This window comes from Aquarana catesbeiana, linkage group LG01, assembly GCF_042186555.1.
Source record: "Aquarana catesbeiana isolate 2022-GZ linkage group LG01, ASM4218655v1, whole genome shotgun sequence".
Classification (NCBI taxonomy): Eukaryota; Metazoa; Chordata; class Amphibia; order Anura; family Ranidae; genus Aquarana; species Aquarana catesbeiana.
The window spans coordinates 577293882-578447314 of NC_133324.1; the positions used below are offsets into that span (position 1 = coordinate 577293882).

Consider the following 1153433-nt stretch of genomic DNA (forward strand, 5'->3'; position numbering starts at 1 on the left):
AAAGTCTTCTAAACTTGTCCAAATACAGGCCTCAATCTAGAAGCAATATAGGCCCAAATTTAAATCTTACCTTCGTTATCACGATCAGCACCTCCGATACTTCTTCCTCCGCTCACAGATCGTACGTACTACGCACGCGTGTTACGCTTTATATACACTGCGCATGCGTGAAACTCTGCCCGCCCCTGACGTTCTTTCTAGTCTATTCCCGCCCCTTCTCGTTCAGCACAGTGGGTGAAGAGCACATGGCGGAGACAAAGCAGGTGTCTGATAATTATACCAATGAGGAGGAGGAAAGCCCAGGGCCAGAAACATCCCGATCGCGGAAGAGACGATTTAAGGCCTCAAATATGTCCTTTGGGGAGATGGTGGAGATGGTCGACATCCTGAAGAAGACTGACTATGATGGGAAGTATGGACCTTACCCCAACCCCAATGTCAGAAAGGCCAAGATCATGGCAAAAGTGGTCAAAAGTCTGCAGAAGAATTTCGGGTACGACGATCCAAGGATCAGCTCAGGAAGCGGTGGTCGGACCTCAAATTAAGGGAGCACGATCAGTACAGAAGGATCAGGAGAGTGCTGCAAAAAAGTAAGTAGTTGTCCTGTGTTCCTATTCTTTATTTTTCTAACGTTCGTGCTGCTCCATGTGCTTTTCTTTACTGTTGTACAGTAGTTTAAAATGGCAACTTTCATGTTCATGGGCACATTGTTCGTTCGTATGAAACATTGTTCGTTTTGGCATAGAAAACCCCATTGTTTTGGCTATATGCATTTGAATACATTTTTTCGGGCCTACTTCTCTTAAAATAATTTTGGAGTCTAGATGGGTTTGTAACTAGAATGTAATGCAAACTAGATTCTGTGTAAGGAAAGGACACTCAGCAGCTGTTTACACATCTGGACGCTGGAGCACTAGTATGGGACACAAGAACACCCTTTTTATTAGGGGCCCCACACAGGTGCTCCAGTGTGTACTATAGAGGTGTCTCCATCTGAGAAGCTTGTCCAAAACAGGTAAGTATTCAAGCTTGACAAAGTCAAAAAATATTTCTTCATCTTGGAACTCTGCCAAAACAGACAATTGTACCCCACTTCCAAGCAATGTTTCATATTCCTATTTCTGCCATAAAATATCTGTGTGCTGAGTATACCTATTTTTTTTAAATAGGGGAGAAAAGACTCAGAGACCCCCCTTATCAGAGGAGACCACAGACCCCCCACCTCATGAAGAAGGTGAAATCCCCCAAAGCCAAAAGGAGGAGGAGGAAGGAGACGTGGTGGAAATTGTCACCACAACAGGTGAGTGTCTGCGACCACAGCTTCAGGTAAGAGATGTATGCCGGCATATTTATAATACATGGTATGCTTTTGTTTCTCTATTTTTAGGTGATCATGATGTTGTGGATTCAGGTCATTTCACCAGTGAGAGTGCCCAGATCGTGATCGGGGAGATCATGGGGTGTAATAGGGACTTGGAAAACATCCAGAAAAACATCAATGATGTTAAAAACAAAATGAAGAACATCATTGATGTTTTAGGGAGAGTTTAAAACACCTCCAAATCCCTTCCATTTTTGTGGTATTTGTACTGTAAACATTTTTAACATTTTTTGCCATTTTATAGAAAAGCCAAATTTTTAAGATGCACACAGTGTGTCAACATGTGCTATCTGCCATTACGGGAGATCAATGTAGGCATTTTGGGGGTGCAACTCCTTCCTCAATAATAAAGTAGCTGAGAGGAAGGGGTTGCACCCACAAAACACTTCCCTTGATCCCCAGTGATGGCAGCTAGCACATGTTGACATTCGGAAATTTGTGTGCATCTTCAAAATTTAGCTTTTCCAGGGATGACTTCACCCCATCTGAACGCAATATCAAACACAGTTTCTAAATACTCATGTCTGATATTGCCTTCAATTTCTACAAAAGTTGAACTTTGTAAGTTCCAGATTTGTGTATTTCTTGTTTGTTTGAAACATGCCTGTTTTAACTTAAATCAGGGATATGCAATTAGCGGACCTCCAGCTGTTGCAGAACTACAAGTCCCATGAGGCATAGCAAGACTCTGACAGCCACAAGCAAGACACCCAGAGGCAAAGGCATGATGGGACTTGTAGTTTTGCAACAGCTGGAGTGTTGTAATATGTTCGCCTTTTTATGTGGGATATTATATTATTATATATATGTACACATACAGTACAATATTGACCTAGCAGAAACTCCCTCCCAGGGTACTAATATATCAAAGGGGACTTGTTGATGTTAATATGCAAGAATACAGATTAGGAATGTAGGTATTGCAAGACTCAAAAGGGTGTTCAGGTGATATCTGTTAATCTAATCTAATTACACATATCAAAGGGGACTTGTTGATGTTGATATGCGGGAGTGCAGACTGGGGCGGTTTATGACTGCAGCTGTTCACGGCTGGGAGTTGTTGTCTGTCTGAAAGACTAAAGCATATCAAAGGCCTGAATGGAAATGGCCAATCAAATTGCTCAGCCATTCAGTGTCTAGTGAATAAAACATGGCGTTCAGTCTATAGTATAGTCTTGTCTGTGTATGACTATGAAGGCGCAGACCTAGGAAAAATGGGACTCTGAATTATATACGTTGTTGGATTTTTGTCATCTGTGGACTTTGGACTTTGTTCTGTGTTGGAAGTCAATAAAGTGCATCTCTCTGGAAGAATTGGGTTGCTGCGGAAGGGCACTTACATCATCATTACAATAACCACTAATTAATTATCACGACACCACTATATTATATCACTACATTGGTGCCGTGACCCATTCTTTGAAGGATATATCACTACATTGGTGCTGTTCAAGTGACCAGAAGAGCATTTTCGGACTTAGTAACAGAAGTCGGTGGTGACAACAATCCTGTGAGGTGGACAGAGGTCTGATGAAGAACCAGGAGCTGTGCTGTGACTCTAATGTCTGGTTGTGACATAAGAGAGTCTGATCTACAAATTTAAACAAGTTGGGAACCCCAGAATTATTCTCTGGAGACTGGAAACAACAACAAAAAAAGGACTGTGTCGTGTACCAGAAGACCTGAACTGGAAGCTGAAGGAGTAACTAATGCGGTGAGTAAAATATTTCCTTTTTTTTTAATTATTAGTAATATAGTCAAAATGCTTACTCAGTGTGAAGCTAGTGTCAGTTCTGATAAAGTTAATAGATGGGTATTAAAATGTATTTAGTGCCATGGCGGTCCTTATGAAATTCCAGAAAAATGTAAGCAGACATGGACGATGATGAAGGAATTTTTAGAGAAAAATGTTTTTGATAGCAAAATTTCAGAAAGTAAAAGAAAAGGTTGTATTATACAGGGCTTATTATCTTGCTGTTTAACAATGGAAAGTTCTTTGAAGGATAGGGTTGAGGAAATTACCCAGTTACAGAAGGCAGTTGATAATAGCAACAATCTTTGTGAGAGGTTACAAAACCAATCAGACACAGAGACAGTAAATTTAAAATTGCATGCAGTTACCATTGGGGGAGCTTTGCTTGAGAAATCTAAACGTTGTGATGAATTATTAGAGGAAAATGAGAGATTAAAATTAAGAATTATGGAATTAGAGAAGAGATCTCAGGAATGCAGATATGCATCAAATCTTGGATTGAGCTATCTTCAGCAAAATACAGACACAAACTTTCTATCAAATGAAACAGAACCTCATATTAAATCTGATAATTCATTACCAGCTGCCCCCACTGTGACCACCACAGTTTATAACAATAATAATAATACAGGTGAAGTTCAGCTTGTAACGAAGCCATGATTTGAAACCAAAAGAATTAGACACAATTCTTAAAGAAATATGAATGATTCCCTGCCATGATTTAAACAGATTTTTAAAATGGTTTTGTGACGTGCAGCAGGTCAGAGATATGTACAATCTCAACACATCTGACTTAGAAAGAGTTTTGCAACATTCTATAGGAAGTGGTCTTTGGATGAGAATTAAACAAATCTGTATTCAGCCTCTGAGGACAAGGGACATATTACTGGAATTATTATGTGTTTTGTATGGTGTACGTTCTGATGTTACTATTCATGGGAAGATCCAACAAATGCAATATGAATCTCCCTATGAATTGGATAGCAACTTATGGAATTATTGGTCAGTAATAATCTTGCATTTGAGTGCGGGGGCTTGATACATATGAGTATGTTTCTAGATGCGTTACATGAAGATATCAAACAAGATATTTTATTAGTTACCCCAAATCCTCATGATTTAAAAAACATATTGTTAAAAGCAGACCATTTATGGAGAAAGTCAAATGAGCAGGCTGTCAAAATTGATTTAGCCACATTGTTTAGGACAAATATTGAACATAGAGATCAGAAGATAATATCTTATGACAACACCCAGAGAGGAGACACCGGGTCAAATATAGGTGATAATTATATGAAAAACAGAGCTGACCAAAATAATAATAAGAAAAGGTCCAAGAACTGGATACCATTTTCTCAGTTAAAACAGAAATATGACCACCTGAAGATTGAGTATGACAAGATGAGAGGGGGACGTGATAAATTATTATAGCAGTTGAAGGGGGTACAAGATGTACATTCTCCAGATCTGTTTTTGAATGCAAATGACACTTCTCCAGCAGTGGGGGTGAATTAGCTTCAAACTGTAAACGTGTAAATAGTGCTTTGTTTTAACTTCAAACAACGTTTAAGGACCTTGTTAATGAGTTTTTGTTGGAGAGTTTTGTCTTTCAGGTACGTCCGGAGATGCTGGTTTGCATGTGAATAGCAGAAGCACTAGAAGTATCTGAAATTGCTGGCTAGTGGGGGAGAAACGCTGAATAGACAATATATCACTATTCAAGGAATTATAAAGAATTCATGGACTCTCCCAATATTCATCAAGCAATGGACCGTTTTTTTTTTTTTCTTCAACGCCTGATTTGATTGTAGCCGTATTAGTGCAATTGTGACAGAGAAAATTGAGTACTGTCCGTGATACTTTTTTTATTTGCACTAACATATCATTTTTCAGGACAAGCTTTCGGGGTGTGTCCCCTTCTTCAAGGTCCAAGCAGTACTGATTCACAAATTTTTAAGCAGCATGTTAAAAAAAAAAAAAAAAAAGGGAAAGCCAAACACATACAAATCAATGGTAATAAAGATAGCAGCAGAGTTAGTGAGATAAGACAGAGGGAGAGAGAGCTATAGAATGCAGGGGGGGATACTAGTCACAGAGGGGTCGTAAAACTTTAGCATAATGTGTAAGAAAACCAATATCTAAATTCAGGCTGTTATTTTTCGTGTCAAAAAGAAGTATCATTCTTAGTTCAAACGTTTTCCTTTCTGGGATAGTTCTGAAATTCCCTTTAAGAACTAAAACATTGAGGTCTTCTATAGTGTGGTCCGGCTGTGAGAAATGATGTCCCACAGGTCTTATCTCACTAACTCTGCTGCTATCTTTATTACCATTGATTTGTATGTGTTTGGCTTTCCCTTTTTTTTTTTTAACATGCTGCTTAAAAATTTGTGAATCAGTACTGCTTGGACCTTGAAAAAGGGGACACACCCCGAAAGCTTGTCCTGAAAAATTGTATGTTAATGCAAATAAGAAAAGTATCACGGACAGTACTCAATTTTCTCCTTCTTCAACGCCCTAATTTTTTATTTTTCTCCCTTTTCCTGATATATTTTGCTTTTCATTTTTTATTTTCTTTATGTTTTATTTCTTGAACTTTATCTTAAAACCAAAGAGAAGCATTTAAACCTAAAATAATTTTCATAATATCTGTAACTGTCAGGGTTGGTTCATTTCCTTGAATTCCGGCCTCAGGCCCAACTGAGGCAGCATAGTTGGCAGAATTTCGCCTTAAAAAGTTGTGGAGAACACAGCACACCAGGATGATATGATTCAGTTTATACTCCGCCATGTGTATGGGTGTAAGAAATAGGTGGAACCAGCCGGCCATGATTCCAAATGTGTTCTCCACCACTCTCCTGGCTCTGGCTAGCTGGTAATTAAAAACCCTCTGGTCTGGGGTGAGGTTCCTCATCAGGAAGATGGTCCCCAGCGCAAACGCTTCATCGGCAACAAAGACAAATGGGAGTCCTTCCACATTGTCTTCTGGAGGTGGCACGTCCAAGCTGCTTTTCTGGAGACGCCTGTAGAACTCCGTCTGGGTGATGACTCCACCATTGGACATCCGGCCATTCTTCCCCACGTCCACGTGGGGGTTGTTGTCTGTCTGAAAGACTAAAGCATATCACAGGCCTGAATGGAAATGGCCAATCAAATTGCTCAGCCATTCAGTGTCTAGTGAATATAACATGGAATTCAGTCTATAGTATAGTCTTGTCTGTGTATAACTATGAAGGCGCAGACCTAGGAAAAATGGGACTCTGAATTATATACGTTGTTGAATTTTTGTAATCTGTGGACTTTGGACTTTGTTCTGTGTTGGAAGTCAATAAAGTGCATCTCTCTGGAAGAATTGGGTTGCTGCGGAAGAGCACTTACATCATCATTACAATAACCACTAATTAATTATCATACCCATGACACCACTATATTATATCATTACATGGAGGTCCGCTAATTGCATATCCCTGCCTTAAATGGACATTTCAATATTTAGTAATGTGACCGAAAAAATTGTTACACAACAAACATGTTGGTTTGTTTTAAAAACCTTTTAGAAGAGCACATGTGATTGTGCTGGTATTAAAAAGATTGATACTCAAGAATGTGTGGATTATTGTTTCAATGCTCCTAAAATTTTGTTAAGGTCAAATTGGTGTTTTCAGTGACAATGGGGGTTATTTCCTAAGAGCAAATCCACTTTGCACTACAAGTGCAGTTTCAGTGCAGGATCAAGTGCACTTGTAGTGCAAAGTGTATTTTCCTTTAGTAAATAACACCCAACAAGGCTTTTTAAGGTTACACAATCACAACATTTTCAGGACTCCCCACATTTCTGTCAGGGTCAGCTAAAAGAAACACAAGCAGTAAATGTCACCAAAGATTTTAGTAGTTAAAATGATTTTTTTATTTTCAAAATGTATCAGACATTGTCTGGCATATTGATGGCCCCCTACCCACAAAGTATTCAAGGTATCTTAGATGGACCTCGCGGGCACTCAGGGGGGGCAAGCCAGGACTGCCACTTTCAAGCGCCGTCAGGGTTGGTTCATTTCCTTGAATTCCGGCCTCAGGCCCAACTGAGGCAGCATAGTTGGCAGAATTTCGCCTTAAAAAGTTGTGGAGAACACAGCACACCAGGATGATATGATTCAGTTTATACTCCGCCATGTGTATGGGTGTAAGAAATAGGTGGAACTGGCCGGCCATGATTCCAAATGTGTTCTCCACCACTCTCCTGGCTCTGGCTAGCTGGTAATTAAAAACCCTCTGGTCTGGGGTGAGGTTCCTCATCAGGAAGATGGTCCCCAGTGCAAACGCTTCATCGGCAACAAAGACAAATGGGAGTCCTTCCACATTGTCTTCTGAATGAATGAATGAATGATTTGTAAAGCGCTGCAATTGCGAACTGAATCGCCTCAAGGCGCTAGATGTATTCTCTGTAGCCAGCTTCTAGAAAAGGAAGGTCTTTAGTTTTTTCCTGAAGGCCTGGTGGTTTTCTTCCATGCGGAGGTTGGTTGGGAGAGCATTCCATAGTCGAGGTCCTTGGACTGCAAATCTACGTTCTCCCTTTGCTTTGTAGCGGTATTTGGGAATGATGAGGAGGTTTTGGTTAGCTGATCGAAGACTGCGATTCGGTGTGTAGTGTTTTATTTTTTCCCGGAGATATTGCAGAGCGTTTCCTTGTATGCATTTATGGGTGAGGCAGAGGGTCTTGAATATGATCCAATTCTTCACAGTTAGCCAATGTAGGCTTTTTAGGGATGGGGAGATGGATTCCCAGGGCTTTTTTCCTGTTAACAGTCTTGCCGCCGTATTTTGGATGAGTTGCAAGCGCGCAAGCTGATATTGGGGTAGACCTACGTAGAGGGAATTTGCGTAGTCGAGTCGGGAATTGATGATTGTTCTGGAGGTGGCAAGTCCAAGCTGCTATTCTGGAGACGCCTGTAGAACTCCATCTGGGTGATGACTCCACCATTGGACATCCGGCCATTCTTCCCCACGTCCACATACAGGAACTCATAAGTAGCCGACACCACTGCCAACATCACAATACTATTGAACCCCTTATAATTATAATAGTATGACCCCGAGTTGGGTGGTGGGATGATGTGGACGTGTTTCCCATCAATTGCCCCTCCGCAGTTAGGAAAGTCCCACCACTGGGCAAAGTGGGAGGCCGCAGTCTGCCATTCCTGTGGGTTGGAAGGAAACTGTGGAGTCAAACAAGAAAAATAATTTAATCATTTTGCACATAAACAGGGAAAGCAGATTAGACACAAACATTCTTGGCCAACATCAGTATAACATTTATTTTAGGGAGTATTTAAAGACAAAGGTATAAGGTCCACCTATCAGATTCCTCCCCCCCCCATGGGCCATTTGTAAAATTTTATGGGGGGAGATGTTTTGGACAGGTAACCATCTCCACTTCATTGAGAGATGAATGCCTAAATAATGTGTATTACTTTGGCCAGCCCCTCCTTACTTTACACTATTGGCAGCCCACTGGACAGGTAAGAAGTGTCATAATACAAAGAGATAAATACACACTGTACTCATTTTAGCACATTTTTACATTCTGCTATTACCTATCAAGATAATAATAGGATACAAAAACTTTAAACAGTACCATTGGAAAGTATTCAGGCAGGCCCTTGCACTACATGCTTTGGGGAATTCATCCATAAATCTGACCACTAAAGAGGTGGGTATAGTGTGTATGGGTTTGGCAAAGTCAGCAGATAGAGGATTGTCATCAGCTGAGTTAGCAGTTGGGGGGAGAGAGGGTTCCAAATGATTTTGGGACACCAAAAAAAGCCTTTGGCACTCTGCATGAATTTAAAGTACAAATCACATTTTTACACATTTTAGGGGATATTTACGGTAAAGCACTACTATGGATCTGACAAAATACATTGTTAAGTCACTACACGAGGTGAATATAGGGCCAGGAGAGCATGCTGGGGAGGTTAGTGAAGGCAAATATGTATAAAGGACAAAAATTTAAAAAAAAACAGCATGCATGAGGACAAAGGGGACATTCACAGCATATTACAATCATGGTAATTAGGGAATGAGGAAAGAAATACAATATATTATAAAACATTCTATACAATAAAATGTGATATTAAAGGATAAAAATCTTACCTTAATATACTCCTTCTGCAGGACCTGGATGATGGCAGAACAGGTCTCCGGGATAATGATCCCCAGAGCCTGGGGGGAGATGCCTGTCGAGAACTTCAAGTCCTGCAGGCTTCTCCCCATCGCCAAGTACCACAGGGTGGCGACGAGCCTCTGCTCCGGAGTGATGGCTTGCCTCATGAAGGTTTTCTGCCTGCTAATATAAGGGGTCAGCAAAACCAACAAACGGTGAAATACGGGGTCTGTCATCCAGAGAAAGTTTCTGAAATAATCAGGGTTATTCTCACGGATCTCACGGAGCAAAGGCATGTGACAGAACTGGTCACGCTGGAGAAACCAATTCTTGGTTCATGAACTCCTCCCCACCCTGTTCATGGACTGGACTTGTGTCAAGGTAAGGACACCAACACCAAGCCCCCGCACAGCACGAACTCTACGAAGAGTACATATACACAACATGGCTAGAAAATGGTCGGCTGCTCAGAACGAAGTAACAGAATGCACTGAAGAACAGCAAGGTCTGTGAAGAGCGACCTGAAAAACAGCAACAAGCGGACAAGAACGCTCTGAATAATCAAATACGAACTCACTCCACGCACTGAAGACCAGATACAAACCCACAGGCACAAACTGAACAGCAGAAAACGATCTGAAAACCACGAGTCTGAAAAAGCGTGAATCGTCTCTCACCAAACTTTTACTAACACAAGATTAGCAAAAGGAGCCCAAAGGGTGCCGCGCTTGGTTCGGCACTGCCCTTTTCTAGTCTCGTCGTACATGGTGTATGTCACTGCGTTCTTGGCGATCGGAAATTCCGACAACTTTGTGCGACCGTGTGTATGCAAAACAAGTTTGAGCCAACATCCGTCGGAAAAAATCCATGGATTTTGTTGTCGGAATGTCCGATCAATGTCCGATCGTGTGTACAGTGCATAAGCATTTTTAAAAAAAAAAATTTTTTGCATTGATACATGTCCCCTGGGGCAGGACCCCGAGTCTCCAAACACTTTTTATGGCAAAGAACTTGCATATAAGCCTTCAGTGAGAACTTTGGACTTTGCAGGTTCGAGCTCATTGACTTCCACTATTCCAGCATATGTGATCTGACAGGCATTATTGTCGGCAATAGCGCTGCTTTCCATTTGCATTAGCGCTGACATTCTGAGAGTTGAAGTCTTTCTGGCCTTTTTTGAGAGTTATTTTTTGGTACTGCAGGATAATTTTTTGGCGCTATAGTAAATGACCCCCACAGTGTCTCACTCACAGGTAGTTGAAGTATTCAGTTGTGGGAAGATTAAACGCTTTTTGTAGTTAAGGGAACGTCAATAGATCCCTGAAATAGGTGGGTCCCTGAAAAAGGTTTTGTATCTTTGTGATGCCTGAGATAGGTCAGGTGAGAATTGATGAAGTATGTCTATTGAGAGAGGTGGGGAGAATGTGTTGTGTTGGAGTGTGTCTATTTTACTTAGTTTCTTCCAAGCCAGAGCTTAGGCTTTCATTGTGAGAGATATTGCATTTGGGATTGGGACTCCAAGTGGAGTGCCATATATTCATGTTTGTAGGGTTGTATATTTGAAGGTTGCTGCTTCTATATGGACCCATAAAGTTTTGGGTTGTGGTTGGAACCAATCTTGTAGTTGGGTCAGGATAGATGCCCAGTGGTAATCTGCAAAATTGATAGATCCCACCCCTCCTGCAAGTTTGTGTTTGAATAGTTTAGATTGTGTACATCTAGGTTTTTTTTCCCTTGCCAGAGGAATTTGTTAAGCATGGAATGGAGATCTTTGAATTATGATGTTGGTAATGGGATAGGGATGGTTCTAAAAAGATATAGTAGTTGAGGAAGGTGTAACATCTTGAAAGCAGCCAATCTACCTGACCATGATAGTTCATGTTTTGCTAGGTGTTGCATCTATTTTTGGAGTTTGGCAAGGAAGGGTTTAAAAATGTAATTAAAGAGACTTTTTGTTGATATCCTTAATTGAACTCCTAGGTAAGTTATGTAATTTTCAGCCCATGTGTATTTATAGCATGTTTGGAGCAGATTCCTGGTTGTGGCGTCTATACCGAGATCTAAGATATATGATTTTGTCATATTGACTTTGTAGTAGGATACTTTGCTGAACTGTTGCAGGACTTTTTGAACTTCTGGTAGTGAGGAAGTCGGGTTGGTAAGCATGAGGATTACGTCATCTGCAAACAAGTTAATTTTATGGAATGTCTTGCCTATCTCAAATCCTGATATTTTGGGGTTTTGTCTGATGTGTTCCGCCAGGGGTTCTATTAGTAAGTTAAAGATAAATGGGGATAGTGGGCACCCCTGCCTTGTACTGTTAGATATGTTGAATGCTTGGGAAAGCATGTCAGCCGAGAAAACCTCCGCAGGGGGGGTGGAGTATAACGCTAATATGGCGTTCAGAATGTGTCCTTTAAAGCCATATTTTTGGAGGTTTTGCTGTATTTATGTCCAATGGATCCTGTTGAATGCCCTTCTCTGCATCCAGTGAAAGGAGCAGAGAAGGCATTCCACTGGACTCAGCATAGTGAATAATATCTATCATTCTCCTAGTTGCATCTGATGTTTGACATCCAGTGGTGAAGCCGGATTGATCTTTGTGTATTAAGTTAGGCATGATATTGAGTAGTCGTGTGCTATCTTTTTCGCATAAGTTTTGAGATCTAAATTTAGGCGTGAGATCGGGCGAAAGTTTTGGGGTGTCACTGGTTCTTTTCCTGATTTCGGTAGAGGTACAATTAGTGCTTTTAGGGATTCGTTGGGAAACTTTGCAGAGGAGGCCGCATTGTTAAACATGGTGGTTAGGTGTGGTACTATGTGTTGAGTGAATTGTTTAAATTATGCTCCTGTGAGTCCAACGGGATCTGGTGCTTTATCTCGAGGGAGGGATTTGATAGTGGTTGTGATTTCCTGTTCCGAGAAAGGTTAGTTGGTCTGTTGTTAGAGTTGGGAGGTTGATTTGGCTTAAGAATGTATTAATTTAATCAAGTGTAGGTTGATATGTATCTGGGTCTTGTTTGAGGTTGTATAAGTCACTATAGTACGTGCTAAAGGCATTTGCTATTGTTTGTGGGTTTCTCAATTTTTTCTTTGTGTGGGGATGGTATAAGTGTTCTATTTTATGTTTGATTCTCCTATTTTTAATGCGGTTAGCTAGGGCTTTACCTGCTTTGTTGGAGGTGGAGTAGGATGTGGCTTTTAGTTTTCTTTGTGCATTTTCAAATGACTGTAACAGGTGTAATCTAAGGTCTTGTCTGAGGGATAGTAATTGTGCCGAGAGTGAAGGGTGGGGGTTTGACTTGATTTGGTTTGGTTTTCCAAGCTGTTTATTTGTGACGTGAGAATGTCTATATGTTGTGTCCTTTTCTTCTTGAATTCGGAGCTCAGCTTTATCAGTACACCTCGAATAAATGCCTTGTGCCCATTCCACACTGCTCCTGGGTCAGACACAGAGCCTGAATTATTATCAAAGTATTCCGCTAGTTGTTTAGTTATATCTTAGGAGTAATCTGGAAGTTGAATAATGTAATTATTTGTTCTCCACAGGAAGGTGTTTTTTTTGTTGCGGCCAATCTGAGATAGAAATGGTGATGGGGGCATGGTCCAACCAAGTTGTGGCGTGGATCACAGATGCGCTAATTTTTAGCAATAACCATTTGTCTGTACAGAAGAGGTCGATTCTAGAGTAGGTTTTATGAAGCAGAGAGAGGAATGTGTAATCTCTCTCCGTTCCATGTTGGGAACGCCATACATCAAACAGATTACAAATGAAAGATTTAGGTGGGGATTCTCTACGCTTTGCTGCAGAGTTGAAGTCTAATTGGACTTCTGGAACTAGGTTGAAGTCTCCACATAGAATTAAGTGGCCGCACTGTAGAGGCTGGACTTTTTTCATAAGTTTACGGAGAAACTGAATTTGGCGGACGTTTGGAGCATATAAGTTAACTAGCGTATAGTAAGTTTTGTTAATGGTGCAGACCAGAATGAGATAACGTCCATTGGGGTCTGAGATAGCTTGTTTCAGTTGGAAAGTGACCGTGCCCTTAACTGCTATCAATACACCTCTTTTGTTTGAGGTGAAGGAGGTGGTATAAATATGTGTGAAGCTGATATTTTTGCATGTTGGTGTACCTGAAGAATTAAAATGCGTCTCCTGTAGACACAGGATGTCACTTTTTGTGTCTTGGGCTGTTTCCCAGAGTGAGTGTCTTTTGGCTGGGTGATTAAGCCCATTTGCATTGAGGGACAGAATTGACTGTCATTTGCGGTGTGTTAAGTGTGACTCAAGCGGTCACAGGCACTTACAGTTAGTTACAATTTGATGGAAGCTGTGGTGTAGTAACAGGCGATGTATCTTCTGTGGTCTTGGTCTTCGTTGATGGTCACTGGTAGAAGGTAGAACGAGAACTACAAAACAACAAAGTTAATAGGAGAAAAACTGAACAGGACTAAATGGAGCTTGTAGGGGGGGTGGATGTGGGTGATTTTATCACCGGTGAAGGGGATAGGTGGAGTAACGAATCTGGTGGTTCAACTAAACCACTACAGGGGGTAACAAGAGTCAAGAGCTTTGGTGACAAAGAGTCGTACAGCTGATAGCCGGGGAGAGGTTCCTCTGAGAGTGGATATGGGCCCATTTAGATCAGGACTCATGGGCCTTATCAAGTGGTGTGTTTCCCATGAGTACGGCATGAGGAGTTGTGAGGACCATGTTGTTCCAACGGTGGATTGGGATGATTCCCGACATATGCAGTAGTCGCATGCCACTTTTAAGATTGTTGATTGTGTGTGGCGATCCATTGTGCGTAACAAGTAGTGTTGCTGGGTATCTCCATTTGTATAATATCTTGTGGTTTTGGAAGCCTTTGGTAGCTGGATTTAATTGTCTCCGTAATTGTAAGGTATACTTAGATAGGTCAGGAAAAAGCAGGATGTTTTCGTATGGCGTCGGGAGCCGTGGGCCATGTCTGGCCGTAGTAAGTATTTTCTCTTTGATATGGAAAAAATGTACTCTCATCAGCACATCCCTGGGAACAGAGGCTGCAAGATGTGAGGGTTTGGCAATCCTGTGTATATGATCTATTATAAGGTCTCTTGGCGAGGTATCAGCGAGGATTGTGTGCATTAGTTCCTTGGCAAATTTAGGGAGATTAGGCGGCAGGATGGAATCAGGAATACCTTTCAGTTTTATGTTATTCCTTCTGGATCTGTCCTCTAAATCTGCCAATTTGGCATGTACCCAGGATTGCTCTTCTTTTATTTCATCATAAGTGTCAATTATATCATTAACAGTGTGGCGAATTCCTCCATGCTATTTTCAATGTGTGATACTCTCTCATCCATTACATGCATATCTGTGGATATCTTGGTAAATAAGGATGATATGTCAGTCATTAGAGAGGACTGGAGGGAGAGTAACATCTCCTTTAGGGTGGTGTCTATCACACGTTGCCCTGTGATAGGAAAAGAGGCCATGAAGGATTGTAAGGCCTGGTTGGATTGGAAGGAGTGAAAAGCCTGGGCCTCAATTTGCGGTTCTGGCGGTTGTGAGTCCATCCGCATGCGGGCCTTCGCGGGGCTGCCTGTGATGGGATTGGCCTATGATCTGTGGCTAGGTGCCAGGGATGTGGATTGGGGTTCTTGATCTCCCTGAATCTCATCAGGGAGATTGGTATAGGCCTTATGCGTTGCGGTCGCAGCCGCGCCGGCGCCATCTTGGGTATGACTGACCTTAGGAGGAGGTTTGTGGAAGAAAGCCGTCAGCTTTTGAGGGTGATGTTTATTCATCCTCTTGTGGGACATGGTTCTCTGAGGTCTCCGGATGACAAGGAGGCAGGATGGCTGTGGATCTATTGCTGGATTGGGCCTGTGTCACTTCATTACTCTCCCCAGGTTGACGAGCTCAGCATCCAAGCGGCCATCTCCGGCGCTGGCAGACCATGCCCCCACTTCTTATGGCTTTCTTTCAACAGTGGTTTTCTTATTGCCACTCATCCATAAAGGCCAGGTTGGGGAGTGCATGACTAATAGTTGTCTTCTGGACAGATTCTCCCACCTGAGCTGTAGATGTCTGCAGCTCCTCCAGAGTTACCATGAACCTCTTGGCTGCTTCTCTGATTAATGCTCTCCTTGCCCAGCCTCTCAGTTTAGGTGGACGGCCATGTTTTGGTAGGTTTGCAGTTGTGGCATACTCTTTCCATTTTCGGATGATGAATTGGACAGTGCTCCGTAAGATGTCCAAAGCTTGGGATATTTTTTCAAAACCTAACCCTGCTTTAAACTCCACAACCTTATCCCTTCATGATGATGTTTGTTCACTAAGGTTCTCTAACAAACCTCTGAGAGCTTCACAGAACAGCTGTATTTATACTGAGATAAAATTACACACAGGTGGGGTACAGAGTACAGGGGGCTGAAAACAAATGCATACATTTTTCAGATATTTATTTGTAAAAAAAAAATTGAAAACCATTTATCATTTTTCTTCCACTTCACAATTATTTGCCACTTTGTGTTGGTCTATCACATAAAATCCCAATAAAATACATTAACGTTTTTTGGTTGTAATATGACAAAATGTAGAAAATTTCAAGGGGTATGAATACTTTTTCAACGCACTGTATCTGTAGCAAACAGATAATGAACACTGACACCATAAATTATATTTTCTGCATGCAATACTCTACTGTTATGATAAGCAGGAGACTGTGGTCAGGTTTATGCGATGTGATGGCGGCTTGATCACAGAGCTGCGTCCCGCTCTGTGCATTCCGCACACCCTACAGCAGATTGATTGACTCCCGCGAACCCAAACTGGGACCGGAGGACGTGGCAAACATCGGGGCACGTTTTAATGCAAACGGGGGCAGCGAGGAGAGGCTTGAAAGCTCAGTTTGCAGCACTCCCAGGAGTGGCCGAAATTTTCAAGATGGCGGCCTCGGAACAGCCGCCTCATGAGGCTCATACAGGGATCCCAGGCTCCTCTCCCTGGAGGGACATACTGTATCAGGAGGTATGTGGAGGGGCCCCAACACCCACTACAAGCGGAGGTCCACTATCACCAGCCACCACAATATCCCCTCTGAACCAGACCCTGGATGAAATGCATATGATTATGTCCCCCTCAGGAGCCCACACTCCTAGGCCTAATATAGCATACCAGGAGACAACCCAGCACACGCCTCAGCCCTAGGACATTACGCTAATGTTTGCAAAATTTGCAGAAATGCTGGATAGAGGCTTAGCTCAGACTGCATCCCAGATCACATCTGATATTAAAGCAGATCTCCAAATCCTAGGCTCCCGCATTAAAAGCATTGAAAACAAAGTTAATGTCACAATCGACCGAGTTAATCAAAACACTGATCGCTTTCAGGAAATGAGAGGGGGCCATGGCAAAAATCGATGACCTCGAGAACAGGTCCAGAAGGCTTTTTTTAGGATTAGGGGCCTGCCTGAGTCAGTAACAGACGTCCCAGACGCAGTACAGTCTCTGATCAAAAACCTCATCCCAGACATCCGGGCCCCTAAACTGGAGCTTGACCATGCCCATAGAGCCCTGTGCCCCCCCCTCCAGCCTGCCACGTGACATTGTGGTTAAGCCACACTACTATAGTGTCAAGGAAGAGGTCATGAGGAAAGCTCGCAACACCTCACAGATCCAGCTGCTGGGACATCAAATACAAATTTATGTGGACACCTCGCCCTTCACTATCCAGAAAAGGCGGGCGATCAAGCCCCTTCTGACGGTTCTGCAACAAAAGAATATTAAGTATTGGTGGCTTTTCCCTTTCAGTCTGAAATTTGATGTACACGGCAAATCTTTTCGATTCTCCACATTCCAGGAAGGAGAACAACTGATGCAAAAACTGGGCCTTCTCCCAAAGGATCCATCTTCTCCCATGCAGTCCTCCAACTCTGGCATGACCAAACTTCCACCTCCATCTAGCCCTATCACCTCCCTCTAGATAACACCCAGAAACAAGAAAGCTAAAGAAGGACTCTCCCACTGAGCTAAAGGGGCCCCTCTCCCTCTTTATACAGAATTCTTATTTTCTGGGTCAGGAACCTCCTAGACCCTTGGCATTTATGCCCAACCGAGACCTATCCCCACATAGTTTGTTTTTAAGGGACTACCACAACTCTGGCCGTTTATGCTATACCCCCTCTTTGAGTTTTTTTTTTTTTTTTAATATGCCAGGATCACCAGCTGGTCTCCACAGACATCCGGCACAATTTACAGGACTGATCACCCGGATGCCTTCGGTCTGCACCACATCACAGTCAGTACCTACCCCAGAGGACCTTTATTCCAATTACTGGATCCTTACTTTATTGCTTTAGGACAGCTGGCTTTGCTCTGGAACTCACAGAGGGAACTGTTCTAGATCCTTCCCCCAACACAAGACCGAAGCTGCATTAGGTCCATTAGGCTCACCTCTCCCCCCTCCCCCTTCCCCTCTCCTCTCCTTTAGCATGCAATTTCCTTCTTAATCCTGTTCTCCGAAGCGGTCTATACAAAGGACAGACAATACATGGTCCCACGTTCTCTTTTTGTACTCCCCTCTCATTCTACCCATATCCTACTACACCCCCGGTCCTGGTTACTCCTGTTTTTCCAGCTTATAGGGAACATATTTCCTGTATGTTAAAGTTTTATTTATTTTTTATTATTGTTACGAGCTGATAGTTAGGGGTGCGGAGGACAGAGTGGGTCCAATGCGCCTACTCTCGTACTCGGAGTTGCCAAACGTAGTTGTTTTGCTACTCCTGGTCAGGAACTCCCTCACTAGTTGGGGGATACCATGAGTATATCTCCTGGTAGGGTGCTCTTGTTCTCATCTCTACCCCAGAGCTTACCTCTACTAGTTCTTCATGCTGTCTCTTCTTTCTTTTCTCTATCCCTCATCTCTCTAATTCTCCTTTCAGTGACGGACGAGGTCTCGCTTCTTGGCAGGAATCCGATGGAGGACATGGTGTACCCTCCCACAGCATCCGCAATGGGATCAGCCTCTGCAATGAGGGTAGGTAGTCGGGGATCGCCCGCTTTCTCCTCTTTACTGCTCCATGGCTGACCCAGCCACACACAGACCGGCCCTACGCATTGCCACCCACAATATTCAGGGACTTAATTCCCCGGTGAAAAGAATGCCAAATTCCCCAGATTTTATTTAGTAACTCTGACAATAAGACCAAAGGTGTGGGTCTGTTTTTTTCTCGCAACACTCAGTTCTCCCTGGTATCTGAATTTAAGGACCCGGAGGGCAGATTTTTGCTAGTTAAGGTTCTCATAGACGAACAACTTTACTCCCTCATTTCTTATTACGCGCCTAACAAGGGGCAAGCAACGTTCTTTCGATCCCTTTTCCACACCCTGGCACCTCTGAGTGAGGGCCTAGTCATATATGGAGGAGACTCCAATTTAGCCTTTGATGCGGGCATAGATAAAACTCATCCCCCGGGCAAAAACAGGGTCCGTCCTACCAGGCAGAGTCTTAATGTGGCCAGACAGATATTCCATCACAGTTTGGTGGACGTCTGGAGGGAAATGAACCCGAGGGCATGGGACTATACGCACTACTCAAATCCGCATCAATCATTTTCTAGAATAGACCATTTTTTTCTTCTGCAACAACATGTTCCACTGGTGCATAAGTTGGTCATTAGAGACTCTGCCTGGTCGGACCATTCCCTTCTATTACTGACATTGAACAGGGGACCGATTTAATGTCCGGGATTTCACTAGAGACTGAATGCCTCCATTCTTAGCAACCCAACTCACATATGCGAAATCGAAAAACACATTAAGGAATACTTCCTTCTGAATGACATTGACGACATCTCCCCATCCACTCTGTGGGCAGCTCATAAGGCCGCTATTAGGGGTATCCTAATCCAAATTTCCTCTAGATTACACAAAGCTTGCAAGTTGGACATTGACAGATTGGAGAGGGAGTTTTCCTCCCTAAGCAAACTACACAAGTCTAAACCTACTTCAGACTCTGCTAAGAGGCTGGAATCAGCACGCACTGCCCTGAACCTAGTGCTCACAGCAATAGCGGAAAAGAATATCCGATGGGAGGGGGGACGGGTTTATCATCAAAAAGATAAACAAGGCTCTTTGCTGGTGAGACGATTAACCCCTAAAATAAGATCCAATGCACTCCCCAAAATAAAATTAAGTGACGGGTCCCTCACACAGAACCCCCAAAAAATTATGGAATCCTTTCATGACTTCTATCGCTCTCTGTATGGCAAGGTGGGAATAGAACCCTCTCCAGACATCATAGATTCCTTTCTGTGATCGGTGAAGATCCCGAAGATCAGAGAACAGCACAGGGATGAGTTAGAAGCCCCGATTTCAGTGGCAGAAGTAGCACAGATCATCAAGAACCTTAAAAACAACTCTGCCTCTGGCCCTGACTGTTTCTCTGTTCCTTATTATAAACATTTCTCCACAACACTCTCCCCATACCTAGCTCGCTTTTTTGAAAATCTCAGGTCCGGAGCGCCCCCTAATAAGGCATCAAATTCGGCGTTTATTACAGTAATCCCCAAGCCAGGTAAGGACCCCAGTTGCACCTCCAATTATAGGCCTATATCATTGATCAACAATGATCTTAAAATTCTAACAAAAATTATGGCTGATAGGATTTCCAACTTCATTGGACTTTATATTCATAGGGACCAAGTTGGCTTCATTCCCGGGCGACAGGGGCCGGACCAGATCAGGAGGGCAATCGACGTAAATTCGCTCTTAGGTTCAAGATGGGATGGGGGACCCCAACTAAAAGGTTTCCTGCTCTCGCTGGATCTCATGAAGGCGTTTGATTCCGTCTCCTGGTCTTTTCTGGTCCCTACCCTACAAAAATGGGGTTTTGGTGAATTCTTTATGAACATAATAGGGGCTCTCTATTCTACTCCGGAGGCTACTAGGCTCTAGGCAGGGTGAACTCTGTGAAAATGGCCCTACTACCCCGCATCCTTTATCTCTTCAGATCATTACCAATCCCCATTCCGAAGGACCATATCCGGACTTTCCAGTTGAAAATCATAAAGTTTATATTGGGTGCCAAAGGGCATAGAATAGCTAAGGGGACTCTATTCCACAGCAGGGATCAGGGAGGGGTGGGGGTGCCAAACATACTCTGGTACTATCACGCAGCACAATTATCCCAACTATCCACTACATATTCTAAATTAGCTCACCCAGATTGGGTGCATATGGAAAGGCAGGCCATCCCCCACTACACGCTAGACTATTTACTATGGTGCCCAAACAAGACCAGACCGGCCATCCTCGCACCCACCCTCTCTCATTCCTTAACACTTTGGGACCCCCTTAAAAACAATTCACACTTGGTCTCCCACTGGCGCCCTTTAGCCCACATTTTCAGAAATCCCTTGTTCCCACCTAGACAGGACATTAAGGCCTTCCCATGGTGGTTAGATAAGGAACTTTATAGGATTGGTCACTTTGTAAACCCAATGGGTCCTCTTTCCTTTGCCCACTGTACTAGTAAACTAGACATGCCAGGGTCGGAGAGGTTTAGACTCCAACAAATATCCCACTTTATCAGATCTCTAGGGCCCTCAATACACAAACCTCTATCTATCACGGAATATGAACTGTGGTGTGGTCAGGCCATGGAGCAGAGGGGGGGATTTCGGTGATTTACCAGGCACTTACTAGGGCTGATTCTAAGATGCTTTTCATGTGAGAATGGGAAAATGAACTCAATGGACCTCCACTGAGTGGCACAGAGCTTCTGTTGCTGCTTCAAAGGGCATCCTCAACATAGCGTTAGTTGAAGCTAACTTAAACATTTTAATGAGATGGTATATGGTTCCCTCGTGGATAGCTAAAATCTACCCGAATGCATCCCCATTATGCTTTTGTAACTGTGGACATATTGGTTCCATGCTCCATATCTGGTGGGACTGCCCCAAAATCCGGGACTTATGGAACAAAATATTCCATATTGTTAGGAAAATTACAAACTCACCTGTCCCTAAAACCCCACAGTATGCTTTATTGAACTTCTCCTTCCCTGGGGTACCGAAATTAGCCCAAAACCTTATTAGGTTCATCCTCATCCTGTTGACTAAATTAACAATAGCCCGAGCTTGGAAACAGCCCACGGTCTGATTTCTGTCAGTTAAAAGAAAGATATCCTGGATTATGGCGCAGGAAAAAATAGTCAGCATCCTACTGGACACAGTAGACAGAAATGACGCCGTTTGGGAACCCTGGGTCAAATACATCTCCGGACCTCTGGTCCATGCTTCCTCTTCTGATTAATTCGCAGAGGAGCGAGCGCCAAGCCGCCTATGTCGCTGCAACAACACATCTCTCTCTTTCTCTCTCTCTCTCTCTCTCTCTCTCTCTCTCTCTCTCTCTCTCTTTCCTCCCTATTTTCTTTTCTGTTCTCTCTATCCCTTCATGGTATATGAGTGCCAATTTGGTACAGCATGGTTCTAGATGTGTCAGCAGATGCTAAGTGCAACAGATTGGTAGATGAATTTCTGGGGATTAACTCGAAACTACGTTATGGCACTCATGAAACGGGTTTTCCCCAAACAAGCGACCACTATTAGTTAGCCAGTAACCAAGCAATGTATGAGTAATCTGCCTCTGGGGGGGATGGACTCTCCTTGGACCCCAACACAGCTGGTTTCCATTAGGGGTGTTGGGACTGAGGGGTTTTCCCCTCCCTCGGATAAAGATAATGACAACTAGTGGCTGCTACTCTGTATCCAGAAACATATCTGTTATGACTCTGTTGTCCATGTATCTGTACAATACACTATTTATAGTGTGCCTGCTTGACAATTATTTTTGCTGTACCACAATATTGTTATTTTGTTGAAACTTCAATAAAAATCTATTGAAAGAGAAATGTAGTAAGCTCTTACCTTTCTCCTCGGCAACAACACAGCTATGAATTCCTAAGCACATGGTGCCCAATGGATTACAAACAGGGTCTGGCCCGAGGGTCAAGGTAAAAGATTCATCCATCTTGTGCACTGTGCTGTAGGGGGCGCAGCTGGGGCAGGAGCCTCTACTGCTTCACATCACCTGTTCATCTCCCATCTGTCAAAATTACAGTTCAGTCCTGCAGATTATGGAGAGTATGGATTTTTTTGTTTAATCAGTAGAGCTCTGCCATCAGTGAGACAACCGTCCACACTACTAGGTTGCCAAAATACAGCTGTCTGTAGCTCTTAGCTCTTGTACTAGAAGAATGCAGCTAAGGCAATTTTCTGAGCATTGCTAACCGATTTTCTTCCATCCTACACTCGAGGGGAATGCAATAGGGGACCTTTGACACAGAGGTAAAAAATCGGGGCCATAGTGGTTAGAATGTACAATTGGACAACTCATTATATACTGCCTGCAACATTTCTGGAAAGCCTGGAGGAGAAGACAACAGACACAGCAGAGTGAACCACACACAAGGGGATGTGAGTTTACTTTACCTTAGTGGCATTAAAGTCCAGCCTGAGCTTGTTTGGCTGAGCTTCTCCTAAGGGTCACAGGAGTGCAATTTGCTTTGCACTCCTGTGACCCGTTTTCAGCAGAGAGTGGTCTGAAGTTCGCTCTCTGCTGACGACACCAATATTAGTCCAGGCACCGCGTCATCCCGGCTATGGGAGTCTGGATCCACCAGGTGCCTGGACTGATAGCAGTCTCAGCCTCTAAGCAAGCCGCCAGGAGGCTGAGACTGCCACTCCCCACCCCTCCACAGCTCAGCACTCCAGTGAGGCTGGAGGCGCAGAGCAGGAGAGCTGCTGATTGACAGGCAGCAGCGTTCCGCTCAGGGAGCCAAGAGAACCAAGCCATCAGCAGTGTTCAATCGCTCGGTTCTCAGTGCAGAGATACCGGGGGACAGATGCAGCATCCACCTAGGTAAGTATAAATCTGCAACAACACCCAAAACCATACTTCTCTTTTAATTCTGCCTTTGATAGTGTGGGGAAAAAGCATTGCAAACTTACTTATCAAAGTAGAGCAGTGTTTATATAGTACCTCATAGAGACCAATTAGATTTCATCTGTAGTATCATGGAAAAAGATGAAAAGTCTGATTGCTTGCTATGAGACACTGCATTTGCGTATAGCCATTGTCCTTGGCTCTACTTTAATAAATGAGCCTGTATTTTAAAAGAAAGCTAAATGGTAATCTAGAATACTTTTTAAAACATTCAAATAAAATTAATTCTGCATTTTTATAGATGTACATTTAGACTGGGAAAAGTAATTGCCACTGTAAATCATGTAAGAAAGCTCTCAGCAGAGGGGTCCATTAAAATTACTGTAACAGCAATATATACTATATTACCAAAGGTATTGGGACGCCTGCCTTTACATGCACATGACCTTTAAAGTTGTTCTAAAGACAGAAGGTTTTTTATCTTAATGCATTCTATGCATTAAAATAAGAGACCTTCTGTGTGCAGCAACCCCCCTCAGCCCCCCTAATACTTACCTGAGCCCCATTTCAATCCAGTGATGTTGCACAAGCGACTTGGCTGTCTGGGATGCTCCCGCCTGATTGGCTGAGACACAGCAGTGGTGGCATTGGCTCCCACTGCTGTCAAATAGTCGGTTAGCCAATGAGGAGAGAGAGGGGGTGGGGCCAAACAGCGGCTCTGTGTCTGAATGGAGACACAGAGCTGCGGCTCGGCTTGGGTGCCCCGAGAAGAGAAGGATCAGGACTGCTCTGTGCAAAACCACTGCACAGGACAGGTAAGTATAACATGTTTGTTATTTTTAAAGAAAAAAAATGAGACTTTAAGCTATAACAGCTTCAACTCTTCTAGGAAGGCTGTACACAAGGTTTAGGAGTGTGTCTATGGGAATGTTTGAACATTGTTCCAGAAGCACATTTGTGAGGTAAGGCACTGATGTGGACGAGAAGGCCTGGCTCTAATTCATCCTAAAGGTGTTCTATCGGGTTGAGGTCAGGCCAGTCTTGTTCCTCCACCCCAAACTCGCTCATCCATGTCTTTATGGACCTTGCTTTGTGCACTGGTCCAAATCATTTAGTGGAGGGGGGATTATGGTGTGGGGTTGTTTTTCAGGGGTTGGCCCCTTAGTTCCAGTGAAGGGAACTCTTAAGGCGTCAGCATACCAAGGCATTTTGGAAAATGTCATGCTCCCAACTTTGTGGGAACAGTTTGGGGATGACCCCTTCCGGTGGTGGCCCATCCATATGAGGTACAGGGGCACCGCCCCCCTAATCCAGTCGTTCAGCCCCTAATCTACATGCAGGGTGCCGGATGCATGGATTCCAATTTTTTTTTTTAAGCACGTGATAAGAGCCAAAGGCTCTAATTGGCTTCAAAAAGGGTGGGTTTGGGGCACAGATCATTGCGCTCCGAGCCCACCCACTTGTGTGACAATAGCAAATTAATAGCAAACTAATATTCGCTATTGTCTTCCTGATTCTCCTCCTGGCCAATCAGGAAGTGAGTCCTGAGACCCGATTGGCTGAGAGGAGAAGCATAGGCTTCCATTCTCCTTCCTCCCTTCCGGCTTGGTGCTGCACGTCATCCAGGCACGCCTGACACTTTGGCTCGGCTCGGCTCCCCTGGTCTTCGGTCCCACTTACCATTTGGTCTTCCCGCATTCCACAGCATCACATTGCCCTAAATATGGCTGTGTCCTTCACTTCAGGGGTAAGTGCGGGGCTGGTGGTCAGAGGGACAAGCAAGCAATGGGGGGGATTAGTGGGGGGACTGACCGACCGGGGGGGTGGTGGGGGGTTTGTTTGCCGCCCCCAAAATGGAGCACCAGCTGCCTCTGGCCCTCTCCTGTTCCAACATGACTGCACACCAGTGCACAAACAAGGTCCATAAAGACATGGATGAGCAAGTTTGGGTGGAGGAACTTAATTGGCTTTTGGGATGAATTAGAGCAGAGAGTGCGAGCCAGGACTTCTTGTCCACATCAGTGCCTGACCTCACAAATGCGCTTCTGAAAGAATGGTCATTCATTCCCATAGACACACACCGAAACCTTGTGGACAGTCTTTCAAGAAGACTTGAAGCTGCAAAGGGTGGGCTAACTCAATATTAAACCCTACGGACTAAGACTGAGATGTCATTAAATTCCATGTGTGTGTAAAGGCAGGTGTCCCAATACATTTGGTAATATAGTGTACTTTAACACTGCAAACAGAATGGTGGTAAACTGGTTGTAAGTGGGATGTTCAGCCTATGTGTTCTAATGTATGCAGAAACAACAGAAACAAAGAAGAGTGACGACAGAACCAAACGGTCCATCGGGTCTGCCAATTTTTTTTTATTTTTTGGTTGTCTCTGTGAGGCTCAATGAAAACTGAGTAGCAAGGTTTGTTTTGTAAACAAATCCATATAATATCTGTGATTGCCTTTCGTAATGATAACATGATCTGAAAGTATTTAGAATGGTTACTGATCATCAACATGAGACCAGCACCGTCAGTGACAGCACAGTCTAGGAACTAGGAGCCCCCACTGCTGCAGGATTCTAATTTCATAATGGAATTACAATTTTATTTGTCAATTTACTTTGGATTCACATTCAACCAAAGACATGCTGGTAGGTTAATTAGATCCTGTCTAAATTGTCCCTAGTATGTATGAATGTGAGTTAGGGACCTTAGATTGTAAGCTCCTTGAGGGTAGGGACTGATGTGAATGTACAATGCATATGTAAAAGCGTTGCGTAAATTGACAGCGCTATATAAGTACCTGAAATAAATAAATAAATAAAATAGTGCAAGGGCCGGCCTGATTGCATACAAATTGAAAGTGTTTAGGATTTACCTCATATTATATGGTTTTGGTAAATCTAAAAGAAAATTGTACACGAAAATTGGATAATGCGTGGCCAGCCTTACATTCCCCCTTGTATGGGCATTATGCTGAGGAATATTAAACTACAGAATAAAGTGGTTAATTTATGACTAGTGTTGGCTTGCTGTTCTTAGCCTATATTTCTATCACTACCACAAGAAGCATGAAAGTACATGTATAGGTGACAGCCTAAAACTAAGGCTCAGATTTATGTTGGCTACCCAAAAATGTAGAGACGTGGAAAACAAAACTCATTTATTATATATATATATATTTTTTAAGTTCACTTCAGTTAACTTAAAATGCATGTGGGCCCAAACCATGTGTATTGGTAAAGCTGAGTCATTTATAAATAAATACCCTTTAAATTTGTTTAAAGGATAAAAGCTGTACATCCCAAGAAATTAATATTTTGTTGTTTGTGGAGAAACAAATTTACCCACCGCACAGCTAGCACTATTTAAATACTTTAAATAATCCTAAATACTCTTTGTTTATTTTATGATGCTGTTCATTGTTCTACATACCTAGCTTTGAATTATAACCATATGAATGTCTACCACTTTTACATAAAAGTATAATTTACTCCATATATGATATGTGGCATTAGTAAAGAAAGTGTTGGCTTTTAAGACTGATTGACGGAAAACAGAAATGAAGATAACAGCTTTCATGTGACCTTTTTGTATGCATTAAACTATGCCTTGTTGTTTCTTTTCTTCCATATTTTAATTAGCCTCTGTTCCATTCACTTGCTCTCAGCTAGTTTGATTTCTAAGACACTTACGCTCGTTTTGTTCCAAAAAGATGTACATTGGTTTAGCTTAATAAACGCCAAGCCAATCTTGGACAGAGATCAGCTGTACCACCATCCTGATTGATGGTCCTTTTTTCCAAGCAGACGTTAATGTGCACATGAAATGTCAATTCCCTGAAATAATTTGCAGAAGATTAGCTCCATGGTGATTCTATTTGATAAGAATAGGTATTAACATTACCTCAGTGGGCCTATTTGTAGCCTTGCCCGTCGTCCTGGTCATTTCCATAAAGATCAGTGAAGTGTGAATGATAAAATAGCGGAAGAAAGGGCTCCATTGCAAATACCAGCTGTGACTGAATTCTGGATTTCAATGTGTTCTGGTACCTTAATTTATTTCTCCATTACATTTACAACCTTGGACCCTGCTTTGCAGCTATCATTGTCAGACTTTTGGCCTTCTAATTATGGTAAGCACGACGTCTGAATATTAATTACCTTCACCATATTTCACCTCTGCACGTAACAAAGAAACCATCTGATTGCTCATGTCTGCTAAGGGAGGAGTAGATTAACACAGCATAGCCCTTTAGAGATGATACAGAGGTTTTAAAACTGCAGGCTCCAAACAGCACACAAGTGAAATACGTTGGAAAGCACCCAAATGGCTTTGTGGGTTATATAAGCTTCCTTGATGAAATCTAATTAATATGGTTTAACCGCTGAGCAATCTAACAGAAGATTCCACATAGACCTTTTATTCTGCCTCCATTATCTTTAAGATTTTAAAGCTCATCCTTTACTTCATTTGAGTATAAAGAGATAAAACTGCAAATTCAACAACCTATGCTCTCTCTGATGTACTATAACCTTCATATCTTTAAGTATTGTTTGTTCAGTTATAAAATGTTACATTGTTCCTAGATAGTTTTATTATTATATTTTTTAATGGTTTGTAGATATAGCGCTAGCTAAAAGTGCATTAATGTTGTGTCGTAATGTTAAATGGGTCTTAGAGCATGTGGCACATTACAAACAGGAAAAAATGATGCTCGAATTTAAAGGACTCGGGAGTGTAGCCAGCAGTTGGCAGTACAATGGAGGGTGGTAAAGTATTTGAAAACGTATGCTACTTGAGCTCGAGGCAACCAAATAAATCCTAACTTTCTTGGCTTAGTGCGAGGGATAACTGATTGTTATGGGCAACAGAATTTTTTGTTAGATACTTTTAAGAAAATCGACCAGGTGTCAGAATATGGACTTGAACCCAAGACCTCTGCTCTGTCTATGACTCTTCTCATTGAGCTACCTGAGATGCTGGACAATGTTCTGTCTGAGCCATCAGACAACCCCGCCTTGTGCCTTGCCTTCTGCTGAACATTAAACTTTTTGCTCCTCCCACAAACTTCCTGATTTAAGCCACGTCTCTCCACTTCCTGTTTGCCAGATTATTGTGCTCTCTTCAGCCAGTATCTCACTCTCGTCTTCCCTGCTGCCATCCATATTGTGCTACCACTCGCTATCGACCCTTGGATTGATCCTCAACTACGCTTCTGCCTGATCCCAACCTGCAACTACTCGTTACTGACCTGTGGCTTGTTTTACTGACTGTGCTTCTTTTTAAACCTTACCTGCTTATCTGCTTCTGGAACCCAGCTTGCTCACCTCCTGGTGGGGGGATCCTGAGGACTGCAACCTTGTACTAACACACAGCAAAGTCCATCTCCACCATCAGGAGCTCTGGTCAACACTGGTTAGTACTTAGACTCCACACCTCAGGTGAGCCTGTGTCATCCGCCAGGGTGACTGCCTGTGTACCTATCCTGCTGGTTGGTGGTAGTCCCGCTACTGCTATAGAACTGGTCTATGAGCCTGACCCTTGATCATGACACCAGGGCTCTCACATCTGATGTGAGCTGGTCACAGAGAATACGAATCAAATGCAAAAGAAGGGTGTGGGGAACTGGATCTCTTAAAGCAGTAGGTGTTCTCAGTCAGGTCTAAAGCAGTGTGAAAGGATTAAATCTTCTTAGGCAGCTCTTCCAGGAGCAATGGCCATAGGTTGGCTCTTTGCTTGAGTAGGGACTGGGAGTGCAAGCAAGAAAGTACTAAAAGCAAAATATTTAAATTCCAATTTCAATTTTATTCAGAGCGTTGTATCATAAAAAGCCAACATTTTTCAGAGGTTGAAAGGATACTTCTTCATCAACTGTGCTGGACTGACAATATTAGGACTAGTTGGCACTTTTGATGAGTGCCTGTTACAGGTCTAACAGCTTGTAATAACCCTCACAGCACCAGAAGATCACAGCTGCCGGAGTACAGGGGAGTCAGGGGAGATTCTCGCTTACTTCCTGTCCTGCTGAGTGAAAGCATTTTATCAGACAAGATGCAACACCTGATGTAATAAAAGGGAAAAAGCTTGAACCCCTATCAGATTATTATTTCTGTTTGTGTCTTTATGTTTAGATTTTCCTTTACTTCCTGTCTGATAAAACTGTTGTCCTCAGAGAGAAGGGAAGAGAAAATGAGGAAAATCTTTTCCAGACAGCAACAAAACAGAGGCTCTGATCTTTCCCAATGCTATCTTATGCTAAAAAACGTTTTTGGCTTGACATACAATTTAGGGTAGTAGGGACTTTTGTAGGGTAAACAGTTAAAGGCCAACTCCTGTCAAAATTCTGTAGGGACTCATGAGCTTGAGTGTCCCTCATATAGATTTGGTGGGCATCTAGGCTGTAGTTAGCTTGAGCACTTATTTTAAGTATTTTGTTATAAGTTGAGTTTCCCCTATGTTCAGAAAATTGTGGTGCATGCTGGGAAAGGATATAAATGCTTGGCATTATCTTGGAGAAGGGCCTTTTGTCTCCTAGGCCTATTGTCTGGGTAGGATGTTGCTGAAAGAGGAGACTGAGCCTGGGCCCATGGAAAAAGAAGTTGTGTCTTGGGGCCTGAAAGATTTTTACTGTCCTGCTATAGGGTAGATTCCGAGAAAGCTGCCAAGGAAAATGGCTGCCTGTATAGAGTATCTCGGGGAGGGCCTTCTGTGTTGAAGAGTGTTCTGGACAGCTGGGTATAAACTGCTGCTGGTGGGCATTGCAAGAATTTCTGCACTATTAGATTTTGATAAAGTATTTAAGAATAGAAACCTTTGTCAAGTTTTGTGGCTGCTTATGCCTCCTGTATAAACGAATTTAAAAAGGGCATGCTTGCCAGTGGATGTCTGCATATTAAGCTCAACAGACCTTTGTGAAAAATATATCCTTCACAAGTCAATTTACATTTCATATTCTTTATCATCTTTAAACCTAGAAGACCAGTTGTGCTGCTGAAAGACGTTGCCATTACTTTGAACATTAGGTTCTTCCTTATATTTGATATTGTTCTCTGTTTTTCAGCAGTGCTGGCCAGATCCTATGGAAGCATTCAGGTTTAATCTTGTATTTGCCATACTGTTACAATTAAATCACAATAGCAATTTTTGCTATTGTGATTTAATTGGCAGTGCTAGCTGTCACTAATTTATCAATTTCCCTGACTTGGCAATTGATTTAAACAGAGGCACACTTAAAGTCTGTTAGTTAACAAGGGCTAAAGTAGGGACAGGAGTGAAATTGAAAGTGATAGGTAGAAAATTGGTTCTAGAATTCTGAAAAATAAGTGGAAGATGTCAGTTTTCATTGTTAGGAGAACATTGTTCAGTTTAAATATGCATATTTTTACTGAGTTACTGCTATTGGTCGACAAATATCTACACTATGGTATCATAAAGAAACTGCAATTTAACTGATTCATTTTTAAGTTATATTTTACTTTCAGTTTAAAAATATATATATTTGTTAGTGGAAGAGAAATATCAACTTTTTTGCGAAATGTATTTATTCTTCAAGTTGAATTGAACCACCAGTGTTTGGATACAGTAATATGAAGTAAAGTATTTTCCTTGAAGTGTATCAAACAAATGCACATGCAAAGCACACTTTTCCACTGGTAATTTAAAAAAAGAAAACAATTATGTTGCAATTTTTTTTGATGGGTGAGAACTAATACTTGTGACTGTGTAGATTACATTTTTTTTTTGGCAATAATAGTGCCTGTGTTAGCCCTTCTGTTTAACTACCAGTATTTAGGATGCTACCAGAGATATAGGTTTGATTATCATTTATATGGACCTGGACAATATTGAGAATTGCTCTGGCAGATATTTATATACAAAATAATGTTGATTGTGAAAATGCTGTGTCTCATTGAAGTAGGCATTCATATATCTGGCATACTTTTCAATGTACCATGCTTTACATGTACACATGTAGGTGTTGTAGAACCAGGAAGCCCATATTTGTGTTTTGATCATATCTTGTTGATAAATTTTGTTTTTTGGTCAGTGGAAGTCCAGAAGTCAGGTTTTATATTTATCTAAGCCAAGTGACTGTCATTATTGACTGAACTGTCTGTCCTCGTATTTGCGGCAGAATTATTAATCTGTGACTGTCAGCCACAATATGCTCCTTCCTCCTCATCTCTTTCAACAGCTTTTTTTCTGAGTATGCCTATTCTCATTCTCTAGTAGCCTTTATGCTACAGAAGGAGTGTGGCTAGACAGCACTGATTGCGGCAGAGGGGATCTGTGCCCCAAATTTAAAAAATCTAAGAGGAATGATAAGATACACTATATTGTTAAAAGTATTGGGACACGTGCCTTTACATGCACATGAACTTTAAAGGCATCCCAGTCTTAGTCTGTAGGGTTCAATATTGAGTTGGTCTACCCTTTGCAGCTATAACCGCTGCAACTTTTTTGGGCAGGCTGTCCATAAGGTTTAGGAGTGTGTCTGTGGGAATGTTTGACCATTCTTCAAGAAGCACATTTGTGAGGTAAGGCACTGATGTTGGATGAGATGGCGTGGCTCACAGTCTCCGCTCTATCTCATCCCAAAGGTGTTCTGTTGGGTTGAGGTCAGGACTCTGTGCAGGCCAGTCAAGTTCCTCCACCTCAAACTCGCTCATCCATGTCTTTATGGACCTTGCTTTGTGCACTGGTGCACAGTCATGTTGGAACAGGAAGGGGCTACCCCAAACTATTCCCACAAAGTTGGGAGCATGAAATTCTTCAAAATGTCTTGGTGTGCTGACACCTTCCCTTCACTGGAACTAATGGGCCAAGCCCAACCCCTGAAAAACAACCCCGCACCATAATCCCCCCTCCACCAAATGATTTCCCATAGACACAGTCCTAAACCTTGTGGACAGCCTTCCCGGAAGAGTGGAAACTGTTATAACTGCAAAGAGTGGGTCAACTCAATATTAAACCATGAAGACTAAGACTGGAATGCCATTAAAGTTCATGTGCATGTAAAGGCAGGTGGCCCAATACTTTTGACACATATAGTGTATATGAAAATGTTTTTGAAAGTTTTTTGGAAATTAATGAGCAGTTAGAATTAGAAAAGGGACATACCAAGGAGAAGGGTGTTGCAGTTTGTTACTTGCCGCAGTGGTGGTGTTGGTGGTGATGGAAACTCTTATTGCAAATATAGAGGTGGGAAAGATAAGGGTCAGCATGAAGCACTCAATGTTATAAAATGTGTTATTCTTTCCAGTAGTAATGATGATTGTATAATAGTTAACAAAACTTGAAAAGGAAGGTGCTGTTAAAGAAGATTTTCACATTTACTAACATCAAAAACCAACGCACACTATTCTGTAATCCTACTTCTGGACCTTTCGGCTACCTTTGATATGGCTGACCACCCCCTCCTCCTCAAAAAACTTTACTTCTTTGGTCTCCATGGCTGTGCTCTTCATTGGCTCTCATCCTACCTATCCCACCGCACCTTCAGTGTCACTTAAAATTCTACTTCCTCCTCTCCTCTTCCTTTCTCCATCGGGTTCCCCCAATATTCTGTTTTTGGACATCTCCTATTCTCCATCTACACCACCTCCCTAGGTCAGATGATAGCCTCCCATGGCTTTTTATATAATTTCTATGCTAACTACACCCAAATCTTTCTCTCTACTCCTCAGCTCACAACATCACTCTCCTCACGCATCACTAATTTACTGACCGACATATCAGTCTGAAAGTCACACCACTTCCTCAAACTCAACCTGTCCAGAATCAAGCTCATAATATTCCCTCCCCCACGTACCCCTTTCCCTGACTTTTTTGTCACGATCAATGGCACAATTATCAACCCATCCCCGCATGCCAGGGTGCTAGGTGTAGTCATGAACTCTGAACTCTCCTTTCGGCCTCATATCCAATCACATTCCAAAGTTTGCCACCTCAACCTCGTAACATCCCTAAAATATGCCCCTTTCTAACCAATGACACCACAAAGCTCCTAATCCACTCCCTGGTTATCTCTCGCCTCAACTACTGCAACTCCCTCCTCATTGGCTTAAACTTAAATAGGCTATCCCCTATTCAGTCCATCATGAGTGCTGCTGCCAGACTCATCCACCTTACAAACCACTCAGTGTCTGCTATATCTCTGCCAATTCCTCCATTGACTGCCACTCACCCAACAAATTAAATTGAAAATACTAACAATAATTTACAAAGCCATCCACAACTTGGCCCCCATCTACATCGCTAACCTAGTCTCAAAATACCAACCAAATCATTCTCTTCGTTCCTCCCAAGACCTCCTACTTTTTAGTTCCCTTGTCACCTCCTCCTATGCTTGCCTCCAGGACTTCTCCCAAACCTCTCCCATCCTTTGGAAATCCCTATCCCAATCTGTCCGACTATTCCCAACTCTATCCACTTTTAGGCAATCCCTGAAAACTTTTCTCTTCAGAGAAGCTTATCCTGCTTACACCTAACTGTACATTTATTTTTTCCATCAGCGCATCCCCCCGAGTTATTAACTTTTATATCACTCCTTTTTAGATTGTAAGCTCTAATGAGCAGGGCTCTCTGATTCCTCCTGTATTGAATTGTATTTGTAAGGAAGGACATTCCAGCAGACAGAAGGGCTCTTCTAGACAGTGTCCTGTGCATAGGCACAGGCTAATTCATGCTCTTGTTTATGCTAATAGAAATTGTGCATGTGCTCGCACACACGCATATTCATGCGCTTGTTCATGCGCATGCATCTGTTGCTTGAATCGGCTCTAAGCAGGCTATTTAAACTGAGCTTGTGCTATGCTTCAGTGCTGTCTTGTCTACAGCGTTCCTGTGCATACCTGCAACCTGTACTCTGCATCTACTGTCTGCATTGGTCCCGGCTTGCCTCTGACCACGCTTCTGCCTGTTAGCCTTGCTACTGCTTTACTAATCTGTTACTGACTTGGCTTTATCCTGACATTGCTTCTGCCGATGTATCTACACCTCATCCGTCTGCCTGTGTATGACCTGGTTTGTCTGACTTTGCTTCTGTCCCCATCGCTGTTGGACTGCTACCAGTCAGTACCTGTCTGCTATCTCCAGTACCAGCCTGCTCCTTACTTCTGTGCTCTGGTGTCATTCTGGCATTCCTGCTCTACTGTGGTCTACTGACGGTCTTAACCTGCTCTGTTCTCCTGCTCACTGGTGTCCATCCTGCACTCCTGCTCCTCTGCGGTCTAATGACAGTCTTCCCCTGCTTGATCCTGAGAGTCCATCCAGCCCTGCTGCTAGCAAGACTAATAGGCACTCATGCCACTCTGTACTTCTGCGCTACCTATCTGCTCTATCAGGGGCCCCGAGTCAGAGGTGTAAGAGAGGCCTTCCTCATCGTGTCAGGATCTTCCACCAGGTACATGACAGTATTGTAACTGTACTGGCTGCGCAAACTCCTGGCACTATATGTATAAATCCTGTATTATAATGATAATAATAATAATTAAATGGAAAAACATGCAAGGAAGACTTTGAGGCCTAAAGTATGCAGTAGATGAGCACACAAAAGGGAAAAGCGAATAGCAGTAGAAAATATTTGCATGCTGGTCATAGCAGGACACAACATATATAGTTTTATGTTGGCATCTAAAATTCCAGTAACCATATACATTTTCAACATTAGGCCAGTTGTTTCACTCTCATTTTTATCCTTTGTTGTGGCCTCCAATTAATGAACTCCAATCTCTAAACTCCAATCTCCAAGACTTGGCTCTCTAGAAATAGCGATGGTCAGGAAAGGATGCAGCTAGGTGGAACTAAATCTTTCCTGGAATGGTAACAATTGCAAAAAATATGTGTGAAAGGAAACAGGTCTTAAAAGCTGGTAGACACTTACAGCTAATGATAAGTGCTAAGGTGTACAGTTAGTGCAAATGGCAGAAATATACAAATTGCGATCTGGTACACAAAGTGGAACAAAAAACAAAGTTCTGTGTTTTTGCTGCTCATCTTAATCTAATCCTAAATTCTCCTAATCTTGTGGCAAAAAAAGCACAAGAAAGGAATTGTACTCCTGTCATTAAAATAAATAAAATGCCAAATACTGATAAAAGCTTGATATGCATAGTTTCCCTGTGATGAAATTCCATCTTTCAGATGTTGGAAAAGTACATTATATATAAGTCTGTGGAAAAAATAATATGACTTTTTTGTCATATACAGTGCCTTGAAATGTATTCATACCCCATTGAAATTTTCCACATTTTGTCATGTTATGACCAAAAACGTAAATGTATTTTATTGGGAATGTATGTGATAGACCAACACAAAGCAGCACATAATTGTGAAGTGAAAGGAAAAGGATAAATGGTTTTCAATTTTTTTTACAAACAAATATCTGAAAATTACAGCTGCAAGTCCTTTGGGGTATGTCTCTACCAGCTTTGCATCTAGAGGGTGACATTTTTGCCCATTCTTCTTTGCAAAATAGCTCAAGCTCTGTCAGATTGGATGGAGAGCGTCTGTGCACAGCAATTTTTAAGTATTGCCACAGATTCTCAATTGTATTTAGGTGTGGACTTTGACTGGGCCATTCTGACACATGAATATGCTTTGAACTAAACCATTCCAGTGTAGCTCTGGCTGTATGCTTAGGTTGTTGTCCTGCTGGTAGGTGAACCACCGCCCCAGTCTCAAGTCTTTTGTAGACACTAATGTCCCGTACACACGATCAGAAATGCCGCCAGAAAAACTCCAATGAGAGCTTTTGGCCGGAAAATGCGACCGTGTGTATGCTCCATCTGACTTTTGCTGGCGGAATTCCAGCCAGCAAAAGATTGAGAGCAGGTTCTCAATTTTTCGGTCGGAAAAAGTTCCTAGCCAAAAATGCGATCGTCTGTATGTTATTCCGACGCACCAAAAATCATGCATGCTCAGAATCAAGTACGGGACGGAAGCGCTCGGTCTGGTAAAACTAGTGTTCGTAATGAATCTCCTAAATAATATTTTTTGTTTTTAAAGCCAGATCTCCATAATATTATTTAGAATAATTTTTTTATAGTCATTTTTTTATTTTTAATCATGATCTCCTGTTTTTTGAATTATTTTTAAATTATTTTCTAGTGATCTCCATAATTTTTTTTTTGTGTGTCAAGTTTCCACAACAACATTATTATTTTGTATTTGTATAAAGCTCAAGGAGGTTGGTTGTTGTCTCTTGTTAATTAGACATTGTATTTTGAAAATGTACCTGCCTACTCACAAACAAACTGTCCTATTTGAAGAAAAACACATAGGCAAGTATTTTCATATAAAAAAAACATTTATTCTAGCTCATAATAACAAAATAAAGAGGAAGGCAATGCTGGAGAAACTGGAAGAGATTGATTAGGGGTGGATGGCGCTACCTTATCTGGGTATCTTGACTTATAATTTAATGAACCTCAAAAGGAACCAGGTACTGTATAATAATAATAAATGCACCCCTTTATCCCACATTAGGTAGTGGGTCTAGATGTCCCCTGTTACCTGAGTGGACTGTGCTAGCAAATCAGTCTCATACCTATATACAGGTGTACACCATGTGATTAAGCAACACAAATTAATTAAGTGACAATTGATAAAAAAATCAATAGTGGCAACCAAACAAACCAAAAATAAAGTTAAAGTTAAATAAAATACCACAGTACGAACTTATATTAATCCCCAAATGTGTCCAAATGTGCTTATAAGCAAAAATGTGAATATGAATAGTCCCAACATTAGACATATAGTGCAGGATTGCTCATTAGATAATATAAATAATGGAAATTGGTGAACAACTTAGTGGAAAAAAAAAATTTGATGAAAAAAATATATAGTGTAAAAAGTGAAATAAAGTCCAATAACAGAAAGTGAAAACGTCTGTAATCGGTGACTTTCGTGAAACCAGCTGATCAAATCCAGTGACTTGCGGTGCTCCCCCTCAAAGATCCCCACTCACCAGCTCCCTGCACCCCTGCAGGGGTAGTAGGCATGTAATAGTAGGCAGCAATAAGATGTGTATGGGTCATCATCCTCCTCCTCCGTGCAGTGTCTGTGTGAACACACAGAAAGTAACAGCACAGCAGCACACTATTTCTACTGAGTGAGGGAACTAAAGTGGGAACCATGAAGACTTCCGAGGATTATTTTTCTCTCAAAAGGATACACTGAAGGATACCTTACAGCTGGAGCGGTGGACCCTGATGACCCATACACATCTTATTGCTGCCTACTATTACATGCCTACTACCCCTGCAGGGGTGCAGGGAGCTGGTGAGTGGGGATCTTTGAGGGGGAGCACCGCAAGTCACTGGATTTGATCAGCTGGTTTCACGAAAGTCACCGATTACAGACGTTTTCACTTTCTGTTATTGGACTTTATTTCACTTTTTACACTATATATTTTTTTCATCAAAATTTTTTTTCCACTAAGTTGTTCACCAATTTCCATTATTTATATTATCTAATGAGCAATCCTGCACTATATGTCTAATGTTGGGACTATTCATATTCACATTTTTGCTTATAAGCACATTTGGACACATTTGGGGATTAATATAAGTTCGTACCGTGGTATTTTATTTAACTTTAACTTTATTTTTGGTTTGTTTGGTTGCCACTATTGATTTTTTTATCAATTGTCCCTTAATTAATTTGTGTTGCTTAATCACATGGTGTACACCTGTATATAGGTATGAGACTGATTTGCTAGCACAGTCCACTCAGGTAACAGGGGACATCTAGACCCACTACCTAATGTGGGATAAAGGGGTGCATTTATTATTATTATACAGTACCTGGTTCCTTTTGAGGTTCATTAAATTATAAGTCAAGATACCCAGATAAGGTAGCGCCATCCACCCCTAATCAATCTCTTCCACTATTTAACTCACCCCTTCGGGGGTAAGTGCAAGGGGAGGCTGCAAGCCTCTAGGTCCGTGAGCGCGGAAACCCTTTCCTTATTTTTAATGCTGGAGAAACTGCCTGAATTTGCGAAGCCTTTGGCCCCCAGGGCAAACATCAACTCTTTGTAAATTAAAATTGTTAGCCTGAGAAGTCCATATAATAGGGAGCACAATCTGGTCCAGGACTCCCCAAGATCAGGAACAGCAGCAAATGATATATATGTCCCCAGGCTGTGGTACTACAACAGCCTGCGTTTTTTGTCAGACCAGACTGAATCCAGGCCATCACTTTCTTGTCTTCCTTGCGGCCTTCCCTCCACGCTTCCCTGCAGTCTTTCCTGCAGCCTTCCTTGGAGGCTGTGGCTCTGGAGGTGGACTTGTGGCAGGAGGAGGAGGAGGAGGAGGATGGGCGAGCGCACCTAAGTGCATGTTATCACTTATTTGGCCCCTCAACCCCTTATGAATGGCCTCAAAAATAATTTTATCACAGATGACGCGTTGGCCCTCCTCCATTTGCTGCAATTTGGCAGCTACATAGCAGGCATAGGCCTCTTCAGCATCGAGGGGGCTTTTCAGGGCCGCATTAACCTCCTTAATAAGGCCCAGTGCTGCCTCCTCCACGTTACTCCCCTTCCTGGCCCTTTTTGTTGGAAGGCGGAGGGGAGGCACCTGGGATTGGGTGAGGCTCCTACTTGGCCCGGCCACCTCCTGGCTGACACTTACCCCCTCCTCCTCCTGTGTGCCACATTCCAGAGCCTCATCCCGGCTGAGGTCTTCCTGTGTATGAAAAAGGAACATAGTTTTAGTTTTTGGTTCATCAATCACACACAATTTTCAGCTCATGACTGTTGCAAATTGAATGTTAACAAATAGAAAAGACTATCATTCTGAGCCCAGCATTTTTCATCCTTGTCACAATCATTTTTGGCCCCTACTGTCTATTGATATGTAAAACATTTTTTGTTAAATCATTCATTTGTTATCAATAATAACATCTAGTTAACAATAATTTTTGGACAATAAATATGTTAAAAAATACTATACCTGGCTCCAGCTGGTCTCCTCAACTTCTTCCAGGTTGGAAGGCCCAGGTTAGTCGTCGGAAGCCTCAGCTGGGGTTGAGTGAAGGGTTGAGGGAAGGCTGGATGGAAGTGTAGAAATTGATTCCCTGACTTCCATCTGATCTTCCAGAAACCGCATCCTGTTGTAGTACAACAGACTGGGTACATACATGTCTCCTGCTGCAGCTCCTGATCTCATAGAAGCCTGGACCTTATTAAGCTCCTTCCTATACGTGCTTCTCAAGCTACCAATTTTCCTCTCCACAAACTTGATGTCTGCATTGAGGACCTTCGTCTTCACAAATTGCAGCAGTTTTTTCAGCGATGCCTTCCTAGCTGGTTTATTGCGATATAAGGGGTTTTTAACCTCCCACAAATTACGCATATCCCTGTATTTGTCAATGAAATGGCCCATGAAATCAGGGTCTTTGAATTGTTTCATATTTGCTGCAAGACAAAATACAAGACAAAAACACTAAAATCAGGCTAAACTCTCCTAATCCCAATATAGGCCTCAATCTGGAATCAGTATAGGCCACTGATGTCCCAAGTTAAAATGTTAACTTCGTTAGAACTTTCGGCGCTTCCGGTCCTCCTTCCTACGCACACAGAATGTAGGTACGACACACGCGTGTTAGCTTTATATACACTGCGCATGCGTGAAACTCTGCCCGCGTCACCCGCCCCTGATGTTGTTTCTAGAATATTCCCTGCCCCTTCTCTTTCGAGGCAGTGGGAGATAAACATGGTGGAGACACAGCAGGTGCGTAATAGCAGTAACAAGGAGGAGGAAAGGCCCGAGCCAGAAATGTCCCGATCCCAGAGGAGAAGATTTAAGGCCTTAAATATGGCCTTTTTAGAGATGGTGGAAATGGTGCACACCTTGTAGAGGGCTGACTATGACGGGAAGTATGGACCGTACCTAAACCCAAATGTAAGAAAGGCCAAAAACATGACTAAAGTTGTGAAGAGTCTGCACCTGATTTTTGGGTAAGACAATCCAAGGAGCAATTGAGGAAACGCTAGTCAGACCTTAAATTGAGGGAGCAGGATCAGTACAGAAGGATCAAGAAAGTGCTTCTAAAAAGTAAGTAGTTGTTGTGTGTTCCTATTATTATTATTACTTGCATGCTGCTCCATGTGCTTTCCTTTACTGTTGTACAGTTTAAAATGGCAACTTTCAGGCTCGTGGGCACAGTAATCGTTCACAGTAAACATTGTTCGTTCACCAACTAAATACGATGTTTTAGGCAGATACAGTGTTAGCTACATTTGGTCATGCTAATTTGTATTAAAAGAAGTTTAGGACATTGTTGTCTAGATGTGTTTGTAACTAGAATGAATAGCAAACTTGATTAAGTGGACAGAGAGAGGACACTCAGCAGCTGTTTACACATCTGGACTCGGGAGCACTAGTGTGGGACACAAGAACAAACTTTTTAGGGTGTCCCACACAGGTACTCCAGTGGATACTTGGGGTGTCTACATGTGTGAAACTTTTCCAAAAAAGGTAAGTATTGCAGCTTTGTTAAGGGAAGAAATAATGTCTTCAACTTGGAACTCTGCCCAAACAGACAATTTTACCCCACTTCCAAGCAATGTTTCACGTTCATATTTCTGGCCACAAATATCTGTGTGCTAAGTATATCTTTTGTTTCATTCTCACAGGGGAGAAAAGACTTGGGACGTCTGAGGACGCCAGAAACCCCCCCCACCTCCTGAAGAAGGGGAACAGAGGACACAACCTCAGGATGTGAGGAAGGAGAGGTGGTTGAGATTGTCACCACAACAGGTGAGTGTCTGACACCACAGATTCAAGTAATAGATGTATGCCTGCATATTTATAATACTTGGTGTGTATTTTTTCTTTTAGGTGATGTTCATGTTGTGGAAGAACAATCTACTTATTTCACGACTGACAGTGCACAAAGGCTAATCAAGGACATAATGTGGTGTAGTCAGGATTTAGACCTCATAAAGGAAAAAAAACAAGTAGATTGAACAAAGAATGAAGAACATGATTGATGTATTAGGGAGAATCTAAATCCCCCAAAAAAACTTTTTTTTTTTTTAATAGAAAATTTAAATAACCTTTTTTATACATTTTAAAAGCCAAATTTGGAAGATGCACATGATGTGTCAACATGTGCTATCTGCCATCAGGGGATATCAGTGTACGTGTTTTGTGGGTGCAACCCCTTCCTCGCAACTCTAGTAGGTGAGAAGAAGGGGTTGCACCCCCAAAACACGTCCATTGATCCCCCATGATGGGAGAAAGCATATGTTGACATTAGGCATGGGATCAGGAGGGAAATCCCTATTTTGACTCCAAATTTGTGTGCATCTTCTAAGTTTGGCTTTCACAGGGGTGACCTCACCCCATCTGATGAAGGCAAGATCAAGACATTTTTTACTCTATAATGTCTGATATTGCCTTCAGTTTTTCAATGTTGAACTTTGTAAGTTCCTGAGTTGTGTATGTTATGTTTTGAAAAATGACTGTTTATGTACCCAAAAAAATTTTCAAGGTAAAAATGGATAAAACAAAGATGTTATTTTTTTAACAAAAAAGGTTTTACAACGCACATTGTGCAGGGAGTAAAATGTTTTATACTCAACAATGTGTGGCTTCTTCTTTCAATGTTCAATACCAGTTTTGAAATATTTTGTTTCGGAATTTCCTTTTCGCCCAAAAAATAAATTTATTTAGTTACTCCCGAAATGAGCTTTTATTCATTTCGTTTTTCGTTAAAAATTGCATTCGTCCAAAAATCCAGATTAATTAAGGTTGAATCTGTCATTGAAGGCTTATGGTGTTTGTCGAATGTTCAAAGAAGATTCGACGGAGCAGCTAAACTGTATGTGTACATTTCCGATTTAATTTTACATCCGACAGCTAGCTGTAGTAGAATTCTAATGTTGTATGACTAGTAATAATTATATTTATTAATTATTTTACGAGTCAACCAACATTAGAATTTTTCTATAGCCTATGGGTGGCTGCATTTGACTGGAAATGTACGATTGCAGCGTCGTACAGTTTAGCTTTTCCATCAAATCTTCTTAGAACTTTCGACAGACACCATAAGCCAAAGATTCGACGTTTGTATGTTTTTCGTTGCTTTGTTGAATCTTCGTTGTTCATGTTGAATGGTCTACTCCAGTGTTTCTCAACTCCAGTCCTCAAGGTGCCCCAACAGGTCATGTTTTCAGGATTTCCCTCAGATAAAACAGCTGTGGTAATGACTAAGGCAGGGAAACTGATCAAATCACCTGTGCAAAATAATGAAGAGCCTGAAAACATGACCTGTTGAGGCGCCTTGAGGACTGGAGTTGAGAAACACTGGTCTACTCTACCCCAACAGTCAGCCAACTTTCACATTCGTTTCTCAATCTCCAAGTGCAATGGCGGGGGCAGCATCCGACGTTGTGTCAGATATTAATATGCATTATAATATAGAATCTATAATTATTAATTCCCTCCCACAACAAGGGCAGCCTCTGAGGCTATCACAACACTAGCAACACTAGTATCACTATCAAGTTCACAACACTAACACAATAGCAGCAGATTATTATGAAAAAGTTAAGTTGAACTGTAGCTTGCTTCACTATTGTTCTGCTGCTGTGCTTATGCTTAATTGCTAAATAATTCAGGTTCTGTGACAAACGGACGAGCTAAGATTGACTGTCTTCTGAAATTATTCAGTGTGTGTGTCTCTCTCTTCTAGCAAATCGTAAACAAGAAAGTAAGTTGGCTGTACGTGTGTACTTAGTTCTAGCTATTTTACTGCCCCTCCTCTTTGGTTACAATCAGCCAATAACATTCATCATCATCATTATTTTTATTTTACTTCCCCCACCCAATTCCTGCAGCGATCTTTTCTCTCTATGTCGAATCTTTTCTCTCTATGTCGAATCTTTTCTCTCTATGTAGAATAATCTTGGACTAATAGAGTTAAGGTTAGGCGCATTCGACCACAGGTTCGATAGACACAGATTGTTATTGTCAGCGTCATGTCGAATCTCCTATCTATATCGAACTGTTGTTGCAACAAAAACGAAAATAAAGCATTTGTTTATATCAGATCTTTCGGTTTTCGTATTCTGCACTTTCGTTATCGTTTGTTAAAATGATAACGAAAATACCTGAAATTCGGACGAAAATGCATTCGGACGAAAACGAATGCATATGTCTAGTTTTTGTATTAAGTTGGTGTTTACAGTGACAATGAGTGTTACTTAAATAATGTAAAAAACACTTAGCACTACAAATGCACCAGGAGAACCTAGGAGACAGATAAAAGAAACACAAGCAGTAAATTCAATTCAAGATATTATTATATAATTTTTTTTTTTATTTTGCTAATATTTAAAAATTTGCTGGCATAGCAATGGCCCCCCACCCATAAAATATTCCACATATTTTTGACGCACTTCACGGGCACTTTGGGGGGGCAAGCCAGGACGGCCAGCTTCCAGGGCTGTCGTTGTTGGTTCATGGAGTCCGGCCTCAGGCCCAACTGTGGCAACATAATTAGTAGCATTTCGCTTTAAAAAGTTGTGCAGGATGCAGCATGCTAACACGATGTGGTTAAGTTTGTACTCCACCACATTTATAGCCGTTAGAAATAGGCGGAACTGGCTGGACATTATCCCAAAGGTGTTCTCCATGACTCTTCTGGCTCTGGCCAGCCGGAAATTAAAAACCCTCTTCTCCGGGGTGAGGGTCCTCTGGGGGAATGGCCTCATAAGGTGATCACCTAGACCAAATGCTTCATCAGCAATAATAACAAACGGGAGTCCTTCCACGTTCTCTTCCGCAGGTGGCAATCCCAAGCCACCATTCTGAAGACGTTGGTAGAACTCCCTCTGGACAAAGACTCCACCATCCGACATCCGGCCATTAGTCCCCACGCCCACGTCCACATAGAGAAACTCATATATCGCTGACACCACCGCCATCAACACGATACTATTGAAACCCTTATAGTTAAAATAGTATGACCCTGAGTGGGGTAGTGGGATGATGTGGACATGCTTCCCATCAATTGCCCCTCCACAGTTGGGAAAGTCCTAACGGTCGGCAAAGTGGGATGCCACAGTCTTCCATTCCTGTGGCGTTGAAGGAAACTGTAGAGTCAAAACATTAAAAAAAATTTGTACTTTTGCACATAACGTTGCAAGCAGATTAGACACAAACATTTTTGGCCAACATCAGCATAACATTTATTTTAAGGAGTATTTAAAGGCAAAAATATAAGGACCACTTATCAGATTCCTCACCCCCTCTGATGACCCATTGGAAGAAATTTAGGGGGGTTATAAACGAGTTTGGGAGCCAAGAAAAAGCCTCTGGCACTCTGCCTGAATTTAAGGACAACAATAACATTTGGACACATTTTAGGGGGTGTTTAGGGTAAAGCAATACTATGGAGCTGACAAAGTATATTGTTAAGTGACTAGGCTAGGTGTATATGGGCCCAGGATAGCATGCTGGGGAGGTTAGTGAAGGCAAATATGCTTGAAGGACAAAAAAGGAGTATTAAAAGCTTACAGCATGCATGGGCACAAAGGGGACATTCACAGCATATTACAATCATGGTAATTAGGGAATGATGAAAGAAATACAATACATTAGCATACATTAAATACATAGACTGTGATGTTAAAGGAGAAAACTTACCCTAATATAGTCCTTCTGCAGGACCTGAATGATAGCAGAACAGGTCTCTGGAATAATGATCCCCAGAGCCTGGGGGGAGATGCCTGTCGAGAACTTGAGGTCCTGTAGACTTCTTCCCGTCACCAAGTACCGCAACGTGGTGACTAGCCTCTCCTCCGTAGTGATGGCTTGCCGCATGCAGGTGTCCTGTTTCATAATACAAGGGGACAGCAAAGCCAACAGACAGTGAAAAACGGGGTCTGTAATCTGGAGAAAATTCCTGAAATCATCAGGGTTATTCTCCTGGATCTAATGCAGCAAAGGCATGTGAGAGACTTGGTCACGCTGGAGCAACCAATTCTTGGTCCATGAACTCCTCCGCACCCTGTTCATGGACTGGGCTTGGATCAAAGTAATAACCCCAACACCAAGCACCCGCATAGCACGAACTCTACGATGAGTACGTACCTGCAACATGGCTTCAAAACGGTCGGCTGGTCAGAACGAACTAACAGAACGCACTGAAAAATAGCAAGAGCAAGCTGAAAATCAGAAACGAGCGGACAAGAACGCACTGAAAAACAGATGCGAACTGACTACACGCACTGAAAACCAGATACAAACCCACAAGCACAAACTGAAGAGCAGTAACGGACTGAAAAGCAGGAAAGCTGAAAAGCGCGAAGCGTCTCTCACCAAACTTTTACTAACATGGGATAAACATAAGATTAGCAGAAGGAGCCCAAAGGGTGGCGCACTGGCTATTGAACTTCCTTTTTCTAGTGCCGTCGTACGTGTTGCACGTCACCGTGTTCTTGACGGTCGGAATTTGGTGTAACCATGTGTATGCAAGACAAGCTGGAGTGGAATCCTGTCGGAAAAGCCATCATACCTTTTTCCGACCAAATCATGTGTATGCCCTGTATTTGGCTTCAGCCATCTTCCCACTCAACTCTGATCAGCTTCCCTGTCCCTGCGAAAGAAAAGTATCCCCACAACACGATGCTGCCACCACCATTTCACGGTGGGGATAGTGTGTTCAGGGTGATGTTCAGTGTTAGTTTTCCGCCACACATAGCGTTTTGCTTTTAGGCTAAAAAGTTAAATTTTGGGCTCATCGGACCAGAGCGCCTTCTTCCACATGTTTGCTGTGTCCCCCACATGGCTTCTTGCAAACTTCAAACAGGACTTCTTATGGCTTTCTTTCAACAATGGCTTTCTTCTTGCCTCTCTTCCATAAAGACCAGGATTGTGGAGTGCACAACTAATAGGTGTCCTGTGGACAGATTCTCCCACCTGAGCTGTGGATCTCTGCAGCTCCTAAAGAGTTACCATGGGCCTCTTGGCTGCTTCTCTGATTAATGCTCTCCTTGCCTTGTTTAGGTGGACGGCCGTGTCTTGGTAGGTTTGCAGTTGTGTTTCCATTTTCGCATGATGGATTAAAGAGTGCTCCGTGAGATGTTTAAAGCTTGGGATATGTTTTTTAGGCTACCATGCTTTAAACTTCTCCACAACTTTTTCCCTGACCTGTCTGGTTTGTTCCTTGGCCTTCATGATGCTGTTTGTTTGCTAAGGTTCTCTAACAAACCTCTGAGGGCTTCACAGAACAGCTGTATTTATACTGAGATTAAATTACACACAGGTGGACTCTATTTGCTAATTAGGTGACTTATGAAGGCAATTGGTTCCACTAGATTTTAGTTAGGGGTATCAGAGTAAAGGGGGCTTGAATACAAATGCACACCATAATTCTTAGCTATTTATTTGTAAAAAATGTTGAAAATCATTTATCATCTTCCTTCCACTTTACAATTATGTGTCACTCTGTGTTGGTCTATCACTTAAAATCCCAATAAAATACATTTATGTTTTGGTTGTAACATGACAATGGCTCCTGCTGCTGCCAAAAGCCAATCAGGAGTGCGAGTGCCTGGAGAGGCAAGGCTCTTGTGGGCGTAGAGAGGGGGCTCAGGTATGTATTAGGAGTTCCTGGGGGGGGGGGGGCTGCTACACACAGAAGGTGTTTTACCTTTATGCATAGAATGCATGAAGGTTAAATACCTTGTGCCTTTACAACTACTTTAAGTTAGTCAAAAGGGGTTAAAGTGACTTTGTCATGAAAATAAAAATACAAACCTATCCCTATCCCATACTCCCTCACTTCCAGGAGTGTTAATTTCTGGTGTTTTGTGCTTCCTTGTATTGCCCACTATATCACAACAGCAGATGCAGGCCAGCAGTTTGAACCTCTATGCACAGCAGTGGACCTGATAATTGACGCTTCCAAACTGTCAGATTCTGGAGATTCTTCTGTCAGTGGTTTCTCTTCAATGCATCCAAGACTGTCAGTGTAGGCTGCTGGATAGGTAAGTATATACCATCTTCTTTGCAGGGGAACATTTTTTTTTTCTATTTTATTTTTGCATGGAGTCACTTTATGTTATCATCAGCTAATTGAAGACTAATCCTTGTACATGATTTCAACTTAAAAAAATCAGTAAAATAACCACCAGGTGGAGAGAAGCTTTACTGGGACAAACAAAAATGTTCACTCAAATCCACTTCATTTTTTTTTATTATTGAAAAGAATATTTCTTCTTCTGTTTCTAAATTTAATGAATTGCAAACATATGCCCTGGAACACAGCCACGCTTTCCTGTGCTGTAGCTGCACCCTGTCAACAGATACTGTATATTATCCTGCAAGTACACACATTCTTTCTTCAATAGATTTCATTATCTCTTACAGATTTGCGGACCCGTCTGCTTTGTTTACAGGGCAAAAAACCCAACTTTTCTGGGATTGCTGCACTTTGTCACAATATATTTAGTCTCTGTGTCTTCTTTGGCCTTTATGCTTTATGTCCAAGGATGGAACGCTGTGATTTTTTCCTATAGCATATCTTCTTCTTATTAACCACTTCAGCCCCGGAAGATTTGGCTGCTCAATGACCAGGGCGTTTTTTGCGATAGGGCACTGCGTCGTTTTAACGGACAATTGCACTGTCGTGCGACTCTGTATCCATACAAAATTGACATCCTTTTTTTCCCACAAATAGAGCTTTCTTTTGGTGGTATTTTATCACCTCTGCGTTTTTTTATTTTTTGCGCTGTAAACAAAAGAAGAGCGACAATTTTGAAAAAAACACAATATCTTTTACTTTTTGCTATAATAAATATCCCACATTTTTTTTTTTCAAAAAAACACATTTTTTCCTCAGTTTAGGCCGATATGTATTCTTCTACATATTTTTGGTAAAAAAAATCACAATAAGCGTATATTGATTGGCTTTCTCAAAAGTTATAGCGTCTACAAAATAGGGGATAGATTTATGGCATTTTTATTATTATTTTTTTTTATTATTATTTTTTTTACTAGTAATGGCGGCGATCTGCAATTTTTATTGGGACTGCGATATTGTGGCGGACAAATTGTACACTTTTGACACATTTTTGGGACCATTGACAATTATACAGCATGCGCCCCTAGTGGCCAAAAGGAAAAGTGACATAAGGTAATGTCGATTTGCCCAGCCGAGCCAACCTGCCGCAGTAAAACTGCAGCGGCTGGTCCAGAAGTGGTTAAAAGATATTATTTTATCTAAACTGAATGCAGACAGTTAAATACGCTTACACCACACTCCCCTGGCCTCCATGATTCTGCTTTATCCTGGTTCTCCTCCTACCTGTCTTAGCGCACTTTAAGTGTCACTTACAACTCCATCTCCTTCACTCCTATTTCTTCTTTCTGTTGGGGTACCCCAAGGCTTTGTCCTTGGGCCCCTCCTATTCTCGCTCTATACCTCTTCCCTGGGCCAGTTGTTAACCTCCCATGGCTTTTAATACCCCCTCTACGCCGATGACACCCAGATCTATCTCTCCACTCCTCAACTCACCCCCTCGATCTACTCACGGATCTCAAACATACTGAATAACATATCGGTATGGATGTCACACCACTTTCTCAAACTCAATCTTTCTAAAATGAGCTTGTTATATTTCCTCCTTCCCAGTCCCCCCCCCATGACTTTACCATTAAGATCAACAGCACAACCATTGGCCCCTCCACACATACCAGGGTGCTAGGTGTAATCCTTGACTCTGACCTCTCCTTCAGCCCCCACATCCAATCACTGGCTAAATCCTGCGCCTTAACCTCCACAACATCTCCAGAATTACGCAGGCTATCCCCCTTCAGTCTATTATGAATGCTTCTGCTAGATTAATACACTTCACTAACTGATCCGTGACTGCTGCCCCTCTCTGCCAATCCCTTCACTGGCTTCCCCTACCCCAATGTATAAAATTTGAAATGCTAACCACAACATACAAGGCCATCCACAACATTGCCCCCAGCTACATCATCAACCTTATCTGCAGATATCGCCCAAATCGCCCCCTCCGCTCCTCCCAGGACCTCCTGCTCTCTAGCCTTCATGACTTCTCCAGAGGCTCTCCCATCCTCTGGAACTCCCTGCCTCGGTATGTCCAATCAGCCCCTAACCTGTCCACCTTTAGGAGATCCCTGAAAACTCACTTATTCAGGGAAGCCTATCCCACACCCACCTAACAACTGTCCTTGAGCCACCCCCATCAAATCATTCCCCCGCATCTATTACCTTTTGTACCACCACCCCCCTCCCTTTAGAATGTAAGCTCTGTGAGCAGGGCCCTCCTGTCCCTTCTGTATTGAACTGTACTATAATTGTGCTGTCCCCCTTCTACATTGTAAAGTGCTGTGTAAACTGTTGGTGCTATATAAATTGTGTATAATAATAATAATTGTGTATAATAATAATAAAAAATGCAGCGTTACAATACTTAAAACATAAAGTTCCATGTATAAGAAAAAAAGAACATGTGACCGAATTAACCCCTGTTCGGTTCGCATTAGAAATTTCAAACATTGGGAAAGTTTGGAACGGAATGACGAACCACATTGAAGTCTAAGGGACCCGAATGTGAAAAATCAAAAGTGCCCATTTTAAAGGCTTATATGCAAGTAATTGGGCATACAATGGTTATGGGGGTCCAGGTACTGCCCTGAGGACATGTATCAATGGAAAAAGGTTTGTAAAGAACTTCATTTTTAAATGAGCAGTGATTTATTGATGCTTAAAGTGAAAGTATAAAAATTAAAAATTCCTTTCAATATAGTGCCTGGGGGGGTCCCCCTAGTCCACCTGTAAAATGGCACATCTGTACTGTGTATAGAAGCTGCTGAAACAATAATTACATTTATGAAGCCCAAAAAATTAAATTTTCCCTGCAAGCTTTCTTTATTTTGTAAGGAATGGCTTGGGGAGCCAGTCTGTATGATGAGGCCACAATGTAGTGCACAGGGAACAAGATTTTTGGGATAAATTCTGGTGTCTCTACCACAGACTTTGGATTTCTACTTCTGTAACGCGTGCGGAAGAATTGTTCTTTGGGGGTCGTGGCACCTTCATACCGTAACCTTATAGAGGTACTCTTGATGAAAGCAAGAATTGGCCTTGCTGTTAAAATTTGTAATGATATGCATCTGTCAAACAGGTGCGGAAAAATTGTTGTTTGGGTGTTAATTGTGCCCATGAAACCTACACCAAAAACATTCTTCCAGATGAAATCAACACTCATAACACTAGGCAGCCTAGAAGTCCTGCAGAGATTTCACATCCCAAAAACACTTAATCGGCGACATCAGCATCAGGGGCTTCATAGCTGCTGGTAATCCAGGACTGATTCATTTTGATAAAAGTCAGACGATCCACGGAGTCTGTGGACAGACATGTTCTATGATCAGTAACAAAACCTCCAGCAGTACTGAATGCCCATTTGGAAAGCACGCTGGATGCAGGGCAAACCGGAAGCACAATAGCATACTGGGCAAGCTCTGGCTATTCTCATGACCCAGTAAGCCAGTGGATCATTGACTGGAAAGCTCTCCATCTCTGTTTTCTCCCCTAGATAATTGTCCACCATGTGATGCAGAAGCTGCCCATGGGATGTGGAAGCTGACAGCCCTGGGCGGCAAGGACTAAAAAAATTCAGAAATGCATCACTAAGGCGGCCACCTTCTCTACCATTCCTCTCTTGACCAACAGAAGCCTCAAAACTATGACACTGTAAGCTACCAGATTTGGGAAAAGCGTTTGATAAACTTCTCTTTAAGTGTCCTCAAGAGATTTAATCTTCTGCAATCTCTGTGGGGACGGCATGAGTTCTGAGACTTTCCCCTTATAACAGTGGTCAAAGAGGGTTGCCAACCAATAGTGATCCTTTTCCTTTATACCACATATTCTTGGATCCTTTTGCAGGCTTTGAAGCATGAGGGAGACCATGCACCGCAAATTTGTGGAGGCATGCGAAGCAGACTCCTCGGGGTCACTGAGGATTATAGTATCTAGAACTGCCTCCTCCCAACCATGTACTACTCCCAAGGGTTCTGTGGATGGAAAACCATCTCTTACTGTTTGACGTATGTCTTTCTTTGCTTCAATGCCTCCGAAACTGCCAGAATCCTCCTCTTCCTCCTCTCTTTCCTCTTGTGTGTTCTGTGGCATAGGAACAATGGTGTCTGCATAAAGCGGGCCTTGAGAGGAAAGGAAGTCCTCTTCTTCATCCCGCTGCTCTGCCTTGAGTCTGCTCTAGCAGGAACACAACAGGGATTGTGTCACTGATGCATGCATTGTCACAGCTCACTATCCTTGTGGCCTCCTCAAATGGTGACAGTACAGTTCATGCATTCTTTACGAGCAGCCATTGAAGTGAGAAGAAAAAGCACAGCCCGCCTGAGCCCGTTGTCGTGCCATACTCACACAGTTATTCGTTGTTGGCACTCTGCTGCATCTGCAGCTGCTGCAGCATTGCTAAAGTCGAGTTCCACCTGGTGGGCATGTCACAAATCAGGCAGTTTACGGGCAGTACTGGCTGTGTATGACCGCCTAAAATGGCTACACACTTTTCTGGCCTGCTTTAGTAGATCTTCCAACCCTGGGTACCTATTTAAGAAAGGTTGCACCACCAAATTGAGGACATGTGCCAGGCATGTCACATGTGTCAACATTCCCTGTCTAAGGGCAGAGAGGAGGTTTGTGCCATTATCACACACCACCATTCCTGGCTCCAGCTGGCATGGTGTGAACAATCTCTGGGCCTTTCCCTGCAGAGCTGCAAGAATCTCTGCTCTGGTGTGGTTCCTGTCCCATAGACACACCAGCTCAAGCACCCTTTTAGCCTGACTCATTAAAAAGCCCTTTGAATGCTTAGGGGGTACTTGAGGTTCATAGGAAACTTCAGTAGAGGAGGGCATGGAGGAGGAGGAGGTAGAGCTGACGAATCTGGCATCATTACCAGCTGTATTGAGACATTGGGGAACAACCATCTGTAACACTGAGCCCTGTCCTGCATCCTTCTGAGTTGCAAGCAGAGTTACCCTGTGTGCTGTTAACGAAATATATCATCCCTGCCCATGCTTGCTGGACCACATGTCAGCAGTAACACGGAGTTTGTCACTGACTGCTTTGCCCAACGATGCCACAAAAACCATGCCTTCCATGTGATGGTAGAGAGATGGAATGGCCTTACGTGAAAAAAAATAACGTCTGGGAACTTGCCATTGTGGTACAGCACATTCTGCAAATTCACGGAAGGGGGCAGAATCCACCAGACGGAAAGGCAGAAGTTGTAGAGCCAGCAGCTTTGACAAGTTTGCATTTAGACGCTGGTCATGTGGTTGGCAGGGACTGTATTTTTTTCCGCTCCAGCAGATGGGGCAGAGAAATAGAAATAGTCTACAGCTGGTGCTGTGCTGCTGGTAGATGTACTGCAAGGACCTGGGACACCCTTTACTATACCATCAAACCTGTCAGTGGAGGCTGCTCAGAGGTCATGAGGTATAGCAGGGACAGACTGAGGTGAGTAAGGAGGAGGGACAGATTTGTGCCCCTTTTGTGTGGCTTTTAGGTGCTCTTGCCAATGGGCTGAGCACCTAAAGAGTCTTGTCAAGCATGTGGTACCCAAATGGTTGGTGTTTTTGTCACACTTGATGCGCTTGAAACAAAGTTTGCATATAGCAACAGTGTGATTGGCTGCACATGTACTAAAAAAGGCCCAGACACTATAATATACTGCAATATACTGCATCATACGTTCAGTATAATGCTGTATAAATTTGTATTTTAAACTGAAAAATATTTCCTTTGATTTACTGCTTGTGTTTCTTTTAGCTGTCTCCTAGGTTATCCAATGGGCTTTTTATTTGGCCATTTTCTTCAATAGTGCAAACGTAATTTCTTTGATACATGAGGTTACAATCTCTTCTTCAGCTAACTATTATGTTGTGGGTCTGCTACACACACACCTTGTTTTTGTTGTTAATGTATTTAATGCATTAATGATAAAAATATTCATCATTTTCAGCACCATGAATTAATTTTTTGGAGTGACGAAAATGGCCTGATTGATGCAAATTATAAAGCACTGTTGGTGTTATTTACTAAAGGAAAATCCACTTTGCACTACAAGTGCGCTGCAAAAGTGCACTTGAAAGTGCACTGAAAGTGCACTTGTAGTGCAAAGTGGGTTTGTCTTTAGTAAATAACTCCCATTGTCAAAAATGGGGATTTCCCTCCTGATCCCATGCCTAAGGTCAACATGTGCTAGCTCCCATCATGGGGCATCAATGGATGTGTTTCGGGGGTACAACCCCTTCCTCACATCTACTTTAGTTGTGAGGAAGGGGTTGCACCCACAAAACGTGTACACTGACATCCCGTAATGGCAGATCGCACACGTTGACACACTGTGTGCATCTTCAAAATTTGGCTTTCAAAATTTTTTAGAAAAGTCATAAAAATAAAAACAATTACAAAAATGTTGGTGTGTTTTAGATTCTGTCTAAAACATGAATGATGTTTTTGAGTCTTTTTTCTACATCATTGATATCTTCGTTGATCTTCTGTAAATCCCGATTGCACACCATGATCTCCCCGATGAAGATGTGTGCACGTGCACTTGTGAAATGTGTTTCTTCTTCCACAACATCCACATCATCTAAAATAAAAAAAACACACCATGTATTATAAATATGCAGGCATACATCTATTACCTGAAGCTGTGGTCTCAGACACTCACCTGTTGTGATCACTATTTCGCCCAAATCATAAACCTCTCCTTCCTCCACATCCTGAGGTTGTGGTTTTGGGATTTCCACTTCTTCAGGAGGTTGTGAGTCCCTGGTGACCTCTGATGTCCCGAGTCTTTTCTCCCCTATGTGAATTAAAAAAAAGGTATACTTAGCACACAGATATTTGAGGGCAGAAATAGGAATATGAAACATTGCTTGGAAGTGTTGTACAATTGACTGTTTTGGCAGAGTTCCAAGCTGAAGACATGAATTTTTTCCCTTACAAAAGTTGGAATACTTACCTATTTTGGTAAAGTTTCACAGATGGAGACACCCCTAGTATCCACTGGAGCACCTGTGTGGGACACCCTAAAAATTTTGTTCTGGTGTCCCACACTAGTGCTCCTGCATCCAGATGTGTAAACAGCTGCTAGTGTCCTCTCCTTACACTGAATCAAGATTGCATTTCATTCTAGTTACAAACCCATCTAGACAACAATGTACTAAACTTCTCTGAATACAAATAGGCCTGAACAAATGTAGTTAACCTGCATCTGCCAAAAACATCGCATTAGTGAGCGAACGAACAAATGTTTATTAGGAACGATTACTGTGCCCATGAGCCTGAAACTTGCCATTTTAAACTGTACAACAGTAAAGAAAGGCACTTGGAACAGCGCGAACGTAATAATAATAATAGGAACACACAACAAAATACTTACTTTTTTGCAGCACTCTCTTGATTCTTCTGTACTAATCCTGCTCCCTCAATTTGAAGTCTGACCATCGTTTCGTCAGTTGATCCTTGGATCACTGTACCCCAAAATTCCTGTGCAGACTTTTCTCAACTTTAGCCATGATCTTGGCCTTTCTCACATTTGGGTTTGGGTAAGGTCCATGCTTCCCATCATAGTCGGCCCTCTTCAAGATGTCCACCATCTCTACAAAGGACATATTTGAGGCCTTAAAGCTCCTCTGGGATCAGGACATTCATGGCTCCAGGCTTTCGTCATTGCTGCTGCTGTCTTAATGCACTTGTTCTTTCTCCGCCATGTGCTCTCCCACTGCGCTGAAAGAGAAGGGGCGGGGAATATACTATAAAGAAGGTCAGGGGCAGGTGAAGTTTAACGCATGCACAGTGTATATAAAGCGTAACACGCGTGCATCGTACATACGATCTGTGAGCGGAGGAAGGAGTAGCAGAAGCACCGATCGTTTTAACGAAGGTACAATTTTAACTTGGGGCATCAGTGGCTTATACTGCTTATAGATTGAGGCCTATATTGGGACAAGATTATGCGAGTTTAGCCTGACATTAGGGTTTGTCTTGTGTTGTGTCTTGCAGATAAAATGGATCGATTCAACGATCATGATTTACTCCCCCAATTCATTGATTTGTACAGAAAGCTTTCCTGTCTCTGGCAGACAAAACACCCCTTTTATACAAATTGACTAAAGAGGAAGGCAGCACTGGATAAATTGCTGGAATTTGTGAAGCCGCAGATCCCCACGGCAGACATCAACTTTGAAGTGCAAAATTGGTGACCTGAGGAGCACTTATAATAGGGAGTGCAAGAAGGTCCAGGATTCCATGAGATCAGGAGCAGCAGCAGATGAAGTTTATGTCCCCAGGCTGTGGTACTATGACAGACTGCGATTTCTCCAGACCAGACTGAAATCAGACCACCACTCTCAACCCTTCCTTCCACTCTTCCTTCCACTCTTTCTTCCACCCCAGCTGAGGCTTCCGTCGTCCAACTGGGGCCTTCCACCCAGAAAGAAGATGTGGAGGAGCCCAGCTTGAGTCAGGTATAGCATTGTTCAACATATTTCTCAAAATTGTGTGTGATTAATGAACAATAAACTAAAACTATGTCCCCTTTTCATACACAGGAAAGCCAGGAGGAGGCTGTGGAAAGTGGCAGCCAGGAGGTGGCGGGGGTAAGTGGCAGCCAGGAGGTGGCCGGGCCCATTAGCCTGACCGAATCCCAGGTCCCTCCCCTCCACCTTCAAAAAAAAGGCCCAGGAAGGGGAGGAGCATGGAGGAGTCAGCACTTGGGTTAATTCGGCAGGCTTCTGTGGCCCTCAGAACCCCCCCAGTCTTCTTGAGGCCTATGCCTGCATGGCTGCCAACAAAATGCAGGAAATGGAGGTGGGCCAACGCCTCTTTTGTGAGGAAGTGATATATATGGCCCTAAATGAGGGGTTGAGGGGCAAACTCACAAGCAAAACCCACCTGTGTGAGTTGGACCATCCTCCTCCTCCTCTACTTCCTCCACCTCCTGCCACAACTCCAACACCAGAGCCACAGCCTGGAAGCAAGCGTGGAAGGAAGTGTGTAAGGAAGACAAGAGAGTGATGGCCTGGGTTCGTTCTGGTCTGGCAAAAGATGCAGGCTGTGGTAAGACCTCAGCCTGGGGACATATATGTCACCTGCTGCTGTTCCTGATCTCTCAGAGTCCTGGACCAGATTGGGCTCCCTATTAAATGGACTCCTCAGGCTCCCAATTTTGCACGTCAAATAGTTGATGTGTGCCCTGGGGTACAAAGGCTTCGCTAATTTCACCAGTTTATCCAGCGTTGCCTTCCTCTTTATTTTGTTATGACCCCTTAATAAATGTATATTTTTTCTTAAATCATTGGCTATGTGTTACATTAAAAAAAGGACAGTTTGTTTGTGAGTAGGCAGGTACATTTCAAAAATACAATGTCAAATTAACAAGGGACACCAACACCAACCAATCTCTTTGAGGAGAAAAAATATTATGGAGATCACTAGAAAAAAAAAAAAACAGGAGATCTTGATTAAAAAAAAAAAGGAGATCACTATAAACAAAAATTATAAACATTATTCTGGAGATCTGGTGAAGAAATAAAAAAGATTATTCATGAGATCACAAGAAATAATAAAGAAATCTGTCAGAACTCTGTGTGAATATCAGCAGCATTCTAACATTATAAAGAAGAAGAGAATGCGCTGCATTAAAAGATTTAAAAATGTGCAGTGTGACAAATCTCCATTACAAACGCTAGTTTTATCAGACCAATCGCTTCCGTCTTGTACTTGATTCAGAGCATGCGTGGAATTTTGTGCATCTGAATTGTGTAAACATGCTCGGAATTTACGACAATGGATTAGTTGCCAGAAAATTTGAGAACCAGTTCTCAAATTTTTGTTGTCGGAAATTCCGACAAAAAATTTCTGATGGAGCCTACACACAGTCAGAATTTCCAACAACAGGCTCCCATCGAACATTCGTTGTCGGAAATTCCAACCGTGTGTACGCAGCATTAAACTTACAGTAACACACATAACTATACGGCGTTAAACTTGCAGTAATGCACAGAACTATATGGCGTTAAACTTGCAGTAGCGCAATTAAATATATGGTGTTAAACTTGCAGTAACGCATAGAACTATATGGTGTTAAACTTGCAGTAATGCACAGAACTATATGGCGTTAAACTTGCAGTAACTCAATGAAATATATGGCATTAAGCTTGCAGTAATGCACAGAACTATATCGCGTTAAACTTGCAGTAACGCACAGAACTATATGACGTTAAGCTTGCAGTAACATAATGAAATATATGGCGTTAAACTTGCAGTAACGCACAGAACTATATGGTGTTAAACTTGCAGTAACACACAGAACTATATGGTGTTAAACTTGCAGTAATGCACAGAACTATGTGTCATTAAACTTGCAGTAACGCAATGAAATATATGGTGTTAAACTTGCAGTAAGGCACAGAACTATATGGCGTTAAACTTGTAGTAACGCACAGAACTATATGGCGTTAAACTTGCAGTAATGAAATACAATATACTGCGTTAAACGGTCACTACACTCACACTGGCTGAACTATCCCTACAGTCACACTAATGTAAAGATGAATGGTGGTCGCTACAATCACAATGACTGAACTCTCCCTTCATTGACACTAATGTAAAAATGAATGGTCGCACTACACTCACAATGACTGAACTATCCCTACATTCACACTAATGTAAGATGAATGGTCACATTACACTCACACATAACTATCCATAGATGCACAATAAACTGATATTCTACACTGACAATAGAATCAGAATAGAACACTATAGCACACTAACTGTCTAATAGCACTGAACAGTGCCCTGTTCTATCTCTCTCCACGCCGCTATCACACTACAAATGGCCACTATGGAAAGGATACTTTTATAGTGTGGGGCGGGATTAAAAGCAATGAGCCATGATTGGATACAGTCATCATGACAGCGTCCAATCATGGCTCTGACAGTACTCTGTGATCTGATTGGGAGAACCTTTCATTGCTTCAGCCAATCAGGGCTTTCGATGCACTGTCCGGCGGCGCATACCATTGTGGTTGATTGGCGGGCCAAACAAACGGTCACATGACCCTATAATTCGGTTGTTTGGAGAACTGCTGAACAGCCATAAAGTGAAAAGCATGTGCCAAAAAGTGTAAAAATCATCCAATACCAGTATATTCCCAGGTGATATCAGACATAAAAGGTGACAGAAGTGCTTCTCTGCATAAAGTGACTCTAGTGTTGCATCCTTCACCAATATGCACTCACAAGAATGCCATTGGTAAGTGGCATAATGACAACATATCCTTTGAGAGTTCCCAGAAATCAGCAGGTGAAATGGTCTCTCACACTGAAACTTGATCAACAAGGTGCTCACCACACAGAGCCTGAGAAAAGGTATATGGTGTAGTAATTTATTGTAAATGAATGACATATAAGTAAAACGAAAGATGTAGATCTAGTATAAAAAACATAAACGGCTGAACTTACAGCAATAGCCGCCGATCCCAAACTAGGACGTGGTAGCCTGGCGTCAGCATTCAAAGCTCCCCCCTATGTGTTTCATGTGCATGCACGTCATCAGGGGGTCCATCTACCCCCAGATTTCACCTGGAAATATACTGTTATTGGACGATTTTTACACTTTTTTGGCTCATTTTTTGCACTTCATGGACTTTATGGATTTTGATTATTTATTATTTGTGTGATGCAAGATGGTCACATGCTCTATTTATGTTTTATTTTTTCTACATGGCACTTTATGTTTGAAGTATTGTAGTGCTGCATTTTTTATATATGAACAATACATCTTGGTCTCCAACTTGCCTCCAGAATGGACAATGAAAATAATGCACTGATGAGGTTATCCATCTATTCTTTTCTCCTGTAATCAAGTTCAAGCTGATTACTGACACCACCATTCAATGCTAAAAAGCACTGTTTGGCCAATCATGCTCATCCACCTTCTCACAGTGCAGGTACTTCTGTGAATGCAATTACAAGAGGCTGATATCAGGATAGATTCAGGTACCTATGTAGGAACTATGTAAAATACATTTGATTATTATTTTATAATCAAATAACCTAATGTAATGTACAGTAGTTCAACTTTGAAAAAATGACATAGAAATGTAAAGAGAAGCAGAAAAGCTAAAGAAAATTAGATGGTGTTTGTCAAATAGCAACAGCAATAGCAACAGTGGGAGTACATCATAGGAAGATGATGGAAGAGAGTAAGAGATAGTATAGCAGAACTAGCAGGCATATAAAATGCATACTCTGGAGAAGCGTTCACAGTTTAATGTGACCATTGTTATTTCTAGTGCCAACTGAGTACTTTATCACATGGTACAGTGGCTAGTAACAATCTGCTCTTCTAGCCTCACAGGAGCCTATTGAGTTGGTAGTCATAACCTACCTACCCTTGCTTTTTATTATGGGATTAAATTGATGATGCCATCAGGGGGTTGGGACAGGGAAGACAGAACTGCTCCTCAGAGAAATTGTCCAATGGATAAAATGTGGCCCTCAGCAAAAGACCAGCTGATTAATTCTGTAAGTGCAAAATCATTCACAGCTGACTTGTCCTATTGTGACTATGCTATTTGAAGGACATGTTTAAGGCTGAGTGCAGACCAGGCCCGGACTGGCCATAGGGCACACCGGGCATATGCCCGGTGGGCCGGGGCTGCCGGGCCACATGTCAATATCGGGCCTGACTAACTTCCTGGGCAGCTGCTTGAGCCGGCCCTGCTCACGCGCTGCCGGCCTCTCCGCGGCCGGCTCTGCGGAGAGGGCCGCATCCATGTCTATCTGGCCGGGGTCACCAGTCCCCACCGCCCACTCCCAAGGCATCTGGGCTGCTCAGTGGGTCGGAGCCGCTCACCCGGCCTCACCACAGCTCCGCAGCCGTCCTACTATTCAGTGCAGGGGGCGGAAATGAAGGGGTCAGGTGACCATGAAGGGGGAGGAGCTGCCTGGAGGAATCCCCTTCTGCCTGATGTCGGAAAGGTGTATCTGCAGCCACAGATATCAGGGCCTGGACAAGACTGCTAGAAAGTAAGTGATGCCAGCCTGCCTCTTTGCAAAAAAAATTTGTTTTACACACAGCATGATGAGAGCACTCAGGTAGTTCAGCATCACTCTTTACTGTGTAAAACAGACCACTAACCAGACCAAATCATGCTCTCATCATGCTGTGTGTAAATGCCGGTGTAAAACATTGTGTGAGAGAGGGACAGTTCTTGGGCCCAAAAGGTGTCCTGAATTTAAAGTGTATATATGCTTTTTTTTTTTCTTTTGTGTTTGTAATTGTGATATATTTAGTACTAGCTGGCTGGGTAAGTTCAGTGTTAGCAAAAAATCATACTTACACTTTAAATTCAGGACACCTTTTAGATTATATTATATAGAATTGTGGGTAATATATTTTTAATGTGCCCTAAAATTCACTGTTATCTCTTAGCCTGGGTTCACACTAGATGTGGTGCGAATTCACAGCAAATTTGCTGTGGTTTCAGCACTGCATCTAAAATCGCAACCTGTCCATGTGAACCAATTGCAAAGTGTATGTCAAGTTAAAAACACCCGGCAATCGATTTGCAAAATGCAGCGCAGTTTGCCAAATCAGATCGCATGGGTGTGAACACCCATGCATTCTGATTCTGGTGTGGACAATAAAGGGTTCTGTACCAGTTTGATGTGAATGCAGTGGGATTTGAGCCATACAAATCCATGGCTCAAATCACACCCCAGAGACACCACATGTAATTCACACAGGAACGTGCTGTGATTCCTGTGCGAATTACACGTGGTGTCTCACACTGCAGTAGTGTGAACCCGGGCTGAAGCCTTAAAGCCAGCTGCAGCATTCCCCTTGGCAGGGGTGAGCTTAGGTGTGTTTGAATCCTAATCTGAACCAGTGGCAGCTGGTGCTCAAAATTTTTGGGGGGCGCAAACAAACTGAAAAAAAAACCCATCAAATCAACACAGCTACGGTGCCCATCAATTGCCGCCACTGTGCGCATCAATTGCCACCACTGTGCCCATCAATTGCCGCCACTGTGCCCATCAATTGCCGCCACTGTGCCATCAATTGCCGCCACTGTGCCCATCAATTGCCGCCACTGTGCCATCAATTGCCACCACTGTGCCATCAAACGCAGCCACTGTGCCCATAAATTGCCGCCACTGTGCCATCAAACGCAGCTACTGTACCCATCAATTTCCGCCAGTGTGCCCATCAACTGCTGCTAGTGTGCCCATCAACTGCTGCCAGTGTGCCCATCAACTGCCGCTACGAGCCCATCAACTGCTGCTACTGTGCCCACCAATTTCTGCCAGTGTGCATCCCCCGCCCGCCACTTACCTGTCTCGGTGGGGCAGCGGGTCACGGTGACGATGTCCTCCACGCTTGATGTCTTCTCCCATCCTCTGCTATGATTGGACGCCTGATAGGCGCCGTCCAATCACAGCACCTGTCATGTCAGCCAATCAGGTGACAGACAGATAACAGACCCGAGCACCTGATTGGCTAAGAAGCGGTTCAGTGTTAGGATATCAAATGACACAACGCTGAGTGAACAGCAAACGCCCAGCATGGCGCCCCGCTGTTCAACTTTTTGGACGCCTATTAGAGACTATGGCTCTAATAGGCTCTAATATATTAGAGCCTATGGCTCTAATCAGGTGCTTTCAAAAAACACCTCCGCCGCTGTAATTTAGGTGCCCGGTGCCCGAAAAGGGGTTAGGCACCTGAGTAGGGGGTGGCAGCGGTGACCATAGATAGATAGATTCATTGTTGGTTAAATAACAAACATTTCATGCTTCCCTGATCTGTATTAAAAAAAATACAAAATGGGCTGCTCAGCCTAAAATGCCCGGGCCTATTTTTTGTCCCAGTCCGGGCCTGGTGCAGACCATTGCAAATTGTATGCGGCTTCCCCACATCCAATGCACAATAGCAGGAAATTTTGACCGGCTCTCTATGGAGCCAGTTCACATATCTCTGCTGCGGCACAGGGGTCCTGTGCGTCTTTTGGTCTGTTTCAGGTCCAAATTCAGAAAAACATTTGGGCGAAGTCGGACCTGAAACGGTGAACCAGGACGCACCGGACCCCTGCTGTGTGCCGTATGTGGCGATGGTGTGAACCTAGTCTAACTGAATCTAGATCTATCTAGAGATAAGGTTAAGGTTAAACTTTGAGTGTGGTAACTGATCAGCATTGAATTGGAAGCTTTATGAATGCTTTACTGCCAAATACACTAAAAATAAAGTACTGATGTATGTGTGAGTATTTATATTATTTATTTATTTATTATAGGTGCTTATACAGTGCTGTCAATTTATGCATTGCTTTACATATATATATTGTATATTCACATCAGTCCTTGCCCACAAGGAGCTTACAATCTAAGGTCCTTAACTCACATTCATGCATACACATACTGGGGCCAATTTATCCATGCAGGCATCGGGAGAACATGCAAACTCCAGTCAGGTAGTGCCATGGTTGGGATTTTTATATAAATACAGATTCTTGCAGCACAAATTTGAATACAGTCAATAGGACCATAATTCAATAAAATGATCAAATAGCCTGATAAATTCAGTTTAGCTTGTGGGGCTCACAGTAAACATCTTGAACTATGAGCTGTCATTTTTTTTTTTGTATTGTTGGCATAGCTGCTTGTAGTCTCCAACAGGGAGGCATGTAGCAAGATGACAACACAGGAGTACAATTGGAGGTCAATTGCCAGCCTATCACAGGAAATGCCTAAATAAGGACCTTCATGGCAGAATCACCAGGCTTGATTTTTTCAAAGCTACAGATTTAAAAAGATTGAAAACAACTTTTGAAATAGTAAATATTATATAGGATTTAAGTTATTGTATTTATTTATTATTTATTGTTTCTAAATTCAGCTTGCCTTCCAGCCTTATTGTACGTTGATACCCAACTAATAACTATTGCTTTTATATTTTAGATTTGAAATAAGGAAATTCTTAGTTCCAATAGGGTATAATAAGCCATATTTTTCTTTGGGGAAATCTAGCTTTTCTAAAGAACTGACATACATCTTGCACTATATGGTGGGAGTTCTTTTATCATTTAAATTGAGATGGTCTCCAATCTTATCAGTATACTAATACAAAGCAACATTTACAAATAACTTTTTTTTTTCTTCTCCTACTTGTTGCTGATTCCATTATATTTTTCATCTGCAGACTTGTCTGAAATACATCTCTTCCTTGGAATGGTGCAGGTGGTCAATGTAAAAAGAAAATGAAATCCTATCAATCCAGAAAAACTTCCAAGAAAAGTTTTTTCATTCTATAACAGATGATTGACTTCAATACTGAAATCTCTCAGTCTCCCCCACTATAATTTATATGCAAATAACACTCTTGTTGGTGAGCACAAAAAATCCTTATATGGAACTTCCAGAAAGTTTTCAGTGAAATGCTTGGCAATTTGACAGGAAACATATACATGGAAGGGAAAGACAGTTGTACAGATTTTGTGAAAATTTTGGATTTAAATCACAGATGGCATCGTGAAATACCAGCTACCAGTATAATTGAATCAAAAATTGTTTAGTTGTATGTTGTATGAAGGGATAAAAATATATATCTACTATATTACTACTTTATATTATATTTTGAAACAGCCATAATCCTTTTTGCATGAGCTTGATACTTATTCCAATTTAGGATTTAAGAAGTTACTACATTTTCATAGCAGAACTCCAGCCAGATGTAAAAAACACACATTAATACAACCTTGTATTAATTAAAGAAGAACTAAAGGGAAAACTGTTTTGTTTTTCATTTTGAAGAGAGGGTTAGAACCCCTGGCAGTTTTTTTTTTTTTTTTTTTTGCCATTTGTGTCCCATTAGGGAGATTTCCCTTCACTTCCTGTCCCATGGCCAAAACAGTAAGTGAGATGAAATCTCTCCAAATGGAGGAATCTCTGGATGTTACCAGGGTCACCACAACTAGTGCCCCTATTGAAAAATGCCCAATCTATTCCAATTCTGGTGACAGCCCAACAATTGGGGTTTTCTTTCACTTTCATTCTTGGTGATAATGGTAAACAACACAGGACAGACAGCAATAACCGATAACAGGTGTTCCCTCTCCACTCCATAAAAAAACTATGCCTTGAAATATACTTTAGATATATTGTATGTCATCACTTAATGTTTTTTTTTTTTTTAAATACAAGCAGTGTAAGTACCTCCATTTGACCTGGTACCAGCCTCTTGCAGTCCTCTGTAGAGCTAATGTCTTACCACTAGTGGGAGAAGCAGCAGAAACAAATGTGTTAACAGGGGACATGCTAATATGAGGACTGCAGCGTGAGAGAGAGATAAGCGCATTGGTTTGCTGCTTCTCTTTTCAATGTCCAGTTGGAGAAGGGACAAAGCCTGTAATTATTACTTAAAGCGAAGTTCCACCCAAAAGTGGAACTTCCACTTTTCGGGAATCCTCCCCTCCTCCGGTGTCACATTTGGCACGTTTCAGGGGGAGGGGGGAGCAGATAATCCAGGTATTTGCTCCCACTTCTGGGCATAGATAGCCGCAGTATCCGCGGATATCTATGCTATATCTGGCACCTCCTCCGTCCCCCCGCTGTCTTCTGGGAGACACACAGGTGCCAGAAGACAGCGGGGGACCAGTGTAATCGTGCAGCGCGACTCGCGCATGCACAATAGGGAACCAGGCTGTGAAGCCGCAAGGCTTCACTTCCTGATTCCCTTACCGAAGATGGTGGTGCCTCCACCTGAGAGCCGAGGAACAGATTGTCTTCGCGGGCACCCTAGACAGGTAAGTGTCCATATTTTAAGTCAGCAGCTGCAGTATTTGTAGCTGCTGACTTTTAAAAAAAAAAATTTGCTGGAACTCTGCTTTAATGTGGAGGGCCACCCTGTAAAAAAAAATTCCACCAAAAATCCTAAAAAAATTAAAAAAAAACATTTGGAAAAAAAAATGTTTATACTTACCTAAACCCTTGTTGCTAGGCAGTCTTCCTAATCTGCCTCTTCCTACTCTGCGGCGCTTCCTCCTCTTCAATGAGCGGCCCCCGTTGCCTTCTGTGAACTGTGTGTGTCCCAGGAAGCAACGGGGCCATTCACAAAGCGGCGCGCGACTCACGCATGCGCAGTAGGAAACGGGCAGTGAAGCCACAAGGCTCCACTGCCTGTTTCCCCTTGTTAAGATGGAGGCGCCGGTGGCCGATTCGATGGACCGATCGGCCTCGGGGGGCCGACATCGCGGGCTCACTGGACAGGTAAGTGTCCTTATTAAAAGTCAGCAGCTACAGTGTTTGTAGCTGCTGACTTTTAAAAAAAAAACATATAGCGGCCGGAACCCCGCTTTAACTGCAGCAGAGAAAAATCAGGCCTTTCTGCTAGATAAGGCTGTACTATATGGAAGAGCTTTGTAAATCTCAGAACTGGATGGGCAGATGTACAAATCCTACGGCAAGTAAAACAGCTTGCTTATACTGTATGTATATGATATGTATGTATATATATATTTGGCTGTTTGGCTTAAGTTTAGCTTTTAAAACCTGACATAAAATATAACTGTTCTCTACTTTTTTCAAAGCATAAAATGGTGGTGGGAAATGATTATTTATGATTTTTAAAAGAAGACTTAAGAAATATTATTTAAGCATCGGTAGCTATAGCATGTGTTATCATTTATCATTGAACAGGCAACAAAAACAAAGAGGTGCCTTTCCTATGTATAGTTACCAGAAATGCAGAAGTACAGTATTTTCATATAAATTTATTAACACATTTTCAAATAATGCCAAACTTGCTTAGGACCTGTGAAATATGGTAATTTCTAAATGACAGCTATAGCTTCAAACAGCAGAAGCTGATGGAAATCAAGCCCTTTTAACAATCATTATTTTCAGCAATACGTTTGGTATTTTCATCTCTCATTGCTGCAAATAATTGTTATAGCTTAGTGAATTGATCCCATAGTTAAATAACAAAATTAGACAGCCTGCCAATCTCCTAACATTTAGCCTCTTAGTTTGCAGTGTATATGTTATTTCCAAAAAGGCAGCTCTAAATTGATCAAGATATTCTTCAGAATTTACATGAAGTATTGAACTATCTGCATGATCTAATACCAAGGGATCCTTCGTATTGATTTATTTGTCTCTAACAAATACCCAAGTGCTTTACAAAGAATATTAAAAATTTTTATCAGTCACTTGCCTTAAAGGAACAAGGTGGGTTCTCTCTAAAAATGTCACTATATGATAGTGAATTAAGCTGATGTAGCCTTGACCCCAGAAGGAGTTTCTGGAAATGTTGGGCCCCCTACCCTTTTCCCAGTGATGATCTGCCCCACAACTGGGTCCCACAATACACCGTCACCCTGATAGCAATGTAGCAAAGTCTCTGACCTTGTTCAGTCTAATGAGAACTTTCCAACCCAAAGATAGCTGATATCCTTCTGTACGTAGTGGGTTGTGAAGCATAGTGGGTGCAAGGTGGGCAAAGTTATTGGGCGCAGACACTTCTTGGATGTAAAAGAGATTTTTATTTCTCTTAACAGTCATTTTTGTGATTATGGGGGAAAGAGGGTTAGGGCCAGGACACCCTTAGATAGTTGCTAATTCACTTGACAGACTCCGAGACTTCAATAAGAGAACAGAATATATAAAACACAAAGCGCTGTGATGCTAAATAGCTGATAATAACACATAAAACCAAGTGAGGCTGCTATCAAAAGAGAGTGTTTTCAGAGTCACTTAAAAAGAATAAATAATGATATTTGAAGCGCTTCACAATGTGCATAAAAATGAATATATATGAATAAATATAAATACTCAAATAAATCCAGCGGTGAGTAAAAATTCCTAAAAAATCCAGCAATCAAAATAGTGTAAAATTATAAAAAATTAGTGACACCAAATGTGTAAAAAAATCCACATAAAAAATCCACATAAAAATAAATAATAAATATATAGGGATGTATTCAGAAGGTTCAATTATAAAAGTGTGGAATCAGATTGGTATAGAGCTTTGATCCGGTCCCACTAGCAAAGCTGTTTAAAAACACTTGCTTAATTAAGGTGCGTTACATCACAGTCACGTGACTTTTTCAAGGATCTTTGAAAAAGTCACGTGACTGTGATGTAACGCGTGGGAGGAGCCAAGGACGCTCTGTGCAGATCAGCAGTAACACACAGTGTACTGCAGTGAATCTGCTCCTGTCTAAGGCGGCTGACTGCTATAGTAAAACCTGCATATGCCTTATCATTATAAGGCACACGTGAGTGGATTGAAGTTTGCCTGTGTACCTTGGTATCCTAACTATTGCACAATGATTGTTTTTTTCTCTTATATGCCTGTCAAATGAGATCTGTTTATGATTCTCACATTGGTTGTGAACAGAAGCAAAAAAAACATTGTTACTATAAAGGTCAATGAGCACCTTAATTAAGCAAGTGTTTTTAAACAGCTTTGCTAGTGGGACCGGATCAAAGCTCTATACCAATCTGATTCCACACTTTTATAATTGAACCTTCTGAATACATACCTATATATTTATTATTTATTTTTATGTGGATTTTTTATGTGGATTTTTTTACACATTTGGTGTCACTAATTTTTTATAATTTTACACTATTTTGATTGCTGGATTTTTTAGGAATTTTTACTCACCGCTGGATTTATTTGAGTATTTTTATTTATTCATATATATTCATTTTTATGCACATTGTGAAGCGCTTCAAATATCATTATTTATTCAATAAGAGAACAGCCATGCAGGGAAAGGCCCCAGCAAGAAGCCAAATCTGCACTTGCAGGAATGCTGTCTCCTATGGTAACAGTCTTTAACAGTTCCTAACACAAATGTAACAGTCCTTTCAGCTCCTCTTCTACTGCCTCGTGTAGTTCTTCAACACTGGGCTCCCTGTCTCTCACTAGACCCTCTGATTCACTGTCTCTGAATCCCTTGAGCTCCTCCAAGGTTTGAGGTGGTATCTCCCTCCAGCGTCACCCCTGCCTCTCTGCTGGGTCCCTAGCTTGGCACTCCAGATACTTCTCAAGCTTCACCCCTGCTAACCGGCGAGGTCCCTGGCTTGACTCACAAGGCTGCTCTGCAAGCGTCTCCTCTGCAGGTTGGGTCCCTGACTTAATCACCGCCTGAGGTTTCCCGATTCTCCACCGTGCCCTTTCGGCGAGAATGTGATTCTGGTACTTGCTTCAGTTACCCACTGTGGTCCCTGGTAAAGGTGGTTGGTCCCTTTGTGGTGACAGCTTCCCTCCTACCTCAGACCACTGACAGGTTCTCCGTCCGGTAGAACCGCCACTTTTGGTTGGACCGCAAGCTGGAATCCCAACCCTGTGCTGCTCTCTTTACTGCTGGATAGGCCCTCACACAGCCTAGCAGCCTAGCAGCCCGGGTCATACAACACACATCCACCCAGACAGCTGTCCAGGTGGCACAGAATGTAGATCACCTGACCTCACCCGAATATATAGGTTCTCCCAGCAGGCCAAGGGATTCAAGAAAACCCTTGTCCATTGGTTGGAATACCCCATATACTCCTAACCTGACCTTGGGTTGCCCTTCTAATATCAACAAATACTCAGCCACTTAGTGGTAGAAGAGAAAAGTGCAACAAGGTCAAACTTAGAGAGAAATCAATAGATCTCTATCAATCGACCAAGATAACTACTGTTGGCAAATAAATTTGTGAGGAGCTCCCTGACTAAACTCCAGGGTGCTACACCTCCCCTTGCCCAAGAAACTACGTCTTTCAGTTTGCAGAAAAAAATATAATTTGAGCTCCCAAGCCTGGGAGCAAATGTCCTGGCAAAAACTGGGATGGGTGGGGGAACAGGAAAAGGGTTAACAGCATAACAGTAGAATAACATAGGTGTGGCATGCCACATGAAAAACATTGGTATCACATGAAAATAGTTAGTCACGTATGACATTCAAATATCAAAAAAGTTATGTACATTTTGAAAGCAAGCAAGCAATAATGCTATCACCTAACTATCTATCTAATATATATATAGTCGTAACAAATATTAAGAGGGTTAGTGTTCTTATCCGGCTAGATCCCTGTCTCTCCTTAGTAAAGGAAGACACACCGACATAGCAACACCTGAAAGAGAGAAATCGAAACAATGCAAAGACATCCTACCATATAAGAACATTGCAATATGTACACAGTGATTTGAATTGATCCTCAGCTGAGGGCAGCAGGAAAATGTAAAAACACCCTATATATGTCTACATTATTTACATCTTGAAAGCAGGTCCCATTCTCATTGAGAATGCCACCCCCTTTCCTAATCAGCATAGAACTATAAAACTTCAGCAATGCTTTGATCAGTAACAGTCCTGACGTATGTGTATGACTCCATTATTTAAAGAAATAGGCAATAATTTCCCTATCACAGCCTATTCTATCTAGCTACATGCTCAGTGTCCATGACAGGTTACCGTCTGTCACGGAAACTGGCTGCAAGGACCTTTTCTGTCCACATTCACACTGTTATTTGGTATTGCTATATTAATCTTTTTTGTTGTAATATTTTTGAGAGATTGTTTTCTTGGACTTGCCCAAAGACTATTCTTGGTTGGTAATTCTAAACAATACATGATCATTGAAAGAGAAGATCATATTGACCTGCGGAGACGAACTGTCTGGTCACCTAGGCTGCCTTAAGTGCTGTGTTAATTAATATGTTAATTAAATAATTGTCTGCTAAGTTGTTACTAGAGGGGAGGGGGAAGTATCCATGAGCCAGCCCTACCTCATTATCTAACCCCTCGTGTTAAAAGTGTATAAAAAGGCTGTATTCTGCCCAATAAATCATTCAAGATTCTACAAGCTATTTTCGGCTAGACTTGAATTCAATGCAGCTATAATAATATATCTCTCTGATGGTCAGTCTGGAGGAAGTGGTATTACTGACAGAAGCACTCAGCGGAGTGTGAGATAGGTTCCGTCACACCGTCCATTAACTTTGCTTCAAATGGACTACATTTCCCAGCAGTTCCTTATTTCTTCCAAAGCAACATCAGGCAAAAGGGCATGGCTGCCTCTCAGGCAACAAGCAGCAAAGTTATGGTGCAAGGGACCAGACTTCGGGACACAGGTCCCCTTGCAAAGACATCTCCAGTCTGTCCACATGACAGCTGAAGACAAAGAGATTCTCTTCATCATTTGCAAACACAGTCTGCTTAAAGTCACAGATCACTCTTCGGGGTGGAACACCCCAGCAACTCCAGTTCTAGAAAATGTGGCTTAAGGTATCACTCACTGTATCTGCCGGCAACACTCAGTCCCACACAGTCCTAGAGATACAGCTTTCTGAGGTGTTCCTCATTAACAAAGAACCTTGTGCAAAGAATAGAGTACTGTAGCTTCAGCAAAGCATCCTTTGACTCCAGAACTGCACATTTGTAATCCACAGAGATGATATTGGCATTTTCCTGCAACGGTTACCAGTAATACGTGGGATCGGGTAGGATCAAAGTTCCTCCCTTGGTGTTCACCGTTGTGACAAAATGTTTAAGGTCTCTTTTATCCGGTCTGCCAATAATCACACTATTCAAGTTAATCTTCCAGCCATAGCCCCAGGTATCTACTAAAGAGTGGTATTTTGCAGCCATCTTATGTGACAACTTAGGAAAATCCAGGTGGAGAGGAATATGTAGAAAACTACACACAGCCTCATACAGCCACTGAGCCTCTTTGTCAAAGATCTCATCTTCCAGATGAGCTGGTATGTATGGATAAAAGTATCCATATTCAGACACTACCTTCTTTATTATAATGCACTGTATTTTGGACAGCTGAGGCAGGGTCTTAGGGTCCCTGTACCCAGGTAGAACATGCAGGACTGAACACCCAGCAACCATCTCTGACTTATGATCCTCTTTGTAACTCTGCGGGGGTGTGATAGGCTGGGCTATGTGAACCTATTGATTCCCTTGATCCTCCTCACAGGAACTGGCAATGCTAATCAGTACTGCCCTCTTTACTTCTGGATAGGCCCTCACACAGCCTAGCAGCCAGATGCTCCCGGGATAGGCCCAATCTCCAGCCTAGCAGCCCACGGCGTTCGACACACATCCACCCAGACAGCTGTCCATATAGGTTTTCCCAGCAGGCCAAGGGATTCAAGAAAACCCCTGGCCATTGGCTGAGATACCCCATATACTTATAACCTGACCTTGGGTTGCCCTTCTCATATCTAATACCACCAAGTACCCAGCCATCTAGTGGTAGAAGAGAAAAGTGCAACAAGGCCAAACTTATAATTTAACTTTATTAAAGAAGAGAAATGCATTAAAGGGGAAAAAAGCCCTTAACAAATGGATGTCAGTCTCTCTCTCTCTCTGCATAGGGGGCTGTCCACCCCCCCTCTTTTCCTGGTGGTCAATGCAGCTTAATTTCCCAGCCACTGAACTTCCTCTACATGTGCCAGGGTCAAGGCTTACTTTTTTGGGCCAGCTATACTGTCAGTCTTATCCACATCTCACTTCCCTCTCCCGGGGGCCTGTTAATCAGTAGCTGGGAGAGTAGACACAATCTGCAGCATGGTCACTTTAGCCAGGCTGTGGAGCTCCATGGTTTTGAAGTGAGGAAAATGGCAGAAAGTTAGGGGAGATCTCTCCATTAAGGTTACAGACTGTAGTAAGAACCCAACAAGGATTTTATGCCTTCCCCATTTTGTAAAAAAAACAAAAAAAAAGCTGGTGTTTTCTGATTGGCTGGCAGAAATGTTCCCTAGGGGTGGAATAAAAGTTGTCAACCCTTTGTAAGCACCAAGTTGGCACCCAGAGCTTGCAAAACTTTAATGCTCAGTAGCCATGTCTATAAACTTTATGATTTTAAGCATTAAAGGGAAGATTTGTACATTTCAATTCACAAGGTACACCTCCTAGAACCTGCGCAGACTCAAAAATAGTAATTTGGCAGGAGTTTTTAACACGTGGCATATTTCGCTCAACCTCCAAGAAAGTAAAGTTTGCACTTAGAACAGACCAGTATACACTTTTGTATTTGACAAGCACTTGAGTTGTGCCACACTGACCCCAACATTGCATGCAGCATTTGAGCCATGCTGGGTATTTACTTTAAAGTGAATTTGTCATGTATTCAAAGTATCTTTAAATATGCTATGCATACAAAAAATAAAAGAACACTGATCACCTCTGCTGCTGGCCAATGTCCACTCATTAGAGAATACAGTCATGATGTGGAGGTCAGGAAGAAGGAACACTAAGTGCTGTGGAGAACCTGTGGAAAACCAAGGAGATCAACACCATCTGCTGTGTTGGTCTTGAAGGAGAGTCCAGCTTGGAATTACTCAGCATTAGAGTGGTTTTTGATGGGGCAGACAGCAGGAGAGGATAACCATTCCTTTCCCTTTTTGTAGGAAATTTTTAAAATAGTTTGAGTAAGTGACAGTTACTTTCATGGTTTCCCCAGCAGTTCTACTCTTGGAACAATAGGAGTGTAGCCTGAACAATTATAGATAACATGGGTGCTGGATGTTTTTTGCATGGATCAATATAAAGGCTTGTGTCAACTGGATTTTGTTTGTTGTTTGCATCACATCAGAACTGACAATTGCGTGGTCATGAGACGTTGCACACAAACAAAATGTATTTTTTCCCACAAATAGAGCTTTCTTTTGGTGGTATTTGATCACTCTGCGTTTTTTATTTTTTGCTCTATAAACAAAAAAAGAGCGACAATTTTGAAAAAAGAACAAAACAATATTTTTTCATTTTTGCTATGAAAAATATTCCAAATTGAAAAAAAAAAAAAAATTTCTTTATCAGTGTAGGCCAATATGTATTCTTCTACATATTTTTGGTAAAAAAAATCGCAATAAGCGTATATTGATTTGTTTGTGCAAAATTTATAGCGTCTAAAAAATAGGGGATAGATTTATGGCGTTTTTATCATTTTGATTTTTACTAGTAATGGTGGTGATCAGCGTTTTTTAGCGGGACTGCGACATTGCAGCGGGACCATTGACATTTATACAGCGATCAGAGCTAAAAATAGCCATTAATTACTGTATAAATGTCACTGGCAGGGAAGCAGTTAACACTAGCGGGCTAAGGGGTTAAGTGTTACCTAGAGAGGTGTTTCTAACTGTGGGGGGGAGTGGACTGACAGGGAGTAGAGAGAGATCGCTATTCCTGATCACTAGGAACAGCAAATCTCTCTCGACTTCCCCCGACAGAACAGGAATCTGTCTGTTTACAATGACAGATTCCCATTCTGGCTCTCTGAGGAGCGATCGCGGGTCGCCGGTGGACATCGCAGCTGCCGATAACTGGCAGTCACTGGCTTTCTGCTCTGTCCCTCCAGTGGAAGCTGAGCAGGTGCCAGCCCAGGCATCTGGGTGGATTCTGACATTAAAGTCAGGATCTCCCAGAGCATGGACCAGCTGAGTATTGTCAGCCGACAGCAGATTTTAGCCCACTGTTGGCTGAATATGGGTCACAGGAGTGCAGAACTAAGTACACTCCTGTGACCCATAAGAGAAGTAGGGTCCAAAGAGCTTTAGCCCTACTTTACCTTTAAGATGACACAGAATACAACCTTAGGATATACTTTACAAATCGGAAGAAAAATATATTATCCATCCTCCCCAAATATCCCTTTATCTTCCAAATATGCTCAGTGTCCCAATCTCCTCCTCCTGAACAAAATATGAAGTGCAATGAAATTTTCTATTCAATTTAAGGAAAAAACTGATAAAACCCAATCTGGAACAACACCCGCTACAAGAAGTTTAACTACAAGGATTTGATTACTGTTATAGACATAAATTATGTTATAAGCATATCTATATAAAGATTTCATGTTCAAAAACTTCCAAATACTGCAGGATGAGTTTTACCATCCAAAGCACAAATTTTACAGATACCTACAACTGAGAGTTGCCCTGGGGAACCAGGCCTGCACAGGCCTGCTAAACAAACTACAAGGATGTGAGTACTGTTATACCCGTAAGGTATGTTATAAACATCACCTGTATATGGATATGGTGTTTAAAAACTTCCAAATGCTGCAGGAGGAGTTTTGCCTTCCAAACTGCAATTTTTACCTATACCTACAATTGAGACTTGCACTGGGGGACCAGGCCTGCACATAGATACTTTCATGGACAGATATGCTCTTTGTAACCCATTTGGCTGAGACCGGAATAAATATACATACAGTATATCAAACCTATACATGTTACAAATTCAGGGGATACATGCTAAAACAGCATTGTCATAAAAAAGGGATGGGAGTAGGACTTAGATCACCAAATATACCATATCCCCCCAAAAGCTATTTGACTGGAAACATAGAGACCACAAGACTATACCATACTGTTCTAAATGTATTGGGGGTCCATCATATGCTGGGACCCTGTTCTAAACTTTTCCAATACTAGAAAGGAGATGTAAATGCTATAACTGATGCTTTCCAGACCTGAAGACCATTAACTCCCCCATTTGTTTACTGATTTCTCTGAATGAGGAGGCAAAATACCCAAAGGTTTTTATCCCAGTTATGAGATTTATATTCATCGAAAGGAAGTGGACAGCTCAAAAGTGGTTGTCCTCCAACCCACCTACATTTGAGGAACAGAAAAAACAAGTTAATCTTGTTTATTTAATCAGAGAAAAATTAGTCTTTTAACACAATGGTTGTCCACAAAAAACGTATTAAACTCTATGACCCACAGTCATCTGTTCTAAAACCTGTTCTAGGTTTTATACCCTTTCCCTTAATCTCCCAGAGATTGCTTCAATGAAACATTACATGATGAGGCCTGTTGATAAATTATCCATTCAAATAAATATAGTATAGATATACTATATACTATATAAATATAGTATATAGTATAAGTACCAGGTCCAGTAAGGCTCTTTTTTGACACATTTTAGACAAGCCAGTAAAATATAAATCAGCAATTACATAAACAGTAGACTTGAGGATTCATGACAGACAAGTCTATTTATAATTGGGCTCTGATTGTGTTGTGTTTTCCAATTTATGCCTCTGATGTTGGCTCTTAGCAGTAATCAGTACTTCTGCTGAGTTTAATCCATGCGAGGTATAACAAATTCTTTGTAGCAGTTTGATGCATCTTTATTTTGTATGTGTCCTCTGCCATGTTATTCTTTATATTTTGTGAATGTACAGAATTATCTATGTATGTATGGGGTATGCAGCAGAGAAAAGAGAAGAAGGGTTTGGTTATCTGTGTGGTTTTGGTTTACCTTTTAATTTGTAATGTAAAAATGTAACCAAAAAAGGACAGAAAAAAATCCAAAGCCTCTTCCCTATTAGGAACTATTAGGAGAGCTGATAAAGAATTATTTAGCAATGCATCTATTGACAGCACTACATATTCTGCAGAATCTAAAGACATATAACAACATCAAATAAGAAATTTTCCAGTGCAGTATGCTATGACAGCAAGGTACAGTGTTAAAGGAGAAGTATTGCCAAAGCTCTTTTTGGCCATACTTCTCTTGTGGGTCACAGGAGTGCACTTAAATCTGCAGGCTAAAGACTATCACCAAACATTTTTGGTGATAATTTCACAGAGCTGGTCCAGGCTTTACAGGGATCCAGGCAATAATGTCGGGAGCCACCCAGACAACAGCTGGCTCAGACTCTCAAAGATTATTGATTGCTCAGTTTTTGGGCTCCGCTCTAAGTACAGAACAGTGACTGTTGGTCACTGCTCTGTGCTCTTCCCCTCCAGGCTCACTGGAGTGCCAGACTGTGGAGGGGCAGAGCACAGATCGGACCTGAGAACCGAGTGATCAATAATCTTTGATCACTCAATTTGCAGTGTAGAGTCAGCAAAAGGCAGCTGCATCATCAAATCGATGCTGAATTTACATAGGTGAGTATGAATGTATATTATTTTATATTCCCGTACTCTCTTTTAAAGCCTGTCTTAAGCCCAAAACTTTTTTCCTGTTCACGATAGTGTGGAGGGTTAGCTTTTTATTGCTGTCTTTGTCCCTGTTTGGAAGTTTGTGCTTATCTTTTGTCTGTTTGGCAGAAAGGGAAGTGAGAGAATATCTCCTCACCCCCTGTTTGACAGATTTGACAGATTTTAGCTAGAACAAGAAGGGGAGGGGAATCTCCTGTTAATGTCAGTGACATCAATAAAAACAGGTTTGTCTAGTAGAGTAAGGAAAGCTTAAGACTTATCACCTGGTCTGAAGTTATTTAAAGGGGTGCATGTTGGTTCCAGTGCATTCCAAAGAACCTGGGTCTGTAAAAGCACAACAGGGGTATGAAGTAACTACAAAAGGTTAACTTGGCAAGACAAGGAAGAGGAGTGTAGTTGCTATAGGTAACCAAATGAAGGAATGAGATACAAGCAACTAGTCATTAAGCGGGGGACCTGGTAGGTGACAGTTCCTCCAGTAGCGAGGGAGTTGATGTTCTGGCTCCCTCCTTAGCAGTCCATCTCCCATGGTAACTTGGAGCAACCTAGCATTATGGAGATCTTTGGCCTGGTGGTCACGTGGTTTGGGAAAGAAAGAGTTAGGTGATAGCTTGCATTAAGTCTGCACTACATGCTCAGTAGTCCTGTACCTGCCCAGCCTGTGATTAGCTCATCCCTCTATTATACTGCTTTCTCTTCCTATCAGCATACTTATTGTCAATCACAAAAACTGATTCACTCCTTCTACTGTTTCTTCCTCTCCCACTCTAGATCTACAGTACATGGGGTTGCAGTAGGCTGATATCAGGTCAAACGCAGGTACTTACACTGCTCGCATTTAAAAAAATATATATTTAATGCTATAATAATGACTGCAGAACTATTATTTTGCATGTTTTATATCTGCCTGGAAGTTTTAAATCTAACATTTAAATGTTTATTAAATGTATTATTTAAATTAATATTAATTTGAACTTGACACTGCAATAATAAAAAAAAAAAATGCATGAACAATGAAAAACAATCCTTGGATTTGCTCTCCACAAAGCCTTTGAGATGCCCATGTAAGAGATGCATTGCTATATACCTGTCCTTTACAGTTCAGTTCAAGTGCAGTGTTAAAATTGTTTTAAAAAAATACTTTCTTATTAGGAGAATTCAATAGCAAATATAAAAATGAGTAAGTGACACTAGAGCACATCAAAGAGCAAAACAGTTAGCGTTACAAACTACTTTCATATATCAAAGGGAAGGCTACAGAATGAGATTGACTTTTTTTAATGTCAAGTTAATGTCACAGCATCTATAATTCTTCTCATGGCTTTTCGTGTTTATTTATTGACACGATTGATACACGAACCACCATTCTGAATCTTATGTCATCCTAAAAACAGTCTTATTTCTATTTACTTTAAACCATAATTGAGAATTTGTATTTAATAAAATAGACTTCATATATATGTATTTATTTTATTAATCTAGGTAGTTTCAAAATATTACATTTAGACCCAAATTCATTCACATCAAACACAGTCCCAGTGGAGCTGGGGTCCCTATAACAATCAAACAAACATAGCGTGGGATCAGTTCAGGCTGATGGCTTTGTGCTCTGACATTTAAAGAAACCAAAAAACATTTTTGGTGATAGTTTCCAAGTAAGTGTTTCATGATCCTGTCAAATATCTAATGTCTATTATGCTATACTATATGTACTGTATATTATAACAACATAGTTATTTTAGTTATGTGTTTGTATAAACACATAACTACACACATTATGTGTGTATATGTGTTTGTTTTGGTATTTAACACTCAGTGAGTTGGAAAACATATATTTCATTCACTGATTAAACTAATTATAAAAGGAGGACTTCCATATTTCTATATCAAAAGTCCACCAAATAAATTCATGATTTAAGCTGTACTGCACTATGAGACTTCTCCTCTGTTTCATTTGGCCATCCAGTAATGATCAAATACCACCAAAACAAAGCTCTACACGTGAAAAAAACATTTGTTTAGGTACTGCATTGCATGACCGTGCAATTACCAGTTAAGGTTGTGCAGTGATAAACAGCAAAAAAAAAAATGGCCGATTATGGAGTGGTTAATATAAGAGGGTGAGAAGGGCCCCACTCATAAGAGCATACAAACTAATAGGGATGGGGAAGTAGTACAAAAGATGATAACTGTGAGGAATAAGTTGTTGAAGAAAGTAAAAATTAAATTTTTAGGTTGTTCAATTAAATTTTTTGAGTTGTGTTAGGATTCCCTGAAGAGGATCCTAACTAGTACTGAGCTAGGAAAGTTTTTTTATTCTTATGGCATTTATTTAAAATGCAGTTGCGTATAATATTTTTTCATCTTTGGGAGGAAATTGAATGATAGAACAGGGAATTTCATGTGATTTTTGGACAAAACTGGTAATCCTCAATCCAGAGGATTACGGACCAAGGTGTTACTGTTAGGTAAAATCCCTCTATCAATATGGAAGGCTTTTCCTTCAAATAAATAAAAGAAAGTTACATTTTTCATTTTTAAATGCATAAACAGAAGATCATAAGTTTAAGTCCCTAGAGCTTCTGGACAAACTATGCAATTACTGCAAGTTGGCAATCATCATTGAGATAATCCAATATGAAGTTGAGATCAGGACATGAGCCCAAAGTAGCAGGGGAAAAGTTCAAAACTAGCATTAGACACTTTTCGTTTTAGAGTAATGAATGTTTAGAACAGATTTATAGCTAAGCTGGTGACTTAATCCACAATAAGTGAATTTAAACATGCTTGGGATAAACAAAGGTCTATACTCATACAAAAAAAAAGGTTAATAAATAAACCTCAATAATAAAAATGAAAGGAAGCACACTTGATGGTCCACTTGGTCTTTTTCTGCTGTCAATGAAATGCTTCTGTGTCTTGGGTGGCAACTCACCTACCCAAGGGAGGCAAAATGTTTTATTTATGCCCCACACTCCCTCCACTGTAAACATTTACTTTTTATATTTGTCCTTATATCAAGAAATCCAACATTTTCCAGTTGAAGGTAATTTTTCCAGTAAAAAGGCACTAAAAAAAGACAACATTAAAAAAGCTTGAGATATACTTCAGGGTTTAAATGTTTTCAAACATGATTCACACAACTTTCAGCCAGGATTTACACATTTTTCCAATTGAAACTAATTAGGAGAATGTGTGAATCTTGGATGAATGTTGTGTAAATCTTGTGTGAAAACATGTATAAATAGGCCACTAAATAATGTTAGATATTCATATTCATTAAGAATAAAGGAAGCAGAAGACAAAAGTCTTTTCTAATTACATAAGGCCCCTGAGGAATTTACATAAAAATTACATTACTGGCAGATCTGATACCATTTCAAGCTTTTAAACTACAAAATAGATTTTTTTATATTGAAATTCCACTTAGAGCTGAGCTAAAATTGCCTATGATGATCGCTTTCAGTATCTAAGTGCATGATGGTATACAGTAGAAACATGGTGAAAGTAATGTGAGTAAAATTATACTTATAAAGTCAAGTCAATATATTTGTAATTATGTATCTATGTAAATGTAAAATAATATATTTTTTTTCTAATTGGTCATTATAAGTTGCTGTGGTTTCTTGTTTCCCTCAAAAAATAATAAATTTATAGAAGATATGGACATCAGCTTAAGCCCTATCACCACTGCTGCACCATTCTTCATTTAAAGCAGCCAGTTTTAGGGTACTCTTAAACCCATGAACAAAAAATGATTGCAGCTTACCAGTCTTTAGACATGGTAGTTGCATTGGCTTTCTTTTCCTGATGATCTTAACTACAAAACAGATCTCCATCCCGCCACCTGGGGAAGGTGTTCTGTTGTTCAGAGGTAAACTGGGTACAGTTAAAAAAAAACTCTACAATCTTCTAGAACCCCAACCTGCACAGCAATCTCCTACTTTGTGTGTCTTAAGTCGAACCCTGAAAACACATGTCTTCAGGAATCATGTCTCACCTCTAACTAACAACTGCATTTTACTTTTTTGCACAACTCACAACCCCCCCCCCCAGGTTAATATCTTTTGTATCACGTGTTACCAATAGGAGAGCTTTTCTATCCTCTTGTCTTGGTTGAATTCTATTGTAACTGTACTGCCTCCATTTATTTCATAAATCACTGTGCAAAAGGTTGGCAGTATATAAATCCTATGTAATAATAATAATAATAGTAATAATAATAACATCCCTAAAGCAGAAGGTCAATAAGTAAGAAAACTGCTTAGTCAAACCAGGATGGACAAAACAATGTCAAGGCATAAAAAAATGATTACAAGCAAAGGGTCAAGTGAGATGGTTATTGGCAGTGCCAGGGGAAGGGACAGAAGTGTAATCAGGGTAATGTCAGAGACTGTAACCAGTAAGTCCAGGATTGTGCTTTGAGGCAAAGTGCTAAACCGAATAAGGTTTGGGCTTACAACAAAGTCAGGATGGTTGCAAGGCCAAACAAGCAGGGTTAGCAGCAAGAGTAACCCTAAAAAAAATGGACAGAATCACACCCATGAGCAGTAAATGCTACAACAGAAGACCAGAAATAAACACTGGTGACCTTTTTAAAGGTCAAGGTTTAATCAGGTTATCTGTCAAAGTGGGTACACAATATTTCACAATCCCTTACATGCATGGTTCACCTGATGGGATAAATAGAATAAGTATGCCCATTCCCAAACACAGGAAAGGGGCCTGCAGTTCAGGAAAATCCAGAGAAGAGCAGGCAGAAGGACCCCAAGGGGAGAGCAGGAGTGGGATTATTGGTACCAACAGAAGGGGTGCAGGGCACTTGATAGAAAGAAACAGGAGTAGCAAAGGGAGTCACAGAAGACCTAGCAGGAGGCCCAGCTGGATAATGTACTGATGGCCCAACACCTGAATGTGCCCTAGGTGGATTGCTACAGAGAGGATGAACACTGGCTGTCCAGCTGGATGTATCAATTGCAAGTAGGCTTGTAATAGTCTAGAGTGGATGAATCCAGTAACCATACAGTTCCTCTTTCTTTCAACTTCATATATGATTAAGGTGTAATTAGGGCAAAACTTATTTACTTGGTTAGAGTAAGGGACGGTTATAATCCCTGTCGGTGTCCCATAGCCAAAACAAGTCACTGGGGTCACCAGAACTAGTGTCCCCATTGGAAGATATCCCCTCTATTACTGTTTGGTGACAAAACTTTTTACTTACACCTTCAGAGATAATGGTCACCAGGACAAATAGAAATGGTGACTTTCTATAATGAGGGGAAGAGACAGCAATAAAAACTGACAGGTGTTCTAATCCCTCACCACTCCAAAAAAAAAGTTACACTTTAAATCTCACTTTTATAAGTTATTTTAAGGGCAGAGCACTGAAGAAAAATCAAGGTTTTGAACAGTTCCTGGTATACTCCCTTAAAGTATAAGGCTTCATTCGCATGGACATACTTAAGCATACATCGGTGGGGGGGTTGTGTTTGCCTGCATGGGTATGCACAGGTGTTCTGTGCATCCCTGTGCAGGCAACCCAAAACAGCAGCTGCACAGAAACAGACTCTGCTTACAATTGGACATCTGTGCGGGTCCTGGAATGCAAGCAGTGTGTTCAGGGACCCACACCTACACAGCTGTCAATTGGGAGCAATGGCTCTGTCTGTGCAGCTGCTGCATCCCTATTGACATGAATAAGAATGCCTGCACAGGGATGCATGGAATACCTGTGCATCCCCCATACACAGCCCTTGCACAGGTGTATGCTCATGTAAATTGCAATTAAATATGCAATTAAAGAAAACATTTTTTTTTTTTTTTTTTTTTTAAGATTTGGATAGCTTGGAGAATGGTTAGAAAGCCTATCATGTTCCGTTGCTGTTTTTGTCCCTGTTAGGGAGATTTGCCCAATCTAATTGTCCCGATTACCAATGTTACCAGAAGTAAAAGGATAAATGATACAATTTTGAGTTGACACCAGAACAAGAATAGAGGGGAACTCTTCCAATGTGGAGATTTGTTCCTGTGACAAATGTCTAAGGGAGGATTTTGCTAACATTGGAAAGATATCCTCTCAGTTTCTGTTGAGTCTACATGACAGGGAGTAAAGGAAAATCTCCCTAATTAGACATAGATGGCAAAAAAAAGCTGACATCAGTCCTCCCCTACTTTTTCCAAAATGAAAAAAAGGTTTTGACTTTAACTGCTGTAGGACCACCCACAGTACTTTTACTGTGGGCAGGCAGCACCAGCAGGCTCAGCAACATATATAAATATTGCTTCACACATGTGCATTGGCATGCCCCCAATGTGCTTTCTGCAATGATGCTGTGATTGGCCTACATCTACAGTAGGTGACCGCGATATTGTGTCAATCTCGCCGCACTTCTCGGCGAGATTTGACACCTACGAGCCCCGTTGCAGGAGCCAGCGCCGAGATGGCTCACTCATCGGGAAAGGAAAACTTTGTTTTCCTTCCGCGATGAGTGACAGGCAGTGCTGACAGCTGTCTAGTATGAATCCTGAGGCGGGAACACCGCGCCAAATTTTAAATGAAAAAACCGGCGTGGGTTCCCCCCTCGGGGGCATACCAGGCCCTTAGGTCTGGCATGGATTGTAAGGGGAACCCCCTATGCCAAAAAATCGGCATGGGGGTCCCCCCCAGATCCATACCAGACCCTTATCCGAGCACGCAGCCCGGCCGGCCAGGAAAGGGGGTGGGGATGAGCGAGCGCCCCCCCCCCCCTCCTGAGCCGTACCAGGCCGCATGCCCTCAACATGGGGGGTGGGTGCCTTGGGGGAGGGTGGCGCCCTGCGGGCCCCCCCACCCCAAAGCACCTTGTCCCCATGTTGATGAGGACAAGGGCCTCTTCCCGACAACCCTGGCCGTTGGTTGTCGGGGTCTGCGGGCGGGGGGCTTATCGGAATCCGGGAGCCCCCCTTAATAAGGGGGCCCCCAGATCCCGGCCCCCCACCCTGTGTGAATGAATTTGGGGTACATGGTACCCCTACCCATTCACCTAGGGAAAAGTGTCAATATAAAAAAAAAAACACAGTACACAGGTTTTAAGAATAATTTATTAGTCAGCTCCGGGATCTTCTTCCGACTTCGGGGGGTCTCCTTCCGACTTCTCCCGGTGTTCAGCCTCTTCTCCCGGGCCCCGCCGCTATCTTCTTCCAGCTCTATTGCCAGCGAGGGGCCCGGTCTGCTGCCGCTGTCTTGTCGCCGCTGTCTCGCCGCCGCTTCTCTTCTTTTCTTCTTCCCCGATGTTGACACGACGCTCTCTCCAGCTCGAATGCTGTGTGCGAGCTGTGGAGCCATTTATATAGGCGGTAACCCCGCCCCCTTACGACGTCATGGTCCCAGCATGCGCAGGGACTCTGGCGTCATAAGGGGGCGTGACCCCAGAGTCCCTGCGCATGCTGGGACCATGACGTCGTAAGGGGGCGGGGTTACCGCCTATATAAATCGCTCGCTCGTCCCCACCCCCTTTCCTGGCCGGCCGGGCTGCGTGCTCGGATAAGGGTTTGGTATGGATTTGGCGGGGGACCCCCACGCCGATTTTTCGGCATAGGGGGTTCCCCTTACAATCCATGCCAGACCTAAGGGCCTGGTATGCCCCCGAGGGGGGAACCCACGCCGGTTTTTTCATTTAAAATTTGACGCGGTGTTCCCGCCTCAGGATTCATACTAGACAGCTGTCAGCACTGCCTGTCACTCATCGCGGAAGGAAAACAAAGTTTTCCTTTCCCGATGAGCGAGTCAGCGCGATGGTATCGCGCTGGAAACACAATCTCGCGGTCAGGTACTGTATCACATGGTACCTGGGCCAATCACAGTGTACCATGTGATTAGCTGTATCCAGTCACAGCATGTCAACAGAAAGCAAGCTGCCATGAATGGAAACCCAAAAAAGGAAAAATTGTTTGAAAATATTTATTAAAAAAATATTTACATACTGTCACTATTCAGTATCCCTAATCACCACCAAACCAGTCATATGAAGACATTGTGCTGCACTGTTGACAATATGTAAAGAAAAACAATTCCTTGTATCCCTGCCTTCCTGAAAAAGATTCCTAGTGACCTTCAGACTACTAGTGTTCTACTGTCTGAGAGACTCCTTATTCCACGGTGCCTGTAGCTACAGTAAAAGCCTGTTTTAAAACTCATTTACTGCTTGTTAAGAATATGAAAATATTTTATTGTCCATAGCCTGGTCACAGTTCTAATTTTAGGAAGATAAATACAGCAATAAAATGTGGGCATCTAGTAGTGCTTGCAATATTGTCAGCTGTTTTCTTTTTAATCCACAGAATAACAGGTCCTGGGATAACTTTTTATGCAAAAGTTAATATTTGTTTGCAGTGTCAATGACTAACCCACCCCCATCACCTTCAATACCTTCATACTGGGCACTACTTGAGTGGAAGCCAAATAACAAACAGGAAATGTTGAAATTTGCGTACAAGAGTGCCCTTAGATTTTGATCTTCCAAAGAGATGGAAAAGACAACTGAATGTGTTTGTAGACCCAGCTTGGTGCCTGCATTTTATTACTATAGTCATTTTTAAATATCCTTAGTGGTAACAATCACGATTTGCTAAAAGAGAGGAGAATGTTTACCTTTTGAAAGTGAATTTGACGTTGTGAAGTCAATTTCCACTTATCTTATTAAATGTGGTGCAGCAACAAAGAATTCCCAGTCAAGTGCAAGGAAAAGAAACTCTATTTTTCTTGCAAAAGATAATTTACTAAGCTAAAGCCAGCCATGCATGGATCGAAATTAGGTCGGTTCAGCATGGATTTGATCCATCTATTGGCAGGCTGATTGTCCCCAAGTTGATTCGACTTGGGGACAACCAGCCTGTCAGATTTTACCCATGCTATTACTGCCAGCGGCAGTAATCACTGTGTTCTGTTCGTCGGGAAGGCTCCCCCCACCAGCACAAGAAAGGAGGCATTCCCCCATCAACACTGACTGTGTTGATTGGGGAATCGAGTGATTTTCTTTTCTGCAACCTGCTATAGCCAGTGAATTCTTGGCACTGCAGCTCGGTATATGTGTTGCCATGTACAGCGCACATTACTGCAACGTGCAAATACAAATGAGTCCATTGAATTCCACTGTAAGTTGCATGTATTGATGATTGGGTTTTACAAACATGGTATATGTTACCTAATAATATTTCACTGAATCCTTTATATTCAGCTAGGTTTACCAGTTGAAAAAGGTATAGGTGTCATCAATGAGGGCGGTGGCACATAGCATTGTAGGACACTCTAAGAAAGGAAGTGTGAGGCACAGATTCTAAAAAAAAAAAAAAAAAACACATTTTTTACTGATATAAAATTAAATATAGCTAAGCTAGCATAAACAAGCTTTTCTATGAGCTAATACTTTTGGGATAAAAGTTTTACATAAATTAATAATGCTCCTAGGGAAAAAGAATCTCTTGACGGAGTACAACATTGGGGGGTACAATGTTAGCCAGAACTACAGAAGAAAAAAGATTTGGGGTTACTTATTTCAGATGATTGCAAAATGAGCAAACAGTGGGAAAGGTGAATAGAATTCTAGGATGCATCATTAGAGGGATCACCAGCAGGAGGAAGGAGGTCCTAATTCCCCTATATAGATCTTTAGTGAGACCTTGTTTAGAATACTGTGTCCAGTTCTGGAGACCTCACTTACAAAAAGATATTGCTAAGATAGAATGAGTACAGGGATGGGTAACAAAGTTGGTGAAAGGTGTGAGAGATAAAACATATCAAGAGAGACTTAAGGAGCCTAATATGTACAGTCTGGAGAAAAGGAGAGAAAGTGGAGATATGATTAAAGCTTTTAAATACATCAAGGGGGGGATAAGGTTTAGGAGGGCAGTATTTTTAATCTGAATTCAAGAACACAGGGATGTGGCCTCAAACTAACAGGAGGAAAGTTCAAAACTAATCTTAGAAAGTATTATTTTACAGGAAAAGGTAGTTAATGCTTTTCCTGTTTTCCAATGCACTTGTATTTTTATTTTCCAGTATGTATTATTATCAGTATATATATTTATATATATTTTTATTCATTTCATCTATCACTTTTTTATCCGGATGCTGTATAAATGCCAACACACGCAATTGAAATTTTCTTCCTGTACTGATGCTCTTTATACATGAATATATGCTAGATATGTTATATTTAGCAGGAATGGCATTATTATCATGAACCAACATATATATGTCATGTTTTTAAATCCTGTTTTGCATTTTCTCCCCTGTAGGACTGCCCTCTCCTCTGACTGAGGGAGCTCTGGTGCTGTCTCCGCCCTCGCCTCGGAATCGGGGGTGACTCGCGATCTGGCTTCCCGGCAAGGGGGGGGGACGAGCCGGCCAATCCCAGGTGGCTCCTCCCCCCCATGTATTCCCCATTGGATGCTCGGATGGCCACCGGGCGCGACATTGGGGATCCTTCCCTCCTTTCCGGCGGCATTCCGGAACACTCTCGGATGTTTTTCGCCACGACGCATGCGCGGGGCCACGACGCATGCACGGGGCCCCGCGCGTGCGGCGTGACGTCACTAACATTGCGAGATTTCGGCGAGAGTGACGTTCAATCGGAGCCTTTGCTCTTCCTGAACGCCGGGGAGGTCATGCTCGGCTGCCACAATGGCGGCCATGCCGCCCGCCGTGGAACGACCAAGGTAAACACACAGACCTGGACAAATTACAAGAAAGTACACACCCCCAATAGGCAATATAAAGGTGGTATCTGCAACACACCCTCAGTCTCTCTTTCCCTTTGGTGGACAGCAGGCATTTTCCATCTCTCACCTTGTAAGTACCTTCTCTGTTATGTGTGTTTTTCTTTGCTTGGCACTACTCCTTGCCCTATACAATGGGGGCTCATGCGAAAATCATCTGACTTCGCATTGACCCCCATCCATTTATAACGGCCCTGTTTTATAACGGTCTAGTTACTATCCTCTTTTTATATTTGATACTGTTTTGTTTATTTTTAGACTGGTGGACTCAGAGTGGGATACCAATCCACTGAGCCCGCTATAGTTTGTGACCAATCCCGGGTTGGCTGACAAGCAACAGTCTAGTTTGTATGGGGCAACTCAGTGCCAATACACATGCTATTTAGCACCTTTTTGAGGTAATTAATTTAATGTTCACATTTGTGCAAACTTTCCCCTCCCCCCCTCCCCTCTTTAACCCCCCCCCTTTTTCCCTTGTGTATTTTCCCTCTTGTTGTGTTGTCCCCTTCATCTTGTCTCCCCCCCTTCCCATTCCCCTCCGTCCCCCCCTCCCCCCCCTTCCCCCTTCCCTCCCCTCCTTCCCCACCTTTCCTTTCCTTGGCATCTTTGGTCTATTCACCTTTATTTCATCACATTCTCACACTCAGTGGTTGTTTTTTACCACCCACTTTTTTTCATCACTTCATTATATTCTCATTCGGACCACCTTCATATAGAGCACTAACTGAGGGGTTGCCTATACCCTATATTGCCTATGAAGAATATCACATATACTCATATACTTTATATATTTTATGTTTGTATCCTTGGTGTATGTTGGAGACATCTGTCCCCTAGCGTCCCCTCTTGGACACATAATTAATGTGACTTAAATTATCAAATCTATTATGGATATATATATTTTTTTTTTGGTTACTACCACAGGTGTATTTTTCTGTGCTCCCCGGTCGGTCGCCAGCCCGGCAGGCGGTGCCTAAGAGTGTGACCTCTCGCAAGCTACGTCGCTGCTTTTACTGCCCTGGTCCGAACCGTGTTGGCGATAGAGGCACCTGGTGTTCTCCCTTTGGGGAAGATGGGAGGACAGTCTTTTTAGGGGATCTTCATGTGGGAGGTCTTGTTCCTTTCCCTGCTGAACACGCATTATTGGGTAACTATACTGTATTTATGCACCACATGGTGAATGTAATTATCATTATATCAATGCAACCTACTTAGGTGTATCAATTCTACTTATGTATATTTTCCAGCAGACTAATCCTCTGAAGAAGACCCCAAGCATAGGGGTTGAAACGCGTCAGTTTAAATATTCATGCTACCAAGTGTTGTTGTGAATATGTGTCTGCCAATGTATGTTCAGCTTATCTAATACATAGTTTTATCTCAAGTATCCCCCACTGGAGCTCATTGTTTTAGCTTTCATGGTATACTTTAATAAATTTGTCATATTTTTTTATATCGAATTTGACTCCCTTTCATTATTGTGCTGCCTAAAAACCCCACCCTGGGGGAACCTTTTCCTTTGTTTTCAGTTTCTAAGGGGTGAGCAGCAAATCATTTTCTCCTCTCCAGTGTCTTCTTCCATTTTGTTAATGCTTGGAATAAACTTCTAGCAGATGTAGTGAGTCAGTCAACAGTAAATGGCTTCAAACATGCTTGGGACAAACATAGATCTATACTTAGACCAAAAACTTAACAAAAAACGTTAAAAAAAACACACACAAAAAAAAAACACAAACCCCCCCCCCAAAACATGTACCGGTATAAATGAAAAAAAGCAGATTCCTTGGACAATTTGGACTTTTTTTCTGCTCTCGCTTTTTTTTTAATGTTTTTATGAATTGTTAAATGGTTAAATTGTTTGACTCATCCCCTTAAATTCCAACTTGCTGGAGCGCCTTTAGGGGAAGCATGGCTTTTTCTAGCCTTTGTGTCTTTCGGGTCAGTGTAGGCCTTTCATATATACAATATTCTTCATACAATATTGCTATATTGCTGATTAGGGATGGGCCTGATGTTCAAGTCAAACGTAAGTTCGATTCAAACATTGGGTGTTCGCTTGTTCTTAGAACAAAACAAACTAATGGGGCGCTCACGGGACGTTCACCCGCCGACAATCGCCCCATAAGGCACTGCGAGATTGCAGTGCATTGAAGGTTGCTGATTGGCTAAAGCATGCACTTTACCTGTATGCTTTGGCCAATCACAGCTCAATTTGTCGTGAGAGCCATGATTGGTCAAAGGCAGGGTGCCTTTGGCTAATCATGGCTCAGGGGCTAAGACCATGCCTCACACTATATAAGGCTGCTTACATGGCGGCTGTGTATAGTGTTTATGAATGGAGATTAGGCAGGGTAGTGGGTAGTTAGTGTATTGTGCGGTCAGTCAGTGTAGAATATATAATACAGTGTAGTGTAGAGAATATATAATACAGTGTAGTGTAGAGTATATAGTACAGTGCAGTGTAGAGAATATATAATACAGTGTAGTGTAGAGAATATATAATACAGTGTAGTGTAGAGTATATAATACAGTGCAGCGTAGAGAATATATAATACAATGTAGTGTAGCGAATATATAGTACAGTGCAGTGTAGAGAATATATAATACAGTGCAGTGTAGAGAATATATGATACAGTATAGCGTAGAGTATATAATACAGTGCAGTGTAGAGAATATATAATACAGTATAGTGCAGAGTATATAATACAGTGCAGTGTATAGAATATATAATACAGTATAGTGCAGAGTATATAATACAGTGCAGTGTAGAGAATATATAATACAGTGTAGTGTAGAGAATATATAATACAGTGTAATGTAGGGAACATATAATGCAGTGCAGTGTAGAGAATATATAATACCGTGTAGTGTAGAGAATATATAATACAGTGCAGTGTAGAGAGTATATAAAATAGTGCAGTGTAGAGAATATATAATACAGTATAGTGCGGTGTATATAACACATTGTAGTATAGAGAATATATAATACAGTACAGTGTAGAGTATATAATACAGTGTAGTGCAGAGTATATAACACAGTGTAGTGCGGTGTATATAACACAGTGTAGTGCAGTGTATATAATGCAGTGTAGTGCGGTGTATATAACACAGTGTAGTGCAGTGTGTACAACACATTGCGGTGTAGTGTGAATAACACAGTTTGTGGAGCTAATGAAGTGTTGGTGTGTACAACACTTCTGTGCCACCACTGATCCCATTTTTTTTTTTTTTTTGCAGTATCAGGTTCTGTTGCTGCCTTATTAGTACTCCCCCTTTTGTGTCGCGGGTGTTATTCCTTCTGCGTCAGCACAGCAGTGGTATAATTTTTTTTTTGGCAACGCAGCAGCACTAAGAATATTTAGGGCATAATTGCTGTCTCCCCTTCTGCGTCGTAGGTGCTCCTCTTTCTGTGTCAGCAGTGGTTCCCTTATTTTTTAATTGTTTTGGGGCCTTTTTATTTTATTAATTTTTTTCAGCAGCAGCAAAAAAAAGTAGCAGGTGGTCTTTCTTCTGCATCACCACTGTTTGTTGTTTTTGGCCTTTCTTAATTTTTTTTACATTTATTTTATTTTAGTCTTTTTGCAGCAGCAGCTGTAAAAAAAATTCTGCACAATTGCTGCACTCTTACTTTCTTTATAAAAAAAAAGCCATAATACAACGGTTTATAGTGCACCAAGCACAAAAGTATTGTACCCAAGCACCATATTCCCATCCCACACTCTATAATAAAAAGTTATAAAAATCCCACCCAAAAAATAAAAAACAATAATAAAACAGTTCATAGTGCACCAAGCACAAAAATATTGCACCCAAGCACCATATTTCCATCCCACACTCTATAATAAAAAGTTATAAAAATCCCCCCGAACAAATCCTCATCATGTCCGAAATGCCAACAAGGAGAGGCAGATGCTCACAGGCCTCTAAAAGAGGGCAAGCAGCCTCTGTGTCTACAGTGAAAAGTGGTGGTCATGGACATGGTGCATCCTCTGCAGATAGGGCACGCTTCTCCTTTTTTATCTGGTGCTGGCCTTGTTATTGAGCAAAAAACATGCAGAAGTTGCATGTTTGTTTGACAGGTGCAAGTAATTTCAATTTTCTTCCCAGTTTTTAACAGCAGGGTCCGTTTCTGCGCCAAGCAAGAGTAACTGTGAGGGGTTACAGTGTTCAGGGACCACCAACACTCAAGGCTCAATTTTTCTGCACCTGTATGAAAATTTAAAAAAATTGGGGAAAAAAACGGTATGGGTTTTAACCACTTCCTTACCGACGCATTGTAAAATAACGCCAGCAGGAACACTCCCTCCCTCCTGCAGCCCATAGAGTACCGAAGTACCTGTTTCCAGCCCATCAGAGTATCCAAGTACCTATCTGCAGCCCATGCCTCATAGAATATACATTGGGGTGCTTTCTTTCCAAAATGGTCATTATGCGGGTAATTCCAGTGTCCTGGTGCTCCAGGACCTTCAAAAGTGTGATAGGCAGGAATGAAATTAGATTTGTAATTTATGCTCCTAGATGCCTGATGGTTCTCCCTGCATGTTAGGCCTCTCTATGTGGCCAGGCTGGGAAAAAGTCTCACACATGTGGTATCGGCATATTCAGGAGGAGGAGCAGAATGTATTTTGAGGTGTAATTGGAAGTATGCATATGCTGTGTGTAAGAAATAACTTGTTTTTATGACAATTTTGTGTAAAGAAAAAATACATTTCTTAATTTTTCCCAAGAATTGTGGGAAAAAATTACAACTTCAAAAAAGTCACCATGCCTCTTACTAAATACCTTGGACTGTCTACTTTCCAAAAAGGGATCATTTGGGGTATTTGTACTGTCCTGACATTTCAGGGCCTCAAGAAATGAGATAGGCCGTCAGTACATCAGGTGTGATACATTTTTTATGATTTGCACTATAACTTTCACACAAACTAAATAATATCCACTAATTTGGGTTATTTTTACCAAAGATATGTAGCAGTATAAAATTATGAACAAAAATTACTGATTTGCAAAGATTTATAATAGAAACTAAAAAAAGTGAGTTTTTTTTTCAAACTTTTCGCTCTTTTTTTGATTATATCGCAAAAAAGAAAAAACCCAGTGGTGATTAAATACCACCAAAAAAAAGCACTATTTGTGTGAAAATATGATAACAATTTTGTTTGGGTACAGTGATGCATGACTGAGTAATTGTCATTCAAAGCGTGAGAGCACTGAAAGCTGAAAATTGGTCTGGGCAGGAAGGGGGTGAAAGTACCCTGTACTGAAGTGGTTAAGGGGAACCTTATGACAGAATTAAGAAAGATAATAGCGTGGGGTCCCCCCCGAAAATCCATACCAGGCCCTTCGGGTCTGGTATAGATTTTAAGGGGAACTCCATGCCCAATTTTTTTTTCTTTTAACCACTTGCCGACCGCCTCACGCAGATATACTGCGGCAGAATGGCACGGGCAGACAAAGTAACGTATGGGTACGTTACTTGCCTCCCGCGGGCGGGGAGTCCAATCGGACCCCCCTCCGGTGCCTGAGGCGGTTGGCTTCTGTCCCCGAGCGATCAGAGGTGAGGGGGGAGGCCATCCATTCGTGGCCACCCCCTCGCGATCGCTCCCAGCCAATGAGAATCTTCCTCTGCTGCTGTATTGTAAACAGTGGCAGAGGAAGTGATGTCATCACTCCTCGGCTCGGTATTTTTTGTTCCGGCGCCAAGGAGAGAAGACATCTGAGTGAGTGCACCAAACACTACACACACAGTAAAACACACCAGGCACACTTTACAACCCCCATCACACCCCAATCACCCCCTGATCACCCCCTAATCACCCCCACCTGTCACAGTGACACCAAGCAGTTTTTTTTTTTAGTCTGATTACTGCATTGGTGTCAGTTTGTGACAGTTAGAAGTGGTAGGGCAGTTAGTATTAGCCCCCTTTAGGTCTAGGGTACCCCCCTAACCCCCCTTAATAAAGTTTCAACCCCTTGATCACCCCCTGTCACCAGTGTCACTAAGCAATCGTTTTTCTGATTGCTGTATTAGTGTCACTGGTGACGCTAGTTAGGGAGGTAAATATATAGGTTTGCCGTCAGCGTTTCATAGCGTCAGGGACCCCCATATACTACCTAATAAAGGTTTTAACCCAGTGATTGCCCCCTAGTTAACCCTTTCACCAGTGATCACCGTATAACTGTTACAGGTGACGCTGGTTAGTTAGTTTATTTTTTATAGTGTCAGGGCACCCGCCATTTATTACCTAATAAAGGTTGAGCCCCCTGATCGCCTGGCGGTGATATAAGTTAGGTTTTAGGGTCAGATAGGGTCTGCGTCACCCCAGGCAGCATCAGGTTAGTGCCAGTACCGCTAACACCCACGCACGCACCATACACCTCCCTTAGTGGTATAGTATCTGAACAGATCAATATCTGATCCGATCAGATCTATACTAGTGTCCCCAGCAGTGTAGGGTTCCCAAAAATGCAGTGTTAGCAGGATCAGCCAGATACCTGCTAGCACCTGCGTTTTGCCCCTCCGCCCGGCCCAGCCCAGCCCACCCAAGGGCAGTATCGATCGATCACTGTCACTTACAAAACACTAAACACATAACTGCAGCGTTCGCAGAGTCAGGCCTGATCCCTGCGATCGCTAACAGTTTTTTTGGTAGCGTTTTGGTGAACTGGCAAGCACCAGCCCCAGGCAGCATCAGGTTAGTGCCAGTAGCGCTAACACCCACACATGCACTGTACACCTCCCTTAGTGGTATAGTATCTGAACGGATCAATATCTGATCTGATCAGATCTATACTAGCGTCCCCAGCAGTTTAGGGTTCCCAAAAACGCAGTGTTAGCGGGATCAGCCCAGATACCTGCTAGCACCTGCATTTTGCCCCTCCGCCCAGCCCAGCCCACCCAAGTGCAGTATTGATCGATCACTGTCACTTACAAAACAAAGTTTTGAAAATTTAAAAAAGAACAAATAAACATTTTTTTCTTGTCTTTCTTCATTTTCAAAAACAAATGAGAGCTGCAAAATACTCACCATGCCTCTCAGCAAATAGCTTGGGTGTCTACTTTCCAAAATGGGGTCATTTGGGGGGGTTGTCCTATCTTGGCATTTTATGGCCTTCGAAACTGTGATAGGTAGTGAGGAGTGAATCAAAAATTTACGCCCTTAGAAATCCTGAAGGTGATTGGTTTTTGGGGCCCCGTACACAGCTAGGCTCCCAAAAAGTCCCACACATGTGGTATCCCCATACTCAGGAGAAGCAGCTAAATGTATTTTGGGATGCAATTCCACATATGCCCATGGCCTGTGTGAGCAATATATCATTTAGTGACAACTTTTTGTAATTTTTTTTTTGTTATTATTCAATCACTTGGGACAAAAAAAAAAAATATTCAATGGGCTCAACATGCCTCTCAGCAATTTCCTTGGGGTGTCTACTTTCCATTTTAGAACCTCAAGAAATGACATAGGCAGTCATAAACTAAAAAAAAAAAATTGTAACAACACAAATGTTGGGTATTGCACCTTCCAGTGAGGTAATATGTGAATGATTACAATGTAGCAAAAAAGTCCACTGAAGGAATAGATAGTTGAAGGAAGGCAAGGAAAGTCCTGCAACATAAATATATGTGTATGCTTCCTGGGTAAATTAATCCTTTCTCTGTGAACCAGACTCTTGTAATAGAATCAGAAAAGGTGGCCGCTTACCAGATCAATGGGACCCCTATCACAGGGGTCTTATGGGCTCATAGAGTATCCAGGAACAGCTGATAAGATCCTCTTACTCAGTCATCCATCCACCCGAGATCCTCCACTGGCATCAAGGTAGCGGTGTAAAGAAATCCCATACACTGGAGCAGCTGATCAGATGGAACAGCTGATCGGATCACACAGACTCACTCCTTCACAGGCGCTGTTAGTTCTATGCAGCCGGACTGTCTTCAATAGTGACTCTCGCCGTATGTGAATTAAAAAAAAACGAAGAAACTCCATAGTGTAATAGGTAAAAACCGGGCAGGAGATCTCTCTAGGTTGGGCGGTACCTACCTATGAATCAAATAGACTTGTCAGTGATTCTTCACCAAAAATAGTAGAGCCCTGATGGATATAGACGTTGATACAATTGGATAAAATAATCTTCTCACAAGGACCACCGGTCAACAAGAAAGGAAGCTCCAAGATATATAAAACATCATGTGGGATCAAACATATGGGGCCAAAAAGGAATAAAAAATGCGTGAATCCGCATAGCACAAAATTTATTATTAAAAATGAAAGATTTAAACTCACATTTTGGAAGAGGTAAAACAAGCGCTTGTTAATCGATAAAATGACGCAATGGGAACAGCAGGCTCAACCCGACGTATTTCATCCATGAAGATATCATCTGGAGTGTTTAAGGGGAACTCCAAAATAAAAAAAGATGGTATGGGCTCCCTCCCAAAATCCATACCAGACCCTTATCCGAGCATGCAACCTGGCAGGCCAGAAAAGCAGAGGGATGAGCGATTGCCTCCCTCCTGAACTATACCAGGCTGCTTGCCCTCAACATGGGGAGGGGGCATTTGGGCCCCAAAGCACCTTGCCCCCATATTGATGGCGCAGAGCTCCCCTGCCCCAAAGCACCCACCCCCCATGATGGGGGCATGTGGCCTGGTATGGTTCAGGAGGGGGGTCCGCTTGTGCCCCCTTTTCCTGACCTGCCAGGCTGCATGTTCAGATAAGGGTCTGATGTGGATTTTGGGGGGGACCTCACGCCATTTAAAAAAAAAGTAGTGGGGTTCCCCTTAAAATCCATACCAGACCCAAAGGACCTGGTATGGACTGGGGGGAACTCCACACTCTTTTTTCATGTTTTTAAATCTGTATTGCCGGGAGCCGGCAATACATTACAGCCGCGAGCAAGTTTAAATTACATTTTTTCCTTTAGAAATGTCATTATTGCTGTGGCATGTTCTATACATCGCATAGATGCGCCACTTTACAGGCAGACCAAGAGGACCCCCCAGGCACGATATTTAATGGAATATTTCATTTTTATTGTTTCACTTTAATCATCATTAAAATCATTGCTCCTTTAAAAACTATTGTTTTAAAAACTTTTTTTGCATTGATACATGAACCTATGACAGTACCCGGGTTCCCATACACGTTTTATGGCAATAACTTGCATAGAAGCCTTTAAAATTAGGACTTTTGATTTTTCATGTTTGTGTCCCATAGACTTTAATAGGGTTCGCATGTTCTCTAGAACTTTTTCCCTGTTTGAGATGTTCTGATGCAAACCGAACTGGGGGGTGTTCGGCCCATCCCTATTGCTTTGTTAAATCAATGTCCTATGATTAAACCTTTTTTTGTCAGGCATGCTTTGCCATGGGTTTTACAGTGGCCTGAGGCATTACACTCCCCCTAGTGGCGGACATGCGCATCTCCATTAAGAGGAGGGCCTCCAACTCCTGGATTGCCCTCCCCTTCTTCTCTCAATGATGGCCTTGCACCGTCCTCTGTGAGGGTCACACAGTTGCGCATTGTGCGCGTGCGCAGTGACCATCCTTTTTGTGAGTGTCACGCGTGTGCGCATATGTGCACACACTGTGGGCGAGACTGACCCGATGACGTCAGGCGCCAGTGTTAACCAACGCATTGACGTGGGCCTGGTTGGAGGCTCTTTAAAAGGATGTTTATGGCGGCCCCTTTTCAGATGGCTGCCACCCGGGGACAGGCTCCAATACAGACATTTAAAGGTAGGACTGGCTTGTTTGACTGCGGCTAGTGCGGCCTACATTTCTATGATGGGGAGGTGCTTGATATTCTTTGCTGCCTCTTGTTATGCTATGTGGCCGCTGCTGCTGGTGTGGACTGGTGGTCCTCTTCTCTGCACATATTTATTGCTTTTCTTTTTTAAGCCCAACGGCTGCAGGGGACCTATTTATTGGGCTCGTCTGACCACTGACTACCGTTTTGCATCAACAGCCCACCTGCCCTTCCTTGATACATGGTTGTGTTCTGAGCCTTTCCTGATCCCTGGGTGTTTTACTATCTACATGCCATCTATTGGGTGGGTTAGTTCTTTAGCTCTGAAGAAGAAGGTGTAACCTTTAAAAAACGTCAGCCAGCAGCGGTTTGTACGTCCTCTTTGTAGGATCTAGAGACTGCTATCAGTGGACAGACTGTCACAAGTCAAAGACTATTTTAAGCGTGATTTTTCATCTACCTTTGTGAGTAGTTTTATTATGTGTTCTTTTAAATAAACTTGTTAAAGGATAATGCACAAGGCCGGTGCACCCTCTCTTTTCTGTTTTTTTGTAGTTCTTTAATTGGATCGATGTTTCCTTCCCCTTTTTTCCCCCCAACCCCTCCCCCATCTTCCACCCAAAACCCCCCTCCCCCCTTTCTTCCTTCCCTGTTTGCTCCCTTTACAGACTATATAGACCCACACGTGCATATTTTTCATATTTTTATATATATATATATATATATATATATATATATATATATATATATTTTTTTTTTTATTTCAGTTATTGCACCTTTTCATGCTTCCCATGTTCTCCGTAGGGGGATTACGCGTTCAGGGTGCCTCAAACTGTGCCGTCTGGTACCCTTTTTTGGGTTCCCACTGGTTAGCCATGCCTGATTACAACACTCCAAAATTATCTGACTACTTGTATTTATGCAAATTGTATTCTTTGTTTTTCCATTACTTGTGATTATATAACTATAAGATTGTATTTCTCTATAGATGTTTATGGTCAACTCCTCCATAAGAAGTGACCCTGTCACGAAACATGTAGAGGATCATGGACCTATATCTTTTCTCCCCATACACTTGTGGGGTTTATCTGCTCTTTGTTTGTATCACCTGTAACAGTATGCAATAACTATTTTATATATTGTTGAATCCAATGTCCTTCATTTTTGTCCTTTTTCAATAAATTAATACTTTTATATTTACTCTGTCTAAATACCTGGGTACCAAGATAGTCCACAACAATCTTTGTTGTTGTGGGGCAATTTTTGGAGTAGCCCCTGACACCCCCATTTTTCATTATTCCATCCTTATTGCTGATATTGGAATTACTATGCTGCTGATGAGGGAAAGTGGACTAAAATGAAAAAATATATATGTTTTCATGATACAATGACTAATGAGAACGATATACATTATACATTAAATAAGCAGCAGCGGCAACTTTCTACAATATCTTAAACATATTTGACATTGGTAGATCTAAAAGGGTCTATATTAAAGCAGGACCATTCAATTGAACAAATGAAAAGAGCCAAAAGGAGGAGAGCCCAGTCACATGAACTCTCAAAATTATGTGATTGATTTCTGCTCTTTTTAGGCTGCTTTCACACTGAGTCGGTTTTCAGGCGTTTTAGCGCTAGAAATATCCTCTATCACCTGAAAACTGCCTCCCCATTCATTTCAGTGTGAATTTTCACACTGGGGCGGTGCGCTTGCGGGACGTTCTGAAAAGTCCTGCAAGCAGCATCTTTGGGGTGCTTTAGGATCGGTGCATACACCACTCCCAAAACGCCCTGCCCATTGAAATGAATGGGCAGCCCTTCTGAAGCGGCTCCTATCCATACCCTGTAAGAGAAAACATTCTAATCATTTTTGAAGGCTGAACCAACACCAACATCAATAGCAGCTACAGCTGTTTACATTTTTTTTTTTTCTGGGAACTGAAGAAAAAATGGTTGCCTTGGCCAGCATTTGCTTCCTCAATGGCCCTGGTGAAGCTAAAAAAATACAGGATTTTCACATTGCTCTTATATTTTTGAATTGGAGGGAACAGAGCTTTGTCTCATTCACTAAGTGAATAGTTAATTTAAAAAGTAAACATGCCTTATTCCTTTAGTAAATTAAACCTCACAATCTCAATATTTTATATTCCTTAAAAGACAAAATTGATGATATCACAATAGGAAGTCTATGTTACTAGCCAGGTTCTGAAAATTGTAGCAGACAAAAACACTGATCATGCTGAAACACTTCATTCCGGAACAATTATCTCAATTGGGAATATGGCTAAATCAAAATGTTGTGTCTGGTACTAGTAATAATTGAGTTTGAAAGACATCTGTCTAAGAATATGCTCATGAAAGAAAAATAATTATTACTAGTAGAAAGCCACAAAATCTTGTGAATGCTGATAATACATTGTATTATTTTGTTTTTACAAAACAAAGATCTTATTATGTTTCTAGTAGACTGAACATTGTAAAATAAATGGGGTTGATAGGCAACAGAGAAGGTTCACATAACAACGTGAATTCTTTGCAACTAAGGAGAAGTTATGGTCACTTTAAATGATAAATCATGTGCATGATTTTTTTTTTCTTACTCATGATTAGATGATTGAAGTGAGAACATTTACTTTGCTATGTGAAGGACTTCTCCATTAAGTTAATAAACCCCCTTTGAAAGGGATAGGGAAAGGTCTCCCATATCCCCAGAGTACAACTGGCAATATGAAATACAATCTGATTGTACAATATCATTTAGATCTACCAACAAGTAGAAGAAGGACCTGACTAATTTGATACATATTAAATGTACTGTTAAGGTAGGCCCTGTATATTTAGGGTAGGCATATTATATTGTTTTGGCAGATCAAAAGTAGATTGTACAGAAATTGCACAATAAGATTGTACCACATAATGCCAGCTTTATAGTTAATTTTATTCTTTATACTTTTCAAAATTATATTTTGCACAGTAACAATGCTGTACCTGTCACCAACTAAAAAAAAATGCAGCTAAAATCACAGAACAATCTAATATTTTAAATTCTTGCTCTCAATGCTTTTCATTTCAATAGATTGTTTTTAATTCACTTGCAATGTACCTGTAAACTAGAATGTTTGACCACTCCAGAAGAGTCACTTCCCTTTGGTCCTTGCACAACATAGCTGTCTCCTCTTCAGGGGAGTATCTAATTACTGTTTGTGCTGGCCCAGCTCCTTCCACCCCTCTCTCTACCTTCCTACATAAACTTTTAGATAGCTGCCAGGGCAGGAGTGAAGAGGAATACCATAGAGAGTCATTCGAGTGACAGCTCTCTGCTGGGGCTGTTGACATTACATCCAAAATCTGCCCAATTTGAAATTAGGACTTGCATTTTCTTGACACCAAGCTTCCCTTATGCAAAATACTTTAAACAGGGGAATTGGCGCTGTCCGGCTAAATGTGCATATATGGTGATTCATACAAGTGCTAAAAAAAAAAACGTACGTATAAAAAATATAATAAAGCTATTATTAATATTGTGCTTGTGACCAATGTGTTGCGGGGGCTGAGGTATATGAAAGTGCAAACAATACACCCAGCAAATGTAATAAAGTGCAACGTGCTCCTAAAATATATGTATATGTGCCAATATAATATATACCAAATATCTATATGTATATAGGAATGTGCCCAAAGGTTGAAAAAGGGCAAAAAAGCAGAAAATCCAGAATACAAACAGTTATGGCAATTAAAACAGTTTTAGCAATAAAAACAAACAGTTTTAGCAATAAAAAATCCCCAGCATATGTGCATAGAAAGTCCAAAGAACCAAATTTTTTTAAAAGTGAAAAAAAATGTGTATAGAGAAAACAAAAAAACTATAAAAAGTGAGTGTCCAAAATCAAAGTCCTAAAGTGTATCCTTCTGGTGAAGAAAACGTGGTCTCAGCATTAACTGGTGTTGTCCCCATCCTTCACTGCACCCCCACTCGTGCTTACACTCACCGGACTGCCTAACCCCTGCAGGGGTAAAAGGCATATGTAGAAAATCCTACGATGGCAAATCCAGGAGCAAGCTAATAAAGGGAGAGCAACACCTGCGGAGACAGGGGGAAGCATCGGCACAGCCCTGATTGTGATCTGTTGGCTTCCTGTGATCGACAGATGTTTATCATTGGGGATACTACAATATCAGAGAAGGATAAAATACCCCCGGACGGAGGATCGCTTCCTGGATTCGCCATCGTAGGATTTTCTACATATGCCTTTTACTCCTGCAGGGGTTAGGCAGTCCGGTGAGTGTAAGCACGAGTGGAGGTGCAGTGAAGGACGGGGACAACACCAGTTAATGCTGAGACCACGTTTTCTTCACCAGAAGGATACACTTTAGGACTTTGATTTTGGACACTCACTTTTTATAGTTTTTTTGTTTTCTCTATACACATTTTTTTCACTTTTAAAAAAATTTGGTTCTTTGGACTTTCTATGCACATATGCTGGGGATTTTTTATTGCTAAAACTGTTTTAATTGCCATAACTGTTTGTATTCTGGATTTTCTGCTTTTTTGCCCTTTTTCAACCTTTGGGCACATTTTTTTATTTTTTTTTTTAAAGGTATGTTTATTGTTCATTCAAGTTGAAGTACACAATCTCGATAAATAAGAAAGATGGTACAGGCTGAGATCTTCACAGTAGTACAGTGTATGAGGTACAGTATTCAAATATGATCAAACAGCATTGCAAATTTGTATGAATCAAGTTTAAGGAAAACAAGAAATCCTAAATGTATAACCCATAAAGAAAAAACTCAACAGGGGCATTTAGCCCTATATGTAACTAAATGGAGAAAACATTGTACGGATTCCTCATTAGGTATGTGTATTATCTGAAACTAAATATCTTGATACGATCAACAGAATCTATTAACCACTTTGTGCGATTCTGAACCTGGGGGTTGTTTTCGCCTAAAGCACATATTCGGGGAACGTGGGCCTGTAGAAAATATGTTGGCATTAGCTGGAGTGTGTGGACTCAATGTTAGGGGTGGAGAAATGGGAGATAGTTAATTGGGGTTGTTGTGTGTTTGCACGAGGGTGGCGACTGCCACCTGTCTCTAATGAACTGATGTCTCAGGAGTCAGTTGATGTCCTGACTACGGGACACTAGCCAACCTTACAAGAAGTTAAACTGGCCATCGGGAAGTATGAGTTAGATGGGGACTTGTGTCAAGTGATTTTATGAGTAAGAATGGATGAGGAAAGGGTTTGGAGAGGGTGAAGGTTTTGTGGTTTCAGAGGTTGTATAACGACCTATTCTATGGTATGATGCTGGTTAGTCTGATTTGTCGGGGTGTGCGGGAGTAGAAAGTGAAGGTTGTGAGAGATGGATTGTGCCTTCTTCTCTTTGTTATCGGCTTCTTGGCCGTTGTCTACTCTTTGGAGAGAAGATGCGAGTATTCATCTGTTGTCTGATAGTGCTGCCAACAGGACCAGATTTTCCTGAAATTTGTAGGTGTATCTTTGGATTGGTGTATTAGTTCCTCCATTTCTGCTATTTTTGCTATTCGTTTAAGCCAAGTAGCGGTCGAAGGGGGCTTCGGGGATTTCCAGAGGGTCGGGATGCACATCTTTGCAGCATTCAGTAAGTGTAGAGCCAGGGAGCGCTGGTAGTGTCGTTTTGGGATAGAGGAGTGGTGTAAGAGCATTTGTGCAGGGGTAAATTCTATCTGGTAGGTGGTGATGTTAGAGGTGATGCGATGCACTTCCTTCCAGAATGGTTGGATAAGTGGGCATGACCACCAAATGTGAAGTAGAGAACCTTCTACATCAGAGCATCTCCAACAGTTGGAAGGTATGGCGGGGGAGATTTTATGTAGATTCACCGGAGTTTTGTACCACTTGGAGAAGATTTTAAAGCTATTCTCTTGTGCGGACACATTGATTGAACCCTTATGAATATATGTGTAGATATTTTCCCATTCTTCTTCCGACAAGTCAATTGACAGTTCTCTTTCCCAGCTGCGGGTTGCTTTATTAGACTTAGGAGTGTGGTCAGAAAATAAGAGAGAGTAGATATCTGAGATCAAGTGTCGTTGTGGTTCTGTTTTGGTACACAATTGTTCAAAAGGTGTGAGTCGTCTGGCGTATTCGGAACGTTTGTGGGGTTGGTTGAGAAAATGTCTGATTTGGAGGTATGTCCATCTCGGAAATGGTCGGTCATTCGTTTGTGTAGGTAGATTGGTGAGAGATAGAAAGGTATCTCCAGAGAAGAAGTGTTCAGCGCGTATGTCAGTGTGAGGCCAGAAATCTTTAAGGAATGTGTCGGTCATGCCAGTTAGGAATTCCGGGTAGTTTCGGAGTGGCGTCATCGGGCCTTGCGTGGAGGAGATGTGTAGGTTTCTGCATGCCCTCTGAAAGGTTTGGAGAGTGCATCCTATTAAGGGGTGCTGCCTGCAGACCGGGGGGATATTGTTTGGGGAGATCCAGGGTAGCTGTCGCACAGGGATCAGGGAGAATTTGTTTTCATTTGTAACCCAGGCTTTCGTAGAAGAGTGGACACACCAGTCCACTATTCTTGTCAATTGACATGCCCCGTGGCATTTAGCAATGTCTGGTAGACCAATGCCTCCTTTAAGTTCGGTCTTTGCCCCATAGGAAGTTACTACATGCTCTACGATACGAGGTAAAGAAGGCTTGCGGTTGTTTTATGGGGATGGTTTGTAAAATGTATAATATCCTCGGGAGGATATTCATTTTAAGTATTGATGCCCTTAAAAAACCACGAGAATATGCCTGTCGACCACGCCTTTAGGTCCTTCTGAATTTTTTGAAGGATAGGAAGGTCGTTTTTAGAATAAAGGTCGGAAAGTTGGGATGGTAGATTGATTCCTAGATAAGTGATGGTGTTTTGGGTCCATTTAAATGGGAAATTGGCTTGACATAGCATTAGAGTCTCTTTACTTAGTGAAATGTTTAGAGCTTCTGACTTCGTGAAGTTTATTTGTAGGTTTGAAAGGGTGTTGAACGTGGCAAAATCTCTAAGTAGGTTAGGTAAAGTGATGTGCGGGTCTGTCAGAAATAGTAGAATGTCGTCTGCGAAGGCAGAGAGCTTGTGTGTAGTATTTGATATTGATACTCCTTTGATGTCCGGGTTGGACCTTAAACGTTGGAGAAGAGGTTCTAGGGTAAGGACGAATATTAAGGGGGATAGTGGGCAGCCTTGACGAGTCCCATTGGATATGGAGAAGGCGCCCGATAGGTGGCCATTGACCCTGACTCTTGCGGTAGGGGAAGAGTACAGGGCCATAATGAATTGGAGCATACGGTCTCGTATTCCCAACATTTTAAGCACTTCAGTCATATAGTCCCAGGCCACCCTGTCGAACGCCTTCTCCGCATCCAGGGATAGGAAGAATCCCTGTTGCTGGGAGGAGGTCATCCACTTATGAATGTTAATGGCTTTGATTGTGTTGTCTCTTGCCTCTTGACCTGGTATAAAGCCTACTTGATCTAATGAGACGAGATTGGGTAATAGAGGCAAGAGACAATTGGCTAGGATTTTGGCATAAATTTTGAGGTCTACATTTAGCAATGAGATCGGGCTGTAGTTAGTCACTAAGGATGCGTCTTTGTTTGGCTTAGGGATTACCGTGATGTGTGCAGTGAGTAGGTCTCGTGGTGGTGGATTGTCGGAGGAAAGGGAGTTAAAGGCAGACAAAAAGTGAGGCTTGAGCGTGCTTATGAAAGTTTTGTAATAACCCGTCGTCAGTCCATCAGGACCGGGGCTTTTACCGGGTTTCAATTGTTTAAGAACCATATCAATTTCTGTGGACGAGATAGGTTGTTCCAGTTCGTTGGCCGATTCAGCCGATATGGGAGCAGGAGAGTATTTACTGAGGAAATCTCTAATTAGTATTAGTCTACTGGTGTTATCGGTCTGAGGGTCAACCGGGTGTAAGTTGTACAGGTGGGAATAGTAGCTAATAAACTGGTCAGCTATTTGGTCGTTGGAAACTAGTTTTTGTCCCTTAGTGTCTGTAACTGAGTGGATGGTCATGGAGGCTTTCTTAGCTTGTAGAGCCCTTGCCAAGAGTTTACTGGACTTGTTGCCGTATTCATAGAAAGTTTTTTGGGAGAGTATATAGTTCCTTTTTATACGTTTGTTTAGTGTCTCTAATAATTCATTCCTAGCTTGAATCAGTTCTGGGAGGGTCCCTACTGCTAGGGAGTTTTTGTGCATTCGTTCTAATTCTTGAATACGGGTTGTCAGTTTTGTAATATGAGCATTTCTTTTTTTTCTACGTGTGGCTGAGATAGCTATGAGTTCACCACGTATAGTACTTTTGTGTGCCTCCCATCTCATCATAGGTGATATGTCTGGGGATTCGTTTTCTTGAAAATATAGTGCCAGTCGTTCGTCTATGCTAGAGGTGATGGATGCATCTGTAAGGAGAGAGGGATCTAGATGCCAGATTGGGGTTGTGGGAGGAGCGTCTGTGAGTTCTAACGTCATGGAGATGAGATGGTGATCCGATAGATACATGGGTTCAATGGATGCCTCGGTCAGACATGGTAGATCTTTTTGTGTGAGGAAAAGATAATCAAGTCTCGAGTGTCGATTGTGGGGTGTTGAATAGAAGGTATAATCTTTCACGTCTGGATAGAGTGTGCGCCACGAGTCGTGCAATGATAGTTCCTGTATCTTTGATTTAATTGCCCTTAATGCTTTATATGGCATGGTGGAGGTGCCTGTTGAGGTATCTTGTAGGGGATTAAGGGAGACATTTAAAATCCCCTCCTAGAATAAGAAGGCCTTCCTGGAACGAGGAGAGTTTTTGCAATGTGGTTCTGAAGAATGATACTTGGCCGGTATTGGGGGCATATATATTGGCGAGGGTAACTCGTTTGCCATATAGGATGCCTTTTACAAAGATGAACCTTGCTTCCCCGTCGATGTAAGTATCGTTAATTTGAAATTGGCAATGTTTGGCAAGGAGAATAGAAACCCCTTTTGTTTTTGTTGTGTGATTAGTTGCATGAAGTGCTGTTGGAAAGCGCTGGTTGGAGAGTTTTGGAATGGAGTTTGTTTTGAAATGTGTCTTTTGGAGGAAAACAATATCAGCTTTGTTCCTGTGTAGTAAGTGGAGAACCTGAGAGCGTTTTTCTGGGAGATTAAGCCCTTGTGCATTGAGGGATATAATTTTAGTTTTAGATTTGTTTGGTTTGTTTGTTGTTCGTGACATGTTATGGAGGCGTTTCCGATCGCAATGTAGCAGAGAAAGGAAAAGGAGCCAGTAGCGATACTTGTTGTGGGTGAGAATAGGGGCTTCGAGGGAAGACGAGTGGGGTTAAGAGGAGGACGAGTTGGCGTTGTCCTTGGAAAATGTGTTGGCGATTTGAAAAAAAAGGGGGGGTATGAGGGGAGATGGCTATGAAAGAGATCTTGTAAGTGTGTTGCTTGAGAGGAATCCGTAGCAATGAAATAGGGAAGGGTTTCTGTCTATAGGTGGTCGATTTGGGAGATTAGCAAGAACCTGCTTGCTAATCCAAGGATACTTTGTGTCTGTATCCAGAAAGAACCGAAATAAGTCAGTGGTGGTTACTGAAGGAGGAAGTGTCAGTCAGAAGTACCAATGTACGAAGATAACCACTGAGTGGGGAGTAACTAGAGACGATGGAGAGTGTAGCGGTAGGATGGATAATTACTACCCGCCGTACAGAGAGAGAAGTGTGGTAGTGTGGGAGGGGGAGATCAAAGGGGCATATTGAATGCTTTACGGACTATGTTTAGGGCTGGTGGACAGCTGGACGTATTACGAGGGTTAATAGTACAGGAGGTTGTTAGAATTGGAAGGTATGGTGATCTCCAGGATGGATAGTATGTCTATAGTGAAAAGATGGAATAGTCTGTGTTCTCTCCTAGTGTACGTGCGTGAGGTGCAGGGGTGAAGAAGAGATTCGTTAGAGAGTTTAAACTAACGTGGGAAGATTTCATTGTAGATGTATAACATTGAAAAACAGAGTATACCCATAAGAATGGAGGTACTCATTAAGAAAAACCCAATGACATAAACTTTCTATAAACATTCTCTAAAACAACTTAGCTTTAATCTTAGGATTGAGATGTGACGTGCCTTTTTAGCCTGCTGTATTCACTGCTTTGCGTGTTTGGAATAAGGGGAGTACTAACCAGGACATGTTGCCGGATGCTTAGTCAGATCATCTCTGGATTGTGTATGATAGTAAAGAGGAGGTCTAGCTAATTTGAACGTTAGCAGTGGGGGGGGGTGAAGGAATCCAAAATATATATAAAGAAAAAAAAAACACGTCAGGGAAGTTTGCTAGGGTGGGTTTGGGACCTCTATGCCATAACAGCTGTAGAGACTAACAATTGATAGTCTAAAAACTCAGTGTCTGTGTGTGAGTTAGTGGTCTATCCGTGTCAAAGAACACGGAGGGTTGCTCGAGGAATCAACAGTGTAAGGCAAGCATGGGAGTGTAGGTTCCTTCAATTTGTTCTCTAGAAATTTTGATGGCTGTTGAGTGTGGTGTATCCATGTAGCATAAATGTGTAGTCATGGATCTGTATTGTGTGTGTTGCGTTTCCTTTTCTCCCTTATCCCTCCTGAGTGACGTATCGGTGGCGTCAGGATCTATGTCATTCTTATAAGAATAACCTGTGACCTGGTAGGAGGGAAAGGTCCTGAGCATAAATGAAAGATCATGTTATGGTAATCGGTAGACATGGGCTAGCGTAAAAATAAAATATGTGTGAATGGTATCAATCATGTTCGGGTCTTTGTTAGATGCATTACGAGACTGGGGGTAGGAAACTTAGGGTACTCCGTGGTCCTGCGAATATATCGAAGAGGCTTAATTCTACATGGAGTATACTGAGTGTTATAAAATAAAGGTTTACATTAAGCGTTAGGTTTCATGAGTCCCATAAGCACATTGTTCAAGTATTGGTGAAGTGATGATCTATTGCGGCCACTCTGGTAAGCTCCCTACCTATGGGGGTCTGGAAAGAAAATGTTGAGTGAGTTTATGGCAAAGTAAGGAGGGAGATCATATATGGAATGGATCTATCATGATGTGATGCTGGCATATGATCCAACAAATGATCCAGTATTCAGGGTAGGTGGACCTAATTTCGTTAGGATCGACAGATAGGAAGGAATATCTATATAGAATGAATTAGAGCATTTTAAGTTGCCGCATGGATCATCATCCCAGCCGCATCTAAGTGAGATTGACTAGAAAGTTATCATACATGCTCATAAATTTATCATCAGCGAAGAGGTTGCAGAGGTAAGCATTAGGATAGGCATATATTTAAATATGAAAATACCTAGTGATAAAAATGAAATAAGAAGGAAAAAAAGAGAAGAAAGAGAATAAAGAGAAAAAAAAGAAAAAAAGAAAGGGGGGAGGGCAGGAGGGAGAGGGGGGGCAGGTAGGAGGGAGGGGGGGCAGGTAGGAGGGAGGGGGGTGGGGCAGGAAGGAGGGGGGGGAGAAAGGGCTAGACCGTTATAAGAGGAAAATGCAGAACCCAAAGAGGCTTTTTTTTTTCTTAGGCGGGTAGAAGGGGTTACAAGCCAGCATGACAGTTGTTTGTTGCAGTCATCGCTAAAAGGTCAGAGGGGTAGCGTTTGTAAAGTCACTCGGCATGCAGTGGTGGCACACAAGATACATGTGTGCACCTAACGAGAGAGCAAAGAGTTCGAGAGTAAGCAAGCGGCATGCAACCCGAGCGGGTGGGAAAATGATCAGCAGTACTTGTATAGCAGGACATTGTGGCAGCAGATAGAAAAAGCAAGCTGTGTGGAGGAGCAGGTGGAGCACATCCCGGGAAAAAAAAAAAAAAGCAGAGAAAAAAAAAAAAAAGAACATGAGAACCATGGTTAACTTAGCTGAGGGTGGTGAGTCGTGGACTATCTCTTAACGGTCGCGGCGTGCTCTCCTGGGTTGCGGTGCTTTCGACGGGCTGGATCTGTGATTCTGACCTGGGGCTGAGTGGCGATCCCGGGGTTCGGGTGGTGATCTTTGCCTCCTGAGATGATGGGCTTGGGTTTCCATGGGCTCGCTGCGATGTGAGGCTTTGTTGGCGGGGGGTCGATACTCGGCGTACCATTCGGGTACTTCCGTATAAGGAATATCCAGAGTCTCACAGAAGTGATGTAGATCTTCCGGCACTCGGAGGAGTGCAGAGCGCCCATGAGTGGAGGCTGACAAGCCGAAGGGTAACTTCCATCGATATGGGATTCCGTTAGATAGAACTTCCAGTAGAGGGCACAGTTCTCTCCTACGCTGTAATGTTATGGTAGAAAGGTCCTGGAAGAGACAAATTTCTGTGCCATTGTGCAACAATGGAGTATTATTACGGGCATTCCATAGGATCTCTTCCTTTAGTTGATAGTCAATCACATAACAGATCACGTCTCGGGGAGGGTCAGAATCTCTCCCCCGTGGACAGAGGGCGCGATGTATGCGTTCCATCCCAATTGGTGTTGTGGCGGGTTTCCCCAACAGGGTATTAAACAAGCCTGTCACTTCTGCTTGAAGGTGATCTGCGTCAACTGATTCCGGTAGTCCTCGTATGCGTAGGTTGTGGCGCCGACCGCGATTGTCCAAGTCCTCCATGTGACGATCAAGATCGCGTAGTTGCAGGGTGTGTGTGTCTAACACTTGGCACGAGCGGCGGAGTATGGAGGAATGTGTAGCCGTGACCTTTTCTACCTCATGAACTCTGCCGGCGATCGATTGAATGTCAATCTTTAGGTCTGAGATCGCGGCTGTGAGGGCTGCCGTAAAGGTGTTCTTTATGTCCGTCGCTACAGAGTGGAGGTCATGGAGGCTCGGTTGCAGTTGTGGTGAGAGGACTATCCCGGCATTGTCTGAGGGGATCTGCGAGTTGGGGTTAGATGGTAGTCCTGGTGCGTGGGGTAGGCCGCGGGAAGCCGCCATGTTGCTTGCCTGATTGCGGAACATTTCCGGGATGTTCTGGCTTATCCTTCCCATTAAATCACGGGGAGATCTGGAGTGGGAAGTAGAGGAGCTTCGGGAAGAGGTCCCCATAGCGTTTGGGGGTGGCAGTGAGTTGGAAACCTCCTTTTTAGTCAGTTGAATCTCTCTGTCAGCGGAAGCTATCAAGTTAAGCTGCCATTCTCCGTCTAGTTCAGGCCACGCCCCCCCACATTCTTATATACATATAGATATTTGGTATATATTATATTGGCACATATACATATATTTTAGGAGCACGTTGCACTTTATTACATTTGCTGGGTGTATTGTTTGCACTTTGATATATCTCAGCCCCCGCAACACATTGGTCACAAGCACAATATTAATAATAGCTTTATTATTTTTTTTTATACGTATGTTTGGGTTTTTTTTTGCACTTGTATGAATCACCATATATGCACATTTAGCCAATTCCCCTGTTTAAAGTATTTTGCATATTGGATTTCACCTAGGTGATTTTCATTTTTAGGGGGGCAGCAGTCCTTTCTTGTCTCTATCCTCCTAAGCGCGGAATTACCGTCATTCACCAAGCTTCCCTTAATTACATTCACTTATGAAATGCCAGAGATTTTACTACCTCTGACAGGCAAATGACGGTGGGAAAAATGGTGGATTTAAGCTTGACTTAAGCAGAACTTGGTGGCATGTACAATCTTGGCCTATGATTCAAGGGGGCTCCACTGGGACACAGTAACTGATTTAACGTACATAGGTACTTACAGGCAACACAAGGACCCTGCATTTCAGAACTCTAATTACCTTCCATACATTTTCGGCTATGTTAGGATCTGCATTTCAGAACTCTAATTATCTTCCATACATTTTCGACTATGTTAGGATCGCTTTAAAGCACTCTTCAGTGCCAATTTAGGAGTATTGCTTACAGATTCTAATGGGCTGAAGAGGGCTTCCGGGGCTTTAAGAAAGCTGCTTGAAACTTACTGTAAGCTTTGTAAATGCCTGTCACACACTTTCTTTTTTAGATTAGCATTAATAAAATGAATTAACAGATATAATATCCAATTTTTCCTACATTTGTGAAGTAGTAAACAACAAAATTAACCTCCCTAACCTATGATTATTTCAGATTTTTGCGTCTCAAAGCGGTACAATTATTTTGCATAGAAATTTGGCGTTTTATATTGTAGAAAGGGAAAAAAAGGGGATTTCCGCGCTCACAGACCAAAGGCTTGCAGCCTCCCCTTACTCACCCCCCACAGGGATGAGGTAAGCAAGAAAGGTATATGTGAATAGGGGCAAGTGGCGCAACCTATGTTGGATACGTGAAATTATGTGTTAGCTGTAAAGCTATATATACTGTGTACTCTCCTAAAAGTGGGCTAAACAGTGCATTTGTTCAGAAAAATAAATTTAAAAAGTGTATATGTGCCCAATGGGATTAGTATCCCGTACCAAAGAGTGCAGACAAATATATACAGGTATAACAGAAAAAAAATATATATATATATGCATAAACAGGTATAACAGAAAATTCATCAGTGGTGGTGGTACCAATTATAAATACTAAGTGAACAATAACACAGCCCCCCTACTGATGTATAAGGGGTTACCATATAATAACCAAATCGTCCTTCCAGCTGTTGTACTGGTTGGTAATGGGTCTATAATCAGTCCACAGCCAGTGCCATATACTGGTTAAATATTAACACTATATCTCCACTGTGCACAATATGTTATGCTGGTGAAACAAACACGGCCCCCTTCTTCACCATGAAAAATGGGCAAGTGAAAAATGTGACAAAAAATAAAAAAATCCAAATGTGCCAAAAATGGAACAGACGTGGCAAAAATGTAGAAAATACAAAAAAAATATATATTAAATAGTAAAAGTCAGTGTTGTGAAAGTCCTAACTTGAAGACAATTCATTCAGGAATTCCTGCGTGAGGTGACTTTAGTGATGGCAGCAATAAATATCCAGTGACTTAGGTGCTCCCCCTCAAGGGTCCCCACTCACCAGCTCCCCGCACCCCTGCAGGGGTAGTAGGCATCTAATCTCCTCGATGTTAACTTGGAATCCAATGGGGTTGTCCCTAGGGGGCTTCCGCTCCGGGTGTAAATATCCTTCAGGGTTACGTTTTTTCCTCATATAAAAGAAAACGGGGCTCCCATAGTGTGATACCGTAGTAAATTTATTAAAAGTATGCTAGGTACAATGACCAATATTAAAAGTAAATAATAAAAAATAAAAAATAAAAAATAAAAGTTAAAAACAAGTGATACTCCTAAGGGAGTGTAAGTATCACACTGCGTAAGGGAAATCAAGCCCGGAGAGGAGCTCGTGGATGTGAGCTGACAGCTGAGCGGCGTGTGCCCCAGCTGCGTTCCACACTCTCTCCGACTTCCGCGTATGACGTAGGTACGTAGCTCCGCCTTACGCGTTTCGTCATCGATGTTGTCAAAGGCGTAGCTAACGTACCTAATGGTGAGCTATTTGAAGGCAAGCGGGCATATCTCCTCCCATGGGCGGGATCCCAATGTGTGTATTAGAAACAACAGCCCTTAATAGACTGATCTAAATGCCGGGGGTACTCGAAGTGTAATTACCTAAGTGATGAGGTTTTATTATCCCCGCTTGCCATCATTGGGACAGACTAGAGCCTTTACACAATCCTATACATAAGATGTTGGTGCTATTTTATACATATAACTCGGTATAAGCCACTCTAAATTGATCGTTGGATGATACCATTTCTCCAATCTATATGCACGGGACTAGAACATTGGGATTTATATATTATGACCCCTACTGGTGTTTATAGATATTGCTAATGGGCCTTATAAATATATTTACCTCCCAAAGATGGAGCTTGAGTGTGTACTTAATTGTAATAGTGTATACTTAATTGTAGTCTATATGTATATTTTTTTTTTTCTTCTGTTATACCTGTATATATTTGTCTGCACTCTTTGGTACGGTATACTAATCCCATTGGGCACATATACACTTTTTAAATTTATTTTTCTGAACAAATGCACTGTTTAGCCCACTTTTAGGAGAGTACACAGTATATATATAGCTTTACAGCTAACACATAATTTCACGTATCCAACATAGGTAGCGCCACTTGCCCCTATTCACATATACCTTTCTTGTTTTATATTGTAGGTCTGTAATTCTTAGCAATAACACACTTATATCTGTCCACCAAAAGTCTAGTAGATATACTGGGTATGATGAAGTTTGAAACACAAAATTATAAATGATAATATAATAAATAAATATAAATAATTAAAAAAAATAATAATAATAAAATAAATTTCCCCACGATTCACTATCGTTCAATTCTGCAAGTGTTATAATTTACTATCACTGTTTTCTAGCTGGTCTAAAGCCACTTTTGGCGTAAAGGGACACTTTTTGGTTGCTATGGACAATCTCAAGTTTCCAGGAAGAAAGAACAGTATATGTAATATAAAACTGCATGCTGGGCATGGGTCAAAGCACTGGGGACAAAAGGGAAGTGAAATGATTTCATACAGTACTGTATTCTGTAAGTACTGTAATCTGTAAGATTACAGTACAGTATGTGTTATGTTTTTTAAATTTTTTTAATTTGCCGCTAGGCTCCGCCCCCATGCATCGCAATGCTCGCAGGGAACAGAGCCCAGCACAGAGAGGCTTCGGGCAGAGGATGGAGCCTGCAGACATTGTGGGGGGATATCGCAGGATCCTGGGGACAAGGTAAGTAACCTGCACCAGGATCCTGAGATGTAATCCCGAGTGTGGCTCTGGGTTACCGCTAATGGTACTGAAATTTAACCCCGAGCCACATTTGGGAATACCGTCAGGGAGGCTACACATACTTGTATCAAAACATTGGGGCTGATTTACTAAAATTGGAGAGTGTAAAATCTGGTGCAGCTCTGCATAGAAACCAATTAGCTTCCAGGTTTTATTGTCAACGCTTAATTGAACAAGCTGAAGTTAGAAGCTGATTGGCTATCCTACACAGCTGCACCAGGTTTTGCACTCTCCAGTTTTAGTTAATCGACCCCAATGTGTGTTTCCAAAGCCTGTACAGGCAAAAAATAGCAATACATGCTGTTTGCAAATTTACTTACTTTTCTGTCCTTGGGCTAACCTGCGTGGCAGAAAAAACACAGTAAAATACTAGTTTCAAGAGGTACCTGGCAGTGTAATCAGAACATACCTTTTGCTCCACTTGTTGTTAATCCAGTATTGCATTGAGCTCCCCTATAGTGTCTCTACTTTCTCTTAATGAATAGGCACATCTCTTGCCCCCTGTCAGTGAAAGATGGGATTTCACTCTAGCCCAGGAGCTGAAGCGCCCAGGGCTTCTTCTAGCAATACAACAGTCTATAGGAGAGATTGTAGCTTATCACTATAAGCACAGTGCTTCCCCATCTCATCTGCCAGCTAGTGCTTCATACATACATGCAGTACAATCCTCTTGTTCTGCAGGGTTGGACCAAGAATAAAAGAGGCACATGCCTTGGGCCCTGGGCCATGGGGCAGCTCTGGTAATAATCCACCCTGTCTCTTCATTGCCTGGTCCTCTACAGCATTGTGCGGGACTACACAGGGGGATCATGGTTCAGGATAGGAGCTCTGTGTGCACCTTATAAACAGTGCACAACTGTAACAACTGTGATGATTACACAAGGAGAACAGCACCCCAGAATGTCTGTATTCTACAGAACTGAGCTGTTATTGATTTATTTTTTTTTCTATTAAAGCCTAACTCCATGTTTTAGTGAACTTTAAATACGGTGCAGTTCATTTGGGCCAAGCTGGTCCAAACAAACTATTTCACTTAAACTTCACTAACACATGCAGCGTGAGTCAGCTCTATATGAACTATATATATGTACGGGACTCCTCGAGATCCTTGTGTCTTATCCCTGTCTACCCTGGTGGGATCTATGGCAATTTGTTGGACCTTGGTTTTAAGAATGGACTGACCTCATATGTGTATCGCATATCTGTTATGTAGGTTACTTTTGTAAACTATGTACATATATATATATATTGTCTTACAGGTTACTGCTCCAACCCTGAAGAAGATCATGATGATTGAAACATGTGATTATTTGATAAATCAGAGTGACAACTTAAAACACGTGGCTAGTAGTGTAGATAGATGTTGGTGTATATTCGGATAACCAATTTTTTGGGAGAGTATGTCTGTCATTGAATTGTTAGCCCTTTGTTTGTTTTTATGTTTGTTAATGAAATTAATACTTTTCTATGCTACTTTTTAAACACTAATTTGGTATTCTGGGTGGCTTTAGAGACCTATATGTATATGTAGCACCCACCTACTTAGGTGTGTGCTAAAAGGTTAGAGAGGTTTAGAGTTAAGTGTAAATTTCAGGCATTACCCTGTTTGGTATAGGCCTGGCTGGGTTTGTTTTATTGGGGAGGAATGATAGTGTAGAATGGGGGGGGGGGTGACCACCTGCATTCTGCTAAAGTGACGTCTAGTCTGACCAGTGAGAGGTGCTGGAGGACAGGTTGATTTGATACAGGATGTAGTTAGTGGTATAGGTCACCCTCAGCCTATCATTAATTTGTATGGGCAGGGGCTTACAGGCCTATATAACTGTGGGTCACGTGCTTCCAAGGGGTTGGCTGATGGGAAGAGGACAGCAACAGGAGTACAGAATGTAGAAGCTGATGCACCTTCAGAGCTCTCCCCTTTTGGGGAGAGGAATCTGCCTTAACAAGAGGAGAGATGGAGGAAACAGTTATGGGAATCTGCAATATCTAAAAGGAGATGCTGCTACCACCAACAGAAGGAAAGAGCTAGGAGAGGACCCTCTTTTGGCAAACATGGACGGTTGCTCAAATGTACACGTGAGTGCATACCCAGAGAAACAGTTATCTTCATAGGCTGAGGGTGTTGAAGATCACCTGTGGGAATTCCTAACAGCCGGTCCGAGAACTCTAGTCAGAGTATTGTTCTTGGGACTTAAGTTGAAGATTTTGTGCGGTTGGGAAGTAGTGGTAAACAGGAGGGAGAAGATTTACGGTTCATTACAGGAATCAAGTGAATAAGGCAACTCATATTTCTAGAAGATTTGTTTCATTTCTGCAACGTGCTATGGGAAGGAATACATTTCTTGTTCTTTAATAAACAGAGGGCAATCAGCGCAAACTATACGTGATTTCGGATGCAAGCTGTACACTAAAGGATTCACCAACCTCAATAACAATTACTAAACAAATGCAAGTGCAACGCAAACAGGTAAGGAAAATTAAATTAAAAAGTCCATATGGCAAATCATATATTCAATTCCTCTTGTCACAGGCAGGCTGGTCCCTTTTCGCACCGTATCAGATGTCTTATACTTAATCATAAGGGTGCGCTTACCGGAAAAGGTGGACCCCTTAATTATAGGGGGTCAGACAGGCCTGGGTAAATGTATGATGGGCAGCTGCACTGGATCTCATCTGCGATGGTCGGTCATCAGTTGTCCTGGGATGGGTCCGTAACCTCAATAACAATTACTAAACAAATGCAAGTGCAGCGCAAACAGGTAAGGAAAATTAAATTAAAAAGTCCATATGGCAAATCATATATTCAATTCCTCTTGTCACAGGCAGGCTGGTCCCTTTTCGTACCGTATCAGATGTCCTATACTTAATCATAAGGGTGCGCTTAGGGTAAATGTATGATGGGCAGCTGCACTGGATCTCATCTGCGATGGTCGGTCATCAGTTGTCCTGGGATGGGTCCGTAACCTGCAATGACAACAACAACAACAACAACAACAAGGACCTTTGTTCCTGGTGGGAACAGAATAGCAGTTGATATCCTGTCTATCAGACTGAACGTCATGTTTGTGTCATTGCAGGTTACGGACCCATCCCAGGACAACTGATAACCAACCATCGCAGATGAGATCCAGTGCAGCTGCCCATCATACATTTACCCAGGCCTGTCTGACCCCCTGTAATTAAGGGGTCCACCTTTTCCGGTAAGCGCACCCTTATCATTAAGTATAGGACATCTGATACGGTACGAAAAGGGACCAGCCTGCCTGTGACAAGAGGAATTGAATATATGATTTGCCATATGGACTTTTTAATTTAATTTTCCTTACCTGTTTGAGCTGCACTTGCATTTGTTTAGTATTTCTTGTTCTTTGTTTAAGACTGTTTGCGGTGTCATCAATGCAGGGAAGTGGGGGGTAATGGAACACACTGGCGGAAAGGAACGAACTACCCAGCAGCTCCTACGGGGGTAGTGCGCTTCATATAAATAGAATTATTTGCCAGACTGGGGATGTTGCACCATTTTGCATATTTAGCAAACCTGGTTTTCATTTTCATGCTTGTATTTAACCATAACATTTGTAGTTACATTTTTGCTATCCTAATAATTTTTATTAACTACTTGATTTGCTTCTCAGGTTTTTTTTTACAGTTATAAACATTTTAAAGTTGTGTTAGTTCTTGTAATGCCGAGTTAAAGAGCTTGGGAAGGAAGAGTGGAAGGGTGGCACACTTTGACATCCTTGCCTAGTGTGGTAGGGAACCTTCTCCCAGCACTGCATGTACAGTTCACTGAGACTTTTTACCAATTAAGGTTTTTTACGGTCTCTTGTTTATTGTGATGCTCATGAATGTGGCTTTATTCATGCATGGTACATTCTTTTAGAAATCTAATCAGTCATTAGACAGATCCAAAAACATTAGAGAAAATCACTTTTAGGCATATCACTGGCATACATTTTGATGCTGAAGCATGCATTCCAAAACAAACCACACTTGTTATTAAATTTCATATATTATGTATATACTAAAAGTCCATAGTAAATTCCAAAAGCATACTATTGTACAAGATGGACTAACCTAGAGTAACCAATATGAATTCACATTACTGAAGCTAGACCTGTTTAAGAAGGCTGCTATTAATACTACACTTTACACCTTCTACTTGTATTAAATAAGCCACCCTTTCTTAACCTTTTCAACACAGAGGAACCCTTGAAAATGGTTTCAGAGAACCCCTGCTAAAATGGGAAGATTGCTCTGTACATGAGTGGACCTTGGGAAGAATTACTCCCTTAAAGAAAGCTAAAAAGATCAATGACATTAATGGAACTTATCAGAGAGGCAGAAATTGTTCATTGCCAAAGGAACCCCTAGCAACCTCTGGAGGAATCCTGGTTGGGAAACTGTGGAATAAGCCCTTTGATGTTACTTGGGCTACGTGCTTATTGATGTTAATTGTTTGGTCATATGCAAGCTAATTAAAACCACAACACCTTCAGTTTGTTATTGAAAGTTTTTATTTTTTTGAAAAAATATAAAATTTCATATCTTACACTACAAAAAAATGTACACAACCAAATGCACACATAGCTTTAGGGAAAGGAGAAAAGAAAAGGGGTAATAACAGCAATGCTTTGAAGAGACACACAGCCTTATTTACAAATTGAGGACAATCTTGGTTCTGCTTAACTCCCATTTACTTTAATTACAGTAAAGTATAGCTAGCACATATCATGTTACAGAGCATGGGCTTCATTTACACTGATTTACACACACTGTTATGGTTTTATGATTAAAGACTCTACCAATAAACAAATCGATGTACTTGTAATCAGAGTGAAGCATTAAAATATAAATGCCTTTATTTAATCACTTACAAGGATCAATGGTGTGTCATAACCAGTAAGAAACAGCAACCATTTAATATGTCATTACCCTCACCAAACAAGAAAGGTAATTGGTTGCTTTGGGTTACTGCACATCTTTTGACATTGCCTGTGTTTTTAAAGAAGACCCCAGTGCATCAGAATAATTAATTTGTTTACGTATATAGGCATGTGCTTATGATCATCCCTTTCTGAATAGTTAAAATGTATTTATCTTATAAAAGTGTTTTATACCAGTCTTTCATGTTGTGCTTGGATATTGGTAGTTGTAATACAAAAAGCATAGTTCAAGCCAGAATCTCTTTTCTTTCTCTATACTGAAAAGAGATTAGAGCATCACTTGTAATAATTTGGTAAGAATTATGTAACGTTACCAATGGTGTTAATTTACTAAAAGAAGAAAATATATTCAAAGTGAATATTCACAAAGCAAACAAGATTAAGCTAATTTTGCTTCAATCAACCAATTATGTTCTAGCAAAATCCTGCTTTTTTTTGCCTTTGCGCATGATTGGGAATTCGTAGTGAGCACAGGTTCATCTTGTGTACTGTCATACACAGTGAACATACAATTTGTTAAGTGAAAAGCCCCTACTTCTTTAGTAAATCAACCCTAATGGACTTGTAAACTGTATCTATTTTATAGGGTGCTGGCATGTTTTTATCATGGAGAATACAATTATTGAGAAAAGATCATGCCAAAACTAGTTTCACTAAGCAAGCATTCCACCGAAAGTGGATTTTCACCCCTTTATAGAAAAAAGGTCAATTTGCATCTAACATTTTTTCCCAACAAAATGATAAACAGCTAACCTTTGTGAAACTATGGGATTTTTTTAAGGATAAATCCACCTACAATAATGGCTCTTCTACTTTTTTCCAGGCACTGGTCTTGCAGCCAGTGCTTCTCAGAACTGAAGAGCGAGATCTTGCAAAATTTTATAGTTAAGTTACTTTCCTAACAAACATAGCAGAGGTCAAACAATCACTAGCTATGCCAGATCTGGTGCAGATATTATCTGTGGGCTGACACAGAGAATAAGGAGGTAGAAGCTGGCCACAGATGATATAAGAATTTAAAATGGCTGTGCGGTATAATAGAGCATTAGCTGGGCATAGCTATGGGAACTTTAACAACAAAATAAAAGTATGAGGCAAGTAATTATGTTGCTATATCTCCATCAGAAAATGTATTAACACTGTTATTAAATAACAAAAGGGAAGGGGGTCCGCTGTAAATAATGTTTTACATTAGAGGGAAGAATATGTAACCATTAGGAGGACTTTCTTGTCACCTACAGATCTACCAGTGGGCAGAGTTAGTAACCAAAAGGAAGACTCATAAATCCATTATGGTAAACAAACAACATACCTGTTGTCTGCCTTAATAAACGTTACAAACTCACATCAATGTTCTCTTTCCACATACAAGACAGAGCAACCTATTTGATGAAATACTGATACTTTAAAAAAAATGATCTTTAGGTACACTTGTTAGGCTAGTATGAATGAATCCAACAATGCCAAATGCATTGCTTTTGAATAAAAGGAAAGGGTAATTATCGCGGTAAATGACCACATGCTGTTCGTTGCACTTTCTGCTTGAATATCTTTCCTGTAATTAGCACTTAAAGACAATCACTGAATGAATGCTTCATAAACCCTTGTACTGTCAAATGGGCCAGCAGTTTAAATATGGGTGCACACATAATTAGGTTATAGTCATAGAAAGTGCTGCAATAATGTTTTTTTGTAACAAAGTTTTTGCGTGTGCGTGTGCTTTTTTCTGGCACATTACCTGTAGAACAGCTCACTGCCACCATGTTACCTTGCGTTGATCTAATAGACTATTTCTATGCACAGTGACAGGTAAACAGTTTGTTAAGTCTGTAAATGACATAGTAAATGCCAATGAACTACATCACTTGTTATGTAAAATATCTCACAGTGGAAAAAACATTTTTTTTATATATTCTCAAAGCACAAAAATAAAAAATATAACTTCAGATTAAAACCTGATTCACAGCTCTAGATTTCAGGAATTGGTAAATATACTTATCTAGATTTACTATTTACAGATCTGTAGACTGATAAATACACATAACCATTCTACAGCTGCAGGTTTCACTGACTGGTAAATACACTTAAAAAGTAATTTGAGCCAAAATGGATATATACGTTTTGGTAAATTATTCAGAAATGAACCACATGGCCGTTTCTCACATCTCTTCAGAACTGGATTGGTTAGATTTCTATGCTTAAGTTCCTTCTGTCTGCACACTTGCTGTGTTTATTATAAGGGTTCACATGTCGACCTGCTGGAATTGTTATATATTATAAAGAATGTCACAACAGGTGCTAGAACAGTGAGATATCTCTTTGTTGGTCTAAGAATTAGAAGCCAGAAACTGACATCTTTAACTAAATTATCAGGGTCAACCCTATAAATAAATCAACAGCTCTAGGCTTCATTGACTCCTTATAGTATTTTTTAAAATCTATTTTAATGAAAGAGATATTTTAGTCATGGTGTGAATCTCATGCCAGCATGGTCGATGTGAGATTCCAATAGAAAATTTTCCCGCAGCAATAGTTTGCTGACTCCCACAAGACTATCAGAAGTGGTGCACGCTCTTGATAAAAATGGTATTTGCCAATTATTTGTTTATTCAACATTAGTATTTTGTTTTCAAAATAACATCCTCAAGCCCAACCAGCAGTTTATGATTTTTAGATAACCTTATAGGTAGTTATACTGTATTGCTGAGGCACCAGCTATTTGTGCTTATGTGAAGTTATCTACAAAGCATACACTGTTGATTTTGTGCACAGGTTTGGGGAATACTGTTTCATATTATGGTGGTTCCACTGGGGAAGAAAGACAACATTTTTTGACAATTGCTTGCATGTGTGACAGAAACAATGAATATATTCTATATTTGTCAATTTGTCACCTTAAATACCCATGGGAATTAAAAAAAAAACAAGCAAGACTGGATTCTTAACAACAAAATGCAAGAAGGGTGCACCAGCCTAGTGCAGTACCAATGGTACTATTTATTAGAATGTAAAACACAGACAATTATACTCAAAAAAGACAGATGAGTGTAAGGCACATTACATAAACCAAAATGTGACTCCAACTGTATCCTCAATTTGTAGCTCTGGGTAGGCACAACAACACCCAATGCAGAACAGACTCTGACTTGTTTTTAGACTAAACCCTCTTCCTCAGCTCTCACAAAGAGGGTTTACCCTCAAAACATGTCAGAGTCTGCTCTGCTATGGGTATCATTTGTGCCTGAGTAGAGCTATAAATAGAGGCTACAATCGGAGCTGCTTTTTTGGTTTATGTAATGTGCCTTACAATTATCTGGCCTTGTGAATATAATTGTCTGTGTTTTACATTCTAATAAATTGTACCATTAGTAATGCACTGGGCTGGTGCAAACTTCTTGCATTTTGTTCTCCAGGATTTGGGACCCCCCAGTCAGATGAGGGCTGCAAAGAATGGTGGCTACCTGGTGACCTGTGGAAAATCAAAGTCTATGAGAATAGCACCTGTGTTGTGTTCTCCAGCTGCGTGCCACTGTGATTTACTGTAACCAAACATGGAGAAGTTCTCTTAGTGTAAGAATGGATGCTTAACTGAATATACTTACACTTTTTTCACTTAGTGAACATTATGTACTCTTTTAGGGAATCAACCTCATTTAATGAATTTAAAAAGTTCACTGAGATTAAACGTAAGCAAATCTGTCACATGTAAAGGAAGATTACAGGGCCATACAAAAGATGGAAATAATGACGCAAAAGAAATGTGTTATTTTATATCATTAGTGTCTAAGCACTTCTTTCTTGGTGGCAGATTTCCCTATAACTGTCCTTTTTTGATTTATTCTAACATTACAGATATTGTAAACATTGTACACTCCACAAAACACCTGTTAACAAACTGCAAATGCTTTTAACAACTTGGAACTAAGAACAATGATTTACAGTAAGCTATAACACCCAATCAAATTTCAGCAGATTATTGTAATCAAAGCATGGAGTGATGGTTTCTGATCGGCTGCTATTGGTTGCAATTACTGCCCTTGGATAATTGCTCTTTTTCATTAGACATGTGCTTATATGACAAATATAATGTTAAATTCTATCTGTCAATATTTTCATATTTACTGTGTTAAAACTTAGCACAGACATAAGGCATGACAGGTGTCAATACTGCATGGATTTGTCAAAAATAAATATAAGAGTATGTAAGAGTTTCTGGACTAATAAAGCAGATATCACTAAATCAGAGTTATTTACTAGATTGAAATAGATTTTATACATTTAAAATAAACAATTCATTCTCTTAAAATTACATGTGGCTAGTAAAATTATCCTATAAGCATTTAGGTTACATTCACTGTGAACTGCATTGTGTATGTTTCAATAATTTTCATAAAAAAATAATAAAGAGCTAAACATAATTTGTATTAGGTATTCTATAAGGTAGCTGCAATGATATTCATCATTTACAAATAGTTTAAAAGGGAACACATAAAAAGTTTGATTTACAAACATGATGGCCTTCATGTATTAAGCATTATTAATGCTTTCCCAGAACAAATGAGTAAATGAATAACAGATATCTAGATTTTGCCTAAATTATAATATTTCCAGTCAGGAATAATGAGCTTGATGCATGCTAAAAGCCTACCAAAACTTGGTAAAAGCTACATGTAGTGCCCCATTAGGATTCCATACTCCCAGACTAAGCTGAAGAATGCTTTAAAGGCTTCAAGGATCTATCATGGGATTATAGACGATCAATCAGTTGGAAAGTAAAGGAAGATTCCAGAACCCCAATCTTACAATTGTTATGTAATTTCTAAATGTACTAGTCAAATGAGATTTCAACACTTCCGGTCATTACTTGCTTTAGTTATTCCTAATCCAATAAAATACCCAACAAATAACTACAGGTCTTAAAATTATGATTATGAAATTATGAAAATAATATAGCATATCTATCATATGTACTGTATATGAAAAATCTAGATAATACTGCATGCTAAATTGCTGGACTCACTTTATGACTGCCTTCATACAACTTGCTGACATTTAGTAATATAGATTCTAATTTCTTTAGAGGTGCAGGCTTCATATATATTTATTATGCTGATCGCTGTTTAATTTCAAATCAACACTCCCATTCTGGAACAGTGACTAAAGCTGGGCATACATGGGACAGTTTTTTCATGCAACCAGTGGGCTGATTGAAAAAAACTGAACAGGTTCCCCCATCCACACAAGTGAGGTGGATGGGGCAATCCTCCCCACTGTGTTATTGTATTCGGACAGCGGGGACTCCTCCACTGTCAGAATACAATTATCAGCATTGCAGCCGATTGGTCCCTGCTGAACGAATTTTAATTCATCTATGGTCAACTTAAGTAGTGAATCAGAGATAAAAATAGTAGTCCTTAATGCTGCACTTTTAAAAAACCTAAGCAGAAGCCAAACCTGGAAAAAGTGCTTAATACTAAACTGTCACCCTACCAAACAACACCATCTAAAAGAGATAATCTTACTCAAGAATTTTCAGCATCCAGGACATTTCCAGGTATGTTGGATGCCTATGTCTTGGGCTGTTGATAGGGACTTTTAGCCAGTCTTCCTATACTGGGTCCTTAGGGGTGCTTAGGCATGGCCAGCATGAACAGCACAAATGCTTTGTATACAGTAGCAAGAGAGAAGTGAACACTGAAATTCTGCTAGAACTGCTTGACTGACAGCTGAGGAGGGTAAGAATCACTAGATATACAATGCTGTGGCTTGGGGGAGCTACAGGGTGTATGGGAGAGAGGCAACTGAAGAGAAAGCTAAAAAAGTGCTGAAGCCAGGCACACATCCTTCCCCATCATCACTTCTATTGGCATAACATTACAGGGAAGGGTCTGCCTGCAAGCTGGTAAACTGTAGCATAGCACCTTCTTCTTCAAGCCTCACCCTGGAATACAAGCACCGCTGGTAGGGTGACACAAAAAACCCGCCATTGGCTTTGTTCTGGAATGTCAACTCTCATATGGAGAAATGAGGGGGAAACATGGGGGAGTCCCTGTTAGTAAGGCTGTCCAGGGACCCATGATTTCTAATGGAGGCCAAGCCTATGTCTCCTGCTACATTTTTTGGTTTCATCTGCTAATACACGACAGTTAAGTAATAAGCTTTTCTTTATAGGCTTTGCTTTTATTTTTGTTTTAAAAATAGCAACAGAGTCCCTTTAAAACAAGTATGCAATGAAAGCTTTGATATTTGTATTATAAGATGTAAAGACCATAAAGAGTTTCAGTTTGTATGCAATCAGGCAGGCCCTTGCACTACATGGTTTTGGTAAATCTGAAGACAAAAATCTGCAGAAAATCTAATAGTGTGCATGGGGCTTAAGGGTGAGCTTTACTTTGGGGGACTGATGGAGACTGTCATAAGTATGGCTTGCCCATAAAATTAATAGGCCCATGGTGCACAGTGCAGTATGAAGAACTGGTTGAGACCTTCTCAGAAGAAAGATCATTGGTTTGGGGAGGAAGATAAGTATTATCTCAGGTGAACTGCACTGTGGGGGTTATTAAGGAACAGTTTTACTAAAGGTCAAGTTGTTCTTTAAAACTTAGTAAAATCACTGACCCAGTACAAGTGCACATACAGAAAGTATCCTTGCACCTTATGTATACATGCTTGTTCAAGGTTAAAGAAAAAGTACACTTTTAGTAAAAATTGCACTAGTCCACCCTCCATTTCAAGTCTTGGAGTACAGCCCCATTTAAGTCTATATTGGCTCACTGCAAAGGTGCAGCCAGAGCCGAAGATCTCTTTTAGAAGGATATAAAAAAGCATACTAGATTGCAGCTGTCTTGTTGAGGTATGTAAACAGCTGGATGGGGGGGTTAGGTAATTTAGGTGTGGAAGTTAGTAAAAATGGGCTAAAAGTGTCCTTTTTGGACTGAGAAAGTATTTAAGGAAGTATAACATGTCTAGGTAACTATTCTAGTGGGTTCCTTGTAAAGTGACTTGTTTACTTGAGCAACATGTGCTTATATTCGAAGATTTATGTTTGACTTTGTTGAAAATGCGCTTCGGAAATTTAGTTTGAAATTTTGTTGGCTTTAAAGAATCTTGTGTAGATTCTTGTGTGGACGCAAATTACAGAATGCAGAGCTTATATTTAACATCAGGAACAGACTGTAATTTAACCTACATATAATCTGTGCTTAACATCAGAACTATTTAGCACATATAAATAATACACGCTCATGCATTACTATTGCTATACTAAAGCAATAGAGACTGCCTACTTAACAAAGTGAATATTTGCTTTGCAAAGTAAATGTTCCTTTTGCCTAATGAATAAGGAGAAGCTGTGTTCACTGCAATAATCCAATAAGATGCAAGCAAAGATCTTTTCTTCTTACGCATGATCAGGTGAACACAGCATCATCTTGTTCACTAAACTACATGAACATACATTTTCCAAAGTGAACATTCATTTGCTAAGTAAATCATCTATACATCTTTAGTTAATCCACCCTTATGTATTTGTTTTCCTTTTCTTTTTCTTCTTTTTTGGAATTGTTTCAAACCTTTTTCCATCCATAAAACTTTGCAACCAGAGCAATAGTAGCTGATAATATTTCTATAAACAATTAATGTATCTGTACCTTAAAGTCAACACATATAGAATCTTAGTAATGCAATTATCACAACTATGTTTAGGAATAACTAGGTAGGCCTGAATATTTATAACTATGAGTTATCTAGTACTATACACTCTTCCAAATAAAACGAATAAACAGAATTTCTGGCCCAACACAGTCTACGTGCCAGAATCAGTTCTTAGAAGGAAAACATAATTAATAATTCACAGTTACATCTTTGTAATCATGTATTACATTTCAATTGGTACCGCAAAAATTGCAGATGATTTTCACAAAGGTGAAACACAAATTTCACTTTTTATGGCATATGCATTTTAATCACAGCATTGACAAGCAAATGTGCTATAGAGCTGAAAACTATTTCTGTTCTGTATTGGTAAAGGCTGACAACAAAAGAGGATATGTGTAGCAAAGTATATACAAGAAATACGGGCTCATATTTTGGAAGACCAATGTTTGCTGTACAATCAAAATGGTTAGCTTAATTGATGATTTAAAGCAAAATTAAAGTATGAAAGCACTCTGAAATCCTAAGTTAAAAATAGTGCATGCATGCACAACTTGCACAATTATGTGTCTTTTCCAGAAGGTCCCCCAGCTGCTGTGCAGGCACGTTGCAGATTCTGGGATTATCTATGACCTCTTGGCTTTAGGTCTGCTGGTTAATCAGCTCAAAGGTTATAGGCGTTTCACTCCTCAATTTTAGCTTGTCATTATGCTCCTACATTTTCATAAGAAGCAGAGACCATCGCTGCACAAAATGATGTGGCTCCCCCAAGTCCTGACCTGTGTTCTGTCTTCCTATTTGATTGACAGCAGCATTTAGTACAGTAAGTAACAAGTGGCTAGGATGTGGAGATAGAACCAACCTATTGCATGCCCAGTTCCCGGGAAAACATGAAAATAGTTTATAAAGCAAATTTCTGATGAGGGCATGTTTGTGTAATTTTCATCAGATGGTAGCACCTCTTTGTCACCTACCATTAATGCAGAGGAGGCAGAAGATGGCAATTAGAAAATATGAAAGGGATAATGCTAAAGGTTTTGCAAATATTATTGCATACCCAATTTGTAATTTGAAATGTCAGAGTTCTTGCATAAAAAGATACTTTAGTTCTCCTTAAAACAGGAAATAAGCATGCAGTTTGTTTTTGAATGTTCTATAGCATCTGAAGGTGCAGTCTCTAAGCAAAGGTCCTAGTTTCATTTGAATGAGGGTATGAACTTTGGTGATAAGTCAGAGTGAAGGGCCTAGCATTAAATTCTCAGAATAAAGTTTAGATATGTATTCTATGCAATGCAAAAGTGTAGAAGTTCTGTAGCAATTCCTCTAATAAAAAAGACATGAAGCAAAATTTTGAATGCAAACATCCTAAAACTAGAACACCTTGAAGCAAAAGATGAAATGTCTGTTTAATTATGTATACTTCCTAGGTTTAAACATATACCCTGTTTTATTTTAGTTTTATTTTTGCTAAATAATGTCTCGGAAATGATTGTGGATAGCTGTTTGGGGACAGGAAAGATGGATGTATTTTAATGTTATCTTCTTTTACTTTAATGTTTTGCAGTGTATCACCGGTGTTGTAAGAACAGAACGGCAAAATATAGACATAAGTGGCAGCACAGAATGTACCTGGGAGTGTAGTAAACTGTACAATATATACATGGTAATCGTAGTTATCATTTAATGCATTAACTCAGTAGAGAGCAAACAAATTGGGAAACTCAGAACACAAAAACAAAAAATAAATATATTGTATTTGCAACTGATCAAGCAACTTGTTTAAACATACACTTCCATACCATAATGCTGTGTAACAGCATTTTTTTTTTAATTTACAAAAAAAGATAACTATGAAGAAAATCTAAACATATTGCTCTTCAATACACTTTTGTAGACAATTGAGACTTAGTAAACGTCAGAAAACTGCAGCTTTTTCCCCCCTAGGCCATACATGGCTACAAAAACTTTTTTTTTTAATGATCCATTCAAGTAAGTCCTTGGAAGTATTTAGCGTGCTGCTACAATGAAAGCACTATGAAGATGCTATATACAATTCCTGTACAAAGCATCATGGGAAGTCCTTTGTAACAATAGCCAAATAACTGGCTAACCTCACTTTAGGCCTCTACATCCAGTTCTGGGTCCCATGCATGTAGCAATTACTCATGAAGAATGATGACACGGACAGAATAAAAAATAAATGGATGTTTGAGTGAAATACTGATTTTTTTTTTGAATTATCAGTTCTATGTTCATTGTGTCACTTTCAGTTTTTCTATAGCATTATACTTCCCTTTTTCCTTTTTCATTTTTTCTATGCCTATAAATCTCTGGACAGGTTACAAAGTGCAGGCTTGCTTGGATGCAGAATGGTACAATTACAACGGCACCATTCCATTCAATAACTGGGCTCTCATTTCCTGGATGCTGTTCATTATCTTCTTCTGATGACCAGCCAGAGTCACTCCAAACCTCTTCAAATCACTAAAGAATAGAAACACACACAGCATTTTTAGAAGGTTGGGGCTACACAAATAAAAAAAAAAAATCAAATCAGCACTTCCACTAAGGTTTTGTTTTGACAAAATAACACTTTTAATTAAAAAAAAAAGAAATTCATTTAAAAAGTAAATTTCTTTTAAAATGTAACTGCTGGTAAATTGCACACTTCATCTGAATCTTTAGGTCACACATCTTTATTCCCATATTACAATTTTATTTTAACCTCCCTAGCGGTATGATTATGTCAGATTTTAGGTGCTGAAAGCGGTACAATTATTTTGCATAGAAATTTGGCGTTTTATATTGTAGGCCTGTAATTCTTAACAATAACACACTTAAATCTGACCAAACAAGAGTCTAGTAGATATCCCGGGTATGATGAAAGTTGAAACACAAAATCATAAATTATAATATAATAAATAAATATAAATAATTAAAAAATAATAATAATATAATAATAATAAAATAAATTTCCCCACGATTTACTATCGCTCAATTCTGCAAGTGTTCTAATTTACTTTCACTGTTTTCTAGCTGGTCTAAAGCCACTTTTGACGTAAAGGGACACTTTTTGGTTGCTATGGACAATCTCAAGTTTCCAGGCAGAAAGAACAGTATATATAATATAAAACTGCATGCAGGGCATTGAACAAAGCACTGGGGACAAAAGGGATGTGAAATAATTTCATACAGTACTGTAATCTGTAAGATTACAGTACTGTATGTGTTATGATTCTTACATTTTTTGAATTTGCCGCCAGGCTCAGCCCCCATGCATCGCGACGCTCGCAGAGAACGGAGCCTGGCACAGAGAGGCTTCAGCTTCAGGGGGAGAACAGAGCCTGCAGACACTGCGGGGAACATCGCAGGATCCTGGGGACAAGGTAAGTATACAGCACCAGGATCCTGCAATGCAACCCGAGTGTGGCTCGGGGTTACCGCTAATGGTGCTGAAATTTAACCCTGAGCCAAACTCAGGAATACCGTCAGGGAGGTTAAGTGACAAAGGCTGCACTTTGTTTGTGTAAGGCAAAGCATACAGAGTATGTTTATAAAGCAGTGAATGTGACTTTCATCAAACATTCACTGGTGGCGAAACAGAAAATGTGATTTAAAACACATGCAACTGGAAGATACAAATGCAGTCAAAGTTAGTGAATGTCAGTTTCACTGCTTTCTTAGCAAAGCTAAAGTTCAAGTTACACACGTATCTAAAGGGGTCATAGAAGACACATATTTCCCCCTCCCTTTGCACTGAAAAGATTCCTACAGACATTAGACAAGAGAAAACGTAAACAGGCTCTGCTCTGCTGTCTCTTCAGAAGATCCATAATGCTCCAAGACACCAGTGTCATGAGTGCATCATGTGTTAAATCTTTTGTTTATGTGTACAACATATAATCTAAAGTAATTAGTAAAAAAATAATATTGTATTTTTAAAGAATAAAATACAGTGCCCCCAAAGTTTTTGATTAAAAAATGTGGCTTCAGACCTCTCAATAAAACCTAAAGCTGGGGCACATGGCTTAAAGCTACTATGAACAATATGATTGTTTACAAAAATCTAGTGCTTTTAATCATACAGTAGATGTACAGACTTACAGTAAGATAAGAAGATCAGCAAGACACAATAATAAGTAGTTATGAGGTTAAGTATGAACAGATCTGATGAGCAAATAAGAATGCCCCTATGCATATTACGGGGGGGGGGGGGATTTACTAGAATTGGTGCAAACAGAATGTGGTGCAGCTGTACATAGTAACCAGAAAATCAGCTTCTAATTTCAACTTGTTCAATTAAGGTTTGACAACAAAACCTAGAAGCTGATTGGTTACTATGCACAATTGTACCAGATTCTGTGTGCACCAGTTGTAGTAAATCTCCCCTGTCTTTACCTATAACAATGCATTACTTACTCCAAAGTCACCTGGGTCACTGCATCCATTGAAGTGTATCCATTCTCCATAAATGTATCTGTGTATCTGCTCATCTTGATGCCTTCAAGCCACTCATTTACAGATCTATACACAGCATTACCTGCTGGATTATGTTCTACCAGTAAATTTGATACCCTATAATGTAATATGCACATATGATTAAAATAGCAATGCCATTTAATACAAAACAATATATATATTATAAAATAAATTGGTCTGCACAAACTAAAACTGAATGCCAACAAACAGCTAACTACACCTTTGAAATGCATGAGTGGTTTTACCATACTGTACCAAAGTATTTCTGTTCATCCAATTCTGAGATTTACACAGCCCTGGTACATAACACTTTGAACCTGGGGGGCATGACTTTTCTCTTCTATCATAGAACAACACTGCTAGGTCACCACCCTGCCTCAGCCTGTGATTACACAGTGAATCACAAGAAACTGACATATGAGATCATCTCTCTGCTTTCTCCTTCATTCAGCATGTTCCTTATGTGAACAAAGGATAACTGCATAGCTCCCAGTTCTGCCCCTCCCTTTGAATTCTACTGAATAGGGCAATACAAGAGGCTGGAATCAAGTCAAATTCAAGTATTTAAAATACATTTAATGATTTTTCTAAAAAAAAAAAAAAAAAAAAAAAAATTGTTTTTAAGCCTGGTTGGAGTTCAGCTTTAAAAAAATCTGTAGTATTTTTTTGCTTTTTTTTATATATATTGTTGTGTTTGCCTTTCTGAAAAGGGGGAGTGTTGTGAAGTAATCATTACTACATGTATTCTATTTTTACAGAAAGCTTATGCCAGCAATTTGCATTAAATAAATGGCATTTTAGTCAGCAGATATTTTATACCCCCAGTAATTTACAGGTAGCAGCACAATTTTTCATAATTAACATAATTTAATTTCTTGATGTGACCTTGAGTGTCAGCCAAAAGCATCATTATTATCCTATTACAGTTTCCCTCTCATCAATTTCTCCTGTTTATACTGCTGAGGCAGGCTGCTAAAGCTCTTACAAGGGTTAAATGTTTATTATTGGCTTTTATACATTTCGCAGCATTCTGGACATATATGGCTGCATTTTTCCAGATCCTCAGTAGTGACATTTCTAAGTAAAATTTAGTGCAAGAGATACTGTGATTTATGACATAAAGGGACACACTTATTATGCAGCGAATTTGACATTCATTGCAAGTGAATCTTCCAGCTACACTTTTTAAATTAGTAGTGATTGATAATAGTGATTGACCATCAGTGAATATTTGGTGAAAGTTACATTCATTGATTTATAAATATATTCCGAAGTATATCTCTAGCCAAACAATTTTTTAGCTTTGGATATAGTAGGAAACAGTTTAACAGTTTGAACCACCATCAGGTTTTTATTGCTGTCAGTGTCCCTTGAGAGATTCAGCATGTCTGTTTGTCAAAGTTAGCACTGTTATGCGACAGAAAGTGAAGGGAAACCCTAAATGTTACAGTTGTCTAAGGATTTCCACTCATTTTGGAGATATATTGTATCCTTTCACTTTTTGCTGTGTCTCCAGGATACAAAATGAAGGGAAGTCACCCCAGCAGAATACAGACATCATACAAAATTCTAATAATCAACATTGTATCCTGAACTATTGCCAACAGTCAGTATAGAAGGATGTGCGGCCAATGGTGGCACTATATAAATCCAAAATAAAGAACTAACCAGAACTAACCACACTTTAAAGCTGTCCTCAAAGTATGATCATAATTACATACTTATACAGGTCCAGCTTGGACCATTGCAAACATGCATATTTCATACCCGAGGGACTGCTGTGGAAGGTATCTGTTTACACTGTTGTCAATTTAGGTCTGAAGGGGGGGCTCTTTTTTGGATTGTCCCCATTTTATTGGAATAAAGTTGTATCTGGACCTCTTAGCAGTGGTGTGGCACTTCAATTTCCATTTTTGCTAAATCCCTGTAGTGGTCAGTACACTTGCTGGGCACCTTGAATACATGGTGTTCTCTGATTGGGTGCAGTGAAGAGAAAGGGTGGTGATGTCACGATCTCCACCTTGTCCAGTAAGTATATTTGTACATGATCTCATTTGGATGGAAAATGCTGTTTACATTTTGCTTGTTCTTTTTTGAAAACTCTCAAACTAAGGCTTTTCTATGCTATGCAGACAGGGCTGGGGAGTTAATGTTTACTATAATTAACTATTTCTATACTGTGCTTATCAGCTATGTTTGAACACTGTCTCTCCTAACAAAGAGTTAACCTCACTGGCGGTATGATTATTTCAGATTTTTGATGCTGAAAGTGGTACAATTATTTTGCATGGAAATTTGGCGTTTTATATTGTAGGCCTGTAATTTTTAGGAATAACTCACTTAAATCTGTCCAAACCAGAGTCTAGTAGACATCCCGGGTATGATAAAGTTTGAAAAACGAAATCATAAATTATAATAAAATAAATAACTACAAATAATAAATGCAGAATTGTCGCTGTCATTACTTTCAGTGTTTGATGACGGATTTCCCCACAAATCACTATCGCTCAATTCGGCAAGTGATTCTAATTTATTATCGCTGTTTTCTATCTGGTCTAAAACCGCTTTTGATGTAAAGGGACGGTTTTGGTTGCTATGGACAATCTCCAGGCAGAAAGAACAGTATTTATAATATAAAACTGCATGCAGGGCACTGGACAAACCACTAGGGACAAAAGGGATGTGAAATAAATTGATACAATAATGTAATCTGTAAGATTATAGTATACTGTATGTATTGTGTGTTTTACTTTTTGAATTTGGTGCCGTTCTCCTTCCCGTGCGTCGCAACGCTCGCAGGGAACGGAGCTCGGCTCCGTGATGGATCGAGCAGAGGACGGCTCGCACACAGTGTGGGGAGGCATTACGGGATCCTGGGGACAAGGTAAGTAACATGTACCTGGATCCTGCGATGCAATCCTGGGGTTACCGCTTTTGGTGCTGAAAATCCACCCCGAGCCACACTCGGGAATACCGTCAGGGGGTTAAATATCTAGAAGCTGGGCTTCCCCTGTTTATGTTAATGAGAGGATATAAGTGAATGATCTTCTCCAATGATCACAGATTGGGTTTCCTCAATTAACTAATTCCTCCTTAAAGCAGAGACACACCAGAAGCCCAGCACAGACAAAGGACTGGGCTTCTGTAGTGTTTCTGCACTTTTAAGGAGAGATTATTTACCCAAGGAAGACTGGCTTTTAAAAGAGAAGTTTGGGAAAAAAAAAAAAAAACCAAACAGTCATACTCACCTGGGTGGATGCTGATCTCTCAGTTCTCGTCTTCAATGAGCAGATAGTTGGTGACTGTCAGTCTCCGGCTTTCTTCTCTACCGCTCCAGTTCTCACTGTAGCACCGGGTTGTGGAGGGGGTGGGAGTGGCTGGCTCAGGCTCTCAGCTGCTGGTCCAGGCATCTGGGTGGATCCCGACATTAAAATCAGGATTTCTCCAGAGCTTGGATCAGCTCAGTGTTGTCAGCCTAAAGCAGACTTTAACTAACTGTTGGCTGAAAATGGATCGCTGGAGTGCAGAACTGCGTGCACTCCTGTGATCCATAGGAAAAGGATGGCCAAAAAAGCTTTGGCCCTACTTTTCCTTTAATCAATTTATTGCTGGATGGGAGCGCTATTATATCAGAGTTAGAGACTACAATATACAATATTGTAGGTATATACAATATAGGGGTCTTGGCAGGGCAGATTTGCTTCCACATAGAATCTCAAATATATGAGACTAACACATAGTGTTTAATAAGTTCTGGCTTTCATTCAGATTTATAAGTTTACTCTATATGTTAGTCTACAGGACACCGAGCATTGGTATAGTGTCCTGTATTCTGATGAAACAAGGATGAAAGGTGGCATGACAATGGAAAACCGGAAGCATGCTACAGTTTTTTAATAATGATAATTCAGAAAGGCTGAATGAAAAATGAAAAGGTATTTTATATCTATTGTTGTATATAGGAAACACAGAGCATGCAAGGTAGACATAATATTACTATGAGGAGCTAAATCATGATTTGCAATGTTTTGGTTTACAAAATATATATACAATATCATAATTTAAGTGTTCTAAAATTATGTTTTACCTGTTAGATGAATTAACAAGAGACTTCAAGCTACTTGGGTTACGGATCAACTTGTCCAACATGCTGACAATCTCTTCAAACTTGGGCCTGCTGTTCCGTTCCTTCTGCCAGCAATCCAGCATGAGCTGATAAAGAGCAGCCGGGCAATCCATGGGACTTGGCAACCGATAACCTTCCTCAACAGCTTTAATTACCTAATGGAGACATTTTTATTTTTTTTTTATTTTGGGTTAAAAACATACAGATAAAACGTGGCAAGCTAGAAATTAGTATTCAGAGATAGTGTGTTGATTTTGTTAAAGTGTTATAAAGTATATTTACACAACTGTCTCACCATGTTTGACCCTTACTACTGCATTGATACAGATTAATCTTGCAGCATTTTGTGGCTTTACATTATTAATACTTTAGTTAAATAAACATACATATAATGTTTGTTCTTTATAAAAATAAACAAGTATGGTTTGGTTGTAAACAATTGCAGATTGGTTGTCAAATGCTGTTGCTTCTCATTCTATTTACTGTAACTATTTTTAATGATCTGAACTTATTGTAGCTCAAAGGGCATTCCACACAAAACTGATATTTCAGTTTTTAGTAAATTCTGCAGAGTTAAACCATCTGACAGTTTTGTATGTTTCTTGTGGAGACTTTTCTTGAGATCTTCACTATTCAATTTCTAATTCTGTATACAGTATTAATATATGCAGAATGAGGTGCTGGAACATGCATAGGTGGGTTGGAACACCCAAAATACCCAAGTGGACAAGAAGAGAATCTGAAATTATACCATGGAGAGCTTGCTCTTGGGAGTACCCAAGACTTATAAAAATCCTGGTGCTGACTCAACCACAAGACTGAATTTGCTACTAAGTTATCACTTTTGGTTGGATTTTCCCCTTAAAGCAGGGATCTCAAACTGGTGACCCTCCAGCTATTGCGAAACTACAAGTTCCATGAGGCATTGCAAGGCTGAGAGTTACAAGCATGACTCCCACAGGCAAAGGCAAGATGGGACTTGTAGTTTTGCAACAACTGGAGGGCCGTCAGTTTGAGACCCCTGCCTTAAAGGCTTCAAAGACACTGGTAATTTAACCACTTGCCTACTGGGCACTTTTACCCCCTTCCTGCCCAGGCCAATTTACAGCTTTCAGCACTGTCACACTTTGAATGACAATTGCGCGGTCATGCATCACTGTACCCAAACAAAATTGTTATTATTATTTTTCACACAAATAGAGCTTTTTTTTGGCGGTATGTAATCACCACTGGGTTTTTTATTTTTTGCTAAACAAAAAAAAAAAAGACTGAACATTAAAAAAAAAAAAAAAATTCATAGATTGTTATAAAATTTAGCAAACAGGTAATTTTTCTCCTTCACTGATGAGACAGCACTGTTGGGCATTGATAGGTGGCACTGATGGGCACTGATGAGGAGGCACTGATGAGGCTGCACTGATAGGTGGCATTGATAGGTGCCACTGGTGGGCTCTGATAGGCACCACTGAAAAGCACTGAGAGGTGGCACTGATAGGCAGCACTTATGGGCACTGATAGGTGGCACTGATAGGTAGCACTGATAGGTGACACTCATGATGAGGCACTGATGGGCACTGATTGGCAGCACTGGTGGACAATAATTAACAGCACTGGTGGGCATTGATTAGCAGCACTGGTGGGCACTGATTAGCAGCACTTGTGAGAACTGTTGGGGCCGATGTCCCTTTAACAGAAGCTGGTTATCGGCTTTCTTCTTCTATTCTCACACTGTCAGCATGAGAAAAAACGATAACCGGCTTGTGTTTACATCCTGTGATTAGCTGTCACTGGCTGACAGCTGATCACATGGCAAAGGGCCGCTGTAATTGGCCCTTTACCCCGATCTGTGGTCAGCCGAGTTTAAAGAACCCGGCGATCACAGAGCGCATCACCTGCGCATACACCCTCCCGGCATTGTAAGCCTGCGCTGTAGCCATCTTTTGGATATAGCACAGGCGGAAAGCAGTTGATGAATTCCCTTAAACCAAACTTCTGTTATTATTTTTGTTTTAATTTAGCATTTTACCTGTGTGAAAGTGCACATGTAGTACATCACAATGTGCATGGTTGACTTTGTACACAGGTTTTCAGTATACTTTATCTAGGTAAGGCTCACTTAGTTTTCCAGGATCTGCCTATATAGGCCATGGGGGAGTGTTATTAACCACTTGCCGACCGCCTCACGCAGATATACTGCGGCAGAAGGGCTTGTACAGGCAGAATCACGTACCTGTACGTGGTCCTTTAAGAGGCGGCCTGCGGGTGCGCACGCGGCAAGCTCCGTGAGTTGGGTCATGGGAAAAAAAGGACGTCAATTTTGTTTGGGAGCCACGTCGCACGCCTGCGCAATTGTCAGTTAAAGCGACGCAGTGCCGAGTCGCAAAAAGTGCTCTGATCAGGAAGGGGGTAAATTCTTCTGGGGCTGAAGTGGTTAAATTTCGAAAATTTAAATGAAGATGTAATATATTACAAAATCTTAGATGTGGTGGTTGCATTAACGCTTTAAGGCTTTTCTCCCTTTAATTTTACTTAGTGATCTGGCCACTAAGTCTCTTATTTTTCAATTTTCTTGAAAGCTGTACAGCAAAAGTGTCAGTTTGAGCATTGAGATGAATCCTTTACCACTAACAGATGTTATTCATTATAACCTTTGTCCCAAAAGGGGGAAAAAATGGTTGCTATAACTGCTTAAAAAGTGAGCTGGAGTTTGCTAGAGCATATGACACTACCCTCACCCCAGATTGACAATGCTGCTCTCCAAGGGTGACTCCATTGCTCCTCCAATGGACTGGAGCCATCCTAGGAAAGGAAGTGTGTTGCTTACCAGATCATCAGATGCAAATAAAGAAAAAATATCCCCAAAAAAGGAAAGAAATGCACCCACTACATTTAAGGATTGGTAAGCTGCAATATAAAAAAAAAGACGTTTTTGGGTTCAATACTGCCTAACTCCAAAATGATGATTTAGTAGCAATAATGGTAGTTTAACCAATGGCTCTATGACAGGTGTCATACTGTACATGCTCAATTTTCTAATTCTTTGTTAAATTATATATTGTTGTCATTATATCCCGTGTATGTTACATGCTGCAGCATATATATGATTTAATTAAATCATATCTAAACTCAAAACCAGAAAATGGATGTACAGTAATACCTCAGATTGCGAGTAACGTGGTTAACGAGCGTTTCGCAATACGAGCTATTATTTTTTTTAAATCCTGACTTGGTTTGTGAGCGCTGTCTCCTGTTCCTGAGCCTCTCCGGGTGTTTCCGAGTGCATCTGAGCGGCTCAGAGCTAGGGATGAGCTTCGAGTTCGAGTCGAACTCATGTTCGACTCGAACATTGGCTGTTCGCAAATTCGCCGAACAGCGAACAATTTGGGGTGTTCGCGGCAAATTCGAATGCCGCGGAACACCCTTTAAAAGTCTATGGGAGAAATCAAAAGTGCTAATTTTAAAGGCTAATATGCAAGTTATTGTCATAAAAAGTGTTTGGGGACCCAGGTCCTGCCCCAGGGGACATGGATCAATGCAAAAAAAAGTTTTAAAAACGGCCGTTTTTTCAGGAGCAGTGATTTTAATAATGCTTAAAGTCAAACAATAAAAGTGTAATATCCCTTTAAATTTCGTACCTGGGGGGTGTCTATAGTATGCCTGTAAAGGGGCGCATGTTTCCCGTGTTTAGAACAGTCTGACAGCAAAATGACATTTTGAAGGAAAAAACTCATTTAAAACTACCCGCGGCTATTGCATTGCCGACAATACACATAGAAGTTCATTGATAAAAACAGCATGGGAATTCCCCAAAGGGGAACCCCGAACCAAAATTAAAAAAAAAAAATGACGTGGGAGTCCCCCTAAATTCCATACCAGGCCCTTCAGGTCTGGTATGGATTTTAAGGGGAACCCCGCGCCAAAAAAAAAAAAAAAAACGGCGTGGGGTCCCCCCAAAAATCCATACCAGACCCTTATCCGAGCACGCAACCTGGCAGGCCGCAGGAAAAGAGGGGGGGGACGAGAGTGCGCCCCCCCCTCCTGAACCGTACCAGGCCACATGCCCTCAACATTGGGAGGGTGCTTTGGGGTAGCCCCCCAAAACACCTTGTCCCCATGTTGATGAGGACAAGGGCCTCATCCCCACAACCCTGGCCGGTGGTTGTGGGGGTCTGCGGGCAGGGGGCTAATCGGAATCTGGAAGCCCCCTTTAACAAGGGGACCCCCAGATCCCGGCCCCCCCCTGTGTGAAATGGTAAGGGGGTACAAAAGTACCCCTACCATTTCACTAAAAAACTGTCAAAAATGTTAAAAATGAAAAGAGACAGTTTTTGACAATTCCTTTATTTAAATACTTCTTCTTTCTTCCTTCATCTTCTGGTTCTTCTGGCTCTTCTGGTTCTTCCTCCGGCGTTCTCGTCCAGCATCTCCTCCGTGGCATCTTCTATCTTCTTCTCCTCGGGCCGCTCCGCACCCATGGCATGGGGGGAGGCTCCCGCTCTTCTCTTCTTCTTCATCTTCTTCTCTTCTTCTCTTCTTCTTTTCTTCTCTTCTTCATTTTCTTCTCCGGGCCGCTCCGCACCCATGCTGGCATGGAGGGAGGTTCCCGCTGTGTGACGGCGCTCCTCGTCTGACAATTCTTAAATAATGGGGGGCGGAGCGGCCCGAGGAGAAGAAGATAGAAGACGCCGCAGAGGAGATGCTGGACGAGAACGCCGGAGGAAGAACCAGAAGAGCCAGAAGAACCAGAAGATGAAGGAAGATAGAAGAAAGAAGAAGTATTTAAATAAAGGAATTGTCAAAAACTGTCTCTTGTCATTTTTAACATCTTTGACAGTTTTTTAGTGAAATGGTAGGTTACCATTTCACACAGGGGGGGGCCGGGATCTGGGGGTCCCCTTGTTAAAGGGGGCTTCCAGATTCTGATAAGCCCCCCGCCCGCAGACCCCCACAACCACCGGCCAGGGTTATGGGGATGAGGCCCTTGTCCTCATCAACATGGGGACAAGGTGTTTTGGGGGGCTACCCCAAAGCACCCTCCCAATGTTGAGGGCATGTGGCCTGGTATGGTTCAGGAGGGGGGAGGGCCGCACTCTCGTCCCCCCTTCTTTTCCTGCGGCCTGCCAGGTTGCATGCTCGGATAAGGGTCTGGTATGGATTTTTGGGGGGACCCCACGCCGTTTTTTTTTTTTTTTTTTTTGGCGCGGGGTTCCCCTTAAAATCCATACCAGTCTGGTATGGAATTTAGGGGGAACCCCACGTCATTTTTTTAAAAATTTTGGCCGGGGTTCCCCTTAATATCCATACCAGACCTGAAGGGCCTGGTATGGAATTTAGGGGGACTCCCACGTCATTTTTTTTTTTAATTTTGGTTCGGGGTTCCCCTTTGGGGAATTCCCATGCCGTTTTTATCAATGAACTTCTATGTGTATTGTCGGCAATGCAATAGCCGCGGGTAGTTTTAAATGAGTTTTTTCCTTCAAAATGTCATTTTGCTGTCAGACTGTTCTAAACATGGGAAACATGCGCCCCTTTACAGGCATACTATAGACACCCCCCAGGTACGAAATTTAAAGGGATATTACACTTTTATTGTTTGACTTTAAGCATTATTAAAATCACTGCTCCTGAAAAAACGGCCGTTTTTAAAACTTTTTTTTGCATTGATCCATGTCCCCTGGGGCAGGACCCAGGTCCCCAAACACTTTTTATGACAATAACTTGCATATTAGCCTTTAAAATTAGCACTTTTGATTATTCATGTTCGTGTCCCATAGACTTTAACGGTGTTCGCGTGTTCGAACGAACTTTTTTCCTGTTCGCATGTTCTGGTACGAACCGAACAGGGGAGTGTTCGGCTCATCCCTACTCAGAGCTGTTTTCCAGTGTTCCTGAGTGTCTCTGACGCCCCCTACACCTCTGGCCACATGCTGTATTGCATACCATAGAAGTCACTGTGGAACGAATTATCTGAATTTCCTTGACTTCTATGGGGAAACTCGCTTTGATATACAAATGCTTTGGATTGCAAGCATTCTTGTAGAATGAATTATGCTCGTAATCTAAGGTTCCACTGTATTTAATGTTAAATGGCCTTCCCCTTTGTTTTCACCTGATAGTGCTGAAAATAACACACTTTCTATTCTTTTTGCGTTTACATTTACTTCTGATGGTATCTATTGAAGGAGCCATTGTTGTCACACAGGCTGGACCTTAAGCATGTCTGCCTTTGGTTGTTTCTATTACACAAGGGATTGTAGGGACTAGTAGTGTTTCAGCTCATAAGGACATTGCCTTTTTTAGCAAGATCAGCAAGTATTCTCTGTGCTTACTAAATAGCTTGAAAAAAGGATATGAAAGCACCCACCACACCAGTGGACTGGTAAGCATCAATACATTCCATTTTTGTTTTTGTGGTTAAACACACTTTAACCCCCATAAAAGTAAATTCACAAAGGTTATCTCACACACCTTTACTCCTTAAAAATGCTAGTTTCTGAACAAGGATATAGGTAGAGGAGGTGTTGAGGAAAGCAGAAAAAAGCCAAGATGATCAATTTATAAAGGAGAAATTCAGTAATTAATGTTTATGTGTGTGTAACTGAGGTAAAATAAGAAATGTTGTTAAAATAACTGACCACTTTGTATCCTTTCAACCATAGATCATTCAGGTGATCCAGATGAGTAAAATAGGGGGATACGCTTTCTTCAGCATACTGAACACAGTGATGCTTGTAACAAGCAATACAGCTGCTAAATCTTATGTTGTACAGTTGCCAAACATCATGAACAGCTATTTTACTTCACTCAACAGAGAATGAAGGGGAAAAAAAGCATTATCACTGTGGTTTCTGGAAATTTCGCTATGCATAAACAGTTCTCCCAGTTGATTCAGAAATGCACATGCAATCAGTTTCAGCGTCTGAGTAGGTGATCAGTTTAATGTACATGATGTCACATTGTACATTTATTTGTTTTAGAAGCTAATTATATTTAGGAATGTTTCAGCATTTCAATGGCAGTTTGATTTTCCTGTTCTTATAACATGCTGGATGTTGTAATATAGAATCTTACTGATGAAATAGTTTAATACTGCAAGAATAGACCTGAGTTGACTTGACAGGTTGTGGGTGCACATAGAATGTGATTGGGGGAAAGAGGATTGCGATTTTGAAGTGAGGAAGATTTATCTAAATTCCTGTAAGGCGCACTGGGCAATATGGCAGTGCCTATGAAAGAGGGGCATAGTATGACTTACTTGAGAGAACAGTGCTGTAATATTGCCTAGTACTATTAAAAATTAACTCAGTGTTTGGTCTGAATCTATGTTCCCCCTGGCAAGGCAATACCTCCTCCATGTTAAGGGCATATGGCCTGGTATGGTTCAGAAATTGGGGGGCACATGCTGCCCCCCCCTCCTTTCCTGGCCAGCCAGGCTCCTTACTCAGAGTAAGGGTCTGGTATTATTTTAGGGAGACATCATGCATTTTTTTTTTTTTGCATGGAGTCCCCCTCCTAAAATCTAAAATCTGTACCCAGACCTTAATGGTTTCCTGGGGGACCACAAGCATTTTTTGGGTGAGGAACCCCATTCAAATCCATACCAGACTCAAAGGGTTATGCATTTTGGAGGAGACTTTATGCATTTTTTTCATTCTTGATGTAGTATGTGCTACAGCAAACATGACATTTAAAAACATATACCATTTAAATTGCCAGCAAATAATTTTCATAGTTATCATTTCCACATTTTTTGTATTTTTTAAAAACAGAACACAGACCCCCTCAATATTTCCCCTAAAATACATAAAAGATTCTTGGGAGGGTATGTGTATGTGTAAAAAAGAAAAAAAAATCCTTTTTAAATGTCAGTGCTTCTGACGCACTTTCTGTACATCAAAGAGATTTGCCCCATTTACAGCCAGGGTTATGACACCCCAGGCATGTTATTGAAAGGAACAGGACATTTTTAATGTTCCACTATTAGCATAGCAAAGAATCACTGCTCCTGGCTGAATGGATTTAAAAAAAAAATGTTGTATGTTCCCCAAGAAAATGCCCTCCCCCTTATTTTTTAACAAACCCCTTGGCTATTATTCCAGAAAATGGGCATTTTTAGTTTGACAGATTCAACTTTGGGTTCGACATCTGAACTTCTTGGAAGTTTGCTAAACCTCTGCCAAAGCAAACCCAGGGTAGTTTGACTCATCACTTATCACTATGCATATCTGGCTGCAATTTCCTAAGCCTAGAGAAATGGTAAAGGTTAAAAAGTGGAACTTTAGGCAAATTGCTAAATATACAGTTTAATTATGTGTTTACCTGCCAATGGATTTGTATAATGTTATATGCAATAAACTACTGTCTCATAGGTCACTATCTCAAAATCATATCTATGTGTTCCATTGATAGATATCCAGTTTTGGCATCCATATGTATTAATGTATTAATGCATCACATGGTAATGATAGCTTTAGTGAGCAGGGGCGGCCCTTCCAGTAAGGGCACACGGGCGCCGCCTCCCCTATCTGTGCATCCGGCCCCTTTCAGGACACCGGTGCATGGATTCCAATGCGGGGGAGCTGTTTTTTTGAAGCACCGATTAGAGCCAGATGCTCTAATAGGCTTCAATATAGGGTGGGCTTGAGTCACAGAGAGTGCGCTCAGATCCCACCCAGGTGTGTACAACAGAGAATTAATATTCACTGTTGTAACACTGATCCTCCTCCTGGCCAATCAGGAAGCGGGTTTTGAAACCAGTCACCTGATTGGCTGAAAGGACAGGCGATCCTATTGGATGCCTAGGAGGAGGAGGGGAGGAGCTGGAAGCCTCCATGGAGGAGAGGACTCGGAGCCGAGCCGCTGCACCATGCTGCCTGCCACCTGCCACGATGGGGTAAGTGCCAGACCTACTGGCAAACAGTAGGGGGGTGGGTGTAGCTCGGGGGGGCTTGGGTGGTTGTCTTCCACCCCCCCCCCCAAAAAAAACACCAGCCGCCACTGTTAGTGAGCGAAACTGTATTTCTTAGACTAACTGTCCACTTCTAAAATAGTTAATCTGTCCACTTCCAAGAAAGATCATCTGTGTATACAGTGCCAGGACAAGATCATCTAGAGCCCAGGGCGAACATGCCAAACTGCACCCTACCCAAGATGTATGAGCATTATGAGTCAGCAAAAATCCCCCCACAAAAACACTGAACACTAATCTGCATGCTTACCCCTAAGCATAAATCCCCCTCCTCCCAGTATAAATCTGCCCCCCTGCTGAAATCCACCCTCTCAGCACAAATCTTTGCCCCCCCCCAGTTCCCAAAATCCCCCACAGCCCAAAAATGCACAAATTCTCTACCCCTAAAATTTCCCCTCCTAGTTCACATCCCCCCACTTCAAATCCCCACTCCCAACACAAATTCCCCCCAAATCCTCCCTTCTAACACAAATCTTCTTCCCCCCATCCCCCCTCCCAACACAAATCCCCCTAAACCACCACTCTTAGCACTCCCCAAATTTCCCCTCTTAGAACAATATTTACCCCCTGCTGCCTCCCAAATGTCCCCTTCAAACACAAAGCTCCTTGTGGTGCCCCCACTTCACATGATACCGCAGTGCCCATGGCAGCCGTCCTCCTGCCCACTCCTTTCCCGGCCCTGTGTGTATATGAGGTTTTTCTGGTAACCATATGGGGGCTGCAGGGGAACCTCTGAGAGGCACACTGGAGCATACAGTAAATGTATCCAGTGAATCATATTATAGAAAATATTCCAATCAAAGAAAGAGCGGTCATCCAATCATCAAAGTAATGGACATATAGAAGTCTGTATTCCCAATTGGATAAGCTCTGCAACTGTCAGGAATACAAAGGTACCCCACTTCTCTGTCTCCTGGGGCCAGCCACTGTACAACATGTGTGGCTATTGTCTCTCAAATGATACACTCTAATGTCTATTTCAAAATAAATTTAACCTCGTTTCTCTATTTGCTGCCTATTGAAATGCTCATTCCAGCTGGTTTTTGAAACCACAAGCTTTTCAAAATTCAAAACATATGACTTGTTTTATGGCTACTTACATCTTGATTTGTCATCTCCCAGTAGGGTCTTTCACCATATGACATGACTTCCCACATCACTATTCCATAGCTCCAGACATCACTGGCAGACGTGAACTTACGGAAAGCAATTGCTTCAGGGGCTGTCCACCGTATGGGTATTTTTCCTCCCTGTAAACATTAGAACATACGGTCAGGTGACAGTGTGAATGTCCTTCCTATTCTGAAAGCAATAATGAAATGGAGTAAATAAGTGGAAACAAGGCTCTAAGCCATAAACAGACATATCACTTGATGCTCAGGTGAAGTAACACAGGGAATAAAAAGTTCACATCCAACAACTGGTAATAATTTTGTCTCTGGAGTAAAATAAAACTCATGAATCACATGATGTATTTCAAAACAATGAATTGAACTCCATTTACAGACAGTTCAAGATCAGGGCTGTAATCTTCCTTCCTGAACAGTTATTACGGAGCTACATGAAAGTAATAAACTGTACAATAGTAGAAGAAGGAAGGTATAGTCCTGAATGTCAAGTTTGATACACTGCCTAGATTTACAGATAAAATCTAAACTATGAAACTCTGTTGCTGATTACAAATGTGCCGTGTGCTAAGTGTGCTGGCTCAGTTCAAGCAGACATAATAAAATGCACATGACATACATTACAGATGTACAAGACTTATCTGTATTTCATTTGTCATATGGAAGGAAATAACTTTCATGTAATAGGCTTTAATAAACTGAGGTTATGAGAAATTTTAAGCACATAGGGAAACAGCCAACATCTCACAGTAATTTTAATACTAAAGATCACTCTATAGAATATAGCATGTAACACAGAGGTGGTTACATTTAATAAAACATAAATACCATAGTTCAGTTTGAAAGGTCCTGTATTTCAGAGCCAGACTTAAAATTAAGTTCCAGTCTGGGGAAAAAAATAAATAAAAGTCAACAGCTACAAACGCTGTAGCTGCTAATTTTTAATATAAGGATACTTACTTGTCCAGGGATCCCGCAATGTTGGCACCCCGAGCCGATTCGTCCATCAGGTTTGGGTGCAGGCACCGACATTGCAAGTAAGGGAAACCGACAGTGAAGCCTTCAAGCGCTGCACTTTATGAATGGTCCTGCCTTTATCTGTGGGACAGACAGGTCCTAGAAGGCAGCGGGGGGAAGGGGCCAGACATGATGTAGATCGTGGCAATCTTACCAGGAAGTGGGAGCAGGTACCTGTCAAAACCAGGTACCGCCCTCCCAAAAAGTGCCAAATGTGGCAGTAGAGGAGGGGATGGGGGGTGGGTGCAAAAAAGTGGAGCTTCCCCTTTTGGTTGGAGCTCAGCTTTAATAATTCAAACTCAATTCGACTTTGATTACTGGTTGGATGCATATCATATTTTTCCACATGAATAAACCATAGCTAGGCATTGTTATCGACTTTTTGATTCCTGTTCTTTCATCTCCCTCATGTTGTTTTGTGGGGATGCTTATTCAGATTAGTAGATGCCATTGTTCCATATTTCACACAAAACCAAATAAACTAAAAAGTGTAGTGTACAAGGTGGATTTTTGAGTCTATTTATTTATTTTTCAATAAACCAGTGCTTTAGGCTATATAGTTGGCCCACAGAAAAACAACAATGCTTATTTTATTTAAGGTGTATGACACCAACCAAAAATAAATGTCTGTACCTTTGAATAGACTCTGGAACTTTCCCTACTACAGCAAGTGAGGCTCCCTGTTTGGAAGCATTTGTACCATTTGTTTGAAAGGGCCCAGAATACTGATGCCTACTTCAAATAATTGTATGAGAGTCACACTGTTTTTAACAGTTGGCCTACAACACAGAAAAAGATTACCTACTGTAGATGTCTCTAACAAAATGCCATAAGGCAATTAAGAATTGTAGATATATAGCAAGTGAATGCCTTCTGTAATTAAAAGGCCTACAGTACACTCTTATCACAAGATCTATGAAGAAACACGTCTAGCAATAAAAATATAACAAATTTCACCTTGATATGGCCAACAAAAGCAGAATATCCCTGTGTTGAGAGGGAACATTTTCAAAAATGTTGATAATCTTTTCTTGTTAGTGATTTTTTAACTTCATTGGTAAATTTACACTTTTTAATTGGTAAGTCTACCCTTAAAGTATATCTAAAGCCAACATTTTTTTAAAACTTTGGATAGAGTAGGGAATAAGACCCCTCTCAGGTAATTTATCACCTGTGTCCCGTTGGTGAGAACTGCCTTTTATAGATACAACAGCAAGTAAGAACAAATGTTTTAAACTCATAAGTCCCCCTTTGCCATCAAAACAGACCCTTTTGCCACCAAAGAAGCTCCGACCCTTTGAGGCATGGGCTCCACTAGACCTCTGAAGGTATGCTGTGCCATCTGCCATAAGCTGTCAGTGGCAGATGTTTTAATTCCTGTAAGTAGCAATGTGGGGCCTCCATGGATCGGAGTTGTTTTTTCAGCACATGCCAAGAGGTCACTGCCATCAAGGAATACCAATTTCATAAAGGGGTCTATTTGTTCAGCAACAAAGTTTAGGTAGGTGGTACGTGTCAACATAACATCCACATGAAGAGCAGGACCAAATGTTTCCCTACAGAACATTGCCCAAAGCGTCACACTGCTTATGCTGGCTTGCCTTCTTCCTATACTGCATCCTGGTGCCATTTCTTCCACAGGTAAACGATACACATGTGCCTGGCCATCCACACGATATAGAAGAAAACATGATTCATCAAACCAGACCATCTTCTTCAATTGCTCTGTGGTCCAGTTTTGGTGCTCACATGCCCATTGTAGGCACTTCTAACTGTGGATATGGGTGAGCATGGGCACCATGACTGCTCTGTGGCTAAGCAGCCCCATATAGGCAACAAACTGTGATGCATTGTGTGTTACCTTTCTATTGGAGCCAGCATTAACTTTTTCAGCAATTTGAGCTACAGTAGCTCTTCTATTGCATCAGTCTACACAGGCCAACCTTCACTCCCCACATGCATCAATGCGCTTTGACCTCCAATGACTCTGCGATTCACCAGTTTTCCTTCCTTGGACAACTTTTGGTAGACCACTGCAGACCAGTAACATCCCACAACAGCTGCATTTGGAGTTGCTCTAACCCAGTCATCTAGCCATTACAATTTGGCCCTTGTTTCAAATCCGTACGCTTGCCATTTTTTTCTGCTTTCAACACATCAATTTTAGGGACAACATAATTGCTTGATTCCAAATATATCCCACCCACTTTCAGATGCCATTGTAACAAGATAATCAATACTATTCACTTTACCTGTCAGTGGTCATAACGTTATGGCGGACCAGTGTAAATGCTATACTACTTTCCATATAAACTAAGAATTTGCCATGGTCTGCCCAACTTAACTCTCTTGCTAAAATAAACCAAAATGGTGACCACTGACATAATCACTGACTGATTATCTAGGGTTCTGTGGAAGAATGGGTACAATGGAAGTCCCAGCACTCACATAGTGGAAATCATTCCTGCATTCTCAGGTCCTGTTTGCCCTGCCCACTTGCTATATAATTGATTGGCAAATAATACCAAGTAAGCAAACAACACTTTTTTAATGTTCAGTTTTCAACCATTTGGCTCCCCCTCTTTTTATCCCACCCACCCATTTTCAGATTGGTTCAAACTCAAACATTAGCTAAATCTTGCTATTTTCTGGGTGTTGTCAGCTTCAGCCAGGTGTATAATGCCACAGATGGGTGTAGTGAGCATGTAAATCAGCTAATAGGTGAATTGGATAAACAGGAGGGAGTGGGTGGCAGCAAGTTTCTTTAGTTGTATTGAATGCTGGAACTTCTGTGCTCTCATTCCTCAACAGGAGCCTGGTTGTTCCTTTAGAGATTAGGAAATTACCACAATTTTGGTTGCTTTTAGCAACAGAGTTGCTAAACAATGACAGAAACTGAATTCAAGTTAAAAAAGTTATAGCATTTATATTTCTTCAGTTGTCCTTTAAAGCGTACCAGTACGGGGGGGGGGGCGTGGCTAGCCAACGGCGCGGATGGCAGCACATTGAGAGAGCGCCGCAACATCCAGGGCCAGAAAGGGGATAAAACAGCTACTAGGAGCCTCGTTTTTGCCCATACTTTAGTGCGCTGAGAGCGGGCATAACCCAGGATGACATCCCGCAGGAGAAAGCAGTGCCCTGTTCCAGGGAAAATTACCGATTTCTTCACATACCCGAGCCGCTCTCACAGCCAAGATGGCGCCGGCGGCCAGAGAGAGGACACACGCAGCTACAATAGGCAGCACAGAACGGACCCTGGGAATGAAAGAGGCCGCAATAACAACACCAGCCAGGCATATAAGAACTACTCCCCACCTCCGTCTGCATCCTCCAGCCCAGCAAAAAACAGACAAAGGATGTCTGCAGAACATCCAGATACTGAGGAGATAAGCGGATTTAATTCTTCATTAGATGACACCAGGGAGTTACAGGATTCCATATCTGATTTTCCCACATCAAACCAGCCTGTTATGGATACCACCCTTAAGGATATGCTAGTCTCCCTACGTTCCACTTTGCACTCTGATATTCTGGCTATCACACAACAGTTTAAGTCAAAAGTTAAGGCAGTATCCAACAGAGTGACACACATTGAATCTAAAATGGGGGAGTTTGCAAACACCTTCAATGACATGGTGGACGCCCAGAATGACAGGGACGATGAGATTGCGCAAATTAAAACTAAAATAGCGGATTTGGAAGACAGATCAAGACGCAACAATGTTAAAATCAGAGGAATTCCCGAAACAGTCAAACCCCCAGACTTGAAAAACTACTTTATCGATCTCATGAAATTGGCTCTCCCGTTGGAAGACCTGGTCATTGACAGGATTCATAGACTGCCAAAACCAAAAAATATCCCAGCGCATCTACCAAGGGACACAATAGTCCGTATACACTTTTATCACATTAAAGACCAATTCATGGCTGCAGCCAGACGTCGTGACACTATGCCGCAGGAGATGCAGGACTTATCATTCTTCGCAGATCTCTCTGCATTCACCATGCAGCAACGCAGACAACTGGCCACGATCACCAAACTGCTAAACAACCATCATATCCCCTGCAGATGGCTATACCTGGCTAAACTAATGGTGACAAAAGATGGAGAGTCATTCGAGATAACCACGATTAAAGAAGGCCTGCGACTCCTGAAGGAATGGAAGATTCTGGAACCCCAGAAATTGAACGTGAACACGTTTGGTTCACCACCGTCTACAAGGCCTAACTCTGATGCAGAATCAGGCTGAATTTTTGCTCATACTTACCACATTGTTTTTTTTCCCCTGATGGCCCAGAAGAAAGCTACACAGTTTGGTTTACTTTTTCTATTTTCCCCCTAGTTCTAGCGGTCGTTTTGCGCACAGGTTCCAAAGGAATCGCCAACTTTTTATACTTTAGACTATTTTTTTTGTCCTTTTTGCTCTCTCGTCTTCTCTTTTCTACCATCTTCCTTCCACAGGATATACACGCCCAGAAAGTAAGAGAAATCCACAGAGGTCTGCAGAGTGTCTTCACTTGATTTAAAGCCGTATGTCAAAGAAGTAATCAATTTGAGACTCCCTTCTCCAGGTGAATGACAGTTACTCAGTCCACACTCACTAATTTAACCTGGTACATACCCTTCATTTATCTTCTCCGTTTTCAAGATGACTTTCAACATCGCATCTTTCAATGTGAAAGGTCTAAACAGCCCTCATAAAAGGCAAGTGGCCTGGAAGGAAGCTCTTAGTCTCAAGAGTGAGATTATTTGCTTTCAAGAGACACACTTTGCTGCTAACAAACAGCCAGCATTTCACCACCCAAAGTACCCTTACGATAGCCTACCCTAGCAAATGGTCCCAAAAAGAAAGGTGGTGTTGCTATAGCCATAAGAGATTCTATCCCTTTCACTAAGCTGGAAACACACCTTGATCCATCTGGAAGGTACATTATCTTAACCGGTTCCCGACCGGCGCACGCCGTTGTACGTCGGCAGAATGGCACGGCTGGGCAAATGGGTGTACCTGTACGTCCATTTGAATTCCCCGCCGTGCCATTGCGTGCCATTGGACTCGATCGCCGCTGGGATACCCGCGATCGCATCATGGAGAGGATGAATGGGGAGATGCTGATGTAAACACCATCTCCCCGTTCTGCCTAGTGACAAGTGTCACTCGATCTCTGCTCCCTGTCATTGGGAGCAGAGATCAGTGACGTCACACACCAGCCCATCCCCCTGACAGTTAGAAATCACTCCCCTAGGACACACTTAACCCCTTCCCGCCCCCTAGTGGTTAATCCCTTCACTGCCAGTGTCATTTACACAGTAATCAATGCATTTTTAATCGCACTGATCGCTGTATAAATGACAATGGTCCCAAAAATGTGTCAAAAATGTCCGACATGTCCGCCATAATGTCGCAGTCACAATAAAAATCGCTGATCGCCGCCATTTCTAGTAAAAAAAAAAATTTAATAAAAATGCTATAAAACTATCCCCTATTTAGTAAACGCTATAACTTTTGCGCAAACCAATCAATCAATGCTTATTGCGATTTTTTTTTACCAAAAATATGTAGAAGAATACGATCGGCCTAAACTGAGGAAAAAAAATGGTTTTTTATATATTTTTGGGGGATATTTATTATAGCAAAATGTAAAAAATAATGCATTTTTTTCAAAATTGTCGCTCTTATATTGTTTATAGCGCAAAAAATAAAAATCGCAGAGGCGATCAAATACCACCAAAAGAAAGCTCTATTTGTGGGAAAAAAAAGGACGTCAATTTTGTTTGGGAGCCACTTTGCACGCCTGCGCAATTGTCAGTTAAAGCGACGCAGTGCCGAATCGCAAAAAACGCTCTGGTCAGGAAGGGGGTAAAATCTTCCGGGGCTGAAGCGGTTAATTTGTGAACTTTTCAAGACCAAATACACGTTGGTTAACATTTATCTGCCAAATGTACACCAAATTAGTTTTCTAAGAAAAATTTGGAAAAAAGTGGAATCCTTAAAACAAGGGCATGTCATTTTAACTGGCGACTTTAATGCAATCCCTAACAAAGAATTGGACTTTCGCTCCTTCGCTCCCAACAAAGGAGACCAACCTTGTCCCAATTCCTTGCTTCTTCCAACCTTTTTGATGTATGGAGATGTCAACATTCCTCTGAAAGAGACTTAACTTTTTTTTCTAATGTACATCACACATACTCGCGCATTGATTTGTTTTTGGTGGATTCATTCATGTTGCAAAAAATTGTGAAATCGAATATCCATGTTATAACATGGTCTGACCATGCGCCCATTTCCATCAGTGTGGGGGATCAAGGAATAGAAACTAGAGCAAATAGATGGAAGAACGATATCTTTACTCTATCCCAACCAGAAAATTTGAAATATATTAGGCATGCTCTTAAGGAGTGCTTTGAATTTAATACTCGCTCGGTGGATGATCCCATCACACTATGGAATGCGCACAAGGTATATATCAAAGAGTTATTAATACAAATGAGTAGTAAACTAAAGAGGCAATAGAAGAAGCGGCTCAACGATTTGTTATCAACTATTCAAAAACTAGAAATTAGCAACAAGCAAAATACAACACAAAAAACTAGAGATTCATTATTTCTTGCAAGACAGGAACTACGTACTCTCCTGATTTCCCGGCAGCAGAACCGTCTTTGTGCCTTGAAAGATAACTCTTATTGTTGTGGTAACAAGGCAGGGAAACTGTTGGCAAATCAGTTGAAAGACAAAATTACTCAACAAAAACTCCATCATATGCACAATCCTAAAACAGGGAAAAAGGTTTCCAACCCTAAAGAAATTGATGACTCGTTCAGTGACTATTACGAATCCTTGTATAATCTTAGAGACAACCCTGATACACATCAACCCATGGAGGATGTCATATCTGATTTCCTTGCTTCTATTTACCTTCCAAAACTCTCCCAAACAGACCTATCCTGGCTCAACTTGCCATTTACAGTCCCTGAAATCGAAAAATTGATTAGGAGTATGCCGCACAATAAATCACCTGGTCCAGATGGGTATTCTTCTGAATACTACCAACTGTTCCAAAGTGAACTGTCTCCGTACCTAAAACAAATCTTTGATGCCGCAATATCCAAAGCCTCTTTCCCACCGGAAATGTTAATGCCAACAATTATCACCTTGCCTAAGCCAGGCAGGGAACCTACCACACCACAAAATTTTATACCCATCTCACTGTTGAACGTGGACGTCAAACTGTCTGCCAAATTGATTGCAAATAGATTGTCCACTCTTCTGCCGAACCTTATTAATCAAGACCAAGTGGGCTTTGTGAGTGGCCGTCAAGCGAATGACGCCACCAGAAGAATGATAAACATTATTCATTCTGCTGAGAAGTCGAAAAGGCCTTCTCTGCTTCTGACACTAGATGCAGAGAAGGCCTTTGATAGAGTGCATTTGGGATACCTGGATAGGGTCCTACAGAAGTTCAACATAACGGGTCCCATCCAAAAAGCTATTGAGGCATTATACTTCTCTCCCTCAGCGTACGTCTAAACAGAAGGTATGTTCTCCAAAAATTTTAAGATATCCAATGGGACTAGGCAGGGGTGTCCTCTGTCCCCTTTGATTTTCGCCTTAATCATGGAGCCCCTAGCGGAAAAAATTAGAACCCACCCAGTAATCCAAGGAATCCCTTCCAGAAACCACCAACATAAAATCTCACTTTTCACTGACGATGTAATTTTGACATTGTCTAACCCATATAAATCTCTCAGAGCTGCTCATGATACTCTAGTTCACTTTAGTAAGATGTCATACTACAAGGTTAACGCCTCAAAATCTAGCATTCTAGGTACAGCAATAGATAACCCCACTAAAATGGCTATCCAACGTGATCTTCCAAACCCTTCCGAAGCTATCCCATACCTGGGAGTCCGACTAACTTCTTCTATTGCAGAATTGTACGAAGCCAACTATCACCCTCTAATCTTAAAATTACAACAGGAACTATCAAAAATGCAGAAACACTATCTTTCATGGGGCGGTTGTCTAGCGGCATACAAAATGTTAATCTTGCCAAAACTGACTTACTTCTTTAGAGCTCTACCGATCCCTATCCCTGCCTCTTTCTTCACAGCCATGCAGAAACAACTCTCAAATTTTGTATGGGCCGGTAAGAGAGCAAGATTCCCTGTCTTGATGCAAAGGAAGCACAAATCAGTGGGAGGGCTAGGTATCCCAATCTTGAAAGACTACTACATGGCGGTGATATTGGACCAGCTTAAAAGCTGGTTTGAACAGCCTGAGACTAAACCATGGTGCAAACTGGAACGATCCTGGTTGTTCCCTCACTCACTGAAGGCCATCCTAATAGCACAAAATATATTGCAGACCAAATTAATAATAGATCATCCTACAATTCAGGCTTCCCTGTTTGCCTGGTCGTACTTAAAAGAGGTAACACATCCCTCATTACAATTTACCAAGGTTCCCATTCCATTAGAATCCCTGCACTGATTAATTCCGAACATTTCCCTAGGTCACTGGTTGAAGGGGAAAACTCTCTATTTACAAGACTTCACTAAAGATCATAATTTAATGCCATTCTCAGAAATACAGAATAAATTTAACATACCTGCCTCTGAGTTCCTAACGTACTCTCAAATTGCATCCACCTTTAGAAAACTAAACACAAACAACTTCCCTATCCCCACAACACTTTGGAGGTACTTAACTTCCACTAACCCCAAATTAAAAGGTATTTCCCTAGTTTATAACATACTTAACTCTAAATCGGTTTTTGTTAAATTCAACCCACAACATAAAAGGGAAAAAGAATTGGGTAAAGTTTTTACAGACAAACAATGGCTGAGCACGATCAAATGTAATCATCAATTCTCACGATGTTCGAACTATGATGAACTAGCACAAAAACTGCTCACTAGATGGCATTACACCCCATACATAGTTGCAAAATTTTCTGATAACAACACCAATCTATGCTGGAGGGGCTGCGGTCAGGTCAGAACACTGGCCCATATGGTTTGGGCATGTCCTCACCTCCGTGGGCTCTGGTCAGCGGTTTTCAAACTGATAGCAAGGGTCACGGGGGTCATCACACAACCTTCCATCGAAAAAGCTATTTTGAGTGTAAATATAACAGAATACCCCATTTTAGTCAGATCTATAGCAATGCATATTCTATTCGCGGCCAGATCTCTGATAGTAAGTAACTGGAAAACAAATGAAATCCCAAGTGTAAGAGAGCTAATCTTAAAAGTCAACAACATTGCAGAATATGAGAAGATACTAGCCATCAAAGATGGTTGTATGTCTAGATACCTTTCCAACTGGTCAATATGGTCCTCAATGGTCTCTACAGGATAGTACTCATATTATGTTATTAAAGTGTATCCTTGCTTCCATTCTCTCCTTTTTCCTCTTTTCTTATCCATGTTCTTTTCCCTATGGTTTCCCATTGCTGCACCGTACGCAGGTTACCACTGTCTTAGATTCACTGATATTTCTGAATATATGCGGCATAGAGGTGGCAAAGTGACCTTAAACGTTTTGGCATAATTACTGTGTCTGGTTGGTGCAGTGTTATATGGGTGGTGCCCCAAGGTCTCGGCCTCCATTAGGTCTCTAATATAAAAATAGACTGTATATAAAACTTACCCTTGTTGTGTATGCAGCCTCAGGATCATCTTCAAGAACCCTAGAAAGGCCAAAATCTGAAACCTTGCACACCAGATTGCTGTTAATGAGGATGTTTCTTGCTGCCAGGTCTCTGTGTACGTAGCCCATGTCTGAGAGGTACTTCATTCCAGATGCAATGCCCCTCAGCATCCCCACTAACTGAATCACAGTGAACTGGCCATCATTTTTCTGAGGAAAGAATATTTACAGATTAGACATACTGCTTTTCACGGTGAAAGGGCACAGAGTCAAACAACATTTTTTTTTTTTACTTTTCATTTTTTTTTATTTATTTCTTCAGTAACAAGAGCATATGTTCATGACAATAAACAATTCACTAATGAGGTTTCTTATAAGTATACGCTTAAAAGTATGTACAGTCAAAGATAGCTAAACAATGGTAATAAGGTAACAAGGTAACAAGATGATATCAAGCTTAATATGTCTTGGTCTCGCTTACCCCAATTGGGTTCAAACTGTAAGCGGAGACCGGTTATCAAGCTGATACGTTCAATATGGAAGAGATAATTTACTTCTTAACTTTAATTTGAAGGTCCATTTTTTATAAGTTACAGTTCTTTATATAATTAGAAGCTCTAGGGTAGTTCATCCAAGCTTGCCACTATTTTGTATACAAACAACATTTTATTTAAAGTAAGCCTGTCATGTATACAGGTGCTGCCTAAGCTTCGTCTGAAAATGCAATTTGCCTGGCTGATGTGATGACCCTTTTTCTAAAACACTTTCTGAGTCACTGACATGGAACACGTATGCAGATTTTCTTTTTTTGTACTCATATTATTTTAAAATAATAATATGCATGTTTCAGTTCTGAAATTCTCCAGGGAAATTAATGTTAGTCCAACAGAAAATACAGTAAAATTGTTTCTTTAAAAAAACATTGCACTTATCACTGTTTCATGTATTGCATATCAATATTTTATAGAGGTATAGCACTTTGTAAAAAGGTGTACCTCATCTTTGCATCCTTTTTATAGTAGCACAGAGGGTACCACCTTCACTTTGATTGAAATTAGGATTTGTTTCCCTTAAACGACTCTGTCAATCTATTTGATATTCTGAGGCTCAGCCTCATTTTATTGGATTTGTTTAGTCTTAATACCAGCTTTCAGAAATAAGCATACAAAATATGGTGGCTACAAAGATACAGTCTGGGGTGTGGGCACCAAGAAACATTCCTTCTTTATAGTACCTCATTTCTTTTTCAATTTCTGCATGACTGCATCTTTGTGGCCACCATACATTGGTATGCTCATACCTAAAATATAATTTTGTAAAAAGATGTTTTGATTATATTTTGTTATACTTTTTACTGTACATTTTATTATGATTTATGTACTCTATTAAACCTTTGTATGTCCTTGCTACATCTTTATGAAACATGACATTTCTGCATCAGAACTGTAGTTGGCATGCTAACTTTAGTTTTAATTTTATTTAAGTAGTCTGACACAGACAGTTTTAAACACTGATGGGGGAGCTAACTATTCCCCACTTTATCTAAAACTAGAAACTTTTTCCCTGGAGCTGAGTTTTAAAGAACTATTGTTCGAAAAAACAATGTTTTATAGTTTCTAACGGAAGAACTGCCACTTTCTAAAATTGCAAATCACAGAAAAGAGTTGCAATTTTTTCTTAAATGGCTAAGAAGAATCTAGAGAAAGAGTCTGCTTTTAATTTAACATGGAAAGCCTTTTTAAGGATTTATATAGTTAGAACTGCTAACACACCGAGCATTCATGGTTTGCCAACCATGTTCACATTTATAAACTCTGATTAGAAGGCAGTGTTTTTTAAAATGAGAGGTGTTTTTTTTCCTTTTAAGAAAATCATCAGGGTTTTCAGTGAAGGTTAAGCTAGGACAGTGTCTTGTGCAATAACTCACACGAGCAACGCTTGGCAGCCATGCACTGGAAAGGAGCCCTAGACAATATACAAGCACATGAGCAACCAACATTGCAATCAAATGCTACAAAATTGCCCTGGAAATGGGAAAAATGGTGATTTCAGTTGGTTAGAAAAGCATTTTTGTTTGCCATCAAATGTCCAGGCTTAATACAATGCATAATAAAAGGACTACTCAAGCAATGATGTGCACTATGTGATAACATAAAGCCTAGTATGCTCACCGGGTTATCTAAAAGTGGGTTACGTTAAAAGAGAAATATGGGGTTTGCTGGCTCCAAGACTAAGAACCAATCTATCAAAGATCACTGATCGCTCAGTTCTTGGCCTTCAGTGAGCTCTGTCCTTCCAGCACTCACTGGAGCACTGGGCTGTGGAGAGGGTGGGTGCTGTAGCAGCTTGCTCATGCTCTCATTGGCATGCTGAGAAGCTGAGCCAGCTGCTGGTCAGGCATCTGGGTGGATGCCAATATTAAAGTCGGGATCTCTCTGGATGTCTGGACCAGCTGAGTATTGTCAGCAGATAGCAGACTTTAGACAAGGGACTTTTCTTTATATGAAATAAAAGGTTATCTCATTTAAGTATAGCACATAAGCAATGCTACCTTTAGAAAAGTATCCAAAGAGCCATTTTCCATGTATTCTGTGACAATCATCACTGGTTTGCCTGTAGGAAACAAAAACTTTTTCTTAAGATAGCAAATAATATATGGATTTGTTTCTATAATATAAACCATACATAAATAACAGTAATGATACAGTAATGACAATAACATCAATTATAATAGTTACAGTTATTGCAGTGTCTACAATAACCTGTTTTGATAATTGTGGGTTAAATCCTTCAAATAAAACCAAGTGATTTAAATCTTATTTTTAAAAACATCACTATTGATAACTATAACAAGGATCCATGATTCACAGGGGCATATTGTATTTGCTAGGTATTAATAACACATTCCCTGGAGAAATATTCACACTATATATAAAACATTTTTGCTGCACATTTACAGGGCCAAATAACATTTACCAACAATTGTAATTTAGTTGTAACAGGTGCTTTTCTTTGCCACATTCAAAGGGCACATTTTTAGATATCACTGATAAAAGTGAACCTACATTTTTAATTTTCTGTATGCTGGCATTTGTCTAATAAATTTTCTTCCCCTCCCCGCTCAAATTTTTGAATAATATAACACTGTGCTGGTTCATTGAGGCTGAGAAAGCAAACAATGCCTGTCACTAGACATGTGCAATTCATTTCTGTCCAAATACAAATTCAGGTGAATTTTTGGTTATTCGGAGATTCAGATGTATCAGAATCTCCAAATGAAATAGTAATGGATAGTAACGAATTTCGTTAAAATTCTTTAAAATTAATTTTGTTTATTCGTTTTCTAATGAATTTCAAATGTTCAGAACAATTACAACTTGGATCAGTAGAAAAATGATTGACCGATTCGAATTCCATGTGAAAAATAGCTGGTTGTCAAGCAGGGAAGGTGGCCGCCGCGTCCTTAACAACCGACGACTTATCAGCTGTAAGCGGGCTTCCCCACTGACAACTGAAATGTAAACAAAACAATGCTGGCAATAGAAAATTCCAAAAAAAAGCAGTGTGGGTTCCCTAGCCCTTTGGGTCTGGTATGGATTCTAAGGGGAACCCCACGCCAAAATAAAAAAAAATGCCATTGGGTCCCCTGAGATCCATACCAGATCCTTGTCTGCACATGCAGCCTGGCAGGCCAGAAAAAGGGGGAGACGAGCAAGCACCCCCCCCCCGAACCATACCAGGCCACATGCCCTCAACATGGGGAGGTGCTTTGGGGCAGGGGGCTCTGCAGGTGGGGGCTTATTGGAATCTGGAAGCCCCCTTTAACAAGGGAGCCCCCAGATCTCATACCCCTACCCATTCACCAAAAATGTGTAAAAAGTGAATAAAGACAGTAAACAAGTGTTTTATTAAAAAATAACAAGCAATGCCCTCCACACTGCTGAACCCCAAAAAAAGAAAAAAACCTTTGGCCTTGTTGAATGCCCTCCACGGACTCCCTGCTCCTCCGCCTGACATTTCTTAAATAGCTAAGGGGCGTAGTCACCCGGTGATGTTAGCGGGTGACTCTGCCCCTTGTGACGTCACCAACTGGGGCATGCTGGGTTGATGACATTACAAGGGGGTGGGGATCACCCGCTGACATCATCAGGTGACTTTGCCCCTTAGCTATTTAAGAAATGACAGAGGAACAGGCAGTCCGCAGGGAGCGTACAATGAGGCCGGAGGTTTTTTTTTATTTTCGGGTTGGGTGGTGCAGCGGGTGGCGTGAGATGGATATACAGCAGGGGACATTGTTTTTTATTTTTTTATAAAGGAATTTTGAAAAGTTCATTTATTGTCTTTATTCACTTTTTACACATTTCGTGAATGGGTAGGGGTGCTATGTTCTTTGTGATTCTTTATGGTTCTTTGGTGGTAAATTATGATAATAGCAAGAAATATACAGCTAAATTTAAAAGTAAATTATTTTTTTTACTATTTTGGGACAGTTTTCCTTTGATAAAAACAAAAAAGCAGGAGATATCCTTTACCATTTACCGCCAAAAGGCCTTATTTGTCCTGAAAAAAACAAGGTATAATCCTAGATACACAAAGTGGTTGTGATGATATGACCAGTTTTACTCAAAGTTTTACTCATTTGTTTTACCCTTAGGCGTGAAGGTGTTAAAGGGTTTAAGAAATGAAGGAATGTCGGCTTTTTCATCATTATGTTAACTTTATTTTCTTAATTGTATTCTCCTGGGTGGGGGTGAAGGGAACTTTCACTTTTATTAGGGTTTTTAAATGAATTGCAAAAAATGTCACAAATGTCACAAATGATCTGATTTACCAATATTGCCGTTTACCACACCATCCTTGTTCCCATTACAATTGTTATTATCATTAAGAATATAGGTCTTTATTCAGCTCCAACAATTCATGCAACACGTTAAATATTGTACATATACATCAGTCCCTGCCCTCAAGAAGCTTACAATCTAGGGACCACACCTCACATGCATGCATACATGCATACACATACTAGGGCCAACTTTAGATGGGAGCCAATTAACCTACCAGCATGTTGTTGGAGTGTTGAAGCCAGGAAACCCAAGTACCCGCAAGCACAGAGAGGACATGTCTCACTATCTCACGATAGGCTTTGCTAAAATAAATTAGCATTTAATGATTCTATGGGACAATTTACTAAAGGAGTGCATTTTCACTTGTGCAGAGAAATTAAAAAATAGGAGTTACTTTAATGCATGATTAAATGGTTTAAGTGAGAGCAGCTACTCTGAGCAAAATGTTTACAGCTTTGCTAAGCTACAGGGAAAATCAAATGTACTGCTTTAGCAAATTCAACATCAAGAAAACAAGAGGGTAACATTTTTAATGGATCGACAGAAGATGTTATTCTACACATAAAGATAAAATATATATCTTTATATCAATCTAGTATCTATCTATCTATCTATCTATCTATCTATCTATCTATCTATCTATCTATCTATCTATCTATCTATCTATCTATCTATCTATCTATCTATCTATTTGTTAGAAATATTTATAATAAATACATCTACTTAACAAAATTAGCTTACACTTGTCCTCTCTTTTTACACATTATATCAGATTCAAGAGCAATTTCTATTTTTATGGATTCCTACACTGTATGTTATGCCAACCAAAACTTTTTTGAGTCAGGAGGTAAAGTAGGAAAGGTCAAAACCTCTGACAAGATCCTTTTGAAAGGGCACACAGACATCAATAAAGACCTAAGAGAGCTTCTGTATGTAGCTAAATTAATCTTTGAAGAAAACTAGTACCCGTACACACAATCGGAATTTTCATCGAAAAAATCTTGGATGGTTTTTTTTGATGGAATTCCGCTCAAACTTGGCTTGCATATACACGGTCACACGAAAGTTCTCTAAACTTTTGACCGACAAGAACGCGGTGACGTACAACACTACAACGAGCCGAGAAAATGAAGTTCAATGCTTCCGAGCATGCGTCAAATTGTTTCCGAGCATGCGTCATTTTTTGCGCGTCGAAATTGCATACAGACGAACGGAATTCCCGACAGGAACTTTTTCCGATGGGAAAATAGAGAACCTGCTCTCAATCTTTTGCTGGTGGAATTCCCGCCAGCAAAAGTACGATGGAGCATACACACGGTCGGAATTTCCGACCAAAACCTCACATCCAACTTTTGCTGGTGGAATTTCTGATCGTGTGTATGGGGCATTAGGGGCTTGGGGTCAGTGTAAAATATATAATATAGTAAACCAGCCATATGTTGCAAACTATTCTGAGTAGGTGTAAATTTACCAAAGCGCAGCACCCTGGAATTCAAATTGTCCCTGACACCAATGCTATTATTACAAATCCCCAGTCAAGAACTGGAATGTTAGCAAAATAGTAACTCTAACTTTTCTGCACAGCTTCTTTAGAAGAAAACAAGCTGACAGTGAATAAATATCTTCAGGATATGTATTTGTGTTACATTTTCCTCATCTGGGTGCTGCAGTAGGAAAGTAATTGTTGAGCACATTAGCACCAGACCAGAAAGCATGAAATTAAAAGACACAAATAACACGGCAAATTAGAAGTCACATTAGAAGCCAAGTGGATGTTTTAGCTAGATCAGAAAGAAAATAACCCTGTAAAATTTCAGCATTAGATCAATTTATACACCAAAAGAATAGAAACACAATACATAAATCGGACATGTGTTACAATGATAGTTCTCATTACTTCGGTTTTTATTTGCCCATATTGGAAAAGAAACACAGCACACCTAAACAATTAGCGTGGATGTGAAAGCTGTTAAAAAGTGTTTTCAGTATGTTTATCTGCTATAATATATACTTTATCCTTTGCGTTCTTAGTTATTAAACAACTTTATGCTGCATCTAATACTAATATCAGTATTTACATATGGTTAAAGCATATGTAAACCGAACAACAAATGTAATATATTGCAGCTTTCCAATCCTTAGATCCTTCTATTTTGCTACTTTATTTTTACCTGTCTGTCTGGCCAGTAAGTGTGTTTTTTTTAGCATTCTTGAAAACACCAAGTTATCGTGCAAAAGTGACAATTAGAGGTATGAGAGAAACCTTTTAGCACTGAAATGGGTGCTTATAATGGTCAGTTTTTATTCATTTAATTAAAACTTTTATCCTAAAAGAAAAAAAAACTATTTCTGTTACTGCTTAAAAAGTGTTAGCTGGAGTTAATCTTTAATGTATTAGTTGCTTATGTAAAGTCCATCTAAATCAACTAGTCCATTTGACACACTATCTTCAGACAAAAATATTGTCCAAGGATGACTACATATAGGAAAGCCGCTTTTATGAAATGATTTCCAATTCGTTATTAACTTAATCAACACTTCCCCAGGGCTCCTGATATCATCCCTTTTCTTTACACCCCAAAAATCTAATTTTCTACTGAAACTCTCCTATGCTCCTTCTCAGTTACCTAGGTCAGTCCCAAGTAAAAATTAAAATCTTACTTTGAGGTTTGTGCACCCATTTTTAAGATCATACTGGCCAGTCAACATCAAGTTATATATTCTATAAAGCACACTCTTCTTTACTATGATTTTATTTAGATACTTATCATGCATATCAACAACTGCAATGAACTGAATTATGCTGTAGCTATTTACATAAAAATCAAGTTGTTTTATCAACTCACTGCAACTAGACTGCTGTGTACATGGCTTGTGTATGTGTCTTGTGTTTACTGCTCTTAAAAAAAATAAATAAAAAATATCTGATTTAAAAAAAAAAAAAATTAAGTAGTTAATGGTTAAAAAAAATTATGGAAGAAATAAAAAAAAAAGCTACATACTTTTTGTGACTACTCCTTCCAAATGAATGATATTTGGGTGATCAAACTGTCCCATTATACTTGCTTCTCCCAAGAAATCTCTTCTTTGCTTATCGGTGTATCCGGCTTTAAGAGTCTTGATTGCCACAGGAAACTCTCTCTTTCCAGGTAGCCTAATTCGGCCACTGCAAACTTCCCCAAATTCACCTGCACAGAAATAACAATAAATGCAATCAACTAGTCAATTAGCCATTCAACCAATCAATCTTTACCATCTACACATGTATTTTTACATCAACATTAAAGTCAGCTTGCAAAAAAAAATCTGAAAAAAACTACATTCAAAATAACTTTTTTCATTTTGTTTACTATTCTTTTTTGTCTTATAGTTGGTCAGTTATACGGCTATAATGATATAAATATCTGTAAGTGCAAAGGACAGTGTAACTAAAACATTAAATAGATCACTCATAGGCAGTACATGAACAGTTCATAAGTCCTTAGAAAGGAGTGGTGGGGCAATGAAGGCAGCAGCTGTCCTCAGAGAAAGCCAACTCTATATATAGAATAGAAAGGGGAAAACACAGGAAGCGCTACCTAAGTGCAGTATTAAAAGCAGGGTTACATAAAATCACTCACAAGATGAAGATAAAACATGAGCTCATCTGTAGTCTGGTAGTCCAGGTAACTCCCAGTGTCCAAATTTGACACCTATGCATGGCTGTGATGGTGAAGGGTCCACAGCACGTCCTGTGGCCACCAGGAAGACAACCAGAACCAGCGTGGAATGCAAGGAAGTGACGTCACAGACAACAGGGAGACATCTGAAAGAGCTGTTACAGTCAGACAAGATGGGCAGGCAGACTAAGCCTGCCTGTCTTGTCTGACTGTAGAATTAGCTGATGCTCCGAGCGCGTACCCTGCTGGCCCATCTTGTCTGACTGTAACAGCTCTTCTGGATGTCTCCCCGTTGTCCGTGACATCACTTCCTTGCGTTCCACGCTGGTTCTGGTTGTCTTCCTGGTGGCCACAGGATGCGCTGTGAACCTTTCACCTGCTTTTAATACTGCACTTAGGTGGCACTTCCTGTGTTTTCCCCTTTCACTTATACAGCTATAACTGCTATTAACTCTATGTTATAAAAACTATGGAAACCAAAAAGTTATGTTCAGCTTTTTCTTTTCTAATTTTCTTTGTATCCTATGTACTTCTCTTTGTAACTGTCATCCCTGAAGTTGGCAAATCCCACTTGGAAATTGGAAAACATATTAAGCAATGGGAAAGAGCTTCACAAATGGGATGAAGCTCCTAAAGGAGTGCATTTTTCAAACCAACCAAACCTGTGTTTACAGTAAACCCCTAAAAATGTGCACGTTAAAAAGAAATAAAAATGTATTTGACTCCTAATTGAATGATTTAGAGTAGGTAAAGCTTTGCATGTGAAACATTTACTCCTTTACTAAATTCCATTATTCCAGTGACTGGCGAGCTTTCTGATGCAGTGATTATACAACAAAAGAAGGAACTGAGAAAATAGCATGGCAACATCATCACATTACACTTTGACTGTCATTTTATTGAATCAGAGCTAGAAGCTTTGAAAGCATGAATTCTGTTTCAAATGTTGTTTTAAAAAAACAATTCTACTGCACTTTCATTCATTGGTGAAGATGGGTGAGGTCAGTCTAGCTTATAAATCTACACATCAACGTGATTCCTCTTCAGTGTGTCTTTCTATTTATGTTACCTTTTCCAGCTATTTGCCCTCCAACCAACCTGCCTTTAGTAAGTGCTAAACCCTCAGGAAATCTCTGATTAATTGCTTTCTCTCTAAACTGGTCCTAGTATGTGTGTCTATGTATCTGAGGTAGGGTCCTTAGAATGCCCCTTGAGGGCAGGGACTGATGTGAATGTATAAACTGTAAAGCATTGCATAAATTGTTAGCAATACTTGTAATAAATAATAATATATTTGGGTTTGTGGAATTTCAAGCAAAATTTGCTGAACTCAGGCAGATTTACCCATCTCTACTCTTTACATAAGTATGTAAAGCACCAACCATAGCACTTAATCAAAGGTATTTCTGTTATATCTGTTGCCATGAGTTAGTGCACCTCTGTTTGAAAAAGAACTGAGAACAGCACAGCATGAAAGAACTATTATTTTGTTGCCACAATTCAAATAAAGAACTTTTACAGCAGCCTGGCGTGAGTATCCACCAAATTTGCTGTGGGTAATGTTTGCTGTGGATTGGTCAGACCTTCATCTGGGGCATGCTTAGACTAACATGCAGACTAAGCTGGGGCCATGTTTGATTGTTGGTTGCCCAGTGTCTAAGTCCATCTATAAATATACTGAGGTTTACTGTGCACTAACTATAGCAACAAATCAAACAGATTTCTGTCCTATCTGTTACCATTGGTTATTGCATATCACTATACTGTTCATGATGATAACAAACATACATACGTTTAATCTAACATAGAAATGCCTTTAGAACAACTTCCTAGCATAGGGTACAAAACTGTGCCAGGAAAAGAGAGCTAAAGCCCAATTTCTCCTCTCCCCATTTTCTGCATTACAACCCCCGCCCTCCCATTTTTGCTTACACCCTTTATTTAAAAGAAAAACACTGTATACACACCTTTTTTTCTAGCTTTGTTTGGTTCAGTTTCACGCTTCTCACCTCCTCTGTGACCCCTTCCTTCTCCTCTTTCTCTAACTGTGGGTGGGTCCTGAATGTTGCAGAAAGTTGAGCCTCATAATGGTATTTCCCCAACCTCTACAACACTCTCTTGTAAGTCTTGGATGGCCTGATAATGTGTCCCCCAGGGGTAGATTCCTGAAGTCTAGGCTCACAGGAAGTGTATTGAATGACACATCAGAAGATGTTTAGGGCATCAGAAGAGGACCAATTATAAATTGCTGCTTTATATACTTTAACCCCCCACAGAGCAATTTATTTTGAATCTTTTTAAAGCTGAATGTGGGCCTTTTGCTGTAATGTTTATTTTTAAAGCTAAATTACATTGAGCCACAGCTAAAGCTAGATTAGGAAAATAACATACCTGCTCCAATAACCCGCTCAATAGTTATACTGGAAGCATCAATTTCCTTGGCAAATTCATGCACTGCCTGGTTTGGGTCTTCATAGGTATGAGGATCAATGTATGTCTTTATTCCTGGCAGTTTAACTGTCGAGGAACAGAATACTATTTCTTTATTAGTCAGAAATATAAATTTAAGAATAAAACATTTCCATTACATGTATTTTGTTTGCAAAACAAAACAAACAAAAAAAAGAAGAAAAAAAAATCCTCCTGGCATATATTATCTCTGAAAGGATTAGGCAGTAAAAAAAGAAATGCTAATCAAAGGCAACTCACCATATGTGATTCCTTGTCCTTAATATACAGTATACTGCTGTTTAAAATGCAGTTTTGCCCAAATAACTTTTATCCAATTTTGGATTAACAAACTTACAGGTCATAACAAGAAAGCACTGTGGTTAAACCAGGATCTGGAAAGTATTTCAATATCACAGCCTGTGATCTTTTGTAAAAAAAATAAACACAATGGGTGTGGTTTACTAAAACTAGAGAGTGCAAAATCTGGTGCATAGTAGTCATTCAGCTTCTAATTTCAGCTTGTTCAATTAAGCTTTAACAAAATAACCTGGAAGCTGATTGGTCTCTATGCAGAGCCGCACCCGATTTTGCATTTTCCCAATGTAAATTTAAAATCATTCTGTCACTTTGACAATTTAGTGCAAAATAACAGGTCCTCGTTATAGCCCACCTCCACTGATACTTATACTTACCTTTATCATTTCACCCTACCCCCCTTCCAACCCATTCACCAGAAGCCCTATGAAATGCCCAGTAAAATACCCAGTATGGGGGTATATGTAAATTTCCCTTCCTCCCCTTTCCACCTGATAAGTCAATTATCAGAGCCAAGCACTATGAAGGAGTAGGAGGGTGGTTCTTAGTACTGTATAGGGTCTGACACTGATCAGTAGGGAGCTATAAGGACTTTATACTTAAGGTTCTGGTAGGTGAACAGCACAGATATAATTAGAAGCAGAGGAAGTGGACTATAAAATCAACTTGTTACTTCACCTTTAATTAGCAAAGTTACAGTTTACTATTAGCAATAACAAAAGAATAGTTCATTTAGTACATAATATTACTCAACAGATCTCAATGATTTAATACAAAAATTATCAAATGTCAGAAAGTAGCAGGATTACACATCTTTAGAAAAGATGAGGGGTCTGCAAAAAGATCCCAATGCTTTAATAAAACAATTATCAAATGTCAGAAAGTAGCAGGATTACACATCTTTAGAAAATACGAGGGGTCTTCAAAAAGTCTCTGCACTTTTTTATATTTAATGGAGTTAAAAAAAAGTGTGGAAAGTTTTTGAAGAACCTTCGTATACTGGTGTTACCATACAATATTTTTGAAACATCAAATATTTTTTGAACTGGACACCCAGAAATGGAAGCTCTGCTTATCTGCCTCCTCCCCCTCTCCGATGCCACATTTGGCACCTTTCGGGGGGAAGGGATGCGGGTACCTGTTCTTGACCACAACCACGGCCGCAGCGAGATCACCTGGAAGTTTGGCCCCCCTCCTCCTTCCCCCGACATCGGGCCATTCAGAAAGCACAGCGTGTTTCGCACATGCGCTGTAGGGAACCAGCTGTGAAACTGTAAGGCTTCACTGCTGGTTTCCCTTAGAAGCAATGGCAGCAGCAGCACCCGAGAGCTGATGGAAAAATGGGCTGGGGTGCTGACATTGCGGGATCCTTGGACAGGTAAGTCCTAATATTAAAAATCAGCAGCTACAATATTTGTAGCTGCTGATGTTTATTTTTTTCTGAAGGAGGTTGGACCTCCTCTTTAAGGACACCCTCAGAGACAAATTAAAAGCAATTCACATATTATTTTACAGGTAAACACATGTAAAATTGTATTTTAAGCATTAGTATTGGTATTATTTCACATCCTAATTGTAATTGTGGACTTTTACTACATTTCATAAGACAAATGTATAACATATAAGTAACAAGTAATGGAATCCTCTATAGCTTTTGAAAATTTGTGATGATTCATGTGATATTGTATACATTATCAAAAGTATGCAATTCACAAATAAGTCGACCTAAAGCTCACCTTACACATTACAATCTGTCTGACCATACAATCTTTGTGCAATGAACGTAATATGACAATCTATGTTATCTATCCAATCAATTTGTATTCAATCAAGCAGATCCTTGCACTACATACTTGTTGGTAGATCTAAAGGAGGTTGTACAATCCCATTTAATGTGTGTGGTTAGCCTGATTAGGTTCATCAGCAAAAACGTGTTACACAAATCACAAACCAGGGTTGAACTTTTAGAAGAATAAATGAATCTATGTCTTAGAAAAGAATGGCATTTCTCTTTACGACTAAGCAGTCTTCCTGCCAGGTGTCCACATCAACATCCAGACTGGGTGAGAGACATGAGAAGTAAAGCTGAATCATGTATACCAAATTGTAAAGAGACTGATTTAAGTTGGCTACTGTGTCCAAGTAAGTGGACAATGCTTTGCAAAACAGAACATTTTTGCCCACGCACCTCAGAACTTTTACTTTGTAGATTGTAAGCAAGATAAACTTTGATGTTCTATCCTAGATGTCATATAAATACTTTCTAAAGCTACTGAGGAGTGTATTACTTGTTGCAAATATATATTTGTCTTATGAATGTAAAGTCCATAATTACAATTAGAATGTGAAAAAAGGGTATTATTAGGATGATGATGATTATGATAATCTTTGCTCCTATTACGAAAGCAAAAATTGAATCATTTGAATACATGTAAGTGACAAAGATATGATACTTACTGTGCCCATTATGAAAATGCATCTTTTCCTCTTCTGGATCCTGCTTAGCTTTACTATATCCACATCGCCTGTAACGAAGACCATTTTTGATAAATTTAATGAAAAATAACAGTTTTTCTTATAACTAATGACAGCATCTATCCAAAACACTGTCATCTGATTACACTGCCTGTAATATGCCTGTATATGATCTGTAAATGGGAAGAGTCTGATCAGTCACATGATTGTCACCCCCATTCACAGATCATGTTACAGACAATTTAATCATTGAAATAACTTTTCTCAATGGAGGGGGAGGAAAGAGGGACATGTCCCCACCAGATCACCTTTAGTGCAGCTGAGCTCAGAGACCCGAAGTTGTTAACTTCTACAGCACCAGAACTTCAGCAACAGAAAGAGAAAAGAGCAGCCCTGCAATTGAGATTTCTACAGAATCCAGAAGTTTGCAGCCTGCAGGTATAGTAATGTAACTAAAGCTGTAGAAAAAATGTTTTGTTAAACTAAACTCGAGCTTTAAAAACAGGCTAGTGCCAAACATTTTTGAATAGAGTAGAGAGGGGTCATAATATCTGTCAGGTTTTTATTGAGGACTGTGTCCCTGACCCTGATGTCCCCCTACATCCTATCCAGATTACACATTTGGTTGGAATTTGGATTAATAAGGCCTACAGTTAATACAAAAGTAAAAGAGTAAATTTGCAAAATATAAAGCTAGTTTAACTTTTCATTTTTTAGCAAAATCCCAGAAGTATGCTTTTTAAAGTTAGGAGACAGTTCTCAGCATTTGTATTAATTTTCCAGTAGAAAGCAGGTTGGTGTGTCTTCTGCTGAATCACATAGTTTTGGCTTTTTGACAAACAAGTTTATCTATCTATAGGCAGGTCTGTACTCCCCACTGTAGGTGGCATTAAACCAAAGCGCCAATACAGTAGGGGAAAGAAGTCGTGGGGAACTTTGTTACTCTATGACTTCCTGCAGTCACCAGGAGAACAGCTGTCTAATTGGACGCTGGGGCCCTGCACAACCTCTTAGAGCCGTCTTGGGTGAGGGCAGAGCTCATTTAATCCCCTGGCCCCCTTACTTGGCAATCATTATGCGACTGGTTAGTGTAAGGACAGTTTCCCCATCTGTCAGGGACAGCGCATACCACAGGGAGAAGTTCCAGACGAGTAGGGAAAGTGCATGCAATATGCTATCTCCATTTAGGAAGCCTCCCGTTTTTGTTGGACTGGCCAGGCTGCATTCCCTCTTCTAGAGGCAGAAGCTGTGAGCATCTCTTCAAGTACAGAACAGCTGTAACTATTCCTGTAAGTGATTAGGGATGAGTGTGCTCTCCCACCGAGCCTGATTGTACTCAGATGTAAAGTTCTACAATATACAGTTCATATTATTCAGCGTATGTGTGATTCTTGCCACCAGCTCACCACACTGCACTCTGTTCACAAATCAGTGCTGTATTTTTTTTAAACTACATAAACTCTAAGGAAAGACATTTGATAAAATAGATCACAGATCAGAATAAGGGGTCAATCCAGACCCCTTACCAAGTGATCAGCTGTTAGCCAATAACTGCTGATTATGTGATGTAAACAGAGTCGGTTATCGGCTATTTTTTCTCCTCACGCTGGTAGGAGGAGAAGAAAAAAGACGATCACTAGTGGCTGTGAGAGGGACATCAGTCCCGATCATGGAGAGCCTCTGCAAAGGCTTCTGTGCCACCTACCAGTGCCCACAGTACCACCCATCAGTGCCCACGGTGTCACCTATCAGTGCCCACAGTGCCACCTACCAGTGCCCATCAATGCCACCTACCAGTGCCCATCAGTGCCACCTACCAGTGCCCATTAGTGCCACCCATCAGTGCCACCCATCATTGCCACCCATCAGGGCCCATCAGTGCGGTCTTATCAGTGCCCATCAGTGCCGTCTTATCAGTGCCTATCAGTGTCGCCTTATCTGTGCCTGTCAGTGTCGCCTTATCTGTGCCTACCCTGTTTCCCCGAAAAATAAGACCTAGCGTGATTGTCGGTGATGGCTGCAATATAAGCCCTACCCCCCAAATAAGCCCTAGTTAAAGTCCTTTTAGATCTTATTTTCAGGGTAGGGCATATTTTCGGGGGAAACAGGGTAGGGCTTATTTGGGGGGTAGTGCTTATATTGCAGCAATCACCGACAATCACGCTAGGTCTTATTTTCGGGGAAACAGGGTATCAGTGCCCATCAGTGCAGCCCATCAGTGCAGCCCATCAGTGCAGCCTCATCAGCGAATATCAATGAAAAAAAAAAATTACCCATTTGCAAAATTTTATAACAAACTATGAAACATTTTTTTTTTATTTCAGTCTTTTTTTGTTTGTTTAGCAAAAAATAAAAACCCAAGTGGTGATTAAAACCACAATAAAGCTCCATTTGTGTGAAAAAAATTATAAAAATTTCATTTGAGTACAGTGTAGCATGATAGCGCAATTGTCATTCAAAGTGTGACAGCGCTGAAAGCTAAAAATTGGTCTGGGCAGGAGGGGGGTTTAAGTGCCCAGTAAGCAAGAGGTCAAAAGCAGCTGCCCCTTTAAGTGTTAAAAAACACTTTCAATATGTGCAACTAAAAGTAGGGGCTAGCCCTTTTATATACAAATAGTGAACAATTACCCACAATGTGATAAGTCAAAAAATACTCAAATTCCATATACAGTCCAACAATTTTAAATAAAGAAGTCCTTGATCACTGTGATATTGTAAAATCAAATGTTTAAAGAGACCACAGAAGACACAGCATTGTAAAATTGGCCAGCAGCTGGACAATTTTAAATAGCACAACTAGGTTCAATATAACTAGAGGCGAGGAGAACAGGCCAGGGCTTTACTAAAAGAGTTTAGAGACTGCAGAAGATACCTCAATGCAAAATTGGCCAACAGCTGTTGTGTACAGATATTGTTTTTTAGGTGTACAGATCTGTGTACACAGGTTAGGCACACACAAAAATGTACTCTGCAAATTAGATGTAAACACACCCCAGTAAATCTCATTATAAGCTTTAAAAGATAATATTACTTGTAAAGGCCCATTACAAACACTATATTTTTTCTGAATGCAGAGACTGTGGAGAATAATTAAAATTGCACGTACCCATGAAATGACAAAAAACTTGGATACACAAAGCCTTGCACAGGCAATGCTTTAAAAGCACTTGCAGGTCATTAAAATACATACCTGACTCCTATCCTTGTTGGGGGCGTCCTCATATGGATGTCAAGTGGGACCACATGCAAACATGCCCCTTGGCACAGCACTTAGTCCCAATGTTGATGAGGACAATGGCCTCCTTTCCACAGCATTGGTCCGGTAATTATGGGGGTCTGCAGGCTGAGGACTTATCAGAATATTTTATAATAAAGGGGCCCCTAGGTACTGACTCCCACTATGTGAATGAGTAAAGGAAACATAGATCATCTGCTCATTCATGCTTATTACATTACTGAGAGTGAAAGGATTTAACAACAGAGTATGTTCAGCTAAAAAAAAAAAAAAAAAAGATTTTTTGGACACAATAAAGTTGTTTTACCATATGAATTCAAGCTGTCCACTTTGCAATGTGTATGTCCACTCTTCAAAGTAAATACTAGTAAGTTAGATGAACCTGTTTTCACTGTTAATGGCCAATAATGTGCAAGGGAATAAAAAAAATAATAATTTGCAAGCACACGATTGGTTAATTGACGAGAACACAGCTTCACCATATATAACAATGTTCACTTTACAAAATAGACTCCTCTTCTGCATAAAGTTTTGGTAAATTAACATTTTATTTCTTCCGAATTTTACACAAATACCAGTCTTTTTGAAAACCATAATATTGATTAAAATAAGAGGCAGATAAAATCGCTAAATACATCAAATCAACTCCCTTTACAAACTTTCTTTAAAAAAAGGGAATCTTCTTTTGGTTCAATATTTTTGTTACAGCAAGCTGGTTGACAGCATAGCTAACATATACTGTAGAAATCAATGTGACCTTTTCCCTGGTTTAGAACTATTCAGATGGAGGAGGAGTAGGTACGAAATCAGATACAGGAGCAGTGGACACACAAAGGAATAAACATTCAAATTCCTCATCAAGAGTTCTAACAGATATTAACACAGGGATGGGGACACCATAGAAGAAATGTTTTTTCTATTGTTATTATAATTGATTAATTTTGACATGTGACAATTTTAAAGCATGTGTCAAGCCAAAACTTCTTCTTCTACTTTTTCAGGAAGTGAGGATAAATCTCCATAATAGAGCCACCTCAATTAATTCTGACAAGAGTTCAAACCCATCTTCATTATAATCAAAAAGAAAAAATATTTTTGCTGAACATACTTTTAAATGCAAAGAGTGCTTAGTTTTTTTTTTTTTTTTTCAATGTCCGTATCTTCAGAAGGTTTATTATTATTAAAGTCTTCACTATTAATAACCAAGCTAATGTCTGCCTCTAGCATATTCACAAATATCTATAACTAAAGAGCATTCTTTGGAATGTGTGAGTTTTTCTAATACAATACAAATATTTTCTCCTTGGAGAAAAAAAATATCCCAAGATTCTCTAAATAAGCAGGAAAATTGCCAAGGCTATAAAAAGGCCTTTGTCACTGCTAAATGGTTCATAGTATATTATCTAAAGTGCGATTAAAAAGGCGGGAGAAGCAGCTTATTTTTCATTCTGGGGATCTCTGGAGGTCGATAAATGTATACAGCAGCATGTCACATTAACATACAAAATTAAGTCATGAAAACCCCAAAGTACCATAAAAACATGTCTGAACACGATGCACTGCATAATACTATAATACTATAGCAGGTTTATGTTGGCACGGCTGCACTGGTTCGGCTTCACTAATAATGCATGGCAGAAAACCTGTCCATGAAACATTATCTACCTTAGAGCTTCCAGATGTACTAAATTTACTGATCAGATAAACTGGCTATAAATTTGTCACTTAGTGAACAAATTATGCCCTGTAACGTCTGGCAAGTAAATGCTGGCTTTCTGAAAAACAGATGTGCTAGATTTTGAGGGAATGGCTTTCAGCCTGCAGTTCAACAATGAAAAACTTTTATTTGAACCCTAAAAAAAAGTGTTGCAAAAACTGGTAATCCAGCCAAATATGCTCAAAACCCACAGACAGATTGATAGATTTGGTCTGGTCAGTGCCATAGTAAATTCTGAAAGTTTTTTTTAAAGCTTGCTATTTGAGTCAGGAGACCTATCTGTTAAAGAAACAATAATAAGATGTCTTCACTGGATTTACATCAGCCTTTTTCCTTGCCAATGTATGTAGAAACTAGCAAAGACCTAGTTAGACCTCCATTGGGTGCTACCACCAGAAGTTGAGGCCAGTCTGTCAATTGTTCTATTCACATCAAAGGCACCTCTGCCCTTTCAGTGGTAGTCAGGTGCTTAAATGCTACTGGGGTTCTTTGCCTGCATAGGCTAGTTTATAGAAAAAGGTGAACTTTACTTTTAAAGTCCTATTAAACTTTCAGTTTTAATCAGCTAAATACATTCCAAGCACATCAAAACAAAAGGTTGGCAAATATAAAAGCTTGTCCCCCTGCCAGCATGCTGTAGAGAAGAAACATCACTTTGTTTGCAGAAGCAGTGATCTTTCTGCAGAGCTTCAATGCACCCCTTGCTGAGTCAGAGCAAGAGTTCTCCAATCAGATAAGCTAATGCTCCCTGCTAATTGGAGAGTTCTAGTTCTGAATCAGCAGAAGGGGTGTTGTTATTCTGTAAAGAGACTGCTTCCATACAAAGAGCAAGGGCCCTTCTCTATAGTATGCTGACAAGGGACAGCCTTTTAATTAGAACTGTGGCTGCTTTTAATGAAAGTGAACTGTAAGACTTTTCATGCACCTGGAATGTATTTAGTGAGTTTTACCTAAAATTTTCAGTTGGGCTTTAACCCCTTGTTCACATTGACTGCGACTTTGAAATTGTGTGACTTCATATGAAATTGCACAATTTCAGAGCCACATGTCAGTGTGACTTCGGGTGTGACTTAGAAGACATCATGCACCCGAAAATGCCAAAAGTAGTGCAGGAACTACTTTTTCAAGTCAATATGGCACCGCAAAGTCGGCATTGCACCGATTTGAACAGTGCGATTGCCGGCAATAGGTTGTGACTTGTCATGCAATTGTCATGTGATTTGACCTGTTGCTTCAATATGAACGAGGGCTAAAGATAGAATTGTTTGATTTGCTGCTGACTTGATAAAAGGGTGAAAATGTACATATTAGTAATATTTCTGTTTAGTCTGCTAACAGTGTTCTTGTTGTGGAAAGGAGGAGTATATTTGAAAGGCTGATGCTTACATATTGGATAAATGGAAAGGTTAACTTTAATTTAATAGCCAATATGATACTGATATATTAATGCATCTATGTAGCTATGAATCACTTTACAAAACATAAAGGGCAACTGTACACTAAATAAATTGTGTTCAATTGGCCATCTTCATTCTCTTCATCCCATATACATCCCTTCAGAACATTACATTATAAAATATATTATATAATTATATACAATAAATACAGTATGAGGCTCCATGCACAGTGGCTTAAAAATCGCTGCTTCTTCAGAAGTTTTGTGTTCTGCCTGTAGAAGCAGCTCAGTGTTATCCTATGTGCCCATGTACATTAGGACGTTAAGAGGCATATTTAGAGGTCAACGTTTAAAGAGGCAGAAAAAAAAACCCTTTTGATTCGCGTTTCTGATTAGAGCTCACTGGCAGAAAAAAATGTAAAACTCTCCTAAACTCATCTAAATTTGTGCAAATAATGCTCTATGTGAGCGTTTTTTTACGCCCAAGAGAACAGGTGTTTTTTTAAGCCCAGTGTGCATGGAGCCTAAGGCAATTATTAAATAGTGCTCCTGCTCACTGTGTAACTGGTTCAACTTTCTATCTTTCAAAATTTTTACTATGAGTCTGATAGGGTGAATTTATAACTTACACAATGAACACAACATCATAGAGCATTCTAAAAATTTCAGTTCCATTTCCATGGATATTGCTGACCACACATAGTGGCTCATTTGCTAAAGAAGTAAACAATTTCCACTTTGTAAAGTAAAAGTTTTTGTAGCACAGTGAATAAGGAGAAATTGTGTCTATACAATTATATGCACTTAAAAATCCTGTTTTTGTTATTTCCCTTGCCCATGGTTGAGTATTTAATGTGAAAAGCTTTACCTTTTCCACTAATCTAAGTGAACATTTATTTTCCCAAGTGGACATTCTCTACTTCTTTAATAAACCTACTTCATAATCATTATTAACCCTACATTACTTGTGATTTGGAAGGTATTTTGCATTTAAAGGATAAATATAGTTTAACTACTTCAATACCGGATATTTTCACCCCCCCCCTTCCAGCCCAGGCCAAATTTCAGCTTTCAGCGCTGTCACACTTTAATTAGACAGCCATGCAACACAAATTTGTATTATTTGTTTTACACAAATAGAGCTTTCTTTTGGGATTTTTTATTTTTTGCTAAATAATAATAATAAAAAAAATAACCTTTATTCATAAATTCTGGCCAAAATGCATAATGCTACATTTCTTTGGTGAAAATAACCCAAATCATCTCCCTTTTCTTGGTCTACCTGACCTTGACTTGGTATCAAAAGAGCCCCTAATTTTCCACTTCTTAAGTGTTTAAACAGTACTGACTGGCATATTCAAGGCTTTGGATATCTTTTTCTATCCTTTTTCATCTTTTGTAAAGTTTCATTACCTTGTTACGCAGGTCTTTTGACTGTTCTTTTCTATCATCTCATGGCCTGCTTAGTGCATCCATGTGAGAGCTAACAAACTCATTGACTATTTATACACAGACAATAATTCTTATTTAAAAAGCCACAAATGTGGGAAATTAACCTTTAATTGCCATTTTAAACTGTATGTGCCACCTTCTGTGTCTATACCAAGGTCAAACATTCCAGGGTATGTAAACTTTTCATCAGGGCCAGTTTGGTGATTTCTGTTATCATTATGATTTAAAAAGGATTGAAAAAATTATGTGATAATAAGTGGCTTTATGTGATTGCTAGCCATAAATAAAAGACAGTTTTTTGGCATGATCAGTCATATTTTCAACATTAATGCCAAAATTTCACAATTTCTACCAGGGTATGCAAACTTTTGAGCATGACTGTATATTTACTGTGTTGTTTAACCGTTCTCATGTGTGTACCTCTCCACTTATCCTATACTTTTATGGGCCGCGTCCCTGTCTTTGTACTGCATCAAGGTGCATCCTGTATTGTCCCCCTTTCTTTCAGGGATAATTCTTATTTGTCCTCTACCTTTGTATGCTTATTTTATTATTTAATAAAATGTTTGAAAAAGAAAATAACCCAAATCAGTGTATATTATTTAGCTTGTAGTCCACAAACTATAGTATATATATATACATATATATATATATATATATATATATATATATATATATATATATATATATATATATGAAAATCAATCCTGATGTACTGACACCCTAATTTCTTGAGGCTCAAATGCCAGGACAGTACAAATATCCCCACAAATGACCCATTTGGAAAGTAGACAGCTCAAGATATTTAGTAAGAGGCATTGTGAGTTTAGTTTTTGAAGTTTTTTTACATACTGTCACCAGTGCAGTACAGTCTCATCATATAACTGGTGTGGTGGTGATTAGGGACACTGACTGGTGACAGTATGTAAAAAAAAGAAAACAAGCAATAGCATTTTAATATGTTTTTAACTTTTAAAATATTTATTTTTTTTATCTTTTTAATTACATTTTTTAAATTCTTTTACAATCTATTTTTACATACTGTGACCAGAGCAATACATTAATACCATAGTAAGTCATTTTTTTTTCTTACCATTTTTCTTATCATTACACACCATGATTACTTATAACAGTGATAATCACCGTTATAAGCAACCATTTTATTCTGATTGAAATCCATTGATTTAGTGTGCACTATTGTGATTAGCAGTGATGGCTAAACAAATAGTACAGAAGGGCTGTGATTGGCCCTGTCTGTACCATGTGATCACTGTGATCAATCACAGAGATCAACACAATAGTACAAAATAATGAATGGCCATGAATGGAAGCCATCCATTGTGTATAATTATCATGTGATCTGCTGTGATTGGTCACAGCGATCACATGGTACCAGCAGCAGCCCAGTACACTGAAACATAGCCTGTGGGGTGTACACGTGGCTGATCCTGGGAGGACATCATATGACTTCCACCCAGGATGGCTCAGCCCCCACTGGGCCATCATTTTACAATAGGCCTGGGATGAAGCAGTAAAATAAATTTAAGGCTCAGGCCAGCTGTCTTCCACTACTGACTTCAGACCAATGGCTACCTCCTCATTCCAGGCATTCCAGTAAGAGTTTAACAGTTCATTATGAAAGGCCTATAAGAGGCCCTGCTTAGGCCACAGCCTGTAGAGGACGTCAACCAATGTTCTGAATGCAATGGGGGATGTACTGTATATATGAATGAGGAAAATAAAGATGGGCAATTGACCCCAATTTATTTAGTGTACAGTTACCCTTTATGTTTTGTAAAGTGATACATAGCTACATATATGCATTATGTCAATTTCATATTGGTTATTAAATAAACATGTTTTGCCAGTCAGATGAGGGACTGTGAACAATATTTGCACCAATGTTTTAAAATGTGTACATAGAATAAAACATTACATAGTGTACATAGGAAGAGATACTCTAACCAGTACTTTTATTTAGATATACCATATTCTGCCTACTAAATCCATATTGTATGCTAACCATCAACATTATATTAAAATGCCTTTCTAAAAAGCAGACATCATAATTAGATTAATTTATATATTTCCAACAATTTCTATTGCATGGCCCAAAAAATAAATAATCTCTGTAGAAATATGTACTCCAGAGATACGTAAATTCATTTTCTAACTGTGAATAAACAATTAGATTTCAATCATTAATGGCTGTGATTCCCTGCAAGCCGAGACCTAGTAGTTGCAATTTATGCAAATACATTTATATTTTGTCTTGTTCTGACCCCAATTATCTAGATAATTACTGGAGACTCTCTGGAAAGCCAAATTAACTGTTTACAGAGCATTCTGCTATAACTCGTTTGACCCTTAAAATGACAATGCTCCCAGAACTTTGGAAATATATAATCTTATTAGTTGGATGGAAAAACTAAGTGGTTGTAGCTTAATGGGAAATCCAAACTTATTATGAATTTGATTAGAAAATAAACATACTTTGGTCTGAAAATTAATGGAGAAAACTTAAATCTGCAGAAGCAGGGACTAGTTTTTATGGACTTTTCTCTTTTACCTCAACATATTGATCTGTGAAAAAATATAAAACCAACTGTAAGGATATTATATAAATGTATACATAACTATACACATGTTTATTAAACTAAAGAGAAAAAATATATATTACTGTATGTGTATTTTTATCATTATACCATTTATATAAGCTGTGTTAAAAAGACTACTTGATCCTGTGTTTATTCCATTTTATTGAAGCATTTTTGTAGATAATGCAATCAGTGGTGAAGTTTTTTGAATGCTTAGAAAACTGGGAATTAAAGAGAAGTTCTGTAAACTATACTGAAGTGTGCTACAAAAGATTTTTTATAGCGCAGTATACATATATTTCTGTATAGTGTTGTCAGAAATAAGGCTAAAACTTTGAAAAGCAATCAAAGTCCTTCCTTTACCAAAATTAATTACCAAAACCAAAGATCTAAAGTCCATACTGTTTGGCAAATTGGAGCTTCAAATCAGCACAAAATGTATAGTTCACAAAAAAGTCAAGTAGTAACAGTAACACATTACATTCCTATATGTCTGGCAAAATTGAGTACTGTCCGTGATATTTTTTAAAATTTATTTAATTATTTTTATTTGAACATACAGTTTTTCAGGACAAGCTTTCGGAGTATGTCCCCTTCTTCAAGGTCCAAGCAGTACTGATTCACAAAAGTTGTAGCAGAACATTAAAATGTAAAAAAAAATAATAATAATAATAATAAAAAAACACAAACTCTAAAGAAAGGAAAAAAGGAAAAAAAAAAATAAATAAACCTTAAAATAAAAAAAAAATAAAAACTAACAAACTAACACCTACAAATCAATGCATATGGAAATTGTAAACTTCAACTTAAAATAGGTAAAAAATAAGTTCACAGTTTAGGAACTGTTCATGCAGGAATGAGGAACATGTTCATGGGTTCACAAAACAATTCAGAAGTTGGAATATACTATTGGCCTATGTAAATGACAATGCCACATAAAAATAAGCAATTATCTTACATTTTGACTGAAAATTGACATTGTGTATAAACTGTAGTTTCTTGTTTCAGAAGCATGACTTTCTACATACCTTCCACTGAGAAGAAAACCGACAACTCCAGCAAGCAGAATAACCCCCACCGTGATAGACACAGCTATTATAGGAATCTGGCTCTGATCACCGGTTGCAGCAAATGCTGAGTGAATAGACAGAAAACAGAGATTACGGTTTTAATTTTACCCAGTACACAGGGGGATTCAGAGGAATTAGCAACTGCAGCTTCTGCAAAACTGTTTAGTTAAAAGTGCATTTATAGCGGTGTCATAAGTTTTTTAATGAATTTGTATATTTAAAGCAGAACCAAATGCCGGCCATAAATGGCTTCAAATTTAGCCGGTTCTGCAAAAAACATCCAAATTTCAATCCATCCATGGGCAGCCTAGTTGTACTGCAGTCAATCGATAGACAACCACCAGCTCAACCAGCATGTCAGGTTTTCTCATGCCATCCCTGTCAGCAGTGGCTCTGATGGCAGGAAAGCCTCCCACTGCGTTGATGGTGGAATCAAGTGATTTTAAGAAAACTGCATAATCTATGGCTTGCTTTAGAAAGATATCTGGTAACCTGTAAATGATACACTTTCAGTTGGTAAAAATGATCATATTTGCTACATACAAGAATTGGTGAACAACGGGAATTTCTATAATGTCACCATATCTGTTTACAGAAACATTTCTGCAATGAGCTTTTTGATTTGAAGGGAACTTTGCCATTATGTAAAACTGAACTCTAGGCAGATATAATACACATACATTAGTAACTGGACAACACAGGTATTAATTGTTTGTTCTATCCTCTGTTTTGTACACCCCTTGGATTTGCACACCTTAGACTTATGCCCTGTACACACGGTCGGACATTGATCGGATATTCCAACAACAAAATCCATGGATTTTTTCCGACGGATGTTGGCTCAAACTTGTCTTGCATACCCACAGTCGCACAAAGTTGCTGGAAAATCCGATCGTCCTGAACACGGTGACGTAAAACACGTACGTCGGGACTATAAACAGGGCAGTAGCCAATAGCTTTCGTCTCTTAATTTATTCTGAGTAGGGATGAGCCGAACACCCCCCTGTTCGGTTCGCACCAGAACATGCAAACAGGAAAAAAGTTCGTTCGAACTCGCGAACACCGTTAAAGTCTATGGGACACGAACATGAATAAACAAAAGTGCTAATTTTAAAGGCTTATATGCAAGTTATTGTCATAAAAAGTGTTTGGGGACCTGGGTCCTGCCCCAGGGGACATGGATCAATGCAAAAAAAAGTTTTAAAAACGGCCGTTTTTTCAGGAGCAGTGATTTTAATAATGCTTAAAGTCAAACAATAAAAGTGTAATATCCCTTTAAATTTCGTACCTGGGGGGTGTCTATAGTATGCCTGTAAAGGGGCGCATGTTTCCCGTGTTTAGAACAGTCTGACAGCAAAATGACATTTTGAAGGAAAAAACTCATTTAAAACTACCCGCGGCTATTGCATTGCCGACAATACACATAGAAGTTCATTGATAAAAACGGCATGGGAATTCCCCAAAGGGGAACCCCAAACCAAAATTTAAAAAAAAAAATGACGTGGGAGTCCTCCTAAATTCCATACCAGGCCCTTCAGGTCTGGTATGGATATTAAGGGGAACCCCGGCCAAAATTAAAAAAAAAAAATGACGTGGGGTTCCCCCTAAATTCCATACCAGACCCTTCAGGTCTGGTATGGATTTTAAGGGGAACCCCGCGCCAAAAAAAAAAAAAAAACGGCGTGGGGTCCCCCCAAAAATCCATACCAGACCCTTATCCGAGCACGCAACCTGGCAGGCCGCAGGAAAAGAGGGGGGGACGAGAGTGCGGCCCCCCCTCCCTCCTGAACCGTACCAGGCCACATGCCCTCAACATTGGGAGGGTGCTTTGGGGTAGCCCCCCAAAACACCTTGTCCCCATGTTGATGAGGACAAGGGCCTCATCCCCACAACCCTGGCCGGTGGTTGTGGGGGTCTGCGGGCGGGGGGCTTATCGGAATCTGGAAGCCCCCTTTAACAAGGTGACCCCCAGATCCCGGCCCCCCCCCTGTGTGAAATGGTAAGGGGGTACATAAGTACCCCTACCATTTCACGAAAAAAGTGTCAAAAATGTTAAAAATGACAAGAGACAGTTTTTGACAATTCCTTTATTTAAATGCTTCTTCTTTCTTCTATCTTCCTTTATCTTCTGGTTCTTCTGGTTCTTCTGGCTCTTCTGGTTCTTCCTCCGGCGTTCTCGTCCAGCATCTCCTCCGCGGCGTCTTCTATCTTCTTCTCCTCGGGCCGCTCCGCACCCATGGCATGGGGGGGAGGCTCCCGCTCTTCTCTTCTTCTTTTCTTCTCTTCTTCTCTTCTTCATTTTCTTCTCCGGGCCGCTCCGCAATCCATGCTGGCATGGAGGGAGGCTCCCGCTGTGTGACGGCGCTCCTCGTCTGACAGTTCTTAAATAACGGGGGGGGGCGGGGCCACCCGGTGACCCCACCCCACTCTGACGCACGGTGACTTGACGGGACTTCCCTGTGACGTCACGGGGAATGCCACAGGGAAGTCCCGTCATGTCCCGTGCGTCAGAGGGGGGCGGGGTCACCGGGTGGCCCCGCCCCCCGTTATTTAAGAACTGTCAGACGAGGAGCGCCGTCACACAGCGGGAGCCTCTCTCCATGCCAGCATGGATTGCGGAGCGGCCCGGAGAAGAAAATGAAGAAGAGAAGAAGAGAAGAAAAGAAGAAGAGAAGAGCGGGAGCCTCCCCCCCATGCCATGGGTGCGGAGCGGCCCGAGGAGAAGAAGAGAGAAGACGCCGCGGAGGAGATGCTGGACGAGAACGCCGGAGGAAGAACCAGAAGAACCAGAAGATGAAGGAAGATAGAAGAAAGAAGAAGCATTTAAATAAAGGAATTGTCAAAAACTGTCTCTTGTCATTTTTAACATTTTTGACACTTTTTTCGTGAAATGGTAGGGGTATAAGTACCCCCTTACCATTTCACACAGGGGGGGCCGGGATCTGGGGGTCACCTTGTTAAAGGGGGCTTCCAGATTCCGATAAGCCCCCCGCCCGCAGACCCCCACAACCACCGGCCAGGGTTGTGGGGATGAGGCCCTTGTCCTCATCAACATGGGGACAAGGTGTTTTGGGGGGCTACCCCAAAGCACCCTCCCAATGTTGAGGGCATGTGGCCTGGTACGGTTCAGGAGGGAGGGGGGGCCGCACTCTCGTCCCCCCCTCTTTTCCTGCGGCCTGCCAGGTTGCGTGCTCGGATAAGGGTCTGGTATGGATTTTTGGGGGGACCCCACGCCGTTTTTTTTTTTTTTTTTGGCGCGGGGTTCCCCTTAAAATCCATACCAGACCTGAAGGGTCTGGTATGGAATTTAGGGGGAACCCCACGTCATTTTTTTTTTTTTATTTTGGCCGGGGTTCCCCTTAATATCCATATCAGACCTGAAGGGCCTGGTATGGAATTTAGGGGGACTCCCACATCATTTTTTTTTTTTTAATTTTGGTTCGGGGTTCCCCTTTGGGGAATTCCCATGCCGTTTTTATCAATGAACTTCTATGTGTATTGTCGGCAATGCAATAGCCGCGGGTAGTTTTAAATTAGTTTTTTCCTTCGAAATGTCATTTTGCTGTCAGATTGTTCTAAACACGGGAAACATGCGCCCCTTTACAGGCATACTATAGACACCCCCCAGGTACGAAATTTAAAGGGATATTACACTTTTATTGATTGACTTTAAGCATTATTAAAATCACTGCTCCTGAAAAAACGGCCGTTTTTAAAACTTTTTTTTGCATTGATCCATGTCCCCTGGGGCAGGACCCAGGTCCCCAAACACTTTTTATGACAATAACTTGCATATTAGCCTTTAAAATTAGCACTTTTGATTTCTCCCATAGACTTTTAAAGGGTGTTCCGCGGCATTCGAATTTGCCGCGAACACCCCAAACTGTTCGCTGTTCGGCGAACTTGCGAACAGCCAATGTTCGAGTCGAACATGAGTTCGACTCGAACTCGAAGCTCATCCCTAATTCTAAGCATGCGTGGCACTTTGTGCGTCGGATTTGTGTACACACGATTGGAATTTCCGACAACAGATTTTGTTGTCGGAAAATTTTATAGCAAGCTCTCAAACTTTGTGTATCGGAAATTCCGATGGAAAATGTATGATGAAGCCCACACATGGTCGGAATTACCGACAAAAAGGTCCTATCACACATTTTCCGTCAGAAAATCCGACCGTGCGTACAGGGCATAAGAATCATTGTGAAGAAACACCAACAAATAGTAATTATAAGATTTACATACATACATACATTTTTATGAAAATAAAAACTTTCTGAGGGGGTGTGGCTAACCGCCGAGCTGAATGGCAGCCTGACTCTTCAGCTCCTGCACAGAACGGGGACACGATCGCCAGCAATGCTAACCTGACACGCAAAGATGACCCATCAGGACCCTCACACACTGGGGAACCAGACCGGGACCACCCGCAAACGCAAAGAATACCGTCACCTGAGAAAGCTGACTGATTTCTTCACTGTGCCTCCCGGAGGCCTTATCCAAGATGGCGCCCGCGATCGCTCACCGTGAGGGGATCGGGTTTACACTGACCTGCCTGATGCAGATGCATCCAACATCCTACCACAGGAAGACACCTCAGGTCCCTCTGAATCATCTGGACCATCCTCCGTTTCAAATAGTCCAGCAAAATCGCGGATGCGACTGGATACAGCCGCCCAGGCTCCAGAGGTAAGGCCTGCATTTGAGCATCTCCCAATACAGGCTCCTGTGCCATCACCTATAGCGGTCTTCCCCACTTCCAACCAGCCTGTTATTGACACTATGCTAAAAGAAATGCTGATCTCCCTACATAGTTCACTGCACAATGACATCTACTCCATGTTCTCAGCATTTAGATCTGAGATGATAGATATGGGGCACAAAGTAGGCCGCATTGAGCAACAAGTGGGCACCATGACAGAAACAGTTAATGACCTAGTGGATGCACACGATTGTACTAGAGAAGAACAACAGTGGGTGCGAGCCAAAATGGCGGACCTCGAGGACCGATCGAGACGCACCAACGTGAAAATACGCGGTATACCCAAATCTATCCTACCAGCTGATCTAAATTCATATGCTAGAAAGCTGATCTCATCGCTCCTGCCAGACCTCCCGCCTGTGGAGACAATCATTGACCGCATTCACCACCTACCGAAGCCTCCTCTTCTCCCAGTAGAAGTACCCCGTGACACTCTTATGAAGATCCACTTCTTTCATACCAAAGATATGCTCTTAGCCACAGCAAGATGTCTCGACCAACTACTGCCTCCATACTCAAAGTTGCAACTTTTTGCTGACTTCTCCCAATACACCCGCCAACAGTGGCGCCAACTTCAGACCATCACCAAACCTCTAAACAACCACAGGATCCCATACCAATGGGGATTCCCGACCAAATTTCTAGTCACCAAGAATGGGGTGAAGCACAGCATCCACGCAGTGGAAGAGGGCATTCAACTGCTCAAAAAATCCTTCCAGAATCTGATGCCTCTGTCCAGAAGAGACATTCAGAAGATTCTCAATCCCACATCAAGGGACCCCGTTTCGGCTCTAACAAGTAAACGATGAGGTTAGTGACATCATTGTGCTAAGTTCCCATCTGCACCCCGATTCAGTGCCTGCTCATTGCAGATAGCCCACAAACTATTACCCTCAAACGTACATATGGTAATGATAAGGACCCCTGATTCCTCCCTTATCATTTCTGCTGTTGTTTTACACTAACTGTTACCTCCCTATCTATTTCCCCTCTAACTTTACCCTGGAGAGCGCAAGACCACTGAAACAAATCCTTCTCTGAAGACCACTGTCACAACAAGTCCGAGGATACAGCAACATTCCAAGTTTCCCTACTGCATCTAACTGACCACTCATGATTGTAAGTACTACCTTTTCTTGATCTACTTTACAACACCGCCCAAGTTGCCTAAATTTATGTAATTGAACGTAAAAGGCTTAAACCACCCAGCTAAAAGGGTATCTCTGTGGAAAACTGCACAAACCTCCCTCTGTGACGTCCTTTGCGTGCAAGAGACGCACTTCAAAATCTCTGCAGAGCCCTTTTGCACCAACAAGAACTTCCCAAACATTTTTAAAGCCTCAGGGCCAGACAAAAAGAATGAAGATCCACTTCTTTCATACCAAAGATATGCTCTTAGCCACAGCAAGATGTCTTGACCAACTACTGCCTCCATACTCAAAGTTGCAACTTTTTGCTGACTTCTCCCAATACACCCGCCAACAGCGGCGCCAATTTCAGACCATCACCAAACCTCTAAACAACCACAGGATCCCATACCAATGGGGATTCCCGACCAAATTTCTAGTCACCAAGAATGGGGTGAAGCACAGCATCCACACAGTGGAAGAGGGCATTCAACTGCTCAAGAAATCCTTCCAGAATCTGATGCCTCTGTCCAGAAGAGACATTCAGAAGATTCTCAATCCCACATCAAGGGACCCCGTTCCGGCTCTAACAAGTAAACGATGAGGTTAGTGACATCATTGTGCTAAGTTCCCATCTGCACCCCAATTCAGTGCCTGCTCATTGCAGATAGCCCACGAACTATTACCCTCAAACGTACACAGTAGTTCACTGGTTATACTACTGACCCCTGATTCCTCCCTTATTATTTCTGCTGTTGTTTTACACTAACTGTTACCTCCCTATCTATTTCCCCTCTAACTTTACCCTGGAGAGCGCAAGACCACCGAAACAAATCCTTCTCTGAAGACCACTGTCACAACAAGTCCGAGGATACAGCAACATTCCAAATTTCCCTACTGCATCTAACTGACCACTCATGATTGTAAGTACTACCTTTTCTTGATCTACTTTACAACACCGCCCAAGTTGCCTAAATTTATGTAATTGAACGTAAAAGGCTTAAACCACCCAGCTAAAAGGGTATCTCTGTGGAAAACTGCACAAACCTCCCTCTGCGACGTCCTTTGCGTGCAAGAGACGCACTTCAAAATCTCTGCAGAGCCCTTTTGCACCAACAAGAACTTCCCAAACATTTTTAAAGCCTCAGGGCCAGACAAAAAGAATGGAGTCCTAATAGCCATTAAAAATACAACCTCTTTAACACTCCACAATAGCATGGTGGATACAAATGGCAGATATCTAGCTCTAGATTGCTCCTTAAACCGTGTCAGATATACCATTGTGACAATTTACGCCCCTAACAAGAAACAAATCAGCTTCCTATCCAAACTCATGAAGAAAATCAACCTTTTCCGTCAGGGCCACCTTATTATCTGTGGGGACTTTAATGTAGTACCGGACAACTCCATAGACACTTCATCCCGAACCAGCAGGACCACATCACCTAGGGGCTCCTTTATACGGTCACACGACCTATATGATGTGTGGAGATGCCACCACACCACAGAAAGAGATTACTCTTACTTCTCCCCTTGCCACAACTCATACACCCGGATTGACTATTTTTTGGTAGACAAGTGGACCCTGTCCAATGTATCCTCATCAGAGATCTTCACCATAACGTGGTCCGACCATGCCCCAGTTACCATGACTTTGAATGAGTCAACATCTACTTCCACTGCGTGGATATGGAGAGCCAATGCTGCCATCATTAACTCCCCAACTTACTCAGAGTACATCAAAGACCGATTGGAGGAATACTTTGCCATTAATGCAGGATCTGTTAGCAATAACTCGGTCCTCTGGAATGCCCACAAAGCATTCATTAGGGGGATCTTTGTTCAACTAGGAGCGGAGGAGGAGATCACAGTGTCTAGATTCCCTTACATCCGAGATCAAAATCCTAGAAAGCCAGAACCAATCCAATCTAGACCCCACTACCAAAAATGAATGAAATCTCCTCAGGCAAGAATTAAGAACCCATCTACTAGAATCCTAAGAAAAAGCCCATACTCACTTTAAAGCCAAACACTACTCCACTGGTAACAAGGCAGGGAAATCCATGGCCACTAGAATTAAATGTCATTACTCCAAAACTAAAATCACCCACCTTTACCCCCCTGTCTCAAAACAAAAACTAATTGATCCCTTAGCAACTGCAGATGCCTTTAGCGACTACTATAATACCCTTTACAATTTAAAAGATGATTCCTCTGTTGCACAACCTTCTTCTCAAGATATAGCATCGTTCCTTCACTAAATTAATCTTCCCAAGCTATCTGAGGATCACCTACAGATGTTAAATGCGCCATTCACCTCCCTAGAAATTACACGAACAATCTCAGCCCTCCCCTCCAACAAATCCCCAGGCCCTGACGGACTCACTAGCGAATACTATAAAAAGTTTGGTACAATTTTATCACCCTTTCTATCTAAAGTTTACAAAGACGCTGCCTTGTCCTCCTCTCTCCCTACAGAAATGCTATCTACCTTGATCATTACGCTACCGAAGCCAGGGAAGGAACCCACGAGCGCACAAAACGTCCGACCCATCTCTCTGCTCAATCTTGACACTAAAATATATGCCAAACTCATAGCTAATCGATTGATAGACCTAATGCCCTTACTCATTCACAGAGACCAGTCAGGTTTCACAAAAGGCAGACAAACATTTGATGCAACCCGCAGAATTATCAACATCATTCACAGTGTTGGATCAACTCGAACGCCATTCTCTGCTTCTTTCCCTGAATGCAGAGAAGGCATTTGATAGAGTCCATTGGGAGTATATGAGAGCGACCCTCATTAAATTTGGATTCCAGGGACCTATGCTGTCAGACATAATGGCACTATATTCTTCCCCCTCGGCACAGGTATATACTTCAGAAATGTTATCCAAACCATTCTCTATCACTAATGGCACCTGCCAAGGCTGTCCTTTATCGACACTCATTTTCAATCTGGTGATGGAACCTCTAGCAGAGCATGTTAGAACCAATCGTGAAATAGCAGGCTTCAAAATCGGCACCATAGAGCATAAAATCAATCTGTTTGCAGATAATGTGATCATGATGATCACAAATCCCATTACTTCCCTGGCTTCAATACAACTACTACTACAAAGATTTAGCAATGTCTGTTACTACAAAGTGAATGAACATAAATCATACATCCTAGATATAAGCCTTGACGCAATCACCAGCAACCTTCTTAGGAACATATATCCCTATCCTTGGGCAGACACTGGGATACCGTACCTAGGTATTACACTCTCCAAGTCCACAAAAGGTCTATTTGCCCACAACTACACTCACATTAAACAAATGCTGATCCAAGAAAGGACAAACATCTCTAAACATGAATTTTCATGGGCTGGCCCATGGACTGGGAAACTAATATACAAAACCATTTTCAGACCAGCAATGGCAAAAAGCAATCAAATCTATCTATAAATACACATCCTGCACCTCCTTATGGGATCTCACTCTAAAAATATTGATGAGATGGTATATGACACCAATTAAAATGGCCAAAATCTACGCACATACCTCACATGACTGTTGGAGTGAATGTAACTTACCTGGTACCCTTATACACATATTTTGGGCTTGCCCACACATACGTCGTCTCTGGACTGAAGTAGAGATAATGTTGCGAGACGTTCTGCAGATCCACATCTCACTAACCCCTCACCTTGCTATCCTCAACTTGACCACTGATGACTTACCCCCAAATCTATGACTTGTGACCACACACATTCTCTTGGCAACTAAACTCCTGTTCGCCAGAAATGGAAGACAAAAGATGTCCCCAGTCTCACAGACATAGTTACATTAGTACATTCTCACTGCACTTATGAGTCTATCCTTTCTCATGGGAAACATACACACACCAACCTCATGAGACTCTGGAATCCATGGAACCTCTGGTACACAAAAAGATACAACCTTTGAATACACCATATTGATCTACAACCTCCTATTGCTGCTCTCTACCCCCCCTTTTTCTTCCCCCTTCCTCCTTCACTCCAATCCCTCCTACCCTCCTCACCCTTGCCCCCTCCTTCCCCCCTTTTCCTTTTTTATCTCATATGCTTTTATTACCATTGTTATATCCTTTGTTCATATTACCTTTGCTTGGTTTATCACTGCTTATCCTACCCCGAACTGGAATTTGTACACCCTGTTAGGTTTGTACCTTTCATAGCACCGGATAAGCGATATGTCATCTATATACTGTTTATTGCATTTCATTTATATACTTATATAAATGTACATTTGAGAAAAATCCAATAAAAAATATTTTAAAAAATAAATAAATATACAAAAATAAAACATTTCTCCTTTATGAATATTATATATTCAATGTGATCTCAGTGTGGTAATAGAAACCTACTATACAACTTAATTCTGTATTCACCTCTAAAAAAAATAAAATGTAGTTATAATTTATGAACACAGCAAGTCTGCAGTAAACATGCAAGCAACCACAGATCACCTTTAATTAATCCAAGTAAATCTGTTAAAAAGCAAATATCCAAATATGAAGGCTGCCACTGCTAACCTTTTTTTAAGAAAATAAATAAATATAATTAATAAACTTTAAATAAAATGTATTCAACAATAAAAATATCAAAAATAACATTTCTCTTGCTGTAATAATGATCTAAACTCTAAAGAGTCCAGAGTTACTAATTAAAAAACAAAAAAACATATGCACACTTTAAGTCAATGTATCAAAAAATGTTAAGTCCGAGACAGATAAACAACTCACAGATACAGTGGAAAGATTTGGCTGCTCAATGACCAGGCCATTTTTTGCGATACAGCACTGCGCCGCTTTAACTGACAATTGCACGGCCATTGTACCCAAACATTTTTTTTCCCACAAATAGAGCTTTTTTGGTGGTATGTGATCATCTCTGTGGTTTTTATTTTTTGCGATATGAACAAAAATAGAGCGACAAAAAAACGAAAGATCCGACATAAACAAATGCTTTATTTTCGTTTTCGTTGCTACAACAGTTCGATATAGATAGGAAATTCGACATGATGATGACAATAACAATCTGAGTCCATCAAACCTGTGGTCGAATGTGCCTAACCTTAGCTCTATTAGACCAAGATTATTCTACATAGAGAGAAAAGATTCGACATAGAGAGAAAAGATTCGACGTAGAGGAGAAAAGATTTGACGTAGGGGAGAAAAGATTCGACGTAGGGGAGAAAAGATTCGACGTAGGGGAGAAAAGATAAATAAAAATAATGATGATGATGAATGTTATTGGCTGATTGTAACCAAAGAGGAGGAGCAGTAAAATAGCTAGAACTAAGTACACACGTACTTTGGCTTATGGTGTCTGTTGAAAGTTCTAAGAAGATTCGACGGAGCAGGTAAACTATACGGTGTCGTACAGTTTAGCTGCTCCGTCGAATCTTCTTTGAACATTCGACAGACACCATAAGCCTTCAATGACAGATTCGACCTTCATTTGGATTTTCGGATGAATGCAATTTTTAATGAAAAACGAAATTTAAAAAAACGAATTTTGGGAGTAACTAAATAAATTTATTTTTCGGACAAAAACGAAATTCCGAAACGAAATATTTCAGTGTGCACATGTCTACTCCCTACATAAATTTTCTATAGGATTAAGGTCTGGAGACTGGCTAGGCCGCTCCTTGACCCTAATGTGCTTCTTTTTGAGCCATTCTTTTGTTGCCTTGGCAGTATGTTTTGGGTCATTGTCATGCTTGAAGACCCATCCATGACCCATCTTCAGTGTTCTAGCTGAGGGAAGAAGGTTCTCATCCAAGCTTGACTGTAGGGATGGTGTTCTTAGGGTGAATGTCAGCATTTTTCTTCCTCCAAACACGGCGAGTCGAGTTACTGCCAAAGAGCTAAATTTTGGTCTCATCTGAACACAGCATTTTCTCCCAATCCTTCTCTGAATAATTAAGATGTTCATTGGCAAATGTCAGATTGGCTTGTACATGTGTCTTCTTGAAGAGGGTTACCTTGAGGGCACTGCAGGATTTTAATCCATGGCAGTGTATTGTGTTATCAATGGTTTGTTTGGCGACTGTGGTTCCAACTGCCTTGAGATCATTCACAAGCTTCTCCCGTGTAGTTCTAGGTTGATCCCTCACTTTTCTCATGATCATCCTTACCCCATGATGCAAAATCCTGCATGGACCTCCAGACCGAGGATGATTAATGGTTATTTTGTATTTCTTCCATTTGCAAATAATCGCTCCAACAGTTGTCTCCTTCTCGCCAGCCTGACGTCCTTTGATAGCTCTTTAGTCTTGCCCATAATGGCTAGGTTTGAATGGAAGAAAAAGATTCTGTGGACAGGTATCTTTTATACACATAACGAGTTGTCGTTAGGAGCACCTTCTTAAATTGACAGGACTAATCTGTGTACCACATGAGCACACACTGTAGCCAGTCAGTGGGAGCCAGAATTATTGTTGGTTGGTATCAAATACTTATTTTACTCATTGAACTGCATCTCAATTTATAACATTTGTGTCATGTGTTTTTTGTTCTGCATTTTTGGTTGGTATTCTGTCTCTATCATTTAAAATACACCTATGATAAAAATTATAGACCCCCAAATTCTTTTAAGTGGGCAAATGTACAAAATCTGCAGGAGATCTAATCATTATTTTCCCCACTGTAAGACTCCCTTTAATCTCTAGATCCTGGTAATGGCCTCAGTCTGATCCCAACCCTCAGTCTAGTGTCAGGGTGGACCTGTTCAACCTTACTGAACTTTGGCCAATGATCAAAATAGGTGTTTCCTCTCCAGGTATAAAGAGACACCATAAAGCCCCTTTAAAATGATACTATTTTCAATATTATAAATAGCAGCTGTTATGTGTTTATGTTCCATATCATTGCTTGCCCTTTTCCAAGCTACCGATATGAAAATTTCAAATAATTTTCAAATAATGCTGTATGATTTGATTACGCTTAAAAAAAACCACAACCTGTAAAATATACACTTCATTTTTCTGATCTTCTAGTTTTTAGTACAGGTTGAAATTGACCCTCTCTTTGGGCTTAATCAAATGAGAAAGCAAGGACCAAAGCGTGAAGTGTGTATCCTGCTGAGTGACATGAATAGGGCCTCTTCATTTAATGCATCAGACCTGGGAGAGGAAATCTAGAGCAGTGTAAGAATGACAGTTCCCTGTTATGGTATTGATCTGCTGACTCTTTCCGCTAACTATTACATGGACATGAGCTGACAGTAATTAAAATGACTTACACACTGGGCTGGTTTCAAACTCAAATCTGCGACTGTAGGCGCCATACCCTGCGGCCGTGCGTGCTCGGATCTGGAATATATAGGATGACGCAGGCTTTAGTCCCTCTGCCGTGATTTCTGTCTCCTTAGACTTGATAATTGTGTAGCTGGTTTCTTCATCCTTAAATTGTACAGAAAGATGAAGTAAGTGGAGCAAGCATAGGGTAAATATGCAAAACAGGATGATTAACCTAAAGAGGTTTACAAGCAGGGCACAGATGTGAAGGACACCTGTCCTTTAAAATATTTACTGTATCTGTCAGAAAACCTGGAACAGAATCTGCCTTTTTTTACCCCAACTGCATATTAGTTCTTACCAAATTAGCTATTTTTTCAGATGTATTTGGAGAAAAGTTTCTGCCTACTCATAGCACATGTAGTTGGAAGCTCCACAGTAAGTATTATGAAGATAATTTCCCTTTAAAGCTGAACACTAGGCATATATAAGTACACAAATAATGCATCTCCAAATTCATTAATACATCCAAAAATTGGTTTTAAATACAAGTAGTGTAAGTTCCATACATTTGACCTAGTATTATCCTCTTTTACTCTGTACAGCAGAGCTCAGACTGGGAGAGTGAGAAGCAGGACAAGGAGCCACTTCACTTGTGCCACATTGCAAGGAGATGGGAGGTGAGAGCAGAGTGATAGTGAGACAAGCTCATTAGTCTGCTTCTTCACCTTTACTGTCAAATGGCAGGCTGGTGGAAGGAGAAGACCTGCAAGTAATACTGAACTGCAGAAGACAAAAACTGACAAACAAGACTGTAGGATGTGGCAGAGCTGTATACATTTCAGAACTGGATGGAAGAAATACAAATCTTTTGGCAGATAAAATTATTCACTTATACGCGCTGTGGGGTTAACATACGAAAACTGGAGAGTGCAAAATCTGGTGCAGTTCTACATAGTAACCAATCAGCTTCTAGGTTTTTCTTTTGTCAAAGCTTAACCACTTCCCACCCGGCCTATAGTAGATTGACGGCCGGGCGGTGGTTCAGTTATCCTGACTGGGCGTCATATGACGTCCAACAGGATAACAGCCACCGTGCGCCCGCGGGGCGCGCATTGCGGCGATTGGTGGAGCGGTGTGTCAGTCTGACACACCGCTCCACCGATCTTGGTAAAGAGCCTCCGGCGGAGGCTCTTTACCACGTGATCAGCCGTGTCCAATCACGGCTGATCACGATGTCAGTAGGAAAAGCTGTTGATCGGCTTTTCCTCACTCGCGTCTGACAGACGCGCGCAGAGGAGAGCCGATCGGCGGCTATCCTGACAGGGGGGTCTGCGCTGAATGTTTATCAGCGCAGCCCCCCCCTCGGATCCCACACTATACCACCAGGGAAACCGCCAGGACCACCATCAAAGGGGGCAACATGTGGATGGCCAGGTATGTACCCCATGGCCATCCACATGTGCAAATTATGCCCAATGTGTGCCAATTAGTGCCCACAAATGGGCACTGACTGGCACCATTATATATCAGTGATGCTCAGCAATGCCACCCATCAGTGTCATCAGTGCCACCCATCAGTGCCCATCTGTGCCACCCATCAGTGCCATCCATAAGTACCCATCAGTGCCATCCATAAGTACCCATCAATGCCACCTATGAGAGCTCATCAGTGCCGCCTATGAGTGCCCATCAGTGTCACCTATGAGTGCCCATCAGTGCTGCATACCAGTGCCACCTATCAGTGCCCATCAGTGCCACCTATCAGTGCCCATCAGTGCCGCCTATCAGTGCCTATCATCAGTGCACATCAGTGCCACCTCATCAGTGCCACCTCATTGGTGCCACCTCATCAGTGGCCGTCAGTGCAGGCATATCAGTGCCCATCATTGAAGAAGAAAACGTACTTATTTACAAAAAACTTTTACAGAAAACAAAGAAAAACTTGTTTTTTTTCAAAATTTTCTTTGTTGCGCAAAAAATAAAAACCACAGAGGTGATCAAATACCACCAAAAGAAAGCTATATTTGTGGGAACAAAATGATAAAAAATTTGTTTGGGTACAGTGTTGCATTACCGCGCAATTGTCATTCACATTGCGACAGCGCTGAAAGCTGAAAATTGGCCTGGGCAGGAAGGTGTCTAAGTGCCTGGTATTGAAGTGGTTAATTGAACAAACTGAAGTTAGAAGCTGATTGGCTACCATGCACAGCTGCACCAGATTTTGCACTCTCTAGATTTACTAAATCAACCCCTGTCGGTCGTCTGCACATTAAGCAGTTTGCCTGGAGCTTTAAATTAGCAGCTATTAAAATACAGTAATTAAATTACAACTCCAGCCAGAATAGATTTTAATATGGTGTGGAAGGGTTATCAGCGCTGTCTTCTTTTTTTAAGGAGAAGTACAGCCAAAGCAGAGCTCGTTGAGCTGTACTTTTCCTGTGGATCACAGGAGTACAGTTCGTTCTGCACCCCTGTGACCCGTTTTCAGCTCACAGTGGGCTGAAGCCCGTTGTAGGCTGACGTCACAGAGGTGGTCCAGGCTGGGGAAGGATCACAACCATATGGTTGGGATTCACCCAGAATCTAGAACTGGCACCTGGCTCAGCCTCTTAGGGAGCAGTTGAGAGCCTGAGCCAGCTGCTCCCACCCCTGCTACAGCTCCCGTGAGCATGGGGGAGGGGAGGGGCAGAGCAGAGTGCTGTGACTACCAGTCACCAGCTCTCTGCTCATGGAGCTCTGAGAACCGGGTGATCAGCGGTGTTTGATCACTCGGTTCTCAGCCAGTGGGGGACAGATGCAGCATCGGACAAATGCTGCATCCACCTAGGTAAGTATGATTTTTTTTTTTTAAATACCCAAACCCAAATGTTTTTTGTTGCTGTCTCTGTGTTAGTCATTGGGAATTATCATCACTTTTTGTCCCTTTGACTATTTAATAGAAAGAGAGGGGGGTCCCTTTAGAGGGATCACATTCCACAAAAAAAAAAAATGGAAAACATTTTATCTCTTCTCTACTTCATCTAAAACAAAAAGAAAAAGTTTTTTTTAGGAGTCCAAAAACTCTGGTTTTAAGAGTAACAAGCCAACATTTATTTCTTTTTAATATGCTGTTATGCCCACTGGCAGTTCTCTCATACTTAACATACTGGGAAATGACGCATTAGTACCTACTGCCCTCCAAAGCATCATATTGTGATGTAATGAGGTTGATTTACTAAAGGAGTTGAAAATGTTCACACTTTAAATTGTCATGTGTCATGTGCAGATTTAAAAAGTAAACAGGAATCTGCATTTAACACGATAAGATAATAGCATTAAATATTCACACGTTATTGTTTGAAGATTATCAACTCCTTTAGCAAATCAGACTTTAATTCTTTAGGCTAGGTTTCCACTAGTGCGTCCCCAAAGTCGCGCGATTTTGCCGCGATTTTTTACCGCGATTTTACCGCGACTTTTTACCGCGATTTGAAGCAATGCCTGTATCTATGGACCTCAAGTCGCATCAAAGTGGGACCAAAGTAGTGCAGGGACTACTTTGAAGTCGCTGCGACTTGAAGTCGCACAGATATGAACGGTACTCATTGGAAATCATGGGAAACAATTTGTCATGCGACTTTTCAGTCCCAAGTCGCATGAAAAGTCGCACTAGTGGAAACAGAGCCTTAATCAGAATTTTTTTTAAACTGGAGCAGCCAGAATCTTGCGCAGCTGCGCATGGCAACCAATCAGGTTTTATCTTTCATTTTCAAAGCTTAACTGAACAAGCTAAAGTTAGAAGCTGATTGGTTGCCATGCACAGTCTGCTCCAGTTTTAATAAATTTCCATCCATGTGTCTGTGTCTGATCTGCTACAGTATTTGCAGGATCCTAGTGAAATTTGTTTTCTTTTTTTTTGTTCCTCTATGATGGAGAAACTGGCATTCACACCACTGTCTAGCGAGCATAGACTTTAAGATACCATAAACTTTATGTATTTAAACACAAAAATGTTATTCTTAAAATGTCAACAGTTTTTTTTTTTTGCCTGTCAGGGTTAGAAATAAGCCCTAACTTTAGTTTTGACCCTGTTAATGTCAAACATCAATTTACTGTATGTGCAAGGACATTTAAGAAGAAACATGAGAATATCTTCTGCTCTTCTGCTCAGGACTGGATGTTTGAAGCAAACAAAGGTGTTTTTTTTTTATGTACATCTCTACAGTTCACAGATATTTTACTTATATATGTATATATTTTTTTAACTCTTACATACGTTGCTTGTTTTTTCCAAAACAAGCACAAAGCACTCCCACTACAAGGAATAAATTGATTTGTAATAAATACCATGCTTGTAGGCTTAAACTTCACATGAGATTTTAATTGGTAGATTGTAAAAGAGATTAATCTCCAGAGAAAGATAACTGGTTTTGTACCAAATGGATACTTAAGTGACCTCACACACAAGAGACATTTTAATTGCTTGGTAGTGCAATCAATTTCTGAGCAACTGAGCAATACCACAATTTATCTACAAGTTGTTACTTGTCTCATAACATTTCCCTGTGGCAAGCAGTTGAGTGCAGATATTTGAGAATTTTTTAGGTAACCTCAAACAACATTCTGGTTTGTCTGTGCGGGTTCTTGTTTATCCAGGTCATAATATAGCTTGTAGTAGTTAGTTACGTTCAACAAGACTTTTTCTGTTTAAGGATCTTGGCCGTCCTGTCTTTTGCCAAAACACTTCTTTCCAACTTGAGCCCACTAGAGGGGAAGGTTCTTACAACACTTAGTAAGGATCTGAATATAACCATCCTGCCAGCAGACAAAGGGGGATACACTGTGGTCATGAATATTTAATGCCAACTGGGGCTACTTAAATTTAGCCCAGCAGCTAGCAGCTGACAAAATAAGTGCAGCAAGGAAGTTTTTTTTTCTCCTTCTCTTTTTCTCTCATTCTCTTTTTCTCTCTGTCTTTCCCATGTTTGAGGGACAGCACAGAGAGAAAAAGGAGGCTGGACTGTACCTGACTGACTGCTGCTGCAGCTGAAAGAGGGCCCATAGATAGCAATCCTGGTAAGGAAGTCTTTGATTACACTGGAGGGCAGAAGGATGCTGACTGGTGAATGGTCAGTCAGACATGTTAAGTCTCGCCCATTGCGGAACAGAGCATGACAAGCGGGAGTAACCAGACAGTGTGGGGCAGACTAACAATGGGTGGGCAGAGTGTAAAAGTGTCTCCTTTGCGTTGTATCTTAAACTTCTGTATTATTGTGCTGTCGGGAGCCTGGAGAGGGCCCAAGATTGAAAAGATAGAGCTGTTGTGAGAGAGCCTGCCAGGAACCTGTGTACTGGGGCTCAGCTGCTAATACTACGGCAGAGACTGTCTGCTTGAAGAGGAGCAGTCTGGGGGTTTGGAGCACATTTTTTGAAGTTGATTCCATCCTTATACGACAAGCTGAATGCATTTATCAAATATGCTGGTTTTAAATCAGACCCTTTCCCTATTGGACGAAGCACCAGTCAAGGATGTCCTTTCTTATTTGCACTGCCTATTGAACCCTTGGCCAATTATTAGATCTGATCCAAACATAAAAGGTATTGAATTAGCTGGATGTCATCATAATGTATGTCTTTTTGCAGATGACATCTTACTCTTCATGCCATCCCCCCATATCACAGCACCTAATCTCCTCTCTGTCCTAAACCATTTTGCACACATTTCGGGCTCAACAGTCTAACCATCAAAAATCTCCTGCGCTCAATATTTTCTTGCCTCCTTCAGACCTTCAGCTTGCTAAAGATTTACTTCCCTTCTCTTGGACACCTCATTGACTTCAATACCTAGGAATACAACTCACTCCTAAGATAACTGACTTATATTCAGCTAACTTCCCTCCATTACTAAAACAGGTTACTGAATTATTATCACAAAGGTCCTCTATCCCTCTATTCTGGATAGGAAAAATGTATGTAATTAAGATGGCTATATTGCCCAAGTTTTTATATCTTTTTAGAGTCTTGCCCATCACAGTTCCACAGTGCAGATGTATCTCCTTTATCTGGGGTAAAATGAAACCTTGAACCTCTAAATCCACTCTCTGTCTCTCACAATGCTGCAGAGGTTTAGGTCTCCCAAATATTTCTGCTTACTATCATGCTGCACACCTTGCACATTTACCAAAATACAATGCAATCAAAGAAATTCCTTTATGGGTAACAATTGAATCTATTGACTGTGACCCTATTTCAGTATCTAACATGTTATGGTTAAGACCAACTGATCGTGTTTTTATTCGCAATCCTATCACAAAACATTCTTTATCCATCTGGGACAAATTCAAAACTTCTCTTGTCCTTCAATCTCCTCATTTATTGCTCCTTTCTTTTGTTAAAAATCCCGCATTTTTCCCTGCCTGGATCGCACCTAATTGTTTCAAAGCATGGAATGCAGCTAATTTATCCGGTTTATAAAATTTGGTATCTGCCTCCTCCATACATTATTTTCCTACTTCGTGTGATAAATTTGGACTTCCTCAATTGGAACTGTTCCAACATTTGTAAATCAAAAAATGTTTTCAACCTTATCTCAATTCCAACTCCCAACTATCCCAGATGTCGCGTTTTGAATGCATATGTATTTCTGACCCTCATGCTAGAGGACTTGTTTAGTTTCTCTATAAGCAAATTTTAGCTAGTACAAACACAGGTCCCCCCTCATATGTCTCCAATTAGGAACTAGACCTTAATCGCTCATTTAATGCTACTGAATTGCCTAGCATATGGTCCTCCACTATGTCTGCTTCTTCTAATGTTGTTGCTGTGGAAACTAACTTTAAGGTGGTAACCAGGGCCGTCTTTAAGGAAGGGCAAAAGGGGCAGCTGCCCTGGGCCCTGTGATTGTTGTGGGGCCCAAAGCAGCTGCCTCATACTTGCCAACTAACCCAGTTTAAATTTCCTTGTCCCTTGAGGTTTTAGTCCCAGGCTGTGTCCTGATATCTCAGTGTGAAGTTCTGTTACTAATGCCACCCAGCTCTGCCCTATTGTTGTGTACAGGTGACTCACCTGCAGACCCTGTGTTTACATGTAAATATTGACACTGATATGTAAATAGCGGCAACATTCATATATAAATAGCGGCTGGCCAGCATCATTCATTTGTAAATAGAGGCTGTATTCATATGTATATCATGCCCCCCTGAGGTCATATCCACCATCACCTATACTGAATGCTGCCCACTGGGGAGAAAAAAGGGGCAGGCTTGAAAGTCCTGCCTACAACTGTGGTCATTAAGCCTAACATCAGCCTGCTCTGCAAAGGTAAGCAAATTAGTGGGGGGAGGGTAGTGTGGGGTGTGGAGAAGTAGGCAGAGAAGGAAATACAGTTTGGGGTGCACAGGTGAGCAAGGAGGGGATGTATGGAGGTAAGGAAGGTGGGTGCAAATATGAGCACAGGAGGCAGGTAGAGTTAAAGGGGAGGGTGATTAGAGTGAAGAGGATGGGATAGGTTTGGGGTGCAGAGGTTAGCATGGATTTTAGGATGCAAAGGTGTACTGACAGGGTGGATAAAGACGTAGGTCATGTGTAGGGCAGCCCATTCATTTCAATGGGCTGTTCTATGCTCTACAAATGTGGAAGAAAGTCCCAAAACCTCTTTTTAAATCACATGGTGTCAAGACACATGTCAGCAGATGCGTTAGGGTGTCATTAACAATTAATGGCACTGCTGTGTATCTGCTAAAGGGCAGCACGTTTCGGTGGTGTCAGGAAAGCGATTTTCCATGCATTCCAAACACACACAAATGTGAACGCAGGCTAAATGTCTCGGTTACATTGGTGGTCAGTGTAAATCTTCACATAACATTGGTGGTTACTGTGAATGTTTCTATTACATTAGTTGTCAGTGTAAACCCCCCTTACATTGGTGGCCAGTGTTGAAACTCCTCTTTATATTGGTAGTCGGTAAAAAAAAAAAACAGCATTGCCAGTGATCACACCCTCCCCTCCCCTCAGCACTGCCACTGATCCCAGGAGTCCTAGAATCCCTAGGAGTTTTCTATCTATTAATAGGTCCCCTCACCTCTCCAGTCCATGGTGTGCAGGCAGTGAGGAGATGATGTGCTATAACCTAGCAACCAATCAGTGAGCAGTATTGATGTACAGTAATCTCTAGCAACCAATCAACAAGCATAAATCATGTGCTGTAACCTCTAGCAACCAGTCAGCGAGTAGTAATGATACATTATAACCTCTGGTAATCGATTGCAATCACTGCCTGATCTGAATCAGTAAACAGATTTTGAGTCTAGCTGCTATTTATTGTATGTCTCAGGTGTTGAGCGAAACTGCATGGATTGGGGGGGGGGCACAAAAGGTTTTGCCCAGGATCCAATCAATATTAAAGACAGCCCCGGTGCTATCCTGTTGGTATTTGGTTCCCGCTAGAACATTAAAATATGCTTATGATTACCCTGGAGATTGTTTTCGCAGCTGTTCAGAGTCTGGCACTTAACTTCAAATTTGGTGGGATTGCCCAATTGCCCAACAATTCTAGAAGGCAGTTTTTGACTTAGCCTCCAAAATCCTGCTACAGCCCTATTAAACCTGAAACCCGATGGAACACACAGAATTCATTTCTCCTTCTTTTACAGCTCCTAACAGCCACAAAACAAACCATTGCTAAGGCATGGAAAACTAAATATTTAATTCTAGCTGAAACCATACACAGAACTAATAAAGCTCTTATTCATGCTAAAATGGAAGCAATCAAAAGAGATTGAAATGGTCGATTTGAGAAACGTTGGCTTCCTTGGGTTAACCTCCCTGGCGGTATGATTATTTCGGATTTTAGGTGCTGAAAGCGGTACAATTATTTTGCATGGAAATTTGGCGTTTTATATTGTACGCCTGTAATTCTTAACAATAACACACTTAAATCTGTCCAAACAAGAGTCTAGTAGATATCCCGGGTATGATGAAGTTTGAAACACAAAAACATAAATTATAATATAATAAATAAATATAAATAATTAAAAAAAATAATAATATAATAATAATAATAAAATAAATTTCCCCACGATTCACTATTGCTCAATTCTGCAAGTGTTCTAATTTACTATCGCTGTTTTCTAGCTGGTCTAAAACCACTTTTGACATAAAGGGACACTTTTTGGTTGCTATGGACAATCTCCAGTTTCCAGGCAGAAAGAACAGTATATATCATATAAAACTGCATGCAGGGCATGGGCCAAAGCACTTGGGACAAAAGGGATGTGAAATACTTTCATACAGTACTGTATGTGTTATGATTTTTACATTTTTTTAAATTTGCCGCCAGGCTCCGCCCCCATGCGTCACGCCGCTCGCAGGGAACGGAGCCTGGCACAGAGAGGCTTCGGAGGAGACAGAGCCCGCAGACACAGCGGGGGACATCGCAGGATCCTGGGGACAAGGTAAGTAACGCCGCACCAGGATCCTGCAATGTAATCCCGAGTGTGGCTCGGGGTTACCGCTAATGGGACTGAAATTTAACCCCGAGCCACACTCGGGATTACCGTCAGGGAGGTTAAGCATTGTTTACCTACAGACTTTGACAACACATTATTATTGCCTTGGTAATTTACTCTACTCTATTTGCCTTGACTATAATTCCTATTAATTTGGGTTTGCATCACCACTTGTAACCCCCCCCCCATTCCCTCCCCCCCTTTTTCTACCCTCTTCTCTCTGTCTACTCCTATCTTTTGTTTTCTACCTTTCTTTTAATATTGTGTGGTACTTATATACACATTATCTCTTGTTTTTAACATATACCTATTAGATTGATCTCCGTATTACTGCTCTTGCAAAATGAACCAATAGTCACTAGCTTACTCTTTTCCTTCTTATGGAATTTTCTAATGCTTTTGATGTAATACTTTATTGGTTTATTTGTTGCTCTACGTGTTACATTTTTACATTGTTATGTACTAATCCTGTTCATAAATCGATATGTTTAGCTTTATTGCTATTTGAATATTGTACCACAATCCTTGTATGTACTCAGTTTGTCAATCTTTGTTATATTTAAAAAATAATAAACACATTTGACGAGAAGAGGAGCAGTCTAGCAAGTGTTCAAGCTACAGCTGCCCGGATAACGAGGGAGGACTCTTTCACTGGCTATTGAGAGACTGCTTGATGCAGAGACAGGGGGCATAAATGGTGAGAGGCCATTGGCTGCCATCTTGCTAACATTAGGTGCTCCACACCCAGGAGAAGCTTGTTCACTTTATTCTTGATTAGTGGTGTAGACAGGGCCTCCTGTATTTTATACTGGTCTCCATGTGGGCAGGACTTACTGCACCCATGTGAGGACCCAGGAGGAAGGTCTCCCTAGTGCCCCTAAAAAGCGCGCTGAGGCTTCTGTGCAATGCAAGACTGGCGTTTAAGGCAGCACTCCAACTTAAAAGTGAGGCTTCTCCAAAAATGTGCATACTTAACTCCTGGTAATCTGTGGGCCAACTTCTACACTCTTTACATTGTTCATTATGGACATCAGTTTCTTATTTTACACTGTGCACTTCAGGTAATGGTTCTTCACTAAATTTCATAACTCCTCTATCTCTGAATTGTGCAGTATTTCTGAGTTGCTACTGCTGAGCCCATACCAGACTCCACCAGCCCAGTTACCCATCACCTCACTCCTAGTTGCAATGGGGTTGATTTACTAAAGGTAAATCCATTCTGCACTACAAGTGCACTGCAAGTGCACTTGAAAGTGCACTGAACTTACACTTGGAAGTGCAGTCGCTGTAGATCACTGTAGATCTGAGGGGAAGCTCACTTCCACCTATCCCAATTTTGTGAGAGAGGTTAGGCAAAAGGATGTGTCACTGGAGGTAAAAAAACAAGACTTTGGCACCCACATTCATCATTTGGTTGAAAAAAAAAATCTCCAATACCCCCATGAGTAGATCGACTTCTGTACAACCAGGGTGCCCATACATGGATTGAAATTCGGTCAGCTTAAGTCAATTTCCACAGCTCTGACTCTTCAAAAAGACTACATGCTCAGGGGTCTCTTGAATGCCTAAATCCAGTTGCCTCTACCTCACTTTCTTGTTTGATGGGGGGAGCAGAAGATGAGAATTCCATGGAGCACTTTTATCATAACAACACTTTTCAAAAGTCAAATACAACAAGTTTACATGGGAAGATGCATAGAATAATAAATTACCATTTTTACTGTATGTGTAACATGTCAAATAGGGGGTGACTTTTTGACTCCCACCACTTCAGCACCCCCTTGGCTGTGGGACCATTCACAGGGTTTACGGATGTGCAGTGGGGAGCTGACAGTGAAGCCACAAGGAGTCACAGCTGGCTTCCCACAGTTAGCACAGTGACGCCACAGTCCTGAAGACTGGCAAAGAACCAGCCCAGGTGAGAACAGTGCTGGATCCCCCGACAGGTAAGCACTAGGGATGAGCGCGATGTTCGAGTTGAACGTAAGTGCGACTCGAACATTGGGTGTACACCTGTTTGCCGAATTTAGAACATTATGGGGAGTTCGCGGGAAATTCGAGTGCCCGTGGAATGCCCTATAATGCACTGTGAAACCTCCAATGCACTGCGAGATCGTAGTGCATTGACGGCTGCAGATTGGCCAAAGCATGCACCTGATCTGCATGCTTTGGCCAATTACAGTGTGCTCTGTTGTGAGAGCCATGTTTGGCCAAAGGCAGGGTGCCCTTGGCCAATCATGGCTCAGGGGGCTAAGCTAACTCCCCATACTATGTAAGGCTCCTTACATAGTGGCTGTACATAGTGAATTGAATGACAGCAGTATAATGACATTTCTAAAGGAAAATAATGTAATTTAAAACTGCTCGCAGCTGTAATGTCTTGCTGAATCCCGGTGATAGACATAAATATCATTGAAAAAAAACGGTCCATTACCAACAGACCATTACCAGACCCTTTGGGTCTGGTATGGGTATTAAGAGGAACCCTGCACCAAAATTAAAAAAAAAAAATTGGCATGGGGTCCCCCTTGTAATCCATACCAGGCTATTCAGGTCTGGTATGGACTTTAAGGGGAACCCCGCACCAAAATAAATGGTGTGGGGGTTCCCCTCAAAATCCATATCAGGCCGCAGGAAAAAGGGGGGTGAGAGAGAGCCCCCCCTCCTGAACCATACCAGGCCACATGCTCTCAACATGGGGAGGGTGCTTTGGGGACCCCTATGTCATTTTTTAAAATTTTGGTGTAGGGTTCCCCTAAATATCCATACCAGACCTGAAGGGCCTGGTATGGATTTTGGGGGGACCCTATGCCATTTCTTTTAATGATTTTTTTCTATATTTTCGGGATCCGAGCAGTTTTAAATTACATTTTTTTCCTTTAGAAATGTCATTTTGCTGTGGTACGTTATAAACACGGGAAAGATGTGCTACTTTACAGGCAGACTAAGGAGACCCCCCCAGGGATGATATTTAAAGGAGTATTTCATTTTTATTGTTTCACTTTAAGCATTATTAAAATCACTGTTCCTGAAAAAACATCAGTTTTTAAATTTTTTTTTGCATTGATACATGTCCTCTGGGGCAGGATCCAGGTTACCAAACACTTTTTATGGCAATAACTTGCATATAAGCCTTTAAAATTAGCACTTTTGATTTTTCACGTTCGAGTCCCATAGACTTTAGCAGTTTTCTTTGCCTGTTCGCATGTTCTGCTGAGAATCAAACCGGGGGGGGGGGGGGGGGGGGGGGGTTCGGCTCATCCCTAGTAAGCACCCTTAGATTAAAAGCCAGCTGCTTCAGTATTTGACTCAAATTTTATTTTTATTTTTTTGGGGGGTGGCTGAAGAACCTCTTTAATGCAATGCACATTAATAGACTGCAATTAATTACCGTACTTTAATGCTAATGGGTGCATATTTTAGATTGTCCTTTTATTATAGCCAGCCTACGCACACCTGTGCAACAATCATTCTGTCTAATCAGCATCTTGATATGCCACACTTGTGAGTTGGATGGATTATCTCGGCAAAAGAGGAGGGGATACTAACACAAATTTAGACAGATTTGTGAACAATATTTGAGAGAAATAGGCCTTTTGTGTACATAGAAAAGTCATAAATCTTTGAGTTCAGCTCACGACAAATAGGGGTATAAACAAAAGTATTGTGTTTATAATTTTGCTCAGTGTATATATACAGTGGATATAAAAAGTCTACACACCCTTGTTAAAATGTCAGGTTTCTGTGAAAAAAAATGACACAAAGAGAAATCATTTAACCACTTACCAACCGGCCCATAGCCGAATGACGGCTGCAGGGCGGTTGGATAACTCTGGGTGGACGTACTATGACGTCCTCCCAGAATTCCCCTCTTGCGCGCCCCCTGGGGCGCGCACCCGAACACATCCGTGACCGCCGGGTCCAGAGGACCCGGCGCATCACGGATCCCGGTAAATGGCCACTGATCGCGGCCGTTTACCATGTGATCGCGCCGTCAAATGATGACGCCGGTTCCTCTCCTCCCCTCCTGTGTACCGATCGGTACACAGTGAGCGGGGAGGGGGATAGATGGATGTCTGCAGCGCTGTGGGCTGTATGTGTAGTGCCCACAGCGCTGCACAGAGACATCCATCCATCCATGCTCAGCCATCCCTCACTACTATGCAATGCTGTGCAATACTCTGCAATACCCCCACAATACTCTGCAATGCTGTGCAATACTCTGCAATGCCCCCACAATACTCTGCAATGCTGTGCAATACTCTGCAATACCCCCACAATACTCTGCAATACCCCCACAATACTCTGCAATGCTGTGCAATACTCTGCAATGCCCCCACAATACTCTGCAATGCCCCCACAATACTCTGCAATGCTGTGCAATACTCTGCAATACTCTGCAATGCTGTGCAATACTCTGCAATACCCCCACAATACTCTGCAATGCTGTGCAATACTCTGCAATGCCCCCACAATACTCTGCAATGCCCCCACAATACTCTGCAATGCTGTGCAATACTCTGCAATGCCCCCACAATACTCTGCAATGCCCCCACAATACTCTGCAATGCCCCCACAATACTCTGCAATGCCCCCGCCATACTCTGCCATGCCCCCGCCATACTCTGCCATGCCCCCGCCATACTCTGCCATACCCCGCCATACCCCGTCATACTCCGCCATACCCCGCCATACCCCGCAATACCCCACCATACTCCGCAATACCCCGCCCCCGCCATACTCCGCAATACCCCGCCATACTCCGCAATACCCCGCCATACCCTGCCATGCTGAGCCATGCTCAGCTGTACTCGCCCTCTGTATGTGGCCAGGCTGTGGAAGTCTCACACATGTGGTATCGCCGTACTCAGGAGGAGCAGGAGAAACTATTTTGGGGTGTCATTTTTGGTATGTACATGTTATGTGGTAGAAATATTGTATAAATGGACAACTTTGTGTTAAAAAAAAAAAAGCGTTTTAACCACTTCCCGCCCGCCGGCCATCATACAACATCCTTGATTTTGTGCGGGGATATCTGAATGATGGTTGCAGCTAAAGGCATCATTCAGATATCAGCTTTTTCAGCCAGCGATTCCCTACACCATGAGAATGATCATAGCAGCTGTTCCACTGCTTGATCGTTCTTACGGGAGGCGAGAGGGGATGTCCCCCCCTCCCGCGCTTCTACCGACTCACCGCTACGATCGAAGCCAGGATCGTTTTTTTTTTTTTTTATTTCAGGCTTCCCAGCCTAGAGGTGAGATGTGGGGTCTTATTGACCCCATATTTCACTGTAAAGAGGACCTGTCATGCCATATTCCTATTACAAGGATGTTTATATTCCTTGTAATAGGAATAAAAGTGGTCAAAAATTTTTTTTTTTGAAAAAAAGCATCAAACTAAAATAAATAAAGTAAAATGAACAATAAAAAAAAAAAAAAAAATTTAAAGCGCCCCTGTCCCTGTGTGCTCGCATGCAGAAGCGAACGCATACGTAAGTCCCGCCCACATATGAAAACAGTGTTCAAACCACACATGTGAGGTATCGCTGCGATCGGTAGAGTGAGAGCAATAATTTTGGCCCTAGACCTCCTCTGTAACTCAAAACATGTAACCAGTAAAAAATTTTAAAGCGTCGCCTATGGGGATTTTTGAGTAGCAAAGTTTGGCGCCATTCCACAAGCGCGTGCAATTTTGAAAGGTGACATGTTGGGTATCTATTTACTCGGCGTAACTTCATCTTTCACATTATGCAAAAACATTAGGCTAACTTTACTGTTTTGGTTTTTGTAAAGCACAAAACAGTTTTTTTTCCAAAAAAAAGCGTTAAAAATATTGCTACGCAAATACCGTGCGAGATAAAAAGTTGCAACGACTGCCATTGTATTCTCTAGGGTCTTTGCTAAAAAAACATATATAATGTTTTGGGGTTCTATGTAATTTTCTAGCTAATAAATGATGATTTTTACATGTAGGAGACAAATGTCAGAATTGGCCTGGGTGCTCCAGAACGCCTGAAGGTGCTCCCCTGCATGTTGGGCCTCTGTATGTGGCCACGCTGTGTAAAAGTCTCACACATGTGGTATCGCCATACTTGGGAGTAATAGCAGAATGTGTTTTGGGGTGTAATCTGTGGTATGAATATGCAGTGTGTGAGAAATAACCTGCTAATATGACAATTTTGTAGGAAAAAAAAAAAGTAAAAAAAAAACCTTGATTTTGCAAAGAATTGTGGGAAAAAATGACAACTTCAAAAAACTCACCATGCATCTTTCTAAATACCTTGGAATGTCTTCTTTCCAAAAAGGGGTCATTTGGGGGGTATTTGTACTTTTCTGGCATGTTAGGGTCTCAAGAAATTAGATAGGCCGTCAGTACTTCAGGTGTGATCAATTTTCAGATATTCGCACCATAGCTTTTGGACTCTATAACTTTCACAAAGACCAAATAATATCCACCGATTTGGGTTAATTTTACCAAAGATATGTAGCGGTATAAATTTTGGCCAAAATATATGAAGAAAAATTACTAATTTGCAAAATATTATAACAGAAATGAAGAAAAATGTATTTTTTTACAGATTTTTCGGTCTTTTTTCTTTTACGGCGCAAAAAATAAAGAACCCAGCGGTGATTAAATACCACCAAAAGAAAGCTCCATTTGTGTGAAAAAAAGGACAAAAATTTCATATAGATACAGTGTTGCATGACTGAGTAATTGTCATTCAAAATGTGAGAGCACCAAAAGCTGAAAATTGGTCTGGTTAGGAAGGGGGTTTAAGTGCCCAGTTGTCAAGTGGTTAAGAACTTTTTCCACCTTTAATGTGAACCTATAAACTGTACAACTCTGTTGAACAACATACTAAAATCTTTTAGGTGGAGGGAAGCAAAAAAAAAAAAAAATAATATGGTTGCAAAAGTGTGCATACCCTTACACTAATACTTTGTTGAAGCACCTTTTGATTTTATTACAGTGCTCAGTCTTTTTGGGTATGAGTCTATCAGCATGGCACATCTGACACATTATAAGCATACCCCACTTTTAAGTACACAATGGGGTTTATTTACTAAAGCTGGAAAGTGCAAAATCAGACTCACTTCTGCATAGAAACCAATGAGCTTCCAGGTTTTATTACCAAAGCTTAATTAAACAAGCTGGGGTTAGAAGCTCGTTGGTTTCTATGCAGAAGGGAGCCTGATTTTGCACTTTCCAGCTTTAGTAAATAAACCCCATTGTGTACTTAAAAGTGGGGTATGCCTGTAATCTTCTTCTGGTGAAGCCATTCCTTTGTTGATTTGGATGTATGCTTTAGGTCGTTGTCATGCTAAAAGATGAAGTTCCTCTTCATGTTCAGCTTTCTAGCAGAAGCCTGAAGCTTTTGTGCCAATATTGACTGGTATATGAAACGGTTCATAATTACCTCTACCTTGACTAAGGTCCCTGTTCCAGCTGAAGAAGAACAGCCCCAAAGCATGATGCTGCCACCAACATGCTTCACAGTGGGTATGGTGTTCCTTTGGTGATGTTGTGTGTTGTTTTTGCGCCAAACATATCTTTTGGAATTATGGCCAAAAAGTTCAACCTTGGTTTCATCAGACCATAACACATTTTCCCACATACTTTTGGGAGACTTCAGATGTGTTTTTGCAAATTTTAGCCGGGCTTGGATGTTCTTCATAAAAAAAAGGTTTCCATCTTGCCACTCTACCCTATAGCCCATACATATGAAGAATACGGGAGATGGTTGTCACATGTACCACACAGCCAGTACTTGCCAGATATTCCTGCAGCTCCTTTAATGTTGCTGTAGGCATCTTGGCAGCCTCCCTGACTGGTTTTCTTCTCGTCTTTTCATCAATTGTGGAGGGACATCCAGTTCTTGGTAATGTAACTGTTGTGCCATATTTTCTCCACTTGATGATGACTGTATTCACTGTATTCCATGGTATGTCTAATGCCTTGGAAATCCTTTTGTACTTTTCTCCTGACTGATACCTTTTAGCAATAAGATCCCTCCAATGCTGTGGAAGCTCTCTGCGGACCATGGCTTTTGCTGTAGGATGCTGTAGGATGAGACTAATGTCAGGAAAGACCTACTAGAACAGCTGAACTTTATTTGGGGTTAATCATAGGCACTTTAAATGATGGCAGGTGTGTACTCACTCCTACTTAGCATGAGTTTGAATGTGATTGCTTAATTCTGAACACAGCTACATCCCCAGTTATAAGAGGGTGTGCACAATTATGCAACCATATTATTTTAGTTTTTTATTATTACTTCCTCCTCCTAAAATATTTCAGTTTGTTTTTAACTGAGTTGTACAGTTTATAGGTCACATTAAAGGTGGAAAAAGTTCCGAAATCTATCTATCTATCTATCTATCTATCTATCTATCTATCTATCTATCTATCTATCTATCTATCTATCTATAGATCTATATATAGATATCTATAGATATCTATAGATAGATATATCTATATATATATATAGATATAGCTAGATAGATATAGATATAGATATATCTATATATTATATATATATATAGATATAGATATATATATATATATCTATATCTATCTATCTATCTATCTATCTATCTATCTATCTATCTATCTATCTATCTATCTATCTATCTATCTATCTATATAAATATAGATATATAGGTCACAGTTTATAGGTCACATTAAAGGTGGAAAAAGTTCTGAAATTATTTATCATTGTCTCTTTTTTTACATCACAGAAACCTGACATCTATCTATCTATCTATCTATCTATCTATCTATCTATCTATCTATCTATCTATCTATCTATCTATCTATCTATCTATCTATCTATCTATCTATCTATCTATCTATCTATCTATCTATCTATCTAGTATTTTTCTGTAATATATGTCAGTCTGGCTAGGTCTAATTAAGCCAGCTTGGCTCATATATCTATTCCCTCAACAACAAATAGTTACTTGAGCAGAATAAAAATAATTGCAGTATGCAATCTGCTAATTGTAAAACTATGTGCTTTCTATTGGATCATCTTTCATTTTAGATTTAGTAATTATTTTAACAGGAGTTCAAACATAGGGGCAATACTTCTACCACTGCATAAGTAATTTAGACTAATTTGAAATATGCAGTGTATAAATGTGAGGTGTTAAAATTATTACAAATAATGATTCTGTACCTTAAATTGCCTTGCAACGCTTCTCATTTTTCATTTAAAGGAAAACTGCTTTTCTTTTAATGTTTATGATATAATATAATTATAATACAGTATAAGCCACACAAGTAAGGGAAATTAACTTAACATAAAAAAAAACCTTGTTAAATAGATTCATATTTTAAAAACCTGTTTCTATGGAATTTGGAATTACATTTGCACATGGGGTCAGCCATATTTTCCTCCTTTATTCCTTGTTATTATTATATCACTGCAAGTCTACCAGTCAGAGGTCTCCATGCCAAACTCATTGGAAACCAGGGACCACATGACCTAGGCTGCTAAGACTGGATGATGGGAAGAAGCAACTTTTTCTATTCATGGTATGCTTCTCTATGTCCTTTGGCAATGCTGAATGTGCACCATCAGACTCTACTGAGATTCTGCTTGGAAAAAAAAAATATCTATCAACAGGTTTATGTGATGGCTAAGCTGATGGGTCTCATTTTTGTCTATTTCCATAAGAATTTTTCTTGTCAATGATTTTATTATAGTTAACTGTCACTGTTTTTTAGGTAACAAAAGTAGTCATGAAAAGGTCTCAAGTGACCCCGACTTGCAACATGACACTTTAGGAAAAAAAAAAGTTGACGTGACAGTATAAGCACAAGTGACATTGCGCTTCCATTAGGGTCATACAAAAACAGTTTCATGTCTCTGATCTTGTCAAACAAGATGATCATACAAAAAAAAAAATAATTTGTATCTGACAGGATTAGAGCATTTCTGATGCCACATGGAGATGATGCTGCAATTATCGGATCAGTGCAGACACTACAAGCTGCAATTCTCAGCTAAAAATGACTGGCATGAACAGCTCTCATGTGCCCAAACTGTAGATCTTTGCCCCTTCATATATTTAAGCATAGTTACAAGCTGAACAGGATTAGGGATGTCTGTTTAAATAAATACTGTAAGAAAATAATAAGGAGGCGCTAACATTTTTTGAAATGCTAGATGCCCTGGTGTATTGTTGGTCAAGTGTCTTGCAGAATCAATGAACTACAACAAAAATAAAGTAAAGATGTGTCCAAGGTGAAAGGGAATATAATACCTGATATATTAAAATTGTCTGGATGTTTAACATGCAGGAAAATCTGTCTTTGGAAAAATGGGGCAAGAAACAGTTTGTGTAGAATATGTAAAAATATAAAAAATAAAAAAAATAAAGATTTGTTGAAGAGCTTTAAAGTTGGACAGTTTACATTGGATGGCAGGTTTACAGTGAGTATAGGTGTAGAGGAAACATGCCTAAAACAGGTCTTTCAGGAATTATGTCTCCAAAAAAAGTTTTTTTTTTTTTTAAGCAATTCAATTAACTTATCTACCCTGCAATTTTTAAATTTTTCAAACATGTGTTAAAATCAGATTTTTTTTGCTAGCAACTTACTTTAAGCCATCAAAATAAAGCACACTGAGAGGCTAGGGCAGTTGCCGGTCCAGGCATCTGGGTGGATCCAGGCATTAACTTCGGTATCTCTCTAGAGCCTGGACCGTTTCTGTGATGTCAGCTGACAGCAGACTTTAGCCCACTGTCGGCTAAATATGGGTGCACTCCTGTGACCCACAGGAGAACTAGAGCCAAATGAGCTTTGGCCATAATTCTCCTTTAACCACTTGCAGCACAATCACTTATACGCTATATTACCAAAAATATCAGGACACCTGCCTTTACACATACATGAACTTTAATGGCATCCCAGTCTTAGTCCATAGGGTTCAATATTGAGTTGGCCGACCCTTTTGCAGCTATAACAGCTTCAACTCTTCTTGGAAGGCTGTCCACAAAGTTTAGGAATGCATCTCTGGGAATGTTTGACCATTCTTCCAGAAGCGCATTTGTGAGGTCAGGCACTGATGTTTGATGAGAATACCTGGCTCACAGTCTCCTCTCTAATTCATCCCGAAGGTGTTGTACTGGGTTGAGGTCAGGACTCTGTGCAGGCCAGTCAAGTTCCCCCACCCCAAACTCGCTCATTCACACTATATTGCCAAAAGTATTGGGCCACCCCTCCAAATAATTTGGTGGAGGGGGATTATGGTGTGGGGTTGTTTTTCAGGGGTTGTGCTTGGCCCCTTAGTTCCAGTGAAGGGAACTCATAAAGGCGTCAGCATACCAAGACATTTTGGACAATTTTATGCTCCCAACTTTGTTCCAACATGACTATGCATCAGTGCACAAAGTTAGGTCCATAAAGATATGGATGAGTGAGTTTGGGGTGGAGGAACTTGACTGGCATGACCAGAGTCCTGATTTTTTTACATGACAGTCGAGAGTCAGCTAAAAAAATCAATACTAAGCTTGCTTTAACCTCCTATCAAGATGTTTATAAAAACAGTATACCTTGTAGACAAGGGATTAATTAATGTCCTGCATGAGCTGTTTTTCCCATTTGTATCATTTTTGTCATACTAAAGCAAAACTCTAGTGTGATGAGAGGGGTCCTTCCACTACTGTTCTTCACATTTGCGGTGGATGGCACATTCTCCTGCACAGTACACCACTCAAATAATGACATGTGAGCACTGTTCTGTGCAGCAGTTCTGTGAGCCCAGGACAATGTGGTGATGCAGTCACATGGACTGAATCCATGAAATGAGTTAAATGACACTGAGAAGAGTAACAGCAGATAGAGAAGAGTGTCATGGGTGGGCAGTGCTTGAACGAAGGTGAGCGCTACATTTTTATTTTAACTATTAATGGGCTACTTAGTTGCAAATACTGAAATTGGGTTTTACATCAAAATCCATAATCTGTATATGTGTTCTAATTTTTGGATTTAAAAGGTACAGAAGCCAGTCGATTAGCATCACAGCTAAGGCACTTATCCATGCAGGGGAGATCAGAGCGGGCAGCCTCCAGGCATTAGTAAAGGTTTAACTGCTGGCTTTGGGTTACAGGAAATGCTAAGACACAAGCACAATGACAGTGTAATGACCTTCAAGTTGTTTTTCAACTTGTATTCTTGTAACTGCCTAAATAACAAAGCTAGATTCCAATCCGTTTTCCTGTATTCACTTCCAAAACATTAGCTGATATTGTTTCATTTTTAGTAAGGATCTTTCTTATCACATCATATAATTGCTTTTGCCACTGGTACTGTGCAGAGCTTCCGAGAGAGAAATGACACACGATCTACTGAGAGGGGTTAATATTTCAGAAATGCTTTCATAATCTGGCTTTTGCTCCCAACATTATCAAGATAATCAATGATTTACAGCCAGTATTTTAAATCAATTATTTATATGCAAACTGATTTCCCGCCCTTGAATACATAAAAATATTGTCAAAGCGGGCTCATAAATATTAGCTATATATAATGTTTGGCTTCCTTTTATTTAAGTGACCTTTATTCAGATCAGCAAAGTCTGCCAATAACTCTAAGCTGAACTTTTAATGTATTTCCCTCAGCTGACATGCCACACTAATGAAAAACACACACTGGAAGTCACCCTGGTCATTTATTGCAGACACAATCAATTAGTAATCAATTTCCCCATGTAGCTGATGGCTCCCTAACCAAGATTAGCTGGCAACAGAAAACAAAAATACAAAGATATAACTGTACGTTACAAAAGGTCAGACCTTTTCAAAATATTTGATCTCATATTCCAGGATGATACCGTTGGGTCGCTCTGGTTCCTGCCAAGACAAGGAAATGCTATTTTTGGTGATTTTTCCTTTCTTCACATGAGTGACTGGAGACGGGGCTGCAGAAACAAAAGCAAAATAGCAAGATTAATAGAGGAAGCCTCTGATTTTATAGTCGTAGTTTTTTTTTTACATTTGCCTTGGCTCTTGTGCTAGCTCTAGTGTTTGGTATATTCCTAAAATGATAAAAATGTATGTTAAAAATACAGATTCTCATAAAAGTATGTGTATGTGTATGCCAAATATACAAGACTATATATACATTTTATATATATATATATATATATATATATATATATATATATATATATATATATATATATATATACATATACTCTTACTCCTGACCAGAGATTGGCTGTTGGCTGGAAAAACATCAATATGCAGGCTTGAATCTGTGTTCTTCCACTCATGTCCCAGCTCCCTGGGATAAAGGGGGAAGTAACCGAGCCCACACCATTTTAGTAGATAAAAAAGAGCTTTGGAATAAAGCAGTGACTTCAGCAGAGTGTCTCTCAGAGCTCTGCTGAAGTCGCTGTTTTATTCCAAAGCGCTTTTTTATCTACTAAAATGTGAGTGTATTTCCTCCTTTTTTATTGAATAAATTACTTCTGATTTAAATGGGATTACACTATGTGCCTACCTCTTCTTCCTTTTCAGAAATCTGCAATTATCCATGTGGTTCTCTGTCCATTACCTTTCCCATTGAGGTCCATCGTTGGCGTTGGTCTTCTGGTCGGAAGTCGTGTCCCCTGTGACAGTTTCCCCTGGGTGTGTGGCCCTACAAGCTTGATTGACCCATTGGGTGTACACTCATTTGGGTTCAATCTCTCCGGTAAGCCTTTTGACTCTCTGGTGGTGGATCACTTATCATCAAGTTTGGGCACGTTTTTCTTTGTCACATCGTTATCCAGTTCAAGTGTCAGTTATTTTGAACCACATTTTGGATATCTACAATTTATTGTTTGGTTCACCTGTCCAAACACCAAGGACTATAATTTATTTTTATTTTAAAAGAATTTTTTTCTTCACTTCATATTTTGATTGTCACACAATATATTAATTTTTTGGTCTATCATACACGCATATTCAGTGTCTATACGCATTGCCTGCATATATATGTTGTTTGTGTTTCTTCCTGGATCATTTATGTGCACTCTATGTATATATATATTTTTCAGTTCATTCTGAGATTTATTCTGAGCGCTGCACTTACTGTTCACATGTTTTTCTTTTTTTGCAATTGATCTATTGCTGTGCTAGCTGCTTTTTTACATTGACTGCAGACAGCGCGGTATATTTGCTTTATATTTTTCATGTGACAACACTGAAGAAATGACACTTTGCTACAATGTAAAGTAGTGAGTGTACAGCTTATATAACAGTGTAAATTTGTTGTCCCCTCAAAATAACTCAACACACAGCCATTAATGTCTAAACCACTGGCAACAAAAGTGAGTACACCCCTAAGTGAAAATATCCAAATTGGGCCCAAAGTGTCAATATTTTGTGTGGCCACCATTATTTTCCAGCACTGCCTTAACCCTATTGGGCATGGAGTTCACCAGAGCTTTACAATCCACTGGATTCCTCTTCCACTCCTCCATGACGACATCACGGATCTGGTGGATTTTAGCGACTTTGGGCTTCTCCACCTTCCATTTGAGGATGCCCCACAGATGCTCAATAGGGTTTAGGTGTGGAGACATGCTTGGCCAGTCCATCACCTTTACCCTCAGCTTCTTTAGCAAGGCAGTGGTTGTCTTGGAGGTGTGTTTGGGGTCGTTATCATGTTGGAATACTGCCCTGCAGCTCAGTCTCTGAAGGGAGGGGATCATGCTCTGCTTCAGTATGTCACAGTACATGTTGGCATTCATGGTTTCCTTGATGAACTGTAGCTCCCCAGTGCCGGCAGCACTCATGCAGCCCCAGACCATGCTTGACTGTAGGCAAGACACACTTGTCACTCCTTGTTGCTGCCACACACGCTTGACACCATCCAAACCAAATATGTTTACCTATCAGGTGTTCTATCAGGTTAAGGTCAGGACTCTGTGCAGGCCACTCAAGTTCTTCCACCCCAAACTCACTCATCCATGTTTTTATGGACCTTGCTTTGTGCACTGGTGTGCAGTCATGTTGGAACATGAAGATGCCATCCCCAAACTGTTCCCACAAAGTTGGGAGCATGAAATTGTCCAAAATGACTTGGTATGCTGACACCTTAAGAGTTCCCTTCACTGGAACTAAGGGGCCAAGCCCAACCCCTGAAGGAAAAACAATCCCACACCATAACCCCCCCCCTCTCCACCAAATGATTTTGGATACCATTAAAGTTCATGTGCATGTAAAGGCAGGCGTCCCAATACTCTTGACAAAATCGTGTATATATAAATGTATATATGCATAAATACATAGGCAGAGAATTAGTTATCAAAAATGTTGGGTTGTTAAAGGTAAATTTACTTTCAGAAAAAGTTTGCTTACAGTACCCTGCCTGCCTACCCCCCAACACAAAATAACCCGCACACTCTGTCCAGGTTTAATATTAACCTGAATCTTGAGCACTGTTTACATCTTGCAGTTCAAGTTTTCTTGCTGCTGGCTGTGCCTGTGTACTATTTCCTCATATATTCCTATGGGACTGTCTCTCAAATCAGGGGGGTGGTTGGGATTTCTTTAGGTACAGAGGGAGTGTTAAGCAGGAAGGGTAAAAGTTCATTCTCTGAACATATACTTACCCTTTAAAGTGGATTTCCACCCAAAAATGGAACTTCCACTTTTTGGATTCCTCCCCCCCTCCGGTGTCACATTTGGCACCTTTCAGGGGGGAGGAGGGAGCAGATACCTGTCTAATACAGGTATTTGCTCCCACTTCCTGGCATAGCTCACCGCGGCACTTGCGGTGACCTATGTCACTTCCGGCACCTACCCTGCCCTCCCCCCGCTGTATTCTGTGAGACACAGAACACAGCAGGGACCTGAGAGGACGTGCAGCGCGACTCGCGCATGCGCAGTAGGGGAACCAGGAAGTGAAGCCGCACGGTTTTAGCTAAATCTAAATGTACCTATGTTATATTCTAGAAGTTCAGAAAAATGTAGAAAAACAAATAAGTTTGTGATCGGTGTATTACAGATACGCAGGTCATACTGGCTCTGCAACATCTGATCTGTCCTAAGATAAACTGCTCCCTGTGGGTTTCTAATTTACACTTGTTATGGTAAATGTCGATTTCCCCTTTTGTTTTGTTTTTTAGCTATTTCTAACAGTTCACATAGTTTGTGTATTCAGGCAATTTAAAATCATAACTTGCATCACTGGTAATGGACATGGAGAATTTGTAAAACTGATTGACAGGAAAATATCATATTATTCCAATGGTGAGCTAAGAATCTTTACTCAAAAAATTGTGTGAATATTTGCTTCTATTATCCAATAATGGGGGGAAAAAAATTCTGATCACTTTAAATACCCAATTTAGTGATACTTTTCAAAAGACCGGATAATTGAAGTAAATATTCACACAATTTTTAAGTAAATATTCCCAACTGCTTTAGTAAATCAGCCCCGATGTGTCTGATTTTCAAATCAATTTGCTTGTCTATAATTTTTGCTTAAACATGATATGAATGCATGAGGTGAACACAGTTTTGCATTATTCACAAAACTAAGTAAACATTTACTTTGCAAAGTGAACATTCTCTACTTCTCTAGACAATCAACTCCATTGAATATTTCATATCAGATACATCAAGAGACCTGCAAACGGTGTAAACAACAGCAGCATGAAGTTCTTGTTTATGAGACACCTGTGGCTGGGGGGACTAACTGATCCAGAACAGAATGAATCCTCTAGTAAACAGATGTGAACAACCATTGCAATTAAAAACGCAAACATAAAACAAAAATTGACTATTGATTAGTTGCCTTTTGCATTCGTGATGACGCGTGCATGCGCAAAATGCATTGAGATACGAGCCTCCTATAATACCTGCTAAGATGGTTCTTAGAGCATCCCAGATGGTGGAATGCACGGTTCTTTGGTACAGCGAGAGACAGCTGGAAGCTGCACATGCCGAGAGTGCGATTCTACTATTATATTGTAAGTGCATTTATTTTTATTTTGTATGAGCTTTTAACATATTAAAACGTACTACACTATATATTACCCTCTTGTGGTCCCTCCTGGATCATTTATTGTAGTGTTACAAAGTGGGAGTGAGGAGAGAGGCGTTTGCTGAAGAATTGGAATCTGTTCCTATGAGAAGTGGATCTGTTTACTTTCTGCTTGATGGTCACTTGGTGGCCAAAAGGTTCTGGTGAGCACGTACACATTTTTTCACTTGGTGGAGCACAGTAGTTGGAAGATTACCATAATTCTTGAAGGAGCACGGTGCTTGACTATCCTTAAACATATATGGACTTTTTATGCTATGGTTAATTTATTCTGACACTTTGGGGTTTATTTACTAAAGCTGGAGAGTGCAAAATCAGTCCCACTTGTGCATAGGAATCAGCTTCCAGGTTTTATTGCCAAAGCTTAATTGAACAAACTGAGGTTAGAAGCTGATTGGTTTCAATGCAGAAGTGAGACTGATTTTGCACTCTCTAGCTTTAGTAAATAAACCCCTTTATTTTGTTTCGTATAGTTGGTGACACGTCTTTATTTAAGTAGATGTATTAGACCCTTTTCACACAGGCAGTTTTTGGGCGTTTTAGCGCTAAAAATAGCGCTGCCTGAAAACTAAATACTATTAATTTGAATTGGTGCTTTCACACTGGGGTGGTGTGCTTACAGGGCGATAGAAAAAGTCCTGCAAGCAGTATCGTTGGGGCGTGTTTGGAGAGCTGTAAAAAGTGCTCCAAATACGCCCCTGCCCATTGAAATGAATGGACAGCGCTTCCAAAGCACCTTAAAAGTGCTTTGAAAGCTCCACAAAATGGGTCTTTTTTGTTTTTTTTAACCACTTGCCGACCAGCCGCCGTCATTATACAGTGGCAGGTTGGCACAATTCCGCAAATCGCCGTAGCTGTACGTCGGCCCTTTAGACAGCTCTAGCAGGCATGCGCGTGTGCCCACTGCACGAAGGAGGACGCAATGCACTTGACTGGCGGCTGCGATGTATGCCGGCCACATGCGATTGTGGGCATGAGAGCTAGAACGGGGATCTGTTTATGTAAACACACAAATCTCTGTTCTGACAGGAGAGGAGAGACTACTAAGTCTAATGCCCTGTATACACGATCGGACATTCCGACAACAAAATCCATGGATTTTTTCTGAAGGATGTTGGCTCAAACTTGTCTTGCATACACACGGTCACACAAAGTTGTCGGAAAATCCAATCGTTCTGAACGCGGTGACGTAAAACATGTACGTTGGGACTATAAACGGGGCAGTAAGCAATAGCTTTTGTCTCTTAGTTTATTCTGAGCATGCGTGGCACTCCGTCGGAATTGTCCACACACGGTCGAAATTTACGCAAACGGATTTTGTTGTCGGAAAATTTTATAGCCTGCTCTCAAACTTTGTGTGTCGGAAATTCCGATGGAAAAAGTCTGATGGAGCCCACACACGGTTGGAATTTCCGACAACAGGCTCCGATTGCACCTATTCTATCGGAAAGTCCGACCGTGTGTACAGGGCATAAGTCCTACTAAGTAGGAACAGCGATATGTCTCCTCCTCTAGTCAGTCCCATCCCCATACAGTTAGAAACACACAAAGGCAACATATTTAACCCCTTGATCGCCCCCTAGTGTCAACCTCTTCCCTACCAGTGACATTTACACAGTAATCAGTGTATTTTTATAGCACTGATTGCTGTATAAATGTTAATGGTCCCAAAAATGTGTCAAAAGTGTCCAATCTGTCTGCCGCAATATCGCAGTCCCGCTAAAAATTGCAGATCGCCGCCATTACTAGTAAAAAAAAAAATAAAAAAATAATAAAAATGCAATAAAAATGCCATAAATCTATTCCCCATTTTGTAGACACTATAAGTTTTGCGCAAACCAATCATTATACGCTTATTGCAATTTTTTTACCAAAAATATGTAGAAAAATATATATCTAAATTGATAAAGAAATTTCTTTTTACATTTTTTTGGGGGGATATTTATTATAGCAAAAAGTATAAAATATAGTTGTTTTTTTTTTTCAAAATTGTCGCTATTTTTTGGTTTATAGCTTAAGAAAAAAAAAACGCAGAGGTGATCAAACGCAGAGGTGATTCATTTTTGGCACACACACTTTAGGAATTATAAAGTCATTATAAAGTCTTTTTCAAGAGAGGTTTTTTTTTTGTCTCCATAAGGGCAGCGCCATACTATTCCTGTTTTCCTTTTTCTTTTTTTTTTTTTTTTTTTTTTTTTAACACTTTCCACCTAGATGATATTACATCTATATCCACAACTACTTTATTACCTAACTTAAAGGGCACAATGCACCTTTGTTGAACAATTGGAGCACCAGTTGTTGTATTTTCATTTTGAATAGAAATATTCACCACCAGTCAGTTTTATTCAATTTTTGAACATATACAGGTTTTAGAAGCAATTCTATAAGGATACTAGGCAATACATTCACTACAAAGAAAGAAAAAAAATAAAAAAAAAAAAAAAAAAATTTGTCTCCATAAGGGCAGCGCCATACTACTCCTGCTTTTTTACCAGAGGTGATCAAATACCACCAAAAGAAAGCTCTATTTGTGGGAAAAAAAGGACGTCAATTTTTTTTTTTTGGAACAGCGTCGCATGACAGTGTAATTGTCAGTTAAAGCCATGCAGTGCCGTATCACAAAAAATGGCCTGGTCATTAAGGAGGACATTCTTCCGGTCCTTAAGTGGTTAAGGTCATGTTGTCATGTGACCTTAAAAAAAGTGACCTGCTAGCAAACGAAAAGTGCCGCTAAAAACACAGATAAAGCACCGCAATAATGACTGGCGCTTTAGCGGCTGTTTTAGCAGTGCTTCAGTGTGAAAGGGGTCTTAGCATACACATGTTAGGTTGATTTAAAGGGGCAGCCCCTTTCTTTTTTATTTTAAATTTTGACAACTGCTCTACTGTGTTTTAATAAAATGGGAATTAAATTTGATCTGTCATAGATGCTTCTTCTTCCTGCATATCAGCACTTTATATGTCAGTGTACACTGAGCAGTGCATGCATAGCTCTGTCTACAGTCTCAGCACAAATCTGTACCTAGGTAAAATAACTCCTGTGCACATGTGCTGGAGCTCTGTCATCTCAGCCAGGCCAATCAAGGTTGCTTAAGACTCCAAATCCAGAACAAGACGGGATGAGAATGGAAAGGCAGGCCACGAAAGGGATCATGAACATTGAGGTGCTGAGGAGTTTGCTTTTCTAAGGAAGTCTGCTGTGCATCCTTGCACATTATGGCAAAAGCTCCATTTTTTAAAATGTTGTCTTGCAGTTTAGTTCTGCTTCAAGCCCACTCCTCTGCTGTTTTATCTTTGTGTATAGGGCAGATCAAATACTCCCGATGAATGGCCAAATGTGTATTTAAAGTGCATCCAACCAAACCATTTGTAGCTCACCAATATGTGCAGATGTCTGCAAATCTGCTGTGGCATTGAATACAATTTAGACAAGCAAAAAAGGAAACACTATACCAGGAGTAAATGATAAAGCTGGTAATTTTACCCCCTTGAGCTTTCTTTTCATAGAAGTGTTAAAGTGTAACTGTGCGATAAAGGGCAATTAAGTATATCAAATCGATCCCTGAGGTATTCATATGATAGTGTCTTGGTATCCGGAGCACATCTGCGTTACAATGTGTAAGGCTGAAGTAGAAAGGTAGAAGTATTTTTGGAGTTTTCATTCCCAAACAAAATGTAATTTAATCTCCACATCCTCACAAAGGCTACAATCATTCCATCTTAAAAAGTCTGCAACTAGATACTGCACCGTATGATTTGAAAGGAAAGTGCAATTGCCCTGGAACCTGTTTCTAAAGGTCGCTATTTCTGGTAGGGCGGCTCTCACAGAGTATCACGGAGCTGTGCTGCACATAGACAAACAACAGACTTTTACCAAGGCAAAACAACTTAGAGCGTGCATTTATCAAAGAACATTGTTAAGACACATTTAGGCTGGGCTAATGACTTTTTCATCAAATTGACGTCATGCTTTAAAATGATCATACTTAGGGAGTTTGCATACTACAATCTACTATGGAACAAAGAAGTCTTTTTCTAAGGTTTAACCATTCAAGCAGGGATGATGAGATAATGTTAGGTAGTGGTTGGACATGCAGGCACAATTCAGCCTCTGAAAGATCTTCATTTAAAGTATATCTATTAAACACAAGAGCAAAAATGTAATATACTGCAGATTACTAGTCCTCAGACATGGTGGCTGCGTTCATTTTCTTTTTTTTTTTTCAGACTTTTTTGGTTTTTATTTTGGTTTAGGGATCCTGCTATTAACACACTTTCTGTTCTAGGGTAAGAACGCTCACGCATCATACTATATGTATAAGAGAGTAGAATTTTTACCCTAGGACAGGACGTGTGTTTGGACCACAGAAACCCCCCTTCCTATGCTCATTACACAGGTAGGAGATGTTCTAGAACTCACAAAGGTGAACCGAACAGGACCAATAAATAGAAGAGGTCCATTGTTATGGGTTTATACAATTTAAAGTATAGCTTTACATTTTTTTGTGAATCCCATGGTGCCCATCGAACTCTGGGAGCCAACTCAGACCCACGCCCTCTGCTGGCCTTGTAATGTTCAGATAGATAGATAGATAGATAGATAGATAGATAGATAGATAGATAGATAGATAGATAGATAGATTATATGCAGCTTTATAAATAGATGCCGCTTATAATACACATATTGCTATTTTATTTAATGTTTAAAATATTTATTGTACAGTTCCTGAAATCTCTGTTGTACATTCTTTTTATTCTACAAACCTAGCACATTTATTTTGTGAGACATGATTCAGCTACTATGTTAAAATTGGCTCCAGTATTAGGGCATTCATCAAGAAGACTGATTGCTGTATCATGTAGACTGGCAGGCTTGGCACCAAAGGACATTTCCCACACAACCCAAACAGGTCTGGGTGATTGGTGTACTTATTTTTCTTTGAATTTAATAACAGCCGAGGGAAGGATGCAGTTGTTCCTGTTAAAGGAAAATACTGAATTGGAGATTAGAAGTATAAAATGGGTGGACTAAATTTCCTTTGACACACATGTAAAAATGAGCTCCTTGTTTTATTTTTTGACTTGTGCAATTGGTGGGTTTTTGCCAGTAAGTATTAATATCCATATCAAGGGAAATAAGCTAAATGAATACGTTTGTCCATTTCTTTGGTTGAATAATACTTGCAGATGTTAGTGAATGAACTTGAACTGCACCAGTACTGGGCAATAATACAGAATTTTATATTATTTTTATGAGGCAGTGATCGGTCATCAATAAACTGATGTAGCTCAACCTTGAAATTAGGTAAGTATTAAAGGTAGGGATGAGCAGAACACCCCCCGGTTCAGTTCGAACCAGAACATGCAAACAGGCAAAAAAATTTGTGCGAACATGCAATTTTAAAGGCTTATATGCAAGTTATTGCCATAAAAAGTGTATGGGAACCTGGGTACTGCCCCATGGGTCATGTATCACTGCAAAAAAGTTTTAAAAACAACAGTTTTTTCAGGAGCAGTGATTTTAACCACTTGCCGCCCGCCATATAGCAGAATTACGGAGGCAAAGTGGTTGTGATAGCCGAACCAGACGTCATATGACGTGATCAGGATAACATAGCCGGCTTCTTACCACATGATCAGCTGTGACAAATCACAGCTGATCATCGTGTGAACCAGGAAGTGCCGGTAAACGGCTTTCCTCGGTTCACGCTGACAGGGAGAGCCGATCGGCGGCTCTCCTTGTCAGAGGGGGGGTCTGTGCTGATAATCAGTGCATTGATTATCAGCACAGCCCCCATCAAAAGGTGCCCATCAGCTGCAAATCAGTGCCTAATACTTGCCAGCCTGCCCCCATAATAAATGCCTGTCAGTCCCCACAACAGTGCCGATCACTGCCCACAACAGTGCCAATCAGTGCCCCATCAGTATTGCCTGTCAGTGCCCCATCAAAGTGCCAATCAGTGCTACTCAGTAATGCCTGTCAGTAGCTCCTCATTAGTGCTGCCTATCCAGTGCTACCTATCAGTGCCCATCAGTGCTGTCAGTGTCGCCTATCAGTGCTGCCTATCAGTGCCCAGCAGTTTTTGTTTTTTAAATTTTCGGTCTTTTTTATTGTTTATAAAGCGCAAAAATTAAAAACCGCAGAAGTAATCAAATGCCACTAAAAGAAAGCTCTATTTGTGGGAAGAAAATGATAAAAATGTATTTTGGGCACAGTGTTGCATGGCAGCGCAATTGTCATTCAAAGTGTGACAGTGCTGAAAGCTAAAAATTGTCCTAGGCAGGAAGGGGGGAAAGTGCCTGGTATGGAAGTGTTTAATAATGCTTAAAGTGAAACAATTAAAATTAAATATTACTTTAAACATTATGCCTGGGGGGGGGGGGGGGTCCCCTTAGTCTTCCTGTAAAAAAGCGCATCTTTCTGATATTTATTACAGTACCGCAGCAAAATGACATTTCTAAAGGAAAAAATGTCAATTAAAATTGTTCACGGCTGTAATGTAGTATCAGCTCCTGGCAATATTGATTTAAAACCATTGAAAAAAACGGCGTTCGGTCCCCCTCCCCGAAGGGCCTGGTATGGTTACTAATTTGAACTCCATGCCAAAATTTTTAAAAAATGGTGTGCGATCCCCCCCAAAATCCATACCTGGCCCTCCTGGTCTGGTATGGATTTTAAGGGGAATTTAAAAAAAAATGGCATGGGGTCCCCCCAAAATCCATACCAGACCCTTATCCGAGCATGCAACCTGGCAGGTCAGGATAGAGGGGATGAGCGAACACCCCCCTCCTGAACCGTACCAGGCCACATGCCCTCAACATAGGGAGGGTGCTTTGGGATTCCCCCCAAAGCACCTTGTTCTCATGTTGATGGGGACAAGGGCCTCATCCCCACAACCCTTGCCCGGTGGTTGTGGAGGTCTGCTGGTCTTTTCGGAATCTAGAAGCCAAGGGGGCCCTCAGATCCCGGCCCCCCCATGTGAATGGGTATCGGGTACATTGTACCCCTACTTATTCACCAAAAAAATGTCGAAAAAGTGAAAACGACAGGAGTCAGTTTTGAACAATTCCTGTATTTAAAAAAAAAGTGTCCCGCGATGTTCATCCATCTTCAATCACGCCGCCTGACGAACACGAAAAATAGAAAGAGAAAAAAGCTCCGCCTCTGTAGGAGGCCTCCCAGCGACTGCTGTCTCTTGGCTCTGACAGCTGTTATATAAGCAAGGGCAGGGCCACCCAGTGACATAAACCTGGTTAGGTTACCGGGTGGCTCCGCCCTTGCCTATATAACAGCTATCACAGCCAAGAGACAGCAGTCGCCGGGAGGCCTCTTACAGAGGCAGAGCTTTTCTGGGGATCTGGGGGCCCCCTTGTTAAAGGGGGATTCCAGATTCTCATAAGCCCTCCGCCCGCGGACCCCCACAACCACCGGGCAAGGGTTGTGGGGATGAGACCCTTGTCCCCATCAACATGGGGACAAGGTGCTTTGATATATTAGACTACATATGGACTGCAACTGATATATTAGACTGCATATATATGTTAAATACACTGCCTGCATGCCACTAACTAACCTGCCTGCCTAATCTAGCTCAATCTATCTCTGTCCACGCACTATACACGGCCACTATGTAAGCAGCCTTATATAGTGTGGGGTGTGGACTTAGTCCCCCTGAGCTATGATTGGCCAAAGGCACCCTGCCTTTGGCCAATTATGACTCTCGCAGCAGAGCGTACTTTGATTGGCCAAAGCATGTAGGTCAGGTGCATGCTTTTGCCAATCATCAGACATCAATGCACTGTGATCTCGCAGTGCATTATAGGGCGTTCTGTGATGCTCAAATTTGCCGCAAACGTCCCATATGTTTGGTTGTTTGTGAGCAAACGAACACCCGATGTACATGTCGAACTTACGTTTGACTCAAACCGTTGGCTCATCCCTAATTAAAGGCCTAACAAAAATTTCAGTTTAAATCAGGTAAATACATTTCAGGTGTATCAAAACCAAATGGCTACAAGATTGTACAGTTTGTACAGTGCCCAACCTTTGCAGAGATACCTCTCCACTCATCTACCTTTTTTCACACAAAGGTGAAACGTCAATCTCTACAGCATTCTAGCACTGCACAGGATCTTCTACTCTAAAAAGCTGTGGCATCTTTAAAAAGAAAGGAAACTTTAAGACTTTGAATGTTTCTTATTTTAGTTTACAAAATTTTCAAAAACAAACATTGCCATCTAGACACTTATGGCAAACATAAGATGGTACACAAAATATCAGAAGGTACAAAAAAAACAAAACATCATAGAAAAAGATAAACAGGTTTTGCCAAGGGTCCATAATATAAAAGTGTTGAGTATATGGTGAAGGCAATAAAGTCCATTAATCCTATTATATGCCATATATATATAAAAATAGCAGTACTGGATACAAAAAAAAAAAAGATAAGGGTGAATAGATTAATGGAACTGGTTACGAATGGACGACCAGTCATCCCATTTAGCTTTAAAGATATGCATATAATGATATACTGTATGTTTGAAGGAAAAAAAAAAAAGAATCATATACTGTAGAGTATGAAAAATAAGTTCCATTGTCATAATAGAGTCGATTCTAGTGAGAACCAGTGAAAAGGGTACAGTTGCTGAATTCCGATTTAAAGCAATGAACCAAAAACTCGCCACTCAAAATGTTTGTATGAACCTTTGAACATACTGTGGAATCCTAGTAATTGGAGCAAAAAGAAGGCACATAGGTGCGGTCAGTTGAACCTTGTAACCCGCAATGGCCGTGGACACATCACCAATTCATCTCCACAATGGGGTGATCTCTGTGAACTGAAATATGAATGAAAGAACCAGGAGCTAAACACCCTCTAAAATATGTATTGGGTACAGCAGAAAACATGGCATGGAGACAGAGGGGTGTATAGTACCACTGTGTTATCAACTTTAAGGCTGTCTCCCTGATAGAGACTGAGCAGGTACATTTGCATAGATTCTCCAACAAATTATTCCAGTCTTGTTAAATTTAAGAAAAAGAGAGGAGTCCAGTAGCGCTTTGAAAAGAGGCAAGAGTTGTTAGGGAGTTACAGACCCACCATTTAAAAAAAAATCTGGATAAGGGAAAGCAGCTGCAAAGGTCAGATCCCCCAGAAAGAGAAAACAGGGGGGCCTTTGAAATCAAGTTATACTTACAGTTACAGAAGGCCCACAGTTTAAGGGATTGTGCAACTAAGGAATTCAAAGACATTAAGGCCTTGGGAGCAAAAGATTTTGACCACATAAGGCCAGAGAGAATATATGTGAAGATAGATGCAGCCTCAAGTTTGATCCAGGGCACCTTAGAGCGAGGTACATTCCACTGTGCCATTTGGGCTAGTCTAGCAGAGAGGTAGGGTTGCCGCCTCATCCCTTTAAAATTGAACATATATTAATTACACAGGTTCTGTGGCTGGCTAAGGTGGTGAATAAACTCACTTTGTGCCTTGTCTGCATTAAATTAGCCTCAGAACCTGTGTAATTAATGTGTTCGATTTTAAAGGGATGAGGTGGCAACACTACAGAGAGAAAAAATGCCAAGTGATGAGGTAGGCCCAGCCTATCGGAGGGATATAGAGTTTGGGCAGAAAAGCAAGGTCTTTTCTACACCCAGATAAACTTGTTAATCAGGGATTGTACTTAGTCTAGAAATGTTCTGACAACTGTAATAGGAAGTGCTGTAAATGGGTAAGGTAATTTGGGTAACACATTCATTTTGATTGCCACCACCCTGCTCAAAAAAATATTTTGTAAGAAGTCCAAGTTTTCGGCATTAAACAGATTTTGAAAACTAGGGGAGGATAATTATGGAGAAACAATTTAGAGAAGTCAGAAGTGAGCAAAATGCCTAGCTATGGGATAGAGTGAGGCGACCAAGAAAAAAGGGAAATTGGTCAAAATGTCCAATGAACATAACCATGGATATCCATATGCAGGGAAACAGCAGCGAACAGGGGTTCCATGGCAAATGCGAATAGCAGCTGGGAGAGCGGACTTGAATGCTTCCTATTTTGATGCACTTAGAACAAGTATATCTGATTTAAACTGAAAGTTTATTTAGGGTTTAAGAAGTCTACTGGCAACTTAAAGTGGTTGTAAAGTCACATCTAATAATTACTTCGATCCTCTCTGTTTTAGGTCCATGTTTAGTACAGTGTGTGTGTTTTCTAATCTGTATTATAATGCTAATTACATTCTTTGAACAGTGCTGCTGTGCAGTCATGTGTCCTCCCTCTACTTCCTTTCCCGATCTAAGAGACTATAGTGGGAGGGGCTGAGATTCCCTTCTGATGTATGCAAGATGTTAGAGCATGTGACTGCACAGCAGTACTGTGCAAAGAAGATATGTAGTATTATAATTTTAAGAAAACATACACACTGTACTAAACATGGACCTAAACCAGAGAGGATAATAGATGTTTCTTTACATGCACTGGAGCAGCTGCAGAGAATAGTAATACTCAAGGCCGGAGGGGAGAGGATCAGCTTCACAGTTCACACACATATAGGAACAGAGGGGCGCCAGACTGAGTGCAGTATTAAGCATAAATTTAATAAAAACGAGTAGTAACTCACAGTTAAAATGAATAAAGTCAGCATGTAGTGAAAATCGCCAGTCCTGGAGTCTTATGGAATGTCCTATATAATGTCCTATTATCCTTAGCAGCCTGTAGCACTGATGTTCTCTTGCAAGGGTGCAAAAAGAGCTGGGAACCAGGAAGCAGGAAACGGAGAGCAGATGATCACGGCCGTGACCAGCGTGAACCGCAGGGTAGCAAGATGGTGCCGGGCCGGACGTGATGTCACAGGAACAGGAAGTATGATTATTCACAATGGCAAGGGGCGGTAATGCATTTCAAAGCTACAGCTTCTTCATCAGACCATCTTGCTACCCTGGAGTTCACGTTGGTCAAGGCCATGATCAGCTGCTCTCTATTTCCTGCTTCCTGGTTTCCAGCTCCTTTTTTGCACCCTTGCAAGAGAACATCAGTGCCCCAGGCTGCTAAGGATAATAGGACGCCATATAGGATGTTCCATAAGACTCCAGGACTGGCAAATTTCACTACATGCTGACCTTATTCATTTTAACTGTGAGTTACTACTTGTTTTTTGTTAAATTCATGATTAATACTGCACTCAGTATGGCGCTCCTCTGTTCCTATTTTTAACACAGTCCACTGCTTCACTTTAAGGGTGCTGCCTCCAGGTGCTGATCACACAAGATAACAGACTATTTATGGACTTCATGTTTTAACACATGGTTTAATATTTCTATGTGTATAAACTCACACACACACAATTCATGTATACGTATATGTATATTCCAGTTGCTATATAAATTTATGCTATCACCCCATCTAGCGCCACTGTTCACCCTTGTTTTTACAGTTCACACACAGACTATGGAAATAACAGGGAGAGAAGAGGGAGGTAAGTGGAGGAGATGCAGAGATGCTGAGGAGAGAGCAGGATAACAGAGGCACATAAACTGACCACGCTATCATAAATCAGCAGCCATGATTAGCATGGTCAGTACACACACACGGGAACACAGGAACAGGCAGGATCAATCAGGTATTGTACAACATGGAAAGGGCCAACTGACACTGGAAAAACACTATGCCATATATCATGCCTTAAAGGGACAGGAGCTTTATGTTTTTTTTAGGGTTACAACCACTTTAAGCAACGAGTTGGGACAATCAGGTACCAGAAACTTTAGGCCTACTTTAAAGCGTTAAGGAGCAAAACAAATGTATGTAAATTAAAGGAAAAAAAACACTCAGTGCTCACAAGATTGTTCTTGAAGGAAGCAGGCAGACTTTTAATTATTCTAATTTCTTTGTCTGACAGCAAAAGCCTACTGCATTTTGACAAAACAAAACTAAGAAGAAAATTTGAAAAAATCTAAGATACCCTTGACCCTGAAGATATTTTAAGTGCTGTAAATTGTTGTACTTTGCATAACAAAAAGCATGCAGTTCATGCATATTGCCTAATGACGTTAATATTTTGATAGGCTTTCCTCTCTGATTATTACTAATGCTGCAGCTGTCCTATTCTTAAAATGTGGGAGTACATTACGTGCACCGAATTTTTTTGGGTGAATCCACATGAGGTTTGAAAAAGAAGACATTTGTTAATAGCAATAATGAAATAAAAGGAAGATTTAAAAGTAAAGCAATGTGAATTTACCATGGCTTATATAATTTAGGACACAACTGTCTCTCTACAATGAAAAGCTTTTGCAGCTGAACATTTTTGCTGGAACATAGTATGTAACTACCAATTGCAGGACCCAAAAGCAAAATTCTGATGGGTCATGACCATGGATAGGCCTTTTTTGAGTCCCTCTTTTGAGCCTCCCTGCAAAGAAAAGGTTAATACTTACCCCTCTAACTACCCAATCCGTCTTCAAGTGCTATACTGGCTTCTAAATCAGTGACACTTCGGATTTGCCAGATGCCTGGTCCCAAGCTGCGTGCTGAGGTTTCCCTAAGTTATGTACTGTAGTAATGTAGAAGCAAGCAGAAGGAACCACACAGCATAAAGGGGTATCAGGTATCTGATTCCCCCAAAAGTGTTGCATACTAAACAACAGCATGTACTTTGTGTGCATCCAGTATCCACCACAGATAATTGCTGGCTGTTCGAACAGCCACAAATAGCTGTGGCCACCCACACTTGTCAAACACAGCAACAGGAATCAGTAGATTTCTGCTGCTGCCATTCACACCATGGCAAAATATCTATGCGAGTCTCCCACCCTAAAGTCTCACTATTTGTGTATAATTGTAATGGACAGCCTAACTAGCTTCATTTTTTGCCAGGTTTCTTTCAATAGAAGGGGGCATGGTTAAAGAGGCACCATTTTAACTATTTCACCTTCATTATAATTGACTTTGCAAAACTGGAGAAACATATTTTTGGGGTCAAACTTGCATTTTGCAAAAGACCCTGAAAAGTAAGTATATACGTGCTGATGCCAATGGGCAAAGAATAATTGACTGGTTGGGTGCATGATGATGGGTGCATGACAATGCCATAGCCTTGTTTAAGTTGGTCTGGAGGGGAGGTAGCTGTTACTTCAGGGAATCTGAAGTGGAATTTATAGTTACAGTTATAGATATAGCTGCTGTTCAGAATAAAAAAAAAATGTTGAGATATAAAGAAACTGATACTCTAGAGCTAAAAAAAATATTTAAGAGTGGATGCACAAACATGATGATTAGCATGACTTGGACTTAAATTGTTGCAATGCATGATTCCTGTGCTGTTGTAATGCAATTTGACCAAACAATATGTGATCTAAAAATAGGTTCAACAGATGCCCTCTAGGCACCTGATCCTCAAAAATGAAAGCTTATATTTTGTTGATTTTTTTTTCCTGCTAAATGGAAATGAGGAACAAGTCAAAATGTATTCTGTCTTTGATACATAGTAAAATTCAATCAGAAAAATATGTCGCAACAAGCATTTTATAATGTGACAGCCACAAAAAATACTTTAAGAATAAAAATTCTCAATAAAAATGCACTCTGGTATGCCTTTAAGAGAAAGCAGCTTTATTTAATGGGGCTAACTAGTAGATCCTCTAATCTGTAACTGATGAGAAATCTTTTAAACTGTCTTGTTTTATCTCTGTGACTAAACCTTTGAATGATTTAGTGTAGTGTAATAATGACAAATTTACTGACAGATGTGATGCAGATTACTAATTACTGTGGTTTTATTGAGCGTGCTGAGTAATGGTATAGTAAAAAATTTAGGTGGACAAAAAAGCATAATTGATAGTGTCAATGCTATGTTTACAGGACAAGTGATAAATGTTAAGGATATGCAAAGTTAAGAAGTTATATATATATATATATATATATATATATATATATATATATATATATATATATATATATATATATTACTTTTGTGGTATACAGTTTTTCTTCTCTGGGCCTAAGGCAAAATGTGTACTCATTTCCTCATTATAAAGGGTAAAACTCTTATGCTAATATCTCCTTATTTTCAGAGGCGTAACTAGAATCTTCGGGGCCCCGATGCAAGAAACAATGAAGGGCCCCCACCAGGGGCGTTGCTAGGTCTACAAAAGATCTCGGGCTAGAGCCCATAGAATTGAAGTAAAGAAAGTTATACGCTTGGGCGGGCATACACATGTATACAATATCATGTGTGTGTGTATGTATGTATATATATATATATATATATATAAATATATATATATATATATATATATATATATATATATATATATATATATATATTTATTTATGGTAGTGGCCCTATCACTGAAAGAGATATGGATCACATAAACACGCGACAAGACATACAACATAAATAGACCTGACGTGTGCCTTGGTGGTCTGGTCGGTATGCCAAGAAAAGGGGACATACCCAATAAGTAATGGGTAGTTTATGAAGAAGAATGTGCTGAGAAGTGCCCTGAAAAAGGGAAGGGCAGGAGGGTATCTCGCACTGAACTGACAAAGAGCATGGGCGAGTGGGCTGCTTAAATACCCTCCGGGCTCCTCCATAAATTCAGGCCACCATACTGGCCTTCTTATTTATGGTCGTGGCCCTATGACCGAGAAAGATGTGGATCACATAAACACGCGAAAAGACATACAACATAAATAGACCTCAAGTATGCCTTGGTGGTCTGGTCAGTATGCCAAGAAAAGGGGGCAAAAGACTCAGATAGGGAAATAACTCTTAATTGATTCTTGTGTTTGTTGAGTCAGCTTGGTAAAGGCTTGGGCCATTTCTTCCTGAGGATTTGTGATGTATGTGGCAAAGCAAGTAGACTTCCAACTGCCTAGTTTCTTGATTATGTGGTCTGGTACTCCATGTTGGGAGGCAGCTGAGGCTGCTCCAATCCTGAAGGAATGTCCAGAGGACTGACTGGGGTTGAAGCCCAAGTTGCTTAGGAGGATCCTGACATGCTTGATAAACTGGCTGCCACTCAGGGGGGCTGGTTAGAAAGGGTAGCAACGAGCTACCATCAGATTGGCTGGGTAGATGGAACAGTAGCCAGTCAAGCACTGTCACTGAGCACCAGGCGTTGTTAGTCTGAAACAGGTTGATGTCAACCCAGGGGCTGGTTTGTTGTGTTTTACAGACTGTGGGATGAAGGGTGTAATGGTTTGGAAAGCGAGTCAGGTGGCGTCGGAGCAGTGTATGACTGCCGGAGCCACTGACAGTAGATTCACTAGGTCGTAGGAAACCATAGAAGGCCTGGCTGATGGCCGCCTGGATGACTAGACTGAACAAAGCCCCAAACGGAGAATGAGTAAGGATTCCAGACATGTCCCTGGCAGAGGGCACTCGTGATAGGTAGGCCACTGACTACGGGTTGGTGCTTCTGTATGCCCTGTAGGAGGGACTTGACTGCATGGGCTGAGAATAATGACGGTTTACTGGGGTACTGTAAGGACAGGAAATGCTGGATACCGGTACGTATAGCGTTATAGTATTGTGGGAAAGGGCCAGGTGCATGTGGCAATATGATATGAAGTCTAGGACGTGTCTAACGTCGCCTATCGCTGCTCCGGGGCAGGAGGCCAAAAACATGCGGTAAGTGTTCCAAGCAGTGCGATAGGCCTTCAGTGTGTTGCGTGTCAAGGAGTGGTTAAAGAGCTGGGTTGCATTGGCGAGATGCAACTTCAGTCCATCGTCAGCAACGACCAGGGTGGAACAGGAGTAGTTGTTGGGTCGGCTCCAGGTTCCTGCTGGAAAAACAAAGTAAGGTTGACATGGTACAACGCATCAGCTGCGATTTTGCATTTGCCTGGAATATTTCTACAGAAGATATTAAAATGATGACGGAGTGACAGCTGCGCGAGCCTGCGCAGGAAGGACATGATGGGGAGTGACTTGGATCTACCTTTATTGATGATTTCGGCCATGGCCTGATTGTCCGTGGTGAAGAGCACTGGCTGTCCTGTTCAAGTGTGGCCCCAAACCTGGGCAGCTGCTACGATGGGATACAGCTTGAAGAGTGATGTAGACTGGGCAAAAGCAGAAATTTAAGATAATTTCTGGGGGCCAAAGTTCGGCGAACCAGTGGCGGCCGAAAAATGGCCGCAAAGCCCGTGGAGGCTACGGCATTGGTGACCACCCATGGTGGCTCAGCTGGTACTACTGGGATGAACATTGAAATGCTGTTCCAGCTAGTGGGGAACTTGTCCCACATAGTTAAGTCTGCTACTGCTGCTTGGTCTAGTTTGAGAACTTGGTCTGGATCTTGCACCGATGTGAGCAAAACTAAAAGCTGTGATATAAAGGAATGTCCTTTAGGAAAAATCCTTATCTTGAAGTTCAGCATCCCTAGTAAGGATTGTGACTGCCTCATGGTGCACCCTTGTGACCGGGTGAAGTCATGGATAACTGTCCTGGTACGGGCTAGTTTGTCAGGGGGCAGGCTATGGCACACGTGTCCAGAGTGACACCTAGGAAGGTGATAGAGTGTGCCGGGCCTTCCACTTTATGCTCAGCTATGGGCACGTTGATATTGCTGAACACTATCCTCAACCTGTATAAATCTGCCGGTGGTGTGCCTGGTTGTTCAGTGAGCAGGGAGTCATCAATGTGATGGATAACCATCTGACGGTGGGCCTGGGGTGACTTTACCTGAAATGAACTGTCTCACTCCTGTCATGTGACTGACCCTGGTGAAGATGCGAACTGTACGTTCTTCCCCTCCTATTTATTTATTATTATTTATTTATTTATTTTATCTGGGGAGATAAAATCCAACCTGGTGCCGGATGCAAACCTGAACTAACCTCAGGGAGAAAGACGGAGAAAAATGAGTGGCTCGCCACTGGAGATAAATGGCCAAAAGGGTCCCGCTGCGTGTTTGTGTGGCTGAATATTTGCCACTGAGGTGTGCCACAAAGTGCTTTATACTACTGGAGATGATATTGCGTGGTTGCAAGGGTGTCAGTGAGTGTCAGGTTGCTGGGGCGATATTGCATGGTTGCAGGGGTCTTGATGAGTATGAAGGTTAGTTTTTGAGACGACATTGCGTGGTTGCAAGGGTCTCAGTCTGGTTTGCTGAGAGAATATTGCGTGGTCGCAAGGGTCTCAATGAGTATGAAGGTGTTTTGAGACGATATTGCGTGGTTGCAAGGGTCTCAATGAGTAAGAGGGGTTTTTTTTGTATATGATGAAATTGCGTGGTTGCAAGGGTCTTGACGAGTGAGGGGTTGCTAAGATGGTATTGTGTTTTGTAAGGGTCTCAAATGAGTGTCAGGCTGCTGAGAAGATTTTGTATGGCTGCAAGAGTCTGAACGGGTGTCAGGTTGCTGAGACGAGATTGCGTGGTTGCAAAGGTCTAGACGGGTGTGAGGTTGCTGAGATGATATTGTATTTTGCAAGAGTCTCAAATAAGTGTCTGCTGAGACAATATTGCCTGGCTTTTTTTATCTTTTTTGTTAAAATGAAAACATCTGTAAACAAAACGCTGCTAAAGGCGAGTTACCACATTTAGCAGCGTTTACAAGCTGTTACAGGCATTTGGCGTTTCAAATGCCTCTGAACATCCGTCTGAACCCATTTTTTTTTTTTTTTTTTGCATTCCAAAAAGCTTCTAAACTCAACTGCCTAGAAATGACTGGAAACGACCCTGTGTACATGTACTGATGTACTGATAAGAAAACATAGAGGAGAGTTCAGGGGCAGCTGAAAAAAATGCCCAACTGCTCCTAAACATCTGTTTACCAGCAGCAGTGTACATGAGGCCTAAGGTGATTTGTCTGGCTGCAAGGGTCTCAATGAATGTTAGGTTTCTGGGGTGAGACTGCATGGTCACAAAGGTCTTGATGAGTGGGAGATTGCTCGAGACGGTATTGTGTGGTTGCAAGGGTCTCGAGTGTTGGCCTGCTGAGATGGTATTGCTTTTGCAAGGGTCTCAACAAGGGTGTCAGGCTGCTGAGATGATTTTGCGTGGTTGCAAGGGTCTAAACAGGTGGCAGGTTGCTGGGCCGAGATTGTGTGGTGACATAGGGGGTATTTATTTATTTTTGACAAGTGAGAGGTTGCTGAGACGATGTTGCGTTTTCCAAGGGTGTTAGGCTGCTGAGACGATTTGCATGGTTGCAAGGGTCTCAACAGGTGTCCAGTTGCTAGGCCGAGATTGAGTGGTGGTAAAGGTTTATTATATATTATTATTTTTATTTATTTAATAAGTGGGGGTAGCTAAGACTATATTGCATTTTGCAAGGGTCTCAACAATTGTGACAGACCGCTGAGACGGTTTTGCATGGCTGCAAGGGTCTCAACGAATGAGAATTGGGTTACTGAGAAAAGGATAGAAACACCTGGTTCCTTTTATGGCTTACCATACCTTTAAGCGAGCAGTATAAGGGATAAGGACAACATCTGTTCGATTCACAGGTTCCGTAGGGGCAACTAACAAACGATATGGGAGACAACGAATGGTAACGAATTGATAGGACATAAAGAATGTGGTAACAAATCTTACTTGCGACAGTAGCCAATGCGATTGAGTTCACGGTGGACTGTGGCTGGAGTGCAACATATCGGGAAGGTGTGGCGTGATGCCGTGCATGAGGCAAAACAACAAGGTTTGGTGTAGAAAATAGAATGCAAGAAGTGTGTACGAATAATTTGTAAGTTCCACTACAGGAACCGAACACATGGAACGGGCTACACAGTGAGTGGCCACGAATTTTGACATGAAAAACACAGTAACTAATCCTACCTGCGACAGTGACTGTGCGGCTGGGTTCGCATTGGACTGGAGCAGGTGTGCAACATACCCTAAGAGTGTGGTGTGGCGCCATGCATGACGCACAGAAAATAACTTTGGTTTGTTAAATAAATGAGAGAAGAACCATGTACAAAGTATTTGTAATTTCTGCTCAGGGAACTAAAACACACGGCATGGGGGATACAAGGAATGGCAACGGTAGAAAGTATGCAATGCATCTGATACGGATCGGTTGTAAAAAGAAATTACTCTGATACTAATCGGTTGTAAGATGTATGAAATTAATCCGATACTAATCTGTAGTAAGGAGTATTAAATTATTCTGATACGAATTGGTTGTAGAGTGTATGCCACCCCTTGCTCTGAAACTGAACACCTATCAACCACCCAGCCCCCCAGGCTAATCAACTGCAGACAAGGCACCAGGTGGGTCTAATTACCACCTCAATCAGCCACAGAACCCGTACAAACAATAGATGCTCATCTGCAAATGGATGAGACGACAACCCCATGGACAGTGAATCTTATAACCAGTGAAGCCTATGGCGAGTGATATCGGACAATGACCGACAGCGGCTCAAAGGCTGGCATTTACAAATGAATCATATGTTTGGCAGAAGGAACTTATGAGTGTACTACGCCTGTGCCAAATTATGTCAGGACATGAGCAACAACAAGTCAGAGGCAGTTTTTTTACGAACGGGATGCAGGATAGGAAGCATAACGAATCGCAAGATTTGCACATGTTAGGAAAAGGTTTGAATACTACCTGCAACAGTGAGCGGGAACCACCTAGGAAGACCACGAACAGAGAAGCTGTAATGCACTTGCGATCGAATGCACAGACTCATGAACATGAGGTGAGCTGGGAAGAGCCCGGGTGAGTGGGCTGCTTAAATACCCTCTGGGCTACTCCCATAAATTCAGGCCACCATACTGGCCTATATATATATATATATATATATATATATATATAGGCCAGTATGTTGGCCTGAATTTATGGGAGTAGCCCAGAGGGTATATAAGCAGCCCACAGCCAGAGGTACAGAGGGAGATGCTGGGTCTTGGGCCCCGCCCCCCCCCCCCCCCACAGCAGCAGAACGCCAGAGCCCAGTTGCAAGTGTGACTGCTGCAACCCTGAAAGTTCCGCCACTGCTTATTTTAACTGAGAAGAGTCCCTTCTCCTACGGTTTCTCCAGTTTCCCAGTTTTATCAGACAGTTTTTGAAAACCTTTTTCAGTAACAAAAACAGAACACACAAATATATGCCTTACACAGAAGAACACACTTAAAGAAAACCCACCAGAAAAAAACGAAACTTCAGTTGTGCATTAGGCACCCACTGGTTCCTTAAAGTGGTTCTAAAGGCAGAAGGTTTTTTATCTTAATACATTCTATGCATTAAGATAAAAAACCTTCTGTGTGCGGTAGCCCCCCTCAGCCCCCCAATATTTACCTGAGCCCCCTCTCAATCCATTGATGTTGCATGAGAGCCTCAGCTCAGGACTATACCTCCTGATTGAACATCAAATATAGATGTATCATGACACAGAGTGGTACTGTGGATGCATGGACAATATAAACTACTGAAAGTAGTAGATCAAAAAAAGGAAGGAAGGGACTTTGGACTTTATAAGCACAGTAACACCAGGTAAATTACAAAAATAGTTTATTGAAAAAACATTGATAAAACACAGATTATTAAAAACCACAATTCATCTATATGCATGAATACTTAATAAAGTTGTTGCTGTGCAAAGCCATCTGTATAGGTAGAAACTCGTGTATGAAGATAGCCCCCTAAAATAGACAAGGGTCCGAGTAGTGTGGCTGGACAGCAGATCAGCGATGAGTTATTTCACAGCAGTAAAGTGCTCAACATGTTGCGCGTGCCTTCACGCTTCTTCAGGAGCAAAAAATGTGTTGTGGCTAACAAAATAAGTAGGGTCATACAGTTAGTATAAAATGGTCTAACACCAAAATAAGCAAAAGAAACATACAGTATACCCAACCAGTTCAAAAACACCTGTAATGGCCAAACTGTGACGGCAAGAAATAGGCAAAGCGCAGGGAGCGCTGAAAGAGTCACCACGGGGGGCGTACTAAACATTACAGTAGGATATATACCTTTAATTCTTAATGCCTCAGTGGCCAAGGCACATGCCCTGTCTCATGGTGGGGTGGGATTGAAAATACCAGCCATAATGAGAATAGAAAGTAATTTATGGTGGGCTGTTTAAAAGCAATGGGAGTCAATAAGTGGGCACTAAGGGTAATGTAATGTTGCCTAGCACATAATAGGGAGTAGGTTAGTTTTTTCTTTTCTCAGCTGACAAGTTTACTTTAAGCTAGCCCCACATCCCACAGTTACAATGTATAATCCAATATATTTGGATGATATGCAGAAAATTAAAATATCCTACAATCAAATGTAAGCAAAAATAAGAGATTGTAAGGTGTGCAGATATCTATTCTACCTTGTTAAGATCTAATAAGATTTTTTTTTATACAATTACTCCCAATTATGCACATTTAGGATATTTTTTGGGAGTCCATTTACCATACACATTTAGAATTCTGTTCAATTCAGTTTGAACTTAGCAGATTCTACAGTCACATTATAAGGACCATGGACAGGATTTTTGACGATCATAAACAGCCCAACATTTCTGAAGTAGGCTCACTGCTGGCTCCTTCCCCTATTCTTTCAGGCTATGGGTTAGTAGATTAGATAGATCTTGCTGCACTACTGCTGCCCACCATTATTACTAAATCAGCTTGTGTCATTTACATTTGCTTTAATAGATAGTATTCTAAAACAGAACATGCATGCATGTTAAATGCGTGTAATTATTGTGAAATAGTATTACATGGTTCCACTAGTGTTCATTAATATAATAAAAGATTTTTAACACAGCACTTTGTATAGACATAAGTACGCCAATATGACAAACAGAAATTGTAGGATAACACTGTATATCTGCCAGGTTTTCCTATAACCTTGTTACAAGCCAAACACTGTACAAATAAAATTTATAACTCTAAGATGGTTTCAAATGACAACTAAAAAGTCCAACATTAGCACTATGAATCATGAATTTTTAGATTGGCTATGTGTTTAAAATTAATGGGTAATAGAATTTTCCTGAATACACACTAGGGACCTTATGGAAGCAAGTAATGAGCGAGCAGTGAAAACACATATGTCTGTGTTCAGAACCCAATTGCCAGACGTGATTTATTTCTATAACAACAATTTTAGATGTTCTTGGTTGCAAAAGTGTATTGAGTGCAGAGCTGCAAGTAGACAGCTTAGGAGGATGGAAAGGGCAAGCTGTGCAATACAACTATACATAGTAGGTCATCTGATACAAACCACGTGTAAGTCATTCTTGCATTCGTGTAACAGATTACAAAATAAACATTATTTCTTCTTGCAGACCCAAGTCCCAAACTGTTCAGCAGATAACAAACACATTTAATAGAGCATAACACAATAGATAGAGCTTAACACACAGAGGTAGGTTTACTAAAGCAGTAAAGCTTACAGTAAAGTTTCAATCATCCAGTCATTTGTAAAGGACTTTTACTCTTATTTAAAATCTCCTGGACACAATTGGATATTTAAAGTAAACACCATTTTTCTGATTAGTAAATCAAACCCACAGACACCATAAATGCATTCACCAATTCACAATACCCATTCACAATACACCATTCACGCACCCTTTTTTTGGTGAGGCCTAAACAAAAGACACAGTATCTTAACATTTTCAGGTTAAAATTGAACTGCTGGCGAATATTAAAGCCGAACTTTACCCATAACAGTTTGATATAAATGAATGTTCTTTAATGAGAGAACATACATTCAACATTAATAATTACTAGGGATGAGCTCAATGTTCGAATCGAATGTAAGTTTGACTCGAACATTGGGTGTTCGCCCGTTCACCGCGGAACGCCCCATAATGCACTGCGAGATCACAGTGCATTGCTGTATGATGATTGGCCAAAGCATGCATCTGACCTGCATGCTTTGGCCAATCACAGTGCGGTCTGCTGAGAGAGCCATAATTGGCCAAAGGCAGGGTGCCTTTGGCCAGTCATGGCTGAGGGGGACTAAGTCCACGCCCCACGCTATAAGGCTGCTTACATAGTGGCTGTGTATAGTGTGTGGACGGAGCTAGTTTGAGCTAGGCAGGCAGCTTAGTTAGTGGCAGTGTATTTGATATATATATATACAGTCTAGTGTGTGTATATATATCTATATATTATATATATATATATATATATATATAGATATAGATATATAGATATATAGATATATATACTCTGCATTCAGTGTAGCCTATATATTCAGTGCAGACTCTATATTCAGTCAATGCAGGCAGTGTACTTTATATAACACAGTGTATTGAAGTGTGGTTAAGGGGAACCCCGTGCCCAAATTTAAAAAAAAATAGAGTGGGGGTCCCCCCAAAATCCTTCAGGTCTGGTATGGATTTTAAGGGGAATCCCATGTCAAATTTTTTTTTAAAAATGGCGTGGGGGTCCCCCCCAAAATCCATACCAGACCCTTTATCGAGCATGCAACCTGGCAGGCCACAGAAAAAGGGTGGGATGAGAGAGCGCCCCCCCTGCCCGGTGGTTGTGGGGGTCTGCGGGCAGGGGCTTATTGGAATTTGGAAGCACCTTTAACAAGGGGTCCCCCAGATCCTGCCCCCCACGTGCATGGGTACCCATTCACCAAAAAAGTGTCAAAAAAAGTAAAAACGACAGCAGACAGTTTTTGACAATTCCTTTAGAAAAAAAAAAGTGTACTGCGATGTCCATCCATCTTCAATCACGTCCTGAGAGAAAACCCCTGCCTCCATGGGAGGCGTCCCTCCAGGTGACCCCGCCCCTTCTCAGGTCATGTGACAGCAGAGGGGGCGGGGTCACCCATTTACATCACCCCGTGGCCCCGCCTTTGGCTATATAACGGCTGTCCCCTCAAAAAGGCTGCAGTCTGCCTGACATCTCCCATGGAGGCGGAGTTTTTCCCTTTTTTGGGGGTTTTCGGGACTGTCAGTGCCGTGACTGACGATGGATTTACATTGCAGGACACTTTCTTTTTAACCACTTCAGCCCCAGAAGAATTTATCCCCTTGACCAGGCCATTTTTTTACGATACGGCACTGCGTCGCTTTAACTGACAATTGCACGGTCATGCAACGTTGTACCCAAACAAAATTTACGCCCTTTTTTCCCACAAATAGAGCTTTCTTTTGGTGATCTATGATTACCTCTGCGGTTTTAATTTTTTGCGCTATAAACAAAAGAAGAGCGACAATTTTGAAAAAAACACAATATTTTCTACTTTTTGCTATAATAAATATCCCAAATTTTAAAAAATAAAATTTCTTCATCAGGTTAAGGCCAATATGTATTCTTCTACATATTTTTGGTAAAAAAAAATTGCAATAAGCGTATATTGATTTGTTTGCGCAAAAGTTATAGCATCTAAAAAATAGGGGATAGATTTATGGCATTTTTATTATTAGGCCCCCGTGGGGACCCCAAAGCACCCTCCTCATGTTGAGGGCATGTGGTTGGTATGTTTCAGGAGGGGGGGCACTTTCTCGCCCCCCCCCCCATTTCCTGCAGCCTGCCTGGTTGCATGCTCAGATAAGGGTCTGGTATGGATTTTGGGGGGACCCCCACACCATTTTTTTTATTTGGCACGGGGTTCCCCTTAAAATTCATACCAGACCTGAAGGGAATCTGACAATACATTACAGCCGTGAGCAATTTTAAATTACATTTTTTTCATTAGAAATGCCATTTTGCTGCAGTACTGTTATAACATGGGAAAGAGGTGCTACTTTACAGGCAGACTAAGGGGACCCCCAGGCACGCTATTTAAAGGAATATTTCATTTTTATTGTTTCACTTTAAGCATTATTAAAATTACTGCTCCTGAAAAAACGGCCATTTTAAAAACTTTTTTTTGCATTGATTCATGTCCCCTGTGCCAGGACCCAGGTCCCCAGACACTTTTTATGGCAATAACTTGCATATAAGCCTTTAAAATGAACACTTTTGATTTTTCACATTCGTGTCCCACAGACTTTAACAGTGTTCACATGTTCCCACAAATTTTTTGTCTGTTTGCATGTTCTGGTGCGGGGGGTGTTCAGGTCATCCCTAATAATTACCAAAAATTAGTGTGTGCTATAAAATTGCCTCCAGCATTGCTCAAGTTTTTTCTTGCTGGAGGCCACCCTTTTGCTGAAGCAGTCACTTTCTTATTGGAAACTTTCCCCTCTCCTTGGTCCCAAACCTGTATTTCACCTACATGTCCAGCCTTGATTGTATGTCTTGGTTTAGTTAGATGAGGGCTGACAGAAGCTTTACAGTACTGAAGTTTACAGGCTGCCAAGGAGACAATATCAGGGAGATAAGATACTATCCTTGTACGTTTAACTCTATTGTTTCTCCCTGGCAGCAGAGTTTGTCCTATCACCCCTCCTGATTTTATTTTCTCTTTCCCTAATCTGTGGTCCCTCCACATAGTCTGTGTCATTTCTGTTGCTTTTTTCCCCCTTCAGCAACAGTAAATCTTAAAGCTTTCTGCAGCCTCCAGTGTCTCTGATTTTAGGCACAGTGCCGAGAACAGAGAGCAACTGAACATGCGCAGAGAAGGGTGAGACAGTGCATTACTGGATTTTGAAAAGTATAGGCACCAATCTTTAACATTTTATATAGCTATACATTCAAAAGGAGCTAGCCTGAAGTGATGACTAAAGTTCCACTTTAACAAGAAAACACCTCATTTATATGTTGCTTTCAAAACCCCCCAAAAAAACTATATTATACAGTATATTTTAAATTACAATTTATCGAAAGCTTTTTTTTTTTATTTTCAGATAAAGTGGTGAGGAGTTCAAACACCTGCCTTTTTTTTTGCAGTCTGTGTCCATACTGCATACTGCAGAGATTTACCCTCATTAGTTACCCTGGGCTGGAGGGCTGGAGGGCTGGAAAGCTGGAAGTGAGAGAAAATCTAAAAATTTGAATTCTGGTCAAGAATACATAGGAAACAATCCAATAGGAATACTTGTTCTGGTCGCAACTGTCCAAGAATTGATTTCCCTCACTTTGGAAGAGATTTCCTATCACTTCCTATTGCTTCTAACACTAAATTAAAATCTATACATTTGATAATTTAAAAACAAAGAAAAGAAGAGGACACGTTACATGACTGGCCAGGGTGATACAAATAATGGAAATGTTTTAAAATAGAATGTGGTGGAGGAGCGCAAGGAGGGGTAAGGGTGTCTCTAATATGGAGTTTCGCTTTAACTGCTTCCCGACCGCCTCATAGCAGAATAACTGCTACAGGACGGCCGCGCTGTGAAGAATCACATATATTTATATCTAGCTATATATCTATAGATATATAGATATATATACGTGATTCTGTACTTGCGGGTTTTGGGCGCAAGTGTGTGCTGCCGGCAACTTGCTACCGCTGTGATTTCACACAGTGGGAGCTGATCAGCGGGTCCCGCAGGCCCGATGTCAATTTGTTAGTGTATTTAAATCTGCTAGCATTGGCAGTCCTCCCAACAGACTGACAATGCTTCTATGCAAATGTTCTCTCTGTGCTCTTTCATCCAGAATGGAGGCACTCTAAAGCCAGCCATAGATGATTAAGTCCCTGCTGAACCAGCCGAGGATCAGGCAGACTTGTTGTGTTGAAGGTGATCCATCAATCAACTTCAGTACAACCAATCTGTCAGATTTTGTTTGCATGTGATCACTGCCAGAGGCTATAGCCGCTGGTGACCATTGTGTTGTGCTGCCCCCCCCCCCCAGCTTTGTCAGCAGAACACAATAGCACTGCGGGAGGAATGCTGGCAGATAGCATTATACAGTATGTTGTACACAGTGGCGGCCCATCCATAGGGGGCGCCCAGGTGCCGCCCCTCCCCCCACCTCCAGGCAGTCAAAAAAAAATTTAAAAAAAATGTTTTTTAAAATGGCCCTTTAAAAAAAAAATTAAAAAAAGTCCTTAAGTGCACTGTGTTGGGGCGCCGGGCACAGTGCATCATGGGAAGCGCCACGTCTATGCAATCACAAGATTGCAAACAAGGAGCTTCATTTGCGGGGTTTTAACCCGCCTTGCGGCGCAAACCAAAGCGCCGATTGGCATCCGCCCAGCACCCATAGTGTATTACTATGGCCGTGTGCTTTGAGTGACATATTAGTTAGTATGTCACTTCTGGTTTTCCCTGTGTCAGACCAGTGCTCCCGAGCGGAGGAGTGGACTCCTCCACTGCCTTCAACTTCAAAGGGAAACAAGCAAGTAGTTGGAAATCCACAGGAAGGGGTCAAAGCCGAATGATTCCACTGCCAAACTGAGACACAGCAACACCAGTGGAGATAATAGAAGCATTGACGATCACACAAGGCTGGTCTCCTTATTTATACAGGATGGATGGATGGGGAGGCTTCACTTGGGTTGTGTGTTTAACAAGTGCCGATAGTCAATGCTTTTATTATCTCCACTGGTGTTGCTGTGTCTCTGTTTAGCAGTGTCAGTGGAGGCACTTGTTAAACACACAGCCCATGTGAAGCCTCCCCATCCATCCAGCCTGTAGAAATAAGGAGACCAGCCTTGTATGACTGAATACACACTGAGATAAGAACGAGATAAGACATCCTTCCCAGCCAGCATATGACAGGATGGAGGCAGAGGAGGTGTCAGGCCAGCTGCCTGTCACTAGCCATGGCTTGTAGTCTGCAAGACAGGGCCTCATTAACAAATATGTAAGACCTCATCACTGATCTGTGTGTGTGTGTCCATCCCACCCAATATCTATCTCTCCCTCCCACCCACCCACCGTCTATCTTTCCCTCCCAGTGTGTCTATCTCTCCCTAATCCCAGTCTCTATCTCTCCCACCCACCCAGTGTCTATCTCTCCCTCCCACCCAGTGTCTATCTCTCACAATCACCCACCCAGTGTCTGTCTCTCCCAAGGTGTCTATCCCTCCCTCCCACCCAGCCCATGTGAAGCCTCCCCATCCATCCAGCCTGTAGAAATAAGGAGACCAGCCTTGTATGACTGAATACACACTGAGATAAGAACGAGATAAGACATCCTTCCCAGCCAGCGTATGACAGGATGGAGGCAGAGGAGGTGTCAGGCCAGCTGCCTGTCACTAGCCATGGCTTGCAGCCTGCAAGACAGAGCCTCATTAACAGATATGTAAGTCCTCATCACTGATTTTTGTGTGTGTCCATCCCACCCAATATCTATCTCTCCCTCCCACCCACCCACCGTCTATCTTTCCCTCCCAGTGTGTCTATCTCTCCCTAATCCCAGTCTCTATCTCTCCCACCCACCCAGTGTCTATCTCTCCCTCCCACCCAGTGTCTATCTCTCACAATCACCCACCCAGTGTCTGTCTCTCCCAAGGTGTCTATCCCTCCCTCCCACCCAGTGCCTATCTCTCCCACCCACCCAGTGCCTATCTCTCCCACCCACCCAGTGTCTATCTCTCCCTCCCACCCACCCAGTGTCTATCTCTCCCTCCCACTCACCGTCTATCTCTCCCGCCCACCGTCTATCTCTCCCACCCACCCAGTGTCTATCTATCCATCCCTCACACCCAGTGTCTATCTATCCATCCATCCCACCTAGTGTCTATCTATCCCTCCCTCCCACCCAGTGTCTATCTATCCATCCATCCCACCCAGTGTCTATCTATCTATCCCACCCAGTATCTATCTATCCATCCCTCCCACCCAGTGTCTATCTATCCATCCCATCCAGTGTCTATCTATCCATCCCTCCCACCCAGTGTCTATCCATCCATCCCACCCAGTGTCTATCTATCTGTGTGTCCATTTATCTGTCTGTCTATCTATTGATCTAACTATCTGTAGGGCCTATTGTGGGCGAGTGACCGGCAGAGGGGCTGGTTAGGGCTTTGCGCCCCCCCCACAAAAGTTGAGCACCAGCCACCACTGGTTGTACACTAGATTTTAATATTGCCTGCCCTAACAAGGGGTCTCTTAAAGGTCTCAAGGTTTGCATTCTGCACTGTATGTTAATGAGGGGGAAACAGACTCTACAGAAACAACTAGAAAAGTAAAATATTTATATATACTGTTTTAATTTGTAGGTATGCTGTGTGAATGGGAGCACATAACAAACATATAATGGGGGTTTCTCAAATTTGACTGCAAAAGTGAAAATACACTTTAGGGTTAAATATGAGGTATGGATATTTTTGCATAGCTACATTAGTCCAACATGGAGCAATGTAAGTATACAAATTCCATGCCAGGCTAATCCCTGTGGAAGTTGAGAAGCACTGTAGTAGCCACCACTACTACAGTAATCCTCACAGTCTTTCAGGTCCCATGCCGGGCATCTGCCCTGCTCCATGGTAACAAAGAGTATGGGCGCTATTCAGAGAATGCTTTATTTTTTTCTTAATTAATGCAAGGCATTCTCTGGTTGGAGGAGGTGGAGAAGTAGGGCAGTGACATTACAATTTCCACCTCATCCAATTAGAGAATGCCTTGTATTCATTGAGAAAACACAAGGCGTTCTCTGAATGATGCCTGTTCTGAGTGAGCAGCCAACTTTGGTTGCTACAGCTACTTGGCATGGGATCCAGAGGGCAGTGAGGATCACTGTAAGGGCTAGTTTACACTTGCTTCAAAATATGGCTTTGGATACGGTTTGTTAAATCTCTCTGAACGCCAGTCAAAGCTCCTGTCACTAAATAAAATGGTTAGCTTACAGTCCTGTTTACACCTTGCTTTTGCCTGGTGCTTCGATGAAGCTTCGTGGAGCTTCGATGGGGCTTCATGAGGGTGCGGTGAGGTTTCAAGCGATCTTTGCCATAGACTTCTATGGAGGCTTTAAAGATGCTTTGAAGCACCACTAAAGCTACATGGGGTATAATTTTTGAAGCAAAGCCAAAGCAAAGCAAAGCAAAAGCAAGGTGTAAACAGGACTGTAAGCTAACCATTTTATTTAGTGACAGAAGCTTTGACTGGTGATCAGAGAGCTTTAACAAAGCGTGTCTGAAGCCATATTTTGAAGCAAGTGTAAACTTGCCATTTATGTTTGTTGAGCCCGAAGCAAGTGTAAATTAGCCCTAATAGTGTCAGTTATTACCGTGATTCCTTACATCCACAGGGACTGCCGGGTATGGAATATGCATACTTACATTGGTCCAAACTAAACTAATGTACCTATGCAGTAATACCTGGCATTCAGCTTTAGGCCTCATTCACAGCGCGCATAAAAAAATTAGTGATTTTTTTCTCTTTCAGCCTGTAGAAGGAACTCTATGTTAGCCTATGGCATTGATTTACTAAAGGCAAATAGACTGTGCACTTTAAAAAGTGCAGTTGCGCTCTGTAAGTGCAGTTGCTCCAGAGCTTAGTAAATGAGCTGAAGCTCTGCTGACTTCCATCATCCAATCATATGCAAGCAAAAATGCTGTTTTTTTTTCTTTTTATTTTCCTTGCACATAATTGGATACTCTTTGCAAAGTCAAGCCTTACCTCTTTTACTAAGCTCTGCAGCAACTGCACTTTGCAAAGTGCACAGCCTTTATTTTCCTTTAGTAAATCAACTCCATTGCGTCCATGCACATGTAGGCGTTTACAAGCATATTTGAAGAGGAGGCTAAAAATCATCATAAGTGTGTTTTATGCCGCGTACACACGGTCGGACTTTGCGGCATACTTGGTCCGGCGGACCAGAGTCCGCCGAACAATCCGACCGTGTGTAGGCTCCGGTGGACTTTTCCGGCGAACTTTTTCCCAAAAGCCCGCCGGACCTAGATTTGAAACAAGTTTTACATCTTTCCGTGGGACTCAGTTTCTGGCGGAAAGTCCGCTCGTCTGTGTGCTGGTCTGACGGAAAGCCCGCTCGTGTGTATGCTGGTCCAACGGACCAGATACGACGCAAGGGCAGGGTATTGCATTTCGCGCTCGCTGCAATAGGAAAAACAAATTTTCCTATTGCGGCGAGCATGGGGCATACCAGGCCCTTAGATCTGGTATGGATTATAAAGGGAAGCCCCTACGCTGAAAAAACGGCATGGGGTCCCCCCTAAAATCCATACCAGACCCCGATCCGAGCACGCAGCCCGGCCGGTCAGGAAAGGGGGTGGGGATGAGCGAGCACCTCCCCCTCCTGAACCGTACCAGGCCACATGCCCTCAACATGGGGGGGTGCTTTGGGGGAGGGGGCGCCCTGCGGGGGCCCCCCACACCAAAGCACCTTGTTCCCATGTTGATGAGGACAAGGGCCTCTTCCCGACAACCCTGGCCGTTGGTTGTCGGGGTCTGCGGGCAGGGGGCTTATCGGAATCCGGGAGCCCCCTATAATAAGAGGGCCCCCAGATCCCGGCCCCCCACCCTATGTGAATGAGTATGGGGTACATGGTACCCCTACCCATTCACCTAGGGAAAAAGTGTCAATAATAAAACACACTACACAAAAATAATTTATTAAACAGCTCCGGGGGGGTCTTCCTCCGGTTTCGGGGGTCTTCTTCCAGCTTCGGGGGTCCCTCTGGTTCCTCTTCTCCCGGTGTTCCAGTTCTTCGGCCGGCTCCTCCACTGTCTTCAGGCCGCTCTCTTGCCAGCGGAGGCCTGGACTTCTGGGCTTCTTGACTTCTTCAACATCACCCGGTGACCACGCCCCCTAAAACGTCACAGTCCCAGCATGCCCAGGGACTGTGACATCATAAGGGGGCGGGGTCTCCGCCTATATAAGTCACAATGGAGCCCTCAGAGAGCAGTCCAGCCGGAGAGAGCATCTTGTCAACATCTGGAGAAGAGAAGAGGGAAGAAGACAAGAAGCCAAGAAGCCCAGAAGTCAGGACCTCCGCTGGCAAGAGAGCGGCCTGAAGACAGCGGAGGAGCCGGCCGAAGAACTGGAACACCGGGAGAAGAGGAACCGGAGGGACCTCCGAAGCCGGAAGAAGACCCCCCGAAGCCGGAGGAAGACCCCCCGGAGCTGTTTAATAAATTATTTTAAAAACCTGTGTAGTGTGTTTTATTATTGACACTTTTTCCCTAGGTGAATGGGTAGGGGTACCATGTACCCCATACTCATTCACATAGGGTGGGGGACCGGGATCTGGGGGCCCTCTTATTATAGGGGGCTCCCGGATTCCGATAAGCCCCCCGCCCGCAGACCCCGACAACCAACGGCCAGGGTTGTCGGGAAGAGGCCCTTGTCCTCATCAACATGGGCACCCCCTCCCCTAAAGTACCCCCCCATGTTGAGGGCATGCGGCCTGGTATGGTTCAGGAGGGGGGCGCTCGCTCGTCCCCACCCCCTTTCCTGACCGGCCAGGCTGCGTGCTTGGATCGGGGTCCGGTATGGATTTTAGGGGGGACCCCACGCCGTTTTTTTGGCATAGGGGGGCTTCCCTTTAAAATCCATACTAGACCTAAGGGCCTGGTATGACCCGCGACGGGGCTCACAAGGTGTCAATCTCGCCAATAAAAGCAGCAAGATTGACTTCCTTTTATAGTCCCGTCGCACCTGAGTCACGTTCAAAATGAATGGACTTGTCCATGTTTGGGCAAGTCCGTTCATTCTGAAAGTCCGCCGTAACTCCGGCGAAAGTCCGTTGGAAAGACGGGTGGACTTAGCTCGCCGGAAAGTCCGATGTGGGCAAGTCCGCCCGTTTTAAAGTCCGGCGCACCTGGCGGACAAGGTCCGTCAGAAAGTGTGCCGGACCAAGTATGCCAGAAAGTCCGATCGTGTGTACGCGGCATTAGGGTGGAGCTTCCGGGCAGAAAAAATGCTTGCCGCACATAAATATGGCATTTAGGCACGTTCTGCATTTTTAAGTGTAAATCGGCTATAGTGAAAAATGAGCAGAGGGGAATGTTTTGGGAAAAAAAGCTTATCAATGCAAATGCTCATAACCTCAGATAAACACATGTGCTATACGGCCCATTATGAGTGTTATAACTCTTTTTTCTGTCAGAGGTTCTGGAATTTTTTCAGTTGCATAGTGTGCATGGACTCTTAAAATTCAGTCCTAGCTGTCCCTTTAACAAGGACCAAAAGCTGCAATGTCAGATTTTTCTTGTGTTGGTTGCTTTGAGGTGGATTATTAATGAATTTGCCTAGCCATCCACCCAGCAAAAGGGTACATTTGTTTTGTGTGAAAGGGATATACTGTAAAATGAATGTAAAGATATAACCTATTTAGTGTTACATATAATCTGCACTCTCTGTATTATGCATAAAGGGCTTTTTGCACCCTTAATTGGTAGATATTTATATAAACCATTGTGTGTTTTAGATTTGTTGGCCCGACAGCCAGCACAGGGTAAGGAGGAAAGCGAGCATCCTGAAATCCATGACTCCTAATTCAGGCATTAATCAACAGGCAGTTGACAGACTGATGCCATTGTATTTCTCTTCTATCAGATGATGATGCTATTGCTTGGATTAACTAATCACCTGGAATGGTCTGAAAGCTTTGTGAGGCAGATTAATCAGTATCACTGCAGACAGGATAGCATTGTTCGATTTTCTTCTAACAAGGACCCAGGCTTCTCACTGTTTGCACACTTTTCACATTATTCTAACAGATAATGATAGACATAGTACACAAGGCAGAATAGGAAATCTGTACTTGTCCAGCTGCTGTTGAAAAGATAATGGAATAGCGTTTCTAAGTCGTTATTTTTATGTAATTATTTTTCACACTTTTTTATTTTTATTTTTTTAATACTTTCACATGGTATATTTTCCAGCTATTTCATATCTGAATTTCCAGCCACTAGAAGGCACATCTATCTTTATGTCAGGAAAAACAGTCAGCATCCTTGCTGCATGAGTATACATGCTATCCAGGCAATAGGCCTGATTTACTAAAGGAAAATGAACAAGATCAGGGAGAAAACAATGCAGTATGCCTAAAGTAGAAGATTACATGAGCGCGCGGATGTACGCACACAGAGCAAATGTCATCCCTGAACAAATGGTAAAATGATGTGCAATGCATTTACATTTGTTTTGTTAAGGAATGCATGTGCCAACATTTTATTTGACAGTGAAAACAATTAAAAATCATAAAAACCAGTTCACACCAAAACAAGGTGCGGAACGGCGTACTCTGTGTGTGTTTCCCATACTGTAGATTAAAGGGTTAGTTCACCTTTACAAAAAAAATGCCTATGCAGGTAAGGGTCTGTAGATAAAAATAAACTGTGCAGCTCTGACTAAAGTTGAATAACGCCTTTGCTATAGGTGTAGGCCATTCAATACCTCATGAAGCCTAACTGGAATACTTCCATTATGTTGCTAGGACGTTAAGGCTTAGTCATTACTGCTCACCTCCACCAAGACAGAAGTGAGCTTTTTTTGTGATTCAAACCCTCTCACTTGCACTTTGTCAGAAACCATGAAATTAGACCAAGACAGAAGTACAGTTAAATCACACTTGTTTAATTATAAAATAAAATAGAACAAAACGTAGTCAAAGCATAGCCAGAGTTCAGGAACCGGAACGGATAGTCAGACAAGCCAAATGTAAGGGAGCCAGAGATGAGCGTCGTAAAACAGCAAGCAGGATCTGGAGCCAGAAGGGATGTCAGCCAATCAAGTCTTTTAGGCCCCTTTCACACGGACAGATAGAATTGTGCTTTTAGCTGCGTTTTCTACCGCAGCTAAACGCACACAATGCTTTCCTATGACCCCATTCACACACTGCGTTTAGCTGCGTTTTGATTACATGCGGTTTTGTGCGGATAGAAAAAATAGAATTGACTGCGTCCAGGAGCGATTTAGTGCAGCTATCCGCGCATAACTGCAGGTAATCGCAGTGCACTGCGATTACCTGCGTTTTTTTCCTTTCCCAATGAGCGACAAGCACGGGGATCCGACTTGGATCCCCGCCAATGCCAGGCACTGTTTGGTATGAATCTTGAGGGGGAACTCCACGCCAAATTTTAAGAAAAAAACGGCATGGGGGTCACCCCGAAATCCATACCTGACCCTTATCCGAGCACGCAGCCCGGTCGGTCAGGAAAGGGGGTTGGGACGAGCGGGCACCCCCCCTCCTGAACCGTACCAGGCCGCATGCCCGCAACATGGGGGGTTGGTGCTTTGGGGCAAGAGGGCGCCCTGCGGGCCCCCCACCCCAAAGCACCTCGTCCCCATGTTGATGAGGACAAGGGCCTCTTCCCGACAACCCTGGCCATTGGTTGTCGGGGTCTGCGGGCGGGGGGCTTATCGGAATCCGGGAGCCCCCCTTAATAAGGGGGCCCCCAGATCCCAGCCCCCCCAACCTATTTGAATGAGTATGGGGTACATCGTACCCCTACCCATTCACCTGGGGAAAAAAGTGTCAATAAAAAAAAACACACTACACAGGTTTTAAAAGTAATTTATTAGGCAGCTCCGGGGGTCTTCTTCCGACTTCGGGGGTCTTCTGTGACGCCTTCTTCCCTCTTCTCTTCCAGAGATGTTGACACAGCGCTCCTTCTCGCTGTAATGCCATGAGCGAGGTCCGCAACCAATTATATAGGCATGGGGCGTGGCCACTGGGAGATGTCACCCCTTATGACATTACAGTTCCGGGGCATGATGGGACTGTGACGACATAAGGGGCGGGGTCACCGCCACGCCCCATGCCTATATAATTGGTTGCAGACCTCGCTCACGGCATTACAGTGAGAGGGAGCGTCATATCAACATCTCTGGAAGAGAAGAGGGAAGAAGGCATCACAGAAGACCGGGATCCTCCGCTAGCAAAAGAGTGGCAAAAGAGCAGAAGATTGTGGAGGAGCCCGGCAGAAGCAAGAAAGCACCGGAGAAGAACCAGAGAGCGTGGAGACGACACCAGAGAGAGGGAGCAGAGGCCTGAGAGACCCCCGAAGTCGGCAGAAGACCCCCAAAGTCAGAAGAAGACCCCCAAAGTCGGAAGAAGACCCCCGGAGCTGCCCTTATAAATTACTTTTAAAACCTATGTAGTGTGTTTTTTTGACACTTTTTTCCCCAGGTGAATGGGTAGGGGTACGATGTACCCCATACTCATTCACATAGGGTGGGGGGCGGGATCTGGGGGCCCCCTTATTAAAGGGGGCTCCCGGATTCCGATAAGCCCCCCGCCCACAGACCCCGACAACCAACGGCCAGGGTTGTCTGGAAGAGGCCCTTGTCCTCATCAACATGGGGACAAGGTGCTTTGGGGGTGGGGGGTCCGCAGGGCGCCCCCCTTGCCCCAAAGCACCAACCCCCCCATGTTGAGGGCATGCGGCCTGGTACAGTTCAGGAGGGGGCGGCACTCACTCGTCCCCACCCCTTTTCCTGACCGACCGGGCTGCGAGCTCATATAAGGGTCTGGTATGGATATTGGGGGGGACCCCCACACCGTTTTTTCGGCCTAGGGTGTGCCCCTTGGAATCCATACCAGACCGAAGGGCCTGGTATGCTCTTGGAGGGGGAACCTGTGTCGGTTTTTTATTTAAAATTTGTCGTGGAGTCCCCCCTCAAGATTCATACCAAACACAGTGCCTGTTATTGGCGGGGATTCAAGTCGGATCCCCGTTCAATATGAGTCGATACCCTGTAGGGTTGCTATGGAAATGGCAAACTGCAGCTAAAAGCAAACGCAGCTAATTGCACTGTACAAATGCAGCTAATCGCAGTGCCTGGTGTCTTGAATGTCACAGAAAAAATAACATGCTTTTAACTGCAGCAGAATAGCCGTCCGTGTAAAAGGCGTCTTAACAGGAATGCAGGAGAGCATCTCTGTGATGTTGACTAAGGCAAAGGCAGAGATCCTCTGGGCTGGATGGCTTAAGTAGGCAGGACTGATGAGCAGGATATCAACAACTGAGTAACTGTGGAGAGATAGGAGCTGGCAATTACCCAACAGCTGAGCGGCCAGCTCAGAGAAGGAAGGGTTGAGCCCAGCCCTGACACAGTTTCTCTGCTTTGATGCAGTAGCTCTGAACTCAGCATTTAAGAGCTTGCGTCTGTGATGGAAGAGGTGAGCAGTAACGCTTAGGCTTCACTTAGGAAAGTCCTAGGAGTATTCTAGTCAGGTTTCAGGACTCATGTAAATGGCCTACATCTATAGCAAGGGTATTATTCAACTTTAGTCAAAGCTGCACAGCTTGTTTTTATCTGCAGACAACCTTTATCTGCCTAGGCAGTTTTTTGCTAAAAGTTTAACTTACCCTTTAATGTGCTGCCAATGAATTGTTAATGTCACCCCAATGAAGGACCCTTGACCCTAATAAGGAAAGGGAACCTTGACTGTTGGGGGCATGGCCAGGATCTGGGCGTGGTAACACACATCACACAAATTGGCTAAGGATGATTGGCTACGTGACATGATGGGGTGGAGCCTGAGTTCAGTTAACCACAGCAGCCCTGGAAGGTTTTACCCCCTTAATGACCAGGCCATTTTTGTGATACGGTACTGCGTCGCTTTAACTGACAATTGCACGGCCCTGCGATGCTGTACCAAAACAAACTTGATGTCCTTTTTTTCACAGAAAATAGAGCTTTCTTTTGGGTGTATTTGATCACCTCTGCAGTTTTTATTTTTTGCGCTATAAACAAAAAAAAAAATGGCAATTTAGAAAAAAAAACAATATCTTTTATTTTCTGATATCAAACATATCGAAAAATTACAAAAAATAAAATAGAATTTCTTCCTCAGTTTAGGTCAATATGTATTCTGCTACATATTTTTGATAAAAAAATCCCAATAAGCGTATATTGATTGGTTTGCGAATAAGTTATAGCGTCTAAAAAATAGGGGATATATTTATGGCATTTTTTATATTTATTTATTTTTTACTTGTAATGGCAGTGATCAGCGATTTTTAGCGGGACTGCGACATTGCAGCGGACAGATCGCACACCTAGCTGACATTTCTGACACTTTTCTGGGAACCAGTAACATTATTACAGTGATGAGTGCTAAAAAATATGCATTGACACTGTATAAATGACACTGGCAGGGGCAATCAACGGGTTAACTGTGTTCCCTCAGTGTGTTTCTAACTGTGTGGGGGGGTGGGCTTACTGCATGGACACTCTGATCCGTGTTCCTGATTAGCAGGAAAACTAGATCAGAGTGTCCATGCCTGACAGCATGGCTGTGTGCTTGTTTACATCAGGAGACCGCCGTTCTGTCTCTGTGGGGAGCAATCGCAGGTGTCTGGCAGACATCTCATCTGGCGGGCCCGCTGATTGGCTCCCCCTGTGGCCAAACAGCAATCGATTGCAGCTACTGCGGCAGGCGCACCCCCCCCCAATGGCTTTTAACAAAATCACATACAGGTACCTGATTTTGCGTAACAGAGTCGCCTTGCTGCAGTATATATAAGGCAGGCGGTCGGGAAGTGGATAAAAGTAATTTCTTAGGTAAAATGTGTGCCTTTTATGAACTGCGACTAGAAGAGCTGTTTGTCACAGCTTTATCAATGGTTTTTGGACCTTGCCAGCGGAAAACATTTGCCGCAATTGGCTATGCCGTTGGTTGGAAGTTGAAATTGGTTAATGTCTGTCCAGCTCTTTTGGCAAGGCCAGGCCCTTGTTTGACTCGGTTATCCTAATGGTGAAACGTGCTCACAGAACAACTGTGACTGGCCCTGGTTAAAATGGTTTATCTTGAAAAATTGTTTGTGTTAATTCCTAAATAAAGCTGTAGCCTTGCCCTTTCCAACTATATGGCTGTACGTGTGGTTTATTCATGTGGGCAAGGTTACTTATTCATTATTATTATTATTATACAGGATTTATATATTACAATCTAATAGGGTGGGGCAGGTGGTACAAAAGGTTGTAACTATGGGGAATGAGCTGATGGAAGTGGTAAAAGATTAGTTGGAGACGTTATAGGCTTTCCTGAAGAGATGAGTTTTCAGGGATTGCCTGAAGGTAGCAAGAGTAGGGGATAGCCGGACCGGTGGAGGTAGCGAGTTCCAGAGGATGGGAGAGGCTCTGGAGAAATCCTGGAGATGAGCATGTGAGGAGAAGACGAGAGAGCTTGAGAGTAGGCAGTCTTGAGAAGAGCAGAGAGGACAATTTGGGTGATATTTGGAGACAAGATTGGTGATGTAGCTCGGGGCAGAGTTGTGAATGGCTTTGTATGTTGTGGTTAGTATTTTGAATTTAATTCGCTGGGTGATTGAAAGCCAGTGTAGGGATTGGAGGAGAGGGTTGGCAGACACTGAGCGGCTGGTAAGGTGGATAAGTCTGGCAGTAGCATTCATGATAGACTGAAGAGGGGATAGCCTATGGAGAGGTAAGCCAATGAGAAGGGAGTTGCAATAGTCAAGGCGAGAGATAACAAGGGAGTGAATGAGGAGCTTGGTGATTTCATTTGTTAAAAAGGGGCGAATTTTAGAGATGTTACAGGGGTGTATTCTACAAACTTTTGACAACAATTAGACTTGAGGCTGAAATGACAAGTCAGAGTCTAGGATGACACCCAGTACCCTGGTGTGAGGGGAGGGACTGATAGTTGCATTGTTGATTTTGATGAAAAAGTCATCACATGGGTTTCAGGCCTATGCCCCTCAACAGTCATGCATCTTGTAAATGCAGTTCGTTTGCAGTCACCAATTTACATAGTACCACAGTACCATGCAGTTAGGTGCAGTGTATTCTCAAAAAGTAGTGTTTGCAGTACTTTTTCCACATTCCAGTGCATTTTGCAGCCCACTGACCAGGCCATTTTTTGCAATACTGCACTGCATCACTTTTACTGACAATTGCGTGGTCGTGCGACAATGTACCCAAATAAAATTGATATCCTTTTTTTCCCTACAAATAGAGCTTTCTTTTGGGGGTATTTGATCACCTCTGTGTATCTAATATTTTTACTTTCTGCTATTAAACATATCCAATAAAAAAAATGTAAAACATCCAATTTCTTCATCAGTTTAGGCCAGTATGTATTCTGTTGTTTTTGGTAAAAAAAAATCCCAATAAGCGTATATTGATTGGTTTGCGCAATAGTTCTAGCATCTACAAACTATGGGGTAGATTTATGGAATTTTTATTTATTTTTTTTTCTACTAGTAATGGTGGCAAACAGTAATTTTTAGCGGGACTGGGACATTGTGGCGGACACTTCGAACACTAAGTGACACTTTTTACTCTTTTTTGGGGACCAGTGACACCAATACTGTGATCAGTGCTAAAAAATGCATTGTCACTGTACTAATGACACTGGCAGGGAAGGGGTTAACATCAGGGGCAATCAAAAGGTTAAATGTGTTCCCTGTGAGTGCTTTCTTACTGTGTGGGGGATGCTTTAACAGTAAGAAGACAGAGATCCATGTTCATGCTTAGCAGAAACACAAGGTCTGTGTCTTACTTACTAGCAGAACAGCGATCTGTCTTGTTTACATTAGCAGAGCGCTGTTCTGAATCTCTATGAACGATTGCCAGGTTCTCTGCAGACATTGCGTCCACCGAACCCACTGATTGGCTCCCACTGTGTCCAATCAGCGGCTCTCCGGCAGCGCGCGTGTGCGCCCCAGACCCGGAAGAAGGAATTACGTACAGGTATGTCATTTTGCGCTTAAGGGCCACCCTGCCGCAGTAAATGTACGTGGGGCAGTCCTTAAGTGGTTAATGCTGCTCTACCTGACAAAGGCTTTTGTCCATCCAGTGCTGAGATTTACACAGTATAGTCCTGTCTGGCAGCAGAGGGGACCTGATATTCCTCTGTTACAGTTTCAATTACGTATACGGTACATATAAAGGTCTCCTCCCTATTCCACCCTGTAAGTGGACAGTGAGAGGAGAAGCTTGTTTTTTATTCTGCACATTTAAAAGTCATCTTGTGCTGCTTCTCCCTCCCCCTTTCTGAGCTCTGCAGTACATACTGTACAGGGACTGCAAAAGGTTGATGTTAAGTCAAATTCAAGTACTTACACTTATTTAATTAAAAAACTGCATTTATTTGTGGATTTTATATCTGCATAGAGTTCAGCTTTAACACTGGGCTGATGAAAGAATAAATCATCTAAATATGAATTTTACAGCACAACTATATAACAATGTCACATGCCAAGGGTGCAGAAATATTAGTTCCACTATTTATTCTTATAAAGAGCTTGCGCAGCAAAAAACATAAATTACTAACGTATATAATTGGATAGAGGTTCTAGATGAAATACAGCTGATTTATTTTTGCTTTCTTAACAATAAACTCTTCTTAATTTGCCATTAAATAAGTAACATTAAAACTGCTCTGGGGTAACATCAAAGTGGCAATATCATACAAAGTCAGTGCAACTTCAGTGTAACAAAGTTCAATTTCTGTGCCATCCAATTTGAAGCACTCTAGTCAAAACATTTTTTTAAATTATTTTAGATTTAGTGGGGAGGTGATAGAATCTGTGGTGTCCATGTTTTGATGTAAACAAGTTGTATTTAAGATCTTAAATGCTGTCTTTTTTCCTATAGAGGAGATTTCTCTTCTCTTCCTGATCTGATACCTGTCAGAAGAATATGAGGAAAAAAATTCTCTTATGAGGACACAGATAGCGCTAAAGGCCTGAGAGTGGTTCTAAACGTTCCTCACTCTACTAGAAAGATTTTGTGGGGACTTGTGTTCTCCTCACTCTCCCCTTACAATCCAATAGGCAGGAAGTAGGTAGATTTGTCCCCACTTCCTGTTCTGACACTTGTCATGGACAGGAAGAAGGGATAAATCTCACAAATAGGTAAACAAACAACAGTAAAAATAACTGAGGTTTTAACTTCTTCACATTCTAACCAAAGAAAGAAAAAGTTATATATGCTTTAAAAGTGCTACCTGCTACTTTACTATAGACTGAATGTCTCCAGGCATTTCAATTTTGCTCCTGAACTATATACTCTAGCTTTCCTACAACAGGAAACTTTGGTGCTGAAAAGGGTAGGCAAAACATTATTCTGCCGTGTTGCAAAAATGTAAACAATTCCATGCTAATTTCCAGTGTAGTGCAAACATGAGTGACATTGTGATGATGTATGGGATTCTTGCACAAGATTCGTACATGCTCTTTGACTTACAGCTGCTGCGTTTCCCTTAAGATAAGACCTGCCTACTAGTTCTATGGTGTTCTCAGGGTATTCAACCCAACATATACACTTAGGCTGGCCATACATGGCTCAGTTTTTTTTTTTTTTTTCTCATTTTGCCAGTGGGCTGAACGAAAACCAATCACCCCATCCACACATTTAAGGTGGATGAGGGAATCTTCCCTGCTGCACTATTGCATTCCGACAGCAGGAACACTCATGATACACTGATCAGTGCTGCAGCTGCTTGGCTGAAGAAATGTTTCCAACAAGTGCTTCATAAGCAGTCGGTGCTTAGATCAATTGCTCTCGAAAGGGATCGACCATAGATGGATCAGTCACCGCTGCACCAGCCTAATTTTGTTCCATCTATGGCCAGTTTTATACCCAAGCATGAGAGGCTTAGAAACTAAATAAGGATGAGAGAGACACAAGATATGTATCTTAGGTCTGAACGTGCAACCTCTGCTGTGTCTGGTGGTATCTCTCACACTTGCTGAGCCACCTGGGATGCTGGAAATTTTGTCTTAAACCTTGTTTCTATAGAACTGTGAACCCTTTGCTCCTCCCATGAATGTCCTATTTTAGCCATGCCTTTTTTACTTCCTGTTTGCCAGATTGTTGTGCTCTCTCCAGTTAATATCTCACTCTTGCCACTCCTGTTACTGTTTGCATTTCCACTACCACTCATTATTGACCTTTGGCTTGTTCCTCGACTAAGCTTCTGCTTGATACCAACCTGTGACCACTTGTTACCGACCTTTAGCTTGTTTACTGACTACACTTCTGCTTTATCCCTACCTGCTATATCTGTGACTGGACACCAGCTTGCTCACCTCCTGAGGACTGCACCCAGGCACTAACATGCAGCAAAACCCTGCACTCCACTGAGTGAGTGAGGTAAGTATCAGTTAGTGCTTGGACTCCGCATCTTGGGTGAGCCTGGGTCATCTGCCAGGATGATCTGCTTGTGAATTTTCCCTGCTGGTCAGTGGGAGCCTTTTAACAGCTATAGCTACTGGTCTTTCAGTCTAACCTCAGACCGTGACTTAATGGTAAAAAAATAAATAAAAATCAGTTGGAGTCAAAGGCTTATGCCGCGTACACATGGCCGGTTTTGCCGTTGGAATAAACTCTGAAGGTTTCTCCGAAGGAATTCCGCTCAAGCTGTCTTGCATACACACAGTCACACCAAAGTCTGACTGTCAAGAATGCGATGACGTACAACACGTACGATGGGACTAGAAAAAGGGAGTGCAATAGCCAATGCGCCACCCTTTCGGCTCCTTCTGCTAATCTCATCGGAACAGCATACAGAGGAGCGTTTTTTCCAATAGTAAATACAGAACACGTTCTCTATCTAAGTCGGTCTAAATTTTCGACGGAAAAAGTCTGATGGGGCATACACACGGTCAGAATATACGATGAAAAGCTCCCATCTGACTTTTTCTGACGGAAATTCCGCTCGTGTGTACGCGGCATAAGAAAAAAGACACAATAGAAAGGCCAAAGAGAAAAAGTAAAAGGAAATGATGACAGAAAGGACAGAAACACAGGATACAAACTACAAAAGTACAAGAATGCTGCAAATAGTAATAGGCAACAGAGGATAAGGCCATGGGCATAGGGACCAGCCAACAGGAACATGGAGACTGAAAATAGCAGACAGTAGTCAATTGCCAGTAGGGTTCTAACAGGAAACACGTATATAATGATCCAGCAACCTTCTAGTACAAAATAAAAAAAATAAAAACCCAAAATTACTGAGAATGGACATAGTTGAGATAGATTAAGTATGACAGACTTGCAGGACTAATAAGAAAAAGACAGGAAGATTTACAAAGTACTGCTATGGCAAGCTTGTACAGTAGCTATAAAGCATATACTGAAACAAAAGTACCTGGGTGTAAAACCAATCAGCACCTTACAGCTAAGAGATCAGACAACTACCTAAGAATTAGAATCCCAAGCCTTCACAACAAAAAACGTTTTTTTTTTGTTTAATTTCTGTATCTCTAACTTGCAGCAGCAAAACGTGAAGTGCATCTGAATTAATTAATGATTCCCCAGTCTTTATTTTGCATAAGATTATTTTCCACACCAAATGAAATGTTTTTCTAGTTATCAAACTGTTAACTGTGCAGAAGACTGCAAGCTATGCTGTCTTTCCACATTCAAGGTGCAATTCGGAGGGCTTTGAAACAAGTGAATTGAAGGAAGGTTTTATTTTGATAAGCAAGCTTTTATTTTTTACGGCCTTCTAATTTTGCATGCTCATGAATAAAAAGCTGAGCAATGCTAAAGCATCAGTATTTTATTATATATTCATTTCCAAACAACACCGATTAAATTGAATCCCCTAATATCAGTTCCTGCCCCACAATAATGTATAATCTAATGCCCCTAGCATAGTACTGGCTCAAAATCAACCAGTATGAATAGACTATGGGCCCAATTCAGTAAAACTGGAGAAAAGAGAAAAGGCACAAAATGGATTTACTGCTCATAGCAATTCAATCTTTTTTAATAGACATAAAAGGTAAAGACTAATTGGTTGCAATACATCAGCAATATTTCAAATGTTGTGCCCATTATTCACATAAAACCATGAAGAACATGAAGAGCACTGCATGTACAAGCATGGGAGGAACGTCTTATGTGTTTCACACACAAATTGTGCTTTGTGTGAAACGCGTAAGCCATTCCTCCTTTGCTTGAACATGTAGTGCTCTTCATGTTCTTCATGGTTTTATGCAAATAAAGGCCTTTGGATCCCAGTTTGGTGTGCAGCCATCTGGACTTTCCATTCATTATTGCTTAGCTGTGACTGGGCGGGCACCCTGCAGTGAGGAGATCATGTCATTGGAGCCGGCTCAGCTATGATCAGCATGGATCTTTTGTGTAAGAGTTTTTCAAAATGGAACAGTAACCACTTAGTCACGTACCACCCCAGCTACCAATTTAACATTAGACACCTTTAGCTCTGCGTATATACTATATCTGTTTCTCAACTCCAGTCCTCAAGGTGCCCCAATAGGTCATGTTTTCAGGCTTCCCATTATTTTGCACAGGTGATTTGATCAGTTTCACCACCTTAGTAATTACCACAGCCATTTCATCTGAGGGAAATCCTGAAAACATGACCTGTTGGGGCACCTTGAGGACTGGAGTTGAGAAACACTGTACTATATAACATTACAGTGTTGCACAATTCACAGCTCTAGATTTTGCATTATGACATTTTAGGTGTGTGTAACTACTAGGCTTTGGCTATTCAGAAGCTTCTCATCACATTTCATCACCATGTGCTGATTTCTCGGTGGAGCTCATTTTACAAAAAGTAATTACAGGTCTCATAAATATTTCAACCACCTGCATGCCATCCCAAATTAGCCAATAAATCTGTTAAGAACACCTTCCCAATCTTGATGGAGAGATAATGTGAGATTCTCATTACTAAATTTCTCTGCTTAACATAAATAATTATGTATATGTACAAAATACAGATTTGCCAAACGAAAGACAAGTGTGACACACTGTGGAAATTAAACAAATAGAATTAATTTGCCTCTGTCAATAAGTGAAAGATGACGGCACTGCTCCTATAAATAGATTTAGGAATAATCATGTACAGTACGTCTATCTATCTATCTATCTATCTATCTATCTATCTATCTATCTATCTATCTATCTATCTATCTATCTATCTATCTATCTATCTATCTATCTATCTATCTATCTATCTATCTATCATTGCCATATTGTCAAATTGGCAATTCAAAAACCAGAAGGAACGATTTAAATGAATGTATCTGTGACCCACTGTGAGCTCCTGAGAGTTGTTCAGCCTTGACATAGGTAGTAACTATCCATCTTCACTCTGTTTCAGCATAGATCACGCTAGCTTGGCACCTCCCTGCTTTTTCTCCTTTCTGTCTTACAGCGGTCATTGATCCCAAAGGCTAGGCAATGAATTTGATAGGATTAGCACAGAAGTTCTATTTCTATCCATTCTTTAAAGAGGCTCTAGTATTTTAAATGCTAGCATGCAGCTTTTGTTCTTTCCATAACAAATTTTTATTGACTTGCAATGTGCCTCTGAACTAGAAAACAAATTTGACTACTTTAGGAAGAGTCATTTCCTTAGCACAGATTCCATCCCTCCTTGCATACCATAGCCCTTTCCTCCTTATGGAGTGTCTAATTATTATCTGTACTGGCCCTGCATCTCCATCCCTTTGCTCACCTCCCTACTAGGGATGAGCCGAACACCCCCCAGTTGGGTCTGCACAAGAACATGCGAACAGGCAAAAAATTTTTCGAACACGCGAACACCGTTAAAGTCTATGGTACTAGAACATGAATAATCAAACATGCTCATTTTAAAGGCTTATATGCAAGTTATTGTCATAAAAAGTGTTTGGGGACCTGGGTCCTGCCCCAGGGGACATGGATCAATGCAAAAAAAAGTTTTAAAAATGGCAGTTTTTTCAGGAGCAGTGATTTTAATAATGCTTAAAGTGAAAGAATAAAGTGTAATATTCTCTTAAATTTCATACGGGGTTTCTATAGTATGCCTGTAAAGGGGCACATGTTTCCCATGTTTAGAACAAAGGAAAAAAAGTCATTTAAAACTACTTGCAGCTATTAATGAATTGTCAGTCCGACAATACATATAACAGTTCATTGATAAAAACAGCATGGGAATTCCCCACAGGGGAACCCCGAACCAAAATTTTTTTTTAAATGTTGTGGGGGTCCCCCTAAATTCCATACCAGGCCCTTCAGTTTTGGTATGGATATTAAGGGGAAAACCTCGGCCAAAATTTTTTAAAAAAAAATGGCGTGGGGGTGCGCCATTTAAAAAAAAAAATCCATACCAGGTCTGGTATGGATTTTAAGGGTAACCCCGCGCCAAAATTAAAAAAAAATGGCGTGGGGTCCCTCCAAATATCCATACCAGACCCTTATCCAAGCACACAACCTGGCAGGCCACAGGAAAAGAGGGGGGGACGAGAGAGCGTCCCCCCTACTTAACCATACCAGGCCACATGCAATCAACATTGGGAGGATGCTTTGGGGTAGCCCCCCAAAGCACCTTGTCCCCATGTTGATGAGGACAAGGGCCTCATCCCCACAACCCTTGCCCGGTGGTTGTGGGGGTCTGCGGGCGGGGGGGTTATCGGAATCTGGAAGCCCCCTTTAACAAGGGGACCCCCAGATCTCGGCCCTCCCATGTGAAATGGTAAGGGGGTACAAAAGTACCCCTACCATTTCACAAAAAAACTGTCAAAAATGTTAAAAATGACAAGAGACAGTTTTTGACAACTCTTTTATTTAAAGTCTTCTTTTTTCCATCTTCTTTCTTCTATCTTCGTTCTTCTATCTTCCTTCGGTTTCTTCCTCCATCTTCTTCTGGTTCTTCTGGTTCTTCCTGTTCTTCCTCCGGTGTTCTCATCCAGCATCTTCCTCCGCGGTGTCTTCTTCCCTTCTTCTTCTTGGGCCGCTCTGCATCCATGATGGGAGGCTCATGCTGTGTGACGCTTCTCGTTCTGATGGTTCTTAAATAAAGGAGTGAGTGGGATCACCCATTATGTAACTGGTGACTCCACCCCCATCTGATGTCACGGGGAATGCCACAGGGAAGTCCCCATCAAGTCCCCGTGCGTCAGAGGGGGGCGGGGTCACCAAGTGGCCCTGCCCTCCGTTATTTAAGAACCGTCAGAAGACGAGAAGCGTCACACAGTGGGAGCCTCCCATCATGGATGCGGAGCGGCCCGAGAAGAAGAAGGAAAGAAGACGCTGCGGAGGAAGATGCCGGATGAGAACACCGGAGGAACAACCAGAAGAACCAAAAGAAGAAGAAGATGGAGGAAGAAACCGAAGGAAGATAAACGAAAGAAGATATAAGAAAGAAGATGGAAAAAAAAAGAGTTTAAATAAAGGAATTGTCAAAAACTCTCTTGTCATTTTTAACATTTTTTACAGTTTTTTTGTGAAATGGTAGGGGTACTTTTGTACCCCCTTACCATTTCACACAGGGGGGGCGGGATCTGGGGGTCCCCTTGTGAAAGGGGGCTTCCAGATTCTGAAAAGCCCCCTGCCCGCAGACCCCCACAACCACCGGGCAAGGGTTGTGGGGATGAGGCCCTTGTCCCCATCAACATGGGGACAAGGTGCTTTGGGGGGATACCCCAAAGCACTCTTCCAATGTTGAGGGCATGTGGCCTGGTACGGTTCAGGAGGGGGGACACTCTCTCGTCCCCCCCTCTTTTCCTGTGGCCTGCCAGGTTGCGTGCTCGAATAAGGGTCTGGTATGGATTTTTGGGGAACCCCACGCCATTTTTTAAAAAATTTTGGCACGGGGTTCCCCTTAAAATCCATACCAGACCTGAAGGGTCTGGTATAGATTTTGAGGGGGACCCCCACGCCATTTTTTTTTAAATTTTGGCTGGGGTTCCCCTTAATATCCATACCAAACCTGAAGGGCCTGGTATGGAATTTAGGGGGACCCCCACACCATTTTTTTTTTAAATTTTGGTTCAGGGTTCCCCTGTGGGGAATTCCCATGCTATTTTTATCAATGAACTTTTATGTGTATTGTCGGACTGACAATTCATTAATAACCGCAAGTAGTTTTAAATGACTTTTTTTCCTTTGAAATGTCATTTTGCTGTCAGACTGTTCTAAACACGGGAAACATGTGCTCCTTTACAGGCATACTATAGACAACCCCCAGGTACGAAATTTAAAGGAATATTACATTTTTTTTTGTTTCACTTTAACCACTTGCCGACCGCCGCACGACTATATACGTCGGCAGAATGGCACGGGCAGGCAAAAGGACTTACAGGTACGTCCTTGCCTGCCCGCGGGTGGGGGGTCCGATCGGACCCCCCCCCGGTGCCTGCGGCGGTCGGCAAATCTCCCACGGCGATCGGTGGTGAGGGGGAGGCCATCCATTCGTGGCCCCCCCCTCGCGATCGCTCCCAGCCAATGGGATCATTTCCCTGCCTCTGTATTGTACACAGAGGCAGAGGAAATGATGTCATCTCTCCTCGGCTCGGCATTTTCCGTTCCGGGCCGAGGAGAGAAGACTGTAATGTAAGTGCACAACACACACACACACAGTAGAACATGCCAGGCACACAAAACACCCCGATCCCCCCCCCGATCGCCCCCCGATCCCCCCCCAATCACCCCCCCCCTGTCACAAACTGACACCAAGCTGTTTTTTTTTTTTTTTTTTTTTTTTTTTTTCTGATTACTGATTGGTGTCAGTTTGTGACAGTTACAGTGTTAGGGCAGTGAGTATTAGGCCCCCTTTAGGTCTAGGATACCCCCCTAACCCCCCCTAATAAAGTTTTAACCCCTTGATCACCCCCTGTCACCAGTGTCGCTAAGCGATCATTTTTCTGATCGCTGTATTAGTGTCACTGGTGACGCTAGTTAGTGAGGTAAATATTTAGGTTCGCCGTCAGCGTTTTATAGCGACAGGGACCCCCATATACTACCGAATAAATGTTTTAACCCCTTGATTGCCCCCTAGTTAACCCTTTCACCACTGATCACTGTATAACCGTTACGGGTGACGCTGGTTAGTTTGTTTATTTTTTATAGTGTCAGGGCACCCGCCGTTTATTACCGAATAAAGATTTAGCCCCCTGATCGCCCGGCGGTGATATGCGTCGCCCCAGGCAGCGTCAGATTAGCGCCAGTACCGCTAACACCCACGCACGCAGCATACGCCTCCCTTAGTGGTATAGTATCTGTACAGATCAATATCTGATCCGATCAGATCTATACTAGCGTCCCCAGCAGTTTAGGGTTCCCAAAAACGCAGTGTTAGCGGGATCAGCCCAGATACCTGCTAGCACCTGCGTTTTGCCCCTCCGCCCGGCTCGGCCCAGCCCACCCAAGTGCAGTATCGATCGATCACTGTCACTTACAAAACACTAAACGCATAACTGCAGCGTTCGCAGAGTCAGGCCTGATCCCTGCGATCGCTAACAGTTTTTTTGGTAGCGTTTTGGTGAAATGGCAAGCACCAGCCCCAGGCAGCGTCAGGTTAGTGCCAGTAGCACTAACACCCACGTACGCAGCGTACACCTCCCTTAGTGGTATAGTATCTGAACTGATCAATATCTGATCTGATCCGATCAGATCTATACTGGCGTCCCCAGCAGTTTAGGGTTCCCAAAAACGCAGTGTTAGTGGGATCAGCCCAGATACCTGCTAGCACCTGCGTTTTTCCCCTTCGCCCGGCCCAGCCCAGCCCACCCAAGTGCAGTATCGATCGATCACTGTCACTTACAAAACACTAAACGCATAACTGCAGCGTTCGCAGAGTCAGGCCTGATCCCTGCGATTGCTAACAGTTTTTTTGGTAGCGTTTTGGTGAACTGGCAAGCGCCAGCGGCCTAGTACACCCCGGTCGTAGTCAAACCAGCACTGCAGTAACACTTGGTGACGTGGCGAGTCCCATAAGTGCAGTTCAAGCTGGTGAGGTGGCAAGCACAAGTAGTGTCGCGCTGCCACCAAGAAGACAAACACAGGCCCGTCGTGCCCATAATGCCCTTCCTGCTGCATTCGCCAATCCTAATTGGGAACCCACCACTTCTGCAGCGCCCGTACTTCCCCCATTCACATCCCCAACCAAATGCAGTCGGCTGCATGAGAGGCATTTTTATGTCCTCCCGAGTACCCCTACCCAACGAACCCCCCCAAAAAAGATGTTGTGTCTGCAGCAAACGCGGATATAGGCGTGACACCCGCTATTATTGTCCCTCCTGTCCTGACAATCCTGGTCTTTGCATTGGTGAATGTTTTGAACGCTACCATTCACTAGTTGAGTATTAGCGTAGGGTACAGCATTGCACAGACTAGGCACACTTTCACAGGGTCTCCCAAGATGCCATCAAATTTTGAGAGACCCAAACCTGGAACCGGTTACAGTTATAAAAGTTACAGTTACAAAAAAAGTGTAAAAAAAAAAAAAAAACACAAACAAAAATATAAAATAAAAAATAATAGTTGTCGTTTTATTGTTCTCTCTCTATTCTCTCTCTCTCTATTCTTCTGCTCTTTTTTACTGTATTCTATTCTGCAATGTTTTATTGTATTATGTTTTATCATGTTTGCTTTTCAGGTATGCAATTTTTTATACTTTACCGTTTACTGTGCTTTATTGTTAACCATTTTTTTGTCTTCAGGTACAGCATTCACGACTTTGAGTGGTTATACCAGAATGATGCTTGCAGGTTTAGGTATCATCTTGGTATCATTCTTTTCAGCCAGCGGTCGGCTTTCATGTAAAAGCAATCCTAGCGGCTAATTAGCCTCTAGACTGCTTTTACAAGCAGTGGGAGAGAATGCCCCCCCCACCGTCTTCCGTGTTTTTCTCTGGCTCTCCTGTCTCAACAGGGAACCTGAGAATGCAGCCGGTGATTCAGCCAGCTGACCATAGAGCTGATCAGAGACCAGAGTGGCTCCAAACATCTCTATGGCCTAAGAAACCGGAAGCTACGAGCATTTTATGACTTAGATTTCGCCGGATGTAAACAGCGCCATTGGGAAATTGGGGAAGCATTTTATCACACCGATCTTGGTGTGGTCAGATGCTTTGAGGGCAGAGGAGAAATCTAGGGTCTAATAGACCCCAATTTTTTCAAAAAAGAGTACCTGTCACTACCTATCATAGGGGATATTTACATTCCCTGAGATAACAATAAAAATGATTAAAAAAAAAAAAATGAAAGGAACAGTTTTAAAATAAGATAAAAAAGCAAAAAAATAATAAAGAAAAAAAAAAAAAAAAAAAAAAAGCACCCCTGTCCCCCCTGTTCTCGCGCTAAGGCGAACGCAAGCGTCGGTCTGGCGTCAAATGTAAACAGTAATTGCACCATGCATGTGAGGTATCACCGCGACGGTCAGATCGAGGGCAGTAATTTTAGCAGTAGACCTCCTCTGTAAATCTAAAGTGGTAACCTGTAAAGGCTTTTAAAGGCTTTTAAAAATGTATTTATTTTGGTGCCACTGCACGTTTGTGCGCAATTGTAAAGCATGTCATGTTTGGTATCCATGTACTCGGCCTAAGATCATCTTTTTTATTTCATCAAACATTTGGGCAATATAGTGTGTTTTAGTGCATTAAAATGTAAAAAAGTGTGTTTTTTCCCCAAAAAATGCGTTTGAAAAATCGCTGCGCAAATACTGTGTGAAAAAAAAAAATTAAACACCCACCATTTTAATCTGTAGGGCATTTGCTTTAAAAATATATATAATGTTTGGGGGTTCAAAGTAATTTTCTTGCAAAAAAAAATAATTTTTTCATGTAATCAAAAAGTGTCAGAAAGGGCTTTGTCTTCAAGTGGTTAGAAGAGTGGGTGATGTGTGACATAAGCTTCTAAATGTTGTGCATAAAATGCCAGGACAGTTCAAACCCCCCCCAAATGACCCCATTTTGGAAAGTAGACACCCCAAGCTATTTGCTGAGAGGCATGTCGAGTCCATGGAATATTTTATATTGTGACACAAGTTGCGGGAAAGAGACAAATTTTTTTTTTTTTTTTTTTTGTTTGCACAAAGTTGTCACTAAATGATATATTGCTCAAACATGCCATGGGAATATGTGAAATTACACCCCAAAATACATTCTGTTGCTTCTCCTGAGTACGGGGATACCACATGTGTGAGACTTTTTGGGAGCCTAGCCGCGTATGGGACCCCGAAAACCAAGCACCACCTTCAGGCTTTCTAAGGGGGTAAATTTTTGATTTCACTCTTCACTGCCTATCACAGTCTCGGAGGCCATGGAATGCCCAGATAGCACAACCCCCCCCAAATGACCCCATTTTGGAAAGTAGACACCCAAAGCTATTTGCTGAGCGGTATAGTGAGTATTTTGCAGACCTCACTTTTTGTCACAAAGTTTTGAAAATTAAAAAAAGAAAAAAAAAATTTTTTTTTTTGTCTTTCTTCATTTTCAAAAACAAATGAGAGCTGCAAAATACTCACCATGCCTCTCAGCAAATAGCTTGGGGTGTCTACTTTCCAAAATGGGGTCATTTGGGGGGGGGTTTGTGCCACCTGGGCATTCCATGACCTCCGAAACTGTGATAGGCAGTGAAGAGTGAAATCAAAAATGTACACCCTTAGAAATCCTGAAGGCGGTGATTGGTTTTCGGGGTCCCGTACGCGGCTAGGCTCCTAAAAAGTCCCACACATGTGGTATCCCTATACTCAGGAGAAGCAGCTAAATGTATTTTGGGGTGCAATTCCACATATGCCCATGACCTGTGTGAGCAATATATCATTTAGTGACAACTTTGTGCAAAAAAAAAAAAAAATAAATTGTCACTTTCCCGCAACTTGTGTCAAAATATAAAATATTCCATGGACTCAACATGCCTCTCAGCAAATAGCTTGGGGTGTCTACTTTCCAAAATGGGGTCATTTGGGGGGGGGTTTGTGCCATCTGGGCATTTTATGGCCTTCAAAACTGTGATAGGTAGTGAGGAGTAAAATCAAAAATGTACGCCCTTAGAAATCCTGAAGGCAGTGATTGGTTTTCGGGGCCCCGTATGCGGCTAGGCTCCCAAAAAGTCCCACACATGTGGTATCCCCATACTCAGGAGAAGCAGCTAAATGTATTTTGGGGTTCAATTCCACATATGCCCATGGCCTGTGTGAGCAATATATCATTTAGTGACAACTTTTTGTAATTTTTTTTTTTTTTTTTGTCATTATTCAATCACTTGGGACAAAAAAAATGAATATTCAATGGGCTCAAAATGCCTCTCAGCAATTTCCTTGGGGTGTCTACTTTCCAAAATGGGGTCATTTGTGGGGGTTTTGTACTGCCCTGCCATTTTAGCACCTCAAGAAACGACATAGGCAGTCATAAATTAAAGGCTGTGTAAATTCCAGAAAATGTACCCTAGTTTGTAGGCGCTATAACTTTTGCGCAAACCAATAAATATACACTTATTGACATTTTTTTTACCAAAGACATGTGGCCAAATACATTTTGGCCTAAATGTATGACTAAAATTGAGTTTATTGGATTTTTTTTAGAACAAAAAGTAGAAAATATCATTTTTTTTCAAAATTTTCGGTCTTTTTCCGTGTATAGCGCAAAAAATAAAAACGGCAGAGGTGATCAAATACCATCAAAAGAAAGCTCTATTTGTGGGAAGAAAAGGACGCAAATTTCGTTTGGTTACAGCATTGCATGACCGCGCAATTAGCAGTTAAAGCGTCGCAGTGCCAAATTGTAAAAAGTGCTCTGGTCAGGAAGGGGGTAAATCCTTCCGGGGCTGAAGTGGTTAAGCATTATTAAAATCACTGCTCCCAGAAAAATGGCAGTTTTTAAAACTTTTTTGTGCATTGATCCATGTCCCCTGGGGCAGGACCCAGGTCCCCAAACACTTTTTATGACAATAACTTGCATATAAGCCTTTAAAATGAGCACTTTTGATTATTCATGTTCGAATCCCATAGACTTTAACAGTGTTTGCGTGTTCGAACAAATTTTTTGCCTGTTCACATGTTCTGGTGCGAACCGAACAGGGGGGTGTTCGGCTCATCCCTACTATAGATACCCCCCAGGTACGAAATTTAAAGGAATATTACACTTTTATTGTTTCACTTTAAGCATTATTAGAATCACTGCTCCTGAAAAAACGGCCGTTTTTAAAACTTTTTTTGCATTGATCCATGTCCCCTGGGGCAGGACCCAGGTCCCCAAACACTTTTTATGACAATAACTTGCATATAAGCCTTTAAAATTAGCACTTTTGATTTCTCCCATAGACTTTTAAAGGGTGTTCCGCGGCTTTCGAATTTGCCGCGAACACCCCAAATTGTTCGCTGTTCGGCGAACTGGCGAACAGCCGATGTTCGAGTCAAACATGAGTTCGACTCGAACTCGAAGCTCATCCCTACTCCCTACATAAAGTTATATGTAGCTGCCCGGAGAAGGATAAAAAGAAATACTAAAGACAGTCACTTGAGTGACAGCTCTGAGTCTGCTGGGGCTTCTGACATCCAAGATGGCGGAGCCCAGACGTGCATTCCCATTAGTTTAATGAGAAAATTTTTTTCAAATGGACTGGTGACATGGTCATTTTGAAAGGAGCAAAACAACTCCCTAAAATAACCTATTTATTTAAGCTCACTTACTTTGTCTATGAATGACACTTCTGCTTTAGAAAAAAAAAAGAAGTAACCACTGCTAAAAGTTCCAGATATTACTTTTTTCCAATAAAGGTCTTGGGACAATAAAGGGATTAGCCAACATGATTTGTGCTTGTAATCACACTGGAAGAAATACCATTAATGATCCAGTTATTTCTAGTCCATTTATATTGATTTCAATTACAAGCTCTTATGAAGGGAGCATTTTTTGACCCACCCCAAAATGTGTTGGACATTCTTCTGATTGGCCCCCTGACCTTTATTGGAATAAAGTCGTATCTGGATCGTTTAGCAGTGGTGTGGTACTTCAGTTTACATTTTTGTTTCATCACACTAAAAGCCAAGGGGACCATGGAGATCATCTGGAGTGCAGAAGTTACCTGCCCAGGAACCAAATCACCTACATCAACAGCATTAAAAAAAAGATAACCTCCTGAACCCAGTGTTATTTTACATCCACATTCATCAGCAAAACCTTTCTATGGTTTTACGTAAAGCTCACCACACACCTTATATTCTGACTGAACAGTCAAACATGAGTTCGACTCAAACTCGAAGCTCATCCCTACTCCCTACATAACCTTATATGTAGCTGCCCGGAGAAGGATACAAAAGAATACTAAATTCCTACCTAAATTCCATACCTTATATTCTGACTGAACAGTCAAACATGAGTTCGACTCGAACTCGAAGCTCATCCCTACTCCCTACATAACCTTATATGTAGCTGCCCGGAGAAGGATAAAAAGGAATACTAAAGACAGTCACTTGAGTGACAGCTCTGAGTCTGCTGGGGCTTCTGACATCCAAGATGGCGGAGCCCAGACGTGCATTCCCATTAGTTTAATGAGAAAATTGTTTTTCAAATGGACTGGTGACATGGTCATTTTGAAAGGAGCAATACAACTCCCTAAAATAACCTATTTATTTAAGCTCACTTACTTTGTCTATGAATGACACTTCTGCTTTAGAAAAAAAAAAGAATTAACTACTGCTAAAAGTTCCAGATATAACTTTTTTCCAATAAAGGTCAGGGGACAATCAAGGGATTAGCCAACATGATTTGTGCTTGTAATCACACTGGAAGAAATACCATTAATGATCCAGTTAATTTCTAGTCCATTTATATTGATTTCAATTCCAAGCTCTTATGAAGGGAGCATTTTTTGACCCACCCCAAAATGTGTTGGACACTCTACTGATTGGCCCCCTGACCTTTATTGGAATAAAGTCGTATCTGGATCGTTTAGCAGTGGTGTTGTACTTCAGTTTACATTTTTGTTTCATCACACTACAAGCCAAGGAAACCATGGAGATCATCTGGAGTGCAGAAGTTACCTGCCCAGGAACCAGATCACCTACATCAACAGCATTAAAAAAAAAGATAACCTTATGAACCCAGTGTTATTTTTCCATTTTTCCTTAACCATTTCAGCTTTAGTGTCAAGGGTCAGGGGTCAACGATTACACCCAACCCAGTTGAGCATATCTTTGTTTACTTCCACATTCATCAGCAAAACCTTTCTATGGTTTTACGTAAAGCCCACCACACACCTTATATTCTGACTGAACAGTCATCTTTAGATCTACCAACAACTATGTTAGTCCCAAGGGCCTCCCTGATTACATATAACATTACATAGTTTTGGTAAATCGAGATTGTACAAAGACTGTACAGCCAGGTTGTACCATTTATGGCGAGAACAAGGGCATTGTTGTGAATGTTAGCCAATTGGGGAACACCCAAAGGCAAACCTACCTTAAATCACCTTGCTGATTAATAAACATAATGGAAATGATCTTTGTGATTAACAGAACTATGTGAAGTAACATTGCTACTGGGGGCAACAGAAAGAATTGGTCCACATACTTTTATGTAAATGTTACTACATTAAATTCACTGTGTCACTTTTATCCCTGTCTAGCAGCTAATTAGAGTAGTGCACTCAAAGCAATTTTAATTAACACATACAATCATGATGTGGGAGTTCATGCTGTTGATATTACTGCTGTGCATAAGTACAGTCATTAGAAAAAAAATGTTTGTGTAATCCTGAAAATATCTGAATAATTCAAATTATGTATTTATTGATTTAGGACTCATGCACATGGCCTCTAAAAACACAGCATTTTTATCTGTATAGTTTTTTTCTATGGTACTAGGCGCAGGTCTATTTTTTTTTATTGGCCGATGCACACAGCTGCTTAAGGATCAGTATACTTGCACTGTGTTCAGATCAATAAAATCAAAATAAAAAAACTGGTGTCCACTGTCCTACATATGGACCATATTTTACACTGTACACATGTACAAAATATGTGTGCTGACACAAACATTCATACAGTACAAATGTAGCCTTTAGGCTTGCTCAGGGCCAACATGTAAATATAAATAATATGTAATCAGCTTGATTACACACTATTGAGTTAACCTGTTGGCCATGAGTGGCCACCTGCATCCTAGCAACCAATAGGATACTTTTGCGTTGTACTCTGAGCGTGTAAATATTAGCAGAAACAATACATACAAGGAGGTTGATTTACTAAGGGTAAATATACGGTTTACTGCAAGTGCATTCGCTCTAGATGTTAGGCGAAGCTCTGAAATGAGGGGAAGCTCTGCTGGTTTCTATCATCCAATTGTAGTGCACAGTATATTTTCCTTTAGTAAATCAACCCCATAGAGTGTATGGACAAGATTTTACATAGGAACTTATTCACTCCTTGGTTATTTCCTGCCTTGACTACTGCAACTCCCTCCTCACTGGCCTACCTTTACACAGGCTATCCCCCCGCCAGTCTATCATGAATGCTGCTGCCAGACTAATACACTTTACTAACCGATCTAACCGATTTACGAACCGATCTAATATGCAGATATCACCCAAATCGTCCTCTCAGCTTCTCCCAGGACCTCCTGCTCTCTAGCTCCCTTATTACCTTCTTCCATGCTTGCCTACAGGACTTCCCCAGAGCCTCTCCCATCCTCTGGAACTCCCTGCCCCAGTATGTCCGGTCAGCTCCTACAGTGTCCACCTTTAGGCGATCCTTGAAAACTCACTTATTCAGAGAAGCCTACCCCTCCTCCACCTAAGAACTGTACTTGAGCCACCTCCATCAGATCATCCCCTGCAGCCGTTACCTTTTGTAGTACTTCCCCATCCCTTAGATTGGAAGCATAACGAGCAGGGCCCTCTTATTCCTTCTGTATTGAATTGTATTGTAATTATACTGTCCCCCTTTTTATTGTAAAGCGCTGCATAAACTGTTAGCGCTATATAAATCCTGTATAATAATATATTATAATAATAGGATCTTACTGCCAGCAAGATCCTACGTAAAATAATACAGCCATGTGCACAAGCCCTAATTATGCGCCATATTCATTTATTAATTTAGTGTTGCCATATTACCTAGAACCATTCACATCCGTATCTGCCCCCCCCCACCTACACACACACACACACACACACACATACACACAGGTGCTTCCATTTTAATGTTCCCTGCACACTCATACAAACACTAGGGTATTTTGAGTAGTATTTTTTACAAATCCAAAATCCAGAGCCTGAAGACAGGTGCTCAAACCACATAGCTATGCATGCATTCATGTGCATTTCATTAAGGCAGCCTATTTACTTTAACCACTTAAGGACTGGAAGATTTCCTCCTTAACCGCTTCAATACCGGGCCAATTCTGACACTTTGCTCCTACATGTAAAAATCATCATTTTTTTGCTAGAAAATTACATAGAACCCCCAAACATTATATATGTTTTTTTAGCAAAGACCCTAGAGAATACAATGGCGGTTGTTGCAACTTTTTATCTCACACAGTATTTGCGCAGGAATTTTTCGAAAAAAAAACAAAACAGTAAAGTTAGCCCAATGTTTTTGCATTTTGTGAAAGATGAAGTTACGCTGAGTAAATAGATACCTAACATGTCACGCTTCAAAATTGCACACACTCGTGGAATGGCGCCAATGTTCGGTATTTAAAAATCCCCATAGGCGACGCTTGAAATTTTTTTACTGGTTACATGTTTTGAGTTACAGAGGAGGTCTAGGGCCAAAATTATTGCTCTCGCTCCAACGTTCGCGGCGATACCTCACATGTATGGTTTGAACACCGTTTTCATATGTGGGAGGGACTTACGTATGCGTTCGCTTCTGCGTGCGAGCACACGGGGACAGCGGCGCTTTAAAAATTTTTTTTTTTTTATTGTTAATTATATATTTTTTTTTTTATTTTGACACTTTTTTGAAAAAAAAAAAAATTGATCACTTTTATTCCTATTACAAGGAATGTAAACATCCCTTGTAATAGCAATATGACATGACAGGTCCTCTTAATAGTGAGATATGGGGTCAATAAGACCCCATATCTCACCACTAGGCTGGGAAGCCTAAAATAAAAAAAAAAATAAAACGATCGCCGCTTCCAAGCCGAAGCGGCGACGTTTTTTGAATGGAGAGGCCGGGTGTGACGTCATAACATCGCGCCCGGCCTCCGACGATCATAGAGACTCCGGGGACCATCTGGTCCGCCGGAAATCTCTATGATCTACATCCGGCGCCGGCGGATCCACTCTCCGCCTCACCGATCGTAACGGTGAGTCAGAGCAGGCACCGGAGGGCGGCGGGAGGGGGGGGGATGTCCCCTCTCGCCTCCCATAGGAACGATCAAGCGGCGAAACGGCCGCTATGATCATTCCTATGGTGTAGAAATTCGCCGGCTGAAACCGGCAATATCTGAATGATATCTGTAACTACAGGCATCATTCAGATATACCTGCTCATATGACGTCCTTGGTATTGAAGTGGTTAATGACCAGGCCATTTTTTGCTATACAATTGCGCGGTTGTGCGACACTGTAACCAAACAAAATTGATGTCCTTTTTTTCCCACAAATAGAGCTTTCTTTTGGTGGTATTTAATCACCTCTGTGTTTTTTATTTTTTGCGCTATAAACAAAAAAAGACTGACAATTTTGAAAAAATATATATTTTTTTACTTTTTGCTATAATAAATATCCCCCAAAATTTAAAAAAAAATAATAATTTCTTCATCAGTTTAGACCAATATGTATTCTTCTACATATTTTTTGTAAAAAAAATCACAATAGGCGTATATTGATTGGTTTGTGCAAAAAATATAGCGTCTACAAAATAGGGGGTAGATTTATGACATTTTTATTATTATTTATTTTTTTTTTTACTAGTAAAGGCGGTGATCTGCAATTTTTTATGGGACTGCAACATTGTGGCAGACAGATCGGACACTTTTTTGGTGTACAGCGATCAGAGCTAAAAATAGCCGCTGATTACTGCACGCCCCCTATACCCCTTAAAGCAGCTGCCGTACAGCTACGGAGATTCACACAGGGGAGCCAACCTGCCACTAATGATGGCGGCTGGTCGGCAAGTAGTTAAATGGGCTCCCAAGAAGTCTCAATGCAAAAAAAAAAACAATGGGGAGATTTACTAAAACTGGAACACTTAGTATCTGGTACAGCTGGTGCAGCTGTAGCCAATCACCTTCTAACTTCATCTTGTTCAATTAAACCTTGATTAAAAAAACCTGGAAGCAGATTGGTTTATATGCAGAGCTGCACAATATTTTGCACTCTCCAGTAAAGTTAGTAAATCAACACCCATGTACTTTTTTGAAGGGCAACACAACACCGCAAAGAACAGTGTTTTAAAATTTGTAAACTGCAGTGTAGTGAAGGCCTGTTGCTTTTGTTTATACTGTATGTTTTATTTATTACGTGCCATTTAGAATGAATGGCAACACACTACAATGTATAGGCACAGGGAGGGTGATTTACTAAAGGTAAATATACTGTGCATTGCAAGTGCAGTTGCTCTAGATCTGAGGGGAAGCTCTGCTGATACCTATCATTCAACCATTTGCAAACAAACAATTTTTTATTTTCCTTGCATATTCTCCTCAGATCTAGAGCAACTGCACTTGCGGTGCATGGGCTATTTGTCTTTAGTAAATCAACCCCAGTGTATTATTGTACGTTCCAGCACATTAAAATTCTGGTATTCACAAGCATTGCCACAAGCGAATAAGTACGGTTCCATTCTTGTGATCTTTGTCACAGTAAGATGAAATAAAAATGTTGATATCTGCCACCCTTTTCTGTTAATGTGCCCTGTTTTTGAAAAAAAAAATATTTTAAGTTAACAAAAATTAAAAATGTTCTCGAGAATATAAAAAAAAGAATCAGTAATTTTTTATGACTAACATTAACAGGAAGGGCCATGCTTTTAATTTCAGGTAAAGCATGTGGATCTAGTACATAAGGGTTCCTCAGGGGTGGGACTGAGCAAGGTACGGATTAAACTGAACATGTAATGTAAATGGTAATGATTACTGTAAAGACAGCAGTAATAGACACAGCGGTGGGTCCTAATTTAATCCCCTGCCACCCATGTAACACATATGGTCTAGAGATCATTACTAGAGACAGAGAGCTGTCTATGACTGTGAATGGGGGGGTCTTATCAGTTATAGCATTTTTCCCCTATTTACATGCAGTGTAATCAATGAAAGAACTTCTCTCAATGGAGGAGAGTGCAGGAAGTGGAAGTCCCTGTCTGATCATCTTTCGTGCAGCTGACCCTGAAGACCCAAAGCTGTTAACCCCCACAGCCAGGGCAATCTTTAACGCTGGGCAAAAGGCGCAGCTACCCAGGGCCCAGTCATTGTTGGGTGGACCCAAAGCAGATGCCCCTTTAATCCTGCGGTGCCCGCCAGTTCTGGCACTGCTCAGTTCCGTCACTTGTAAATACAAAAGCGCTGCTTCTGTATTTACAAGTGACAGCGCTCCTCTCCCGGCAGCTGCATAAACCCCCCCCTCCTCTATACATCAATCTCTATAGGGGAGCAGAGGAGGAGGGGGCGGGAATTCTACACAAGTGCCAAACTCTATAGGAGAGCAGAGGAGGGAGGGGCAGGGCTTCTACGCAGAGAGAAGCCTGCATCTACACACTGTGAGTACTATTCTGCAGTTCCACTCTCTGAAACTCTCTGAAATTTTCTAGGTGGTGGGAGAGAGCTCTGAATTGGGGAAGAGAGCTTTGGGGGGAAGTACACAGCGCACCCCTCAACCTTGCACTCCATACACAGCATACCCCTCAACCCTGCACCCCACACACAGCGCACCCCTCAACCCTGCACTCCATATATGGCGCACCCCTCAACCCTGCAACCCATATGCAACCAAGTAGTGAGCAACAACAATGATGTGCAGTAACCTCTAGCAACCAATTGGTGAGGGGTAATCATGTGTAGTAATCTCTAACAACCAATCAGTAAGCAGTAATCATGTGTAGTAACCTCTAGCAACCAATCAGTGAGTGGTAAGGATGTGCAGTAACCTCTAGCAACCAATCAGTAAGCAGTAATAATGTGCAGTAACCTCTAACAACCGATCAGCAAGCGGAAATGAGTGGGGGCTTAGCGGGGGCCTAAAAAAATGTTTGCACAGGGTCCAATCCATATTAAAGACAGCCCTGCCCACAGCTCTGGAAGTTCAGCAGCAGGAAGAGGAGAGGCCAGCACTGCATTAAATAATTCTACAAAATCCAGCATCCTGCACATTCTGGGGCTTACTTTTATTACAGGTAAATAATGTCACTATGCTGTAGGGGAAAAAATGTTTTTCAACTAAACTTCAGCTATAAAGCTAAACTCCAGGCAGCTAAAAACAATAAAAAAAAAATGAATACAGCTTTGTATTAATTAATACATCATATGTACTTTGTTTTAAATGCAAGTGTTAAAAGTATCTTAATTTGACATGGTACACACCTCTTGCAGTCTCTGTACAGCAGTGCTTGTGATGGGAGAGGGAGAAGCAACACAGGCAGCCAATCAGTTGTATTGCAGTGGGATAAGCATGCTAGTAGAGAGCAGAGTGACAGTGAGACAAGTGCATCAGTCTTCTGCTTCTGTTTTCACTGTCCAATCACAGGCTGGAGGAGGGACAAACCTATAGTATTACTGAACTACAGCATAAAACCAGGTATTCTGCCTTGCCAGACAGGTCTGTGCTGTGTAGCAGAGCTGTGTAAATCTCAGAAGAGAATGGAAAGAATTACAAATATGTTGGTGGATATAACAGCTCTCTTGTATGCATATATATGTATTAAAGGAGCTGTAAAGGCAGAAGGTTTTTTTATCTTAATGCATCCTATTGTATGCATTAAATAAAAAGCCTTCTGTGTGTAGCAGCCTCCCCAGCACCCCTTAATACTTACCTGAATCCCCTCTCTGTCCAGCAATATCCACAAGTCCCTCGGCTGTCCCTGACTCTCCCTCCTGATTGGCTGAAACACAGTAGTGGCGCCATTGGCTCCCACGGCTGTAAATCAAAGTCAGTTAGTCAATCGAGAGAAAGAGGGGGTGGGGCCCGAACGGCAGCTCTGTGTCTGAATGGATACAGGGAGCTGTGACTCGGCTCGGGTGCCCCCATAGCAAGCTCCTTGCTGTTGGGGCACTCAACAGGAGGGAAGGGCCAGGAGCACTGAAGAGGGACCCAAAAAGAGGAGGTTCCAGGCTGCCCTGTGCAAAACCACTGCACATAGGAGGTAAGTATACCATGTTTGTTATTTAAAAACAAAACAAAAAAAACAAGACTTTACAATCATTTTAAGTAGGTATATATAAATGATTATATAGAATTCATAATAATTGCTACGGTTACACACTAACTGCAGTATACAACTGTGGAGTTTTTCTGCTGCCTGATTGTTGGGCATATACAATTTGATACTACTTTGTTATTCAAGAGTGGCTTGCCACTAACTGAATGAATACATAAAAGTAAAAGCACAATGTTCTTTTCTCTATTACTCCATTTTTTTGTCTTCTTCTGAAGCAGCTCAACAAATGTAGAAAATTGTAGGTCTATTCAGGCGGTGCATTATTTAGAGTAATACAAGTTGTTTTTTCACAGAATAACAGTGGCATACATTTGCTGCTACATTAGGAAAAATATTGCGATCGCCTTTCCTTGCAGCTCAATAAACTCTTTTTACATAAGAAACATATATCTCTTTTTTGTTGTCGATTTATTGTTCTTTTCCTCAGCTAGATAAAGAAATACAACACAGGCGTGCATGATCAAAGGTGCTGACTGAAAAGCCATTCAAAAAAGTCTCAGGATGTTTTCACAATGGATTACATCCTTTCATTAATCTAGGCATTTTCTAAGTCTAATAAACTCAGGGAAGGCAACAATTACCAACCGGGGAGCTATAAATAAAGCTATAAAGCATTCATCTGATTCATAATTCATCTGATAGCAGACATTCGGCCATATGCACTGCAATGATGTCACTGCCCAGGCATAGCTTGCCTTTACTGGGAAAGTAGATTTGGGTATATAATTGGCAAGATTTGGCTTGCCTTTTTTTTTGTAATATCCTCAAAATAATAATTTCATGACTGTGTAATAAAAATACTGTATATACATATTTTAATTTAGTGGATTAATTTGTAACCACGTGCTTTATATAAAGTTCCACCTCCTTGCTCCTTCTTTCAATTTAGTGGATTAGTCGGAACACCCTGAACATGAAATGACTTAAAAGAGAAATATGGCCAAAGCTTTTTTGGCCATACTTCTCTTGTGGGTCAAAGGATTGCACTTACTTGTGTACTCCTGTGACTTGATTCAAGCCATAATCAGGATAGGTGCTAATCAGGAACCTGAATCCACTCATGTGCTCGATTGGCAGCTGGCTCAGCCACTCAGTGCATCACTTAGAGCCTGAGCCGACACTCCCTCTACCTCCAAAGCCCAGAGCTCCAGTGAGCGCTGGAGGGGCAAAGCAGTGAGCGGTGACTGACAGTTAGAAGCTGATTGGTTACCACACAAGGCTGCATCAGATTATGCACTCTCCATTTTTAGTATATCAACTCTATTGGGTCTTGGGCACACCTTTGGAACAGACCCAGAACACATTAAGCCTTAAATCAAAGTAGATGCAAATATGCAAATGCTAAGTGAATTACAATTAGTTTGCTGAAACACTGTCTGGAGAATTCACTAAAGCAGCAATGACACTTTTCTGGCAGGATGATCCTTTTAACATGATCTGCACCTAATTCAGGAAAGCCTTGCACCAGTTTCTGTACAAGTGCTGACAGGTGCACCAGATTCAGTTAGTTCTTACTACTGCCACTATTAGAAACTGTTACTATGGCTGTGACGGATTCTAAAAGAATTACCACCAGTTCTCAAATTAGCAAGCTGGTAGTAATTAAGACCAACTCAAAGTTGACGTGCAAGGGGAGGGGGGTGTTGTGTGATCATTACTTTATTAATATGCTTGTGTAAACGTGTTGAGTTAGTTAATTTATTGATTGTTAGGACAAAGGCTGCACGTGTCCCAGCAACCAAGGATGGCAGGTCACACTGAGATGACGGTGAGTGGAGCCTGCTGGGGAATTCTAAGGGTCAAGTTCCCCATCAGGTCCATCTTTTCTGTGATTAAAACAGTGGGTGAACCTGTCAGTGTAGACACAGTGGCCGAGGAGAGAAAGAGGGAGAACACTAAGGAGGGAATTTTCAGTATGGACACTCTTTCTTCAGTGCCAGCATTGAAAGAATCACGTATCGGTCTCTGACAGGTGCATGAATCAGACACATGTACTGTCACTTTTGGTGCGGTATCTCAATGGAATTCTAAAAGGTTTCCATTTTTTTAAGTGAAATACTTGTAATAACTGCTTTTTCATCCCTTGTTGCACTGGCACTACTAAACTCCTGCAGTCTCTATGCAGCCACTTCCTGTCTACAAGCATGCAATGCAATAATTGACTGTATAGCATTTCTCAGGGAGGGTTTCCTAATTCTGAAAATAGTGGCCCATGCCTGCTTAATGTGTATTGAAATTGCCAATTGTAGTTTGAAGTCTGTTCAAGGAGTTGCCTGAACAAGCACCTTCATGGCAGGATCAAGAAGTGCTTAATTTTTTTAATATTGCTTGTGCTTGTGGAGACTGCACTGGACTGACTGGATTGGTCACAGGTGGGTATTTGTGTGGGCAAAAAGTAAGGAATGCCTTCCGGTGGATAGTACTCAGTGATGGATGGTGGTCATAAGCCCTGTTGGGGATTGGGCTGCTGCCTTTTCTGTGTGACCTTAAGGTCATCTCAGTATGTAGACTTGGATAAAAAGGAAGGCATGCCCGGTGTCAAGAGAAATGTGTCTTCTAAACTCTGGTTCATGGATCTTTATTAAAAAATAGCAACATGTACATCAAGCCAAGGCATTTCAAGGGAACAGACCCCCCCCCCCTTCTTCAGGGCTGTTGCTGCATTCTTTTTGGTGGGAACAATTCCCATGAGTAGTTATGTTGGATCAAGGATCCTGAATGGCAGGATGCAGGCTTTTGTTGTATAGGCAGCTTTCCTTGTCTGTTCACCCAAAACTCGTTGGCTTGATGTACATATTGCAAATTTTTAATAAAGATCCATGAATCAGGTTTTAGAAGTCACATTTCTCTGGACACCAGGTGTGCCTTCCTTTTTATCCAAGTAATTTTTTTTAATAAGACACTATAGTAGCCAAAGTATGGACATAGGTGAGTTAATTTACTAAAGGTAAACAGACTGGTCACTTTGCAAAGGAAGTTGCACTATGCAAGGGAATGAGGTGAAGCTTTGCTTATGTCCATCATACAGTTATGTGCAAGCAAAAATGCATTTTTTAAAAATTTTCCTTGCTTTTGATTTGGTATTCTTTACAAAGAGAAATTTAACCCCATTTACTAAGCTCTGGGAAAATGAAAAAAAAAACATTATACATCTCTGCAATACTACTCAAACCCTCCTGTCTCTACAACATTCACACTAATTTATACTGTAGTCCAGAAAATGAATTAGGAAGGCTAATGAGACTCTTTGAGATATCAAAGGAAATGTGCATATGGCAGCTCTGAATTTAAACCATGACAGTTTGTTTTTCTTGCACCTATCATAGATTTAACATTATATTTGACAAACCTAGCAAACTAGAGAATTTAGTTGTTAAGGTTTACTTTAAAGGCTATGCTAAGATGCTAAGAACTGCAGAAAGATAGACTTTTCTTTCAATCTGCCCTTGCACAATGCAACTTCACTTGCAAAGTGACCAGCCTATCGGCCATTAATAAATCCACCCACTCTCTCATCCTTATCCCTGCTGAATACATTACCAATGGGCAGGCTGATATGATTATTATTGTGCAGAAATATTTGTACAGCAATTTCTTTTACTTAATTTCAGTAAATGGGGACGGACCAAACATATACACCAAGATGAAGACATTTTCACCACAAAGGCTGCGTGGCACTAGACAGGGTCACACAGTGAAGATCACCTGATCAAAGAGGAAAGTAAGTATTTTCGCTGGTGGGGTGCACTAAGAGGGGTTGGGAGTGTGATCAAAGGATAGTTGTACCAAAGGTACAGTTGTCTTTTAACCACTTGCTTAATGGGCACTTAAACCTCCCTCCTGCCCAGACCAATTTTCAGCTTTCAGCGCTGACGCATTTTGAATGACAATTGCGTGGTCATACAACACTGTACTGAAATAACATTTTTATCATTTTTTTCCCACAAATAGAGCTTTCTTTTGGTGGTATTTAAAAACAGCTGGAATTTTTATTTTTTGATAAACAAACAAAAAAAGATGGAAAATTTTGGAAAAAAAAAAATCATGTCGGGATCGACCCCTTACTCCAATCTGTGATCAGACGAGTTTCATTCGCAGGCCGCTCGTGCACGGGATGATGTCAATGGACGTGGTCCCGGCAAAGCAGATCAGCACTGTAGCCATCATTCGGCTATAGCGCAGATCTCAAGTGGTTAAAAAAGACATTTTAATTTAATAATATCGAAATATTTTTCTCCTGTTTCCATGGCCAATTTTGAGAAGGACATTGCACATTCTGAAGATTGCATTGATTTATCTTCCCTACACCTCTGTTCAGATAGGACACAGATATAAATATAGCTACTGGAAACACTGAACATGCTAATATATTTACATGGTGTTTACAATACACATTCATTCTCAAAACCAAAATTACATTTAAAAGCAACAGCCAATCCAGCAGGAAAAACAAAATGAAACCTAACAATAAAATAAATACTTTTTCAGCATTTCAGCAATAGAATTGAAAATCCATTAAGGCATTTTATTTAATTTTGCCATGCTTTGCCTTGTACAATATATCAGATCACACTTACCAGCCTGGTTGGTGGTGACATTTACAGAGACATGCTGCCTAGATCCTGGGCTCAGCTCAGACACGCCGTTCTCAGCCTCAATTTCAAAGGTGTAATTTGTGTGTGCCTGCAGATCTATTACCATTACAGTCGTGTTTCTCAGGCCGCTTTGCTGAGGTACATAGCGGACATGTATTCCACATTCCTCACATACGCCGGAAATGGAGTTACACTTCTTGCATACAATATTGTAATAGACATCTTTCCTTCCACCCGTGTCTGCAGGGAACATCCATTCCAAGAACACACTTGTTTCATTGATGTTGGATATAGCATTTCGTGGAGCTGATGGTGGCCCTGGTGTTATGGATAAAAAACAAATTGATTTATGTAAATATATCAGAAATATTAATTTGTACATAAGCTGCATGTTATCAATTGCAATGTGTGCAGGTGATACAAGAACAATAGCATCATGTGCTGTAAGACAAGGGTCATGTGTTAAAGAGGATGTCTAATGGTTTTCTACATATTTTATTTCTTTGTTTATCGTGATCAGGAGTAAAAAATTACTTTATAAAGGAATTATCTATAATCTACATACTGTCACATTGCACAACCAAAAAAGAGACAACTGGTCCAGCAGTTGAGCTTTCTGTGCCACCTCTCAACCTTTAGCATATTCTTCAGGGCCTATGAGCATCAGTCATGATCTGTCTATCAGTTCTTCAAACAGATCTGGACTGAACCACAATGGAAGTCTATGAGTAGGCGAATGTAAATAGACAAACTTCCATTTACATCCCCTTACACAAAAGTACCTTTATGTCCGCAGAGAAAAATGAAAAAGGTTGTGTCCTATTTTGTTTTTGTGGACTTAAACAGATGTAAATTTATGAAAGATTAGAGTCGCACTCCAATGTTTTTATTCCATTATTGATAAAGCAGCTGCTAAGGTCACCACCCAGAAGAACCATAGTTGCCTAATACATTTCACTACAATGGGCTTGATCACATTGGATTGCGATTATCTTCTTATGTTTTTGGAATGGAGATGAGCCGGTACTTGGATTGTCCATTCATGACAGGTGAGGGACTGGAGTTTTGGTGTGGATTCTGGTATGGATGTAAAAGTATGTTCTCCATTTACGTCCATTCTGCTCACTTCCATTTTTAGCCATGAAACCTATTTTTTTGTTTATACTTTTTTCCACTATTTTCTTCAAAAAGGACAAAAACAAAAAGAAAAAACAATCATGTGAACAACAGATTTATACTGATATAAACTAAACTGAAGATAGCTGTATCAACTGATGTAAAAAGATTCAGTTTTCATGAAGGAACTGATGATGCTTGTGTGAAAGAACCCATAGACAATAGGGTTTATTTACTAATCAGTTGAGAATATTCACTCAGTAAAGACTATATTCATCTTGAATACCCAATCATGCGTTGATGAATAAAAATAAATAAAGAATAAAAACAGGAATGTGCTTGTCACATATTTAGATAACTGATTTAGATCTTCACACGGTGCAGAGTTTAGGAAATCAGCCCCATTGAATCAGCATTATCACCATTGTCAGCTGAGCAGGGTGGTGAGAAAGCAGTAACCCTGAACCAAGAATAGTACTATGATATCCCAGGATGTAAAGGGTGACAGATGTGTGTAAATCACAAGGCTGTACAGAATTACATATCCTTTAGCAGGTAAAATAGGAACATATGTATTTGAACTGTGTAATTAGCTGTTTACCTGTTACTTTACTTTAAAATGAAACTATAATGGTTATGGCTCAATTTTATCTTCAAATCTATATGTTTTACAATTACGAATTATATCTGTATTTTACTCTATAAATACATTCTTTGTTTTACAAGTTAACAGTATATACAATATATACCGTATTTCCAGAGCACTATAGATTGGCTAAAAGACAATAAAAGTAGATCTCCATTCTGGCAGACTGGTTTTCACCAAAATCTTTTAGGAAGTCATCCAATATGGAATCAATCACTTCAAATTACTTCAAATAACATAAATATGTGCAAAACCACTATATGTTCCATTTAAGACTACCACACTGGATCAGACGTAAGGCTGTTAAATAGGAGTGAGCGGAACACTCCCCCAGAAACAATAAAAAAAAATTCCTTTAAATATCATGACCCTTAGTCGGTCTGTAAAGTAGCGGATCTGTGTGATGAGTTTTACAGTCCCTCAGCAAAATGACATTTCTAAAGGAAAAAATGGCATTTAAACTTGCTCACAACTGTAATGTATTGCCACCTCCAGGTAATATAGATAAAAATCAAGGAGAAAAATGGCATGAATCCCCCCCCAGTCCATACCAGGCCCTTTGGGTCTAGTATGGATAATAAGGGGAACTCCACACCAAAATTAAAAAAAAAATGGCGTGGGGTCCCCCCCAAATCCATACAAGACTCTTATCCAAGCATGCAGCCTGGAGGACAGGATGGGGGGGCGAGTGAGCACCCCCCCTCCTCCTGAACCATACCAGACCACATGCCCTCAACATTGGGAGGGCGCTTTGGGGTCCCCCCTCCAAAGCACCTTGTCCCCATGTTGGTCCCCCCAAAATCCATACCAGACCCTTATCCGAGCACGCAGCCTGGCCAGTCAGGAAAGAGGGTGGGGACGAGCGAGCCCCCCCCCCCTCCTGAACCGTACCAGGCCTCGTGCATGACAGCCCCCTGGTGACCACGCCCCATGCCTATATAAGTGATCGCACACCGCTCAAACAGCATAACAGTGGGAGACAACGTCGTGTCAACATCGGAAGAAGAGAAGAAGGAACAAGACGGCGAAGACCGGGCCACCGCTAGTAAAAGAGCGGCAAAAGAGCAGAAGATAGCGGAGGAGCCTGGCAGAGGAACCGGACACCGGGAGAAGAGGCCGGAGAAGAACCGGACAAAAGGCAAAGAAGCGGATACCAGGAGAAGAGGCCGGAGAGAGCGGAGAAGTCGGAAGAAGACCCCCGAAGTCAGAAGAAGACCCCGAAGTCGGAAGAAGACCCCCGGAGCTGCCTAATAAATTACTTTTAAAACCTGTGTAGTGTGTTTTTTTATTGACACTTTTTCCCTAGGTGAATGGGTAGGGGTACCATGTACCCCATACTCATTCACATAGGGTGGGGGGCCGGGATCTTTGCTTATTAAAGGGGGCTCCCGGATTCCGATAAGCCCTCCGCCCGCAGACCCCGACAACCAACGGCCAGGGTTGTCGGGAAGAGGTCCTTGTCCTCATCAACATGGGGACAAGGTGTTTTGGGGTGGGGGGCCTGCAGGGCACCCCCCTGCCCGAAAGCGCCCACCCTCCATGTTGAGGGCATGGTACAGTTCAGGAGAGGGGGCGCTCGCTCGTCCCCACCCCCTTTCCTGACTGGCCAGGCTGCATGCTCGGATAAGGGTCTGGTATGGATTTTGGGGGGGACTCCCACACCGATTTTTTGGCGTAGGGGGTTCCCCTTAAAATCCATACCAGACCTAAGGGCCTGGTGTGCCCCTGGGGGGAACCCACGCTGCATTTTTATTTAAAATTTGGCACGGCGTTCCCCCTCATGATTCATACCAGACAGCTGTCAGCACTGCCTGTCGCTCATCGCGAAAGGAAAAAAAAGTTTTCCTTTCCCGATGAGCGAGCCAGCGCGAGATGCACAGTACCCTATCGCCGAGAACCAGCGTGATGGGATCGCGCTGGAAACACAATCTCGCGGTCAGGCACTGTACTGTTCTTTCTGCCTGGAAACTGGAGATTGTCCATAGCAACCAAAAAGTGTCCCTCTACATCGAAAGTGGTTTTAGACCAGCTAGAAAACAGCGATAGTAAATTAGAACACTTGCAGAATTGAGCGATAGTGAATCGTGGGGAAATTTATTCTTTGCTTATTAAAGGGGGCTCCCGGATTCCGATAAGCCCTCCGCCCGCAGACCCCGACAACCAACGGCCAGGGTTGTCGGGAAGAGGTCCTTGTCCTCATCAACATGGGGACAAGGTGTTTTGGGGTGGGGGGCCTGCAGGGCACCCCCCTGCCCGAAAGCGCCCACCCTCCATGTTGAGGGCATGGTACGGTTCAGGAGGGGGGGCGCTCGCTCGTCCCCACCCCCTTTCCTGACTGGCCAGGCTGCATGCTCGGATAAGGGTCTGGTATGGATTTTGGGGGGGACTCCCACACCGATTTTTTGGCGTAGGGGGTTCCCCTTAAAATCCATACCAGACCTAAGGGCCTGGTGTGCCCCTGGGGGGAACCCACGCTGCATTTTTATTTAAAATTTGGCGCGGCGTTCCCCCTCATGATTCATACCAGACAGCTGTCAGCACTGCCTGTCGCTCATCGCGAAAGGAAAAAAAAGTTTTCCTTTCCCAATGAGCGAGCCAGCGCGAGATGCACAGTACCCTATCGCCGAGAACCAGCGTGATGGGATCGCGCTGGAAACACAATCTTGCGGTCAGGCACTGTACTGTTCTTTCTGCCTGGAAACTGGAGATTGTCCATAGCAACCAAAAAGTGTCCCTCTACATCGAAAGTGGTTTTAGACCAGCTAGAAAACAGCGATAGTAAATTAGAACACTTGCAGAATTGAGCGATAGTGAATCGTGGGGAAATTTATTTTATTATTATTATATTATTATTTTTTATAATTATTTATATTTATTTATTATATTATAATTTTAGATTTTGTGTTTCAAACTTCATCATACCCGGGATATCTACTAGACTCTTGGTGAACAGATTTAAGTGTGTTATTGTTAAAAATGACAGGCCTACAATATATAACGCCAAATTTCTATGCAAAACAATTTACTACTTTGAGACGCAAAAATCTGAAATAAGCATACTGCCAGGGAGGTTAAAGGATAAGTTCACCTTTCATAACCTGTTACATGTTATACCCATATTCGGGGTATAACATGTTATGAATTCACCGACCCCGCACCTCCTGTCCCCCCCCCTGTTGTGACAGCTCGTGGGAGGCTCTGCCCACCCAGCCACGTCACTCATTCATAGCTCTCTGTGAATGGAAAACAACAAGGTCCAGCAGCCTTTGCGGCTGTCGGTTTGTAGTTTTCCATGAACTACCATGGCGTTGTGAGTGCTGTGGTAGTTCCCTCATTCTTCCTGTCCTATGAGATACGAGGAAACCGATACAGTGATAGATCTGCAGGAGACCAGCATGGCACCAGCGGTCTGCTGATTGCTGGTGCAATGCTTTACAGGCTCCTGCAACAAAAAATAATAAATGCACCTTTTTTTACCTGCAAAAAATGTTATGCATAAATGCAAATTTTTTTGCATTTATTATTTTTTGTGAAAAGGTGAACTTATCCTTTAAGTTTATTACTCCAAACCTGAACATTGTTTCAAGCAATAATTTGGTTTCCTACTTCTATAATAAATCAAGCAATGATAATCATTTTAGATCCAGCTGAAGAAAACAAATAAAAATGTAATGAGGGTGGTAGACTAAAACATTGTAAAGATCGATTAACTATAATTGAATATGTTAAAATATCTTCCAAGAAGCTTATATATGCACATTTGTGACACATATGTGAAGTCTTGCCATTTGACAGGAAGTACATCTTTAATACTGCATATTTTTCTTTTTCATTTTTGTGATAAATAACAGAAATAATGGTTATGTTTGTATAGTGCAGCTCTTTTCTATACGTGCACTTCACATAAAACAAACCAATAACTAACCATATGCAAAATAATTATATATCAGAAATATGTGCTCCAAATAAAATACAATTTTATTTCTGTTTTATGGTTATTTCACATATGGTTTGGTTAATGATTTGTTTTATGTGAAGTGTACATATAGTACATATAGAAAAGCGTTACACTACACATGTGCATATATATGAGAATGTGACTGGGTGGTAGAAGCTTTTTATTTGCATAACATTTTTCTATTGATTGGATAAAACACATATAATATCATAGCAGTTCAAAGGGCACTGTTGATTATCTTAGAAATAATGGTTATGTTGGATTCAGGAATATTGCAGTCTTACTTGTACAAGCCATTGTATACGGGTCAGACTCCCTCCTATAGTAGCGATCCTCACAGACACAAGATGTTGATGCTTCCTGATGAGCATAACTGTGGGGTGGGCACTTGCTGCATGCCTGACTCTGAGGGGAAGACTTGAAAAATCCTGAACGACATGCTGCAAAACAAACAAAATACAAAAACGTACTTATACACATTTTGTACACCTTTTTATATTTGTGTAAAAAAGTCATAGATTAATACACTTATGGAACATAGATATGGTTATCGTTAAAGAGTATGTTCAGTCAAAACTTTTTTTTTTGGATAGAGCTTTGGTTAGCGTGGGAAAGGATTGGATCCCCCTATCAGGTCCCTACTACTATCTGGGGCTCCATTAGAAAAATTGTCTCTCACTTCCTATCCCAGTGACAGGTAATGAGGGAAAATCTCCAAAGGCAATACAGACAGAATAAATGCTTTTCTTTGGGGAAGTCTTGAACCCCTTTGTTAATTTCTGTGTGTATACCTGCTAAATATGTTCTCTCACTTTCTGTCTGGAAAAATTGTAGTCGGCAGCAAAGGAGTTCAGGGTAAATTCATCTAATGGAGCCATAGACAGCAGTAAAACCCAACGGGTGTTCCAGTTCTTCCCCACTCTATACAAATCTAGAGTAAAAATGTTTGACCTGACATTTTAACATATAAAAAAGTTTAGGTAATATAAAAAGCATTTAAACTACTACCTACCTAATTTACCCCATTAAAGACCTCCAACCATAACTGTATGAGTAGAGGGTGATGGGAGCAGACTATGTCTATGTTTACACTTTCCTTTAAAGGATCAGCCAGCAAAAAGAACATTTATGTCACAGAATTTAAAGTCTGTGCTAGTTGCAACCATGGGATTCAGTTAAGTATACATCTAACTTAAGGAGAATATTGTTTTTGTTGGGTGGAATAGGTGGAAAGGATACCCAAGCTTAATAAGAAAGTACCAAAATCTTTTAAGATCCAATGCTACTATGCTGATTTCATCTGGATGACGTATCAGTAGTCAACAGCAAAAAAGGAAAAATAAAGACAAGAACTATAGGCAGAAGGTGACAAAAAAGTTTAACTATATCTTTATGGAGTTGTTGCAAAGATACATACAATACTTTGCACCTAATACTAAATGAGCTTTTTTAATTCCATATCCTCTAAAAACTGAGAGAGTAAAAAAAAAAAATGATAAGGTTATGAATGATAAATATGGTATAAAGTTTACTTTAGGTTTGCCCACAACTTATTACATTTCATAAATCAACACTTGGACTTAACAAATACAGTATCATTTATAAATGTTCTTGTAATAAACTTTATTTTTCTTGGTGTGTAGTTAGGCCTTGCTAAAGTAGAATAAACCTGCTTTGACTTTGGGGACACATTGGAGTTTTAGGTAATTTTTCCAAGGATAAGAAATAATATGCCTGTTTAAAATGTTACACATATTGTATTACAATAAAATATCATTTATGGTGTAAGGGTACTGGGTAAAAGAAAACTATACTGTTCATATTTTACTTTCTTCTTTTTTAAAACGAATGCAGGTGAAATCTGAAATAAAATTGCTATACTTGTGTAAAAAATGTTGCTTTAAGTGATGAAGCATGCATAATTATATAGCTATTAGTGTACTTTCCTATTTTTTATAGACAGTATGCATGGAGCATATTGAGTTAAACATAGCTCATACCAAGCAATGCATTTGTGTTAATGAGCCCATTCATCAACGGATACCAGCCTGGTTTGTGCAAGCATTTTTTAATCTGTTTGGCATTTTGTTGGAACGCAAACATTTTGTTAGGTTAATAAATAGAACAGTGAATAATAATTCATCTGTCAACATTAAATCAAACTTGCCAACCTGTTTGTCTTGAAGATGAGTACAATGTTATGTCCATGCCCCTATGTGAAGATGTCACTTTCCTCCACAATGGATGTAGTACTCTTAGGGCTTTTGATAAAAAATCTGGGCTGTTGGCATAGACATCAAAATATGTGTTTTCTTGATCATAGATTTGCATAAACTATTTAGTGAAGTAATCTGTGTTCTCACTTGGGTGATTCAAATTTTGCATCCTGTCTTAGAGACACCCTATGTGTCAGTGCATGACAGGGTGTCATTGACACTGAAATTGAAGGGGAATCTCTCTGATAGACTTTAAACAGAATTTTAACTGTGAAAGCTGTGCCCAAAATAAGCAAACAGATGACAAAGAACTAGTCCCCATTTTCCCATTATCTTGTCTTGTTCTGTCATGTGTGGATGTAGCCAACTTGGTAGAGGCAGGACTTGGCTTCCTTGTGCCAGAGCTACCCCCCTCCCTGATAACAAGTGATTTGATTACTTCTGGAAGAATATTCAAGAACCAGCAGAAGAGGCATGGAAAGAACATATTTACAAAATGAATGAATCAGGGAAGCAAGGAGAACCCAGCAAAAAGAGCAGTGTAGTGACATCACTAAATTTCAATTCAAATCATGTGAGACTAATGCCCTGTACACACGGTCGGACATTGATCGGACATTCCGACAACAAAATCCATGGATTTTTTCCGACTGATGTTGGCTCAAACTTGTCTTGCATACACACGGTCACTAGGGATGAGCTTCGTGTTCGAGTCGAACCCATGTTCGACTCGAACATCGGCTGTTCGCCCGTTCGCCGAATTGCGAACAATATGGGCCGTTCGCGCTAAATTCGTGTGGCGCGTCACGGCCCATAATTCACTGCGGCATCGCAGTGCATTGCTGGCTGATGATTGGCCAAGCATGCACTATGACCCGCATGCTTGGCCAATCACAGCGCCGTCAGTAGAGAGAGCTGTAATTGGCCAAAGCCAGGGTGGCTTTGGCCAATTATGGCTCAGGGGATTTAGTACACACCCCACACTATATAAGGCCGCCTGCACGGCGGCCCTGTGTAGTGTGTGTTCCGGTGTGCTGAGAGATAGAGAGAGAGAGAGACAGTGTCATTTGATTTGAGTTAGATAGATTAGGCAGAACAGTCAGTCAGTTAGCTGCACTTACAGTGTATTGTGTGTATATATATGCATCCCAGGTGTTGCATATATATATATACACTGTATTCAGTTTAGCTAGATCCGTTCCTGTTATCTTCTATCTAGACTATTTACATTTAATGCAGTGCGTCCTGCTCACAGTGTTCAGCTAGATCCGTTCCTGCTATTTACATTTAGTGCAGTGCGTCCTGCTCACAGTGTTCAGCTAGATCCGTTCCTGTTATCTTCTAGACTATTTACATTTAGTGCAGTGCGTCCTGCTCACAGTGTTCAGCTAGATCCGTTCCTGCAATTTACATTTAGTGCAGTGCGTCCTGCTCACAGTGTTCAGCTAGATCCGTTCCTGCTATTTACATTTAGTGCAGTGCGTCCTGCTCACAGTGTTCAGCTAGATCCGTTCCTGTTATTTACATTTAGTGCAGTGCGTCCTGCTCACAGTGTTCAGCTAGATCCGTTCCTGCTATTTACATTTAGTGCAGTGCGTCCTGCTCACAGTGTTCAGCTAGATCCGTTCCTGCTATTTACATTTAGTGCAGTGCGTCCTGCTCACAGTGTTCAGCTAGATCCGTTCCTGCTATTTACATTTAGTGCAGTGCGTCCTGCTCACAGTGTTCAGCTAGATCCGTTCCTGTTATCTTCTAGACTATTTACATTTAGTGCAGTGCGTCCTGCTCACAGTGTTCAGCTAGATCCGTTCCTGTTATTTACATTTAGTGCAGTGCGTCCTGCTCACAGTGTTCAGCTAGATCCGTTCCTGCTATTTACATTTAGTGCAGTGCGTCCTGCTCACAGTGTTCAGCTAGAGCCGTTCCTGCTATTTACATTTAGTGCAGTGCGTCCTGCTCACAGTGTTCAGCTAGATCCGTTCCTGTTATCTTCTAGACTATTTACATTTAGTGCAGTGCGTCCTGCTCACAGTGTTCAGCTAGATCCGTTCCTGCTATTTACATTTAGTGCAGTGCGTCCTGCTCACAGTGTTCAGCTAGATCCGTTCCTGTTATCTTCTAGACTATTTACATTTAGTGCAGTGCGTCCTGCTCACAGTGTTCAGCTAGATCCGTTCCTGTTATCTTCTAGACTATTTACATTTAGTGCAGTGCGTCCTGCTCACAGTGTTCAGCTAGATCCGTTCCTGTTATCTTCTAGACTATTTACATTTAGTGCAGTGCGTCCTGCTCACAGTGTTCAGCTAGATCCGTTCCTGTTATCTTCTAGACTATTTACATTTAGTGCAGTGCGTCCTGCTCACAGTGTTCAGCTAGATCCGTTCCTGTTATCTTCCTACTGACAGGCAGGCTTGTCTGGTTACAGTATATAAAGCTACCTGAAGAAAATTACAGGTGTTCTATTTGATCCTATTAGTACCACGGTCAGGCAGCTAGACTATTTACATTTAGTACAGTGCGTCCTGCTCACAGTGTACAGCTAGATCCGTTCCTGTTATCTTCCTACTGACAGGCAGGCTTGTCTGGTTACAGTATATAAAGCTACCTGAAGAAAATTACAGGTGTTCTATTTGATCCTATTAGTACCACGGTCAGGCAGCTAGACTATTTACATTTAGTACAGTGCGTCCTGCTCACAGTGTTCAGCTAGATCCGTTCCTGTTATCTTCCTACTGACAGGCAGGCTTGTCTGGTTACAGTATATAAAGCTACCTGAAGAAAATTACAGGTGTTCTATCCCAGCTTAGTGCAGCTACAGGCCATTAGTATGTCTGGAAGGCCAAGAAGGAGAGGCAGACAGTCACAAGCCAATAAGAGAGGGCAAGCAGGCTCTGTGTCTAGTGCTGGTCGTGGAGACGGTGCATCCTCATCAGCACGTGGCCATGGGACACGCTTGGCCTTTTTTTCGGCAGCTGGCCGTGTTGAGCCGCAACATGCGGAAGACTTGGTCGAGTGGATGACCAAGCCGTCCTCATCCTCCTCATCCTCTCTCACCCATGCCCAGGGTGTTTTGTCTGGCAAAGCAGCGGCCTCTTCCCTCAGCTCAATGTCATCAGTGACTCCTTCCCTAGCTCCACCATGTCCTCATGAGGATTCCCTCGAACTGTTTGACCACAGTGTTGGGTACATGCTCCAGGAGGATGCCCAGCGTTTGGAAGGCTCTGATGACGATACTGAGCTCGATGAAGGCAGTAACATGAGCACGGACAGAGGGGGTGCCCAAGAAGGACAGCAATCTGGCAGTCATGCTCCCCCTGCTGCAGCATACTGCCAGGTTTGCGCCAGTGATGAGGAGGGAGGGGATGATGAGGTCACTGACTCAACGTGGGTGCCTGATAGGAGAGAGGAGGAGGAGGAGGAGGAGGAGGAGGAGGCGGCGGCACATCACCAACGAGGCAGGATGCCCTCCAGGGGCCAGCCTAAGGGCAGCACATTGACTGCATCACACCCCAAAGCTCCACATGTGCAGGGCGCTGCAGTCTCTGCGCGTTATTCAAAAAGTTCTTTGGTGTGGGCCTTTTTTGAGACGAGTGCATCAGATCGCACCGCTGCTATTTGCAACATATGTCTCAAGCGTATCTCGCGTGGCCAAAACATCTCCCGCTTGGGTACCACATGCTTGACCAGACATATGTTGACCTGCCATGCAGTTCGTTGGCAAGCGTATCTAAAAGACCCACACCAAAGAACAAAGAGGATCTCTCCTTGCTCCTCATCAGCTGAGATTTCCAACCCCACTAGACCTTCAGTCCTCTCTGAGACCTGCAGTGAGAGGAATGAAGGTGTAGAATTAGGTGTGTCACAGCCAAGTACTTGTGGGCAATCTGCTTTTGGTACACCGACGTCAGATTGTACCAGGCAAATTTCCCTGCCCCAGCTGCTGCACCGCCGAAAGAAGTTTGCTCCCAGCCATTCACATGCCCAGCGGTTGAATGCTAGCTTGGCAAAATTGCTAGCACTTCAACTGCTGCCTTTTCAGTTGGTAGACTCTGCCCCCTTCCGTGAGTTTGTGGAATGTGCGGTTCCTCAGTGGCAGGTACCCAAACGCCACTTTTTCTCACGGAAGGCGATTCCGGCTCTCTACCGGCATGTGGAAGGCAATGTCCATGCCTCGCTGGACAGGGCGGTCAGCGGTAAGGTGCATATTACCGCTGACTCATGGTCCAGCAGGCATGGACAGGGACGTTACCTAAGTTTCACGGCGCATTGGGTGACTCTGCTGGCAGCTGGGAAGGATGCAGGACAAGGTGCAGTAGTGTTGGAGGTTGTTCCGCCACCACGCCTCCAAAATGCTGATTGTGACACACCTCTCTCCTCCACCCCCTCCTCTTCTTCTTCCTCCATGGCCTCTTCCTCGGAACCAGCGGTGCTCCGTAGGCGTTCAAGGGGCTACGCAAGTACGCAGGCCAAAAGATGCCATGCGGTGCTTGAGCTGGTGTGCTTGGGGGACAGGAGCCACACTGGGGCAGAGGTTCTGTCAGCTCTGCAGGGGCAGGTTCAGAGGTGGTTGACGCCACGCCAACTTAAGGCAGGAATGGTGGTTTGCGACAATGGCACCAACCTCCTCTCTGCCCTCCGACAGGGACAAATGACCCATGTGCCCTGTTTGGCTCACGTCCTTAACTTGGTGGTGCAGCGGTTCTTGGGCAGGTACCCGGGCTTACAGGATGTCCTGAGGCAGGCCAGGAAAGTCTGTGTGCATTTCCGCTGGTCATATAATGCCAGTGCTCGGCTGACGGACCTCCAAAAGGAGTTTAACCTGCCCAAGAACCGCCTAATCTGTGACATGCCCACCAGGTGGAACTCAACGTTGGCCATGCTGCAGCGGCTGCACACGCAGCAGAGGGCCATCAATGAGAACCTGTGCGACTATGGCACCAGGACAGGGTCAGGGGAGCTTGGTTTTTTTTCCCCACGCCAGTGGGCCATGATCAGGGATGCATGCACTGTCCTGTCACCATTCGAGGAGGCCACGAGGATGGTGAGCAGTGACAGTGCATGCATCAGTGACACTGTCCCCCTTGTCCACCTGTTGGAGCACACGCTGCGTGGAATAATGGACAGGGCACTTGAGGCAGAACAGAGGCAGGAAGAGGAGGACTTCCTTAGCTCTCAAGGCCCCCTTTATCCAGACAGTGTTCCTGCGTGCCCGCCGATCACACAGGAAGAGGACGAGGAGGAAGAGGAGGAGGAGGAAGATTGTGTCAGTATGGAGGTGGAGCCTGGCACTCAGCATCAGCAGCAGTCTTTAAGGGATCAGTCCCAAGAAACACATGGACTTGTACGTGGCTGGGAGGAGGTGGCTGTGGACCATGTCGTTCTTAGTGACCCAGAGGACTCCGGACCGAATGCCTCAGCAAACCTACGCTGCATGGCCTCCCTGATCCTGCAAAGCCTGCGTAAGGATCCTCGTATTCGTGGTATCAAGGAGAAGGACCAATACTGGCTGGCAACCCTCCTTGATCCACGTTACAAGGGTAAGGTTGCGGACCTTATCTTGCCATCGCAGAGGGAGCAGAGGATGAAACATCTTCGGGAGGCCTTGCAGAAAGGTCTGTGCAATGCGTTCCCAGAGACTGGGAGGTTACAAACTCCTGTTTCTGGACAACGTGTTGCTGAGGCTTCGGTCAGTCAAAGAAGGAGCGGTGGAGAAGGTGGCCTTCTGACCGATGCGTTCAGACAATTTTTTGGTCCGCAGCCCCAAGGTATGATCGGTTCAGGCAACCATCGCCAGCGTCTGTTTTACATGGTGCAGGAATACCTAGGGGCAAGATCAGACTTGGACACCTTTCCCACCGAAAATCCTCTGGGTTACTGGGTCTTGAGGATGGATCACTGGCCAGAGCTTGCACAGTATGCAATTGAGCTACTGGCCTGTCCTGCATCCAGCGTTCTTTCGGAACGCACATTCAGTGCTGCTGGAGGCGTGGTAACCGATCACGGGGTGCGTCTGTCCACCGACTCGGTCGATCGGCTGACCTTCATAAAAATGAATGAGTCTTGGATCACCACCAGCTACCAAGCACCTGATGCTGATGTAACCGAATAATTTTTTTTGAAATCTCAGATCCCTTCAAAGACTGCCTATGCTGATGCTGAGTGACTATCCCTGTGTAATTATCCTCTTCCTCCTCAATCATCACGCTGATAGCTTGTAAGAACATTTTTGGTTCTGGGCGCCACCACCAGTGCCTAAGGCACAATTTTTCAGCCCCTGTTTAACAGGGGCGTGTAATTACAATTTTTGATGTAATACTTTGCAGCAGGGCTCGTTCCTGCATTCCAACTAGAGTGTCTGTGAGGGGTTGCAGTGTTGTGGCACCAGCACCAGTGCCTAAGGCCCAATTTTTCTGCCCCTGTCTAACAGGGGCGTGTAATTACAATTTTTGAAGCAATACTTTGCAGCAGGGCTCATTCCTGTGTTCCAACTAGAGTGTCTGTGAGGGGTTGCAGTGTTGTGGCACCAGCACCAGTGCCTAAGGCCTAATTTTTCAGCTCCTGTTCAACAGGGGCATGTAATTACAATTCTTGATCTAATATTTCACAGCAGGGCCCTGTGAGGGCTTACAGTGTTGTGGCCACAGCAACACCTAAGGCCCAAATTTCTGCTGAGTATATAGGGCAGGACCCTACTTTCAAACATCTAACTTACAAACGACTCCTACTTGCAAACGGAAGGAGACAACAGGAAGTGAGATGAAATCTACCCCTAGGAAGGGAAATTCTCTCCTGTAAGAGTTAATATGGGAAAACAATTTCTCCCTTCCACTGATGCTTTCCAATCCTTGTTCCACAAAAAAACCCAAATTTTCAAAAAACATTTTTCATTGGGACAAAAAAGTGAGGTGAAATCTTCTGAAGAGGAGGAAAGACAGCAAAACAAATGTCACAGGGGTGATAACCCTTCCCTATGTTTTCCAAAAAGCTTAGAAAAGATTTTTTGGCTGGAGCTAAACACGTTAAAAATGTTCAAAATTACAAAGAGATTCTACTTAACAACAAACCTACAGTCCCTGTCTTGTTTGCACCGCCTGTATACTGCTGTTCAGAGTATATAGGGCCTGGTGGCCCCACACCTTTCCTTATTTTAATTTGGGTGCGGGGTTCCCCTTAATATCCATACAAGACCCAAAGGGCCTGGTAATGGACTGGGGGGTACCCATGCCGTTTGTCTCACTGATTTTCATCCATATTGCCATGACCCGACATGACATTAAACCCGCAAGCAGTTTTAAATGAGATTTTTTCCTTTAAAAATGACATTTGGTGCAGGGACTGTTCTAAACATGGGAAACACGCGTCACTTTACAGGCATACTATAGACACCCCCCAGGTACGATATTTAAAGGAATATTTCACTTTTTTTTTTTTACTTTAAGCATCATTAAAATCACTGCTCCCGAAAAAACGGCCGTTTTTAAAAGTTTTTTTTGCATTGATACATGTCCCCTGGGGTAGGACCCGGGTCCCCAAACCCTTTTTAGGACAATACCATGCAAATTAGCCTTTAAAATGAGCACTTTTAATTTCGAACGTTCGAGTCCCATAGACGTCAATGGGGTTCTAACGTTCGTGCGAACTTTCGGTCCGTTCGCGGGTTCTGGTGCGAACCGAACCGAGGGGTGTTCGGCTCATCCCTAACGGTCACACAAAGTTGTCGGAAAATCCTATCGTTCTGAACGTGGTGACGTAAAACACGTACATCTGGACTATAAACGGGGCAGTAGCCAATAGCTTTCGTCTCTTAATTTATTCTGAGCATGTGTGGCACTTTGTGCGTCGGATTTGTGTACACACAATCGGAATTTCCGACAATGGATTTTGTTGTCGGAAAATTTTATAGCAAGCTCTCAAACTTTGTGTGTCGGAAATTCCTATGGAAAATGTGTGATGGAGCCTACACACGGTTGGAATTTCCGACAACAAGGTCCTATCACACATTTTCCATCAGAAAATCCTATCATGTGTACAGGGCATAAGGCTGGCCAAACACAGTGCAATTTTCCCTCCTGCAGTCACGGGTTGCAGGAAAGAAATTTGCTGACAGGGAAATCCCTCCCACAGGGACATTGTCTATTGAACCGGCCGAGATTCGAACTGTGTATGGCTGGCCTGGCTGTCACTAAATTTAGGTCCACTATAAGAGGCCTCTTTTTGCTTTGCAAAGTTAGTTGTCCACTAAATGTCTGCAATCTATTTCTTATTTTGGAGGTAGAATTTACAGAACAATTAAACACACTGCTATAAAGCAAAGTGTGTATGCCCTATGAAAATATCTTGCTTGACATTGCATATACGTGTCAATGAACTGGTCAAAAATAATTTGTAATTTTAAAAACTGTTGTACCGCCTGAAAGATTTTGAGACTATAAGTAAGTTTATGAAGGCATGCCAAAGGACTTTATTTGGTAGATGGAGGTAAAATTAAATTAAGACGTGTTGTTGCAGTTTTAAATGGCCACAAATGCTTTGCAAATGCCAACTAATACCAGGTTTTCCTGTAATTTGTTTTGATTTCAGCTAACCAAACTCTCTATGCATTAAAAACTAAGGTATTGAACCAAACTACGGTACTGTTCTTTTTAGTTTCTAGCTGATATACCAGCTCAAGTTTGGCATATGTGCTAGTTCTTGGAATGAACATCCCAACACCCATGACATCTAAGCCTACTACATTTTTGAAGAAAGATAGACTACAGCAGTAAACGCAGGGATAGCAGTAGATGGGCTGGATTTTTACTTTCTGTCCCCATAGACTTAGGGGTTGATTTACTAAAGGCAAATAGACTGTGCACTTTGCAAAGTGCAGTTGCATTCTGCAAGTGCAGTGGCTCTAGAGCTTAGTGAATGAGGTAAAGCGTCACTTTGCAAAGAACACCCAATCATGGGCAAGGAAAATTTTTAAAAAATGCATTTTTGCTTGCACAAAATTGGATGATGGAAATCAGCAGAGCTTCTGCTCATTTAGTAAGCTCTGGAGCAACTGCTCTTGCAGAGTGCAACAGTATATTTGCCTTTAGTAAATCAACTCCCAAATGTCTTGTGCTGCACTCCTTCTACCAGAATCATTTGGATACCTTAGTATAAAACATAGATGTCAGATCCACAAGTTACATTGAGTCAGGGGACTGAAAGGCTGAAAGAAACAGTTTGCCCACATCAGTGAACTTAGAATTTACAACTAGTAGACAAATGGTCACCCTACTCTAGAACTTCAGTTTTACATGTACAGACCAGAACTTTAAGTACATTATACTTTCTTCCGTCAACAAAATGTACAGATACATAATGATAAGAGCCACTTAGTGAGGGCACTGGTCAAGGCGCCAGTTTATAAACCTTCATTACACATAGGAATGTATTAATGATAGGAATATTTTGTGTTATTGGCTGTGTGCTGCCCCTGGCAGGCTTGCCTTCCTAGGATATAGCTTGTGTTGACTATGTAGAAATCTGGCTCTGACGCTAGAGAATGTGTTGTCCAAAGTGAAGCACTCCACTGTTTTTGTGCCCTTTTCGCTCGCTTGGTATTAGTGCCTGCAATGGTCCTCATCACTGATTTGGAGAAGTGTGTTTGAGCCTTAAAATTTGACTGATATCCTTTAGGTATGGACTCATCCTCAGTTTTTTATTATAGATTTATAGTTTATTTTCTTAGATGGTTTTATCATTTCTTTAGTTAAAACAAAAATCTGTATCTTAGTAAGAGGTACTTTTCACTGTATTTATTTGCTATTATGTATTCTTAGCTGAAGGCTAGATGCAAAACATGTTTAACAGCCCCGTACTTCACAGACAGCTCACATTCAGTCCGGATTATGAAGGCAGCGGTGCTAAAGATTACTGCAAGAAAACAATCAGTAGCTTTATGAGTTGAAACGAGCGCACAAAAGAGACTTCTCACAGAGACAATTCTCGTAGTTTAATAAAGTACTGGAAGGCTGGAAACATGGCTGAGAATATTGATGGGGAGCAGAATGCACATCTTCAGCTCAAGATAAAGAATATCAATACCGTAGCTAACAAGCATCCCCAGTCTTTAATGACCTCTGAATTTTACATACCTAGAGTAAAATAAACATCTTTTTTTTTTTCTTTTAATGAATTCATAAAACAAAGTCTCTGTACTGGAAGCAGACAATATTTTCAAATCCAGTCATCTACGTGTCATCAAATTATAATATTAATAATGTGAATATCAGCAGAGAAAGCCTGAAACCACACCAATGTCTATTATTTCCCATAGACCTTTTGTAGAAAAACCTGTGGAGAGTATAAGCTAGCTGACAGCTTTCTCAATGTACATTGTGAACCAGACATGCCCTCTATTCAATACATTTCCTCCAGCTGTAATTTATATGTATGATAGCTCTGACAGATTTCAGCCAAGACCTGTACCTTGCCGCTTCTTTTGTTCCCCACCAGACAAAGCTCCTTCTGTGATCAGAATAAAGATTGTTGCGCTTCTTCCAATTAAGAATTTCTCTTTAATCCAGATGGCCTCTCCATTGCAAGCCACGTCTGTATATTTAAATGGACTAATTAAGTGCACATAAGGCTAATTCATAAATGTGGTATCCTATAATTACTCCCACCCTAGATTAGAGAAAAGATCACTAAAGTGTTTGAGCATGGGATTTGTGGGTTAAGGGTTTTACAATGAAATATGAGAGTTACAAAAAACTACGTCAGAAAGTTCATCTACCATTCCATGAAAGTAATTTCTGTTCCGATACAGAATGAGATTTAAATATGCTACAATTCAATTAATCAAGCTGTTCAACATAATGCAGCTGTTACATAGCGTGAATATGTAAATAATGCCTCTGAACATGCTAAATGTCTATGTGTACAATGTGTTATGCTCGCTATTTACTCTAAATCCATATCTATAAACTAGTTGGACTTTCCAAATACACAAAAGGGATTTAAAAATAACAAGACTGATGTCTGAGTGATGTCTTGATATGACTCTAGTTGGAATAGAAGAGCAGTGTATTCTTACTTGAACCTTAGTGTTCTTGTGTATTTCTTCCATATTTGTGTGGTAATTCAGCATAAAACATTTTTATTTTTCCCCTGCAAGAGTTTCTTGTAATAAAGACCAGTCATTGCTGCTCCACATCCTTGTAAAGGGTGACTGGTCTTGATTACACGTTGTTTACACCTCTTCAGTTTCTGTATGCAATCTATAGTAGGTGGGTCTGCTGGGTGCCTCCCTCAGCTCTGCTCTCTACACAGGCTATGTATGTGATGATGTCACCACTACTTTTACAAACCACAACCATAGTTCTTTGTGTCCATTAAGAACATATTTGAATCAAACTTTTCGTGTCCAGAGTTTAGATTTAAGTTATGCATAAATAAGTGAACTGGTAAGGACTCCTTTGATGTGAATGTACAATGTATATGTAAAGCGCTGCGTAAATTGACGGCACTATATAAGTACCTGAAATAAATAAATAAAATAAAAATAAAATGTCTGGGAGCCCATTCCCTCTTACATGGTTTGTTTCTTGAGCTGGTTAGGTGCTATAAATGGTAGTAGATTTGACAGTTCAGGTGGATACCACAGCAAGCAAAAATGTGATATGTAAAGGCTGTGTACCCAACTATCATACCCTGAGGTCAAAAGACAATACTGTGAGACTGCATGTACCAGAAAGAGTAACTAAGTGCTAATGTCTTAAGCCTGATTCATTAAAGCACATGTACAGGAGCAGGAATGAAGTTACATTTTGGGATGCACATGTACCCACATAAAATTATTGTGATCCCTAAACCTGTAGCTGATCATACACAGCTATGATGGTACAATACAAGTTTGCTGTGCCACTTTTTCCACGTTTTCTGTGCCACCAATTTTTCCAAGTACAGACACTGGGGGTTATTTATGAAAGGCAAAACCACTTTGCACTACAGGTGCAAACTACAAGTGCAAAGTGCACTTGAAATTGCACTACAAGTGCACTTGGAAGTGCAGTCGCTGTAGATCCAAGGGGCACATGCAAGGAAAACAAAAAACAGCATTTTGGCTTGCACATGATTGGATAATAAAATCAGCAGAGCTTCCTCTCATTTCAGATCTACCCCTCAGATATACAGCGACTGCACTTCCAAGTGCACTTTCAGTGCAATTTCAAGTGCACTTTGCACTTGTAGTTTGCACTTGTAGAGCAAAGTGGATTTGCCTTTCGTAAATAACCCCCAATGCATTATATCTGTCGCACATCCTACAGGCTTGCCCACAGTTCTTGCAGGGTGCTGTGGCAATTTATGAATGGTACCACCATACTTTAAAAAGGAGATAGAAATCAGCTTGTGATGCCTATTGCTTTATGTGAAAAAAGGACAATGGGAGAAAATCAATAAAGCTACTGCATCACCTTTCTGTCATTAATCCCTCTTGTTAATGTTTTACAGCATATGTATGGGAATTTATTACTAGACATTGGGTGGACATGGCTGGGACACAGACAGCAGTATAAAAGAAATGCCATAGGAGTAAAGACTTTTTTATTCATTTAATTGCTAAACAAACCTTTGGGAGCAATCCCATATTAAAACATGACAGAAAGAAATGTTTGCTCTTAACTTATCAATTGGTGTGACTAAAATAAGCCCATGTCCTGTTGCTAAGTGTACTTTAGTCAAGAAAAAAAATCCTTAACTCATGTTTCTTTGTTTCAGATATGTGCTCCAGATGTGCATGAATTAGTGCTTAAAACTCCCCTATGTCTATTCTTAACAGAAAACATAAGTTCTAATTGTGTTTGAGTATTTAGATTCGGTAAGAGTGTGAATTCCGGACGGGGTCTTTCTACTTCTACTCTGTGGCATATGTTCTCCTATCAGCGATGATACAGTCAATGATAAAGGGCCTGTGGTGTAAAGGCCAACTCTCATATTTCAACATTAATAAAGCACTGGCTGGATCTGCTTTAATTTGAATCTTATTTACTCAAAGATATGAAGGCAAAAATCCATACTGAAGACACTTTGGGGCATGTCCACCAAAGATGTATGAGTGAACCATTTTCTCTTCAGTCCCTAACAGGTGGGCGAGACGCCGGGGAAAAGCTTAGATAAGCATGTTGGAGTATAGTACCAGTGCTGCAGAAGTTTAAGGTGGGATTCAACTTAGAATTTTTTGTTAGTAAACATATTTAAAAAAAAAAATATATATATATATATATGTATATGTATACAATATATATATATATATATATATATATATATATATATATATATATATATATATATATATATATATATATATATATTTATATACAGTGGGGACGGAAAGTATTTTTCACTCTTTTTTTATATTGCAGCCATTTGCTAAAATCATTTAAGTTAATTTTTTCCTCATTAATGTACACAAAGCACCCCATATTGACAGAAAAACACAGAATTGTTGACATTTTTGCAGATTTATTAAAAAAGAAAAACTGAAATATCACATGGTCCTAAGTATTCAGACCCTTTGCAGTGACACTCATATATTTAACTCAGTTGCTGTCCATTTCTTCTGATCATCCTTGAGATGGTTCTACACCTTCATTTGAGTCCAGCTGTGTTTGATTATACTGATTGGACTTGATTAGGAAAGCCACACAGACAGCCTGCCTATATAAGACCTTACAGCTCATAGTGCATGTCAGAGCAAATGAGAATTATGAGGTTAAAGGAACTGCCTGAAGAGCTCAGAGAGAATTGTGGCAAGGCACAGATCTGGCCAAGGTTACAAATAATTCTCCTGCACTTAAGGTTCCTAATAGCACAGTGGCCTCCGTAATCCTTAAATGGAAGACATTTGGGATGACCAGAACCCTTCCTAGAGCTGGCCGTCCGGCCAAACTTAGCTATCGTGGGAGAAGGGCCTTGGTGAGAGAGGTAAAGAAGAACCCAAAGATCACTGTGGCTGAGCTCCAGAGATGAAGTCGGGAGATGGGAGAAAGTTGTAGAAAGTCAATTATCACTGCAGCCCTCCACCAGTCGTGGCTTTATGGCAGAGTGGCCCGACGGGAGCCTCTCCTCAGTGCAAGATACATGAAAGCCTGCATGGAGTTTGCTAAAAAAACACCTGAAGGACTCCAAGATGGTGAGAAATAAGATTCTTTGGTCTGATGAGACCAAGATAGAACTTTTTGGCCTTAATTATATGCGGTATGTGTGGAGAAAACCAGGCACTGCTCATCACCTGTCCAATACAGTCCCAACAGTGAAACATGGTGGTGGCAGCATCATGCTGTGGGGGTGTTTTTCAGCTGCAGGGACAGGACGACTGGTTGCAATCGAGGGAAAGATGAATGCGGCCAAGTACAGAGATATCCTGGATGAAAACCTTCTCCAGAGTCCTCAGGACCTCAGACTGGGCCGAAGGTTTACCTTCCAACAAGACAATGACCCTTAGCACACAGCTAAAATAATGAAGGAGTAGCTTCACAACAACTTCATGACTGTTCTTGAATGGCCCAGCCAGAGACTTAAACCCAATTGAGCATCTCTGGAGAGACTTAAAAATGACTGTCCACCATCGTTTACCATCCAACCTGACAGAACTGGAGAGGATCTGCAAGGAGGAATGGCAGAGGATCCCCAAATCCAGGTGTGAATAACTTGTTGCATCTTTCCCAAAAAGACTCATGGGTGTATGAGATCAAAAAGGTGCTTCTACTAAATACTGAGCAAAGGGTCTGAATACTTAGGACTGTAATATTTCAGTTTTTCTTTTTTTAATAAATCTGCAAAAATGTCAACAATTCTGTGTTTTTCTATCAATATGGGGTGCTGTGTGTGTACATTAATGAGGAAAAAAATGAACTTAAATGATTTTAGCAAATGGCTGCAAAGAAGAGTGAAAAATTTAAGGGGGTCTGAATACTTTCCGTCCCCACTGTATATATATATATATATATATATATATATATATATATATATATATATATATATATATATATATATGTGTGTATATATATATATATATGTGTATATATATATATATATATATATATATATATATATATATATATAGACATGCCATGACAGTAAAAGCAAAAGTATATTGTTTTGTTGCATTGGATGTTTTATTCTGCTGGGGGCATCAAGTGTACCAAAATTTTGCTGAAGAACAAAATAAAACATATAGATTAAAAAAAAAAGGAAAACGCCTATAGTTAACCCTTTTCACTTGCTAATATTCTTCTATGGAGTCTCATGTTGATGAACATCATCAACCATAGACCACCTATATTTTTTCATCATGGGCATCAATTTTGTTGTATGCATCATGTGGCGATTTCTGAAATACATTTAAGTGGTACCCATTGGCTCAAGGAAAATGGTTTTGATTAAACAATAGAACAACTTTTTATACGTAATCAACTTCTGTTCACTAAGCATTAAAATAAGCATTTAAATACAGCTACAACTGCAAGATGTGGCTGACCATTATGAGATCAGCAAAGTTTTAGGTGATTATAGAGACAATAAACATCCTTTGAATTGTTCCTAAGGAACAGAATTGATATTGTTATTATCTCATACTTAGGAAGCTAATAAAGTAAAACATTGTACATTTTAAGAGTTATTAGTGGTAAAGTACAGTGCCAGACCTGGGATAAAGACCACCTCTGGTATATAAAGCACACCAGCTCTGGGGTATATTCTGGACCACAATTTATTACAATTACAATGATTATTATTGTTCTCATTACTCTTTATTTGTAGAATACTAACATATTTTGTAAGCACTTTGCAGTAAGGGAAAATCATTAAAGTGGAAGTAAGCTCCCATCGCTGACTTTTACCTATTGGTAAGCCCTATAACAAGGCTTACCCATAGGTATAAAAAATATCTCCTAAGCATGCACCGGAGTCTTCAAACCCGGAAGAGAGACGGTTGAAGATGGGAGCGCCTGCAGCGGTGAGAGCTCGGCACTGGAAGGGCTTAATTTTAAGGTAAGTGTAACATAATGTGCTAGTTTGCAATGCATACTAGCACATTATGGCTTTACCTTGCAGGGTACAAAAAAAAGCGTCCAGCGGTTTACTACCACTTTAACTAAATATACAAGTATTACAATACTAAACAGACACTAAAGACAACTTACTTAAAATCTAAAGGAAACAGGTAAAAGTAAACAATAGGGTCCAAATGCTTTTTTTACCAGAATCAGCCACTCTTTTGTAAGAGATTCAGTATAAGAATATTGAGTAGCTGCTGGTGAAAAGAGATACCAATGAAATTAGGGAGTATGATAACTGAGAATGAGGAGTAATAAAAATTTGGAAAATGGTCAGGTATGGGATAAATAATCCTAATAGGAGAGATTTCCCCTCATGTGTAGCAAGGGAGAGTAGCAATCATAAATCTCTCCAATAGCACACAGAAAAAACAAAAGCACATTTTAATGGAATAGGGAAGAGTTTGATGTTCTGACACTTTTTTCATTATTCACTGTGCCTTCCTATGGGAGTGACGGCTCTTCCTCCATTTCTTGTTTTGGAGTCACAGAGACAGGAAGTGTTAAATAATCTCTTCTATTGGGATTGCAGAGATTACAAAAAATCTGGCATAAAATCAAACTCTTCCACTCATTACCCAAATCTAGCTGGCGTTAGGTTTAAGAAGTCAATCACATTGTTAAGTGTAGTGAAATCCATTAGAAATTAAGTTCAATGAACTTTTAAAGAATGGTTGAGACTATCAATGAAAGAAGTAAATACTGGAAAAGGTTAAAATGAAAACAAAAAGCTAAGAGAAAGCCTCTGACATGTTTTGTCCACTGGCTTAATCTGGATGAAACACGTCAGGCATGTCAGAGCAGGTGTTTGTAATTGTTTTTGCTTAGTTTTAAATAAATTGGTTTTATTTTATTTTTTTTTACTCCGTAACTGAATATCAAGTTCTTGCTTGATATACTCGAGTAGTCAAAAGTTATTTGAACCTGCAATACTGTTTAGCTGTACTGCTGTTGAGCTCAAGATTAACTAAAGAGCTAGGAGGAGGAAGAACAGCCCAGGGTGATAGCACTTGCTATGGGGAACCTACAGAACTGATAATCAGGAGGCTGTAACACAAGTTTTTTTCAGACTTTCAGAAATGCGTGTCTGATGTTTCTGATGCATGCTGAATTCAATGGGTATTTAAGTGCACTTGAAAGCACAGTTGCAGTACTGTTATTGTTATCTGGCAACCCAAAAGTGAGTGGATAAGCTGCAGCCAGACATCAATATATATGTTGTACAAGCGGGGTGCAGACATTAGTGAATTGATATTATAATTTTTTGGAATTCCTTAAGTGGAACACAATTTTAAGGCTTTACATGTTTGATATCTATTTACTCAATGTAGTTTTATGTATCACTTTCACCAAAAATAGACATCATATTGTGTTTGTGTGCAATAAAATGTATTTCTTAATGTCTTTAATTTTTTTATCTCTTTCTCTCTTCCCTTTCCTATTTCTAACTTTCGTTATGGACTAATAGGGTCTCAGTTGGACCTGATGAGACACCTATTTTTCATATTAAGATGACATATAAAAACCCATCCGTATTTTATTGGATAATTTTAGAGACTCTATATATGTTGGGTAGGAATTTCAATTAATACGTTCTTGACTTCTTTAGTATCTCAAATTTTTTTTATTGCATTTTAAAGTGGAGGGCCACCCTAAAATAAAAAATCGCATGAAAAATCGTAAAAAAAAAAAAACATTTGAAAAAAAAAATGTTAAACTTACCTGAACCCTTGTTGCTAGGCAGTCTTCCTAATCTGCCTCTTCCTATTCTGTGGCGTGTCCTGCTCCTCGGTGAGCAGCCCCGTTGCCTTCTGGGAACTGTGTGTGTTCCCAGAAAACCACTGGGCCATACACAGAGCGCTTGCGCAGTAGTAAACTGGCAGTGAAGCCGCAAGGCTCCACTGCCTGTTTCCCTTAGTTAGGATGGCTGTGCCGGGACCCGAGAGCCGAGGGACAGAACAGGTCAACACCCAGGACAGGTAAGTGTACTTATTTAAAGTCAGCAGCTACAGTGTTTGTAGCAGCTGACTTTTAAAAAAAAAAAAACTTCCTGGCCGGAATCACACTTTAAAGTTATCTACATATACATATTCTCATAATTTAAACATCTATACTCATACATATATTTGAGATCTTAGGTTGCTTTGACTTATAGTCATCCTAACCTATTATTACAATGTATTTGTGCATAATAATTGTTAATGTAACTGAATAATTTTTTTCTGTACTATATTATATGTTAATTTTTTCATTGAAATTCTGAATAAAAACAATGAAATGAAAATACTAGGCCGAGTATTAGCAGATTGTCTAGCTCCCATTATTTCTACACTAAAAGGCCCAGAACAAACCGAATTTAGGACGCAGACCTCCTTTCCCGTAAAGTGCTGATTCTAGGTCTAGACATACATAAAGCTTTCAACAGCAGCCTCTGGACTTATATTGACACTGTCCTAGCTAAATTTGGGTTCTCAGGAGAATTCGTAAATGGATTTAAAGCCCTTTATCATAATCCCCACACCTGAATCAGGCTGCCTGGGTGCTCCTCCGAGTATTTCCCCCTGGGCAGGGGAACAAGACAAGGTTGCTTTCTGTCGCCTCTGATTTTTGCCCTGGAGATAGAACCTTTGGCCAGGGCAATTATCACAGATCCAAACATTAAAGGCTACCAGAAAGGAGAAGAAGAATTTAGACTGAGTTTGTATGCAGACAACGTACTTATGTTCTTACCAGACCCAATTGTGTCTCTCCCTAACCTGCTATCTACCTTGCAGAAATTCCACACCCTTTCGGGGCTAGGGGTTAATCTGGCAAAATGCTCCGCACTCCCAATCAACATCCCACATCGTATAACGACTAACCTCAGGGATTCCTTTGGTATCACCTTCACAGATAACACTCTTCAATATTTGGATGCGTGCCTGGCCCCCTCTGTATGTGCAATGTATAATGCCAACTGCCCACAAGCCTTCTCCAAGGTTAAACAGTGGCTGCATCTATGGTCATCTTTTCCTATCTCCCTGATGGGAAGAGTTACTGCCATTAAAATGTCCATCCTCCCAAAACTATTATACTTCTTTAGAGCCCTTCTCATTTACGTGTCTTGCCAAACTATCGAACTAACTCAACGAGCCATTAATTGATTTATATGGAAGAACAAGACCCCCAGATACAGTAAATTGTTCACCCACGGGCCCTTATCACAGGGAGGTTTGGGACTACCTAATATATGGCTCTATTAGCTAGCAGCTAGATTGGATCAAACAGCCCAATGGCACACCCCCCTTCACAGATTCCCTGGCTTATCTTTGAAGGTATCTCAGTTCGCCCGTTATACATACCAGGCCTACTTTGAAATACTAAAATAAAACCCAAGGACGTCAGCTCTCTAAATAGTATAGTGAGACAAACTATTCATTTATGGACCCTATACCACCAGAAATTTAATCTGAGATCCTGCAGTCCTCCCATATCTTTATTTCTGGGGGACACGAGATTCCCCACAGCGTATAAATCCCCCACCGAATTTCTCTGGTGGGAAAGAAATGTCCTAACTACTCCTAACGCCCTAACCTATAGGACACAATTTCGCCCTTTTTCACTGCTCCAGGACCAGTATGACATTCCGAGATCCGAGTTTTATAAAAGCGGAGTTCCACCCAAAAATGGAACTTCCGCTTTTCCGGTTCCTGTCTAATACAGGTATTTTGCTCCCACTTCCGGGCATAGATACCCATGCCACCCGCGGGTATCTATGCTATTTCCCGTCCCCCCGCTGTATTCTGGGAGACACATGGGTCCCAGAAAACAGCAGGGACCAATGGGATAGTGCAGCGCAAGTCGCGCATGCACAGTAGGGAACCAGGAAGTGAAGCCACAAGGCTTCTCTTACGGATTCCCTTACCGAGGATGGCGGCGGCAGCACCTGTCAGCTAAGGGACAGATTGGCTTTGGGTGCTGACATCGTGGGCACCCTGGACAGGTAAGCGTCCATATTTTAAAAGTCAGCAGCTGTAGTATTTGTAGCTGCTGACTTAAAAAAAAACAAAAAAACTCTGCTTTAATATCTTCAAATAAGGCACTTTTTTGAATCATTATACTCACCGAATGCTATTCCCAGACTCTCTCAATATGAATCAGTCTGCTGTCTAGGGAGAAAGGGACCATTTCAATGATCTACAGATACCTTAATGAACTGCACTTACCTGAGAAATCAACTGCGATGACCCATTGGGAATCAGATATAGGCCAAGAATTTTCCTCTGAGGAATGGTCACTCATGATATTAAACATGCATAAATGCTCTCGCTCTATGTCTATAAAGGAAACTGTAGTGAAGCTCCACACGAGATGGTACCTCACCCCACATAAAGTACATAGATTCTACCCAGAGGTCCCAGATATATGCTTTAGGGGCTGCCAGACCACAGGAACATTGCTCCACACATTCTGGAGCTGTCCTCAACTGAAACATATCTGGAGTCAGGCAACCTCAAAAGTAGCACAGATAACAGGGTCAATGATCTCTCTGACAGCACCAATGTGCCTACTCTTCGCTCCTATATCTGATATCCCCCCCCCATCTCTCTTTTTATTTCCTCTGAATCAATGGTAATGGGATGCACCATGGTACGGTCCCAAAACCCAGATATTATACTATGGTTTATAACTTGAAAGGGGTACCATTGTGACTATGGCTAATATTTATCGCATGTATGTCTACCAATCAGGGTTGCATCCTGACATATGCCTTATCTTCTTTGTTAATTTTGTATTGTCTTTTCACATTCTCAAATAAAAATGGTTGTATTAAAAAAAAAAGAATGAAATGGAAAAATTAAAAAAAAAAATGTAAAAAATGTATTTTTATTGAACGTATAGATTTGAAAAACAGTTGCGTAAATATTGCATGACATAAAAATTTGCAACTGCCATTTTTTACAAAATATATATAAAGTTTTGATCCAGGGAAAATTTGATTTCCTCTCAGGGGATCAGAAAATATTTTTTTTCTCCTGCTGTAGCAAATTAGATCATGCTTTGCTGGGGTTTTTCGCCTTCCTCTGGATCAACTGTGGGTGAAGGATTGTATTTTATTTATTTTTTTTGGTTGAACTAGATGGACTTGTGTCTTTTTTCAACCTAACTATGTAACTTTGTAACTATGTTTTTGGGAGTCATTTTCAGGTCTGAAATACACATTTTACCATGTATGCAGAAAAAAAAATTGCCTCGGCAGCAAAAAAGTAATTAGCGTTGAGCTTTTCATCAGAGCTCTTAGTGGCCAATATATTTCTAAAGTGGTCTTTGCAGTCACTATAGACCTTAACTGCATTTATTGTGCTATAGGCCATCCCTTATGTTGTAAAAACTTACCTTAGCAGAAATTACTCAGGCTCTAGCCCAGGTTAGAATCTTATGGCTGACTCAGAATGCAAATAACAATATGCTACGGCCTGTGCAGAAACCAAGAAGCACTTTATTCAAAACAGCCAAAGGCCTGAGGAAGGAGCCAGCATGCTCCGAACGTGAAGCCACCTGCTCTCACCCTGCACTCGGAAGTGACGTCATCTCTGATCTCCCCTGTGTTCCCTGCTGTTCTCATAGGCTGCAAATGCTGGAATCCACCTGCACGAGCTGTCAGCTGCACTTCAGAGACACAAACGCTTAGGAGAAAACCACCCCCGGATTTTGCTGCAGGATTTCTATCATGCTTGTGTTTATGCTCCCTTTGTGGGTAGTTTTACTTTTGACTTATCGTTAAATGGTTTATCAATACAGCACTTACAGGCGCTGTGTTTCTTTTCCTTTGTTGCATTGCAGAGACTGCTTCTAGCTCTTCACACTGGCTGCCCTTAGTGCTGGTACATGAATTCCTCTCCCTCTTCATCTTAGAGACTGTTGCTATGGACTTTGTCCCTCCTATTGAGAGACTCTTTTAATCACATTTATTTGATCTATGTACACCTCCAGGGTCTCTCCTCAAACAAGCGCTGAGTTTATTTTTTGTCAGTCCTCTTTGCCCAGAATAAGATGATTGCATCACACATAAAGCTAAAACAACATGTGCATTTGTCTAGTTGTATTTTTATGCAACTTTATAGCTTACCTTGCTTATAAGGGTTTGCTTCTTATCTATTTCTGTTGCATTGATCTGCTTAGCTCTATTTAGGCTTAACTTAGGGGCACATAGAAAATGTTGCTCCTTGTCGTTCCCCAATACCATATTGAGGTGGGTTGCAGTGCATTGGGGGACATGACATGTTCAACTCACTTCATGTTACTGGATTGTTTAAAAAAGAAAAAAGGTAAACAGTGCCTTGCATTGTATGGATTATTTGATATGAATCTATCTACTGTGTGCAAGAGAATATTGTTCCTCACCGTAGAATATTAATTTCAAATATAATAAGCCCTGATAGATTTAAATAAACCCATCTGTAATCCCTTTTGTGTCTCTTCGTGAAAACAGGATAGCTCATGTGTAGTGGAGGATGGAGTTTCAGTGATATATATATAGTATCTCACAAAAGTGAGTAAGCCCCTCACATTTTTGTAAATATTTTATTATATCTTTTCATGTGACAACACTTAAGAAATTACACTTTGCTACAATGTAAAGTAATGAGTGTACAGCTTGTGTAAATTTGCTGTCCCCTCAAAATAACTCAACACAGCCATTAATGTCTAACTCGCTGGCAACAAAAGTGAGTACACCCCTAAGTGAAAATGTCCAAATTGGGCCCAATTAGCCATTTTCCCTCCCTGGTGTCATGTGACTCTTTAGTGTTACAAGGTCTCAGGTGTGAATGGGGAACAGGTGTGTTAAATTTGGTGTTATCTGTCTCACTCTCTCATACTGGTCACTGGAAGTTCAACATGGCACATCATGGCAAAGAACTCTCTGAGGATCTGAAAAAAAGAATTGTTACTCTACATAAAGATGGCCTAGGCTATAATGCCCCGTACACACAAACGGAATTTCCGTCTGAAAAATCTTGGATGTTTTTTCCGACGGAATTCCGCTCAAGCTTGGCTTGCATACACACGGTCATACAAAAGTTCTCTGAACTTTCGATTGTCAAGAACGCAGTGACATACAACACTACGACGAGCTAAGAAAATGAAGTTCAATGCTTCCGAGCATGCGTCAAATTGTTTCAGAGCATGCATGTTTTTTTGCACGTCGGAATTGCATACAGACAAATGGAATTTCCGTCAAGAACTTTTTCCATCGGAAAAATAGAGAACCAGCTCTCAATCTTTTGCTGGCGGAAATTCAGACAGAAAAAGTTGGATGGAGCATACACACGGTTGGAATATCTGACCAAAAGCTCCCATCACACTTTTTTTGACGGAAATTCCGACCGTGTGTATGCAGCATAAGAAGATTACCAAAACCCTAAAACTGAGTTGCAGCAGCTAAGGCCATACAGCATTTTAACAGGACAGGTTCCACTTAGAACAGGCCTTGCCATGATCGACCAAGGAGGTTGAGTGCACGAGGTGCACTTTGGGAAATAGACGTATGAGTGTGGTGGGAGTGTCATGGTTTGGGGCTGCATGAGTGCTGCTGGCACTGTGGAGCTACAGTTCATTGAGGGAACCATGAATGCCAACATGTACTGTGACATACTGAAGCAGAGCATGTTCCCCTCCCTTTGGAGACTGGGCCGCAGGGCAGTATTCTAACAAGCTAACAACCCCAAACACACCTCCAAGATGACCACTGCCTTGCTAAAGAAGCTGAGGGTAAAGGTAATGGACTGGCCAAGCATGTCTCCAGACCTAAACCCTATTGAGCATCTGTGGGGCATTCTCAAACAGAAGGTGGAGGAGCGCAAGGTTTCTAACATCCACCAGCTCTGTGATGTCATCATGGAGGAGTGGAAGAGGACTCCACTGGCAATCTGTGAAGCTCTGGTGAACTCCATGCCAAGAGGGTTAAGGCAGTGCTTGAAAACACCACACAAAATATTGACACTTTGGGCCCAATTTGGACATTTTTACTTAGGGGTGTACTCACTTTTGTTGCCAGTGGTTTAGACATTAATGGCTGTGTGTTGAGTTATTTTGAGGGGACAGCAAATTTACACTGTTATACAAGATGTACACTTACTACTTTATATTGTGGCAAAGTGTATTCCCGAGTCTGGCTCGGAGTGGATTTTCAATACTAAAAGCGGTATCCCCAAACTAGACTTGGGATCGCATTGCAGGATCCATGTAGAGGATACTTACCTTGTCCCCTGGATCCTGCGATGTCTAACCGCTGTGATCGGCGAGCCGCCGTGTCTCGCTCGATTCACAGTGCCAAACTCTGTTCCCTGCGAGCGTTGCGACGCACGGGGACGGAGTTTGGCGGCAAATTCAAAAAGTGAAACACACAGTATAGATACAGTATACTGTAATCTTACAGATTACAGTACTGTATCAAATGATTACACATCCCATTTGTCCCTAGTGGTCTGTCCAGTGTCTTGCATGCAGTTTTATATTATAAAAAAACGGTTCTTTCTGCCTGGAAACTGGAGATTGTCCATAGCAACCAAAACTGTCCCTTTACATCAAAAGTGGCTTTAGACCAACTAGAAAACAGCGATAATAAATTAGAATCACTTGCAGAATTGAGCGATAGTGATTTGTGGGGAAATCCGTCACCAAACACTAAAAGTAATGAAAGCGACAATTCTTCAACTGAGCAAATTTCGTTGTTTTTGATTTGATTACATTATTGAATAATTTTTATTATTATTATATTATTATTTGGTATAATTATTTATAGTTATTTATTATATTATAATTTTTTATTTCATTTTTCAAACTTTTCCATAACTGGGATGTCTACTAGACTCTTGTTTGGACAGATTTTAGTGAATTATTCCTAAGAATTACAGGCCTATAATATAAAACGCCAAATTTCTGTGCAAAATAATTGTACCACTTTCAGCACCTAAAATCTGAAATAATCATACCGGCAGGGAGGTTAATAGGACCCGCTACTTTCCTGTTATGTTTATGCCTAGGCATTTAAACCTTACCTACTCTATCCAAAAGTACAAAAAATAAAATGTTGTACCTGTAGTAAATTAATAAAATGGACAATATTTTAATATTGGTAATACTTTAGCTTCTATTATTAGTTTTTTTCTAGTATACCATGAGTGTGCCATGAGATTTTACAGAAATGAATACAAATCATTTTATAAGAAGCAACATAGCATTATTAAAATGGCCTGTTATGTTTACTACATAGTTGCATGTACTCATTTGTGTGCATTTATATAACATACACGTCTGGCATGTATACAGGAAAAATCCACTTGAGAGGAAATGATAGTGTTGCTGTAAAATGTTTAGAGCAGATTGTTAAACCTCTCTTTGAACTTCCTCCCTACCGTCCTTGAACAACACAGCAGAAGTTGAACAAGCACCATGAAAATGGAATTCTAGGAAATGAGAATTCCCAATATTAATTCTCATCCTGTGTTCTTTTGAATGCTGAATTGTATTTATTTTAGTGTATTTATATACCAGGTTTACATAATTTTTCCAGACCTGCTATAGAAAATACACTGGAAAAATTAAATCAATGTGATACTTTTATTGCAGTATCGGCAATTCATAAAATTGTATTTTTAAAATCTGTGCTGACAATGCCTACAAAAACATATGTTGTCAATTATGTTGTAAGTATAAGGCATCACATGATTTATGTAATATGTTAGCAAATGTATTTCAACCATAATATTATACTTTTTTAAAAAAATAATATTTAGTACAATTTTAAAACAAAATTCAATTTAATATTTTAAAACAATAAGGAACATCAAACATTTTACGTAATGAATAAAGACAAAGCAATGCTGTCCAAAAAGAAACTCACAGCAAGCAGTTGCAGATCAGTAAGGGTACATTCATACTACTGTTATGTTAAGGCATGGTGAAATGCTCATTTAATCACTCTTTTCTGCAATGGCTGGCAGCACATTGCACACAGTGCAGAGTGGTATAAATTTTCAATGAAAACCCAATGCCCCTAGGCAGTGCATGTTAATGCACTTGTGATCTACAGTATCTGGAGTGTGTTTTGGGTCGTTGTCTTGTTGAAATATCCAGCCCCGGTGTAACTTCAACTTTGTGACTGATTCCTCAACATTATTCTGAAGAATCTGCTGATATTGAATGGAATCCGTGCGACCCTCAACTTTAACCAGATTCCCAGTACCGACACTGGCCACACAGCACCACAACATGATGGAACCTCCACCAAATTTTACTGTGGGTAGCAAGTGTTTTTCTTGGAATGCTGTGTTCTTTTGTCGCCATGCATAACGCCCCTTGTTATGACCAAATAACTCAATCTTTGTTTCATCAGTCCACAGCACCTTATTCCAAAATAAAGCTGGCTTGTCCAAATGTGCGTTTGCATACCTCAAGCGACTCCGTTTGCGGCGTGTGTGCAGAAAAGGCTTCTTTGGCATCACTCTCCCGTACAGCTTCTCCCTGTGCAAAGTGTGCTGAATTGTTGAAGGATGCACAGTGACACCATCTGCAGCAAGTTGATGTTGTAGGTCTTTGGAGGTGGTTCGTGGGCTGTTTTTGACTGTTCTCACTATCCTTCGCCTTTGCCTCTCCAATATTTTATGTGGCCTGCCACTTCTGGCCTTAACAAGAACTGTGCCCGTGGTCTTCCATTTCCTCACTATGTTCCTCACAGTGGACACTGACAGCTTGTATCTCTGTGATAACTTTTTTGTAGCCTTCCCCTAAACCATAATGTAGAACAATCTTTGTTTTCGGGTCATTTGAGAGTTGTTTTGAGGCCCCCGTGTTGCCACTCTTCAGAGGAGAGTCAAAGAGAACAACAACTTGCAATTGGCCACCTTAAATAACTTTTCTCATGATTGGATGCACCTGTCTATGAAGTTCAAGGCTTAATGAGCTCACCAAACCAATTGTGTGTTCGAATTAATCAGTGCTAAGTAGTTACAGGTATTCAAATCAACAAAATGACAAGGGTGCCCAAATTTATGCACCTGTCTAATTTCGTTTTGATGCATATTGCGCATTTTCTGTTAATCCAATAAACCTAATTTCACTACTGAAATATTACTGTGTCCTTCAGTTATTTGATAGATCAAAAGGAAATTGCTGATCCAAACATTCAAATATTTATAAATGACAATCATGGAAATTGTCAGGAGTTCATAAACTTTTGCATACAACTGTATTGTACATTCAAGAGTCCCTGCCCTCAAGGAGCTTACAATCTAAGGTCCCTAACTCACATTCATACATACACATACTAGGGGCCCATTTGGACAGGATCCAATTAACCTACCAGCAGGTCCTTGGGGTGTGGGAGGAAACTGGTGTACCCAGAGGAAACCCACACAGGCACAGGGAGAACATGCAAACTCCAGGCAGTAGTGTCATGGTTGGGATTCAAACTGACAACCCTAGTGATGCTAGGCACAAGTGCTAACCACTTAGCCCTGCTCTCAATTCTGAGAGTGCTAGATGCCTGTGTCCCCACCATGCGCAATGGTTCCTTCCTTCGATCACCATATCCTGTACTGACATAGAGTTTGGAGGATAAAATCATAACATGTAGTGGAGGACAAAGTTATCTGGCCCACACAGAGACCAAAGAGATGGAAAAAAGGCAAGGTAGATGACACAGGTGAAAGGAGAGGTGAGATTTAAAGCTCTTCTACAGCAAGGAATTTTGATCTTGTTATTTTTTTGTAATTTGAGTAGGTCCACTGCCAACCTAAAATTATAAAAGCTGCATATGCAGCACACCATAACACATAGTGAAAATATGGCTTAACCTCCCTGGCGGTTTTCCCGAGTGTGGCTCGGGGTTAAATTTCAGCACCATTAGCGGTAACCACACTCGGGATTGCATTGCAGGATCCTGGTGCGGTGTACTTACCTTGTCCCCAGGATCCTGCGATGTCCCCCCGCTGTGTCCGTGGACTCTGTCCTCTGCCCAAAGCCTCTCTGTGTCGGGCTCCGTTCCCTGCGAGGGTCGCGACGCATGGGGGCGGAGCCTGGTGGCAAATTCAAAAAAGTGAAAAATCATAACACATACAGTACACTGTAATCTTACAGATTACATTACTGTATGAAATAATTTCACATCCCTTTTGTCCCCAGTGCTTTGTCCTATGCCCTGCATGCACTTTTATATTATATATACTGTTCTTTCTGCCTGGAAACTTGAAATTGTCCATAGCAACCAAAAAGTGTCCCTTTACATCAAAAGTGGTAGTAGCGATAGTAAATGAGAACACTTGCAGAATTGAGTGATAGTGAATCGTGGGGAAATTAATTTTATTATTATTATTATATTATTTTTTATAATTATTTATATTTATTTATTATATTATAATTTATGATTTTGTGTTTCAAACTTCATCATACCCGGGATAGCTACTAGACTCTTGGTGGACAGATTTAAGTGTGTTATTGCTAAGAATTACAGGCCTACAATATAAAACGCCAAATTTCTATGCAAAATAATTATACCGCTTTGAGATACAAAAATCTGACATAATCATACCGCCAGGGAGGTTAAAGTTCTCTCTAAGAGCATACACCATTCAATGCCTGTCATTACCTATAATAGACAGAAAGCCCTCTATGTTCTGATACAATTCCTGTACACAGCTTGGTTAACCTCACAAACTAGGTGCTGCATTAAATATAAAAAGTGACCAGGACACCACACTACCCAATCTCTTAAAAGCCTTTGCCCATTATGGATTTGTCTCCAACCTTAAGATAAATCTAACTAAGTCAGAGGCCATGAAAATCAATTTGTCCCCTACAAACTTGGCTAGGACGCAGGGAAACTGTCCCTTTAAATGGGAGGGAACAGCCTTAAAGTACCTAGGGGTATGATTGACCCCTAAGCTCTCTCTGACCTATGACTCAAATTTCCCGCCTCTACTCCAGGTGATAGAAAGAGACTTACAAATCTGGAACGCCAGCTACTTTTCCTGGTTTGGGAGAGCTGGCATTCTAAAAATGGGCATCCTACCCAGGCTGCTTTACTTACTACGCCCACTACCAATTTCATTTCCCCAAAAGTTTTTCAAAAAGCTACACTCTATCCTCCTGCAATTCTTATGGTCCCACAAAAGACCCAGGATCAAGTTTTCTCTATTGACCAGACCCAAGGAATTAGGGGGATGGGTCTTCCCGATTTTAAGAAATATTACCTGGCTGCACACCTAACGAGAATAGTAGACTGACACTGCCATGGAGACTCCAAGGACTGGGTACCCCTGGAAATAGGCTTGAGCCCCCTCCCACTACTTCCTTCACCATGGTATCCGGTCTCTGACACAAACAGTTACTACAACTATTGCAAATTGGATATGGAGAAATGGCATCCAATTCGCACTAGTGTAAACCCAGCCTTATTATTTTTTTTATTTGCTTTTTTCCCCACGAAATTGGAGTTACCTTTTAAATTGAGTCCCATTTAATGATTTAGGAAATCAGTCAAAAGCTCCTGCATGGATATGCCTGCTAGCAGTGGATCTACATTAAAAAATGCATCTCTATACACAATTTTGGAAAAAGAAATGTGTGAGAATGTATGTAAGAAAGTAACTATTATAGTATCTGGTCATGATATATGTATCCTTATATATAATGTATGTGATTGTGTGTGTGTTGTATTATGTGGAAGTCCAGGATCTCCAGCCAGCAGTTTTGGTCAAAGCAAACAGTTCATTTATTTAAAAAAAAAGACAAACAGAAAATAACATCCTCAGCAAGGAAAAACAAACACAGTCCATCAATTTCTGGCACAACAATAAGGGTTCAGCTCACCGCCAGTAATACCTGCCCCTAATAGAGTTCTTAAAAGCTTTTGCCTGTCTCAGGGATCCCAAGTGAAGGTCTCCACAGTTCAGGAACAGTGTCTCAGACACAAGCTAGTCCACACTGCTCACCCAGCTGTGTTCTGCTCTACTCCACCTCACAGACACCTGCTGGCTGTTTCCTGTTCTTCTTCTGGACTCCCCTGCAGACAGGTTAACCCTTTCGGGACCAAAGTCCCTGTAATCAGGGTTTGGAGGCTGTTTTCCATTCAAAACCTCTCCAAGCCTCCAAATTCCAGGTTCCAAATGAGGAGTTACCAATCCTCAGAGTACTGTAAATCAGTTCTCTCCTCTCTGGTGGGACGACCCCGGAGTGTCTCATCCTGCATGGGTGAGAACCCCTGAGTACTAAAACACATATATATGTGTGTGTGACTCAGAAGAGTAACTGTAATGCCCCGTACACACGGTCGGACTTTGTTCGGACATTCCGACAACAAAATCCTAGGAATTTTTCTGACGGATGTTGGCTCAAACTTGTTTTGCGTACACACGGTCGCACAAAAGTTGTCTGAATTTCCGATCGCCCAGAACGCGGTGACGTCAAGCACGTACGACGAGACTAGAAAAGGCCAGTTCAGAACCAAGCGCGGCACCCTTTGGGCTCCTTTTGCTAATCTCGTGTTAGTAAAAGTTTGGTGAGAGACGATTCGCGCTTTTTCAGACTCGTGGCTTTCAGATCGTTTTCTGCCGTTCAGTGTGTGCTTGTGGGTTTGTATCTGCTCTTCAGTGCGTGCAAGCAAGTTCCGCGTGACTTTAATTAGTCATTGTATTCTTGTGCATTCGTTACTGTTTTTCAGGTCGCTCTTCACAGGCCTTGCTGTTCTTCAGTGCGTTCTGTTACTTCGTTCTGAGCAGCTGACCGTTTTCTAGCCATGTTGCGTATGCGTACTCCTCGTAGAGTTCGTGCTGTGCGGGGGGCTTGGTGTTGGAGTCCTGACCTTGACACAAGTCCAGTCCATGAACAGGGTGGGGAGGAGTTCATGGACCAAGAATTGGTTGCTTCAGCGTGACCAGTTCTCTCATATGCCTTTGCTCCGTGAGATCCGTGAGAATAATCCTGATGATTTCAGGAACTTTCTCAGGATGACGGACCCCGTGTTTCACCATCTGTTGGCTTCGCTGAGCCCTTATATTAGCAGGCAGGATACCTGCAAGAGGCAAGCCATCACTCCGGAGCAGAGGCTCATCGCTACCCTGCGGTACTTGGCGACAGGGAGAAGTCTGCAGGACTTGAAGTTCTCGACAGGCATCTCCCCCCAGGCTCTGGGTATCATTATCCCAGAGACCTGTTCTGCCATCATACAGGTCCTGCAGAAGGAGTATATGAAGGTAAGATTTTTATCCTTTAATATCACATTTTTTTGTATTTAATGTTTGATAATATATTGTATTTCTTTCCTCATTCCCTAATGACCATGATTGGAATATGCTGTGAATGCCCCCTTTGTTCTCATGCATGCTGGATTTTTATGTAATTATTTTTTAAGGTCCTTCATACAGATTGTCCTTCAATAACCTCCCCAGCATGTTCTCTCCTGGCCCTATATTCACCTCATGTAGTCACTTAACAATGTATTTTATCAGCTCCATAGTAGTGCTTTACCCCAAACACCCCCTAAAATGTTTAGAAATCTGATTTGTGCTTTAAATTCTGGCAGAGTGGCAGAGGCTTATTTTTTGTGGTGTCCCCAAATCATTTTTAGTAACCCTCCCTCCCCCCAACTGCTAAGTCAGCTGATCCCAATTCTCTATCTATACTCAATCATCTATCTGCTGACTTTGCCAAACCCATACACACTATACCCATCTGTTTTGTGCTCTGATGTATGGATGAATTCCCCAAAGCATGTAGTGCAAGGGCCTGCCTGTATACTTTCAAATGGTACTGTTTATAGTTTTTGTATCCTATTATTATCTTGATAGGTAATAGCAGAATGTCCAAATGTCCTCAAATGTGTACAATGTGTATTTATATCTGCTGCCAATAGTGTAACTAAGTAGGGGCTGTTCCAAGTAATACCCTGTATTTAGGCATTCATCTCTCAATGAAGTGAAGAGGGTTACCCGTCCAAGATTTCCACACACTCTATAATGTTAGAAATGGCCCATGAGAGGGGGGGAATATGATAGGTGTACCTTATACTTTGGCGTTGTGAAATTCCCCTTAATAAATGCTATCTGGAGGTTGCTCCATAATGTTTGTGCCTAATCTGCTTGCCATGTTTCTGAGCAAAAATAGTAATTATTTTTTTTTCCCTCAACAGTTTCCTTCCACGCCACAGGAATGGCAGACTGTGGCCTCCCACTTTGCCCAGCGGTGGGACTTTCCTAACTGCGGAGGGGCAATTGATGGGAAACACGTCCACATCGTCCCACCACCCAACTCGGGGTCATACTATTTCAACTATAAGGGGTTCAATAGTATTGTGATGTTGGCGGTGGTGTCGGCTAATTACGACTTCTTGTATGTGGACGTGGGGAAGAATGGCCGGATGTCCGATGGTGGAGTCATCGCCCAGACGGAGTTCTACAGGCGTCTCCAGAATGGCAGCTTGGACTTGCCAGCTCCAGAGGACAATGTGGAAGGACTCCCATTCGTGTTCGTTGCTGATGAAGCGTTTGCACTGGGGGACCACCTGATGCAGACATTCCCGATGAGGACCCTCACCCCGGAACAGAGGGTTTTTAATTACCGGCTGGCCAGAGCCCGAAGAGTGGTGGAGAACACATTTGGAATCCTGGCCAGCCGGTTCCGCCTATTTCTGATACCTATCCATATGGCGGAGTATAAACTGAACCATATTATACTGGCGTGCTGTATTCTCCATAACTTTTTAAGGAAACATTCGGCCAACTATGCTGGCTCAGTTGGGCCTGAGGCCGGAGTGATATCTGAAACACTGACGGCGCTTGAAAGCGGCCATCCTGGCTTGCCCTCCCTGAGTGCCCATGATGTCCGGTTACGATACCTGGAGTTCTTTGCGGGTAGGGGGGCTATCAATATGCCTTCAAAATTTGTGAAGCCTTTTTCCAATAAAAAAGCAAAAAAATTAAAATCTTTGTGGACATTTACTGCTTGTGTTTGTTTTAGCTGACCCTGACAGAAATGTGGGGAGTCCTGAAAATGGCGTGACTGTGTAACCTTATACAAAGCACTGTTGTCTGTTATTTACTAAAGGCGTATACACTTTTTATACTACAAGTGCTCTTGAAACTGCAATGAAAATGCTCTTGTAGTGCAAAGAGGATTTGCCCTTAGGAAATAACCCCCATTTTCGATGAAAACAGCAATTACATCACCTGAAAAGTGTTGTAGTGTTGAGACAATAATCCACACATTCTTGATTAACAAACTTTTTTATACCTGCACAATCACATGTGCATTTACCAAAGGTTTTTAAAACAAATCAACATGTTTGTTGTATAACAATTTTTGGGGTGGCATTATCAAAAATAGAAATGTCCATTTAAGATAAAACAGGCCTGTGTAAAACCAACAAGAAAGACAAAAAACTTGAACTTACAAAGTTCACATATGGTAAAACCTGAAGGCAATATCAGACATGAGTATTTAGGAACTGTGTTTGATATTGCATTCAGATGGGGTCAAATCACCCCAGGAAAAGCCAAATTTGGAAGATGCACACCAATTTACGAATGTCAACATGTGCTAGCTGCCATCACGGGGGATCAAGGGACGTGTTTTGAGGGAGCAAACCCTTCCTACTTTATAATTGAGGAAGGGGTTGCACCCCCAAAACGCGTCCATTGATCTCCCATGATGGCAGATAGCACATGTTGGCACACAGTGTGCATCCTCCAAATTCGGCTTTTCAAAACATTGCTAAAATATTTAAAACATTGGACCACACTAAAAAAAGTGAATTTGTGGGGTTTTAAATTCGCCCCAAAACATCAATTATGTTATTATTTTTTTGAATAACATCATTTATTTTTTGCTGGATGTTTTGCAATTCTACATTACACCCCATTATCTCCCCGATCAGGATCTGGGCACTTTCAGATGTGAAAGGATCTCGATCCCTAACATCACGATCACCTAAAAAGAGAGAAACAAAACAAAAACAGGTATCAAAAATCTGCCACCATCCATCTCTTACCTGAGTCTGTGGTCGCAGACACTCACCTGTTGTGGTGCCAATCTCCACCACATCTTCTTCCTCCTCCTGCTCTGCTTGGGTTGGGGGTATTTCACCTTCTTCCATAGGTGGGGGGTCTGTGGTCTCCTCGGATGTGGGGTGTCCTCCGAGTCTTTGCTCCCCTATGTAAAACAAAAATGGTATAATTAGCACACAGATATTTGATGGCAGAACAAGAAATAGGAAACATTGCTTGGAAGTGGGGTACAATTGTCTATTTTAGCAGAGTTCCAAGATGTCGCTTTTTTATTGGCCTTTGTCAACCTGCAATACTTTACCTGTTTAGTACAAGCTTCACAGATGGAGACCCCCCTATAGTATACACTGGAGCACCTGTGTGCCCCCCCCTAATAAAAATGGTGTTCTTGTATCCCACACTAGTGCTCCAGCGTCCAGATGTGAAAACAGCTGCTCAGTGTCCTCTCCTTACACAGAATATAGTTTGCATTTCATTCTAGTAACAAACCCATCTACACCACCAAAAATTTTGCATCCAAGTAGGCCCTAAAAAATGTCTGAAAATGCATATGGCCTAAACAATGGTGTTTTAGAGGGGTCCCAAAAAATGTTTGATACGAACGAATAATGGGCCCATTAACATTAAAATTGACATTTTAAACTGTACAACAATTAAGAAAAGCATATGGAGCAGCACGAACGTAAGAAAGACAAAAAGAATAGGAACACAGCACAACTACTTACTTTTTTGCAGCACTCTCTGGATCTTTCGGTACTGCTCGGGCTCTCTTAATTTTAGGTCTGACCACCGCTTCCTGAGCTGATCTTTCGATCGTCGTACCCTGAAATTCCTGTGAAGACTTTTGACCACTTTCGCCATGATCTTGGCCTTTCTGATATTGGGGTTGGGGTAAGGCCCATACTTTCCGTCATAGTCGGCCTTCTTCAGGATGTCGATCATCTCCAACATCTCCCCAAAGGACATATTTGTGGCCTTAAATCGTCTCCTTCTGGATCGGGACGTGTCCGGATCCGGGCTTTCCTCCTCCTCCTCCTCGTTCCTGTAATTAGCACGCACCTGCTGTGACTCCGCCATGTGCTCTTCCCCCACTGCGCCGAATGAAAAGGGGCGGGAATAGAATAGAAAGAACGTCAGGGGCGGGCGGAGTTACACGCATGCGCAGTGTATCTAAAGCGTAACACACGTGCGTATTACATACGATCTGTGAGCGGAGGAAGGAGCATTGGACGTGCCGATCATAAGAACGAAGGTAAGAGACAAACTTGTGCCTATACTGCTTCTACATTGAGGCCTATATTGTAACAAGATTAGGAGAGTTTTGTCTGACATTAGGCTTTGTCTTGTGTTGTGTCTTGCAGTGAACATGGATATGCTATTGAAAGACAATGACTTCATGTCACTATTCATTGATATGGTAAGGGAGCTGCCATGTCTGTGGGAGATCAACCACCCACATTATAGGAACCAAACAAAGAGGAAGGCAGCGCTGGAGCAATTGTGTAAAATTGTGAAGCAGGTGATCCCCACGGCAGACATTACATTTTTGAAGATCTTAATTGGTGGCCTGAGGAGCACTTATGTAAGGGAGTGCCAGAAAGTCCTGGATTCACAGAGATCTGGAGAAGTAGATGACATCTATGTCCCCAGGATGTGGTACTATGACAGGCTGCATTTTCTGGCAGGTCAGACTGAACCCAGGTCATCCCTCTCCAGTCTTCCTTCCACGCTTCCTTCCCCCCGGCTGTGGCTTCTGGCGCCCAGCCTGGGCCTTCCAGGCAACATGTGGAGGAGCCCAGCTTTGGCCAGGTATAACATTCCTCAAAATATTTCTGCTTGTCCAATCAATGATGTTAACTAGAGGTTAGTTGGGAGTACTACTTTAGGATTGTGATTGATGAAGCAAAAACTAAAACCATGTCCCTTTTTCATACACAGGGAAGTCTCAGCCAGGAGGTGGCTGAGCCGAGCCGCCTGCCTGATATGCCGGTCCCTTCCCAACACCTGGAAAGCGAAAGTGGCAGGAGGAGGAGTACCCTAGAGGAGGCTACCAGAGGACTCTTTTGGAGGGCTACAGAGGCCCTGGAAGCACCACACACCGTGGAGGAGAACATTGCTTCCCTCATTGCCTCAAAAATGCAGAGGATGGAGGAGGGACAACAACTCATGTGTGAGTCGCTCATATTGGAGGCTCTTAACAAAGGTATGAGGGGCCAAATTACAGCTCAGACACACTCTTGCGAACTCACAGATGGTCCTCCCCCTCCTCCTGCAGGTCCTCCTTCTCCTCCAGGTCCTACTCCTCCTCCTCCTTCTCCTCCAGGTCCTATTCCTCCTCCTGCCACATCTCCAACAGCACAGCCACAGCCCGGAAGGAAGCGTGGAAGGAAGACCAGAAAGTGAGGACCCTGGATCCAGTCTGGTCGGCCAAAATATGCAGCCTCTTGTGGTACCACAGCCTGGGGACACAGATGTCTTCTGCTGCTTTCCGGATCTCTGCGACTTCTGGATCAGACTGGCCTCCCTTACATATGGACTCCTCAGGCCACCAATTTTGATGTTCAAGAATTGATGTCTGCCCTGGGGGTCCCAGGCTTCGCTAATTTCTCATGTTTCTCCAGTGTTGCCTCCCTCTTTGTTTGGTTCTGAGCCCTTAATAAAGGAATTTTGTTTTGAATTATACTTGCCTATGTGTGTTTTACTTCAAAAAGGACAGTTGGTTTGTGAGGATTCAGGTACATTTCAAATATACAATGTGAAATTAACAAGGGACACCAACACCAAGCAATCTCCTTGAGATTAAATAATAAAAGATATCAATGGTGTTGTGGTAACTTGACAAACAAAACACACACAAAAATAGTCTGGAGTAAAAATAAAAATAACATTGAACAAAGATCAGCCTTGGAAAAAATACAAACATAAAATCTAAAACAAAAAATGGCTTAAAATACCAAAAAAAAAATAAAAAAAAAAAAAAAAAACATTATGTCAGATGTGACAAATAACAATATATTCAGAGAATCCCAATAAAAAAAACAAAAAAAAAGTTTGTGAGAAGTGTGTGAATATGAGCAGCAAAACTACTTAATTCTTCTCACATTATAAAGAAGAAGAGAGTGCGCTGTATTAAACCATTTTTGACATTGCAGCGTGACGAAAGTGCTGTATCCATTGCGAACGCTAAGTTTACCAGAACGAGCTGTTCCATGTCGGAATTTCTTCTGAGCATGCGTGGCACTTTGTGCGTCGGAACAGGCCACACACGGTCGGAATTGACGCGATCGGATTTTGTTGTCGGAAAATTTTATCTCCTGCTCTCCAACTTTGTGTGTCGGAAAATCCGATGGAAAATGTCCGATAGAGCCCACACACGGTCGGAATTTCCGACAACACGCTCCGATCGGATATTTTCCATCGGAAAATCCGACCGTGTGTACGGGGCATAAGACATAATGCTCAAGAACCAATTCCAGACAAGATTTATTTGGTTTAGATGGGGTATGGAAGGGTTAGAACCTCTCTTATGTTTTACTGTCTGTGTCACTGATAAGGATATTTTAAGGGTGATTTTTGTTATTCTTTGTCCACATAGGGAAAATTTTCTCTTTCTGTTCTGTCTTCCATTCACTACCTGTGAGTATGAAAGTATAAGTGTGAAATCGCCCTCATGGCTGTTCTAAAACATCCTCACAGATAATATTTTTTTACAGTTTTTGTTTCCCACTCTTTTGTTTGACACCCATCAAGCGAAGGGAAAATAGGAAGAATTTCCCTAGCCTCTTGTGCAGTGTGATATCTGTCAGACTAGAAGTAAAGAGAAATAGAACAATTTTGGAGATGTTCTTGACACTTTGATAAGGTTATACCAATAATGATAGTGCACATCTATACTTTGCAGAGCAATTGTTATATGTCAATGGCAATTGTTAGAGGTCTATAGAGTTCACTACTCAAACCTGAATCCCATATTCGCACCTGTTAGTACTGGGGCACTTTGCTCCTATCAGATGAGGGTAAGACCCTACTGTTGAGTTGTTCCTGAAACAATTCTACTTTCTTCCATTGTGGACCCCAGGGTAGGGTCTCAACTCCACACCTTACCCTTTATTTCCATCCCTCTCCCCCTTCCTCACATGCTTCCCCCTTACCCCTCTCCCCAATTTCTTACATTATCCTTTTCTTATCTGCCATTGTTTGCAATAATTTCTGTACTTTATCCATCTGATTCTTACACTTTTAATACTTTCTTAATACAAAAAGGAAAAGATATGTTGGAATGTGTTACCATCCTAAGCAGAGCTTACAGATTCTCTCTCATCCTTGTCTATTTAATTAATTACAGACCTGATGTATCACTTGTTTATTTTCACTGTTATGATACTCATATAACTAACTGAGCTTCATTGTTATTTTCTGCAACTGAATCTAAGGTTTCAATAAATAAAGAATTTGAAAAAAGAAAGAGTTCACTACTAACATTTTCCTTTCATCTCACCTCATATGGAAACACTGAACAATTTGTAAGTTTCAGCACAGCCTGCTACTTTTCTTTGTGTTTTGTCTAATATTCCCATCAATAATACTGTGTCCTTTTTATACCTCTTCACATACTTCAGTCAAATAGTTGCATATGTCTATCTATCTATCTATCTATCTATCTATCTATCTATCTATCTATCTATCTATCTATCTATCTATCTATCTATCTACATATTTTGAAATAATTCATGAAAAAGGTAGATCAGTTCAATTAAAAAAATATGAATCTAGATGTGTTCGCGGCTTTTCTTTCCATTTCCTTTTTAACTGTAAATAAAGTCCTATATGCATGTCATGTGATACCTTCTAGATAATGCTTTTTCCAGCTGCTAATTGCCTCTACTCGCGTTTTCTTCACAGGTCATAGGAGGAAGAGCACAGGATAACAGATGCTCAAGAAGGTTTATATCTGTGCCTGTATTTTGTGAGATTTACTACCCTGGAAAATGTACTGTAGCAAAGCAATGGACAATTGCCTGTTTTCATTCTCTCATAACACCAAGACAGGTTTAACACTTTATAAAGTCTTTATGTAGGTCTGAATACTCCAAAAATTCCTCATCCTTATACATGGCCATCCTCCAGAAAGAACTGTTTTGTTTCTCTTCTCTTGGGAAATAATTTTTATTATTGCAAGTCTTGAAGGAACGAAAAAAAGTCATGGATAAGTGGCTGTGATTATCTTTTATACAAAGAGATTTGTACATTGGGGATAGCCTAAGATGAGCCTAACAATCCGTGTGTATTCCCAGAGTATATACCGCACCTTAAACTGTCAGGCTGGCTACGGCGAGCAATGCACATTAATGAATACTGACACTAAAAAGTATCATCATCATGGAAAAAAACAGGCATCTCGAAAAGGGTCTCGCCTTCAAACAGCACAAAATCAATACATTTTCTAATGCATCATATTAAAAGGAAATACAAGGCTTGAAATTACGTTATGCACAGGTTTTATGTTTTACTAGTGTGTAAATTGCATTCTTTATTGTTCTGCAACACTTACAGCTCTGCTGGGTAAAGCGCAATAGCAGCAGATGTTTCCTGATGACATCTTAGCTTTTAATGGGAAAGTGTGGTCAGAAGGGCATCAGCAGCTCTGCTCCACAAAGTCTGCATATTTATTGGTGTTAATTTCATTTGTACTGCTTTGCTTCATAAGTAAAAAAAAAGTCACATCTGGAGATTTTATGGGGACAAATTCATAATAATTGAGTATTCCTCAGTGCATACATTTCAGCTTTTTTGTTGTTTAAAATCTACCTACATACCCTGGCATCTGCCTTAAGTTAGCCATACACCATACCAGCTTATTGTATAGTATTTGTACTATTTCCTTGGGATTATTATTTCCTTGCACTACACTGTTATGCTACATAATTGATGGAAATTGTAAAGGAGATTGTACAATGTGATTTGAGACACACTTAAACAATCTATTTAGTTAGTATCATATCATGCACTACTAGTTGATGGCTGATCTAAAGAATATTGTTCAATGTCATTTATGAACAAACTTAAACAAACTATTCAATCAGTATAATATCAGGTAGGCCCTTGCACTACATAGCTGATAGTAGATCTAAGAGAGATAAAGTATATATGGTTAGCCTTACTCTCTCATAATGATTTATTTACTAAAGAAGTAAAAAAATATTCACATAGCAAAGTATTAACTTAGGGAATATAATGACACTGTGTTCACTTTAATACTTAATAATGTATGGAGGAGTTAAAAAAATAGGATTTTGGAAAATTGTCTACTCCTTGGGGTTGATTTACCAAAAGCCTGGAGCATTTTTATTAAAGTATGTAAAGTTGTGTGCTCTTTAACCACTTAAGGACTAGCCTCGTTTTGGATTTTAGGTGTTTACATGTTTAAAACAAGTTTTTTTGCTAGAAAATAACATAGAACCCCCAAACATTATATATTGTTCTTTTTCTAACACCCTGGAGAATAAAATGGCGGTCATTGCAATACTTTTTTCTGCACCGTATTTGCGCAGCGGTCTTCTAAGCGCACTTTTTTTGGAAGAAAATCACTTCTTTGAATAAAAAAATAAGACAACAGTAAAGTTAGCCCAATTTTTTTTTTTTATATTGTGAAATATAATTTTACGCCAAGTAAACCAACGGCTCCGGTAAGTGGCGGATGGCGCGGGAGAGCGGCGGGAGGGGGGTGGCACCTCTACCGCCACCGATTACGGAGACCACCATTATCGGAAACACGACCGGCTCCTGTAAAGATGGATACCTCGGTTGTGGCAGCAGCTGCTGCCGTTACCGAGATATCCCTCTTCAAAGTGCCAACGTATATGTACAGGAGCCGGTCGGTAAGTGGTTAAATCGTCAAATCATTTGTAAGCAAAATTCCCTTGGGTACTCAAGAATATACATTAGTATCAACTTTTTTTTAAATTAACTCTGGTAAAAGGAGCAGATACCTTAAAATACTTGAGAGGCAATAGTACAGTTCTACTGGCCCCCCTACTGTTTTTTTCTGGGGCAGCCTGCAGGCCCTACTTTAGAGATGTACTGGGATCAATCAGTTTGCATACACTAGAACTCCTCCATGCTGGCATTTAGATGAGTGAGCCTGGTGTTGGTAGGATGGACTCTTGACCATTTGTGTGTATTTATTAAACTTAATGGGCCTATTTATTTGTAATTGCATTATTTTACCATTTTGTTTTATTTATTAAGGTGACTTGCAGCACAATCAGGTGTGCTTTGTTCTTTTGCTGTTTTAGCATATATGTTCTTCCTCCCCGAGATCAGTGCAAAGCTACAATGAGAATCCAGCATAATTGCTGGACTAATGGTGTCTCTTTGTCATGTTATTTTGCTGTTTTAGTTTCTTGACATTATTTTCTAAGCTAGGTGAACATGTACTTTGCAAAGTGAGCCTCAACTCCTTAGGTAAATCAACCTCTTGTCCCTATTTTATCCTTATTTATTACAAGGGAAAACATAAATATGGATTTCCAGACAAAGCACTAAAACACTAAATACTGGATTTTTAGATGATTACTGTCCACACAAAGCAGAACTGATGGGGTTGATTTACTAAAGGCAAATAGACTGTGCACTTTGCAAGAACAGTTGCACTAATTTTCCCCAGAGCTTAGTGAACATGGTGAAGCTTCACTTTGTAAAGAATACCCAATCAGGTGCAAGGAAATTAAAAAAAAAAGCAGCATTTTTCTTTGCACATGATTGGATGATGGAAATCAGCAGAGCGTCACCACATTCACTAAGCTACGGGGGGGGGGGGGGGAATTAGTGCAAAGTACACAGTACATGGTCTATTAGCCATTAGTATATCATCAACCCCATTTGTTTCTGGTCTCCACAGTTGTCGGTAGCACACAATATTGTATATAACTACCTCCAGAGGAGATTTCAGTATGGTAAGAAATAGAGAATGCGCTGAGACGTTACCTAGCATTACAGCACTGGCTTTTATTTTTGTTTCTCTATCTTGCATGCATTTTATATTAGGTATACACCATTCATTCTTGAGTGTGTCACTTTGCTGTCATCCCCATGTTGCCCACGATAAATATGATAAGTATGCCCCCTTCTTTTACAGACACAAGAACAAATGAGGTACTAGCTTCAGATTATCAAAGGGTCAGTGAGATTGTCACTGGGCACACTGGCTCCAGTTGAGCAGCAGTCCACCAAACAAAAGTCCAAGAGTTTAGGATTATTAATGATAAAATTGATCCATAGCAGAAAAAACTCTAATGCATTTCGGGGGCCAAGCACATTCCCCCTTACTCAAGGTTAAAAAACAAGTACAAAAATAAAGGTCATACAAATAAATGTAAAAGATCATGAGTATAAAAATGAAGATACATGTAAACAATAATGAGTATAAAAGTCAAACTGGCACAGTAAACAGTCATGAATGATGTGTGCCACATTAACCAAGCAGATAGACCTGTTTCAGATTTATCAGCACCACCTGCGCTAGTTTCTTTTTCAGAGAGAAATATAAACTAGGCACAGGTCTGCCTTTAGTTAACAGGAATATGTCAGTTTTTCCATATGGAAACCTGTCATATATTCCAGTCAGGTGTGCTTCTCGTACTGGATGTGAGCTGTCAGTAGATAGCACAAAAAGTTGGAGAAACAGAATTGCTACTCCATATTATTGGATTTTACAGGTACAACAAGAGGCAAACAATCGCTATAAAAAGTATGTAAAGTTTAGTCATACTTCATTAAAATAGTATAACAATTTAAAACCCTCTATATATAGGGGAAATCTCCCTGAAAATACCAGAAACAGACACCAACCCCCTGTAATAATAACACAGTCACAGTCTTATATTGCAGTAGTGGAACATAGTGTAATTTCCAGAACACATCCCTCTCTCTGCCCATGCAGTGATCACACTACACGAGCAGAGCCTGCAGGGTTAACAACCATCCTCCTGCTCTTCTGTTTCCTTGTCATAGAAACAGCAGAACAGAGAACTGGTCATTTCTAAGTGATAAAGGGGCCCTTTTTGTTAATTTAGGAACAGTATCACCTCCATTTTTAATGTTTACAAAAGAGATGCAAGCATTGTGCTTGCAACACTCTTTTGTTAATTTTCCCCCAAAGTGTTTTGTTCAGGACACTCCCCACAGTTTTCAAATTGTCTTGCATCCAAGATGTTCCAGAGAATTGTAACACTGCACACATTGTTGCTGCAGATGACAAAAGATGTGCACCACCATGTTCTTCTATCATAAGAAAGTGTTCTCTCTGTTTTCTCCCAGGTGCCTTCCTATACCAAACTGACCCTAGTGTTGAATCAACTATTGGTGGTTTAGTTCAATTGAATTAATTAATAGGTAAACACTATAAATTTGTGATTGTACAATCCTATTGTCACAGGTGTATCCATTTGGAAACCCTTTGTCCATTAACAAAGACATCCAATCAGAGAGCCATGCCATAATATGGTTATTGGAGACCAAAGAAGCAGGCAATTCTGGTGCACAGATTAGGCCATCATGCTGCTTTCAGCAGCAGCTCCTAATAACCATCATTAAATAATTTTTCAGTAATTCATATTCTCCCAAAAAAATAATCTACACATAAATTAAGAGCCTCGTCAAGTACCCAAATCTGGACAAGTACCATCTGTAATGCTCGTTTTACAATTTGAAAAACACTCTTATGCAATATATCATTTATAATCTAGAAGTTTTTCCATTTCAGTGTACATTAAAACTTTTATATGATGATAAAAATGAATGGTAATTAATATCTGAAGAAAAATTAAAACAAAGTTAAAGGTTTCGGCATCTTTTTTTTTTTTTTTTTTTTTAATCATGACCTGATTGTCTGAACTGTCATGTGAAAAGAAATCCTTGTTCTGCTGTTCTGCTGACACCACAAACATTTTGTCTTCTCATGGGAGGAATTAACTGTACTTTAACATACAGTATGGTTTTTTTGTACACAGTTACTTTTTAGAGATGGATTCATTAATATGCCAAAAAGAGCAACGAGCAATAAATTATGTTCAATTACATACCAAGCTTGTTTTAGAACATAATGATCTGCCATTATCACAAAAATATTCCCATATAAGAGAGATCAACCTACACAGAAAAAGTAGTCATTAATAAATTAACACACTTCCCGTCAAGGTTTTTTTTTTTTTACAAAGATAAATGTGAACAGTGTGTGGAAGCATATTTATTTTATTTATTGCAGGTACTTTTATAGTGCCGTCGGTTTGCTCAGTGCTTTACATACAGGTATATACACTATAATACCAAAGTCATTGGAACGCCTGCCTTTACACGCACATGAACTTTAATGGCATCTCAGTCTTAGTCCGTAGGATTCAATATTGAGTTAACCCACCCTTTGCAGCTATAACAGCTTCAACTCTTTTCGAAAAGCTGTAAACAAGGTTTAGGAGTGTGTCTATGGGAGGTCAGACACTGATGTGGACAAGAAGCCCTGGCTTGCAGTCTCCGCTCTAATTGATCCCAAAGGTCTTGCATTGGGTTGAGGTCAGAACTCTGTGCAGACGGGTTAGGTTCCTCCACCCCAAACTCACTCATCCATGTCTTTATGGACCTTGTTTATGCACTGGTGCGCAGTCATGTTGGAACAGGAAGGGGCCATCCTCAAACTGTTCCCACAAAGTTGGGAGCATGAAATTGTCCAAAATGTGGTATGCTGATGCCTTAAGAGTTCCCTTCACTGGAACTAAAGGGCCAAGCCCAACCCCTGAAACACAATCCCACACCATAATCCCCCCTCCGCCAAATGATTTGGACCAGTGCAAAAAGCAAGGTCCATAAAGACATGGATGAGCGAGTTTGGGGTGAAGGAACTTGGCTGGCCTGCACCTCAACCTGATAGAGTGCCTTTGTGATGAATTAGAGTGGAGACTGTGAGCCAGGCCTTCTCGTTCAAATCAGTGCCTGACTTCACAAATGCGCTTCTGGAAGAATGACCAAACATTCCCTTAGACACATTACTAAACCTTGTGGACAGCCTTCCCAGAAGAGTTGAAGCTGTTATAGTTGCAAAGGGTGGGCTAAGTCATTATTGAACCCTACAGACTAAGACCAGGATGCCATTGAAGTTCAGAATATAAACAAAAAAGTCAGTGCTGCTACCCATACATCACATAGAAAGCAGAGATCCCGGGTGCTCGATCCACCGATCCACAGTTGCTGGCTGAGTAGGGAAATGAGGAAAAGATAATCCGCACTCCGGTGATTGCTCTTAAAAAGTGTAATATTTATTGACAAGCCACAGTGACCAAACGCAAATGAGAACAGCTGACGCGTTTCAGCCTATAAGGCCTTAGTCATAACCACATTACAGGCATGAAACTTTGAAAATAAATAGTAGCTCCAAGGATCACTGGCTCCACCCATTAATTGTCTTAATTGACTACAGGCAATTATCCAAAAAAGGGGAATCAGCTATACTGCATATTGGGTGATCCATATGTATGCCACTATTTGTCACACACCTTATAATGATAAGAAGTACATGTGTGCACACACTTATGCATGCACTCATGCACATATACATGATTAAAACACACCAAAACCTCATCAACCTTACAACTCTAGAAATAGAAAAACGGGTAAACCCATTACATTTGTAACCACATTTTCCCAAGAATATAATTAAATAGTCAGAATAATAAAAAAGAATCTGCCAATATTACATATAGATAAAGATTTGAATGGAATTCTGCAAGCAGGTTGCCTTTTTTCTAGCCGACATGCGCCCACACTGGGGACTGCACTATCACCTAGTCTATTTTCATCCAAACAATGCCAACCCACCTGGCTCTCCTATCCTGGCAGTTACCCCTGTAATATAAAAACCTGTAGGTACTGTAACTTGTGTGATCTGGGTAAAACATTTGTTGCCGCAGCTACAGGTGAAGAGTTTACTATACAGCAATACATCAACTGTGGCACAAACTATGTAATTTACCTGATCACCTGTATTTCATGCAGCCTCCAATATGTAGGCTGTACCACACGTCCTTTGAGAGCCCGTATAGGAGAACATTACTGTGACACAATTAACCCAAATGCTAGAAATATTTTGAATGCAACTTTAGGGAATGCCACCAGGAAGATCTCTCCTCTTTCCGCTTTAGAGGAATAGAACAGTTGTCTCACTTGCCCAGAGGAAGTGACAGGGAGAGAAGGCTACTGGGGAGAGAAGCATGGTGGATTTTTATATTAAAAACTAGATCACCTCAGGGGTTAAACCAGAGGTGGGATCTGGACTTGCACTTACATTTAGCATGTCTCTCCCCAGAGCCTCTTATCTCTTTCTCTCTTTTCCTCCTCTGGTGTCTTTTTTCACATACCTGGATTATTATTTTTATTTTTTACTTTTTGTATCTAATGCTTTTTGTATTTCATGGTGTGTTTTAATAATGTATATGTGCATGAGTGCATGCATAAGTGTGTGCACACATGTACTTATTATCACTATAAGGTGTGTGACAAATAGTGGCATACATATGATCACCCAATATGCAGTATAGCTAATTCCCCTTTTTTAGATAATTGCCTGTAGTCAATTAAGACAATTAATGGGTGGAGCCAGTGATCCTTGGAGCTACTATTTATTTTCAAAGTTTCATGCCTGTAATGTGGTTATGACTAAGGCCTTATAGGCTGAAACGCGTCAACTGTTCTCATTTGCGTTTGGTCACTGTGGCTTGTCAATAAATATTACACATTTTAAGAGCATTCACTGGAGTCCGGATCATCTTTTTCTCATGCCATTAAAGTTCATGTGCGTGTGTAAAGGCAGGCATCCCAATACTTTTGGTAATATAGTGTATATACATATACATGTGTATCTCTCTCTCTCTCTCTCTCTCTCTATATATATATATATATATATATATACAGTATATACATAGATATTACATTTACATCAGTCCCTGCCCTCTAGGAGCTTACAGTCTAAGGTCCCTAACTTGCATTCATAAATATACATACTAAGCCAATTTACACAGGTGCCAATTAACCTACCAGTGTATCTGGAGTGTGGGAGGAAACCCAGCCAGGCACAGGAAGAACATGCAAACTCCAGGCAGGTAGTAACATGGTTGGGATTGCTGCTAGGCAGATGTGCTAACCACTTAGCAACTGTGCTGCCATATTTGATCTAATTTATTAATACATAATGTAAACTAATGAATAGAACTAAAATGAAAAACGTAACGCACAGCCACCAATCAGAACCTCAGAAATCACTGTGTCAAGCTTAATCTGAAATCTGATTGGGTGTTATCGGTTGCTACACTTTGCACAACATCACTGCTCTTTGCACTAGCTTATGAATTAAGCCTAATTGTGTCATATTTGGCAATCTATTAAGCTTATAGTACATTAGATTGGTTGTTAAATGCATTGATGTTTAGCAATAAAAATGAGTAAAAACGCCAGTGCTTCTCCACTTACAATAGTCCACCACTTATAAAAGATGATATTCTGTACAGAATGATGGTATAAGTGTGCTGGCCCTTTTTTATGTTATTACTAACCCATAATAATACATTTGGCTAGAGATGCAAGATGTTTAGCTCATGAAGTATGTATTTTACCAATATTATTGGATTTTGTGTGTGGTCACTTAACTATCACCTTATATATGTAAGTCTTTTTTTGCAGCTACTAATTTATCAGGTATAATTTGCTGCATGTACAATAACCATTTGTGTGTATGTCAACGCATCACTGACATCAAAACAGCAAGCTTGGCAGTTTCCATATTCCGAATTACTGGTGTGCATCCGCAAAACACAAAGGTATAAGCACAAATTAGATTACAGCGATTTGATCAATACATAGACTGAAGGAATCTGCATTTTAACATAACGATGTCAGGCAATTAAACATTCAAAGTGCCAGTTTGCAAATACACAGGTGCATAATGCAATAGGCTAAAACAGTTTTGCTTTAAGTGTAACTTCCAGGAAAACCCCAGGAATCTGAATGGTGATCCTACCAGAAAAACCAAATGTGACAAACTTGTTGTAATCATATGACAATGAAGAAACATGGCTGGAAAATTTGCAGTTGTCACCAATAGCCTCAAAAGCCCCCAAGTTATGTATCAAAATACAGTCTGCCAGAACATGTCCAAAACATCTCCCAACTTTACAACATAAACTGGAAGAAGAATGTTCACACCCTACTTTGCCACAGATAACAGTGGAGATGCAATGGAATAGGAACTTACCACCATGCCACATATGGTCAATTCCATTTTAAATTCCAGGAATGCACACTTTTAACATAAGTCAACAACAATAAACTGATAAAATTATAATTTTTTCAGAAACCCTGCTTTGGTTTCCTCCTCTAGTAAGTTATTACCATCATAGTTCATTCTGCAAGTCTCTATCAATCCCCAATGTTCTCTATTTAGCCCTTAGTACTTTGTATTTTGAATGAATCTAAACTTGTCATAACATGTAAATATATTTTTGTAATTATGTAAAGGCTTGGTACAAAGCTTCACAATTCAAATTAATTTATGCATGCAAAATACAGACACAATATCAAGGACAATTTTGATTTGTTTTTCTTGTACACAGTTTTCAAAGTGCTCTGAAGAACAAAACTAGAGTTATTCAATGCAAAGTCATGTAAGGAAAGAATTCACAAAATTAAAGCAAATATAAATGGGCAACCGCATTTTGTTCCTTGTCCTTGGTTCTAAGAATAAATTACCTTGGATGAGCCATGATAATGGCACTGAACTGGCCACAGTGATGTTGAAGTACAGTAAATGTACATTTAGATCCACAATGCCTTACGCATAATGATTTTTAATATCACCTCAGCAAACAAAGTGATACTGGGACCAATTCACAGAGGTACCTTTGGTGCTTTAGAATTTGCATTGATGGACAAATGCAGTGTGCTTTCAGGTGTATTCATCTTGCGCTGGAGATCAGTTTGAGATGCTTCTGCACAGGTACTTCTGCTTTTGCCTTCCCATTGATTTCCATTGGAAAAATCAATTCTGACAGTAAAGGTTAAAGCCACTGTCATTTGTTTTCTTTTATGTTAATTGTGCCCCATTGGTGAAATCTCCCTTTCTTTCCTGTCTATTATACAGCATGGGTATAGAGAGGAAATATCTCCAAAGGGGTGACTCCCTCTTAGACAGTAGAGATGGGCCGAAAGACCCTCTGTTTGGTTCACGGCAGAACTTTTGAACATTGCAAAAGTTTGGAACCGAATAACAAATCCCAGTCTATGGGACTCGATCTATAAAAATCAAAAGTGCCCATTTTAAAGGTTTATATGCAAGTATTTAGACATACAATGGTTATGGGGGTCTGGGTACTGCCCTGGGGGCACATGTATAAATGAAAGAAAAAATTATAAACTTTTTTTGTTTTTAAATGAGCAGTGATTTAATGATGCTTAAAGTGAAACCATCAAAATGAGAAATAACAATAAAAATGAAAAATTCCTTTAAATATACTGCCTGGGGGTTCCCCTTAGTCTGCCTGTAATGTGGCACATCTGTACCATGTATAGAGCCTGCTGCAGCAATAATGACATTTATAAAACTAAAAAAATTACATTTTCCATTCAAGCTTTCTTTATTTTATAAACGGCTTGGGGAGCCAGTCAATATGATGAGGCCAGAATTTAGTGCACTCGGAACAAGATTAGAGATTTTTTGGATAACTTCTGGTGTCTCTTTTGCAGACTATGGATAGAAGTAATAGGTGTGGAAAAATTGGGACTCCGGGTGTTGGTGGTGCCTTCACACCATAACTCTATAGAGGTACTCTTGATGAAAGCAAGAATTGGCCTTGCTGTCAAAAAATGAAATGATATGCACCTGTCAATCAGGTGTGGAAAAATTGCTCTTTGGGTGTTGATGGTGCCTTTACACAGAAACCCAATACAGGCACTCTTGATGAAAGCAAGAATTGACCTTGCTGTCAAAAATTGCAATGATATACACTTGTCAAACATGTGCAGAAAAAGTGTCTTTGGGTGTTAATTGAGCCCATGAAACCTACACCAAAAAATTTCTTCCAGATAAAATCAACACTCACAAAGCTAGGCAGCCTAGACAGTCTTTCAGAGATTTGAAATCAAGAAAACACTTAATCAGCAACATTGGTATCAGGTGCTTGATAGCTGCTGCTAATCTAGGACTGAATCATTTTAATAAATGTCAGCCGGTTCATGGAGTTTGTGGACAGATGCACTCTCTTATCTGTCACAAAATCTCCGGCAGCACAAAATGCCCATTCGGAAAGCATGCTGGATGCAGGGCAGCTCAGCAGCTCTATTGCATACTGGGCAAGTTCTGGCCAGTGGTCTATTCTCATGACCCAGTAACCTAGTGGATCGTTAAGCAGATAGGTCAAGTACCACCCGCAGCTCCTCAGAGACTGTGATGCTATATACGATAAAGCAGGATTCGGTGCCGGTGTTCTGCCAAGAAAGTTCCCCTTGGCGGATAAGGACCCCTCTTTACTGCACAGGCGCAGTGCTTGCACAGTAGGAGCTGGCGGAAATAGCTGAAGCCAAAGAGAATAGAAATCAGCTGTACACGGCGCCTGTAAGAGGGCCCCTCGCGGGCTCGCTTCGCTCGCCACGCTTTGGGCACGGCTTCGCTGCGCTCTGAACTTTTTTATTCTCCCTCTAGGTCCACCTGGATGGTGGGGTTTGAACCTGGACCTAGGGCGCAGGCGCCGTGTACAGCTGATTGAAGTTTTTCAGCTTCGGCTATTTTCGGCGGCTCCTAGTCATTCGTACTGTGCAAGCGCAGCACCTGCGCAGTACAGGGGGGTCCTCATCCGCCGGGGGAACTTTTTCGGCAAGACACCGGCGGCACTAGAGTCTCTTGCTTTTGGGAAACCAAATAAGATGTATCCGACCTATAATCTTCTCCAGAAAATCTGGAACAAAATTAGATACCTGCAGGGGGTGAGGGGATACACTGACTTTAGTCCGATATGGTCTAATGGGACCTACCCTGAAATAGCACAATTACAGCACGGGGCATTATGGAAGAGATATGGGGTGACATACATTAGAAATATTTTTCAGAATGGAATTTTATTATCTTTTGAGGCTCTGCAGGAAAGACACGGCTTGCCGTCCAATATGAGGTTTCATTATATGCAATTGAAACATGGCTCAGAAGGCTCAGAGCATTGCTTCCGAGTGGTCTCCTTCACCTACACCGCTATTTAACTTAGTCCTGAGAGCTAATAACACTAAAGGTTTCATTTCTCAATGTTATAATATGCTCCTGCAGAGCTTCATGAATAAACATCCTTTGAGAATGATGGAGAAGTGGGAGAGAGATGTGGGACAGATAGATGGAGACCAGTGGGAGGAGATTTTACAAGCGGTGCCCACGAGTTCACTTAATGTATCACAGAGGCTAACACAACTGTATCTTATTTTTAGAGTGTATTATACTCCACACAGAATGCACCAAATGGGTCTCAGAGCTACCCCGACGTGCAGTAGATGCAAAAGAAACCATGGAGATCTGATCCATCTTCTGTGGCGGTGCCTGAAGCTTCACCCCTATTGGGGCGGAGTGGTGGGTACCATTAATGGCGTATTTCAGATCTCTATGCCTACTGACCCAAAACACTGTTTATTAAATGTGCTAGAAGTATTTGAATGGGAAGAGAACGTCAGAATAGCAGTCACTAGGTCCCTATTGTTAGCATGCAAGATGATAATGTTACACTGGATATCAGAGAATCCTCCCACAGTTAAGGAATGGATCGCTGCAGTTGGGAACATGATCAGAATGGAGAAAATGGTATATCAGCACAGGGGGTGCACCCGAAAGTTTGAGAAACTCTGGGGACCATGGCTAGATGTACCGGGACTAGTCCCGGTTGATCTGGTGATGGAGAGATTATTGGGTCTAAATGCTAACTAAATGCATTTGAACTTACTATTGATCAGAATGATGGACCGCACTTAGGATTATGGTTTTGCCAAAATGTAATGAGAATTCATAAAATATGCAATGTCACTGTGTATTGTTGAAGCCTGGGTATGTTTGTTTATGTTGAACTAAATAAACTTTTCTTTGGATAAAAAAAAAAAACCTAGTGGATTGTCAACTGGAAAGCTCTCCATATCTGTTTACGCCCCTAGATAATCTCCCACCACATTATGAAGACGCTGCCGATAGGATGTGGAGACTGACAGCCCTGGGCCGGAGAAGAAAAACATTTTTGAAATGCATCACTGAGATGACCCACTTCTCCACCGCTCCTCTCTTGACCAACAGAAGCCTCAAGACTAAGTTTTGCACCAGACTGTAATATATCAGAGTCGGGAAAGGCGTTACATAAATTCCTCTTTAAGGTGTCCTCAAGAGATGTCATCTTCTGTTTCTCTGTGGGGAATGGGATGAGTTCTGAGACTTTCCCCCCTGTAACGGTGGTCAAGGACAGTTGCCAACCAATAGTGATCCTTCTAGTTGATGCCACGTATTCTCGGGTCCTTTCACAGGCTTTGAAGAATAAGGGAGCCCAAGTATGCAGAGGCATGAGAAGCAGACTCCTCCTCCGGGCCACTGATGATTACAGAATCTGGAACTGCCTCCTCCCAGCTATGTACTACTCCCAAAGGTTCTGGGGAAGAAAAACTATCTGTTAAGGGTTGACCTATGTCTTGCTCTGCTTCAATGCCTCCAAAGCTGCCAGAATCCTCCTCCGCCCTCTCCTCTTGTGTGTTTTGTGGCATAGGAAGAATGACGTCTGCATAAAGCGGGCCATGAGAGTTCCACTTGGTGGGCATGTCACAAATCAGACGATTTACGGGCAGGTGGAATTCCAGCCAACCGAGCACTATCTGTGTATGATTGCCTGAAATGGCTACAGACTCCTCTGGCCTGCTTCAGCACATCTTCTAACCCTGGTTTAAAAAATGCTGCACCAACAAATTGAGAACATGTGCATGGCACATGTGTCCACTTTTCCTGTCTAAGGGCAGACAGGAGGTTTGAGCCATTATCGCACACCACCATTCCTGGCTCTAGCTGGCATGGCGTAAACCACCTCTGGGCCTGCCCCTGCAGAGCTGCCAGAATCTCTGCTCAGATGTGGCCTTTGCTCCCTAGACATACCAGCTGAAGCACTGCATGGCACCTTTCAGCCTCTCTATTGAATAGCTCCTTGAACACTTAGGGGGTACTTGTAATTCATGGGACAATTTAGCAGAGGAGGGCATGGAGGAGGAGGAGGGGTGGAGCTCAACAAGCTGCAGCACTGAGCCCTCTCCTGCAGAGTTATCCAGTGTGCTGTGAATAAAATGTATCATCCCTGACCATGCTTTCCGGGACCACATGTCAGGAGTAACGTGGACCTTCCAGCTGACTGCCTTGCCAAGTGATGCCACAACATTGCCTTCCACGTGATGGTAGAGAGCTGGATTAGTCTTACATGGAAAGAAATAGCGACTGGGAACCTACCCTTGTAATACAGCACATTTTGCAAATTTATGGAAGGGGGCAGAATCCACCAGATGGAAAGGCAGGAGTTGTAAAGTCAGCAGATTTGACAAGCTTGATTTTTTTGCTGCAACAGATGGGGTTGAGATATTTGCCTGCTGTCTACAGCTGGTGGTGTGCTGCTGGCAGATGTGCTGCAAGGACCCGGGACACCCTGCGCTATACCATCATCCCTGTCAATGGAGGCTGCTGATAGGTCATAAGTTATAGTGGGGGTAGACCGGAAAGGTGAGGAGTAAGAAGGAGCAGAATTGAGTCCCTTTTGCTTGCAGGTGCTCTTGCCAGTGGGGTGAGTGGCAGGAAGTTAAATGCTTTGTCAAGCATGTGGTACCCAAATGGCTGGTGTTTTTGCCAAGCTTGATGTGCTTGAGGTAAAGTTTGAAACTTGCAACAATGTGATCGGCTGCACATGTGCTTAAAAAGGCCCAAAAAGCTGAACTGTGGGAAGTGGCCAGGAAATAACAGCTCCACAATCTGGTGGAATAGGATGGCTGCTTCTACTCTTCCATGATGGCTGCCTCTTTGGGGTTGTGCCTCACCCTCACTTTCCTCCTCTGCTCTATCCGGCACCCAAGTCGTGTCAGTAACCTCATCATCATCATCATCATCATCATTATCATCCCCTCCATCCTCATTATCACTGGTGATGCTGACAACTTGGCAATATGCTGCGGCTGGGGGAACATGACTACCAATTTGTTGTTTACTTGTGTTCTCCCCTCTTTGTAGACTCATATTCCTACCTTCCTCAACCTCAGAACCAAGATCTGAATCAAGTAATGACTGTGCATCATCAAGGAGCAAGTGGCTGACGCTGTGTTCAAATAACTTAGCTGACTCTTCCATGTCTGATGCTGTGGCCATGGCAGGAGTAGCTGTGGACAAGGAGGCAGAATAAGCCACTCTGGCAGCTGCAGTGGACTGCACTCTAGTCTCTGCTTGAGTGATGGAGGATGAGGAGGATGATGATGGTTTAGTAAGCCAGTCTACCACCTCCTCTGCATTCTGTGCCTGAATGGCACAGGCAACATCACTAAACAGAAGAAATTATGCCCTGCCTGAGGACAGACCACATCCTCCTGTGCCTGTGGACATTTATGCTGCTGGCCCCCTCACAGTGCCATTGGAATGTCTGCCTCTTCTTGTTGGCCTCCCAGATATGATGGGGGGTGCTTATTAACAAAATGTAATAAAAATAAAAATGTGTACGTGGATGCACTTTAATCAAAGGAAAGTGGTGTTTGGTGCACCTTATCTCGAGTACTCATTACACAAGCAAACTCCACTGACACACTACAATATACTGCAGTAAAATCGCACTGACACACTGAAATATACTGTGGTAAATGTGAACTAACACACTGAAATATACTGCATTAAACATGCATTAACGCAGTCAAATATACTGTGTTAAACATGCATTAACACAGTCAAATATACTGTGTTAAATGTACAGTAACGCACTGATTTATACTATGTTAAATGTGCAAATGATCAAATGCCCTGAAAATTCCGGTGTTCATCCAGTGGGCAAACAGCCAATGTTCAGCCCAAACTCATGCTCGGGCCGAACCATTCACTCAACTCTATTAGACAGTTGCGTTTGTTTGTTCTGGTGAAAAGAGGAGATTCTTCCAAGCTGTCATAGGTACAACAATAAAAAAAACCTGAAAGGCTTCCTAACCCCTTACTGCGCTACCAAAAACTAAAAAAAAACAGTTTGCGCTTTTGATACACTTTAAGCGGTATTTTACCACTTGGTAAGTGATAGTCAATGCACAAAGGTTGTTACCCAGGTTAGCATGCTTTTAACAACTTACCGACCACCCACAGTACATTTACTGTGGGCAGGTGGCATGGGCAGGCTGGATCACGTACATGTACGCCGCCCAGACTGAGGTGCGCAGCGAACTGCTCCAGCGAACCAATGTGTCCACTGCTTTGAGTGGCCCGGGAACCATGTGTTTGTGTAGTGATCATATGATCACAATCTCAACAAGACTGTTATGAATGAATGTCATTCATAACAGCTGTGATTCCTATATTGATGCTATGATTGGCCTGCAGCCATCTCATGAGCCAATCACCCTATACCATGTTATGAGTGGTTGCCAATCACAGATCGCTAGTAATCACAGCTGTCATGAATGTCACCCATTCATGACAGTTCAAAACATTGCTGTTTGAGTGGTCATCATTGTAACAGCAATCAAAGTGGAAAACAAAAGAAAACAAAAAATCCCTGATCCCCCCTGAGAGTAGTACAGTGTTACTATGGTGACTGCACTAGCAACAGCATATAAAAAAAAACACATTTTATTTAATTGATTAATTTCTTAATTTTCCCAAAAATTGTGACAAAAAATTATAACTTAAAAAAAAAACTCACCATGCCTCTTGCTAAATCCCTCAGACTGACTACTTTCCAAAAAAGGGTCATTTGAGGGGTATTTGTACTGTCCTGGCATATTAAGGGCCTAAAGAAATGATATAGGCTGTCATTACAGACAGTCCCCAAGTTAAAAAAATCTAACTTACATATGACACCTACTTACAAATGGAGGGAGACAACAGGAAGTGAGAGAAAATCTACCCCTGTCACAGGGACAGAATGTGAGGTGAAATATTTTGAACAGGAGCACAGACAGCAAGACAAATGTCAATTTTTTTTTTTTTGGCTGAAGCTACACTTAAAAAATGTACCTGCTCCAACTTACATACAAATTCTACTTAAGAACAAACCTATAAAAACTATCTTGTTTGTAACCCGGGGACTGCCTGTACATCAGAACTGATCAATTTTCAAATATACTGCATATACCATAGTTTGTAGACACTATAACTTTCACACAAACCAATTACTATGCACCTATTGGGGATTTTTTTTTGTTTTACTAATGAAATGTAACAAACCTAAAGTAATAAAATAAGAGTATATAGACCCAAGTATAGGGATTCAGTTTATTTTATTTAGGGAAGCCCAATCACCATCTCACCTTGCTGCCCTTGGTGAGGTCCTTTGAACCTAAAGCATACAGTAATACTCAAATCAGGGTGGCTGGAGGGGCCCATCCCAATAAAAGTAGCTTCACTTAGGGACCAACAGCAGTGTAACCGGGGTTTCAATTAAACTTTATTGAGGAAAAAATAAAAATTGTCAATCAAGTTTAATTAAAATCCCAGTTACACTGCTGTTGTTCACTAAGTGAAGTTATTTTATTGGGGTGGACCCCTCTGATATGAAGGCAGAATATATTTCGGCCTAACTTTATGAAGAAATGTTTTTATTGGATATGTTTTTTTTCAACATTTTCGGTATAATAAAGATTAAAAAAAAACCCAGTGATGATCAAATGCCACCAAAAGAAAGCATTATTTGTGTGGAAAAAAAAATAAATATAAATTTCATTTGAATACCAAGTTGCATGACTGTGCAATTGCCGATTAAAGTAGTGCAGCGCTAATAGCAAAAAATGGCCTGGTCATAAAAGAGGTAAAACCTTCTGGAGCTGGTAAAGTGCATCTGTGCTCAGAACATAAACAAAGCATTTCTTTTTTTACATATTTTTTAACAGAAAGCAAAATGAGCAGAGATGGGGAGTGAAACCCATAGAAATGGATGGTCAGAAACACCAGAGCTTTGGCAGATAAAACAGCTGTCAAATATGTATTTTAAATGTGTATTTATATATCTGCTTAAAGTGATTGTAAAGTCAGAAGGTTTTTTTATTTTAATGCATTAGTATTAGTGCATTTTTAATGCACTAATACTTACCTGAGCCCCATCTCTCTCCAGCGATGTCCACGAGTGCCTCGGCCGTCTGGGACTCTCCTCCTGATTGGCTCCCACTGCTGTCAAAGTCAGTTAGCCAATCAGGAGAGAGAGGGGGTGGGGCCGAACCTGGGCTCTGTGTCTGAATGGACACAGGGAGCTGTGACGCGACTCGGTGCCCCTATAGCAAGCTGCTTGCTGTGGGGACAATTGACAGGAGGGAGGGGCCAGGAGAGCCGAAGAGGGACCCGAGAAGAGGAGGATCTGGGCTGTCCTATGCAAAACCACTGCAAAGAGCAGGTAAGTATAACATGTTTATTTTTAGAGGGAAAAAAAACAAGACTTTGCAATAACTTTCAAGTTCAACTGTGCACATGTGTCCACACTGTGATGAAGAAAGCATTTACATATTATTAACAAGTGGTAAGCAGACCCTCAATGACCCTTGTAGCTATAGGTACTATGGAACATGGGCGTAGCATCAGGAGTCGCAACGGCAACCCTGCCCCTGCTTCAGGGGGGCCTGTGCGACCTCCCTGTCACATCAAGTTTTATGCCACTGTGTGACTGTGTGTGGGGGGCAGGGTTACTTGAGGGCTGGCTTGTGCGGAACAACATAAAACAGACCACTCCCCTAGGGCGTCAGGTGGGATGGGCCCCTGAGTGGAATGGATCATCTGCTGGGGGTAAAGATAGGAGGAAGTGTGATGATCACGGAACGTTTCTCCGTTCTTTTACACAGAACTTCCCATCCCCTCCCAGCAGTGTGTCCTCCCTGTGCCTGCTCATCTGTGAGCTTGTCCCGGCCCCCTGCTCCCCTCACCTCTCACTGCAAGTCTGTGATCTCTCCTCACCTCCCTTATCTCTTAGCGCACCCCCCCTTTCCTCAATCATGGTGGGGCCTGGCTGGAGGGGTACCGTACATGATTTTCAGCTTGTGCCATCCAGGAGCTGCAGATACAGTACAAGCAAGTAAGTTCATCAAGAGGTCAGAGCGGAGCATGTGGGAAGGAGGTTATGTGGAGAGACTGCAAGCCTTTACAGTCCAGGACACTGACATGACTCGGAGCTTCTATACATTGACTGAGACTTCCCTGGACTCCCCCTGTACTGGGAACATCTCATATGTGGGGCAGGAACAGGAGCCCAGCATGGATAAGAGGTGGAGGGGTAATAGTTCTGGACATGCTGGAACTTGTAGTGTGATTATCCCTACTTTAATAAAACTACCAACTTCAACTACCTTTTCCTGCAGATCCTTTGACAATTCTTTTGCTTTCCCCATGACTCAGAATCCAGAAACGTCAGTGCAGCACTGGATAAAGGATGCAAGGGTCTAAGAAACTCATTGACCTTTACAAAAACACGTATTACAAGCAAACAGATCACCGGTGAGGATGGCTACTTTTAACCACTTGCCAACCAGTCGCCGTCATTATACTGTGGCAGGTCAGCACGATCCCGCTAACCATCTTAGCTGTACGTCGGTCCCTTTAAGTGGATTAGCAGGTGCGCACCCGCTGCACAGCAGGGGTGCCGATGCTTGTGACCGGCGGTCGCGATGACTGCTGGCCACGAGCGATCGTGGGCACGAGAAGCAGAACAGGGATGTGTGTGTGTAAAGGAGAGGAGAGAGAGATTGTGAGTTCCTACGAGCTGGGAACCACGTTCTCTCATCTCCTATAGTCAGTCCCATCGCCCACAGTTAGAACACACACATAGGGAACACAGTTAACCCCTTGATCGCCCCCTAGTGTTAACCCCTTCCCTGCTAGTGACATTTATACAGTAATCAGTGCATTTTTATAGCACTGATCGCTGTATAATTGTCAATGGTCTCAAAAATGTGTCAAAAGTGTCCGATGTGTCCACCATAATGTTGCAGTCCCGAAAAAAATTGCAGATAGCCACCATTACTAGTAAAAAAAATTAAAAATAAAATTGCCATAAATCTATCCCCTATTTTGTAGACACTATAACTTTTGCAAAACCAATCAATATACGCTTTTTGCGATTTTTTATTACCAAAGATATGTAGAAGAATACATATCGGCCTAAACTGAGGAAATAATTCGCTTTTTAAAAAAATGGGCCTATTTATTACAGCAAAAAGTACAAAATATTGTGTTTTTTCAAAATTGTCGCTCTTTTCTGTTAATAGCGCAAAAATAAAAACCGCAGAGATGATGAAATAGCACCAAAAGAGAGCTCTATTTGTGGGAAAAAAAGGACATCAATTTTGTTTGGGTACAGCGTTGCACGACCGCGCAATTGTCAGTTAATGCGACGCAGTGCTGTATCGCAAAAAATGGCTTGGTCATTCAGTAGCCAAATCTTCCAGGGCTGAAGTGGTTAATAGCCATTCAAACCCCTTTGTGTCAACTTGTGTGCATGTTATCAGGCCAAAATCACCAGGGTATGTAAACTTTTGATCAGGGTCATTTGGGTAGTTTCTATCATTATGACTTAAAAAGAGTAAACACAGTTGATTGATAATAAATGGCTTCAGCCAAACACTAACCATAAGTGAAAGAAAAGTTTTTGTGTTATCATTCATATTCTCTGAAAAAAGACCAAGAAATCCTAAAGTCTGCCAGGGTATGTAAACTTATGAGCACAACTGTATATAGTCCATACAAATCAATAGTATCCTACTGGATATTGCAACAAAAAGCACCAGTACTGAAATCATTCAAAATTGTGCAAACAAAGCAAGATAATTCTATATGCAGATAAAGTTTATTAATGCAGTAGCAATATCCAAATAAGATGACCCCGCTGGGTATTGCAACCAAATGCACCAGTGCTGTAAAAAAAATCGAAATACCGTGCATATAAAAAGTTTACACACCCCTGTAAAAATGTTAGGTTTCTGTGATGTAACAAAATGAGACAAAGATAAATAATTTCAGAACTTTTTCCACCTTTAATGTGACCTATAAACAGTACAATTCAATTAAAAAACAAACTAAAATCTTTTAGATTGGTCCACTGCTCTACTGACTGACATCGTCAACTGCTCTACCGACACCATCCACTGCTCTACTGACTGACACCGTCTACTACTCCACTGCTCTACTGACTGACACCGTCTACTACTCTACTTACTGACACCAACCACTGCTCTACTGACTGACATCGTCAACTGCTCTACCGACACCATCCACTGCTCTACTGACTGACACCGTCTACTACTCTACTTACTGACACCAACCACTGCTCTACTGACACCATCCACTACTTTACTGACTGACACCATCCACTGCTCTACTGACTGACACCATCCACTGCCCTACTGACAGCATCCACTGCTCTATGGACACCATTCACTGCCCTACTGACACCATTCACTGACCCACTAACACCATCCACTGCCCTACTGACACCATCCACTTCACTATACTGACTGACCCCATCCACTGCTATACTGACTGACACTGTCCACTGCTGTACTGACTGACACCATCCACTGCTTTACTGACACCATCCACTGCCCTACTGACACCATCCACTGCTCTACTGACACCATCCTCTGTCCTACTGATATCATCCTCTGTCCTACTGACACCATCCACTGCCCTACTGACACCATCCACTGCCTTACTGACACCATCCTCTGCCCTACTGAAACCATCCTCTGTCCTACTGGCACCATCCTCTATCCTACTGACATTGTCCACTGCTCTACTGACACCATCCTCAATCCTACTGACACCATCCTCTGTCCTACTGACACTGCCCACTGCTCTACTGACACCATCCTCTGTCCTACTGACACTGTCCACTGCTCTACTGACACCATCCACTGCTCTACTGACACCATCCACTGTCCTACTGACACCGTCCACTGCCCTACTGACTGACACCATCCACTGCCCTACTGACTGACACCATCCACTTCCCTACTGACTGACACCATCCACTGTCCTACTGACTGACACTATCCACTTGTCCTACTGACTGACACCATCCACTTGTCCTACTGACTGACACCATCCACTGCCCTACTGACTGACACCCTCCACTTCCCTACTGACTGACACCATCCACTTCCCTACTGACTGACACCATCCACTGTCCTACTGACTGACACCGTCCACTGTCCTACTGACTGACACCATCCACTGCCCTACTGACTGACACCATCCACTGCCCTACTGACTGACACCATCTACTGCTCTCCTGATTGACACTGTCCAATTTTAAGGTACGCTACATTAATTTTTTTTAAGTTTTCCTTACTATTTAGTTATGCCTTGCTGGGTATTTGTTTTTGTTTTTTTTTAAAGGCGCTGAACCCTGGTTATATAATCCCTTTCATGTTGTTCAGGTAGATCTCCACCTCTCAAAGGTTGTCTTCCCCTGATCCAGGGTATTCAAAAGATTTTGGAGAAACTGTCCACATTTTGACATACCGCCCCAATTCTTTTCAAATACCATCTCAATATATAATCAAAGATCTGAAATAACTATTTAGCTACTTGGAGTATCTTGGTGCGTGGTGAAAGTGGCGGGTGGTAGTAGGGGGCTCCCAGGTCAACTTTTGCATCGGGCCCACAAGCTTCAAGCTACACCTCTGCTATGGAATAACAAATGTTCAAAACAAAAGCACTGATTACAGCTCCTCTCCTCAATTGTCTGCAAACAGGTATTTGGCAGCTTGTCAGCTTTCTAATGTTCAAATGTTACAGAAGCAATGAGGAGCAATGTTTTCCATGTAGAAGGTCAGTTATGGTCAACACTATCAGAGAGGTCCTTAAACACAGCAGACCGCTTCAAATATTCACTGCTGAAATAATGTATGAGTTAAACCTGGATATTTGGGGAAAACTGGAGAATGGAATTGGAAATCACTTTCGTACGTAAATATAACACCGGTACTTATATGTCATGTGGAATTAGTCTATACAATGTCACACCAAAACGAGGTTTTATGTTGAGCTTATTTAACCTGCTCAGATCCGGGCCATTGCCAAATGACGGCAACAGCGCGGATCTGAAAAACCGGGACGACGTCCATTGACGTCGTCCCCTTTCCTCATTCCCAGCGCGCTCTTGTGAGCGCGCCTCGGGGAAAATCTGTGTTGGCCGTGTCCCTTGGACACAGCCAATCACAGATCGCTGTAAACGGCCAATCACAGCGGCTGTTTACAGCGCGATCGCCGCCTCCAATGAGAGATGATCTAAAAGGTAAACAATTGAGATCATCTCTCATTGCCGGCTCTCTCTCTCCTCACACAGAGACAGCGTGTGAGGAGAGAGAGATTCTGTGAGTAGTAAAACAGCAAAGTGTGCCCAAAAAGTGCCCAACAGTGCCCACAGTGACACCAATATAGTGCCATCTGTGCCCACCTGTGCACATCAGTGCCCACTTGTGCCATCAGTGCATCATCAGTGCCCATCTGTGCCCGTCTGTGCCCATCAGTGCCCATCAGTGCCTGTCTGTGCCCATCAGTGCCCGTCTGTGCCCATCAGTGCCTGTCTGTGCCCATCAGTGCCCGTCTGTGCATCTGTGCAATCAGTGCGCATCTGTGCCAACTCATCAGTGCCCATCTGTGCCATCTCCTCAGTGCCCATCTGTGCCATCTCCTCAGTGCCCATCTGTGCCACCTCATCAGTGCCCATCTGTACCAATCAGTGCCCATCTGTCGCTTCAGTGCACATCTGTGCTGCCTTATCAGTGCCCATCTGTGCTGCCTTATCACTGCCCATCTGTGCCACTTCATCAGTGCCCATCTGTGCCGCTTCATCAGTGCCCATCTGTGCCACCTCACCTGTGCCACATCAGTGCATATCTGTGCCCACCTGTGCCGCCTCATTAGTGTAAATCTGTGCACATCTGTGCTGCTTCCTCAGTGCTCATCTGCTGCCTCAGTGCCCATTTGTGCCGCCTCATCAGTGCCCATCAGTGCCCATCTGTGCCGCCTCATCAGTGCCTATCTGTGCGATCAGTGCCCACCTGTGCCGCCTCATCAGTGCACATCTGTGCCATCAATTAGTGCCACATCATCAGTGCAGGCTTAGCACACAGCTGTGCAATCTCATAAACCACCAGCAGCCATGTCCAAAAAAAGCTTTTCCGCCGAGGAGGCATACCAAATTCTTTCTACGGCCGACGAGAGCAACGCGGAGCTCTCTTTTTCAGATTCCCTCTCCAATTCGGATTCTGACGTAAATTACGAGCCAGTCCTCAGTAGTGAAACACTTACAGACTCGGAGGAAGAAACTCGGCCCACCAAACGAAGGCATTCTAGTGAGGAGGCAGTGGCATCCGCCAGCACCTCAGTGGCATCCGCCAGCACCGCAGTGGCATCCGCCAGCATCGCAGTGGCATCCACTAGCACTGCAGTGCCATCCACTAGCACCGCAGTGCCTCAGCAAGAAAGGCCAAGTACCAGTGGGGTGTCACCCCAGCCCCAAAGGGTTAGGTCCCATGCCAGCCTTCCCTTTGCACTTCAGAACCCCTTGTGGCTTCCTCCCAATTCAGGAGAAGCTAGCGTTCCCCCTTTCAAGGCCCAGCCAGGAGTCCAGATGGATACAGGGAATTTCACCCCAATTAATTTTTTTAATTTAATTTTTACGGAGGACATGTTGGCGTCAATTGTGGCCCAGTCCAACCTGTATGCACAGCAATTTATTTTGCAAAATCCCACATCATATTATGCCCGTCCCTATGAGTGGAGAGACCTGACAGTGGAGGAGTTCAAGGTTTTTTTGGGCCTCACATTGAATATGGGGCTCACTCAAAAAAACGAATTCCGTTCCTATTGGTCAACCCACCCCCTCCACCACATGCCGCTCTTCTCCGCGGTAATGCCCAGAACCAGGTATCTGATGATAATGAGGTTCCTACATTTCAGCGACAATACCCAGTGCCCTCCCCGAACTGATCCAAATTTTGACAGGCTTTACAAAATTCGCCCAATATTAAATTATTTTTCCGAAGTATTCCCCCAGCTGTTCACCCCGGACCAACAAATATGTGTAGATGAGTCCCTTGTGAAATTTAGCGGCAGGCTTAAAATTAAGCAATATATCCCCAGCAAAAGAGCCCGCTATGGGGTGAAGGTGTACAAACTATGTGACCGAGCCACAGGGTACACATATTCCTTCAGGGTGTACGAAGGGAAGGACACCCAGCTGCAGCCTCCTAATTGCCCGGACTACTTGGGAACCAGCGGGAAAGTTGTTTGGGACCTCATATACCCCCTACTCGACAAAGGATACCACCTGTATGTAGATAACTTCTACACTTCTCTGCCCCTGTTCCACAACCTTCATCGGAAGAAGACGCCAGCATGTGGCACCGTGAAAAAAAATCGGAAGGGCTTTCCTCAAAGTCTTGTTAATAAGAAGTTGAGAAAAGGAGAAACGGCATGTCTGCGTAACAAAGAGATTCTGGCAGTGAAGTGGAGGGACAGAAGGGATGTGTATATGTTGTCTTCCATCCACAACAACACCTATGTGGAAATCCCCAGAAGGAATGGCCCCATCCAGAAACCCACATGCATCCATCAATACAATTTGTTTATGGGGGGAGTCGACTTTAACGATCAAATGTTGGAACCATATCTTGCCTCAAGAAGGACATACCACTGGTACAAAAAAGTAGCGATTTATTTTTTTCAATTGGCCGTATACAACTCCTATATCATTTACTGCAAATCCACCCAAAACCCCCAACGCTTCCTTGGCTACCTGGAGGAAATTTACACTGCCCTTATATTCCCGAACGGCCCACCAGTAAACATCCGATCAGATGTTGTTAGTCGACTCTCCGAGCGCCACTTTCCAGATAAACTCCCTCCCAGACCAACAGGCCAAAGACGCCAAAAAAGATGTAAGGTGTGTACCAGAGCAGGAGTCAGAAGAGACACATCTTATTATTGTGCAGAATGTCCTTCCGAACCAGGCCTCTGTATAGGTGAATGCTTCCGCCGTTACCATACTTCACTAAATTATTAGTGAAGTATGGTAACCGTAATCCTCAGTTCCTGCCTTCACACCCCTTATGCCACTGCCTGCTCTGTAACTGACCCTGGCTTGTTATTTGACCACGCTTCTGCCTGCCGATTTTGTACATACCGCTGCCTCATCTGGAACTGACCCTGGACTGTTTTTTCGACCATGCTTCTGCCTAACGATTCTGTACATACCTCTGCCTGATATGGAACTGACCCTGGACTGTTATTCGACCATGCTTCTGCCTAACGATTCTGTACATACCTTTGCCTGATCTGGAACTGACCTTGGACTGTTTGACCATGCCTCTTGCCTGCCTCTTGGACTGATCTTGTACCCTGCAACTGGACTAGTGGGATTCAACACAGGGGTCTCACATATGTGAGGGGCTCCAGAATAGTTTTTCTGGATGAAGAAAACTATTTTCTTTGTTTTCTCATTCCTAGATTAGGGTCTGGAGACTTGGAGGCTTCAAAGAGATTTGGGTGGGAGAAGCCTCTACCCCTGTCCCCATTCTGTCCTGAACGAGGCCCTACTTCTGCCTGCTGCCTGTAGGAGTTACTGCTGTCATGCCTCTGTTTGTCGCACTGACCACAGCACATGGACCTTGTTCCTGCCTACTACCAAGACCAATATTTTGGCACTGCTGACAATCTCTGCCTGCACTGACCCTGCACTGCACTGACCTATGGACAGTATCCCTGCCTGCTGCCTGTACTGACTATGGACAGTATTTCTGCCTGCTGCCTGAAAAATTGTGTTCGCTGTTGCTGACCAAGTCCCTGCCTGCTGCCTGGACCAGTGCTATCCTCCTGGGGACAACTATACTACTAAAACCACAGGTAATCTTTTGTTTCTCTTTGCTCAGCATAATGTATTTCGGGGTGTAATTCTTGGTATATGCATGCTATGTGTCCCTGGAACACCTGATGGTGTTCCTTGCATGTTGGATCTCTGTATGTGGCCAGGCTGTGTAAAGGTCTCACACATGTGGTATTGCCATACTCAGAAGGAGTGCCACAGTGTATTTTGGGGTGTCATTTTTGCTATGTAAATGCTATGTGTTGGAAATATCCTATAAACGGACAACTTTGTGTAAAAAAAATGGGTTTTCATTTTTTTCCACATATTCCAAAAACTTCTGGAAAAAAATGAACCATTCAAAAGACTCATTATGCCTCATAGATTATATGTTGGGGTGTTAGCTTTCCAAAATGGGGTCATTTTGTGGGCGTTTCCATTGTCCTGGTGCTCCAGGGCCTTCAAAAGTGTAATAGGTGGGTGAGAAATGAGATGTGTAATTTATGCTCCTAGAACACCTGAAGGTGCTACTTCAATGTTAGGCCTCTGTATGTGGTCAGGCTGTGTAAAAGTCTCACACATGTGGTATCGTTTTACTCAGGAGGAGTAGCAGAATGTATTTCGGGGTGTTATTTTTGCTATGTAAATGCTATGTGTTGGAAATATCTTATAAACGGACAACTTTGTGTAAAAAAAAATGCGTTTTCATTTTTTTCCACATTTTCCAAAAACTTCTGGAAAAAAATGAACCGTTCAAAAGACTCATTATGCCTCATAGATTATACGTTGGGGTGTTAGCTTTCCAAAATGGGGTCATTTTGTGGGCGTTTACATTGTCCTGGTGCTCCAGGACCTTCAAAAGTGTAATAGGTGGGTGAGAATCGAGATGTGTAATTTATGCTCCTAGAACACCTGAAGGTGCTACTTCAATGTTAGGCCTCTGTATATGGTCAGGCTGTGTAAAAGTCTCACACATGTGGTATCGTTTTACTCAGGAGGAGTAGCAGAATGTATTTCGGGGTGTTATTTTTGCTATGTAAATGCTATGTGTTGGAAATATCTTATAAACGGACAACTTTGTGTAAAAAAAAAATGCGTTTTCATTTTTTTCCACATTTTCCAAAAACTTCTGGAAAAAAATGAACCGTTCAAAAGACTCATTATGCCTCATAGATTATACGTTGGGGTGTTAGCTTTCCAAAATGGGGTCATTTTGTGGGCGTTTCCATTGTCCTGGTGCTCCAGGGCCTTCAAAAGTGTAATAGGTGGGTGAGAAATGAGATGTGTAATTTATGCTCCTAGAACACCTGAAGGTGCTACTTCAATGTTAGGCCTCTGTATGTGGTCAGGCTGTGTAAAAGTCTCACACATGTGGTATCATTTTACTCAGGAGGAGTAGCAGAATGTATTTCGGGGTGTTATTTTTGCTATGTAAATGCTATGTGTTGGAAATATCTTATAAACGGACAACTTTGTGTAAAAAAAAATGCGTTTTCATTTTTTTCCACATTTTCAAAAAACTTCTGGAAAAAAATGAACCGTTCAAAAGACTCATTATGCCTCATAGATTATACGTTGGGGTGTTAGCTTTCCAAAATGGGGTCATTTTGTGGGCGTTTACATTGTCCTGGTGCTCCAGGACCTTCAAAAGTGTAATAGGTGGGTGAGAATCGAGATGTGTAATTTATGCTCCTAGAACACCTGAAGGTGCTACTTCAATGTTAGGCCTCTGTATATGGTCAGGCTGTGTAAAAGTCTCACACATGTGGTATCGTTTTACTCAGGAGGAGTAGCAGAATGTATTTCGGGGTGTTATTTTTGCTATGTAAATGCTATGTGTTGGAAATATCTTATAAACGGACAACTTTGTTTAAAAAAAAATGCGTTTTCATATTTTTCCACATTTTCCAAAAACTTCTGGAAAAAAATGAACCATTCAAAAGACTCATTATGCCTCATAGATTATACGTTGGGGTGTTAGCTTTCCAAAATGGGGTCATTTTGTGGGCGTTTCCATTGTCCTGGTGCTCCAGGGCCTTCAAAAGTGTAATAGGTGGGTGAGAAATGAGATGTGTAATTTATGCTCCTAGAACACCTGAAGGTGCTACTTCAATGTTAGGCCTCTGTATGTGGTCAGGCTGTGTAAAAGTCTCACACATGTGGTATCATTTTACTCAGGAGGAGTAGCAGAATGTATTTCGGGGTGTTATTTTTGCTATGTAAATGCTATGTGTTGGAAATATCTTATAAACGGACAACTTTGTGTAAAAAAAAATGTGTTTTCATATTTTTCCACATTTTCCAAAAACTTCTGGAAAAAAATGAACCGTTCAAAAGACTCATTATGCCTCATAGATTATACGTTGGGGTGTTAGCTTTCCAAAATGGGGTCATTTTGTGGGCGTTTCCATTGTCCTGGTGCTCTAGGGCCTTCAAAATGTAATAGGTAGTCAACAAGTTAGATGGGTAATTTATGCTCCTTGAACACCTGATGATGCTCCCTGCATGTTGGGCCTCTGTATGTGGCCAGTTAGTGAAAAAGTCCCACACATGTGGTATTGTAATACTCAGGAGGAGTAGCCGAATGTATTTTGTGGTGTCATTTGTGGTATGCACATTCCATGTGAGAGAAATAAGCTATTACAATGACAATTTTCTGAAAAAAAATATAAAAAATAAAAAAAAAACCTTAATTTGCAAAGAATTGTGGGAAAAAATGACAACTTCAAATAACTCACCATGCCTCTTACTAAATACCCTGGAATGTCTACTTTCCAAAAAGGGGTCATTTGGGGGGCATTTGTACTTTCCTGGCTTGTTATGGTCTCAAGAAAGGAGATGGGCCTCAGTACATCAGGTGTGATCAGATGTGATCATTTTTTTATGATTTGTACCATAGCTTGTAGACTCTATAAATTTCACACAGATCACATAATATCCACTAATTTGGGTTATTTTTACCAAAGATATGTAGCAGTATAAATTGTGGCCAACATTTATGAATAAAAATTGTTAATTTGCAAAATTTTATCACAGAAACGAAGAAAAAAGCATTTTTTTTCAAAATTTTCGGTCTTTTTTCATTTATAGCGCAAAAATTAAAAAGCCCAGAGGTGATCAAATACCACCAAATGAAAGCTCTATTTGTATGAAAAAAAGGACAAAAAAATTGTTTGGGTACAGTGTTGCATGACTGAGTAATTGTCATTCAAAGTGTGAGAGCACTGAAAGCTGAAAATTGGTCTGGGCAGGAGGGGGGTTTAAGTGCCCAGTAAGCAAGTAGTTAAAAAAAAATAAAAATAAAGATTATGTCTGTGTGATTTGCTAAATATAGGAGCATATTCAATACTAAACAAATCTGTACTGCTTAGTTTTCAGGTGCTTAAAGCTTAGCGCAATTGCAAAGTAGGTTAACACCAGCTGAGATTTGGCACCAAAATATACAGGGAAATAAAACAGATATAATGAATATCATATGTGGCTCATTATTCTCTCAATGATCTCTTCTTAACCTATGATAAATATATTATATTACAGGCATAAAAAAACAAGGTTTCTGTAGACCACATATGTAACTGTGGAGGCATTTACCTGTGCCTACACAACCCCCATCTTGACTGTAGGAACATAGTTCTCAGCAACACTCATTGGTATAGACGCTTGCTGTGATACTGTAGACATCTCTGTCAGCATCCCCAAATAAAAATAAGTGGCCCCATGGGATTGGGATTTTTCCCATCCAATTAAGTTCACTATGCTGTGGATTTAGGTATGTATAATAGAAATGGAATTAGACTGTCTGCTGGATTTTGCCTTATCTTTTCAGATCAGCATATTGTTACTGAAGAAAAAACGTGATTGGCATGGCTGTGTTTGGTGAGAAGTTGACTAAAGTTGAAAGCTGCTGGCAAGTTGATTGGCTGATGACAATACACTGGGAAGGCGCTTAACCAATGGCAATTTGCACCCACTTTTTTCTATATTGCTTCCAGGTGTTGTTCTGTCAGCTTTTTAAGGTCTGTAAGGTCCCCCAGGAAATCCACATGGCCAAACCTAGGCAAGTTTGATGGTATGCTCTATTCCTTGCCCATCAGTGTAAGCACTGGCTTCTTCCTTAGTAACCATGTAGAGCTGGGATAGTAGTGACATCATTGCCCAAATAAGTCCATGTGGGCATAATTAGGCAATGATGTACCCTGTTCCATTCCCAGCCCATTTGCGTACATGGTTTGGGATTCCCAGCCATTTAAGTGAATGGGGCAGGTGACATCAGTGGTTGTTAAGAATACAGCTGGTGCAAGTAGCTGCTGCTTTCTTGGCAAACATTGGCAACCAGAAGCCCGAACATTCTAAATGTTCAGCGTTCAGATGAATGTCCAAATAGCCAGTGTTTGGTTCGAACACTGAGCTCATCTCTAATGTTTACCTGAACAGAAATACAGTATCTGTGTTTTGAACCTGTATGCAAGACAGATTAAAAGGAACACCTTTGCATAAAAAAAACGAAGTATGTGGTTCAAAGATTACCTAATTTTAACCTTATTTAATGCATTCACATCACTAGATGAATTTAAAGTAGTTTTGTACTTGCAAACCTGTGAATGGATTGCATCTAAAAAGTATTGCAGATTGCTTTTTCATATAAATTAAACGGTGCAATTATTTTATGGGATTATTACGTTTCTATTGCTGTCACCTAGCCCAGCAATACAAACGCTGTAGTTTGAAAAAATAGAGGTAATAAAATCAGTCTTGTATTAGAAATGACATATAATGTGAAACTTAAATTATAATTGCATTTTCTGCTAGACTATGTCTCTACTGCATGATCACAATTTCCCAGGTTGACTGATTTTTGCAAGACTGCATGAGACATTGACAGATTTTACATGAATACTTTTACAGTATACTTAATAAAGAAATAGAAAAATCACTTTGCAAATAATGCTCATGTGCAAAAAAAAAAAAAAAAAAAGCTATTGTTGCTTACACATGACTGGCTAATTGAACTTTACCCAATTTACTAAGATAGGAGAAATCTTGTCTTTTGAGAGAAAAAAAGGCAAATCAAATGTTCGCTTAGCTTATTTACTTTATTCAATCATGTACAAGCAAAAATCTTATTTTTTGTTTTTACTTGCACATGATCGGGTATTCTTTGCATGTCATTTACCAAAATAAGAGAAAATTCCCTTTGCAAAGTGAATATTCACCTTGAAAGTTCTACTACTTTAGTAAATCATGGTCATTGGTCATATAAATTGAACCCGAATTGCCCTTAAAGTGACATTAAATGCTAGTTTAAAAAAATCTATTTACGTAGGTATTCTTAGCTCAAAAAGGTACAGTACCTTTTATTGTCCTCACCCTCCTTCAAATCTCCAGATTCTATTTTTTGTGTGTGCTGTGATCTGACTTTCTGTTAGAGGATAGCTACATTCCTTATCCATGATCCTACTGTATGTAGAAATCTAGCCACCCCCTCTTGCTCGCTCCTGAGATTGGAGAAATGTTTTCATGAAAATAGAAGGTCATTAACCACTTCAGCCCCGGACGGATTTACCCCTTTCCTGACCAAGCCCTTTTTTGTGATTCGGCACTGCGTGGCTTTAACTGACAATTGCACAGTCGTGCAAAGTTGTACCCAAACAAAATTTAAGTTCTTTTTTTCCCACAAATAGAGCTATCTTTTGGTAATATTTGATCACCTTTGTGTTTTTTATTTTTTGCGATATAAACAAAAAAGTGTGACAATTTTGAAAAAAAACAATATTTTTTACTTTTTGCTATAATAAATAATATCCCCAAAAAATATATAAAAAAACTAATTTCTTCCACAGTTTAGGCCAATATATATTCTTCTACATATTTTTGGTAAAAACAAATTGCAATAAGCTAATATTGATTGGTTTGCGCAAAAGTTGTTGTGTCTACAAAATAGGGGATAGATTTATGGCATTTTTATTAATCATTTTTTGTTATTAGTAATGGCCGCAATCTGCAATTTTTGTCGTGACTGTAACATTGCAGCGGACAGATCGGACACGTTTGACCATTGGGACCATTGTCATTTATACAGTGATCAGTGCTATAAAAATGCATGATTACTGTGTAAATATCACTGTCAGCGAAGGGGTTCTAACTGGGGGGGTGGGCTCACTACAGCATGACAGAGATCACTGCTCCCGATGACATGTCATGTTGCTAGGCAGAACAAGGAAATGCCTTTACATAGGCATCCCCCCGTTCTGGCTCTCCATGTCACGATCACGGGCCACTGGTGGAAATCGAGTCCGCGGGACCCATGGGCACGCTCCCGCAGTGGGCGCACGTGCGTGCAGCCGGTGGTGTGCGTGAGCCCGCTAGCCGCGATGGTGCAGCGATGTACGGGTATGTTGTTTTGCGCACCCGTACCACTTTGCCGCCCTCTATCGGTGTGAGCCAGTCGGCAAGTGGTTAAGTACAGTATGTATGGCTAATTGTTTTGTAATAAGGACATTGTTTAATGTCACTTTAAGAATTGTCTAAAGTAACAATGAGAGCACCTTAGCTCCATGTAGAAGACATTGGATCTTCGGTTGAGGCTATTCATAGGGCATCTATTTCTCTCCAAGTCTAGATAATACCCCACACTCCGAGTTAGAGCTGTTCTCCCTGCCATTCTTCTGTCAAATGGTTAAAGTCTCCATCGCTCACTGAGTTTAATCAAAAGGGGACAGCTTACATCCAAGAGAGTGCTAGACTGGATAACTGCACTCAATGTACTCACATACAGTGGGTATAGAAAATGTGCCTTGCCACCCGTAGTTGATTGTTAACACAGTTCTTTGTAACTTCATCTAAATAATACGTGCCATTCCAAACAGCTAACGCTCTCCCATAGCAGTGACAAGGTACAGGCATGGTCCTTTACTTTGGCAATGAAAGTGCCCATAAAGGTAAGCTCTACTTATCAACGCTACTCAGTACTTTTTTACTGTAAATCTATGAAATGAAAACATGATTCAGACATGTTTTGAAGGCACTTTAGAGAATATCCCTCTCCACACTCACTAGAGACAAAGGGGTCAGTAGGGATTAACCTTAACCCCCCTTTTAGGCGGTAAGCTCCACAATCAGGACCATCCTAATCCTCTTGTATAGAACTGTAGCATTATTTTCCTGTCTCTCTTTATTTTGTAAAGCCTTGCACATACTGTCTGTGCTATATGAATCCTCTATAATAATATTAATTAACCAGTCTGTATGTTTTTGGATTGGAAGAAGAAACCAGGGGAAAGACATGTAGAATTTACAATCTCCATGTAGATAGTGCTTCAAGTGGAATCTGAGACAAGGGCCCAGAGCTGCAGGGCAAGGGCACTAACCACTTTGCCACCATGTGTGAGGACAATGAGCTACAGGGGGCTTGAAATGTGGTTTTCTGCTAAACCTGTTTATGTGGTTTTGCATGTTTAATAGCTATGAAAGATAATATGCTTTCCTTTTCTTTTCTTTTTTTTGCAGCTTTGCCTTCCCAGTAAACCCAGTAAAAAGCATATGATACTTGAATTGTTTTGTGTGCTACCATCTATTCACATGGGACTAAAAACTCACAATAACAGAAAAAAAGGACATTTTAGGGTTAGAACCTCCATAAGTTTTCTATCTGCCTCTGTTTTTATTAGTGAGATTTACCCACACGTCCTGCCACAAGATATGGTGTCACATGGATAGGAAGTGAGTAGAAATCTCTATCGTGGATACAGACAGCAAAAAAACACATTTTTATTTTAGCAGAAGGAGGAAGGGTTTTTATTGCCACCCATGTCTTTTGTCTCAGTGACACCCATTCCCCTCAAATCTTGCTCTGGTGTTACTGCGATAAAAAATGAAGGGAAATATCCTCAACAGAGTTCCAGACAGAAATAAAAAAAACTGACAAGGATTCTACAGTTCCATATACTATCTGAAACAAACAAAAAAAAGAAGTTGATTGGGGATCTTATTACTTCATTTTCACTGGCATAAAATGGAACCTTTCATGAAGTTTCCGTGATACCAGTGCAGGTATTCAATAATGTTGCCACAAAAAAGTCTCTCTGTCCTCGATAACTTGACTACTGTTTGCATCCTGCCATCATTCACACAGGTTCTGACTTGTATACGTTTCAAAGCACAGGTCTACAGTAGATTTCACAGCAGCTGTTCCAAGCACCTTTGTGCTCCTCAGATTTAAAGCTGTCAACAATTGATTCATGGACGTTGGCTTGTGAAACTATTTTGTGGCAGTATGATTGCTCAGCCAAGGTCTTTTAGTTCTCTAAATGGGATGAAGAAAAAAGCGCCACATCAAACCCGGTGTTCTAGACATACTCGCTAATAGTAAGCAATTAATTACCTGTCATTATTTGCAGTCTATAAAACATGACCTCTAGGTCCCCTGAACATCTGTTCAACAAAAAGGGTACATCGATTGAATGCAACAAGCTTTTATATACATCCTCAAATGTCAGTCTTGTACACTTTAGTACATTGAAAGCTTACTGTTATATACTGTAATACATAGAAAACACTTTCCTACATAGAAAACACTTTCTTGTGAAGTGTTAAATATTGAAAACACTTTTTTATACAATGTAGTGCATGAAACACACGTATAGACCACCGTACATTGAACACACATTCCTATACACTGTAGAACACTGAAAACACATGTGTATACACTGCGGTACATGGAAAACCTACAGTATTCATATACACCCAACACACATTTCTTTACACTGTAGTTGATTAAAAACACATCCCTGTACTACACTGAACACTTTTTCCAATACACTGTAGTACACTGAACACACATTCAAATACACTGTATTACACTGGAAACACTTTGCTATACACTGTAGTACACTGAAAACACATTCATATAAACTGTAGTACATCTAACACACATTCCTATATACTGTAGTAGATGAAAAATTCATTCCTATACTATAGCACCCTGAATTTTTTTTCCAATACACTTTAGTACACTGAACACATATTCCCAAACACAGTAGTACAGTGAAAACACATTCCAATACACTTTAGTACACATTGCTATACACTGTAGTATACTGAATACACATTTCTATACACTGTAGTAGACTGAACACACATTCCTATATACTGTAGTACACTGAATACACATTTCTATACACTGTAGTACACTAAATACACATTCCTATACACTGTAGTAGACTGAATACACATTCCTATACACTGTTGTACGCTGAACACCCATTCATATACACTGTAGTACACTGAACACACATTTGTATACACTGTAGCACACTGAATACACATTCTTATACTCTGTAGTACACTGAACACACATTCGTATACACTACAGTAGACTGAACACACATTCATATACACTGTAGTGCACTGAACACACATTCTTATGCACTGTAGTACACTGAACACACATTCCTATACACTGTAGTACGCTGAACACACATTCATACACACTGTATAGTACACTGAACACACGTTCATATGTTGGTACGTCACACCAGCTAGGATCGTGAAAGGACAACCACCATACCTAGCCAACTGCTTTAGAGGTTGTTCAGATTTGGGCGACATGGAACATATATGGTGGACCTGCCCCAAGGTTCGGAGGTTATGGATTAGGGTGTACACACTGGTCGATATGGTCCTTCAAGTAAATTTATGGAAAGACCCATGGGTAGCCATTCTGCATAAACCTATTGTGGATGTTTCCCGTCAGGAATGCACCCTAATTACTCAAATCTTTTGGCAACAAGGCAAACAATAGCGTGGTCATGGAAAACACCACTTTCAAGTTTTGAAGAGGTTAAAAATTGAGTCCACGGTAAGCTCATATATGAAAGATTGACGGCGATCCTGGGGGATACGTACAACAAATTTCAATGGATCTGGCAACCCTATTTAGCCACTTCCCTCCTTATCAAATGACCTCTCGCTTCTTTGAACTTTGATGGCTCTATGTGACACAGCCTAGAACCCCTGGAGTACCCGTTTCCCTCCCTGCCTCTTCTTTTTTTCTTCTCTTCTTCTTCTATTTTCTTGTTGCACAAATCCTCTCTTTGTTGGGCTTTTGTAGGATGCAGATGAGCAACAGAGGCCTTGGCCATTTCTTTCCCTCACCCCTCCCTAAAAGTTTTTTTTTTCCCTCTGCCTCTTGCTCAAATCTTTTATTTGGGTTACAGAATCACTAGGAAGCTAGTGGATTGGTAAGCATGATACTGACTCGAATGCCCTGAAGTTGTCTCCTTAGCATTTTCTCTGGGTGTTCACCTTTACCATTTCAAACTGTTGCTTACCTCTCATTAATAGACTCCTCATAAGCTTTGCTCTAATCTAGTTCTACTGTGTTATATGATCGTTTCCGTCCTAGTCCTAAATTTAGGGAGGATTATCTGTTCAATGTGTATTGATACCTTTTATCACCATTTTGACAAAGTAATGTTTCTACTTTTTCTACTATTGAAAAATTCAATAAACTTTAGTAAAAGAACACACATTCATATACACTGTAGTATACTGAACACACATTCTTATAGATCAGTGGTTCTCAACTCCAGTCCTCAGGGCCCACTAACAGGCCAGGTTTGCAAGATAACTGAAATACATCACAGGTGATATCATTTGCTGCTCAGTGATTGCAGTATTCTAGTCTGCATCTCCCCAAGGTAATACATAAAATCTGGCCTGTTAGTGGGTCCTGAGGACTGGAGCTGAGAACCACTGTTATAGATGGTAGCACACAGAACACACATTTTTACACACTATAGTACACTGAACACACTTTCCAATACATTGTAGTACACTGAAAACACATTCCAATAAACTGTAGTACACTGAACACACATTCCTATACACTGTAATGTACTGAAATCCCATTTTAAATACTATGGTACACTGAAAACACATTTATATACACTGTAGTACATTGAACACACATTCCTACACACTGTAGTACACTAAAACGCATTCCTACACAATGTAGTGCACTACAAACACATTCCTCTATGCTCTAGTACACTAAACAAACATCCCTATATGTTCTAGTACACTAAAACACATCCCTATGCACTGTAGTACACTGAAATCACATTTTATACACTAGTCCATTTCTCTACTTTTTTTCTCCTAGAGAATGAATGAATGGATGGATTACCCACCTACCAATAAGATACATATTTTTATAATAATCATACCAATACATGCGGTAAATAGAACAGAGACTGTTTTTTTGGGGTTTTTTTGCTAGTACATGCAACATCCATAACTTTACTATTTACCGTTTTAAACATTTCAAACATTGTACAGCAAATTAAGCACAGTTTCAGGATTTTAACTTAGATTCATTTTAGTAAAGCAATAAATCCGTTCCCTTTTAACAGCCAAGTGAATCTTTTATTATTAAATAAATGGGATGCAAAACAAATTACTCCAGCTATTTTAGCGCTGCATGCACAATACATCCTTGTATTTATCGTTTTATCTTGTTCCAAAGCTATTTCAGCAACATAAACTTTAGAATGATCTCATACTGGAATATGTTCATCACAGTGTTGTGAATGGTGTCAAGAGAGCAGAAAAATCATTCACAGCCAGATATCTGCTACTTGGTGATGTGAAAACACAGTACAGGACATTGGTCGGTGATGTAGTTTATGTATTGTTTTATTAGAACACTTTATTTTTTAGCATCGTTAAACATCATTCTAGGAGTAAAGAGGGAAACAAGACAGTGGAGCATCTCTCCTTCTACAGTAATGTTGTATTTATAGAGAGGGACTTTTTAAAGAAGACTTGAGGTACCCTCTATTTTTATGTCCTTATCATAAGGTAAGAAAAGCATCCATTAAAAAGAAGTAGAGTGCTAGAATTAAAGTAGAACTAACATTTTTTTAATTTTGGATTTCTGTCCCATAACCAAACAGGAAGTGAGAGCAAATCCACGGTTGTCACTAGAACTATCCAATACGCAGAGCTTATATCACAATTAGTGTATAAAATGCAATTGCAATCAAAGTGCGTTATAAGTAAAAGTGCCAATGTCCTTTTTACAAGTGCATTATTAAAATGAAAATCCAAAGTCCTTTTTTAACAACATGCTCGTGCAAAATAATGTGCATCCTAAATTTCCACACACTGCAAGATTTAAATGCTTATTTAGTATTTTGCTACAGGGAATAGCAGGCTCCAGCACTCTTCAGCCCAAAGTCCTAGGCTGTAGGCATCATCAAATAAAATGTAGGGCTTTTAACCATGCATTGTGCATGGAGGAGGCGAACATGCGACCATGGCTTTAAAGAAAAGAGAACTTTAGAGAGGTGGTAGTACTGGACTGGTTGCATGAAAGGAAGGAGCCTGTTAGAGCTCAGCCTACTCACAAGCAGTTTACATCCATGAAAGGCAATCTGGAACTAACAGCAGGAAATTGCTCTATGTGCACTTGCATCTGAACACCAACAGACTGCTGCGGACTACTGCAGCCACTGTCAGCCTGTCATTGCTTTATACATACTGAGCAGCTGCAACTATCTGTATCCACCTGTGAATCCAGCTGCAGCAATCAGCATCAGTTAGCATGTGAATTAAGTTGCCCTTTTTAAAAGAGAAGTTGGGCTTTTTTTAAAAAATCATACGTACCTAGGTGGATGCAACATCAGTCCAATGCTGCACCTGTCCACCGCTGGCTCTAAGACTGAGAACCAAGCGATCAAAAAACGCTGATTTCTTGGCTCTCAGAGCACCATGTGCACAGAGCTGGTGACTGTCAGTCACAGCTTTCTGCTCTAACACCCCCCGCCCCTCACTCACTGGAGCACTGGGCTGTGGAGGAGGTGGGAGCGGCCGGTTCAGGCTCTCAGCGGCTCGCTGAGAGGCTGGTCCAGGCATGTGGGTGGATCCCGACCTTATGGTCACAATCTGGCCCAAGCCTGGATTGACTCTGTGGCATCAACCACAAACTGCACTTGTGTGATGCACAGGAGAAGTACAGCTAAACAAGCTTTGGCTGTACTTCTCCATTAACTATTTTAAAATACAAAGGGACCATATGCTGAAGTGTGCCCATAAATTCTTACACATACCGAATCAGTCTATTTATAGATTTTTTCACCCAAGATTCCCAGGTTGTACCAAAGATTACACACTTCCAATTAAATCCAATTAGCAAAATCTTTAAAAAAAAAAAAAAAAAAAAAAGCATGTTTATAAATAGATCCCAAGAGTTCATTCTATGCATGCAGCAACATGTTTGTTCCTGAAAATCACTATATCATGGAGTTCTGGACGTACTGAGGCGGAAGATGGAATATGTGCTTAAAGCTAAAGCTTTGCTAAAAAAAAAACATTCTCTACAGCTTTAGTAACCTAAACTTCCTGAAATGTAGTGGGCACCATGTTGTGCAGACTACAAGATCCTGTAGAAATCTTCTGTGAAGGGATGTCCTGTCTTTTTCCTGACATTGAATTTCCAATGCTGCAATGGTCAATAGCTCCAAGTCTTCAGTGCACTGAAAAAGCTCCCTATGGGGACCTGCTCTTTCTCTCTCTTTCTCCTTTAGGAAAAGTTGTTACATAGTGTACTTTGCATGTAACCTAATCTATGAATGATGAGGTAGAATTGTGTGACTCATCAGACTCTCCCCCATTCAGAGACATGCAGTGTTCACTGAAAAAAACAACTTTTCCCAAAGGAGGAGGGAAGAGGGACGGGTCATTGTCAGGACCTTCTTCACTTCAGCTTCAGAGAAGACTAAGAGCTATGAACCATTGCAGTGCAGGAAGGTCAGCAGCAGGAAGTGAACGGGTCAGCCCTGCACAGAAGATTTCCACAGGATCGTACTGCCTGAACAACATGGGACATACATGTTTACAGGGAAGTTAGGTCACTACAACTATAGAGAATATTTTTTCATTGTGCTAAACTTCAGCTTTAAGTGTGTGCATTCATGTGTACTACAAATTTAAAGCTTTGTTTGAACTGTATACTTGAAGTATCCAGGCTGTTATTGGTCATAGTAAATGTGCTAAGATCTAAACATTTTCAAATCATTGTCAAATTAGTGATTGGTGTCATTTTAAACCCTGACAAAGTAGTACTTTAAGAACACTGCTTTATGAACAAAATGAACCCCCCTGTACTACCCAGCCAAGGAGGAACAGGGACTGTTTAATGCACAGCACATTGCAGCTATTAGAGAAAGAAAATGTAGAGAAATAGACCTAAAGTGGAAAACGTTACCAAAATCATTTTTTTCATAGTGTGCTTTGAAAATATCAATAGCTTATAAAATGTATAACATATTGGTGAAAAGCGCCACTGGATTTTTTTCATTCGTGCTATAGCAATGACATGCAGAAAGAAGAGGGGGAAGCTCATTCTTGATGGCATAATGACCATAGGAATCTGGAAAGAATTAGCAGTGCTGTGTCATTGTGTCTGAGAACAAAGCAGCCATGGAAAAGGTTATTTTAAAGCTTAAATATATATATATATATATATATATATATATTTATTTATATATATATATATATATATATTTGTACTCGGAGTCAATCTGTGGATAGTGTAACAAGGAACAAAAAGCAACAAGAACATAGACCTGAGTTGTGCCCTGGTCAAATGGTCAGTATGCCTGAAAGGGGGCATACCCAAGTATGAATTGAAATAAAATAAAATAGAAAAGAAAAAGGGAATGGGTGGGTGGGACACGAGATCCTACGACCACAAGCAAGGAGAAGAAGGAGGGCAGGCTTTATGCAGCCTGACTCCTCCTACAATAACAGGCTGACCTGCGGTCAGCCTTACACTTGTACTCGGAGTCAATCTGTGGATAGTGTAACAAGGAACAAAAAGCAACAAGAACATAGACCTGAGTTGTGCCCTGGTCAAATGGTCAGTATGCCTGAAAGGGGGCAAAAATGACCAGTAGGATGAATATGATGCCAAATTATAGCCTACTGAAATTACGTATAACTATCAAATAACAAATGCTTATGGTATCTCAAAAATGGCTCTGGGCCAAACCCAGAGAAACAAGACGACCTCCCCTACCCAACGGGCTGGGGTCCCTGGCACAAATACACCGAACCTGCTCCTATCACTTATGCCCCAAACCGGGTATAAGCCTGCCCTGAGCACGTGGCTGGTACCCAACATGAAGGAGACCATGAGAATGTGATAGATACCACACGGCAAAATTTGACCCATGGTGAGAAATCCGCTGATCACAGCAGGAGGGCTACTCCTCAAGAACCCTGAGGATTGCTAATAAAATGCGCAGCAAATAAGGAAAGTCTGTCGGGGTCTCCAACAACATACAAAGCTGAGCCCAACCATAAACGGCCTGACAATGCCATGCCGATACGTGATAAAAGGGCCAAAAACCGAACCAAGTAGGAAGCCTACTGATCCTGACCTAGAGACTTGAGAAAATTCGGAATCCACTAACCCCCTGAGCCTGTAAAAGCTGCTGGAGCTGCCATGCTGACTTACCATAGTTCCATGCTTCCGCCAATCCTAGCCAAAAGTAACTAGGAAATAAAAGGTCGTGTGCATACCAGAGGGAAAAACCAGTCCCCTGGGAACCTACTCCGCGTAAGTGGCATGCCACTGGGACAGCAACATGAACTACGAAAGAACGTGAGCATGCTGAGAACCTGCGTCAGGAACGTAGCTGCAAGAAAGAACGAAACACATGTATTATGCGAGCTACAAACCGTAAGCCGCCTAAGCACCGAAGCTGCAAGAAACCGCAAATTACATGAAAAAACCCCGGTAGCACGAGAACGTGAATGATGAACAGCGTGAGAAACATGAGAACGAGAGTAACCTTGGGAAAACATGAGAAAACCTAGAAGAATGAGAGAAACATAAGTGAGATTATCATAGAAACAACAAATTGCAAAAAACACGTAAATTGCATGAGACACGTAGACTGCATGAGACACGTAAATTGCATGAGACACGTAAATTGCATGAGAAACGTAAATTGCATGAGAAACGTAAATTGCATGAGAAACGTGAGTTTGTATGAAATACATAAACAGCGTAAGAACAGATGAGGAGACTTGCCACCGAACAAGCCAATTAAAAACGATCACCTCAATCTGTCAACCCATAGACGTGATGGGTATTCAACAGTGGTAGAACATGAACAACCCGGCTGTTTGACAGCAACCAAATAACATACATAACAAGCAGCCCCAAGACATAATACCCCTGGTACCTGACAATGATGATGTGGGTGCAGGAATGACAAGACCAAAAGCGCAAGAATGTGAACCTAATGATGACACCCCCCTACTGCATGCAGTGAGTGAGCCCGAGCAACCTGCAGCGCCTGGACAGGAAATTAAAAACGAACACTCAGGGCTAAGATACCCACAGACAGAGGTGGGTAAAAGTAAAAGTGTAATGGTGAACGTGCACGTATGACGTATGGAAACAGGCGAGAAGATTGTGGGACAACAATCAATTAAAAACGAAACCTCAGCCTGTACAGATCTGTAGACGTGACAGACCCTGAATGTGAGCCCTAACTAACAGAAATGCAGCGAACGAAAAACTGACAAACATATGACATAACATATGACATAACCGTAAAATACATGGGAAACCGAGGGAAGCATGGAAAGTGAGAGAACCCTGGGAAAACGAGAGAAGCCTGGGAACAAGAGAAGCGAGAGAAGCAAACGAGAGAAACAATGGAAAACGAGAGAAGCAATGGAAAACGAGAGAAGCAATGGAAAACGAGAGAAGCAATGGAAAACGAGAGAAACAATGGAAAACGAGAGAAAACAATGGAAAACGAGAGAAACAATGGAAAACGAGAGAAAACAATGGAAAACGAGAGAAAACAATGGAAAACGAGAGAAACAATGGAAAACGAGAGAAAACAATGGAAAACGAGAGAAAACAATGGAAAACGAGAGAAACAATGGAAAACGAGAGAAACAATGGAAAACGAGAGAAGCAATGGAAAACGAGAGAAGCATGGGAAACGAGAGAAGCAATGGAAAACGAGAGAAGCATGGGAAAAGGAGAGAAGCCAGGGAAAACGAGAATCAAAGGAAAACGTGAGAAACAAGGAAACACGAGAGAAACAAACGTGAGCACCAAGGGAAAAAACGTGAAAACATACGAAAGTAAAACATGATAAATGTAAGAAACATGAAAAGGCATAAGAAGGGACACATAGCACGAGAAACCTTAAATGCATGAAAACACTGTCAAAAATTGCATGAAAATATTGTAAAAAATTGCATGAAAACACTGTAAACTGCATGAAAACACTGTAAACTGCATGAAAACACTCGTGAGAAACATGGGAAAACGTGAGAAACATGGGAAAACGTGAAAAAACCGTGAGAAACATGGGAAGACGTGAGAAACATGGGAAGACGTAACCATGAACAAAATGTGCGAGGCATGGAAAACGTGGGAAGCGTAAGAAACATGGAAAACCTGCGAACCAAGAGAACACGTAAGAACCATGTAAGGCGTGAGTAACATGGGAAACACGAGAAATGTAAGAAACATGAATATGCAAGAGAAATGACAAACTGCATAAGAAAACGAACATTGCATGAGAACACCGGAAATTGCATGATGAGAATCGTAAATAACATGAGAAACATAAATTGCATAAGAAAATGTAAATTGACCATAACAAAGCATGAGAGATTGAAAATATGCATAAGAAACCACAATTAATAAAACCGTGAAATGCCTTAAAACGTGTAAAATGCATGAGAAACCGTAAAATGCATGAGAACCGTAAAAACCTGAGAAACCGTAAAAAGCACAAGAAACCGTAAATTTTACTGAAACCGTAAAAACATAAACTGTAAAATGCATAATAACCCATTATTTATATGAGAAACCATAACTCGCATGAGAAACCGTAAAATGCACGATAACCGTAAAATGCATGAAACTAAACATGCATGCGAACCGTAAATAGCATGGAACCGTAAATATGAATAAGAAATTGTAAATCGCATGTAAATCGTAAAATGCATGAGAAATCGTGAATAAATGAGAAATCGTAAATCGCATGAAACCATAAAATACATGAGAAACCGTAAATATAAATTGTAAAATGCATGAGAACCCATGAGAACTGTGAATCGCATGAGAAACCAAATTATATGAGAAATTGTAAATTACATACCCCCAAAGGACCCTCACAGAAAATAACGAGAGGACAGGCAACGAGCAAGTGTCCTGCCACCCCCCAGCCTGAATTATCCCCTGAACCCTGTGCTTGCACATGCGTTACCATGAATTCTCATGAATCCGTCCTGCATGTTTAAGGGAAATCGCAAATAGCAAGAAACCATGAAATGCATACGAAACTGCAACCGATCAGTAGGAGACATAATTCCACACTCCGCACCATCACCAGAACAGGGGTGAATGGGGAGCGCCAGCCCATGCAACCACCAATGACCCCCTGCCGCAGACAGGAAGTGAAGGGAATCCCGTGGTAGGTTTTTTTTTTTTTTTTTTGGAAAATATACACTTTTTTAAATTAAAAAATAAGACAACAGTAAAGTTAGCCCAATTATTTCTATACTGGGAAAGATAATGCCACGCCGAGCAAACTGACACCCAACATGCCACGCTCAAAAACTGCGCCCGCTCGTGGAACGGCGACAAAGTTTTACCCTTAAAAATCTCCATAGGCGACAATCAAAAAATTCCACAGGCTGCATGTTTTGAGTCACAGAGGAGGTCCAGGGCCAGAACTGCACTCGGACAGCACGAGACCAGTGACCACCTGCTGTGGGACAGGAAGCGAAGGGAATCTCATGGTTGGGGACACAGATGGCCAATAACAACAACAGTTAGTTGGAGGTGATGAACGGGGAGGAGAGGGAGGGCGACCACGTGTCTGGATGACAGCGATGAGCAGGACACAGCACACACGAGGAGCAGCGAAGTGAGGAAGCCCCAGCCATCACTAACACAGAGCAGAGGAGGGGGCGGGGCCAGAGACAGCCCAAGCAACAGGTCCCCGGCGAGGAGGAGGGGAGAGAGAGAGCGCCCAGAGAGCGACCGAGAGCCCCCCCGCAGCGCACACACACTCTGCCCCCCACCAGCCGGGAGACATGAGCGCCCCCCCCGGGGAGGAGCCCGAGCTGGACCTTGACCATCCCCTCCAGCACAACAGGGGCGCCGTGCCGGGCGAGGAGGACAGAAGCGAGTGGACACCGGCACGGCTCCCATTTCGGAGGACGGGAACCCAGAGGGCCGCCCGCGTCGCTCCGACCCCGCAGCGCTGTGTGAGGGAGAGCGGTCACCACGAGCGGTGCCCCCCCCCTCCTCCTTCAAACCTGCAACCCCGCCGCTGCCACAGGGAGACTCGCTCCTCGCCGCCGCACATCCTCCCGCTGAGACAAAACCCGGAAGTGACGTCAGACGCACACGAGATCCTACGACCACAAGCAAGGAGAAGAAGGAGGGCAGGCTTTATGCAGCCTGACTCCTCCTACAATAACAGGCTGACCTGCGGTCAGCCTTACACATATATATATATATATATATATATATATACACACACACACACTATATTGTCAAAAGTATTGGGCCGACTGCCTTTACACGGACATGAACTTTAATGGCATCCCAGTCTTAGTCTGTAGGGTTCAATATTGCGTTGGCCCACCCTTTTTCAGCTATAACAGCTTCAACTCTTCTGGGAGGGCTGTCCACAAGGTTTGAGAGTGTGTCTATGGGAATGTTTGACTATTCTTCTAAAAGAGCATTTGTGAGGTCAGGCACTGATGTTAGACGAGAAGGCCTGGCTCGCAGTCTCCACTCTAAATCATCCCAAAGGTGTTCGGGTTGAGGTCTGGACTCTGTGCAGGCCAGTCAAGTTCCTCCACCCCAAACTGGCTCCATGTGTTTATGGACCTGGCTGATGTTACTTCTGCCTATAGAAGCCCCGTTTTCTTAAGGCAAGCAGGTCCACCGGTACCTGGTTGCCCCAGGTCTTAGAATATGATGCTATAGTTCCTGTCCAGATGGCACTTGGACTGGGCAACTGAGACAAGGCGACTGAGCCTGTAGTCCCAAGGCTGGTTAGGCAGTAGACAGCAGCTGGTAGCATAATCCTTGGTTAGTCCAAGGTAAATGCAGGTAGCATGCAAGCAAAAGCTCAGAGGTCAGGGCTGGTAGCAAGCAAGTGTAGTTCAGTTAACAATCCGAGGTAAGAAAAAAAAAAGTTTTCTGGGTACAAGACAAAGGTTGGCAACAAGGGATTCCAAGATCATAACAATCGGGGCTTGGAAACAAACAGGGAGCTTACAGTATCACAAGTTTACGCTGATAAGGTTTAAACAGGGTGCCTCCTGTTCTGAGGACCAATCCAGCAATGGCGCATGTGATAAGACTCGTTACCTCGTAGCTGATGGGAGCAGCTAGGAGATTGAGAAGGCTTGTCACATCAGAACATAATGCATACAACACCCATCCTGTATGTGTTTCCTACACAGCGTTCAAAAGGCACTGGGTGTGCGATCTGCTGCAGGTGTCAGTGTATTCCTAAAGACACTGCAAACACAGATCACAAGCAAAGTGCATTTGCCTGCACCGGATCAAATGATACTGCAGTACAATTAAATCTGGTTGCAGTGATTTTGATGTGATCCAGTGTGATTTCAATCCATTCAAATGAATAGGATGAAGGGCTGAAAATCACACCACACTAAATCACACAGGAATGTTCCTGTGCAATTCTGGTGTGAACCAGCCCTAACCCTCAGGCTGAAGGAGAAGCTAGAAGACCGTCTAACACCAGGTCATTAAAGGTTAACTGATTTTAAGTAGAATGAAAAAAGAAGCTGCTCATATATATATATATATATATATATATATATATATATATATATATATATATAATAAAACAGTTAGATTCATGAAGTTAAGCTATTCCTGTTAAATACGTCTGAATTCTGTTATATTGTGATCAGTGTAATCACACCTTTAATTATGTAGTGCTATAACTAATGATTGAACAGCACACTAAAATTACATAAAATAATTACACAGCCTACAATAATTCATAATTGTCATATTTTTCACTCCCTGGTTATTTCTTGCCTTGACTACTGCAACTCCCTCCTCATTGGCTTACCTTTAAATAGACTAACCCCCCTTCAGTCCATCATGAATGCTGCTGCCAGACTCATCAATCTTACAAACCGCACAGTGTCTGCTACCCCTCTCTGCCAATCCCTCCATTGGCTGCCACTTGCTCAACAAATTAAATTCAAAATACTAACAATAAGTTACAAAGCCATCCACAACTCTGCCACCAGCTACATCACTAGCCTAGTCTCAAAATACCAACCTAATTGCCCTCTTTGTTTCTCCCAAGACCTCCTGCTCTCTAGCTCCCTCATCACCTCCTCCCATATTCGCCCCCAGGACTTCTCCCGAGCCTCATCCACCCTCTGGAATTCGCTACCCCAATCTGTCAGACTGTCTCCAAATTTATCCACTTTTAGGCAATCCCTGAAAACTTTCCTCTTCAGAGAAGCCTATCCTGCCTCCATCTAACAACTGCACTATTTTCTCCATTAGCTCATCCCCCACAGCTATTACCCTTTTGTATAACTTGACCCTCCCTCCTAGACTGTAAGCTCTAACGAGCAGGGCTCTCTGATTCCCCCCTGTATTGAATTGTTTTGTAATTGTACTGTCTGCCCTAATGTTGTAAAGCGCTGCGTAAACTGTCAGCGCTATATAAATCCTGTATAATAATAAAAAAATAATAATATTTTCCTGTGAAATCCTATTTGTAAATTGTGGTAATACCCAATGTACTAACTGCATGAGAACATTTCTAAAGACTATATATGTCCAAAGCCATATACAACATGAACAGCAAAGAGCACAAACTTTCTAGTTTAAAGAAGCTGGCGAATGATGACATTATGGCAATGGTTCCATTTTTGTTGGGTCATGCTAAGTCACATTGTTTTATTTGCAAGTGTGTTATAGAGTACCCTTCACTGCCACCCAAGTAGGCAGTTATTCTGTCATTTCTATCACAAGAGTCGTTCAGGCTACTTCCCACCACAAAACTGAACACTTTTTTCACGCATTTTTTTCACGCATTTGATGGATCACCCAGTAAATAAGTAGAAAGTGGCACTGGAAACCGGTTCCTTTTGGATTTCCTCTGTAGTTGATGATCAGCCAAGCAGGTGCCAAGCAAATCTTAACCTCTCTTACATAGGAGGACGTGGGGGATTTATTGCTTACATGTGGGGAAACAGGTGTAGGTCCTGAAAGCCTCATTTCACTGGAATTGCTACTGTCTTGAGAAAACCAGCATACAGACTTGCTCAATATCATAAAAAAGCACTGCAGGGAGCTTTATTAGAAAATGAACCTAGTGCATGTAAATGACTTTCTACTCTACTAATTACCACCTAGAGGCACACCACATATGAAAGTCAGATCCTACATTGTTCATTAGAAGTTTTTATTTTACCTTCACAATGTTTTATTCACTAACGCAATGTTACCTGTATGCTTTGCTTATGATTTTTTTTTCTTCTTCATGTTTCATAACCCTATATTGTATACATTCTGTATATCCAACCTTCTAAGCTCAAAAAATTGTCCATTACTAAAGTAAATATAAACCTCTAAAAATGTGTTGGCTTATGCCCCAAAAAGTGTCCATTGGTAATGTAACTATAAACGCCTAAAAATTTGGAATCTATGCTAAAAACAAAATGAAAAAAATTATGATAAAACACACCCCTATATCTCTCAATGACAGACCTCCACATTAATAGTGAATATCATTTATAGGTGTTCACTCATTATATACTAAATAACAAAGGACAGCAATTTACTTCTATGCAGAAGTGGTGAATAGTATTTTTTTTAAATTGTAAGGTTAAAAGAGCTGCAAAATTATTAGCTGAAAGTCTGGTACACCATCAAGCAAGATGTAATGTAATTATAGCAGTAACTCCAAACTCAGGACACCACTAATGAGCTCTTAAAGGCTACAAGAGCACAGGTATAGACAAATGGGTGTGTCTGATGCTCTTGATTTATGTTTCATGTTGACCAGGGCATTGGATAACAGACATGGTACACCACAGCAAAGGTAGTGGAATGAAGCAATTTAGCAACTGTTCCCCATGGTTAAGCTCCGAGGGCAGAGTAAAACATTTTGGGTAGGGCATGGCCTGGTTGGAGCCCAGTCTGAGGCTGTCATAGACCACTTTACAGGGTTTTTCTGTGATGTTTAGGACTTCATTTCCCTACTAACTGTTCACAGCTGTCACACTGAACTCTTTACTTTGGGTCAGTGAATGGGACTTCTGACTTTTCTGTTCTGCATACATGTTCCAGATTCATGATACATGTTCCAGTTTCATGTTATTGCCCCTATCTCTCACATGATCGCTTAGCTTAATAGCCTAGTAGGATGCAAATTTAAAAAAAGACATTCAACCCAGTTCCTTTGAGCCCAGACTATCACAAACCCACCCTTAATGTGATTGTAAACCCTTTTTAAAAAAAAAATAACAAACATGTTATTCTAACGTACTCTGTGGAATGGTTTTGCACAGATAAACCCAGATCCTCCTCTTCTCAGGTCCACCGCAAAGTTCCTGGCACCTCACCACCTCCTATTGCCCACCATAGCAAGCGGCTTGCTATGGGGGGGCACTTGTGTGGGCTCACTCCCAAGTTGGCTTTGTGTGTTCATAGACATACAAACTGCAGCTCGAACCCGCCCCTACTCCCTCCCCACTGGCTGTTATTAGCAAAAGCAGGAGACGTGCACATCACTGGATCAAGATTGTATAAATATAAGAGGGAGCTGGGGGGTTTTGTACCTTTACCTTAATGCAGAGAATACTTTAAGGTAAGAATAACATTAAAAAAAAACTTTTAAAGTGCTTCTATGACATTACACAAGTGCCATTCAACATAGCAGTAAGAGTCGCCCACCAGAGGAGAAAAAGGGTATGTGCATACCTTTCTGGTAATTAAATATACTGTACATACCAGAAGGGGTGGGGAGTTGATTTGTAAATGTGTTTCAGCTGTAAGTAAGCTAAAGTTTTTCTTCAAAACTCCATTTAAAACAGAAAGAAGATTGATTTTCCTATAACATATCTGTGATCCCACCATGCATGTACAAGATTATTTATGGATTTATCAATAAATGAATCCTAACTATTCCTTTCAGTTCAGCCAACAGCTGTCAGCATTACATGAATGTTCTCAATCAATCTTAGTATTCTTTGTATTACTATGTACTTTTCAGTTCATGTGCCTGCAATCGGCAATAGCAAACTAATTCCAATTTGGTGATAATAAGGGTCCTACCTGTCAATGCGGGCTGGTAAACAATAAGGCAGCAAAGAATCAATAAAGCAAACAGTAAAGCAATAAGACATGCTTTAAGTGAGGATTGTATTTGCTAATAAGAACAATTTAAAGATAAAGTTAAAAGATAAATATATAGACATTGGAAGAACTATGTAGTGGCTTCTTTAAGTGAGGTGGTTAAGACGACCAATACACATGCCACTTACAGCATAATGTTAGCCTCATCACAAGGTTACTACCAAACAGTGTACTCCCGTTGGAAACCATGGACTGAATGGTACAAATTAAAAAGTACTGAATACCAACCATAATTTAGAAATGGCTTGAAACTGCATGACTTTCCTTGGAGGAATGCACTGGTTGTGTTGAGTATATATATGAAGATCATATCTTAGCCCACTTGACTGGACTGTGTAGTTGTATGATTTTCTTTTTTTTCTTACTAGTTTTTCAATTTTGTTTACATTGCTATTTTGTTTGCTCGTTCTCTTTTATATCCTTTTCCTAAACAGTCATATTTATGTCTCAAGACCATTCTAGAGCAATATAAATAAGAACACAACTTGTTTTATATACCGGTATATATATATATATATATATATATATATATATATATATATATATATATATATACATATATATATATATATGTATATATACGGTATCTGCTTAAACATTGTTGATGTCTTAAGATGTCAATTGCACCTTTTATACTTTAATAAAAAACTATTGAAATTAAAAGATAAATATAGAACTATAAATGTCTGCAATTACATGTTGTATTCAATAAAAATGAAAGTGTATGACTGGGAAAAAAACTTTTTTTTGTACATCTTTAAAATATGCACATGTTTCCATATTTTATTTCCTTAAAAACGTGTACAGAAAAAATACCTATGGATCTACCAGAAATCCAGATAGCTCTTGACATCCCAGGGTGAGTTGACAACACTGTATTAAAATGCCAAGCAATGTTATCATCCCTGCCCAGGTTCTCCCCCTGCTGGACTGCAGAATAGCTTTCATTATATTATGGAGATGAGTGGAGGAGCTCTGTAGTGTAACAGAGGAGAAATCAAGCAGGGCAGAAAAACTGCTTGGGATTAGAGTTTTCAGTTTACTACATGGTGATAGAAGTCCATCAGGTTTCTAGCAGATCAATTTTTTTGTACCTCCAGTGTTATCAAAGAGACAAAATGTTGGGTGATGTGCATGTATTGCAGACTCAACAAATAAACATATATACTCCTACAAATTTCATATACAGTATTAAAAAAAATTGTTACTAATAATACCAAATGCCAATTTGTTACAATATTGTTTGTTCACTTTCAGGAATAGGAGGCAACAAACATTCTAGCTGTAGAAGCAGTAGCTGAAGACATACCCTGGAGTAGCTGAACACATGCCTTCAGCTTCATTGTATATGTACATGACACCCAGCTAGTTATTTGACATTAGTATGTCACATAGGGAGGTGAATAGACAGACAGATAGGTATAAGAATGACATAATATCATTGACGGGAACAGTAGACACTACACAAAGAAAAGTAGAAACTTTCAAAAAGCTTAATATTTCTATGATGAGATGAGATGGAAATGTAGCAGCGAGCACATAACAAGAGACCTTCATTGCATAGTAAGATATCAAGGAAAACCTTTTAAAAGGAATTTAGAATAGGTCATGGAAGGTGAAACACTATAAATGCTATATCACATATATGCACCTTTGTAGTTAGAGAAAAGTAAAAAGACAGCTGCCCTTGCAAAAAAATCTTGTAAATGGCTTTGAAACAAAATATTACACTTATAAAAAGAAGATGAAAAAATTTGCTATTTAATGTTGTTTTTTTTTTTACATTAGGGTACTTATATCAGGTGAGACCTGTACCGTTCATATGCTTTTAAATTATGAAATAACAAGTTCAAATAACATGAGCAGGGTTTATTGATGGATCAATAATATGTTTTATCTCAAGTTCAACAGAAATCTAATATTATGTTCTCAGCAAGTGAGGAACTGTGGGCTGGAAAAGATGGAAGCCTGCTTATATAGAGTGAGAAATGGGCACATTGTCTGATTAAGGGATAATACCACATGGAATGTTTCTTTTCATGAGGACTTTTCAAGAGCTACAATGTTGGCAATGAAAATGTTATATAATCATACATTTTTTTGTAAAAAATGTTTTTTTATTAAAAGACCCGATCACTGAGATTTGGGTGCTCTACAAGTTGTAACTGCATATTACTATAATTTGTAAGTGTAAAGAGGAAAGGATAGCCTCTACTTCCAGCCAGCCCAGATGAACAAACAATAAAGAGCGGCCTCAGCCTACATGTCTCCACCACACCACACACTCTGTTGCATTTCTTCCCACCTACTGGGGCTTAGTCATAGCCCCCATGACTAAGTGATCCTTTCCTCTTTACACTTGCTAGCCCTTTGGATTGGTATCAGGATAAGCCTCCCCCCATGCTCTGGGACACAGGAATATACTTTCACCTCTACTTTGAGCGGCACCAAAAGCAATCATACTTGTAAGTGTTTTATATATTCATTCACCTTTTTTTCTTTTGAATCCTTTTGGAGCACTAATATTTGGCTTAACTTAAGACTGATCAGCTCTATGTAGATAAGGACTTAGCAGTTACGTGCACCTTTTTCAAAATTTCTACTTATATACAGTACACACAATATGATGCACATGTTGGTCATCCAGGGGACTTCTGCTTATTACTTGATTTTGTTTACCATCACTTATTAGGCATAAGGATAGTGTATATAAAACAAACCAGAGAACAACAGGTCTTGGATAGTGTATATTAAACAAACCAGCTAACAACAGGTACTTGGTCCTGAGGAAGTAGTCAGCAGCTAAAACACGTAGACCTATACACGTAGACACGTGTATATATATATATATATATATATATATATATATATATATATATATATATATATACACACACATTTGGTAAATGTCAATATACATTGTCATTTTAAGATACTATGAGGGACAATTGTATGTACTGTATGCCGTCATGGCCTGTTATTGATGTATTTATTTTAAATAACATAATACAATTTGTTTTGTATGAACACATATGTTATATTTATTGTGCATAGGCTGAGACTGTTAGATTTATAGTTTGTTTCTTGATCAATTTTGTTAAACATTGTTGCGATTGACTGTGACTAATTGTACTATGAACATCATTTTAGACATACCATATATCCTGAGAAAGCAGTCCATGAAACACGTCGAGTGGAGAGCACCACCCACTCTCCACTGGAACCGGCTGCTGCTGTTATACCAGTTATTGATCTCGATAAAAGTGATATCTTTAGTAATATTGAATATATCATGTGGTGGCATGTGGGGGAAGAACACTCATATATGAGTGATAACTATGAAAAATGACTTCAAATTGAATAATTAATGTAATGTGACGTAGGAAAATTTTAACAAATGGTCATAATATTTTAAGAAAAGACATTCTGTACAAAAAATGTAGGTTTTTTTAACAATTATAAAATCATTATTGTTACATCTGAAAAGTTCTCTTAAATATTATTAACCTTGTATGTGCATATGTTCCTATGATGTTTGGGATGTGGGCACATCAATTCATAGCTGTCCAGGATCTACTATACATTTGGATAGCCCGTTCCATGTACTACTGTTATTGAACCTTTGATCATACAACCATTCATGGTTTTGGGTATCACCACTTCTATGTTTTGTGCTTTATCTTGAAGAAACTTGAAATAATGTTTGTTTTTAAACATGTGCCTCATGTGAGGAGTTTTTAAAGTGATATTAATAAAATCAATTTTTATAATATATTTTTGTTAGCTTTGGTTGCCTTATAAAAGTCCCATTCTAAGAGATGCTTTGATGTTATGGATCTGCTACACATTTGGTTATTACATTTTCTGATTATGGTTAAAACTACCCCTTTAAAAATATATATACTGAATTAACACAAACAATGTAAACTGCTATAGTGATGCATTTACTGAGATTGCCTCTAAATGTAGTTTTAATTGCAACTAGAGTTGGTAACCAGATGTGTTGTAATATCAGCCTCCTGTAATATCCTTCACGAAAGCACTCTGGCTGGGAGAGGAAATCCATTCAGATGCTGCTGCGATTTACATTTGCTGATAGAAACCTTGCTAACGGAATGAAAGAAAAGAGTGAGCAGAGAGAGCACCTTATCACTGCACTACTGATCTTTTTTTTTTTTTTTTCAATAAAGTTTATTGAGTTTTACAGGTTTACAAAGTATATGTAACATACATCTCAGTCCGTGTGTATACAAACTCATAGCGTATAAGCAGTGTTCAAAGTAGCACATTCACAGACGGGCAATATGTAAGCCACTGTAAAGCGAAAAGATAACGTTCTAAAAAACAACAGTCAACAATTAGAATTCCCGTACTGAAAGCAGTAAACTTGTGATAAGATATTGCTGCTGGGGGTGTGGGTCTGCGTAGAGTCCACGGTCACGTCCGGATATGGCAAGTGAAGAAACCCCGAGTCCATTCACCCCCGAAAGGGGATCATTTCTGTGAATGGGTCGGGAGCTTAAGTTGTTATGTCAGTGGCACCAAAGACTAATGAGTAATGTGGATTATGACGCGGTGCCACTGAGTGACCTGGCTCTCTACAGCCGAGTGTTATGCAGTATAGATTGGCTGGGGTAGTCGTACCCCTGTGTCACAGGGATGTAAGATGAGAGAGTATGCGCAAGTGGATAATTGTCCATGTTGTCTGTGAGAGGGGTGGGGGTAGGGTCTCGACTGAGACAGGGAGAGGGGTGTGGGAAGGACCAGGGGGTAAGGCGGCCAGGCCAAGTCGGGGAGTTAAGGTTATTCTGCAAGATGTGTTCAGATCATGGTGTGTGGGAGAGTGGTAGGTTGGGAGGTTGTCGAGGATGATTGGCGGAAGTGTAGCCAGCTCGCCCAGGTGGTGTTAAATTTGGTAGGGTTGTCGTTGGCTTGACAGATAAGATTCTCCATTTCTGCTATTTTGTCGACCCTCCGGGTCCAGTCTTGAACCGATGGGGGTGCCGTGTTCCTCCAGAAAGCGGGGACGCATAGATTGGCTGCGTTGACTAAGTGTATGGTAAGTGATTTTTTGTAGGTGCCTGGGGCGACAGGGGTGTGATGGAGTAGGTATCTTTCAGGGGTGAATGCCGGTGGAAAATTGGTTATTTGGGTAATTAGCTGGTGTATTGCCTGCCAGAATGGTTGGATGAGGCTGCAGTTCCACCAAATGTGCAATAAGGTGCCTTTGGCAGAACCGCACCTCCAACAGGTTGGGAGGATGGATGGGTGAAAATGGTGTACTCTGTCGGGTGTTCTGTACCATTTAGAGAATACTTTATATCGGTTTTCTTGCGTTAAGACATTTATAGATCCCTTATGCATGAGGGTAAAGATGGAATCCCATTCCTGCGGGGATAGATCCAGCGAGAGGTCCGATTCCCATTGCCGAACCAGTTTGTCATTTTTGACTACGTGCTGTGAGAACAGGAGGGAGTAGGTGGTGGAAATGAGGTGACCCTGGGGTTCGGTGTCTAGGCAAGATAGTTCCAGTGGGGTTAGGTCTCTGCTGTAAGGGGAGTCCCTGCTATGTGTCTGAAAAAAATGTCTCAATTGTAGGTACTTAAAAAAAGGTAAGTGAAAGCCCGAAAGTGTCGATCCAAGTTCCGTGTGAGTGAGTAGTGAGCCATTGCGAAAGCAGCTGTGAGCTCTTACTGGGGTGGTGACCGAGTCATGGGCAGAGTCTGTATGTATTAGACCCGGGGGGAATTCTGGGTTGTTAGTTAGTGGGGTCATGGGACCCGGCGTTGGAAGCATGTTGAGTGTATTGCAAGCCCTTTTGAAAATTGCGAGGGTGGTGCCAATGAAGGGGTGAGAGGAGAAGGCTTCTGGTATGTGTCTGCTATCGACCCAGGGAGAGTTCACAATCGGAAGGCTCGCAAATGAGTCTTCTAATTCCACCCAGTCTTTGGCCGTCCGGTGTTTGTGCCAGTCCACCAATCTGGTCAAGTGGCAGGCCCAATGGTATTTGCGTAGTTCCGGAAGTCCCAGGCCTCCTAATTGTTTGGGAAGGACTAATCTGTCCCAGCTAAGTCTTGGTTGTTTCGATGCCCATATGAAGGACCTGCAAATGCGTTTATAGGACAAGAAGAGTGCGGGGGGCAGCTTTATTGGTATGGCTTGAAGGAGGTACAGGATTCTGGGCAGGGCGTTCATCTTTAGTATGGCGATCCTGCCCAGCCAAGAGAAGGATCCCAGATGCCACTTCTGAAGATCCTCTCAGATGGACAGCATCAAGGGTGCAAAGTTACTGGTATATAGATTTTTTAGGTCTGGGGTGATTTTGATTCCGAGGTAAGAGATGGCCGAGGGTTCCCAGCTGAAGGGGAAGTTAAGTTTGCAGAGGTTTACCGTGTCAGGGGGTAGAGTAATGTTGAGGGCTTTGGATTTGTTGAAATTGATTCTCAGGTTAGAGAGAGTTTTAAAGAATTCGAAATCAGCTAGAAGATTGGGGATGGTTGTGATGGGGTCAGTCAGGAATAGTAGTATATCGTCCGCGTATGCGGCTAATTTGTAGGACTTATGGTGCATGTCGACACCTCTGATGGTGGGGTTATCTCTCAATTTGCGGAGCATGGGTTCAAGGGTTAGTATGAATATGAGTGGTGACAATGGACACCCTTGACGGGTTCCATTGGAAACAGAGAAGGCGTCCGACAGCGTGCCGTTAATTCGTAATCTGGCAGTTGGGGAGGCATAGAGGGCCATGATCATTGTGAGCATGCGCGGGGGCAACCCTATCGCCAGAAGGGTGGCCTCCATGTAGTCCCAAGCCACCCTGTCGAACGCCTTCTCTGCATCCAACGAAAGAAAAAACCCTTTGGTGGATGTTCTTGTGAGCCAGTGGTGTATGTTCAATGCTTTAGTAGTGTTGTCCCTGGCCTCACGGCTGGGGACAAAGCCAACCTGTTCTAGTGAAATTAGAGATGGTATGAAAGGTAAGAGTCGGTTAGCTAATGCTTTCGCGTATAGCTTAAGGTCTACGTTAAGCAGAGAGATGGGGCGGTAGTTGGTCACTTGCGTGGGGTCTTTGTCTTTTTTGGGGATGAGCGTAATGTGGGCTGCGAGCATTTCAGTGTGCGCGTGTGTTGAAGGGGAGAGAGCGTTGAGGGCTTTCGTTAGGTGTGTAAGGAGGGTGGAAGGGAAGGCCTTATAATAACAGGTCGAGAAGCCGTCAGGGCCAGGGCTTTTGCCTGTCTTCATTTGTCGTAGTGCTAGAAGGAGTTCATCTGTTGAAATTGGGGTGTCTAGCGATTGAGCGTCCTCAGTGGATAGTGGTTGCGGTCCATATTGTTGAAGGAAATTTAGGAGGGCGGTTTTCCGATTAAGTGAGTCGTCAGCGTGTTGTGGCGGGGACAATTGTACAATTTGGTGAAGTATTGAACAAATTGTGTCAAGATATCTTCGTTTTTAGAGAACGATGCCCCATTTGAGTCAGAAATTTTATGAATAGTATGGGAGGCCTTTTTAGAGTGAAGTGCCCTTGCTAATAGTTTGCTGGATTTGTTCCCAAATTCATAATATAGTTTTTGTGTCAGCATGAATTTGCGTTTCAGCGATTTGTTAAGTACATCTAAAAGTTCCTCCCTCGCTCTTGTTAAATCGGTTAGTAAAGCAGAAGCGACGGAGGCTTTGTGTGCCTGTTCGAGCGTGTGTACGCGCGCAGTTAGCTCGGCTATGCGTGTGCGGTTGAGTTTGTTGCGGTTAGCGGCGATAGAGAGGAGTTCACCCCTAATGACACATTTGTGCGCGTTCCAGGTGGTCAGCGGCGTAACGTCAGGAGTGTCGTTATTGGCAAAAAAGTCAGTCAGGCATTTGGATAGTCTATTTATGTTAAGTTCATCCGTTAGTAGACGCCAAATGCGCGTTTTCGTGTTCTTGGTCGGTAACAGTAAGGTCTTGGAGATAGGGTTGTGGTCTGACAGTATGGACGGTTCAATGGTCGCTTTCGTGAGGTTGGTTAAGTCGTTTTGAGATAGGAAGAAGTGGTCCAGTCTGGAATACTTGTCATGTGACGGTGAGTAGCACGAGTAATCCCTTTCCTTGGGGTGCAGTGTACGCCACGTGTCATGGAGGAGTAAATTACTGAGTTGTAATTTAATTGCCCTTAAGGCCCTATGGGTGAGGAATGATGACCCGTTGGAGGTGTCTAGAGATGGGTTCAGTGGGACATTGAAATCCCCGCCGACAATAAGTGTACCGACTTGGAAACTAGTCAACAATTGCAAGGTTGTTTTGAAAAAGGAGACCTGGCCCGAGTTTGGCGCGTAAATGTTAGCGATAGTGTAGGGTAGCTGGTGGAGAGTGCCTTTTATGAAAAGGTATCTTCCGTTTGGGTCCTTTAGTGTATCTGTGATCAAGAATGGACATTGATTGGAGATGAGTGTTGTGACCCCTTTAGATTTCGACTCTACGTTGGAGGCGTTAATTATCGTGGGGAAGTAGCGGCTGTGAAATTTAGGAATGGAATCTGTGCGAAAGTGTGTTTCCTGAATTAACACTACGTGTGCTTTGGATTGTTTGAGGGATGCTAGTAGTTGGGATCTTTTTTCAGGGGTATTAAGCCCTCTTATGTTAATTGAGTATAGTTTGAGGGAGTTTGATAGCTGTGGCGTGGCTCCCTGCGTGGAGGTATAGTTTGTCATGGCCGCCGTCGTGGGGAGGGGGGGGATGGGCATAGGGTCGGTAAGTAGTAGGGGACGTCTGGTGGAGAATGTCTGATGAGAAAAGCTAATTTGCGTGGTAGACGCGGGTTAGGTGGGGGGGGGGTACCGAAGAGGTGTGGAACGGAGTGTCCACGTGCCTCTAAAATTATGGATCGGTTGAGTGTCGGTCCTGCGTGAGGAGACGTATCCCGTGGGGGAGACGTAGGCCCAGCGCAGGCCCAAGTGGGGGTTGACCGCAGCCAGGCGATGGAGAAAGTGAGGGTGATGTGTAATGAGGGTGAGGACGAAGCCCTCCACCACAGGAAATTCTGCAGTTAATTACTGAGGTGTGGTTGATAGACGGGTTGAACAAGAATGGTAGGTACATAATATGGGGTAGCATGTTAGGAACGGTGATTAACCTTGGCGCATAAAGGGTTTAAGATTAGGCAGCTTATCTAAACATACAAACAGTGAAACTGTGAAACAAAGAGAGACCTGTGGGCAAGGTAACCTCCAGCGCCAGGTATGGCAGATATTGGGATGGGGCAGAGCCGAAGAGAGGCGGCGGACGTCAAGTCGAGCAGCGCCTCAGTCCACTCCTTTAAGGGAATGATGTAGTGGCGAAGGCCGTTGAGGCCTAGGTTGGCGACTGGAAGTTACCTCTCCCAAGGGCTTGCACAACTGGTTCATAACCAAATGCCTCTGAAAGGGGCATAAATTAAGTAAAAGGAGGCATCCGAAACCTTAGAAGGTGGATATTGGCAATATTGAGAGCACCACCCTCAGTAGTCTCTCTTAATCAAAAAAAAAAAAAAATTTATGAGAGAATGGTGAAGTCGTTGCACCGTATATAATAGACCATGAGGTGGATGTACCAGCTAGTTCATACTCCAGTATGCGAAGGTGATGGGTATTGCGTCTTGGTGGGATCCACAGATTGTCGATGTGCAGGTGGAATGCCGGAGTCCGGAGTGTTGTTGTGATGCGCCACCGTGGCAATGGGTAGGAGAGTATCTTATTGTAGGCCGCTGTGGTACTGAGGTCTCCCTGCAGGTCGTTGCTGAGGTTGTCAGTTGCCAAGTGTGCAGCAGCCAGGGATGAAGTGTCGTTTCTGATCGGTGTTGGTGGCTTGTCAGGTAGGCGAGCATGCGTACAGCAGGAGATCTTGCGTGAGCACGTTGGAGTATGGGCGTGGTGCGTCTTCGCAAGGCAGTGTGGGTGTCGTAGTCGTGGGCTCGGGTGTCCGGCTGAAGTCTCGCGATAGTTAGCAGTGACATCCACCCACCGGACCAAGGACAGTTGTTGTGGGCGGTCGCTGAGCTAGATCCAAGGGCGGTCGTGCAGTAGCATCTCTTTGGCGCTGAGTTGAGGGGGAGATAGCCTACCATCCGGTGTATCCGGCTGGCTTGCCCTGCTATCGATCCAGTGTAACCTTCTGAGATGGTTTCGCCAAAAAAAGGAAAAAAGGAGTAAAAAGTAAAAAAAAAAGATAAAACGAACAATGAAAGTCAGTAGGAATTCAAACTTTGCATCGTGTCAAAAGCCTCGGGTATGGTGGTTGGCCTTTACTGACATTAAGGCGGACAAGGCCGCTTTAGACATGCCGGTTACGGCCCCTGCGCGTTCCCCGAGATCTAGGGGAGGCGTCTGGGCTGTTGGTACGGTGGTATGAGCGGTGTGCAGTGATGCTCCTGTGAGCGGAGGGTGAACGTCTCCAGTTGAGCCGAGGCGCTTGCGTCTCCATAGGGTCTTCTCTGAGCATCCCTGTGCGGGGGCGAAAAGCTGCGTACCAGTTCGGTACCGGTATCAAGGGGATGCCAAGGGTGGCACAGAAGTGAGGCAGGTGTTCTGGGACTTTGAGGATCGCTGTGCGGCCGTGTGTGGAGGCAGAGAGGCAGAAGGGAAACTTCCACTTATACAGTATTTGTCTGTCCCTCAGGGTTTCTAGCAGGGGTCTCAGGTCTCGTCTGTGTTGAAGAGTAATACCGGAGAGATCCTGGTAGATTTGCACTGGGGTCCCTTCATGCAATATCTGGGGTCTGCCTCGCGCCATTTTGAGGATTTCCTCCTTAAGCCTGAAGTCCACTATGTAGCAGATAATGTCCCTTGGTGGGTCTGTGTCCCTGCCTTTGGGGCGCAATGCGCGATGGATACGGTCCATGACAATAGGGGTGTGTGCGGGCCGGTCAAGCAGGGAGTTAAAGATGGATACTATAGCCGTGGAGATCTGATCTCCCTCAAAAGTCTCCGGCAGGCCTCTAATACGCAGATTGTGCCTTCTGCCTCTGTTGTCGAGGTCTTCGACGTGTCTTTGCAAGTCACGCAGCTGTCGGTGTGTGAGTCTATATCTTCCGTGACCGACTGGAGGATTACTTCATGATGGTCAGACACGTTCTCTACCACCTGGACCCTATCGTTCAGGGACTTGAGGTCTAGTCTAAGTTCCGAAATGGCGGCTGCTAGTGCGTCTTTAATATCATCCGCCACGGAGCGGAGGTCCAGAATGGTTAAGGGCGGGTGCGGCCTTAGTTCTATCCCATCTTCCCCATCGGCCGGGGGCAGTAATTGAGGTGGCGGAGTGGGCATATGGTTAGGTTGGGAGGGTGGTTGTGAGGAGGGCCCCTGTGAGTGGCGGGAGGGCGCCATGTTGCCTCTACCCGCCCGGAACATCTCCGGGATGTTCTGCCCCTGTGTCCCGGCCAGGTCTCTTGGGGATCTCGAGCGGGATGCTGAAGAGGTTTGGGAAGCTGTCCCCATAGTCGGTGGAGGGTGCAAAGCGAGATTACCTCAAAATATCAGTGGCTTTCTCCTGTGGCGGACGGAGCTGTAGAATTAGGCGACTATCTCCATGCCAGGTCAGTGCACTACTGATCTTTAACTGTCCAATCAGCAGAACGGCTTGCTCATGAACGTTCTGCTGATTGGACAGTTAAAGATCAGTAGTCCAGTGATAAGGTGCTCTCTCTGTTCACTGTTTTCTTTCATTCCGTTAGCAAGGTTTCTATCAGCAAATGTAAATCGCAGCAGCATCTAAATGGATTTCCTCTCCCAGCCAGAGTGCTTTCATGAAGGAGATTCAGGTCCCTGAATCGAAAGTTTAGCTAAACAGAATTGCAAATCCTTTGGCAATTACAACACTTCAGATATACAAAAAGTATATGTTTGGACTGTATATTTAAGTTTTAAATTGAGTCTATTCACTCAAAGCTCCTAACACATGGTCATTTTTTCATATTATTTCATCATCAAACACTAAAATAATTTGGATAGTGTTTTTTAATTAATTTACTGATATTTCTTTATTTGTTTGTGTTTGCTTTTACATACTTTGTATCCATTTTGCTAGATATAGGTAAAATTAAAAAATAGATTGAAAAAAAACTGCTTTCAAGCAGTCTAACTCAAAATTAAACTTTAGCCTTAATTAGCTAAATACATTCCATGTTCATTAAAACAAAAAACAATTTTCTTTAGAAAACAGACATACCTTGAATAGAAAAGCCTGTCCTCTGCGACATGCTTTAGAAAAGGACCCATGACCACTGTGTCAAAGTTGTGGTATCTCTGCAGGGGTCTGATCTACAGCTCAGCAATCAGCAAAGCTCATTATCTCTGTTTTATGGAGAACTCAGCAAGGGGTGTGTTGTACCACTGCAGGGACACCACTGCTTCCACACAGAGAGCAATGGTCCTTCTCTAAAGCATGCTGGCAGAGTGCAAGCTTTTCTAAACAGGATATGGCAAAGTTCTGAAAAAAAGCGAATTGTAAACCTTGCATGCCTTTGCACCTTTGAACATATTTAGCTGTTCTAAACTGTAAGAGCAGATAAGTCTTGCTCCTTGGTGGATAGCAGTAAGGTAAAATATTTAAAAAAAAACAGTGCCATTACTTAAAAATGCATTTTAATATTCTAATTCTTAATAAGCTACCTGCATGCAGCACCAGGAGTGCAGAAAAACTGCAAACAAAGGTCTCTTTCACAGGATAAGGGCCTCAACATCCTTGTAAATGAGGCCGATATGTGCTAAAATTGTTGATTGAGTCACTTTGTGCTTGTAAAACATTTATGGTAATCAAATAATAATGTAGGTGTTGTATAATGTTTTCAATTTAAAACAACTAGTTGTTTCAGTTTTTAACTGTACATTTGTCCAATTTTTTTTATACTATAACTATTTACAAATTATCATTCCATTTGATTGGAAAACAGTATTTACAGTAACTAGTCGGCAAGTTTGACATAAACGTTATTCTTTTTATTTTTTGCCACTAACTTGTTTCTACTTTTCTTTACCAAGGTAGGTATTAGTTTTTCATGCATGTAGGAAAATTGGAAGCTGAGTTTTAAACAAGGAAGTATAGAGGTCAGATGAAGAGTAGAACACCTGAAAATTGAAGATGAGAGTAATGCTTTATAAAACTATAAATTTCCCAGATATTTTAGAAGGAAAAATATCTAATAATTTTATTTAAAAAATTAATGACTAGGTTAAAAGAAAAATCTATCACTTTCTACAAAGCATTAAATATTAATAGTTCTTTGAGGCTTTCTGCGCTATGGCGGTAATATAAACAGGAAAGATATACACTACCTATTAACCTGAAAAGGGAGTTGCACCTGCTCCAAACAGCCCAAGGCAGGTCATTACTTTGGCTTGACTTCCGCTAAAACAAACCTGAAAGCCTAACAGCGCAGCAATTTTACTGCTTGGTAATGTGAAATAGAGACACACTGAAAGTTTTTGGCAAGCCGAACAGGTAATGCACCGTGGAACACCATCATCTCAAGTGTACCCTTGAATAGGAATTTGTTGGCTGCATTCTAAATTCTATGTTATTAGGTATTTAATATTTAAATATCATGTTATATTGCACTTACAGTTAGATCTTGGCAATAGGGGACTGGGCAATCATATAGCAAACAAAATCTAAAGCAGAAACAAAATAAAGCTAATCCATTTGGGAGATAATGTTCTATAAACAACATATAAACTTAATGGGAAACTGCTGCTGATGATTCTATAATAGAGAAAGGCCTAAATGCCAAAGAGTTACTTGTAAAACTCATAATATTAAAAAGAGTGTATCATAAAAAATACTTTTTTTTCTCTACTCCGTAAATTGGTAAATGTTTTGCCTTTCCCTGGATCAACTGGGTTTTTCACATGTAGGGTGCTAAATGGAATTACAAGAAAGTAATGGGCATATGCCATCACCAACCTTTAACTAACATATGCAGCACTTATGCTTTTTTATATTAGAATTCATTTTTTTTACATATCACAGAGTTTTATTTTGCTTGTAAATCACCTTCCATGATTTTTCTCTTTTCTCATGCTCAGATCATGATTATTAAAGTATCCCATTTCCTCCACCATACCTAAAGCTAAAAGTACTTAAAAAAAGCAGGCACTTATACCTTTCTTGTCTACATTCATTGTTGAGGCCTTGACTTCTTGACTTGAAGCACAGATCACACTTCTTGCTGCTTTACAAAGAACTTAGATATTCTTTTCTACGTCTACCAGTGTAGCTGATTGCTGCACTATCAGGGAGAAATCACCCACTTAAGAATTTTTAGAAAACAGTGATTCCAGGAATGTCAGATGCCTAGTCCTTGACGTTTGATCCACTGGACCCTACATCACTACTGTACAGAAAGCAGTAGAGATCCAGAAATTTGACACACCCAGAAGTTTCAATTTCTGAAGATTACTGCAGCTGGTGATTTTTCATTACTATTCCACTGAACAGCAGCAGGGGAAGCAGGAGATGTGTATATATAGGTTCTTCTGTGCAGAGATTCCTTTGTTTTAGTTTTAGCAACAGAGTTGATTTAACGAGAAATGCAGAAAACATAAGAAATTCTGAAATAGCCATTACAATTGCCAATTACTTTCTTTTAAGCCTTTTATGCATTTGTGCAGCTATTGTTGGGTCTAGCCAGTGTCTCCTAAGCAATGTGGTTGGTCAACCCTAAGGGCTGGTTCACACCACAAAAACACACTCCAGATTTTTGCATGCATGTTTTTAACACATTTTTGGTGCATTCCAGTGTGTTTTTGATGCGTTTCCAGATGCATTCCAGTTGCGTTTTTTTTCTTCTTTTTTCCAGGTTTTTTACTGTATTGGGGTCTGGTGTATTTTTTAATGTGTTTTATTGCATTTTAGTGCATTCCAGTGTGTTTTTGATGCATTTTACCACGTTCCAGTACAGTCCAGTGCAGGAAAAATGCTGCATGTTCTACTTTTCTTTTTGGAACTGGAAAGCCCTGGAACTGACCGCACTGGTGTAAACTATGCTATTGGAAACCATATAACCTACTTTCCATGCGTTTTTGATGCAGAAAAAAAACATACTAGACTACATGTGTTGTGAACTGGCTCTTAGGGTCTGTTCACACCACATGCAGTGCAGTGCTTTTTCTGCATCAAAAAAGCATGGAAAGTAAGTTATATGAGTTTCAAAAGCTTAGTTCACACCAGTGCAGTGCATTTCAGTGCTTTTCGATTCCAGAAAAAAAAGTACAGCATGCTGCTTTTTTCCTGCACAGTACTGTTCTGGAATGCGGTAAAACACATCACAAAAGTGTTAAAAATGCGCATGCAGAAACACATCTGGAATGGATCTGAAAGATGTTTTTGTGGTATCAACTGGTACTTAAGAATGTGACTGAATTTTCTGATTCAAAAAATATTTCAACACAAATTCTTAGCCCTGTAACCTCACACATTCCTGAACTCTAATGCCCCATACACACGGTCGGATTTTCCGATGGAAAATGTCCGATCGGAGCGTGTTGTCGGAAATTCCGACCGTGTGTGGGCTCCATCGGACATTTTCCATCGGATTTTCCGTCACACAAAGTTGGAGAGCAGGAGATAAAATTTTCCGACAACAAAATCCGATCGCGTCAATTCCGACCGTGTGTGGCCTGTTCCGACGCACAAAGTGTCAAGCATGCTCAGAAGAAATTTCGGCATGGAACAGCTTGGTCAGGTAAAATTAGCGTTCGCAATGGATACAGCACTTTCGTCACGCTGCAATGTTAAAAATGGTTTAATACAGCGCACTTTCTTCTTCTTTATAATGTGACAAGAATTAAGTAGTTTTGCTGCTCATATTCACACACACTTCTCACAAACTTATTTTTTTGTTTTTTTCTTGGGATTCCCTGAATATATTGTTATTTGTCACATCTGACAGAATTTTTTTTTTTGTTTTCTTTTTTTTTTATTTAAAGCCATTTTTGGTTTAGATTTTATGTTTGTATTTTTTCCAAGGCTGATCTTTGTTTAATGTTATTTTTAGTTTTACTCCAGACTATTTTTGTGTGTGTTTTGTGTGTCAAGTTACCACAACACCATTGATATCTTTTATTATTTAATCTCAAGGAGATTGCTTGGTGTTGGTGTCCCTTGTTAATTTCACATTGTATTTTTGAAATGTACCTGAATCCTCACAAACCAACTGTCCTTTTTGAAGTAAAACACACATAGGCAAGTATAATTGAAACCAAAAATCCTTTATTAAGGGCTCAGAACCAAACAAAGAGGGAGGCAACGCTGGATCAACAGGAGAAATTAGCGAAGCCTGGGACCCCCAGAGCAGACATCAATTCTTAAACATCAAAATTGGTTGCCTGAGGAGTCCATATGTAAAGGAGGGCAGTCTGGTCCAGAAGTCCCAGAGATCCGGAAAGCAGCAGATGACATCTGTGTCCCCAGGCTGTGGTACCACAAGAGGTTGCATCTTTTGGCCAACCAGACTGGATCCAGGGTCCTCACTTTCTGGTCTTCCTTCCAAGCTTCATTCAGGGCTGTGGCTGTGCTGTTGGAGATGTGGCAGGAGGAGGAGTAGGACCTGGAGGAGGAGGAGGACTGGGAGGACCTGGAGGAGAAGGAGGAGGAGGACCTGCAGGAGGAGGAGGAGGACCATCTGTGAGTTCGCAAAGGTGTGTCTGAGATGTAATTTGGGCCCTCATACCTTTATTAAGAGCCTCCAATATGAGCGACTCACACATGAGTTGTTGTCCCTCCTCCATCCTCTGCATTTTAGAGGCAATGATGGCAGCGAAGTCCTCCTCCACAGTGTGTGGTGCTCCTCTGTAGCCCTCCAAAAGAGGCCTATGGCAGCCTCCTCTAGGGCACTCCTCCTCCTGCCACTTTCTCTTTCCAGGGGGAGTGGAGGGACCTGTAGATCAGGCAGCCGGCTCGGCCCGGCCACCTCCTGGCTGCGACTTCCCTGTGTATGAAAAAGGGACATGGTTTTATTTTTTGCATCATCAATCACAATCCTAAATTAGTACTCCAAACTAACAGCTAGTTAACATCATTGATTGGACAAGCAGAAATATTGAGAGGAATGCTATACCTGGCTCAAGCTGGGCTCCTCCATATGTTGCTGCCTGGAAGGCCCAGGTTGGGCGTCAGAAGCCTCAGCTGGAGGGGAAGGAAGCGTGGAAGGAAGACTGGAGAGTGATGACCTGGGTTCAGTCTGGCCTGCCAGAAAATGCAGCCTGTCATAGTACCACATCCTGGGGACATAGATGTCATCTGCTGCTCTGGATCTCTGCGAATCCTGGACTTTCTGGTGCTCCCTTACATATGTGCTCCTCAGGCCACCAATTAAGATCTTCAAATATGTGATGTCTGCCGTGGGGATCACCGGCTTCACAATTTCCAACAATTGATCCAGCGCTGCCTTCCTCTTTGTTTGGTTCCTGTAATGTGGGTGGTTGATCTCCCACAAACAGGGCAGCTCCCTGAACATGTCAATGAATATTGACATGAAGTCATTATCTTGTAATAAGATATCCATGTTCACTGCAAGACACAACACAAGACAAAGCCTAATGTCAGACAAAACTCTCCTAATCTTGTTACAATATAGGCCTCAATCTAGAAGCAGTATAGGCACAAGTATGTCTCTTACCTTCGTTCTTACGATCGGCGCGTCCAATGCTCCTTCCTCCGCTCACAGATCGTACGTAATACGCACGTGTGTTACGCTTTATACACACTGCGCATGCGTGTAACTCCGCCCGCCCCTGACGTTCTTTCTAGTCTATTCCCCGCCCCTTTTCGTTCGGCGCAGTGGGTGAAGAGCACATGGCGGAGTCACAGCAGGTGCATGCTAATTATAGCAATGAGGAGGAGGAAAGCCCGGAGACAGAAATGTCCCGATCCAGAAGGAGAAGATTTAAGGCCACAAATATGTCCTTTGGGGAGATGTTGGAGATGGTCGACATCCTGAAGAAGGCCGACTATGATGGAAAGTATGGGCCTTACCCCAACCCCAATATCAGAAAGGCCAAGATCATGGCGAAAGTGGTCAAAAGTCTGCACTGGAATTTCGGGGTACGACGATCGAAAGATCAGCTTAGGAAGCGGTGGTCGGACCTGAAATTAAGAGAGCCCGAGCAGTACCGAAAGATCCGGAGAGTGCTGCAAAAAAGTAAGTAGTTGTGCTGTGTTCCTATTCTTTTTGTCTGTATTACGTTCGTGCTGCTCCATATGCTTTTCTTAATTGTACAGTTTAAAATGTCAATTTAATGTTCATGGGCCCATTATTCGTTCGTTCAAACATTTTTTTTTCGGCCTCTAAAACACCATTGTTTAGGCCATATGCATTTTCCTACATTTTTTAGGGCCTACTTGGATGCAAAATATTTGGTTGTGTAAATGGGTTTGTTACTAGAATGAAATGCAAACTAGATTCTGTGTAAGGAGAGGACACTCAGCAGCTGTTTTCACATCTGGACACTGGAGCACTAGTGTGGGACACCAGAACACCCTTTTTATTAGGGGGCCCACACAGGTGCTCCAGTGTATACTATAGGGGGGTCTCCATCTGTGAAGCTTGGACAAAACAGGTAAAGTATTGCAGGTTGACAAAGGACAATAAAAAAGCGACATCTTGGAACTCTGCTAAAATTGACAATTGTACCCCACTTCCAAGCAATGTTTCCTATTTCTAGTTCTGCCATCAAATATCTGTGTGCTAATTATACCATTTTTGTTTTACATAGGGGAGAAAAGACTCGGAGGACACCCCTCATCCGAGGAGACCAGAGACCCCACCTCTGGAAGAAGGTGAAATACCCCCAACACAAGCGGAGCAGGAGGAGGAAGAAGATGTGGTGGAAATAGGCACCACAACAGGTGAGTGTCTGCGACCACAGGCTCAGGTAAGAGATGGATGCTGGCAGATTTTTGATACCTGTTTTTGTTTTGTTTCTCTCTTTTTAGGTGATCGTGATGTTAGGGATCGAGATCCTTTCACATCAGAAAGTGCCCAGATCCTGATCGGGGAGATCATGGGGTGTAATTTAGAATTGGAAAACATCAAGAAAAAAATCAATGATGTGATTCAAAAAAATAATAACATCATTGATGTTTTGGGGCGAATTTAAAACCCCACAAAATCACTTTTTTTTGTGTGGTACAATGTTTTAAATTTTTTAGCAATGTTTCGAAAAGCCAAATTTGGAGGATGCACACAGTGTGCCAACATGTGCTATCTGCCATCACGGGAGATCAATGGACGTGTTTTGGGGGTGCAACCCCTTCCTCAATAATAAAGTAGCTGTGAGGAAGGGGTTGCTCCCACAAAACACGTCCCTTGATCCCCCGTGATGGCAGCTAGCACATGTTGACATTCGTAAATTGATGCGCATCTTCCAAATTTGGCTTTTCAAGGGGTGACTTCACCCCATCTGAATGCAATATCAAACACAGTTCCTAAATACTCATGTATGATATTGCCTTCAAGTTTTACCATATGTGAACTTTGTAAGTCCAAGTTTTTTGTCTTTCTTGTTGGTTTTACACAGGCCTGTTTTATCGTAAATGGATATTTCTATTTTTGATAATGCCACCCCAAAAATTGTTATACAACAAACATGTTGGTTTGTTTTAAAAACCGTTTCTAAATGCACATGTGATTGTGCATGTATTAAAAAGTTTGTTAATCAAGAATGTGTGGATTATTGTCTCAACGCTACAACACTTTTGTGGTGATGTAATTGCTGTTTTCTGAGAAAATGGTGGTTATTTCCTAAGGGCAAAGAGTTTCAAGAGCACTTGTAGTATAAAAAGTGTATACGCCTTTAGTAAATAACAGCCAACAGTGCTTTGTATAAGGTTACACAATCACGCCATTTTCTGGACTCAACACATTTCTGTCAGGGTCAGCTAAAACAAACACAAGCAGTAAATGTCCACAAAGAATTTCTTTTTTTTGCTTTTTTTATTTGAAAAAGGCTTCACAAATTTGCAGGCATATTGATGGCCCCCCTACCCGCAAAGAACTCCAGGTATCGTAACTGGACATCACAGGCACTCAGGGAGGACAAGCCAGGATGGCCGCTTTCAAGCGCCATCAGTGTTGTTTCAGGTATCACTCCGGCCTCAGGCAAAACTGAGCCAGCATAGTTGGCCGAATGTTTCCCTAAAAAGTTATGGAGAATACAGCACGCCATGATTATATGATTAAGTTTATACTCCGCCATATGGATAGGTGTCAGAAATAGGCGGAACCGGCTGGCCAGGATTCCAAATGTGTTCTCCACCACTCTTCGGGCTCTGGCCAGCCGGTAATTAAAAACCCTCTGTTCCGGGGTGAGGGTCCTCATAGGGAATGGCCGCAAAAGATGGTCCCCCAGTGCAAACGCTTCATCAGCAACGAACACGAATGGGAGTCCTTCCACATTGTCCTCTGGAGCTGGCAAATCCAAGCTGCCATTCTGGAGACGCCTGTAGAACTCCGTCTGGGTGATGACTCCACCATCGGACATCCGGCCATTCTTCCCCACGTCCACATACAAGAAGTCGTAATTAGCCGACACCACCGTCAACATCACAATACTATTGAACCCCTTATAGTTGAAATAGTATGACCTCGAGTTGGGTGGTGGGATGATGTGGACGTGTTTCCCATCAATTGCCCCTCCGCAGTTGGGAAAGTCCCACCGCTGGGCAAAGTGAGAGGCCACAGTCTGCCATTCCTGTGGCGTGGAAGGAAACTGTTGAGGAAAAAAAAAAAATTAATATTTTTGCTCAGAAACATGGCAAGCAGATTAGGCACAAACATTCTGGGGCAACCGCCAGATAGCATTTATTAAGGGGAATTTAACAACACCAAAGTATAAGGTACACCTATCATATTCCCCCTCCCCTCCCTCTCATGGGCCATTTCTAACATTATGGGGGGTGTGGAAATCTTGGACAGGTAACCCTCTCCACTTCATTGAGTGATGAATGGCTAAATACAGGGTATTACTTGGAACAGCCCCTCCTTAGTTACACTATTGGCAGCCCACTGGACAGGTAAGAAGTGTCATAATACAAAGATATAAATACACACTGTACACATTTGAGCACATTTGAACATTCTGCTATTACCTGTCTCAAGATGATAATAGGATCTAAAAACTTCAAACTGTACCATTTGAAAGTATACAGGCATGCCCTTGCACTACACGCTTTGGGGAATTCATCCATACATCTGAGCACAAAAAAGATGGGTATAGTGTGTATGGGTTTGGCAAAGTCATCAGATAGATGATTGAGGATAGATAGAGAATTGGGTCAGCTGACTTAGCAGTTGGGGGGAGGGAGGGTTAAGAAAAATGATTTGGGGACACCACAAAAAAAGCCTCTGGCACTCTGCCTGAATTTAAAGCACAAATCACATTTCAAAACAGTTTAGGGGGTGTTTGGGGTAAAGCACTACTATGGAGCTGATAAAATACATTGTTAAGTGACTACATTAGGTGAATATAGGGCATGAGAACATGCTGGGGAGGTTATTGAAGGACAATCTGTATAAAGGACTAAAAAATTAATTACATACAAATCCAGCATGCATGAGGACAAAGGGGACATTCACAGCATATTACAATCATGGTAATTAGGGAATGAGGAAAGAAATATAATATATTATCAATCATTCAATACAATAAAATGTGATATTAAAGGATAAATCTTACCTTCATATACTCCTTCTGCAGGACCTGGATGATGGCAGAACAGGTCTCTGGGATAATGATTCCCAGAGCCTGGGGGGAGATGCCTGTCGAGAACTTCAAGTCCTGCAGACTTCTCCCTGTCGCCAAGTACCGCAGGGTAGCGACTAGCCTCTGCTCCGGAGTGATGGCTTGCCTCATGCAGGTATCCTGCCTGCTGATATAGGGGTTCAGCGAAGCCAACAGACGGTGAAATACGGGGTCCGTCATCCTGAGAAAGTTCCTGAAATCATCAGGATTATTCTCACGGATCTCACGGAGCAAAGGCATATGAGAGAACGGGTCACGCTGAAGCAACCAATTCTTGGTCCATGAACTCCTCCCCACCCTGTTCATGGACTGGACTTGTGTCAAGGTCAGGACCCCAACACCAAGCCCCCACACAGCACGAACTCTACGAGGAGTACGCATACGCAACATGGCTAGAAAACGGTCGGCTGCTCAGAACGAAGTAACAGAACGCACTGAAGAACAGCAAGGCCTGTGAAGAGCGACCTGAAAAACAGTAACGAACGCACAAGAACACAATGACTACTTAAAGTCACGCGTAGCTTGCTTGCACGCACTGAAGAGCGGATACAAACCCACAAGCACAAACTGAACAGCAGAAAACAATCTGAAAACCACAAGTCTGAAAAAGCGCGAATCGTCTCTCACCAAACTTTTACTAACACGAGATTAGCAAAAGGAGCCCAAAGGGTGCCGCGCTTGGTTCTGAAATGGCCTTTTCTTTTTTTTTTTTTTTTTTTTACCACGTCAGCAAAAACCACTTGAGGGCAGAATCAGGTTAACGTTCATTAGCTGCCGCCTTCACCAGTTCACATCATTGTGGTGTATGTTCTCCTCCTTTAGTTCTGTGTTTTCCCCTTTTTCTCCCTTTCTTTTCTCCCTTTTCCCCTTTCATTAATTTTAATATAAGACACACATACCCAGAGCATAACCCTTTACGTGCAGTTTTTACCTTGTTAACTAGTAAGCACCCCCGTGGCTAGGTATAAATCCCATTTACATTAATTTTCCGCCCTCCCTTTTCTATTTTCCTACCCCCTTTCCCCTTTCTTTCCCTTTTCCCTCCCACCCTCCCCAAAGCCCTTGTATCCACCCACCCCCCTCCCGCCTTTGGCCCACCAGGTGTCTCCCTCCCCCACCACCCCCATATAGTAAAAGTACCAGGAGTATCTTAAATCCAACTAGTTTTGTCTCTATTCTGTTCCCGCCCATCCTGATACCTCTATGTTCCCATGTTCACATCGAAGTAATTTACCATCTAACTACCTCCAAATTTCAAGGGAGAATACCAATATAATCAAGCCATGGGCTCCATATCTTAACAAATTTACCGTAGCTACACCTTCTGACATAAGTTGTTTTTTCTATCCACACTAGCTTGTTCATTACTTCAACCCAGTCTTCCGGGGTTGGGGGTATAGCAGATAGCCAGGACTGGGCTATCAACTTCCTTGCCTGGTAGAGGCACCTCTGCACAGCGATATTAATACTAGTAGACCCTATATTTTCGCTTATCAGGCCAAGAATACATACCCTGGCCTCTAGTGCTAGTTTAATCTTCCACCTGGTTTCTATGATTTTTATTATCTCTCTCCAGTACCTTGCTAATTTTGGGCATCTCCACATCATATGGATAAGGTCTCCTGTGTCCAGGCACCTAGGGCATTTATCGTCCAGCCTGTTACCAAATTTATGTAGTCTTTTTGGGGTGTAATAGACTCTATGCAATAGAAAAAGGTGTGAGGCCTGCTGCGATGGAGAGACGGACACCAACGGGCAATACTCCAGAATCCTCATCCATTGATGGTCCGTGATCTCCCCCACATCTATCTCCCACCTTGCCCTAGCTCCCATAGACGACTGTGGAGCAAGTAGCTTTTCGACCAGCTTCCCGTATATCTTTGCTATCAGGCCCTTGGTGCTATTTGTTTTTACAATGCTTTCAAGGAGAGAGACCTTGCACCACTCAGGCGGGCTATTCCTGAATTGGCTATTCAAGGCGTGCCTAACCTGTAGGTAATAGTAGAATGTTTTTTTGGGAATACCATATTCAGTCCTAAGCTCAATAAAAGATTTTAATATTTTATTGTCCCCATATAATTGGACTAGCCTACTAATTCCTTTGAGTTCCCAAAACCTATTTTTTTCCAAGGTCATCAATTCCTGCAGAAACTTGTTTCGCCATATAGGTGAAAATTCGGTGAACCCTCTGTAATCCATAATCCGTTTGGTCGACTGCCAGACTTTCTTTACTAATCTATTTGTTGGAAGCCCATCCTGCAGTGACCCGGCCTCTAATGCCTCTATCAGAGACTTATGGGGGCTATTCTGTAGCATAATTTCCCCGCTAGTATTCTTCCACCCCTGGGTCTCGCATCCCCCTATATGCTGCAACTGGGCTGCCAGGAAGTAATTATATGGATGAGGCACTGCCAGTCTCCCCTCACTGGTAGGACGTTGTAATGTCTGCAGGCTAATCCTTGCCTGTCCTTTCCTCCAAATTAGTTCTCTAAACAAGATGTTTATTTTTGAGAACCATTTCTTCCCAATCCAGACTGGGGAATTGTGGAGTATGTACAGAAGCTGTGGCAACCATATCATTTTGATTAAGTTGGTTCTGCCTGCCATTGATAGGGGGAGCTTTCCCCAGATATCGCTTTTTCTTTTAAATTTTTCCAGCAGAGGGGTTAGGTTATCTTCAATATAATGCTGGGGGTCGCTGGATACCGTTACTCCCAAATATCTCATTTTCTCGGTCGTCTTTAGCCGGGGAATACCACTGATCGGGGGTCTAACAGTTAAATCTATGGGTAGGAGCGTGGATTTGCCCCAATTCACGACAAGTCCTGATAGGTTCCCAAACCTTTCCACCAGCTGGATCGCTTTTTCTAGTGATGGTCCGGTATCGCCCAAAAATAGTAGCACATCGTCTGCAAAAAGCGATATCTTATCCTCCCCATTGCTTCTCTTAAATCCCTGCACTCCGGTTGTTGTTCTGATTGCTTCCGCCAGCGGCTCCATAGCCAGGGCAAACAACAGGGGTGACAATGGGCACCCCTGCCTCGTCCCTCTCTTGAGAGGCATCCATTCAGAGAATTCGTTATTTATGTTTAATCTAGCTTTTGGGTGGGAGTACAGAATTTTCACCCATCTAATAAACGTGGGGCCAAACCCAAATCTTTCCAAGACCCACCACAGATAGTCCCACTCCATGCTGTCGAACGCCTTGGCGATGTCCAAGGACAATATTGCTCTAGAGGCGTTTTCCCCGATTGGAGATTGAAGACACAGGTAGGTCCGCCTGATGTTTACACTAACAGACCTATTCGGGATAAATCCCGACTGGTCCGGGTTTACCAAGCCCGATATGCATTTATTTAGTCTGGTTGCCATTATTTTAGCCAGAATTTTAATGTCTGTGCAGAGCAGTGAGATTGGCCTATATGAGGATACATCAAGGTGGTCTTTTCCCTCTTTCGGTATCAGTATTATATTGGCCTCTAGCATCGAGGAGGGCAGCTTTCCCTCTATTATTGCCCAGTTCAATGTTTTCAAAAGAAAAGGGAGTAGTACCGCCCCAAAGTATTTATAGACTTCTAAGGGCAATCCGTCCGGGCCTGGTGATTTTTGATTAGGCATATCTGCTACTGCTTGCTTTAATTCTTCCAGGGTTATTGGGGATTCCAGGTTGACCCTATCTGCGTCAGGAAGAATCGGCAGATTAGCATTCTCCAGGAAGCTTTCCGCCACCTTTTGTTCTAGCCTACCCTGTGATTTATATAAATCCTTGTAATAATTAAAAAATGTTTCCTTTACTTTCTGAGGGTCAAATGAATTTTCTCCATTAGGAGTCCTGATCATGGGCAGTGATGAGGAGGAAGAGTTGGTGTTGACCAACATTGCCAACGTTCGTCCCACTCTCTCCCCCTCTCCAAAGTACTTCTGTCTCTGGAACAGTCTCCTATTCTCGGCCTTTCTAATTGTATCCATCCTGTACTCCTGTTGCTTTTTTAACCATAGTGCCTGATTTTCTGAGTTTGGGTCTTTAACATACTGCCTCTCTAATTTTGACGCCTCGTCCCTAATTCGCTCCCTATTTGTTTGTGATTTTTTCTTGGTCCACGCTATCTGCTGTATAAGCACTCCCCTAAGAAATGCTTTTAGGGAATCCCAGACCATCCCCTCTGACGCTGTACCCTGATTGTTTCCAATGAACTCTTCTATTTTCCCAGAGATATCTTCTGTTCCACCCATAATCTCCAACCAAGCCGGATTCAGTGCCCAAGCACTACGGGTGCGTCTATCATGTAGCTTTATCTTCAGCGTTAGGGGTGAATGGTCCGAGATCCCCCTCTGCTGGTATTCTATCCTGGCCACAAGTGACTGCGCCACCCCATTGCCGATCGCTAAGTCGATCCTAGAAAGTGTGTGGTGCGACTCCGAGAGACAAGAATACTGTCGAGCCCCTGGATTTCGGGCTCTCCAAAGGTCGCACCACCCAACCTCTTCCAGAAACTGGGCCAGCCGCCCCCCAGTCACCCCTGTCAGCCTAGCCCCAGGTGGAAACCTATCCAGGCGGCCGTCAAGGACCATATTGAAGTCACCCACTATTATGGTTGGAATGTCAGTTTTGTCCTCCACATACTCCAGTAACTGATATAGAATTTCCAGCTTGGAAGACGGAGGAATATACAGGTTGGCTATAACAAATGGGTGGCCCTCTATGAGACAATATAGAAACACATAGCAGCCCAATGTGTCAATCTTAACATCTCTGCAAAAAAAGTCACACCTTTTTTAACCCAAATACTAACCCCCCTTAAATAAGACGAATATACTGAATGGTACTGGGCCTGGAATTTCCTATTTCTGGTCAACGGTATGGTCTCGTTGGTCAGGTGGGTCTCCTGGAGGCACACCAGACCCGAGTCGTGTGACTCCAACTCGGCAAATACCATTGCTCTCTTAACAGGATCTCCCATACCCCTAATGTTCCATGAGCTAATACCTACTACACTAACTGACATTTAAGAAAAGTACCATCTATACCATCAGAAAACCAGAAGAAACGAAAAAAAAATAAAATAATTAATAAAAAACAAACGGCAAAGCTGATCCAAATACCCGAAGGTGTTCCTAACCCCTCTGCCATGTTCACCCTCTCTAATGTGTCTATATGTTTGTGCACTCGTTCCTATATCACTAATTCCCTCCTCTAGCTCCATTATTTAGTGTTTCCAAGCAATATATGTGCATCTCGATATACTATAAGTTCTATTAATCTTTTCACTCCACAACTTTTGGTCTCGTGCAATGTGAACTTTTTTTTTTTAGTTATTTTAACTCCCTGTGCTCCCTTACCCTCGTATGCTCCCCCCCTTCTCCCCCCAAACCTATCTTGGTGCGCCCTGGGGGCTTGTTTTGTGACCATACTAACCCCAACTCTATATTCAAACCAACATTCCTTTCCCCTATCCAAACGTACTCCCCCCCCTATCCCTCCCACAACCCCTATCCGATTTCATTCCGCAGTGCTCTCAAGTAAGAAACAACCCCAACACACCACTCTTTCCCAACTCTCATTTCCCTCTTTCGACAATCCACCCCTCCCCCCCTCAACCCTTGCTGCAAAAAAAAAAAAAAAAAAAAAAAAAAAACACACCCCTTCCCCCAACCACAAAAAGGAAAATAAATTAGCACTTCTTTCATATAGTATGCTCAATCTCTAAAAGTTCCTCTTATTGTCATCAAGCCATTTAGTGGCCTTTTCTGCAGTGTCAAAAAATTGGATCGACCCAAGAGCTTCAATGCGCAATCTCGCCGGGTACAGTAGCGCATATGGTATTTTTAACGTCCGCAGGCTGCGCTTTATTTCTACAAAGCCCGCCCTCTTCTTCTGTAACTCAGGGGAGTAGTCTGGGTATAGTGAGACTCGGGCTCCATTATAGAAGATGTCCCCCTTCTCCCTGGACTTCTGCATTAATATGACCTTGTCCCTATAGTTGAACAATTTCACAATCATCGGTCTAGGGCGGGTGCTCGATGAAACTACCCTGGTAGGCACTCTGTGCGCCCTTTCTATGGCAAAAAAAGTGAAAAAGTCTCGGGTCCAAAGACCTCCCTCAACCATCCCTCCATAAATTCTTCAGGGCGGGAGCCCTCGCTTTTCTCTGGGAGACCCAGTACCCTCACGTTCTGTCTCCGTGATCTATTCTCCATTTCGTCCATTTTAGACTTGTAAATGTCCAACTGAGCTTGCATAGCTTTAAATTCCTGTTGCATTGGATGTAGTACATCCTCAGCTTGGCTTAACCTCTCCTCCAGTATTGATGCCCTATCTGCAGCTTTTTGTAATTCGTGGCTCATGGAGCGCAGCTCTTCTTTAAGGCCCCTTAGTTCATCATTTAAACTAGTTAATGAGCCCCTACAGGAGTTTACAGCTTTCAACACCTCTTTTAATGTGGGCTCGGGCTCGGCTGGTTCATTAGAGGCAAGAGTGTCCTTTGTCTTATCCAGTGGGCCCTTCTCAGGGCTTTTTTTATTCGCCCCTTTAACAGGGATCGGTGGTGCAGATAAGGTTTTCCCTGTGCTTTTCCTGTCACTCATACCTCCCGTCTGCATTTTTTCTTGGGGTACCAAGTTGCCTTTGGTTGGAGAACGCTGGGGGGTATGCGCGTACTTTTCTAATTTGGCTGCTGCCGTTGTTGCAGATGACACCTGGCTCCCCTTTTCTTTAAGTGAGCGGGTAGCTTGGGCCACCGAGCTTTCCTGTGTATGTTGAGCCTGCTCCTCCCCCTTCTTCCTAGTCATATTACAACAGTAATATATTGCAGTAGTAGCTGCAACAGTAGCGGTAACACAAAAAGAATTCAGAGATGATATAAGAGGTACTGGGAGAAAAAGAAGAAAAAAAAAAAAAGGGGGGGGAAAGACAAGGAGCAAGAGTATTTTCAGGAACAGTTCCAGGCACAATTTTCCTTCCAGGGAAAGGTACAGCTTAGAGACTTTAACCAACTCAGATTGTCTCTACTCCACTACTCCACGGTTACCCTCTCTCCTCGTATTTCACTAGGAATAACCAAGGCTTTCCTCTATACCCTATCTTACAGAATAGATCACCATACAATATAATGTAGGGAGGTGCGGAGAGAGGTATTCATAAGCCGACTCTCCGCTGTGTCTGCCCAGCAATACAGTATAGCTGTCCGGCGGTTTAAACCGGGCAGCCCACAGAGGTTTACTCACGGAACCGGCACTTGACATCCAGAGCCTTCACAGTGCATTCATCGCCCAGGACGCTTGGTTAGCCCAGCTGCTCGTCGAGCTCTCTCTCGTCAGCGTTCCCTTTCGCGAGAGTGCAGGGGCCGTTGCCAGGCAACCCGCCGACGCGTGGAGCCTGGAGTTCCGTCACTCAGGGTCAGGTGTACAGCCCCTCTCAGCGCCGGTCCGCTTCACACTCTCCTCAATACAATACCAGCTCGTTCACCTCCGAAACCCCCAGCGGACCACGAGCTGTGAGGGAACCGTATAGTAAGCCGGAGGAAAGGAAAAGGAGGGTGGTGGCTACATGACACTGGGTCTCCTCGCTAGGTGTAGCTGGGGGTTGCAGCAAAGGGCTGGGTGGGGAGAGAGTTCACATCCCTCTGCTCACGGCCGCATCCACATCCGGTCACGCCCCCCAGGTTCTGAAATGGCCTTTTCTAGTCTCGTCGTACATGCTTGACGTCACCGCGTTTTTGGCGTTCGGAAATTCCGACAACTTTGTGCGACCGTGTGTACGCAAAACAAGTTTGAGCCAACATCCGTCAGAAAAAATCCTAGGATTTTGTTGTCGGAATGTCCGAACAAAGTCCGACCGTGTGTATGGGGCATAAGGCAACCTGAACATCCCAAACCCTTTCTAGGGTACATGAAACACGACATTTACATTGATAGCTAAAGAGAGTAGAGACTGGAGGTGGGATGTTGAATCAATCATTTCTGCCTTGTACCTTCTTTGCCATTTTAGCAGCCACTGCTGATGTTTACAATGTTAGGCTAATTTGAAATTCAAATGGTTTACAAAGACAATTTCATATACAGAAGCATAACAAGCATAACAAACAGAAGCAATTATACACAACATACTGTACTTTAGGAATAAGCTTAACAGCTATTTTCTGAATACATAGTACGTGAGGATTTTTATTTTTGTTTGGAATTATCCTTTAAATGGCAATTCTGCACCAATCACCACTCATTTTCTCACAAAACATCACCTTGAAACATTTGTCAGAAAATAACACTATAAAATACAAAATGCTACATTTGATATTTTTGATAATATTATATATTTATATGATTTATTAAATACTTTTCCCTTTTTAACACTCTGTAGCTTACTCCTAAGGAGATATCTTACAGGAAAATGTCATCCGACCCAACAAATGCTGTAAACAGATAACATAAATCAGGTTGACATGGTATATGAAAACCCATTTAAGGCAATGAAAGACAAGAAATCAAGATAAGCCATAACAAAGACATAACAATTACCCCGTGCAAATTTGTGTCAACACAAGAAACAAATTGCAGTTCGCCTAATACCTGTTCGCTGTCAGCTTCTAGGAATCTGACTGCACTACAATTTTCACACTTTGCAGCTGTTAAATTGTAAAAACGATATCTTTCCATGCAGTTGCACTGTTATTAGTGTTTTGTTTGGCATACCACCTTAGTTACAGAGCTTAAATGTTACTTTTGTAACTTCCCAAGGTATCTCACTCTGACCATGAAATCGGAAAATCTGATCATTTTTCTAGTCTGTTTTCTCCTTTTGTTACTTGATGAGATTAGATTTTACTATGCCTGAGAGACCGACCTCATTTGAGATTCGGAAAAGAGCTGTTGCACTGATGTTTCCATGTTATCTGAAATAAATGACTGCTCTGCACAGAATAAAATAAAGAAAGTGATCATTTTAACATTGTCTACAAGGTTGTTAATTTATTAGGATAATTATAGGGCTTCCAACTTGGGTTTGTGGGTACAGAGATTCGGTAGTAATTCTGGCAGTAATTACTGAATCCTAAAGAAGCTTAGTAGGGACTTTGAAAGGAGGTGTAGCCACTAAGTGGTAATATATAGCTAGAGCTGACATGTGTCATGTGGCTAGCACGTCCTACTATTGTATAGTGAAACCTGTTTGGTGCAATACACGTAAAAGGCTGGGACATGCAACAGTTGCAAAGTTTTTTTAGGACTTTTTATTTTTGCCTCTTTAGAGTTGTAGGTATTCAGTTATTATATAGCCATAGCTTGCATCAAATAGAAAAAAAAATGCTTATAAGGTGAAGAAACCATAACTCTGAACTTCTGGACCCTTTTGGTCTGTTTAAATATACCATTTAAAGCATTTTGTTATATCTGTTTGATACGTTTAAGGACTTGCCAACCGGACTGATACTGACACTTCTCTCCTACATGTAAAAATTTTTTTTTTTTGCTAGAAAATGACTTAGAAAGTAAATTAAGTAAATAGAGTAAATAGATATCTAACATTTCACACTTTAAAATTGCCTAGAATGGCAGCAAACTACGATACTTAAAAAATGCTTTAAATGCCTTTACAGGTTACCAGTTTAGAGATACCCAGGATGTCTGGTGCTAGAATTATTGCGATTACATGGGATGAAAAACATCCCTTGTGACAGCATGGGCCATGGCAGGTTTCTTTATGGAGAGATCTGGGGTCTATTAGACCCCAAATCTCTCCTTTTGCCACACAGATCGATCTGATCAGCTCCTTTCCAGGTAAACAGAGAGGCAGAACTGGAAGTGACGAGATACTTATCGCTTCCGGTTTCTGGGTTCACAAAGATGGAGGAACAACATCAGTTCCTCTCTCTCTCTGTGCTGTGTAGCCGTCTCCGCCATTTGCATCATTCCTGAGCTCCACCTTTGGTCACCCGTAGAAGTGATTGAGTGGCTATTCAGCCACTCAAATAATTTCTGCAATACAGGGAATCGCCGGCTAAAAATTTTCATACTGGGATGATGCCTGCAGGTGCAAGCACCATCCGGGTATAACCACTGCAAACCGAGGACGTCCTACGATCGGCAAGTGGTTAAATAAGTATCTGTTGATCTCGTTAGAAACCTTGAGAGCTAGTAACCTGCTCTTACTGGTTCAATTTACACTGTTCTCAGCTACTTCTGAGGACTACCCGTGCTCCAATATGGTATAGAGAAATGCAAAAGACATCGCTCTGTCTTGTTTCTCTTGTCCAAATGAAGGGTGAGTGAGTTTTGTCATCAAAGGACTGAAAGTGCATTACTGGTAGAATCACCAGTTGAAAATAAAGGATCTAAAGATTATCAAAAAACATAATACGGTAGTTACCACATTTATGGCTTGGTAAGCTACAACATATCACATTCGTGTTTTTGGGTTTAGATACACTATCAATGCCATGGAAAAAACTCATCTCAGCATCTATCTTTGAGAACTTTTGTATATTTCTGTTAATTCACACATCCACCTAGGGTTTGACAAACCCAAGCATTAGGCTGTGTTTTGTAGTTTCTATGGGTTGAAGTTATGGGTACATCTGCTGAACTACACATGTGCAAGTTCTGTAACCACTGTCTTTCAGGAAGTTACTTTTTTGTTTGATTGTTTTCACCAGTAAATACAATCACATCGTATATGGCCAACCTAAGAAGATAAAAATACTGAATGGTACAAAAAAAAGGTATTTTGAGATGTTAGCACTACGGTACAAGTGTACACTTCTGAGGTTTATTGTAGGCTATTTTGAAATAGTGTGGCCCTCATTTCCAGTAGTCATGCAAATTTTCATTGTCGCCAGCACAGAGGAAAACATGGTGCATTGTCAGCTTTAGGAAAGCCCTCACAGGTGATGCATCTTGTTGGTGGACAACAGGAAAGAGAAGCTTAAAGCGGGGTTCCACCCAAATTTTGAACATTATCTCTATGCATTCTCTTCCTTGCCTAGATGCTGACATGCTGTGTAAAAAAATTTAAATCGCCGTAATTACCTTTTTTTTTTTCTAATCTTCTTTGCACTTCCTGGTTTTCCTCCCATGGGAGTAGGCGTGTTTCTAGCCTCTCCCAGACCTCCCACAGTCCCTGGGAGCTAGTCTCAGGCTTCCCAGCATGCATTGTGCAACAGCGTCATCACAACATCTCTGCTCCCAGCATTCACCGCATCCAGGAAATACATGCTTGTGGGCTTCAAATGCCCACAATGAAGATGGAAACCGCCTTCAGTGAATTTTATAAGTTATTCTTTACAACGAAATCGGACACAGGCGGACTTATTACACAGAACATGTGAGTAGATAATCATGAGAAGAAAAGTTTGTGAATGAACTCCCAAAAAAAAAAACGATAGATAGGTGGACCCCCGCTTTAACTGGTTTTAAACAATTAATTGGCCTCCAAATGAGATGTTTCTTTTTGTTAAAAGACCTACCATTGATGACAGGTGGAAATAAGTGACAATATATATACAGTATCTCACAAAAGTGAGTACACCCCTCACATTTTTGTAAATATTTTATTATATCTTTTCATGTGACAACACTTAAGAAATGAAACTTTGCTACAATGAAAGTAGTGAGTGTACAGCTTGTATAACAGTGTAAATTTTCTGTTCCCTCAAAATAACTTAATACACAGCCATTAATGTCTAAACCGCTGGCAACAAAAGTGAGTACACCCCTAAGTGAAAATGTCCAAATTGGGCCCAAAGTGTCAATATTTTGCGTGTCCACCAATATTTTCCAGCACTGCTTTAACCCTCTTGGTCATGGAGGTCCACAAGTTGCCACTGGAGTTCTCTACCACTCCTCCATGGTGACATCATGGGGCTGGTGGATGTTAGAGACCGTGCGCTCCTCCACCTTCCATTTGAGAATGCCCCACAGATGCTCAATAGGGTTTACGTCTGGAGACATGCTTGGCCAGTCCATCACCTTTACCCTCAGATTCTTTAGCAAGGCAGTGGTCATCTTGGAGGTATATTTGGGGTCGTTATCATGTTGAAATACTGCCCTGCGGCCCAGTCTCTGAAGAGAGGGGATCATTCTCTGCTTCAGTATATCATAGTACATGTTGGCATTCATGGTTCCCTCAATGAACTGTAGCTCCCCAGTGCCGGCATCACTCATGCAGCCCCAGACCATGACACTCCCACCACCATGCTTGACTGTAGGCAAGACACACTTGTCTTTGTACTCCTCACCTGGTTGCCGCCACACACGATTGACACCATCTGAACCAAATAAGTTTATATTGGTCTCATCAGACCACAGCACATGGTTTCAGTAATCCCTGTCCTTAGTATGCTTGTCTTCAGAAAACTGTTTGTGGGCTTTCTTGTGCATCATCTTTAGAAGAGACTTCCTTCTGGGATGACAGCCATGCAGACCAATTTGATGCAGTGTGCTGCGTATGGTCTGAGCACTGACAGGCTGACCCCCATCCCTTCAACCTCTGCAGCAATGCTGGCAGCACTAATATGTCTATTTCCCAAAGACAACCTCTGGATATGACGCTGAACACGTGCACTCAGCTTCTTTGGTCGACCATGGTGAGGCCTGTTCTGGGTGGAACTTGTCCTGTAAAACCGCTGTATGGTCTTGGCCACCCTGCTGCAGCTCAGTTTCAGGGTCTTGGCAATCTTCTTATAGCTTAGGCCAACTTTATGTGGAACAACAATTCTTTTTTCTGATCCTCAGAGAGTTTTTTGCCATGAGGTGCCATGTTGAACTTCCAGTGACCAGTATGAAAGAGCGATAACACCAAATTTAACACACCTGCTCCCCCATTCACACCTGAGACCTGGTAACACCAACGAGTCACATGACACCGGGGAGGGAAAATAGCTTATTGAGCCTGATTTGGACATTTTCACTTAGGGGTGTACTCACTTTTGTTGCCAGCGGTTTAGACATTAATGGCTGTTATACAAGCTGTACACTCACTACTTTACATTGTAGCAAAGTGTAATTTCTTCAGTGTTGTCACATGAAAAGATATAATAAAACATTCACAAAAATGTGAGGGGTATACTCACTTTTGTGAGATACTGTATATATATATATTATCAGGAGCAGGACAAGAAAGCCTAAAAATAAAGATACTGTTTCTTACTTTCTTACTTACAAAAGACAGGAAGCTAAAGTATAAAGAGCAGATGCTTAAACTATTACAATATCTGATTCTAACACACATTTAGGATGCACATTCTAAACAATATAAATGTGGCAATACAGCTTAGAAATTAATTTTTTCAAGTAATGTCATAAATAATATAGGACTACCAACAATGCAATAGAATTGTATTGTGATACTTAGTATGCAGGGACTAAAGAATCTTGGGATTTGTAAACTAGCAACAATGCCTTGAGCTTCCGAAATACTACCCTAGTGGATACAATTACTTTGAAAACAGAGAAAGGTAAGCATGAAGCTATTTTAGTGGGTTTGATTTACATTACTTAACAAATCTGCCATTAAGAAGGCCAGCAGTGAATGATTGGCATTAACATCTGGAGAACAATATAACAGCTGCCCCAGTGAATATGACAAAAAAAAAAATGTGTTTTCTACAGAAAAGGTTGTTTTCTGTATCTTAGTCATTCATTTAGCTTTCTGTCAACCAAATGTCAAGTCAGGGTTAAGAAGAAAATCTCAATATTTATTACACTTTTGACCCAGTGAACAATGGTAATTTGTGATTTCTCTGGGAGGTCGGAAATGTCCATAACTGTAACATTATACTGCACATGTGGCTAAAATACACTATGCAGTAGACATTCCATGAAATAGTGGTGGTCAGCTTTCACAATATCAGTCAGTCAGTCAGGATTTTCCTTTCTTTTTTTTTTAAACATATAACAATTTTGCTAAAAAAGAATGACAGAACACCTGGGCTGGTGTCCCATAGCAAAATAAAAATGTTTGTTATTAGGGATCTCCCTTCCCAACATATTCACCAGTCAAAAAAAGTCTTTAGTTTTCTCTGTCCTGTACTAACTCCACTCTTTACTAAAATAAAACATAACATGAAATGGGTTAATGTTTGGGGATCAGAAGCTCCCTACCTAATTAGCATGGGGTCTTTTGTCTTATGTGCGTGAATCTCATTTACATAATGGGTATTTATTTCCTTTGTCCTCAACTTAGTAAGTCCTTTATTAAAAAAAAAAAAAACAACGCTTTAGGTCCCATGCACACCAGGTGAAATCAGACTGAATTGGGTGGCTATTGCAGCACAGTCCCACCAGAAGACAAGGAAAAATGCCTTGTCCCCTGTGTGCCTGGTTCACACCACTGCATTGTGTGCGCTGAAAAAAAGTACTGCATTGAATCCACCACCTCACACTGTGCAGTGGCCAATTGAGCTTACCCAAATGTTTGTGTGACATTTCAATAAAGTTAATTTAAAAATAAAAAGTGAACTGATCAATCCACCAAGATCAGCACATTGTCACTGCAGTGATACCTTCGAACTGCACTGTATGCCAGCTGCTGGGTTGTAACACAGCAGCCTGTGCGAATTAGCACTTAAACTACATTATATGCCTGGTGATCCTTGCTAATCTCCTTATTACCTTATTTCCTTCTGACAATGCTATGCAAAGCAACAGATCCAACCTAGCATGCTCAGTTTGCATCTCTAGCTTCTGCTTGGGAGCTACAGCTAGAAGTCTGCTGACATGTGCTCCCACCCAGCTCTGCCTTCTTCTCGAGAGCTTGAAGATGCAAAGTCTATACTCCCTTGGACCAAACACTACTGCCCCCTCCCACCCAGCCCTGCACAGTTTCTGCAACAGCAGCTGGGATTTGTAATAATGAAAGTTGCTGTTCATCGCAAGGAGTCTTGACCCACACCTCTTGGACCCCAAGAGGTAGCAGTCACACAACCACTTAAACTTAGGAAAAAATATACTATTTACAACTATTTTCTTTCTCTTTAAAAAAAAGGTGTGCCTTAGGTTAGTATTTTACATAATTTTTTATTGTCTATTTAGGATAGACGTGGTTCACATATATTTTATGTTCTTATTCTATCATTTTTGATTACTTCATTAATTTAGCAGGAAGTATTGTTACTATGTTTTTCTGTGTTTGAGCCCATTACCCTGTGGAAGTGTTGGAAAATTCCTATGTTCTCTTAAATTAAAGATTGTTATGGACTCACAAAAAGATTTACTTTAGTCTGCTGCTTGGATTCACGGTGCGTTTTCTCCCCAATATTTATACTTTCCCTGTGCACAAAAGGGTCCTGAACACAATCAAGATTGGGGCTTTTGGGAGGGGAACTGACAATGATTCTTTTGTCACCTCTTTATACACAAACCTAATGCTGATTGCATACAGGCTGGTATCAGCATTGTAAGTGACTAGGTGAGAGTGTTACAAACCTTATTATAGCCATACAAGTACATTTGCACTTAAATACTCTGTTGCTATTTAATTTAGAAGTGCATGCTGGTGTTTTTGTATAAACTGTCATGAACAGAGAAAGAATAAATAAAATAAAAGCCACCAGCAAAATCACTGTGCAACTCCTCAATTACAGTTGCACATTGTTCATTTTAGGCCTAATTTTCAGTTAAAATGAACAATAAACGTGGATATGTAATCAGTGCATTCAGTTCACAATCTTAAAGAATTTAGGCCTGTAGCTACTGATTGGCCAATAATTTTCCACTCAGCTCAGTCAATTTTTAATGACCCAGGTGGTGCTTGCAGGGTCACCAATGGCTCAAATTTTGACCGATTCAGCGGGAACTAGCCAAAATTTGAGCCGTCTATGGGGCTTTAAAGGTAAGCATACTACACCTGGATTTGCAAACAACACAGTATTAAACCTGTATCTAAACAAGGACACATAATCATTCTCAGTGATGATAAGAACAATTTTGAATCTTGAGCAACAAGATGGTCTTTGTTGTAATAATTGTGAAAAAAGCTCTTCCTCAAGAATAAGTATTGGCAGACACACCAGACCCAGAAAAGGATAGGGAATGTTATCAAAAGCAAAACATATAGCTATAGGCAGTTAACCCAAACTACAAGTGCTTCTTATTTAGACTGTCATGGACTGTGATATTTGTGAAAAACGAAAAAAGAACCGAAACATTTTTTCATCCATGGATTCCAAGGGCTGTGGTTCCACCTGTGGATGACCTTCTTCAAGAGATCAGTGAACTGTTTATTTTGGCTTCATACAGTGTGAAATATTAGCATATGCACCAACATTATTAGCACCTCCTGGCAATCTTTTTCTCTGTATAAGTACATTTAAACAAATCACTGAAATGTATAAACTAACAAAGCTATGATATTTTTTTTCAAAAGACAATATTTGGCTCACTTTTAATAAAGAGATAATGGGAGCATTTTGCAGCATTACAATCAGCATGAGCAAGATAGCTGCCAATTTTAAAGTTGATAATAATAATGAGAAAATATTAACAAACACAGTTCAAAAAGATAATGTTTCTGGCATCCAAGCAAGCAGATAAAACCAAGATAACCTGAATATTAGAATTGAAAAGTATTTTATGATGCTTTATCCAAATTAGTTTAAGTTATTAAAACAGTCTTTTGCAACCATTCAAATTTGGCAGATCTTTATGTTCATTTTGCTCTGTTTATTTCATTTCCTTTCTCTAAGACAAATGTAAGGATGCACAAAATTGAGATTTTATTTTCCCAAAATGATGCTTGGCAGGATAAACACATACACAGCAATTAAACATTGTCAAATTGTCTAATTATTCCTCAAACTATTAACATGTGTTTTTTGTCTTTGTGCCTGTTGGAGACATTTATTACATTATGCCCCGTACACATGATAGGATTTTCCGACAGAAAATGTTTGATAGGAGCTTGTTGTTGGAAATTCCGACCGTGTGTAGGCTCCATTGGACATTTTCCATCGGAATTTCCATCACACAAAATTTGAGAGCTGGTTCTCAAATTTTCCAACAACAAAATCCGTTCTCGTAAATTCCAATCGTGTGTACACAATTTCGATGCACAAAGTGCCACGCATGCTCGGAATCAAGCAGAAGAGCCGCACTGGCTATTGAGCTTCATTTTTCTAGGCTCGTCGTACGTGTTGTACATCACCACGTTCTTGACGTTTGGAATTTCCGACCAACTTTGTGTGACCATGTATATGCTAGTCACGTTTGAGCCAACATCCGTCGGAAAAAAAACATGGATTTTAATGTCGGAAAATCCTATCGTATGTACAGGGCATTACTTTCTGTTCTGACAAGAAGTAGGGGGAAAACTCTCCAACATGGACATACACAGCAATAAAATCCTAATATAGGCTCTAACTATTCCTTTCTTTATCCATAATGGATTAAAGGTTTGGCTGAAGTTTGGGTTTAATGGTGATGCTTCAAAACGGAAGCTCAAAGCAACTGACCTAATTATTTTCATTATGGTGTCATAAAGAAGGAATATTAAATAATTAAGTGTAAATTGCAGTAAATCAGAGGAACTAGGGTTCAGTTTATTTTAGGTTTTCTTAATTAGTTGTTATGTTTTACTGAGCTTTGCTTCAAAATCAGTTTAAGGAACTTATTTTGTCCCCAAGTAATTCATTATAGATGTTTCTTGTTTTTAAACGGTTTTAAGTTTATTTGTATGACATTTAAATGGTAATCATCCCATCAATCACCCCAATGCTTTTAACGGCTTTTTAGTACAATTTACAGATTTTATTCCGCACAGGAAATTCTATAGATCATATTGATTCTGCTGATTTCTACAGGACATAGTTTATTAATGCGATGAAGCAAATGCACTTTATATTCTACACATAAGGAATATGGGCAGCATTTATCCTACCGGAAACTTTTAAAAAACAGGGCCATTTGTGAGATAGCATTACAATGTGGAAACATGATGATGATATATGCGCTGACCATAATCTATACTAGTGGTCTAGGAGTTCTCTGGCATATGTTCCTTTCTCTCATGTGTATAGTCACCTGTAATCTCTCTGATGCATGAGTATTTGTGGAGGACACTAGATTCAGAGTAGTTGTCTCCTTTATTTATTTTATGAAATAATACCAAAGACACTTTTGTTTAAACTGACAATAACTATTACTTTATGTCAAATATGTAAGTCACGCAACAGTTATTCACTTTATCCAAACAGTTAAACCTAGGACTGAGGTATTATTAATTCAGGAAATGTTATCAATATAATAATTTTCAGTGTGGCATAAATACATATACAAAACAAGATCCTATATTTTTAAACTTTGCTTCCACATTGCAATGAATGAATCTACTTACATGTAATACAATTTTATTTTTAGGTTTTTCTGCTATGAACTATATACTGAAACTTATGTGGAGTATAAAAATGACCGGCCATAAACAATTGTTAAAATATATATTAAAAAAAAAAAAGTACTATGTTGCATAGTTAGCTTGAACAGGCACACAAAGCTATTGCCTTCAACCATTATCCACCGAGTTTAACAAACTGTGCATTGAATTCAACCAATGTCATCTGGGTTTAACCAATATAAGACCTGCAAATATTTACCAATGTGTATGCCTGCAATGACTCCCTTAGCTAACAAATGTAGTTACATCTGTGAGGTTGCTGCCCTATTTTGGACAAATTTGCAGAGAGTAAGAGGGCACTTAAAAAATACATGAAAGGCACACTGGTTTTATTTGTATGCTGAGCATATACTTAATCTAAGTACCTTCACCCTTAGCTATGGTGGCTGCATTACTTTTCTTTCTCTTTCAAACGTTTCACTTATTTGTACCTGGTGATCCTGCTAGTAACACACTTCTTGTCCTTGGGTGACAAAGTTTACTTACAGCATTGCATCTAACAAGCAGCTGTGGTCACCCTAGAAAATCCAAATAGAGCTTGTCTGTAATAGAAGGGGTATGATACTCACCTCCCTGGTGGAAAGTGTCTCCCATCTTCGCTTTGTTCTTGCTCTGCAACCTTCACAATTTTCTGCATTCAAGACTTGTAATTCTTTCCTCCATCCCCTACCTGCCTGTGTCCTGTAGTGATGTAAGAGTTAGGGGACAGAACCAAAGTATGTTGTGGGGACACAAACATCTCACACTGCCAGACTCCCAGGCTGTTGGATAGGTAAGTATAATACCTGTTCTATTACAGAAAACCTAAATTTGGACTTCCTTATGTGACTGACAAAGTTGTTTTAAAGATCATGTCAGTCTCAAATTTTACACTATGTATCTATACAATTGCCATCTCACTTTGTAATCTACTGGCCATGTGGTAAAACAAAAGATAAAACAAAAAAAAGCAAAAAAGTAACACAGCACATCATACTGTCTATTTTCTTTATTGTTAGAACTTTATTGAAAAGTCACAAGTTCTATTCACACATTGGAATTGTGATGCTGTAGTTTGGGTTGTAACCTGCACTGCTGAAAAAAGTACTGCATACAGTACTTACTGTACACCACTGCAACACAGTAATGAGAACTGCCATTGAGAGCAAGGCTATTTTAGCATTGTGATTATGCTGCCCAATGCACCTGGTGTTAATGAAAGGATCTGTTAGATTTTTTTGTTAAGTGCAGCACTGTGATCATTATTTAATCTCTAAATACAGATTTCATAAAATTCTGTTAACCCAGACATAGATGTTTGACCTCTGCAGAGAGGTGATAAGGGCGCTCTGGTGGAGGTGGGTAGCTGGTCAGAGGGATGATAGTGATGAGATGGCACTTCTGGCAGCACTTTGGTTAGAGGAGAAGCAACTCTGAAGATATAAAAAAGGAAAAGAAAGGCGCCTCTAAGTGCAGTATGTAAAATTTAATAGAGTGCACAAAGGGTTAAAAGCACTTACAAGATTGTTGAGTGTTAAAAGACATGATAAAATCAGGAGTCCTCATCTGTGGCATGTGTCCATCCTCAGCATGGTGGTAGAGAGCCGTGTAGAGCCGTCCAGCAGCTGTAAAGCGTTCTCATGCGTGTTGAAAAGAGGAGGCAGCAGGGAAGCCTGTATTCACTGCGGGACACACAAGGCTGATGGTGTCAGTGTAGAGAAGGGGGTGGGGGGGGCGGGGTGGAGTCTGACGAAGGAGCTGCACATGCTCCGAAACGCGTTACCACCCCCTTCTCTACACTGACACCATCAGCCTTGTGTGTCCCGCAGTGAATACAGGCTTCCCTGTTGCCTCCTCTTTTCAACACGCATGAGAACGCTTTACAGCTGCTGGACGGCTCTACACGGCTCTCTACCACCGTGCTGAGGATGGACACATGCCACAGATGAGGACTCCTGATTTTATCATGTCTTTTAACACTCAACAATCTTGTAAGTGCTTTTAACCCTTTGTGCACTCTATTAAATTTTACATACTGCACTTAGAGGCGCCTTTCTTTTCCTTGTTTGACCTCTGCAGCCTGTTCAAGTAGTAGTCTTGTAGTAAGCTCTGTTTATGTCCTGACATGCTTTACATGTCATGTCCTCTTTTTTAGCTCAAGGTAGAAAGATGATTTATAAAGAGTTCTATCCAATGTCACTAAGTGGGACACTTGTTTTTTTATATTTAATAGCTGCTAAGTAGACATGTGCATTAGTTTTCGTCCGAATGCATTTTCATCCGAATTTCGGGTATTTTCGTTATCGTTTTAACAAACGATAACGAACTTGCAGAATCCGAAAAATAAAAGATCCGACATAAACAAATGCTTTGTTTTAGTTTTCGTTGCAACAACAGTTTGATATGGATAGAAGATTCGACATGACACTGACAATAGCGATCTGTGTCCATCGAACCTGTGGTCAAATGTGCCTAACCTTAGCTCTATTAGTCCAAGATTATTCTACATAGAGAGAAAAGATTCGACATAGAGAGAAAAGATTCGACATTATAGAGACAATAGCAAAAAAGGTTGAATGTGCCTAACCTAACTCTATTAGTCCAAGATTATTCGACATAAAGAGAAAAGATTTGACATGAAGATTCGACGAAGCAGTCACCGTGAGCGAACATTTATTGTCAAATGCTCTGCCCATAGGCTATAGAAGAATCCTAATGTTGGTTGACTAGTAATAATAATTAATAAATGTAATTATTACGAGTGTCATAGAACATTAGAATTCTACTATAGCTTGTAGGCAGAACATTCGACCGGAAATATACGATTGCGGCGTCGTACAGTTTAGCTGCTCCGTCGAATCTTCTTAGAACATTTGACAGACACCATAAGCCTTCAATGACAGATTCGACCTTAATTATTTCGGATTTTCGGACAAATGCATTTTTTTATGAAACAAAAATAAAGACGAATTTCGGGAGTAACTAAATAAATTTATTTTTCGGACGAAAACGAAATTCCGAAACAAAATATTTCAGTGTGCACATGTCTAAGTGACCAAACCACTTTTTCAGATATCCCAGTTAGACTAGTGCCTTTTAATTACCTACACGGTCAGTTGTAATAGCAGAGAACACATACAATCTTTCAAACGCCATGTATATGCCTAAATTTAACCAAATGAACCATTCTGAAGAACATTTTTGGATATATTCATCTTATAATGATTGTCCATTTCGCTATAGGTTTCCTTACAAAAAAGCCCTGTGCTTCCTAACTTGAGTACTTCTATCAATAAACTGTGGTCTTTAAACCTCAGTGGGATTGGAAGATGCTTTGGATTGACAGCACTGCTTCTGTTTCCTGCAACCCCCCCACTGTCTGGGAGTATGGAAGAAGAAACATGTAAGGCACAAATGAAGGAAGATTTAGCTTACTCAAGGGAGTTAAAAGTTTTTTTGTTTTTTTTTTGTTTTTTTTTTTACATATGGGGCTTGCTTGTCATGTATTAATTGTTTTTTTGACATTTTAAAACAGTCACATAGGAGTCTTTACATGTACTTTAATAGTTATGAACTTCAACATGTTATGATTTGAGACTAATTTTGCTTGGAAATGTTTTAAAATACTCTTTTCTTTAAAAATGCTGCTTCCTGCCCTCCTACAGCAATGCTCTATGCTTGCATAACTGAGCAACACAAATTGTATTTCAGATGAAGAGAATGGGCTTGTCTGACAAGATCTGTTTCTGATTACTGACAGTACTGAGTCCTATTAGGCTGCACAGTCAAATTTAGAAACACTGTACAACTGCTGTAGCAGGAAAATTGACATTACATTAATATATGTTGTTAATACAATGTTCTTCTTCTTTAAAAAAAAACAATTTTTGTGGATTTAAGACTGTTCTGAAAAAAATTGTATGAATTGTATATTGAGTCTATTAATATCATTTTTTTTAAAATGCCTGCCTTAATCCTCTCACTCTTTTCTCCAGGAAGTATTGGAACATGAGGTAATGTAATAAAACTCCATGGATGCCACTTGTTCTTCACCCACTCAGTGTGGAATGCTCTGTGCTTTGTGTTTATTCTATTTCTGCAATAATCTGTGTTGCCAGCTTTGTTTAAATTTACATGAAACATGTTTTACATCCTCTCACTAACAATAATGAGGTCTTAAAATGTGAACTGGTTTATGTTTTCAGAAAGTACATTTGCAAATTACATGATATTACCAACTGTGTTTGTTTTCAGAAAGTATTGTTCATCTCTCCTTACAAGAACACTCAGACATAGAGTTGGCACTTGAGGTCTGACACTTGCTTGCTTTATGCCCTCTGCTCAATTATTTTGCTTTTCTTTTTTTTTTTAAATAATTGTTTGTTCGATACATACAGTAAACCCAAGGAAACCAACCCAGTAGTATAATAAAGGAGAAGTATGGCCAGAGCTCTTTTGGCCATAATTTCCTTATGGACCACACTTAGTTCTGCACTTCTGTGACCCTGATTCAGCAGACAGATGGCTAAGCCTGCTGTTGTTAATGTCACAGAGTCAGGATCCACCCTCATGTCTGACCATGAGCTGAATCAACATCTTAATCCTGTCTCCAGTGAGCACTGGAGGGGCAGAGCATGGAGCAGTGACTGACAGTTACCGCTCTGTGTGCAGAATGAACCTGAGTACTAAGCAATAAGGGGTCTTTAAACGCTCAGTACTCATTGTACAGCTGGCGGGGGACAGCAGCATCATCAGATCAATGTTATATAGATGAGTATTTAGGTTTGTTTTTTGTATCCCATACTTCTCTCTTAATGTGCTTTTTCTAAACAAGAATGATGCTTTTCGAGTCCATATAGACTAGTGCTTTTTATTTACTTACACAGTTAATTGCAATAGCAGAAGACACATGATTATTCAAAAGCCATGTACTGTATATGACTAAATCTGTTTATATGAACATATATACATACATATATTCACCAATCCATTCCTCTATAAGTTACCTTACAAAAAGGCCCTACAAAAGGTTAATAAGGTCTCAACTCAAGTCAGGCTGTGCTTCCTGCCTTGAATACAATTTGGAACTTCTATCAATAAAATGTGGTCTTTAAAGATCAGTGGAATAAGAAGGTATTGCAGAGGGGCATGATTATAATCATTGTCACTGCTAATTCCTAAGCCTGTTTCTTGTCAATCAGCACCTGACCATACTGAAAAAATCAAAGGGTACATCCTTCCCCACCCTTCTCAGTCCCCACTGTACTTACCTGAAGGGATGCTGAGATGTCAGTGCCCATGGAGCCAGTCCAGAGGTTTGAGGGTCTGAAATCCCTACTCTTCTCCCTCTTCTCTTTGCAATGTTTCATTTTTTTTTTCTGACAAGGTGATCTAACACTTCAAACTAACCATACATTGTTATTTTTTTTTCTACTAACATATTCCTCCATCAACATGAAAAAGATACAAAAATAACATCTACTGATATCAAATTACACTGATCAGCAGCTGCAGCCACTGATCAATAAATGTTTTCCACTATGTCTTTTCATCAGAAGTCAATTAAACAATCAACTTTTGTCAAGCAAGGACAGCCACACACTGATCAAAATTCCGCTGGTCCCTGCTGAACTGGCTACATTTTGATTAGTGTTTGGCCAGCTTTACTATTGTTCACTGATTTTTGGGTTGACAGTGCTGGCAGAAGGAACATGTATGGTGTTTTCTAACTGGATGGGGAGGAGAGGAGGGGCAAATGGTGTCACAACCTGTGGCTCATACAGTATGAAAATGCCTTATATTCGATCACAAGATGTTTCCTGAATGGTGGAGGTGCCAAGCGAGCAACCCACTATGCTTGAGGAGAACTAAGAAGAGACCAGCCCTGACTGCATGTGGCACAGAGTGACTTTCCGGACTCCCAGCAGCCCTTTTTATATGAATAATTTAATGTAACCAAGCTGGATCAATATGTTTTTTTTTTAATTTTCAAGATAATACCTTAAGTTCAGCTTTAAACCACACACAAGAAAATTCAAAATGCTTGTTAAAAACATTGACACATGAGAAGTAAATAAAATCTAATTTAAAAAACTGTTTTTAGACCTTTACATTGTATATTTGCCTTGCTCTAATCACAACCTTAATGAATAGTTCTCTAAGTATCGTGAGCAGTGTTGAATACTCCAACCCCAAGCAGTTTCTATGCAGCTGATTGGCTGTTGTAAAAACATATTTGATGTTTAAAACCAGGTGCCAGATTGTCTGCTTTTCTACTGCTGATTAATGAAATTCCATGAATGTAAAAAGTTAAAATGATTTCTACGGCAACTGTGTCTACTCTACATGACTGTAATGGTGCATCATACTGTATATGACAGATTTACTTTAAGTTATAACATTTAAACTATAAAAGGGCTACCTGTTAACAACACAATACTAATAAAATAATAAAACAAGAACAGGGAGATTAATTAAAACGTTAAAATAATGATACTAGCTTTCCTGGCAGTTCCTTTACCCTTTTATTCCAATGCCAGGACTGCCAACATTATTTGTTTACAACTGAAGGCCCATGAATCCTTTATTGTTGCTGTTTCACAGCTGATTCATAAAACAAAACAATAAAACCGAAACATATGGCTAGTATCCCAATCTAATAAAAACAAATCTTGGAGATTATGGATGCAAGGAAATTAAAAGCAAAGAGATATTCGGTTCATGTTTCCTCAATACAGGATATTAATACATATAATCCTCTCAAGCATCAGAAAATATTTTCCTCTTTAAATTTATAGCAATACTTTGGATGCAATTTAAGATTACTAAAACGTTCTAGTATAAAAGCTAAAAAAAACCCAGTAATTTAACAAATTTTATTATGCAGAGAAAAATCATATTTTGCTGAAGGTTTCAAATGAAAAACTTGAGCAACTGAACTCTTAATCCCTGTATATCAGAACAAGACAAAAACTACACGGCAAAATTCCCCACACTGGGAGACAGCAGGATTTTTATTTGCTTTACCTCGTTCAGTTCTTTCCTTTTATTACAACGCCTAACAGATACTGTGACTATCATGCTGACAGCCTTACACTAGATGAGACAATAATAAATTCAACAATACACCCACCTCAAGTAGGTTTCTGAGCATTAGCCACCTTATTCCTCTTGGCCTTTTATTTACAGATGAAGTACATTTCTAAAGGTCAGGTTCTAGGCCATAGGAAGCTATTCAAATTTTAATGCCTTCTATATAAAACCTGACAACTGCACTTGATAGCCCCACAAGTGATCTTTATTATGATTTGGAATCAAGTAGAGCCGGTATTCAAAGTCTGGGGACCACGTACCCAGAAGCATTACCTCATTTAGGTTTATTAGATATTTTAGCTTGTTTGTTTAGAATAATTCAGCTTTTCCTAGGAATAACTCTGGGTTAGAGTAATACTCCTTTTAGTCTTTTATGGTAATAAATTATGTAAATAGTTTATAAGCTATAAACAAAATTCTTGTCCATAGCTCCTTCTGGGGTTCCCCTTGGGCCTCTGGGGGGAGGGGGGCACGCCCCCGCTTCAACCCTGGGTGAGACGGCTTTCTCAGAGCCACTCTCCCCATCTATCTTGGACAATTGCTGAGCCATTTGTACTTATATTGGTTTCACCATAGGTAAAGTATAAAGTCTCAGTTCCCTCTTGTAGAGTTTGTGGTACATCCTTTTAGATTTGATTTATTTATTCATTTTTCCATCTTACCTTTTAGTCAATTTCTATGCATCCTACTCCTGATGATTGGCTGTTAATGCCATGAAACGTGTTGAGTTTTGACCCAAGGATGCCAGGCCAAGCTTGTTTTTAAAGTTATGAATTCTGTTAATTTTATTGTACATTCATTATGATAATTACAATTACCAGATTTGTATGTAATCAATTCATCATCTGCATTTGTCTGTATCAATCATGTTTATCAACTATTAATATTAAATATGTCAATATGATTATGATTATATTTATTATGTTTCTTTTTGTGGAAACTATGTGTTATATATCAATTATATGATACAACATATATCATACTGTATATTATCTTTTAGTTGTATTCAATTGATTGAATCTTTTGATTAATTAATAGCCCATTTATAATCAGTTATTATTTATTCCAGTATGTTTTTACATGCCTCATTTAAAGTACCAATTTCTCTCTTTCTTCTTTATATATGTAAATAGTTTGTTGCATGGATATATCAGGGCGATCAAGGCCTCAATACTGTTTCATTGCCTAAGGCAGGAATTTACAAATAAACATACTGCAACCAGTTTGCTCCTTGACTAACATTTCCAATGGGCTGATGTAGCGGTACTGCAATAAAATGGTAGCAACTCTTTCATTTCTGGTTCCACTGACAGCATGTGACTACATCAGATGTTATCAAGTATAGACTCTGTAGTTATTGCTCCTTCTGGCAACAGGGCCAGCAGTCCTGTCAATAGCCACTATAGTTTGTACAAAGCCTTATATATGCTTTAGCTTTAAACAGATAAGTGTTAGGCAGCTCCAGCATTACTCATCATTATAGCTGTCAAATCTCAGCTATAGTAATGAGTGTGTAATGCTGGAGCTGCCCAACACTTATCTGTTTAAAGCTAAAGCACATATAAGGCTTTGTACAAACTATAGTGGCTACTTACAGGACTGCTGGCCCTGTTGCCCAGAAGGAGCAAGAAGGAGTCTATACTCGATAACATCTGATGTAGTCACATACTGTTCGTGGAACCAGAAATGGAAGAGTTGCTACCATTTTATTGCAGCACCGCTACATCAGCCCATTGGAAATGTTAGTGCTGGATTTAATGACCCCTTCATGACGAGAGTAAAACTAATTTTAACACCCGAGCAGTTTTGCAACTTTGACATTTAGGTAAACTCTACGTGTCATCACAACTACTACATGAATCCAGCTGAATCATACCTTGTTTTTTACAGGATAAATTGGACTATAAATAGTAATAGATATCTCCTTAATTTTTTTATTGGAAAATGGCCCAAAATAGTAAAAAAAAAGTATTTATTTATTTTTTATTTTTTTATTTAGCTGTATATACCATATTTATCAGCAAATAACACACACAGGCGTATAACACACATCCCAATTTTAGGAGGGAAGTTTAAGGAAAAAATGTTTTCACAGCCCCCTTTATGGTACACAGTCCCGCCCGCACAGTACATTTCCCCCCTCCCTAGTACACAGCCCCCATCCAGTATACAGCCCCCCTCCCCAGTACACAGCCCCCATCCCCAGTACACAGCCCCCATCCAGTATACAGCCCTCCTCCTCAGTATACAGCCCCCTCCCCAGTACATAGCCCCCCATCCAGTACACAGACCCCCATCCGGTATACAGCCCCCCTCCCCAGTATACATCCTCCATCCAGTACACAGCCCCCCTCCCCAGTATACAGCCCCCCTCCAGTACACAGCCCCCATCCTGTACACAGCCCCCCTCCCCTGCACTACCAAGAGACCCCCAGTCTCCTGGGACAGCGCTGCCAGCATTCCCTACGGTTAAGAAAAAAATCACTGCCAGCCCCTTCCACAATGCTCCTCCTGTGTCACGCATAATGTAAAATGAAGCTTCCATATACCTCAATAGCTCAGTTTTTTCCACTGACCTGGTGCCATGACTGCTCTCTCTGTGGTTACATAGATGGTCATGTGACTACTCTCCTCCTCCAATCTAAAGCTAAAGCTAGGAGGAGGAGGAGTGGGAGAAGGAGAGCAGCCAGAAAAAAACTGAGCTATTGAGATATTTACAAGCTTCATTTTATAATGACACTGACACAGGAGGAGCGATGTAGGAGAAGGGGCTGGCAAGTGATTTTTTTATCAACTTTAGACTATGCAAGCAGCGCTGTCCCAGGGCCAGGAGAGGTGGGGCGGCCAGTCTGACACCCCCCCAATGGGTGGCTCCCGGGGCGGACTGCCTGATCCCTGCCCCTGTTGGTAAAACAGTATAGTACAAGCAGGCACTGTTTGTCCTCTATTTTCAAGGGGAAAAAGTGCGTGTTATATGTCAATAAATATGGTAGCTTGCTATTACCATGATCTACCACCAAAGAACAACCCAAAACAAATTCCCCTGTTCCTGACTTATGCAGCAATAGTTCATATGTGTTTGTACCAGTAGTAGGGCCCAGAAACAAACATGTACATTTTGCTGACACTATCTGACACTGATACTAAATTGAAACACTTTTTTTTAAACCTACCTAAAATACGCTGACTTTTGGCACAACCTTTGACCCTGACTTTGATGCTGAGCATGGCCTTTGACCCTAACCCTGGCCTAAAAGGAGTTAAATGGACCTGTATCTGCATTTGAGCATGGTGAATAAGTGGGCACTCCACTACAATAATAATGTATTTTTTGCATGGAAGAATAACTGTGTATTATTATGTTTTATATTGTATTCCTAAGGAGGCAAAAATCAAATAAACAAACCCAATTTTTGTTAGCTTTTTGTATAATGAACATTCAGAAGCCAATGAGATGCTAGAAAAGGATTCATATAAAGCAATGTGCTACATTGCTAACATCCAGATGCCAGTAGTCATATCTAATTTTAGACCACAGCAACTGAAGTTGCAAACGTATGCTGCCTAGGCTCATTATACTAATGTCAAGCAGGACATGGATAACAATGACATATGATCCACTCTAAAAAGCTCTTTCAAATGTCCAATTATTATTTTTACTTCACCCATTGGATCAAGGCAAATAAATGGTCGGTTTTGACTTTCAAGATATATGATTCTCATAATGTTTGTGTAAAAAGATCAATGGACATTGTACAAATAAAATAAAATACATTTAGATGTGCTACATTTTGATAGTTGATCACAGATCTGTTGATAATTATCTGTCGTATGTAATGTATTAAGATAACAAAAACTATACATTCCATTGATGAAGAAAATGTAAGCATCAATATGGCTGATCAATGTAATGGCTTCATTTAAAACATGTATTGATCCAAATCATGAACCAGATGAAGGAAAATGTATGTAATATTTTTTGGATGTAAGAAAGAGATATTATTTTGACATAATACAAATTTAAAATAATAAGCACTGACCTCCTTGTGGCAGTGTAATCTGTAAGCATGTGAAAATAAGCTATTGCTTTACTACAATAAGCACAGCACAAAGACTGATATTTTAACCACTTGCTGACCGGCTTACGCCGATATACGTCGGCAAAGTGGCACGGGTGCGCAAAACGACGTATCCATATGTCACTCCATCATCAGCGAGTAGCTCGATGTCCACCAGTGGCCCGTGATCGTGGCATGGAGAGGCAGAACGGGGAGGTGCCTATGTAAACAAGGCATTTCCTTGTTCTGCCTAGCAACATGACAGGAATCTAGTGCTCCCAGTGATCAGGAGCAGTGATCTCTGTCATGTTCTAGTGAGCCCATCCCCCCTACAGTTAGAACACAGTGAGGAAACACACTTAACCCCTTGATCACCCCCTAGTGTTTAAACCCTTCCCTGCCACTGACATTTACACGGTAATCAGTGCATTTTTATAGCACTGATCGCTGTATATTGGCCAATGGTCCCAAAACAGTGTCAAAATTGTCTGATCTGTCCACCGCAATGTCGCAGTCATGATACAAATTGCAGATTGTCCCCATTACTATTAAAAAAAAATAATAATAAAAATGTCATAAATCTATCCCTTATTTTGTAGAGGCAATAACTTTTGCGAAACCAATCAATATACGCTTATTGCAATTTTATACCAAAAATATGTAGAAGAATACATATTGGCCTAAACTGAGGAAGAATTTTTTTTTTTTATATTTTTTTTGGGATATTTATTATAGCATAAAGTAAAAAATATTGCTTTTTTTTCAAAATTGACGCTCTTCTTTTGTTATAGCGTAAAAAATAAAAACCGCCGAGGTGATCAAATACCACCAAAAGAAATCTCTATTTGTGGTAAAAAAAAAGGACGTAAATTTTGTTTGGGTACAATGTTGCATGACCGCGCAATTGTCAGTTAAAGTGATGCAGTGCCATATCGCTAAAAAGGGCTTGGTTAGGAGGCGGGTAAATCCTTCTAGGGCTGAAGTTGTTAAAATTCACATCATATACCTCTAGGGCTATTTACTGCTATATTCTATCTTGTTAAAAGCATTGTTGTAGTTTATATCAGTAATTTCTGGTTCCGATTTTGCTAATACCTACAGTATTATACCCTGTACACATGGTCGGATTTTCCAACGGAAAATATTTGATGGGAGCTTTTTGTCGGAAATTCCGACCGTGTGTAGGCTCCATCGGACATTTTCCATCTGACATTTTCCATCGGAATTTCCGTCACACAAAATTTGCAATCTGGATCTCAAACTTTCTGAAAAAAAATCCGTTGTCGTAAATTCCGATCATGTGTACACAATTCCAACGCACAAAGTTCCATGCATGCTCGGAATCAAGCAGAAGAGCCGCACTGGCTATTGAACTTCCTTTTTCTCGGCTCGTCGTACATTTTGTACGTCACGTTCTTGACATTCGGAATTTCCAACAAGATTTGTGTGACCGTGTGTATGCAAGTTTGAGCCAACATCCGTCTGAAAAAATCCATGGATTTTGTTGTTGGAATGTCCGATCATGTGTACAAGGCATTAGAATGTTAACAGTATGATATACAGTTAGGTCCATATATATTTGGACACAGGCACAATTTTAGTTTTTTTCAGGTATTTACCAAAACATATTCCAGCTATAATTATATAATGAATATGGGCTGAAAGTGTATACTCTCAGGTTTAATTTAAGGGTGTAGAGAAGACGAAAGCAATGGCTGCACCCCCAAATCGATGCAATAAATTTATTTCCAGGAGATCATAAAAACAGATGTACAGGCATATGGCAAAGGCAGAAAAAGGTAACGCGTTTCACATGACTAGCATGCTTCATCAAAACCACTTTTAATTTGAGGATATGTACATCCAAATTGGAGGAAGGGTTTAGGAATTACAGCTCTTAAAAATAGCCACCCCCCTTTTTCAAGGGACCAGAAGTAATAAGACAATTGAATCAAAAGCTGTTTTATGGCCAGATGTGGGCTACTCCTTAGTTATTTCTTCATCAATCAAGCAGGCAAAAGGTCTGGCATTTGGAATCTATTGCTGTGAGCCTACATTATGCATTAAAAGAAGCTATCCATGCAAGTGAAACAAGCCATTGCAAGGCTTCAAATAAATCCATCAGAGAGATAGCAGCAACATTAGGAGTGGCCAAATCATCAGTTTGATACATTCTGAGTAAAGAAGAACGCACTGGTAAGCTCAACAACATAAAAAGGCCTGGACATCCATGGAAGACAACACTGGTGGATAGTCTCAGAATCCTCTCTATGGTAAAGAAAAACCCATTCACAACATCAAGACAAGTGAAGGACACTCTCCTGGAGGTGGGCGTATCATTGTCACAGTCTGCAATCAAGAGAAGATGTCACAAGAGCAAATACAGAGGGTTCACCACAAACCATTAATAAGCCTGAAGAATAGAAAAGCCAGATTAGACTTTGCCAAAAACATCTAAAAATGCCAGACCAGTCTTGGAAAAGCATTCTTTGGATTGATGGAACTAAGATTAATCTGTACCAGAATGATGGGAAGAAAAAAGTGTGGCGAAGGCTTGGAACAGCTCATGATCCAAAGCACACAATGTCATCTGTAAAACATGGTGGAGGCAGTGTGATGGCATGGGCATGCATAGCTTCCAGTGGCACTGGGTCATTGGTGTTTATTCATGATGTGACAGAAGCAGCTGGATGAATTCTGCAGTATTTAGAGATATACTGTCAGCCCAGATTCAGCCAAATGAAGTTGAATGGATGGCCCTTCAGGAGTACAGATGGACAATGATCCAAAACACACTGCAAAAGCAACCCAGGAGCTTTTGAAGGAAAATAAGTGGAATATTCTGCAATGGCTGAGTCAATCACCTGATCTCAACCCAATTGAGAATGCATTTCACTTGCTGAAGGCAAAACTAAAGGCAGAAAGACCCACAAACAAAGAACAACTGAAAACAACCGCAGTTAGAGCCTGGCAAAGCATCAGAAAGGAGGAAACCCAATCTTTGGTAATGTCCAGACTTCAGGCAGTCATTGCCAGTAAAGGCATCTCAACAAAATATTAAAAATTAACATTTTATTTATGATTATATTCATTTATCCAACTACATTTGAGCCCCTGAAAATGGGGGGGGGGGGGCTGTGTATAAAAATGGTTGCAGTTTCTAAAATGTGTACTTGATATTTATGTTCAACCGTTTAAATTAAAGCTGAAAGTCTGCGCTTCAAATTCATTTAGATTTTTTTTTGTCTGGTGGCATACAGAGCCAAAAATATGAAGATTGTGCCTGTGTCCAAATATACAGTATCACACAAAAGTGATTACACCCCTCGCATTTTTTTAAAATATCAAAATAACTCAACACAGCCATTAATGTCTAAACCGCTGGCAACAAAAGTGAGTATACCCCTAAGTGAAAATGTCCAAATTGGGCCCAATTAGCCATTTTTCCTCCCCAGTGTTATGTGACTCATTAGTGTTACAAGGTCTCAGGTGTGAATGGGGAGCAGGTGTGTTAAATTTGGTATTATCGCTCTAGCTCTCTCATACTGGTCACTGGAAGCTCAACATGGCACCTCAGAGCAAAGAACTCTCTGAAGATCTGAAAAAAAAAAGTGTTGCTCTACATAAAGATGGCCTAGGGTATAAGAAGATTGCCAAGACCATACAGCAGCATGGTGGCCAAGACCATACAGCATTTTAACAGGACAGGTTCCACTCAGAACAGGCCTCACTATGGTCGACCAAAGAAGTTGAATGCACCTGCTCAGCGTCATATCCAGAGGTTGTCTTTGGGAAATAGGCGTATGAGCACTGCCAGCATTGCTGCAGAGGTTGAAGGGGTGGGGGGTCAGCCTGTCAGTGCTCAGACTATTCACCGCACACTGCATCAAATTGGTCTGCATGGCTGTCATCCCAGAAGGAAGCCTCTTCTAAAGATGATGCACAAGAAAGCCCGCAAACAGTTTGCTGAAGACAAGCAGACTAAGGACATGGATTACTGGAACCATGTCCTGTTGTATGATGAGACCAAGATAAACTTATTTGGCTAAGATGGTGTCAGGCGTGTGTGGCGGCAACCAGGTGAGGAGTACAAAGACAAGTGTGTCTTGCCTACAGTCAAACATGGTGGTGGGATTGTCATGGTCTGGGGCTGCATGAGTGCTGCCAGCACTGGGGAGCTACAGTTCATTGAGGGAACCATGAATGCCAACATGAACTGTGACATACTGAAGCAGAGCATGATCCTCTCCCTTCGGAGACTGGGCCACAGGGCAGTATTCCAACATGATGACAACCCCAAAAATACCTCCAAGACGACCACTGCCTTGCTAAAGAAGCTGAGGGTAAAGGTGATGGACTGGCTAAGAATGTCTCTAGACCTAAACCCTATTGAGGATATGTGGAGCATCCTCAAATGGAAGGTGGATGAGTGCAAGGTCTCAAACATCCACCAGCTCCGTGATGTCATCATGGAGGAGTGTAAGAGAACTCCAGTGGCAACCTGTGAAGCTCTGGTGAACTCCATGCCCAAAAGGGTTAAGGCAGTGCGGATCCACACACTGGTTGTTGCTCTTAAAATTTCTTCATTTTATTGAAAAGCCACAGTGGACAAACACAGATTAAATCAGTTATGTTAGGGTTAAGAGAGTGCTGGAAAATAATGGAGGCCACACAAAATATTGACACTTTGGGCCCAATTTGGACATTTTCACTTAGGGGTGTACTCACTTTTGTTGCCAGCGGTTTAGACATTAATGACTGTGTGTTGAGTTATTTTGAGGGGACAGCAAATTTACCCTGTTATACAAGCTATACACTCACTACTTTACATTGTAGCAAAGTGTAATTTCTTCAGTGTTGTCACATGAAAAGATATAAAATATTTACAAAAATGTGAGGGGTGTACTCAATTTTGTGAGATACTGTATATGGACCTAACTGTATTTAACAAATTCTAACTGTAAGCCTCATGCACACTGGGCATTTTTACAGCTGCTGCTTTGAGCATCAGGCATTTTTTTCTGCAGCCAGTAAACTCCCAAGCATGTTTTCCTATGTGTCCATGCACACACCGGCTATAATCAGCGTTTTTTGGCAGGGGTGTTTTCAAGGTTGGAAAAAAACAAAACAAGAACTATTGTGTTTGAAGAGTTTTTTCAGCTGCGTTTATGAACATTTTTAAGCCTCAAGCTTTTGTATAAGTATAGTTTAGCTAATAAAGTGAAAAAATGCTAATGTGGCAAAACGCAGCAAAACACTAATGCAAAAACACTGCAAAATGCAGCAAAACTTGCGTTTTTCATGCAGCATTCTACAGCTATGGCTACTGCCATTTTTATAATATCCAGTGTGCATGAGGCCTAAAACAAAGCCTTATACTTGAAGGACGTTACAAAATTATCTGTTTAACTGTGTCCAGTAGAAGTAAATTCATACACAGTTTTCTATTAAATCTCTGCAAAGTTATTATTTTAATTGCATCAGTAGCCAATTTTTTTTTTTAGTTTTGCATAAAGTGGGCAAAGGTTAGAACTTAAACTGTTACAAAAAAGAGAGAGAAGGTTTTCCCCACAACGGGGTTTTTAGGCAGCACAGTAATGGATGTAGTCAGTATTGTATGAAAAAATATAACAATTTTATTAGAAACTATACCATAAAAGTTAAAAACGATAAGCTCCAGTGGGGAGTGCTTAAAAACTAAATGGCTGAACATACATTGGCAGACATATATTCATAACACAATTCCTATCATGAACATAAGACCTGACGCATTTCAACCCTTAATAGTTGGGGTCTTCTTCAGAGGTTCGGTCTGCTAGAGAGAACATATAAATAGCATTGGTATATACATACATAACTTTCATTGTATAACAGTAACTACATTCATGATGTAATGCACCAATACAGTATAGTTACCAAATAATGTATGTCCAACAGGCGAAAGAAACTTCCTACATGGAGATCCCTTAAAAAGATATGCTGTATTTCCCTCCCAACCCGAGGGGGAGCTCCGGATGCCTCCACCGCCACCTCAACCCAGACCGGGGTAGTGAGAGGCAAAGTGACTTGCGAGAGGCCACACACTTGGGCACCGCCCGCCACAGCAAACAGCCGGCCGACGGGCGCAACAACCACCTAGGATGAGAAATTGATGAGACTGACTAAGTATACACCCAAGGAATAATAATCAGATTTTTGTAGGCAGAAGCAACCACCAAGGGACCAGAGTCACCCATATGTAGTATCTATAGTACATGTGGTTCAGGCCAAACCAAAAGGAGTTTCCAACCATATTTATATGGTATGTCTTTGGAGGCTAATAGGATAAATAGTATATAACTATGAAGATATTGGCAAAATACTCTTTTCAAATGAAAAAAAAAAAAAAAAAAAAAAAAAAGGTGGGGTAGTGAAGGGTATGGGAAAAAAGGGAAAAGATGTGAAAATGGTAGGAGCATGAGATCATCAAGCAAAGAAAAAGTGAGGTGTGTGGGGAGGGAGTGTGCAGTGAAGAGTGAGCAAGGAGGTGATGGGGGGGGAGGGGAGAAACAATTTGTGATGAGGTACACGCATATTTATTGCCCCAACAAGTGCTAGCCATTGTATGTAACTGCATCAAGGTGCCCCATGAAGACTAGACTGACACCTGTTTGCCAACCCGGGATTGGTCACAGGTCATGTGGGACTCAGAGGGTTAATATCCAAACCTAAGTCCACTAGTCTAGAAGCAAAACAAAAGGAAAGAGTATTTTTGTATCTATGGAAAAGTATAAGCACACTATGATTATGAGTAGTCAGACAATAAAAAATCAATAGCAGATAACAGGGTCAACAGGCCCTGATTGCATGGGGTAAAACAATGATGCAGAGGCATAAGGCTAGAAAGGTGTACTTACTGGGTAGTGACCAAAGATGGTGGCAAAGAGTGACAGCAGACAACGGAGAGTGTGTATGATCCTCCAGGCAGGGAAGGAATTGTGAGTCTATTGCCAATAACATTTATATATCCTTGATTGATTAGGGGTGTGCATAGCCTGTCCCACCCCATCCCAGGTGTGTCCAGTCAGCCAGCAGCTGCGTGGGGGGCAGCATGGCCGCCATTCAGGCAGCCGTGTGTGGCCTCCCCGGCATCCAGGAAGAGCGTCAGCCCCGAAGTCTCGTCATTCTCACCGAAATCTCGCGATACCCATGACGTCACGTCGCACGCGCGGGGCCCCGCGCATGCGCAGTGGCGAAGGGTGTCCGAGAATGTTCAGGGACGCCGCCGGCAAGGAGGGATGGATCCCCAGTGCGGCGCTCGGTGGCCACCCGAGCGCCAAACGGGGAAAGAAGGTGGGGAACCGGCTGTGAAGGTAGAGAAGGAAGAGTTCTTACACCAGGTCCTTGTAGAAGAACGGACCCATAACACCTGGAGCCCCGCACAGCCCTACAGGGTCCTCCCTGCTGCCTGTATATTGATCTTTTGGACTGAGCTGCCCTGATCTGCTTGGTTTGCCTGGCTATCCTGGTCATTCTCCCCCTGTATCGCTGATCTTATTAGGATGCCAATACGATTGTGTGCCTGGTCTTTATTACAAGCTGTCTCACAGCTTGCCGTTGCCCCTCCATCTCCTTATGACCTAGAGAAGTGCTGTATTAAGGTGGCCCATGAAATCTTTATCTTGGAGGCTTTTATTTATTAAGCTCTGGTGAGTTTGATCCCCTGAGGGGAGTGTGTTCACATATGGTGGAGTTGGAGTGATCGGTGGAAGGTGCACGCTGTGACATGCTTTAGGATCTACTTGAACACCCTCTGTACCACTACTTATATTGCACTACTCTTATGGACTTTGTCTGTGTGTAGTTGGCCACACATTTGTTTTATGTGCTCAACACAGCGCTGTTTCAGTATATGACTATTTTTATTACCAATTATATGTCTTATATACTATTAATTGCAGTAAAATCAGTCTGTATATGCAGTAAAGCATGCTTATTATACTCACTGTGGAACCTAAGGGGTTAATCCTCTGCATTGTGTAAGAAGGCTGTTTGAGCCTGTCTTCTCTGATCCTCCCCTTCTTTTACTGTCCCCAATCCATCTGCCAATAGGGCAGAGCCTTGAGGGCACTCTGCACTTGCTCAGTTTGGTATGTATTGCTAGAGAGTTTTATTTTTTCTCAGAAGGGTGCATGTGATCAGCACAGGGCCAAGCAGCACTGCCCAGACAGAGGGTCAAAGGTCCTGCAGCCTCATAGGACAGTCAGAGTAGAATGAAAACTCAAGCTTTAACAAGACAGTGTTAGAAGTCATAAGACTGAGAAAAGGTATTTAGCAGTTTATATTTACTAATATTGCATTTCCATGTTCTGTGTACAGTGGGAGACCAGATATAGTAAATGCAGGGTCCTGGGTTTAGTAACACTTTAGGTTTCTAAGTGGATGATTGTCACTCAGTGGCTAATACACAGACTATTTTTAAAAAGAGAGAAGTTTTTAACTGACTTTTCTCTACCAACAAACTTATGTATTGACCCCCATTGCTGTAAGAGTTATTACAACTTGTTAAAATATTTTTAAATATACAACTTTCTTTAGGCTCAGTTCCCAAGGCTAATATCAAAATAAGGATCTTTCTTCAAAAAAGTGACATCTATTTTCAGCCTTGCTCATAGGATTTAGAATAGGATTTAAAAATTACAGTCACAAGGCTAAAACAATAAAGATTGCATTTTGTGTATTGAACCTTGTGTTTTGTATATTCTATTTCAATTAATGTCACTACCTAGATACCATATCATAAGACCCTATACCATACTATAGCAAAGTATCTAATAAAAAGTATAATTCTATATATTCTACACAATATGAGATTAATGGATACTCATCATCCTTTACCAGACAGCCATGGAAGTACAAATAAAGCCAATGGTAAAGCTATCTAACATGGGATGATTCATGTAGTGGTGCCCAGTAGCCAAAAAAATAAAAAATCGTTTTGATACTAAGTGCAAGATTGGTATTACCTTACATTTGTTAAAATTCTTAGTTCTCTCACACAGCAAAGATATAAAATATTTATTTTTCAAATGCCAAATGCACTTTTTCACATTGATAGCTTAACCGACAACTTCAGCAATGATGCCGTATTTTTGTATGTCTGTCATTAATGTACTTTAAAGTAACAAAGCACTGTGGGCAAATCAGAATTGCATAAGACTCAAGTCATGTCATTTCTGTACATCCAGGGGCGGATTGACCATTCGGGCACGCGGGCACTGCCCGAGGGCCTGGGACCACTAGGGGGCCCCATCAGGGTTGCCAGCCTCAGTAAAACCAGGGACAGATTGTAAAAATTTGTATTTTTTTACATCTGTCCCTGAAATGTCTGACACTGACATCATTTTGATGTAAAATTCCAGAGGCTATAGCTGCTCCGCCCCTCCACTGCTTCCTCAGCCACAAGGGAACACAGTGTACACACCCCCTTCCCCTGCGTGGCTTTTTTGACTACAGAGCAGGATATGCCAACAGCTGGAGGAGAGGAGAGGGAGGCGTGGACACAGCCTACAGTGTGGGACGGGCTGCAGGCTGATATAAGGTAAGCTGACTAACTTGGCTGAGTTAAATGTAGTTTTATCAGTGCTTTTTTCTGGTGAGCAGGAGGAGGAGGCTGTGTTTCCTCTAGCAGAGCTCCTGTCTCTGAGGCTGTTAGATTGTTTTTCTGTGTGAAGAGAAGTGCACTGCTCCTGGAGGAAGGATGTTCTAAACTTCTCCCCCAATCTCTCCTTACTGGTTACCTGCCCACCAGTACACAGGCACATCATCCTCCTCTCCTGTATTACCACCAAATGTGTCTGTGAGCTGCTGGGGCACTACAAGTACAAGCATGTCAGGAGATGGGGGCAGCAGCAGTGTGTTCAATTAGGCTGATTTTTAGATAAAAAGTGCTGGTGTGTGTACACTGTGTGTGTATGTATATGCTTAATGTGTGTGCGTGTGTTTATGTGTGTGTATATGTACACTGTATATATACTGTGTGTCTATGTGTATGTATACTGTGCGTGCATGTGTCTGTGCATGTGTCTGTGTGTATACTGTGTCTGTATACTGTGTGTGTATACTGTATGATCCATGTGTGCCCACTGCTGCTCAACAGAAGTTAATCTAACAATCCCATGCCCGTGAAATATCCACTTGTTGCCATTCAGAGGCAGCTGAATGGTGCATTGTAGAGTTCGGCCTCGGATCAGGCAGCAGGGCAGATCTGGGTGCACACCTGTGCAGTGATATCACACATCAAGCATGGCTTTTATTCACATGTCTCAATGCCCGATCTGTGGCCAACCACAGCAGTTCCCTATCCTGCTGGCTCCACGACTCACTTGTGCAGTTCAGGGCCTGCAACAAGTGGATTTTTTTTAAAAGCCTTTTCCCGCCAGCTGCCTACCACACAAAGAACTAAGGTGCAAAGGTGTATGTAAGGGGTTACTGATAGAAAATGACACTTTGGGAGCTCTGCCGTAGGGTGGCACTCTGGGGGCTCTGCCGTAAGGTGCTACTCTGGGGGCTCTGCCATAGGGTGTCAATCTTGGGGCCCTGCCGTAGGGTGCCACTCTGGGGGGCTCTGCCATAGGGTGGCACACTGGGAGCTCTGCTGTAAGGTGCTACTCTGGGGACTCTGCCGTAAGGTACTACTCTGAGGGCTCTGCCGTAGGGTGCCATTTGGGGGCCCTGCCGTAGGGTGGCATGCTGGGGGCTCTGCCGTATGGTGCTACTCTGGGGGTTCTGCCGTAAGGTGCTAATCTGGGGGCTCTGGTGTAGGGTGCCACTCTGATGGCACTGCCGTATGGTGCCACACTGGGGGCCCTGCCGTAGGGGGGCACACTATGGACTCAGCCATAGGGTGGCACACTGGGTGCTCTGCGGACTGTGATTATAGGGAGAATGTTGGGACTTTGGTGTAAGGTAGGACTCTAATGTGAGCGTGGAGCTCATCCTGACTGCTGTACTCTATATGTTGTTTTGTTTGTTACTTATTCCTGACCCCTGTACCCTGCACATTATGCTGTACATGGACCTGACCAAGGTGTTGTCTCAACAGTTGCTGGTTTTAATCAAAGGGACTGTAAATTTTCTTTTTTTTTAAAAAAAAATAACAATCATGTTATACTTACCTCCTCTGTGCAGTTGGTTTTGCACAGAGCAGCCCGGATCCTCCTCTTCTCAGGTCCCGCTTCACTGTTCCTGGCCCCTCCCTCCTGTCAAATGCCCCCACAGCAAGCAGCTTGCTGGGGGGCCCCATAATCTCCTATTGCCCGGGGTCAGTCCGCCCGTGTGCACATCTGTCTTTGTCATTTGTCCCTGCTCATCTCTATATGCAGATAACAACATATTTTAGAGGACTATAGCTCAATAGTCATGTTAAGCATCTAGTACAAAGGACAATTAATTTAATTACTGTTCGGAAAACTTAGCAATTCTAAGGTACCTTTAGACCCTTTGTCCCGGATTTTAGGCATTTTATTTATAACAGTTGCTAAATGATACAGAATCCGCCAGAGTGCTGCTTTTTAAATTCAATTCTGAATCTGTAAAATGAGTCACAAATCTGTCATAACTGATACAGCTCAGGAGAGTGCACATTACCATCGATATTTGCAATTTGCATGCAACTGTTTTCCTTCAAAGTGCCACCCTGCATAAAATATAATATACATTATCTTGTTTCCTTTACCTCTGTAATAATTCCTTTGGCTTGTGCAATCTGATGCTTGCCAGAGTCAGAGCAATGGAGAAAACACTTCAAATAAAATAAGAAATGCATAATAAGGATGATGGGGAGGTCAGTATATCTTCAAGTTCATAATTTTCATGAGCTGTAACACTTTCCAAAATAAAATTAATGCAATATTCTGCCAAAAGGTCAGTAGGACAATTATCTGTACTATGATTATTTGAACTGGCATAATAAAAGTAAAAGAAAGAGTAAAAGAAAAATACATTAAAAAAAACAAGTTGCTTAAAAACCCAATACCAGCCAAACGTTTATTACCTTTACACAGAGTATATAAAGGATAAAGCCCTTTCAGGTTTTTATTGTTCTCTGCGTTCTTATTGGGGACAGACAATTGACAAACACAGCTCACACAACATTAAAGCTGTGTATGGCCAGGTTTAAATGACAATACCATTGCTGAGATGTAAATCTGTGGATTATGCTTAATGTACTGTACTTATACAGTATTGACATATGACATCACTCTTTACATAATTATGACTAAACTAAATGCCGAAAAAATAGATACAATGCATTTTAAATGGAGCAATGTCTCCAAGTAGCAGTCCTAGTGGCCCAGTGCCCCCTATAATTTTCTGTTCCAAAAATTTTATTGTATTTTTCAAATACAAAATAGAGCGAATATTGCTTATGTTAAGTAACAATATGATTGTCTCTGTTAATTATCTTTACAGTGCTGAAAACACATGCCCAGTTAAGGTTTATTAGCGACGTACAGTTTATTCTGTATGTTTCCATGGTCATGTCTTATGGATGATGTAGGCTTTAGGTAGATGGCATTAAAGATTAGAATGCTAATGCCTATCTATGGATGAGCCACAGAAATTGAAAGTGTAATGTGAGTTTCATTAGGAGTCAATGCAGAAAGGCTTGGAGAATCAAAGGTATTTAGAGCATAGATAGTAAAGATAAGGGTCAGATTTGAGAAAGGGGATAGGTATGGGGTATCAAGATGTTAGGGTGTGTTTTTTGTCAAGCAGGGTTGACTGCCTATTCTCTCCCATGGCTACCAGAAAAGGCTTTGTGTCCAAGGATCCTAGACAACCCTAAGTGCTTTCATCGAATCATTCAATATAGCGGATACATTTTCTCTGCTCTGGATGGTAGTGTGGCTTATGAAATGTGTCTTTCAGGATTGACCTTGGCAGGATTCCCTGATTGTTGCAAAGTTTAACTATCCTCAGCAGACCTTTATTATAAAAGTTTTGGGTTGGAGACTGCGACAAGGCAGAGTTGTGGAGATTGGGGGAGGCAATTTGAAATTCAAGTTTATGACTGGTTCAAAAGAGATGCCAAAGACAAGTGTAATGAAAGTGATGGGCACATAATTGTGCATCTGTCCCTAGATAGAAACCACATTAAGTTTGGAGAGCAGGTTTATGATTTGGATGAATGGTAACTAGTTGGGATGGTTTTTAGGTTTGCTCCTTGACTCTAGGAGCCTAGGTTATCTGTTTTCACAAATGAATTTCTAAAGTTTCTTTTGGAATAAGAGATGGTTGGATTTTGGTATTTATATTGAAACATTCTAAATTATTAAAAGATTATGGGAAATATGTACATATGGGTGGAGTGTAATCTCACCAAACAAGATGTCTGTGAGTGGGACCATTTCTCTAGATCTTCAGAAAGTTATTTTAATACAGTCAGGTAGTTTCATTGGTACACATTGTGAAAATAGGAGTGCTGTTTAATGCCCAGGTAAGATAGTCTTGCCATTTGAAATTGTTAGCTTCTATACTGAGGAATGGGTCATCCAGGTTAAGGTTGGGGGCCTGGGGTTTAGAGTGTTTTTTTAAGTCTGGAGAATGCTGATGACTGCCATAGGGTTTTTTGAAGATTAGAAATATTGGTTACTGGGGGATATAATTATGAAAATGTCATCTGCAAAAAAAAAAATGTGCATTTATGCTCTTGGCCTTTACATAGTATGTCTTTTATATGTAAAATTGGGGGAAATGGACAGCCCTGGTGCAAGCCTCTGGAAATATTGAATCTTTGAGATTTGCACTCTTGTAATGATAGTGTCCTGATGATATAGAGTTCTAAAAATTGTTTCAAATTTGGTCCAAAGCCTAGTGTCTGTAAGGTGAAAAATAAATAGTCCCACAATATTGTGTCAAATGACTTTCTTTGTCACCAATTTGACTGAACTGTTGAGATGAGGTTTAGGACCCTTCTGGTTTTATCCAAAGACTGATGGTTGGGAAAGAAGCCCACTTGGTCTGGATGAATGCATAGAGTTAGGAATCAGTTAATTCTGTGTGCTGCATGTGTTTTCAGCACTGTAAAATCTTGATAATTAATTTTAGAACTGCATTTACAATGTATACGAGAGATGGGCCAGTAGTTTTCACTGTCTCCTAAATTGTTTCCTAGTTTTGGAAGTACTTGAATAAAAGCCATGTTTTCTTGAGGGGGGGGGGGAGGATTTTGGTCATTTCTGATGTTGTTGAAGATTATGCAGAGGTGGGAGGCTAATATTGTACATCTGCATTCCCCTATGATTTCCAGATTTAAAAGCACAGTCAACCTATGAAGGGGTTTGGACGATAGTGCAACAAACCAGAACTATTGTGTTGTACAGTATACAGAGTACAAATATCTACGATAATACTTCCACATAAACACTCTCTGCCAGAATAGACCATCCTGTGTTTTAGCTTTGTGTTTATGTCCATTGGTACCATAAATGCATGCTTATTGAAAACATCATTGAAAATTTTGAGAGACAGGATACAGGTTCAGAACTAGGTTGACAGGTGCTCAGTTACATAGCTTCTACAAAACCAGGGGACTTTAGTAAACTTTTTAAAAACACTTATTTAACTATTGCAGAATGTTATATTCTAGACATTATTATATGTGACCTTTGCACCTACTTCTCATATTGTATTGAATTACCTATTTATACACAAAAATACATAGCAGTCTGGCCTGGTTTATATTATAGATATTCTGTCACATCATAATGTAGCTCCAGAAAAATAATATTGTGTCTTTGTAACTGTATTGACAATTACACTTTCCTTAGGTAAAATAGTTATTTAATTTTACGTATTACGGCGACATATCTGCTTGAAAGCTGCAAGCATATATTAGATGCTATAACACAATAAATGTAATTTAAGTTGAAGTTCAGTTAATAAAGGGTTTGACTGCTTTACTGAATAGAGGTTGATTGCTTGAGAAATGATTAATATGCAAGTGAATCCTCTGTAATCTGTGCTATTGTGTAGTATTGCCTGATGATTGAAACCATCTGCCTTTTGTGACACTACTAACACTGTGATTAGTATTCTATGAAGTTATATTTTATTATTATTATTATATATTTATTAAAAATATCTTATGCATCTCTAAAACTGTAAATTGATAGCAAAGTATTTTATTGTCTTGGATTTATCTTAAAGGCGTTGTACACTTTTAGCTAGGTATTAGTGTATATATAGTTACCTTGTCATTTGTTTGCCTTACCTTGTAATGATGGGCTCACATGTTGTGGCTGCAGTAGTGTCATGGCTGACCGATTCCCCTATGTCCATGCAGTCTTTCACCAAGCTTGTCCCTATTCTCTAAAGGGACTTCTTATTCTCAGTTATGCAGCTTCCAACCATGCAATTTCCTCTGTGTTGTATTACAAATGTGGGAATACTAATGTGATGAAAACACATCTCTTCCAGCATGGTGAGATCACTGTGAAAGAGCTGTCTTTCTGTGGCTATGTCCAATAACTGAACCTCCACCACTACTAAGCTAGGAGACCCAGGGATTGGGAGATTTCTAGTTTCTTCACTGGGGTCATGCATTAACCTATGAAGTGCCATGTAGCATGCCTCATGTTTGAACACAAACAGAAATTTCTGACACCAGGATGTGAAGATTTACTCTACAATAGACTGTTCGTACAGGCTAACAAATGAAAAATATGAAACTACATGATCAATACACACCTTATGCAGGTGAAAAAACACAAAGTACAGACAATAAGGTGTATAATGCCTTTAATATATGCTTATCATGCACAATAACAATGGAATCATTTGCAAACCAAAAAGTTATTTTCTTTTTGCTCTTCTAGACATCCAACAAGTAAAATCAACATCAGTAGCAAATTATATACTTCATATTAATAATGCATTCAGGGTAACTGTCTGATTGTAATGAAAATAGATTGCCCTGGCTGGATCATTGGTGATTTCTGATGTTCTTCTGAGATAAGGTTTGTGCCAAGAATGTTTTCTAACTGTGTATACATGCACTCCTGATAGGAGTGTGAATTTGTATACACCAGTCCAGCCAAAGAAAGATCAGTTAGCTGTCACCTCTAACATCTATCTACTACGAACATAAATCCTTCTTAAGTTTAATATTTTTTTCAGTAACGGCAATTGCCAGAGTGCACTAAACCATGAAAATTATGAAGTGATCAAGCTTTTATATTCATCATTATGCTTAGCAGTGGTTTACTGAATAAGTCTACAATAAGACATCTGAAAGATCAACATATACAGTATGAGCATCATGCTGTAGCCTTTATCAGTTCAATCTCATTTTACCTTTTATTGTCCTGGCATGTTAGGTTAGAACAATAAAAATGGAAACATACAATGCTACCAATACCCCTGCTTTACTTTTGAGCTTAGATGCCCAAAAAGTGTTTGGCCAGCTAGACTGGCCCTACATGTCTGAAATATTATGCCGTATAAGCTTGCAAGGTCCCTTTTTAAGAGATAATAAAGCACTATACGCTGAACCCACAGCTCAAGTCAAACTTTCTTATGCCATGTCAGAGCCTTTCCGAATGTTCAACGGCACCAGGCAGAGGTGCCCACTATCTCCACTCCTCTTTGTGTTATGCTTAGGACCCGCAGAGATTCAAATACAGCCAGATGTTAGAGGGGTAAAGGTCAGACAGAAGGAGTTCAAATTATCATTGTTCGCTGATGATATCCTACTAACGGTTACTGAACCCCATACCTATTTACTTCACAAAATACTTCCTATATTCAGCAAACTTACAAGTTATAAAATCAACACCTCTAAAATGGAGGCTTTTCCGTTAAATATCTCTTCACCTTAATTAACCCTGCTACAGCAGAATTACACCTACCATTGGTGCTCACACCCCATCAAATATTTAGATGCCCATATTACACCTACGTATTCATTTTTATATGAAGCAAATTTCCGTCCCTTGTTCAAGAAAATATGTTCCCTTTTACATCAATGGGATGCTTATGATATATAATTTCTAGGCAGGATCAATGTGTTAAAAATGTCTACAATGCCAAAGTTGCTTTATTTGTTTGAGACACTGCCTGTTGCTGTGCCTAAGTCTCAATTACTTTCTCTGCAACATCATTTCCTAAGCATCATTTGACACAACAAAAAGCCCAGGAGTGCACATTCTATTGTCGTTTCCCCTGATCCAAAGGGGGATTAGGGGCACCCGATTTAATCAGATATCATTTGGCTTCACATCAAAGACATACTCTCTTTTGGATGGTTAGGTTACCTTGTAATTGTTGGTCTGAAATTAAAATGAGCCAGCTACTCCCTATACATACTTCCTCACTACTAGGGTCCCAAGATATGATGTTTAAATTAGGACTCTACTTGCATGCTTAATTCTATGGCTTTTAGAATATACTATATAACCCTGCTATATCCGACAGTCTGTCCTATACCCAGATGATTTATTGGGCACAGGCTGGCATATTTCAATTATGTCACTTAATTTACCCAGTTACCCGTAAACTGCTGTCATTTGTGAAACTCAACATTTTTTCCACACCCTGAAGCCCTCTTTAACCTTAGAATGCCCTACAGGCTTTGAACTTATATGCACTCAAGACCCAACGCAGACACATTTAATCTCTACTTTAATCTCTACTTTACATAAACTGTTACAAGAGATAGTCCCTTTGGCAGTTGTTACTCACGTATACATGAGGAAATGGGCTGACATTCTCCAGCGTCCTATACATCTAGCTAGCTGGTAAAAGATATGGGAAGCGGCCTCCAAAACGTCTATGTGTTATTCATAAACAAAACTCCTGAGGTCCTACATGTTATAAACTCCTCTGTACCAGAAACATGTTGGAGATGCTCTAGAGATGTTGGAACGTTGGCCTGCATTTTGTGATTCTATCCTCAGTTCCAGGGATTCTGGGCCTTAGTTCGTAGAGTCTTTTAACTAATCTTGGATGTTGATTTGCCATCTCACCCCTTGCACTCTGAGAGTTTCCTTCTCAAAATAATCTTCTTACAGCCATATCTGAGGTGGGAGCTATGGAATATTTGACTGCTCTTTCTGGTGACTACCAAGGTCAATTTAATAAAGTGTGGGAATTATGGGGCAGCTCAATTTTTGGCACCACTCCTACCTCAACCTCTACTTTCTCACAACCCATGGTTACACCCCAACTATGCTAAATGAGCAGGTCACCCTTGCACCTATCATGCTGTCCGAAATACATGTAGGTAATATTTTCTGGATACTTGTATGTATCTCTACTGTTTCTCATATTTCTTGTCCTTGCTACAAGACTGTCTTGTCTATATTATGTTTATAGTTTCTACTGTGCTGCTCCATTCAGGGGATAGCAGCTTATTTTATTGGTGTCCTTGTACCTTATAGTTTGATCCATGTATAGCCATGGGATCTTGGTTGTACTTACTGCACATTTCTTTTTCTGTAATTGTTAAACCTTCAATAAAAATCACAATAATGGAAAAAAAAACTTAAACATACAACGTAATTCACTGCATTAAGATGTTATGCTACCAAAGAAACCCATAAATCATGATCGTAAGTAAAGCTCCACCACTTGTGTCATCTGATTTTTTTTTTAGCAAATACTAATGATAGGAAGGGCTGTTGAATGTGATCTACTATTATGTGCTTAGAGATGTTAAATTAAGAGGTACCCATTTACTCACCATGCTCATATATAGGCACAGGCCCCTTTAACACCTTTTCTCATAACTCCTTGGTTTTCTGGACATGACCAGGGAAAATACATTTCTCAGAGATAGAGAGGCCACACATGATGAGGCAGAGGTAGCTGGGCAAGTGATTGCAGCTAGGAGGAGGTCCTTGACTGTCAGAACCAGCATGTGAGCAATTGGACTGGAGCCTAGCCTAACAGCATGCAGCAACTCTTTGCAGTACCTCCCTGAATGGTACAAGAATAGGGATGAGCCGAACAGCCCCCAGTTTGGTTCGCATCCAGAACATGCGAACAGGCAAAAAATTTTTCGAACACGTGAACACTGTTAAAGTCTATGGGACACCAACATGAATAACCAAAAGTGCTCATTTTAAAGGCTTATATGCAAGTTATTGTCATAAAAAGTGTTTGGGGACCTGGGTCCTGCCCCAGGGGACATGTACCAGTGCAAAAAAAGTTTTGAAAATGGCCATTTTTTCGGGAGCAGTGATTTTAATAATGCTTAAAGTGAAACAATAAAAGTGTAATATTCCTTTAAATTTCGTACCTGGGGGGTGTCTATAGTATGCCTATAAAGGGGCGCATGTTTCCCGTATTTAGAACAGTCTGACAGCAAAATGTCACTTCTAAAGGAAAAAAAGTAATTTAAACCTACTCGCAGCTATAATGAATTGTCGGTCCGACAATACACATAATAGTTAATTGATAAAAACGGCATGGAATTTCCCCACAGGGGAACCCCAAACCAAAATTTAAAAAAAATGCGCAGGGGTTCCCCTAAATTTCATACCAGGTCCTTCAGGTCTGGTATGGATATTAAGGGGAACCCCGTGCCAAAATTGAAAAAAAAATGGCGTGGGGTTCCCCCAAAAATCCATACCAGACCCTTTTCCGTGCACACAACCTGGCAGGCCACAGGAAAAGAGGGGGGATGAGAGAGCAGCCCCCCTCCTGAACCATACCAGGCCACATGCCCTCAACATTGGGAGGGTGCTTTGGGGTAGGCCCCCAGAGCACCTTGTCCCCATGTTGATGGGGAGAAGGGCCTCATCCCCACAACCCTTGCCTGGTGGTTGTGGGGGTCTTCAGGCGGGGGACTTATCGCAATCTGGAAGCCCCCTTTAACAAGGGGACCCCCAGATCCCAGCCCCCCCTGTGAGAATTGGTAATGGGGTACAAATGTACCCCTACCATTTCACAAAAAAAGTGTCAAAAAGGTTAAAAAACACAAGAGACGGAAGTCCTTTATTAATCTCTTCTTCTTTCTGCTTCTTCTTCCATCTTCTTTGTTCTGGTCTTTCTTCGGTGTTCTTCTTCTTCCTCCATCTTCTTCTTCTACATCTTCTTCTTCTCCATCTTCTTCTTCCTCCGCTCTTCTCGTCCCGCATCTTCCTCCGGCTTCTTCTCCGCTTCATCCGCACGATCCGCCTCAGTGGAAGTCTTCCGCTGTGTGACGCTTCGGTTCTTCTGACACTTCTTATATAACGGAGGGCGGGTCCACCTGCTGACCCCGCCCTCCTCTGACGCACGGGGACTTTACGGGGAATTCCCTGTGGCTTTCCCCGTGTGTTAAAGGAGGGCGGGGTCACCGGGTGGCCCCGCCCTCTGTTATATAAGAAGTGTCAGAAGAACCGAAGCGTCACATGGCAGAAGAGTCCCACTGAGGCGGATCATGCGGACGGAGCGGAGAAGAAGCAGGAGGAAGATGCGGCATGAGAAGAGCGGAGGAAGAAGAAGATGGAGAAGAAGATGGAGGAAAAAGAAGAACACCGAAGGAAGATCAGAAGAAAGAAGATGAAAGAAGAAGAAATTAATAAAGGACTTGTCAAAAACCGTCTCTTGTGTCTTTTAACCTTTTTGACACTTTTTTTGTGAAATGGTAGGTTCACACGGGGGGGTGGGATCTGGGGGTCCCCTTGCTAAAGGGAGCTTCCAGATTCCAATAAGCCCCCCCGCCCACAGACCCCCACAACCACCGGGCAAGGGTTGTGGGGATGAGGCCCTTCTCCCCATCAACATGGGGACAAGCTGCTTTGGGGGCTACCCCAAAGCACCCTCCCAATGTTGAGGGCATGTGGCCTGGTACGGTTCAGGAGGGGGGGCGCTCTCTCATCCCCCCTCTTTTCCTGCGGCCTGCCAGGTTGCATGCTCGGATAAGGGTCTGGTATGGATTTTTGGGGGGGCACGCAATTTTTTTTTAAATTTTGGCATGGGGTTCCCCTTAAAAACCATACCAGACCTTGATTTTGAGGGGGACCCCCACGCCATTTTTTTATTTTGGAGCGGGGTTCCCCTTAATATCCATACCAGACCTGAAGGGCCTGGTATGGAATTTAGGGGGACCCCCACGCATTTTGTTTTTGATATTTTGGTTCGGGGTGTGGGAAAATCCCATGCCATTTTTATCAATGAACTTTTATGTGTATTGTCGGACTGACAATTCATTATAACCGCGAGTAGTTTTAAATTACTTTTTTTCCTTTACAAATGTAATTTTGCTGTCAGACTGTTCTAAATACGGGAAACATTCGCCCCTTTACAGGCATACTATAGACACCCCCCAGGTACGAAATTTAAAGGGATATTACACTTTTATTGTTTCACTTTAAGCATTATTAAAATCACTGCTCCCGAAAAAACGTCCGTTTTTAAAACTTTTTTTTGCATTGATACATGTCCCCTGGGGCAGGACCCAGGTCCCCAAACACTTTTTATGACAATAACTTGCATATTAACCCTTAAAATTAGCACTTTTGATTTCTCCCATAGACAATTCACTATAGCCGACACCGCTATTTCTTCCTGACTTTTTTTTCCCATTAGAAATGTCATTTTGCTGTCAGGCTATTCTAAACACGGGAAAAAAGTGCCACTTTACAGGCATACTATAGACACCCCCCAGGTACGAAATTTAAAGGAATATTTCACTTTTATTGTTTCACTTTAAGCATTATTAAAATCACTGCTGCCGAAAAAACTGAGGTTTTTAAAACTTTTTTTTGTATTGATACATGTCCCCTGGGGCAGGACCCAGGTCCCCAAACACTTTTTATGACAATACCATGCATATAAGCCTTTAAAATTAGCACTTTTGATTTCTCCCATAAACTTTTAAAGGGTGTTCTGCGGCTTTCAAATTTGCCGCGAACACCCCAAATTGTTTGCTGTTCGGCAAACTGGCGAACAGCCAATGTTCGAGTCGAACTCATGTTCGACTCAAACATAAAGCCCATCCCTATACAAGAATACTAGTTTCATTGGGGTGGCATTATGGGCCATGGATCCATCCCCTTCTGCTGTCCACCTGTATTAAAAGTACTACCCTGGACTTCACTATGAAGATAATCTCAAGCATCTATATGTTCATAACTGTTTTCAGTTTGCTGTTTTCAGCTTGACTCTCTTGTCTTATAGGGACTATGCTACTCTGAGTGGGCCAAAGAGGGTATGCATGCAATGTGTGCATGCAATAGCTTGGTTGTTGCCTTGAATTATAGACACGATGCTACTCTGATTGGGCCACAAAGGGTATGCATGCAATGTATGCATGCAATTGTTTGGTTTTTGCCTTCTGGTAAATACAGCACGGGTTTCTAAACACATTGTTTTTAATCATGTCCATTAAATTCACTAATGTGAATCATTGCCGACTATTCAGGTTATAAACTGTCTCATGTTCATTGTCTAAATTTTACATTTTAAATATACCTAAAGGGTAGTGTATCAATACCCATAAAATTATTGTAACAAAATATATGAAAATACTGCCAAACATACCCACAGAATGATATATTACGTTCCTGTGAAAAAAAAACATTCATAAATAAACCCATTAACATAAATGAAAAGCAACAAGCTCTTCAGCCAAAGGAAAATTCCCTAACTGTCCCACCCAACAAGCAGACCTAACTATATCTAATTCTAAAATAATTTAAAATGGCATTACAAAATGTCCAATTTTTCATGCCGAAAAACACAGTTATAAATGAATATACATTATAGGAAAGTTTCTATAGTGAGTCATTTTTTAACGTTGACTTTATGGAACCTTCCCTGCAAATGCACAGCATTATTTTTTATATCAAGGTGATTCATGTTTCTGAATATGGACAGCACCAATCAACTCACAATTGCCCATTGCTATACTGATTCCCCAGTGGGTATCCTTATGTGCAAACGAGAAAGAAAATGTATGTATCTGCATGTGCAATATGAAGGAGACCCGGAAGATTCAGCTGATTCCAGACTCAATTTATTCATACCTTGCAGCTACAAGATACTAATTATGAACCAATTTTCTAACTGCTGACAATTTCCTTTCTCCATTTCAGACCCGAGAAGCTGAATCACTGCTAGAACATCTCTAACCTTGAAACTCATTGCCGCAGGCTGGTGTAAGAATGGGGGACACAACCTTCAATAGCACAATTTACTTTCATCAAGAATTGTGAACTTGCACAAATTTTACAATATAAGTTTTTTAATTTAATAGCAAAAGAAAATGACATGTATTTAGATAAACAGATCACAGCTTATTTGATGTAAGCTAGGACAAATTATATATACACCTAGCCTCCTCCCTTCTAAAAAATAATACTTTGTTTACATGCATATTATTCTTCTGGTAGGCTAAGCTTAGCTTAGATACCTTTTACAAGGTCATTTTATAACTATTATTCTGCAACAAATTTTACATTTTATATATGGATTATTTCACTCTAATTTCTAGCATACAATGAAACGCTCAAACATATATTCATAATAGGAATATAAAAAGCCTTCTGATGTCCAAGCAAATAGCCTTCAGCTACAGACTACAGTATTTTTCTATTCTTGCTCAGATTTTTCTTTCTAATGGCAAAATCTGGCCTTGATATGGATTTCTATACAATGGTGATTATACACAACCTGATTATAGCTAATTTTTTTGTTTAAAACAAATCTGACAATCCTGTTCCTATATTTTCCATTTTCTATACCTGACTTTCAGGTACAGTCCTAATACTTGAAGCACTGATGGTTTCCACTCTTTATTGTCTTCATAAACTGTGGTAAGCAGATTGCATATGCCTTTTATAGTGTTTTTACACTAAGCAATAAATACAAATCAATTGAGTTGTACGATTTATATAATATTTCCTAAGTCTACAATTTCAGGTATTTTTGGCATATACAAAAACTCCCTGTTAAAGGCCACACACATAATTACTCTGCAATTGTGTAATTGTTTTAATTATACCAAAGTGGTAATTGCACTCAATACATATATTGTCTTGCTTTTCTGTTCTTATGGTACAATTAAATTGCTATTCCCTGATATTCATTACCTACCTTCAAGGTGCTGTGTTAAACATAATGGACCATGCAGTGTATAATTTCCATGCACAGCTTTTCTGAATGTGTTGCCAATTGTCAAAATTACACAGCAATCTATTACTCTAATTTCCACAGAGCAAAGAATTGGCTTTCAAAAGCTATTATTTGTAAGTCTTCAAAAAAAAAAGTTGGACGTAGTTATGACAACAGCAGCAACAGTAGTCGTAGGAAAAATAATCAAAACATAGAAATGAAATTTACCACAATAAGGTTTATGAAAAATTAAAGGTGCTATTATACTAAGGGTACAGAAGAAGAAGAAAAAAAAAAGATAAGTCAGAATTCTGTGATACTATCTTGACATCAAAGGTAAGCTTTTAGGCCTCATTCACACAAGCATGTGATTATATGAACTTATGTGTGTTTAAAGGGCATTTCTAAATTAATTAATTTATTTCATACTTTGCATTAACTTATGTTCAGAACCATTCAGTTTAGCTGCATTTAAAAAAGTATATGTACACAAGTAGCCATAGTAAGTTAAAATATATTGTGTATTTTTTGTAAAATGTTTTTAATGTAAGTGCATAGCTGTAGGCCATTTCTGCCCCCCCAAGAATCCAGTCTAAATAACTGCCGGTTAATGTTATGTCCTGCCCAAGTTGTGGACACTGTAAGTATTAGAGGCTTACCTTCAGCATCACATGAGGTGGCAGTGTTTCTTATTCCAATCCCAGCAGCAAAGCCCTACAAAAAAAAGGCCCAGCATGTGCCAGCCCCAGCCCAGCCACAGCTTTGTTGTGGGGATTTGAATGAGGAAAAAGCTCACTCCTGTGATGGTGGAAGCAACCTTCGAGGTCCCAGAACTTGGGCAGGACATGTCAACACTAACTGGGAGTTTTTGGTTAGGGTTCTTGGTGGGAGGGAGCGGAATTGGCTTACAGATATGCACTTTCTGTGGATAGTAAAAACAGGCTTGAAAAACATACAATGCATCCCTCACCTAGGCTGCCGACAATTATGAAGGAACTGAAACATGCTTTAGGGACTCCAGGAAATACACTCGAAGACTAATAAAAGCATTGTAAGTGATTTTCAAAACTGATTAAACAATACAATTGTGTTTAGGGGCATTTTCTCTATCTTTGTGATATCTTGTTTAATTTTTTTGCTAACCCTCCAGTCAAGTGTGAGGTTAAAGCATGTGAATGCACATGGGGGCATCCAAACAAAGCCTGGGAGATTTCACTAAGTAAAATCCTCTAACTGGTGTTATTTTTATAGGAACAACTAGTTATCAGTATCTGAAGGTTGAGAAATCTCAATTCTGCCCATCACAGCCACTCTATAGTGTAATTACAAAACATGTGCCCATTATACAATGTAACCATAAGAGCATGTCTATCACCATCTTTAAAGTAGAAGACCACTCTTACACTAAAATCTCAATATCTAGAGTCATCCACGATCTATAACTAACCTATCTAGCCCTGTTAAGAAGAAATCGCTATACATACCTATTTTTAAGCCACTCCGGTCTGGTCCCATGCTGAGCTGTCAGCGGCTGCTTAGTTTTGGAGACGGGTGCAGAGGAGACAGCCAAAAATGGAAGCCCCATAGTACCTCTATGGGTGACATCACTCCCCATTCATTTCCCAGCCAGTTTCAGCTGTCTCCTCTGCAGAGCTTTTCTGAATGTGTTGCCAATTGTCAAAATTACACAGCAATCTATTACTCTAATTTCCACAGAGCAAAGAATTGGCTTTCAAAAGCTATTATTTGTAAGTCTTCAAAAAAAAAAGTTGGACGTAGTTATGACAACAGCAGCAACAGTAGTCGTAGGAAAAATAATCAAAACATAGAAATGAAATTTACCACAATAAGGTTTATGAAAAATTAAAGGTGCTATTATACTAAGGGTACAGAAGAAGAAGAAAAAAAAAAGATAAGTCAGAATTCTGTGATACTATCTTGACATCAAAGGTAAGCTTTTAGGCCTCATTCACACAAGCATGTGATTATATGAACTTATGTGTGTTTAAAGGGCATTTCTAAATTAATTAATTTATTTCATACTTTGCATTAACTTATGTTCAGAACCATTCAGTTTAGCTGCATTTAAAAAAGTATATGTACACAAGTAGCCATAGTAAGTTAAAATATATTGTGTATTTTTTGTAAAATGTTTTTAATGTAAGTGCATAGCTGTAGGCCATTTCTGCCCCCCCAAGAATCCAGTCTAAATAACTGCCGGTTAATGTTATGTCCTGCCCAAGTTGTGGACACTGTAAGTATTAGAGGCTTACCTTCAGCATCACATGAGGTGGCAGTGTTTCTTATTCCAATCCCAGCAGCAAAGCCCTACAAAAAAAAGGCCCAGCATGTGCCAGCCCCAGCCCAGCCACAGCTTTGTTGTGGGGATTTGAATGAGGAAAAAGCTCACTCCTGTGATGGTGGAAGCAACCTTCGAGGTCCCAGAACTTGGGCAGGACATGTCAACACTAACTGGGAGTTTTTGGTTAGGGTTCTTGGTGGGAGGGAGCGGAATTGGCTTACAGATATGCACTTTCTGTGGATAGTAAAAACAGGCTTGAAAAACATACAATGCATCCCTCACCTAGGCTGCCGACAATTATGAAGGAACTGAAACATGCTTTAGGGACTCCAGGAAATACACTCGAAGACTAATAAAAGCATTGTAAGTGATTTTCAAAACTGATTAAACAATACAATTGTGTTTAGGGGCATTTTCTCTATCTTTGTGATATCTTGTTTAATTTTTTTGCTAACCCTCCAGTCAAGTGTGAGGTTAAAGCATGTGAATGCACATGGGGGCATCCAAACAAAGCCTGGGAGATTTCACTAAGTAAAATCCTCTAACTGGTGTTATTTTTATAGGAACAACTAGTTATCAGTATCTGAAGGTTGAGAAATCTCAATTCTGCCCATCACAGCCACTCTATAGTGTAATTACAAAACATGTGCCCATTATACAATGTAACCATAAGAGCATGTCTATCACCATCTTTAAAGTAGAAGACCACTCTTACACTAAAATCTCAATATCTAGAGTCATCCACGATCTATAACTAACCTATCTAGCCCTGTTAAGAAGAAATCGCTATACATACCTATTTTTAAGCCACTCCGGTCTGGTCCCATGCTGAGCTGTCAGCGGCTGCTTAGTTTTGGAGACGGGTGCAGAGGAGACAGCCAAAAATGGAAGCCCCATAGTACCTCTATGGGTGACATCACTCCCCATTCATTTCCCAGCCAGTTTCAGCTGTCTCCTCTGCAGAGCTTCTGCCTTTTTAGGACTGGACCGGAGTGGCTTCAAAAAAATGTATAGTGATTTCTCCTTTACAGGGTTAGATAGGTTAGTCTTAGATAGTGGATACCTGTAGATTTACAGATTTTAGTGTTGGGGTGGACTTCCACTTTAATACTCAACAGAAACCGGTTATCACTAAAGGGGGTTAGGTTAGTAGGCCAAAAAATAGAATGGAACACAGCCTTTTCATTCAAGTAAAACATTTCCAAACAAAAAGGAGACACTTCTAAGTAAATATAGAGAGCACTGAAACACTGAAGAAATAAACAAGAGTCTATATTTAGCTAAACTATAATTCACTGAATGAAATGCAACACAGTCAGCCAGGAAGCTAAAGAAAACAAGGATGCAGATATTACTGTGTAGTCTGTCTAGCAAACCTATAATATTGAACTGACCATTTCTGCAAACAAGACCACAGAGGTTTAACAAATCAGAGCTTTGATATCAAATCATATACTGTATACAATCATCTCACAGATATACAATTTGGCTTTAGGTAAAGTTGTATTTACTGTGCCTATAGAGGAAACTGATGCAGATGTTGGTCAGACCTGGGGAAAATCATAATGTAATGTGGGGTATTCCATCCTGAAGAGGCATAGGAAAAAGCACACAAACACATAGTGTAAATGTTTCTGATATGACCATAAATGGATGGACTAGGCAAATGTTTTACTATGCTTGTAGTTACCCTAAGATATCTAAATGTATTGCATGATTACTATTATTATTATTATTTTCTGTTTTGTCTTTAAATATTAGAACATGTTTTTTCAGGCAGTTTTTTTTTGTTTAATGACCATGTATTAATTGATTTGCTAACAAGTTTTCCCCACTTATTGCTTTCCTCCAATTTATATTATATGCTCAAATAATTTTTGCCATTATAAAATTGTGCATGAATCTTTTTCTAATAATATGGTACTATAAACACTGAGCTTTAATCAGCTACAAAAAAAGCTACCATACAATTTAACATGGTTTCTATCAAGATGTTACTGGAAGCTACCATACAATTTAACATGGTTTCTATCAAGATGTTACTGGAAACCTTTATATACAATACATATTAAAAGTAAATGAAATGTCATTAACTACTTTGATCAAAGTCAATGTCCTGAGAAATATCAACAAAGTTATCAGATGCATTTCTAATGCCTAGCCTCGTCCCCTGCTGATGCTTCCTTAAGTCACTATAACTGGCAATTACCGGCTGTCAAAATGACAGCTAAATTACTTTGTCTTACACATCAGGTGCTTGGTTATGAAGAAGCACAATGTTTGCGTGAAACGTGTCAACCTTTGCATTTGACTGTGTCCTGGTGGTAGTATGATTTTTATAAAGTTTATACAATAAATATTCTTGTACCGGTAGTGGCGTGCAGCCGATTTCATTTGTTACACAGCAGGATCTGTAACAGACACTCCTGAGTCCTCTTTTCAGATATTCTTCAAGTGTCATTGAGCAATTACAGTGAATCAATGCATTGTTTTATTGGATTTTTCTATTTCATTTATAAGTAGATTACATGCTGTACATATAACATTACTTAAAGAACCTTTATTTTTAAAAACAATGTATTACAATTTAAATCCATTTTAATCCTTAGTTAATCCCATATATCCCAAATTAAACCCTACCTCTCTCTTTCCCCTTTGGTTAGTTTTTTCTGCTGATTTTTTTACACTGGTCAAAACAGAAAAAAAAACACTTTTTTATATTTTTATCTATAGATGCCAGAAAAAATAAAATGATTTTACAGAACAATATTGCCAAAATAAAGACTGGTCTAGAAAAAAATCAGGTGCTTAGTAAGGATGAGCTGAACACCCCCTGGTTCAGTTATATGTAAGTTATTGTAATAAAAAGCATTTGGGGACCTGGGTCCTGCCCCAGGGGACATGTATCAATGCAAAAAAAAGTTTTAAAAAATGGAGTTTTTTCGGGAGCAGTGATTTTAATAATGCTTAAAGTGAAACAATAAAAATGAAATATTCCTTTAAATATTGTGCCTGGGGGTGTCTATAGTATGCCTGTAAAGTGGTACAGTTTTCCCATGTTTAGAACAGTACCACAGCAAAATGAAAGTGATTTAAAACTGATCGTGGCTGTAATGAATTGTCGGGTCTTGGCAATATAGATAAAACTCGAGGTCCTTTGGGTCTGGTATGAATATTAAGGGGAACCCTGAACCAAAATTTAAAAAAAAATTGTGTGGGGGTCTCCCCAAAATCAATACCAGGCCTTTCAGGTCTGGTATGGATATTAAGCGGAACCCTGTGCCAAAAAAAAATTGGCATAGGGGTCCCCCCAAAATCCATACCAGACCCTTCAGTCTGGTATGGATTTTAAAGGGAACCCTGTGCCAAAATTTAAAAAAAAAATGGCATGGGGTCCCCCCAAAATCCATACCAGACCCTTATCCGAGCATGCAACCTGGCAGGCCACAAGAAAAAAGCAGGGGGGCGAGAGAGAACCCCCCCTCCTGAACCATACCAGGCCACATGCCAACATGGGGAGGGTGCTTTGGAGTAGCCCCCAAAGCATTATGTCCCCATGTGGATGGGGACATTATGTCCCCATGTGGATGGGGACAAGTGCCTCAACCCCACAACCCTTGCCCGGTGGTTGTGGGGGTCTGGGAGCAGGGGGCTTATCGGAATCTGGAAGCCCCTTTAACAAGGGGACCCCAAGATCCCGGCCTCCCCTCTATGTGAATTGGTAACGAGTACATTGTACCCGTGCCATTTCACAAAAAAAGTGTAAAAAAATAGTAAAAAAGACAGGAGAAACTTTGGGATAAGTCCTTTATTAAAAATTAAAAATGTCCTGTTATGTAGATCCATCTCACGCCACCCAATGGACCGAAAAAAAGAAAAAAAAAAGCTCCTTCTCCATGGGTGGCTCCCGCCGAGTGAGGCTTCTCGGTGACAGCTGTTATATAGCTGAGGGTGGGGCCACCCAGCGACGTAAAAGGGTGACCCCATCCCCCTGATGCCATGTGCGGCCTGCCAGGTTGCATGCTTGGATAAGGGTCTGGTATGGATTTTATGGGGCTCCTTCGCCATTTAAAAAAAAATTTTGGCACAGATTTCCCCTTAAAATCGGGTCTGGTATGGATTTTGGGGGGACCCCTAGGCCATTTTTTTTTAGTTGGTGCAGGGTTCCCCTTAATATCCATACCAGACCTGAAGGGCCTGGTATAGATTTTGGGGGGACCCCCACGCAATTTATTTTTTAATTTTTGATTCGGGGTTTCTCTTAATATTCATATCAGACCCAAAGGGCCTGGTAATGGACTGGGGGGAACCCATGCCGTTTTTTTCAATGAGTTTTATCTATATTGCCAAGACCCGACAATTCATTACAGCCGCTATCAGTTTTAAGTGACTTTTTTCCTTCAGAAATTACATTTTGCTGTGGTACTGTTCTAAACACGGGAAAACTGCGCCACTTTACAGGCATACCATAGACACCCCCCAGGCACGATATTTAAAGGAATATTTCATTTTTATTGTTTCACTTTAAGCATTATTAAAATCACTGCTCCCAAAAAAACTGCAGTTTTTAAAACTTTTTTTTTCATTGATACATGTCACCTGGGGCAGTGTCTCCTGTCTTTTTTACTATTTTTGACACTTTTTTTGTGAAATGGCACGGGTACAATGTACCCATTACCAATTCACATGGGGGGGAGGCCGGGATCTGGGGGTCCCCTTGTTAAAGAGGGCTTCCAGATTCCAATAAGCCCCCTGCTCGCAAACCCCCACAACCACCGGCAAGGGTTGTGGGGTTGAGGCACTTGTCCCCATCAACATGGGGACAAGATGCTTTGGGGGGCTATTCCAAAGCACCCTCCCCATGTTGAGGGCCAGTGGCCTGGTATGGTCCAGGAGGGGGGGCTCTCTCTCGTCCCCCGCTTTTTTCTTGCGGATGGATTGTGGGGGGGACCCCTACGCCATTTTTTTTAAATTTTGGCGCAGGGTTCCACTTAAAATCCATACCAGACCAAATGGTCTGGTATGGATTTTGGGGGGCCCTAATGCCAATTTTTTTTTTGGTGCAGGGTTCCCCTTAATATCCATACCAGACCTGAAAGGCCTGGTATTGATTTTGGGGAGACCCCCACGCAATTTTTTTTTTCAATTTTGGTTCAGGGTTCCCCATAATATTCCTACCAGACCCAAAGGGCCTGGTAATGGACTGGGGGGAACCCATTTTTAATGAGTTTTATCTATATTGCGGAGACCCGACAATTCATTACAGCTGTAAATCAGTTTTAAATTACTATCTTTCCTTTAGAAATGTCATTTTGCTGTGGTACTGTTCTAAACAACGGAAAACTGTGCCACTTTACAGGCATACTATAGACACCCCCCAGGCACGATATTTAAAGAAATATTTCATTTTTATTGTTTCACTTTAAGCATTTTTAAAATCACTGCTGCCAAAAAAATGTCTGTTCTTAAAACCTTTTTTTTGCACTGATACATGTCCCCTGGGACAGGACCCAGGTTCCCAAACACTTTTTATGACAATAACTTGAATATAACCCTTTAAAATTAGCACTTTTGGTTTTTCATGTTAGTGTCCCATAGACTTTAACAGGGTTCCGTGGCTTTCGAATTGATGCTCGTTGTTCGCTGAACGTCCGAACAACCAAAGTTTGGCCCAAACTTATGCTCGGGACAAACCGTTCACCCATCCCTAGTGCTTAGAGGAAATGTAAAAATTGGTCCATAAGGAGTTTACAGGTACAAGAAATTAAGTGTGTATCATTTTTATCTTTCTAAATAATAATGTTTTCTTTTGTTCTGTTATATAGTTTTGTTTTTTTGTTTTTTTCATTTATTTTCTGTTATATAGTTTTAAACTAAATATTTTAATAAGATTTTCATTTACATTGAATACCTCATTCAGCCAAGCATGAAGAAAGACTGCTGTTGTTAACAAAATATATTTGGTATATTATAGCAGCAACAATTAGAAAGATATGCAATGATTGAATGAGTCACCTCTCTCTGAAACATTCTTTGCTCAGTGTTAAAACTCTGTTTGAGTGAAATCCCATGAGACGGCTCAGAAGTGCACCAATTTAATTCACAGCGGCAAAGCCGGGTGTCCGCAACCCCTCAGCACTTCAGTGGCTGGAAACATCTGCCAGTTAATATTGCCAAATCCTGTCAGTTGTGTGAATGTTGGACTCTTAGCACTGCACATGAAAGATGCATTCAACAGGAGCCAGTCACTGTGACAGAGTGCTAATTATTAAGCATGAGGAGCTTCTCCAGAGATATTTGTATGTCTTTTCAGCTTGAAAAAATGAAAACCCATAGGTCGTAAATTGACATACACTTCACTGATGGCTTCAGCAAGAAAATGATGGCAACACCTAGCGTGTGAGATGGTTATCAAGTAATTGCTTTGAAGATAATGAAAATATCTGATAGTCTCGACTCTTATAACAGCTTGACATTTGAACTGTCTTCCCGTCTTTACTTTAGAGTTGATTTCTTATTAAATAAACAATATCAGGAGTGATGTAGCTATTTTACCTAAATAACATAACATTTGAAACAACTTTTCTTTTAGGGTTAGGTTTAAGAATATCAGAAATCAAAAAGAAAAAAATAGTGTCTAATGTTTTTGTTTAAAGGCAATTAGACACAGTTCATGCCTAGGTTACTACAGAACATTTAATGAGTCTTTCTAGGGATGAAAGCCATAGTGATCTTTGATTTCCAAATAGTAACACCTGACAGATGTTTCTTTATACAAATTTCTTTTGGATTATGTTTGAATGGTTAATGTACCAAATATATCTTTTTGCTTTTCTCATGGTCTTACATACAATATGTGTACATGGAATGTTATATCACATGCTTTACATTTTAAACAGCTTATAAACTAAATAAAATGTTTAATCCTCAATATGCTCAGTAAATAGTCCATGGACAATGTTACATAATAAAGTGTATCTCTAGGCAAAACCTTTTTTTTTTTTTTCATAAAGTGGGCAAGAATTAGAACCTCTTTAAAGTTTTTTATTGTTACATAGTTACATAGTTGGTAACTGTGACATAGTTGGTAACTGTTATTGTCTCAATTGGGAAAATTCCACTGACCCTTGTTGCTGAGAAAAAAAGTGAGGGGAAATCTATGATTTTGGTGTGCTGGGGACAACTGTCTGCTGGAGAAAAAAGGTGATGGGAAATGTTCCCAGTGATATAAAGTCAGCAAAGAAAAACCTGGCAGGAGTTTAAACCCTTTCCTAGTTTATACAAAACTACAAAATGGCTATATATATATATATATATATATATATATATATATGATAAAAAAACACCTACAGTGTTTAGCAGTTTTGAGATTGGAGAGATGGGAGAGGTATTCTTGTAGTATATCTGTATTATATTAAACTGACCTCACCTATTGACTGCATGCACAAAGCTGAGGGTTTTTTTTTTTTTTTTTTCACATAAACACTTTTATTAAATGTTTGCAAGTAGTATACAGAGAAACAAATTCCATGAATCCTCCAAACTTACATTCAACACAATAACCATATGAGCCAGACCCGGAGGAAACAAGGGACAGTTAAGTGAACGAAAAAGAGCAAACAAGCACATGCAATCTGTTTAGGGATCCTTCTCAGATCCTCTCAGTCAAGAACATTAAACCAAAAGGTGATTCACCATAACATATGAGCTAATAGAGCTATAACTGTTAAGAAGCTAGGAAATCTCCTGTTACACCTTCTCGGGGTATAAAAAAAAAGGGTTTTGTTATATTTAACATGTTCATATATCTAGAGAAACAGAAATGCATGGGGAGAGTCACATTTTTCAAAGGATGCTACAGAGCGAAGTGTATTTTTTTTACATTACACCTACCCCAGAGATACATAATAATTCTTTTTAGAAATTTTCAAAATCTCTGCCACACAAAGTGGATAATCTTCTCACTAAGACTAGCCTGTCTGGCAGACTTTACTGAATTAAAAAAATGGGAATGCACAGTAATTCCCTTGCTAAGCAAAAAGCATATGTAATGAGCAAATATGGCTGCCTGCATATATCCTGGATTTTCCAAGGTGACTGTAGTGTACAGCCTGTGGCCTGTGAAAAGCTTTAGCAGTGGGTCTGAACCAGCAGGAAGGCAGTATTTCACGAAAAGGAGCAGCAAATCTGAAATCTTCACTTCAGGAAAGATCATCCGACTAAATATGTTTTTCTAAGTCACCATGAGGACAATTTTTTAACAGACTGTTGACTATAGATTCCTGTTAGCCTTAAAGGCCCACTTTAAATCGTTTTTATGCTGACAAGCAATGACTATGTTCCAAATGTACACAGTATACAACCATTTAAACTATTTTTGCTTGATTACCAGTGTGTTATTCTAGTGATTTATATCTGTAAGGTAACAGGATGTATTTGGTTCCAGGGCATTTTCTTTCTGTATATCGGTCATTCCCTGATTGTATCTGTCATCAGTCTTTTAACATTTAATTGCTGTGGAACATGTTTGCAGACAGGTTCAAGTGCATTATAAAAGTGCTTACATTCTCACAACATGAACAGCACAAGGTATTTATGCTATGAATTCCATTAATAATTGCTTCTGTTGTGCCATTACAGAGTGTAATATTGTTTTATACACTAAAAGGTTATAATGTTCGCCTCCAAGTTAATGATACCCTCCTGAAGGAACAACAGATTTACAGAAACAGGGGTACGCCAAAGAAATGTTATAAATTGTGGAAGCCATGGCTAATGATGCCTGGTCTAGCTCCTTTCTCACTGGTTTCTTGCAGAATACTGCAGTGTGCTTAGTCGTGCCAAGGTAATTCACGTACTCTTTGTATATACTGGAGAGTAGTGGCTAGTTCTATACTTTGGCTTTTCTATCTGGTAGTTTTAATAATTTTTCCTACCCCATCCTGTAAATACTTAATGACAAACGATACGTTACCTGATATACACTACTGTGAAACCCTATACATATACCTTTTGAGTTTTGTATATTCGCCTATTCGATTAAAACATAGCTACTGTAGGGTTGGAAGTCTACATTTATGTTTACTGTGATAGCATATGAATTTTTAATGGGTGTTTTGAACACCGATAATTTTTTATTTTATTCCGGTCATTTTCTTTTTCTTACTCAATGTTTGTTTGTTTGCATACATACACAAACTCTAACAAAAATTATTGGAAAAAAAAAGGTGATAATGTTAAAAACCAATGCAAAAAATATAAAATGCATAAGTATATCGCAAATAATAATATGCACTATTGCAAAATATAAAAGTTGTGTGATGCAACTTTTCTGCCTAAGAATGGTCACACACAAATAGAAGTCATATCTGATTGAGCAAATAATGAAGGATCTGTCATAATCAAGAACTCAGACCAAACTATTCTTTGGACTTTTATGTCTGCTAAAGGAATGTCAAAGCATATGTAATTTTGTCCATCCAGTTCTCAGATTTAGAGAGCCCTAGAAGACAGCAGTCCAATCCCCATGACTCCTGATGTAAGTATGACTTCTCTGTTGCAGCTGAGCAATACAGCCAGGTCTCCTTGCTGCCCCCAGCCTGTGATTGGACAATGAAGAAGATGCATCAGACCCTTGACCTCATCCCTCTATTAAAGTGGCTATAAAAGTAAGGCATTTTTTACCTTAATGCATTCCCTGCATTAAGGTAAAAAAAGTCTCAGTAGTTACAGTCAGGTCCATAAATATTGGGACATCGACACAATTCTAATCTTTTTGGCTCTATACACCACCACAATGGATTTGAAATGAAATGAACAAAATGTGCTTTAACTGCAGACTTTCAAATTTAATCTGAGGGTATTTACATCCAAATGAGGTGAACGGTGTAGGAATTACAACAGTTTGTATATGTGCCTCCCACTTTTTAAGGGACCAAAAGTATTGGGACAGATTAACAATCATCCATCAAACTTTCACTTTTTCTATTCTTGGTTGCAAATTCTTTGCAGTCAATTACAGCCTGAAGTCTGGAACGTATAGACATCACCAGATGCTGGGTTTCATCCCTGGTGATGCTCTGCCAGGCTTCTACTGCAACTATCTTCAGTTCCTGCTTGTTCTTGGGGCATTTTCCCTTCAGTTTTGTCTTCAGCAATGAAATGTATGCTCAATCGGATTCAGGTCAGGTGATTGACTTGGCCATTGCATAACATTCCACTTCTTTCCCTTAAAAAACTCTTTGGTTGCTTTCGCAGTATGCTTCAGATCATTGTCCATCTACACTGTGAAGCACCGTCCAATGAGTTCTGAAGCATTTTGCTGAATATGAGCAGATAACATTGCCCGAAACACTTCAGAATTCATCCTGCTGCTTTTGTCAGCAGTCACATCATCAATAAATACAGGAGAACCAATTCCACTGGCGGCCATACATGCCCACACCATGACCCTACCACCACCATGCTTCACTGATGAGGTGGTATGCTTTGGATCATGAGCAGTTCCTTTCCTTCTCCATACTCTTCTCTTCCCATCACTCTGGTATAAGTTGATCTTGGTCTCATCTGTCCATAGGATGTTGTTCCAGAACTGTGATTGCTTTTTTAGATGTTGTTTGGCAAACTCTAATCTGGCCTTTCTGTTTTTGAGGCTCACCAATGGTTTACATCTTGTGGTGAACCCTCTGTATTCACTCTGGTGAAGTCTTCTCTTGATTGTTGACTTTGACACATATACACCTACCTCCTGGAGAGTGTTCTTGATCTGGCCAACTGTTGTGAAGGGTGTTTTCTTCACCAGGGAAAGAATTCTTCGGTCATCCACCACAGTTGTTTTCCATGGTCTTCCGTGTCTTTTGGTGTTGCTGAGGTCACCGGTGCATTCTTTTAAGGATGTTCCAAACAGTTGATTTGGCCACACCTAATGTTTTTGCTATATCTCTGATGGGTTTGTTTTGTTTTTTCAGCCTAATGATGGCTTGCTTCACTCATAGTGACAGCTCTTTGGATCTCATATTGAGAGTTGACAGCAACAGATTCCAAATGCAAATAGCACACTTGAAATTAACTCTGGACCTTTTATCTGCTCCTTGTAAATGGGATATTGAGGGAATAACACACACCTGGCCATGGAACAGCTGAGCAGCCAATTGTCTCATTACTTTTGGTCCCTTAAAAAGTGGGAGGCACATGTACAAACTGTTGTAATTCCTACACCGTTCACCTGATTTGGATGTAAATACCCTCAAATTAAAGCTGAAAGTCTGCAGTTAAAGCACATCTTGTTCGTTTCATTTCAAATTCATTGTGGTGGTGTATAGAGCCAAAAAGATTAGGATTGTGTTGATGTCCCAATATTTATGGACCTGACTGTATATCACCCCCTTATCCCCCCTTACCTGACTCCTATTTCGATCCAACGCTGTGCCTATCTCCAGTGGCGCTGGTCTTTCTCTTTCTCCTCACAAGACAGAGAAGCAGCAGCAAAAGCCATTGCAATTCCACCTCCTATGCAAGTGGCTTGCTATGGTAGCGCACGCAGAGGAAGAGAAGCCAAGAGCACTCTGAAGGACCCCAGAAGAGGATGTTCGGGCAGAAGAGGATGTTGGACTTTTCAGTCTAACCAGTACTGCTCTCTCAAAACAATGCTAGTGCGTGTACTGTCATAGTAATCTGTGTCTTATGAGTGTAAAGGTAAAAAGAACTTCAGCCTTTACAACCACTTTAAACCAAGATATACTGAGCATGAAAAATTGTTAGGAATGAAAGAATAAAGTGACCACCAAGGACTTCTTAGAAATCATGATTTCCCTTAAAAACTGAGAAGTCCCACTATGCTGATCAGTCTGTTTTTAACATAGCAAATTAAAGTGTGATGGTTAGAAGGAAAGTTGGTTAGGAAGATGTTAATCTACTTTACTGCTTGATAGTTAATTCTTATTACAGTTAGCAAATGTTTAGCTTGACACATTGCTTTTAAATCAGTGCCATATTAACCAACTTTTTCTTCAAATTTCATCTCCTTAGCATAAGCAGTTGGAGTAACTTTTATCAGTAAATGCCAGGACCCTCTGTTTACTCAAATTCTTAGCATATAGACTTCATCTCCAGTTCTTTCCACGCTTGCAAATGGAGATTAAAACAATGCTGCTTAATCTTGTCAGCACACTCTATTCTGATAGACATCTGTGCACAACACAGAAAATCTTGCAGGCTTGGTAATTTATAAAATAAGAGCTTGTTTTACCCTATGAGGTCAGAGTCTACTAATCAAAACAAAGCTTAATTGCTGACATCTATCTGTTTTAGGATTCGATTTCCAGAATATTAATCTTAATAAAATATTGCCCAGTGTCTTCATTTAACAGGTGGTGCCGGTGTCACATAGAGAGGAATATTTTACTCATTTGGAGATTTCTATATTACAGGACCACTTGCAGACAAATTGCTAACATATGCAAGTAAGATGAGATTACTAGCCCCTGTGAAGAAGAGCATAAAAATGAATCATGCTTTGTCACTTGGCAATTTGAAAACATATCATGTGATAGCTAACTGAGGAATATATCAATTTAATGCCAGTCTGCAAACAGTAGACCACAGCTCAACCTTTCTAATCATTCAGAACCAAGCTAACAGATCCATTTATCAAGCTGAAATGTGGATTTTCCTAGGGTTACTCACAAGTAAATTACTATTAGTTTTAAGAATGGTTAGAATAGCTAATTTTGCAAATAGCTTAGTGATTGTAAGGGTTCGTGTTTTTTTTTTTGTTTAAAATAACAAACATATCATACTTACCTCCACTGTGCAGCTCGTTTTGCACAGTGTCCCCGAACTTGCTCTTCTGGGGTCCCCTGGCGGCTCTCGCGGCACCTCACCAGATAACCCCCTTGGAGAAACGCCAACACGAGGGGAGTTACCTTGCAGGCGCGCTCCAGAGTCCAGCATTTGGTGTCCATAGCCGCCGAATGTATGACTCTGCCCCGCCCCCCGCGGATTTGATTGACAGTGGTGGGAGGCAATGGCTGTGCTGCTATCAATCTGGACACGAGTCACCGGTTAGAGTTAGTGTGCTCGTCCCTGGCGCGAAAAAAAGAGGGTTCAGGTAAGTAAAACAGGGGCACTGGGGGGCTGCTCCACTGCAAGTGGTTTTTCACCTCAACCCCTTTAAATACTTACATTTTTTAAAGCGGTCCTTCATCCCGAAAGAAAATGTGGGTGTAACTGGCTCCAGCCCCCTCCCTCTACCACAATTAAATATTTAAATATTTTTTAAAGTGCTTCTTTGTGCTGCAGGGCAGCAGCTCTTCCTTTCTTATAATCAATTCCATAGTAGCGCAACCACTGCTACTATGCAGTGGAAAATCATATATCTGCAAGTGATATAATCAAACGTGAAAATAATACAAAATATTCAAAAATTTCTAAATTATACAAAAAAGTCCATACAATTGTCAAAATAACGGTGTATAAATCAAAAATAAATCTTTAAAGTGATTCAATTCAGGAAAGTTTGTGATTAACAGTCAACTCTGTATGTGAGTAGAGCCAGGAATAATTCACCTTTTATCCACCACCAGTGTGATTAAATAGAGCCGTCTCCTTTATGAAAATACACTCACCAGATTGAATTGTCTTTCACTCTCATGAAAAGGCAAATAAGCTTTTGGGTCAATATCCACCTGGTAGTATCACTCCACAATCAGCAGATCTCATCTCATTGCATGTATGTGCGAGAAAAAAAAGAAGCTTCCAATAGTGCATTAATCCCATAAAATATTTACTAAAATCCAAGTAAACCACTCACATTTAAAATCATCTTGTAGGTTGCATGTGAATGGGTAGGTATAGATAGGCAACAACTCATCCCAGTCTCACCACCTCCACACTGGTTTCAACTGTCAGTGTTTCACATTCTCCCATAATCAACACATGAACCAAGCTCCACATAGCCACGTCCTGAAGCTTTTTGTAATTTCCAACTTCATCAATGGGAATTATTGCCTTTCCTGCCTAGGCAAGAATGACGTTGCGCACAAATGCGCAAATGTGCTGAAGGACCCTGCTGACCTAGACCTTCAGCACATCTGTGCAGCACAGGTTTCCATGTGCCAGCGCACTGTGGACTCTTCCTTTGAATACAGCTCAGTGCGTATGCAAAGGGGGTTCTTCAGCATCTGGAAGTTGGGGCAGAGACCTTCAATACATCTGCACATCTGCTGGGCAATTGAAAATTATGTCAGCAGTAGTAGGGGCCTAAGCCATGATCATGGGGACTAAAGTTCTTCTTTAACCGCTTGCCGACCAGCCGCCGTCATTTTACTGTGGTAGCTATACGTCGGCTCTTGGGATCGGGATAGCAGGTTAACCCCTTGATCACCCCCTAGTGTTAACCCCTTCCCTGCCAGTGACATTTTTACAGTAATCAGTGTATTTTTATAGCACTGATCGCTGTATAAATGCCAATGGTCCCAAAAATGTGTCAAAAGTGTCCGACGTGTCCGCCATAATGTCGCAGTCCCAATAAAAATCGCAGATCACCGCCATTACTAGTAAAAAAAAAAAAAATAATAAAAATGCTATAAATCTATCCCCTATTTTGTAGACGCTATAACTTTTGCACAAACCAATCAATATACGTTTATTGCAATTTTTTTCCAAAAATATGTAGAAGAATACATATCGGCCTAAACTGAGAAAAAATTTGCTTTTTTTAAAAAAAAATAGGGATATTTATTATAGCAAAATGTACAAAATATTGTGTTTTTTTTTCAAAATCGTCGCTCTTTTTTTGTTTATAGCGCAACAAATAAAAACCGCAGAGGCGATCAAATACCACCAAAAGAAAGCTCTATTTGTGGGAAAAAAATTTTGTTTTGTGTGCAGCGTTGCATGACCGCGCAATTGTCAGTTAATGCGGCGCAGTGCCGAATCGCAAAAAATGGCCCGGTCATTCAGTAGGCAAATCTTCCGGAGCTGAAGTGGTTAACAATTTAGATAGCAAGGACTGTGAGAATTCAACATTTTTTTTATGATTTAGATATTTCCTTAGATCTCACCATGTAGTAGATGTGACTGCAAGGATGGATCTCTTCTCCCACTGTAGGAAATAGGCTCTGGTCTATACTAAACATAATAAACTAACAATCAGTAAGTCTGACTGTGTGAGCAGCAATACCAAATCTTAACAACAAGGGGTAATGCACATGAAATCTCCAGCAGTGAGTCCTAATTTTGGAGAAACTGGGTTGGCTCTCAATGTTGTGGTGAGTCTTAAAAAAACATCAGTATTAGATTAGATAAGAAAGTCGACTATATAGATAATTTAGGAATGAAGGAAGGTATGTACTTGATAAATTGTTTAGGCTGACAATAATAATAATATTAAGAATCCCTGGACAAAGTCGTAATGGCAAAATGCGTCGGGATGTGGCTGTACGGCAACTGGAAGTGATGCAACACGCAGTACCGGAAGTGACGTTCCGGTGGAGTAAACACCAGTCATGTGAGACGCTGTCTATCATTTGCTGGGTCCGCTGCGACCATGATATGCAAGCTCATTACTGAGTCTTATATGCGATTACTAACTGTGCTAAATGTGAGTGCAATATTTGCAGATCTTTATTTTATTGTAATACATTTTTGATAAATGTTTTTGCACTATTGGAGTTTTTCCTTTGTTTCATATACATGGGAGATCTGTGAGTCACCATTAAACATTGCTTGTTTTGCCGAGAATGTGAGGTAATTATTGTTGGTGAGTTTATACCCTATGGGGAGTTGGTTGCATGCTTTTCACGTGGTGTGGTGTGGAGATTTTAAGCAACATCATTGATTCATCACAGACTCTTCAATTGAACACATTTATGTGCTTTTATTATTTAGGACTTTATTTTGGATCTTATTCACTTATTATTCACTGGGTGGTAATTTATTATCACTATGGATCATGCACGTTTTGTATTAACTTGTTATAGTGCCACTATTTACCGTATGTATAAATGTTGTGGTAGATTTGTTATTATACACTGTTTCTTTAAAGTGGCAGCTAGATAGTCAGTCATTTATTTTATTAATTTATTATGGCGCAGTGGTAGGATCAACAGTATAGGAGTGTTTAGACTATAGATCCTGTAAATTGTAATAATAATATAATAAAAATAGTAATAATAATAACATCAACAACAATACTTTTTTTTAGACATAGTTGTGGCAGCAGTAGTATTGTTGTTGATGTTATTATTATTACTATTTTATTATATTATTATTACAATACTGTATACAGTATTAGCAGTAGTAGTAGTAGTAGTAGTAAAAATATGGGATACTATGGAAAACTCCTTTTTTAAACAAAAATATACTTTATAAACATTTAAAAGTCTACAAGTGAGCTGTAAGCTATGGTTCTGTCACCCACTCGTCTAATCTTCTGACTGCCGATAAAAGCAGTTTGACATTAAACTGTCATTTTTCTATGAAGATGCTAAGTGCTCTTCCTCATATTCTTGACAAGCGTCTGCTGAAAATGTGAAGAATGTTGGAAAAATGTTTGACAAAATATTGAACTTTAAAAAGCCTAGAAACATGCTGGCTGCAAGATTTTTAGAGACTGCATATATAAATACATACGGAAGATGTTACCTTTCACTTTTGGGCTTATAATGCTGCACTCCAGCATTGCCTACACAGTTTTCACTGCAGATTAAATGTAACTTTTAGCACACCATGAAGCGGCTTTATGTTTCTAGGGAGAATTAAAATGTTATTTTATGTTTTGGTGCCCACTCTCTCCTGTATTTAACATTAAGCAAAAGGATCAGAATTACTTGATCTGTGAAATAAAAAAATGCTTGCTTAACATGCAATTATATTGGAATACTGGGGTTTTGAAATCACTACATCCTCCAAAAGGGCTGGACTTCTATTACTGAAGCCTGGATGCACAACTTGTAGTGTTACGGACAACACTCCTCTGTAAAGATCATTTCCTTAGGAAGGTCATAGACGGTAAGAATTTCTTTCCTGTAACCACGGGTTGCAGGAAACAAATTCAAACAATTCCCCACTAACACAGACAGTGCTGACAGGAGAATCCCTCCTGCCGAGACATTGTCTTCTCCTGGCGGGGAAGTGTGTGTGTGGGGGGGGTAAAATCTGACAGGCTGGTTGTACCCAACTTGATTGATCGATCAACTTGGTACATTAAGCCTGCACATACGTAGTTCAAATCTTGTCCTGTTCCTACTGAGATAAGAAGAAATGGCTGTACATCCAGAGGTTCCAATGCCTTTGTTGAATCACTGAATAGTCATTGTAATGATAAAGCACAAGATGTATGAGTGAAACGTGTCTATGTGACTGTATGCTAGTGTCCCTAGTGTTATTTTGGTGATAATAAATGGTGAATAAAGGCATTGGAACCCCTGAATGTGCAGCTATTTCTTCTTATCTCAGGATTTCCACAGAGGCGGGCCGGGGCTGGCACTCCTAGTCAGGTTCCATTCGGACTCACTTTACTCACCTGGAGCAGCGGGTTCTTTTCTCTCTGTTCCTACCTAACCGGCCGAGATTCAAACTGTCTATGCCTTAATTCCTTTTAGTGAGCTTGCCTTCTGTATCATGCGACTGCTGTGATTGGCTCTCACATGATCAAGAGCCTGTCCTGCTGGCTCCGGATCAAAAGTCTCTGAGCTCTCAGCATACAACCACAGGTCGCCGTGGAAGTGCAGCAACTGGGCATTAAAGCCCACTTTTAATGCCGCTGTATATATGTGTTATGCAGTTGGCAGGAGGTTAAAGCTGATCTCTAGGCAGATATAGAATAACAAATGAATGCAGATTTGTAATTAATATATCATTAAATGTGTTTTTTAATGGAAGCAGTGCAAGCAGCTGAATTTGACCTGATATCAGCCTCTTGCAGACCCTATGTAGTATAACTAGGGAGCGAGAGGAAGAAGCAGTACAAAGAGCCAATCAGTTCATATGCTAACAAGAAAGCATGCTGATAGGAAGAGAAAGCAGGTGACAGAGAGATGAGCTCATCACTGTGTGCTGCTCCTCCTGTCCAGTAACAGATTAGGGTGGGTCCAAGATGAAGTTGGCTTAGAGGAAATGGGTTGAATGATGCTAGCTATCAGACTGGGCTATTAAATTTTCCTTTTTATTTACTAGAGTTTTGCTTGAAGAACAATTTCTTTTTTCGCTGCCCTTTGTATAGCTTGTGTTACTAAGCTTATATTAGAGGGTTGCATATTTACTGAGGATGGAAAAACATATGGTTGATATGGTTAATACAGTGGAACCTTGGATTACAAGCATAATCCATTCCAGGAGAATGTTTATAATTCAAAGCACTCGCATATCAAAGCGAGTTTCCCCATAGAAGTCAAAGAAAACAAAGATAATTCGTTCAGCATTGACTTCTATAACATGCAATACCACATGTGGCCAGAGGTGGGGGGCGCCGTAGAGCCTCGGAAATACTCAGGGACAACTCGGCTGAACTCGGAAAGCCTCAGAAAAGCTCGGAAACACTCAGGAATGGAGTATTTCCGAGTATTTCCGAGTTATTCCGAGTATTTCCGAACAGCTCAGAACGGCTCCGAACCGTTCCGAGTGTCTCCGGCGCCCCTGTACCTCTGGCCAAATGCGGTATTGCACACCCCATTAGCTTGAATTCTGCTCGTTTTGTGAGAAAACACTCGCAAACCGAGTCAGAATTAAAAAAAAAAAGTTGCTCGTCTTTCAAAACGCTTGTTAACCACATTATCGTTAATCAAGGTTCCACTGTATCTATACAGGTAAAAAGTTGTTTCATGCCTCTACTGCTTGCTTATAGGCACAAGCCCACTGCACCTGATGATAAAACTGTCCCAGCTTGCCAACGCCATATACAGGGGAATGTTGAATATTCTTTCTTTAATTTTCACCTGGTGATTGGGCCAGTAAGTCTGTTTTTTTCAACTTACTTTAACAGACCAAGCCGTCTAGAAAAAGTAGCAGTTTTGCCACGTACACACGAGCGGACTTGCCAGCAGGCTAAACTCCGTCGGCATTTCCGACGGAAAGATTTAGAACATGTTCTATATCTGAGTCCATCGGAAATGCAGACAGAAAAAGTCCGATGGGGCATACACACGGTCGGAATGTCCGACCAAAAGCTCCCATCGGACTTTTTCTGTCGGGAAGTCTGGCTGTGTGTACGCAGCATTAAAGCTTTGAGACAAATAATTTAACACTGACAGGGGGGCTTACAATGATCAGCTTTTATTTATTTATGTAAAACCTTTATCCTAAAAGGAACAAAACTGTTGCTTTAACTGCTTATAAAGTGTTAGCTTTAGTTCAGCTTTAAATTGTTAGTCAAGTCCATCTAATCTGCTAAGCTGAATGCTACTCTCTTCCCAGACTGATTATACTGCTGTCCAAAGGTGTTTGTTTTACTACTACTTGGAATTTTTAGTGAGTCAGACTGTGTCAGCATTATTATTTATGTATTTGGATATACTATTGCTGTTATGTCTGGTTTATTATTTGGCTAATATCAATGCTTTTATATGTGTAGCGCACCCCTTAAAGAGCTGCAGGTGAAATGGGATCCTCCACACTGAACAGCCAGGCACACCGAATCTTTAAAGTCTCCCAGAGTCAGAAAATGGTCCAGCACTTTGTGTATTTTATTGAGGGGATAAACCTTAGATGGGTCGTAGGGTTATTTTAGGATGCCCACTTGACTTAAAACAGACTTCAGGGACAACCTTTCATATATACAGTCTATATACACTCCCCTGCTTCCTACAGCACACTTGTTTGCAGAACTCTACTGACACACTGATAAAAAATGATTCTGACACAGCACTCAGTCAGATCTTTGAGCAACAGCCTATTATAGGCAGGAACCTGAGGCCCCTTTAAATGTGTAGCAAACGTCAGTGTCCAGCTTACATCCCTGTGGCTACTGATCCCAGCACCACCTCTTCAGGCACTGTCAGTCTGCCTGGCTGCAGCTGTCCCTTTCACTAGCCCTCCTGGCTACTTCTCCTCAGTCCTCCCAGATTGACACCACAGTCCTGCCAGGCTTCCACTGACCTGCCCACCTGGCTGACTCCTCTAGAGAACATCTGGACATGCTGACCTGCTCCTGCTGTCCTCTTCTTGCTCCCGTGCCTCCAGGAAGGAATTCGTCCATGTGTTGTAGAGGGTCCCTCCAGCACCCAAGCCCCAGGCCTGAGATCACCCCCCCAGACTAGGGGCACCCTCAGGGGCCACCGACAGCCTCCTCAGCACTCCTTTTCCATCTCCCACCTGACTCCCCTGCTGGCATGACCCATGAGTATTTATGAAGTGCCTGCCCCCTGCCAGCCCATTTTGCTGAAGATTGGCTGGGGCCCTCATTAATTCTCCAAGCAGCTCCTCCTATACTCCACCCTCTACTCCTGGAAGGTTCTCCAAGATTCCAGAGAACAGGGGGAGTTACCTGGGATGCTGCTTGCTGAGTCACGGCCAAATTTTTCAACTAATTACAACTAACTATGCACACTAACACACCTAGCTAGGGGGTGCTACATATATTTAGAATATTTGTTATCGTTCTTTCATCATCCTGAGGAAGCAGTATTCCACAAAACATGTCAAGGAAGAGGAAAGTGGACTCCTCCCATAATGCATATAACTGACTTCTTGTGAATGTTTGTTTTGGTATATACATTGTTCCACTTCACTATGCATAGGGGAGTTTCCCTTCATATGTATTGAAGGTGTAACAATTTAAATTTAACGTATACCCTTTTATTGCTTTTGATCTATGGTTAATAAATATTTTCTTGATTTTAAACAGTGGTATGTGACTCCTTGTTGCCAATAAAGTCCAATTGTTCTAGTATTGTTTCTGCATGATTAACTATTTTATCCAGAATGCAGACACCAGAAGTGTGTTAATGGCTAGACCACCAGGTGAAGATAAGGAAAAAAAGTTTAAAAAAATAAAACTAATGAGGCCACCACACCTAAAGATAGGTAAGCTGCAAAATATTACATTTTTGTTTTGGGGCTTAATACCACTTTAATGATTTCCTACCCATCACCTTTATATAAACACTCCTCAGCACTATGCCCTTTGCAGGGGATACTTTAATAAACACTGGTCTATCAAAAGCCACCAACCAGCTAGGGGGTATCGTGCCCAGATGTCATAAACATCTCTAATCCCCTTTGCCCATCAGAAACCAGTCAAGAGTGATCCAAATTCAGAAACAAGCTTCAGCCAGCAGGTAAGGCACAGATGCCACTGCAGCCTAAAGGTGGTAATGTTTTTTTTTAATACTGTAATTGTCAGATGCAATTATTGCACAAAACTTGGAAAGAAAATGTTTAAACATTTTTGTTCATCTGCCAGCAAATAAAAAAGGGTATTAGAAAGCAATGTCTTTCTAAAACAATGCACCAAATAAATATCTTCAAAATATTTAGGTATGTGAATTAGAGTTATTTTAAAGTTAACCAGCTCATGCTGACACTGCTAAATTTGTCCTGGGCATCTAGCACTGGCGACCTGTACATAAGGGGCGCAGGGGCACCGCCCCCTCTATCCATGCATCCGGCCCCCTTAACTACACGCAGGGCGCCGGACACATAGATTCCATTGGGTTTTTTTTTTCTTTGAAGCACATGATTAGAGCCTAAGGCTCTAATTGGCTTCAAAAAGGGGTGGGCTCTGGGCGCAGAGCACTGCACCCTGAGCCTATCCAGTTGTGGATAATAGCAAATTAATATTTGCTATTGTCTTCCTGCTTTTCCTCCTGGCCAATCAGGAAGGGGGTCCTCCTGATACCCTATTGGCTGAGAGGAGAAGCAACTGTATTAGCTGGGCAGGGGGGATGATGCCGGGTGTAGAGGAACAAGCAGAGTGTGTGCACAGCCGGGACACGGAGTGCCAACAGCCCTTCACTCACCCGCCTTTCTGTGTGTGTGGACTGTGGATGTGACGGGGATCACACGGTGCCCTCTGAGTGGCAAGGCTGGCTGTCGGGTGTAGAGGAGTGAGCAGAGAGTGTGCAGAGCACAATAGATACAGTAAGGACAGCCGTATTACACCACGGACTTTAGTGACATCCCTCTTTACTAACATGTATACCTTGTATTTGTAGTGGACAGAATGGAATGGAAGGATGGCTGCACACTGGGGATAGGGGATCTAATCCCTACAACAGTGCTTGTCAATTTATGAGCTAAAAGCTGACTAACTGACCGATCGACTGACCAGGGATGGTGGGGGGTGTTTTGTGTGCCCCCCCCCCAAACATAGAGCACCAGCTGCCACTGGCATCGAAGGTTACTGTAGGTAAATACAATATTAGACAAGGAAATTTAGCTCCCCAATCATTAGCAGAATCAACATTGGTCCTTCTGTAAAACAACAGACAACAAGCAATTGTATAAGATAGCTATAAGGAAAGGTGATATCTACTGTACATATGATTGGTTAGTGCATTGTGGCTCTTTGTAGCTCCTAATTTAGTACATTTGCATATAATGTACAATTGGTGCTATAAAAATCCTGTATAATAATAATGATATTTATATTAAACACGTTCTTTATGTAAATGAACTGCTAAAGAGTTATTGAGATGGTCTTGCAGGCATTTAAAAGAAACAGGTGGCAGTAGAATGCAATTTTGCATGGTCTAGGTCACTGTCTATGTGTGCTCTCTATAACTCAAGACCTAAATGAACACACAATATTATGATTATTTAAATTTATGCAGTGTATAGGCACTGGTAATTAAAATATTTGAAAAAACATTCATACCCTTTTAAAGCAATAATACATTGACCTATATCCCTTATTCATCTATGATGGATAGGTAATCCATCAAATAAAATGCCCCTTTATTTTATGCAGGACATTGATTTATAATCTAACATGGTATTTGGATAGTTTTTCCCAGTCATGTTTTTTTTTTTTCTTTTAACGGCTTGGTAACTTTAAGTCATTGTGCTTGTGTGAATAATTCTCTTTCAACTTTTCCTTAATTCTGACATGTAAAAGACTTCTTTGTATGAGAGTACACGCACCCGGTAATAAAGTTAAAAATCTGTGAAATCGGGTGAATTGCAAAGTACACTCTTCAAAGTCACTTTTGCTGACTTTTCCTTGGCTGCAGACCAGGAATGTCATGAAGCAGAATTCCATGAAATTAATACGCATTGTACTTGTCATCCCGCTGATAAACAAGACAGGGAGCTGCAGTGCTTTCTGTGTGCTAAGTACTGGAGTATTCTTTAGTTTTGAGCGACTACAAATGAAGACTGCAAAAGAATCTAGATCAAATGATCATATCTCGTTTATTATGTACTCAACTCTAGCGCACAAAACAATGGCTCATATCTTCTCTTTTCCCCAGCAACAATTCCAATTGGTAGAGTGGTTGACTGCCTGCTAAAATTACACAAGCATATTGAAAATGTGATCACATGATGTCTGCTGTTGCCTTCCAATACATCAAAATCACGAAGCAAAAAATGTACACCCACACATTCATGCAGCAGCTTCCTAAGCCCCCCTGTCATAGCCATCTATTGGGCAATTCACCAAGCAACAAGCGAGACACCCTATCTGAATCCTATACATTCCTATTGGTCAGTCTATCACAGCGATGGGCTGATAGAAATGTATGCAGGGATTAGCAGGGCTTAGCTGCAAGCTACGACTCTACAAAAAAATGTTTAGACAGTCCAGGATTTGGCCAAGAAAGGAGGGTTTTAGTGGGTGCTGCATTCTACACCTACAACAGTTTATTTTATCATTTTGATAATACTGTGCATCACTAGTTCTTGCCAACGCGTTTGGTCACTTCTGCCCTTTCTCAAGAGCAATAGATTTACATATCTTGCCATCTACTTTTTTTTCCCCTGGAATTTGATTCTGAATAGTGAGAGATCTAAAGGAGTGAAGGCACATGGGAATCCATAGAAGTTCCACAAATTAAATATAATCGAGCAAGGTTGCTTTTGCACTGTTGAGTCTTTCTAAGAAAGTGGATTCCTATTCACTGTAAAGTGTTACTAAACCCATGACCCTGCATGCATGATATCTGGTCTCCCACAGTACACAGAACATGGAAATGCAATACTTTTAGTAAATATAAACTGCTAAATACCCTTTTCCATCAGCAGTTAGAGCAGTCTTTTGACTTCTATCAGTGTCTGGTTAAAGCTTGTAAGAGGAGTTTTCATTCTCCTTTGACTGTCCTTTGAGACTGCAGGACCCCTGACCCTCTGTCTGGACAGTGCTGATTGGTCCTATGCTGATCACATGCACTCTCCCAAGAAAAAAAAATTCTCTAGCAATACCACCAACTTGCCCCAAGGGTCTGTTCTATCAGGAGATAGAGTCCCCAAACAGTCTTTCTACACAATACAGAGGATTAAATACTTAGGTTCCACGCTGAGTATAACAGGCACGCCTTACTACAAATACAGATGGATTTTACCTTTGTGGGTTTAGTAACACTTTAAACCAAACCTGACACTGTTATGTGGGTTTTGCACAAATAAATCACCATCAATGGATGCCTAGAGTGATTTCAGAGACCACATTCACTTGCAACAGTTGCTAAGTGTGACTGCAGAGACTGAGCTAAAGACCCATATGCAAGATACGAAAATCGGATGGAAAAATTTGTACGACGAGCTGTCTGCCGAATTTTGGATCATTAGTACGGTGCTTTCGACAGCCGATTTCACTTTTTCGTCAGACAAAAGCTGGATGTGCAGACTATAATATTTTTGTCGCTTCATCAGTACGGTTTTAGTACAAAAAAAAATCGTAAGAGCAAGACTACGCATGCTCAAAAACAAAAGAATACATACAAAACTATTCAACACATTACGTGACTTCTGACGTTGTATTCTGTAGTATGAACATTTTCCTATTGTGAGTAACCTCTTCACATGAGACTAGCATGCCACAAAAAACAGACGTTTGGTCGTCCGAAAATCTGATTGTGTAGGAGGCTTAACTTGCCCAGTCAATTAGATCATGACAGCAACTGAACTCAACTGTGACATTATTTCAGGAATTTGCTTTGGGCAGTTTTTGAACAAAATAGGATACTATTAAAGGCTAATGGGGGGTTACTATTACTTAAAGTAGAACTATAGGCAAAACTTTTTTATTTTGGATAGAGTAAGGGAGGGTTATAACCTCCGTCTGATTTTTTTTTTTTTTTTTTTGCCATCTGTGTCCCCTTGCTGAGATTTCCCTTCACTTCCTGTCCTATAGCCAAACAGGAAGTGAGAGGAGATCCCTGCAATTTAAGGTAATTTCTTGGGGACCCCCAGGTCACCAGAACTAGTGTCCCCATTGGAAGATTTCCCCTCTATTACTTTTCTGGGGAGAATCAAAAATTTAGGATTTTCTTTTACTTTCATCTTCAATGATAACGGTAAACAGAACAAATCGAGAGGGAGAATCTCCTTAACGGGGGCACAGACAGCAATAAAAACTGAAAAGTGTTCTAATCCACTTCTACTCTATCCAAAAGCAAAAAAAAAAAGTTTTAAGGCTTCAGGGGGTTATTAATACTAAAGGTTGTTTTCTCTGTAGCAAAGATTTTTTTTGCAGATTCTAAGCATTGCATATTGTTATTGTGTTTTTTGTCTAACAAACTGTACTATGATTTATGTTGCACTGTTAAGAGGCTTGCATTAATATTTTTGAAACTGTTACACAGGTAAGTTTTTGCACAAAGGTTATATTTTACATATGTATCTTGTTTAGTTGATTGCATCATTATTTATTTTATGCATATAAGAGGAAGGCATAAGGTTTTATGAGACTAAGGGATTAGATAGTAAGCACCATTACATTGTATAATTCTGTCATGTAGGAATAGGATACAGTCATTCTCCATTTAGTGAGGGGCAGCTGTGGCCTGGACCTCCCTGGAGCAGGGCCTGATCACAGCTGTGCTTCTCCAGTTCCTATGCCTCTGGTCTGGTCAAAGGGTCTGCACCCCAACTGTCTATTTTAATTACCTCCCTCGGTCTATCTTCATCCTAGAAGCTATACTGTCCATTCTTTATATTTTTCTGTATAACCGCCTGGCTTTTGTCTCTTTGTCTCACCAAATATTTGACTAATACCCTTTTCCCAAACCCCAATACTTTTCACATGACTGATCAATGATCCTTTTTAAGCTGGGATCGGTGTGTACTTTGTGTGTGGCCACAGTCTACAAAGACCCGAGATGTATCTGTTGGTATAAGCATTGTCTAAATTCCCTGCTGCCGACTTTGTCAGAGGAAGCTACTGCTGTCACAATACAAGAGCTAGTTCTTACTGTTGTGACACTTCATTTGTCTGGGCAGCAGCATGCTTGAAAGGACGGCTGCCCTGTTTTAGTGGAAGTATGTCAGACAATCAAACCCAGTTAGGCTAACGAGTTGTGACATGTTAAATCATGCTTGAACTCTGAGAGCAAAAATAATGTAGAAACAACTCTGAAAGTCCAGGAAAATAAATAAATAATGTGCTCCCTGGAAACATGTTTGTTGATGAGGGTGAAAGCTTTGTTTTAGAAACATATATTGCACACACATGTCGCCTTTACATAATGCAACTTCCTATTTTTTGCATTGTGCATTCTGTTTAGCATGGGCTTGGCTTTTACTCATTTTATGGATGAAAAGAAATAACAAGCTGTTTTAGTAGTCCTTTTTATTACATTTTATGTGCTTTCATAAAAGTTTATTTTACTTTGCTTATAAAATAGTACAAATAATTAAAGCTCATTCATTTAAACAGCAAACACATGTAAATGTTTGTTTTAAAGTTAAACCTTGGGTGCGGCAGGATGGCATATTTGTAATGGCTAGGTCCCCAAAATTTTGGAAATGTTTGATTTTATATTATGTTTTTCCAGAACAGGGTGTTTGTAAGGCACGCCATACATTACGCAATTCTCTTTCCTTCAACCATGGGTTGAAGGAAAGAAAGTTACTCTATTCACTGACTGTGTTGTTGGGGAAATCCCTCCCACAGAGTTTTGTTCTCTGCCGCAGGTTGCCTTCCTCACCAGTCCAAAAACACTTTTAGCATTAAACGCAGGGGCAATCTTCCATCCAATTTTTTTCTAGAATGCTTTTCAAGGGTGGAGCCTTCCTCCGACCAGGAAGTCCTCTGAACACATTGCAAATAAAAACACAGGAGGGCGCGACCACCTCCTGCATTACCATAAATGATTTTTATTGAATCCACATAGGCAAATTGATGCTCACATGCGTACAAAAGATCACAAGCCAAACAGATCTGCTCCAGCCGGCATGCAATAGCGGTACATCCTAGATACAAATGGTTGGACAGCTGACATGTTTTGGGGGTCCATAGAGCTCAAGCCTTCCCCCGGCAGAATGCAAGGATCACTGCTGGCTACTATAGCCACTGGCAGTGATCGGCAAAAAAAACCTGACAAGCTGGTAGTACTGAAGTTGATCGATGGATTTACTTTAGTACAACCTGCCCAGCCAAACTAATTTCCATTTACAAATGGCTTAACTCCCTTAACTCCCTTACTCTTTTGCTCATTAGCTGCCTTGGTTTTTACTAGGAGATGGCTCTTTCTCCCAGTGCCCCTCCCTGTGCATGGTCCAGTCTATGATTAACCCTCAGCATATGAAAGTGAAGTTAAACCCTACTATTCCTTACAGTCAAGGAAGTTTCCATCTTAGCCTCTGTTTGATTTGCAGTTTTCATGGTGCTGCACATGTAATCAGTTGTGACACCAGCCTTTTGATGGCTTAACCGTTCAGTTTAGAGCACAAGCAACTATGGCAGTTATCATTCTCGGCATGCAATGAAAGTAACTGTTTTGGGAAACAGTTGAATTGATGGGTTTAGTTCCACCTTAATACAGAGGAGGACACTGTAATGTGGGCTGCCTAATTCATGATTCATGAGTGATGACCAGCCACATACAAAACTAAAACTAGCAGTCACATACAAAAAAAGAATGCAGTAGTACCATTCTCCAATCCTAATACGAAGGTATTAGGATTTTAAAATGGTACTGTTGCATTCTTTTTTTTTTTTTTACCATAAGGGTGTAGAAAAATCAAAAATAAAATGTAATTAGCAAAAATATTCAATTATATAACAGCAGCAAGAATTAGAGCCCTCAAGAGCCAGAAGAGGAGTGCATTGTTGGTGGTGTGTAGAAAGCAACACAGCAAGCAAAAATGAATCTGATCTAAATTGTGCTAATAAAGATACACATATTTATGACAATTTGGTGTCTTTAAGGTGGGTGGGTATAACAGACAATATCTGGAAAGTGTTTATTTATACAAAGATCTATGCTTGATTGGACTTTAATCCAAATTTAAGTTGACTTTCTTGAAGTATTTAAAGCACCTTTGAACTATAGGCTGGACATGCTGAATTCAAATGTTAATGAAGTGATGGTTGTAGCTTTAAACAAGCTTTGATCTGCTTTTTTTCTGCACTCCTGGACTAAATGTTGCCATAAATGTAGCGATTTTCTTTCCTGCAACCTATGCAAGAAAATCAGTTAGTGCTGATTGGGGGAATCCTTCCCGCAGAGCCTTTGTGTTCTCCTGGTGGGGGATGCAGGGAGCCAGCCCTGCCGGGAGAAGGCAGTGATTAATGCTAGCAGCTATGATAGCTGCTAGCAATAGTCACCTGTAAAATCCAACAGGCTGGTTGTACCCATGTTGATCGATTAATAAACTTGGGCATATTCAGCCTGCCCATACATGGTGTGAATCTCGACTGGTCCCTGCTGAACCGGCTGAGATTCATACTGTCTATGGCGGACTTATGCCTGAAGGGGGCTTATGGACTTAGAGAATGGTGCTTGAAGCATGTTAAAGCAGAACTTCACTCTCTCAATCAACGTTGCCTTTTTTTAATCCCTAAGCTGTTAAGCATTAGCAAACATATAGGAAGGTACAGTATATTATATTTACTTATTTTAACCATTTCAATACTGGGTACTTTCACCCCCTTCCTGCCCACACCAATTTTCAACTCTCTCAGAATTTGCATTACAATTTCGCGGTAATGCCACATTGTACCCATATTACATTTTTATCATTTTTTCCCCCACAAATAGAGCTTTTTTTTTTTTTTGCTTCGTTTCTGTCATATGACTCTAAGTCAGGCTAACTGTTCCCCCAACCGGCCGTTATTCTGCTGTAGGCCGAACGGGATGTGGTTAAATCTTATTTTTTTACATTTCTTCTGTTACTTCCTGATTTTTAGGCCTAGGAAAATTATACATCCCAGGAATATTCAGAAAGGGAGGAGGGGTTTTCTCAGGTAAGCACACCCTCCTGCTTGCATGACTGAGCTAAGGTTAGATGGATTCCAGGTAGTAAATGCTACATGAATAATCTGTCCTTACTCAAGATGGCTACCGCCAGAAATGCTAGGGGGGATTTCTCAAAGTCAATTTTTAGCAAAAGAAAGCATGGAGACATGGATCAATGTGTGACTTTACTTTGAGAATTAAAAATTAACTAAATAATGTTTTTGATTTATGGTGGTCACATAGAGTGTTTTTTTTGTTTTGTTGTTTTTTTTTTGTTTTAAAGATATTTTTATTGAGTTTAAAGATAAACTTACATAGAAAAAAAAAACACTTTGTTGTCCAACTCAGTGCACAGAAAAGGGCTGTGCACGTTAACAAGAATTGAACAATATACAATAATATTCAAATATTATTACACACGTCTCTTGTGGTTATTGCATATATGATGACAAGGCACTACACAGGTAACATAGTTTTGAGTCAAGTAAATATGAATCAAAATGAATAAGGTGGTTAGCACAACCAAAGAGTAATATAGCTAGCAGATTGACACTGGGGTGAGAGTCAGAGGGCTATCTATGCATCTGCCCCAAATTTTATGAAATGTTTTAGCTCTTTTCCAGGTCTCAAATGTAAGTTTATATAATGGTAGAGAGTCGTTAATTAGTTTCGCCATGTGAGTCTTGTTGGGGACTACGATCCCTTCCATGATAGTAATATGGACTTCTTTGCATAAAAATATAAGATGTGGAATAGTTTTTAAGCATGAGAGGGGATAGACAGGTCACCAAAAATGCCTAGAAGGCAGTTCTTGGGATTCATGATATTTGGCAAACCTAGTGTGGAGCAAACAAAGGAACCTATATCTATCCAAAAATCTTCAATCATGGGACTGGTCCAGAAGCGGTGTATGAAGTCAGCAGTTTGGCCACATTCTCTAAAACATTCTGTGAAGGGGGACAACCCCATTTTATATAACTTGGCAGGAGTAAGGTGGGAATGATGAAAAATCTTAAATTTGATAAAGCAGTCTTGAGAGGATATAACTGAGGATTTATATGTATCACTAAATTCAGACCAGTCTGGTAGTTGCGAAATGGCCAGGGATATTTCTTCAACAGAAAGAGGTGCCTCTAGGTCCTTGCAGGTATCAACTGACAGAGAGGGAAGAGATATTTGTGCTAGGTATTCGCTTAGTTGGGGTTCAGAGTAGTGTACTATAGTAGCATAGAGTTCTTCGTAAAAGGATAGAAAGGTCTCCACAATATCTTGAGGGATGTCACTAATCTGACCCTGAAAAGTCAAGATTTAGGGAATAGATACAGGGGAATATTCTGGTCTAGTTAAATAGGCTAATAGGCGCCCAACTTTTTTACCATGTTCAAATGTTTTTTGGGCACTATGGAGCATTCGTTTTTGTGTGAGGTCAATCAAACGGAGCTCATACTCTCTGCGGCTGTATAACCATGTGTCCCGTGTATCAGGGTTGGGGTTTCAGACATAGGCAGATTCTGCTGCCAGCATGGCATTTTTTATCCTCAGTACGCTGTTGGGTATTTTTATGCAAAGCACCTGTAATTGACATAAATGTGCCCCTCAGCGTGGTCTTAAAAGTTTCCCATTCTGTTAATGGATCAGCTGTGCCCCCCAAATTTGTGTTCCAAAAAGTACAACTCCCTTTCCGCATTCCCCCTGCACCACCTCATCCTCCAGCCACTGGGAATTCAGGCGCCAAATTGTGGGACCGGAGCACGGGAGGAGGAGAAGGTCCACAGAAAGGGGCACATGGTCTATACAGGACGGAATCGGAATGCAGGAGTACTGGCAGACATTTGGATGCTTCCACCGCCTTATCTCAGTGAGGCCATATAACTGTACCCAATCAGTAAATGAAGTGAAGGATCTACCACCACCCCCCAAGTGGTCCACAGCTGGGTTCAAAACAGCACTGAAGTCTCCCAGGTAAAGCAGGGGGCCTGGGGGTCTAGACAGGAAGATAAGGGACAATTTGGAGAGTAGGTCTGAGGAGAATGGGGGAGGGATATAAAAATTTACCAATGTAAATATCATAGAGACAATTCATAGTGTAAGTATGACAAATCTCCCATCTGCATCAGCCTTGACTTGTAAAATCTCTGCTGGAAAGGACTTATCCAATAGAATAGAGACCCCTCTAGAGTAGGTCGTATGGGTAGCATGAAACTAATTAGCTAGTTATGGGCGCTTAAGGCCGCATACCTTCGTGCTAGTGAGATGAGTTTCTTGAAGGCATATTATATGGAGTTTATGTTTTTTCAAGACAGAAAAGACCAGGGACCGCTTCTGGGGTGAATTTAAACCTTTAATATTCCAAGATATTATCTTTAGCGGCTTAATCAATCAATGCATAATAACTATAGTAAGGATGCAGAGCATAAGGAAAACATTGTAGGCTGTGCCACCCATGGCATATACAAGTAAAAGTGTGTGAAACTAAATATAAAAGAGAAGTTAAGTAAATGAAAAATTGAACACACAAAAAAAGTTTTTTGCAAAAAGCCAGCTGCAAACATCATCAAAGGCTGGAGAATGTCCAGAAAAAAACTCCCTATTCAACCCTCCCCGCTCGGCCATCCCAAACATAGTGAACCTTGGATCCCTGAACAAAACAATCAACCAAGGTTAGAAACGTTACATGGTCACCCCACAATCTGGTATAGGGGGTTGTATTGAATCTGTAAGGGCTCTTTGTAATGGAAGAATTGTCCTGATTCAGGATAGGAATCAATTGCAAAAGAAGGAGAGGGGCACAAAATTGCAGTGGCCCATACCACACTCCTGGAGGTGGGCCGGTGAGAGGTACATAGAAGGCAGGTCTGAGGCCTAAATCCAAACAAAACAGTATGCTGCACCAACAGGTCATGGGAGAAAAACAGCAACACTCACAGAGCAGGCAATTAACCAGAATAGGAAACAGTGTACACAGGTATGGTACTGTACGTTTGCAGAACTGGAAATCTCAGGATCTTCAGCATAAAGTCTGAGAAAAATTCCAGGTATCGATAGCCAGGGTTAGTTGGGCCCACGTCTAGGTGCGGCTCCAAAGCGGTCATTCAGCCAGGCCATATCTTCTTTTGGGCTTGTAAGAAGTGAGCTTTACCATCATGTATGATATGCAACTTAGCAGGGAAGAGCATAGCGTATTGTAGGTCTTCGGTATGCAGACGATTCTTCACAGCCGCGAAGGAAGTGCGTTGGACTTCAACCGAGAAGTCGGGTTAGACAGAGATGGTATTGCTATTATATTTGAGAGGCCCTTATTCCCTGGCGATACATATAATGGCAACTTTGTCTTGGAAATAATGAATCTGTGCAATGAGGGAGAGCAGAGGGGCTCCTGGGGGAGGAGGGCATGAAGGTCCCACAGCCAGGAGTGGAGAAACCATTCAGGGCGAGATCCTTCCATTTTAGGAGATTTTTTTGCAAGTCCGTCTTTGGTCAGCAAAAAAATCTCCTAAAACGTAGACGCTTGATTAGGCATGAGAAGCGGAACAAACACAAGATAATTGGAGCTATAGTCGACTTAGAACTAACAACTGTTCATCACCTCAGGAAGAGAAAGTGGAGCGCAAAATGGTGTCCCCTGGTTGTATATGTTTTTACTACCACACGCTCGCTGTCTAGTGTGTTTTAATAAAACTTTTTTGGACCTACTACACTATGAGAGGCTTTTCCTTTACCTCTAAATGAGCTGGAAAGAGTACCCAGCAGGATTTTAGGAGAAACGCCAGCAATATCCGCCCCAGGTGGTTCTTCTCCCCAGAGGATACGTCCACACATGCTGTATTTGACTACCTGTAATGGGGGGTCAATATGCTCTGGTGAGTAGGATGCACATATGAATGTCAGTGAAGAGAGAACATATTGATTCACGGATGTTTTTTGACCACAGGAGTGTCATGGACAACACAGAGTGTTTGATGGGACTTTATCTCATACTCCATTGAGATTCTTTGGAACTTTAAAGCACTTTATTTCACATATCACAGTATTTATGTTAAAGAATGCACATGCACTTTATTTGAGCGTGGTTAATTAATTATTTTTTTCAATAAAAAAAAGTGTATGCTCTGACTATAGATCTCCTTTAATGCTGTTTTCTTACTTAGGCTCATTCAAATAGGCCTGTATCTTAGAATAGGGAAAGCATGTACTTTTATGGGGGTTGAGGCTCAGTTTTGAGTGCTACTGCTGCAGAATTTGCCAGCTGCTATATATAGCTTTTAGCTGAATTTAGTTTTTGAGGCCTATTGTTATTTATGTAGCGCAGGGGTTTTACTACCAAAACTTGTCATGTTAATGATAAGTTGTTCTTAAATAAGAGTTTGGTTCCCTCTAGTGTCCTTTCTCTTTTATGCTATTAAGACTTTTGGTTTCTGAAAGCCACGTCACAAAGCATTGTGGGTGATGTAGTTTAATGAGGAAGTGACTGATGTGCTTAAACTCAGTCTGGGAATTACTAAACCCACAATGCCAAGCCGCAGACCCACAAGGCAAAAGTTACTGCACCGCATGTAGGAGCAGTAATAAAAGGGACAGAGTGGCCATTTTTCAGCCTCTTGGGATGCTTTTCAACACCTGCCTGCAGTGAGGTCTCTGTGTGACCGGCAGACTGCGGCCTGTAGAGCGCAGAGCTGAATCAATCTGCCTCTGAGGAGTTCCTGAGCACAGCCAGCTGGACCAGTGTGTGGTCGGACCTGAGGATCCAAGATTGCTGGAAGTTTCCTGTCTTCCAGCCATCAGTCATCTGAAGGAGTGGTGCGGTGTGACGGTGCCGGCTTTGGATCAGACAGATATCACAAGGAAAGGAGTCCGGAAGAAATTCTACAGCATCTGGGCCTGTTGTGGTGAGCGGGCACTTGCTCAGACCAATAGAACACATTGTATGCTGGTGAGACTTGTAGTTCCACGGAGGTGGTTCTGCTTATTCATATACTCTGGGGTTTATTACAACCCATGCTATAGAGGTGATACTGTATTACCTGCACAGTTCACAAGGAAAAGTTACAGGAGTGTTGTTTGTTCATCACCACCAAAGGAATAGTTCCCAATATACTCATCATTCTAAAGTCTGTTTCTTTATGTTTTCTCCTGTGGATTGCACATAACTGCAGTTCAAATCAAATGGCTAGCTGAAGAATAAGTGGAGATAATGAACTCTTGCCACCCTCAACAAAACATCAGGGTGTCACTATACTTTATGGACATTAAGTTGCACCCTAGGGGGAGCCCTAGAGTATAGGATTCAATATTATACTGCACTGTCCTGGTTATGTGAATGTATTTGGGTCCATTGTGTGCATTGAGGCTGTAGTGGGAAGGTGCTTAATATAAGTGTGTTATGATATTGAGCATTTGTCCCACTGTGCACCTGGCTGCATATACCTTCCATGACAATCATTGAATTATTGTTTCATGTACACATTGACTGTTTCCTATTGCCATTCTCTATATCTGAGTTACCACAGTGTTTATGGTACCAAGCATCTTCTTAGTAAATTTCATAAGTGGTTAATTGACAACTTGTGTAAGACTTCATTCATTACTATAACCATTACTATAACTGGTGAAGTGACTGGTTCCAAGGTTACGGTAAATATACTGTGTAGTGTACCATTATTGTGTTTCCCTTTACCACTGGGTCTCACACTAACATTACCACATAGGTGTGCCAGAGGGCTTGAGACTGTCATTGGGGTTGATAGGCAGGGTACAGGATTATATATATCTCAGCAGCTCCTTCGGGGGTAGTGCTACATTTACATAATTTCATATTTACTTATCTACATAAATAATGATAGCATTAAAGTATATGATTGTAATTAAGGATTTATATACAGTTCATCTACTTGCATTTGATGTTCCATTTTTAGCACCTGTGCTGAATTAATTATCATAATTAACATTAAAAACAGTATGACACTATAGTGAATTAATGAAAGACAGAAGAAAGCATAGACATTTTGTGCAATCGGTTATTTTAATATGTCAAATTTTGGGTTGGTTTATTAAGAGAGTAAAAAAAATCTTCACCTTTGAAAGTGATTGCTAATTTCCCAAAACAAATTTTCACTTAGTTTAGTAAATAAGTTAAAGCAGCATTTACCTCACTCATCCAATCATGAGCAAGAAAAAAAATGTTTTGTTAACGTTACATTGCATGTGATTAGTTATTCATTGTCGAGACAACTTCACATTGCTCACATCTTTAATTAACCTCAACACGTCCACTAGTAATACCAGGCATGGTTCACAGTATTAATAACAGTAATATAAGGATTAAATCAGGGATACTATAAAGAAATAAATGTATATCTTGTGTTCAAACCGAATACATGATCATACATAGATTTCAGAAGTAAAATTGGTAGAAATTACCATATATACTGCATATGACTTACTGCCTTTCACAAAAGAGCAGAAAAGCACACACGTTTTTTAGTAAATCAAGCCTGATGCATTATGCAGCACAAAATACACAAATCCACTCTCTCTCTCTCTCTCTCTCTCTCTCTCTCTCTCTCTCTCTCTCTCTCTCTCTCTCTCTCTCTCTCTCTCTCTCTCTCTCTCTCTCTCTCTCTCTCTCTCTCTCTCTCTCTCTCTCTCTCTCTCTCTCTTATATTATAATGTTCCAACCACACAGTATTATAGAGATGTATAATAAGAACCCAGTTAATTAGGCAACATTATTAGACATAGTAAGAAGACACCACAGTAAGGAGACTCACACAAATCCTGGGAGCTCATGCCGAACCTTCAAGCAGAGAGTAATTTTTGTGAAACTTTAAATTCACCTCTGTCCAATTAGCAAGGGAATGATTCAAGAAGCAGTTAGGCTAATATCACACTTGAGATCCCATGGCTGGTGAAAATGTGATGGGATCATTAAAATGTACAATGTAAATACTCATTCATTCCCACACTGATGAAAATGCTGAAAAATGTAAGTCACCAGCGAGAGAGCAATGCCTTGCTCATGCAAAGCCAGCAAGGCAGAAAGATAAGTATTTCTCTGTCATTTCCTGCATAGTGTTTGTGTTGCTGGTGAGTTGTAACCAGCAGCAGGTTCATAAGTCTAACAAGGCCTCAAATATGGACCAGAGAGCAGAAAAGTTGAACTGCTAGAACCTTGGACTTGTTAGTACTGTTTGTAGAGCAAGGTCTACTAATTGCACTGTTAAAGTCCATCCAAAGCATCCCATTTTTGTCTCCTTGGATTGATATGCAAGAATGTTCAAGGCAAGCTTAATTAAATATCTTAAATACATTTATTTAACTCCTACTTAATGGTAAATGCAGCTGGGAAGGCAGATTTTTCCTACAACCAGCTAGACAATACTGAAGGGGTGGGAAGAAATAAGGAGGCCTTAACATAATTTCCCTAAGCTCAGTGACAGCATCTAGGACAGTACAGCAGCAGCAATAATGACAGCAGAGCAGTGAGTTCTTTGCAGAGTGCTGTCACCCAGTCAAAGGAAGTGACTGTCCAACAGGTCTATGGGCAGGATCAACAGGTATTTGCAAAATGTTCCAGAGGGTCAAGAACTTGGTCTTGGAATGGAATGGGCAACCTACTTTGCATATGTGATTTATAAGGTAACTACTCCCTGATTGACATTATTTAAATATATCTGACTTTATATGACCTAGCCAAAAATGTAATCATTCAATATAACTGAGCATATAATTATTCCCTGTCTAATTGCACATTTCCATCTGATTATCATAGAGAGTGTTCCCATGTTATGCTAGAGTAACTCACCTTTGCGAGACTCATCAAGCTAATTTCTATGATCTTTGATCCCTCCTTAAAAAACATACGGCTAAGATATTTTGCCTATTACCACCACAGGTCGAGAGGGTCAACTAAATCAGTAAAACAGAATATAGAGTATAGCAAAATATGCATGGAAATGTTACAGTTGTGTCTTTGTGGCTCAGCAGGTTCCTAATATTATATACAGTAGTGTAAGAGCTTCATCATTTTTCTAAATATACAGGAATTCATCAAAAGGAAATTCTTGATGTTTTATGAAGAGCCTGTCAAAGTCTATATCCCAAAAATGTAGTGCAGCCATTAAAAAGTGGTCCAAAAACTTACATATTTTAAATTAGGTTAAAATAAATCTCCTGCTAAAATTGTCTATTTTTAAGGCATGTGAAAACGTTAGAAGCACTGTTTTTTCTTTTGTTTTTGTTTTTTGCTGTCTTTGTTTTCACTGTGGTATTCTGACCCCACTACTTGTCTTGACCCTTTACCCATGACAGAAAGTGAGGTGGAATCAAAGATGTTGTAATTGAAACAGGAGAAGACTCCATATTTTGCAGTGTGGATGATAAATGTCATAAATTAGATCTGAGCTCCGGTACAGTGACTTTCCCTAGACTTAGATGAGGTCATCAGTCTGCTGCAGGCAGCCTACCACCCACCCACTTCTCCAACAATATAACTTTGCAATAAGGTTGCAGCTGGGGTTGATCTATGTTAGGAACTTGTGAATAGGCAAGACCTTCACAAGCACCAAGGTCTACATTACTGTGTCATCCCTGAGCCAGCATTTATCCCAGTAAGTATATGCTGAGTCTGGATAATGCCTAAACAAAGATGGCTTCTTCCTTCTGGAGAGGAGACCAGAAGACATTTTAAAGAGGGTGCTGTGATTTTTGTGACAGATAATAACTACAGTACTTTTAAGTATTACACTTGCAAATTATAATGCATGCTTTAGATGTTTCAAAAGGAGAAACTGTATGCAGTTTAGGCAGATTAAGGCTGATGTGACAGGGTGATGTATATACTCCCTAAAACTAGGAAGCTGTTCTAATGACCACATGTGATCTTGAGCCTTTGTGATTGAAAGAACTAAAATCCAATGAAGGAAAGGGGTGGGTCAGGGTCAATCTGCCTGGGTAGAAAAAGGATAGATGATGCCAAATGTGTATCATTTTATATCCTTAAAAAAGTACATGCTCGTAATTTATGGTATATGTTTTCATTAACCTCCCTCCCTATAACTAAATATAAATTATTAAATCTTGCATCATCACATTTTTTTGCATGATATTTTTCCTGAAATTCTTTACTATAACAGTCACTGCTTCAATAGTGAAGTGTCGACTCATTGACACATTTCAAACGTCAGAAGATATTCCAAACATTTTCCCAAAAGTCATGCCTCTTTTTCACTGCCATAGTGTAGAACCCCATATTTATATTTCATATTACAAGATAAAGTTAAGGAGGTAGATATGAAAGTGCATAACTTGCCTTACCAAATAACTGTATGAGCGCTAAATGCAATTTTTTGCATAATTAAAAAAAAGAGGAATGGAGAACCTTTCATTTTGGTTACTTAGAAAGTAAATGGAGGCCCAACAATCTGATGTGAAACCAAGTTGTTCACAATATTAGTAGGGATGGCAGTAGAACAAATGGAAACCGATATTTCTTCTATACAGCACAGAACATGTCCTGAAAGTGGTGAACTCTCTAGCAACTGACTTTATTGAGTAAACAAAATCAGCTTAAACAATTGATCACTTCACTCAAAATAGTCACCAAGAAGATTTTCAAAAATTCACTCACCTCTAATTATTTCCTAATTACATAAATGATAACAGTGCCAGCAAGCCCAGCCATACACTCTTCTGCAAGTTATTCATCAATATTTTTTATAAATAGGAACAGAAGGCACACATTTATAGGTGTTCTAAGGGTCATTAGTTCCTCTTAATTATAATCACCTCCATTAGTTTTCCTGCTCCAGTTTAAATATACACTGTCAAAAGTACAAATTTTCCTTTGTAAGCCTTTTTAGTTTTTACTGCTGCTGTTAACATATTTGGCCGCATTTAAAATAATTTTCATTTTGACCCTTAACTGCTAAGCCAGGGTGTTGGGACTCATTACTTAGAATATCATGGAATGATATGTACTCAAATCAGATTTGTTAATTAAACAAGAATATAAATACATTTAGCATTTTACATGCTGCAATTCATATTATTAATTCATGCATATGTTTCTTATGAAGGAGGTCATCCTCAGAAAGGAACCGACCTCTGAAAATGCTAGTTGCTTCCTTTTATGCCGAACAAGTGTTTTTCTTTTTGTCTTGATGACAAGCATCAAGTTAAGTCAGAACTTCTAATTTGAATAATTGCCTTGTATTAATAACTCAGAATGAATAAAGTCAAAGGATCTGTGTCACAGCAGGGCACCTACTGTTTTTGGAGAATATTCACATCAGTTCTGATAATTAAGGTCAGTTCTAAGGACTAACATTTCCAGGTTTGATACCAACTATTGTCCCTTGTGTAGAGTCTAGGAGCCCCTGAAATCCAAGGTGCTCTGCCACTAAAACAGGTACCTTTTTTTATGATCACCGACTTAGTTCTGCCCTCTCCCACAGCTTGCCGCTTACTATTAGACATGTGCACACTGAAATATTTTGTTTCGGAATTTAGTTTTCGTCCGAAAAATACATTTATTTACTTACTCCCAAAATGTGTTTTTATTAATTTTGTTTCGTTAAAAAATGCATTCGTCTAAAAATCCAAAATAATTAAGGTCGAATCTGTCATTGAAGGCTTATGGTGTCTGTCGAATGTTCTAAGAAGATTCGACAGAGCAGCTAAACTGTACAACGCCGCAATCGTACAATTCTGGTTGAATGTTCCGCCTACAAGCTATAGTAGAATTTTAATGTTATATGACACTAGTAATAATTATATTTATTAATTATTATTACTAGTCAACCAACATTAGAATTCTTCTATAGCCTATGGGCGGAGCATTTGACCATAAATGTCCGCTCATGGCGACTGCTTCATCAAATCTTTATGTCGAATCTTTTCTCTCGAAATCTCTCTGTCGAAAATCTTGGACTAATAGAGTTAGCTTAGGCACATTCAACCTTTTTTGCTATTGTCTCTATAATGTTGAATCTTCTCTCTCTATGTCAAATCTTTTCTCTCTATGTAGAATAATCTTGGACTAATAAGCTAAGGTTAGGCACATTCAACCACAAGTTCGATGGACACAGATCGCTATTGTCAGCGTCATGTCAAATCTTCTATCCATATTGAACTGTTGTTGCAATGAAAACGAAAATAAAGCATTTGTTTATGTCGGATCTTTCAGTTTTCGGATTCTGCGCATTCGTTATCGTTTGTTAAAATGATAACGAACATACCCGAAATTCAGACGAAAATGCATTCAGACGAAAACGAATGCACATGTCTACTTACTATTGGCTGATGACAAAGTCCATCACCTTTTGTTTTATATGTCCCTACTTGTAACATAAGAGATCAGCAGTGTCAATATATATATATATATATATATATAAAAATACACAGTATCTCACAAAAGCGAGTACACCCCTCACATTTTTGTAAATATTTTATTATATCTTTTCATGTGACAACACTGAAGAAATGACACTTTGCTACAATGTAAAGCAGTGTACAGCTTGTATAACAGTGTAAATTTGCTGTCCCCTCAAAATAATTCACACATATATTAATGTCTAAACCACTGGCAACAAAAGCGAGTATACCCCTAAGTGAAAATGTCAAAATTGGGCCCAATTTGCCATTTTCCCTCCCTGGTGTCATGTGACTCGTTAGTGTTACAAGGTCTCAGGTGTGAATTGGAAGCAGGTGTGATAAATTTGAAGTTATCGCTCTCACTCTCTCATACTGGTCACTGGAAGTTCAACATGGTACCTCATGGCAAAGAACTCTCTGAGGATCTGAAAAAAAAATGTTTCTCTACATAAAGATGGCCTAGGCTATATGAAGATTGCTAAGACCCTGAAACTGAGCTGCAGCATGGTGGCCAAGACCAATGCAGCGGTTTAACAGGACAGGTTCCACTCAGAACAGGCCTCGCCATGGTCCACCAAAGAAGTTGAATGCAAGTGCTCAATGTCATATCCAGAGGTTGTCTTTGGGGAATAGACGTATGAATGCTGCCAGCATTGCTGCAGAGATTGAAAGGGTGGGGGATCAGCCTGTCAGTGCTCAAGCCATATGCCGCCCACTGCATCAAATTGGTCTGCATGGCTGTTGTCCCAGAAGGAAGCCTCTTCTAAAGATGATGCACAAGAAAGCCCATAAACAGTCTGCTGAAGACAAGCAGACTAAGGACATGGATTGCTGGAACCATGTCCTGTGGTCTGATGAGAACAAGAAAAACGTATTTGGTTCAGATGGTGTCAAGCATGTGTGGCGGCCACCAGCTCCGTGATGTCGTCATGGAGGAGTGGAAGAGGACTCCAGTGGCAACCTGTGAAGCTCTGGTGAACTCTATGCCCAAGAGGGTTAAGGAAGTGCTGGAAAATAATGGTGGCCACACAAAATATTGACACTTTGGGCCCAATTTTGACATTTTCACTTAGGGGTGAACTCACTTTTGTTGCCAGCGGTTTAGACATTAATGGTTGTGTGTTGAGTTATTTTGAGGGGACAGCAAATTTACACTGTTATACAAGCTGTACACTCACTACTTTACATTGTAGCAAAGTGTCATTTCTGCAGTGTTGTCACATGAAATGATATAATAAAATATTTACAAAAATGTGAGGGGTGTACTCACTTTTGTGAGATACTGTATGTATATATATATATATATATATATATATATATATATATATATATATATATATATATATATATATATACCGTATATCACTTAAGGTTTATTTAATATGATTTGTAAAGCCAACATACCTTAGTAACTTTTTGGACCTTTTCTGGTCTCTTGATTCTGTGGTTGACTCTATTTCAAACTCTTTCAAACTCTCAAGCACTTTTGGTGTCAAGGTAACTTCTCTCAATAGCAAAATGAATTTAAATAATAGTACCATGATACAAGACAACAGGAGTAGTGTACACCCAGCCACACTGTAAATAGCATAGGCTGAAATATGGAAACTCAAAATGTAAATTACTTTAATCAATTTGAGATTCTTAAAGCCGTTTTGTAAATTTAGTCACTTTGCGATGCAATTAGACTTTTCACATTGACATCACTGTTAATGATATTGTTTTTTTTTTTATTGCATAATGGATTCATGACGAAATTCCATATCATGCTGGGCTTTCCATCTGCTAAAGTATTCAGCTATTTCTTACAAATGGTAATATTGTTCGATTTTAATATTTTTTTTTGCTGATGCTGCTCGGATCATTGCTAAACTGGAACTCTTTATTTTTATAATCCATTTCCCTGAGTTAATAAAGCAGATCACTTCTTTATTATTATACTAAATGCCAAGAAAAAAGTAAGAAGAGAGCCGTATTAAAAATATAACCGTTGTATAATTTTCCATCCTAAGCGGAAGCATGCCTGATCAAGTTTCAATTAAAATATTTTCAAGAAAGTACTCCAACCCACTGTGTTGATATAACCTTTACTTTTGGCATTCATTTATGAAACTGCAGTCAAAGATTAAAAACTGAGGAAAATTATGCAAAATATGCACTAGAAAGTCTGTAGTGAATATGTTCCTATGCATAACAAGTATCAACATGATTCTAAAAAAATAAATAAGAACTGAGAAAATATGAAAAACATGCATAATACTTCACATTCACATCACCTAAACGTGTCACCACTTTTGTTTACAAAGTAAAATGTAATAAATGAATCAATTTGAAATTATCCACTGTCATCACTTACTGTATATTGTTATATGTTTAAATATTAATAACAATACTTATTTGTCAGTTATGATCAGTTCTCAATAGCATTAATATGGTTTATGTCAGGGTATACAAATGTAAATCTACTATTTAGCTTGCATGTGAACTTGCTCACATACTTAAATTCAATCATTACATCATTTTAGTTGCTTTTCTGACAGCAGGTTTGATTGCAGTAAATATGGTTATATTTAAAAAATATGTAATATGACCTTCATTCAAATACTTTCTTTATTGCTGCAACTCCACTTAATATCAGCATTTGATATTAATGCATTTCAGGATAAAACACAATGGGGGTTATTTATGAAAGGCAAATCCACTTTGCACTACAAGTGCACTTGGAAGTGCACTGAAAGTGCAGTCGCTGTAGATCTGAGGGGAAGATCTGAAATGAGGGGAAGCTCTGCTGATTTTATCATCCAATCATGTGCAAGCTAAAATGATGTTTTTTATTTTCCTTGCATGTCCCCCTCAGATCTACAGCGACTGCACTTCCAAGTGCACTTTCAAGTGCAAAATGGTTTTGCCTTTCGTAAATAACCCCCACTGTGTGAATTTCCAGATAGCTATGTTCATTTTGAATGCCCAGTCAGGTGAAGGAGTATTGACAAATCTGTATTTGCCTTGAGTATTTAGGTAATTTTTAAGAATGTAGCTTCTCTGTTTTAATTTTGCTAAGTGGACATTCTTTATTCTTTTAGCAAATCAACATCAAATAACTACAAATATGTTGTCTTAAACTGAACAGGAATGAATCCCTTAGTGTGTGTTTTTACCATTTTTGGTTATTTTCATTTTTGAATTGAGTAAATTAGATTAGTTACAATATCATGTCAGTGTTCCAATCATTTGGTTTTAATAGCCAAAAAAAATTACCTTGACAAGTATTGTTCTTTTCTTCATATCCTTCTTGACACATACACTTTCCTATTGGAACAAGCCATTCCCCCTCTGCACTACAGTGCATTTTGGGAGCCTCTTCAGTCACGGAATTGTTGACGCACGTTCCTGATACTTCCAAAAGTTGTGATGAATCTGCTCCAGTGATTGTGTCTTGGAAAAGTGCTAAATTACGTACCACTGATGGACACTTCTTGTAGTACACACGGACAGAAACCAGAGCAATACAAGCTCCTACATCTTGGAAGGCAAGGTAAAAACCTTTCTTGGTCAGTGGTCCCACATCTCTGATCTCAGTATTTAGCTTCATCACTCTGTCTCCCAAGTCCAGCTCGGTAAAGCTTTCATCAGCCGCAATAGTATCGATCTTGATGTACTGGTTTTCTCTAATGTTCCTACTATCTTCTTCACTTGATTCAAAATAATATACATTAAACGTTTCTTTACAAGTACCAAGTCCCCCTGGAAGACTGTTGCAATCCCTTAGTGTAAATTTGAGCTCAATAAAGATTCTTGAAGCCCCTTCATTGGATATCCAACTAGTCAAGAGCCAATTGTTTTGATTCTGTTCCATCACTTTACACACTTGATATGTATGTATTGGAGCATAGTTCTCATCAACCTCACCAATTTCTTCCCACTGTACAGCAAAAGAAAAAAAAATATTTATTCATACAATTTAAGCGTACAATATATATATATCTACTCTATCTTTCTCTCTCTCTCTGTATATATATATATATATATATATATATATATATATATATATGTCTTTCGATTTGATTTAGTCAAGCCAAAGCATAGTTGATTTTGGTGGTTGAGCTGCACTAGGGCCAATTGCAGAACAAAAATAGAACAACGATATGGTTACAAATGTTGATAAATGTTTACTTCATTACAGTTAGGACAGCGATAAAGTATATGTAGAGCCCAAACATTTTTTCAACTGTGGAAATAGAATGAAAGTGTTAAAGTACCTGTCATATATTTATTGTGGGCTGCAAACCCACTGAGCAGATTCACCATCTTTATTTGTTCTGAAGACCATTGTCACCATGGCTCGGTTCACACCTAATGCCGATGTGGCTCACAGCAGGGGTCATGTGCATCCCGGTTTACCATTTTAGGTCCGATTTCAGCCCAAATTCTGAAACAGACCAAAAGACGCACAGGGCTCCTGTGCAAATTCGCACTGGGGCTGCATCGGAGATATGTGAACCGGCTTCATAGAGAGCTGGTCACAATCTCCCGCTATTGTGAAGTGGATGCGGTAATTCCTTAGACAGAAAGTGATGGCAAATCCAAAATTATACAGCTGTCACCAAAGCAAAAAATGAGGATTCGTTTTTCAATGAGGACATTTGTTTTAGTGACCCCGATCTAAGAATGTAATTCTCACTTTGGACAGATTTCCTCTTACTTTCTTTTATGTCTTCAGAACAGGAAATAAAGTGAATCTTCCTATCAGGACCCAGGGGTTGATTTACTAAAACTGGGGAGTGTAAAATCTGGAGCAGATCTGCATAGATCTGTCAAAGACTAATTGAACAAGCTGAAGTTAGAAGCTAATTGGTTACCATGTACAGCTGCACGAGATTTTGCACTCTCCAGTTTTAGTAAATCAACCCCACAGAGTAGAAAAAAATAAACTGTTAGACCCCTTTCACACTGGGGTGGTGCCGGCGTTAGCAGTAAAGCGTGGCGAGTTTGAGTGGCACTTTACCGCTGTTATAGCAGCACATTTTGGCTCCTAGCTGGGCACTATTAACCCCTGCTAGCGGCCAATTAATAGCGCCCATGTATCGGCGCTGCCGAGACGCTTTGCAGGTGCTTCGGCAGCACTGCCCATTTATTTCAATGGGCAGGGGCGGTGGAGGAATGGTGTATACACCGCTCCCGCACCGCCCAAAAGATGCTGCTTGCAGGACCTTTTTTCCCGTCCTGCAAGTGCACCACCCCATTGTGAAAGCACTCAGGCTTTCACACTAGTGTGGCTTGAGAGGCACTTTACAGATTCTAATTTTAGCGCAAAATGCCTGAAAAGCACCTTGATGTAAAAGGGGTCTAAATGGGTTTTACCCTTCCCTACCTTAGTCAAAACATATAGTACAAGAAAAGTTACACTTTAAAGGTACCTGTGTTGGCACTGCAACTGTCTGTGTCTGCCATTTTTGGTTGGTCATGCACAACCAGATTTGTCACATGACTGATGTGAACATCTTTACTGATGTTTAGTAATTGTAGGGTCTACAAAAGTCAATAATTCTCATGCAATAAAAAGTCTGTGGCTTCAATCAAACATTTTAAAGTATATATTTTTTTTACATTTCTAAGTGGTTGACAATTGTTTCTTTCCCAGTTAGAACTGAAATATCCCAAATAGAACTGATTTAGTTAGCTGTTAATAAAAATAAGGCATGCAAAAATGTATAGGTCTGTAACTACAAGGTTGTAGGCTAGAAAAGCATATAATAAAATCATGTACAAAGTGTAGTAATCCACGGCAAGCAAAGGTTTTATTATAGTTACATCAGACTGGTTGATGTGGTTGACTAGTAAATTACTACACTTTGCACATCATATTTTCTTTTTACGCTGCTTTAAAGAATATGCTCAAAGAGATCATTTTAGTACATCTTTCTACTGCATTCTGATATACAAATGATTACTGCTGTTGGTTTAACAAAACCACAGAATTTTGAGCATTTCAAAGGAACATTGAACATGAAATGTAATATCTAATGCTAAACTTTAGGCAGTAGGGCCTTTATAAGTGGTACCTCTGTCTCTTGTGACTATGGTTATTTTCCAGCTAGGCAAATGCATATTTAACAGTGTCAAGGCATAGCACAGTGCTGGACAGGTGGGCATTATAGCAGACTGCTAAGAGTAATTAATCTTCACAGTGGGATTCTAACATTCTTGAAAACATTCCATCAAAAATAAAATCTATATCCCTTTAAACATGAGAATGATTTTAACATCAACAGGGAGCAAAATGGAAAATTCTATTCTGCAAACCAAACACAGATATTTATTTTGAATGTAACTTGTAATACATTTTTCCAACTGTAGCAAGCACCTTATACTTACTAAAGCATCATGGAACATGAGGACGTGGGACGTGAATACTACAATCATAATAAGCTGTGTGCATCTAACGACTATTAATTTTATTTGAGTCTGTTTTTTCAATGATGTGGAAAAGGGTATAACTTGTTATACCATAATTTTACTCTCTTTCCAAAAATGTGAGGAGAAAACTTTTTTTTTTCATTGGCTCAATACTGAGTTGGAATGAACATAGATTGTTTAATACTTTTCTAATCTGTAGCCATTAAAAAAGAAAACACACACACTACTGGGCATGCAGAGAAAGGGGGAGGAATCACTATACAAACACACCACAAAAATATCCCTCTATATTAAGAAAATACTGTATGTACAATATATACTTTAAAAATTAAACTAGATCCAGAAGAGGGTGACATAAATATTTTATAAAAAGACTAAACCTGTATAATATTTTGTGATTTGCTCAAGGCAGAGTTTACTGGATACTGGATTAGGGCTATAATGGGGCAGAAAAGTGAAAGTTACTAACTGGCAAAGTACAAAAGTACGGGGATGTGTACTGAGCAGAGACTGTGAACAGAGGCTGCGATGGTACAGGGTTAAGAGAGTTAGTAGGGTGGAAACAGACCTGAGTGTCAGCATAATCTGACCACCATGAGGGCAGCTGACTGATTCTGGGATTGATGTTGGTGCCTAAAAATGTAAATGCATAAACAGATGTGGAGGTGGGGTTAGCCACAGAGTAAGGGTTTTTTTTATAAAGGAACTGAGTTAATTTAATGAGATCAACGGCGATGATATGGATGAATGATTGCAAGTTCAAAGGTAAATGATATCAGTCAGTAAGGCAGGGGTCTTCAAACTGCGGCCCTCCAGGTGTTCAGGAACTACAATTCCCATCATGCCTAGTCATGTCTGTGAATGTCAGAGTTTTACAATGCCTCAAGGGATGTGTAGTTCTGCAGCAGCTGGAGGGCCGTAGTTTGAGGATCCCTGCAGTAAGGCATCAGAGAGTTTGTGTGAACACTAATCTTAAAAATATTGGTGATAATGATAATTAAAATTATTGTGAAGTTATGTTTTTGTAAATAACAAACATGTCTTACTCACCTGCTTTATGCAATGGATTTGCATAGAGCGGCCCGATCCTCCACTTTGGGCTTCTCCACTTCTCTGTGTGCCACAACATAAAGCCGCTTCCTAAGTGCAGGCTCAATCCCGAGCTGTGATCTGTGTGTCTATTGACATAAACAGAGCAGCTCAGCTCCACTTTCTCATCACTGGATTTGATTGACAGCAGTAGTAGCCAACAGGAAAAGTCAACATGAACTACTGAGTCCAGTGAGGAGGGAGACAGAGAAGAGAGAGAGAAAGCAGCACCACTGCTGTCATGCACAGTGCTGGATCAAGATTGTGCTCAGGTAAGTATTGGGGATGGGCACTGACAATAGAATGATTTTGTTACCTTAATGCAGAAAATGCATGAAGGTTAAAAGCTTCAGCCTTTACAGCCACTTTAAGGTGACATTCAGAGGCATGTGAGCCCTGATTGGGCAACTGATAAAAATTTAAACTAAATAAAAAAATTTTGTGATATGTGCAACCTTTCCTATATTAAATCTATGTCTAGTAAACCTTTGGCAAAATGTTTGATTGTTCAACCAATGTAGTGCAGTTGACAAGGGCAGGTGAATAGGTATATTTTTGAACAGAGAAAAGCAGTTATGGTGGGACATAATGAACTGTCAGAAGGGGAAATTTATGAGCAATGGTTTGTGGTGGCAACTGATGTATTCTGTTACTGTTAACTGTGTGGAAGAAGTTTGTAGTGATGGTGCCATCTTGATTGCTAGTAAGAGTGATGTCCAGATAATCAATAGCAAGTTGGATGAGTCTGATAGATGAAGGTAAACCCCAGTCGTTGTGGTTTAAATGGTTAACAAAACTTGGTGTGTCTTCAGGATTGCCATATCAGTATGGAGTCATCTATATAGTGTTTATATAAAGGGATTTTCTGTATGTGTAGATTATTAGAAGAAATACATTTTTGCTTGAATGTTCCCATGCTCAGATTTGCATAGTTTGGAGCAAAACTTCTTTTTGGATTAACACTGGAATCTAGTGTTTCATACTGGTTCCGCGTTACCACATAACTTCCAGTTTCATCATAAAAAAATTCCTGCTGCTGGCCATTTTTATCTGCACTATCATCTGCAATCTTTTAATTCTTAATGAGATTATGATAGAAATTGGCCAATAGCTGGACAGTTTTGCATCAACAAGAACAGGAAAAGTCAACATGAACTACTGGCCAGTTACTAACCTCCTGACAAAGCTGACCTATTACCACTTGAGGAAAAAATATGTGTCACTGCTAAAAATACCTGGAAAATTCTATTTTTACTGCTGAAGTTATTAAGATTAAGGGATTTCTGCTGCATGTAAACCAAGTAAATTATAAAAAAAAAAGAATTCCGCAGCCAGATATGCACTGCCAGAGTACCCTGTCAATGAGACAAATCTTGCTGTAAAACTACATACATACACATCTTTAAAACTGCCTCTCCTACCATACTTTTGGTTATACATTACCTTTCAAGCATGGGACATCACGAAAACCTTCCCTGTAATCCCAGCACTAATAATATTCTTCCCTGTAACCCTAACATAAGCTCCACTGTAACCCTGACACCAACCTTTACTTATATCAGTTTAAAGTAAAACTGTAAAAATTGGAGGCTGTCATTGCTGAGCTCTTTTTGAAAATCCTAGATGCTTGGGTAGTAGTTCCAGTTCTCTGACTTCAACATGTTCATCTGGGACCAACATGCAGCAAATAAAGTTGGAAAGAAGGCAGACCTATTGATCTGCATGCTTGTTTCCAGTCAGTGACCCACAAAAAAATTGAAGACATTGGATCTGCATGACAGAATAAGCAACTTCTTCAGAAACAGAAGTTAGCCTTTGCACAGTTTTTTGTCTGTGTGTCACTGGGTAGAATTAATTTCACTTTCAATCTCAGAAATACTACAGGTAGTAAGAAGAAATCTCTCCAAAATTAGGGTATATCACCTTCTAGTTGTCACCAGAACGAATGTCCCCATAGGAAGACATCCCTATTATGCTCTTCCATTGATAATTGTAACATTTTGATTTACCTATTACTTACTATGCTAGTAACAATGATCACAGGGACTAACAGAGAGGGTGAATCTCCCTAGCACAGACACAGCAATAAAACCTAACAAAGGTTATAACTCTTCCCTACTACATACAAAACAAAAATAAAAATTGTTACATTTAAAGTGGAGGTTCAGGCAAATGCTAACCACGGCTAAATCTACTCCCACTCCCATTCTAAATCTATTCTATCCAACCCTGTAGAAAAGATCTGTATACTTACCTATTCTGAAGCTGCTCTGGTTCAGTCACATGATTGTGCAGGTTTCAGTGTATAGGAGGGACAGCTGACAAAGGATGCCCCATAGTAAGCTTATGAGTGATGTCGCCCACCACACAGGCATTTGCAGGCAGCTGCCGCTGGAGAGATCATGTGATCAGACCAGAGTCGCTTCAGAATAGGTAAGTATACAGATCTTTTCTTTACGAGGTTAGATAGAATAGGCTTAGAATGGGGATGGAAGTAGGTTTACAATTTTCCTGAAATTCCACTTTAAATTTACTTTAAACCCTTGTTTACATATTCACCTCTCCTGAGCTGGATTATTTTTTTTTTTACCAAAGACCAACCCTTTCTGCAGCAAAAGATACCAGTGCAGTCCCAGTGCTGAAATCTGCTGCTCCAATCTTTTGACAATAATCGGGTAAGAGGCTGGTCAAATACACTGTATGTATACTACAGTAGTAGAGCAATAGTACAACATAAAGAACAATAGTTTTCTATGCAGCAATGCCTCTCTTGTTTTCATTGATATCAGTATCACAGCTCTTTATGCTCCACTACTGTGAAATATATCTTTGCCCTGTTTTTAAAAGATGTTGGTGTAGCTATTGCTGGGCACTGACACTGATGTAATAAACTAGGTGATGGTGAGAGACAATTTTTCTCCCATGCTGGCAAACTGGTACCCCACAAGGTAACATGGACACCATGGCACAAGACATGTGCCGCTGCTCCAGGTGGGTCCACTGCTGCAATCCTCTCTACCTTCTGTCTCATCGGGTGCCAGCTCCGCTTATCCAGCCATACATAGTGAAAACAAATAGGATCCAAATGGCTGCACTTCCGAAAATATCATCCACTTTCTTATAAATATATGCCAAAACAGCAGACAGGACTCTGTGGTGACTGGTAACAAAGTCGATGCATGTCGCGCTGACTTGCATGTGTTTACTTTCTTATCTGTTTGAGCTAAGCAGTTGCATAATTTTCCACAGATTAATCAAAGCAATATTTATTAGTGGTGTGTAGAAAGCAATTTTCAGAGGTTCATTTACATGCACATACAGCTATATTACACAGCCAAACCGGGCACATGGATGTGTATTGTTTCAGATGTTAATCTTCTTTCTGCTAGCTGTTTATCATAATAAATAAAGGAGACAACATGCATATTCTTATTGGCAGAATAGAGGTACAAACGACAGTTAATGAACAGATAAAACACTTATCAGCTATTTTGCTCTCTGTGTCCACTGGGGAGATTTCACTTCCTGTCTAGAGACACAACAGGCCCTAGAAGGGAATCTCTACAAAGTGAGGGGGAATTCTCTCTTTGACAGTTGTATCTGGAACAGGTATACAGATTATAAGATTTCCCCCTACTGTCCTGGTGACAATTTCCTGCTGTCTTCTGTCCCAATAAGAATGATCACAGTACAAATAGGGGTGACTCTCTCCAGTGGGGACTCAGACAGCAATAAAAACCGGACAAAAAATCCAATTCTTCCCCACTCTATTTAAATATTTAAAAAAACGCTGTGAATAATTTTCTTTTTAAACTCATTTTAAAGACACACATTTAAGCCTAAACAATGTGTTACAATTATGAAAAGCATATGTTACATTAAAATGACATTAAATGTTTTAAAACAATTGTATTTAATTATAAACGCCCTGTTGCTGTTAGAAGAATGAATATGTGATCAGGAATAGGCTGTACTGCCTATAAGTGACCTCTGCCAGCTGTGTATGTGTGCATCATATTTTCTCTTAGAAGATCAAGGTATAATTATTATTATTATACAGGTTTTTTATAGTGCCAACAGTTTATGCAGTGCTTTACAATGTAGAGGGGGGACAGTACAATTACAGTACAGTTTAATAAAAAAAATAATAGCAGGGCCCTGCTAATGGAGCCTACAATCTAAAGGTATCCTCTCGACATTGCCCAGCAAGAAATCTTATGAGCTTATGTGTTGTTTCATAAAGGATACCTTTTTTGTTCTGCCTATATCAGTACAGTCTTTGGAACATAGAGATAACCAACGGCTGCAGTCCCAATGTGAGTGCATCCTATATCAAGCAAAGTAAAGGTAAGAAAAAGAAAATGAATTACCCCTTACTGGCTGTTGGAGATACACTGCTGTGTTTGAGTATAGTTTATGTGCTTATTATATGTGAATACTCATTTTAGCTCTAGAAGAAAGTGTTTAAAAATACAAAATGTTTTTAGTTCTTAAAAATGTTGCCCTGTGTATGCTTATGAGCATACCTCATTTTTTTTTCCATTTTTTTATTTCTTCTGTAATAGAGCCGCTAGTGTATCAATACTTATTTGTGCTGAAATTACCCCATCACGCTTGAACCATTCTTCACAATGGCAGAAGCAAACAAAAGAAGGAGAAAAGTAACCAGCTAATGCAATACAAATCCGGAGATAGACTTTCATTAAAATTAATGCAGGCGTTGAAGAGCCAAAGAAAAAGATGTGCTAAATAGTAATTTGCTAAGGCTGCTTATCTCTATGAATTCACAAGGGAGAGACAGCACAATCATATCTTGGCACATGCCTAGTGCTCCCTGCGCAAGCCTCCATCCTGGCCCCTAATCTTATCTTTGTCATCTGTATCAGAAATTGTATAACAACCTCTTATTTATTTTCTGATTAACACAACCTGGCTTGAAAGGCCCTGAAGGTTATATTTACTCCCAAGAGTCCAACAGATTCACTCTCATTTGTTCATCATAAAGGCCACCATCACATTTATTCAGCTAAAGCTGGCCACAGGCATTAATGGGCAGTCAGTTATGCAGGCATAATTCAATAGCTTTTTTTCCTGACTAGCATGCATGTATATGCCTATGAAAACAGAAGGTAAGGCATGTCCAGATGCCTTCCATCCCTGCCTTTTTTGGAAAAGACCAAAAGTGTAGGCCAAATTGATCCAAAAGGTAACAAAACTGCTTTTTCTCTGCAGCAGGTCAAATGGGTGATCCTGTCACGTTTTCTTGATGTCCGTAGTTATGATGCTCATTTTTTTTAAATTACATTGCTTCTGGTGCAACTTCATTTAATAGTACCAGTGCTGCTGTTGATTAGAAAGAAAAAAATAACTCAAGCCATTTAAAAAATGATGGATGATGTTACTGAGTAGGGTAGGGGCACAGTGGAGCCCAGTACTGTTCCTTAAATGAATCACTTGATGCAACCATAGTTAGGGTTGTGAATCCTCTAGTGGTAGAATTGTGAGTGGGGTGTATCATAAATGGTGAGGAAGCACCAGCCCTGCCCCTGCCAGCACAGGGAAACCTTTGTTAAGGGGACTCTATAAATAGCCTGGCAGGAGTTGATCTGGAGAGTTGGTCTTAAACAGCAGTAAAAGAACCAAGGCATGGCAAAGATGTGATCTTTGAGGCTATAATTTCTGGAGCTTCCCCACAGGAGGGAAGCAAGGAGGGAGAGGTACAGGACCAGTGGCACTACCCACATCCCTTTGACTTGGGATGTAGAACTCTTAAAGGTATGGGCTGTTAGTTGACTCAGCTTCCATCTCTGCAGTTATCTGTTTGCAACTAAGGAATGTGCACCTGTGGGATGACAGAAAGAATGTTTATATGTAGATCAGCTACATTGTGTGGACTCTTCCTTCTCCCAAACTCAAGATGAGAATGTCTTTTGGAAGAGAAAGGGATTCTGGGCAAGATTGCTATAGGGGGCATTGCTGTAAGTCCTTCCAGTGATATACAATGGGCTACTGGTGGTGCTAGTTGGGCCAGATTGGATGCCTCCCGTAGGTGCTTCTGTAATGGCACCCAGGGAAGGACCCCTTGCCCATAGCACCTCAGTGTATTTTGGGGACCAATCTATCCTGGGCAGGAATGAGTTAAAGAGTACAGGTGCTCTCCCACCATGAGGCTTTGCATGCCAAGGATATACAACCCAGCATGTACACAACAACTGTATTTGGGCAGACTTTATGAACATAAAATGTCTTAAAGATATTGCTGATTGTATGCCCTATATGAAAAAGTGGCTTCAGAGTTGGGGTACACCTTTGCTTATTTGGACTCATTAATAAAATCGTTGTGTTAATGTGATCTTGATGGGACAGCATCAGACTTACTGTCAATTTTCTAATTTTGCTAATTAAGAAGAATTAAGAAAATGTTAGTTAAGAATTTCACAGAATTTAGGGTTGGGTCATACACTGCCTGTTTAACCACTTAAGGACCAGAAGTATTTGCCCCCTTAATGACCAGGCCATTTTTTGCGATATGGCACTGCGTCACTTTAACTGACAATTTCGCTGTCGTACCCAAACAAAATGTATGTCTTTTTTTCCCAACAAATACAGATTTATTTTTGTGGTATTTGATCACCTATGCTGTTTTTATTTTTTACGCTATAAACAAAAAAAGAGCGACAATTTTGAAAAAAAAAACAATACTTTTTACTTTTTGCTATAATAAATATCCTGAAAATTAAAATAAACTATTTTTTTCATCAGTTGACGCCAATATGAAGTCCTCCATATTTTTGGTAAAAAAATCGCAGTAAGCATATATTGTATGGTTTGTGCCAAAGTTATAGCGTCTACAAAATAGGGGATAGATTTATGGCATTTTTATTATTTATTTATTTTTTACTAGTAATGTCGGCGATCTGCGATTTTTTTGGGACCATTGACATTGATACAGTGATCAGAGCTAAAAATAGCCACTGATTACTGTATAAATGTCACTGGCAGGAAAGGGGTTAACACTAGGGGGCGATCAAGGGGTTAAGTGTTCCCTAGGGAGGTGTTTCTAACTGTAGGGGCAGTGTACTGACTAGAGGAAGAGAGAGTTCGCTGTTCCTGATCACTAGGAACAGCAGATCTCTCTCTACCCCCCCCTGTCAGAATGGGGATCTGTCTGTTTACATTGACAGATCCCCGTTCTGGCTCTCTATGGAGTGATCAACGGACATCGTGGCTGCCAGCCACACGCACCGGCTCTGGCATAGCGCAGAGGGCGTGCCCCCTATAGTTTCTTAAAGCGGTCGATGTACAATGAAGGAGATTTGTGCAGCTGTGCCAACCTGCCACAGTACAACTGTAGTAGTTAATGTCAGATTGGGTCTAAACCAAAAAATCTGCTGCAACCTCCATAGGAACCTATTGACTGTTTTTCTCTTGATGAATGAGGCTCATTCTGTCTCTGTTCAAGTGTATAAGCACACAATTCACAGAATGGTACTTAATAAACAGAAAAAAAATAAGAGTTTCAACAAGCCCTTATACCAAGTAATAATAAAAATTCATGCTGCTACAAGAAGAATTACATTTTGTTAAGGTGACAGATATGAAACAATTAGTTCCATACAGCATCTACACAAAATAATCCCTCAATTTAATGTATCATTCTGAATCCCCAAAGAAACACAGATTGAAATTTCAACCATAATTCAAGTGTAACGGTAGGGTGAAATTTGCTGTTCTGCATTTACTGTCTGAGCTAAATATTCCTCTGAGCTTCTGATAGCCACACCAAGCAAAACACAAATGTAATTCTACTGTGTGGTATTCAATCATTTATGAAAGCACTATTTTTAAGTCAGTGGATTTTCATTAAAGCAAGAGTGCCGAGATGTGCTAAAGTAAAAGCAAAGTATTAATAGTGCAGTTATGTTCTTGTGAGAAAAATAAAATCATTTTTTGCAAGCATATTAGTCCTTAGAAAGGAATAGGCTAATTTAAACCCTTATTCTGGGCTGAACTAAAACCAGAAAAAAATGTTGATGAAAAAGATAATTTGTTGGTGGATGACAAAAACAGAGAAATAATTACTCTTCTATTGCTCTTTAACCAACGGGTGACAGGAAGAGCCCAGATGGAAGCTGTGCAAATGCCACACCAGTGCATGCATGTGGTTCTCAATTTCTTCTATTGCTCTCCTGTATGCTAAGTGTTGATGTCAAACAGCTACCAGAAAAGTCTTGCACATACTATACTGTATATACAGTACATACACTATATTACCATGTCTTTATGGACCTTGTTTGTGCACTCGCAAACAGCCATGTTGGAACAGGAAGGGGCCAACTCCAAAGTATGAAATTGTCCAAAATGTCTTGTATGCTGACGCCTTAAGAGTTCCTTTCACTGGAGCTAAGGGGCCAAGCCCACCCCCTGAAAAACAACCCCACACCATAATCCCCCCTCCACCGAATGATTTGGACCAGTGCACAAAGCAAGGTCCATAAAGACATGGATGAGAGGGTTTGGGGTGGAGGAATTGACCTCAACCTGATAGAACACCTTTGAGATGAATTAGAACGAAGACTGCGAGCAAGGCCTTCTCCTCCACATCAGTGCCTGACCTCACCAATGTGCTTCTGGAAGAATGGTCAAACATTCCCATAGACACGCTCCTAAACCTTGTGGACAGCCTTCCCAGAAGAGTTGAAGCTGTTATAGTTGCAAAGGGTGGGCCAATTCAATATTGAACCCTATGGACTAAGACTGGAATGCCATTAAAGTTTATGTGCGTGTAAAGGCAGGCATCCCAATACTTTTGGTAATATAGTGTATATATTATTTTAATAAATAATACCTTAAAAAATGAAAAAGGCATAGCCATCATGGTACAAGTATTAAATGATATATCAGAAGGAAATCTGAAAACATAGATCTTCTTCTGGTTATACGACTTTTCCAGCTAGTGGGTACACCACACAGATGTTTGATATTTTTTTTGTTTCATATAAAAAAGGGTATACAGTGTAATATGATCAAAGCTGAAGAAATTAATATATATAGATTTATAAAAAATGTTAAACATACATGTGCAACATTGCTTATTGTGATTATGCAGTCTTCTATCGAGTCAGCAGATTGAATCCTAGTCCCATAGGCAGCTATTCTAGCTTTCAGTTGTGATGAAAGAACCTCCCTGAATGTAAATGAATCATCACAGTAGTGACTTCTTCTACGGCTTCTCAATAGAAAATTTTCTTCAAACAATCAGGGCTACAAAGCAAGCTTTGTTTGCTGTACTGTCTCTTTAGTTAGCCCACAGTGGTTTGGGAGTCTTTTGTCAAATATTACATTTGTATTTGTAAAACAAAATTGTATGTGTAATAGTAAAAAAAATTATGTACAAAAAAAGTTAAAAAAAAATAAAAAATAAAATGACCCAAAAAATATATTAGCTTACCTTTAAAGAGATTAAATGATTTGATGCTGGTGATCTGGCTAGCTATGCTTTATTTCAGCCAATACAACAAAAAATGTAGTTCTGCTTTTCATAGATATTAGAGGTAGGTAATGATAATCATAGGTAACAATAACAGCAGGAAAAAAAAACAGCATAGATAAACCCTGCCAAATATACAAAAGATGGCCGGTTGTAAGAATGGACTACTACATATGAAAAGTAGGGATTAGCTCATAAGAAAAACTTGTAGCAGGTAAATACACTGATAATGTTGCATGAACCTAAGTCTAAGGCCTGGTTCACACCTATGCAGGTTGCAGTTTGCATATTCCAGGTGCAGTTTGTGTTTTTCAATACATGTTTTTGATCCATTGAAGTCTATGGAATCAAAAGCCAGGAAAAAATGCCCTGGCCTTTTCCATTAAATGCACAGATGTGAACATAACCCATAGGAAACCATATTACATGGACTGTAGTGTGTATCTGCAAAACTGAAAATGCACAAAAAAGTGTAAGCCAGGCCTTAGACATCAATGAAATTCAATTAATTGCAATAAAATGCAGAAAATAGCAGTAGATGGAATAATAGGATCATCTTTCTTCCCCATCTTGTGAGTGCAATTTAGCCATGTTTTAAATACATTCATATGTCTGATGTACTACACTATAAGCTCCTCTGTGCTGGCCTATCTTTTTTTTATCTCAACAATTACAGCAGGCTTTTCCTGTAACAATATTATTAAAAATGTTCAGGTATTTTTAAGAAAACAAAAGATATGGCAAGCATCAAATGGCAAGTTCAGGTTTTTCCAAAACAACTAAATGCACAGACAAAATACACTATATCAATAGAACCAGTTTATGCCAATATGTTGAGTTGCAGTGTCTTGAGAAGATACACTACACCAGTCTTTCTGAACCCGTTTAATTCAGAGGAACCATTACATTTTTCTGGTCTCAGGGAACCCCTGCTAATAATCACCATATCTGCAGCTCATGGTACGATAGTGTGATGATCTAAAAGAAGAATGTTGCCCACATTTGTGGTCAGTATGACAAATTCCCCAGTTACAAATAGCTAAAAACTCAGTGATTACTTATCTAAGAGGCAGAAATTACTCACTGCTCAAGAAACCCCTAGCAACCTCTGAAGGAGCCCTAGGGAATCCTGGTTAGGAAAGGCTGCATTACATATTGGGACTGATTTACTAAAGGCAAACAGACTGTGAACTTGCACAGGTGCAGTTGCACTCTGCACGTGCAGTTGCTCCAGAGCTTCACATTACAAAGAATACCCAATCATGTGCAGGGAAAATGAAAAAAAAAATAGTTTTACCACATTTCCTAAGCTTTGGAACACATGCACTTGCAGAGTTCAACTGTACCTGTGCAAGTGCACAGTCTGATCACCCTAAATCAACTCCATTGCATTTCTGGAGTGCTGATTAGTATTTTTCCATTCAAATAATCTGAAATGAAATACACAATGTAGCCACGTCAACACACTTTAACAGAACACACATCAAGGCATGTATTTCTGGTAAAAAAACAGCCTTCGGTAGTTTAGGAGTCATTGAGAGACACATTTTGACCCCTGCTGCATTAACCAGCCCTCAGGAAGGATGTACTGGAAATGGAGCGAGTACAAAGAAGGACAACTAAGCTAATAACGGGTCTGGAGGATATTAGTTACGAGGAAAGGTTGCGAGCACTGAACTTATTCTCTCTGGAGAAGAGACGCTTGAGAGGGGATATGATTTCAATTTACAAATACCGTACTGGTGACCCCACAATAGGGATAATACTTTTTCGCGGAAGGGAGTTTAACAAGACATGTGGCCAGTCATTAAAATTAGAAGAAAAGAGGTTTAACCTTAAACTACGAAGAGGGTTCTTTACTCTAAGGGCGGCAAGGATGTGGAAATCCCTTCCACAGGTGTTGGTCTCAGTGGGAAGCATCGATAGTTTCACAAAACTATTAGGTAAGCACCTGAACGACCTCAACATACAGGGATATACAATGTTATACTGGCATATAAATACACACATATGTTGGACTTGATGGACTTGTGTCTTATTTCAACCTCACCTACTATGTAACAAATCTAACATACAGGTGCATCTCATAAATAGAAAAATATCAGTAAATGTATTTCAGTAATTCAATTCAAAAAGTGAAACTCATATATTTTATATAGATGTGTTACACAGATGAGTATTTCTTTCTTTTAGTTTTGATGATTTTGTTTTAGTATTTTTAGTTTTTGATGATTATGAATTACTGCACCAAAGAAACCTGGGCTTCCATAACACCTCAGCAGTGCCACAGGCTGATCGCCTCCATGCCACGCCGCATTGATGCAGTAATTCATGCAAAAGGAGCCCCGACCAAGTACTGAGTGCATACTATACTGTACATAGACATACTTTTCAGTAAGCCAACATTTTTCTTTTGAAAATCCTTTTTTTATTGGTCTTATGTAATATTCTAATTTTCTGAGATACTGAATTTTGCGTTTTCACTATAATCATCAAAATTAAAAGAAAGAAATGCTTGAAATATTTTACTCTGTGTATATCGCATATAAATAAAATACATGAGTTTCACTTTTTAAATTGAATTACTGAAATAAATTAATTTTTTGATGATATTCAAATTTTATGAGATGCGCCTGTATGAGGCATAGAGAAAAAATTATGCTAATGGTTCATTGGACCAAATTGTTTTTTTTTTATATAATCAGACCTGCTTAGTCCCTAACAACGAAGTATATTATGATTGTTTGAATCACGTGAAACCCAAAAATAGGATGTTTTTCTTTAAGGCCCCTTTCACACAAAGCGGACTCCGCTTCCACGGAGTCCGCCTCGGTCCGCCGGCTCAGCGGGAGATCTCTCCGTTGATCTCCGCTGAGCCGGCGGATGACAGGTCCCTCTCTGCTCACTGAGCAGGGAGGGGCTTGTCAGGCGCCGCTGCCGCCTATGGAGGGTTCAGATGAAAACGGACAGCATGTCCGTTTTCATCAGATCTCACCAGATCCCATTCGCCAGCGACAGATCTGGACGTAGGGCCATCCGTCTGCTTTCTGCGGATCGGACCGGGTCGGATGTCAGTGGACATATCTCCGCTGACATCCGTCGCTCCATAGGCTAACATCGAGCGGCCGTTCAGGTCTGCCGTCAAAACTGACAGGCAGACCTGAACGGTCCGATCGTGTGAAAGGGGCCTAAGGGTTGCTTTTCTTAATTGCACTGGAGTTATGCTATGAGGCCTACCTAGATGCAAAGCATGCATAGACAAAAACTTCTTTAGGTAACTACTTTAAGCTGTTCACAGATGTTTAGAATTCTCACAGATGGTGAGACATCTACCAGTCATTGCAAGGTTACCATAACCTAGAACTAACTATCTGTTATAGCCTATAAGTGATGCACAAATGTTTCCTTATATTTGGAGACAAGGGAATCACTGTTGATTATTTCTATGCTTATCTCTTGCAATACTTGGCTCATACATTCCCAAGCTAACAAAGATGTTTACATTTGTTGTATCACTTGAGAAAGCCTGCTTGTATATGTTTGACTGTTCAGATCTGCTATATTGTTTCATACAGACTCAAACATGTGAAACAAAGTCTTGTGACAAGTACATTTAATTTTGCTGAGGTAATTTGCTCTTCAATTAACTCCTGTTTCAGCACCTGCTTGTCCTTCATGGTATCTCAGACACAGGATTCATTGTCCTTGTATTTTTTTTCCTTAGTTAAGATTTTAATGAGAAACTTACAAAAGCCCTTGAGGTGTGTTAAAGTGTATTTTCTTTGGTTGAGCTGTAATAATTTGCGATTGGTATATTGTAATAATACCCAACAATTTCTATGCTATAAGCACTAAAATAACATGTTGTGCCAAAGAACATATTTTAGGTTAGTGAAAAAAAAGCACGGGGACAGGTAATTTTTTTTTTTTGGTAGCTTGTTACCAAATTCAGGCTTAAGATCAACTTTAATCAGTATTGTAAAATTAAGGGGCTCGTTCATAGCAGAAAGCGGATATTGTTATCCCCTTTTCTGTTTTATTTAAAATTGTTACACACACAGCAGTCTGCGTTTTGCAGGCCATTGATAAAATGCATACAGCGATGTGAAGCCTGCAGTATCCTACATCCTACATGTTCCTTATCATATACCATGCTTTATACATGTCGCCCTAAGATTTTTCCACTGCTTTTATGAAGTGAATGTACAGAATTTGTTAAAACAGATATAATAATTATTCTTGCCTCAAAAGCTGGGTATACACAGGTATTTTTTTTTCCTTTCAACCCCTGGTTGAAAAAAAATCGACAGTTTCCAACACAACGATGCGTGGTGCGTGGAGCTTTCCCACTGAGCTATTGTATTCTGACATGGCTACAAGTGCTGATCGAATGCTGATTTTCCAGCAAGACCATTCGACAAAAGCTCGTCATTAGAATGATTTTGGTTGTACACATACTGAAAGTCGACGTCCATACTGAAAGTCGACGTCCTGTTGGACGATTAGTGTACCTGGCTTCAGCGTCTTTGGCATATTCATCATCTGCTGGTTTATCTACCAACCCAGTGTTGCTTTTAGGGTTAAGCCTGCTTTTACCTTGACTTCTGCACAACAGACCTCTGTAAGTGAGAGAAATGAGGTTTGTTGGGAAAGGTATGTGTTTTTGCTGATGACTCAAAGGTGTGCAATAGGGTTGATATCCTTGGAGGAGTCTGTAACATGGAACATTATTTGGCATTGCTGGAATATTGCAGTGGAAAGTGCAATTAAATGGTTTTAAATGTAAACTAACACACCTAGGGATAAAGAATTCCTTAATAGCGTGCATTATGGGGGTACAGTGCTGGCACTACAGAGGAAATTATTTGGGGGTACTTATTCCAGATGATTGCAAGATGAGCAAACACTGTGACCAGGCAGTGGGAAAAGTGAATAGAATTCTAGGATGCATTACTAGAGGGATCACCAGCAGGAGGAAGAAGGTCCTTATTCCCTTATACAGGCATACCACACTTTTAAGTACACAATGGGATTTATTTACTAAAGCTGGAAAGTGAAAAATCAGGCTCAGTTCTGCATAGAAACCAATGAGCTTCTAACCCCAGTTTGTTCAATTAGGCTTTGGTAATAAAACCTGGAAGCTGATTGGTTTCTATGCAGAACTGAGCCTGATTTTGCACTTTCCAGCTTTAGTAAATAAACCCCATTGTGTACTTAAAAGTGGGGTATGCCCGTATATATCTTTAGTTAGACCTCATTTGAAATATTATATCCAATTATGGAGACCTCAATTAAAAATAGATATTGATAAGATAGAATGAGACCAGAGACAGGCAACAAAAATAGTGAACGGTCTTGGGAATAAAACATATCAGGAGAGTCTTCAGAAACGTAATATGTGCAGTCTTGAGGAAAGAAGGTAAATGGGGGACATGACTGAAACCTTTAGGCTTCATGTACACTGGGCTTAAAAAAACATCTGTTCTCTTTGGAGTAAAAAACGCTTATATAGAGCATTTTTTGTACAAAGTTTAGACGAGTTTAGGAGAGTTTTTTTCTCTGCCAGTGAGCTCCAATCAGAAACGCAAATGAGAAGGGTTTCTTTTCTGCCTCTAAACGTTGATCTCAAAATATGCCTGTAAATGTTCTAATGTGCATGGATAACATTGAGTTGCTTCTACAGGCAAAAGACAAAACACCTGTAGAAGCAACCTTTTTTATGCCAGTGTGAATGGAGCCTTACGTACATTAAAAGTATGATTATGGTTCAGGAGAACAGTGTTTTCAATATTAAGCCAACATCAAGAACGTGTGGACATGACCTCAAACTAACAAATGGAAAGTTCAAAACTACGGTAATCTTAGAAAGTACTATTTTACTGAAAGAGTAGTTGGTGCTTGGAATATACTTCTGATAGAGGTAGTCAGTCACACTAAGTGGATTCAAACATGCTTGGGACAAAAATGGGTCTATACTCAAAAAAGTAAAAAAAAAAAAAAATACATAAAACATACACACACACATATTCAGTATGCATAAGAGAGAACAAACTTGTGTTTCATAAGCAAGTTTGTTGCCATGCTAAATATTTTTGGGTTAATTTCCATTATGTGTTTTACTGTTATGCAACTTCAAAACGAAAAAAAATGTGTACATGTAAGGACATAAAAGACTACCCCCCATAATGGATTTGAAAGCATTTAATTGTTATTTGTATACAGGAATCTGTAATAACTGTATACAGGAATTTTTATCTAGACTGTTGGTTCCAAGTAACATGTGAAGTAGACCTTTCTGAATTAGAGTACCAAAAGCACCAAGTGTGAAGATTGATCGGTTGGGGGGGGGGGGGATTATGTACAATTAAAGTAATTATTTTCTAACTCTTAAATTACCAATATACAAAGACTCAAAAACGATATTTTTTGCTGTATAAAAGGTTGACATCAACTAGACATTGGCTGTTTCAGGTTTTTTCTCATGCTGTTAGGAGAGTATATAATTTTAAAGTAAATATACTTGGTCTGTACTATTTGTGATACACATGTTTTCTGACACTGACTCCTCAGACAAGGTTATAGGCTTATGAAAAATGTTTAACAGCCAAGTTCCAGGAGAAGACCAAGGTTACTCTATTCCCCTAGCATGTGTAGCAAAACAATTATTACCTATGAAATTGTGATGACAATCTGGATTCACTGCAGAACAGTAAAAAGGGCACTGAGAACTTCAGACATGGTCTTCTTTATCAGCCAGGTCAATGAATGATATAGATGGATAAAAAAGATGTATGTATGCAGTCACTTTTTTAATTCTATAGTTACATAAAGGAAAAGCTTTGAAAAATGTCATATGTTTATTCCAAATGACAAATGTGTACTTAACATTGTTAGGGACACTTATAAAGTTCATGCACATGGACATTAGTAGGGATTTTTTGCGCCCAGTGTAATTTTCCATGAGCCTGCCTGCAAACCTTGTAAACTTCATGTGAAGCTTCCGCATTTGGGGAATATGTTGGGTGTTCCTGCCCATACAAGTAAAACATCAGCGTTTACAACAGTACAGCTGCCTACAGTCATTGTATGGCAAGCTGTTTGTGGCACCTGAGGCTCCTAGAGAACAGGAAACCATCAGGAAATTTACACTAGGCATATGAACACTTTAACTGAAGGCATGCTGAGGTTTAACACATGAATATTTGAAATGAGAAGAAACAAACCATACAGTATTATTTATGCAACAAGGTATATATAACTTGTGTATGTAAGCATTAGGGATGAGCCGATCACCCCCCTTCTGGTTCGCAGCAGAACATGCGAACAGGCAAAAAATTTGTGCAAACATGCGAACATCGTTAAAGTCTATGGAACGCAAACGTGAAAAATCAAAAGTGCTAATTTTAAAGGCTTATATGCAAGTTATTGCCAACAAAAAGTGTTTGGGGACCCAGGTCCTGCCCCAGGGGACATGTATCAATGCAAAAAAAGTTTCAAAAATGGTCGTTTTTTTTCGGTAGCAGCGATTTTAATCACTTCAGCCCTGGAAGGATTTACCCCCTTCCCAACCAAGCCCTTTTTTGCGATACGGCATGTGCGGCGCTTTAACTGACAATTGCACGGTCATGCGACGTTGTACCCAAACAAAGTTGAGGTCCTTTTTTCCCACAAATAGAGCTTTCTTTTGGTGGTATTTTATCACCTCTGCAGTTTTTTTTGCTCTATAAACAAAAAAAGAGCGACAATTTTGAAATATAAGCTATATTTTTTACTATTTGCAATAATAAATATCCCCAAAAAATATATAAAAAAAAAAATTTCTTCCTTAGTTTACGCTAATATGTAATTAGTAATTATTAGTAGTTATTAGTAATTGGTGGCGATCTGCAACTCTTATCATGACCGTGACATTGCGGTGGACACATTGGACACTATTTTGGGACCATTGACAATTATATAGCGATCAGTGCTATAAAAATGCACTGATTACTGTGTAAATTACTCTGGCATGAAAGGGGTTAAACACTAGGGGCGATCAAGGTGTTAAGTGTGTTTCCTCAGTGTGTTCTAACTGTAGGGGGGATGGACTCACTAGAGCATGACAGAGATCACTGTTCCTGATCACTGGGAGCAGTAGATCCCTGTCATGTTGCTAGGCAGAACAGGGAAATGCCTTGTTTACATAGGCATCTCTCCGTTCTGCCTCTCCATGCCACAATCACGGGCCACCGGTGGACATCAAGACTGCAGGGACCAGCGGGCATGCTCCCGTGGTGCGCTAGCCTCCAATGACAGAGTGACATAAGGGTACGTCGTTTTGCGCACCCGTGCCACTTTGCCGACGTATATCGGCGTGAGCCGGTCGCCAAGTGGTTAATAATGCTTAAAGTGAAACAATAAAAATTAAATATTTCTTTAAATTTTGTGCCTGGGGGGGTCTCTTTAGTCTGTAAAGTAGCGCATCTTTCCCATGTTTATAACCGTACCACAGCAAAATGACATTTCTAAAGGAAAAAATTTCATCCAAAACTGCTCAGGGCTGTAATGTATTGTCAGATCCTGGCAATATGGAGAAAAATCATTGAAAAAAATGGCGTGGGTTCCCCCCAGTCCATTACCAGACCCTTGGGTCTGGTATGAATATTAAGGGGAACCCCACTCCAAAAATGCCAAAAACAATGCCGTGGATGTCCCCCCCCAAAACCAATACCAGGCCCTTCAGGTCTGGTATGCTTATTAAGGGGAACCACGCACCAATTTTTTTTTTTTAAATGGCATGGCCCAGGCACTACATACTCTGTAATTACATGGCCCTGTTAAACAGGGCAGAAAAATTGGGCCTTTGGTTTTGGTGGCACCAGAACACTGTAACCCCTCACAGTTACTCTTGTTGGGTGCAGGAACAGGCCCTGCTGTAAAATATTATATCAAAAATATTATATCAGAAATATCAAAAATATAGCAATTTGGCCAAGCTAGCATTTAGACCCTGAGCATGTGGATGGCTGGGACTGAATTTCTTTTTATGGTTCAGCAACTGGGGTAGGGAAATTTGCCTACTAAAATCAGTTGGTGGTGTACTGCTAGCAGATTGGCTGCAAGTACTTGGGACTCCTTTTGCTATACCTTCATTCCTCTCAGTGTAGGTTTTTGAGAGGACTGGAGGTATAGTAGGGTTGGAGATCCCTGATGAGGAGCAAGGAGAAGTCTGCCTTTTTCTACGATGTGGGTCTTTCAAGTGCTGTTGCCAATGGACTGCATGGCAGGTCGTCATATGTCTGGTCAAGCATGTGGCTGCTGTTCTGGCCACAATTTATCTGCTTCAGACATAGGTTGCAAACAGCAACGTGCGATCTGCTGCACATGTGTCAAAAAAGGGCCACACCAAGGAACTTTTAAAAGTCACGGGGAGTCAGCAGCACCCTGCACCTGCGGAGCTCTGTGGTGTGATGCAATAGGGTGGCTGCCCTTAAGCTGCCTCCTAGAGGACATCCTGCCTTGTTGGAGTTGTGCCTCCTCCTCACTTTCCTCCTCTCTTCTCTCAGGCACCCAGGTACAGTCAGTGACCTCATCATCCACTCCCTCCTCATCACTGGAGCAAAGTATGTTGCAGCTGGAGGAACATGACTGTCAGTTTCTTGCCCTTCTGTGGCACCCCCTCTCTCTAGGCTCACGTTACTCCCTTCCTCAACCTGTAAACCATCTTTGGAGCCTTTAAATTGCTGCGCATCCTCCAGCAGCAAATAACCGACACTTTGGTAGAATAATTCTGGGGACTCCTCCATGCATTATGGTGGGGATATGGAAGGAGTGACTGTGAACAAGGAGCCGATGGAATAGGCCACTTTGGCAGCTGCATTGGAAGGCAAACTACTCTGAGCCTGGGTGACAGAGGATGAGGAGAATGAGGATGGTTTTGTTATCCACTCCACCAACACTTCTGCGTGTTCTGACTCAATAACACGGCCAGCAGCAGAAAAAAAGGACAAGCATGCCCCACAGCCCCCTGCAGAGGATGCACCATGTCCACGACAACCACTGTTGACTGTAGACACAGAGACTGCTTGCCCTCTTTTAGTGGCCTGTGAACATTTGCCTCTCCTTGGTGGCCTTTTAGACATGAAGTATTTTTTGTTTTGCAACACCACACTACACTGTATTATATACTGTGTACACCCCCTGAAGTGTATTAGAAACTATACACCACCAAATGCACTGTATATATAGGCTTCACTGAATGCAGAGTATATATATATATATATATATATATATATATATATATATATATATATATATATGTACTAGACTGTATATATACAGTGGGGATGGAAAGTATTCAGACCCCCTTACATTTTTCACTCTTTGTTATATTGCAGCCATTTGCTAAAATCATTTAAGTTCATTTTTTTTTCCTCATTAATGTACACACAGCACCCCATATTCACAGAAAAGCATAGACTTGTTGACATTTTTGCAGATTTATTAAAAAAGAAAAACTGAAATATAACATGGTCCTAAGTATTCAGACCCTTTGCTCAGTATTTAGTAGAATCACCCTTTTGATCCAATACAGCCATGAGTATTTTTGGGAAAGATGCAACAAGTTTTTCACACCTGGATTTGGGGATCCTCTGCCATTCCTCCTTGCAGATCCTCTACAGTTCTGTCAGGTTGGATGGTAAACATTGGTGGACAGCCATTTTTAGGTCTCTCCAGAGATGCTCAATTGGGTTTAAGTCAGGGCTCTGGCTGGGCCATTCAAGAACAGTCACGGAGTTGTTGTGAAGCCACTCCTTCGTTATTTTAGCTGTGTGCTTATGGTCATTGTCTTGTTGGAAGGTAAACCTTCGGCCTAGCTTGAGGTCGTGCATTCATTTTAAAAGATTGATTATTATTTTTTAAATCTGCAGCTTTCAGTAAAATAATACATGATGATTCTACAAAGAAGCTCCTTGTTTGGGAACTACCTATTCTATAGTGACAATGCTCCATCACTGCCTTTCTATTGCACACCTGCAATGTCAGTCTGCAACATGGGCCTCCGAGACTGCAAATGGTCGTTTCAGGCCTGGTCCACTCTTGTCACTAATGGGACACTAAATGTCATGCAGCCATCGTTGGATATAGTGCATGTAGACAAGGAATGGCTGCAAAGAGGCCACAAGAGATCAACACATTTGCAACAAAGGAAAAGTTTTATTTAATTTTAAAAATCACAAATTAGATGTCATTTAGTTAGGGGTTACACATCCTTTATACAACATGGAGGAAACACAACTCCAGGTGAGATGGGGAATCTGAATCAGCACAGGATTTCAAGGATGTTAACACATTTAACATAGCATTGTGCTTAATCATAACATATAATTAAGCACAATGCTGTGTGAAACAGGTTAACATCCTTGGATTCCTGTGCTGATTCATCTGTCAATTTTGCAATAAAGAAGCATTTTTTTTGGTATCCTGTTGCGGTGTGCGGCTATCTTCTCCTAGTTTCCTACACATCCTTTATGACAGTAATTTCTTGTTCAATATTTTATTGACATTTTCATGGGAAAGAAAGTACACAAACTTTCAGATGGGATATTTTCCATTGTATATACAAGTAAAGGCAAGAGCATATGAAGAAGGTTGAACTAGAACAATGTAACCGATAAAGAACCAAAATAACTGGACCACAAAAAGACTGGAACAGAGAAACTCTGACAGTCTATTAGAGATGCCAAATATGCGCACCCGAACACCCCTGATGGGAACAAACTGTGAATGGGTGGGGGTATATCCATCAAGTCTCAATGTGTCTAAGAAGTTAAGTGTGGTTCAAGAGGCATGTAGGTACAGAAATAAATGAGAACCCTCGTAAATAAATTGCATATGGAAACAAACGTATGAGCAATCTCGCCCTCGATAAGGGTGAGTCAAGGAATATGGGTTTATAAGGGTGTGCAATGTGTACCACTACCTACCCTTATGTATCATACCAGAATGTTCAGGTATCGATCAATAACGCAGGGTAAATCAGTAGGTATTCAACCCCATTAACAGGTTATAACTTGGAACATAAAAGGATATCCTATATAGATGTGCCATATGGTTGAGGGAGGATAAAGTAGGAAAAGAAAGGGGAGGGGGTGAAAGAAGGAGTTGCGGATGTGTGCTAGTCTAGGGTTCCATGAAAGTACACAGGCAAAGGGGGCCTCTGTCCAGCGCCCGCACTGAGAGGGTCAAACAGAGAAAGAAAGAGGAGGGCTAGATAAAGAGGGGGGAAGCCTCCTGCGACGGTAGTGCGGTTCCTGATTAGGAAATGCTCTAAGCAGGTAAAAGAGCGGTTCATTTACCAAGGGAATAGTAAAGATTTGTTGAAGTCAGGGGATAAGTAGTGCTTAAACCAAGGTTGCCATATTTTTTATGACAGTAATTTCAGTATTTTAAAGAGCTGGCAATGGTAACAAAATATGTTATTATAATAATGCAAGTTAAGAATTTTTAAATCTTGATTTTGTTGTAAAACAAAAAATTGCAATAGTTTACCTATATATACACATACTAACACTCTATAGCAGGGGTCTCAAACTGGCAGCCCTCCCGCTGTTGCGAAACTACAAGTCCCATGAGGCATTGCAAAGCTGACAGTTACAAGCATGACTCCCACAGGCAGAGAGAGGCATGATGGGAGATGAGATGAGATGAGAGATGAGACTTTTTTGGATTGACATTCTCCAAAAGACGTTATTTTTCTAGCGTTTTAAATGGCACTAGGAACTGCACCATGTTTTATTCATAGCTGGAGAACTAAAAACACATAGAAAAAACATAACACAAAAATAAAATGAAAAAACAACAAAATCATATACAAACTAAACTAAAAAAAATACAGAAAATGCACACTCAGGTGAATTCTAGTCACCTGAAAACTCAACTTTGCCAGAACATTCAAGTTTGCGAAATAAGAGCATCCTTGTCTAGGTCCCAAGGTCCATTCTACCATTCCCTTGAACAACACACATACTACATTCTCCCGTCCACTGCCAAAAAAGGATATCCTCTGCACAAGGCTTGTCACATGGTATCACACAACCAAAGGGAAGGGTTCTTCATATTTCAGAAGTTGCTCCTTCCCAAACTCATGTTGCCATACCGCAACTGCACTGCAAGGGAAGCCATATCCATACCTTTTGATATATATGTATGTGTAATATTTCCTTTGAAATATTTTATAGTACATATTACATTAAACTTGAGTCAACTAATTTTATGCAGCAGTGCTGTATCTACTTATGTGCCTTTGATTTACTTAATTAACTATACCACAGCGATCACTGTTTTTTCCCTGTAGCTGGATTACATTGTTACTTGATTTAGGAGGTAGCAAAGCACACCTGGAGGAAGTTAAGTTCCAGAGCTTCGTAGTTTTCATCCCTGTGCCAACAGCCTTTGGCAGAAGGTAATTAAAGCTTTGCAGCCAGTGTTATCTGTGTTTACTACTGCACTGAGACGATAGCTACTTTAGAGTACACAGGAGCATTCAGAAACCACTGAGTCCCTTGCATCTTTCTGGATTGGGGATGGTGTATTATTATTATTTGAAACACATGGAAATTATTACTTTTTTCCCGTTTGGCATCTCGTAGTATAATAGTTTTGTTTTTAAAACAAACTCATCAATTGTTATCATGTTTTATCAGTAAAACAAAACTTATATATTGCATGAAAATTAAAACTATTGTATGTAGTTTCATTTTTCACAGCCAGGACACAGGTGAAGATTAACCATAGGTTACAGTCCATAAAGAGAGCATAATGGTGAGCAGTACATGTGCCATAGGGCTAATTAAAGCTCTATTAGTTTTTTTAGTAATATAGTCTGCTCTATCAAAGTTCATGTCTGTCTTAGGAAGATAACAGACCTTTTTTTTTCCTGACAATATCTCCTTTCTTGTGTAATGAGAGGTCTTTCATAGAAAATGTAATAACCAAATTCCACCTCTTTCTTCAATGTTGCTAATTCACCACATAAAACCTTAGTACCACCTATAAGAAGAATGTCCTGTCTGTTGGACAGCTACACCATCTTCACTCTCTATCAAACTATAGTCACCGCTGGGATTCAACACTATAAGGTCATCTTAGCTTTTACCTTTTTTCTTTATTTTCTTGTCCTTTGTGAGTTTTCTTCAAGACCCTAGCCAGGTCATTTTGACTTTTAATTGTTTTTTGCAGAGTGGCCTCTTCCAGGATGCTCTATGTATAAGGAGTTAAATAAAATAAGGCATTGTAGGATTCTTTTAGTTGCATAGACTTCTGAAACCTTACCCCAAAATAACTGACAGAAGTCACATTTATTCTAAAGATGCCTTTTGTCTTTGTTCCTCTGTTTTTCTGTTTCTGTACACATGTTTTCTGCCACTACAGTAAAGGCACGTGCTAATTGGAATAATTACTTTACTGTTTCCAGTATGTAATACATTTAATATATATTGTATTATTATTATATTATTATATTATATAATATTACATTTTATTACAAATGTAAACATTAAAGAGGAGCTCTGTCTCCTTACCCCCAAAAATTAAAAGTCAGCAGCTACAAACACTGTAGCTGCTGGCTTTTACTATTAGGGCACTTACCTGTCCAGGCATCCAGCGGTGTCCTCACCCTTGCCAATTCTTGAATCAGCTCTCAGGTGCTGGCACCTCCATCTTGGCTAAGGGAAACCTTGCGGCTTCACAGCAGGTTTCCTACTGTGCATGCAAATTTGTGAATGGGCCGGCTGCGGGGGAAAGGAGGAAGGGGCCGAACTTCCGGATCACTTCGCTGTTGCCCTTCTAGATAAAAAACTGTTCCTTAAGGCAAGGAACCTAGTAGTCTGTTATTGTGACAGAAAAGTCTGGACAGTTTTTACAAACAATTAGTTTGTTTATTGGGGTCAAAAACATACCAATTAAAACCAACAAGTTCAAAACACCCAGGTTGGGTACACCTAAAACCACAGAGGCAAAGTGAGCTGGTAGTGGGAGCAGGTACCTGTCAAAACCAGGTACCCGCTCCCTCCTTCCCCACAAAAGGTGCCAAATGTGTCAGCAGAGGGGGGGAAGCAGACGAGTGGAGCTTCCCCTTTTGGGTGGAGCTCCGCTTTAAGTTTTTCATGTCCAGGAGTAATTAAAACCATCATGCACGAATGCTCACTCCCAAACTTGCCTCCACTGTCTAAACATGCACTCTACCACTGCAGGGCCATAGCCCTTTTCACCACCCCACCGCTGTAATGACACTTCTGTATTCAGTCCATTTGATAAATGGGCACACTTTTGCTAGTGAAGATATGTAATAGCATTTACATCCAATCTCATACACATACACGTCTATAAAAAAACTATAAATTGCTGTTAGTAAAATGGCTCGGTTATTATTACCAATCCTACCAAATCATGTTAAATTTGGATAACGGTGGGATATCTATAATATTCTAAATGCATTTTTTAATTAACCATAGTTATACCATATTTACCATAGTAAATAAAATAAACAATACTATATCCTACCATTTTAGCCATACATCTAAGTGTTCAACTCTGCTTTTTGTTATCATAGCTGGATTAGTGACAAAATGGTAAAAAAAATTTCAAATATTACTGAAGGTACCATTAATCCTATTCCCTAGGCTGTAATCTGTCCAAAGCATTTCACAGAGATAGTATTACGTCTTGACAACTGTACCCATAAATCAATTTCAAATCTTGCATTAATCATTTTTCTGTAATCAGGGGCTATTCACCGCAAATTTACATCTCATTTCTGTTGACCAAACTGCCACGTTAGGCCTCCAAAGCTTATTCAAGCTTAAACGATTATATTCCCCTAATAAACACAGAAGTCTTTTCAGTCTAGTTGTCGTGAGTTGCATTAATGTGATTCAGTAACGGGGCTGAGCAAAGTCAGCATTGTTTGTCGTTGGTGGCAGGGTCTCTGAATAGGAGAACTGTTCTGCTTTTTCAATGCAAACTCCAGTCATCGCTGGTGTTCACCAGCAACAAAGCAGAAGGGTCACAAGATTTTGTAAAGAGAAACCCTTTAAAGTTTTGTCTCATCTATCATTCTTTTCACTGGCTCTGAATACTTTGTAACTTCTGTTGGAAAGGCTCCTAGCTTAGGTTCCAATAGAGTCTGGCCAAGCAATCTTGTTTTGCAAGCTACACAAATAAATATTGTAACCCCAATTCATCACAGTGCCAATTATTTTATAGATTTAAAAATATATTTGAGGGTTTTTTTTTCGATTATTTTAGTCTGTAAAGAAAAGTTACAACTAGAGATGCATGGATTAGTGAAATACACAACCATTTATAAAGTCTCCTCTTTTTTTTACATTTTTTTACAAAAGAATAAAAAAAAGAGCAAAATTAGTACCTACACCATTCATACGATATCAGTCTGGTAAAATAGCGCGGGCCCCATGCCATGTTGATTGTATGCCACTGTGCACTGGCACTTTGAAAGAGCCTCCCCCACCCACCCAAATACCTAGCCCTTCCAAGAATAAAGCATACTGATCTGTTAAGTACTTTCTGGGTGGGAAGGGGAATAATGAGTGACCAAACTGTCCCTGGTGGGGCAAAAGGTTTTTCACTCCATACCTGAGTGATCTGGTAAAGGGGTCACCATAATGCAAAATGAAATAAACAAAATCACACTAACTCATTTTTTTCCACAAATTAAAAGCATCCCTCTTATCCAATTCATAACATAAATGTTCAATCCCTAACAGAGGATACAAAATAAGGTAGTACTGAGTATTACCAGGGAGGTGGACTTTTTAGGCTAAGAAACAGTGGAGAAAATATAGCAGTATAAAAAAATATAAATTTATTGAAAAATACAAATATCTAAAAAACAATGACAATTGTAACATATAGCATCTATGATTATTGTGCAGTGAGCCCTTGTATGTCTACGCGTTTCGCCGTTAGGCTTCCTCAGGACACGGCCAAGGTTCACAGATGAGACAGAGAAGGGAATATGTCTCTCTATCTTACTTGATTTGATTGTAGCCGTATTAGTGCAATTGTGACAAAGAAAATTGAGTACTGTCCGTGATACTTTTTTTATTTGCACTAACATACAATTTTTCAGGACAAGCTTTCGGGGTATGTCCCCTTCTTCAAGGTCCAAGCAGTACTGATTCACAAATTTTTAAGCAGAATGTTAAAGAAGAAGAAAAAAACAAAACAAAAAAAACAAAAAAAAGAAAAAAAAAGAGAAAACCAAACACATACAAATCAATGGTAATAAAGATAGCAGCAGAGTTAGTGAGATAAGACAGAGGGAGAGCTAGGGGGGAATGCAGGGGGGGATACTAGTCACAGAGCGGTCGTAAAACTTTAGCATAATGTGTAAGGAAACCAATATCTAAATTCAGGCCATTATTCTTCGTGTCAAAAAGAAGTATCATTCTTAGTTCAAACGTTTTCCTTTCCTGGATAGTTCTGAAATTCCCTTTAAGAACTAAGACATTGAGGTCTTCTTTAGTGTGGTCCGATTGTGAGAAATGATGTCCCACAGGTGTGCATAAACTGTCTTCTTTATGTTCTTTGATGGTATGTCTGTGCAAATTCATCCTCGCTTGCAACTTCTGTCCTGTTTCACCAACATAAGATCCTTTGCTGCACCTTTTGCATTGGATGAGGTACACAACATTACTTGAGGTACAGCTGTAAGATCCCATGATATTGAAGGTCCCATTTGTGTGTGTAACACTTTTGGATAGATTTATCTGGTTGCATAGTTTGCAGCGTTTTTTATTGCAGGGTTTGCTACCATTATTTGTGACTTCATAATCAGAGTGAAGTTTCCTGCTGATTAGTTTGTGTCTGAGGTTGGGTGGTTGTCTGAAAGCCAATAATGGGGGTTGTTGGAATATTCCTTTCAGAGTTTCATCCTCTGTTATAATGGGTTGTAAATCTTTGATTATCTTTTTGATCCCTTCAAGTGCTGGGTTGTATGTGGTCACTAGAGGTACTCGGTTATTTGTTTTTTTCTCTGTGTATTGGAGGAGATTTTCTCTTCGTGTTTTCAAGGCTGTGTTTATGCTGTTGTTGATGGTTTTGTCTTTGTAACCTTTCTTATGGAAGGAGTCTGCCAGTGTTCTGAGATGTTTATCTCTGTCTTCTGGGTCTGAACAAATTCGGTGGTATCTGATGGCCTGGCTGTGTATGATGGCCCGTTTGGTGTGTTGGGGGTGAAAACTGGAACTATGAAGATAGCTGCATCGGTCAGTCGGTTTTCTGTATATCGACGTGTGTAGCTTGTCATCCCTGATGTATACTGTAGTGTCCAGGAAGTTGACATGTGTGTTCTAATAGTCCATTTTTAGTTTGATAGATGGGTGAAAAGTGTTGATCAATGAGAAGAATTGGTTTAGATTTTCTTCACCTTCAGTCCATATCATGAATATATCATCAATATAGCGATAATATCTGTATGGCTTTTGTTGTATGCTGTTCATACACTGGAGATAGATGTCATTATTAAAAGTGAAGTAGTTGTGCGTAAGAATGAATTCAATGAGCCGTGTCACATCCTCAGCAGTGTATTTGTGGTCTGGTGAGGATGATAAGAATCTGTGACATGCCGCCAACCCATCCTTGTGAGGGATGTTACTGTACAGAGATTCTACATCCATAGTGACTAGAAGTGTATTAAGTGGTAATTGTTGTATATTGTTAAGCTTGTTCAGAAAATCAGTGGTGTCTTGCAGGAAACTTGCAGTGTTCATGACTAAAGGTTTTAACATGTTTTCTACAAGGCCTGAGATATGTTCGGTAAGTGTATAACCAGATAAATCTATCCAAAAGTGTTACACACACAAATGGGACCTTCAATATCATGGGATCTTACAGCTGTACCTCAAGTAATGTTGTGTACCTCATCCAATGCAAAAGGTGCAGCAAAGGATCTTATGTTGGTGAAACAGGACAGAAGTTGCAAGCGAGGATGAATTTGCACAGACATACCATCAAAGAACATAAAGAAGACAGTTTATGCACACCTGTGGGACATCATTTCTCACAATCGGACCACACTATAGAAGACCTCAATGTCTTAGTTCTTAAAGGGAATTTCAGAACTATCCAGAAAAGGAAAACGTTTGAACTAAGAATGATACTTCTTTTTGACACGAAGAATAATGGCCTGAATTTAGATATTGGTTTCCTTACACATTATGCTAAAGTTTTACGACCGCTCTGTGACTAGTATCCCCCCCCTGCATTCCCCCCTAGCTCTCCCTCTGTCTTATCTCACTAACTCTGCTGCTATCTTTATTACCATTGATTTGTATGTGTTTGGTTTTCTCTTTTTTTTTTTTTTTTTTTTTTTTTCTTCTTCTTTAACATTCTGCTTAAAAATTTGTGAATCAGTACTGCTTGGACCTTGAAGAAGGGGACATACCCCGAAAGCTTGTCCTGAAAAATTGTATGTTAGTGCAAATAAAAAAAGTATCACGGACAGTACTCAATTTTCTCTCTCTATCTTAAATTGGAATGCAAAATCATGCAAGTCACGGTAGAATGAGAAAGTTCAATCAGCAGTAAGAAAGTATATTAGATATAGCTAAATATCTCAGCAGGGGCATGTAAACAATATTCCTAATTATTGGAGCAGCCATTAAAGGGAGGAGGGCCAACATGGATGCACCACTTAGATCCTGGATTTAGTATCAGCAATGCTGAAGGCTCAATACAATCCCATCGCTGCATATTCAGGATACAAATAATCCAGCGTGCCCCTGGGAGACAGCAATACACTGAGTGTATTGGGCTTTTCCCAGAGAACTCTGGAAGTGAAGGGTCATATGTTAAATGACCATCTGCATATCAATGAATTTCACCAAAGAGTTGAATGGGACTTCAAAAGAGTCCAGGTGCCAAGGTGGCACCCCCTTCAGAATGTATAAATTGTACTCACCCCCAAAGTCACATTTAGAGTGTCCAACTTTACAGTCCCTGGATCGGGGTTGCATCAAACGTTGCATCAAGGTAGTGCAGAAACCTTTTCAAAGTTGCTCCAACTTTAAGTCGCACTAGTGAAATCTGAGCCGTATATAGTTTTTGTATATTATTTTATGATGAAAAGTTTTATTAAGATTGAATTGAATAATTTCTGCTCTAGTTTAACACCTATAGTATGCTAAGAAATATAATGAATGTATATCAGTGTTACTACATTGAGTGTTAAGATTACTTGGGTACTATTAAGATTTTAAATTAGGCCCATGTCACAGATCTTCAACTTTTCTACAAATCTGTCTCCTCTATCCCCAAAGATCAGCAGGTATGCTGGTATTGTATTGGTATAGGCTGATATTGGCATTTAGTTCCATTGCTTTAAATTAAAGGTTTGCGGTTATATCTTGTCCCACAAGACTTGTGTTTAAGACTACTTAAACCTCCTGTTGTTAACTGAATTAGCTACATGCCCAGCCAGTATTGCCTTTTCAAGCTGAATACTAATAATCGTTAGACTGAATACATTTATGTACTTTAGTTATAGCTCCCAGACACTAGAGGGATTGCAGTAAATTAAACTTTAGTGAAAAATTGTTCAGTTAACATTTCAATGCTGAACCTCACCATATACCATCCATGGGAAGGGTGGATTTTAGGAAACTCTGATTTAAAGAAACAAAAAGCTTCCCATAATATTACATTATTTACCTGTAAAACCTCCCTTGTATAGACTTCTTAAAGCCCTCAGACCTCTGTTGGGCGCCACAATCCTGGATGTCATGTTAGCAATCCCAGCAAACTTAAGCCTGATACACACTGCAAGTTTTTTTTCTTTCAACCCAGTGGGTTAAATGAAAAATGCTGACAGATCACTGTACCAACTTGAGCGATGTTGGTACAGCAAACTCCCCTGCTGTGCTTTTATACTCTGACAGGGGAACCCTCCCTGGAAAGAATACACTGATCAGCACTGATTGGATGCTGGTTTTCCAGCATATCCCTTTGACAAAAGCCTTTTGTTAGACCGGCTTCTGTCAAACAGACTGCTGTACACACGTTTCCTGCTGAACCAGCCAATTTTCGGACAGTGTGTACCCAGCCTAAGAGCTGTCACTCAAGTGGCACTCTATAGTATTCCTTTTTGATCCTTGTCCAGCTGCTAAATTGAAGTTATGCATGGTGGTGAAGGCAGAGGAGGAGTAGCTAGGCAAGCACAGAAAGTAAATAGACACTCCCAGAAGAGGAGATGGTTATGGCTTGCAAGGCCAGGAGGAATGTCTCAGGGAATTGACTCTACCTGAAGAATTCAAAATTACTAGCAAGTTTAAAGGCACATTGCTAGTGAATAAAAATGTTATGGAAGGGAAAATGCACTTCAAATTCTTGATTTTTTTTGTGCTTTAAGTAGATTTTTTTAAGTTGATGACACTGTCTCTTTGATGTAGGTTTTAGGTTTTTATAAGTTCTTTTTGAACATCAAGCAATGAACCTAATAAGAACTTGCCTCTTAGATAGACGTTATAAATAGCTTTTCAAGTATTCTTTTTCCCTTACACCAGTTGAGCAACACAACAGCAAACATGAATTGATTCAGTAATGAGATGTCTCTGTCATGATGTGACATGACTGCTAGCCCCTTAAGGTCATTGCTTATCCTATTGCTTATTGAGCATTGTGATAAGTGTTAATTAGCACAAATAAGCCCAGGCATTGCAAGTTCATGAAGCGCATCACATAAATACAATATGTGTGGTACACAGCAATATTGCAGTTCATGTGACCTTCAGGAAGCTTTGCTTTAGTGAGCGGCCTACTCTCTATTTTATCATGACCATATTAGACATTTTAAATCTCCAGGCAGCTCAGTTTACTGGTATTATATGTTTTGAGCAAAAATCATCTGTGTTAATCTAATAGATGTGAAAAGGTTAATTAGCAATTACACAAAAGTTCAAGAATGAATATGTATCATTTAACAGGGCAGAAGAAGTCACTTTAAGGCATGTTTCTTATTTAAATTCTTGAGCTTTCACAATAAAAATAAAATGGAAAGCAAACTTAAAAAAAGAACTTTGTGGCATTCAGAAGTGGAACCTCCAGTGTCTTTTGTTTTGTTTTTTTTGTAATTTTGGGCAAACTTACCCCATGTATAAGGAGGGCAGAGTCAAGAAGGAAAAGACAATCTGGAAAGGCATGGGAAGAGTTTGCTACATACTGTACTAACATTAGAGCAGGGGCGGATCCAGAGCCTAGTCTCGGGAGGGGCACTGCCAGAAATATACATTTTTTTTGCGAACAATTTATCGGGGAAATGGCTGTTGTTGGTGCTTTAATCATCCCAGCACCATGGTTGTTATGGTGTCAGGATGATTGAAGCGCATTATTTCTATTATTACATTGTAATATAAAATGAAATCATTCAACTCACCATAATGCAGAATCAGTGGGAACCCCGAGCGTGTCACCTGCCACCGTTGCCTGCCACATTTTGTGGATTGTCACTTGCCTGCCACCAGATGCAGATTGACACCTGCCACTAGATGCGGATTGTCACTTGCCACACCTTGTGGATTGTGACTTGCCACGTCACCTGCCACTGGATGCAGATTGTCACTTGCCACGTCATATGCCACACATTGCGGATTGTCACTTGCCACGTCAATTGCCACTGAATGCTGATTGTCACTTGCCAAGTCATATGCCACACATTGTGGATTGTCACTTGCCACGTCAATTGCCACAAGATGCTGATTGTCACTTGCCACGTCATATGCCACACATTGTGGATTGTCACTTGTCACGTCAAATGCCACACATTGCGGATTGTCACTTGCCACGTCATATGCCACTGGATGCGGATTGTCACTTGCCACGTCATATGCCACTAGATGCGGATTGTCACTTGCCACGTCATCTGCCACTAGATGCGGATTGTCACTTGCCACGTCATATGCCACTAGATGCGGATTGTCACGTGCCAGGTAAGGTGGTGTTTTGCTTTTTTCTTGCTTCCTTGTCCCAGAGACAGGCAGCAGAGAGATAATGTAATCTCCCTGCTGCCCATGCTACCTGCACAGTGAGGGCGGAAGTTAATGCAGAGATGTGGGGGCGGTGAGAGATGATGTCATCTCTCTGCTCCCCTGCCCGTCGGCTCACTGATTGGCCAGCCACCCCCCCCACACACACCTAGCCTGCTTAGCCTTAGTTTCACCCGCCCATCCACACACGGAGACGCCCGTCCAATCCGCTCTCTCTCCTGCCTGCCTGCCCACCCTCACACGGAGCTGCCGGACACTCAGCTCAGCTGTCTGCTGTATCATATAGGATAGGACTCCTCGGAGGCGCCGCTCCAGGCTGCCTGCTGTGTCACAGACTCAGCCACACTCACACTCTGTATGTATCGGATTAGGAGGCGCCGCTCCAGGGCAGGCTGTGTCACATCACAGTCACACTCACACCGGCCGCCTGTCGGCTCGGCTGAGAGTGTGACTGACGCTGACCTGACTGACGTCACTCGTTGCTAACGCCAGGGCCGCCTGGCGTCTAGCAACGAGTGCAGGGAAGAGGCTCCACCCACCTCCTTCCTTCAGTGTTATTGACCGCCCGCCGCCGCCCGTACCACACGCGAGTCTCTCTCTCGCTGATGATCGGCACATGAGAGAGAGAGAGAGACTCGGGCCGGCACAGCGGCCGGAGCGGAGCGGCAGGATATAAATAACATTCAATTTCAGAGTGTCAGTGTGTGCTTCGGGGGGGGCAATTGCCCTGTTGCCCCCCCCCTGGATCCGCCCCTGCATTAGAGACAGAGAAAACAATCACTACTTAGCCCAAGATTTATAGCATTTTAAAATTAGAAGGAGGGGGATGAACATCATGTGCTGGACCCATCAAAGACCTAAAGTACCACAGTGGCAAGGAGTGCAATGGTGTTAGTTTAATTCTAGTCTAGTCTTAATTCTAGACATTCTTGCAGTCTTTTATGTTTTTATACAGTAACTACATGGCAATGTTTCATCAATTTACATTTCAATGCCTTTCTTTGTGGGCTGCAGTTAGTTTTTATTGGGACAGACTGGGGTTGATTTTTTAAAACTGGAGATTTCAAAATCTGGTGCAGCTCTGCATAGAAACCAATACGCTTCCAGGTTTTTTCTCAAAGCTTAATTGAACAAGTTGCACTGTCTAGTTTTTTTTTTTTTTTAATCAGAAAAAAGTTTTTATTTTGTTTGTTCATTGAATCAAATACACATCATACAGGATGTTACAGAGTATAATATGAAGTGGTTATTGACACGTTATTTAGTCAAATTTTGTATCATACAGTTCAAATATGTGGCAGAACTTACATATAATATATAATGATACCAGAAACAAGGCACAATGAATATGAAAAAACAACCCAGTTAAAACATCAAAGATTCAGTTTAAAGAAGAGTAAAACATTCAAATATTTTGGACGGGTTCTGCATGCCCCCAGGACCCAGCATTCTACCCAACCCACCAAAGTTATGACTGCTATCACACTTCAGAGTTGTGTCAGTTCTCTTTCCAACCATTTAAAGTAGCATTCTTTAGACGTTAAAGTCTATCTTTAACTAATTGGTGAGGTGCTAGCCCAGGAACCTCCAACCAGGCCTGCCACATTGTAAAAAATTTGCGGCGTGCATTTCTGTGCTGGTATGTCAGTTTCTCTCTGATTAACATTTTATTAACCCGCTCAACCCATTGACACCTTGTGGGAACCCTGGAAGTTATCCAAAGTTGTGAGCAATTAGTTTGCGAGCAGCATATAACAGGCGAAGAATCGCTGTGTGTGTGGGTGGGGATAACATCTCTTCATCCAGGGCACCCAGTAGGCATATCGTAGGGTTCCGTGGAATGGTAAAAGTATAAACCTGAGAAATTGTGTCAAGGACTTCCTTCCAATATCGGAAGAGTTTGGGGCACTTCCAGAGCATGTGCAAAAGGTCACCATTGTCCCTCTGACATTTTGGACATAGAGGTGTGTCACGTACTCCCCATTTGTGGAGACGTGCCGGAGTTCTGTATGCCCGGTGTAACAAATACAGATGGGAAAGTTTTTGAGAGGCGGATACTGAGACCAGGGGAGCAGAGGCGAGGCAAAGGTTCCAGGTCTCCCCATTCATGGCTCCCACATCCTCCTCCCATTTGCGTCTACATGGTAATTTGGCTGGATCTTGAATTGTGTTGAGAAGCATATTATAACATCTAGAGATCATACCCTTCTTCTCACCTTTCATTAGGATCCCTTGTACTAGTAGGTGGTCTATCAATCCAAGTTCTGTTTTTCTTGGCTGCATCTGTAGTGCATGTCGTAGCTGCAAATACTTGTAAAAATTAGTGTGTGGTATGTCAAATTCTGTTTGTAGCTCGCACTGTCTAGTTTTAATAAATCAACCCCATTGGTAATGAGGATCAGTAGAGAACAGGCAATCAAAGGTAATGATTACTCTCCATGGTGGCAAGTAGTGCAATGGTGGTAGTTTAACTCTCCTCTATGGTGACATTTTTGCAATTGTTTTTGCTTTTGTACTACCTGGCAATGTTTAATCAATTCTAATGCCTTCCTTTGTGAATTTTGATTTGTCTTTATTTGGACACATTGTTGCTGAGAATAAGTAGACAATAGTCAAATCATAATTACTGTCCAATGATTACTCTCCATGGTCCGATGATGGCAAACAATTTAGAAAACTGACCTAATACTGAGCTAATACTGACCTAATACTCATTTCAAAAAACATATTTGTTCAGGGTCTGTGTTTCAAAAGTACGTAAGTCAGACACAGACAGGCAAATAGCATTTCAGAAGGAGACCAGCAATGGCAGCTCTCATCGCTTCCTCATGAATGAATGAATGAATGAATGAATGAATGACAGAAGTATTTTCGTATGACAAAAGCCTATTTTTGGTGGCAGAAATAGTTTGTGTCTGGTGTTCCAATGACTTAGTAAGCTTCTAAAATTCTTCAGTTGATTTTGATGCTTGCCTCAGATTAAGTGAAATATTTGAGTGCCTGTGCCAAGGTAAAACAACAAACTAGTTCTTCTAAGTATAAAGTCCCATTTTTTAGTTTCTTGTGAAAATATTAGTTCCACTGTTGTCCAGCTCATCCATTGGAAGCCATACTTTTTGAGCCAATGACCCGAAACTAGTATATGGCTAAACAGTTTTCACCTTAATGATGATCCATATATCTAACTTATTACAGGTTTCCTTTAATTTTCCTCTGGGGACAGAACTGCCTGCCTTATGAGTATGCATTTTATCCATGTAGCATCTTTACCTCAATGCCTTGCTATCTAAATCTGCTAGTTACTAATGCCTTTATCATCTGGAAAGCCAAGTCTATAAAAATACAAGCCAATGTTTTGGTATACTCATAAGCTTTTTTCTGAATCCAAGCTCTCATTCCCACAAAAATTGCAGGATAAGATTGCACAGTGCAAAGACATGTGACAAGAGGCTGCAATACCTGCAAGTGTTGAAATATGATTAAACAGACTAAACCTGTCTGCACAGGATTTATTACACTCTTGAACACCTTGCTAGTATTTACCTCCAGGCTGACCCAATGCGTAAGAGGTGTGCTGTCTCCACTGGTACTTTTTTGCATACGGTTTCCTCCTGTTCTGTACTTACTCTCTTTTGGGAATCAGTGACCCAAACTTTAAGTTGTGATACCCCAATTGTGTGATACCCCATTACATCCTGACCCACTCTTCTTCCTGTTGCGCCACATGGAAGATGTGGAGGTGAATAGATATAGTAAAATCTTTTTTTAATTATGCTCTTTTTATGCAAGAAGGAAGATCCTTCTTTGGTGGAAGTCCTCTGCACCCCCAACGGTTGATGCATGACCATTAATTCAGTACTCCCCCTATATAAAATCACATATGAAAGTAGGAACTGTCTCTGGAAATTCAACAAGGTGTGGTCTACCTGGTTAGATGCTTATGGACAAAATGATTAGGATGGAATTTGAGAGCCTGTTACTCTTTGTGCATCTGACCCCCCCTCCCGCTTTCCTGTGGTTACCCTCTTCCCCTTCCCCCCTTACTAGTCTTCATCCCTTCTCTCCTTTTGCCCACTCAGCTTTTTTAAGCACCCCCCCCATCTTCCCCCCTTCTCAAACTCTATGGTAATAGTGACTTGGTTGATGTTATTCAATAATGGTCTCTTTTGTAGTCACCACTGGTGGTAGACGTGATGGACCTTTGTTGTATTTAATGCTCAACTCTTGTTAACTATGTAGGCTATGCTGGCCGGGATTGGTCAGATTGTATTAATAGCTTGCTTGTATGGTGTACTTTTGTGCCTTCTGAAGATGTTTTTCGTATTTTGCTTTACAACTGTTTTTCTAATGCAATGAGCTGTATGTAACACTTGTGATAAACCTTTAATAAAATGTTTTCTGTTAAAAAACAGACTAAACCTAAACTGTAGTTCTAACATAGTGGCATTGTTTCCTGGATAGCACCTAGTTCACGGATCGATTTTTCTGATTCATTGGAATTCCCTTTTGATGCTTCACAACACAGCAGTCTGTAGATCTTCTAATGCTGTATTTGAAAATACTGAGGAAGAAACTTTGATCCATTTACTTGTGTATATAATAAATTAAAATTAACATCCGCTTAATTTTGCCAAACTAAAGGTTAACTTGTGTTATTAGTTCTGTAACTTAACTCTCCGGCCTTCCCAATCTCATTGCTCACATGCCTTTATTGCTTGTATCAACAATGTTTCCTAAATCTGTATTACGATCTTGTGAACAAGCTTTTAGAGGGAAATTATATCCTTACTAAAACAAAGACCAAATATTTATGTTGGGACATTGAAAAGCTTAATTTTGAGTTTAGATGCTGATCGCGCTTTGTGAGTGGAGAAGCTACACAGCTTTGGGAGGGGAGAAACAGCGCTGTTATTTGTTGTTTTCTCAAGTAGAACAACCTTTCGCTCTACTGAACTATATCATTGTACTTCATTCACTGCTTATCCCAAGACACTGAGATACCAGAATATCTTTCATTAAGTACTGCTAAAGTCGAGCTAAGAACATGCAAATCTGTCTTCTTGCCGCATTATTAATTTAGATTGAGGCTATTAATGAAGCATCGTACACTTAAATCTTTGCCATAAGCCTGTTTTCTTTACCTGGCATATTCATTTATTGCATGACTTTAAACAGTTGTCTAGGGCTATAAACACAATTTTGTGTTCATTAACATTTCTCATGCCATAGCTGAAATGCTGCTTCACGTGCCATTGCCAAAGTGTCAAGAAATAATTCCATACTGTCTGCAGCTGGTACAGAATACCACAGCCAGGTTAGTGTACTTAGATTACAGCCTCATTTCCACTAAGTAACAGATGTCATCTACCCTCATCAACAGATGCACAGAGAATGCCAGACACTGAAATCTTTCATATCGATAAAATTGGTTATTGGCTGAGTAAATCTGCTGGCCATGAATTCTGGCCAACCCATTTCTGATATATTTTTAACTATTTGTATATAAAACTTATAAAGGTATTCAAGAATTAAATCAGTGCTTTATTTAAGAACAGAAAACACATGGCTGTGTTGTTTATATAATTTTCACAATAAACCAGCAGAAAGGACAACTAGATGAAAAACAAAAGCCATAATTATTGCTGCTCACCTGTGCCTGCATGCTGCTCTGGATGTACTGTTTGCCAAAAAAGCCAATGTTCCACATCAGATTTTGGTCTGGTATTACTCCAAAGACTCCAATGAGATTGTTGTGCATGTTCAAGATCAAACTATAATGATCGCTGTGTGCTCTTAGCAAAAAGTAGACCTACCATTACCCAGCTATGGTGATCAGTAAAATGCCTGGGGACTACAGGGTGCTTTATTCATACATGCTATTAAAGGGACCTCTAGGCACTCATTTTTAATTAAAAAAATAAAAAAAAACACACACAAAGAATATCAACTGAAGTTTACTGAATATTTTGATCTTTACTCTTTATGACTTATGCGGTTATTTTTAAAAATGTTTTTAGCCTTAAGGCCTCATGCACACGGGATGTTAAAATAACGTTATGAAACCGCCAGTAGCTTTGCAGTGAGTTTTTTTAACTTTTTTCAACTTTTTTCAGCTTTTTTCAACGTTTTTGCAATAGCGTTTTTTAGCGTTTATTAGCGTTTTTCTGCATTAGCGTTTTTTTTTCAAATTTTTTTTTTTTCAATGGATCAAAAACGTTAAAAAAACGTTGGTGAGCGACGTTTTTGAGTGTTTATCAGCCATTTATCAGCGTTTACGGCTGAAAAACGTCTCTCAGAACCCACTAGTTTTGGGTTTTTTTTACAGCTTAAAAACACCTATGCCATTTGCAGCTCACAAACGCCTAGGTGGGCATGAAGCCATAGGCTAACATAGACAGGCATTTTTAAGCTACAAAAAACGCTCAAAAAAGCGGCTGTAAAAACGTCCATGTGCATGAGGCCTCATGGTGTTGATTTAATACAGGCAAATAGGCTGTTCACTTTCCAGGGGATTTTTTCCCAAATTTAAGGCATTGCACTGCAAGGTAATCTTTAAAGGCTGACTCCTCCTTTTGGACCACATTACAGCCATATTTAGGGGTTTTAGTCAAAAGCTGTGTGTGTTTGTATGTTATTGTTCACTGACAATTGCGCGGTTGTGCAACACTGTACCCAAATAAAATTGTTCTTCTGTCCTTTTTCTCCCACAAATAGAGCTTTCTTTTGGTGGTATTTGATCACCTCTGCAGTTTTTATTTTTTGGGCTATTAGACCCCTTTCACACTGGGGCCGCCGCCGCGTTCGCAGTAAAGCGTTGCGCGTTTTAGCGGCACTTTACCGCTGTTTACTGCTGCCACTTTTCAGCTGCTAGCGGGGCGCTTTTAAAAGAAGAAGGGGTCCCGCTTCGGAAGCACCTTTCATTGATTTCAAAGGGCAGGGGCGGTGTAGGAGCGCTGTATACAGCACTCCCAACCCGCCCCAAAGATGCTGCTTGCAGGACTTTTCCGAACGTCCTGCAAGTGCACCACCCGGGTGTGAAAGCACCCATTGCAGAGAACAGGAGGCACTTTACAGGCACTATTTCTAGCGAAAATGTCTGAAAACTGCCTGAGTGTGAAAGGGGTCTAAACAAAAAAGACCACTTTTCAAAAAAATATATATTTTTTTACTTTCTGCTATGAAATAAAAAAAAATACAAAATGTAAAAAATCTAATTTCTTCATAAATTTAGGACAATATGTATTCTGCTACATATTTTGGCAGTGTATATTGGTTTGCACAAAGGTTACAGCGTCTACAAACTATGAAATAAATTTATGGACTCTTTAATTTTAATTTTTTTTTTTTACTAGTAATGGCAGCGATCAGCGATTTTCAGCGTGACTGCGACATTGCGGCGGACAAATCTGACACTAAGTGACACTTGTTGGGCACCAGTAACACCAATACAGTGATCAGTGCTAAAAAAAATGCACTGTCACTGTATAAATGACACTGGCAGGGAAGGGATTAACATCAGGGGGCAATCAAAGGGTTAAATGTGTTCCCTATGTGTGCTTTCTAACTGTAGGGGGAGTGCTTTGCTTAGCAGAAACATGAGATCTACATTTTTCCTCTCTGACATAATTGCGGTCTGACTTGTTTACATAGGCAGACCACCGTTTTGCTTCTCCTGTGAATGATTGTGGATGGCTGATGGCCATAGCAGCCGATGAACCCGCTAAATGGCTCCCGCTGTGTCCAATCACAGTGCAAGCGGGGCTCCGGTGGTGCGCGCACGCTCCAGAGCTGAAGAAGATGATCACGTACAGGTATGTGATTTCGCGTTTAAGGGCCGCCCTGCTGCAGTACATGTACGTGGGGCGGTCCTTAAGTGTATACACTGGAGACAGAAAGTATTCAGACCCCCTTAAATTTTTCACTCTTTGTTATATTGCAGCCATTTGCTAAAATCATTTGAGTTCATTTTTTTCCTCATTAATGTACACACAGCACCCCATATTGACAGAAAAACACAGAATTGTTGACATTTTTTCAGATTTATTAAAAAAGAAAAACTGAAATATCACATGGTCCTAAGTATTCAGACCCTTTGCTCAGTATTTAGTAGAAGCACCCTTTTGATGTAATACAGCCATGAGTCTTTTTGGGAAAGATGCAACAAGCTTTTCACACCTGGATTTGGGGATCCTCTGTCATTCCTCCTTGCAGATCCTCTCAAGTTCTGTCAGGTTGGATGGTAAACGTTGGTGGACAGCCATTTTTAGGTCTCTCCAGAGATGCTCAGTTGGGTTTAAGTCAGGGCTCTGGCTGGGCCATTCAAGAACAGTCACGGAGTTGTTGTGAAGCCACTCCTTAGTTATTTTAGCTGTGTGCTTAGGGTCATTGTGTTGTTGGAAGGTAAACCTTCGGCCCAGTCTGAGGTCCTGAGTACTCTGGAGAAGGTTTTCGTCCAGGATATCTCTGTACTTGGCCAAGTTCATCTTTCCCTCGATTGCAACCAGACCTCCTGTCCCTGCAGCTGAAAAACATCCCCACACATCCCCCCGCTGCCACCACCATGCTTCACTGTTGGGACTGTATTGGACAGGTGATGAGCAGTGCCTTGTTTTCTCCACACATACCGCTTAGAATTGAGGCCAAAAATTTCTATCTTGGTCTCAACAGACCAGAGAATCTTATTTCTCACCATCTTGGAGTCCTTCAGGTGTTTTTTAGCAAACTCCATGCAGGCTTTCATGTGTCTTGCACTGAGGAGAGGCTTCCGTTGGGCCACTCTGCCATAAAGCCCCGACTGGTGGAGGGCTGCAGTGATGGTTGACTTTCTACAACTTTCTCCCGACTGCATCTCTGGAGCTCAGCCACAGTGATCTTTGGGTTCTTCTTTATTTCTCTCACCAAGGCTCTTCTCCCCCAATAGCTCAGTTTGGCCGGATGGCCAGCTCTAGGAAGGGTTCTGGTCGTCCCAAACGTCTTCCATTTAAGGATTATGGAGGCCACTGTGCTCTTAGGAACCTTAAGTGCAGCAGAATTTTTTTGTAACCTTGGCCAGATCTGTGCCTTGTCACAATTCTGTCTCTGAGCTCTTCAGGCAGTTTGACCTCATGATTCTCATTTGCTCTGACATGCACTGTGAGCTGTAAGGTCTTATATAGACAGGTGTGTGCCTTTCCTAATCAAGTCCAATCAATATAATCAAACACAGCTGGACTCAAATGAAGGTGTAGAACCATCTCAAGGATGGTCAGAAGAAATGGACAGCACCTGAGTTAAATATATGAGTGTCACAGCAAAGGGTCTGAATACTTAGGACCATGTGATGTTTCAGTTTTTCTTTTTTAATAAATCTGCAAAAATGTCAACAATTCTGCGTTTTTCTGTCAATATGGGGTGCTGTGCGTACATTAATGAGGGAAAAAAATGAACTTAAATGATTTTAGCAAATGGCTGCAATATAACAAAGAGTAAAAAATTTAAGGGGGTCTGAATACTTTCTGTCCCCACTGACAAGTCTGATCATTGGAGGAGAGCACAGCTGGAGAACTGACCATGCTGTGACTAGTGTGGTAAGTTTATAATAGGAAAGCAGAGTGACTGGCAGGAACACACACACAGAAAATATAAAGAGAATAGGATACTTTTTCATACAAGCACATGGTACATATAAAAAATATGAAATTCTGGATTGACATATTCTTTAAACTCATCCCTACTAAGAACCTTAAGGCTGGGTTCACACTTACCCACATCTGATTCGCATGACAGGAGACTGTGACCGGCTCTCAATGGAGATGGTTCAAACATCTCCAGGGCAGCCGCAGTCCACACTGGAAAAGGACCTGATTCGCCCCTGAAACTAAGAACAGGGATGCACCGGACCCCTCTGCTGTGAGCCGCGGCTGCAGCTAGCGTGAACCCGGCCTTAGAGTTTGACTTTATGTTTACCAGTAAAAAGTCACTTTCAATATTTCCAATGGGCTAGGTGTTTAGATACCAAATGTGAGGTCATGGACATAAAAAACTTCAAAAACAATTTACTGCACAGAAAAATGGCTTAATAATACACATATACTCATTAAAACTGTTACCCTTCCACTTCCACTACACTATACTATATCACACAGCACTACCTACTATGCGTTACTGGTTGTTTTACTAAGATAAACTAGATGTTTTATCTTGGCATTACAAAAAGATGCTTTCTAATGAGTATCTGTTACATGTAATAATACACACATGGTCTTGTTCTGCTCCCCTCACCCTCACCCCCAGTGCAACAGTGGGAGGGGGTGCCTCTCCCCGCACCCACTGTCAGATTTTGAAAACAGTGTGGCTGTGTGGGGCAAAAAACTACAAGTCCTGTCTTCCACCAAAGTAGATGGTACGGGCAACAGAGATGAAGGCAATGTGTGCAATACTTCCTCTATTAAAAAAAATAATAAATGCACTTTTTTTAACTGCAAAAATATGTAAATGTACTATTTTTTAAAACCACTTCTGGACCGCCGCACGCTGATATACGTCCTTACTTTGATGTGGGATATCGTTGTTATGGCAGCAACTAACCCCGGTATCCTCATGTTCGGCCGGCGGTCCGCTACAGGATAAAAGTGGTCTCTGTGGCGGATTTGCCGCAAGATCACTTTTATCGGCAGCAGGAGAGGGGCCCCCCTCCCGCCGCACTCCGGTGCTCTCCGCTGCTTACAGGAGCCGTCAGCAGGGGCGGAGGCGATCAAGTCCTCTCTGTGACTGAGCATGGAGATGAGTGAGGGGAACATGGCCCCCACCCGTCTCCATGACATTTCAAAACGTTACTTCTGCCCATAGCTCTTATAGGGCCATTTTTTTTAAATCATTTTTTTAAATGACAATTTATTTATATTTTTGTATTGCATTTTAGTGTAAATATGAGATCTGAGGTCTTTTTGACCCCAGATCTCATATTTAAGAGGTCCTGTCATGCTTTTTTTCTATTACAAGGGATGTTTACATAATAATAATTTACGTAATAGGAATAAAAGTGACACATTTTTTTTAAAACAGTGTAAAAATAAAAAACAAAAGGTAAAATAAATAGGAAAAAAAAATTAAAACGCACCCCATCCTACTGAGCTCGCGTGCAAAAGCGAACGCATATGTGAGTAGCGCGCGCATATGAAAACGGTGTTCAAACCACACATGTGAGGTATCGCCACGATCGGTAGAGCGAGAGCAATAATTCTAGTCCTAGACCTCCTCTGTAACTCAAAACATGCAACCTGTAGAATATTTTAAACGTCACCTATGGAGATTTTTAAGGGTAAAAGTTTGTCGCCATTCCACAAGTGGGCGCAATTTTGAAGCATGACATGTTGGGTATCAATTTACTCAGGGTAACATTATCTTTTACAATATAAAAAAAAATTGGGCTAACTTTACTGGTGTCTTATTTTTTAATTCAAAAAAGTGTTTTTTTTTCCAAAAAAAGTGCGCTTGTAAGACTGCTGCGCAAATATGGTGTGACAGAAAGTATTTAAATGACCGCCATTTTATTCTCTAGGGTGTTAGAAAAAAATGTATAATATTTGAGGGTTCTAAGTAATTTTCTAGCAAAAAAAATCTTTGTAAACAACACATCTAAAAAGAGGTTCGGTCCTTAAGTGGTTAATGAAAGATGAACTTAAAAAAATAATATCCACAATTCTGATCTGATATAGGCTTGATGAACAAGCAGATAATTACATAAAGTTATCAGAAGACACCCAAATTAATGTAGGTTAACAGATTTATAATGGTACGATAATCATATTCTGTCATTAACAAGTCATGTAAAGTATGCAAAGCATTTAAAAACAGTTCATCTGTCCTGTAATAAAATTAATATGTGTTTTCTCTTAGTCCTTCCAAAGTAGGATTTAGAAGGCAGACATGTTTCTATAATTCATAATATAATCAATATCTTAGCTTTGAAACCATTTAGGTTACGTACATTTCTCGAAAACGCTGATAAATGTGGATTTATTGCAAAAAATCATAGCTTATTTATAGATTAAATAAAATTTGTTCTGTCCTCAAAGCTCTCAATTCTGCTTTCATCCACATTAGCTTGATCCTTCACATCTCTGAGCCCAAAGCAACGGATTCATAAAAATGAGATAATAATCACTGAAATAATGGAAAAGTGTTGGTGTGGCAGATATCCCCGAATAGCAGATAGCTTTCACATTTCAATCTGCAATATAACAAGCAGTTTAAAGAAACCTGTACCTTTTCTTTTGCAGGGTGAAGCAACAGGTTCATGCTGAAGCCTTAGGGCCCGTTCACACCACATGCAGTCCTGTGCTTTTTCTGCATTAAAAATGCATGGAAATTAGGTCACATGGTTTCCAAGGGCATAGTTCACACCAGTGTTGTCGGTTCCAGTAGAGCAGTATTGAAACGCAGTAAAATGCATCAAAAACGCACTGGAATGCACTGAAACAAATGAAAAATGCACCAGGCCCCAGCACAGTGAAAAAAAAAAAAAATGTGAAAAAAGTATCCGGTAGACATGTGCGCCATCAATAAATTTCCGTTTCGTATTAAAATTAATTTGTGTCCGAAATGTAATTCGGATTTCTACGAATCGCGAATTTTCGTTAGATTTGTAAACTTTTTGTAACAATTACGAATGTTCGTTATGATGAATGTATCATTATGAGGGTTTCCACCATCCCTGTGCTGTGCTGACTTCCTGGGTTTTTAACTTGTAGGTTCGTTAACTTTTCGTAACAATTACGAATTTTCGTTATGATGAATTTATCATTATGAGGGGCTCCCACCATTCCTGTGCTGTGCTGACTTCCTGGGGTTTTTAACTTCATCATAATGAATATTCGTAGCTAACGAACATTCTGTCCGAGTCTGTTGTAACGAAATTTGGATCTGAAGTTCGTATACGAAATTTCGTATTTTGTACAGAATTCATATGCATAAAAATTCATACTTCTGATTCGTACGAATTTCCGTAAATTCGTACAAATTTCTGATTCGTACGAAACTAATCTCACATGTCTAGCATCCGGAATAGCTCCAAAAATGCATCAAAACGCACTGGTAAACATCAAAAACATATTGGAAAAACGTGCATGCAGAAACGCATCCGAAACGGATCTGGAGTGTGTTTTTGTGGTGTGGTGTGAACCAGCCCTTACTCCATGTTTAATATACCTTGAAATAGTTTGTTTGAGCCAAGCTGGCCCAAACAACAGGTGTCCTTGCTCGGAGCCTCAGCTACATATAATATGCAGTGCTGTGTTCTGGCGGTGGGACTGAGACTTTTCATCTTGCATCTGAAACAAAGTCAAGTCGGGCAGAGCGGCGCTCAGATTTTCCCGGCGAACTTTGTATTCTATGAATGAATGCAAAGCTCTTCTAAGGCAGAATTTGTGACATCATCAGTCCGCCTCTCTACCTCAGCCAATCAAAAGAAGCTTTGTATTTATCCATAAAATACAAAACTTCCCGAGAATGACTAAGCAGCGTTCAACTTGGCTCTATTTTGTTCTCGGTATGGGATGGGAAGTTCTCATCTCACTGCAGGAACAGAGTGTTGTATACTCTATGTAGCTGAGGCTACATACAGGTAATACAGCACACCTTGCAAGCACACTTGTTAGTAGTGCAGTCCAGCTTGGCCCAAATGAAATATCTATAGGGACATTAAATGTGGAGTTAGGTGCCAATGCTTGGAAGAATAAAATTATTTAGCATCTCCTGCTGGAAAGAAAGTCTCAGCAGCACATACCTTTCCAGTACTGTGGGTACTGTGGGTAGGGAGACTGTCCCCTTCCTCTTATGGGACAGCGCTGGTGCTTGGTGATTGGCCCAACACTGTCATATGGAGACAGTTTTCAGCACTGTGCAAGCTCCAAGCAGGGCTTCTTTCCTCCATCTTAGTAGCTGGTCAGTATGGCGGGAAGCAAAGAAAAGGAGAGTATATGATGCTGGTGTGGGGGCATTAAAGTAAGCCTCTTGCTTTGCCCTGTAATGGCAAGGCAAAAGTGTGTGTTAAATCTAGCTAATTTATGTAGACAGTAGTTCAACTTTCCTCGCTTTCAGTTTTATATACAGATGACCAATTTTACAGATATATTTAACTTCTAACCTAAAGTGTCACAGAACCCAAATGTTGTATTGTATGCTGTTCATACTCACTCTGCAAAAAAACCTGGTTGATCCTGCTGTTCTCTACCCCCACCTTCTGTTCATGTCCACAATTCAGCTAGAGATTTTGCAGCTGCTGTGGCAACTGTGCACATGCTCAGTTTTCAGTGAGTTGCTGAGCATTTCCTCCCTATGACATCTGAGCCGCCCATGTGACTATAGAGTGGTAAATGACAGCCTACTCCCTTCCTTCTCCTCCGTGCTCAATAACTGGCTAAACACAATGGGAGAGAGATGGGGCGTGACACAGCAGACTAGCGGAAATCTGCCCACATCATGTTATTGCCAAAAAGAATAAAGATTTGATTCCAAATATATATATTTGTATTAAATTTAAAACAGTTTATTAATATTAATTATTTATATTTACTCTGTATTGCAAAGGCTGTTTTTTTAAACATGTGACAAGCAGCGGATGACTAGAAGCTCCTCCTGCTTATGTTTCCCTGCAGACAGGCTGGGAAATAGCTGGGCCAGAGCTGTATATTTATTAGGAAAAAGGTACTTAGATTTTTTTTTTAATTAAAATAATTACAGTGCCATCATCTACATACAGAAATAGAAGGGCCAATGTAAATTAAACAGTGTGTGTTTAGTATCACTTTAAGAGGTAATCAGTTATTCATTTACATATAAAAATAGTAGCAGCAAAAGAAAACTCCAAACAAATGTATAGGCTTCTATTACATACATGTATTCAGTGAGCCATTGCTAAAGTCATTTTTAAACTGTGCTATGTGTAATTAGAAGTAGGCTGGGAAAAATCAATACTTTTAACAATCACCATAAAACATTATATATTCTTTAAATTATCTTTTACAGGTTCTTCTTTCTAGGTAAATCCTTCTTGTTCCCAGGAGGCAAAAAGCTATATCTGTTTGAAACCATTGGCCACCTTTGCTTAGTGTCAGAGGCCAGCTAATATAGATTATACTTGAGTAACATCATTGTGGTGGAGCAAAAGTTGGTTGGATCCCAGAAACCCAAACCCCAAAACTTGATCCGTAAACTGGGACAGTTCCATCAACAATGGGGAAAATTAATACAGGGAAACATGTCAGCTTTGTGATGTAAATATTCATGCATTTTCAAATGAACAATGGTATAGGTCAGTGATGGTGAACCTTGGCACCCCAGATGTTTTGGAACTACATTTCCCATGATACTCAACTACACTGCAGAGTGCGAGCATCATGCAGTTCCAAATGTAGTTCCAAAACATCTGAAGTGCCAAGGTTCGCCATCACTGGTATAGGTTCTATGTGCTACCACGGTAAAAGTGCTCTGCAACAGTTTCTATATTTGATCATGTGCACCAAAATAATGAAGCACTTGCACCAATGTTTAAATTGAAAACAATTCTAAAATGTACATTATTATCAGAATGGTGTAAATACTGTAACGAATGTAACTTCAGTTTTGTGCCAAAATGTTGGCACATACAGAGTAATGTCCCGTACACGCGGTCGGATTTTCCGACGGAAAATGTGCGATCGGAGCGTGTTGTCGGAAATTCCGACCGTGTGGGCTCCATCGGACTTTTTCCATCGGATTTTCCAACACACAAAGTTTGAGAGCAGGTTAGAAAATTTTCCGACAACAAAATCCGCTGTCGGAATTTCCAATCGTGTGTACACAAATCCGACTCACAAAGTGCCACGCATGCTCAGAATAAATAAAGAGATGAAAGCTATTGGCTACTGCCCTGTTTATAGTCCCGACGTACGTGTTTTACGTCACCGCGTTCAGAATGATCGGATTTTCCGACAACTTTGTGTGACCGTGTGTATGCAAGAAAAGTTTGACGGAATGTCCGATCAATGTCCGACCATGTGTACGGGGCATAAGAGAGCTTAGCTCTGGCACGTCTCCACCACCATGCAACAAACTGACTTTTATTAATTTGTCATAACAAGCACTAATTAAGCAGGCATAAAGAAATAGGTGTGTTTTTTGGCGTATGCCAGTCTTTTTAATGTCAGACACCTGTGCTGAATAGTTTTGGAGTGGTATTAACTGCTTACAGGTAGTATGTAATTGCATTAGCAGCAGAGGAAGGTATTTTTGATGAATATAAGGCCTCATGCACACTGAAGCTGATAAACTAAAGTTTTTGGGAGTTTGGGGCATTTTTTTTAACAGCCCTTAAACTCCCCTCTATGCGATCCTATGTGTCCGTGCACACATGGATGTTTTTTTTAAGTTTCTCAGCAGGGGAGTTTTTGGGCTGTTGTCTAAACGCACTAAAATCGCATTCAAGAGCAGTTCTTCTGACCACAAAAAAATGCTCAATGCTGAAAAACGCACATAAACGCGTATAAATGCTCATAAACCCGCTTTTATCAGCATTCAGCGTTTTTTACATTGAAGAGCTGAATGAAAGCTGGGTGTAATTTAAAAACGCCCAAACGCTGAAAAATGCTCAAAAATGCATTTAAAAAACACTATTAAAAGCGCGTTTTTAAAAAAGCGTTTCCTTGTCAGCAATTTGACATCCAGAAAGACTTGAACGTTCTGTGTGCATGGAGCCTAAGGCCCCTTTCACACTTCTGGGAGTCCACCAGCAGATCCGGCGGCTCAGCAGGGAATCTCTCCACTAATCCCCACTGAGCAGGCGGATGACAGGTCCATGTCCAATCTGCTGTTGCAGAGCGGACACAGACACAGACACAGCCTGCTGTTCTCCATAGAGCTGTGGTCCATTTCCATCTGACTGTCATCCGAACCGACAGATGGATGGGGAACAGATACCCATCTGTGTGATTTTAAGGGACAGGATTGGATCGAATGTCAGTGGGTTTCAGTGGACACATGTCTGCTGACATCCACCGCTCCATAGATAACAATGGATGGTCTGATCAGGTCCGCATGTCAGTTTTTCACATCGATCGGTCAGTGTGAAAGGGGCCTTAGGCTGAATTCACAAGCTTTAACAAAAGATAGGGCTCATTTACACTTGCAGAAGCCCTCGGAAGTGGTTGTTTGACAGGCCCTGGGGAAGCATTATGTCACCTCCTTACTGTGTGTTTTAACCTCTAAAAGTGTTACACATTGTTGTGGTGTTGTGGCGGTACTGCCTGTGGAATGGAAAAGGGAGTTTACTTCTTGCCATGACTGTAAAGCCTAGCATTGTCTCTGTGGCATGTGCACATCCACCATGTTGCATTTGCAACTTAAAAATGCAACTCTAGCACATGCTTTTACAGCCCCCGAACTGCAAGTGTAAAGAAGCCCATAAGGATCTGCATTTCCTACCACGTTAGTATAATTTTGTCATCAATGGACTCAGCTACAAATAAGTATCACTTTAAAATATATATATGTATTCTTCTCATGTGTTAGTTTTGCAAATTAACTCTATGGTATGTATGTTATACAAAAATTTCCATTGACTGCATATAGCACTTTACATTAACTGGGGTATCTCTTTTATTTATTACATTTTTTAGTTCTGCTTTAATGGTAAGTCTTCTCTGTATTTCATTTCCACCATCCTCTGCACATCAGGTGAATTAACTACAGGCATACCCCACTTTTAAGTACACAATGGGGTTTATTTACTAAAGCTAGAAAGAGCAAAATCAAGCTCATTTCTGCATAGAAACCAATGAGCTTCTAACCTCGGCTTGTTCAATTAAGCTTTGGTAATAAAACCTGGAAGCTCATTGGTTTCTATGCAGAAGTGAGCCTGATTTTGCACTTTCCAGCTTTAGTAAATAAACCCCATTGTGTACTTAAAAGTGGGGTATGCTTGTAACCAACTGGCATTGTCTGCTGAAATAAAAAAAAAGGAACAAAGCAAGGATATATGACACAGTTCTACCTACAGCATTTTCAGTTTGCAACTATGGTGGTGTCATACTACATACACTATTGCATATGTGGTAGGGGGAACCAAAAGACATAAGAGCCAAGTTTGGACATGTTTTAGGTTGCAGACTTGGGGATGTCCAAATTAATTATTGTTGGGTCAAAAAATGAGAATCTGGGTCCAAATATGAATGCATTATTAGTAAAAGTGACAAGGGGCCTCGACCCATATTTGTGGATATTCTAAATTAACAATGTAGATACCAATTCGTCTGTCAGACAGGGTACCTCCACAACTTGTCATTAACACCAAAAAACAGCAAAAAGAGGAACCAATTGGATCACCCGAGTAAGACGCTGAATAAGGAGGACCAACCACGGTATACAAATGTAGAAAAATTTAATTGAACAACAAGGCAGAATTGGCAAAATGTATGGCCAGGGTGGCTATTACCCTCCAAACATCCAAAATATTAAAAATAATAATGACAACCTTGTCACAAAAAGCGCAACAGAACAGGGCCCCACACTCACGCTCATGCAATACACAGACCATGAACACAAGCCAGGCCTCACTAATGACTAGCAGAGCTAGCGACGTGCTGATGAAGCATAGGTCACGTGTGCAAAATGCATTATCGTAGGTAGTGCCACAGGGCCCTGTGTTTCATCATGCGTTCCATCACTCTGGTGGCGTTACATCCACTGCCCTCACAGACCCATCCGGCATGATGCACCAGCTCTGAGGGAACTTACCAACTGCTTGGCCAGAATCAAGAGGCCAATTGCCAGACCCAAATACTACCATAAGTAATATGGTACACAGGACTACATTGACTGGAATTACAATGGAGGAAGACGACTCCCATCAAGGAAACATGCTCAAGTGCTGCGGAGTGGTGAGAGCCTTCGGGCAGCGCTACATTTGATATATATGCTGAGCTCAGCAGATCATGTTTTGAGCGTCTCAACGGGACTGTGTGTCATTATTATCCCCCATTGATCAAGACCTGAGCTTGGTTAGTGCCATTGGAGCTACCACTGTTCAGAAGTCAGTTGTTGCAGCATTAGCCAGCCAGTGTGGTTGGTCCTCTTTATTCAACTTCTTACTCAGTTGATCCTGTTGGTTCCCCTTTTTGCTGCTTTTTGGTCTAAATATGAATGCTGCCATTAATGATCACTTTCTTCGGATCCTAGTTGCCTGACTGTCCCTAGCTTTAATATTCTGTGGCTGACATGAAACAAGTATGCAGCTTGTCAAGTCACAAAACTCCTGGTCAGCATACTTTTTCTGGGTCAGTGATTTGGACATACTGAAAGGACTGGATCAACATAAGAACCAAGGAGAGGGGATGTAGGTGTAAACATAAAAAAAATATTTATTTTTAATAAAATTCATATTTACATCAAAGCCATAAAATCCATTCACTAGGGCTGGCTGATTCAGGCAACAGATCCCACTAGCCTATCACGTACAACATCCGACGCTGATCCCGGGTGTTGTTCCTGTGAACCGGAAGCTTTGCACCAGGTGACGGCGTTCCGCCGCCATCTTTCTCTGTTACATCTCCACACTGTATCCACAGTGTGTATGCCACCTTTTTATACATTTTTACCCAAATAAATTGTTTTTTTAAAAAACATAATACACTATTGGGAGCCCCCTTTCTTCTCTCTTGTTTTTGGCTGGAAGACAAAGATATAGAATCATCTCCACCAAGAAGCAGCCAAGGTGCCTTTTCACCTGGAACCAGAGGACATCACCTGGAAACCTAGAGGATAGACATCCCCAGACTACACACATCAAGGCTTTATCTTAAGCCCCTTCAGGTAAGGGCAATGGGAGCACTCACATAGAGGGAACAAGTCTAGCCGTGAATTGTATATTCTTGGAAACATCACCACTAAAGCTACGTTACACAGCTGTTTGATCACTTTATTACCTGGCTAGGAGTTTGGAGCCAGTATCCATTATTATTTCACCACTATTGGACACTTGTTTTGTTGTTTTATATTAATGGCTACACACAGACCACGTGACACACCAGCCATTATTTATGTTTGATTATCATTGATTTATATGTGTTTGCGCGAAATCCTATTCACAATAGAACCTGACTCTGTATACAGGGAAAACAAGAAAAGGAAGAGCGCCTCCAAGTGTAGACTGTAATCATACTTTAATGAAACCAGAAAAAGAAAATGTCCACTCACATACAGCGGGTGAAATAAGTATTGAACACATCACCATTTTTCTAGGTAAATATATTTCTAAAGGTGCTATTGACATGAAATTTTCACCATGTAATCCATACATACAAAGAAACCAAAACATATAAGTTCAGAAATTAAGTTATGTGTAATAAAATGGAATGACACAGGGAAAAATATTGAATACATGAAGAAAGGGAGGTGCAAACAAGGCATGGAAAGCCAAGACATCAGCTAAAATCTATCAGTAATTAGAAAGCAATCCTGCCCCTTGTCACTGCAAATTAATATCAGCTGGTTCAACTGATGTCTCATTACCAAGGTGTCACACAAGAAACATCTTATGATGGGTAAAAGCAACAAGCTCACTCAAGACCTTTGCAGACTTATTGTTGAAAAACATACTGATGGCATTGATTTCTAAAATTCTGAATGCTCCAGTGAGCACTTTTGGGGCCATAATCCCCAACATAAGAGCCAGACAACTAGCATTTTCAGTGGGAGGCCAGCAAAGGCAGGCTCTATATTCCTATTAGTACTGGTCACCTTTATATAGCCATATTTTCACAGGTCAAACTTATGGAATCAAGGACTGTCTGCAGTGAAAATAAACAAAAAACATAAGCAATGGCCATTATAACAGCTTTTAAACCATTTGTCTTTTTTGACAGGCATATCTCTTTAAACGAATTATCTGGATTGTTTAATTTAGAGCAATAGCATTCGCTTAAATGTAGTTATAGGGATACCGATGCATTTGGAGGTAAGTATTAAAACCCTTTATAAAATAATTATCCAGTTCAAAAATAAAACCATATACCGTATGTTTAAAAATGTCTTTGAATAATTAATCAAAATTAATTTAAATAGAAAAAAAAGGGGAGCACTGGAAAAAGCATCACTCAAGGAATGAATAATTGGCAGCATGGTGTAGAATGTGTTAAGCTTCCTAATAATGTGTGCACTCAGCCTTAAATTATTAAGCACAAAAAGAACCTAAAAGTGCTAAGCTGCTGAAGAAATGTCATACTAAATATAACAATGAGCTGCCACAGAGAAAGCAACAAAATGGAAAATTCTGTTATCGCATCTGGCACGCTATGCGTTGATGGGCATGATTATAGCTTTGAATCTTTTTGGATTGGAAAGTAAAAAACGTGGTAACGTGTTTGGAGTGTTCCTGCTGGTAGCTACAATTGTACCCTCTTTAAAGAATATGCAACATTAACTTTAACTACATGATATCTTGTTTAAATTGCCCAAAGCACCTTAGAAAAAACATGCATGTTCCCTATTTTGTTTGATGTACTCCTACAGATCAGCACATAACCAGTGTCCCACTTCACAGTCACATCAATAATCAAATGCATATGGGCTTTTGTGTAATCTTGGAAAACCTTGTTGCCATAAGTCAGGGGTGTAGTCTGTGCTTTTTACTTTTAATCAATTCTTATTTTTTCTTTAACTTTACACTTACAATAGTCTTATGTAAAATATTGTAGTGGTGTTGAAGCTATCAAAGGTGTTGATACATGGGACTATTGTGTCATGTATCAACATGATTAGGTGAAATCTGTTAACCCCTTGGCACCGGGTGCAAGGGTTTCAGATGCTGGGAGGCTTGGTGGGGTTCATGATCATGTGACCGCTGTGATTGGCTGTCATGGTGGTCACATGATTGGAAAGTTCCCAATTGGCACAGCTATTTTTGCAATATTGCACGCAAATATGCGGCCGCTTGGCACCAAGGCCCACCCGCCGGAAGGCTGCATATTTGTGTGCTGCTGGTGCCAAAGGTTAAAAACATTGATGGGTTTACCTTGGGTCTAGGATGTAGCTCTATTGCTCCATTATGTAATTGTAGAATTATGGACAAAGAAAACCCAAGTCTATTGAGGCCAACTTTTATCTGGTCAATCCCAGGTCCTGAATTTAAAAGTGAATTTATGTTTCTGTTTTTCCAGTTAAGTGATATTACTTGATATGTGTGTATGTATGGTATGTGATGGTCTTGGTCTTGATGAGACCATGGCTTTCATTTTTGTATAACAGCTGGAGGATAGAGTTAGACCCCGTTCACACTTGAGCATTTTTCAGCTTGAAGCTCGACACACAGAAATGCTCAACAAGCAAAATCACATTAAAGTGACACTAAAGGTTCATTCTTTTTTTTTAAAAAATAGCAAACAAGTCATACTTACCTCCACTGTGCAGCTCGGTTTGCATAGAGTGGCCCCGAACCTGCTCTTCTGGGGTCCCTCGGTGGCTCTCGCGGCTCCTCCCCACATCAGATAACCCACTAGGAGAAGCGCTCTCCTGGGGGGTTACCTTGCGGGCGCACTCCCGAGTCCAGCATTCATCGTCCATAGAGGCTGAATGCAGGACACAGCCCCGCCCCCCGGCGCCGCGTCATTGGATTTGATTGACAGCAGCGGGAGCCAATGGCTGCGCAGCTATAAATCTATTCAATCAAGAGCCAAGAACCCCAGGCAGAGAGAGAGCATGTCCCCGTGGGACAAGTTTGAGGGTTCAGGTAAGTAAAACGGGGGTGCTGGGAGGCTGGTCACTGACAGGTGTTTTTTCACCTTAATGCATAGGATGTATTAAGGTGAAAAAACATGAACCTTTACAACCCCTTTAATTTCATTGTCCCCTGTTCACATTTGAGTGTTTTGCTGCCTGTAGCAAAATGCCTGTTGCTCAAAAAAGTACATGAGCTTCTTTTCAGGCAGATTTGAATGTTTTTCAAATGTAGTCCTGTGTACCATACACTTCAATGTAAAATGCCTGAACAGTGAGAAATGTGCATTTTTTTAAAGCATTTTCAACTCAAGCAGCAGCTCCCGTCCCCTTTTTTAGCATCTCTCCACACCTTACTCAGGTTTCTATTGGCCACAGCAAAATGCCTAAATGAAAAACACCTGAAAAAAATGTCTATACCTGAGAAAAACGCCTGAAAACGCTTAGCTCAAGTGTGAATGTAGATTTATGGCGTGTACACACGATCGGATTTTACGACGGGAAATGTTGGATATGAGCTTGTTAGCGGTAAGTCCGACCATGTATATGCTCCATTGGAGATTTGTTGTCGGACTTTCCGCCAACAAATGTTGGCTAGCATGCTCTCAAATTTTCCGCCAACAAATGTGTGTTGTCTGACTTTCCGATCGTGTGTACACAAGTCCATCAGACAAAAGTCCAAAGTACAAACATGCATGCTCGGAATCAAGTACGAGCCGGAAGCACTCGGTCTTGTAACACTAACGTTCGTAATGGAGACATCACGTACGTCTTGTACGTCACTACGTTCGTAATTGTTGGCCAACATTTGTGTGAACCTGTGTATGCAAGACAAGTTGGAGCCAACACCCTTCGAACGAAAATCCCCGGTTTTGTTGTCAGAAAGTCCGATTGTGTGCATGGGGCATAAGTCATGCACTGCCATTTAAGGCAAAAACATAAAATAATATAATATTTATAATAATATAATTAATAATAATAATAACAATAATATAATTCTGGGTTAGTAGGATGGCCTTTTCCAATGCTTTTTCTTTACACAAAGCAAAGATAAATGTCCCATTCCTCACATTTTGAAATGTCTCTAATGCAGATATGTCAGTTAGTACACTCTTTGCAGGCAATATGTAAGAACAACCTAACTAATCTTCCCTTATTTATTAAGCTAACTGGTTTTATTTAAATTCAAAATTATTTTGCAAAAAAAATGTGTTAAAAATAATTAATTGTAGACACTGTTTGGCATCTCCTAAAACTTCTATAATCTTCTGATGGTTGAATTTTAATTTCCCTGATCACATTTATTCAATGTATTTTATACATTATTATTCATCTAGTTCTCCATTATGGTAATGACATGTTAAAACCCCCTGTGTGCAAATTAAGCAATGTAATTCCCCAGATTTAACTTTCATCTCCGAATTGTGTGTTTTGATTACATGCCATTCAGGTAAATTCATCTAACTGACAGAACTAATATACTATAATTTGGATATAAAATGTAAGTTGGCAGAAAGAATCCCCAATCTGACTACATGACTTTAATGGTGATTTGATTGGCTTCTGTTTGGGAAGTATCTTCCCAAATGTTATGTTTCGAGAGTGTGAAATGTACTCTCAAATCAGCCAGGAGGCACTGAGCAGACAAAACACCGATGAAGTTAATCACACAAGGAGAGCCAGTTGTTCAGTTTGGCATCGACATAAAGCTGATAGCACAACAGAAGGAGCTTGCACTGTATAATGAATTGATTCCAACTTAGAGGATTATTTGTGTGGTTACGACTTTAATTGTGTCATCTAGGAGGATTTGTGACACAAAATTTTAATCTTCTATTATTGTAATGATTTGCCACCAGAAAGGTCTTTTGCCAGCTTGCTTCAAAATGAGCTTGCTGAATTGAGTCAAATAGAGAGATGAATGTATAGCATGCCACATCTCCTATATAAGCATATTTACTTATTATTTTTTACATTCAGCTGGCTCAGCATTCATACCAATCACTTTTGTTTGGAGCTTAATCACAAGCAGTCAAGCCCAGCACTCCAGATCCACTAATATGCCAGGTGTTAAGGATATCCCTGATTGAGCATATATGACAGTGAAGATGAATGTGCAGTTGATTGAACCACCTGTGCTTAAGTAGAGACGCACTTATAGGGAATTTGTCAGCTATAAGGAACTGTCATTATTTTAAAAGACCAGACAGATTTTCATAATTATCCAGAGCCTATAGATCAGAAGCTCTGAAAAGCTAAGCATTCATCATCATTTCTATTTGTATTTCAAGCACATCCTCCTTGTTTTTTATTTTGTACTTTTTTTTTTTGCTTTATTTTGCATCTTTTTAAATCTGCTGCACACCCAAAATTTCATGCAATAGATATCTTTCATATGTAGAGTTTAACACTGAGGGGGATATTTACTAAGACTCGAGCACTCAGAATTTGGTGCAGCTGTGCATGGTAGCAATGACTGCTTCACCCCCCCCCCTAGACTTAACAACCTGATGCTGGGTTCTCCTACTATAATCTGTTTATTAAAATGTCCTTCTCTTGTGGTATAATTCCAAATTGTGTGCCTCCTAGGATGAATTCCCATTGTTAATTGAATCACCTATTGTTGCTGTCTGTCTGTTGGTATTGTGTCCACTTCACCTCGTTACCAAACCATTGTGGGATGTTATATGTTTATGTTAATTAGCTTACTGTTTATTTAGATTACTGTTTATGTTAGCTGTTCATTAGATGTACTGCTATTATTGTTTACAGTTTGCATTGTTTAAGATAATGTGATCAAGCTCTTACCTGATTTTGTGTGGTATATACAGTATTCTGTGTGAGTTTACAATAAAGTCAGTTCCACTTTGCACCTAAGCTAGTGTCATCTATTTCTTGGATGCAATCTTTAGCTAAAATACCTGTTCCAGAGTGGATGAATCTAGAGCTTGATGGAGACATCCAGGTTGGGTCTGTCAGAGTAGCCAATCAGCTTGTTCAATTAGACTTTGACAATAAAACCTAGACGCTGATTGGTTTCTCTGCAGAGCTGCACCACATTTTGCACTCTCCAGTTTAGTTAAATCTCCCCCTGAGTATGTAATACAGCACCTATTGTCCACTCTACAATGCCAGCCCAGCTTTTAGACATGTTAACCAACCATATATGAGCAAGAAACCCATTTACTTCTTGCTCAATATGTAATACACAATAAAGGGGGTATGGCTAAGGTGGAAGGCCCGCTGCTTAGCATCAACTCTGGAACATGAAAAAAAACTATGCTGGTTTTGATAGTCATTAAAAAAGACCACTTCTTCATGATCTTGTTCAGAAAGTTGCAATATATGCTTAGTAGCTATTTAAGTAAACTAGATTAGAGCTGCAGCATCTGGAGTACAATGTCACATACTGTATGAGTTATATTAGTGTAAAGACTTACTATTCTGATACAGCAGCATTAAAATAATGCACAATGCACACTATGCTAAGGTCAATATCCAAATCAATAATGTTATAGACAGAAAAGGGCAGGCGTGTTGGCTAGTAAACATGGGTGATGAATTTTATTCATTGCAATTCAGTGTAGCGTTATAATTAACTTTTATTTCTTGTCCAACAAAATATTTTGTAGACTTGCAAGTAAATGGCTTTTCAGAACTGGAAAAGAAACAGATAATGTAATTTTGTTCTGTTATGTTTGTTAGATACTTTGGGCCATACTAGTCAAAGTGTCTTGAAGAGAATCTGTCACGTAATAAAATACTACACCCCTATGAAAATCCTTAAAGCGGAATTTTACCCATAACAACTTGATAAAAAATAATGTACTTTAGAAATACATTTCACATTAATAATTATGCTACCAAAATTAATGAGTGCTGTAAATTGCCTTCTGCATTGCTCCTGTCTATTCTTGACAGATACTGCCATTTTACTGAAGCCCAGAGCCCCTGGGCAGCAGTAAATCTTTAGGCTGTCAGCGTATCAGTCTCTAGTGGTTCTAATTTTCAACACAATGCCAAAAATAGAGAGCAACTGAGCATGTGCAGGAAAGGGCGAGGCGGCATATTGCTGGAGCCAGCCTGAAGTGATCTAGAAGGACTTCATTTTCTGACTAAAAATACATTTTAAAAAGAAGAAGTAATTCTCTTACCGCGTAGTCAATGCCACTTTCTAGTTCCAGGACAATAATGTGTCAGGAACAGGTTAAGCTTTATTGCCTGGAATAAGTATGCAGTCTGGAGGACAGAATATGGCCTCACAACAGGTACTTTTTAACAACGAGCTAACTGTAAAAAACCCAGCAGATATATGAATCTGGCGTAATCCAAAATCTGACTGCTTGCAATAAAGTGACATATACTCTAGGATACCTCTTACAGCAAACCCTTTGATAAATGAAACCAACATGATATCTATGAATAAAGATTGTGGTGTGCATTTGCAGGAGGTGCAAAACCCATTCTGAAAGAATGTTAAAGTCAGTGAAGCACTGAAGAGGATACACAGAGAGGAGCAAAACAGGTAAACATGCCACTTTAAAGGGACACTTGAGTAGGGTGACTGACCTTCAAAAAGGATCATCTCTACATAACTGTGGTCTCATTTGAATTGCTTTTAAACAGCGCACATCAAGCACACGAGCATGCCCCTGGATTGAGGCAGGTCAAGACAATGGCAAAGTTTGCACACCTAGTAATGTATAGTACTTTAGGGACAAAACAGGAAACCATTTAATTAATATTCCAATGTATTACTTCCTCCTGCCCAGTCAATCCAGGATTGATTACTGTCAATGATGAAAGGAAAGTTGGAGAAGAACTAAGTGTAAATGTCCTATCTGTTACTTGACATGAGGCTGAGTACATAGCAAACGTCTGCATTTTAACTAGGTTTTCTCCTGCTTGTCCCTCCCTTTTATCACAACAGCTAAAAAGGCAAATGGAAAAATATAATACCAGAAGATGTCTCTACATTTTGAAGAACAGCAGCAGTGATAGAAAATGATGACAATGTAGTCAGGGATTTGAATGGGAAGCAGGCAATGGACTCACCATATATGAGGTAAAATTCCCAAAGTATGCAAGTATACTAGGATATGGCTACCATTGGTCTACAAATTTGCATAGTTTGTATTTATACCCCAAGAGCAAGAGGTGTCAGGTTTTTCTCTAATTATTTTGCCTTTTTGGTGATATACTTTATACTGTATGTCCATATTTGATACTTCTCCACCTCATCATCATCCCACATTCTATATAGCAGTACGTAATGCCATCAACTGACCTAGAATCAGATGTATCATACGTAGTAATACTGGAATAAAGTATTATACTTTGTGGCATCAAGATCTCTTCATTACAACCAGGACCCCCATCAGAGATGACTGTTTGACTGTTTTCAGTTCTTTCTTTCCTGTTTTAAATCTAACTCCCCTTTGCATTACATTGGCATTACATTGGAATCTTTTACAGAGACTTTGTTCCTTTTTCCTCCAAATTACAATTTGCTAAGCCTTCGGAGTAAGCTTTCAACTACCAACACTGATGCAGCTTTTCACTTGGTACCCTCTTTTAAAGTCCTAGTGGCACATTCAGCATCCTCATGTGAGTAAGTCAGGCCATAGATGATGTGATTTTCTTTCCTGCCACCATGGTTTGCAGGAAAGAAAATCACTCAATTCGCCCACTAACACAGTCAGTGTTGATTGGGGGATCCCTCCAGAGAAGCTATTGTGTTCTCCCAGCTGGTGGGGGGCAGGGGGTGCGGGGTTCCTTGGGGAGCCATCCCTACCAGAAGAATACAGTGATTTTTGCTAGTTGCTATAGCCACTGGCAATAATGGCATGTAAAAATCCAACATGCTGGCTGTACCCAAGTTGATCAATGGATTGATTTAGCTTACAATCAGCCTACCCATAGACGGTTCAAATCTTGGCCAGTTCAGCAGGGACCATCTGAGATTCAAACCATTCGAACCATCTATGGCCAACTTTAGAGTGTAATGGGGCGTATACACAGTCGGACTTTTCAACCGAAAAGGTCTGATGGACGCCGACGGACAAAATCCGGCAGACAATCCGATGGTGTGTGGGCTTCACCGGACCTTCAGCGGACTTTTCCAGTCGCAAATCTGACAGACTTTAGATTTGGAACAGGCTTCAAATCTTTACGTCATAACTCCGCCGGACCCAGAAATCTGTATGCTAGTCCCACGGACAAAAAACGACGCTAGGGCAGCTATTGGCTACTGGCTATCAACTTCCGTATTTTAGTCCGGTGTACGTCATCACGTACGAATCCGTCGGACTTTGGTGTGATCATGTGTAGGCAAGTCCATTCGTTAGATAGTCCATCGGAAGTCCGTCAAAAGTCCAACAAAAGTCCGCTGGAAAGTTTGTTGGACCAGTCCAGTCTAAAAGTCTGCCCGTGTGTACGCGGCATAATAAGTTATCTGATCTAATCAACAGTTTCAGGAATTTTGCAGGGATAAATGACCCTGTAGGCAATTCTGTAGAAACAGTGGTACTTGCCTGCTGCAGTTATGTTTGATATTGCTCCAATTACCTCCTACCCCAATCCCCAAAATTTTGGAGTGGAAGTGCAACTAAAATTTTACCTTCAATGCTACTCTTCTTTCTTTTTGATGTGTTTTAAATAGTCCGCTGCTTCCTCTCAAAATTTAACAAGGATCTGTATAAACAGATATTCAATAGTCGGACAGAGATACTCAAGCTTACTGAATGTTCAGTACTGGAGACATATGTTTTGTTATTACTTCTTATGACTTAAAAGTTATCTAGCCATATTTAGTCTTAAACAGCAATGTATTAAAAGGGTCTTAACAGACCACTAACACTTTGTGAACGGCAGGTGTGCAAGCTCAGGATGGGGTTTCCTGCTGTGTGTGTCTGTTGTGGCTAGCAATTTTTACTAGTAATGAGACTTCCATATCCACTGTGCTCCTGCCATTAGCAATATATGCTGTAATTCTGCACCTACGTAAAATGCCTCCTCGCAGGAGAAAATTCATTACTAAATAATGTTGCTTTCAAACCAGTTTTCCAACGGCAATTTGTTTTACACTGAATTCCCTTTTAGAGTGGGATATCATGCTTAACTTGAATAATGTGTTGAAACTTTTGGGAAAAAAAAACTTGTAACATGGTCAAAAGCTCCAGTCTTACACAGTTACCCTACTGCTTAAAAAAGAACTTCACTAAGATGTTTAAAAATGAAAGGTCAGTAGCTACAAATACTTTTAAAAATCAGGTACTTACCAGTCTATTGATTTCAGTGCTGCCTTCCTGAAGCTTATTTTTCTCATTGCCAACTTGGATTTGGAAGCAGGCTGTGACTGGCTGGGACTTCCTGGAGACTGGTCCTGCAGCCTCCTGGATTATGTGACATGCCCCAGGAGGCTGTGGATAGGGAAGGGGGAAGGACAAGTGATGTCATCCTTGCCTATGCAAAGATTGCAGAAGCGGGAGCAGGTACCGACAAAAAATAGTACTCCCTCCTCCCAAAAAGCCTGCAACTCAGTTATGGACTGGGGGAGGGACAGAATCAGGAAATAATCCACTTAATATCTACAAGACAAGCAGCTGCATAGGGCAACAACTCTATGCCTTTATAGAACTTTCCTTTAACCTTTTAAATGTGTTTGTAAACACAGCTCCTCTAAAGTGATTGTAAAGTTTATTTTTATTTTCTTCTTATTAAAATAACAAATAATGGTTTTGCACAGATCAGCCCAGATCCTCCTTTTCTCAATGCCCCCCCCCCGATTGCCCCCACACCAAGCTGCTTGCTATGAGGGCATTAATGGCATGCTCACTCCCAAACCCTGCTCTGTGTGTCCAAAACGGCCCTGCCACCTTCTCCCTCGTCACTGGCTCTGATTGACAGCAGCCAATGGCTTCTGCTGCTATATCTGAGCCTATGGGGAGCAAGAGAGCCGAGAGAATCTTGGCTCTTATGCACATTATTGAATAAAGAGTGGGCTCAGGTATGTATTTAGGGGGGCTACAGGGGAAGCTGCATGCAGAAGGTTTTTCTATGCAGTAAGTTAAAAAAAAATTCTGCCTTTACAACAACTTTAATTGACTTTGAAAAGGGTGGGCAAGAAAAGATGGTGATGGGAGGCATTCTAAGCAGCATAGGATGTCTGATGACCTTCATCGGGAACTGAAAATATGCCAACTAATTGTACATTCATTGGCAAAAAATGGGTGAATCGGTATGATCTGCATTAAAGGAGAAGTGTTAAATTAAGTTAAGTGTTAATTAAAGCAAAAAACAAACATACATACTCACCTCCCTGCTACAGCATCGGTCCAATGCTGCAGCTGTTGTCGCTGGTTCTAAGATCAAGAACTGAGTGCAGTTCTTGGTCTTCTTTGGGCAGAGAGCAGTGACTATCAGTCACTGGCTCTGTGCTCTGCCTCTCCAGTGCTCATTGAAGTAGATATGGAGGGGGTGGGAGCAGCTGGCTTATTCTCTCAGCGGCATGCTGAAAGGCTGAGGCAGCTGCCAGTCAGGTATCTGAGTGGCTGCCAAGTCAGGTACTAGCCTGGACCAGCTCTGTGATGTCAGCCAACAGCGGTCCCCTGGAGGATGTCGGATGATAAAACACGTAATGTGGGGTTTTGGACTCAACGCCATGCACGCCGGGTCCATACTTGCGGCCTGAGAGTGTGGCTGAAGTCAGCTCGGCTATATTATAGAGTGCACTATATGAGGGTCAGTTAAGACACTGACAAATGTAAGTGTTTTGATGTGTTTTTAATATAATAAAGTTCTTGATGGTTTTGCACTATGTAAGCCCTTTCTTCCTCCTTTGGATCATGTTTTATGGTTGAATAATGCACAGTGCCAGTATGGAGTGTTCTTAAAAGAGATCTACTGAGCCGGGAGGAGTTCCAGATCCTGATTGCCAGATTGACATGTGCTGTATGCTGGTTTATACAATTGCTAGGATTTTTCTCTGATGAGTTTATTTGGTGCATTTGGTGGTGGAGAGCACTGATATGGTGAAATAAGGAAGAGGAACTGAAGGATTCATTAATATTGTTCTTTGAGTGTTTCCTTTATTCTTTTTACACTGGACTTTTTGCTTACATGGAGCACTTTATTTATTTTCTTTTGTTTTCTTATATGGGACACTTTATCCATATTTATTAGTGCCTATTTATACAATGTGTTCAATTTACAGTTTTTGGATTAATTTTTTTTACTTGCAAAGGGGATTTATATGATATATATTATGTAGCAGTGGGAACCTTATGCTAGAAGATTGCTGGTTTACACCATATTTTTGGAGAAGCAAGCACGCTGATTGTTCAGGTGTGGGCTAGCTTCATAATAGACCCAGGGGTTAGAGCTCAAGGCTCCACCCAACAGACAGGTGGTCTGTGCAAGTGAGTCAGGAGGGCTCCAATCCTCTCCAGGAGTCAGAGAGGCTACATGGGGCAGCCAGAGCCTGCATGTCTAGTCTAAGACAGAGCAGAAAGGAGCTGATTGTGAGAAAGCTATGAGAAAGCTTGACTTTAAGGAAATCTTTGTATTGGTCTGAGGAGCAGACCTAAGGCTTAGGCGTGAGGCCTGAAGCAGCCATGTGGCAAGAGAGTAAGCCAGGAGGCTTAAATATTCTGATTGTGCAAGTTACGGTGGAGCCCTCTGCCTGGGCTACTAATGTCTTTTGTGAACTTTTCCATTATTTTAAATAAAAGTGGGCTACCTTGCCCTTAAAAACAGTTTTGGACTGGCACAAATCATTGAAATGCACCTTCCTTTACACTTGAGTGTAATCACCCCAATCTACAATATATTTATATATATTCTATGGTTGGTTACATTTTGCACATTTGCACTTTAAAATAATTTTTCACTATAGACATATTCAGCATTAAAGAGGAGCTAGTTGCGCTGTTCAGTTTATCTCAACCAGGGTTAGCTGTAATGCCCTGTACACACGGTCGGACTTTGTTCGGGCATTCCGACAACAAAATCCTAGGATTTTTTCCAACGGATGTTGGCTCAAACTTGTCTTGCATACACACAGTCACACAAAGTTGTCGGAAAATCCGATCGTTCTAAACGCGGTGACGTAAAAAACCTACGTCGGGACTATAAACGGGGCAGTGGCCAATAGCTTTCATCTCTTTATTTATTCTGAGCATGCGTGGTACTTTGTCCGTCAGATTTGTGTACACACGATCGGAATTTCCGACAACGGATTTTGTTGTCGGAAAATTTTATATCCTGCTCTCAAACTTTGTGTGTCGGAAAATCCGATGGAAAATGTGTGATGGAGCCTACACATGGTCGGAATTTCCGACAACAAGGTCCTATCACACATTTTCCGTCGGAAAATCCGACCGTGTGTATGGGGCATAAGATGAATCTGAGTCACAGAATGCTGAAATAAGTGCTCTCCTCTGACCTAGAAGAGAAGTATGGCCAAGAAAGCTTTGGCTGTACTCCTCCTTTAGATTTACAAATATTGATGTGTTCATCTCTAGTTTTAGTTCTTCTGCATCTTCTAATATTAACCTCCCTGGTGGTATAATTATGTCAGATTTTTGTGTCTTAAAGTGGTACATTGTTTTGCATAGAAATTTGGCATTTTATATTGTAGGCCTGTAATTCTTAGGAATAACTCTGTCCAAACAAGAGTCTAGTAGACATCCCGGGTATGATAGAGTTTAAAACACGAAATCAAAAAACTTTAACATAATAAATAACTATAAATAATTATCAAAAATAATAACATAATAATAATACAATTTATGCAATAATGTAATCAGATCAAAAATACAGAAATTTGTCGCTGTCGTCACTTTCAGTGTCTGATGACAAATTTTCCAACAAATCACTATCGCTCAATTCTGCAAGTGATTCTTATATACTATCGCTGTTTTCTAGCTGGTCAAAACTGCTTTTGGTGTAAAGGGACGCTTTTTGGGTGCCATGGACATTCTCAAGTTTTCAGGCAGAAAGAATGGCATATAGAATATAAAAGTGCATGCAGGGTACTGGACAAAGCACTAGGGACAAAAGGGATGTGAAATGATTTAATACAGTAATGTAATCTTCATATTTCAGTGTACTATATGTGTTATGGTTTTTGCACTTTTTGAATTAGCTTCTGGGCTCCGCCCCCATGCGTCGAAACGCTTGCAGGGAACGGAGCCTGGCACACAGTACATCGGGTGGAGGACAAAGCATGTGGACATCGCAGGATCCTGGGGACAAGGTAAGTAACTTTGCCTGGATCCTGTGATGGAATCCCGAGTGTGGCTCGGGGTTACCGCTTTTGGTAGTGAAAATTCACCCCGAGCCACACTTGGGAATACCGCTAGGAAGGTTAAATGTTATCTTTATGTTAAAGGAGATTTATAGTCACAGCATACACTTTTGTTTTATAACATTATAGCAATACAAACAATGGTTATATTTGCCAATTCAATATAAGCTTACTTGAAAAATCTCCTATCATGTTGTGAGTGCTGCCTTTTTGCTGGCCATATCTTTCTACAATTTCCATGATTCCCTGCATGATTTGCATCTTCCCTCCTTCTAAGAATTACGGATCCCATGGTACCTTGCTGCCTGCAAGCAGTGATTCCTGCACTGACTACGCCTCCTGATACTCCTCCTCTCAGCACCTCTGTAGTTCAGAAGGCAGGCTCTGTGAAATGTGTGGCACAGCAGTGCCTACTCACAGGGCACAGTGAGCATGTGTCACAAAATTCAAAGAAGTAAATGTGTGGGGATCTTCACAAAGTAAGTTTAAAAACGTCAAGGTCGTTTAAATTCATAAGCCTGTGGTAGAAATAATTAAAATATATAACATAAATATATAACATAAATATATGTGGAAATATGATTTCACATTTTGGCCTTAGATATACATTGTTGTACTTTAAAACCCAAGCTAAATTACCCTAACCACCCTACCATTTAATAATTAATTCCCTACATAACTACCAAATACTGTTCACTGCCATGTTTCTAAAAAAAAAAAAATAATAATTTGAAAGGAATTTATTTGTACACACATTTTTACACTGCGGATAGCTTTCATTAATAGCCTCTTACAGTATACTACACTGCAATTTTTCTCATAAAATGGGAATAAGCAAGCTGGATGTTCACTTCAAAATATATCATAGCAACGTGCAGACTGTAGAGAATTGTGCAATTACTTTTAAATCACTGGACTGTGGCCACTACTAGCTGCTTTCATCCCTTTCTCATACAGTATAGTGTTTTTCATGCATTTCATAAAGCACTACAGATGTAGCTAGGATTATTGTACTGAAGCTGTGAAGCATTTCATGCATCAAATGATGGCTAACTCATCTGATCTCTTAGTTTCACTGGAGGTTAGAAGGGTAATATTTACTTGAATCAAACATATCCTGTCCGTGTATGAAAAGAAAAATATCTGTACAGCTGCAGCACATGCATTATATTTCAACTGTATGTGGAACCTAACAATGATTTAGTCCCCTATTTGGTCTGTTAAATTTACTATCAAACATGTTTTGATAAATCTGTTTGTTAAATTTAAAAAAAAAAATATATCAATTTGATCAATTACGTTGTTCTCAGCTTTATTTGAGGACTACAGAACCACACCCATCTATGTTATGAAGAATTGGTGAGGGGCATGGTTCTGTGGGCTTTTCTTATTCCTATTGTGCAATTACAGAAGGCTGAGGGAATTGCCATCCTAGTACCGAAAGTGTGTTACCAACAGAATCATCCAGTGAAAATAAAGGGAAAAATTTAAAAAATAGAATGTATACCGGAAGTGACCTAAAAATTGTCTAGGATAACAAAAGAGCTGAAATGGGAGATGGCAGCAAACATGTGTGTTGACCTTCATATCAATCTATGTGTCCATGTAAATCCTTGGATCCAAGGCCCAGGCTAAACAGGGCCTTGACTTCTTTCCAGTTGCAGATTAGGCTTTCCCAATTTTATGCTCACCATACACAGAAACATAGAAAAGTGACAGCAGAAAAAGAAAGAGCACTCCATCGAGTCTGCCCATTTTAATTTTTTTTGTTAACTTTTTTAAGAGTATAGATCTATGTTTGTCCCAAGCATGTTTGAAGCCATTTACTGTTGACTGTCTCACTACCTCTGCTGGAAGTTTATTCCAAGCATTAACTACCATTTAAGTAAAATAATACTTTCCTCCAGTTAGTTTGAGGTCATGTCTCAGTGTTCTTGATTTTGGTTTCATATTTAAAAAACTGCCCTCCTGAAGCTTATTCACCCCTTAATGTATTTAAAGGTTTCAATCATGTCTCCCCTTACCCTTCTTTCTCCAGACTGTACATATTAAGTTCCTGAAGTTGCTCTCGATATGTTTTATCCCCCACACCTTTCACCATTTTTGTTACCTCTGGACGCTTTCTATCTTATCAATATCTTTTTGTAAGTGAGGTCTCCAGAACTGGACATAGTAATCTAAACACTAAAGATCTATAAGCGGGGGCGGCACAGTGGTGTAGTGGGTAGCAGGGGCCTAGCAGTAAGAAGGGTCGCTGGTTCGAATCCCAACCACGACACTACCTGCATGGAGTTTGCATGTTCTCCCTGTGCCTGCATGGGTTTCCTCCAGGTACTCCGGTTTCCTCCCACACTCCAAAGACATGCTGGTAGGTTAATTGGATCCTGTCTAAAATTGTCCCTAGTATGTATGAATGTGAGTTAGGGACCTTAGATTGTAAGCTCCTTGAGGGTAGGGATTGATGTGAATGTACAATGTATATGTAAAGTGCTGCGTAAATTGACGGCGCTATATAAGTACCTGAAATAAATTTTAAAAAATAAAATCTATATAGGGCAATAAGGACCTCCTTCCTTCTGCTGGTGATCCCTCTAGTGATGCATCCTAGAATTCTATTCACTTTTCCCTCTGCCTGGTGACACTGTTTGCTCATTCTGTAATCATGTGAAATAAGTACACCCAAATCTTTTTCATCTGTAGCGCTGGCCAACACTGTACCCCCAATGGTGTACTCTCTAAAGGAATTCTTTTTTCCTAGGTGCATTATTTTACATTTAGAAACATTGAACTGCAGTCTCCACTGCTTTGACCAATCCTCCAGCAATGCCAATCATGTACCATGTTACAGACACCTCCAGGGATATCAACCATATTACACATCTTTGTGTCATCAGCAAAAATACATACCTTTCCCAATAAACCTTTAGTTATATTACTTACATATAGGTTAAATAGATCAGGACCTAGTGATGGCTCTCTATTTTGAGTGAACAATATTTACAACCCCACACTGGTATCTATCCTTTAGACACCAACTGCATATTCACTGAACCCCCAAGGGTTAGGTCCTAGCTTGTAGAACTTTTGTATTCGACCATATGCTATGTCCGCAGCACCACCCTGGTGATTCCATTAACTTGACTACAACCGATGTTAAGCTCACATGTTACAATATGACCACACAATCTCTGAACAATAAACTTAGATTTCCCAAACTATGGAATATGGGGACCTACTTAATCTATCCAAACAATTTGTATCCTATCAGGCAGGTCCTTGCCCTACATACTTGTTGGTAGATCTAATGGAGATTTCACAATCAGAATAGAACATGTGTGATTAAACCATGTCCCCTGACATTCAGCTATGAAAACCCAGTGTCTCAGTGGGTAGTAATTGCCCTGACATTGAAAATTAACAAGGACAAAACATACCATAGAGTGGGTCAGGGCTTAAAATGTATCTAAACCCAAAAACAAACATTTTATATATTGCAACCAAACAGTTCTTAAATGGAGTGGCTGCCTTTGTTTACTTATTTTTGAATTTTTCCTCGTTTTTCACCTGCTGATCCGCTAAATAGGATACTTGCTATCACTTTCGGGGAGATTTACTAAAACTGGTGCACACAAAACCTGGCGCAGCTGTGCACAGTAACCACTCAGCTTCTTCAGCTTGTTCAATTAAGCTTTGGCAATAAAACCTGGAAACTGACTGGTTAATATGCACAGCTGCACCAGATTCTGTGTGCACCAGTTTTAGTAAATCTTCCCCTTTAACCCTACACTCACTTTTCTTTATCCTGTCCCATAATAACAACACTAATAGGCTGTACTGTATCTATGTAAAAGATGGTTTCCATCCTAGGTCAGGAAGTGTGTTAAGTGGACCAAGAACACCCTCTCTTTTACCACTGGAGTGATTTGTCTGACTGTGGTAGTTGAAAAACCAATAAATGACAAATTAAAGAGAACACGATAATTCTGGTGCAATTACTCATATTTGTAAGGTTGCAAGAAGCCCACACAGGGATCAAGCAACCTGATTACGAGCTTGTAGAGATCATGTATGTTTTTCTTCACAGATATGTGAAAGGTCTCACTCAATGCTTGTCTGGGTTTGCATGCATCAAGAGAAACCTATGTTGACCTCACCTTCAGTTTTTTTGGGGCCCTAAACATTCACCCCATCTCCATAACATTAAGAGGAGATGTTCTGTAGTCCACAGAAGTGAACTGAGCGGTGCTGGAAACACTACAGAGTGAACAGGACAGTGCTGGATTTCTGACAAGGTCAGTGGGTATTTTTCCTCCATTTGTGGAGCAAAATAACAAAACACTTTTAAAGGTATATTTAACAGACCAAAAGTAAGCAAAAAAAGATATGTTTATTGCTATGGTTTACGTACACAATTTTAATTTTGATCTGAAATAAAATTGAGACATCCTAGCTAATATTTAAAAAATAATGTCCATTTTTGCAGCATTGGCATAACATCTAATTTGTATTTGTTACATCCCCCCCCCCCCCTCACATAGCATTGCTTAAAAAATAAATACATTTAGCTTACTTTTTTTAGACGTTCTCTTCTGGAACTTCCAGCGGGGAAAAATTCTATTTAGTTCTCTTTATTATGAGGGGGGGTAAGAAGCTGTGATAAAGAACCCCGTCTGTACTGTGCAGAGCAGATATCATCTCATCAGTTGTACTAGATTTGAACAGAGAAATTTACTAAAACTGGAGAGTGCAAATTCTGATGCAGCTGTGCATGGTAGCCAATCAGCTTCTAACCTCAGATTGTTCAATTAAGCTTTGACAAAAAAAAAAAAAAAAAACTAGAAGCTGATTGGTTTCTATGCATAACTGCACTAGATTTTCCACTCTCCAGTTTTAGTAAATCAACCCCTGTCTGTCTTAGTAAAACATTAAAGGTTAGGAGCTAGACTTCTCCATTGTATGTTCATGAGAACTTAACTCAGCTAGTTCCCACCCCAACTATTGGGACAGATCATGCTGAGCTTGCAGTCAACCATGACACCTCTCCTCAGAAAAAGTAAGAAATATATATTATTTTATTTTTTTAGGTATACTGTGTGAACACATAACAAACATACGGTGGGGTTTTCTAAAACTATACTCCAAAATGTAAATACACTTTAAGGCATAGTGCTGATGCCACAGCACCATGCCCTCCTTACACCCAGTCCTCCTGACACCAGCCCTTCTGATGTCCCAGCACCATGTCCTCCTGACACCAAAGTATCATTCCCTTCTGACCCCCCAATGCCATACCCTCCTCACCCCCTCAGTATTATGTCCTCCTGAACCCCCAATACCATACCCTCCCGTTCCCCTAGTGCCCTCCTTATCTTCCAGTACCATACTCTCCTAATCTCTTTGCACTGTGCCCTCCTGACCCCTCCCCCGTACCATGTCCCCCTGACCTTCCTGTACCTTGCCCTCCTGACCTCCCTGTACCAAGTCCTCCTGACCCCAGCCATACATACTATACACTGCCCTACATCGTACTGACCCCTGTACACAGCCCTACATCCAAGATCGCCGGGGGACTGCTCCCCGGTGATCTTGATCTCTCCAATGTTGTCCAGGTTGATCTCCATCTCTCAAAGGTTGCCTACCCCTGCTCTAAGGCGCTCAAAGGCATAAATACGTTGAAAGAGTAACACAAATACCACAGCAATGTTGTTACCTTAATCACATTTTAGGCCAGGTTAGATTAACTTTAATTACCTCAGTTTTTCTGACTACTGCTTTACCATAGGTTCTTGATTTTCAAAGCACTTACAGTTACTTCTGGAAAAAGTGAGATTTTTGTGTGCTTGAGTTTCTGGTCTGCAAACCTGCTCTGGCCACAATAGCATCATATGGCCTAGTAGTTTTAACTATGCAACCCATGTGTTCCACCATCTATTGTTGAATTTTCCATAATATATATTAGATAAAAGATCCATTAAGGCGATTGGGAACCCTCATAGGCCTCATTCACACAGGTATATTGATCTGTATGTCCATGTGAAGGGGCCATTTTCACCTGCATGGGATGCACAGGTGTTCTGTTCAGACGCCTGCAGGCAGTCTGTTCAAATCATTGACTGGCTAAATAAAACTACATGGATTTCCACACATGAATGTACTGCAATGCAGGTCTGAATCAGGATCAGAATGGAGGAAGTATGTAGAAAACCTTTTCATTCTGCACAGGTGAAGATGGCCCCTTCACATGGGCATATAGATCAGTACGCACGTGTGAATGAGGGTTCCCAATCCCCTTGATGGATTCTTTATTTATTATATATTATGGAAGATACAACAGGAGGTGGTGGATTATACAAAGGTGGGTGCATACACCTAAAACTGCCAGGTATAATGAAACAGAGACAGGAATTACAGCAAAGAGGTCTCACTGTCTGAGAATCTGAGATACATAACATGCCAGGGGCTGACGTAGCCCACCAGGCTCTATCTAGAATTAAAATATCATGTTTGGGTGGACCTTTAAGAAAATAATACTGTATTTTACAATATTTTAATAAAGAGATTTTGTTTAGCCCACTCACAATAACCTGACCTGTTATCACATTGCATTGCATAGCATTGATAACTAAAACATAACTTTGCTTATAGTAATGCTAATGTTAGTGCCATATTTTACTCCAAACATTGTGAATCAGCTCTACAGTGGACATATGTGTAATATTATTGTGGATCATTCATTATACAGATAAAAGCTATATCATGGTTTAACTATAACATTCATAGCATTTGTTTAAATAAATATAATGTAGCCTGATTCTTTTTTCATTTTTCCTAATTCTGTGAGTCCAATGCCACATTTTTATAGTTCCGGTGCCCTGGATATGCCATTTACCATGACAGGGATGCAACATGACTCTGGTGTGCCAGAAAAATCCTTTTTTTTGCTTTCATTCCTCTTGTTCTCCCTAGGGGCCCTTGTTCCATAAAGTCTGCACTGCACTGGCTAAGCAACTATGCCAGCTCTTCTAAATAGCAAGCTACAGTTATGGCAGCACAGAAACACATTACTGTGCTCATGAAGCATGCTGACTAATCTAGACTGCACTCATTTTTAACCTCTAGAGAACGATACAATAAAAAAATAGCATTAAAAAAAATTCAGAGCAAGAAAGACAGCATAAATTGTCTAAAAAAACATATAAATTACATCCTATTATAACATATATTTTTGTTCATACAGTCAAATGTCAAATACTGGTGCTAGAAGCAATCATAAATAACATATTATTATTCCTTAAAAAAAATCTCTACTGACATCCTATGAAGGCTGGCATTATGAACAATTTTAAAATGCTAACTTCTTGGCTGTTATGCTGATCCAAAAGATTGAATACTATGCACTACTGTTCTCTTACACAAAAATCATCAGACCTTTGATCGCCAACAAGTACTTCTCCTTTCCAACAAAACCGTGGATTTTTGTTCGAAGATTGTTGGCTCCAACTTGTCTTGCATACACAAGGTCACACAAATGTTGGCCAACAATTAGGAACGTAGTGACGTACAAGACGTACATGATATCTCCATTACGAACGCTAGTTCTACAAGACCAAGCGCTTCCGGCTCGTACTTGATTCTGAGCATGCGTGAACTTATGTGTACACACGATCAGAAAGTCTGACAACAAAGTTTTGTTGGTGGAAAATTTGTGAACCTGCTAGCCAACATATGTTGGCGGAAAGTCCAACAACAAATGTTCGATGGAGCATACACATGGTTGGACTTTCCGCCAACAAGCTCACATCCAACATTTGTTGTTGGAAAATCCAATTGTGTGTACGGGGCATAGGTTTACCTCTTCAGGAAAAATGAAAAGGTGAACTAAAAAAACCCCACCCAGTCCTCGCTGTTTCACCATCCACACAGCCTGGTGCAGCTGTCCTGGGATTTGAAGACTACACTGGTCTTGCTGTTCTTTCCCCAAGAAAGCCAGGATGGATCAGAGCGATTCTGAATGGTCAGCACCAGCACATGACTATGTTGACCAATTAAAACTACTTTGATCCACAACAGCAACCTTGTGAAAAATGGATGGTGAAACTGTATCACCCACAGAGGTAATTTTAGTAGTGACCGGGGGGTAGGGAGGGTGTAGAGTATTTTTTTCTGAAAAGGTGAACTAACCCTTTAAGATTATTGAAATGTAATTCAATGCACATTTTCATCTTATGAATGCCATATTTGTGCCTCTGATTATAAAAACAAATGTCTGGTTGTCCCTTATATAATCTATCAATGATAATTATGCTTGAATCTTAAAATCATTAGGATGAACTACATAATTTGTATTTAATTACTCATTACAATGTTGCCAATAGTTATTCTATTTAAATGTGAAAATTTAGTTGGAAGTGGAATCCTGGGGGCTCAGTCACTTGTTAAATGTCTTTTGGGGATTCCAGTGGCAATACTTCCATACTTTATGGCTCTGCATCCATCCACTTTGGAAGGATATATTATAATAAATTTTAACATAAAAATTCAATAAGATTGAGCCTGCCCCCCTCCTATTTTTAACACTGGCAACAGACCTAGATATATAAACACAGAAGCTTACCACAGTGCTAAGGGATTTTAAAAAAATGTTGGTGCTACCAAAAAACTAAAATATCAGTTTTGGATAGCCTGATCATGATTACCCTGCTCCTGTTTTGCTCATTGTTTTTCCCTAGAAGTCTGTACATAGCTTGACATTATATTGCAGGCATTGCACAGAACACATTCATATTTTAACGTTTATATGAATATCATTCATATTTCATATTTTAAAGGTTCTTGTATGCATAAGGTGATGCAGCTTTTTTTTTTATGAAGATAAACCTGACAAAATGCTTGAAGTGATGACAAATTCTCATACTTAGCAGTCCATTTGGGAAGTGCTGGCAAGACCTATATCAACTTCTATAGGGAAAATGAGCAGGTGAGGATCCACAGGACAGTTTGCTAATATATCTGTAAATATATAAGCCACCTCGACTGTTTTTTCCCAAAACAACTTTTCATTGCAAGGCACAGATCTGGCCAAGGTTACAAAAAATTTCTGCTGCACTTAAGGCTCCTAAGAGCACAGTGGCCTCCATAATCATTAAATGGAAGACGTTTGGGATGACCAGAACCCTTCCTAGAGCTGGCCAAACTGAGCTATCGGGGGAAAAGAGCCTTGGTGAGAAAGGTAAAGAAGAAGCCAAAGATCACTGTGGCTGAGCTCCAGAGATGCAGTCGGGAGATGGGAGAAAGTTGTAGAAAGTCAACCATCACTGCAGCCCTTCACCAGTCGGGGCTTTACGGCAGAGTGGCCCGACGGAAGCCTCTCCTCAGTGCAAGACACATGAAAGCCTGCATGGAGTTTGCTAAAAAACACCTGAAGGACTCCAAGATGGTGAGAAATAAGATTATTTGGTCTGATCAGACCAAGATAGAGCTTTTTGGCCTTAATTCTAAGTGGTATGTGTGGAGAAAACCAGGCACTGCTCATCACCTGTCCAATACATTCCCAACAGTGAAGCATGGTGATGGCAGCATCATGCTGTGGGGGTGTTTTTCAGCTGCAGGGACAGGACGACTGGTTGCAATCGAGGGAAAGATGAATGCGGCCAAGTACAGGGATATCCTGGATGAAAACCTTCTCCAGAGTGCTCAGGACCTCAGACTGAGCTGAAGGTTTACCTTCCAACAAGACAATGACCCTAAGCACACAGCTAAAATAACAAAGGAGTGGCTTCACAACAACTCCATGACTGTTTTTGAATGGCCCAGCCAGAGCCCTGACTTAAACCCAATTGAGCATCTCTGGAGAGACCTAAAAATGGATGTCCACCAACGTTTACCATCCAACCTGACAGAACTGGAAAGGATCTGTAAGGAGGAATGGCAGAGGATCCACAAATCCTGGTGTGAAAGACTTGTTGCATCTTTCCCAAAAAGACTCATGGCTGTATTAGAACAAAAGGGTGCTTCTACTAAATACTGAGCAAAGGATCTGAATATGTAGGACCATGTGATATTTCAGTTTTTCTTTTTTAATAAATCTGCAAAAATGTCAACAATTCTGTGTTTTTCTGTCAATATGGTGTGCCGTGTGTACATTAATGAGGAAAAAAAATGAACTTAAATTATTTTAGCAAATGGCTGCAATATAACAAAGAGTGAAAAATTTAAGGGGGTCTGAATACTTTCCGTACCCACTGTATATATCAACAATGTCATATCCCACTGTTTAAACATAATGCATATTGGTCCCCCCTTGCCACCCGGACCTCCCCCAAAAGAACTCTGAAGACTGTTTCAAGGACCCGCTTCCCAAAAAAAAAAAAAAGGTCAGTGCAGGACAGCAGTGGGCTCGCTTAGGTATCTGTCGCTACCCTAGTAACTACCTTATCAAGGGTAAGCCCTATAACACATAAACCCAAAAAGTCACCTTGTGTTCCCCTTCACTTAGAAACAGGTGGACACAAACGACTGGGCCGGGGAAATCAGCACGTTGGGGACACTGTGTCTTCTGAAATGTACTGCATGCCCATTGACAGCCGTCAGGAGGTATAAGTGGAGCAGTAAGTTCCATTCCGTTGTATGGGAGTTAGACTTACTTCTCTGGAGGCATAATCAAATGGGCATGTGGATCAAGTAAGGGTCTCCTCTCCACAAACATGTGTGGGGGTGTGAGCGCGGGCTCAACAGAACGGGGTAGTCGACGGCTTCCGTCTCGTCGGTGTGGGTTGAGCCAGGCCTCGAGACTGCAGAAAGTCAGCTGAGATGTGATAAAGATGCGGGGGGGTTGCCAGCATCACGCCGCATCAGGAAGGCAGGTATCAGGGTGGTATAGATCGGCACTCTAAGCAGTAAAACAAAGACAGGCAGGAGCGAGGGGGGGCAAACAGGATCACAAGTGTCAGAGTAGTGGTGTGTAAAGGGCAGATGAAGCTCCTCACGCTTCCCGGTTCTCTTCCTGGGATAGAGTGCGGGGTCGGCGCCCATTCCTTTGTGGCCTTTGTGGTTGTGGAGCATGAGCTCTCGTTGTGCTCGGGCGCCCTGGAGTAGATAGTCCAGCCAGTTGGGAATGACAATCGGATCCGCTCCGAGGAAGTCAAAGAGGGCAGGCAGAGCCTCCGGTGATCTCAGAAGGAACGACCTCTGATCCTTGTGGAAGGTAACCGGCAGAGGGAAACCCCAGCGATAGGTCGCGTTGCATCTTCTGGCCAAGTCCAGGAGTGGTTTCAGGAGGGTGTGTTGGTGCAGTGTTGATCTGGAGATATCAGGCAGGAGTTTCACAGTTGTGCCATCGAACTCCAGCTCGCCAGATTCCCAGGCCCTGCAGGCTATGGCTTCTTTATGGATGTAGTGATGTAGCCGACAGATCACGAGCCTGGATGGGTCTGTCGAACGAGGGCCCAGGGCTCTATGGACCTGATCCACCTCTATCTGTTCTGGTAGATGATCGCCTGCCACCCTCTTAAAGATATCGGTGACCGTGGCAAGTAAGTCCGCTGGGCCTGTGGCCTCCGGCGGGCCCCGGAGCCTGAGGTTATTCCTTCGGCTCCGGTCCTCCATTTCCTCCATGCGCAGCTGGAGCTCCACCGCTGAAACAGCCTGGTCTCTTTGCTGGGATTCCAGGGTCCTGACTCTCTGCTCCAGGGTTGCTATAGATGATTCTCCTGTTGCTAAGCGTGTATTCAGGGATTGTACCTCCTGTTTGAATGCCCGGATCTCTCTTTTGTGAGCAGCTTCCACTCTCCCCACTAGGGCCTCAATATCTGCTTTCATCGGGAGAGCCTGCAGGATGGCCTTCAGCTCCGCATCGGCTCCGTAAGTGAGCAGCAGATGTGATGTGTTCCCTGGGTCTGAAGACGGAGCCGCAGGGGAACTGGGGTATAGCACCGGGCTCTGGGATCCCTATGGAGACGCAGGATCCACCATGAGGTCTGGAACTGGTGAGTGTGAGCCACGAGGTCCCGCCATCTTGAGTTCCGGAGAGCTCGTGATCTTCCAAAGAGTCTCTGAATATCCCCTGCGGCTGGGGTATTGTTGGCCGGGCTGGTTCTCTTTTTATTCTGCCTGTAAGTCCGCTTCTTAGCAGAGAGCATTCTGTGTCAAGAGAGCAATTTGTGCCAGGATAGGTGGAAGGTGGATGGGAGCTCTGTGTAAGCACGTTTCTACTTGGCCTAATTTAAAGTTGACCATACATGGATTGAAATTCAGCCGGTTCAACAGCAACCAGCCGCATTTCAATCTATCTATGGCCTGTTTATCAGAAAATTTTCATTCAATTTTTGGCTGCAGCCAATTAGCTGCAGTGCTGATCTGTGTGTTCTGACAGTCCGTGGTGTCAGAATACAATAGCACAGTGGGGAGGATTCCTCCATCCACCTCGCTTGTGCAGATGGGGAAAAAAATTACCCATCTATGGCCAGCCTTTTTCCCACATTAGGGCACATTTGAGGAATTTAGCCAACCACGCAAAAGCACTTGTCACATAGAGACGATCTGGCAATATCTATTATCAAATAAACTTTAAAGGGGTTGTAAACGCAGAAGGTTTTTTATTTTATTGCATTCTATGCATTAAGAAAAAAAGCCTTTGCAGAGAGCCGGGCACACATGTCCATATCTGGTGGACTTGCCCGATTGTTGCTGTTGCTGTTTTGGGCTGAAATATTCAAGATGGCCTCCACATTACTTCAACAACCTTTAGAACCGGATCCTGTTTTTGCTCTTTTGAACCACTGTACGCATGACTTTACAACAGCACAGACAAAGCTGCTACAGCAACTTATGACTGCCTCTAAACAAACCATAGCGAGGGCCTGGAAGACCTCGGTACTCTGTGTAATTGGGACCAAAAATAGGATAACCCAAGCCATGATTCACAGCAAAATTGAGGCCACCTCAGAAACCATGGGTGGACCACTATCTCCCACCTTACTTTGACTCTTCTCTCCTCGAACCTTGACGTTTGAAGCCTGTCTGTTTGAGTTAGTTGATCATGTCCGTCGCCTGGCTCAAGTGGCTGCCCCCACTTCATGCCTTCTCGCTCCCTTCTTTCTTCTTCTTACACCCCCTGCTTACCTTGTTTACCGTTATTATCATTTTTTTCTCTTCTAAACATTATACAGTAGGTATAACCCTTTGTCTACCGATGTTTAATGTAACGGCATTGGATCACCTGATGGCGATATAGTTTTAATCACATGGACTTTTGAATGTGTGTATTCGGAGGACTTTAACCTCCGTGTTCTCTATGCTCACACCTGAAACCATTTTTTCCACTACATCACAGTACTGCTTTGTTTATTCTCATTTTTGCAGTTGTGAGATTACTTGTGACTCTCTATTAAGGATGAGCCAAACACCCCCCTGGATCGATTCGCACCAGAACTTGCGAACAGGTAAAAAATTTGGATAAACACCGTTAAAGTCTGTGGGACACGAACATGAAAAATCAAACATGCTCATTTTAAAGGCTTATACGCAAGTTATTGACATAAAAAGTGTTTGGGGACCCAGGTCCTGCCTCAGGGGACATGTGTCAATGCAAAAAAAAGTTTTAAGAACGTCCGTGTTTTCGGGAGCAGTGATTTTAATAATGCTTAAAGTGAAACTATAAAAATTAAATATTCCTTTAAATATTGTGCCTGGGGGTGTCTATAGTATGCCTGTAAAGTGGCACAGTTTTCCCATATTTAGAACAGTACCACAGCAAAATGATTGCGGCTGTAATGAATTGTCTAGTCTCGGCAATATAGATAAAACTCATTGAAAAAAATGTCATGTGTCCCCCCCCAGTCCATTACCAGGCCCTTTGGGTCTGGTATGAATATTAAGGGGAACCCCGAATCAATAATAAAAAAAAATTGTGTGGGGGTCCCCCCAAAATCCATACCAGACCCTTTAGGTCTGGTATGGATTTTAAGGGGAACCCTGCACCAAAATTTTAAAAAAATGGCGTAGGGGTCCTCCCCAAAATCCATATCAGACCCTTATCCGAGCATGAAATCTGGCAGGCCACAGGTAAAGGGGGGGGACAAGAGAGTGCCCCCCTACCTGAACCGTACCAGGCCACAAGCCCTCAACATGGGGAGGATGCTTTGGGGTCCCCACCCGGTGACGTAAACAGGTGACCCCCCCTGATGCCACGTGACGTCAGAGGAAGGTGGGGTCACCCATTTATATCAACGAGTAGCCCCACCCTCAGCTATATAACAGCTGTCATCGAGAAGTGTCACTTCGGCTTTTTAATAAAGGACTTGTCCCAAAGTGTCTCCTGTCTTTTTTACTATTTTTGACACTTTTTTTGTGAAATGGTAGGGGTACAATGTTACCAATTCACATGGGGGGAGGCCGGGATCTGGAGGTCCCCTTGTTAAAGGGAGCTTCTAGATTCCAAGAAGCCCCCTGCCCGCAGACCCCCACAACCACTAGGGAAGGGTTGTGGGGATGAGGCGCTTGTCCCCATCAACATGGGGACAAGGTGCTTTGGGGACCCCAAGGCATCCTCCCCATGTTGAGGGCATGTGGCCTGGTACGGTTCAGGAGGGGGTCACTCTCTTGCCCCCCTCTTTTCCTGCTGCCTGCCAGGTTGCGTACTAGGATAAGGGTATGGTATGGATTTTGGGGGGACCCCACGCCATTTTTTTTTAAATTTGGAGCAGGGTTCCCCTTAATATCCATACAAGACCTGAAGGGCCTGGTATGGATTTTGGGGGGACCCCCACACAATTTTTTTGTTTTTTTGTTTCGGGGTTCCCCTTAATATTCATACCAGACCCAAAGGGCCTGGTAATGGTTGGGGGAACCCATGTCGTTTTTTTCAATCAGTTTTATCTATATTGCCGAGCCCTGACAATTCATTACAGCCACGATCAGTTTTAAATGACTTTTTTCCTTTAGAAATGTCATTTTGCTATGGTACTGTTCTAAACATGGGAAAACTGCGCCACTTTACAGGCATACTATAGACACCCCCCAGGCATGATATTTAAAGAAATATTTAATTTTTATTGTTTCACTTTAAGCATTATTAAAATCACCGCTCCCGAAAAAACATTACTTTTTAAAATTCTTTTTTGCATTGATTCATGTCCCCTGGGCCAGGACCTGGGTCCCCAAACACTTTTTATGAAACTAACTTTATAAACCTTTATAAACTTTTAAAATTAGCACTTTTGGTTTTTCATGTTAGTGTCCCATAGACTTTAACCACTTGCTTATTGGGCACCTAAACCTCCCTCTTGCCCAGACCAATTTTCAGCTTTTAGCACTGTCACTCTTTGAACAACAATTGTGTAGTCATACAACACTGTACCCATATGAAATTTTTATCTTTTTTTCCCACAAATAGAGCTTTCTTTTGGTGGTATTTGATCACCACTGTGTTTTTTATTTTTGTTAAAAAAAAAACAACATTTTGCACTGATAGCTGGCACTGATGGGCACTGATAGGTGGCAGTGATGGGCACTGATGGGTGGCAGTGATGGGCACTGTTCGGGTCTGGTAGGTGACACTGATAGGCAGCACTGCTAGGTGGCACTAATGAGGCACTGATTGTCACCACTGGTGGGCATCGATACTGTGGCATTGTTATGACAGGTGATTGCTGGCACTGTTATGCACTGGTAGGCACTGATTCATGGCACTGTGGGCACTGGCAGGTGGCATTGGCAGGTGCTATTGGTTGGCACAGATGAGGTGGCTTCGCCTCTTCCTCTTCGAGACCGATGTCCCTTGCACAGAAGCCGGTAACCTGCTTTTTTTTCTCCTCACGCTGTCAGCGTGGATCGACCCCTTACTCCGATCTGTGATCACCCAAGGCTCATAGACTCGGTGATCACAGTGCGCAGCACACGTTCCCTGCAGGGGGTGCGCAGGGAGCGTGCAAAGGGGAGGCCATCAATAAAGTAGGTCAGTGCTGTAGCTGTCATTTGGCTATAGCGCAGATCTGAAGGGGTTAACAGGGTTCCGTGGCTTTCGAATTTGCCGCGAACACCGCATAATGTTCGTTGTTCAACGAACGTCCAAACAACCAAAGTTCGCCCCGAACTTATGCTCGGGCCAAATCGTTCACTCATCCCTACTCTCTATGTCTATGTGTTACTACCAGCGCTAATTATACTATTACTGTTATATATATATTTTATATTCCTTACAATAAAAATATTAAACAAGCTAAAAAGTCTTCTGTGTGCAGCAGCACCCCCCCAGCACCCCCTAACACTTACCTGCGCTCCCTCTCTGTCTAACGATGTCCACTAGTGTCTCAGCTAGTGGACAATCTTGTCTGAGATTCTCCTATCTGATTGGCTAAGACACAGCAGCAGCACCACTGGCTCCCACTGCTGTCAATAAAAGTCAGTTAGCCAATCAGGGGAAAGAGGGGGCGGGGCCAGGCCTGGGCTCCGTGTCTGAATGGACACAGGGAGCTGTGACTCAGGCAGGCAAGCTGCTTGCTGTGGGGGCACTGAACAGGAGGTAGGGGTCAGGATTACAGAAGAGGGACCCAAGAAGAGGAGGATCTGGGCTGCTCTGTGCAAATCCACTGCAACAGAGTAGGTAAGTATAACATATTTATTATTTTTATAGGAAAAAAAAACGAGCCTTTACAAACACTTTAACTGTTTCAGTCTTTAAAAAGTAAACAGGTATTGTTGTGCTATGAGCAAGTAAATCAATTCTACAGTAGGTGTGAGGCAGGTTAGAAAGTGATAGATGCTAGGTCTAAATCTAATCTGTAGTATTAAACCCGCCACTACTACGTTGACACGCGGCATTCACATGTTGTGATAAATATAACATTTTTTTATCTAATTTTTTCCATGGATAGATTAGAACATCTCCAAGCAGTATAATACAGTTTAAAGATGAAATAGATCAACCCTTGGTCATTTATTCATCTTCCAGATCAAATGCCCCCTGCTATTGCTGACATTATGCCAATAGCGCACCATTCTGAAAACGTGTTTGTCTCCTATCTTTTTATATCTTTTTTTAAATTGTGTCGTTTAATTTATCCAGTTAGGATTGCTCTGGCAGAACTGTTTTGCACTGGTGATGAAAGGAATGTTTATAATGCTGTTTGAAACAGAACACTTTATGCAGCATGCCCACCGCATACTCCGTACTCTCTGCGGACTAAAAAAAAAAAGGTTATCTCCCATACCGTGCAGAAAACTCCCAGAATCCTTCAAAGGAATCTGGCTGAGTACAGTAAGCAGATGTGTATTTTCTTAAAGGAAGCAATTGTACTTTTCGAAATGTAAATAGTGGGAAATAAAATCAGCATGATAAGCAAAGCAAATGGGTCATAAGGGTGGGAGCTGGCTGTAAAATGATTAAATTGGTTTACACACATGGGTGTAACGTTCTGCACCCACAGTAGTGTCAAAGAGATTTGGAAAGGCGGAAGCTGCTTGATAGCTCCATTATTCCAGATGACTTAATTAAAAATTGGAGTTATACCACATAACAGAACCATTGGCAGCTGTAAAACCAAATAACCCATCAGAGGTTGCAATAACACTGCAGCCAAATCTTGTGCAAAGCAAACAAATATGGATTTCATATGTACTGTGAACCCATGTGTGCAAAATAATATTTGGTAATAACAGCTTTGCTGTTCTGCTTTACTGAATACGTGTACATAAACTGTAGATGAAAAACGCCCTTCACCCTGAGGCCTAAACATGTTAACACGGAAAGCAAGATATAAAGCATATTTGTTGTCGAGAAGGACATGGAAACATTTTACCGATACATCCCATGAACCAATTTTTGTATGAAACATGTACAGTTCTATGCACCTTGCATGAAATGAACATGCATAATAAAACAAATATAAAATGAATAAACATTTTAAAACCAAAGCATATGTGACTTTCCACAAATCCAAGCCTGCGTTTAAAGTGGTTGTAAACTTGTACATACACCCAGTGAAGTGACTAGCATTAGGTGATACACAAAGATGAAACAAATCCTCCTACATTAGTTGTAGCTGTGTATCTGCAACCATTTCTTTCATAGATCGATCAGAAAACACAAAGAAGAAAGGACTTTTTCTTATGCCGCGTACACACGAGCAGACTTTTCGACCGGACTGGTCCGACGGACTGAGTCCGGCGGACAATTCGACCGTGTGTGGGCATCATCGGACCTGCAGCGGACTTTTTCGGTCGAAAATCTGATGGACTTTAGATTTGGAACATGTTTCAAATCTTTACGTCGGAACTCCGCCGGACCCAGTTCCTATTGAAAAGTCCGCTTGTCTGTATGCCAGTCTGACGGACGAAAACTGACGCTAGGGCAGCTATTGGCTATCCACTTTCTTATTTTAGTCCGGTCGTACGTCATCACGTACGAATCCGTCGGACTTAGGTGTGATCGTGTGTAGGCAAGTTCATTCATTGGGAAAATCCGTTGGGAGTCTGCCTAAAGTCCGTTGAATAGTCCGTCAGACCAGTCCGGTCGAAAAGTCTGCTCGTGTGTACGCGGCATAAGTTCTAGCAGCACGGGGGTAGATCTAAAGTAATCGCAGGCACAACTCTGAGCCCTGATTGGACAGAAGGGCCAAACCCCTCTTCACACAGCATGGAGCACATGTGCAGCTGTGGATAAGTCACAGGCTGTGTGCTGCAGCTCCCTCCCAGTCACATTTTTAACTCTTGGTGTCAGGAAAAGCTGCCAAAAGTGATTCATGCTGATAACAGAAGAACAAGGCAGCAGAGAAAAAATGGCACTCAGAGCTTTGGAGAAAGATAAGTACACAGTATGGAAGGATGTTTTTTTTTTCATATTTCATGTGTGAGGTTTATAACCACATTAAGGGTAACTGAACTTTCAGTTTAAAAAATCACAATATATTCCGGGTGCATTAAAACAAAAGGTGTGCAAAGTTTTTTTCTTTAAACAGCAGCCGCATTCTGAGTAGAAAAGCCTGTGTCCTGCTACAATGATGCAGGGAATGACTCTTTGTGGAAGCATTAGTCTCCCTGCACAGGTCCTCCCTGTTGATGAAGATGGAGGTCTTCAATTATAAGGCATCATCAGCTTTGCCGATTGAAGAACACTAGTCTGCCTCGTCAAAAGGTGCGTTGACCTCTGCAGGGAGACAACTGCTTCCACACAGAGAGCAAGTGTTCCTCTCTCTTTCTTACTTTAGTAGTAAAATTTGTCTTGTCAGATAAGAGTACTCCAGTAAAAGATTAAGGACAAAATTGGTAAAGGCTATTTACTTAGAGAAGTCTACCTAGCTTATTAACCCTTAATGCCTAAGGGTAAAACAACATCTGAACCCAGTTTTTCGATTTTGACATGTGTTAGGCTAGGTTCACACATGTCTGGTGCGAATTTTCCAATTTTTCAATGCAAATTTCCAAAGCAACTATTCAGCAGTTCAGGTTCTGCCCCCCACCCCAAAGCACCTTGTTCCCATGTTGATGGGGACAAGGGTCTCTTCCCCACAACCCTGGCCAGTGGTGGCGGGGGTCTGCGGGTTGGGGACTTATTGGAATCGGGAAGATCCTGCCCCCCCATGTGAGGGAGTAGGGGTACTCATTCCCAAAAAAAGGGTCAAAAAGAAATAAAAACACAGAGACAGTTTTTGACAATTCCTTTATTAAAACGGTTTAGATTCAGCTTCAATTACAACATTTTTTATTAACGGAATTGTCAAAAACCATCTCTGTGTTTTTATTTCTTTTTGACACTTTTTTGGGTGAATGAGTAGAGGTACAATGTACCCCATACTCATTCACATGGGGGGCCGGGATCTTGGGAGGTCTTCCAAATTCCAATAAGCCCCTTGCCTGCAGACCCCCACAACCAATGGCCAGGGTTGTGGAGAAGAGGCCCTTGTCCCTATCATTTGTGAAAAAAACAATCAGCGCCAAAATAAATTACTTCCTCCTATAACAGGGTAAATGTGTGAAATCACCAATATATGTGACTGCACAGCTGCTGAACACTTACAGTGATACACCACACCAAATTCAATATTGTTTTCTAAATAGTGCAGCGCTGTGTCTCATTAAATAATGTGCATACAAAATTTATATTAAACATTTCATGATCAAAAAAATATTTTTTAAATATTTTTAATTAAAAAATGAAAATGTCAAAAAATTAGAAAAAAAAACAGTTCATCTGTATCAATGCTTCCAAAACAATCACCGCTGTGTGTGTTCGTCCTCAAAAGGACCAATATCCAGTGCACACCTCCACCAGCTAAAGTGCCTGCTCCCCTCAAAGATGAATGTAAAAGCATAGACCGATCACTCCTCGTGTCCACCGCAATGGATCAATTTTCACTCTCCAATGTTAATGCTACTGTCTCCAGACTGCTCCTCTGTGTGGGTAATCAGCATTTGTATTGCCGTCAGACGAACCTTCCTTCACTTTCTCATAAGTGCTCAATCACGCTATTACTTCCTAGGTTATAGACATGAAACAACAAACACAAGTGCCATGGTGTACTCTGCATGTTTATTAAAAGCCCCCAATACAAATCCACTTACAAGATAAAAACTTTAAAACAGCATGTCTCAAATCATCACTTCATTCACCGCAAATCTACACTCACGATGTTTCACAGATTTGGCTCCTCCCCTCTAAACGCGTGTCAGCATGTCATTGGCCTTCATCAGTAGACCACTACTGGTCACTACTGATAAAGGCCAATGAGATGCCGACACGTGTTTGTTGTTTTTATGTCTATAACCTACGGAAGTAATAGCGTGATTGAGCACCTATGAGAAAGTGAAGGAAGATTTGTCTGACGGCAATACAAACGCTGATTACTCACACAGAGGAGCAGTCTGGAGACTGTAGCATTACCATTGGAGAGTGAAAGTTGATCCATTGTGGAGGACACGAGGAGTGATCAGTCTATGCTTTTACATTCATCTTTGAGGTGAGCAGGCACTTTAGTGTGCACTGGATATTGGTCCTTTTGAGGACGAACACACACAGCGGTGATTGTTTTGGAAGGATTGACACAGATTAACTTTTTTCTAATTTTTTGACATTTTCATTTTTTAATTTAAAATTTTTTTTGACCATGAAATGTTTAATACAAATTTTGTATGCATCTTGTCCCTATCAATCTGTTGAGGGCATGTGGCCTGGTATGGTTCAGGAGGGGGGGGGGTCGCTCATTACCCCCCGCCTTTCCTTGCCTGCCGGGCTGCAGGCTCAGAAAAGCAACGCCCACGCTGTTTTTTTTTTCTGATCGAATTTGCGTTCAAAACTGAGAAATTAGATTTGCTACTCCTATAGAAGACATTCCCATAGAAGGCAATAGCCTGGAATTTACATCTGAACAACAGCACCGTAGTGCTCATAAAATGCACAGGACTCTTTTTAAATTTGCAGCGAATTAGCACTGCCGCTGCACCGCATATATGTGAACCGGCTCCATAGAATGGCGGTTTTATATGTCATGCAAATTGGATGCAGTTCAAAACACATTTGATTCTCATATATGTGAATGGAGCCTTGGCAAAACTGTTCAGATCATTGCAACTACTTAGGGTATTCCGGTGAATTACACAGATGTTTTTTTTTTTTCAGGATAAATTGGGACTTCATTTGGTGGTAAATGTTAATGAATATCTCCTGATTTTTTTTTAATTATCAAAGAAACATCGGCCCAAAATAGTAAAGAAAATGTGTTTTTTGAAACTTTAAGCTGCATATTTCTTGCCGTGACTTTGACTCATACCAAAATAACTTTCTCCTACCTCTGACATTCACGACAATCCCCTATATGTGTATATTATATGTTGTTTGTATCCGTAGTAGGGTCAAAAATAGTGTGTATTTTTTACCAAAAACACACAGGACACTAAGGCCCCTTTCACATGTGCGGATCATTCAGATCCACCTGTCAGTTTTTTCAGGTGGATCTGAACGGTCACTCCATACATCTCTATGGAGCATCGGATGTCAGCGGTGACATGTCCGCTGACATCCGATCCGCCCCGGTCCGTTCCGCTCTGCAAAATCCAGACGGATGGATGTCCTATTTTCCATCCGTCTGGCGGATCGGATCGGATGAAAATGGACAGGCGGTCCGTAATCATTGGATCTCCCCATAGGGGAGAGTGGACTCTCTGACAGGTCCATCCTTGCACAGAGTGCAGAGACGGACTTGTCATCCGCCGGCTCAGCGGGGATCAACGGAGCGATCCCCGCTGAGCAAGCGGAGTACTAAAAACGGACAGCCCCGTGTGAAAGGGGCATAAGTAAAGTTTTTTTCCTACCTAAAACAACCTTTGACCCCAACCGATTGACCCTGACATTAACCTAGATCAAGCCCTGACCAATTTATTTATTGTTATTTTTTTTTTCTTCTGATTTTAAGAAAAAGATACAATATTGTTTTTTCTCAATTCCTGAATACATTACAGAACCATGTTTTAGTGAGGAATCACTTTGACAGCCAATCACATGCTATTACAGCAATTGTGATTGAAAGCCAGTCCTTCTGGCTCCTAATCGTTAAAATGAGACCAAGATTTGTCGGGGACAGCTTGGTCTCCATGCTGGGAGCGCACTATGCACACACTACCTGCACAAACATTGGTTTGCATATATGTGGCACCTTGGAAGAAGGCCCCCCTCCATTATTCTACTTATATTTGTGATGCCTATGTAAACAGCTTATATAAGGCGAAGCTTGTGTTCACTCTGACTATCCAATCACGTGCAATTCCAAAAAAAAGACAGGATTTTTGCCTGCACGTGATTGGAGGACTGATAATAGCTTTACTTTGTCCACTTAGCTAGGAAAACATTCATTTTGCTAGGTAATCACAACAAATATCATTACCTCATGGAGGAATTAAAATTTGTAATGGTTTATTACAGATATGTGCTTTTTTAAACATCTTTGATCATCTTAGAATAATATTGATCAGAAAGACTAAATAAACCGCTGTTAATTATTAATATATATATATATATATATATGTATATATATATATATATATATATATATATATATATATATATATGTATATATATATATATATATATATATATATATATATATATATATATATATATATATATATATACTTAACTGAAACCAACATCATGCTGAGAAGTCGTAAAAAAAGAGTTTGCCTTTTGGACTGAGTTGTGGCAGGAAAGATGTACTCTGCATAATATAGCTACTCAGATTGCATCTAATATATTCTTTTTTTGGTTGGTTGGTTGATTGTTTTTGTATTGTGTGGAGAAGGTTTGGAACCTCTGTTGCGTCTTTATTGCTGTGTTTCCATTAGAGAGAATCACTTTCTCTATTTGTCCTAACATTTGACAACTCTCTAAAACAGGGTTTCTCAACCAGGGTTACATATGGTTCCTTGAGCAATTTCTGTCATTCAGATAAGTTCCCACTTATCTTTTTAGCTATTTGTAAGGGGGCAATTATTCCCAGTGTCCACAAGTGTAAGGAAAATTCTTCCCACTGACCATCACGCTAATGTATCATGCGTTGTAGATATAGTCATTTTTAGCAGGGGTTCCCTAAGACCAGAAAGTTAAATCAAGGGTTCCTCTGTGTTGAAAAGGTTGAGAAAGGCTGCTCTAAAAGATAAATTCCCTTATGCTGGAGAGATCTCCTCTCACTTCCTGCTGTATTTTTGGACAAAAAGTAGGCAAAACAGCATTAAAAAAAAATCTAAACCCCCCCAAAAAATTAAATATACTGCAGCTTATTAGTCCTTAGATGCATCAGTTGCAATATTTTTCTTTTTTTAAAGCGGAGTTCCAACGTATAATACTTTTTTTTTTTCTAAATTCCTAAGTTCATCTAATGAAAATGACCATTTACTTGTTTTTGTTAAAATATCCCCTGATGTCTGGTTTCCTATATAAAAGCAACTTATATTATTTTTCCATGGTAGTTCTCATCTTGCCTGTGGGCATGTGAAGCCCACAAGCAGAAAACTTTCGGGATAGCGCCGTAAGCTTCCGACGTTGCCATCACAACGAGCAGCGTCATCGGAAGTGCCCCCCCCGTTTTGATGGGAACTAATCTCGCAAGCTTGCGATAATTAGTGGCGGCCAGCCACACTGACTCCTGGGAAGATTGATTCATAGCTCCCAGGAGACATTACGCTGCCGGATCTGACGGCAATACCCACGGGTGGCTAGGACAGGAAACGCCACATCAATAATCGATAAAAAGGTAACCATTAGGAAAAAAAAAAATATTGCCATTTGTCACTGTCTATTATGCCAACTTGGGAATAAGCTTAATTTGTGAAATTGTGTGGAACTCCACTTTAATTTTCTTTTTTTTTCACACACTTCCTGCCCTAAGTTTGACACACTCACTCAGTCCACTGCATTTGTGAAGGAAGCCATGGTTGTAACTAGGTTGCTCTCCTGGTTGGGACTACTAGCCCATTGTCCACTCCTCATCTCCTTTATATAGGAAGGCATTTGTTACATTGTTTGGGAGGATTTAGATATACATTAGCTCTTCCCTACTCTATTAAAAGAAATGTATTAAAGCGGTTCTTCAGTCATTTTTTTAACTGTCCATCTATTAAATCTTCTGCCCTTGTTGTTTTAACTTTGCATAGTGAAACATTTTTTTCCTGCCAGTAAATACCTTATACAGCCCACTTCCTGTTTCTTGTCTGGAAAAAAGCCTAGACTTATGACATCATACATAGCTCTCTCTCTCACTTTCATGAGAGTTTGCCAGGAAGGGAGGGGGGTGAGTCATAAGAGTGCCAATGAGAGCTGCAGGGCTGCAGAACTGGAGGTGTGCCTTTGTGTGTCTGTGTAAAATCCAGGAAGTGAGCAGGCAGCAGCTTCAGCTGCCCACAGTTAAAATGGTTGCAGCCAGACTCAGTGGAGGGAGATTTCTGCAGCATATTTGGCAAGTACAGAATCACAGTATATATAAAATAATATGCATAGTGGTTGGAGGGAAGCTTCAGAATGGCAAAGATGTTTTTATTACAAATTATGTGAGCAGACTGTAGTTCCTCTTTAACACACTAAGGTTCAAGAAATTCAGTGGTTCAACACAGGGCTTAATGATTTTGACACCTTATTGGTTGTGACATTTAGAGCTTTATTTTTCTATTTTTCCAGTTTTTTACGTGTATGTACATGCATTAAGTGTTAATGCATTCTACTGGCCAGAATATTACTTTATTCTGCCAACTGGAATACATTTATGCTCATACGCGTGTTTACATGCGTGAATTAAGCTGCTCTCTAAGTGCAGCTTTGATGCTTTTTTTAATGCCTCTAAACGCTACTCTTAAAATACTGATGTACAAAGCTGATGTGCATAGTCATATAGGCTAACACTGAACTGCCTTTAGAGGCATAAAAAAAAGTCAGACACCTCCATCAACTGCATCTTTTCTGCCTGTGTGCACGAGGCTTTGTGTAATTTCTTAAAGGATAAAAGTAATACATACTTTTATTTTAAACATTTTTTTTTAGCAACAATTTTATTCATAATGTGAAACCTTACCCCATTTTTTGGATACGCTATCCATCCAAGATCACCCATCACGGACCGTGAATCCAATAAGTTCACTGTAAATAAAAAAAAAATACATAAATAAACTGTCCATAAAAAGTTGATGTAATAAGCATAAATGCTATGTTTTAAAGGATATCTGCACTCCTAAAGCACAATGCAAGCTTGAAATATTAACAGGCAAAACTGAAGGCAAAGAGCAACATACAAAGATAAAATACATACTGCATATAGGAGGCTGTTTTACCCAGTTCTAAGATTTACACAGCTCTGGTAATCTATAAAGCACTGTCTGGAAGGGCAGGAAACCTGCCTTGCCCTTTCCTAAGACTTTAACTGGACAGTAAATAGAGGAGCAGTACACTGATATGTTCTTTGTTACTCTCTTCTTATCAGCATGTTCCTTGTTAGCACTTGAGCACTGCAGCACAGCTGAGTGGCTCCTTGAGCTGCTTCTTCCTCTCTCAGTCTGTGCTCTGCTGTACAGGGGATTACAGGCGGCAGATACCAAGTAAAAGTTCAGGACTTACTCAGCTTGTAAATTTAAAAATACATTATAAAGTATTAGTGGATACAGGGCTGCATTAATGTGTGTCTTTAAATCTATCTAGAGTTCAGTTTTAAAGGGGCTGATTACTTTCCTGCATTTCTGTTCAGTAATGGCAAGTTTATTTTTTAATGGTACTGCTATTTTGGCTACTTCATAGTTATATAATAACAGATCATTGATGTTTGTAATTCAGGCAAAACATGAGCAGGTTGGTAAGAAAAAAAAAATGGATAAAATGTCTTAATGTACTGTATAGTAAAGATGAGCTTTGGGTTTGGGTTGAACATGAGTTTGACTTGAGCCCAGCCTATATTCACAGCTTTGTACGGTTTGTACAAGTATATCAAACAAACCGGCTGGGAATCCTGTGTGACATTATTGATCAAATATGAACTTGACTCTACTTGGTAAATGACATCTCCCAGAATCCCTGGCCCCTTTTCTTACAAACAGAAACAAACTAGCCGGGGATCTGGCATTAGCCACCAAATCACTTCAACATCATCAATATAGCCCACAGTCTGCTCTTAAAATAAAAAAAAAAATGGGACTAGGGTTATGTCATAATCTTTCCTGCGAGATCCTTAAAGTACTGTAGCAGGAAGCCAGGAGTAAGGCAAGTATATTTTCTTACTTTTTTCACATAAATGCTTTTTTTTTACTGTTATACTAATGTGATTTTAAATGAAGGAGGGAAGCCTGACATACCGTATTTATCGGCATATAACATGCACCGGCGTATAATGCGCACCTTAACTTTCAGAGGCAAGTTTCAGAAAAAAAACTTAAATTTTAAAATAAGGGTCAGTGCTCTGCAGCCTTACCAGTGCCCATCAATGCAGCCTGATCTATGCCCATCTGCAGCCTCTAATATGCCGTTTATTGCAGCCTGTTTAGTGCCCATCTGCAGCCTCCAACATGCCCATGATTGCAGCCTCTATGGTATACATCTGCAGACTTGCCTTTGCAGATGATTGCAGCCACGCCAGTGCTGGAGGGGATGAGCACAGGTCTTATCAGAAGCTTGTTTGGCAGAATCAGTCAGTAATGGGGGACAGAAAGCTGCATGGAGACCATGGGAATTTCTGGGGACAGGTTCTTTGACCTTTGTGCCATCTGCCCTCTCTGATTTTCAGGGGGAAAAGGTGCAGGTTATACGCCGATAAATACGGTAATTCCCACTATTTTTTCCCAGTTTTCCCCACCTATAACAAAACCCTGTAAGCTGATTATTGACCACGCTAGTAGTGTAGATCAACCCCTCTCATGCCTGGTGCACACGTTCATTTTTTTTTTTCGTTCAACTTGGCGAAAAAAAAACAAAACTGAGGAGGTTGCTTACTATGCGATGCTCGTACAGCAATCTCTCCACTGTGCTATTGTGCTGTGACAGGAGGACGGCACCCCAGCAGAACACATTGGTCAGCACTCTCAGCCATTGGCTGCAAGCGCTGATCGGATGACAATCAGCTGCTGGTTTTCCAGCATGCTTGTTGTTCTGTCTGTCTTCTGTTGGATGAGCAGCTGTACACACTGGCCAAAAGTTGTCCAGTAACTGCTGAACCAACCGTTTTTTACCAATTTTCAGGCCATGTATACCTAGCTTTATTATTATTATTATACAGGATTTATATAGCACTAACAGGTTGCACAGCCCTTTACAATGTAGAGGAGGGAAAGTACAATTACATTACAGTTCAATACAGAAGGAATAGGTGGGCCCTGCTCATGGAGCTTACAATCTAAAGGGCGGGGGAGGTGGTACAAAAGGTAATAGCTGCAGGGGGGTGATCTGATGGAGGTGGCTCGGGTACAGTTCTTAGGTGGAGGTGGGATAGGCTTCCCCAAATAAACTCGTTTTCAGGGATCCCCAAAAGGCGGACAGGTTAGGGGCTGACTGGACATACTGGGGCAGGGAGTTTCAGAGGATGGGAGAAGCTCTGAAGAAGTTCTGGAGGCGATCATGGGAGGAGGTAACAAGGGAGCTAGTGATCAGGAGGTCTTGAGAGGAGCGGATAGGACTATTTGGGTGATATCTGCAGATGAGGTTGGTGATGTTGCTGGGCGCGATGTTGTGGATGGCCTTGTATGTTGTGTTTAGTATTTTGAATTTTTTGTGGTGGGGAAGCCAGTGAAGGGATTGGCAGAGAGGAGCAGCAGTCACAGATCGGTGAGTAAGGTGTATTAGTCTGGCAGCGGCATTCATAATAGACTGAAGGGGGATAGCCTGTGGAAGGGTAGGCCAGTGAAGAAAGAGTGGCAGTAGTCGAGGCGGGAAATAACCAAGGAGTGAATAAGTTGTTTTGTGGTGTTGTTAGTCAGGAAGGAGCTTTACCCAGGGTTCTTTGAGTTCCTCCAGAGCTGTAGGGGTTCCTTGAGCAATTAACAATTTTTTACCCTAAGAAAATTAACCATAGACACAAATTATCTTTTTAGATCTCTCTAGGGAGGGAATTCTAACAAAATGACCACCGATGTAAAAGGAGCATTCCTTTCAATGACCGCAGATGTAAGAAGCATTTTTCCCACTGTCATTAATCCTCAATGTTTGTCCCTTTTTTCACAAAATCTGGGGGCACTATGTGCTTGTAATAACCTAATCTAAATTCATACAAAAAATGTATACAAAAGATTTTTCCCAATGAAAACAAGAATAACGGGGCCTTTTTCCACTGATCACCAGTAAAAGGAGGCTCTTCTTTCAATGATCATCAATGTAAAGGAGTCCTTCTCCCACCAATTTAAAGGGAGCCTGTGTCATGGTTATGCAATAGAGTTTGTCTATCAGCTTACCTGTCTCCATGTGTTCATCTCTAAAGACCAGCTGGCTCTCACCTGACTGCTTTTATTAACTCTCCTCTAGCATGGCTCCACCCCAGCTCCTATCAGAGAACTCTATATTAGCCTCTGCACTGCAGGCCAGCCCTGCTGATCAACCTTTGTGTGTTTTAGCTTCCTGTTCCTGCCTGCCGTGTGCTCTACCTTTGTTTCTGTTACCAACCTTGGAGTGTTCTCTACTATTCCTGTCTGCTAGTGACCCTGACCTTTGGCGTGTCCCCGACTATCCCTGTTTGCCTGTGACCCTGAACCTTGGCGTGAACTCTGTTGTCCTTGTCTGCTTGTGGCCCTGACCTTGGCTTATTCCTTTACTATCCCTATCCTCCTGTTGCCTACTGTGGGTGTGAGCTGGAGGACCCTGGGGGTCGCGACCTGGAGCCAGTTGCAGCCCAGTCCATCCTCACCACTAGAGGCTCTGGTGAACACCTGCTGGCTCTTAGACTCCGCGCCCCAGGGAATCCTACGCTCTAACCCCGGTGGGATCTGTGTTGGTGTTCCAGCAGCCCTGCCTTCCTTACCACCCGGACTCCCATCCACAGCAGTCAGCCGTAGGGTCCACTGCCTTGCGGTGCACTCCTGATCCCAACGGTGTGCATCTGTCACCTAGCCTCAAGGTGACCTGACAGCCTGTCTCCACTTACCATCTAGGTAAGGGAGTATTTCACTAATTATCAATGTAGAGGGACACTCCATTGACCACCAATATAAGGGGGCATGTCTCAACTGACTATATACAAAAATGGGCATTTCTCCACTAACCACAAATATAAAGGGATGCTACAGTACAATTTTCACTGTCTGCATTTATATTTTGGGTATAGTTATTATTAATTTTATTGTATCATTATTATTACTACTATTTTTTGTATATAGCAGCTTTTGGTATTTGAACACTTCATTCCTTATTCTTGTATATATTTTTATAGCTTAACGTGCTGTTAATGCTAATGTGCCATGAAATATAGATGGAAAGTTATTTAAAGGGTTTATGTTAAAAAAAAAAATTGTCAAAGGCTGGAGCAAAGACAAATTTTTCTCACACTACTTTTGTTGAGCCATAGAATCATTGGACCTATAGTGTACCCATGCAACAAGGGTAGTTAGAACAGTCTCTCTGCATGCTGCAACTATGTATACCACAAATACGCTTCTCAAAGTATTAAATAAAACCCTTAAAGCAGCATTTAGAAGCCTATATCTTTCTGACCTTCCATATGATGCCTGTGTACATGCAGCCTTGAATATGTGCCTATATACATGTAACCTCAATGCCCAACTCTGCCCATAAGAACCTTTCCAGGTTTAGAGCAGTAAACATGCCTAGTACACATGAGCCAAATGTCAGGTGGCATTGGCCGGTTCAATAGAAATCGGCCGATATTCGGCCTTTGTATACGGCAGGTGGTCCCACAGAAGCTGGCTTCTGTTGAGGGGTCATGACCGAAAAAGGTCTGCCGTCCAGCTCCTAGTGTGTTCTGGCTGGGGGCTGTCCCCCCATCAAAACACAATAGCACAGCAGGGGAGATCACTGTTCTAACATTGCATAGTTAAAGTGGCTCCGACTTAAGCTGTCAGTTTTTTTTTCATTCAACCCACTAGGTTGAATGAAACAAAAAACTAGCAGTGTATATGAGGCTTTAACCTCACCTGCAAACTGTTTGCTAAAAAACTGTTTATTATCATGTCCTCTTTTTAGTACAGCTTCCACCTTACTTCTGGGCCATCATGGATGTAAGCACTGAAGGTTTTATAGACCCCAGCTCATGCCATGTCTCTCATCCCCTCTCCTCCTGGCCATTCAAAAAGCAAATGGTCTCAAGCTTCATTTTGTGATTGGCGAGGAGGACAGAGACTGAACTGCAGCTCTAGGGTCTGAACTGCAACACTTACATCTATAGTACCCTAGAAATACCGCTGTACTAATACCATGCAACCAAGTAACTTTAAAATGCTGAATAAAGCCTGCATGAATGAAGATTTGAAGCTAAGACTTAGGTATGTTTACTGCTTTTAACCTGCTATGATTCTCATGCAGAGTTTGACAGAGTTGTGAAAAATGTAATCTGACTGGCCTCTACCCACATTTGCATTTCACTGCTCTTTGTTCTGTCTAGTTACAAAGGCAATAGTGTAGCTAACAATGTTTAACGATATGAAGAAAAATAAAGTACAGAGCCATAAAGCCTAGATTTGCTGTGCCAGAAAAAAAATCTTCTGATTGATTATTTTCTCCTTTCTCGTAGCTCACAAAAAAGATGAGAAAGGACATGAGAGGATTAAAGCCTGCAAGTTCCTTGACCCTGTCTATTAAGTAGCCTCAATGGGAGTGAAGGGGTCAATGAATGCAGTGCCGATTACAGTACGTGATTCCTTTATAGCTCTGCAAATTAAAACAAAAAGACATCTGTATTTCAATTTGAATGGATTAAACTGGAGAGCAAGACAAGCTTATGAATAAAAAATAATAATGATTATTCAGAAAATAAAGTCTTAAATAGCTAAACTGAGATTTACTGTGTAAAGATAAGACAATTTTGACTTAAATAAACACAGAAACACAGAAGGATATGTTTACATACATACTCACCTTTCACTTACTAAAGCAATCTACCATAACCAACCTACCGTATATTATAGTTCTTCAAGCTAAAATTAGATTGTCAGCCATGGGCTACTACACATCACTGCTTTTGTATTACATTATTAAACAAGCCAATACAAGAATCAACCACTATTTAAGAGTGATGTACTGCATTCTGTTAGTATTACATTATCTTTAACATTATCTTTCAAATAAACACACAATATATAGTGTATGCGTGTATATATATATATATATATATATGTATATATATATATATATATATATATATATATATATATATATATATATATATATATAGTATCTCACAAAAGTGAGTACACCCCTCACATTTTTGTAAATATTTTATTATATCTTTTCATGTGACAACACTGAAGAAATTACACTTTGCTACAATGTAAAGTAGTGAGTGTACAGCTTGTATAACAGTGTAAATTTGCTATCCCCTCAAAATAACTCAACACACACCCATTAATGTCTAAACCACTGGCAACAAAAGTGAGTACACCTCTAAGTGAAAATGTCCAATTTGGGCCCAATTAGCCATTTTCCCTCCCCGGTGTCATGTGACTCGTTAGTGTTACAAGGTCTCAGGTGTGAATGGGGTGCAGGTATGTTAAATTTGGTGTTAACGCTCTCACTTTTTCATACTGGTCGCTGGAAGTTCAACATGGCACCTCAAGGCAAAGGCAAAGAACTCCCTGAGGATCTGTAAAAAATAATTGTTGCTCTACATAAAGATGACCTAGGCTATAAGATGATTGCTAAGACCCTGAAAGCTGCAGCATGGTGGACAAGACCATACAGAGGTTTAACAGGACAGGTTCCACTCAGAACAGACCTTGCCATGGTCGACCAAAGAAGTTGACTGCATGTGCTCAGCATCATATCCAGAGGTTGCCTTTGGGAAGTAGACGTATGAGTGCTACCAGCATTGCTGCAGAGGTTGAAGGGGTGGGGGGGTCAGCCTGTCAGTGCTCAGACCTTACGCTGCACACTGCATCAAATTGGTCTGCATGGCTGTCATCCCAGAAGGAAGCCTCTTCTAAAGATGATGCACAAGAAAGCCCACAAACAGTATATTGAAGACAAGCAGATGAAGGACGTGGATTACTGGAACTATGTTCTGTGGTCTGATGAGACCAAGATAAACTTATTTGGTTCAGATGGTGTCAAGCATGTGTGGCAGCAACCAGGTGAGGAGTACAAAGACAAGTGTGTCTTGCCTACAGTCAAGTATGGTGGTGGGAGTGTCATGGTCTGGGGCTGCATGAGTGCTGCCATCACTTCAGAGCTACAGTTCATTGAGGGAACCGTGAATGCCATCAATTACTGTGACATACTGAAGCAGAGCATGATCCCCTCCCTTCAGAGACTGGGCCACAGGGCAGTATTACAACATGATAATGACCCCAAACACTCCTCCAAGATGACCACTGCCTTCCTAAAGAAGCTGAGGGTAACGGTGATGGACTGGCCAAGTATGTTTCCAGACCTAAACCCTATTGAGCATCTGTGGGGCATCCTCAAACAGAAGGTGGAGGAGCGCAAGGTCTCTAACATCCACCAGCTCCGTGATGTCGTCATGGAGGAGTGGAAGAGGACTCCAGTGGCAACCAGTGAAACTCTGGTGAACTCCATGCCCAAGAGGGTTAAGGCAGGGCTAGAAAATAATGGTGGCCACACAAAATATTGACACTTTGGGCCCAATTCGGACATTTTCACTTAGGGGTGTACTCACTTTTGTTGCCAGCAGTTTAGACAATATTGGCTGTGTGTTGAGTTATTTTAAGGGGACAGCAAATTTACACTGTTATACAAGCTGTACACTCACTACTTTACATTGTAGCAAAGTGTAATTTCTTCAGCGTTGTCACATGAAAAGATATAATAAAATATTTACAAAAATGTGAGGGGTGTACTCACTTTTGTGAGATACTATATATATATATATATATATATATATATATATATATATACACAAATATGTGCATATCATAAAATTAGAATATCATCAAAAAGTTAATTTATTTCAGTAGTTCAATTCAAAAAGGTAAACGCATATATTTTATATAGATGCGTTACACACAGAGTGATATATTTCAAGCATTTATTTCTTTTAATGTTGATGATTGTGCCTTACAGCTAGTGATAACTCAAAATTCAGTATATCAGAAAACTAGAATTTTATATAAGACCAATAAAAAAAAAGATTTTCAATACAGAAATGTTGGCTTATTGAAAAGTATGTCCATGTACAGTATAGTATGCACTCAATACTTAGTCAGAGCTCCTTTTGCATGAATTACTGCATCAATGCAGCGTGGCATTGAGGCGATCAGCCTGTGGCACTGCTGAGGTGTTATGGAAGCCCAGGTTGCTTTGATAGTCGTCTTCAGCTCGTCTGTATTGTTGGGTCTGGTGTCTCTCATCTTCCTCTTCACAATACCCCACAGATTCTTTATGGGGTTTAGGTCAGGCGAGTTTTCTGGTCAATCAAGCACAATGATACCATGATCATTAAACCAGGTATTGGTACTTTTGGCAGTGTGGGCAGGTGCCAAGTCCTGGAAAATGAAATCAACATAAAGGTGGTCAGCAGAGGGAAGCATGAAGTGCTCTATAATTTCCTGGTAGAGGGCTGCTCTGACTCTGGAATTGATAAAACACCGTGGACCAACACCAGCAGATGACATGGCTCCCAAAATCATCACGGACTGTGGAAACTTTTGCATTTCATTTGGTAATCAAAGTCCGAATTACTGCATCAATGCAGCGTGGCATTGAGGCGATCAGCCTGTGGCACTGCTGAGGTGTTATGGAAGCCCAGGTTGCTTTGATAGTCGTCTTCAGCTCGTCTGTATTGTTGGGTCTGGTGTCTCTCATCTTCCTCTTCACAATACCCCACAGATTCTTTATGGGGTTTAGGTCAGGCGAGTTTTCTGGTCAATCAAGCACAATGATACCATGATCATTAAACCAGGTATTGGTACTTTTGGCAGTGTGGGCAGGTGCCAAGTCCTGGAAAATGAAATCAACATAAAGGTGGTCAGCAGAGGGAAGCATGAAGTGCTCTATAATTTCCTGGTAGAGGGCTGCTCTGACTCTGGAATTGATAAAACACCGTGGACCAACACCAGCAGATGACATGGCTCCCAAAATCATCACGGACTGTGGAAACTTTTGCATTTCATTTGGTAATCAAAGTCCCAGAGTCTGGAGGAAGAATGGAAAGGCACAGAATCCAAGTTGCATGAGGTCCAGTGTGAAGTTTCCACAGTCAGTGATGATTTGGGGAGCCATGTCATCTCCTGTTGTTGGTCCACTGTATTTTATCAAATCCACTATGGGACTTGCAACTTTAGTCAATGCCGGCTGCTTCATATTTGCGTCTCGTGCCACAGAGCGCATCCTAAAGTCACGTGCAACCTCAAGCAGCACAATGCTTCATGACTAGGCCGAGTGGATGTCCGGTGGCTGGGGTTTTACCTTTCCTCACACCGACTCCCTCACGGGCCACCTTCCTGGTGCATGGATTTACGTTAGGGTTCCACAGCGGCCTCATCACGCTACCCCACTAGACACATGAATGCAGGAACCTCCTCTCAGCTGCCACCAATGAGCTGGCCATAGATAATTTATTGCAGTCCGAACTGGACTGGGGTTCATAATCGGCCCCCTTTGCCGAGTCACCTTTCACTACTTGGAGAGTCAGCCCTATTGGGCTTGTCAAGGGCAAGTTTTCAAATAAACTTCGGTTGGTGTACGACTTGTCTGCGCCTCGTTGTTCCCACATCCCAAGTTTAAACTCCCTAAATCCTTCCAAGGAGTTTTCCCTTAAATATGCTTCGGCTGACTTAGCTATTCGAGCCATTATTAGCATAGACATGGGCGCATGGCTGTACAAAGCAGACATTTAAGACGCGTTCAAATTACTGCCCATTGAGCCATCCCTCTGGCGGTGGCATGGCATCAAATGGAAAGGTTTGTATTACTTTGCCACCAAGTTGACTTTCGGCTCCAAAAGCATCTTGTGGCTGTTTGACACCGTCGCCCAGTCTCTTACCTGGATCCTGTCACACCAACCACAATGCCAGAAAGTCATTCACTACCTCCATGACTTCCTGCTGATTGAATTGCCCGACAAGCCCCCGTTAGACATGGACAGACTAAGAGTGGTATTTGGCAATCTCAACGTGCCCATAGCAGAGCATAAAGTGGAAGGCCCGGCATAATCCATCACCTTCCTAGGTATCACTCTAGACACTCGCTCAGTGCAGGGCAGTCTACCGCCAGACATTTTGGCCCGAATCAGGTTAACATTCATGCCTTTACCCTATAATAAGGGTGTACCAAGAGACAGCTACAATCCCTGTTAGGGATGCTTCATTTTGCCATGAGGAGCATCCCTCAGAGGTAGTCCTTTATTACACGCCTCTTGGTTTTCCTCTCTCAAGTACAAGACCCCGATCTCAGGCTGGACCCAGCAGCAATAGTGGCTTTGACAATGTGGGATGAGTTCCCCGGTAACTGTAACAGAATATCTATGTTTATTCCATTAGCATCAGCTTCATCACCTCATGTAGTCACAGACGCCTCCACAGGCTTCGCTACAATTTTTGGCCATCACTGGTTCGCAGGGTGGTGGCCACCAGACATCCTCCTGATCCTGGGTTTAGCCAGTCATCTTCACTTTTGGAACTCTATCTCATCGTGGCAGCAGCTCGGGTCTGGGGCCATACCTGGACAGGGCAAACCGTGGTCTTTGCCACAGACAATAAGGCCACGGCCGAAATCATAAACAAAGGCAAGTCTAAGCTATCCATCTTGTCCTTCCTGGTTCAGTTGTCCCTGCAGCATCAATTCAATGTGCACTGTACCTACATCCCAGGCAAGTTCAACGTCGCAGCAGACACACTGTCCCACTTTAATTTCAGGTATTCTTTCTGCAGAAACCCAGAGCTGTCCCGACCACTTCTCCTATTCCACCTTGATCGCAGCTGACGATGGGTTAAAGGAACACCTTCACAATGTGACCCATCTCATTAACCAGTCACTGTCCCGCAACACACTGAAGGCCTATCACACCGCCTGGAATGCCTACAACAGGTTTCTAGTCTCATACCCCTAGGCAGCGATAGGAGACATCAAGCACATCCTGGCCTTTGTATGGTTTTGCCACACACAGCTGGTTCTATCTCATAACACCACCAGGCTGTACTTAGCCAGCATCCAGCATTTCTTGTCTTTACAGGACCCCGGAAAGCCGTTCTTGTTCGCAGCCCATGCAGTCAAATCCATCCTATGTGGCATCCAGAAACGTCAGCCCGTAGCCATTTGCAAGCGCTTACCCATCACAAGTGCAATCTTCAGGGACATGTCTGCCATCCTCTCACATTCCCCATTTGGGTTTTTACCCAGCCTGGTCATCTAAGTCGCCATCTACCTGGCCTTCTATGACTTTTTGTGGCCTAGCGAGTGTAATGATGTGTATGCCTTATGTTATACTTCAAGTTCAATTGTTACCCCTAGTTCCTTATGCATGTTAGGAAACAGTTAACAGTCTTAATCATGTGATCTGGGGGCGGGGAGCAGTAGTTGTTGTAAAAATGGATGCTGCTGATTAAACACAAGGTTCTTGTTCAAGCTCCTTGCTGCCTGCCTATACTTCGTGTTATTTCATTGCAGCGAGTTCACCTTTAGTGGCCCCAGCTGCCAGATACTGAGCAGACGCCACCTAGCTCACCTTTAAGATCACTTCACAGTGTCCAAAACCCAACAGTCCCGCTCGGGGTCAACATCAAGCTTTTCCAGACCCACAATGTCTGGTGCCCAGTAACAATCCTCGACTGGTTATTGTCTCATCTGACCAGCCAGTCGAACTCCAGCCCGCTGCTACCCTTTCCTACCAGCCCCTTGAGTGGTAGCCAGTTCATCAGACACGTTAGGATCTTCATGGTTAACCTTGGCCTTGACCCTGGACAGGATTCTGGACACTCCTTTCGGATTGGAGAGGCTTCAGACGCATCTCAGTACGTGGTGCCAGACCATGTCATCAAGAAGTTAGGCAGGTGGAAATCTTCGCCCGGTACATTCCGAACCCTTAGGTAGAAATGTTGCAAGTTTTCAGCAAGCTTGCTCAATAAATGTCACCGGACCAATAAAGAATTACTTCCCTATCCGAGTATTTTTGCCCCTTTTTTGGCATACCGACAAGCTGACCAGGGCGCACTTCAGGTCTGTGTTATGTTGTAAGTCTTGTGGCTTCTTTATGTGGTTCATAGCTGTCTCTGTCGTAGGGCTTTGACCATAAATAAGAAGGCCAGTATGATTTCCTGAATTTATGGGAGGAGTCCGGGGGTATATAAGCAGGACACTCACCTGTGGTCCTTGTCGGTTCTAGTGCGCATTACCCTCCCACCCATTCCCCTTTTTCAGGGCACTTCTTAGCACACTCCCTCCACACTCATCCATTACTTATCTTGGGTATGCCCCCTTTTTTGACATACTGACCAGCTGACCAGGGCACAGGTCTGGGTTATGTTGTAAGTCTTGTGGCATCTTTATGTGGTTCATATCTGTTTCGGTCACAGGGCTTCAACTCTTTATATCATACACATAATCTGAAAAGCAATAACTTCAAGCTCTTTAAGACTCCCTTCGTCCCCTGTAGAGCTTCCAACACTAAAAAAAACAAAAAAACAAAAAAAAAAACCTGGAAGCTTTGTAATGCACAAAGTTACAAGATTTCAAGGCCACAGGTTCTCGCATTCCCCCTCCCACCTTGTGTCTTACTACTGGCCTATTAGTATGATGAGAGGCTTCATTAACCAGAAGAAAGGCCATAAGGTAGGGAGGACAGGACAGAACCAGTCACCAGCTGGTCAGTATTAGCATTACAGAGCAGTCCAGGTTTATTATTATTATTTTTTCTTTTGTAATGCAGTAGACCATAATGTATACTAGTGCATTACTGAGCATTCTGCCACAATACAAATGCCACGGTGAGGTGTGTTGGAATGCCATTAGAAATAAACAGCACCAGACCCTCTCTCATCATTCTCCTCTTCAACTTGGTCTATCGTTTGGCCACAATCCCACCTTTAGAAAGTGAGTGCTAATTTTCCTAATGGCTGTTGCAAGATACAGATGCAGGATGAGGTTAATGGAATTTGGAAAACTCTTGACAGGTGAAAACCTCCCCTCCACTTTCTATGCTTGGGATGCATTCAAAGCAGTTACTAGGAGTCTTCATAGGCCAAACCTCCACGTTTTAAAGGTTATTTACACTCTGCTATGGAGGCTAAAGTGGAGCTTGTTAGGAAGAACTATGTGTACACCTGTCAACTACCTATGCAGCCTTGGCTGAGGCACAACATCTCTTGCAGTAACGTGAAGTTATCCTGCTTGACTGTGGTGTGAAAAATCATCAAGCATTAACCTTTCTTTCTCTTTTAAATACCCCCATATCTCCTATACCAAAAATTGCAGATGTCAATGGAATGCTGGTAAATGCTGAGGGAATCCAGTACATGTTATTAAAACCTTTGGGCACCTCTATGCCCAATTATATCACAATGAAGTCTCCTCTTTGAATAATTTGAAACAATTTTTGACATTCACTCATTCTCCTCAAAGTGCTTCTGTAGATAAACCCAATATGGTTCAGGAAATAAGTGATACCATTTAATTCTTTCAACCTAGGAAAACCACTGGCTTAGATGGCTTGGAATGGTATATCGGCAATGTTTAGTTACTTGCCCCTATTCTTATTAATACCTTCAAGCAGCCTATGCTTCTAGCTGTTTGCCAGCTTCAATGAACGAGGCTCTTATAGTCGTCCTTCCAAAGTTAGGTAAATACACTTCTAAATGTGAGCACTATAGGCCTATTTCACTTCTGAATGGAGACAAAAAATTCTTGCAAAATATTTGGCTATTCACTTATCCTCTGTTATTGCTTCAATTACTGTTTGAATGAATGTTCTGACTAGTTGGGCTTTATGCCTAAAAAAAAAAGTATCATTGCTAACATCAGAAGACTGTTAATAACAATTTTCAAGGCCTGAGAAACCCAAAAAATGAAGTTGGTAATTTTAGTGGCTATTATCGTGGTCTTTGAGAGATTGCCTTATACATTTTACCAAGGTTCCATAACAAGTGGAAACAGTAATGCATATAAGTGACATCCTTGGCAGGTTCCCTGTAGAGAGAAAATAGTGCAGAGATATCCTGGTTTATTATAACTAGACTTGGGAGCAGTTTTCAACAGTTTAAACCAGCACATAAAGTTATTGCCAAAGTCCATGCTGGGTATCCTATTCCAGAGATAATTCAAGAGACTGTATAACTCAAAATGTTTTAACGTTATCATACTATTTAATGTACATACCCATTCTAATAAAAGAATGAACTCTGCCTTAGACCTACCAGCACAGGGGAGCAAAGATAGAATTGTAAGTGAGTAAGCTTTAGTTATGAAGTCATAAATAATCTTATATCTCATCCCTCTGGACCACTTAAGAACCAAGAAGAGGACAGTATCATGTTTCACTATAGGAGGTCAATGTGACCCTAAACATCCTTGATCAATTAAAAAAAAAAATGGTTTGGTCTTGGTCTAACTCCAGATATGAAAAATTAAATTATATCTAATTCAAATGCCTTTCTGTTCACCTGCATAATGGCAGATTAATGGAGTTGCTTTAGAGCAAATTAAAGATGAGAATGTACTGCTAAAGGGGTAAGGTACAAGAGGGAACCACAAGGCACAACAGAGGACTAAGCATTTGACACATTCTAAAGTGTCATATTATAGTGACTGAAGCTCTATAAGAGTCAAAGATTGAGGTTTTCAAGAATGGTAAGCATGAGAAATATTATTTTGCTCTCTACTTCTATTTAAAGCTAAACATAAAGTACGAAACAACAAACTATGAGCAGGCAGGCTATTTACGGCTACGTCTCTTTTGTGATAAAATAAACATACCTGCTTGTTTGCAGTTTTCAATACAATGTACATTGAGCTGCACCTGTTCAGCTCAGGGTATATTTTTGATGTGGTGCCTGCGCATCCGCATGAGTAATATCATCCTGTACATGCCAAACAGGCAATGGCTGAAGACCCAGGGAGAATATTCTGGCACTGGCAAGGAACCTTGCAGATGTTAGAACATTGGCGAGGAGGTATTTGCAGCTTTAGTTAAATTTTAAGTTCAAGTTCCCTACTGCCAGGGTCACTTTAAAGCAAGCCAGGTGCTTCACCTAGCTTTGGCAAAGCAAAGGATTGTTATAAAAAAATACTTTTTTTTCTAAACCTACTGTATAAAAATATGAGTTTTGTTTGATATCACACTCACAGTTTGTACCAAAAAGCTTAAATGTTTTTTCTAAGCTGACTATTTTGAAATGAATAGACTATTCATATAACAGCGTGAGTTTAAGAATTTATCACATTTCATTGATTACAAGTTGGAATCTAGATGTTCTTGGCAAGGAGGTTCCATTCTCACCCACAACTCTCTGAGCTGCAATTACTGTAATTAAGTGCTTCAGAGCAGTATATTTTTCTTGTATGTTATAATGGATGCACAATGTGTATTGATCTTCTTTGTAGCCCATCATTTAAAATACAATCATAACTTTTAAACGCCACAAGTGAATTTAATTAGAGAAAATAATATCTACCTTTATTGTAATTAGTGACACATTGATTGTACATGAAATGCTATTTTCTGAAATATCATTTATTTAGATTCCGATTTAATGAAAAATGCAGTCACTGACACTTTATTCCTTTTTTCAGTTAGTTTGTACAAGACTTGATAAGGCTAATGAAATCCATGGTTTCAATAATTAACAATTTCAGGCACGAAAGGAACAATTAGTGAACTACTAATGCTTTTCAGCAAATATTGCAACTGTGCTAAAAATCTGAATGTTGGCTTCATTTATTCCACTGTAGCCAGAGTAAACAGACCATCTCACAGGCGTTGATTTACTAAAAAATCTGGTGCAGCTGTGCATGGTAGCCAATCAGATTTTTAACTTCAGCTTGTTCAATTAAGCTTTGAGAAAAAAAAAAAACCTGGAAGCTGATTGGTTACTATGCAGAGTTGAAACAGACTTTGCACTCTCCAGCTTTAGATAATTAAAGGGATTGTAAAGGTTCGTGTTTTTTCACCTTAATGCATCCTATGCATTAAGGTGAAAAAACATCTGTCAGTGACCGGCCCCCCAACCCCCCCCGTTTTACTTACCTGACCCATCAAACTTGATCCACGGGGACACGCTGTCTCTCTCTGCCCGGGGTTCTCAGCTGTTGACTGGATAGATTGATAGCAGCGCAGCCATTGGCTCCTGCTGCTGTCAATCAAATCCAATGACGCAAGCGCCAGGAGACAAGGCCGAGTCCTGCATTCGGCCTCTATGGACGCCGAATGCTGGACTCGGGAGTGCGCCCACAAGGTAACCCCCTCGAGGAAGCACTTCTCCAAGGGGGTGATCAGATGTGGGGAGGAGCCACGAGAGCCACCGAGGGACCCCAGAAGACGAGGTTTGGGGCCACTCTGTGAAAAATGAGCTGCACAGTGGAACGGTGTAAGTATGATATGTTTGTTATTTAAAAAAAAAAACATTTTTACCTTTACAATTACTTTAAGCCCTCAGTGTACTTTCTAATACCTGTGCTGTGTAACTTTTTCTCCCTCTGCTTGTTTTATCACCAACAACACTTAAAAGTTTGAACCTGATTGGTGATCATAAGAAATATGTTAGCATTGACATTTGTATTAGTCGTGTTTTGGAGTTCTTCTTCACACACAGGGGCTGATATACCACTAAATTACCGACAACAGTTGTCAGGGTGGACTTATGCACTACCAGTGGTGGGACAAGATAATCCAATGCACAGGGCAAAGACGTCAAACTGCATCTCCCCCCTTCAGGTGGGGTGGTGGGTGGGCTAAAAACAGTGCGTACAGTGCTATACTGAAACGTATGCAGTGGTTATGGCATGCACTAAAATAATACCAACGGTTGTGACACACCACGGTAAACGGAAGAGCTTACAGTGAAACTTCACCCAAAAGGGAAAACATTTATGTTCTACTACAATGATGTTTTAATATAGAATAAAGTCGATAAAGGTGATTTTATTTTTCAAACTGCTTGTTTGAATAGTGATTCTAAGTATACTTTATTATAACTGTCCTCATGGAGGCAAAGTAGGAGCAATCTTAAAGAGTCCCATCCTAAGTGACTGGCATGCAAATGTAAAGCATTCTCTGAATGCCACCCATGCAGAGATGCCAACCTCCTGTGTTCACAATGTAGCAGACCAGCCACTCAGCATGGGACCCAGAAGCAACTGGAGATTACTGGAGTAGCTGGTTTTACTTCAGTGATTTCCAGCTTCCACGGGAATCAAAAGGAAATATGGCAGGCTGGACCAATGTACAATGTAACTATGTATAAAATATCCATACCCAGAATTTATTTTTAACATAATGTATGCCTAAATCAAGGGCAGAGAGCAGGAGAGCAGTCAGCATAGTTAGTACCCTACCAGGGACCAGTGCTATCAATAAGGGTTATAGCTGTATTAGCAATAATAATAACCGTAATGATATTTATTATTATTATTATCATTGCAAAATTATTCATGATTTTGCACACAATTACTTTATAACCCTAATATAAACTTCTTTAAACTTTTTCCCTAGGATTCTCGTCCGTATTGTAATTTCAGCATGTAGTAGAAGTTCTGAGGGAAATAAATCTACACTGCTAAGACAGCTGTTTTTACTGCACAGAGGGAATCAGTGACTAGAAAGGTTCTTGAGATCTGACTTCAACTTTTCTATACTGGAAAGTGCAAAACTCAGTTTCCTGTAATGGGGCTCACTTCTAATCCAGCCCCATAGCAATGTCATGGGTTGCTATGGCTATTATTACACCACTGGTAATTACTATGCACACACACTGATGCACACAACTATAACTTTGTACATATTGATATTTTAGAATGTAAGCTCCACGAGCAGGGCCCTCCTGTCCCTTCTGCATTAAACTGTATTGTAATTGTGCTGTCCCCCCTCTACATTGTAAAGCACTGTGCAAACTGTTGCTGCTATATAAAATGTGTATAATAATAATAATAATAATAATAATAATATTTACTTACAAGTATAGTTGGCTAATATGTAGTTTGCTCCAAATGCTAAATATATACTATACACTGGTATACCTAGATAAATCAAATTTTTGCTACTATAGTTGGGGCTATATTACATCTGTTAGCTTTTTTTCATTCACATTTTTGTCATAAAAATACAGATTTAAGCGAGCATTGATAGCACTATGGGGCTAATTAACAATGGACAGAAATTCATAAAATTGAGGCTTTGGTGTGTAGTTGCCCTATGGTGCAGGGAGAGCTAAATTTTTAAGGAGAGTTGATCATGTGACTTTGGCAGGCGATATTATTGGACTTTTTTTTAAACATCCATTCAATTTTAACCCACTCAATCTGCCTCTGTACAGTTCAAGCTCAATGGATGGTATCGCAGGCTTCATGTACAAAAACAAAGGATGTGCCTGTGGCCCATGTCGCATATACAAAATGCCTTACACTGCTACTTAGGAATGCTTGTTGTAATGATTACAGATTCATGATAACCTAAATTGGTCCTTCAGCTTTGTGTTTTTTGGAGCTACTCCTTTGGTGGGCATATGTTCCTTATATACCTTAGTAAGCAGTTTGGGGTTATTTACAATATAAAGTAATACTTCCAACACAATTAACAACTTCTGCTTCAGTGGTATATACAGTATGTAACAAAAATGTGGAGTTTGGGAAAGGTTCTGTTTTAAAATGTAAGGACACATTGATTAAATCCATAGCAAAATAAATTTTTGGGGCTTGTGTGTAAAGTCTCCATTTTTACAGATTTGTGTTCTGCAGTCATCAGCCCAAAAGCCAAATCGGTTTGTTGAATACATTTTGACAAATGGAAAAGTTAAACATTGGTTATTGCCTAAGGTGGCAGGAGTACAGTCGGGGAAGAGAAGTTAAGGAAGAAAGGGCAAGGCTCCATCAAAAGGAAAAACTATCAGACGGGCAAAAAGAAGAAGAAAAAGGAGGTGTGGTACCGTACTATTAGGGAACTGGTATTTGGTTCAAAACAAGGAATCTGGGGGAAGTAACGTATATTTAAAAAAAAAAAAATCCTGTAGAAGGCACTTATTACAGCTATACTTAGGCACAATTTGCTTATACAGAATGAAAACAATAATTTCGATGTGCATATATAGATAGATAACACCTTTAATTACATTATTACTGAAACAAATCAACCCATTTAATATAGCACATTTGTACATTTATATTCAGTTTCTATACAACAGAATTCTATTAAGTAAATGAAGAAATGCAGTGATCCACAAAAGCCAATTACCATGTATCCAATCTTTTTCAAACTAACAGCAAATTAAAAAAAAAAACTATTGCTAATTTATTTTGCAAGAATTTAATTGTAAAAAAAAGAAACAAACTTTGTCTATGTATAGCTTTCTATTCTGTACAAATGTCAGTGTGCACAGAATGTAAGTATATTTGCTGTAAACAAGTGAATGATTTCCAGACCTTTTGAATAACCCTGTTGGTTATTTTCATACAGGTGTCAGGAAAACAATGTAAAGATGAGTAAAGTAACCTTCTAAAAAGTTTGGTCCACTTACTAAGTCACTGACCCAGAATAATTATGCAGATCAGGGGTTCTGATGTACCATTTATGTCACTCACTGCAAGCTAATTTAGGGTTAATAATTTCGGCAGTAATGAGGCCTTTAAAATTGAACTTCAGGCAAATGGCTACCACACAGATAAAATACATACAAGAGAGCTGTTTACCTGTCAAATGGTTTGTATTTCTGGCCATCCAGTCCTGAAATTTATATAGCACTGCCCCACAGTTATGCCCTGTCTAGCAAGATAAGGGGCCTGATCTTTCTTTTTTGCAGTTTCATTTTCACTTTCCAGCCCCCTCATCGATCCCATTCTGTGAGTTGGACAGTGAAAGGAGCGGTAACAAACAGATGAGCTCATCTCTATGTCACTTTGTTCTCAACGTATTCTTTAACAGCATGTGCCCTGCACTGCAACACAACTGATTGTCATTTTTGTGGTGCTTTTCCTTTCTCCAGCCTGAACTGTGCTGTACAGGGGACTGTAAGAAGCTGATATCAAGTTAAAATCAGTTGTTTGTATTTAAAAATATACATTTAACCCCTTCAAGCCTAAGCCTTTTTCTGACACTTGTTGCTTACAAATTAAAATAATTTTTTCTTGGTAGAAAATAACATATATATATATATATATATATATATATATATATATATATATATATACAGTATCTCCTCACAAAGGTGAGTACACCCGTCACATTTTTGTAAATATTTTATTATATCTTTTCATGTGACAACACTGAAGAAATGACACTTTGCTACAATGTAAAGTAATGAGTGTACAGCTTGTATAACAGTGTAAATTTGCTGTCCCCTCAAAATAACTCAACATACAGTCATTAATATCTAAACCGCTGGAAACAAAAGTGAGTATACCCCTAAGGGTCGGTTCACACTGGGACGACTTGGGATCTGACTTGTACGCCCTCAAGTCGCCCCAAGTCGCCCCAGAAAGAAATTCACATTTAAGTGAATGGGAGCGTCTTAATAGACACTACTGAAGTCGCTCCGACTTCAGAGCGTACTCCCTGTACTACTTTGATCCGACTTTGATCCGACTTCAGCCTATTGACTATCATTGAAGTCGGATCGCCGTCTCGCATGATCCGACTTCGGCATGCGACTTGTGCTCAGATGATCTTGAGGGGGAACTCCGCGCCAAATTTTAAATAAAAATCCGGCATGGGTCCCCCCTCCAAGAGCATACCAGGCCCTTGGGTCTGGTATGGACCTTGAGGGGAACCCCCTACGCCGAAAAAGCGGCGTGGGGGGTCCCCCAATCCATACCAGACCCTTATCCGAGCACGCAGCCCGGCCGGACAGGAATGGGGGTGGGGGACGAGCCAGCGCCCCCCCCATCCTGAACCGTACCAGGCCGCATGCCCTCAACATGGGGGGGTTGGTGCCTTGGGGAAGGGGGGCGCGCTGCGGCCCCCCCACCCCAAAGCACCTTGTCCCCATGTTGATGAGGACAAGGGCCTCTTCCCGACAACCCTGGCCGTTGGTTGTCGGGGTCTGTGGGCTTATCGGAATCCGGGAGCCCCCTTTAATAAGAGGGCCCCCAGATCCCGGCCCCCCACCCTATGTGAATGAGTATGGGGTACATCGAACCCCTACCCATTCACCTAGGGAAAGTGTCAATTTAAAAAAAAACACTACACAGATTTTTAAAGTAATTTATTAGACAGCTCCGGGGGTCTTCTTCCGACTTCGGGGTCTCTCCGGTTCTTCTCCGCGCTCTCCGGGTCTTCTGCCGGGCTCCTCTGCTATTTTCTGCTCTTTTGCCGCTCTTTTGCTATAGCGGAGGAGCCCGGTCTGCTGCCTTCTTCTGTTCGGGGGTCTCTCCGGTTCTTCTCCGCGCTCTCCGGATCTTCTGCCGGGCTCCTCCGCTATTTTCTGCTCTTTTGCCGCTCTTTTGCTATAGCGAAGGAGCCCGGTCTTCAATCTTCTGCCCTCTTCTCCTGATGTTGACACAACGCTCTCTGGGGCTGGAATGCACTCTGAGCGCTCCGCTCTGACTTATATAGGTGGTGACCACGCCCCCTTATGCCGTCACAGTCCCTGGGCATGCTGGGACTGTGACGTTTTAGCGGGCGAGGTCATCACCCAATGACCACGCCCCCTTATGCAGTCATAGTCCCAGCATGCCCAGGGACTGTGACGGCATAAGGGGGCGGGGTCACCGCCTATATAAGTCAGAGCGGAGCGCACAGAGAGCATTCTAGCCGGAGAGAGCGTCGTGTCAACATCAGAAGAAGAGGAGAGGGCAGAAGACGGAAGACCGGGCTCCTCCGCTTTAGCAAAAGAGCGGCAGAAGAGAGCGGAGGAGCCCGGAGGAAGATCCGGAGAGCGTGGAGAAGAACCGGAGAGACACCCGAAGTCGGAAGAAGACCCCTGGAGCTGTCTAATAAAATACTTTAAAAATCTATGTAGTGTTTTTTTTTAAATTGACACTTTTTCCCTAGGTGAATGGGTAGGGGTACGATGTACCCCATACTCATTCACATAGGGTGGGGGGCCGGGATCTGGGGGCCCCCTTATTAAAGGGGGCTCCCGGATTCTGATAAGCCCTCCGCCCGCAGACCCTGACAACCAACGGCCAGGGTTGTCGGGAAGAGGCCCTTGTCCTCATCAACATTGGGACAAGGTGCTTTGGGGGGGGCCCGCAACGCACCCCCTCCCCCAAGGCACCAACCCCCCATGTTGAGGGCATGCGGCCTGGTACGGTTCAGGAGGGGGGGGGCGCTCGCTCGTCCCCACTCCCATTCCTGTCCGGCCGGGCTGCATGCTCGGATAAGGGTCTGGTATGGATTGGGGGGGACCCCCTACGCCGTTTTTTCGGCGTAGGGGGTTCCCCTCAAGGTCCATACCAGACCCAAGGGCCTGGTATGCTCCTGGAGGGGGAACCCATGCCGGTTTTTTATTTAAAATTTGGCGCAGAGTTCCCCCTAAAGATTCATACCAAACACAGTGGCGGGGATCCAAGTCAGATCCCCGTTCATTGAAAGTCGGACACATGTCGCAGGGCAAAGTCGGATCCACAAGTCGCGTTGAAATCGCATTGAAGTCACGTTGCAAAGTCGCGTTGAAGTCGTGTTGCCCCTGTGTGAATCGAGCCTAAGTGAAAATGTCCAAATAGGACCCAAAGTGTCAATATTTTGTGTGGCCACCATTATTTTCCAGCACTGTCTTAACCCCCTTGGGCATGGAGTTCACCAGAGCTTCACAGGTTGCCACTGGAGTCCTCTCCAACTCCTCCATGATGACATGATGGAGTTGGTGGATGTTAGAGGCCTTATGCTCCTCCACCTTCCATTTGAGAATGCCCCACAGATGCTCAATAGGCTTAAGGTCTGGAGACATGGTTTGCCAGTCCATCACCTTTACACTCGGCTTCTTTAGCAAGGCAGTGGTCATCTTGGAGGGGTGTTTGGAGTTGTTATCATGTTGGAATACTGCCCTGCAGCCCAGGCGACCGAAGGGAGGGGATCATGCTCTGCTTCAGTGAATGCCAGAGTACATGTTGGCATTCGTGGTTCTCTCAATGAACTGTAGCTCCCCAGTGCCAGTGTCTTGCCGAGAAAGTTCCCCCAGTGGATAAAGACCCCCCTGTACTGCGCATGCTCTGCGCTTGCGCAGTACGGACAACTATGGAGCCGCCGAATGTCTCCGAAGTTAAACAGCTGATCGTCAGCTCTACACGGCGCCTGCGCACTGCATTCTGCCCTGAGTCCAGGTTCAAGCTCCACCATCCAAGTGGACATAGAGTTAAAATAAAAATATGCCAAGTGGAGTGAGGCTGTGCCCAAAGCGTGGCGAGCGAAGCGAGCCCGCGAGGGGTCCTGTTACAGGAGCCGTGTACAGCTGACTCACAGGTGTTCAGCTTCGGCTATTTTCGGCGGCTCGTACTGCGCAAGTGCTGCGCCTGCGCAGTACAGGGGGGTCCTTATCTGCTGGGGGGAACTTTCTCTGCAGAACACCGGCAGCGCTCATGCAGCCGCAGACCATGACCCTCCCACCACATGCTTGACTGTAGACAAGACACACTTGCCTTTGTACTCCTCACGGTTGACACCATCTGAACCAAATAAGTTTATCTTGGTCTCATCAGACCACAGGACATGGTTCCAGTAATCCATGTCCTTAGTCTGCTTGTCTTCAGCCAACTGTTTTGCAGGCTTTCTTGTGCATCATCTTTAGAAGAGGCTTCCTTCTGGGACGACAGCCATGCAGACCAATTTGATGCAGTGTGCTGCATATGGTCTGAGTACTGACAGGCTGACCCCCCCACCAATTCCCTTCAACCTCTGCAGCAATGCTGGAAGCACTCATACGTCTATTTCCCAAAGACAACCTCTGGATATGACACCGAGAATGTTCACTCAACTTATTTGGTCGACCATGGCGACGCCTGTTCTGAGTGGAACCTGTCCTGTTAAACTGCTGTATGGTCATGGCCACCGTGCTGCAGCTCTGTTTAAGGGTCTTGGCAATCTTCTTATAGCCTAGACCATCTTTATGTAGAGCAACAATTCTTTTTTTCAGATCCTCAGAGAGTTATTTGCTATGAGGTGCCATGTAGAACTTCCAGTGACCAGTATGAGAGAGTGAGAGCAATAACACCAAATTTAACACACCTGCCCCCCATTCACACCTGAGACCTTATAACACTAACGAGTCACATGACCCCGGGGAGGGAAAATGGCTAATTGGGCCCAATTTGCACATTTTCACTTAGAGGTACACTCACTACTTTACAGCAAAATGTCATTTCTGCAGTGTTGTCACATGAAAATATATAATAAAATATCTGCAAAACGGTGAGGGGTGTACTCACTATTGTGAGATACTGTATATATATATATATATATATATATATATATATATATATATATATTTATTAGCAGAGACCCTAAAGAATAAAATAGTGATCCTTGCAATATTTTATGTCACACTGAATTTGTGCAGCGGTCTTTCAAATACAATAGAAATTTGAAAAGACATACTTTGAATTCATGAAATAAATACATTTTCATAAATAAAAAAACAGTAAAGTTAGCCCAATTTTTTGTATAATGTGAAACATGATGTTACGCCAAGTAAAAAGATACCTAACATGTCTCGCTTTAAAATTGCGCACACTCGTGGAATGGCGACAAACTACGATACTTAAAAATCTCCACAGGTGATGCTTTAAAAATGTTTAAGGGTTACCAATTTAGAGTTACAGAGGAGGTCTAGTGCTAGAATTATTTATCTTGCTCTAACGATCGCATCGATACCTCACATGTGTCGTGTGAACACTGTTTACATTTGCAGGCATGACTTACGTATGCGCCCGCTTCTGCGCACAAGCACGGAAGAATGAGGTGCTTACAATTTATTTTTTTCTTATTTATTTTTTATTTTTTTACACTGTCCCTTAAAAAAAAAAAATATTTTATCACTTTTAATGTAAACATCCCTTGTGACAGCAATATTCATGTGACAGGTACTCTTTATGGAGGGATCAGGGATCTATAAGACACCAATTCACTCCTTTGCACTTAAAAGCATTCAAAACGCAGAAGGTGGGAGGGGGGTGTCCCCTCCTGGTGCTTCTAATAACAGTCGAGCGGCTGATTAGCTACATCGGTAGTTATTCCAAGAAAGCTAACACTAAAAAACGGGCTCTAAAGGCTCTAAAAAACAGTACCAGGGTGATGCCTGCTGCCGTACAACCCCTTTAAGCCGAAGGCCGCATATTTGCGTTACATCGGTGTAAAGGGGTTAAGATGTATAAATGATCACAGTTGCAATAATTTGTGTTGTTTATATCTGTTGGAAGTTTAGTTGTGAGTCAGGCTCGGTTCACACTGGTGTGATGCGGGAACCCTGCAAATCCAGTGAGGGTTCCCGTATCGCACCTGAATCGCACAGTGGTTCACACTGCCATATGCGAACCGCAAAGTTAATGACACTCCCAAGATCGGTTCGCAAATCGCAGTGCCAACTGTCAGTTCGGACATTAATCGGATCAGCCATGCAATCTGATTCTGGTGCGGACCAAAAAAAGGGTCCTGCACGTCTTTGGTCCGAATACAATGTGAATTCAGCCATACAACCTATATGGCTGAATTTTCATAGCACAGGCATCGCATGTGATTTGTACTGCAGTGCGGGTGCAAATCACATGCGATATCGCACAGCGCACTGGTGTGAACCGTGACAGCGATGAGCCAATTGCCATTTACCAGCATTGTGCATGTAGTGGGCCACAATTTCTTTGTTACTAGCAGCTGAATAGAACTGTCTTAGAGAAAAGGTGATTGCTCTGCATCACCTTATTTACAGATCATGTTTTAACTTCAAAACTAATGCCGCGTACACACGATCGAACTTTCCACCAACAAAACCGTGGATTTTTGTTCGAAGGTTGTTGGCTCAAACTTGTCTTGCATACACACGGTCACACAAATGTTGGCCAACAATTACGAATGTGGGAATGTGGTGATGTAGAAGACGTACGACGAGCCGAGAAAAAGGAAGTTCAATAGCCAGTGCGGCTCCTTCTGTTTGATTCCGAGCATGCGTGAACTTTTGTGCGACGGACTTGTGTACACACGATCGGACTTTCCGACAACAAAGTTTTGTTGGCAGAAAATTTGAGAACCTGCTAAGAAACATTTGTTGGCGGAAAGTCCAACAGCAAATGTTTGATGGAACATACACGCGGTTGGACTTTCCGACAATAAGCTCATGTCCAACATTTCCCGTCAGAAAATCCGACTGTGTGTTCAGGGCATAAGAACTTTCTTCAAGGTACAGTCATCTATTATCTCACAAGAATGCAAAAATACTGGGTCTCATGAATAAAAAGAGTCAGTTATCAAGATAATAAATTTCTGTTTTACAACCTGTAGTGCAAAAACAATCTTTAGAACCTAGTTCACACATTGAAACAACACTGGCACTTACAAAAAAATAGAAAAAAATGTTACACATACAAAGAAGCAAGTAAAATGCTACCCCTTCTGTTGCCCATGCCACTGAACACTGTACCATTGTGGAGATTTTCCTGGCTATAGTTTCTTCTGATACCAGCTCTTCTGACTCTGAGCTATAGTGATGTGGGGGTCTGTAGAAGAAACCACTACGTGCCAAAGAGGGCACAGGGGATCCACACTTCTTTTTCTGAAGAACCCACAGCCTTTTGGTATGTGTAGGTGAGTGTTGCAGAGTGGACGCTGTGGGGTTGGTTTACTAAAACTGGAGAGTGCAAAATCTGGTGCAGCTGTGCATGGTGGTAGCCAATCAGTCTCTAGCTTCAGCTTGTTCAATTAAGCTTTGAAAGAAAAAATGGAAGCTGATTGGTTTCTATAAAGACCTACCACAGAAATGTGCACTCTTTTAGTAAACAAAACCCTTTGTGTCCCCCCACACTCCCCTTCCCCTGCTGCTGCCACTGGGACTCCCCCCCGCCACTGCAGAAAGGATATATCAGCTCTGCTATGTTATGCTGTACTATGGACTGGAGTCACCCCAGGCAACCCAGAAGTGATTGGACATCTGACCAAAGGAACCACTGTTGTTGTGGTGCTGGGTCTGGTGAGAGGGTCATGTAGCCATGAACAGTTGCTGCTGGAGAGACTGATTAGTTTCTATAAAGACCTACCACAGAAATGTGCACTCTCCAGTTTTAGTAAACCAACCCTTGTGTGTCCCCCCACACTCTCCTTCCCCTGCTGCTGTAACTGGGACTCCCCGACCCCGCCACTGCAGAAAGGACATAGCAGGTCTGTGTGAAGATCTCCTACTCCCCCTCCCTCTTGGAAAACAGTGGCAGGTGACTAATTAGAGAGGCTGGAGGAGGATCATGGGATATGTATTTCCCTGAGGACTAATACACAATGCAAGTAATGGGGTTTGAACTACAGCCCTCACCAAGCCTGCATAAAGAAGGAGGAGGTTGAGGGATATTTCCTAAGCAGTACCAGAGGTCTGGGAAGAGCAGCATGAGGCGAGAGAGCATAAAGATCTGCATGCTGGAAGTATCACGTGTGACCTGTGTGCTGAGGGACTAAGCCACTGCTAGTATACAGTCCATGCTGTGCTATGGACTGGAGTCACCCCAGGCAACCCAGAAGTGATTGGACATCTGACCAAAGGAACCACTGTTGTTGTAGTGCTGGGTCTGGTGAGAGGGTCTCGTAGCCATGAACCATTGCTACTGGAGGGACTGAGCCCTTTAGGAACTGACTATACAGCTGCCTAGTAGCCTTATTGCTGCCTGTAGGCTTGACTGGGACTGTTCTCGTGAGCACCAACAGTACACTGGGTCCCAACGCTAGTTGGATGAAGATTTAGGAATAAAGACTGTCCACTTACAGTTGCTACACAGAGACCTTTGCCCATTGCTTAATTTGAGAGGTACCTCTAAGAGGACATTGCACAAGACCCTAGGCATTCTCTTAACCTCCCTGGCGGTATTCCCGAGTCTGGCTCGGGTTGGATTTTTTATACCAAAAGCGGTATCCCCGAGCCAGACTCGGGCTTGCATCGCAGGATCCAGGAAGAGCATACTTACCTTGTCCCCTGGATCCTGCGATGTCTCCCCGCTGTGATCGGCGAGCCGCTGTGTCTCGCTCGATTCACAGTGCCGAGCTCCGTTCCCTGCGAGCGTTGCGACGCACGGGGACGGAGTTCGGCGGTAAATTCAAAAGTGAAACACACAGTATAGATACAGCATACTGTAATCTTACAGATTACAGTACTGTATCAAATAATTACACATCCCCTTTGTCCCTAGTGGTCTGTCCAGTGTCCTGCATGCAGTTTTATATATATAAAACTGTTCTTTCTGCCAGGAAACTGGAGATTGTCCATAGCAACCAAAACTGTCTCTTTACATCAAAAGTGGTTTTAGAGCAGCTAGAAAAAAGCGATAATAAATTAGAATCACTTGCAGAATTGAGCGATAGTGATTTGTGGGGAGATCCGTCATCAAACACTAAAAGTAACGAAAGCTAAAATTCTGCAACTGAGCAAATTTCAGTGTTTTTGATTTGATTACATTATTATATAATTTTTATTATTATTATATTATTATTTGTTATAATTATTTATAGTTATTTATTATATTATAATTTTTTATTTCGTTTTTCAAACTTTATCATACCCGGGATGTCTACTAGACTCTTGTTTGGACAGATTTAAGTGAACTATTCCTAAGAATTACAGGCCTACAATATAAAACGCCAAATTTCTGTGCAAAATAATTGTACCGCTTTCAGCACCTAAAATCAGAAATAATCATACCGCCAGGGAGGTTAAAGTACACTCCTAACCAGTTATAGTATTCTTATGCCCACTGCATTTAATGTTTAAATGCACTGCTTATTGTTGACTTTACTGTTTAATGAGTTGATTCCAGTCTAGTGGTACAGACCTCTCTTCTATGCTACTTTAACCACTTGCTTACTGGGCACCTAAACCCCCCTCCTGCCCAGACAAATTTTCAGCTTTTAGCGCTGTCACTCTTTGAACGACAATTGCACGGTCATACAACACTGTACCCATTTTTTCCCCACAAATAGAGCTTTCTTTTGGTGGTATTTGATCACCTCTGTTTTTTTTATTATTTGTTAAAGAAATAAAAAAATACAGAAAATGTAAAAAAAAAAAATACAAAACCGTTTTATATTTTGTTATTAAATTTTGCAAACAGGTAATCTTTCTTCTTCATTGATGTATGCTGATGAGGCTGCACTGATGTACACTGATAGGCTGCACTGATGTACACTGATAGGCTGCACTGATGGGCTTCAATAGGCTGCATTGATGGGCACTGATAAGGCGGCACTTATGGGCACTGATAGGCGGCACTGGTGGGCACTGATAAGGTGGCACAGGTGGGCACTGATAGGTGGCATTGGTGGGCACTGAGAGGTGGCACTGATGGGTGGCACTGAAAGGCATTGATAGGTGGCACTGCTAGCTGGCACTGATGATCACTGATAGGTGGCAGTGGTGGGCACTGATGGGTGGCAGTGATGGGCACTGATGGGTGGCAGTGATGGGCACTGATCGGTACTGGTAGGTGACACTGATAGGCAGCACTGCTAGGTGGCACTGATGAGGCACTGATTGGCACCACTGGTGGGCATTGATAGGTGGCACTCGTGGGTATTGATAGGTGGCACTGATTGCTGGCACTGTTATGCACTGGTGGGCACTGATACATGGCACTGTGGGCACTGGCAGGTGGCACTGGCAGGACGGCACTGGTGGGCACAGATCAGATGGCTGTGCATCTTCCTCTTCGGGACCGATGTCCCTTGCACTGAAGCCAGTGATCAGCTTTTTTTTCTCCTCATGCTGTCAGCGTGAGGAGAAAAAAATGATTACCGATCTTCTGTTTACATCACGTGATCAGCTGTCATTGACAGCTGATCACGTGGTAAAGGGCTGGGACCAGCCTCTTACTCCGATCTGTGATCACCCAAGTCTCATTGACTTGGTGATCACAGCACGGAGTGTGCAAAGGGGAGGATGTCTATTGACGGCCTCCCAGCAAAGTAGGTTCGCGCTGTAGCTGTCATTCGGCTATATCGAGAATCCGAAGGGGTTAACATATCGATTACCTTGTCTAGCAGATTGTGCCTGAATCTACTCTCGCTGTATGCTCATTTATGCTCAAACTACCATTCATTCTATCCTGTTCCAATACATTGGGGTTGATTTACAAATGGCAAATAGACTGTGCACTTTGCAAGTGCAGTTGCACTCATTTTCTTTAGTAAATGTAACGTGGTAAGGCCTCATTTTGTAAAGATTACCAAATCAGATGCAAGGAAAAAAACTGCATTTTTGCTTGCACGTGATTGGATGATGGAAATTAGCAGACCTTTACCACATTTACTTAGCTCTGGGGAAAATGAGTGCAACTTCGCTAGCAAAGTGCACAGTCTATACTATTTACCTAGCAAATCCACCCTAATTAATTTACCACTAAATAGTCTTGTGTCTATTTCCTGGTACTAATTCACAGCAAGCTCAAAGGTATCTATAATAGTTTTCTTATAAGTGCAGTGGCTTCCAATCAACCAGGGGTTTCAGAGGGGCTGAGGTTGTTCTTGGACTCAAGGTGCAGAACAGAGAACCCAAATTACCATGCAGCTCCTTCAGGGGTAGTGCTACATAAGTACACCATTTTTTTTTTTTAGCAAGTTAGTTTAAGCGACAGTGGCTATAAGTAAATAATGATCACATGGTCACAATAAACATCCAATTTTTTTTATTGGTTTGGCTATAACAAACTCACATAGTAGGTGCAGAAATAAAGGTATTCTGACACAACTTGCTATTTTATATGTCATGACTCACTTTGTCAAGCTTGCATTTCTGTAGACTGTACACTGTTCTGAAGATCCACGGAATGTAGAGACATCCCGTGAATGACATGTGAAGTTACTTCATAGTAAAGCGATAAGATAAGGCTTGCTAAATCTATTACTAGTCTTTAAACTATTGGCATTACATTTTTAAGAGTTGCCAATGTCTGAGCCAAATATGCTTCAGGCTGGGAAAACTGGCATTGTAGAGTAATATAACAATCGAATTAGGGAAATATTTTATACAACCTGTTGAATTTGCAGAATGTGACATTGTACTAACATTTCTACTTTAATATCAAAGGCTATGACTTAGTAAAATGTCACTATTATCTCTGTATTTTTCTAACCTACTATTAAGAAAACGCAAAAGTTATTTTAAAGATTATAAATTTGCCGCAGGAAATGGGAAATTCAAATAAATCAAATTAGGTTGAATTGTGGAAAAATTGCAGGCATAAGAAATGTAATGTTTATTGTTTAAATTAATTCTTGTTAAATGCCTGCCCACTACCCTCAAACAGCGCCCCTCTTGATATATGTCTTATAATAGAGAGAGAGAGAGAGAGAGAGAGAGAGCTACTGTGCTCCTGTTATATTAACACCTTCACATATGCCTTTTGCCACTGGGTTACTTGCCCAAAAGAAAGGGGCCCCAAGAGGAGGAGATGTGGGGGAAAGACCACTCACCTGCCCCTATCCTAAAAAAATTGGTAAATACTTTAATAAATAAAAGAAACAAAGTCCCTCAAAACTGTTCCAGATCATGGAATAATACACTTAAGGGTATATAGTTGATCTCTGAGCAAACTAGGAGCTTCAACAAAAGACCTAGAAGAGCTCTGTACCCCTTATTTTTTAAGGAAGAACTTTACGTAGTGTTTGGGTAGCACCCACTTTTTTTTGCTCTTCATTTGTGGAGCATGTTCTCTGACCCTCTTGCTATATTAATACCTGGTCTGTATCCCTGGTCAATATCCTTAACCACTTCCAGACTGCCCACTGTGGATATATGTCGCTACTCATTGAATACAGATAGCTGCCATAACAATGGTATTTTTATGCACGACCGGCAATCCTCTTTCACATAAAAGTGGTTTCACTTTTTGCCACAAGATCACTCTCATGGCTGGTGGGAGAGGTGCCCCCCCTCCCGCCACCTCCTGGGCATCTCCGCCGCTTACCAGAGTTGTTGGAAGCGGCGGACAATGATCTGATCCCTGGGATGAATGGGCAGGAAGTTGAGTGAGGGCATGATGGCCCCCACTTGACCCTATGCCCTTGGAGGACTGGAACGATGTCAAATGTCACTTCTGCCCTCCAGCCTAAAAGGGACAATTTTTTTTTTCATTGAAAAAAAAAAGATGTTTATTTTTATTTTTATTTTTATTTTATTGCTTTTAAGTGTAAATGTAGGTTGTGAGGTCTTTTTGACCCCGGATCTCACATTAAAGAGGCCCTGTAAGGGACGGTGTAAAAAAAAAAAAAAAAAAAAAAAAGTAAAATGTCCTGCCTCTCACGAGCTCGTGCACGCGCAGAAGCGAAAGCATACATAAGTCAAACCCACATATGTAAACTGTGTTCAAACCCCACATGTGAGCTATCGCCGTGATCGTTAGAGCAAGAGCAATAATTATAGCCCTAGACCTCCTCTGTAACTTAAAACCGGTAACCTGTAGAAATTTTTAAACATCGCCTATAGAGATTTTTAAGTGCCAAAATTTGTCGCCATTCCACGAGTGGGCGCAAATTTGAAGCATGACATGTCAGGTATTAATTTACTTGGTGTAACATTATGGGGTTGATTTACTAAACCTGGAGAGTGCAAAATCTGGTGCAGCTCTGCATAGAAACCAATCAGCTTCCAGGTTTTATTGCCAAAGCTTAATTGAACAAGTTGAAAGCTGATTGGCTACCATGCACAGCTGCACCATATTCTGAGTGCTCCAGTTTTAGTGAATCAACCCCTATATTTTACATCATAGAAAAAATTGGGCTAATGTTACTGTTTTCTTTTTTTTTTCTTATTAAAAAAGTGTATTTTTTCCCCAAAAAATTGCGTTTGTAAGACTGCTTCGCAAATACGGTGTGACATAAAGTATTGCAATGATCTCCATTTTATTCTCTAGGCTGTCTGCTAAAAAAAACGTATAATGTTTGGGGGTTCTAAGTAATTTTCTAGCAAAAAAAATGATTTAAACTTGTAAACAACAAGTGTCAGAAATAGGCTTGGTCCTTAAGTGGTAGGTGGACCATAATTAGAAATTTTTTAAAAAATGGCAGACTGTCAGATCTGTACTCAACAAATAGGATCATGGGAATGGATTGGGAAAACTGTCACTGGAGTGAATTTCATACTACTTAAAATACTACTACTTAAAATACTACTTAAAATATTTACTGGACTGGTAACTTGTAACTGGCTATTGTGAACACGCTAGTTTTGTAAAGTGTGTCAGTTTGGTTTAATGCAATTCACAACCAGTTTCTCTGTCAGGGTTTTGTTTGTCTAACTTCCTATAACAATGGGGGCAGTACTGCTAAGCAGCAAGCTTTCACTCTCTGTTGGTTTTAATAGACTTGTTATAGCGGTAGTTCAAAGAGCATAATACACTGTATACTGACTTCTCTTCTATTCTTGACTACTGCCCCAGAAGGCAGCCCTGGGCAAATGTTCATTCAATGTGTTAACATACATCTTCATCTTCTGGAGTTTAATAAGTGTTTCGTTAGTTTCTTGCAAATGTACAAGACATGAATGGCAATGTTACTATATAAAATGATCACTTAAAAATATATAACACACGACAAACAGTACAGCTGAAATATAAAATGGATCATAAACACAATCATATTGATTTATTAAAATTTTTCACAAAAAATGTAAAGTAAAAAAATACACATAACTCATAAAATGAATGTGAATTATAGTTAAGAGTAACCATTACAGCCTAAAAAAGGCATAGCAATAATTTTTGCAATCCTCCTAAGCTGGTGTTCAAGTTAAGTGCTGGGGTGCCCCAAAAATACATTCATCCAGCATACTGTATGCAAAATGTATTGCTTGTTCATCTAGGGAGGATGTAATACAGAGTCTTTGGCCCAGACCAGAGTTCCTCTTTAAGGATGTATGCTAATTTAGTGGGTCAAAAAAAATTATGAAGAATGAATCTTACTAATAGGGCCATGAATTTTACTGCACTTTTAATTTACCAAAACATTTATTTATTTATTTTATTCATTTTTGTTTTTATAGTGTAGCCTGCAATCATTTACTCAATCATGTGGATGGCATAATTATTTTCAACATGGTGGCTATTTGGGAAAAAAAACGGTCCAGTTAATCCCACGCTTGGAAATTTTGATAGCTTTTACTACAAACATTGGAGCCAGAGTCCATGTTCAGAAGCTCCCAATAAGTGGAACTTTGTCCCTGGCTGGGGGAAGGAAAACAAAACCTAGTGCATGGAATAATAAAAGGAAAAGATATACTGTATATCCTATACTTATAAAATATGGTGGAGCCCTAATCAGCACACACCATAAGCTACTGACAGATTTATTGTCCCCAAGCTGACTTTATAGAGGTTTTAACATTCTATTGCCGCGTACACACGATTGCACATTCCAATAACAAAATCCATGTTTTTTTTCCAACGGATGTTGGCTCAAACTTGTCTTGCATACACACAGTCACACAAATCTTGTCGGAAATTCCATTCGCCAAGAACGCGGTGACGTACAACACGTACGACGAGCCGAGAAAAATTAAGTTCAGTTCATTAAGCCAGTGGGGCTCTTCTGCTTGATTCCAAGCATACGTGGAACTTTGTGCGTCGGAATTGTGTACACACGATCAGAATTTACGACAACGGATTTTGTTGTTGGAAAATTTGAGATCCAGATCTCAAATTTTGTTTGTTGGAAATTCCGATGGAAAATGTCCGTTGGAGCCTACACACGGTCGGAATTTCCGACAACAAGCTCCCATGAACATTTCCCGTCGGAAAATCCGACTGTGTGTACGTGGCATAAGGGTTTTCAATATTTTTTCAAAATCCTGAAAAAGAAATGGCTATTTTCATTGGTATCACACACTATCATTTATTTAATAAAAACATAAAATTACAAAAACAGTCCTTTGTGCATGTACACAGGGCCCTCTTAGAAAAAAAAAAATACTCAATACTGAATGCCAGTCTGTGTACCTATAACGTCTCTTCTGCTGGGATGATGTATAGACAATTATACTGCATAAGAAAAGGATTTATTTTTTAATAATTGCATTGGAATGAAAAGAATGAAAACAAAAAAGACTGATTCACGGCATATCTGCTATCAGACAATCCTGCAGGGTCATACACTTACAGATATAAAATGTATTTCTAACACAAACACCCTCACCTGTAAAATCAACTGGTAAAGGAAAAAATGCCAGCCTTGAACTTCTGCATACTGTAATTCATTTTAGCATATTGTTTTTTTAGTCACCAGAAGGAGACCAGAAATTAAAGGTGGAAAACCCTCACTTCTGGATAAGGAAATAGATGGCATCAAGGTAAACTGGTAAGGGATTTAAAAGACCCCTTCACAAGTTTACTTCATGAGAAGAAACATACTGCTGCTCTGTTCTTGCTCTTTGTGATGTTCATATATCTGGATTGTAGATATCACTATTTGCAGTTGTTTCATGTATAATACTCTGGTTTCTGCCATACTGCCAAAAAGTCCCACATATGAAGCTAAGAGGGAGTTGTATTTCTGACCAGATCTCCTCAAACACTCTCTTTTCTAGGCTTGAACATATATGGGAAATCATATTATCATTTTTGAAATCCTGTTTACTATGAAAAAAAAAAACAAAGGTATTTGCTTCAGCATCACTCTCTAGCTGGTGTAGAAAGTACCTTGAATCATTGCTCCTGCCTGAAGTGCTATTTACAGACACTTCTGATGGCAAATCTGGCTTCCACACCTCACACCACCATGACATGCCATCAGCCACAGTATTACATTTCCCATGATCTCTGCTGTCCTTTGCCAGAAGCAGCATTATGTATACTTTAAGTGATTGACACAACTGGGCACTACCCCTCTTCCTCCAAGGGCTCCAGAATAGCATAAGGTACACTAAGGTTGGCATGGAGTGGAGGTAATTACATTATGATTTATGAGACACATGATTGCGCACACTGTGTAATTACTTTGATGAAATTATTTTGTTAATACATAATAGCAGACATTGCCTTTTTGTGGATGATGAATTTTTGCTGCAGAAGAAGGTCCAGGAAGCACATTGTTGCATGTGATGCAGCCAGTTGCTAGCATGGGAGGAGATAGCCGATGACTGCAAAAAATCAGAAGGAATAAGGAATACAAGCTATGCTAAGTACCATCAGTGCTACAATGACAACACTGCTTACAATTTCTAGGCAGGAGTTGTCAGCATATAAAAGGAAGGTATGTTATGCAGGCTGTATTTATGGCAAGATTACCAGGTATGTTTTATTAGGAATAGCAGTGGGAGGGACATTTTTCAGGGGACAATGATGTGTATCTATGTGCACACTTTGATTTATAGTGTGTGTGAATGTGTATGTAAAAGGGACAGGCTCAACTGGTATCAACAGAGGTAAACTATGCATGAGACGGGGACACCCAGGAACAGCCCAAGTAGGGGTATCTTGCACTTTTTATTTATTCATCAAGGCAGCCAATAAACATAGATTTACCAAAAAGGGTTTTGTACAGCAAGTCCCTGACATAAAACAAACAAAACATCAAAAAATCAGTTTGGTCAAGTCACTAACTAAACTCAGCTCAGCTCCTGACTAATAGCATGCCCCCTAATGGGTTCCCCCAAAACAAAAAGGAACTATTTGTACATTTTTTAGCCTTTTCAACCAGTAGGCTCCCAGAGCAAAGATAGTGAAAGACAGAGCTTGACCATTAGTCAATTTGCACATGTAAAGGCCTATAGACTGCAAAGCCTAATTCATGATGTTTGAGTACAAGATACGATGTGAACCTAGGAAAGGATGTTTTATCCCATGCAAAGCTCTACAAAGCCCCTGGGCTCCAGGATTCAAAACAGAACTGAAAATTCTGAGAAAACAAAAAGTTTGTTTTCTCCATATCAGTTGTCAACCCTTGAACCCTTTACCATTGGTATATGAGAAATAATCCATAACCAAGTTACCAGAATACTTACATATAAAAGAACTTAACTTTTCTTTGAAATTACTGGTTGACATACTTATTTGCTTGGTAAGGGAACATATTTGTTCTGGTATATACTTACACATAATTGTATGGGAGCCAGAAGGTCAACACAACTGACAGGCAATTAGCAGTATTTGGAGGTCCGCAATGGTGGCCACTATATCTACATATCTACAGTATATCTTGACAGGTTTACGTCAAACTAAATCAATATGCTTTTCTGTCAAATTCTAAGTAGAGTAACTATTTGTCTCTTTAGAGAAGAAAAACGGTATGGTTGAAAGGGTAGCAAAACACATATTTTGCAAATGCTACTTACTCAAAATAAAAAGCAGTTAATAAAAAAAAAAATGTATAAAAACATGTGGGTTGGGTCAAATTTAACATGGTATTAGTAGTACAAGATTGGACAAATCAGAAAATAATTTATTGTAGGTATAAGTAGTTAGTCCCATTTAACTGGACTTGTGCTCTAATGTTGAATATGTTTTGCAATGCATCCATTTAGCTTTCTCAGTTTGGATGAATGGCAAAACATTTTTGAAGGGGTTGTAAAGGTTGTTTTTTTTTTTATATAAAAATAACAAACATGTTATACTTACTTACACCACTTGCACAGAGCAGCCCCAATCGCCCCCTTCTGGGGTGCCCTGCTGGCTCTCCTGGCTCCTCCCCTTCATCAGGTGCCCCCACAGAAAGCTGTGGCACCCATGCGGGCTCGTTCCCAAGTCCCGCTGCTGTATAGAATGCATTAAGGTGAAAATCCTTGAGACTTTACAATCACTTTAAACATACAGAACCATAACCTTGGATAAATTAAAACCATTACCAACATAATTAATAGACACTTTTCGTATTTCAAAATCTACATTATTTGTTACAGGTAAAATGGAAGGAAAGTTAGCTTAAAGTGTTACTAAACCCAGTAATATCAAAATAGTTCACCCCCCCCCAGTGCCCACAGCTTATAAATCTTCTTTTTACATTAAAATACTGCGACTATATACCTTTTTGGATGATCTGTATACCACGGTTACATGATAAACTGCACAGTTTCTCCAGTGCTGAGAGATCAGGGAGGAGATTTCCACTGCAGCCTGTATACACGCCCACATGTGTGATGTCAATATCATGTGACCTGGCCATCTCTGAGAACAAGTAACTGTTCTCTCCAGCATAAAAGACCCAACTGAGCATGTGCAGGTTGGCTACTCTGCCTGTGTTAGCTGGCCTTCCCCAGATAGACAGTGCAAGAGGGGGAGGATCTGTGCATACAAGGTTTAAACAGACTTTTTACACAATGCAGAGGATTAACCCCTTAAGTTCCACAGTGAGTATAACAAGCATGCTATGCTACATAAACAGACTGATTTTAATGTTGTGGGTTAAGTAACACTATAAAGCTCAAATCCAGCCACTGTAATATCTTCAACTTTGTATCAGTGGACAAGGGTTGGGTAAGGTTTCTATGGTATGGTTATTTCCCATTGAGGAGGTTTTGATTTACTTCATCTCCTAGTGGCAGAGTGTTCCAGGGACAGTAAGCAACAGAACATATCTAATGGGGACAGAGACAGCAACAAAACACCTTTTATAAAGTATGGAAATGTTAGAATTAGTCTTTTTTTTTAATATAATTTTTTATTGGTTTTACAAATAATGAAAAGCATGGTATAATGTAGATCATCAAAGTGACAAAGTGAATATTGACAAGTTCAACATAAGAGCAGAGATAGCAACTACAATATGACCAAAATATGAGGATGTTACATAGCAATATATCATTATTTTTACAGGGTGATGAGTCGATGAAGGTGGAGGTCTCCAAGTATGACTTAGATAGCCAAGCATCCTAAAAAAAATAGCACAAAGATTACACCGCTCCAGGTGAAAACTGAGATCTCCCCTTGCTGTGACAAAAAGCCGGGTGCCAACCTTGGTCCGCAACCAAGATCTGTACAACAAAAAAGGAAGGAAAGTGGTGGCACCACTGGCATAGAAAAATAATAAGTTTATTGAAGTTTTATGAAAAAAAAAAAAAAAATTGCTTGCAATGACTAAGCACAGGTGTGTGAAAACGTGTCTGCTGAAGCCACAGGAGTAGTGTGTGCTTATCATGTTCCTGATTTTTATGAAACTTCAATAATTACTATTTTTCTATGTCAGTGGTGCCGCTACTTTCCTTCCTTTCTTGTTAGCCAAGCATCCTAACATGCGAGAAATGAAAGGAGGGTAAGGTGGTGAGGGAGTTAGAGAAAGAAAGAGATGGGAAGGAAAAAGGAGTTAAAACTGGAAACTAGAAACCAATGGAAATCAATACTTGAGACTGAGACGTTAAGACACCTACTGGTGAAAACAAAAAAACTACAGTCCTGGGTAGACCAAAATAATTGAATAAGGCCTAGCCAAGGGAGCTGGTACCTGGATTTGAAAGAAAAGTTGTCTGGTAGCCTGGTATCAGAAGAGGTTAGATGAGGCCCAGGCAAGCATTGGAAGGAGGATATCAATGCTGTTTTTTTCACATCTGGTAAGATAAGATCCATAAAAGGCTTCCAACTTGAGGTGAAATGCTATATAGAAACCTAGTTGAACAATTCCATGTCCAGTTTACTCTATAAAGCAGGATTTTCGATCCTTTTTTGACATTTGTAATGGTTTGCGGTATTGGGGAAGTCCATTTTTTGAGTATAGCTTTGCATGAGACCAACAGACAGATGTAAGTCTGATGTGGGTAATAACATAGTCACATAGGTGGTTGTGAGACAGGTTGAAGTGTCAATGAGCCATAACCGGAAAGGAGTAACAGAAGATCCTTAGGGATAGAGCACCTAGTAACTTCATGTATAAAGCTGGTAATCTGATCTCAGAAATGAGATATATGTGGACATGACCAGAAATGGTGCTTAAGGGAGGGTTTGTTAAATCCGCACCACTGGCAGTTGGGTTACTGGGGATTGTCTTTCTGTGAGGAAAGCGATAAAAGCTCTGTGAAGGAGCTTAAATTGCGACTGTTGCCAGATTTAATTGGTCATTAGCTTCATTGTGATATTGTATTCTATCTGTAAGTGTGTCATATATTAAGTCTTTGCATCATTTAGATACAGAAGAAATATAAAATTAGAGGTTGGTATATGTCTGAGTTGGAGTAAGTTTGATTGCGGAACAGGCGATCTATCAAGTGAAAGCTGGAATCGCTTGGCTTTATCGGTGACTTTGCATAGTCAGAAACTTGTAGGTAGTGGAGGAAGTGATGCAAAAAGTGGTGGAAAAATCCAGAGCTAGAGCCTAGGTCAAACATACAGACAGAATCTGAGAAAGACCTTTAGGTTAGAGAAGGCCTCATTATGCATACATTTTGGGAACATGGGGTTGCAATGTATAGGATATAGGAGACATGTGGGGATAGTCCCATTTTCTTCCGATTTTTTTCTCCAGGCTAGTACAGTGTCCCAAATCAATATATTGTGTTAGAGACTGTTGGGGAGAAATTTGAGCTTACTATGGAGGATAGCTGCCAAGCTTTAAGGATGGACCGTTTCTGTGTAAGGTATTTATTACTATCTGTGCCCACTTTCACCATGGCACACATTCTGGTATCATAAGGATTGAAAGTAGGGTTACAGACAGCAATGTGAACCTGACAGAAGTCCTAAGTCTTCCCTGCTCTATCCAAAACCTAAAAAACAGTTTTGGCTGAAGTTGAACTTTTAGACTCCTTTCACATGGTGGACACTGACAGAGCCTGCTCTGCTCTATGGGTAGCTGGGAGTAAATAGACTCTGCTGTCCATTTACACCCAACTAGACATGTGCAGGAAGTTTCGTTCTGAATTAATATTCGGACACATTTTTCGTTATTTGGAGATTCGCATATATCCAAATACCCAAATAACGTATCAAAATTCGTCCGAATTTCGGAAATTCTGACTGGAATTCGAATCAAATTCTACATTGAACTCCAGTCGAATTCTGTTTGTACACATATTGCTGAAATCAAAGACTCTATAATGCTGTTTTTGTTAAGCCAAAGGTGATTTAAAGAGTCATTGTAATTATTTGATGAAGATTTTTCTTTTGTTTTTTCACTTTGCTGCATCTGCATTCAAATCGAAAACAATATAACATTTTCGTTTTGACCGATTATAAAATTTATCGATTTGAACGTTTCGAATCGAAAAAACCTGTAAATTCAAAGAAAATTAGAAAATTCCAAATACGAATTCTGAATACGAATTTCAAACACGAATTCCGAATATGAATTGAACGAATCAACCGAATTGAACTTAACAAAATAACTAGCACAACAAATCAAAACAAAACGAAGAAAAAACAAATTTCTTTTGTCATGCACATACACCCAACTACCCTCTCATGTGCTCTGCCTAAATGGAAGAGGACAGATCCCCTTCTGTTTTTTTAGAGGACTTGGATGTAGGCTAGTCTAAACAAACACAAGTCCATTTTCACCCACCTGTCCAAAGGGATGAATGGACCTTCTGATCAGGTCTATCTGAAAAAGAAACAGGCGTTCCTGATCGGAAGGGCAGTGTGGAAGGGGCCTTACTGACTTATGTGATTGATACAGCATAGTGCATAAGGATAATAATTATTTTGGTCTTAAAGCTGCTCTGATTAGATGTAGTTTGATAATGATCAAAACTAGAAAAATAAAAAATAGAACGCCCAGACAACATTAGATAAGAAACGTATATTAGCTTTCAGTATAGAGTATTCAACTTTTTTTTCACAGTTGCAAGACTGAACATCAGGTTCTTCGTAGGTTATTGTCATCCTGTCCAATTAACCTCTTCCAAGTGTTTCACAAATGCACCTAATTTTCCAATTATGGTTTTTAACCAAGGTAACACATTCTCCTTCTTTTATATCAAAACTTATCTTTTACCTTTAGCCAATACAAGTTCTAACAGCACATGAATGTCACTGCATCCCCAACAGAATTGGCATTACAAATTCAGTGTCTCAATACATTCTCAGCTGCTCTAAAGTTTTATTTCCCAGAAGCAATGATTCATAGACTGAATTTGTAAAAACAGAAATGGATCACCATCTGCAGATGTCATGGCATACAGTTGACAAGTTTTAGTTTTCACCTCTAAAGGACACAAAAGCAATCATTTTATAGAGGGCAAAAGGGTTCTCAACCTCATGTGCTATAACAGTTCTACTGTCTAAAATTAAAAAAAAGGCTCAGCATTGGAAAGTGTTGTAGATTTTGCAATAACAGTAATAAAATACAGGTATTCAAAAATGACCACACAACCTAAGATAAACTAGCGTTCTTGGTCTATTTAAAACACACTAATATACATTATATGTGTCGGGAGCAGGGATCTGACAGGCCTAACCCACTGTGAAAATATAGATTTTATTTTTATATATTTTAAACACATGACCACTATCATACAAATGATCAAACAATACTCAGTTTGCCTTCACGGATAAAAAAGGAGTATACATTACAATTACAACATAATTAAGCTCTAATATACTTATGATGAGTTATAATGGGATTAAATGATGGTATAGGTTCTATATCATAAAACATTTATTACATTTAGACTTTACTCTGCCAACCTTTATTACATTATTTTTACATAAATATTTTTATTGCTGCCCCTTTTCCAATTCATGTGTTTTAGAGTACTGATTGTTTCCAGTGTATGAAATTCCATATCTTTAATTATCTTATTAAGAGCAAAGGTTCATTAGTTAGTTAAGTATAAAACACTGAAAATAATCAAAATAATAGTCTTAATTATTAATACCAGTAAAAAATAAAAATAATAATAATAATAATAATATTATTAATAATAATAATAATAATAATAATATTAATTCAAAGTAGTATTAAATCCCAAGAAGTTTACTAACCCTCAAATGTGGTGGATGCATTGGTTGTCTTTTTTTAGGCTTATTTTCCTTTATTTTTATCTGGTGATCGGGCCAGTAAGGCCGCTGCATGCCGATGCGGCTCACAGGAGGAGTCCTGTGCGTCCTGGTTCACCATTTCAGGTCCGATTTCAGCCCGAATTTTGGGCTGAATTCAGACCTGAAATGGACCAAAAGACGCACGGGGCTCCGGTGCAAATTTGCACCGGAGCCACATCGGAGATATGTAAACCAGCTCCATAGAGAGTCATCTGGGCTTACTGGACCTTTCGGTTACCCCGGAGCGGATCCAATGCTCTCCCTTGCTAGGCCTTGGAGGAATGGAGTGACGTCCGACGTCACTTCCGCATTCCGGCCTTAAAGGGATGATTTTTTTCATCTCTTAAAGGCAAAATTACTTTTTTTTTTGCTTTTAAGTGTAAATGTGAAATCTGAGGTCTTTTTTTACTCCAGATATTGCAATAAAGAGGCCCTGTCTTGCTTATTTCTGATGTTTACATTTCTTGTAATAGGAATAAAAGTGATCAAAAAAAAATTAAAGGAACAGTGTAAAAATGAAAAAATACAATAAATAAAAAATTAAAAAATGTAAAGCGCTCTGTCCCTCCAAGCTCACGCGCAGAATCAAACGCATATGTAAACAGTGTTCAAACCACACATGTGAGGTATCGCCGTGATTGTTAGAGTGAGAGCAATAATTCTAGCACTAGGCCTCCTCTATAACTCTAAACAGGTAACCTGTAAAAAATTTTAAAGCGTCACCTATGGAGAAGTACCGCAGTTTGTTGTCATTCCACTAGCATGTGCAATTTTAAAGCATGACATGTTTGGTTTCTATTTACTCAGCGTAACATCGTCTTTCACATTACATAAAAAAAGGGCTAACTTTTCTTGGTTTCTTTTTTTTTAATTAAAAAAGTGTATTTTTTCCAAAATAAATTGTGTTCGTAAGATCGCTGTGCAAATACAGTGTGACATTAAATATTGCAACGATCACCATTTTATTCTCTAGGGTCTCTGCTAAAAAAAAAAAAAAATAATGTTTGGGGGTTCTAAGTAATTTTCTAGAAAAATATGTTAATTTAAACTTGTAAACAAAAAGTTCCAGAAAAGGCCTGGTCTTAACCTCCCTGGCAGTATGATTATTTCAGATTTTTGATGCTCAAAGCAGTACAATTCTTTTGCATAGAAATTTGGCGTTTTATATTGTAGGCCTGTAAATATGTCCAAACAAGAGTCTAGTAGACATCCCGGGTATGATAAAGTTTGAACGAAATCATAAATGATAATATCATAAATAACTATACATAATTATAACAAATAATAATATAATAATAATAAAAATTATTCAATAATGTAATCAAATCAAAAACACTGAAATTTGCTCAGTTGCAGAATTGTCGCTGTCATTACTTTCAGTGTTTGATGACGGATCTCCCCACAAATCACTATCGCTCAATTCTGCAAGTGATTCTAATTTATTATCGCTGTTTTTTTGCTGGTCTAAAACCGCTTTTCATGTAAAGGAATGGTTTTGGTTGCTATGGACAATCTCCCGTTTCCAGGCAGAAAGAATAGTATTTATAATATAAAACTGCATGCAGGGCACTGGAGAAACCACTAGGGACAAAAGGGATGTGAAATAATTTTATACAGTAATGTAATCTGTAAGATTACAGTGTCATGTATGTATAGTGTGTGTTTCACTTTTCGAATTTGGCGCCGTGATCCATCCCCGTGTGTTTTCGGAGTTACCGCTTTTGGTACTGAAAATCCACCCTGAGCCACACTCGGGAATACTGTCAGGGAGGTTAAAGTGGTTAAAGTGTCACTAAACCCACATCATGAAAAACTATCAATAAATACTGTATTACGTGCTGATCATACTCACTCAGTCATTATGAGATTCATTTTCTGTATCCAGCAAAAAACCTGGTTGATCCTGCTGTTCTCTGTCTCCACCTTCTGCTCATGTCCCCAATTCAGCTAAGGATTTTTCAGCTGTGGTGGCAACTCTGCACGTTTTCAGTGAGCCTCTATGCTGAGCATTTCCTCCCTATCAAATCTGAGCAGCCCATATGACTATAGAGTCACACATGTGGGCGTATACACAGTGTTAAATGACAGCCCACTCCCTCCTCCTCCTCCATGCCCACTAACCGGCTAAACACAATGGGGATGAGATATTACATGTAGATGAATGGTGGCTCCACCTCCCTCTTATTTTAAGACACAGACTGGAGGGGCGTGACAAAGCCTGTGACTGGCAGAAATTCACCCACACCATGATATTTCCACACAATAATAAAAATTTGATTTCAAATATATATTTATATGCCAAATGAAAACACTTTATTCTTATAAATGATTTATTTTTACTCTTTTTACTCCACTCTTAATCCAAAAGCTTTTTTTGAACATGTGACCAGCAGCAGAGGACTAGAATGTCCTCCTGCTTATGTTTCCCTGCAGACAGGCTGGGAAAGAGCTGGCTCATGTGACAGCTGTATTTTGATTAGGAAAAGGGTACTTAGATATTTTAAAATTATTACAGTGCTATCATCCCAATACAGAAATAGAAGGGGCAATGTAAAATAAATAGAGTGTTTAGTATCTCTTTAAGCACAGAAGTCCATCACTCAGACCCAGTGGAGGTTGGTGGGTTTTTTATTTGGGGGGGCGGCAAACAACCACCCCCCCGGGCGGCCGGCAGTCCGGCACTTACCCGATCTAGGTGGTGGGCTGTGGTTTCCTCCAGCAGATTCCACCTGCCTCCTGATTGATGGGGAGGAACTTTAGTGTAAATATAACGAAAATTAATTTGCTATTGTCACACAACTGGGTGGGCTCGGAGTGCAGTGCTCTGAGCCCTGAGCGCACGCTTTTTTGAAGCCTATTAGAGCTCTAATCACGTGTTTCAAAAAAGATACTCCCCACCTTTGAAATCCATAGTCCAGCGCCCTAATATGTAGATCAGGGGGCCGGATGCATATATAGGGGGGCTGGCTCCATGCAACCTCTATGGACAGGCCGCCACTTCTCAGACCTGTGACTGATCCCTCTCATTCAATACAGCTCTATCTGAGGTTTCAGTTATAGATAGCCTACTGTTGTGCTCTCTCTTTAGAAAACCCATAGTGCTCTGGGAACCCTTTGACATAAATGTAATGTTATTTAATAATAGAAAGATTATTTACAGAATACACAATATTTGGTAAATATATACATAAAAAAATACAACTATATTAAGATAAGTCTCTTTTAAAGGGGTGAGACATTGGGACATTAAACTGAATAAAGAAATTAATCTATTAAAAAAAATACCATTTAAAAAATTCACTACTGTATATTTAAAAAAAATATAAAAACAGTAGTAGGCATCATGTTCAAAATAGGGCATATTATTTAAATTCACGTGTAACATGAATTATTAGAGTTCTTGTCAGCATAACCATATCACATTGCTATTTTGAGTAACAAATTACCTTTTTCTTGCAACAAATAAGATAACTGTGACACACACAGACTGGACCATGTGGTCTCTGGCTACCAGTAGCACTGTAGGTGTTTCTCATCATTACAGACTATAAAGAGCCTGTTATTTTTAATCAGACAAACCATTACTGGTAGAGTGACATAAGTGGATCAGTAAGGCATATGCAAAAAAAAAAACAAAAAAAAACCTACAAATGTTACACAAAAACGGTAATTTTAAAATATTAAAATAACTGATCACCTTTATATGTACATCTAAAAAAATAATAACAGTATATTTCTCCTTTAAAGTAATATACTCTCTTTTTAAATAGGTTCACTTAGTTTTATTGCACAGATGATTACTGTCTTATACTGAAAACATTTAGGGCAAGTATGATTAAATAGATATTCAAATGTGTTTATATTCCCATACATGTAGAAAAACCACTGTAACCTCAAAGAAAAAAATTATAAATGAATGCACCAGACTTGCAAATTGTCTTATTAAAATGCACAGAAAACAGCTAGTCTAATAATATCAATGCTTTATGCCTCATTTTTCATGAATGCAATACAAACACTAATACAATACATTATTATATTCCAAAATATAGAGAGGATAATGCAAACACAAATGGCAAACAGTTTCACTTAAAACAAATAATTTATCAGGGGCTGCAAAAAAGAGCAGAAATAGGAATTTAAAATATTCAGTTAATATTCTAAAGAAGAATATTAACTGAATATTGGTAAACATTTAATTTTCAGTTTCAGCTCAGCTGGTGTAACTTTTTTCTAATGTGTGTGAATTGAACACACATCTTAGGGCCAGATCACATGGCAGGTGTACTGCATTTTTCATGTGTTTTAGGTGTGTCTTACATGTGTTACAACTGAACACATTATGGTGTTGATTTACTAAAGGCAAACAGACTGTTCCCTTTGCAGGGGAAGTTGTACTTTTCAGGGGAATTTTCCGCAGAGCTTTAAATTTCATTTTGTAAGGAGGAACCAATCACATGCAACAAAAATAAAAGAAAGCATGTTTGTGTGCACATGATTGGACGATGAACATCAGCAGAAATTCAACTCATTCACTATGCTCTGGGAAAATATTTCTAGCAAAGTGTAACTGCAATATTAACAACCTATTTGCCTTTAATAAAGCAAGCCCTATGTATGCATCTATTAAACTTTATAAACATGCTGCAAGTGTGTTTTTTTTTTACTTGACCATACTTGGTGTAAAGAGTCTCTTAAAAGTTTGTTTTGTCATATATGATATACAAAAAATTTTATTAAAAAAAAAAAATTATAGTGTAATGAAAATTACATGCAGAAAACCTACATGCCAGCATTGGAGAATATGTATGGAAACTGATAGATTTTGGCAAAGAAGAAATTTTCTCTTGCATTACAAATTCTTTTACAAATGTGCAGAAACAGTACACAAAAAAATAATACATTTCACCCAAGGAAATAGGGTAGAAAGTCCCGAAGTCATGATGAAATAGACAAATTGGTAGCACCTAATTTTGTTTGGTTTTAGATTTGGATAGAGGGGAAGAGTAAACATTTCTGTCTGGTATTTATATTTGTCTGTGACCCCAATAGGGACAGCTTTCCTCATTCCCTGTACCTGCAACAAGAGGCACAGGCATCAATAAAACCACAGAAGTTTTAATTCTACACTACCCACAAGATGTGTTTTTTTTGCCTGTGTCGCACCTGCAAAATTTCACAACAGGAAGTGAGGGAAAATTTCCTGAGCAAGCACACTGAGGGAAATAACAACCGGTCAGAGGTTCTTACTATTCCCTGATATATTCCAAATAAAATGAAAACGTTTAGATAGAGCCCTTATTCTCAGTAATGTCAACAAAGCATCCTAAAAAGAAATTGTTTGTTGTACAGCAATTATCTTTTTTTCCATGAAGAATGCAAGACGTCAATAATACATTTTTTATGTCAAAGAAATAGGTGGCAGAGGAAGCTATTTTCAAGCATGTGTAAGTAATATGATGAAAAAGCGTCATTTAGAGCAAACATCACAGAACTACAGAACTGAATTTTTTAAAGTGATACTTAGATATCATTAGACAGAGAAATGGATATTGTTAAGACAAATAAACAGTGAAATGGAGTAAAGCTTTTTTAAGACAGTCATTTATGCAAATGGTCTTCTTTCTTGTTTTATTGCATTAACTTATTTTAATCAATGTTCCTGATTAGCTGTCATTGGCGTAGCTCAAAGTAGCACATGCCCTCTGCTTTGCTGGTGGGGTACATTGTGATCATGAGGCTGTTAAATGTATGGTGCATGTAACCCTACAGCATGGGTATATTGCCTTTAGAGATCAACTTGTGAGTGGCATTGTTGTATATCTTTTCATGGACAGGATTGCATTTTTAGTGCCTATGTGCATCATCTGCTGGACATTTCATTAGGAACTAAAACTATACTTGGTTTAGAACCCAACATGATTACCTTATACGACCACCTTGTCACAGCTCTATGTACTCATGTTAATCGTATAGGAGTCACACCTTTGAATAATTCTTTATCTGGCTTCCATGTAAATTTCAGCGGACCTTTTTTCAGCGGAGTCAGATCCAATTCCCCCATGTTTCCTCTTTCTGCAATGTTAGTTTTACTGATATAACTTTGAAGATATGTTTTGGTTTTTACCTTCATTATATTTAACTTCTACATTATTCTAATGTCTACTCCCGGTCACCCTGAAACTGTCCCACTTCTAATACATCAGTGACATATAATAGAGTAATGTAGTAATTCTAGAGAAAATACCAATCTGTGGCATCAAATGCTCCAGATTAGCCACCACGAGCATCACCACCAATACCAAAAATATTCTCTACTCTTTGACCTAAACAACAAAGTTTATATAACTAGAATATAATGCTTAAGGTTTAGGTTGGAAGAAAAAAAAAAAACAGTAGAAACACCATGGTGATGATTAAAAAAAGCTAAATAAACAAAGGGAGAGAAGAGTGGACATTGAGGGTTTGATTTACTAAAGGCAAATAGACTGTGCACTTTGCAAAGTGCAGTTGCTCCATAGCTTAGTAAATGAGGTAAACTTCACTGTGCAAAGAAATAACCCAATCACGTGCAAGGAAAATTTAAAAAAAACAGCATTTTTGCTTGCACATGATTGGATGATGGAAGTCAGCCGAGCTTCTGCTCAGTTTACTACACTCTGGAGCAACAACATGCAAGACAGAGTTGGGAAGCCATCACTAGATTGGAAAACTGGCAGAAAGCTTTTGGTGTAAATGCCAAAGATTTGGAATATCTATACTACTTGTGAGTGAGTCCTATAAAGGCAAACTACAACCTAAGAAGTGTATTTTCTTATCTCTATATGCAACACTACTACATTGGGAGGTTCTAATTTCCTGTACTTGTTTCCTTCTTTCTGATGTCATAAGTCTACAACTCTGATTACATCACAATCACAAAAGAACTAGCTAACTAAGGTGAATATTTTTAGATATTAAAGTTTCCTGCTTTGGTTTTAGGCCAAAAGAGATATTTTACCTTTTATCAATATAATCCCTTTAATAATCTGTAAATTGAAGATTCAACTGTACTTAAACTGTAGTCTCTGGATGCTGTCTCTTGGATAAAGCAAGGATGAAAAATAGTCAAAATAGGTAACCTGGTTTGGTAGGGCCATTGTCCAAATTTAGCTAATATAGAACAATATCCATAACATAAACTGGAACTGTATATGCAAAGGTACTAACAAACATATGACATCTTATTATCTAAAGTTAGCCATTTGACATGCCTGGACAGTGTATGTAAAATAAAAAAAAAGATTCACAGAAAAAATATAATCGTTAGACATTCCATGCTGAAGGTTTCTAGTTTGATATATTCTAATATTCTTATAACATGTGGGCAGCTGTGAGCATAGCCCCCCTGCTAAGTTGATACAAACTCATTTGTTCATCAGCACAAGGTTTGTTCTTTCATTTTAGGAGAAAGTGTAACAGAATCCCCCTATACACAAATTTACTTTCCAGTCCAAACTGGGCTAATTTTTTGTTGTAAATTAGATAGTACAAAATTATTAAGACAAAATCAAAATTAAACTAACAGCATCAAGTTATGTCTTTCTGTTATGTTTCTTTTTTGAAGTATAAAACTTCACAGACTCCAGCTGCTATATTGATCACCACCACTGAATCTATTTGGGTCTTCTGTTTGCCTTGGATCACACTACAGCAATAGCTATGCAGGCCCTGAAAGCACACAGAAACCCCTGCACTGCAAAAAGCACTTTGAGCTATAGAAAGCTAAAGTCTGAGGAAAGTTATTAACTTTTCTGCCATAAACATAATGCAGAGAAAGGTTAATAGATTTTGCTATGTCTTAGTGCATTACTAATGTTTTTAGTTTGCCTATATTTTTTTCTTTATTGTAACCAGAAGTCCTTGAGTTTAAAATAATTATAATACCATAAAGCAATACTGAGTTTAAAAAGTTGGACAGATAATACTCTTGGTTTAATCTTTTATCTCTTTCATGTCCCACCATCCATAATTTAGGTTAGATGTACCCTCAGTGGCATCATTAAAGGCAACAAAAGACTCCCCAATATTCTCAGAAAAAAAGTAGCCTACTCTTATGCCACAGTTTAGTATCCTAAATGGAGCTTGGTTTCTCTATAGCGGAACCTGGGATATCGGTCTCTAAAGAAAAGTTGATCTTTGCATAGACCACATGACCATCTCCATACTGTTTATTTTTTAGTAGCATTTTTAGTTAAAAAGAATTATATTTTCAGTGGGAATTTACAAAACATAAAGAGCATTGGGAGTATAACAGAGAAAGGAGCATGACTATTTGCAGGATACAAAGGCTAGATGGCATTAGATAGAGGGCATCCAAATACAATTCTAAAACTGGCTGTTTGAATGACAATGTCTTCATTACTAGCTAGAATGGGCTAGGAAAGCTGTAACAAACAGATTTTTGAATAATGAAGTCACACAGAGATGGCAAGCTGTATTTCTTCTAGAGCTAATGGTTTAACTGTTGCAAAAAAAAAGGACTTATCCAAAGTAGGCATTCATTTTTTTATAAGTATCATAGTACTGCAAGCTTTATTTATTATTTGTGAGATATAGACTTTTCCTCATACAATGGATGGGTCACAATATATCAATGTACAGAAACACCTTAGCCATCTTTTACTGATCTACATCCTCATGAAAAAAGCTAGAACCAAAAAAGTATCAGGCACTGTCACTTGACATCTTTTTATCAGAAAAAACTACTGTTAAAGTGAGCTTATACCTTGCTGAACATGCTTGCCTTTACAATAAAACTGACAAAGGATGGATAGCATATTGGGATTGTGAATGCCAACCAACCAGGTTTCAATGTGGATTTTGAACAAAATGTAAGACATAGATAGGGTTGCTCATTATAAGATGCAACATGTCCCTGTTTGATTTTTGTCTAGTCCCTGTTTTATGTTCTCTAGCTTTCATTAATCTTCCATAAAAAATGAAATATATATGAATCTATGGGAGAGCATTTCTCTAAGAGTCATTAAAAAATAGCAAGTAAAAAACTTTGGCCAACTCGCCAAAACATAAAAATTGTAACTTGTTATAAACAATAAATTACAACATAAAAAAAGAGAAAAAAAAACAGCACTATATTCATACTATTCTGATCCCACCAAGTGATCTATCCAGATTGAAAACTTGACTAACAAAATGATTTTGGTTGCTATAGTCTTTGATGTTCTGACCATTTTTACAAATGAATGCTGCACTGAATGACAGAAAGGACAATGTTTATAGAGGAAGTGTTATTAAACTGACACAGAATTTCACATTTCATGACAATGCCACCAGTACCTAACTAAAGAAACTTAGGTCTTTCATAAAAGACTCAGTATCTTAGAGGAAGTCATCAAATTATTGCAGGCCTATTTCTTTCCTCACTGTGCATGAACTATTTAGCATAACAAAGGTTTCACATTTTCATTCTCTAAATAATAGTTGAAAAGCCTCAAACGATTTCTGAAATTTCTGGCCTCATGTGCCTACCCCTTTGCTTTGTGGTGTGCTCCTGTTTTTAGTAGGGAAGGGTCAAAAGGGGCAGAGACGTTGGCAGTGAAAAGGACAGCCTTTGTGTTGTGTGGTTGGAGACATAAAGAATAAGCTTAGAGGGGAGTTTTGTAACATAGGGATTTTACTTAACCTCATTAGTTCCAGATGGGCCCTAATACAGTAATATCCCTCATGCAATGAATTGGGTTAATATATTGAAATGTCAGATTTTTAAATCACAGGGTACTGATGTTTGTACACTTATTTGCACTTTTTATTAGCAAAGTTTTAACTGAGAAACATTAAAGAGACCTGTTTCACAGTTCCACCCAGTAACTCTATACTGAACTTCTCCCTTGGATTCACACATGTTGTGACGTCTAGACTATCATCCCATTGTTTGTATATCTGAATCGTGTCAAACAATATTCTAAGGTAGCTCATCAAAGTGACACTGCTAAACCATGACAGGTTTGGTTGCAGTATTAATTCTCGTAGCCTGTGGGATTTACCTTAACCATCTGGCCATAAAAAAAAAAAAAAAAGATCAAAAGTTATTTAATGTGTACAGTACATTGTATGCTTATATTCACCATATGACTTTTAGACGAAAGTGTCAGTGCTAAAAAATAAAGCAATAGGAGAAATATGATAACAACTAATATTAGCATCATGTAGTGTAAAACTGAAACAAAAAACTTTATGTATTGTTTGAACTTAACAAAACAAAAGATTGATTGGTAAAATTGCTCTAAGGTAATGATGCTTTTTGTATTTGTCTAAAAATAAACAGCCTTGATGTTCTTGGCTTTGTAGGTATGCACAGGACTGGATTTTCTATATAATTTGTTATATGTATTAGGTGCATTTACACACTGCTAAACACACATATAGATGTGTAATGCAACATTCATTTTTATGAAATGTCTCTAATGCTATAATAACAGTGTATGAGTTTCTGAAATAGTCCGTACCATGCTTATATGCTAACTACACTTCTATTTTGCTGTCATTAATGAAGTTGCATTTCCATGGACGTGTTTTTTTTCCATCAATCTTCTCATGATGCTGCTCTTAAGAGCACATCAGAGACACTTGAAATCCTTTAAGGAATCAAAGAGTGGTGGAAAATTCTATTTATCATAGGTAAAATGTTCTTTCTAATAAAGTAAAGTACCTGAGATATACAATTTATAGCCAAGCCATTAATGGTGAGTTTTATATTTGATATGTAAATCAGTAACAAACATAAGTGCACTAAAAACAAAACAAAACAAAAAAAAAATATTATATATTTTATGTACAGGCTTGTTATGATAAAATTATTGCTATATGGCCTTTTTATATTTATTACACAAGACTTATATACTGTATGAATAAGTATCTTCCAGCTTATTCTGACTGAACCATCTTTAGGAGGAAAAACTTTCTAGGTCATTTTTATTTTTCTAGAAGAAGAACAGAATATGAATTTCCTCTGCCTAGTTTGAGATCTCCATTTGATTTGGCACAAAGACAGTGCTTTTATCCATGACAAGGTCTACACTACCAGTGTAAGTTAACTTCCTCTTGTACAATATACTATAATAGATATGAATTGAGATTTTTACCATCTACTACTAGCTGTGTAAATTTGTAACACTGTGCAAACCTCTAAAAATAGTCAGACACGTGCATGTGACTTACAATGATACATGTGTGGTGTAAAAATGCACTTGATATGTTAAACTGTGAAAAAAAAAGTGATAGAATAATTACTTTGTTGGCAAGGAAAACAAAAATGTATGCATTTGATTTCTAAGGCCGTGATAGGCCAGAAATGTGTACCAAGAATTCACGTGATATACATAGGGCCTAGTTTTCTTGTGTCCTTCTAAAAAAAAAAACATATTTTGGATTATTTTTTATTATTTTCTTATTTTTTTATTTTGGGTATTAACATTCTATTCACTCTAGTAGGGATGGAAAAATAGAATAGCTCAAAGGATATTAGCCATTATCTAATAGTAAAGAACAAATACTAGCAAAGATAGAACTACTACATGTATAATAAAACACACTAACAGTAGCACGTAAATAGTCGTCAAAAAAAGACCTATTTTATGAACCTCCCTTAACGGTCCTTCTTCGCGAATTTATTACATGTTTTTATTGGTCCTAGTTTTCTACTACCTCTTCAACTGGGTCACACATTCAGTTCAATTGCATCTGTGGCATAAATCCTTGAGATGCTTAGTGATCTGTATTGTATTAAGGCTTGATTTGTAATCTACAGATGGAGAAGACTATATAACAGGAAACCTTGTGCCATGTTAAATAAATTTGTAGAATGGCCATAACGTCACATTCATATACAACCCACATCTTGCTGTGTGTGTGTGTTTTTTTTTTTTTTTTTTATCAAACGCATCAGAAAGAAGGCTCTCTATTTTTTTTTTTTATCATTTCATGGTTGTGATGTTGGGAAAAGTTGTGTCTTTTCAGTCTATAATATGTTCAAGGCCAAATAGACATCCTAATGTTCTGCAGTCAATCATTGGTTATCAAAGGACAATAAGCCATACTTTAAAAAGTGCAAGTTCACATCTTTTTCCAATATTTTCATTTTCTTAATGTAATGTTGGGATGATGTCATGGCATTGTGTTAATTTGGTGTAACAAGATGCAAGATGTTTTAAGTTGGAAAAACCATTTGCTTTAAAAATGCCCCAGTGCTATTTACTATTTTTGGAATTAACCTACATGGTAACTGCCAAGCTTAATATGTACCAAAATGTTCTGAGAAAACCCACTGAAACAATGTTTCAGGAAAATATAAACACAGTTAGCGAAACCACACACTAGCAGACATGTAGTGGCTGGCAACCACTACCTTCGTTCCTACAGCCAAACTCTTAAAAGTCTAATTATTTTACTTTTGCATCTTGGGACATTCACCAACCGCTTTCCTGTCTTATTTTCCAGCCATCATACAGTATATAAACATCCAAGACTAATTTGCTCAGAGTTTTTAGCTTTTGAGTTGAGGGATGCATATATGTGTAAATAGCCTTCATAATTGTACAAACTTTTAAAATGGGCCTACATACGCAACCAAAGTCACATTTCCAATGTGAGCCAGCTCATTTTTTTTTTTTTTACATATCAGATTTTTTTGAAAATGTATGCTTTTCTCTAAATACAATTGGATAGATTTTGTTTCTCAGAAATTATTTCTAGTTAGAATATTTACAGTATTATGAACGACTATAATATAATGAGCCACTGTATCAAATGATCATATAATACAATTCTACACCTATAAAGCATCAAGAAAAAAAAACATTCACCAAAACACTAATATATCTTACAACTGTGACCACTTGTATTCTTGGCAAAGCATAAAGAGATTATTGCATAAGGACAGCATTGATATTAAGGGATACCAATAGCAACTTCCTTTGAATTACTTTTGTATTGCATAGCTTGTTTTTTTTTCAAAACACATTGTTCACATTCACAGAATGACAGATAATTAGCCCAAAGTGTGTTATACATAATAGTGAATGACCTCCTTGTTTCTCCTTTATTGATCACCATTCAGTCGCTATCCTATCCCTTTATGAGTAATACAGCTATAAGAGTGTTCTACAAAAAAAGAAAAAAGACAGATGATTATAGCCTGCACCCTAGCCGTTGTAATGTAATAAACTCAGAGACTACTATTGCTCTTGACTCATTTCCAAGGCTCAAGGAACAACTTCCTAACAAGACATCAGCATAAACCCTGCAGCAACGCTCTGACCCAAGAGTCAACTCCATTCTCATCTCCTCAACAATATTATCAGTACTGCACAGCATGAGATCACTTTGGTGTACTGTAATACAGGGACCATGCTAGAACACTAGAATTAGCAATTTTATTTTAACTTACATCTTAAAAAAAAAAGTCTGTAGTAGCCAGCCTATAAACGCAATATACCACAAAAGATCCTAATCTGTTATGCAGGATTATATATGGAAAAAAAGTACATATTAAAGCAATATGTACTATGAAAAGGAAGCGACTTGTGATGGTGCCCCATTTAAAAATGGTTTTACCACATTGTTTGTAAAACTGATCATGAATAAGTGAATTATAGGGAAGCAGAACAACATTGATGGCAATCTATTTTTTTAATACAGTGCCTTGAACTTATCTAAAGATCTTTATAGGCTTCCGGTCTCTGCTACTTATTTGCTGCAACCAAAAACCATGCAAGTTTTTTTGTAGACAAATACATGTTATTTATAGACCTATACAAGTTATTTGTAAACTGCTCTTTACAGCTTTATTAAACAAGACATAGAAGTGACAAGCTTGGCTCTGTGATTGCCAGCATCCTAGACCCGTATGGATGCAGCACACATATAAGCATATGCCCCCTTTAACAATGGTTTTACCACATTGTTTAGAGATTGATCATGAATTGTAGGGAAGCAGAATAACATTGATGGCAATATATATTTTCTTATACTGTGCGTGGGAAATCTGTATAGGCTTCCGGTGTCTGTTAATTATTTGGTGAAAACATAACCTATACAAGTTATTAGTAAACACATACAAGTTATTTGTAGACCCATACAATGTATTTGTAAACATATACAAGTTATTTGTAAACGACTGTATACAGCTTTATTAAACAAAGACATAGAAGTGACAAGCTTGGCTCTTGCCATTCTGCTTCATTTGTACATTCTACCTATTGCTATTTAAAAGTGATTGCCAGCACCCTAGACCCAGTATGACTGCAGCACACATATAAACATATACCCCCTTTAACAATGGTTTTACCACATTGTTTAGAGATTGATCATGAATTATAGGGAAGCAGAATAACATTGATGGCAATATATTTTTTTTATACTGTGCGTGGAACTTATATAGGGATCTTTATATGCTTCCAGTCTATGTTAATTATTTGCTGCAACTATAACCCATGCAAAATATTAGTAGACACATACAAGTTATTTGTATACCCATACAAGGTATTAGTAGACACATTCAAGTTATTTGTAGACACATACAAGGTATTAGTAGACACATTCAAGTTATTTGTAGACACATATAAGTTATTAGTGGACACATACAAGTTATTTGTAGAACCATGCAAGGTATTTACAAACATTATTTACACAAGTTTTTTTGTAAACTACTCTATACAGCTAAAGACATAGAAGTGACATGCTTGGCTCTTGCCATTTTACTTCATTTATGCATGCTACCTATTGTTATTTAATAGTGATGGCCAGCAGTGCACCCTAGACTCAGTATGAATGCAGCACACATATACACATTTGCATATGTTAAAGTCTCCTTGCTTTTGCCTATTGGAGTGATGAATGATGGTGTCACAGAGATCCTGCACTTTGATTGTCAGCGTTGCTGCCTAATGTGTTTCGCGTTAATGTACACACCTACATAAGGATGAGGAATAATATAGCTCACCTTCATTGCTTGGGCCAGCGATTGTCTTGGAGTAGGTGCTGGTGATCAGCCATATCCAAACGGTTAAATGAGTTCCAAATCCACCCCACCAAGAAGATCCATGAATCCAGGACAGTCCAGCAGCAGCAGATTTGGCACCACTGACATGCAGCATCTTCTTTCAGCAGCAATCGTTTATTAAATAATAAAAAAAAGCCCTCTTGCCTGGCTGTTTCAGGATCCTTTCCAGCAGTAGCAGCTCGCAGTCCCGACAATTCCCTTTAACGACTGTCAATCCAAGAGCTGATGGCGATCGAGCACTTGTCGGTTGTCCTTGCTGTCAGAGGTGTCTTTCTGTTAGTGGGATGTGATCAGGTGTAAGATTCCTCTTCTTTTTTTTTTTCCTTCCTCCTCCTCTCCTCCAAATAACCCTGATGTGCCTCCTCCGTCTCTCCTCCTCTTCCACACTTTGATTTGGACGAGTGTGATGGCTCAGAGGAGCCAGATGACGGGGGTTGAAGATGAGGGATGTGACAACAGCAACCCACACACTTTTTTTTCTCCCCCCCCCCTTCAACCAAAAGTCATATGTTCATCAGCATCATCGTAGGATGGAATGGAGCTGAGAGAGGGAGGAAGGGGGTAGAGCAAGGGCTTGGGAGATCGCAGCTAGCGATGATGTCCAAATTAAGGAGAGCAGATCGCAGGAGGTCCCTGGAGAAGACCATCACATGGAAGAGGTAGGAAGGGAGGAGGAAAGCTAAGGATGTCAAGAAGTAAACAATCCAGACGTCAGCTCAGTGCTGTGATTGCTCTGACCAGAGCTCAGCTCAGCTGCCAGGGATGCTGATCACACATAAACATCAGCAGGGGGGAGAGGAGAAAGTCAGTGGGAAGTTCAGCATACCCTTGCACTTTCAAGGAATCGAGTCTGAGCACAGCATCAAAGCCTGGATTAAATTGCCAAGATCCTGTCCACAGCATCAGAAGCTCAGGCTTTTTGTCCACTGCATCAGTCAATGAACAGGACTGCCAGACAAGGTCTTTCTTGTATGTGACTGATATCCCCTCCTCTATCAGAAGCTGATTGTGACTGCTAAGCTTTCCTCCATAGCATCCAAATCTCTAAAGTGACTGTTATGCTATCTTCACCATAGCATCAGAAGCTGTAGGTGACTACCATGCTTCTTTCCTTCACAGAATCCAAATCTCTATATGACTCCTCTCTAGAGCATCAGAAGCTGTAGGTGACTCCCATGCTTCTTTCCTTCACAGCATCCAAATCTCTATATGACTCCTCTCTAGAGCTTCAGAAGCTGTATGTGACTCCCATGCTTTTCCCCATTGCATCACAATCTGAGTGTAACTGTCATGCTTTCCTCCACAGCCCCAGAAGCTGCTATGCCTTCCTCTCTACAGGATCATATTCTGTATGTGATTGCCATGCTCTCCTACACAGCATCAGAAGCTGTATGTGACTGCCATGCCTTCCTCTCTAAAGCATCAGAAGCTGAGTGTGACTGCTATGTTCCTCTGGTGTGTGTGTGCCTGGGCAGGATGCAGGCTGTGTCTGGGCTCCTGCTACTGCTGCTAGAGAGCATTGTGGTTGCACATAACTCCTATGTTCTCTGAAAGGCACAATGAGGTACCCCCACCACTCAAACCTACTTGAGTCCTTGTCCAAAATAGTAACATGCAGGCAAATAGAAGCAAAACAATGTAAAGCGTGAGAATTTGACGCTGAAATCCTAAAAAATCTGTTTTTTTATTGCTGGGAATTTTTTTTATTTATGAGTGTACTGATCATAACTGTCAGAAATGCATCATGCATTGTAGCTGCACTGTCTCCCTTTATTCTGTAAAGCACTGCACAAACTGTTGGTGCTATATATAATAATAATAGTTATTATTATTATTATTATTATTAATAAAGAATATTAAAGAAGAAGAAAAAGAAGAAGAATCTGAAAATGCATGTGTTTTAACTATATGCAGCACTGTGTTAAAAAAAGGCAACCAACATCAAGTTTCAATCTTAAGATGTAATGGGGGTGATTTATTAAAACTAGAGCATGCAAAATCTGTTGCAGCTCTGTATAAAAACCAATCAGTTTCCATTTTTTTTTGTCAGAGCTTAACTGAACAAGCTGAAGTTAGAAGCTGATTGGTTACCAAAACAGCTGCACCAGAATTTGCTCTCTCAAGTTTTAGTAAATCAACCCCAATGCGTGCCTCTTGAAAATGAAACCCCAATAAAAATTAATTTTTTAAAACAATATTGTCAGGCTAAATTAAACGTATTTCCAGAAATATGTAAGCAGCTCCAGGGCTCAAAAATAGGGTGGTTACTGCACTTACATCAAACTATAAGGCTCCATGCACACTGAAGCTCAAAAAAGCTTTTTCTGGATGCCAGATTGCTGGCAGAAAACACTGGTTGAAAAACGTGCTTTTAACAGCGTTGTGTACTAGTGTTTATGAGCGTTTTTTAGCGTTAGCGTTTATGGGCGTTTTTAATACAAATACACAGAGGACACTCCAAAAATCCCACAATGCATTCCAAACTCTCACAATGCATTGAAAAAATAGGACACCGAAATCTAATTAACGCACGTTTATGAGCGTTTATCGGCGCTTGGCGTTTTTTTAGCGGTGAAAAACGGCTCTTTGAACGCGAATTTCTGGCGTTCAGAAAAAAGCTCATGTGTGCATGGACACATAGGCTAACACAGAGTGGAGTTCATGGGCTTTAAAAAAAAAAAAAACCCCAAACGCCAATAAACTGCAGTTTATCAGCTCCAGTGTGCATGGAGCCTTAGAGCAGCTTGCAATTTGAATTCAAACGACACCAGTCTGTGAGAACCAGTATGCCATGATGAATCCCAGGTTCTCTGTGGAGGCATGATCACCAAATATTAGCGGAAATCATAATGGGGGTTATTTACTAAAGGTAAATCCACTTTGCACTACAACTGCACAGCAAGTGCACTTGGAAGTGCAGTCACTGTAGATCTGAGGGGGACATGCAAGGAAAATAAAAAACAGCATTTTAACTTGCACATGATTGGATGATAAAATCAGCAGAACTACTCTTCATTTCAGAGCTTCCCCTCAGATCTACAGTGATCTACAGCTATTGCACTTTCATGTGCACGTGTAGTGCAAAGTGGATTTGCCTTTAGTAAATAACCCCCAATGTGTCTTTAGCCTAGTGACATAAGGTTAGCAGATCCTTCTATAGCATACAGAGTCCCTCTAGCATCAAGATACATGCCCAGCGGGAACATTAACCTTAACTGTGTACATACACTGTTAAAGCGGTTGTATAGTCTTTTTTTTTACTTTTACCTACAGGTAAGCCTATAATAAGGCTTACCTGTAGGTAAAAAAAATATCTCCTAAACCTTTACGGTTTAGGAGATATTCCCCTTGCTATGCGCCGCTGACTGCAGCGGCGCATGCGCACAGGGGTTTCTAGGCTGAAGCCTGGCAGCTGCCGGACCTTGCCGAGTAAGAAATCTGCCGCACGCATGCGCGGGAGTGATGACATCGCGGCTCCAGCCACTCACAGCGCTGGAACCGCGATACCTGGAAAACACACCGAGGCAACATGACAGCTACCTCGGCGTGGACCAGGTAAGATACTGACGCCTCGTTCTAAGGTAAGTATTTCATAATGAGCTAGTATGCGGTGCATACTAGCTCATTATGCCTTTTGCTTTACAGGGTTAAAAAAAAAAAAATTGCGGGTATACAACCGCTTTAAAATGACTCTGCTGGAAAAAATGTATATAAAAAAAAAAAAGTACCATGCGGCAGACAAATACAAATACTTTTTAATCATATAATCTGTTGGACAGTGACTAAGATCTTCACTTTCTAGTAGTGTTATGGCCGCCAAAGACTCTTCAATATCTAATGTGACTCGGTGTGCTAGGTGCCTGGCGCTCTGTTGTGAACTGGGCCACTGAATCACTACAGGAGGTGATAGTATTAAAGTCGTTTTTCTTTTTTTCTTTATTGAGTTTACCTTTAAGACCATTAGGATGAAATGATGTGCCAACCAAGGTTTTCTGATCTCGTCAGTGAAAATTCTTCAAACTGAAATTCAGGCAAACAGTAAATACACAGCTAAAATACATATATGGGAGCTATCTTACCTGACATAGGACCTATGATTTGGTCATCCAGTGCTGCGATTTATACCACCCTGCCAGACATTGTAGGTAGGTTGGGGACTTCACTTTTCTTATATAATAAGAAGGGACGGCAAAGTGGTGTAGTGGATAGCACTTTCACCTAGCAGTAAAAAGGGTCGCTGGTTCAAATCCCAACCATGACACTACCTGCCTGGACTTTGCATGTTCTCCATGTGCCTGTTTGGGTTTCCTCCGGGTACTCCAGTTTCCTCCCACACTCCAAAGACATGCTAATAGGTTAATTGGGTTCTGTCTAAATTGTCCCTAGTATGTGTATGTATGAATGTGAGTTAGGGACCTTAGAGTGTAAGCTCCTTGAGGGCAGGGACTGATGTAAATATACAATGTATATGTTAAGCGCTGCGTAAATTGACAGCACTATATAAGTACCTGAAATAAATAATAAACCTAGGTCACCTCCCTGCCCTCAATCTGATGTTTAAAAGTCAATGGATTGTTAAATTGTTTGTGGAACACTGCAGAGAAGCTGTCAGGTCCAGGGCCTTTTCCAGACAGTAGGGATAGAGTCTCGAAAATCTCCTGATTTGTGAAGATGGCTTCCAAACCTCTAGACATTTTTGAGTCAAGTATTGGAAATCCTTTATTTTAGTTTGCCATTTAAGTAAGAACATAGGTTGTCTGGCCTGATAATGTTATAGAGATCTTTCTAATACTTATAGAGGGCAATTTTCCAGGAGCTGTGTACTATGCCCTGAAGTGGGCAGGCTATCTTAGATATTGAGGTTGGAGAGTATCTGACCTGAAGCCGGCATTCTAAATGTCTTTAGATTTCACATTGCAGATGCGCAGCTGTTAGGCTGTAGGCACAGGAGTGCCTGGGCACCCTCACATACAGACAGAGAGTGCACTGCTATTTTCCAGGTCAATTTCAAGACACATTAAACATGTTTGCACCATGTTCCATATTAAATAACAAATATTTACTATCTTCTCTATTAGAAATAAAAAAGTTGCTTTCTATTGTCTGCGTTTTCAGTAGCATTGCATATTTAACATAATTCCAAAGAGATCAGCTAGTACCTGAATGGCCAGTATTTCAAAAAGCTATAAATACGGATAGCCTATACCAAACATGAATAAGCTAAGTTGGTAAAGAGGTACAATAAATTCAACTTTAAACTTACTAACAAGGTAGACAAAAAGGTAGCAGGATACCTGCCATAAACAGTGCTAAATCACTACATCTATGAGACAGTCTCAACAAAATCTGTACGTTGTGACGTTCACAAAGCTTATGTTGGGCTAACATTTATAGACTACTTGTAACCAAGGTAAGTATACAAAAAAGCATAAACTGCTGTAAAGAATCCAAAACCTATATGCCAAGGGATGAAAAAGTAATATGGCTTGATGACTCAATTTCATTCTATTTCCTACAGCCAGATGGGTTTATTTTTTAGGGACTGCCAGAGCCTGGATTCAAGCTACAGCTTCTTTTGCAATCTGTTAAACATGGCAGGGGATCTAAAATGGCAATGGTAGCCATCACACTGGAGTCTTTGTGTCTCATGAATGCTCTATAAAATTGTATAGAAGCCAAAGTGTATGGCGCTATTTTGCAGGATCAAATTCAAACTTTGTTTCAATATTTCAGGATAATAATATCTCAATACACACCATTAAAAATGAAAGAGTAGTTTCATGGACATCAAGATGATGCTAAAGTTATTCTAAAGGCAGAAGGTTTTTTCTACCGTAATGCATTCTATGAATTAAAGTGATACTAAAATCTTGGGGTTTTTTTCGTTAAAAATAACAAACTTATACTTACCTGCTCTGTGCGGTGGTTATGCAGTAAAGCATGCTTGTTATACTCACTGTGGAACCTAAGGAGGTAACCCTGTGCATTGTGTTCGAGCCAGTCTTCTCTGTTCCTTCCTTTCTTCCACAGTGCACAATCCATCTGCTAAAAGCACAGAGCCCTAGGAGGCACTTTGCACATGCTCAGTTTTGTGTGTATTGCCAGAGAGTGCTTTTTTTTTTTTTTTTTTTGGGAGGGTGCATGTGATCGGCACAGGGCCAATCAGCACTGTCCAGACAGAGGGCCAGGAGTCATGCAGTCCCATAGGACAGTTTTGAGGAGAATGAATGTCCACCTACAAGCTTTAACCAATGCTCGGCTGGACACTGATAGAAGTCACAAGACTGCTATATACTGCTGATGAGAAAAGGTATTTAGCAGTTTATATTTACTAAAATAATTGCATTTGATGTTCCGTGTACAGTGGGAGACCACATATAGTGAATGCAAGGTCCTAGGTTTAGTAACACTTTAAGGTAAAAAACCTTCTGTGCGTTGCTCCCCCAGCCCCCTAAATACTTATTTGTGCCTGATCCCGTTTCAGCATTGTACCCAGGAGCAGCACATTTCTCCTCTCTAGCCTTCCTCACTGGACATGGAGGCACAAGAGGGAGCCTTTGGCTCCTGGTGCTGTCAATCACAGTCTGTGAGAAGGGAGCGGGGGGCTGGGCTTTGCCTTGCTGTGTAAGTCAGTGGACACACAGAGCCAGGCTCAACATCGAGCCTGTACGAGTGCCCCCACAGCTATGGGGGAAATTGTAAGGGGGAGGAGCCAGGAGTGCTGGTGGGGGACCCCAGAAGATGAGGATTGGGGCTGCTTTGTTTAAAACCATTGCAAAGAGCAAGTAAGTATCACATGTTTGTTATTTAACCCCCTCCGACCTATTGTAATATGACGGCCAAACAGAAGCTCTGTTATTCTGGGAGGATGTCATATGACAGCCTCCCGGGATCATGCTTCATGTACCCCACAGGCAGCACTCAGGTGCGATCTGTCACCTGCTGTGTCCACCAGACACAACAGATGACAGATCACTGTACTGGCCTGCTGCTGGTATCTTGTGATCGCTGTGGCCAATCACAGCAGATCACATGACATCTGTACACAATGAAAGGCTTTGAATCAAGTCTTTCATTGTGTACTTTTGTGATGAGCTCTGTGACTGGTCACAGTGATCACATGGTACAAACAGGGCTAATCACAGCCCATTTGTACCATGTGATTAGCTGCGGCCAATCACAGATAATCACAATAGTAAACATGGAATTAATAGTTTTTATAAAAAATTGTTACTTATAACTGTAAAATTCCCAGTTATAAGCAATCAATAAGCAAAAAAAGAAAGAAAAAAAATCCTGATCACCTCCCCCGAGTAGTAGAGTGTTGCTATGAAAAAAAAAATATAAAAAATGTTTTCTTGTTTTTTTTTTTTACATGCTGTCACCAGTCAGTGTCCCTGATCACTGCCTCACCAGTTACACTATAAGAATGGTCAAAACTTTCCATAGACACACTCCTAAACCTTGCGGACAGCCTTCCCAGAAGAGTTGAAGCTGTTATAGCTGTAAAGGGTGGGCCAACTCACTATTGAACCCTATGAACCAAGACTGGGATGCCATTAAAGTCCATGTGCGTGTAAAAGCAGGTGTCCCAATACTTTTGGTAATATAGTGTATATAATGACACTGTATTGCATGTGTGACAGTATGTAAAATTTTTTTTCAAAAAAAAAATTTTTATTTCTTAATTTTCCAAAAAAAATTGTGACAAAAAAATTTCAACTTCAAAAACCTTGCCATGCCTCATACTAAATACCTTGGACTGTCTACTTTGCAAAAAGGAGCCATTTTGGGGATATTTGTACTGTCCTGGCATTTTGGGCCACAAGAAATTAGATAGACTTGTCAGTACATCAAAATTGATCCATTTTCAGATAGTTTGTGGACTTTCCTACAGACTAATAATAATAATATACACTCATTTAGGTTATTTTCACCAAAGAAATGTAGCAACATACATTTTGGCCTCAATTTATGAAGAAAGATTATTTATTTGCAAATGTTATAACAGAAACAAAGAAAAACTTTTTTTTTTTTAATTTCGGTCTTTTTCCATTTATTTAGCAAAAAATAAAAAAACAAGCGGTGATTAAATAACACCAAAAGAAATCTCTATTTGTGTGAAAAAATGATAAAAATGTCATATTAGTATAGTGTTGCATGACCACGCAATTGTCATTTAAAATGTGACAGAGCTGAAAGTTGGCCTGGGCAGGAAGGGGGTAAAAGTGTCCAGTATTGAAGTTGTTAAAAAGGAAAAAAAAATTCTTTACAATCACTTTAAACAACTTCCAAGATGTTACCAATCACCTATTCTAAATATAAATGAACAGTCATGCTCAGTGGTTCATGCAAATTCTGGAGTGCAAAAAGATACATTTCCACTTTCTTTACACTTATAGAGAAACTCCAACTTTTTTGAGAAAAACAAAAAAACATTCCTCTCTGGGTGATCTATGTACATTGCAGGGATTTAAAAAAACATTGTTGCAGAATCTTACCTTTTGTCTGTGTCCATGTAGAAAATAAATCTAATCAGAGTGGTTTTATAATTATACACCAGCTGCTGCATCTGCAGGGCTCTAATGAGGAAAATTGCAGGGCCTGTATCCCCTTAGATATGATTTGCTATTGGGGGTATCTCACCAAAAAATTAAATTTTTGTTGTAGGGGATGTATCTTAGTGTAGACTTCTGGGAAAATCAGTGACCCAATCACACAAGCAGGAAATTACATATCTGTGGGGCGTTCTGTACACATTATGTGTAAAGAACACCTCCGGGTAGCCATATTGTATTGCATTTTACAGAAAATTACAGAGCTGCAGATTGATAAGGTAATTTTTAATAACATTCAATAACAATATGACTTGTGTAGCAATTGTACAGTATATGCTATTTTTTTTTGTATTGCCCCCCCCCCCAAAAGTGGAGTTACCCTTTAAAGAACTGAATAATTTTCCTTAAAGCGGAGTTCCGCTTAAAAAAAAAAAAATGAATAAAAGTCAGCAGCTACAAATACTGTAGCTGCTGACTTTTAATAATCGGACACTTACCTGTCCCAGGGTCCAGCGAAGTGGGGGAACGAAGCCCCACTCGTCTACCCCTCCGCTCGGAGGCACCGGCATTGTAACTGTGGGTGCCCGGCTGTGGCTTCACAGCCAGGCACCCACTGCACATGTGCGCTGTGATTGGCCGTGCAATCATCTGGGACCTGTGACGTGTTCCAGATGATTGACAAGAGGGAGGGGGCAGAGCTGATCTCCCTTCCTGCGCCGAGGGAAGTGACGTCAAGAGCCCAGGCACTGAAGGAGGCAGACTACGAGGGACCCCCCCAGCGACATTTAGAGGTGAATTAAAAAAAAAATTTCTCCAAATGTTTTTTTTTTAAATTTTTTTATGCACATAAATTACATTTTTTTTTGGGGTGGAACTCCACTTTAAGCTCTTGTGGACCTAAGGCATATGGGAAACAAACAAAAAAACTCCATAGCAGTGCCTAGAGCAGTGGCGGCTGGTGGGTTCTCCTTTTGGGGGAGTGGAAAACATATATCAACCCCAACACCACTGGGCGGCGCGGCACTGACCATCCGAGGCACCCGCCGGGCCACCCGTGACACTGACCACCCGCGGCACTGACCACAGTGGCACCTGCCGGGCCACCCGCGGCATTGACCACCCGTGGCACTGACCACCCGCAGCACTAACCACCAGCCAGATGACGGGCAGTGGTCGGGCAGCACTTACATGCTGTGTGGTGGGGCTCTCCTCCTCTCCTTCATTGGCAGGGCTGTCCTCCTCCTCCCCTCCAGTGTGGGCAGCAACGGCTCCGGTGACTGCTCCTCAGGCTTCCTCCCCTGTGTGTCTCCTCTTCTGCCAAAGTGCTAGTGTCTGAAATCACGCTGAGACAGAAGTACAGTTAAATCACACTTGTTTAATAATAAAAGTAAAAAGAACAAACGTAGTCAAAACATAGTCAAAACATAGTCAAAGTTCAGTAACCGGAATGGATAGTCAGCCAAGCCAGAAGTCAGGGATCAATGTAGTGGAACAGCAAGCAGGATCTGGAGCCAGAAGGGATGTCAGCAAATCAGGTCTTGAACAGGATCGCAGGAAAACATTTCTGTGTTGTTGACCAAGGCGAAGGCAGAGCTCCTCTGGACTGGACAGCTTAAGTAGGCAGGACTGACGAGCAGGATATCATCAACAGCTGAGTAACTGTGAAAAGAGATGGGAGCTGGCAACTAGCCGACAGCTGAGCGGCCAGCTCAGAGAAGGAAGTGTCCCTTCCCTCCAATCAGCTCTCAGACCTCTCCAAACTGAGCTTTGCAGAGTGTAACTTCAGATCTCCACCTACTTTTGTCTGAACTCTCAGACAAGCTTATAAATTGCACACTTTGAACAGATGTAGAAAAGAGAAGACTGCAGATAGACAGATACAACTTATGTAGGAGGATTTGTTAATGTCTGTGTATCACCTGAGGCCAGTCCTTTCACTGGGTATATGTAAGGGTTTACAACCAATTTAATTAGAGACTGCACCATTACCATCTTTTGAAACACGTGTTCTGTTATATCTTAGTTTGACAATCTCAAAGACTATTTGTATATCAGGCCCCAGACTTTGCAGTGTATAAAGTAAATTTTGGTATACAAAGGGAATAGCTTCAGGGGTATCAAACTGGCGGCCCTCCAGCTGTTGCGAAACTACATGCCTCTGCCTGTTGGAGTCATGCCTGTAACTGTCAGCCTTGCAATGCCTTATGGGACTTGAAGTTTCGCAATAGCTGGAGGGCCGCCAGTTTGGGACTCCTGCTTTAGGTGTATGTAAGCTAAAACTTTTTTCTTATAAGTTTTGAGTGTGGAAGTATTTAAACTCCAGTCAGGTTTTAAGGCTCAAAAGAAAACAATGAAAATCCCTCTACCTTGAATTTACTGTATAATCACAGTGGGGACTTAATGCTTTCAATATACAGTAGTACACGGAACACATTCAAAAAGGCTTATAAAGTCACACAACTAGCCAAGATTATATTTAAAAGACAATATTTTTTATTACTCTGAGACCAATATCACCCCAAAGGGTACATTTATTAAAACCTACAATACACCAACAGCACATACAGTTCTTTATGAAATATTGTAACAGACCAATTCCTGTTTACTATAAATTACTTATTCTCTAATTTTTTCAGTTTAGACTTAATATTAGAAACCATGTGGTCGTTAGGTGCATATTTTCACAGATTCATCTAAATACATAAAATATTATATTGTGCACAACAAACCAATCAGCCATAACATTATGACCACTGACACATTAAGTGAATAACATGGATGATCTCATTACATTGGCATCTAAAAGTCATTGGCGAGTATTAGACAGCAAGTAAACATGTTGTCCCTGAAGTTGATGTGTTGAAAACAGAAAAAATGGGCATTACAGTTTGTTGTATATGGGCCTGTGTAGTCACAGACTGGTCAGGGTGCCCCTGCTAACCCATGTCCACACCCAAAAGTGCCCACAGTTGGCACATGAGCATCAGAACTGAACTATGGGGCAATGGAAGAAGGTCTGATGATTCATGTCTTTCAGATCATGCAGATGGCCAGGTGCATGTGTGCTTACCTGGAGAAGAGTTGGCACCGGCATGCAGCATAGGAAGAAAATAAGCCTATGGAGGCACTGTTATTCTTTGGGCAATGTTCTGCTAAGAAACCTTGAGTCCTGACATTCATGTGGATGTTTATTGACATGTACCACCTACCTAAGTATTGTTGCTGACCATGCACAAGATAAGAATAAAAAATCATAACATCAACTCTGTCTGTCCTATGAGGCTGCAGGACCCCTGACCCTCTGTCTGGACAGTGCTAATTGGCCCTGTGCTGATCATATGCACCCTCCCAAGAAAAAAGAATTCTCTAGCAATACAAGCCAAACTGAGCATGTGCAGGGTGACTTCAAAGGCTCTGCCTTATCAGGAGATAGATTGAGGAGAGTGGAAGAAGGGGAGAATCAGAGTAGACAGGATCAGACAGCCTTTTAAAACACTGCAGAGGATTAACCCCTTAGGTTCCACAGTGAGTACAACAAGCATGCTTTACTGCATTTACAGACTGATTTTACTGTTGTGGGTTTAGTAACACTTAACCTCCCTGGCGGTATGATTATTTCGGATTTTAGGTGCTGAAAGCGGTACCATTATTTTGCATGGAAATTTGGCGTTTTATATTGTAGGTCTGTAAATCTTAACAATAACACACTTAAATCTGTCCAAACCAGAGTCTAGTAGATATCCCGGGTATGATAAAGTTTGAAACACAAAAACATAAATTATAATATAATAAATAAAAATAAATAATTAAAAAAAATTTAAAAAAATAGTAATAAAATAAATTTCCCCACAATTCACTATCGCTCAATTCTGCAAGTGTTCTAATTTATTATCGCTGTTTTCTAGCTGGTCTAAAGCCACTTTTGACGTAAAGGGACACTTTTTGGTTGCTATGGACAATCTCCAGTTTCCAGGCAGAAAGAACAGTGTATATCATGTAAAACTGCATGCAGGGCATGGGCCAGAGCACTGGGGACAAAAGGGATGTGAAATCATTTCATACAGTACTGTAATCTGTAAGATTACAGTACTGTATGTGTTATGATTTTGACAGTTTTTTGAATTTGCCGCCAGGCTCCGCCCCCGTGCGTCGCGCCGCTCGCAGGGAACGGAGCCTGGCACGGAGAGGCTTCGGAGGAGGACGGAGCCCGCAGACACTGCGGGGGACATCGCAGGATCCCGGGGACAAGGTAAGTAACGCCGCCCCAGGATCCTGCAATGCGATCCCGAGTGTGGCTTGGGGTTACCGCTAATGGTACTGAATTTTAACCCCGAGCCACACTCGGGAAAACCGCCAGGGAGGCTACAGTGATACTAAAGTCTAATTTTCTCCCCGTTAAAATAACAAACTTGTTATACTTACCTGCTCTGTGTAATGGTTTTGCACAGAGCAGCCCAGATCCTCCTCTTCTCGGGTTTCTCTTCGGTGCTCCTGACCCCTCCAACCTACTGAGTGCCCCCACAGCAAACAGCTTGCTATGGGGGCGCCACAGCTCCCTGTGTTCATTCAGATACTGTGCAGCGGCCTAGCCTTGACCCTTTCTCTCCTCATCGACTCACTGACTATGATTGACAGCAGCAGGAGCCAATGGCGCCTCACTGCTGTCTCAGCCAATGAGGAGGGGAGTCACAGACAGCCGAATCTCTTGCGCAACATCGCTGGATCTAGATGGACCTCAGGTAAGTATTAGGGGGGCTGAGGGGGTCTGCTACACACAGGTTTTTTGTCTTAATTCATAGAACGCATTAAGATACAAAACATTCTGCCTTTACAATCACTTTAACTATATATAAAAAAATAAAAATAAAGGAAGCCACATTGAACACTAAAAAACACATTAAACTGTATGCACACACACTGTATTGAAAGATGCTACTAGTTTCCTTGAGAAACACAACATAAGAGATGCTATCAACATTTACAATCACAAACACAGATCACAAAGATTACAGTGTAACAAAACCTAACCAAAGTGCTTCAGCTGTTGTATGGCTGGATGTAATCTGGCCAAAAGCATACAAACTACTAGAAACATAGTTGGTTTTAGTGAGAAAAACACAGCAATGTACAAAATAGCTATTATTAAACAAATGGGCTTGGCATAAACTAACTATGTTCAATAAAACAAATATACTTCTATAGAAAGCATGAAGGGAAGTGGTGATATGTATAATTAAAACATGGTAGATGAAACAGATATACCTAAGCCAAATGGCAGAATATTAATTGGACCCAAGAATACTCCTAAGCAGACTAATCTAAACACGATTACAGAGGGAAATTGAAAAGAGAGATGTGCATACAAGCTCTCCTCACTTAACGACTAGGTTCCGTTCCAACGACCAGGTTGTGAAACGAATTGGTCGTTAAGCGAGGAGTCACAAATAATCAATATTTTAAGCATTCTTAACTACTGCACTGTACTGTATTGTGAAAAAATGTCTAAACAAAAAACTCCAGCTCAATAACGTTGTTTTAATTTGCATAAGTACAGAACACAAACGAAAATGCTGTACTGTACAATACAATGATGTACAGCGTGTCGTTCTGGTGGGGAGAGCTGGTCGTAGGTCTGAGTGGTTGTTAAACAGGTAAGTCGTTAAATGAGGGGTATCTGTACATTAGAATAAGTGACTCTGAATCCATTGAAACATCAGATCTCTATAACCTAAATGGAAACTGCAAATATTAAAGTGGTTCTAAAGGCAGAAGTTTTTTATTTTTTTTACCTAAATGCATTCTGTGCATTAAAGTAGAATTATAGGAAAACCTCTTTTTCATTTTTGGATAGAGCAGGGGATGGTTATGACCTCTGTCGGTTTTTTTTTTTATGCCTTCTGTGTCCCATTGCGGAGATTTACCTTCACTTCCTGTCCCATAGACAAACAGGAGGTGAGAGGAAATCCCTGAAAATTAAGGTAATTTCATGGGGACTCTCAGGTTACTGGAACTAGTGTCCCCATTGGAAGATTTCCCCTCTATTACTTTTCTGGGGACAACCCAAAATATGGGTTTTCTTTTACTTTCACTTTCAATGATAATGGTAAGCAGGACAAACAGAGAGGATGAATCTCCATAAAGCTTGATTCACATTTATGCATGTTGCTTTTGAGCGTTTCTGCAGTGCTTTTTGCGGTGTATACCACGTTTTTGGACACGCGTTTTTACCACGATTTTGCTGTGATTTGTTTTTTTCTTACACTGTATATAACTGGTTTCTAAGGAGGGGGCCAGGAAGCCGGCCGCCACGTCCTTAACAACCGATGAGTCATCAGTTGTCAGTGGGCTTCCCGTTGAATGTAAATGAAAAAGAATTGCTGGCTAAAAAAAAAATTGAGAGAAAAAACAGCGTGGGGTCCCCCCCCCAGGTCCACACCAGGCCCTTGAGTCTAGTGTGGATTCGGAGGGGACCCCCACACACCAAAATTAAAGCAAAAAAATGTTGTGTGGGTCCCCGCAAAATCCATACTAGATCCTTATCCGAGCATGCAGCCCGGCAAGTCAGGAAAGGGAGGGGACGAGCGAGCGCCCCCCCCTACTGAACCATACCAGGCCACATGCCTTCAACATGGGGGGATGGGTGCTTTATGGCGGGGGGCTCTGCGCCCCCCACCCCAAAGCACCTTGCCCCCATGTTGATGGGGACAAGGGCCTCTTCCCGACAACCCTTGCCCGGTGGTTGTCGGGGTTTGCGGGCGGGGGCTTATCGGAATCTGGAAGCCCCCTTTAACAAGGGGCCCCCAGATGCCGCCCCCCCATGTGAATGAGTATGGGGTACATTGTACCGCTACCTATTCACTAAAAAAAAAGTAATGTACTGTTAAAGAATACAGTAGACAAGTTTTGACAAGTCCTTTATTAAAAATCTTCTTCTTCTTCTCCGCTTCTTCCTCCGGTCTTCCTCCATCTTCCCCCACATCTTCATCCTCCATTCTTCTCCTTCTCCCCCTGCTTCTTCTTCCGCTCTTCTTCTGTCTTCTTTGTCCAGTGTTCTTCTTCCTCTGCCGCTGCTCCTGCCGGCGATCCTCCTCCGATGCTGCGTCCTGCTGATCTGTCGGCGCCGATGTCCTGCATTTCTTAAATAATGACGGGGTGTGGCAATCGGATTACGTCATCCTGATGCCACACCCCCTTGTGATGTCACCACCCGGGGCATGATGGGCCCATGACGCCTCAAGGGGGCGTGGCCTCAGGATAATGTAATCCGCTTGCCACGCCCCATCGTTATTGTGTGTGTGGTCCCCTCCGAATCCATACTAGACCCAAGGGCCTGGTATGAACCTGGGGGGACCCCACGCTGTTTTTTCATGATTTTTTTTTTTAGCTGGCATTTTTTTTTTTTAAGGACATGGCGGCCGGCTTCCTGGCCCCCTCCTTAGCAACCAGTTAAATACAGTGTAAAAAAAGAAATAAGAAAAAAGGAAACCGCAAATTGCGGCAAAATTGAGGTAAAAATACAGTACTTTGGATGCGGGTCCATTGAATTCTATTACATGCAAAACGCTGCAGTTTGCGGGAAAAAAGTACTCTTTCCAAAAACGCAGAGGCACAAAAATGCATTGATGTAAACATGTTCCACAGGAACCCATGTTAAAAAATTTCCCTGCATTTCTGCAAAATGCAAAATGCATTAAAAAATGCATTAGTGTGAATCGAGCCTAACAGGGGCACAGACAGCAACAAACATTTATGGGGGTTCTAGTCTGTCTCCATTCTATTCAAAACTAAAAAAAAAGTTTTGCCTTTAGTTAGTCTTTAAGGTAAAAACCTTCTGGGTGTAGCTCCCCTAAGCCCCCCCCCCATACTTACCTAGCCCCATCTTGATCCATCGATGTGTATTAGAGCATCAGCTTTCCCGGGTCTCTCTTAACCTCATTGGCTCTCATGGCAGTGGGAGGCCATTGGCCTCTGTTGCTGTCAATCACAGAGCAGGAGAGGGACCGAGCTGCACTCTCTGTGTGAATAGACAATGTCCATTCACAGGCAGGCGGCTCAGGAGTGCCCTCATAGCAAGAGGCTTGTTATTGGGGGCACTCACAAGGAGGCAGGAGCCAGGAACGCCAGCAGGGGATGATCGGGGCTGCTCTGTGCATAGAGCAGGTAAGTATAAAATGTTTTTTTTGTTGTTTTTTTTACTTATTCCTTTAGAATCACTTTAACTACTTGCAGAGGATGTTATAAACAACATTCAGTGCTGATATTCACAGTAAAAGAAGCAAAGGGATATGTTTATGCTAATGACAGGGTTAAATAAAGGATAAGGTGCTAAAAAGAGAGAACTGGAAGCACAGACTGTAGGGGAGGAGTCTGTGTCTGCTGCTGCAGTAAGAGATGACAGCCTATCTGTAACAAGCAAAATGAAGACAAGGAAAGGGGTTTGTGGGTAGGACTACTCATGTCAAGAGACATCAAGAGGGATGGGTCCATTGGTTATGTGACACCCCAGATTCAATGCATGCTGTCCACAGACCCACTTTGAATACAAGCTAGAACCTAACCAGAACCAAAAGAGAGTGTGAGCTTCTCAATCAAAATAGGGCTGGTGACCACAGAACAAAAACCTACTAATAAACTATATAAATTACAAAAACACCAATATCATAAACAGTCTGTATTGTTTAATTATTATAATACTGTAATTAATGTTGTAGCTTATCAGCTATGATTATGTCCACTGGTGCTATAACTGAGTTTAAATATAGTGAGGATGGAATATAAAATATGTATGCTTTATGCAGACAATACAATGCTGATGTTGAGTGATACCTCCGGCTCCCTCCAGGTGTCCTTGGAAACTGTTCAAACAATTCAAGTGTATTCCAGTCTAACCATTGATCCAACTCAGCTTTAATGTCGCTGAGCAGCAACTCTACCTAACCTATAACCCAGGTGTGTCCTGTCTGCCTCATGATCAGTTTCAAGTACCTTGTAATAGTAGTCTATTGATTTTTGCAAGAGATAAGATTAAGAATGGAACAGATTATGGTTATCCCTAGTGGGTAAAACCAACCTTATCAAAGATGATTCTTATGCCCCAACTCCTATATGTTCTTCATAATACTTCTATAGTTATTCCATTAAAAATATTCCAGATTATTATCTCTATCTTTTGATCTTTGTTATGACACCATTAGGCCCCCAGAGTGAGGCTAGAACATTTGCAAAGACCTATAGAGGTGGGCTGCGGTGGGGGGGGGGGGATCTGGCATCGCCAAACTCCTGGCTGTATTATGGCGCTGCACAACTACAGAACCTGGTGGGTTACTTGGTGCAACCTACTAAACTAGATCTCACTGCCTTGATTATTCTGCATACTACCAAAGCATCCTTATGCCTTGAATACATGATCAGACTTTACGACAACAAAGCCGTGGATTTTTGTTCGAAGGTTGTTGGCTCCAACTTGTCTTGCATACACACGGTCACACAAATGTTGGTCAACAATTACGAACATGGGAACGTGGTGACGTACAAGATGTACGACGAGCCGATATCCAGTGCGCCACCCTTTGGGTTCCTTCTGCTAATCTCGTGTTTATCTTGCGTTAGTAAAAGTTTGGTGAGAGACGATTCTCGCTTTTCAACCTCATGCATTTCAGTTTGTTTCTGCTTTTCAATTTGTGCTTGTCGGTTTGTATCTGTTTTTCAGTGCGTGTTGTCTGTTCTTTCAGTGCGTTCTATTTATAGTTCACTTCTGATTTTCAGTGCGTTCTTGTCCACTCGTTTCTGATTTTCAGCTCGTTCTGTCAGTTCATTCTGGTCAGCCTGTGACGGACACCCGTACTCAAGATGTCCGCCATAAATGCTTCCTCTGTCCGGTACCACACGATCCAAGACCCCTTAGCTTTCCCAGTCACTAGTGGTAGCTCAGTGTAGAGTAAAACATCAGACCACACCAGTCTTGGAGTACATCAGAAATAGCCTTTTATTTGAGATTTCACATAAATATACACAGCAGGATGACAAACTGTAACCAGAAACCTAATTAACATGAGCTAATTATCTAATCCTTTAGACAGCCTAAGTGACTAAGAGACTTGACCTTTAGGAAAGATTTGCCATCTCTTTTAGCTCAGAAGACACAATCAACATTATCAACACAGAACTCCTTCATACAATAGCAAGGTTAATTAGCACAAACAAGAATGGGTGAAATACTTATAAGTAGACATCAGGGGACCCAGGGCCTTCCAGATCACATTAATCAGCATTCCTTTCACATACATCTGCTATATGAGTCCTAAGCATGCAGAGACCATCATGGCCTCTTTAATAATGTCCGTTTGCATTACATAACAGAGTATCTTCCTAAATGCTTGTAGATTCCTCAAATGCCAGGGCCCATAGTCGGTAGGCAAGAGGCTTGCATTCAGTCCTCTCCAAAAGCCTCTGTCCCGGTTAGGTTTGTCACACAGCCGTTCGTTTTCTAGCCATGTTTTGGTTACGTACTCGACGTAGAGTTCGTGCTGTTGTTGGGCTTGGTGTTGGAGTTATTACTTTTACCCAAGTCCAATCCATGAACAGGGGGAGGAGGAGTTCTTGGACCAAGAATTGGTTGCTTAATCGTGACCAATTGTCTCATATGCCTTTGTTGCGGGAGTTCCAGGAGAATAATCCTGATTCATAAACATAAAAACATAAAAACAAACAAAGGCGCCTCTAAGTGCAGAAGATAAACAATTTTAATACCCCAACTGGGTTAAAAACACTTACAAAATAGAAGTAGAAAACAGGCACATCGTGGGTAAGGCTGCATTGGAAGGGGTCACGATCAGAGGAAGCCTTCAGGAGGGTGGATGTAGTCACTGTCAGCAGCGGTGTAAAACACAGGGAACAGCTGTGAAGCCGGCGTCGTCAGCGTGTGAGGGCTGCGAACCCGGAAGTGATGTCATCCGATGAGCGGCTCTGTGACCAGCCTGAACCGCAAACGAAAGGCCAGAGAGGGGATGTGATGTCATCAATGAGGGACGCGTTTCGGAACCGTCATTCGTTCCTTTCTCAACCTCGGATTACACTGATGGCTGGGGAGGATATATACAAGCACACTGGCAGTGGATTGGCCAGGGGGCGGGGACAACAAGGTTAAATAACAATAGGTCTAGTAAATGCATATGAATGTAGACACACACCTGCAATAGCATGCTGAGAAACGAAAAAGCAAAACAATTGAAGAAAATAAAATCAAGGATGGTGATAATGAAGGTTAAAAACGATCTGTATGACAATCAAAGTACCCAATGTGTGGGTCTGACAGATCATAAAAAATGCTGCACATAACAAATTGTCCGCAAATGGGTAACAAGAATATAAAAAAAATATATAAGAACTATGACATGAGAACACCCATAGATTCGAATAAAAGAGGGTATGTGGAAATAAAAGTATTAGTGATAATAAAACATCTTTTTATTAAAAATTCTAAAAAAGGGGGGGGGGGGAATTAAATAAGTGTGGTAAAGAAATGTATTGTCAAAGTATGGCACTAACTTCGAAGTCCTCGTTTAACCCTCCAGGGGCTAAAACATTTAATAGAAATATCCAATACATTTCTCTATGGCATAGTCGTCGGTAACGTTCAGCTGGGGGGAGATCTTTTGACATTGCCTCAATGACCCATACTCTAAGGCCGCTAGTGGACTTATCATGGACGTGTAGATAATGTTTGGGGACACTGTGATTATCTAGTCCGCCTTCAATAAAGCGACGGTGTTCACCAAACCGTTTCCGTAGTGGCCGGATAGTGCGCCCTACATAAAATAGACCACAGGGACAAGTGAGGCAATATATGACATGGTCAGAGGAACATGTGTGGAAGCCCTTTATTGGATATGTTTTGCCTTTGACGTGAAAATCTTTCTGGCCATGTGTCACAAACCGACAGGTCTTGCAGAGGGGTTTGCGGCACTGGTACATCCCAGAAATAGCTAGGAAGGTGGGCATATGATGACCAGGAGGTGGAGGTCTAGCCCTGAGTTTGCTGGTCGCTACCTTACTCTTAATATTGGGTGCCTTCCTATAGGCAAATTGGGGTCTATCAGACAGAGTGGGACGTAGATGTTCGTCTTGTAATAGTAGAGGCCAATGTTTTTTAACGATATTTTCCATTTGTTTGTGTTGGGTATGGAATTGGGTAATAAATCGTGGATTACTATTGTCAGTGTTTTGGCGTGGATGGGAATTATCAGTAGGCGGTTTACTCTTATATTTTTGATACGCTGTGTCCACGAGATCAACGGGGAATCCCTTTTCAAGAAATTTTTCTTTTAGGATGAGACCTTCAGTATCATAATCACCCTGTAATGTACAGTTCTTATTAAGCCTACAGAACTGGCTCTTAGGTACGTTGTTTAGCCAAAGAGGGTGGTGGCAGCTCTTATAGTGGAGGAAGGAATTTCCAGCTGTTGGTTTGGTGAAGTTTTTGGCGTGTTTCTCCTTACCTATCCAAAACAGTTCGAGGTCCAAAAAGGCTAATTTGTTTGGGTCAATGACAGAGGTAAATCCATTTTTTTCCCATATTGTTTTTTATGGCCGCTATATAGATGACGTGATCATCATTTGGGATGGCAGTGTATCAGTATTCTCAGACTTTGTCACATATTGCAACACCAATAATATGGGCCTTACCTTTACCTCTGTCATTGACCCAAACAAATTAGCCTTTTTGGACCTCGAACTGTTTTGGATAGGTAAGGAGATACACGCCAAAAACTTCACCAAACCAACAGCTGGAAATTCCTTCCTCCACTATAAGAGCTGCCACCACCCTCTTTGGCTAAACAACGTACCTAAGAGCCAGTTCTGTAGGCTTAATAAGAACTGTACATTACAGGGTGATTATGATACTGAAGGTCTCATCCTAAAAGAAAAATTTCTTGAAAAGGGATTCCCCGTTGATCTCGTGGACACAGCGTATCAAAAATATAAGAGTAAACCGCCTACTGATAATTCCCATCCACGCCAAAACACTGACAATAGTAATCCACGATTTATTACCCAATTCCATACCCAACACAAACAAATGGAAAATATCGTTAAAAAACATTGGCCTCTACTATTACAAGACGAACATCTACGTCCCACTCTGTCTGATAGACCCCAATTTGCCTATAGGAAGGCACCCAATATTAAGAGTAAGGTAGCGACCAGCAAACTCAGGGCTAGACCTCCACCTCCTGGTCATCATATGCCCACCTTCCTAGCTATTTCTGGGATGTATCAGTGCCGCAAACCCCTCTGCAAGACCTGTCGGTTTGTGACACATGGCCAGAAAGATTTTCACGTCAAAGGCAAAACATATCCAATAAAGGGCTTCCACACATGTTCCTCTGACCATGTCATATATTGCCTCACTTGTCCCTGTGGTCTATTTTATGTAGGGCGCACTATCCGGCCACTACGGAAACGGTTTGGTGAACACCGTCGCTTTATTGAAGGCGGACTAGATAATCACAGTGTCCCCAAACATTATCTACACGTCCATGATAAGTCCACTAGCGGCCTTAGAGTATGGGTCATTGAGGCAATGTCAAAAGATCTCCCCCCAGCTGAACGTTACCGACGACTATGCCATAGAGAAATGTATTGGATATTTCTATTAAATGTTTTAGCCCCTGGAGGGTTAAACGAGGACTTCGAAGTTAGTGCCATACTTTGACAATACATTTCTTTACCACACTTATCTAATTTCCCCCCCCCCCCTTTTTTAGAATTTTTAATAAAAAGATGTTTTATTATCACTAATACTTTTATTTCCACATACCCTCTTTTATTCGAATCTATGGGCGTTCTCATGTCATAGTTCTTATATATATTTTTTATATTCTTGTTACCCATTTGCGGACAATTTGTTATGTGCAGCATTTTTTATGATCTGTCAGACCCACACATTGGGTACTTTGATTGTCATACAGATCGTTTTTAACCTTCATTATCACCATCCTTGATTTTATTTTCTTCAATTGTTTTGCTTTTTCGTTTCTCAGCATGCTATTGCAGGTGTGTGTCTACATTCATATGCATTTACTAGACCTATTGTTATTTAACCTTGTTGTCCCCGCCCCCCGGCCAATCCACTGCCAGTGTGCTTGTATATATCCTCCCCAGCCATCAGTGTAATCCGAGGTTGAGAAAGGAACGAATGACGGTTCCGAAACGCGTCCCTCATTGATGACATCACATCCCCTCTCTGGCCTTTCGTTTGCGGTTCAGGCTGGTCACAGAGCCGCTCATCGGATGACATCACTTCCGGGTTCGCAGCCCTCACATGCTGACGACGCCGGCTTCACAGCTGTTCCCTGTGTTTTACACCGCTGCTGACAGTGACTACATCCACCCTCCTGAAGGCTTCCTCTGATCGTGACCCCTTCCAATGCAGCCTTACCCACGATGTGCCTGTTTTCTACTTCTATTTTGTAAGTGTTTTTAACCCAGTTGGGGTATTAAAATTGTTTATCTTCTGCACTTAGAGGCGCCTTTGTTTGTTTTTATGTCATTTTAGACCCTGCTTCAAGTCTTTTAAAGTTGCAGCCCTTTCTGCTGAAGATTACCATCCTTTCATCCCTTTCAACCAACATTTCTCCCGTTCATTTTTGGACTGCCGACCCCTAATAGAGACATCACTTGGACTACGCTAGTCCTGTGCGCCCTATATTACTTTTTATTTCCACTGATTCATAAACTACATGGCTTTCTTTAAAAGTCTAAGCAATGCTCAACCCTACTTGATTTTGTTCTGGGAACAGGAAGGAAGTCCTTGTTCCGCTGCCAGAAACAGCTTTGTATATTGTATATAGGGGATTCTACATAGAGTTTGTACAGTGCTCCCAGTGGGTGAATCTCTCAGTAAAGAAAATTGTTTGTTTTTGCCAAACTATTTAAAGTAAAATAAAATCTGGAGCTAGGCTTTAAAGTCTGTTTTATATTTTATAATTATCCACTAGGCAGTGGATGAAAAAAAAAAGTTGCCACCTGCTGAACCTGTCTTCACCACAAAATGTTCTCAGTTTTCGGGGTTGAATGATACCTATCATTACTCTGAAGTCTGAAGAAAAGACCATGCACCGTGGCACCCTGTAGTCACGGTGTATTAAGGAAGAGGGACCAATGACATCAAAGCCACTCTCTGCATCATGCAGGACCTTAATGCCAGAAGAGAACCATGGAGAAAGAGCATCCAGAAAGTCACATGTCCGCTCAGAGGACTTTTAAAAAAAAGAAGTAAAAGAAAACATAAGCTACTGCCAGTGGAGGACACACACACAGCCCAAAGTTGGGTTTTTAATGCACTAAGATTGTGAAGTACAGGTAAGTTATGTTGTTAAAATGTACAACCTGCCCATGAATTGATTGGTGCACCTGACTCTTGATTGTAACTTCTATTTTAGGTTAATCTCTTTTCAAAATGCTATTATCTTGGTGGTTCGCATACATTTCATCAATAACCTTGATGTACCAACATATCAAGACTCAAAATTGTGTGCACCCTTGAAATGGCAAAAACTATGGTACCTACATTTTTTAATAGGTGACACTTTCAAATCCTATACAGGTTATTAGTTTACAGTAACTATGAATTATGGCTATGGAATTATTGTTCTTATTCCGGCATTCACAGCAATACCTTACATGTGTGGCTTCATCGCTATTTACATACATGCACGGGACCTACACTCATTTTTGCACTAATGTGTTTGTGTAGGGGGGACAGGGGTGTATTTAATTTTTTTTTGTCATTATTTTTACAACATATTTATTATATAACAAAGTATTTTTTTACACTTATTTTTTACATTCTTTAAATTTAACTTTTTTGCTATCACAAGGGGGCACAAGGGTTTCCTATGTGATAGAATGGACAGGAGACGTATTCTTTATAGCGACATCAGGGGTCTATTAGACTCCCAATGTCTCACCTATAATTCACTGAAGCGAATCAAGTGCAGATTGTGCTTGATTAGCTGCTTCTTTGGCTACAGTATTATGGGAAGGACAGCTGTAAAACTGGAAATGACAAAATGCACGTCACTTTCGGGTTCATAACTCACAAAGGAGATTGGGGAATGGATGTTCCTTGATCTCCTCCTTCTCTTTCTCTCTGGCCTGTTTATTGTAGTCCTTGGCTCCCTAGAGGAAAGGTCACTGCCAGGGCCGGAACGAGGGGTGGGCAGGAGATGAAGCTGCCCTGGGCACTGTGTTATCATGTGAGGTGGAGGAGCACCACAAGGAGATTGGGGGAGGAAATTTGTGTTGGGATGGGGTAATTTTGGGGGGGTGTTAGGGGGTAAGAATTGCTTTAGGAGGGGAAATTTCGAGAGGTGTGCTAGGAGTGGTGATTTGGGGGGGATTTGTGTTGGGAGGGGGGATGGGTGAAGAGGATTTGTGCTAGGAGGGGGGATTTGAGGGGACTTGTGCTAGAAAAGATAATATGGTAGGGTAGGGGGATTTGTGCAAAGATCGGAATTTTTTTTTTTGGGGGGGGGGGGGTATTTATGCTAGAAAGGGATTTGGAGTGGGGGGGAGAGGATTTGTGTTTAGAGGGAAAATTTGTTGGGGTTGGGGGAATTTGTGCTGGGGGCATATGGGGGGAGAGAGAATTTGAGCTGGGGTAAGGATTTGTGCCAGGAGGTTGGATTTTAGCAGGGGGTTGATTTGTACTGGGAGGAAGGGGGGATTAATGCTTAGAGGGGAGCATGCAGATTAGACCAAATTTTTACTGTACATAGTACAATGAGTGAGTGTTGTCACCCTAAAACAGAGAAACCAGATTACTGGCAATGTCAGCAGGTTGAAACAAACAAACAAAAAAAAGTAAGCTTCAATATATTACAGTTTTTGTTTTGGGTTTAATTACACTTTAAGATACATTTATTTAATCATGTGTTTAGATCTTATGTTGGCATATTTTATTTAAAGTGTTACATGACATTGTGGTATTTTCACACCAAACAGGATTTTATAGTCAGTCATTATGCTGTATAATACCAACATTTTACCAAATATCATCTTACGTGTGTATGAAACCCTAGGCTGTTCATATATAGCTACAATGACAAATACCAGAAACTATATTTTGTTCAGTACAAGTGCAAGAAATGCATGAAAATTAAATTTGGAAAATGGATTTTTACAGTACAGATGTATTTTGAGTTATTTTTATGTTTGACAAATCCAACTGGCAAAGTGTGCCAAAAACAGATTCAGCTCTTTCTCCCAAATGAGAAAATATCACATAAATGTACCTTAGTCACTCTCTGGCTATATGAAAGGATTGTGAATTATTATGGAACTCCAGCAAAAATACACTCAGCGGACATGTTATCATGTGCTGTTTACCTGCACATTTACGCAAACCAGCAATCAGTGAATCATGTTGCTGCAACCCAATATCTATAGCTAGCAGATGTTACAATGAGGTGCATGATCTAAGCAACTTTGACCATGGAATGATTGTTGGTACTCGAGGTGGCAGTTACAGCTATTTTTTTTTTTTTTTTTTGCTGTCTTTCTGGGATTACATGCACTGCAGTTTCTAGAGTTTGCTATGAATGGTTTAGAAAAGAATAGCTTTTTAAAAGAAGCGAGTGGGGGGGGGGGGATTAGATTTAGTTTTGATTTATTCACAAACTTTTTAGGTTGTTTTTTAACACTTGATTTAACTTGTATTGTAAAAACCTTCTCGTGAAGCTTGAAAATCAGCTACATTGACAAATCTTAAATGTATTTTTCATTAGTACAGGATTGGAATGTTTTGTGGTATTTTGTGGTTAGTGGGTTTTTGCAATAAGATTAAGCAGCATGCTTAAACATTATGATACACTTAGCAAACCATCCCCGACAGCCCCTTCCCCAATCCCTGCCAGTCTTCTTCTGGGTCAGACATCTTTCATGCCATTGGGCAGCCACTGGGACTTCTTGTGCATGTGCATTGGATTGTCTCAGGCAACTGGCTTCCTTCTGAATGGGCAGAGGTATACACTACCCAGAATATATAGTATATTCCTTTTACAAACCATGCTGGAGTCCTCAAATGGTTAAAAGGGTGTTGCAGTGACTTCCGACTAATCATAGTGTACAACATGGATAAAGCATGCCACCAGCACACTGACACGCTGGAATGTTCTTAATTCTTGTATAATCAGATAGAAAAGCAACAATTTAGGGCCACAAAGGAAGTTTTACACTTGAACTAATAGCTTATGCAATCGATGGTGAGAGTTGGACCAGTACGCTCAAACAGAAGTGCCTGTATACATACAGTACCTGCATACAGTACTCATTCATTAGGCTCTACTTTAGTAAACCAGTTCATTGAGTTAGAACTTTCGAAAATTCGGCAACAATGAGCCTCTGAACAGGGTTAATTAGGCTAGCATTTGGGTAATCTCTTCATTATGCACTAATTCACCAAACATATACTGTATGGAAGAATAGAAAGGGGTCCTTGATATGTACAAGAGTTATAAACACCCTAGATTGGGGACAACAACTCACCATTGCTGGCAAGAGCTGCCAGATCCTTTTTGGTTGGACAGAAAATGACTGCAAGTGAGCCCGTCCTAGCCCAGACCGCTTATAAGCCAGGGCTGCTATTCCATGGGCTATCAAACATCCAGCACCCACTTTCTGCTCTAACAGCTATCAAACACCATTCTATTGTGTGTGGCTGTTTAAAGACAATAGATTTCATCCCTTCAGCTGCCTAGGCTAAAACATCTTCCCCCAGCTGTGCTACAGGGGCTGCCCCCTCCTTGGTTATTTACTATTAACTCCTGAACTCTGTGTTTTTTACTCCTGACCCTTGCACTTTGTGGTACATACTGCTGTCCTTTGAACTTTGTGGTACTTACTACTAACCCCTGATTCTACCTTACTACTGACTCCTGAGTGGGGATGAACCAAACACCCCCCTGGTTCGGTTTGCAACAGAACATGCGAACAGGCAAAAAATTTGTGTGAACACATGAACACCGTTAAAGTCTATGGTACACAAAAAATCAAGAGTGCTCATTTAAAAAGCTTATATGCAAGTTATTGCCACAAAAAGTGTTTGGGGACCTGGGTCCTGCCCCAGGGGATATGTATCAATGCAAAAAAAAGTTTCAAAAACTGACGTTCTTTCAGGAGCAGTGATTTTAATAATGCTTAACCACTTCAGCCCCGAAAGATTTTACCCCTTTCTGACTAGAGCATTTTTTGCGATTCGGCACTGCGTCGCTTTAGCTGACAATTGCGCGGTCGTGTGACGTTGTACCCAAACAAAATTGATGTCCTTTTTTTCCCACAAATAAAGCTTTCTGTTTGGTGGTATTTGATCACCTCAAATGCGGTTTTTATTTTTTGCGCTATAAACAAAAAAGAGCGACAATTTTGAAAAAAAAACAATATATAAAAAATTCTTTCTCAGTTTAGGCCGATATGTATTCTTCTACATATTTTGGGGAAAAAAATTTCAATAAGCGTATATTGATTGGTTTGTGCCAAAGTTATAGTGTCTACAAAATAGGGGATAGATTTATTTATTTATTTTATTATTATTTCTTTTATTAGTAATGGTGGCGATCTGCGATTTTTATCATGACTGCGACATTATGGCAGACACATCGGCACTTTTGACACTATTTTGGGACCATTGTCATTTATACAGCCACCAGTGCTATAAAAATGCACTTATTACTGTGTAAATGACATTGGCAGGGAAGGGGTTAAACACTAGGAGGCGATCAAGGGGTTAAGTGTGTCCTAGGGAGGTGTTCTAACTGCAGGGGGGATGGGCTACCACTGACATGACAGCGAACACTGCTCCCAATGACAGGGAGCAGTGGATCTCTGTCATGTCACAAGGCAGAACAGGGAAATGCCTTGTTTACATAGGCATCTCCATGTTCTGCCTCTCCACACCATAATCGTGGGCCGCCGGCGAACATCGAGTTTCCTGGACCCGCGGGCACGCTCCCGTGGCGGCAAATTTAAAGGGACATACAGGTACGCCCATTTGCCTGCCTGTGCCATTCTACGTACATCTGTCTCCAAGCAGTTAAAGTGAAACAATACAAAATGAAATATTCCTTTATATATCGTGCCTGAGAGGTCTCCTTAGTCTGCCTGTAAAGTAGCGCATCTTTCCCAACAGTACCACAGCAAAATTACATTTCTAAAGGAAAACATGGCGTGGGTGTCCCCCTCAAAATCCATACCAGGCCCTTCAGGTCTGGTATGGATATTAAGGAGAAACCAGCACCAAAATTTAAAAAAAAATGGTGTGGGGGTCCCCAGGCCCCCAGGCACTATATACTGTGTACAGCAGGATATATATTATATGGCCTGCCCTATATACTCTGCAGAAAAATTGGGCCTTAGGTGTTGGTGGTGCCAGAACACTGTAACCGCTCACAGTTACACTTGTTGGGTGCAGGAACGGGCCCTGCTGTAAAGTATTATATCAAAAATTGTAAATACATGCCCCTGTTAAACAGGGGCAGAAAATTTGGGCCTTTGGTTTTGGTGGTGCTGGAACACTATAACCCCTCACAGTTACTCTTGTTGGGCGCAGGAACGGGCCCTGCTGTTAAATATTATATCAAAAATGTTAATTACATGGCTCTGTTAACAGGGGCAGAAAAGTTGGGCCTTTGGTTTTGGTGGCGCCAGAACACTGTAACCCCTCACAGTTACTCTTGTTGAGCACATGAACGGGCCCTGCTTAACTATTATTTCAAAAATTGTAATTACATGCACCAGCACCAAAATTTTTAAAAAAATGGTGTGGGGGTCCCCAGGCCCCCAGGCACTATATACTGTGTACAGCAGGATATATATTATACGGCCTGCCCTATATATTCTGCAGAAAAATTGGGCCTTAGGTGTTGGTGGTGCCAGAACACTGTAACCGCTCACAGTTACACTTGTTGGGTGCAGGAACGGGCCCTGCTGTAAAGTATTATATCAAAAATTGTAAATACATGCCCCTATTAAACAGGGGCAGAAAATTTGGGCCTTTGGTTTTGGTGGTGCTGGAACACTGTAACCCCTCACAGTTACTCTTGTTGGGCGCAGGAACGGGCCCTGCTGTTAAATATTATATCAAAAATGTTAATTACATGGCTCTGTTAACAGGAGCAGAAAAATTGGGCCTTTGGTTTTGGTGGCTCCAGAACACTGTAAGCTCTCACGGGTACTCTTGTTGAGCACAGGAACGGGCCCTGCTGTGAAATATTATATCAAAAATTGTAATTACATGCCCCTGTTAAACAGGGGCAGAAAAATTGGGCCGTGGGTGGTGGTGGTGGTGCCCTAAACCAAAAGTATTGTTGGAAGCTAGCATCATCAAGATTGAGGAGGAATAGGATAGTCAGCATAAGCAGTCTTCATGGGATCCCAGATCCTTTGCAAATTAAATCAGTTACATCAGTATCAGGTGCTTGATAGCTGCTGATCCAAGACTGATTCATTTTTATGAATGAGAGCCTATCAACGGCGTCTGTGGACAGGCACACTCTTTAAATCGTTACAAACCCTCCAGCAGCACTGAATGTGCGTTCAGAAGGTATGCTAGATGCAGGACAGGCCAGTAGCTCAATTGCATATTGAGCAAGTTCTGGCCAGTGGTCCATCCTCAAGACCCAGTAACCCAGTGAATGCTCTGTTGGAAAGGTCTCCAAGTCTGCTCTTGCCCCTAGATATTCCTGCACTATATAATGCAGATGCTGGAGATGGTTGCTTGAACTGATTAGACCTTTGCGCTGAGGACTGAAAAATTGTTTAAAAGCATCAGTCAACTGGCCACCTTCTCCACCGCTCTTCCTCTGACTGAACAAAGCATTAGCAACATGTTGTCCACCACCAGGAAATAGTAACCTCCCAGGGTCTGGAACTGCGTTACACAAACCTTTCTTCAGGGCCTCCTGAAAATGTTTCATCCTCTGCTCCCTCTGCGAAGGCAGGATGAGTTCTGCAACTTTACCCTTGTAATGTGGATCAAGAAGGGTTGCCAGCCAGTAATGATCCCTCTCCTTGATACCACGAATCCTAGGGTCTTTTCGCAGGCTTTGCAGAATCAGGGAGGCCATCCAGCATAAGTTTGCAGAGGCATTCGACTCTGAGTCCTCTGGGTCACTAAGGATCACATTATCCATAACTACCTCCTCCCAGCCATGTACAACTCCTTGGGTTTCTGGGGACTGAAAACCATCCCTTGAAGACTGCTGCTGAGTGTTATCCTCTACATCCATGCTGACACAATCCTCCTCCTCCTCTACTTCCTGTGTGTTTGACTGGCCCACAGGAATGCTATCTGGATAAAGGGGGCCTTGAGAGGAAAGGACATCCTCCTCTTCCTCCTGCTGTTCTGCCTCAAGTGCCCTGTCCATGATTTCATGAAGCATGAGCTCCAGCAGGAAGACCAGAGGGACAGTGTCACTAATGCATGCATTGTCGCTGCTCACCATCCTTGTGGCCTCCTCAAATGGTGACAGGACAGTGTATGCATCCTTGATCAGTTGCCACTGGCATGGGAAAAAGAAGCCAAGCTCCCCTGACCCTATCCTGGTGCCATACTCGCACAGGAAATCATTGATGGCCCTCTGCTGTGTGTGCAGCCACTGCAGCAGTGCCAACATTGAGTTCCACCTGGTGAACATGTCACAAATGAGGCGGTTGGTGGGCAGGTTGCATTCCCTTTGAATGACAGCCAGCTGAGCACTGGCATTGTATGACTGGCGGAAATGACCACAGACTTTTCTGGCCTGCCTCAGGGGATCTTGTAAGCCTGGGTACCTGCTCAAGAGTTGATGCACCACCAAATTCAGGACATGTGCCAAACATGGAACATGGGTCAAGTGTCCCTGTCGGAGGGCGTAGAGAAGGTTGGTGCCATTGTCGCATACAACCATTCCTGGCTGAACCTGGCATGGCGTCAACCACCTCTGAGCCTGCTTAGGGAGCACTGCTGGTTCAGAGGACAAATCTGCAGAAAAGGCAATAGAGGAAGAAGAAGAAGAGGAGGGAGGGGAGCATACAGATGTTGTGGCAGAATCACCACCAGCTTTTTGGAGGCGTGGTGGCAGAACAAGCTCCAACACTGAACCCTGTCCTGCATCCTTCCCAGCTGCCAGCAAAGTTACCCAGTGCAGTGCACTGTGAAGGAAAAGCAACGTCCCTGCCCATGCCTGCTGGACCATGAGTCAGCAGTAATATGAACTTTACTGCTGACCACCCTGTCCAATGAGGCCAAAACATTGCATTTCACATGCCGGTAGAGAGCCGGAATGGCCTTCCGTGAAAAGAAATGCCTTTTTAGAACCTGCCACTGAGGTACAGCACATTCCACAAATTCATGAAAGGTTGCAGAGTTTATCACCTGAAAAGGCAGCAGTTGCAGTGCTAGCAATTTGGCCAAGCTAACATTTAGATGCTGAGCATGTGGATGGCTCGGACCAAATTTATTTTTATGGTTCAGCAACTGGGGTAGGGAAATTTGCCTGCTAAAATCAATTGGTGGTGTACTGCTAGCAGATTGGCTGCAAGTACTTGTGACACCTATTGCTATACCTTTATTCCTCTCAGTGCAGGTTTTTGAGAGGACTGGAGGTATAGTATAGTTGGAGATCCCAGATGAGGAACAAGGAGAAGTCCGTCTTTTTCTATGAAGTGGGTCTTTCAAGTGCTGTTGCCAACGGACTGCATGGCAGGTCATCATATGTCTGGTCAAGCATGTGGTGCCCAAGCAGCTGTTGTTCTGGCCACGCTTGATCCACTTCAGACATAGGTTGCAAACAGCAACGGTGCGATCTGATGCACACGTATCGAAAAAGGCCCACACTAAGGAACTTTTAAAAGCAGGGAGCAGCAGCACCCTGCACCTGCGGAGCTCTGCGGTGTGATGCAATAGGGTGGCTACCCTTAAGCTGCCCCCTGGATGACATGCTGCCTCGTTGGACTTGTGCCTCCTACTCCTCCTCCTCTCTTCTCTTAGGCACCCAAGTATAGTCAATGACCTCATCATCCCTCCCTACTCATCACTGGAGCAAACTTGACAGTATCCTGTAGCTGGGGGAACATGACTGCCAGTTTCTTGTCCTTCTGTGGCACCCCTCTCTCTAGGCTCACGCTACTCCCTTCCTCAACCTGTGAACCAACATAGGAGCCTTCAAATCACTGCGCATCCTCCAGCAGCATATAAACGACACTGTGGTCGAATAATTCTGGGGACTCCTCCGTGCATGATGGTGGGGCTACAGAAGGAGTGACTGCGGACAAGGAATCAATGGAATAGGCCGCTTTGGCAGCTGCGTTGGAAGGCAAACTACTCTGAGCTTGGGTGACAGAAGATGAGGAGGATGAGGACGGCTTCATTATCCACTCCACCAACTCTTCTGCATGTTGTGGCTCAAAAACACATCCATTAGCAGAAAAAAAGGACAAGCGTGCCCCACGGCCACCTGCAGAGGATGCACCATGTCCACGACCACCACTGTTGACTGTAGACACAGAGGCTGCTTGCCCTCTTTTATGGCCTGTGAGCATCTGCCTCTCCTTGGTGGCCTTCCGAAATGATGTATTTTTTGTTTTGCAACACACCACACTACACTGTATTATATACTGTGTACACCGCCTGAAGTGTATTAGAAACTATACACCACTGAAGGCACTATATATATAGGCTACACTCAATGCAGAGTATATATATATATATATATATATATATATATATATATATATATATATATTGCATGGATTCCACTCAATATCAGCAGATTCTTGAGAATAATGTTGAGGAATCAGTCACAAAGTTGAAGTTAAGCCAGGGCTGGATATTTCAACAAGACAACGACCCAAAACACTGCACAAAATCTACTCGGGCATTTATGCAGAGGAACAAGTACAATGTTCTGGAATGGCCATCCCAGTCCCCAGACCTTAATATCATTGAACATCTGTGGGGTGATTCGAAGCGGGCTGTCCATGCTCGGCAACCATCAAACCTAACTGAACTGGAGATGTTTTGTAAGGAGGAATGGTCCAAAATACATTCATCCAGAATCCAGACACTCATTACAGGCTATAGGAAGTGCCTAGAGGCTGTTATTTCTGCTAAAGGAGGCTCTACTAAATATTGATGTGATTTTTCTGTTGGGGTGCCCAAATTTATGCACCTGTCTAATTTCATTTTGATGCATATTGTGCATTTTCTGTTAATCCAATAAACTTCATTTTACTACTGAAATATTACTGTGTCCTTCAGTTATTTGATAGATCAAAATGAAATTGCTGATCCAAACACCCAAATATTTATAAATGACAATCATGGAAATTGTCAGGGGTTCCTAAACTTTTGCATACGACTGTTTACTAGACCACCTGAAGTGTATTAGAAACTATACACGTTGTATTAGATACTGTGTACACCGCCTGCACTGTATTAGAAACTGTACAACGGCTGCACTGTATTGTATACTGTGTACACCACCAGAAGTGTAATAGAAACTGTACACACTGTAATAGATACTGTGTACACTGTCTGAAGTGTAATAGAAATTATACACCACTGAATGCACTGTATATATAGGCTACACTGAATGTAGAGTATATATATATATATATATATATATATATATATATATATATATATATATATATATATATATATATATTAGACTGTACATATATATTAATACCCTGCCTGCACTGACTGAATATAGTGTATACACTAAATATAAAGTCTATGCTAAATGCAGAGATTGACTGTATATATATCTATATATATAGATATATATATCTATATATATAGATATATATAACAAATACACTGCCACTAACTGAATAATCTGCCTGCTTAATCTAACTCAACCTATCTCTCTGTCCATGCCAACAACACTACATATGACCGCGCTATGTAAGCAGCCTTATATAGTGTGAGGCGTGGACTTAGTCCCCCTGAGCCATGAATGCCAAAGGCACCCTGCCTTTGGCCAATTATAGCTCTCTCAGCAGAGCATGCTGTGATAGGCCAAAGCATACAGGTCAGGTGCGTGCTTTGGCCAAACATCATACAGCAATTCCGCGGCGGTCGAATTTCCCACGAACGCCCAATATGTTCGGTTAGTTTTAGAACAAACGAACACACGATGTTCGAGTTAAACTTACGTTCGAATTGAACCATCCCTACTCCTGAGTTTTTTCAAACCTCCCTTACTATTTAATGGGGTCCTGCTAAGTTATCTCCTTAAAAATAAAATGCATTGCACCCTGGTGATGTTTGATTTATTTAATGTTGTTCAGATAGATCTCTATCTGTCCAGAGTTTCCTACCCCTGCCCTAGATTATGTTAAAATATTTAGGTGAAGGGTTACATCTAATTCTTTATATCACATTTCTGGAGGGCCACTGGGGATGCAGAAATTCACTGTCATAGCCTGTACGACATATTGTCAGGGATTATCTGTTTCAGGTCCTGCTTGAGCAACTTGCCATCTGTATATCGAACTCAGGGGGTCACTCGTTTTGAGGACAGGCTCAGCTGGTTGTGGCAGCAGTAAACAATTGGGACAGGGACAGCAGAAACAGGCCAAGTAGGTGCATGATGCACATGCATGTTTTTAGCAATGCAGAAAATAAACATAGTTTCAATGCAGAAGGTCTTGTATAGCAAATACATAGCATACACTCCATATGTATATATAAATGGGACTTTTTAGGTGAGCTGTTCACTTATCATTGCCATAGACTATAATATAAATTTAAAGACATGTTTTTATTAATCAATAAAAAAAATCACATAAAAGAGAGAGCTATCTGTACTGTTACATGTATCAACAATTCCCATAGATTCCATTTTTACCTCCATAATTACCCTCAAAACTTTGCTGGCAAATAGGCTAAATACTTTTACAGTCTATTACAGATATTGTTCCCATTCAGTTAATGTGAATTCTTGCAGTGGGACAAGGATAATTCTCAAAGTTTTTCCCAGATCGTAGATCTTCTTCACCAGGAGTTATTAGAGGTATGTATGTATCAAAGAGTCAAAGCAATAAGGCAATGAGGCATCAAAGGAAGACCGCAAGGGCCATACTGGGTCCTGAATTGCCAAACTTGTATATGTTCATAGGGGGTCTTCTCTATGTAAAAGGTAATATCAGAATCCTCCCTAAAGTGGTAGGCTGATCCTTTGTGACTGGGTTCTTTGGAACTGGGAATGGGAGTAGGTGCCATATATCTTCTTATATGGTACCTTGGTGTGTTACCAGGACAGAATAGTTTGTATATCTAGGAGCTTGCTCTCTCTATATATATATACAGTACATGTTTGCATTTCTAGTGTGTATATGATCTCACTCTGACCACCAACTGAGTTCAACTGGGTGATATTAACCTCTTTGGGATTTCTTTTTGTGTAAAGCAGACCTACTATAAAAATGAACAATTTTGGTGTGTCCCCTTTGGTAGGGAAAAACACCTGGTTCATTGCCTAAATTGTTGGACTCTTTTATAGATAGATACCTTTTATATTTCCTCATCAAGAGCAGATCTATGATCTGGGAAATGTGTTGAAAATATTTTTTTACCCTTGTAAACTGAATGCTAATAGTGACTTTGTGCCTGATTGTAAAGGGATTTTAGAATAGTGAGCAGTGGGCATTTTAGAGTAATTCCAAACTAAGGCAGAAATGTGAATTATGGGAATTTTTTAATACATATTACAGTATAGATATACAGTATCTCTCTTTTATGTAAATTTAATATTTATGAATAAAACTTGTTTTATATATTATAGTCTATGGTATTGATACATGAGCAGGGCACCTAAAACATTTTATATGTTGGGGTTTTGTAGCTCAGTGGTAGCGCCAAAACAGTAGCTTTTCTGCCCACTTTTATTTAAAAGAAAGTAAAGTTTAGACAGGTATGTCATCCCACGCAGGGGGTTCTCACCATCAATATGAACAAAACATAACATTTAGTCTGCTGGCTCTCTTGCCAGCTTTACTGCTCCGATTAAAACCTCTTGGTCCTCCTACCCATTAGTACCTTTTGGTCTTCCTGACCATCAAACACGTCCCAGTGTTCATGTAAAGGCGCTGTACCTCAGCTCTGCGTCTTTTTTTTTGGCAACTCCCTGCTGCTTTGTCCCTCATGTCCCTCAGGCTCAGGTCTTGGTCTGTCCTGACCCAGACAGTATGGTGCATATAAGCACCTCTCACGACTCCCTTCACACACTGACCCCCTCAGGGGGTGGGACCCTGAGCTCTAACTCTAGCTCTCATATGAAGCCAGCACACACCTGTGCCATTACTGTGCTTGCTTCTTACAAAATCTGATGTAAACCACCATTTTAAACAGTGGCACTGGCTCCCCCTGTCACAATATATATGTGTATGTATGAATGGGAGTTTGGGACCTTGTAATATAAACTCTCTGAGGAAAGGGACTGATGTGAGTGTACAAAATACAGTATATGTAAAGTGTTGTGTAAATTGGTGGCACTATATACAGTATCTCACAAAAGTGAGTACACCCCTCACATTTTTTGTATATCTTTTTTTCTACCTTTTCATGTGACAACACTGAAGAAATGACACTTTGCTTCAATGTAAAGTAGTGAGGGTACAGCTTATATAACAGTGTAAATTTGCTGTCCCCTCAAAATAACTCAACACACAGCCATTATTGTCTAAACCGCTGGCAGCAAAAGGGATTATACCCCCTAAGTGAAAATGTCAAAATTTGGGCCAAATTAGCCATTTTCCCTCCCCATTGTTTTGTGACTCGTTAGTGTTACAAGGTCTCAGTTGTGAATGGGGAGCAGGTGTGTTAAATTTGGTGTTATCGCTCTCACTCTCTCATACTGGTCACTGGAAGTTCAATATGGCACCTCATGGCAAAGAACTCTCTGAGGATGTGAAAAAAAGAATGGATGCTCTACATAAAGATGGCCTAGGCTATAAGAAGATTGCCAAGACCCTGAAACTGAGCTGCAGCAAGGTGGCCAAGACCATACAGCAGTTTAACAGGACAGGCTACACTCAGAACAGGCCCCTCCATGATTGACCAAAGAAGTTGCTCTCACATGCTCAGCGCCATATCCAGAGGTAGTCTTTGGGAAATAGACATATGAGTGCTGCCAGCATTGCTGCAGAGATTGAAGGGGTGTGGGGTCAGTCTGTCAGTGCGCAGACCATAAGCCGCACACTGCATCAAATTGGTCTGCATGGCTGTCGCCCCAGAAGGAAGCCTCTTCTAAAGATGATGCATAAGAAAGCCCGCAAACAGATTGCTGAAGACAAGCAGACTAAGGACATGGATTACTGGAAATATGTCCTGTGGTCTGATGAGACCAAGATAAACTTATTTGGTTCAAATTTCAAGCGTGTGTGGCGGCAACCAGGTGAGGAGTACAAAGACAGTGCGTCTTGCCTACAGTCAAGCATGGTGGTGGGAGTGTCATGGTCTGGGGCTGCATGAGTGCTGCCGTCACTGGGGAGCTACAGTTCATTGAGGGAACCATGAATGCCAACATGTACTGTGACATACTGAAGCAGAGCATTATCCCCTCCCTTTGGAGACTGGGCCGCAGGGCGATATTCCAACATGATAACGACCCCAAAGACACCTCCAAGACGACCACTGCCTTACTAAAGAAGCTAAGGGTAAATGTGATGGACTGGCCAAAAAATTTTTCCAGACCTAAATCCTACTGAGCATTTGTGGAGCATTCTCAAACAGAAGGTGGAGGAGCGCAAGGTCTCTAACATTCACCAGATCCGTGATGTCGTCATGGAGGAGTGGAAGAGGACTCCAGTGGCAACCTGTGAAGCTCTGGTGAACTCCATGCCCAAGAGGGTTAAGGCAGTGCTGAAAAATAATGGTGACCACACAAAATTATGACACTTTGGGCCTAATTTGGACATTTTCAATTAGGGGTGTACTCGCTTTTGTTGCCAGCGGTTTGAACATTAATGGCTGTGTGTTGAGTTATTTTGAGGGGACAGCAGATTTACACTGTTATACAAGCTGTACACTCACTACTTTACATTGTAGCAAAGTATCATTTCTTCAGTGTTGTCACATGAAAAGATATAATAAAATATTTACAAAAATGTTTGAGGGGTGTACTCACTTTTGTGAGATACTGTAAGTACCTGTAATGAATAAATATATCTATATACTGTATATGGCATTTCAAGGTACTTTTTCTAAACTCAGGTATTAGCCCAATACGGTTGCCAAATATAATATATTTTTTGTTCTTCGTCTTCTTAATAATAATTATAATCTATTTCAATCTTTTATCAGTGTGTACAATTTGGCTGTATCATTTAAAATGCACTTAAATGGTAAAAGATTCTCATGTTTAACTGCATCTTGCAAATATATTGTGATGCTGCTTTAAAGAATTTTAAACTACATTATTACCTAAAGTGTTATATAGCTGCTATATTTAGTGAATGAAATGAAGCCAGGATCAAGGAAAGCGGTCAGTTTATGAAATAAATCACACACTCTATAACACCCCAGGGAGAGATGTACACTATTTTATTTTTACAGATTTCTTGATAAAAAAAACATTTAGAAAATGATCAACTTCTAAAGAAATGAATGTGAATTTTTCCTCCACTATTACAGATTTTTTTTTTTTACTGCAAAGCTATCATTATATTAGAAGACAAGTAAATATGATATGGTCCTAAAGGCATGCACCACAATACACTTATGCCCCGTAGACACGGTTGGATTTTCCGACGGAAAATGTGTGATAGGACCTTGTTGTCGGAAATTCCGACCATGTGTAGGCTCCATCACACATTTTCCATCGGATTTTCCGACACACAAAGTTTGAGAGCAGGATATAAAATTTTCCGATAACAAAATCCGTTGTCGGAAATTCCAATCGTGTGTACACAAATCCGACGGACAAAGTGCCACGCATGCTCAGAATAAATAAAGAGATGAAAGCTATTGGCCACTGCCCCGTTTATAGTCCCGATGTACGTGTTTTACGTCACCGCGTTTAGAACGATCGGATTTTTCGACAACTTTGTGTGACCGTGTTTATGCAAGACAAGTTTGAGCCAACATCCGTCTGAAAAAATCCTAGGATTTTGTTGTCGGAATGTCCGAACAAAGTCCGACCGTGTGTACGAGGCATATTACAACCAAGATGCAACTCAAGTACTTTCCACTGCTACCTACGGTCCTCTCCAGGAGGGAGGATTTTAGCAGAAGGGAAGATTTGTACTCAGGGGAGGGGGGCATTTTTGCTGAAAATCTTGTCTTGCAGAGGTAATTTATGCTTGGGGGTGGGGGTGAGGAATCAGCATGCAGATTAGTGTTGGATTTTATTTGGGAGTGAGGGTTTTTTTTTCCAGAGATGGGGAAGTAGAAATTAGTAGTGCTTAAAAGGGGAATTATTCACTCCCTTGACCCCTGCACTCCGTAATTTATACACTCCTGCCTCCTACACTCTGTGAATTACACACCCCTAACCTCTGCACTGTACACATTACACACTCCCAACACCTGCACTCTGTGCATTATATACTATCAAACCCTATATTCTGTGTGGTACATATTCCTAATCTTTGTACCTTGTGCATTATGTACTCCTCCTGATCCCTGAACTCTATGCATTACTTACTTCTAAACCCCTCACCCTATATTAGTTTCCTGACCACTGTACTCTGTGAATCACATACTCCTGACCTTTGCACATTGCGCATTGTGTACCTCTAACCTTTTTACTGTGGGTTACGTACCACTGATCCATGCACTCTGTGTTTTACATACCCCTCACTCTCTGTACTCTGTGTGTTACATACTTCAGACACCTGCATTCTTTGCTATACACATTCCTAAGTCCTGCAATGTTTACAATATGTGCTCCTGACCCCTGCACTAGGTGCATTACTTACCACTAACCCCTCATTCTGTATGTTTACCACTCCTTACCACTGAGCTCTGTATCTTATTTACTCCTGACTGCATTTTGTTCATTACACACTCCTGTCTCCTGCACTCAGTGAGTTATGTACTCCGAACCTTGGCACTCTGTGTGGTATGTCCTTCTGACTGCAACACTCTGTATATTAGACATGTGCAGAATGGAAAAATTTGTTTTGCTTCTTATAGATTCCTTATGTTGGTAATTTCATTCCGTTATGGAATTTGTCTAGTTTGGTTTCGGAATTTGTTTTGTTTCATTTTGCTTTTGTTAAAATTTGTTTAATTTATTAATGTTCAAACAAATTCCAACTTTTCAGAACGATTAGAATTTAAATCGGTCAAAAAACGATGGACCAATCCACATTCTGTATTGAAGAAATAGCTGGTTGTTAAATAGCGGGTCGGGAAGCCAGCCACCCACGACCTTAACAACCATGAGTCATCATCTGTCAGTGGGCTTCCCCATTGAAAGAAGAATGTAAAGATAAAGAATGCCGGCATTTCCTGGCAATAGAAGAATGTAAAAAAAATGGTGTTGGGTCTCCCCCCAGACCATATCAGGCCCTTCGGGTGGCATCATGTGACATAAGAAGGGGGCGATGCCACAGGGTGACACAGCCAGGTGGCCCCGCCCCTTACCTATATAAGAACTGTCAAATCGCAAAGCGGGCAGACGATGGGTAGCCTCCCAGAAGGCAGAGCGTTTTTATTTTTTTCTACTTTTTGGGTTCACCAGGCGTAGTGATTGATGATGGATGTACATCGAGGGACACAATTTATTTATTTTTTTTAATAAAGAATTTGTTGAAAACTGTTTCCTGCGGTTTTTACTTTCAGACACTATTTTGGTGAATGGGTAGGGGTAGGATGTACCCAATACCCATTCACATGGGGGGGTCAAGATCTGAGGGCTCCCATGTTAAAGGGGGCTTCCAGATTCCGATAAGCCCCCGCCCACAGACACTGAAAACCACAGCCCGGGGTTGTCGGGAAGAGGCCTTTGTCCCCATCAACATGAGGACAAGGTGCTTTGGAGTGGGGGGGCAGAGCCTCCCCACCCCAAAGCACCCACCCTCCATGTTGAGGGCATGTGACCTGGTGTGATTGAGGAGGGGGGGCGCTCGCTACTCACCTTCCCTTTCCTGATCTGCTGGTCTTCATGCCTTGATGAGGGTCTGGTATAGATTTTGGGGGGACTCTACGTTGTTTTTAAAAATAATTTGGTGTGGGGTTCCCCTTAAAATCCATACCAGAACCGAAGGGCCTGGTATGGACTGGGGGGGACCCCCTGCCTTTTTTTTTTTTAAACGTTTTTCTATTGCGGGCAATGCCGGCATTCTTTTACATTCATCTATCAGTGGGGAAGCCCACTGACAGATGATGACTCATGGTTGTTAAGGACCTGGGTAGCTGGCTTCCTGGCCCACTGCTTAACAACCAGCTATTTCTTTACACAGGATTTGAATCGGTCGATCGTTTTTCGACCAAATTGTTCTGAAAAGTTGGAATTCTTTAGAAAATGTATATACTAAACAATTTTTATGGATTTTAACTAAATTCATTACTATTTGTTACTATTTCATTCTGAGTTTCAGATACATCCGAATATTCGTTACTATTACATTCAGAGATTCGGATACATCTGAATCTCTGAACAACCAAAAATTTGTCCGAACTTGTATTCGGACCAAAACAAATTGCACATGTCTACTGTATATTACTTATTCCTGACCTCCTGCTGACCCCCTGCATTACATATCCTTATTCTCTGCACTCTGCTTTACAAACCTCTGCCCTATATATATTCTATTGTTCACTACTTACTTCTGACCAAAGTGTCTCAGTGGTTGCTGGATGATAAGTAGTTCCAGACTATTTTAATTATGTTTAAGCTCAGACAAAGTGTTAGCTCTCTTTATTTTTAGTGTGCAGAGAAGCATACGTAATGAAAGTGTTCACATGAAAAATTATTATTCTGAAAATCATACATGTGAAACTTCAACTTGTGGCACAGCATTTAAAGCATATTTTATCAGTACAGTGACTATGGCATATGTACATACAGTAAATACAGTGCATACAGTGAAAAGGGTCAGGTTTTAGTAATCAATGCCCTTTTTAGCCCCTCTCACTGTTAACACACTTTAGATACATGCTATTACTCGCCTTAGGGTGTCCATCTTTTACAATTGCCTTTTTAATTGGCTAGTAGGTAGTGATTAGTGAATCAAGCAAAGTTTGGTTCACTAGACACTCGCCGAACAATGAAAAAAAATTTGACCACCAGATGTAGCAGCATTGAAATCTATGAGAGCCAAATCTATATTTTTTTTTTCTGACACATTTCAGAGCCAGTTTGTAAGCCTTTAGCAAAAAAATCTATTTCCCCCATCAGAAGCTCTTGAGAACTATGGCTGGCCCTTTAACTCCACACAGTGAGGCATTGCACATTACCTGCTCTCACCTGTGACCATCTGCCTACTTCTGCGAGTCCTGATCCTACCCCCAAGCTTGATCTGCCTGTGCTACTCTGCTTTACTATGGACTGGCTGCTGGCCAACACTTCTTGGGTAAGCCTATCATCTCACTTTGGAGTATTGCTTATAGTGTAGCTAGAGGGTCCATGTCAATGCTGCTGCTGCCTTGTTAGGAGATAATAATCCACTCCAAGTAGCTGTTATGCTCATGTGCAATAGAACAGTCTTAATTGCATCAACTTATCTGTCACTTCACACTTTCACTGCTGACATATTTGCCCCTCTACCCCATGTCTGCCTGGAGTCATACTCACTAATGTTAAACAGTGATTATGGTCCATGGAGAAGCTGAGTAGGATCAGCAGGAGCAAAGTGATTGTCCATAACAGCAAGGCAATATGCTTCCATTGCAGTTTTGTTTCAGTAAAAGAACCAGGGATACCAATAAGCTTTCACCAGGTGTATCTGTGGTCAGCTTGCACAGCAGACTGTGGATCAGTGGGAGGTGCACTGCTGGGAAAGGTGAGATCTAAAAGAAACATGGGGTTATAAGGGAGGTGAAAGGCTGGTTGAGCCCTTTGGTGGACAAGAGGATAGATTCACAGCAGCAAAACTGGAGCAGGAACTGTGTTGGGCAGCTATAATCTTTCTGGAAGGGTCCTCCTATGGGCTTTACAAGCATCTATCTTCACGCAAGGTGGAGGCAGAGCTGGGTGGCTTAGGACACCCTCATTGTTGGGTAGTAAGTATAGTGAAGGTGTGCCTCAGGAGCAGCTGCAAGACCCACACCAGTGGTGCGAGAAGTTCAATGACCCTATGGCCTCCTGCTGGATCTGTGAGAGGTATGGCCAGGGGGCTCTCTACCTGCCAGTTCTGCAGAAACATCCAAAAACATGAGTTTTAAGTACAGGTGTAGGGGGGGGGGGACTAGAGCTGTATGTTGTGACTCACCAGCAACAAGACAGATGATCCCAGGCCACAATACCCCTCTCAACCACATGTCTGGTTGAGCAGCTCAATGCCATCCTACGTTATTAAGGAAGATTTGAAGGGAGGAAAGATTGTGGTAAATAAAACCCAGAGGAGATCTTGCAATTCAGGATCTTACAATGCAGGAGCCAAAGCTAAAGCTAAAAGTCCAAAGAGGCCATGTTCCCACCTACAGCCCATTTTAACCGGCTCCATACAGCCCATCCCTCGCCAATAGGGATGAGCTTCGAGTTCGAGTCGAACTCATGTTCAACTCGAACATTGGCTGTTCGCAAGTTCACCGAACAGCGAACAATTTGGGGTGTTCGCGGCAAATTCGAATGCCGCGGAACACCCTTTAAAAGTCTATGGGAGAAATCAAAAGTGCTAATTTTAAAGGCTAATATGCAAGTTATTGTCATAAAAAGTGTTTGGGGACCTGGGTCCTGCCCCAGGGGACATGGATCAATGCAAAAAAAAGTTTTAAAAACGGCCGTTTTTTCAGGAGCAGTGATTTTAATAATACTTAAAGTCAATCAATAAAAGTGTATTATCCCTTTAAATTTCGTACCTGGGGGGTGTCTATAGTGTGCCTGTAAAGGGGCGCATGTTTCCTGTGTTTAGAACAGTCTGACAGCAAAATGACATTTTGAAGGAAAAAACTCATTTAAAACTACCCGCGGCTATTGCATTGCCGACAATACACATAGAAGTTCATTGATAAAAACGGCATGGGAATTCCCCAAAGGGGAACCCCGAACCAAAATTAAAAAAAAAAAATGACGTGGGGGTCCCCCTAAATTCCATACCAGGCCCTTCAGGTCTGGTATGGATATTAAGGGGAACCCCGGCCAAAATTAAAAAAAAAAAATGACGTGGGGTTCCCCCTAAATTCCATACCAGACCCTTCAGGTCTGGTATGGATTTTAAGGGGAACCCCGCGCCAAAAAAAAAAAAAAAAAACGGCGTGGGGTCCCCCCAAAAATCCATACCAGACCCTTATCCGAGCACGCAACCTGGCAGGCCGCAGGAAAAGAGGGGGGGACGAGAGTGCGGCCCCCCTCCCTCCTGAACCGTACCAGGCCACATGCCCTCAACATTGGGAGGGTGCTTTGGGGTAGCCCCCCAAAACACCTTGTCCCCATGTTGATGAGGACAAGGGCCTCATCCCCACAACCCTGGCCGGTGGTTGTGGGGGTCTGCGGGCGGGGGGCTTATCGGAATCTGGAAGCCCCCTTTAACAAGGTGACCCCCAGATCCCGGCCCCCCCCCTGTGTGAAATGGTAAGGTGTACCCCTACCATTTCACGAAAAAAGTGTCAAAAATGTTAAAAATGACAAGAGACAGTTTTTGACAATTCCTTTATTTAAATGCTTCTTCTTTCTTCTATCTTCCTTCATCTTCTGGTTCTTCTGGCTCTTCTGGTTCTTCTGGTTCTTCCTCCGGCGTTCTCATCCAGCATCTCCTCCGCGGCGTCTTCTGTCTTCTTCTCCTCGGGCCGCTCCGCACCCATGGCATGGGGGGGAGGCTCCCGCTCTTCTCTTCTTCTTTTCTTCTTTTCTTCTTTTCTTCTCTTCTTCTCTTCTTCTTCATTTTCTTCTCCGGGCCGCTCCGCAATCCATGCTGGCATGGAGGGAGGCTCCCGCTGTGTGACGGCGCTCCTCGTCTGACAGTTCTTAAATAATGGGGGGGCGGGGCCACCCGGTGACCCCGCCCCCTCTGACGCACGGTGACTTGACGGGACTTCCCTGTGGCATTCCCCATGACGTCACAGGGAAGTCCCGTCAAGTCACCGTGCGTCAGAGGGGGGCGGGGTCACCGGGTGGCCCCCGCCCCCCGTTATTTAAGAACTGTCAGATGAGGAGCGCCGTCACACAGCGGGAGCCTCCCTCCATGCCAGCATGGATTGCGAAGCGGCCCGGAGAAGAAAATGAAGAAGAAGAGAAGAAGAGAAGAAAAGAAGAAAAGAAGAAAAGAAGAAGAGAAGAGCGGGAGCCTCCTCCCCATGCCATGGGTGCGGAGCGGCCCGAGGAGAAGAAGACAGAAGACGCCGCGGAGGAGATGCTGGACGAGAACGCCGGAGGAAGAACCAGAAGAACCAGAAGAGCCAGAAGAACCAGAAGATGAAGGAAGATAGAAGAAAGAAGAAGCATTTAAATAAAGGAATTGTCAAAAACTGTCTCTTGTCATTTTTAACATTTTTGACACTTTTTTCGTGAAATGGTAGGGGTACTTATGTACCCCCTTACCATTTCACACAGGGGGGGGGCCGGGATCTGGGGGTCACCTTGTTAAAGGGGGCTTCCAGATTCCGATAAGCCCCCCGCCCGCAGACCCCCACAACCACCGGCCAGGGTTGTGGGGATGAGGCCCTTGTCCTCATCAACATGGGGACAAGGTGTTTTGGGGGGCTACCCCAAAGCACCCTCCCAATGTTGAGGGCATGTGGCCTGGTACGGTTCAGGAGGGAGGGGGGCCGCACTCTCGTCCCCCCCTCTTTTCCTGCGGCCTGCCAGGTTGCGTGCTCGGATAAGGGTCTGGTATGGATTTTTGGGGGGACCCCACGCCGTTTTTTTTTTTTTTTTTGGCGCGGGGTTCCCCTTAAAATCCATACCAGACCTGAAGGGTCTGGTATGGAATTTAGGGGGAACCCCACGTCATTTTTTTTTTTAAATTTTGGCCGGGGTTCCCCTTAATATCCATACCAGACTTGAAGGGCCTGGTATGGAATTTAGGAGGACTCCCACGTCATTTTTTTTTTTTAATTTTGGTTCGGGGTTCCCCTTTGGGGAATTCCCATGCCGTTTTTATCAATGAACTTCTATGTGTATTGTCGGCAATGCAATAGCCGCGGGTAGTTTTAAATGAGTTTTTTCCTTCAAAATGTCATTTTGCTGTCAGACTGTTCTAAACACAGGAAACATGCGCCCCTTTACAGGCATACTATAGACACCCCCCAGGTACGAAATTTAAAGGGATATTACGTAAAAACGGGGGTTATTCCTGCGCTACCAGTTAGGGAAATGGGTCTAATCGATTTTATAACCTATATGCAACTTCTCTTACTGGACAGCTGCATACACCGAAAACAAGGGCTCAAACACCAGCCCAAAAAAATGGTATAAAGAGAGAGGGGGGGGGTGCTGCGCTAACCAGATGGGTCTTAGATTATAGGGATAGGTAGTATTTCCTAGTATCCATAGATCCCGAGGTTTTCAATAGTAAAAAACGTCAGAAAATCGCATGAATTGGAATAGAGAGTATGTATAGATGTAGTGACTCAAAATTGATTATGTATATATAGATCCAATCGGTGATAGAAATATATAATAATAAACACTGGTGCATATATTGATTAAAAATTATATAAAAACCAATATTACATATGTTAAAAATGTTTAGAAATTCAATATAGCCAAAGTGCTCGTGCTCTTGTGCCTTAAATTTAAAGATCAAACTCATACATATGCTCAAGTGCAAAATAAGGCAATAAAATAAAAAACAATAAAATAAAAAACAAAAACTAACAAGTCATATATCAAGTGAAAACAAACAGAAAACGAGTGAAGCAAACAAGAAAAAAAAGGAAGAAATGGTCGCCTGATCCTTATGTTGCGACCCGTGCGACAGTGCAAGTATAATGTGAATGATCACGTGAGTGAATAAACCCTCTTTGATAATTAGTGTCCAGAGTAAATTAATAATACAAGTGTCCAAAGAAATAAATAGTGTTCAAAAGCCAGTGCTTAAACGCAATACTCCAATGACAGTGGGGTGTTGCTATGCAGATCAGACACTCTATATCTTCTTCATGCAGCATGCACTAGTGTAGATAATGGCCCCTTACCTAGCGGTGCTAGGTCAACCGCATTTAAGTTGTTAACTCTCGAGGTCCTGGGTCTCTCCTGTGTCTCTGTGTCCAGACTTGCTGACTCTACAGGATCCTATTGGGGGCTGGGATATGTCTAGTTGTGGTCCTAACTGGGGTCCTGGGACAGTGCGGCTCCTAGCTCCTCCTCCACATCATGTCTCCATTGTATGTAAGATATAGGATAAAGTACCCAGATAGTGAAGAATGTTTTTATAGGTCGCTTTATTCACATAAACCATGTACAGAGTACTCACATTAGCAGTTGTTCTCATAAAGCATGGTATCCTACGAGCAGCGAGCTCGCAATGCATTCAGCAAGGAAGGTAAAACGAAACAAGCCATATCCGTCCCTACGCGTGACGTCACTTGATCACGTGACTTCTTCAGGGGATAAACGAAATAGGCTGATGTTAGTCTTAAATAGTCTCTCCCATAGGAATAGATTGGCGGCCATTTTCTTGTAGCCGCGCCGGCCATCATTAGGTTACCCATGTGCGCGGCCATTTTCTTGGTTGGTAACAGGTATGACAAATGTATTCAGTGGGAGGAGACCGAATTGTTGATATGTTTCCATGGTGATGGAACGGGACGTCCTTATCTCGTTTGTGTATCTTTCAGAGGTGGTTGTTACACCACGCCAGACTCTGAGAAGATGAAAACCGTTGGCATGTAGTTTAAATGAAAGGCTAATCGTGGGTTCTGATTCTGTGTAGCGATGTAAATGAGACATATATAAAATCTTTATTATAAATATTAACTTTAAAAGAAAAAAGAAGAACACTCAGGTTCTTAGTATAAAAAACTTATGTAAGACTCCAGGGGTATATTAATTGGTAAAAGAGGACCAGTTCCTTCTATATAAAATCTGTATACATAAAAAGGGGGTGTTAATTGGTTAGCTACTTCACAAGGAGGTGATGGAATAGGCTTATTTCCCCTATCCTGTAAACAACACACTAGGGTAAGTGGGGGGGGGGAGGGGGAAATGGGGGGAACCAAGGGAAAGAAAGGAGGGGAGGGGAGGGGGGGGGAAATATGGGGATCATCCAGGGGAATATACATCAAAATCCAGAGTATATGTATTAAATGGGAGGAGATTGTGATGCACACTACTCATTGGGAATCGCATAAAAAGTCACATTAAAAATCACTTAAAAACAGTCGCATTAAAAAATCGCATTGAAAGTCACTGAAAAAAAATCATATTAAAAATCACTTAAAAAGCAGTTTAAATCAAACTCTATGTTTAAACCTCTCGGGGCAAAGGTGTCTAAGGTATATATCCACTTGGATTCTAGTTGACTGAGGGTTCTTACTTTGTGACTTCCCCGCCAGTGTTTTATATACGGTTCAATTCCCCAAAATTTTAGTTGTGTGGGGTCTTTGTTATGGCACAGCAGGAAGTGTTTGGAAACACTGTGTTTATCATACCCCTTCAGGATGTTATTCACATGTTCCTTAATCCTGACTTTGAGGGGTCTTTTGGTGCGGCCTATGTATTGTAGGCCGCAACTGCATTCTAGAGCGTATACTGCTCCCTCTGTGTTGCAGCAAATGAACTCTTTAATCTCGTAAGTCTCTCCAGTGCTATTTGATGCAAAATGGAGTTTCTTTTCGTTTGGGCGCTTAGTTCTTAAGCACGCAAAACACCTTTTGCAGGGGAAGAAACCATTGCGTGTAAAGAAGGAGATCGTTTTCTTGGGAGGGTCAATAACGTTTTTTACGATTTTGTCTTTCAAGGTGGGTGCTTTTTTGTATATGAATCTGGGCTTGTGGGGAAGTTTATCTTGCAGGTCTTTGTCGGCTAGAAGTATATGCCAGTGTTTCCTGATAATTTTCTCTATTCTTTTGTGTTGAACGTTAAAATCCAAAATTAATGGTACTGGCATAGATTCCGTTTCTTTCTTAGTTTTATCTCTGATAAGTTCATTCCGGTCCATATTTTTTACTTCCAATATCTTCTTCTTTATAAATTGCTGGTCGTATCCTTTGTTGGTGAATTTCTGTGCAATGTGCTCTGCCTGTTCCAAGTAGGTATTTAAGTGGGTACAGTTTCGTCTGACTCTCATAAGTTGGCCTTTGGGGACGTTAAACAGCCAATTCCTATGGTGGCAGCTATCTTTCGGGAGATAGCTGTTTCTGTCCACTGTTTTAAAATGCGTCTTCGATGATAATTTGCCGTGTTCCTGTGTGATGTCTAGGTCTAGAAATGTTACCTTTTTTTCGCTAATTTCCCAGGATAACCTGATATTTCGGTCATTAATGTTTAGATTTTCCAAGAATCTGGTGAGTTGGTCTGCTTGGCCTTTCCAAAGTATAAAGATATCATCAATATACCTCTTATAAATGGTTAGTTCAGTGGGTCTGTTCTTCAAAACATTTTGCTCCTCCCACTGGGCCATGAAGAGGCCTGCCACACTTGGGGCGAACTTAGCCCCCATGGCTACTCCTGTTCGTTGGTGGTAATAATTTTTGTTGTACCAGAAGTAGTTATTCTTAAGACAAAAGTCTAGACATTTCACTAGAAACTTCCTTTGGACGCAGGGTAATTCGGTGTGTAATCTAAGGCCCCATTTTGTGGCTTCACATGCTTGGTGGTGTAATATCACTGTATATAAGGAAGAGACATCTGCCGTGGCTAGGATCCATGGTCCTTCTTCTTTAGGAATTTCTTCTAATATTTGTAGCATCTGCTTCGTATCTCTAAGGTATGCCTCTGTTTTCTGGACCGCTGGTTGTAGGAATACATCGATATATTGTCCAATCCTTGATGTTAAAGAATCTATGCCATTTACAATGGGCCTTGGTGGTGGATCCGTCTTATTTTTATGTATTTTCGGCAGCGAGTATATGATTGGAGTTCGGCAGGAGTCCGGTATCAGGTAGCGGGCTTCCTTTTTATTTAGTATGTTTTTCTTGACTCCCAGGCACACCACCTTTTCTAATGCCTTCCTGCACTTGAACATTGGATTACTTAGCAGTCTACTGTAGGTCGTCTCATCTTCCAGCATCTTAGTCATGCTCATGTGATATTGCTCTTTGGATAAAATCACGATTCCCCCTCCTTTGTCAGCTGGTCTTATGACTAGATCTTTCCTTCTTGTTAATTTCTTGATACCGCTTTTTATATGGTTTGGTTCTTCTTTCTTTTTGATTTTTAAAACTTTAATATCATCTAAAACAACTTGTTTAAAAACTTCAGTGTACTTGTTGTTTTTTACAGGTGGATTAAAAACAGATTTATTACGTAGTGTGCTGTGTACAATCTCTTCATCATAGGGTGCCGTATATCTGGGCCTTACTGGATTTCCTGCCATGTACTTGGCAATATTCAGTTTTCTCACGAACTTTTGGATTCCCAAATAAGTTTGGAATTTGTCCATATTTTTGTAGGGTGCATATTTTAATCCTTTGTCCAGAACCCCTATTTCTTCATGCGTCAGGGTCTGGCCACTCAGATTAAATATACCTTCTCCTTTTATACTCTTCTTCTTTTGCTCTCTCTTTCCAGATCGCTTTCCTCTCTTCTTTCGTCGCTTCTTCTCTGGCTTCTGTTTTCGTCTAAATGTCTCTGGGGAGGGTTCTCCCGGCCTCTGTCTAAAAAAGGCCTGCTCTGGTCAGGATTTGCATTTTGTGGGGGGTATTGTCTATATTGGTTGTTTCTCTCTTCCCCTTGATCGGTTAGAGGAGCATAATAATTGTAGGTGGATATCGGACTTCGTTCGCGGTCCTGATATTCTCTTTGTTGGGGTCCTCTTCTGTCTCTCTGTTGGTAATCTTGGCCCGGGCTTCTACCCCTTGGTCCATGGTAGTCGTATCCTGATCCTCTGTTTTCCCTGTATTCATATGGCCTCCTGTGTTCTCTGTAGTCTTGTATGTATCCTCTTTGGTCCCTTTGGTCATATGGCGGTTTGTGCCAGTTGTTGTAAGGCTTCCTATTGTTTTTCCCATAGAATGGTCTCCTCCCTCCATTCTGTGGCGTTCTATCGTTTTGTTGGGGTCTTCTGTTCCCTCTCTGAGGGGTATGTGGATATTCATTCCTATATCCATAATCTTGGTAATATTGACTGGGTGTCATTCCTTCGTTTCCGTCTTTCTGATTGTAGTAGCCTCTACTTTGTGGGCTCTGTATAGGAGGTTCATTTGTCTGTTGTGGGTACATTCTTACTGTTTTCTCAGGAGTTGAGTATGTGGAGCTGGCTTCTGTCTTTCCTATTTGGTTTTGCCATTTGAAGGCTTGGTTATTCCTAAAATCATTAATGTCCCTAATGTATTTTTTACTTTTTCTTTGTTGTACCTCTTTGTCCTTCTTGGTTAAATCCCTATTTAGCTGTGTGGTAAGTGTTTTAAATTCTGTCGTTTCTTTGAAAGTTTCCAGTTGTTCCTTAATTTCAGCAATATTCCGATTGATTATTTCAGTCTTCCTCTTTTTCCTTTGTAGTAGGAACCTCAAGAGTTCCAGGCCTTTATCGTTAAAGAATTTGAACCATTCGTCGGTCGACTCCTGATCAACTAGGCCATCGTTTGGAGGGACATCCCATCTTAATCTCCTAGGGACAATACCTTCTTTCAGATATGTCTCGAAGGTGTTGGTGTCCCACCATAGACTTACTTGTTTTTCCATATTGTGTCCCAATCTTCTCATTAGGCTTTCTAGGTCGCCTGTTTTATTTCTGTTGGGTTGATTGACATTAAATACTTCCTCTAGGTTTATTTTTCTTTTTTCCAAGAATGACAACACTTCCATGGTTGCTGCGGGAATGTATGTATGTAATGGATCAATAAGTAAAAACGGGGGTTATTCCTGCGCTACCAGTTAGGGAAATGGGTCTAATCGATTTTATAACCTATATGCAACTTCTCTTACTGGACAGCTGCATACACCGAAAACAAGGGCTCAAACACCAGCCCAAAAAAATGGTATAAAGAGAGAGGGGGGGGGTGCTGCGCTAACCAGATGGGTCTTAGATTATAGGGATAGGTAGTATTTCCTAGTATCCATAGATCCCGAGGTTTTCAATAGTAAAAAACGTCAGAAAATCGCATGAATTGGAATAGAGAGTATGTATAGATGTAGTGACTCAAAATTGATTATGTATATATAGATCCAATCGGTGATAAAAATATATAATAATAAACACTGGTGCATATATTGATTAAAAATTATATAAAAACCAATATTACATATGTTAAAAATGTTTAGAAATTCAATATAGCCAAAGTGCTCGTGCTCTTGTGCCTTAAATTTAAAGATCAAACTCATACATATGCTCAAGTGCAAAATAAGGCAATAAAATAAAAAACAATAAAATAAAAAACAAAAACTAACAAGTCATATATCAAGTGAAAACAAACAGAAAACGAGTGAAGCAAACAAGAAAAAAAAGGAAGAAATGGTCGCCTGATCCTTATGTTGCGACCCGTGCGACAGTGCAAGTATAATGTGAATGATCACGTGAGTGAATAAACCCTCTTTGATAATTAGTGTCCAGAGTAAATTAATAATACAAGTGTCCAAAGAAATAAATAGTGTTCAAAAGCCAGTGCTTAAACGCAATACTCCAATGACAGTGGGGTGTTGCTATGCAGATCAGACACTCTATATCTTCTTCATGCAGCATGCACTAGTGTAGATAATGGCCCCTTACCTAGCGGTGCTAGGTCAACCGCATTTAAGTTGTTAACTCTCGAGGTCCTGGGTCTCTCCTGTGTCTCTGTGTCCAGACTTGCTGACTCTACAGGATCCTATTGGGGGCTGGGATATGTCTAGTTGTGGTCCTAACTGGGGTCCTGGGACAGTGCGGCTCCTAGCTCCTCCTCCACATCATGTCTCCATTGTATGTAAGATATAGGATAAAGTACCCAGATAGTGAAGAATGTTTTTATAGGTCGCTTTATTCACATAAACCATGTACAGAGTACTCACATTAGCAGTTGTTCTCATAAAGCATGGTATCCTACGAGCAGCGAGCTCGCAATGCATTCAGCAAGGAAGGTAAAACGAAACAAGCCTATTCCGTCCCTACGCGTGACGTCACTTGATCACGTGACTTCTTCAGGGGATAAACGAAATAGGCTGATGTTAGTCTTAAATAGTCTCTCCCATAGGAATAGATTGGCGGCCATTTTCTTGTAGCCGCGCCGGCCATCATTAGGTTACCCATGTGCGCGGCCATTTTCTTGGTTGGTAACAGGTATGACAAATGTATTCAGTGGGAGGAGACCGAATTGTTGATATGTTTCCATGGTGATGGAACGGGACGTCCTTATCTCGTTTGTGTATCTTTCAGAGGTGGTTGTTACACCACGCCAGACTCTGAGAAGATGAAAACCGTTGGCATGTAGTTTAAATGAAAGGCTAATCGTGGGTTCTGATTCTGTGTAGCGATGTAAATGAGACATATATAAAATCTTTATTATAAATATTAACTTTAAAAGAAAAAAGAAGAACACTCAGGTTCTTAGTATAAAAAACTTATGTAAGACTCCAGGGGTATATTAATTGGTAAAAGAGGACCAGTTCCTTCTATATAAAATCTGTATACATAAAAAGGGGGTGTTAATTGGTTAGCTACTTCACAAGGAGGTGATGGAATAGGCTTATTTCCCCTATCCTGTAAACAACACACTAGGGTAAGTGGGGGGGGGGGAGGGGGAAATGGGGGGAACCAAGGGAAAGAAAGGAGGGGAGGGGAGGGGGGGGGAAATATGGGGATCATCCAGGGGAATATACATCAAAATCCAGAGTATATGTATTAAATGGGAGGAGATTGTGATGCACACTACTCATTGGGAATCGCATAAAAAGTCACATTAAAAATCACTTAAAAACAGTCGCATTAAAAAATCGCATTGAAAGTCACTGAAAAAAAATCATATTAAAAATCACTTAAAAAGCAGTTTAAATCAAACTCTATGTTTAAACCTCTCGGGGCAAAGGTGTCTAAGGTATATATCCACTTGGATTCTAGTTGACTGAGGGTTCTTACTTTGTGACTTCCCCGCCAGTGTTTTATATACGGTTCAATTCCCCAAAATTTTAGTTGTGTGGGGTCTTTGTTATGGCACAGCAGGAAGTGTTTGGAAACACTGTGTTTATCATACCCCTTCAGGATGTTATTCACATGTTCCTTAATCCTGACTTTGAGGGGTCTTTTGGTGCGGCCTATGTATTGTAGGCCGCAACTGCATTCTAGAGCGTATACTGCTCCCTCTGTGTTGCAGCAAATGAACTCTTTAATCTCGTAAGTCTCTCCAGTGCTATTTGATGCAAAATGGAGTTTCTTTTCGTTTGGGCGCTTAGTTCTTAAGCACGCAAAACACCTTTTGCAGGGGAAGAAACCATTGCGTGTAAAGAAGGAGATCGTTTTCTTGGGAGGGTCAATAACGTTTTTTACGATTTTGTCTTTCAAGGTGGGTGCTTTTTTGTATATGAATCTGGGCTTGTGGGGAAGTTTATCTTGCAGGTCTTTGTCGGCTAGAAGTATATGCCAGTGTTTCCTGATAATTTTCTCTATTCTTTTGTGTTGAACGTTAAAATCCAAAATTAATGGTACTGGCATAGATTCCGTTTCTTTCTTAGTTTTATCTCTGATAAGTTCATTCCGGTCCATATTTTTTACTTCCAATATCTTCTTCTTTATAAATTGCTGGTCGTATCCTTTGTTGGTGAATTTCTGTGCAATGTGCTCTGCCTGTTCCAAGTAGGTATTTAAGTGGGTACAGTTTCGTCTGACTCTCATAAGTTGGCCTTTGGGGACGTTAAACAGCCAATTCCTATGGTGGCAGCTATCTTTCGGGAGATAGCTGTTTCTGTCCACTGTTTTAAAATGCGTCTTCGATGATAATTTGCCGTGTTCCTGTGTGATGTCTAGGTCTAGAAATGTTACCTTTTTTTCGCTAATTTCCCAGGATAACCTGATATTTCGGTCATTAATGTTTAGATTTTCCAAGAATCTGGTGAGTTGGTCTGCTTGGCCTTTCCAAAGTATAAAGATATCATCAATATACCTCTTATAAATGGTTAGTTCAGTGGGTCTGTTCTTCAAAACATTTTGCTCCTCCCACTGGGCCATGAAGAGGCCTGCCACACTTGGGGCGAACTTAGCCCCCATGGCTACTCCTGTTCGTTGGTGGTAATAATTTTTGTTGTACCAGAAGTAGTTATTCTTAAGACAAAAGTCTAGACATTTCACTAGAAACTTCCTTTGGACGCAGGGTAATTCGGTGTGTAATCTAAGGCCCCATTTTGTGGCTTCACATGCTTGGTGGTGTAATATCACTGTATATAAGGAAGAGACATCTGCCGTGGCTAGGATCCATGGTCCTTCTTCTTTAGGAATTTCTTCTAATATTTGTAGCATCTGCTTCGTATCTCTAAGGTATGCCTCTGTTTTCTGGACCGCTGGTTGTAGGAATACATCGATATATTGTCCAATCCTTGATGTTAAAGAATCTATGCCATTTACAATGGGCCTTGGTGGTGGATCCGTCTTATTTTTATGTATTTTCGGCAGCGAGTATATGATTGGAGTTCGGCAGGAGTCCGGTATCAGGTAGCGGGCTTCCTTTTTATTTAGTATGTTTTTCTTGACTCCCAGGCACACCACCTTTTCTAATGCCTTCCTGCACTTGCACATTGGATTACTTAGCAGTCTACTGTAGGTCGTCTCATCTTCCAGCATCTTAGTCATGCTCATGTGATATTGCTCTTTGGATAAAATCACGATTCCCCCTCCTTTGTCAGCTGGTCTTATGACTAGATCTTTCCTTCTTGTTAATTTCTTGATACCGCTTTTTATATGGTTTGGTTCTTCTTTCTTTTTGATTTTTAAAACTTTAATATCATCTAAAACAACTTGTTTAAAAACTTCAGTGTACTTGTTGTTTTTTACAGGTGGATTAAAAACAGATTTATTACGTAGTGTGCTGTGTACAATCTCTTCATCATAGGGTGCCGTATATCTGGGCCTTACTGGATTTCCTGCCATGTACTTGGCAATATTCAGTTTTCTCACGAACTTTTGGATTCCCAAATAAGTTTGGAATTTGTCCATATTTTTGTAGGGTGCATATTTTAATCCTTTGTCCAGAACCCCTATTTCTTCATGCGTCAGGGTCTGGCCACTCAGATTAAATATACCTTCTCCTTTTATACTCTTCTTCTTTTGCTCTCTCTTTCCAGATCGCTTTCCTCTCTTCTTTCGTCGCTTCTTCTCTGGCTTCTGTTTTCGTCTAAATGTCTCTGGGGAGGGTTCTCCCGGCCTCTGTCTAAAAAAGGCCTGCTCTGGTCAGGATTTGCATTTTGTGGGGGGTATTGTCTATATTGGTTGTTTCTCTCTTCCCCTTGATCGGTTAGAGGAGCATAATAATTGTAGGTGGATATCGGACTTCGTTCGCGGTCCTGATATTCTCTTTGTTGGGGTCCTCTTCTGTCTCTCTGTTGGTAATCTTGGCCCGGGCTTCTACCCCTTGGTCCATGGTAGTCGTATCCTGATCCTCTGTTTTCACAAAGTAGAGGCTACTACAATCAGAAAGACGGAAACGAAGGAATGACACCCAGTCAATATTACCAAGATTATGGATATAGGAATGAATATCCACATACCCCTCAGAGAGGGAACAGAAGACCCCAACAAAACGATAGAACGCCACAGAATGGAGGGAGGAGACCATTCTATGGGAAAAACAATAGGAAGCCTTACAACAACTGGCACAAACCGCCATATGACCAAAGGGACCAAAGAGGATACATACAAGACTACAGAGAACACAGGAGGCCATATGAATACAGGGAAAACAGAGGATCAGGATACGACTACCATGGACCAAGGGGTAGAAGCCCGGGCCAAGATTACCAACAGAGAGACAGAAGAGGACCCCAACAAAGAGAATATCAGGACCGCGAACGAAGTCCGATATCCACCTACAATTATTATGCTCCTCTAACCGATCAAGGGGAAGAGAGAAACAACCAATATAGACAATACCCCCCACAAAATGCAAATCCTGACCAGAGCAGGCCTTTTTTAGACAGAGGCCGGGAGAACCCTCCCCAGAGACATTTAGACGAAAACAGAAGCCAGAGAAGAAGCGACGAAAGAAGAGAGGAAAGCGATCTGGAAAGAGAGAGCAAAAGAAGAAGAGTATAAAAGGAGAAGGTATATTTAATCTGAGTGGCCAGACCCTGACGCATGAAGAAATAGGGGTTCTGGACAAAGGATTAAAATATGCACCCTACAAAAATATGGACAAATTCCAAACTTATTTGGGAATCCAAAAGTTCGTGAGAAAACTGAATATTGCCAAGTACATGGCAGGAAATCCAGTAAGGCCCAGATATACGGCACCCTATGATGAAGAGATTGTACACAGCACACTACGTAATAAATCTGTTTTTAATCCACCTGTAAAAAACAACAAGTACACTGAAGTTTTTAAACAAGTTGTTTTAGATGATATTAAAGTTTTAAAAATCAAAAAGAAAGAAGAACCAAACCATATAAAAAGCGGTATCAAGAAATTAACAAGAAGGAAAGATCTAGTCATAAGACCAGCTGACAAAGGAGGGGGAATCGTGATTTTATCCAAAGAGCAATATCACATGAGCATGACTAAGATGCTGGAAGATGAGACGACCTACAGTAGACTGCTAAGTAATCCAATGTTCAAGTGCAGGAAGGCATTAGAAAAGGTGGTGTGCCTGGGAGTCAAGAAAAACATACTAAATAAAAAGGAAGCCCGCTACCTGATACCGGACTCCTGCCGAACTCCAATCATATACTCGCTGCCGAAAATACATAAAAATAAGACGGATCCACCACCAAGGCCCATTGTAAATGGCATAGATTCTTTAACATCAAGGATTGGACAATATATCGATGTATTCCTACAACCAGCGGTCCAGAAAACAGAGGCATACCTTAGAGATACGAAGCAGATGCTACAAATATTAGAAGAAATTCCTAAAGAAGAAGGACCATGGATCCTAGCCACGGCAGATGTCTCTTCCTTATATACAGTGATATTACACCACCAAGCATGTGAAGCCACAAAATGGGGCCTTAGATTACACACCGAATTACCCTGCGTCCAAAGGAAGTTTCTAGTGAAATGTCTAGACTTTTGTCTTAAGAATAACTACTTCTGGTACAACAAAAATTATTACCACCAACGAACAGGAGTAGCCATGGGGGCTAAGTTCGCCCCAAGTGTGGCAGGCCTCTTCATGGCCCAGTGGGAGGAGCAAAATGTTTTGAAGAACAGACCCACTGAACTAACCATTTATAAGAGGTATATTGATGATATCTTTATACTTTGGAAAGGCCAAGCAGACCAACTCACCAGATTCTTGGAAAATCTAAACATTAATGACCGAAATATCAGGTTATCCTGGGAAATTAGCGAAAAAAAGGTAACATTTCTAGACCTAGACATCACACAGGAACACGGCAAATTATCATCGAAGACGCATTTTAAAACAGTGGACAGAAACAGCTATCTCCCGAAAGATAGCTGCCACCATAGGAATTGGCTGTTTAACGTCCCCAAAGGCCAACTTATGAGAGTCAGACGAAACTGTACCCACTTAAATACCTACTTGGAACAGGCAGAGCACATTGCACAGAAATTCACCAACAAAGGATACGACCAGCAATTTATAAAGAAGAAGATATTGGAAGTAAAAAATATGGACCGGAATGAACTTATCAGAGATAAAACTAAGAAAGAAACGGAATCTATGCCAGTACCATTAATTTTGGATTTTAACGTTCAACACAAAAGAATAGAGAAAATTATCAGGAAACACTGGCATATACTTCTAGCCGACAAAGACCTGCAAGATAAACTTCCCCACAAGCCCAGATTCATATACAAAAAAGCACCCACCTTGAAAGACAAAATCGTAAAAAACGTTATTGACCCTCCCAAGAAAACGATCTCCTTCTTTACACGCAATGGTTTCTTCCCCTGCAAAAGGTGTTTTGCGTGCTTAAGAACTAAGCGCCCAAACGAAAAGAAACTCCATTTTGCATCAAATAGCACTGGAGAGACTTACGAGATTAAAGAGTTCATTTGCTGCAACACAGAGGGAGCAGTATACGCTCTAGAATGCAGTTGCGGCCTACAATACATAGGCCGCACCAAAAGACCCCTCAAAGTCAGGATTAAGGAACATGTGAATAACATCCTGAAGGGGTATGATAAACACAGTGTTTCCAAACACTTCCTGCTGTGCCATAACAAAGACCCCACACAACTAAAATTTTGGGGAATTGAACCGTATATAAAACACTGGCGGGGAAGTCACAAAGTAAGAACCCTCAGTCAACTAGAATCCAAGTGGATATATACCTTAGACACCTTTGCCCCGAGAGGTTTAAACATAGAGTTTGATTTAAACTGCTTTTTAAGTGATTTTTAATATGATTTTTTTTCAGTGACTTTCAATGCGATTTTTTAATGCGACTGTTTTTAAGTGATTTTTAATGTGACTTTTTATGCGATTCCCAATGAGTAGTGTGCATCACAATCTCCTCCCATTTAATACATATACTCTGGATTTTGATGTATATTCCCCTGGATGATCCCCATATTTCCCCCCCCTCCCCTCCCCTCCTTTCTTTCCCTTGGTTCCCCCCATTTCCCCCTCCCCCCCCCCCACTTACCCTAGTGTGTTGTTTACAGGATAGGGGAAATAAGCCTATTCCATCACCTCCTTGTGAAGTAGCTAACCAATTAACACCCCCTTTTTATGTATACAGATTTTATATAGAAGGAACTGGTCCTCTTTTACCAATTAATATACCCCTGGAGTCTTACATAAGTTTTTTATACTAAGAACCTGAGTGTTCTTCTTTTTTCTTTTAAAGTTAATATTTATAATAAAGATTTTATATATGTCTCATTTACATCGCTACACAGAATCAGAACCCACGATTAGCCTTTCATTTAAACTACATGCCAACGGTTTTCATCTTCTCAGAGTCTGGCGTGGTGTAACAACCACCTCTGAAAGATACACAAACGAGATAAGGACGTCCCGTTCCATCACCATGGAAACATATCAACAATTCGGTCTCCTCCCACTGAATACATTTGTCATACCTGTTACCAACCAAGAAAATGGCCGCGCACATGGGTAACCTAATGATGGCCGGCGCGGCTACAAGAAAATGGCCGCCAATCTATTCCTATGGGAGAGACTATTTAAGACTAACATCAGCCTATTTCGTTTATCCCCTGAAGAAGTCACGTGATCAAGTGACGTCACGCGTAGGGACGGAATAGGCTTGTTTCGTTTTACCTTCCTTGCTGAATGCATTGCGAGCTCGCTGCTCGTAGGATACCATGCTTTATGAGAACAACTGCTAATGTGAGTACTCTGTACATGGTTTATGTGAATAAAGCGACCTATAAAAACATTCTTCACTATCTGGGTACTTTATCCTATATCTTACATACAATGGAGACATGATGTGGAGGAGGAGCTAGGAGCCGCACTGTCCCAGGACCCCAGTTAGGACCACAACTAGACATATCCCAGCCCCCAATAGGATCCTGTAGAGTCAGCAAGTCTGGACACAGAGACACAGGAGAGACCCAGGACCTCGAGAGTTAACAACTTAAATGCGGTTGACCTAGCACCGCTAGGTAAGGGGCCATTATCTACACTAGTGCATGCTGCATGAAGAAGATATAGAGTGTCTGATCTGCATAGCAACACCCCACTGTCATTGGAGTATTGCGTTTAAGCACTGGCTTTTGAACACTATTTATTTCTTTGGACACTTGTATTATTAATTTACTCTGGACACTAATTATCAAAGAGGGTTTATTCACTCACGTGATCATTCACATTATACTTGCACTGTCGCACGGGTCGCAACATAAGGATCAGGCGACCATTTCTTCCTTTTTTTTCTTGTTTGCTTCACTCGTTTTCTGTTTGTTTTCACTTGATATATGACTTGTTAGTTTTTGTTTTTTATTTTATTGTTTTTTTTTTTTTTTTTTTTTATTTTATTGCCTTATTTTGCACTTGAGCATATGTATGAGTTTGATCTTTAAATTTAAGGCACAAGAGCACGAGCACTTTGGCTATATTGAATTTCTAAACATTTTTAACATATGTAATATTGGTTTTTATATAATTTTTAATCAATATATGCACCAGTGTTTATTATTATATATTTTTATCACCGATTGGATCTATATATACATAATCAATTTTGAGTCACTACATCTATACATACTCTCTATTCCAATTCATGCGATTTTCTGACGTTTTTTACTATTGAAAACCTCGGGATCTATGGATACTAGGAAATACTACCTATCCCTATAATCTAAGACCCATCTGGTTAGCGCAGCACCCCCCCCCCCTCTCTCTTTATACCATTTTTTTGGGCTGGTGTTTGAGCCCTTGTTTTCGGTGTATGCAGCTGTCCAGTAAGAGAAGTTGCATATAGGTTATAAAATCGATTAGACCCATTTCCCTAACTGGTAGCGCAGGAATAACCCCCGTTTTTACTTATTGATCCATTACATACATACATTCCCGCAGCAACCATGGAAGTGTTGTCATTCTTGGAAAAAAGAAAAATAAACCTAGAGGAAGTATTTAATGTCAATCAACCCAACAGAAATAAAACAGGCGACCTAGAAAGCCTAATGAGAAGATTGGGACACAATATGGAAAAACAAGTAAGTCTATGGTGGGACACCAACACCTTCGAGACATATCTGAAAGAAGGTATTGTCCCTAGGAGATTAAGATGGGATGTCCCTCCAAACGATGGCCTAGTTGATCAGGAGTCGACCGACGAATGGTTCAAATTCTTTAACGATAAAGGCCTGGAACTCTTGAGGTTCCTACTACAAAGGAAAAAGAGGAAGACTGAAATAATCAATCGGAATATTGCTGAAATTAAGGAACAACTGGAAACTTTCAAAGAAACGACAGAATTTAAAACACTTACCACACAGCTAAATAGGGATTTAACCAAGAAGGACAAAGAGGTACAACAAAGAAAAAGTAAAAAATACATTAGGGACATTAATGATTTTAGGAATAACCAAGCCTTCAAATGGCAAAACCAAATAGGAAAGACAGAAGCCAGCTCCACATACTCAACTCCTGAGAAAACAGTAAGAATGTACCCACAACAGACAAATGAACCTCCTATACAGAGCCCACAAAGTAGAGGCTACTACAATCAGAAAGACGGAAACGAAGGAATGACACCCAGTCAATATTACCAAGATTATGGATATAGGAATGAATATCCACATACCCCTCAGAGAGGGAACAGAAGACCCCAACAAAACGATAGAACGCCACAGAATGGAGGGAGGAGACCATTCTATGGGAAAAACAATAGGAAGCCTTACAACAACTGGCACAAACCGCCATATGACCAAAGGGACCAAAGAGGATACATACAAGACTACAGAGAACACAGGAGGCCATATGAATACAGGGAAAACAGAGGATCAGGATACGACTACCATGGACCAAGGGGTAGAAGCCCGGGCCAAGATTACCAACAGAGAGACAGAAGAGGACCCCAACAAAGAGAATATCAGGACCGCGAACGAAGTCCGATATCCACCTACAATTATTATGCTCCTCTAACCGATCAAGGGGAAGAGAGAAACAACCAATATAGACAATACCCCCCACAAAATGCAAATCCTGACCAGAGCAGGCCTTTTTTAGACAGAGGCCGGGAGAACCCTCCCCAGAGACATTTAGACGAAAACAGAAGCCAGAGAAGAAGCGACGAAAGAAGAGAGGAAAGCGATCTGGAAAGAGAGAGCAAAAGAAGAAGAGTATAAAAGGAGAAGGTATATTTAATCTGAGTGGCCAGACCCTGACGCATGAAGAAATAGGGGTTCTGGACAAAGGATTAAAATATGCACCCTACAAAAATATGGACAAATTCCAAACTTATTTGGGAATCCAAAAGTTCGTGAGAAAACTGAATATTGCCAAGTACATGGCAGGAAATCCAGTAAGGCCCAGATATACGGCACCCTATGATGAAGAGATTGTACACAGCACACTACGTAATAAATCTGTTTTTAATCCACCTGTAAAAAACAACAAGTACACTGAAGTTTTTAAACAAGTTGTTTTAGATGATATTAAAGTTTTAAAAATCAAAAAGAAAGAAGAACCAAACCATATAAAAAGCGGTATCAAGAAATTAACAAGAAGGAAAGATCTAGTCATAAGACCAGCTGACAAAGGAGGGGGAATCGTGATTTTATCCAAAGAGCAATATCACATGAGCATGACTAAGATGCTGGAAGATGAGACGACCTACAGTAGACTGCTAAGTAATCCAATGTGCAAGTGCAGGAAGGCATTAGAAAAGGTGGTGTGCCTGGGAGTCAAGAAAAACATACTAAATAAAAAGGAAGCCCGCTACCTGATACCGGACTCCTGCCGAACTCCAATCATATACTCGCTGCCGAAAATACATAAAAATAAGACGGATCCACCACCAAGGCCCATTGTAAATGGCATAGATTCTTTAACATCAAGGATTGGACAATATATCGATGTATTCCTACAACCAGCGGTCCAGAAAACAGAGGCATACCTTAGAGATACGAAGCAGATGCTACAAATATTAGAAGAAATTCCTAAAGAAGAAGGACCATGGATCCTAGCCACGGCAGATGTCTCTTCCTTATATACAGTGATATTACACCACCAAGCATGTGAAGCCACAAAATGGGGCCTTAGATTACACACCGAATTACCCTGCGTCCAAAGGAAGTTTCTAGTGAAATGTCTAGACTTTTGTCTTAAGAATAACTACTTCTGGTACAACAAAAATTATTACCACCAACGAACAGGAGTAGCCATGGGGGCTAAGTTCGCCCCAAGTGTGGCAGGCCTCTTCATGGCCCAGTGGGAGGAGCAAAATGTTTTGAAGAACAGACCCACTGAACTAACCATTTATAAGAGGTATATTGATGATATCTTTATACTTTGGAAAGGCCAAGCAGACCAACTCACCAGATTCTTGGAAAATCTAAACATTAATGACCGAAATATCAGATTATCCTGGGAAATTAGCGAAAAAAAGGTAACATTTCTAGACCTAGACATCACACAGGAACACGGCAAATTATCATCGAAGACGCATTTTAAAACAGTGGACAGAAACAGCTATCTCCCGAAAGATAGCTGCCACCATAGGAATTGGCTGTTTAACGTCCCCAAAGGCCAACTTATGAGAGTCAGACGAAACTGTACCCACTTAAATACCTACTTGGAACAGGCAGAGCACATTGCACAGAAATTCACCAACAAAGGATACGACCAGCAATTTATAAAGAAGAAGATATTGGAAGTAAAAAATATGGACCGGAATGAACTTATCAGAGATAAAACTAAGAAAGAAACGGAATCTATGCCAGTACCATTAATTTTGGATTTTAACGTTCAACACAAAAGAATAGAGAAAATTATCAGGAAACACTGGCATATACTTCTAGCCGACAAAGACCTGCAAGATAAACTTCCCCACAAGCCCAGATTCATATACAAAAAAGCACCCACCTTGAAAGACAAAATCGTAAAAAACGTTATTGACCCTCCCAAGAAAACGATCTCCTTCTTTACACGCAATGGTTTCTTCCCCTGCAAAAGGTGTTTTGCGTGCTTAAGAACTAAGCGCCCAAACGAAAAGAAACTCCATTTTGCTGGAGAGACTTACGAGATTAAAGAGTTCATTTGCTGCAACACAGAGGGAGCAGTATACGCTCTAGAATGCAGTTGCGGCCTACAATACATAGGCCGCACCAAAAGACCCCTCAAAGTCAGGATTAAGGAACATGTGAATAACATCCTGAAGGGGTATGATAAACACAGTGTTTCCAAACACTTCCTGCTGTGCCATAACAAAGACCCCACACAACTAAAATTTTGGGGAATTGAACCGTATATAAAACACTGGCGGGGAAGTCACAAAGTAAGAACCCTCAGTCAACTAGAATCCAAGTGGATATATACCTTAGACACCTTTGCCCCGAGAGGTTTAAACATAGAGTTTGATTTAAACTGCTTTTTAAGTGATTTTTAATATGATTTTTTTTCAGTGACTTTCAATGCGATTTTTTAATGCGACTGTTTTTAAGTGATTTTTAATGTGACTTTTTATGCGATTCCCAATGAGTAGTGTGCATCACAATCTCCTCCCATTTAATACATATACTCTGGATTTTGATGTATATTCCCCTGGATGATCCCCATATTTCCCCCCCCCTCCCCTCCCCTCCTTTCTTTCCCTTGGTTCCCCCCATTTCCCCCTCCCCCCCCCCACTTACCCTAGTGTGTTGTTTACAGGATAGGGGAAATAAGCCTATTCCATCACCTCCTTGTGAAGTAGCTAACCAATTAACACCCCCTTTTTATGTATACAGATTTTATATAGAAGGAACTGGTCCTCTTTTACCAATTAATATACCCCTGGAGTCTTACATAAGTTTTTTATACTAAGAACCTGAGTGTTCTTCTTTTTTCTTTTAAAGTTAATATTTATAATAAAGATTTTATATATGTCTCATTTACATCGCTACACAGAATCAGAACCCACGATTAGCCTTTCATTTAAACTACATGCCAACGGTTTTCATCTTCTCAGAGTCTGGCGTGGTGTAACAACCACCTCTGAAAGATACACAAACGAGATAAGGACGTCCCGTTCCATCACCATGGAAACATATCAACAATTCGGTCTCCTCCCACTGAATACATTTGTCATACCTGTTACCAACCAAGAAAATGGCCGCGCACATGGGTAACCTAATGATGGCCGGCGCGGCTACAAGAAAATGGCCGCCAATCTATTCCTATGGGAGAGACTATTTAAGACTAACATCAGCCTATTTCGTTTATCCCCTGAAGAAGTCACGTGATCAAGTGACGTCACGCGTAGGGACGGAATAGGCTTGTTTCGTTTTACCTTCCTTGCTGAATGCATTGCGAGCTCGCTGCTCGTAGGATACCATGCTTTATGAGAACAACTGCTAATGTGAGTACTCTGTACATGGTTTATGTGAATAAAGCGACCTATAAAAACATTCTTCACTATCTGGGTACTTTATCCTATATCTTACATACAATGGAGACATGATGTGGAGGAGGAGCTAGGAGCCGCACTGTCCCAGGACCCCAGTTAGGACCACAACTAGACATATCCCAGCCCCCAATAGGATCCTGTAGAGTCAGCAAGTCTGGACACAGAGACACAGGAGAGACCCAGGACCTCGAGAGTTAACAACTTAAATGCGGTTGACCTAGCACCGCTAGGTAAGGGGCCATTATCTACACTAGTGCATGCTGCATGAAGAAGATATAGAGTGTCTGATCTGCATAGCAACACCCCACTGTCATTGGAGTATTGCGTTTAAGCACTGGCTTTTGAACACTATTTATTTCTTTGGACACTTGTATTATTAATTTACTCTGGACACTAATTATCAAAGAGGGTTTATTCACTCACGTGATCATTCACATTATACTTGCACTGTCGCACGGGTCGCAACATAAGGATCAGGCGACCATTTCTTCCTTTTTTTTCTTGTTTGCTTCACTCGTTTTCTGTTTGTTTTCACTTGATATATGACTTGTTAGTTTTTGTTTTTTATTTTATTGTTTTTTATTTTATTGCCTTATTTTGCACTTGAGCATATGTATGAGTTTGATCTTTAAATTTAAGGCACAAGAGCACGAGCACTTTGGCTATATTGAATTTCTAAACATTTTTAACATATGTAATATTGGTTTTTATATAATTTTTAATCAATATATGCACCAGTGTTTATTATTATATATTTTTATCACCGATTGGATCTATATATACATAATCAATTTTGAGTCACTACATCTATACATACTCTCTATTCCAATTCATGCGATTTTCTGACGTTTTTTACTATTGAAAACCTCGGGATCTATGGATACTAGGAAATACTACCTATCCCTATAATCTAAGACCCATCTGGTTAGCGCAGCACCCCCCCCCTCTCTCTTAAAGGGATATTACACTTTTATTGTTTGACTTTAAGCATTATTAAAATCACTGCTCCTGAAAAAACGGCCGTTTTTAAAACTTTTTTTTGCATTGATCCATGTCCCCTGGGGCAGGACCCAGGTCCCCAAACACTTTTTATGACAATAACTTGCATATAAGCCTTGAAAATTAGCACTTTTGATTATTCATGTTCGTGTCCCATAGACTTTAACGGTGTTCGCATGTTCGAACGAACTTTTTTCCTGTTCGCATGTTCTGGTGCGAACCGAACAGGGGGGTGTTCGGCTCATCCCTACTCGCCAAAACGTAAAGTGTTACTACCGTTCTCCCACAGTACACAGACCATGTAAATGCAATTATTTTAGTAAATATAAATTGCTAAATACTTTTTCTCATCAGCAGTTAGAGCAGTCTTGTGACTTCTATCAATGTCTGGTTAAAGTTTGTAGGAGGAGTTTTCATTCTCCCCTGATTGTCCTATCAGGCTGCATTAACCCTTAACCTTCTCCCTGTGCTGATCACACACACTCTCACATGCACTCTCCTAAGAAAAAAACAACTCTCTAGCAACACACACCAAACTGAGCATGTGTAGCTTAGCCCCCCCCCCCAGGCCCTGTTCTATCAGCAGATAGATTGGAGACAGTGGAAGAAGGAGAGGATCGGAGAAAACAGGATCAAACAGCCTTTTTACACAATGCAATGGATTAACCCCTTAGGTTCCACAGTGAGTATAACAGGCATGCTTTATCACATATACAGACTTTTACTGTTTTGGGATTAGTAACACTTTAACGGATACTCCGTCTATAGCTTTTTCCAACTTAAATACATTCCCATCATACTGGAGGAAAGGTAGCCATGCTTGCAGCCAGTCAAGAGTCCCTGTCCTTAGGTTACAGGGATCCTTGAATCAATATTGTCCAGCAGATACATAAATACATCTCCATGTAGTTTGTATGCTCTAAACTGTGTGGCATAATATGTTGTTTCTCTTTCACAACAGTCTCAGTTTGTTAAGAAACTAAATCATACAAACAGAAAAAACACAAGAATGGAATAAATGAACAAGAGTTTGTGGACACCTGATCATCACACTTATATGAGCTTGTTGACACTGACAGCCATTGGCATTAATACAGACCTGACCCCCCCCCACACACACACACACATACATGCATGCAAGCATGGGCACACACACACACACACACATACACACACTTCTTTTTTTGGGAAGGCTTTCCACAAGATTTTGGAATGTGTCTGTGGGAATTTGTGTCAATTCCGCCAAAAGAGAATCAAGGATTGCCGTTGGATGAAAAGATCTGGCTTGCAATTGGCATTACAATTTATCTATGAGGTTTTTAGTTGGGTTGAGGTCAAGGTTGTGTGAAATCCACTCAACTCCCTTGGCACCAAACTGGCCAAACTAGGTCTTTATGGTGTCAGCTTTGTACACGGGGGCAAGGTCATGCTAGGACAGAGAAGGGTTTTCCTCAAACTGTTGTCACAACTCTGAAGAGCACAATTGTTTCAGATGACTTTGTGTTTTGTAGAAAAAAACAAACAGCAGCATGCAGCAGATCAATAGATACATTTCCTGTGTACATTGTATAATTTTCCATGATAATGCATCTCTTCATACAATGTGAAACTTCTTTACACCTCCATGCTACAAAAGTTGTACAACAAATATACCCTATAATCCTTGGTGTTAAAAATTGTTGCAGTGGTAGCACACTGCCAAGCACAATTAGAGTTCTTTTCCCATTTAAAATCTAACTATCTGATAAGTCACCTGTTTTCTCTCTTGAGTGGGCGTCACATTTGTTTGCTGTCTGATCTTTACTGAGGTGCATAGAAATTTAACGTGTGTGTGAAGCACCACATAATCACAGAAGATTGTACACAGAGACTTCATATATCGTTTTTATGCCTGCTGCTGTCTATAATGTTTAGCATGGCCTTACATTTATTTTAATAAAGGAGTACTGCAATGAGAGGTGATGTTGTGATTTGGCAAGAAGATTTTCTTTTTTTAACAAAACAGATGTGCTTTATTGTCACAGAAGGTAAAAATACAAAATACCAATTGACATAGTACATAATACTTCATGGAAGATATACATGCCTTTACATAGATCAAGTTAGTGTGTACAGACTGGAGGGTAGCGTAAAAGGAATATCAATACTATATATAATAAACCCCCACTTTTCCCACACCTAGAAAACCCTCCCACCCAACAATCAAAATATTCACAAAACACTGTATGCCATTAGGAGGATAGCCACGGAGCCCACACTTTTTTGAATTTCCATGGACAGCCTCGGTTAATATATGTCATTTTATACATGGGAATAGCTGCCACAATCTGTGCTTCCCAGGCTACAATGGACAGAGAGGAAGAGTCAATCCACTTCATGAGGATCTCCTTTTTGGCGTAAAAAAGAAGATAAGAAATTAATAATTTAAGATGATTGTTCGTCATCATGAACCCCCAACAGAGCTAGCTCTGGTGAGGCTGGAATGGATATTTGTAACCAGGAATTAATTTCTCCAAAAGTCGCAGACCAAAATATCGCTATAATGGGGCATTCCCAGAACATATGAAGAACGTTCCAATTTGAACCTTACATTTATGGCATAGGGGGTCTTTATCAGGGGATTTGGCAAGAAGATACCAGCACTTTGGGGACATATTTTTTTAAAACAAGAGGGGGTATATTTACGCACAACATGGATGGAAGTTCTGCAGATAGGCTATAGTATATTTGCGTCGTTTAGAAGAGTTAGTACCATGTAATGTGCCTAATTTGTTTTTCAGTTTAAACACAATGGCTGTTTTACCAATGTTTGCACTTGAGAACTCTTATGTGTATACTTTTCATTATTAATGGCTGCATAACTTGAAGATTCTTGTATTTCACTTTTGGCCTTACTAAAAATTGAAAAGCCGTGCCATGAATCCAAATGAGTGTTTTAAGGAGGAACATTTACTGTAAGCAATCCAGTGGTAATTTTGGTGATGGTCTGGTGTCTTTTTATGCTTTTTTATGTTTAGCCTTGCCTTTATTTTGTCACTAGGGTTTTTAGCAACAGACAGAAAGGATAATACTAGCATGTGAGCATCCAGATGTTTCATGTGATTATGCCAGCTAGTGACATTAAGCCTAGTAACATTGAAAGCATTCAGTGAAGGTGAACAGAAATCTGAGGTTATTAAACTATGGCATGAAACACATTTTTCTTAGCTTTTAATGTTAGTAATTAAAGAGGAAGTAAACCCTGATGGGTTTTACTTCCTCTTTGTTTCCCTGCAAAGGTAAAGCATAATGGGCTACTATGCATCGCATGATCGCCTTCATTAACAGCACGCTCAGTCCGCCTGCACCGTTATCTACAGCGATGTTGCCTTATGAGTTTATGTGAAATCTCCATTAATAACTGTAAAATATTGTAATAATGAATATATTTCATTTAGCTGGCATCTATGAAAGCCGGGCAAAAAGGGTTTCATTTAAGCTTTTGCTAGGAGCAGAGAATGTGGGCCAAGGCTTGTATATACAAACAATGGAGAGCCAATTCCATTGTTTTACACCTACTCCTTTAAAAGGGTCCCATGTTGGGATATGCATTGGACCTAACTTCCTGGGGAAATGCAATTAACTCACTTGGCCAACATAGTCACAAGGATTTGCATGAAAGGGGGCTGACTTATGGAGTAAGCCCTCCAATCATGATCCAAGCTAGGCCAACCAATGAGACATCAGCCTGGTTTGATATACTCAGAGCCAAGAGGGAGGTATCGCTCTCTTTCTGATAGACCAGCAAGCTGAAAGGAACTTGGGTAAGGATGGGTAATTATGGGAAAGGAATGCCCTTTTACTTGTAACTAAATATGCGTGTAGCTTACTGTATTGAGGAATATACCCTGTATTCCTTCATGTAAATACTTTATTTCAACCTAATATTTTCTTCCTTGGTGTAAGACGATAGATAGATGATTGTGTATTAGCTAGACTTTCAACTGCTTCCTAATAAATGTTATTATATTTGAAGCTTTTACTCTTGGTCGAAAAGAACTCTTATTTAACCCACATCATATCTATGAGATATGAAAAATCTTAAATATAGATTTTTCAGGGTAACAGCGCGCATGCGCCGTAGACATCAGTGCCCGTTTTCAGGAAAATATCTCCTTAACCGTGTAGGTTAAGGAGATATTTCTTGCACCTACAGGTAAGCCTTAATCTAGGCTGCAAAAAGAAGGGGACACTAGAGAGAGAAAAAAAGATTGCTGCTCACCCCTTGAAGACTGAAAACAAAAGAAAGAGTTTCCCCAGGGTGGGGTTTTTAGGCAGCACAATGACGAAGTGGAGTCAATAATATGTAAAAAAGTATAACAAATTTATTAAATATGTACCATGAAAGCTAAAACAATGAGCTCCAGTGGGGGGGTACTTAAAATACAATTAAATTAGATAAGCTGAACATACATTGGCAGACATATATTCATAACAACGCTTGGTAACATGAATATTAGACCTGACGCGTTTCGACCCCTATGCTTTGGTTCTTCTTCAGAGGGTCAGCCTGCTGGAAAAATATACATAGATAGAATTGGTATACATATATAGGTTCCATTGATATAATAGTAATTACATCCACCGTATGGTGCATAAATCCAGTATAGTTACCCAATAATGTGTGTCCAGCAGAAAAAGAAAAAAAGGCCTCCCACATGGCGATCCCCTAAAAAGACTGTCCTCCCCTCTTTCCCAGAGGGAGAATCCCAGGCGTCTCTATCGCCAACACGACTTAGACCAGGGCAGTGAGAACAGCGACGTGACTTACGAGAGGTCACACTCTTGAAGCACCGCCCGCCAGGCCAGACGACCAACCAGGGGACACAAAAACACACCTGCGATGAGAATCAGAGAAGGCGTCCATAGTGTGTTTCATTGCCATACTATATCTATTATGTGGCCAGAACAGGCCACTAGGGGACAAAAGTCTCCAATATGTATCATGGGCATAAATATAAATATATATAGTATAATATAATTCATAAACCATATAGGGTATTGGCAACCATTCAGTCAGTGCTCTATATAAATAAATATTCGTGTTAGGGATGACTCCGTGAAGGGGTGAGGATGTGGTAGGGAAATGACAAACGTGAACGGTGAAGAAACAACAATGTAATGTGAGGATGTGGTGAGCAAAGAAAAACATGTGAATCAAGCAAGGTGAACAGTGAAAAGGGGGGAGGGGGGGGAGGCAGGGCGGGAGCGGGAGGAGGGGAAAAAGAGGGGGGGGAGGGGAAAGGAGGGGGAAAGGGGGGAGGAGGGGTGGAGGTGAAAAGGGGGGGGGGGAGGGGGGTGGATGGAGAATGCAAGAGTGATCAAAGGAGAAAATGGGTTCTCAGGTGTGAATATAAAATATTACCTCCAACAGGTGCTAGATAGCGTATGTGTTTGCACAATATTGCCCCATATAGCTAGACTGTTGCTTGTCAGCCAACCCGGGACTGGCCACAAACTGTATCAGGCTCAGTGGATTTGTATCCAACTCTGAGTCCAACAGTCTAGAAATAAACAAAAGGAGATCAAATAAATTAAAAAATGTAAAAAAGAACATAGTAATTGTACCATTGTGAATAAATGAGGGTCGGTGTGGAGTAAGTTAATTTTCACATGAACCCCCATTGTGGGGCAGAGAATGGTGCAAAACAAAGAATGACACATCGCTGGGTGAGTACTTACTGAGTGAGAAGCGGCAAGTGCTTGTTGTCCACCAAACAGGGGAAGACTGAGAGTGTGTTGCCAATACCACCTTTATATTGTATATTGGGGGTGTGTACCTCATAGTGATTCATCCAGGTGTGTGCATTCCCCTGATCGCCCCATGGCGGGCGGCATGGCCGCCATTGAGGCAGCCGAGCATGGCCTCCCCGGCGTTCAGGAAGAGCCTGAGGCTCCGACTGATCGTCACTCCCGTCGAAATCTTGCGATGTCCATGACGTCACGTCGCATACGCGGGGCCCCGCGCATGCGCAGCGACGAGGAACATCCGAGAGTGTTCCGGAACGCCACCGGCAAGGAGGGGAAGATCCCCAACACAGCGCCCGGTGGCCATCCGAGCGTCCAATGGGGAAACAAGGGGGGAGGAGCCACCTTGTAGGCCGGCCCATCCCCCCCCCCCCTGCCGGGAAGCCATATCGTGAATCACCCCCGATCCAGAGGTGAAAGCGAAGACAGTACCAGAGGTCCCCCACTCAGAGGAGAGGCAATCCTAGAGGGGGGGGAGAAAGACACAAAATAAGAATTATAAACATAATACATGTATACTGATTCACAATACAGAGATAGTGCCGTTCTTACTAAACATTGCCTATCTAGCATGTATATGTGTGTGAGGAGCATCAGTACAGGAAGGAAATTTCAATCACATGTGTTATACAGCATCAGATTAAATAGTAGAATAATAAAAGGGAAAAATAAATAAAATAAAAAAATAAATAAATAAAATGGGAATAAAAATAAAAATTATAACAAAAAAAAAAAAAAAAAGAAAAAGGGTGCGTTGGAAAAGGGAGAGCGGGGAATATAGGAAAAAAGGGGACATGGTTGGAGGTCCTGATAGTATTTTATTTTGTTTGAACCTAACTATTGCGTTTTTCCAGAAACAAAGCCCTTTAAAAATGGAGCAAACGAAATGGCCTCATTCAATCCAGGGAACGAGGTGAAGTTCAATTTAAAGATCCACCTCTGTTCGTGCTGTAACAAGATTTTGTTCCAGTCGCCGCCTCGCGCTGGTATGTGGATTCGATCGAGTGCGGCGAAGGATACTTTTGGCATTCTGTAATTGTGAGTTTCCATTACATGCCGCCCAAGTGGTAAATATGGGTTGCTGATTTGCATGTGATAAATATGTTTTGATATCCGCTGGTGGAATTCTTGTTTGGTCTTGCCAACATAGTGTGCTCCACATTCACAAGACATGAGGTACACCACTCCTCGTGTCTGGCAGTTGGTGAAGTGCGTTGGTTTGAAGATCGACCCATTTGGGAGCTGAAAGATCTTTTCACGTCTTATATATTGGCAATACGAGCAGTGTCCACAGGGAAAAGATCCCAGGACAGAACAATGTTTTCGTCTTTTTTGTGCACTTTTGAACTCACTCTGAACTAATTTGTCCCTTAACGAAGTAGCTCGTCTGTAGGTAATAGAGGGGGTATCTGAGATGAACCTCTTTTTTTTTTTTTTTTGTTATAATTTTTATTTTTATTCCCATTTTATTTTTTATTTTTTATTTTTTTTATTTTTATTTTTATTTTTTTTCCCTTTTATTATTCTACTATTTAATCTGATGCTGTACAATTACCAACACATGTGATTGAAATTTCCTTCCTGTACTGATGCTCCTCACACATATATACATGCTAGATAGGCAATGTTTAGTAAGAACGGCACTATCTCTGTATTGTGAATCAGTATACATGTATTATGTTTATAATTCTTATTTTGTGTCTCCCCCCCCCCCTCTAGGATTGCCTCTCCTCTGAGTGGGGGACCTCTGGTACTGTCTTCGCTTTCACCTCTGGATCAGGGGTGATTCACGATATGGCTTCCCGGCAAGGGGGGGGGGATGGGCCGGCCTACAAGGTGGCTCCTCCCCCCCCCCTTGTTTCCCCATTGGACGCACGGATGGCCACCGGGCGCTGTGTTGGGGATCTTCCCCTCCTTGCCGGCGGCGTTCCGGAACACTCTCGGATGTTCCTCGTCGCTGCGCATGCGCGGGGCCCCGCGTATGCGACGTGACGTCATGGACATCGCGAGATTTCGACGGGAGTGACGATCAGTCGGAGCCTCAGGCTCTTCCTGAACGCCGGGGAGGCCATGCTCGGCTGCCTCAATGGCGGCCATGCCGCCCGCCATGGGGCGATCAGGGGAATGCACACACCTGGATGAATCACTATGAGGTACACACCCCCAATATACAATATAAAGGTGGTATTGGCAACACACTCTCAGTCTTCCCCTGTTTGGTGGACAACAAGCACTTGCCGCTTCTCACTCAGTAAGTACTCACCCAGCGATGTGTCATTCTTTGTTTTGCACCATTCTCTGCCCCACAATGGGGGTTCATGTGAAAATTAACTTACTCCACACCGACCCTCATTTATTCACAATGGTACAATTACTATGTTCTTTTTTACATTTTTTTATTTATTTGATCTCCTTTTGTTTATTTCTAGACTGTTGGACTCAGAGTTGGATACAAATCCACTGAGCCTGATACAGTTTGTGGCCAGTCCCGGGTTGGCTGACAAGCAGCAGTCTAGCTATATGGGGCAATATTGTGCAAACACATACGCTATCTAGCACCTGTTGGAGGTAATATTTTATATTCACACCTGAGAACCCATTTTCTCCTTTGATCACTCTTGCATTCTCCATCCACCCCCCTCCCCCCCCCCCTTTTCACCTCCACCCCTCCTCCCCCCTTTCCCCCTCCTTTCCCCTCCCCCCCCCTCTTTTTCCCCCCCTCCCGCCCTGCCTCCCCCCCCCTCCCCCCTTTTCACTGTTCACCTTGCTTGATTCACATGTTTTTCTTTGCTCACCACATCCTCACATTACATTGTTGTTTCTTCACCGTTCACGTTTGTCATTTCCCTACCACATCCCCACCCCTTCACGGAGTCATCCCTAACACGAATATTTATTTATATAGAGCACTGACTGAATGGTTGCCAATACCCTATATGGTTTATGAATTATATTATACTATATATATTTATATTTATGCCCATGATACATATTGGAGACTTTTGTCCCCTAGTGGCCTGTTCTGGCCACATAATAGATATAGTATGGCAATGAAACACATTATGGACGCCTTCTCTGATTCTCATCGCAGGTGTGTTTTTGTGTCCCCTGGTTGGTCGTCTGGCCTGGCGGGCGGTGCTTCAAGAGTGTGACCTCTCGTAAGTCACGTCGCTGTTCTCACTGCCCTGGTCTAAGTCGTGTTGGCGATAGAGACGCCTGGGATTCTCCCTCTGGGAAAGAGGGGAGGACAGTCTTTTTAGGGGATCGCCATGTGGGAGGCCTTTTTTTCTTTTTCTGCTGGACACACATTATTGGGTAACTATACTGGATTTATGCACCATACGGTGGATGTAATTACTATTATATCAATGGAACCTATATATGTATACCAATTCTATCTATGTATATTTTTCCAGCAGGCTGACCCTCTGAAGAAGAACCAAAGCATAGGGGTCGAAACGCGTCAGATCTAATATTCATGTTACCAAGCGTTGTTATGAATATATGTCTGCCAATGTATGTTCAGCTTATCTAATTTAATTGTATTTTAAGTACCCCCCCACTGGAGCTCATTGTTTTAGCTTTCATGGTACATATTTAATAAATTTGTTATACTTTTTTACATATTATTGACTCCACTTCGTCATTGTGCTGCCTAAAAAAGCCTTAATCTAGGCTTACCTGTAGGTTAAAGTGGTCTGTAATTGTATTCACAACTGAAAAGTGAGAATGTTTATCTGGAAAAGTGCACACAATAGGTAAATTTAGAAAAAAGGCATTCAGCCTTTTAATAGTAGGGCGCTTTCACACTGCTCCGCTGTACTTTGTCTGCGGCACAAGTGCAGCACAGTGTACCTGCAGTTTTTGTGTGAGTTGGCTGTGCTTTCCAATAGATTCTATTATGTTCTGAGGTTTTGGTGCATTTTCTGAAAGCGCACCAAAAGTACTGCATACGGGTACACTGCGCTGTGGCCAAAGCACAATGGATCAGTGTGAAGCCACCCTTAGAGTAAATCTCAGTGTTAATATTAGGATTACAAATGAATAGAAATCAAGTTGTTTATTGTATCAAAGAAATAAATAAAGGTAAGAAATATTTTCATAAGGTAAACTCTGTCACTGCTGGAATAATGCTGGTAGGAATTTGTTTGACAGAATTTTGCACACCTGTATGTACAGAACTATTTGATGTTTCATGGATCACATCACTCTGGTATGCCAGCAAGGAGCACACTTTTATGCAGGCACAAAAAAAAAAGAAAAAGCTCCATAATTTAGTTTTTTGCACAGTAATTTTCAAAAGTGTATTTATGCATTAACAAAAAACTTTGGTACACAAGAATATAAACAATACATGTCCATAAAAACAACTAGGAACAAACCAACTTGTAAATGGCTATATAATACCTACAGCGTACAGTAACTTGCCTCTGTAACACATACACTGGTGAAAAAAAGTTTTTTTTCTCAGGTGTCTGTAGTACCCCCAAGTCTCCAGTGCAAAAGAAATATTAATATTACCAAACAAATAAAATACCGGTGTGATGCCCATATAATGTAAACAGGACATATTTTGCAGATACCTTTTAGGAGCTGCGTGTAGGCAGCCTATTGAAGTCTATTAGAACACAGCACAGGCACAGCTGATGGTTATAATGTGACAGGCATGCAGGGGTGGGTGAGCAAACCCGAATTCAGACAGTGTGCAAAAATTGGCCCATTTACGCTATATGGGCATCATCGCCCATGTGAACAAGGTCTAAAAGAATACCACAGCCGAGCTAAATAAAAAAATATACATGCTTTGGCTAGGGTAGAAGTAAATGCAAACCACAAGAAGGAAAAGAGGGATTAGTCAGTCAAAGTAGTATGTAACCCATGCTCCACTCATCTCTCTGCATCTCTCTGGGATTTACATTCACCTCTGCCTTAGCCATTGCCTGTACACTTTCTCTTTAGCTCAGAACTGAAATTCTTTTACTCTCTACACTCGCTGCTATTACCAAGTTTAAAGTTAGTATTGATTGGTTTATCAATCTCGATTTTGATTCGGTCTAAGACCTGGGACTTCTATAGACACCAGTAAAAATTCATTTTTTTACTGTTATGTAGCCTCCATGTCCTAAACAGGGGCTACTATGTAAATTTAGTTTTTGGCCGGGCTGTAGTTAGCTCAGACTGTATGGATTTTCACCTGTTTTTCCCTATGCTTAAATTGTCTTGTGATTTCTCACTGTCATCAGTAGATGTCACTGGTATCACTGGTCATAGTATGAGATTTCACAAAAAAAAAAACAGAGTTATGAATATTTTCTTCAGCAAATCCAGTAGGTTTTGGCCACTGGTGCATGCTGTGGGTGGATGTAAATATTTGGGGCAGACCCTGTGCTGGGCTGAGGCCTAGGGAGGTGCTGCTGAATGGAACTCTGCTGTTAGATCCAATAGCCTGTTTTGGGGCCTAATGTGTGCTGAAATGGTCCTGAAGCTCTCTTGTCTGGTCTGGAGGAAGCTGTGCCAAGAAGGAGACTTAGGGGAGGCACCTTGCTGGAGAATGCCATTAAGAAGTCTGGTCTCTCTAAAGAGCCTGCTGATTTGGAGGACATACTGTGTACAGTGTTGCCGGGTCGGCTTAAAGGTTCTGACACTGTGAAGCTGGACATTGATCTGGATCTGAAGAGTCTGTAAGTGATCTACGATGGTATCTGGGACCCCCAACCCTCTCCTCCTTAACCGTTCTGCAATAAAACTCTTGGTGCCGGAATTTTAGCCATAGACTCAGTCCTAGGGTGAAACACTAGCCTGCCCCTGTTGCTGGAGGTGCTATCCTGCCTTTGGGGTGTCAGAGGGGTGCTACAGTTATATGTACTACCAGTGGCATCAGGAGGGGGGCTGACTGGGGCTATAGCCCAGAGTGGGCCCCCAAAAAGCCCCGGGCCTTGTATTTTTCATTCAGGATTATTAGCCCTGAGACTCTGAGGCCTGGGGTTGGCTTGGAACTCAGGGCTATACAGGGCCAGACTGCCCTGAGGACGCTTTGCAGGGCTGATCCTGGGGGTGCACGGGCTACCTCTGAAAGGAAGGGAGGGGCGAACACCATCGCATTACACAGAGCGGGGGTCTCCCGCTTACCCGGCGCTGCAAAGTCCTGCCTCCTGGACCAGCTCCTATGATGGACGTCACACTGGTCCAATGGCGGAATTTGTGACATCCATCATAGGAGCCGGTCCAGGAGGCGGGACTTTGTGTGACTGCGAGCACGGGATAAGCAGAAGTTCCCTGTTCTGTGTAAATAAGCGTCTCTCCTCTCCCTATGGCTGCACTGGCAACGCTGCACTGATGGGCACTGGTGAGGCTGAATTGATGGGCATTGGTGAGGCTGCATTGATAGGCACTGATCAGGCTGCATTGATAGGCACTGGTGAGGCTGAATTGATGGGCATTGGTGAGGCTGCATTGATGGGCACTGATCAGGCTGCATTGATGGGCATTGGTGAGGCTGAGCTGATGGGCACTGATGAGGCTGCATTGATGGGCATTGGTGAGGTGGCATTGATAGGCATTGGTGAGGTTGCATTTATGGGCACCGATCAGGCTGCATTGATGGGCACTGGTGAGGCTGCAATGATGGACACTGGTGAGCCAAGCAGCAACCAGCAAGTGAGCCTAACCCCCCTCGTGATGTCAGGCTTGGGCTGGACTTTAAATTTACCTTTGGGCTGAAGCCACTGATCTTTTTCCCACTTAGCAACACCCCTGTGTACTACAGAGGCAGGTTACTGTAAACTGTGGGTTTTTCATTAAGACTTGGGTTTGTTTTTGACTGTTTTATTGGCTAGGTTGTATTGTTTGTATTGTTGTATATTCATTTTTTTGGAATTGCATAAATAAACTTTTGATTTTTACAGTGCAGCAACATCTTTTAGGAGTGCTGTCTCTCTTTTGTGGATTTCATTTACAGTTATAAAATAAAGGAGAAGTATGGAGTAGATAAAAAACAAACATACATACTCACCTCCACCTATGCTGTCCTCCACCAGTTCTAAGCCCAAGAACTGAGCAATTACATGACCACTCATTTCTCAGTTAGCTCTGAGCAGAGGTTGGTGACTATTAGTCACCACTCTCTGCTCTGCCCCTCTAGCATTGGGCAGGAAAGGGAGTGGAAGCATTTGGCTCCAGCTCCCAGCTGGGAGCTGAGTGCTGAGTGCTTAGAGCTGAGAGCCGGAGCCAGCTGTAAACCAGGTAGCTGAGTGGATCGTAAAATAATGGTTGGGATCCTTCCAAAGCCTGGACTGGCTCTATGACATCAGCTAACAGTGTCCTTTTGCCCGCTGTTGGCTGATTCTGGATCATTGAAGTGCAAAAGTAAGTGGACTCATGTGGCCCAGAAGAGAAGTATGACCAAAGAAGCTATGGCTGTACTTAATTTTTAAGCCTTAGTTAACCCTAATCAGTCCTAATTTTTTACCATTAAAGTGGTTGTAAAGGCACAAGGTTTTTTACCTTCATGCATTCTATGCATGAAGGTAAAAAAACCTTATGTGTGCAGCAGCTCCCCCAGCCCCCAAACACTTATCTGAGTTCCCAATTGATCCAGCAATATCCACAGGAGCCTTGGCCCCTGATTGGCTTTTGGCAGCAGTGGAAACCATTGGCTCCCACTGCTGTCAGGAGGCAGGAGGCAGGGACCAGGAGCGCGAGTGTGGGACCCGAGAAGTGGAGTATCCGGACTTCTCATTGCACGGAGCAGGTAGGTATAACATGTTAGTTATTTAGAAAGATTTATTTGAGAGAAGGGGACATGGACTTTAAAGCCACATCCATAGCATTGAAATACAAAATAAACTTATCTTTGTTTAAAATTCACATTATTGACATAACATGTTAAAAACAAAACATGGTGTTTGGTCTAAAAGATGCTCGCACCATCTAACACAACCAACTATTACCACAGTGAGAAAGATTGATCAATAATGATTTAAATCAAGTGATATCAATAGAAGGAACAGCTTGTTGGTGGTAGAGACATAGTGAAGAAAACTCTACATGTTACGTGCCCTTATGTACTTCTTCAGGAGCTTGCAGTCTAATATACACATGAAAACAATAAAAAAATATTAAAAAACAAACAGCCAAGCAATGTATCAGAATGAAAATATAACAATTATTCGATAATAATATAAACAATAACTAACATGTCAAAGAGTGTGCTTCCCCCCTGGAGACAACCAGCCTAGAAGGCATGTGATTATAGATGAACAAAACCCAGCTGTGGGGGCATATATAACTGTACAACTATGATCTATTAAGGCAAGTAACAGCTAGCATATACAAGGGAAATGAAAAATGCTTAAAGTGCATAATATAGGAAACAATATACGCAGGCAGCCCTGGCGGGATCATCCACCAATCAACGGCTTTAAAGGAAGGGCTTACATGACTGGGTTTCATTTATCCCTGGAGCATATATGGCAGGTAGACGTTCAATCCATAATGTCTCCTTTTGAAGTATAAGCTTGTCCCATTCTCCTCCTCTTGGGCATTTGGAAATGGCGGCCAGAGCAATAAATGAGACACAGGATGTGTCGAACTTATGGTACAAATCTAGATGTCGACTCTCTGGAGTCAGCATTTTTCCTTTTGTTGAATAATAAATGTGATCGTTTATCCTTTGTCTGAATTGCCTGGCCGTCTCACCCACATAAAAACCTCTGCATTTGCAGAGCATCAAGTAGACTATACCATGTGTGTCACAGCTTGCTTGGAAATTTGGGAGAAACATTTCCCCGTTAGGAAGCAAGAACCTATTACCTATATTCACCCAGGGACAGAATGTGCACCTGCCACATCTAAAAATGCCTCTGGCGGTTTATGGACTTTGGAGATGGCAGAGTAGTGACTAAAGACAAGTCTGTCATGAAGCAACGTGGCTCTTCTAAAAGTTATCTCGGGGAGTAGCCCAACGTATTTCCTCAAAATGGGGTCCTCATGTAGCAAAGGCAAATGATTGGTCATAATATGTCTTAATTTGAGATGTTAAGAAGAGAATCTCGTGACATACTTAACTGTAGATTGGCTATCGGGAATCCTAGCTCTATACAACAATTCATTGCGAGACTGACGCATTGCTTTGTTGTATGCCTGACGGAGTAGAGTCTTGCTATACCCCCTTTACCAGGAGATGTACACGTAGAGACTTGGCTTGACTTTGAAAATCGATTAAATGCGTACAGTTGCATCATAGTCTAATATAATATACATATGGAATGCTGCGAATTAGGGCAGGTGGATGAGCACTTGATGCATGTAAAAGATTGTTTCCTGCTGTTTCCTTTCGGAACAGACCAGTTGCCAAGCAGTTGTCTTTATCCCTAAAGATGGTAAGATCTAAAAATATGATTTTAGAGGTATCGCAGCTAAGAGTAAATTTTAAATTAAATGAGTTGTGATTGAGGGATTTGATGAAAGCCTCCAATGATGCCTTAGTGTTAGTCCAGATAATAAAGATATCATCGATATAGCACATCCAGCACAATATATTGTTTGTAAAGGGAGATAATGCATCATTGGAGAACAGATTACGTTCCCACCCCCCCAGGTACAGGTTGGCATAGGCCAGGGCACAACCTGTATCTAGAGGTAGTGGGAATCCTTAAAACTGAACCAGTTATGGGAAAGAATGTATTGAAGAAGGTCTAATACTATTTTCACTGTTGGTGATCTTCCTCCTGGAGAAAGGTACAAACTGTCTTAACGCCCCACTCGTGTGGGACGTTAGAACACTAATGCTGCGTATACACGATCGGACATTCCGACAGCAAAATCCATGGATTTTTTCCGACGGATGTTGGCTCAAACTTGTCTTGCATACACACGGTCACACAAATCTTGTCGGAAATTCCCAACATGTACGACGAGACAAGAATAATGAAGTTCAATAGCCAGTGCGGCTCTTCTGCTTGATTCCGAGCATGCGTGGAACTTTGTGCATCGGAATTGTGTACACATGATTGGAATTTACGACAACGGATTTTGTTGTTGGAAAATTTGAGATCCAGATCTCAAATTTTGTGTGACGGATATTCTGAAGGAAAATGTCCAATGCAGCCTACACACGGTCGGAATTTCAGACAACAAGCTCCGATCGAACATTTTCCGTTGGAAAATCCGACCGTGTGTATGGGGCATTATACTTGTCTGTATCCACAACACCATATTGTGATGATACATTTTTATTTTCATTTCACTTTTCATTGACAGTAGAACTACTGTTTGAAAAAAAAACCACTGATCAAAATAGAAAAAAAAAATACATTTTTTGTCTATTGATTTTATTGAAAATATAATAATTTTTAAAGTGTAGTGTTACATTGTTACCTTAAGTTATTACAGAGCTATCAGTCAATAAACAGTCTAATAATTGAAATTTAAAAATTGCTTTGGTCTATAAAGGCATACAAGTATGAGAGTTGACATGACATGGTTAAATACATACATTTTTTATTAACCCACAAGCAGTTACATCTGGCCTATTATTTTTTTCCAGAATTTCTGATATAATCATCACAAGGTACTAACTTTCAACTAAGGTCATAAACATCAAATCTAATGCACGTCATAGAAAACTGAACATATTACAAGTTTCTTTGCATATGAAAGTGAATATAATATAGGATTCACAACCTGATATTGTGTAGTTTTACCAAAGTGAATCATAATTAATTGTAGAAAGTACTCCTGTCCTGCAGCCAGTTCCCAACTAAAGTGCTACCGTTCTTTGCATCCCCTCTCCTCTTTCTCCTTCAGGTGACAGATATAAGTATCTCCAGTTGCCAGACAATGGCCAGCATGTGGAGTCAAATGCTAATACTACAAAGGTGGGAGGACCAATATTACCTATCCTTTAATTCTTTTATTGCCAGGCCTTGCCTACATTTTTTACCTTACAAGGCAAATCCATTTTTACTATTTTTCATTTCTTTGCATTTTCCAAAATGACTTTTAGAAAAAAAAGAAAGTATGTAAAAGATCCCTTAAAACTTATATTTTCTGAAAGTGCAGTACTGGCAAAATGAAATAATGGTATGGTTGATTTTGTACATGATACAATGATAGGAAAATCCAGATGGGATTGCTGCGCTTAATATTTATTAAAATAAAACACAAATTACAATGATAATTGTATAATAATAGTTATACAATTATTTATCAACACATCAAGGCTGTCTTCACAGCTGTGTGTTGTGGTAACATGTGTTACTGCAACATATAAGACCATTCAATCTACTGTGTGGTTGGTGCATTGCAGTGCCATTCATTTTGAATGGCAACCCTATGCACCTTGCTAGCACACCTAAAAAGATGTGTGTTTCAATGCACCACGTTGTACAGATGAGAACCATCTTTGCATTGTGGTATGCTGCATAGAAAAAAAGGTTTATGTCTAATTTGTATACATTGTGGTGCATTGGCCTCCTATTTAGGTGTAGCGCTGGTAGATTTGCAATCTACCGCATGTTAGGTAAATTTAGTAAATTGTGCGTTAGGAAGGTTAAAGTTTGCCTCTGTTCCAGCTTGGATGACGTTGTGTGTGTTTCCGCGCTGACCAGTGGGTGTCGCTGTTGCCACTGGTCAGGGTTGGAAAGGCAACGTGTTGAAGCGAATGGATGCTCCTCTGTCCCGGAGGCACGCTCGGTGGAGGTGGTCCTCCGAGTTGCATTCTGGGCGAGGGTATTTATGGGACAGACGCCATATTTTGGGGTTTGTTTTACAGCCACCTGCTGGCCCTCCTGGCCGACAGGTATGCGTTAAGGAGCTACCTCGTGGTCCTCCGTTCGGGAGTCCCACAATACAGCGGCGCAGGGGTGGGTCCAGAGGCCTGTCTGGAGCCTACCACCGCGCCCGAGGAATGGTCCTGAGCTGTCGGTCCTGTATGACGAAGCTGGACAGCCGAGGAGATCCCAGGGGAGGACCCGTCTTGGAGAGATCACGCTGCGTGCTGGTCTATAGAGGGGCCTGGTGACTCGGTTGGAGGACGTATCCAAAAGTAACTATACAGCATAGTGTTGCCGGCTCGGCTTAAAGGTTCAAGCACTGTGACTGACTTTCACTATAGAAAAACCTATACATCCTGTGGCAGAGGATTGTACGGATTTTGTTCCCAAACAAGTCTGTGGCAGAGAATTTGATTCGTGCTGCGTGCTGCGTGCTGGCTGCTAGACCGGTGAGAGAGGCCTATCCAGACGAGCAAGGAGTGTGTCCCACGAGCGGAGCGCATTTCAAATAGTATTTGAATTCTACCAGGACATTTTGTCAAGAGAACCCTACCAGAGAATATTTGAGTTTCTTCTGCAAGTTTCCTTTCTACCTCTTTCCTGCTACTTCCTAAGTCGTTTGTTTAATAAAGCATTGAAAATGTACTCCAGTGTTGGTGCGTGTGTTGTCCAGGAGTAAACTCAACGGAACCCTAGACCCGGTGCCGGTGAAACAGAGGGAAGCAGAGTGAAGGTAACAGACCCGCTTAAACCAGCAGCTCCACCGTGAGTTAGTGCTACATAAGATAAACAGGCTACTTTACCACAGGGCACATAAGGGAGACGTTATCAATGTAGCGCTTACCAAGAACTGCTGAACATGATGGCTTCACTGTTCTGCCACTCTTTAAGCTGCCTGGACCCCGCTGACACACCTGTGTAACTTAGCATGCTACTACTTTATAATAATACATAGAAAAGAGGTCACAAGCTACTTGGTAGATTAATTAGATGTATTATGGCAATGAAGTTAAATAATTTATGAATCAATAGACAATTGAACAGGTTTAAAGATGCTGTGCTTGACAATGCAACCACTAAACCATAAGGTGTCAATTAAACTGAACTGATGCTAAACTAAATTATAACTGGAAATGGGGTTAAATTGGCATCAACTAACCCAAAAATAAAGTTCTTTATGTGCAAAACTACACATACAGTCCCAAAAGTGGTTTGGTGTATGCATTCCTAGCAAAGAAATACCCCTGGAATGGAATCTCCAGTTTTACAGTTACGTGGGCTGATTGGTTTGAATATCGAACCTCTCAGCAATATCAGGAACTGATACAAGACATTACTTAACTTATGACCTACTACTCTTGATACATCTTGATGATGCAACCCAAAAGCATTTTGGATTGGGGGTCTCGAGTGGCGCGTCCGGTAGTGAGTGAAGAGGGTAGACGGTGGTTTCCCACCCCCTCTCCTAACAGGCCCTCATATTCACCCCCCTTGTTTTCTTCTCTACTCTTTCTTTTCTTTCTGCTTTCTACCTACTGTAACAGAGGGTGGATATGAGGAGGGGGGTGGACCTAGTGGTCTGCTCATCTCCCCATCCTCCCCATACCATATGCAATAAACAGAAAACAAGTTGGGGTAGCCTGGAGGACCCAGTCTCCTTGGTTGCTGTGATGTGGTTACAGATCAGAGAGATACCAATTCCAGCAATGGATATGCATTGACATCCTCAAGAGGAATATATGGCTGTATATGTCAGGCACTTAGGATGCATTTAATACAGGAACTATGATTAAGGGTTCTGTTATTAGTATATAGATGTGTATCCCATTGTTGTTTAAACCCAGTCTTGCTTTGTAGATATCTCTTTATAGATGCCCTCTGTATTACCTGTTTAAAAAATTCTAATAAAATCTTTATGAAAAAAAAAAAGAAATACCCCTGGAGGTAGCTATAAAGTACCCGGTGCCTAATTGTCAGTATTAGCCGGCTTTGTTGGGGCCTTTCTGTAAGATTGTGCATGTAGAGCTGTCCCTTTAAAGGTGCATAATGGATGGCTAATGGGCTGCTAAGTAAAAAGCAGTCTCAACGGGCATTAAGTGTGTCATTGTTGAGATAAGTACATATGATTCATCTCACCCCTCCTGGTACATAGGAATCTATTCCAGATCACTTAACTATCTGCTGTCCTCAGGTACCTGGAACCCGGTGACTCAGTCCTCCTGAACAGGTCCTCACAAGGCTCAGTCTCTTAGCTATGGTCCTGATGGGCTCTGTCCTCTCTGATGTAGGCACACTTAGAAAAGGGTCCCAGCTCTGGTCCCAAGGCACAGCAAGGGATCCTCCTGTGCTATGGAAACAACAAGGACACCTGATCCTTTCACAGACTCAGAAAAGGCAACTGGTCTGCATTTTCTGGTCCCTGCACTGCTCTGACATGGCACAATGGTCTCTGCACAGTCTCAACCAAGGCCACACATCTGTACAGCTTGCTTCCTCCTGCAAAAGACCCCGATCTCTCTAGAATTGCCTGAAAAAAAGTTATATCTCTCCTCCTCTGTTGTGCAGGGAATACTGGGTAGTGAAGTCCACAGCTCCATCAGTCTACCTTCACTTGCATTGCACTATTTCCCTTTTAGGACTACCTTTCCTAGAATCCATGTCAGGCGCTGCAATGCAAATCCTCTTGCCACTGATTGGCTCAGATCCTCTGCTACCAAGAGGGGTTGAGGGACAAGAGCGAGCGGGGGATTTCACAGTTAACTCTTTCTGCTCCAAGGCTGAACTCTTCACACTGTTGATATTTGAGCACTTCAAACACTCCTTCTGTTAGGAGTGTTTGGTCAGAAATATTGACTTTAGCAGATGAATGAAATAACTTTTCTTTATTTTTTTGTTATTGCTGTCTGTAGATTCTTTATGAGCGTATGAGCTCATTCATGTGTTTGGATTTGGAAACTTTGGCAGGATGATTCTTCACTGTCTCCATTTAATGATCAATCTTCTGGTTGAGGCTTCAGCAGTTATTCTATAGAATGATTCACATAAATGTCGTATGTTCTGTGATTTATTCCTGTAAATCTCAGTTCTGCCAACTTTTTTCCTCGTAAACAAATAAGCAGCTGATAATAACATATGACAGGGCTGACCAAATTTCTGAGTCAACTATATTCACACAGCTTGCACATTTTATTCTCTGCAGCAAATACAGTAACGATCCAATGTAATACCAATGTCAGGCTCAAATGAAACAATGTGAAAAGTATTAATATTATTAATAATAATAATTAAGTCATTTATGGGCAATAATAGAATGCTATCATTTAACAAAATAATGTCTATTCCCAATCCACATACTACAGAAAATTGATATTTCACTCCAAACTCCAATAACAAGGGCATTTTGCAAGGCCTAACTGTACCAAATACTTTCATTCATTTATGTGCTGTGCCACGTGAGGACAACCAACTCCAAAAATGCTTTGGTCTGTTGGAGCAGATGCAGTTTATCTTATTATGCCCCGTATATACGATCGACATACGATTTTCCGACAACAAAACCGTGGATTTTTTTCATAAGGATGTTGGCTCAAACTTGTCTTGCATACACACGGTCACACAAATGTTGGCCCAAAATTCCGAACGTGAAAACGCGGTGACATACAACACGTATGATGGGACTATAAAAAGGAAGTTCAATAGCCAGTGCACCACCCTTTGGGCTCCTTCTGTTAATCTCGTGTTTATCTCGTGTTAGTAGAAGTATGGTGAGAGACGATTCACGCTTTTCCTCTTTGAGGTAAAAAAATACAAGATAATATTGGTGTTGTGGTAACCTGACACACAAACCCACAAAAAATATTAGGGAGATCACTATATAAAAAAAAAAAATATTCTGGAGAGAAAAAAAAGGAGATCACTAGAAAAAAAATAAAAATAAAATAAAATTTTATTCTGGAGATCTTGAGAAAAAAAACATCAAAAACAAAGATTATTCAGGAGATCATGAGAAATAAGAAAAAATCCGTTTGTCAGAACTCTGTGACTATCAGCAGCAAAGCAGCTTCATTATTCTAGAATTCTAAAGAAGAAGAGAATGCCCTGCATTGAAAGATTTAAAAAATTGCAGCGTGACGATTGTGCTATCTCCATAACGAATGCTAGTTTTACAAGACCGAGCACTTCTGTCTCGTACTCAGTTCTGAGCATGCGTGGACTTTGGTGCGAGGACTTGTGTACACATGATCAGACTTTCCGACAACAAAGTAAAGTTGTCGGAAAATTTGAGAACCTGCTCTCAAACATTTGTGGGCAGAAATTCCGACAGCAAATGTTCGATGGAGCATACACACGGTCGGACTTTCTGACAGCAAGCTCACATCGAACATTTCCCGTCGGAAAGTTTGACTGTGTGTACGCGGCATTAGTGTTAAGCTGTGCTTTTAAATACTTGGTAAATGTGCACCTAAACAAAACTATTCAGATACATATATGATTAGAACAACAGTACAAGGGACATTTAAAGCCCAACTCCAAGAAATTAAAAATAATATCACTCGTTTAGGTCTAGGGGGACAATAAAAGAAGATTTCCTTACCCATTTCTCTGCTCCATAGCCAGGCATTAAATGTGTTGATGTCAAGAGACAGTTAATGACCAGAGCATGGGGAAGTGCCATTTGCTTGAGGAGTGGAGGATCAGGTAAGTAAATCTGATTCTCCTTTCCCTTTTGACAATTTTAAACTTTCCCTAAGTTTGGCTTTAACTGTCCCAAAATCTGATGTCCCAGATTTTCAAAAGCAGGGTGCATTGAAAAGGTTGGTGGGAATTAAAGCTGAAGTTTAATCTGCTTATATTTTGCCTTCCCTGGCTTATCTGTTCCAGGTAATCAACATGGCAACTACATTTTTAAATAAAACCTTTCTATTTTCATTATATACCTTCTTTTAGACACAGTTACCTCATGCTTCTCTATGAGATGCAAGTAAATTGTAGTGGGTGGGAGGGGCTGGCAGGGTGGAGTTATGCAAATATCAAAATGCCTTGGAAAGTAGATTATGAAGATGGTTAAAGAGTGCTGTGCATGAATAGAAGTTTTTAAGTGTATTAGTGTATGACATAAAATATAGCCAACGTGCTGATGGATAGATGTGCATATGGAGGAATGGCTTTCCTAGACAGATTGCAGTTTTGCAGAAAAAAAAAAATGCTCCTGCAGACGCATCCTACAGATTTCAAATAAAGAGTGGGAAGAAGTGTCAGTATACTATGAGAACCAATCAGCTGCAGTGCTGATCAGTTTATTCTGACAATGGAGGAGTGTCGGCTGTCAGAATACACTGATTTCTACATTCACTTTGCTTGTGGGAATCTGTTCAGGTTTTTTCAATCAGCCTACTGGCTGATTTTAAAAACTGATCCATTTATGGGAAGCCTAAAGCTTGGGAGGATAAGATGATGCTTGATCGTCACCTAATCAACACATGACACAAAAGGACTTTAAATGAATATCTTACTGTGGAACATGTGCCCAGGGGTCTTCATATCAAGAAGTTCACCACATTTGATCTATTCAATGACGATTTGAAAAAAAACAGCGGACAGACACCCTTTCATCATGCTCTTTTGATCTTATGAGAATAATTATTGCATCCAAAAAGCTTGGAATTGAACAAACTTCAAGAGGAAATCACTATTTTCCAACAGGTGATTTTGCCTCTGAAAGAAGGGACATTATTTTCAGAATTGGATCAGAAAGTAAGTGATAAAATCAATAAGATTGAGAGACGATTGAAGGGAAAAAAAAAAAAAAACTTCTTCGGGACAAACTGGACTATGAAATGAACAATGTTTATTCTTGGAAAAAAAATGGGGCATTGGAATCGATATGGTACTCAACATGTTAAAAAAAGTGTCAGTTTCTCTGAAACAGAGATTGAATTTGCTGAGGACACTTTGGCTGTTACAGTCTCAGATATATCTATAGCTCAACCTAGAGGTTCCAATCATTCAAATAAATCCAGTACTCCAGCGGAACCATCAAAAAACAGGTAACAATACAAAAAGAAAAAATTTCCGAAAAAGAAAAAAATCGACATCAAAAGAACATGGAGAGCAAGGAGCAAACATCGTAGATCCTGCCAAAAATCGATATTCTCTCGAAGCTCAAGTGCAGAAGAAATAGACACATTTGGTAATGTAATAAATCTGTCCCACAAGACATTGGGGGTGATTTATGAAAGCTGTGAGCCATCAGTAAAGGTGCAAGGCAAGGCGCAACGCACATTTCTATATTTACGAAATGGTGCACCGGTAACAGAGAGCAAATCTCCCATTTACTATAGCGATCTCGGCACACTGGAGAATGCAATTTTATTTTACACTGGTTCACCTTTATGCATTTTTTTAAGGAGATTTGAAAACAGGTCATGTTAGCTTGTTACGTTGCCAACATGTGACATGCACCTTGTTAACATTTTGTAAAAAGACTCTTGCTCCTCTAGCTCCTCCTAAAAGGGCATTTAACCTTCCCCCTCTAATGCATATGATTTCCTTGGGCTAGCTTTTGCCTTTAAAAGGGAACTCCACACTCCATTCTCCAATGCTCTTGTCTCCCCCCTCTAATCCCTTGGATTTCTAAGGGCTAACTTTTGCTTTTAAAGGGGAACTCCACACTCCACTTCATTCTCAAAAGGCTGTGAGCTTCCTTCCCCAATCCAAACCACATCCTTTTTCAGAGCATACAACAGGGCCAGCTAGGAAAGGGGCGAGAAGAGCGATCACTCAACCCCCTCCTGAACCATACAAGGCCACATGCACTCAACATAGCTGGCTGCTTTTGGGGCATGTTGGGCTCAGCCCAATACCAATCACAAAGCACCTTGTATCCACTAGTTTAAAGGGGCTTTCCACATTCCATAAAGCCCCTTGTCTGCGGCCCCCAAAAACCCCAGCCTAGGGTTGTGTGGAAGAAGCTCTTGTCCACCTGAATATGGGAACAAGGTGGTTGACTTATGGTGTGCCCGAGCCGCTCCTGCTCCCAAGCATCCACCCCCCTTTCATGGGCTGGCTTGCTGTGTGTTTGGTTAGGGGTTTGTAAGTGTGTGGAGTATGTTTTTTAGTTTGGACTGGTATTTTTCACGCGGGGGGTCTCATTTTAAGCCTTAACAGACTCGAATGGCCTTGTATGTATGGGGGGGCAGGCTATTTTTTGTTTTGGGTTAAAATCTTGCAGCTGCAATGTAGATTTGTAAGTTTTCTCTAGAGCCGTACATCTTTGAAGCAGCATTTTGGATACATGCTACAGATGCACCAGTTTACAGGCATCGTAAGCACCCCCCCCCCACCAGTTACTAGCTTTTGAGCAGTTTTGCATTTTTAAAGGCACTCCTCCTTGTTTTGTTTTTGGGGTTGTCCAAATTGGTGACATTGATATATTTTCCTCAGGGTGGGACCTGGGCCCCCATACCCATTTTAAGGCCAATAACTAGAATATAAGCCAGCCAAGTGGGGACTAGCAAACTTAACAAGTCAGTTCCCATAGATTGCAATGGTATTTGTTGTATAACTTTTGCCCATGTTAGGCTCTTTATTTGCCCCCCCTGGACCGGGGGGTAGGGATGAGCTTTCTGTTCGAGTTGAACATGAGTTCAATTCAAACATTGGCTGTTTGACTGTTCGTCGAAAACCGAACTTTATAGGCCATTCGTGCCAAATTCGAGTGGCGCGCAACGGCCCATAATGCACTGTGGGAGCGCATTGCATTGCTGTATGTTGATTGGCCAGAGCATGTACCATGACCTACATGCTTTGGCCAATCACAGCACCCTCAACTAAGAGAGCCATAATTGGCCAAAGGCAGGATGCCTTTGGCCAATCATGGCTCAGGGGGACTAAGTCCACACCCTACACTATATAAGGCCACCTGCACGTTGGCCTCGTGTAGTGTGTCATTGGCGGGGATGGAGAGAGAGTGTCATTTAGATTGAGCAGGCAGGCAGATTATTCAGTTACCTGCAGTGTATTTAATATATATATATATACAGTCAGTCTCGTATATATATATATATATATATATATATATATATATATATATATACATAGTGGGGATGCAAAGTATTCAGATCCCCTTAAATTTTTCACTCTTTGTCATATTGCAGCCATTTGCTAAAATCATTTCGGTTAATTTTTTTTCCTTATTAATGTACATACGACATTCCATATTGACAGAAAAACAGAATTGTTGACATTTTTGCAGATTTATTAAAAAAGAAAAATTGAAATATCACATGGTCGTAAGTATTCAGACTCTTTGCTCAGTATTTAGTAGAAGCACCCTTTTGATCTAATACAGCCATGAGTCTTTTTGGGAAAGATGCAACAAGTTTTTCACACCTGGATTTGGGGATCCTCTGCCATTCCTCCTTGTAGATCATCTCCAGTTCTGTCAGGCTGGATGGTAAACGTTGGTGGACAGCCATTTTTAGGTCTCGCCAGAGATGCTCAATTGGGTTTAAGTCAGGGCTCTGGCTGGGCCATTCAAGAACAGTCACGGAGTTGTTGTAAAACCACTCCTTCGTTATTTTAGCTGCGTGCTTAGCGTCATTGTCTTGTTGGAAGGTAAACTTTTGGCCCAGTCTGAGGTCCTGAGCACTCTGGAGAAGGTTTTCATCCAGGACATCCCTGTATTTGGCTGCATTCATCTTTCCCTCGGTTGCAACCAGTTGTCCTGTCCCTGCAGCTGAAAACACCTCCACAGCATGATGCTGCCACCACCATGCTTCACTGTTGGGACTGTATTGGACAGGTGATGAGCAGTGCCTGGTTTTCTCCACACATGCCGCTTAGAATTAAGGCTAAAAAGTTCTATCTTGTTAATCTTATTTCTCACCATCTTGTAGTCCTTCAGGTGTTTTTTTTAGCAAACTCCATGCCAACTTTCATGTGTCTTGCACTGAGGAGAGGCTTCCGCCGGGCCACTCTGCCATGAAGCCCCGACTGGTGGAGGGCTGCAGTGATGGTTGACTTTCTACAACTTTCTCCCATCTCCCGACTGCATCTCTGGAGCTCAGCCACAGTGATCTTTGGGTTCTTCTTTACCTCACACACCAAGGCTCTTCTCCCCCAATAGCTCAGTTTGGCCGGACGGCCAGCTCTAGGAAGGGTTCTGGTCTTCCCAAACATCTTCCATTTAAGGTTTATGGAAGCCACTGTGCTCTTAGGAACCCTAAGTGCAGCAGAATTTTTTTGTAACCTTGGTCAGATCTGTGCCTTGACACAATTCTGTCTCTGAGCTCTTCAGGCAGTTCCTTTGACCTTAAGATTCTCATTTGCTCTGACTTGCACTGTGAGCTGTAAGGTCTTATATAGATAGGTGTATGGCTTTCCTAATCAAGTCCAATCAGTATAATCAAACACAGATGGAGTCAAATAAAGATGTAGAACCATTTCAAGGATGATCAGAAGAAATGGACAGCACCTGAGTTAAATATATGAGTGTCACAGCAAAGCTGAATACTTAGGGCCTTGTGATACTTCAGTTTTTCTTTTTTAATAAATCTGCAAAAATGTCAACAATTCTGTGTTTTTCTGTCAATATGGGGTGCTGTGTGTACATTAATGAGGAAAAAAATTAACTTAAATGAATTTAGCAAATGGCTGCAATATAACAAAGAGTGAAAAATTTAAGGGGGGGTCTGAATACTTTCCATCCCCACTGCATATATATATATATATATATATATATATATATATATATATATCCACTGTATCCAGTTTTGCTAGATCTGACTGCAGTCTGTTCCTGTTGTACTGTTTCTAATAGACTTCAGGCAGGCAGGTGGTTCAGTTAGCTGCAGTGCATTTAATATAGTTTGCATGTTCTCCCTGTGCCTGCGTGGGTTTCCTCCGGGTACTCCGGTTTCCTCCCACACTCCAAAGACATGCTAGGTTAATTGGATCCTGTCTAAATTGTCCCTAGTATGTATGAATGTGAGTTAGGGACCGTAGATTGTAAGCTCCTTGAGGGTAGGGACTGATGTGAATGTACAATGTATATGTAAAGCGCTGCGTAAATTGACGGCGCTATATAAGTACCTGAAATAAATAAAATAATTATATATATATATATATATATATATATATATCCACTGTATCCAGTTTAGCTATATCTCACTGCAGGCCATTCCTGGGGTACTGTTTCTAATATACTTCAGGCAGGTGATTCAGTTAGCTGCAGTGTATTTAATATATATTTATATATATATATATATACAGGTAGTCTCGTATATACTGTATATATATCCACTGCATACAGTTTAGCTAGATCTGATTGTAGGCTGTTCCAGGTGTACTGTTTCTAATATTCTTCAGGCAGGAAGGTGACTCAGTTAGCTGCAGTGTATTTAATATATATATATATACAACTCTTGTATATATATATCCACTGTATCCAGTTTAGCTATATCTGACTGCAGGCCGTGTACTGTTTCTAATATACTTCAGGCGGTGTACACAGTATACAGTGCTGTGCACCCATAGTGCAGTTGCTCATACTTTTCTGGTGGTCAATACAGTACACCCATAGTTGTTATTAAACTTCTATTGGTGTACACAATACCGTGCACCCCTAGTGCAGTTGCTACTACTTTCCTGGTGGTGTACACAATAATACAGTGCACCCATAGTTGTTATTACATTTCTATTGGTGTACACAGTACCGTGCACCCCGTGCACCCCTAACTGAACACCCCTGCACCCCTAACTGCACCCCTAACTGAACTGTACACAATACCGTGCACCCCTAGTGCAGTTGCTACTACTTTCCTGGTGGTGTACACAATAATACAGTGCACCCATAGTTGTTATTACATTTCTGTTGGTGTACACAGTACCGTGCACCCCGTGCACCCCTAACTGAACCACCTAGGCAGGTGGTTCAGTTAGCTGCAGTGCATTTAATATAGTTTGCATGTTCTCCCTGTGCCTGCGTGGGTTTCCTCCGGGTACTCCGGTTTCCTCCCACACTCCAAAGACATGCTAGTGCAGTTGCTATTACTTTCCTGGTGGTGTACACTAGGGATGAGCTTCGAGTTTGAGTCGAACTCATGTTCGACTCGAACATCGGCTGTTCGCAAGTTCGCCGAACAGCGAACAATTTGGGGTGTTCGTGGCAAATTCGAATGCCACGGAACACCCTTTAAAAGTCTACGGGAGAAATCAAAAGTGCTAATTTTAAAGGCTTATATTTATGGTATTGTCATAAAAAGTGTTTGGGGACCTGGGTCCTGCCCCAGGGGACATGGATCAATGCAAAAAAAAGTTTTAAAAACAGCTGTTTTTTCGGGAGCAGTGATTTTAATAATGCTTAAAGTGAAACAATAAAAGTGTAATATCCCTTTAAATTTCGGACCTGGGGGGTGTCTATAGTATGCCTGTAAAGGGGCGCATGTTTCCCGTGTTTAGAACAGTCTGACAGCAAAATTACATTTCAAAGGAAAAAAAGTAATTTAAACTATTAATGAACTGCTGGTCCGACAATACACATAAAAGTTCATTGATAAAAACGGCATGGGAATTCCCCAGAGGGGAACCCCGAACCAAAATAAAAAAAAAAAATGACGTGGGGGGTCCCCCTAAGTTCCATACCAGGCCCTTCAGGTCTGGTATGGATATTAAAGGGAACTCCGGCCAAAATTTAAAAAAAAAAGGCGTGGGGTCCCCCTCAAAATCTATACCAGACCCTTCAGGTCTTGTATGGATTTTAAGGGGAACCCCGCGCCAAAATTAAAAAAAAAAATATGGCGTGGGGTCCCCCCAAAAATCCATACCAGACCCTTATCCGAGCAAGCAACCTGGCAGGCTGCAGGAAAAGAGGGGGGGACGAGAGAGCGCCCCCCCCACCTGAACCGTACCAGGCCACATGCCCTCAACATTGGGAGGGTGCTTAGGGGTAGCCCCCCAAAACACCTTGTCTCCATGTTGATGAGGACAAGGGCCTCATCCCCACAACCCTGGCTGTGGGGGTCTGCGGGCGGGGGGCTTATCGCTGTCTGGAAGCCCCCTTTTACAAGGGGACCCCCAGATCCCGCCCCTCCCCCCCGTGTGAAATGGTAAGGGGGTACCTACCATTTCACTAAAAAACTATCAAAAATGTTAAAAATGACAAGAGACAGTTTTTGACAATTCTTCTTCTTTCTTCTTGCTTCTTCTTTCTTCTTTCTTCTTTCCCCAAACACTTTTTATGACAATAACTTGCATATAAGCTTTTAAAATTAGCACTTTTGATTATTCATGTTTGTGTCCCATAGACTTTAACGGTGTTCGCGTGTTCGAACAAATTTTTTGCCTGTTCGCATGTTCTGGTGCGAACCGAACAGGGGGGTGTTCGGCTCATCCCTAGTGTACACAATACATACAGTGCACCCATAGTTGTTATTAAACTTCTGTTGGTGTACACAGTACTGTGCACCCCTAGTGCAGTTGCTACTACTTTCCTGGTGGTTTACACAATACCTACATTGCACCCATAGTTGTTATTACACTTCTGTTGGTGTACACAGTACAGTGCACCCCTAGTGCAGTTGCTACTACTTTCCTAGTGGTGTACACAGTACACAATACAGTGTAGTGTTTTTTTGCTAAACAAAATTTACAGCATGTCCGTAAGGCCACCAAGGAGAGGCAGACATTCACAGGCCACTAAAAGAAGGCAAGCAGGCTCTGTGTCTACAGTCGACAGTGCTGGTCGTGGACACGGTGCATCCTCAGCACGTGGCCGTGGGGCACGCTTGTCCTTTTTTCCTGCAGCTGGCCGTATTATTGAGCCACAACACGCAGAAGAGTTGGTGGAAAGGAAAACAAAGCCGTCCTCATCCTCCTCAGCCTCTGTCACCCAGGCTCAGAGTAGTTTGCCTGCCAATGCAGCTGCAAAAGCGGCCTATTCCATTGGCTCCATGTCAACAGTCACTCCTTCCCTAGCCCCACCATCATGTACGGAGGAGTCCCCCAAACTATTCAACCACAGTGTTGGGTACATGCTGCAGAAGGATGCGCAGGGATTTGAAGGCTCCGATGATGGTCCCCAGGTTGGGGAAGGGAGTAACGTCAGCCTAGAGAGAGGGGATGCCCAAGAAGGTCAAGAAACTGGCAGTCATGTTCCTCAAGCTGCAGCATACTGCCAAGTTTGCTCCAGTGACGAGGAGGGAGGGGATGATGAGGTCACTGACTCATCTTGGGTGCCTGATAGAAGAGAGGAGGAGTAGAAGGCACAACTCCAATGAGGTAGGATGTCCTCTAGGGGGCAGCTTAAGGGCAACCACCCTATTGCATCACACTACAGAGCTAAGCAGGTGCAGGATGCTGCTGACTCCCCACATAATTTGAAAAGTTCTTTGGTGTGGGCCTATTTTGATATGTGTGCAGCAGATCGCACCATTGCTGTTTTCAACATATGTCTGCGTATCATGGGTGGCCAAAACAGCAGCCACTTGGGAACCACATGCTTGACCAGACATATGACGACCTCCCATACAGTCCGTTGGCAACAGTACTTAAAAGACCCACATCAAAGAACAAGGTGGACCTCTCCTTGCTCCTCATCATCCTGGGTTCTGCAACCCCACTATACCTCCAGTCCTCTCAGAAACCTGCACTGAGAGGAATGAAGGTATAGCAATAGGTGTTCCAAGTACTTTCAGCCAATCTGCTATCAGTACACCTCCATCTGATTTTAGCAGGCAAATTTCCCTACCCCAGTTGCTAAACCATCAAAATAAATTCAGTGCCCAGCCATCCACATGCTCAGCGTCTGAATGCTAGCTTGGCCAAATTGCTAGCACTGCAACTGCTGCCTTTTCAGATGGTATACTCTGCCCCTTTCGTGAGTTTGTGGAATGTGCGGTACCTCAGTGGCAGGTTCCCAAACGCCATTTCTTTTCATGGAAGGCCATTCTGGCTCTCTAACAACATGTGGAAGACAATGTCTTGGCTTAGTTGGACAGGGCGGTCAGCAGTAAGGTGTATATTACTGCTGACTCATGGTCCAGCAGGCATGGACACTGGGTAACTCTGCTGGCAGCTGGGAAGGATGCAGGACAGGGTTTCAGTATTGTTGGAGCTTGTTCCGCCACCACGCCTCCAAAATGCTAGTGGTGATTCTGCCACAACTCTCTCCTCCACCCCCTCCTTATCTTATTCCTCTATGGCCTCTTCCTCTGCAGATTTCTCCTCTGAACCAGCGGGGCTCCGTAGGCATTCAAGGGGCTACGCAAGCACTCAGGCAAAAAGATGCCATGCGGTGCTTGAGTTGGTCTGCTTAGGGGAAAGGAGTCACACTGGGGCAGAGATTCTGTCAGCTATGCAGGGGAAGGCTCAGAGGTGGTTGATGCCACGCTAGCTTCAGCCAGGAATAGTTGTATGCGACAATGACACCAACCTCCTCTCCGCTCTCCGACAGGGACACTTGAACCATGTTCCCTGTTTGGCTCACGTCCTGAATTTGGTGGTGCAGCGGTTCTTGAGCAGGTACCCGGGCTTACAGGATCTCTTGAGGCAGGCCAGAAAAGTCTGTGGTCATTTCCACCGGTCATATAATGCCAGTACTCGGCTGGCTGACATTCAAAGAGAATGCAACCTGCCCAAGAACTGCCTCATTTGTGACATGCCCACCAGGTGTAACTCAACGTTGGCAATGCTGCAGCGGCTGCACACGCAGCAGAGGGCCATCAATGAGTACCTGTGTGAGTATGGCACCAGGACAGGGTCAGGGGAACTTGGCTTTTTTTTGCCACGCCAGTGGCTACTGATCAAGGATGCATGCACTGTCCTGTCACCATTTGAGGAGGCCACGAGGATGGTGAGCAGTGACAGTGCATGCATCAGTGATACTGTCCCTCTTGTCTTCCTGTTGGAGCACACGCTTCGTGGAATAATGGACAGGGCACTTGAGGCAGAACAGCGGGAAGAAGAGGAGGACTTCCTTACCTCTCAAGGCCCCCATTATCCAGATACTAGTATTCCTGCAGGCTTGCCGATCCCACAGGAAGAAAAGGAGGAGGAGGATTGTGTCAGCATGGAAGTGGAGGATAACACTCAGCATCAGCAGCAGTCTTCAAGGGATCGTTTGCTGTCCTTAGAAACCCATGGAGTTGTACGTGACTGTGAGTAGGTGGTTGAGGATCATGTGATCCTTAGTGACCCAGAGGACTCAGGATAGAATGCCTCTGCAAACCTATGCTGCATGGCCTCCCTGATTCTGCAAAGCCTGCAAAAAGACCCTAGGATTCGTGGTATCAAGGAGAGGGATCATTACTGGCTGGCAACCCTTCTTGATCCACATTACAAGGGTAAGGTTGCAGAACTTATCCAGCCTTCGCAGAGGGAGCAGAGGATGAAACATCTTCGGGAGGCCTTGCAGAAAGGTTTGTGCAATGCGTTTCTAGAGCCTGGGAGGTTAATATTTCCTGGTGCTGGACAATGTGTTGCTGAGGCTTCGTTCAGTTACAGAAAGAGCGGTGAAGAAGGTGGCCAGCTGACCGATGCCTTCAGGCAATTCTTCAGTCCTCAGCGCCAAGGTCTGATCGGTTCCAGCAACCATCGCCAGCGTCTGAATTACATGGTGCAGGAATATCTAGAGGCAAGATCTGACTTGGAGACCTTTCCACCAGAACATCCACTGGGTTACTGGGTCTTGAGGATGGACCACTGGCCATAGCTTGCTCAATATGCAAATGAGCTACTGGCCTGTCCTGCACCCAGCGTTCTTTCTGAATGCACATTCAGTGCTGCTGGAGGCTTTGTAGTGGATCATAGAGTGCGCCTGTCCACAGACTCTGTTGATCGGCTCACATTCATAAAAATGAATCAGTCTTGGATCACCAGCTACCAAGTACCTGATGCTGATGTAACCGAATGATTTTTCTATGGGTGTGAGATCCCTTGAAGACTGCATATGCTGAGTGACTATCCTATTATGCTGAGTGCCTATCCTATTCCTCCTCAATTTTCATGATGATAGCTACTAAGAATATTTTCGATTCAGGGCACCACCACCACTGCCTAAGGCCCAATTTTTCTGCCCCTGTTTAACAGGGGCACGTAATTACAATTTTTGATCTAATATTTCACAGAAGGGCCTGTTCCTGCACTCAAGAAAAGTATCTGTGAGGCTTTACAGTGTTGTGCCACCACCACCACCACGTCCTAAGGCCTAATTTTTCTGCCCCTGTTTAACCACTTGCCGTCGGCTGAACATCCATGGACGTCCTGGGCTTTGTGGTGGTATATCTGAATGATGCCTGAAGCTACAGGCATCATTCAGATATCGGCGCTTTCAGCTGGGAATTTCCTACACCATAAGAATGATCATAGCGGCTGGTCAGCTGCTAGATCATTCTTACGGGTGGTGAGAGGGGACGTCCCCCCCTCCCGCTGCCCTCTGGTGCAGATGGTTGCCGGAGTCTCTATGATCATTGGAGGTCAGGCGCGATGTTATGAAGTCACGCCTGGCCTCTGCATTCAAAACATTTGTGCCGCCTTGGCTGGGAAGCCATGATCATTTTTTTTTATTTTAGGCTTCCCAGCCTAGAGGTGAGATGTGGGGTCTTATTGACCCCATATCTCACTGTAAAGTGGTCCTGTCATGCCATATTCTTATTGCAAGGGATGTTTACATTCCTTGTAATAGGAATAAAAGTGATCAAAACATTTATTTTTTTTTAAAAAGTGTCAAATTAGAAAATTTTAAGTAAAATTAACAATAAAAAAAAAAATTAAAGTGCCCCTGTCCCCGTATGCTCGCATGCAGAAGCGAACACATACGTAAGTCGATAAAAATCAAATATTCCGCGCTTAGGATCAGTATTGGCAAGGAACTGCAGCCCCCCAAGCAAAATGGAAACACCGAAGTGAAATCCACAAAACAAAAATGTTCTAATAGGGGAATGGCGCTGTTCACAGATAATGAAAAAATCAAAAAACGCAAAAACACAACCCACCAGAAAATGGGAATGTGAAAATGTGAATGAAAAATGTGAAAAATTAATGTACAATAAATGTGCAATGTGCACCAAAGTCCACAGCAAACTATGTGAGAGAATCTGACTAAAATCCTGTAAGTTAATCCATTACGTATATTACATGAAGTGTGCATATGCAAGTCACTACCATAAGTGAAAAGATGCAAAATCATACATGGTACAAGATGGATAAAGATGACATAAAAAGTAATATCAGCATTTAAAAAACCCACTCACGTGCCCAATACCATAGACAATACATAAAAAAATACATGTAAATGGGCCAAATAAACATCTGTGATCTTACTGATATAAATAGTGAAAAATGTTGATAAAAAAGTGTAATTTGAGGTGAATTAATCAAAAAATGAGAGTAATAAATATGTGCAATCAAACAAGTATTAAATAAGTTGGTGTATGTGATACAATCAAAATCGTCCAATGTAAATTGTCCAGTGAAGGTATATCAGACAGGTATGTAATCCCCAGCGAATTTCAATGTTAGTGTATCCGTGTTTGGCAGGCCCCCTCTTGTGCCCTCACTCACCAGAAAGCCCAACCCCTGCAGGGGTGAAGGGCACGAATAAATCCTGTGGCCGGAATCCTGGAGACCCGGAATCCCCCTCTCAGGTTCAGCGATCCCCTTCCAACTAGATCCACGTTGTTCTTTACATAGGTATCCACCGGAACAAATCCATATGTATGGAGAAACAAGGAATCCTCATAGTGTAAGTCCGTAAAATTAAAATTTATTGTTCAAACGGTAAGTATTAGGTTTAAAAACGGGAGCTGACAATGCTCTCCTAGCAAACAGAAGCGAATGGTGTCTAGGTAGCGAGGTGACGGCGTGCGTTCCACCAGCCTGGCTACCGAAACCGGAAGTGCAGAGTCAGAACGTAGAAGCGACGTGTGCGTACCGTATGACCACGCCTTCAGCTGGCAATTTCCTACACCATACGAATGATCATAGCGGCTGGTCAGCTGCTAGATCATTCTTACGGGTGGTGAGAGGGGACGTCCCCCCCTCCCTCTGCCCTCTGGTGCAGATGGTCGCCGGAGTCTCTATGATCATTGGAGGTCAGGCGCGATGTTATGAAGTCACGCCTGGCCTCTGCATTCAAAAAATTTGTGCCGCCTTGGCTGGGAAGCCATGATCATTTTTTTTTACTTTAGGCTTCCCAGCCTAGAGGTAAGATTTGGGGTCTTATTGACCCCATATCTCACTGTAAAGTGGTCCTGTCATGCCATATTCCTATTGCAAGGGATGTTTACATTCCTTGTAATAGGAATAAAAGTGATCAAAACATTTATTTTTTTTAAAAAGTGTCAAATTAGAAAATTTTAAGTAAAATTAACAATAATAAAAAAAAATTAAAGTGCCCCTGTCCCCGTGTGCTCGCATGCAGAAGCGAACACATACGTAAGTTGCGCCCATATGAAAACGGTGTTGAAACCACACATGTGAGGTGTCACCACAAATGTTAGAGGGAGAGCAATAATTCTAGCCCTAGACCTCCTCTGTAACTCAAAACATGTAACCAGTAAAAATTTTTAAAGCGTCGCCTATGGGTATTTTTAAGTACCAAAGTTTGGCGCCATTCCACGAGCGTGTGAAATTTTGAAGCTTGACATGTTAGGTATCTATTTACTCGGCACAACTTCATCTTTCACATCATGCAAAAAAATTGGGCTAACTTTACTGTTTTGTTTTTTTTTGTAAAACATGAGACAGTTTTTTTTCCAAAAAAAGCATTTGAAAAATTGCTGCGCAAATACCGTGCGAGATAAAAAGTTACAATGACTGCCATTGTATTCTCTAGGGTCTCTGCTAAAAAAAACATATATAATGTTTGGGGTTCTATGTAATTTTCTACAAAAAAAATTATGATTTTTACATGTAGGAGAGAAATGTCAGAATTAGCCTGGTGGGCAAGTGGTTAACAAGGGCGCGTAACTACAATTTTTGATCTAATATTTCACAGCAGAGCCTGTTCCTGTGCTCAACAAAAGTATCTGTGAGGCTTTACAGTGTTGTGCCACCACCACCACCACCGCCTAAGGCCCAACTTTTCTGCCCCTGTTTAACAGGGGCATGTAATTACAATTCTTGATATAATATTTCACACCACCCACCAAGAGTAACTGTGAGGGCTTACAGTGTTCTGGTACCACCAACACCTAAGGCCCAATTTTCTGCAGAGTGTATAGGGCAGGCCGTATAGTATATACAGGTGGTCCCCTATTTTCAAACATCCGACTTACATACAACTCCTACTTAGAAACGGAGGGAGACAACAGGAAGTGAGAGAAAATCTACCCCTAGGAAGGGAAATTCTCTCCTAAAAGAGTTAATATGGGAAAAAGGTGTCTCCCCACTGATGCTTTATCACCAAGCCTTGTTTCCCTAATAACCCAAAGTTTTCAAAATCCAATTGTCATTGGGACAGAAAGTGAGGCGAAATCTTCTGAACAGGGGCACAGACATAAAAACAAATGTTACAGGGGTGATGATAACCCTTCCCTATGTTATCCAAAAAGCTTAAAAATAGATTTTTTGGCTGAAGCTACACTTACAAAATGTACCTGTTCCAAATTACAAACAGAACTTTTTTTTTCACAAGAAAAAAATTTTTATTCAAGATTTAAACATTACAAGCGATGCATAGGCACAACAAACAAACAGAACTTAACAACAAACCTCCAGTCCCTATCTTGTTTGTAACCCGGGGACTGTATACTACTGCTGTTCAGAGTATATAGGGTCTGGGTTCCCCACGCCTTTTTTTTAAATTTGGGTAATTTGGGTTCACCTTAATATCCATACTAGACCCAAAGGGCCTGGTAATGGGCTGGGGGGGGGCAACATTACAGCCGCAAGCAGTTTTAAATTACTTTTTTTTCCTTTAGAAATGTCATTTTGTGCAGGGACTGTTCTAAACACGGGGAAAATGCGCCACTTTACAGGCATACTATAGACACCCCCCAGGCATGGCATTCAAAGGAATATTACACTTTTATTGTTTCACGTTCAAGTCCCATAGACTTTAACAGGGTTCGCATGTTGGCACAAATTTTTGGTCTGTTCGCATGTTCTGCCGCGAATCGAAATGGGGGGTGTTCAGCTCATCCCTACCGGGGGGTGTTTATCCCATCTATAATTTTTTAGCATGCTGGATAATGTGCTTAATTTTGGACAGGAGGGTGGCTTATTTTGTGCTAGCTGCATTTGAGTTGGTCTGGGAATGCTCAGAGGCTTTTGGTGTGTGAAATGCATTTGGGTTGGTCTGGGCATGCTCAGGGACTTTGTTTTTTTTGTGTGTGAACAGCACTTGGATTTTTCTGGCATGCTCAGAGACTGTGTTTTTTGGATTAGTAATTTAAGGACATCCTTAACAGGTGTACCCACTTTGAAGTTCTGTCTCTACACTGGGTGAACTTGCATTTTGTGTGTTTCATGGACTGTGCATGTGTTTTCAATTCCCTTATTAGCACACAAACCTATGTTATATAAAGCTTGCAGATAGCATTCTTTACCTTGCCCTGAAAAGAGGCTAGATTGCTTGATGCAAGTATTTATTACTTTTGTTTATTCATTTTTTGGGGGGTGGGGGGATATTTTTACCTGAAATATTTTTGATGTTGTCAATGTGTGTTGTTTGTAGGCTGTTAGTTTCCTTTTGATTTAATTGCCTGTGCTGCATTATTTTGCAAAATCTTCCTCAATATGTTGTGACTAAAATGTTTAAATCCTTGAAATATTGTCCGTTTGTGGGCGCAGTCCTTTTAACTCCTGTTAATTTCCTCTGTCAAATGGTCAGACCTCAAACCCATATTCTGTTAGTATCTCAAATTTACATACCTGTGTTTTTTGCTTTCTTTGCTCTTTTCCAAGTCCTGTTTTGTTGACCAATAAAATTTGGAGCAAATTTGTATGTTTTATTAATAATTTTTTTTGCAGATGCATGCTCAATCCAAGTAATGAATTAATGCATTTTACACTCCCCCTCCCCCCCGCTAAACAATTTTCATACAACAGATTTTCCAGCTGTAGCTTAACTAGGCTGATTGGCATGGCAAACAAAAAAAGGTGTGATTTGTCTAAAAGCTACTTTCCTGGTGCCTCTGTGGTAGCATATGTATGGATTGTGCATAAGCTGCCATGGATAGACACCAGGAAATGAAAATTACAGAGGTAACTATTCAATTATCCATTTTAGCACACTGGTTCTCAGCCTCAGTCCTCAAGTACCCCCGATAGGACATGTTTTAGGACTTTATCTTAGCTAAAATGGCTGTCCAAAATACCAAGTCATTGACTCTCATTTAAAGCACCTGTGCAAGATGAAGGAAAACCTGCAAACATGGCCTGTTGGGGGCACTTGAGGACAGAGTTGAGAACCACTGATTTAGAGCACTGAGCTAAAATCGAGCTCAAGACCTCAATCCTATTCTAATTGTGGGCATTTCAGGGAAACTAAGTGAGTGTTAGAACCCCTGCTTGTCTTTTTCAGGTTGGGCTTTGTGTCCCTTTTCTGAAAATTGGCTTCACTTCCTGTCACATAACCAAACAGGAAGTGAGGGTAAAACCCTACCAATGTCTTTCCTTGGGGACACACAGGTCAATCTAACTAATGTCCCCATTAGGCAAATTGCACTCTAGCACTTTGTTATGTACACCCCAAATTATTAGGTATTTTGGGGTTTATTAAAGGCAAATCCACTCTGCAATACAAGTGTACTTGCTGTAAATCTGAGGGGAAGCACTGGTGATTTTATCATCCAATCATGTAGAAGCAAATATGCTTTTTTTTTTATCTTCCTTGCATGTCCCCCTCAGATCTCCAGCAACTGCACTTCCAAATGCACTTGTAGTGCAAAGTGGATTTACCTTTAGTAAATAAACCCCAAAGTTCAAGATATCTAATAATTTGGGGTGTACACAGCAAAATGCTAGAGTGCAATTTACCTAACGGGAATACTATTTAGATTGACCTGTGTGTCCCCAAGGAAAGACATTGGTAGGGTTTTACCCTCACTTCCTGTTTGGCTATGTGACAGGAAGTGAATAAAGGAGAAACTGGCAAAATTTGGGAGGTGTCTTCACCCTATCAGGAGTGCAGACATCCCCAAAAACTGACAAGACTTCTAATCCCTCTGCACTCTATGCCCCAGCAAAAATAAGAAAGGATTTCATTTAGTTTAACTTTGCAAAGATACATTCCTAAGTTCAACTGTGGTGCATGTCAATGGCCCATTTAGACCTTGTTTAATATAAAACACCAGTTGCCTTCCACTAGGAACATTTGTTAGCCCAGTCCTGGAAATCTGCATCTGATTTACTATTCATTTCCCTAAAAATTGGGTTCCTGCAGCTAGATGCATGACCACTGTGTTTGTGAGATGCACAACTGCTGTGTGCGGGGGGGTATGTACCCGTGGCGCATATCTGGTTCCTGAAAGTGGTTGCCAGCACACAGGAATGACATCACACCCCTCCAGGAAGTTGCTTGTACTGCTGCTAATTTCTTCCCACCACCAAGCCCCGCTTACTGTTCTCTGAGGAAGAGATGATCCTTATTTGCAAATTAAGATAATTTTTTCTTTATTTTTACATAGGGTGGTCATGTGTGTATGTCTAAATGATTTGGCCTCAAATCGCACACCTACTTCCTGTGTACAGATTCACTTCCAGTCCAATGTATATTGCTTCCTGCTTCAGTGTGTGTGTATATATAGATATATCTATATATATCTATACATGTAGGTTCTTGTGTCCACCAGCAGAGAGAAGTTGGGTAGATGCCACACTCCCAATTCTGGAGGCATAATAATGGTCTAGCACAGGGGTCTTCAAACTACGGCCCTCCACTTGTTCAGGAACTACAATTCCCATCATGCCTAGTCTTGTCTGTGAATGTCAGAGTTTTACAATGCTTCACCCAAATCTGACACCCAAATCTATCTGTCTATTCCTCACCTCACTCCTTCAGTATCCTCTCGCATTACTAACTTACTAACTGACATATCAGCATGGATGTCGCACCAGTTCCTTAAACTAAATCTCTCTAAAACTGAGCTATTAATATTCCCCCCTGCCCATGCCCCCCTCCATGACTTTTCCATCAAAATCAACAATGCAACCATCAGTGCCTCCCCTCACACCAGGGTACTAGGTGTAATCCTAGACTCTGACTTGTCATTCCAGCCTCAAATCCAATCGTTGTCAAAAGTTTGTAGAATTCACCTCCGTAACATCTCTAAAATTCGCCCCTTTTTAACAAATGAAACCACCAAGCTCCTCATTCACTCCCTTGTTATCTCTCGCCTTAACTATTGCACCTCCCTTCTCTTTGGCTTACCTCTCCATAGGCTATCCCCTCTTCAGTCTATCATGAATGCTGCTCCCAGACTTATCCACCTTACCAACCACTCAGCGTCTGTCAACCCTCTACTCCAATCCCTAAACTGGCTCCCAATCACCCAGCGAATTAAATTCAAAATAATAACCACAACATACAAAGCCATTCACAACTCTGCCCCGAGCTACATCACTAATCTTGTCTCCAAATATCACCCAAATCAACCTCTCCGCTCTTCTCAAGACTTCCTGCTTTCAAGCTCTCTCATCTCCTCCTCCCATGCTCGTCTCCAGGATTTCTCCAGAGCCTCTCCCATCCTCTGGAACTCGCTACCTCCATCTATCCGGCAATCCCCTACTCTTGCTACCTTCAGGCGGTCCCTGAAAACTCATCTCTTCAGGAAAGCCTATAACGTCTCTAACTAATCTCCTACCACTTCCACCAGCTCATTCCCCACAGTTACAACCTTTTGTACCACCTGCCCCACCCTATTAGATTGTAAGCTCTTCTGAGCAGGGCCCTCTTAATCCTCTTGTATTTTATTGTATTATAGTTGTATTGTCTCTCTTTTATATTGTAAAGTGGTGCGTAAACTGTTGGCGCTATATAAATCCTGAATAATAATAATAATAATGGGATGTGTAGTTCCGCAACAGCTGGAGAGCCGTAGTTTGAAGACTCCTGATCGCTCTAGCATGTCTTGAAAAAAAAAATGGTTTTTCATGTGCCTTGTATAATGCCCAAGAAATATAGTTTGGAAAATACAAGTGGGTCATGGCACATTTACATTCCAAATTTGGCACTTAAGATGGTTATGCACTCTGATTGGCCAATCTCTGTACAACTCGATATTTAGGCAAAATAGGTAATAGGAAGATGCACTTGAACAATTAATTCAAATTATAGTACATGAAACAGGTCCTTGACTCAGTGTATGGTTACCTTTAAAGATCGAGATCTGAAAAAAATAATTAATTGGGTTTAGAAACTGTTCTCTGTTCTTTGTAATGTATTGAAAGATTTGGGTAAAAAAAGAAAAAAACACTTTTCAAAGATATATTAGAAGTGATAGGAATGAGATTAGCATCAAAATGGTTAATTAGAACACCTACTAATTGCCTAACAAGACACATCCAATGAGATAAAATTAACCAATTGTATTGGGCATGCGCTATTATCAATTTGAAAACCGCAGTTACCCTGACAACAGTTGCAGTGTACATATGCAGGTATTTCTTATCTCTATGTGCGCTTCAATGTGCGCTTCAATGTACGCCGGTTTCGCACGTTCAATTAATGACTTTTCCGGCACACCAATTAATGTATGAAATGGTGCAGTGCCTTCTTCTTAGTAAATCACCCCCATCTGTCTGATGGGGAATTGTCACTACTTTCAAAAGGTTTAGGTTTTTTTGTCCCCATTCGCATTTTAACCCTTTTGATACTGTTATGGACATTAATAGATTTGTGCCATAATTTAACTGTTCAGAGACACTATTTTGATACAGATGAAATAAATGTTGATATATCAGATAACAATGCTGTTGATAACGATGATCACTTGAAGTTTTCTTTTAAGGAACAATGGGGGTTATTTACGAAAGGCAAATCCACTTTGCACGGCAAAGGGGTAGATCTGAAATGAGTGGAAGCTCTGCTGATTTTATCATCCAATCAAGTGCAAGCTAAAATGCTGTTTTTTATTTTCCTTGCATGTCCCCCTCGGATCTACAGCGACTTTACTTCCAAGTGCACTTTCAGTGCACTTTCAAGTGCACTTACAGTGCAAAGTGGATTTTCCTTTAGTAAATAACCCCCAATGTGTCATTACAGATATGAAAGATCTTAGGGCTGAGATTGCACTGGTTTTGGATGTTGAAACCAATGCAGGTGGCACTCATTGTGTCCCCCTTCATTTGTCATCTTCTTTTTACCCTATACAGTCTACAAGTCCTGATATGGATACATTTCAAAATCTAGTTGAACGTGATCTGTTTGCACTTGCTTCACTTTCTTCCATCAACAAAGACAATCAATCTATTAAAGATTGATCCGCTTTAAGAATCTTGATGGATGATCCATCTATCCTGGTTTGTAATGCGGACACAGGAGGAGCAGTGGTGGTTATGGACAGGAAGATGTATAGGGAGGAAGCTTCAAGACAATTAATTAATATTAATACTTATTCCATTTTGAAAAGTGATCCCACCAAAAATTATAAAAATACTCTTACCCTGTTAGTACAAAAAGGAGCCAGCTTAGGGGCCTTTACTCCCAAAGAAAAAGAAAAGTTGGTCCCAGATTTTCCCATACTGCCCTCCTTCCACCACCTCCCCAAGGTTCATAAGGGCACTGTCCCGGTCAAGGAAAGACCCATTGTATCGGGTATAGGTTCCCTAAATGAACACTTGGGTGAGTGGGTGGATGGACAGCTCCAACCTATTGTGCATATACTGCCCAGTAATCTTAGGGATATAAACCACTTGTTAGACATCATGGATCATTTTAATTGGTTCAGCTGTGGTGTTGCAAGCTTTTTTTCATCTATACCACACCATCTAGCTCTTGAAGCTGTTTCCTATTGGTTGAAATTTAGTACTGAGATGTCAGATTTATGTTCATTCATTTTGGAAGTGTTTGAATATTTGCTTACATTTATTTTTTATTCAATGGGGTTTTCTTTTTCCAGAGGTGTGGGGGCTCGATGGGGGCAATATTTTTGCCCTCACTAGCCAACCTCTATATGGGTTGGTGGGAGTGGTTCCACATCTTTGGAGATGGGAACCCCTTTAGGGATCAGATTGTCATGTACTATAGGTATATAGATGATTTGATGTTTATTTGCCATAGAGGGATTGTACTTTACTGCTTTCTGATATTCTTGAATGAGAATCGGCACAATCTCCGCTTTACTGGTTGCAGTGATAGGGAGTTTATTTGCTTTCTGGATGTTAAAGAAGAGTTGGGTGGATAAGCGTCCTTCTTTGGTTTTAGATTATAGTTTAGAATTTAATCAAATTAAACACATTGTCAACAAATATTTATCCATACTTTATAATGACCAGACATGTGCTCAGCTTTTGGATGGGGAGTTAACATAATGGCCAGAAAAGCAAAAACCCTGGGTAATTACTTATCACCCAGTTTTTTTTGTGTCCAAAGACATTCCTGCAAAATTCCTTACTTGGCTTCACTGCAAGGGCAACTTTAACCCTTTCATGACTAAGCCTATTTTTGAAATTTGGTGTTTACAAGTTAAAATCCGTATTTTTTGCTAGAAAATTACTTAGAACCCCCAAACATTATATATATTTTTTTAGCAGAGAATCTAGAGAATAAAATGACGATTGTTGCAATATTTTTTATCACACGGTATTTGTGCAGCGGTGTTTTAAACGCAAATTTTTGGAAAAGTGACACTTTCATGAATTTTAAAAAATCCAAACAGTAAAGTTACCCCAATTTTTTTGTATAATGTGAAAGATGATGTTACGCCGAGTAAATAGATACCAAACATGTCACCCTTTATAATTGCACGCACTCGTGGAATGGCGACGAACTACGGTACCTTTGAATTTCCATAGGCGACGCTTTAAAAAATTTTTACGGTTACCAGGTTTGAGCTACAGAGGAGGTCTAGGGCTAGAATTATTGCTCTCGCTCTGACGATCGCGGTGATACCTCACATGTGTGGTTTGAACACCGTTTACATATGCGGGCGCGACTTCCGTATGCGTTTTCTTCGCTGCGCGAGCTCGCGGGGACAGGGGCACTTTAAAAAAAATTTTTTTTATTTTTTTTATTTATTTTATTTATTTTTGTACTTTATAAATTGTGTTTAAAATTTTTTTTTTTTTTTTTTACTTTTATTGCTGTCACAAGCAATGTAAACATCCCTTGTGACAGTAATATGTGGTGACAGGTACTCTTTATGGAGGGATGGGGGGTCTAAAAGACCCCCCATCCCTCCTTTACACTTCAAAGTATTCAGATCGCCGAAAACGGCGATTCTGAATACTGTGTACTTTTTTAAATTCGGCGCCATTGGCAGCCGAGTAAACGGGAAGTGACGTCATGACGTCGCTTCCGCATTTACAAGAAGAAGGCTGGAACGAAGCCGCTCGCAGCTTCGTTCCAGTCCGCCCCCAGCCGCCGAAGACAGCGGAACGGACACCGGGCCTCCCGATCGCACGGGAGGCCCGGTAACAGCGGCGGGAGGCGGCGGGAGGGAGGGGATGTCCCCTCCCGCTCCTCCGGTATAACAGCCGAGCGGCTTTTAGCCGCATCGGTTGTTATACTCGGGTAGCCGATCGCCCGCTGAAAACAACGGTACCGGGATGATGCCTGCAGCTGCGGGCATCATCCCGGTATAACCCCGGAAAGCCGAGGCCGCATATATGCGTTCGGTCGGCGGGAAGGGGTTAAATGTGGTTCCCTGTGAGTGTCTTTATTGTCCCCACATATCGCAGGGTGACACTTTCTGCTCTTCGGTTGATGGCAGGCAGTACAGTATTGACAAATTTTTCAGTTGTAACACCTATCAGTTTCCCCTTATCTTTTTTTTCGTTTTTTATTTTTCTTGTTTTTTTTATCCTGTTGCAGTCTATATACTTATACACTAGTCATTAGGGTTGTGTACATCACTATTTTGTGATTTTTTTTTTTTTTTTATCAACAGTGACACGTATTGACAGATGCACGCGTTATGTACATATACAGTGTAACATAGGTGTGATTGTTATAGCATTTTTTGATTACCACTATATAGGAAATTAATATTGAGGGTTTTTTTTTAAATATTTTAATGTTTTATTAGTGGTGTTCCAAAAAGTTTTTTCTCTTATCTGTTAGGACAGCTATCTGCAACAGGGAGAGAATTTTTTCTACAATTTTTTCTATACAAAGGAGGACTCTGTTTAAAGTTTCTTTCCTTTATTTGATTATATGTGTACTGGTTTTATTGTATAGGTTGTAGTTATTTGTGGTATTTGTGGTTTTTGTCTATTTTGTTGCAGAAACCTCAGAAACAAGGGTCAATTGGCATAATTAATCATGGGTTGATTTCAGCTGAGTATATGCTATATAAGGGTTATACTTACCAGTGTTTGTCAGATTATGACTAAGCAAATTCCAATTTGTGAAACGCGTTAATCTCTGCCAGGTTTGCATTGATGTCATTTTGTCTACAATGTTGTTTGATGATTTTTATCTTCAATAAAGTCTTCCCTTTTGCTATAAACCCGTGAATGTGGTCAAAGCTTTTCCTGTTCCAGTAACAAATGACAGACTCTGTCTGACTTGCTGCAGCTACATGCGTGAAATCAGAGTAAGCAGTGTCAGTACAGGAGAGGAATCTGTGCAACTGTGCAAGACTTAAGGTAAAGCTGGAGTTCAGCTTTAACCAATTGGGACTGTGGTGCATATTATCATAGTGTAAAAATAATAATAATTTGCTGAAACTAAGGGTAATGACTATTTTCCCTACATTGTCAGCTACAAAATGTCAAGTTCTCTTTTGAATTAGAAATCTTTAACAATGTATAACAAAGTCGGGATAAAAACTGCACTCATACAGGTTGCTAATAGAGTTATCATTTATTCATGTTTGTTAAAATGTAAAAAGAATTAGTGTGTAGACTCTTATATCCCATCTCAAAACATATTGTCCTATTAAAGACAGGAAATTGTACATCTAATTCCAGATTGACTACTTTGCCACGTATTAGCCTTTCAAACAACATTAAATTATTCCCAGATCCAAAACTCTTCTTCTGCTTGCTGGGCTGTTGTGAAATTAAACTTAGTATACATCTTTTGATTAAGTCAATTGCTTTGCTTGAGGCTGTCGTCTTCATTGCAAATAATACACTAAGGATTTTCCTTTGCACCTACACTTATTTCTTTCATTAAAATTTGCAGTTTTCTTCTTTTTTATTTCCCAAAGTGCTTTGACTTATGTCAGCTGCTATATATCTTCCATTAGGAAATGGCATTGGCTTTAGTAAGAGGTCTTGGCCTTCATCTGAATCAAGCATTGCAATTTCACTAAAGAGTTTAAAGATAAAACAACATTTCTGCACTCTACAGAAATGTTTTTGGAAACCCATTTCTGTCTAACAGATTATTATGTTCGTGTATGTTGCACTTAATGTTCAGAGAAAACATAGCTTCGGAGGCTAGAGCCATAAAATAACCTTTCTTGTTTTCAAGGTTCTCTAGACTTTTAATGTCTACTTTGTCTTTTTTAAGAGGTTTTGTAGTAGCTGTTAAAATTGAACTAGGTCAAAATGCCAGATATGCATAATCCATTATATTAGGTATTTGCAGATCCTGGAGGACCATTCTCGCTGGCAATATCAATACATTTTTTGCAGTACAATATAATTTCATAAACAATAGGAACAACAATATTTATTAACTCCATTAATTCTAACTTCTGTAAAATCAGTTTTTTCACATTAAAGACATTATGAATTAACTTTTTAACACATTTTCATTACCATATGTTATTTATTTTTGAAGTTGAATGTGAACATTTGCATTGTGCAGATAGTGCTAACTTCAATGCTGTTGGTGGAGAATGAACCTTATTGAGTATTGAATGTCACACAAATGACTGTTTGCATTAAGTGAATATGTCATTATTGACTTGTGTGAATAAAAAGCAAATGTGCTAGTTCACTGATATCAACCAGGATCCATGCTGCTCTATGTACAATCTCACAGTGTCAGTGATCTGTCGTTTAGTGACAGGAGTGCAATGGGTTACCATTACTGAGTGGTGTGTGGTCGAGATTGACTGCGTGATCCATGTACTCATTCCCCTGGGGGGGGGGGGATATCTGGGAGCTCCCTTATTATCTGAGTGGCTTTCAGAGTATTATTAATCCTCTTGTCAAACCTTTGCATCCTCTTGATGTGGAGAAGGTGCCCTTATTCTTCAACATTAGGACAAGATGTTTTGCATGTTTGCCCCCTCATTGCAAGGTAGGGGGTAAGTGTTGGTCACTTGCCTGACATAGGCGTGGCTCTGAAATGTTGCCTTTTTTGTACCATGTGACTAAGATAATAAAGCTTTGGACCCTTCTTGAGGAATCCTTGGTGTGCTAATGACAGTTCTTCACTTGGATCGTTTACGGTTCCCAGCCTGTGGTCATTGCAGCACCAATCATTAAAGAATACCCATCATTAAAGAATAGCCATCTTCAAGAATGTGTACATGGGGAATATTGTGTTTGGACTCCTTGCAAGGTAAACCCCATAATATTAAAAAGCATGTGGTCTAGTATGGTGCAGAAAGTGGGTTTTTAAAAATGGTCTACTATCTATCTCGCACACTCACACCACACATAATACCTCAATGTACTTGCACCTGGATTTTGTTTATGTAGCCAATGCCATGATGTGTACTCTCATGTGTTTGAAGATCCTTTTTATCTGCACATTTTTTGTAAAAATTATTTTCAATAAAAATGTATTAAAACAACATTTTTAGAATCATAAGTAAGTACAAATGTCATTGATTACAAAGACTTTAATTATAAAGACTGTCTATTTTTATGTGCGGGAACAGAAAAATGCTTAAAGTAGACTCAAAAAGAGAAGATTTACTGTGTTATCCACAACACCTAAAAATGCTATTAGTACCATGAAGATGTACTCTTTGTATTGAATTCCTCTGTGGCATTTCCATACATTGAGTTTAACCACTTAAGGACCGAGCCTCTTTTTTACAATTGTTTACACGTTAAAATAATTTTTTTTGCTAGAAAATTACTTAGAACCCCCAAACATTATATAACACCCTAGAGAATAACACCCTAGCAATACTTTCTGTCACACCGTATTTGCGCAGCGGTCTTACAAGCACACTTTTTTTTTACACTTGTTTTACACTTGTTTACATGTTAAAATCATTTTTTTGCTAGAAAATTACTTAGAACCCCCAAACATTAAAAATTTTCTAACACCATAGAGAATAACACCCTAGCAATACTTTCTGTCACACAGTATTTGCGCAGCGGTCTTACAAGCACACTTTGTTTGGAAAAAATACACTTTTTTGAATTAAAAATTAAGACAAGAGTAAAGTTAGCCCAATTTATTTTTAGATTGTGAAAGATAAGGTTACACTGAGTAAATTGATACCCAACATGTCATGCTTCAAAATTCTTATTTATTTTACTTTTAGTTTTTTTATTTTGACACAGTTTTTAAAAAAAATAAAAAAACATTTTGGTCACTTTTATTCATATTAAAAGGAATGTAAACATCCCTTGTAATAGAAAAAAAAGCATGACAGGACCTCTTAAATATGAGATCTGAGGTCAAAAAGACCTCAGATCTCATATTTACACTAAAATGCATAAAAAAAAATTGAAAAAAAAAAAAAATTCTCATTTAAGAGTCAAAAATGACTTCCGCCCTCCCATGCCATGGAGCTGAGCATTTTCCCCTCAGTCAGCAGCCAGGCATCCACGGGAGAGGATGTGAGATCGTCTCCGCCGCTACCAGCGGGTCCGGTAAGCGGCGGAGAGGACCGGAGCGGCAAGAGGAGGGGCACCTATCCCGCCACCAATTAAAGTGATCTTGTGACAAATCCACCGCAGAGACCACTTTTATCTCAAAGAGAAACTCACGCCGTTCCTGAAAATACTGGAGTTTTGGCAGCTAGCTTCTGCCATAACCCCGGTATTTAGCGTTAAATACCGACATACGGGTACGGTGATTTGCGTGAAGTGGTCAATAACTGATTTACTCTAGTTAGTGTGTTCATAAGGCATTACTGCCCATGACTACTAATTTTTTAAGCTTTGGGATAAAATTGTGTGATGCCACTACTGTGCTGTTTGCTAAAAAGGAGAGAGAGTTGTACCTGAGGATTTGAAAAGCTATCCCTACATCTGCTTTTATTCTGTAGATCCGTGCTTCCTCCACCTCTCCGGCTGCTACTTCTTATTACCCCACCAATCATCAGATTATCAGATATCAAAAGGCAGCTCAGACAAGAAGAGGCAAAGTCCTGTATCAATCAAGATATTGTGTCTCTACACAGAGACAGTGCAGAACAAGGCAAGGTAAGTCAGTAATGGGGAAAAGATCAGCTGCAGAGAAACTACAACAATAGCAATGGCTAGTCATTTTCCATCTGCTTAACATTCTTTTTACAGCTTTCACAGTTCAGTTTCTTTGTAACAATAATTTTTTGCAATTTTGTTTTGAAGTTTGCAGTTATGCTGGGTGCCCACACAATTCTACTAAACTATTTAAAATAAAAATGAACTCTTCAGGGAGTTATCATATTGAAATTTCTTTATAAATACTGATAAAATAGTGATCTCAAAAATAAATATGCACAATAATCTTCTGGACACTAAATTAAAATGAGTTGCGTCTGATTTCTTTACAATATGCGCAGGGTCCCCAAATAGAAACCGTGACACTTAAAGCAATTTCAATAGACGTTGACATTTTTACACAATTTTTGATTATGTTATTACATTTTATATGGCATAAGCATTATACTTGCAGGGCTGCAAAAATGACTTTTTATTTTCTTACCTAAAACTATGTAGTGTGAAAATATGCTTTTCTCCTTCTCTCTGTCTCTCTGTCTATATATACAGTGGGGAAGGAAAGTATTCAGACCTCCTTAAATTTTTCACTCTTTGTTATATTGCAGCCATTTGCTTAAATCATTTAAGTTCATTTTTTCTTCATTAATGTATACGCAGCACCCCATATTGACAGAAAAACACAGAATTGTTGACATTTTTGCAGATTTATTAAAAAAGAAAAACTGAAATATCACATGGCCCTAAGTATTCAGACCCTTTGCTCAGTATTTAGTAGAAGCACCCTTTTGATCTAATACAGTCATGAGTCTTTTTGGGAAAGATGCAACAAGTTTTTCACACCTGGATTTGGGGATCCTCTGCCATTCCTCCTTGCAGATCCTCTCCAGCTCTGTCAGGTTGGATGGTAAACGTTGGTGGACAGCCATTTTTAGGTTTCTCCAGAGATGCGCAATTGGATTTAAGTCAGGGCTGTGGCTGGGCCATTCAAGAACAGTCACGGAGTTGTTGTGAAGCCACTCCTTCGTTATTTTAGCTGTGTGCTTAGGGTCATTGTCTTGTTGGAAGGTAAACCTTCAGTCCAGTCTGAGGTCCTGAACACTCTGGAGAAGGTTTTCGTCCAGGATATCCCTGTACTTGGCCGTATTCATCTTTCCCTCAATTGCAACCAGTCATCCTGTCTCTGCAGCTGAAAAACACCCCACAGCATGATGCTGCCACCACCATGCTTTACTGTTGGGACTGTACTGGACAGGTGATGAGCAGTGCCTGGTTTTCTCCACACATACCGCTTAGAATTAAGGCCAAAAAGTTCTATCTTGGTCTCATCAGACCAAAGAATCTTATTTCTCACCATCTTGGAGTCCTTCAGGTGTTTTTTTAGCAAACTCTATGAAGACTTTCATGTGTCTTGCACTGAGGAGAGGCTTCTGTCGGGCCACTCTGCCATAGAGCCCCGACTGGTGGAGGGCTGCAGTGATGGTTGACTTTCTACAACTTTCTCCCATCTCCGACTGCATCTCTGGAGCTCAGCCACAGTGATCTTTGGGTTCTTCTTTACCTTTCTCACCAAGGCTCTTCTCCCCCGATAGCTCAGTTTGTAAAAAAATGTTAGAATCATTTATAATTTTCCTTCCACTTTACAATTATGTGCCACTTTGTGTTGGTCTATCACATAAAATCCAAATAAAACACATTTACGTTTTTGCTTGTAACATGACAAAATGTGGAAAATGTCAAGGGGTATGAATACGTTTTCAAGGCACTGTATACTCTCACCCTCTACATATATCTATTGTATATCTACAATAATCCTTTCACTGATTTTGGAAAGCTCAAATCATACAATTATCTGATACCACCCACAGAGTGAAGTGTAAAATAAATAAATAAATAAATAACTCTTCTTAGTAAAAGCTGACTCACATTTAATTTACACATCAAGGTAAAGTGTGAAATTATACATCCGGCAGAATTAGCACTTTAATGAAGCATAACAATATAAGGCTTTTTATAGCCTGTGATATGATGAGTCTATAATTTTTTATCCTAAAGCAATTAGTGATACAAAAAAAAGAGAAATCATTCATCTGTGTCATGTCCGTAAAGACTGTTCAATCATGTTTCTTTGTCTACGTTTACTGTAGAATATACCTTAACTATAATTTTGAGTTTTATATATATATATATATATATATATATATATATATATATATATATATATATATAGTCAAATATACATTTATAAGTCTTTGAAGATTGCAAGAAAGGTTCTTGAAAAGCATTTTAGAATTTTGTAGAATTTCTTTCATATATTTTACCTATACTCACAATGAATGCTTACATGATTACACCAGTGCTAGGACATGATCTTCTGGTAACCTAGGTGGATTGCAAAGTGCAGTCAAATAAAAAAAAGTATTTATTTTAAATTATTTAAAATCAACACGATGCAATTAAGGTGGGATATGATTACCATGTGTAATTAATAAGCGGCCCATATAGTGAACTTGGTGTTATTCACTTTAAAGTCATCACAAAGAACAAGGGAGCACTCTTTATGTCTCGAGGAAAAAATATTTAACTGCCACATAAATAAATATATATATATATATATATATATATATATATATATATATATATATATATATATATATATATATATATATATGACTCCCATGCTGTCAGAGGGTCTACACTAAGGAACACTGCTGCAAAAACCTATGATTCTGATCCAGACAGGAAATAGATAAAAAGTAAAGTAGTGATGGTATTTGCGCTGTGAAAAATAAAAATCAAAATGTGGGAGGGGCTAAAAATAAAATGTACTGGTGGAGACTAAAGCGATATGTGATAAAGGCAAACAAGTGCATGTGCATCAAATCAAAATATATTAAATAATACCTGGTGCAGTAAGATAATCCAAAGAGTATATATATAGAGAGAAATAAACAGGTGTAAATAGAAAATGTATAGCAAACGTATGTGTCATATAACTACATAATCGCTTATATAAAAAACAAGTCCAAGAAAACTGTCAAAGTATATGAAAAAATGACAGAAAAAGTTCATATGATAAAGAAGTCCATGTAAGGTGAAAATTGATCAATCCCACCACCAGGAAACACTTGTGTACCAAATGTAGTCTTCAGTGATAACACCTCTGTGTCTGCAAGCAGCTCACCTTACTGCTGTAAGGTGTACAGCATAGACTGGTCACAGATCACAGGTAAGGATGGTTGATGCAAAGGTGAAGTGATATCCTATATGTTGCTTGGACGGTCCCAGTGGTGGATGTTAAGACGATATGAAAAAAATGTATAGAAAATATATATAGCGTAACACCGCAATGAACACAGTGGGACAGGGACGGATCAGAGAGCGATGCACTCAATTTTTAAAAAGGAGCATAGGCATCAATTCACGATTGCCGAGTTCGTATGCCCTTGTTTTTTATCTTTTACCAATAAACCGTTTTTTACATACGGGATTATGCTATGTATATTCTCCCTTCATGCTTTACCTACATCTACTGAGTCTATCTGATGGGCACTGGGGAACAGGAGCGGACTGAAGTTTTTACAACAAGGGCATATGAACTCGGCGTTCGTGGATTGACGCCTATGCTCCTTTTTAAAAAGTGAGTGCATCGCTCTCTGATCCGTCCCTGTCCCACTGTGTTCATTGCGGTGTTACGCTATATATATTTTCTATACATTTTTTTCATATCGTCTTAACATCCACCACTGGGACTGTCCAAGCAACATATAGGATATTACTTCACCTTTGCATCAACCATCCTTACCTGTGATCTGTGACCAGTCTATGCTGTACACCTTACAGCATTAAGGTGAGCTGCTTGCAGACACAGAGGTGTTATCACTGAAGACTACATTTGGTACACAAGTGTTTCCTGGTGGTGGGATTGATCAATTTTCACCTTACACAGACCGTTTTTTATCAATAAACTCTAATAAACTAATAACTAATATAGCCAACTGCCAATAGAAATCACACTCCCCAGTGCTCTCAGACACCATAGATCAATATGCAGTTTTGACTCACTTATTTGTTAAGTGGGTCATACCCATTTGGTGAGCTGTATTATTATCACAATAGTTGTGTACTGTATAAACATTATGCAAATGTTATTCTTCATTATACTGGATCATCTAATATACTGCACCATATGACTTCTTTTTGTTTTAATATCAGTGTAAATAAACGTGCGGTTCCACTTGAGTTAAAACAAGCTGAAGAGGTGTAGATGCGGAAGAATTGGTAGAAAGGCATTTATGTGGAATTCAGATTTTGACTCTGAGATAAAATAAAAAACAAATATTCTGTGCAGATAAAATAAACAAAATAAAATAAAATTCAATCAAGGAATGCTATCTGACACTTAAGGATAATTCAGAACGCCTCAATCAAACAGTAGGTAAAATATAGTGCAGCGCAATCAAATTAAACAGTCCATAAAATCATCTGCTTGATGGAAACCAATCTTGTAAGTGAGAGGAGCCTCCTAAAGTGCAATCTTGGACAAAGACTGTAAATAGGTGATTTCAGCCCATCCACCACAGATATCCAGCCTCTCACCTCATAGACTCGACCTGTAAAAGGTCACACAGCATTTGACCCACACCTGGGGTTTCGACCGTAAACGATCCAGCTGATGGTCACATAGCACATATGGACAAAAAAGAAGGGGACAATCTAGTGCTCTCCGTATGGATATTTATTTAAATAATAGTAAAAAGAAGCAAAATTTACTCACAAACAAAGCATCAAACAAGCATGTATTACATCTGGTTTCTAACCAGAAAGATGGCCGCGGGTGATGCTAGATGTGACTCCTCACCCCGTACGTGTTATGTCCTGTGGGCGGGACTTCTTCAGCGTGGGGTCGAAGACACATTGTCAGCCCGCTGTTATTTATATTACCATGGAGACCTAACAAACCAATAGACTCCCAAACAAAGCGGCGCAGCCTCAATGTAATAGCACGCCAGTATACTAGCATGAAGAGAGCCGTTTGCAATAGGATAGAATTATCTCAATACAAACAAAAACACAAATAAAGAAACCTATGTCACTCAGTCATAATTAGAACATGGGTTAAAACCAACCTCATTGTTAACTAATATTAGAAAGAGAAGACATCCTGGTTTCTAAATTTAAAGGGAAATACACCCCAAGAGGCCTTAATAGAAAGGACACTCATTATATATAACCTATTACAAAATAAAACCTTAAAAATCCATCTGACATCATCCACGGCCATCCTCCAAGTACAAATAACACTAACATGCATATGAACAGAAGCATATAAAAATACACTACATTTAAAATAAATTAAAATTAAAATTAAAATGAACTCTATTCTTAAATGATACATAAAATCTTATCTATTAGAAATAAAACAATTGAGGTAGAACTCAACATTAAAGCCAGCAGACGTTAAAGCCTTGGTTTCATATATCCAAAAAGACTCACGTTGACTAAGCTGGCGAATGAAGTTGCCATCTCGCCAATGTCTAGCGACTTTCTCTATTCCCCAAAATTTCAAATGTTTTGGGTCACACTGATGACATGCTTTAAAATGTTAAGATATGCTATGTGTTTTTAGGCCCTTCTTAATATTATATTATTAATATTATTTATATGCTCACCTACTCGTACATGTAAGGCTCTAGAGGTCCTCCCTATATATTGCAGGCCACAGTCCCATTCGAGCATATAAACTACGCCTACTGTGGTGCAGGTAATAAGATCCTTGATTGGATACTGTGTTTTTGGTAACTGATGAATTAAAAACCTTTCTTTTTTTATATTAAATTTAGCATTTCTGCAAGTCACACAGCGACCACATGCGTAAAATCCTGATAGGAAATTGAAAAGCTTATTCTCAATAATTCTAGGTCTATTAATAACTTCTGGAGCAAGATTATCTCTAAGTGAAGGGGCCTTACGGTTGACTCTGATATACTAACAAGTCCCCTCTATTTGATTGATTTATAAGGTAAATTTGAGAGTAATTGATTTTGCTTAAAAGTAAGGATAATACCAACAAAGTTTAGCATTATTGCTGTAAGAGATGATACACTTTGGAGATATTCTTTTATTTTTAACATGCATTTTGAGCCAAAGGATTAAAGAGAAGAATAAGTGAAGTGGAAATCTGATGCAAGAGCTATGTGAGTGGAAAGGTGGAGGCGGATAATAGATCTGGCATATCCAATCCTTTGGAGAAAAGCAGGCCCGGAATGGCCATGGGGCACACAAGGCTATTTTCTGGTGGGCCGGGGCCGCCGATCCGCATGTCCTAAGTTTCTAACAGTCCACCAGCCTCATCTCCTCGCACATCCTTGCTGCACACCTCCCTCATCCAGCAATGATTCCTGGTCACACAGAGCGCTCTCCATGGCTGGATGGTAAGGCATGAACTAGGAGGGGCTCTGTATGTAGATACTGTCAAGTCAGCTCCTCTCCCGCAGGAAGCAGAAGATATGCCCTGCTCTCTGAGACTGGAACAGCAATGATTCCCGAGACGTCCAACCATGTCGTGTCCACACACGGGGTCAAGTGTCACAAGTCATGCCAAAGTGCGAGCCTCAGGGATGGTGGGGATGGCGGATCGCAACAGCACTATTGAAGAATATATTGATTGCACAACATTGCTGCACTTTATAGCACAGGGGAAAATACTTTGAATGCACAGAGACGTGTTTTTTCATGGACACATTATTCCATGTATTTTTTTGGTTGATTTTACTTGTATTGGTAACACAAATTAGTGCTGTATGTTAAAGTTTACATAAGTGTAAAATACCCAGGGAGTATTGGGATACAGCTGATTTGTATGTAAAGTAAATCTCACAGCTAGCGTAACATAAAACGCATAATATAGATACAGTATAACCAGCCATTTCTCTGTGTCTCTCATTCCCCGTACCATGCAACAGTACCAGTCCAGGCTGTACAGGTAATCGGCGACCGTGGTCTGGACACGGCTAACAGAGACTGCGGTCGCAGCTCACATCCAGCTAAATGGCCATGCCTGTGTCTCCTCACCTGGCTCTGGAGATCTGCATGAGTCTTTACATTTTAACAAGCTGGGGGGGCATGACTGTAAGAGGCACTGTGATGGGGGCTAAGATTGCTATGGGGAATGTAATGTAAAAGGTTACTGCAAACTAAATTGGACTGCATTGTAAAGGAGCACTGTAATCATTACAGTGCCCCTTTACAGTGCAGTCCCCTTTATATCACAGTGCCCATTTACATTACAGTGTGGAGGAACGTCTCCATGAAAATCTGATCACCAACCGCTCCCGCAAAGCCCCCCCCCCCCCCCCCCATTTGGGCTGCTCAGTCTAAAATGGCCGGGTCTATTTTTTGTCCTAGTCGGGGCCTGGAGAAAAGTGTTCTTGGCCTACTTTTTTTTCTTTAATATTTCTTTATTGAAAATTTTCATCATTACAAATCAAATTACATTTATATTTGAGAATATAGCAAATATCTCAGTAGTAAAGTAATACAAAAATTCCAACATGTCCAAAGCATCACATAAGGTCAAACCAAAACAAATTCTGAAATTTTTAAATTTTCTTTCTTCTTTTTCTTACACATATCTATACAACATGACAAGCATTATAAACATCTACAAATGACAACAACAGACACACAAACAAACAGACAAACACAAACGAAAATATATATATATATATATACATAAAGTAAAATAAAATAAAAATAAACCCACTAATCCAGTGTTCACACGATGTAGTAAATGACAACAACAGACACACAAACAGACAAACACAAAGGAAAAAAAAAAAAAAAAAAAAAAATATATATATATATATATATATATATATATATATATATATATATATATATATATATATATATATATATATACATAAAATAAAATAAAAATAAACCCACTAATCCAGTGTTCACACGATGTAGTAAGCTATATACCTGTGTCTATGAAGAAAATTACTACTACAGGTGGATTAATTCACACCTTTCTTATCTAACCACTGGTATGGCCATCCATCCCCATTTTCCTTCAGAATCCATACTTACTATCGTAAACCAAAATTGACCACCCTGCAAAGGACCAACAGAGGTTAATGAAGATGGGGCCAACCCCGGGGGCCGATATCTAGATATATAGATTTGTTGTTCCTTCAGAAGGTCATTATTTACTTGAAGACGCCATTCCTCAAATGAGGGTATACTCGGAGACATCCATTTTAAGGCAATTAACTTACGCGCTATAAACAATAGTCTATTAACTGATATCAAAATCTCAATTGGAAAAAACTCTTCATCGAGATAACCTAACAAGCACGTCTTAGGATCCATATCATTATGAGTATAAAAAACCTCATTAATTGTAGTCACCACCTTTCACCAGTATCTAACCAGTTTAGGACACTTCTACAGCATATGTATTAGATTAGCTGGAGATTTTTGACAAATGTGGACAATCCGGGGTATCACATCTGCCCCACTTAAATGGCTTTACTGGTGTTCTATATACCCTGTATATTATGAATAATTGAGACAAACATTGTGCAGGTAATACTGACACTAAAAGCGCCCTTTCCAAAGTTGTTTGCCAGACATCACCTGAAATATCCCCTAGGTCTATCTCCAACCCTCTTCTACCCGGGTTAACACAATGATCTTGATATGACCTCATAAGTTGGTTGCAAAAAGATGAAATAAGGCCTTTTTACTCAGTTAGCCACTGCTAAAGAATTTAAGTGTCAGGAAATGTTTCATCCGCTGGTAATACCTGTCATTTGGCATGCAGTACTGAGGTCCACCAGCAGGTGTCTCCTGGCAGTTTGGAACTGTCAGGAGAGCTTTTCCCTGCTGATGTTATGTCATCTTTGGGCCGCAGTACTGGCGTCCACCAGCGGATGGATCCTGGCAGTGTGGAGCAGACAGTACCTCCTACAATTAGGTGTCACTTGAGGCCAATCACAGGCCTATGAATACCTGGTAAGCACTCACATGTTTGCCTTGGTTTCTTCCTTGCGCCCTGACTTGCTAGCTTGTGATCTGATCCTGATTCTGAACCTGTCCCTGTGCCCTGAACCTGTGACCCGTGTATCTGATCCTGTCTCCCTGTCCTGATCCCTATCCTGTCCCACCTGTTACCTTGCATCCCTGCCTGCAGTCTGATCCATCCATCCTCTCCCTGTCCTGTGTTCCTTACCCCATCTGCTGATCTCCCTGTGTATGACCCTGGCCTGGCTATTGTTTATGATCCTGGTATTTCCCATTTATTGTACTTATCTGTCTGTTGTCATTTGTGGGTCTCTGTCTGTTGGTTGGTTATTGCACTGTGTCATATTGGAGGTGGTTGTACTATATTATTCACTTACTTTAATAAATTATTATATTTTCACTTATATACATTTTGGTGTCTTCTGTCGCAGATCACACGGTTCTAGTCACACCTGTTCATGACATTAAGACTGGCATCGATCTTTTCACTATCTTTTCCCCTTTAAACTGAGACTGTACTGCATGCCGTAATTGTAGATATTTAAAAAAAATTATGATGAGGCAATTAATAAGATTCTTGCAGATCTAAAAGGAGCGCAGAACGTTATGTGAATACAGTTGGACCATATATTGAAACCCCTGAGAGCACCAACGTTCGAATCCCTCCAACTTACATGATTCTTTATAATGCCTATTCCCCCAAAGTGGTGAATACTCCGAAGCCCTTTCAAATTTCATCATACTCCTCATTTTCTGCCAGACTCTATTCATAAGTGCCAATGTTGGACCTTTACGGGTATAAGCAAAAGCTCCTGATTCCAGCTGAGGCAGAAGATTGTAACAAGAACAATAATTTATCAATAGGGCCTGTATAGGATCTTCCCAATTCACAACTCCCCAACCAGCAAAATGCTGAAGTTGGGAGGCTATGAAATATAGTCTCGGCCTGGGCACCGCCAATCCGTCCCCATCCCTAGCTTGCTGGAGAATTGAAAGTTTAATCCTAGGGTTTTTTCCATTCCATAATAGCCTTCAAAATAATGATTCTATTTTTTTTAACCATTTAAGAGGTATCCATATCAGCAAATTATGAAGGACGTATAATGATTGAAGGCCTAAATTATTTTTATTAGGTTTGCTCGGCCCACCACCGATAAAGGCAGCTTAATCCATGCTGAGCTCTTAAACTGGAATTTAGCAAGAATAGGAGATAAATTATATACCGAGTAATCTTCTACCCTAGAATGTATCCACATTCCCAAATATTTAAACGATAAAACAATTTTGATTTGCTGAGCCTCTCTTAATACAAACAAATTGAGATTACAGGTATCTAAAGGAAGTATGACAGATTTATTCCAATTTATAACATATCCAGAGAACGAACCAAAATTTTGTATAAGTGACATTACAGAATTATCTGTATCCCCAAGAAACAACAAAGCATCATATGCATACAATGATACTTTTTTATTTCTTGTTCCTCTAACAAATCCACAGATAGCTTCCAAATGTCGCACAGCTTCAGCCAATGGTTTAAGGGCCAGTACAAATAGCAGAGGAGACACGGGGCACCCCTGTCTTGTACCTCTATATAATGAAAAAAAATCTGAAACCAAATCATTTATTTGCATACAGGGGCAGAATACAACAGCTTAAGCCAATGTATAAATCTATCCCCAAGGCCAAACAAGCCCAAAACTTCCCACGGATATGTCCACTCAACGCTAGCGAAAGTTTTTGCAGCGTTGAGTGACAAAGATGCTCTACTTCCAGGGTTATCAGATGGTATTTGCATATTTAAAAAGAGTCTCCTTAGATTAATAGCTGTAGACCTTGTAGGGATAAAACCAGACTGATCTGGATGGATTAAGCCCTGCATATATCTGCTTAATCTTGTTGCCAGGACTCTGGCTAAAATCTTTTTGGCCTACTTAATTAAGGGTAGTTTAAATGTTTTAACGAAGAGATCAAAGGCACCCTCATCCTGTATATGGAGAAATATCGAGAATTTTAGAGAATGGGATTTTTATGGTGCCACATGAAAAACAACTATATTTATATAAAAATATATTTTAGTGCATTGTAGAAAAATCAATTAAAATGTTTGTTTCTTTGAACAAACAGTGATCTAAATACAAAGGTCACAACATGATAAGCAGCAATAATGCATACAAATACATAAATCTATACAAATGCCTGTGGGCTCAACATGTTTGACAAAATGCTTCTTCAGGAGCGATGAGATATATTAGTTATAGAAAGATACAAAAGACAAGAACAATAAAAAACATATATTATTATAAAGAAACATACATATCAAAATTGGACAGTAAAAATATAAATCAACCATTATCTTATAACCCTACATGTTCTAGATTAAAGATACATATAGCATCTAAATATAATGTATATCTATGTATACACACAGACATACAGGGATCGAAGAAAGCCAGGGCAGCCTCCACCAGCTGCTGACAGGCAAACTCTCCAGTAGGGGACCAAAACGGAACCCCACCTATCCCAGATGGATATCCGAGGAGGGGAAGGATAACCTCCCCAACCAAGAAGGGGAAGGGGGACAAATATGGGGGACCAAATCGGAGTATATAATGGTGCCCACCTAAACGGGAAAGATCAAAGTGTAAATTACGTGGCTCCACCCATGAAGGGAACACCCCACGCGTCCAAACGATCCCCAGATAGAGTGGACCAAAATAATCTAGAACATGTAGGGTTATAAGATAATGGTTGATTTATATTTTTACTGTCCAATTTTGATATGTATGTTTCCTTATAATAATATATGTTTTTGTACTGTTACTATTTTTGTCTTTTGTATCTTCATATAGCTAATATATGTCTCATCGCTCCTGAAGAAGCATTTTGTGAAACATGTTGATTCCACAGGCATTTATACAGCTCTATGCATTTGTATGCATTATTGCTGCTTATCATGTTGTGACCTTTGTATTTAGATCACTGTGGGGGTCATTTGCCAATGGTCCCAAAAAAGTGTCAAAAGTCTTCGATCTGTCCATCGCAATGTTGCAGTACCGCTAAAAATCATAGATCACTGCCATTACTAGTAGAAAAAAATTAAAAAAATTAAAATGCCATAAATATGCCATAAATCTTTCCCATAATTTGCAGACGCAATAACATTTGCGCAAACCAATCAATAGATGCTTATTGTGATTTTTTTACCAAAAATATGTAGAAGAATATATATTGGCCTAAACTGATGAAGAAATTTGTTTTTTTTTAAACTTTTCAGGATATTTATTATAGCAAAAAGTAAAAAATACTGTTTTTTTCAAAATTGTCGTTCTCTTTTTGTCTGTAGCGCAAAAAAATAAAAACCGGAGATGTGATCAAAAACCACCAAAAGAAAACTCTATTTGTGGGAAAAAAAGGACGCAAATTTTGTTTGGGTACAGCATCGAACGACTGCGTGATTGTCAGTTAAAGCGACGCAGTGCCAAATTGTAAAAATTGCTCTGGTCAGGAAGGGGGTAAAATCTTCCGTGGCTGAAGTGGTTAAGAATGCTAGAATGTGTAATGTTTTCATGTTTGGATAAAATATATTTTTCTCTGTTTCACTGTTCTCTGTTTCTCTTTCACTTGTTACTCTCCATCTCACAACAATCTTTACCCAAACTCACACAACTGTCTTTACAAACCACAAACAATTCCATTGCTGATGCAAATTTAAAATGAGTCACAATTTTTTATGCTTTTTATTATTTCCAAATATTCATAATTTGAGCCCAAAAAATTTGATATGTGTACCAACATCAGAAATCAAAATGTAATTCCCAAAACTTTGAGGGTAATATCACTATTCTACACTCACCCACAAAGAACCACCAAATATCACAGAATACATCAAGAAGAATAACTCTTGAGTAATGTAATTCCATCACCTGTATGTCCAAAGAAATGCAGTATTTATGTGTATTTATGTGTAGGAGGTTTTCACACGTGGCAGCTACGTGGCTTAGAGGTTAGAACTTCTGCTTAGCATCTCTGAGCATCTGGGTTTAAATCCCAAACATGCTGCTTCATGTAGAGGAGTCGTCTTAACTCCCAGGTCCTAAAACTATGTCTAAATGTAGTATTTATGTGTAGGAGGGTTCCACCAGCATTGCCAGATGCACTAGCCAAAAGTATTGGGACTCCTGCCTTTACACACACATGAATTTTAATGGCAGCCCAGTCTTAGTACGTAGGGTTAAAAATTGATTTGGCCCACCCTTTGCAGCTAGAACAGCTTCTAGGAAGCCTAGGAAGGCTGTCCACAAGGTTTAGTGTGTCTACGGGAATGTTTGACTATTCTTCCAGAAGTGCATTTGTGAGGCCAGGCACTGATGTTGGATGAGAAGGCCTTGCTCGCAGTCTCTGCTCTAATTTAGCCAAAAGGTGTTCTATCGGGTTGGGGTCAGGACATTGTGCAGGCCAGTCAAGTTTCTCCACCCCAAACTTGCTCATCCATGTCTTTATGGACCTTGCTTTGTGCACTGGTGTGCAATCAAGTTGGAACAGGAAGGGGGCATTCCCAAAATGTTCCCACAAAGTTGGGAGCATGAAATTGTCCAAAATGTCTTGGTTTGCTGATGCCTTAAGAGTTCTCTTCACTGGAACTAAGAGGCCAAGCCCAACCCCTGAAAAACAACCCCACATCATAATCCCCCCCACCAAATGATTTGGACCAGTGCACAAAGCAAGGTCCATAAAGACACGGATGAGTGAGTTTGAGGTGGAGGAACTTGACTAGCCTGCACAGAATCCTGACCTCATCACAACAGAACACCTTAGGGATGAATTAGATTGGAGACTGTAAGCCAGGCCTTCTCATCCAACATCAGTGCCTAACCTCACAAATGCACTTATGGAAGAATGGTCAAACATTCCCATAAACACACTCCTAAACCTTGTGGACAGCCTTCCCAGAAGAGTTAAAGACGTTATAGCTGCAGGGTGGGCCAAATGAATTTTGAATCCTACAGACTAAGACTGGGATGCCATTACAGTTCATATGCATATAAAGAAAGGCGTCCCAATACTTCGGACAATATATTGTATATTGCTTGTGACACTGACTATGGCTATGGACTTAGGGATGGTTCACACCACAGAGATGCAGACAACAAGTGTGAGGCTGCCTGGTGGCTAAATGGGCAATTCTGTCTAGCAGCACTGGGGTTGCTGGTTCAATTTCCCAGCATGCTAATGCTTGTGTTGAAGTTTATATGTTCTCCCTGTGTGGATTTCTCACCACAATCCAAAGACATGCTAGTATTTTATTTGTCTCCTGTCAAAATAGCCTCTAATGTAAGAAAGTTAGTTTTGGACTTTAGATTGGAAACTCATTGCAGCCAGAGACTGATGTTAATGTTTGTTAGCACTATTCATGCCCAGGAACTTGGACATTTAAAATTGTAGGGTTTACACTGCACAGGTACATTTTATTTTATTTTATTTCAGGTACTTATATAACACCATCAATTTACGCAGTGCTTTTACATATACATTGTACATTCACATCAGTCCCCACCCTCAAGGAGCTTACAATCTAAGGTCCCTAATTCACATTCATACAAACTAGGGACAATTTAGACAGGATCCAATTAACCTACCAGCATGTCTTTGGAGTGTGGGAGGAAACTGGAGTACCCAAAGGAAACACACACAGGCACAGGGAAAACATGCAAACTCCAGGCAGGTAGTGTCATGGTTGGGATTTGAATCAGCGACCCTTCTTACTGCTGCGTGAAAGTGCTATCCCCTACACCAATGTGCCACCCGGCTTAGAAAAGTCATATCCACTTTTGGGATATTAAATGATAAAATGAATAAGTGTATTAGGCTAGGACTCATATCTCTGGAGAGGTTGTTGTATTTTAGTGTCTAAGTATTCGGTCTAAGTTATGTGCCAATCGGTATGCAATTGCACTGCGTGTTGGCAGATTGCATGCAGATTGTAAGCTAACAGATCTTCCAGACAGAGATCTGTGTGTGTGGTGGCTCAACAGACCAGTCTGCGGACAAACTGTTGGGTGGTGGCAGGCTATCGTTTATTGTGTGTGGGTGTGGGAAGAGTGATTAACACCGGGGTTCAAGCTTGCAGGATAGCTGGAGGAACCCTAGAAGTGTGTAGTAATTGCTAGACTGCTCCCCAACCCTTAGAGCGCACCAGATTGTATGTGGCCAAAGGTAGTGCAGGCTGTGAAAGTACCACAGCCAGTCGTACATGCTCAGTATAAGTCCCCCCTTATTCCCTTAGTTCCTCATATACCCCGGTCACGGAACGCACGTCGCGGTTAGCTAGTCGCCGTGGGCGTGCATAATTCGTGACAGATTGGTGACAGACATGCAATTTGACATGTCAAATCGGCGGCAATTGCACCATTCTAATTGGTGCGGCGCTGCAATTTCCAAAAGTAGTTTCTGTACTACATTTTGGCGACTTCGGGTGCGATTTTTATTGACATCAGTGCAGAAACCTGCACAGAAGTCTCTGAAATTCCCCCCCCGTAGTCGGGACTGACATGTGGGAATAAAATGGTGTGAGTTCAGCTGAACTCGCACGATTTCCTCCCACTGTCAATGTGAACCAGGGCTCAAACTGGGCCTTTGTCTTTGTAATTCACCTGTTACTATCCCAGGGACACCATTTCTTATCGAACTCCCTAAAGTTTACCTTCAAATATCATATGTAGAAATACAGATTTGCATATCTGCAAATAAACGAAAATAAAAAAATTCTAATTGTAGTTGTGATCAAATATTCGCAGCTGTGATCAAAAGAGCGTGGTTTCACCTTCTGACAAAGAAATGAGTCATTGTAATCACCCGAAAGTTCCTATGCTGGTCAGGATCTCCATCTACATGGACATGGCGAGGTCCCACTTTAGCAAAGAGGAGGTGCTGCTCATTTGCCGGGTAAGTGTAGGATATGTACTTGTGCTTATTCAATGGGGGGGTGGATGTGGTAGTTAGATTTGGTGTGGGTGGGGTTCATTGATTTGTTTGGCATCACCACACATTTGCTTCTGGCCCATGTGCACACATAACTTTCTGCATTTGTTTTGCTGATGCAAATCAGTAAGGACTAAGGATGGGCGAACGGTTAGGCCCTAGCATAAGTTTGGGCTAAACTTTAGCTGTTCAGACGTTCGATGAACAGCCGAACAAACAGGTAGTTCGACCATTTGTTTGGCCCCCCCGAACTGACCACAATGCATTGTGGTGCTGAACAGTGCATTGCAAGCCCTGGTTGGCTGAAGCAGGGAAAGCTTCAGCCAATCAGGGTGCAGAGCACTGTCAGAGTCATGATTGGACACTGTCATCATGACTTTATCTAATTATGGCTCATTCCCGCTTCACAGTATTCTTTCAATGGCAGCCATTTTCAGTGTGATTTCAGCGTGGAGAGAGATAGAACAGGGCTCTGTTCAGTGCTATCAGTTAGTTAGTGTGCTATACTGTGCTATTTTCCTTCAATTATCTGTGTAGAATATTAGTTTAGTGTCAGTCTATGGATAGTGTGAGTGTAGTGAGGAGGACCATCATTCAGCTTTGAATAGCGTGCAGCTAGAGTAGGGACAGCTCAAATAGTTTCACTGTAGTGTAGTGAGACCATGTCAGTAATCTTGACTTTAGTGTATAGCTAGAGTAGGAACAGTTCAGATAGCGTCAGTGTAGTTGAACACTCTGCGCTGTTCAACTACACTCTGTAGTTGAACAGTATCTGCGTTACTGCCAGTTTAACGCCATTTACTTCTGTGTGCGTTAATGCCAGTTTAACGCCATTTACTTCTGTGTGCATTACTGCCAATTTAACACCATATCGTTTTGTGTGCGTTACTGCCAGTTTAACGCCATATCGTTTTGCGTGCGTTACTGCCAGTTTAACGCCATATAGTTTTGTGCGTTACTTCCAGTTTTAACGCCATATAGTTCTGTGTGCATTACTGCCAGTTTAACGTCATATAGTTTTGCGTGCGTTACTGCCAGTTTAATGCCATATAGTTTTGTGCGTTACTGCCAGTTTAACGCCATTTACTTTTGTGTGCGTTACTGCCAGTTTAACACCATATAGTTCTGTGTGTGTTACTGCCAGTTTTACGCCATATAGTTCTGTGTGCACTACTGCCAGTTTAACGCCATATAGGTCTGTGCGTCACTGTACGTTTTGCGCATTATATTGCAGTATTTTATAGTGTATCCGTGGACTGTGTCTGTGTAGCTTGAGTACTCAAATTAAAGTGCACCAAACACCTCTTTACATTGATTAAAATGCATCCACGTACAGATTTAAACTTCTTCTTTACATTTGCTTATAAGCACCGCCTCCTCCATCCCAATAATGTCTGGGAGGACAACAAGGAGAGGCAGACGTTCCCTTGGTACTGTAAGGGGGCCAGCAACAAATGCGTCCACAGGCAAAGGTGGACATGGTGGTCAGTCCTCAAGCCATCATTTCCTCTGTTTAGTGAGTTTGCCCGTGCTATCCAGCCACAGCATGCAGAGGAGGTGGTGGACTGGCTTACTAAACGTTCCTTATCCTCCCCATCCTCTGTCATGCAAGCAGAGACAAGTGTGCAGTTCCCTGCAGTTGCCAGAGTGGATAAACCTGCCTCCATGTCCACATCTATTCCTGCCATAGCCCCAACATCAGCCATTGAGGAGTCAGCTGAGTTATTTGATCACAGCATCAGCCACTTACTCCTTGATGATACCCAGCCATTACTGGATTTAGATGTTGGTTCTGAGGTTGAGGATGACAGGAACATGAGCCTAGAGAGAGGGAGGAACACTGGTAGACAAATTGGCATTTGTGCCACCCACATGCCCAGCGTCTAAATGCAAGCTTGTCAAAGCTGTTGGCTCTCCAACTTCTGACTTTCAGCCTGGTGGATTCTGCCCCCTTCCGTGAATTTGCACAATGTTCTGTACCACAATGGCAAGTTCCCAGTCACCACTACTTTTCACTTAAGGCCGTTCCATCTCTCTACCATCACGTGGAAGGGAATGTTCTGGCATCATTGGGCAAGGCAGTCAGCCGTAAAATCCACCTTACTGGTGACACGTGGTCCAGCAAGCATGGGCAGGGATGATATATTTTGTTCACAGCACACTGGGTAATGCTGCTTGCAACTTGAAAGGATGCAGGACAGGGCTCGGTGCTGCAGCTTGTTGTGCCCCCATGTCTCCATACAGCTGGGGTTGATGATGCCAGACCTGTGAGCTCTACCCCTTCCTCCTCCTCTGCCACCTCCATGCCCTCTTCTGCAGAATTGTCCTATGAACATCAGGTACCCCCTAAGCATTCAAAGGGCTATTCCCAGAGTTAGGCTAAATGGTGCCATGCAGTGCTTCAGCTGGTGTGTTTAGGGGACAGGCCCAGAGGTGGTTCACACTACGCCAGCTGGAGCCAAGAATGGTGGTGTCCGCTAATGGCTCAAACCTCCTGTCAGCCCTTAGACAGGGAAAGTTGACACATATGACATGCCTGGCACATGTCCTCAATTTGGTGGTGCAGCGTTTCCTAAGTATGTACCGAGGGTTGCAAGATGTACTAAAACAGGCCAGAAGAGTCTGTGGCCATTTCAGGCGGTCATACACAGCCAGTGCTCGGTTGGCTGAAATTCACCTGCCCGTAAAACGCCTGATTTGTGACATGCCTACCAGGTGGAACTCAACTTTGGGAATGCTGCAGCGGCTATACATGCAGGAGAGGGCCGTCAACTAATTACTGTGCCAGTATGGCATGACGACAGGCTCAGGCGCCTCAGCTTTTTTTCCCCACGTCAATGGCTGATCATTAAGGATGCATGCACTGTATTGTTACCATTTGAGGAGGCCACAAGGATGGGGAGCAGTGACAGTGCATGCATCAGTGACACAATCGCTGTTGTGTTCCTGCTGGAGCAGACTCTATGTGGCATTATGGACAGGGCACAAGAGGCAGAGCAGCAGGAGGAATAGGAGGACTTCCTTTCCTCTCAAGGCCCACTTTATTCATTCCTATGTCACAGAACACACAGGAGAGAGGGGACAAGGATGAGGGGGAGGATTCTGGCACTTTCATAGGCTCCGAAGAAGAGGAAGACATGGATCAATCTGTAAGCGATGGCTTTCCAACCCCAGGACCCTTGGAGTAGTATATGGCTGGGAGGAGGAAGTTCCAGATGCTGTCATCCTGAGTGACCCCGAGGAGTCTGCTTATCAAGCTTCTGCAAATTTGAGGGGCATGGGCAACCTCATGGTTCAAAGCCTGCGAAAGGACCCAAGAATACGTGGCATAAAGGAGAAGGATGATTACTGACTGGCAACCCTCCTTGACCACCATTATAAGGGGAAGGTCTCAGAACTCATTCTGTCCCCACAGAGAGTGCAGAAGATAAAATCTCTTGAGGACACGTTAAAGAGGATTTTATTAAACATTTTTCCTGACTCCAGTAGGTTACAGGGTGGTGGAAAACGTCATTTTGAGTCTTCTGTTGGTCAAGAGAGGAGCGTCTGCCTCAGTGAGGCATTTCTTAATTCTTTTAGTCCTCGCCACTCAGGGCTGTCAGCTTCCACATCCCATCGGCAGCGTCTGCATCACATGGTGGACGATTACCTCGGGGCCAAAACAGAGATGGAGAGCTTTCCAGCTGATGATCCGCTGACTTACTGGGTCATGAGAATAGACCACTGGCCAGAACTTGCCCAGTATGCTATTGAGTTGTTGCCCTGCATCCAGTGTGCTTTCTGAACGGGCATTCAGTGCTGCAGGAGGTTTCATTACTGATCATAGAACGTGTCTGTCCACAGACTCTGTGGATCATTTGACTTTTATAAAAATGAATCAGTCATGGATTACCAGCTATGAAGCCCCTGATGCCGATCTCACCGATTAAGTCTTTTTTGGATGTGGAATCTTTGCAGAACTTCGAGGCTGCCTAGCTTTGAGGGTGTTCAATCATTTCATCTGGAAGAATGTTTTTGGTATAGGTTTCATGAGCACAATTAACACCCAAAGACCAATTTTTCTGCACCTGTTTGACAGGTGCATATCATTGCAATTTTTTACAGCAAGGCCAATTCTTGCTTTTATCAAGAGTACCTCTATAGGGTGATGGTGAGAAGGCACCACCGGCACCCAAAGGCCAATTTTTACGCACCCCTCTATTCAAAGTCAAAGTGACACCAGAATGTATCCAAAAAATCTCTAATCTTGTTCCCAGTGGACTACATTGTGGCCTCATCATTCACACTGGCTCCCCAGCTGTTGCTGAGCAAAATAAAGGCAGCTTGCAGGGAAAATGTCATTTTTTTTGGCTTTATAAATGCAATTATTGCTGCAGCATATTCTAGACATTGTACAGATCTGCCACTTTACAGGTAGACTAACGGGACCCCCCAGGCACTATATTGGAAGGATTTTTCAAAAAAATCACTGGTCATTTAAAAATGATGTTTTTTACAAACTTATTTTTATTGATACCTCTCCCCCAGGGCAGGACCTGGACCCCTATAACCATTGTATGCCCAATTACTTGCATATAAGCCTTCAAAATGGGCACTTTTGATTTTTGACGTCCGGGTCCCATTGACTTCATTATTGGCTTCCCATTGGGTTCGTTATTCCGGTCCGAACTTTTGTGGCATTCGGAAGTTCTGGTGCGAGCCGAACATGGGTCTGTTCGGCCCATCCCTAGTAAGGACTATGCAAATATAAATGAGAGCTCCTTTCTATTAAAATATATATTACTTGTTTCACAGTTGGGTGACTTTTCCAGCAAATTTGGATCTCCGAGTTGCATGACAAGTTTTACCCCATGATTCTCAATGATAACCATTCAAGCTCCTGTATTTATCCAGCCACTGCCGCTGTCAGCCTCCCCCTCCCCCCTTCCATTCACGCCGACTTAGATCTCGGCTCGGGCAGGGAGAGGGGTGCTCCGCTGACATCTCGGGTCGGCTCAGACAGGAGGCGGGGCGCTCTGCTGACATCTCGGATCGGCTCAGGCAGGGGGCAGGGTGCTCCGCTGACATCTCGGGTTGGCTCGGGCATTGGGTGGGGCGCTCCGCTAACATCTCAGGTCGGCTCGGGCAGGGGGCGGGGTGCTCCGCTGACATCTCAGATCGGTTCAGGTCATCTTGGGCAGGGGGCGGGGTGCTCTGCTGACATCTCGGGTCGGCTCGGGCAGGGGGCGGGGCACTAGACAGGGTGGTCTGCTGACCCGGGGCACACTGTGTGGTGACACAAAGACGCCTTTTTCACTAAATTTAAATATACTGCAAGGAGGGGGAGCGGGAAGAGAAGAGGATAAATTCCTACCCTCAGTTCCCTGGACTGCAGCAGAAATTTAAGGTCAGTGCATGACAGCTCCACACCACAGACTGCCCTGCCATCTGCTGGAAAGAATCTGCAGGGGGTCACTGATGTAGGAGGGGAGTAGGGACCCTAAGATAAGGGTAATCCATCCGCAGTCTCTGATTATCTCCTGTAGTCCATCCGCAGTCTCTGATTATCTCCTGTAGTCTGTCCGCAGTCTCTGATTATCTCTTGTAGTCCATCCGCAGTCTCTGATTGCCCCCTGTAATCAGTCCACAGCCTCTGATTATCTCCTGTAGTCCGTCCGCAGTCTCTGATTATCTCCTGTAGTCCATCCGCAGTCTTTGATTACCCCCTGTAATCGGTCCACAGTCTCTGATTATCTCCTGTAACCCATCCGCAGTCTCTGATTATCTCCTGTAGTCCGTCCGCAGTCTCTGATTATCTCCTGTAGTCCATCCACAATCTCTGATTATCTCCTGTAGTCCATTCGCAGTCTCTGATTATCTCCTGTAGTCCATCTGCAGTCTCTGATTATCTCCTGTAGTCTGTCCAAAGTCTCTGATTATCTCCTTTAGTCTGTCCAAAGTCTCTGATTATCTCCTGTAATCCATCTGCAATCTCTCCCCAACGGCCCTTAAGCCCCTCCCACAATATTTTTGGTCACACCCAATTGTTTTGCAGCGTGCTGCAGGTTATTCTCTCCTTGGCATACCCTTCGTTCTCAAGTACAAAGGTTAGAGGTATGTTTTATATGTATGGACTCAGCACAGTACCCCTTCTCTTGTTTGATATACTGGGTTAAAATCAGTGAGTGTGCTGCCTTCCACAAGATGGTGCCCCTTTGCAGCTGCCCAGTAAGATTGGCTATTACAGTGCACCATCCTGTGATGGCTACTCCAATGGCTGAGAGCACTGACTGCTGTGTTCTAGTGCGGGGCATCCCCCTGTCAGAACACAAAAGCACAGTGGGGATGATTGCTTTACTAGCACTGCATGTGTTAGTACAGTGAACGAAAAAAAGTTGACAGTGTGTGCCAGGCCTTAGACTGAACAATAGCCAACCTCACTGCAACGTTCATTAAAACTGGAAGAAGGTGAGTGCGCATGTGCGAGAGATCCAGTATGGCTGCTTGAGCCCGGACCTCCGCGTCACCCCAGAAAAACAGCGCCCGCAGCATCGCCAAGCACACCCCAGGACAGCACACAGCTAACACCCTGAACACACAGGGAACACCCCCGGATGAGCAGCTCGGCCGCCCGTCGAGATCTGGGACCGCAATTTGAGGCCTCCACCCGAGCCGGGTGTGCCAAGATGGCCGCCATGGCCGCTGCAGGCTCCCAGCCTCATTCCTCCAACATGGAAGGGGGCTTTGAATACAGGCAAGTGCTCGCCCCAGCCACCCTAAACTTCACTCCTCTGTCCCATGGGAACTGTCAGCAGGCGTTGTCACCCTCACCTACCTCCACAGAATCCACAGAATAGGCCACACCATTGGAGACCAGGCTTTCTCCCCTGCAGGGTCTAATAGCTCTTACTGTCCTGACTTCACTAACCCAGGACTATATCCCCAAGAACAAGTCCTTAATGCAGCAGACATCTACAACAAGCTGTCAGCCCTCCTGGAAAGGGGATTAGCTACTACTGCGGCCAAAATAACAGGGGACATTAAATCAGATCTACAAAATATAGGCTTCAGAATGGAAGAGATTGAAAATAAAGTGGAACTTACTGCTGCAGTGTCTAACCAAAATTCTGATCTAATCCAAACCCTACACGAGCAACTCAACACCGCCTTGTCATGCATTGATGACCTGGAGAATATATATAGGAGATATAATTTCAGGATCAGAGGTTTACCAGAAACAATCACGGATGAATCGGCGGCGACCCAAGACCTAATTAAGACCCTGCTGCCTAACACACAACAACAGCGACTAGAATTGGACAGGGCCCGCAGAACCCTGGAGCCCTCTAGGAAGGACTTCCCCCCTAGAGACATAATAGTTGAATCACACTATTATGCAATAAAAGAAGCGATCAGGAAACAAACTCGCTCCATGCCCCAGGTGACCTGCCAGGGGCACACAGTCCAGATCTTTGCCGACCTGTCTCCTTCAACCATACAACGTTGATGCGCCCTGAAGCCACTTCTGACTGCAATGGCCCAGAAAGACATCAAATACAGATAGGCATTCCCATTCGAAAATTCTCATACAAAGGTCAGGACCAGGCCTTCACCAACTTTGCAACTCCTCCTCAGCCTGAAAATTATACCCCAGGACTCAGACATGGAAACGTCAGCCTCCTCCTCTGGAGCCACCAAGAGACCACCACCAGTCAGCCCATCTACCCCCCTCTGGTCCAAGCAGAAGGCTCGAAGATCGGGAAACAATGGTCCTACTTGATCGCACACCCCAGTGTAACTCTAGCGCCTCTCAAATTTTCTGACGTAGTGTCAGTTCAACTAACTTTTGTCGTAGGTCAGCCTGCTGGCTTGGGGTCATGACCCCTTCCCCCCAGTAGTGGTTCTCAGCCACTCTAAAAATGAGGCTTAGTTTTTTTTTTGGTGTGAGTGAGAGGCATAAGTTTTTTTTTTTGTCGCCATTTTCTCTCCCTAGCGTTCACATGGATGACTATATTCCTTCTACAGGCAGATGCACCTTTCAGAACTGAACTGGTTGGTTATTTTTGTCGCTATAAGGCATCATACACTGACTCACTCAACCTCCCCTCCCATCCTCCTTCCACCCCCTGCCTTCCCACTTCCGCTCCTTTACTTTCTCCCCTCTCCCTCTCTATTTCCCTTCCGGATCACACTCCTCTCATGTATTACCACTCCCCCCTTATATTCCTTTAAGTACTCAAGAAGCAAGGGAGTGGGAGATCTCTTCTGGGGAACACTCACAGGATCACTTTTCGTGCTTATAATGTTATGTTGTAATTTAACTATTGCATGTTCTAGGTTTGGTCTGTTCTGTTATCTTTTTTCTTTTTGACCCCTCCTGCTGAATTTGCATTTCTCACAGCTAAATTGTAGTTTATTTTGGGTGCCCTGGTCTGGGGTGGTACCCATGTGCCTCCTCCTATACCTTGAATCCCTATTGGTCTTTGGGATTTAGGACAGACGAGTCTTTTGGCTCGGTCAACTTTCCTCTATTGGTTTACGATGGCTCCTGGGGATCCCTTCTCCCCCCCAGGACCTATCTTCTTCTCAGGGAGAAGCTTCTCGCTTCTAATTCTCTCTCTACCTTTTCCTTCTTTACACCCTCTGTCTATCTATCAACAGTTAACATGTTTATCTCTGGCAGATTGTCGCAGATTCCGGCCTCAGCACAAAAGGAACCCCCCATGGGTCGAGAGGGAAACCTCAGTCGCACAAGACCATGGGCAAAGCCACCCCCTGGTAAGTGTCAGTGTCCGCACCCCTCTCCTCTGTTCCAATGACTAATTCCACACTGAACACCCTCAGAGTTGCCTCCCACAATGTTCAAGGGATAAACTCCCCCCTCAAACGTAGAAAACTCTTTAACTCCTACAAATCTCTCAACCTGGCTCCAGGAGACTCACTTCCCGATCTGGTACAGTCCTATGTTTATACATGTCCACTTTCCTCAGTTTTACCTAGCAAATGCGGAAAACAAGACCAAAGGGGTAGCCATAGCCTTCTCCAAAAACTGCAAATTTACCTGGTCATTGGAAACTGAAGATCCCAATGGCAGGTTCCTTTTAGTCAAGGGCACACTTGAAGGGCAAATGTATTCTCTGGTGTCTTACTATGCCCCCAACAAGGGACAGGCAGCTTTCTTTGCTCATTTATTTGATACCCTCAATCCCTTATTGGAGGGCACAGTTATCTTAGGCAGTGACTCCAATGTCGCTTTCGAACAGGGAATTGACAAATCTAAGCCCCCAGGGAAACAGTTTACACGCCCACTCAAAGTTAGCCACAAAATTGCCAAATGAATACACACTCAAGGTCTGACAGATGTATGGAGAGAACTGAATCCCTCCGCTTCTAATTCTCTCACTACTCACTACTCTGCTCCAAACCACACATATGCCAGAATTGATCATGTTTTAAAACCCACACATGCAATCCCTCTGGTCCTAACATAACACATCAAAGACACAGTATTGTCGGATCACTCTCTAGTGATAATGACCATCAGCCTCTCTTCCACAAAATCTAGACAAAGACACTGGAGACTGAATGAGTCACTCTTGTCTGACCCAGTCAGGATAACCATGCTTGAGAAAGCTTTGGCAGAGTACTTTAAAATCAACAACACTGGGGATACTTGTAGGCAGCCCACAAGGCATTTATTAGGGGGGAAATCATCCGAATGTCAGCTCAAATCAAACGGGAAAGAACAGCCGATACTGAAAAATTAGAAAGAGAGTATATACGTTCCCAACACTAAAGAAACCCCTCAAATGCGACAATAGCCCAACTAGACAAACTCAAGCTTGAACTTAATCTAGCCCTCACGGCACAAGCAGAAAAATTCCTACGATGGAATAAGAACAAATTCTATACACAGAAAGACAAAATTGGCTCTATGCTTGCATCCAAATTATCCCCCAGAATACAACTGCATGTAATGCCGCAAATCAGAATTCCCGGACACAGTCTCTCAGCTAATCCCACAAAAATCCTGGAAGCCTTCCAGATTTTCCTTAAAATACTCTATCAGGCTCCTCCCTCCAAAACAAAAGCAGCTATTGATCAATTTTTAGATTCTTTGCCTATCCCGGTCCTATCCCCCGAGCACAAGAGTTCACTGGAGGCTTTCTTCTCAGAGGAGGAAGTCCTAGGGGTCATCAAGGAACTTAAGACTTAAGGTTCTGCTCCAGGCCCTGACAGGTTATCAAACCCCTACTACAAAGCATTCGCTAACACCTTGGCACCACATCTAGCAAAATTTTTTAACGCCAAAACCCGGGGTGACCCAATAGATACACACCTTAATACAGTATATATAGCGGTGATCCCAAGCCAGATAAAAATCCAGAGGATGTTAGCAACTACTGTCCGATATCACTTATTAACAGTGACCTTAAAATGCTAACTAAAATCCTCGCCAGCCGGTTTTCATCCTTTATTAACAATTACATACACAAAGATCAAGTTGGCTTCATCCCAGGCAGACAGGGCCTAGACCAAATTTGACAGACAATTTACATTATATCTATTCTCCAATCTAAATGGGAAGGGGGCCACAAGCAAGAAGGCATGTTACTCTCTTTGGATCTACAAAAAGCCTTTGATTCTGTCTCCTGGCCGTACATTTTCGCCCTTCTGGAGCGATGGGGTTTTGGAGACAGGTTCATGGGCTTAATTTGAGCACTCTATTCTAGACCAGGGATACTATTTGGACCCAATACACATAGCAACAGGCACCAGGCAAGGATGCCCACTCTCACAACTTATCATCGCTCTAGCTATTGAAACCCTTGCTATCGCGATCCGGGAAAGCCCAAATATACAGGGAGTAACGTGCGGCTCTCAAACCCACAAATGTGGGCTTTATGCGGATGACATCCTTTTGTTCCTCACCTCACCTATCACATCCCTCTCAAATCTATGTCGGACGCTAGAAAAATTCTCGGCTATTTCAAGTCTTCAAGTGAATTACTTCAAGTTGTTAGCCATGAATGTCTCCCTTCCTCTGGACACGTTCGTCCTACTCTAAAAATCTTTTCAATTTGCATGGAGTGAAGCGTCGTTAAAATATCTCGGAATTAACCTGACACCTAAGACAGAATCCCTCTATGATAGTAACTACCCCGATATGTTCCATAGTCTACAAACTGATCTTAAGACATGGTCCAAAAACAACTTGCCCTGGACAGGCCGGATAAACGTGGTAAAGATGACCTTACTCCGCAAACTCCTTTACCTGCTTCGCTCCCTTCCCATACCAATAAAACAAGCCCACCTCAAAGCTTTTCTGAGCAAGATTCTAAAATTTGTATGGGGTAGGAGAGGTTACATAATCCCACAGGGCACACTGTTCTGTCATAGGAAAAGGGGGGGATTAGGTCTTCCAAATTTACTCCAGTACTATTTTGCAGCCAGACTGGCACAGTTTTCGGTAGTATACTCCAGATACGAGAAACCAGACTGGGTCTAAAATGGAAAGGCAAGCAGTCCCTCGCCACACTCTCGACTTCCTGATGTGGTGCCCACCAAAAGCCCGGCCGCCGACAATGGCGCCAACTTTATCTCACTTACTAGCCCTCTGGGACAGTTTACCCACATCAACGACTCTTACCTCCGCAAACAAACCGTTGTCGCATCTATTTAACAACCCTGACCTTCCCCCAGGTATGAACATAATAGTTTTCAAATGGTAGTTGGAAAAGGCACTGTACCGAATTGGACATTTTTACACCCCCTCAGGCCCTCTCTCTCTCAATCACTGCATCCATAAGTTGGAGTTACCCCCCTCAGAACGATCAGATTCTGGCAAATTTTGCATTTCTTACACTCAATTTGGTCAGAAAGACCACTTCTGCCTAGGTTTACTCCCTATGAAATCTGGTGTGGACAGGGTCTGAAACAGAGGGGAGGGATCTCGACCATTTACTCGTCACTAGTGCTACCGCTGCGAAATCACCCTTCATAACTGCATGGGAGACGGACTTCCAATTCAGCTGGGACCTGGGGGCCTGGCAGGTGGCCTACTTTAAATCCTTCAAGGGCATTCTAAATACAGCCCTCACAGAGGCCAGTCTGAAAGTAATCTTCCGATGGTACTACACGCCCTCCAGACTGGCCTCTATGTATGCCTCGGCAGATCCTTTGTGCTTCAGAGGCTGTCAACTTTCAGGGACAATGGCCCACATCTGGTGGGAATGCCCCAGAATTCGCCCATTCTGGAGGAAAATTTTCAACGTAATTGATAAACTCACTGGCAGCCAGGTCCCCGATGGCGGCTCTCCTCAATGGGGTTATCCCTAAAATCCCCAAACACACTCATAGGCTAATTCACTTAGTTCTTGTGGATGCCAAACTAACAGTAGCGAAGGCATGGAAACAACCCAAAATTTCGATCAAAGCAGCCCACAGGAAAATCTCCTGGATAATGTCCCAAGAAAAGTTATCCAGTATATTACTGGATACTGTAGGCAAATTTGAAGCCACATGGCAACCATGGGCCCAACACATGGGCATCTCCCTTTCTCCTAATACTAAGTTAGATTGGCCCTACTTCAGAGCCGGCTGATAGACATCCTCAACTCCTAGTATCTGTTCTTTCTACTCCTGTCCCTTCTTCACACTTCCTTTTCTATCCTACTTCTCTTTCTCGGTAACCCTCAAATATTTGGGATATCAGCAGTTTACTTTCTCTTTTTGCTGGAAAGTTATAAGTTATGAATATAGGTTGCGCAGACGGCCAACCAATTTACTGTTTACCACTGTTATGGTGAGATGCGGGTTGGGTTCGGGAAATGAGACCACTGCCCGGCACAGCTTGATCCCTTTGGGGGTTCTGGGCATTAAGGGGCCTACCCTGGACTGCCCTGACATTTGGATGCTAGGCTTTGCCTCTACGGTATGTGGAGGCCCAGCATACTCTCCAGATCATATCTGGCTTGAGCGCTGGGTTTAGACGAGTGCCTTATGGTAATACAGTGTTCCTACTGTTTCTATGATATGTTTATGTAATTAACTTACTATGTTATTGCTCGCTTCTGTGGTGATACATTTGCTTTGTACCATATATTTCTACTATCAATATCCTATATTTGTTATATTACAATTGAAAATAACATTCTTTAAAATTAAAAACTGGAAGAAGGCAAAACTGAAATCGGGTTCAATTTTCAAGAGAATTTGAGAAAATAGAATTAAGGATGTGATTATTTACTATAAGCAACACATCATCTTTCCTTTTTTCAGTCTTTATGAATTTAGTGCAATTTAAAAAAAAAAAAAAAAAAGACTTTTACTTTGTACCTGCTGCTAACCCCCCCCCCGAACAAAAATTATCTACGGCTCTGTAGTAAACACCGCTTGATCACTATTACCTACAGGTAAGCTTATTGTAAAGCTTACCTTTAGGTACAAGTATTATCTCCTAAACATGCATAGTTTAGGAGATATTCACTATTCCTGCAGCCTCACTGGCCTCTGAAGGGATGGCATACTGAATATGCCATCCCTTCAGAGCGCTGTACCATGATTGTGGCTTGTTTTTTTTTTTTTTTTACAAGACATTAATACCGCTTTAAGAATGAAACCTTATACATGCAGACTGTATATTGGTGGCCAGTGAGCCCAGGATACCAGTGCTTTCATGCTTACAGAATGATCTCAAGAGCCATTTGGTTTGAAATATTAATCTTATGAAGGTAAATATATATCTACATCCAAAAAATATATCAAGAAACAAAAACTATCCACAGAACATATTTATTATTGCATTTTGTGTGTTTTTATTGAGTTATTATTTACAGATTTAGACATAAAAATGGAACAGTGTGTCACTGTAATCTAGAACTATGGGTGGATACAGAGCTATAAACTGTAGGCTTCGGTGCCTCTGTGAATGGTTTTGCACTCTTGAACTACAGAGAAATGTGCAGAGATAACAAAATCTGTGATACAGGAGCATGAGACATAAAGTTATTATACAGAAGCATGTATCCTGCTGAGAGACAGTATTACTGCTCCTGCAATATAAAACTTCTCCTGTACATTATGAAGGGTTTGTTTAAAGCATGACTACACAGTAATGTTACTTCTGACTGTTCTCAAGCTGTAATCATCAGCAAAACAATAGTACCTTTGTATCACCTTTCAGCTAGTAATTCAATTTGTAACTTTGATGTTCATGTCCATAATCTTTTTTGCAGGCCAAGCATATGGCTAAATTCATATTTCACCATTCTTCAGCACTGACTGTACAGTTTTTACCAACTTAGGCACAGCAACAATGTTAGTTTGGTACTAAACCCAAAAGAAAACATTTATTATATTGTAGCTTTCCAGTCCTTAGATGTGGTGGTTGCTTTCATTTTTTTTAAGCATTTTTTTAAGCTCCCCCAACCCCCCCGCTATCCTGTCACAGTGCGCCCCCTGAACCCCTCCACTAGGAAAATAGATAGGAATAGAAAAGAGAGATGGGGGAGATGGAAAAGGAGAGAAATGGAAGAAGGGGAGAGATGGAGGGGAAAGAGGTGGGGGAGAGAGGGGATGAGAGGGAGAGAGAGGGGTGAGAGAGGGAGGGGAAAAGAGTGTGGGAGAGAGAGAAAGAGGGGGTGAGAGAGAGGGGATGAGAGAGGGGTGGGGTGAGAGAGAGCATGGTGAGAGAGAGGGGGTGAGAGAGAGTGACTGGGTGAGAGAGAGAGAGGGGGACAGAGGAGTGAGAGAGAGAGGGGGTGAGAGAGGGGGTGAGAGAGAGGGGGATGAGAAAGAAAGGGGTGGTGAGAGAGAGGGGGAGGGAGAAAGAGAGGGGGAGAGAGGGGTGAGAGAGAGAGGCAAGGTGAGAGAGATAGGGTGAGAGAGAGAGAGAGAGAGGGAGGAGAGAGAGAAAAGGTGAGAGATAGGGGGTGAGAGAGAGAGAGAGAGAGAGAGAGAGAGAGAGAGAGGGGGTGAGGGGGGAGTGAGAGAGAGAGAGTGAGAGAGGGGTGAGAGAGCAAGAAAGAGAGAGAGAGGGGATGAGAGAGAAAGGGAGGGGGTGAGAGTAAGGTGGGCTCCTCTATCCCCCTCTATACTACACCAAGAGACTGTCCTAGCTCCCAAAAAAAAGGAAACCAGACTCTCACCTTCCTGCACCCCACCTGCTCATTTTTATCAGTTGTATGTAGTGAGGCTTCAGAGGCACAATCTCAGCCTGGAACTCTGAGCTGCTCTGCCAAGTGAGCTACTTCTGGGAATCAGAGGCTGCTCCCACCACCACCTCCGCTTCACTCCCCCTGTCGGTCAGTCCACGCCCACCCCTAGTGTCACTGGAGGCTGTCATCTGGGTGCAGTCTGCCCCCCCAGCACCCCTGTAGCGACACCACTGCCTGTTGATGTAAATGCTTAAAAATTGTTAACTGGAGTTCAGCTTAAATCTGTTAAGGTCATCTAAATCTGCTAGACCAACAGTACCCTCTCCCCAGACCGATAAAGCTACTGTCCAGAGGTGTCTGCTTTACTACTTCATCCTTTACTACTTCATGCGGACACCCTAAGACAGGAAGTGTGCTACGGGCAGGATCACCAGGTGAAATAAAGGGAAAAAAGACGAAAAAAGGATAACTATGTTGTTAAGCACTGCGCAATCTGCTGGTGCTATATAAATCCTGTATAATGATAATAATGATAATAATAAACGAATGCAGCCAAAACATCTAAGAATTGGTAAGATGCATTATATTATTATTATATTTAACACCACTTTAAACACTGAAAGACTTGCCCAAATGCAGGTGGAACAGTATGAATCGCAAGTCATCAGCAATACATCTGTTTTACTATGTAACTAAAAATATTTTTTTTATATATAGCCAAGACCTTAAATACAGAAAATATATGAGAATATGTCCTTTTCCAACAAAGGAAATTTGCAGTTATGAACACAAATCTATGGCTTGAAATTGTGCATAATTGAGTTAATACAAAAAATGACCAGAGTATTATAACACTTTTATAGGAATCAAATTTGTGCTCACAAGACATTACCAAATGTTAAGGTTGGTTAGATTTTGACTCACATTATCACAGTGCTTTATGAAATTATATAGACACTTTAAAATGTGTTAATATAACCAATGGTTTAGATAAAAGCAACTAGTATTATCCGTGTAGGTATTTACAGAGCATCAAGATACTCATGACAGACACTGTTTATGACTCCCACAATATAAAGCACTGCTCCAAACTCCACTCTTCCTCCCAAGTCAAGAGTGGGACATGTGCTGGCCTGTCTGCGCTTTCACTCGGAATATTCCTCCAAATGTGGATGCTGATGACATGACTCCATTAAGACATTTTTTTTCCAGATTTGTTCGCTGATCGCTTCTGTCTCTAGCAAGCCTCTTGATGCATTTCCTGATCTTAGAGATAGGGGTGTCCAGAACAGGGGGACGTTTATATACAGCAAAAGCACTTAGAACTATGTACATCTCTATCAAATACACCATGCATGTCATGCCATCACCTGTAAAAAGTGCACAGATGATGGAAGCTCCTACATATAACATAGCCAATATATCACTGTAACATCAAACATTGTCCTATATTTATATACTCATACACTAGTATTTGTGATTTCCATAAAAAACTGTTTTTTGCAAAAATCATCACAAAAAATTACATTAGTTGTTTAACTTTTATTATTTCAATGAGTGTACACACTCATCTAAAACGTGTCATTTAGACAGGTGGATAAATCAACAAGGTTCCAAACGAATGCAAACAATGAATGCTGACTCTGAGAGAAACACTTTCATAAAGAAACATCAAAGGACTCCTTTCAGAAAAATAAATAAAAGTAGGGTGTAAGAAGGGGAGGGAGGGAAGGGGCGGGTGGAAGAGTTAGCGGAAGGGGTGGGAAAAAGGAGGGGTGGGAAAAAGGTGAAAGAGTGGAAGGGGGAGGGGAAAGGGGAAAAGAAGGAAGAGAGAAAACAAGGGTGAAAGGGGGTTCAGAAGAAGGGTAAAGAAGAGGAGGGAGAGGAGAGAAGGGAAGTAAAAGAGAAAGATCCCATGCATAATAATGTGTTATGCCCAGGGCTTTTTTTCAGCGGGAATGCGGGGGAACACAGTTCCGTCACCTCCACCACTGAATGTATGTAATGGAAAGGAGTGCTGGGTTGTGCTACAGTGTCTATTGATGCTGGCTGCTGATGGATCTATTGTTGCTGGAGGGGATCTTTTTCTGCAGAAGGGTTGATTGCTGCTGGGGAGGTCTATTGTTGCTGGTGGGGGATCTATTGTTGCTGGGGTGGGTCTTATCTTGCTGGGGAGGTCAGTTGTTGCTGGGAGGGATCTACTGTTGATGGAGCAGTCTATTATAGCTGGCTGCTAGAGAGTCTATTGTTGCTGGGTGCTATTTTGTTGTAGGTGGTCCATTGTTGCAGGGGGGGTCTATTGTTGCTGGTGGGTCTATTGTTGCTGGCTGTGGGGGGGTCTATTTTACTGCTTTTCTTGTTATTAATAACAAATTCCATACAAACTACTTAGTACCACAAATGTTACTTGGTTCTGTATTCTCTATAAGGGGCAGTGCTAGGAGGTGGGTAGGGGGTGGAACCAAGGACTGGTGCTCAAAGGTAGGTAAGGACAAAGACAATGGGTAACTCCCAAAAGGGGGAGTTCCTGCACCTATTCTCTGAGAAAAAAAGCCCTGGTTATGCACCATTCATAGCTCATCCCTAAGGGATGCCAGTGTCTAATCTGAATCTCCAGTAAACCTCTCTTCTGCTCATCATAAAAGCAATTACCTCCCTGAATGAGGTGGCCCACCCCTTGAATAATTTGTACTCTAAACCATTCTTCACTGGATTCATGGTGTTCTAAAAAGTGTCTTGCTATGTTGGTGTTTTTTGATGCCCTGATGTTTGATTAATAGTCCCTCATATGGTATGTCCTTCGGAGGTATTGTTTAACTGTTTTACAGGAAATTATATATATTATATATCTCACTTGACAGTTGACTAATCTTTTGATTTCAAAGGACTCCCCATGCGGTCGTATATGACATGATTGCATGTGGATCTCCTAAAAGGCTACAACTGGAATAACCTTTAGCATCACACCTATACATACCTGTAGTGATCAACCATGTATTGTTACATTTGTTTGACTGTAACAAGCTTGGGAATGAATGTTGCCTAATGTTGGTTCTCTCTTTTTCATGAACTTGACCCCCCTAGACAGAATTTTACACTTATCCGAATCCCCTTGTTCAATAAGTAGATACAGTATCTAACTTGAGCTGCCAACTTGGGAATGAAGCATTGTTATCGGTTTACCCAACCGGCTTCATGTGTGTCATGGTTTGGAGTCAGGCTTGAAGTCCAGTAGCTATAGCAGTAGAGAGGCTCCCACCAACCAGCTGGATAGGTATACAAGCAGGTCACCCTGGCGGATAACACGGGCTTACCCAAGGTGTGGGATTCAAGGACTAATCAGTATTCACCAGAGCTCTTGATGGTGGAGATGGTTTTCACTGCATTTTAGTATCAGGTTGCAGTCCCCAGGACCACCCTTCCAGGAGGTGAGCAAGCCAGGGTCCAGTAGCAGATAAAGCAGGTTGGGATCAAGCAGAAGTGTAGTTGAGGAACAAGCCAAGGGCTGGTCATGGATGGTAGCAAAGAATAGGGATGGTAGTAAGAGTGACAAGAGCAAGATATTGGTTGGAGAGAGCACAATAATCTGGCATATAGGAGGTGCAGAGACATGGCTTAAATCAGGAAGGTCATGGGAGGAGCAAAGAGTTCAAGGTTTGTGAAAAACAAGGCTAAACAAGAAGAGTTACTGCCAGACACAGCAGAGGTCCCAGGTTCAGATCCCGGTCCTGACAATGTGGCAACAAAGCACGATGAGAAAATCTAACAGCCCAAGATCTGCAAAAGAGTATGACAATTGTTGCTTAGCATTTCTATGTTTTTTTGTCATTGCTGCATCTCATGTGTAGGATTATTGTGACCTGAGAAACAGAAACACTGCTACTAATTAAATTTACAAAATTTATGTAAACAATTAACTGTTTTGTCCATAACAAATCAGAAGCAAGCTGTTGTGTTTCTTTAAAGGTTTAGTGCATAGCACAGTAGTGTCTTCTTGAACAGAAGATATTCATAAGTTTCATTCCATCGCATATCCCAATATACCCCCATAGGACAGTGGGTGGAGCCATTCAATTACTTTTACACCCCAATGGCCAAATGCTATACATGAAGGTAAAAAAAAAACTTCTTTGTGCAGCTTCTTCCCCCCAGCCAACCCCTTATACTTACCTGAGCCTGATCTCAATCCAGTGATGTGAGAGCAGCGGAACTCTCGGCTCTCAGCCTAGTCATTAGCCATTGGCTCCTGCTGCTGCCAATCATGTCACAAAAGGGTTCAGGCAAAGAGAAGGGGCTGAACGTCCACTCATATTGTCTAGGTAAATTGAGCGAAAGTGGGAGCGGATACCTGTCTAAACCATGTACCCGTTTCCTCCCCAAAAATATAATGTGTCAATTGTGTTGGGGGGGGGCATATAGCAGCTTGGCTGACTGACTTTGACTGACAGCAGCGGAAGCCAAGGGCACCGCTGCTGTGTCTCAGCCAATCAGGAGAGAGAGTCTCGGACAGCCGAGGCACTCATGGACATCGCTGGAGAAGGATGGGGCTCAGGTAAGTATTAGTGGGTGCTGGGGTGGCTGCTGCACACAGAAGGCTTTTTACCTTAATGCATAGAATGCATTAAGATAAAAACCTTCTGACTTTACAACTCCTTTAATGCTCTGTAGGCTATGAACTCGGTAAAGGACAAACTTGTTACTGTATCAGCCCAATTCTCCTGCTATGGATCATTTGATTGAGAAAATCAGGTTTAAACTGCAGTTAAAGTAAGTGAGACACATAGCCACATTAAATACAAAGATTATTTTTAACACAACAAACTGCACTTTGGAGAACATAGCCACATAGGATTCCCTGGAGACTGGAAGCTATCTTGTAGAACAGATGATGATGAGCTAGTTTGTGGATGGGGAAGCCAAGTCTGTGACTGAATGTAGATCAGAACATAGGAAAATTATTGAGCACAGATGTTTTCATTAGCAATTTCTTCCTTTAAGAGATAAGTAAAAAGCTGGTGAATGTCGGAAAGACATTTTAACTTCCTTCTGCACTTTGCTTATAGACAGCACAACAGGAGACTAAGATAAAAGTACTTTGCTATTGGTCATGATCAGTCTGCTTCTTCTTTCATTTATCCATATACAACAGATTCAAATGACTTTTTTTGTTCAAATGTGGTTCAAAATTAACATGTCTTTAAAAAAAAATGTGCCATGTTTATATTAAAATGAATTATGGTGGGATACATTTATTTCCTACATACTGGGGTTGATTTGCTAAAACTGGAGAATGCAAAGTCAGGTGCAGCTGTGCACAGAAACCAATCCGCTTCCAGGTTTTTTTTGTCCAAGCGTAATTGAAGAAGCTGAAGTTAGAATCTGATTGGCTACCATGCACACCTGCACCAGATTTTACACTCTCCAGTTTTAGTAAATCAATTGCACTGAATGGGAACCATAAAGTTATTCATTTATTTTTGTCATTAACTTGCTGATCACTCTATAGCAGTTTTACTGCTACAGGATGGCAGCTGTGCACCGGATCATGTATATATGTGATCCTGCACATGTGGCAGAATACATATTGACCTAAATTGATGAAGAAATTAGATTTTTTACACATTTTTAATCAGATATGTTTTATAGTAGAAAGTAAAACATATTTATATATTTTTTTCAAAATAGTCTATCTTTTTTTTTCATAGCGCAAAAAATAAAAAACGCAGAGGTGATCAAATACCACCAAAATAAAGCTCTATTTGTTGAAAAAAATGGCATACATTTTATTAGTGTATAGCGTTGAATGACCGCGCAATTGTCAGTTAAAGTAACACAGTGTCGAATCGCAAAAATTGGCCTAAATAGGGAGAAATCTTCTGGAAGTTAAGTAGTTAAAAGAAACCAATCTTGAAATGCAAAGGGTGAAATTGCCAATCTTTCCTTGTGAAAGGGCTACTTGCCTGGCAGTCAAGCTTCTCGATACAGTATATAGAGGTACTGCTCCAGAACCAGAGTGTTGAGAAAACCCTTGCTTTTTAATGACTTTAATAAACTGTATTCTTGTTCCAGGTAAGTGACCAGTGAGGGCCAGCATAACAGCCAGGCAGCCAGCATTTTTAGAAGTAGGTTAGTAATGAGAGCCTATTTATTTCTCTCATAAAAGGTTAGTGAGTCTGTTATAATAAAAGAATGGAGAATTCCATTGCTGTTCCCTTTTGAAAATGCTTGTCGCCTGCTGTGTCTGGCTTTAATAATTTTGAAACGAATGCCGCGTACACACGAGCGGACTTTATGGCAGACTTTGCTCGGCGGACTCTTCGCCGGACTTTGCCCGCTAGGTGCGCCGGACTTAAAAACGGACAGACTTGGACACACACAATCACTCCAAAAGTCCGCTAGTTTTGAACGCGGTGACGTAGAGCAAGTACGACGGGACTATAAAAAGGAAGTTCAAGCCCCACTACGGCACCCTTTGGGCTCCTTCTGCTAATCTCATGTTTATCTCGTGTTAGTAGAAGTTTGGTTAGAGACGATTCGCGCTTTTCACACTTCAGTTTATTTCGATAGTTTTCTGCGGTTCAGTTTGTGCTTGTGAGGTTTGTATCTGCTTTTCAGTGCGTGTTGGTCAGTTCGTAACCTGCCTAGCAGGCCGTTCTGGTCCGCTCGTTCCTGATTTTCAGGTCATTCTTCATAGCCCTTGCTGTTCTTCAGTGCGTTTGTTCTAAGTTTGTTTGTTTGACCAGCCGACTGTTTTGAAGCCATGTCGCGTGGATGTACTCGTTCTCGAGTTCGTGCTGCGTGGGGACTTGGTGTTGGGGTTAATACTTTGACCCGAGTCCAGTCCATGAACAGGGCGAGGAGGAGTTCATGGATGAAGAATTGGTTGCGCCAGCGTGACCAATTCTCGCATATGCCTTTGCTCCGTGAGATCCGTGAGAATAATCCTGAGCATTTCAGGAATTATCTCCAGATGACGGACCCCGTTTTTGAACGTCTGCTAGCTATGCTGACCCCCTATATCAGCAGGCAGGATACCTGCATGAGGCAAGCCATCACTGCGGAGCAGGGGCTAGTTGCCACTTTACGTTACTTGGAGACTGGGAGAAGTCTTCAGGACTTGAAGTTCTCGACAGGCATCTCCCCCCAGGCTCTGGGGATCATAATCCCAGAGACTTGTTCTGTCATTATTCAGGTCCTGCAGAAGGACTATATGTAGGTAAGTTTTATCCTTTAACATTACATGATATGTATTAAATGTTTGATAATGTATTGTCTAAATGTCCTCGTTACCTAATTATCATGCTTGGAATATGCTGTGAATGTCCCCTTTATCTTCATGCATGCCTTTTTTTTTACATTAATCCTTTTTTGCCCTACATGCATATTTACCTTCAATAACCTCCCCACCATGAAATCCTGGGCCCATTTATATCTCTAGCCTATAGTCCCTTGAACAATGTATACTGTCAGCTCCATTGTACTGTTTGACCCTCCCCCACCCCCTCAAATGTTTGAAACTGTCAGGTGTGTTTATTAACCAAATTAGTACCCCTCCCCCACCCCTCAAATGTTTGAAACTGTCAGGTGTGTTTTTGTCACTAATTAGAACCCCTCCCCCACCCCCTCAAATGTTTGAAACTGTCAGGTGTGTTTTTGACCCTAATTAGAACCCCTCCCCCCACATTCAAATTGATCAATGGGCCATCAGAGGGGGTGAGTAATCTTATAAGTGGGCCTTATGTTTTTTATAATTAAACTACCAAAAAAAAAAAAAAATAATGTTCTACTGCTGTTGTTCAAGAATGTTTTTGTGTAATCTGATATCCAAGTTATGTTTAAACAACACCATCATGGGGGGAAAAAAAAAAAAAAATTATGATTTTATAATTTGAAATTTTGGTGTTTAAATACACGTCCCTTAGGCTGGGTTGTCCTCTATCACTTAAACCGGTGCCAAAACATACACCTTGTTATAACTGTTAAATGATTGTTCTTTTGCTTTTCATGCTTTTCACCTAAAATGTGTGGAAAAAAAAATGGGTTAAAATATGCACGCCTAAATAGATTACCTTAAGCTGGGGTGTCAGTCACTCACTTGGTGGGGTTGAAAGCTCGCACACTTCCTCCACCTCTCCTTCCTCCAGCTCGTCGGGTGGGTGTGGTCTTGGGCTAGGGCTTGGGGTATCTTCAGCTTCAGGCTGGTGACTTGGGGGGGTCCTGGGATCCTTGGACTGTTGTCTGAGTCTTTTCTCCATTTGATAATTAAACAAAAGGTATAGTTAAAACAGAGTGATATTTTTGAGTTTTAAAATTAATATGAAACGTTGGTTATGAGTTGTGGACAATTGCCTTATGTGTCCACAAAAATTTAGAAGACAGGATGAAAATTCCCTCTGAACAACAATTATAAACAATACACATTTTCATGCAAGTTTCACAGATGCAGACACCTCAATGATCTCCTATGTGTATTACCCCTCTAAAATTTCTTTATGGTCACATAGTACACTAGTGCTCGTGACTCCAGATGTGGAAACAGCTGCTGTGTCCTGTCCTTACATTACACTGAATCATTTTTTAAAAAGCATTATATTTTCAAACACATATACACCACATCACCACATTTGGGGAATACGACAAATTAACAAGACCTAAATGTATGTCCAACCCTGTAACATCGTATTTGGCGAAAAAATAACGTCATTTTCTTAGTATCATATGTATTTTACAAAGAACGGTCTTTATGAACGATGCTGTATAAACGAAAAAAATATGGATCAGCATGCAAGTTAAGTATCTCACTAGGAACACACAACAAGTACTTACTTTTTTAAGCAGCTTCTTTATTCGCCAATATTGTTCCGGCTCCCTACTTTTGATGTTAGACCACCGCTTCCTCAATTGTTCTTTAGACTGTTTAGTGCCAAATTTAGCTTCTAGAGTGGTGACAACTGAGGCCATTATTTTGTCCTTACGCATATTTGGTTGTGTGTACGGTCCTTTTTTCCCATCGTAGTCCTCCCTTCTCAATATGGACATCATCTCCCCCATCTCTTCAAAAGCCATGTTGGTGGCCTTATATCTCCTCCTGGATGTGGATGGTTGTGACTCCGGGCTTTCCTCCGCGCTACTTCCAGTTAATCTCTCCGCTATCTTTCTCTATATACTCCCACTGCGCAACGAAGAGTGAAGGGGCGGGGACAAATCGTACTAAAGAACGTCAGGGGCGGGCGATGCAGGCGGAGCATGACACATGTGCAGTGTATATAAAGCTATTACGATGGCCTACGTATGTCCGTGCGAAAGTAGCGAGCGTCAGAAACGAAGGTAAGATTAAACGTGGGGGGTGTGTGTATGTGTATGTTTGGTGAATGTGTTTGGTGTGTGTGTGTGTGTATATATGTGTCCCCTAGATTCTTCCAAAAATAATCCTGGGAGTTCTGACTGACATTACAGTTTTGATCTTGTGTCTTGTCTTTCAGCAAAAATCAATCCCTTTAAGGAGGCTGATTTTTTTGTCCAGATTTATAGATTTATATCAGGAAAAAAAAAACCTGTGGGAGGTCAAACACCCACTATATTACAATAGAGATGTAAGGAAGGCAACACTGGGCACACTTTTAGAATTTGTGAAGACTCGAGTCCCCCAGGCAGACCTCAAGTTTGTTGACAAAAAAATTGGTATCTTGCGAAACATGTATAAGCGGGAACACAATAAAATACAGGAGTCGCTCAGATCCGAGCAGCAACCGACCAAGTTTATGTACCCAAGCTGTGGTACTACCACAAAATGCGATTCCTGGATGACCAGACAGAAGCAAGGCAATCACTTTCGACCCTTCCCCCCACCCTTCCCTCCAGCCTTCCCCCCACTCTTCCCTCCAGCCTTCCATCCACCTCCACCCCAGCTGAGGAGTCCCAGGAAGAACTGGGCCTTTTCATCCTTGATGAAGTGGATGCGCCCAGCTTCAGCCAGGTATCCTTTTTTGTGGAATTTGTGATTGTGTAAATCTTAATGATGTTAACGTCTCAAATTGTTAAGTGCTTCATAAAAACTGACTTCATCACAAATATTAATATGTGGACATATCACTAGACAGTAGTGGCCAAAAATATACTTCTGCATAGGTGTGCGCAGCCTCTTGCATTAGGGTGTGCACCCCAAAGCTCTAATACATATGCATGTGTATATGTACTGATGGTGTCAGTAGGGCAGTGGACAGTGTCAGTAGTTTTATTAGATTTTTTTAAAAAATATTTTATTTGGTAACATTTTTTTTTGGGATGAAATATCAGTGGTCTAAACAGGGGGGAATATGCACCACACAAGGCAATTAGGGTGTACACCTGGCACACCCTGTGCGCACGCCTATGTACTTCAGATATTGTTGATCATCTGGAATAATGGTGGGGTCAAATAGATAGCCTTTACTATTTGTTTAGAATTACATTTGCAAGTCATGAGCTGAAAATTGTGTGTGATTGCGTAACACAAAATTACAACTATGTCCCTTTTTTTGACACAGGATGAGCTCAGCCAGGAGGAGGCTTTGCCCAGTGGGAGAGAGGAGGAGGCCTTGCCCAGTGGGAGAGAGGAGGAAGCCTTGCCCAGTAGGAGAGAGGAGGAGGCTGTGGCTGGGCCCAGTAGAAGCCGCACGGAGTGTCAGGTGCCTCCCCTCCGTATTATCACCAAAAGGCCCAGAAGAATGACACAAACTGAGGCGGAATCCCTAGCCCTCATTCGTGAAGCGAGCCAAATAATAAGCACACCACCCAATGTAGAGGAGGCGTATGGGACATATATGGCCAGCAGATTGCTGGAACTGGAAAAGGGGCAACGCCTCCTCTGTGAGGGTCTGATTTTGCAGGCCTATCAGAAGGGCTTGAGAGGGCAGCTTACTGCTACAACCTATCTAGCAGATGAAGCCACTCCTCCTCCTCCTGCCCCAAGTACACCACCAGAGGCACAGCCTCCAAGGAAGGCTGCAGAGAAGCGTGGAGGGAAGGCTGCAGAGAAGCATGCAGGGAAGGCTCCACGGAAGAGTCGAAAGTGATTGCCTGGCTTCTGTCTGGTCTGACTGTGCTCCCTAGTCACAAGAGACCAATTTTCTTGTCCTAAAACTTGATGTGTGTCCTGGGGAAAGAAAGGCTTCACAGATTCCAAAAGTGTCTCCAGTGTTGCCTTCCTAATTTTTTTTTTACCAAAATAAATGGATTTTTTAGTTACCTTACATTATTGACTATGTGTTTTGATTCCAAAACGACATTTTGTTTGGGAGTAGGCAAGTACAGGTCAAAAAGACTATGAGGTTGATTTACTAAAAGCAAATAGACTGTGCACTTTGCAGAGTGCAGTTGCCCTCTGCAAGTGCAATTGCTCCAGAGCTTAGTAAATTAGATAAGGCTTGACTTTGCAAAGAGTACCCAATCCTGTGCAAGGAAACTTCAAAAAACAGCATTTTTGCTTGCACAGGATTGGATGATGGAAGTCAGCAGAGCTTCTGCTCATTTACTAAGCTCTGGAGCAACTGCTCTTGCAGAGGGCAACTGCACTTTGCAAAGTGCACAGTCTTTTTCCCTTTAGTAAATCAACCCCTATGTGTGTTTGTTCCAAAAGGCTAAATCATTTAGAAAATCAAGTGCAAAGTACTAGGTAAAAGTGCACTTTAGAAATTGCACTGCAAGTGCACTTGTTGGAAGTGCAGTCGCTGTAAATCTGAGGGGAAGAGCTGAAATGAGGGGAAGCTCTGCTGATTTTATCATACAATCATGTGCAAGAAAAAGGGTTTTTTTTTTGTGGTTCCTTGCATGTGCCCCTCGGATCCACAGCGAATGCACTTCCAAATGCTCTTTCTGTGCAATTACAAGTAGAATTTGCACTTGTAGTGAAAAATAATTTGCCTTTGGAAAATAAACCCCCTATGTCTAATTAACAAGGGACACCAACCTCATTAAGGTTCATTAAAACAACACAAAATATTAAGGCTATTGTGGTAACTTGAAACTACAAAAAAAAAATTAAAAAAAAAATCATTTTGTATAATTTAGCATACATTGTAAAATAGATAGTGTTTAAATGTAAAAAAAAAAAAAGATGAGTCCAAAATCTAATTTAATACTTTATTTATGGAGATCTGGCTTTCTAAAAATATCATATTAGTCATGGCATGAGGATAAATCATGAAGAAAGTAGTTTGTGAGAACTCTGTGTGAATATAAAGCAGAAAAACAACTTCATTCCTCTCGCATTATAAAGAAAAAAAAGCGCTGTATTAAAAGATCACAGAAGAGGATTGTGCTAGCTTCAATACGAAGGCTAGTTTTACCAGACCGAGCGCTTCCGTCTTGTAATTGCTTCAGAGCATGCGTCAGTATGAGTCCGTCGGACTAGCACACAGACGACCGGTTTGTCCGCTAGAAAGAAGAGTTTGTCGGATAGATTTAAAACATGTTTCAAATCTAAGTCCATCCAACTTTTGAGCAAAGTTCGCTGGAGCCCACATACGATCGAATTGTCCGACGAAATCCCATCCGCCGGGCAAAGTCTGCCGTAAAGTCCGTTCGTGTGTACGCGGCATTAGACCCGGAGCAAGCATGCTATAAATGAGTGTCAGAAAAGTGTCAGACTTCCTTATCTCTATACTTTTCTGGGTCAGAGACACAGATAGCATAAAAACCAAGGCATCAGTAGGAGAGCTAGGAAACATTGCCAAAGAAGAGTAGCAATGTCAGTGTCTATATTTTTTTCATATATATATATATATATATATATATATATATATATATATGGCAATATATGGCAATATTTTCATCAAGCTAATACGATAGAACAAGGATCAGGAATAAAAACTGTATAGGGCTGAAAGATAAGTCCAGTGTACTGAGTCATTAGGTCTTGCATTAGTGCACAACATGCAACATATACTGTGTCTATTATATCTATTGTGATAGATAGAGAAAAGAACATTTTAAGGCTCAGTTCATACTACTGTGATGATATTTTGACTCAAGTTGCAGTGTGATTATGTAGTGTGACTTTTATCCACATTTTGGATGTGACTTGCATATTCTATGGCACTAAATTGCACTGTAAATTGCACCACGAGCAGTACAGGAACCTCTTCCAAGACTGCACCGGATGGAGACCCATTGATGTAAATGGGTGCCCTTGGAATTTATATGATTTATTTTGTCATGCGATTCTGTGCAAATTAAGTCACATCTGAATTTTTACCAGTGTAAATTAGGCCAAAAGCTTCATTAGAAACATTATTCAGTATGTACGCTGTTGCAAAAAAAAGTTACAATGTTGTGGCTTAGGACTGATCTCAAGTAAATCATATTAAAGTACATGAAAACTCTTAAGCCCTGTACATATGATCAGAGTTTCCGATGGGAAATGTTGGATGTCAGGCTGTTGGCGGAAAGTCCGACCGTGTGTATGCTCCATCAGACAATTGTTGTCAGACTTTCCGCCAACAAATGTTGGCTAGCATGTTCTCAAATTTTCCGCCAACAAATGTGTGTTGTCAGACTTTCTGATCGTGTGTACACAAGTCCGTCGGACAAAAGTCCAAAGTATAAACACGCATGCTTGGAATCAAGGATGAGCCAGAAGTGCTCAGTCTTGTAAAACTAGCGTTCGTAATGGAGATATCACAGACGTCTTGTATGTCACTACGTTCGTAATTGTTGGCCAACATTTGTATGACCGTGTGTATGCAAGACAAGTTGGAGCCAACACCCTTCGAACAAAATTCCACGGTTTTGTTGTCGGAAAGTCTGATCGTGCGTACGTGGCATAACAGCCCATTCAAACCATTGCACTACAGTGATGCACCATGAAATGTATAGTTTAATGTTTTAACGTAATGCACAGTAAAGCATCTGTCTTACTGTGGTATAGTGTTGGGAAAACCGTTCGAACCGAGCAAAAGTTCGGCCTGAACATTGCCTGTTCGCCCATTCTGAAAACACCCAAATTTGCGGGCAGCTCGGTGGCATGTTCGCCTAGCGAGCGCCAACAATGCACTGCACACTTCACAGTGCATTCTAGCGCACTAATTGAATAAAGTTTTGCACCTGACCGCTGGTCAGGTGCAAGGTTTCACCAATTAGCACTGTCAGAGCTCTTATTGGACAAAGTGATGATGACTTTCTCCAATCACGGCTCAGTGCTCATAGTCCCACCCCACACTATAAAAGGTAACTTCCTATAGAAAGATTTTACAGCGTGTTGGAGTGGAGATAGATAGAGCAGGGCTCAGTTTGCTACTAGCGAGTTAGTGTGTTCACTTATTTTTACTCTGAGTGTAGAGTGTTAGTGTAGAATTAGTATAGTGTGAGTTTAGTGTGTCAGAATAGTGTAGTGTGCTAGTGCAGTGCAGTGTTTAACCACTTATCGATCAGCTGTCACAGTTGTACTGCGGCAGAATGGCATGGCTGGGCGAAACAAAGTTATGTAACGTCGCTTCACCCTGTGGCCACTAGGGGGCATGCGTGTGCACCCCAGCACGCCTCCCGAGCCGATGCAAGTGCCCGGAGATCGCGATCATGACCTGGCTCCCGCGATCGCCGCTGACACATGGAGAACCAGTATCTGTGTGTGTAAACACACAGTTTCTGGTTCTCTGAGGGGAGAACAGACAGATCGTCTGTTCATACAGAGTATGAACAGCGATCTTTCATCTCCCCTGCACAGTCCCCTCCCCCCTTCAGTTAGAACACGTACTAGTGAACACATTAACCCCTTGATCGCCCCTAGTGTTAACCCCTTCACTGCCAGTGACATTTTTACAGTAATCAATGCATTTTTATAGCATTGATCGCTGTATTAATGCCAATAGCCCGAAAAATGTGTCAAAATAGTCTGACGTGTCCGCCATAATGTTGCAGTCCCGATAAAAATCGCAGATCGCTGCCATTACTAGTAAAAAAAAATTAATAATAAAAATGCCATAAAACTATCCCCTATTTTGTAGACGCTATAACTTTTGCGCAAACCAATCAATATACGCTTATTGCGATTTTTTTTTTTACCAAAAATATGTAGAAGAATACATATTGGCCTAAACTGAGGAAAAACATTTTTTTTAAAGATTTTTGGGGGATATTTATTATAGCAAAAAGTAATAAATAATGCATTATTTTCAAAATGGTCACTTTTTGTTTATAGCGCAAAAAAAGAAAAAAACGCAGAGGTGATCAAATACCACCAAAAGAAAGCTCTATTTGTGGGAAAAAAAGGAGTTTTGTTTGGGTGCAACGTTGCACGACCGAGCAATTGTCAGTTACAACGACGCAGTGCCGAATCGCAAAAAGTGCTCTGGTCAGGAAAGGGGTAAAATCTTCTGGGGCTGAAGAGGTTAATACAGCATTATATAACATTTAGTGCTGTGTACAGTGCTGTAAACCCTTTTTTTCTTTGTTTGGTTGCTGCGTGTTTTTTTTCCCCTGTCCCCTGCCTGACCTCTTTTTTTTACATTGTCAGTCACAGTTTTTCTGACAGTGTCAGTCCTCAATTTAAAGTGCACCAAATATCAGTTTTCATTTTTAAAAAAATGCATCCAATCACACATTTCCGGGCAGTTTCTTTTAAATTTGGGTAATAAGCCCCCCCATCATGGGAGGCCAACAAGGAAAGGCAGATGTTCCAATGCCACTATGAGGGGGTCAGCAGCATCTGTGTGCACAGGCAAGGGTGGATATGGTCTGTCATTAGGCAGGGCACATTTGTCTCTTATTATTGATGTTGCCCATGCTATCCAGCCACAGCATGCAGAGGAGGTGGTGGACTAGCTTACTAAACCATTCCTCATTCTCCTCATCCTTTATGACCCAAGCTGATACTAGTGGGCAGTCCACTGCAGCTTCCATAGCGGCTTATTCTGCCTCACCGTTCACAGCTACTCCTGCAAACCTCCACAGCTACTCTTGCAATAGCCCCAACATCATGCATGGAGGAGTCAGCTGAATTATTTAAACACAGCGTCAGCCACTTGCTTCTTTAGGATGCACAGACATTACTTGATTCTGACGTTGGTTCTGAGGTAGAGGAAGGGAGGAACATGAGCCTACAGCGAGGGGAGAACACTGATGAACAACAGACGGGCAGTCATGTTCCCCCAGCCACAATGTATTGTCAAGTTGGCTCCAGTGATGATGAGGATAGAGGGGATGATGATGATGAGGTCACTGATGCAAATTGGGTGCCGTATAGAGTAGAGGAGCAAAGTGAGGGGGAGAAACAACCCCAAGGAGGCAGGATGTCCTCCAGAGGTAGCCATCATGGAAAAATAAAGAGGAGCCACCTTATTCCAACAGATTGTGGAGCTGTTATGTCCTGGCCTACTTCCTGCAGCTCAGCTGTGTGGGCTTTTTTAGCACATGTGAAGCCAATCGCACTGATTTGATTTGCAATCTCTGCCGCAAGCAGACCAAGCATGGCAAAAACACCAGCCATTTGAGTACCACATGCTTGACAAGGCATTTAACCTCCCACCACTCAGCCCATTGGCAAGAGCACCTGAAAGCCACACGCAAGGGACATGATTCTTCTCCTCCTCACTCCTCACCTTTCATGTCTACCCCCACTATATCTCATGATGACCTCTCAGCAGCCTCCATTAACAAGGTATGATGGTATAGCAAAGGATGTCACAGGTCCAACATGTTTGCTAGAAGCACACCACCAGCTGTAAAGTATAGCATGCACATTTCTCTGCCCCAGCTGCTGCAGCATAAAAAAAATACACTCCCTGTCACCCACATGCCCAGCATCTAAATTTGAGCTTGTCCAAATTGCTGGCTTTACAATGCCTGCTTTTCTATCTGGTGGATTTTGTCCCCTTCCATGAATTTGCAGAATGTGCTGTACCACAATGGCAAGTTCCCAGTCGCTATGTCTATGTACATAAGGCCATTCTAGCTCTGTAGCATCACGTGGAAGGCGATACTTTGGCATCGGTGGGCAAGGCAGTCATCCACAAGGTTCACCTTACTGCTGACACATGGTCCAGCAAGCATGGTCAGGGACAATAAATTTAGTTCACAGCACACTGGGTAACTCTGTTTGCAACTAGGAAGGATGCAGGACAGGGCTCTGTGCTGGAGCTTGTTTTGCCGCCACGTCTCCATACAGCTGGTAGTGATGATGTGCAATCTGTCACCTCTATCCCCTCCTCCTCCTCCTCTATGCCCACCTCTGCTGGATTGTCCTATGAACCACCAGTACCCCCTAAGTGTTCAAGGGGTCATTCAACGAGTCAGGCTAAAAGATGCCATGCAGTGCTTCAGATGGTCTGTCTAGGCAACAAGAGCCACACCGGAGCAGAGATTCTTTTAGCTCTGCAGGGGCAGGCCAAGAGTTGGTTTACACTCTGGAAGCTTTAGCCAGGAATGCGAGTGTGCGATAATGGCACTAACCTTCTGTCCACCCTTCAACAGGGAAAGTTGATACATCTGCCATGCCTGGCACATGTCCTCAATTTGGTGGGGCAGCTTTTCTTGAACAGATACCCAGGTTTGCAAGATTTTCTAAAGCAGGCCAGAAAAGTCTGCAGCCATTTCAGGCAGTCATACACATCCAGTGTTCAGTTGGCTGAAATTCAATGAGAATGCCACCTGCCCATAAACTGCCTGATTTGAGACATGCCCGCCAGGTGGAACTCAACTTTGGCAAGGCTGCACATGCAACAGAGTGCCGTCAAGGAGTACCTGTGTGAGTTTGGCACAAGAACAGGCTCAGGGCACCTCAGCTTTTTTCCCCATACCAATGGCTGCTAATTAAAGATGCATGCACTGTACTGTCACCATTTGAGGAGGCGACAAGGGTGGTGAGGCATGATAATGCATGCATCAGTGACACAATCCCTCTTGTGTTCTTGCTGGAGCATACTCTGCGGGACATTATGGACAGGGCACTCATGGCAGACTTCCTTTCCTCTCAAGGCCTGCTTTATGAAGACACCATTTTTGCGACACCACAGAACACACAAGAAGAGAGGGAGGAGGAGTTTTAGAGACATAGAAGCAGTCCCCAGTAACCTTGAGAGTAGTATGTGGCTGGGAGGAGGCAGTTCCAGATAATGTAATCCTCAGTGACCCTGAGCACTCTGTTTCTCATGCCTCCACAAACTTGCGGTGCATGGGCTCCCTCATTCTTTAAAGCCTGCAAAAGGACCCGAGAATTTGTGGCATCAAGGATAAGGTGTATTATTGGTTGGCAACCCTCCTTGACTACCGTTACAAGGGGAAAGTCCCAGAACTCATCCTGCCCTCGCAGAGGGAGCACAGGATGAAATATCTTGAGGACACCTTAAAGAGAAGTTTATGTAACACATTTCCAGATTCTGGTAGGTTACAGACTCATGAAAAAAAAAATAGTTTTAAGGCTTCTGTTGGTCAAAGGAGGAGTGGTGGAGAAGGGGGCACTTCAGTGATCCATTTAAAAAAAAAATGTCCACGGTGCCCAGGGCTGTCAGCTTGAAGATCCCATCGGCAGTATCTGAATCATATGGTGGAAGATTATCTACGGGCAAAAACATACAAGGAGAGCTTTCCTGTAGACAATACACTGGGTTACTGGGTCATGAGAATATACCACTGACCAGAACTTACCCAGTATGCAATTGAGCTGCTGGACTGCCGTGCATCCAACCTGCTTTGCGAATGGCATTCAGTGCTGCCGGATGTTTTGTGACAGATAAAAGAGCACATCTGTCCACAGACTTTGTTAACCGGCTGACATTTGTCAAAATTGATCGGTCCCGGATTAGCAGCAGCTATCCAGCCCATGATGCCAATGTTGCTGACTACATGTTATTGAGATCTCGAATCTCTGCAAGGCTGTCTAGGCTGCCTAGCTTTGTGGGTGTTGATTTTATCTTGAAGTCATTTTTTGGTATAGGTTTCATAGGCACAATTAACACCCAAGGACCAATTTTTCCACACCTGTTTGACATGTGCAAATGTATTTATTTTTACAGCGAGGCCAATTCTTGCTTTCATCAAGAGTACCTCTAGAAGGTTATGGTATGAAGGCACCACCAACACCCAAAGACCAATTTTTTTGCAACTGTTTGATAGGGGCATCAAATGTAATTTTTTTACAGTGTGACAGAACCCACTGTCACTGTGTGTTTTGGAGTGGCCTCCTACTCACAGACTATGGCCCAGCAGAGAACGACTTGGGGACAAATTGGCAATGTAATGAGGTCTCTATGTAAGTTGCATCCCTTCTCCCCCATCTCCCCCTCTTGTTATTGTGTTTAATTATGTTTAGTTCATGGCACGTAGACAAAAGGTGTGGAGACACATCCCAGCGGGGGATGTGTAAGGAGGGGTTGCCTGCTTATCATAATCCCTTGGTGTGTGTGTTTCAACTATAGTTGTTTGAATACAAGTGTTGAGTTTCCATTGATTCTTCCTTGTCCCCTACCCACTCTATGACAAGGCTAAGGGGAGTGTCCCTAACTGTGTTTAAAGGTGTATGTTTTGTACTTAATAAACAGTTTATGCTCTGCATGTTTAACCCTCAACACCTGTGTGATTTGCCTCTTGTTTGAGGGGGTTGAGGGCTGGTTATGGCTAGTCTACCGGCTGCAGGTGCGTTTGAAGAACAGGAGACACAGGTCTGGCGGAGGTGCCCAGCCGTGGTATCCAAGATCTGTCACATACAGCAAGACAAATTTTTGCTTTTATCAAGAGTACCTCTAGAAGGTTACAGGGTGAAGGAACCACCAACACCCAAAGACCAATTTTTCCACAACAGTGTGACAGGAGCATCAAATTATTTTTTTTTACAGCAAATACAATTTTTGCTTTTAACAAGAATACCTCTAGAGAGGCACCAACAACACCCAAAGCCCAATTTTTCCACACCTGTTACTTAAGTCTGCGAAAGAGACACCAGACTTTATCTAAAAAAAAACTGTAATCTTGGCCTGAGTGTACTATGATTTGACATCTTGACATAAGGCTTGCTTACTGGGATGTAAAAATGTGTTATTTCCATCCAACGTCTGCCAAAGAGACACCAGAATTTATCCAAAAAATCTCTAATCTTGTTCCGACTGCACTAAATTGTGGCCCTTATCATCCAGACTGGCTCCCCAAGCCTTTATGTACAAAATAAAGAAAGTTTGCAGGCAAAATCTATTGAAATGTAATTTGTTTTTCTTTATAAATGTCAGTTTTGCTGCAGCAGGTTCTATACACGGTACAGATGCACCACTTTACAGGCACACTAAGGGGACCCAGACACTATATTTAAAGGAATTTTTAATTTTTATTGGCTCATTTTAATCATTAAAATCTCTGCTCCCTTAAAAACTATCTTTTTTTAAAGTTTTTTTTCCATTGGTACATGTCCCCCAGGGCAGTAGCCAGGCCCCATACTCTTTTTTATGGCTAATAACTTGCATATAAGCCTTCAAAATGGGGACTTTGGATTTTTCCAGTTCGGGTCCCATAGACTTCAATAGGGTTCATCGTTCGTGTCCTGGCCCTAACCGAACCGGGTGGTGTTCGGCCCATATCTACTGTGGTACATTGCAGTGCCATTCATTGTGAGGGTAATGTTTGGGTTTTGCTTTGTGAATGTGTGTTGGCAGCCTATTTATATAGAATAAGTTGCTTTACCACAATACATTTTAATGCACATTCATGAACACACCGCAACAGACCACAATAGTTTAAATGGGCCCTAACTAAATTATATTTAGATGGCTAAAGCACTGTATATCAGAAACAAATGCCATGCGTTTAATTATTAGTTTTTTATCCTTTGTTTTGTATCTGCACTGCTGATCTCCTACAGATTCTCTTCACCTAAATTTTACGTGTACACCTCACATGTAAGGAATGATTAGTACAAATGAGTTATTTTATTGCAATATTTTACTATATATATATATATATATATATATATATATATACCTCATCTGCAGATATCGCCCAAATCGCCCCCTCCGCTCCTCCCAGGACCTCCTGCTCTCTAGCTCCCTTGTTACCTCCTCCCATGCTCACCTTCAGGACTTCTCCAGAGCCTCTCCCATCCTCTGGAATTCCCTGCCCCAGTATGTCCGATCAGCCCCTACCCTGTCCACCTTTAGGAGATCCCTGAAAATTCATTTATTCAGGAAAGCCTAACCCACACCCACATAACTGTCCCTGAGCCACCCCCATCAAATCATTCTTTGCAGCTATTACCTTTTGTACCACCACCCCCTTCCTTTAGAATGTAAGCTCTACGAGCAGGGCCCTCCTGTACCTTTTGTATTGAACTGTACTGTAATTGTGTTGTCCCCCTTATGCATTGTAAAGCGCTGCGTAAACTGTTGGCGCTATATAAATCTCGTATTATAATAATAATAATAATAATAATAATATATTTCTATGCCATTGAAATACAGCTGCAGTATACACATGGCACCATTTAAGACTATTGTATGGTATTGTATTGTATTATAGTGTACACTCTATAACTTTCAACACATTTTTCTTAATAAATGTCTTTTTCCTAAGTCTGTTATCATTGCAGTGAAGTAATTTGGTACTACTTTAGAAGAGTTGTAGAAGGGAACCTAGACACAATAAATGTATAAAAAAAAGTAGGACAGTAGGACACTTAAAAGATACTAAACATGAATAAAAGCATCTCTCTTAACACACAATTGCAGACTTTATGAAGGAAATTCAGCAACTTTATTACTCTTTATTCTAGTCATGAACCCTCACCCTCCTAGTAAGAACCCTGAACTATCATACAGTATTTCAACCTGGTAAAGAGGGATTTTTTTTTATAATATCTTCTCTTTGTAGGAAATTAATAATATCAATATAAAGAACACAGTAATTACGTACTTAGGCAAGTAAACCCCTATTTAGGTTTAGATATATCTATGGGAAATAAATATATACAACAAGATTCTTTAGTTCATATACATTTTACAACCATTTTATTGTTTAGTAAATGTTTCTTTGCTTTTTTTTTAGTTTATTTTCCTTTTTATTTTTTGTATGTATTGTTTATTTTCTTTTAAGATAAATAAAAACGTTTCTGTTAAAAAATAAATAAATAAAAACATATACACTTTAAAAACCCATTAAACCCACTCTAAACTGGTGACATGAATGGAAACAACCGCAATCAGGGCTTTGTATAATCACAGGTAAAAAAACAATGTTATGGCCAACAGTTCCAATTACATAGTTAGTCAGGTTGAAAAAAGACACAAGTCCATCCAGTCCAACCACTGTAATTGATGTTATATATATTTTTATAGACATATCCCAAGCCCATACTATATAAGAGGCAGTTTATTGCTGATCCAAAATCAAAGCATAACTCCATGAGTAAAAGGCTGTTTAGTGCAAATCGCTTAACAGTGCAAGTGTCTCACCACTGTGAGGCTGTCACTACAAATGCAAGAAAACATGGCTTCACACAAGATTCATCTCCTTGTTAACACACAAATCATTTCAAACTAATAACTCTGATCTGAGGTATACAAAAAACATGCATACTAGTAGAACTATGATAATTACTGGTATTTGCTTGGCATATAGTTTCCTCTCCTGGTTACTTTTATTTTAGAACATATAATTCCTTTTAATGAAAATCCAAATGATGCATGACAAGTAAAAATATGGGCTTGGCTATATTCTTATATAAACATGGGTTCAAGGGCAACCAAATCATAGCATAGTTATTTCTGTATATACTGTATGTCCTTATGATAACACCTTGACATCATCAGATAAAACACCTTTCCAGTTCACTTCAAAATTTGCTTTATAGTAGATATCCCTCAGTATTAACTAGACCAGACCTAGAAATCTGCACAGAATGCATTCCAGACATTTCCATTTTAAAGGGCCTGTAATATGTATTATATATTCTTGATGAGTAAAAGCAATTGTCTTACCAGTTTTATAATTATATCTCTGGTCAGTCCATGCATTTGATATTGACATAATAAGTCACTGGGATTGAATATAGTTACAACTACAAAGTAATGTTTATCCAAGGCTCACACCTGTTTGCCTATTTAATCCATCAAATTCACATTGCCTAGATTTAAGCTTCAATTGGAATGCAGTTTTGGCAGTCTATAAAGAATCTCCCACATATATGACACACTGTCATGATGCCTTGGCTTCTTTTATGTATTCCCATCTGTTTTCATTAGTGTTATGATTGCTAGGAGGTTGGTTGGGATCCCTTTGGGCACCAAGCAAGCTTCAATAAAAATGAACAATCTTTTCAAGAAATACAAGTCATGTTTTAGCTGCTGATTTTTTTAAACATTTTGCTGCAACGTATATCTCAATTAGCAGTTGTGGTCTATCTATCTATCTATCTATCTATCTATCTATCTATCTATCTATCTATCTATCTATCTATCTATCTATCTATCTATCTATCTGTCTGTCTATCATGCACACGTTAAATCCCAAAGTTATACAGATACCTGCATTTTGTCAAATAAATGCAATCTGCACGCTGTAATGCATCAATGTGTGTTTTCAACAGTTATCTTATATAAAGAAGCCATCAAGGATATAACTACATCCATAGAAACCCATGTGGAGCCCCGAGAGTAGAGGGATAGTGAGGCCAGATGAACCCCAAACTGTTTGGAGATGATAACAACAAAAAAAGTCTGGCGCCAGGAAGCTGGGACATTTGTAGCATTGGGGACAATATCAGAGTCCTACTCGTGCCCAATAAGCAGCTATATGGATGAGCACACAAGGAAAGGTGTGAATATAAATGCAAACAGTCAATAGCAACCATAAAAAAGCGTTAGTTGAGACACTCTTGTGCAGACATATAACCAGGCAAAAATCAATACGATAAACCATATATTGATTTATTGATACCATTTGATGAATTAAAAAATAGTTAAAAGGAGGGGCAGGAGGCGGAGCCTAGCGGAGCAGACATGCATTGTTAGAGCTCCACACCGCTGAGGAGAGAAGAGAAGGACAAAGCGGAGCCTGCAGGCTCAAAAGGTATCCATTTGAACCTTTTTGCCCCAGGGAACAAACTGTGAAAGTTTGGGCAGGAAATATGATACTGGGAGGAAACCGTGGCAGAAATAAAAATCACCTCACAAAGAGCTCACAGGCACTCACTGCAGCTGAAGCAGCTCCAGTCACCTCACAATATACAGCACCAGGGCGCTCTCACAGACAGAAAATGTCACAGCAAGACTCTCCATTTGAGTCAGATACAGAACAAATCCTCTCACAAACTTCTCCACAAGCCTCCTCAGCATCCCCAGTAATATTATTACAATTTGAAAAGATGCTTCATAAGGCTTTAAAACAAACCTCAGACCAAATAACAAAAAGCCTAACCAAAGAAATAAGAGAGCTGGGAAACCGCACCGCAGCCTTAGAAATAAAAATGGATGAAATTGAAATTACAACCCAAGAAAATATAACAGAATTGGAACAATTAAAAAAAGAGAATTTAATACTTCAAACTAAGCTCGAAGATTACGAAAATAGAGCCAGACGTTCAAACTTGCGCATAAGGGGAATACCTGAAACTGTGACAGACCTGCAATCTACTATTACTGCTCTATTACAAGAACTAAAGCCAGATATCCCTATTGAACGTTTAGAACTGGACAGAGTACACAGAGCCCTCACAGCCAAAAAGAAAGATGGACCCCCACGTGATATAATCACAAAATTTCATTATTACAGAACGAAAGAACAAATACTAATTGCTGCAAGAGAAAAAAGGAACTTAATTTTCAAGGACACAATTATCAAATTTATGCTGACCTATCCCAACTTACTATTACTAAAAGACGATCCATGAAACCCCAACTAATGGAACTGCAACGCCACAACATTATGTATCAATGGGGCTTCCCCTTTTCAGTCAGATTTAACTACCAAGGTACAATTTACAGAAGCAGATCAGCAGATGAACTACAACAAACTCTTTTAAAATTAAATCTGACAGAACCCACAAGCAGCAACACTCCCACACACAGAAGAATGGCATCATCTTCACCTTCAGGCAGCACCCAGAAAATTTCAGAACAAAATGGGAATCAGAAGAAGATTCAATGGACTGACATCCTAATTCCTGATATCTCTTCATTTATTATACTAAGAGATGGTTCTCTATAAAAAATCTATATTTATAACTGAATGTAACTGCATTCTGATAGTCACACACTGTGTGGGATCATGTTACATTCCAGTTATATTTCTTATTACTTCTGATTCATATAGCCTTAGAATATATAAGTGAAATAAGGAAATTCTTGTTCAGTTATATATTATCAGGTAATAACAATAGATTTATTACTTTTTAGGACAAATATGTTCAATAATCCAGAAGTAATGGAAGCTTTTTCTTTCTTTTCTTAAAACAAATATATTATTACCTAACTAGTTCCTAGAATTATGTTTTTGTTTATTCTAATCTGAAGCAATACAACCTCAATTTTATGAGTTAACATATCTAAACAGTTACATATGAATAAAATATGTAATTGTTTACTCTAAAAGGGTTAAAATCCCAAAATAATTCAAACTATCTTCATCAATACCAAAGTTATTAACAGTACCTTTCTAACTGAATTATTTAGCCTAGGGCAAGACTAACCATATACAACCACCCTGGAATAAATAATTTCAACAAAAACTATATTCTGCACTCCAATTAATGAAACATCATTTTGATGTCTTTTGACGTAGCACTTCTCTCCTGTAAGCAGAAGATCCGTGTACCCCCATTAGCCCTCCTCATTCTCCCAACCATATTATGTGGGAGTGTGACGAAGGCACTTATTCCCCTGAGAGAGATATTTATTCTCTTTCACGGGTAAATTGTGATTACTTGCAAAAAATAATTTATACAATGTATCATCTAATCTCATATGTTTTTTGTTTACTCTTTACTCCAGAATTCACTGGTTTCTTTTCTATCTATTCATCTCTTCAGTCCACACAGGTTGATCTGCGCAGTCAGCTCTGCATAACAAAAAGTAAGTCAAAACTATTTGATCTATTGCCATGGCACCACTGAATATACTTTCCCTGAATGTTCAGGGAATAAATGTCCCTCAAAAAAGGACCAAAGCCTTCCGTACTTTCCATAACAAGAAGGCTCACATAGTATGCCTCCACGAAACACACTTCACCAAAGATTCTACTCCAAAATATATTTCTCCTTTTTATCAACAAATTTACACGGCTTCTGCCTGTACCAAGCAAAGGGGAACTCTAATTGCATTTCACCGATCCACACCATTCACCTTATCATCAGAAATTAAAGACCCAGAAGGTAGATACCTGATACTCATGGGTTATATAATGGATACAGCAATCACGGTGATTTCCTACTACGCTCCTAACAAACAACCTACACCATTCCTCTCACATATATTACAAGTGATTAATACACACAAAATAGGAACAGTGATAATGTGTGGGGATTCGAACCAGGTCCTCCTCCCATTTCTAGATAAATCACCTTTTACACCATCCAAAATAACCTCTAGATTACCTTTTTCTCAACTTCTTTCCAAATACAATCTGGTATATTCGTGGAGAGAAAGTAACCCAATGAAAAAGAAATTCACTTATTTCTCGCACCCTCATCAAACCTTCACCAGAATAGATCATATTTTTCTAACAATAGGAATGATACCAGAAATTATTGCATCAGATATAATTCCGATTCCGTGGTCTGACCATAATGCAGTATACACTACTATAGCCTCAGCCATACCAAAAGCGCATGACCCAACGTGGTACTTACCAGACATAATGCTCAAACACCCACTACATCAGATGGCCATTGAACAAGCTTTAAAGGAATACATATCAATTAATAATACAACAGACATCTCCCCAATAACACTGTGGGAAGCTCATAAGCCTGTCTTGCGTGGTACAATACAAAGACAAATGGCACTATTTAAACGGGAACGCAAAAATCTAGCAAAAAAACTAGAACTCAATTTTAATGCAGCCTACATATCATTTCAAGATAATCCATCTCAGAGTACAAAATCTCATCTGGAAAAATCTAGATTGGAATACGATCTATTTCTCACTGAGTCAGTTGATAAATCCCTCAAACGCTCCAAACACAATTTCTACATAAATACAAACAAACCAGGTACATATTTGGCTCGGGCATTAAATTCAACTACAATTCAACATTCAATTGATATTTGTTTTCACCTGTGCCTGCACGTATTATTATATTCTGTTTATTTTTGGTTATATATTTATGATTACACATGCACTAGCGCAACTCCCTTTTTTTATATATATTAAATTCAACTAACAAATCTTTCAAACCAATACGTTTGAAATTATCAAAAAATGTTTACACTTGTAATCCAGTTAAAATAGTCCATAAATTTCACTCACATCTCGCAACTTTATACAAGACAAACAATGAATTTAATCCTACAGAGGCTGAATCCTTCTTCTCAAAAATAACCTTACCTGAGTTATCTCAGAATCAAAAAAGCAGTTTGGATGAGCCTATAACTATAGATGAAGTTGCTAACGCCATAAAAGACCTAAAACTTAACAAAAGACCAGGCCCAGACGGCTACTCGGCTTTATACTATAAAACATTCTCAGAAATACTCTCTCCCATTCTCACTGAAACTTTTAACAAACTTCTAGATGGACATTCTTTTCGGCAAGAAACACTAATGGCAATTGTTTGTATGATCCCAAAACCCCTTTCTGATGATACTTCCTGTGTGAATTATCGGCCTATCCCTCTGTTAAACCTCGATATTAAATTATTAGCAAAAATAATAGCAAAACGCCTCAATAGCATTATAGGAAAATTAATACATAGAGATCAAGTAGGCTTCATGCCAAATAGACAGGCAGGCGATAATATACGCAGGGCAGTGTTATTGGCACATATTGCTAAAAAACGGAAAATCCCTTTATGTTTTCTATCTCTCGATATTAAGAGGGCATTTGACACAGTATCCTGGCAATATATGCAATATTCATTACAAAAATGGGGTTTTGGACCCCACTTTTTAACATGGATCAAAGCATTATATAATAAACCCAAAGCCTATATAAAATATGCTGGATACAAATCTGAAGCCTTTAATATCGAAAGAGGTACCCGACAGGGTTGCCCATTATCTCCCTTATACTCGAACCCATGGCCCAATACATCAGAACAAACCAAACTATAACTGGCATTGAAGTAGGAGGTATTACACACAAATTATGTATATTTGCAGACGATATATTATTTTTTCTATCATCACCACAGGTCTCTGGTCCTAACTTAATACCAGCTCTTGATGGATTTGCAGCCCTATCCGGCCTTATGATTAATCATAAGAAATGCCTAGTGCTTAATATTTCACTCACAAACATGGAATTGATCCCGGCTAGGGCTGCACTCCCATTCACATGGGCAGAAAAATCAATCCCATATCTTGGAATTCATTTAACAGCATCTCATTCTGACTTATTCTCAACCAATTATCCTCCTGTATTAAGACAGATCACAAATCTAATAAAACAATGGTCGCAACTTCCTTTATCCTGGATACGGAAGATTAATGCAATCAAAATGACTATTCTACCCAAATTGCTTTATCTATTCAGAGTCCTCCCTATTCCAATTCCTTCCTATTTTTTGAGAATAGTACAAAAAAGAGCAACTTCGTTTATATGGGGCTCTTCTAAACCACGTATACCTATACACACACTACATCTTCCCAAAAATAAAGGAGGCCTGGGATGCCCTAATTTTACTAACTACTACAGAGCAGCACATTTGGCCAGTCTGTCCAAATACCATGCAAAACAGGAAATCCCATTATGGGTATTTATAGAGGCTTCAGAAAATGACCCTCTATTAATATCAAATTTATTATGGCTTGATCCTAGAGACCGCTTTAAAATTCATAATCCCATAACTAAACACTTCTTATCTCTCTGGGATAAACTAAAAACCAAATATCAGTTACAATCTCCACACAATCCTCTCCTTTCTTTTATCAGAAATCCGGCCTTTTATCCGGCATGGATCTTCCCAAATTCTTTTAAAGCTTGGACAACATCAGGCATTCAGACACTAAATGACTTCATAGCATCTAAATCATTCCTTTCATTCCCATCGCTTAGAGAAAAATATGATCTACCAAACTCTGAGATATTTAGATATCTCCAAATCAAAAATTTCTATACACCATTCCTAAAGGGGGATACACCATTATCACAATTATCCATTTTTGAATCAATCTGTACAAAAGATCCATTTGCTAAAGGTACAATTTCATCACTTTATAATCAATTATATGGAGTAGCAAATCTTAATAGACCCTCTTACGTTCAGAGGTGGGAGGAGGACCTGGGACGAACTTTAGAAGACACGGACTGGTCTAACATATGGCTCACATTTAAGTCATCTTCACCCAACATCTTAGCACTGGAGACAAATTATAAAGTCCTAACTCGCTGGTACCTTGTACCCGCTAGAGTGGCAAAATATTCACCTAATACCTCAGCTCTTTGTTTTCGAGGATGCCCAGAAATAGGCACATATTTACACATATGGTGGACGTGCCCAGTAATCCAAACCTTCTGGAAGGAAGTCTTCGTGATTGCATCTAAAATATTTAAAAAAATAATACAACCAGATCCATATTTAACTTTACTTAATCTAAAACCGGAATGGTTAACACTCTCTCAATTCACACTTATGATCCAACTAATAACGGCTGCAAAACAAACAGTGGCCAAGGCATGGAAATCTCCTACATTGGTACTAGCAGAAACAATTCACAGAATGAATAATACAATGTCCCATGCTAAGATGGTAGCCATCGATCAAAATCAAATTCCAAAATTTGAAAAACTTTGGCATCCTTGGATAAAACAACAGTTCCTGTCAAACTTCAATGACTCTGTCCTGTTGCCATGGTAACAGATTAAATGACTTACAGAGACACCCATTCTAAGGCTTCAAAGAGAACTAAAAAGAATAATAAACTGACGAGCGGGACAACCTTGTGGACCATACCTCTACCTTTCAACCCTTTTTCTTCTTTCTCTTTCCTTTTCTCCACCTTACGATTAAAGCTCATTATCAGAATTTATTTGACCTATATACACTCTACTTGTAAACAATATGTATAGTAGGTATAAATCATTTAAATACCTACAAAAGTAACTAAGGAAATGATATATATCTTTAATTTAGGTTTACGTGAGCCCAATGTTTAATATTTGAAATTTCATGATATTTACCTATATAAACCCTACTGTAAAACAATGAGCTTACTTTATAGATCCTTGTAAACTTACTTTATGTATCTTTATAACATTGTATACTCAATAAACTTCTTTTGACAAGGAAAAAAATAGTTAAAAAACTGTTAAAAACCTCCTTGCATGAATAGATGACAATCAACTTGCTCACTGCTGTAGTGGTACCTTATGGCATCGGCCAGAGATGGACAGGTTTGTTGAAGAATTGCTGCAGTGGCGAAAGCCTCATACACCCCTACGAAATCCACAAAAACAGGGAGGGTGAACTCAACTCATGTAGGGACTGGGAGACAATGTGGAGGCTTGACTGAGTCCCCAGTGGTGAACGGCAGTGAACGGCAGCACAGCTTTCCATAGGTGGAGAAGGGGCCAGGAGGCATCCGGGACAACCTCCAATAGGAACCAGTGAGCGTAGGACTCCCGGGAGTGATGTCATATGCTCAGGGAGACTGAATCCAAAACAAGGCTTGGAACTCAAGGTTGAGGATAGCAAGGAGAGAATGTGGCTGTTGTCTTGACAATGCGTTTCGGTGCGTGGCCCTTTCTCAAGTCATGTGACATGACCAGTCAATGGGGATTCTTCAACAAACCTGTCCATCTCTGGCTGACGCCATAAGGTACCACTACAGTAGTGAGCAAGTTGATTGTCATCTATTCATGCAAGGACATTTTTTACTGTTTTTTAATTCATCATATGGTATCAATAAATCAGTATATGGTTTATCTTATTTATTTTTGCCTGGTTATCTGTCCACACAAGACTGTCCCGACTAGTGCTTTTTTTATGGTTGCTATAAACTGTTTGGAGAGAATAGGGGAGTGATACTGAACATCATGCCACCTCCATTTTCTCAAAAATTCACAAATCGGTAACAAAGATGGTCAGATTTAAATTTCATTTAAATTTAAAGTTTGTGCTTGGCAGCGACTGATTTAACATAACACAGGCCAGCTAAAAAAGGAATGCAGTAATGGCTTAAACTTCCACTAGGATGTCTTCAAAAGACTTTTTAGATAAGGCCCTGTCTTAAATGGCTCTCTTTTAAATATGGGAGCAGTACAGGAATATATTTTCTGTAATCCCATTATCTTTCCAAAAAGCATTTACATTAATGTATAAGAAGAATTATACCAAAAGCACATCTAATTTAAATGTTTCAGAAGGTTAAGACACACGAGACCTCTTAGGAGAAAGATGCCTCCAATTTATATTATGTTTGATATCTAACAAATCATATTTCCATTATGTTAAATAGAATGTCAGTTGTGATTGTGAAACCGTGTTAGACAGAAACATGGCTATACTCAGGATAGTTGACATTGAGGGGTAGATTTACTAAAACTGGTGCACACTGAATTTGGTGCAGCTGTGCATAGTAACCAATTAGTGTCTAATTTCAGCTTGTTCAATTAAGCTTTGACAATTAAACCTGGAAGCTGATTGGTTTCTATGCAGAGCTGCACCAAGTTATGCACGCACCGGTTTTAGTAAATTTCCCCATAAAGGTCTGTCAGTTGTGCACAATAAAAAGCTCTCCAGCAAACCAAACCTCTAACCATTTGATTGAGCAGAATTTGATCTAGACACAGCCCCTCCAGAAACAAAAAACAGCTGCAATTGGACTTAATCTGCAAGTGATTCAACCACTGCACTGAACCAGATGGACTATACTGAAACATTTTTGCCCTTTCAAAACCCTTTTATTTTACTGTTGCTTATATTTTTTTTGTAATATATTTTCTCTAAATATTTCCACTACCATTTTTATTTTCTTTTAAAAAAAATGTTAATTGCCTCTGTAAAAAACTACTGTGGTATAAACTCTGTTTCATTCCTGTATGGAATCATTCATTACCACAGCTTTAGGTGAATTACTTTTATGCCCCTTCAATGTATGCATACACTTAACTGACCAATGTACAAAATCCAGACTCTAAAAGCTGCCCTGTATATTACATACCCCTGAGTGCTACACTGTGTAAGCTGATCTATACATTGCATTCTATCCACCTCTGCACTCTGTAAGCTATGCTGAATATTACATACTATTGGTTACTGCACTTTGCAAACTGTACTGTATGTTACATGCATCTGATCTATGTGCTTTGTAAGTAGTGCTGTACTTTGTAAAATGTGCTGTATATTACATACTCCTCAATAGAGTGTTCTCTGTTCCAATAATTGCTGGTTGTTAGGTAGTACCTAGCAATTTTATAAAAGTTCTCCTTTAGTCCCTGTTCACACTGATGCAGTGTGGGATTTGCAGTGGCTCCTGTGCGTTTCACGAACCACATCACATTCACACTCTGTTCATGCGAACTGATGCGGGTGTCAATGTTAAGTTAATGGCACCCCAAAAACAGTTTGCAAAACGTAGTGTGATTGGCTGAATCAGATTGCATGGGTGTGAATACCCATGTGATCCGATTCCAATGCGGCAAAAAAAAGGTGCATGCAACTTTTTTGTGCAGGTACGGTGCAATATGAGCCATATAAAATAAATGGGCTCAAATTGCCCTGCAAAAAATAGCATTTGATTTGAACAGGAATATGGTGCGATACCGGTCCAAATCACATGCAGTACCCCGCACCACATCAGTGTGAACCAGGACTCAAGGTTCAGATAAAGTATTAGCTCTATGTCTATAGTTAGTGTACAGAAAAGAATATGCGCTGTAAGCGAGCTATGTTTTAAATGTTTATGTGTGTCTATGAAGCCCTTGAGATGAGCTTTAACCACTTCAATACAGGGCATTTTGACCCCCTTCCTGTCCAGGCCACTTTTAAGCTGTAAGTGCTGTCACTATTTGAATGACAATTGCACGGTCATGCAACATTGGACCTAAATTAAATTTTGATAGTTTTTTCCCCCACAAATAGAGCTTTCTTTTGGTGGTATCTGATAACCTCTGCGTTTTTTCTTTTTTGCGCTATAAACAAAAAAAGACCAATGGTTTTGAAAAAAAACACAATGTTTATTACTTTTTGCTAAAATAAATATCCCAATTATTTTTTTAAAAAACTATTTTTTTTCTCAGTTTAGGCCGATATGTATTCTTCTACATATTTTTGGTAAAAAAAAAAAACTGCAATAAGCGTATATTGATTGGTTTGCGCAAAAGTTATCATGACTGTGACATTACTGCGGACAGATTGGACACTTTTGACACTATTTTGGGACCATTGACATTTATAAAGTGATCAGTACTATAAAATGCATTGATTACTGTATAAATGTCACTGGCGGGGAAGGGGTTAACACTAGGGGGTATTGAAGGGGTTAAATGTGTGTCCTAGGGAGGAATATACCCTCCGTATACATGTGGAGCACATCACATGACTAAGCTCTGGGAGCGGAGTGAAACGCATTGGGGGCATGGCCTGGCGGGAGCCCAGGCTGAGGTTGCCACTCTCATTACTACTACCAGACCTAATGAATGTGTGGCACTAGGGAGTCTTTCCTCTGTTACCATCACTGGGACATCCATATCTGTCTTCTAGGGAAAGCAGCTAGTTGGAAATAAACATTACAACAGAAATAACATCAAACAGAACATCTTTGGCCTAGGTAAATAGAGGGTGTTTTTACCATCCCCCTAAATTTTAACATGGAGGCCAATGGGTATTGTATATATTGCTATGGCCGCAAAGTGAAGGCAAAAATTATACAGCATGTCACATTGTACAGCTGTCAAACACAACCCATTGAAGTGAATGGGGCCATGCCACATTTGCTGCATTTGCAACATGGTATTTCAATAGAAACTTCCTGGTATGCTGAAAATGAAATGCGCATTCAGGAGGAGACATGGTATAACTTTAAAAGTAGACATTTATTGATCCTGTTAGATATGTTCAAGCCCCGTGTGGTTTGGGTCCCTGTTATCCCTGCAATCTCTTTTAGGAGGTTTGCCTTTGGTTCATAGCGTAACTTATTGTTCTTATTTACTGTTTATTTTTTTCCATACAAGTTTTTATTGTGAACAAATGATGTTACACAGTTTTTACAAACAATAGGTGAATAGACAACAAGGCACTTATTAACATGACTTATTTCACTACAGTAAAGCGAGTCAGTTGTGTATTCAAATGTAAGTCAATCAGACGTATAGCAGAGTAAGAAAGCCTCGAACTCGAGGTTTACCACATCATCTGAGATCAGGAACCATCTTGGGCAGGAGTATCGCCTTGGATACTATTTCAGAAGTTAGGGGTTAATTGAGGAGATGGACGAGTGTAGTCAACTATGAGTCCGTATGTTTGTTCCTGAACACGCGTGGATGTGTCGGGCTAGTAACGTGGGGTCTGTCTGTATGGTAAGTTAGTCTCGTCAGTTTTTGAAATGTGAAGATTGGATGGTGAATTATACATCGGGGATAGGTTCGTCACGGGAGTAGGTAGATGGTTGTCGTCGTCAGTTCAGTTGGGGTAGGGGAATAGAGAGGGAAATAGACATAGACGTGAAGGGGATTGAGGGATGGAGTAAAGATAGAAGTAGGTGGGGGAGGTAGGGAGCTGGGGTATCCCCTCCCCAGTCTCCACCGAGTTTCAAGAGCATGGATATTCTCGTGTGCGGATCCCTGTCTGAAGGGGGATTCCCCCCGGGATCCACATTAAAGCAGGAGTGAGCTAAGCAGCGAGTTTTGATGGGTAGGTGTATGTCTCAAGGGGGTTTTTGGCTTATTGCAATCAGTCGTTGTGGGAAGATTCGGGACAGTTTGGCTTCATGATGGAGGAATATCTCTCTGTGGTGCAAAAGTGGGTCCAACAAGCCCACGTTCGGGAGTATTTTGAAGGCGTATCTTTTGCAATGTGGATTAATTCCTCCATTTCAGCAATTTTGTCTACACGGGAAAACCATTCAAACATAGTTGGGCTACAGGGGGATCTCCATTTGGCTGAGATGCATAGTTTGGCTGCATTAATCATATGTATTCCCAAAGACTTTCTGTATGTGTGGGCTGAAGTGGAGGAATGGCGGAGAATGAGTCTGGAAGGAGTATAGTCCAGGGGGTATGTGGTTACCTGGGAAGTGATGTCATGCACCTGTTTCTAGAAAGTCTGGAGAAGAGGGCAGGACCACCAGACGTGCAGAAATGTGCCTATATCATTGAAGCATCTCCAGCATTTGTTAGACGTAGCAGGATTAAATTTGTTTAGTAATTCAGGTGTACGGTACCATCGGGATAGGGTTTTGTAGTTATTCTCTTGTATCGTGACATTGAGGGAGCCCTTGTGTGCTATTGTGAAAATTCGTTCCCAGTCCTCTTCCGTTAGGTCTATTTGAAGATCTCTTTCCCAAGTCTGGCAAGCTTTTGTATCTTTGGGGGAGGTCAGGGCAAAGAGCATGGAGTGGGTATTTGCAATCAAGTGCTGTTGCGGTGTGGTTTGGGAGCATAGGTTTTCAAATGGGGTTAGGTCTCTAGATACCGACGTGTTTCGGTGTGTTGTTGCCAGAAAATGGCGAATCTGGAAGTAAGTCCATAGCGGGAAGGGTTCGCCCCCTGTATTTCTGGGAAGTGCATCACGGTTTATGAAATTGCCATCTCTAAAGAAGTGTTGGGCTAGTATGTCTTTGTGTGGCCAGGTGTCTTTAAGGAAGTTATCGGACATCCCCGGGGCAAACGCTGAGTTAAGGCGTATAGGCGTAAGGGGCCCTGGGTTAGAGGAGATTTTGAATTTTTTGCATACTTCCCTGAAGCTCTTAAGGGTAGCCTCTATTAGGGGGTGTTCTTTTAGGGTTTTGGGAATGTGGCATTGGAGAATCCATGGGGTGTTTCTAATGGGCAAGTGGGAGAACGAGCCTTCTAGTCTCACCCAGTCTTTAACCCCTTCGTGTACTGCCCAGTCTACAATTCTTCCCAGATGACAAGCTCTGGAATAATTCTGCAAATCTGGTAGCCCAATACCCCCTTTGTGTTTGGGTTTCGAGAGTTGGGAGTAGCTTATCCTAGGACGCTTGTGTTTCCACAGAAACTTCAGCGATTGTTGTTTGATCGTGTGAAAGAAGGCTGCAGGGAGTTTGATGGGTATTGTTTGTAGCAGATATAGGACACGCGGGAGCACATTCATCTTTAGGATGGCCGCACGGCCGAACCAAGAAAAGTGGGGTTTGTCCCATCTGCGTAAGTCCTCGGAGATTTTGCGAATCAGCGGGGTAAAATTTTTAGTGTACAAGTCCGACAGGCGTGTGGTCAATTGGATTCCCAGATAGGTGATGGAGTTTTGTTTCCAGACAAAGGGAAAATTAACTTGGCATTGGGAAACTAGGTCTTTCGGGAGGGAAATGTTGAGGGCATGGGATTTTGAGAAGTTAATCTTATTTACTGTTTAAGCTATGTTAAGTATCTTTTCTATTAGTTTTTACATTATCAATAAATTATTGAATGTTACTAATATTTATCTCCTATGGATATTGTAGATATACCTCCTTTACTGTATCCCCTGATAAAACAGATCTTTTAAATCTGGGAAACATGTTGAGTTATCCTCACGCCACTGCAAGGATCAGCATTTTTATTAAGGGAATAAATCCTGCCATTATGGAATGGCGTATGCGGTAAACAGAACTCTCTGTTAATACATAAACAAGCTGGACAGTGGGTTTTTTGAGGTTATATAAGGAGACATAATATGGTTATTCTGATATAACTACTATACTTATGACAACAAATTTAGGTTACATGTTTCTTCTGTGATTTTTAAGATTTTGTGGCAATAAAAAAAAAAAAAAATGATGCATTATACTTGCTTGTTTAGTACCTAAAAAGTCCCATGTATCATGTAAAATCGTTTCATCTAAATATCTCTGGGGATCTGGTATTTGGTTAAATTATCATACTGGATTTATTGAATATTATATTATCTTTACAAATATATAACTTACTCTTTAAAATTAATTATAATTGTAACTACATATTAAATACATAAATTAAAGAATATATTCACATATTCAGAATACCAGATATGTCTCGATGCTGTCCTCGATCCCTCTTCATTTCAATGAGGGAGCAACATGATTAAGACCTTATCTAGAGCAACTTTGTGTGCCTAGATAAATAACTTTTGTATATACAAGGACATCTATATCGGGTCATAACACATTTACATTTTTTTCTTCATTTCTAGCTAAAGTCAAAAACAACATGAATTAGAGAGCTAATTAATATTGATGTAATTTCTATGATTACGCTGCTCTTCCTTCTTTATGCTCAGTGTTCCAGTTTTCAATAATGTTTGGATGTCATGTAACCGACATTTAATTAACTTTTACATAAAGAAACATTAATAAATCTGAAAATAAATTATTAGTTGTGCTAACAATGGACAAGTACATACCAATTCACTTAATACAATAAATAAAGCAGCATACATAAATATACTACTGAAGGTTCCCTTGGCTAAATTAAAGCCATGTATTAGTAGTTGTATTGCATTAAGCAAGAGCAGACTGATATTTTATATACAGTGTGTTTAGATAAATCGAGACAACCACTTCTGTATATTGTAATGACAAAGTATCCATAAAAGAGCATATTTGGATTTGTAGAAATAAGTCAACAAAAAGTAAGTATTAGTTCAGTAGCTTGCTGCTAATTCGACTTTGGTTGAGAAAAAAACAATCCCCTCTGGGTAATCAGTGTATATTGCATGGATTTTAGAAAATGTTGTTGCAGATTACTACCTGTTTCTGCTCTGAAGAAATAGCTGTTTGTTGTGTGCACAGTGAATCTTAATTAATAAAATTAAAATCAGTATTCTAATGAGGAAAATTGCAGGGTCTACATTCTTTAGAAGTAATTAACTCTTTGCGAAAATCTCACCAAATTTTTTGCTGTAAAGGATGCCTAAAACCTGAGTATCTTAGTGTAGACTTCTGGGAAAATCAGTGAGCCAATCACACAAGCAAGAAATGACATTTCTGGGGAAGTTCTGTACACCAATTGTGTACAGAAGGCCTCCAGGTTGCCATACTGCATTGAATTTTACAGAAAATTACAAAGCTGCGATTGTAAAAGAAAGGTAATTTTTAATAACAGTAAGGTGATAGCAAACTCAATGATAAAAGAAAAATAACAAACAGGTTTATACTTACCTCCATTGCGCAAAGCGGCCCCAATCCTCTGCTTCTCTGATCCCCCGCCAGCACTCCTGGCTTCTCCTATTGTTTATGTACCACCATAGGAATCCTGGCACACCTGCAAGCTCAATCATGAGTCACGCTAACTGTGTCCATAGACACAGACATCATGGTTCTGCCCTGCCCCCCACTCGCTTGTTATAGGATGTTGTTAAATTACAACATGGCTTATGTAACAATTGCATATGCTAATTTTTTTTTTTTTTTTATTTGCTTTTCCCAGAAAAGTGGCGTTTACCCTTTAATGAAGCATCTTAGTCCAAAAAATCAATATCTTACAATTGATGAAAAAAATAAGTCACTTGTGCTAAAACACTCACCTGCAGCCTTCATGCTGTTACCAGCAGTAATTTTTTCTAGCACTAGATGTCTTAGGCTTCTGGATTGATTGATGACCAGCATCATTCAACCCCACTTCCTTTAAACCTAGCTATTATGAACATACCCCCAGAGCAAAGTCATCACACAGCCTGGTTTTTGAGTACTACTGCACTAAACAATCATTCAGTGCAGCAGTAAGTACCATCCTCTACTGCTATTGGAAAAGAAGAAGAACCTGTGATATCATCCAACCTATTAGACAACCTACTAGATAAATATTAGACCCCTACACACAATGATGTTTCATTTTGGTGCATTACTGCACACATGTTAATGTGTGGAATTTCACACATTCGTCAAATGTAAAATAGGCTGCCAATGCATGCAAACGGAAGAAAAACTGGGCCTCCAACTTTTGTTTGTAACATAGTGCACCACAATACATTGCATATTTGTGATGGTGCACTGCATGATGAGCTAATCAACATCTACTGTACCTGCATTGGGGTTCAAATTTAAAGGTATTCTATGAATAGGGTGCCATGTTTAAATCACCACAACTCATAGGTCTAAAGATGACTACAAACATTTTTTAAGCTATGCCCTGAGCCACACTTGGGGGGGGGGGGCTCCAGTATGTCTATATATTTTCTTATTTGAACCACTCCAGAGTCTCCAGCTTAAGAAATATGCATCTCCTTATCTCCTGTTTCTCAGGAGGTTCCAGCAAAATGCCACTATATGCTTTTATCCTCCAATAAGACTTTCCAGGAAAAAGGATGTCTAGTTTAAGCACCCATATTTACCAAAGGATCAAAAAACTGAACTCACAATATTAGGCCACATGTCAGGTATCATAACTGCCTGCAAACTGAATTTAATTTAGGCCCCCTTCACATGGGCACCTTCCGCTTTGCTCAGTAGGGGATCTGCCTACATGGAGGAGACTGGATCCCCTTACATTTTTTCTTGGCGGACCGTAGGAGGTAGGCAAGTGTAAACGACACAAGTCCGTTTACACCCGCTGGTCCATCGAGGTGGATGGGCCGTCCAATCAGGTCCGCCTGAAAAACTGACAGGGGGACCTGACCGGAACGGTCGTATGGAAGGGGACTTATACCTTATACATCCTGTCCAGATCTATGTACAAGCTGTGTAAGTGCTGCTAAGTAAATACAAGGCATATCAACAGGACAGAAAAGTTTGGGAAAAACACAACCTTTTTTTCATATAACCAACCAATGCACATGCCATGGGTCTTATGAAGAAACTATCTGTAGCATAGTCACCAGAATTCATATAAGTATAAATATATTCTGTTTACGCCATGAATATCCCTTGAGGTAGATGACTAATAACAGAAGATGTGCATTTGTTTTACATCGCTGAAGCAATATTTGTTGTATTTATATTGATAATGAGGGCTTCCTTTTAGCACCTGTTTATATGCACACAGCATAACATGAAGCAGAAAATATTTGCTAATGTGCTTAACTGAAGTAAAATCAACAGGAGTACTTGCTGTTGATTTGAAAGCAGTTTCTTAAGGTGCTTCAATGAATAATTAATTGTTTATTATATTATCATAATGAAGCAAAAATGTATAAGATTATATAGAAAACAAAACTGTAAGTTACTGGTGCTATCAGAGCATTGCTCAGCAATGAAAGGGTTAATGTGAAAAGTAGAAGGGGGTTACTGATCTTGTAGTAAGTTGCATGAGTGATGACTGGGAGAAGTCAAAAGATAGACCAGGTAGCATAAGTAGGCATTACCCAGTGCAGAAGACCAGTCTGTAAAATGTTTTAAACAATTGCTGAATGAATCGCTTAGGCCCCTTTAGACGGTGCGGACTCCGTCAAGCGGATCCACCTGCTCAGGCGGGGACCTCTCCGCTGATCCCCGCTGAGCAGGCGGATGACAGACACTGCATAGTGGACACGGACCCAGGGTGGTCCGATGGAAATGGACCACCTGTCTGTTTTCATTTGACTGTCATCCGATCCGGTCTGCTAAAAACAAACAGATAGGGATCGATTCCCCATCTGTCTGTTTTTAGCGGACTGGATTGGATTGGATGCTGGTGGGTGTCCGTTGACATCCACCACTCCATAGAGAGCAAAAACTGACAGGCGGATCCGATCGGTCCATCAGTGTGAAAGGGGCAGTGAGCAATGGTCTAGGAATCAAATTATTGTGATCCAAATGCAAAAAGCCCACTCACTGTATCAGGGAGCAAAGCCAAATATGTTAGCATGGACAGCTGTCAGATGGCTGACAAGGAAAGGTAGAAGCTCTGGAGAAAAGTAGCATGGAGAGGTAATCTTCAGTGTGCATGTTGTGATGGAAACGCAAAGATTCTTCCGCATAACAAGGTGGCCTCAAGAGTTGCTAGGCAACACATTTTGGATAATTAGATCCTTTTTCTACCGCTCTCAAGGACTTCTGTCTTTCTTAGCCTGTCATATGACAGCTACCATATCTGGCTTTGCTCCCTGCTATGGTGAGTGGTCTTTTTGTAATGGTCCACAATAATTTAAAGTGGTTGTAAACCCTTACATATACCCAGTAAAGTGACTGGCCTCAGGTGATACAGAGATTAATAAAATCCTCCTACACAAGTTTTACCTGTGTATCTGCAGCTATTTGTCCTGTACAGACTTGTAAAACACACATATCAAGAGGATTTTTCACAGAAGCACAAAGCAGGGGGCGGGGAGCTGAAGTTACACATGGCACAGCTCAGTGAGGACAGCTCTGAGATCTGATTGGAGGGAAGGGACAAACCCTCTTCCACACAAGAAACATGCATAACTGAGAATATCAACCACAGTCTGCATGCTGTAGCTCCTTCGTCTGTCACATTTTTATTTCTTGGAGTTTGGAAGACCTGTCAAAATTACTTATGCAGATAGCAGAGGAACTCGACAGCAGAGATACATGAGACTCTGTGCTTTGAACTGAGACAAGTAAACACTATGGAAGGATGTGCTTTTTTCATATTTCATGTAAGGTGGTTTACAAACACTTTAGTTCCTAGACCCCTGCTCACTGTAAGTGAGTCGCTCACAGTCTTTCAGCAATTGTTTGATACATTTTATGGAACAATACTCAGTGCTGAACAATACCTGATTTTTTTGTATAATCTGTTTTTATTAGGTTTGTGTGACAGAAAAAAAAGAAAAAGAAAATAACTTTTACAGAATAAAAGGTTATGTCAATCATTTCTAGAGCTATACACACTGGTATTAGTTCACAAACAATCATAGCAACTTAGCGCGAACGGCCCATATCGTTCGCAATTCGGCGAACGGGCGAACAGCCGATGTTCGAGTCGAACATGGGTTCGACTCGAGCACGAAGCTCATCCCTAATAGCAAGTAATAAGCACACTTGTGGTATAGGAATATATCAAGGAACCTTGCATTATGAAAATACTCATATACAGCATATAACACGTTGACTAAACACACAATGTCTAAATGCATCATTGACACATGAAAGGAAAGAACTAGTAGGAAAAAGATGAAACAAATGAGTACAGTTTCAGCAAGTTGTATAAATATACTGTACTGTATATATAGTAGCTTATACATAGAACGTTAAAGGAGTGCCATATAGATTGACAATACACCATTCCAAAAAGAGCCTTCCTTCGAGCAACCCTGCCAACATGAAGGACTTATGCCAGGGAAAATTTTTGCCAACCTCACAGGGTCCTATGCCAGCATGAAAAAAACATATAACATGTCTCTTGAGTCCTAGAGCTGATTGAGGAGACCTAAAAAAGCATGATGATTTTTTGTAGCTGGGCAGAGGTAAATTCTAGGCTTAGGTAGGTCTACCTCCCATTCCCTCACAAAGTACGGGATATGCTTCGAGCATTGAGGTTTTATATATAAGGAATGGGAGGTGTTGAGATTGGTGGATAGCAATTACCACCCCTCTTGCCTTTAATACAGTATATTGGCCTTAGAACCTTTTGTTAAATACTGAATGTGGTAAATTTGAAGTAGATGTCACCAGGAAGTGGTTCTCCGAAAGCAACTTTATGTGTGGTTTCAAATTACGAAATTCCTGCCACACTTGGCCTTGTTTCTGTGGCAAACAGAGGCCATGGATATTACAGGAAATTATTTTTAGTTTTATAAACAAAACTATAAAATGTCAAAAAGGTGGCTAAACTTCAGGAAACCATCCCAGGTGATACCAGCATGACATTACAGTATATAAAATATCTGGCGTGTGAAACTGGTAGTTCTGTCCACCGTGAAGAACATAAGCAAAGAATCTAACCACATAACTAAACACATATTATCTGTAAAACAGTGCAGATGGTATTCTAAAGAATAGCAGAGGTGTGACGCAAGTGGCGTGTACCAAGGCTCTTCTTCAAACCTTGAATTACAGTTAAGGCTCCATCCTGCGGTGTTATACCTATTTGGGGGGAAGAGACTGGATAATACTGGATAGTGACAGCCATCCTCAGGTCAACATAATCGATCGATTAAATGTGTAAATGAGATACATAATACAGCTGCCTCAGATAGCAAGGGTACAGTAAAGTCAGCAAGTTAATAAACAGTTTCAGGAAACGTCCCCTCCCTGAGCCATCTATGAAAGAGGATATTCCAGTAGGGGAGGGTTGTTATAGAACGTTAAACAGTGCAAAAAAAATAAATTAATACATTCCTAATAAGTAAGCCAATACAACAAAACAGCACACCTTCAACTCTTTCTAATCTCTTGGGTGCAGTCATGTTTCTTGTTGAAATGCTTTATAAAGACTGTCCTGTCTTGAACGTTGACATTTACAGACCTGTTGAGGAACCGGATGCAATCTCTCCTGGTGTCTAGGCATGGGAATTTCCTCTGTGATACACCAGTCTGGGGAGTCTGTGACTGGGACTTCCAGGTGTTCCAAGAACTTAGGGAGGTCATCTATAGTGGCTGTCTTAGCATTCTTTTGAGCAATACATCAGAAAATAAACCCCCCAGTGATATTCCACTCCCTCCTGGGGGAGGACCTCTAGTACTATGCATCATCAGAGTCTGCCTAGCTAGGCCTGGGAAAAGGGTCAGTTGAGCTCCATCAAAACAATAGCTGTTTTCCACACATAGCTTGCATAAAATCCTCTTTGACTGTATATTTGTGTATCTTGGCGATAACCACTTTGGGCCTGTTGATGTCCTGTAGTGGGGGCATAAGGACTCTATGTGCCCTGTTAATTTCCACTTGGTCTGATGCTCTATCTCCCAGGATCTGCCAAAAAATCCCTGGAGCATTGGTAATGAATCAGGACAGTGCGTGGTTTCAGGCAAGCTCTGAATGCAGATGTTTTGTTTACGCTTGCACTTTTCATAATCATCCAGTTGTAATAAAAGTGACTCCATCATAGTATAATGACTGCAGGATTTATCTCTGAGCAATTTTGTACTAAATCTTCCTGCCCTGACTCCAGTATGTCCACTTGTTTGCCCAATTGAGTTGTTTCCTCTTTTAGATTATCTAGAACTTCCTTTAACGTGTTCTTATGTCAGGGCTGGGCTCAGCCCTTCCTTCTCTGAGCTGGCCACTCAGCTGTTGGCTAATTGCCAGCTCCTATCTCTCCACAGTTACTCACCTGTTGATGATATCCTGCTCGTCAGTCCTGCCTACTTAAGCCGTCCATCCCAGAGGATCTCTGATTTTGCCTTGGTCAACATCACATCTCCTGTTAAAGACTTGCTTGGCTGACATCCCTTCTGGCTCCAGATCCTTCTTGCTGTTCCACTACACTGATTCCTGACTTTCTGGCTTGGCTGACTATCCATTCCAGTTACTGAACTTTGGCTATGTTTTTACTACATTTGTTCTTTTTACTTTTATTATTAAACAAGTGTGATTTAACTGTACTTCTGTCTCGGTCTGATTCATGGTTTCTCAGAGGTGATTAACTCTACTGTATCAGCTTTAGTAGGGAGAGTTTCTATATGTGCCCTAGTGTCCCAATCATTGTCCAAGTCACTCTGTACAGAGTCAGTGGTAGAGTTATGTGCAGAAGTCCATGAGTGCAGGGCTGTAGTTCCGTACCTGGGTAGTATGGTGTGGTGCCTCTGTGTCCCCTCCAGCATTAGGGAGATCGACTTGTGCAGATGAACACACCCTGCCATCTTGGCTGCAGTGGGATGTCTTCTAACACCACCAAATAAAAAAAAAGAGGACAGTGCACTGGAGTGGGTGTGAGCTCTGGGAGGTTGTAAGGAAGCTCTCTTTCTCCCTGGCATGCCAGTGCATAAGGCTGGTAACCTGTCTCTCAGTCACCTCTTCAGTAGACCTGGGGAGAGTGGAAGCTCACCGATTTCACGTCCTCACTCTTGGCATGCTCAGGCCACACCCCCACAATGCCTATTTATAAAATTATATAAACAATCATTTTAACTAAATACCAGTTCATTTGTTTATGTTGCTTATTGGTATAGGGTACAAAACACAGATGAATTTCACATCTTTTTACTATTTTGTACCCTCAAATATAATTCTTGTTTTCATGTGTGAGTGTGAACATCAAACAACACCTCAATAACATCAAGACTCTCAAGACCACGATGGCTTACTTTTGCTATGAAAACAATGTCCGATGTAAAGATAAAATGAAGCCCACAGTGAAACACTATCTAAATCAATCATAAATTATCTAAACCAGATTTTTTTTCTGTAATTAGGTCTGCAAGGGCATGCCTACAACATTGCTCTTTTCCCTGGTGAAGTAGGGGATATACAAGTGCAAGATATTATTTGACTTAACTGACTGCATGGAAAATGTTGTGGTCCAACATTCTTTTAATAAAATCCATTTTAAAATGAACTTATCAGCCTCTTAGACCTGTCCGTCTATCTGGGCCTTGTCCAGTAGGTATGCTCCTAATGGCCACTGAAGTGCTGATGGCTATCCATGCCATCAGTGGGATCTGCAATCTGGCATTGTAAAAGCCCTAATCAGAATGAATGGACATTTCTTGTATCAACAAAGGGTCATTCATTTTACTCTTTGTAAAATGACAGCACTGGGTGTCACTCACTATGCCCTTATTTTACCTTCCTAAAGTATATTCAATGAGTTATGTTTGCATTCTAACTTATTTTTAATCCATTCATAAATAGACTTCTTTTCATTGGAAATTACTAGTGGACTGGAGTGGAATTTAAACACAACCCACTTAATAAATACACTTTATTCATTTAAATGTTTTTTGTCATGATCATGTATGATGGGTTAAAACAAAAATTATTACAAATTGTAAAAATATACATATTACTTGCATTTTTAACATCTACCAAAATGCACTGGTTTGATTTTTTTAAAGCTGCTATTTGGTCTTAGTTTTTCTTTCCCCATCTAAATAAATAAAAACTAAAAAACAACAAACTACACAAAATAGTTAAAACTATTCAGAATACAAAGAAAAAAAACACTAAAAGAAATTTAAAGCTTTTTAAAAGCCTCAAAAATTTAAATCCAGGAATGGCAGTAGGAATGTGAGCAGTATCCTTCCCTGAGGTCCTCGAGGTACAGCACAGCAGATCCTCATTTCAGTTATGAGCCCTACATCCTGACATCCTGCTGCACAGACTGACAAGATCAAAATTGGGCAGCACACGCTTAACCACTTCAGCCCTGGAAGGATTTACCCCCTTCCTGACCAGAGCACTTTTTACAATTTGGCACTGCGTCGCTTTAACTGCTAATTGCGCGGTCATGCAATGCTGTACCCAAACGAAATTTGCGTCCTTTTCTTCCCACAAATAGAGCTTTCTTTTGATGTTATTTGATCACCTCTGCGGTTTTTATTTTTTGCGCTATAAATGGAAAAAGACCAAAAATTTTGAAAAAAAAAAGACATTTTCTACTTTTTGTTATTAAAAAAATCCAATAAACTCAATTTTAGTCATACATTTAGGCCAAAATGTATTCGGCCACATGTCTTTGGTAAAAAAAATGTCAATAAGCTTATATTTATTGGTTTGCGCAAAAGTTATAGCGTCTACAAACTAGGGTACATTTTCTGTAATTTACACAGCTTTTAGTTTATGACTGCCTATGTAATTTCTTGAGGTGCTAAAATGGCAGGACAGTACAAACCCCTCCCCAAATGACCCCATTTTGGAAAGTAGACACCCCTAGAAAATTGCTAAGAGGCATGTTGAGCCCATTGAATATTAATTTTTTTTGTCCCAAGTGATTGAATAATGACAAAAAAAAAAATTACAAAAAGTTGTCAATAAATGATATATTGCTCACACAGGCCATGGGCATATGTGGAATTGCACCCCAAAATACATTCAGCTGCTTCTCCTGAGTACGGGGATACCACATGTGTGGGACTTTTTCGGAGCCTAGCCGCGTACGGGGCCCCGAAAACCAATCACCGCCTTCAGGATTTCTAAGGGCGTAAATTTTTTATTTCACTCCTCACTACCTATCACAGTTTTGAAGGCCATAAAATGCCCAGATGGCACAAAACCCCCCAAATGACCCCATTTTGGAAAGTAGACACCCCAAGCTATTTCCTGAGAGGCATGGCGAGTATTTTGCAGCTCTCATTTGTTTTTGAAAATGAAGAAAGACAAGAAAAAAAATGTTTTTTTCTTTTTTCAATTTTCAAAACTTTGTGACAAAAAGTCTGCAAAGGTCTGAGGTCTGCAAAATACTCACTATACCTCTCAGCAAATAGCTTGGGGTGTCTACTTTCCAAAATAGGGTCATTTGGGGGGGGGGTTGTGCCACCTGTGTATTCCATGGCCTCCGAAACTGTGATAGGCAGTGAAGAGTGAAATCAAAAATTTACGCCCTTAGAAAGCCTGAAGGCGGTGCTTGGTTTTCGGGGTCCCGTGCGCGTCTAGGTTCCAAAAAAGTCTCACACATGTGGTATCCCCATACTCAGGAGAAGCAACAGAATGTATTTTGGGGTGTAATTCACATATTCCCATGGCATGTTTGAGCAATATATCATTTAGTGACAACTTTGTGCAAAAAAAACAAAAAAAAATTGTCTTTTTCCCGCAACTTGTGTCACAATATAAAATATTCCATGGACTCGACATGCCTCTCAGCAAATAGCTTGGGGTGTCTACTTTTCAAAATGGGGTCATTTGGGGGGGTTTTGAACTGTCCTGGCATTTTATGCACAACATTTAGAAGCTTATGTCACACATCACCCACTCTTCTAACCACTTGAAGACAAAGCCCTTTCTGACACTTTTTGTTTACATGAAAAAATTATTTTTTTTTGCAAGAAAATTACTTTGAACCCCTAAAAATTATATATATTTTTAAATCAAATGCCCTACAGATTAAAATGGTGGGTGTTTCATTTTTTTTTCACACAGTATTTGCGCAGCGATCTTTCAAACGCATTTTTTGGGCAAAAAACACACTTTTTTAAATTTTAATGCACTAAAACACACTATATTGCCCAAATGTTTGATGAAATAAAAAAGATGATCTTAGGCCGAGTACATGGATACCAAATATGACATGCTTTAAAATTGCGCACAAACGTGCAGTGGCAACAAAATAAATACATTTTTAAAAGCCTTTGAAAGCCTTTACAGGTTACCACTTTAGATTTACAGAGGAGGTCTACTGCTAAAATTACTACCCTCGATCTGACCTTCTGATACCTCGCATGCATGGTGCAATTGCTGTTTACATTTGACGCCAGACCGACACTTGCATTCGCCTTAGCGCGGGAGCAGGGGGAGACAGGGGTGCTTTTTTTTTTTTTCCTTTATTTTTTTTGCTTTTTTATCTTATTTTTAAACTGTTCCTTTCCTTTTTTCTTTTTTTAATCATTTTTATTGTTATCTCAGGGAATGTAAATATCCCCTATGATAACAATAGGTAGTGACAGGTACTCTTTTTTGAAAAAATTGGGGTCTATTAGACCCTAGATCTCTCCCTGACCACACCAAGATCGGTGTGATAAAATGCTTTCCCAATTTCCCAATGGCGCTGTTTACATCTGGCGAAATCTAAGTCATGAAATGCTCGTAGCTTCCAGTTTCTTAGGCCATAGAGATATTTGGAGCCACTCTGGTCTCTGATCAGCTCTATGCTCAGCTGGCTGAATCACCGGCTGCATTCTCAGGTTCCCTGTTGAGACAGGAGAGCCAGAGAAAAACACGGAAGACGGTGGGGGGGCATTCCCTCCCACTGCTTGTAAAAGCAGTCTAGAGGCTAATTAGCCAATAGGATTGCTTACACATGAAAGCCAACCACTGGCTGAAAAGAATGATACCAAGATGATACCTAAACCTGCAGGCATCATTCTGGTATAACCACTCAAAGTCGTGAATTGCGTACCTGAAGACAAAAAAATGGTTAACAATAAAACACAGTAAACTGTAAAGTATAAAAAATTGCACAACTGAAAAGCAAACATGATAAAACATAATAACAATAAAACATTGCAGAATAGAATACAGTAAAAAAGAGCAGAACAATAGAGAGAGAATAGAGAGAGAGAGAACAATGAAACAACTATTTTTTTTTATTTTATATATTTTTTGTGTTTTTTTTTTTTTGTTTACACTTTTTTTGTAACTGTAACTTTTATAACTGTAACCGGTTCCAGGTTCGGGTCTCTCAAAATGTGTTGGCATCTTGGTAGACCCTGTGAAAGTGTGCCTAGTCTGTGCAATGCTGTACCCTACGCTAATACTCAACTAGTGTATGGTAGCGTTCAAAACATTCACCAATACAAAGACCAGGATTATCAGGACAGGAGGGACAATAATAGCAGGTGTCACGCCTATATCCGCGCTTGTTGCAGACACGACATCTTTTTTGGGGGGGTTCGTTGGGTAGGGGTACTCGGGAGGACATAAAAATGCCTCTCATGCAGCCGACTGCATTTGGTTGGGGATGTGAATGGGGGAAGTACGGGTGCTGCAGAAGGGGTGGGTTCCCAATTAGGATTGGCGAATGCAGCAGGAAGGGCATTATGGGCACGACGGGCCTGTGTTTGTCTTCTTCTTGGTGGCAGCGGGACACTACTTGTGCTTGCCACCTCACCAGCTTGAACTGCATTTATGGGACTCGCCACATCACCAAGTGTTACTGCAGTGCTGGTTTGACTACAACCGGGGTGTACTAGGCCACTGGTGCTTGCCAGTTTACCAAAACGCTACCAAAAAAAAACTGTTAGCGATCGCAGGGATCAGGCCTGACTCTGCGAATGCTGCAGTTATGCGTTTAGTGTTTTGTAAGTGACAGTGATTGATCGGTACTGCACTTGGGTGGGCTGGGCTGGGCGGAGGGGCAAAACGCAGGTGCTAGTAGGTATCTGGGCTGATCCCGCTAACACTGTATTTTTGGAAACCCTAAACTGCTGGGGACGCTAGTATAGATCTGATCGGATCAGATATTGATCCGTTCAGATACTATACCACTAAGGGAGGCATATGCTGCGTGCGTGGGTGTTAGCGGTACTGGCGCTAATCTGACGCTGCCTGGGGCAACGCATATCACCACCGGGCGATCAGGGGGCTAAACCTTTATTCGGTAATAAACGGCGGGTGCCCTGACACTATAAAAAATAAACGAACTAACCAGCGTCACCCGTAACAGTTATACGGTGATCACTGGTGATAGGGTTAACTAGGGGGCAATCAAGGGGTTAAAACCTTTATTAGGTAGTATATGGGGGTCCCTGACGCTATAAAACACTGACGGCGAACCTAAATATTTACCTCCCTAACTAGCATCACCAGTGACACTAATACAGCGATCAGAAAAATGATTGCTTAGTGACACTGGCGATGGGGGGTGATCAAGAGGTTAAAACTTTATTAGGGGGGGTTAGGGGGGTACCCTAGACCTAAAGGGGGTTAACACTAACTGCCCTACCACACTAATGCCCTGTACACGCGGTCGGAATGTGTGATAGGACCTTGTTGTCAGAAATTCCGACCGTGTGTAGGCTCCATTACACATTTTCCATCGGATTTTCCGACACACAAAGTTTGAGAGCAGGCTATAAAATTTTCCGACAACAAAATACGTTGTCGGAATTTCTGATCGTGTGTACACAAATCCGAAGCACAAAGTGCCACGCATGCTCAGAATAAATAAAGAGATGAAAGCTATTGGCTACTGCCCCGTTTATAGTCCCGACGCACGTATATTACGTCACCGCGTTCAGAACTATCGGATTTTCCGACAACTTTGTGCGACTGTGTCAGGGGGCTTACCTCGGCAGGCGGGGCGCTCGCGGTGGTGTGCGACAGGGCGCGTTGGCGCGCGTTGGCGCGCGCATTCCTGCGGACCTCGCTATGCGTGTTCCTCGCGGCGCCGACATGTGTGTCCAGGATCGTTCCGCTGTGCACGCCGGTGTGCGGGGGCGCACGCGCGGGCGTTGGCGGACGCGCGTGCCTGTGTGTGCCGGGGCGCGCGCGTGCACGTCGTTTGGCGCCAAAAGCTCCATTTAAGCCGGTGTGCTCTTGTGACCAGTGCTGCCTAATCAACAGCTAGTAGTCCCAGAGCCTGACCTTGTACCTTGTCTGTTCCTGAAATACCTGCTGACCCGGCCTTGTCCCCCGACCTCTCTCTGAACTCTGCCTGTAACGACCTCTGCTTGTTTGACCATCCGCTTGCCTGTTCCACTGTACCTTTGCCGACTGCCTGTTACCGAACCCAGCCTGTCTCCTGACCATCCATCTGCCTGCTCCCTAGGATCCTATCTGCCTGTCTGCAGACTTCCTGCCTGTTGTCCTTACAAGCCTGCTCAGCCCAGTGCCTGTGCTCCAGCCTACTCCAGCCTTCCCATCTGTTAACCCTGCAACTTCTGGACTGCAATACCTGGACTACAATACAGGCCCTCATACCACTCCGTACTTTCGTGCCTTCTGTTTACTCTGCCAGGGGGCCGATAGTCAGAGGGTAAGGGAGCCTACCCTCTGCCCGACGGGACTCGCCAGTCTGGTAAGTAGGAGCCTGATAGCATTAGGCAGCCATGACCGAGTCCGGGCAGGGGGCTTCCCCCATGGACGAACTTTGCCGACATCTGGCGGGTTTAACCCAGGCAGTGAAGAGCCTACAAGAGGGATACTCCAGCCTGGAAGAGCGTGTACAGGCCTTGTCCGCACCTTCCGGTCCGCAAGGGTCCGCAGCAGCCACCTCAGCACCCTCCGTGGTCATGTTACCTCCTGAGCCAAAAGTACCAGTACCTGAAAGATTTCTCGGAGACCGAAGTAGGTATCGTGCCTTCCGGAATGCCTGTAATCTCTACTTCGCCCTACAGCCACGCACGTTCTCCCTTGAAGCCACTAAGGTGGGCTTTGTTATCTCCTTACTTTCTGGTGAACCACAAACATGGGCCCACCGACTTTTGGAGCAAAAATCAGTCATCTTGGATAGTCTGGAGGCCTTCTTTGGTGCTATGTCCCAACTATACGAAGACCCCCAGCTTACCGCCACCGCGGAAGCTACCTTACAGGCCCTTCGCCAGGGCCGTCGAGCAGCAGAAGACTATGCCGTCGAGTTCAGACGCTGGAGTTCAGACACGGCGTGGAATGACGCCGCGTTGCACCATCAGTTCAGGATGGGGTTGTCAGATCCCCTCAAGGATGAGTTGGCACGGGTAGGGGTACCACAGACCCTGGAAGAGCTTATCAACCTGTCCATCCAAATAGACCGTAGATTGCGAGAGCGACGTACTGAAAGAACCACCAGTACCTTTCGCCCCACCTGGATGATTCCACAAGTACCCTGTCCTCCCAGCAGATCTCCCGCTCCTCCACCTGCCTCGGCCTATGATGCGCCAGAACCTATGCAACTCGGTCTATTCCGCCCTTCTTTGACCCCAGAGGAGAAAACACGCAGACGGGCACACAACCTCTGCCTCTACTGTGGGGAATCCGGGCACTACGCCAGCGGTTGCCCCAACAAGATGCGTAAGTGTCGCTCTGCTGATCGTACCTGTGCTACTATTGTACCCACTATTGGCACGCACCTAACCATTTCTGTCACTTTACAGCTTCCCGGAAAGGCCATCCAAGTCCCAGCTATCATTGATTCCGGAGCCTGCAGCTGTTTTATCGACCGGACCTTTGCCTCCCAACATGCCATTCCTCTCCAACCCAAAACTCAAAGCCTTGCTGTTCATCTTGCAGACGGTTCTGCTCTCCGCTCCGGTCCGGTCACTCAAGAAACCGTCCCTTTAGAAGCCATCATGGGCCAATGACACCGTGAATATCTCTGTTTGGACGCCATCTCGTCCCCCCTTTTTCCAGTCATTCTTGGAATACCTTGGCTACAGGTGCACAACCCTCAAATCAACTGGGCTTCTGGTAATGTCGAGTTCCTCTCTGGATATTGTCTTCAACACTGTCTGCAAGGGACAGGCCGTGAGGTTACCCAACTCCTCTGTCTACATCCGGATGTTGATCTGCTTCAAGCTATCCCTGAGCCTTACCAAGACTTTGCGGATGTGTTTAGCAAGAAGGGGGCAGAATTATTACCTCCACACAGGCCCTACGACTGCCCAATTGAATTACTTCCTGGAACCGAGGTACCTTTTGGCCGGATCTTCCCCCTGACTGAGCAGGAGCTGGGCACCCTGAAGCAGTATCTAGATGAAAATCTGAAGAAGAAATTTATCCGCCCGTCCACCTCCCCGGCCGGTGCGGGCTTATTCTTTGTGGAAAAGAAAGACCATTCTCTGCGGCCATGTATTGATTACCGCGAATTGAACAAGATAACTATTAAAAATCGTTACCCGCTTCCTCTGGTACCTGAGCTATTCCAAAGGCTGGGCACTGCCAGAATCTTTACTAAATTGGATCTTCGGGGTGCTTACAATTTAATCCGCATCCGAGAGGGTGACGAGTGGTAGACTGCGTTTCGCACTCGTTTCGGGCATTTCGAGTACCAGGTCATGCCCTTCGGTCTTTGTAATGCCCCAGCTACGTTCCAGCACTTTGTGAACGACATCTTTAGAGAATTCCTGGACCTCTACGTCATTGTCTATCTGGACGACATACTCATCTTCTCCTCTTCTTTGGCTGATCACCGCAGGCACGTCAGGAATGTTCTCGTCCGGCTCAGGCAACACGGCCTATACGCTAAACTGGACAAGTGTGAGTTCGAACGTCAGAGTATCCAGTTCTTGGGACTCATTATTTCTGTAGAAGGAATTAAGATGGATCCACAAAAAGTGTCGGCCATCCTGGACTGGCCTGCTCCTACAGACAAGAAAGGGGTCCAACGTTTCGTAGGATTTTCTAACTTCTACAGAAAATTTATTAAAGACTTCTCTAAGATCATTTCGCCAATAACGGAACTTACTAGACAGGGGGCACGATTCTGTTGGTCGTCCCGAGCACAGGCAGCTTTCGAGAAATTAAAGGGACTGTTTACTTCTGCTTCTATCCTCAAACACCCGGACCCTGCGCTACCGTTTGTGCTGGAAGTGGATGCTTCGGAGATCGCAGTGGGGGCAGTACTTTCTCAACGCCAGGGCCCCAAAGCCCTCCTGTTTCCTGTAGCATTCTTTTCCCGTAAACTCTCGTCGTCTGAGAAAAATTATGACGTGGGAGACCGGGAACTGTTGGCCATCAAAGCGGCTCTGGAGGAATGGCGCTATCTGTTGGAGGGTGCTGTACATCCGGTTCTCATCTTTACCGATCACAAGAACTTGGAATACCTAAGGGCAGCCAAGCGACTTAAACCACGACAGGCTAGATGGGCACTTTTTTTTTCCCGCTTCTCCTTTCATATTACGTACAGACCCGGATCCAAGAATGGAAAACCTGATGCTTTATCACGAATGTTTCACGATTCCAAGGAAATTGCTCCTCCTGATACTATTTTGCCAGCGGGAAATTTCTTACTCCTCCAGGGAGATTTAATTTCCAGGATTAAACAGGCCTCCTCTGAAATTCCTCTACCTACTGGAACCAGTTTAAGTGACGGGTTGCTCTGGCATGAAGGCAAGATTTTTGTACCTGAAAAACTTAGAGTGCTGGTACTGGAACTGTGCCACGACCACAAGCTGGCGGGTCACTTCTGAGCCCGGAAAACCTCGGAATTGGTGCTACGCATCTTTTGGTGGCCATGTCTCCTGGAGGACTGTAAAAAGTATGTGGGTTCTTGCCACACTTGTGCCCGGAATAAATGCAACCGCTCAAGGGCCTGGGGCTTATTGAGACCCTTACCGATTCCTGACAGACCTTGGAGAATGTTATCAATGGACTTCATTGTGGAGCTACCCCCTTCTGAAGGTTTCTCAACCATCTTTGTGGTGATCGATAGGCTATCCAAGATGGCACACTTCCTCCCTATGAAGGGTACTCCCACAGCCGTAGAAACGGCGAAGATATTCGTCAAAGAAATAGTGAGATTACATGGGGTACCCGCGAATATTGTATCCGATCGGGGTGTCCAATTTACCTCCCGGTTCTGGAGAGCACTGTGTGCCGCCCTGGAAATTGAATTAGCATTCTCCTCGGCCTACCACCCTCAGACGAACGGCCAGACAGAAAGAACTAACCAGACGCTGGAGCAATACCTCCGTTGTTTTTCTGTATTTACGCAGGATGACTGGGTGTCCTTGTTACCAGTCGCTGAATTCTCGTATAACAACTCCCTACACTCTGCCATCAACCAGACTCCTTTCTTTGCAAATTACGGATTCAATCCTTCTTTCCTTCCCAGTTCTATCCCGGAATGTACCCTACCCGCAGTAACGGAAACAATGGAGTTCTTCTCTAGTAACTATAAAATCTTGCAGGAAACCATGGCCCAATCCCAGGCTTCCTTCAAGAGGATGTTCGACAAGAAAAGGCGAGGAGAACTCGTCCTTGAGCCTGGCAACCAAGTGTGGCTCTCCACAACTAACCTAAGGTTGGCTTGTCCCTCCAGGAAGTTGGGACCTAAGTTCCTGGGCCCGTTTCGGGTGAAAAGAAAGGTGAATGATGTTGCTTTTGAACTTAGTCTGCCAGAGTCCCTTAGAATTCACCCGGTCTTTCACGTGTCGTTATTGAAACCAGTTATCCCCGATCCCTTTCCTGACCGTAAGGCCAAGCCACCGGAGTCTGTTTTGGTCAACAATGAGGAGGAGTTCGAAGTCGAGGCAATCCTGGATTGTAGGAAGAGGCAGAATCAGCTCCAGTACCTCATTAAGTGGAAGGGGTATGGACCCGAGGATAACTCTTGGGAACCCGAAAGTAACCTCCATGCCAACGAATTGTTACGAGTCTTCAAGAACTCCCATGCACCCAGGTTGGCCCAGCTGGGCATCCGGAGGCTGCCCTTGAGGGGGGGGCACTGTCAGGGGGCTTACCTCGGCAGGCGGGGCGCTCGCGGTGGTGTGCGACAGGGTGCGTCGGCGCGTGTTGGCGCGCGCGTTCCTGCGGACCTCGCCATGCGTGTTCCTCGCGGCGCCGGCGTGTGTGTCCAGGATCGTTCCGCTGTGCACGCCGGTGTGCGGGGGCGCGCGCGGACGTTGGCGGACGCGTGTGCCTGTGTGTGCCGGGGCGCGCGCGTGCACATCGTTTGGCGCCAAAAGCTCCATTTAAGCCGGTGTGCTCTTGTGACCAGTGCTGCCTAATCAACAGCTAGTCGTCCCAGAGCCTGACCTTGTACCTTGTCTGTTCCTGAAATACCTGCTGACCCGGCCTTGTCCCCCGACCTCTCTCTGAACTCTGCCTGTAACGACCTCTGCTTGTTTGACCATCCGCTTGCCTGTTCCACTGTACCTTTGCTGACTGCCTGTTACCGAACCCGGCCTGTCTCCTGACCATCCGTCTGCCTGCTCCCTAGGATCCTATCTGCCTGTCTGCAGACTTCCTGCCTGTTGTCCTTACAAGCCTGCTCAGCCCAGTGCCTGTGCTCCAGCCTACTCCAGCCTTCCCATCTGTTAACCCTGCAACTTCTGGACTGCAATACCTGGACTACAATACAGGCCCTCATACCACTCCGTACTTTCGTGCAATCTGTTTACTCTACCAGGGGGCCGATAGTCGGAGGGTAAGGGAGCCTACCCTCTGCCCGACGGGACTCGCCGGTCTGGTAAGTAGGAGCCTGATAGACTGTGTGTATGCAAGACAAGTTTGAGCCAACATCCGTCGGAAAAAATCCTAGGATTTTGTTGTTGGAATGTCCGATCAATGTCCGACTGTGTGTAAGGGGCATAACTGTCACAAACTGACACCAATGCAGTAATCAGAAAAAAAACTGCTTGGTGTCAGTGTGACGGGGGGGGGTGATTGGGGGGTGATCGGGGGGGATCGGGGGTGTATTGTGTGCCTGGCATGTTCTACTGTGTGTGTGTAGTGTTTGTGCACTCACATTGAAGTCTTCTCTCCTCGGCGCCGGAATGGAAAATACCAAGCCGAGGAGAGATGACATCATTTCCTCTGCTGCTGTTTAGCATACAGCAGCAGAGGAATGATCCCATTGGCTGGGAGCGATTGCGAGTGGGGGGGCCACGAATGGATGGCCTCCCCCTCACCTCCAATCACCGGGGGACAAACACCGACTGCCTCGGGCACCGGGGGGGTCCGATCGGATCCCCCGCCCGTGGGAGGCAGATCACGTACAGGTACATGATTCTGCCTGCCCGTGCCATTCTGCCGCAGTATATCTGCGTGAGGCGGTCGGCAAGTGGTTAAACTGCCAGGACATCAGCTCACCAAATCATCCCCGGGAGGCTTCAAAGATGGCGGTGGCTCCTCAACCACATGTGTTCTCATACAGAGGGAGACGCACAAGAAGCCAGCAGTGGGTGACTCCTCTCTTACTACACCTAAATGCCCACACTCCTCACCAAAAACTCAGCTTAGCAGCACCAAAAAGAAACATTTTTCTGACACTCACAGATCCTCTGCTCCCCTAAGCAGTATAGCTTGCTAACGATGATGATAACATGCTGGGAGCACTTAACCCTGTTGGGGACTTGGGAGATACTGATGTGTACAGTGATAATACTCAACTCTCTGCTATCGACCCCAGTATGAACAAACCAGAGACCGAGACACCACAGGAGGAGATAGAGCTGACACTCAAATACGCTATGGTGGTGATTCATAATAGTCAAGCTGCACTCTGCTCAGATAGATAAGTCCACTTTAACTGAATCTATCCTGAAACAGCATACAGAAAACAAGAAATAGATTGTCTACTGCTGAGCAACGTATCAGTCATGTGGAAAATTAAGTTATCCCATTGAATTCTGAGGTCCCTACTTTACAACAGGGTCCCACAGATAGCTCCTCAAAAATGGAGGATCTCCTCTACCATAATAGGTTTCAGTTTAGGGAGCCCTAGCGCTTTATGGAAAATCAGCTTAAGTCTGTTATACACCCTGAGACATTTTCTCCATTATTCACTATTGAGAGAGCGAACCTTGTATCTATGCCTCCATTGGCCCCAGGGCTGCCTGCACGCCCACTGCTGTTGCAGCTGTTGCACTTCAAGAATTGTATGTCTGCATTAATATTCACCTGTAATGTTCTGTATATTATCCCATTGATTTGTGGTTACAGTGATGTACCTTCTCTGACCTACATGGCCATTGTTCCAGTCCATTACTTGTATATTCTTTATCATGAGTCTTAGTATTCTATCTTTGAATGTCAGGGGCCTAAACCAGTGTTTCCCAACCTTTTTATCAGTCAAGGCACCCTTTAAAATCCTGCACAATCTCAAGGTAATGTAAAAAACTACACTAATAATATTACAGAATGCAGCAACATCCACACATGTAGGACACCCAATGTTAGAGGTGATCTATTCTAACAAAGCAAACGCACCTTTGCACATTGGTACTGACTAGCATTCCATTGTTTCTCTGTTCCCTCAGTTTACTTCCTCACTCAGCTAATGTGACCCCAGTGCTGATGGAGAGGGGCAGGGGAGGAGTAAACAAGGATCCTGTGCAGGTGCCTGACGTCCACCTTACCAACGATGATCATTGGTTGTTAGGATGTGGCTAGATAGTTGTAATGGTACATAATGAAAACCTGTGGCTTTGTGTAACTAAAAGGCAGGCTTGATCCACCGCTGGTTTGTATACAATTTTTGGGCAATTTTTATGCATTTTGCCAAGGCACCCCTGAAGGCTGGCCTAAGCTCTAAAATTAAAAGAGACTCCAGGTTTTTTACCTACTAAAACTGGCTGGATCCCAAATAATATTCCTCCAGGGGAGGCATTTAACTGGTTCCAGATGGTGTTAAAGCACCCAGATATTTCACATGCCTTTCATGCTACTTTTTCCTCTTACTCTAAAGGGGTATCTATAATGATTACCAATCATTTAATGTTCAAATAAAGGAAGTCTTTGCAGGTTCACAAGGAGATTCACAAGGATGCTACAGTATAGTATGCTATTATTACATCATTGAGACATGTGTTATACTTTGGTGAACATTTGTTTATCTCCACCTTTTGACCTTGGTAGATTAATTTAGTGTACGATAAAATCCTCATGGTTGCTAGGATTACCTTCCTTTTAGCTGATAACTGTTGAATTTAGCTTTGACAGTGTTGAATTCCTTGATTGACAGACTTGGCAGTGCCTGATCTAGTACCTCAGCATTCAGGGACTGGGTAGAGAGTTATAGCTTTGTGGAGGTTTGGCGCTGGAGACACCCTGAAGATGGAGAATACTCTTGCCAATCAGATTTGCACAAAACTTTGTCTAGATTGGACATACAGTATTCCTCACCACAAGTTATCGGTATTGTCAGGGACGTGCCAGTGCCTTTCAGGGGAATATGCGTGCATATTCATGGGAACCTGACAGCAATATCCATGCAAAATGCTTAATCCATGCTTATTTTTCTGCCCACCCAGAAAAGAAATGTTAGTTGGGCATCCGGAGGCTGCCCGTTGGGAGGGGGCAATGTCAGGGATGTGCCAGTGCCTTTCAGGGGAACATGCGTTCGCGCATGCGCATGCGGGGTCCGTCCAGAGTGACACGGCAGAATTCCCCCACTGGTGTGTGCGTGCGCGCCGTGCGTGCTAGTGCTGTTTGACGCCAAGGGCCCTTTAAAAGTGTGACAGCTGCACTCATGCGGTGCTGTTCGTCTGCAGCTCCGTACCTGTGTTCCTGAACCTGCCTGCTGATTGTCATTACTGTTATCGACCCAGCCTGCCTGACTTTGGTATCTTCTTGTGACCCGTTGCCGAACTCCTGCTTGCTGTAAGAGAGGTCTTCTCCTACTAGTCGGGCTCAACTACCAGGTACCTAACAGGTATGCAATACTTGCCTAAAGCAGTTTCTGACCATTCTCCTTTAAAAACTTCTTTGGGTGACGCGTCTCCCTGGCATTCGCACCTGGCATATGAGTTCATTCTGACTCAAAGATATTATGGTATTGTATAAACGTTGAGATTATATGAAACAGTATTGGCAAGAAAATGATCAGGAGGTCCCAGAAAGCCTTAAGTGGGATGTCTTCAAGGTCATTATGAGATGCTCCTACATGGGTGGGGTTACTGAACTCAAAAAAGCTAACATTGCAAAGATATTCTCTTGGAATCAAAAGGTATCTGCTAGTGAAAACCAATATATTTCTACTCCAACCTCACAAACTTTTCAAATATGAAAGGATGCCTAAAGATCATATGGATTGGCTCTTACTGATAAAACAAAAGAAATTACTCTATCAGGCGCGACATGTTTTTGAATCGGGAATAAGAATAGCCACCTACTTGCCTTCTTGACCAAAACGATGCATATTTCTTGAATCACACATGACCTACCTTACTTAAAGACTGGGTTAGCTTTTTAAAGATACAAACAATTCAAACATATAACAGCTCTTATATTTGTTGACTGCACAGAAGAAATAAGGTTGAACCGAATAGTTTTTTTTTTTATGTCACTCACAGCTTTAATGACAAATTTAAACACACTTGAATACTAGCACTCATTTCAAGTGAAAGCTAAAGTCAGATACCAACAGATATACCATTATACCCATTCATGTAGAGCAATACTGACCTAATGTTTCTTTCAATAATATAATGACAAATCTAAATAATCAATACTTTTTTTGCCCTCCTCTCTTTTCCAGCTGCTAAGCCTGAACTGATGTATAGTTGTAAATCCATCTCATAGGAGATTTATGTTGAATGTAAAATAGCAGACAAGTTTTTTTTTTCAAGGCAGACAAAGGTAAATGAAATACTAAATCACTGACAGCTCTTGCCACTAGCAGTGAGTGTTATATATATGTATGTACAACATTTTTACGGCTTTATATTCACATATATAAAAATGAATTACTTAAAATAAAACATGAGACTCCGCAACTGACTTTAAGCTATGCAACATACGCAGTACAAATCTGTCATTTTGTTTTTTACTTTGCAGCATGCATCAGTTTTTCAGCTATGGAGAATGTTTTAATACTTACGTCTGTTTCAATGTGACCAGGTAAACTGTAATTTCATAAATCAAACATATGATAAACAATTTATTTTAAAATAAAAACATTAAAGATGATTTACAATATTTGGTTTAAGTATCAGCATTCTAAACTTTTATCTACTACACATTTATAACATAATTTGCTAATGCAAATGTTTATTCTCCTGTGATGGACACTTTTGGAGGTTATTTATTTATTTATTTTTTGGATCACCAAAGAGCTAAAACTCAACAAAATATCACTAAGGTGAATTTTATAATTAACACCTGCAGGTAACAACACACAGATCCATCTGCCTTATGCAGTACATTTTTAAATGTACTTTCTGTTTTAAATTGAGATTAATGGGTTGGTTTGTCAGTGCAGTTAACTTATTTCATTTGGAATATACTATATTACTGTGAATATTTAAAGTGCATCTAAACCCAGAAACAAAAATGAGATGAGATGCCTGCATTCATTTTCTTTCAAGCTTTACTTCCTTTATTCTCACCTGGTGATTCTATCAGCAAGACTATTACAGTCCTAGGGTGATGACGCTCATTCTCCTTACTATATCAGGACAACAGAAACAGGATAAAATTAAAGAAACGTTCTCCTCTCCTCTTCCCCATATCATAGACAGAGGGGTGTTTATAGTCTTCAGACGTAACTAAGAACAATGTAACTGATAAGTTAGTACAGACAGAGAGCCAGTGGCATGTCATCCATTTGTGCTGGGTGTTCACTGCACACGGGTACCCTGAAGGGGGGTGCCCGGACCCACCCTGCACACATAAAAATAAAGTTGTGCCAAAGATTTGTTGAGTGGGAGTAGCTGCCCACATCCCTAATTTGATAAAGTACAAATAAGATTTCTCTATGGGACTTTTGGAGGCAGAAACTCCTTAGTAATTACACAGTATTAAAAACATGTTTATATTTTATTTGCAAAGTTAAAATCATGAAATATAGCATGATAACTCAAAATTGGATGCATATACAGCTGTGGTGCAATATCAAAATATTATACAAATAACCACTGGACTCTGTCAGTATGTAGATGAGACACATTTCAAGTTTGTAATAATGAACCTCTTCTTTCCAGGCTAGTGATTTCAGTAATGAACACAAGTTGTCTATAATTGATAAAAAACAAAAACCAGTAAGCATCCGTTATTGTGCATAATTGAAAAAAACATACAGCAACAGTATTGTATGTGGACACTAACCACATATTTTAGATGATAGATCACCTGTATTTCATCCTATTTAAAAGCACAGGGAAGACTTTGCTGCCAAGTGTCACCCACGCCCATTCAAACGGAGGGAAAAATCCAAGGAAAGGACCAGCCACAGAGGGCACTCTGCATCCACCCCAATTCTTCCACCACAGGGAAGCCAGGGGTGAGGCCTGGATTTCTAAGACATAAAAAGTAGGCAAATCTAGTTACCAAACAGTGTACCTAGCTTAAGACTATAGTTATATGTGTGTGTATATATATATATATATATATATATATATATATATATATATATTTTTTTTTTTTTTTTTATATATATATATACAGTATATAAATATATATATATATATACATATATAGTTACATGTGTATATATATATATATATATATATATATATTTTTTTATATATATATATATACACAGTATATATATATATATATATATATATATATATATATATATATATATATATATATATATATATATATATATATATAGGGCTGTTTTTAAGGTAGGGCAAAAGGGGCAGCTGCCCTGGGCCCTGTCATTGTTGTGGGGCCCAAAGCAGCTGCCTCATACTTGCCAACTATCCCAGTTTAAATTCCCTTGCCCCTTGAAGTTTTAGTCCCGTGCTGTGTCCTGATATCTCAGTGTGAAGTGCTGCTACTAATGCTGCCCAGCTCTGCCCTATTGTTTTGTACAAATGACTCACCTGGAGACCCTGTGTTTACATGTGAATAACCGGCAATCATATGTAAATAGCAGCAGCATTCATATGTAAATACCTGCATCCGGCGGCATAGATATGTAAATAAAGGCTGCATTCATATGTATATCATGCCCCCTACAGTAAGGAGATGATGTGTTTTAACCTGTAGCAACCAATCAGTAAGCAGTATTACTGTACAGTAATACTGCTCAGTAAGTCAGTAAGCGGTAATGATATACTGTAACCTCTGGCAACCAATCGCTGCCTGATCCGATATAGTAAACTGATTTTAAGTCTAGCTGCTATTTATTGTATGTCTCAGAGCAGGTGGAGAGCAAAATTGTATGGGGGGGGGGGGCCCAAGAAAACACTTGCCCAGGGTCCAATCAATATTAAAGACAGCCCTGTATATATAAATCAAACATGCAAAGATAAAACTCAGCATTAACTCAGCATTAAATATCTGAAATTAATAAGTGCAATAATAAGGTATTCAGTGGGCTATAGACATTGCACACACATAAAGTGAACTGCGTCAAAGTCCATGCAATAATCGATAAAATAGTGTATGGTGCCGCGTCCCATCAGAAATATGAAACAGCAAAGTTCCTGTCCTGAATGCTGTCACCAATCCACCTTGTGAGCACCCCTATGTTGATGCACTCACCACAATAATGAAAAAGATGAACCTGATAACTCCCAAAGGATATTGGACACTCTTCCAAGGATTACCAGAGATAAATCCTGAACCGACTCAGCTCATTAGATGTAACATAATAAACACAAGGTAATGCTCTGCATAGCGTAATACTGTCATTTATTTGGAGACTCGACCCCTGCATACATAACGTACTTACAAGACAAATTAATGAAAACAGAATTTGTCAGAATTTAGCCTGTGCAACACTTCGTAGCGTCATCTCACCACTTCCTGGAATTCCTAGAATTGCTGACCGTGGTGAGACCCGGGATGACGTACATTGTGATTGACAAGAGAGCCGCGTGGTCACACCCTAACGCGTTTCATCAACACCTCTTCGTCGGAGGGCGTGGCCAAGTGGGACGGCTCGTCCATTAAATACCCAAAGGGGGGGTAGTCAACCCTGCAAAAGATGAGGCACGTCATGAGCATCACCGCTGCCAGTGATGACCAAAATAGATCAAAAGGCGTGTTAACAGGTGCTGTTTTATTTTATAGCATCTGTTTTATTTTATCAGTGATAATTTTATGCATAGTTGTGTATGTCCTAAGATACTGGGTTTAGATTGTGGCTTCACAAGTCATAAGGGTCATGACTGATGTTTGCGGTATAACGATCATACAACGTGGGAATTAACACATGCCTTTTGATCTATTTTGGTCATCACTGGCAGCGGTGATGCTCAGTACTGGTCACTCAAATTGTACACAAACCTTGTGGGTATATCAGTGGCAAGGAGAGAGGGAAGGAGGATGATATGCAGAAAACCAGATAGGTCACATCAGATCTCAGAAAGAGGATACCCCAGGAATGCTCACACCAGGCTTGTAGTCTGATATATATGGAGTCCAAACTGGCACACAGAAAAAGAGAGAGAGAGAGAGACCACCAAGAATAATGAAATTAATATAAGCCATATATGGGAAACCAATGCATATTGTATATACAAAGGTGCAGATGATAACAATCCATAAAATATGGATAATACTTAGCTCATATGAGCTCTTCAATGTTGTAGCAAGAAGATATGGACATTACCTGCAACCTGGTGGAGGTCTGTTTAGTCTGCATGGCAGCATGAGACTGAGCTGAGAGATGTCAACCAACTATTTCACTTTCTTGGCTCACTGCCCAAACCAGCCCACTTTGTCAGAGAGCTCCACTCTTTTGAGGAACTCTGCTTGGGTGAGGGACCGATTCGGAGGTCCTTATCAACCTCCTACAAATCCCTGTTGGACCTTCACGCCACCGAAGATCCCCCATTCTTAGCAAAATGGGAGAGAGACTTGCAAGTCACCTTCACAGAACCCCAAAAAGAACGCATACTCTTTTTCGCACAGAAATCCTCTATGTGCAGCAAATACCAAGAGACCGCATATAAAATAGTGACGTGCTGGTACAGAACCCCTTCAGTGCTAGCTAAGATATTTCCTCTACAAACTGAACGCTGCTGGCGCTGCAACCTACACCCAGGCACTCTATTACATATTTTCTGGGACTGCCCTGTGCTCAAAACTTTTTGGCAGCTGGTGCTTAAGCTCGTACAGAAACTCACGGATATCTCCCTTCAGGATAATCCAGCTGCGGTTCTTCTTAACGTTACTCCCCTGTCAAGGAAACATTACCACAAATCCCTCCTCAAGCACCTCCTTAACGCGGCTCGGGCTAGCATTCCACCTCTTTGGAAGCAACAGTCTGTGCCAACGGTGGCCCAATGGTTCTCAAGGGTGAAGGACATTGAGCAGATGGAGGCTCTGACCTCTGCTTTGCGGGACAAGTCGGAGGAACATAAGTCCAGATGGTTTCATTGGAACCTTTTTCGCTTCTCCGACGAATTCCACCAATACTTGTCAGGATCCATCATCTAGGATCCCCATCGACAGTTCAGCATTACTGAATTTGGCTCCCCGGGAGCAACCGCCTCTCCCCCCCCAGGAGTGATGTTTGTTTAATTTTTTTTTTTTTTTTCCTTTCTCTTTTTCTTTTTCTCTCTCTCTACCTTTACTATTTTTCTCTTTCTACAAAAAAGACATAAAAAGTGATGGGCACAGATGTTTAAGTTTATATTATATTAGACTTCAGCGAGTGGTATCTCAGTCTAACTGAATAATGACCTTCACTCACATGTAACTGTTAAGTTGCTGACTGTTATACTTGACGTGTTCATTACAGTTTAAATGCAATGTGTAGCTATCGTTATATTTGTATCAATTGTAAAATTTTTTAAAAAAAGGTTCCTTGTATCATTAACCCCAGCTACTTTAGCTGTGGTTTGGGGAAGGGTGTGTGTGAACAGGAGGGAGTGCCCTCTGAGTCCCTGGCACGCAGGCTGCCTCTAGACAAACATTGCCCTGGCCAGAAAGGCTGGGACAAGCAAACGCTGGCGGTGGGAATGGGGCCGGATGTGACATCAGGCGACGGAAGTCCGTATCAGCGGCCGTGGTGCACAAAGGCACCATGACAACGGGGAAGACCTCCCCAGTCGACAGCGGACAATTCAGATAGGCCGGCCGCATCATGGCTGATGACACAGATGGCCCCTGTACGCCAAGTGGATGACCCTAACCGAATCCACCACACTCCGCCCCCCAGTGGTTGGTTGGGATAACAGCAAGCAATAAAGACCCACCCAAATGTTAACAACAAAAGGTCTAAAAGGACAAAACGAGCTATTTACACATAACAGACAAAAAAAGGGGAATTATTGAGTCAAAAATAAATACATATAATATAAATCATGCATATATATGTTACAAGCATGGAGTATAAAAAATATACCAAGTATTCATATTTTTAGAATTTACAAGAGATGATGTGGTAGTGACAAACAGTGTATATTGCGAGAGAGCGTACAGACATAGAAATGACAATTAAGGTTTCGCATCACTGGGCTCCCATTCACATCCCCCTGACGTGAAACCTTCCAGAAAGGACTTAAAGGATATAGCCTTGTTTAGGCCAGGAGGTTTGGTCGTGTTTAAGCGAAAAATCCATCTCTGTTCGTGTTGCAGGAGGATTTTATTCCAATCACTGGGTATATGCGATCTAGTATCAGAAACAATATATTTGGAAAATATAGATGTGGGGCCTGTGGCTACGGAAGTCCACTGACGCGGACTTCCGTGGCCCAGACGTCACATCCGGCCCCATTCAATTGGGCGGCTGACCTCATGATGCCTTTCTGGCCGGGACAATGTTTGTCTGGAGGCGGGCCTGCATGTCGGGGACTCAGAGGGCACTTCCTCCTGTTCACACACACCCCTCCCCAAACCACACCTAAAGTAGGTAGAGTTAATGATACAAGGAAACTTTTTAAACACAGACATCTCTCAGCTCAGTCTCATGCTGCCATCGTCCACCAAATTACAGGTAATTTACAGATCTTCTTGCTACAACATTGAAGAGCTCATATGAGCTGCATATTATCCATAATTTATGGATTGTTATCATCTGCACCTTTGTATATACAATATGCATTGCTTTGCCATATATATGTGGTTAGTGTCCACATACAATACTGTTGCAGTATGTTTTTTTCAATTATGCACAATGATGGATGCTTACTGGTTTTTGTTTTCTATCAATTATAGACAACTTATGTTAGTTACTGAAACCACTATCTCCTGAAGAAGATGTTCGTTGTCACAAATTTGAAACGCGTTGGAAATTCTCTGTCTCATCTACATACAGACAGAGTCCATTGGTTGTTTGTATAATGTTTTGATATTGCACCACAGCTGTATATGCATCCCATTTTGATTTTATCATGCTATATTTCATGATTTTAACTTCACAAATAATTACTAAGGAGTTTCTACCTCTCAAAGTCCCATAGAGTAATCTTTTTTGTATTTCACCCTGCACACATGGATGTTCATCCTGTTCGTCGCATTGAAGAAAAGGGGGGGCACCACAGTTGACAGGAGAACTGACAGCTGTTTGCTCCTGTGGCTGGACCGTCACTACTGGAGGGATGCTGGGGATGCCCGTGCAGTGACAGCTCAGACAAGTAAAGAAAAATCGTCAGCAAAGGAAGACTTCCACCACTGGCTCCCTCTGCTGGACTCTGCTGTAGCTGATCATTAGTCAGAACTTGGCAGAGAAGTGAGCAGAGGAAGTTTTCTTTTGTTTTGGTGAGGTCATCTGAGCTATCACTGCACTGGCATCCCGGGGATCACTTCAGGTGAGAGAAATCAGCCCAGAACAAAAGTGAGAGAGGTAAGGATTAGGGATGAGCTTCGAGTTTGAGTCGAACTCATGTTCGACTCGAACATTGGCTGTTCGCAAGTTCGCCGAACAGCGAACAATTTGGGGTGTTCGTGGCAAATTCGAATGCCGCGGAACACCCTTTAAAAGTCTATGGGAGAAATCAAAAGTGCTAATTTTAAAGGCTAATATGCAAGTTATTGTCATAAAAAGTGTTTGGGGACCCAGGTCCTGCCCCAGGGGACATGGATCAATGCAAAAAAAAGTTTTAAAAACGGCCGTTTTTTCAGGAGCAGTGATTTTAATAATGCTTAAAGTCAAACAATAAAAGTGTAATATCCCTTTAAATTTCGTACCTGGGGGGTGTCTATAGTATGCCTGTAAAGGGGCGCATGTTTCCTGTGTTTAGAACAGTCTGACAGCAAAATGACATTTTGAAGGAAAAAACTCATTTAAAACTACCCGCGGCTATTGCATTGCCGACAATACACATAGAAGTTCATTGATAAAAACGGCATGGGAATTCCCCAAAGGGGAACCCCGAACCAAAATTTAAAAAAAAAATGACGTAGGAGTCCCCCTAAATTCCATACCAGGCCCTTCAGGTCTGATATGGATATTAAGGGGAACCCCGGCCACAATTAAAAAAAAAAAATGACGTGGGGTTCCCCCTAAATTCCATACCAGACCCTTCAGGTCTGGTATGGATTTTAAGGGGAACCCGTGCCAAAAAAAAAAAAAAAACGGCGTGGGGTCCCCCCAAAAATCCATACCAGACCCTTATCCGAGCACGCAACCTGGCAGGCCGCAGGAAAAGAGGGGGGGACGAGAGTGCGCCCCCCCTCCTGAACCGTACCAGGCCACATGCCCTCAACATTGGGAGGGTGCTTTGGGGTAGCCCCCCAAAACACCTTGTCCCCATGTTGATGAGGACAAGGGCCTCATCCCCACAACCCTGGCCGGTGGTTGTGGGGGTCTGCGGGCGGGGGGCTTATCGGAATCTGGAAGCCCCCTTTAACAAGGGGACCCCCAGATCCCGGCCCCCCCTGTGTGAAATGGTAAGGGGGTACAAAAGTACCCCTACCATTTCACTAAAAAACTGTCAAAAATGTTAAAAATGACAAGAGACAGTTTTTGACAATTCCTTTATTTAAATACTTCTTCTTTCTTCTATCTTCCTTCATCTTCTGGTTCTTCTGGTTCTTCTGGCTCTTCTGGTTCTTCCTCCGGCGTTCTCGTCCAGCATCTCCTCCGCGGCGTCTTCTATCTTCTTCTCCTCGGGCCGCTCCGCACCCATGGCATGGGGGGAGGCTCCCGCTCTTCTCTTCTTCTTCATCTTCTTCTCTTCTTCTTTTCTTCTCTTCTTCATTTTCTTCTCCGGGCCGCTCCGCACCCATGCTGGCATGGAGGGAGGCTCCCGCTGTGTAACGGCGCTCCTCGTCTGACAGTTCTTAAATAACGGGGGCGGGGCCACCCGGTGACCCCGCCCCCCTCTGATGCACGGGACATGACAGGACTTCCCTGTGGCATTCCCCGTGACGTCACAGGGAAGTCCCGTCAAGTCACCGTGCGTCAGAGGGGGGCGGGGTCACCGGGTGGCCCCGCCCCCCATTATTTAAGAACTGTCAGACGATGAGCGCCGTCACACAGCGGGAGCCTCCCTCCATGCCAGCATGGGTGCGGAGCGGCCCGGAGAAGAAAATGAAGAAGAGAAGAAAAGAAGAAGAGAAGAAGAGAAGAAGATGAAGAAGAAGAGAAGAGCGGGAGCCTCCCCCCATGCCATGGGTGCGGAGCGGCCCAAGGAGAAGAAGATAGAAGACGCCGCGGAGGAGATGCTGGACGAGAACGCCGGAGGAAGAACCAGAAGAGCCAGAAGAACCAGAAGAACCAGAAGATGAAGGAAGATAGAAGAAAGAAGAAGTATTTAAATAAAGGAATTGTCAAAAACTGTCTCTTGTCATTTTTAACATTTTTGACAGTTTTTTAGTGAAATGGTAGGGGTATTTTTGTACCCCCTTACCATTTCACACAGGGGGGGGCCGGGATCTGGGGGTCCCCTTGTTAAAGGGGGCTTCCAGATTCCGATAAGCCCACCGCCCGCAGACCCCCACAACCACCTGCCAGGGTTGTGGGGATGAGGCCCTTGTCCTCATCAACATGGGGACAAGGTGTTTTGGGGGGCTACCCCAAAGCACCCTCCCAATGTTGAGGGCATGTGGCCTGGTACGGTTCAGGAGGGGGGGGCCGCACTCTCGTCCCCCCCTCTTTTCCTGCGGCCTGCCAGGTTGCGTGCTCGGATAAGGGTCTGGTATGGATTTTTGGGGGGACCCCACGCCGTTTTTTTTTTTTTTTTTTGGCGCGGGGTTCCCCTTAAAATCCATACCAGACCTGAAGGGTCTGGTATGGAATTTAGGGGGAACCCCAAGTCATTTTTTTTTTTTAATTTTGGCCGGGGTTCCCCTTAATATCCATATCAGACCTGAAGGGCCTGGTATGGAATTTAGGGGGACTCCCACGTCATTTTTTTTTTTTTAATTTTGGTTCGGGGTTCCCCTTTGGGGAATTCCCATGCCGTTTTTATCAATGAACTTCTATGTGTATTGTCGGCAATGCAATAGCCGCGGGTAGTTTTAAATGAGTTTTTTCCTTCAAAATGTCATTTTGCTGTCAGACTGTTCTAAACACAGGAAACATGCGCCCCTTTACAGGCATACTATAGACACCCCCCAGGTACGAAATTTAAAGGGATATTACACTTTTATTGTTTGACTTTAAGCATTATTAAAATCACTGCTCCTGAAAAAACGGCCGTTTTTAAAACTTTTTTTTGCATTGATCCATGTCCCCTGGGGCAGGACCCAGGTCCCCAAACACTTTTTATGACAATAACTTGCATATTAGCCTTTAAAATTAGCACTTTTGATTATTCATGTTCGTGTCCCATAGACTTTAACGGTGTTCGCGTGTTCGAACGAACTTTTTTCCTGTTCGCATGTTCTGGTGCGAACCGAACAGGGGGGTGTTCGGCTCGTCCCTAGTAAGGATTCTTCTACACAGGATTCTAGATGGATCATGCAGCCAGCTAAGGAGAACCTGTGCCTCCTCCCCCACTGACTGGCAGGTTCCCCAATCAGCCCCCATTAAGCATTAAGAACCCCACCTCTGTCTACTGAGCACCAAGACCCCCCCATTTCCCCCACTAAGCACCAAGACCCTCCATCTTTCCCCACTAAGCACCAGGACCCCCTATCACCCCCCACTAAGCACCAGGACCCCTATCTCCCCCTACTAAGCACCAAAACCCCCCTCGTTCCGCACTAAGCACCAGCACCCCCATCTTTCCCCACTAAGCACCAAGACTCCCTATCTCCCCCTACTAAGCACCAAAACCCCCATATCTCTCCACTAAGCACCTGGACCCCCATATTTCCCCATTAAGCACCAGGACCCCCTATCTCCCCCCACTAAGCACCAGGACCCCCTATATCTCCCCAATAAGCACCAGGGCCCCTGTTTCCCCACTATGCACCAGGATCCCCCATCTCTCCTCTCTAAGCACCAAGGCCCCCATCTCTCCCCACTAAGCACCAGGACCCCATCTCTCACCAGTGCTCCCTTTTGTCCCCCTTGAAGACAAAACTGCATTCTTTTAGGCAGGTATGCGGGTCGGGGCAGGGCTGGGGGCCCCATCAGGTAGGCTGTAGGGGGCTCCATGACTGCACCCCACCCACTGCAACGATCACCCTCGACTGTCTCCCTGTGTCCTCCTTCGTCCTCTCTGTGTCCTCCTCCAGCCCCCGTGTCCTCCTTCAGCCCCCTGTGTCCTTCTTTTATGACATTGTGCATTGCTCTACTGACACCATTCACTAGCCCCAAAAAAGCATTTTGAAAATATGAAAAAAAAATGCTAAAAAATGAAATTGTTAAAAAAAAAGAAGAAGAACTACTGACACTGTCCACTGCCCTACTTACACCATCCTGCACATACTACCCACTGCCATACACGCCACACCCCTCTCCCTGCACATACTACACTGCCGTACACTCCACACCGCTCTCCCTGCACATATTACCCATCGCCATACACTCCACACCCCTCTCCCTGCACATACTACCCACTGCCGTACACTTCATACCCCTCTCCCTGCACATCCCACCCACCCCCATACACTTGTCTCCCTGCACATACTACCCACCACCATACACTTCACACTCCTCTCCCTGCACATACTATCCACCGCCATGCACTCTACACTCCTTTCCCTGCACATTCCACCCACCGCCATACACTCCGCTCTTCTCTCCCTGCATTTACTACCCACCGCCATACACTTCACACCCCCCTCCCTGCACATACTATCCACTGCCATACACTTCGCATTCCTCTCCCTGTGCATCCCACCTACCGCTATACACCCCACACCCCTCTGCCTGCACATACTATCCATGGCCATTAGGGATGAGCTTCGTTTTCGAGTCGAACCCATGTTCGACTCGAACATCGTCTGTTCGATCGTTCGCCGAATTGCGAATGATATGGGCCGTTCGGGCCAAATTCGTGTGGCACGTCACGGCCCATAATTCACTGCGGCATCACAGTGCATTGCTGGCTGATGATTGGCCAAGCATGCACTATGACCCGCATGCTTGGCCAATCACAGCGCCGTCTGTAGAAAGAGCTGTAATTGGCCAAAGCCAGGATGGCTTTGGCAAATTATGGCTCAGGGGGTTTAGTACACGCCCCGCACTATATAAGGCCGCCTGCATGGCGGCCCTGTGTAGTGTGTTCCGGCGTTGAGAGACAGAGACAGAGAGACAGTCTCATTTGATTTAAGTTAGATAGATTAGGCAGGACAGTCAGTCAGTTAGCTGCACTCACAGTGTATTGTGTCTATATATGCATCCCAGGTGTTGTATATATATATATATATATATATATATATATATATATATATATATATATATATATATACACTGTATCCAGTTTAGCTAGATCCGTTCCTGTTATTACCTTCCTACTGACAGGCAGGCTTGTGTTGTTACAGTATTTACAGCTACCTGAAGAAAATTGCTGGTGTTCTTCTGATCCTATTAGTACCACAGTCAGGCAGCTAGACTATTTACAGTTAGTGTAGTGCGTCCTCCTCACAGTGTTCAGCTAAAGTTACAAGTTAGTGTAGTGCGTCCTCTGAACAGTGTTCAGCTAAAGCTACAAGTTAGTGTAGTGCGTCCTCTGAACAGTTTTCAGCTAAAGCTACAAGTTAGTGTAGTGCACAGTGTTCAGCTAAAGCTACACGTTAGTGTAGTGCGTCCTCCTCACAGTGTTCAGCTAAAGCTACAAGTTAGTGTAGTGCGTCCTCCTCACAGTGTTCAGCTAAAGCTACAAGTTAGTATAGTGCGACCTCTGCACAGTGTTCAGCTAAAGCTACAAGTTAGTGTAGTGCGTCCTCTGAACAGTGTTCAGCTAAAGCTACAAGTTAGTGTAGTGCACAGTGTTCAGCTAAAGCTACAAGTTAGTGTAGTGCGTCCTCTGAACAGTGTTCAGCTAAAGCTACAAGTTAGTGTAGTGCGACCTCTGCACAGTGTTCAGCTAAAGCTACAAGTTAGTGTAGTGCGACCTCTGCACAGTGTTCAGCTAAAGCTGCAAGTTAGTGTAGTGCGTCCTCTAAACAGTGTTCAGCTAAAGCTACAAGTTAGTGTAGTGCGACCTCTGCACAGTGTTCAGCTAAAGCTACCTGTAGAAGGTTGGTGGTGTTTTCCTGATCCTATCGCTACCGCATGCAGCTACAATATTTTAACGTTAGTGTAGTGAGTCCTCTGCACAGTGTTCAGCTAAAGCTATCTGTAGAAGGTTGGTGGTGTTTTCCTGATCCTATCACTACCGCAGGCAGCTACATTATTTTAACGTTAGTGTAGTGCGTCCTCTTCACAGTGTTGAGCTAAAGCTACCTGTAGAAGGTTGGTGGTGTTTTCCTGATCCTATCACTACCGCAGGCAGCAACATTTTTTTTTCGTTAGTGTAGTGCGTCCTCTGCACAATGTTCAGCTAAAGCTATCTGTAGAAGGTTGGTGGTGTTTTCCTGATCCTATCACTACCGCAGGCAGCTACATTATTTACACGTTAGTGTAGTGCGTCCTCTGCACAGTGTTCAGCTAAAGCTACCTGTAGAAGGGTGGTGGTGTATTACTGATCCTATAACTACCGCAGGCAGTTACATTATTTTAATGTTGGTGTAGTGCGTCCTCTGCACAGTGGTCAGCTAAAGCTACAAGTTAGTGTAGTGCGACCTCTGCATAGTGTTCATCTAAAGCTACCTGTAGAAGATTGGTGGTGTTCTCATACTACAGGCAGGAAGTTGATTTTGCTAGCTGCAGTATCAGTATATATAATAATAATATATATATATATCCCAGCTTAGTGCAGCTACATCTCACTGCAGGCCATTAGTATGTCTGGAAGGCCAACAAGGAGAGGCAGACAGTCACAAGCCAATAAAAGAGGGCAAGCAGGCTCTGTGTCTAGAGGCAACAGTGTTGGTCGTGGAGACGGTGCATCCTCATCAGCACATCGCCGTGGGACACGCTTCGCCTTTTGTTCGGCAGCTGGCCGTGTTGAGCCGCAACATGCGGAAGACTTGGTCGAGTGGATGACCAAGCCATCCTCCTCCTCCTCATCCTCTCTCACCCATGCTCAGGGTATTTTGTCTGGCAAAGCAGCTGCCAACGCGGCCTCTTCCCTCGGCTCAATGGCATCAGTGACTCCTTCCCTAGCCCCACCATGTGTCTCCTGAGGAGTCCCTCGAACTATTTGACCACAGTGTTGGGTACATGCTCCAGGAGGATGCCCAGCATTTAAAAGGCTCTGATGATGATACTGAGCTAGATGAAGGCAGTAACGTGAGCATGGACAGAGGGGGTGCCCAAGAAGGACAGCAATCTGGCAGTCATGCTCCCCCTGCTGCAGCATACTGCCAGGTTTGCTCCAGTGATGAGGAGGGAGGGGATGATGAGGTCACTGACTCAATGTGGGTGCCTGATAGGAGAGAAGAGGAGGAGGCATATCACCAACGAGGCAGGATGCCTTCCAGGGGCCAGCCTAAGGGCAGCACATTGACTGCATCACACCGCAAAGCTCCGCATGTGCAGGGCGCTGCTGTCTCTGCGCATTATTACAAAAGTTCTTTGGTGTGGGCTTTTTTTGAGACGAGTGCATCAGATCGCACCACTGCTATTTGCAACATATGTCTCAAGCGTATCTTGCGTGGCCAAAACATCTCCCGCTTGGGCACCACATGCTTGACCAGACATATGTTGACCTGCCATGCAGTTCATTGGCAAGCGTATCTAAAAGACCCACAACAAAGAACAAAGAGGACCTCTCCTTGCTTCTCATCAGCTGAGATCTCCAACCCCACTATACCTTCAGTCCTCTCTGAGACCTGCACTGAGAGGAATGAAGGTGTAGAATTAGGTGTGTCACAGCCAAGTACTTGTGGGCAATCTGCTTTCGGTACACCAACGTCAGAGTGTACCAGGCAAGTTTCCCTGTCCCAGCTGCTGCACCGCCAAAAGAAGTTCGCTCCCAGCCATCCACATGCCCAGCGGTTGAATGCTAGCTTGGCAAAATTGCTAGCACTTCAACTGCTACCTTTTCAGTTGGTAGACTCTGCCCCCTTCCATGAGTTTGTGGAATGTGCGTTTCCTCAGTGGCGGGTACCCAAACGCCACTTTTTCTAACGGAAGTTGATTTCGGCTCTCTACCGGCATGTGGAAGGCAATGTCCATGCCTCGCTGGACAGGGCGGTCAGCGGTAAGGTGCATATTACCACTGATTCATGGTCCAGCAGGCATGGACAGGGACGTTACCTAAGTTTCACGGCGCATTGGGTGACTCTGCTGGCAGCTGGTAAGGATGCAGGACAAGGTGCAGTAGTGTTGGAGGTTGTTCCGCCACCACGCCTCCAAAATGCCACTACTAATGATTCTGACACACCTCTCTCCTCCACCCCCTCCTCTTCTTCTTCCTCCATGGCCTCTTCCTGTGCTTTGTCCTCGGAACCAGCGGTGCTCTGTAGGCGTTCAAGGGGCTACTCAAGTATGCAGGCCAAAAGATGCCATGCAGTGCTTGAGCTGGTGTGCTTGGGGGACAGGAGCCACACTGGGGCAGAGGTTCTGTCAGCTCTGCAGGGGCAGGTTCAGAGGTGGTTGATGCCACGCCAACTTAAGGCAGGAATGGTGGTTTGTGAAAATGGCACTAACCTCCTCTCCGCCCTCCGACAGGGACAAATGACCCATGTGCCCTGTTTGGCCCACGTCCTTAACTTGGTGGTGCAGCTGTTCTTGGGCAGATACCCGGGCTTACAGAATGTCCTGAGGCAGGCCAGGAAAGTCTGCGTGCATTTCTGCCTTTCATATAATGCCAGTGCTTGGCTGGCAGACCTCCAAAAGGAATTTAACCTGCCCAAGAACAGCCTAATCTGTGACATGCCCACCAGGTGAAACTTAACGTTGGCCATGCTGCAGCGGCTGCACACGCAGCAGAGGGCCATCAATGAGTACCTGTGCGACTATGGCACCAGGACAGGGTCAGGGGAGCTTGTTTTTTTTCCCCACACCAGTGGGCCATGATCAGGGATGCATGCACTGTCCTGTCACCATTTGAGGAGGCCACGAGGATGGTGAGCAGTGACAGTGCATGCATCAGTGACACTGTCCCCCTTGTCCACCTGTTGGAGCACACGCTACGTGGAATAATGGACAGGGCACTTGAGGCAGAACAGAGGCAGGAAGGGGAGGACTTCCTTAGCTCTCAAGGCCCCCTTTATGCTGACAGTGTTCCTGCGTGCCCGCCGATCACACAGGAAGAGGACAAGGAGGAGGAGGAGGAGGATTGTGTCAGTATGGAGGTGGAGCCTGGCACTCAGCATCAGCAGCAGTCTTTAAGGGATCATTTACAGTCCCAAGAAACACATAGACTTGTACGTGGCTGGGAGGAGGTGGCTGCGGATCATGTCGTCCTTAGTGACCCAGAGGACTCCGGACCGAATGCCTCAGCAAACCCACGCTGCATGGCCTCCCTGATCCTGCAAAGCCTGCGGAAGGATCCTCGTGGTATCAAGGAGGGGGATCTTTACTGACTGGCAACCCTCCTTGATCAACGTTACAAGGGTAAGGTTGCGGACCTTATCTTGCCATCGCAGAGGGAGCAGAGGATGAAACATCTTCGGGAGGCCTTGCAGAAAGGTCTGTGCAATGCGTTCCCAGAGACTGGGAGGTTACAAACTCCTGTTTCTGGACAACGTGTTTCTGAGGCTTCGGTCAGTCAAAGAAGGAGTGGTGGAGAAGGTGGCTGTCTGACCGATGCGTTCAATCAATTTTTTAGTCCACAGCCCCAAGGTATGATCGGTTCCAGCAACCATCGCCAGCGTCTGTTTTACATGGTGCAGGAATACCTAGGGGCAAGATCTGACTTGGACACCTTTCCCACCGAAAATCCTTTGGGTTACTGGGTCTTGAGGATGGATCACTGGCCAGAGCTTGCACAGTATGCAATTGAGCTACTGGCCTGTCCTGCATCCAGCGTTCTTTCGGAACGCACATTTAGTGCTGCTGGAGGCTTTTGTAACCGATCACAGGGTGCGTCTGTCCACCGACTCGGTCAATCGACTGACCTTCATAAAAATGAATCAGTCTTGGATCACCACCAGCTACCAAGCACCTGATGCTGATGTAACCGAATACATTTTTTTGAAATGTCAGATCCCTTCAAAGACTGCCTATGCTGATGCTGAGTGACTATCCTGTTATACTGAGTAATTATCCTCTTCCTCCTCAATGATCATGATGATAGCTTGTAAGAACATTTTTGGTTCTGTGCACCGCCAGTCCCGCCACCAGTGCCTAAGGCCCAATTTCCCAGCCGCTGTGTAAGGAAAGAGGCAAGTACCAGTCTCGCCAATATCGCTGCCTTCCTTCGCACATGCGCAGTAGAGCGGAACTCCGGCGCATCCCTGGGCACAATACAGTAAAATGGCTAATGCGCGTGCGCGATTCAGCGTAACGGCGTACGCGCGTACGCAATAGCGCGCACAACATGAGCCTCCCACTGGCCTATAAAAGCCACTCTGTGCCATGACCAGATTGCTGGTTTGTCTTTAAGCTCCCCGTGTGTTTCCTGCTTTGTATACTGATTCTTGATTACCTGTTGTGACCCGGATTGACCTTGACCTGCTCTGATCTCTACCTGCATCTGATCCTCGGCTTGCCTAATGGACTTCTCCACTTGCTTACTGTGTTTGACCCTCGGCCTGTCTACGGATATTGCTTCCTATCTCCAGTGATTGACTCTCAGCCTGCTCCTGGACATTCCTATTGTCTTCAGTGCTCGGCCCCTGGCTTGCTCACAGAATTTGCTTCCAGTCACCTGTGTTTGACCCTCGGCATGCCTACGGACTTTTGCTACCAATCTTCAGTACTAGTCATCAGCCTGCTGACAGACCTCCTAACAGTCCTTGCACTAGACTGTTTTTGCCTATCTAGAGACTCTTACTAGTCAACGGTGTTTGACCCCGGCCTGTTGTTGGATCAGCTGTTCATCCTCCTTCCTGAGCTTCAGCATCTTCCAGTCCTGCACAGATCTCTCCCTGCCAGTGACCTTCACGCAAGACCTACCCAGCCTGCTGGTGACTCGTGCCTCTTTGTGCCCTTCACCCCCTGTACCATCTCCAGGAGTGGAGTGCGCTTAGTCACAAGAGGTTACCGCTCTCAGCATCTCGGCCTCGGTGAGTACCCTTATCTGACACGCTGTTTAACAGGGGCATGTAATTACAATTTTTCATGCAATTCTTTGCAGCAGGGCTAGTTCCTGCGCTCCAACTAGAGTATCTGTGAGGGGTTGCAGTGTTGTGGCACCAGCACCAGCACCAGTGCCTAAGTCCCAATTTTTCAGCCCCTGTTTAACAAGGGCGTGTAATTACAATTTTTGATGCAATTCTTTGCAGCAGGGCTAGTTCCTGCGCTCCAACTAGAGTATCTGTGAGGGGTTGCAGTGTTGTGGCACCAGCACCAGTGCCTAAGGCCCAATTTTTCAGTCCCTGTTTAACAGGGGCGTGTAATTACAATTTTTGATGCAATTCTTTGCAGCAGGGCTAGTTCCTGTACTCCAACTAGAGTATCTGTGAGGGGTTCCAGTGTTGTGGCACCAGCCCCAGTGCCTAAGGCCCAATTTTTCAGCCCCTGTTCATCAACAGGGAAATGTAATTAGAATTCTTGATCTAATATTTCACAGCAGGGCCCGTTTCTGCGCCCACCAAGAGTATATGTGAGGACTTACAGTGTTGTGGCATCAGCACCACCACCAAAGGCCCAATGTTTCTGCCCCTGTTCAACAGGGGCATGTAATTACAATTCTTGATCTAATATTTCACAGCAGGGCCCTGTGAGGGCTTACAGTGTTGTGGCCACAACAACACCTAAGGCCCAAATTTCTGCTGAGTATATAGGGCAGGCCCCTACTTTCAAACATCCAACTTACAAACGACTCCTACTTGCAAACGGAAGGAGATAACAGGAAGTGAGATGAAATCTACCCCTAGGAAGGGAAATTCTCTCCTGTAAGAGTTAATATGGGAAAAACTTTTCTCCTTTCCACTGATGCTTTATCACCAATCCTTGTTTCACAAAAAAAACCCATATTTTCCTTGTCAAAAGAAGTTTATTGAGTATACAATGTTATAAAGATACATAAAGTAAGTTTACAAGGATCTATAAAGTAAGCTCATTGTTTTACAGTAGGGTTTATATAGGTAAATATCATGAAATTTCAAATATTAAACATTGGGTTCACGTAAACCTAAATTAAAGATATATATCATTTCCTTAGTTACTTTTGTAGGTATTTAAATGATTTATACCTACTATACATATTTTTTACAAGTAGAGTGTATATAGGTCAAATAAATTCTGATAATGAGCTTTAATCGTAAGGTGGAGAAAAGGAAAGAGAAAGAAGAAAAAGGGTTGAAAGGTAGAGGTATGGTCCACAAGGTTGTCCCGCTCGTCAGTTTATTATTCTTTTTAGTTCTCTTAGAATGGGTGTCACTGTAAGTCATTTAATCTGTTACCATGGCAACAGGACAGAGTCATTGAAGTTTGACAGGAACTGTTGTTTTATCCAAGGATGCCAAAGTTTTTCAAATTTTGGAATTTGATTTTGATCGATGGCTACCATCTTAGCATGGGACATTGTATTATTCATTCTGTGAATTGTTTCTGCTAGTACCAATGTAGGAGATTTCCATGCCTTGGCCACTGTTTGTTTTGCAGCCGTTATTAGTTGGATCATAAGTTTGAATTGAGAGAGTGTTAACCATTCCGGTTTTAGATTAAGTAAAGTTAAATATGGATCTGGTTGTATTATTTTTTTAAATATTTTAGATGCAATCACGAAGACTTCCTTCCAGAAGGTTTGGATTACTGGGCACGTCCACCATATGTGTAAATATGTGCCTATTTCTGGGCATCCTCGAAAACAAAGAGCTGAGGTATTAGGTGAATATTTTGCCACTCTAGCGGGTACAAGGTACCAGCGAGTTAGGACTTTATAATTTGTCTCCAGTGCTAAGATGTTGGGTGAAGATGACTTAGATGTGAGCCATATGTTAGACCAGTCCGTGTCTTCTAAAGTTCGTCCCAGGTCCTCCTCCCACCTCTGAACGTAAGAGGGTCTATTAAGATTTGCTACTCCATATAATTGATTATAAAGTGATGAAATTGTACCTTTAGCAAATGGATCTTTTGTACAGATTGATTCAAAAATGGATAATTGGGATAATGGTGTATCCCCCTTTAGGAATGGTGTATAGAAATTTTTGATTTGGAGATATCTAAATATCTCAGAGTTTGGTAGATCATATTTTTCTCTAAGCGATGGGAATGAAAGGAATGATTTAGATGCTATGAAGTCATTTAGTGTCTGAATGCCTGATGTTGTCCAAGCTTTAAAAGAATTTGGGTAGATCCATGCCGGATAAAAGGCCGGATTTCTGATAAAAGAAAGGAGAGGATTGTGTGGAGATTGTAACTGATATTTGGTTTTTAGTTTATCCCAGAGAGATAAGAAGTGTTTAGTTATGGGATTATGAATTTTAAAGCGGTCTTTAGGATCAAGCCATAACAAATTTGATATTAATAGAGGGTCATTTTCTGAAGCCTCTATAAATACCCATAATGGAATTTCCTGTTTTGCATGGTATTTGGACAGACTGGCCAAATGTGCTGCTCTGTAGTAGTTAGTAAAATTAGGGTATCCCAGGCCTCCTTTATTTTTGGGAAGATGTAGTGTGTGTATAGGTATACGTGGTTTAGAAGAGCCCCATATAAACGAAGTTGCTCTTTTTTGTACTATTCTCAAAAAATAGGAAGGAATTGGAATAGGGAGGACTCTGAATAGATAAAGCAATTTGGGTAGAATAGTCATTTTGATTGCATTAATCTTCCCTATCCAGGATAAAGGAAGTTGCGACCATTGTTTTATTAGATTTGTGATCTGTCTTAATACAGGAGGATAATTGGTTGAGAATAAGTCAGAATGAGATGCTGTTAAATGAATTCCAAGATATGGGATTGATTTTTCTGCCCATGTGAATGGGAGTGCAGCCCTAGCCGGGATCAATTCCATGTTTGTGAGTAAAAAAATTAAGCACTAGGCATTTCTTAGGATTAATCATAAGGCCGGATAGGGCTGCAAATCCATCAAGAGCTGGTATTAAGTTAGGACCAGAGACCTGTGGTGATGATAGAAAAAGTAATATATCGTCTGCAAATATACATAATTTGTGTGTAATACCTCCTACTTCAATGCCAGTTATAGTTTGGTTTGTTCTGATGTATTGGGCCATGGGCTCGAGTATAAGGGCAAATAATAAGGGAGATAATGGGCAACCCTGTCGGGTACCTCTTTCGATATTAAAGGCTTCAGATTTGTATCCAGCATATTTTATATAGGCTTTGGGTTTATTATATAATGCTTTGATCCAAGTTAAAAAGTGGGGTCCAAAACCCCATTTTTGTAATGAATATTGCATATATTGCCAGGATACTGTGTCAAATGCCCTCTTAATATCGAGAGATAGAAAACATAAAGGGATTTTCCGTTTTTTAGCAATATGTGCCAATAACACTGCCCTGCGTATATTATCGCCTGCCTGTCTATTTGGCATGAAGCCTACTTGATCTCTATGTATTAATTTTCCTATAATGCTATTGAGGCGTTTTGCTATTATTTTTGCTAATAATTTAATATCGAGGTTTAACAGAGAGATAGGCCGATAATTCACACAGGAAGTATCATCAGAAAGGGGTTTTGGGATCATACAAACAATTGCCATTAGTGTTTCTTGCCGAAAAGAATGTCCATCTAGAAGTTTGTTAAAAGTTTCAGTGAGAATGGGAGAGAGTATTTCTGAGAATGTTTTATAGTATAAAGCCGAGTAGCCGTCTGGGCCTGGTCTTTTGTTAAGTTTTAGGTCTTTTATGGCGTTAGCAACTTCATCTATAGTTATAGGCTCATCCAAACTGCTTTTTTGATTCTGAGATAACTCAGGTAAGGTTATTTTTGAGAAGAAGGATTCAGCCTCTGTAGGATTAAATTCATTGTTTGTCTTGTATAAAGTTGCGAGATGTGAGTGAAATTTATGGACTATTTTAACTGGATTACAAGTGTAAACATTTTTTGATAATTTCAAACGTATTGGTTTGAAAGATTTGTTAGTTGAATTTAATGCCCGAGCCAAATATGTACCTGGTTTGTTTGTATTCATGTAGAAATTGTGTTTGGAGCGTTTGAGGGATTTATCAACTGACTCAGTGAGAAATAGATCGTATTCCAATCTAGATTTTTCCAGATGAGATTTTGTACTCTGGGATGGATTATCTTGAAATGATATGTAGGCTGCATTAAAATTGAGTTCTAGTTTTTTTGCTAGATTTTTGCGTTCCCGTTTAAATAGTGCCATTTGTCTTTGTATTGTACCACGCAAGACAGGCTTATGAGCTTCCCACAGTGTTATTGGGGAGATGTCTGTTGTATTATTAATTGATATGTATTCCTTTAAAGCTTGTTCAATGGCCTTCTGATGTAGTGGGTGTTTGAGCATTATGTCCGGTAAGTACCACGTTGGGTCATGCACTTTTGGTATGGCTGAGGCTATAGTAGTGTATACTGCATTATGGTCAGACCACGGAATCGGAATTATATCTGATGCAATAATTTCTGGTATCATTCCTATTGTTAGAAAAATATGATCTATTCTGGTGAAGGTTTGATGAGGGTGCGAGAAATAAGTGAATTTCTTTTTCATTGGGTTACTTTCTCTCCATGAATCTACCAGATTGTATTTGGAAAGAAGTTGAGAAAAAGGTAATCTAGAGGATATTTTGGATGGTGTAAAAGGTGATTTATCTAGAAATGGGAGGAGGACCTGGTTTGAATCCCCACACATTATCACTGTTCCTATTTTGTGTGTATTAATCACTTGTAATATATGTGAGAGGAATGGTGTAGGTTGTTTGTTAGGAGCATAGTAGGAAATCACCGTGATTGCTGTATCCATTATATAACCCATGAGTATCAGGTATCTACCTTCTGGGTCTTTAATTTCTGATGATAAGGTGAATGGTGTGGATCGGTGAAATGCAATTAGAGTTCCCCTTTGCTTGGAACAGGCAGAAGCCGTGTAAATTTGTTGATAAAAAGGAGAAATATATTTTGGAGTAGAATCTTTGGTGAAGTGTGTTTCTTGGAGGCATACTATGTGAGCCTTCTTGTTATGGAAAGTACGGAAGGCTTTGGTCCTTTTTTGAGGGACATTTATTCCCTGAACATTCAGGGAAAGTATATTCAGTGGTGCCATGGCAATAGATCAAATAGTTTTGACTTACTTTTTGTTATGCAGAGCTGACTGCGCAGATCAACCTGTGTGGACTGAAGAGATGAATAGATAGAAAAGAAACCAGTGAATTCTGGAGTAAAGAGTAAACAAAAAACATATGAGATTAGATGATACATTGTATAAATTATTTTTTGCAAGTAATCACAATTTACCCGTGAAAGAGAATAAATATCTCTCTCAGGGGAATAAGTGCCTTCGTCACACTCCCACATAATATGGTTGGGAGAATGAGGAGGGCTAATGGGGGTACACGGATCTTCCGCTTACAGGAGAGAAGTGCTATGTCAAAAGACATCAAAATGATGTTTCCTTAATTGGAGTACAGAATATAGTTTTTGTTGAAATTATTTATTCCAGGGTGGTTGTATATGGTTAGTCTTGCCCTAGGCTAAATAATTCAGTTAGAAAGGTACTGTTAATAACTTTGGTATTGATGAAGATAGTTTGAATTATTTGGGGATTTTAACCCTTTTAGAGTAAACAATTACATATTTTATTCATATGTAACTGTTTAGATATGTTAACTCATAAAATTGAGGTTGTATTGCTTCAGATTAGAATAAACAAAAACATAATTCTAGGAACTAGTTAGGTAATAATATATTTGTTTTAAGAAAAGAAAGAAAAAACTTCCATTACTTCTGGATTATTGAACATATTTGTCCTAAAAAGTAATAAATCTATTGTTATTACCTGATAATATATAACTGAACAAGAATTTCCTTATTTCACTTATATATTCTAAGGCTATATGAATCAGAAGTAATAAGAAATATAACTGGAATGTAACATGATCCCACACAGTGTGTGACTATCAGAATGCAGTTACATTCAGTTATAAATACAGGTTTTTTATAGAGAACCATCTCTTAGTATAATAAATGAAGAGATATCAGGAATTAGGATGTCAGTCCATTGAATCTTCTTGGTCCATGGATGATGTGGCATAACGGCCTCTTTTGTGAGAATGATGATTCCCATTTTATTCTGAAATTTTCTGGGTGCTGCCTGAAGGTGAAAATGACGCCATTCTTCTGCGTGTGGGAGTGTTGCTGCTTGTGGGTTCTGTCAGATTTAATTTTAAAAGGGTTTGTTGTAGTTCATCTGCTGATCTGCTTCTGTAAATTGTACCTTGGTAGTTAAATCTGACTGAAAAGGGGAAGCCCCATTGATACATAATGTTGTGGCGTTGTAGTTCCATTAGTTGGGGTTTCATGGATCGTCTTTTAGTAATAGTAAGTTGGGATAGGTCAGCAAAAATTTGATAATTGTGTCCTTGAAAATTAAGTTCCTTTTTTTCTCTTGCAGCAATTAGTATTTGTTCTTTCGTTCTGTAATAATGAAATTTTGTGATTATATCACGTGGGGGTCCATCTTTCTTTTTGGCTGTGAGGGCTCTGTGTACTCTGTCCAGTTCTAAACGTTCAATAGGGATATCTGGCTTTAGTTCTTGTAATAGAGCAGTAATAGTAGATTGCAGGTCTGTCACAGTTTCAGGTATTCCCCTTATGCGCAAGTTTGAACGTCTGGCTCTATTTTCGTAATCTTCGAGCTTAGTTTGAAGTATTAAATTCTCTTTTTTTAATTGTTCCAATTCTGTTATATTTTCTTGGGTTGTAATTTTAATTTCATCCATTTTTATTTCTAAGGCTGCGGTGCGGTTTCCCAGCTCTCTTATTTCTTTGGTTAGGCTTTTTGTTATTTGGTCTGAGGTTTGTTTTAAAGCCTTATGAAGCATCTTTTCAAATTGTAATAATATTACTGGGGATACTGAGGAGGCTTGTGGAGAAGTTTGTGAGAGAATTTGTTCTGTATCTGACTCAAATGGAGAGTCTTGCTGTGACATTTTCTGTCTGTGAGAGCGCCCTGGTGCTGTATCTTGTGAGGTGACTGGAGCTGCTTCAGCTGCAGTGAGTGCCTGTGAGCTCTTTGTGAGGTGATTTTTATTTCTGCCACGGCTTCCTCCCAGTACCATATTTCCTGCCCAAACTTTCACAGTTTGTTCCCTGGGGCAAAAAGGTTCAAATGGATACCTTTTGAGCCTGCAGGCTCCGCTTTGTCCTTCTCTTCTCTCCTCAGCGGTGTGGAGCTCTAACAATGCATGTCTGCTCCACTAGGCTCCGCCTCCTGCCCCTCTCAAAAACCCACATTTTCAAAAAACATTTGTCATTGGGACAAAAAGTGAGGTGAAATCTTCTGAAGATGAGCACAGACAGCAAAACAAATGTCACAGGGGTGATAACCCTTCCCTAGCTTTTCCAAAAAGATTAAAATAGATTTTTTGGCTGGAGCTAAACACGTTAAAAATGTACCAGTTCAAAATTACAAACAGATTCTACTTAACAACAAACCTACAGTCCCTGTCTTGTTTGCACCTCCTGTATACTGCTGTTCAGAGTATATAGGGCCTGGGGGCCTCACACTTTTGCTTTTTTAATTTGGGTGTGGGGTTCCCCTTAATATCCATACAAGACCCAAAGGGCCTGGTAATGGACTTGGGGGTACCCATGGCGTTTGTCTCACTGATTTTCATCCATATTGCCAGGAACCGAAATTACATTAAAGCCACAAGCAGTTTTAAATGACTTTTTTTCCTTTAAAAAATTACATTTTGTGCAGGGACTGTTCTAAGCACGGGAAACATGGGCCACTTTACAGGCATACTATAGACACCCCCCAGGTACGATATTTAAAGGAATATTTAACTTTTTTTTTTTTTTTTACTTTAAGCATCATTGACTGCTCCCGAAAAATGTCCGTTTTTAAAAGTTTTTTTTTCATTGATACATGTCCCCTGGGGCAGGACCTGGTTCCCCAAACCCTTTTTAGGACAATACCATGCAAATTAGCCTTTAAAATGAGCACTTTTGATTTTGAACATTCGAGTCCCATAGACGTCAATGGGGTTCTAACGTTCGTGCGAATTTTCGGTCCGGTTCTGGTGCGAACCGAACCGGGGGGTGTTCGGCTCATACCTAATGACCATACACTTCCCACTCCTCTCCCTGCACATACTACCCACAACTATACACTCTGCACTTCTTTTCCTGCATATACTACCCACTGCCATACACTCCACACCCCTCTCCCTGCACATACTACCCACCGCCATACACTCCACACCCCTCTCCCTGCACATACTACACACCACCATACACGTCATACTCCTCTCCCTGCACATCCCACCCACTGCCATACACTCCACACTCTTCTCCCTGCATATACTACCCACCCACTACCATACACTCCACACCCCTCTCCTGCACATACTACCCACCGCCATACACTTCGCACTCCTCTCCCTGTGCATCCCACCGCCATACACCCCACACCCCTTTGCCTGCACATACTACCCACTGCCATACACTTCACACTGCTCTCCCTGCACATCCCACCCACTGTCATACACTTCGCACTCCTCTCCCTGCACATACTACCCACCGCCATACACTTTGCACCCCTCTCCCTGCACATACCACCCACCACCATACACTTCACACTCCTCTCCCTGCACAACCCACCCACCGCCATACGCTCCTCTCCCGGCACATACTACCAACTGCCATACACTTCTCACTCCTCTCCCTGCACATACTGCCCATCGCCATACACTTCACACTCCTCTCCCTGCACATCCCACGGACCGTCATACACTCCGCACTCCTCTCCCTGCACATACTACCCACTGCCTTACACTTTGCACTCCTTTCCCTGTGTATCCCACCCACCACCATACACCCCACACTCCTCTCCCTGCACATCCCACCCACCGCCATACACCCCACACCCCTCTCCCTGTACATACTACCCACCACCATTCACTTTGCACTCCTCTCCTGCACATACTACCCACCACCATACTCCTCACACCCCTCTCCCTGCACATACTACCCACCACCATACACTTTGCACTCCTCTCCTGCACATACTACCCACCACCATACACTTTCCACTCCTCTGCCTGCACATACTACCCACCATTGTACACTCCGCACTCCTCTCCTGCACATACTACCCACTGCCATACACTCCACACCCCTCTCCCTGCACATACTGCCTACCACCATACACTTCGCACTCCTCTCCTGCACATACTACCCACCACTATACTCTTCCCACTCCTCTCTCTGCACATCCCACCCACCACCATACAGCCCACACCCCTCTCCCTGCACATACTACCCACCACCATACACTTTGCACTCCTCTCCTGCACATGCCACCCACCATCATACACTTTCCACTCCTCTGCCTGCACATACTACCCACCATTGTACACTCTGCACTCCTCTCCTGCACATACTACCCACTACCATACACCCCATACTCCTCTCCTGCACATACTACCTGCCATTGTACACTCTGCATTGTACATTCCCTATTTAACATTAACACATTCTGCACTATGCAAGTCATCTTAGACTCTATCTAACCACACCCCCTTTAACCAGTTGCCGACCGCCTCACGACGATATACGTCGGCAGAATGGCACGGGCAGGCAGAATCACGTACCTGTACGTGATCTGCCTCTCGCGGTCGGGGGGTTCGATCGGACCCCCCTGGTGCCTGAGGTGGTCGGCTTCTGTCCGGGAGCGATCAGATGTGAGGGGGAGGCCATCCATTCCTCTGCCTCTGTATAGTAAACAGAGGCAGAGGAAGTGATGTCATCGCTCCTCGGCTCGGTATTTTCCGTTCCGGCACCGAGGAGAGAAGACATCCGAGTGAGTGTAAAACACACACACACAGTAGAACATGCCAGGCATACGTTACACCCCCCATCCCCCCGATCCCCCCCTGATCACCCCCCAATCACCCCCCCCATCACACTGACACCGAGCAGTTTTTTTTTTCCTGATTACTGCATTGGTGTCAGTTTGTGACAGTTAGTGTGGTAGGGCAGTTAGTATTAGCCCCCTTTAGGTCTAGGATACCCCCCTAACCCCCCCTAATAAAGTTTTAACCCCTTGATCACCCCCCGTCGCCAGTGTCACTAAGCGATCGTTTTTCTGATCGCTGTATTAGTGTCACTGGTGATGCTAATTAGGGAGGTAAATATATAGGTTCGCCGCATAGGCGTGCGCAAGGGGTGTGCCAGGTGTGCCTGGGCACACCCTAATCCTGCGGTTGGCAACCCATCAATGGCGAACAGGTGACAGGTAAAATGCAATCCTTCCTTGCCAACCTCAAACTGGACAGGAAAAGTGGTGGGGGTGGAATTTAGTGGAACCGATCTGTATTTTCCTCCTGCAGCAGCTGAAAGTAGGCTTCTCCTCCCCTCCCTCTCGTCAACATTCAGCTGCCACAGGAGGAAAATACAGGGGATCGGTACCAATATATGCCATCCCCACCACCCCTCCTGTCCCTGTTACTCTTCTTTCTGTTGTCCGGGTCCCCCTGTGTGCTCCCTGGCTCCCCCTTCCTCCCATTGTTTCAGGATAGAGAGTGGGGAAGAGGCCGGTAAATATGTCAAACGCATGTGTTGGAGCTTTGGGGTGCACACCCTAATGAAATAGGCTCCGGACACCTATGGTTCGCCGTCAGTGTTTTATAGCGACAGGGACCCCCATATACTACCTAATAAATGTTTTAACCCCTTGATTGCCCCCTAGGTAACCCTTTCACCAGTGATCACTGTATAACTTTTACGGGTGACGCTGGTTAGCTCGTTTATTTTTTATAGTGTCAGGGCACCCGCCGTTTATTACCAAATAAAGGTTTAGCCCCCTGACCGCCTGGCAGTGATATAAGTTAGGTTTTAGGGTCAGATAGGGTCTGCGTCACCCCAGGCAGCATCAGGTTAGCGCCAGTAGCGCTAACACCCACGTACGCAGCATACACCTCCCTTAGTGATATAATATCTGAACGGATCAATATCTGATCCGATCAGATCTATACTAGCGTCCCCAGCAGTTTAAGGTTCCCAAAAATGCAGTGTTAGCGGGATCAGCCCAGATACCTGCTAGCACCTGCGTTTTGCCCCTCCGCCCGGCCCAGCCCAGCCCACCCAAGTGCAGTATCGATTGATCACTGTCACTTACAAAACACTAAATGCATAACTGCAGCGTTCGCAGAGTAAGGCCTGATCCCTGCGATCGCTATCAGTTTTTTTGGTAGCGTTTTGGTGAACTGGCAAGCACCAGCCCCAGGCAGCGTCAGGTTAGTGCCAGTAGCGCTAACACCCACGCACACACCGTACACCTCCCTAAGGCTGGATTCACACCTATGCATTTTTTGTGCTTTTTGCATTTTGCAGATTTGCACTACAGATCGTGTTCCATAGGAAACCATGTTAAATGGACTCTAGTGCAAATCTGCAAAATGCAAAAAGCACAAACAATGCATAGGTGTGAATCCAGCCTTAGTGATATAGTATCTGAACGGATCAATATCTGATCCGATCAGATCTATATTAGCGTTCCCAGCAGTTTAGGGTTCCCAAAAACACAGTGTTAGCGGGATCAGCCCAGATACCTGCTAGAACCTGTGTTTTGCCCCTCCTCCCGACCCAGCCCAGCCCACCCAAGTGCAGTATCGATCGATCACTGTCACTTACAAAACACTAAACGCATAACTGCAGCATTCGCAAAATCAGGCCTGATCCCTGCGATCGCTAACAGTTTTTTTTGTAGCGTTTTGGTGAACTGGCAAGCATCAGCGGCCTAGTACACCCCGGTCATAGTCAAACCAGCACTGCAGTAACACGTGGTGACGTGGCGAGTCCCATAAGTGCTGTTCAAGCTGGTGAGGTGGCAAGTAGTGTCCCTCTGCCACCAAGAAGAAGACAAACACAGGCCCGTCATGCCCATAGTGCCCTTCCTGCTGCATTCGCCAATCCTAATTGGGAACCAACCCCTTCTGCAGCACCCGTACTTCCCCCATTCACATCCCCAACCAAATGCAGTCGGCTGCATGATAAGCATTTTCTTTATGTCCTCCCGAGTACCCCTACCCCACGAACCCCCCCAAAAAAGATGTCGTGTCTGCAGCAAGTGCGGATATAGGCATGACGCCTGCTATTATTGTCCCTCCTGTCCTGACAATCCTGGTCTTTGCATTGGTGAATGTTTTGAACGCTACCATACGCTAGTTGAGTATTAGCGTAGGGTACAGCATTGCACAGACTAGGCACACTTTCACAGGGTCTCCCAAGATGCCATCGTATTTTGAGAGACCCGAACCTGGAACCGGTTACAGTTACAAAAGTTACAGGTGATATATGCCGAAGCATGGGGGCAGCAGGGGCGGAGGAGCGATTTGCTCCTACCTTTTGCAGGAGGATGCCCCCATGCTTTGACATATATAAATGGTGCATGTATTCTCATCATTAGAAGTGGGTGGATGAAGGGAGGTATTCTAATGGTGGGCATATCCACCGATCAATCTTTTTTATTCGTTCAGCCCACAGGCTGCATGAAAAAAAAAGATTACAATATATGCCCAACAAGGACCAGCAACATACTGGTATGTTGCTGGACTTTGAGTGGTTATACCAGAATGATGCCTGCAGGTTTAGGTATCATCTTGGTATCATTCTTTTCAGCCAGCAGTCGGCTTTCATGTAAAAGCAATCCTAGCAGCTAATTAGCCTCTAGACTGCTTTTGCAAGCAGTGGGAGGGAATTCCCCCCCCCACCGTCTTCCATTTTTTTCTCTGGCTCTCCTGTCCCAACAGGTAACCTGAGAATGCAGCCAGTGATTCAGCCAGCTGACCATAGAGCTGATCAGAGACCAGAGTGGCTCCAAACATCTCTATGGCCTAAGAAACCGGAAGCTACGAGCATTTCGTGACTTAGATTTCGCCGGATGTAAACAGCCCCATTGGGAAATTTGGAAGGCATTTTATCACACCGATCTTGGTGTGGTCAGATGCTTTGAGGGCAGAGGAGAGATCTAGGGTCTAATAGACCCCATTTTTTTCAAAAAAGAGTACCTGTCACTACCTATTGCTATCATAGGGGATATTTACATTCCGTGAGATAACAATAAAAATGTTAAAAAAAAATAAAAATTAAAGGAACAGTTTAAAAATAAGATAAAAAACCAAAAAAATAATAAAGAGAAAAAAAAAAAAAAAAAAGCACCCCTGCCCCCCCCTGCTCTCGCGCAAAGGCGAACACAAGCGTCAGTCTGGCTTTAAATATAAACAGCAATTGCACCATGCTTGTGAGGTATCACCGTCATATCGAGGGCAGTAATTTTTGCAGTAGACCTCCTCTGTAAAGTGGTGACCTGTAAAGGCTTTTAAAGGCTTTTAAAAATGTATTTAGTTTGTCGCCACTGCACGTTTGTGCGCAATTTTAAAGCATGTCATGTTTGGTATCCAGGTACTCGGCCTAAGATCATCTTTTTTATTTCATCAAACATTTGGGCAATATAGTGTGTTTTAGTGCATTAAAATTTTAAAAAGTGTGTTTTTTCCCAAAAAAATGCATTTGAAAAATCGCTGCGCAAATACTGTGTGAAAAAAAAATGAAACACCCACCATTTTAATCTGTAGGGCATTTGCTTTAATGCTTGGGGGTTCAAAGTAATTTTCTTGCAAAAAAAAAATTTTTTTCATGTAAACAAAAAGTGTCAGAAAGGGCTTTGTCTTCAAGTGGTTAGAAGAGTGGATGATGTGTGACATAAGCTTCTAAATGTTGTGCATAAAATGCCAGGACAGTTCAAACCCCCCCCCCCAAATGACCCCATTTTGGAAAGTAGACACCCCAAGCTATTTGCTGAGAGGCATGTCTAGTCCATGGAATATTTTTTATTGTGACACAAGTTGCGGGAAAAAGACAAATTTTTTTTTTTTTTTGCACAAAGTTGTCACTAAATGATATATTGCTCAAACATGCCATGGGAATATTTGAAATTACACCCCAAAATACATTCTGTTGCTTCTCCTGAGTATGGGTGAAACCACATGTGTGAGACTTTTTGGGAGCCTAACTGCGTACGGGACCCCGCAAACCAAGCACCGCCTTCAGGCTTTCTAAAGGCGTAAATTTTTGATTTCACTCTTCACTGCCTATCACAGTTTCGGAGGCCATGGAATGCCCAGGTGGCACAAGACCCCCCCAAATGACCCTATTTTGGAAAGTAGACACCCCAAGCTATTTGCTGAGAGGTATGGTGAGTATTTTGCAGACCTCACTTTTTGTCACAAAGTTTTGAAAATTAAAAAAAGAAAAAAAAAAGTTTTTTCTTGTCTTTCTTAATTTTCAAAAACAAATGAGAGCTGCAAAATACTCACCATGCCTCTCAGCAAATAGCTTGGGTTGTCTACTTTCCAAAATGGGGTCATTTGGGGGGGGGTTGTGCCACCTGGGCATTCCATGGCCTCCGAAACTGTGATAGGCAGTGAAGAGTGAAATCAAAAATTTATGCCCTTAGAAAGCCTGAAGGCGGTGATTGGTTTTCGGAGCCCCGTACGCGGCTAGGCTCCCAAAAAGTCCCACACATGTGGTATCCCCATACTCAGGAGAAGCAGCTAAATGTATTTTGGGGTGCAATTCCACATATGCCCATGGCCTGTGTGAGCAATATATCATTTAGTGACAACTTTGTGCAAAAAAAAAAATTGTCACTTTCCCGCAACTTGTGTCAAAATATAAAATATTCCATGGACTCAACATGCCCCTCAGCAAATAGCTTGGGGTGTCTACTTTCCAAAATGGGGTAATTTCGGGGGGGGGGGGGGTTGTGCCATCTGGGCATTTTATGGCCTTCAAAACTGTGATAGGTAGTGAGGAGTGAAATCAAAAATTTACGGCCGTAGAAATCCTGAAGGCGGTGATTGGTTTTCAGGGCCCCGTATGTGGCTATGCTCCCAAAAAGTCCCACACATGTGATATCCCTGTACTCAGGAGAAGCAGCTGAATTTATTTTGGGGTGCAATTCCACTTGGGACAAAAAAAAGTAATATTCAATGGGCTCAACATGCCTCTCAGCAATTTCCTTGGGGTGTCTACTTTCCAAAATGTGGTCATTTGGGCAGGTTTTGTACTGCCCTGCCATTTTAGCACCTCAAGAAATAGGCAGTCATAAATTAAAGGCTGTGTAAATTCCAGAAAATGTACCCTAGTTTGTAGGCGCTATAACTTTTGCGCAAACCAATAAATATACACTTATTGACATTTTTTTTATCAAAGACATGTGGCTGAATACATTTTGGCCTAAATGTATGACTAAAATTGAGTTTATTGGATTTTTTTATAACAAAAAGTAGAAAATATAACTTTTTTTCACAATTTTCGTTCTTTTTCAGTTTATAGCGCAAAAAATAAAAATGGCAGAGGTGATCAAATACCATCAAAAGAAAGCTATATTTGTGGGAAGAAAAGGACGCAAATTTCGTTTGGGTACAGCATTGCATGACCGCGCAATTAGCAGTTAAAGTGATGCAGTGCCAAATTGTAAAAAGTGCTCTGGTCAGGAAGGGGGTAAATCCTTCCGGGGCTGAAGTGGTTAAGCCATGCCCAATATTTAGCACACTTTAAACCACACCCACTTTTTATCCCCATTTAGCTACGCGCCGCATTTTTTTATTTATCGATGCCTGGGACCCACTCTTGATCTTGCACATGGGCCCACTCATTTCATGATACTCCCCTGCAGAGAGCACAGAAAGTTATCAGCTGACAAGATTTTTGGCAGGATACTATTTGAACTTATGAAATCAATATGTAGCACCCCCCTGGGTATACTGGGAGCAAAGAGGGTACCTCCAGATACAGGGAGCAGACTTACATTCACCCCAGGGCTGAGTCCATGGCTATAATGGGAAGTTAGAACAAATGTGGGCGCCAGTCACTTTAGGTACTTTTCAATGCTTTAATTAAAACTTGAGAAAGGTTGTAGAAAAGAGGTTGAGGGGAGGTTTCAGATACCTTTTTAGCGGATCACTTACAGACTCCTTGAATCAAAGGACAAAACACAGCTTTCTTTCAGCAGATCTTGAATACCTGGGTAGGTCTCTCACACTGACCTAGCAACCAGTAAGATGTCTGGATAAGCCTTGCTCACAGACTTAGCAGCCAGTAGATGCCTGGATAAGTCTCTCTCACAAACTTAGCAGCCAGGGGTGTATTACCTTGATTGGATTGTAGAACAGCTTCACAGTACCAGAACCTTTAAGCCATCCGGCGGTACTGTGAGCGTGGATTAGATGTAGGTGCATCCTCTCACTGAGTCACCAGGCCCTTCTGAGAGACCAGCCTTTATCCTGGCTCTCTCTAGCAAGGGTCCTCCCCTCGATCTCCTCAGCTTGGCTCAGCTTTTTCCATACAGGCAAGACCGCCTAAGGACCACCTCAGAAGTAATAGGCCTCAGACAGGCTTCTGGGCCTACTTGCAGAGCTTGCAGCAATGTAGCCTCAGGCCAGAAGGGCCACGAGGTGAGAACTGACTAAAGCACATGATATCTGTCCCATAAATACCCCTTCCCAGAATGCACACTGGCAGGAACCTCCTACTGGGTTGTTTCTGGAAAAAGAATATTCATTACAGCTCAACCTAGTTGTTATTCTCACACTGTCCTGTGGTACCAGTGACACCTACTGGCAACAGTGGGAAATGCACAACAAAGTCAAATTTAGGACAGAATCAATAAACTATGTACAATCAATCTGAGCTGTTTACAGCTCAGCCAAAAACTAAATTTACATTATAGCCCCATTTTTAGGAACAGGGGGCTACAGATATAACAATCACTCTCCATTGTATAATTACCTGACTAAAAGACAACAATTATTATTAATTCAATGTTAGGGTTTGTTAGCTTTATTGCAGTCTTAAATCCTCAGATAAAATGTCAAATGAGCAACCATTGACATCCAACTTGACAATGTGAAGTAGGGACAACTCAAACAACAAGTAGACCCATACCTGAACATTTTCACATTGTATATGATCTCTTTCTGTTTAGAGTTCATGGAGACCTGATAAGAGAAGAGGTTGTGAAACTTGTGATATAGGACAATTGAAGAGAGCACTTACCTGTTGGTCATCAAAGATTGCACATGGACTTTTTTACATGCACAGAGCACTTTATGTCCACTGAGTGGTTGAATTGCATATATTTAATTAATATACATGAATACTATTGGTGATGTGAACCTATATTTTCTTTTTAACAATATTGTAATAAATGTATGCCTTTTTAATTGTTTGTAATATGTTTGGGCCCCCTAAAAATCCAATTCTATCAAATTTACTTTGTTTTTAAAAATAATCCGGTACAGAGGCATTGCCTGGAATGGCCAGGGCCCCAGGAACCATAGTAAAGTTGTAAACAAACCTACGTGACATAAAGGTATAAAATTAAAAGGCCTGTAAATGGTCACCTTGTAAAACAACCCATTCAGTTTAAAATAGAAATTAAAGGCAAAACATTTTTGTATAGATATATATAAAAAAACACTTTTTTCATTTTTTTATAAGTGATCACATTCCCTCTGGGGGGAGGAGAAGCAGCACACTGAGCTTCCCAGTGACAAGCTATGCAGGGGGTGTGTGCCAGGACAAGTCTGATCATTGCAGGAGAGCAGGCTGAGTTCCCAGCATAGCTAGAAAACTGACCACGATGTGTTCTCCTGCTTAGTGTGGTCAGTTTTTAATAGGAAAGCAGAAGGACTGGCAGGAACAATAAGGATTTCTCACAAAGGAAGCAGTACAAAGACAACAGAATACTTTCTCATATAAGTACGTGGTACAGCAGGCACATATCAGGAATATGGAATATTGGGGGGACAAATGCTTCAATTCCCGGTGCTGTTTGTTGAGATGTTAATTCAAAATCAGAAAAAATCCAAAAACATCATTGTAACAATAACAATAGTTAGAAAGACTCCTACATATATATATATGTAACCAACAATTGGATTATGATCTTGTTTGACTTGAGAAAACGTTACAAATATGCAGTTTTGTAGCATACTCAAAGTTTGAACTGTAAGATTTTTAGGAAATTGTGTAAGTTTTTCTTCACGTTAGTTTACCTAATTAGAGTCTGACAGAGCTGTTGGTGGGTTTTGTATTAAGCAAGTGGAATATATTTCTGTTTGTTGGCTGGTCCCATGTTAAAATTCACAGTACATTTTTTCCCAAAAACAAACTGTTACTACAGATATCCAATGTGTAATGTATATTCCTCTTTATTTCTCTCTTATATTTACTATTAGAAGGATAGCACTCACGCCATAGTTTTGGAATGAGTCTTTCCTGTATATTTTTTTTATTTCAACCTTAAAACAGAATTATTGGCTTCCTTTTAGAAAATAGGACAATCTGTAACTTTGAACCATCTTTCTTGTTTCCTATCAACGCCTTTATCAGTTACAGGCTCGCGTGAGCAGCAGAAAATATGCTACCTTCTAAGATGATATAACAGTGGTTAAGAAGCTCCTTTATGGTTTATTTGTTCATAGTAAAAAGAAAATGATACAAAGTAGCATTTTAGAGCTGCGTATAAAAAAGCCACTTTCTACAACCATTTTCTTTTAAAATAGAAAAAAGAAGAAATGTTTCCAAAGTCCCCTCTGGGACAGATGTTCTCAGAACAAGTATCCCCAACTAGAAGGTTTCCTATCTATCTCTGTTCTAATGACAACTTATTTTTTTTAATCTTTCCACACTATCTGTCTTAGTGAGAATGGTCAACAACAGTGGTGTACCTCTGGTTGAGGAAGTCAAGTGCAGGGTAGTCCATCAGGGAGAAGATGTGGGATGTGCTCTAGGACCACATAACATGCCCATTGCTAATCGAGGTTCCTGCAAAGTGGACATACACATTGTCCATGACTCTGAAGGACCACTTGAATAGCAGTAATGTGCCAGGCAGCCCTGTCAGATCCCAGATACAGCCACACAGACATAAAGGAGGCTGTTTATTATCACAATTGTCCATTTGTTCCACATATTGTCACAGTTGCCCATTTGTTGATCGCATATTGTCAAGTTGCCAGTTTGTTGTCTATATAATTTGATTGACAATTTTTTTGCCTACATATTGTCATAACAGGTAATTTTATGCCCACACATGTAAATATTGACCATTTTGTGCCTGCATATTGTAACATTGACTGTTTGTTGCTTGTATTTTGCATACAATCTCCCGATTGGGACCCATGTGTTCGCAGGATTCCCAATTTTTGCCTACATATTGTCAAATCATCAGTTTAGAGGACTATTAGGCTCTGTTCACACCTGGGAATATTGGAATTGTGGGCGGAATCATGCGATTCTGCCCTCGGTCTCAGAATCGTGGCAAAGCACAGGACGTGTTTGCGATGCCATTATTTCCCATTCACACCTAAGTGATTTGCTGCTTGTAGCTTTAAAACGCTCAACAAGCCAAATCCCATTCATTTCAATGGCCCTCATTCACATCTGAGCATTCTTTCACCTTTAGCAAAACGCCTGTTGCTCAAAAAACTACATGAGCTTCTTTTTTGGCAGACTTTTTGGCACCATAGACTTCAATAAAAATGCCTAATTTTAGCATTTTACGAGCACTTTGCCACATGTTTTCTGCTCAAACAGCAGCTTTCCACCTCTAATTTCCTCTCCCTCTCCTCCCCCCCAGTGCTCTCTGTTGGCTAAACAAAAATACATAAAGCTGTAAAACACTTGTAATACACTTATAAAATGCATGTAATACACTTCTAAAAATGCTCAAAAATGCTCAAATAAAAATGCCAGTAAATTGCTACTCTCAGGTGTGAATGCAGCCTAAATAGCATCCCAAATGCAGTGTAATTTTGCCGCGATTGTCAAGCAATGTAATGCGCTAAAATTGTGGCAAAAATCACAACGCCAAACATTTCTGGCTCTGTGCCAAGATTTGGTACATGAGCTTCTTTCAAGCATTTTTTGGAGTAGAGGGTGGCCCACTCAAATGAATGGTGTTGCTCCAAAAACGCGCCACAAGCTGTCGCTGAACTATGCTTAGGTGTGAACGGAGCATTACTGTAATTCAGTTCCCTGTTGGCCTGTCACTATTATATAACACCATTATTCCTATGTTTTGTCACTACTTGTGCCATTATTAAACCAATGAATTTTAAATAACATTTCATAATTATTACTGAAAATAATTATGATGGATAGAGGAGCGTGGTCCCCAGTCATCGGGACAAGTAAAGTGATTAAATAAATAAGGTTTTAACTGCTGATCACAAGCAAAAAACAAGTTTTGGCTTTAGATACACAAAATGATGCACAACAGAAATTGTTATTGCTAAAAAAAAAAAAAAAAAAAAAAAAAAGATTTTTTCCTGGTATTTTTTTTATCATAAGAACTAAAGAGGAAACAGGCCTGCCTACAGGCATGTACTGGCCATGGGGACTACCTGGAGTTTCCCGGTAGGCTGATGGCTCAGTGGGCCGGTCAGGCGCAGTCTTGGAGCCGCTCCCCACTGACAGTGAGCGATTGTGATTTCACTCCTGTCACTAATGCCGTGTACACACAGGCGGACTTTTTGACCGGACTGGTCAGACGGAATGAATCTTTCGGACAATCCGACCATGTGTGGGCTTCATCGGACCTTCAGCGGACTTTTTCTGTTGAAAATCAGACGGACTTTAGATTTGGAACATGTTTCAAATCCCTCCGCCGGAACTCCGCCGGACCCAGTTTCTATCGAGAAATCCGCTCGTCTGTATGCTAGTCCGATGGAAGAAAATCGATGCTAGGGCAGCTACTGGTTATGAACTTCCTTATTTTAGTCTTGTCGTACATCATTACGTACGAATCCGTCGGATTTTGGTGTGATCATGTGTAGGCAAGTCCGTTCGTTAGAAAGTCAGTCGAAAGTCCGTCGTAACTCCGTCGAAAGTCCGTCGGAAAGACCGTCGGACCTTTGATCCCGAAAAGTCTGCCTGTGTGTACACGCCATAAGGAGCAGGTGCCAAAACTTGCTGGAGAGAAGATTAGGCTTTCTGCTCCCTCCAGCCTGCAGGGCGAGATAGACAGCCGGCAGACTTTCCTTCCTCTCTCCCCTTATCACTTGTCACTTATCACATGATTGGAGAGAGGAACAGGAAGCTGCCTCCAGAACTGTGAGTACACATGGGAGGGGGAGGAGAGGGGGGACACTCTGATGTAAGGGGGTGCTGATGGGGCCACTCTGATGTGAAGGGGGTGCTGATGGGGACACTCTGATGTAAGGGGGTTCTGATGGGGCCACTCTGATGTGAAGGAGGGTGCTGATGGGGACACTGTGATGTAAGGGGCTACTGATGGGGACACTCTGATGTAAGGGGGTGCTGATGGGGACACTCTGATGTAAGGGGGTGCTGATGGGGACACTCTGATGTAAGAGGGTGCTCATGGGGATACTCTGATGTAAGGAGGTGCTGATGGGACCACTCTGATGTAAGGGGGTGCTGATGGGGACACTCTGATGTAAGGGGGTGCTGATGGGGACACTCTGATGTAAGGGGGTGCTGATGGGGACACTCTGATGTAAGGGGGTGCTGATCGGACCACTCTGATGTAAGGGGGTGCTGATGGGGACACACTGATGTAAGGGGGTACTGATGGGGACACTCTGATGTAAGGGGGTGCTGATGGGGACACTCTGATGTAAGGGGGTGCTGATGGGGACACTCTGATGTAAGGGGGTGCTAATGGGGACACTCTGATGTAAGGGGGTGCTGATGGGACTACTGTGATGTAAGGGGGTGCTGATGGGACCACTCTGATGTAAGGAGGTGCTGATGGGAACACTTTGATGTAAGGGGGTGCTGATGGGGACACTCTGATGTAAGGAGGTGCTGTTGGGGACACTCTGGTGTAAGGGGGATGCTGTTGGGGACACTCAGATGTAAGGGGGTGCTGATGGGGACACTCAAAATTAAAATGGGCCGGTCTGGCCACATCAAGTATATTGCCTCTTTTTTCCGCATTATACAGGTAAAAGCCAGTAAATTAGAATATTTTGAAAAACTTGATTTATTTCAGTAATTGCATTCAAAAGGTGTAACTTGTACATTATATTTATTCATTGCACACAGACTGATGCATTCAAATGTTTATTTCATTTAATTTTGATGATTTGAAGTGGCAACAAATGAAAATCCAAAATTCCGTGTGTCACAAAATTCGAATATTACTTAAGGCTAATACAAAAAAGGGATTTTTTAGAAATGTTGGCCAACTGAAAAGTATGAAAATGAAAAATATGAGCATGTACAATACTCAATACTTGGTTGGAGCTCCTTTTGCCTCAATTACTGCATTAATGCGGCGTGGCATGGAGTCGATGAGTTTCTGGCACTGCTCAGGTGTTATGAGAGCCCAGGTTGCTCTGATAGTGGCCTTCAACTCTTCTGCGTTGTTGGGTCTGGCATTCTGCATCTTCCTTTTCACAATACCCCACAGATTTTCTATGGGGCTAAGGTCAGGGGAGTTGGCTGGCCAATTTAGAACAGAAATACCATGGTCCGTAAACCAGGCACGGGTAGATTTTGCGCTGTCCTGTTGGAACCTGAAATCTCCATCTCCATAGAGCAGGTCAGCAGCAGGAAGCATGAAGTGCTCTAAAACTTGCTGGTAGACGGCTGCGTTGACCCTGGATCTCAGGAAACAGAGTGGACCGACACCAGCAGATGACATGGCACCCCAAACCATCACTGATGGTGGAAACTTTACACTAGACTTCAGGCAACGTGGATCCTGTGCCTCTCCTGTCTTCCTCCAGACTCTGGGACCTCGATTTCCAAAGGAAATGCAAAATTTGCTTTCGTCAGAAAACATGACTTTGGACCACTCAGCAGCAGTCCAGCTCTTTTTTTCCTTAGCCCAGGTGAGACGGTTTTCGCGCTGTTTCTTGGTCAACAGTGGCTTGACACGAGGTATGCGGCAGTTGAAACCCATGTCTTTCAAGCGTCTCTTGGTGGTGGATCTTGAAGCACTGACTCCAGCAGCTGTCCACTCCTTGTGAATCTCCCCCACATTTTTGAATGGGTTTTTTTTCACAATCTTGACTAGGGCGCGGTGATCCCTATCGCTTGTACACTTTTTCTGACCACAGTTTTTCCTTCCCTTTGCCTCTCTATTAATGTGTTTGGACACAGAGCTCTGAGAACAGCCAGCCTCTTCAGCAATAACCTTTTGTGTCTTTCCCTCCTTGTGCAATGTGTCGATGGTCGCCTTTTGGACAGCTGTCAAATCTGAAGTCTTCCCCATGTTTGTGTAGGCTTCAGAACTGGACTGAGAGACCATTTAAAGCCCTTTGCAGGTGTTTTGAGTTAATCAGCTGATTAGTTTGTGGCACCAGGTGTCTTCAAAATTTAACCCTTACACAATATTCGAATTTTGTGACACACGGAATTTTGGATTTTCATTTGTTGCCACTTCAAATCATCAAAATTAAATGAAATAAACATTTGAATGCATCAGTCTGTGTGCAATGAATAAATATAATGTACAAGTTACACCTTTTGAATGCAATTACTGAAATAAATCAAGTTTTTCAAAATATTCTAATTTACTGGCTTTTACCTGTATAACCATAATTGTAAATCAACCTACAATCTGGAATATTGGAAAATTACGTGATACATATATAACATTTAAAAGAAATGCTATTAGCAAATTATTGTAATAATAAAATAAGCAACAGGAGCATAGTCTTGGAAAGATGTTTTAAATAGATGTAAAAATATGAAGTTGGATGTTTTTTCTGTTTTCAAATTGGGCTGCATTGGTATAAACATTGCAAATGGCAACACAGCAAGGTTTAGGTTCCAGCAGAAAGTGTTAGGTCTATTATTTCCCACTTTACAGCAATGGGTGAGCTCAGAATTTACTTTGAAATTTACATGTGACAATATAAAATGTTTTCTATCACTCGGCGTTCATGAAAAACAGATGGTCTGCAATGAAGAGCCAAATTTAAGCTCACATAACACTCAGATCTTTTGACTGTTACATTACAAAAGAGACAAATATGCAGCCAACTGCTCACTTTAGAAGACAAACATCGGAAAGTTCTGTTTTGTATATATATTAATAGTCAACCCTCATGCTCACTGTCCACAAACACTCTACGAAATATACAGAAATAGGCACATATTTCACAGCTGAATGTTGTACCTTATGCTATTGAAGCACAATATAGTCAAAGCTATTTTTCAGAATGCTTGTTTTGGCTTGTTTGTAATGTTATAGCCAAACAGATTGTTTCAAATGCCCTACTCCATAGAAGCCAGTGTTTCCATGCACTGATGATGGCCAATAAGCCTGAAATATCTGCATGTAGGCTGTATTTGTGTTATACCAAAGTGGCTCTGCATGTGGCCCAGGAGCATTAACCACTTCAGCCCAGGAAAGGTGTACCCCCCTTCATGACCAGACCATTTTTTGTGATACGGCACTGCGTTACTTTAACTGACAATTGTGTGGTTGTGCAATGCTGTACACAAACAGAGCTTTCTCTTGCTGGTATTTGATCACTTCTGCGTTTTACATTTTTTGCGCCATAAACAAAATAAGACCGACAATTTTGAAAAAAAATAACAGTATTTTTTACTTTCTGCTATAAAACATATCCAATAAAAAAATATAAAAAATCTAATTTCTTCTTCAGTTTAGGCCAACATGTATTCTGATACAAATTTTTGGTAAAGAAAAATATCAATAAGTGTATATTGATTGGTTTGCGCAAAAGTTGTAGCGTCTATAAATTATGAGATATTTTTATGGAGTTTTTATTTATTTCCTTTTTTATTGTTTACTAGTAATGGCGGCGATCAGCGGCTTATAGCGGGACTGCAACATCAGACACTAAGTGACACTTTTGACACTTTTTTGGGGACCAATTACACCAATACAGTGATCAGTGCTAAATATTATGCACTGTAACTGTACTAATGACTCTGGCAGGGAAGGGGTTAACATCAGGGGCAAACAAAGGGTTAAATGTGCTTTCTAACTGTGGGGGGGGGGGTGTACTGTAAGAAGACAGAGATCCGTGTTCCTGCTTAGTGGAAACACAAGATCTCTGTCTTCTCCTGTCACAGAATGGCAATCTGCCTTGTTTACATAGGCAGACCGCCATTGTGTCTGCCTTGGGAACGATTGGCGCGTCCTGAGGCAAAGCTGGTCACCGGCGGTGCACAATCACGCCCCAGACCAGGAAGAGCGAAATCACGTATCATGCAGAGAGGCCGCCCTCCTGCAGTAAATGTACATGAGGCAGTCCAGAAACGGTTAAAGATACAGTAGATGCTCATGACTCTGTCCACATTCCTAAAATAAGGAATAAAACCCTTATTTTAGGGATTTGTGATGAAAGTGAGAAATGTAGACACGTTCTTTTCTAAGAAGGCTTTACTGTGTTGTTTTTCTAAAGGGATATGACAGCTTGGTTAGAGGTTTATGCTATAATATGCTTGGTAAGCAACAATGGTTTAACATTTTCCAACTTCTCATCACATATTTAACCAGTGTGCCGATGTTGGTGTAAAAATGTTCAAGGTGGTACATACAAGATAAGACAAGACAAGACAGGGGACTGCAAATAAAACTATGTTGAAAAATTCTCAGAATTACACTGAAGTGAGCATACTCTAAGCTAGCAGTGGCAATCCCAGTTCACTAATACTACCTGCAAAATTTTGTATACAGCTTTTAAAAAATCAAGAGGTATTTTAGCCTTAAAACTATACGTTTTCTTAAAAAACTAAGTAAATTAGTTAATAATGAATAAGCACAACTGGTATTACTTACATTCATTGTGATGTGTCCCTTGTGCTTCTGTGTCCTTGTTTAGCGGAAATCTTCCTCCACCAATGCCACCCCCCCAACCTGGCCCCCGAAATCCTCAGGGGTTAGTTAGACAGGGGTTAATAGAGCTAAGGGAGCTGTCACAGGCACTCATCAAGAGTGGTGACTGTGCCCACCCTTTCTTCTTTCTTCATTCACAAAAGTCATATTACAGCTTCTATGAATGAAACAGATCTATGAATGGGGGGGCATACCTTTCAATCAACTGCCCAACCTCCATTCATAGATCATGTTTCATTCATAAAAGCTGTAGTACTGAAATTTATGAGGGTGGACGTAGTTGAGCACCCCCTTATTGAAAAGCCTAGAGATGGCCAAGGGCAATGCCATTTTGGAGGTGATGTAAGCAACCCAAGCAGACTCAAAGCTCTAACTCATGTAACATTCAATATTATTTCCCTCCTTTAACAGCTCAAACTTTTCTTCACTTCAGGCTAAGCACCACCCTTTGCCATCACCCTGTTCAATAAGTGCACAATATATCTAAAACCAATCATTAGAATCTTATATAAGCTTTAACATGCTAATATAATTTCAAAAGTATTTTAAATTTGTAGTTTTCATTCAAATAACTGTCATGAAGCTATGTTCTGTTATAGGATGGCAATGCTTTGTCAATATCCATATATCTGTTCCTGTATTGTCTTCCTGTTACATGGGCTTCCAATGGAGAGTGGTCATTTCAACAAACATTACATGAGTATGGTCCAATATTGTCATCATCAGGAAACCTGCCCTGAGAAATTTCTTGCAACCATCACCAGAGTGCTTGTATATAGACAGGAAGTGGCTGCAAAGCGGCTACAGGACAAAAGAAGAACTTAAAAGCTACAAAGGATAAAAAAGGTGAAAGCAAGTACTTTATTTTTTATTGATACACAGTTCTTTATCAAACTAAATGGCATTCAGTTAGGGTCTACAGCTTTAATAACCACTGAGTTAGTTAACAGAGTTTAAACATAACTTCATGAAATTTTAGGAAACAATAACAGTAAAACTCAATCAGAGAGGGACAACGAAAAACCTTTTCTATTTAATGAAAGTAATAGAGAAAGTTCCACTTTAAGAACTTATCACCCCCTTACATACCACATTTGACATGTCATTTTTTTTGGGGGGGGTGGGTACCTAGTTTTTCCAGGTACCCAGCTTCCCCTTTCGCTCTAGCCACCTTGGTGACTCGAGCAGAAGTTCTCCTTTCCCCCTCCCTCCCTGAAATCTTCTGGGACACATCACAGGTCCCTGAAGATTGCCTGGCCATTGAGGAGGCGCAGCACTGCTTGCAGCTTCACAGCCGGGTGCCCACACTTGTGATGCCAGGGCCGGGGAGAGGCGAGGGAGAGAACCGAGGGTTCGGGTGACCGAATTGCTGGATCGTGGGACAGGTGAGTGTGTGTCTATTAAAAGTCAGCAGCTACAGGGGGCATGTCCGGATGTGAGCTGAGAAGGACGTGCTGGTGAAGAGCTCTGTTTATCCTGCAGCAATCTGTCTCTATCCTTCCCACAGCACACCCTGGTGAGCCTGTACAGCTGCCCTGCTTGTGCCCAGACATCTCCTGCCTCATCCCCAGCCTAAATTTTGGAGCCCGGACGGCTGACTGTGTCACTCTGCAGGCTGGCTCCACACATCCGTGGCCCGTCTTTGAGGCCTACGGAGTCTCCTGCATCCTCTGTGCTCCGGTGCCGTGATCTGTGGGAGGAGTGGTCGCCCCATACTTCCAGACCTGTGGCAACATCCCTGGAGGGGGCGGATCGGTATGCTTCATCGGGGGGCTGGCGGATGGTCCCATACGGCTGGGTCCACGCAACTGAGACCCATCTTGAGGCCTACAGAGCCTCCTGCATCCTCCTTGCTCTGGTGCCGTGATCCGCGGGAAGAGCGGCTGTTCCACATTCTCATCCCTGTGGCAAAATCCCTGGAGGGGGCTGATAAGGCATGCAGCATCTGGGGGCTGTCAAACGGTCCCATTAGGCCTCAGAGGGGGAGCTCAGCAGTGCACCAATCTCAGGTGTCTGCCACCCCTGCATGGAAGTCTCTCTCCCTCCCTGGAAGTCTCTCCCTCCCTCTCTGCACAACACAGGCTCTTAAAGGGACAAATCCACCATCCTGCAGTTCAGCCTGAAAATCCCCAGAACGCCTGTTCATGCCCTCAAAGAGCAAATCAGCGACCAAAAAGGCGCCCACACAGCCTGCCCAGTGTTCCAGCACCATTCTGGATCAATTTAGAGTGCTGTTAGCAGATATAGAACTGGCAGCAAACCCGGTGGCCTCTCCACCTCCGCAGGCGCCACCACAGGCAAGTGATGCCACTGTTATCCTTGCAGCCATAGAACAGAGTAGAACCTCCTTACTTGTCCACATTGATCACCTGTCTGGGGAACATAACCTCATCAGGGCAGATTTGGATAAAATCAGGGGCAGACTTTCTGAGACTGAGTCACGGATTTCTACCACAGAGGATCTCACTGCCTGCCATGATGCTGCTCTCCTCACATTACAGCGCACTGTCCAATCCCTGGTGGCTAAATCTGATGATGAGGAAAACTGCCTTCGGAGGAATAATGTCAGGGTCCTGGGTCGTCAGGAGGGGGCAGAGGGGGACCGTCCAGCTGAGTTTGCAGAGGCTTTCTTTAAGACCCTTCTTAACCTGACCAAGGTCCCCCCGTCCTATGTGGTGGAAAGGGGCCCATAGAGTCCCAACTGGCCGAGAAACCTCTAGGACTCCACGAGGCCCTTCCTAGTGAGGTTTCTCAATTACAGAGACCGAGATCGCATCCTCAGTGAGACCCGTAAGCATCCCACCCTTTCCTATGAGCATACAGTGGTGCATCCTTACCCTGACTTCTCCACAGATTTACAAAGAAGTCACAAGACCTTCATTGATGTCAGAAGACGGCTCCGGGAAGGAGATATCAAATATTCCATACTCTACCCAAGTCGCCTGCAAGTTCAACATGGCGGTTCGGTGAAGTTTTTGAATCCCCTGATAAGGCAGATACCTGGCTACTATCTCTGCAGTAATCTTTGTTCTTTCTCTCCCATTTACAATCCTAGCTGTTGTTTTTGTTCCAAGGTTCATTTGTTCATATTTCATGGCTGCTTGATCAATTCAACATATTACAATGTGTGGAGCAATACAGTTCTCCCACAGTGGAGGCATGCAGGAGGACCCCTCTACCCAGCTGTCTGACATCCTTCTTCATCCTAGTGACCACCTAGCGGGACTGTCCTGCAGCGGGCAGACTGGCCTTCCATTTGCTGACTCATGTTGCTCCCAGAGTGTTACCGTAAGTCCCTTCCATTGTGGGTGACTGGTGCAGCTCAATCCCCTACTTGGGGCGATGCACTCTCCTGATCTTATTTGATCCTAGCTAATCGGAGCTACAGCAAGACAAATCTCTATGACACTGTGCCCGCGTCGGGCATCTCTGGACTATCCAGTCTCCCACCGGATGTGATGGGATACACGTCCCCTCACCACCGCCTGCTGTTACAGGCCGGGCACCATCAGGGGTCTTCCCTGGAACTTTGAGCCTCACATAGGTGATTTTTGTTGGTATAAACGTTTAGGGATTAAACTACTAGCCCAGTTATGTTGGGGTGTTGGCTAAGTAGTAGGGAGTTTTTTGCTAAGGTTAAAACTACTCGGTTGTCTGATTACACTGTCATGCTTATCATCATTTCATTTCCTTTTCTGCATCATCATCATGGTACGGTTCAGGAGGGGGGGTGCTCTCTCGTCCCCCCCTCTTTTCCTGCAGTCTGCCAGGTTGTGTGCTTGGATAAGGGTCTGGTATGGATTTTTGGGGGGACCCCACGTCATTTTTTTTTTAAATTTTGGCCGGGGTTCCCCTTAATATCCATACCAGACCTGAAGGGCCTGGTATGGAATTTAAGGGGACCCTCCACACCATTTTTTTTTTTAATTTTGGTTCGGGGTTCCCCTGTGGGGAATTCCCATGCTGTTTTTTTCAATGAACTTTTATGTGTATTGTCAGACTGGCAATTCATTAATAGCCGTGAGTAGTTTATAAATTACTCTTTTTCCTTTGAAATGTCATTTTGCTGTCAGACTGTTCTAATCACAGGAAACATGTGCCCCTTTACAGGCATACTATAGACACCTCCGAGGTACGAAATTTAAAGGAATATTACACTTTTATTGTTTCACTTTAAGCATTATTAAAATCGCTGCTCCCGAAAAAATGTCAGTTTTTAAAACTTTTTTTTGCGTTGATCCATGTCCTCTGGGGCAGGACCCAGGTCCCCAAACACTTTTTATGACAATAACTTGCATATAAGCCTTTAAAATCAGCACTTTTGATTATTCATGTTACATTACATTACATCTCCCCAGCCCGCCATCTGCGGAGATCGAGGCCCTAGATGCCACAATAACAACCCACCAGATAGAGTTGGACATTGCCTCACTCCCTCCCTCCAAAACCCCTGGCCTAGATGGCCTCCCTAGTAACTGGTAGAAAAGATACACCAAAATAATAGCTCTCAAACTTCAGCTACTTTTCTTCCACTGCTTAGAGGTTAACTCCTTACCGCCCACTATGTACGGTGCCCACATTAAACTCATCCCTAAACTGGGCAAAGACCCAAAACTCTGTGCCTCCTACAGGCCTATTTCTTTATTAAACTACAATCTAAATATTCTGGCCAAGGTCCTCGCCACTAGGTTGGTCAGAGTACTGCCTGAACTGGTTGTAACTGATCAAACCGGGTATATGCCAGGAAAATCCACTGACATCAACCTGCGAAGAGTTCTCACTTATCTGCAGCTCCCAAATTCTCATTCCCAAACCCGTGTAATGGTTGCATTAGATATTGAAAAAGCCTTCGATATGGTAACCTGGCAATTCATGAAATCAGTCCTTCAGGCCTTGGGATTTGGTCCCTCCTTCTGCAAGTGGATAGCGCAAATCAAATTAGGGGGCCTGTTGTCTGATCCTTTCCCAGTAGAGAGAGGTACCAGGCAGGGGTGTCCCCTCTCCCCATTTTTGTTCGCTCTGGCAATGGAACCCCTGGCTATGGCCCTCAGGAACTCAGACTCAGTAAAGGGCTTTAAAGCAGGCACTATCACTGAAAAACTCGCTCTATACGAGGATGACCTCATGCTTTTCCTCAATGACTCAGGACCCTCCCTCTGTGCTGCTCTGAATATTATTTCTGAATTTTCCGAATTATCTGGGCTGAGAGGCAAATCTCAAGCACTACCTATTGACTCTCAGGCAAAACTTCATGCAGACCCCTCTGTCTCACTGACCTGGACTGCCTCTATCAGATATTTGGGCTTTAACATTACCCCTAGAGTCTCTGGCTTTGCTAATTAAATCTATACCCCTTACTCACCCAAAAAACTGGAGCATATCTGTATTAGTGTCTCCATTCTATCCTTTGATTCCTTTAAGGAGAAATTTGGGCTTACTAATCGCCAATTCTTTAGATATCTTCAAATTCGCCACGCCTTTGCTACCCAGTTTGGATCCATCCCAGTGATTCTCCTTCAGTCCAGCCTTGAATCCACATTAGGGGATGTTCCTCTGGTCAAACCCACCTCTACCATTTATCCAGCCCTGAACTGGATTCGGAAGACTGGGAAGATGCTTGGGAGTATCCTTTTCTACAACTTATCTCTGTCAGAGATCGGTTGATACAATTTAAACTGAATCACAAGGTATATTTGTCACCCCAAAGATTATCCAAAATCTACCCAAATTCCTCCTCCAACTGTTGGAAGTGTGGTAAAGCAGATGCTGACTCAACCATATGTTATGGTCCTGTCCCAGGATCCAGGCCTTTTGGATAGAGGTCACAAACTTCATTGAAACTTTGATCATGATTAATGTTCCCCTGAATGTGTTGATCTGCTTGCTGGGTCTAGTGGACTCCCTGGCCCGCCGTCAAGCAGCCAGAACTCTAATAGGACTCCTATTATTTTATGGTAGGAAGGCTTTACTCATAAAATGGAAACAACCAGAGGTACCCACTTTGAACTCATGGAAATCATTGATCAACTCAGCGGTGCCGCTATACAAAGTGGTCTATCTCACCAGATGCTGCCCAACCAACAAAATTTGGCACGTGTGATTAGAATCAGACATCATGAACGCAACACAATAGGATCCAGATCCCTTTGTTTGCTTACTTTAACTAAATGTCTTTTAGCGGTGAAGACCTAATATTACGGTTATCTGAAGATACACCTAGATGCGTTATCCCCAACCTCAGGATCCCTCCCTGAAGTGGTCACATGAAGTATATGATCCATTATCCTTCCCCGTATCCCTCCAATTTGGCGACACGAGTAGTTCAAGTTTGTAGTTGTTTCTATAGAATGTTTTAGATCTTATAGGACTGTTACAATGTATGTTATTTAAGCCGGGGTATACCCAGAGGCTTTATTATGTAACCCTCTTTTTCACACGAAAACTCAATAAAAAGTATTTAAAAAAAAAAGTCAGCACGCTTTTTGTACCTAGAGACCTTTAATAAACACAAAAACGACTGAAACTCTGATCTAGGAAATAGTCTCTACTCTTACCCTGTGAGCCATTGATCACATTTAATTAATAATAATTTAAGGGTAAATACACTTTCATGGAGGAAAAAAAGGAAAAAATATATATGGCATATGCAATTGCAATTTCTACCCAAGCCATCTTGTAATTGAATGCTATTAAAGATTACTTTTCCTTTTCAATCTGTAGAGCTACAGTATCTCACAAAAGTGAGTACACCCCTCAAATGTTTATAAATATTTTATTATATATTTTCTTTCCAAATGTTAGCCATTAATGCTTAAACCGCTGGCAACAAAAGTGAGTACACCCCTACGTGATAATGTCCAAATTGGGCCCAAAGTATCAATATTTTGTGTGGCCACCATTATTCTCCAGCACTGTCTTAACCTTCTTGGGCATGGAGTTCACCAGAGCTTCACAGGTTGCCACTGAAGTCCTCTTCCACTCCTCCATGACGACATCACGGAGCTGGTGGATGTTATAGACCTTGCGCTCCTCCACCTTCCGTTTAAGGATGCCCCACAGATGCTCAATAGGGATTAGGTTTGGAGACATGCTTGGCCAGTCCATCACCTTTACCCTCAGCTTCTTTAGCAAGGCAGTGGTCATCTTGGAGGTGTGTTTGGGGTCATTATCATGTTGTAATACTGCCCTGTGGCCCAGTCTCTGAAGGGAGGAGATCATGATCTGCTTCACTATGTCACAGTACATGTTGGCATTTATGGTTCCCTCAATGAACTGTAGCTCCCCAGTGCCGGCAGCACTTATGCAGCCCCAGACCATGACACTCCCACCGCCATGCTCGACTGTAGGCAAGACACACTTATCTTTGTACTCCTCACCTGGTTGCCGCCACACACGCTTGACACCAAATAAGTTTATCTTGGTCTCATCAGACCACAGGACATGGTTCCAGTAATCCATGTCCTTAGTCTGCTTGTCTTCAGCAAACTGTTTGCGGGCTTTCTTGTGCATCATCTTAATGAAAAAGGAAGGAAAAATGGAAGCTTAATGCTCATCCAAATTAGTCCTGGTTGAATAGGTTTTAGAGATATGTATAATTATACACACACATCACTGCAAGTTGCAACCTATAACATAGTCTACAGATACCATCACCTGGAAATAAATAGCATTAAACTCCAGGATATTAACCCTATGAATATATAGGCACATACACAAAAAATGGGAAGAATTCCCAAAGATATTCTTCAAAGAGAATACATCAGTTTAAGGACTAACAATCTTTATTAAATATCCACCATATATTAATCATGTAGAAAAATGTATATATAAATACCCTCCTACAACTCAAATAGTTAAAATTAAGACAAAGAAAGTCTTAATGAGACACCGGTGTCCACCATACCCAGCCATACACAGCTTGTATCCATCCCATACATATGAATACACTCAAAGAAGTGTTATAATAATTAAAGGCTCCATTTAACCAGAAAGGGATATAAATGTGCTATACTGGTTCTGTTGGGTAAAACGTTTAAGCCTACTTATACACAGCTTATTTATACTGAGAGTTCGTTAGCTCCATTTAAGAAAAAAGTGCTTGTACTTAGTGTGGTATTTGCTAGTTTTCCATTTGGGCTTTAAAATTAGCCAAAAAAATGAAAAAAAGGGAGGCACAGAAGAGAAAAAGAGTTCATTCATGGAAGGATTTGCAAAGAAACAGTTATTGTGCACTTATCATATATATCACATGTTATTGGGTCACAGACTGGTAAATATGAGGGTGACAACAGACAAGGAAACAAAGAATCAGTTTCTCTCCGAATAGACTTCCCCTTTAATTTTACGGGTCTGATACAGCTCATCGTTTTGACGTCTTGCTCTGTGTCTTTTATTCCTTTTATTTTAAGTCCATTTTTGTGCATCATTTTTAATGAGGCTTCCTTCTGGGACGATAGCCATGCAGACCAATTTGATGAAGTGTGCGGCTTATAGTCTGAGCACTGACAGGCTGACCCTCCACCCCTTTGACCTCTGCAGCAATGCTAGCAGCACTCATACGTCTATTTCCCAAAGACAATCTCTGGATATGACGCTGAGCACGTGCACTCAACTTCTTTGGTTGACCATGGTGAGGCCTGTTCTGAGTGGAACCTGTCCCGTTAAACCGCTGCATGGTCTTGGCCACCGCGCTGCAGCTTAGTTTTAGGGTCTTGACAATCTTCTTATAGCCTAGGCTATCTTTATGTAGAGCAACAATCTTTTTTTCTGATCCTCAGAGAGTTATTTGCCATGAGGTGCCATGTTGAACTTCCAGTGACTCCCAGTGACCAGTATGAGAGAATGAGAGCAATACCACCACATTTAACACACCTACATTGTAGCAAAGTGTCATTTCTTCAGTGTTGTCACATGAAAAGATATAATAAAATATTTACAAAAATGTGAGGGGCGTACTCACTTTTGAGATACTGTATACGTTTCTCTAAAATGCAATGCAATATGGCAACCTGGAGGCATTCCGTGCAGAACGCCCCCTTAAATGTAATTTTCTGCCTTGTGTCTACCGATGAGCTTCGAGTTCGACTCGAACATCTGGTATTTACCGAACAGCGAATTTTATGGGGCGTTCACAGCAAATTCGAGTGCCCCATAACGCACTGCAAGAATGCATTGCATTGCTCTATCATGATTGGCCAAAGCATACACCTGACCTGAATGCTTTGGAAAATCACAACACGCTCTTCAGCGAGAGACATAATTGGCTATGGCAGGATGCCTTTGCCAATCGTGGCTCAGGGGGACTAAGTCCACGCCCCACATTATATAAGGCGGCTTACACAGCACCCGTATAGTGTGTTATAGTGGACGGAGATAGAGAGATTGAGCTAGATTAGGCAGGCAGGTTAGTTAGTTAGTGGCAGTGTATTTGATATATATACAGTCAGACTAGTATATATATTAGTATATATATATATATATATATATATATATATATATATATATATATATATATATATATTCTGCATTCAGCATAGCCTATATATACAGTGTAAACTCTATATTCAGTCAGTACAGGCAGTGTATTTATTATATATACAGTCTACTAGTATATGTATATCTATACTCTGTACAGTGTAAACAGTCAGACTAGTGTGTGTATATATATATATATATATATATATATATATATAAAATTTGCATTTAGCGTAGCATAAATATACAGTGCATTTGGCGGTGTACAGTTTCTAATACAGTGCAGGTGGTGTACACAGTATATAATACAGTGTGTACAGTTTCTAATACACTTCAGGCGGTGTACACAGTATATAATACAGTGTAGTGCAGTGTTAAAAAAAAAATACCCATCATGTCTGGAAGGTCTCCAAGGAGAGACAGATGCTCACATGCCACTAAAAGAGAGCAAGCAGCCTCTGAAATAATATTTAACAGCAGGGACCATTCCTGCACCAACAAGAGTAACTGTGAGGGGTTACAGTGTTCTGGCACCACCAACACCTAAGGCCTAATGTTTCTGCCCCTGTTTAACAGGAACATGTAATTACAATTTTTGAAATAATATTTAACAGCAAGGACCGTTCCTGCGCCCAACAAGAGTAACTGTGAGGGGTTACCCTGTTCTGTCACCACCAATACCTAAGGCCAAGCAGAGTATATAGTGCAGTTCGTATAGTATATATACTGCAGTTCAGAGTATATAGTGCACTCAGTGAAGTATATATAATACAGTGCAGAGTATACAGTGCAGTGTACAATATATAATATAGTGCAGTGATCATCAACCCTGTCCTCAGGGCCCACTAACAGACCAGGTTTGCAAGAGAACTGAAATAGATCACAGGTGATATCATTTGCTGCTGAGTGATTGCAGTTTTCTAGTCTGCATCTCCCCAAGGTAATACATAAAACCCAGCCTGTTAGTGGGCCCTGAGGACAGGGTTGATGACCACTGATATAGTGTATTGAGGTGGTTAAGGGGAGCCCTATGACATAATTAAGAAAAAACGGCATGGGTTCCCATTCCCCTCCATGCCAGGCCCTTTGGGACCCCCACGCCATTTTTTTTTAAATGTTGGCATGGAGATCACCTTATTATCCATACCAGACCCGAAGGGCCTGGTATGGACTGGGGGGGGGGAAACCCACGCTGTTTTTTAACTTAATTTGTATGTATATTGCCGGGATCTGGCAATACATTACAGCCGTAAGCAATTTTAAATGACATTTTTTCCTTTAGAAATGTTATTTTGCTGTGGTACTTTTCTAAACATGGGAAAAATTTGCTACTTTACAGGCAGACTAAGGGGACCCCCCCAGGCACGATATTTAAAAGAATATTTCATTTTTATTTTTTCACTTTAAGCATTTTTAAAATCACTGCTCCTGAAAAAACTTCAGCTTTAAAAACTTTTTTTTGCATTGATACATGTTCCCTGGGGCAGTATCCGGGTCCCCAAACACTTTTTATGGCAATACCTTGCATATAAGCCTTTAAAATTAGCACTTTTGATTTATGTTCGTGTCCCATAGGATTTAACGGTGTTCGCACGTTCGCACAAATTTTTTGTCTGTTTGCAAGTTCTGGTGTGAACCAAACCAGTGTTCGGCTCATCCCTACCTTTGTGCTTGGCTCACAAATTTTCCAAGAAGCTTGCACTAAAGTACAAGGCAGATTTTAGGCATCCTCTGCAGCAAACATTTCATTTTTGGAGAGATACTCCCAAAGAATTAATAACGTTTAAAGGGATTCAGAAACTGCAATTTAGAACTCTACAAGAGCATCAGCTGATTAATAATGAAGAAGTCACTCCCCTTCACATTCGCTGTGACACAAACGGACAGCATTTCCTTCAGAGCAACAAAATGTAGGACTCTCCAACAAAGTTTGTTAAAATCCTTGCAATGTACAAATGTGCATTAATCACCCAGAGGGGATTGTTCTCTTCTTAACAAAAGTGGAGTTATTTTTTAAGGTTGGGGAAATGTCTTTTTTAAAATTCACCTTTCTGAGCATGTGATATGTTACTAGAGATGGGCCTAACACCCACACTTCAATGGGTTTCTCCGTTTGGGTCAGAACTTTAAACTGGTTCAGGAGTTCTGTTGCAAACCAAACAGGGGAACCCCATTGAAGTCTATGGGAGCTGGACAGGAAAAATCAAAAGTGCCCATTTTGAAGGTTTATATGCAAGTAATTGGCCATAAAAGGGGTATGGGGGTCCGGGTACTGCCTTGGGGGACATGTATCTGTAGCGCCACCCCCAAAGGAGCCTCTTGGTGAATTTGGATTCTCTGATCTCCACCTCAACTCCAAGAATGACCTCAGCCCCTCTGACACACCCGGTTAAATAAAATTACTACAAACACATTTAAAGACATGCGGTAAATACCGTTATCCTGGCTGTGGATTATTACCAAAAATAGACACACACCTGGTAGTGAAAAACAAGTTGAATATGTTAGCACGGTTTAAAGTATATGGAAACTTACAACACTGTTAAACCTTGCTACAAATAACTAATACATTAGAAAAGACAACCTTCAATATTTAGCAACTGCAGGGTATAGAAAGGGCAGTAATCTATATGCCCTTAAAACAAGCGCTGAAAGGGAGGAGAGAAGACTTGTCAACTTCTCAGCTCCTTATGGGCCGCAAACACCTTTGAGAGGCAAACACACAATGAAAAGAAAAGGGTAACACAAATACAGGAAGCACAGTTCTGTAATGTTGCAGGTCCTGAGCTGAAGAATACTAGTGTCTTCTGCTAGCAAACGGTGGGGCCTTTGTTTTAAAGACTAGGTTTAAACAAGCTTGCATGGAGCAGTAATCCTCAAGAATGTTCCGTTGAGTAGAGATTTAAAAGATGGCATCTCCAAACAAGCATCCCGTGACACTAAAAAGGGAAATTGGTGTCTGCATGCAGTGTTAGTATGGTGTCAAGAAGGATGTTGGGTTTGCACCCTCTCACCAATCCTCTGTGCAATGACACACCGATAATCCCAGGTGCTGTTTCAGGCTCCTGATGCTCCTAGTGATGTTGTAAGGCACTGGATCCCCTTCTGAGGGCCGACCGAGATGACTGGTAGCAAAACTCGCAAGGTGAAGAGGCAGTGGCTGACCCGATGGATGGATATCGCGATCTCTAAAACAGCGTGGGTCGTCTCCGCGGAGCTGGGTGCTGCTTGGGTCACCCATAAGGGTTCCTGAGCTTAATGGTGGTGGAACGTATGGGTGGCACCGATCCTGGCTCTCCTCTATCTTCTTGCAGTGCTCTCCCAGACTTCTCAGGAAAAATGTCTCTCTCTCTCCCTCTCTCTCTCTCTCTCTGGTGGAGTTCCACCACACAGCCTGGTCACCTCACCACACTCTCTCTCTTGGCAGTCTCTGGAAAGGCTTGGCTTTCTCTCTCTATAATAGGTCACACACTCTCTGGTGTCAGTGTGTGTCTCTCTCTTCTTTAACCTGATGCTGGTACCTCAGCCCGCTCTCCTCAGATAGCTCTCCCTCCTTAATAATAAATCACACCCTCTCTGGTGTCAGTGTGTGTGTCTCTCCCTCCAGCTCCAAAAATCCCTCTCACAGTGTTTTTCTCTCACTCTCCTCCCATCTCTCCTTTTCCCGGGCTTCAGGATATCCCTCCTCCTCTGTTGGGGCACACAGTCCCCGGTGTCAGCGTGTGTCTCTCTCCTCACTCTGGCACCTCAGTTCCTTCCCCTCACACACTCCTCCTCTCTTCACTGTTAAGTGTCACTGTGTCCCAGCAAAGGACTTTTTGAGCCTTGGTATCTCCCTCTCTTTTAAGCAATCTCCTCTCCTCTGTCTCCTGTCAGCACTCTCTCTTTCTTTTTACCTCAGTACTTCACTCTCTTCCATCTCCCAGCACTTCCTGAAACTCCCCCTTTTCCCAGTATGCTCTGTGTCTCTGTGTCTCTGAGTTTTTCTGGAAGGACCAGTCAGCCTCTCTGTCTCCATCTTGTGGCCAAAAGGAGAAATTGCATTACAACATGCCTGCTACATATCAATGCAAATTAATTTTTTAAAAACAATCGTTTTTTTTTCAGGAATAGTGATTTTAATGATGCTTAAAGAGCAACAATAAAAATGAAATGAAAAATTCCTTTAAATATAGCACCTAGGGGGTCCCCTTAGTCTGGCAGTGGCACATCTGTAGCATGCATAGAACATGCTGCAGCAAAAATTACATTTAAAAAAAAAAAAAAGAGTCAAAACCAATTTAAATTGTCGGTTGCAATTGCCGACACCTGGGTAGTTAAAAAAATAAACATGGGGGGGCGTGGCTAGCTGCCGAGCTGAATGGAAGCCTGATCTCACAGCTCCTGCACTGAACGGAGAACCGGACCTCAAATCACTGACTCAGACCCCACAAAATGCAATCCTCAGACCCCCACAACCTGGGGAGCCAGACCAGAACCTCTAGAAACAGGAAAGAATACAGGATTCCCACAAAAATCACAGCTTTCCTCATCTTCCCTCAGGGAGATAAAATCCAAGATGGCGGCCGCGGCACTGCACAGCACACAGAGGATTCCTACACTGACCTGTCTGATGTTTTTCACCCTTCCTTCCTTATCCACGAGAGCTCAAGTCCATCGGATCCAGGACTTCTAACAACAACCAACCTCCTCGAGCAATTTACCCATCTGAGTAACTGTAAGTAGTACCTTACTCCACTACCTATATGCACCACTTTCAAAATGCCCAAATTTCTGTCACTGAATGTAAAAGGCCTCAATCACCCTGCCAAAAGGACATCTCTGTGGCGAACTGCACAGGATTCTCACTGCGATGTCCTGTGCGTCCAAGAAACGCATTTTAAAACCAACGCCGAACCTCAGTGCTCCAATAAGAATTTTTCAAACATCTTTAAAGCCTCGGGTCCTGACATAAAAACCGGAGTCATGATAGTCATTAAATCTACATGCTCATTCACCCTACATGACAGAGTTCAGGATGTTGATGGTAGATATCTGGCATTGAATTGTACATTAAACAACGATAATTACACCGTTGTATCAGTATATACCCCCAACAAGAAACAGATTCACTTTCTGTCCAAATTGATGAAAAAAATCAATCGCTTTAAACAAGGACACCTTGTCATGTGTGGGGACATTAACATAGTACCTGAGAACTCCATCGACTCTTCTTCCCACTCAACCAGAGTTACATCCCCTATGGGACCGTTCAATCGATCTCATGACCTATTTGATGTGTGGAGATGCCAACACACCACCGAAAGGGACTACTCCTATTTCTCCCCTAAACACAACTCTTACACTCGGATTGACTACTTCCTAGTGAATAAATGGACTTTGCCCCAAAATCTCCTCCACGGAGATTTTGACCATTACGTGGTCTGACCACGCTCCGGTTACAATGACCATAGAAGACTCACCGAAGATTTCCCGTACACGGATATGGAGAGCGAATGCTGCGATTCTCCACTCACCGATCCATTCTTCTTATATTAGAGAGCGTTTAACAGAATACTTTAATACTAATGCAGGATCTGTTAGCAATGATACCGTTCTTTGGAATGCCCATAAGGCATTCATAAGGGGGATCCTTATTCAACTTACTGCTAGAGAGAGGAGGGGGAGATCACAGCGTCTAAGCACACTTACTGCCGATATTAAAATGCTAGAACACCAAAACCAAACTAATCCAGATCCATTAACCAAGACTAAATTAGACTCCCTTAGACAGGAACTAAAATCTCTCCTTCTAGAATCCTTTGAAAGAGCACATAAGCATTTTAGAGCTCAACACTACTCTACTGGTAACAAAGCCGGAAAGGCAATGGCCAATAGAATCAAAGGTTACTATTCCAAAACCAAAATTACCCATCTATTCCACCCAGCTACTAAACAGAAACTGATAGATCCACAAGCTATTGCAGACACATTTATTTACTACTACAATACACTTTATAATTTAAAAGATAACACATCTGTGATACAGCCGTCTCTACCTGACATAGAGGCATTTCTCAATGAGATCAACCTCCCTAAACTGACCACAGAACAACTAGACTCCCTGAACACCCCATTTACAGATCTAGAAATCAAAAATATAATTTCATCACTTCCCTCTAACAAATCTCCTGGCCCAGATGGTCTTACAGGAGAGTATTACAAACAATTTGGAACTGTGCTAACACCATATCTGACCAAAGTGTACAATGACGCTACCTCCTCCTACTCTCTCCCCCCAGAAATGCTAAGTGCCTTAATTGTTACACTACCGAAGCTGGGGAAAGAGCTTACCTCTGCACAAAACTTCCGACCCATATCTCTTCTCAATGTGGACACAAAAATCTATGCCAAACTAATAACCCACAGATTACTCAACCTAATGCCCCTTCTAATACATAAGGACCAATCAGGCTTCACAAAAGGGAGGCAGACAACTGATGCCACTCGCAGAATTATCAACATAATCCATCACGCTGAGATATCTAGAACGCCTTCTCTGCTCCTATCCTTGGATACAGAGAAGGCATTCAATAGGGTCCATTGGAAATATCTTGAAGCAACCCTTGGCAAATTTGGTTTTCAGGGCCCCATTCTGGCAGCCATAATGGCTCTGTATTCCTCCCCATCAGCACAGTCTATACGTCAGAGATGCTGTCTAAGCCATTCTCCATCACTAATGGCACCCGACAAGGTTGTCCACTCTCACCAATCATTTTTAACCTAATTATGGAACCCTTAGCAGAACATGTCAGATCCCACTCTACAATATCAGGCTTCACCATTGGTACCACAGAACACAAAATATATTTATTTGCAGACGACGTGAAAATGATGATCACAAACCCTCACTCTTCCCTGGCTTCGGTCCAATCGCTACTGAAAAGGTTTAGTACTTTATCTTGCTACAAAGTTAATGAACATAAATCCTACATTCTAGACCTGGGCATTGATGTAACCACTAGTAATCTACTCCAGACCCAATATCCTTACCCATGGGCGGAGGATAGTATCTCCCTACCTCGGCATTAATCTCACCAAATCCACTAGAGGTCTTTTCGCACACAACTACACAGACGCCAAACAGATGATGCTTACTGAAACCACAAAACTCTCCAAACATGAATTCTCATGGTCAGGCCGCCTGGCAGCCTTTAAAATGATGGTATTGCCACGGTTGCTCTACATATTTTGCATGCTTCCTATACCACTTTCATCTACCTACCTGAAATCTCTCCAATCCATCCTAAGCCAATTTGTTTGGCAAGGGAAAAAATCTAGATGTAGTCACACAAGACTTATTAAACACAGATCCGCGGGGGGGAATAGGATACATAGACATCAAATACAACTACAATGCCACCATTCTATCACAAATGAAAGAATGGATGAATACCTTACCCAAAACTCTCTGGAGCGAGATAGAAAATCACAAGACGTCAATGGAAAAATAGACAACAAATCTTAGATGACCCAGCTTTATGGGGACTCTCTTTCAACTGTCTCATTTTATTAGCTCATTGCCATCACCAGCTGTCTTCGGTAGGCAACTAACTCTTTTTGAACTGCTCTGTTTGGAGCAGTCTCCATTGAGACACACGATTTCCCTAACATACCAGCTTCTGGTGTCCCCACAGTCAGATGTCAGACCCCCCTACATTGACAAGTGGGAATGTGATCTGGGGTTAAAATTCACAGTTAAACAGGTGGAGCGGATCATTTTGTTCTCTCATAAAACTTCCATATGTGCTAGGCACCAAGAGGCGGGATACAAAGTCCTGTCCAGGTGGTATTACACCCCAGTAAGGATCCACAAGATGTTTCCCCAGAGTACAGATCTGTGCTGGAGATGTGGAGAGGAGGTGGGTTCCCTTCTTTATGTGTTCTGGTCATGCAGGTTGGTGCGGTCCTTTTGGACTGAGGTCCATCGCATCGCCCAAAAGTTCACAGATCGGGTGTTGCCGGAGTCCCCCGAGTTCTTCCTTTTGCATCTCCATGAGATCCCAACCAAGATTTACAGGAGATCTATTTTGCCGTTTTTGTTCACGGCGGCAAAAGGCTGCATTTCCATTGTATTGGAAGCAGACCAGGCCACTGACGGTGGCGACATGGTTGAAAAGAGTAGCGGACTTGCATGCGATGGAGGACTTGGTGGCCACGGAAAAAGGTTTAAATGAGAAATTCTCCAAGAAATTGTACTTTTGGCACGATTTTGTTTACTCCGAGGAGTACGGACAGCTGGTGAACCAACCTCTGTGAGGGGGATACCCGTACAAATATCCCTGGGGGATTGGTTGCGACTGGGCTGGGGATATACTTCCCTCTCCTCCCCAAAACCTCACCCCCCCTTTTTTTTTCTCCCCACCCCCTTTCTCTCCTTCTCCTCTCCTCTCTGTTTCTGATCCTATCGGAAGATGATTTGTCGGATTTGGATTTATAAGGGCCGGTGAATAACCGGCCTTATTCCCCTAACTACTCCCTTAAAAGACGGCTCTTGCCGTGGAAATTAAGAGGCCATGCGGGTCGCAGAGGTCCCCTACCCAGGGGTCAAGCTTCTTGACTTTGTCCCATTAGGAGACTTTGAGTAAAGTGTTCTTACAGTTGTGTAAAAACGGAAGGGGTGATGTACAGCTTATTCTGCCTTTGTATAATACCCTGTGGGGCATTCTGTGTCCGCATGTTCTTTCTTGTTAAATAAAGAATTTATAAAAAAAATGAAAATCACAAGACACTGGGCACAAACCTCGCCAACTGGTTATTTAGTACCTCTACACATAATCCTCACATTTTCCACTACTCACCCACTGTCCAAGCCTCAGTTAAAGTGTGGCGTACACTACACAATACCAAATGGTCACATGTGCTGACGAAACCACTACACATTCCTTTAAACACCTTAAAGCTTCTTACTCCTGACTTAACACTCCCATCCTGGATTACTGACCGGGTAACATACACACAAGAACTTTGCGATCTAACAACCTGCAAATCCTTCTCACAAATCGGCAAAGACCTCAATGCACCCTCCAAAGACTTCCTCACCTACTTCAGATTACAAAACTGCTTGAAGGCACACACATCTCTAGAAGGAAAAATACCCTTGAAACTATGGAACTACTTCTTTACAGAACACTCTAATGCCCCGTACACACGGTCGGATTTTCCGATGGAAAATGTCCGATCGGAGCATGTTGTCGGAAATTCCGACCGTGTGTGGGCTCCATCGGACATTTTCCATCGGATTTTCCGACACACAAAGTTTGAGAGCAGGCTATAAAATTTTCCGACAACAAAATCCAATCGCATCAATTCCGACCGTGTGTGGCCTGTTCCGACGCACAAAGTGCCACGCAAGCGCAGAAGAAATTTCGACACGGAACAGCTCGGTCTGGTAAACTTAGTTTTCGCAATGGATACAGCACTTTCGTCACGGTGCAATGTAAAAAATGGTTTAATACAGCGCACTCTCTTCTTCTTTATAATGTGAGAAGAATTAAGTAGTTTTGCTGCTCATATTCACACACACTTCTCACAAACTTCTTTTTTTTATTATTTATCGGGATTCCCTTAATATATTTTGATTTGTCACATCTGACAACATTATTTTGGTGTTGGATTTTTTTTTTGTTTTGGTTTTAAGGCAGATTAGTTATTTTTGGTTTGTATTTTTTTCAAGGCTGATCTTTGTTTTATTGGATTTTTATTTGGACTCCAGAATAGGGATGAGCCAAACACCCCCCTGTTCGGTTCACACCAGAACATGCGAACAGGAAAAAAATTTGTTCAAACATGCGAACACTGTTAAAGTCTATGGGACACCAACATGAATAATCAAAAGTGCTAATTTTAAAGGCTTATATGCAAGTTATTGTCATAAAAAGTGTTTGGGGACCTGGGTCCTGCCCCAGGGGACATGGATCAATGCAAAAAAAGTTTTAAAAATGGCCATTTTTTCAGGAGCAGTGATTTTAATAATGCTTAAAGTCAAACAATAAAAGTGTAATATCCCTTTAAATTTCATAGCTGGGGGGTGTCTATAGTATGCCTGTAAAGGGGCGCATGTTTCCTGTGTTTAGAACAGTCTGACAGCAAAATGACATTCCGAAGGAAAAAAGTCATTTAAAACTACTGGCGGCTATTGCATTGCCGGTCCGACAATACACATAGAAGTTCATTGAAAAAAACGGAATGGAAATTCCCCACAGGGGAACCCCGAACCAAAATTAAAAAAAAAATGACGTGGGGGTCCCCCTAAATTCCATACCAGACCCTTCAGGTCTGGTACGGATTTTAAGGGGAACCCCACGTAAAAAAAAAACAAAAAACGGCGTGGGGTCCCCCCAAGAATCCATACCAGACCCTTAGCACGCAACCTGGCAGGCCACAGGAAAAGAGGGGGGATGAGAGAGCGCCCCCCCTCCTGAACCGTACCAGGCCACATGCCCTCAACATTGGGAGGGTGCTTTGGGGTAGCCCCCCAAAACACCTTGTCCCCATGTTGATGAGGACAAGGGCCTCATCCCCACAACCCTGGCCGGTGGTTGTGGGGGTCTGCGGGCGGGGGGCTTATCGGAATCTGGAAGCCCCCTTTAACAAGGGGACCCCCAGATCCCGGCCCCCCCGTGTGAAATGGTAAGGGGGTACAAAAGTACCCCTATCATTTCACTAAAAAACTGTCAAAAGTGTTAAAAATGACAAGAGACAGTTTTTGACAATTCCTTTATTTAAATGCTTCTTCTTTCTTCTTTCTTCTATCTTCCTTCATCTTCTTGAAGAGAAGAAAAGAAGAAGATGTAGAAGAGAAGAAGATGAAGAGAAGAGCGGGAGCCTCCCCCCATGCCATGGGTGTGGAGCGGCCCGAGGAGAAGAAGATAGAAGACGCCGCGGAGGAGATGCTGAACGAGAACGCCGGAGGAAGAACCAGAAGAACCAGAAGAAGAAGAAGAAGAAGATGAAGGAAGATAGAAGAAAGAAGAAAGAAGAAGCATTTAAATAAAGAAATTGTCAAAAACTGTCTCTTGTCATTTTTAACATTTTTGACAGTTTTTTAGTGAAATGGTAGGGGTACCTTACCATTTCACACAGGGGGGGGCTGGGATCTGGGGGTCCCCTTGTTAAAGGGGGCTGCCAGATTCCGATAAGCCCCCCGCCCGCAGACCCCCACAACCACCTGCCAGGGTTGTGGGGATGAGGCCCTTGTCCTCATCAACATGGGGACAAGGTGTTTTGGGGGGTTACCCCAAAGCACCCTCCCAATGTTGAGGGCATGTTGGGTCTGGTATGGAATTTAGGGGGACCCCCACGTCATTTTTTTTTTAAATTTTGGTTCGGGGTTCCCCTGTGGGGAATTCCCATGCCGTTTTTATCAATGAACTTCTATGTGTATTGTCGGACCGGCAATGCAATAGCCGCGAGTAGTTTTAAATGGCTTTTTTCCTTCGAAATGTCATTTTGCTGTCAGACTGTTCTAAACACGGGAAACATGCGCCCCTTTACAGGCATACTATAGACACCCCCCAGGTACGAAATTTAAAGGGATATTACACTTTTATTGTTTGACTTTAAGCATTATTAAAATCACTGCTCCTGAAAAAACGTCCGTTTTTAAAACTTTTTTTTTGCATTGATCCATGTCCCCTGGGGCAGGACCCAGGTCCCCAAACACTTTTTATGACAATAACTTGCATATAAGCCTTTAAAATTAGCACTTTTGATTTCTCCCATAGACTTTTAAAAGGTGTTCTGCGGCATTCGAATTTGCCGCGAACACCCCAAATTGTTCACTGTTCGGCGAACTTGCGAACAGCCAATGTTCGAGTTGAACATGAGTTCGACTCGAACTCGAAGCTCATCCCTACTCCAGAATATTTTTGTGTGTGTTTTGTGTGTCAAGTTACCACAACACCATTGATATCTTATATTATTTAATCTGTAGGAGATTGTTTGGTGTTGTTGTCTCTTGTTAATTTCACATTGTACTTTAGAAATGTACCTAAATCCTCACCAACAAACTATCCTTTTTGAATGAAAACACACATAGGCAAGTATAATTTTCCTTAAAAAACATTTATTAAGGGCTCACAACTAAACAAAGAGGGATTCAACACTGGAAAAACAGCTGAAATGGGTGAAGCCTTGGACCCCCAGGGCACACATCAACTATTTTGAAGCAAAATTGGTGGCCTGAGGAGTCCATATGTAAGGGAGTGCAGTCTGGTCTAGAAGTCCCAGAGATCCGGAAAGCAGCAGATGACATCTGTGTCCCCAGGCTGTGGTCATACGAGAGACTGCATCTTTTGTCAGACCAGACTGAACCCAGGGCCATCACTCTCTTGTCTTCCTTCCACGCTTCCTTCCACGCGGTGGCTCTGGTGGTGGAGTTGTGGCAGCAGGAGGAGGAGGAGGAGGATGGTCCAACTCAATCACGTCGGTCTTGGGTGTTAGTTCCCCACTCACCCCCTTACTTAGGACTTTATAAAGAAGTTCCTCACATAGCTTGCGTTGACCCTCCTGCATGCCCTGCAGTTTTGTGGCAGCCATGCAGGCAAAGGCCTCTTCAGGAGTGGGTAAGGCTCGGAGGGATGCAGAAGCCTCCTGAATCAGCCTGAGTGCTGAATCCTGCATGTGAGTCGCCTTCCTCGCCCTTTTGTATAGAAGGCGGAGGGGAGGAACCTGCGATTCGGTCAGGCTTCGACTTGTCCCAGGCTTCTCCTGGCTGACACTTAGCCCCGCCTCCTGCTGGCTGCCACTAATCCCCGCCTCCTCCTGGCTGCCACATTCCACAGCCTCCTCCTGGCTGAGGTCTTCCTGTGTATGAAAAAGGGACATTGTTTAGTATTTTTTTCATCAATCACACACAATTTTCACCTCCTGACTGTTGCAAATTGAATGTTACCAAATATAACAGACTATCATTCTGAGCCCAGCATTTTTCATTCTTGTCCCAATTTTGGGTGCCCACTACTGTCTATTGATATGAAAAACACTTTTTTCAATCATCAATTAGTGATCAATAATGACATCTAGTAAACCTCATTTATTTATTGACCAGAAATCTGTAGAAGAATGCTATACCTGACTCAAGCTGGGCTCCTCCATTTCTTCCTGGCTGGAAGGCCCAGGTTGGACATCAGAAGCCTCAGCTGGGGTGGAAGGAAGAGTGGAAGGAAGAGTGGAGAGGGATTCCCTGACTTAAGTGTGGTCTGACAGAAATCGCAGTCTCTCATAGTACCACAGCCTGGGGACATAAATGTCATCTGCTCCTGCTCCGGATCCCTGGGAATCTGTGACCTTCTTGTGCTCCCTAAGATAAGTGCTCCTCAGGCCACCAATTTTGGCTTTTAAATAGGGGATGGTTGCTGTGGGGACCACCGGCTTCACAAACTCCAGCAGTTTCTCCAGGGCTGCCTGCCTCTTTTGTTTATTATTGTATTGGGGGTGTCTGACCTGCCACAGACAGGGCAGCTCCCTGTATTTGAAAGAAAGGAGGGGGAGGGAAGAACCCCCAAAAAAGATGGTCCGCTCAAGAACAAACTAGTATAAACCTAAATAACTTTATTCGTGTCACAATAGATACAGAACAACTATCCACAAACCATGTATTAAAAAATAGGACAGGAGTCCTATTATGTGCAGGTGGCCACCACAGACATTCCACATACATCTGTCACTCATGCACTCGCACCCATATGAATCATTCCAGAGAAGACCCGGGTTTGTTCAGAATTTCATAAAGTTCCTAAATAGGATTAAAAATCATTGAATATTGGGCCTTCAATCTTTCCTCAATAAAGTGCAAATGCTGGTGATTGATGAGATTCCATCCAGATATAATTCCAATAACCAAATAAAGGTGCGTATGTCAAAGCAACATGGGGAGCTGGAAAGTCCCGGTTTTATCAGCTAGATAGCGGCAAATTAGAGGGCAAGTTCACATCTAATACAGGGAAGGCAAACCGGTGAATAGCCATAAACAGTGTGCCTCCTATGTGTTGGAGTACTACTTAGCTCACCGTTTGACGTCTTCAGTGAAGGGATGGTGGAGCCCGAGGAACCTGATGATAGCCGCGCTGATGTGGTATGGGGAAGCGATGCGGTGTGTTAGTCTGTTGCCGATGTGAACTGTCGTTTCCGGATCTTCCCCGAGGGGATGTACGGTGAGTCACAGGGTTCAGACGTTCAGGCGTTCCGCGCTTGATCTATCAGATGGTTAGAGGGAGCGCTCAGTCTCAGTGTCCACCGCAAGATTCAACCCAATATCCGAGAGTCAATCGGGATGTTCCCATACAATCAAAGGAGGGTTTTTTTCCCTCGATGTGTGGAGGTCTATGTCCCACCTGTACATGGGTTAGACGCTTACACGTTTCGCTTGTTTCCAAGCTTCTTCAGAGCAAATGTGGTGCCAGTGGCTGAAAGCTTAAATAGCATTACGGTTAGTATTCAATATCCTGCCATTATAGCCAGCACCTGGACACCAAAGCCTAACCTTAATTTGCATTCACCAATTCGTGCAATCACACTCATGCATACAGCTGTATTACAAATTCAGACAAACCATTAGTAGTAGTGGGTTCATAAAGATTCTCCAATCTAATCGGTTTATGTATAGTCAAATTTTGATGTTCTGTTACTATTACCATAGTGAAGAATAATAAAATAGCTTGTCATGCAGTTACTATTGGTATACAGAACCCATAGATGGAGGGTACTGCAGTTTCAATCTGATCGACTAATGTATGGCTATGTGGTGGACATAATAAAAAGCAGGGAACAGACTGTCATTTCATCTAGATTATATTTCACAGATTGGATACTGTCATCTATGTGGAAAACAGAGACATTGTTCACAAACCGAATTGTATACAATCTGTTATCCACAGACGATGTCAATCACAGTCGGGAGAAGATATGGACTTTCAACCGCAGATTTTTAATCTCTGGGTGAACTTAATTAAATTATTTACTGTTAATTTATTGTTCCAAAAAAGGAGACAAATTGAATTCATTGTTCAATCCGGAAGGCTGCATACTGTTTAAATAAAAAATCCACATCTTCTCCTTTTGGTACAATATCCTATCGAAATCTCCACATCTATGGGGCAAGTTAAGTTTATATATGCCCTTAACCTTGAGGCCATCTGGTTTACCCTTATGTTTTTCAAGGAAATGTAAGGATAGAGGCCGGTCGTCATCCTTATTAAGGATACTCTGGATGTGTTCGCCAGTCCTGATTCTCAGTTCTCTTTTGGTCTTGCCAACATAGATGAGACCACACGGGCAGGTCAACATGTAAATTACCCGTGTGGTTGTACAGTTAATAAAACTGTTAATTTTAAACTGTCTTTTACTGTCAGAACTGGCGAACACATCCGTTCTATCCACATACCTACATACATGACACCTACCACAACGGTACATGCCCTTAAGCGGTGGAAGGTCAGTCAGCCAATTACGTTTTTTGGGGCGGTTGTACTCTGAATGTACCAGACGGTCCCTCAGGTTTGTTGCTCTACGGGCAGTGAGCAAAGGTTTTTTGCTAACAAGATTTCCCAAAATGGGGGCCTCAGACAAGATGTGCCAATGACGGCCCAAAATCTCCTTAATTTGGTCCCACTGTGCACCAAACTTCGTAATGATCCTTAAGGGGGGGTGATTTGAGGTTTTTTCCTTCTCTTTTTTGGTATGGTTCATCAATAAGGATGATCTATTTGTTTGCAGTGCTCTTTTTTTAGCACGTCTGATACATGTATGTGAGTAGCCTCTGTCACGAAACCTCCCATATAGGTCATGCATTTCCCTGTGAAAGTCACCTTCCTCCGTGCAGTTCCTTCTTGCACAGAGGAACTGACCCACCGGAGTACCTTGTTTGAGGGGTGTAGGATGGTGGCTAGATGCCAATAACAATGAGTTAGCTGCTGTATCTTTTCTGAAGGTTTTTGTATGCAATTTATCATCTTTTACAAATACCGTGAGATCCAGAAATGATAGATTATTAGCATCATACGTATACATTAATTTGATGTTATGATCATTGTCATTAAGCTCCTCGATGAATCGTGTCAGTTCAGCCGGTGTGCCGTCCCAAATCATGATCACGTCATCGATGTACCTCAGCCACAAACGACAGTGGCTGAGGTACATCGGCGAGGGATACACGCATTCAGATTCCCAGAGGCCAAGATGCAGGCAGGCGTATGAAGGGGCCCATGGGGCACCCATCGACGTGCCTCTGATTTGTTTGTAATATATCCCAAGAAACTGGAAATAATTGTTTTCCAACATAAATTGCAATAGGTCGATGATAAATTCATTTTGCCCTGCCAGTAGTGGGAATTTGCTGTCTAAAAAGAATTGTGTCGCTCTTAGCCCCATTTATGCGGAATTGATGTATATAGCGACTCTACATCAACTCCAACAAGTAACATACCCCTTGGTAGAGATATGTCCTCCAATCGCCCCAAAACATCCCGTGTATCCTGAACATATGATGGTAGTTCATGTACAAGTTCTTTAATCAATGAGTCCACGTATTTCCCGACCCTCTCAAGGGGACCCTTGACAGCCGATACTATCGGTCTCCCTGGAGGGTCGGTAATGGACTTATGTAGTTTGGGAATAGTATATAGGGTAGGAGTGTTAAAGTCACTGACACTAAGGTATTCACATTCTTTTTTGATGATTAGACCTGCTTCTTGGGCTAGCTCAAGTTTAAAGTTCAGATCTGACACCATTTGGGGGAAGGGATTCTGATGCAACCTCAGGTACGTGGTCTCATCACGGAGGAGACGCATGGTTTGTTCCTCATACATAGTATGAGACATGAGGACCGTATTGCCTCCCTTGTCACTTGCTTTAATAACTATGTCCTTTGCGTCCTCTAATTCCCGTAAGGCCCTCCTTTCTTCTCGGCTAAGATTGTCATGTCCTTTATATTCCCAGTTAACCCCAGTGAGGTCCCTTTTGACCTGTTCTAGGAAGAACTGGATATGTCTGTGTTTAGACAGGGGAGGCATTTTTAGGGATTTAATCGTCAATTGGGATGGACGGGGACAGCTAGGTGACAGCTGTGGGGCTTCCTCTTCTAAATTCCATTCCTGGTTTTCATCAAGAAGGGCAATCAGGGCCTCAAGAGAGTCCCGCTCTTGTTTGTCTAACTGATCCATATCGGTGCATTGGGTACCCCTATTTACGTGCCAATATCTGAAAATTAATTTTCTCAAAAACAAATTGATGTCTTTGAAAACCTCAAATTCACTCATTGTTGTGGTGGGAGAGAAGGATAGGCCCTTTTGTAACAGGGAGATGTGGTGATGATTAAGGGGGAACTCTGATAGGTTTACAACCTTCAGATCTAATTGTGGTTTTTCTAGGTGTTGACTAGATAAATTTAGTTTACTGTCTAGAACTTGCGTGACCCTGACCTGAGTTCCCTTTGATTTTCTCTTCCTTCTCTTCCTTTTCCCCGATTTCCCCTGTTGGTTTGGGCTTGGGTTTTGATCATAGATGTAATTGGTTGGGTACCTGTCCTGGGGACGACGTCCCCTTCCTGATCTAAAAAAGCCACAGTTTTTTCAGGCTGTTCAGACTCACTGTCTGTAGATGTTTGTCTGGATCTAGATACACCTGATCGATTTCTCCTACCCTTACGCGATCTACTCCTCCCTCGGGGTACTGTGGGATCAAAAATATCTCCCTTCTCCCAATCGAGGAGATTCTGTTTGAATTTTTCTTGTTTAGTGGACTTAAGGATTTTTTGAGTTTTTTCAACCTCCTTTTTAAGCAGATCATTATACTTATTGAAGTCCTGATCATTCTTATATGGTTCTAGCAGTTGTGCACTGATGTCAATCTCTTTTTTGATTTCATCCAGTTGTATTTGTTCCTCATCAATAATCATGTGCAAAACTGCTAGTCCACGTTCAAGGCAGCTTTGTTTCCATATTTCCAAAAACCGTGGTGTATGCAGATGGGCAGCAGGTGCTACCTTTTCTTTTAGTCCTCTAGGTATGACTTTATGTTCAATGTGGGACTTCAGTGAAGAAATGTCCCATTTCCTATTGAGGTATTTTATTATTAATTTTTTATGGCTCTTAAATAATTTTTTAAGGGTCTCATCACTTTCAGATACGGCTAGAGATTCGCTGGAAAACGCAGATTGTATTTCCAAGTCAATCTCGTCTGCCAGTAACTAAGCCATTTTCTCAGGAAGGGGGGAAAGAGGGGAGGGAATCGAATGAGAGTTGTATAGCAATAGCTTAATAAGCTGATACAGTTGAACATAAAGAAAAATGCTAAGTCTTATGTTAAAAGTATGCACTTGAGTGTGATATTAAAAAACATGGGGTGAGTGGTGTTACTGATCCGACAAGGAGACTAAGGGTCCAGAAAGGAAGTCAAATCCTATAATAATGCATATGAGAAGACAGAGGGAAGGGGACACCTCAAATTCATCCAAATTAGGTTTTTTAGGGGTATATAGGGGAGATTCAGTGGACGGCAAAAGATTGCCTGGCTTAATTATTATACCCCTAATATCACAAGTACCCTTTGTTGGTTGACTCGACAATACTTAGTCAGCAATCAAACAAGTGGTTGTTCAATGGACCATATTGCATATATGAAAGAAAGGAGGGGGAGGGAAGAACCCCCAAAAAAGATGGTCCGCTCAAGAACAAACTAGTATAAACCTAAATAACTTTATTCGTGTCACAATAGATACAGAACAACTATCCACAAACCATGTATTAAAAAATAGGACAGGAGTCCTATTATGTGCAGGTGGCCACCACAGACATTCCACATACATCTGTCACTCATGCACTCGCACCCATATGAATCATTCCAGAGAAGACCCGGGTCTGTTCAGAATTTCATAAAGTTCCTAAATAGGATTAAAAATAATTGAATATTGGGCCTTCAATCTTTCCTCAATAAAGTGCAAATGCTGGTGATTGATGAGATTCCATCCAGATATAATTCCAATAACCAAATAAAGGTGCATATGTCAAAGCAACATGGGGAGCTGGAAAGTCCCGGTTTTATCAGCTAGATAGCGGCAAATCAGAGGGCAAGTTCACATCTAATACAGGGAAGGCAAACCGGTGAATAGCCATAAACAGTGTGCCTCCTATGTGTTGGAGTACTACTTAGCTCACCGTTTGACGTCTTCAGTGAAGGGATGGTGGAGCCCGAGGAACCTGATGATAGCCGCGCTGATGTGGTATGGGGAAGCGATGCGGTGTGTTAGTCTGTTGCCGATGTGAACTGTCGTTTCCGGATCTTCCCCGAGGGGATGTACGGTGAGTCACAGGGTTCAAACGGGTAGAGCAACCCGTAGAGCAACAAACCTGAGGGACCGTCTGGTACATTCAGAGTACAACCGCCCCAAAAAACGTAATTGGCTGACTGACCTTCCACCGCTTAAGGGCATGTACCGTTGTGGTAGGTGTCATGTATGTAGGTATGTGGATAGAACGGATGTGTTCGCCAGTTCTGACAGTAAAAGACAGTTTAAAATTAACAGTTTTATTAACTGTACAACCACACGGGTAATTTACATGTTGACCTGCCCGTGTGGTCTCATCTATGTTGGCAAGACCAAAAGAGAACTGAGAATCAGGACTGGCGAACACATCCAGAGTATCCTTAATAAGGGTGACGACCGGCCTCTATCCTTACATTTCCTTGAAAAACATAAGGGTAAACCAGATGGCCTCAAGGTTAAGGGCATATATAAACTTAACTTGCCCCATAGACGTGGAGATTTCGATAGGATATTGTACCAAAAGGAGAAGATGTGGATTTTTTATTTAAACAGTATGCAGCCTTCCGGATTGAACAATGAATTCAATTTGTCTCCTTTTTTGGAACAATAAATTAACAGTAAATAATTTAATTAAGTTCACCCAGGGATTAAAAATCTGCGGTTGAAAGTCCACATCTTCTCCCGACTGTGATTGACATCGTCTGTGGATAACAGATTGTATACAATTCGGTTTGTGAACAATGTCTCTGTTTTCCACATAGATGACAGTATCCAATCTGTGAAATATAATCTAGATGAAATGACAGTCTGTTCCCTCCTTTTTATTATGTCCACCACATAGCCATACATTAGTCGATCAGATTGAAACTGCAGTACCCTCCATCTATGGGTTCTGTATACCAATAGTAACTGCATGACAAGCTATTTTATTATTCTTCACTATGGTAATAGTAACAGAACATCAAAATTTGACTATACATAAACCGATTAGATTGGAGAATCTTTATGAACCCACTACTACTAATGGTTTGTCTGAATTTGTAATACAGCTGTATGCATGAGTGTGATTGCACGAATTGGTGAATGCAAATTAAGGTTAGGTTTTGGTGTCCAGGTGCTGGCTATAATGGCAGGATATTGAATACTAACCGTAATGCTTTTTAAGCATTCAGCCACTGGCACCACATTTGCTCTGAAGAAGCTTGGAAACAAGCGAAACGCGTAAGAGTCTAACCCATGTACAGGTGGGACATAGACCTCCACACATCGATGGAAAAAAACCCTCCTTTGATTGTATGGGAACATCCCGATTGACTCTCGGATATTGGGTTGAATCTTGCGGCGGACACTGAGCGCTCCCTCTAACCATCTGATAGATCAAGCGCGGAACGCCTGAACGTCTGAACCCTGTGACTCACCGTACATCCCCTCGGGGAAGATGCGGAAACGACAGTTCACATCGGCAACAGACTAACACACCGCATCGCTTCCCCATACCACATCAGCGCGGCTATCATCAGGTTCCTCGGGCTCCACCATCCCTTCACTGAAGACGTCAAACGGTGAGCTAAGTAGTACTCCAACACATAGAAGGCACACTGTTTATGGCTATTCACCAGTTTGCCTTCCCTGTATTAGATGTGAACTTGCCCTCTGATTTGCCGCTATCTAGCTGATAAAACCGGGACTTTCCAGCTCCCAGTGTTGCTTTGACATATGCACCTTTATTTGGTTATTGGAATTATATCTGGATGGAATCTCATCAATCACCAGCATTTGCACTTTATTGAGGAAAGATTGAAGGCCCAATATTCAATGATTTTTAATCCTATTTAGGAACTTTATGAAATTCTGAACAGACCCGGGTCTTCTCTGGAATGATTCATATGGGTGCGAGTGCATGAGTGACAGATGTATGTGGAATGTCTGTGGTGACTAGGGATGAGCTTCGTGTTCGAGTCGAACCCATGTTCGACTCGAACATCGGCTGTTCGATCGTTCGCCGAATTGCGAACGTTATGGGCCGTTCGCGCTAAATTCGTGTGGCGCGTCACGGCCCATAATTCACTGCGGCATCGCAGTGCATTGCTGGCTGATGATTGGCCAAGCATGCACTATGACCCGCATGCTTGGCCAATCACAGCGCTGTCAGTAGAGAGAGCTGTAATTGGCCAAAGCCAGGGTGGCTTTGGCCAATTACGGCTCAGGGCATTTAGTACACACCCCACACTATATAAGGCCGCCTGCACGGCGGCCCTGTGTAGTGTGTGTTCCGGTGTGCTGAGAGATAGAGAGAGAGAGAGACAGTGTCATTTGATTTGAGTTAGATAGATTAGGCAGAACAGTCAGTCAGTTAGCTGCACTTACAGTGTATTGTGTATATATATGCATCCCAGGTGTTGCATATATATATATACACTGTATTCAGTTTAGCTAGATCCGTTCCTGTTATCTTCTATCTAGACTATTTACATTTAATGCAGTGCGTCCTGCTCACAGTGTTCAGCTAGATCCGTTCCTGTTATCTTCTAGACTATTTACATTTAGTGCAGTGCGTCCTGCTCACAGTGTTCAGCTAGATCCGTTCCTGCTATTTACATTTAGTGCAGTGCGTCCTGCTCACAGTGTTCAGCTAGATCCGTTCCTGTTAAATTCCTACTGACCGGCAGGCTTGTCTGGTTACAGTATATAAAGCTACCTGAAGAAAATTACAGGTGTTCTATTTGATCCTATTAGTACCACGGTCAGGCAGCTAGACTATTTACATTTAGTACAGTGCGTCCTGCTCACAGTGTTCAGCTAGATCCGTTCCTGTTATCTTCCTACTGACAGGCAGGCTTGTCTGGTTACAGTATATAAAGCTACCTGAAGAAAATTACAGGTGTTCTATTTGATCCTATTAGTACCACGGTCAGGCAGCTAGACTATTTACATTTAGTACAGTGCGTCCTGCTCACAGTGTACAGCTAGATCCGTTCCTGTTATCTTCCTACTGACAGGCAGGCTTGTCTGGTTACAGTATATAAAGCTACCTGAAGAAAATTACAGGTGTTCTATTTGATCCTATTAGTACCACGGTCAGGCAGCTAGACTATTTACATTTAGTACAGTGCGTCCTGCTCACAGTGTACAGCTAGATCCGTTCCTGTTATCTTCCTACTGACAGGCAGGCTTGTCTGGTTACAGTATATAAAGCTACCTGAAGAAAATTACAGGTGTTCTATTTGATCCTATTAGTACCACGGTCAGGCAGCTAGACTATTTACATTTAGTACAGTGCGTCCTGCTCACAGTGTTCAGCTAGATCCGTTCCTGTTATCTTCCTACTGACAGGCAGGCTTGTCTGGTTACAGTATATAAAGCTACTTGAAGAAAATTACAGGTGTTCTATCCCAGCTTAGTGCAGCTACAGGCCATTAGTATGTCTGGAAGGCCAAGAAGGAGAGGCAGACAGTCACAAGCCAATAAGAGAGGGCAAGCAGGCTCTGTGTCTAGTGCTGGTCGTGGAGACGGTGCATCCTCATCAGCACGTGGCCATGGGACACGCTTGGCCTTTTTTTCGGCAGCTGGCCATGTTGAGCCGCAACATGCGGAAGACTTGGTCGAGTGGATGACCAAGCCGTCCTCATCCTCCTCATCCTCTCTCACCCATGCCCAGGGTGCTTTGTCTGGCAAAGCAGCGGCCTCTTCCCTCAGCTCAATGTCATCAGTGACTCCTTCCCTAGCTCCACCATGTCCTCATGAGGATTCCCTCGAACTGTTTGACCACAGTGTTGGGTACATGCTCCAGGAGGATGCCCAGCGTTTGGAAGGCTCTGATGACGATACTGAGCTCGATGAAGGCAGTAACATGAGCGCGGACAGAGGGGGTGCCCAAGAAGGACAGCAATCTGGCAGTCATGCTCCCCCTGCTGCAGCATACTGCCAGGTTTGCTCCAGTGATGAGGAGGGAGGGGATGATGAGGTCACTGACTCAACGTGGGTGCCTGATAGGAGAGAGGAGGAGGAGGAGGAGGAGGAGGAGGAGGAGGAGGAGGAGGCGGCAGCACATCACCAACGAGGCAGGATGCCCTCCAGGGGCCAGCCTAAGGGCAACACATTGACTGCATCACACCCCAAAGCTCCACATGTGCAGGGCGCTGCAGTCTCTGCGCGTTATTCAAAAAGTTCTTTGGTGTGGGCCTTTTTTGAGACGAGTGCATCAGATCGCACCGCTGCTATTTGCAACATATGTCTCAAGCGTATCTCGCGTGGCCAAAATATCTCCCGCTTGGGTACCACATGCTTGACCAGACATATGTTGACCTGCCATGCAGTTCGTTGGCAAGCGTATCTAAAAGACCCACACCAAAGAACAAAGAGGATCTCTCCTTGCTCCTCATCAGCTGAGATTTCCAACCCCACTAGACCTTCAGTCCTCTCTGAGACCTGCAGTGAGAGGAATGAAGGTGTAGAATTAGGTGTGTCACAGCCAAGTACTTGTGGGCAATCTGCTTTTGGTACACCGACGTCAGATTGTACCAGGCAAATTTCCCTGCCCCAGCTGCTGCACCGCCGAAAGAAGTTTGCTCCCAGCCATCCACATGCCCAGCGGTTGAATGCTAGCTTGGCAAAATTGCTAGCACTTCAACTGCTGCCTTTTCAGTTGGTAGACTCTGCCCCCTTCCGTGAGTTTGTGGAATGTGCGGTTCCTCAGTGGCAGGTACCCAAACGCCACTTTTTCTCACGGAAGGCGATTCCGGCTCTCTACCGGCATGTGGAAGGCAATGTCCATGCCTCGCTGGACAGGGCGGTCAGCGGTAAGGTGCATATTACCGCTGACTCATGGTCCAGCAGGCATGGACAGGGACGTTACCTAAGTTTCACGGCGCATTGGGTGACTCTGCTGGCAGCTGGGAAGGATGCAGGACAAGGTGCAGTAGTGTTGGAGGTTGTTCTGCCACCACGCCTCCAAAATGCTGATTGTGACACACCTCTCTCCTCCACCCCCTCCTCTTCTTCTTCCTCCATGGCCTCTTCCTCGGAACCAGCGGTGCTCCGTAGGCGTTCAAGGGGCTACGCAAGTACGCAGGCCAAAAGATGCCATGCGGTGCTTGAGCTGGTGTGCTTGGGGGACAGGAGCCACACTGGGGCAGAGGTTCTGTCAGCTCTGCAGGGGCAGGTTCAGAGGTGGTTGACGCCACGCCAACTTAAGGCAGGAATGGTGGTTTGCGACAATGGCACCAACCTCCTCTCTGCCCTCCGACAGGGACAAATGACCCATGTGCCCTGTTTGGCTCACGTCCTTAACTTGGTGGTGCAGCGGTTCTTGGGCAGGTACCCGGGCTTACAGGATGTCCTGAGGCAGGCCAGGAAAGTCTGTGTGCATTTCCGCCGGTCATATAATGCCAGTGCTCGGCTGACGGACCTCCAAAAGGAGTTTAACCTGCCCAAGAACCGCCTAATCTGTGACATGCCCACCAGGTGGAACTCAACGTTGGCCATGCTGCAGCGGCTGCACACGCAGCAGAGGGCCATCAATGAGTACCTGTGCGACTATGGCACCAGGACAGGGTCAGGGGAGCTTGGTTTTTTTTCCCCACGCCAGTGGGCCATGATCAGGGATGCATGCACTGTCCTGTCACCATTCGAGGAGGCCACGAGGATGGTGAGCAGTGACAGTGCATGCATCAGTGACACTGTCCCCCTTGTCCACCTGTTGGAGCACACGCTGCGTGGAATAATGGACAGGGCACTTGAGGCAGAACAGAGGCAGGAAGAGGAGGACTTCCTTAGCTCTCAAGGCCCCCTTTATCCAGACAGTGTTCCTGCGTGCCCGCCGATCACACAGGAAGAGGACGAGGAGGAAGAGGAGGAGGAGGAAGATTGTGTCAGTATGGAGGTGGAGCCTGGCACTCAGCATCAGCAGCAGTCTTTAAGGGATCAGTCCCAAGAAACACATGGACTTGTACGTGGCTGGGAGGAGGTGGCTGCGGACCATGTCGTTCTTAGTGACCCAGAGGACTCCGGACCGAATGCCTCAGCAAACCTACGCTGCATGGCCTCCCTGATCCTGCAAAGCCTGCGTAAGGATCCTCGTATTCGTGGTATCAAGGAGAAGGACCAATACTGGCTGGCAACCCTCCTTGATCCACGTTACAAGGGTAAGGTTGCGGACCTTATCTTGCCATCGCAGAGGGAGCAGAGGATGAAACATCTTCGGGAGGCCTTGCAGAAAGGTCTGTGCAACGCGTTCCCAGAGACTGGGAGGTTACAAACTCCTGTTTCTGGACAACGTGTTGCTGAGGCTTCGGTCAGTCAAAGAAGGAGCGGTGGAGAAGGTGGCCGTCTGACCGATGCGTTCAGACAATTTTTTGGTCCGCAGCCCCAAGGTATGATCGGTTCCAGCAACCATCGCCAGCGTCTGTTTTACATGGTGCAGGAATACCTAGGGGCAAGATCAGACTTGGACACCTTTCCCACCGAAAATCCTCTGGGTTACTGGGTCTTGAGGATGGATCACTGGCCAGAGCTTGCACAGTATGCAATTGAGCTACTGGCCTGTCCTGCATCCAGCGTTCTTTCGGAACGCACATTCAGTGCTGCTGGAGGCGTGGTAACCGATCACAGGGTGCGTCTGTCCACCGACTCGGTCGATCGGCTGACCTTCATAAAAATGAATGAGTCTTGGATCACCACCAGCTACCAAGCACCTGATGCTGATGTAACCGAATAATTTTTTTTGAAATCTCAGATCCCTTCAAAGACTGCCTATGCTGATGCTGAGTGACTATCCCTGAGTAATTATCCTCTTCCTCCTCAATCATCACGCTGATAGCTTGTAAGAACATTTTTGGTTCTGGGCGCCACCACCAGTGCCTAAGGCACAATTTTTCAGCCCCTGTTTAACAGGGGCGTGTAATTACAATTTTTGATGTAATACTTTGCAGCAGGGCTCGTTCCTGCATTCCAACTAGAGTGTCTGTGAGGGGTTGCAGTGTTGTGGCACCAGCACCAGTGCCTAGGGCCCAATTTTTCTGCCCCTGTCTAACAGGGGCGTGTAATTACAATTTTTGATGCAATACTTTGCAGCAGGGCTCGTTCCTGCGTTCCAACTAGAGTGTCTGTGAGGGGTTGCAGTGTTGTGGCACCAGCACCAGTGCCTAAGGCCCAATTTTTCTGCCCCTGTCTAACAGGGGCGTGTAATTACAATTTTTGATGCAATACTTTGCAGCAGGGCTCGTTCCTGCGTTCCAACTAGAGTGTCTGTGAGGGGTTGCAGTGTTGTGGCACCAGCACCAGTGCCTAAGGCCCAATTTTTCTGCCCCTGTCTAACAGGGGCGTGTAATTACAATTTTTGAAGCAATAATTTGCAGCAGGGCTCGTTCCTGCGTTCCAACTAGAGTGTCTGTGAGGGGTTGCAGTGTTGTGGCACCAGCACCAGTGCCTAAGGCCTAATTTTTCAGCTCCTGTTCAACAGGGGCATGTAATTACAATTCTTGATCTAATATTTCACAGCAGGGCCCTGTGAGGGCTTACAGTGTTGTGGCCACAGCAACACCTAAGGCCCAAATTTCTGCTGAGTATATAGGGCAGGACCCTACTTTCAAACATCTAACTTACAAACGACTCCTACTTGCAAACGGAAGGAGACAACAGGAAGTGAGATGAAATCTACCCCTAGGAAGGGAAATTCTCTCCTGTAAGAGTTAATATGGGAAAACAATTTCTCCTTTCCACTGATGCTTTCCAATCCTTGTTCCACAAAAAAACCCAAATTTTCAAAAAACATTTTTCATTGGGACAAAAAAGTGAGGTGAAATCTTCTGAAGAGGAGGAAAGACAGCAAAACAAATGTCACAGGGGTGATAACCCTTCCCTATGTTTTCCAAAAAGCTTAGAAAAGATTTTTTGGCTGGAGCTAAACACGTTAAAAATGTTCAAAATTACAAACAGATTCTACTTAACAACAAACCTACAGTCCCTGTCTTGTTTGCACCGCCTGTATACTGCTGTTCAGAGTATATAGGGCCTGGTGGCCCCACACCTTTCCTTATTTTAATTTGGGTGCGGGGTTCCCCTTAATATCCATACAAGACCCAAAGGGCCTGGTAATGGACTGGGGGGTACCCATGCCGTTTGTCTCACTGATTTTCATCCATATTGCCATGACCCGACATGACATTAAACCCGCAAGCAGTTTTAAATGAGATTTTTTCCTTTAAAAATGACATTTGGTGCAGGGACTGTTCTAAACATGGGAAACACGCGTCACTTTACAGGCATACTATAGACACCCCCCAGGTACGATATTTAAAGGAATATTTCACTTTTTTTTTTTTACTTTAAGCATCATTAAAATCACTGCTCCCGAAAAAACGGCCGTTTTTAAAAGTTTTTTTTGCATTGATACATGTCCCCTGGGGTAGGACCCGGGTCCCCAAACCCTTTTTAGGACAATACCATGCAAATTAGCCTTTAAAATGAGCACTTTTGATTTCGAACGTTCGAGTCCCATAGACGTCAATGGGGTTCTAACGTTCGTGCGAACTTTCGGTCCGTTCGCGGGTTCTGGTGCGAACCGAACCGGGGGGTGTTCGGCTCATCCCTAGTGGTGACCACCTGCACATAATAGGACTCCTGTCCTATTTTTTAATACATGGTTTGTGGATAGTTGTTCTGTATCTATTGTGACACGAATAAAGTTATTTAGGTTTATACTAGTTTGTTCTTGAGCGGACCATCTTTTTTGGGGGTTCTTCCCTCCCCCTCCTTTCTTTCATATATGCAATATGGTCCATTGAACAACCACTTGTTTGATTGCTGACTAAGTATTGTCGAGTCAACCAACAAAGGGTACTTGTGATATTAGGGGTATAATAATTAAGCTAGGCAATCTTTTGCCGTCCACTGAATCTCCCCTATATACCCCTAAAAAACCTAATTTGGATGAATTTGAGGTGTCCCCTTCCCTCTGTCTTCTCAGCTCCCTGTATTTGTCTATGAACAGGGGGAGGAAATTGTGGTCGTTGAACCCATCCATTTTTTCTGCAAGACACAACACAAGACAAACCCTAAATGTTAGGCCAAACTCTCCGAATCTTGTTACTATATAGGCCTCAATCTAGAAGCGGTATAGGCCCAAGTTTAGATCTTACCTTCGTTATCAAGATCGGCGCCTCCGATGCTCCTTCCTCCGCTCACAGATCGTACGTAATACGCACGCGTGTTACGCTTTATACACACTGCGCATGCGTGTAACTCCGCCCGCCCCCGACGTTCTTTCTAGTCTATTCCCCGCCCCTTTTCATTCTGCGCAGTGGGGGAAGAGCACATGGCAGGGACACAGCAGGTGCGTGCTAATTACAGGAACGAGGAGGAGGGGGAGGAAAGCCCGGAGCCGGAAACGTCCCGATCCAGAAGGAGATTTAAGGGATCAAATATGTCCTTTGTGGAGATGTTGGAGATGGTTGGCATACTGAAGAGGGCCGACTATGATGGGAAGTATGGACTTTACCCCAACCCCAATGTCAGAAAGGCCAAGATCATGGCGAAAGTGGTCAGGAGTCTGCACCGGAATTTCGGGGTACGTCGATCGAAAGATCAGCTCAGGAAGCATGGTCGGACCTCAAATTAAGAGAACACGAGCAGTACAGAAAGATCCGGAGAGTGCTGCAAAAAAGTAGGTAGTTGTGCAGTGTTCCTATTCTTTTTCTGTTTATTACATTCGTGCTGCTCCATGTGCTTTTCTTAAAAGTGTCCATTTTAAAATGGCAACTTTCATGTTCATGGGCACATTATTCGTTGGTATCAAACATTTTTCTTTCGTCCTATAAAACACCATTGTTTTGGCCATATGCATTTTGCCACATTTTTAACGCCCTACTTGTATGAAACTAATTTGGTTGTGTAGGTGTCTTTGTTACTAGAATGAAATGCAAGCTAGATTCTGTGTAAGGAGAGGACACTCAGCAGCTGTTTTCACATCTGGACACTGGAGCACTAGTGTGGGACACAAGAACACCATTTTTATTAGGGGGCCCACACAGGTGCTCCAGTGTATATTATAGTGGGGTCTCCATCTGTGAAGCTTGTACAAAACAGGTAAAGTATTGAAGCTTGACAAAGGACACTCAAAATTCTACATCTTGGAACTCTGCCAAAATAGACAATTGTACCCCACTTCCAAGCAATGTTTCCTATTTATAGTTCTGCCATCAAATATCTGTGTGCTAAGTATACCATTTTTGTTTTACATAGGGGAGAAAAAACTCGGAGGACCACCCTCATCTGAGGAGACCACAGACCCCCCACCTCGGGAAGAAGGGGAAATCCCCCCAACCCAAGAAGAGCAGGAGGAGGAAGAAGACGTGGTGGAACTAGTCACCACAACAGGTGAGTGTCTGCGACCACAGGCTCAGGTAAGTGATGGATGCCAGCATATTTTTGATAACTGTTTTTGTATGGTTTCTCTCTTTTTAGGTGATCGTGATGTTGTGGATCCAGATCCTTTCACATCATAAAGTGCCCAGATCCTGATCGGGGAGATCATGGGGTGTAATTTAGCTTTGGAAAAACTCAAGAAAAACATCAATGATGTTATTCAAAAAAATAAGAACATCATTGATGTTTTGGGGCGAGTTTAAAACCCCTCCAAATCCCTTTTTTTTTTTTGGTGAGCTACAAAGTTCAAAATGTTTTAGCGATTTTTAGAAAAGCAAAATTTGGAAGATGCACACAGTGTGTCAACATGTGCTATCTGCCATCACGGTAGATCAATGGACGCGTTTTGGGGGTGCAACCCCTTCCTCAATAATAAAGTAGCTGAGAGGAAGGGGTTTCTCCCCCAAAACACGTCCCTTGATCCCCCGTGATGGCAGCTAGCACATGTTGACATTGGCAAATTGGTGTGCATCTTCCAAATTTGGCTTTTCCTGGGGTGACTTCACCCCATCTGAATGCAATATCAAACACAGTTCCTAAATAATCATGTCTGATATTGCCTTCAAGTTCTACCAAATGTGAACTTTGTAAGTTCAAGATTTGTGTCTTTCTTGTTGGTTTTACACATGCCTGTTTTATCTTAAATGGACATTTATCTTTTTTATAATGCCACCCCAAAGATTGTTATACAACAAACATGTTGGTTTGTTTTAAAAAACCTTTTCTAAATGCACATGTGATTGTGCAGGTATTAAAATGATTGTTAATCAAGAAGGTGTGGATTATTGTCTCAACGCTACAACACTTTTGTGCTGATGTAATTGCAGCTTTCAGTGAAAATGGGGGTTATTTCCTAAGGGCAAATCCTCTTTGCACTACAAGGTGCAGTTTCAGTGCAGTTTCAAGTGCACTTGTAGTGCAAAGTGTCTTTGCCTTTAGTAAATAACACACAACAGTGCTTTGTATAAGGTTACACAATCACGCCATTTGCAGGACTCCGCACATTTCTGTCAGGGTCAGCTAAAACAAACACAAGCAGTAAATGTCACCAAAGATTTGCTTTTTTTTGGATTTTATTTGATCAAGGCTTCACAAATGGTCTGGCATATTGATGGCACAAACAATATAAAAAAACAGTGTAGCGCTGGATTATAAAAGAAAGCGCATATAATAATATATGCGAATATACCAAAACCCGTGAAATTTAGAAGTGAGTAAATGATGAAGACTGTGTATCACTATTCTGAAGTGATCAAGCACACATGTGTAAAGATCATAAGTGACTCTAGGAAGTGTTCAAATAAACCTATGTGTGTTTGAGAACAGTGAATAATGTGAACATATACGTATATATAATGTGGATAAATTATGTGAGCCAAATATCAACATAAACAACAAAGGTCAATGCCGTGATGATTGGCAGTGTATAATCAAGAAAATATGTCAGCCAATTGACGTTGATTATTCCAAAGAATTTATGATACTCAACAATATTGAAATTGTTAGTTAAACGGACACAAAAGAATCATATGCTATAAATAAAAATTCCCAGACATGGTGAGAAATAAATGGAATGAATGGATGAATTAGGACCAACCCAAAAAGTTCATATACTGCAAATAGGTGTAGAGTCCCAAACTTGGTGAAATTTCAACATATATTCCGATTCAGTGTTCCACTGCAACTGTAGCCCACCACCAAGAGAATACAGCTGGAGGCTTACCGGACAGCCTGCGACCACCCTTATTCAGGGGGGTCTAAACAGGCTCAGTAGAGATGTATGGGTCCAGTGGATATCTCCTAGAAGGGCTCCATAGGCATTCTGCCAATTGCACAGGAAGATATTGCTTGTGGTCACCGGGTACTCTCCAAGGGTGTTCCTCTCATGGCAAACCGAGGGGTTTCCAGGCACCCCTACCCGCAAAGAACTCAAGGTATCCTAACCGGACATCACGGGCACTCAGGGAGGGCAAGCCAGGATGGCCACTTTCAAGCGCCGTCAGGGTTGTTTCATTTATCATTCCAGCCTGAGGCCCAACTGAGCCAGCATAGTTGGCAGAATGTTGGCGTAAAAAGTTATGTAGAACACAGCACGCCAGGATTATATGATTAAGTTTATACTCCGCCATATGGATGGGTGTCAGAAATAGGCGGAACCGGCTGGCCATGATTCCAAACGTGTTCTCCACCACTCTTCTGGCTCTGGCCAGCCAGTAATTAAAAACCCTCTGTTCCAGGGTGAGGGTCCTCATCGGGAATGGCCGCATAAGATGGTCCCCCAGCGCAAAGGCTTCATCCGCAACGAAGACAAATGGGAGTCCTTCCACATTCTCTTCTGGAGGTGGCAAGTCCAAGCTGCCATTCTGAAGATGCCTGTAAAACTCCGTCTGGGCGATGACTCCACCATCGGACATCCGGCCATTCTTCCCCACGTCCACATACAAGAAGTCGTAATTAGCCGACACCACCGCCAACATCACAATACTATTGAACCCCTTGTAATTATAATAGTACGACCCCGAGTTGGGTGGTGGGACGATATGGACGTGTTTCCCATCTATTGCACCTCCGCAGTTAGGTAAGTCCCACCGTTGGGCAAAGTGGGAGGCCACAGTCTGCCATTCCTGTGGCGTGGAAGGAAACTGTTGAGGAAAACCAAAAAAAGTTTGTATTTTTGCACATAAACATGGAAAGCAGATTAGACACAAACATTCTTTGCCAACATTCAGATAAAACATTTATTAAGGGGAATTTTACAACAACAAAGTTTAAGGTACACCTATCATATTACCCCCCCCCCTCATGGGCCATTTCTAACATTATAGGGGGGATCTTGGACAGGTAACCCTCTTCACTTCATTGAGAGATGAATGCCTAATAATGGGTATTACTTTGAACAGCCCCTCCGTAGTTACACTATTGGCAGCCCACTGGACAGGTAAGAAGTGTCATAATACAAAGATATAAATACACACTGTACACATTTGAGCACATTTGGACATTCTGCTCTTACCTATCAAGATAATAATAGTATACAAAAACTTTAAACGGTACCATTTGCAAGTATACAGGTAGGCCCTTGCACTACTTGCTTTGGGGAATTCATCCATAAATCTGACCACAAAAGAGATGGGTATAGTGTGTATGGGTTTGGCAAAGTCAGCAGATAGATGATTGAGGATAGATAGATAATTGGTATCAGCTGACTTAGCAGTTGGGGGGAGGGAGGGTTAATAAAAATGATTTGGGGACACTACAAAAAAAAGCCTCTGGCACTCTGCTTAAATTTAAAGCACAAATCACATGTAAAAACATTTTAGGGGTGTTTGGGGTAAAGCACTACTATGGAGCTGATAAAATACAATGTTAAGTGACTACATGAGGTGAATATAGGGCCAGGAGAGCATGCTGGGAAGGTAAGTGAAGGCAAATATGTATGAAGGAGAAAAAAAAATTACATAAAAATCCAGCATGCATGAGGACAAAGGGGACATTCACAGCATATTACAATCATGGTAATTAGGGAATGAGGAAAGAAATACAATATATTAGCAAACATTAAATACAATAAAATGTGATATTAAAGGATAAAAATCTTACCTTCATATACTCCTTCTGCAGGACCTGGATGATGGCAGAACAGGTCTCTGGGATAATGATCCCCAGAGCCTGGTGGGAGATGCCTGACAAGAACTTGAGGTCCTGCATGCTTCTCCCTGTCGCCAAGTACCGCAGGGTAGCGACGAGCCTCTGCTCCGGAGTGATGGCTTGCCTCATGCAGGTATCCTGCCTGCTGATATAGGGGGTCAGCAAAGCCAACAAATGGTGAAATACGGGGTCCGTCATCCGGAGAAAGTTCCTGAAATCATCAGGATTATTCTCACGGATCTCACGGAGCAAAGGCATATGAGAGAACTGGTCACGCTGAAGCAACCAATTCTTGGTCCATGAACTCCTCCCCACCCTGTTCATGGACTAGACTTGTATCAAGGTCAGGACCCCAACACCAAGCCCCCGCACAGCACGAACTCTACGAGGAGTACGTATATACAACATGGCTAGAAAACGGTCGGCTGCTCAGAACGAAGTAACAGAACGCACTGAAGAACAGCAAGGCCTGTGAAGAGCGACCTGAAAAACAGTAACGAACGAACAAGAACACAATGACTAAGTCACGCGGAACTTGCTTGCATGCACTGAAGAGCAGATACAAATCCACAAGCACAAACTGAACTGCAGAAAACGATCTGAAAGCCACGAGTCTGAAAAAGCGCAAATCGTCTCTCATCAAACTTTCACTAACACGAGATTAGCAAAAGGAGCCCAAAGGGTGCCACGCTTGGTTCTGAACTGGCCTTTTCTAGTCTCGTCGTACGTGGTGTACGTGACCGCGTGGTTGGCGATCGGAAATTCCGACAACTTCGTGCGACCGTGTGTACGCAGAACAAGTTTGAGCCAACATCCGTCGGAAAAAATCTGAGGATTTTGTTGTCGGAATGTCCGATCAATGTCCGACCGTGTGTACGGGGCATAACACTGAAGGGACTTCGCTCATATACTCATTCCTATATATAGGATAGGCTGCGCTGCTATTTATCAAGTGAATGTGATCATAGTAGATTGACGTGACCACACCAATAACATCCTTGTTTAGTGAACAAAAATAAAAATAAAATTACAATAATGAAATTACAACAATGAAATATGCTGACAAACAATGAAAAATAAGATCTCACAAATAACCCTTGCAGTCAAAATTTCTAGGATACAAAGAATCAGAAACCAGAAAATATTGCCATACAGTCCATACAGTCAAAAAAGTCCTTGCTGGAAAAAAAAAAACTTTCATAATGAAGGAAAGAGAACACCAATCTTCAAACGGTGTGAGGCATGCAAAGGATATCTCCCTGGGGAGCGTGATGTTAAAGAGAATTCCTCCACCTCAAATAACTCTGCCCCTTACCAGATCACTAGATCTCCTGTCACAGAGATCATGCGAGCAAGTGACTGTGTCCCCCAGCCACTGGGTCTCTGTTGGGGATGTATCTCACAGGTCATCGCTCAGAAGATCCACTGAATGAGGTATTATCGCTCAGATCCCAAAGATAAATATAAGAGAAAAAGCTCCATAGCGTAATACAGTTAACGTTTATTGGTAAAAACAGAGAATAAGAAATGCACTTACAGTGTGTAAGATTCAAAAACGCCTCTAAAACAATATGTGCCGGCCGGCTCGCAGCTGCTGCCCGTAGCTTCCGGGATCAGCGTTGTGTAGTGGTGACGTCAGCACGCCGCTCCTCCCTACACCGTTTCGACAAATCTGTCGTCTTCCTGGGGTACGGGTGGCGTGCTGACACACCACCTAAATAGATCCAATCAATTACAGGGGAACGCCCCCCTCTGAGATCAGGGTGTCCGAAGCTGTTCTCGCCATTCTTGAATTGCCCAATTCAAGAATGGCGAGAACAGCTTCGGACGCCCTGATCTCACGCAGCAAACAATCCCATACAAAGACACTAACTCGCTGGAACCCATGGGTTCTTTGGTACTCAAAAAAGAATTAACGATTGAAGTAAGGTTTAACAATTGAATGCCCTGTCTCTCTACTCGCCTTCCACTTGAAGCTCTCGCCCCCTTCCCTTATCCCTCCTTTCCCCTCCTTCCTCTTGCACCCCTCCCCTCCTTACCCCACCCCTCCTCCTATCATTCCAGGTCAACTGTTCTACCCTATGTTTATAATCACTTTGTTAACGATTTTTTCTTTCTCATAGAACATTATTCATAAAATCACTATTCAGACTATACTTACAATATCTAGTCTGTAAATTTACATTTACATGTTCATGTTCCTGTTCCTTACTATGACTTCATAACCTCTAATATGTAAAACTCAATAAAAATTTATTGGAAAAAAAAAATAAACGTAAAGAAAAAATGGTGTGGGGTCCCTCCCCTCCAGTCCATACCAGACCAAATTTTAAGGAGAACACCCATTACAAAATAAAAAAAAAAAAACGGTGTGGGGTCCCCCCAAAATCCATACCAGAACCTTATCCGAGCATGTTGATGGGGACAAGGGTTTCTTCCCCAAAACCCCGGGGTGTGGTTGTGGGGGTCTGCAGGCAAGGGGCTTATCGGAATATGGAAGCTCCCTTTAAGAAGGGGGCTCCCAGATCCCAACCCTCCCCCATGTGAATGAGTACCTACCACCCCTTACCCATTCACCAAAAAAGTGTCAAAAATTAATGAAAACAGAGACAGTTTTTGACAATTTCTTTTCTTTTTTATAAAATAAAAAAACAGTGTCTCATTGACGGCTGACTGCCGAATGCCTCCTCTGCCCTTTGACAGTTCTTATATAGGTAAGGGTGGGTCGGTGACATCACAAGGATTGGACAGCATTTTTGTTTTTTTTCCATTTCGGGTGTGGCGGGTGGCGTGATTAACGATGGATTTACATGAAGGGACACCTTTTTTTTTTAATTAAGGAATTGTCAAAAACCCAAATTGATTTTTATTATTCAGCTGTCAGCAGGGAAGCCCATTGACAGCTGATGACTCACTGGTTGTTAAGGAAACCGTGGCCGGCTTCCCGGCTCCGCTCCTTAACAACTAGTTTTTTGCTGAGCCCTTATTGGGCAAAGCTTTGCCCAATCAGCACGCAGAATGCACTGTGCAGTGTGCAGTGCATAGCAGGGCATTCGGCAGGGCGAACACTCACCGAGCTCATGCCCGAACTCATGCTCAAGCTGAACCGTTTGCCCAACTCTACATGTTACATTGGTATTTAGGATGGAACATGTGACATGTTCAGCATGCACATCCTGATCCCCATCCTCTTCTCACACCCACTGTCACAATTTGAAAACAGTTTCATGTGAATGAATAGACTACATGTACCATCATCCATTGAGCTCACGGCTTGTAGTTCTCAATGAACTGCGAGGGTGTTGGTAAGCGCTCCCGTAGTTCATTGATTTCCCTGCTCTCAAGTAACTGCCTGCAGTGGTATGAGCAGACAGCTATCCTGAGAGTCTACAGAAAACTGGTATTGTACTCATGATCTGCTGATCACGGGTGCTATGCTATGCCCTGCAAAAAAATGTGCATTTATTGTTTTTTTATCAAAATGTGAACCTATCCTTTAAGCATTTAAACTAGCTCTACACTAAAAAACGTAACTTGAGAGTGTGGCCTGGTGCCCATTCTGACAGGCAATGAGAGATTTTACCAGCAGGTATTGGTGGTTCCCTGTCATTAAGGCAGATTAGCTGAAGACTACTTTCACCACTCCCTTGTGGCTGTGCCAGTTCAAAAGGATGCCCCTTGGGCTGAACAATGTGCTTACAATTTTCCAAAGGACAAAGGAACACTGCCTTTGAGACATGAAGCTTGATATTATCCTAATCTATCTGGACAATATAGTGGTGTTTACTGCCATATTCGAGGACCGTCTGATGCATTTATCTGGTGTGTTGGCCTGGCTGAACCAGTATAGGCTGAAGCTCAAACCCAAGACGTGCCTTCTATTTGAGTGTGGGATTTAGCTCCTAGGACACATCATCTCCAGACAAGGCACACTCCCTAAACCTGAAAAAAGGCCACCAATGATCATGACCAAGTCAAAACTTTTCTGGGACTGGCAGAATATTATTGGCATTTCATTAAGCACTATATCCATCACTCTGAATGATGAAAAAGCTCATAAATGGTGTAGGCCAGAAAGTGAGCCACATGAAAGTGAAATGGGTATTGGAATTACATGAGGGGCTCTACTTTTTAAAGCAACAGCTTATGTTGGCCATTCAGGCCTTTGCTAACTTCTCTCTTCTGTTTCCTGTAAGAACCGACTACAGTACTCAGGGCCAGGGACATACCATCGCGAGCAAAAGATGGTCAGGAGAGGGTCTTCACCTACATCAGTCGAAGTCTACATGCCCATGCCTTCTTTGAGCTAGAGCTGTTGGCTTTCGTTCCCCTGATGATGTATACTGTACCACAGAATAATGTTCCCCTATGACTGTTCAAAGACCTGGCAGATCATAATATCAAGGGCAGAAAGAATCCACGTGAAAGGACATTGGGGTGTCCATAAAACATTTGCCTGGTTCAAGAGAGAAGCCATATGTGTGGATCTGTTTCAGCTAATTGAACAAGTCTAACATCACTGTGTCAAAGGGGATGAGCCCTGGATTCTGTCTCTGACTTCACACGCATCTGCCCCACTGGAAGTACTGACCTTAAATTTTTTTACACTCGACATGTCAGAAGACAGATATCATGTTCTAGTTATGATGGACAACTTTACCAAGTTTATGTTGATGGTATCAACATGCGACCAAATTGCCAAGACCACTGCCTAGATGGTGTGGAAGCACCTTTGCCTGCCTTATGGCTATTCACAGGAGATACATCAAGACAGGGAAACCTCTTTCCTAAATTGCCTCCACGATTGCCATAAGATTATTCCAGTAAGGTGGCCTTGGATCCCCCCAGCTGTATATATCTTTAATCAGAGCTATCCTAGTCTTCACCAAGATGGATGCTGTTTATAAGGGCAATGGCAAATAGCTGTGTTCTGAACTGTTTTACTCTAATTGTAATTATTAATTAGACTTTTTGTTCTTATAAAGTCTAGTTTGCTGAATATTTGACAATACAAACAAATGGCCACTGCCCTCACCTTTAACTGGCCTTTGCAGCCAGCAAGGAGCACATGGAAGAGCAAGGCATGCAAAACAAAACCAGATAAATTCCCGGCTCAACTTAACGACCAGCCTGCTAACCAACCAAATTGTCCTGTCTAACAGTATGAGTTAAAAACAGGGGTTTAGTTTGCACACATTACAAATACATGCGTTGCCCTTCAATGTGCTCCTTGCTGCAAAAGCCAGGTAAAGGTGAGGGCATTGGCCATTTGTTTGTACTGCTAAAATATTGGTGAAGGGTTGTACTGGACACCTTTGCTTCCATAGTGCTATGTGCTGGATGTCCTGTGCCTTTAAGGAGGAGTGGGCTTCCTCCAGGCTCACCTGCCTTTTGCCTATCCATTATAATGCATGTGCTTCCAATGTGGAGGCTCTTAAAATTTAGAGTTAGGACTACAGATAATACTGGGGTCCCTTGCCGAGGGCTCTATAGCTTACGCATATATTTGTAAGCATGTGCAAATGAAACCCCTGTTTTAAACGTATACTGCTAGACAGGACAATTCAGTTGGTTAGCAGGCTGGTCAATAAGTTGAGCCGGAATTTCTTTGGTTTTGTTTTGCATGCTTTGCCTTTCCATGTGCTCCTTGCTGCCAAGTTCAGGTATAGGGCATAAGTGAGGGCCGTGGTCATTTGTTTGTACTGTTGAAATATTGGTGAGGGGACGTACTGGACACCTTTGCTTCCATGGTGCTATATGTTGGGTTGGGTGCACAGTGCGCCCCTGTGCCTCTAAGGAGGGATGGGCTTCCTCCAAGCACAGTTGCCCTCTGCCTGTCCATTATAATGCCATTTTTAAATGCCATTTTGCAATAATAAAAAAAAAGAGCATGGGTAGCTGGGCACTGCCTTGTACCAATGCTAATAAAATAAAAATACCATTCAGAGCAGAGAAGTTCTTTTAAAACGGCTTAAAAGGTAATATTAAAAATACACAGATCATTTGATTAAAACTTGCTTGAGATGCCATAAACCTGCATGCGAAGTTATGGAGAAGTTAGGAGTCCTTTAAAAGTGGCCAGGGACCTGTCCCCAGCTACCGCTTCAAAATAACAGATCCCTCGTTGGCTTGTTCACAAACAGCAGCCAGGTGGGTTTTCTCATTTTGCAGTGGGATTTCTATCACCACAACATTAGAGATCCCAAGCTGTCTTCTTTTTTTGATCAAACCAATCAAAATCCGACGTTGACGGTTGACATCATTGACCAAATGTGGAAATTTCCCTAATGATTGTCCCTCAGAATCCCCAGTTGGCTTGTCTAAATACAGTTGCCAACTGGGGATCTGTCATTTTGCTGCAGGAGTGTGAGGGGTCAACATTGTCAGGCAAGGGGTCCCTGTGATGGAATTAAAACAACGCTGGGTGGCAGGACAACATTGTTCATGTTAATTGTCATGATTGATGAGTATCTAAATCCCTGGACCAGTGTTTTTCAACTCCAGTCCTCAAGGCGGCCAAACAGGTCATGTTTTCAGGCTTTCCCTCAGATGAAACAGCTGTGGTAATTACCAAGGCAGTGAAACTGATCAAATCACCTGTGCAAAATAATGGTAAGCCTGAAAACATGACCTGTTGGGGCACCTGGAGGACTGGAGTTTAGAAACACTGCTCTGGGCAATGTGATATCTCATTAACTTAGGGGGACTTTGTTTATTTTATTTATTTAATTCTTTTAAAAAGGGCTTTTTCACACAGTACAGGTGTTTTTAACTACTTTCACATTTCCTTTGTGAATGAGTAACTAAGGGTACTCATTCACCTGGGGGGTGGGGGTGGATATCTGTGTGCCCCTAATTCAAAAGGGGTATTTAGAATTCCAATATGCCCCCCCATCCCCATAAACCACAATATCTCTTTTGGGAGAGAAATGTATAAACGAGGCCCTTAACCCCTCAACATTGGTACTTTGCTTCCCTCACTTGCATGGTACCCTCTGAATGTTGAAGGTATGTGGTGCAATATGGTTCAGGAAGAGCAGTACATGGTCACTGCCCCCCCACTCTGCCCATCCCATTTCCTGTTCACCCAGGCCGCATACCTGAATAAGGATTTTTAGGGGGACATTGCCCTTTTTTCCCCCTAAAAGAACAGTACATATTTTTATCATTTTTTAGGGGAAAAAATGTCCTCATTTTCATATTCTGTACCCCAAAAGGGATATGGGATATATATCCCCTGATTTAAATCCAACATCAAATCACGTCTAGCAATGTAGATCCTCAATCACAATGATTTGCCTCCCAACAATGTTAACCCACCAACACAATGACCCCTGCTACCCAACTCATTGCACTACCACTGCAAAATAACAGAGCTGCTGTATGTACACAAGCTGTCTACAGATGCTGGGTGATGTCAGGGTGATCCTATTTGGTCAATGACCTCACCAAGGATCCCTGGCTGGTCTGTTTACAAACACCAGCTGGTAGGGATGAGCCGAACACCCCCCTGTTCGGTTCGCACCAGAACATGCGAACAGGAAAAAAGTTCGCTCGAACACGCGAACACCATTAAAGTCTATGGGACATGAACATGAATAATCAAAAGTGCTAATTTTAAAGGCTTATATGCAAGTTATTGTCATAAAAAGTGTTTGGGGACCCGGGTCCTGCCCCAGGGGACATGGATCAATGCAAAAAAAAGTTTTAAAAACGGCCGTTTTTTCAGGAGCAGTGATTTTAATAATGCTTAAAGTCAAACAATAAAAGTGTAATATCCCTTTAAATTTCGTACCTGGGGGGTGTCTATAGTATGCCTGTAAAGGGGCGCATGTTTCCCGTGTTTAGAACAGTCTGACAGCAAAATGACATTCCGAAGGAAAAATTCCATTTAAAACTACCCGCGGCTATTGCATTGCCGACAATACACATAGAAGTTCATTGATAAAAACGGCATGGGAATTCAACACAGGGAAACCACGAACCAAAATTTAAAAAAAAAATGACGTGGGAGTCCCCCTAAATTCCATACCAGGCCCTTCAGGTCTGGTATGGATATTAAGGGGAACCCCTCGCCAAAAAAAAACAAAAAAACGGCGTGGGTCCCCCCAAAAATCCATACCAGACCCTTATCCGAGCACGCAACCTGGCAGGCCGCAGGAAAAGAGGGGGGGTCGAGAGTGCGCCCCCCCTCCTGAACCGTACCAGGCCACATGCCCTCAACATTGGGAGGGTGCTTTGGGGTAGCCCCCCAAAACACCTTGTCCCCATGTTGATGAGGACAAGGGCCTCATCCCCACAACCCTGGCCGGTGGTTGTGGGGGTCTGCGGGCGGGGGGCTTATCAGAATCTGGAAGCCCCCTTTAACAAGGGGACCCCCAGATCCCAGCCCCCCCGTGTGAAATGGTAAGGGGGTACTTACCCCTACCATTTCACTAAAAAACTGTCAAAAATGTAAAAAATGACAAGAGACAGTTTTTGACAATTCCTTTATTTAAATGCTTCTTCTTTCTTCTATCTTCCTTCATCTTCTTCTTCTGGTTCTTCTGGTTCTTCCTCCGGCGTTCTCGTCCAGCATCTCCTCCAGGGCGTCTTCTATCTTCTTCTCCTCAGGCCGCTCCACACCCATGGCATGGGGGGATGCTCCCGCTCTTCTCTTCATCTTCTTCTTCATCCTCTTCTTTTCTTCCTTCTTCTCTTCTTCATTTTCTTCTCTGGGCCGCTCCACACCCATGCTGGCATGGAGGGAGGCTCCCGATGTGTGACGGAGTCTCCTCGTCTGACGGTTCTTAAATAACGGGGGGCAGGGCCACCCGGCGACCCCGCCCCTTTCTGACACACGGTGACTTGACGGGACTTCCCTGTGACGTCACGGGGAATGCCACAGGGAAGTCCCGTCATGTCCCGTGCGTCAGAGGGGGCGGGGTCACTGGGTGGCCCCGTCCTCCATTATTTAAGAACCGTCAGACGAGGAGACGCCGTCACACAGCGGGAGCCTCCCTCCATGCCAGCATGGATGCGGAGCGGCCCGGAGAAGAAAATGAAGAAAAGAAGAAGAGAAGAAGGAAGAAGAGAAGAGGATGAAGAAGAAGATGAAGAGAAGGGCGGGAGCCTCCCCCCATGCCATGGGTGCGGAGCTGCCCAAGGAGAAAAAGATAGAAGACGCCGCGGAGGAGATGCTGGACGAGAACGCCGGAGGAAAAACCAGAAGAGCCAGAAGAACCAGAAGAAGATGAAGGAAGATAGAAGAAAGAAGAAGCATTTAAATAAAGGAATTGTCAAAAACTGTCTCTTGTCATTTTTAACATTTTTGACAGTTTTTTAGTGAAATGGTAGGGGTAAGTACTCCCTTACCATTTCACACGGGGGGGCGGGATCTGGGGGTTCCCTTGTTAAAGGGGGCTTCCAGATTCCGATAAGCCCCCCGCCCGCAGACCCCCACAACCACCGGCCAGGGTTGTGGGGATGAGGCCCTTGTCCTCATCAACATGGGGACAACGTGTTTTGGGGGGCTACCCCAAAGCACCCTCCCAATGTTGAGGGCATGTGGCCTGGTACGGTTCAGGAGGGGGGGCGCACTCTCGCCCCCCCTCTTTTCCTGCGGCCTGCCAGGTTGCGTGCTCGGATAAGGGTCTGGTATGGATTTTTGGGGGGACCCCAAGCCGTTTTTTTTTTTTTTTGGGCGCGGGGTTCCCCTTAAAATCCATACCAGACCTGAAGGGTCTGGTATGGAATTTAGGGGGAACCCCACGTCATTTTTTTAAAAAATTTTGGCCGGAGTTCCCCTTAATATCCATACCAGACCTGAAGAGCCTGGTATGGAATTTAGGGGGACTCCCACATCATTTTTTTTTTAAATTTTGGTTCGGGGTTTCCCTGTGTTGAATTCCCATGCCGTTTTTATCAATGAACTTCTATGTGTATTGCAATGCAATAGCCGCGGGTAGTTTTAAATGGAATTTTTCCTTCGAAATGTCATTTTGCTGTCAGACTGTTCTAAACACGGGAAACATGCGCCCCTTTACAGGCATACTATAGACACCCCCCAGCTACAAAATTTAAAGGGATATTACACTTTTATTGTTTGACTTTAAGCATTATTAAAATCACTGCTCCTGAAAAAACAGCCGTTTTTAAAACTTTTTTTTGCATTGATCCATGTCCCCTGGGGCAGGACCCGGGTCCCCAAACACTTTTTATGACAATAACTTGCATATAAGCCTTTAAAATTAGAACTTTTGATTTCTCCCATAGACTTTTAAAGGGAGTTCTGCGGCATTCGAATTTGCCGCGAACACCCCAAATTGTTCGCTGTTCGGCGAACTTGCGAACAGCCAATGTTCGAGTCGAACATGAGTTCGACTCGAACTCAAAGCTCATCCCTACCAGCTGGCTGGGGATCTGCCATTTTGTGGTGGTAGTGCTTTTGTCATAAAACAACATACTTTCGGGGCGTGACTTGGTGCGCAATGAAGATGGCAGCACAGTAAAGGAGCTCTGCAGCACACGCGGCCGTTCACAGCTATCCACCCGACCCACAGCACTCAGATGCCGAGCAGGAAGCCTCACCAGACTCCGCAGTCTCGCCCACACCACTACTCGGTGTCCTCAGCGACGCAGAACATTGCGGATATCTTTAAAAATCAGCCGGCGGCTCATAGCAGCGGGACTAGGTCTAAAGTGGCGCCGACTTATCAGGAGGACGACGGCAGCGAGGATTCGCAGTCAGCCCTAGAAAGCTCAGCCAGGGGTAAGTCCAGAATGGATCACCCCCTAACATTCTCAGATATGTCAGTGTTTGCTGCTGACATTAAAGCTACCTTTTCGGCCGCTATAATGGACTTAAAAACGAGCATGCTTGTTCTTAATGAAAAAATGGCAGTGACTGAGACAGAAGGAAAACGCAGAGACCGGGCTATCCACAAACTTGAGAGAACCACAGCTACACAGTCACAGCACTTTATAGAGATGAGTAGGCACATCGAGAACCTCGATAACAGAGGCAGGAGGTGCAATATAAGAGTAAGGGGGATCCCTGAATCAGTGGACACTGACCAGATTGTACCAGCACTAAAAAGAGTATTTAACAGCCTACTTGAAAGACAGGAGGACATTGAAATTGAATTTGTAAGGGCACACAGAGCGCTCCGGCCTAAAGGACCTGACACAGCGCCACCTAGAGATGTGATCTGCTGCCTGCAAAGCTTTGGGCTGAAAGAAGAAATAATGCGCAAGGCAAGGAAAAATGATCAAATTATTTTTAATGGAGAGACGATAATGCTTTTCCAGGATCTCTCTCAGATCACGTTGAGAAACAGACGTGCACTACGTCCACTGTTGGAGAAGCTGAGGGAAAGAGAACTGAGATATTCCCTGCGTTTCCCATTCGCTCTTACGGTCACGTACAATGGTCATCAGTGCACCTTACGTACCCCAGCGGACCTCCCAGATTTTTGTGAAGCATTGGATCTGGGCCAGATCAGCCTTCCAGAGTGGTATGCCGACTACCTACAGCCTCCACTGGAAAGGACCCCTCCGCCCTCGCCATTCACCACACCAGACAAGAGACAGTCTAAAAAATACAAAAGTAGCCGCGGAAGCAGTTCCAAGTTGGGATCCCCACAGAGACTGATTGAGGGCCACAGGGAATAAGATGATGAGTGACTTCACCGTATCCAAACTTTCCTGCCTCACATAATACTAAATCTCCAGCTTATACGGTCATTGTTCTGCAAAGTTATGTTTTACCGTTGACTGGTGGATTTCCTTCCGGCTTGCTCTCGACCCCAACATCAATACAGGAGCTCATGCCTTGGTTGGGTAAAGTAGAATTTAAGACATACTTAGCGAACATACGTTTGGTGGTGCACGATCTCTAAAGGTTGGCGCGGTCCCCCTTGATCCTAATTTACCTGCGCCCATCAAACATAGTCGAATTTGACTTTTGGTCATCCATGGCCTCAGCACTGTCTGTTGAACGTCTCACTGGGACATAGGTCATATGCCAATGATTACAGCTAAGTCATACAAACTTACTGCTTTTGAAGGAACTACTACCAACTGACTTGTCCGGTTCCCAGTTACAATTTATAATGGGTCTACTCACGGTCGGGACACTACCCATAGTCTTGAATACTTAATATCTGAACTGTTAGATATATGGGCGCATTTTAAGACTGTGTTGAGTGGCTGACAAGTTATGAGCAGAACCGCCTCCTGATCCGAAGACTATACCTTTACCATATCTCGTGTTGTTTAGGTTTAGGTATCTTCTAAGAACTTGAGAGCAAGTTATGTGTTTCTATTAATCACTTTAGAGACAGTAGATTAACACATAGGATGGTATTCCTGGCTCATTTAAAGCGCATGCAGAACTGGTTTGTTGACCAATAAATCTAACAAGTTAGCGTAAGTTTAATATACACACCAGGGTCGGGTGTGATTCTTCTTTTAGCTTTGTTATACTCCATTAATAAAGTTCGGCTGCGTGTGCAGCAATTAGGACGAGGTTTTTTTTTTTTCCTTTTCAAGTCCAGTCCCTCAGTCAAAACTTTTGCCCTTTTTTCTTTTTTATTCAATAGGTGTGCTGACACTTGATTGTTTGCGCCTCCCTCTAACCCCACAGTGTACCTTGCGACTTTGAAAAAAGACACGGGCTACAACACATAGAATTGGTAGGCTACGTCCGCGGATAGAGTGGTCAGCTTTCCCGCGAGACGGTCTCCTAATACTTTACTCAGATTCTATATATTTTTTCCTATTTTCCTTCCTTTTCTCTCTCTTCCTAATACTCGATTTAAATATTGACTCTTGTACCGAAGTTGTGTTATCTCTACAGACCGGTGGACCGAGCACCTCCTCCTAACCTTCAGCCATGGCCTATTCCTCCTTGGGACACTGCCCATCGATAATCTCGCACAATATAAGGGGGCTCAACATACCAGAACGACGCTCCACCATTCTGAGAGAGCTTAAAAAAGTCAAGGGGGGTCTCCATTCTGATAAGTAGGGAGGCTCCCTTTGAATTAACGGAACAACTGTGTAATTCAGAAGGCAGATTTGTCTTTTTGAAAGGAACCTATGGAGGTACTCCGATAACGCTAGCCAACGTCTATTTCCCTAATAGACGACATGTACCTTTTTGCCAAAACATTGTCGGGAAACTTGCGGGGTTTGCATCGGGATGCTTGATCTTAGGAGGAGACTTTAACATACCATTAAATCCTCTAGCAGATACCTCAAACAGAAAGACATGTATCTCCTACAAAATTCTTAAAAAGATCAAATCCCCCTTGCAGTTCCTGCAGTTGATAGGCACTTGGCGCTTTTCAAATCCTGACTAAAGAGATTACACACACTTCTCTATACCACATTCAAGGTATGCCCACTTGGACTACCTTTTTGTGTCACAGAGAGACATTGCTCAAGTGAAGGGAGCCAACATAGGTGCCCAGACGATATCAGACCATTCACCCATATCCCTCACCATGAATCTGCTGGACCTCACAAAACAACAACCGACATGGAGGCTGAACGCATCGCTTCTAACCGACCCGTCCTTAGTCAAAGAGCTGACCGCCAATCTGACACAGTTCTTTCAGGAAAATACCACCCCAGATATAGATCCTCTGATGGTTTGAGAAGCACACAAGTGTACTTTAAGAGGGATACTGATTAAGATGGGTTCCACGCGTAAGAGAGAGAGATAAACTCACATAAAAACACTGATAACACAGATCAACACTCTGGAAAGGCTACACAAACAGTCCCTCTCTGCTGACTCAGCCACGAAACTCCTAAACAATAGGAAAGAACTGCAACAGATACTGGACACAAAAGCCAAACAAATGCTGTTTTTCAAGCGTAAAATTTATTATGAATCGGGAAATAAGACCGGCAAATACCTAGCAAGAGCGCTGCAGGATCACACGCGGAACAATCACATAGCAGCTATTAAAAACAAAATCGGAAAACTTGACGTAACATCAGAAGCGATAGCAGAACACTTTCACGCCTTTTATACCAGCCTATACAATCTACCAAAACAACACAAACAACCTCACATGACAGGGGATAGGGCACACATTATCCAGGAATACTTGACACAAAGTGGCTTACCAACTTTTGACATCTCTGACTCTAATTTATTAGAAGAACCCATTACATCCCTAGAACTGAAACTAGCTATAGCTCAACTCAAGTCGGGTAAAAGCCCAGGGCCATACGGCTTTTCTGCAATATATTACAAAACCTTCACCGACATTCTAACAGATCCTCTCAGAAATGCTTTGAACTCCATGTCATCACCAAGGGGATTAACCCCCGATTTTCTCTCAGCACACATTGCATTGCAATTATACCAAAGGAGGGTAAGGACCCTGGGGAGTGTGCTAGTTACAGACCCATATCCCTGCTGAACCTCAACGTCAAATTATTCGCAAAAATCCTTGCACTAAGGTTGAGTCCCCTCCTCCCGAGGCTGATAGGACTGGAACAAGTGGGCTTTGTTCCGGGCAGAGAAGCCAAAGACAATGTCATCAAAGCCTTACTTTTGATCCACACAGCAAACATGCGAAATATCGAGGGCCTTCTCCTTTCCACGGATGCGGAGAAGGCCTTCGATAGAGTAGCATGGGATTACATGCTGGCAGTATGTAAACATGTAGATTTGGGACCACACATGATGTCGTGGATCTCTGCGCTATACCACAATCCATCAGCACACTTGAAAATCAATGGAACGCTGTCAAGGAAAGTGCACATTACAAACGGGACCAGACAGGGGTGCCCATTATCACCTTTATTGTTTATCCTTGCTCTAGAACCCTTTATCAGAAAAGTTAACTCTAATGGGGCGGTCCATGGATTTAGGGTGAAGGACAGGGAGTTCAAGGTGGCAGCTTACGCCGATGATCTATTATTCTTCCTGACAGATCCATTAATATCCCTCCCTAATCTACTGAAGGAATTCTCACACTACGGATACCTATCGAACCTAAAAATCAACTACACTAAGTCTGAGGCCCTAAATATATCACTACCAGACAAGATTCTCAAACAAACCACAACAAACTCAACGTTTAGATGGGAACCCTCAGCACTGAAATACCTGGGAACCTGGTTGACACCTCAGTTGCAATCTATTTTTGAGAGGAACTATATCCCACTCCTTAGAAATTGCGAGAGGGACCTCAGAGATTGAAGTTTAGGCTATTTTTCGTGGTTTGGGAGAGCAGCAATTATCAAGATGGTGATACTGCCTAGATTCCTTTACCTTATGCGCACTCTACCAGTGAAAATACCACAGAAATTTTTTGCAACTTTGAATTCCGCCATCCTGAGATTCCTCTGGCAACATGGGAAACCCAGGATAAAATTAGTCAAACTAACACAACAAAAAGATTTAGGAGGGATCGGACTACCGAACTTCAAACACTATTACTACGCGTCACACCTAGTGAGGGTCATTGACTGGCATTGTCATGAACAAGCGAAAGATTGGGTTTCTTTAGAAGCAGACTTAAGCCCCATCCCTCTAATCTATATACCTTGGATTCCACAAAAAAAATACCCAAGCGTATTGAAAAATCACCCCTTGACAGGAACCACCTTAGAGATAACAAATATCTTAGCTGAACAAAAAGACATTACAACACTCTCCAGCCCATTAACACCACTGAAGGACACCCTGACTTCCCTCCAGGTGAACAAAACACTACTCTACAAAACATAACCGACAGATCTCCCCTGATTGCAGGTGACTGCTTCCAGGGAGACAAACTCAAAGATTGGTTATCTATTAAATCAGAGAGTAATCTCCCTCGCCTTCGACAATGGACATATTTTCAGATTAGGAGCTACTTAAATAAATTTACACACTCTAGAGATCTGATTAGACCCCTGACTGAATTAGAATCGGTTTGTCATGGCAAATCTCCATTGGATAGGGCCACTTCAGTTGCTTATACATGGCTACAAAATCCAAAAGGCATGGCAGAGGATGAACATAGGAGGACCTGAAGATGGAGATTTTATAGAAACAATGGAGGTATGCTTGCATAATGGCACATAAATGCTCTATGAACACGAGACAGCAAGAAACGAGTTACAAATTGTTGATGCACTGGTACAATACTCCTGACAGACTTCATAAATGGGATAACCAGAGATCAGAGATGTGCTGGAGGTGTCAACAAAAAACAGGAACATTGACACATATCTGGTGGCAATGCAACCTGATCAAAGATTACTGGAAAGAAGTCCGAAACTTAATCAAATTGATTACAGACACTAACCTGAATTTAAATGTGGCATGTTGCCTAATACATGTGACTAACTTCTCTTTTAGGAGATATAAACATTCCCTGACCAAACACCTGCTCAATGCAGCCAAATCATTAATTCCCTTGCACTGGAATTCACCCAGAGTCCCCTCCATCCCGGAATGGTTGTGGAAAATACGTGATATTTGTGAGATGGAGGACACCCTGACCCAGGAACGGGGTAATGTGGAAAGATTTCATAAGACATGGCAACCATGGTTTAGCTTCAAATACTCTCAAACTTATGAAGAAATTATAAACAACAAACCCCCATAGGTACAGAAAGAATATTTGGGGTCAGAGCACGCTTTCCGGTATCTGTAATGGTAACCTAAAGTAAACCTAAGACTGGCACAACATTTTTACATTTATTCTTCTTTATCACTTTTTCTTCCTTTCTCCTTCTTTCTCTTCACCTATACATCTGGCACTAATATTTATGCAGATGCGGTGAATATATAGCATAAGATAATACTACATATATTCTGTACTTATTAACGATGAATGATGTCAATTTAATGAAAAGTGGTCAGTAGGATTCTTCATAAGTCTGTACTTAACTTTTTGTTGACCAAATACAAGTAATGTAACCATACTATAAGATACATGATTGTTACGATTTATAGCCTATCTATGGTTTAAGGTTTGATTTCCTCTTTTTTTATGCTGTATCGAAAAACAAAACATCCGCAGTTGCATCTGCGATTTGCGAATTCTGCATGTTATTACCTTCACTTTTTCTTAAATAAATACTTAATGATAAAAAAAAAAAAACAACATACTTTCAGCTGATGTTTGTTTAAAAATACCAGCTAGGGGTTCGGGTGGGTAAACTGGTCAAATATGGCTAGTTTGTTCTGTACACTAAGCAGGCTGGATTTAGGTCAAAATTAAAGTGGAACTAAAGGGGTTAAACTCACCTTTCCAATGCTTTCTTGCCATTGCTGGCATCTTCTCCTGTGTGCTGGTCTTTGGCCATCTTCTTCGGGTGATGCAGGATGATGTTACTCATGCTCAGGCGACCATCATTCCATCACACAGATACTGGCCTGACACTGAAAGCTGAGCTGTGCATGCACAGCTCAGTTTACAACACCTGAGAAGACAGCAAGCAGGCAGGTAAGAGCATTGTATTGCAGAAGAGACATTGCATGTCTCTTCTGCAAAAAAATTTTGCCTGCTCGCTGTTTGTTACAGCGGAACCTCAGTTTTGCTTTAAATTCAACCCAAAACTGGAGCTCATCTTTAACCATCTATGCTTTGAAGCCACATGTTACTCTGATTGAGTCAGACATGACTATGAAGTGTCATTGTTGGCTTTACATAGTAGGTGAGGTTGAAAAAAGACACAAGTCCATCAAGTCCAACCTATGTGTGTGATTATATGTCAGTATTACATTGTATATCCCTGTATGTTGTGGTCATTCAGGTGCTTATCTAATAGTTTCTTGAAACTATCAATGCCCCCCGCTGAGACCACAGCCTGTGGAAGGGAATTCTACATCCTTGCCGCTCTTACAGTAAAGAACCCTCTACGTACTTTAAAATGTCAGGTTTTACTGCTATTTTGCTAGACATGGAATGAGGGAAAATCTGCAACTAGGCAACAGGCAACCATAAAGAAAACTGAAGCTCTAGCATTCCCTGGCCTAACCTAAAATAAATACATTAATTAATTAATAAGATTTATACTTCTGTCTATGTTGACGGTGGAGATACTTCCCCTCACTTCCTGTCCTGGGGACAACTATTTTAGTAGACAGGATGTAAAAGAATCAATCTAATGAAATCTCAGATGGCAGTAAAACCAAAATAAACATATATATATATATCTATATATCTATATATAGATATATATATATACAGTATATATATATCTATATACAGTATATATATATATATATATATATATATATAATGCATACATAGATATGCTTTAAACCTCCTGATGGAGCAAGAAAGCATGATATGGAGACAGGCAGATCAAAGACACCTGGTTCAAAATGTCCTAAACAACACATGGCCCATGTCTTATCACTTTTATCTCCAGCTATTCTTAAGTGGGGTTTTTTCTGTCATTTTGCTGTATCTACACAGTAATATATAGTGTTTTGTTTCTAAACGTATTTAAATGAATCAAACTGAAGAAAACTCAAAATCATTTTGCACAGAAAAAAATCTTATTTACTCTAATCAGATAATAGATTGGCTCATTTCTGTTTCTGGGAAATTCCATCTAAAACTTAAAAAAAAATTCTCAAAACATTTCCTGTAATTCTTTTTAATTGATTTTGTTTTGAAAAATATTATTGATTGGTTCATGTCATCATAATTGTGACATTTCTCTGTAGTTTGTACTAACAAACACTTCATTCAAATAATATACTACTACTAATAATAATAATAATAGAATAATAGCCTTTAAATGTTCCTTTGTACTTGTACTCTCTCCACCATAGGGGCTGGTTCACAATGGTCCGACATGCGTGCTGACAGAGCACAAGTCGCAAGACATGTCAAAAGCAACGGTTCCCTATGAGTGCCGTTTTAACTGGTCCGACTTTGAAATTGTTTCCTGCACTACTTTGGTCTGACTTGGGCATGATTTAAGACCATTGATTTTAACATCTGGGGATGACAACCGGAGACCTCACCCCTTGTGACATCACACCGGAGACCCTGCCCCCGTCACGAGAGGGAGGGGTGTCCCCCTGATATCACGAAGGGCGGGAGCTCTGGGTGACGTCCCCAGATGGCCATGCCCCATGGCTATATAAGAATTGGCAGACGCCAGAGCTGACACAACAGCAGGAGCCAGCGTTGGAGATGGACCAGATCAGCGGAGGAAGAAGTCATAGGCAGAGAAAGAAGAACCAAGAGAAGAAGCAAATGGAGAAGAACCAGGAGAAGAACTGGAGGGAGAAGACCGGAGGAAGAACAACCAGAGGGAGAAGACTGCAAGAAGAAGACACGGAGCTACGACAGGGGACAGTCTTCATTTTTAATAAAGGATTTTCAAAAAAACATGTCTAGTTTTTTGCAACACTACACTTTTTTTTTGGATGAATGGGTAGGGGTACAATGTATATCTCCTTGTTAAAGGGGGCTTCCAGATTCTGATAAGCCCCCTGCCCTCAGACCCCCACAACCACAGCCCAGGGTTGTTGGGAAGAGGCCCTTGTCCCCATTAACATGGAGACGCTGTTTTTTTCAAAATCAAATGACTTGGTATCAATCTAAGGGGGGCCTCACACAGTTTTTTTTTTTTTGTTGTGGGGTTCGCCCTTTGAGATTCATACCAGACTCAAAGGGCCTGGTATGGTCAGATAAAAGTCGTTCATTAAAGTCCCATTGAAAGTCAGACATGAAGTTGCAGGTCAAAGTTGTATCAGAAGGCGTATGACTTTTGTCTCAGATCAGTGTGAACATGATGTTAAAGAGACCCTGTCACACGCTCAAAGACCGCATTATGCAAAAAATGCGTGGTAAGCACTATTTTGACTTTGAAATCGCAGAGGAGACCGAAGATGCCGCCTTTCTGACTCCTTCCCAGGCCCAGCCACCTCGAGAGAAAGACAGACTGTGCCTGCTCGCGCTCTGATTCGGAGCCCCTCTCTCTCCCAAGTGAAACCTCCCTTGCTGATGGACCCTGGTCCCTCTTACGCGACCCGTGTTGGGGTCTACATAATTGCACAAGTTAAGCCTTAAGGCATAGACTTTCTTTCAGTCCTCCAGACGGGTACAATGGTCCTAGGACCCGAATGTACCAGTTGCATTTTGACTGTTTTTTTAACTTTTCCTACTTGCTTCCACAATTCGCGGATTGTAATACAGATATACAACCCCTCCCTCTCCTGTTGCACACCGTTAGACACAGTAGACGGGGACGGATACCCCTCGCCTTCCCTCCTGTGTTGGCACACGTTTCCCACGTAGGCCACCCTTATCTGGGTACTTTTCCCTTTTGAGACCCAAGGTCGGGCCGCCGGGCCTCCTCCCCTAGGGGACGGGGTCTAGAGCATGACTCATAGTTGTCTGAAATGTTATGATGGCCACGGCCATCTTGTTTTGTTTGTTTTGTTTTTGATGTTCAATTTAAATGTTCTTTTTGCTCCCCTCTTTCTTCTCTTCTCCCTCCATACCCCCCTCTCCTTTGCCCAGGAATGACTAACTGCATGTCCGTCCACACCGAGCACACTGGCGTCCTTGGCACCTCTGCCACCCCCCCACTTTCTATGGTTGCTTTAAACGTAAGCTCATATAATGTCCGAGGCCTCTGCTCCCCTCATAAATGGAGCAAGTTATGGTGGGAATTAAAAAGACTAGGTTCACAGGTAATTTTCCTTCAGGAGACCCATTTTACCCCCAGTCAACAGCCAAGGTGCCCATCCACCTCTTTATCCAGTGATTTCTTAGCACTTCCCCGATACCTAAATCTAGAGTGACAGCTATCACAATCCACAAATCTTGCCCTTTTCAACCTACTGGAAACAAAACAGACCCTCTGGGTAGATATGTCTTCATGAAAGGCAACATTGCTGGGCGGATGTATACGTTTGCCACGGTTTATGGCCCCAACACTAACCAACTCACCTTGACTGACGCTGTCCTAGAGCAATTGGCCGATTTTAAAGAAGGCTCCCTGATTTTTGTAGGAGACTTTAATATCAGCCCAGACCCCAAGCTCGATACATCCTACACCAGGCCCTCACATTCGTAGGCGTTCCTCAAACACTTTCGCAAGACCCTCCAGTCCCACCTTTTGATGGACAGCTGGAGAGCACTATACCCCTCAGAACGGGACTTTAGCTACTTCTCCAAGGTACACAATGTCTATACCCGCATTGACCACATGTATGTGGACCGTCCTACCCTTGAACTTTTGCAGTCCATGTCCATTGGCGATATCACAATCTCCGACCATTCCCAAATCACGACTACCCTCACCCTGCCAACAGGAGGCACCCGTAGGGGAACAAATGCGGTCGTATGCTCAAAAGGGCACTCCGAAAGAAGCATGCCCAGGCATACATATAAAAACTCCATTCCCCCTCTGGGAAGATAATGGTGCAGTGTTCTAAAATCGCCTCAGGGTTCCGAGAATACTACGCCAAACTATATAATTTAGACTCTGGGCTGCCCCCAGACGTGCAAGCGACTAGACAGAAGGCAGTTCATGACTACCTGGCCTTGGCCGGGGTACCCCCCCTAACTGAAGACCAGTGCTCTGCCTTAGAGCTGCCAATCACACTTAAAAAGAATAAATAATGATATTTGAAGCGCTTCACAATGTGCATGAAAATGAATATATCAGAATAAATATAAATATAAATAGTCAAATAAATCCAGCGGTGAGTAAAAGTTCCTAAAAAATCCAGCAATCAAAATAGTGTAAAATTATAAAAAATTTAGTGACACCAAATGTGTAAAAAAATTCACATAAAAAATCCACATAAAAATAAATATATAGGGATGTATTCAGAAGGTTCAATTATACAGGTGTAGAATCCTGATTGGTATAGAGCTTTTGATCACTAGCAAAGCTGTTTAAAAACACTTGCTTAATCAAGGTGCTCATTGACCTTCATAGTAACAATGTGCTTTTTGCTTCTATTCACAACCAATGTGAGAATCATAAACAGGCAGATAAGAGAAAAAACCAATCATTGTGCAATAGTTAGGATACCAAGGTACACAGGCAAACTTCAATCCACTCACGTGTGCCTTATAATGATAAGACATATGCAGGTTTTACTATAGCAGTCAGCCGCCTTTAGACAGGAGCAAATTCACTGCAGTACACTGTGTGATACTGCTGATCTGCACAGAGCGTCCTTGGCTCCTCCCACGCGTTACATCACAGTCACGTGACTTTTTCAAGGATCCTTGAAAAAGTCACGTATCTATCAGGTACCAGGCACGTATCTATCCCTCTGGGTCTGAGCTTTGCTGGAGAGGTTGTGGACACAGAGGCACGCTTATCCACATATGGTGGGAATGTGCCATTATCAAATCCTTTTGGAAGGACATTAAGGTTCAAATAAAAGTGGTACTGGGGCTAGATGTCCCTCTGTCTCCGACACACTTCATCTTACATGTTCCCCCAATTCCAGTCAGCCAATATAAGAAAAGCACACTGCCCCATTTACTAAACGCAGCAAGGCGCCTGCTTCCAATTTACTGGAAGAAAACCAGAATCCCTACTTGGGAAGAATGGGTCAGCAAGGTGAATGATATCAGAGAGGCAGAGGAATGGATAGCGACCTACCGGGGCTCCAGGGACCGATTTACTGGTGTCTGGGCACCCTGGTTTGAGTATGTTTCAGACCCAAACCACATGCCTTCCAGCTTAGACATGGCTTTACTAGAATTGGCAGACCCATCTCTTAAGACCCATAGGCCTATGAAATCCTAGAGAATAGGGAAACAACTTTTTGCCATACAGCAGATATCAGACTCCAGATGGACCATCTATCTTAACCAGGTGTGGTGTGCTCGGTGTGGATGCGACAAAAGCTCCTTATAAGGGTCTAGGTATAACCTGATCGTTCCTTCCCCCCCTTTTCTTCCTTTTTTCCCTCTTTTCCTTTCTCCTCCTCCTCGTGTCCCCCTCTTTTTTCTTCTGTTTTCTTTCCTAAACCCCTTAGGAATGACATAAAATTTTTGCTGTATGGATGCTGGTCCAGGACTTACTCACTATGATTATTAGACATGATGCCTGATGCCTCTACGCTCGTGGGGAAGGCCCCCTTTTTTTTTTCTAGGGGGCACTATTTATCCCCGCAGATCGTTTAATATATCTCTCCCTGGTGCCCCGGGTGCGCACGTAGGTGGGAGAAGGTTAGCAGGAGGCCATATTGGCCCCCTTTCCCCCCGCTGCGGCCGCGGGCCCGGGGTCCATATCTTCATGAAAGAATAAATGTAAGCCCCCATTAGGGATGAGCTGAACACTAAAGGCTAATATGCAAGGCATTGTCCTAAAAAGGGTTTGGGGACCCTGACCTTTGATGATGCTTAAAGTGAAAAAAAAAAGTGAAATATTCCTTTAAATATCATACCTGGGGGGTGTCTATAGTACAGTATGCCTGTAAAGTGGCGCGTGTTGTCCCTGCACAAAATGACATTTGTAAAGGAATAAAAGTAATTTAAAACTGCTTGCGGCTTTACTGTAATGTCGGGTCCCGACAATATGGATGAAAATCAGTGAGACAAACAGCATGGGTACCCCCCCAGTCCATTACCAGGCCCTTTGGGTCTTGTATGGATATTAAGGGGAACCCCGCACCCAAATTAAAAAAAGGAAAGGCGCAGGACCCCCAGGCCCTATATACTCTGAACAGCAGTATACAGGCGGTGCAAACAAGACAGGGACTGTAGGTTTGTTATTAAGTAGAATCTGTTGTAATTTTGAACTGGTACATTTTTAAAGTGTAGCTCCAGCCAAAAAATCTATTTTTAAGCTTTTTGGAAAACATAGGGAAGGGTTATCACCCCTGTAACATTTGTTTTGCTGTCTGTGCACCTCTTCAGAAAATTTCACCTCACTTTCTGTCCCAATGACAAACGCTTTTTGAAAATTTGGGGTTTTTAGTGAAACAAGGATTGGTGATAAAGCATCAGTGGAAAGGAGACACGTTTTTCCCATATTAACTCTTACAGCAGAGAATTTCCCTTCTTATGGGTAGATTTCATCTCACTTCCTGTTGTCTCCTTCCGTTTGCAAGTAGGAGTCGTTTGTAAGTTGGATATTTGAAAGTAGGGGCCTGCCCTATATACTTTGCAGAAATTGGGGCCATAGGTGTTGCCACAACACTGTAATCCCTCACAGTTACTCTTGGTGGGCGCAGGAACGGGCCTTGCTGTGAAATATTAGATCAAGAATTGTAATTACATGCCATTGTTGAACAGTGGTAGAAAAATTGGGCCTTTGGTGGTGGTGCTGGTGCCACAACACTGTAAGTCCTCACAGTTACTCTTGGTGGACGCTGGAACGGGCCCTGCTGTGAAATATTATATCAAGAATTGTAATTACATGCACCTGTTGAACAGGGACAGAAAAATTGGGCCTTTGGTGGTGGTGGTGTTGCCACAGCACTGTAAGCCCTCACAGTTACTCTTGGTGGGTGCAGGAATGGGCCCTGCTGTGAAATATTAGATCAAGAATTGTAATTACATGTCCCTGTTAAACAGGGGCAGAAAAATTGGGCCTTAGGCACTGGTGCCACAACACTGCAACCCCTCACAGATGCTATAGTTGGAGCGCAGGAATGAGCCCTGCTGCAAAGTATTGCATCAAAAATTGTAATTATACACCCCTGTTAAACAGGGGCTGAAAAATTGGGCCTTGGGCACTGGTGCTGGTGCCACAACACTGCAACCCCTCACAGATACTCTAGTTGGAGCGCAGGAACAAGCCCTGCTGCAAAGTATTGCATTAAAAATTGGAATTACACGCCCCTGTTAAACAGGGGCAGAAAAATTGGGCCTTGGCCACTGGTGGCGGTGCCCAGAACTAAAAATGTTCTTACAAGCTATCAGCATGAAAATTGAGGAGGAAGAGGATTGTGACTCAGCATAACAGGATAGTCACTCAGCATCAGCATAGGCAGTCTTGAAGGGATATCACATAAAAAAAAAAAAAAAAAATCAAGGGGGGCGTGGTCTGGCCAAGTAGGAAGATGGCCACATAACTGGAGAGCTCCTGCCATTGCCAGTCTTTTGACTAAATTACCGGAGGTAATTACACAACAAAACCCACTCCTTACGATGGGGACAGCTTCCAGACACTCCTCAGCTTCTAGATCCCGCTCCCCTAGAGAGCATACAGGAGGAATCAGTAAGAATATCCCCCCGGAGATGTTCTGGTCACAAAGGGGCAACATGGCGTCCTCCCGCCACAGAGCACCTCAGACCTCGGAGCCACTACAGCCAGGTCCCCTTCCTCTACCTCAAACCTCCGCTCTGACACTCATGGAGGACAGTAGCGCTGCCGTCCTCCAGCCGTAACTTAACATCCATGATCTGAGGACCATAGCCGCCAACATCAAGGACACCCTGTCAGTGGCCATTGCTGAACTGCGCATAGACATACATACGCTGACTGACAGGGTTCATGAAGTGGAACAAGTTACGGCGCAACATGACTATGTACTTCGCAAAGCTACTAGACTGATCGACACACACACCATACAATTGAGAGAAATCCAGCATCATGTTGAGGACCTCGATAACAGGGGTCGTCGTCACAACCTCAGGATTAGAGGAATGCCTGAAGCCATAACCGCAGAACATCTCTCTCCAGCTGTAACTAGCCTGTTCAACGATCTATTGAACAGGCCGCCTCAAACACAAAACTTCACGGCACAGTTATGTGACTTTTGCTTTCAGTTGTGTTATGTTAAATGTGAGTTTACCCAATCGCTTCGTTATCGCTAAATGGTACAGGCCAACAGGAGCTGAGTTCACTAAAACAACCCTAGACAGCTGAACTGTGACTCCTCTGAGAAGGATGTGCATGCAGCCCGCTCTCCCCCCTCTTCAACCGCCCTTCCACGGACATCACATCAACTGACTCTCCGATGACTAACGATGAGCTAACCTGATTATCTGACACCTCCAATTGTTCTTGCATTGTTCGCCTGGTCCTTACTCATCACCCTCGCCTGGCTCTTGCTTCTTCTGATAAGACAATCTTGTACCTGCAATGGATAACATTTACTCCTCCTGAACACTACTACCCTCCCAATTATTTGTGGGTGACTTCAGTAGTTCTAGCTGTGCAAAAATGTACTGGAGTGGGTAAGGTATGACAGGATTAAATGTGAATGGGTTGCGGTGTATTGTCCTGCATGAAGTGACCAGCCTAAATTAAACTCTAATAGGTAGTTGTGGCTTTGATACTACAATGGCCTATATGTCCCAGTATACTGTGCAACATCACACTCTAGGTTTCCTGCGCATGCTGTCCACTCATAGCACTGGGGATTTCACCATTCTTTATTTAGCATATAGGGAGGGACTGTTTAACAATTACCTCACCTTGCGTCTGCAATTCTCTTCTTCCTTTACTAGCAACCCCTACCGCCCTTATCATGACACGACACATGCTAGTACAGATCCCAATGCTCCAGCCTCTTAATGGGAGGATATGGGAGGAGCTACGAATCTCTCAAACTCCTTACATGCTCTCAGTGCTATGAGACATGATCTCCTGAATTGATTGCAGCCCATTGCGGACGTACACCTCCACAGGGTCAGCCTACAGGGCGTCAATTCCCCATAGATATGGAATATACCTATGAAACGTAGGAGAATGAGGAGCACATGACAGTTAGGTGCCTAGGCTGGTGGGAAATCCCCACCCTATCCTCATACTGTAGGCTACTAACAGGTTTGAACTCCTTACATTACTAGGTGGTGATGACTCTTTACCTTCCAGGCACTCAGATACACTCTGAGGCTCACAGATCTTGAGACAGGACACTTGTTCATCTAAATCCGCTCCCACCTGTCTGCCAGTTATTTGCTCCAGCAGTATATCTACAGCTCTACGGCTGTTCATTAACACACATGTCACTTTGGCACATAGCGGGGGACGGGGACAGCAAGGCGGGCAGACTGTTGCCAATATCAAGCGTATCGCTATTCACACCTTCCTCCAAGACTCTGATAGAGCTGCAGGAACTTTGTGATTGAAGATTCTCATAATTCACTGTTTGTGATACAGTTTAAGGTTAATTTCATACTCTGTTTTGTTGTATTCTTAACTTACTTCAGTATTTTAGGAGCCTGATGTACATAGTGACCATCAGAATACCCCTCTGCCAGGTTTACCACCTCCCTATGCACACATACACACTGCGTGTAATGCTCTTTATTCATATTTGCTGTAGTTGACGTGTCAGAGCCTGGTCAATTCCTCATACACCTGCACTCTTGACACATACCCTTGTGGTTTGCTTGACTATCCCATGCTCTCTCACTCACCTCCCCCACTTTTCAAACAACTCATAACATACCACTCATAATTGTTGCATTTTTTCCTATTTTTGACAATCACTATCTTCCACTTGCCCGCCTCTAGGACTGGTAACGGCAAGCTTGCTCGCTTTTGGAAATATCTTCTGTGCTATGTACTTGCCAACCCCCACATGGTGCAGTGCAATGGTTTGGACCTGAGTTCAGGCCAGATTCCACTGACGACATGCCGTACACATTTCCCCTCTACCAGTAGAGGAGGTTACTTAAATACTACCCCTCCTCCCTCTCCCCCATTTTGCCATATTACGCAGACGAATAATTTACCACTCGCTTTCTCTAAGTTCAGTTATTAACCACTTATATATCAACAGCTCCAAATGAGCACCCCCTCTCCTCCGTTAGTGGCGGACACTCCAGCCCGTGACATGAAGGGTTGCATTAGAACATCGCCCAACTCCCAAGTGAAACTCTGCGTGGGCTTAACATACCTGAGAGAAGATTTCAGCTGCTACACACCTTAACGTAAAACAAAACCCAGATAGCATTTATCCAAGAAACTCACTTCCGCTGAAACAACATTCCAAAACTCTCCAATCGCCACTACCTTACGGTTTATCATGCCTCCAATGATGAATCTAAAACGAAAGGTGTTGCGATTTTGATAGCAAAGAACTGCCCCTTACAAGTGTCAGAGGTTAAAAGAGACACTAACTGTAGATTTCTTTTCCTCAAGGGGACTCTTCATAACAAACTCATAACATTAGCAAACCTGTACGCACCCAATACAAAACAAGTTCTATTCTTCTGTGAAACTCTCCAACTGCTAACTGAATTTTCATTCAGGCCTCCTCATTGTTGGTGGAGACTTCAACATGGCACTCTCCCCTTCACAAGATTCATCCACAGGGGCGTCCTCCATGCCATACAGAGCCCTTAGGGCCATCAAAAACACCTCAGAGAACTGACTTTGCACGACCCTTGGCGAACATTACACCCGAATGAGAGGAACTTCATATTTTACTCTTCACCCCACAATAAATACACAAGAATTGATCACTTCTTCATATCCCAGTCAGACCAATCACTCCTCACGAAGGCTTCCATTGACCCAATGGTTCTCTCTGACCATAACCCCGTATCCATTACTCCAGACATACCAGCAGTAAGATCCAAAAACATGATCTGGCGCCTAGATAACTCAATCCTAACAGACATTGACATCACTCAAAAACTCAACACACACCTCATGCAATATTTCGTGGAAAACATCTCTGAGGACTCAAAACAATCCAGCATATGGGCAGCACATAAATGCGTAATACGTGGAGAAATCATCTCTCTGACTGCCAACAGACACTAACTCAAACGGAATCGCATTGCTGTACTGTCCGAAAAAATCCATACTTTGGAACGCGTGCATAAACTCTCGCTGGCCACCAAATCCCTTGTTGAATTGACAAAAAAAAGGGAGGATCTTCTTGAAGAACTAGGTAAATCCTTGAAGCGCAAATATGTCCTAACACAAAAATTGTTTTATGAGTTCAGAAACAAATCAGGAAAATTACTAGCCAGAGCACTACAATCTAGGAAAGCGACAAATACTATACACACAATCAGAGACCCGTCAGGCACTTCTTTCGCTTCATCGGAAGATATGGCCAACCAATTTGTCCAATATTTTTCCAATCTTTATAACTTACCCTCCTCCACTGAGATGGGTAATACTCCAGAAAGACAAGCTGCAATTGGAGATTTTCTAACACAATACTGCCCATCTTCTATTGCACCAGAAGACGCGGCAAGTCTTGATCTTCCCATTAGTACAGATGAAACTACAACAGTGCTAAAACAACTTAAAAAGGGTAAAAGCCCAGGCCCAGACGGTCTGACTGTGAGTTACTATAAGACGTTCTACGACATACTTACCCCCCACCTCGCTACAACGTTTAATGCTCTCTCTTCCTCATCACAAGTAAATAAAGACCTACTAGAAGCCCACATTACACTCATACCTAAACCAGGCAAAGATGAGACATTGGTATCTAACCACAGACCTATATCTCTCCTTAATGTCGACATGAAAATTTATGCCAAAATTCTCGCCAATCGTATACTCCCTTTACTCCCCAAACTGATCTCACTCGACCAGGTCGGCTTTATCCCTGGCAGGGAGGCTAGGGATAACACTATAAAAGCTATCAACATTCACCATTGGCTTTCGACATCCTCCAAACAAGGTTTTTTTCCATCGCTTGACACGGAGAAGGTGTTCGACAGGGTGGCATGTGACTACATGGTGGCAGTGCTACAGGCTATGGGGTTTCCGGCACACTTCCTCCAATTGATCATGGCATTATATGCTTCCCCCCCAAGGCCAGAATAAGGGTCAACAGCCACCTGTCATATTTGTACTCTCACTGGAACCTCTACTACACAAACTTAGAGCTAACCCAAATATAACGGCATTGATATCAGACACAAACACTACAAACTAGCGGCATACACCAACGAGATTCTTCTTTTCCTCTCCAACCCATTAATCACTATACCTAACCTACTGCAGGATTTTACCCTCTTCCACAAATTATCCAATTTGAAAATAAACTTTACGAAATCCAAAGCCCTCAACATCTCCCTCCCACCAACGATAGTATCTCAATGCCAAGCTAATTTTCCATTTGGCTGGGAACCACATGCCCTTACGTACTTGGGTATTCAAATACCCTCCAAGCTTACTGAGCTCTATGACAGAAATTACTCTCCCATACTCCAAAATATAAAAAATGATCTCACCAAATGGTCATCAGGGCAGTTCTCTTAGTTTGGGTGAATTGCCATTCTAAAAATGAACGTCTTACCCCATATAATATATATTTTACAAACCAATCAAACTCCCACCAACATTTTTTAAAACTTACAAAAGATTCTGCAGAAATTTTATATGGGCCCACAAGTCTCCAAGAATCGGCCGGGATAGAATGATTCCCCCCAAACTTAAAGGTGGGCTAGGCCTACCGGATATAGATAGATACCATACTGCCTGCTATATCACCAGATTAATTGACTGGCACATACATGCACACTCTAAGGACTGGATCACAATTGAGGATTGCTGTGCCCAGACTCCTTTCTCCCACGTACCGTGGATTGGTGCTAAGGCCACCCCTAAGGAACACTCAACACATCCGCTAATGGGACCTACGCTGAATAGCTTCAGAAAAACCTGTCATTCTCTCAAAATGACCCCCTAACCGGGGCCAATGACTCCTCTGACTGGCAATCCTGACTTCCCCCCTGGCCTCCTAGAAAACAATGTACATTTAGCTAACACGAACATACACTGAGAGCACATCACTTTTTCACAATGGCTCAATCATCCCATTCACTGACCTGCCCTCTCGATTCCCAGATAGTAACATCCCCTTTTTCACGTTTTTACAAATAAGACACTTTCTGAATAGCACCAATCCCATCTCTCAATGGTGTAGAGATCAAAATCCTTTTGAGGCACTATGTTGCAATACAAGTCCTCAAAGTCACTTAATCTCGACTGTATACTCCATACTCTTCGGTGAGACCGATCACAAATCTAACACGTTCAACCAATGATGGGAGAGAGAGCTTAACCTAGACCTCCCCAAAGAGGACTGGGAGAGTATACATGAGCATATTCATAAAGGCTCTATTAACATTTCAGCACAGGAAAACAATTACAAACTATGCTCAAGTTGGTACCGCACCCCCAAACGAATACATGTTTTTCATCCAACTTTATCACCGTTGTGCTGCAGATGTAACTCTGAAGTGGGCTCTCTTCTCCATATCTGGTGGGACTGTACTCACATAAAACCATTCTGGGAAAAAGTACACAACATGATCACTCACATCACTACTTACACCCTAGACTTTACTCCCGCTCAATATTTGCTACATCACACGTCCACTTACAGGAAGTCTCTAATGCTTCACCTCATCAATGCAACTAAACAATGTATTCCATTACGTTGGAGAAACACTACCCCACCCACATTATCCAATTGGCTGAAACATGTTGAAAAAATAGCAGAGATGAAGGACTTAATACACCAAGCTAAAGACAACCCAACAAAATATCGCAATACATGGGCCTGTTGGATACACTTTTGAGAATCTTCGGAGTTTAAGACATTACTACTTGACCCACAACCCAGACTTACACTGGGAACTAATTGACACATGCAATAGACACCTACCCTAGGCTGTGGCTGGAGTGTCCGCCATGTCCATACCCACTCACTTTAGTTTCTTCCCCCGCAACGCACATATCATGATTTCTTCCGATACCCATATACTATACAGTGTCTGCCAACCCTCTACTCCAATCCCTACACTGGCTCCCAATCACCCAGCGAAATAAATTAAAAATACTAACCACAACATACAAAGCCATTCACAACTCTGCCCCGAGCTACATCACTAATCTTGTCTCCAAATATCATCCAAATCAACCTCTCCGCTACTCTCAAGACTTCCTGCTTTCAAGCTCTCTCATCTCCTCCTCCCATGCTCGTCTCCAGGATTTCTCCAGAGCCTCTCCCATCCTCTGGAACTCGCTACCTCCATGTATCCGGCTATCCCCTACTCTTGCTACCTTCAGGCAATCCCTGAAAACTCATCTCTTCAGGAAAGCCTATCACGTCTCCAACTAATCTCCTACCACTTCCACCAGCTCATTCCCCACAGTTACAACCTTTTGTACCACCTGCCCCACCCTATTAGATTGTAAGCTCTTCTGAGCAGGGCCCTCTTAAACATCTTGTATTTTATTGTATTATAACTGTATTGTCTCCCTTTTATATTGTAAAGCGCTGCGTAAACTGTTGGCGCTATATAAATCCTGAATAATAATTATAATAATAATAATATACTAAGTTCTCATCCCACAGGGAAAGTGCTGATTACACACTTGCCCTATCCGACATTAGATATCCCTTCTAATTTAAGACTAAAACCTACGACATCTCTGGCTTCCCTCCCCCCTACATTTTTACAGACATAGAAATACAGCGTGCCCTACAAGATTTAGAGGGAACGCTGTTCCACAGGATGGACCATCACTGATAATATCACACATTAGGTAACTACTACCCTCCCCCCTCGCACAGTCTGCTCCTGTTAGGGGTGCTTGGGCTGGGAGTGGCCTTGCTTCGGTCCACCTGCCATTACTGGATACACCCTCAAAACACCATCACCAGATAGTTCATATTGTCTTTAAGACACCTTCCATTTTATTGGGATAGCTACAGACTATTCTGAGTGACTTGACCTTTCATGTACTTAATAATTAACATTCTAATTGATTTATGAATAAACTTTTACTTCTCCCACTATTACTCTGTATTCAAATTTGGAATGCCTTAACCCTGAAGCTTAAAGATCTCTTTACCAAACTTGTTGTTTAACGATGTACCTATGAAAAATTTTACTATCACTTTATATACGTTATATCACTTGTACAACTCATTTTTTCTTGATTAAAAATTTATGAAACAAAAAAAAAAATCAATCGGTTACATCAGCATCAGGTGCTTGGTAGCTGGTGATCCAAGACTGATTCATTTCTATGAAGGTCAGCCGATCGACCGATTCGGTGGACAGGCGCACCCTGTGATCGGTTACAAAACCTCCAGCAGCACTGAATGTGCGTTCCAAAAGAACGCTGGATGCAGGACAGGCCAGTAGCTCAATTGCATATTGTGCAAGCTCTGGCCAGTGATCCATCCTCAAGACCCAGTAACCCAGAGGATTTTCAGTGGGAAAGGTGTCCAAGTCTGATCTTGCCCCTAGGTAATCATGTGAAACAGACGCTGGCGATGGTTGCTGGAACCAATCAGACCTTGGGGCTGCGGACTAAAAAATTGTCTGAATGCATCGGTCAGACGGCCACCTCCTCCACCGATCCTTCTGTGACTGACCAAAGCCTCAGCAACACGTTGTCCAGGAGGACCAGGAAATTGAACCTTCCCAGGCTCTGGAAACGCGTTGGAAAAACCTTTCTGCAAGGCCTCCCGAAGCTGTTTCATCCTCTGCTCCCTCTGCGATGGCAAGATAAGGTCTGCAACCTTACCCTTGTAACGTGGATCAAGGAGGGTTGCCAGCCAGTAATCGTCCCTCCCCTTGATACCACGAATATGAGGATCCTTCCGCAGACTTTTCAGGATCAGGGAGGCCATGCAGTGTAGGTTTGCTGAGGCATTCGGTCCGGAGTCCTCTGGGTCACTAAGGATGACATGATCCGCAGCCACCTCCTCCCAGCCACGTACAAGTCCATGGGTTTCTTCGGACTGTAAATGATCCCTTGAAGACTGCTGCTGATGCTGAGTTCCAGGCTCCACCTCCATGCTGACACAATCCTCCTCCTCCTTGTCCTCTTCCTGTGTAATCGACGGGCACGCAGGAACACTGTCTGGATAAAGGGGGCCTTGAGAGGTAAGAAAGTCCTCCTCTCCCTCCCTCTGTTCTGCCTCAAGTGCCCTGTCCATTATTCCACGCAGCGTGTGCTCCAACAGGTGGACAAGAGGGACAGTGTCACTGATGCATGCACTGTCACTGCTCACCATTCTCGTGGCCTCCTCAAATGGTGACAGGACAGTGCATGCATCCCTGATCATAGCCCACTGGCATGGGGAAAAAAAACAAGCTCCCCTGACCTTGTCCTGGTGCCATAGTCACATAGGTACTCATTGATGGCCCTCTGCTGCGCGTGCAGCTGCTGCAGCATGGCCAACGTTGAGTTCCACCTGGTGGGCATGTCACAGATTAGGCGGTTCTTGAGCAGGTTAAATTCCTTTTGGAGGTCAGCCAGCTGAGAACTGCACACAGACTTTCCTGGCCTGCCTCAGGACATCCTGTAAGCCCAGACACGTGCCCAAGAACCGCTGCACCACCAAGTTAAGGACATAAGCCAAACAGGGCACATGGGTCAGTTGTCCCTGTCGGAGGGCGGAGAGGAGGTTAGTGCCATTGTCGCAAACCACCATACCTGGCTTAAGCTGGCGTGGCGTCAACCACTTCTGAACCTGCCCCTGCAGAAGAGCTGACAGAATCTCTGCCCCAGTGTGGCTCCTGTCCCCCAAGCACACCAGCTCAAGCACCACATGGCATCTTTTTGCCTGCGTGCTTGCGTAGCCCCTTGAACGCCTACGGAGCACTGCTGGTTCTAAGGACAAATCAGCATTGGAAGAGGCCATGGAGGAAGAAGAAGAGGCAGGGGTGGAGGAGAGAGGTGTGGCAGAATCGCCACTAGTAGAATTTTGGAGGCATGGTGGCGGAACAACCTCCAACACTACTGCACCCTGTCCTGCATCCTTCCCAGCAGCCAAAAGAGTCACCCAGTGTGCGGTGAAAGATAGGTAACGTCCCTGTCCATGCCTGCTGGACCATGAGTCAGTGGTAATATGCACCTTACCACTGACTGCCCTGTCCAGTGAGGCCAAGACATTGCCTTCCACATGCCGGTAGAGAGCCGGAATCACCTTCCGTGATAAAAAGTGGCGTTTGGGAACCTACCACTGAGATACCGCACATTCCACAAACTCACGGAAGGGGGCAGAGTCTACCAACTGAAAAGGCAGCAGTTGAAGTGCTAGCAATTTAGCCAAGCTAGCATTCAACCACTGGGCATGTGGAAGCTGGGAGCAAACTTCTTTCGGCGGTGCAGCAGCTGAGTCAGGGAAATTTGCCTGGTAAATCTGACATCGGTGTACCGATAGCAGATTGCCCGCAAGTACTTGGCTGTGACACACCTAATTCTACACCTTCATTCCTCTCAGTGCAGGTTTCAGAGAGGACTGAAGGTATAGCGGGGTTGGAGATTCCAGCTGACGAGGAGCAAGGAGAGGTCCGCTTTGTTCTTTAGTGTGGGTCTTTTAGGTACGCTTGCCAACGAACTGCATGGCAGGTCAACATATGTCTGGTCAAGCATGTGGTGCCCAAGTGGGTGATGTTTTAGGCTACGCGAGATACGCTTGAGACATATGTTGCAAATAGCAGTGGTGCAATCTGATGCACTCATCTCAAAAAAGGCCCACACCAAAGAACTTTTGGAATAACGCGCAGAGACCGCAGCGCCCTGCACAAGCGGAGCTCTGCAGTGTGATACAGTTGGTGTGCTGCCCTTAAGCTGGCCCCTGGAGGGCATCCTGCCTCATTGGAGATGTGCCTCCTCCTCCTCCTCTCTCCTATCAGGCACTCATGTGGAGTCAGTGACCTCATCACCCCCCTCCTCATCACTGGAGCAAACCTGGCAGTATGCTGTAACTGGGGGAACATGACTGCCAGATTGCTGTCCTTCTTGGGCACCCCCTCTCTCTGGGCTCACGTTACTGCCTTCCTCTAACTGGGTACCATCATTGGAGCCTTCAAAACACTGGGCATCCTCCTGGAGCATGTACCCAACACTGTGGTCAAACAGTTCAGGGGGCTCCTCAGGAGGACATGGTGGGGCTAGGGAAGGAGTGACTGATGCCATTAAACCGAGGGAAGAGACCGCGTTGGCAGCTGCTTTGCCAGACAAAGTATCCTGAGCCTGGGTGAGAGAGGGTGAGGAGGATTAGGACGCGGCTTGGTCATCCACTCTACCAAGTCTTCCGCATGTTGCGGCTCAACACGGCCAGCTGCCGAAAAAAAGGGCAAGCGTGTCCCACGGCCACTTGCTGATGAGGATGCACCATCTCCATGACCAGCACTGTTGCCTCTAGACACAGAGCCTGCTTGCCCTCTTTTATTGGCTTGTGACTGTCTGCCTCTCCTTGTTGGCCTTCCAGACATACTAATGGCCTGCAGTGAGATGTAGCTGCACAAAGCTGGGATGTATATATATACTGATACTGCCGCTAGCAGAATCAACTGCCTGCCTGTAGTATTATTAGTATGAGAACACCACCAATTGTCTTCAGGTAGCTTTAGGTGCACACTGTGCAGAGGACACAGTACAATAACTGTAAATACTGCAGCTGCCTGCCTCTGGTATTAATAGGATCAGAACAACAGCAATTGTCTTCAGGTAGCTTTAGTTGCACACTGTGCAGAGGACACAGTACACTAACTGTAAATACTGAAGCTGCCTGCCTGTGATACTAATAGGATCAGAAGAACACCACCAATTTTCTTCAGGTAGCTTTAGGTGCACACTGTGCAGAGGACACAGTACACTACCTGTAGATACTGCAGCTGCCTGCCTGTGGTACTAATAGGATCAGAAGAACACCACCAATTGTCTTCAGGTAGCTTTAGGTGCACACTGTGCAGAGGACACAGTACACTAATGCCCCGTACACACAGTCGGATTTTCCGATGGACAATGTCCGATCGGAGCGTGTTGTCGGAAATTCCGACCGTGTGTGGGCGCCATCGGACATTTTCCATCGGATTTTCCGACACACAAAGTTGGACAGCAGGAGATAAAATTTTCCGACAACAAAATCCGATCGCGTCAATTCCGACCGTGTGTGGCCTGTTCCGACGCACAAAGTGCCACGCATGCTCAGAAGAAATTCCGACACGGGACAGCTCGTTCTGGTAAACTTAGCGTTCGTAATGGATACAGCACTTTCGTCACGCTGCAATGTTAAAAATGGTTTAATACAGCGCACTCTCTTCTTCTTTATAATGTGACAAGAATTAAGTCGTTTTGCTGCTCATATTCACACACACTTCTCACAAAGTTTTATTTGTGTTTTTTTAGTGGGATTCCCTCAATATATTGTTATTAGTTGTCACATCTGACAGTTTTATATTTTTTTTTTTTTTGATTTTTAGCCTTTTTTTTTCTTTAATGTTTGGATTTTTTCCAAGGCTGATCTTTGTTCAATGTTATTTTTATTTTTACTCCAGAATATTTTTGTGTGTGTTTTGTGTGTCAAGTTACCCCAACACCATTGATATCTTTTATTATTTAATCTCCAGGAGATTGTTTGTTGTTGGTGTCCCTTGTTCATTTCACATTGTATATTTGAAATGTACCTGAATCCTCACAAACCAACTGTCATTTTTGAAGTTAAACACATAGGAGAGTATAATTCAAAACAAAAATCCTTTATTAAGGGATCAGAACCAAACAAAGAGGAAGGCAACACTGGATCAACAGGAGAAATTAGCGAAGCCTGGGACCCCCACGGCAGACATCAATTCTTCAACATCAAAATTGGTGGCCTGAGGAGTCCATATGTAAGGGAGGGCAATCTGGTCCAGAATTCGCAGAGATCCGGATAGTAGCAGATGACATCTGTGTCCCCAGGCTGTGGTACCACAAGAGGCTGCATCTTTTGGCCAACCAGACTGAACCCAGGGCAATCACTGTCTGGTCTTCCTTCCACGCTTCCTTCCGGGCTGTGGCTGTGCAGTTGGAGATGTGGCAGGAGGAGGAGTAGGACCTGGAGGAGGAGGAGGACTGGGAGGACCTGGAGGAGGACTGGGAGGACCTAGAGAAGAGGGAGGAGGAGGAGGAGGACCTGCAGGAGGAGGAGGAGGACCATCCCAAAGCTGTGTGTGAGGTGTAATTTGGCCCCTCATACCTTTCTCCAGAGCCTCTGATATGAGGGCCTCACACATGGCTTTTTGGCCCTCCTCCATCCTCTGCATTTTATATGCTATGAATGCAGCAATGTTCTCCTGCATGGTGTGGGGTGCTCCCAGGACCTCTGTAGCCCTCCAAAAGAATGCTATAGCCGCCTCCTCTAGGGTACTCGTCCTACTGCCACCTTCTGTTTTCAGGTGTGGTGGAGGGACCTTGATATCAGCCAGCCGGCTCGGCCCGGCCACCTCCTGGCTGAGACTTCCCTGTGTATGAAAAAGGGACATGGTTGTAATGTTTTGCATCATCAATCACAATCCTAAATTAGTACTCCCAACTAACATCTAGTTAACATCATTGATTGGACAAGCAGAAATATTTAGAGGAATGCTATACCTGGCTCAATCTGGGCTCCTCCACATATGGCTTGGAAGGCCCAGGTTGGGCGTCAGAAGCCTCAGCCGGGGGGGAAGGAAGTGTGGAAGGAAGACTGGAGAGGGATGGCCTGGGTTCAGTCTGGCCTGCCAGAAAGTGCAGCCTGTCGTAGTACAACATCCTGGGGACATAGATGTCATCTGCTGCTCCGGATCTCTGTGAATCCAGGACTTTCTTGCGCTCCCTCAGATATGTGCTCCTCAGGCCACCAATGAAAATCTTTAAATAAGTGATGTCTGCCGTGGGGATCACCTGCTTCACAATTTCACACAATTGCTCCAGTGCTGCCTTCCTCTTTGCTTGGTTCTTGAAATGGGGGTGGGTAATCTCCCACAGACAGGGCAGCTCACTTAGCATATCTATGAATACTGACATGAAGTCATTATCTTTCATTAAGATATCCATGTTCACTGCAAGACACAACACAAGACAAAGCTCTCCTAATCTTGTTACAATATAGGCCTCAATCTAGAAGCAGTATAGGCACAAGTTTGTCTCTTACCTTCGTTCTTATGATCGGCGCGTCCAATGCTCCTTCCTCCGCTCACAGATCGTACGTAATACGCACGCGTGTTACACTTTATACACACTGCGCATGCGTGTAACTCCGCCCGCCCCTGATGTTCTTTCTAGTCTATTCCCCACCCCTTTTCGTTCGGCGCAGTGGGTGAAGAGCACATGGCGGAGTTACAGCAGGTGCATGCTAATTCTAGCAACGAGGAGGAGGAGGAGGAAAGCCCGGATCCAGGCAAATCCCGATCCAGAAGGAGACATTTTAAGGCCACAAATATGTCGTTTGGGGAGATGTTGGAGATGGTCGACATCATGAAGAAGTCCAACTATGACGGAAAATATGGGCCTTACCCCAACCCCAACATCCGAAAGGCCAAGATCATGGCGAAAGTGGTCAGGAGTCTTGAGAGGAATTTCGGGGTACGACGATCGAAAGATCAGCTCAGGAAGCGGTGGTCGGACCTGAAGTTGAGAGAGCCAGAGCAGTACCGAAAGATCCAGAGAGTGCTGCAAAAAAGTAAGTAGTTGTGCTGTGTTCCTATTCTTTCTGTCTTTATTCCGTTCGTTCTGCTCCATATGCTTTTAGTAATTGTAACGTTTCAAAAGGTCAACTTTAATGTTCATGGGCCCATTATTCGTTCGTATCAAACATTTTTCTTTCGGCCTCTAGAACACCATTGCATTTTCACACATTTTTGGGGGCCTACTTGGATGCCAAATATTTGTTTGTGTAGATGGGTTTGTTACTAGAATGAAATGCAAACTAGATTGTGTGTAAGGAGAGGACACTGAGCAGCTGTTTTCACATCTGGACACTGGAGCACTAGTGTGGGACCCCAGAACACCCTTTTTATTAGGGGGGCCACACAGGTGCTCCAGTGTATACTATAGGGGGGGCTACATCTGTGAAGCTTGTACCAAACAGGTAAAGTATTGCAGCTTGACAAAGGGCAATAAAAAATATACATCTTGGAACTCGGCTAAAATAGACAATTGTACCCCACTTCCAAGCAATGTTTCCTAGTTCTAGTTCTGCCATCAAATATCTGTGTGCTAATTATACCATTTTTGTTTTACATAGGGGAGAAAAGACTCGGAGGACACCCCTCATCCCAGGAGAACACAGACCCTGGAACCTCTGGAAGAAGGGGAAATACCGCAAACCCAAGAAGCTGAGCAGGAGGAAGAAGAAGATGTGGTGGAGATTGGCACCACAACAGGTGAGTGTCTGCGACCACAGGCTCAGGTAAACGAGATGGATGTTGGCAGATTTTTGAGACCTTTTTTTTTGTTCTTTATCTCTTTTTAGGTGATCGTGATCCAGAACGCTTTACATCTGAAAGTGCCCAGATACTCATCGGGGAGATCATGGGGTGTAATCTCCAATTGCAAAACATCCAGCAACAAATCACTGATGTTATTAAAAAAAATAATATCATTGATGTTTTTGGGGCAAATTTAGACCCCACAAAATCACCTGTTTTATCTTACGAAAATTTTTACAATGTTTAGAAAAGCCAAATTTGGAGGATGCACACAGTGTGCCAACATGTGCTATCTGCCATCACGGGAGATCAATGGACGCGTTTTGGGGGTGCAACCCCTTCCTCAATTATAAAGTCGCATTGAGGAAGGGCTTGCTCCCCCAAAACACGTCCCTTGATCCCCCCTGATGGCAGATAGCACATGTTGACATTCGTAAATTGGTGTGCATCTTCCAAATTTGGCTTTTCCAGGGGTGATTTCCCCCCATCTAAACGCTATATCAAACACAGTTCCTAAATACTCATGTCTGATATAGCCTTCAGGTTTTACCATATGTGAACTTTGTAAGTTCAAGTTTTTTGGCTTTCTTGTTGGTTTTACACAGGCCTGTTTTATCTGAAATGGATATTTCGATTTTTGATAATGCTACTGCAAACATTGTTATACAACAAACATGTTGGTTTGTTTTAAAAACCTTTCGTAAATGCACATGTGATTGTGCAGCTATAAAAAAGTGCCTTACTCAAGAATGTGTGGATTATTGTCTCAACACTACAACACTTTTGGGGTGATGTAATTGCTGTTTTATGCACAAATGGGGGTTATTTCCTAAGGGCAATTACACTTTGCACTACAAGAGCAGGTTCAGTGCAGTTGCAAGTGCACTTGTAGTGAAATGTGTTTTGGCATTTAGGAAGTACCAGCCAACACTATTTTTTATAAGGTTACCCAATCACGACATTTTCTGCACTCAAAACATTTCTGTCAGGGTCAGCTAAAACAAACACAAGCAGTAAATGTCCACCAAGAATTTCTTTTTTTTGTTTTTTATTTGAAAAAGGTGTCACAGATTCTCTGGCATATTGATAGCCCCCCTACCCGCAAAGAACTCCAGGTAGCGTAACTGGACATCACGGGCATTCAGGGAGGGCAAGCCAGGACGGCCACTTTCAAGCGCCGCCAGTGTTGATGGATTTGGGATTCCGGCCTCAGGCCCAACTGAGCCAGCATAGTTGATTGAATGTTTTCTTAAAAAATTATGGAGAACACAGCAGGAAAGTATTATATGGTTCAGTTTATACTCCGCCATATGGATGGGTGTCAGAAATAATCGGAACCGGCTGGCCAGGATTCCAAATGTGTTCTCCACCACTCTTCGGGCTCTGGCCAGCCGGTGCTTAAAAACCCTCTGAGGGTGAGGGTCCTCATCGGGAATGGCCGCATCAGGTGGTCCCCCAGCGCAAATGCTTCATCAGCAACGAACACAAATGGGAAACCTTCAACATTGTCCTCTGGAGGTGGCAAGTCCAAGCTGCCATTCTGGAGACACCTGTAGAACTCCATCTGGGCGATCACTCCACCATCGGACATCCGGCCATTCTTCCCCACGTCCACATACAAGAACTCGTAATTAGCCGACACCACCGCCAACATCACTATACTATTAAACCCCTTGTAATTATAATAGTACAACCCCGAGTTGGGTGGTGGGACGATGTGGACGTGTTTCCCATCAATTGCCCCTCCGCAGTTAGGAAAGTCCCACCGCTGGGCAAAGTGGGAGGCCACAGTCTGCCATTCCTGTGGCGTTGAAGGAAACTGTTGAGGAAAAAACAATAAACATTACTATTTTTACTCAGAAACATGGCAAGCAGATTATACACAAACATTATGGGGCAACCTCCAGATAGCATTTACTAAGGGGAATTTAACAAGGCCAAAGTTTAAGGTACACCTATCATATCCCCCCCCCCTCTCATGGGCCATTTCTAACATTATAGGGGGGGAACTCTTGGACAGGTAACCCTCTTCACTTCATTGAGAGATGAATGCCTAAATACAGGGTATTACTTGGAACAGCCCCTCCTTAGTTACACTATTAGCAGACCACTGGACAGGTAAGAAGTGTCTGAATACAAAGATATAAATATACATTGTACACATTTGAGGACATTTGGACATTCTGCTATTACCTATCAAGATAATAATAGGATACAAAAACTTTAAACAGTTCCATTGGAAAGTATACAGGCAGGCCCTTGCACTACATGCTTTGGGGAATTCATCCATAGATCTGACCAGTAAAGAGGTGGGTATAGTGTGTATGGGTTTGGCAAAGTCAGCAGACAGATGATTGAGGATAGAGAATTGGGATCAGCTGACTTAGCAGTTGGGGGGAGGGAGGGTTACCAAAAATTTGTGGACACCACAAAAAAAGCCTCTGGCACTCTGCCTGAATTTAAAGCTAAAATAACATTAACAAACATTTTAGGGGGTGTTTGGGGTAAAGCACTACTATAGAGCTGATAAAATACATTGTTAAGTGACTACATGAGGTGAATATAGGGCAGGAGACACCATGCTGGAGAGGTTATTGAAGGGCAAATATGTATGAAGGACATAAAATAATAATTACATAAAAATCCAGCATGCATGAGGACAAAGGGGACATTCACAGCATATTACAATCATGGTCATTAGGGAATGAGGAAAGAAATACAATATATTAGCAAACATTCAATACAATAAAATGTGATATAAAAGGAAAAAAATCTTACCTTCATATACTCCTTCTGCAGGACCTGTATGATGGCAGAACAGGTCTCTGGGATAATGATACCCAGAGCCTGGGGGGAGATGCCTGTCGAGAACTTCAAGTCCTGCAGACTTCTCCCTGTGGCCAAATACCGCAAGGTAGTGACCAACCTCTGCTCCGGAGTGATGGCTTGCCTCATGCAGGTATCCTGCCTGCTGATATAGGGGGTCAGCGAAGCCAACAAACGGTGAAATACGGGGTCCGTCATCCTGAGAAAGTTCCTGAAATCATCAGGATTATTCTCACGGATCTCACGGAGCAAAGGCATATGAGAGAACTGGTCACGCTGAAGCAACCAATTCTTGGTCCATGAACTCCTCCCCACCCTGTTCATGGACTGGACTTGTGTCAAGGTCAGGACCCCAACACCAAGCCCCCGCACAGCACGAACTCTACGAGGAGTACGCATACGAAACATGGCAAGAAAACGGTCGGCTGCTCAGAACGGAGTAGCAGAACGCACTGAAGAACAGCAAGGCCTGTGAAGAGCGACCTGAAAAACAGCAACGAGCAGGCAAGATCACACAGAAAACTCTGATACGAACTGACTGCACACACTGAAGAGCAGATACAAACCCACAAGCACAAACTGAACGGCAGAAAACGATCTGAAAGCCACGAGTCTGAAAAAGCGCGAATCGTCTCTCACCAAACTTTTACTAACACGAGATTAGCAAAAGGAGCCCAAAGGGTGCCGCGCTTGGTTCTGAACCGGCCTTTTCTAGTCTCGTCGTACGTGGTGTACGTCACAGCGTTCTTGGCGATCGGAAATTCCGACAACTTTGTGCAACCGTGTGTAGGCAAAACAAGTTTGAGCCAACATCCGTCGGAAAAAATCCTAGGATTTTGTTGTCGGAATGTCCGAACAAAGTCCGACCGTGTGTACGGGGCATTACTGTAAATACTGCAGCTGCCTGCCTGTGGTACTAATAGGATCAGAAGAACACCATCAATTTTCTTCAGGTAGCTTTAGGTGCACACTGTGCAGAGGACACAGTACACTAAGTGTAAATACTGCAGCTGCCTGCCTGTGGTACTAATAGGATCAGAAGAACACCACCAATTTTCTTCAGGTAGGTTTAGGTGCACACTGTGCAGAGGACACAGTACACTAACTGTAAATACTGCAGCTGCCTGGCTGTGGTACTAATTGGATCAGAAGAACACCAGCAATTTTCTTCAGGTAGCTTTAGGTGCACACTGTGCAGAGGACACAGTACACTAACTGTAAATACTGCAGCTGCCTGCCTGTGGTACTAATAGAATCAGACGAACACCACCAATTTTCTTCAGGTAGCTTTAGGTGCACACTGTGCAGAGGACACAGTACACTAACTATAAATACTGTAGCTGCCTGCCTGTGGTACTAATATGATCAGACGAACACCACCAATTTTCTTCAGGTAGCTTTAGGTGCACACTATGCAGAAGACACACTACACTAACTGTAAATACTGCAGCTGCCTACCTGTGATATTATTAGGATCAGAACAACAGCAATTGTCTTTAAGTAGCTTTAGGTGCACACTGTGCAGAGGACACAGTACACTAACTGTAAATACTGAAGCTGCCTGCCTGTGATACTAATAGGATCAGAAGAACACCACCAATTTTCTTCAGGTAGCTTTAGGTGCACACTGTGCAGAGGACACGGTACACTACCTGTAGATACTGCAGCTGCCTTCCTGTGGTACTAATAGGATCAGAAGAACACCACCAATTGTCTTCAGGTAGCTTTAGGTGCACACTGTGCAGAGGACACAGTACACTAACTGTAAATACTGCAGCTGCCTGCCTGTGGTACTAATAGGATCAGAAGAACACCATCAATTTTCTTCAGGTAGCTTTAGGTGCACACTGTGCAGGGGACACAGTACACTAAGTGTAAATACTGCAGCTGCCTGCCTGTGGTAGTAATAGGATCAGAAGAACACCACCAATTTTCTTCAGGTAGCTTTAGGTGTACACTGTGCAGAGGACACAGTACACTAACTGTACATACTGCAGTTGCCTGCCTGTGATACTAATAGGATCAGAAGAACACCACCAATTTTCTTCAGGTAGCTTTAGGTGCACACTGTGCAGAGGATACAGTACACTAACTGTAAATACTGTAGCTGCCTGCCTGTGGTACTAATAGGATCAGACGAACACCACCAATTTTCTTCAGGTAGCTTTAGGTGTACACTGTGCAGAAGACACACTACACTAACTGTAATTACTGCAGCTGCCTGCCTGTTGTATTAAAAGGATCAGAACAACAGCAATTGTCTTCAGGTAGCTTTAGGTGCACACTGTGCAGAGGACACAGTACACTAACTGTAAATACTGCAGCTGCCTGCCTGTGGTACTAATAGGATCAGAAGAACACCATCAATTTTCTTCAGGTAGCTTTAGGTGCACACTGAGCAGAGGACACAGTACACTAAGTGTAAATACTGCAGCTGCCTGCCTGTGGTACTAATAGGATCAGAAGAACACCACCAATTTTCTTCCGGTAGGTTTAGGTGCACACTGTGCAGAGGACACAGTACACTAACTGTAAATACTGCAGCTGCCTGCCTGTGGTACTAATAGGATCAGAAGAAAACCACCAATTGTCTTCAGGTAGCTTTAGGTGCGCACTATGCAGAAGACACACTACACTAACTGTAAATACTGCAGCTGCCTGCCTGTGGTATTATTAGGATCAGAACAACAGCAATTGTCTTCAAGTAGCTTTAGGTGCACACTGTGCAGAGGACACAGTACACTAACTGTAAATACTGCAGCTGCCTGCCTCTGGTATCAATAGGATCAGAACAACAGCAATTGTCTTCAGGTAGCTTTAGGTGCACACTGTGCAGAGGACACAGTACACTAACTGTAAATACTGAAGCTCCCTGCCTGTGATACTAATAGGATCAGAAGAACACCACCAATTTTCTTCAGGTAGCTTTAGGTGCACACTGTGCAGAGGACACAGTACACTACCTGTAGATACTGCAGCTGCCTTCCTGTGGTACTAATAGGATCAGAAGAACACCACCAATTGTCTTCAGGTAGCTTTAGGTGCACACTGTGCAGAGGACACAGTACACTAACTGTAAATACTGCAGCTGCCTGCCTGTGGTACTAATAGGATCAGAAGAACACCACCAATTTTCTTCAGGTAGCTTTAGGTGCACACTGTGCAGAGGACACAGTACACTAAGTGTAAATACTGCAGCTGCCTGCCTGTGGTAGTAATAGGATCAGAAGAACACCACCAATTTTCTTCAGGTAGCTTTAGGTGTACACTGTGCAGAGGACACAGTACACTAAGTGTAAATACTGCAGCTGCCTGCCTGTGATACTTATAGGATCAGAAGAACACCACCAATTTTCTTCAGGTAGCTTTAGGTGCACACTGTGCAGAGGATACAGTACACTAACTGTAAATACTGTAGCTGCCTGCCTGTGGTACTAATAGGATCAGACGAACACCATCAATTTTCTTCGGGTAGCTTTAGGTGCACACTGTGCAGAGGAAACAGTACACTAACTGTAAATACTGCAGCTGCCTGCCTGTGGTACTAATAGGATCAGAAGAACACCATCAATTTTCTTCAGGTAGCTTTAGGTGCACACTGAGCAGAGGACACAGTACACTAAATGTAAATACTGCAGCTGCCTGCCTGTGGTACTAATAGGATCAGAAGAACACCACCAATTTTCTTCAGGTAGGTTTAGGTGCACACTGTGCAGAGGACACAGTACACTAACTGTAAATACTGCAGCTGCCTGCCTGTGGTACTAATTGGATCAGAAGAACACCAGCAATTTTCTTCAGGTAGCTTTAGGTGCACACTGTGCAGAGGACACAGTAATCTAACTGTAAATACTGCAGCTGCCTGCCTGTGGTACTAATTGGATCAGAAGAACACCAGCAATTTTCTTCAGGTAGCTTTAGGTGCACACTGTACAGAGGACACAGTACAATAACTGTAAATACTGCAGCTGCCTGCCTGTGGTACTAATAGAATCAGACGAACACCACCAATTTTCTTCAGGTAGCTTTAGGTGCACACTGTGCAGAGGACACAGTACACTACCTGTAGATACTGCAGCTGCCTGCCTGTGGTACTAATAGGATCAGAAGAACACCACCAATTTTCTTCAGGTAGCTTTAGGTGTACACTGTGCAGAGGACACAGTACACTAACTGTAAATACTGCAGCTGCCTGCCTGTGATACTAATAGGATCAGAAGAACACAACCAATTTTCTTCAGGTAGCTTTAGGTGCACACTGTGCAGAGGATACAGTACACTAACTGTAAATACTGTAGCTGCCTGCCTGTGGTACTAATAGGATCAGACGAACACCATCAATTTTCTTCGGGTAGCTTTAGGTGCACACTGTGCAGAGGACACAGTACACTAACTGTAAATACTGCAGCTGCCTGCCTGTGGTACTAATAGGATCAGAAGAACACCATTAATTTTCTTCAGGTAGCTTTAGGTGCACACTGAGCAGGGGACACAGTACACTAAATGTAAATACTGCAGCTGCCTGCCTGTGGTACTAATAGGATCAGAAGAACACCACCAATTTTCTTTAGGTAGGTTTAGGTGCACACTGTGCAGAGGACACAGTACACTAACTGTAAATACTGCAGCTGCCTGCCTGTGGTACTAATTGGATCAGAAGAACACCAGCAATTTTCTTCAGGTAGCTTTAGGTGCACACTGTGCAGAGGACACAGTACACTAACTGTAAATACTGCAGCTGCCTGCCTGTGGTACTAATTGGATCAGAAGAACACCAGCAATTTTCTTCAGGTAGCTTTAGGTGCACCCTGTGCAGAGGACACAGTACAATAACTGTAAATACTGCAGCTGCCTGCCTGTGGTACTAATAGAATCAGACGAACACCACCAATTTTCTTCAGGTAGCTTTAGGTGCACACTGTGCAGAGGACACAGTACACTACCTGTAGATACTGCAGCTGCCTCCCTGTGGTACTAATAGGATCAGAAGAACACCACCAATTGTCTTCAGGTAGCTTTAGGTGCACACTGTGCAGAGGATGCACTACACTAACTGTAAATACTGTAGCTGCCTGCCTGTGGTACTAATAGGATCAGACGAACACCACCAATTTTCTTCAAGTAGTTTTAGGTGCACACTATGCAGAAGACACACTACACTAACTGTAAATACTGCAGCTGCCTGCCTGTGGTATTATTAGGATCAGAACAACAGCAATTGTCTTCAAGTAGCTTTAGGTGCACACTGTGCAGAGGACACAGTACACTAACTGTAAATTCTGCAGCTGCCTGCCTGTGGTACTAATAGGATCAGAAGAACACCAGCAATTTTCTTCAGGTAGCTTTAGGTGTACAATATGCAGAGGACACACTACACTAACTGTAAATACTGCAGCTGCCTGCCTGTGGTATTAATAGGATCAGAAGAACAGAAATCGTCTTCAGGTAGCTTTAAGTGCACACTGTGCAGAGGACACTGTACACTAACTGTAAATACTGCATCTGCCTGCCTGTGGTACTAATAGGATCAGAACACCAGCAATTGTCTTTAGGTAGCTTTAGGTGCACACTGTGCAGAGGACACAGTACACTAACTGTAAATACTGTATCTGCCTGCCTGTGGTATTAATAGGATCAGAACAACAGCAATTGTCTTCAGGTAGCTTTAGGTGTACACTGTGCAGAGGACACAGTACACTAACTGTAAATACTGCAGATGCCTGCCTGTGGTACTAATAGGATCAGAAGAACACCAGCAATTTTGTTCAGGTAGCTTTAGGTGCACACTGTGCAAAGGACACAGTACACTAACTGTAAATACTGTAAAACACCTGCCTGCCTGTCAGTAGGAAGAGAATAACAGGAACAGATCTAGCTAAACTGAATACAGTGTATATATATATATATATATATATATATATATACACAACACCTAGGATGCATATATAAATACACAATTCACTGTGAGTGCAGCTAACTGACTTGCCTGCCTACCCTATCTAACTTAAATCAAATGACACTGTCTCTCTCTCTCCGCCGCAACACACTACACAAGGCCGCCATGCAGGCGGCCTTATATAATGTGGGGCGTGTACTAAACCCCCTGAGCCACCCTGGCTTTGGCCAATTATGGCTCTCTGTACAGACTGTGCCGTGATTGGCCAAGCATGCGGGTCATAGTGCATGCTTGGCCAATAATCAGCCAGCAATGCACTGCAATGCCGCCGTGAATTATGGGCCATGACGCGCTACTTGAATTTGGCGCAAACGACCCATAACGTTCAAAATTCGACGAACGGTCGAACAGGCGATGTTTGAGTCGAACATTGGTTCGACTCAAACTCAAAGCTCATCCCTAGCTCCCGTTGGCTTAATACCCGCGGTGCGGCTACAAAACCGAGGCATACACGCATCAGTCGGCTTGCACACTTATCTTAGATATCCACGGGGATTGCCCCCACTATCAGAGGATAGCCTTTTGGCTACCTTGCGAGATATTCCCAGGGTACCTCTTTCTTATACTATATACTTCTATTTTCAATCTATATGTACGCAAAGTTTATGCACAACCAGCCCGTATGGGCCCGAGACTTTATTTCAAGAATGTTGAACATGACATGTTATATGTCTTTTGCAAAAAAAAAGATTATCCAAAAAAAAGGAGACCCTGTCCTCTAAATAAAAAAATACTTCTGTAGGTATAAAGTGCAAGCACCTAAAGAACCCTACGCAAAGCTTTGCTGCCACCTGCTACCTAATGTATATTCTTATTGGCCCATCACTATGACTAGTGAAATCTCACTGGCCAATACCAATGTGTATTAGGCAGGAAGAAGTTGCCAAGATTTGAGATTCTGAGGGAGTGCCAAAGATGCAGCTGTGAAGCAACCTGATGTTTGCTCAGGTCAGTAAGGTTTGGGAGGCTAATGCAAGCAATACATACATCTCTTGTCTGCACTTAAAGTTGTTCTAAAGGCTAGTGTTTTTAACTTTATGCAATCTATGCACAAAGGTAAAAAATAATTCAGTATGCAGCTCCCCCTGCAGCCCTCCCCATTGTTTACCCAAGGTCAATCTTGATCCAGCGATGTGTACGAGAGCGGCTGCTCTCCCAAGTCTCTGAATCCTCATTGGCTTAATGATAGCAGCGGGAGCCCATTGGCGGGGGGTCCATTTCCAACTATGCCAAGTGTGTGTATCTGTGCCTTGCATGTGGTGGTACCTCTTCCGTGGGGTATGATCGAGACTGCGGTCATGTGAAAAATCTAACATTAACGCAATTCCCTGACTTGAGTTTTGAGATGAGCCTTTACTCTGTGCAGTAATAAACATACACAATTCCTCTGAAAAGGACTTGTTGAATGTCAGTACACACTGTAACTTGTATGGTTGCATTAAGGGAGAATCTGCTGAGCCTGCGCCCATTCCACCAGTCCAGCGTACCTCTGTTACCTCACTCTCAGTAACAGAATGGTGTCCCCCCGAGCACCAAGCACAGACCTTATACATGCTCTCGCTTAACTCTTTCCTTTCCATACCACAAGACCAGGTGATGGATCTCCATAACACAGGTTTGGATCCCATTGCCACTGGATACCAACCACTAGGAAGGGAGCCAGGACATCTACCCCCTTGCTACCAAAGAACCTGTCACTTACCAGATGCCATGCCTAATGACTGGTTGCTTGTAGCTTGTTCCTTCACTTAGTTACCCATAGCAACTACTCTCTTCTCTATGTCTTGCTGAGTTAACCTTTTGCAGCAGTGTTACTTCATACCCTACATGTGCTATACAGACTCAAGTTTTCTGGAACACGCTAGAACCAACATGCACCTCTTTGAATAACTTCAGACCAGGCTCAAAATGGTTAATATAACTTTACTGTAAAGATGCAGCATGACAGTACAAAATGAACAAAACCCTGTCCCTGATCCTAACTAAAATAGAATTGTGGTGCAGGCATACCTCCATGAGGCGAGAGTCCATAATAACATTGTCCATAGCTGGATTACTGTCAGTGATCCCCGGTTTCTTTAGCACCACTCTTGTGCCCACAGGAGAGTCTGTGATACACCTGTACCCAAGTTCCTGTTCTCCAGAGCCCACAGATCTTGGCTGTCTCCCGAAGGGGTAGGCCGGCCAGAACCAAAAGCCCTAGAAGTGAGCTGAAAATGTTTAACCCTTTCCCCTGGGCTGGTTACTGGACAACTGTACAAACATTTTGAACTTGCTTACAAGCCTGTCAATCACAGCCAGTAAGGAGGGAGCAGGGGTGGGGCCGAGCCCCGTTCTGTGTGTCTTATGGACACACAGAGCTGGGCCTCGGGAGCAAGCATGCATGAGTGACACCATAGTACGTGGCTTGCTATGGAGGCACTGAGAGAAGAGGAGGAGACAGGAGCTCATCTTCTCACAAAATATGAAAAGGTGAACTAACTCACAACACCCTCCTCACATCCCAAGTCCCCGCTGCACTCACTTATAGGGGATGATTATCTTTCACTGCCCATGCTAGCTGATGTATCAGTCTAGGCATTTGAAAGACTTGCTCTTCTGCGCCCTTCTTTCTTTTAGGATGCCATCCTGGAATAAAGAGGGCTCATTGGTTTCTCTTTGGTTAGCGCAGTCATGTGCTGGTACATGTTAAAGAGACTCTGTCATCTTAAAAACAATGCTACCGGTATGAAGGAATCTAGAAAGGCACGTGCATGCCGGCAGCCAAAAATAACAGTAATAGTTCATTGATTGATTTCAGTTGTTCTTTGGAATTCCTTTTTTATATTTTCTGCATGAGAGTGAAATTTAAATATATTAAAAATATTACTTGATGTTATAAATGAATATGCTTAAAGTAGCCAAAGCTTGAGCACACCTTTTTCTTGTACAACAGTGACATGGAGGTTAGCACACCGAAGGTCTGCATCCAGTGCTACAGGGGAAACAAGAGATCAACACTCCTGGAAGTGTTTAGGGCCTTTCACACCAGAATGTGATGCACAAAAATTAGTTTTCCATGCACATTTCCTGCACTGCATGGGAATGCACTGCATTTGTTAGATGAGTTGCCTTTGTTAGATCCACGCGGATACCTTTAATTGTTAATGGCATCCCTAAATGCATCTAACAAATGAAGCGTGTTTGCAGCCACAAAACCACTTGGTACTGCAGTGCCATGTGGTTTGGTGCAGTACAATTTTTAACAGTCGAGTCTGCTGTACTTTTATTGCATTCCAAAGCATTTGGCAGCCCTGTGAAATGAATGGGCTGTAAAAAATGGAGCGTACAGAATGTGTGCATAAACGCATACATTCTGGTGTGAACCAGTCCCTAAGTTGCACCCACTCTGGAAATTTTAACTGAGCCTGGGAAGGGTACACCCCCTTGGTCCAGTTTATTTGTGTAGGGTAAATGAGCAGAACTGTGTCGGGAATTGTTCATTTGTGGTCCCCTACAGTTCAGTTCAGTGTGAATGCAAACTGTGCAGACTGAGCACAAGAACAGGGATCACTGTGATCTGGTTGACGTAAGTGTGTCTGGGAGTTTACAGCCCATTGTGAGGGCAGACCAGTTGGGGTATGGGGAGGGGGGACAATTAAAGCCGGGGATGGTTGGGTTTAACCGTGCCTGAAGAGAAGTGTTGCTAAAAAAGCTTTACTTCTCTTTATAGGAAACTTTATTTATCGCTTTAATTATATTGAGTGTATCTTTATGTCATTAATAAAATACTTCCGAAACACATCAACATTATACAGAAGAGATAAAAGTAACCAACCAGTAGTCATATTTCCTTCTGCAATTCTAATCAAATTAAAGGAGTAATTTTGTTGCAATGCATTACTGAACACTGCACAAAAATGAATATTTCCACATATTTGTTAAATAAACATGATTGGGAATAACTATATTCTGTATACACTTGCTTTCATTAAATAAAATGTGTTTTAATGTATGCATGTTCAGGTCTAACCCATTAAATATAAGACATTAGCTATAAACTGAAATCACTTGTTAGAAGTTTTCCCTTAATCCCGTGTGTTCTCAAACAAAACAAATAAATGAACGAATAAAAAAGCTGCTGAACATATGTAACTTTTATTAATGGTTTCCATTTGTTTACCTTCTGTCTAGATTACAATAATTCAGTTCTCACAGCGTAAATAAAAGAGACGTGTAGTGAAATGGTACAAATCATCACAATCATCAGGCCTTGAGAACATCAACCCAGCACATGGAGAAGGCCTGTATAGTGCATGCACTTAGCTAGCTGTTAAGGTTAATTGTATGCCTGAAGCACATTACTATATCAGGCCATGGACACCTCCAGCTGCTATGAATGCTGTCAGTTATGTCACTTCATCAACTCTTTTGCCAGCACATATTTCACTCCTACTCCACAAAAAGCGGCCCTTCTTCACAGAACTATATTCTTCTAGCTGGAAATGTTTACCCAAGCTCACTGAAAGTGTTCCACTATCTAGCTGTGACCTGCCTTTTTTTTTCTTTACCTTACTTAATAAAAGCAATACTGTAATAACTTTGATGATCACAGTGAAATAACTACTATTAGGGTCAATAAAAGGCTTTAACACAAAAGATAAGGCTCTTTGTTTTAGCCATGTGACTAATTTATGTGTCAAAAATTAAAATTACTAAACAACAGTGTTACGTTTGTGATAGATAAATACTTTTAAAACAAATACATGTTCTATAATTATTACAGTGGATTTCCTGTCTAGCCATAACAATTTCTAAAAATTCCCCTCACCCCAGCTTCCTATTCAGTCTACCCTATGTAACAAAGATCTGTATACCTATTTTCAGCCTGCTCTGATTGGGTCATGTGATCCCCTGTGTTGGTAAGTGGCCAACTGCAAGGGACAGGAGTGAGCGCTCAACACTGACTGAGAATTCCATGAGTGGTGACGTCGCCAGTGGATGGCTCCCATAGCCCAGCCATTGTTGGCACTCCCTCCTCACCCCTGCAGCCGGCCACTCACTGACACAGGTTAGCCAGAACTGCAGGATCACATGACTAGACCACAGCGGACTGAAAAAGGTAAGTATATAGATCTTTTTTACATAGGGTAGACAAGATAGGTAGCAGAAGGAGGGAGGGGACATATTTAACAATATTTATGGTTACCTAGGATTTTCACTTTAAGTACAAAGAGCTGAATGCAGGGGCTGCATACCAAGATCCCAATTTTCATTCCTCATTGATGGGCTGAGTAATTTGTGGCTACTTCTAGTAAATTATATTGTAGGACCTTTTATGGTTAGGTATTGAGAAGAAAATATTGCTTAAGGAAATGGGGTAGGAAAACATGGCAAAAAAAAGGTGACACATTCAAAAGGGATAGTGGAGGGGGTATGCATGGTTGAGGAGAGTAACTCATAGATTGGTGTTTAATGGTGATTTAACTATTCTGACAACAACATTTGTTTTACCTCAGGCTTTTGATCAAAAGTATTTGGACTTTTCAAAAGGACTCAAATCCTCGTCAAATTTGTTTATTATTTTTTAAATATAACAAAGATTGACAAATTGAACACATACAAGGATAGTGGCACAATATTCAAATAGCAATAAAGATAAAAATATCGATTTATGAACAGGATGAGTACATAACAATGTAAAAATGTAACGAGTAGTGCAACGAATAAACCAATAAAGTATTACATTGCAAGCATTAGAAAATTCCATCAGAAGGAAAAAGGGAAGCTAGTGACTATTGGTTAATTTTGCAAGAGCAGTAACAAGGAGATCAATCTAATAGGTATATATTAAAAACAGAACAGATAATGTGTTCATTAGTACCACACAACATTAAAAGAAAGGTAGAAAACAAAAAATAGGAGTAGATAGAGAAATTAGGGTAGAAAAATGGGGGGGGGGGGGGTTACAAGTGGTGGTGCGATCCCAAATGAATATAAAGTATAGTCAAGGCAAATAGAGTAAAATTACCAAGGCAATAATAGTGTGTCATCAAAGTCTGAAGATAAACAATGTTTAACCCAAGGAAGCCAGAGTCTCTGAAATTTACCAATTCGATCTCTTTTGATTGCTTCCATTTTAGCATGAATAAGAGCTTTATTAGTCCTGTGTATGGTTTCAGCTACAACTAAATATGAAGTTGTCCATGCCTTAGCAATGGTTTGGTTTGCGGCTGTTAGGAGCTGTAAAAGAAGGCGAAATTGATTCTGTGTGATCTCATCAGGTTTCAGGTTTAATAGGGCTGTAGCATGGTTGGGCCGTATAGGTGTATCAAAGATTTTGGAGGGCAAGTCAAAAACTGCTTTCCAGAATTTTTTGGGGAATTTGGCAACCCCACCAAATATGAAGTTGAGTGCCAAACTCTGAACAGCCACGAAAACAAGCTCCAGGGTAATCAGAAGCATATTTCGATATTCTAGCGGGGACCAAATACCAACGTCTTGACATCTTAAAGTTAGTTTACACAGCAACAACAAGCAGACTTAGTGGCGGACCATATGCTAGACAATTCAGTAGCATTAAATTAGTGATTAAGGTCTAGTTCCCATTTGGAGGCGTATGAGGGGGGACCAGTGTTGATAGTAGCTAAAATTTACTTATAGAGAAACGAAACAAGTCCTCTAGCATGAAGGTCAGAAATACATATGAGTTAAAAACGCAACATCTGGGATAGTTGGGAATTGAAATTGAGATGAGGTTGGAAAATCATTTTTACTTTTCAATATTTTTATTGGTTTTACAATATACAAGAGTACATGTTACTTACAACTTCAGGTAAGGCACTTCCGGTGAGAGTACAGTACCCAAGCGGGTATACAACAACAATAAACATTTATAACTGACCACTAGGTAAATTAGGTTTACGTCCACCGAGCCCAAGGGGGGGTGAGATCTGGTGTTAACTCGGATCAGGGTGACATGCGCACTCAAACATATTGTCCAGGTGTTGTGTAAAGTTGACCCTGTTCAGCCAACCAAAAATGAAACAGGTGATAAACTAGGAGACTGATTGCTCATAAAGGACCGCCTCTCCACCCCAAGGGGAACTCACTGTGGAGAAGACGGTCCAGGACAACCACTCCTGACAGTCAACCTGGTCGGACAAAAGGGGGCAGTATGTCTACCCTGATTTGCCATTAGTGTTATATTGTGGGGGATGTGTTGAGTAGTGTGGTCATAGAAACCAAACATTCAGGTCTTTATGGTCTCGTTTAGATGACTCTGTGTGCATTACGTTATGGCCAGAGGCATTGTAGTTAAGGGGGGCTGACTGAGTGTCATCGGCCAAAATCCGCTTACAAGATTGTCAGCCAAAGGGAGTTACTACCTCTCCAAGGGAAAAAAAGAGAGAAAAGGAAAGAGAAGGGGGAAGAGAAAAGAGAGTAAAAGTAAGGACAGTAAGGAGTAAAGAGTCAACAAGGAAGGTCACCTAGAGAGTAGAGAAGGAATCAAGGTCATCTACGAGCCTGAATAGAATGGTATACCTATGTAGTTTGCCCATGGATCCCAGATTAATTCGAATTTGTGGGTTTTGTTTAGCAGCTTGCTAACAATCTTCTCCTGGGCCATGATCCAGGAGATCTTGCGTTTCACTCCTGCGATCGGTACCGAGTGCCTTTTCCATTTCCTGGCTATGGTGATTTTGGCTCCTAAGAGCATATAAAAGATCAGTGATAGCGCGTGTTTGGGAATTTTCTCTACCTGGACGTTGAGGAGTGCTATGTCCGGAATCCTGTGGAACTGCGACTCCTCTGATCTTCCGCAATATGTGGAAAAAGCTGTTCCAAAAGCTCCTTAGCTGAGGGCATGTGCACCATATATGGGGTATAGAGCCAATATGGCCACATCCCCTGAAACACAAAGGGGACGATTCCGGGAATATTTTAGGGAGGGTGGCAGAGACTCTGTACCATCGAGATGATTTTAACGCTAGCTTCCATTAGAGAAATGTTCATGATGCCTTTGAAAGATCAGGAAAAATTTTTTTTATTTGCAAATATCAGAACAGTTCCAATTGGGGAAGTCCAAATGTATCACACAAAGTAGGAAAATAATGTTTGGAGGAGGTAGATTAGCTGTATTCCATGCTTTGGAAGAATTAGGAGCGAACCAGGCAGAGTAAAAAGCAGGATTTTTAACACAAGAGAGGAGTGGTAAATGAAGAGATTGAAGGCCAAGAAATGTTTTGAAAGTGTCCCAGATGGATAAAGTATGTTTTGTGATAGGATTGCGATAAAAGCACGATCAGTTGGTTTTAACCCTACCATGTTAAATACTGAAATAGGGTCACAGTCAATAGACTCAATAGTTACCCATAAAGGGATTTCTTTGATCGCATGGTATTTTGGTAAATGTGCAAGGTGTGTAGCATGATAATAAGCAGAAATATTTGGGAGACCTAAACCTCTATAGCATTGTGGGAGACAGAGAGTAGATTTAGAGGTTTCTTTTTACCCCAGATAAAGGAGATAATTCTGCGCTGTATAAGCCGTGAAAAATTAGATGGTACTGGGATGGGCAAGACTCTAAAAAGATATAAAAACGTGGGCAATATAGCCACCTTAATTACATTAATTTTGCCTATCCAGGATAGAGGGATAGAGGGCCATTGTGACAATAATTCAGTAACCTGTTTTAGTAATGGAGGGAAGTTAGCTGAGTATAAGTCAGTTAATTTAGGAGTGAGTTGTATTCCTAGATATGGAAGTCTATGAGGTGTCCAAGAGAAGGGAAGTGAATCTTTAGCAAGCTGAAGGTCTGAAGAAGTCAATGAAATGTTGAGTGCAGTTGATTTTTGATAGTTAACTGTTAAGCTCGAAATGTGTGCAAAATGTTTTAGGACAGAAAGAAAATTAGGTGCTGTGATATGGGGAGATGACATGAAGAGTAAGATGTCATCTGCAAAAAAGACATACATTATGATGACACCCAGCTAATTCAATACCTTTTATGTTTGGATCAGATCTAATTAAATGTGCCAAGGGTTCAATGAGGAGTGCAAATAGGAGGGGGGAGAGAGGACATCCTTGACGGATGCCTCTCCCAATAGTGAAAGGGTCTGATTTAAAACCAGCATATTTGATAAATGCATTCAGCTTGTCGTATAAGGATGAAATCCACTTAAAAAAATGCGGTCCAAACCCCCATTTTTGAAGAATATATTGTAAGTATGGCCATGAGACAGTGTCAAATGCTTTTCTTATATCGAGCGATAAAAAAAATGCAGGTGGACGTCTAGATTTAGCGACATGGGCGTGTAAAGAATCTCTACGAATATTATCACTTGCAAGTATTTTAGCTAAAAGTTTAATGTCAATATGAAGAAGTGAAATAGGATGGTAATTTGTCCAAGAGGTTGTATCAGATTTAGATTTGGGAAGCATGGAACTTATGACCATTAAGGATTCTGAACAAAAGAGTGTCCCCTTAACAACGTATTGAAGGCCTCAGTTAGGTTAGGAGATAATATATCAAAAAATTTCTTGTAGTAGGAAGCAGAAAATCCATCTGGACCGGGACGTTTATTATGTTTTAAAGCCTTAATAGCTGCGATGACTTCTGTTGCAGAGATGGGACACTCGAGTCATTCCCGGTGGGTTTGTGAGAGTGTTGGAAGGGTAATTTGTGAAAAAAGGGAATCAGCAATAGCATGGTCAAAATTATGGTTGGGCTAATATAATTTAGCAAGATTTGAGCAGAATGTGTGTAAAATTTTGAGAGGGTTACTTATGCGTGAATCACAGTTTAGTTTGAGTCACACAGATGTCGTAGGTTTTTGCAGTGAGCGTAAGGTTCGAGCTAATAGGGTATCTGGTTTGTTTGCTTTGAGGTAATGAAGGTGTTGTGATATATGTATTAATTTATCTGCAGAGTCAGTGAGAAAAAGGTCAAATTCTAAGCGGGCTCTATCAAGATTAGCTTTAGTAGAAGGGGAAGGAGAATTTTGGAATGCATTGTGACACAGATTGAAGTCATTTTCAAATTTTTGGTGAAGGAGCTTACGCTCGCGTTTGAGAAGTAATGCTTGCTGAATAAGCGTACCTCGAATTACAGGTTTATGGGATTATCAAAGAGTTAGAGGGTAAATATCTGCAGAAGTGTTATTAATGAGATCAATTGAGTCATTGAGAGCATGTTTAATATCTAGACAATGGGACGGGTGAGTTAGAATGGAATCATTAATGTACCAAGATGAACCCTGGGATCTCGGGATAGGTGAGGAGACAGTAGTACAAACTGCACTATGATTGTACCAAGTAAAGGGCGTAATAACTGATGATAGGATCTCTGGGGCCATGCCAACAGTTAGGAAGATATGATCAATCCTAGAAAACAATTTGTGTGGATGGGAGTAATATGTAAAGTGTTTCTGAGCTGGATTGAGCTCATGCCAAAAGTCTAACATGTTATGCTCAGAGATAAATTGCTGAAATTAAAGGAGGAGAGGAGGAGGGAGGTGGGAGAGGGGGAGATTTATCCAAGAAGGGAAAAAGGACTTGGTTTGAGTCTCCACATAATATCACTGTACCTAACTTGTGTGAATCAATTACATTAAAAAGATGGGAAATAAATGATAATGGATGTTTATTAGGATAATAATATGATACAATGGTTACAACAACATCAAAATTGGGCCCAATAAGAATGAGGTAGCAGCCTTCAAGATCTTTAATTTCAGATGAAAGAACAAATGGGGTTGTACGGTGAATAGCTATAAGCACCCCATGTTGTTTAGTAGCTGTCGAGGCTGTATATACCTGTGGATAAGAGGAGCTGAAAAACTTAGGAGTAGATTGTTCAGTAAAATGGGTCTCCTGTAGGCAAAGAATGTGGATTTTAGCTGTGGCAAATGACTGGAAAACATTAGTGCGTTTTTGTGTATATTAAGACCTTGGACATTTAGGGTCAAAATGTTTAAGTGGCCATATTGATAATATAAGGAGTTGCATAATAAAAATGTTAAGTTCTGATAGTAGGATTGCATACAATTCAGTATAGGGGGTAGGAAAAAGGAAAGGCTGGAAGAAAAGGAAAGGAATTGGCTCTCGTCGAGCAGATATTACTAAGAGTTGTAAAATAATAAAGAGAGCTAATAGCTCAACAGAACAGCATACTGGGGGAGCGACAAGTGGTCCACCTGAGGCCAAAGAGCTACCGTCAGAAGCCCACATAATAATGGGGATCCGAGGGTAGTAAACTGAAGGTGCAAAAACACCACCAAAGAGAACACTGCCAACAATAAAAAGTAATACTTAAATAGAAATTATACCATTGTCCCATTAAGTTCCATACCCATCAATGTGTCATGAGAAAGCATATGAAGAGGGATAGAAGAGATGGAATAAGGTGTATACACGTAATAAAAAAACAACCATTTGACTTCATGCATTGCTTTGGTTGAGAGGGTATTCTAGAAGCTGGATGTTTTGTAAAGAGGATTGAAGTTCTTCAGCAGAACAGCAGACATATTTTAATCCTTGGTAGGTGAAGCAAATTGAAAATGGAAAGCCCCATTGATAAGTGATTTGATGTCGCTGTAAAACTTGAAGAAGTGGCTTCAAAACCAGATGCTTAGAGATGGTGAGCTGAGATAGATCAGTAAAAAGCTGATAGGTAGGTCCCTGGAAAATAAGTGACTCTTTTGCTCTAGCTGCAGCTAGAAGTTGTTTCTTGGTTTGGAAATAGTGAAATTTGATGATAATATCTTGCGGTGGTCCATCAGCTTTGCAAGGTCTGAGGGCTCTATGAACCCTGTCCATCTCCATTCGTTTGACTGGTATGGAAGACTGTAGTTCTTGAAATAGGGATAGCATAGTGGCTTGCAAATCAGTGACAGATTCAGGTATTCCACGTATATGGTAATTGGAACTCCGGGCCCTATTTTCTTAATCTTCTAAACGAGATTAAAGGACTAAGTTTTCCACTTTGACGTTTTCAAATTCAACTGCATAAGTCTGGGTGTTATTTTCAAGTTCATCAACCCGCAGTTGAAGATTTGCAGTGTGTTGACCCAGTTCTCTGATTTCCCTAGTCAAGTTAAATTTTTACATAAAACCATTAAGGTAAAGGTATGCATACAGCATATTTTATCGCCCAAAACACACACAATTCTTGCGATGGAGAGAAGGCACATGCTTATCTGCTAGTAATGAGAGGGCACAAGCATATGGGCATGACAGCATAGGCATGTGGTTGCCCCTCCCTTTCATAATTAAAATATATATATATATATATATATATATATATATATATATATATATATATATATAAATAAATTCCCAGAAGGTCACATGATGCAATTGGAAAATTCTAGAAGCAGAGCTTATTATAAATAGGACCCGACTCTGAGGTAACCGCCAATGGGTCTGTCACAGCTGAAGGAGCTCCACCTCACCGCTGTCATGTCCACTAAATCCCTAGTGAGGCAAGTGCTGGAGGGGGCACGTAGCAGTGGGGGAGAAGAATGGCTACAAAGGTGCCTTCAATTGGCTGGAGAAGAAGAGAAATGGCAGGGTCAGAGAGCAGAAGAAATAGCAGAGAGAAATGAAGGCTCTCCTGTTCACCACCTGAAGAGAGGGAGATCGCCACTTAGAAGCCCTGAACAGGACAGTCAGAGCCACAGGGGTCCGCCATCCCGGCCACCCCCCACCTCTGAGTATTACAGAACAGCAGCAGACACCGCTGGAAGCTGCGGCCGCGGAGGCTAGTCATAAGTCAGAGTAATAAGAAAAAGCAGCGTGTCCTATTCCCATCACCACCGAGAAGAGGCAGAGGTAGATCCATTCAAATTATTCAGAGCGGGGAACAGGAGGAGAGTTCAGTCACAGGAGCGGTTGCTGGGCAACAGGCTAGTCACAGCTCCAGGCAAGTAAACCGTGAAAGCAGCCTAATGTCAGAACATGGGCAACCAATACCCTCGCTGATCAGCAGAGGAAACAGCGAGCAGCATATAGCTGCTTCTAGTCACAACAGTGCACCAACACCACCTAGTGTTCACAATGAGTTATACAGCATACTAAATAATATTAACCACTTGCTGACCGCTGCACGCCAATATACGTCGGCATAATGGCAGCGGTGGGCAAATGGGCGTACATGTACGTCCTCTTTAAGAGCTGGGAAAAGCAGGCATGCGCGCCTACATCGTGACCGTGCCCGCGGGACTGGCGGACTCGATGTCAGTCAGTCTCCCGGCGATCATGTCACGAAGCCTCAGAATGGGGAAGTGCCTCTGTAAACAAGGCATTTCCCCGTTCTGGCTTGTGTCATGAAGAGATCACTGCTCCCTGTCATCAGGAGCGGTGATTGCTGTCATGTGACTAGTAGCCCATCTACCCCACAGTTAGAATCACTCCATAGGACACACTTAACCACTTCATCACCCCCTAGTGGTTAACCCCTTCACTGCCAGTGTCATTTACACTGTAATCAGTGCATTTTTATAGCACTGATCACTGTATAAATGACAATGGTCCCAAAATAGTGTCAAAAAGTGTCCGATGTGTCAGTCCCAAAATAAATTGCAGATTGCCGCCATTACTAATTAAATTTTTTTTTTTTTTAAATGCCATAAAACTATCCCCTATTTTGCAGACGCTATAACTTTTGTGCAAACCAATCAATATATGCTTATTGTGATTTTTTTTTTTTACCAAAAATATGTAGAAGAATACATATTGGCCTAAACTGGGGAAAAAAATCGTTTTTTATATATTTTGGGGGATATTTATTATAGCAAAAAGTAAAAAATAATGCGTTTTTTCAAAATTGACGCTCTTTTTTTGTTTATAGCGCAAAAAATAAAAACCGCAGAGGTGATCAAATACCATCAAAAGAAAGCTCTATTTGTGGGAAAAAAAAGACGTCAATTTTGTTTGGGTGCAACATCAAATGACCACGCAATTGTCAGTTAAAGCAACGCAGTGCCGAATCGCAAAAAGTGCTCTGGTCAGGAAGGGGGTAAAATCTTCCGGGGCTGAAGCGGTTAATGAATCTATTGCAAACTTATCTAACAAAATGGCTGCAAATGTGAATGTAAGTCCTAATTATGCAGCAGTATGGTTGAGTAATACAAATAATATGAATACAGTTGAAGATGGAAGTAGCACTAATTATGTGGCTAACGCTAATTGTTTAAATTCTGTAGTAGAAATTTCTGTTTCCTCTAGCATTTCTCAGTTTATTTCATCAGTTCCTGAAATATGTATGAAAGAAGTGCTACCATGTGAAATCTCGCCACTGGGATATCATCTTTCCAATCAAACAAAAGAAAAAATCTGGAAGGGTGAGTTTATAGACATATTGTCGCTTTTGCCATCTTCCAAATTTTTTATAGCAAAATCTGAAAAAAAACTTGAAGAAAAAAGTGAAGATGATAGGCGCAGACCAGTGGTGAGAGCTTTCCATAACTGGCTTTGGTCATTCACAATTTATGCAAGCGCTCTGGGTGAGAAGCACCCAGAATTCTGTTGCAGACTTTTTGGTCTGATTCACACCTATGCATTTTTAGTGCTTTTTGCATTTTACAGGTTTGCACTACAGTCCATTTAACATGGTTTCCTATGGAACACGTTCTGTAGTGCAAATCTGCAAAATGCGAAAAGCACAAAAAATGCATAGGTGTGAATCAAGCCTTTCAGCACCTAGAGCATGTATTGGAGGCATACAAGAATTTTGGAGGATTAGGATGGCATAATTACGACGAATCATTCAGACAAAAACTGTCTATTTATCCATCTTTAAAGAAGGTTATGAAAGATGTGGGGCTATGGCTTTATTTAATATTGCCACAAAAAACTACATTTTCTAAACTGGCACTCACGTCTTTTATCTCACCATACAAAAAAGGTTTTTGCTATGCATTTAATGAAACACAATGCAGAAGGGGTAATGCCTGTAAATAGGCATGAATGTTCACAATGTTCAGGTACACACCCATTAGTTAAGTATTTCAAAAAGGGTAATTTTCAAGGACAGAGAGAACATACTGAAAAAAGCATGCACACTAGTGAGAGTAGCAAGAATGCTTCACTGGTTGGAAATGTATACCTCCAGGAGACAGGCAAAATTTTAATTAATGGGTTTTCACATGGTTTATAAAAATTAAATAAAGAGGTATCGGAAGGCTGTATGGCGGGTCCTTTTAAAAATCCTCCATTTATCAACTTTATAATCTCCCCGTTAGGTATTAACCCAAAAAAGGAGCATAACTCGTACAGGCTTATACACCACCTGTCATACCCAAAGGGGGCATCTTTAAATGCTGAGATTGAAGAAAGCTTGTCTTCAGTTTCATACTGTACATTTGAAGAAGCAGTTTTTAAAATTAGAAAATTCGATAGGGCAGCTTTGTTAGCCAAGGTGGATATAAAGGCGGCTTTCTGCTTATTACCAATTGTTTCAGAAGCATATAATTCATTAGGTATTCATTTTGAAAATAACTTTTATTATGATATGTGCCTACCGATGGGCTGCTCAATATCTTGCACCTATTTCGAAAAATTTGCCACATTTTTAGATTGGGTGGCAACATTTGAGTCTGGATATGAAGGAATCCTACATTATCTGGATGACTTCCTATTTATAGGTCCTGCAGACTCCCCTATCTGTTGTCTCATGCTTCAGCTTTTTGGTAAGATTGCTAAATACTTTGGTATTCCTTTGGAAGCTGAAAAAACAGTGCTTCCCACATCTTCAATTCATTTTTTAGGTATTAATAGTGAAACAGTAAATTTAGAATGTAGATTACCTTTGGACAAAATAGATACATTAAAATTCATAATATCTGGAAAAAAAAAGAAAGTTTTATTAAAAGAAATAGAGTCGTTATTAGGTTTATTAGCCTTTGCGTCTCACATAATGCCAGTGGGTAGGGTCAACTTTATCTGGCCATCTCAGGCATCAAATCCCTGTTTGCGCATGTTAGGCTAACTTCTGAGCTAAAAGAAGATTTAGTAGTGTGTTTAAAGTTTTTTTGACAGCTATAATGGTTGCTCTTTTTTCCAAGATATTTTAATATTTTCTGCAGATTTTGAGCTTTTTAGAGATGTGGCGGGGTCTTGTGGCTTCTCGGCAGTATGGAAGACTCATTGGTGCTGCCGTAAATGGCCTTCTAGATGGGTAAAACTAAATGCTACAAAGAACATAGTTCTTTTATGCCCTGTACACACGATTGGACATTGATCGGACATTCCGACAACAAAATCCATTGTTTTTTTCCAACGGATGTTGGGTCAAACTTGCCTTGCATACACACGGTCGCACAAAGTTGTCGGAATTTCCGAACGTCAAGAATGCAGTGACGTACACCACGTACGATGAGACTATAAAAGGGCAGTTCAATACCAAGCGCACCACCCTTTGGGCTCCTTTTGCTAATCTCGTGTTAGTAAAAGTTTGGTGAGAGACGATTCGCTCTTTTTCAGACTTGTGGTTTTAAGATCGTATTTCTGGTGTTCAGTTTGTGCTTGTGGGTTTGTATCTGTTCTTCAGTGCGTGTAGTGAGTTCCCATTGATTTATCATTGTGTTCTTGTCCGTTTGTTACTGATTTTCAGGTCGCAGTTCACAGGCCTTGCTGTTCTTCAGTGCGTTCTGTTACTTCGTTCTGACCAGCCGACCATTAGCTAGCCATGTTGCGTGTACGTACTCATTGTAGAGTTCATGCTGTGCGGGGGCTTGGTGTTGGGGTTCTTACTTTGACACAAGCCCAGTCCATGAACAGGGCGAAGAGGAGTTCATGGACCAAGAATTGGTTGCTCCAGCGTGACACATGCCTTTGAGATCCGTGAGAATAATCCTGACGATTTCAGGAACTTTCACCGGATGACAGACCCTGTTTTTCACCGTTGTTGGCTTTTCTGACCCCTTATATCAGCAGGCAGGATACCTGCATGAGGCAAGCCATCACTGTGGAGCAGAGGCTAGTCACCACATTGCGGTACTTGGCGACGGGGAGAAGCCCGCAGGACCTCAAGTTCTCGACAGGCATCTCCCCCAGGCTCTGGGGATCATTATCCTGGAGACCTGTTCTGCCATCATCCAGGTCCTGCAGAAGGACTATATTAAGTTAAGATTTTTATCCTTTAACATCACATTTTATTGTATTTAATGTTTGATAATATATTGTATTTCTTTCCTCATTCCCTAATTACAATGATTGTAATATGCTGTGAATGTCCCCTTTGTCCTCATGCATGCCGTTTTTTTTTAAAGTTTTTTTTTTTTTTTTACCTTCATACATATTTTCCTTCACTTACCTCTGCAGCATGCTCTCCTGGGCCTATATCCACCTTGTCTAGTCACTTAACAATGTATTTTGTCAGCTCCATAGTAGTGCTTTACCCTAAACAACCCCTAAAATGTGTAAAAATGTTATTTGTGCTTTAACTTCAGGCAGAGTGCCAGAGGTTGTTTTTTTTTTTGGGTCCCAAAATCATTTGGAACCCTCCCTCCCCCCCAACTGCTAAGTCAGCTGATACCAATCCTCTATCTGCTGACTTTGCCAAACCCATACATACTATACCTACCTCTTTTGTGGTCAGATTTATGGATGAATTCCCCAAAGCATGTAGTGCAAGGGCCTGCCTGAATACTTTCAAATGGTACTGTTAAAAGTTTTTGTATCCTATTATTATCTTGATAGGTAATTGCAGAATGTAAAAATGTGCTAAAATGTGTACAGTGTGTATTTATATCTTTGTATTATGACACTTCTTACCTGTCCAGTGGGCTGCCAATAGTGTAAGTAAGGAGGGGCTGGCCAAAGTAATACACATTATTTAGGCATTCATCTCTCAATGAAGTGGAGAGAGGTACCTGTCCAAAACATCCCCCCCCTAAAATTTTTAAAATGGCCCATGAGAGGGGGGGGGAATCTGATAGGTGGACCTTATACCTTTGTCTTTAAATACTCCCTAAAATAAATGTTATACTGATGTTGGCCAAGAATGTTTGTGTAATCTGCTTTCAATGTTTATGTGCAAAATGAATATTTTTTTTTCTTGTTTGACTCCACAGTTTCCTTCCAACCCACAGGAATGGCAGACTGTGGCCTCCCACTTTGCCCAGTGGTGGGACTTTCCCAACTGCGTCGGGGCAATTGATGGGAAACATTTCCACATTGTCCCATCCCCCCAACTTGGGTCATATTATTACAACTACAAGGGGTTCAATAGTATTGTGATGTTGGCAGTGGTGTCGGTTACTTACAAGTTCCTGTATGTGAACATGGGGAAGAATGGACGGATGTCAGATGGTGGAGTCATCGGCCAGACGGAGTTCTACAGGCATCTCCAGAATTGCAGCTTGGGCTTGCCACCTCCAGAAGACAATGCGGAAGGACTCCCATTCGTCTTCGTTGTCGATGAAGCGTTCGCTCTGGGGGACCATCTTATGCGGCCATTCCCTATGAGGACCCTCACCCCGGACCAGAGTGTTTTTAATTACCGGCTGGCCAGAGCCAGAAGAGTGGTGGAGAACACGCTTGGAATAATGGCCAGCCGGGTTCTGCCTATTTCTTACACCGATACACATGGCGGAATATAAACTCAATCACATCATCCTGTCTTGCTGTGTTCTCCACAACTTTTTAAGGAGAAATTCTTGGAACTATGCTGGCTCAGTTGGGCCTCAGGCCGGAATCAATATTAATGAACCAACCCTGACGGCGCTTGAAGCTGGCCGTCCTGGCTTGCCCCCCCAGAGTGCCCACGAGGTCCGTATAAGATACATGGAATATTTTGCTGGTAGGGGGGCCATCAATATGCCAGACAATGTCTGAGACATTTTTTAAATAAAAATATATTTGAAAATGAACAAATATGTGCTTTGATTTACTGCTTGGCTTTATTTTAGCTGTCTCCTTGGTTATCTTTTATTAATGGTCTAATTTTTTGGCCTTTTGCTTCAACAGTGCAAACTAAATTTCATTGACACATGAGGTGACAATCTCTTCTTTGGCTAATTATTATGTTGTGGGTCTGCTACACACACACCTTGTTTTTTTTGTGAATGTATGTAATGCATTACTGACAAAAATATTAATAATTTTCAACATCATGACCGAAATTTGGGGAGTTCTGAAAATGGCGTGATTGTGTAAAATTATAAAGCACTGTTGGATGCTATTTACTAAAGGAAAATACACTTTGCACTACAAGTGCACTTGAGACTGTACTGACACTGCACTTGTAGTGCAAAGTGGATTTGCCTTTAGTAAATAACCCCCATTGTCACTGAAAACAACAACTTTATCCAAAACTGCTTTTGAGCATTGAAAGAAGAAGCCACACATTGTTGATTATCAATTTTTTTTTGTTTACAAACGATTTTATTATGTAAAAGGTCAAGGTATAAAACAATTACAATGATAGTACAGGTATGTATACAAACATTTTTGGCAGTGAATGTTGTACAGGAAATAAAATGATGGTTATGGTTAGTCAGGTGACAAAAAAGATGCGTGGTATTATAATCAGGCCAATCAGGAGTATTGTAGTGGAGGGAAGAAATGATAACAATTAAGTATATATTAAGAAGAGAAGATGGGAAAGACGAAATAGAAGAATACTTTCTTTCTTACGTTTTTCTTTCTTTTTTTTTCCCCTTTCTCTCGCTTTGCTCCCTTCCCCCACCTTAAATCAGAGATGTACTATCCCAAAGAGTCCATTTTTTTTGATGAAGAGGCATTGAATGATATAACGTGTGATAAATTCTTTCAGAAAGTTTGATATTTGTCATGCGGTTGAGGATTTGTGGCCAAGGTACTGAGGTGGAGCGCCAATTAAAAGCTATGGCCCAATGAATAGAGCTGAGGAATGTATGAATTATTCTTGTGGTTGTCATTGGAATATCCTGTATAGGGGAGAATAGAAGGCAGATTTGGGATGTAAGAGAAATCTTTCTACCGGATATTTTTTCTATTATTATGCTAGCTTTATTCCAGATGTTCTTTATGTGAGGACAATCCCAAAAGATATGTAGAAGTGTTCCCTGAAAAGGGCAACCCCTGAAGCAAAGTGGGGAAAGAGAGGGGTAAAATGAGTTAAGTTTACCAGGGGTAAGATACCATCTATATAGCAATTTAATGGCTGATTCTCTGATTGTGGTTGTTTTAGTACATTTATGAAGATTAGTAAAAATAGTATCCCATTGATCAAGAGTAAATGAGGTATTTAAATCTGATTCCCATTGTAGCATGGGATGTGATTTCTCAGGCATGTATGTCTCATTTAAATTTTTATATATTCTAGAGATTAAACCACTGTCACGGGGGGGGGGGGGATACAAATTTGTTCAAACTGTGTATAGGGGGGGTGGAGTGCAAGTGAGTGATATTTTTGATAGAATTGTCTTATATTTATATACATCTCTAATTCTGAAGGTGGGAAATCATATATTGTTTGTAGGTTGGAGGATGTGATAAATGAATTGTTGTGGGAAAGCGATTTTAAGTGTGTTAGGTTATGTGATTTCCAATACGTTAGAATGTTTTGATCTTGAGCTCTATCTGGGAGGGAAAAACGAGGGTCACCTAGAAAAGAAGCCAGGGGGGAGTGTCAGAGGATAAATTAAATTTAGAGTTCTGTCTGTTCCATAGTTGAAGGGTGTGAGTGACGATAAGGTTTAAGGGTCTAATTTTTTGTGGAAGGATGGTTTTGGACCAGAGAAGCCCTTGTAGGTTGTATGGTAGGATAGATTCTTCTTCAAACCGGAGCCAGGGGATTTGAAGTGAGGGGGCATACCATTGGGCTAATTGAGTGAGTCTGGCCGATAAATAATAAAGCCAAAGGTTAGGAATGCTAAGACCTCCTTTTATTTGGGGTCTAAACATAAGGGAGTAGCTAAATCTGGGGTTCTTGTTTAGCCAAATGTATTTATTTATCTCTCTCTGTAAAGAATCTAATTTTTTTTAGGTAAAATAAGAGGAAGGGCTCTGAGAAAAAAAACAAAAGTTTGGGTAATATCATCATTTTTATGGCCACTATTCTGCCTGAGAATAATATTTGGTAAGATGACCAAAGTTTTAGTAGATTTTTAATAGTATTGAATAAAGGAGGGTAATCTGCTTGGTAAAATGTTTCATATGAAGATGTAATCTGAATACCTAGATATCTGAACGAATCCGCGTTCCAGTTGAATGGGAATTTGTTTTTGAGTAAAGATATTAAGGCTGAAGGGATATTAATTGGTAAGGCAGAGCACTTAGATAGATTTACACCCAGTCCTGTCAGGTCATGGAAGATGTCTAGGGTTTTAGTTAGATTGGGCAGGGAGATAAGAGGGTCAGTTATAAACAGAAGCACGTCATCCGCATAGAGACTTAGCTTATATTCTATGGATCCCTTAAAATATCCTTTAACATCTGTGTTGTTTCTGATAGCGCAGGCAAGGGGCTCAATCACGAGGGCAAAAAGTAGAGGGGAGAGGGGGCAGCCCTGTCTGGTACCTTTGGTCAGAGGGAAAAAGTCAGAATTGATGCCTGGGAGTTTGATACATGTGTGGGCGTTGTGATAGAGAGCCTTAAAGCCATGTAGGAATTCATCGTTGATGCCATATTTGGGGAGTAGATTGTCAAGATATGACCAGGAAACGCTATCAAAGGCTTTATGTATATCAAGACGAAGTAGAAATGTGGATTTGGAACAAATGTTGGAATCTTGAATGATATTTGTGGTTAATCGTATGCTGTCCTTTATCTGCCTGTTGGGAATGAAGCCTGTTTGATCAGGATCCACTAATGGGGAGATGACAACAGACAATCTATCTGCCAACACACGGCCAAATGTTTTTAAGTCGTTGTCAATAACTGAAATTGGGCGGTAGTTTTGAGGGGTGGAGTGGAAGAAGGGACATATTCGCCGCCTTGTAAGATATTATTATACAATTTAGTAAGGTGTGGGGTAATGGTGAGGCAAATTTTTTATAGTAAGATGCGCAATAACCGTCCGGGTCTGGGGCTGTGGAAATCTTTAATGTTCCAATGATTCTGTTAATTTCTAAGTCTGTACACGGAGCATTAAGAGATTCAATTTGTTCCCTAGATAGAGTGGGTAATGTAATGTCGTTAAGCCAGTCCAGGGAGAACTGTTTGTGAGGTGACTGAGACATGGAAAGAAGATTTTTATAGAAGTCCAAAAACAGATTCATGACTTCTTTGGGATGGGACACTGTATTTCCAGATGGGTTCCTCAATTTGTAGGTGTGGGGTGGTTTCGTAGATTGATTTAGTTTTCTAGCGAACATGGTGGAGTATGAATTGCTGTTGAGTAAGAATCTGGCCTTGGACCATCTAAGGCAGTGGTTCTCAACTCCAGTCCTCGGGACCCACCAACAGGCCAAATTTTAAGTATTACCTTGGGGGAGTTGCAGACTAGAATACTGCAATCACTGAGCAGCAAGTGATATCACCTGTGATGTATTTCAGTTATCTTGCAAACCTGGCCTGTTGGTGGGTCCTGAGGACTGGAGTTGAGAACCACTGATCTAAGGGCTTTTTCGGTGTCTGATGTTAATATTGTGTCTTATGCCCCGTACACACGGTCAAACTTTGTTCGGACATTCTGACAACAAAATCCTAGGATTTTTTCCGACGGATGTTGGCTCAAACTTGTTTTGCGTACACACGGTCGCACAAAGTTGTCGGAATTTCCGATCGCCAACAACGCGGTGACGTCAAGCACGTACGACGAGACTAGAAAAGGCCATTTCAGAACCAAGCGCGGCACCCTTTGGGCTCGTTTTGCTAATCTCGTGTTAGTAAAAGTTTGGTGAGAGACGATTCGTGCTTTTTCAGACTCGTGGTTTTCAGATCGTTTTCTGCCGTTCAGTTTGTGCTTGTGGGTTTGTATCTGCTCTTCAGTGCGTGCAAGCAAGTTCCGCGTGACTTAGTCATTGTGTTCTTGTGAGTTCGTTACTGTTTTCCAGGTCGCTCTTCACAGGCCTTGCTGTTCTTCAGTGCGTTCTGTTACTTCGTTCTGAGCAGCCGACCGTTTTCTAGCCATGTTGCGTATGCGTACTCCTCGTAGAGTTCGTGCTGTGTGGGGGCTTGGTGTTGGGGTCCTGACCTTGACACAAGTCCAGTCCATGAACAGGGTGGGGAGGAGTTCATGGACCAAGAATTGGTTGCTTCAGCATGACCAGTTCTCTCATATGCCTTTGCTCCGTGAGATCCGTGAGAATAATCCTGATGATTTCAGGAACTTTCTCCGGATGACGGACCCCGTATTTCACCGTCTGTTGGCTTCGCTGACCCCTTATATTAGCAGGCAGGATACCTGCATGAGGCAAGCCATCACTCCGGAGCAGAGGCTCGTCGCTACCCTGCGGTATTTGGCGACAGGGAGAAGTCTGCAGGACTTGAAGTTCTCGACAGGCATCTCCCACCAGGCTCTGGGTATCATTATCCCAGAGACCTGTTCTGCCATCATACAGGTCCTTGCAGAAGGAGTATATGAAGGTAAGATTTTTCTCCTTTAATATCACATTTTATTGTATTGAATGTTTGCTAATATCTTGTATTTCTTTCCTCATTCCCTAATTACCATGATTGGAATATGCTGTGAATGTCCCCTTTGTCCTCATGCATGCTGGATTTTTGTGTAATTAATTTTTTAGGTCCTTCATACAGATTGGCCTTCAATAACCTCCCCAGCATGCTCTACGGGCCCTATATTCACCTAATGTAGTCACTTAAAACAATGTATTTTATCAGCTCCATAGTAGTGTTTTACCCCAAACACCCCCTAAACTGTTTTGAAATGTGATTTGTGCTTTAAATTCAGGCAGAGTGGCAGAGGCTTTTTTTTTGTGGTGTCCCCAAATCATTTTTACTAACCCTCCCTCCCCCAACTGCTAAGTCAGCTGATCCCAATTCTCTATCTATCCTCAATCATCTATCTGCTGACTTTGCCAAACCCATACACACTATACCCATCTCTTTTGTGCTCTGATTTATGGATGAATTCCCCAAAGCATGTAGTGCAAGGGCCTGCCTGTATACTTTCCAATGGTCATGTTTAAACTTTTTAGATCCTATTATTATCTTGATAGGTAATAGCAGAATGTCCAAATGTTCTCAAATGTGTACAGTGTGTATTTATATCTTTGTATTATGATACTTTTTACCTGTCCAGTGGGCTGCCAATAGTGTAACTAAGGAGGGGCTGTTCCAAGTAATACCCTGTATTTAGGCATTCATCTCTCAATGAAGTGAAGTGAAGAGGGTTACCTGTCCACGATCCCCCCCCCTATAATGTTAGAAATGGCCCATGAGGGGGGGGAGGGGGAATATGATAGGTGTACCTTATACTTTGGTGTTGTTAAATTCCCCTTAATAAATGCTATCTGGAGGTTGCCCCAGAATGTTTGTGCCTAATCTGCTTGCCATGTTTCTGAGCAAAAATATTAATATTTATTTTTTTTCCTCAACAGTTTCCTTCCACGCCACAGGAATGGCAGACTGTGGCCTCCCACTTTGCCCAGCGGTGGGACTTTCCTAACTGCGGAGGGGCAATTGATGGGAAACACATCCACATCATCCCACCACCCAACTCGGGGTCGTACTATTTCAACTATAAGGGGTTCAATAGTATTGTGATGTTGGCGGTGGTGTCGGCTAATTACGTCTTCTTGTATGTGGACGTGGGGAAGAATGGCCGGATGTCCGATGGTGGAGTCATCGCCCAGACAGAGTTCTACAGGCGTCTCCAGAATGGCAGCTTGGACTTGCCACCTCCAGAGGACTCCCATTTGTGTTAGTTGCTGATGAAGCATTTGCGCTGGGGGACCATATTATGCGGCCATTCCCGATGAGGACCCTCACCCCGGAACAGAGGGTTTTTAATTACCGGCTGGCCAGAGCCCGAAGAGTGGTGGAGAACACATTTGGAATCCTGGCCAGCCGGTTCCGCCTATTTCTGACACCCATCCATATGGCGGAGTATAAACTTAATCATATAATCATGGCATGCTGTATTCTCCATAACTTTTTACGGAAACATTCAGCCAACTATGCTGGCTCAGTTGGGCCTGAGGCCGGAGTGATCCCTGAAACAACACTCACGGCGCTTGAAAGCGGCCGTCCTGGCTTGCCCTCCCTGAGTGCCCGTGATGTCCAGTTTCGATACCTGGAGTTCTTTGCGGGTAGGGGGGCCATCAATATTCCTGCAAATTTGTGAAGCCTTTTTCAAATAAAAAAGTAAAAAAAAGAAATTCGTTGTGGACATTTACTGCTTGTGTTTGTTTTAGCTGAGCCTGACAGCAATGTGGGGAGTCCAGAAAATGGCGTGATTGTGTAACCTTATACAAAGCACTGTTGGCCGTTATTTACTAAAGGCGTATACACTTTTTATACTACAAGTGCTCTTGAAACTGCAATGAAAATGCTCTTGTAGTGCAAAGAGGATTTGCCATTAGGAAATAACCACCATTTTATCTGAAAACAGCTATTACATCACGACAAAAGTGTTGTAGCGTTGAGACAATAAACCACACATTCTTGATTAACAAACTTTTTAATACCTGCACAATCACATTTAGAAAAGGTTTTTAAAACAAACCAACATGTTTGTTGTATAACAATTTTTGGGGTGGCATTATCAAAAATAGAAATGTCCATTTACAATAAAACAGGCCTGTGTAAAACCAACAAGAAAGACAAAAAACTTGAACTTACAAAGTTCACATATGGTAAAACTTGAAAGCAATATCAGACATCAGTATTTAGGAACTGTGTTTGATATTGCGTTCAGATGGGGTCAAATCACCCCTTGAAAAGCCAAATTTGGAAGATGCACACCAATTTACAAATGTCAACATGTGCTATCTGCCATCACGGGGGATCAAGGGACGTGTTTTGGTGGTGCAACCCCTTCCTCACAGCTACTTTATTATTGAGGAAGGGTTTGCACCCCCAAAACGCGTCCATTAATCTCCCATGATGGCAGATAGCACATGTTGGCACACTGTGTGCATCCTCCAAATTTGGCTTTTCGAAACATTGCAAAAAACATTTAAACATTGTACCACAAAAAACAAAAGTGATTTTGTGGGGTATTAAATTCGCCCCAAAACATCAATGATGTTATTATTTTTTTTTAATCACATCATTGATTTTTGTCTTGATGTTTTCCAATTCTAAATTACACCCCATGATCTCCCCAATCAGCATCTGGGCACTTTCTGATGTGAAAGGATCTCGATCCCTAACATCACGATCACCTAAAAAGAGAGAAACCAAACAGAAACAGGTATCAAAAATCTGCCAGCATCCATCTCTTACCTGAGCCTGTGGTCATAGACACTCACCTGTTGTGGTGCCAATTTCAACCACATCTTCTTCCTCCTCCTGCTCCACTTGGGTTGGGGGTATTTCACCTTCTTCCACAGGTGGGGGGTCTCTGGTCTCCTCGGATGAGGGGTGTCCTCTGAGTCTTTTCTCCCCTATGTAAAACAAAAATGGTATAATTAGCACACAGTGATTTGATGGCAGAACTATAAATAGGAAACATTGCTTGGAAGTGGGGTAGAATTGTCAATTTTAGCAGAGTTCCAAGATGTCGCTTTTTTATTGTCCTTTGTCAACCTGCAATACTTACCTGTTTAGTACAAGTTTCACAGATGGAGACCCCCCTATAGTATACACTGGAGCACCTGTGTGCCCCCCCTAATAAAAATGGTGTTCTTGTGTCCCACACTAGTGCTCCAGTGTCCAGATGTGAAAACAGCTGCTCAGTGTCCTCTCCTTACACATAATCTAGTTTGCATTTCATTCTAGTAACAAACCCATCTACACAACCAAATATTTTGCATCCAAGTAGGCCCTAAAAAATGTTGGCAAATGCATATGGCCTAAACAATGGTGTTTTAGAGGGCGAAAAAAAATGTTGGATACGAACGAATAATGGGCCCATGAACATTAAAATTGACATTTTAAACTGTACAATTAAGATAAGCATATGGAGCAGCACGAACGTAATAAACACAAAAAGAATAGGAACACAGAACAACTACTTACTTTTTTGCAGCACTCTCCGGATCTTTCGGTACTGCTCGGGCTCTCTTAATTTGAGGTCTGACCACCACTTCCTGAGCTGATCTTTCGATCGTCATACCCCGAAATTCCTGTGCAGACTTTTGACCACTTTCGCCATGATCTTGGCCTTTCTGATATTGGGGTTGGGGTAAGGCCCATACTTCCCGTCATAGTCGGCCTTCTTCAGGATGTCCACCATCTCCAACATCTCCCCAAAGGACATATTTGTGGCCTTAAATCGTCTCCTTCTGGATCGGGACGTGTCCGGATCCGGGCTTTCCTCCTCCTCCTCCTCGTTGCTATAATTAGCACGCACCTGCTCTGACTCCGCCATGTGTTCTTCACCCACTGCGCTGAACGAAAAGGGGCGGGGAATAGACTAGAAAGAACGTCAGGGGCGGGCGGAGTTACACGCATGCGCAGTGTGTATAAAACGTAACACGCGTGCGTAGTACGTACGATCTGTGAGCGAACGAAGGAGCATTGGACGCACCGATCGTAAGAACGAAGATAAGAGCCAAACTTGTGCCTATACTGCTTCTAGATTGAGGCCTATATTGTAACAAGATTAGGAGAGTTTTGTCTGACATTAGGCTTTGTCTTGTGTTGTGTCTTGCAGTGAACATGGATATCTTATTAAAAGATAATGACTTCATGTCACTATTCATTGATATGTTAAGGGAGCTGCCATGTCTGTGGGAGATCAACAACCCACATTACAAGAACCAAACAAAGAGGAAGGCAGCACTGGATAAATTGTTGGAAATTGTGAAGCAGGTGATCCCCACGGCAGACATCACATTTTTGAAGATCTTAATTGGTGGCCTGAAGAGCACTTATGTAAGGGAGCGCCAGAAAGTCCAGGATTCGCAGAGATCCGGAGCAGCATATGACATCTATGTCCCCAGGATGTGGTACTATGACAGGCTGCATTTTCTGGCAGGCCAGACTGAACCCAGGTCATCACTCTCCAGTCTTCCTTCCACGCTTCCTTCCCCCCCAGCTGAGGCTTCTGACGCCCAACCTGGGCCTTCCAGGCAACAACATGTGGAGGAGCCCAGCTTGAGCCAGGTATAGCATTCCTCTCAATATTACTGCTTGTCCAATCAATGATGTTAACTAGATGTTAGTTTGGAGTACTAATTTATGATTGTGATTGATGATGCAAAAACTAAAACCATGTCCCTTTTTCATACACAGGGAAGTCGCAGCCAGGAGGTGGCCGGGCCGAGCCGGCTGCCTGATATGCCGATCCCTCCACTCCCCCTGGAAAGAGAAAGTGGCAGGAGGAGGAGTGCCCTAGAGGAGGCTGCCATAGGCCTCTTTTGGAGGGCTACAGAGGCCCTGGGAGCACCACACACCGTGGAGGAGGACATTGCTGCCATCATTGCCTCAAAAATGCAGAGGATGGAGGAGGGACAACAACTCATGTGTGAGTCGCTCATATTGGAGGCTCTTAATAAAGGTATGAGGGGCCAAATTACATCTCAGACACACCTTTGCGAACTCACAGATGGTCCTCCTCCTCCTCCAGCAGGTCCTCCTCCTCCTCCTCCTCCTTCTCCTCCAGGTCCTCCCAGTCCTCCTCCTCCTGCAGGTCCTACTCCTCCTCCTGCCACATCTCCAACAGCACAGCCACAGCATGGAATGAAGCGTGGAAGGAAGACCAGAAAGTGAGGACCCTGGATCCAGTCTGGTCGGCCAAAAGATGCAGCCTCTTGTGGTACCACAGCCTGGGGACACAGATGTCATCTGCTGCTTTCCGGATCTCTGTGACTTCTGGACCAGACTGCCCTCCCTTACATATGGACTCCTCAGGCCACCAATTTTGATGTTCAAGAATTGATGTCTGCCCTGGGGGTCCCAGGCTTCGCTAATTTCTGCTGTTTATCCAGTGTTGCCTCCCTCTTTGTTTGGTTCTGAGCCCTTAATAAAGGATTTTTGGTTTGAATTATACTTGCCTATGTGTGTTTTACTTCAAAAAGGACAGTTTGTTTGTGAGGATTCAGGTACATATCAAAAATACAATGTGAAATTAACAAGGGACACCAACAAAAACAATCTCCTTGAGATTAAATAATAAAAGATATTAATGGTGTTGTGGTAACTTGACACACAAAACACACACAAAAATAGTCTGGAGTAAAAAAAAAAATAACATTAAACAAAGATCAGCCTTGGAAAAAATACAAACATAAAATCTAAACCAAAAATGGCTTTAAAGCCAAAAAAAAAAAAAAAAAAAAAAGATTCTGTCAGATGTGACAAATAACAATATATTAAGGGAATCCCAAGAAAAAAAAAATAAGTTTGTGAGAAGTGTGTGTGAATATGAGCAGCAAAACTACTTAATTCTTGTCACATTATAAAGAAGAAGAGAGTGGGCTGTATTAAACCATTTTTAACATTGCACCGTGACGAAAGTGCTGTATCCATTGCGAACGCTAATTTTACCAGACCGAGCTTTTCCGTATCGAAATTTCTTCTGAGCATGCGTGGCACTTTCTTCTGAGCATGCGTCGGAACAGGCCACACACGGTCGGAATTGATGCGATCGGATTTTGTTGTCAGAAAATTTTATCTCCTGCTCTCAAACTTTGTGTGTCGGAAAATCCGATGGAAAATGTCCGATGGAGCCTACAAACGGTCGGAATTTCCGACAACACGTTCCGATCGGACATTTTCCATTGGAAAATCCGACCGTGTGTACGGGGCATAAGGAAGTGCGTTTCTCTTGAATCTGTTTGAGGAGGTCACTGGATGGATTTTAGTCGTTTCTATGGTATAGGTGATCTAGGTCTTTCATGAGGGACCTAATATCTGCAAGTTTGGTTTTGTTTTTAATTGAGGCAATATTTATCAGATGGCCTCTCATTACCGCTTTATGCGCCATCCATATATTTGTAGGAGACATGTCTGGTGTTACGTTATGTGCAAAATATTTCTCAAGGTGAGATAGAATTTGTTGTTTGCATGATGGATCTGTCAGCAAGGAATCATTTATTCGCCATGAGTGAGATGTGTTGGTTAGACCTATGCTTGAAGTGTTAAAGGAGACTATGTGGTGATCAGACCAAGGACGTGCATGAATATCTGCCTTAGAGGAATTGGCAAGTAGGATTGGGGTGCAGAAAATGTAATCAAGTCAGGCAAAGCTGTTATGCAGGTGGGAATAGAATGTGTAGAATTTGATACCTATGTTATGGGCTCTCCAAGTATCAACTAATTCATTATTATAAAGTGATCTGTTCAAAGATTTGGGGAAAGCTTTACAGTATGGGACAACTTTACTTCTGTCTAGAGCCGAATGAGCAGCTAAATTGAAGTCGCCACCCACGATAAGATGTGTGGAATGATAATTGTCTAGCGTGTCAAACAATTAGTTGAAAAAGTTTGAATGGGCGTCATTTGGAGCATATACTGAGGCAATAGTGATAGAACGTCCTTTAATTGAGCCTTTTAAAATCAAATAACGACTATCTGGGTCTTTAAAGACATTCTGAACCTCGAATACTACCGAGTTTTTGATAAATATAGCAACGCCCCTAGACTTTGTGTTGTAAGTAGTGCAATAAAATTGACTGAAACTCTTATCAAAAAATTTAGGGTGTTTATCTGTTGCAAAGTGAGTTTCTTGCATTAATATTATATCAGCTCCTAATCTTTTGTAGTGACGAAAAGCTTTCTTTCGCTTGGGAGGTGAGTTAATGCCCTGGGCATTGTGTGAAATCACCCTAAGACCCATTGTATTATTGTTAAATATAGCTGATAGTTATGAGGTAGTGGCAATGTATCACAGGGCCCGGAGAGGAGCATATGGCAGAATCGGTGTGGTATTAGTAATGTGATTAACACCATTAACATTAAAAATGAAAAATTACCTGAGATAGAGGAAAATCTGGTGATCATTGTGATGCCATCTATATCTTCAAGAATATAATATTTCGAAATATACATCAATAGTTTGCATGAGTATTTTCTTGTTGACCTATCTATATCAAATGACCAACTATACTTATATATGAAAACACTGGAGATTAGGGTTCTTGAACAGTAGAACCTTGAAAATGATAAACTCCTAGATAATAACAGTGCTATGTTGCACAATAACGCATCATCATAATGCCTTAAGTATTTGTTCGACCTTTTGAAAATTTTGTAAAAATAGAATATATTAGTATATTTATGAAAAATATTATTTATAGCTTGGGGGTCAGGGTGAGAAGCACTACCTGACCTAAAAAAATATTGTTGTGGACAATACTGTCCATTACTCACAAATGGAGCATCCACTATTAAAACAATGGATAGCAGGATCAGTCTTGGAAGTGTATCCACTATTTTAATCATGCTTATGGAGTCCTTTGTGAGTAGGGGGACAAACTAGCAGAAGCGGAGCAGATCAGCCTCAGCGAGCAATCTATAAACAAAAATATAAGAGCATGCTGTGACATATGTTGAAAAAATTAGAAAAAAAAAACAGATAAATGTATAAGATCGCATAGAAGGAACTATGATATACCAACCTATTACCTTTTAAATGGTATAGGAATGCTGATTACTAAACACAGTAAATCAAACTTCAAAACTTGCAAATTTTTAGAACTGAAAAAATTGTTCATTGAATTTTGTGAAGAAAAAAAACAAAATAGAAAAAGGGTGAACTTTCAGTCACATGTATGCATCAGCTTTATCTTCAGACATCCAGATTTCTGAGTGATGGACGCCATCTTCCTTGTCCACGACGCATGGTCCAGATAGGTGAAGTATGAGGGGTGGTCGGCGGTCTTGCAACTGCACCTGGATCAAAGAGACCAAACTTTACAAGCAGATCTTTACCTTCTGAGATGTTGTAGACTGTATAGGTGGTGCCATTGTGTGGTACAGTTAATTTAAATGGAAAACCCCACCGGTATCTGATATGAGCTGATTGTAATACCGAAGTTATCTCTTTCATTTTGCGTCTCCTTTCCAAGGTAGCTTGTGAGATGTCAGGAAATATTTGAAATATTTGAATTTTTGTGCCATCCAATTCAATGTTATGCATATTCCTAGATGCTCTTAATATGTTTTCTTTAGTGATGAAATCTTTCATGCATAGAATGATGTCACTTGACGGTTTGTCTGGGGGTGGTTTAGGACGCAAGGCCCTATGAATTCTGTCGCATACAAATGAAGATGGAGGTAGATCAGGAAGGAGATTGTGGAACAGTTTGGTTACTGCTGGCATCAGATCGGTGACAGACTCTGGAATACCACGAATCCTCAGGTTGTTCCTACAGTTTTGATTGTCCAAATCTTCCACTTGTGATTGTAAGTATGAGTGGTTTTCAGCTAAAAGTTCAAAGTCTCTTCTAAGATCGTCATGTGCAAGTGATAGCTCATCATGTTTGGTTTCTAGAACATCTGTGTGACCTCCCAGGGTTGCTATTTCTTGTGTGAGTGTGTTTGTTGTTTTTTGGAGTTCGAATTGTATTTTGTCTACCAGTTTTTCATAGATCTTGGTTAAGCTGGAGTCTAAGTCTGCTTTTGTGATCTGAGAGGGGAGATCATGGTTGTTATGTGTTCAAGAAGACTTATGTGGAGGACCACTGGTAGCTGTAGGGGATTGTACAGGTGATGAGCTAGCACCTTTATGGGCCATGATCTTCTGCCCTTTATTGCGCAATGGATATGTGATTAAGGGGTGCTGTTGCATACGGCGATTGAACGCCTTCTTGCTTGATGGCATGCACTAGTATAAACTGCAAGGATGTTATATAAAAAAAAAAATTATTTTCTTTATAGCAATTTTAGTTAATTGGACCTTGCAGTATGTATTAAATCCTCGCTGAATTGGTGGAGTTCTTAGTTACAGATGGTGAACTGCATCGCGTCTCGAATGCGCCCCCACTTTTTTGCGATCGTGATTTTAGGTCATTTTATCACCATAGGCCTAGGGTGACATCTGGCTCAAAGACCGTTGTGGGGCTACAAGAAGACCGGTGAGATGTGCACGGGAACTTGTTGAGGTAGGGAACAAACACCCAGGACTTTAGTAGAATCAGTCTGTGAGGTGTAGCAAGAAGGCGGTCACTGATTGCAATGCTGAGAGTAGCCCACCGGGGGAATACAGCTAGGAACCTGAGGAGGCCGTCTCAACTGCTGGGGTATTCCAGAGTATTTGAGGAGATTAACACTGGGCTGTGCGGGTGCAGCAAGATGGCCGCTGCACCTGTATATATGGGTAGGGGCTTTACTATGAGGCAAGTCTCAGATTTGTGCAGCCCGGGTCAACCACCCTCTCGGACAGGATATTTTTATATAGTTGTGGGGTTTGAGTCTAGCTCAGGGGGGATGAGGTACAGGGGCGTAACTACCACCATAGCGACCCATGTGGGCGCTATGGGGCCCGCAGCCGAGTAGGGCCCAGTGAGGATAAGAGCTCCGCCGGCACAGTCTCCCAGCCAGGGGAAGAGAGAGGAAAGGAAGAGGTGAGCTGTCTGTATCAGCAGAGAGCTGAATTGCCCGATGTAAGAGCTTTCATTAGAACTTCCAGTGTTCTCGGGGCTCACGTCACATAGCTCCACCTTTTGGCCCGGTGCCTGTGATAGACAGAACGCTGATCCAATGCGGGACATGTGACGTCATCAAAGGCGTCGGGCCAAGAGGTGGGGCTATGTGACGACGAGCCCCGGGAAGACAGGAAATTCAAATGAAAGCTATTACAGCGGGCAATCCCGCTCTCTGCTGATCCGGGTGCTAAGTACCCGACATGTTTCGGACTAGAGGTCCTTCTACTGGGGCATATGAGTCAATATGCCCCAGTAGAAGGACCTCTAGTCCGAAACATGTCGGGTTGCGATTGATTTTTTGTTCCTGGTACCACGTTACTTTTTATTGTGATCACTTTTATCTTGGCTGCTGTTATCTGGATTTTTACCCTATTTGGTTTAAAATAAACCTGCTTCTTTGGATTTAAGCACTATGTGGAGCCTTTTTTTCCTTTTCCATGTCCCCATGATGGCTTTGTGAAAGGTGCATTACTCCTATATACACCTGTCAGAGAAGTGCGTACAACCAGACCTGAAACATCTGATGTCTTTAGGTCGTTTACCATTGCTACAAAGGAACCAGTGGAACCTGCCGTATACGCCTCTACAGCAAACATCTATTTGGATCGATCCTTAAGCCTGTATGACACCTAGCCATACGGCAAACATGTCCACCTGTTCCGGTAAGCGTATTTGCTCCATTCATTCTTTGCTGTGGATACTGAGTATTGGAACACCACCTCTGTGAAACCACGTAGCACCCTTGAGATACCTCTCACTCATCTTACATTTATACTGCTCACCTTTGTTGAACATTTATATGACCATAATGTTCACGTTATCGGTCGTTAATATGATCATGGACTCACTATAATAATACAATATTGTATTTGGCTTCCTGCATTTTTTATATTTAGTTAATTACTATCATGCTGCACAGCTGATAGTCACATTTGTGTTGATTTATAAACTGTGTTTGATATTGCGTTCAACAGATGGGGTGATGTCACCTCTAGAAAAGCCAAATTTTGAAGATGCACACAAATTGCCTAATGTCAACATATGCTAGCCGCCATCATGGGGATCAATGGACGTGTTTTGTGGGTGCAACCCCTTCCTCTCAGCTACTTTATTATTGAGGAAGGGGTTGCACTCACAAAACACGTACATTGATCTCCCGTGATGGCAGATAGCACACTGTGTGCATCTTCAAAGTTTGGCTTTTCTATAATATGTCAAAAATTAGTCATAAAAACAACAATAAACCTGCAATAAGTTAGAGATTTCTGGGTGTTTTATATTCTCCCTAAAACATCAATGATGTTCTTCATTTTGTTTTGAACATCATTGATGTTTTGCTTTATTATGATGTTTTGCTTAAATCCCTATTACACCCCATTATCTCCCCGATGAGGATCTGGGCACTTTCACTTGTGAAATGACATTCCACTTCCACAACATCACGATCACCTAAAACAAAAAAAACAAAAAAACAAAAAAAACACACCATGTATTATAAATATGCTGGCATCCATCTCTTACCTGAGGCTGTGGTCGCAGACACTCACCTGTTGTGGTGACAATTTCTATAACGTCTCCCTCCTCCTCCTCTGGTTGGGTTTGGGGGATTTCCCCTTCTTCTGGAGGTGGGGGGTCTGTGGTCTCCTCTGATGAGTGGTGTCCTCAGAGTCTTTTCTCTCCTATGTTAAAAAAAATAGGTATACTTAGCACAGATTTTTAAGGCCAGAAATAGGAATATGAAACATTGCTTGGAAGTGGTGTACAATTGTCTGTTTTGGCAGAGTTCCAAGATGAAGAAATATTTTTGTCCTTTGTCAAGCTTGAATACTTACCTGTTTTGTGCTAGCTTCACAGATGGAGACACCCCTATAGTATACACTGGAGCACCTGTGTGGGCCCCCTAATAAAAAGGGTGTTCTTTTGTCCCACACTAGTGCTCCAGCGTCCAGATGTGTAAACAGCTGCTGAGTGTCCTCTCCTTACACAGAATCTAGTTTGCACTTCATTCTAGTTACAAACCCATCTAGACAACAAACTTATTTTAAGAGAAGTAGGCCAGAAAAAAATGTATTGAACTGCATCTGGACAAAACATGGTGTTTTAGTGGCCGAACGAACAATGTCTCCTATGAACGAATAATGTGTCTATGTACATGAAAGTTGCCATTTTAAACTGTACAACAGTAAAGAAAAGCACATGGAGCAGCACGAACGTAATAAAAATAGGGAATAGAAACACAGGACAACTACTTACTTTTTTGCAGCACTCTCCTGATCCTTCTCTGATCATGCTCCCTTAATTTGAGGTCTGACCACCGTTTTCTGAGTTGATCCTTGGATCTTCTTACCCCGAAATTCCTGTGCAGACTCTTCACAACTTTCGCCATGATTTTGGCCTTTCTGACATTTGGGTTTGGGTAAGGTCCATACTTCCCGTCATAGTCAGCCCTTTTCAATATGTCCACCATCTCCACATCTCTACAAAGGCCATATTTGAGGCCTTAAATCTTCTCCTCCGGGATTGTGATGTTTCAGGCTCCGGGCTTTCCTCCTCCTCGTTGCTGGAATTATCATGCACCCAGTGTGCCTCTGCCATGTGCTCTCCCACTGCATTGAAAGAGAAGGGGCGGGGAATAGACTAGAAAGAGCATCAGGGGTGGGCGGAGTTTCATGCATGCGCAGTGTATATAAAGCGTAACACACTTGCATCGTACGTACGATCTGTGAGCGGAGGAAGGAGTATCGGAAGCGCCGACCGTGATAACAAAGGTACCATTTAAACTTGGGCCTATACTGCTTATAGTTTGAGGCCTATATTGGGACAAGATTAAGAGACTAGCCTGACATTAGGGGTTTTCTTGTGTATTGCAGATAAAATGGATGTCTTCAATGATCACAACTTCCTCACCCTGTTCATAGACAAGTACAGGGAGCAGCCCTGTCTGTGGCAGGTCAAACACCCACAATATAATCATAAACAAAAGAGGCAGGCAACGCTGGAGAAACTGCTGGAGTTGGTGAAGCCGGTGGTCCCCACAGCAACCATCCCCTATTTAAAAGCCAAAATTGGTGGCCTGAGGAGCACATATCTTAGGGAGCGCAAGAAGGTCCAGGATTCCCACAGATCCGGAGCTGCAGCAGATGACGTTTATGTCCCCAGGCTGTGGTACTATGAGAGACTGCGATTTCTGTCAGACCAGACTGAAGTCATGGAATCCCTCTCAACCCTTCCTTCCACTCTTCCTTCCACCCTATCTTCCACCCCAGCTGAGGCTTCCGATGTCCAACCTAGGACTTCCAGCCAGGAAGAAGTGGAGGAGCCCAGCTTGAGCCAGGTATAGCATTCTTCTACAGATTTCTGGTCAATAAATAAATGATGTTTACTAGATTTTATTAATGATCACTAATTGCTGATTTAATAAAGTGTTTTACATATCAGTAGTGGGCAAAAAGAATTGGGACAATAATGAAAAATGCTGGGCTCAGAATGATAGTCTTTTATATTTCTTAACATTCAATTTGCAACAGTCATGAGATGAAAATTGCGTGTGATTGATGAAGAAAAAACTAAAACTATGTCCCTTTTTCATACACAGGAAGACCTCAGTCAGGAGGAGGCTGTGGAATGTGGCACACAGGAGGAGGCTGTGGAATGTGGCAGCCAGGAGGAGGCGGGGGTTAGTGGCAGCCAGGAGGAGGCGGGGGTAAGTGGCAGCCAGGAGGTGGCAGGGCCCAGTAGGAGCCTTACACAATCAAAGGTTCCTCCCCTCCGCCTTCCAAACAAAAGACCCAGGAAGGGGAGTAACATGGAGGAGTCAGCGCTCAGGCTGATTCAGGAGGCTTCTGTGTCCCTCAGAGCCACCCCACTCGTGAAGAGGCCTTTGACTGCATGGCTGCCACCAAACTGCAGGACATGCAGGAGGGCCAACGCCTCATGTGTGAGGAAATCCTTTATAAAACATTAACTAAGGGGGTGAGGGGCGAAATCACACCCAATACCCACATGTGTGAGTTACTCCTCCTCCTCCTGCCACACCTCCAACACCACAGACACAGCCTGGAAGGAAGAGTGGAAGGAAGACAAGAAAGTGATGACCTGGGTTCAGTCTGGTCTGACAAAAGATGCATGCTCTTGTATGACCACAGCCTGGGGACATGTATGTCATCTGCTGCTGTTCATGATCTCTTGTACTTCTGGACCAGATTGTACTCCCTTATATATGGACTCCTCAGGCCACCGATTTTGCCTGAAAATAATTGATGTGTGCCCTGGGGGCCAGAGGCTTCGCCAATTTCTGCTGTTTCTCCAGCATTGCCTCCATCTTTCTTTGGTTAGGACCCCTTAATAGTTTTTTTTTTAATAGTACTTGCCTATGTGTGTTTTCCTTCAAAAAGGACAGTTTGTTTGTGAGTAGGCAGGTACATTTCAAAAATACAATGTCACATTAACAAGAGACACCAACACCAAACAAACAATCTCCTTGAGATTAAATAATACAAGATAATAATGGTGTTGTGGTAAATTGACACACAAAACACTCCCAAAACTATTCTGGAGTTAAAAAAAAATAATTAAAAAAATGACAGGAGATCAGGATTTAAAAAACTAAAAAAAAATAATACAAAATCTAAAAACATAAAAAAATATATATTTTCGGGACATGTGACCAATCAAAATATTATATTCATGAAATCACGATACATAATAAAGAAAGATGTGCGAATATAAGCAGCAAAACAACTTAATTCTTCTAGCATTATAAAGATGAAGAGAGTGCGCTGCATTAAACAATTTAAAACATTGCAGCATGACGAAAGTGCTATATTCATTACGAACGCTAATTTTACCAGACCGAGCAGTTCCATCTCGGAATTTATTCTGAGCATGCATGGCACTTTGTGCGTCGGAATTGTCCACACACATCGGAATTTACGCGAACGGGTGTTGTTGTCGGAAAATTTTATAGCCTGCTCTCAAACTTTGTGTGTCGGAAATTCCAATGGAAAAAGTCAGATGGACTCCACACACGGTCGGAATTTCTGACAACAAGCTCCAATCGCACATTTTCCGTCGGAAAATCCAACCGTGTGTACAGGGCAATAGAATTATTTCCATAGTGGTGCTTGAAATTTGGGGTAAGCAATTTGCCTATAAAAGGATTCTAATACAAACTGATAATAAAGGCATATTGTAAGCGGTGAATAGCTTATCATCAAAATTGTTATTAGTGATTAAATTACATTTGGTATTCCTATGTTTACATCCCAACATATGGTTAAATGCTAAACATCTGCCGGGAAAGGAGATCTATCTATCTCGATTTCAGGTTTCAGATTTCAAGATTTCATCAGTTTACCCAAAGCCAACTTGGAGGGAATAAGATGCCCAGAGTACCTTTGGGATTTCATCTAGAAATCATTAAAAACTATATAAAAAAGTCAGTCGCAAACAGCACATGGGCAGAATATACTGCTGCATGGAACAAATGGGTTAATTTTGCTAGAGATTTTAATTTTCATTTTAATTCTCCTTCAGAACAGGTAATATTAGCATTCTTATCTTCCTTAATGCATAAAGAGGCGTCTTACAGCCATATTGCTAAAACTCTGGCAGGAGTATATTTTTTCTAAAAATGGAAGGTCTGCCTAGTTGTACATCTTTTTTCTCTGTACAACAAGCTCTGAAAGGTTACAGGAAGAGCATTACACAGCTGATAATAGGAGACCTATTTCAATTGAGTTATTGAAAAAGATTAGTATGATTACTTCAGAAGTTTGTTTCTCAGAATTTGAATCTAAGCTATTTAAGGTAGCATTTGTATTAGCGTTTTTTGGAGCATTACGAATCTCAGAACTGCTTCCAAATAATAATTAGCTCATGCTGGTCTTTTGCTACAGCATGTGGAAGTCATGGATGAAGGGATTAAACTGTTTATCCCATTGTCTAAGACAGATAGGATCGGTAGAGGTAAGTGGATTAATCTACATACATGTGGTGATGAAATTATATGCCCATTAGTCCTGGTAAAGAATTACATTCTCATTAGGCCTCAGGCGGGTGGTCAATTTCTTCTTCATGCAGTTAGTTCTCCTGTGACCAGGTACCAGTTTAATGATGTGGTAAAGTCAACACCCTGAGATCCTGGGTAAAGTCAACACCCTGGATCTCATGTATAAAATGAAGCAGGATTAACACAGTTTCACTATGTCATCCCCAAATACTGGAGTAGTTTTTTCAGAAATTGTTCCCAGACGTTTGTGGTTAAGCAATCCTAACTTTAAAAATTTGGAAAAGATTAGATGTAGAATAAATAAAACAATGGAAAAATGTATGCCTATTATAGGCGGATTTTCATACAGACACCTAGATCTTGAAGGAGGCTTTAGTGGCTTATACAGATCAGATGGAGTGCACGTATCTGCGGTAGGGCTGGATATCTTTAATTTAGTGTTACAGTCTAGTATTGAGTCGAGCCATGTCTTAGGGTGGGGCCGGACTTGAAGATGCAAGTCCGGCGGTTGGGGACTGGTATTTATGATTCATGAGATTCGTGCTCGAATCGTTTTATGGCTGAGCAAAGTTACATTTTGCAGATAAATAAAGTTCAAGGAAATTTATTAATAAATAATATATTTATATGAAGTTGTTATTCATTGAAAATGTTATTTAAAACCAATAAATGTGCCGCGGCCATAATTTTGCCACTCAATGGTGTCAGCGTTATTTATCTAGTAAATGTAAGCTAAATTATACAGTAAACAAAGGGAAAAAGTGCAATCTGCATTCCCATGATAAGGAGGGCACAAGCAAATGGGCATGACAACATGGGCATGGGCCTCCCTTTCAATTAAAAAAAAAAAAAAAAAATATATATATATATATATATATATATATATATATATATATATATATATATATATATATATATATACCATAATATATATATATATATATATATATATGTAATACCACTTTAAATATGCAAAAATCAAAATAAGTGGAAAAGGGGAGTCAGGAGACTGGAATAAAATCAATGAAAGAAACAGTGAAAGCAAAGAAAACAAAATTCCAGTAAAGTGCACTGAATATTAGAAAAATGTTTATTTATCTTAATAAAAGTCTCTTTTTAAAGTCGTATCATTTATTATTAAACAGACAGATAAAGAAGGCAAAAAGTACTGTGTTTAACCACTTGTCGACCGGCTCACGCCCATATATACGGAGGCAGAGTGGCACTGCTGCGCGAATCGCTGTACCCGTACATCGGCTCCTTTAAAAGTCGTAGCAAGCACGCGCACACACTGCACAGCGGTGGATCCGATGCCTGTGGCTGGAGGGCACGATCGCCACGGCCACGAGAGCCAGAATGGGGATTTGTGTGTGTAAACACACAAATCCCTGTTCTGACAGGGGAGGAGACACAGTCCTCCTCTAGTCAGTCCCATCCCCTCACAGTTAGAAACACACCTAGGGAACCCTTGATTGCCCCTAGTGTTAACCACTTCCCTGCCAGTGACATTTAGGCCCCGTTCACACCTATGCGAATTAGATGCGGCTTACACCGCATCCAATTCGCAGGACATTTTAAAATACCTTCATTTGAATGCACCTGGTTCATATATGTGCGTTGCATTGGCACTGCGCATTGCCCAAAAAAGTTTCCGTTTTATGGGCATTGCAGTGCGAATTACAAGCACATTATCTTCTATGGGAACGCATCTGATTCGCAGATGCATTCCGGTGCAAACTGTCATTCTCTCCTTCTCTTCACTACCCCTCCCCCCCTCCCGTCTCTCCCTGCTCAGCTGATGCGCAGATAGAACGGAGAGGCACCGCTGAACAGCTGCTTTTTCTCTTCGCAGAGAAAATGTAGCTGGAATTCGCACCGGACTGGTGTGAACCCGGCCTTATACAGTAATCAGTGCATTTTTATAGAACTGATCGCTGTATAAATGTTAGTGGTCCCAAAAAAGTGTCAAAAAGCGTCCGAGTCCTGCTAAAAATCTCAGATCGCCGCCATTACTAGTAAAAAAATAATAATCACAATGCCATAAAAATGCTATTAAATGCCATAAATCTGTGCAAACCAACAATAAACGCAGAGATGAGCAAATACCACCAAAAGAAAGCTCTATTTGTGGGAAAAAAACAATTTTGTTTGGGTATAACGCCGCACAATTGCAAAATTGTCAGTTAAAGCGACACAGTGCCGTATCGCAAAAAATGGCCTGGTCATTAGGGGGCAAATCCTTCTGGGGCTAAACAGTGTAATTTTTTATACAAATGTCGCCATTTGATCTACAATAGGGATGAGCCGAACACCCCCCTGTTCGGTTCGCACCAGAACATGCGAACAGGAAAAAAGTTCGTTCGAACATGCGAACACCGTTAAAGTCTATGGGACACGAACATGAATAATCAAAAGTGCTAATTTTCAAGGCTTATATGCAAGTTATTGTCATAAAAAGTGTTTGGGGACCTGGGTCCTGCCCCAGGGGACATGGATCAATGCAAAAAAAAGTTTTAAAAACGGCCGTTTTTTCAGGAGCAGTGATTTTAATAATGCTTAAAGTCAAACAATAAAAGTGTAATATCCCTTTAAATTTCGTACCTGGGGGGTGTCTATAGTGTGCCTGTAAAGGGGCGCATGTTTCCTGTGTTTAGAACAGTCTGACAGCAAAATGACATTTTGAAGGAAAAAACTCATTTAAAACTACCCGCGGCTATTGCATTGCCGACAATACACATAGAAGTTCATTGATAAAAACGGCATGGGAATTCCCCAAAGGGGAACCCCGAACCAAAATTAAAAAAAAAAAATGACGTGGGGGTCCCCCTAAATTCCATACCAGGCCCTTCAGGTCTGGTATGGATATTAAGGGGAACCCCGGCCAAAATTAAAAAAAAAAAATGACGTGGGGTTCCCCCTAAATTCCATACCAGACTTTAAGGGGAACCCCGCGCCAAAAAAAAACAAAAAAACGGCGTGGGGTCCCCCCAAAAATCCATACCAGACCCTTATCCGAGCACACAACCTGGCAGGCCGCAGGAAAAGAGGGGGGGACGAGAGTGCGGCCCCCCTCCCTCCTGAACCGTACCAGGCCACATGCCCTCAACATTGGGAGGGTGCTTTGGGGTAGCCCCCCAAAACACCTTGTCCCCATGTTGATGAGGACAAGGGCCTCATCCCCACAACCCTGGCCGGTGGTTGTGGGGGTCTGCGGGCGGGGGGCTTATCGGAATCTGGAAGCCCCCTTTAACAAGGTGACCCCCAGATCCCGGCCCCCCCCCTGTGTGAAATGGTAAGGGGGTACATAAGTACCCCTACCATTTCACGAAAAAAGTGTCAAAAATGTTAAAAATGACAAGAGACAGTTTTTGACAATTCCTTTATTTAAATGCTTCTTCTTTCTTCTATCTTCCTTCATCTTCTGGTTCTTCTGGCTCTTCTGGTTCTTCTGGTTCTTCCTCCGGCGTTCTCGTCCAGCATCTCCTCCGCGGCCTCTTCTGTCTTCTTCTCCTCGGGCCGCTCCGCACCCATGGCATGGGGGGGAGGCTCCCGCTCTTCTCTTCTTCTCTTCTTCTTTTCTTCTCTTCTTCTCTTCTTCTCTTCTTCTCTTCTTCTTCATTTTCTTCTCCGGGCCGCTCCGCAATCCATGCTGGCATGGAGGGAGGCTCCCGCTGTGTGACGGCGCTCCTCGTCTGACAGTTCTTAAATAACGGGGGGGGGGGGGCGGGGCCACCCGGTGACCCCGCCGCCCTCTGACGCACGGTGACTTGACGGGACTTCCCTGTGACGTCACGGGGAATGCCACAGGGAAGTCCCGTCAAGTCACCGTGCGTCAGAGGGGGGCGGGGTCACCGGGTGGCCCCGCCCCCCGTTATTTAAGAATTGTCAGACGAGGAGCGCCGTCACACAGCGGGAGCCTCCCTCCATGCCAGCATGGATTGCGGAGCGGCCCGGAGAAGAAAATGAAGAAGAAGAGAAGAAGAGAAGAAAAGAAGAAAAGAAGAAAAGAAGAAGAGAAGAAGAGAAGAGCGGGAGCCTCCCCCCCATGCCATGGGTGCGGAGCGGCCCGAGGAGAAGAAGACAGAAGACGCCGCGGAGGAGATGCTGGACGAGAACGCCGGAGGAAGAACCAGAAGAACCAGAAGAGCCAGAAGAACCAGAAGATGAAGGAAGATAGAAGAAAGAAGAAGCATTTAAATAAAGGAATTGTCAAAAACTGTCTCTTGTCATTTTTAACATTTTTGACACTTTTTTCGTGAAATGGTAGGGGTACTTATGTACCCCCTTACCATTTCACACAGGGGGGGGGCCGGGATCTGGGGGTCACCTTGTTAAAGGGGGCTTCCAGATTCCGATAAGCCCCCCGCCCGCAGACCCCCACAACCACCGGCCAGGGTTGTGGGGATGAGGCCCTTGTCCTCATCAACATGGGGACAAGGTGTTTTGGGGGGCTACCCCAAAGCACCCTCCCAATGTTGAGGGCATGTGGCCTGGTACGGTTCAGGAGGGAGGGGGGGCCGCACTCTTGTCCCCCCCTCTTTTCCTGCGGCCTGCCAGGTTGCGTGCTCGGATAAGGGTCTGGTATGGATTTTTGGGGGGACCCCACGCCGTTTTTTTTTTTTTTTGGCGCGGGGTTCCCCTTAAAATCCATACCAGACCTGAAGGGTCTGGTATGGAATTTAGGGGGAACCCCACGTCATTTTTTTTTTAAATTTTGGCCGGGGTTCCCCTTAATATCCATACCAGACCTGAAGGGCCTGGTATGGAATTTAGGGGGACCCCCACGTCATTTTTTTTTTTTAATTTTGGTTCGGGGTTCCCCTTTGGGGAATTCCCATGCCGTTTTTATTAATGAACTTCTATGTGTATTGTCGGCAATGCAATAGCCGCGGGTAGTTTTAAATGAGTTTTTTCCTTCAAAATGTCATTTTGCTGTCAGACTGTTCTAAACACAGGAAACATGCGCCCCTTTACAGGCACACTATAGACACCCCCCAGGTACGAAATTTAAAGGGATATTACACTTTTATTGATTGACTTTAAGTATTATTAAAATCACTGCTCCTGAAAAAACGGCCGTTTTTAAAACTTTTTTTTGCATTGATCCATGTCCCCTGGGGCAGGACCCAGGTCCCCAAACACTTTTTATGACAATAACTTGCATATTAGCCTTTAAAATTAGCACTTTTGATTTCTCCCATAGACTTTTAAAGGGTGTTCCAAATTGTTCGCTGTTCGGTGAACTTGCGAACAGCCAATGTTCGAGTCGAACATGAGTTCGACTCGAACTCGAAGCTCATCCCTAATCTACAAAGTGAAGCAAAATATAGGCACTTTTGGGTTAATTTACTAAAGGCAAAAGGACTGCTCACGTTACCTGCGAAGTTGCACTTTGCACGGGAGTCATCCTCAAAGCTTAATGAATTTGGTGAAGCTCCACTGACTACCATCATCCAAACATTTTGTATCAATATAATGCTGCGTTATCCAAATGTAATCATACGGTACCATACTAAATCATAATAATCCTGGCTGCAGTTAAATAGTGGTGGTGAGATATTCTATTCCTATATAAAATCTAGTGAATATAATAATGCAATCTTATGCGATTATAAGTTGCGATCATGAACAACAAAAATTGCAATCCTTTGCGATCCTCCCAATGACAACCTGTGTAGCATACACACCTCTATATACACATGTAGCATTCATATGCAATAGAGAAATGTGCAACCATGTGCGATAACTGCAATACTACGATAATTGCAATGACAACCTGTAATTTACATAAATCTATATAAAGTGCATCAATATACAATAATCAATATAGAAATAAAGTGAACCGTGTTTAAAGTACTCTTGTGCCGAACTAATTCATGTATTTATCTGTGTCCATAAAATCGCAGCATAGAGGGGTGGCCTGCTGCGGACCAGGATGGCTGCCTGAAGTCCGAGCTCCGCTCCACGGTCTGGATACCGGCAACCCACTGCTGCTTACACCATAGAAGCAGGGAAGGACTGGGGAGACTCCAGGGCAGATCGATGCGGCGTTACAAGCCGCCGAATCCCTGCTGTCTCACTGGCTATTACCCGACGGCCGCCGCCATACAGAAGGCCCAAGATGGCGCTGATGATAGTAACAGCGATCTCTCCAATAATAATCCAGATTGCCTGCCTGCTGCTTCTTCCGCGCTCCCTGTTCAGGGAAGTCCAGCCACAACAACCAATAGGGATAGCATGGACAGTCATCCTCCTCCAGAGGAATCCCCAGGAGGACTTCACCAGGACAGAGGTAAGAGGCTGGCTACCTCCCCTGCACATTTCCCAAATAAGGAGCCACATGCAAAGAAGCAGTTATGGTCCCATGTTGTTGCAGGAACACACGGACCCCAAAATGCTCCCTCCCTGGCTGCTATCCCCGTCACTGACAACACTGTATCTGAAGCAATGTTAAAATCTATGCTTCTAAACTGCAGCAGGATTTGCATAGAGAGCTCCAAATGTCATTATCCCAGATGCATGACAAAATAGACTGCTTAGAAGAGCGTACAGATGAAAATCTGCAGGATTACTCTAAGGCGCACAACGAACTGTTAGATGCACATGAGCATCACTCGAAAGAAATCCACCGTATTAAAATGAAATTGGCAGATTTAGAAGACCGCTCTAGGTGGAAAAACATCAAATTCAAAGGCATCCCTGAATCGATCAAACGGAACGAAATAACAGCCTACTTGCAACAACTTATCTCCACCTTACATTTTTATGCCTTAACGCCCGCGACACTCTAATCGACCGGGCCCACAGAATTGCTAAACCGCCACACCTCTCAGATGATATCCCTAGAGATATTTTGGCGCGTATACATTTCTTCCACGTTAAGGAGCAAGTTCTCTCCGCCGGCAGATCCTCGAAACCCCTGCCGGCCCCGTACACTAATATCAAGTTGTTCACTGACCTGTCCCCTGCCACAATGGAGATGCGCAGAGCTTTCGCCCCTGTGACTTCCATCGTTCAACAGAAAAACATAGTGTACAAATGGGGCTTCCCTACGAAGCTGCTGGTTACTCACCAACAAAAGATCGTCCCTATTCTCTCTCTGAAAGATGGCTACAAGAAGCTCACCAACTGGGGTTTACTTCCCATTGCTTCCAGAGAAGCGGACCAAGCTACTCCCTCCCACAAACCATCTGACTCCAGGAATGCGGCGACTAAAACATCCAAAAAGACCTAACCTTGGTTTAAGCCCAGGTCCCCAGATCTACTTATATCCAGCCTGGACGAAACACCTATCCCTTCTCCCCACCACCCCTCAGGTTTAAAGTTGTGCTAAGCACACATTTATTACAGTATAGATTAGTCTGCATTGATTGTATTTCTCTCTTAGAATTTTAGTTTGATTGTATTTTAGCAACTAACTGATTTCTTTCATATACCTGTAAAATATACGGCATTTATTCATCTCTCTGTGTATTCGCATTCATCAACAATAGGTGAGGTCTCTCTCCCTCTTCCCAGGCCCTCATAACTACACTACCGCTATGACGCTCTCGATCACCTCCCTCAATGTTAAAGGCCTTAACTCGCCATTAAAACGTAACCTTTTATGGAAGGAAGCACTACAACAACGTGCAGACGCAATCTGTGCACAGGAAACACACTTTGCCAAACTTAAACAATCCCAATGCAATCACAAAAAGTATCCCCACTGCTTCTTTGCAAGCGCCCCTAAAAAAAAGAGAGGGGTGATGATTGCCATAAATGCAACAGTAGATTTTAAACTACACCACTGTGAAAGTGACGATGATGGCAGATTCTTAAAGTGGATGTAAATCCCCAATTTTTTTTATCATACTGTAGAATATAAGTTTTCCTATCATTTGAGCCCAGTCTTGCAACACAGAGTTAATCCATCTCTGAGCAATCCTCTTTTATTGTTCAGTCAGAATAATCTTGACAAACTGAGAAAAACTTTGTCAAATACTCCCCCTTGCTGTGAGTGACAGGTGATTTACATCTTGTGCACTAGCCTAAGACAAAGGCATTATTTTTTAATTTCCTGCCACTCCTTTCTTTAGCAGCTCTGCAAGGATTGGCTGTTCCACACCTCAGCATGATTTGGCATGCTGAAGTCATGTGGTTACTTTCCTGTCTTTTCACTGGATGTTAGAGATCATAGCAGAAGTTCAGTGTTAGAAATACACAGAGAAAATGCATATTGACAAGGGGAGTGTAGAGGTGGGCTGACATCACGACTCCACCCACCGAGAGTTACTGACATCATGACTCCACCCACCAAGCTCCAGACAACAGACCAACCCACAGAATATGCAGTTTTTCGGGTCTAATAACAGACAGAGGGGAGACATTTGACAGGTAAAGATACATGCAGGAGGCATGTATATCCTTATAGATAACCCCTATGGCAGTAGTTTAGAAAGGATGACATTGGGTTTACATCCACTTTAATCCTATCAGCCACGTTTGACAACCGTCCTCTCACTCTAGTCAACATTTATGCCCCCAATACAGCCCAAAAAAATTCTATGCCAATCTCTTTGCCAAACTAGCTCCTTATAGATCCTCACCCCTGATAATTTGTGGAGACTTTAACCGCTTCAATACCGGGCCAATTCTGACACTTTGCTCCTACATGTAAAAATCATCATTTTTTTGCTAGAAAATTACATAGAACCCCCAAATATTATATATGTTTTTTTAGCAAAGACCCTAGAGAATACAATGGCGGTTGTTGCAACTTTTTATCTCACACAGTATTTGCGCAGGAATTTTTCGAACACGTTTTTTTTGGGAAAAAAACTGTTTTGTGTTAAAAAAAAAAAACAAAACAGTAAAGTTAGCCCAATGTTTTTGCATTTTGTGAAAGATGAAGTTACGCCGAATAAATAGATACCTAACATGTCACGCTTCAAAATTGCACACGCTCGTGGAATGGCGCCAATGTTCGGTATTTAAAAATCCCCATAGGCGACGCTTGAAATTTTTTTACTGGTTACATGTTTTGAGTTACAGAGGAGGTCTAGGGCCAAAATTATTGCTCTCGCTCCAACGTTCGCGGCGATACCTCAAATGTATGGTTTGAACACCGTTTTCATATGTGGGCGGGACACACGGGGACAGCGGCGCTTTAAAAATTTTTTTTTTTTTATTGTTAATTATATTTTTTTTTTTTAATTTTGACACTTTTTTGAAAAAAAAAAATTGATCACTTTTATTCCTATAACAAGGAATGTAGAGAAAAACGAATGTCGCCCATGGGACTTTAAATGAGGTGTAAATGGTGATCAGAGGGTAAACAGATATAGAGGTACAAATATTTTATTGAAAGCAACAGCATAATCCATAATAGGACATGAGCATGGGTGAACAGGTTCATAAAACAGCAACATTGCATAGTAATCCTAAAACATAGCCATAATATAATAGTAATACATGTAATACAGGTATGCATGGTACATCTCTAAACCGACGCGTTTCACGAGCTTTTCTCGCTTCATCAGGGGCTGATGTGCATAACTGCAGTCTGTAAAAACAGGTAAAAGTAATTAGAGTATCGGTTATGATTGGTTAAAAGCAAGAAGCCAGAACCGATCATCCCATACTTACTGGTGAGACCAAGGCTACTGACACAGAACCCAGGCAGGGGTCGGCGGAAGGCATCTCCCCCAGGAGCTGAAGAGGCCGAGGACCCAACCAGAGGACCGAGGCCAGCCATGGGGGGCAGCATGGCAAGTAGGAGAAAGAAAGAGGAGAACATAAACCCAAATTGTTCCCAAATGTACTGCAGGGCAACTCACTGTATAAAAATATAAATATAGGGTAGTATAAGATTAAAGGGTTTGGAAGCATGGGATGTATATAATGGCATCAAATGCAAGATATGCTAGTAAACAGGGTCTAAGATAATAACATTGGTATTGTCATAAAAGTATAAAGTATATGCTACTGGCATAGTATGCATAGGGTGTCCCGCAGAACAGAGAGAAGAAGGAGGGCACAGGATGAAGGAATGAGAGAGAAGGGAAAAAGAAAGGGGAAGAGGAAAAGGAAAAAGCAAGGGGAGGTGAAGTGAGAGGTGACAGAAATAAGAGAAAGAAAAAGAAGAAGAAAAGAAAAGGGACCAGGACCAGGGGAAAGGAAAAGAAAAAGAGTGGGAGAAGTGGGGGGAAATGAAGCGCAGTGAAAGGAAGGACAGATATATAGAAGATGTGATGAACTGGAAAAGAACTTCCGTGTGAAAGGAAGAAGGGAGTGAAAGATGTGTAATAGGGAGAGTCAATAAGACATGGCAAGTGAGGATAAATACACTGTGGGGTGCAGGTATAAATGTTGAAGTATGTCGATAAGGTGCCTACCAGTCTAGTGAAGCGTCCCGACTAGGTGTTGGTGAGAGATAGTAAGGAGAAAGTTTGCCATACTGACACCCCCCGCCTTATACCCGGACATCCGCCGAGTTCTCTGCCCCTAGCGTCATGCGTCAGGCGGAGCAAAGGAGACCGCAACGCACCCGCCATGAAGAGGCAGGCACTCGCGATCCCCAGCCACCGCCTGGATGACACATCCCGCCCAACCTGGAGGGGGATACCGCTAAATAGCAGGCATCCCCAGGTGGGCGTGGAAAAGCATGACGCCGATGCACTGGTGGCCCCGCCCCTCCGGAGAGACCAGAGAGACGGGGACAGCTGGGGAAATGAATCCCCATTTATGCATCGCAGCTCCCGGAGGATAAACAGTCCGCTAAACCCAAGCATGGGCGCAGTGAAGGAGCTAGGTCTGCTAGTACATGGTCAAATTCAAACATAATGAAAGTAAGGGTATAATGACATCATCATTGAGGTTCAGTAACAGCCGAACCAATATAACCCATAAGATCTAGGATCAGCATCAGACGGGGCATTAGGTATCTTCCACCTGGGTACAAATTACAAAGAGAGTGTCTGGGAGCTCCATCCCTAATATCAGAAACAGAGAAAAACGAATGTCGCCCATGGGACTTTAAATGAGGTGTAAATGGTGATCAGAGGGTAAACAGATATAGAGGTACAAATATTTTATTGAAAGCAACAGCATAATCCATAATAGGACATGAGCATGGGTGAACAGGTTCATAAAACAGCAACATTGCATAGTAATCCTAAAACATAGCCATAATATAATAGTAATACATGTAATACAGGTATGCATGGTACATCTCTAACCCGACGCGTTTCGCGAGCTTTCCTCGCTTCATCAGGGGCTGATGTGCATAACTGCAGTCTGTAAAAACAGGTAAAAGTAATTAGAGTATCGGTTATGATTGGTTAAAAGCAAGAAGCCAGAACCGATCATCCCATACTTACTGGTGAGACCAAGGCTACTGACACAGAACCCAGGCAGGGGTCGGCGGAGGGCATGAAGAGGCCGAGGACCCAACCAGAGAACCGAGGCCAGGCATGGCAAGTAGGAGAAAGAAAGAGGAGAACATAAACCCAAATTGTTCCCAAATGTACTGCAGGGCAACTCACTGTACTTATTTCTGTCACCTCTCACTTCACCTCCCCTTGCTTTTTCCTTTTCCTTTTCCCCTTTCTTTTTCCCTTCTCTCTCATTCCTTCAACCTGTGCCCTCCTTCTTCTCTCTGTTCTGCGGGACACCCTATGCATACTATGCAAGTAGCATATACTTTATACTTTTATGACAATACCAATGTTATTATCTTAGACCCTGTTTACTAGCATATCTTGCATTTGATGCCATTATATACATCCCATGCTTCCAAACCCTTTCATCTTATACTACCCTATATTTATATTTTTATACAGTGAGTTGCCCTGCAGTACATTTGGGAACAATTTGGGTTTATGTTCTCCTCTTTCTTTCTCCTACTTGCCATGCTGCCCCCCCATGCCTGGCCTCGGTCCTCTGGTTGGGTCCTCGGCCTCTTCAGCTCCCGGGGGAGATGCCCTCTGCCGACCCCTGCCTGGGTTCTGTGTCAGTAGCCTTGGTCTCACCAGTAAGTATGGGATGATCGGTTCTGGCTTCTTGCTTTTAACCAATCATAACCGATACTCTAATTACTTTTACCTGTTTTTACAGACTGCAGTTATGCACATCAGCCCCTGATGAAGCGAGGAAAGCTCGCGAAATGCGTCGGGTTAGAGATGTACCATGCATACCTGTATTACATGTATTACTATTATATTATGGCTATGTTTTAGGATTACTATGCAATGTTGCTGTTTTATGAACCTGTTCACCCATGCTCATGTCCTATTATGGATTATGCTGTTGCTTTCAATAAAATAGTTGTACCTCTATATTTGTTTACCCTCTGATCACCATTTACACCTCATTTAAAGTCCCATGGGCGACATTCGTTTTTCTCTGTTTCTGATATTAGGGATGGAGGTGGTTTATGTTAGGGGTCAGCTCCCAGACACTCTCTTTATAACAAGGAATGTAAACATCCCTTGTAATAGCAATATGACATGACAGGTCCTCTTAATAGTGAGATATGGGGTCAATAAGACCCCATATCTCACCACTAGGCTGGGAAGCCTGAAATAAAAAAAAAAATAAAACGATCGCCGCTTCCAAGCCGAAGCGGCGCCGTTTTTTTGAATGGAGAGGCCGGGCGTGACGTCATAACATCGCGCCCGGCCTCCGACGATCATAGAGACTCCGGGGACCATCTGGTCTGCCGGAAATCTCTATGATCTACATCCGGCACCGGCGGATCCACTCTCCGCCTCACCGATCGTAACGGTGAGTCGGAGCAGGCACCAGAGGGCGGCAGAGGGGGGGACGTCCCCTCTCGCCTCCCATAGGAACGATCAAGCGGCGGAACGGCCGCTATGATCATTCCTATGGTGTAGAGATTCGCCGGCTGAAACCGGCAATATCTGAATGATATCTGTAACTACAGGCATCATTCAGATATACCTGCTCAAAGCCAAGGACGTCATATGACGTCCTTGGTATTGAAGTGGTTAATGAAGTAATTGACCCTACACTTGATACTTCCAATTCTGCAAGATGTAGGCCCTCAATATTCTTAAAAGAGAGGACCTATATGATTCCTGGAGTTGCATGCACGATGAGGAGCGAGACTACACCTATTTTTCCCCCCTGCACCAATCCTATTCCCGAATTGACCGATTCATAATGGATAAACACCTCCTGCAGTCTATTACTGCCTCCAACATAGGCACCATATCGTGGTCTGACCACGCTCCAGTCACGATCAAACTAGCATCCCCTTCCCAAACTACTAGATATACGGTTTGGAGATTGAACACCTCCCTCCTCAACAATCCCACTGTCATGAGAAGGTCTACCCGTTGGTGGCGCTATCGGTCTCTTGGATCGCAGTACCAGTGTCCATCAGCAGGTGTCTTCCAACACCTAGGACCTGCAGTAAGAGGTCTTTCCTGCTGGTGGCACTGTTGCATCCTCGGGCCGTAGTACCGGCGTCAACCAGCGGGTGCACTCTGGCAGTGTGGAGCAAACAGCTCACACTGCGCTCAGCTGTGACATGAGGTCAATTACCACAGCCTTACAAATACCCGGCAAGCCCTCATAGGCTTGCCTTGGTATCTCTCTCTCTCCCTGCGTTCTGACCTTGCTGCCTGTTTGACCTTGAGCCTGCTATCTGCCTTGTCCTGATCTGATCCCATCCCTATCCTGAGGCCTTCCTAGTCCTGTCCCTTCTGTTCCTGGCTCCCTTGGATCCCTGCCCTGAACCCCATCCATCCATCCTCTCCTTGTCCTGTTCAGTTTCCCGTCCTTACCTTCTGCTGACTTCCCTGTGTATGACCTTGGCTTGGCTTTGATTACGATTACGGTATCTCCATTTACCTATATATATTGTTGTTTGTAGTGGGTTGTTGTGTGGGTTTGCACTGTTTATATTCCTTTCACTTATCACTTGTTAATAAACACCATTATTTCACTTATATGTGTTTTGGGTTTCCTCTGTGTAGTCCACACAGGCGGGTCAATTAGATACTCTGACAGTATACCAAGGCCATCCCTGACCAGACGTGGCTGCACTGAGAAACCGTCCTGTTACGGTGGGCGCGCAAAATGAACTTTGATGAAATTGTCTATTATTCTCTGCTGGCGGCAGAGGATAATGAATATTGTTGTCAGACTCTTAAAGATTGGACCCGAGACCAACTGCTGGAAACGATACAAACCGCCCATTTACTTGTAGATCAAGGTCATGTGTTATTTGAGGATGTTCAGCCTTTGATCCAATTATGTACAAAGTCAGCCTTGTCATGCATTCCCGAAGGTAGTGACGATTTCTCCCCTCCTTTCAGTTGTGACCAGGTTGAATCCCTGGTATGGTTGTTAGAGGATGATCCGGCTTCCTTTGATGAACACTATTCCGCTTGTTCCCAGCAGGTGTTATCCGATTGCATTTATTCAGTACAATCTTTGGTTAGTCAGGCTGTATGTGAATCAGCGTTTGTTCAACCTTTGCTGCAGGCATGGTCAGACCTCCTGTCTTTAGCTAAGCCACACTATTCCAGCCCTGCCATTAATCATCTGCTTTCCAAAAGATCTATTTCCCCGTCACCTATGGCAACCTCAGCTACAACCCAGTTTAATCAGCTCCCTACCAAATACTACCACCCAGTCTTCAAGTGTTGCACCCATCCTGCCTTCAATTCACCTGTCTCTTCTCCTCCACCTGTAACAGTCCCACAAAACCCCTCTCTAGCTACAGTTCCTTGGTCTTCCTTCTGCCCAGCTACTTTCTTTGCTTACAGCCCTGCACCTACATACAAAACTGCACGGGCTAAACCAAAGAAGAAGCAAAAATTCTTCCCGACCCACACCATCCTGCCAGTAACCCAACCTGTTCCAGCTTTGCAGTCTGACGTTCCAGCCTTCCAGTCTGACGTTCCAGCCTTCCAGTCTGATGTTCCAGCCTTCCAGTCTGATGTTCCAGCCTTCCAGTCTGACGTTCCAACCTTCCAGTCTGATGTTCCAGCCTTCCAGTCTGATGTTCCAGCTTTCCAGTCTGACGTTCCAACCTTCCAGTCTGATGTTCCAGCCTTCCAGTCTGATGTTCCAGCTTTCCAGTCTGATGTTCCAGCTTTGCAGTCTGATGTTCCAGCTTTGCAGTCTGATGTTCCAGCTTTGCAGTCTGAAGTTCAAGCTTTGCAGTCTGAAGTTCCAGCTTTGCAGTCTGATGTTCCAGCTTTGCAGTCTGATGTTCCAGCTTTGCAGTCTGATGTTCCAGCTTTGCAGTCTGATATTCCAGCTTTGCAGTCTGATGTTCCAGATTTCCAGTCTGATGTTCCAGCCTTCCAGTCTGATGTTCCAGCTTTGCAGTCTGATGTTCCAGCTTTGCAGTCTGATGTTCCAGCTTTGCAGTCTGATGTTCCAGCTTTGCAGTCTGATGTTCCAGCCTTCCAGTCTGATGTTCCAGCTTTGCAGTCTGATGTTCCAGCTTTGCAGTCTGATGTGCCTGCCTCCCAGTCTGTCGTCCCGATGCCTGCCTTCCAGCTCGATGTCCCTACCTTCCAGCCGGATGTCTTGCAGCTTGCCTTCCAGCCTGATGTCTTGATGCCTACCTACCAGTCTGATGTGCCAGCTTCCCAGTCTGATGTGCCAGCTTCCCAGATTGATGTGCCAGCTTCCCAGATTGATGTGCCAGCTTCCCAGATTGATGTACCAGCTTCCCAGCCTGATGTCTTGCAGCTTGTCTTCCAGCCTGATGTCTTGATGCCTACCTACCAGTCTGATGTGCCAGCTTCCCAGTCTGATGTGCCAGCTTCCCAGTCTGATGTGCCAGCTTCCCAGTCTGATGTGCCAGCTTCCCAGATTGATGTGCCAGCTTCCCAGATTGATGTGCCAGCTTCCCAGTTTGCTGTACCAGCTTCCCAGCCTGATGTCTTGCAGCTTGCCTTCCAGCCTGATGTCTTGATGCCTACCTACCAGTCTGATGTGCCAGCTTCCCAGGTTGATGTGCCAGCTTCCCAGATTGATGTGCCAGCTTCCCAGATTGATGTGCCAGCTTCCCAGATTGATGTGCCAGCTTCCCAGTTTGCTGTACCAGCTTCCCAGCCTGATGTCTTGCAGCTTGTCTTCCAGCCTGATGTCTTGATGCCTACCTACCAGTCTGATGTGCCAGCTTCCCAGTCTGATGTGCCAGCTTCCCAGTCCGATGTGCCAGCTTCCCAGATTGATGTGCTAGCCTCCCAGATTGATGTGCCAGCCTCCCAGATTGATGTGCCAGCTTCCCAGATTGATGTGCCAGCTTCCCAGATTGATGTGCCAGCTTCCCAGATTGATGTGCCAGCTTCCCAGTTTACTGTACCAGCTTCCCAGCCTGATGCCTTGCAGCTTGTCTTCCAGCCTGATGTTTTGATGCCTACCTACCAGTCTGATGTGCCAGCTTCCCAGTCTGATGTGCCAGCTTCCCAGTCTGATGTGCCAGCTTCCCAGTCTGATGTGCTAGCTTCCCAGATTGATGTGCTAGCTTCCCAGATTGATGTGCCAGCTTCCCAGATTGATGTGCCAGCTTCCCAGATTGATGTGCCAGCTTCCCAGATTGATGTGCCAGCTTCCCAGATTGATGTGCCAGCTTCCCAGTTTGCTGTACCAGCTTCCCAGCCTGATGTCTTGCAGCTTGCCTTCCAGCCTGATGTCTCGAAGATTGCTTCCCAGTCTGATGTGCCAGCTTCTCAGTCTGATGTGCCAGCTTCCAAGTCGGATGTTCCAGCTTTCCAGTCTGATGTTCCAGCCCTCCAGCCTGATGTTCGGGTGTCTGCCCTCCAGCTCAAGTGGTTCCTGTCGTCTGCTGCCCAGCTCAAGTGGTTCCTGCCGTCTGCTGCCCAGCTCAAGTGGTTCCTGTCGTCTGCTGCCCAGCTCGAGTGGTTCCTGTCGTCTGCTGCCCAGCTCAAGTGGTTCCTGTCGTCTGCTGCCCAGCTCAAGTAGTTCCTGTTGTCTGCCGCCCAGCTCAAGTGGTTCCTGTCGTCTGCCGCCCAGCTCAAGTGGTTTCTGTCGTCTGCTGCCCAGCTCAAGTGGTTCCTGTCGTCTGCTGCCCAGCTCAAGTGGTTCCTGTCGTCTGCTGCCCAGCTCAAGTGGTTCCTGTCGTCTGCTGCCCAGCTCAAGTGGTTCCTGTCGTCTGCTGCCCAGCTCAAGTGGTTCCTGTCGTTTGCTGCCCAGCTCAAGTGGTTCCTGTCGTTTGCTGCCCAGCTCAAGTGGTTCCTGTCGTCTGCTGCCCAGCTCAAGTGGTTCCTGTCGTCTGCTGCCCAGCTCAAGTGGTTCCTGTCGTCTGCTGCCCAGCTCAAGTGTTTCCTGTCGTCTGCTGCCCAGCTCAAGTGTTTCCTGTCGTCTGCGGCCCAGCTCAAGTGTTTCCTGTCGTCTGCGGCCCAGCTCAAGTGTTTCCTGTCGTCTGTGGCCCAGCTCAAGTGTTTCCTGTCGTCTGCTGCCCAGCTCAAGTGTTTCCTGTCGTCTGCTGCCCAGCTCAAGTGTTTCCTGTCGTCTGCTGCCCAGCTCAAGTGTTTCCTGTCGTCTGCTGCCCAGCTCAAGTGGTTCCTGTCGTCTGCTGCCCAGCTTAATGACTCTGACATGCCAGCAGTACCCACTGTCCAGGTTGATGTACCCGATGCCCGGCCTGATGTGCCCTCATCTGTTCAGTTGGAGGCCATGAACTTTGAACAGATGCACCTTGTTGGAGCGTCCGGAGGCCGCTCCTTTAGGGGGGGGTACTGTCATGAGAAGGTCTACCCGTTGGTGGCGCTATCGGTCTCTTGGATCGCAGTACCAGTGTCCATCAGCAGGTGTCTTCCAACACCTAGGACCTGCAGTAAGAGGTCTTTCCTGCTGGTGGCACTGTTGCATCCTCGGGCCGTAGTACCGGCGTCAACCAGCGGGTGCACTCTGGCAGTGTGGAGCAAACAGCTCACACTGCGCTCAGCTGTGACATGAGGTCAATTACCACAGCCTTACAAATACCCGGCAAGCCCTCATAGGCTTGCCTTGGTATCTCTCTCTCTCCCTGCGTTCTGACCTTGCTGCCTGTTTGACCTTGAGCCTGCTATCTGCCTTGTCCTGATCTGATCCCATCCCTATCCTGAGGCCTTCCTAGTCCTGTCCCTTCTGTTCCTGGCTCCCTTGGATCCCTGCCCTGAACCCCATCCATCCATCCTCTCCTTGTCCTGTTCAGTTTCCCGTCCTTACCTTCTGCTGACTTCCCTGTGTATGACCTTGGCTTGGCTTTGATTACGATTACGGTATCTCCATTTACCTATATATATTGTTGTTTGTAGTGGGTTGTTGCGTGGGTTTGCACTGTTTATATTCCTTTCACTTATCACTTGTTAATAAACACCATTATTTCACTTATATGTGTTTTGGGTTTCCTCTGTGTAGTCCACACAGGCGGGTCAATTAGATACTCTGACACCCACCTTTGAGTCTCAGATACAATCCGAGATTGATAGTTATTTCCAGCAAAATGTCAATTCTGTAACTGATTGTGCTGTTGTTTGGAATGCTCACAAGGCTTGTCTATGAGGTCTTTTTATTAAACTTGGGGCCCAGGCTAAAGAACAACACTCTTATATAACTAGGAGTCCCTCCTAAAACAAATTTGATCTCTTGAACTAACGAACAAGAGATCCCCCTCTAATATTATCTCCTCAGAACTTAAAAAGCTTAGATCCCAACTTAGTGGTCACCTTCACAAAAATTTTGATTATTTTATCAAGCGACTACGACTTCAGACCTATTCATCAACTAACAAATCAGGAGCATTTATGGCCAAACAATTTAAAAAGCAACTTTCCAATAAAAAAATCGCATTTATCACCAGTCCCCAAGGCAAGCACTTGACTAATCCGCTAGATATAGCCAATGAATTTGGCAATTTTTACACAAAGCTTTACAACCTTACGAAAACAGACCCCCAATTCGCACCTATCCAAGCTGATATAGCAAAATTTTTATCCTCTATCTCCCTCCCCTCGATCTCCCCAAAACAACTTGACTGCCTGGCAGCTCCTTTTTCACAGACCGTAATCCAAAAAGTGATAAACAACTTACCACTACATAAGGCGCCAGGACCTGATGGACTATCCAACGAATATTATAAACGATAAAAGATATGTATAACCAATTTGCTACCACAGGCATAATCCCTAAGGAATCTCTCAATGCCTTCGTGGTTACCATTCCCAAACTGGATAAGCCTCCAGACAACCCAGACAACTATAGGCCGATATCACTCCTTAACACAGACACTAAAATTTATGCCAAACTCCTGGCGCAACGCCTCTCCACCATCACCCCCCAAATTATCCACCCTGACCAAGTAGGATTTGTGCACGGCAGACAGGCTTCAGATGGAACTAGGCGTTTTATTGACCTTATCCAATGGACGGAGCACACTCGAACGCCTTCTCTCTTCCTATTTTTGAATGCAGAGAAGGCGTTCGATAGGGTATATTGGCCGTACATGGAAGCAGTCCTCCGAAAATTTGGACTTTCGGGCACCTTTCTCTCTGCCATATTAGGCCTGTACACTCACCCATCTGCACGCATTTGGACGTTGGGGGTCGTTTCCAACCCATTCCAAATTACTAATGGCACGAGACAAGGATGCCCATTGTCCCCTCTAATTTTTGCCATGATAATGGAGCCCTTAGCACAATTCATTAGATCTGACCCCTCAATCACAGGTATAAAAATTGGACAAACCGATCATAAAATTGGCTTATACGTGGATGACGTGATTATTGCCCTATCCAATCCGCTCTTGTCTTTACCAGCAGTCCTGGACACGTTCAGTGTTGTATCTATGTACAAGCTGAACCACAGTAAATCTCTAATGCTTAACCTTGGCCTAGATTCTCAAACTTTCAATGCCATCACCTCTAGCTTCCCCTTTGCTTGGGCCCCTAACTCCTTTCTCCCATACTTGGGTATTCAACTAACGTTCCCAAATCGGATGCTATTGAGAAATCTAGAAGACCTCGTGGGCAGGCTTACATGACTAGCAAAAGAACTAAGTAAGGTCCCAGCCTCCTGGGCTGGTAGGATAACTCAGGCAAAAATGTATCTACTCCCCCATGTCCTATACCTTTTTCGTACAATACTCCTACCTCTAGCGCAAAATAAGATCAAAAAAATCCAGGGAATCATCAACGGCTTTATTTGGCAACAAAAAAGACCTAGAATAAAAAAAGTCATACTTACAGCCCCATTTCAACATGGAGGCCTGGGTCCCTCGGATGTCCAAGCATATCACTGAGCAACTATCCTGGACCAACTGAGAACATGGTGGTCAGACAAACACCACACAACCTGGAAACAAATTGAAGCCAACCTACTACCCATGGACCCTAAACTCTTCCTAGCTACACTGTGGCTCAACCCTCACCCCAAATGATACCCTCTTGATACCATCACGTCCTCCACAAGAGTCTGGACATCAATACTGCAACTTAATGGAGGGATATCAAAGGACACGCTGACAGTAATACCCACTGAGGCGCTACGCCTTATCTCCCCAGACTTACCTCTTTTGGAATGGACAAAAGCCGGCATCATCTACTTAGGTATGCTTTTTTCAACATCAGGTTTGCTTTCCTTTGAACAGTTAACGCAGAAGTTTAGAGTAACCAAACACACGTTTTTTCTTTACCTACGGATCAAATCTAGTCTATCAAAAATGTGCTGGTCAACCTCGGATTGTGTTTCACTCCCTCTGCTCAAGTTCTACAATATGGTTACACCCAAAACCAAAGGAATCTCTTATGTACAAACTGCTCACTAAGCCAACTACTAACCATCTGTCTTCCTCCTCACAGTATTGGTCCTCACTGCTGGACCACCCACCTACAGATCTACAATGGCCGAGAGCCCTCACATTGCCCCTACATCTGTCTCACTGCATTAATCACTGGGAAGCACTACAAAAGCTTTTTCACAAACGGTATTTTACCCCAGAAAGGCTAGCGAAAATATACCCGAACACCTCCCCTAATTGTTGGAGGGGATGTAATGAAACTGGATCTCTTTCACACATATAGTGGGAGTGCCACCTCGTCAGAAATTTTTGGAGAAAGGTGCAAAAGCTAATTGAGTCTCTGTGTGGTATATCCCAATCTCTGTCCCCACTTGATCTTCTCCTAGGACTCTCAATCCCCATATTGCCTAACCATTTGCAAACGCTGGTCACACACATCCTCATTGCAGCTAGATTGACGATCACAAAGAAGTCAACAGACCCACCTGCACTAAGAGATGCCGTCCACTTACTTAACCTACACTTCCAGATGGAATTCTCCTTTGCCAAGGCCAATATGTCCACTAAGCGCTTTAATAGAAATTGGAAACCTTGGATCTTAGACTCTAGAAGTACTCCATTGTCGTAGCAGTTCTACCCTTATCTAGGCTGGATCCCACACCAGCTTCCCTTCCTTACTACAGTCTTACGGACATCTTGTTATGAAACTCATTACAGTTCACGTTGTTATACCATTACTTTTATTGCACACAAGTGTTCACCCCCACAGTTACAGGGTTATTGTATGATACCATAGCTATCTGTAATATAACCGTTTACTTAACCCTAACCCCTTGATCTTGAGGTAGCTCAATAAAGGCTACCTTCTTTGCCGTTTTTATAAGCATAAAGACGCCAGGGTATGCCCAATTGGCGATGTTTCTGTATTCTTTTTCTTTTCGTACAATACAATAAAAATCTTGAAAAAAAAAAAAAATTGCAGCATAAAGTCCATTCATAACTACTCTATTCTTCTGGTGCTCATTGCAGATGATATAACAGTAAAGTGCTCGTGTCCACTCTTGTGCTCCCCCTTTGGTGTATGCACTCACCTTAGAGCGTGTGACCTTGCACCTAAGCTCGGTCAAAACACGCTTTTAAACCACCTCTGGGTTTATGGTCAGCATTTAGATCCTTGGATGGTTGCTTGCATCAATATTCATATGGAAAACAGAGGAAACTGGATAGTGTATTACCGTTTTAAAAGTAAAATTCCCCCTGAGGAAGATACAACATTTCCCGGTATCGAGCAGCATTATATTGGTACAAACCTTTTTGGCACGAGCATATGGATCAATGCTAACGGCTGTACTTTAATTATCTCTAATTATCATTTGGATTTTCACATGGTAGCTCGCAAGATTCTGTTTGTTTTTTACATCATCCAATCATGTCTGATCACACACAAACAAAAATGTTATTTTTGTTATTTTCCTTACACATGATTGGCATTTTTGCGGAAGGAAATTGCACCACATTTACTAAGCTCCGGCAATTTGGTTTTGCACAGTTCAACTTCCCTTGCAAAGTGAAAAGCCCGTTTGAATTAATCTCCACACATGTGGAATGTGTTGTGGCAATCGGGCATGCTATGTGGATGTTTTGTCGGCCAGGGCAGGGTTCCTTGCCTCAGCACCAGAACAGACAATCAGTATGAGGTTCCATTTTCTTTGATGCTAGCCAAGCACAGTGTTTTAGCTGACCTGTGACTATAGACTTCCTTTTCCCGATGAGTTTTTTTTTCTCCCCTTAAAGGTATAACATATTAACCAATACTATCTACCAATTTGTATTTACAGTTTATTTCCGAACCCAACTGCTGATGAACGGCATAAGCCATGGAACACGTAGAGTTTCCATGGGGTGCTCAACTATGTCTGGCTCATTACCGACTTACTGGGTCACATATACCCACATATAACTCTATATATACCATATCATTAATAATGTGTATGTGTATCTTCCCTTGTTTTTATAGCAGCTCTGTTGCATATGGTGCACCAATGTTATGACTATAATATGTATTTCATTATTGAATTTATCAGTGTATTTGCATTTGCTTAATAAAACATTTATATACAAATGATCTATGCAATATCTGTAACAGTGACGCTCCTCATATAAAGTTCCATTAATTTCCTTTCCTCTATATATACATTAGGGATGGAGGTTCTGTCACTAGGGTGTTTGGCAGGTCATACCTCTCTTTTTATTCCCATTTGCCTTTAGTATATAAACCCCTGTCCCTCCAGTGGAGTGCAGTAGCTTGCATGTACCTGTATGTAGTCAGCATCACAATTCCAGATATCCAATATAAGCTAAAAGTCCAAGACCAAGATGTAAAATGTTCAAAGGCTGACTATCTTCTGGTACTTTGTTCTTAATATATCTTTTTGTGAAAGGTCTCAGGAAAAATATTTTAGGGAATTGTTCACCACATGCAGAGCATCCATACTTAAGTGGAACCTCTGCCAAGACTTTATTTGAATGAGAGAAACTATGTTTGAAATTGGGCTACCAATGAGGTAGGGTAATAGCCATGGATGCCAATCAACTTCCAGCTAAAACAAGGGTTCTAAGTGATTGCTATTGCATGTGTTATCATGTCTAGAATCTACAGCCAAGTCGATAGTTGTTTCCCATACCATCTCAACATAATGAGATACAAGAGTAATAAAAATTAAGATACAGACATATTCCAATTGTCTACTAAGCTGAGACCTTTGTAATTTACACATGCTGTCAAAAGGTCAGCAGAAATTTTGAAATTCATTTGGATATTAACAGGTGCATAAAAGGTGAACATCCTTTTGTCAGCTTACTAAGGTTTCCAGAGGTAATTTGCTAATCACATTTATATGCAGATTATTCAATACCTTTTTTCATACATGAGTATATGCTAGGCAGATTCCTCAGTGCAGCTGTCTAGTGAGCCAGCAATTTTGCATGATTAATGGTTTCTGACAATATGATTGCACTTCTTATTTAATTAGATTATACATCTGTTAGAAACGGTATGCATTTTGCATTTTTCTGTCAGATTTTACAATATGAAGTGTGATAGTTATTTCTACTCAGGCATATATAATATGAATGTCATGCTTTTCATCAATTCCAATTACAACAGAATGAGAACAGTTCCTTTACATCATTTTGATCTATGTACATTAACAATTTTGAATAGGTGGGATTGGAGCTATCTATAGCCTACCTTTCCAAGACTTACCAGTGAACTTTGATGTACATGCTCCAAGTTTTCTGATTAGCACCACTGGGCTACAAAGATTAGTGCTAATCAGCTTGACCTGGTAATTGCTCCCATATAGAAAACAGAAATCAGGAGACAGGCTTCTAATGTGCAGCACATCTTCCTGTAAGAGAACGTTTTCATGCTTTTTCTGATCAGTAATGGTAACTTCCTTTAAAATACAATACTCAGCATGCAGTGTGAAAAGGCTGTTGACCAACACTGGAGTCCACAAGATATATATAATTTTATAGTAGATGACAGCTCCATCTGCTGCTTTTTGCTTTAAACCAAACAAGATAGCAGGCAGGTACCCTGTTTGCTTACAGTGTAACTAAAGACGACTTTTTTTAAGTTTTGTATAAAGTGGAGAGGGGATGGAACACCTGTCATTTGTTATTTGCTGTTCGTGCCCCTCCCCACCCCCCACCCCACACTCTGTCTATTTATCCTGTTTTTCATTATCATTGAAAGTGAAAGTAAAAGAAATTCCCACATTTTGGATTGACATCATAACAGTAATAGAAGGCAAATCTTCCAATGGGCACACAATTTCTGGTGACTCTGGTGACACCCCAGGATTCCCTCACTTTTGAGGGATTTTCCTGTTTTAGCGATGGGGCAGGAAGTGAATGGAAATCTCCCCTATGGCACATATGGCAAAAAAACTCACAAGGGTTATAATGTTCCTTTACTAATCTATCCAAAAAAATAAAAAATAAAGTTTTTCCTTAGTTACACTTTAATGCTAGAAGTCCATTAAATAACTGGGAATATATCTAACAGCTGATCTAACAAGGCTGAATGAAGAAATATATGCTCCTCTGCTGCTAGTGCTGCAATGGGATTTGGCAGCATGGATAGAATGTTTTAACATTATAAAAATGAACATTTTACCAGGAGTCTTGTTTTACCTGCAGATGGCACCCATTGCACTTCTGATGACTTTCTTTTCTAGCGCCAGGCGCCTCTTCACTAATATTGTGTAGAGGAATGCAAAGCCTAGATTAGCATATCAAATCATTATGATGGCTAAATCTGAGGGTGGACTGGACCTCCCTAATTTGAGGAACTATTATAAAGTGGTAGCTATAACTAGAATACTCAGTTGGAGACACCATGTGAATCAAAAGGCTCGGGTAACACTTAAGAAAATGATCATAGGACCTAACTTAGCTCATTCTTTGTGGGCCCCACACTCACTGTATATTGTGAGCTTTCGGAATCTACCTCCCTCCTTACTCCCAAACTTTGCACATCCAACATTCCAATAATACTCAGGAAACTCTATATCCACCAACCAATATCCCCCCACCTCCTAGCAATTTTAGCGATGGGGCAAGAAGTGAGGTTTTCTGTGGTTCCCCCCAGGTGAATCCTTGTCTTTATCCAGGGCATTGGTAAATTATGGGGACATAAGTTGCCTAAAATTCCTGAGGGATGGCAAATTATGCCCGCTGAGGGAATTCAGGGAGGTTTGTGGAACATTCCTTCTAGATGCTTGGAGATATCAGTAGCTACAACACTATATCACCACTCACCTGAGGAGAATCAAAGCTTTGGACTACCTTATAGGGTTTGAGTTCCTATAGCATAATTTGTCCAGTGACAAGGGTCTGATCTCCACATCTTACAAACTGTTCAATCAATGTGGAATGTTCACAGGCATTAGATTTTTTTAGAGAGTGGGAGACAGAATTGAAGTGCTTGTTCTCTGATTCCCAGAGATGGTCCATGGTGAGCCTAAAGCATACCTCCTCTATTTGCTCTAAAATACAGGAGACTAATTATAAACTCTTAATGAGGTGGCATAGGGTCTTTAAGCTATTAGCATTAGCCTACCCCTCAGTCTCAAATACGTGTTGGAGGGGCTGTGGACAGCTTGGATTACATATTCACATATGGTGGGGAGGCCCCAAAATTTGACTATCCTGGACTAAAATCAGATTTCACTACCGTCCCAATTCAAGATTACCCTGTGTCTCCTTCATGTTGTACCCACCTCTGTTGGGGAATATAAGTAAACTATTGTCCTCCACCTATTAAATGCCACCGAGGGTTTAAAGCCGATATTCTGGAAAAATGCACTAACATCCTCAAATGAACATTGGGTCAAACAAATCAATGACATTAGGCAGTAAGTAAGCAGAGGAATGGGTACACACCTGCCAGGACCAATTTGACAAGTTTTATGAAAAAATTGACAACTTGGATACACTATCTATCCTCTAAAGAGAGCCCAAGATAAGTGAATGCTTGGTACTGGTACATGTAGAAACCCCTTTTAGTTGTTGTACTCAATTGCCGCAGTGAAATACTGATTCTATGAATTGTTTAGTAATGGATCCCTCAGATATTTCTATTCATGCTACTTTCAGGATATCCCATCTCTCATGTCCCCATCCTTCTTGTTTTTATTTTTTGTGTTTCTTGAGTTGTTAAGTATAGTTCTGCAGGGAGACAGGAAATACTACCTTTATCTCTGTGGGCAGAGATCTCAGCATTTGCTCTCTTCTGGCAAAATTACTCTGCAAGTATGTGATGGTCATGTTATGGTCTTATTACCGTACACCAACAGGCTAATGCCATATTTGGCACCTTGTAATTATGCTTTACAGTAGAATCATTGGTCTCTGAATGTTTTCCTGTGAATATCTGCCATTGGTTTGCTTATGTGTTTGTACTTTTGTACTTTTGAAAAATGCAAAATAAAAGATTAGAAAAAAATGCTAGAGGAACAAACACCTTCTCTAATGGGGCAAGAAAGGGGACAACAAAGGGGACGTTGGGCCTGTGCTATACATTTGATGACCCTTTTATTTTTTTAGAATTTCTGTCTTCGCACAGAAATGCGCATTGAAGACATTTCCACATGAAAAATAATGTTACTAGTTAGAAATATTTTCTATGAAATAAAACATTCCACTAGATGGCTGAAATGTATGGTTTTTAAATATTATGTAGTGACTGATGATGCTATGGAAGCAATAAATCTCTCCATTTGTACCAGAATCTCCCACAATGTTTTATTGCCATTTTAACTATTTGTTTTTTATTTTTACCCATGTCTTTAAAGTTGCTCTGAAATTACGTAGAGCATACCAACATTCTTGTAAACACCATATACATTCTTTATTGTATATATCGTTCATCACCAGTGACATAAATAACAGAGACCTAAATATTCTCTAATTCATTTGTCATTATAGCATATTCTTTTTAAGTTACCTATATACCCCGTAGAAGAAACAATAATAAAAACTGCTCCATCAATATGTCACATTTTCCTTTAGCACTATCTTCTACTCTGGATTGGGAAACTTTCTATAATTTCCCATCTTTTTATGACTCTTCTTACTTCTTTGTATTTCTTCAAAAAATAACAAAGCCCAGTGAAAACTCACCTCTTTTCTAATGTATTAACCACTTGAGCTCCAGAAGGTTTTACCCCCCTCATAACTGTAATATATTGTAAGTGTAGTTTTATATATATTTATATATACAGTATATTCCCGATGTGCATGACCTGAACAGACTGTCCATTTACACATTAAAAGGGAGGTCATCAGGATTGACAGAAATGGCAGACTATTCCTATGTTAATTCAAAAAATGTTAATTGACCATATTGGCAATTGTTTACTGTCCTGAGTAATGAGAGTTGTAAGAGTTACAGCTGGCCTTAACTGGTCTTTTCATCTTGATTAACAACAAGATCAAAAGTGTTTGGTCAGCCGATCAGAAACTGCTCCAGGGTCAAACACTAGTTTACCAGAGGACGTTTTTTAGCTGTTAAATTCATTCATACATGTTTATCATTAGGGAAGCACAGGTTTAGAATACAACACACATTATTGCATGTATGGAAGCTACATAGATGCATATTACAGATTGGACGTATGTGCTGGATGGCTGGACTAAGTATTTTGAATGAGACTCTTGTCGTTGTAATATTACAAATACTCTGCTGGATTTTGTCATCTGTTGAAAGTACTCTGTGGACTCTATGGACTCTGTGCTGTGTTCGGATCCAGTAAATGTCTCTCTCTGGGAAAGAACAACGTTTTCCAATAATAATTATTGAACATTCATCTATATATCACAACATATTGGTGCCGTCCATATGTCCAGAAGAGCATTGTGGATTTCAGTGATGACAATCCTGTGAGGTGGACAGACAGCCAGAGAAGACACAGGAAAGAAGTTTTGGACCCCAGGAGAAAATTATAAGCCTAAAAAGCTTAGCTGTTGGCTGGTAAGGACCCATGGGCTGTGCTGTGAGTCAAAAGTCTATTAGTAACTTAGGAGTCTTTTCCACAAATTTAAGAATTTTGGAACCCCAGAATTATTTTCTGGAGGCTAGAAAACTGAACAAAAGACTGTGCTGTGGATCAGAATACCTGAACTGGACACTGCAGAAGTAAATTCAAGGCTGAGCCTCAATTGCAGTGAGTGAACAATATTTCCTTTTTTGTAATTATTAGTAGTATAGTCAAAATACTTACTAAGTGTGAAGCTAGTGTCAGTTCTGACAGAGTTAACAGATGAGTGTTAAAATGTATTAAATGTCATGGTGGTCCTTATGAAATTCCAGACATTCAGACATGGCCTATAGTGAAGGAATTTTTAGAGAAAATTTCTTTGATAGCAAAATTTCAGAAAGCAAGAGAAAAGGTTGTATTACATAGTTACATAGTTACATAGTTATTAAGGTTGAATAAAAACACCAGTCTATCCAGTTCAACCTGAGTGAGTGTCTACAATTGTCCCTCTCCCTGTACATTGTGTCTCATTAGGATGCTCATCTATTATATCATTATTTTTATTTAAGGTACCCATATAGTGGCGTCAATTTACTCAGTGCTCCACACATATATTGCACACTCAAATTGTTCCCTACCCTCAAGGAGCCCACAATCCAAGGTCCCCAACTCACATTCATATACTAGGGCCAATTTTGAACAGAACCCAAAAATATTGTGCAGGGCTTGTTTAACTTTAGCATATATGAGGGTAAAGACAAAGAAATTGCCCAGTTACAGAATGCAGTTGATAGAAGCAACAAGACCTGTGAGATGTTAAAGAACCAATCATAAACTGAGACTGTAAATGTAAAATTGCATGCAGTTGCTATTTGGGAAGCTTTGATTGAGAAATCTAAACTTTGTGATGAATTATCAGAGGAAAATGAGAGATTGAAATTAAGAATTATGGAATTAGAGCAGGGATCACAGAAATGTATCTCATATTAAATCTGATAATGCTTTGCCAGCTGCACCCAGTGTGACTACCACCGTTTACAACAATAATAATAATACAGTTGAAGTTTGAAGTTTGTAATGAGGTCTTTAAAGCTGAAAAAAATTGATGCAATGTTTAAATAAATAGGAATGGTTCCTCACCATAATTTAACCACTTCAGCCCGGACCATTTGGCTGGGAAAAGACCAGTGCACTTTTTGCGATTCGGCACTGCGTTGCTTTAACTGACAATTGCGCGGTCTTGCGACGTGGCTCCCAAACAAAATTGACATCCCTTTTTCCCCACAAATATAGCTGTCTTTTGGTGGTATTTGATCAACTCTGCCGTTTTTATTTTTTGCGCTATAAACAAAAAAATAGCGTCAATTTTGAAAAAAACGCATTATTTTTTATTTTTTGCTATAATAAATAGCCCCAAAAAATATATGAAAAACATTTTTTTCCTCAGTTTAGGCATACATATTCTTCGCAATAAGCGTTTATTGATTGGTTTGCACAAAAGTTATAGCGTCTAGAAAATAGGGGATAGTTTTATGGCATTTTTATTAATAATTTTGTTTTTTACTAGTAATGGCAGTGATCATCATGACTGCGATATTATGGCGGACAAATCGGACACTTTGGCGCTATTTTGGGACCATTCAAATTTATACAGCGATCAGTGCGATTAAAAATGCATTGATTACTGTGTAAATGTGACTGCCAGTGAAGGGGTTAACCACTAGAGGGAGCTGTAGGGGTTAAGTGTGTCCTAGGGAGTGATTCTTGCTGTGGGGGGGTGAGCTATGTGTGACACGACACTGATCATCGCTCCCGATTACAGTGAGCTGTGATCTGTGTCAGTGTCACTATGCAGAACGGGGAAATGCTTGTTTACATCAGCATTTCCCCGTTTTTCCTCTCCGTGAGACGATCGCGGGTATCCCCGTGGACATCGAGTCCGCGGGACCCGTGATCACACTCACAGAGCCCGCGGTGGGTGGGCGGGCGCAAGTCGCTTCTTAAAGGGCAACATACAGGTACGTTAATATGCCTGTACGTGCCTTTCTGCCGACGTATATTGGCGTGAGCCGGTCGGCAAGCGGTTAAAGAGATTTTTAACACGGTTTTGTGACTTGCAGCATGCCAGAGATATGTACAATCTAAATCCATCCAATATAGAAAGAGTCATGCAAAATACTATAGAAAATTGTCTGTGGATGAGAATAAACAGATCTGTATTCAGTCTCTGAGGACAAGGGATATATTACTAGAGTTATTGTGTGTTTTGTATGGCATACGTTCTGATGTTACTATTCATTGGAAGATCAAACAAATGCAGAATGAGACTCCCTGTGAATTATCACGCAGGATAGCTGCTATTATGGAACTTTTAGTCGGTTATAGTCCTGCATTTGAGCATGGAGGCTTGGTACATATATGTACAAATAAATTGGAATAAACAGCACTCGTAGGATATGGTGCAACAAAACCCTTTGGGGCAATTGACAAAACGGTGAAATTAAATAAAAACACTATCGCACAGGTACTGGACCCTGAAGTATAGAAAAAACAATATAAACAGTGCTTGCAAATGGGTGAATCAATACAATTAATAAACCATAATATACATAATTTGCATGAATGACTCTATAAATAAAGTGCTATGTGCTCAAAAAGTGCTCCAAAAGTGCATAAGTGCTCCAATATTGTTGCTGGTGTTCCACAATTAGAACGCTGCTGTGTGCCACACTCCCCTGTTGTGACCCTACTCACCAAATGGCAAGGACCCACAGCTTTGCAGTCTGGGGTCAAAAAGCCGAAAAAAATCACATTTTTAATAAATTTAGGCCAAAATGTATTTTGCTACGTGTCTTTGGTAGGGATGAGCCAAACACCCCCGGTTCGGTTCGCACCAGAACCTGCGAACGGACCGAAACTTTAGAACTCTATTAAAGTCTATGGGACTCGAACGTTCGAAATCAAAAGTGCTAATTTTAAAGGCTAATATGCAAATTATTGTCCTAAAAAGGGTTTGGGGACCCAGGTCCTGCCCCAGGGGACATGTATCAATGCAAAAAAGAGTTTTAAAAACGGACATTTTTTCAGGAGCAGTGATTTTAATGATGCTTAAAGTGAAAAAAAAATGAAATATTCCTTTAAATATCGTACCTGGGGGGTGTCTATAGTATGCCTGTAAAGCGGCACGTGCTTCCTGTGCTTAGAACAGTCCCTGCACAAAATGACATTTTTAAAGGAATAAAAGTCATTAAAACTGCTTGCGGCAATGTAATGTCAGGTCCAGGCAATATGGATGAAAATCAGTGAGACAAACGGCATGGGTACGCCCCATCCCCAGTCCATTACCAGGCCCTTTGGGTCTTGTATGGATATAAAGGGGAACCCCGCACCCTAATTAAAAAAAGGAAAGGCGTGGGGCTCCCAGGCCCTATATACTCTGCACAGCAGTATACAGGTGGTGCAAACAAGACAGGGACTGTAGGTTTGTTGTTAAGTAGAATCTGTTTGTAATTTTGAACTGGTATATTTTTAAAGTGTAGCTCCAGCCAAAATATCAATTTTTAAGCTTTTTGGAAAACATAGGGAAGGGTTATCACCCCTGTAACATTTGTTTTGCTGTCTGTGCACCTCTTCATAAATCATCAGTGGAGAGGAGACACGTTTTTCCCATATTAACTCTTACAGGAGAGAATTTCCCTTCCTAGGGGTAGATTTCATCTCACTTCTTGTTGTCTCCTTCCGTTTGCAAGTAAGAGTCATTTGTAAGTTGGATATTTGAAAGTAGGGGCCTGCCCTATACAGTGTATACTCTGCAGAAATTGGTGCCACAACACTGTAAGCCCTCATAGTTACTCTTGGTGGGCGCAGGAACGGGCCCTGCTGTGAAATATTAGATCAAGAATTGTAATTACATGCCATTGTTGAACAGTGGTAGAAAAATTGGGCCTTTGGTGGTGGTTGTGGTGGTGGTGCTGGTGCCACAACACTGTAAGTCCTCACAGTTACTCTTGGTGGGTGCTGGAACGGGTCCTGCTGTGAAATATTAGATCAAGAATTGTAATTACATGCACCTGTTGAACAGGGGCAGAAAAATTGGGCCTTTGGTGGTGGTGGTAGTGGTGTTGCCACAACACTGTAAGCCCTCACAGTTATTCTTGGTAGGCGCAGAAATGGGCCCTGCTGTGAAATAGTAGATCAAGAATTGTAATTACATGTCCCTGTTAAACAGGGGCAGAAAAATTTGGGCCTTGGGCACTGGTGCCACAACACTGCAACCCCTCACAGATACTCTAGTTGGAGCGCAGGAATGAGCCCTGCTGCAAAGTATTGCATCAAAAATTGTAATTACACGCCCCTGTTGAACAGGGGCTGAAAAATTGGGCATTGGGCACTGGTGCTGGTGCCACAACACTGCAACCCCTCACAGATACTCTAGTTGGAGCACAGGAATGGGCCCTGCTGCAAAGTATTGCATCAAAAATTGTAATTACAAGCCCCTGTTAAACAGGGGCAGAAAAATTGGGCCTTGGGCACTGGTGCCACAACACTGCAACCCCTCACAGATACTCTAGTTGGAGCGCAGGAATGAGCCCTGCTGCAAAGTATTGCATCAAAAATTGTAATTACACGCCCTTGTTAAACAGGGGCAGAAAAATTGCCACAACACTGCATCCCCCTCACAGATGCTATAGTTGGAGCGCAGCAATGAGCCCTGCTGCAATGTATTGCATCAAAAATTGTAATTACACGCCACAGGGGCAGAAAAAATGGGCCTTGGTCACTGGTGGCGGTGCCCAGAACCAAAAATGTTCTTACAAGCTATCAGCATGAAAATTGAGGAGGAAGAGAATTGTGACTCAGCATAACAGGATAGTCACTCAGCATCAGCATAGGCAGTCTTGAAGGGATCTCACTTTAAAAAAAAAAATCAATCAGTTACATCAGCATCAGGTGCTCGGTAGCTGGTGATACAAGCCTGATTCATTTTAATGAAGGTCAGCGGATCGACCGATTCGGTGGACAGGCACACCCTGTGATCGGTTACAAAGCCTCCAGCAGCACTGAATGTGCGTTCCGAAAGAACGCTGGATGCTGGACAGGCCAGTAGCTCAATTGCATACTGTGCAAGCTCTGGCCAGTGATCCATCCTCAAGACCCAGTAACCCAGAGGATTTTCGGTGGGAAAGGTGTCCAAGTCTGATCTTGCCCTTAGGTAATCCTGCACCATGTGAATCAGACGCTGGTGATGGTTGCTGGAACCGATCAGACCTTGGGGCTGCGGACTAAAAAATTGTCTGAACGCATCGGTCAGACGGCCACCTTCTCCACCACTCCATCTGTGACTGACCGAAGCCTCAGCAACACGTTGTCCAGGAGGACCAGGAAATTGTAACCTCCCAGGCTCTGGAAACGCATTGCATAAACCTTTCTGCAAGGCCTCCCGAAGATGTTGTACTATGGCACCTGTCCTGGTGCCATAGTAGCATAGGTACTCATTGATGGTCCTCTGCTGCGTGTGCAGCCGCTGCAGCATGGCCAACGTTGAGTTCCACCTGGTGGGCATGTCACAGATTAGGCTGTTCTTGGGCAGGTTAAATTCCTTTTGGAGGTCAGCCAGCCGAGCACTGCCATTATATGACATGCGGAAATGCACACAGACTTTCCTGGCCTGCCTCAGGACATCCTGTAAGCCTGGGTACCTGTCCAAGAACCGCTGTACCACCAAGTTAAGGGCGTGAGCCAAACAAGGCACATGGGTCAGTTGTCTCTGTCGGAGGGCGGAGAGGAGGTTGGTGCCATTGTCGCAAATCCCCATGCCTGGCTTAAGCTGGCATGGCGTCAACCACCTCTGAACCTGCCCCTGCAGAGCTGACAGAATCTCTGCCCCAGTGTGGCTCCTGTCCCCCAAGCACATCAGCTCAAGCACTGCATGGCATCTTTTTGCCTGTGTTCTTGCGTAGCCCCTTGAACGCCTACAGAGCACCGCTGGTTCCGAGGACAAATCAGCACAGGAAGAGGCCATTGAAGAAGAAGAAGAGGAGGGGGTGGAGGAGAGAGGTGTGGCAGAATCACCACTAGTAGAATTTTGGAGGCGTGGTAGCGGAACAACCTCCAACACTACTGCACCCTGTCCTGCATCCTTCCCAGCTGCCAGAAGAGTCACCCAGTGTGCAGTGAAAGATAGGTAACGTCCTTGTCCATGCCTGCTGGACCATCAGTCAGCGGTAATATGCACCTTACCGCTGACCGCAATGTCCAGCGAGACCAAGACATTGCCTTCCACATGCCGGTAGAGAGCCGGAATCACCTTCCGCGAGAAAAAGTGGCGTTTGGGAACCTGCCACTGAGGAACAGCACATTCCACAAACTCACGGAAGGGGGCAGAGTCTACTAACTCAAAAGGCAGCAGTTGAAGTGCTAGCAATTTAGCCAAGCTAGCATTCAACCGCTGGGCATGTGGATGGCTGGGAGTGAACTTTTTTCGGCGATGCAGAAGCTGGGGCAGGGAAATATGCCTGGTACAATCTGATGTCGGTTTACAGATAGCAGATTGCCCGCAAGTACTTGGCTGTGACATACTTAATTCTACAAATTCATTCCTCTCAGTGCAGGTTTCAGAGAGGACTGAAGGTATAGTGGGGTTGGAGATCCCAGCTGATGAGGAGCAAGGAGAGGTCCGTTTTGTTCTTTGGTGTGGGTCTTTTAGGTACGCTTGCCAACGAACTGCATAGCAGGTCGACAAATGTCCAGTCAAGCATGTGGCGCCCAAGCGGGTGATGTTTTGGCCACGTGAGATGTGCTTGAGACATATGTTGCAAATAGCAGTGGTGGGATCTGATGCACTCATCTCAAAAAAGGCCCACACCAACCACACCACACCATCCTGCCTCGTTGGAGATGTGCCTCCTCCACCTCCTCTCTCCTATCAGGCACCCACGTGGAGTCAGTGACCTCATCATCCCCTTCCTCCTCATCACTGGAGCAAAGTTGGCAGTATGCTGCTGCTGAAGCAGAAGGACATGACTGCCAGATTGCTCTCCTACTTGGGCACCCCTCTCTCTGGGCTCACATTACAGCCTTCCTCTAGCTGGGTACCATCATCAGAGCCTTAGAAACGCTGGGTCAAACAGTTTGGGGGACTCCTCAGGAGGACATAGTTGGGCTAGGGAAGGAGTGACTGATGCCATTGAGCCGAGGGAAGAGGCCGATGCTTTGCCAGACAAAGTACCCTGAGCCTGGGTGAGAGAGGATGAGGAGGATGAGGACAGCGTGGTCATCCACTCTACCAAGTCTTCCGCATGTTGCGGCTCAACGCGGCCAGTTGCCAAAAAAAAGGACAAGCGTGTCCCACTGCCACTTGCTAATGAGGATGCACCGTCTCCACGACCAGCACTGTTGCCTCTAGACACAGAGCCTGCTTGCCCTCTTTTATTGGCTTGTGACTGTCTGCCTCTCCTTGTTGGCCTTCCAGACATACTAATGACATGCAGTGAGATGTAGCTGCACAAAGCGACAAAGTGATTTATATATATTGATACTGCATCTATCAGAATCAACAGCTAGGATGCAGTACACTAACTGTAACTGCTGCCTGCCTGTGGTATTAATAGGATCAGAAGAACACCAGCAATTGTCTTCAGGTAGCTTTAGGTGCACACTTTGCAGAGGACACAGTACATTTACTGTAAAAACTGCAGCTGCCTGCCTGTGGTATTAATAGGATAATAAAAACAGCAATTGTCTTCAGGTAGATTTAGGTGCACACTGTGCAGAGGACACAGTGCACTAACTGTAAATACTTCAGCTGTCTGCCTGGTGTATTAATAGGATCAGAACTACAGCAATTGTCTTCAGGTAGCTTTAGGTGCACACTGTGCAGAGGATGCAGTACACTAACTGTAAATACTGCAGATGCCTGCCTGTGGTACTAATAAGATCAGAAGAACACCACCAATTGTCTTCAGGTAGCTTTACGTGCACACTGTGCAGAGGACACAGTACACTATCTGTAAATACAGTAGCTGCCTGCCTGTGGTACTAATAGAATCAGAAGATCACCACTATTGTCTTCAGGTAGCTTTAGGTGCACACTGTGCAGAGGTCGCAGTACATTAACTGTAAATACTGCAGCTGCCAGCGGTACTAATAGGATCAGAAGAACACCACCAATTTTTTTCAGGTAGCTTTAGGTGCACACTGTGCAGAGGACACACTACACTAACTGTAAATACTGCAGCTGCCTGCAGTACTAATATGATCAGAAGAACACCACCAATTGTCTTCAGGTAGCTTTAGGTGCACACTGAGCAGAGGGCATGGTATACTAACTGTAAATACTGTAGCTGTCTGCCTGTTGGAACCGAACAAAAGTAATTTTCTTCAGGTAGCTTTAGGTGCACACTGTGCAGAGGATGCAGTACACTAACTGTAAATACTGCAGCTGCCTGTGGTACTAATATGATCAGAAGAACACCACTAATTTTCTGCAGGTAACTTTAGGTGCACACTGTGCAGAGGACGCACTACACTAACTGAAAATACTGCAGCTGCCTGTGGTACTAATAGGATCAGAAGAACATTACCAATTTTCTTCAGGTAAGTTTAGGTGCACACTGTGCAGAGGACGCAGTACACTAACTGTAAATACTGCAGCTGGCTGCCTGTGGTATTAATAGGATCAGAACAACAGCAATTGTCTTCAGGTAGCTTTAGGTGCACACTGTGCAGAGGACACAGTACACTAACTGTAAATACTGCAGCTGCCTGCCTGTGGTATTAATAGTATCAGAACAACAGCAATTGTCTTCAGGTAGCTTTAGGTGCACACTGTGCAGAGGACACAGTACACTAACTGTAAATACTGCAGCTGCCTGTGGTACTAATATGATCAGAAGAACAAAACCAATTTATTTCAGGTAACTTTAGGTGCACACTGTGCAGAGGACCCAGTACATCAGAAGATCAGAAGAACACCACCAATTTTCTTCAGGTAACTTTAGGTGCACACTGTGCAGAGGACCCAGTACACTAACTGTAAATACTGCAGCTGCCTGCAGTACTAATATGATCAGAAGAACACCACCAATTTTCTTCAGGTAGCTTTAGGTGCACACTGAGCAGAGGGCATGGTATACTAACTGTAAATACTGTAGCTGTCTGCCTGTAGGATCCGAACAAAAGCAATTTTCTTCAGGTAGCTTTAGGTGCACACTGTGCAGAGGATGCAGTACACTAACTGTAAATACTGCAGCTGCCTGTGGTACTAATATGATCAGAAGAACACCACCAATTTTCTGCAGGTAACTTTAGGTGCACACTGTGCAGAGGACGCACTACACTAACTGAAAATACTGCAGATGCCTGTGGTACTAATAGGATCAGAAGAACATTACCAATTTTCTTCAGGTAAGTTTAGGTGCACACTGTGCAGAGGACGCAGTACACTAACTGTAAATCCTGCAGCTGCCTGCCTGTGGTATTAATAGGATCAGAACAACAGCAATTGTCTTCAGGTAGCTTTAGGTGCACACTGTGCAGAGGACACAGTACACTAACTGTAAATACTGCAGCTGCCTGCCTGTGGTATTAATAGTATCAGAACAACAGCAATTGTCTTCAGGTAGCTTTAGGTGCACACTGTGCAGAGGACACAGTACACTAACTGTAAATACTACAGCTGTCTGCGGGACTAAAAGGATCAGAAGAACACCACCAATTTTCTTCAGGTAGCTTTTGGTGCACACTGTGCAAAGGATGCTCTACACTAACTGTAACTACTACAGCTGCCTGCGGTACTAATAAGATCAGAAGAACACCACCAATTTTCTCCAGGTAGCTTTAGGTGCACACTGTGCAGAGGACGCAGTACACTAACTGTAAATACTGCAGCTGGCTGCACGTGGTACTAATAAGATCAGAAAAACACCACCAATTGTCTTCAGGTAGCTTTAGGTGCACACTGTGCAAAGGACACAGTACACTAACTGAAAATACTGCAGCTGCCTGCCTGTAGTATTAATAGGATCCGAACAATAGCAATTGTCTTCAGGAAGCTTTAGGTACACACTGTGCAGAGGAAACAGTACACTAACTGTAAATAATGTAGTTGTCTGCCTGTGGTATTAATAGGATCAGAACAACAGGAATCGTCTTTAGGTAGCTTTAGGTGCACACTGTGCAGAGGACACAGTACACTAACTGTAAATACTGCAGCTGCCTGTGGTACTAATATGATCAGAAGAAAACCACCAATTTTCTTCAGGTAACTTTAGGTGCACACTGTGCAGAGGACACAGTACACTAATTGTAAATACTGTAGCTGCCTGCAGTACTAATAGAATCAGAAGAACACCACCAATTTTCATCAGGTAGCTTTAGGTTCACACTGTGCAGAGGACACGGTACACTAACTTTAATTACTGTAGCTGCCTGCCTGTGGTATTAATAAGATCAGAACAATAGCAATTGTCTTCAGGTAGCTTTAGGTGCACAATGTGCAGAGGAAACAGTACACTAACTCTAAATACTGTAGCTGCAAGCCTGTGGTACTAATAGGATCAGAACAATAGCAATTGTCTTCACAAAGCTTTAGGTGAACACTGTGCAGAGGACGCAGTACACTAACTGTAAATACTGCAGCTGCCTGCCTGTGGTATTAATAGGATCAGAACAACACCAATTGTCTTCAGGTAGCTTTAGTTGCACACTGTGCAGAGGACACAGTACACTAACTGTAAATACTGCAGCTGCCTGTGGTACTAATATGATCAGAACACCACCATTTGTCTTCATGTAGCTTTAGGTGCACACTGTGCAGAAGACACAGTACACTAACTGTAAATACTGCAGCTGCCTGCCTGTGGTATTAATAGGATCAGAACAACCGCAATTGTCTTCAGGTAGCTTTAGGTGCAGACTGTGCAGAGGACACACTACACTAACTTTAAATTCTGCAGCAGTCTGCCGTACTAATAGGATCAGAAGAACACCACTTATTTTCTTCAGGTAGCTTTAGGTGCACACTGTGCAGAGGACGCACTACACTAACTGTAAATACTGTAGCTGCCTGCCTGTGGTATTAATAGGATCAGAACAACAGCAATTGTCTTCAGGTAGCTTTAGGTGCACACTGTGCAGAGGACGCAGTACACTAACTGTAAATAATGCAGCTGGCTGCCTGTGGTACTAATAGGATCAGAAGAACACCACCAATTGTCTTGATGTAGCTTTAGGTGCACACTGTGCAGAAGACACAGTACACTAACTGTAAATACTGCAGCTGCCTGCCTGTGGTATTAATAGGATCAGAACAACAGCAATTGTCTTCAGGTAGCTTTAGGTGCACACCGTGCAGAGGATGCAGTACACTAACTGTAAATACTGCAGCTTCCTGCCTGTGGTACTAATAGGATGAGAAGAACGCCACTACTTTTCTTCAGGTAGCTTTACATGCACACTGTGCAGAGAACACAGTACACTAACCATAAATAGTGTAGCTGCCTGCCTCTGATACTAATAGGATCAGAACAACAGCAATTGTCTTCAGGTAGATTTAGGTGCACACTGTGCAGAGGATGCAGTACACTAACTGTAAATACTGCAGCTGCCTGTCTGTGGTATTAATAGGATCAGAACAACAGCAATTGTCTTCAGGTAGCTTTAGGTGCACACTGTGCAGAGGACGCAGCACACTAACTTTAAATACTGCAGCTGCCTGCCTGTGGTATTAATAGGATCAGAACAACAGCAAGTGTCTTCAGGTAGCTTTAAATGCACACTGTGCAGAGGACACAGTACACTAACTGTAAATACTGCAGCTGCCTGCAGTACTAATATGATCAGAAGAACACCACCAATTTTCTTCAGGTAGCTTTAGGTGCACACTGAGCAGAGGGCATGGTATACTAACTGTAAATACTGTAGCTGTCTGCCTGTTGGAACCGAACAAAAGTAATTTTCTTCAGGTAGCTTTAGGTGCACACTGTGCAGAGGATGCAGTACACTAACTGTAAATACTGCAGCTGCCTGCCTGTAGTATTAATAGGATCCGAACAACAGCAATTTTCTTCAGGTAAGTTTAGGTGCACACTGTGCAGAGGACGCAGTACACTAACTGTAAATACTGTAGCTGCCTGCCTGTGGTATTAATATTATCAGAACAACAGGAATTGTCTTTAGGTAGCTTTAGGTGCACACTGTGCAGAGGACACAGTACACTAACTGTAAATACTGCAGCTGCCTGTGGTACTAATATGATCAGAAGAACAAAACCAATTTTCTTCAGGTAACTTTAGGTGCACACTGTGCAGAGGACCCAGTACATCAGAAGATCAGAAGAACACCACCAATTTTCTTCAGGTAACTTTAGGTGCACACTGTGCAGAGGACCCAGTACACTAACTGTAAATACTGCAGCTGCCTGCAGTACTAATATGATCAGAAGAACACCACCAATTTTGTTCAGGTAGCTTTAGGTGCACACTGAGCAGAGGGCATGGTATACTAACTGTAAATACTGTAGCTGTCTGCCTGTAGGATCCGAACAACAGCAATTTTCTTCAGGTAGCTTTAGGTGCACACTGTGCAGAGGATGCAGTACACTAACTGTAAATACTGCAGCTGCCTGTGGTACTAATATGATCAGAAGAACACCACCAATTTTCTGCAGGTAAATTTAGGTGCACACTGTGCAGAGGACGCACTACACTAACTGAAAATACTGCAGATACCTGTGGTACTAATAGGATCAGAAGAACATTACCAATTTTCTTCAGGTAAGTTTAGGTGCACACTGTGCAGAGGACGCAGTACACTAACTGTAAATACTGCAGCTGCCTGCCTGTGGTATTAATAGGATCAGAACAACAGCAATTGTCTTCAGGTAGCTTTAGGTGCACACTGTGCAGAGGACCCAGTACACTAACTGTAAATACTGCAGCTGCCTGCAGTACTAATATGATCAGAAGAACACCACCAATTTTGTTCAGGTAGCTTTAGGTGCACACTGAGCAGAGGGCATGGTATACTAACTGTAAATACTGTAGCTGTCTGCCTGTAGGATCCGAACAACAGCAATTTTCTTCAGGTAGCTTTAGGTGCACACTGTGCAGAGGATGCAGTACACTAACTGTAAATACTGCAGCTGCCTGTGGTACTAATATGATCAGAAGAACACCACCAATTTTCTGCAGGTAACTTTAGGTGCACACTGTGCAGAGGACGCACTACACTAACTGAAAATACTGCAGATGCCTGTGGTACTAATAGGATCAGAAGAACATTACCAATTTTCTTCAGGTAAGTTTAGGTGCACACTGTGCAGAGGACGCAGTACACTAACTGTAAATACTGCAGCTGGCTGCCCGTGATACTAATAGGATCATAAAAACACCACCAATTGTCTTCAGGTAGCTTTAGGTGCACACTGTGCAGAGGACACAGTGCACTAACTGTAAATACTGCAGCTGTCTGCGGTACTAAAAGGATCAGAAGAATACCACCAATTTTCTTCATGTAGCTTTTGGTGCACACTGTGCAGAAAATGCTCTACACTAACTGTAACTACTACAGCTGCCTGCGGTACTAATAAGATCAGAAAAACACCACCAATTTTCTTCAGGTAGCTTTAGGTGCACACTGTGCAGAGGACGCAGTACACTAACTGTAAATACTGCAGCTGGCTGCCCGTGGTACTAATAAGATCAGAAAAAAACCACCAATTATCTTCAGGTAGCTTTAGGTGCACACTGTGCAGAGGACACAGTACACTAACTGAAAATACTGCAGCTGCCTGCCTGTAGTATTAATAGGATCCGAACAACAGCAATTTTCTTCAGGTAAGTTTAGGTGCACACTGTGCAGAGGACGCAGTACACTAACTGTAAATACTGTAGCTGCCTGCCTGTGGTATTAATATTATCAGAACAACAGGAATTGTCTTTAGGTAGCTTTAGGTGCACACTGTGCAGAGGACACAGTACACTAACTGTAAATACTGCAGCTGCCTGTGGTACTAATATGATCAGAAGAACAAAACCAATTTTCTTCAGGTAACTTTAGGTGCACACTGTGCAGAGGACCCAGTACATCAGAAGATCAGAAGAACACCACCAATTTTCTTCAGGTAACTTTAGGTGCACACTGTGCAGAGGACCCAGTACACTAACTGTAAATACTGCAGCTGCCTGCAGTACTAATATGATCAGAAGAACACCACCAATTTTGTTCAGGTAGCTTTAGGTGCACACTGAGCAGAGGGCATGGTATACTAACTGTAAATACTGTAGCTGTCTGCCTGTAGGATCCGAACAACAGCAATTTTCTTCAGGTAGCTTTAGGTGCACACTGTGCAGAGGATGCAGTACACTAACTGTAAATACTGCAGCTGCCTGTGGTACTAATATGATCAGAAGAACACCACCAATTTTCTGCAGGTAACTTTAGGTGCACACTGTGCAGAGGACGCACTACACTAACTGAAAATACTGCAGCTGCCTGTGGTACTAATAGGATCAGAAGAACATTACCAATTTTCTTCAGGTAAGTTTAGGTGCACACTGTGCAGAGGACGCAGTACACTAACTGTAAATACTGCAGCTGGCTGCCCGTGATACTAATAGGATCATAAAAACACCACCAATTGTCTTCAGTTAGCTTTAGGTGCACACTGTGCAGAGGACACAGTGCACTAACTGTAAATACTGCAGCTGTCTGCGGTACTAAAAGGATCAGAAGAATACCACCAATTTTCTTCATGTAGCTTTTGGTGCACACTGTGCAGAAAATGCTCTACACTAACTGTAACTACTACAGCTGCCTGCGGTACTAATAAGATCAGAAAAAAAACACCAATTATCTTCAAGTAGCTTTAGGTGCACACTGTGCAGAGGACACAGTACACTAACTGAAAATACTGCAGCTGCCTGCCTGTAGTATTAATAGGATCCGAACAACAGCAATTTTCTTCAGGTAAGTTTAGGTGCACACTGTGCAGAGGACGCAGTACACTAACTGTAAATACTGTAGCTGCCTGCCTGTGGTATTAATATTATCTGAACAACACGAATTGTCTTTAGGTAGCTTTAGGTGCACACTGTGCAGAGGACACAGTACACTAACTGTAAATACTGCAGCTGCCTGTGGTACTAATATGATCAGAAGAACAAAACCAATTTTCTTCAGGTAACTTTAGGTGCACACTGTGCAGAGGACCCAGTACATCAGAAGATCAGAAGAACACCACCAATTTTCTTCAGGTAACTTTAGGTGCACACTGTGCAGAGGACCCAGTACACTAACTGTAAATACTGCAGCTGCCTGCCTGTGGTATTAATAGGATCAGAACAACAGCAATTGTCTTCAGGTAGCTTTAGGTGCACACTGTGCAGAGGACCCAGTACACTAACTGTAAATACTGCAGCTGCCTGCAGTACTAATATGATCAGAAGAACACCACCAATTTTGTTCAGGTAGCTTTAGGTGCACACTGAGCAGAGGGCATGGTATACTAACTGTAAATACTGTAGCTGTCTGCCTGTAGGATCCGAACAACAGCAATTTTCTTCAGGTAGCTTTAGGTACACACTGTGCAGAGGATGCAGTACACTAACTGTAAATACTGCAGCTGCCTGTGGTACTAATATGATCAGAAGAACACCACCAATTTTCTGCAGGTAACTTTAGGTGCACACTGTGCAGAGGACGCACTACACTAACTGAAAATACTGCAGATGCCTATGGTACTAATAGGATCAGAAGAACATTACCAATTTTCTTCAGGTAAGTTTAGGTGCACACTGTGCAGAGGACGCAGTACACTAACTGTAAATACTGCAGCTGGCTGCCCGTGATACTAATAGGATCATAAAAACACCACCAATTGTCTTCAGGTAGCTTTAGGTGCACACTGTGCAGAGGACACAGTGCACTAACTGTAAATACTGCAGCTGTCTGCGGTACTAAAAGGATCAGAAGAATACCACCAATTTTCTTCATGTAGCTTTTGGTGCACACTGTGCAGAAAATGCTCTACACTAACTGTAACTACTACAGCTGCCTGCGGTACTAATAAGATCAGAAAAACACCACCAATTTTCTTCAGGTAGCTTTAGGTGCACACTGTGCAGAGGACGCAGTACACTAACTGTAAATACTGCAGCTGGCTGCCCGTGGTACTAATAAGATCAGAAAAAAACCACCAATTATCTTCAGGTAGCTTTAGGTGCACACTGTGCAGAGGACACAGTACACTAACTGAAAATACTGCAGCTGCCTGTCTGTAGTATTAATAGGATCCGAACAACAGCAATTTTCTTCAGGTAAGTTTAGGTGCACACTGTGCAGAGGACGCAGTACACTAACTGTAAACACTGTAGCTGCCTGCCTGTGGTATTAATATTATCAGAACAACAGGAATTGTCTTTAGGTAGCTTTAGGTGCACACTGTGCAGAGGACACAGTACACTAACTGTAAATACTGCAGCTGCCTGTGGTACTAATATGATCAGAAGAACAAAACCAATTTTCTTCAGGTAAGTTTAGGTGCACACTGTGCAGAGGACCCAGTACATCAGAATATCAGAAGAACACCACCAATTTTCTTCAGGTAACTTTAGGTGCACACTGTGCAGAGGACCCAGTACACTAACTGTAAATACTGCAGCTGCCTGCAGTACTAATATGATCAGAAGAACACCACCAATTTTGTTCAGGTAGCTTTAGGTGCACACTGAGCAGAGGGCATGGTATACTAACTGTAAATACTGTAGCTGTCTGCCTGTAGGATCCGAACAACAGCAATTTTCTTCAGGTAGCTTTAGGTGCACACTGTGCAGAGGATGCAGTACACTAACTGTAAATACTGCAGCTGCTTGTGGTACTAATATGATCAGAAGAACACCACCAATTTTCTGCAGGTAAATTTAGGTGCACACTGTGCAGAGGACGCACTACACTAACTGAAAATACTGCAGATGCCTGTGGTACTAATAGGATCAGAAGAACATTACCAATTTTCTTCAGGTAAGTTTAGGTGCACACTGTGCAGAGGACGCAGTACACTAACTGTAAATACTGCAGCTGCCTGCCTGTGGTATTAATAGGATCAGAACAACAGCAATTGTCTTCAGGTAGCTTTAGGTGCACACTGTGCAGAGGACCCAGTACACTAACTGTAAATACTGCAGCTGCCTGCAGTACTAATATGATCAGAAGAACACCACCAATTTTGTTCAGGTAGCTTTAGGTGCACACTGGGCAGAGGGCATGGTATACTAACTGTAAGTACTGTAGCTGTCTGCCTGTAGGATCCGAACAACAGCAATTTTCTTCAGGTAGCTTTAGGTGCACACTGTGCAGAGGATGAAGTACACTAACTGTAAATACTGCAGCTGCCTGTGGTACTAATATGATCAGAAGAACACCACCAATTTTCTGCAGGTAACTTTAGGTGCACACTGTGCAGAGGACGCACTACACTAACTGAAAATACTGCAGATGCCTGTGGTACTAATAGGATCAGAAGAACATTACCAATTTTCTTCAGGTAAGTTTAGGTGCACACTGTGCAGAGGACGCAGTACACTAACTGTAAATACTGCAGCTGGCTGCCCGTGATACTAATAGGATCATAAAAACACCACCAATTGTCTTCAGGTAGCTTTAGGTGCACACTGTGCAGAGGACACAGTGCACTAACTGTAAATACTGCAGCTGTCTGCGGTACTAAAAGGATCAGAAGAATACCACCAATTTTCTTCATGTAGCTTTTGGTGCACACTGTGCAGAAAATGCTCTACACTAACTGTAACTACTACAGCTGCCTGCGGTACTAATAAGATCAGAAAAACACCACCAATTTTCTTCAGGTAGCTTTAGGTGCACACTGTGCAGAGGACGCAGTACACTAACTGTAAATACTGCAGCTGGCTGCCCGTGGTACTAATAAGATCAGAAAAAAACCACCAATTATCTTCAGGTAGCTTTAGGTGCACACTGTGCAGAGGACACAGTACACTAACTGAAAATACTGCAGCTGCCTGCCTGTAGTATTAATAGGATCCGAACAACAGCAATTTTCTTCAGGTAAGTTTAGGTGCACACTGTGCAGAGGACGCAGTACACTAACTGTAAATACTGTAGCTGCCTGCCTGTGGTATTAATATTATCAGAACAACAGGAATTGTCTTTAGGTAGCTTTAGGTGCACACTGTGCAGAGGACACAGTACACTAACTGTAAATACTGCAGCTGCCTGTGGTACTAATATGATCAGAAGAACAAAACCAATTTTCTTCAGGTAACTTTAGGTGCAACTGTGCAGAGGACCCAGTACATCAGAAGATCAGAAGAACACCACCAATTTTCTTCAGGTAACTTTAGGTGCACACTGTGCAGAGGACCCAGTACACTAACTGTAAATACTGCAGCTGCCTGCAGTACTAATATGATCAGAAGAACACCACCAATTTTGTTCAGGTAGCATTAGGTGCACACTGAGCAGAGGGCATGGTATACTAACTGTAAATACTGTAGCTGTCTGCCTGTAGGATCCGAACAACAGCAATTTTCTTCAGGTAGCTTTAGGTGCACACTGTGCAGAGGATGCAGTACACTAACTGTAAATACTGCAGCTGCCTGTGGTACTAATATGATCAGAAGAACACCACCAATTTTCTACAGGTAACTTTAGGTGCACACTGTGCAGAGGACGCACTACACTAACTGAAAATACTGCAGATGCCTGTGGTACTAATAGGATCAGAAGAACATTACCAATTTTCTTCAGGTAAGTTTAGGTGCACACTGTGCAGAGGACGCAGTACACTAACTGTAAATACTGCAGCTGGCTGCCCGTGATACTAATAGGATCATAAAAACACCACCAATTGTCTTCAGTTAGCTTTAGGTGCACACTGTGCAGAGGACACAGTGCACTAACTGTAAATACTGCAGCTGTCTGCGGTACTAAAAGGATCAGAAGAATACCACCAATTTTCTTCATGTAGCTTTTGGTGCACACTGTGCAGAAAATGCTCTACACTAACTGTAACTACTATAGCTGCCTGCGGTACTAATAAGATCAGAAAAAAAACACCAATTATCTTCAGGTAGCTTTAGGTGCACACTGTGCAGAGGACACAGTACACTAACTGAAAATACTGCAGCTGCCTGCCTGTAGTATTAATAGGATCCGAACAACAGCAATTTTCTTCAGGTAAGTTTAGGTGCACACTGTGCAGAGGACGCAGTACACTAACTGTAAATACTGTAGCTGCCTGCCTGTGGTATTAATATTATCTGAACAACACGAATTGTCTTTAGGTAGCTTTAGGTGCACACTGTGCAGAGGACACAGTACACTAACTGTAAATACTGCAGCTGCCTGTGGTACTAATATGATCAGAAGAACAAAACCAATTTTCTTCAGGTAACTTTAGGTGCACACTGTGCAGAGGACCCAGTACATCAGAAGATCAGAAGAACACCACCAATTTTCTTCAGGTAACTTTAGGTGCACACTGTGCAGAGGACCCAGTACACTAACTGTAAATACTGCAGCTGCCTGCCTGTGGTATTAATAGGATCAGAACAACAGCAATTGTCTTCAGGTAGCTTTAGGTGCACACTGTGCAGAGGACCCAGTACACTAACTGTAAATACTGCAGCTGCCTGCAGTACTAATATGATCAGAAGAACACCACCAATTTTGTTCAGGTAGCTTTAGGTGCACACTGAGCAGAGGGCATGGTATACTAACTGTAAATACTGTAGCTGTCTGCCTGTAGGATCCGAACAACAGCTATTTTCTTCAGGTAGCTTTAGGTACACACTGTGCAGAGGATGCAGTACACTAACTGTAAATACTGCAGCTGCCTGTGGTACTAATATGATCAGAAGAACAAAACCAATTTTCTTCAGGTAACTTTAGGTGCAACTGTGCAGAGGACCCAGTACATCAGAAGATCAGAAGAACACCACCAATTTTCTTCAGGTAACTTTAGGTGCACACTGTGCAGAGGACCCAGTACACTAACTGTAAATACTGCAGCTGCCTGCAGTACTAATATGATCAGAAGAACACCACCAATTTTGTTCAGGTAGCTTTAGGTGCACACTGAGCAGAGGGCATGGTATACTAACTGTAAATACTGTAGCTGTCTGCCTGTAGGATCCGAACAACAGCAATTTTCTTCAGGTAGCTTTAGGTGCACACTGTGCAGAGGATGCAGTACACTAACTGTAAATACTGCAGCTGCCTGTGGTACTAATATGATCAGAAGAACACTACCAATTTTCTACAGGTAACTTTAGGTGCACACTGTGCAGAGGACGCACTACACTAACTGAAAATACTGCAGATGCCTGTGGTACTAATAGGATCAGAAGAACATTACCAATTTTCTTCAGGTAAGTTTAGGTGCACACTGTGCAGAGGACGCAGTACACTAACTGTAAATACTGCAGCTGGCTGCCTGTGATACTAATAGGATCATAAAAACACCACCAATTGTCTTCAGTTAGCTTTAGGTGCACACTGTGCAGAGGACACAGTGCACTAACTGTAAATACTGCAGCTGTCTGCGGTACTAAAAGGATCAGAAGAATACCACCAATTTTCTTCATGTAGCTTTTGGTGCACACTGTGCAGAAAATGCTCTACACTAACTGTAACTACTACAGCTGCCTGCGGTACTAATAAGATCAGAAAAAAAACACCAATTATCTTCAGGTAGCTTTAGGTGCACACTGTGCAGAGGACACAGTACACTAACTGAAAATACTGCAGCTGCCTGCCTGTAGTATTAATAGGATCCGAACAACAGCAATTTTCTTCAGGTAAGTTTAGGTGCACACTGTGCAGAGGACGCAGTACACTAACTGTAAATACTGTAGCTGCCTGCCTGTGGTATTAATATTATCTGAACAACACGAATTGTCTTTAGGTAGCTTTAGGTGCACACTGTGCAGAGGACACAGTACACTAACTGTAAATACTGCAGCTGCCTGTGGTACTAATATGATCAGAAGAACAAAACCAATTTTCTTCAGGTAACTTTAGGTGCACACTGTGCAGAGGACCCAGTACATCAGAAGATCAGAAGAACACCACCAATTTTCTTCAGGTAACTTTAGGTGCACACTGTGCAGAGGACCCAGTACACTAACTGTAAATACTGCAGCTGCCTGCCTGTGGTATTAATAGGATCAGAACAACAGCAATTGTCTTCAGGTAGCTTTAGGTGCACACTGTGCAGAGGACCCAGTACACTAACTGTAAATACTGCAGCTGCCTGCAGTACTAATATGATCAGAAGAACACCACCAATTTTGTTCAGGTAGCTTTAGGTGCACACTGAGCAGAGGGCATGGTATACTAACTGTAAATACTGTAGCTGTCTGCCTGTAGGATCCGAACAACAGCAATTTTCTTCAGGTAGCTTTAGGTACACACTGTGCAGAGGATGCAGTACACTAACTGTAAATACTGCAGCTGCCTGTGGTACTAATATGATCAGAAGAACACCACCAATTTTCTGCAGGTAACTTTAGGTGCACACTGTGCAGAGGACGCACTACACTAACTGAAAATACTGCAGATGCCTATGGTACTAATAGGATCAGAAGAACATTACCAATTTTCTTCAGGTAAGTTTAGGTGCACACTGTGCAGAGGACGCAGTACACTAACTGTAAATACTGCAGCTGGCTGCCCGTGATACTAATAGGATCATAAAAACACCACCAATTGTCTTCAGGTAGCTTTAGGTGCACACTGTGCAGAGGACACAGTGCACTAACTGTAAATACTGCAGCTGTCTGCGGTACTAAAAGGATCAGAAGAATACCACCAATTTTCTTCATGTAGCTTTTGGTGCACACTGTGCAGAAAATGCTCTACACTAACTGTAACTACTACAGCTGCCTGCGGTACTAATAAGATCAGAAAAACACCACCAATTTTCTTCAGGTAGCTTTAGATGCACACTGTGCAGAGGACGCAGTACACTAACTGTAAATACTGCAGCTGGCTGCCCGTGGTACTAATAAGATCAGAAAAAAAACACCAATTATCTTCAGGTAGCTTTAGGTGCACACTGTGCAGAGGACACAGTACACTAACTGAAAATACTGCAGCTGCCTGTCTGTAGTATTAATAGGATCCGAACAACAGCAATTTTCTTCAGGTAAGTTTAGGTGCACACTGTGCAGAGGACGCAGTACACTAACTGTAAATACTGTAGCTGCCTGCCTGTGGTATTAATATTATCAGAACAACAGGAATTGTCTTTAGGTAGCTTTAGGTGCACACTGTGCAGAGGACACAGTACACTAACTGTAAATACTGCAGCTGCCTGTGGTACTAATATGATCAGAAGAACAAAACCAATTTTCTTCAGGTAAGTTTAGGTGCACACTGTGCAAAGGACCCAGTACATCAGAAGATCAGAAGAACACCACCAATTTTCTTCAGGTAACTTTAGGTGCACACTGTGCAGAGGACCCAGTACACTAACTGTAAATACTGCAGCTGCCTGCAGTACTAATATGATCAGAAGAACACCACCAATTTTGTTCAGGTAGCTTTAGGTGCACACTGAGCAGAGGGCATGGTATACTAACTGTAAATACTGTAGCTGTCTGCCTGTAGGATCCGAACAACAGCAATTTTCTTCAGGTAGCTTTAGGTGCACACTGTGCAGAGGATGCAGTACACTAACTGTAAATACTGCAGCTGCCTGTGGTACTAATATGATCAGAAGAACACCACCAATTTTCTACAGGTAACTTTAGGTGCACACTGTGCAGAGGACGCACTACACTAACTGAAAATACTGCAGATGCCTGTGGTACTAATAGGATCAGAAGAACATTACCAATTTTCTTCAGGTAAGTTTAGGTGCACACTGTGCAGAGGACGCAGTACACTAACTGTAAATACTGCAACTGGCTGCCCGTGATACTAATAGGATCATAAAAACACCACCAATTGTCTTCAGTTAGCTTTAGGTGCACACTGTGCAGAGGACACAGTGCACTAACTGTAAGTACTGCAGCTGTCTGCGGTACTAAAAGGATCAGAAGAATACCACCAATTTTCTTCATGTAGCTTTTGGTGCACACTGTGCAGAAAATGCTCTACACTAACTGTAACTACTACAGCTGCCTGCGGTACTAATAAGATCAGAAAAACACCACCAATTTTCTTCAGGTAGCTTTAGGTGCACACTGTGCAGAGGACGCAGTACACTAACTGTAAATACTGCAGCTGGCTGCCCGTGGTACTAATAAGATCAGAAAAAAAACACCAATTATCTTCAGGTAGCTTTAGGTGCACACTGTGCAGAGGACACAGTACACTAACTGAAAATACTGCAGCTGCCTGCCTGTAGTATTAATAGGATCCGAACAACAGCAATTTTCTTCAGGTAAGTTTAGGTGCACACTGTGCAGAGGACGCAGTACACTAACTGTAAATACTGTAGCTGCCTGCCTGTGGTATTAATATTATCAGAACAACAGGAATTGTCTTTAGGTAGCTTTAGGTGCACACTGTGCAGAGGACACAGTACACTAACTGTAAATACTGCAGCTGCCTGTGGTACTAATATGATCAGAAGAACAAAACCAATTTTCTTCAGGTAACTTTAGGTGCACACTGTGCAGAGGACCCAGTACATCAGAAGATCAGAAGAACACCACCAATTTTCTTCAGGTAACTTTAGGTGCACACTGTGCAGAGGACCCAGTACACTAACTGTAAATACTGCAGCTGCCTGCAGTACTAATATGATCAGAAGAACACCACCAATTTTGTTCAGGTAGCTTTAGGTGCACACTGAGCAGAGGGCATGGTATACTAACTGTAAATACTGTAGCTGTCTGCCTGTAGGATCCGAACAACAGCAATTTTCTTCAGGTAGCTTTAGGTGCACACTGTGCAGAGGATGCAGTACACTAACTGTAAATACTGCAGCTGCCTGTGGTACTAATATGATCAGAAGAACACCACCAATTTTCTGCAGGTAACTTTAGGTGCACACTGTGCAGAGGACGCACTACACTAACTGAAAATACTGCAGATGCCTGTGGTACTAATAGGATCAGAAGAACATTACCAATTTTCTTCAGGTAAGTTTAGGTGCACACTGTGCAGAGGACGCAGTACACTAACTGTAAATACTGCAGCTGCCTGCCTGTGGTATTAATAGGATCAGAACAACAGCAATTGTCTTCAGGTAGCTTTAGGTGCACACTGTGCAGAGGACCCAGTACACTAACTGTAAATACTGCAGCTGACTGCAGTACTAATATGATCAGAAGAACACCACCAATTTTGTTCAGGTAGCTTTAGGTGCACACTGAGCAGAGGGCTTGGTATACTAACTGTAAATACTGTAGCTGTCTGCCTGTAGGATCCGAACAACAGCAATTTTCTTCAGGTAGCTTTAGGTGCACACTGTGCAGAGGATGCAGTACACTAACTGTAAATACTGCAGCTGCCTGTGGTACTAATATGATCAGAAGAACACCACCAATTTTCTGCAGGTAACTTTAGGTGCACACTGTGCAGAGGACGCACTACACTAACTGAAAATACTGCAGATGCCTATGGTACTAATAGGATCAGAAGAACATTACCAATTTTCTTCAGGTAAGTTTAGGTGCACACTGTGCAGAGGACGCAGTACACTAACTGTAAATACTGCAGCTGGCTGCCCGTGATACTAATAGGATCATAAAAACACCACCAATTGTCTTCAGGTAGCTTTAGGTGCACACTGTGCAGAGGACACAGTGCACTAACTGTAAATACTGCAGCTGTCTGCGGTACTAAAAGGATCAGAAGAATACCACCAATTTTCTTCATGTAGCTTTTGGTGCACACTGTGCAGAAAATGCTCTACACTAACTGTAACTACTACAGCTGCCTGTGGTACTAATAAGATCAGAAAAACACCACCAATTTTCTTCAGGTAGCTTTAGGTGCACACTGTGCAGAGGACGCAGTACACTAACTGTAAATACTGCAGCTGGCTGCCCGTGGTACTAATAAGATCAGAAAAAAAACACCAATTATCTTCAGGTAGCTTTAGGTGCACACTGTGCAGAGGACACAGTACACTAACTGAAAATACTGCAGCTGCCTGCCTGTAGTATTAATAGGATCCGAACAACAGCAATTTTCTTCAGGTAAGTTTAGGTGCACACTGTGCAGAGGACGCAGTACACTAACTGTAAATACTGTAGCTGCCTGCCTGTGGTATTAATATTATCAGAACAACAGGAATTGTCTTTAGGTAGCTTTAGGTGCACACTGTGCAGAGGACACAGTACACTAACTGTAAATACTGCAGCTGCCTGTGGTACTAATATGATCAGAAGAACAAAACCAATTTTCTTCAGGTAACTTTAGGTGCACACTGTGCAGAGGACCCAGTACATCAGAAGATCAGAAGAACACCACCAATTTTCTTCAGGTAACTTTAGGTGCACACTGTGCAGAGAACCCAGTACACTAACTGTAAATACTGCAGCTGCCTGCAGTACTAATATGATCAGAAGAACACCACCAATTTTGTTCAGGTAGCTTTAGGTGCACACTGAGCAGAGGGCATGGTATACTAACTGTAAATACTGTAGCTGTCTGCCTGTAGGATCCGAACAACAGCAATTTTCTTCAGGTAGCTTTAGGTGCACACTGTGCAGAGGATGCAGTACACTAAGTGTAAATACTGCAGCTGCCTGTGGTACTAATATGATCAGAAGAACACCACCAATTTTCTGCAGGTAACTTTAGGTGCACACTGTGCAGAGGACGCACTACACTAACTGAAAATACTGCAGATGCCTGTGGTACTAATAGGATCAGAAGAACATTACCAATTTTCTTCAGGTAAGTTTAGGTGCACACTGTGCAGAGGACGCAGTACACTAACTGTAAATACTGCAGCTGCCTGCCTGTGGTATTAATAGGATCAGAACAACAGCAATTGTCTTCAGGTAGCTTTAGGTGCACACTGTGCAGAGGACACAGTACACTAACTGTAAATACTGCAGCTGCCTGCCTGTGGTATTAATAGTATCAGAACAACAGCAATTGTCTTCAGGTAGCTTTAGGTGCACACTGTGCAGAGGACACAGTACACTAACTGTAAATACTACAGCTGTCTGCGGTACTAAAAGGATCAGAAGAACACCACCAATTTTCTTCAGGTAGCTTTTGGTGCACACTGTGCAAAGGATGCTCTACACTAACTGTAACTACTACAGCTGCCTGCGGTACTAATAAGATCAGAAGAACACCACCAATTTTCTTCAGGTAGCTTTAGGTGCACACTGTGCAGAGGACGCAGTACACTAACTGTAAATACTGCAGCTGGCTGCCCGTGGTACTAATAAGATCAGAAAAACACCACCAATTGTCTTCAGGTAGCTTTAGGTGCACACTGTGCAAAGGACACAGTACACTAACTGAAAATACTGCAGCTGCCTGCCTGTAGTATTAATAGGATCCGAACAATAGCAATTGTCTTCAGGAAGCTTTAGGTACACACTGTGCAGAGGAAACAGTACACTAACTGTAAATAATGTAGCTGTCTGCCTGTGGTATTAATAGGATCAGAACAACAGGAATCATCTTTAGGTAGCTTTAGGTGCACACTGTGCAGAGGACACAGTACACTAACTGTAAATACTGCAGCTGCCTGTGGTACTAATATGATCAGAAGAAAACCACCAATTTTCTTCAGGTAACTTTAGGTGCACACTGTGCAGAGGACACAGTACACTATCTGTAAATACTGTAGCTGCCTGCAGTACTAATAGAATCAGAAGAACACCACCAATTTTCTTCAGGTAGCTTTAGGTTCACACTGTGCAGAGGACACGGTACACTAACTTTAATTACTGTAGCTGCCTGCCTGTGGTATTAATAAGATCAGAACAATAGCAATTATCTTCAGGTAGCTTTAGGTGCACACTGTGCAGAGGAAACAGTACACTAACTCTAAATACTGTAGCTGCAAGCCTGTGGTACTAATAGGATCAGAACAATAGCAATTGTCTTCACAAAGCTTTAGGTGAACACTGTGCAGAGGATGCAGTACACTAACTGTAAATACTGCAGCTGCCTGCCTGTGGTATTAATAGGATCAGAACAACACCAATTGTCTTCAGGTAGCTTTAGGTGCACACTGTGCAGAGGACACAGTACACTAACTGTAAATACTGCAGCTGCCTGTGGTACTAATATGATCAGAACACCACCAATTGTCTTCATGTAGCTTTAGGTGCACACTGTGCAGAAGACACAGTACACTAACTGTAAATACTGCAGCTGCCTGCCTGTGGTACTAATAGGATCAGAAGAACGCCACTACTTTTCTTCAGGTAGCTTTACGTGCACACTGTGCAGAGGACACAGTACACTGACTGTAAATACTGCAGCTGCCTGCCTGTGGTATTAATAGGATCAGAACAACCGCAATTGTCTTCAGGTAGCTTTAGGTGCACACTGTGCAGAGGACACACTACACTAACTTTAAATTCTGCAGCGGTCTGCCGTACTAATAGGATCAGAAGAACACCACTTATTTTCTTCAGGTAGCTTTAGGTGCACACTGTGCAGAGGACGCACTACACTAACTGTAAATACTGTAGCTGCCTGCCTGTGGTATTAATAGGATCAGAACAACAGCAATTGTCTTCAGGTAGCTTTAGGTGCACACTGTGCAGAGAACGCAGTACACTAACTGTAAATAATGCAGCTGGCTGCCTGTGGTACTAATAGGATCAGAAGAACACCACCAATTGTCTTGATGTAGCTTTAGGTGCACACTGTGCAGAAGACACAGTACACTAACTCTAAATACTGCAGCTTCCTGCCTGTGGTATTAATAGGATCAGAACAACAGCAATTGTCTTCAGGTAGCTTTAGGTGCACACCGTGCAGAGGATGCAGTACACTAACTGTAAATACTGCAGCTTCCTGCCTGTGGTACTAATAGGATGAGAAGAACGCCACTACTTTTCTTCAGGTAGCTTTACATGCACACTGTGCAGAGAACACAGTACACTAACCATAAATAGTGTAGCTGCCTGCCTGTGATACTAATAGGATCAGAACAGCAGCAATTGTCTTCAGGTAGATGTAGGTGCACACTGTGCAGAGGATGCAGTACACTAACTGTAAATACTGCAGCTGCCTGCCTGTGGTATTAATAGGATCAGAACAACAGCAATTGTCTTCAGGTAGCTTTAGGTGCACACTGTGCAGAGGACGCAGCACACTAACTTTAAATACTGCAGCTGCCTGCCTGTGTTATTAATAGGATCAGAACAACAGCAAGTGTCTTCAGGTAGCTTTAAATGCACACTGTGCAGAGGACACAGTACACGAACTGTAAATACTGCAGCTGCCTGCAGTACAAATAAGATCAGAAGAACACCACCCATTTTCTTCAGGTAGCTTAAGGTGCACACTGTGCAGAAGACATGGTGCACTAACTATAAATACTGCAGCTGCCTGCCTGTGGTATTAATATGATCAGAACAACAGCAATTGTCTTCAGGTAGCTTTATGTGCATGCTGTGCAGAGGACACAGTACACTAACTTTAAATGCTGTGGCTGCCTGCCTGTTGTATTAATAGGATCAGAAGAACAGCAATTGTCTTCAGGTAGCTTTGGGTGCACACTGTGCAGAGGACGCAGTACACTAACTGTAAATACTGCATCTGCCTGCCTATATTACTAATAGGATCAGAAGAACAGCAATTGTCTTCAGGTAGCTTTAGGTGCACACTGAGTAGAGGACACAGTACACTATCTGTAAATACTGCAGCTGCCTGCGGTACTAAAATGATCAGAAGAACACCACCAATTTTCTGCAGGTAGCTTTAGGTGCACACTGTGCAGAGGATGCACTACACTAACTGTAAATACTTCAGCTGTCTGCCTGGTGTATTAATAGGATCAGAACTACAGCAATTGTCTTCAGGTAGCTTTAGGATCACACTGTGCAGAGGACGCAGTACACTAAATGTAAATACTGCAGATGCCTGCCTGTGGTACTAATAAGATCAGAAGAACACCACCAATTGTCTTCAGGTAGCTTTACGTGCACACTGTGCAGAGGACACAGTACACTATCTGTAAATACAGTAGCTGCCTGCCTGTGGTACTAATAGGATCAGAAGATCACCACTATTGTCTTCAGGTAGCTTTAGGTGCACACTGTGCAGAGATCGCAGTACATTAACTGTAAATACTGCAGCTGCCTGCGGTACTAATAGTATCAGAAGAACACCACCAATTTTTTTCAGGTAGCTTTAGGTGCACACTGTGCAGAGGACGCACTACACTAACTGTAAATAATGCAGCTGCCTGCAGTACTAACGGGATCAGAAGAACACCACCAATTTTCTTCATGTAGCTTTAGGTGCACACTGTGCAGAGCAAACAGTACACTAACTGAAAATGCTGTAGCTGCCTGCCTGTGGTATTAATAGGATCAGAACAACAGCAATTGTCTTCAGGTAGCTTTAGGTGCACACTGTGCAGAGGACGCAGTACACTAACTGTAAATACTGCAGCTACCTGCCTTTGGTATTAATAGGATCAGAACAACAGCAATTGTCTTCAGGTAGCTTTAGGTGCACACTGTGCAGAGGACACAGTACACTAACTGTAAATACTGCAGCTGCCTGTGGTACTAATATGATCAGAAGAACACCACCAATTTTCTTCAGGTAGCTTTAGGTGCACACTGAGCAGAGGGCATGGTATACTAACTGTAAATACTGTAGCTGTCTGCCTGTAGGAACCGAACAACAGCAATTTTCTTCAGGTAGCTTTAGGTGCACACTGTGCAGAGGATGCAGTACACTAACTGTAAATACTGCAGCTGCCTGTGGTACTAATATGATCAGAAGAACACCACTAATTTTCTGCAGGTAAGTTTAGGTGCACACTGTGCAGAGGATGCAGTACACTAACGATAAATACTGCAGCTGGCTGCCCGTGGTACTAATAGGATCATAAAAAAACCACCAATTGTCTTCAGGTAGCTTTAGGTGCACACTGTGCAGAGGACACAGTACACTAACTGTAAATACTGCAACTGTCTGCGGTACTAAAAGGATCAGAAGAATACCACCAATTTTCTTCATGTAGCATTTGGTGCACACTGTGCAGAAAATGCTCTACACTAACTGTAACTACTACAGCTGCCTGCGGTACTAATAAGATCAGAAAAACACCACCAATTTTCTTCAGGTAGCTTTAGGTGCACACTGTGCAGAGGACGCAGTACACTAACTGTAAATACTGCAGCTGGCTGCCTGTGGTACTAATAAGATCAGAAAAACACCACCAATTGTCTTCAGGTAGCTTTAGGTGCACACTGTGCAGAGGACACAGTACACTAACTGAAAATACTGCAGCTGCCTGCCTGTAGTATTAATAGGATCCAAACAACAGCAATTTTCTTCAGGTAAGTTTAGGTGCACACTGTGCAGAGGACTCAGTACACTAACTGTAAATACTGTAGCTGCCTGCCTGTGGTATTAATAGGATCAGAACAACAGGAATTGTCTTTAGGTAGCTTTAGGTGCACACTGTGCAGAGGACACAGTACACTAACTGTAAATACTGCAGCTGCCTGTGGTACTAATATGATCAGAAGAACACCACCAATTTTCTTCAGGTAACTTTAGGTGCACACTGTGCAGAGGACCCAGTACATCAGAAGATCAGAAGAACACCACCAATTTTCTTCAGGTAACTTTAGGTGCACACTGTGCAGAGGACCCAGTACACTAACTGTAAATACTGCAGCTGCCTGCAGTACTAATATGATCATAAGAACACCACCAATTTTCTTCAGGTAGCTTTAGGTGCACACTGATCAGAGCGCATGGTATACTAACTGTAAATACTGTAACGGTCTGCCTGTAGGATCCGAACAGCAGCAATTTTCTTCAGGTAGCTTTAGGTGCACACTGTGCAGAGGATGCAGTACACTAACTGTAAATACTGCAGCTGCCTGTGGTACTAATATGATCAGAAGAACACCACCAATTTTCTGCAGGTAACTTTAGGTGCACACTGTGCAGAGGACGCACTACACTAACTGAAAATACTGCAGATGCCTGTGGTACTAAGAGGATCAGAAGAACATTACCGATTTTCTTCAGGTAAGTTTAGGTGCACACTGTGCAGAGGACGCAGTACACTAACTATAAATACTGCAGCTGCCTGCCTGTGGTATTAATAGGATCAGAACAACAGCAATTGTCTTCAGGTAGCTTTAGGTGCACACTGTGCAGAGGACACAGTACACTAACTGTAAATACTGCAGCTGCCTGCCTGTGGTATTAATAGTATCAGAACAACAGCAATTGTCTTCAGGTAGCTTTAGGTGCACACTGTGCAGAGGACACAGTACACTAACTGTAAATACTACAGCTGTCTGCGGGACTAAAAGGATCAGAAGAACACCACCAATTTTCTTCATGTAGCTTTTGGTGCACACTGTGCAGAGGATGCTCTACACTAGCTGTAACTACTACAGCTGCCTGCGGTACTAATAAGATCAGAAGAACACCACCAATTTTCTTCAGGTTGCTTTAGGTGCACACTGTGCAGAGGACGCAGTACACTAATTGTAAATACTGCAGCTGGCTGCCCGTGGTACTAATAAGATCAGAAAAACACCACCAATTGTCTTCAGGTAGCTTTAGGTGCACACTGTGCAGAGGACACAGTACACTAACTGAAAATACTGCAGCTGCCTGCCTGTAGTATTAATAGGATCCGAACAATAGCAATTGTCTTCAGGAAGCTTTAGGTGCACACTGTGCAGAGGACACAGTACACTAACTGTAAATACTGCAGCTGCCTGCCTGTGGTATTAATAGTATCAGAACAACAGCAATTGTCTTCAGGTAGCTTTAGGTGCACACTGAGCAGAGGGCATGGTATACTAACTGTAAATACTGTAGCTGTCTGCCTGTAGGATCCGAACAGCAGCAATTTTCTTCAGGTAGCTTTAGGTGCACACTGTGCAGAGGATGCAGTACACAAACTGTAAATACTGCAGCTGCCTGTGGCACTAATATGATCAGAAGAACACCACCAATTTTCTGCAGGTAACTTTAGGTGCACACTGTGCAGAGGACGCACTACACTAACTGAAAATACTGCAGATGCCTGTGGTACTAATAGGATCAGAAGAACATTACCAATTTTCTTCAGGTAAGTTTAGGTGCACACTGTGCAGAGGACGCAGTACACTAACTGTAAATACTGCAGCTGCCTGCCTGTGGTATTAATAGGATCAGATCAACAGGAATTGTCTTTAGGTAGCTCTAGGTGCACACTGTGCAGAGGACACAGTACACTGACTGTAAATACTGTAGCTGCCTGCCTGTGGTATTAATAGGATCAGAAGAACTGCAATTGTCTTCAGGTAGCTTTAGGTGCACACTGTGCAGAGGACGCAGTACAGTAACTGTAAATACTGCAGCTGGCTGCCTGTGGTACTAATAGGATCAGAAGAACACCACCAATTGTCTTCATGTAGCTTTAGGTGCACACTGTGCAGAAGACACAGTACACTAACTGTAAATACTGCAGCTGCCTGCCTGTGGTATTAATAGGATCAGAACAACAGCAATTGTCTTCAAGTAGCTTTAGGTGCACACCATGCAGAGGATGCAGTACACTAACTGTAAATACTGCAGCTGCCTGCCTGTTGTACTAATAGGATCAGAAGAACGCCACTACTTTTCTTCAGGTAGCTTTACGTGCACACTGTGCAAAGGACACAGTACACTAACTGTAAATAATGTAGCTGCCTGCCCACTAATAGGATCCGAACAACAGCAATTGTCTTCAGGTAGATTTAGGTGCACACTGTGCAGAGGACGCAATACACTAACTGTAAATACTGCAGCTGCCTGCCTGTGGTATTAATAGGATCAGAACATTCGCAATTGTCTTCAGGTAGCTTTAGGTGCACACTGTGCAGAGGACGCACTACACTAACTGTAAATACTGCAGCAGTCTGCCGTACTAATAGGATCAGAAGAACACCACTAATTTTCTTCAGGTAGCTTTAGGTGCACACTGTGCAGAGGACGCACTACACTAACTGTAAATACTGTAGCTGCCTGTCTGTGGTATTAATAGGTTCAGAACAACAGCAATTGTCTTCAGGCAGCTTTAGGTTCACACTGTGCAGAAGACACAGTACACTAACTGTAAATACTGCAGCTGCCTGCCTTTGGTATTAATAGGATCAGAACAACAGCAATTGTCTTCAGGTAGCTTTAGGTGCACACTGTGCAGAGGACGCACTACACCAACTGTAAATACTGTAGCTAATAGGACTAATAGGATCAGAAGAACACCAGCAATTTACTTCAGGTAGCTGTAAATACTTTGAAAACACCTGCCTGCCTATCAGTAGGAAGAGAATAAAAGGAACGGATCTAGATAAACTGAATACCGTGTATATGTGTATATACAACACCTAGGATGCACATATATATATATATATATATATATATATATATACACAGTACACTGTAAATGCAGCTAACTGACTCGCCTGCCTACTCTATTTCACTTAAAACAAATGACACTGTCTCTCTGTCTATCTCTCTGCCGCCGCCGCCACTGCAACACACTACACAAGGCCGCCACCTTAGCTCTGGCCAATTACGTCTCTCTGTACAGATGGTGCTGTGATTGGCCAAGCATGTGGGTCATAGTGCATGCTTGGCCAATCATCAGCCAGCAATGCACTGCGATGCTGCAGTGAATTATGGCCCGTGGCACGCCACTCCAATTTGGCGCGAACGCCCCATAAAGTTCGAAATTCGGTGAATGAGCGAACATGCGATGTTCGAGTCGAACATGGGTTCGACTCGAACTCGAAGCTCATCCCTAGTCTTTGGTAAAAATTAATATAAAAATCCTATAAGTGTATATTGACTGGTTTGTGTGAAAGTTATAGCATCTACAAAAAAGAGTGTATATATATATATATATATATATATATATATATATATATATATACTGGATTTTTTTTATAGTGGTAATGCGGGTGGTCAGAGACTTTTAGTGGGACTGACACTGACGTTACCAGTGACACAGCGATCAGTGATAATACTATACACTGTCATGCTATTAATGAATCTGGCTGGGAAGAGCTTAACATAAAAAGGCAGTGCAGCGCAAGAAACACATAAACATAAACATAAAAAAGTACATAACGTTCATAGAAGGATAGGTGACAGAGTGCACAGGCCCCAGAGAGTGTCCATTCAGTGCTTCTATTGATGAAACATATAGTGATCTTGTGACAACCTCCACAGGTGGTAGTCCTAGCAGCTCACCTCAGTGTATGGACCCCCTGATTTAATAGATAGGTCACATCAGAATTTCCTTCACAAGCGTAGTAACGGCTGGATCACTGGGTATAATAACTGCTGAAGAGGAGTGTACACTGGTATTGAATGGATCACTTGCGCTCAGCATGTAAGCTCCGGTTTACAGGTACATGGTATGAAAAAACTAATTTATTTAGTAAAAAGGGTTGCACTTACAAATATAGCACCAATCCCAGTGCTAGCTGACAAAACAAAAGAGTAAAGAGATCCACGAGGGTTAAAGATTAGGGATGAGCCCGATGTTCGACTCGAACTTAAGTTCAAGTCGAACATCGGGTGTTCGCCTGTTTGCCGAATAGCGAACAATTTGGGGTGTTGGCGGCAAATTTGAAAGCCGCGGAACACCCTTTAAAAGTCTATGGGAGAAATCAAAAGTGCCCCAGGGGACATGTATCAATGCAAAAAAAGTTTTAAAAACGGCCTTTTTTCGGGAGCAGTGATTTTAACAATGCATAAAGTAAAACAATAAAAGTGTAATATTACTTTAAATTTCGTACCTGGGGGGTGTCTATAGTATGCCTGTAATGTGGTGCATGTTTCCCATGTTTAGAACAGTCCGAGAGCAAAATGACATTTCCAGAGGAAAAAAAGTCATGTAAAAGTACTCGCGGTTAAAATGAATTGTCAGTCCCGGCAATACAAATAAAAGTTCATTGATAAAAACGGCATGGGATTCCCCCACAGTCCATTACCAGACCCTTCAGGTCTGGTATGAATATTAAGGGGAACCCCGAACCAAAATTGAAAAAAAAATGCGTGGGGTCCCCCCAAATTCCATACCAGGCCCTTCAGGTCTGGTATGGATATTAAGGGGTACCCTGCGCCAAAATTAGAAAAAAATGTCGTGGGGGTCCCCCTCAAAATCCATACCAGACCTGAAGGGTCTGGTATGGTTTTTAAGGGGAACCCCGTGCCAAAATTTAGAAAAAAAAATGGCGTCCCCCCAAAAATCCATACCAGACCCTTATCCGAGCACGCAACCTGGCAGACTGCAGAAAAAAAAGAAGGGGGACGAGAGAGCGCTCCCCTCCTGAACCATACCAAACCACATGCCCTCAACATTTGGAGGGTGCTTTGGGGTAGCGGCCCCCAAAAGCACCTTGTCCCCATGTTGATAGGGAGAAGGGCCTCATCCCCACAACCCTTGCCCGGTGGTTGTGGGGGTCTGCAGGCGGGGGGCTTGTTAAAATCTGGAAGCCCCCTTTAACAAGGGGACCCCCAAATCCCGGCCCCTCCCCCTGTGTGAAATGGTAACGGTACAAATGTACCCCTACCATTTCACAAAAAATGTGTGAAAATGGTAAAAAAAACACAAGACACGGCTTGGGACAAGTCCTTTATTAAAAATAAAAAAATAAGTGTCCCATGAAGTCTATTCATCTTCTTCTTCTCTCGCTCCAGCGGACCAAAAAAAAAAAAAAAGCCACACACCGCTTATGATCTGCCTCCATGGGAAGCACCCGCCGTAATGACCAGCCTCTCAGGTGACAGCTCTTTTATAACTGAGGGCGGGGCCACATGATGACGTCCCAGGTGACCCCGCCTCCCTCTGATGCACGGGGACATCCATCCCTATGGCTTTCCCATAGCGTCAGAGGAGGCGGGGTCACTCAGTTACATAACTGGGTGGCCTCGCCCCCTCTGATGCTACAGGAAAGCCATAGGGATGTCCCCGTGCGTCAGAGGGGGCGGACAAGGTGGCCCCGCCCCCTCTGATGCTACGGGGAAGCCATAGGGATGTTCCCGTGCATCAGAGGGGGGCAGGGTCACCCGGCGATATCATTGTGTGGCCCCGCCCTCAGTTATAAAAGAGCTGTCACCTGAGAGGCTGGTCATTACGGCGGGTGCCTCCCAGGGAGGCAGATCGTAGGCGGCGTGCAGCTTTTTTTTTTCTTTTTCAGTCCGTCGGAGTGAGAGAAGAAGAAGATGAATGGACTTTGTGGGACACTTTTATTTATTTATTTTTTAATAAAGGACTTGTTCCAAACCATGTCTTGTGGTTTTTTTAACCATTTTCACACATTTTTTGTGAAATGGTAGGGGTACATTTGTACCCCATTACCATTTCACACAGGGGGGCAGGATCTGGGGGTCCCCTTGTTAAAGGGGGCTTCCAGATTTTAACAAGCTCCCTGCCTGCAGACCCCCACAACCACCGGGCAAGGGTTGTGGGGATGAGGCCCTTCTCCCCATCAACATGGGGACAAGGTGCTTTTGGGGGCCGCTACCCCAAAGCACCCTCCCCATGTTGAGGGCATGTGGCCTGGTATGGTTCAGGAGGGGGGGCACTCTCTCGTCCCCCCCTCTTTTCCTGCGGCCTGCCAGGTTGGGTTCTCAGATAAGGGTCTGGTATGGATTTTTGGGGGGACCCCACGCCATTTTTTAATTTTTTCATTGGGTTCTCATTAAAAAAACATCTGGCATGTATTTTGAGGGGGACCCCCATGCCTTTTTTAAAAAAAAAATTTGGCACGGGGTTCCCCTTAATATCCATACCAGACCTGAAGGGCCTGGTATGGAATTCGGGGGGACCCCCACGCTTTTTTTTTTTTTAATTTTGGTTCGGGGTTCCCCTTAATATCATACCAGACCCAAAGGGTCTGGTAATGGACTGTGGGGGAATCCCATGCCGTTTTTATCAATGAGCTTTTATCTGTATTGCTGGGACCGACAATTCATTTTAGCCGCGAGTACTTTTTAATGACTTTTTTTCCTTTAGAAATGTAATTTTGCTCTCGGACTGTTCTATTCACGGGAAACATGTGCCACTTTACAGGCATACTATAGACACCCCCAGGTACGAAATTTAAAGGAATATTTCACTTTTATTGTTTCACTTTAAGCATTATTAAAATCCCTGCTCCCGAAAAAACAGCAGTATTTTGCATTGATAAATGTCCCCTGGGGCAGGACCCAGGTCCCCAAACACTTTTTAAGACAATAACTTGCATATAAGCCTTTAAAATTAGCACCTTTGATTTTTCATGTTCGTGTCCCATAGACTTTAACGGTGTTTGCGTATTCGAACAAATTTTTTGCCTGTTCGCATGTTCTGCTGAGAACCGAACAGGGGGGTGTTCGGCTCATCCCTATTAAAGGTAGATGCGTGTGACATCACGCTAGTCACGTGGTTCCTTTCGTACGAGTTATGTCCCAGGGGGCTGGACTTCATTAGCGGAGACGGAATGACGTGAGACACATTGTAGGCTGGTGCTTGTGTGCGGTGGGAAACCCATCACGTGATGTATCACTATGGAAACACTGCGCATTCCCAGAAACCTCAAGCGTGAGCAAAATAACTAAACAAAAGCATTCACAACAGACATAACCTGTCAGAACAAATGCAGTGCACACTTACATCTGCATACTAACATTATGGACCTAAAACGTAAGCAAAAAAATGACTATAGCTTCTACATCACATACAAATGTTAATAATTAAATGTTAATAGTTAAAATGTTAATTTATACATCTTCCATAAAATAATTATAATATTAACATCATGGAATTAATTATTATTACACATCAATCTGCGCCATTGTTGATCCTTCTAAAGTCACACTTTCAAATAAAATGCAATATGATATATTTACATACAGTGGGGATGGAAAGTATTCAGAACCCCTTAAATGTTTCACTCTTTGTTATATTGCAGCCATTTGCTAAAATCATTTACGTTCATTTTTTTCCTCATTAATGTATACACATCTCCCCATATTGACAGAAAAATACAGAATTGTTGACATTTTTGCAGATTTATTAAAAAAGAAAAACTGAAATATCACATAGTCCTAGGTATTCAGACCCTTTGCTCAGTATTTAGTAGAAGCACCCTTTTGATCTAATACAGCCATGAGTCTTTTTGGGAAAGATGCAACAAGTTTTTCACACCTGGATTTGGGAATCCTCTGCCATTCCTCCTTGCAGATCCTCTCCAGTTCTGTCAGGTTGGACGGCAAACGTTGGTGGACAGCCATTTTTAGGTCTCTCCAGAGATGCTCAATTGGGTTTAAGTCAGGGCTCTGGCTGGGCCATTCAAAAACAGTCACGGAGTTGTTGTGAAGCCACTCCTTTGTTATTTTAGCTGTGTGCTTAGGGTCATTGTCTTGTTGGAAGGTAAACTTTCGGCCCAGTCTAAGGTCCTGAGCACTCTGGAGAAGGTTTTCATCCAGGATATCCCTATACTTGGCCGCATTCATCTTTCCCTTGATTGCAACCAGTCGTCCTGTCCCTGCAGCTGAAAAACACCCCCACAGCATGATGCTGCCACCACCTTGCTTCACTGTTGGGACTGTATTGGAAAGGTGATGAGCAGTGCCTGGTTTTCTCCACACATACTGCTTAGAATTAAGGTCGAAAAGGTCTATCGTGGTCTCATCAGACCAGAGAATCTTATTTCTCACCATCTTGGAGTCCTTCAGGTGTTTTTTAGCAAACTCCATGTGGGCTTTCATGTGTCTTGCACTGAGGAGAGGCTTCCGTCGGGCCACTCTGCCATAAAGCCCCAACTGGTGGAGGGCTGCAGTGATGGTTGACTTTCTACAACTTTCTCCCATCTCCCGACTGCATCTCTTGAGCTCAGCCACAGTGATCTTTGGGTTCTTCTTTACCTCTCTCACCAAGGCTCTTCTCCCCCGATAGCTCAGTTTGGCCGGCTTTGCCAGCTCTAGGAAGGGTTCTGGTCATCCCAAATGTCTTCCATTTAAGGATTATGGAGGCCACTGTGCTCTTAGGAACCTTAAGTGCAGCAGACATTTTTTGTAACCTTGGCCAGATCTGTGCCTTGCCACAATTCTGTCTCTGAGCTCTTCAGGCAGTTTGACCTCATGATTCTCATTTGCTCTGACATGCACTGTGAGCTGTAAGGTCTTTTATAGACAGTTGTGTGGCTTTCCTAATCAAGTCCAATCAGTATAATCAAACACAGCTGGACTCAAATGAAGGTGTAGAACCATCTCAAGGATGATCAGAAGAAATGGACAGCACCTGAGTTAAATATATGAGTGTCACAGCAAAGGGTCTGAATATTTAGGACCATGTGATATTTCAGTTTTTCTTTTTTAATAATTCTGCAAAAATGTCAACAATTCTGTGTTTTTCTGTCAATGTGGGGTCTTGTGTGTACATTAATTAGAAAAAAAAATGAACTTAAATGATTTTAGCAAATGGCTGCAATATAAGAAAGAGTGAAAAATTTAAAGGGGTCTGAATACTTTCCGTTCCCACTGTACATCCTAAATAAAAATTAAAATATATCAAATACCACCAACAATTAATGTCAAAATCAACGTTCAAGCCTGCTGGTACTAGATCTTTTGTCTCGTGTATCCAATAAGATCCCCTGTGACTTAGTTGACGTATAAAGTTACCTCCTCTCCAATGTTTTGTGACTCTCTCTATGCCCCAAAATCTTAAACTCCTAGGATCCTGGTTATGGACCAGTCTAAAATACCTGCAGACATTGTGGGTCTTCAATCCTTTTTTGATGTTGTTCTAATGCTCCCCTAAGCAAACATGGAGGGGTCTTGAGGTCCTGCCAATATATTGCAGACCGCAATCACATTCGAGCATATAAACAACACCAATAGTAGCGCAAATAATTTGTTGTTGTATCTTATATTTCTTGTTTGTCACTGAAGCCACAAATTCCTTTCGCTTCTTGACATTGACTTTTGAGTGCCTACAGGCATAAAAACCCGTGAGAAATTCAAATAACCGGTTTTCAGACTGGACTGGTGGATCAATGACTCCAAGAGCCAGACGATCGCGTAATGATGGAGCTTTATTATATATAATTAAAGGTCGCTGTGGCAGGAGAGAGCCTAACACCTTATCCTGTTTGAGGAGGACCAGTTGTTTTGTACTATTTTCTCAAACTTTTTGTGCTGGATGAGACTCGTGTTCTGGACAGAGGGCTTAAATTTGCCCCTACACAGAACCTCAGACATATGTGAATGTCCACAAATATATTAGGAGCTTAAACATTAAAAAATATTTTATCGCTAACCCTATTAGAACTCCTGTGGCTGATGTGGGTGTTCACTCAAATCTTCATAACAAGTCTACTTTCCTTGTCAAAAGAAGTTTATTGAGTATACAATATTATAAAGATACATAAAGTAAGTTTACAAGGATCTATAAAGTAAGCTCATTGTTTTACAGTAGGGATTATATAGGTAAATATCATGAAATTTCAAATATTAAACATTGGGTTCATGTAAACCTAAATTAAAGATATATATCATTTCCTTAGTTACTTTTGTAGGTATTTAAATGATTTATACCTACTATACATATTGTTTACAGGTAGAGTGTATATAGGTCAAATAAATTCTGATAATGAGCTTTAATCGTAAGGTGGAGAAAAGGAAAGAGAAAGAAGAAAAAGGGTAGAAAGGCAGAGGTATGGTCCACAAGGTTGTCCCGCTCGTCAGTTTATTATTCTTTTTAGTTCTCTTTGAAACCTTAGAATGGGTGTCTCTTTAAATCATTTAATCTGTTACCATGGCAACAGGACAGAGTCATTGAAATTTGACAGGAACTGTTGTTTTATCCAAGGATGCCAAAGTTTTTCAAATTTTGGAATTTGATTTTGATCGATGGCTACCATCTTAGCATGGGACATTGTAATATTCATTCTGTGAATTGTTTCTGTTAGTACCAACGTAGGAGATTTCCATGCCTTGGCCACTGTTTGTTTTGCAGCCGTTATTAGTTGGATCACAAGTTTGAATTGAGAGAGTGTTAACCACTCCGGTTTTAGATTAAGTAAAGTTATATATGGATCTGGTTGTATTATTTTTTAAAATATTTTAGATGCAATCACGAAGACTTCCTTCCAGAAGGTTTGGATTACTGGGCACGTCCACCATATGTGTAAATGTGTGCCTATTTCTGGGCATCCTCGAAAACAAAGAGCTGAGGTATTAGGTGAATATTTTGCCACTCTAGCGGGTACAAGGTACCAGCGAGTTAGGACTTTATAATTTGTCTCCAGTGCTAAGATGTTGGGTGAAGATGACTTAGTTGTGAGCCATATGTTAGACCAGTCCGTGTCTTCTAAAGTTCGTCCCAGGTCCTCCTCCCACCTCTGAACGTAAGAGGGTCTATTAAGATTTACTACTCCATATAATTGATTATAAAGTGATGAAATTGTACCTTTAGCAAATGGATCTTTTGTACAGATTGATTCAAAAATGGATAATTGGGATAATGGTGTATCCCCCTTTAGGAATGGTGTATAGAAATTTTTGATTTGGAGATATCTAAATATCTCAGAGTTTGGTAGATCATATTTTTCTCTAAGCGATGGGAATGAAAGGAATGATTTAGATGCTATGAAGTCATTTAGTGTCTGAATGATTGATGTTGTCCAAGCTTTAAAAGAATTTGGGTAGATCCATGCCGGATAAAAGGCTGGATTTCTGATAAAAGAAAGGAGAGGATTGTGTGGAGATTGTAACTGATATTTGGTTTTTAGTTTATCCCAGAGAGATAAGAAGTGTTTAGTTATGGGATTATGAATTTTAAAGCGGTCTTTAGGATCAAGCCATAACAAGTTTGATATTAATAGAGGGTCATTTTCTGAAGCCTCTATAAATACCCATAATGGGATTTCCTGTTTTGCATGGTATTTGGACAGACTGGCCAAATGTGCTGCTCTGTAGTAGTTAGTAAAATTAGGGTATCCCAGGCCTCCTTTATTTTTGGGAAGATGTAGTGTGTGTATAGGTATACGTGGTTTAGAAGAGCCCCATATAAATGAAGTTGCTCTTTTTTGTACTATTCTCAAAAAATAGGAAGGAATTGGAATAGGGAGGACTCTGAATAGATAAAGCAATTTGGGTAGAATAGTCATTTTGATTGCATTAATCTTCCCTATCCAGGATAAAGGAAGTTGCGACCATTGTTTTATTAGATTTGTGATCTGTCTTAATATAGGAGGATAATTGGTTGAGAATAAGTCAGAATGAGATGCTGTTAAATTAATTCCAAGATATGGGATTGATTTTTCTGCCCATGTGAATGGGAGTGCAGCCCTAGCCGGGATCAATTCCATGTTTGTGAGCGAAATATTAAGCACTAGGCATTTCTTAGGATTAATCATAAGGCCGGATAGGGCTGCAAATCCATCAAGAGCTGGTATTAAGTTAGGACCAGAGACCTGTGGTGATGATAGAAAAAGTAATATATCGTCTGCAAATATACATAATTTGTGTGTAATACCTCCTACTTCAATGCCAGTTATAGTTTGGTTTGTTCTGATGTATTGGGCCATGGGTTCGAGTATAAGGGCAAATAATAAGGGAGATAATGGGCAACCCTGTCGGGTACCTCTTTCGATATTAAAGGCATCAGATTTGTATCCAGCGTATTTTATATAGGCTTTGGGTTTATTATATAATGCTTTGATCCGTGTTAAAAAGTGGGGTCCAAAACCCCATTTTTGTAATGAATATTGCATATATTGCCAGGATACTGTGTCAAATGCCCTCTTAATATCGAGAGATAGAAAACATAAAGGGATTTTCCGTTTTTTAGCAATATGTGCCAATAACACTGCCCTGCGTATATTATCGCCTGCCTGTCTATTTGGCATGAAGCCTACTTGATCTCTATGTATTAATTTTCCTATAATGCTATTGAGGCATTTTGCTATTATCTTTGCTAATAATTTAATATCAAGGTTTAACAGAGAGATAGGCCGATAATTCACACAGGAAGTATCATCAGAAAGGGGTTTTGGGATCATACAAACAATTGCCATTAGTGTTTCTTGCCGAAAAGAATGTCCTTCTAGAAGTTTGTTAAAAGTTTCAGTGAGAATGGGAGAGAGTATTTCTGAGAATGTTTTATAGTATAAAGCCGAGTAGCCGTCTGGGCCTGGTCTTTTGTTAAGTTTTAGGTCTTTTATGGCGTTAGCAACTTCATCTATAGTTATAGGCTCATCCAAACTGCTTTTTTGATTCTGAGACAACTCAGGTAAGGTTATTTTTGAGAAGAAGGATTCAGCCTCTGTAGGATTAAATTCATTGTTTGTCTTGTATAAAGTTGCGAGATGTGAGTGAAATTTATGGACTATTTTAACTGGATTACAAGTATAAACATTTTTTGATAATTTCAAACGTATTGGTTTGAAAGATTTGTTAGTTGAATTTAATGCCCGAGCCAAATAAGTACCTGTTTTGTTTGTATTCATGTAGAAATTGTGTTTGGAGCGTTTGAGGGATTTATCAACTGACTCAGTGAGAAATAGATCGTATTCCAATCTAGATTTTTCCAGATGAGATTTTGTACTCTGAGATGGATTATCTTGGAATGATATGTAGGCTGCATTAAAATTGAGTCCTAGTTTTTTTGCTAGATTTTTGCGTTCCCATTTAAATAGTGCCATTTGTCTTTGTATTGTACCACGCAAGACAGGCTTATGAGCTTCCCATAGTGTTATTGGGGAAATATCTGTTGTATTATTAATTGATATGTATTCCTTTAAAGCATGTTCAATGGCCATCTGATGTAGTGGGTGTTTGAGCATTATGTCCGGTAAGTACCACGTTGGGTCATGCGCTTTTGGTATGGCTGAGGCTATAGTAGTGTATACTGCATTATGGTCAGACCACGGAATCGGAATTATATCTGATGCAATAATTTCTGGTATCATTCCTATTGTTAGAAAAATATGATCTATTCTGGTGAAGGTTTGATGAGGGTGCGAGAAATAAGTGAATTTCTTTTTCATTGGGTTACTTTCTCTCCACGAATCTACCAGATTGTATTTGGAAAGAAGTTGAGAAAAAGGTAATCTAGAGGTTATTTTGGATGGTGTAAAAGGTGATTTATCGAGAAATGGGAGGAGGACCTGGTTCGAATCCCCGCACATTGTCACTGTTCCTATTTTGTGTGTATTAATCACTTGTAATATATGTGAGAGGAATGGTGTAGGTTGTTTGTTAGGAGCGTAGTAGGAAATCACCGTGATTGCTGTATCCATTATATAACCCATGAGTATCAGGTATCTACCTTCTGGGTCTTTAATTTCTGATGATAAGGTGAATGGTGTGGATCGGTGAAATGCAATTAGAATACCCCTTTGTTTGGTACAGGCAGAAGCCGTGTAAATTTGTTGATAAAAAGGAGAAATATATTTTGGAGTAGAATCTTTGGTGAAGTGTGTTTCTTGGAGGCATACTATGTGAGCCTTCTTGTTATGGAAAGTACGGAAGGCTTTGGTCCTTTTTTGAGGGACATTTATTACCTGAACATTCAGGGAAAGTATATTCAGTGGTGCCATGGCAACAGATCAAATAGTTTTGACTTACTTTTTGTTATGCAGAGCTGACTGCGCAGATCAACCTGTGTGGGCTGAAGAGATGAAAAGATAGAAAAGAAACCAGTGAATTCTGGAGTAAAGAGTAAACAAAAAACATATGAGATTAGATGATACATTGTATAAATTATTTTTTGCAAGTAATTACAATTTACCCGTGAAAGAGAATAAATATCTCTCTCAAGGGAATAAGTGCCTTTGTCACACTCCCACATAATATGGTTGGGAGAATGAGGAGGGCTAATGGGGGTACACGGATCTTCCGCTTACAGGAGAGAAGTGCTATGTCAAAAGACATCAAAATGATGATTCATTAATTGGAGTACAGAATATAGTTTTTGTTGAAATTATTTATTCCAGGGTGATTGTATATGGTTAGTCTTGCCCTAGGCTAAATAATTCAGTTAGAAAGGTACTGTTAATAACTTTGGTATTGATGAAGATAGTTTGAATTATTTTGGGATCTTAACCCTTTTAGAGTAAACAATTACATATTTTATTCATATGTAACTGTTTAGATATGTTAACTCATAAAATTGAGGTTGTATTGCTTCAGATTAGAATAAACAAAAACATAGTTCTAGGAACTAGTTAGGTAATAATATATTTGTTTTAGGAAAAGAAAGAAAAAGCTTCCATTACTTCTGGATTATTGAACATATTTGTCCTAAAAAGTAATAAATCTATTGTTATTACCTGAAAATATATAACTGAACAAGAATTTCCTTATTTCACTTATATATTCTAAGGCTATATGAATCAGAAGTAATAAGAAATATAACTGGAATGTAACATGATCCCACACAGTGTGTGACTATCAGAATGCAGTCACATTCAGTTATAAATACAGGTTTTTTATAGAGAACCATCTCTTAGTATAATAAATGAAGAGATATCAGAAATTAGGATGTCAGTCCATTGAATCTTCTTGGTCCATGGATGATGTGGCATAACGGCCTCTTTTGTGAGAATGATGATTCTCATTTTGTTCTGAAATTTTCTGGGTGCTGCCTGAAGGTGAAGATGATGCCATTCTTCTGCGTGTGGGAGTGTTGCTGCTTGTGGGTTCTGTCAGATTTAATTTTAAAAGGGTTTGTTGTAGTTCATCTGCTGATCTGCTTCTGTAAATTGTACCTTGGTAGTTAAATCTGACTGAAAAGGGGAAGCCCCATTGATACATAATGTTGTGGCGTTGCAGTTCCATTAGTTGGGGTTTCATGGATCGTCTTTTAGTAATAGTAAGTTGGGATAGGTCAGCAAAAATTTGATAATTGTGTCCTTGAAAATTAAGTTCCTTTTTTTCTCTTGCAGCAATTAGTATTTGTTCTTTCGTTCTGTAATAATGAAATTTTGTGATTATATCACGTGGGGGGCCATCTTTCTTTTTGGCTGTGAGGGCTCTGTGTACTCTGTCCAGTTCTAAACGTTCAATAGGGATATCTGGCTTTAGTTCTTGTAATAGAGCAGTAATAGTAGATTGCAGGTCTGTCACAGTTTCAGGTATTCCCCTTATGCGCAAGTTTGAACGTCTGGCTCTATTTTCGTAATCTTCGAGCTTAGTTTGAAGTATTAAATTCTCTTCTTTTAATTGTTCCAATTCTGTTATATTTTCTTGGGTTGTAATTTCAATTTCATCAATTTTTATTTCTAAGGCTGAGGTGCGGTTTCCCAGCTCTCTTATTTCTTTGGTTAGGCTGTTTGTTATTTGGTCTGAGGTTTGTTTTAAAGCCTTATGAAGCATTTTTTCAAATTGTAATAATATTACTGGGGATGCTGAGGAGGCTTGTGGAGAAGTTTGTGAGAGGATTTGTTCTGTATCTGACTCAAATGGAGAGTCTAGCTGTGACATTTTCTGTCTGTGAGAGCGCCCTGATGCTGTATCTTGTGAGGTGACTGTAGCTGCTTTAGTTGCAGTGAGTGCCTGTGAGCTCTTTGTGATGTGATTTTTATTTCTGCCACGGCTTCCTCCCAGTACCATATTTCCTGCCCAAACTTTCACAGTTTGTTCCCTGGGGCAAAAAGGTTCAAATGGATACCTTTTGAGCCTGCAGGCTCCGCTTTGTCCTTCTCTTCTCTCCTCAGTGGTGCGGAGCTCTAACAATGCATGTGTGCTCCGTTAGACTCCGCCTCCTGTTCCCACAAGTCTACTTTCAATCCCCTAAACTCAGATAACAAATATTTGGAAGTCTTTAAAAATATGGTGTTTAATGATCTAAATAGGATGAGGATAAGGAAGGTGGTGAACCCTCAGTATATTAGGAAAGGCATGAGTCGCTTGAGGAGCGAAAGGAAATTATCATACGCCCTGCTGATAAAGGAGGAGGTTTGATCATTTTGGACAAAACCTATTATCAAGCAGAGATGAGTCGTTCACTAAGTGACCGTGACTCATATAAAATTTTGAAAAGAAAACAATTCTTTGGGACTTTATATTAGGTAGAGACCAATTAGGTCATATATCTCCACCCCTATCTGATGAAAATTTTGGGGAAAGTGGGGGACAGTTGGAACACATGGGACTTTATATGAAGCTTGTGATTGTTTTCTTTTCAACTTATTTTAGAGATGGAAGTATGCAGTCTTGCTATGTTAAGCTATTTATTACCAGCATATTTATCATGTTTTCTGATAGTTTTTATTTCAAATGTTTTTTCTATATGAATTTGTATCCTTCTTCCTCCCTTCTCTGCTTTCATATAGCAGAGGTATGATTTCATTTGGGCTGTGTTGACTTGTTCCTTCTTGCAGACTCTTTGGTCGGCTATTACGGTTGTATTTTTGGAGGTTGGATGTTTTGGACCATTGGCCCTTCTGGGTTCTCTGTCTGTGCTAGGAACTGCGACGTGCACTGCTGGTCACCCCCCTCCACTCCTACATGGGGCAGGCAGGTGCCTCGCACTGCACGTCTACGTCATGCCCATCTTTCCACCTGTGCGCATCCTAGAGCGCCAGTGCACTTGTGGCTTCTATCCATCTGCGTGCAACATGAGGGGATGGTTTAGCGCCAATCGCTGGGCGTCCTTCGATGCCCGGGTGGTGACGCCTCCCTCCCCCACATGCACGTCACGTGACGTTGAGGGCGTATCCTGGCTGTGCCTTTATAACCCTCTCCTCACTAGCCTCTTGTCCTGGTCAGATTTATCTATACACATCGCACTGTAGTGGACCTGGTCCATTTTACTCCCCACTTGAGGTACTATCACTTATCTTGGGTCATACTTTATGATTCATTTGAACCATTTTTTCTTACCCCTTTTTTACATGCTATTGTAATTATAAATTTTATTCACCCACTTTCAAATCTTTTGCTATGAAGGTCTTACCACATCTATTAGTACATTTCTATTCCTTATTCTCATCAGATTTTACAACTGCTATTATTGTTATTGTTTATATTGCTCTCAACAGACACTACTATTTACACCTATCCCCAGCCCTGAACGGATTAGTTTTCCATGGATGCCTGTCCACTTTGGGTGGGGTTGTGGTTTTGGTCACTTCCCTCAATACGCTCCCCCTGTTCCCGTGCCTGACATTACCGGTGGGCCTCCGGTATCCAACATCTTACCATACCTCCTATATACAACAGACCTGTTTGTAAGTACTACTATGGGACCGTCTCCATCCCATTATGTATATAATTTCTTCTGCTATATGCCAACCATTGTACAATTATCTATTTCGTTTCAGATCATTATCACGTGCTTGCTCCTGATGAGTGGTAATACCAAACCATGAAACGCGTTGATAGTTGAAGCCGTGTCTGGACCTTTATATTATAATATTTTTTATACTCTCATGTGTTTTACATTTTAACCCTTTCATGACTAAGCCTATTTTTGAAATTTGGTGTTTACACATTAAAATCCGTATTTTTTGCTAGAAAATTACTTAGAGCCCCCAAACATTATATATATATTTTTTTAGCAGAATGTTTTTATAGAATAAAATGGCGATTGTTGCAATATTTTATATCACACTGTATTTGTGCAGCGGTGTTTTAAACGCAACTTTTTGGGAAAAGGGACATTTTCATGAATTTTAAAAAACCAAACAGTAAAGTTACCATAATTTTTTTGTATAATGTTAAAGATGATGTTATGCTGAGTAAATAGATACCAAACATGTCACGCTTTATAATTGCATACAAGAACATATTTGGGGGGCACACCATACAATGCATTTAAATTCAAGATGATGCTGCTATAAGACCTACAAACAGTACAAAATATTTTACAGCGCACACATACAAGAATGACATTTCCTGCAGGGCTAGTTAAAACACCTGAACATATTCAAAAAATACGGGGGTTTGGTCACACTATATGGTCATATAGTGCTAAGCCCACTTACTGCGACAAAGTACCTCCACTAAATAGGAGGTAATGAGGAGGGGGAGGGGTACTCCAGCCCAAAAACCTGGTCAGGGCCTATTACAACATACAAGAACATATTTGGGGGGCACACCATACAATGCATTTAAATTCAAGATGGTGCTGCTATAAGACCTACAAACAGTACAAAATATTTTACAGTGCACACATACAAGAATGACATTTCCTGCAGGGCTAGTTAAAAACACCTGAACACCTGAACATATTCAAAAGATACGGGGGTTTGGTCACACTATATGGTCATATAGTGCTAAGCCCACTTACTGCGACAAAGTACCCCAAATTAGTGGGTCCTACACTAGTAATAGAATGGAAGATCCTTTGTCTCAACCATGGGAGCTGAACTCCTCTATGTGGGAGAATGAAAGGGATACATCCTAAACACTGGTGGCCACTAAATAGGAGGTAATGAGGAGGGGGAGGGGTGCTCCAGCCCAAAAACCTGGTCAGGGCCTATTACAACATACAAGAATATATTTGGGGGCACACCATACAATGCATTTAAATTCAAGATGGTGCTGCTATAAGACCTACAAACAGTACAAAATATTTTACAGCGCACACATACAAGAATGACATTTCCTGCAGGGCTAGTTAAAACACCTGAACATATTCAAAAAATACGGGGGTTTGGTCACACTATATGGTCATATAGTGCTAAGCCCACTTACTGCGACAAATTACCCCGAATTATTGGGTCCTACACTAGTAATAGAATGGAAGATCCTTTGTCTCAACCATGGGAGCTGAACTCCTCTATGTGGGAGAACTGAAAGGGATACATCCTAAACACTGGTGGCCACTAAATAGGAGGTAATGAGGAGGGGGAGGGGTACTCCAGCCCAAAAACCTGGTCAGGGCCTATTACAACATACAAGAACATATTTGGGGGCACACCATTCAATGCATTTAAATTCAAGATGGTGCTGCTATAAGACCTACAAACAGTACAAAATATTTTACAGCGCACACATACAAGAATGACATTTCCTGCAGGGCTAGTTAAAAACACCTGAACACCTGAACATATTCAAAAGATACGGGGGTTTGGTCACACTATATGGTCATATAGTGCTAAGCCCACTTACTGCGACAAAGTACCCCAAATTAGTGGGTCCTACACTAGTAATAGAATGGAAGATCCTTTGTCTCAACCATGGGAGCTGAACTCCTCTATGTGGGAGAATGAAAGGGATACATCCTAAACACTGGTGGCCACTAAATAGGAGGTAATGAGGAGGGGGAGGGGTGCTCCAGCCCAAAAACCTGGTCAGGACCTATTACAACATACAAGAACATATTTGGGGGGCACACCATACAATGCATTTAAATTCAAGATGGTGCTGCTATAAGACCTACAAACAGTACAAAATATTTTACAGTGCACACATACAAGAATGACATTTCCTGCAGGGCTAGTTAAAAACACCTGAACACCTGAACATATTCAAAAAATATGGGGGTTTGGTCACACTATATGGTCATATAGTGCTAAGTGGGTCCTACACTAGTAATAGATAGTAATAAATAGTAATAAATAGTAATAGGACCCACTAATTCGGGGTCATCGGCCTCCCAATGGAATGGGAGGCCCGGTTATAGCAGCGGGAGGACGTCCCCTCCCGCTCCTCCGGTATAACAGCCGATCGGCTTTTAGCAGCATTGGTTGTTATACCAGGAAAGCCGATCGCTGGCTCTAAAAAACAGTACCGGGATGATGCCTGCAGCTGCGGGCATCATCCCGGTATAACCCCTGAAAGCTGAGTACGCACATCTGCGTACGCTCAGCGGGAAGGGGTTAAACCTATTTTGGTATAGGATCGAGATACAATACCTAGGGCCTCTTTCCTAATACACCTGGCAGCTTAGTGAGTTTGGAGGTCATTTTCATTATTGCAATTACTGTTCTGATATGTCTACAATCAACATGTATGTGTATATAGATGAAATTATGGGTTATACTACTACTATTAATTATTGTTCTTATATTATCAATCATGGTCCTATTGTATCTTAATAAACAGATCTATATTTTTACTATTAATAGTTGGTTGTCCCTGAGACTGTATATTTTATACATGCGTAGGTGTATATAGATTGTATCCAGGGGTTACATTACCACTATCATTTATTGATTTTATTTTGCCAATTATGGTCCTACTATACTTATATAGGCAATTATACCATTGATAGCTGGTTGTCCCTAGGACTGCATGCTTCATATAAAGTCCCATGTGTTCTAACAGTCTCCCCCTTTCCCCAAAATTTACATATAAAATTTTGAATAAGGATGTGATGTTGGAGTATAAGGATGAATTGCATATGATGATAGAGGGTGGTTAGGTTAAGGGTATCCTGACTAAGAATGAGGCAGCTTATCTGGATCCTTTGTTTTGCAGGGCTCCCATAATTTGCTGTCTACCTAAGATTTACAAAGACCCGCCTGGTAGACCTATCATGATTGGTATTGACTCAGTTTCATCCAGAGTAGGACAGTATATTGATTCCTTTCTTCAGCCATCCTTTCTTTAGTCATCAAGACAGATGCCTTCCTTAACCACTTCAGCCCCAAAACATTTGGCTGGCAAAAGACCAGAGCACTTTTTGCGATTCGGGACTGTGTCGCTTTAACTGACAATTGCACGGTCATACAACGTGGCTCTCAAACAAAATTGACGTCCTTTTTTCCCCACAAATAGAGCTTTCTTTTAGTGTTATTAACCACCTCTGCAATTTTTATTTTTTGCGCTGTAAACAAAAAAAGAGCAACAATTTTAAAAAAACACATTATTTTTTACTTTTTGCTATAATAAATATCCCCAAAAAATATATACAATTTTTTTTTTCCTCGGTTTAAGCCGATACGTATTCTTCTACATATTTTTTGGTAAAAAAAAAATTGCAATAAGCGTTTATTGATTGGTTTGTGCAAAAGTTACAGCGTCTACAAAATAGGGGATAGTTTTATGGCATTTTTATGAATATTTTTATTTTACTAGTAATGGCGGCGATCAGCAATTTTTATCATGACTGCGACATTATGGCGGACAGATTGGACACTTTTTGGGACCATTCACATTTATACAGCGATCAGTGCGATTAAAAATGCATTGATTACTTTTTAAATGTGACTGGCAGTGAAGGGGTTAACCAGGAGGGGGTGCTGTAGGGGTTAAGTGTGTCCTAGGGATGTGTTCTAACTGTGGGGGGATGGGCTATGTGGGACACGACACTGATCACCGCTCCCGATTACAGGGAGTTGTGATCAGTGTCAGTGTTTACATCAGCATTTCCCCGTTCCTCCTCTGTGAGACGATCGCAGGTATCCCCATGGACATTGAGACCGCGGGACCGGCGATCACACTCATGCAGCCCAGCGGCAGGCACGGGCACTCACCGGCGGCGATGCATGCACGCCCACAAACCACATCTGAAAGGGCAATGTACAGGTACGTTAATATGCCTGTACGTGCCCTTCTGTCGACGTATATAGGTGTGAGCCGGTCGGCAAGCGGTTAAAGACACAAAACATATCATACAGATGCTCAAATCCGTCAGCTGCACACCATCGAGTATCCTTGTCACTGCCGATGTCAGCTAATTATACACCATAATCGTAAAACGAGGACGCATTGACATCAGTTCAATGGGCCTTATCTGCCTCTGATTTCCCTAGGAAACATAAAAAGTTTCTTTCCTAAGCTTCTGTCTATCCAGAACTTATTTCTGGTACGATCGACAGTTTTACTTGCAGACAAGAGGGGACGCGATGGGAGCCTGTTTTGCTCCCAGTGTGTCCAATCTTTTTATGGCCCACTGGGAGGAAGAGGCTGTCTTGAAAAGTCACTCCCCTGAGCTTGTCTGCTATAAGAGATTTATAGATGATCTAATTTTAATCTGGGAGGGAGACAGATCTAGCTTAGATATGTTTATCCAGACACTGAATAACAATACCAAGAATATCCAGTTAACGTGGAATATAAGCCTTAAACTTATAGTCTTTCTTGATCTTGAGATTCACAAGGATAGGGATAACTGCTGCTTGGGCAATTATTTCAGATCGACAGATCGGAATGCCTATATACCCTTGCAGAGTTGCCATCATAGGATATGGTTATGCAACATCCCCAGGGGTCAATTTATTAGGCTGAGACATAATTGCACTCGTGAGGAGGATTTTTTATCCCAATCCCAGGTTCTCTCTACTAGATTTCAACAAAAGGGGTATGAGAAGTCTGCCCTGGATGGTGAAATAGAGAGAGTGCGGACTATGGAAAGACAGGTACTGGTATCCAATCTGAACAGGGATAATAGTACTAGTGTCTCAAATTTCAAAATGGTGTTGGACTATAATTTCCAGCACAAAAAGTTTGAGAAAATATTACAAAACAGTTGGACCATCCTCAAACAGGATAAGGTGTTAGGCCCTCTGCTGCCACAGCAAGCTTTAATTATATATAAGAAAGCTCCATCATTACACGATTGTCTGGCTCCTGGAGTCATTGATCCACAAATCCAGTCTGAAAACCGGTTATTTTAATTTCTCACAGGTTTCTTCGCCTGCGGGCAGTGCACTGCTTGTAGACACTCAAAGTCAGTCTCAAGAAGCGAAAGGAATTTGTGGCTTCAGTGACAAACAAGAAATATAAGATACAACAACTAATTTCTTGCGCTACTATTGGTGTTGTTTATATGCTCAAATGCAATTGTGGTCTGCAATATATTGGCAGGACCTCAAGACACCTCCATGTTCGCTTAGGAGAGCATGTGATTGAAGACCCACAATGTCTCCAGGTCTTTTAGACTGGTCCATAACCAGGATCCTAGGAGTTTAAGATTTTGGGGCATAGAGAGAGCCACAAAAAATTGGAGAGGAAGTAACTTTATACGTCAACTAAGTTGCAGGGAATCTTATTGGATACGTGAGACAAAAGTTCTAGTACCAGCAGGCTTGAACGTTGTTTTTGATGTCAATTGTTTTATAACTGATCGCTAGTATTTATGTTATGCACTAGTGGTATTTGGTATATATATATATATATATATATATATATATATATATATATATATATACAGGGGCGTAACTAGAAATAGCAGGGCCCCATAGCAAAATGTTGTATGGGGCCCCCCTGCAAACATCCCCCCCCACAGCTACCCTAGTGTCAATGCAGCATGACCTGTGCCACATACAGCGTGACCTGTGCCCAATGCAGCGTGACCTGTGCCCAATACAGCGTGACCTGTGCCCCATGCAGCCTGGTCTGCCTGTGCCCCATACAGCCCCACTTATGCAGAGGAAGAGGCAAGCCACCCAGATCAGCAGAGAGCGGGATTGCCCGCTGTAATAGCTTTCATTTGAATTTCCTGTCTTCCCGGGGCTCATCATCACATAGCCCCACCTCTTGGCCCGACGCCTTTGATGACGTCACATGTCCCGCATTGGATTGGCGTTCTGTCTATCAAAGGCACTGGGCCAAAAGGTGGAGCTATGTGACGTGAGCCCCGGGAACACTGGAAGTTCTAATGAAAGCTCTTACATCGGGCAATTCAGCTCTCTGCTGATACGGACAGCTCGCCTCTTCCTTTCTTTTCTCTTCCCCTGGCTGGGAGACTGTGCCGGCGGTGCTCTTATCCTCACTGGGCCCCACTCAGCTGCGGGCCCCATAGCGCCCACATGGGTCGCTATGGTGGTAGTTACTCCCCTGTATATATATATATATATATATATATATATATATATATATATATATATATTTTTTTTTTTTTTTTTAGGATGTATGTAAATATATCATAATGCATTTTATTTGAAGGTGTGACTTTAAGAGTGAAATAAATCCTGAAATTGATATTAACTTGTCTATTCCTATAGTTAGCTAGTCTATTAAAACTCTGATAGTTACTTTTGATAGCACATTAACCACTTGACGACCGCCGCACGACGACATACGTCGGCAGAGCGGCACGGGCAGGCAAAACGGCGTACATTTACGTCCTTGCCTTCCCGCGGGTGGGGGCGCCCAATCGGACCCCCCTGGTGCCAGCGGCGGTCGCCTTTGGTCTGGCAGCGATCAGAGAAGAGGGGGTGGCCATCCGATCGTGGCCCCCGCTTGCGATCGCTCCCAGCCAATGAGATTCTTCCCCTGCCTCTGTGAAGTACACAGAGGCAGGGGATGTGACATCATCTCTCCTCGCCTCGGCAGTTTCAGTTCCGGCCCCGAGGAGAGAAGACTGTAATGTGAGTGCACCAAACACACACCCACAGTAGAACATGCCAGGCACACATTACACCCCCCTTTACCCCCCGATCCCCCCCGATCACCCCCGATCACCCCTCCCCCCCCTGTCACACTGACACCAAGCAGTTTTTTTTTTTTGGATTACTGCATGGTGTCAGTTTGTGACAGTTACTGTGTTAGGGCAGTTAGTATTAGCCCCCTTTAGGTCTAGGGTACCCCCCTAACCTCCCTAATAAAGTTTTAACCCCTTGATCACCCCCTGTCGCCAGTGTCACTAAGCGATCATTTTTCTGATCGCTGTATTAGTGTCACTGGTGACGCTAGTTAGGGAGTTAAATATTTAGGTTCGCCGTCAGCGTTTTATAGCGACAGGGACCCCCATATACTATCTAATAAATGTTTTAACCCCTTGATTGCCCCCTAGTTAACCCTTTCACCACTGATCACCGTATAACCGTTACGGGTGACGCTGGTTAGTTCGTTTATTTTTTATAGTGTCAGGGAACCCGCCGTTTATTACCGGGATATTTACATTCCCTGAGATAACAATAAAAATGATTTAAAAAAAAAATGAAAGGAACAGTTTAAAAATAAGATAAAAAAGCAAAAAAATAATAAAGGAAAAAAAAAAAAAAAGCACCCCTGTCCCCCCCTGCTCTCGCGCAAAGGCGAACGCAAGCGTTGGTCTGGCGTCAAATGTAAACAGCAATTGCACCATGCATGTGAGGTCTCACCGCAAACGTCAGATCGAGGGCAGTAATTTTAGCAGTAGACCTCCTCTGTAAATCTAAAGTGGTAACCTGTAAAGGCTTTTAAAGGCTTTTAAAAATGTATTTAGTCTGTCGCCACTGCACGTTTGTTTGCAATTTTAATGCATGTCATGTTTGGTATCCATGTACTCGGCCTCAGATCATCTTTTTTATTTCATCAAACATTTGGGCAATATAGTGTGTTTTAGTGCAATAAAATTTTAAAAAGTGTGTTTTTTTCCCCCAAAAATGTGTTTGAAAAATCGCTGCGCAAATACTGTGTGAAAAAAAAAATGAAACACCCACCATTTTAATCTGTAGGGCATTTTCTTTAAAAAAAATATATAATGTTTGGGGGTTCAAAGTAATTTTCTTGCAAAAAAAAAAATTTTTTTCATGTAAACAAAAAGTGTCAGAAAGGGCTTTGTCTTCAAGTGGTTAGAGGAGTGGGTGATGTGTGACATAAGCTTCTTAATGTTGTGCATAAAATGCCAGGACAGTTCAAAACCTCCCAAATGACCCCATTTTGGAAAGTAGACACCCCAAGCTATTTGTTGAGAGTCATGTCGAGTCCATGGAATATTTTATACACACAAGTTGCGGGAAAGAGACAAAATTTTTTTTTTTTTTTTTTTGCACAAAGTTGTCACTAAATCTAAATGATAAATTGCTCAAACATGCCATGGGAATATGTGAAATTACACCCCAAAATACATTCTGTTGCTTCTCCTGAGTACGGGGATACCACATGTGTGAGACTTTTTGGGAGCCTAGCCGCATACGAGACCCCGAAATCCAAGCACCGCCTTCAGGCTTTCTAAGGGCGTAAATTTTGGATTTCACTCTTCACTGCCTATCACAGTTTCGGAGGCCATGGAATGCCCAGGTAGCACAAACCCCCCCCCCCCAAATGACCCCATTTTGGAAAGTAGACACCCCAAGCTATTTGCTGAGAGGTATAGTGAGTATTTTGCAGACCTCACTTTTTGTCATAAAGTATTGAAAATTGAAAAAAGCAAAAAAAAAAGTTTTTTCTTGTCTTTCTTCATTTTCAAAAACAAATGAGAGCTGCAAAATACTCACCATGCCTCTCAGCAAATAGCTTGGGGTGTCTATTTTCCAAAATGGGGTCATTTGGGGGGGTTTTGTGCCACCTGGGCATTCCATGGCCTCCGAAACTGTGATAGGCAGTGAAGAGTGAAATCAAAAATTTACACCCTTAGAAATCCTGAAGGCGGTGATTGGTTTTCGGGCCCCGTACGCAGCTAGGCTCCCAAAAAGTCCCACACATGTGGTATCCCCGTACTCAGGAGAAGCAGCTGAATGTATTTTGGGGTGCAATTCCACATAGGCCCATGGCCTGTGTGAGCAATATATCATTTAGTGACAACTTTTTGTAAATATTATTTTTTTCTCATTATTCAATCACTTTGGACAAAAAAAATAAATATTCAATGGGTTCAACATGCCTCTCAGCAATTTCCTTGGGGTGTCTACTTTCCAAAATGGGGTCATTTGGGGGGGTTTTGTACTGCCCTGCCATTTTAGCACCTCAAGAAATGACATAGGCAGTCATAAACTAAAAGCTGTGTAAATTCGAGAAAATGTACCCTAGTTTGTAGACGCTATAACTTTTGCGCAAACCAATAAATATACGCTTATTGACATTTTTTTTTACCAAAGACATGTGGCCTAAATGTATGACTGAAATTGAGTTTATTGGATTTTTTTTATAACAAACAGTAGAAAATATCATTTTTTTTTTACATTTTCGGTCTATAAAAACAGCAGAGGTGATCAAATACCATCAAAAGAAAGCTCTATTTGTGGGAAGAAAAGGACGCAAATTTCGTTTGGGTACAGCATTGCATGACCGCGCAATTAGCAGTTAAAGCGACGCAGTGCCAAATTGGAAAAAGTCCTCTGGTCCTTAAGCAGCATAATGGTCCGGTCCTTAAGTGGTTAAATAAGGTTAGCTGTGAAAACAAACACACTGCTTAACCACTTGACAACTGGGCACTTAAATCCCCTTCCTAACCAGACCAATTTTCAGCTTTTGGTGCTCTCACATTTTGAATGACAATTACTCAGTCATGCAACACTGTATCTATATGAAATTTTTGTCCTTTTTTTCACACAAATAGAGCTTTCTTTTGGTGGTATTTATGGGTTCTTTCTTTTTTGCGCCGTAAAAGAAAAAAGACCGAAAAATCTGTAAAAAAATAAATTTTTCTTCATTTCTGTTATAATATTTTGCAAATTAGTAATTTTTCTTCATATATTTTGGCCAAAATTTATACCGCTACATAATTTTGGTAAAAATAACCCAAATCGGTGGACATTATTTGGTCTTTTTGAAAGTTATAGAGTCGAAAAGCTATGGTGTGAATATCTGAAAATTGATCACACCTGAAGTACTGACGGCCTATCTAATTTCTTGAGACCCTAACATACCAGAAAAGTACAAATACCCCCAAATGACCCCTTTTTGGAAAGAAGACATTCCAAGGTATTTAGAAAGATGCATGGTGAGTTTTTTGAAGTTGTCATTTTTTCCCACAATTCTTTGAAAATCAAGGTTTTTTTTTTACTTTTTTTTTTTCCACAAAATTGTCATATTAGCAGGGTATTTCTCACACACCGCATATGCATACCACAAATTACACCCCAAAACACATTCTGCTATTACTCCCGAGTACGCGATACCACATGTGTGAGACCTTTACACTGCGTGGCCACATACAGAGGCCCAACATGCAGGGGAGCACCTTCAGGCGTTCTGGAGCACCCAGGCCAATTCTGACATTTCTCTCCTACATGTAAAAATCATCATTTATTAGCTCGAAAATTACATAGAACCCCAAAACATTATATATGTTTTTTTAGCAAAGACCCTAGAGAATACAATGGCGGTCGTTGCAACTTTTTATCTTGCACGGTATTTGCGCAGCAATTTTTTTAACTCGTTTAAACTGTTTTGTGCTTTACAAAAACCAAAACAGTAAAGTTAGCCCAATGTTTTTGCATAATGTGAAAGATGAAGTTGCACCTTTCAAAATTGCACGCGCTTGTGGAATGGCGCCAAACTTTGCTACTCAAAAATCCCCATAGGCGACGCTTTAACATTTTTTACTGGTTACATGTTTTGAGTTACAGAGGAGGTCTAGGGCCAAAATTATTGCTCTCGCTCTACCAATCGCAGCGATACCTCACATGTGTGGTTTGAACACCGTTTTCATATGTGGGCGGGACTTACGTATGCGTTCGCTTCTGCATGCTAGCACACAGGGACAGGGGCGCTTTAAAATTTTTTTTTTTTTATTGTTCATTTTACTTTATTTATTTTAGTTTAATGTTTTTTCCAAAAAAAAAAAAATTTGACCACTTTTATTCCTATTACAAGGAATGTAAACATCCTTGTAATAGGAATATGGCATGACAGGTCCTCTTTACAGTGAAATATGGGGTCAATAAGACCCCACATCTCACCTCTAGGCTGGGAAGCCTGAAATAAAAAAAAAAAAAAACGATCCTGGCTTCAATCGTAGCGGTGAGTCGGTAGAAGCGCGCGGGGGGGCATCCCCTCTCGCCTCCCGTAAGAACGATCAAGCAGTGGAACAGCCGTTATGATCATTCTTATGGTGTAGGGAATCGCCGGCTGAAAAAGCTGATATCTGAATGATGCCTGTAGCTGCAGGCATCATTCAGATATCCCCGCACAAAATCAAGGACGTCGTATGATGGCCGGCGGGCGGGAAGTGGTCAAAACACATTTTTTTTCTTAACACAAAGTTGTCCATTTATACAATATTTCCACCACATAGCATGTACACACCAAAAATGACACCTCAAAATAGATTCTCCTACTCCCCCTGAGTACGGCAATACCACGTGTGAGACTTCCACAGCCTGGCCACATACAGAGGCCGAGTACAGCCGAGCATGGCTCAGCATGGCAGGGTATGGCTGGGTATGGTGGGGTATTGTAGAGTATGGCGGGGTATGGCGGAGTATGGCGGGGTATGGCGGAGTATGGCGGAGTATGGCGGCGTATGGCGGGGTATGGCGGGGTATGGCAGAGTATGGCGGGGTATGGCAGAGTATGGTGGGGTATTGCAGAGTATGGCGGGGTATGGCGGGGTATGGCAGAGTATGGCGGGGTATTGCGGGGTATGGCGGAGTATGGCGGGGTATGGCGGAGTATGGCGGGGTATGGCGGGGTATGGCGGGGTATGGCGGAGTATGGCGGGGTATGGCAGAGTATGGCAAGGTATGGCGGGGTATGGCGGAGTATGGCGGGGTATGGCGGGGTATGGCGGAGTATGGCGGGGTGTGGCAGGGTAATGCAGGGTATGGCAGGGTAATGCGGGGCTTTGCAGAGTATTGTGGGGGTATTGCAGAGTAATGTGCGGTATTCCAGGGTAATGTGGGGCTTTGCAGAGTATTGTGGGGGTATTCCAGGGTAATGTGGAGCTTTGCAGAGTATTGTGGGGGTATTGCAGAGTAATGTGGGGTATTCCAGGGTAATGTGGGGCTTTGCAGAGTATTGTGGGGGTATTGCAGAGTAATGTGGGGTATTCCAGGGTAATGTGGGGCTTTGCAGAGTATTGCACAGTAGTAGGGATGGCTGAGCATGGATGGATGGATGGCTGGATGTCTCTGTGCAGCACTGTGGGCACTACACATCCAGCCCACAGCGCTGCAGCCATCCATCCATCCCCCTCTCCACTCACAGTGTACCGATCGGTACACAGGAGGGGAGGAGAGGAACCGGCGTCATCAGATGATGCCAGTCTGTTTACATGTGATCGCGCCGTCATTTGATGGCGCGATCACATGGTAAACGGCCGCGATCAGCGGCCATTTACCGGGATCCGTGATGCGCTGGGTCCTCTGGACCCGGCGGTCACAGATGTGCTCGGGTGCGCGCCCCAGGGGGCGCGCGAGAGGGGAATTCCGGGAGGACGTCATATGACGTCCTCCCAGAGTTAAGCAACCGCCCTGCAGCCGTCATTCGGCTATGGGCCGGTTGTTAAGTGGTTAATAAAACAACGTCTTATTTATTTCCCAAGAACATAGGAAAACGCTAACATGAAAATACTAAAGGAAGATATTATAAAACATATAAAAACAAGAAATATCAAACATACTTATTGCAAAGCTGTCCTACAGATTCGGTATCTTCAGCTGGGCTCGAGATGGTAACCGAGAGAGCTCCTTCTCAGGCAGCCCTTTTTATACTTCAATCATACACCATTCAGGCCCAACCCCAATGCCATCCCATCTAGACTTTTGACGAATCACAGTATTCACGGGGCAGTCCTCCTCAATATATTATATTGCTGTCCATCCTGTTGTATTGGCCTCTAGGGGGGCAGCATTGTCCATCTATCATGTCTCTATATCCTGGGTCAATCTTCAAAGCCTGTTGGTCCTTTGATCTTTGTAACCCACCTTCATCAATTAAGAAGGTGGGTTACAAAGGCCATCTTTGAAGCTCGCTTGCATAGTGTTATAACATCAGACGGTCTGGAGCCAAGCTTTTGTTCAGCCTTGATGGAGGCCTGATTTCTTCTTTCAGATATGCTACAAAGCTTTGATGTGCAACTTGTTACATTCCAGACCTGGTATCAGCCAGAAAGAGTAACTCCAGAAATATGATATTAAAGCATGTTGCCTTCCAACATTATCCACTTTGCACCTAAAGGGCACATATCACCCTTCTTCAGACACGGCTCCTATGGAACAGCCCATAACTGTCTTAATGTGTTGCGTTTCCCAACATGTCCTTCAGAAACAGCTCCTATGGTACAGTCCATAACATTCTTAATGTGTTGTGCTTCCCAACATGTGCAGCTTTGCCACTGAGTGACAGACCACCATCATTCTTCCGCGACAGCTTCCATGTCACCATTCTGTGTCTTCTTCTTTTCCGGTATGTTCATTACGGGGTGCATTACAGGCAAGGGGTGTCCATTCACACACCATTCACCAGCACACACTCAGAGCAACATATTAACCAGCTTTCAGATACAGAGTCTCAAGGAGGGCCTTACTCACCCATATTACTAACATAAAGTACACTATGTCACACTATACCATAACATAAATCAACCCATTACCATAATATATACATATATGTGTGACCCATCAAATTACGCATTCTGCTCCCACCTCCTATAACTCTTTACTGTAAATACGGGTTGAGATTAGGCAGGCTTGCTCACAATGGCCTTTCCTACCGCAATTTTGGCACGTCAGAGGTATTTCAGGGCTTCGAATTGGCAGCAAAGCCTCTAACTTGTACAAAGAGACCTTACTGTCAATTTGTCCCTCAACTTGCATAGATAAATGGGAGACCCTTCTATATAAATGTTGAGTCTAACACATAACTCTGAAAAAACAACAAACCACAAAATTTCATCCCTGTGCCTGGATTTCAGAGACCATGCCCAGGGTCAGGGCTTTTTTTCTCAGAGAATAGGTGCAGGAACTGCACCCTTCTTAATCACTTCTTATCTACGCCCCCTACCCACCTCTGAGCACTGTTGCTTGGTTTCCTCCCCTACCCACCTCTCAGTACTGCCCCTTTTAGAGAGTACAAAGCCAAGTATAATTTTGTGGTGCAAAGTAATTTGTATGAAATTTGTTAATGATAACAAGAAAAGTAGTAAAATAGATTCCCCACAGCCAGCAGCAATAGACTCCCCAGCAACAATAGATCCACTCAGAAACAATAGACCCCCCTAGCAACAATGGACCCCCACAACAAAATACCACCCAGCAGCAACAACAGATCTCCCAGCAGCCAGCATCATTAGACTATCCAGAAGCCAGCAACAATTGACCCCCTCCATCAATAGTAGATCTCTTCCAGCAGTAATTGACCCACCAGCAACAATAGACATTCAAAAATAGATCCGCTCCAGCAACAATAGACCCTCCAGCCCACCCCAGCACCACCCCAGCACCACCCCAGCACCCCTTGCCATTACATATATTCAGTGTTGGAGGTGCCGGAACTGCGTTCCCCCGTGTTTCCGCTAAAAAAATGCCCTGCCCAGTGTATACCATGCACCTCTACCTATTGTAGAACACCCTAGTTCCATGACTAACATTCCAATGGTATCCTTAAGGACATAGAACAAGCTTGTCTATGTCCCAAATAATACCCAGGTGCTTCCTTCCCAGCAATGATCGCTCCATCCAGAACACAGAGTGAAATCTTCCCAACATTTCTCGTTCACCACTGTGTATTGACCTGGCACATAAAGGACATCATGGTCATGCTTCCGACAGAGGGAAATATCAACCTGCCTCCAGATGCAACAAGGTAGAATCCCTAGTCAGTAAGCCCACTGATACCACCGAATACACAGAGTGAGTCTGCACTTCTGTGCATGGGATTAATGAGGAAGCATAACATCTCTCATAATTCAAACTAGCACAGCCCATCCAGGCATTCGACCACCACCTTGGATTGGTGTAAGAGATGTGTTTTGGCAAAATCTTACTGAGCTGTGATGCCAACTCATAAGGCCACTGCCCCTCATACAGAGACTGTATAATCAGCCTGTAGTTGGTTGATACCTCCGCCTGCCCCTGCATGCACGCCAGAGCCCATGACAGATTTCTGTCCTGTACCATCACACTCTCTACCAACCTCTCAACATGGTTGACAAAATCCGGATGCCACCAATCTCTCTAAGTAACAAAGCCCAGCTTACTGTCTGAAGCTATGGCTGAGAGTTTGTTCCTCAGGAGACCAATGTCCTCTCCATTAACAACATCCATCCCAGCTCCTATTCCCCCCAAAATAGTGCTGAATACATCCCTCCTCTTTTGGTTACTCCTCAGAAATAAGCGGCCCTGAATGCCTTCTGTTCTGAGTCTGCACCTCTCTGGGAGTAAGCTACTGGTACAATGACCGCACTTGATTCAGTGTATACTCAGCACATTTAGGGCAATAGGTTTACTGTACCCTGGTAACCAGCGTTTGTTCCCTTTATCTAACGGAGCATGCTCCTGTGTTTAGTCACTGGCATTACCTGTGCAAGGTTCCAACCTCTCAGGGGAGACATCAGCCAGGTGTATCTCCCCCATATCCAGCTCTGGTGTCCCACATGTCCAGTAATCGAGAACCTCTCTGTAGGACTGCTAAGACTGAGACACCACCCCTACAAGGAAATGCATAAGGGCCAGCCTCCTGGGTACCTGAACCATGTTAATTCAGTTAATTCAGTGGCTTGACGGGACTTCCCTGTGTCGTCACGGGGAATGCCACAGGGAAGTCCTGTCATGTCCCCTTGCGTCAGAGGGGGGCGGGGTCACTGGGTGGCCCCGCCCCCCAGTTATTTAAGAACCGTCAGAAGAGGAGAAGCGTCACACAGCGGGAGCCTCCCTCCATGCCACCACCTGGAGAAGAAGATGAAGAAGAGAAGAAGATGAAGAAGAGAAGAAGATGAAGAGAAGAGCGGGAGCCTCCCTCCATGCCATGGATGTGGAGCGGCCCGAGGAGAAGAAGGGAAGAAGACGCTGCGAAGGAGATGCTGGACGAGAACACCGGAGGAAGAACCAGAAGAGCCAGAAGAACCAGAAGAAGAAGAAGATGGAGGAAGAAACCGAAGGAAGATAGAAGATAGAAGAAAGAAGAAAGAAGAAGCATTTAAATAAAGGAATTGTCAAAAACTGTCTTGTCATTTTTAACATTTTTGACAGTTTTTTAGTGAAATGGTGGGGGTACTTTTGTACCCCCTTACCATTTCACACAGGGGGGAGGGCCTGGATCTGGGGGTCCCCTTGTTAAAGGGGGCTTCCAGATTCCGATAAGCCCCCCCGCCCGCAGACCCCCACAACCACCGGCCAGGGTTGTGGGGATGAGGCCCTTGTCCTCATCAACATGGGGACAAGGTGTTTTGGGGGCTACCCCAAAGCACCCTCCCAATGTTGAGAGCATGTGGCCTGGTACGGTTCAGGAGGGGGGTGCTCTTTCGTCCCCCCTCTTTTCCTGCGGCCTGCCAGGTTGCGTGCTCGGATAAGGGTCTGGTATGGATTTTTGGGAGGACCCCACGCCATTTTTTTTTAAATTTTGGTGCAGGGTTCCCCTTAATATCCATACCAGACCTGAAGGGCCGGGTATGGAATTTAGGGGGACCCCCACGTCATTTTTTTTTTTTTTTTGGCGGGGTTCCCCTGTGGGGAATTCCCATGCCGTTGTTATCAATGAACTTCTATGTGTATTGTCGGACCGGCAATGCATTAATAGCAGCGAGTAGTTTTAAATGACTTTTTTTCCTTTGAAATATCATTTTGCTGTCAGACTGTTCTAAACACGGGAAACATGCGCCCCTTTACAGGCATACTATAGACACCCCCCAACTACGAAATTTAAAGGGATATTACACTTTTATTGTTTCACTTTAAGCATTATTAAAATCACTGCTCCCGAAAAAACGGCCATTTTTAAAACTTTTTTTGCATTGATCCATGTCCCCTGGGGCAGGACCCGGGTCCCCAAACACTTTTTATGACAATACCATGCATATAAGCCTTTAAAATTACCACTTTTGATTTCTCCCACTTTTAAAGGGTGTTCTGCGGCATTTGAATTTGCCGCGAACACCCCAAATTGTTCGCTGTTCGGCAAACTTGCAAACAGCCGATGTTCGAGTCGAACATGAGTTCGACTCGAACTCGAAGATCCAGACAAGATCCAGACATAGTACACTGTCATCCAGACCCTGAGAACTTCACACATGGGTGGCAGGGGGGCACTACCGACCCTGTCCATAGACCTCCATCCCTAATGCGAAGAGGAAAGGGGGGGATTTGGGACTTTAATGTGAGGCACATGTGTGGTGTGCCTCCATCCCTAATTCAGAAAAAAGATTGGGAGTTTTGGGACTTTAAAATGAGGTCCATGGACAGCGTGGAGGTGGATTTAAGGAACTTAGTTTTCTTGGCTTCTGCAACTCTAAACAAATTATCAAAACAACCATGATTGCTTTAGGCTGAACTCACTCTAAAATGGATTCCCATAGTAAGAGCAAAAAATAAATAAAAAATGAATGAGAATAAAAACAAAGAAAAAAAAACTACCCTAACTCCAGCGGCTAGAATGGTTTCCTACCAACACTTGTCTTAAACAAAATGTATTCAACTGCTAATTGAGGACCTAACAATTTTTCCACCTGAACAAAACAAAATTAAAATAAATGAATAAACAAATAACAAAATTAAAAATGAAAAAAATGAAAAAAAAATTTAAAAAAATAATGTAAAATAATGTAAAAAACAATTAAAACATTTTTTTTTCTTTAAATTTAGAAATAAGAGGAGAAAAAAACATAATGATCATAACAGAAAAACAAATAACAATCCAGAGGCTTATCCTTGAAAATACTAAACTAATAATACTAAACTAAACTAATAAACTAATACTAAAATACATCAAGGTCCTCTATAATGTTCCAAACATGAAGGGCTAATCTCTGAAATCTACAATGGGCCTCCATCCCCCCTCCTTCTTTACTGGCCAGAGGGCTGCAATCATTTTAGATTGGCACTCTTTAATTACATTTTGTGCCAAAAAATTCCTCACTGTGCTCTTTATGTATGGGATAGATTCGGGCGGAATTTTGTACTGATGCTGAGGTGGGGGATCATGGCCCTCAATTTTAACAATCATGTTTGAAATAGACATGTGCAGGATGAAAAAATTTGTTTAGTTTAGTTTCGTTTCGATTCGTTATTTAACTTAATTCGTTTAGGTAAATTCGTTGCATTCATTACATTCGTTTTCGGAATTCGTTTCGTTTCGTATTCGAATTCGAAAAAATTTGCCCGCATTCGAAAAAATTCGACCGCATTCGAAAAAATTCGACCGTATTCGAAAAAAACTATCAAATTCGAAAAAATTCTAACACATTCGAAAAAACTGTCAAATTCGAAAAAATTCTACCACATTCGAAAAAAACTATCAAATTCGAAAAAATTCTACCACATTCGAAAAAAACTGTCAAATTCGAAAAAATTCTACCACATTCGGAAAAAACTATCAAATTAAAAAAAAATGTTACTACATTTGAAAAAAATATTAAAGTCGAAAAAATTCGACCGTATTCGAAAAAAACTATCAAATTCGAAAAAATTCTAACACATTCGAAAAAACTGTCAAATTTGAAAAAATTCTACCACATTCGAAAAAAACTGTCAAATTCGAAAAAATTCTACCACATTCGAAAAAAACTGTCAAATTCGAAAAATTTCTACCACATTCAAAAAAAACTATAAAATTCGAAAAAAACAATAACTGAATTTGAAAAAGTAAACTATATATAACCATTTTGCGAAATTTGAAATTCGTATAGAATGAAATCGAATTCCAATAGAAAAGATTAGGATAGAATAGAAAGTATAAAAGAATAGCATAGAAAAACAATAGATCAGAATAGAAAAAAATATAATATATTGTATTCTAAGCTTTTCTATTTGAATTCGAATTCATTCTGTACCAAATTCCAATTTTGGAAGATGGTTAAATAACGGAAAATTCCTATCAAAATACTTACCGTAATTTTCCTTTCCTGATGGACTCCATGGCAGCCAACGTGTGGGTTTAGTCCCGCCTCTACTACCCTATAGGACACTACTCCCATAAATCTTTGCTCCTCACCAGCAGCCGTGTTCGATAACTAGCCTACTCCAGTCATTTGGGAGGGAACTCCTGCTGCCATGGAGTCCATCAGGAAAGGAAAATTACGGTAAGTATTTTGATAGGAATTTTCCGTTTTCCTGACAGACTCCATGGCAGCCAACGTGTGGGAAATAACTCGCCGTACACACCCGGGTGGGCAAAATGCTGAAGAAAACAAAGATTTATTTAATACCGTCCACCGACAGTACTTTAACACCAAAATCAACTGAGGATAGAGCAGCTGGCTCAACACAATAGTGGGACATGAAGGTATGGATCGATGACCAAGAAGCCGCCCTGCAAATCACTTCAGGCGAGACGTGACGAGAAGCTGCCCATGAGGTCGAAAGACTTCTAGTCGAGTGCGCTGTCACCGCTTCTGGAGGAGCCAAGCCCTTCTCTCTATATGCCCATTGGATCGCCTGTACAATCCATGCAGCAATGGATCTGACTGAGGCTCGGAGCCCCTTGTTCTTCCCGTAGAACGACACAAAAAGATAATCGGATTGACGGAAGGGAGCCGTTACTTCTAGATATTGCTTCAAGGAGACACCAACATCGAGTGGGTGTATTTCCGGACTTCCGGCAGTTCTAAAGGTAGGCAGTGAGATCTCTTGATTCTCGTGAAAGATAGAGGTGACCTTAGGGTTTGACCCTAGCATTGGAATTAGAGTCACTCTGTCTGGAAAGAAGGTTAAGAAAGGTTCTTTTGACCCTAATGCCTGGATCTCGGACACCCTCTTGGCTGAGGTGATGGCAATTAAAAAGGCAGTCTTGATAGTAAGATCTCTAACAGACAGTGGTTTAACGAGTTGAGAAAAGAACTCAAGAACTAGAGGTAGATCCCATTTAGGGAACCTGGGTTTCCTCTGAGGTCTCATTCTAATTGCTCCTTTGAAGAATTGTTGAATAAGGGCATGTCTGGCCCAGGACACCCCAGTAAAGGCTGAGATCGCTGAAACCTGTACTCGCAACGAGCTGACAGATAAGGGCAAATCCAAGCCTGATTGGAGGAAGCTCAAAATGTCCTGGACTGCAGGTGCGCCACATGACTTGGCCCTGGATGACATATGGATCGAGAACCTTGACCAAATACGCTCATACACCTTGTTAGTGCTTTGTCTTCTTGCATTCAGAAGTGTAGGAATAACCTCCTTAGGGCAACCTAGTGCTTCCAACCTACCCCTCTCAAGAACCAAGCCCTCAACTGTAGGTGAGCTGGGCATGGATGGAGAATCGTGCCTTGGAAGAGTAGATCCGTTCTGGCTGGAAGAGGAACTGGTTCCCGGAAGCTGAGGAGTGATAGGAGAGGAAACCAAGGCCTGTTGGGCCAGTAAGGAATGATGGCTATTATCTCCACCTCCTCCCACCTGAGCCTCCGCAGGAACTGGAAGATGATAGGTGTCGGAGGGAAGGCATAGGCTCTGTGGAACCACCAACGTTCTGTCAGTGCGTCTATCCCGTAGGCCTGTGGATCTCGAAACCTTGCATAGTACCTCGTTAGTTTTTTGTTGTACGGGGAGGCGAAGAGATCGACCTCTGGCGAGATCCCTAGTGTTAGAATCCATCTGAACACATCCTCGTGGAGAGACCACTCGTTGTTGTCCAGGTGGACTCGTGAGAGAAAATCCGCTTGGACATTGAGAATCCCTGGAACATAGGTTGCCGTTAGGTTGACCAGATTCTTCTGGGCCCAGACCATTATTGGTTCCACTTCTTGAAGCAGAGACAGGCTCTTGGTACCCCCTTGTTTCCTTACATAGGCTACTGCCGTCGTATTGTCTAGTCTGAGTAACACAGAAGTCCCCGCTATCAGATGACGAAATGCCAGCAGTGCCTGGAAGGCCGCACGCAACTCCAGGATATTTGACACCAATCTCCGCGCTGGGAACTCCCAGGAACCTTGAGCCACTTCCGCTAGGCAATGAGCACCCCAGCCTCTCTCGCTGGCGTCTGATGTCACAGTGATCCAAGTGATGGGAAGGATGGAGTGACACCTGCGTAGATTCTCTTTCTGAAGCCACCAGAGGAGGGAACCCCTCATGGTCTGAGAGATGTAAACGCGCTGATTCTTGTCGCCCGACCATTGAAGAAGAAACCCCTTCTGGAAAGGACGCATCCTCCACTGAGCCCATTTCACCATTGGTATTGTGGATACCATGGTGCCTATGATTCTCAGACACTGGAGGGCCCGGAGATGAGAAGAGGAGAGAGCCAGGCGAATCCTGTCCCGAACTATTGTGATCTTCTCCTCGGGTAAGGAAATTGTGCCTTTCGCTGTATCGAAGAGGGCCCCGAGGAACACGAGAGACTGAGAAGGCTCTAGTTGGCTCTTCTCCCAGTTCAGGAGCCAACCGAATTCTTGGAGAGTTGAGATGACCGTATCTCTGTGTTTCAGGAGGCAATCTCTGTCTTGCGCCAGTAGGAGGAGATCGTCCAGATAGTGGTGAAGACGGATCCCTCTGGTTCTCAGTAGAGCCACAACGGCCAACAGGACCTTCGAGAAGACTCGTGGAGAGGTGGACAGACCGAAGGGAAGGCATGTGAACTGTAAGTGTAGTTGGCCTATGGAAAAACGGAGAAAGCGTTGAAAGTCTGCTGCTACTGGAACGTGGAAATAGGCGTCCTTGAGATCTATTGAAATGAGCCAGTCTCCTGGTTGAACTGACTGTCGAATTGTGGACAGGGTTTCCATTTTGAACCTTTCCTTTTTGATGAAGAGGTTCAGGTGCGTCAAATCTATAACAGGTCGCCATGCTCCACTCTTTTTCTGGACCATGAAAAGAGGAGAATACATCCCCAAGCCACGTTGGTCGTCTGGGACAGGAATAGCCGCGCCTTGATCTAACAAAGATCTCACGTAAGCTAGAAGGATTTCTCTTTTTTCTTCTGCGGCTGGAAGAGATGTGGGGACACATCTGAGCCTGGGAGCACTGCTGAAAACCCAGGTGTGACCTGAGGAAATCGTCCTTACGGTCCAAAAGTCCTGGATCGAGGCCGCCCAAACATGCCGAAAGCGGAGGAGGCGAGCCCCCACCTGGCCTGCCTGGGCGGGCCCCATCTCAAAAAGACTTGGTCGGTTCCTTCTCACCCGACATACTGGTCTTAGCCGTCTTCTTAAAAGAAGATTGTCTGGCCTTCCAGGATCTGGAGAACTCACGGCCTGGCCTGTATCCACGTGCTTCCCTGGCACGATCCTGGTTCTGTTTCCTTGGAAACGATCTTCTCTGGCCTTGTAATCGCCTGTCCTGGGGGAGGAACCCCGACTTACCCCCGGTGGCACGGGTTATGGCGCTGTCTAATTTATTACCGAAAAGAGAGGACCCATCGTAGGGGATACGGCACCAAACCTGCTTTGATGCTGGGTCTGCCAGCCAGGGGCGAAGCCAAAGGGCACGCTTGGCAGTAACAGCAGACAACATAACTCTAGCCACCAAGCGGATAATGTCGATTGAAGCCTCCCCCAGAAAGGATGAGGCTAACCTTAATTCCTGGATGGGCGAATTCTTGGCCACTTCCTCCGAGACACCTCTAAGTGTCTCGTCCACGCTATCTGACCACGTCTCCATGGCCCTGGACATGGCGGCCAGAGCCAAGGCTGGTTTACATGCCATGCCCGCTGTGAGATAGACCCTCTTCAAATCCGAGTCTATCCGTCTGTCCAAGGCGTCTCTGAACGAGACCGTGTCTTCCAGAGGGAGGGTCACATGCCTGACCAATCTCATCACCGCTGCATCCACTAGCGGAGCAGACTCCAGTTGCTTAACATCTTCTTCCTTGAAGGGATAAAGCCTCTGAATTTTAGAGAGAAGGGAGTTCTTCTTCTCTACCTTTCCCCACTCATCCGTGATAACTTCACCTAATTCAGTGAAAAAGGGGAAGCTGACACGTTCCTTCTTCAGCTGCTTGAAGAACTTCCTCTGTTTTGCAGGGGCCGTCACTGGCTCTTCCCAGCTTAAAGTTTCCTTTATGGCTTTAATCAGAGGAGGGAGTAAGTCAAAACTAAATCCAGTATAAGGGTCTTCTCCTTCTGAATCACTATCTGAGGAGACAGCAGACAGGTGACTGGGTAAAGAGGACTCACAAGTGTCCTGAGCCTGGGTATCTCTGATTGGTGGGTCTGGAGGCTCTGTAGGAGAAACATGGGATTGGCTAGATCCCAATTCTCTTAGATTCTCTTTCACGATCTTCTCCACCAGAGACTTGAGTTGCTGATCTGATCCACCTCTTTCACCTGTTGCTTTTATATAGCAGGTATCACAGAGGGATTTGCCTAAAGGAACCTTTGCCCTACACCCCCAGCAGGCTCCTTCGGTTGCATGACTGGAGTGAGATTTGGAAGGGCGAGATGGTTCCCGGCTACGGTGTCTCGACTTCGAGGAGGAACCGTGATGTCCAGATCTGGAAGAGGAATGCCGGTGCTGTGATCTAGAGGAACCACTTCTGTGCGAGCTACGTTGTTGAGTAGACCTAGAAGGGCTGAAAAAGAAAAAACACAAGTCCATCTGTGTTAATGGAGACAACAGATAACTGATGTTCCATAACCCCCCCCCCCGCAACACCCAGGCAGGAACCCCCCCTACCAAGTACCTGTTGCGAGAGGGCTGGCCAGGGGCAGGCGGTGAAGCGCTAGGGTTCCCAGAGGGATCCATCGGGGCTGAAACAACAAGGCAACCAGATAGGAATTAAAAAGCAGTAAGGGCAGGCCACAAAACCTGTCCTCAGAAGCCTCCTCACCTGATATAGCAGACTCAGAGCAAGGGGATACACTGCCGACCGTCTGAAAGCATTCCCAAGCCTGCAGACCATTTTCCCAAATTTAAATCTGGCGCCCCTGTGACGTCACCGCCGTGCCGCTAGTGAGCAGCGGTAATTGCGCGTGCGCGAACCAAGCCTCGTTCTCGCGCCGTACCCGCGCATGCGCAGAACGGCCGCGAAAACGAAACCAGGAAGTGAACGGCGGCTGGAACGCAGAGGGAACCAGCCGCCATGTCTGCCAGCTGCACTGTACCCGACAGTGCGGGGAAGGACACAGGCACAAGCAGAGACAAACACAGGGAAGGGATACACAAACTGCTGCCATAACAGAGAAAAACGGAATGGACTCACCACTCCTGCTGCGATCGAGACCTGGGTCAGGTAACACCGCACAAACCGGACTTATTCCTGGGCAACAAGGGTCACCTGCTAGTAGCTAGGCTGTATGACCAGTTGGGGTTCGCCTGCCAGTGGCTAGGACTACACCGTCTCCAGAGCCTCTTCCATATGCCCCTTCCATACCCTGCTAGTAGCTAGGGCTTATTGGAATACTGCGATCCCAACCTAGGAATCGCTCGCCAGATCTGATCGCAGGGAGAAAATAATCTTCGGGTAGAAAGACCATTTTACTAGGTCCTTGGAGGAGGACAAAAAAAGAACACGGCTGCTGGTGAGGAGCAAAGATTTATGGGAGTAGTGTCCTATAGGGTAGTAGAGGCGGGACTAAACCCACACGTTGGCTGCCATGGAGTCTGTCAGGAAATATATATTATATTTTTTTTCTGTTCTGTTCCATTGTTTTTCTATGCTATTCTTTTCTATTCTATTCTAAACTTTTCTATTCGAATTTGAATTAATTCTATGCGAAATTCGAATTTCGGAAGATGGCTTCTAAAATTAGAATTTCGTATAGAATGAATTCGAATTTGAATAGAAAAGATTAGAATAGAAATAGAATAAACTAGAAAAACAATAGAACAGAAGAGAATAAAATATAATATATATATTTTTTTCTATTCTGTTTCATTGTTTTTCTATGCTATTCTTTTTTATTCTATTCTAAACATTTCTATTCGAATTTGAATTCATTCTATACGAAATTCGAATTTCGGAAGATGGCTTCTGAAATTCGAATTTCGTATAGAATGAATTTGAATAGAAAAGAATAGACTAGAAAAACAATAGAACAGAACAGAATAAAATATAATATATATATTATATCTTATTCTATTCTGTTCTATTGTTTTTCTAGTCTATTCTTTCTACTCTATTTTAATCTTTTCTATTCAAATTAATTTTATACGAAATTCGAATTTCAGAAAATAGTTATATAGAAATAGAATGAAATCAAATTCTAATAGAAAAGAATAGAATAGAAAAACAATAGAACAGAATAGAAAGAAATATTTTATATATATATAAAAATAAATAAAACCATCTTCCGAAATTGGAATTTGGTACAGAATGAATTCGAATAGAAAAGATTACAATAGAATATTTTATATTTTTTTCTATTCTGTTCTATTGTTTTTCTATGCTATTCTTTTATATTATTTTCTGTTCTATTCTAATCTTTTCTATTTGAATTCATTCTGTACCAAATTCCAATTTCGGAAGATGTGTGTGTATATATATATATATATATATATATATATATATATATATATATATTTTTTTTTTTTTTTTTTCTATTCTGTTCTATTGTTTTTCTGTTCTAGTCTTTTCTATTAGAATTCGATTTCATTCTATTTCATTCTGTTTCTGTATAACCATTTTCAGGAAATTCAAATTTCGTATAGAATGATTTTGCATTCAAATAGAAACGATTAGAATAAAATAGAAAAGAATAGAAAAGAACAGAAAAACAATAGACCAGCATAGAAAAAAAATAAAAATAAAAAAATATATATATAAATATATATACCGTATTTATCGGCATATAACACGCACTTTTTTCCCCTTAAAATCAGGGGAAAATCATGGGTGCGTGTTATACGCCGATCCCTTGCGATCCTGAGCTGACAGATTTTCAAAATCGCCGACCGCGATTTGAAAATGGCGCCGAAATACACAGAGCCGGTCCTCGGCTCTTCTCGGCCACTTTCGGCTTCACTCGAGTGCCGCCCGAACCTAGCCGAGTGTACTCGGCTAGGTTTGGATAGCTCCGCTCACAGTCACGCCCATCCCGGGCGGGACTACGAGTGGAGCCGAAAGTGGCCGAGAAGAGCCGAGGACCGGCTCTGTGTATTTCGGCGCCATTTTCAAATCGCAGTCGGCGATTTTGAAGCTCAGGATCGCAGGGGATCACAGGATTTTCAAACTGCGAGCTGCAAGGCTGCACTGGGGCAAGGCTGCACTGGGGCAAGGCTGCACTGGGGCAAGGCTGCACTGGGATAAGGCTGCAATGGACACTGGGAAGGCTGCACTGACAAGGCTGCACTGACAAGGCTGCACTGACATGGCTGCACTGGGGCAAGGCTGCACTGAGAAGGCTGCAATGATGGGCATTTAAATGTAAGTTTTTTTCCCGTAAACTTCCCTCCTAAAAGTTTTTTTTTCCTTAAAATTCCCTCCTAAACTTGGGGTGCGTGTTATACGCCAGTGCGTGTTATACGTCGATAAATACAGTAATTTTTTTGTATTATTCTCTTCTATTGTTTTTTTAAGCTTTTCTTTTCTATTATTTTATATTCTATAATAGTCTTTTCAATTCAAATTCATTCTATATGAAATTCGAATTTCGGAACATGGCTTCTGAAGTTTGAATTTCTTATAGAATGAATTCGAATTAGAACAGAAAATAATAGAAAAGAATAGACTAGAAAAACAATAGAACAGAATAGAAGAAAATATAATATATATATATATATATATATATATATATATACATTATATATTATATTTTCTTCTATTCTGTTCTATTGTTTTTCTAGTCTATTCTTTTCTATTATTTTCTATTCTATTCTAATCTTTTATATTCAAATTTGATTTCGGTCTATATGAAATTCGAATTTTGGAAGATGTTTTATATATATATATATATATGTGTGTGTGTATGTATAATATATATATATATATATGTATATGTATAATATATATATATATATATATATATATATATATATATATATATATATATATATATATATATATAAAACCATCTTCCAAAATTTGAATCTCTTATAAAATGAATTCGAATTTGAATAGAAAAGATTAGAACAGAGTAGAAGAGAAAAGACTAGAAAAACAATAGAACAGAATAGAATAAATTATATATATTATATTTTATTCTGTTCTGTTCTATTGTTTGTCTAGTCTATTATTTTCTATTCTAATCTTTTCTATTCAAATTCGAATTCATTCTATACGAAATTCCACTATCAGAAGCCATCTTCCGAAATTCGAATTTCGTATAGAATGAATTCAAATTCGAATAGAAAAGTTTAGAATAGAATAGAAAAGAATAGCATAGAAAAACAATGAAACAGAATAGAAAATTATATATATATATATATATATATATATATATATATATATAT

The 1153433-nt window shown here is 41.7% G+C and overlaps 1 protein-coding gene across 3 annotated transcripts; it reads right to left on the reverse strand.

The window, feature by feature from the left end:
* Positions 1–124704: 124704 nt before the first annotated feature.
* EPHA5 (EPH receptor A5) lies at positions 124705–664664 on the reverse strand. Of its 3 annotated transcripts, none has more exons than XM_073597764.1 (17): positions 663693–664664; positions 605406–605470; positions 509046–509709; positions 294792–294947; positions 288770–289105; positions 216190–216314; positions 193904–194063; positions 180699–180804; positions 169256–169323; positions 166424–166567; positions 163376–163561; positions 158081–158142; positions 155530–155739; positions 144836–144985; positions 134729–134922; positions 130593–130737; positions 124705–128646 (listed from the first exon to the last, which is right to left on the reverse strand). In XM_073597764.1, exons 1-17 carry the CDS (start codon positions 663844–663846, stop codon positions 128644–128646), a joined length of 2928 nt encoding a protein of 975 aa, XP_073453865.1. In that variant the 5' UTR covers positions 663847–664664; the 3' UTR covers positions 124705–128643. The 3 variants fall into 3 exon arrangements, with proteins under 3 accessions (XP_073453865.1, XP_073453857.1, XP_073453853.1); XM_073597756.1 differs by having other exon boundaries at positions 130582–130737; positions 166424–166549; positions 663693–664663; XM_073597752.1 differs by having other exon boundaries at positions 130582–130737; positions 663693–664660.
* Between the last annotated feature and the right edge of the window lie 488769 nt (positions 664665–1153433).

Coding starts and splice junctions, on each gene's coding strand:
- EPHA5 (XM_073597752.1), bottom strand. CDS start 663,846: ATGCTGCATGTCAGTGGTGCCAAATCTGCTGCTGCTGGACTGTCCTGG. Junction 605,471..663,692: donor CGCTGGCCCAAGCAATGAAG/GTGAGCTATATT, acceptor TTTTATTTACAG/TGAACTTATTGGATTCACGG. Junction 163,562..166,423: donor TGAGCGGGTTATTGGAGCAG/GTATGTTATTTT, acceptor ATTTCTGTGCAG/GTGAATTTGGGGAAGTTTGC.